At 44.6% G+C, this 1,153,433-nt stretch overlaps 1 protein-coding gene, 3 non-coding genes and 1 pseudogene across 5 annotated transcripts; 3 read left to right on the top strand and 2 right to left on the bottom strand.

Annotated features, from left to right (window-relative positions):
* The first annotated feature begins 69,794 nt into the window (after positions 1–69,794).
* Positions 69,795–72,074, top strand: LOC136388898 (F-box only protein 34-like; annotated as a pseudogene).
* An 88,640-nt stretch (positions 72,075–160,714) lies between these two features.
* TRNAS-GCU (transfer RNA serine (anticodon GCU)) lies at positions 160,715–160,790 on the bottom strand. Its single transcript has one exon. It is a non-coding gene; the product is annotated as a tRNA-Ser (tRNA).
* Positions 160,791–295,178: 134,388 nt separating this feature from the next.
* On the bottom strand, positions 295,179–295,282 carry LOC136390243 (U6 spliceosomal RNA). Its single transcript, XR_010748672.1, has one exon. It is a non-coding gene; the product is annotated as a U6 spliceosomal RNA (small nuclear RNA).
* A 1,924-nt stretch (positions 295,283–297,206) lies between these two features.
* Positions 297,207–1,099,147, top strand: TENM4 (teneurin transmembrane protein 4). Of its 2 annotated transcripts, XM_066369563.1 has the most exons (35): positions 297,207–297,654; positions 452,319–452,374; positions 541,199–541,278; positions 609,666–609,762; positions 668,430–668,717; positions 672,675–672,944; positions 777,932–778,141; positions 840,137–840,395; positions 851,330–851,428; positions 852,661–852,896; positions 879,668–879,838; positions 888,096–888,310; positions 889,899–890,109; positions 926,757–926,858; positions 928,818–929,012; positions 934,911–935,111; positions 954,257–954,442; positions 962,990–963,016; positions 970,057–970,203; positions 991,188–991,404; positions 1,010,086–1,010,205; positions 1,015,259–1,015,520; positions 1,017,976–1,018,243; positions 1,022,008–1,022,151; positions 1,025,609–1,025,858; positions 1,028,462–1,028,482; positions 1,035,792–1,036,024; positions 1,040,608–1,040,762; positions 1,047,292–1,048,169; positions 1,071,648–1,071,820; positions 1,078,943–1,079,178; positions 1,083,050–1,083,346; positions 1,085,395–1,087,009; positions 1,093,196–1,093,338; positions 1,095,877–1,099,147. In XM_066369563.1, the coding sequence occupies exons 5-35, from the start codon at positions 668,495–668,497 to the stop codon at positions 1,096,633–1,096,635; spliced, it is 8,523 nt and encodes a 2,840-aa protein (XP_066225660.1). In that variant the 5' UTR covers positions 297,207–297,654; positions 452,319–452,374; positions 541,199–541,278; positions 609,666–609,762; positions 668,430–668,494; the 3' UTR covers positions 1,096,636–1,099,147. The 2 variants fall into 2 exon arrangements, with proteins under 2 accessions (XP_066225660.1, XP_066225651.1); XM_066369554.1 differs by lacking the exon at positions 609,666–609,762.
* Positions 1,070,315–1,070,417, top strand: LOC136390319 (U6 spliceosomal RNA). Its single transcript, XR_010748728.1, has one exon. It is a non-coding gene; the product is annotated as a U6 spliceosomal RNA (small nuclear RNA).
* Positions 1,099,148–1,153,433: the final 54,286 nt, after the last annotated feature.

The following is a 1,153,433-nucleotide window of genomic DNA, read 5'->3' as shown; positions in this document are numbered from 1 at the left end:
TTTACCTAACAGGCTGGACCAGAGGATGCTTAAGTCCAAGTGCTATATTTACCTCACCACCAAGACAAAATGTGTCCATATACTTGATCAATTAATTACTCTACTGATTATGAGAAATGTTTACTCTAGCTGGTAGGAACAAGAATTCTTTCCAGCCCTGTTTGAGCTCTGGTGGCTCTTTGCTGTAATCTTTTTGGGTCGCGCTTCCCTTGTCCTTTAGTAGCTTCCTCACATGTCTGTATGTTCTGATCAGCACTCAGACAAAGGCTGGTGGGGCCTCTGTGGATCCCTGGAGCTCTCTGAGCAGCTCCCTTTTTTCTGATCCCTAGTAAACTCTTACCAACTCGAGGTGTCCTGGATGCTCTGCTTTAGCCCCCTTCTTATGCTGTGGCCCGGAAACTTCCTCTGGACAGTCCACTGGGATGGTTGTAGGGCACTCCTCCTCTGATTCTCCTCTATCAGGGTCACTCTTTTGCACTGCCCCATGTGCAGGATCTAAAAACTGTTGTTTCATATATTTGTCTAGTTTTCTTTTTAGTCATTTTAGATAGTTAATTATATCTGGTCCCAGTTAGTTCATCTTGGCCAGAATATCCAGACATTTGAATTTGATCATCTTGAATGCTAGATGAAGAGTTCACACTTTTTCTTTCAATGGAGGCCATAGGGAGCAGTGAAAGGATATAAAATGTGTATTTCTAAAAATTGACCCCGTTACTTATAGGAGAATTTGAAAGGGAGAGAGGCTTGGGGGCACAGTGGTTGTGTATGGTAAATTGTAAGTAAGTATTTTTTTGAATGGTAGATGGGGGGATAAAACAAGATTGAACAAAAGCACAGTTACTAGATCATCCTGAAAAGTTGAGTGAGAAAATCAGGAACTGGAAACTGTCTGTGCAAGTCTAGAAAAAAAAGAACTCACCCATGTTAGCTCTTACTTCCAGTGGGGAAAACAAAACTGTAAGTGCCATCACTGACTGCCTTGCCTGTGTGGGAAAGAGTCTGAGAGGGAGAAAATAAATACAGAAAGCAAATTAATAGAGAGAAACAGGCCTCAAGGTAAGATTTGTTCAATTCACAGCAGATAACTGTTCCCTTTTAATGGAGATTTTTTTTTTATTAAAGTAGAAATGGCAATTGTATAGGGTTATCATCTCCCATCCTGAGACCTAAAGACAAAAAAAAAAAAGTCAGAACTTTCACTTTTCCAAATTCTGTTCATTTATGATCACATGTATGCCCACACTGACTCTTCTACACATATAATCCTTAACAAGATTATTGATAGGAAAAGAAATCTTCCCTGTTAATGTCTTCTTATTCAAATCATATCACTGCTTTCATAGACCTTAAAATTGAACTGGGCAGAGACTAAAAGAAACCATATTTCTGAACATGCCTGCCAGGACCCCTAGGAATAAGAAGCTGATCTATTATTTATGCTTTCTGCTTACATTATTTGAATTTTCCAGATAAACCCAAATACAACTGCCTCTGGGCATTCAAACACAGGAAAAGGCAATGCTTTATTGACAAATGATGTTAGCAAGACAGATAAGCTGGAACAAATATGGTGATGGGGGAGTGATAGCCAGACTGAAGGTCTCTGGGGCACAGTATTGGGTAAACGGGAACAGAGTCCAGTTGTTTCCACCACATCCACGCAGGGCTAGCACCAAGGTGAGTCCAAGAGCCAGGAATGTGATCTTACTGGTGGAGCAGGAGACTGAGAGCCTTTGCACATCACATTTAGAATGCATGTGATCTAAATCGCAGCAGTCATTCACAGATCTCTTTCAGATCCATTCCCTCATTAGGATCTATCCTACAAGGTGGGTAGGATGATTTTTCTAGTGGCATAGAAAAGAAAATTAATAAAAAGGGAAATGAAAAGAAAATTTTAGAGATGTTAAGAAAGTTGTTCTCTGTCTTCTCTACCTTGTACTATTTATTTATTTATAAATTTAAAATACTCCTGTGCCCAATATCTTCCCCTTGTGATGCAAGGCCTCATACATACTACCAAACAGCCCTGTGATCTGACTCCCAGGGGCATACAGATTCGGTCTGTGGTGTTTCATGCTCCCCTCCAACACCTGTGTTCTATTCTGGAGACTCCAGTTTTTTCCCAGGTACCTCTTACTTGATTCAACCCTTCAGTATAGCTCACTGTGTGAGGAGATGGATGTGTTCATTATCTTGATCTTAGTAATCATCCTACAATATACAAGTATATAGAATCATCACATTTTATACTCTAAATATATATAATTATATCTGTCAATTATTCCTTGTGAGTTAGGGTTTTTCAAAAGAGTCCATTATGCTCTTAAAACATATTAAGAACCCCAAAGAGATTTTGTTTATGTGAGTGATATCCAGAAATATTTGCTGTATAGGAAATCAAAACTGAAGTGATATCTCCTTGAGGTTTTTCACTTGCATTTCTCTGATGACTAGTGATGTTGAGCATCTTTTCATATGTCTATTGGCCATCTGTATGTCCTCTTTAGAAAAGTGTCTTTTCAGGACCTTTGCCCATTGTTTAGTTGAATTGTTTGTTTTTTTTTGTGTGATGAGTTTTATAAGTGCTTTATATATTCTGGATATTAATCTCTTGTCAGATCTATCGGCAAATAAGTTCTCACATCCAGTGGTTGTCTTTTCATTTGTTGATGGTTTCCTCTGCGGTGCAAAACCGTTCTAGTGTGATGTCGTCCCATTTGTTTATCTTTTCTCTCCTCTACCCCACACTCGTCAAAATGGCTTTCATAAATAAGTCAACAAATAAGTGCTGGTAAGGGTGTGGAGAAAAGGGAACCCTCGGACACTGTTGGTGGGAATGCAGATTAGTGCAGCCACTGTGGAAAGCAGTATGGGGTTTCCTCAAAAAATAAAAAATGAAACTGCATTATGACCCAGTGATCCCACTTCTGGGAGTACATCTGAAGAAACCTGATATACTAACTTGAAAGACTATATATACCCCTCTGTTCTTTGCAGCGTTATATAATAGCCAAAATTTGGACACAGCCCAAGTACCCATCAGTCAATGACTAGATAAAAAAGCTATGGTACATTTACACAATGGAATACTATGCAGCTGCAAAAAGGAAATCTTACCTTTGGGGACAGCATAGATAAGACAAGTACCATAGATTTTATTCATATGTGGAATCTCATGAACAAAATGAACTAACAAGCAAAATAGAGACAGAGTCATACAATGAGAGGAAGCTGACAGCTGTCTCCATGGGGTGAGGGGACTTGGGTGAGGGAGGTGGAAGGATGGAGCTAAAAAGAGAAAAGAACTCATGGACATGGTCAACAGTGTGGTGATTGCCGAGGGTGGGGAGGAGTGAGACAGAGGAAGGTATAGGGCTGATAAATGGTGATAGACGAAGATGACTTTGGGGGATGAAAACACAATGTAGTGTGCAGCGTTGTATTATAGAATTGGGCACCTGAAACCTGTATAAGTATGTTAACCAGTGTCACCCTAATAAAATTCAATTAAAAAAGAAATAAAAACTGAGACACTTTAAAATATTTATTAGTCATTTTAAATAACACAATGTACTTTATCAAAAATAACTTTATTTTCCAAAAACAAAAGAAAAGTGATTGTTTTATATTTTTCAAATGTCTTTAATCTGGCTGAATAAAAGACAGCTGGGTTATTATATCTGGCACTGCATTGAGCCTGTTACAGAAATTACCCCTCACGTAGCCCTGGGAAGCTTCTCGGCATATTCATGACACAATGAATAGGAAATGGGCAAGTAACATCCTAGTATTACTAAGAAAATAATAGGTTTGACCTCATGGGTTTCTTAAAAGCTTCTTGGTAACTGATAGAGATCCCTGGACCATCCTTCAAGAACCACTGACCTAAATAAGGAGTAGAAGTGAAGGTCATTAAAAAGAAAGAATACCAAAGAAAGAGGCTGGAATTCCAAAGAAAGAAGTGAAGGGGCAGATGATACAAGACCTTGACTTCCCTGCCGACAGGCTGGGACTTTATTTTGAAGACCAGCATTCCTCAAACTAATGTCAGTGAACCATTGCTCTGTATGTCATCAATAGAAATGGACTGGAAAAGATGTTTCATGACCAAAAAGTTTTGGAAATTGTGTACATGGGTCCTCTTGTCAGATTCATAGTTCACATGCCACATTGAAGGCATGTAAAAGTTCAACAATAAAAAATAAAAATTAGAAAATGAAAAGTGTAACCTGGTGTTTCCCAGGTTACATGAACAAGGAATTCCCACTCATTGCACATCTTTTGACATTTTCCAGGCCAGTATTTATTTTGCTAGTTGCTCTGCCAGAGGACCCCTCTGACAGTCTTGGGGACCATCCAAGGGCTTTAAGCAGAGAAGTCTCAGTGCATTCACAACAATTCATCTTATGCTTTTGTGTGAAGATAAAGTTTAAGACTATCAGTAGAAAGACTGAAGGTAGGAGAACCCCCTAGAATGCTATTACATGTGAAAATTGATGATGATTGCACAAAAGTTATGAGAAAAATAAAGAAAGAGATTGGATTTAAAAGGCATTAAGCCTGACCTGTGGTGGTGCAGTGGATAGAGTGTCGACCTGGAATGCTGAGGTCACTGGTTCAAAACCCTGGGCTTGCCTGGTCAAGGTACATATGGGAGTTTATACTTCCTGCTCCTCCCCCCTTTCTTTCTCTCTCTCTCTCTCCTCTCTAATATATATATTATATATGAATAAATAAATGGCATTAAGGTGGTTTAAATCAGCAGTTTCCCAAACAGGGATGATCTCACCCTTTGCAATACCAAAAGGACATGTGAGAACTTCTATTTGTTCTTTTTATCTAATCCCTTATTAATTACTATTCTTGTGTTTGTTTATAATTATCTAGTTCATTAGAATAACACAATATTAAAATCAATAACAAATCATATCACAAGCACTGACCCATTAAAGTAGTGGCTGGTCTGGGGGCTAGAACTTTGTTACCCTGATGGTCCAAGGTATTAACACTTTAATTGCTGCATCATGGGGAGGTCTGGGGCCCTGGGGTAGGAGTTGGCCTAGCTGCTTTGGTGGGAAGGAGAACACAGGGCATCTTGAAGCACTGAACTGCACAGATGATACAGCCATACCTGTGCAGACCACTGAATGTCCTCCAGATAGGCATGTCTTGTTAAAATGCATGAGAATATATAGTCCATTTCCTGGAATGCATGTTTTTTTAAGAAATAAACATTTTTTTTTTTAAGAATACAAGCCTCGTTTTATGTTAAGTGTGCTGCTGAGGCCAATTCACAATATTTCTAGTGTGGTCTAGTAAGAAGCACACTGAGGAGTGTCACCTCTCTTCTCCAGGACGCTGTATTTCTGTTGGTACAACTGAGAACCTTTCAGTTGATTCAGAAAAGCTCAGAGGCAAACCTGAAGCACTGGAATTTTCTTCCTAGCTTCAAAACTAGTTTTGTCTTGACCCCAGGAAAACAGGGGAAAGTAGTAAGGGGGGTTCTGAGCACAGAATTCGAGTCCCACACAAAAACAGCTCTGTGAAATGTTGCTGACCTCTGGCCAAGAGGAAGCACCTAGCCATCAGCATGTGGGAACCACAGCCTGGCCTGGTAAAAGGCAAGGAATTCCACTGGATTGGATACAGCAAATGAAAAACTGTGTTTTGGATTATTGCCCACACTTCTTGGTTCCCTTCAGTTGGGTAGAAAAGCACAGGCCAGGCCAGGCTCTATGAGAATGATTATGAAGTTGAATAATGCACTGAGTGAGCAGAATAAGACAGGTGGTCATCAAGTGCATTTGGGACTCCTTCTTCACCGGGGGCAGAGGGCGGCAGTGGACAGTGCTTCTGGCCCACCTGGCCATCCCACAGTTCTGTCACAGGCAGCTGCAGCACAGAGCAGAGACCTGCTTCTTATTAAGGAGGCCCACGGTTTCATCAGGCTGCCAGCAGTCAGGATCCCTCCAAAGTTAGATTGTCAGATGGATCAGCATCTTATCACCTTTTGGAAGTGAGATGATTGTAGGAGAATGTGGCTTGTTTAAAATGAAGGAGGAGGAGAGAGAGAAGGAAGAGAAGCAGCAACTGCAGCCCTGAGGCAAAGACATCTATTTGAACTTTGCAAGTTGTGTCTCTAACAACATGTGTCTGTAAGTATGTTCTGAAGTCATTAGAACCCTGTTATTGTTTTTTCAAGCTGGAAATCACACTCATCTGGCCCAATCTACTCATTCCACGGATAAAGAAACTGAGAGCCAAGTAGGTGCTTGACTGAGTTCAGGGGGAAAGTCCTAGCAGAGCCAACACTGAGATCTAGATTCCCTGAGCACACTCAGTGCTGTTATGCCCCAGAAAGTAGGGGAGGGAGGAGCCTGGTTTAATTGACTTTGCCTATGGTTTATTGAGAGTTGGAATTTTTAAGTGCTTTACTCAAGAAAGAGTATGATACTCAAAATCAGGAAATGTCTGGCCAAACCTCTGAAGTAGTCAATGGGGGGGGGGCTCTCAGTCCTTTGCTCGTCAATCTATACATGTGTAGAATAGAGAGAACCCCTACTTCATGTGTCTCCATGAAACCCTGAAGTCTGCCAGGGAAATTAGAAGAAACCCTTCTTTACTTGACTCCTCCCCTCACACGGTTTCTCTGCAGCAAGCCTCGTGAGCCTGAGCCAAAGAGAAGACTTGAGAACTTGAGATGTCAATCATTTTAGAAACCCCGTTGGCTACCTTCTATCCTGAAGATTTTGCCTTTTGGATACTTTCTTAAAAATTTTTCAAAAAATATGCTTCTACACACATACACACACACACACACACACACACACACACACACACACACACACACATACTGAATTTAACTGCCCTAAAACCATTTCTCATTTGATGATAATTGTGTCCCCATTTTATTAAAGTGCTTCCCCTGCCTCTGTATAGGCTCTGTCCTCTCACCTACTTAGCCTCCTGTATGTAGCGATGACAACTCACATATTGCAGAGCCCCATGTCTCACAAAGTGCTGCTGTATCTGTTCTGTTGTCTGGACTTGGTAGACAGACATCTTGGGTGTGGATCTCAAGTTTACACTCAAATATTGTTAACCTCCATAAGCTCGGACTTCTCATTGTTAAAACACTGAAAAAGATGAAATATTGACCTCAGAAAATGGTTGTTAGGATTCAATGAGAGAATTATAATAGGGACTCACATTTATTGAAAATTTATTCTATGCTAAGGATCATGGTAAGAATTAAGGGACATAGAGTTATCTCTTTAAATGAGAACCTGTGGAAAAGTACTCAGCACTGTGCCTGGTGTGGAGTGTGCAGCGGACCAATGTTCACTGCTCATATTATTACTACCACTACCCCTAATGACTGGCAGTATGACCTGGGTAGAGTCTCAGGAAGAGTCTAAGAAGGTGATGATTTTCAAAGAGGAAACTGGTTTTCAGGAGAGTTAAGTCCCTTGCCAAGATCACATCTTCTGCAAAAGAACTGCAAGGCAGGCCATGATGCAGGAGAAAGGAATAAAGAGAAGGACCATTATACTCCCAAGGAAGTCACAGAATGTCAGCTGGTCAGTGAGGGATAAACCTGAGGGAGTTCAGAGAGCTTTGGGCTCAGTTGTGCTGGGTGTCATTACAGAAGCTTTTTCTAGACTGGCCTCCTGGAGCATCTGCTCAGCAGCCCTGTTGGTAAATGTGACAAGAGAAGTTAATTTCATTTATAGTCTTGAATGGCATTATTAAGCAGTCAGCTGTGCTGAGTTTAACTCTGTTTCCTTTTTGGGACATTAGCTTTCAAATTAAGTGCCCTGCTAAGGAGCTTTTTAGCCTATATTTTTCAAGTACACAAAATGATATTTTTCTATGCTTGACTTTATGACTGACTTTATTCTTTACATGGACATTCAATGAACACAAACGAGATTCCTGCTGTTTTACTGCTCTTAGACATTAGAAGGTCTCAGTCAAGCTCTTAAGACCTCAGACTCTTTATAGGACAGACATGGGGGCCTACAGAATAGAGTGGGAAGGGCTTTAGCTGCTAGCCAAGGAGATGTTATTGTGGAGCAATAGTGAACCAGAGTGACTCTAAGGGGGGACTGATAAGGCTCACTAGCAGGGATGCCTTTGGAAACATGAAGAGGTTCTGGCACTGATCCAGGACAGAGAGGACAAGTGCAGAAACAAAAGGAATGACATCTAGGAGAATAAAGCTTGGTGACCAGTTGCATTTGGCTAGTAAGGACGGGGAAATAGTTGGGGATGTTTATAAGGAGAATGTCTTGCACCTTCAGTGTATTCATTGAACAAATATTCACTAAACATCTATGATGTGTCAGGCCCCCTGCTGGGGGCTGAGGAAAGAGCAATAAAGCTGCAAGACAGATGCTAGGATAGGCCTTGTATAGGTCCGTATAGGGTTCTATAGGGCCCAGTGGTCCAGCCTCTCTAGTCACCTGAGCTGGGCACTGTTTGTGCACCCCCTGTGTGGGCTGTGTACACCCTCCTGTTGTAGTTGAGGTTTGATTGTTGTTTGCACATCAATGGGAAGGATTTACCCCACTGCCCAGGCCAATTGGCTACAAAGACTAAATGTGACCACCATTGAAGATCAGCTGTGCAGGGTCAACCCCATGGAGGAGGACTTACTTCAGTTGAGTTCTGTTACCCGCTAAGTTTGCTTCTTGAGTGTGTCACTTGTGGAGGTGGTTAGGTGGTACTTTGACATTGTCTGAAGCTGTCCGCTGGGTGTACTGGCTCCGGGGCCTCCAGGAGGTACAGGCCAAGGTCATTCCTTACCTGTTTTCTATGCAGGGCCACCTGTCATGAGCTACAAAGTAACCTGCAGGTGGCTGCTACTTGTGCTGGGCTTAGAGGTGCCCAGGAGAGTTCAAGTTGCAAATCAAGACTGGCTCCTGTAAGTGCCTGGCCTGGGGCCACTTAGCAAAAGGTACAGGTTACACCAAGCCAACTGCTGCTTGTTAAAGAAATTTTAGGAAAGTCCAAAGCATGAGCCAAGATAGGCAGTTTATATGGAAAGGTCTCTGGAAACAGCTTGGTGGGCCTGAAAATTGGGTGTGACAGGGTCTCAACGTATCACCAGCGCAGGGCAAACAATGTGAGTCAAGTTGATGGAGACTAAGATATGGCACCAGCCTGCTGGCTCTGTTGGGGCAGGGCTTGGCAAAGAAACAATGGCCTCTGCCAGCACTTCTGTCTGGGAGAAAGCTATCCCTCCGGTTCTCACTTTGATGGCAGACAATTCATTTCCTCCCTATATATCCTGATTCCTTTCCAGCTGCTGCCTCAATGCTAGAGCTCAAAGGGAGTGAGTCAAAGTCAGTCTGTGTGCTGGCCCTTTAAGAGCAGCTACCTAGGACTCCAGCTGCCCTTTGTCTTACTCAGCCACAATCCCCACTGGAATTTACAGCCAGAAGTTGTGGGCACTTCTTTTCCTGGCACTGGAACCCTGGGCTATGGGTAAGGAGTGGAGCTGGGATCCCTCACTCTTCAGGGAGGACTTCTGCAGTCAAGATATCCCTCCTGATTTTTATTCGCCACACGTGGGTGTGGGACCAGCCAGTTCTGCATCTCTCTCCCTTCTACCAGTCTCATGTGGTTTCTTCTTTAAATCTTTAGTGGTAGAAGTTCTGCTCAGCCCAATTTAGCTGCTAGCCAAGAAGATGTTATTGTTGAGCAATAGAGAACCACAGAATGACTCTAAGGGGGGGACTGATAGGGTTCCCTGGCAGAATTGCCTTTGGAAACATCAAGAGTTATGAATAACAGTGGTTCTGTAGTTTAGCTGCAATTTTTTAAGTGAGAGGAGGGAAGATAGAGAGACAGACTCCCACATGCACCCCAACTGGGATGCACCCAGTGACTCCCATCTGGGGCCAATGCTCTGCCCATCTGGTAATGCTCACAACCAAGCTAATTTTAGCCATGGAGCCATATTCCATGGCCAGGGTCAATGAACTTGAATCAATCAAGCCATGGTTGTGTGGGAGGAAGAGAGAGAGAAGGGGGACTGGTGGAGAAGCAGATGGTAGCTTCTCCTGTGTACTCTGACTGGGAATCAAACCCAGGACATCCACATGCTGGGTCAATGCTCTACAACTATGCCAACTGGCCATGACCTTAGTTGTAATTTTGATGTGGCTGTGGGAGGATGTGAATACCATGTTTCCCTATACCACCATCTTAACCAGAAGCCCTACATAAGTTTTATTTGTTTGTTTTTTAAGAAAAGGCATATGTTAAGCATTTATATTGCACTAGGAACTAGAGGAAAGAATAAAAAATATGAAAAGGCCAGAAGCTATTACTTTTACTTTCAAAGGAGGCTAACAGCCATACACAGAAATAATGCAAGACAGAGAGGAAGTAAAAGTGGGCAATGCTAAGTATAGGGGGGTGGAAAGAGTAGTCACTTTGGAGTTAGAGAAATTTGGAATCAATTTCCAACTCTAATCCTATCTATGTGGACAAATTATATCTCTGAGCCTTGAGTTATATAGCTAAGAAATGGGGACATGTGCCTTGCAGAGTTGTAAAATGTTAATAATACACAAGACATGCAAAGCTCCTGATCCTTTGCCTGCCTTATTGCAATCATTCAATAGCTGTTCTCAGCCCACTACTCCCCTGTGATCCGAGTGTGGAACTAGGTACGATATGCTCAAATACCATTCTCCTCCTTCTTGTGACAATGAAACAGATGCAAAAAGAGAGGAAGTCAGTTGTCAGGCTGGCATTACTGTGTGGCCAAAGCACAATCACACAGCAGGCTAATTCTAAAAATGGAGCTGGGGTAGAATTTGGGCCTATGTTTATCTTCCCACTGTATCAGAAGTCCTCTTTAAATAACTAGACAAGGCCCTGACACCTAGTATTGCAAGAAACTAACCCAAAATCCCTCATTTTATGGAGGAAATAAAGTTTTTTTAGAATTTGATATTGTTTTCTGGGCTTTGCATAAAACTATACATAGGGCAATACTTTTCCTATCAAATTTAATTTTGTTTACTGAAAGGACTCTTTAAGAGAAGGCTTTTTCAGAGAATTAAGCAGGAAGTGGCTGATGAGAGACTATAAAGAAACATCTGGAACTTCCCCAGGGAGAGCTTGTGCCTGAATGTGGGAGTGAGACTTTACCCAGGAGTAGAAATGGAGCATAACTGGGGAAGGCACTTGGAAACTCACACACTAGCAATCAGCAGGAATGAACAACATCATTTGTGGTTTCTCTGCTGAAATGGCCATAAATAATGAATGACAGGAGGGTGATCAATAAAAGGACACTGAGTGTGATATATCATAAGGATCATCATTTGGGGAGCCCCATGGAAATACTACCTGTAATAGCAGCAATGGTGAGGTACAATGTAACTGCTTTACATAATTTACTGTGTCTATGCCAAGCACATTCATAGGATCCTGTGAAGTAGGTGTTTGGTGTCTATTTCAGAACTGAGAAAACTCTAGAGAGAAAATGGAAGAGCCAGGAGTCAAAAGCCAATTAGATGAACCTGGAATGGAATCCCTGTCTGCCACTTTTCATCTGTGTGAATGTGCTGAGCCTGAGCCTCCTCATTTACAAAAGGAAGATATAGAGAATCATGCTGCAGTATTGATGTAAACGTCAGAGATAATGAATGTAGTGTCTAGCATGATCCTTGATATGGAATAGTGCTAGATCCTCTACAAAGGTGCACAGTAAGTGCTAAACTAAAGTGATGAATGGATGGGTGGATGGGTGGATGGAAGATGGATGGATGGATGGATGGAAGATGGATGGTTTGATGGGAGGATGGATGGATGGTTGGATGAATGATGGATGGATGGGTGGATGGATGGATAGATGGATGGATGGATGGATGGATGGATGATGGGTAGATGGATGGATGGATGGATGGATGGATTGATAAATTGATGGATGGATGGGTGGATGGATGGATAGATGGATGGATGGATGGATGGTTGGATGGGTGGATGGATGGATTGATGGATGGATGATGGATGATGGATGGTTGGATGGATGGATGGATGGATGGATGGATGGATGATGGATGGATTGATAAATTGATGGATGGATGGATGGATGAATGGATGGATGGATGGATGGATGGATAAGTGGATGGATAAGTGGATGATGATAAATAAATGGATGGGTGAATGGATGGCCAACAAGACAGAAAGACATTGTAAACTAGCTAAACTATCCGATATAAAGATTGCAACTGAAAGTCCAGTAGAATTCTTTCTTTTTTTTTTTTTCATTTTTTAATTTAATATTCAAAAGAGTCCTGAAAGAGGTATAAGACATATATCTATGATGAGTCCCACTTGAAATGTGAATAAACCTGAAGTTGGAACTCAAATAATATCCCCCAAGCTCATTTCAGCTAATATAGTACTTCAACAAATTGTAACTGAATACCTACTCTTTGCCAGGTACCTTTTTAAGCCAAAGGGCAGAGGATCCCCACTCTAATAGCTTGATCACTGAGAACCCTGAAAGGAGCTGATCAAGGATTTTCAGACCAGTGGGAAAATTGTGGTCACTCTTTGGACTATTGTGTTACATTCATTGTGCTATGGTTTCATAGCTTTATGGAAGTGAAGCAGATGGAGCCCCTCACCTTGGGTATTGACAAGCTAAAAGTATCTTTCATACTATGTGTGGTATCTGGCTAATATCATGTTATAGCTAAAGGCCAGACTCTGACCAATATTCAAAAGTGATGACAATATGTTAACACTAATGTAATGACTAAGATCCTTGTTAATCATTAAACCCAAACCTGTAATGAGGGATCCAAACCACAGAGAAAATATGACGTGAGCCCTCTATAAAAGAAAGAGACTTTACATTTTTACCTGCTAATTTTCTCTTACTCTGTCCATGTCCCTCTATTCCCACAGCCATTACTCTAGATCAGACCACCATTACCTCTCACTTTAACTGCTTCAGCAGCTCACTAGCTAGTCTCCTAGCTCTCTCCAAAGGTCCCCACTGCTCTATGGAAAAAGTACATACCTGTTAGCATGGTTTACAAAGCTCTTCAAGACCTGGCTCTTCAAGACCTGTTCCCTTCAAGACACCAGCCTCACCTCTTGCCTTTTCTCTCTTTGCCCATGCCACAGCTATGCTGAATTCCTTGTTGCTTTCCCAAATATACCATGTCTCCTCTAATTTCCAGATATCTGTGTATATTGGTTCCTCTAGTTGAAAGTTTTCTCCCTCTTCTCTACAGCTGACCAACTCATACTCATCCATTCTCTCTTCTGAAATATTACCTCCTAACATTAATGTCATCTCCCTAATTCTAAACTAAGTTGGTGGTTCCTCCCACATACTCTCATATAACTGGCCCTTTCTAATCCATAAACATTAGTTGAGTAAGTAACTGAATGTATAAAAATAAATGAATCAGACTGTGTCCCAGGGACTCAGTAGCAAAGCTGCATCCTAGAACTGAATTCACCAATCTCTCTCTTGTCTTTATCCCAAAGCTATATCAGCCCAAAAAGCAAGTGAGCCCACCAGTATTTGGAGGTTTATCATGGGTGGATGGACAGTGCCTTTGTCCTGATCAGTATGCTGCCCATGGTCTTTTTCCCCCTAGGACTCTGTTCCTACCCTGGGGTTGTATCTATACACTTCAGGCAGTAGAGCTAGACTTCTGCAGTTGATTCCTTGTCCTTTCTGCTTCAGCTAACAAGTAGGGCTTCTATGTGAATTTAGCTTTCTGAGGAAAATGTTTAGCTTTTTTCCTGATGGGTTATAAAAAGCACTAGGCACTCTGCATCATTGTCCCAGTGCGTGCATCAGGGCAGAAATCTAAGCAGTCCTCTGCCACTATACATCTTCCGGAAATAGACCTACAGAATTTTAGAGTATTCAAGATTAAAAATACCCTAAAGATTATTAGATACATCTTCCTTTCTTCCTTCCTTCCTTCCTTTTTTCCTTCCTTCCTTCCCTCCTTCTCTTATTTTTACTTTGTTTAGTACCTATTGTGTGTCAGGCAGTATGCTCAGAATTGGAAATTTAATCAGGAAGAAATAGACCTATAAACTTACCTTATAAAAGCTTATATTCCTTCTAGGCCTTCAGACAACCAGCAGTCACAACACTATCCTCTAGATAAGAACTGGTTTCTTTATTCATTTGTTTGGCCATTTCAGCACATGCAGCATTGGAAGAAGAATTCATTGACCTCAGATTTTGTAAAATAGTTGTGTTCTACTGAATGCTTTGCTTCCATTTGGAATGTCAATTAAGATTAGGAAAGTCAAAGTTAATGCTCAGTAAGGTTAAAATGAGAGACATGAATGTGCCTCATCACTGATACTTTGGCACTGGGTTCTAGAAAATCTCACCTTATTTTAAACACTATTTCTCACCTTGTCCAAATTTACTAGTTTTTCTTCAGAATCTCTTTATGCTTCACCAAAAACACAAGTATGTCATCAAAAGCCAAAAAGAGAACCAAAACATATGAAATGACAAATTTTATAACTAGATTTATGCTACTTAGAGTATCTCATTTAATCTCACTAAAACCCTTCAAATCAAATATACACCACCCTGTTCCTCAGGTGAAAGAATTTAAAACCTATCGGGATTCCGTGACTTTCTGATGTGACACAATTGGTGCCTGTGAAGCCAGCTGGAATCTGTCTCATGTAATAGTTAGTTGCATACCACATGAACTGAACAACCCATATTCTTGAACTGGTTTACACAGATTTACAGGAATAAAGATCCCATCTTTGTAGGTGACCATTTTTTTTTATCAGTGATGATTTTGATGTTTAAATTCTGATTTTTCTGTTTTTATTATTTTATTGATTTAAATTTATTGTGTTTACATAGATTCAAGTGTCCCACCGAATATATTTCCCCACTCCCGTATTCCCCTCAACATCCCCCTTGCACCCCTCCCTCCAAAGCCCTCCCCCCTTTGCTCCAGGATTTACTTTTCTGCTCTCTATAACGCTGTGTTATGTATATATAATTTCACCAGTCTCTAAAAAAAAAAAAAATCAGTCTCATTGCTTCAAATGCAAGACTCTATTCTGAATATACCTAAAATTCACCTCTACTTCTGTAATTTACATCTCCAAGGATCTTTCTCTTTTTCTCTGATTAAGAAGGCTTTTTGTGCCAACTCTAAAATTCTCGCAGCCCTGAGTTCTGAATATCTCTAATTTTAATGTTTCCTTTTAACTTACATCAAGTGTGGGATTATATCTGCACCCTGCCTTCATCCTTTAAGTACTGCCCAGCAGTGTTTCCCGTAATAACTCAAGTCACGCTCACTGTAAGACTGTTATCATTGGATTTGTGAGGTGGCACCCCTCCCCTCCCTCCCCACCTTTCCACCCCAACATATTAGTTAGGCCACTAATTTTAAGTTACAGAAACCAGCCTGAAGTAACTTAAGCAAGAATGTGGTATTTATTATGAGTAAAAAAATCATCTCATGAAAAACAAGGTCAGGAATCCAGGTGAAGCTCAGAATGCTATCTGGACTCTATCTCTGCCTCTCTCTATGCGGCTATGTTCTTCTTCTCCCTGTGAGGACTGGCTTTCTTTGATCTCTTGCATGGAAAAAGATATGGTCATTCCAGTTCTCAAACGTACATATTACAATCCAGACACCTAAAAAAAGCTAATTCTTTTAGTCTGATTTCCATGTTTCTTGGGTGGGGCAGGGAATGAGTAGTAAGATAACAGCACTTGGTCCAAGCAGCTGTGGTTGTAGCCGGAAGGTAATATTCTCATTCAAAGTGGTTGCCATGGGCCTACTCTTTGGAAGAGGGTGGGTTGGCTTAATGAGAGGATTATAAACTAGTCAGACCCAAACATAAGTCTGCCACTTTCTCCTCATAAAATTATCCATATTTTCAGCAGATGGCTGATAATGAGGACAATGAAGCCAGAATCAAAGCCTCGGAGATCATAGTTTACAGCAAATATCAAGGGAATTTGGCAGAGATCCATGGGGCAGGGACTACATCCATCTGCTCACAGCTGTGCTCTTAATGCCCAATGTGGTGCCTGGGGCTTAGTGGACATGGGAAACCTACTAATTAGGTGATGCATAAACCTCAGGAGAAAAGTATTGTTCATTATTGGTATAGAAAGGAGAGTAGAAAATGAAGAAGACATAAAGGAAAGTATTTCCCCAGGTCATCTATCAGAGATAGCACTGAAGGATATTTTCTTTCAGATTGGCACGTAGCACTCATCTTGCTCTAAATGAGCCCTAGATAATCATTTTTAGTGTCTAGGATTTTGAAAATGGCACAAGTGCTTGGACATGTATTTGAAAGGTCTTTAAGGCAAATCTTGTACATAATCCAAGGAGCTATGCACAGCAAAATAAACATAAGTTTGCAAAGAAAGAGCCTTTCTCATATAGGCAAGATTGGAAAAGGTGGAGCAATTTCATGAGTTTTAAATAATTAAAGACTATGCTCTAATAAAAAGATATTCTAAAAATCCATACCCTTCTGATTATTTTCTATAGGAATCTAGATAATTGAAATGGAAATATTTTCAAAATATATCTACTTGATTGAGTGGATATTTTATTGTTTTATAGAGGTTTTTATTTGCTTTAAATTTTTTATTATATTTCAATCATTGTTTCTATATTTAAGGTATATACTTTACCCACATGGACTGTATGTGCCTCATTAAATGATTGTAGGTAGTAGTACTGAGAGCAGGTAGGGGTAGAAGAGGGAAGTAATAAAAGCCTTTTTTAATTTGAAGTCCCATGCATACGTTCTCCTGTTGTTATATTTTTTCGCTCGGTCAAGTGACTTTTCTTAAACTGTGATATCAGACTTAGTGATCTATAAAATATACTTATATTTCATTATCTTGTAGTTTTTACTCAAAGAGTATTTATTAATGAGGAATAGTTTTCTGGGAAGCAAATCTTTAAAAAATAACCTTAAGTATGACAAAGGCTTTTGCAAACACATAATCTTGCTGTGGCCTTGTTTATAAGAGGAAAAAAATAAAAACAACCTAAATAACCAATATAAAAAAATTGATCACGTAAGTTCATGGTCATTCCCAGAGAGGCTATGGGAAAGTGATCTGAAATTATGACTTTGAGAACCATGTATATACCTGGAACTTACACATAACCATGCACTGAAGGGCTGTGAGCAAGGAAATGAGAGTCAAGCCTAAGGTAGGATTGCACTCATGTGCTTCAGTAGAAACACAGTATTTAAAAGTAGAAAGACAATGCTGTCACACTGCCTTGGAGCAAACCACACTTGAAACAGAAAAGGCACAAAGAATGGTGAGTGAACCAGAAATGGTATCACATGAGAAAAAGCTGGATGAACTGGGAATGTTCAACTGGAATAGGAGTAAACTCAGGAATTAAAACGTCTTTACAACTGCCACAAAGATAAGGTGGTAGTCAGGTTTGTAGGGTCGCACGGGAAAAAATTAGGACCAATGATGTAATCTGCTAGAAGATCAATCTCAACATGAGAGATCAAATAAATTTGAAATAATCCAAGAGCAACTGTGAATACAGTCAATGACCGTCATTGGAGATGTGCAATATGAGTCTGTAGAGATGAGAATGTAGAAGAATCTGAAGGACTGGATAGGTGAGGACAAAAACCCTTAGAGTCCTTTCCAGCTATAAGGTTTGGCAGTCTCAATAACTCCTGGAAAAGCAGAATGAGACAGGGAGTCCAACAAAAAGATTTTCATATAACTCTTTTTATAGGGTAATTCTCAGTGGCCTGTTAAACTTCATTATCTTTTTATTTGACCAACTAAAGCCATTAACACAACTCAGGAGCTATCTGTTTCCCCTGATATTTCTATTTGGGCTGTCACAGTTTCTGTTCACTGTTGCATTGAGTTTATAGTCTCCCTTTACAGAGAAGTTCATGGAAAATATTTGCTCACCTCCGTAATAATCTCAAATGAGTAGACATATCTAGGACAAATGGGTAAAAATGTTTATATTTAAATATTTTCCATTTATAAAAGCAATGGTTTTTCATAAAAAAAATTTATAACAGTATAAAAAGTCATAATTCAAAATATACTGCTCACAATTAGGGATATTTTATTGCTTCATATTCATTTAGAAATATTCCCTAATTTTTGTGAGCAGTATACTAGTTACCAAAGAAAGTTAACATTTTAGATTCTCCTTCTTGTTTGTTCTATGCTTGTGTAGCATATACATTTAATTTAACATACTGGAGAAATTTCTGTGTTTGACGTTCCAATAAATAAAAGAGTTTTTTTAAGAATTCAAAAATTCTTTTCAGTGAAACGACTGAAGGAATATTGCAGATCAAAATCATGAGAACATAATCCAGATCAGGAGTTGACAAACTTAATGTAAAGGTCCAAACAAGTAAATATTTTAGGTTTTACAAGTCATATAAGTCTCATTCGGACCACTCACCTCTACTATTGTAACAAAAAATCAGACAGAGACAATATGTAAACAAATGGGTAGAGTGCCAATAAAACTTTGTTAAACAAAACAAAAAATAGGCTGGATTTAGCCCAGGGACTATAGTTTGCTACCTCTTAAACCAAACCAAATGATTTAATTAAATCAAATATCTCATTGAACTTTTATAGCTTCAAAGTTTTTATCATAAGGAAAGAACTGAAAGCTTCATTCAAAACTAAGAAGCATTCTGGCAAACTCCTATGGTCACATGAGTTAAGAGTGAACTTCAAGAAAGTTCATTAAAGACAGGTCTCATCAGGCAAATTCCAGTTTTGAGAATGTAAGCCAGAAAGATGAATAATAAATAGTCTTAAGAATACAGTAAGTTTAGACAATCAAGACAAGTCACTTGCACCATAGCAAAATAGAATCTCAGCGAGAAAAAGAACAAATATTTGTAATAAATTTAACTCAGTGCCTGGTATACAAATAATTAATAAATAGTGACTAAATGCTGGGCAAATAAGTTTGTAAAATTTGTGTTATTTGATTTTTCTCACTTTTATTGTTAAAAATGGCTGCTGTCCACATGATGATGCTATCAGGTAATACAGCTAAATACCTCCCTGCTTGGGCAGGGGATTTGTTATGCTAATGTTTGCTGGAGGAGGGGTTTTGTGCCAAAAAGGTTTTAAGAAGAAGGAAGAAGGAGGAGCTAGGAGGCCATTTTCACAGAGGCCACGTTATTGGAGGAGGAAGCAGCCAAGATGGCGGGGTGCTGAAGGGGAACAGAGATCAGGAGCTTTGTGAGCTCCGCTGAACTAGTGGGGGCCTTTGATTCTAGGAAAACCGGGAGAAAGTCAGTGGCTTTGGGAGCCCTTAATGGAAAGGGAAGTGTTTTCCCACTGTGTGTATTTACTAGCCAGCCAGTTGCAAGGCTAGAATAAAAGTAATGGCCCACCATTTCTTGGCTCCGTTGTTTCTCTACTGTCTATCTGAATCAAATGGGAACCTGCACGAGCCAGGCAGCTGTGGTGGCCATGATTACTAGCCATACACTAAATTATTCACCTGTTCTGTCAAATGCTAAGTAACTCAGTCTATGAACACTTATTATATGGCAGGAACTCTACTATGTACTGACAATACAGCAATAAGTAAGATCTATAACATATAGAACAATAAAGACCAGATTCTGTGGCAAACTGTCAAAGAATCTTAATACTAAGGTAGAATTAGAATTAAGGTGCTGTAGGAACATGGTGGGCATGCATCTGAATGAGGCTTGGGTGTCAAGACAGGCTTTCTGAGATAATTGAATGAGTCCTGAGCATGAATGGGGGCAACTGGGAAGAGGTTTTATGGGAACTGAGGAGACATGTTTTCAAGCAGAGGGGTCTTCATACTTAGTGGCCTATGGGTTATGGTGAGTGTGTGACTTTCTAAAGATGCAAATAAGTTAGTATGGCTAGGAAGGAGACAGCAAGCTGGAAAAGCAAGGAGGTGGTATCAGGTTCTGAAGAGCCCTGTAAACCCTGGTGAGAAGATTATACTTTACCTTCAAAGTGAAAAGCAATTTAAGCAGAGAGGTAACTTGATGATATCTATAATTTTAGAAAAACCAGCAAAAATGCATTTAATGGCACATCAGAGGGTTTTAATCAAAACCTTACTGAAGGCTGGACCTGGCTGCAGTCTGAAGGCCCGAAGGAATAGCTATACAATAGACATACAGGATCACAGCTGAAAGAGAAACAAAGCAGTTCTAATATACACTCCCTTCGCCTTCCCACCTCACACCCAAGTCTGCCTTGCAACATGGATCTCTCAGAATGTGGTCAGTTCTATTCCTTGCTCACAAATGTCTCCACTTTCACGAAAGTGATAACATTCTTCCTTTTTCTCTTTACAGATCGGTCCTTGATAAAGCTTGTATTTGTCATAGGCCCTTCTATCCAAATAACTGGTTATGTTGGTGAGTAATATGGTTCTTTATTTCCCATTTGTCATTGTTGGTTATGAGCCAAGTTATGGTCAAAAGCCTGACTTGATTTGTACTCTATTCTTGGTTTATTTTATATTCATGATTCTCAAACCTCCCCTCAAAGGCTTCAGAATCCTGATCTGCTTGTAGCTAGGATACTCCACTAGGTATATAGGTATACTGTTCACCTTTTGAGGTAGACTCCTTGTAGGTCACATTTGCCTTGCTAAAGAGTTGTGAATAAACCAAATGTTTGTGAAGCATCTATAAAATTTAAATCTTCTAGAGAATTTTTATTTTCAAAGGAATTCCATTTCAAAATGAAAAATATATCTGAAAAAATTAATAATCATTCCTTTTAATCTTCTTCAAAAAAGGTGATCATTCATTTATACTAGAAATGTACCTTATGTTCAATAATGAAACTCTGCTACCATGAGTGCTTTCATTTGATATATTGCTGAAATGTTGGTGACAAGATAATAGAGTTTGCCCTAAATGAAAAAAAATATTAAAGGGTACACATTAAATTGAGATATTTCCAAACAGCCTAAAAGATTTCTGACTTTCATGTAAGCTGCATTCCCATGGAAAATTGAAGTGGTTTTTTTTTTAAGTATTTGAAATATTGAAGTATATTTCCAGACAGGTTTTCTATTTTGGTCTCTTCTTCAGAACATGTGTTGTTTTAGAATGATTGACTGAGATATGGTACTGTTTTTGTTTGCTAGTTTGTTTGTTTGTTTGTTTGTTTCTAGGGAAGTTGATTTGGAGTTTTGTTTATTGGTATCACACACATAGAGGTGTGTGATAAGAAGCTTGTCTTTTGTTTCTATAAAGAAGAGTTCATTCTGTAGACTAAGTTGGTTTTGCTTTTAGTAAAAAAGTATTTCTTGGTACATAAATATAGATTTAGAAGAATAAAGGTACTCAGAAGGCACAGTTAACACATTTTTCTCCCATATGCCTGCATTTTGCCTGTACTACTACCAATAATTTGGAGAAAACAGAAACAGGTTTAAAAAATAGAATTCACTTAGTAATTGGTTTCTTTTTATAGTTTTCTTTTCCCTGTGTTAACATCTTTGTCAATATTTCACTGCTTCTTTAATGCACTACTAGGGCAACAATTTTTGGATTTTCTGGGATAGCCATAATTTTTCATCCTTATTCTCACGGATATATTTGGAGTCTTCAATTTTGTGCTCTGATTTTTAGTTGAGAAAATACACTCAATATCTGTCTTCTATCAACCTGTTCATATATTCCTCCATCTCTTCTCACATCCCCATCACCATATCACAAATGCCTTACTATTTTTACTTTTGGTTCTAAGCCAGTTCCATTTCTATTTTTCCCACTCAAGTACAAAGTAATCACTTTTGGATTGTTGGCTCATTGCTGAAAACATTGATACACTTGAGCCTTTTCATTTTTGAACATCATAAAAAAACAAAATCAGAATTTCAATTACATTGGGGAAACATATTGTTCCCATCATAAAATCCTAAAACGCTGTCTTAAATAAGTTGCAAGAAACATTTTTGTTGTGTCCCTCACCTGTAGGAAATTATTTACATCTCTATGATATTGTTTAATCTAGTTTGGTTGCTAACAATTTAGGAGAGAGCATCTAATGTTTCAGTACAACTATTTATGAAACAGGGACTTAGTATGTTCACCTTGTATTAAGTCAGTTTTTCCCTATATGGCAAGTTGGATAGAAGACTTGTCCATTATCTCAACAAAAAGATTTCTGTAAATATTCTGCAAAACAATAAAAAGATAATAGTATTGGTGCCACAAGAATAATCACCTTTTCGGATGATGTGTTTTGACCTTTTCCTCAGGTTTTTTATTAAAATGGTAGTGGATTTTAACATTTCCATGTGAGACCCTTAAAATCTAAAAGAAATAATCTAAGATGCACAGTCAATGGATGCTTTGTTTCACTTTGAAGCTGAAGTTTGTTAACTCAAGATTAAATACAGATCTTGACTCATTGGGCCTTTTCCTTTAATTTTAAATATTCTGATAGCTACTTAATAATTTACATTAGGCTAATGTTTTAAACTTCTGTATTGATATGACATGAGTGATGTCAAATTATGACATATATTATATTATACATTGCAGTGGTGTTATAGTCACATGCTGATATTTTTCTTGATTCAGACATTTGAACCACGAGTATTTATTTATTTATTTATTTTAAATTTTTTTTACAGAGACAGATAGAATCAGAGAGAGGCATAGATAGGGACAAACAGACAGGAATGGAGATAGCATCAATCATTAGTTTTTCTTTGCGACACCTTAGTTGTTCATTGATTGCTTTCTCATATGTGCCTTGACCGCGGGCCTTCAGCAGACCGAGTAACCCCTTGCTCGAGCCAGCTACCTTGGGTCCAAGCTGGTGAGCTTTTGCTCAAACTAGATGAGCCCACGTTCAAGCTGGTGACCTCGAAGTCTCAAACCTGGGTCTTCCGCATCCCAGTCCGACACTCTATCCACTGAGCCACTGCCCGGTCAGGCCACGAGTATTTATTTTTAAAACGTGTACTCATATCAGAAATATGAAACTTTCACCTCACAGCTAAATCTAGTTTTTGTTCAGATTTCTCTCACTTCTTGAAATTATAGGATTCTAATTATTACTTTTGCACCTTTAGTAATTCCGATCAAGATAGATAACTTGGGACAGCCATTTGATAGTGGAGCCTCTAAGTTCAGGTTTAAAGTAGTTGCAGAGCTGACAACTGTCACATTTTTTTTCATTTTAAGACAAAGTCGATGGTGTACTAAATCATTATTTACAGTATTTGGGACAGTTACTGGTATAGAGGAAGTGGAAATAAATGTGTAAATAAACTTAAAAAAAACTAATCAACAGCATTAATTTATCTACCCACATATACACCACATATTTTAAGTGTCAATATCAAAATCTGAATCTAAACCTCATTAACCCTGGGAGCCTTTGGAGTCTTTTGGCCATCAGCAGTTATGTAATTGCGATGGGGGAGCCTGGTATTTATTTGTTCTCTTTAATAACTTTACAAATGACAGTGTGAAGTCAAAGCAATTAGAAGGGGACCACCACTTGATCTACATTAGCTATATGGTTAAATTTATAGGGTTTTTTTTCTTTGCTTAATTGAACTAATTATCTCTAGTGATTTCTCTTAAGAATTAGCCTTAACTTCTGACAGACCACAGGCACCTAAGTCTTCTTGAAGCATGACCTGTCCTCACCTACTTCTATTAAGACTCAACATTCTATGAATCAGTTGAAGTCTTGGTGACTTTCACTGCTTTTAATCTCACTGCCTGGACTGCATAGATTATTCTCCACATATTATCACTTTTTCTACAGTGTGACATCATAGTACAACCTTCCTGGGGACATTTTGAGCAATTACTGTATATCTAAAATCAAGGTAAAATTGAAAATGTGGAGTTACTACCGTACATGTCTCATCTGAGATGTTGGTCTGAGCAGAACTACCTCCTATACATTGCCCAGTTCACATGTGCACCAGGAAAACCAACTGGATGACTAATTATTCTCCCTAGGAGCTGGGAATTTCTCTCTGGCATCCCTTATAATACACATTCATATTTCAGAATCGTTAAAAATGTGAAAAAAAAGTGTTCCCCTTTGAATTAAAGAAATAGAGCAATTAACATTTCAAAGGACAAGCATCTTCTGTATAAACACACAAAGACCTAAACAAGGAGCTGTCAGGACAGAGCCTGTGGAGACAGTTACCTCCAGGGTCTTCCTCCTGCTCTTTCTTGTCCTTCCTCTACTCTTTTTCTCTCGCCTGCGTAGTTCTGTGTGTATGCCCTCTCCTTCTGTTTATCTGTTCACCTTCCCCTCTGAAAGAAACCAAACTCATTGTACTGTTTGTGTGATAACTTTTATTACAAACTATAAAATAATAGTTTGGGTTTGGAGTATCTATTCATGTGAGTCCGTAAGTAGGTGATCATATATACATCCAGCCCAGAAAAATTGTGTGTCATTATTGTCTCTGTATAATTATTGGTAGGGCTCTGTTACCTCTCCAAAGTGTCCAGATTTAACTGCCAAATGTAATGCATAGATAAGGAGCCCCAGTCAAATCATAGGATACTTCCAGATGAGCAAGTGCCTATGAAGTCCATCAATACAGGAGGCTGAGGACTATGGAAGTGTCATTTTCCTCATGACAAACAGAAAAGGGAACTGGGTATCAGGTATAAGGCAACTATATTTCAGAATCATTAAAATGTGAAAATAAAAAGAGTTTTGGAGGCCTTGACTCAGAAGGTGACAAGGACTCTCACAGACAGACCAGGTGCCAAGAACTAAAGTGGCAGCGGCAGCAGAGGCAGACCCGGAGGTGAGAAGCAGGAAGCCAGGCAGGAGTCGCTGGTGAGCACCAGCCCTGTGGGGCCCACACTTTGCTCTTGCAGAGTCAGAAATCTGTGTTTTAGGAATATCCCAGTGGCTCCTGTGTCCCTCTTTCCTTTGTTGTTATTGTTTTTCCTTTTGAGTTTCCCTTCGTGATTCTCAATACTATTTTGAGAGATTCAGGCTTACCACTACATAATTATGCAAAGGCTTAGCTTACCCTGAGCTTAGATTTTAAAAGCAGAACATCACGTGTTGGGTAAACAAGCAGGTTTAGAGGCTCGGGCTGAAGCTGCCATTTGCACACTCAGAGCTTGGCCAGTGGTCACCCAGAAGGTAAAATCTCAGCAACACAAAGTCCCTCAGGGGCAGCCACAGCCTCTCCAGGTAGTGAAGCACTCTGTGGTCTGGCCCTACACCCGGACTGAGCTGATGGAGTTGGGGGCACTGGTCGTCTGGTTGCTGTGACTGTGGGACAGAGGGGGTAGACATCATCATGCTTTCCCAAGCAGCAGTGGAGAGATTGGCCACTGTTGCCACACACACCTCCTTGGATCAGTGTCTTCAGAGCTGCCATGATGGCAGGGATGAGGGGGGAGGCCTGAGGCTCTATGTGAACCTAGTTGCCTGTAATGGACCTTGTTGATTTGCACAGACAGCTGGGCAATCTATCATGGACTGATCACGGAGAGGTATAAAGGACTCTTAGGCTGTAACCAGTGGGGGACACCAGCTCCCTTGTTGAATGGACACACCACTTTTGGATAGTATAAGAGACCCTGATGGGGGGGCAGCTCTGGTGGAAGCCCCCTTGCACCAGAAATCTGCTCTCATCCAGCTGGAGAGACACACCAAGGATACTTTAAGGCAGGGGTCCCAAAACTTTTTTCACAGGGGGCCAGTTCACTGTCCCTCAGACCGTTGGAGGGCCAGACTATAAAAAAAAACTATGAACAAATCCCTATGCACATATCTTATTTTAAAGTAAAAAAACAAAACGGGAACAAATACAATATTTAAAATAAAGAACAAGTAAATTTAAATCAACAAACTGACCAGTATTTCAATGGAAACTATGCTCCTCTCGCTGACCACCAATGAAAGAGGTGCCCCTTCCGGAAGTGCGGAGGGAGCCGGATAAATGGCCTCAGGGGGCCGCATGCGGCCCGCGGGCCGTAGTTTGGGGACCCCTGCTTTAAGGTTTTCATGGACACAGCCCTGGAATATACAGGCCCTCCCACCTACCAGGGAGTAGGGGGCTAAAGATGGGCCTCCAGTTAGCCACTTGGGCAGAGTGCTCAGGGAGACATTGTGAAGGACACCTTTGTAATTGCTGCCATTGTATAACTTGTGCTGTTTCTATAGTTCATCAGTTATATAATGTACCTCATTCCTCACACAGGAATACCTGTGGTGTAGATTGTGAAGCAAGCAATCCTGAAGTGGTGGAATGTTGGATAAACAAACATGTTTAGGTTTGCTCGCTTATATTTTGCATTGGCGTGGGGCAGTGCCATGTGTGAATAGTCTATGGAAGGCTGCTGCTGCTTGCCCTCAGGGCAGCAGACTGCGAATTGCAAACTGCCTGCTGCAGTAGGGAGCTGCAATTGTTTGCTACTGCTTGCCAAAGAAGGCGTATTTCCACCGGGCCTGTTTTGCTAGGGCGAGTGCTGAGGGGTTTGGGAACCCTGATTTGGGCCTGGCCTGTTTGACTGTGGAGTGCTGTTTTACTTATAGGGGCCTATGAGTCCAGGTGAGTCCAGAGGAAGAGAGGGAAGCAGTATTCCCTGCCTGTTTGCTTGTCCACTGTTAAGAGATTCTAATAAATGGAATGGCCCACCATTTTCTGGCTCCACAGTTCTTTAAAAGTCTGTACAGATCCCATGTGAACCTGCATCTGCATGGCCATGGTAATGGCCACTGGCCTTACATCATGTTTTTGGGAACCAGCATCATCCCTGGAGAACTGGGGATTCCAGCGCATGGGGAAGGCAAAATTCTCTAAGACACAGTGTTGGCCATCTAGATACTTTAAACTGAGCCAGGTTCTGTACATTGTCTAATGAGCAGAATGTTCCCTGACTGTCCCTCTCCTACTCTCCCTTCATGATTTTCTCTGTTTTGGTTTTTGCTGCCACCCACCCTCCTCTCTCTCTCCACTGATTATAATATATCCTAGATAGAATTTGATGGCCTCCCATTCATTTTAATTATAAGAAAATTGAATATTTTAAACTATCTCTTAATGGAATTAGAAGATACATGATGTTGATTTTAAACTAAAATATTTTTTATTTATATTACTTTAAATTCAATATGCCACTAGCTCTCTAGGTAAAAATTACTTTTGTTGTCATGTAAAAGCTTGTAATGATCTTTCTTTTTCTTTCTTCCTTCCTTCCTCCCTCCCTCCCTCCCTCCCTCCCAACCTCCCTCCCTTCTTTCCTCTCTCCCTTTCTTTCTTTTCTCTTTCTTTCTCTCTCTCTCTCTCTCTCTTTCCAAATTTGGCTACAATATCTAAGCACCAAGCTTGAAAACCAAGCTCCGTACAGAGAAAGCCAGGGAAGCACATTGGCTCCTATGTGTGTGCTGCACGTTGTGGTGAGAGTTGTGCTCAGAGTCAGCAGGGTGTTCTAGAGACCATTCAATCATTCTTCAACCAGTATTTGTAGAGTGTTGACTGAATATCAGATGCTGCTGGACCCTGGGGTTCAGTGATGGAAAAAATGATTAGGTATACCTCACAGATGGAGTCTGAAGATCAATAAATAACACAGGTGTAGAAGATGGACAGATCTGGCTTGAAAATCTGACTTGGCCAGTTACTTGTATAAATGTAAGGTGACTCCATTGCTCCAATCTTCAGCTGCCCATGCAAGTGACTAGTCAGAGTGAAATGATTCATTTGAATTCATTTTGTGTCTTGTGAGGTGTAGGGATGGAGGGTCATGGTGGTTTCTTGTTTATTTACAGATCTCTAGTTATTCCAGCACTTTGTTAAAAAGTATTTTCTTTTTCCCTACCCTAGTCATTCAGTTGCTAGAGCATCGTCCGCGTATGCAAAGGTTTGGGGTTTGATCCCCAGTCAGAGAACATATAGGAACAAACTGATGTTTCTGTCTCCCTGTTTTCTCTCTCTAAAATCAATCAATAATTTAAAAAAAAAATTTTTTCTTTCAAATGCCTATATGACCAGCTCCTAGTTAAAAAAAAATCTTAGGTACTGAGTCTCTAATGGACTTCCCTGGGCAAAAACATCATGCTTATGTTACTACATGTTTGTTGCTGGGGGAGCAGTGTGCACTGTGTGCCCCCATGGAAGGGAGAGAGCGTGAGAATGCTTGCATGTGGGTTTCTCCAGACTCTGCCTGAGTCTTTTCCTTCTGATCCAGCTGCATCATCTTTACTGTATTAGTGTCATAAATCTTACTTACTGGTACAACTAAAAGCAATTTTTGTGGGCAGATCTGGCTTCAAAGTCTGAACAAACAAAGCAGAAATACAAGTATTGATGAGGCTGTGGAGAAATCGGAACTCTTATACACTGTTGTTGAGAATGTAAAAGAGTGAAGCCACCACTGTGGGAAATGAGATGGTGGTGCCTCAAACATTAAAACTGGAATTACCATGTAATCTAGCCATTGCACTTCTGGTATATACTCAAAAATGAAAGTAGAATCTCAAAGGGGTTTATGTATACCTGCGTTTATGTAGCTCTATTCACAATAGCTAAAATGTGGAAGCAAACCAAATATGCATGAATAGATGAATAGATAAGCAAAATGTGGTTGTATATACAATTCTGACACATGTTACAACATAAACAGAACTTAAGGACATTAATTACATTGAATAAAATAAGTCACAAACAAATACTCTATAATTCTATTGATATGAGGTACTTAAAATAGCCAGATTCATAGAGACAGAAAACAGAATTGGCCCTGACCAGTTGGCTCAGTGGTAGACTGTTGGCCAGGCGTGTGTATGTGCTGGGTTCAATTCCCAGTCAGGGAACACAGGAGAAGCAACCATCTACTTCTCCACCCCTCTGCCTTCTCTCTCCCCACCCTTCCTGCAGCCATGGCTCAATTGGTTCAAGTGCATCAGCTTGTGCACTGAGAATGGTTCCATGGAGCCTCCACCACAGGCATTAAAAATAGCTTGGTTGTGAGCATTGGCCCCAGATGGGCAGAGCATCTGCTCTAGATGGGCGTTCCCTGCTGGATCCCAGTCAGGGCGCATGTGGACGCAGGAGTTTGTTTTTCTATCTCCCCTTCTCTCACTTGGAAAAGAAGAAGAAGAAAAAAAGAAAGTACAGTGGTCCCTTGTCTATTACGGGGATTAGGTTCTAGAACCCCCCACAATAGGTAAAAATCCACTAAGCAGCAACCTTATATTATTTATATATATTTTAAGGCTTTATAAACCCTCTCATACTCTTAGAAACCTTTCCCACACTGTTATTAGCCTTTCCCACACTTATTTTGCTTATTTTACTGCAAAAATAATAAACATATAAAAATACCTGTATACCACAAAATTCCATGATATAGTGAAAAATTCATGATACAAAATTAGATATATACAATTTAAAAATCCGTGATACAGTGAGACCACGAAAAGTGAACCGCAATATGGCGAGGGACGACTATAGATTGGTGGTTGCCAAGAATTGAGGAAAGAGGAAAAGGAGATAGTGTTTAATGATAATGACCTTCTGTTTTGCAAAATGAAAAGAGTTCTGGAGATGGATGGTGATGATGGTTGCACAAAAATATGAATGCACTTAATGCCACTAAACTGTCACTTAAAAATGCTTAAGGTAGTAAATGTTATATGTATTTTACCATACACAATTTTTTTTCTCTTTGAACTGGATTGATATGTTTGTTTAAAAAAACAAACAAAAATAAAAACAAAATGACTGTATAAATGAGAATCTACTTCTATCTCTTTATTCAGTTCTATTGATCTATTTACCCCTTTAATTAATTATTATATATATATATATATACCAAGGTAACATATGCCATGTTACCTTGAATAGTGTCGCTTTATGTTAAATCCTGAAATCTGATAATGTTAGCCGTTCAACTCTGTTCCTTCATGATTGCTTGTACATATAAATTTTATTATCTGCTTGTGAATTTCTACGGAAAAGAAGGCCTCCTGGGATTTTGATGGGGACCATGTTGAATCTATAAATCAATTTTAGATCAGTTGATATCTTAAGAAACTGAACATATTATTTCCCTCAATTTATTTAGATCTAAATGTTTTATAGTTTTTAATGTAGAGGTTCGCCTCATATTTTGTTAAATTGATTCTAAAATATTTTATGTATTATAAATACTATTGTCGATGAAATATTTTACATATTAGCTGCTGGAATAGAAAACTACAAGTGATGTATGCATATTTACAGTGTCCCTACTATCTCACTAAATACACTTATTGGGTCTAATATCAGTATTGTAGTTTCGATATTCTATGTAAATGATTATATTATATGCAAATAGAAATAGTGTCGCTTTAGTCTAATCATTTTTTGTTTTTGCTTGCTCCTTACCAGTATTTCTCTGTTCAGTACAATGTTTGCTGTAGGAGTTCTATAGTTTTTCATCAGGTTATAAAAATTCTCAACTACTACTAGTTTTCTGAGAGATTTTTGAATGATGAATAAGATTTAAAATTGGTAACTTTCTTTTCTGTATCTATTAAAGTGAACACATGATTTTTCTTCTATATTGTGGTAGTGTGGCAAGTAATATAAATTGATTTTTAACTGTTAACCGTGCATGGTGAAAAAAACCTACTTGGTCATGATGTTTTATTCTTTTATTTCTCATTCAATTTGCTAATCATGTGTAAAGCATTTTTGCATCTGTGTTCATGAGGGTTTAGTCTAATTTTAAAAATATTTTGTCAATTTTGGGTATTATGCTGGATTCAAAAAGCAAGTTTTTCTTTCTATTTCCTAAAATTTTTAAATTGTTTTCATTTCTTTCTTTAATGTCTGTTAGGATATTATTTCTTCCTTTGGATTCTGATAGAACTCACCAGTAAAAACTTCTAGGCCTTAAAATTTTCTTTGTGGGACTATTTGATAATGAATTCTATAATTCTATTTATTATTAGATGCAGAGCTTCTCAGATGTTCTTGTTTTCTTTTTTCTGGAATCATTTTTGCTAAGTTGTATTTTTTAAGGAATTTGTTGAAGTCTTAAGTTTGTAGCATAGATTTATCCATAATATTTTAAAATATCCTTTGTCTATAGGATCTGTAGTAATTACACCTCAGTTGGGCATGATATTGATTAAATTGTGTTCTCTGTCTCTCTTTTTCTTTATCAATCCAGCTAGAATTTTACTAAGTTTTTCAGGCTTTTCTAAGAATCGACTTTGGGCTTTGTTAATTTTCTTTATTGCTACCAATTTTAAGCTTCCTTAAATTCTACATTTATTTTTCTACTTGCTTATTATTTACTTTGCTATTCTTTTTGTGATTACTTAAGGTGAAACCAGATATCATTGTTATTTTTTTAAGCTTTCCTCTTTTTTGTGTGTGACAGAGACAGAGAGTTAGACAGACAGGAAGAGAGAGAGATGAGAAGCATCAACTCTTTGTTGCAGCACCCTAGTCGTTCATTGATTACTTTCTCACATGTGTCTTGATTGGGGAACTATAGCAGACTGAGTGACCCCTTGCTCAAGCCAGCGACCTTGGGCTCAAGCTGGTGAGCCCTGCTCAAACCAAATGATCTCCTGCTCAAGCTGGCGACCTCGGGTTTTCAAACCTGGGTCCTTCAAGTCCCAGTTTGACACTCTATCCACTGCGCCACCACCTCATCATGCTAACTCTTTTTTTTATTTTTGGCAGAGACAGAGTCAGAGAGAGGGACAGATAGGGACAGACAGACAGACAGGAAGGGAGAGATATGAGAAGCATCAATTCTTCGTTGCAGTTCCTTAGTTGTTCACTAATTGATTTCTCATATGTGCTTTGACTGGGGTGGGTAGGGCGTACAACAGACCGAGTGACCCCTTGCTCAAGCCAGCGACCTTGGACTCAAGCTGGTGAGCCTTGCTCAAACCCAATAAGCCCGCGCTCAAGCTGGCGACCTCGTTGTCTTGAACCTGGGTTCTCTGCATCCCAGTCCGACGTTCTATCCTTGAGCCACCGCCTGGTCAGGCCTCCTTTTTTTTACTATAAGCATTTAAATCAAATTTCCTCTCAACACTGCTTCAGTTCCATCCTAAATTTTTTGATATGTCATATTTCTATTAACATTTATATCAAAATGTTTTCTGATTTCCCTCATGATTTATTCTTTGATCAATTTATTAAAATCTATTGGTTAATTACCAAATAGTTGATATATTCCTAAATATTACATTGTTATTGACTTCAGTTTAATTCTGTTGAGGTCAGAGAACATACTCTATATTTCAGTTCTTTTCAATTATTTTTTTTATAAACTTGTGGTCTGGCACATGATCTATCTTGATGAACATATGCACTTGAAGAGAATGAGTGGTTTTTACCTGTAGTGTAATATTCTAAAAATATTATTTAGATCAAGGTGGTTGAAAATGTTGTTTTTTATGTCTTTGCATTTTTTTGTCTAGTTACTGAAGGAAGGGTGTTAACGTCTCCAGCTATGACTGAAATTGTCTATTTCTACCTTTAATTCTGTTGATTTTAAACATTTTCTTCATCAGTGTCCTTTTATTATTATAAAGGAACTTTCTCTACCCCTGATAAAGCTCTGTGTCTTGAAGTCTGTATCAATCATGGCCCAGAAGTCTCACAGAATTTAATCAGGGCAAGTTTTATATAAGTAATCATTAGTTAATAACAAATGTGCCATGCAGGAGGCACAGTACAGAGCCGCAATTACTCATGGATGGATTTTAGGGGGGAACTTATTATGCTTAATGCCAATAAAAATAAGGCAAAATCAGAAGAGGTTTGAACTTATGTAACCTAAAGTAGAATTTAAAAAAAGAATCAACACAACGATAAGTTACACATCACCAAATGGAGAAACATCAGCCTGAACTCTAGAGAAACAGTTAGTTAAAGCAATAGACTAAGAAAAAGAGAATTATGAGTATGTACAAATCTCACCAAACCATGGAAGAATGTATCACCAGACCAGGAAGCCTCAGCCCAGGCTCCGAAGTTGGCCACCCACTGTGTGCATCCACGAATAAAAGCTCTCTAGAGCTTCAGGGGCGGTCTGAGACCCTACCTATTTTATGGAAAAATTTTGGCTAGAGGCTTTTACACGACTGCCCTTCTACATAGCCTGTAGGAACAAAGAAAGGTCACCACATTTCAGAATAATTAACTAGGCTGGCAATCAAGTGGTAAGAGCATCCTCTCTGGCTTCAGGAGAAACTGCACACCTGAGTAGCCCCAGGGAAAGCAGGATGTCTTACGACCATCCTCCCTGGCTCCAGGGGAAACGGCAGCAGAGTGTCTTATCCACCCTGAGTAAATGACTCAGTCATTTCTGCAGCCATTTTTTGTGACCCTTATTGCTCATGTTCAACTGAGTTCAAATTCATATATTTTTATATACTCCACAACGGGATTATTGACTATGGATCAAGGCAGGCTCTGAAGAGTGTGAGAATAATAGCCATGTGAGCACCCATTACTTTTGGCACTGAGGGATCCAACCCAAGGAAGATATGCATTTTGAACAGGGCTGTGAGCGTGGAAGTCAGACCGTGTTGGAGAGTGTGTGGTTTGGGCACATTGGAGGGCAGAGGCGTTCACTGAGGAGCTGCAGACCAGAGTTGGCATGCCAGAAAGAACACACTAGGGAGCTGGTGAAATTCCCAAGGAAAGTACCAACTGCAGGACCACTGGGACTCACTGAATAGCCTCCTTCTGAGCTACCTTCTCAGCTCTCCTAAGGTGCCTGCTAGGTACAACTGAAGCTCACTGAGAAGGTGCCTGGGAGGCGACCCTGGAAAATCAGCCGGTCTGCTGCTGTAAACTTGCAAGAAGACATTCACAGGGTTGCCACCAACACTTAGTGAGGAGTGAGCACAACCAGAGGCCCTGCACAACACTGGGGCTACACTTGCCCCAGGAGAAAGAAAGGACAAAGGCACACCCATCAGAAGGAGAAGCCCTTTCTTCCTGTGATGACCCTGCGGCGCCCTCTACTGACAAAGCTTTACAGAGGCGGTGAAAGGAGATGTTTTTAGGTCCCATTTCATTCAGTACCACAAAGCCAGCCAAGGAGAATGGCTTTGGACCTGAGAAACAGAAAATTGATAATTGGAAAAAGGTGTAATTTGTTTGATATTAAAACAACTAGTCCAGACTCTATAATGTTTTTACCATTTGAATGGTTAATCTTCTTCTATCCACTTACTTTCAAACAGTCTCTTTATAATTAAAAAGCATTTCTTTTAGACAGTGTATATAGTTGATTCTTGCCTTTTTTTATTATATTCTGTCAATTTCTTACTTTTGGAGTGTCAGCTACATTCAGATTTGTTGTAATTGTCGATATGGTTGGTTGGTTTCAGGTCTGCTAGTTTACAATTTGTTTCTGTTTGTCTCCTCTGTTTCTGCTTCTTTCTTCATTCTTTATGACCAGCTATAGGATCTTTTTCACATGTTTTAGAATTCAATTTCATTTTATCTCTTGGATTTTTAAATATGTCTCTTTATAGTACTTTTAAGTGGCTGCTCTACTGATTTCAATATATATTCATAAATTTTCTCTCTACTTAGAGCTAATCTTGCAACACTGTCATAATACCTCTTAACTCTACTTATCACTCCTCCCTTTCCTTTGTGGTATAGTTGCCATATTATTATGTTTCCAGAAAAACATATGCTATAAGACAGAGTTATATTTTTGTTTTAAAGAGTCCTATATATTTTAAATAATTTAAGAGAAAACTCTAGTCTAATAAGTTTACCCTGATATTTAGAATTTCTAATACTTTTCATTCCCTCCCAAAGACTTAAGTTTCCATCTGGTATAATTTCTCTTTAGCTTAAAGCCTTCTTTATTATATCATATAGTTAATGTCTTTATTTCAGCTTTATTCTTAAAAGAAAATATCAGTGGATATTCTTACTCTGGGTTCACTGTTTTTCTTTTAGTGCTTGAAAGATGTTTGTGCCACTTTCTGGACTCTGTAATTACTGATAAGTCATCAGCAAGATTCTGATTCTTACTGTCCTTTATGTAATATGTCATTTTTCTCTGGGTGCTCTGTTTCTCTTCATCTTTGATTTTCAACAGTTTGACTATGATTTCTCTAGATGTGATTTTTTCATTTTATCTTTCCTGCTTAGAGCTCTCTGCATCCTTGAATCTGTAAATTTATGTCTTTTCCAAAGTTTGGAAAATTTTAGCTGGCTTAGTCAGGGTTCTCCAAAGAAACAAAACCAATAGGATACATATAGATCTATATGAAAGGAGAATTATTATAGAAATTGGCTCACATGATTATGAAGTCTGAGAAGTCCCATAGTATGTGGCACCTGTAAACTGAAGAACAAGAAAGCTGCTTGCATAATTCAGTATAGGTCTGAACCCCTGGATATCGGGAGCTGATGGTGTAAGTCACAGCCCAAGTCTAAAGGTCTGAGAACCAGAAGCATCGATGTCTGAGCTCAGAAGATGGATTTCTCAACTCAAGCAAGGAGAGCAACTTCATTCTCTCTTCACCTTCTTGGTTATGCAAGTCCTCAACAGATTGGAGGATGCCCACCCACATTGCTGAGGGTGATCTTCTTTCTTCAGTCAGTCAATTTAAATGCTAAACTCTTATGGCAATACCCCCCACCACCAGACACACCCAGAAATAATATTTTAATATTATTGGCATCCTTTAGCCCAGTCAAGTTCACACATGAAATTGACGATCACATCAGCCATTATATCTTTAATTAAATTTTCTGCTCCATTCTTTTCTTCCTTTCCTTCTGGATATTCAGATGGAAACTTTTTGTCCCATAGTTCCTCTGAGTCTCTTTTTAAATGTTTTCAATATTTCCCCCTCCCCCTTTCTACTCTCAGTTTGGATAATATCTAGACTTTTCCTCTGTCATATCCATTCTGCTGTTAAACCCATTTGGTTAATTTTTACCTCATATATTATATTTTTTCAGTTTTGATTATTTCCATTTGGTTTCTTTTTGGAAGCTTTTTTCTTTGCTGAGATTTGCTTTTTCTTCGCCACAAGCCTATTTTCCTTCATTGAGCCTATTTTCCTTCATTGAACCTTGTTATAATACCTGCTTTCAAATCTTTGCTAATTCCAACAGGTGGGCAATCTTGGGATCACTCTCAGTTGTCTTTTCTCTTGCAACTGAGTTACAATTTCCTCATTCTTAGAACATCAAGTAATGTTGCATTTTATCCTGGTCTTTGGAAATACTATGTTATGGATTTAGTCAACTTCTAGAGTGTTAGTGGTTTTGATTTTGCAAACAATGAACATGGTGTCCCAGTCAGGGTCTCCAGAGAAGCAGCACCAATATATATTGTTATGATAAAAGAAATTAATTTTAAGGAATTAGGTCATATAGTATGGAGCTATCAAATCTAAAATCTGTAGAACAAGCTGGAGGCTGGAAACCCAGTCAGAATTTGATGTGCCCTCACAAAATTCCTTCTTCTCCAGGAAACCTCAGTTTTGCTCATAAGACCTTCAGCTAATTGGATGAGGCCTAAATCACATTAGCAGGAGTAATCTTCTTTACTTAAAGTCACCTGTTGTAGATATTAATCACATCTACAAAATACTTTCACAGCAATACTGAGATTAATATTTGATTAAGTAACTGTATGCTCTAAGGTAGCCAAGTTGACAATGTTAAGACTGACCATCACACTTGCTTAGACTTACATGGAGAGCTTTCACACTGCAGTAGACGTGTGTTCTTTAGGCCTTAAGTACACATTACTTCTAGTGTGCCCCATACATGCTGGAATAAGGCAGGGCCTTGGGCAGAATTTATAAACAGAATTTGGCTCTGTCTCCTTTCCGAGATTCCTTCCTCATTTTTCAGTGGCTGTGGTTACCCTGAACTCTGTTATTTTGTTCTCTGGGCTGGAAAGACTGTGGGTTTTGTATTATAGATTTGCCCACTCTCCATAATATCAATTCGGCCTCGGCCTAGCCTCAGGTTAAAAACTGTAAAAATGGGGGGAAAGAAAACACTCCATGCTATTCTCTCCTTTAATTTTTTAGATCCCTTTAGAATCTGCCTACTATTTTGTTGCTTTTTTGTGCCTGCAGGTTATTGTTCGGTTTGATGTTTTTACTCAGTCCCCAGTTTATAGCTGTCATCAGTGGAAGGGTGGGATCTGACAGCAGAAATCACATACACCGTGACTATTAACTGAGACAGTGAAAGAAAAAGCTGGCACATTTTGGGCACATGGTGAATGACCAATAAATGATCATTGTGAGGATGATGAGCAATAGCTAACAGAGTACGTGTTCTGTTCACCATTGGCTCACGGCCAAACTCTAGGTTCCGGGGGCAGCAAGTCTCCAGATTTGTAAGAAAATAATCTCTTAGGAGCAAGTCAGGGTCATAGACAAGGTTGTTTTCCAAAACTGTTTCCAGCCCCTTCCAGGAACTAGTGCTAACTGGGAAACTGAGGCAGCCATCCAATTATGAAGAGGAGACTGTTCTAGAAACTGTTCAAAAGGCAGTAAGAGAAGGCCGGTGCTTGGCAAGTACTCTAGCCTAAACTACAGGCCCACTCCTACAATGTGAGCTTCATGGGGGCAAGAACTCGTGTTTGTTTTATTAATGCCTAGATTACCAATGTCTGGTCCTGTTCTTGGCACAAAGCAGACACCCCATAAGCATCGGTTGAATGAGTGGATGAACATTTAGACAGCAGGACTTTTTCATACCTCTACTTGATAAGCTTGAAAGTGCTTTTCTCCATGAGGATATCCTCCGGGAGGAATAGAGCTGAGTCTGTGGGCAGGACATCATCAGTGGCAACAATAAAAAGGCTAAAAAGTTAGATAAAGCCCTTCTGCACAGAGCTTCCCTCAATCAGCTCTGCCACAGGATTTATCTTCCATCTCAGCCTGTCCTAGGGCTGCAAAGCATTAAGACTGAATGAATGGCCTATGGACAACCCCTATTTGAGGTTTCATCAACATCTTGAAGCAGTTTTTGATCATTTGAGGTTTGGCACCACCAAAACCATGGGCTTAGCCAAACCCTCATTTTCTTTTATATTTCAGTCCTTGCACCCTTAAAGCAATCTTGAGCCTGTTGATTCTCCTTCTTCATTTTCACTTATATCATCAAAACATTCACTTGAAACATATCACTGACAATCAAAGGAATTGTCAACTCTCGATTAGGGCACTGAGTCAAGTAGATCTGGGTTATTTTCCCAAACACTGCACTGATCTCTCAGTCACCCTCACATCCCTCAGTCAGTCCTAGCTACAAAACCTTTGCACTGAGCCAGCAGCATTAACTTTTTAAAAAAATTTTTTTTGTTTTTTCTGAAGTGAGAAGCAGGGAGGCAGAGAGACTCCCGCATGCACCTGACCAGGATCCACTCGGCATGCCCCCCAGGGGACGATGATCTGCCCATCTAGGGTATTTCTCCATTGCAACCAGAACCAGTCTAGTGCCTGAGGCAGAGGCCATGGAGCCATCCTCAGCAGCCGGGCTAACTTTGCTCCAATGGAGTCTTGGCTGCAGGAAGTGAAGGGAGGAATAGAGAGAAAGGAGAGGGGAGAGGGGAGAGAAGCAGATGGGTGCTTCCCCTGTGTGCCCTGGCTGGGAATCAAACCCAGGACTTCCACATGCTGGGCCAACACTCTACCACTGAGCCAGCCAGCCAGGGCCATGAACATTTTTTTAAGGTATGATTTAAATAGATACACACACATAGATATATATGTATGTTTATTGAAAAACATTGAGTAAATTCAGATTAACTCAATCTAAGGAAAATATCACCTAGAGACCAGAGTGAACATGAATTCTTCCTTTCCATAGTTTTTCTCCGCCATATGTTTTATATAGTTGAGATCATGATATAGCATAGTTTAGTATATACTATTTCACTTAATATAAATGAAAATTTTGTGTTATTCGATATTTATTTGCACAATTACAATGCCTATACTTATCCATTCCATCAAGAAAATTTTATCGAACATCTGCCAGATGTCTAGTAGTGACAGCCAGGCCCCGGGCCCCAGGAAGCCTACAGGCCATGGGGGCAATATGCCATGAGGGAATCCCTTTCCAAGTTCTAAGTGCAGTGAAGGAGACTGAGGCAGGGTGAGAGGCTTGTGTGCTGTCTGAGGGGAAGTCTGTGTGAGGACATGACAGTTACACAAAAGTCTGACTAACGTGAGGCTCTAAAATACTCCATGAACTGGATGAACCATAATTCACACATCTGATGTTAAACATTTACCATGTTGAAAATATTTCATTATTAAAAGATCACTGCTGAACACTCTGAGGTCAGCTAGCATTTTGAGCTGAGTAATACTTATGAAAACTAAAGCTGCCAGAATGAAGTGAGCTAAACAGAGGAGAGAAGAAAGAAGAAAAATTAAAAAAAAAATCAGAAAATGTCCAGAGAAGAGAGAGAGGAGGAGAGGATGTGTGTGCGCACCGTGTGTTGCGATGGATGGCCCCCATCCCCACAGGTAACACCCAGTTAGGGAATGGAGAGGAGACGCTCCCCTGAAAGAGCAGAACAGCAGCAGAAATTCCTGTTTTATTGGCCAAAGCGGGGCTCAGTGAAAAGGAATAGGCTTTTTTACAACAGCCTGCCACTCATCTTTGATAGCTGTTCTATTCTCCCCAGGATTGCCCTCCTGGCTGCCAATGGCTACCCAAAAGCAATTATTCCCTTCTTAAATTCCTGGAAAATCTATCTGTGCCAAGCAAAGTGCTTTGTAATTACAAGGGTTTGTGTTTTTTTTTAAAAGCCTTCCTGAATGAATAAACAACTTAAGAATGACACTTCATGTAGTCTACCCTGTACTATAGTTACAAATGTGTTTTTTCCTCCTGTGATGATGTCAGGTCCTTAGGAAAGAGTCCATCTTCCATATTCACTGTGCTTGGTGCAGCACAGAAAGTTCTGTGTTAAGGAGAAAGCAAGAAAGGAGGCAGGGGGAAGATGTAGATAAAGGCAGAAAAAGCCATTTTTTAAAAGGCCATTGCAGCAGGGACTAAGAAATTCCACAGAAACAAAAACAAAAACAAAATGGAAAGAAAAGACCAGACAGATAATACATAGATAGATGAAAGGAAGGCAGGCAGGTGGATGGATGGATGGATGGATGGATGGATGGATGGATGGATGGATGGAGATGATAGGTAGGTAGCTAGGTCAGTAAGTAGGTAGGTAGGTAGGTAGGTAGGTAGATAGATAGATATAGATAGATAGATAGATAGATAGATAGATAGATAGATAGATAGATAGATGATAGATAGATAGATAAAAAGAAGCAAAAGGATAATTGAGCAAGAGAGGAGAAGCCTGACCAGGTGGTGGCGCAGCCTGACCAGGAAGTAGCGCAGTGGATAAGCATCAGACTGGGACATAGAGGACCCTCGTTTGAAACCCTGATGTCACCAGCTTGAGCTTGAGCTCATCTGGTTTGATCAAGGCTCACCAGCTTGAGCCCAAGGTCGCTGGCTTGAGCAAGTAGTCACTTGCTCTGCTGTAGCCCCTGGTCAAGGCACATATGACAAAGCAATCAATAAACAACTAAGGTGCCACAATGAAGAATTGATGCTTCTCATATCTCTCCCTTCCTGTCTGTCTGCCCCCATCTGTCCCTCTCTCTGTCTATCTCTCTCTGTGTGTCACAAAAACAAACAAACAAACAAACAAACAAGAGAGAGGAGCAGAGACAACCACACTCATAATAGACCTTACTTTTGAGTCATCCTCTGGTCAACCCAGGAGGTAGCTTGTCCACTATCTTCTGGCCCGCCATGAGGCCTGGAAAGTCTGAATTAGATTCAGAAAAAAAGCAAAGTCCTATATAGTTCTAGTACAAAAGACATAAGAATTATAAAAATAACAACAAAAACAGCCATAATTCCCACCATTAATTGAATACTTATTATTATGGATATATTAGTGGTTTTACAATTTTTATCAAATTATTTATCACTACAGGATGGGAAAGTATACTTCTTATTTCAAAAGGAGGAAAATAAGGCACAGAAAGTTAAAGTAACAAGCCCCAGATTCACAGAGCAAAGAAGCTGCAAAAGCCACAGTTCAAATGCAGGTCAGTTTCAAGGAGAAGCCCGTGCTGTAAACTAGCCCATGGAATTGCCTCTCTGTAGAACAACTAGTGCCTGATAAGTACTTCAGAAGTTGTCTTATGCTTTTAAACCCCTCATTGCAATCCAAAGCCCTCTCAGATGGCCACCGTCTCCCTCTGGTCCCTATGCGGCAGACATTGGAAGCTATATGTGATCAGTTTCATTTGCTGCTTGACTCCATGCAATCAAGGCAGCAGCTGTGTTGCATCTCGAGGATTGTTGCTGCTCAGGGTCTGCACAGAGCTGTATAACCCTGCAGCCTCCTTGTCTGCTGACAGCCCAATCTTTCCTCTGTTCGTTGCCCACAATCATGATGCAGCCATGTGTCATCATGGATCGCTGGCACACCATATCCAGTGCATGTCCACAGATGCCTTAATACTTCGAGGTGGAGAGATAATCTCCTACAAGGGGATTCTAAGCATGTTATATAAAGTAGCTGATGCAGACTATACACAAAATGTGCCAGTGGTTATTTGTGAGCTGCTTCTGCTGTTTTGTATCAGGGTCTCCTCTAACCTTCTTACTAATCCATGGCCCAGTCTGGAGCACGGGCTTCCATTAGAAATGACTTGGGTTTGAACTATGGCCTTGCATCTTTCTAGGCTAGTTACTTAACCTCTCTGGCCTTGACCCTGTTTTCTTTTTTGTAGTTTTAATTGAGATATAATTGGCATATGACATTCATTTTAGGTGTACAACATAATTCAGTATATGTTGCTAAATGATCAGCACAATAAACTAGTTAAAATTTATCACCTCATGTAGTTACAAATTCTTTTTTTGTGATAATTTTAAAAAAATATTCTCTTAGCAACTTTCAAATATGCAGTACATTATAACTGACTATAGTCACGATGCCACACATTACATCTTCAAGACTTATTTATTTTATAACTGGATGTTTGTAACTTCTGACCACCTTCACCACTCATTACCCCCACCTCCTGCCTCTGGCAATCACTGATCTGTTTTGTGTCTACAATCTTGTTGCATTTTCCTGTTTGGTTTATTTCACTCAGCATAATGCCCTCAATATCCATCCATGTTGTCACAGTATTTTCCTCTTTTTAGGACTGAATAATATTCCAGTGTGTGTATGTACACACACACACACACACACACACACACACACACACACACAGTGGTGGGATTCAGCTGGTTCGCACAGGTTCAGCAGAACCAATACCCAATTTATTGGCCCTGGCCAGTTGGCTCAGTGGTAGAGTGTCAACCTAGCATGTAGAAGTCCTGGGTTCAATTTCTAGCCAGGGCACACAGGGGAAGTGCCCATCTGCTTCTCCACCCTTCTCCCTCTCCTTTCTCTCTATCTCTCTCTTCCTCTCCCATAGCCAAGGCTCCATTGGAGCAAAAGTTGGCTCAGGTGCTGAGGATGGCTCCATGGCCTCTGCCTCAGGTGCTAGAATGCCTCTAGTTGCAATGGAGTAACACCCCACCCAGATGGGCAGAGCATTGCCCCATAGTGGGCTTGCCAAGTGGATCCCAGTCAGGTGTATGCAGGAGTCGATCTCTGCCTCCCTGCTTCTCACTTCAGAAAAATACAAACAAACAAACAAACAAACCTAATTTATTGTTGAGTCAGGTGAACTGGTTGTTAAAATGGCACTTGTAATCAGGGTTCTCTCTAAGGTGGGCACCTGGACAGCTACTCAATGTGGAAATGACATTCCTCACTCTATTTTAATGTTCATCTGTGCAACAACATATTCTAAGTGCCCATAGTAATGTTCATTCCATTCACAGGTGAAAAAAATTGCAAGTGAGAATGCCAATCAAGAAGCAATATGGAAATATCTTAAATTATTATTTAATATATTTCATTAATATTTTAAAACTCTTATACAATCTAACTTTGTTTACCTCTTTTATTGTTCTTATTTAAGTATTAAATGTGTGAAATAATAAACTACCGTTTGGTATATCTTTTTTTATACTTAAAATGGTCATTAAGGCAGAGAACCAGTTGTTAAATTATTGAATCCCTCACACATATATACATACTACATTTTCTTTATCTATCCATCCATCTATCAACATTTAGGTTGTTTTCATGTCTTGGCTGCTATAACTAATGCTGCAAAGAACATGGAGTACATATATCTTTTTGAGTTAGAGTTTTCATTTTCCTCGGATAAATACCCAGAAATGAAATTGCCACATCCAATGGTAGTTCTATTTTAAAATTTTTGAAGAACTTGCATACTGTTTTCCATAAGGTCTGCACCAATCTACATTCCCACCAACAGCACACAAGGAGAGTTTCTTGTTTCCACATTCTCTCCAACAGTTATTTCATGTCTTTCTGATGATAGCCATTGTAACAAGCGTAAGATAACATCCTACCATGGTTTTGATTTGCATCTCCTTGATGAATAGTGACAATGAGCACCTTTTTGTACCACTGACCATCTGTATGTTTTTGTAAAAATATCTATTCAGTTCCTCTGCCCATTTTTTATCTGATTTTTTTTTCTGTTGACTTGCCTAAGTTCTTTATGTATTTTGTATGTTGACACCTCTGTGCCTTATTTTCTTCATTTTGCAGTAAGAAATAATAATGCCCTATCCTGTGGTGAAAAGTAAATGAGATGAAAATTGTAAAACCCCTAATATGCCCATAATAGGTATTTAATAAATGGTGGAAACTATGGTGTTATTTGTTGTTGCTATTTTTTGTCATTACTTTTATAATTCCTATGTCTTTTGCATTGAAACTAGATAGGACTTGCCTTTTTCCTGTCATATGTTATAAATTATTAGTTCCTTAACTCAGTCAGAAGCTTCCATTATTATCTTATTTACTTTTCAAAATAACTCTGGAAGGAGTTGAGGTGATATTAGTTCTTGATTCAGGGGAGACAAAAGGTCTTTCTAGAAGAGTTGGCCTCTGGAGCCAGGCTGTAGAGGAAGAGGATTCCACAGCAGGGCAACATGAGAAAAACAGCCAGGCTCACGGGTGGTTGCTGTGCCCCCCCTTCAATGTCTCCCTGCAGTGCCTCCTGGGAGTAAAGTGTGGGTATTGATCTCCGTCCTGGGAGATCCAGCCAGCGTGTTGAGGCTCTTTACTGCCCTTATAAATAGAGTGTACTTTAACACATTATAAGTTCATATTAAAGGACTATAATCAGCTGGTGGTGGCAGCAAATTTCAAAAACTATAAAGATCCCATCTGATGTAAGGTGACTTGGGGTTTGCAGACTGCAGGCTGCCTTAGTAATATTTTGGGTAGAATGCCATTAATCAAAAGCTAAGCTGTATGTTTTTACAATACTTAACAAGCATTCTCCAAATGGGGCTTCACTTTGAATTCAGTGACATTTTTATAGTTCAAACCTTCTATCTCTTAGTCATGCTATATACCCCATACACACACACACAATATCAAGTGAATTCTTCATACTTGACCTTCTCTGATAGACCCAGCTGAACACTTGTGCCTCCCTTCCAAATGAATGGAAGTCCTGAATGAAAGTTCAGTACTAAATTCTAAGTTAGAATTCAAACTCTGCTTCTTTAATTCTCACTACAGATAGCATCAACTGGTTTGCTACTCTGTGAGATGAGGGAGCCAGTTTGTTTATACTTTCTCAACCTTCCTTCTGACTGTAATTAGCTATGTCATTATCATTCTTTTGTCAAGGTTTTAGGGTTACCAGATAAAATTCAGAACACCAACTAAACTTAAAGTTTGAATAAACAATGGAAAACTTTTAGTATAAGTATGTTCCACCTGACCAGGCGGTGGCACAGTAGATAGATCATTGGACTAGGATGCGGAGGACCCAGGTTCAAAACCCTGAGGTCGCCAGTTTGAGCGCAGGCTCATCTGGTTTGAGCAAGGTTCACCAGCTTGAGCCCAAGGTCACTGGCTTGAGCAACTTGGTCTGTTGTAGCCCCCCCTCCCCCTGTCAAGGCACATATGAGAAAGCAATCAATGAACAACTAAGGTGCCGCGACAAAGAATTAATGCTTCTCATCTCTCTTCCTTCCTGTCTGTCTGTCCCTATCTGTCCCTTTCTCTGTCACACACACACACACCAAAAAAAAAAAAAGCTATGTCTCAAATATTGCATGGGACATACTTGTACTATGAAAATGTTTGTTTCTTGTCTGAAATTCTAATTTAACAGAACACGTACATTTTTATTTGCTAAATCTGGAAATCCTCTGAGGTTTATGACATTTCTATTCCCTTCTGAAGCTGACCACCATGATTTCATATTTTATCTTTAGATTGGTTTAAAAAACAAAAGGCCATCATCTTATGCCATGCTGCTTTCTGCTGTATGCTAACAAGCTCAGCTCGTGGCATCAAATCCCAGGAATGTTAAGACAGAATGTAGCTTGCGTAAGATTCATTTCATTTATTTCATTCTACTGAAGAAAAACATCAGATTCAAAGAGGACAAAAAACTTACATAAGCCCAAAACATAGGAGGCAGAGATTTTATTCTCCTTTTCCTCTCTACCGATTCCTTCCTCACCCAAAAGTTTTGATTTTTCTGCCCACATTGGTATTTTAAAGGCACTGAAGCAGCATCCAGAAAGGAAAGTGATCTTAACTTGCAGGCATTTCTCATCCTACAGTGATGGGTCTGCTGTGCTCAGTAGGATGGACTAAACACAGAAGGCTTTAGAGCCGGACAAACCGGAGTCCAAATCCCAACTCCTCACCGACTACTCTGAACTTGAGCAAAACCCTAAACCCTCTGCACCTCCGGCAGGATAAAGTCTGCTTTGCACTTGTTATTAAGAGGAACTAAGACAACATGTGGCATGCTGAGCCGGTGCATGATGAAGCATAGCAGGTGCTCTGTAAATGGGGGCTGGGTCTTGACTGAGAGGATGAGTCAAATCAGTAAACCCGCGTTTCACACGTGCATAGGAATGAGAGAGTCATCAGCGCAATAGCAAATTAACAGACCACTTTTGTAGGGTCCTTTTCACTAGCCTCTCCTCTTACTACACACTTTATTGTTTCTGATTCCTTCATGCATTTATTCCAAAAAGTATGTGCACTTCACATTTCACTAGGTGCTGGAGTATTTAACACATGTTCGTTTTGTCGTTTACATTTTTTGTTGTTGTTATTGAGGAAACCCAGTCATCCTTGGCCTTTATTTTTCTGTAAATACATGCTGGATCACCTGAATGCAGGTATGAACAGCCAGGCAGCTTGGCTGGGTGAAACCTGATGGAGAGGGCTTCACAATCTCTCTCCTGGGCGGGGACAGCAGCGCTCCGGGTCCACTGTCCCACAGTTCCACACTGCTCTAGAGAGACGTGTCTATGTGCAGATCCTACCAGATTGCACTCTGCCACAAGCGCAACAAGTCCCACTGGCAAGAGTACAGATTCCATGGCCTGGCATTCAAATGGCCCAAAAGTGCCCTCTGTCTTCACCGGTCCTCAGCCTCTGGTGCTTTGCTTTAACCATATCATCATCCATTTTTGACGGCATCACCTTCACCTGTCTGTGCCCAGACACCCTCACTTTCCCTTTTCATGTAGTGAGCCTCTCTGAATACTTAATGTCCTGTTCAAATATCACATCTTCTGGGGCACTGTCCCCCTATCTGCACCCTATACAAGGTTAGTAAATCCCTTTTCTAGAGCTTCCTGCTAATACACTCAGATATGCAGTGGTGCCTGTGAGATATTATTTATCATGTGTGTCAGGACCATTAAACATTACTCAGGGCCAAAAGCTTGGCATTCAGGCCTTCTTCCAGGATGAGGTATCATCAGCTTAATTCAGTTGGGGATGCTCGCTCCTCTCCCATCGCCTGTGCACAGGTTACACTATACGCCAATAAAACCTACCCCACCCTCTGCTGCTACCCTCCCTGTCACTATCCAGGGTGACCCAGGTGCCCTGCTTTGCAAAGGCACTGCCAGTTCTGGTACCTCTTTCATTGCACTTGCCACTTTAAAGCTTTATCTCCTTTACACGCTTGCATTGCCTGGCACATCCTCAGGATCAAAGACTAAATATAAATGCATTATTTTATCCAATAAATGCCCAGCACAACAGTAGGCTCACTGTAGATAAATGTACAGCTGAGTGATGAACAAATGAATGAAAATGAATTACTATGTAAAGGTCATGGAAGGTCTGATCAAGTCACCAATACATTATAGCGATATACCACACGAGCCAGTAGCAGTTAAACACCCCCAGCAAAAGGAACAGAAACAATGTTTCATGTCCTAATAAGTAGAGCATGTCAAAACTGTAAAGTAATCTGTCTTTTCTCCTAAAAACATTTTTTTAAAAAATAAGGAACTTTCAAAGCTGTCTGTCAGAAAGGTGACCCTCCTAATAAGTAATGAGAGAGCAGTGACATAGTTGTCAAGTCGTCAGCCCTGGGGTACAGGGCGCAGGAAGGATGGGCGGCCCCTGCGAAGTCTTGGTGACCAGAACAAGGTGCTGCCTGACAGGCAGTGCCTTTCACTCAGTGGACAAGGCAACTGAGGGTCGTGGGCCTGGTGAAGCCTGGGACTCGTGCATAGGCTCATGCTGGGGGACCCTACACAGGACACAAAACCTGGCTTGATCCTGTGAGGTTTCTTGGCTCACACATGGGTGTTGAGTAGACTTTGTGGCCCAGTCATTAAGAGGAAGCAGAGATGTCGTTGGGCTCTGATTTTTGAGTGCATATTATTGCATGCATTATTTCATGTGATTTTTGCAATAATTGCTCTCCATAAATCATTATCATCTGTTCCATTTCACAGGTGAGCAGATTACTCAAATTATTCAAAGCTGAGCTTCCATATTTCCTAAATGTGCCATATGCATGTGGAAATATTTCAGTACACAAGGACTGAAATTAGCCTAGACTGACATGCTGTTTATTCAGTGTGTCCACCTGTGAAATGAATAGTATATGAATAATACTTATCAACAGGTGCTTTTGAAAATCAAGGGAGATCATATATATGGAAGCTGTTTGTAAGTGAGTGGATACTATCATTTTCAGTCTTAAAGTCCTGCATCGACATTTTGGAATCTGTATGATTGAAAGAGATCACAGTCCCTGGCTGGTCAGCTCAATGAATAGAGTGTCAGCCCAGCGTGCAGACATCCAGGTTCCATCCTTGGTCAGGGCACACATGAAAAATGAATATCTGCTTCTCTATCCCTCTCCCCCTTCTTTCTCTTTTCCTCTTGTAGCCAGTGGCTCAATTGGTCCAACTGTTGGCTCCAGGTACTGAGGATAGCTCAGTTGGTCTGAGCTTCAGCCTCAGGTGCTGAGGATAGCTCAGTTGATTCGAGCATTGGCCCCAGACAGGATTTGCCAGGTTGATCTCAGTCAGGTCACATGCAAGACTCTGTCTCTCTATTTCCCCTCCTTGCACAAAAGAAAGAAAAAAGAATGAAAGAAAGAAAGAAAGAAAGAAAGAAAGAAAGAAAGAAAGAAAGAAAGAGAAAGAAAGAAAGAAAGAAAGAAAAAGAAAGAAAGAAAGAAAGAAAGAAAGAAAGAAAGAAAGAAAGAAAGAAAGAAAGAAAGAAAGAAAGAAAGAAAGATCAGACATATACAGGAAAATTAGCCTGATGAATAATGACTATTATTTATTCAGCCAAAGTTTCTCAGCTTTGGCACTCTTGAAATTTTGAGACATAATTTCCTATCATAGGGTGTAGGAATTTGCTGTGAAAATATGCAGAGTTAGGTAACAACTAGAGGCAGAGAGGCACCTTAGAGTGAAGGTCCTGAACAGATGAGAGTCCTGGACCTCTCTGACCCTATGTGGGAAACAGCAAAACAACAGGATAAGATTCAGCAAAACAGAAAATTGTTTAGACTCTCAGAACAGAGATTAAAAGTCAGCTTGTTCCTTGTCTTTTACTTCACCCCTCTGAAAATTTCTTTTGTCCTCTTCCTTGAGTTATTTGTACTGGCTAATAAATATCTGAGTAAGGCTGGGGATGGGGCTTTAGTCCTTCAATCTGTGGACCGGTCATGGTCCCTCAGAGTATCTGCCCCTGAGCAGCTCATTGTCACTGCAACAATAGGGCCTACCCTGTAGACCAGAGGGTGTTTAGCCACATCCCTGACATCTACCCACTAGATGCCAGAGGCATTTACTGCCCCATCCTACAGTTGTGCTATTGTCTCAGGCATTGCCAAAATTTCCCAGGGTACCTAAGTTTCCCCCAGTTGAAGACCACCAGTCTAAGTATTCTTTACGGGTTAGACTGTGTTAATAATTTTTTATACCCATTTAAACTTTACAACACTTCTGAGTTAGTATTAAGTAACCACTCTCCCCCTTTTTATAAGTGAAATGAAATTTCAGTGGGGATAATTAATGTTCCCAAGCTGATGCAGATGGGGACCTGGTATCGGTCTCTCTAAAGCCCATGACCTTCATTCTGCCCTACTACAAAGGATGAAAACCGGCATGGGCGGCTTTGGGTTAGCTGACATGAAATAGTTGCCAAGTGTTAAAACTGGCCAGCCCCCTCCAGGGCCAATAAATTTCTCTACTGGCTAACAGGATTTATTCTTATTCTGACTCCTTATTCCTTCCATTATCAGACGTTAGCTCATTACAATCATGATATTTAAAGCACTGACCTTTAAACATGCATGATCTTTGGACCCCAGAAACGATGAAAAGAGTATTAGAACAGCAACCTGGATTTGAGCCCTCCTTTGTTTACAAAGCCCATGTTTTCACTTACTACCACAGATGGCTCTTGACTAGATAACATTTGGCTGTTTAGCAACTTTTCTACTTTATGCATTGTTGTCATTTAGTTGATAGACTGAACAGGGTGACATGGAGATGCTGCCCCCTAGCCACAGTGGTGTCCCCTTCCACATCTGTGATAACAATAGCAGCAATGACAATTATAATAGCTAAATAACAGCTAAGACAGAGAGTAAAAGGAGGCCTTATTACCTTCATAAAACTGAGTCAGACAACAAATGTTAAACCTGTCCAGAAAGTAAACTCTGGTCTCACTTGGATGCCTTTTAGACTGATGCCAACTTGTGTTTGCTTGTGCAAGAAAAGAACCAGATTAAAGATGATTCACAAAAATAGAAGGACTATGTATCACTGCTATGTCTAACAAGTAAGAAAAATTAGTGAGTGTGAATGTTTAATGACATTTAGCTTTTAAGAGAGTGCCCTTATTCCATGGTTTGATTGACATTCTTGTGTTTCAGCTTTCACACTCATTTTCAAGGACACACAAGTGAGAGCAGGGTGTAGGGTATGCCAGTCTCTCAGACAGTCTTTTGTCACATGCGGTTTAAAAGTCTGAAATTTCAAAATTCATCCTCCCAGCTGCCCCCTTCCCCTCCCTCCTCCATCCTCGTCTGATCTAAAAAGTCATCAGCAACAAGAGGACCTGGGAAAAGACTCTTAGGTTGGCATGAATAATGAATATATTATGAAATGGCATCTGTCTAGTAGCAGACTCAGAATCTGCCTGCAGGCTATGTGAGGAGATCACATCTGGCAATAGGAAGAAAACTCAGTGATGACGGTGTTGAGAATGGACAAAAATAGTCTGTATCCTGTAGAGATGTAGCGAGAGAGTGGAGAGCGAGCCAAAGCAGCGTGCTGTGGGTTCTCTATGAGAGACACACATGCTCTATAAACCCAGACCTGGACAATATAACTCCATGCTTTCGGAAGTCCTCTTGTTTTGGAAGAAAAGAACATTCAAGCAGTGTGGACTCCCGGAGCCAAGGGCCTCTCTCAGTCAATGCCTCTCTTTTACTCAGCCATGGCCTACTTCTCTTTGTTGGTCAGGCTGAATTTTAATTGGCTGCCCTGACATGTCTCCTACACCACCTCTTTTTGGAAGCTTACAAAGAGGTTAAATGACTTCACAAAGGAAGTGACTGGTTTTACTGGAAAGCAAAGCCCCTGGCCTGTTGAGATGCTCTCAGGATGGCCCTAGCTTCTCTTGCCCAGACCCCCTTCTCATAGCCCATGCTTGTCCTCTTACTTTGGAGATGCTGTATGAGCTTTGCAGTCTCTGTGTGCAAAGAGAGGGAGGTGGGAACAAATATTGATTCAAGGGATTAGACCCACAAGAAAGAAAAGAGTCTTTTTGCCTCCAGCCAAATAAGGCATAGACTAAATGGATCTGCCAACAGAATAAGGTAAATCTTGTACCCAGTCAAGAGACACAATGATCTGAGTCTTTGTCATGCCAGAGAGGAAGCAGCAGCTTTTCATTCCTGGGTCATCCCCTTTAAGTAAGCCTGAGTAAGTGGTGGCAAGAGTTTGCTGAGAGGTGGGCAGTGCCAACTGTTCTGCTTGCTGATGCTAAGGGACCCATTTCCAGAAAAATGCAGCAGGAATACACACAGCAGAAAAATTTCCCTTCCATTTCAGGAAACTGAGTAAGAGTTGCCTGGTACCAGACCCTGCGTTGGGTACCGAGCCCCTAACAACAATGGTACCCTCTTCCTGCCTCACAGGAGCCCATATTCTAGTCTAAGAACCAGGGATAGAATGCAAAGGAGGGAGAAAAGAACCAGAGCATAGGCATTCATTCATTTAACAGCGATGAAATGAGTACCTCCTTCAACCAGGCACTCAATGTGGACTCTAGGGATAGAGAAGTGAACAATATAGTTACAGCTAGAATGTATCTGTGTCTGGCACTAATCTAAGGTATGACTTATTACTATAACGTGCCTATGAGTTCATTATTAGCTCCATTTTGTTTATGAGGAAAATAGGGAAAGGGAATTAAATAACTTACTGTCTTTTAAGTGGTAGAGTTGAAATTTGCATTTGGATATCCTAGGTCCAACGCTTAAAGAGGGCATGAGACATGAAATGGTGGGACATTAGATCGGGGCTATTTCAAGAGATGATATTTGAGCTGAGAATGTGAATAACCACAACCAGGCAGCTGCTCACCATGAATTAGACTCAGTGCTGCACACTTGAAATGCTTACTTCCTTTTTCCCCCACAACAGCCCTAACAGGCCGGTGATGGCACCCTCATTTCTAAAGAAGAAGTAGAAACTCACAATTTGGGTAAATCATATCATTGCCTATGACTTTTTTTGTGGCAGAGTTAGAATTTATGTCCAAGTATATCCTACTTTAAAGTCTATGCTTTATCCATGAAACACACCATTCCACAAAATGGAAAATGTTGCCATAACTATGTCTAGAAGATTTGGAAGCTCTAGGTGTGGACATGTCTTACCTGGGATAGGCTTAATAGAGAAAAGTTATCCCAACAGAGACCTAAAGGATGAGTTGCCATGTTTTCTTAAAAGAGGTGGGACTGGGTTGCAGGCATTTTAGGAAGGAGAAACAGCACAAGCCAAGACACAGAGGTTATAAACGTGGGGGTGTCCCCAGGACACAGTACTCGAGTGTAGTTAGAACTGTGTGCAAGGGGTGAAAGCAAAACGAGGAAATGAGAAGACTAGGCTGGGCAAATTTTGAAGAGTCTTGCTATATTAAATTGAGTGGCATTCAGAATGAACTACACTGGACATTATAATATAATGTCACTCTATCATAAGACTCATGGAATGTATTTTAAGCACCTCCTACATGTGAGGTTCTAAAGTAGGAGCTCTGGTTACAATAAATGCCTTTTGCTTTTCATTATTGTAGCAAAATCTCTATAAGGCACATTAATCTCCTTTCTGGACCTCCAAAGTGTGCTGCACAGAGCCTGACCCAGGCGTTTTCTGGTTGAGGATCCTGCTGTGGGATCACCAGCCTGAGTGTCAGTTTTCATTTCAGAGTCTCTGGACCTAGGAAGACAGAACATTGGAAGGAAAACCCATATTGACCTCAGAGCAGATTTTGGAAGTTGCTTTTCTTTAAAAAAAGAAATCTGATATCAGCACATTTTATTCTGCTTTGCCTTTTTCTCTGGAAAAACAGAATGAAGCAGGTATAGAGACCATACCTGTCAGTAGCAGGCTCTCTGCTTAGGTAGCTTCCCACCAACCACAATTTCATTGTGTACATCCACAGGCTGTGGTCAAGTTCACAGGAGGCTTGTCCCTGCTCTCATCAAGCCTCAGTTTACCCCTATAAAAAGAGACCGTAACAAAGGCTATGTCATACAAATAAATGAGGTACTGTTCATAAAGTACTTGGCACATATAATGTATGAGCAAGCACTCAACACATGTTGGATTGAATTATAATTACCCTTAATAATTATATCCAATATTACTTTTAAAGTGTGAAAAACAAAAGTTAAAGGGAAAATTTGCTATTGGAGAATAAAGATTCCCTTGATCAGAGGCAAATAACCCAAACCACATTCCAACCACGTAACTAAGCACATGTGTACAATGATCACATTTAATTTTCAAATGTCATGGAAAAGTATGGATTATTAGCCCATCTCAAAGGTGAAAACTCTGAGGCTTGGGAAGGGAAAGAGAAACTAAAGATAGGCTTTGTCTGACACTTAGTGGACATATAAGATTTTCATTCACTTGTGCCTCTAACAAAACATTTTTTAGTGCTTACTATTTCTCAAAGGCTATGCTAGGCTCTATGAGGTATACAACAAAATTAACATAGAGTCCATTCTCCAAGTCTACATCCAAAGCCTAGTGGGAGAGACATATCGTGATATGCTTTACAAAGAGATAGTAAGAGGAGTTCTCATTTAGAATGGGGAGGAAGGTTAGGGGTGAGGGAATCCAAGCAAATGAAATAGAAAAGTTGAGGGCACAAAGTAGGAAAGAAGATAGTATATTTTTGGAAAGGGTCCAGTAGATGACACTGAATGCATGAATGGCAGAGTGATACAAGAGGAGTGCGGCCAGGTCACATTGCCTTGTTAAGGAATTTATATTATGACGTCATAAAATTCTGTGTGGAACACCTTACTACTGTTGAGACCCTGCTGGATGTGTGACTCTAGTTTGAGGACTTAGTGAATAAAAGATGCCACATAGGTCAGGATGACAGCCATCTCTCATTTAAAGAAAATTTGATTTCCAATGTTCAGGAAAACCAGGAGTTTTAAAATCACATATCCAGAAATTTGGAGATAAATGGGTGTAGGAATTGTCAAGGCCGGAATTTTCATAAATCTCTTAGCCACCCTAAGGCTGTTGTAGCTCCAAGTATTACATCTGCATTCAAGTCAGGATTACGACCCACGGGTGGCATAAGGTTGTGACAGCTGCATCTGTACCCTTTTATCAGGAATGCAAGTGCTTTTTCAAATGCACCAACGGAAGATTTATGCTAATGTGACCTGGCCCCCAAATGAGTCACATGGCCACTTCTAACTGCAAGGGAGTCTGAGAAAATATTTATATGGCTTTGAAGTTTCAATATTATGAGGCAGCAAGGGAACGGGGATTAGGAAATCGCTTCTGAATGGTGAATTAAGATGTCAGCTATAAATACTGGAACAGTAAAAGAATCCCCCTTTTCTAATCATAATCAGTAACATTAGCTACATGCCGGTAAGAAAAGGTCAATCAAAACAATAGACAAAAGACTTTGACAGGTATGTCTCAGGGAAACACAAATGCCCAATAAACATTTGTGTTCAAAGTAACTAAAGAAATGCAAATTGAAACCATAGTGAGAAATGTATAGGTAATACCAAAAGGAAAAACATTAATATTGCCAAAGATGTAAAAGAATGGAGACTTCTATGTACTAGTAATGGAGTACAACCACTTTGTAGACCCTACCACACTAGATCATTTTATTTCTTGATTTAAAAGAAAACAAAATAAATTCAACAATTTTAAGAATGATTTAAGAGTCTTATATTTTATCAATTATAACCACATTTATTCTTATATGTATTTGTCTATCTAGGATCCAGTCTACTCCTGGTATGTACCCTAGAAAAGTTTCTTCTACACATGTGTACCAAGAAACAAATATAAAAATTTACATGATTGTATTTCTTTTAAATAGCAAAAAAAAAAAAAAAAAAAGAAACTCAAATGTCCATCAACAGAAAAGCAGCATATTTACACAATTAAATATCATACAGCAATTAAAATTGAAATACAGCCATGTATAACTTGATGAACTATAAATAAAAACTATGTAACTGAACAAAAGTAATCTCAAGAAAAACAGGAAAAAAACAGTATTAAAAGATTCAAAAGAACACTATTATAAGAGGGAAGGGCGTAGGGAGAGGTAGAAGAGGGTAAAGGAGAAATAAATGGTGATAAAAGGAGACTTGACTTGAGATGGTGAACACACAATACAGCATACAGATAATGTATTATAAATTGTACACCTGAAACCTGTATAATTTTATTAACCAGTGTCACCCCAATAAATTCAATAATTTGTTTTGACAGATACAGAGAGTCAGAGAGAGGAACAGATAGGGACAGACAAACAAAAAGGGAGAGAGATGAGAAGCATCAATTCTTCATTGCAGCTACGTAGCTTTCAATGATTGCTTTCTCATATGTGCCTTGACTGGGGGTGGGGGAGGCTACAGCAGAGCAAGTGAACCCTTGCTCAAGCCAGGGTCTTTGGGCTCAAATCAGCCACCATGGGGTCAGGTCTATGATACCACGCTCAAGCCAATGACCCCTTGCTCAAGCTGGATGAGCCCACGCTCAAGCTGGCGACCTTGGGATTTCGAACCTAGGTCCTCTGCGTCTCAGTCCAATGCTGTATTCACTGTACCACCACTTAGTCAGGCTCAATAATTTTTAATATAAAAATGGTGACCTTATGGTTATTTTTTATCATGCTTTATAACTTACATATACCTTACAGTCTTTTATGTGTTTAATATTAGTTAATAAAAAATTAATAGTAAGCAAGTTATCAAATGGCATACATAATATGAAATAATTGTGAATTTATAGAGATAAGACCTTCAAGAATCTAAAATACTCATGTAGATTAATGGTAGTTTATTCCTCTTTTGAGCCTTTTATATTTTCCAACTTCTACAATGGATATATATTATTGCAGTAACTAGAAAAATATAGATAAAAGTATTATTGAAAAATATTAAAGCATTGCTTTTTAGTTCATTGGTTCTAAGAGTTGACAATATTCATTCAATTGTCATTGATTTCCTTTAACTAGGCATTGGCAAATATCCCTGAAAATTAAAAAAAATATTTTCATCTATTTAGTGACTCCCAAAACATGTTATTAAGTAGCTTAAATTTTCACTAAAACCTTCCTCATGCATTAGAGGAAGAAACTTTCTGAAATATTTTTGAGTGATAATAACAGATTAGGATGGATGAAAGAAAGAACAAATAATATTTTGTCTCCTTCAAAAAAATTCATTACCTTTACCTTCTTTAAACACTTTTGTACTTTTTTCATAGTATGGAGCCTTGTGTTTATGTCATGGATTTTGTGTGTGGAGAAGAAGTCAATTAGAAAACTAGAAGACATGTTCACTGGCTTTTGCTGTGTATTTTCTCTATCAGTGATCTAATATGGTTAGCACAGCGCTTCCTATCTTCAGGTGAGACATGCTGCCTCACTCCTATCCTCTGCATCATCAGAACTATAGACTAGAGTCGAAACTGAGGCTTGAGACTTAGTGATTTCCAATTTTCCCAAGAACAAGACCTCTTTTCTAGTGCCAGAGTACTTTGTAGACCCTACCACACTAGATCATTTTATTTCTTGATTTAAAAGAAAGCAAAATAAATTCAACAATTTTAAGAATGATTTAAGAGTCTTGTATTTTATCAATTATAACCACATCTCCATATATGTAAAAACACAATTCAGATATGAGCCAAAGATACTAACTTCTTAGGCAGCCAACAATGGTTCGCACCCTTCTGGCTGGATCACCAGATACCTTTCAATGACACTCTTGGACAGGGAACCACAGACACAAGTTGATATTCACTCTTCTAGTCCAAACCATTCATTCTGAGGACCTGAGGCTTAAGACAAGGAAGTGACCTGTGAAAGGCAGCTCCACTGATCAGCGCTGGGGCTGGGATTGAGATTCAGGCATTTTTATTTCATATCTGGCTTATTGTCAAGGTATCATGACACCTGCATAAGCCCTTTCAGAGCTTCCCTTTCTGCTTCTGCAGATCTATTGAAGAACTTCCTGAGTAATTTATAAAAATAATACTGCATGAGTCCACTTATATAAGGTATCTAAATAGTCAAAACTTATAGAAGTGAAAAATAAAATAATGATTGTCAGGGGTTAAGGGTTAGGGGAATGCGGAGTTGGTGTCAATGAGTATAAAGTTTTAGTTATGGTAGATGAGCAAATTTTAGAGATCTGCTCTACAACATAATGCCTATAGTTAATACCGTATTTGCACTTCAAAATTGGTTGGGTTTAGGGAAGTAAATCTCACTTTAAGTGTTATTAACACAGGGAAAAAAATTAATAAAAAGAGACATAAGCATAAGGAAACTGTGAGAGGTTTGGGATATGTCCTTGATTGTGCTAATGATATTATGGGTGTTGGCGTATGGCAAAACTCATCCATTTGTGCATATTCAATATGTACAGTTCTATGTAGATCTATTTATACCTCACCAAAGCTGGTAAGCATGAACTGTCTCCAGTTGACAATAGGAAACAAAATAGTAGTTATAAAAAAATAGCCATCTCTACTTCTTTCTTCACCAAACATTGGTGACTAAAATTGTCTTGAGGAGCTAGCAATCTACAAGGGGAGAAGAGAAGTATGCAAATAATGACAATAAAAAGTGATCTGGGACAATTAAGATCTTATCGAAATTCAGTGGAAGCCCAGGAAGAGGAATGGAGAATTCCTCCCTAGAACAAGAGAGGCCAGCTGATGAAGAGGGAGCTGAAAATAGCCCAGTTCCTCTGAGGCAGCTTTTCTTCAGAAGAAACTGTTTCTTTATTTCTTCCTCATGAACGTGGCTTCCAGAGTCTTACTTTTCCTCCTCTGAAGATGGCCCAGTTCATTTACACCTGTAAGAAGAAATGAATCTCTTATGTTCTGGCCTGGATCCAGGAAAGAAAAACAGGAATCTCTTTGATTCCAGACATTCCCTTTTATCAGTGAAGAAATGATCAATACAATTTAAAAGATGAATCAAAGTTCACAGGAAAAGGTCAGTGCAGGCAAAAGGAATGTTTTTCTTGGCTGCTGACATTTTCTATCCACTTCTGGCCCCAGCTCTCCCTCCAAGGTGAAATTCCAGCCAGGCCTTATCAGTGATGAGTCAGTGTCCCTGTGGGAAACAGAAGGCATCCTTCAATGGAGTGATTGAGGCGAGTTGAATAAAGGGGGTAATTATGACTATATGAGCAGAGGGAAGGCCTCTGACAAGGAATGGAAAAGCATCCCAGAGCAAGTCTGATAGAACAAACTGATAGAGCAGTTTGGTCAGTGGTTCTCAAAGCTGGAAGCCTGCTGGGGTCCCTGAGACTCTTTTAGAGGACCACAAGCTCAAAACTATTTTTATAATAACACCAAGACATTTTATGTGTGTTTTTGCCTCCTTATTCTTCTTCCCTTGTGAATGCACAATAGGCTATATGACTTGTGACAGATACATTGCTTCGATGGCTAATGGAATATACAGGGTTTGCCAAAAGTAGTTTACAGTTATTCATTATGGTAAATAATATTATAACTGGTAAATTATAACACAAAAATAAACTCTGTGTTTTGTGTACTGCCAGCTGTAAACCTACTTTTGTGCCACCCTGTATGTTTGTGGATTCTTGTGTTTGAGTATTTTCAGTTTTAATTTCAATATGGTAAACATTGAGAGATCAACACAAGCTCTTTGAAGGTCCTCAACAATTTTTAAGAGTCTAAAGGGGTTCTGAGATCAAAATATTTGGCACCTGTTAGGTGATTGCAGTTCAGAGCGGGTCAATGTGGAAGATGGCCACGAGGCCGGATTCGGATGGCCACCACAGCATCCCAGCAGGAGGGGCCTGGGAAGGAAATACCCTGAGCAACATCATCAACTCCCCTCTCCAAAGCCGCCAGGGCTCCCATTGCCCAAACACCTCTCGGATCCAGAAGGCGGGGTGGCTGTTTCTGGGGCACCAATCAGGGAGGAAGAGAGTGCTCTAGTGCAGCCAATGGAAAATCTTCACATACTTGGAGGTGGAAAGAAAATTTTAAAAATCAAGAAGAAGCGAGGGTGAGAAGAGGAGATGGGGAGGAGAGGAGGAAGAAGAAAAACAGTAGGAACAGGCACAGGAAAAGAAGGGAAGTGAGATCCTTCAAAATGGGATCCAGAGAGAAAAATATCCAAACAGCTCCCATGTGCTTGCTCCATTCACTTAGCTGGCAAATGAGGGAGGATCTGGGTTCAGATTCTGACTCTACAATTTTCTAACTTCTTAAGCAAGTTAATAGATCCTGGTTCAGTTTCCTCTTCTCCAACCTGGGATAATACTTGGCTCAAAGTGCAGATGACCAAATTGACCTAGTTCATATGCAGTATTTAGTGTAGACCTTTCCCATTGGTCTATTTCCCTTTGTCCTTCCTATGCCAACTCCTGGGAAGAGGTTCTAGTAACTATTAGGGTATCTTAGACCTCGTGTTAGGCTCCATTTCAAACCCCAAAGACCAGGACAGATCATCCTCATCTCTTTCTGAGGGTTTACTGCCAAGTTAACTATGCATATTGGTTAGCCATTTGAAGTGAAAAAAAAAAAAAAAGATCATTTGTAATAAAATTGTATAAATGCTGATATGTTGTATGGGAATTAGTCTTTTGGGACAACAAACTCTTAGCATCCTAAGATTTCATTAAGACCCCCCCCCAAAAAAAAAAAGAATCAGCAGGGTGTTTTGATTTGTATGTCTCCTACATTTCTATCATCTTTCTCTGGAGCTGCTGATATTCTGCACTGGTTGTGGGAGGAGATATTTGTTTAAGTCAGAGGAGGCTGAAGCTGCATTTGCTCCACACTGGTTTTTCTGCTCTTCATTCTAAGTGTTTCTGTTTGTAGAGTCCCTCCACAAAGCTCCAGTTGCTACAGCCCTTTGGTTCTTCCATGGGATGTTCACTTTCAACACATGTTTGAAACCTGCAGGGAGCATAAGCCCTGTTAAATAGAAATAAAGGTGGGATTAAGGAGATAATATGGTAAACTGTCAGTCACGTTTTACAAAGTTATTATCCAGTTGCAAATCTCTAAATATTAAGGGCTTTATTTTTTCTTTTTTCCAAGGACCAGTCATTGCCTGTGGCCCCAAAGTGAAAGAATTATATTTTTCCTTTTTTTTTTTTTTTGTATTTTTCTGAAGCTGGGAACGGGGAGAGACAGTCAGACAGACTCCCGCATGCGCCCGACCGGGATCCACCCGGCACGCCCACCAGGGGCAATGCTCTGCCCACCAGGGGGCGATGCTCTGCCCCTCTAGGGCGTTGCTCTGCCGCGACCAGAGCCACTCTAGCGCCTGGGGTAGAGGCCAAGGAGCCATCCCCAGTGCCCGGGCCATCTTTGCTCCAATGGAGCCTTGGCTGCGGGAGGGAAAGAGAGAGACAGAGAGGAAGGAGGGGGGGTGGGGGGGTGGACAAGCAAATGGGCGCTTCTCCTATGTGCCCTGGCTGGGAATCGAACCCGGGTCCCCCGCATGCCAGGCCGACGCTCTACCGCTGAGCCAACCAGCCAGGGCTATATTTTTACATTTTAATTAGCGGTGTGTATGTCTGAAATTTCAACTCCTTTAATATACTTCTTCCCCACACCTGGTCACATCTCTCTTTCTCTCCATAGGCATGTAGTATGTGGACATGATATTCATTTAAAATTAGAAACAGTTTAGTAAAGAAGCAAAGCCCCCCCCCCCCTGCAAAGCAGGCTCTAGGCCAAACTGAAAATTTGTGTTGATAACAGGCAGTTATTCAATTAAAGATCAGATGAAAAGTGGGCAGCCAATTTACCAATCAAATTGATGGATGGGATAAGGAACCGCTGGACTATTGTCAAAATGCAAATGATTTTTAAACTCTAAACACTCAGGGAAAATGAGATTGACTATGAAGCTGGTTTTTCCTCCCATTACTCAAATGGGTAAATAGATGATAGATAAGGAGGGATGGGGGCTGGAGGGTGTCTGTCTGGGTAGAGCTATAATGGCTGTTTTCTTGTTCTAGAAGGCATTTAATATAAGTCTCTCTTCTGATAAAGCAGAATGAACAAAGACTTGGGCTCTCCTACCATATTTTAGGGTTTTTTTTCTTTTAGATGAGAGGAGGGGAAACAGGCACACTCCCACATGTACCCTGACCGGGATCTACCCAGCAACCCCTGTCTGGGGCTGAGGCTTGAGTATTGGACTATTTTTAGTGCTTGAGGCTGATGCTTGAACTGACCAAGCGATCCTCCATTCCTGAGGCCCCTTTTGAACCAATCAGGCCACTGGCTGCAGGAGGGGGGAGAAGCAGATAGTTGCTTCTCCTGTGTGCCCTTACCAGGAATTGAACCTGGGACATCCATATGCTGGGCTGACACTTTATTCACTGAGCCACCAACCAGGGTCTATTTTAGGGTTTTTTATATTGATGATGAAGATGACAGGTCAAGGGGGATTGTGGCTATGAAGGGGAGGGGAGATATACATCCCTCAATCCATGATGATGAACTTTGCAGAACTATGATTGTTATCTCAACTAAGAGATTCCTTCTTTTCCCCCACCCCCCTCCATATGCTTCTGCTCTCTCTCTCTCTCTCTCTCTCTCTCTCTCTCTCTCACACACACACACACACACACACACACACACTCATCTCATTTCTAATACAATCCAAAAGTTAATGGTCAGGATTTTCACCCTCAACTCATGCACTCCCATTAACATTCTATAGGGCTCTTTGAAAACACAAATCACATTCACCCCAAGACCCTGCTCCAGTGAACCAAGAACTATGGAATAGTATAAAGACAAGGGCTTGGGTGTTAATGATACCATCCACTCTGACAAGGAAGGCAGGAAGAGCTAGATGTGGGAGAAAGATCATGAGTTGGGTATTGACCATGTTGGATTTAAGATGCTTTGAGATAGCCACATGCCCATGTCAAACATATATCAAAAACCAAGGGCCTGATCACAGGGAAGTTACTGCAGAGCAGTTAATTATCTGCTCAGTGTCTGTCTTCCCCTGTCAAAGATGATTCTGTCTATTCACTACCATATCCTCAATTTCTATCTTAAGAAATAGCTGTGGAAGGAAGAACTTGGGAAGGGGGGTGGAGGGAGAAGGAAGGTTTGATGATTAGGCAGGCATTAATGATCCTCAATTTCTACTTGGTCCAGCAGTTAATAGGTTATGGGCATAAACTATAAATAATCTTCTCAGAGTATTTTATAAATCCTTACCACAAAAGAAGCAAAAGAAAAGGCACTAACAGTTATTTTGTCAGAAAGACAAAAGCCTAGGATTTTTACCTTTATCCCACTCCCTTTCCTCCACAGTGTGTTCAGCAGTTGCTGAAGATGCCCTATCTTTTTGGAATATTTTGGCTGCCCACCCTCACTCCTTAGCAGATATTAGTGAATAAATGGACTGTTCTAACTTGTTTCCCTCTGTTACTTTATACCCCCATCCCATCTTCTGATCTGAAGCTGGTAAGTTTTCTGTTTGTGTTTAAATATATTACAGCACATACCTTCCTTCCTCTACCCTTTCAACAAATCCTCTCAAGTTGCCTTCTTCTAACTCCACGGAGAAGTCTGTACATTGTTCTGAGGAGTCTGTACATGTTCACTGGTCTGTCATACTGGAGAGTATAATAACTGATGACTGACTAATAGGACCCTGGCTGAGCTTTCTCTGTTGGCAAGTCTAACATGTCCAGAAATTTTTAAATGGTACTATGTAGCTTAACTTTGAAATTATGCTAAATACTTAATATTTCCTTTAAAACACAGGAAAGAACATTTATAGGTGTTTACTAGATATGAGTCACTGTGCTAGACACTTCTACAGATCATAACTAAGTGTAGCCATATAACCCAGTTTGCTCAATATGGTACCAGTTAATTTCTGTTGTCCCAGTATAATTTTTTGCAGAATTTACCCCCCAACACACATAGAGTGTCCTTATTTGAACAATAAATTTTATCTCCACCCTACTCATATCTCATTTAATAGTTTCTTGTTATTGACTGCTGAGTTGATATTGCCAAAAATCTCACTTTTTTAGATGAAGCAACTAAGGGCTCAGTGAGGTCAAATCACTTGCATGACATTTGCCAGCTCATGTGTTAGAATCCAGCTTCCAATTTAGGAATGGCTGAGCTGAAGCAGGCTTTCCAACATCCCATGAGTAATTCTTTGTGTATTCAGAAGAATAAGATGATCAAAGTTCTTGGTTTCCAAATGAAACATTTCTGTGTGATCATAGTCCAGTAATTCCCATTCTGCAAATAAAATGGCCTATACACATGTATTTTTCTCTGTTATTATGAACACCTGGCAAGATTTTAGTCAGGATCAGTGCTAAATAAGATTGGCTTTCCTGCCTGCCTTCACTCTTCTAGTGTCTCTCCATTCCTGTCACTCTGCACGGCTCAATCTCCTCTGCAACAAAGCCTAAGGGCTGTGCAAGACTGGGTCAGCACAGACACAGACATCTGAATTCAATTGCCAGAGCCAGTATTCAGAGCTGTGTAAAATCAAGCGAATCAGTGACCTCTCTGTGCCTATTTCCTCCAGTGCAAGAAATGAATAATACTGTCTATTTCATAGGGTTGTTAGTAAAGACTAAGTATGAGGATGCATGAAACACTCATGCAGTGCCAACACATCATAGGGACTCAACAAATATTAGTCCCCTCCCTAACTCAGCAAAGGTCTGCTACTCTACCCTAATTTGTAGGAATAGGAATCTCTTCCCAGGCTGTTAACTGATATACATGCAGATAGAATGGTGCCTAGAAAGACATGTCAACATCCAGCACTAGTGGATCTGAGGGTACCTGGAAAAGGGATCTTTAAGTGGATCATTCATAAGGTTATTTGGTGTTGGTGTTGGTGTTAGTGCTATTGTTTGCATGTTTGTTTCACCACAGTGATTATAAATTCTGGGAATGCATGATCATGTCATGTCATATCCCTCACTAGCATGGCATTTGTGATGAGTCTCAATGACTCAATAGACATTTATCCAGTGAAGGACAAGGAAAAAGACTATGTCTTGCAAAGAGCAGGTGCAAAGTAGTGGAGGGAGGAAGAGCCCAGTAGGTAGCACAGTCTGACTAGACTGATGGGGGACGGGGGTAGGACGATTCACACAGACTGGCCATGCACCATGTGCTCAGCACTTCACTGACATGAATCCAATGAAGCTTCTTAATAACTCAATACAAGGGAAACTCTATTATTCCATTTTATACATGGTAAACTAAGGCCGTAGGGAGTGCATGCAGAGCAAACAGTAAAACGTGATTTTGAACCCAGGCATTCTGATTGCAGAGCCCAGACTCTTGGCAAGGTGTTAAAAACCAAGCTGATGCTGCGTGCTGAGCTCAGACTGCAGGGGTCCCTGTGGGCTAGAGGTGAGGATCGATTCTCACTCCAGAAAACCAGGTGGTGAGACTCCCCAGGTGCTGAACTGAGCATGGAGCATGTAGACAGTTGTGGAATTTAAAAGCAAATGAATTTCCTAATTGACCTAAGTCATTCCTCTTTCTGGCTTTGTGGTATTTACCGGTGCTTCTCCAATTACTTCAAGAGCTGTTGTGAAATTCTCAATGTAGTCTCCAAAGGAGATCAATTTAAAAACACATATTTCTTAATGTGAATTATTCATGAGCATTAATGTACTTAAGTATATATGAATTTAAATTAGTTTAGTTTGGAGATTTAAAAAAAAACATGTCAGAGGTACACATACACAAGTTATTCATTCAATGTTTGTTGAGGACCTACTATAAGAGAGGGAACATGTTAGATAAGACTATTAGATGGCCTGGTAAATAATAATATTCCCTGAGTGTTTACTGCATGCAAGATATTATTCTATACATTTTACATGTATTAACTCACATATTCCCCATAATACTTCTGTTACTACATTATCTTTATTTAAACATGAAGAAACTGAGTAAAGTGTCCCATGGAGCCCAAACTGTTTATCATGAGGGCAGATGCTATTAATCCTGGTGGCTCACATAGAGTCTCAGTACATATTTGTTAAGTGAATAAGCCAAACATTGGAAATACAAAATAATAATATCTAATATTCTGACAGGCATCCCCAAACTACGGCCCGTGGGCCACATGTGGCCCCCTGAGGCCATGTATCCAGGCCTCACTGCACTTCCGGAAGGGGCACCTCTTTCATTGGTGGTCAGTGAGAGGAGCACAGTATGTGACGGCCCTCCAACGGTCTGAGGGACAGTGAACTGGCCCCCATGTAAAAAGTTTGGGGACGTCTGCAGTGTATAAGATTGTGTTCATTTACTTTTCATGCACATCCTCACTTAGATATAATGTATGTAAAAGAATTGAGTTTCTACCAAAAGACGTAAGATATGAGTACTGATATCAAACTACATAGTCATTTGAAAATATTAAGACATAAAGACCTTAAGTGTTTAAATGGGAAATTTAAAGAGGAGAGAGTCACTCTGCATGAAGAGATAGAGATGGTCCACAGATGAAGCAGCCCCAGGCTGAGTCTTGGTGGATTTATTTGCACAGAGATGGGGGAGTAGGGCAGAGACAGCGGAATCCCAGGAGAGAGATCCTGTAAGGAAAACCACAGGAAGAGGAAAATGCAGAGCCACTATGGAAATGTGGAATTGCTTTCTTGAGCTGCATTGTTGCTGCTCAATACCATGTACTGACTATTTTCTACTGTCTTGTCATTACTTTTCTATCATGACTCTTCTATTCAGCTACAAGTACACAAGGAACCCAAATATAGTGATTTAAACGTAAGGGTTTATTTTCCTCACATGCCAAGAATTCTGGATAAATGGATGGCTGCTGGCATTGGTGTAGACTAGTAGCTCCCCAACTCTGAGCTGGTTGGCCTCTTTTTTCATCTCTTGGCCTTTCCTTCATAGTTGTGAGTTAGCTGTCCCAGCAATTGAAGGCATGAGTCAAAAGCAGAAAAGGGTTGGCCCACACTGAGTAGGACTCTTCCTTTAAACATGGAAGTAAAAGCATTCCCAGAATCTCCCAGCAGACATTGCTCCCATCTTATTGGCCAGAACTCTATCACCTGGCCATTCATTGTGGTGAAGGAGGCTGGACAGTAGAATATTTAGTTTTTGTAGATTCTATAATATGAAAGGAAAAGGAGGTAGGAATGGAAGTTGGTTCAACTAACAAGCAGTGTCCATCTGACACTAATAATGCTGATAATACTCCCCCTTACCTGAGTGCTTTCTGCATGCCCATCATAAATAAGCTAATTACTTTCACATACATTTCTCTCATTTAACTGTGTTTATCTCAACCGATCTGACAGAGCGCCACTATCATCCCCACTTTACTTAGATTCTCTAAGCTTCAGTCAGTTGCCCAAGGTCAAACAGATGACAAGGGGTGAAAGTGCAACATATCTAGCCCAAGTCTTAGCTAGGATGCTCTTCCACACCCCCTGGGTGATGATCACTAACTGTTCATCTACAATGTGACTAGCTTTCCACATGTTTTTTCTGTCAGTTCTCACAAAAGTGTTTGAGTGGTTAGTAATGTAACCATTTGTCAAGTGAAGAAACTGAATCTCAGTGAGTTTACATGAACTTGCTCAAGGTCACACGCCTGCAGGTGGCTGTGCTAAGATTCAAAACTCAGACTGCCTCATTCCAAAACCCACATTCTGTTTTCTGTGCTGTGCCACATTTTATCACGATTCCACTGGGAAAAGAACTCCAGTTTTATCTCCCATCTTTCTCTCCTCTTCAGTCTGCAACCAATTCCCTGGCTCAGGCCCTCATCACCTTGTAGAGAGACTATTCTAAGTTTACTGAGCAGTCCTAACCCCATTAATTTCTCCTACCGGATTTACCTTCTCAAAACATTAGTCACATAATGTGGCCCACCCCTCTGCTCCATGTCTCCTTTCTGCCCAACAAAGGGAGTTCAGCTTTCGTAACCAAATATGCTTCTCACCAACTTTCCTACTTAGCTTCCCATTATTGGTTACCCTTTGCTTTTAACCCTTCACTATTGTTTATGGCATGAAGGCTAGTCTTGCCAAAGTCCAAATTCAGCCAGTCCATATGCCCGGTCCAGTGGTATCTTGAAGGAGGGGAGCGAGCCTAGTTACAGGTGTGAAGATAGGGCATCCAAAGTGCAAACATAGCAGAAGTAAAGGCATGAAGGTGGAAGGATGAGGGTTTTAGTCACTCTTCCCAGTAGTCGGATGTGGCTATAGGAGGGAATTCTGTAGTGGAAAATCACAGTGGAGAGTTCTGTCAATTTGAGCTCAAATTCCAAAATGGGACGGAGGGGGTGGGAGATTATATTCAGCCTTATATCAACATGTAACAATCTCAAAAGTGAATCGATGGGTCAGGGTCATTGTCTAATGAGTTTGACTAATTCTCCCAGAAAATCTCTCCTCTAATTAGTATCTTACAAATAAAGTTGGTCAGCTAGAGATAGGACAGTTAGATCCTCCCAAATAGAGAAGAAATCCAGTGTGGGTATAAATGGAAAGTCTTTAGCATCAGAACAGACCTGGGTTTGAACACTGGCTGTGTGTGGCCTTGGGCACATAAGTCACTTCATCTCTCTGAGCTGCAGGGTCCTCATCTATCAACAGCACATAATTGAGCCTCTCTCTCAATGTTGTCGCAAGCCATTGAGAAATTCTAGGGAAGAATTATGGAACGATCAGTGTGCAAGCACACCCAGCTCTAATCAGTCCAAAGACAGAGTTTTGTTGGGAAAACTGCTACAGACCTCCCTCCGCCAACCTGAAAATCATCAGGGCAGGAGTTACAATCCGTTTAGAAAGGCAGTTAAAAGATGCAATTTGTTTCATCTGGTTTCATTTTATGTCTAAACAGGGAGGGAAGTTACTAAACTGCACTAATGACAAGGAAGCCAAACCACTCGTGTGCAGCAGAATGTGTGGTTACTAGGTAAGGGTGATTTAATGGGACTAGGAATATGCAACACAGCTTACATCAGTTAAGTGCCAGCCTTAGACTGCTGAGTACAAATGGCAAGGTTCTAGGTTTCGCCCTGCTGTTAACTTGTTCTGTGACCTGTACAGGTCACCGCAAGCTCTCTGCTTCCTGCATGGCATCCATGAAATGGACAGGAAAAGAGACAATGGTAATGAGACTAACAATGTTAAAACAGTTTAAAAATATCCCATTTAAAACATTTTGTCATAAAATTATTTAAAAATGTGGAACAGATTATTGATGCTGTTCGGTTGGTCCTTCATACAATAGCCAAAGTCATCAAAAGGCCCTTCATAAATATTTCTGTCCTCAGGAACTCACGTTCTAGGGGGAGAGACTGACATGTGCATAAATCACTCTAATACAAGGTAAATAGTGGTAAGTACTGCAGGAAAGGAACAAGCCAAAGGCCCTGGGGACATGGGAGTTGGGAGATTAATTTCTAATAGGAAGATCCAGAAAGGTTTCATGAAGGAGATAGGATTTGGGTTGAGCCTTGAAAGCTTGGGAGAGCTATAAATCTTGTCTGTGGCTCAGGGAGCACAGGAAGCTTTCTCTTCTCTGTTAAAGCGGAGCTTCCGAAGGGGAAGGACATTGACTTTCACCTCTCACAGCCAGATCTCCGGTGTAGGGCCTGGCAGCCAGTCCGTGCTCCATAAATGTTGAGTCCGATAGAAGGAAGAGGAGTCATACTCACAATAGTAGTAGCGTTTATTCTTTATCGAGTTCATGTGAGGTTTCAGGTTATTTAAAACCTCATCCCAGGGAAGGCGTGGCGCAGGCCACGCGTCTGGAGAGCCCTGCGCTGCTGGTGCGCTGGGGCAGGAACCCAGCGCGCATGTCTTCCAGGGCTGCCTTCGCCCTTGCAGGGGCCAGGCGCTGAGCGCCCCCTGTGGACCACAGGGAGCTGGGCCGGCCGGCGGGCAGGAGCGTGGTCCCAGGCTGGGCAGAAGCTAAGGCAATTATAGCCAAGCCGTGAGGAGGCCTTTGGTACCAGCGGCCAGTGATGAAGTGAGATCCTGGGTGGGAATCGCCTCACACTGTCGTGCCATTTTTGTCTCAGCCACTTTGTCCTTCTTGTCCCAGTGCAAGTAAGCTAGCACCTGCCCTTAACCTTTCTCAGTCCCGGTAGGACAAAGCTTCTTTCGCCTCCAGTCTGGCACAAGTCCACTAACAGGTAAACCTCAGTTTGCAATGAAGTTACAGTGCTGTGGTCCGCATATTCAAGAAGATGGGCTGTGTCGTCACCGCAGGTCCTGGTTGAGACCTTGGCTCGGAAGGGCCAAGTGGTTCTGGAGAAAGAAAAAAAAGTTCAGTCTTCTGTTGCCTGGAGTCGCAGAGGATTCGAATCACAAGTTGTTTGATATCAGCATTTTACCATTGTAATCTTTCAAAAGAGATCAGACCGGAAGAAAACCTAGTCACTTGCCATTACTGACTCTCCAGCAGGAAGCTTGGCTAGGGATCCTCAATCCTTCTTCACAACCTCATTTCTTAAGAGCCTCTGTTATGTACCTAAAACAGTTTTGGAAACTGCAGAAGAAAGCGCAACCTCTGGGAATCAGCAAAGACACTCTGAGAACTGCCATGAGTCACCGGGAGGCCATAAATGAGAGACAAAAATAAATAAATAAATAAATAAATAAATAAATAAATGCAAAGCTAGCTACATAAAATCAGGTGCCTTTCCTTCTACCTCTCCTTGTAAATCATCTCCAAAGCCTTTCGGGATCCTTTCTCCAAATGTTCTGTGCAGTATGAGTGGGAGGAGCCCTGTAGAGAGCAGCTTGAATGTTAAAACCATCTCCAGCAATCCACCAGGGTGAAGAAGGAGAAGGGCTGCTTGATACCTGGGCTGCGCCGAAACTTGGAAATTCCAAGGAGAAAATGGCATTCTTTGCAGCCCACTAGGATCCTATCTGACCCTGCTAGGATCAGATCTATGAAAATTAAAAGCTCCTGGAATATTGATGGCAGAGCTTCTAAAAGAGGGGGAAATCAAGGGTTCTTAAAGAAGCAAGACGCAGTCAGAAAGGATGAGGGAAGGGAACAGCAAGTGCTCTGAGCCTGAGCCTTTTGCATGTGGCGTTGAGTACTGTTCTGTGCCTTATGTGAGTGACAGTGGGGACGAGGTCTGTGCTGGGAGGCCTCTGTTAGTCATAAAGGTGGTTACCTTCCTGGAGCAAAGAGCCAGTGCTGCTCTGCCAACCACTTGTGCGGAAACTGCAGTAACTCACTTGCCGTGGTGAGGGTTTCTGGGCAATCCAGAGGTGTGCCCCCAGCCTTTGAGCCTTTTTCTACCCCAGGAGCTTGTGAAGAACCCACAGAAAGGGGAAATCCTGAGGTTGGTGAACCCGAGAGTGAACCAGTCCCCATCCTCCACGTGGTAGCCAGGCTGGAGTCTGAGAGCCCGAGCGGCAGAGCCAGCGTGAGCCTGGGAGCCTCTCCAGGGACAGCAGCTTCTGTGGAAAGGCATGCCAGGTGTTGCTTGCACATGGCACACAGGCAGATGAAGGCAAAACAAACAAAGGCATCTTGGAGGCACCTGAACTCAGGTAAATCCTGTGGGGTGCTTCTTGCGACTGGGTGCCTCAAGCCCCGGCAGTGTGTGTTCCACAGGAGAGGCTGGCTGGTGCTGGGACCGAGGAATCAGCTGAAACATGTCCTTCCTCAGATGCACCGCCACCCTGGGCAGCGTGGACTGTGGCTGTGGCAAGAGCTGACCTTTGTTCTCCTAAGGGGAAGGCCTGTGATGGGGCTCCTAGGGACGGTCCCTCATTGCCAGCAGGTGTGAGTTTCCACTTGGATAATGCAGCATTAGAGCCCAGGCCAGAACTGCTGTGAAAAGCAGCAATAGATGATGTAGAAATGACAGAGGAATCTGAGTCACCTTTTGCTCCTTGAACCTGTCCTGAAGCCATTGAGTTGCCCACAGATGCTGTTGACTGTATGAGCAGATAGCTTGTGTCACAAAATCCTAATCAGAGACAAAAAGATCTGTATGCATTAGCATCACCTTGTCCATGGCAGAGAGAAACCAGTCTTCTAGTATAGAGACCTGCGAAGACCTACTTCCAGAGATTAAGTTTTGTTTTGTTGCCACCTGGTCAGCAACAGCTGGACTGTTCCCATTTGAATGAAAACACAACAGAAGAGTCTTCAGAGGCCAGCCAGCTGGAAGACGCTGCCTAGGGTGACGGTGCATCTGAGGAATGACATGTTTCAGCTGATTCCTCGGTCCCAGCCCCAGCCAGCCTCTCCTGTGGAACACACACTACCGGGGCTTGAGGTACCCAGTTGCAAGAAGCAGGTATGTCATGACTTGCTGGAGACCAGGTTTAAAGTCCTGCAGCCTTTGGAGCCTCAGCAGTACATGGCTTTCCTGCTGTACCACATTATGGTGAAAATCTTCAGGTTACTGCCACTAAGACTTCAGTGGCTCTTAAATGTACCTGCTATTTCAAGTTTATCCTTGAATACTACATCAGGCCAGCAGATTGTCACTGGGCTTGAGATCCACACTATATAGAGAGAGGGTCCTTGTAGCAGTGCAAGAAAAGATATGTGAAGGGGGTTGTGTCCCTGTGCCAGCGGCACCCCAGTCCCTGCTGCCAGGCATTGCCCTGCGGGCCAGGATACTGGATGTGCTGCCACCTCTCTCAGAAAGGCTTCCCTGGTTGTAAGTTGGGGCTTTGTGACAATCACTGGGTCCCCACTGGCTTCAGCTTTAAATCGGGCAAGCAATCCAATAAGAAAGCAAAAGGGACTGCAACTGAAGAGGAATACTAGTCTCTGTGAGAGGCAACAAAATAATTGCTTTTTAAAACTGCAGACCACCACCACCTAGATATACCATTCAAAGGAACGCCGCCTCTCAGAGCCATCCCTGGGAGAAGCTGTATGTACTCCTCCAGGACAGCCGAGCCCAGACCATGTTTTATTCACACGCCGTACAAGAAAACTGGCCTCCTTGTTTTATAGCAGCGCCTCCTTCTGATCCAGGGTAGAAGTCCACACTTAATTCACCTGGCTATGAATAATGATGCCTGTTTTTCCAAATCGAGTCTATCCTGAGGACAAAGACTTGCCACCATCAAGAATGTTCAGGAAAGTTCACTGCAGACTGTGCAAGCAATCCCCAAAAGGGGTTCCAGAAGTGTTTCATGCACTGGCACTGTATTTGAAATACCGGTAAATGAGTAGTGTCCTGTGAAGAGAATAGCAGCAGTCCTGGATGACAAGTGTTTATGAAAGGAAAGTCAGGTACCTTACCTTAGACCTTGTATGCTTGATCCAGGGAGACTGATGATTGGGGCTGGAGATGGATTGCATGCCCTGCGGTGTTTACATGTATATAATGGTTGTATTTTCCTAGGGCTGTGAGAGCACTTTAAACCTGAGCACCTTTACCTTAGCTGAGTGTTTTGGCTCCTCTGTAAATAACACTATTAAAATCCAGTTGTATATAGTGGACAGTTAACTGAACAATAATCCCAATGCAGCAAGGATGATGTTGCATCTACAATTATGTGTGTGTGTGTGTGTGTGTGTTTTAATTATCTCAAATTTGTATATCCTGTATAAAATTTGTTTCTCAAATAAACTATGAATGTTTCCTATATAATATGTGAGTGTTTCTGAGAAGAAACTCTAAATAGTTAAGAGGTTAACCTGTTAAAGAGATACCAAGTAATGATTTAACGGGGCAGCCTGAAAATTAGCAAAGAGAACAATCCTTTGTTATATTTTAGTGATCCACCAATAATGAGAGATTATGTAGTCAGAATATAACGTTCTTGTCTACTTTATTATGTCTAGTTACAAATTTCTTTTTAATTTTGATTAAAAAAAACCAGGCCTCTTAAAAAATAAGCATCATCTCATTTGGTCATCCCAGCAATCCTGAGCAAAGTTCTATCATCAAACCCCCTCCCTACCTCTTGATTGACAGATGAGAGGACCGAGGCCCTGGGGGAATGCTGCCTGCTACAGGCCCCACACAAGTGGCCAGTATGACCAGACATACTCTCAGGTCACTTGATTCCAAACTCATGACTTTGACATAACAGCTAGAATGCAAGAACAACATTCCTAGAAAAAGTCTGAGAACAATGGCTTTTATGACATTTCTGGTGGGAAAAGCTTTGAGTCTAACAGATATATTTCTGTCAGGGCTTTCTAGAGAAATAGAACTAATAGGCCACATTTCTTTGTTGAATCTTTTGACAAAATTCCTTCTTCTCTAGGAAACCTCAGTCAGAATTTGCTCATAAGGCCTTCAACTGATGGGATGGGGTTTACCACATTATGGAGGTTAATCTGTTCTACCCAAAGTCAACTGGTAGTAAATGTTAATCCCATTCACAGATGCTTTGCAGTGACATCTAGACTAGTATTTGACAGACAACTGGGCACCATACCCTAGCCAGGCTGACACATAAAATTAACTATCACAAGATGTAGATAAACAGGGACCCCAGAAATGTTTTAAATTTAAGTGACTATGCCCCTTTACCTACTCTATTATTTTGTTGTTTTAATTAGCACTTTTTTAATGCATGAAAACCAAATAAGAGTTTGAAATTCTGTGTATTTCTTGAGGAAAATATACTTTTCTCATAAAATGAAGACTATTTTTTAAAAATTCATACAAGGATAAAAAATAAAGGAAATAGAAAATGCCAAGGGTTGATTTAAACATCAATATATTTTATGCCTGTTTAATGTTAGATTTTTGCTTCATGGGGTAGAGTATTTGGCTCTTCTGGTGTCTGTGTGCTGACCTATTTTAAATAGATTTCTACAAGGTCAGCGCTGGGAGACCTTGGGTGTCATTTTGTGCCACCTCAGATCGGCACTCCAGTGGCACAGTTTGTCACCTCAAGCAAGGGGTAGAACCAAGACTCCTGCCTCGTCTCTGGTGCAGCTTCATTCATCAGCCTCATTATCCAATTTTATTATCAGCAGAGAAAAGAAAAATAAACACAACACAAAGCCCACACTCTCCACCAGAGTGTTGCACAAGCTGTACTCAGGCCAGCTGTGAGCCAGATGTCTGCCCTCCCCAAAGGGACTGCAAGGGATTCCCTGGCTTTCGATGAGCAGATGAGGGAGAAGATGAAGGTTTCAGGGTGGGGGGAGTTCGATCCTCCTTGGGGACAGGATAAGCTGCTGAATACAGTCAGTGCCACCTGGAGGGAGAGAGACTTATGAATCATGGAGAACGTCAGGCAGACCATGAGGTGAAGCTCTAAGGCTAAGAGGTCTGAATTTTAGTCCCTGCTCTGCCTTCTCTTAGCTGTGAGTTTGTTTTTCTGGGTCTCAGTCTTCTCTATAAAATGAAGAACATAATGGCCTCACTATATGAAGGCAGATAAGTCAGAAGACCCAGGTTTGAAGCCTGCCTTTGCCACTTACAAATAGGAAATTCACAGTCTCTCCAACCTCAGCTCACAGGATAGGTAATAATTACTGGTCAGGATTTAAGGAATGTAACTCGTGTGAAGGGCCAAGCCCAACATCTGTTGCACAGAGTAGGTATTCAATTTCTCCCCTAATTCCCCCTGTCCCAAATTTCAGAGACCTCTGCTCTCCCAAGATCCTCATTTACCTTGAGACCCACACAGTAATCCCAGCGTCACTACCTCTGCACCATTCCACACTATTTATTAAGGGACTCTAGGGTTTGTCCCTGTCCCCGCCTTCAAGAGCCTGCATGCTGAACCCTCAAGCCACACTCTCAGCCCTGACCCACAGACTGGCTGTCCTCTGGAGGTGACATCTTTTAGCTTCACCTTGACTGCACTGATGATGTGACTTCCAGGCCCCGCCCCCACGCTGGATGAGCTTGCCAACAGTCTCCGGTGGGAAAACGAGAGCTTTACAAGGAGGGGTGGAGTAGAGGCCTGGGGGTGGTACTGACAGCTGGCGCTACTCAAGTATTGATGACGTCCATCCACCCACGCTTTGGAAACTAGGAGTGGTGCCTTTGTGTCTCTCTCCCAAATAGTAACAGGGGCCTGCTCCTTTTCATCTGCTGAGGAACCCATGAGGTGAGGTTTCTTAAGATTTTTGTTTCTGTCAGGCAAAATGTCCGTGGTCCCCAGGAGGCCCCGGTGATGTCCGGAGCCCAGTGCCCAGCGGCCTCTGTAGGGCCTGATCCATGCCTGCGCTCCATGTCTGCTCACGGACACCGGGGCGGGAGGCAAAGCGCTTCCTCGGGAGTGGGCTCGCGTGTGCCGGGCCGCGCAGGATCCGATTATGCTTTGGCGTCTGCCGCGTGGAGGCACCGACAGTCCTCGCTGGGTCACACTTGGATCTGAGCTCCCCTGAAACACTTGTTTGTGGGGTTGCTCAAGGAAGGCTGGGAAATGAAATCAACACATAATGTGCAAGCAGGGAGGGAGCTAAGAAATTGTCTGCACCAACCTCCTATTGTAGGAGCTTCTGGAAATCTCCACTGCTCAGGGTCCCTCCCAGGCCCAGGCTGACAGCCAGCTCCTCTCCTTTCCCTCTCACAAGCCCCAGGGCTTCCTGGCACCCTACCCTCTTTAGGACAACCCCTGGCCGCTCAGTCCCTGAGGCAGGGGTCCCCAAACTTTTTACACAGGGGGCCAGTTCACTATAAAAAAAAACTATGGCCTGACCTGTGGTGGCGCAGTGGATAAAGCGTCGACCTGGAAATGCTGAGGTCGCTGTTTTGAAACCCTGGGCTTGCCTGGTCAAGGCACATATGGGATTTGATGCTTCCAGCTCCTCCCCCCTTCTCTCTACCTCTCTCTCTCCTCTCTAAAAATGAATAAATAAAAAATAAAAAAAATTAAAAAAAAAAAAAACTATGGAGGGCCAGATTATAAAAAAAAACTATGAACAAATCTCTGTGCACACTGCACATATCTTATTTTAAAGTAAAAAATAAAATAAAATAAAAGGGAACAAATACAATATTTAAAATAAAAAACAAGTAAATTTAAACCAACAAACTGACCATATTTCAATGGGAACTATGCTCCTCTCACTGACCAGCAATGAAAGAGGTGCCCCTTCCAGAAGTGCGGTGGGGCTGGATAAGTGGCCTCAGGGGGCCGTAGTTTGGGGACCCCTGCCCTGAGGGCTGCCTAACCCGCTGAAACAGCCAGGCCCCGCACCTCCACACTAACAACTCCATGGATAGATCCATGCCAAGCAAGCCCTCTGCAGCCTCCCTGCCTGGGACTCAAACTCAGGTAACAAGCACCCAGCAGCCTCTGCTGAGAGTGTCTTCTGATGCCCCGTCTGTGGTTCCCAATGGCCCCTCTGCAAGATACAAGGTATAGGACCCTTCCTATCCTATTTATTTCAGAAGATTAAAATCATCAAAACTTCTCCTATTCTGTGGACTTAAGATGACCTCTTTCCAGGAACTAACTAGGTCAGAGGACTAACTGGCCAGACAATTGGTTCTTCTTGCCTCCAAACAGAGACATTGTCCATAGAATATCACCTCTGGGCATCTTCTCACACCCTTTTATTTTATGTATGAGAAACTGAGGCCAAGCGGGTTTAAGACATTGGCCATGATCACACTCTCTGGGTGTACAGATTAGACATGTGACCTTCCTCATACCCACCACTGTCTCCATACAAGTAGTTTCTCAGCCTGAGGAGCCTACAGGGCCTGTCTTGGTCATTCTTGCTCAGCTCCCTAAGAAGACATCAACAATTCTTTCCGTTTGGGGCATAAATCCCAAATATACTTTTTAGAGTGGGATAAAACACTGTCAAACCATTTAAGCATAAACTCCCTTTGATCCCCTTTGAGCTCAGTTACTAGTTCTAAATATTCTTATTCTTGCACCTACAGATTGAGCCAGTCTTGACTAAACAACCTGCTGGAGCACAGATAGGGTCAGAGGCATGGGGAAACTATAGCTCTCTCTATCCGGGTCTAGGGCCACAGGGATGGTGCCACACACTAGGAAAAGGTAGTGGGGTAAGAGGACAGAGAATGCTATTTGGAATTAGGCATAAATGTAAAGCGTGGCTGAGCATCGTGGTATTGTGTGACCCTAGGAACAGTACGTAATCTCCCTGAGTCTAAGGGTGATTATGTGATCCTCTGAAAAATCAGAAAAATGATACTTGTCTCTCAGGATTATTGCAAAGATTCATGAGGTGATGTAGGTGAAGCACCCATAACCCTCTATCCACTAAACAAATATTCCCTTTGTTTTCTCCACCTATCTCATTGTGGGTTTTTTTAAGTAATAATAACTCGACTATTTACAAAGTTCATTTTGCTCTGTGCACGTGAGAGAGAGAGAGAGAGAGAGAGAGAGAGAGAGAGAGAGAGAGGTGTATGATGTTGATTTGGCTAGAAAAAAGGTGTAAATGGCTGCAGAAAAAAAAATGCAGCTTTGTGACCAGACCCCCACCACACATTAGAGACCCTGACTTCCATCTGTCTCCTAAGAGCTGCTTTTTTTTAGTACGGACACTGCCCTTTGGTGTCACCTATAAAATACAATTCATACTGCCTTTCTCACTCCCTGCTCCAACAGAAGATAAAATTTTAGATTCTGTGCACCTGGAGGAGGTGGTTATCTGGAGCAGCACTTTTTAAAAATGAATTTATTAGGGTGACACTGGTTAACATAATTATATAGGTTTCAGGTGCCCGATTCTGTAACACATCTCTGTACAGTGTATGTGGTATTCACCACTGCAAAAGTCCAATCTTCATCCATCGCCATTTTTCCTCCACCCACCCTGCCCAGCGCCCCCAGCGATCACCACACTGTTGTCTGTGCCTGTGACTTTCTCTCGCTTTCCTTTTTTTTGGGAGGGGTGCTTTTTTGCTCAGTCCTTCCACCCAAAGCTGCACTTCTTAAAGGGTATAAGAATAATGCAAAAAGTAGCATTCTCTAACCAAATAAGTTTAGAAAGTACTGGGTTAAAGAGGTTTTTTTTATTGTAGAACTCTGTGCCTTTAATCTGCAAATACACCTTAGGAATCTCTAAGTCTGGGATGTAGTGTGCCATGCTTCCCAAGGACATTTGACCACTGAACTTACATTTTGAAGGCCACTTTATGGGCCCAGTGTCCTATAGAGCATGTTTTGCAAAGCACTCAGCAGACATGCTTCAAACTGTTTCCACAGCCCAGAGAACGAGATTTACCTGCCCCACCATCTTCCCTGGATGCAACGAGGAGAGGCAACTAGCAGCATAAAGGATAGCTTTTAAGAGCAGTTCCTGGCTCTGTAGCACAATGGAAAGCATACTGGAGTTTTAAGAGGGATTCCTTCCAGCAGCAAGAAGCAAAGAGGTCAGGTACCAAGCTGTAAGAACCTGGAGCCAGACGGCAACGGCATCAAGTGAAGGTGCCATCAGGAGGCCCAGTGTTCCCCAAATAATTATGGGAGGTTTCGGCTTAGAGGTGGCACAGCCCACCCAGGGCAGCCAAGGAGCCATGGATGTAAAATGGCTGGGTTTTTTTTTTTTTTTAATGCTTAACAGCAAAGGAAAAAATGTGGAAGTCAGAACTTTTAAAGCTATGGCTTAGAATTGAAAGCTGATTAAGAACATTAGCAGGTAAGTTCCGCATCTTGTATTCAAAAAGAACCCCTCTGGAAAGCATCATACCCCTAGGGACAAGTATAGCTGCGGGTGTGGACCCTGTCACAGCTCTGGACTTTTGCACAAACTGTTTTCTCACCTGAAATGCCTTCCTCTCTCATTCCGGTATTGAAGATCACCCCACCCCAATACGCTGTTTTATCTGCTATTTATTTTTTAAATCGACCAGTGTTATAAAACCAAGTGTATTCCACATGTCTGTTATATCTTCCTTCTCCCCTTAGCCTTAAATGCCTGCGCTACCACCACCACCAAATAAATATACTGCATATGAATATCGGGAGCAATGCAGAATTTATTAGAGTCCACAGATGAGACAATTTACATAAAATAATAACAGAACCTTTTTTATTTAACATTTCTCATCTCCCCTAGGTCCTTTCTCTCCCATGTTTCTCTGGTGGCCCCCTGTCTATTTTACCCTTTTATGCTGTTTATAGCTGAGCTAGCACCTGTCTTTTATTCCTAGATCTTAAAGATTAAAGGCAGACCCACAGACAGTGCAAAAGAGCATAAGGAGCTTAATTATTGAAGTCAATACAGATCTCACTTCAAATCCTTGCTTTGCAACTTCTGAGTTGAGGGGTATTGGTCAAGTCACTTCACTTTTCTAAGACCCCATCTCCTTTTGGAAAATAAGGAGGTAATACTAGGTTGCATGACTGTTATGTGGATGGGAGAAGAGGAATCCGAAACACACAGCGTGGTGCCTGGCCCAGACAGGTACTCGATGGATTTCAGGCACAATGATTCAGAGAGGAATTGTGAAGTGTCTGAACCCAGATGGTGGTTGTTAGAATGGGAAAGGAGAGACAGGTGCATAAGACATCATGTCGCAACATAGACTGGGGCTGCACTGGAGTGGTGACAGGTCTCCGTTAAAGAGATCAAGTGCTTGGCCTTGCATGAAGCTCAGAGTGCAGGCCATGATGTGGCCTGACAGCTGAGCATCAGGGACCGCTGCGAAAATAAGCCAGGCGTCTCCTAGGGCCCGCCCTGGGAATAAAGGGCTGAATTAATTAATTAAAATAATAGATGTAGATCTGCTTGATGTTCAAGCAGATACATGACAGGGCCACCTAATTGGTGAATGTGGATAGAACAGTTAATAAATGACTTTTTGATGAGAGGCTCCACCACATCTTTTAAAAAGTCATGCTTTGTTTCAACTTCTGTTTGCGGATTGTTTGGTTTTTGTTGCTTTATAAAGTGACTGCTGAGGCATAAAGTTGATGTACCTGGCTCACAATTGACAAAGAACAGCATGTTATAATAGTTGGCTCCTCTAGAAAGCAGAACAAGTCAGAATAGTCTAAAGATCTTAAATGCTACCCAGTACTGTGTAATAGCAAAATCTAGTCTTCAAGTTAGATAAAAAAAGATCAAGATCCTAACTTGGACCCTCAAGAGTATGAGTTTGGCCATATTAGTTAACTTCTCTGAGCTTCACTTTCCTTATCTATGTAAAGGGTGTGAAAATTTCTTCCTCTCTTGGTTGTTCTAAGGCACAATTAAGACAACCTAAGAGAAAATGGGGTACATGATCAATGCTCAGTATATGTTAATTTCCCTCCCTTAAAGATTGGATTTACAGGAGTTACATTGTTTTGAGTCTTTGTGTTGAGTATCACAGGAGACCAAAAAAGACCATCCAGAAGTTCATGTATGGCTTCAGTTGTCCATGGTTGGTTATTAGGAGTAGAGGTAGGAAGCAAAAGAATGTGAAAGTGTACACCCAGAATTTCAATACCACTAGTGAGCTGATTTGCATGATCATAATATAACAATAGAAAGAGAAATACTGTTTAAAAAGAAGAAGAAAAGAAGGAAGGTAGGGAAGGAGAGTGGGTGGGAGGGAGGAAGGGAAAACTCTCATGAAAGGATTAAGATGTCTAACCTCTACAAAGTGCTATGGAAGTTTGAGGGTTATGGATAAAAAGATAAAAAGACACATGAATGATATCAAGGGAATGAGCTTCCAAGTCACACAGCCTACTCATCTAAAGAAAATGCTAACACAGAGGCCAGAACAGAGGCAGGTTCAAGTCATAGAATGGCCCCCACCAGTCTCTTAGATAATGGGAGGACAACTGACACTTTTTTCTTGACCATTGTATAGTCAAAGGAAACCACACCAAGAAAAATTGCTCCTTGGACCCTCCTCAGGGCTGAGTGGTGCTAAAGCATTGATGGTGATGCACACATGACATGAGTTTGGTGGAAATAAACTGTGCCGTATTAGAGTGAAACTGGGTCAAGAATTCCCACATGAGCCCTCATGCATTCCTGACTTCAGGAAAGTCGATTTCCAGAAACTCAGCATGATCCCAAGCCTCCAAGAAAACAGACTCGAGTTTCCAAAAGAGACATTTCAATGGTACTATCTTGAGTGGCCTGATAAGTTAGCAAAGGCTGCACGAATACCTTCACGGTCACACAGAAAGCCAAGCTGCTTTGCTAGCGGCCTTATAAATGTTGGTGTCATGAAAGCAGCAGAGACTTGAGCTGGGCATGCCTGGGTTTGAATTTTAGGTCAGTCACTTTAAACTCTGTAGCCTCTGGCAAGTTTTCTAAGTTTTCTGAGTCTATTTCCTTATCCATCAGAAAGAAACAATGCTACTTACATTTCAGTGTCAATATATGGTTAAATGATACATGCAGAACAGGCTACCCATCCCTGGAACATAGAAACCGCCCAGGGTGAAGTATAAGGCTCTTTCCCTTTTGCTTTAGGGGATTGTTTGGCAGGTCGATTAGAGGGAAGCCCTGGGGTGGGCAGTGGGGGCAGATTGCAAAAGTGAGTCTGAAAACTTTCTTCTGCCCTGTGGGCAAGATGATGAGGGGCAGCATTCAAGTGTCTTGAATGGTGGAATCGACAGTCTGGAGAGATTACTTTGGACATATTAGATAGAGGAAAGTGGTTCAGACAGAATTTTTTCAATCACTGTGCAGGTGAGTACCAGTATTGCTGTAAGGACCCTTACTTGTTCATCTGGGAAAGTCTACAGGGTGCCCAACTTGCCACTCTGACCAGCCTACTAGCTCCGCTTTATAAAACCTTGGCTTGGATCTCCCTTTCACCACATTGTTTTGGTGGAGAAATTACTCACTTCATTTTATGGGTTTTTGTTTGTTTGTTTGTTTTGTTTTGAAGTCCCTATAAGGAATTAGAAAAGCTTTGGCACATTAAGGCCACAAATGCAACATAGAGCCGATACAACTTCTAGCCTAAATAAGCAGACCACTGGAGGAGCAGCCACGGGCCTGCGACCTAGTCCTAACTGCCAGGTTCTTAGCTCTGTGACCATAAGCAAAGGGCTGGAAATCTTGGGTTCTTATCTCCTTCTGTGAAAAGTGGGGAAATGTGAGGACAAAGTGTGGGGACAGTACCTATCTTAACTTAGACTGTTGTAAAAGTCTATTCAAATGTGAAAAATTGTGAATTTCCAGCATGGTTAAGTTGAAACACCAGCTAAAAGGTATTGAATGACTATCATGTGACAGAAATTATTCAGTCCTTTATATTTTTTATTCTTTAATTTTTACCTTCCTGTGAAGTAGGTGTTATTTATATTCCCATTTCACAGATGGGAAAACTAAAAGATGGAGAAGTTACATAACTCATTCAAGGTCACAGAGCTGGTAGGCGGCAGAGGCAGAATTTGAACCCAGTCTGCTGGCTTTGGAGCCCGCAAGCTTTCCCACTGATCTCTACTCTGGAGTCGGGCAGACCTGGGTGATGAGGTGCCCTGGTTTGTGTTCTGGTTTGCACAAGTCATATCCTTTAACTACTCTGGTTTCAATGGCCTCCTTGACAAAGCACAGGTGCTATTTCCTGCCTCACGGAGTTATTGCAAGTGACAGATCAGTATGTGTAGCAGGATGAATTAATAAGATTTACAATTTCCCTTTCCCATCCCAAGGAGAAGCTAACTGCGATTCTGTAGGTCTTGGCTTTCCTAAGTATAGACAAGAAACTCATAGAAAATATACTAATAAAAAATAATAGTTGTAGACTATGATAAATACTAGAAGGAGGGAAGCAGGATGATAATAGGGAAAAACAATACTTACATGAATAGATGATCAGTAAAGCAACACTGAGGATTTAAAAAATCGAATAAAACACAGTGGGGATGGTTTTAATCTTGTGGCAGGGGTTAGAGGACCTCTGATAATGACTGAAACAGCTGGGAAGTCTGGGAAAATTTTATTTGAAAGAAATAATGGAATGATGATGGCATTTCATTTGCCTGCAGGTGGCACAACAAGGAATCCCATGCATCTTTAGTACCATGAGGAGAACTTGATAGGTCCTAAACGAACCAGGTTTCATTCTCTTTCTTGTTATCACCTATTATGTGGCAGTGGCCATGAGAGGGATGTACAATTAAAGCATTCTCCTTTTGTTTTGTTTTTTTTTTGTTTGTTTGAAAAAAGTATGCTACTGTGATAGTATTGAAATCAACACTTCTACTTCTTTCTTCCCACCATATATATATATATTTTAATTTTAACATGAAAATTTGATGAGCCAAATATGCAGCATTGCCTGGGTCAATATCTACATTTCAAATGCATTTACTGTCATTACTGAAAGAATCTCCACTTGGTGAACCATTAGGACAAAGCACTGAGTAAATGAGCTAAATCTTGTCTAGGGTAACCGCTCTGCAGGGCTTGTTGGGAAGAGGCTGTCTTCCTGCAAATGATGATTGGTGAAGGAATGTTTCTGGAAAATAATCCTTCTAGGAAGGAGAGAGGTACTATTCAGGAGAACACTCAATGGAGGCAGAAAGTCTGCGGGGATCCCAGTATACTGGGATGGGAAATAACAGGTCCTAGTGAGTCTCCATGTTGTGTCACCAACCAGCTGTGTGACCATGTAGTTCACAGATATTTATTGAGCACCTAATGTGCAAGAGGCACAGAGGATTTAGCTATTCCCAAGTGAAATACAAAGACAAACCACCTACCAACTCAGGCTTGCATTCCGATAGCAGCAGATTATTATAGACTAAATGTGTGTGTCCTCCCTCCAGTTACATGTTGGAGCCTAACCTGAGTGGTAGGGCCTTAGAGAGGTGCAGTCAGATGAGGTCAGGAGGTGGGCTCCTCATGACGGGATTGGTGCCCTGAAATGAGGAGACTCTAGAGAGCTTTCTCTCACTCTCTCCCCTGTCACGTGAGGACACAGAAAGAAGGTGGCCCTCTCACCTTCTAGCTGCAAACCAGAAAAAGAGCTCTCACCAGAATCCAACTAATCTGCGACTTCCAGCCTCCAGAACTGTGAGAAAATTAACTTCTGTTGTTTTAAATCACCCAGTCCATGGTATTTTGTTGTAGCAACCCAAGCTAAGAGAGAGATGAATAATAAATAAATACTTGAAAATATAATATGCCAGCTGGTGAGAAGTGCTTCTGAGTAAAAGGGCAGCATATAGGAAATGTTGGCAGTGGATGGAGCAAGGGGACGAGCTGTGACTTTCAATAAGGCGGCCAGGAGAGACCCCCAGAGCAAAGCCCATGGGTGGTCCCAGTATAAAAGTTAAACGCACGACTTATTAATTTTCTTCAACCATCACACACGGTTCTCCATCTCAGCTCCAGCCATCACCAGCTGGATAATATAAGCCAGTGCTTCAAACAATTCAAATTTTAATGTATATCATAATTATCTGAAGGGCTTTTTAAACTCATATTTCTAGGTCCTGGAACGTCTGCATTTCTCCCAAGACTCCAGCTCAGGGGTTCCCAAACTTTTACACAGAGGGCCAGTTCACTGTCCCTCAGACCGTTGGAGGGCCGGACTATAAAAAAAACTATAAACAAATCTCTATGCACACTGTACATATCTTATTTTAAAGTAAAAAAACAAAACGGAAAAATTACAATATTTAAAATAAAGAACAAGTAAATTTAAATCAACAAACTGACCAGTATTTCAATGGGAACTATGCTCCTCTCACTGACCACCAATGAAAGAGGTGCCCCTTCCGGAAGTGTAGCGGGGGCCGGATAAATGACCTCAGGGGGCCGCATGCGGCCCGCAGGCTGTAGTTTGGGGACCCCTGCTCCAGCTGATCCTGCATGACCAGGAACCACACTTTGAGAATCACTGCACTAGATAGTAGATGTCACTCACAGCCTTGGTTTCCTCATCCATAAACTGGAAATGACAATGTTTACATTATAGAATGACCTGGTGCAGTTCTCAATCTGTGATGGCTGTGGCTGCTGGTATTGTCATTCTTGTCAGGAAAGGTTCAGCTGTCTGGGCTGCAGTTTCCCAACTGTAATATAAGACCTATCACTAGAAGAGGTAACTTTGTTCAAAGGCTCAGTGAAGGGCTCCCCTGGTCTGTCTTGAGGGTTGGGGATCACAGAAAGATTACACTGGAGATGACAATTGGGCTGAGTCTTGATGTGTCACAGGGCATTAGCTAAGATGACAGATGGAGAGGAGAACCTCAGAGAGGGTCTTCTGAGCAGGGATTGTACCTGCAGAAACATGGCAGCGAGGAAACGCACTGCATGTTCAGGGTACTGCAAATGTATGATGTGCACAGATGTTCAGCATGAAGAAGAGCTTGCTTGTGTAAGGCTTAGCAAAGCAATGTGCTTTTATCCTGAAGCCACTGGGGGCCAGTGAGGCTTTGCACAGAAAGAAGTGCGACTGTGTCAGATTCGGTCTGAGAGTGATTTCCTGGAATAGTGTGGAGGAAGGACTGGAATAAAACAGCTGTGTCTAGAGGCTGAGAGACATGAGGAAGCCAGGGCCACAGCTAATTCTGGAGTAGGTTGTATACAGTGCTAGAATACCTGGCTGGGAAAAACAGAGGTCAAAATCAAGCCCACAGTTGGCTAACAAAGCAGCTCTGGCATGGGACTGGGTCAGTCCAGAGGAAAGTCAGCCCTTTCTAATTTGTCCGCCCACTTGGGTCATCATTTTCCAATTTGTACATGAACTGGCTGGGGCGGGGTGGGGAGGCTTGTTAGTTGTCTTAGTCCGTATGGGCTTCTAAAACAGAGTACCATGGACTGCTGGCTTATGAGCAACCAAAGTTTATCATGGTTCTGAAGGCTGGGAAGTCCACCCAAGGTCAAGGTACCAGCAGATTCAGTGTCTGGTGAGAAAACTGCTTCCTGGTTCATAGACAGCCACGTTTTTCTTTTTTTCATTTTTATTCTATGTATTGGAATGATATTAGTTAATAAAATTATATAGGTTTTAAGTATACAGTTCTATAATATATCATCTGTATGTTATATTGTGTGTTCACCGCCCAAACTTAAGTCTTCTTTCATCACCATTTATCACCCTATTACCCTCTTCTACCTCCCCCCACCCCTCTCCCTCTGGTAATCACCATACTGTTGTCTGTGTCTATGAGTTTGTGTTCTGTTTTGTTTTGTTTTTCTGCTTAATTTCTTCACCTTTTTCACCCAGCCCTCCAAAATCCCTTTCCTCTGATAGTTGTCAGTCTGTTCTTTATATCTATGAGTCTGTTTTCTATTTTGTTTGTTTATTTTGTTCATTAGATTTCACATATGAGTGAGATCATATGGTACTTGTCTTTCTCTAACTGGCTTATTTCACTTAACATAATGCTCTCCAGGTCCATCCATGATGTTGCAAAAGGCAAGTGTCATGAACCAGCGTGACTAGTATTTTCAGGTCCAAAGTGAGAACGGTGTGGAATTAAGAAAATAGACTTAAAAGAATTAAAGAATTAAAAGATGGGATTGGGAGGGCTCTGCAATTACTGCTAGCAGAAACAGACCTCCCTAGCAGAAAAACAGGCCATGCCCAAAAATCACATCTTCCTTTATTTTACAGGGCAAAGTGGGTATTAGCAAATCAATGACTTTTCTGATTAGTTTCCAAGGCAACCCAAGAATTTTACCATGTGCTGAAAACCCCCACCATACATTAACATCCGAACTTTACACAAAGAAGAAACTTGCCGTCAGTCTTTCCCGGGAACACAGGTGGTAGGATGAGCAAATACATGGAGGTGTGGGGAAGGACTCAGCCCTTTGCCACCTAATCAGGCAAGTGAGGGGGGGGGCAGACTCTCAGCTTAAGCCAGTTCCCCACACCTCTGTCCCCCAGAAATCCAAATTCTAAAAACCCTGTTGATTTTTCGGTCCCCAACAGGCAAGAGTTCCTTCTTTTTAGAGCCAATTAGTATTTGATTGTGTAAACGTACCACTGCTTTTTTATCCACTCATCTACTGAAGGGCACATGGGATGTTTCCAGACCTTGGCTGTAGTAACAGTGCAATGAACAAAGGGGTGCATATACTTTTTCCAGTTAGTGTTTTGAGTTTCTTCAGATACAGACAACAGTATGGTTATAGCCAGAGGCAATGGGGGTTGAAGGGTAGGTAGAGGTAGACAAAGGGGGGGGGACAAAAGAGACCTTGTTTAGGGTGATGGGCACACAATGCAGTGTGCAGATGATACTTTATTAATAGAGTTTCATACCTGAATCTGTCCTTCAATAAATTCAATAAATAAATAAATATATATTTTTTTATAAAACTAAATTTGATTTAAAAATAAAACTATTCTCAAAGACTAGACCCTAACTGCTCATATCACCCAGTGGGCATTAGGTTTTCTGTATAAGTTTTTTGTAGGGGACACAAATAGTTAGTCTGCAGCAGCAATTGAGAGTCTGAATCAATTCACTAGCAGCGGGAATTGAGAAGAGAGGGCTTTGGTGAGGAAGAATTACGAGTAGAAATGATTGGACCTAGTTCTTTCTTCACAAGTGAAGAGTCAAGGCCCAGAGAAACTAAGATGATTTCACACAACTCACAAACGAGAGTCAGGATTCAACCCCAAACCCCCTGTTTAGAGGTTCTAGATCTTTTTCTTCAAAATCTAAACAACCTAACACATATCCCAAAAAGACCTGAGCATAGTAATGATACTTCTTATTTTCTGAGCTATTACAGGCCGATGCTGGACTGCGTGCCCTGGGCCAGGGACTTTACATACATTATTTCAGCACAGTGCCTAGAGCGCAGTGGGACCATGATTCATTTTCCATTTTGGTCTGCCTTCCTCATTACAGTATTAAATGACAGCAGGCAAGGCGAGGCTCAGAATTGAAAGAATTCAGGTTCCATGAACAGTTTGTTCCTTCCTTCACATGTCTACAGAAAATTTGACATTGTGTGATGCCTGTTGTAAGTGGAAGCAGCAGGAGTCTGGGTTTGAGTTGTCCTCTTTCGCTCACTAAGATGAATGTAGCTGCATGAATGTGGAGAGACTAAGCTCTCAGTGCACGTGTTGGCACAGAGGACTCTCTCAGTACACATCGAACAAGTGAATAGAAGAACGAATAGTGTGCAATCAACATTTCAAATGACAACATCCAGAAGACACAGAAATAAGAACATAAAGCTGGGGCATTTAACTTAGTCTCATTCAATATTAAAATGTATTTTGATGTCTCCAAGGTCCATGCCATCTAAGGTCAGCTCTTAAAAACTCAACAAACTGAAAGTCAACTGACCCTGCAAAATGCGGTGTGAACTTCACAAGCTTGTGTTACAACCACCCACTCAATTTCTCCCATTTCCCAGAGATTCTAGACCCTTTCTGCCTTCGTTCTATTGAAACTGCTCCTTACACACCCTAGTGTAAGTCACAAACATCGCCTGTGCTGACAGTCTCATTGATTTTCCAGTCCCAGCCCAACTGGCACTTATTCTGGGGAGACTTCTCTGACTCCCACTGACCAAGTTTGTTGTTTCCTCCTCTGGCTTTTCTCAGTCTCTCTCTACTGCTTTAGGTATATTGTATCCTAAATTTACCTGCCTATTTCTCCTTATTCATCTCTGTATACCCAGTGGCTAGAAGTGAGCCTGTCAATGGTGTTTAGTTAAATGAAAGAGTGGATGGGTCAGTAGGAAAGGGAGGAATGAGTGAGTGGGTGGGTAGATGGATGGATGAAGGCTTTACTTTGTGGTCAAAATGAGAGCCATGTTGCTATACCCAGCATGCTTGGAAGATTTGTACAAAGGAGATCCTAGGTGCCCACAATCTCGCATTGAATCACTGCTTGTTCTCACCTCCTCGGTCCTCAGTCCCCACCCTGCCCTTCCCTGCTCTGTATCAGTTCTGCTGCCCTTTCCGGGGAGCCTCGCCTGGCTCCAGAGCACGGAGAGACACACCCCACCGTCTTGAAGCACAATGCTTGTGACCTGGGCCAAAATGAACACTGACATTCCTTCCACCACTGAGGCAAGACTGAACAGAGGAAGCCAGGGAAGAAAGGCTACTGATACGGGCTCCTGCTTTCCACGCCACCCTGTGCTCTGCCTCCTAAGTCCTTTCCGGGCAGAAGTATATTAACTAGATAATCACCTGGCCTTGGAAGAAGAGCACTCTTCTTTTTTTTTTTTTTTTTTATTCATTTTAGAAAGGAGAAAGAGAGAGAGAGAGAGACAGAGAGAGAGAGAGAAGGGGGAGGAGCAGGAAGCATCAACTCCCATATGTGCCTTGACCAAGCAAGCCCAGAGTTTCGAACCGGTGACCTCAGCATTTCCAGGTCGACGCTTTATCCACTGCGCCACCACAGGTCAGGCAAGAGCACTCTTCTTAAAGACAAAGAACTCAAGAGTTCTGAATGTCCCTAGTTTTTTCTAAACACAGAGCATTTGAAGGCAGTAGACCCAAATTATTAGAATCACAAAAGATTTATCTTTCTGAAGACTTTGAGAAGCCAGTTCTAAGGTTTTGAACTTCATCAAACCTGTGCTCATTTGTTTGCTTGCTCACTTTCAACCAATACTCAGTGGCTGATATGAATTCCAGGTCACTGAGTGGCGTCAACAGATTGATCCAGCAATCGTGATTAAAGTGAGACAGTGAGATTTATGTTCTTAGCACAGGAACTCAGTAAATGCATTGAATAAATTAATAAACAATTAACATACCAAATGAAATTCTAATATCTTTCTCCATCACTGCTGTTTGTCAGAATGTATTGACCATTTTCTCTTACCAACTAATAAAAATTCTTTTTCCTATACCTGTAATATGTTCTGACTGTTTGAACCTCAAGATGACTTGGAATCTCCTTCCTCCTCCTTCCTGCTGCCCTGGTCCATTCCTCTTGTGTTCCAGTCACCGTGTTATATAACAAACAGTTGTTCTGATGTGTGTATGCCCACTAGACCCTAAATTCTTTGAAAACAAGGATGGTTGCATTTATGTCAGTATCTCCAGCTTCTTGCATAGGGACTGGAGCAGGCATTCAGAAGATGTTGTTGAATTTCCACTAGATTTTGTCATTTTACTCTCCTAAAGTTTCAAGGAGGAAGGGACCTATGTGTTATTATTTCTGTCATGAAACTGAAAATACTAAGACACAAGCCTCTCCAGTGATGTTTCTACACAATAACGTAGTGGTGGAGCTAGAAGTGGAATCTCTGTCCTAGGCTGCTCTCCAGAGGTCCCCTCATCCCCCAGAGATCTCCCCCCTCCTCTCTCTCCTCCCACCTATGGTCTCATCTCACAGAACAAAGCTCTGGTGTTCGGGAAAGCTTGTTAGCAGACCTTTTAAGATGGACAAACACAGTTTCTAGAGCTTGCTTTTAGATGACCAGTGGGAGCTACCTTGCTCTGTATGATAAAATAACATGATTTGTTACTTTTCTATCTGTGGTCGGAGAAGAGAGGAATGGGGGTGAGGGGCTTTGGAACTAAAGAGAAAATTTAAGATGGTGCAGAAAGAGTCTGGCTGCAAGGTGCACTAACTCCAAGCAAAAGTGAGACAAATTTCTGGGCCCCAGCATACTAGGCCAAGGGGCACACTGGATGGATGCCCACCAGCTACATGGTACCTGCAGATGTGTTTTGTTTAGGTACAATGTTGGAAGATAGTATATAAAATTCAGATTTCATGCTTTTCTTTAAAAATATTAGAAGTGATAACCCAGGTCTGCACCATTGAAGCTGGGTAGTTGCTGCCACCTTTTGTCCCTATGGGAATTACATTCTCTGATTTGTCACAGTCCCCATCACTCCCTATTGTCCTTATGGTGCCCTGACCCACTTGACTCTTTTGCAATACCTACCAGACACCTGTAAGCCTTGAGTTTGCAACATCTGCACAAGAGCAAAATGATAACTCATAAAAGAAAAAGACAGCCTTTAGTCCCAGCTCTCCTATGGGGTGCACCTAGCCATGTGGCAAATGCTATAATACCTTTGAAGTCAGAGAAGGGCAGAGATTATCCCCATTTTAAGGTTGATGAAACTAAGGCTCCAATAGAGGAAATCTCATGACCGTGGTAACAAAGCAAGTAAATGGTAGAAACAGGGTTCAAATCCTGGTTGATCTGATTGCAAAGCCTGTATACTCTGTCTGAACTACTCCTCTAAGTGTTTGTTAATTCCTCCCCCTCCCACATCTCCTCCCCAACTCCTTTGATTCTGAACTTCAATGCTGACCCAAAAGGTCTCATTCATTTGCATATTAATTGAATGTGGTCTGAGAGAAGGGTCACTGGTTCCAGTATGCAGTCTGAAGTCACATTTTTTAAAATCTTAGATAAACCAATGTGTCATTTGCTGGTTCTTCGTGGTGAAGGGAAGGAGAAGGAGAAATAATTAAATGACCTGCGTGTTTGGACTTCGATGTTCAGACTACTAATTGTTAAAGGCAGAAACCTGATAATCGCGGGGCAGGAGCTGTGCTTTAGTACATCAAAACCCCTGTTTGCTGCAGACATGACAAGGGGAGTTATAACTAAAGAGGAGGATGTGTATAATTAAATGTCAAAACATATTTTGAAAAATGGTTTTTAACTTCCCAAATCTCCCAGCAGGATGAAAAAGAGAAACTCTCTAATAGAGCTGGTTCCGCCTCACAGGAGGCCACAAAGTCATTGCAGATGGCAGAGACCTGGGGAGGAGATTGCCCCAATGTTTGCAGCATGTGCCTCTCCTGCCAATCAGATAGTAACAGCTAAATGCAGGGGGGCCTAAAGTGCACATGCCAGCCACTTAAATGCATCATCTCACTCATGATCCACAGTCATTGTTCGAAATGTGATTTACTCCCATTTCACAGATGATAAAATGGAGGTTCAGAGAGATTTAGTGGCCCACCCTTCCCTCGACTCTCCGCCTTAGCCAGTAGCCAGCAACTTCCTACACAGGTCCTATAAATCACCAGGGTGTGAGGAAATTGTAGAAAGAGGCAAAACTGTGAAGACTTCCCTAGACCTGGGTTCAAATCCTGACCCTCCAGCAGTGGAAGCCTGGCAGTTTAATCCAGCCTCTCGGAGAGTCATCTTCCTCGTCTGCAGAACAGAAAGACTGGACTTGCAGGCCTCTCAGTAAATTTAATGAAATAATACACATGAGTGCTTGGCGTATGGTAGGTACTCCAAAATGGTATTGAATTCACATTACTAATTTAAACTGGTGGCTTCCCTGGCTTTTCCTGTGAAAGAAACTTTTCATTTCTTCTAGTGGAATGAATAGTTTCTTCCATGTTAAGGGAGTTTTGATCTTTGGCTAGGGCCACACTTGAGTGGTGTAATGGCCTGAGCTCTGGGTGGGGAGTCAGGGAACCTCACTGTGGGCCCTGCCTTCACTATCTGATAGCTGTGGGACTTGGGCCAGTCTCTTTTAGCTTCAAGACCTCAGTTTCAAAATCATTAAGTGGATATAATAACTACTCCACAGCACGGTGGCAAAGATCAAATGAGATAAGTCTCCTTAGTAAGAAATTGAGGAAACAGATGAGGCCTAATGATTGTTCTCCTCTGAGGACAGGTTTTCACCCCCTTTGAGGGGGTGTATAGCAGTAACTCTTAAGCTTTTGAGAGTCACAAATGCTTTCCAAACCCAGTGACAGTCATGGACTTCCCAACCACCCACATGCAATGAATATAAGGCATATGGGTATGTTTTTAGGGTTCATGGGCCCCTCCAAAACCCACCCATGACCTCCCGGGGAACTTCCCCATCTCCAAGGCTCCAAATCCCTTCCTGGCAGTGGAGGGTGGGCACTGGATAGGTCCCGTTGTGGCTGCTGATGTTTATTTCAAGGAGCTGCTGGGATGCAGCAGGAAGGTATGTAGAGCAACCACAGCATTGTGTCAAGCTAACTGCTGAGGGGGGGGGAGGTTGTTCAAGAGAGACAGTGAGCCCCTAGAGGTCTAACCTACCCTTACAAACCACTTTTTCCTCCAGCCTCTCCTTCAGAGGTATTTTGTCCAAAGGAAAAAGGGGCCATGGAAAAACAGGAGGCCAATGAGAGACTCATCCTCCAGGCCTCCTGAATACGTTCTAGAACTAATGCACGGAAGCAGGAAGGAGGTCGAGTGCTAGTGAACATGGGGAAGGCTTCCTGTGGTTCCAGCTGTGAGTGCCTCCCACTGGGGACTGAGGCTCCCTCCAGCCTGCATCACCGACGTCCAGCACAAAGGTGAGCAGCATCAGCGGGTGGATGACCCTCAAACGAGACTGAAGAGTCTGAGGATGAGGACCAGACTCAAGTGTAGAGAAGAGTTAAACAGGACATGCTTTAAGTCAAATTGAGGTCCCAAAAGTTGTTCTAAGAACCAGCTTCATCAAAATTATCCAAACAATTTGCTTTAAAAAATACATGTTGCTAGACCCCACCCTAGATGCATGGAATCAGAATGTGCTGGATGGAGCCTGGGAGTGTGTGCATTAGTGTGTGTGTGTGTGTGTGTACACGTGTGCATGTGCATGGTTTGTACCTTTTCTTAGTAGTCCTTTTAGCCTGGCTTAGGCACCACACCTTTGTGAGTGAAGTGTGATCATAAAGGGTTTACCTTGGCAGCATGATTCATCTAGGCTCAAGTACCGCCTTGGCCAGTGAATAGCTGTATGCTACTGGGCAGGTGACTGGAGGTAACTAAGCAACAGTTACTTCTTCTATACAATGGAGGTAAAGACACTGTGACTCCCAGGGCATCATGAGGATTCAGTGGGATCCTGCACAGGAAGTGCCTGGCCTGGTGGCTGACACCAGCAAAGCTCTCAGTAACCGTTAGGGATTGCTGGTGGTGGCAGGGCTGGTGGTAGAGAATTGCTAAGTCGTTCACAGTAACCGTGGAAAGTCAGCAAGGCAGGTGCTCATAAGTCCCATTGTAAAGATGAGAAAGTTGATGCTCACCATGGATTTCAGGCTCATTTGTGGAGCCAGGATATGAACCCACATATGCTGGCTGGCTCACACTCCTGGACAATGCTCTTTGGACTCCCAGTAGGAAGAGCTTGTTGGTGTCCAGTGTGGAGCTAGGACACAGCTCAGGTAGCCCTGGGGTATGAGTTGAATTAGACATGAAAAGTGCAGGGACTGCCTTCCATGAAGGAGCCCCCTCCCCGCATCCCCGTGGGCTTTGGAATGGACTCACTCGGGCACTTGTGTTAACTGGTATGCTGACACCACTTGACGTAGGCAGATAGCTTTATTAGATGAAGGGTCAAATGCAATAAAATGCTTGGAGGCTTTTAAAAAAACATTGGAAACATTTACCATGACATTATTGACAACCTGGTTAATAAGCTGCCTGGACTAGAGCAATACTGCTGGGCTCAGCGGCTTTTGCCTTCCCCTCCTCAGTCCCCTGTGCTCCCGAAGTATTCAGCCTGTGCCCCTGCAGGGTGGGCATTACTCCATCTTGCCCCCAGAGTTATCCCCTCTTCCAAGCTGAAGGCTTCTTCAAGGGCACGGCCTAGCGCTGTTCCATTTCTGTATCTCCAATTCTTAGCACATGTATTGGCAATTAACAGCCCTAAATAATGAATTCAAATAATGACTGTTTTTAAAACTTACTTTTTAAAACATCTATCTCCACTAATATTTTCATCCCTTTCATGCTTGTCTTCTTCCTATTTTCTCTCTTCTTGCCACTCCCACTGCGAGTGATCCCCGGCTCTCCCTAACACAACCATACCATAGAGGAATTTACAACATGAGTGAGTCTCTCTGAATCTGGTGACTCTCCCCCACCCCCACTCCCTGAAAATCAGAAGGCATAAGTATAAGCAACATCACTCTCCTGTAACATGGAAGACTTGGGCTTATCCCTTTGGCCATGAAATAGTAATCATTTTTAGACATAATTTTAAACTCAAATGTAGAGCTAACCTGGAAATAATTTAGTTCATTGGGACAGGCAGCTTGCTAGTGTCTCTCTGGCCTCAGTATTCTCACAGGTATAAAGGGGATAATAATCATGCCAACACCCCAATGCTGGCACTATGGTTGAATATGATGAAGTTATTACTGAAGAGAGAGCCATGTATCATTCTAAGGGGAGCAGTTCTAGTTTTCTGAAGTTCATAATCGCTGCCTCCTGGATGGTGCACCGTTGACAATGCAACATTTAATTCATAAAACATGTTTTGAGTGTCTAAGGTAAAAAGCACTCTACGGGGTGGTGCAGGTGAGAGGTGACAGGAGACAACGAGACAGCTGCCCACTGTCTATTCAAGGAGGGAAGCACAAGCTTAAAGAACAAAACTCTCGTGGAAAGTGCAGAGTGATCACTGCTTTGGAAATAAAAGCAAGGGGTCGTCTTAGAAAGATCCTTAGTGCAGTTCCAACTCTAGATCATAAAGATTCACTCTGTCTGCCTGCGAGAGGATGCTCCTTTCCCACCTCGCTGATGGCAGACCTGGACGCAGGACTTATTCGGCTGGGGAAGTGTTCGTGGATGTGGGTGTGCTGCTCCTGAGTAGAATGAGACCCAGTGTGTGGGTCACCATGCTCTCTCTTCCTTTCTGCCCCGATAGCTAGCAGTGGAGCTGAGCTGTGGCTGACCAACAATGGCCATCTGGAGAGTGAGAAAGGAAAGCAGAAACTCTGGTGTAGTCAAGTCACTGAGATACTGGGGCCGTTTGTCACGGCAGCCCAATTTGACCTATTTTGGCAGACACACAGTGTAACACCAAAGACTTCCAAAGTAGAAGGAAATACTGAAGCAAACGCTTGGAGGCAGAGGAGATATAGGCATCCCATGCAATAAAGCTTTGTAGACTGAGTGTACCCTGGAAGCAGGGTGGGCGACTGAACTGTGTATGCTCCAGAACGCGAGCTCAAGGAGTTTTCACCTCACTCCGTACTCAGTGAGGAGCCCATCGTTTGAACAGGAGACTGATAGGACCAGGAATTCTTTCCCTAAGCCAGGGAGAAGTATAACCAGTGACCTTGCAGTTGATCCACCAGCCATGGGGCTGAGAAAGCTGCAAACTATGGAGCGTGTAAATATTACAGGCTTTGAAATTATTGGCAGGTAGCTCATACGAACCCACAGAGCCCAGCTTAAAACCTCAGCCCAAAGGTATTTATGTGCATGCCCACAATAGTCTAATTACTCTGTATCAAGTACCATGTATCAAAATACCCTTCAAGATTATAACAGTTTTAATTAAAGGCACAGTGAAATCCACTTAAGATGAGCTAATTGGGTAGAACCTGATTTTCCTTCCCACTGCGTCTGACAGACACGAGGACATCCCAGAGAAAGGGCAGCATGTAGAGTGATGCTGAAGGAGGCAGGAGGCAGAAGCTGGGGCCTCCGGAGTGGCAGCAGGAATGTGGAGCTACCGGAGGCTGGAAACAAGCCCAGTGACAGAATTCCTCTCCCACCCTAGAGAGGACATTATTCCAAGTGTGCTCCCACAATCTCACTCTTCTCCAACTCAGCAAATGCAACTCCAACCCACTGTTACTCCAGCCAAAGACACGGGTCACCCTTGACTCCTTTCTCTCTCTCATTTCACGTTCTCTCTATCAGTCAACTCTGTCAGCTTGGCATTCAAATTACGGAAACTTTCTGAATGTTCCTCACCTTTCCACCACTCTTACACTGGTTCAAGCCACCATTTACCTAAGTGACCGGCATAGCCTGGCAGACTATCTGTCCTTCCCCCCCACCCCCAGTCTATGCTCAGCCTAGCTTCCGGACTGTGACCCTTTAGAGCATAAGCCACATCCGGTCACACCTCTGCCCAAGACTTACCAAGGGCTCCCAATTCATTCCAAATGTGATCCGATGGAGATCCTTCCAGTGGCTTATGAGGCTCTGTATTATTTCCTCCCTACACAAAGCAAGTTCTAAGCTGGGGAGAAGGTTCTGACGGATACGCTGCCTCACCGTCCTAGGTGAGACAAGGCCCAGATGTCTGGACAAACACTGGACTGGACTGCTGCCTGACACGGGCACAGAAATGAGGGCTTTTGCTCTCAGCCAGTTCTGATCTTGTTGGCAAGAAAAACACGTAAGTTCAGATACTAGAAAATAATGTGACCACTGGCGAGAGTAGAGATAAGCATCGAGTTTCAGAGGACTGCCAAGAAGAAGCGCCTAATCTAGCCCGTGGATAAATTAGTTTTGATGGCAAGCAGTTCTATTCATGTTGATCTTATCACCAGTAATATTCATTATGAACTAGATTTTTTTTTAAAAGGAAACTAATAGATTTGGGGTTTTTTTAAACTTAATTCATAAGTAATGTATAATGCCTGTCAGAGATTTCTTCCTTATTGCATTCCCAATCTAACAATTCCAAGCCATCTACACACTGCATGTGCCAAGAATACACAATGCAGAATGAATGGTCTCTTCAATAAACGGTGTTAGGAAAGCTAGATATGTACATGCAAAAGAATGAAATTGGACCCTTATCTTAAACCATACATAAAAATAAACTCAAAATGGATTAAAGACTTAAACATAAGACCTGAGACCTTAAACTTCCAAGAAGATAACAGGGAAAAAACTTCTTGATAGTGGCCTTGGTAATGAATTTTTGGATATGACACCAACAGTTCAGGCAACAAAAGCAAAAATAAATAAGTGAGACTGCATCAAACTAAAAGCACCTGTGCAACAAAGGAAACAGCCAGCAAAATGAAAAGGCAACCTAGGAATTGGGACAAAATATTTGCAAGTCATATATCTGATAAGGGGTTAATATCAAAGGAATTCATACAACCCAATAGCAAAAACTCAAAAATGAGCAAAGGACCTCAATAGACTTTTTTTCCAAAGAAATACATACAAGTGGCCGACTGGTACATGAAAAGCTGCTCAACATTGCTAATCATCAGGGAAATGCAACTCGAAACTATAGTGAGATATCCCATCCCACATCTTAGAAGATAACTACTATCAAGTAGATCAATATTAGCAAGGATGTGGAGGAAGGGAAACCCTTGTACACTGTGGGTGGAAATGTAAATTGGTACGGCCATTATGGAGGTTCCTCAAAACACTAAGAGTAAAACCAGCGTATAGTCCAGCAATCCTCCTTCTGAATAGACGCCCAAAGGAAAGGAAGTCAATACTTCAGAGAGATATCTGTGCTCCCATGTTCACTGTAGAATTATTCACAATAGCCAAGATATGAAAACACCCCAAGTGCCCATCCACAGATGAATGGATAAAGCAGTTTTGGTACACACACACACACACACACACACACACACACACACACACACAATGGAATATTATTCAGCTTCAAAAAAGGAGATTCTAACATTTGCAGCAATGTGGATGAACCCGGAGGGCATATGCTAAGTGATATCAGCCAGACACAGAAAGAAAATACCTGCATGACCTCTCTTATAAGTGGTGCCTTAAAAGTGAATGCGTAGGAGCAGAGGCTGAACGATGGGAACCAGGGATGGAGAGTGGGCAAGGAGGGAAATGTTGACCAAAGTGGACAAAGTTGCAGCTCCATCTTGAATAAGTCTAGAAATCTACTGTATAGCAGAATGACTATCGTTTAATAATACTGTACTGAATATTGGAATTATGCTAAAAGAGTCCATTTCAGTTGCCCTCACCACAAATTAAAAAAAAAGACAGCCTGACCAGTGGTGGCGCAGTGGATAAAGCGTCAACCCGGAAATGCTGAGGTCGCCGGTTCAAAACACTGGACTTGCCTGGTCAAGGCACATATGGGAGTTGATGCTTCCTGCTCCTCTCTCTCTCTCTCTCTCTCTCTCCACCCTTTCTAAAATGAATAAATAAAATCTTAAAAAAAAGACAACTATGAGATGAGCTAGATAGTGTATTTTAGCTTGACTATATTAATCATTTCATCATGTATATCAAATCATTATGTTGTTTACCTTAAATATGTACAAACTTTATTATAAAATATAAAAATAATAGAACAATAAAACAAAATGCAAACAACAAGGACCAAGTGTTCAGACCCAAACAACAAGATCAAATGCCCCGTCTTTGTGTTTCCTGATACACCCCCGGGAGGTGTCCAGCCAGAGCTTGCTGAGTTGAGTCCCCAGGTGCACAGTTCAGGTGTTCCCTGCATTGCAGGAGAGGGACATGTGTCTACCAAAGCAAAATTCCGTTACCTGTTACCCCCGAAACACTTGCAAGGGGGCCCTAATTCCACTGCAGGCAACAGAAAGGGCTAGCCTGGGCACTCATCCCCCCCCCCCCAGAAGATTCTCACTAAATAGGGCAAAGCCAGACAAAGAGGGGTCCATTTCCAGACTCTGGTTCTTCCCCCAAAGGAAATCAAGAACACACAACCTGCCTTAGCATCAGTGCACATGTAAAAATGAAAGTCACCCACAGTCCAGCCGCCCCTACACCCATGACTGACAGGCCCCTGTGGACACTGGAATGCAGATAAAACAGATCAGCTGGGCCTCTGCTTCCTCCCGGAAGCTCTGCCAATGGCATTCGAGCCATCATCACAGCGCTTGAAGAAACAGTGGGGGGATGAAAGTGGTGGTTTCATCATCATGGTGTTTTGTTTTGTTTCGTTTTGAGCTTCTGCATAGTTTGTCATTAACTATGAATCTGTAAAATTTAGTAGAGATACAAATGCTCACATACGCAGAGCAAAGGGCCGAGAAAAAATTTTTTAAAGCTTCTGATTCTGCAAACATGTCTTGAGTACCTGCTACGTGTCTGATATGTCGCTGGGAACTTTTAAATGTGAAAGCAGGGAGTCATGTGACTTTTCATCAAACCAAGACATTTTGGAGTTAAAGGGGCACTATTACTAATTATGTCTGAATAATTGACATAGAGCAGGACTGTCCTGACCAAACCAGAGATACAGTCCCCTAGTTGTAGTTTACTTACTGCCCTTCACAACACTGAACACTCTGCAGCTGGAACTCCCACTGTACCAGAGAAGACCCTGAGGCTCAGAGACATTAAGATGTCTGTAATCATCCATTTGAATCTAGATCTTCCTTTCTAAAAGCTATGTAGGCTGCATCTTACATGGCAACAATAACCATAATGCAGTACAAAAGTGACCAAAGTTTGCCTGACCTGTGGTGGCGCAGTGGATAAAGCATCGACCTGGAAATGCTGAGGTCGCCGGTTCGAAACCCTGGGCTTGCCTGGTCAAGGCACATATGGGAGTTGATGCTTCCAGCTCCTCTCTCCTCTCTCTCTCTCTCTCTCTCCTCTCTAAAATGAATAAATAAAATTAAAAAAAATTAAAAATAATAAAAAATAAAAACTTTAAAAAAAAAAAGTGACCAAAGTTCAATGCAAGAACACAGAAAAAGAGGAAATGTCTTTAACTTGAGCTCTAGGTCAAAGCAATTACCTGCATTGATGTCCTGATTAGAACATTTCCTCCTGTTTCCTGAATGCTCTTCTGAAGTCTCTCAGTATTTTCTCTAGAACCCTCTACCATTTTAATGTCAGGGCCCCATGCTTTATTCAGTTGGAACTCTCTCTTATAAATATCTAATAATTGACTCACACCATTGTCAGCATAAAGGAAATTATACTGGCCATAAGCTTGGGTTAGGGCAATCTTTTGACTCTCCTGGCTGTGGGCTGGCTCCATCCTCAGCCAGATTTCTTCATAGTAGCCAGTTGGTTGCAGAAGCTCCAAGTTTCAAATCTTTATGCCCAACAGCAGTGGAAGCCAGGGTTCCCCCTAGCACCCTCATTTCTAACACCTAGGGCTCATATTTTCTCCCTGACAAGAATTAGCTTAGCTGCCCACCCCTGAATTGATTTCTAGAATGAGCTCTCTGCCCTTTTAGCCAGGTTTGGAGGTACATCCAAACAACATGGTCCACAAGTAGGGAAGGATGGGATCTTCTTGTTCAACAGAAAAGATGGATGCTGCCTGCAAGTAACTGTCCCCCTTGCTAGATATAAGCTCTCTGGGATAGAGGGCATGATTCTCATCTTTCATTCATTCATTTCATTCAACAAATATCTAAGGAGTCTCTACCATTTCCAGGCATTTTGGTAAGCACTTGGGATTTTTAAAATGATAGACATAGTCTCAGTATTCAAAGAACAGAAAATCTGTCTATTCAATCAATAGGTACTGTTGAACACTTACTATGCAGACAGCCAGTGTGCTAGACTTCAGAAACGTAGCAGTTAACATAACACACACCATCCCTGCCCTCATAGACTTTATATTCTAGACACCAAGCCAAATATTACAAATAAATAAACAGAGTTGTGCAGTATTATAATCAAGCAAGGTCCAGTGCAGATTGGGAGCATAGAGAAAGTTACTTGGCCTAGCTTTTTGTAGGGTAGGGGGTGAGAGAGTAGATCCAGAAAGTCTTCCTGGAAGAGGTACCACCTGCATTGAATCATGGTGGATCTGAGGTTATCCCCAGAGTGTCTTATTCTGTGTCTGCCGTGGAATAGGTTTCCAATAAACAATGGATGAATAAATGCATTAATATAAATGTCCAAGTCTTTCTTTCGGGGAGAACAACTGAATTAATTAAGCCTAATCCCAATGACCCATCTCAACAGAGGGGAAGAGTTATTGCTTGAAAAATATGCAAATTGCTCGTTTTTGGTTTGAAAATGCATCCTGATTCTTCTGCATCCTAATGTTTTGCCTAAGCTAATATTGAAAGAAGTTTGTGTGACATGTTCTCACTAGAGTTGGTAAAAGGCAGTAAGAAATTTATAGAAGGAAAAATCAATCTTGGACTGAGAGTGACAAGTAATAGATGAAGTGGATAGATCAGTTGGGATTTGCTCAAAGTTAACTGTATTCAAGGGGAAATCCCCACAAAGCATAATGAATTGCCTGTTATTGCCTCAACCATAAAATCAGAATAATATCTTCTTTATAGAGTTGTAGGAAATTTAGATTAATGGATACAAAGCATTCATTAATATTTACTCAAAATATCATACCTGCTGTCACTGTCCTTGTTGCTGTTGCTGTCGTTGTGGTTCCCAGAAAGTGTTGCGTATACTTGTCCCTCTCTCCATGCCTCTATCCATAATGTCCTTCCATGCACAGCTCCTTTTACCACCAGTTAATGCCTATTCATCTTTCAAGTGACATTGCCTCTATAAGGCATTTTCCAACACCCCCTCCCCCTGGCTGGTGAGATGCCATTTCTGAGCCACACATGGACTCAAGCACTGATCACATGACCCCTTACTGCCAATGCCTGTACCTCTCTCTCCCACTGGCTGGAGACTTTCTCCAGGGCAGGTACTGGATATGTTTTTCCATCATTTTCTCCTGTCACAGGCACACAGCCTATTCTCTACACATATTTGCTGAGTGAATGAAAGAATGAATATATAAGCTTTAGAAAATTAGGTAGACATAAAATATTAGAACCAAAAGAGATCTCAGAGATTATTTTATCCAATTTGTTTGAATTTTTGGGAAGGAGAGGTAATAATTTGCCTAGGGTAACATCACGCACAGACAGACAGACCTAGACTTAAAGCATGGGTACCCCTGCATCCTAGACACCCAGTCTACTGCATCACCCTTGGTCCTGATGCTCAGAAGGAATTGACAAGGGTTTGAACTTATTACGCCAAAGCTCTTGTAGCATTTTTCCAAGTATGATTCTCTGAATACTGGCTCTGAAAGAAAAAAAAAATTTGGACGAATACATTTGAAAAAGTTCTCCAAATCTTATCCTCCAGAATTTTCTCAGTGCATTTCAACCCACTAAAGGCTTTTAATAAATAACCCTGTCTAATTTTGTTTAACCAAATTTGCCCATAGAATCCCTCTTGATTTTTTTGTCTGTTTTTGGTTTTTTGTTTTATTTTGACTCTTGCTAGATATATATTAGCATCCCATCAAACAATATTTTGAGAAATGTTGATTGTATATAGAGAACCTGGATGAATAGTAATTTTCCATTGTCATGGAACATGGTGTCAGAAGACATTATTAGGGAACATCTACTTTCTCAGTGGGGAACCAGAGACCCAAGGAGACAAAATGGCATTACCTGCACAAATGATGGCATATCCCCTTCTTAATTTGTTTGGTCTATTAACAGCATGTGGCTCAAAAGTCCCGCTAGGCCGCTAACAGCTTAAACAGTGACAGTTGAAGGGCTTGTGAGCTCCGTTTCAGGGCCGGTCTAGGTGGAAGCCCTGATGTCTGTTGCCTGATGGAGAAGTGATGCTGATAGATAGGTGAGAGTCAAGTTCATTCTCTCTTCCCCTGCCGTGGTGACCTACTGTTCTGGGCCATGTTCCTGTTGTTCATTACAATATAGTTCCCGAGATTGACAGAGTGCTTTAGCTACCAGTGACTTCTCGCTGCTTTTTTCTTAGTACCAGACTTAACCTCATGACAGTTCCTTGGATCATTCTTGACAGATGGGGGAAAAAAGAATTAAATAAAGAAGCTCAAAAGCCTTGCCTAACTAAGGTGTCACATTTAGTCAAAAAAAAAAAAAAAAAAAAAAAAAAAGAAGTGGAACAAAATGTCCTGGAGTCAAGTTTAGAACTCCTTCTCCTGTTTTGTAGGCACACCATCTTCCTCTTTATTTTGTCTGAATACTGGCTCCGGAAGAAAGAATACTGGTCCCCTACCCAGAATTAGGCATGTGCTCTCCAGACTCTCTAGTTCCCTTTGAATGCTATGTCCTTTCCTCTTCTTGGCTTGTCAAAGTCCCATGCATATTTCAAGATCTAATTCAAAAAATTCCTCCTCTGTTCAACTGCACCCTAGCCATGAACTTGGCAGCTCACCTGCCTCCAGGTTGGGATTGATCATATCTTGACTAAAATATTAAAACATCTTAAAACTAAATCTTAAAACTAGTTGTGAAGTCTCACCTTCACAACTAGTTTATTGAGAGCGGGATCTTGTTTTATTTTCTTCTGTATCCTCTCTAATACAATGCCTTGGAACTCAGTAGAGCTCAAACACAGCCTTTGAACCAGAAAGATGAAATAGAATTTCAAGTATGGCATTGTCTAGTTATTACCTCTCTGAATCTCAGTTTCTTCAAAGGGAAAATGGGGACAATCGTGCATAGCTTACAAGGTTGTTATAATGACCAAGTAGGACATGGATAAGTGCTATGTGAAGCACATTGGAACACATTAAGCAGTCAATGACTAATAGGAAACTAGTATTATTAGAATCATACCCAACCCACACCTTCATACACTTACATGGACACAGCACATCGTGTGTTCTACCCTGTCACCACCCTGCAACACTTACCATTCTCCAAAATTTTTGGTGAGCCATGTACTTATCTCAATTCTAACACTATATCATAAGCCTGGAATGTACTTCTCTACCCTCTTTACCTTAAATAGCACATCCTTCAAGGAGTCCCTCATCACAGTGTCAGAATGGACCTGTCATTACAAGTAAATCTTGTCCTCTATTTTAGCAATTTTAATCGTGCTTACCAAGTCAACAGTATGTGGGTCTGTCATCCTTGTATTATGTCTTTATACCTCAGTGTTTATGGCATGGTGACTAGTCCACTATCAACACTCACTATAGGATCTATAAATGAATGCATAAATGCATTTGTTTTTCATTTTAAGAAAAAAAAATCTGTAACTTTTCACTAAATGAATCACATTTAAAATGCTTTTCCCAAAATAATTGATTTTTAAAAAATCTACTTCATGGTTAAAAGAAAGCTTACAAATGCTTGCAGAGTCTTCTAAATAGGTAACTGCTCTATAAATGTTTGTAGATCACCTCTTGGTAGAAAATTGGTCATATTTTCCATACTTTTAAAACAATATTTGGATGCAGATGAACCAAAACATCCTTCTGTTTGGAGATCAGAGATCCCCAAACTCCAGTCATCTGCGAAGTACTCTCAAAACCACAGATAAGACAAAGAAGCCTCTGGAGATTTCAACCTCACAGTTTAAGCTTCAGGTGTAAGGAAAGGGAACTAACGCGAATGGAGCCTGTGCAGGTGCTGTTCTCCATGCTTTGAGGAGGAAACTTTTTGCTGAACACCTCCCAGGTGCCAGCGCCTGGTCCAGGCATTCTCATATACATGACCTGACTTACCCTTTGCCACAATCCTGTGGGGTAGTCATTATCCTACCTCCCAGATAGTGAATGGAGGGCTGAAACAGCTCATGGAACAAGTGGGTGGTTGGGCCAGCATTCAAATTCAGGGCTAGCTGTCTCCAAAGTCTTTGTCCTTTCCCTCAAATCACTTTACCTCTAATATCAGAAACTTCTATTTGTGCGCAACATCACCTTCTCTGACAGTGCTAGACAGAGGAGGCTGTGTTATACATACACTCGCACCCAGCTGCGGCCGCCCTCTGCTGTGATACATCAAAAGCAGGGGCCCATCCCAGGATCACAAGCATCCATTTCTCACTTATAATTGAGAATTACCTTTCATGTTTTCCCCACCACAGTGAAACGGCTCTGTATTTATTTCATTGTTATTATCACTTTCATCATTCTAACGATTATTCAGTATATACCAAGTGTCTCTGATGAAACATGCAGGAGATGAAAAATCCTTGGGTGGGTTGGCATGCTTCAAATTGTTAGTGTATTATTCATTAGTGTATTAATATTGCATGGACCGTATTTTTATATGCAATTTAAAGAACAGGTAGCTTAAAACGGGAACGAGACAGTATTATCGGATCAATCAGAAGCTCAAGCTTTCACTCCGAGCTTTTAAATGATTGCTCCAATCTGTTGGGCGAGAGAACGTGTTGTCAGAACGATGATGCATCTGCACTGGCTGTTTTCAGGAAAGGAAAATGCATCTCCGCCCAGAGAGGGAAGGATTGTTAAAGTAAATGTTCTTTTGAATTATGCAAACACAGGGAAATTGGGTCAAGCCCATGGTCCATCCTAGCAAGAGGCTGTCTCCTTCCAGCATGGGTGCCCCAAGGAGGGAGGGTGGGTATAGAGGTTGTCCAGAGGGCTTGTGCCTTGGCACTCCTCTGGCAGAGAGCTCAAATTGCTCATGTGCATTTCCATGCAAATCCCTCTCCTTCCCCTCCTTCACGTGGTCCTGAAGGCAAGGATGCGTGTGATTACTACAATTTGGGAAGTTAGGAAGGTAAGGCTCAGTCCACCCCCTCAGCCATCTTCAGGCAGTTCAAAGGAAAAGGGTCCCCACATCCTGAGCACCTCTAGGCATTCTTTTCACTTAGAGTCCACCAAATTCTTCAAGATAAGGGGCTGAGTAGGATTGTCCAAATTAATATAGATGAGGAAGCTGAGGCCAGTACCACCTGAGATGAGTCTTTTGTCCTAATTCTCTATTCTTTCCATTCAAATCTATTCAAGGAGGACTCCACTATCAGATACCCCCACAAGGCAAGCTTAGTCAAAGACCTGCCAGTCCCTGGTCTCTGTTGAACATGTACTTAAGCCATATCCCTAGATTGCAATGGAGAAAGGAGTATGGTTGAAAGTCAGAAGGTCTTGTTGGAATCCCAACTGAGGGGCCTTCGACAAGTCACATTGCCTCCTTCTGAGTCAAAGAGTCGTGTATAAAATGAAAGCCTGATTTTCACCCATTATAAACTCAAATGCCTTGAGGAGCAAATTGGCAATAAGAAATGGTAGATTAGGATATATATGAACATAATAAAGGATTTTAAAACATTTAAGGATGATGACAGCCCAACAAAACACTCTATAGGACAAACTTGGCCAGCAGGACATCAAAGCATAAGCTCTAGACTAGAAGACGCTGTGTGGTCCCTTTTAGAGATACTCTGCTATGTGCTATTTTAACCACTGGCTGAATGTATTAGTAAGGGCAGCATCCCTCAGCATCTCAGGGCTGCAGAAAAGACTGCCAGAAAACCCACACTAGCACTCTCATGTGGGTATTTTTGAACCTAAAATCAAGCTAATGCTTCAAAAAGGTCAATTGAGACATAGAATTTCAAAAGTGGAGAGAGCCTGAAAGGTTATTTACCTTCACATCCCATTGTATAGAAGAGAGACCTGAGAACCAGAGAGGATGGGAGTAGCAGTGCTCACACAGCTCATTAATCCTACCTGTTTCTCTGGGGCCCCAGACCCCTGCTCAAGTCCCCTGGTGGACTCAGCACCTGCTGAGGTAGGCTGTGATAGCCAGTCCTGCACTGGCCCTGTCCCCCAGCACTGGGTCCCTAAGGCCCATGAATAGGAATCAGCCCAGATGCAGGGCAGTAGGAAATAGCTGCCCTCTGAGCCCCATAAATGTTACCACAGAGCTGAAAGAGGAGAGATTGCAATGGCCCTCCTTGTCTAATTACTGCTGGCCATAAAATAAGTTATCATTTATCATGTCTCTGATGGCAGGGAGAAAGATCCCTTAAGTACTGTACTTTCTGAGACCATACAATACAGTCCACAGCATGTGGTATCTGGGATGGTCCATTTTGACATTGTTCTCACAAGCATACATTAGTTCATTTGTTCACTTGTTCATTCATTTACTTATGAATCACTATGGAAGTACTTTATTTAGGCCAGATCTCATGGTGGACAAAGATCAGAGATGAATGCTATAGGACCCTTGCTAGCAGCCAAGGGGAAAAAAACCTTCATATTTACTGCATCAAGTTCAGTATCCACTCATGCTTATTTAATCAAGATGGAGGAATTATCAGACAATTTACAGATAGGAATCTGATGCTCTTAAAACCCCTTGCTCAGTAACAACCACTAAGCACCCAGGTCCCTATCTCCTGCTTGTCCCACATAGTTCCACAGATATGCAAAGTAATTAAGTAATTTTTCTGTGTGTGACAGAGACAGAGAGAGACAGAGAAAGGGGCAGATAGGGACAGACAGACAGGAAGGGAGAGAGATGAGAAGCATCAATTCTTCGTTGCAGCACCTTAGTTGTTCATTGATTGCTTTCTCATATGTGCCTTGACCGGGGCGCTACAACAGACCAAGTGACCCCTTGCTCAAGCCAGCAACCTTGGGCTCAAGCTGGTGAGCCTTGCTCAAACCAGATGAGCCCACGCACAGCTGGCGACCTACGGGTTTCAAACCTGGGTCCTCAGCATCCCAGTCTGACGCTCTATCCACTGTGACCCCGCCTGGTCAGGCTGCAAAGTAATTTTTACAAGACAGAAATGCTCAAATAGAAGTTTAGTTACAAAAAAAGAGTAGGGGATTAGAATGATCAAAAGGAAGCTAATATCCTTACTCTCTTCTTTGGTCTTCTCATTTCCTGTCTTCTATCTCCCTTCTCCACCTCCAGTTCCAGGAAGCCAAGAGCAACTAGAGTATACCATGTTCACTAAGCAGGGTCTCTCTGCCACTTAGAAAACTGACAATTCATTTCTTAGACTCTTTCTCATATGTTACAAAAACTGTTATACCATGACTTTACCTCCTATGAAAAGGATGATGAAAAAAACAGTAACAGCTTCTATATGTTAAAGATCGTCTTTATTCCAGGCCTTATCTCTGAACTTTACAACATCCTTACAGTCATAGCTTCAATCATAGATGAGGAAACAAGCCTCCTTTAGGATCTCTATGGTCATCAGTTAGTAAGGGTCCACGCCTGGATTCCAATCCCAGTATGCTGACTCCACAGAGCACCTCCTCCCCTGCACACCACCTTGCCCCTTAAACAGCAACAGCATCTGTCACTTGTTCAGTGCCAAAGAAGGGCCACTTTGCTTTTTCTAATATCCACAGAGCCTAAGAAGCAAGCATTAACTAACCTCTGCCAACATCCTTTCTACAGTAGCTGGCCCATTCCCTTGGTCAGTTCACAAACAATTACAGGGATAGGCAAAAGTAGGTTTACAGTTGTAATACAAATAAAAAGCACAATAACAAATAATAATACTAGAATTAACTGTGTTTTGTGTACTCACAGCTGTAAACCTACTTTTGCCCACCCATATATAATTTATTCATTGGTTTTCAGTGGTTCTCTCTTTTTGTAACTCTATTATTTTGGTTTTCTTTTAATTATAAAAGCAATATATACATATGTGCGTTCTAACTAAAAATGAATAAGTAAAAATCTAATATTTATCCCCCACTCCACTCCCTTTTCAACACTTTTCTTCATGCCCATAAAAATATACAAATATGCACAAATAGCATTGTTTTTGTTTGTTTCTGCCCTCAGAATTATGGTATAGATGTATTACATTTGTTTTTCTCATTTAGCAGTAACTTGTAAAAGTGCTCCAGGTCAAAATTTATAAAGATATAAAACTAACTCATCTAACATCATAACCACACAGCATTCTATAGTGTGAACATGCTGTCATTTATTCACTATTCCCACATTCATGGCCATTCAGATTATTTCCAAGTTTCTTTTTCTTCTTCTTCTTTTCCAAGTGAGAGGAAGGGAGGTAGAGAGACAGACTCCCACATGCGCCCCAATGGGATCCAGCTGGTGACCCCCTCTGGGGCCAATGTCTGCCCATCTGGGGCCATGCTCACCACTGAGCTATTTTTAGTGTCTAAGGCAGAGTTCTCCACAGAGCCATCCTCAGCACTCGGGGCTGATGTGCTTGGGGCTGATGCCCTCAAACCAATTGAGCCATGGCTGTGGGAAAGGAAGAGACAGAGAGAGAGAGAGAGAGAGGAAGAGAGAGAGAGAGAGAGAGAGAGAGAGAAGGGGTAGGGGAGGGAGAGGGGTAGAAAAGCAGATGGTCTATTCTTCTGTGTGCCCTGATCAGGAATTGAACCTGGAACATCCACATGCTGGTAGATGCTCTACCACTAAGCCAACCAGCCAGAACCTCCAGGTTTTTTTGTTGTTGTTGATGCTTTGTGTTGTTTGCTGTAAAAAAAAAATTTTTTAATTGTTATAAATCCTTACGTACTCATATTTGTAAGTGGAGAATGAATTTCCAAATCTGGAATGAAATGGTATGCATAATATTAATTTTAAAAGATATTGTCAGGTAGTTTTCCTAAAACCTCACTTAATCACGCACCAGCAGTGTTTGAGACCACTGGTTGCCCCACGTCTCCCCTGTAAGTAGGTGTTTTTGCCATGTACAGTGTTCGCCAATCTAGAGAGTACAAGGTGTTGTTTTAATTTCCATTCCCCTTGCTACTAGTCAGGTTGAGCACGTTTCACTTGCTTATTGGCCATTTAGACGTTCTCTTCCGTGAATTGCCTATGTAAAATCTTTGACTATTTTTTAGATTAAGTTGCTTGACTTTCTCCTGTGAACTTGTAGAAGCACTTTTTATACAGACACATTAACCTAGGCCTCTATAACCTTATTTCATATGCGCTGCAAGTATTTTTCCAGACTATCACTTATTTCATTTTGTTTGGGGTTTTGGCCTTTGCTTTTGGTATCTTGACATGCACAAATTTTAAATGCTTATATATTCAAATATATTTATCTGTTCCTTTTAAGCATCTAAATTTACTATCTCATTTAGGAAGGTCCTGTAGTGCCTAAGGTTATACAAATAACCTGCTTTCTTCACTTTTTTATTTAAGTCTTTCACGCACCCAGAGGTTATTATTGTATACAGTGGGGGGCAGGAGACTCACGATAATGTTGCTTGTGTGGACTGAGCCGGAGGCTGCCTTCAGATCCTCTCATCTCTGGGTCTTGACTCTGCCCTTGATGCTGCCTCGCTCAAGTTCAAGGACTGGTGTCCCAATGCTGGGTGCAGCTTTCTCTACCTTCTCGCACACAAGCTGGGCCCCCAGCCTTTGAATAGGTTCTAACCAATCCCGCTTGGGAAGATTTATGACATTTTATTTTTTAATTGTAGAGCTGTTTTTATTCTCCCTATCTTCTCCTCTCCATTGTGAGTCCTTAATGGTGCGATTTTCCCCCTGAAGCTTAGGCAGCTCAAATAGCAAATACTTGTCTGGTTGAATTTCTATCACTATTCTGCAAATGTTAGCACCCTTTGCCCCCTGAGGCAACACTCTCCCCTGTGATGTCTAGGGCCAGAGCACATCTGAAATGTTTTGTCCATTTGTCTGGGGATGGGCCCATGGGAAAGTGCCACTCAATTAAGCTGGTTTGGGGGTTTCCTTGGAGCACTTGCCAAAATCATAATTGCATACTAATTTGGAAACTCAAGTGGGTTTTTCTAATTGCTGCAGAGGTTGGGGTTAGGAGTCCATGTGCCACCTGTGCCTAAGGGGGGGAGGGAATACTGCTGAGTCACAAATTTCTCCTGGAAGAGAAGTAGGAGCCTCGCAGAATGCCCTCATGTCGTCAGTGCCCAAAGGTCTGGTGGGTATCATGGTGCCTTGTCTGGAGGTGGTTCTTTATCATACACATGCATGCCCACAGACTCTAGGAAATGGTTTTTATTTTCTTGATTCTCAAGAGGAAAGAACAAAAAGAAAACACACATACACATAGACATAAAGAAAAGAAGGAAGAGTTCAATTTGCCTCATCCTTTTTCATCCCCTCTAATTCAGTTCACTTAATATTTTGTTGGGTAATTATTATGACTTTTGAGTTCAGAGTTCTAGTTAATTAATAATTTACCATCTGTAAAATGGGAATGGTAATTCACCACTCATGGCTGTAAATGAAATGAATCATGTAAAATGTTCCACACAGTATCTGATGTTGAGTGAGTCCTCAATAAATTATAGCTATTATTATTATTATCATCATCATTATTATTATCATTATTCAGTTCCAGACACTGTGTGAGGCATGGAGAATAATGTGATAGATAGAGTTTCTGTCCTCAAAAAACTAAATACCTAAAAAAAGAGAGAAGAAAGAAATTCTAAGTAGAAACAGCAGTGTTACAGAGGAAATGGGTATGAAATATGAATTCTTAACAGTACTGGGAGAAATGGGGAAGAAGAGGAAGATGATTGTGTATATGGTAAGTGAAGGTAGTGGAGAATAAGATTGGTCACAGATGATGAAAATTTGGGAAGCAGAGCAGGGAGACCCAGAAATGAAGGAAAGTTATCAGCTCCATGCTCTTCTTCAACACTGACTGACCATTAAGAATGGTTCCCTGCTGGATGCCGGGGCCACAGAATGTGAATTAGTCATTTCTCTGCCTGCAGAGACTGAGTCTGGTGCATCAAAATTTCAGTGAAAACAACGGACCAAGTTGTGCAGTCGCCGCCAGCAATTTGGTCCTCTCCATCCACAGCACAGAACGTACCCAATTTTGGGATCATAGTCACAGTGGCCTGATTTCAACTTCAAAAGGGCCTTCAAATGTCAAGTCTAAGCTGTGGCAATTGCGGATTTTCCCTCTTCTATAAGTTCTACCTCTCTCTAGAATCCCAAGTTCATCTCTGACAAGCGGAGTGCTTGCAGTACCTGATCCTGAAAGTAGCTTCAAGTTCTGCTCTTCTGAAAATTCTCTCTCTGGATGTATTTCACAGAAGAAGTGAAGAATAACCTCTTGTAAGGTGAATCAGTGGTCCCTTTAAAGCATTCGACAAATATTTATTGGGTGCTAGACACTCTGCTTGAAGTGGGGTTGTTGCCATGAACAAGTCAGACAAGTGTTTGCTCCTGTGAAGGTCACATTGTAGCAGGGGAACAAGACACAGTGTTGGCAAGTCGTGGCCACCGAATGCTAGGAAAAAAATAAAGTAGGCTGGGGGGATGCTGAGGGAGATACATTAGCTGGGGTAGCAGGAAAGGCCAGGCTGAAAGACAGTATTTAAGCAGAGGAAGGAGTCCAGAGGTTGACAGTTTCTCTTGAATTATGATCAACCTATGCCACAGCCTATTTTCCCATGGCTGAGAGAATCAGTGTGACCCAGTCCTTGCTCAGATTGTTGCCAGCCAGCTCCATAGTGGCAGCCTCTAAAACATGTGTCTTTGACACAGTCCAGAAGGAAGCATTTGTTCCCAATAACAAGGCACCAGATTAGAAGTTCTGCAGCTTCCTGAAGAAATCTCACAGTGGTGCTCCTTCCTGTAAGTACAATTGCATGGTACTTACAATTTACAAACTCTTGTAACCTCTTATTTGACCCTCACTAGGACCCTGCCAAATAGGTCAAATTCATTGTATAGCCAAAAATACTTCATCAGTTATCTGGTCCAATTCCCTGCTATTACAGATTATAAAGAAGAAATGCTTAGAGGGAAAGAGGCCCATAGGGGCCCAAGGACCCACAGGTAAAATGATAGGAAGTAAGACCCAGACCTCATGACTCCCAGTGCAATGCTATTTTCCTCACTACCTCTCATCTTCTTGAGCAAGATCTAAAGAGGATGGGAAATGTTTGTTTCTCTCTTTCATAGGTCAGCAAACAGTACCCAGAGTGCTAAAGAAGCCTGCATAAAGTGACACACCTGGGTTCATATCTTGTGGATCTTTGCTATTTTTCCTACTCACCACTCTTTCCATCTATCTCATGGTCATAGTATGATAGAAAGAGTATAAGCTCTGAGATCAGACCAAGATGGCTTTTACCCCTGGATCTGCCTCTTTATTGGCTAGTCTATCTCATTAGGTCTTAACTTTATAATATGCAAATATGGGATCATAAAAGAACCTATCTGCACTGGTCAGAATAGGTCAGGCTTTGCTGCAGTAACAAATATCCCCCAAATGTTAGTGGCTCATTACACTATGTATCTATCACTGGCTGGCCACATCTTTCTCTATCTTATAGCCACCCATCTGGAACATATGACCTCCAAGGTTGTATGACAGGGAACAAAATAATTGGGGATTAAACAGGGCCTTTTACGGCCAAGCTTGGAAGAAGTACAGTGTGGACGCACATCCTATTGGCTACAACTTAGTTGTAAGAGTTCCAACATAACTGCAAGTTGGAATGGAAAATGTCTTCCTTGTGTCCAGGAAGAGGCAATGATATGAGGAACACATAGCCATGTCTTTACCATACTTCTTCACAGAGTGAATGTGAGGATCAAATAAGCTCAGGTTGTCAAGGTGTCTTGCACCACCTATGAAATTGCATCTGCTCAATAAAATGCCGCTATTGTCATCATGTCATTATCACCTAACTTAGCCCTGGGCCTGACTAGAGCTAGGTTAGCAGCACGCACTCAAACCTACCTCTCCTGTCTGGACCTCAATTTCATCATAAGAAGAGGGAGGAGGATTGGAGCAAATAATCTCTCAGGCTCCTTTCAGCTCACTGAAAATCTTATCACTTAAGCAGTTCTCCCTAATACTTAGTAGTTCTCAAATGGAGGTCAAACAGCTCACCTTTCTAGTGATGACTCTACATCTCCTTGACAAAGCTGAGAGGCGTCCCAATAAATGGCGGCTGAGTTCCCTGAAAGTACCTGGAAAAGTCTGAGAGAAAAGCAATGGTTCTTATCCAGTCCTTCTACTTCATAGCTTTTCAAACTGGAGCACCATCAGGCATCCTGCTGTGTGGGCCTTTGCAGGAGATGAAGTCCAGGAGTCTCCACTAAAAATGAAGCTTGTGCGCTGGCTGGTTAGCTCAATGGTAGAGCATTGGCCCAGCATGTGAAAGTCCCAGGTTCAATTCCTGGCCAGGGCACACAGGAGAAGTGCCTATCTGCTTCTCCACCCTTCCCCCTCTCCTTTCTCTCTCTCACTTCCACTCCTGCAGCCTAGGCTCCATTGGAGCAAAATTGCCCCAGGCACTGGGGATGGCTCCATGGCCTCCACCTCAGGTGAGAGTATGGCTCTGGTTGCAACGAAGCAACACCCCAGATGTGCACAGCATCGTCTCCTAGTGGGCAGGCCGGTGGATCCCAGTTGGGCTCATGCAGGAGCCTGTCTCTCTGCCTCCCCACTTCTCACTTCAGAAAAATACCAAAAAAAAAAAAAAAAATACAAAAAAAAATAATGAAGCTCGTGGTCATTCATATTGCAAAGAGGTTTCTGTTTTTGTTGTTTCTGGAAAAAAAAAAGAGTTGAGCATGGCTTCTCTCATTCTCTCTCTACATTGTTTTACACATCAGTATTTCATGTAGAATGTTGCTCATAGGAGAACTTATGCTCACAAGAAAAAGTTTGAAAGTTACCGCTGTAGAATCCAAAAGACCTGAACTTCTGTCTACCACTTGGACCACCTTCCAACCCCTTAACTTCAGGTGATGCCTGTTGCAGCAAAGGCTCAGTCCCTCCCCACCTCCCTCTGAGGAAATGTCCCCAGGCTCTGCCAGGAAATAATTAATAAACTAAGACGATCCCATTTTATGTGTTATTTATTTATCTTCATATATCTCTGTCTCTTATCCCTAAAATTACTTTTAGAATCTTAGTTTTCCTCCCAAGTCTACAATCAAGCTTTCGTGTCTCACCCACCATGATATATACCACCTCCTTAGGCTGATAGGCATGCATAACCTCCTCACATGCACAGACCTTCCTTGCCCAGAGAGCAGCATTAGCAATAAAGACCAGATGGAGCCCAGAGTTCAAGCAAGAAGGTTCCAAAGAGCAAGGTGGAGGGCTCAGCATGTTTCCCCTCTGGCTGGCATGCCAGAATGAGCTGTGGATAGCCAGCTGATGGCTATATCTTCTGTGGGCAAAGGCGTCCAGGGAAATCATGGAATTGGCAGGCAAGTTCACCAATGCCAGCATTGTCCCTTGAGTGACTGTTGAACAAAAGGAAAGCCAACATCTCCTTTCAGGCTGACTGGCCCCCAGCTGCCCTCGAGCCACTCAGCAAAGACCACCCTGACACTCAAATGGCAAGGTTAATAAGGAGGGTGACTTCTGCTGACATTGTCATAGTGAGTTACTAGTCACAGGACACTTTCAATATCATTTCATTTAACCTCACAATGCCCTGGGAAGTTCCTTTCAGATTTATTTTTCAGATGAGAAAACTGAGGCTTAGAAAGGATTCATATTTACCCAAAGTCACACAGCTAGAAACTTACATCTTCTATAAGATGACATCTTTGTATTACCAAACAGATAACTCCTAAATATTTACAGGTTCATATAACCAATCCATGAATATCAACTGTGTGCATATTATGTGCCAAACACGAGGGACAAGAGTCAAATTGAGGCCTGGACTCTACCCCCAGGAGACATGGAATCTGTATTATATTTTAGGAAGAACCTTCAGGAGAAAGTGGACTGATCTATAGGTAGGAGCTTCTGGAAGCAGATAGCAGGCACAACGGGAACAGTGTAGATTTGGACATTGAGGAGGCCTCCGTTCTGTTCTCACTGTTCTCTATGACGCCCAGGACAAGTTACTTCCTATCCTGGTTTTCACTTTCATCCGATTCGGAAGCCAAACTGCCTGTCTGAAATCTGTGCAGCCTGCCTCAGTTTTCCATTTATAAATGAGGATACTATTAGTACCAACCTTAGATGATCGTTTTGAAGATTAAATGATACTAACTCATTTGTTATTATTAATTAAATGAGTTATTAAATCTTTGTTATTAACTGAGTTATTAGAAATTAAGGTGTTTAGGACAGTGCTTGGCACACCGTAATCATTTAATTAATGTTAGGTCTTTTTGTCAATAATATTATTATAAAAATGGAGATTGGGCTGGATAATCTCAGAGCTGCCTGCATTTAGCCAGTGATAGTTGAATTAGACGTGACTTTGAAAGGCAATGCCTGCCCCTAAGGCAATGTCTAGTTAAGGGATAGTATCAAGATTGCTGGGCCCAAAGCAGTCCCTGTGTTCCTTCCCACCTTGTGATTTGTTTCCATTCACAAGTGGCACTCCCTCAACCTTCTGATGTGCTCGAGGCAGACCAAGTGTAGAGTCAGGCACAGAGGACCCTTTCAATAATCCTTTATAGAATGAATGACTGAATGAACATCTAACAAGATTGAAGAAGACTCCTTGCCCTGATGAGCTAAACATGTAAGGAGGAATTTCAATGACATCTATTTTCTCTGTCCTGGTAACATGCTAATGAGCTGGAGAGCTCTGACTAAATTGCGATTTCCCAAAGTGAGTTAATTAATAAACTGATTTTGGGATGATTAACAGGGGGGCACAGTTAACATGATTTTAATGGGAAAGCGTCAGTGAAGCACAAACTCATTAGCACAAAACTATTTCCTGCCCCAGCAGGCTTGTCACATACTACTCTTTATGGAGGAAGCGGGAAAAGCCACGCTGACAAGGACTGGAAGGCTGTCCTTTGCGGTGGATTCTAACAGTGCCCCTTATAAGTGGATTCTCTACTGACTTCTCATTGATTCCAATTGCTAATAAGCATATTTAATACCTTACGTTCCAGGGTACTGTTAATGAAAAATAAGAACAGAGAGTATGTATAAACTAGCTCTGTTTGGTTCCCAAACATTAAAAAATAATAATCTTTGTTATAAGTACTATTATAATAATCTTTAAAAAGCACTCTCTTTATATGTACTTGTCCACCAGAGTCAACAAATAATCCAAGTGGCCATTTTGTATGGGCTCCAGAAAACAAATCCTGAGTTCATGTTTTACCATTCTTGGTATACACAGTGTGTAAAGGGAATGTCCAAAGCAAGAGGGTGCAGCACCTCGCCGATCAGAGGGATGGAGATCATGATAACTAGGGAATAATAGAAGAGTCTGTTCTAGAAATTGGGTATAACCAAAATTCTGTTCTGCATTGAACAGAAGACTCAGTTTTATTATTTTGAAATTTTCTTTAAACTGTGACAATAGCGAAGCAGCAGATTTCTGAGTTGAGTTGGATTTGTTCATTATTGGCAGTGGAGGGGTGACTGACTTGGACCCCTGAAATCTGCTTGGGTTAACAGGGGAAAGGGAATATCTATGGCTTGAGGGAGATGTGCAATCTTAAGCTTTCTTAACAGACTGCTAGTTTGTTCTTAAAGAAAGTCTATGTTACATCTAGAATACTAAAACTGGAATGGACCTTAGAGACACTCTAGAACAAATTCCTAATAGCTGTTTTAAAGATGAGCCTGACCAGGCAGTGGCACAGTGGATAGAGCGTCGGACTGGGACTCAGGGGACCCATATTCGAAACCCTGAGGTCAGTGGCTTGAGCGTGGGCTCATCTGGTTTGAGCAAGGCTCACCAGCTTGAGCCCAAGGTCACTGGCTTGAGCAAGGGGTCACTCGGTCTGTTATAGCCCCCTCCATCAAGGCAAATATGAGAAAGCAATTAATGAACAATTAAGGAGCTGCAATGAAGAATTGATGCTTCTCATCTCTCTCCCTTTCATCTGTCCCTATCTGTCCCTCCCTCTGTCTCTTTCTGTCTCTGTCACACACACACACACACACACACACACACACACACACACGCACACGCACGCACACAAAAAATTTGATATCTGGAAAGGTAGGTTATTATTTTCCTGGCTGCACCTAAGGAGTTAATGGCTGAGCCCACACCAGAATTCAGTTACCCTAGCATCCAATCCAATCTCAACATTAATATATCCTTTCCACAAATGAGCAAGAGAAACAAAAAAGAGTAACTCTTGTTTAGAGCTCAGAATGTGCCAAGCAAACACTGCTGGGAGCTTTTAATGTGTTATTTCATTAAATTCTTTCAATCCTGGGAGGTAGATGGTATCTTCTCTATTTTGAAAGTAAGGCAATTCTAACGTAAAAGATGTGACTTGCCTAAACTAGTCAGTGGCAGTGCAGGAATTCAAATTTTTATCTGCTATTCCTAAAATCCATGTTCTTTCCACAGTATCACAGGTCATCCAATGCATCACTGAATACTAAATGCATCTGTCTCATCAGAGATGGACTTTCTAGTTCCAGAGAGGGGTTGAGTACAGGTTCTTTGTCCTCTAAGTGAGGGCTTAAAACAGCAAACACGGGATTAAAACCTTCCTGTCCTCACCAGGTCCCAGGAAGAAGAAAAGAAAGACCTCTGGCCAGAAAAGAGAGTAAGGGTCTTGCTTCTCACTCCACAAGACACAGACTGCTCACTCTTAACAATAAAGAGGGGTCTGTGAAGATGTTCTGGCAATGTGCTATCCCAGGAAATCTTCAACATAAAAGAGCCGGCACTTCTGAGGCCTGACTGATGGAATGGCCAGAGCTTAGATCTGGTCCTTGTCTTGTGGTTCATGCTGCTCACAAAAGGTGGCTATAATACCTCATCTATTCATGGGAAGGCCATGTTTATGATCTCTGTAAAAGTGTCCAGGCATCAAAACTGAATAGCTCAGATACAAATAAACCCACCAACCCCATTATAACATAATGCTCAGGTCAATTCCTCACTCATGCTTTAAAATGTATTTTGCCTGAATTCAGATGATTGCAATATAATCAAGTGTATCAGCATCAGATCTGAGGTCTGTAGAGTTCAACTAAATTAGGGAAAAACTGGTGACCACAGAAAGAAAACATCACTACAAAGGGTTCTTTGGTTGGGGGTGGAGGAGGTAGATAACAAAAGGGGTTTTAAGGGGATCTGAAGCAAGACTCAGCCGGTGCTGAATGCTAGAAAAACATAGCAATAAATAGGTTGAAATCACAGTGCTCAAGGGTTTAGAAGGGACATGACAAAGACAACAAACTCTGCTAATTCAAAGGAGCAAGCAACTCAGATCATGAAGGAGGCACAGATAAAGTGTGTTTCAGATGTGGGAGAACACGATCAGCCATACGTTGTGGTTAAGTTGAGTTGTGGCAGTAGCAGTGCTGGGCGATCAACATTACCATCTGCTGAGTGCTGGCCATGGACCAAACTCTACACTGAGAGCTTTACATGGTCTCATCTTGCATCCTCACCACAGCCCAAGAAGGTAACTACTAATACCAGCCCTGCTTGACAGAGAAGACTGAGGTCCAGAGAGGCTCAGTGACTTGCCAAAGTGTGAACTCAGACATTAACCCCAGGACCCCCCATATTTAGCTATTCTATTAAACACTTGTGTGACTTAGGAGGTCACCTGTTGGTCTCCTACCCTTACCATCAATATGAAATTGGCTCAAAATCCCATTCCTAAATCTTATAGGAAGTCCAAGATTTTTACCAAGAATGTTATAGGCTCTATTGTCTCTAGTTCTACCATTAGCCCCTAAAGAAGTTCTACCAGGAGCCACCTTGCACCTGAACTATCATCCCCTATGGAAATGCTGGTCTCTGGATCTCCTGCCAAATAGCAAATCAATTTTCAGAACTTTTCTGGGCCCAGTAGGGCAAGTGGCAGATAAAGTGAAATACACCTGTCATAGTAAAAGCTCCCTTTGGGCTCTCTAATCCTGTCATTCAGTGAAGTGCTTATTTAACTATTCACAGAGACAATTTTGACACTCCATATGGAAAAAGACTTCTATGTGTACATAGCATTAAAAACCAAAAATTAGACTTTTCCTTCAATGGTTGGAAAACCGGATCAGAGCTGACTTGAGTTTTTTCACCAAATCTCGATAATAGACAAAACTGTCTTCCTTTAGAGACCTGAAGACTTAACTGAAGACAACAGTTGCAATCTTAAAATTTCTTTGGGGTTTCCTTTATTAATCATAAAAGGTGTAAATTTTGATATCTATTACACAAAATGTAATATCTCTCTTTTAGACTAAACATAGCACTTTAATTATTTATCACTTAACTTATTTAACTATTTTCCCAATCAAGAATTCAGAAGTGGAGAAAGTATACTCCAGGAATATACTTAGAGCTTTAAAAATTCTATTTTATATAAATCTCCTAACAAACCTAAAAGAAAGGTATTCTTATGTCTGCATTTTAGTTAAGGAGACTGAGGGGTACAGTAATTAAAATGCTCACCCATTATCACACAACTAGTAAGGGGAGAGAAAAATATTGTAAGCAGGTTGTCTGACCCCAGAGTCTAAGCTCCTAAACAGAGTAGCCCCTTTGTTAACTTTGTAGGGTTTACTGAGTACCCATGCATGTACCTGCTCTTATTGGAAGACCTATCTACATCCAGTTTAATAAAGTCACACTGAAGATTACACTTAACTTAAAAAATGATGGTGTGACAGCTCAGCCTGCCATCAGAACCCAGAGGTCCACAGAATCTAAAAGATAATTATATCCGATAGAAGAAGGCCTCCCAAATTAGTCCCCAGAGACACTCTATCAGGAGCCCTCATGCACCTGGACTAATACCGCCCGTGGAAACGCCTGTCTCCAGTTCCTCTGCAAACTGCCAACCCGATTTCCTGAGGCATCGCCAAGGAGATCAACCTGGGCTCTGGTGGAGTGAAATGCACCTGATAAAATAAAAAGGCTTTGCATAAAAACACCCTAAGTCAGATAATACAGATCTCAGCAAGTTGTCGGAGATCCAACTATGAAAATAGCTCAAGTGTTTTGGCTACAACTTGTTAAAGGAAACAAGAAAGATAGATCTCTTTCCTCACATGCCTGATCCCACTTCTTTCTGGAGATTTGAGAATCACTTTTCAAACTCAGGGGAAATTTTCAAAACCGAAAGAGAATACAGTTTCAAAGAAGCAGACTCTGCTCACCTTCAGGGTTGATGTTGACAGTACTATGTTAGGGAACTGCTGTGAATCCCAGTCCTTCAGCCTGCTGCTCCCTGCCCCTCACCATACACCCTGAGCACGAGAATATTAGCATTAGGTAGACCTGAGCTCAAAATTCAGCCCTGTCACTTTCACATTGTATGGTCTGAACAAATTACTAAACTTAGTCATTAATATTTTGCCCTCCCTTTAAAATAGGAAGAATAAGGCTTCCCTAGCAAGACATGTGAGATAATGAAATGCAATAACAGAGACAAAGCTCCTGCACATAGTAGGTGTTCAACAGATTCAAGTTCTCTTCCTTCTTTAGCTGCACATCCTGTTTTCACACTTCCATAACTTTGCACAGGCTTTCTTTTGCCTAAAATACTCTCCCTCATTTTCTACCTGGAAACATCTCTCTGATCTTCAATGACCCATCTCAAAAGTCATCTACTGAAGGACACTTCCTCGGATTTACCTCTGCCCTCAGTCTCAGAAATTAGAGCTCCTCTTTCCATGCTCAATAGCCACTAGTCCATACTTAGAGCAGTTGATGATTTAGGCAGGCACACATGCTCCAGGACCAGCAGGGTCATCTGCTCATCGTGAGGCAGATGGGCTGGTGCTACAGAGCAATTCAGGGCACAATGACTGATGGGGAAGATGCTGACTAGTGCAATGGACCGAGACTTCCACAACCCCTGTGCCATTAAGCTATGTACCCATCGGTGCCACAATAGTGATCAGGTGCCTACTATGGGCAGGCCCTGTGGAACATGCAAAGATAAATCAGCTCCAAAATAATTCATTGCCTGCCAGGGGAAAATATATGAACAGAGAGACTATAAAATCAGAAAGAAAGCCAATCAAGTCCTGAGAGCGACTCCAATAAAGCGCTGTGGAAATTGAGAAGGGACGCGAAATGAACTGCGTTCAGCATCCAGTTTGCACTAGGCACTGTGCGAAGCACATTGACAAAGTCATCTCCCAGTCAACCTGAGAGGAACATGTTATCATCCCTGCCTCAGTGATCATAAACCTAATGCTGAAAATGGGTTCAGCAACGTACTCAAGGGTCTAAGACTAGTAGGGAGTGAAATTAAGATGTGAACCCATGCTGATCTTATACTGACCCTGTTTACTCCCCAAACTCCAATTTACATGTAGTCGTGATAGCCTGGAGATAATCACTGCAAATCCAAACGATACCACTTCCTTTATATTTCAAAGGACAGCAATACTTTAATCCCTAGTATTTAGACAGAGCATGCAATGACATATTAATAATATGTTGATACCTTGCATTAGGGCCCCCACGTCAATACCGGGTCATTTTGTCATAATGAAGGCATGCTCAAGTCAGTATGGCCCAAACTCCCATTGCTTGGTTCCTAGTGCCTGTATTGAGGCAGAGCTGATTACATTCTCTAAACTGAACGCTATCTTACCCCATGAGTGTAATTGTTACATGGCTAATTGCCTTCCAGTTTCAAAGAGCCAGGCATCCAGAGATCCCCTCCACCCCTCAATAATTCTTCAGTATTTTACCTTTCCTGACAGCCAGCCAATCCACACAAGGACCCTTTTATAATTTGCATTGATTTATATTTATCCACGGCAGAACCCATTTGCAGACCATCACTAGAATTCTTGGTCAATTTTACTGTCCAGCAAACCTGTTATTTGGAGTTGACACAACTTCAAAACATCCATGTGAAACTCAAGGGTATTCATCCTGCTCACCTCACGGGTGTCAAGATCAGCCCAATGTCAATGACTTAAAATAATTCTATCACAAAGGCAATTGGAACGTGTCTCTTACTCCGCAAATCTGAGTCACTTGATCCGTTGCACCATACCCAGGGCAGCCTCATGGAAACGAAAAGCAGAGGTCACCAACTGGTAGGCTGAGACATCATCTGGCTCACAGAGGCGATGTGTTTGGACCACACAGTATTTTTAATTAGAACTGGCTGGCAACATGAAAAATTTTGTGAGATGACACAGAGAAATCAGATTTCAATTTTCCACAGAACCTGAATGTCTGGCAGAGCTGGATGCACACGCCCCCCTGATGACTGTCAGCTGAGCTGTTTGGTGGCTTCTCTCCTAAATAGACAGTTTTGTACTTGAGAGTGTATGTTAACCACATGCTTTAGTGCTTATGGAACCTGCCTGTCTCTTTGGACGTTTGAGTGTATGGCCTCTAATTTAAATATAAGAGATTGATGTTCAAGTCTCAATTCTCCTGGAAAACAGCTGTATAGATTTGGGCAGGGAGAAACTTATACTCTGAGCCAGGCATCCCCAAACTACTGCCCGAGTGCTGCATGCGGCCCCCTGAGGCCATTTATCCGGCCCCCGCAGCACTTCTGGAAGGGGCACCTCTTTTATTGGTGGTCAGTGAGAGGAGCACTGTATGTGGCGGCCCTCCAAAGGTCTGAGGGACAGTGAACTGGCCCCCTGTGTAAAAAGTTTGGGGACCCCTGCCTAAGCTTTTGTTTCCTCATTCACAAAACTCATTTCTTTGTAATCTGGGTTGGACACTCTGCTAAGTGCACTAAGAATACAAAAAAAAATTAGAGAGGGTACTCACCCCAGGCTTATTATTTAGGATAATAGGTAAAAATGTTATGTTACAGACTTATAACATGTGAAAATGCATTTCTTTATTTTTTTTTACTTATTTATGACGGAGACAGAGAGAGACAGATAGGGACAGACAGGCAGGAAGGGAGAGAGATAAGAAACATCAATTCTTTGTTGCAGATCCTTAGTTGTTTCTTAATTGCTTTCTCATATGTGCCTTGACCAAGGGGCTACAGCAGAGTGAGTGACCCCTTGCTCAAGCCAGAGACCTTGGGCTCAAGCTGGTGAGCCTTGCTCTAAACAGATGAACCTGCGCTCAAGCCAGCAACCTTGGGGTTTCAAACTTGGGTTATCCATATCCCAGTCAGATGCTCTATCTACTGCACCACCGCCTGGTCAGGCTATGTAAAACTATGTAAAAATGCATTTCAAACTGATGTGTCAATGTGCAGCAATGCAGAAATGTGCAGGGGGTGGGGGAATCAGACACCATAAGAGAGCCATTCATTCCAAAGATTAGGCAGACCAAAAGATTCCCCAGGGAGAGATGCCTGGGCACAGACTGCAAAGGGAAGAGAATGCATGCAAGGAATGTTCAGGGAATAAGCCAAGGTCCAGTCCTTGCAGAAGTCAAGAAAATAGGAGACAGGGAGATCTGAGCAGCTTTGAGTGCCTTAGTTTAAAGACCTTGGACTTTGGTCTGTGAGCACACTGAAGATTTCAGAGGGGATATAGGAGGAATGTAACCAAAGGAGTATATCAGTAGGGTCACTGTGGAAGAAATTGGGCACACAAGCTCTTCCTGCCTGCATGGTCTAAGAAATTTGTGTGATTGAAGAGCTATAATTCACTCAGAATGGAAGCTACCAGATATCTGATGTCCCCAGCCTCTGACAGATCTGATGGAAACCCAGGCTGGAGGCCATCTGGAAGGGCATATGGGTGTGCACCATGGGAAAAGAACTTCAAAAGATGCGTTTGGATTATAAGAAATGTCAGAGAACTAGGTTGCTGCAAGGAAAACATGTCTCATGAAGGCCAGATGGTCAAAGTCACTGGCAGACACTGAATGGCAGTTCTCACTCACCTTAGAAGGAATATCTAGCACCAATCTTGGTTTTTATTTTATTTCTTAGAGGTATAGGTGATATAGTGGTGAACCAGAAAAAAACAGTGGGGCTTACAATGCAAACATGAGGGGCAGACACTTAATGAGTAAATGGAGCAATAAGAAAAACAATGGATATCAATGAAGCAACCCTGAAGTAAACAAGGTAGAACAATACAATAGAGATGATGTCTGATAGGGTGCTAAAGGAGAGCCTTTTGAAGTAGGGTCACGTGAGTTCAAACCTGAATGATGAGGGAAAACCAGCTTTGGGAAGACCTGAGGAAGAACACTGCAGATCTGACAGTCTTCTAGGACCCCGTACAAGAGCCCTGAGAGGACCCTGCATCCAGAACAGTGGAACTGCTGTCTGTGCTACCATTGACTTCGCCGAAATAGGATGCAGTACAGAGTCATTCAGAATGCTGTCCTAGCCATGTGCCCAACAACTGAAGAGAGATCTCTACTGATTCTCCCAGTTATTAATGTAAACTTGTACACTCCATTAGAATTATGAAGGAATGCCAAGACAAAATATATTCAAGCAACGTTTTTGTTATAAATCCCTCTCCCCACATTCACATCTCCCCACTCTGAACTGTGTTTTATATCATAGATATCCAGATATGAAAGAGATGGATGCCCTGGCAAACCTCAGGTCACGTCTTTAGGATAAGGATAGACCTGCCCCCACTTAACTGACAGGATAAAACAGATAAGGGTGAGTCAGGGTAGGAAATCAGTTCATGGCTATCAGATGAACAACTCACATGCATCACCTTCTTATCCCTTGCCCATGGCAGACATTATTAATAGATCATGACTCTTTCCTACTGAGACCAATTGTGACTGCAGAATCCTTCTCAACTCACAGTTTCAAGCAGCCACAATAAATCGACCAAATTTGGAAAAAGAGATGAAATCTATATGTCAGCCCACAACTTCAATCATTCACTGAAGCAAAACAAGATATTTTGATGTAGTTAGATGGAAATAAAAAAGCTGTCAACCCAAATAATGTAAGCGGAGATATCCTTGTTCTCCGTCCCATTACACACACATACACACACACACAAACAAGCACAAACATAGCTCTCATCGCTAATTTACTTATTAGCTTGTATAAAAAATTGTCCTTTGCCCTGGCCGGTTGGCTCAGCGGTAGAGTGTCGGCCTGGCATGCGGGGGACCTGGGTTCAATTCCCGGCCAGGGCACATAGGAGAAGTGCCCATTTGCTTCTCCACCCCCCCTCCTTCCTCTCTGTTTCTCTCTTCCCCTCCCGCAGCCGAGGCTCCATTGGAGCAAAGATGGCCCGGGCGCTGGGGATGGCTCCTTGGCCTCTGCCCCAGGCACTAGAGTGGCTCTGGTCGTGGCAGAGCGACACCCCGGAGGGGCAGAGCATCACCCCCTGGTGGGCAGAGCGTCGCCCCTGGTGGGCGTGCCGGGTGGATCCCGGTCGGGCGCATGCGGGAGTCTGTCTGACTGTCTCTTCCCATTTCCAGCTTAAGAAAAAAAAAATTGTCCTTTGTCAAAGTAGCTATGTAAAGTAATTGCCATTTTGACACCTCTAGGGAGGGGTAGTCACTCAGCCCCAGTGAGCACCTGTGTCATTGAGTCCTACCATCTCAGCTGCTGTTGAGAAAGACACAAGTTAGTCAGTCAAAACTCTGTAGTCAAGGTCTAGTTATTAGTTCAGGCTTTGGAACTAGATGCCCAGGTTTGTTCTGGCTCTACCATTGACTAGTTATGTGACTGTGTTATTCAACCTTCCTGGGCCTCAGTTTTCTCATCTGTAAAGTGGATATAAGAAGTATGCTTACCTCCTAAATCTGTTTAAAGGATTAAATAAGTTAATACATGTAAAGGCTCTAAATCATGCCCCGTATATAATGTGGGCTTAATGAATGTGAGAGAACATGAACAGAGGGAGACTAAGCAAAATTCAGTGGCAGCTGAGGCTCAGAAAACCATGTAGGACATTGGTCTTCAGCAGTGAGAGATCCTGGCACCTGAAAAGACCAGTAGGAAGAGAAAAGCAGGGCCCGGACCCGGGAGAGACTGGGTTTCCCAGGGTGCAGAACGAACGTGGGCTCCAGGGCCAGGCAGGGCTGTGATCTCAGTGCAGCAGCTTCTCAGCAAGTCAGTCGCCCTCTAGGAGGTTTAGGTTCTTCATTCATAACATAGGTGCACATATATATATATACCGGGTGACTGACAGCTTTGATGTGAGGATCAACTATGAGCATTGGGTCTGGCTCAGAGGGCATGCTCAGATAATGTGAGTTATTGCCCAACAGTGGAGGTCCTCAGGGCCAGGAATGAAGGGGAGGATGGAGTGGAAGGGGGCAAAAAGGGTAGGGGAGACGTATTCTGGTGCCTTGATAGGGAATCCAGGTGAGACTGGGAGTCAGCAAGGTGGAGAGTAGGAGTCAGTTTCTGGCAGAAGCCCAGCATCAGAGCATAGCAAAGTCCAGGCCTGGAGCCAGGGCCATATGCTGCAAGTTGCATGGCATCAAGTCACATCCTTAACCTCTCATGGCCAAGGGCAGAGAGGGTTAGGAGTGGAGAAAGAAACTGCATGTGGGGGCAACAGGTCATGAGAAAGGGAGAAAGAAGGGGCTGGGACCAGCAGCACCTCATAGCACAGATCTGCTCAACCACCATTAAGACAGAGTTCTGAGTTTTATAAAGCTGTGTTTTCGACCTGTTTCCTCAGGAAATGAAGGGGAGTTCAGGAGAGTGGAGCCTTGCATGTTAACCAGAATTGCTTCAATTTTACTTATTTTTTGATTGAGATTCCATGGTACTTTGTTTAAAGGTAAAATCATGCTGCTTTCAAAAAATAGTTTCAAAACCACTAATTTGAAGCATAGAGATCTTGACTTTTAGAATCACAGTAGCTTAGAATTGAAAATCCGTCCTCAGAACTATTTAGTCTATCTTCCTAAAGCAGGCAAACATTCCCCGCCATGTAGGAGGGCAACAGCCAGCCCTTTCTGGGATATGTTTGTTGACAGGGTGTCACTACCTTATAATGTCATTGTGGAGCTCCTCTAACCGTTAGAAAATTCGCCCTGCCATTCCAAGATCAAATCAGACTTCCTCTGACTTGTCTCCACTGCTCCCATCCTGCCCTCAGGAAATTGGCTTCCATTAGCCCCCACCGCAGGCTGCCCGTTACATTTTGCTAAAGAACATGTCCTCTCACATCACTGCCCTTCCCAAAGTGCTGCTGTTGCCCCAATATGAGCTTACTGAGTACAGGGACCAGGCTGAACCCAGCTCTGTGTTCCCTCTGCCTGGCACAAGGAAAGAACGCAATGTGTTTTTCATGACTATGTGATAAAAGAAGGAAGGATGGAAGGAAAGATGGAAGGAAGAGAGGAAGGGAGGGAGGAAGGGTAAGAGGGTGCTCAGGCTCTTAAAGCCCAGAGGAATTGTGTGACTTACCCAGGAATGCTTAGTGGCAGAACTAGAACCAGCATCCGGCATTCCTCATGCCCATAGAATGTGACCTCAGAACCTAGAAAGGACCCTGGGAAATGTGATTTGCAAAGGCATCTGCAAAGAATGGTTGGCAGGAATTGAGGCCTTGTAATCTTGTGTGTGGGGTGAGGGGGCCAAGCAGGGGCCAGGCAGGAAGAGGTTTTGAAGGCACACAGGCACACGACTGCACAGACATTAGAGCCAACGGTGTGCGCGGCACGGGTTCCTGGTCAATCCACAAACCCTTCCTGAGCCCCCCGTGAGGCTCTATGCCAGCGTTCCTGGAGGACTCAAGAGGACCAGATCTCCTCGAACTGTGCCATGGCCGGGTATCATCCAAGGAAGGCGATGCTCTGTGCTACTTCAGCAGTGTCAGCAAAGCGCTATGGGAATGCAGACGAGGGAGTGATTACTCCACCCTGCAGTATCTGAGGAGGTTTCATGGAATAGTAGACATTTGACTTCAGTCATAAGTGCTAAGAAAAAATAAAAAGGTAAACAAAGGCAAAAAGTCCTGAAATGAAGCAAGGAGTGTGGCATGGCTACAGCTGTGGGGGACAAGTGGTGACGTGGTCAAGGACTTGGCCTCTTTTCTCTGCCAGGGAAGTTACTGACGGCTTTCCAGAAGAGGCGTGATGTGGTGAGACCTGTGCTTTAGAAACATTTGGGTGGCCTGTCCTGCAATATACCAGCCACGCCAGGGCCACACAGCCTCCTCCCTCTGGCTGCGTGAGGGAGCCAGTTTTCAGCACCTGTAGCAGCCTTCACTGCGGCTTCTCACATCCAGACCTTCAAGGTTTCCTTCAGCAGTTAAACTGAAGAAAGAGATGGACATGCATGGGTTGAGCTCACACAGGTAGCAGAGAACTCGACACAAATCACACAGGTAGCTTCAGGAAAGCTCTCCCTCTAGGCCCACCCACACTGGAGGACTAAATAGCCAGGAACCGTCTCATTCCATACGGTGTTGACGTGAGTCCAGCTTCCCATTAGACATGAGCTTCTCTAATCAGAGGGACAGTAAAGTGTGGTAGAACCAACAGTCCCAATTCCTCCATTTCCCAGCGATGTGATCCTTAGGCAAAATTCTTGGATAATCTAAACTTTAATTTTCTTATCTTCAAAATAGGAATTATAATGCCTATCTCAAGACGATTATCATAAGGACTGAAACTCCTAACCCAATCCCTGGCTGGGTAGCTCAGTTGGTTAGCATGTCGTCCCCATATGCTAAAGTTGTAGATTCATTCCTGATCAGGACACATACAAGAATCAACCAATGAATGCATAAATAAGTGAAATATGATAATAAATCAATGTTTCTCTCTCTCTGAAAACAAGAACAAAGACGAAACAAAACACAAACAATAAAAATCTCCTAGCCAATGCCCAGCCCAAAGCAAACAATTAGTGGATGGAAAATCCTCTCCCTTCTGCTCTTCCAGGACAGGAAGCAAGACTTACCGGACTTTGTTTTTTTTCAGTGCCTAGCCTTGAGTAAAGGCTTAATAAATGATTGGTGTGTGAGTCAGTGAGTGGGCAAAGCTTGGCATCTTATGTATTTATGACTTTTGCACTGACTACGCAAAGCCCCTTGATTCACTTTTGCTTCCCCTGCCTCTCAAGGTGCATCTCTCCCTTCTGGAATATGAGATGCAGGTTGGATAACTGATCTGTGACTCACCACGCTGAATGAATAGGATACTGTTCTGCAGCAGGCTGTTTTGAGTGACGCAGATGCAAGGTATGGTGGAAGCACAGGATTACAAAAGAAACCACAGAGGTGTCTTTTCATGGAGCTGTATGTTTTCTCACATTTAATTAATACAGAAGTCAAAGAGCTCTGGAACCATTTGTCATCACTGTGTAAGGTGGTCTGGGAACTTCCACCAAAGCTGACAGAGCCGGGGGAAAATGCGTCATGGTCTGAATTAAGAGCTGGGAGCAAAGTTAGAGGTTGTCATCATGACAGTGACTTGTATAGTACAAAAAAGGTCACAGCTACTTATTCACATACCTGCGATGTATATATTGTACCGCATCATGTCCACAAAACAAATATTGAAGGTGGCATATACACAATGCTGACATTTATTACAGCATGACATTTGTATATGATACTGTGACGCCATTTATTTGTAGCATTTCATTTACTCCTTGGAATAGCCAATAAGATAACCACTACTTGATATTACATATTATTGATATTAACATATCAATAGTAATCATTGATGTATTAATGTCAATTATAAATATATAAAAACTAATTGATATTACCTAAAATGCAAGCCCTTCTATTGTGGACTTGCCATGCTCAAAAAGTGTGGGCTCTGGCGTTGGAAGGGCTGGGCTTGCTGTCCTGTCAGCCAGCCCTTGATCTCTGACATTGAGCAATCCCTCGAGCCTCTCAGAGCCTCCATTCTCTCATAGGCAAAATGGAGAAAATTATATTACACCTTCATTAAGTTAGAAAGACTCATTGAGATAATCCAAATAAGAGTTTATAATAATGCCTGGCGCATGATACATACATAGCGAATCTTAACTACTATTAGGAAGTAACTTACCCAAGACCACGCAGCTAGTGAGAATAGAATGCCAGCCTTTCTGAGCTGAAGCCATGTCTTCCCAGTGAGGTTACTGCCTCTTCTTTTTCTCCCCACACCCTCATGTGATCCTCATCTTCTCAATTAGAAACTTGAGATGCAGGATGCAGGGAGGTGTAAGAACCTGCTCAGTGCCAGAGTGAGGATATGACAGGGCCCACAAAAGCCCTAGGACTTTGATGCAAGAAGACTTGTTTGCTTTTTGTGATACTACCCTGCCTCCCCAATCCTTCACATTGAATGTTCAGAAAAACCAAGGTTCAGAAAAGTTAAGCAACTTGCCTGGTGATACCCTATTATTAGGGGGCAGAACTGGGGCTGGAACCCATGTCACAAGCTTTCTCATTCTTTGCCAAGTATTCTTCTCTGCACAGTATATACTCTGTTGCTTCTCAGAGATAGACAGACTGGACAAGAGAACAGAGAGAAAAGGACAAAGATGCAGGCACAGAAATAAACAGACAGAAAAAATATAAAGAGAAAGTCAGACTCCTATAAGCTAAGAACATGTTTACATGTTTGATGTTTGTTCTTTTTTCCAAGAGGTCCTTAAAATGATAAAAGGTTGGTAATTTTTAAGAAGAGGTGAGTGAAAAAGAACAGTACAGTTCTTTGGCAGGTCCAAATACCTAAGGAGTGGCACTGAAATCCTGACTCCTGACTCTGACAAGCTTAAAATTTCGGTCCAGTACTTACCCTCCCTACCCTCCCTCCTGCTTCTGAGCTGTAGAAAAGCTAATAAATGTTGTAATGAGGATTGTCCAGCTGCCCTTGTGCAGTGGAAGATGTGAGAATCAACTAATTAAACACTCAGAAAGTGGAGACAAGCATTTTGCAAGTGCAGGCTCTCATCACTTCTTGGAGTTACATTGATCTCACCTGTACCTGTTGAACTTCAAAGGCGTCCTATACAGGACAGCCAGGAGATTGCTAAAATATTACCTGCGTTCATGCAGAGCCCATTAGAGGAGAGAGGAGAAGCAATGATCCAGGTGATACAAGCTACCAAGCCACATCCTAGCATAATGAAACTTGGGAAACTGAATTATTTCTAACCTAAATTGCCTGTGATCTGATAACCAGAGCAGTGACAGATCTTCAGTTGGTACTTACAAGGTGCTCAGCAAAACTACTGAGTCTTCTCTGTGTACAATGCACTTTCCCATCCCTTTGCCTATGTGTATCTTTCACCCAGTCTGACATGACCTTTCTGCTCAGCCCTGTCTCTAGTCCTGAATCCTACTCTCAGGGCTCAGGTATGATCCCTTTCTCCACAAAGATTCTCTATAACACTAGCTTAGAATCAATTCCCTCCTTCTCTGAACAAGCATAGCATCTTTAAGTTTCTTGTGGCCTGTAAACTTATTTTTCATGGGACTTCATAAAAAAAACATACACATGTATGGAAAGTTCATACAAAGGAAAGAAAATATATGGTTTATTATACATGCAATTCAGTGTGTGTGGGATTCCCACGCCCAGAAGTCCATTCCAACTTACTCAGTTGTGCCTGCTGCTCCCAATTCAGGGAACAAAATCAGCTGTTCTTTACAAGAGGTGGCCACTAGCTGGACTGGGGCAGGTACCAAGCCCAAGGATGACTTTTGTATTGGCTCTCTAGAGACTCATTCATTACTTTAATGAATATTAATTGAACAGTTACTATATGCCAGGCATTGTTCTAGACCCTAGAAAGGTGGCTGAAAACAAACAAACTAAAAAACATCCCTGCCCTCTTGAATTTTATAGTTTGGACTAGATGGCAATAAACAAAAAATAATAAGTCAGGTTAGTAATAAGTGGCTTTGGGGAAAAAGAAAGCAGGGTAAGAGGATTTAACATAACATGAGAGGGGAGAGGAGTGTCATTCAATCTTAATGGTCAGAGAAAACCGCTCTTATAAAGCAACATTTGAGCAGAAACCTACAGGAGGCGAAGGAGTAGTATGATGGCTACATTTATGTATCAACCTGTCAGGGTCACAGAATATCCAGATATTTGGTCAAATATGATTCTGTATATTTCTATGAGGGTGTTTTTAGATGTGTTTAACATTTAAGTTGGTAAATCAAGTAAAGCAGATTACCTTCTATAATGTGGGTGGGCCTCATCTAATCAGTTGAAGGCCTCAACAGAACAAAAAGCTGACACTTCCCCAAGTAAAGAGAGCTCCTCCTGCCTGACTGACTGCCTTTAAGCTGGGGCACCAGTTGTTTTCCTGCCTTCAGACTGGAGCTGAAACATCAGCTCTTCCTGGGTCTTTGGACTGGAACTATACCATTGGGTCTCCCGGGGCTCCAGTTTGCCAACTTTGGAAGTTAGGAGTTGTTAGCCTCCATATCAATTTCTTATAAATATTTTATGTACATATGTATATCTTATTGGGTCTTTTCTCTGGAGAACCCTGACTTAATGCAGTGAGCCATGTGGATAATTGGAGAAGGAGCGGTACAGGCAGTGGGAACCGTAAGAGCAAAGGCCCTGAGGTAGGAGTGTGGTTGGCCTGGCTGAGGAAAAGCAAGAGCAGAGGAAGTAAAGGGAACAGAAAATACAGAGGTCAGAGAGTCACCAGGTCAAATGGTGTAAGGCCTTGAAGGCAGTGGAAAGACTTGGGGTTTCATGCTGCAAAGATGAGGATTTGTTGGAGGGTTTTGAGCAGAGGAGTGACATGATCTGACATATTTTTAAAGGTTCCCTCTGGCTGAGGTGAGAGCAAGGAGATCAGTTAAGAGGTCATTGCAGGGATCCAGGAAAGAGATGATGGTGTTTGAACCAGAGTGGTGTTTGGTGGAGATGGTAAGGACTTGTTGATTTCTAGACATAGTTTCAAGCCAAGAGTATCTAGGTGGTTTGAATCCGGGGTGATCTCAGGGGTCACTTCAAATGCTTAAGTCTGGGCATCCGGAATAATGAAGTTGTCATTTATTGGAGTGGGACAGGCTGCAAAAAAAAAATGAAAAAATGTGAACTTAGGAGAGGGGCCAGGAGTGTGGTACTCGATGCTATTGTCCATCAGCTATTGAGTACATGAGTGTGGGAATGCAGGAAGGTGTCAATTTGTGAAGCATCAGTATATATGCTGTTTAAATCATAAAGCTCAATGAGACACCAAAAGAGAGTGTGAGAGAGAACAGAAGGGGCCCCGGACTGTACCCTGAGGCCCACCAACATTTAGATTGGTGCTTTTCAAGCTGAGGGCTTCCACTCATTAGTGGATTAGGAAATCATTTTGGAGAATAATGAGCAGTACTTTCTCTAATGGGGTAGAAAAGAATGGAAAATACCAGAATACTTTGCATATAGTATTGTTTCATGAAATAGTTCTCATTATATATGTTTCTAAAACAAACATCTGTTTATATATTTGTGTGTTTGTGTATGTTGTACATACGAATTTATATCTTTATTTACGATGTGTATATATTTGTGAACCTACTCATAATGTAAAACATACTTTTTTACAGGGGATCATAATGAAATGATTTTTGTTTTCAAATGAAAAGTCACTGTTTCCAAAGCCCAGTGAGATCCCCCAGCAGCTGGGCTCTGCCCAACTGGGGAAATGAAGGTGACTCAGCCCCTGCCCCGACCCTTCTAGCTGGACTGGGAAAGCAGAGCAGGCTGGCCAGTCAGCACGAGGGAGGGCTGGAGCAAGTGTGCAAAGAGCATGGAGGTCTCCATGAGAAGGAAACAAAGGCAGAGTCAGAATACCTTCTCCCTGAGCCACCTTCTGTTGGCCAGCTTGTGGCTCCATTGCAGGTCCACACACGTCTTTATTCACAAAGATTTCTTTTTGTCATCTTCCTTACAGCAAACAAGCTACTCCCAGTAAAGCTGTGACTCCAGAAACTAACCACACTTTTTGACCCCTCCATTCCCATGTCCATAAAATGATGCTAGTACTATCTTATTGATGATCTTGTGAGGCTTAAAAGGTAAAAAACAGTCAATGCTTCATGAAGAGGTGGCGGCAGGTGCTCTCTTGTGTCCTGCGGTGTCCCTCCAATGCTGCCTGTGCCTGGGCACCAAGCCCATTGATGGCACAGTCCAGGCACTGTGGGACACCAAGGCCTCTTCCCCATCCAGAGGAGGAGTTCTGAGGTGATCTGTGCGGACACACCCAGCTAGGCCTCTTGAAATAGGGTGGGGACTGTAAAGGAAAGGCAGAAGGGCTAATAATGAACTGGACTGAAGCGACAACTGTCTTCCCTCCCATGGCTCTTCTTCCTGATCATCTGTGCTGCCTCCTTTCAGCATGGAGGGAAAAGGGCTGGAGCAGCGCAGAGGAGAGAGGGAACACAGACAGGGTGGACTCCATGGCTTTGGGCTGGGTCTCATAGGAAAGGGGTTTAATCATCTTCCCCACTCACTAACTCCTACAAAATGGTGATGCGTTTTTAAGGTCAGGAAGAACTCGAATGTGAAGACTAGAGAAACGTGGTCTAGCGTCAGGCTTCTGTGACTTCCTGTAGTGGTGACCTGAAGCCAAGGATGCCTAAGAAGCATCTGAAATACACATGGTTCTGCTGCCTCATCAGAGTGGCAGAATTTGGAGCAGGCCTCCTGATTTTCTCAGCTCTGATCTTTCCGCCATGTGACGCTGCTTCAGGTGCTTCCAACACCGTCATTTACAAAGAAGGAGCTTCGATGAGTGTGTCTGTGTTTTCAGAGTGTGTCCTAAGGGGCTTTGTCCTCTCTGCACACAGAAGGTGCTCAGAAACCTTCTGGAGGCCAACTGACCCCGCTGACCAAGGACACCAGTCACAGTACTAGATTCCCATGGAAAGTCCATTTCCTAGCCGGGGACAGCATGCCAGCCACCACCTGCTGCCCACTGTGAGTGCATGAGGCCAGGGGCCGGAGCCGCTCCTGTTCTTCCTCTGAGCCTGGTGGCTGCACCTGGACTACGGCAAGTGGCTTTGCCTGGTTCCCAGTGGAATGTCCACCGCAGTGTGGGAACTTTCAAAACCAGAATTTCTTTATTATTATTATTATTTAGTTGTATATTCTTCAGTGTTCAAACTCTAAAACTCAGTCAAACAGGTTTTAGAAGGCAAGCCCTGATAGGACCCTAGTCAGGATGCTAGATCAAGACAAACTGGCTAACAGCTGCCCCAAACTTCACACACTCTTAAGTCTGAATCTGCCCTTTTGACTGTGATAAATGTACATTGTAACTTGTAGTACTGGCATGGTCATGATAAGAGGAACCACTGCTTATATAAATCAAACGTACGTAAAACATCACAGGATCAAGCCAAACCTTGCCTTGATCATCCCAGTCACAAAAATTTTTGCCTCCTCTCAATTATTAGTGGTTCTCCTCTAAGTTGTTACTTCCTGCCTCATGGTACTGTGTCTGTTTGTTGTGTATGTGTTAGCCATCCCCACGCCCGTGGGCTTCCATAGCACTTCTCAAGCACCTCTGTGATTTCATTTATGACACTTTCTTTTACAGTTTAGTTTTGTACCTGTCATTTCACAAAATAGCCACAGCTCCTAGAGAGTAGTCTGAATAGTACTCTTAGCACCTAGTATATAGGAGGTGCAACATATTTTTTGGCCAAGTAAATTTATCAGTTCAGTTCAGCAAGCATTTTTTAAGCATGTACTATATATTAATCACCATATTGTATGCTGAGGACTCAATTATTTCCCTACCTTTAAGTATCTCAGATTCCAATAAGGAAGAGAAATATTTAGCAAAGAAACACAATGTTAGAAATAAAAACAGAAGTCTGTTAAGATACAGATTTAGCTCAATTAAAGGAGTGACTAACTTTTTACTAGACAATAGAGGACCATCTGAGCAGACAGCACATCTGAACTGGGCTCTAGAGGGCAAATAGGAGTCCAACCAGCCATGATGGATAGGAGTGGTTGAAAGGGGAAAGTGTGGCTAGACAAATTAATGACACTGACAATCAGTGAATGAATTGCCCAACTGCAATGTACCTATTTTAAGGTCAGAAATGTCTCTACAATGCTGTGAACATGGTGCCAAACACTCAGTGCATTCTCAGGGACGGTTGACTGGTGATGGTGACAATGACTTAACCTCCTGGTTGGCACAAGTCACAGTAGCAATGCAGACATGCCTGGGGAGTTGTCAATAGTAAAATAAGGCGGTTTTGGAAGATTGTGGGTTTGAGGACAATTAGTAATCTTTTTTTTTTTTTTTTTTACTTAATTTTTTTAAGGATGGTTGAATCTAATTTAACATGTTAAGCAATTTGTTCAAATGAGCCAGACTGCCTTTCAGTGCTGAGGTAAACTCCAGGGGCTGTGTTACATGAAATGTGAGTGTAGAGCAATCCAGTTGACCAGAAACAACTTAGCCAGAGAAGCCACAAGTTATGTGATCAGAAAAAAATGCTTCACAGCAAGATGAGGTAATTAAGGATTTAGTCTTAGAAAAGGCAGCCAAGGACAATAGAAGCTAATGTCTCAGTGCCGTCATTCAGACATACAGACATTCATGGGGGCCCTCCTACTGTGTGCAGTGCCCTCCCTGTAAAGGGCTGAGATGAATGGGGTCAGGGCTATTCCTGCTAAGTGCTCATTATAAGAAATGAGTGTGATTGTAAAGAAAGAAATCATTTTTTTGGAATACCCACTATGTGATAGCTGAATGGCCAGTAGTCGTGGCCATCACGGCATGCACATGCAAGTTCCCATAGAATTCAGACAGATGGTAAAGGAACAGTGGAGCCAAAAAATGGTGGGCCATACTTTTATTAAGGTCTTGTACTGGCCGACAAGCAAACACACAGGGAAAACACTTCCCTCTTCATTCAGAGCTCACAAAGCCCTGACACATTATCCGGTTCCACAACCAGGAGAATCTTCTCTGATTTCTCCTAGAATCAAAGGCCCCACCAGTCTCAGCAGAGCTCACAAAAGCCCCTCACCTCTGGTTCCCCATCTGCACACCTTCTGCCTTCTCTGCCAACATGGCTTCTCTCTTAACACTGCATTCTCTCTGCTCTCACTCTGCAAACATGGCTTCTTTCTCTGCAAAACTGGCTTCTTCTTTTCTGGTGCAAAACCTCTTCTCCAGAAAACATTGGCAAAACAATGACCCTTCCCAAGAAGGAAGGTAATTTTCAATTTCACAAATTACATATACCTGGTGCTGCCCAGCCCCCAAAGCAAACTATAAACGAGAAAACATAAAAATCATATTTTACAAACTTATTTGACCAACATTAGCCATTGTGTATGTCCAGCTCCATCATCATAATTCACCTTCCATTTAACACTGTGACAAACATAGCCCATTTTACAGATGGGGAAACTGATGGATGGTTATGAAGAAGTGCCAAGTGAACATCGGGGTAGGAATCGGCTACTCCAGCAGGGTTAGTCTCAAAGGGTTCACAGAGAAAAGTCATATTCATCCACAGTCACTCATTTAAATGACATCTGGTGAGCTACTAACAAGCACTGTGGTAGATGCTGAGAAAATAATTGTAAATAATGAAAGATGTGGCCCCTGCTGTCATGGCGCCCACAGTCATGACAGGAAGTAGATATAATCAAATAACTGCAGAACTTCACATTAGGATAAGTGTTCTGAAGGAAAGAGGCATGGTTTTCTGAGAGCATCTGACAAAGGACCTAGTCATCTAAGGAGGTGTTGGGGGAGGGAGTCAACAAAGACTTCCTGAAGAAGTGATGAACATTGTGTAGAAGGAGAGAGCATACCACAGTCAAGGAGCTGAAAGTAGACCAGAGCCCAGTGAGCCCAGCTGAGAGTGGGATGGGGGTGGACGTAGGTGCTTCAGGGCATATAAGTCATGTGGAGATTTTGGTATTGTCCTAAGAGAAGTGGATTATAATCGGATGGGTAACATGAAGCATGGGCATTTTGAAAAGGTAACCCTGGGTACCCTGTGTAGAATGGAAGAAAGGAGATGGTGAATGCTGAATGGTCAAGAGAGGAGATTACTGCAGTGTCCAGGCAACCTGGGATGGCAGCTCAGCTTAGAGCAAGAAAGATGGATGCAAGAGGAGTGACTCCAGGGGCTCCTGAGAGTGACGTGGACAGTGTTTGATGATGAGTTGGAGGATAATGTGGCTGAGCCGGAAGGAGTGTCAGGGCAAGTCAGGACAAGTACACAAGACAGGACAAGGTTTCTAACCCTCTCCTCTGAAATTGGGAACAGAGAAAGAATGCTGTATCCCAGAAAACTGGTGAGAGGTTCAAGCAATGACGTTGTATTTCAGAATTACAACATGGAGAAGACTTTACTGGGCCCCACCCCATAGGGCCAACATTGCCCGGGAAGAAAGGCTGATGTGCCTTTGCTTCAGGTGTGCCCCAGCTGTCGATAAGACAATTTCCCCTTTAATCAGACATGTTCCTTTGCGGCTTTTGTTGCCAATTGACTTCCTAGAGAGTTGCTGCTTATTAAAATGCAGCTTTTTAAGTCTGTGTGCTCTGTCTTCCCCCGAGCACTGGCCATTTCCTCTTCTCAGTACATAACTGGCCACATCCAAAAACACTCTTGTGAAAGGGAAGAAGGGATTATTGTCAAGAGAATGGTAAGGTTAAAAGTTTCTCTAGAACTGCACCACTGCCCTGCAAGCTGAGGCAAAGCTCCCAGTGGCAGTGTTGTGTGTCCATGTGAGTCTCCCCGCAGACTGAGGGGCTAGCTCTCACCAGTTTCTACACAAGAAGGTCTAGATTGATCATTGCCTTCAGTACCACTGCAACAGGCACTGCAGCAGCTCTCTGTTGGTCAGGAAACCTGGGTTCCAGCCACTAGCTCATTGTACGTCCTCACCTTGATCTCTTGGCCTCATACTCCCCGTCTGACTGTGAAGTGAGAAGACTGACTCCTTCCAGCGTGAGGATTTCCTATCACTTTGAGTAACAGGAGGCACACATCATCACATGTGATGGAAACAAGCTATACTGGGGGTTACCCGAGGATATAATTCTTATACCTCTGCCTACTACACCAAGATAATAAAGTACCTTCTTCGTAGAGAATGAAAATCCTCTTTGCTTCTTTTTAGAGGGTGAAAAAGGAAACAGGTGTGTAGACAGAGATTCTGAAACAAATAAAAGACTGAAAAGGCAGCACAAGTCTTCAAAGTTGACGCCAGCAAAGGTCCCAGTGTAGTATTGTCCCTAGGGTAATGGAATTACAGAGAACCAAGCTTTATGACGAGAAGTAGATGGGGAAGGTGGGAAATGGGACAACTAGCAACTGTTTTTTCTGACTGTAAGAATATTTTGGCTCTTTCGCATTCTGTGAAGTTCAGAGAAATATTTAGATGCAGGAGGAAATGATCCTTCATAATTCTACTGCCCGAAGGGACCACTCCTCCTCCAGTCTCTTTTTAAATACCAAAAATTACTTACATTGTGGAGATCACACAATATGCACCTTTTACGTCCTATTTTTGCCACAAAACATTATAACCATTGGTGTGCTAGAGCTGGCTCATACTTGTTCACAAGAACCTATGCACATCTCTTCCCACCTCTGAATACAGTGACATCACAGTGAGGGGGCAGGGCTTGAAATCAGCCATGATGAGAATGTGCACACGACAGAAATTGGCAGATGCTACAAGCAGGACTGTTTTGTTTCATGTGTTCAGAGAGTTTATGTTAAACTTCCGCTAGCACATCACTGATTATATTCTAAGCATTTCTTGGATCTTGACATTTTCTTTGTAATTAAAATTTTAATGGTTATATAAAAATCTATCAAAAGTTCTAACTCTCAAACATCATACCCAATTTTTCATTATTTTAAATAATACTGCAGTGAACATCTTAGTGCATACATATTTTACATTTCTTACTATTTTTTTTAGCACAGGTCCCTCAGTGGAGAATTATTGGGTCAAAGAATATGAACATATTTCAGGCCCTTGTAAGCAACTGAAAAATTGCTTTTCTTGAAAAGTTACATCAATTATATTCCCACCAAAATCTGTTAAAATGCCTACTTAATTCATTAGCATTAAATGTGGTACTAACACACACAAAAGAAAATTTAATGGGACAGAATACCCAGCCAAACAAATGTTAATATACAAGGACTATATAAAAATGAAAAGGTTTCATAAGTGCTACAAGTAAAATGCAGACAACAAAAATATTAATTTAAAATGGAATAAATTTGATATACAGTAGGCTATTATAATATTTTTAATATAAAGAGTTTATGTGAACCAATAAAATACATCATAATAAAAAATAAAATAGCTAAGAACTTTAACACACTAATATTCTAATTCATCTTCACTTTCCCCTTTGAGGTCTTTCAAGTATCCAGTTCAGAGAAGAGGAGCAGGGTTCAAGTCTTGGGATGTCACGGCTCCCCTGATCAAGCCTGTGACATATGTGGCTATTTCAGCAATGCTCATGAATGGGGCTGAAATTCACTCGCATTTGTTATAGTCTGAATAAAACTAAATTCTCTCTCTTACTGAAAAAGCCATGCTTAAAACAACATAATGATCATGCTATAAATAGGCCGCGCAGTTGACCACTCACAAGGAGAGAAATTAGGAGGATGCGACAGTTGTCTGAGAACAAGGCCAGCAGAGCAGATGGCTCTTCTCTGGCGAAACAGGAGCTTTGTTGGTGCTGCACACCTCCGAGGTTCCTGGAGAGGAGTTCATTATTCCTTGAAGATTTGAGCTATTTCTATAAATTTCTGGCTAAGGGCCTGCAGAACACTGAAGAATGGGGGAGGAAAAAAAGCTCCCAAGTCATCCATTGTTCCTGGATGTCAAACTGCTGTCACGAGTCTGGGCTGTTATAAGTTTGAGAAAATTAGTCTCCCTGCCAGTAGAAATCAGAGCCAGAGAGGAACACACTCTGATCTGTGGTACTTTTTATTATGTAAATTGCACAGTGCTAGCTAGGTAAGGTTGCAATCATTTGCTAAGTGTGGAGTACCATATAGCATCATTGTAGGTGCACAGGAAACAATGACAATAAGGCCCAGATTCTTGACATCCAAAAACTCTGAGTCTTTTGGAGACAACTGTCTGGGATTAGAACCAGGAGTAACATAACAGACTAGCTTCTACAGACCCGACATAGTGCTGTTGGAGTTCAGAGACAAGAATGACAAAAGCAACAGGAGCATGAGGTAGCAATTCCAGAAATAAGTATGAAATAAATGGAGATAAGCTAGGATTTGAATTAAGGATAGGACCAAAGGAGGCTACTGTCTGTCAGTATTGTATACCAGCATCAGACCAAGATCAGCATGTATCTCTTTATTCAAATAAGTTCAACAGCATCTCATGCATGATTAAGTTGTTTGGCAGGAATAAAAGGTACCTGGTCATTGCATGGGCTGATCCAATGTGATCTCTCCACTGGAATATTGAAAATAGAAAAAAAATAAATTAAAAAAATATATATATTCTGTTTTGACTCTAACCTATCAAGCATTAATAAGCAATCAGCTTTTCTGTCCCCTATTTATTTACTTTTATAGTGGTAATATATACATAACATAAAGCTTATCACTTTAACCATTTTTAAGTGTATGGTTTAGTGGCATTAAGTGCATTCACATTGTTGTGGAACCATCACCACCGTCCATCTCCAGAACTTTTCTTTATCATCCCAAGTAGAAACCTTGTACTTATTAGACAGTAACACCCATTCACCCTGTCCCTGGCAACCACCATTCCACCTTCTGCTTCTATAAAATCGACTATTCTAGATACCTAAGATAAATGGAATTACTCCATTTTTTTTAAAAACGTGTGATGACTATCAGTAAGGTCCTGGCAAGAAACACATGGTACCTTTAAACTGGATAATGGAGGTTTACTTAAGAAATAGATTATTTTCAAAGATGTGGGAAAAGATGTAAGGAAACAACAAGGGAGGGTGTAAACCACATGACAAGTAGCAGCAGGGAGCAGTTATCACCCCTCGGCCTAAAGGGACAGTTTTCAGAACCAGAAAAGGTGGGCTATATAAAGAGGACCCCTGAAGGAAGCTGTGGCCTTTAGTCGGGGACTACAGCCAACCCACAGTGACACAATGGTTGGGGAGCCAGGGGACTCGATACCCTGACCTCTACTCTTCTCCTACCCTTCCACCTCCTTCTAGTGCTTCCCACTGGCTAAACCCAGTCAGACTCCAGAGTTCAAGGGCACTGATGCAGTCCCTAGAGCAGTGGTTCTCAAAGTGTGCACCAGGGCATACTGGTGTGCCCTAGAAGATTTCCAGGTGCACCCTATGGTATTCCAGAGAAATATGTGCCTGTTGGGGACCAAAAAACCAATAGAGTTTTTGGAGTTTAGATTTTTGGGGGACAGAGGTGTGGGGAAATGGCTGTAAACTGACAGTCTGTCCAACCCTCCACCTCACTTGCCTGATTAGGTTGCAAAAGGCTAAGCTGTGGTGCTAAATTGTATATACTACCCACCAAGTTCCTGGAAAGACTGGAGGCAAGTTTCTTCTATCCTTTGTTTGGTGTAAAGTTAAGATGATATGTGTGGTGCTGGTTTTCTGCACTCAACACAATTAAGAGTAAAAAGAGAGGAATTCTTTAGCGTATTGATGAGGAAATGAGAGTTTGCCTCTCAAATATATGCCCAAACATTGAAGAAATCGCTCAGGTCATGTTTCTCATAAACACTAGAATGAAAAAACTTAACACACTCATGCCAGGACCTGCTGAATTTACTAAATCTTACTAAGAATGTATCTATATCTATATCTATATATATATAAATAACTTTTTGTCATTTTTTAACCCCTCTTTTTTATGAATTCTAAAAAGCATAAATGTAACATAAAAATGTAACATAAAAATGTTTTCAAATGTCAGAATAAATTTAATTTTGTTGTATTTATTTTGTTTAATTACCATAAAAGCATGCTTGGACTTCTTTTTTCTTTAATATTTGACTTAATCATTATAACATATTTCTCAGAAATTTGTATATAGTGCGCCTACAATTATTTGTAGGATTTTAAATGTACCCCAACTTCAAAAAGTTAGAGAACCACTGCCCTAGAGGGTGGCCTCTGTGGGAACAGCAGGGTGGAGAAGAGCGGAAAGTGGATCTGGGGGTCAAATGGAGTAGATCCATCATAGCGACCTCCTTTGACATGCTGGGCATGCGATTAATATCATTGAGCCAGAGGTTGAATATGCAATAAATTAAGAGGAAGATGAAGAAGGAAGTAAAAATGATATTTTAGAACTTATCAGAGGCTGGAACTAAGCATATAATTATCTTTCAAAACAAAATAAACACTGCAAATACATCACATACATGGGTCTGGAGTTTGGGCAAGGAGCGGGAAGCACACATAGCAATCACACTGTCATAGACCGTCAGAGGTGAAAGATTCCTCCTCTTGTCCACTTAGATCGTTCCCTGTATAAGGACTATGGGGTGCAGAGGAAGTGGGTTCTTTCCCCAAAGCTCCATCTGCTTGAAGATGTTTAAGTAAGTGGTTTTCCTGAACCTCTTGTCTGTCCTCAGTTTACCTAAGTATGGCTTTGAACTTCTCCATCACTTTGATCAGCATTACCTGAAAAACCTAGAGAGTCATGTAACTTTCCTAACCTTTGGTCTCCACAGGTGTGGCAAAATATTTTCCAACTATAGAGCTCTATATAAATATAAAGGGATGCTATAATTGTTGTTTAATGTTAAGAAAATAAATGGGAAAACTGGTAGGCAATAGTAGAAACTGAACAATATAGGGAGTCCAGTTAGCTTTGGAAGGGCATGCGGGAAGGCAGAAAGGGTCATTTTACAAAGTCTAAAAGAATCCATTCATCTTTCCTTGTGCCAGGCACTAGACTAAGTGTTGTAGGATTCAAAAGATATGAGAGGGAGCCCTCCACAGGGCAGGACTCCCAATTGGAGACATAATCATACAGATTAGCAAGAAACTCACATGGTAATAGGCCAGAAAAGTGAATATTCTGTGAATATCAGATCCTGGAAGGCCACCTATGGGTGCTGGGCAGACATGGAAGTCTTCCTAGAAAAGAAGATTGTTGAACCAGGCCCTAAGGGGAGGGCAGGATTTGAAGAAGACATAAAGGGCATTTTAGTGTATCAGTGAGCACTGGAACCCAGCATTTACTTTTGCCTGAAGTCACAGTGTCCACGTGTGCTGTGTCACTGTGTACTGTGCTGGGTTCTCAGTGCTCCTGTGCAGGAGGAGGTGGACTTCCCTTCCCCCCATGAAGCGTCAGACTGCATCTCTCTAGCTACCTTCCCTTACACAGAGGCTGGGACCAACACTCAGGAGACCTGGCTCTTCCCCCAGGCCTGCCCCTACTTCCTTGGGCAATTTCAGAAAGATTCACAGCAGCATGAAAGCAACATCCCTTCTCTGGGCCTTAGTTTCCTCGTTGATAAAATAAACCATTTATACTAGATGATCTCTAAAGTTCCTTCCATCTCCATACTTGCGTGATTTTTGCTTTCTAAAGACTAATTTGCCAATGCCTACTACATTCACCTTCTCATCATCACTACCTACACTTACATTTTCTTCTTGGAATCAAGCCTCAAGCTTTATGTCCTCACATTTACAGCTTCTTCTAAATCTCCAAACATGCTGTACTCCTTCTCGGGCTTTGACAGCGTTCACCTCAAATGCCTGGAATGTGTGCCCACCCTTCCTCAGCCTGGCAGGAAGCCTTCCTGGACTTCCCAGGCACCGGAGATGCTCCTCCTTCTGGATCTATTTCACCTTCTATATTTATGCATTATCTGCTGCCTGTTGAGCTATGTCATTGTCCCTTTAGACTTCTCTCTGCAACAGGACTATGAGTGCCTGAAGATCAAGGGCTATACCCCCATCATCCCTGAACTCCAAGCAATTAGCCTAGAACTTAATTTAAGCTTGTTTATTGAGAAAACATATAAAGAGGGCTTTCGTGGTTCAAGAAACAGACACCCCTGTAGGACTGTGTGGTCTCTCTAATCAGGAAGCCTCCCTTCCCTCTCATATGTCCCATTCTTCCTCCTACTCACCCCAACCACATGGCTTCTGCTGACTCGGTGTTTTGCTCCCACCTAACTTCAGCTTGCATGTAGTTCATCAATACCCCACTGGTGTCTCTCCATCTGATCTTCAGCTTCAGCTCTCACCATGAGTACACTTATTTCCTGGGGATTTCTTAATTCTGAATCAGAAGATACTCAGAAGATACATTGGCCCAGCTCATATTTTTGCACCAGACCCCACTGTGGGTCACTGACAGGACTGTAGAACAGCTACCCTTGATTATTTCAATCGACGCTGTCCAGAGGGCAGGACCATGTACATAACTCAGGACTGCAGAGGGCCAGCACATTCAGCTCGGGCTTCCACCAGGACAAGCTTGAACCTCTTAAAAAGATCCACACTGACACATCAGGGCTGACTTCCACTCCCAGCTTCAGTCTAACTTTTTAAAAGCACTAGATCATGATCTAACCTGCACATCCCAACTCTAAGGATAAAAACATTGTAAGTGATTACCAACGAAGACATGTTCCCAGATGTGCCTGCCAGAAATATCATTTGATGTTTGAAAGACTCAGGTGTGGAAACCTGTTTCCATAAAAGATTTCACTGGCCGGAAGCCGTCGCCCAGCACCAAGAGCATCCCCCAGGCGCCAGCTGTGGAGCTGCAGTCCTGGGACATGCCAGCAGTTGCAGCAGTCTGTTTGACAGGGAATCACATGTTCTCATCTCTGACTTCCTAAAATTGCTGCCAGAAAAAAACACCAGGCTTCTTCTTCATGCCCGAGTGAGGTGCTGGCTGCTTGTGGCTGAGCTGCAGGGGTAGCAGACGCCTGAACAAGGCAGTCCCGCAAGCCGCCTCTGCACCCAGACCGCCGGAGCGGATTCACTGATTGATTTAGAGAGGGCTCTTTGTAATAAATTGTTCCTTTCTTAACTCACAGCAGGGGTCCAGCTGCTGCCAGCTCTCTCAGCATGGAGGGCACAACTGTGGATTTAAAACGGGAGGAGAGCAGATGGGCGGCCTCTCAGCATCTTGAGGATGGCTGCCAATTTGGGTTTGTGCTACCATTTGATCTGCTTTTTTTTTTTCCTCCTGATGCTCATATTATGCAACGTGTTCAGCAGCGGAGTGTCTGGGAAAGAGCCCTAGACCAGGAGGGCCAGGCTGGGACCCCAACTGTGCTGCTGGTTGTTCTTTACAAAGATTTGAGCTCTGCTTTGCAGCATGTCTTTTGTTGACCTTATTAAATTCCAGCCCCTGCCCCAGAAGAACTCACAGTCCAGTTGGGGACAGACCAATAAACAATCACCGTACAGTGTTGCAAGCGCGATGATCAGGACATTGAGTCAGGGGGGCCTACCCCAGAGCAAGGAAGACCTACCTAGTCCTGGGAGGCTCCTGGGAAGAGGAGGGGATGCCTTATCAGAGGGCTAAAAGGTAAAAAAAGAAGAGGACCCGTCAAAAGGAGAGAACAAAATGAACAAAGGCCCAGTCTCACAAAAAGCACTTTTCAACATTTATTCAGTACAAGGGCAGATCCACTGTTCTGTTTTACTAGAGAGAAAACAGTGAGGTGAAGAGCAGCAGGAAGGAGCCCGGCCTGGAGTGGGGGTCAGGCACCCCGTCATGGAGGACTGTAGATGCCGTCCTTAGTTCACAGTGTGTGCAAGTTGGGGATCATCATCTGAATCCCTAGGCAAGTAAGTCGCATAGACTCTGCAATCCAGTCTCTTCCACTGTGACACTGGGGAAAATGAAAGGCCCCACACTCACTTGACAGGGCTGTTGATGGGATCATTCACTCCTCATCAATAAATACTTACAGAATGCCTCACGTGTGCCCAACATTGTGGGAGGCTGAGGATGCAGAGGTGAATCAGACATTATCAGAACTCTTAAGTGTCCCCTGGGAGAGTGAAGGGGCCCACAGAAAGAGCTAATTAATGAATCAATGAAGTCAGAGCAGAGAGAGCCAGATGAGAAAGATGAAGGGCAAAGGAACTGTATTTATTGCATGGGCAGGCATTGCACTGCTTTGCAGGCTGTTATGCTATTTAGCCTTCCCAGCATCCTCTGCAGTAAGATGGGAGGCACAGCTCCCCAGAAGAGCTCATCTCAGTGGCATCACAAATTTCATGGAAAATGAAAGCAATGGCCTGAGACTCTTGGTCAGGCTTGCCTGCTCAGCCAGTGAAGGCTAGAAAAAAGTCCTGAAAAATATCCATCCTGACTCTTTTTTATTCCAAGTGTTTGTCTTCTCACTTTTTAAAAGAGAATATTCATTTGCTCTCTTAGCTCTATGATGAGAGCTTGATTTATGGACTCATGAAGAAGTACTTGAATATGCTTTTGACATGGGGTATTTGGGGGTGGAAGCAGTCTCATGCTGAGATACCTGTTGGCAAAATAATTTCTGTACAGATCAGAAATGAATATTTTTAAATTATGATTTTGTTTAATGGAATATTCATTACATTTCAGGCTATGTTTTGCATGATATTCTTTTCTCATTGCAGACCTATGGAGAAGCAGAATTGGGCTATTGGCACTCTAACAAGAGCCACCATTTTAAGCAAAATTCATTAATTAGCACTCTCATTAATGATAGTGATGAATGAAGTAGCCAATTTCATTTATCTGTTTGATCATTCATGCAATCATTCAACAAATGTTTAATGAGCACCTAGCATACATTACACGCAACTCTCTGTTCTAGGCATATGGCAATAAGCAAGACAGAATGGTCCCTGCTGCAGAAAAAAATCTTAGGGTCTGTAGAAAGAAGACAGTAAACAAATTTTAAAAGCCATATAATTATATGGTTGCAATTGATATGTTGTACATCATATGCAAATGATATGTTATTCATGGTATAATATAGAAGTACAATACTGTATACTTTTAAGAACATAATGTAGGGAGACCTAACCTAATCAGGATGTTTTGGGAAATCTTCCTTAAGGAGACTGCCTTTAGGCTAAGCTTTGAAGGACAAATGGGTGTGAGTGAGGTACAAAAGGTAAAGGGTACTGAGAGAGCAGTGTATTAAAAAACCCCAAGGCATAAAGGTGCTTTCATTGATTTAAATGGCAGCCAGTATGGCCATTTGAGTAATCAAGAAACTGAGGGGAGAAAAGGATGCTGTAATTAGTGCCAAGTGATCAAGGTGGGCCAGTGGAATGAAGCAAGGTGGAGTAGGAGGGAGGAGACAAGGTATTATAGGGAGAACTGTCGAGTCCATTGCAACTATGGTGTGCTAGCCAGCAACCAGCTCTCATACCTCATACTCTAATTCTCCTACCCTTCAAGGCACAGTTTCAGTATCACATCCATCTGCTCTGGGAGATGATGCATCACACAATCTCCTCCTTAGAGACTCACAGTGCAGTTTAGGATGTCAAAAACTCTGAGAAATCCTGAAACTAAGACATATATTTATCCTAGCATTTCCTAAACATATTAAACTACAGAAAGTCAGAGACACTAGTGTCCCGTGGAAAATATTTGGGGACGCTCATTTAGTGGACTGAGTTGTCCAGACTTGAATTGAATTCTGACTGTGATAATTAATAGCTGTTGTTGTTTAATGTTATTGTTGTTTAATAGCCGTGGTGTTTAATAGCTGGGTATCTATTTATTAGCTGGGACAAATTGTTCCACTACTCTGAGTCACAGAGTCCTCACCTATAAGCTATTAATGCCAACATCTATCGTGAAGATTTTCTATTGATAAAATAAATAGCATATGCAAATTGACTATTTCAATGATGAAAATATAGTAGCTGTACAATAAACATTTTGCCTTCCAGTCATTCACAAAGAATAGAAAAGATTAAGTCAAACTTCAGGGAATCTTTATACTATAAATCCATGTGAAAATATCTCAGAACTAAAGAAGTATCTCAAATTTAAAGGATTCATAAAGTTCTGAGTGCAATGGATGCAAAAAGACCTACACTGAATCATATCATTGTAAAATTTTTGAACTCAAAGAATAGGGAGAATATCCCAAAGCTTCCAGAGAGAATAAAAGGTCACATACAAAGAGTTCAGAATCACATCGGTCTCAGACTTCTAAAAACCAAGATAAGAAGTTGAATGACAATGGAAAATTGCTTTAAGTATTTTGAAAGAGAATAATTTTTCAAACTCGAAATTTGTACCCAGCCAAACTGTTACCTGAATTTAAGTGAGTAATAAGACAATCTCAAAGATTCAATTTTTATGACTGATATACCCTTTCTTAGGAAAGTGAATGAAAAAGAAAATCACAACATAGGAAGTTAAGGGCTGCAGTTAATGAGAACTCAACCCAAGAAAGCCAGAAAAGAACTTCCCAGGATGATAATTAAAAGAAGACCCTATATACCAACTCTGCAGCTGTCCTGGTAAACAACCAGTTGAGACTGGAACAGGAGGACAGTTCCAGAAGGATAACCTCTAGGGGGAACAAAAACACTGGAATTGATATATTTGAGTGTATAGGGAAATTATGGATAGGTTAGTGACAGAGATGTGTGTAAAGTTAGAGCAAAGTATGCAAATAACAAAGCAAGGGAATTGTTACCTCTTAAAAAACAAAGTCTAATATAGGGAAGAGATACAACTTAGCTCTGCACAACACCCACAAAGTCACAACAGAAATCCATGGAAGGGAAGTAGAAGGAGTGAGAGAGCAGGTCCTCCTTTACTGCTCAAGGAAGCCAATACCTAAGATTGATAAATTGAGGAAAAGCAACATTAACATAATTTGCCAAAAATGTGGAGATCAATATCAGAAGCAACAGTTAAAAGAGATCATGTAAGACCAGGGATTAGTATTTTCTAAGGCATATGTTTTACATTTAAACATATGGCTTTTAAAAATATTTATGTAGTACTTTGATAAAAATAAAATAATCTATCTGATCAGTGGTGGTGCAGTGGATAGAGCATTGACCTGGGATGCTGAGGTCCTGGTTTGAAATCCCAAGGTCACCAGCTTGAGTAAGAGCTTGTCAGCTTGAACATGGGCTCACCAGCTTGATCTCAGGGTCACTAGCTTGAACACAGGATCATTGACATGATCCTAAGGTTGCTGGCTTGAGCCCAAGGTCATTGACTTGAGCAAAGGGTCACTGGCTCAGCTGGAGCTAACCCCTAGTCTAGTCAAGGCATATATGTAGAAGCAATCAATGAACAACTAACATGACACAACTACTAGTTGATGCTTCTCATCTCTCTCCCTTCCTGTCTCTCTCTCTCTCAAAAAAAAAGATTAAAAGCTAAAATTAAAAATAAAACAATCTTAAAAGAATACCAAACTATAGCTGTAAAATAATTAAAGTTTTAATTATGCAAAAATAATATAGACACATGGCAAGGCCTGAGGAAGAATGTAGCCAATATAAGCAGTGTGATTTGTTAGGCTAATAACAGCCAAAGGAATTAAGGGCCTCTGTACAGAAGCCAGACTAGCCTGGGAGAAGCTGTGAGGCCACAGTGCTTTGAGCTTGCTCCCCTCTTCTCTGAAGTGAGGACCAATGAGAGCCCAAATCATAGGGGCATTTTCAGGATTACATCAGAGAATTCATGTTCAGTCCTAGGCACCGGTTTTGGACTGTGACCACAGAGGTGATAGCTTTTATTAAAGAACAAAGAAAGGAAAGAAGGGAGAGAGGGAGAGAGCGAGGTTTTGTTCTGCCTAAGTCGTGGGAGAAAGTGCCATCCACACAGCCTCCCAAGCAGCGTGTCTGGGCAGGCTGTCCTTTTAGTGACCATCTAGTTAGAGGGACTTTGTCAAGGTTGACAGGCTCAATTTAATATACATTAAAAAGAACTTAGCTTGTTTCCTCTGTTCTAAAAAGGCTGTCAGTGCCTGAGAGAGGGTCAGCTTCACTGCAAGGTTAAAAGACTTGCTCAAGGAAAACATTCCATGGTCCAGCGCCTCCCTAATCATTCCATTTTGTTTTTACAGCGTCCGAGTTCTCACTTGGAAAATGTTCTTTGCCACATGTACACATCATTGGAAGCCCAGAGCCACCAGGTGGAAGATACTTGCTGGGTCTAATTAGGCTCTTCCACGCAGTGTCCAGCCTTCCTTCCCAGGAGGTCCATGCTATCAGGCTGCCTCCCGTGAACTCAGTGGCTAACAGGGACCAGGCATTCAAGCCCCAAGAAGCAGTACTCCCTCTGTGAGTTCTGTTGTATTTGCTTATAGAAAGCAGGACACAGGACAGACTGGACACATTTGTGTAGTAGCAAAATGTGGAAAGTAGAAATACAGAGCTAATGTTTTAAATTGATTTAAAGAGAGAGGAAGAGAGAGGGACAGACAGACAGAAACACTGATGTGTTCCATCTATGTGTCCTGAATGGGGATCAAACCAGCAGCCGTTGTGTACTGGGATGATGTTCTAACCAACTGAGCTATCTTGCCAGGGCCAGAGCTAATAAGTTTTGAAGTCAAGATTCAGGACTGGGGCTGGCTGACTGCAGGGCCTGTGCTTGTTTCCAAATACCACTCCGCCTGGCCTTTGTACAGAGCGCCAAGCAGCATGGGCAAGTGGGAGGTTATTTCCTGGTTTGATCCCGGCTTTTCTACTTTCCCAGTTTTGCAAACTTGAACAAGATCCTTGATCCCCCTGACTCTCAGTTTTCTCACCTATGAAGATACAGTAGTCATATCATTGGTCCTCTTTTTGATGACCTAATGGCAAGACTCACCAAAGTGGGTCTTAAATGTGCAAAGGCTAAGATTAGGCAACAGTGCTACTGGCCAAAGAGCATGTCACAGCAACCCCCTTCCTCCGGGCTTTGACGGGGCTCACGCCTGCCCTACCTCATGCCAATGAGAGCTGGGCACATCAGAACTAGTCACTGTCAGCAAGCCCAGACTCACCTGGAACCACCCTTCTACTGACTTGGCTTTGACGTGACCTCACTGCTCACATCTCCCCCGCTCTCCTATTCCCTGGCTCTGCGCCTTAGTTTCCTATGGCTGCTCCCTCCTTGTTTACCAAGAGCACTCAATTCCTTCTCTCATCATCTGATGCTTGATTCCACACAGTCCCTGCATTTGGACAGCACCCAACCTCCACTGTAATGATAGTTCTCTGGCCTCTTTGGTGAGTTATAGCTCAGGCCAGGGGACTGAAGCCTGACTTAGGCCCCCTGTTTTGGCCAAGGGCACCTTCATCTGGCTGCTTCTTGCTGCCCTTTAGAGTTTCATGGCTCACCCTTGGTGGCTTCTGCCAACTTTGCAGCTCACAATTATGTCAAAGGAAAGTTTTCTTTCCTGGGGCTCCTTTTTTGGTTTCTGAGTGACAGCCTGATGACCAGTTCTCGATAAAAAAAAAAATTGATGAGAATAGGGAGGGAGAAAGAACACCATGCAGGATGGTTTGGGGGAAAGGATGGAGATGAGAGGGGAGGGAAGATGAAAGAGGATGAGTATAGAAAGTTAAAGCAGAAGCAAAAGACAAAAGTACAATACAAACAAGAAGTCAAGCTGAGGAGGCAAGTTGCATCTCCTCGCCATCAGCTCCTTTACTCTTCCGCACCTCTCCTGATGGCAGGCATTTGAAATATGGAGCAGATGAGCATTTCTGCCTTGCCTGGCAGTCACTGTGCCACAGATTCTGCAATTCACTGGGACACTAGGACATTGTGTGGCATTCCCTGGCTTTGGCTCAGATCTGAAATTCAATTTTGTGCAGTCACTTGCTCAAGCGGATCTCAACAGAACCTCACTGTCCTCATCTGTGAAACCAGAATCACATGACCAGCCATGCAGGACTGTTCTGAAGACTGACAATAACATACAAAAAGCAGGGACACAGTTCCAGCACACAGGAAGTGCTTAGTATATGGCCGTCACTCAGGACAGGACCACCGTATTGATCACAGTGCACTGGATCTGTCATGGGCCCCACAATGCTGCTACTCACTGCTGCTAGGAACCAGCTTGGTTTCAACTGGTCCTGCACATAGTGTGCCTTTGGGGAACAGGCTCTTCCTACCAATCAACTCTCCTCCTTTGCTTGACCTCTTCATTTGGTTTGTTGCAGTTTCTCAGGGGGCAGACATATATATATATATTATATTTATATATATTAAATTATTCAAGCTTCTGAATTAGCACTTGAAAGCAGTTGTAAATTCATCAGCCAAATCATTGGAGAAAGTGCCACCCTCCCAGAGGATGTGGTCTTCCGACATCTGCAGCTCGTCGATGTGTACACACAAGTGTGCTCGGGAGGGGCTGGGTACCGTGGAGGCCACGTGCACACCCACAGGTAAACGTGACATCAATAACTCCAAGTCCACTTTGCTCACCTTCATCCTCCAAGGAACCCTTCAAATTCCTAGCTCCTGTGTGCAATTAAATGCATTAGATTGCCTGCTATAATTGAGTTCAGTTCAATTTCTCACTTCAGACTTGGAAAATTATGTGTACGGAAAGATTCACATGCCTTGCTAATCAGCCAGAATTGACAGGAGAAAGGAAGGGAAAAAAAAAAAGGAAGAAAACTTCTGATCACTCAACCATTAAACAAACGCAGGCAACAGTGCCGGTCTAATTACTAGGTTACTATGGGTTTCTCATATTTTTCAAAACAACAGCCTAGGTTGTTCGGCCTCGACACTAGAAGTCAGTGGCCTTGCTCTTTCACTCCCTTTGCTTCTGCGGGGGCTGCGTGGGGGCCAGTGTCATGGGTCCCGAGTGGACAGTGTACGATGAAGCACATGCAGCAGCTCTAACCGTGTGCGATGGGCCTGCTCCCCATCAGTTCCCTTGCTGTTTAGCTCAGGGGTCCCCAAACTTTTTACACAGGGGGCCAGTTCACTGTCCCTCAGACTGTTGGAGGGCCGGACTATAAAAAAAAAACTATGAACAAATCCCTATGCACACTGCACATATCTTATTTTAAAGTAAAAAACAAAACGGGAACAAATACAATATTTAAAATAAAGAACAAGTAAATTTAAATCAACAAACTGACCAGTATTTCAATGGGAACTATGCTCCTCTCACTGACCACCAATGAAAGAGGTGCCCCTTCCGGAAGTGCTGCGAGGGCCAGATAAATGGCCTCAGGGGGCCGCATGTGGCCCGCGGGGCCGTAGTTTGGGGACCCCTGGTTTAGCTTCTCTTCTGGCTGTAGGCATTTGAAGTACACAGGAAGAGTTCACTGCAACGTTATTCACAATAGCCAAAATGTAGAAACCTTCCAAGTATCCAGCCATACAAGAATGAATAAATAAATAGTAACTTATCCATACAGTGGAATATTACTCAGCCATTAAAAGAAATGAAGTTCTGATATGTGTTACAATTTGGATGAAACTTGAAAAAAGTATGCTAAGTGAAATAAGCCAAATACAAAAGGAAAGATGTTGTACAATTCCACTTATAGGAAATATTTAGACGAGGTAAATTCATAAAGGAAGAAAGTAGATTAGAGCTTACCAGGAGCTAGGTGGAAGGGAAAGTGAGGAGTCATTGCTTAATGAGTACAGAGTGTCTGTCTGGGTTGATGATTTTGGATCTCGATAGTCGTGATGGTTACACAACATTGTAAGTGGAAATAATACCACTGAATTGTATGTTTAAAAATGACTAAAAGGGTTCATTCTATATATACTTTACCACAATGTTTTAAAAAGCGGGGGGGGGGGGGTGACACAGAGAAAGAAAGGGAATCTCATTTAAATCACCAAGTCAATTAGGATTCTTTCAGATGCAACGGACAGAAAGCCCAATCCCGTGGACTTAGGTAAAGGGTAAAATTGGCTCACATGAACGGGGCAATCTAGGGGCAAGGCCGGATTCAGCACTGTGCACAAGCATTCCCTTCTGCTGCTCCAGCTTCACTCACTACCCTGCTCCCTGTCCTCTGTCCCCAGAGTCTGTGCCGTCTGGGCCGCATCAACAGGGCTCCTGCCACCTCTGCCTTCCAGGCAGCGTGGCCGATGGGAAGGAGGGAGCAACGGGAAAGCCAGGGTGTCCATTTTCCCGGCTCCCTCCCTGCAGGTCACCCAGGCTGTCTATGTCCCTCAATCCAAGGTCACTCTTTCTCCCTGCATGACCCTCTCCTGTAGGTTCTGGTAACTACTCCTTCTCCCATCCCTTTGGACCGAGAGCTGGTGACAGCTCCAGTGTTTTGACCCTGGGTCCCTGCAGAATGTTTGCACAGGATAGCCTGGCACCCTCCACTCTGCCCACAGCGAATGGTCCCTTTATTAAATCTTCCTCATAGTGTCTAGTTCAAGTGAGCCATGTGCTTCCTTTTGGACCCTGCCTCTAATGAGAGCTCTAACGTATCTTTCCTGTCTAGACCTTGTCTTCATCTCCCAAATCAATCTTTGCGGGACTGGCTTCAGTCGTAAGTGTTCAGGCTGGCACAACAGCTGCAGCCCCTGCCTTCCCTTAGTCTCAGGGCCCACAGGAAAATTGAGATTTTCATTCCCACAAAGATTCCCCAAATTCCCATTTCCTTCCAGTGGCCCTGAGTGTGCCCTGTGCCCTTCCGTGAGCCAGGCACAGGGTCAGAGGAAGGCTCTGTGCTAAATGGCTGGATGAACAGTGTGGGAGACTGCAGTTCCCCAAGGGAAAGTGGGGGGACCCTTACTGTGATATGGTGATTTATAATGAGTATATATTTGTCTTCATCCCTGTTTCTGACACAGAGTTCCTAAAACCTCTGTAATTTCCTAAGTGATTGGGATCAATAAAGGTGGTTTTGTTATCTTAATGAGGTGACTTTTGGGTGGGAGCTGGGTGCCAAAAGAAACAACCCTATGATTAGAGGGTTGGAACTTGCCCTGCCACCCTCTGACCTCAGGGAAGGGAAGAGTGGCTGGAGGTTGAATCCATTCCTGATGACCAAGGATTTAATCCATCATGACTATAAAATGAAGCCTCCATAAAAACCCAAAAGGACTAGGTCCTGAGAACTTCCGGTTGGTGACTACTTGGAGATTTGACATCTGGGGAGTGTGGTGCCCTTTGCCCTGATCATCTTTTCTTTTTTTTTTCACCTTTAAATATAAGACTTTCTGGGTAGGTTGTCAAGAGAGCCAAGAGCTTGATGCCTGTAGGCCAACCTTACAGACCCAAGGGCCCAACAGAATTTCAGAATATTCACAATTTCAAGGGAGAAAGTATCCCTTTGGTTCTATCTAATTGCACCCCCCGACACTTTTATTTAATTCTAAGAGAATTACATGATCATTTTAAAAAATCAGAAAATTCAAGCAAATTTTATCCCATCTGAGAATCAACTGCTGATGATAACATGTCATATTCTTCCCAGGACATTTTTTTTTTAATTAATTTTTAGAAAGGAGAGAGAATGATATATATATATATATATATATATATATATATATATATATATATATATATATATATAGAGAGAGAGAGAGAGAGAGAGAGAGAGAGAGAGAAAGAGAGAGAGAGAGAGAGAGAGAGAGAGAGAAGGGGGAGGGAGAAGCAGGAAGCATCAACTCCCATATGTGCCTTGACCAGGCAAGCCCAGGGTTTTGAACCGGCGACCTCAGCATTCCAGGTCAACGCTTTATCCACTGTGCCACCACAGGTCAGGCCCCAGGACATTTTTTTTTTTTTTCAAATAATATTTTTCTTTAGTCTTTTTCTAGAAGTTTATTTATTTTTTTAAGACTTTATTTATTCATTTTAGAGAGGAGAGAAGGAGGAGAGAGAGAGAGAGAGAGAGAGAGAGAGAGAAGAGGGGAGGAGCAGGAAGCATCAACTCCCATATGTGCCTTGACCAGGTAATCCCAGGGTTTTGAACCGGCAACCTCAGCATTCCAGGTCGATGCTTTATCCACTGCGCCACCACTGGTCAGGCCCCAGGACATTTTTTAAGCATATTTTACCTTTACATCTTATTATTGATCATTTTTTTCTAAAATTTGTTCTGCTTGATTTTGCTGAACATTACATCATAAGCAGTTAGCCATGCCATGAAAAAGCCTTCATAAACATTATTTCAAATTGCTACAAAATGTTCTATCCTACACAGATGAGTCATAATTTACATAACCAATCCAAAATCAGACAATTAGATTAGTCCAATACTCATTATTGTAATAAAATTCCTGTGAGCCTGACTGATCGTGGCACAGTAGATAGAGCATTGACCTGGGAAGCTGAGGTCCCAGGTTCAAAACCCCAAGGTCACTGACTTGAGCACAGGGTCATCAGTGGAATCATCAACATGGCCCCATGGTCTCTGGCTTGAGCCTAAAGTCACTGGCTTGAGCAAGGAGTCACTGGCTCAGCTGGAGCCCACTCCACTGTCAAGGCACAAATGAGAAGTAATCAGTGAACAACTAAAGTGCCTCAACTACAAGTTGATGCTTTTCATCTCTTTCCCTTTCTGTCTCTCTCTCTTGCTCCCCCTCCCCACAAGGAAAGACACCCTCTGAGAAATACACATGTGTGTAATACTGTATTTGCTCTTTGCATTTCTGATCAGGTCTTTGGGGTAGACATGAGGAAGAGGAATTACTGGGTGAAATAACATGACCAGTTCTCAAGCTCTTATTATTCACCAGGTTATTTTCCAATGATGTTACCCCAGTGTGGGCTCCACCACCAGAGCATGAGAGAACCATCTCTCTGCATTGGTCACACTGGCTTTATTTTCTCTCTTCCTTTCTTAACTCCACCTGTTTATACAGGTATCCCTTTCTTTTCTTCCAAACCCATCTTCTAGGTCAGAGAGACCTGGTGAAAGCATGAGCTGTGTTGAATAGATTGCATTTAGATCCTTCTCCTACCCAGCAAGGAAAGCAAAGCCACCTCAGGCCCTGGAATTTTAATTAACCTCCTAGCAGCAGGAATCTGATCCTGGAAGTTAGTCATTGCTCTGAGCTCAGTACCAAGCCCCCAGCAGGAAAAGAGAGAGGAAGAATGTCCAGGTGATTTACAGTAGCTGGATGTGGACATGTTTATATGAAATGGTCTGAGCTAAGAGGTATGGCCTTAACCTTCCGGACAGGAAGGCCACATGGCTTCCACTGACTCAGGAGCAGGGGATGAAACAGCCCATTAGACATATACAAACATATTAACTGGACTTCTAAGGCCTGTATCAGGAACAAATATCCATGACACGTGGCAGTTCCGGTCTAGGCACAAGGCTACATAGACAAGGACCAGGAGAGGCTAGCTTATATCTAGCTCAGACAAGCATCTTGATCAAACAGATTTGAGTCTGGGACTCACATCCAAGAGAAGCAGAGTTTATAAAGAAGGCAAGAGGCTGCCAGTCATCGACTGTTAGAAACATCACTGGGTTCACAAATGAAGAAAGGGCTCTGGGGAGAAATGTTACCAAGTGTTCAATTACAGAGGCAAGGTGGGCCCCTGGCCCCTGTCTTCCATCTACTTTTTTTTCTGCTATAACATTCTGCTTATATTTTGTCAGAGAGAGTTGGTCAATTGGGTCCTTGTGGAGATGTAGCTGTAACAAATGCCCAGTTGTCTACACAACAGTTCCCAAGAGAAGTCACATTCCCCACGGGGTTAGATTCTCCCCTCCTGTCTTCAAGCTACATTGTCTGGAAGAGGTGGGAGGATTTTTGCCCATATGGAGTTATTATCTAAAATTCAGTGCCCCCTAAACCCCACAGTATGGTAACGCTATTCCTCCTCTGGGGCCCCCACCCCCATTCACACATAACCTCCGAAAGGACAGCACGCTCATTCTGCTTCTCCTCAAGAACTTTACAGCAGAGTACAGTCTGCTATAGGCAGTGAAAAGTGGTTACGGGGACCAACGGACCCAGAGGACTGGCCCGGCCATCGCAGACCAGGCTCTGCAACTTGGTAGCTACTGTTTCCAGCCTCATTGTTCTCATCTCTAAATTGGAGAGGATCCTACTTCTGTGTATGACAGGAGTCATTGTTGGCATCAGCTGAGATGATGTGGTAAAAGCTGTTTGTAAACTCAAAAGGCTCCCCAGGTGTAAGCCTACCTGAGTAAGAAGGTACCTGGGTAGAGAAAGGATTGACAGTAAATGGCAGCCTGTCAGCCACCCCTGACTCCCCTGCTAGGAGATCTGCAAGCCTTCTTGAGCCATCTTGTGGCAGCTGACCCCTTAAAGCAGTGGTTTGAAAGGGGTTTGTTTTTTTTTTGTATTTTTTTCTGAAGTTGGAAAAGGGGAGGCAGTCAGACAGACTCCCGCATGCGCCCGACCAGAATCCACCCAGCATGCCCACCAGGGGGTGATGCTCTGTCCATCTGGGGTGTTGCTCTGTTGCAACCAGAGCCATTCCAGCACCTGAGGCAGAGGCCATGGAGCCATCCTCAGCGCCTGGGCCAACTTTGCTCCAATGGAGCCTTGGCTGCGGGAGGGGAAGAGAGAGACAGAGAGGGAGGAGAGGGGGAAGGGTGGAGAAGCAGATGGGCGCTTCTCCTGTGTGCCCTGGCCAGGAATCGAACCTGAGACTCCTGCACAGCAGGCCGACACTCTACCACTGAGCCAACCGGCCAGGGCCTTGAAACTTTTTTTTAAGCATAGAATGTTTATTGGTAAAGAAATATTTTATAGATCTCCTTACCCCCACCCACCAAAGGATGAAATTGGTAGGAGTGGTTTAAGCTGTTTACTTTCTGACTGAGGCAAAGAGTAAAAACCATTTTCTCTTAAGTGTCCTTGGTTACGGAAGATAAGGCTTTGCAATTCACTAGATGGTTGTAAACTGCTTGGCCATTTAACTATTTGTTTCAGTTTCCCTATTCCACTTGCCCTGCTTACTAGCCTGTCTCACCTTGACCACCACAATGAGGATGTGGGATGTGTCTAAGAGCATTAAGGGCCCTTGAAAGGTTTTTGTCAGGACAATGACACCATCAGTCTGGGGTATCAGGAATTTGGAACCTCAACTCATAAATGGAGGAACCAGGAAGCATAGCGTAACCATCATCTTTCTCAGGCCTTCCTTTATGATACCATGAAAGTGATGTTCTAATGGAGATGTAGGACAGTCTCGTGCGTGACAGCACTTCACAGTGTACAACTCCCCGTCCCAGCTGCACAGTATGAGGGACAGGGACCTCAAGAAGGGAAGGGCCAGAACGTGTTCAGTCTGGGAAATGAGAAGGGGAGACAAGACATTGCTATGGATTTTTGTTTTTTTACGTTTTTTTTTTGGTTTTTGTTTTGTTTTGTTCTGTTTATTTTTTCTTGCTATAGTTTGTTAAAATACAGTCAAAGCAAAAAACTAAAAATATTTTTTTTTAAAAATCCCAGCAGAAAAGAAACCAAGATCTTGAAAAAAGACATAGTCTCAACCCATTATCACACTCCTCGCTACATCAGGAATGAGGGAAAGTAGCAATAAAACAATAGCTCTTTACCTGGGAAGGTCACTTTGCATTTGTCTCATGTCCTGTTTGTCATTAGTGTTTCTATATTTTCCTTTCATTTTTATTGAATTTATTGGGGTAGCATTGGTTAACAAAACGATACAGGTTTCAGGTGCACAGTTCTACAACAGATCTGTACACTGTATTGTGTGTTCACCAGCCCAAGTCTTCGTCCATCGCCGTTATTGTTTCTATTAGGATGAGCAAACCTGATCACAATGTTCCTCAGCTGGAACCTTATCTCAGTAAAACCTCTAAATCTTCATGATTACTTCCAACCTGCCACATTTTACCACTCGTCCCAACCTCTCCCTATCCCAAGTTCCCAACTTTACTAACAGTGCTTGGCTCCCCATATACACCTGTGGTTCCACCTCACTATGCCTTCACATGTGTTACTCCTCTGCCTGAGATGACCCCCAACACCACTGGTGTCCCCAGGCTTTCTAGGACAACCCTGCACTTGCAAAACCCAGCTTATTCATCTCCTCTAAGCAGCCTTTCCCCTTCCCTTTAGTTGGACTCACTTGTAGATTTTTTGTTATTCTTTTTCCATATTTGGGCTAAAATATATTTTCTATAGCTTTCCCACATCAGTCTCTTAGAGAACAGATACAGTCAGTCTATACCCTCTTTCCTCAACACCACAGATCCCAGTATTGTCTCCCTCAACTCGCTCCTCTTCAGATTGGATGTTTTATCTCCTTTCAGCTAGGCACAGGACATAAATTCAAGTTCCTTCAGATCCTGGTCACTCTTTGAAGCACATGTTAAACTATTATTGCATTTGTGCGAAAGGAAACCCAGTATTCCAGGTGTCACCTGACCAGCACACAGCGTTGGAACCCATAGGGTACCAATATGTATTGAGCTGCACTTAGAGTTCTGCCAGCTGTTTTGTCAACCTTATCTCATTTTAATTTTCATTGAATAATGTAATGATATTATTGCTTCTCGTTGACCAATAAGGAAATTGAAACTCAGAAAGATAAAGTGACTTTTCCAAGCATGCTCAGCCAATAGGCAGAAAGGCAGAATTCTAACTTTGATCTGAACAACAGCAGATCAATGCTCTTTCTACTGTTTCATCCCAATCATGCCCCTTCCTCTAGAGACTGCTATTAACTCAGCTGACCATGGGAGTCAGATATTAAAGGCACAGCCTATTTTTTCCCTGTTCTGCCAAGTATCCTCTGATGAAGTTGAATTTCCTAGAATCCAGATAATTTTCTGATTTGTGAAGGTCAAAACTGATTTCAGTTCCCCTCTTCAAGAAAATTAAAATAATTGGTGTTCTCCATCTCATCTGCTCTTCTGCACCTCTCTTATTGTGCCAGTTGCTGAACAAACATGCCAGCTAAAATAGTCCCATCTTTAGTAGTCTCCATCTGCTTTACTGGTTTCTTTAAATAAAATATTACTGTGATGAATAATACCATCTAATTGTAAATGTGCAAATTGCAGCTCAGATACCGCTGCTTCAAGTGGCTTCCCAGAGTGCCTGATGGGAACTACAGACCTCAATGGCTCTCAGAAGTACCCATGAAAAGTCATTTGGACACAGACCACAGTCCATCTCTCAGCCACACAAAACAATATCAATATCCCCCACTGTCTGTTACAGGCAGCACTATCCAAGATTCAACCGATAGGGTATGAATGCGGCTACATTCATGCACTTTCCACTACACCACAGCCACCCAGTTAGAGATGAATGGATGGGTTAAGTAAATAAGTAATTAATGTACATATGAATAGGTGAAAGAGTAGACAAGAGAATGAATGGACAGACATCCAGTAACTGGATAATTGAATAGGTAAGTGCAAAGATATGAAGAGTAATAGTGGAAAGAAGAAAGAGAGGGAGGAAGAAGAGAAGAGAGAGTGAAAGGAGGGAGATTCAGACCAAAGGCAGAGCATCCATGAAAACTTACCACATAAAATTGGAAAGGGCCACTTGATAATACCAATAATAAAAGAAAACTTTAATTGGGTACTTACCATACCCCAGGCAGTGAGCTAAGCATTTTACAAAATGATCTCTTTTACTCTTCACAGTAGCATTATTACCCAGGAATAAATATAGATGCAAAAATGGATAGAATAGGTCCCCATAAACTTGCCTTTCCATAGTCACACTGATCCAGTTCTGTCATTTGGAGACAAACAGACCACACATTCCTCTCTTCCCAGCAATGCAAATTAAAATAGACAAACATTTATTGAGGTCCCATACTATTTGAAGAATTATATTTGATGCTGGAGATGTAGGGGTGAATAAAACCGAATCCATTAAGGAACTGATGGTGAGACAGGAGAGACAGATGAGTAAGCATGTTTATAGATTCCAGTGGGATCTGTTAAACAGCAGCACACAATGTTTTGAGTTTCAAGAGAAAATGTAAGGGTTGACCCTATGAGGGGGCGGTAATCGCACACACCCACACTGCCACTCCCTTTTCTATGAGGGGCTTCACTTCCTTCTATGTACTTTTCTCTGGACACCTTACCAACCTGGCCACCATCCTCAGGGTGGCTCCTGCTTGTCTTCATCTTTCTCAGAATACCATTCCTGGGAAACTGATTGGGGAGGAGAAAGGAAGGTATGCAGAAACATTTCCTGCCCTACCCCATATCCCTATTGCTGAAATAGAATGGTTAACCAGAGAAGACCACAGAGATTGGAAATCCTGACCACTTCTTCAATCATATGCTGGTTTGGGCTACATATGTGCTGTTAACCTCAGCAGCGAGCTGTCTCCACTCTATGTTGCCATAAGAGCAAATAATATCAGGTAGCCTGTCTTTACTCGTTCATTTTGTCTACGTACATTTTAGATAAGATTGCCTTTTTGATTTCTAACTCAAATATGACAATGAAATGTGTTACATTCAAATACATACCAAGCAATAGCACTCTACCCTGTAATGATGACTTTCTAACAGTGGTACATTGTTAGATAATGGAAAGATTGACCATGAGTTGCCAATTAGTTGATGAGAGCAGAAGCCTACATCTGTACTTCTCCACATTAATGAATAGGTAAAATTAAAGGCACATTGTCTCAAAGCATATACCATCAGATGTCATATCTTTCCCATACTTCATTTACAGGGTCATGCCCTCATAAAAGGATATAGTGAGTCATCTCTTGAAATGTGAACTGGAAACAATACCATGATAACATTCCTCATTTGCCTGTGTTCCCTGGGGATCCTTCAAGGCTTGGCCCAATCCCTCCTCCTCTCTGAAGGCTCCCTAGACAGTTCCCTAGACAGGGGCTAGGCAATAGAATATCTAGAGGTTTAAAAATAATATATGTATAATTGTCTATTTCCATATAATTATATATTATATATCCTATATATAAATGATGCATGTGTATTTACTTACCTATCTCCAGAGATTCAGGAAGTCTAGCATGGATACCAGAAATCTCATCCTGCTTGGAAACACTGTGTTGTGATTAAGAGCACAGGTGTAGAGTCAGACTTTGGTATAAATCTTTCATCTGCCATTTGTTAGTTTTGTGATCTTGCACCAGCTGGCCATTCTGCTCACCAATAGAATATGATATAGTGATTATAAGCATGCAGTCTGAAGTGCTACTTACTGACTGGGTTTGAATCCTACCACTACCATACCAGTTGTGTGAACTTGAGTGAGTTTGTTGAATTCTACATGCTTCAGTCATTCTATCTGGAAGATGAAGCTACTTCATAAAATTATTGTAAGGAAAAGTCTGTTGTGTGTGTAGATGACTTAGAACAATGATTTAAGCTGTGTGGGATCTGTGGTGGTGGTAGTGATGATGGTGATGATGATGGTGATGCTGGTGGTAGTGATGATGGTGATGATGATGGTGATGCTGATGGTAGTGATGATGGTGATGATGATGATGGTGGTGGTGAGGGGAGTGGAGGTGGTGGTTAGCTCAAATGGAAAACAAATAAAAGCCTTATTTAGCAGGATTTATGAGGAAATATTAATTGAAAAAAAGAAAAATAGGAAATATTTGATGAGGAACGAGCTTACTCCAGCTCCGACGTAGGGCTTTCCTCTGCGTCATCCTTCCTCCTTCGGGCACGCGTTTCCCTGTGCAGATCTACTGTGGGGAGACGCGGAAGGTCAAGGAGGGTCGGCTTCCCTTGACCTCCTAGCTGAGTAGCATAGCAATAACATTTTACTGTCACCTTTTAATATTACTCTTCCCATGACTTTTGACTTCTGATTATGCTATGTACTATGTCGCTTGAGCCTTGACAATCCAATTGCAAGCACTAAACTTTTGAATATGTCTCTTTCTACCATTAATTCTCAAACTCTACTGTGCATGTGAATCACCTGGAGACCTTGTTAAATAGCAGATTCTGATTCAGTAGGTCCAGGGTGGCACCTAAGAGTCTGCATTTATAACAAGCTGCCAGGTATTATTGGTCCGTGGCACACACATTGCGTAGTAAAGCTGTGGACAGCTCCTACCAAGCCTCTCTCGTTCAAGTTCCTTAATGCTCTCGAAACCGCCACAGGAGGACTTCCAAATGTTGTTAGACTGTCTTTTCAAGGTCACGTGAGCTTCAGGTTCAATCTCCTGAGACCATAAATGGAGCCCTGGAGGAAGCTCTGGAATGGGAGGCAGGAGGCCCAGTTTCAAGTCCTGCCTGCTCTCCTTGCAGCCATGTGACTAAGAAAATTACAACTGTCCAGAGTATTTCTAAGGTTTCCCAACCCTACCCCCTTCACCTCTCTCAACTAGCATTCTGAAAGTCAAATGAGGTATTACGTGTGAAAGCACTCAGAACTGAATGCTTTCAACTAGCTAAGGGTGCATGTTTTCATCATCCCCCGGGACTGGAAACCTGAGGCTCAAACTACCTTCCCTCCTTCCTCACACCTCATCCACTCTCACACTCAGAATCTCAGCATTGGTCAGGGTTCAACAGTAGAAAGGGAAATACACTCTGGCTAGTTTAAGCAGAAAGGGATGTATTATACAGGGGTCAGCAAGCTATAACCCACAGGCCAAATCTGGCCCTCTGTCTGCTTTTGTAAATAAAGTTTTATTGTAACATGGCCACACCCATTTATATATTTTCCAAGGCTGCCTTCATCCTGAAATGGCAGAGTTAAATAGTTACAACAGGGACCATATTGTTCACAAAGCCTAAAATATTTACTGCCTGGTTCCTTACAGAAAGAGTTTGCTGGCCCCTGGATTCTAGGACTACCAAGAGCTAAAGAAACAGAGGCTAGGGCTGAGCTTCCAGGAATAACCCTCAAAGCCACACAGCAGGACTGAGCTTCCAAAAGGGCAGCTGACCCTGCTGTCATCAAGAAGCAATAGAAATAGGAAGTTGCCTAACACAAGGGGAAACTATGACTACACATACTGGCTCTAGAGCAGTGCCCCCTTTACTGTGATATAAATACTGTTCCACTAGGTGCTTCTGCTAGGGACCACACAAAAAAAATCAAATGCCTCTATAGGACTGTCCTTGCCAACAAACACAGTTGAAGTCCAGCTGCTCGATGTCCTACCTTGCATGGTATGTCTTAATGGAGAAACCAAAATCACATCTAAACCTCAGCCGTAAGGCAGTCTGGGAAATCATGTTTAGCTTTCCAGGCCCTACATTCTAAGAAGATGTGATAGAAGATTGAAACACATGTTGAGCAAACCAGTATCCACCACTATCCTCCATCAGGAGCAAGTTCTGTTTGGACTTCATTCCATTCCAAAAGATACAATAGTTTTCTAGCTTCCCATATGGGGTCCCAACATCATGATTCCAAAATCTTTTGCTTCTCTGTCCCTTAACAGCATCTGAAGGGGCCCTAGAAAACCAAGGCTTTGTAAGCTCAAGGAATAATTTATTGAGAACTGAACCCATCCTATGGAAGGAACTACCTGGAGTTCACCAACAGATCTCTTAAATGCAAATATGTCAGTGCAGTTATAAATCACTCAAGGCCCAGCCCACCCACAGTGGGAGCCCATGATCTCCTCAGAAGAAAGTTGTGCTTTTATCCTACGATGCTCTTTCTAACTTGTTGAGTGACTTGGGGAAGCTCTTCCTCTTCTGTTAGCCTCGTCTCCGTGAACTAAATGTGGTCTGAGGTCCCTTTTTACTCTAAAAGTTTATGATTCTCAAAATACGTTGGTTCCCAAGGAATGACAATGGGATTAGAAAGCATGTTGAACTAACACAGGTATTGTAAACATCCAGGATCTCATCAGCCCAAAGCAGAGCAAGAGGAGGCCTGGAGTTTGGGCATCACATGAAAGCCAGACTTTGGTTACCAGATTAGTAAACGGAGCTGTCTCCTGGAGATTACCTGCTCAATTCCTAAACCCAGAGCAGCCATTTCTCCGGAAACTCTGACCCGTCGTCCCCGCCTGGGGCTCAGCCATCCCTTTGCAAGGCCTCAGGCTCCCTCTGTCTTCCCTCAATTTCATTTTGACAACTGAAAAGATGACAGTGACAAGCTGGGTACAGCCCAGGAAGATAAAAACAATGTGAAATGCAGAGATTGGGAGCTTATCAGCCAAACAAGACATGGGATATAAAAAAAGTAATCAACCTAAAGCTCTTATCAACATCTCTCCCAGGGAAAGGTTTTAAAATCCTGTCATTGCTCAAGGAAAAATTATCGGATTATTATAATGGAATTTCATTTGCTGTGCATTCTGTACACAGAGAATACACACGTTCATGCTAGAGGCTACAGGTAGATAGATTATGGCTTAAGAATAATGTCTGAGAATTTTAGGCATTACATTCTTTAAAAATGAGACATAAATGATATATACTCACTATCATTCTACAGTCCTAATTATAATACCCCTTATAGTGTTCCTAAACTTTATACTAGATATGTCAATATGTTGTTTCATTTATTCTTTTCAACAATTCTCTCCTGCTTGATATTACCATCTCTACTTTACAGATAAGGAAACAGACTCAGAGAAAAGTGCCCAAAGTCACACAGGTGAAAGTGTTAAAGAGAGCCAAGACTCACATCCAGGCCAACGCTCCTCCGAAGTCCATGAGACACTTAGTAAATCAAAGCCTTTCAGAGGCTCCCTTCTAGCTTTGGACTAAAATACAAACTCTACCACTTCAACCACTGAAGGGGACTTTAGTATTAGAAAATTTTTTACCAACGCTCAGTTCTATTGAAGGAAAAGGAGGAGCCCCAGGGTGAACCCTGAGAACACAGCAGAGGGAGGGGTCAGCCAGGGTGTTAGAAAGAGAATTGTCAGCTGTAGACTCTCCCACCATTCAGTCCTCCTACTTCCCCACCTCCAAAATACTGCTCCAGAGTGGCATGATTTGGAAGACAGCATCTGATTTATACATTCTGCTCTTTGTCTTCTTTAATTGTTCAAAACACATCTGAAACAGTCAGTGCATTCAAATAGTGTTGTGTTTGAGGAAAGCTAGTTTGGAGATTTTCTCAACTACTTATCAATAAACCTGTCTGAGCATTTTACTATTATAGAAAAAGCAGGGCACAGGGCAGCATTCTGAAGCCAAAAGATAGTTTGGGGGGCATTGGGACCAGCCCTTTTCATAAAAATGAAGAAACTGAGGGCCAGTGAATAAATGAGACAAGACCCACTCCACCAGCAAGTCAAGGACAGAGGTGTCTGATGTTTATTTTGGGGCTCAGAACGTCTGCCCAGCCTGGCTCAGTAATCGCTGGTTACCCAAATAAAGCTTTACTCAGGCAATCTGGAGACTCAGCACAGAGAAAGGAGGATGGTAAGAGGGCATTTTTAGTGGTATGGGGAAATGCTTATAATAGTAAAGGATGAAAAGTAAATTTCAAAGCTGAACTGAAAACAACAGAATTCAATTATATTTTCTAAAAGATAATTGGCAAAAACATCTTGAAGAAAATATGTCAACATGTTTGTAGTGATTGTTTTGGAAAGATAAGATCATAGACTAATTTACCTGTTTGGTAGCACTTCTCTATACTTTTCAGATATTCTGACATATATATAATTTTATAACCAGAAAAAAATTAATGCTCCCACAAAATGTAGTGAAGAAGGCTGTTAGGAAGGGTCATCTCTTATGAGAGCTAAGCCCATGGGCGGTCCTGCCTGCCATTCATGAGGCAGGAAATCTGAATCCTGTCCTGCCTGTCACTACGTGAAGACTGAGCCAGCCACAACCTTCTCTGGACCACCTTCTCCCAATCTGCAAAATGAGGACGCTGAGTCCTCTGAGGCCCAGGCCCCGCCCCACTGAGGCATCCTGTGGAAGAGAGACCTGTGCAGTGTCCTAAACGGAGTGAGCCATGGTCAGTCTCCGGGCTTTGTACCCCAGTGAGCGCAGGAGCTTCTCAAATGTGTCCTAGATGTTTTGGAGGCGGGAAGCCACTGCCTGGTTTTGTAAATAAAGTTTCACTGAAATATAGCCATGTCCGTTGATTTCCATAGTGTCTATGGCTGCTTTTGATCTAGAACAACAGATTGAGCATTTGAAACAGTGACCAATAACAAGGTCCAGCCACTGGGTGTTTTAAACAACAGAAATGTATTCCCCACAGTTCTGGAGACTGCAAGTCGGAGACAAAGGTGTTGGCAGGGTTGGTTTCCTCAGAGGCCGCTCTCCTTACTTGTAGGTGGTTGTCTTCTCCCTCTGTCTTCTCCCTTCTTCCCTCTGTCCATGACCATGAACTAATCTCTTATGAAGACATCAGTCATATTAGATTAGGGGCGACCCTAATGACTTCAGTGTAATGTAATTAACACTTTAAAGACCCTACATCCAAATATAGTCACATTCTGAGGTCCTGGAGGTTAGAATATCAACATAGAAATTTGGAGGACACACAATTCAGCCATAACACGTTGGTATAGACCCTCGGTAAGTATTACATGAGCTGAGCCTTTTCACCCACATTTCTGGGCACATCGTTTGTGCTCTAGGAAAGTATTTCTCTCCCCTTTGTCTCAACAGCAATCCGAGCAGCTTCCTTAAAGCTACAGAGGTTCATGAGGGCAATTTCTACAAAAATGGAAGTTAAATATCTATTTATTTTAGCATCTTTCCAACATATGTTCACTGGTTTCTGGAAAAGTCTTTCACACTCTCACTTGTGTTTTTTCAGAGGTTGGGGAGTTTCTGTGTTGTACATTTGCCAATCCAAAAAGCTCTCCTTGCACTTTGAGTACCGACAACAGCAATAGGAAGCTGAAAAGAGAAAGCATGAAGCCACAGGGGATGGAAATGCTACTCCGAGGGAGCCATGCCCAGACTCCAGCATAAAAAGTGTGATGTGATGTTTGCACGTCTTCACTGTGAAATGCCAAAGCCCCCAAGGAAAGTCAGCTGTCACTCCCCTCACTGAAGTTCAGAGCACAGCCACAAAGCACATATTTCCAAAGCTTGGCTCAGAAATTAGGCAAATGGGCGAGGACGACATGAGGCAGTAAACCCCCAACAGAGGGATGCTCCTGCCGATGTGACAAGACCAGGCGCCAGCAGCATCTTGACAGAATCTATTTGACCCTGTGACATCTCCGACTTGCCCTCTTCGTCTGTGCCTCCATAGTCTGTGTATCTCTAAGGACAAAACATTATGGGTCTATACTTCTGGAGAGAATGAGCCCAAAGCGCCCTGGGCACACCTATGTTATATCAAGCATTATTTTTCATATCCTAAATGCCAGTCCTCTCTGCTAGAATGTGACTTCAACAGAAAGGATGCTCAGGTCTTCTGTCTCCAGGACCTGGCACTGGTTTGATATATGGTGGAGTTTCTTTCCATTTCTAATGAATAAGATAGAATATCGTATAAAACAAATGAGATAATAGATATAAGAGACTTTGTACATAGGAAGAGCTCAGTAAAAATAGCTGCTATTATTATTATCTGTTTTATAAATGGTCAGGCTGCATTTGGGCCCAAGGTGCCTGATTTCAGCAAGCTCGAACAACTGTGCGCACCACAGGTGGTTTAACTTGCCTTGCTTTTAGAGAAGGACATAAAGGGGACAGAGTGCTCTCACTCTCCTAGGAGAGCATGACAAGACCCGATTCTCCTTGATAACTTGGATTTCTTTCCAATCAACAGTACAGGAAATTTTCTATAACACCAAGTTATTTTTCCAGAAGTTACCCTGTCTGAGAGAATTAAGATCTCAAGAAATGATTGAGTTTAATTTTCTGCTTCAGACCAGTTTATACTCAAGGGGCAAAAAGGCAATGGTGGTTTATACAAGGGTAGCCACAGGACCCGGCTGGTCGGGGAGAGTCCCAGTTTATTCCATTTACACCAGAGTCATGATTAATAGCATTTCCTTTTCCTTTCCAAATCATCCCAATTAGGATGATAAATGATATGTCCCCCAGTTAAAACAGAATAAGCAAAGGTCTTGAAGAGATCACAAAGAGCTGGGTTCGGTTCCTAACTCCACCACCTCCTGGCTGTGTTCTGTGGGAATTCACCTCTCTGAGCTGCACATTCTCCTGGAAAATGAGTGCGATACTGAGTGTGTTGTAGGGTGTGGTGTAGACTCAGAAAATAAGCTAAATATGGAAAGCGCCTAGCACATAGTAGGGTTTTTTGTTTTGTTTTTTTTTCTGAAGCTGGAAACCGGGAGAGACAGTCAGACAGACTCCTGCATGTGCCCGACCGGGATCCACCCGGCACGCCCACCAGGGGCGATGCTCTGCCCACCAGGGGGTGATGCTCTGCCCCTCCGGGGCGTCGCTCTGCCAAGACCAGAGCCACTCTAGCGCCTGGGGCAGAGGCCAAGGAGCCATCCCCAGCGCCCGGGCCATCTTTTGCTCCAATGGAGCCTCGCTGCGGGAGGGGAAGAGAGAGACAGAGAGGAAGGAGGGGGCGGGGTTGGAGAAGCAAATGGGCGCTTCTCCTATGTGCCCTGGCAGGGAATCGAACCCCGGTCCCCCCCACGCCAGGCCAACGCTCTACCGCTGAGCCAACCGGCCAGGGCCATAGTAGGTTTTTTATGAAGGCAAATTCTTTTTCCCTTACTCTCCTTCTTCCCTATTCACCCAACACTAAGTCAGAAGGATACGAATTCTTATTTTGTAGTTCTCCAAGCACCTCTTTTGGTTATATACCCTTTTCATAATTCAACTCAACACATACAAATGGGGGGGAAAACATAACATTTTATACCCTAAAGGTGATGTGGACATTTTTACAAATAGCTCTAATACAAGTCAGCTTATAGTAAGTCCTAGAGAGGAAATACAAGATGCTATGGGGTTTTGAGCAGAAAGTGATTACCTCTGGTGGGGTTTTCAGGCTTCCTCAGAAAAGTAGCATTCAGGCCCTAGCTGGGTGGTTCAGTGGATAGAGCATCATCCCACGCACCAAAGTCACAGGTTCCATCTTCAGTTGGGGCACGTACAAGAAGCAATCATTGAGTGCACAACTAAATGGAAGAACTAAGTGGAATTATGAGTTGATGCTTCATTTTCTCTTTCTCCCTTTCCCTCTCACTCTCTCTGTCAATGGAAAACTTTAAAATAATCAAGTAGCATTCAGGAGAGATTACCAAATAGTGGGTGTGACTATAATAGACATAATTAAGTAAAGACATTCTAGGCAAAGACAGTAGCTGAGAACATACTAGTATGGAGAGGTATACATGGAATGGTAGTAGTCCAATTTAACTGAAATTTTGGATAAGTTGAGAACATGTTGTAGAAGGCCTTGAAAGCTAAAGTAACAAACAGGAAGCCCCTGAAGGTCTGTGAGGTGGAGGGCTGGTTTCACCACTGCTGAGCTTTAGAGATAATTCTCTGGCTGCTGTTGAGTAGAACTGATTGCAGGTGACATGGAGAGGCAGTAGGTGGGGAGCTCAGTTAAGAAGCCATTATGAGAGCATTGTTTTAGTCAACTTCATAATCGAGAATTTGTTTCAGTTAGACCACATTGCCTCCCGACCCTGTAGAACCAAAGAAATCAAGTCTGTATAAACAGATTTATATAGACCTTTCTCCCTTTTCTAACCATCTGCTTTAAGTGGAAATTAAATTGCTTTTAATTATTTGATTTCACTTCATGAAGCTAAGTTGATTGCTAGACAACTGGTCACAGGAGAAGCTTTGAAGCTCACTTGTTTCTTAACTGCGTGACCAGGTATTTTATAGGCTGTTTCTTTAAGAAATTTTCTCTCAGTTTTTACATCTTTCTTTCTTTATCCTTCTAGTCCCTCTGGTGCTGTCATTTCTAGGAGACCATTCCACCAATACTGACCTGCAATGCTGTCAGACTTGCTCCCTATGAGTTGTTCCATCTTATAGGGAGTCTTAGCCTAAGTTCCTCCCAAAGCAGAGCCTACAACTGTGGTTTGTGTGTAGGTCACAATTGAGAATGTGATCCCAGGGGGCAGAAATGTAAAAAAGGGAGAGAAGGAGAGAGCCATAACAAGGATATGATACTGAGTTAGTCACCACTAAAACAGCTGGTTCTCAGTCCTACCAGGACTTTCCCAGAAACCTTATGACATGCAACTCATAATTAATTACCTGAGGCATGAGGGAGAGAAGCATTTATCCCTGTGTCCTTTCCCTCATTGGTCAAGGATGACGCCAAAGGTGTTAACTTCCCTGAACTTCCTAATGGCATGTATGTGACTAGAGCAGGTTCCCTAAGATCTCTGAGAAGCCCCAGGAAAGGAATAAAAGATACCTGACATGAGGCCAGAGGTGGATGCTGCCCAAGCACATCTGCATAAAGGTGTCCAAAACCTCTGTGTAGGCAGAACCTTGAGTAATAAGCGGGCTGAGAGGATGTTGCATGATCTGCGATTGCCCAGATTTCTACCTGCATCCAGGGTGTAAGTTTTGTCCAAGAGGAAGCCGCTCTACTCTGTGCCATTTGCACAGTGCACATATTTACAGAAGTCCTCTTTGATGAACAGTAAAACTGTTGTTATATAACCAAAAAAAATTAAGGATTGTGTCTAACTGATGACATCATAAGCAAAGTACCATATGTTACCTCAAGTTTTGAACTTCTTTACACCGCACTATCAATCTCTTTCCTGCCTTAGTAGGCATAGTACCATCATTGAATCTATCCTTCATACATTCAGGATACTGCTGTTATGCTAGATACCAAGAATCACAACTTTTTCCTCTTTCTATATCAATCATTCATTAATATCAACTAATTCTACCTTTCCAGTGTCTCTCAGTTACCTCACTTTTTATTCTCTCTGTGATCACTCTGATATAGATCCTTATTAACTGCTCAGTAGAATGAAAAAGAGACTCCTTAATTCCATTTTCTGTTCCTTTCTGATTCAATTCTCTGTATCTGTAAAATGGGAATAACAATAACTACTACTTTATGAGACTTTCATGAGGCTAAAATGAGATCTATGAAATAATTTACATGCAGTTCCCAGGTTAGGAATGAGATAGGTTCTGTGGGTTTGAAAATGTTGAAGTATTTATATGCACAGAAAGTTACAAATAAATACTATGTTAAGACAAACATCTGTCTAAGTTGCATTTAATAGGTAAATGTACCTGTTCCAACTACATACAAACTCAACTTAAGAACAAACCTATGGAACCCATCTTGCTCATACCCTTGGGACTATCTGCGTATGAAGCACTTAACTTGATGCTTGATATATTGGAGCATTTAACCCTTTTGAGTAGTGAGTTTTCTTCATACTCGCTGACCCCCTGAAGTGAGTTTTTTTCAAAAAATGAAAATAGTTCCAGTTACAGTTTTATTAACTTAAAATCATGTTTGTTTGATAACCAATTTATGGAAACAAGAAGAACATACATTTGTCTTTTTTTAGTGTTGCCTTACACACGTACAATCATACTCTGGATGGTCAGGAGGCATGAGGACGTACATGAACGTTCATGCAACTCAAAGGGTTAAGATTTGGCTTGGCCGCAGGTAACAGAAAAACTAAAAAATATGATGGTTTATTTATTTATTTATTTTTTATTTATTTATTTTTAGAGATAGAGGAGAGAGAGACAGAAAGAAGGAGGGAAGAGCAGGAAGCATCAACTCTCATATGTGCCTTGACCAGGCAAGCCCGGGGTTTCAAACTGAAGACCTCAGCATTCCAGGTTGATGCTTTATCTACTGTGCCACCACAGGTCAGAAGAAATATGATGGTTTAAATAATGATAGAAGTAGGCATTTTCTGATCTATTTCCTTTATATATATATAAGTATAATCTCACTTCCAACTATGATATAATTACTTGTACTAGACTAGCCTTTTCACCATAAGCAACTAGAAACTGACCAAAGGGTATGAAACAACCTTTTGCAAACATTAGGCAAAAGGCAATGTGTGAATGTAATCCTTGAAACAAGGGAAACAAAGAAGATGAAATTAATGATTGCCCCAGATTTCTACCTGAAGGCTTTCTCTGTGCCATGGGGCAGGGGCCCAAGCAAAGCACAACACAACAATATTACAAAACTAGAGTACTTAGGGAGAGTGGGACAGTCAAAATGCAGAATACTGTAACAGAAAAGAAGGACCTATAAAGAAAGAGAATTCAAAAAACTCAGTATAGAGATACCCTTCAGTCTTGAGTTAATTCTAAACTGAAGTGTGTAGGCAGAGACTAACAGAAAAAGAATAACTATGTAGAAGCTGTAAGTTGAACCTCATTGAACACTTAGTAAATATATATTTAGTAGGAACTCCAGAAAGATCACATCTCAGGAAGAGGGCTAAGCCATCCTTGTAAAAGCTTGACCTACCACCACAAAATAAATAAATAAGATTTAAGCCTCAAAAGATCAAGTTTATTTATATGTAAGTAAATTGACTGCTTGCCAAAGTCAAATTCAATGTTCTTTAAAAGAATAAAGAAAAAATTAGAATTTCTAATAACAAGTATATAAAATATTCAGCATCCAATAAAAATTACTAGACATGTGAACCAGCAGCAATGTAACTCATATGATGGGGGGAGGGGGTAATCAGTCAACAAAAAGAGATAGTTTACAAATATTTTGAAGTTAGCAGAGAATGGATTTTTTAAAGCTATTACAAATGTTTGAAGATTTCAGGGAAAATATGAACATGATGAAAAAAGAAATGGAAATGGAAACTATTATAAAGAAGGACAAATAAAAGTTTCAGGGCCGAAACCTACAATATTTGAAATGAAAATTTACCAGGTAGGTGTACTAGCCAGTTAGATCAAGCAGGAAATAAAACAATCTATGAACTTGAACAAGACCTGAAACTATCCAAACTGAATCAAAAAGGTCCATAGGACAGTATAAAGCAACCTAACACACATGTAATTTATTTCCCATAAAACAGGAGTGGGTGGGAAGAAAAACAAACTTTGAGATCATGATGTCTTAAATTTTGTGAGATTTACACACACCAAGAAGTATAAACATAAAGAAAATCACATCCATTCACGTCATTATCAAATTACAGGTAGTCTCCGGGTTATAAACAAGGTAAGTTTTGTAGGTTAGTTCTTAGGTTGAATTTGCATGTAAGTTGGAACAGGTACACCACTTCCCTATTAAATGCAACTTAGATAGATGTTTGTTTTAACATAATGTTTATTTTACCTTGCTGTGCATATTACTTGAACATTTTCAAACCTACAGAACTTATCTTGTTTGTACCCTGGGAACTGCCTATACTGAAAATTCACAGTAAAAAAAGAAATCTTAAGAGTAGTGACCAGAAAAAAAAAAAGTGACTTATTATAGAGAGGAATAAAGAAGAAAATGACCACAAAGTTTTTATTGGATGCATTCTAAGCCAGAAGGTAATGGAAAAGCGTCTTCAAGTGCTGAAATAAAGGAAGTCTGGAGGCAGCTCAGTCCCAATGTGATGCTGCATAGCACCAGGCTCCCGAGCTCTTTCTTTCTTAATGACTCACTGTTTTCAGTGCAATGCCTTCACCACAGTGCAAGGTGGCTGCTCAGGCTCCAGCCATTGCATCCATATTCCAGCCAGGAGAAAAGAGTAAGGGAGGAAAAATGACACATTTCTTTCTTTAATGATATTTCCTCTTAAGTGGCATATAAACATTGAGTGGAATTTAGTTACATGATAACACCACAAAGCAAGGGAGGCTGGGAAATAGATTCTTAATTCCAGTGGCTGTGAATCCAGACAAAAATCTGGAGCTTCCATTTCTAAGAAATATGGAAAGAATGGCTATTAGGCACAACAGCAATCTTTGTCATGGTAGCTAGTCAAAAATGTTAGTTTCTCTCGACGCTTCTGTTAACAAGCTTATGCCTCCTTTAGTAATCAGGAAATCCTCAGAGATAAAATGAAAGACTGAGAATAGCTGATCTGTAACAGTTCCTCCAGTTCTGACAGTCTTTGTTTCTGTCTTGTTGCTGTAATGAACTGACACAAACTACCTGTTCTTTTATTAGAACAGGAGTCAGCAAGTCAGAGTTTCCAGGCCAACTCTTGCTAACCACCTGTTTTCAGAAATAAAGTTTTACTTGGAACACAGTGACACCAGTCAGTTGTGTGTTGTCTATGGCCGCTTTTATGTTTCAATGGCAGAGTTGAGTGGTTATGAGGGATTTTATGGCCACAAAGCCTAAAATATTGACTACCTGGCCCTTTTACAAATAAAGTTTGCCTATTCTTTCTTTAAACAAATCCATGAATCCATGTGACCAAACAGTGTAAGAAAACTCAGTCTGCAAAATATATCTTTCTTTTCTTCTATTCACTCTTCTTTAGCTCATTTTCTATAATTTGAAAATGAAAACAGTATGGTCTTAATTTCTGAAGATTTTAAGGGAAACAAATGTAGACACTCTGCCAAAGAAATAAGTGATGGAGTGTTTTCTTAATTCTTGAAAAAACTTTCATCTGCCCTTGAAATATCAGGTTTTAAACATAGTAATCTTTCTCCTCAGAAATTGTACTATATAAAATATATACATACATATTTGGTTCTGGAACATATCCCAAAAAAAGTGAACACACAGGGGATAAAATCCTGGCAAAAATGCTCCAAACAGGACTGCATTTGTAGGATATGTGCTCACATCAAGGAAAATGGTCATAACTCAGGGGAATGCGGAGGAAAGAGTCAGCCAGGCAGGATCTGTCTGGAACTCAAGCTAAGGAAAAATCACTAGCTAAAGGAAGGGCGCCTGAAACAGGTTAACCAGAAGTTCAAACTATAACTACTTTAAAAAGAAAAAAAGGGGGACAAAACTGAACCTGCTTCATAACTTTGAGGCCCAGCAGGCAAAATGCCAGTCAGCAACGATGTCCGAGGCTCACACAGTGACAGCTGCCCGTGACATTCAGAGAAGACTTGCATTGGTGGTTTCTCGGGTAATGATGGACAGGGTCCATCTTCCTAGACAAGATTCTGGAAAAGTTAAAGGTGCTGTTAGAAGGTGTCCTTCTAACAAGAAGCTAGAACATTAATAATGAACCATGAAAAAGACCCTGTCCTTGTGCTGAGACCAAAAAGGCACGTGTTTGGGGTGGGATGCCTCTTGGTGACATCACAAGAGCCTGGATTTCCCACTCAGAAGTACCTGTTAGTGAAAAGAATAAATTTTCTGGAGCTAGAAGCCTAGGTTCAAACACCTGCTCACAACTTCTAAGATGTGAGGTCTGGGGTGATGTATTTGTCATCTCTGAGCCCCGGTTTCCTCAGTAACAGATTGGGAATACTAGCTGTCCTGCAAGGTTGTTAGGAATGCCATAGAATCAGAGCTCGGTAGGTGCTGCTCTTGTCACTACTATCATCAGCAGCAGCAGCATCATTATCATCATAATCATCATCATCATCATCATTAGCAATATTTTAGCAGTCAAGATTGAAGGCCAAAGTTAGTCCCCACTTCTGACCAGGACTAGCTTGGGAACTAAAGGGGCTCAGTCAGAAGGCTGAACACATCAGTGTCTATAGAGAAATGGGACTAAGAAAAGGCAAAACCTATGGAATAATAAGATTTCTATGGTTTCTTAGCTCCTTTGAAGGACTCTGGCCAGGCCTTTGTTGACCATATCCACGGAAATGAGTGGCCAGCAAAAGTGAATGAGTATGCGAAGGAATAACTTCAGCAGCCCTCCAGCCAAGTCATTGTCCACTGGCATAGGGAGAAAACGCGGTCACTCTGTAATTCTCATTTTTTAAGATGTACGCGTGCAGTGTGCAAGGCCCCATATTACCTCTCTAACCTCCTCTCCCCCACTCTGCCTCTCACTCAGTCTGTTCCAGCCCCTCGATCCTCTGGTTCTCCCTTGAATCCATCAGATCTGCTCCCACCTCATGCCCTTCACTGGTTCCTCAGACTAGATGGCTTTTTCCTTAGATGTCACCATATCCTGCTCCCCTGCTTCATTCACGTCTCTATCTCAATCTCACTTTTTCAGAAAAGCCATTTGTAATCTACAGTCAGACACCTCCTCCAACCCTCAGCCTCTGCCACTTTACTTTGCTTTATTTTTCCCTATGGATATCATCATTTCCTGGCGTATTATACATTTATTTGTTTACTGTCCTCAGCCTATTAGCATAGGGTTTATGGGTCCAGAGACTTCGCTTTGTTATCCAATGTCTCTGTACCTAGAAGTTTACTTGAAATATAAAAACTATGCAATAAGTGTTTTTTGAATTGAATATTTCTTAAATAACTGTACCCTCCCCCTGCAGCCTCCATGGAAGCAAAAGAAATAGTTTTGTTCAAGGGGGGGGGGGGCAACCAACCTATAGATATTAAAAAAAACAAATATTAGAAAAATTTAAGTACTAATAGGGAGAAAGGGAAATGACTATCCCAGGAAACTTAAACTAAGAGTGGGCACTATCACAGTGAGAAACGTATCATAGTTCTGAACACACTGGCAGCCACTGCAAAGAGAGAAAAGGAAAAGCAATGATAGTCAAAGATCTCTGCTTTCCCACACACACACATTTAAGTCATTGATATTTTTAATGATTTAATAGTGAAAATCAGTTGCCCTAATGAAATCTTACCGAAAGCCCCAATTGAAAAAACAAAAGTCAGGCCCTGGCCGGTTGGCTCAGTGGTAGAGCGTCGGCCTGGTGTGCAGGAGTCCCGTGTTCGATTCCCGGCCAGGGCACACAGGAGAAGCACCCATCTGCTTCTCCACCCCTCCCCCTCTCCTTCCTCTCTGTCTCTCTCTTCCCCTCCCGCAGCCGAGGCTCCATTGGAGCAGGGATGGCCCGGGCACTGAGGATGGCTCTGTGGCCTCTGCCTCAGGCGCTAGAATGGCTCTGGTTGCAACAGAGCAACGCCCCAGATGGGCAGAGCATCGCCCCCTGGTGGGCATGCCGGGTGGATCCCGGTCAGGCGCATGCGGGAGTCTGTCTGACTGCCTCCCCGTTTCCAACTTCAGAAAAAAAAAAAAGTCTGCTTAGCTTCAATTTATTTTTTAACTTCAAAATGTAAAGTTAAAGAGAACAATGAGGTTTTAAAGTTGCATCCTTATGTCACCCTCAGTATGTATTTTATTTCTCCATGTTGTATAGTTTTGCAAGGTTTTTTTTTGTATGAATAGCCTTATTTGCCCATATATGAAGCTGCAAATGGCACATTTTTCTTTTCCTTGCAAGCTCAGGAAATTCCTCAAATCATCTGATTCAAAAGCTTCAAAGAAAAGAAGAAGGAAATTTTCAACGTTGAACCACTAATGAACTCCAACAAACACCTTGTATTATTTTTACCTAAGTATAAAAGATTTACAAAAAGAAATACTCAAAAATTACAATAAACAAAAATTCGTAAAACAACCACAAAACAAAACATTTGAAATGTGGTTGCTGTATTTCATTCCACTATCCATGTTGTTTTCATAGGAGAGTGCGAAGGGCAGCCACCTCAGCCTTGCTGGGGATAAATAGATCGCATCGTTCTCTTCAGCACAGTCTGGGCCGTAGGGGTGAATAAATTCACCTGCACAAGCAACATGCACAAGCCCGACATTTAATAACCAAAACGTGTAGAGCTCCAGCTCCCCTGATCAATGACACAAATGCAAGAACTTCAAAGTATGCAGTAAAAACTCTATACAGACGAAGGAAATCGCCTTTTACCTATCACATGTGCTATGTACAGGTCTGCATGTGTGCAGTGTGTGTTTCCTCACACATATTTTCTAATATTTTTAAGGTGTCAATCTTTAATTAACCTGGAATTTATTTTCCTGTAAGGAATAAGGTAGGGGACCATTTTTTTGTTTTTATCCTAATGGTTAGCCCTGTGTCCCAAAATATTGATTAAAGTGATTTTTTTTAATTCCACCTTTAAATTCATATATGTTTAGGTTCTATTACAAAGTCTTTTTTTTTTATTTTATTAGGAAAAATGTATAGAACTTTTGAAATTTACATAAAGCGTGTGCAGGACCCGACAGCAGCTCTGTGGGATCCTGAGGTTTGCACATCGGGTTTGCATTAGCGCACGAGGTGAGCAGCGGACTGAGCTGTAACAGACACCTCTGTGCTCAGCCCCAGAGAATGCGCAGAATCTGGGCTCCCGGGGCAACGCCCCACCCAGCGCAGGGTGCCCAGCCGCAGCGTTTTCAGGACAGGAAACTCATCAGCTAACACTGTCTCCTAGTTCGCTGTTGAATAGTGTGGATGGTTAGAGAATTCTTTCTTTTATCTGCTTCCTTGAATTTCTACCAATTGATCTAATTCTGTTATCTGCAACCTCACAGAACAGGCCTAATTCCTTTTCCGTCTAACCATCTACTGGAAGACAGAGAGCATGTCTGCTACTGGCCATCTCTGGTTCATGTTTTTTATCTCTAGTTCCTCCAGGAGTGCTGAGAAATTCCAAAAGGCAGAAGAGAATTTTTCAAATTAGGTGTTTGTAGTGGAAAGGGGTCATAAACTTACAGTCAGAATAGCTGAGCTTGAGTACCAACTTTGCAACCTTGAACTAATCATTCAAACTCCCTAAGCCTCAACTTCCTTACCTACAAAATGGGCATGATAATAATTGTGACTACTATGGACACAAAAGAGATTTCATACCAACAACTACGGCATCACCAATATCACAAGACTGCCTAGAGGAATTGTGAAGGGTGAAATAGATCCCTTTTCCTCACCAGCCCCACCCCTACCACCTCCACATCCTTAGGCAGATTCCCACTGCCAACTTGACACCCAAGCAATATGTTTTTATTTCATTATTAGACGGGGAGTAATGCACAGCCAGAGTTTCACCAGTGTCTCATCGTACAAGTTTGCCACCACACACATCTACATAGGACAGTGTTTGCAATGTGTTAAAAATGCATTTTCCCGCGCACGGTGGTCAGGCTAAGTTCTTTTCCTATCTCATCCTAGAACTGATAGCAAATGTTAGTCACAATGATTAGGACTGAGAAGGGGCAGCCATCATTCTTCCAGAGTTATGGGTTTAACCCCAGGGTCAGGGAAAAGGCGGAGAACAAGTCAATGAAATGTGCATGTCTTTCTGTTTACCATATCAAAGAAAAGCAGAATTTCATGGGCAACATGTGATGAAATAGATGCGGATGGCTTTGTTGGGTTTACTAACTTGTTTGCAAACATGACGATCCATAAATGTAGTTAGCTCCATTCAAGGTTCAGAGGAAGAAGCTGCACCGGGAAGTTTCCTCCTGGTTCCTGAAAGTTATTCACAATCACACCATACTTTGCAAGACTCAGTCAGGCTTGAACGGTGCAGTAGGTGTTGCCTGGTCCTCAGCACTTATGAATATTTAAGGATAATAAATGTCAAATTAAGTGTTTAATGATCTTGTTTACATGTAAAAGTCCTTGAGAAGGGTCTGTGAAAAATGAAGCTGGTCCCCATTTCAAAATGTTTTAATTTTTCTTTTCCTTTGGGGACAAGAATATGTCCTTTAATACAATGGGGATTTTTTGGCTGCTGAATCCTTCCTACATTTTAACAGTTGTATAAGGAGATATTTGAATTTGTTTGTTGGGATAGACCCTGGATGGTTGGCTCAGCAGTAGAACTTCAGCCCAGTGTGTGGAAGTCCCAGGTTTGATTCCTGGTCAGGGCACATAGGAGAAGCAACCATCTGCTTCTTTGCCCCTCCCTCTTATCTCTCACTCTCTTATCCCTCCCACAGCCATGCTTCAAATGGTTTGAGCAAGTTGGTCCCGGACACTGAGGATAGTTCCATGTCCTTGCCTCAGGTGCTAAATTAGATCAGTTGCTCTACCGATGGAGCAGTGGCCCCAGATGGTCAGAGCATCACCCCGTAGGGGTCTTGCTGGGTGGATCCCGGTCAGGGTACATGTGGAAGTCTTTCTGTCTGCCTCCCTGCCTCTCTCTTAATAAAAAAAGAAAATAAAAATAAAAGTTATGAATTTGTTCATTAAGGTAGTAGGGTTCTTCAAAATAACATTCTTTTCACTAATAAAAAAAAGAAAACTTCAGAAGGTAACTTTCCTCCTCTGCTTTAACACTGGTCAGTTTTCTGACATTGATACAGCTACAGAAAAGGAAGCTAATCAAGGCTGTTGATTTGTGGCCAAGAAACAATGGACTCTAGCATTGGGCCAAGCTGGGGTTAAACATGATCTCTGTGGCTTCTTAGCTGGGTAATCTTGGTCATGGCCTTAATCTCTCTGAACCCCAGTCTTCCTTGTCTATTATCTACCTTATTGTTTATCTGCGAGACTCAAATGGCATAAATTCAATGAGATTAGAAGTATAAAAGTAACGGACACACAGATACTCAATACAATTTTATTATAAATAAAATTATAATTACTAAATATATTCACTGTGCAACATACTTTGTATACAAAGACTAAAATTCTAGGAAATGAGGAAGCCTCTAGACATTCAATAAAATGTTTCTTGTACCTACAGCTTGAAAATGCAGGTGAACGGTGTCAAGCTCCATCAATTCAACTAGAAAGTCAGTTGCCATACAACAGAGCTCATATCTACCCTGAGTTAAGAACCCACTGTTGTAAAGCAAAGAGCACTGGACTCTGGACAAACCAATTTCAAATTCCCTGCCTTTATCTGAGTGAACTTAACCATGACACGGCTCCTCTCTGAGCTCATGCCCAAGCACTGGGAGTGATGCTAGCACTTAGTGTTGACATATGGACCAAATGAGAGGACGGCAACACCCACGATGTATTACTGTTTTAGTTGTCTACTACTGCTCAAAAAAATGACCCCAAAATTTATTGGCTTGAATCAGCAAAGTTTATTATCTCACAGTTTGGTGTGGTTTAGTTGGGTCTCTGGCCCAAGGTCTCTCAAGTGGTAATAAAGGAAAAGAGATTACACAGACGTGAGGACCAAGAGACAGGATCAATCATGGAGAGCCATTTTGGAAGCTGCCTACCGCAATCCCCCAGACCTGAGGGCTTAGCATTCCCAACGCATTTAGAGCGTGCCTGTTTTCCTCCACGAAAACTTTGAGCTATCATTTACACTCTTGCCTCAACTCCTATGGGCCTTGACAGAGTAAACCACCCAATTTTGCTTTTTTTCTTCCTTCACTTTGGTCCACAAGAAGTCTTAAAATAAATAAGAATACATAGAAATACAATGAAAGCATAATATGTGAAAAAAATATAAAAGAGAAATGTATAAAATATATAAAGGCTAGAAGTCAAAAATTGAGGCTAGAGGAAGAACAGAAATATAATCAATGAACAATTTCTAAAAATATCCCTCGGATCTGGCTCTGAGCTTCTTGGCAGCCAGAACCAAAAGGGATACCCGGTTAGCTCCGCAGTCTTAATCATGGGAGGAAGAAATAAGAGTCGTTTCTCAAGAGATAGAAAGTATTTAAGTATTTCCTAGCAGTTAAGACTCTTCTAAGAATTACTTATAATGTTCACCAAGTGATGTAGAGAATAATGACTTTAACAGCTTCCCCACAGAAATGCAGAAAACTGTTTCATAAGGCAATTTTTTTATGACCAGTCAATAAAAACCTAGGGCATAGCTGCCAAGTGCAAAGAAAATATGATACAAATGCAAAGCTTTCTAGTGGTTTGGCTTGATCCAGGAAAAAAGATCTAGAATTCTTGTGATGTCAACTAGGTTTTATCTCGAATGCCAAGACCAGGTAATTTGTAGTGACTGCCCCATGGGCTATATAGTGAGAAGGATTGGGAGCCCTTATCTGAGCTCAACAGGAAAGAGTGCAGCGATCAGTTAGTGATGTCTGACATAGACACAGGAACAAGGAGGGATGGCTCAGACTCTGGATATGGGTCCGGTGTGGGACAGAAGTCTTCCACTTTTTCTTGACCAAAGCCTATGAGTGTGAGCCGAAAGATGCGGCAGCCCACCTGTGTCACCTCTAGCCTCTTCCCAAATGTTAAAGGATTCAGAGACAACAAAGAATTAAGAGGGTGGAACTAACAACCCAAAATAGAACAAAACATTACTTACATAATAACAAACAGTAAAAAACCCACTTATCAAAAAACAGAAATACTGTATTTCAACAAATTTAAAATGCCAAATAACAAAATTTTTCCACTGTCATGTACATGTTAATAAAGGAAAGGAAATTCTACCAATCAAACTGTGGTACAATGCTTCTTTAATATCTGTCTTAGAAATGAGGCATACTGCGATTGGTAAAAGAATATCAGCAATTGATTCTCCAACTCCAGAGGACATGGATATATCTGGGGACACAAGAGCACTACGTGTCTTAAATATCCCTGGCTGGCCCTCTGTGTGTGCACCCAGATGTCAGTGATGGGGGAGGGGAGCCGGGGCAAATCCCACCCATTCGTATGTCAGAATCTTTTCTCATTTATTCTCCCATTTAACCATGCAGTTAATACCTACTATGTGCATGGTCTGGCTCTAGGTATGGTCTCAAGGGGTGTCACAGACATATGGGAGCTGGAGACTGAACCCAGAAATTCTTCTTCTTAAAGCCCTGCACTTCAAATTTTTTCTAAGAATTTCTTCCGTGACAAACTTCTAAGTATGGTTAGTTTTTATTTTTTCCCCCGACAATATTATGTAAAACTTTCTAAGTATGTTTTATTAAAGCAAAAAATGTATATATAATTGGCTCAAAAAAAAACTCATATTTTTAAATTTCAAGATAAAGTTTTAATATAGATACCTAGTCCATGGCAGGTACCAGTAAGTGAAGGTGCTGCTTTTTCAGTCTCCGAATGAACTGTGAGTTATGATTAATCAAAGGTATGTCCTCTCCACTGAGCACTGTTAATTAGTTGAACACTTAACATGGAGCCCTCCCAGTATGGGACCTGCCCGCCCTGTTCCCACTATGCCTAACTCAGGCTCCCCTGGGGTTGCAGGGAATGAGTTTTCTTCATGGTGAAGAATCCCCACTGATCCCAATAAGATGGCCTAATCAAGCAGCACTTCCAGCCAAGAAGCCAGGACTCTAGGGCTGTAAAGGCAGAGATTAGAAGAACCAGCAGTTTAATCCTGGGTGCACTCCCTAAATTACTCCCCCATTTAACACTCTCCTAGGTATGGACATTCCTTTCCCCATTATGTAAAAGTCCAAGGCAAGAAATTAGATTCTCTGATGGAGACCTTCCCAGAAAATGACCACCTAGAAAAGCAATTTACCTCCACCAGCTCCCTGCGGACCCTTATGCTATAGCAGGCACTATTGTGGGTCCTCAGAGTGACCCAAGGATGGTGTCACTCAGTCCTTTCCCTGAGGAAGCACGTGGTTTGGCTGAGGAGTCAGTCGGCCAAGTAACCAAGAGGAAGGGGGAAATTCACTGCAATTTACAGCATAAATTAGTAGTGGCCTTTTGTGCTTTCTAACAGTATGGGACCTAATTTAATTTGTATCAGGATTATCTCATTCCTAAACTACATCCTGGCCCTTACTGACACAGGCAGGGGAGGTATGAATCCAAATCCTAAAGTTTCTGCCCATTTTTTATTTCAGTTAAATGATAAGCCTGGAGTAGATGGCCCATTGTTTAGCAGAGCAAATTACTGAGTCTTTCTACATGGCAAGGTGAGACTTTCTGGGAAGGGGAGAGGGAATGAGTAGAGAGCAGAGAACTGGAAAAGCAGAAAGCCTGAGGGGGTGGGGTTGGAGTAGCCTGGCCAAATAATAACTTCTTCGCCTTCAACCTGCAAGTTTGCTATGCTTATGAATGCCTGTGAGCAGTGGTTTAAGGGGAAATGTTCTGCTCCCTACCTGCAGTAACATGGAACCGAGTCAGACCGAAGGGATGGTGACATGAACTTAGTAAGCAGAAACAGGAACTGGCAAGCAGAAGGGACTGAGGAAACCACATTCTCTCCTGCCTTTCTCTGTCTCTGTCTCTTTCATAGAGTCTCCTGTTTCTCTCTCACACACACACATACACACACGCACGCGCACACGAACACACAAATTTACACACACAAACATAAACACACACACAAATCATAAGAGAAGTGGAGAAAATTGAGGCTCCCACTGCCCATGGGTGGGGTTCAAACCAAATGAATTTGACTGTCAAAGGATAGAGAGCCTGAATTGAATGCTGGTTATCTGTGAAACCAACTAGAATGCAGTCCTTGGTGAGACGTGTGCTAAAGCAAAAGGGAGACAGCACACTTTGAAGCTGCTGGAAGAAAATGCTTTGAACTTGATAGATGAAATGCTAGAAGAAACCGTTCATTCATCCTAATGATGAATGTATAGATATCGGGTAATCAGGCCTTTACCAAGAACCCCACTGACCAGCTTTGGAATTCTCTCTGGTAAGAATAAATGGGAAGGATTCACTAAGTGCAGTGTCATGGTGGTTAAGAATTCAGGCTCCAAAACTGAAGTCCAGGTTCAAATCCTATGTCTTGGAGAAAGTTGCTTGAATTTTCTAAACCTTGGTCTCCTTCTCTCTGTAGGATATGGGTGGCTGTGGGTCTTAGCATTAAATGAGATGACAGAATGTGCCTTACAATGTATAGGGCACAGAGTAAGTCATTTCTAAAGGTTGGTTCTACCAGGGGGCCTCCTGAGGGTAAGGCTAAAGAACCATCCATCACTCTGAAATAAGATACTCTCCTGCTCCTCAACTGGGAGGCAGGTACACACATGTGTGAGAAGTGGCTTCATTACAAATCAGAACAGCAGATCCAAAGTCAACCCTTGGGCATTTCTATTTGGCCCTGATATTACAAACCACTGTTTTCTTGATCCAAAGAGCCTTGAAATGTACAACAGAACCTCTCCCAAGCAATAGTTACATGAAGATTCCTTGGAGGGTGGCTCTCTATCTCTTTGAGAGAAGACGTTAAAGGCAACCAAGTGAGGTGCATGGTAAGAACATGGCCTGAGGTATTAGGCCAGACCACCCCAAATATCAAAATCTATGCAGGTGTCTGACCAGGCAGTGGCACAGTGGACAGAGCATCAGACTGGGATGTGGAGGACCCAGGTTCAAGACCCTGAGGTCGCCAGCTTGAGCGTTGGCTTATCTGGTTTGAGCAAAGCTCACTAGCTTGGACCCAAGGTCACTGTCTTGAGCAAGGAGTCACTCACTCTGCTGCAGCCCCCCAGTCAAGGCACATATGAGAAATCAATGAACTAAGGATCCGCAACGAAGAATTGATGTTTCTCATCTCTCTCCCTTCCTGTCTGTTTGTCCCTATCTGTCCCTCTCTCTGACTCTCTCTGTCTCTGCCAAAAAAAAAAAAAATCTATACAGGTATTTTAAGATAATGCAATAGCAATTCCACAGAAAGAAAATCAATTCTATTTTTATAGATGATTATAGTATTTTACTATTACCATCACCAAAATTAGTCTCTTCCTCCACAGTACATTCATTATCTAGGACTGCCATTAAAAAGTACTACAGACTGGTTGGCTCAAACAACCAAAATTTATTCTCTTCCAGTCCCAGGAGCTAGAAGTTTGCAGTTGAGATGTTGCCACAGTTGGTTCCTTGTTGGAGGCTCCTGGAGAGGGCCTTGTTCCATGCCTCTCTTTCAGCCTCTTGGAGTTGCCAGCAATCTTTAATGTTCCTTAGCTTGTGGGTGGATCTCTCCAGCCTCTGCCTCCATCTTCACCTCCGTATCTCTGTGTGTCTAATGTTCCCTCTTCTTGTAAGAAACCAATCATTGGAGCCGGGCCCACCCTAATCCAGTATGACCTTATATTAATGAGATGATACCTGAAAAGACCCTGTTTCTAAATGAAGTCATATCCACAGGTTCTAGGTAGATATGACTTGGAGAGAAAGGGGTTATTCAACCCAGAACTTAAGGTAATGATTATTTTGAAAGTTCCAAATTCATAGCCTACATTGGAAATGGTAGTGTTGGAAAGCCACGAGTCTATTTGAGATTGTATGACTCATGACAATGACCCTGTCAGTTTTACAGACGAAAAAACTGGTTTCAAAGTCATACTCTGAATGAATAACATACTTGTCTCTAGGACCCTTCATCTCTAGTCCAGTGGGTTTTCCTGAACCTCAGCTTAGTCCATAGTATTATGTAGCATTACAATATACAGTACATTGTCATTTTTGTGTCAGTATGTGAATTTTCCCTTAATTAGATGAGACATTCTTACTCACTAATAAATAGGTATAAAATAACTTTTTTTTTTTTTTGTATATTTCTGAAGTTGGAAACGGGGAGGCAGTCAGATAGACTCCCGCATGCGCCCGACTGGGATCCACCTGGCATGCCCACCAGGGGGCGATGCTCTGTCCATCTGGGGTGTCTCTCTGTTGCAACCAGAGCCTTCTAGCACCTGAGGCAGAGGCCACAGAGCTGTCCTCAGCGCCTGGGCCAACTTTGCTCCAGTGGAGCCTCAGCTGCGGGAGGGGAAGAGAGAGACAGAGAGAAAGGAGAGGGGGAGGGGTGGAGAAGCAGATAGGCACTTCTCCTGTATGCCCTGGCCGGGAATCAAACCCGGGACTCCTGCACGCCAGGCCAATGCTCTACCACTGAGCCAACCAGCCAGGGCCCCTAAAATAACTTTTAACACATAGATTTGGCGTGAAGATTAAATGAGAAACTACATATAAAGTACAGCAGGAAACTTAGTAAGCATTCACTTAATTTAGCCAATATGATAAGTGTGGCTTTTCCATCTCCAGATTAAAATTCATAGCACAGGGCAGGATGCACAATCAATGATCATTAAAACTATGGACTATAACTTGAATTATATTACTGTTCTGCCTAACACAGCATTACCAGTGATGCCTTCTAGTACTATCATGGTATTTGGGGTTGGACTACATTCGATGCAGTAACCATTTATTGAGCTATTCCTATACATCAGGCAATCACCTAGGCATTGAAGACCAATACAAAGTGCTACAAAGTGGAAAAAGATACAGTCCTGGCCATCAAAAAACTGGGTCTCTTCTGGCATAGTCATAGCGAGCTGCCATTCACATCACAGCGTGATAGATGCTGTGGCGAAAGGCGAAGTATAGTGCTCTGGCAGAACAGACATTATGATGGATTCCACCCGCGGTCCCCAGAAGAGTTTGTACAGAGATGCTCTTAAAAATGGGGCCTCTAGAGAAGTAGGGATTTGCTGGGTGGAAATAGCGTTCCAGGCAGAGAAAAATAGCGAAGGCAGAGGCATTACTATAGAAAGTCCGTGGTGAATTTGGGTTGTGGTAGATACTCTAATGAAAACAGACAAAGTGTACGCGTTGAGAGCTGATGCGGAGAGCAGTGAGAGGCAGGGAGACTAAGCCGAGATAAGTGGTGAAGGCTCCTGCCCGCTGGAGCAGGAAGAGATGACAGACAGACCTTAAATATCGGCCCCAACTAGATTCCACTCCCAGCCCCACCACTTACCACTTGGGTTCTTCCAGCAAGTTACTAGAACTCTTCAAGTCTCAATCTCTTCCTCTGTAAAGAGGGGATAAGGATGCCTTCCACACAAAGTTGCTATGAAGATTTAAAGAGATAATAGAAATAAAGCTTTATATCCAGTACAATATATAATACCTGTTAGTATTTTCAAATTTTGAACTTTCCTTTTTTTTTGAGTAAACATGGATTCTTTGCATAAACCTTGATCAATTGCCCAAGGTGCTGACTTGTGTTTTTCACCGGGCAGTAGGAAGTCTTTGGAGGTTGCAAGCAAGAAATGAACAAGTCAGGCTTGCTGATAGAAGAACTCTGCTGAAGGCAGCCAGAGTCTGAGAGCAGGTGATATCAGCTAAACCAGGGTGCTGGCAAGGAGGAGGAGGAAGCTGTGATGGGTAGAAGAGACTGCAACCAAAGATAACTGACAGGAATCGCACACTGGCTAGATGAAAGGTACAAATTTAGGATGACCTCCCGTTTCTGAATTGGGAGACGAGGTGTGTGATTAATGAGGGTACAAAACTCAAGAGGAAAAGAAAATTCTGGAAGGGAAGGTGGTGAGTTCAGTTTTGAGCATCTTGATATTAAGGGATCTATGGAAGGAGATGCCCAGCAGGACGTTGGCTAGATGCATTGCCCTCATCAGCACAGGAGCCCCAGCTCATGCCTTGGCACAGGGGTGCACCCCCATCGTGAATATAAGGCAGGGAAGAAAGGCAAGCAGAAGATTCAGCCTGGGAACCCCAACACTTAGGAGGTGAGACAAGGAGAGCCAGCAGAGGGGAGTTCAATGGCAAAGTCAACTCTGACTGTGCCACTCAGAGTCAGCCTGCCTCTCATTGTATGTTAGAGCTGCTAGGGCCCCTCCCAGCCCATAATCCAGCCTCTTCATGAGCACATAAGGGAAGATGACTTACCCAATGTAACAGCACAACAGAACTGTGGCAGGACTGGAGCAGAAGTCACCTGCCTTTGGTCCAGGGCTCCCCTCCTCCACCCTTGCTGCTGGGCTTGCCTACACGTGGCCAGCATGCAGCTCTCTCCCATCCAGGTAGTGATCAGCAGGCTGACATGCTTTCCTACTCTGAAGCCGCCTTATTTCTCTCAGTCTGGGGGAATGGCTGGGTGACAGCTGCCAGTCAGTTAATGAACCAGCAGCGGTTATTACCCACAACTTCTTAATTTCCCCCAACTGTGAATTCTCATCACATGGTCACCGTTTCAGGCAAAACACATTGCACTCCCAGTGAGACTCCCAGAAACATGAGGGAGGCTGATGGTGGTCCCTGGTGTGCAACTGTGACTCTGTACTTGACTTGAGTCTAGAGGTTATGATTAGAAACCAGAATAAATAGGATACTGTAATCAATATTACCTTCCGATGCATGTATAGTCAAGGCTATCAAAGAGCCCTGTCCCTCTCATGACTCCTGAAGGCTCTGAGCCACAGCGAAGTGGCCAGTGTACACCAAGGGGGGATTCGCAGGGACCTCCCCACTCTGGTCTGTGCGTTCTCAACACCAAGGTTAGCAGGCCAAGGGAAATACCAAGGCAAGACCTTGTGCTATGCTAAATAAGCATTAAGGGCTAAAAGTGTGATTAGACAAAACCTCTTCCCAAAGGGCAGATTGCAAGTGTCTAGGGAATGTGTGGGTTAATTCAGTACCTCAAGCCCCAGTCTCTCTCCCAACTCCTGTATCTGTTGTTGTGTATAAAGTTTCCATTCACATGTACCGAAAGCATCTTTCAATCAGTATCTCAGAAGTGCATTTGTGATTCCTACTTTCTGACCACAAACCTGCTCTTTCCATAGTCTCCTGCATGGTGCCAAATGGAAACTCTCTCAGTCCAGTGGCTCAGGCAGAACACATCGACGCTTGATCCCTTTCTTTCTCTCATTTCCCACATCCTCCATCAGCTAGTACGGTTGGTTCTCCTCGAACATACACCCTGTATCGGCTCTCTTCTCAGCTCCTCCATCACCACCTACCTACATGAGCAGCCCATGGACACTCTCTTGTCCCAGGCCTGGTTCAGCTCACCCATCACCCCACTGCCTGGTCTCCATCGAGCACCCTGGCAGGCCTTTTCAACCTCATCAAATGATGGCACCTCCCGCCCTCCATCCTCCAAGGGTTCAGCACTGGTGTTTCTTTTGCACTGAACAATCTTCGAACATTCATGTGGCTTATCCCCCCCCCCCATTCATCTGGGTCTCTGCTCTTGGCACCTCTTCAAAGACTCCTTCCCTGACACCTATCTAAAACACCCCCTACACTCTCCATCCCTATACTCCACTTGATTTGTCTTCCTAAGCATTTATCTTTACCGAAGACTATATATTTGCTCGTTACCACATTGGAATGGAAGCTCACGCAGGGCAGAGAGTTTCTGTCTTGTGCCCTGCTCCACCTCCACACCTAAGTTATTCTTGTTACACAGGGAATGCTCTACAAGCATCTGTTAAGGGTAAAGAGGAGCAGAGGTGGGAGGGGTAAAGGGAAGGGCAGGAGGTAAATAATGTCCTACTTGAAGTCATTTAATCCTCACTAAAACTCTAAGAAGAAGGCAGGGCAAGTCTTTGTCCTACTGGCCCTGGCCGGTTGGCTCAGTGGTAGAGCGTCGGCCTGGCATGTAGAAGTCCCAAGTTCAATTCCCGGCCAGGGCACACAGGAGAAGCGCCCATCTGCTTCTCCACCCCTCCCCCTCTCCTTCCTCTCTGTCTCTCTCTTCCCCTCCCAAAGCGAGGCTCCATTGGAGCAAAGATAGCCCGGGTGCTGGGGATGGCTCCTTGGCCTCTGCCCCAGGCGCTAGAGTGGCTCTGGTCCAGGCAGAGCGACCCCCGGAGGGGCAGAACATCGCCCCCTGGTGGGCAGAGCGTCGCCCCCTGGTGGGCGTGCCGGGTGGATCCCGGTCCGGCGCATGCGGGAGTCTGTCTGACTGTCTCTCCCGGTTTCTAGCTTCAGAAAAATACAAAAAAAAAAGTCTTTGTCCTACTGTGCATTCCCCCGCAGAACTAGGCAAGGCGCACAGTAGGTGCTTTATCACTACCTTTCGATTGATTAACATACACTGCTCACAAAAATTAGGGAATCAGGAAACGTGTAGATACTCTAGTACTTTCAGCCTTTTGTATAGTGCATTTTTACCAATGAAATAAAAGTTGGTTTTGCATTCATTTGCATAATCGAACAACTTTCTTTGACTTGTCATTTGCTTTTCTGATGTTCTTGTTTAATAAAAAAAAAATCAAATGCTTCTTTTTTTTTATTGCTTCATATTCATTTTGAAATACCCCCTAATTTTTGTGAGCAGTATATTATCATGACTCTCCACTTCACCAATCACCTTTAAGGTATAGAAAACTTTACAGAGCCCACTTAAGTTCATAACATTTCAAAGAGTGACTACTCGATATCCTTTTTTAAGCAATGTTATGTTGACTGCTAACCACTATCTCTTAGTTACTTGTCTATAAGCATTTAGAATTTTAAAAGTACTTTAACATCATTATCTTGTGATATTCAAAACAAGCCTGGGAGGAAAAAACAGTAAACATTGTTCTTCTCATTTTTTAGTTCAGGTCACTGAGGTTCAAAGAGTTTAAGTGCTTGGTAAAAGTCTCACAGCAAGTCATTAACAAAAACTGCAATGAGTCCAGGTGTCCTTCCCCCAGCATCACAACTCTATTGTTCCAGAAATAATTGAATTGTTACATCAGAATGTAACATGAAGTCTCCTACAATGTTTTATCTACTATTTTCAAATGCCTGGAGGGACTAGTTTATTGCAGAAGGACACTTTAAGCCAACTTGACCTGTGGTTGCTGGGTATTGGGAAATAGCCATCTCTAACAATAATATGACCAAAAGATGGGCACCCAAGTGTCACGTTACAGGGACTGATTTTCTTTCAGCAACTACAGGAGTCATGGCCAAGGACAATTTACTTCCTATTAGCAAAATGGAACCAGAGATTATTCAAAACTGCTATTAATCATAGGATGGAGAGGTCTCTCCACTCCCCCTATCAGAAATAAGAGGAGACTGTTCCTCTGAATTAATAATGTGCACCCTGGGCAAAAGAAAAACAATGATAAGAAGAAATTAATTAAAATAATGAAATACCCTGTAGTTAAAAAGACTGTTGTTATTTCTGTGGGATTCATCTCCCCTCTTCTGAATATCCAAAGATTATTTAGCAGTAGCACTTGTGCTAAAATCTTGAACAATGCATTTTAGGATTATAATTGTCAGAAGATAATCACAGTTATGCTCAGACTTAAGTATATCAGAGCTTTCATTTATTAATTTCTTTATTTCTGGCTAAAACAAGATAATACAGAATTGTCTAACAATTTTTTTAATAGCCATATGATTATACCATTGCTTTCAGAAATGTTTTGTTCTTATGTGGACTTGATCTTGCCCCATGCCCTCACTCTCATTTTTTGTTTTGTTTTGTTTTTTGTTTGTTGCCATCAGATGAATTTAATTAATGCTGTCTTAGTGTCAGAAATTTGAGGTGAGGGAGCCCTAGGAGACCATCTAGTTAAAACTTGTAGTTTCCCAGATATAAAAGCAGAAATTCAGAGGGGTTAAGGGTTACCTTGGTTTCCTCTTTTGTCAAAGGTAGACTCCCTTCTCATCTACCTTGGAACTTCTTGGTGTGGCAGGGCTCCTACAACAACAAAGGGAAGGATGGGTGCAGAGGAAGCAATAACAATAAGCTCATGGACCAGTATTCACACAGGAACTCCTTTCTCAGTGTTTCCCTGGCATTTTAGGGCACACAGGCAGATATGAGAGCCAGAGAACAGAAAAGCAAGTGGACATTTCTCCCAAGAAGGGGGAAGGATGAAACAGTGATACAATCGACTTAAAGCAATAACCTTGGAGGAAGAATCAATAAAAGTAAAACTGATAACAAAGATTACATAGTATTTTCCTATGCACCAGGCACTGTTCCAAAAACTCAAGAACTTTACATATGTACTGAGCTAGCAGCTCCTAAAGCAATTATAATTCTTACTCTCTCCATCTTACAGATGAGAAATGGAGGCTCAGAGAGCTGAAATTCCTTCCCCCAGGACTCTAAGCTAGGGAGTCACAAGGATAGGATTTGAACACACAGCATTGTACTGGAAATGATATTCTCAACCGTGATTCTACCACGATCTCTTGCTGGTCAGTCATAGTTTAGTACATCCCATTCCCTGGGAGCAGCCACTGTCTTTAAGGGAAGGAACACACTCAGAGCTGGAGAAATGCTAAATGCCCTTGAACATCCTGTCTTCAGATATCCAGTGTTTTTCTGAACTGGACATTTGCAATAGGCAGCTCCTCCAGCCACATGCCTTTGGGAGCCTCGGTGATGAATGTGGCACGGGGTAATTTGTCCTGTGTTTACTAAGCCTCCAGTATGCTTCCAAGTACCTTAAATATCCTCATGACACCCTCATCCAACATATGAGGACCACTGAGGCCCAGAGAAATGACCTGCCTCACCTAAGTTCATGCAACTGGCACGTGTCCAGCCATCACATGTTTCTGCATCTGTCTTGCCTCTGAGGTCTTGTTTGTATGCTGAGTTGATTGTCAGTTATGTGCTGAGAGCATAGGGTGCCCTGATGGCACAGGAAGACACGCAGAATCAAACTGAAAGAAGCCATATTGGCTCAGGCACAGGTCACCCAGGATCCCAGGAAGAAACTTGACTGGCTTAGGCTGCCTGTGGGGCCAGCCATAATTTCTGTTGCATTGAGTTCCTTTGTGTAGCTCCCTGCAAAGTTGTAATATTCAAGTTAAGCCTTGTATGAGGCTTCTGCTCCTCAGAGTCGACGGTTCTTCTTATGCAACTCTCTCCACTTCCTTGCCCCACCATAGGGAAAATTACAATCATTAATCTCAATGAAGAGAAACATCAGACTTTGATTTCCTTACCATGGGTCCCCATTATTTATACTTTAAGAATTTGGTAGAGCTAAGATGACAAGTATAGAAATAAGTCCCCAGGAAAGGGAAGAGCCAGGACTGCTGGGCACTGTTTTCTTCTGACTAGGAGGCCATGCTTAAAATATGTACTCCCCTGTTGCTTTGCAGATTTGAGACATAATACAGATGTGACTCTACCGCTTTCCCAAAAGAGAGCTAATTTCCCGCTGTAGACCTTTGTGTTAGGATGCCTTTGCCCACACATCCTTCTGCCAACACTGGATTTGCCCACTTTTTTCTTTGGTTCTTTAAGAACCAGCTCCAAATCCACTTCCGGATACTTCCAGCCAGAGAAGCATACCAAACATGCATCCTGCAGAATTCCACACAGTTTTCCCAGAATCCTGGTTTGCATGTTGTTCTCCCCAGATGTCTGGGACCTTGTTGAGGGTAAGAAGAGGCTCTCTGTTATCTGTGCCAGAGGGTTCTGTAATAGCCATTCATTCCTGGATGGCACAGTCAATCCTCTTACAAACAAAGGTACAGCAATCAGGATAAAGAAACCATAAGACAATGAAATAAGATCAAAGAGATTCCTCTCAGGTTGCTAGTATGTTGAAGGCCTAGCTCTACCTGGTCAGCACACATCTCACCTTCTTGGTTGAGTGTCTTTTGAGAAACATGGTGAAGCGGGGTGATTTACAGCTACTACAGACTCTGCACGGTGCAGGTGGAGTGAAAGTTGTCCAGGGTGACTTGGAAGGGGCCTAGAAATAGCAGTAAATTCCTAAGCCATGCAAGGCATTTCAGAAGAGCCAGGGTCACCGTGCTTCTCAAATCAGGGGGCACTGACTCAGGGGACATCAGATCACCCTTTCTCTGTACTTCAGTGTCCTCCTTCATAAAATGGGAATGGCAGTCACACTCACACACACACACACACACACACACTCACACACACACACACATACACACACACTCACACACACACACACACACACACACACTCACACACACACATACGAGTTGATGTCCAGTTTTAACACACTAGTTCAGTAAAACACTTGCATGGGTAGCAAAAGTGAAGCTCCAAGAGGCTCAGACTAGCGTTTGCCAAGAATCTCCTCTGACTCAAGCATTACCTAAGTGTTTCTACTCGTAACATTTCATTCAGTCCCACAGGTCTATGAGGTCAATTTTTTTTTTAATTCCATCCTCTAAAAGTGAAAACTAAGGCCTCTTTAAAAGCTGTAAAGCCAAAGTTTTTAATCTGGATTGCCTATCTCCAGAAAACTTATTCCCTAACACTGTGACACTCCCAGTGGGAGTCTTTGCATTTCAGAGGAATGTTGCCCAGAAGTCTGGAGGGAGAAGTTTAGATCAGTGAAGCCCTGCCACCTGAGAGACCATCGTCCAGACACACAGCCTGGAGAGGAAGTAGAGGGTGAGCTTCTGGACTCGCTTCGATCTCTTCACAACTTGGGAGCTTCTGAACAAGTGACTTAACCAGTCCAAAGTCTCCTCATCTATGCATGATGATAAGAAGAGTACCCACCTACAAGGATTTCGGGAGAATTAAATGAGTCAATTCATTCAGTCTAGCACTTGGCATATAGTGAATGCTAATATCAGCTATCATTAACAGTATTAACTATCATTTGCTCAGAATACAGGACAGTCCCCAGGAAAGGAATTGAGAGCTACAGTGTGATGTGGGAGACCAGACAAGGGGAGCTATATCAAGCCTAGACATCTGGATGGTTGAAGGGGAAAGGGATAAACAATTAATTAGCCTCTAACATGAGCCCAACTTTGTTTGATATATGATGTTTGATTCATCAGGGGTTCCTGTTTGTCACCTGAAATATTTTATTTGTAAGACTTTCTGATGGGGGGAGGTAATTTGGAAAGTGTCAAAGGGGAGTAATAATAAAATGAACTAACACTGGGAAATTCTTTCAAGTTTATATCACACACTTAGAGCCAGAAGTTCATCTGACCCTCACAGGAATGCATGGATCTAGGTAAAACAAGTAACTTCATACACAATTTACAGGAGGGAGATCAGTACTCTGAGGAGTGAGGGACGTACAAGAGTAAGTTGGCAATAATTGAGCAACTTCTTGGTAGTATATTTGACAGATATTGTATAAGTGGTGACCTGAGTTAGGCACCAGAGATACAGAGCTAACCAAGCTACATTTCTGGGCCTTGAACAACTGTTTGTGTCCTGATACGGAGGCCCAGACTGAAGACCTGTCATTTCAGTAGAAACTAGTAAGCACTTTGATAAAGAGACGCGTGCGTAAAGCGAATCAGAGTAAGCGAGAAGGCTTCACAGAGGAGGTGACAGATACATTGTTGTAAAGCTTGAGTAAGCAGGCCCAGGTTAAGCAGGAAGAGGAAGAAAGAGGCTTCCCATGCCCAGGAAACAGCATAGAGAGAGAAGAAGAGGGCGGTTACCACATGGTCTAAATGACAAAAACCATTTCTGATCCTTGGAGTACTGGTTGAGAGGCAGGGCGGGACAGGTGGACTGCAATGTGGACAGATGGAGGGATTCCGATGCAGGTCACCTAAGACCCTGCGAGTCCATCCCTGTGAGATGTAGATGGTGGCACCGGGGCACCACTGGGGGATTAAAGCACAGCAGCGGCACCTTCCATCTGTGGTTCTGAGACATCACTCTGACAGCTGTGTGGGAGAGAGGCAGCAAAGAAAGGCGTTTCAGGCTGGAGGCAGAGAGACCAGGGAGTGCGGGGGCTCTTGCAGGGGTCCAGGAGAGAGTGGCTAAAAGCCCGAACGAGGGCATGGCAGTGGAGATGGAGGGAAAGCGAGGAGTCTGAGGAGGTAGGATCAGCAGGACTTGTTGGTGACACGGCAAGGGGGCAAAGCCCCTCATTCACTTCCAACTTCCCACTGGGATTTGCTGACAATGTCACCTTGGAAAGGAGCAATTACATGGAAGATTGAAAAGATAATGGGTGCAGATTTCACACAGAAAAATCTGTAAGGACTCAGAAGGAGACTGAGGTGTGAGATGCTAAATGCCGCTTATTTTTCAGATTTTGGTGTTGAAAAGACTGTCCTTGGATTATTTAAAGCTCCATGTAAAAATACACACTCAGAGATGTGCCGGCTCCATAAATTCCCAGTCACTTTCTTCAGACTTGGGACACAGCGTTTTAAATATGGGGGGAGAAACAAGAGAGGGGGAAACATTTTTATGCCAATCATTTTATAAACAATCTGACTTTGCTGATGGGAAAATAGACCTTGAAAAAAGTGCAATTCATCAATACAGCATAGGTCAGACTCAAGTAAATAAAAGAAAATTGCTATAATTGCTGATAAAATGCAGCTTTTGTCATTTCATTTATGCATTTCAATTGCAATTAGATTAACAAGGATTTCAAGGGGGAGAAATTTTCATTGCAAACGACTTTTCAGATTGAACAAGCAAAGAGTTTCAGAAATAGCTCAGAATCTACAATTATGGGCCCAGAGGGATAGCCAGGGCCAGGTCTTCTACCTCCTCAATCCTCTAGTCCCATCTTTAGTGAAGTGGCGTTCTCCATAGGCCCGATTCCAGTGGCATTCAGGGGAGGGGGAGAGAAGGGTGGGGAGCAGTCCAGTCAGGGTATCAGCCAAAAGGGGGTGAACCCTTTAGAATTCTGAAGAGAATTCTAAAACAGTGATAAAACTGAAAGTCAGACTATTCATTACCTTCATGTTCTGGCACTTCTAAACAATGTCAGTGATAAACTATTCCTCCCAAGGGTCCTCTGATCCAACCATATTCCTCGGTAAGCTGTTGTCAAGTCAATGAATTTTTAGGCCAATGATGGGGCTCCAGCATTTAAAGCTGGACATCACTCTCATTCATTCGCTCATGGATTCATGCATTTCTGCTTCCCACATAGCCCTCATCACTCTGTGAGGCAGGAGTTATGGCTTCAATTTTATAATGAGAATCATGAGGCTCAGAGAAGTGAAGAAATTTGTCCATAGAAATCTAAATTGTAGGTTAAAAATCAGAGTTTGAATATAAGACTATCTTAACCCCAAAGCCTCCAGTTCCTCCTCCTTCACAGTGCTCTCACAGTCACCTCTTCTAAGCGTCACTGGGCTTCTCCTGGGGGCAGGTCCCTGCCTCTCAGGCAGCAGGTCTAACTCGACACCCATCAGTTGTCCTTCAAGGGAAGTTAGCCAAAAAAGATGGGTGGAGGTGTGGGGAGGACTGTTGTTTAAGATCCCACATATAAGTGACTTTTTAAAAAGTATGATCAAGCCCCTCAAATTAACATTTCTACATCATCACTTACTTTGGGAACAAGATATGTCTGCCAATGGGAAGGGAGAAGGCATAGGAAGTGAGAGGGGACCAGAAAGTTATTTTCTGACTTTATTGAAATACGTAGACCTGCCACTCATTTTAAAAAAAAAAAAATTCTAAATGTCAGATAAAGAGAAGGTTCAGACAGAAGAGAACTGGTCATGGTAATATGATATATCAATTCAACATTTCCAGAGCATGGACTTTGTGCCCAGGATGCCCGGGGCTGGAAACACAGTCGGATTACATCAGGACCTAGCTCGCAGAGCTCACCACCCTTGGCAGGGCGCCTCCTGCCTCTGCCACCATTACAGAGGGTCTTCATGGGGGTAAACACCCGTCCTCACCAAAATAACCAATTTTTTATAAAACCACCAAAATATGATGACAAAGAAAACTTTCTTAAATTAACTATAAGAATAGTAGCTGATAATCACTATTAGAATTTATCACTGGCAGCCCTGGCTGGTTGGCTCAGTGGTAGAGCATCAGCCTGGCATGCAGGAGTCCTGGGTTTGATTCCTGGCCAGGGCACACAGGAGAAGCGCCCATCTGCTTCTCCACCCCTCCCCCTCTCCTTCCTCTCTGTCTCTCTCTTCCCCTCCCACAGCCAAGGCTCCATTGGAGCAAAGTTGGCCCGGGCGCTGAGGATGGCTCTATGGCCTCTGCCTCAGGCACTAGAATGGCTCTGGTTGCAACAGAGCAATGCCCCATATGGGCAGAGCATCGCCCCCTGGTGGGCATGCCATTTGGATGGGTGCATGCAGGAGTCTGTCTGACTGCCTCCCCATTTCCAACTTCAAAAAATACAAAAAATTAAAATAAAAAAAATTAAAAAAAGAATTTATCACTGGCAAAAAGCATCAGTAGGAACCAGTCTTTGTGGAACAGGGCATTCACGAGCAAGGTTGTGTGCAACACTGGCTCAGCAGCTGCTCACGCCTCTAACTCCCCCTCTCCCAGGAGGCTTAAGAGGCAAGAGGGTGAGCATGGACAACGAAGCACGAAGCTCTGGCCAGAGGGCTGTGTGAGCACAGGGGCAGCTGGGATTGCTTTTTAGCTGAAAGGCAAGGACAGGCTTCCCAGACCTAGTGGCCTTTGATATGAGCCTTGTTAGAATTTTAACAAATATAGCTGGGAAAAGAAGAAAACAAGGTTCAGGTGAAAGAACAACTTGACTAAGGAAAGGCACAGTAGTGAGGAAGACACAGGCATGAGGTTCAGAAATGAGAACTGCAAACCAGACAAATACATTAAAGAACTAGCCAGGAACTACGAGCGCCACCGTGGTGCTGATTGTAACAGCCTCCACAAGACACCTGCCTTCTCCTCCTTACGCCAGGGCAGACAGAAATTTCCCATTTGTTGAGCCATGGCTATTGTGAGGATCTTTCTCACTGAAAGACATTTACTCCTAAGGCTGTATAGAAGGTGTGAAAATGGGGCCTCAGAGTGGTCAAGATATGATAACTAGGAAGTAGAGAGGCTTCCAGATTAATCAGGTGAGCAACCAAGTCAGTTAGATTTAGAAGCCTATGGCTCCTGCATTGCACTAGATTGCCTCAAAGACTCCCTGCAGGTAGTCAGCCAATGGTAGGATTCAGCCGGTTTGCACCAGTCCAGCAGAACCAATACCTAATTTTTTGTTGAGTTTGGCAAACCAGTTGTTAAAATGGCACTTGTAATCAGTGTTCTCTCTAAGGTGGAGTTTTCAAAGATGAACGTAAGTTCAGAGAAGAGAAGTTGCCTGTTTCTAATATATCAAACACAATGACCATTAGTCTAATTGGCCTGCCTCTAAAGGAATTGGACCCTACTCCTACAGTGAAAAGATGGTTAAGGATAAATCACACAGTAGATGATGCTTGGTTAAAGCAAAGAAAATTGCAAGTGAGGACGCCAATCAAGAAGCAATATGGGCCTGACCTGTGGTGGCGCAGTGGATAAAGCGTCGACCTGGAAATGCTGAGGTCGCCGGTTTGAAACCCTGGGCTTGCCTGGTCAAGGCACATATGGGAGTTGATGCTTCCAGCTCCTCCCCACCTTCTCTCTCTGTCTCTCTCTCCTCTCTCTCTCCATCTCTGTCTCTCTCTCTCCCTTTCTTTCTCCTCTCTAAGGTGAATAAATAAAATTTTAAAAAATACTTTAAAAAAAAGAAGCAATATGGAAATATCTTAAGTAACAGTTTTATTGGTTTTTTGTCAGGTATTATTTATATATTTTTCCTTAATATTTTAAAACTCTTTCTTATAACATAATCTAGTTTTGTGTACCACTATTACTGCTCTTATTTAAGCATTAAATGCATGAAATAATAAACTACCTTTTGGTATATCATTTTTTTATCCTTAAAACGATCATTAGGGCAGAGAACTGGTTGTTAAATTATTTGAATCGCACTGTAGTCAGCCCCTGACAATCGCCTTTGCCGGCAGGGTGAGCCTCTGGCACCTAACGCTCAAACCCTCTCTGACCAGAGCCAGAGGCACCCATGTAACTGACCTTACGATACTCAAGGTTGACCTCCTCAAGCCCTCTCCTCCCTGCTAGCCAGAACGGCCAGCCTTACTTTTTGGACCTAATAGACTTAAATGTAAATGCTAATAGTAATGCCTAACTTATAAGATTGTCATTAGGTGTAATTAATATATGAATGGACTTACCACCATTTCTTATATATAGTAGGTGCTCAGTAAATACTTGTAATTATTCATTCACTGAGTAAATAAAATTATAAAGATGCTACATAAGGAATGACATCAGCAAAAATAGTGGAGGGGGAACTCCCATAGCCCAACTATCTACAAAAGCAGTGAATGAGTTAACAAAAAATATAAAAATGAACTTTGTAAGAGCTCAAGAAAGAAATCAGGAGTTGACAAGCAACCAGGCAAATAATCAAGAAATAGCAGCTGAACCTTGGCATTTAAGGCAATCTCTGTTGAATCACTAGCTGCAATATATACAGGTATCATATCATCACATTGTATACTTTATACTTACACCATGTTATATGTCAATTGTATCTGAATAAAGCTGGGGGAGGAGGGGGAGAGAAGATGCTAAACTTCTTTAGTCATTAGGAAAATGCAAACCTGAACAACAAGGAGGTACTACAGCACACCCAGTAGGATGGTTTTACTTCTTTTTTTAATGGAAAATAACAAGTGTTGGAGAAGACGTGATAAAATTTGAACTTCATATATTGCTGGGGGAATGTAAAATGGAGCCACCATTGTGAAAAACAGTTTGGTGGTTCTGCCCTGGCTGATTGGCTCAGTGGTAGAGTGTCAGCCTGATGTGTGGAAGTCCCAGGTTCGATTCCTGGTCAGGGCTCACAGGAGAAGCGCCCATCTGCTTCTCCACCCTTCCCCCTCTCCTCTCTCTCTCTCTCTTTTCCCCTCCCACAGCCAAGGCTCCATTGGAGCAGAGTTGACCCGGGCACTGAGGATGGCTCCATGACCTCCACCTCAGAAAATAGAATGGCTCTGGTTGCAATGGAGCAACGCCCCTGATGGGCAGAGCATCACCCCTAGTGGCCATGCCAGGTGGATCCCAGTCACATGTGGGAGTCTTTCTCTCTGCTTCCCCACTTCTCACTTCAGAAAAATTTAATAATAATAATAAAAAAACCAGTTTGGTGGTTCCTCAAAAAGTTTAACACGAACCAGCAATAATTCCCTCCTTAAGTATATACTAAAGAGAATTGAGAACAGGTGTTCAAGGGAAAAGGTGCACACAAATGTTCATAGTAGCATTATTCATAAGAGCTAAAAGGGAAAGTCAATGAAAACATTCACCAACTGATGAATAGGTAGACAAAATGTGGTATACCCAGACAAGAGACTAATATTCAGCTATAAAAAAACAAAATAAAATAAAATAATGTAGTACTGATACATGCTACAGTATAGATAAGCCTTGCAAACGTTGTGCTAAGTGAAAGGAGCCAAACACAAAAGACAACATATTGTAGGATTCCACTTATGTAAGATGTCCAGAATAGGCAAGTCCACCGAGAGGGGAAGTAGAGTAATGCTTGTCAGGGGCTGGAGGGCATGGGAGAATGGGGAGTGACTGCTTAATGAGCATGGGTGTCTTTTGTTGTTATGCAAATGTTCTGGAACTAAACAGCGGTGATGGTTTGACAACATTGTGAATGTACAAAAAGCCACTAAATTGCATACTTTAAAATGGTGAGGAAAAAAATGTATTATGTGGTAGATGCTACCCTCAAAGAAAAGCCAGACTAGTGGGAGGATGATGTGTACATAAAAAAAAGATATAATATGCCAAAAAACAATCAGTTAAAAACAATGAGAGAAATAAGAAAAAAATAAATTGTCAGACTAAAATATTAAAAATTTATGAATATTTCAAAACATAAAGAAGAAAATTAAAAAGCAAAACATAGACTAAGAATATGTACAACAAACAGGACAGACGGTTGCGTGTGTATGCATGTGTGTGTGATGTACTCATAAGTACGTAAAAAAACAACTGTAGGAAAGGTATAAAAATAGGAACAGAACAAGAAATACAAGTAGTCCATAGATTTGTGAAAAATGTCCCACCTCTCTAGTAATTAAAAAAAGGCAAATTAAAACAAGATGCCATCAAATTGCTATTTTAATAATAATACTAATACTCAATGTTGTAATCCTGTAGTAAGGCAGGCATCATAATGCGTTTTATGACTATAAACCATTATAATACAGAAAAGAATTTAACCACAAGTATTAAAGAGCCTTAAAAATGTTCAAGCTCTAAGATTCCATAGTTTTTATAAAATGAGATATCTAATCCACTAGACAAGAAGTTTTTATCGCAACATTAGGATTTTTAAATAAAGTACTTATGTTCATTGAAAAACATTTCGAACAAGCACAAGAAAAAAAAAAAAAACATTAACCAAAATCTTACTACCTAATAATAATCAGCATTAAAATAAGGTGACCACACTCCAGGTGCATTTCTGAACCCAAATACACAAAGATAGTTTGACAGGCTTGCTTGGTAAGTTTTGGTTAGATGAAAATAATTTTATAAAATAATCTCATATGATGCTATTATTAAGAAAACCAATCATTCTATATATAACATATTTTACTTAATTTGTAGAAGAAATAGTATTGGAGTAAAACTGGGGGATTATTAAAGGTTTTTTTTTTACCACAAGAAAGTTCATTTGTAAGATAATACTTTCAAAAATCTTGTATTCGTTTCCTAGAGTTGTAGTAACAAACTACCACGGACTAGGTCACGCAACAGGATTTATTGTCTCAAAGTCCTAGAGGTCAGAAGTTCCAAAACACTATGTCAGCAGGCTGAGCTCCCTCTGGAAATGCTAGTGCAGTGTCTGTTGCAGGCCTCTCTTTTCGCTTCTGGTGGCCCCAGGTGTTCCCTGACTGATAGGTGGTCATCATCTCTGTGCAGGCATGTCCTTGTGTCCAAATTTTCTCACCTCCTTTCTCTCAATTACAGTTTACGTTCAATATTATTTTGTATTAGTTTCAGGTGTACCGCATAGTGCTTAGACAGTCATATACTTTACAAAGTGCTTCCCCTGCTTTTTCTAGTACTCAACTGGCAGCATACATAGTTATTACAATATTACATTTTCCCCTTTTTATGAAGACACCAGTCATGTTGGGATTAGGGCCCACCCTAATGATCTCATTTTAATTTGATTACCTCTGTTAAGACCCTATCTAGAAATAGGACACATTCTGACGGTCTAGGCAGTAGGAAACTAGGAAGACCAAATATGAGGTAGATTAACTACATAAAAGAAGTCATCGACATGGGTTGTAGGAGCTGAGCAGGGCTATTGAGGACAGGACACTGTTGACTCTTGTTCACAGAATCACCAGGAGTTGGAGCCCACTCAACACATGAAACAGCAACAAGGGGTTACAACTCCAATATATCTATTTAGGGGGTCACAATTCAACCTATAACAAATATATACACAAAATAAGAAACTTCCCTTAAGACAAAATATTCTGAAAAAAATCTTAAGCAGTCTGAATCATTTTTTTTTCCATGACGTAATTTTAGACAGTATTGACTGACTTTTACTGTGAAAGGTTAAGAAAATTAGGACTTTTATAAACCCCTGCTATCATGCCTTATTTCCCAGTTTTTGGATATATTAGTACTTTTACTTTGTGGACAGTTATAATATTTAAAGTATGTTATGTAACTGTAATTCCTATACTTTTTAGTCTTGGTTTTATTTTTGCTATATTTAAATTGGTTTAATGCTGATCTGTTATCCTTTTACCAAAGCATCTTCATTCTGGAGTTCAGTGAATTGGTTCATCTTACAGTGGCTGACTATTATCAAACAACTTTTTATCCTTTAAAAAGGGTGGTTCAGCCCTGGCCGGTTGGCTCAGCAGTAGAGCGTCGGCCTGGCGTGCAGGGGACCCGGGTTTGATTCCCAGCCAGGGCACATAGGAGAGGCGCCCATTTGCTTCTCCACCCCCCCCCTCCTTCCTCTCTGTCTCTCTCTTCCCCTCCAGCAGCCAAGGCTCCATTGGAGCAAAGATGGCCCGGGCACTGGGGATGGCTCCTTGGCCTCTGCCCCAGGCGGCTGGTCGCGGCAGAGCGACGCCCCAGAGGGGCAGAGCGTCGCCCCCTGGTGGGCGTGCCGGGTGGATCCCAGTGGGGCGCATGCGGGAGTCTGTCTCTCCCCGTTTCCAGCTTCAGAAAAATACAAAAAAAATAAATAAATTTAAAAAAGGGTGGTTCACATTTATAATCTCTGAGTTCCTAAAAATTTGAAAATACAGTACTTCTTTGTTACATTTATGCATAACAGGCAGTTTGGCTGAATATAATAATCATGGGCCAGTCACACTTTTCTACTTGGATCTTGTAGATATTTCTTTACCATCTTCTGCCTTTGAGTGTAACACCAGCTTTTCTGCTGTCTTATCTCCATTCATTGCATTTCAACTGAGTAGTTTCTCTAGAAGGGCTCATGGATGCTGCATCCCTGTGGTGTATTTCCAAATGTCTACCTTTTGCCTTTATATACCCACAGTCATTTGGTCAGGTTCGATTGTGTTTAGTCCCTTTGTCATTCCTTCAGAACTCCTCAGACGTTGTTCTCTTACCTTCTGGCCCTGAACATCCCTGTGGAGAAGTTTGGGTCAGCTTGATTTCTCTCCTTGGAAGTGGTTTGTTTCTCTCTGTTCAGAGGCCAGAGGAATAATTTCTTCATTATTCAAGTTTGGCAATCACAAGATATTCTCTCTTGTTTATTATTCTGATTGAATTTCTTTTCTGGACTATGGTATACCCTTTCGATCCTTAGATCGCGGAATGAAATGAATGTTTTATTTCACGTGTTTGATTCTCCTCAGCAGAGACACCAATGATCCTTATTTTTAAATCAACTTTGTTCTTCATGTGTATTACCTGCTTTCTAACTGCCTCACTCTCTGTCTTTTCCTCCAGCTTTCACAATTATTACAGCAAACCTTTTCTCTGACAGAAATACAATCTTCAGCTGTCCGATTAAGTCTTTTATTTATAATTTATGACTTCTATAATATTGTAGTTTGAGTTCTCAATTTTCTTAACATTGTGAACTCTCTTTGAATATCACTGTGTTGCACTGTCATCAGTTCCTCATTGCTGAGCCCTTGTTGCATCAGATTCAGATTTTTAAGTTCCTCTGTAGTGCAAAATACACATGGGAAATTTTCTTTTTCCTGGGGAGATGTTTTCTTTCAGAGTGGGTTTTTCATTTCTCCTTTGCAAGCAATAGCCTTTCTTTTGTGTATTTGTCTTCCTTCCGTCCAGGGTAGAGTGGATGGAAACTATAATTTGTTTTCTTAGTTGCTACATGGTTTCTTCTCATTTTTCTCAAGCTTCACTTGGGCAGTCCTGACTAGAAGTTCAGTTTCTTTGGAATTCTATGTGTGGTTACATTTTCTCCACTCCCTTCCTATTATATCCATATCTGTTCCTCCTTTTCCAACTCTGCTGTGGTGTTGCACTACCAGGCACTTTGGGGCGGTCTCTGGTGTACCTCCTGACCTGTTTCACGGTGTGAACATAATATCCAAAGAAGCAGTGAGCTGAGGCAGACTGCCTGCCTTGACTTCATCCTCAGATCCTGGTGAGAGTAAACAGGGAAATGAGGCTTTTCTCTGGATGGGCTGCCCACATCCTTTCTCTGCTTCTCTCCAGATGTTGGCTGATGAGAAGCCCAGTACTATGCTTGGTTGCCTCCTCTCCCCCCCTCTGGCTTCTTCCTTGGTGAGTTTGGGCCAAGAACCATACAGGCAGTTTCGGAAATTTTTCTTGAAGTGGAAACAGGAATGGAAACCTCCCTCAGGATGTCATCCAAAGAATAATGGCTATAAAGCATGTACCAGGACTGAGGCTTGCCCAGGTCAGTGCCCTTCTTCAGGGAGGGAAGGAGGCCTGGGTGTCGTGGGACCCAGGAGTCATTGACTGTGCCAGTGAGGGAGGGAGAGCTGGGAGGCCATTGGACATCTCGAGAGCACGTCCAGCTGGACACCAGGTGAGCAGGGGTCAGGCCCTGCGGAATAGGCTGCAGGGAACTCAGGCTGTAAGAGAGATCGGGGGATGGGAGCGATGTTATTGTCACGAATGCAGTGGGGACAGGCCTGCCAAGTCCGACACGCAGAGTACGTAGTCATCTCCATCTTCACACCTCGCCCCCACACCCCCCTTGCCCAGGAAACCACCCTGAGTGGGAATAGCCCTCGGTACCTGCCCACGCTCCCACCCGACAGCAGCTCACACAGCAGCTGTGGGAGGAAAACCTGTGAAGACCAAACATATGCTGGCAGCACCCCCACCCCAAATCACATGTGGGGTTTCTCAGTGTTAGTGGCCTCATCCTTTTCTTTTTCTCTCTCATTCTTCACAACTGTGGGATGAAGCGCGGGATCACAGCCACCAACCGGCCTCCTTATTAGCATTAGAACTATAGTCAAAACACATTATGCTTGACAAATACATTTATTTTTATGTAATGGAAATGCCATCAAAGCACAGTTAATTGGGATTGAATTAAATTATAATTGAAGTTCTTGTGCACAAGGAAGAGAAATTATTCTTTATTGTTGCAGATGGAAGTGTACCAATTGTAATGTAGTTTTTAGTGTAAATGACCATTATTGCCCAGAGGGGTGTGTCTGACCCTGGTTCTCCAGGATGGTTCCTGCCAGGATGCCTCGTGTCCATGGGTCTGCGGACGAGGCAGCGATGGTCTAGGGTGATCTCTGCCTAATAGGGCAGCCTCTCCCTGCCTGTTTCCTTCTCTCTGAGCAAGGTGGGGTACGGCCCACAACAGGTTCTGACAAGCCAATGAGATGTTACACAGAGCTGCTGGTCCCTGGTTGGTCCTTAGTAGAGGGAGTTCAAACCCAGGTGTGGTTCCTATGTCATGACCTGTTCACTGTACCGGTAGCTCTTAATCTGGCTCACCATCAGGAGCACAGGGAAAGCCTTTTAAAAATACAAACAGACACTAGTTCCCACCCAGGACCTTTTTATCAAGCTCATTAGAGATGGGGTCTAGAACTCTGCAGGAGATTTCTATAAGCCCCCAAGCTCTGATGACAGCCAGGCTTTAGAACCACTACGCTAGATCTCCATGTTCCTCATGGTGACTACAGCAACCACACCTGTGTAACATCTCTACAAAGGTCAAAACAGACCAAGCCTATAGCTTCCTGAGAGAGCAAGAGAACTTTCACATGAACGGAATAACTGAAACCAAGATCAAGTACACGTACACACATACAAGCACCCATAAAAGCTTCCACCACCAAACCACAGTGTCTGATGGAAGCTGCTGGTATCCACCTCTGGAAACTTCTGCTCCCTCCCAAGTCATGATTTGGGGATGTTTCCCTTCTCCTCAATATGTACAGAACAAGTAAGGATCTTTGTCATCACCCTGCAATGAGGGTGGGAATTATGTACCAGGAGATGAATCTGATGAGACCAGTGGTTTCCACCTTTGACAATGGTTCATGACTCTGAATGGCCCCACATACATGCTCACTCAGCTCTGCCCCCACCACCACCCCAGAACGTCCAGGCAAGTTCACACACAGGAGGGGAAGGGATAGGAGCTCAGGTTTCCTGGGACCTTTGAGGGTCTTTGATTCTCCATAGTCTCTCAGAGAGCAAGGTTTTCCACAAGTGGCCAGGGATACAGTAGCTTAGAAATTTACCTGCCTGAGCACCTATGAGTCAGACAAACTTATGACCTGTAAGCAGAGACATCATTATTTTCACTTTAAAAGATGAAGAACTGAGGTGCAGAGAAGCCGGGGAACTGGCCTAATCCTGCCACTGTAGAATCGTAGCCAGAACTGAGCTGACATTTACACACTCTTCCCATTCTGCCACTCCTATTCCCCCAATGTTTGTGCATCTCAGTCAGAAGAGCAGAAATTACCGCGGAAAGCGGAGGAAGTAAAAACATCTTATAAACATCTTATACCCACACCCTGAGTCACAAACACTGTGGGGCTTTGGAAAGGCTGGACTCGTTGAATGAGAATGTTCACCGGAGGAAAAGGACAGATTGAGGAAAGAACATGGGTTTGGAGTCTCATATGTCCACTCACATCCCAGTTCCCACATTTCCTAGTCATGTGTCCTTGGGTTAGTCAGCTATTCTAGGCTGATTAGTCATCTGTAAAAAGGGGAATTATACCTGCCACATGGGTTACATAAGGGTTAGACAAAATTTATGTAAGTAGTTAGCATAGTAACTAGCACGTAGCAGGTGTTTAACAAGCAACCACTGGCACTGGGAGTAGTCATGGCAGTGGTAGTAAAACACCTCAGGTAGCGCCTGACACGTAGTAAATGCTCAATAAATATTATTGCTGATGTGCCTCTTCCCAGGCTCCAACTCTCCAGGCTTTCTGCAACCAAAGAACTGGAAGTCCTGGATGCTGGGACGAGCTGTGCCTTTTACAATATCTGTGACCTTCGGGGTATTCACATTGCGTCTCTAGACTCCAGTTTTCCTCTCTCTGAACCGAAGGGGTCGAGCTAAGAGTGTGCACTCCCCTCGGCACTTCACAGGGTGTCAGTCCATGCACCGAGTGGGGGCTTCCTGTGCCCCATTTCATTGTCTGCTGAACCCAAACAGGCAAGAATCTTTTCCTGCAAACAAATGGGACCAACAAAACTTGGCAGGGCTGCCCCTGTAGCAATTATGTAAGGTCCCTCATTGTCTCCCTGTGGTCTCTAACCACTGAGGAAGAGATGACCTGACAGTAAACCTGGTCAAAATGAATTATGATCCAGTTACAAAAAAAGAAAGAAAAAATGTGCAATATTATACTTGGGAGGCAGGCAGGAGATGTTACATCCAAAAAATAAAAAGCAAAAGAGTGTGAGAGCTTTTAAATCTATATATTAAAAGAATTTAAAGCTAGCAAATGGATTTTTTAAGTCCAAAGTGAATTTTAATGTTTGATGGCAGAAGCTTCATTCCCTGGGCTCCGTTTCCAGTGGCTTTGTTTAAAGCACAAGTTTCCAATCTTACAATTTTTTTTAAAACATTGAACACAGGAAAAAGAGAGGCCTATTTTTCTCAACCTACTTAAAAATAGTACCACTAGCTTCTCCGCCAGCCTCGGCACTGGCACGGCCAACACACCTGACCTCCCTCCTTCCTGCGTTCACCCCTCCGTTTCCGAAACCAGCCCTCCCCACTCTGCTCTCTGCCAGAGCGCCCCCTTCCCTGCAGATCCCCTCGTGGGGAGCTCCCACTGGCAATGCCTCAGCCCGACTGCTCCACACCACCTCCGGTGTATGCAGAAGTTGACATTCAAGTGGAGCTTTGGATGTCTTTTTGCTTGATGGAAGCTGCTAGTGCATGTCACTTTGTGACTTGGCCAGGACTGTTTATCAAGGTAAGAAAGGATGAGGAGTCAGGGAAGAGGGTAGGAGATTTACAGAGGGGCGTTTGCGTGAGGCTAACGGGCTGTGCAATGACCAGCCAGACAAGGGTGGAGAAGGGGGGGGGGGCGAGTGACAAGAAGAAAAAGAAGTCTGGCCCACTTATCATTTTAACAAGGCTGGCCTCGAGAGCCTTACATAATTTCTTGAATTGATTTAGACGCTGCCTCACTCTTGAAAGGATTTGAGGAAAATTACCAAAAAAAAAAATGGGTATTCATAATAAACTTATGAAAAATAAGAAAGGGCAGGGGAAGTAAGGGAAAAACATTGGGTTTAAAGAAATAGGAGAAAACAAATGGGCGCGAAACCGAGCACAGGGCTTCCAGGCTGCCGCTGTCAGAGGAGGAAGCTGGTAGTTTCCACTGGGCTCCTTATCAGGGCGGGAAAGCAAGTGACCTTTCTTTGGAATAGCACATGCTTTTCCCAGGTGAAGGTCAGAGAGAAATTCTGACAGTGGGGCACTTCCTACAACTTAGGAAGTGAGGTGCACGTGTGAAAAGGTAATGCACAGGCTGCTCTTGGGAGCTGGGTAAGAGCCAAAGCCTCAGTCCTGCAGAGCTTCCTGGTGGGGGCGGAGCCAAAGCCTCAGTCCTGCAGAGCTTCCTGGTGGGGGCGGCAGTGTGGGTGCCAGGGCAGCCAGGGCAAAGGGTGCACCTGCTAGCACTTTGAGCCAAGTGTCAAGCAGTCCTTCTCTGGTACATATAAAAATGTTCTACTTTGGGGTTTTTGTCGGATGGGGGGACCTTAAGTCGGGTATCATAGAAAGAAAACATTTAATGAGGTTACTGATGTATACGCCACATACAAATTGGGAAGTTTCATTTCTGTACACTTACGGCAGAATTATGCCCCGTTTCTTCTGTGGCTTTGCTCACCTCCTGGCACACTGCTGACAACGCCTAGAAGCCTGAGACTCACTGACCAAGAGGTGAGTGTGGCTGTCTCTAAGCCTCCTGCTCGTCCCACACTCTGGGACTCAGACTTTGGAAAATGTCTCCAGAGTGGAGCGGGGTGTGAGCTACACAGGCAGATAGAATCCTCACAACCCAGCCCAGCTGGCCCAATCTCCATCCCTGGGCCACAGACGGAACAACTGAGGTTTGAAGAAAGTGAATCACGTGGGAAGCAAGATGGTGCCGGTTGTGAAGTTGGTGCCCAAACAGCAGGTCATGCCATCCTGATCACAGGGCCACAATTTCTGTGAGCTTTTTAGCAGCCAGAATATCAAGGGAAAAGATGTTCAACCCATGAACTATCCATAAGATTGAAGACAAATAATTTTCTCCAAAAAATACAAATATTTGTGATACTGAAACCACAAAGGCCTCCCAAGGATCTTCCAACTATAATATACATGACAGTAATTGGAGAACTAGAAACACTAAAAGTCACATTATTTTTTATTATTTATTAGGCAAATAATGCTAGGTAAACCCTCAAGTCTTGTGACTATACATGGTAAAATAATGATTACTTTCCATATCACAGGTTATTCTGAGTTGGCAAGAGAACGAACTCAGCAGTCATTCAGGGACCCAGGCTCCTTCCGTCTTGTAGCTCCACGCTTCATCTAGTCTTCTAGCTGGCAGAGAGCACGATGACTGGTGGGAGGTGTCTAGGAGCCACGCCTGCAGTGGCACATACCCCATCCATCCACGCTACAACTGAGCGATGGAGACACACAGACATACCAGCTGCAAGGGTGCTGGAGGCTGGGAGACTGGCACAGCTATGATGTTGGTGAGCTAGCAGTTCTGTGCCACATGTTTCTCCTTGGCCCCAACTCTCTTTTTTCCCTTCCACAGTGCTATGGGTCTCTGGACCTCTGATAGTCTTTTACCCATCTCCCACACCGCTTTCTGGGCAGGGTTTTTGCAAGGACCAGACGTGACAGTGGTATGAAAGCATTTTTGTCAAGGCCTTGTTCGAGAGAGGGTCCCCCTGTCCTTCAGCTCCATGTGTCCCTGTTGAACGGTTCTCAAGATTAATCGCACATTACATTTGTCATGAATCTCAGGGCAGTGTGCTCCGAATCCCATGCCATCATTAATAATACAGGCACACCCCCAGGAGGCAGGCACATGTTAACGATGAGGAAATGGAAGTGCAGACAGAGGTTAAGTGTCCTCCCAAGACAGCCCTGTAAAAGCCTGTAAACCAGAGAGTGACTTTTCCAACTTTAGAGCTATTAATTCTCATTGTTGCTGGAGGAGAAAGCTGACGAGAGCACTGAAGGAGGAAATAAGGCTGGAGGCTCCTCTGACAGGCCCCTAACGGGGTGGCAGCAGTTCCCCCTGTGTGCTCAGCCCTGCATGAGGTAAGCACCAGCTCCCTTAGGCGCTGGCTCTGCTGCCTGACTCAGGCGACTGAGTTCACCTCTGTGAGCTTTCTAGCATGCTCAGTGTTCTCATCTCTAAATGGGGAAAATAATACCAGTTTCAGAGAGATTCTGTGAAAAGTAAATGGGATGGTCTGTATCAAATATCTTTATATCTGGAATATGCCAAGTGCCCCAAATATGTTGAATGGCAATGATGATGATAATAATGATTATTAGCAGCTCCAAGCACCATGTCCAATTCTAATGCTTCTGTCTCAATATATCTTTGCAGGAAAAAAATAATAATTATTTACTACTCTATAATATTCAAAATGCTTAATATAATCTGGACCAATAACAGAGATCCTACACATACTTGGTGACCTACTAAAGTCACACAAATCATTTGGTAACAACCTGAAGGCCACATAGCTAGTTCCTGTGAAATGGATTAAGAATCTGGCTTTAATTCTCTACTCTCTGTTCAGACACAAGTCTCATCTCAGCCACACCAAACTCAGAATTGGCCAGCTGGGACTTGGCTGCAGGACCTTGCAAAAAATTATTTCTCTCTTTGCACTTCAGTGTCCCTTTCTATGAAAGTGGAGTGAAAGTTGTCCTCTGGCCGTATAGGATTGTTGTCAGGACTAAACAAAAGAATGCATGTACTGGGCCTGGCACATCTAGAATGTCAGCTATTTATAGCAAGACTAATTGCAACTCTCCCTGCTGATGATGTGAAGGCTTCCGAGTAACAAGCACTGGGGTGAAGTTAAGGATGTGGACTCAGGGCACTCGTGGCTCTAGCTGGACTGCGAAAGAAGTGGGGAGGCTCCAAGTCCAGGGCAAGCCTCTAACCTCCCAGCGTACAGCACAGGGGCTGGGCATTTTTGTTCAAGGAGAATGAGAGCAGAGGAATGATAGAACCTAACAGCAGTAACCACTTGATATGAATCATAAAAAACAAACAAACATTGAATAAATTATGCTAAGACACCCTTATGTCTGGAATAGACCAAGTATCCAAAAGAGGTTAGGTGACAATAATGATATGATTAGCAGCTCTAAACACCTTACCCATTTCAAATGCTTCTGTCTCAGACTATGTTTAAGAAAAAGGCATCCTGCACCATGCTAAGCTCTCTACAAAGGTAATCTCATTTGTTCTCACCCTCCTGATCCTGCAAAGTTATTACTTCTGTTTTATAGATGGGAAAACTAGAGGACATAGAGCTTGAACCACTTGCCAAAGGTCACTCAATTGTATGTGCTGGGGCCAGGAGCCAAACCCAGCTTTGTGCACCTGCGAAGCTCTGTCTCTCCTCCACCGAGCTGCACTGCCCCACCAAGACACACTGGCTTCACTCCCTAGCAGCTCGCTGCCCAAGGGACAGGGGCCTCTGAGTCTGCGATTGTTCAGAGTAACTATAGACTGATGAATGAATCCCTGCTCTAAACCTTGCTTCCTCTATAGCCTCAGGCCAATAGTTTAATCACCTTGTGCTTCAATTTCTTCTTCTATAAGCAAAAAAAAATTATACAAACCTACAGGCAACTGAACTGAAAAGATTGATTGGATGTTCCAGGAGTGCTTTTAAGATGAAAAATATGGATTATTTGCATTATTATTTTAATAGCCTTGGACTTTGGTGTTCAAAGTTTACATGAAGGTAGAAAGCTTAGAAGAGGGAGATTGGTGAGATTTGTTTTCTCCAGCCATGTCCTCTGAACCAGGCAGGGAAACACAGACTTGAGATTTAGGGTGGATCAGCCCACGCCCAGCCTGAGTGTGCCCTGTCCCTGAGGCCTGATGGTCACACACAGCCATCTGAGAAGCAGACATCTGAAGAATGATAGAACAGAATGTGAGTGCACTAAGAACTGGGACCTTTTCTATCTTTATGACCATATCCCCAGCATCTATCAGGGGCCCCTTGCATAGTGGCACTCAATGACCTTATGTTGAGTGAATGAACGGTTGGAGTGAGTGAATGAATGAACAAAGGAACAACCAAACTGACCAGGAAATGTCAAAGGAGAGAGACCACAAGGAGATTCTCTTTGCCAGAAAGAAAGAGGAGCCTCCCAATGACCATCATTATTCTGAGCACCTCCCATGTGCCAGATGCTAAAATCCGACAGTCCCTGCCCTCAGGGAGTTTAGAGGAAGAACAGCAAGTTCACCAACAGTGTGTAAAGACAACTACAAACTGGCTCAGGCGTGGTTAGTTTCACCTGGAAGTTCAGGGAAGACAAAGGAAGTAAGAGAAGTAGCGTTTTAGCTGGACCTCATGGAAGAACAGGGTCTACAGGGATGAGGTAGGGAAGTCTGCTGCCCTAGAATGGAAGCTCCATGAGGGCAGGGATTTTAGTGTTTTGTTCACTAACGGATCCCCGGCCCTACTACAGTGCCTGGTGCATAGCAAGACCGAGAGAGAGAGAGAGAGAGAGAGAGAGAGAGAGAGAGAGAGAGATACACAGTATAAACATGCCACTTGCAAGAATGACAAAGAACTACCTTGTTCTACAGTGAGGCAGAAATGAGCGATTTGTCCAGGAAAGAGGTCACAACAAGAGATGGGGCTGGTAGAAAGGGGCAAATTTGGAAGAGCCTTGAACACCACATTCAGATTCGGGATTTTTGATTGTCCCCTGTACATTGTCCTTGCATATTTCCATTTCATCTTTCAAAAAACATTTTTTTTCCTCCTAAGGCTTTCTTCTGCCAAGCCTGAGGGTGTGGTCATAAAATGGAAAATCTGTTTAAATAATTAAATCTGTGGCCTAGAGCAGAGGTCAGGGTAGGGGACTCTGGCCTGTGACATCGTAAATCATTGCCACTCCTGTCCAGCCCAGGAGTCTGGGAAAGCCGGTGGACACTGCAGGGGCCAGCGGCGGGCAGTGCTAAGTCATGCTCCGTCCTTGCTTTGGGGTGAGTGATGGTGAGGAGGCAGCACACAGGCCGTCATCCCTCTGACAGCAAGGTGTTGACACCTACTCTGTTCTACTCCCCCTCGTTAGCATCCAGTTGGCTTCCTCTAACCCAGCAAAAGGATGGGAAGTGGGGGCCATGACTGACATAGGAGGGGCCCCACCGACCCTCGCTGGGTCCAGGTGCTGCCACACTGACCTTGAGGAGAGTGAAGGAATCCCAAAGGTCTGTCTGTAGAGCAGGGGTCCCCAAACTTTTTACACAGGGGGCCAGTTCACTGTCCCTCAGACCGTTGGAGGGCCGGACTATAAAAAAACTATGAACAAATCCCTATGCACACTGCACATATATTATTTTAAAGTAAAAAAACAAAACGGGAACAAATACAATATTTAAAATAAAAAACAAGTAAATTTAAATCAAGAAACTGAACAGTATTTCAATGGGAACTATGGGCCTGCTTTTGGCTAATGAGATGGTCAATGTGCTCCTCTCACTGACCACCAATGAAAGAGGTGCCCCTTCCGGAAGTGCAGCGGGGGCCGGATAAATGGCCTCAGGGGGCCGCATGTGGCCCGCGGGCCCGTAGTTTGGGGACCCCTGCTGTAGAGGAAGGAATGCAGGGCCACCCGTGCTCCCTGTTTTACACAGGTACTCATCCACTTACTGTTTGAAATAAAGCACCTACTATATACCGTACATATATTATTTCAAACAGTGGTTAAGAGTAGAGACCCGGGTTCTAGACAAAAAATTCAGTCTACTGCTTACAAGCTGGGTGAATTCAAGAAAGTTATTTAACCTCTCTGCACTTAAGTCTTCTGATCTTGAAAAAGCGATAAGTAATAGAGTTGTGGTGAGGATGAAATGAGGATTATATACTGTCAATCACTTAGAGCACTGTCTGGCTCATAGTAAATGATATACACGTGTTAGCTCCAGTGACCATCCGAATGGCAAATACTCACTGAACATGTGCCCATATGCCAAGCTCTGAGACACATGCTTTACACATAACCTTATTCATGCATTCATTTCGTGAGCATCAATGAGCAACTACTCCATGTCAGATACTGTGTGAGAAGTTCCTCTGTCATCTCAGATTTATTTTAGAAGCATATGCTAAGCTTTTGCTCTATGCCGGGCCACAGCCAAGGATTTACATAGTTTAGAATTTCACTAATGCTTCCTGTATTTGTTTCCTAGGACTGCCCCAGCAAAACACCATCGCCTAGGTGGCTTATACTATGGAAATCTATTGTCTCAATGTTCTGCAGGCTAGAAGTCCAAAATCAAGGTGTCTGCAGAGCAGGCTCCTTCTGAGGCTGTGAGCGACACTTTCTAGGCCTCTCTCCCAGCTTCTGGTGGTTTGCTGGTGATTGCTGGCATCCATTGGCTTGTAGGTACATTGCCCTGATCTCTGCCTTTATTTTCCATGGCCTTCTCCCTGCACATGTCTCTATGTTCAAATTTCCCCTTTTTATAAGAACATCTGGTCTTTTGGGATGAGAGTCACTCCTAATGCCTTCATTTTAACAAGATTACCTCTGTAAAGACCCTATCTCAAAATAAGGTCACATTCTGAGGTACCAGTAGTTAAGACACCGACATTTATTATGGGGGGCATAATTTAACCTATAAACCTCCCCAATAATAATCCCTTCTGCTAAAACTTCACATACAGTCTCATATGTTCCGCAAACATTTGCTCTACTACAAATCACACCAATGTCATTTCTCCTTGAACAAATCTTTCTTCCATAAATGTTTCAGATTCTATTATAGGCACTTTTAGACAGCGACACAACTTCCATAATATGATGTACGTTTTAGAAGCCAAGGTACTGCTCTCTTGAGACTTCAGGTCTACCTCAAAACCCAGTCTTCCCAATGTTCCTGCTACCTATAAAATTCAGAAATCTTTGCTTCTTGTAGCCCAAGTCAAGGAAAAACCATGTCCCCTGTCCTAGATGTCCAAATGATGCAATTAATATGCTGCTTATACTCCAGAGCAGCTGAAGAGACCTTAAAAAAAAGGAAACATCCATCACCCAATGACAGCCAGCAATCCCGTTAGTTGTGTTTACAGAGCTAAGAGTAGCCTTGCACTGACTAACGAGAAGGGCACTTGGTGCCATTGTCTGTCTCCAGTACACAAAAAGAGTGTGAAATTGCTGGCTCTGGCAGAGTCTCAGTAAAGAGAAAGGCATGGGAGCAAAGAATCAAGGGTTTACCCTTAATGAGAAATGACCTTCATAACTCCCTGGGTCTCCCTAGAGTTTCCTTTGTAGAATATTAAATTTTTTTCTTATCTAATTCCAATTCATCTATCTTATCACTAGTGTGAAAATATTAATAAAGATAGTTTTGTTTAGGCAATATATATATATATATATATATATATATATATATATATATATATAATTAGTTTTACTCTTTTTTTTCCCTTTATATTTTCTCTTGTTTTGTAGGGTCCTTCATAGTTACTGTAATATAATTAATATCCCATGAGGTAAGACTCCCTTGCCCTCTGCTGCCCACAGATGCCCTTGCAGGGGGCTGGGCATGACTCTGTCTGCCCACGTGTGGCCACAGCCAGGACTGCAAGTCGATTCTGCACTTCATGCCTCACCTTGAGCTGGCCCAAAGCCTTGGTCCACAGTGGCCCACAATCCATTTCACCCTTCCATTTCATTTCCAACTTTTAACTACACCTCGTTTCTGGCTAGTAACAACGGTAAGGGCTGGAAATTTTTATTTGGTTTTGCATTGCCTTTGGCTCTGTTTTGTCCCTATCTATAAGCCTAGCTTTGGGTCTCAGCCTCTCCTCTGAGAAGTCAGCCCAAGCTTTTACAGATTTTGAAATGAATCTGGATCTTCTTCTCACTAGCTCTGTGCTCTCGGGAAAGTGAATTAGCCTCTCTGAGGCATAATTTCCTCAACCATAAAATGAGACTGCTGTGCCCAGGTCATAGCATCACTGTTACAGTTAATGGGAGGATATAATGGAAAATTCATAATGATGGATTTGGTTACTACCATGGTGATAGGTTTTCTATTAAAATTAGCCTTTATTGCCTGACTGATGGTGGCACAGTGGATAGAGTGTCGAATCAGAGAGCTGAGAACCAGCTTGAAACCCAAGGTTGCTGGCTTGAGTGAAGGGTCGCCAGCCTGAGCATGGGGTTGTGGACATAATCCCAAGGTTCACCGGTTTGAGCCTGAGGTCATCAGTTCAAACTCTGGTCAAGGCACATACAAGAAGCAGTCAATACACAACTAAGTGGAGCAACAAGTTGATGCTCCTCTCTCTCTCTCTCTCTCTCTCTCTCTCTCTCTCTCTCTCCTTTCCTTTGTCTCTTCCTCCCTTTTGCCCCCTTACAAAAATAGCCTTTTTCTATTTTGGACTCCACATTTTATTATTTCTTTTTTAAGATATGTATTTATTGTTGTTTTATTATTCTTCTCTCTCTCTCTCTCTCTCTCTCTCTCTCTCTCTTTCTTAAAGAAGATCCTTTAACATTTCTTGTAATTCTTGTTTGGTGATCATGAACTTCTTTAGCTGTTTTCTTGTCTCAGAAGCTCTTTTCCTGTCCTTCAATTCTAAATAACAGCTTTGCTGGGCAGAGTAATCTTGGTTGTAGATCCTTGGTTTTTATCACTTTGACTATTTCATGCTAATCCCTTCTGGCCTTCAAAGTTTCTGTTGAAAAGTCAGCTGACAGTCTTATGGGAGCTTCTTTGTAGGTAACTGCTCTTCTCTTGCTGCTTTTAAGTTTCTCTCTTTGTCTTTAAACTTTGGCATTTTAATTATGATGTGTCTTGGTGTGAGTCTTTTCCGGTTTATCTTGTTTGACTTCCTGGACTTTTATGTTTAGTTCCTTCACCAGATTAGAGAAGTTTTCTGTCATTATTTTTTCAATTAGGTTTTCAAATCCTTGATCTCTCTGTTCTCCTTCTGGCACCGCCATTATGCAAATGTTGCTACATTTGAAGTTGTCCCAGAGGCTCCTTATTCTATCCTAGGTTTTTTTTATTTTTTCCTTTTGCTCTTCTGGCTGGGTGTTTTCTGCTTCCTTATTTGCTTCCAAATTGCTGTCTTGATCCTCTGCTTCATCTCCTCTACTGTTGATTCCCTGTAACATAGTCTTTGTTTCAGTTATTGTAATCTTCATTCCTGACTGGATCTCCTTTACGTTTTCTATGTTTGTTTTTATGTTTCCTGTTATTTCCTTGAAGTTCTCACTAAGATTATTGAGCATCCTTATAAACAGAGTTTTGAACTCTGTATCTGGTAGATTGCTTGTCTCCATTTTGTTTAGTTCTTTTTCTGAAGTTTTGTCCTGTTCTCTTATTTGGGACATGTTTCTTTGTCTCCTTTAGTTGGCTGCCTCCCTGTGTTTATTTTCATGCGTTAGGCAGAGCTGCTACATCTCCTGGTTTAGTAGAGTGGCCTTATGTAATAGAGCCTGTAGGGCCCAGTGGTAGAACCTCCCCAGTCACCCAATCCTGGCACTCCAGATGTGCCCCCCTCCGTGGGCCGTGTGTACACTTCTGCTGTAGTTGAGCCCTGATTGCTGTTAGGCACATCAGTGGGAGGGATTTACCCCCAGGCTGATGGATTTGAAGGACTGGCTGTGACAACAGCAGAAGATCTGCTGTGCAGGGGCTGATACAGGACTCGCTTTAGTAGGGATCTGGTGCACAATGATTCCGCCCCTTGAGTGTGTCCCTGGTGGAGGTGGTTGGGTCACGTTCCTGTGTGGTCTGAGGTTGGCCACTGCATTCACTGGCTCTGGGGCCTCCAGGAGGTACAACACAAGATCAGCTGCCTCCTGTGTCCTGCCTGGGACCACCTGGCATGAGCTACAAAGCAATCTCTTGTAGCTTCTATTTGTGCTGGGTTTGAAGGTGCCTGGGAGAGGTCAAACTACAAACCTAGGCCTTCTGCCACTAGTGCCAGGCCTGGAGCCACTTAGCAAGATGTATGGGGCAGGCCAAGGCCAGATGCTGCTTTTTTGAAGTGTGTAAACCTTTAATAGATTTTAGAAAAGTCCGCAGCATGAACCGAGCCAGGCTGATTATATGGAAAAGCCACTGGAAAGGCTTTGGTGGGCTTGCAAGTTGGGTGAGACAGGGCCCCAGGGAATCCCAGGGCAGGGTGAACAGTGTGAGCCAGGTTGATGGAGACTCAGATATGACACCTGCCTGCCGTCTCTGTGCAGGGAGAGCCCAGCAAGGGAACAATGGCCTCTGGCAGGCCTTCTGTCTAGGAGAAAGTTGGCCCCTCAAAACTTACCCTGAAGTCAGATTATTTAGTTCCTCCCTGTATGTCCCTGACGTGCCGTCTGAGCTGCTGCCCCAGTGCTGAAACTAGGAGTGAATGAGTTCGAGTAAGTCCGTGCGCAGCCCCTTTAAGAGGAACACCTGGGGCTCCAGCACCCTCTGTCTCACTCACTCACAATCCCTGCTGGTTTCACAACCAGAAGTATGGAGGCTTCTCTTCCCGCACTGGATCCCTGGAGACTTGGTTGGAGTTAGCACTCCTCACACCTCAAGGGAACATCCACTATTGAGATATCACTCCTGATTTTTATTCAGCACAGGTGGGTGTGGGACCAGCCTGTTCTGAATCTCTGCCCCTCCTACCAGTCTTTATGTGGCTTCTTTTTTTTTAAATTCAGTGAGAGGAGGGGAGGCAGAGACAAACCCCCACATGCACCCTGACCAGGATCCACTTAGCGAGCCCACTAGGGAGTGATGCTCTGCCCATCTGGGGCATTTCTCTGTTGTTCAGGAACCAAGTTCTTCTCAGCGCCTGAGGCCAAAGCCATGGAGCCATCCTCAGCGCCCAGGACCTACTCACTCCAATCGAGCCACAGCTGTAGGAGAGGAAGAGAGAGAGAGAAAAGCCAGAGGGGGAGGGATGCAGAAGCAGATGGTCACTTCTGCTGTGTGCCCTGACTAGGAATTAAACCCAGGACATCCACATGCTGGGCCAGTGCTCTACCACTGGGCCAACCGACCAGGGGCAATGTGGCTTCTTTATATCTTTAGTCATAGGACGTTTGTTCAGCTAGATTTCAGGTAGTTCTCAGTGATGGTTGTTCTGTAATTCAGCTGTAATTTTGATGCGGTTATGGGTGGGTCTGAGTACCCATTTGCCTATGCCACCATCTTGACCAGAAGCCCCCTCCACATTTTATTCTTAAAAAGTCATTCCCTTACCTGATTCGACAAAACAATCAAAAGAGAGATGAGTGGGCACAGAAAAGTAGGCTTCTGAATCAACATGAAGCCAAAAGTGGAAGGGTCCTGAGATGTCCTCTGGTCCCCTATACAGGTGAAAAGTTAGTGGCCAAATGGGAGAGAAGTTCCCAAGGTCACAGGCAAAGTAGGCCCACCCCTCCCTGGCCTGGCCTGGGCTTCCAGCGCTCCCTGAAACTGCAAGGCTCTAGTTACTTAGTTATCCCACAAGCTTTAGTTCATAATCAAGTATCTTCTTCTGAAAGTGACAAGTTTGGAGTCGACGCTTTTGGATAAGTCTTAGGCTTTCCTTAAGCAATCCAAATTAACAAACCTTTCCTCAGTATCTCCTGTTCCTCTCCCCTCACCCACCCTGCCGGTGAAGCCTTCATCTTAGTCTGAGCCCCTGCCTTCCGCCAAAGGCCCTAGCCTCTCCTTGCTCCATCTGCCTGGGATACGCCTCCAGGACATCTTCCTGACTGGCTCTCTCACTTCCTGCAGGTCTTTGCTCAAAGGTCACTGTTTCAGGTTAGCCTTTTTCAACATCCTATTTAAAGTTGCAGCCCCTTCCCACTCTCAGCCTTCACTATCATATTCCTGTTCACCTTCAAACTAAAATAAATTTATGTATTGCGTTCTCTCTTTCTTCTCACTACAATGTAAGATTCCTGAGCACCTAAATTTGGGTCTCTTTTCTTCACTGCTGTGTCCTTAGGACTTAAAACATGCCCTGTACTTAGTAGTTGCTCAATAAACACTTATTGAGTGAATGGATAAAAGAATGAATGAATGAGGGAGAGGGTGAATGAGTGAGGGAATCTATGCTATAAGAACCATCTGTACATTATTTCTTCATAAAATACAATGGGAGTACACATAGCTAGAAAGAAAAAGTTGGAGAAACAGGAGATAGGAGTGTTGATTTCACAGGTTCTCTGTAGCTCATGAAGGGATAGAAGAAGGAACATGACCTCATGAGATTCACACTAGATGAGGCACCCTTTTAGGTGGCCCCTGTGGATTGGGGGCCGGGCTAGACCTGAGTCAGGGAGACAAGTTAAAAGGCTGTGGCAATGGCCCAGCTGAAAGAAGTAGGTTTAAATTGGGGGGGGGGGGTGTTGCTGGTAGCAATCTAGAAAGGAAAAAGTACATATGAGAGATTTAGAGGACAAACTAGTCAGGGATAGAGCCCAGCGGGGGGGCTGGGGGCATATCCCCTAGACTCTGGTAGACTGAGCGATGGAAGAAGAATGCCTGGGTCACACAGCCTCTCGTCATACACAGAGCATGAGCAGGGTGGGAGAGTTATCTATTCCATGTAAGGGTTGGAGGAAGGTCACTCAGGATGACTCTCCTCTCAGCATTTGTCTCAGGACACCCTGAAAGCCATGAAGGAGGATGGGGAGCTAGATCTTTGCTAACCTGATCTCTGGGTTACAACTCATTGCTCTTTCTCCTCACCAATCTTTCTAACATGACACACACACACACTTCATCACCTTCTTGACATCTTCCCTCTACCCAAATCTCCAGGAACACAACACACAGGAACCCCAGCCTACAGGAAAGAAAGATCTTAGAATCGGGAGGGCAAAGCCTTGAGCTCCAGGCCCGTCTCCTTCCCTTCCCAGCTGTATGCCCTTAGGAATTCAGATCTTCTCTCTGGGACTCAGTTTCCTGATCTGAAAATGGGGTTGATAATACCTTGCCGAGCTGTTGTGAGGATCAGCTAGGAAGCATGTCATGTGCCAGAAGGCGGCCCGGCAGCAGAAGCACCAGCACTAACAGCCCACATTCACTGAGTACTTCCCGCATGCCACGCACGCCTCTAACCACCACCCACACTTTCTCTCTCTTAGTTCTCTCTATGGAAAGTGCTCTTCTTACCCCACTTTACAGGTGAGAAACTGGGACCCCAAAAAGTAGGTATCTTGGCCTTCCAGCACATACCAGTAAGAGGCTGGGGGCAAACCCAGGGATTCTGGCCATACCTCCCACCACTCTGCTGAAGAAATGCTCCGAGGAAGCCCGACAGAGCCACGGTAAGAGCAAACTGCAGAGTGGCCACAGGAATTCATTTCATACATCTGAAGCCCCGTTGCCTTGCCTACAAAATAGGCAATATTATGAGAGCTGAGTCCCCCGGTTCTAAGTATTGCCAGTAAGTTAAACACCAGCCTAAACACCCCGCCCAGGCCGCAGTGACTGCTGCCCCTCCCTGCCCACTCTGGCTTCCTGCAGAGGAATGGCTGTCGTCCTCGCTGCGGAGTAGAGGAACCACAAAGGGCTGGGGTTGGAAGTTGCAGGCAGGCTGCCTTCCCACTTGGCATTTTCTCCTGGCACCTCTGTGGCCGGGCACTAAAAATAGCCCTTGGCGGCTCCTCTGCCAGCCCGACGCCCACCGAGGATTCTCCGAGCCCTGTATGGGCAGTGATCAGCTGCTTTCTTCTGACGGCTGTTGGCAATTAAAGCAGTAGATTATCTCAGCAGAGGTGGCTCCAGAACCGAGGCTGGGCCTGTGAGGCTGGAGGGAAGTCATTGATCCGGCCTCTCGGCTAATTGCCCCCCCCCCCAGCTGCACATGCCGGGGTGGCCAGGGTCCTGGTGTGGGGGAAGCCCTGCTGGAGAAGGAGGCTGGGAAGTGGGGGAAGGAGGGCAAGAAACCAGGTCACAAGAAGGAGGGCAGCTGGACGCAGGAGAAAGGAATAAGAGGGGGCCTAGGTGCTTTCTTCCAAACATTGAACAGTCTCGAGCCGGAACAAAGGGGCAAGTCAGAGACAGAATAATTAGCATAGCCACATCGGGAGGCTGCATCCCACAGACAGACCCGTGGTGTGCAGCTCCAAGACCCGTGGGCCAGGGCGGCGAGCGAGGCTGAAACCTTCATGAGCTGTGCTGCCCAAAGGAAGGGGCGCCTTTATTTAAAGCCTGATTCACAAAAGTCACATTTGGATTAGCCTTGGCCCTGATCATTTGGCATCTGTGTATGCCCAGCGGAAGGTTAAGCAGGTTCTATTCTTTCATTTAATCCCACAGTCCTGCTAGGAGGTCTGATCTCCTCCATCTTACTGAGAGCCAGAGAGGTTCAGCCACATACCCAGGTATACTGAGCTAGTTAGTAATGGAAGTAGATCTTAAACCCTGATCCCGCCAAACAGAACACGTATACTGTTTACATTCTGCCACTGGAGTTAGTTATAACAATAGCCATTGAGCAATTGGTTGCTAGAATGCCAGGCATTGTGCTAAATATTTTACATATGTCTAACCCTCAAGGTAGAGAAGGTCTTCTTCAAGTTGTGATGGAGAAAGCTGAGGTGCAGGCAGGTTAAATACATTGCTCAAAGCTACCCATTAAATGGCCAAACTGGGATTCAAACCTGGGCTTCCCTGCTTGAGAGCCTTTGCTCCTAACAGCTATAACCCAGAAGCTGAGATCCCCTGGTCCTGTGAAAATTACATAAGAATGGACCTGCATGCCATGCCCCTAATCTATACCTGAGCCCTCCCAGATATCTGCAAACCCTCGGGAACTAGGGTCTTCACTGCACACCCAGGTCTACTCCTTGCATTCCCAACAATGGCACTCACTTTCCTTGGCTGGCCAACGAAAGCCAGGAGTGACTGACCATACTCAGTGGGGACATAGTGGGCACTTTTCCTACGCAGGCATGCTCCATGTCAGCCGGGTGCAGGGCACACCCTTCAGCTTTGAACTTTCGCAAGTTGTGCCACAGACTGATGGAGGTCTGGGAGATGGAAAATGTTTACATCACAGCAGAGAAGATCATGTAAACGGAATATTTGCCTCCCTAGCCTGCAGCCACCCGACCCACAAAATCTGCTCACTGGTCACCACTCCCCATGGGCACTAGTGCTCTGCCAGATGGCACAGACCCTTCTCTCTTCTTCACCCTCCTCTCCTCCGCTCCGATTCTCATTCTCCTATTAAAATCTTATGCACGAAGGTATAACTTGGTGTCCTTTCAAATTGTTCCTCTTCTTCCTCTGCAGCCCCTACGGAAGCGGCCTTCCAATGTATTTCTTAAGCAAATTCAATTCTCTCACTACAATTAATCTAGTTCCCACTGTTAAAATATATTTTTCACTCCATTTTACCCTTTTGATATCCTGCCACAGATGGAACAAGCTGCTTTGAGAGGCAGTAAGTTCCCCACCACTAAAGGTAATCAAGCAGAGGCAGGAAGTCAAATGTCAAAAATATAATTCAAGAGCACAGACTCTCAAGTCAGATGGCCTGGGCATGGATGCTGATGGTAAATAAGTGGTGACTCACCATTTAACCTCAGTATCTTCATCTGGAACATGGGAAAAATAATAATGCCCATTGCACTTGCAAATACAATAACAAGCAGCATTGAAAGGATTGCATAGAATGATGTCTTTAAAGTGCTGATCATAGTGTCTGGAATGTAGTAAGCTTATAACAAAGATTAACTACTGCCTTAGCTCAAGTTACTGCAACAAAATGCCATAGAGTGGGTGGCTTGTGAACAACAGAATTTATTTCTCACAGTTCTGGAGGCTGGGAAGTTCAAGACCAAGGTGCTGACAGATTTAGTTTCTGATGAGAAACTAGTTCTTTGTTCATAGTTGTCCATCTTCTGAAGTATCCTCACGTGGTTAAAGGGAGAAGGGGCTCTCTGGGGTCCCCTATATAAGGGCACTAAGTCCATTTTTCAGGGACCCACCCTTATGACCTAATCACCTCCCAGAGACCCCACCTTCAGTACTAACACATCGAGAGTTGGGATTTCAGCATATAAATTCGGGGGGTTGGGGGACATAAACATTCAGCATATTGCAACTCATTTTTTTTAACTTTGTTCTTTAATTTTTTTTTATTGATTGATTTCGGTGACAGAGGAAGGGAGAGAGAGAGAGAGAGAGGAACATTGAGCTGTTTCTACATGTGCCCTGACCAGTAATTGAACCAGCAACCTCTGCGTCTCAGGACAATGTTCTACAACCAAGTTATCTAGCCAGGGCTCCGCAACTCATTATTTTTTGTTTATATATTATTTTCTCCCAACCCTATGACTCTACTGTTGTTCTGTGCTCCAGGGCATGTCAGGACTTGATACATAGTAGGCTCTTAATAAATATTTCTATAATAAATAGATAACCGGAAGGATAGATGAAAATGGATAAATAAATAATAAGAGGATCAATCTATAGATCAGAAGAACATCGAGAATCATTCTTAATGTTCAATGGTTTGATTTCAATTTCTTGCTAATCACAGTGTGTGTTTTCTTGTTCGCCTGGTGTTATATAGACATAAGAAAGTACCATCAATTCTGCTATCATGCCATATATGTGTTCAAAAACTCACTGTACTATGTAAAATCATGCAGTAAAAACCACAGTGCTTATGGCAGAAATGGAAGGAAGGACACAGTTGTTAATGTTTTTTAATAGGCACCTAATAAAAATTGTAGCACAGTTTTCAATATATTCAATGATTAAATGCATAAATACTACAATAAATATTGTAGTTTACCTTGAAAAAGACCTGCAGTTTGCTTGTGGAAATGAGCATCAAAACTATGAGTTACTGTGAAGGGGAATTATCTGAAATTGGATAGAGTTGGAACCCAGATGTGGATGGATGTGGCTCATACCACAGGCAGTGAACTGAGGTAGCTGGTGGGTGTTTGATGTGTATGTGGGTGGGGGGACATTTTGTGTGTTCTTATGTGGCTCCATTCAGCTAGGGATTTGGCCTTCACTTAGTGTTTTTCACGGGAGAAAGGTCCATTATCCTCACATCATTCCCTGTTATAAATTGCATTATAACAAATTTCTATTTTCAAAATAAGCATTTTAGAAGAACAGACTGGAGATTGTTTCCATGTTTATATTTTACTGCCTATTAACCCTCTTCATATTTCTGCTTTCTACCAAACATGAGCTAATAATTGGCACCCCTTCCCTCCAATCACTCATGCTTTTAGCAAGTGCTATTGAGCACCTACTATGTGCAGGCTTTGGAAACAGAGGGTTAAAAGCACAGATGGTCCAAGACTTCACAGAGCTTCCAGTCTAAACACAGAAGCAAAAAATGAGCTAAATATTCATATAGTACGCCAAATGATAAGTTCCGCCCCTTGGCAAAAACATTTCTAAACTCAGTAATACCAAGTTCCCCTCCACATAGCATGACAGCCCTCACTAATAAATCACACCGCAGGCTAGGTGTCCACTGCCCACGGTTTACATCAGAGTACCTGCCCTCTAAGGAACTGGATTGCCACATGGCAGAAAGAAAACTCATGTTTCCTAGTGAACACTGGACATGTTTTAAGAACTGGAAGAGCACAGAAGGGCATATTGGGAAGGTGGGTTGGTCTCAACATGAGGAAGTTTTCCCCATGTCCTAAGATCAGGTCTTCATCCTACAGGAACTTTAGACAATACAACGATAATTTATCTTCCCTCTATTCACAATCCTACACAAGCTTTTCATTTGTCAAACCGCTTTCCATGTCTAAAATGCCTAGTAAGATCTGATTCTAGCCTAACTCTCCAACCTCATTTCACTAAAGTCTGACCACACGAGTCCTGTCTTGTTCCTCATCACATTGCCTCCTCTGAGCCTTTGCACCTGCTGTTCCTTCTGAGTGGAATGCTCTTCCTTGGGCTAGTTCACTCATCCTCTCCTCGGAGTCATTTCCCATTTTAATCTCATCAAACTGTTTCTTTTATTCATCGCTTTGATCATAATCTGTAATTACATTGTGTATTAGTTTCCTATGGCTACTGTAACATTACCACAATTTTTGTGGCTTAAAGCAACATCCAGTTATTCTCTTATAGTTTTAGAAGTCAGAAGTCTATGGGGCAGCAGGATTGTTTTTCATCTGAGGGAGAATTTTTTTTTTTTTTTTTTTTGTATTTTTCTGAAGCTGGAAACGGGGAGGCAGTCAGACAGACTCCCACATGTGTCCGACCGGGATCCACCCAGCACGCCCACCAGCGAGCGAGGCTCTACCCACCAGGGGACGATGCTCTGCCCCTCCGGGGCGTCGCTCTGTCGAGATCAGAGCCACTCTAGCGCCTGGGGCAGAGGCCAAGGAACCATCCCCAGCATCCGCGCCATCTTTTGCTCCAATGGAGCCTCGGTTGCGGGAGGGGAAGAGAAAGAGAGGAAGGAGAGGGGAAGGGGTGGAGAAGCAGATGGGCACCTCTCCTGTGTGCCCTGGCCGGGAATCGAACCCGGGACTTCTGCACGCCAGGCCGACGCTCTACCACTGAGCCAACTGGCCAGGGCCTCGAGGGAGAATTTTATCCTTGACTTCTGCAGCTTCTAGAGCCTGCCCTCATTCCTTGGCCCCAGGCCCTTTCCATCTAAAATTACATCAGTCCAGCCTCTGCATCCATCATCATATCACTTCTTCTCTGATTGTCATCCTGCAGCCTCCATTTTCTAAGGACTCTTATTATGACATTGGACTCACCCAGATAATCTAGGTAAACACCCCATCTCAAAATCCTTAACTTTATCACATCTGCACATAAATTAACCTTCACTGGTTTTGGGGATTAGGATGTGGACATCTAAAGGAAGGACATTATTCAGCCTACCATAGTTTGTTTATTTGATTACTTATTTACTAACTCCCTACCTCACTCTTAAGTTCCATGAGAAACAGGCCTTCTTTGTCTTAGTCACTGCTGTGTTTAAAATTATGTTTTTATTTTTCAATTTTCCAAACCCAGCATAATGCCTGGTACATAATAAGTGCTCAGTAGCTATTTATAGATTAAAGGAATTCATGGGTGGGAGTTTTAATAAAACTATAATGTAATCTCAGGTATTTTTAAAGTTATATATAGACTACTCTATATTCTAGTTTGGAGGGAAGGAATACTAAATTTTCTTTACAACTTGTGACTAGCTAGCTTTGTGACTTTGGGCAAGTTACAGCACCTCTCTGAGGCTCCATGGCCCTAGCTGTAAAATCAAATACAATAAAAAAAAAATACTTCAGAGAAATTGTAGGTATTAAATAATATTATGACTAACAAAAGTACTTGGAAAATGTAAAGCAGTAGCAGTTATGATAATTACTGTTACATAGATTATAGATGAGCAAGGCTCGGTCTAACGGGAAAATTACATACATAAATAACTAATGCAAGGCAGATGCGCACTTTGCTAGGATTACCGTGTGCTGAGAGAATTTATAGACTATAGCAGAAAAGGTTAATTCCAATCAGGGAGCTAACAAAAAAATCAGTTATGAGTATTGTAAAGTGATCCAAATGGTGTCAGGAACTGGCAGAGAACAGGAAGGTACAAGATTGTTGCCAGGATGGTGTCAGATGGGCACGAGATTTGTCAGGATGATCACTTACTTATATAATGTCTAATCACTGGGGTGTACACCTGAAACTAAATAGACTGTCAACTGTAATTGAAAAATAAAAACATAATTTTAAAAAAGAAGATCATTGCCAGAAACCAAATTTAAATAAATCCCCGAGAGCAGCGGAGGCAGACAAGGGAGATGCTGGAGGACCCATTCGCAATGACCATTTGGCATGTTTAAATTGATTAAAGGTAAAAAGAGAAACAGATCTATGTCAGTGGCATTAAATTACTCTTCAGACAAGCAGGTCCGTGAATTTCAGGCTTCCCTTGCTCCAATCTCTGAACTATCCAAAGGCATGATTTCAATTTATAAAGAAAATTTATTTTAAAACTCCAATAGAAACAGGCTTCATTGAGAAATGTTCAATATTGCTCAATTACTTTATTAAATCCCTTTTTTTAAATGCATCATGAAGGGTAGGTAGTGTGGTGTTCCACAAAAATGAATCAGGCTTTGTTTCATGTCCTAGCTAGGAAATAGGGACAAGGGTGTACGCTGTAGTCCTTGTCAACTTTTTAAAATGTTATACATTTTGTCATAAATTTAGAAGAAAAAAACAAGTAGGCTTTGGGGTGAGAGGGGCCTGCACACAGGTGTTGGGTCTACTGCCTTCTGGCTATGTGATCTTGAGCAAGTTATTTGCATTTCTGAGCCTCAGTTTGCCCTCTGCAAAATGGCCATAGTCACGGCTACCTCTCAGCTGGTTGTGAAAATGAGAGCACCAGCAATGTTCCCTGTTCATGCCGCAGAACAGGAAGCCAATAAATGTTGGTTCCTTCACTCAGAGAAGCAAATCCTGATGGCGATAAAAAGAAATCACTCCCTCCCCTGAGCCCGTTTCCTTTTGTAAAAAAGAAGTTTTGGTCTAAGACCCAGAAATAACCAAAAATGCTCTCTTGCCTGTATACTTTGTTACAAAGGGCTCTGAAACCGATCAGTTCACTGGGGAAGATTGATTAGCAATGCCTGCCATGGGCAGGGTTGTAGGTGAGGAGGCACATACACTTTGTATTTGCTTTCTAGAGTTTCTGACCTCTCTGAAAAACACAAGTTTGCTTCATGAGAGCCTCCTCTTCTAACAGAAAAGGACATTGGAGGTAGATATTTGTTTAAATGCCTGTCTGTTCCATTGGGTCCTAATTCCTTGAGGGCAGAGGTTAAGCCATAATCTTTTTTGTAAAACCAAAGTGAAGGCAAGATATTGTAACAGAATGAGCAACTGCTTGGCTTCACCTTCTGGCTCCACTACTCCAAGACTTATCCTCAAACCTCAGATAAGTCATTTTACTTCCTAGACCTCAGTTTCCATCTCTAAGGTGCCATGATAGCTCCTCAGATAGCAGGTGTGGGAGCCAAAGCGGGCTGGATTGAGAGCCCAAGTGGAAGGCTGCTCCAGGATTCAGAGAGGGAAAAGAAAGGGCTCGGGGGGGAGCAAGAATGGACAATGTGCCAGGTCAGGAGCAGAGAACAGGGTCAGACTCAGCCTGAGGCTGGACAGCGCCATCCCTGCAGGGCAACCCAAGAACAGAATGGAGGCAAACTCTTGGCTGAATGTACCAGTAACTCCCTGCTTTTCCCCTGTGCCTCCTTGTAAACCTCTCCTCCATATTCAAGAGTTACAGGTCTGATCCAGCTTTGAAGACTAATGAGAATGGGGATTCAACAAGGTTCTGACAACTGGTTTTAATAACAGAAAAGCTGCCACACCAAGCAGAAGTGTTGAGATGACTGCCACTCCCCAGAGCTTCTCTTTGTCCCCCCAGAGGCACCAGAGGTCTGTGGTCTCAGCAGGCTGCAAGGATAGAGAAGTCCGCAGGTTAGAGGAGCCACAGTTCCCTAAATGGACCATGTGTTGCTTCCTGGGTTAGAGGACCTCCGGGAGGGTCAGTGAGGCGGGCCTGGCTAGGGTCTGCCACAAGGGGGAGCCCAAGAGACTGAGGCTGAGGGTTAGAGTGGAAGCCAGGTTAGAGGCTAGGGAGAGGCAAGGAATACCTGAGAAGGAGGCACACTGTGTCCTAGGTGACACAGGGCTACCCTGAGAAGATCTGCTCTGAAGAAGAGCCAGTGCTAGGCTTATGTGACAATGGGCAAATGCAGAAAAGGGCAAGATATGTGGAGCAAGGGTCGGACAAAGGTCAAGTCCCCTTTAGGGCCAACTCTGGCTTTACCAGCTTCATTTGTAGGAGTCAGCCAGGCTTTAAGGAGCAGGGTGGGGTGGAAGCCAGGGGCATAATAAAGGCCTCTTGGAAACAGTAATATTTATTTCCCACATGTATACCTTAAATTCATGCTAGAGGGAGAAACAAGATTCCATTCCACTTAGAGCTTATTCTTCTTAATGTTGATGAGTTGTAAGATGAGCATTAGTGGGACATAAAAGTTATGATTATGATAACAACAATAATAAAAAGCATTTAAATTTGTACAGCACTTTCATACTTTACAAAATGCTTTCTCATTCATTAGCTCATGTGAGACTCATAATCACTCCCTGAGGAAGGACAGATGACTGTCATTATCCCATTTTGTGGGTGAGGAACGTCCTCAGAGAGGAAACGTGGCTAGCCTGAGATCACATAGCTGGTGGGGCCAGAGATTATTTTTTCCCCCAAATCCAGGACAGTCTTCAGAGAGAGGTCAGATCATCCTCAGAACTCTTCCTTGTTCACTGCCCTCCAGTTTCCCCACAATGACAGCTGGGGAAGGTGCCTGGTGAACCCTGGTGGATGGGCCAGCCACCCCACAGCGCGGCTTCAGCTGGTCCTCTGCTGACAAGGGAAGATTTGCCCATCGGATGTGAAACACATTGCTGGGTACATTCTCCACCAAGATGCTCAGAATATAAACAGCTAGTACAGAAGCTCCAGAATTCCAGCCTCCCCCCTCCCCCCCCTCCCCGCCCCCGGACTAACTCCAGGGGACCAGGCTGGTGTCAGCTTCCAAGGCAGCTGCACATTTTACCATTCAGGAACAAAGATGCTGAAAAGTGACAGCGATCAAAGCTGGGAGGAGTCATGCAGAGAGGGAAAACAGGGAGACAGACACAGTGAAGGGAGGGGGGAGAACAGAGAGGGTGGGATTTGGAGGAGAACAGGAAGTAAAGGGAGCAAACGACAAAGAGGAGGAGGTGAGAGGAGAAAAGAAGGCAGTTAAGAGCAGAGGAGTAGAAGGAGAGAGATGAGAGCGGGAGGGAGCCAGACAGAGGCTTTGAGGTAGCAAGATGGAAAGTGTTTATTTTTAAGAGAGCAGCTTAAATATCTTATTCTCCAGTCCCCAAAATGTAAATTTTCCCTTTCCTCAGGAGTTAATCAAGCTTAAACCAATTCTAAGAGCTGAAGGGCTTGGCTTAACGGCAACAAAGAATGTGTCCACTGAAGCTGACCTCTGTCCAGCCGCTGGGTAGCAGCAGCAGAGGACAGGAGATTAACGAGGCTGCCCTCACACAGGCAAGGCGGCCCTTGCTGCACAAAAGCAGCGTGAGCGCCTGCTTCTCCCTCCCCCCCCCCCCCCCCCCCGCAGGGTACACAGCTGTGTCCAAACAAGAAAGAAGGCCCGCACCGTTCCCATTCCTACAGTTTGTGACTCAGGAGGCCAACAAAACCACACCTGCAACTGTTCTGTCTTTCCTGCCCCAGCAACCATGGAGGGGGCGTGGAGAGGCTTACTTGCTGGATTCTCATTGGCAGACAGGGTGGTGGGCGGGGCAGAGGCCCAGAGGAAGGAGTTCTGGCAGGTGGTGAGGATGATGTGGCCACTTGGGTGGACATACCCCACAATATAGTCATAATTCTAATAATTGCTCCAATAACAAACTTTGTTACTTCCACTTATCGGGTTTTTACTATGTACTAAAACTTTATTGAAATCCCGTTCCAACAACTGTTGCCCTGTAACAAATTACCCCCAAATTCACAGCTTAAAACAACTCAGTTTCTGTAGGTTAAGCAGGAACAGCTTGTTTCCATTCCACCATCACGATGTGTGGGGCCTCAGCCGGGAAGGCTCAAAGGCTGGGATCATCTGGAAGCATCTTCACTCCACATCCATGCAGTTGATGCAGTCTGTTGGCTAGGGCCGTTGGAAGGATACATACATGTGGCCCCTTCGTGTGGCTTGTTCTTTCTCATCCCATGATGGATTACTTAGGTGACAACCCTGATTTGAAGAAAGGAAAATTAGACTCTGGCTCTTGATGGGGGTTGGGGTGGGACGTTTTGAAGTGTTTGCAGTGATAAGATTTTAGAGTGATACTACTGTGGTCATCTTTGGTGAATATATTCAGCCACTACTTCGAAAAGACTTTGTTTCTCTTCAATCATTGCAATAATTCTATAAGGCAGCATTATCCCCCCGTTATAGGGAGAAGAAATCTGATCTTAGAAATATTAAGCAATTTTCCCAAGATATCCTAGCTAGCAATTAGCAGAGCAGGGATTTGACCCAAAGCAGATTCCAAAGCTCTTGTTCTTTATAACTACATTTTATTGCTTATCTAAAACAAGAATAAAAATGACAGCAGTCACACACCCCTTGCAGCCCTTACTTCATGCCAGACATTGTCTGAAGCATTTTTTTTTTTTGCTCTTCACCTCATAAAAAAAAAGAATCACTACTATTTGTTGAGATTACTATGTGCAAAGCACTGTGCCCAGTACTGTAGATGTAATATTTTCAGTCCTCAGAACAACAGTCAGGAGAGGCAAGTATTATGCCTATTTTATAAGAGAAGAAACTGAAGAGAGAGATGATATGACATGCTCAAGGGCACAAAGCTAGGATGTGCCATCTCTGGGAATCTAGCCAGAGCAGGTTGGCAGTCAGTGCACACTGGTGGCACCACTGGTTCTGCATCAGACTCTGAAAGGAGACAGAGCGAGGGTTCTGTTCCAAGTGGTACAAAGTTTGCTGTAGAAGGATGGCTATGCTAGAGAGATCTATGCAAAACTGGACATAGCCACCTTGCATCTGACTTTTAAGTAATTCCAGGACTTTAGAATACAAGAAGACTGACTTCTCTGAGCCAGCCAATCCACGGGGGTAAGGAAGTAGAAATATCCTCTGCCCTTGTGGGGCTCCCAGGCCACAGGGGAATATAAAGAATATAAAATGAACACAAAATAACTAAATGTATGGAAGAGATTATAAGAAGTACTGGACTAGAACATGAGAAAGGGTATCGTTTATTGAAGCAATGAGAAGGGAGCAATCTCTCTAACAAGAGAGATCTAACAAGAAAGGAAGGATTGCCCTGGCTGGTTGGCTCAGCGGTAGAGCGTCGGCCTGGCATGCGGGGGACCCAGGTTCGATTCCCAGCCAGGGCACATAGGAGAAGCGCCCATTTGCCAAGGCTCCATTGGAGCAAAGACGGCCCGGGCGCTGGGGATGGTTCCTTGGCCTCTGCCCCAGGCGCTAGAGTGGCTCTGGTCGCGACAGAGCGACGCCCCGGAGGGGCAGAGCATCACCCCCTGGTGGGCAGAGCTTCGCCCCTGGTAGGCGTGCCAGGTGGATCCCGGTCGGGCGCATGCGGGAGTCTGTCTGACTGTCTCTCCCTGTTTCCAGCTTCAGAAAAAAAAAAAATACAAAAAAAAAATGAGATTGGGCTCATGAAAGATAAATAGGATTTCATAGCATAGAAATGAGAGAGAAGAGCATTTCTTTTCCCTGCCTCTCACTTCTCCCCCTTCGTAGTCTTAGTCTCAAAGAGCTTTCTCTTACAGAGGATTAAAAAATTCTAGTGTGTGAATGACTACTAATTGTCTCATGAGATATTTTTACCCGGGAACTCAAAGGCGACAAAGAGTCTTGTTGGCATAAGGGACATATGTCCTCTCCCCCCGTGGAAAATGTTGAAGAAGATCCCGTCACTTCTAATCAAGTTCCCAGAATGCTGATATTTAGAACCCATCCATTCTTATACCGCAGTAAGGTTAAGTAACATAAGCTCCTGACTTGTGAAGGATGGACATTGCAGAAACACATAGCCCACACTGGGAGAGCAATCAGTGCTCTAAAAGAAAGATTATGCATCTCCATACCAGGCAGTGACCCTCAAATTTCATCCAGTTCAATTTGGCAGTTCTAGCTCATTTTTGTCAAGACAGCTTGCTGTGTAACCTAAAACAAGTCTTTAATTTTGATAGATCTCAGTTTGCACAACTATAAAATAGGAACATTTTGAAATAAATATATATGAAGGTTTTATAACGCCTCCAGAATCCCAGTCCATTTTTTTTAGAGAGTTCTTTTTTAAAATTTTTATCTATTGATTTTGGAGCGAGATAGGAAGGGGAAGAGAAAGAAATATTAATTTATTGTTCCACTTACTTGTGCACTTATTGGTTGATTCTTGAATGTGCCCTGGCTGGGGATTGAACTCACAACCTTAGCATATTGGGATGATCCTCTAACCAACCAAACTACCCAGATAGGGCTAGGATCCCAGTCTTTTACCAGCCAGGCATTACCTGAGAACTCCATCAAGGCATCATATATGATTTATGTATACTTTTAAAAACCTTGTTAAAGAAAAATATATAAGCAACCATGTGCCAGTGTCTAGCTTTATCCACCTTTTCTTAAGATAGTTCTACTGTATGTAACGTGAGTTTTTAAGACACCCTAGGGATTTTGAGAGTATCATATAAATACCAGAGAGACTTACATATTTTTTTAATTTGAAAAGAAAAAAAGAATTCTTTTTGTAACTAGCCAAGAAAGTTGTGGCAAAATAAAACATAAGTAACAAAACAAACAAACAAAACAACAACAATAACAAGCCCTTTACACTGATATCTTAAAAGCCTATCAAAAATCCATCTTATCTTTGAATCATTTTGGCAGGAAAACAATATAACACATAAATTATCAGGCCAATGCCCTGATAATGTTTACGAGACATGAGGCCAAGGGTTAAAAATGTGTGTGGGATATGAGTGTATCTTCTGTGACTTTCTGTTGATAGCCTTCACGGTATAAGAAGTTCTTGTTACTAGGGGATGTGAGAGCTGGGCTGCTGGGGTTGCTGTTGCTCTGTCCCTGGTGTGGTATGCTGCCAGTGCCGATGATTGTGCTGCGGGCAGAGGGGAGGGAGGGGATGACCACCGTATTAACATCCTCATTTTCAGAATGAAGACTCCTCGTTCCATAAGAGTGCAATATCCCAGGAAACAGTGTAGCCGTATCACCGTCAGAAGGCCAATTTAGAATTTCCAGCTCTACTCTAGCATTTACTTGCCAAGTGACCTGGGCAAGTCTCAAAACCTCTTTGATCCGCAGGCTTAGCCTATGTAAATAATGAAATCATGTGAAAGCTCTTTAGTATAGGGTCCTCATTGTACAAATTTAGACTCCACAGATTTTTTTCATAGATTAAAGAAGGTTTAGGTCAGTCCATAAATAACACATTTACAATTATTTTAATTAGTCCAGGAGGGGACAGGAGGTTAAACTGCTCACCAAGCAGGACTGGGAAAGTGCCTGGAAGCTGGGCATGGGCCAAGAGATGGTCCCCTCCAGGAGGTTAAGAAATCTATTTCTCCTAGAGAGTTTGGAGGAATTGCTCTCCCTGCTTGGTGGGACTACGGCAGGGAGGTGTGAGGTCCCTGCTGTCAGCTGGGATCGTATCAACTACTAGGCTTTACTTCCTCCCCTTCCCCTTTTTATGCAATTGAAAAGCAGCTTCCTTGCACTGACCACCACCCACTGCCTCCCCAATCCTCCTATACCCCCCTGTATACCACACACCACACCCGTCCCCCGTCCCCCAGCATTAGGGCTCTCAACCAATCACAGGGAATGGTTAAAATTTCAACACACAAGACCAGTGTCCACATAACGAACAATGAGAGAGAATGCATGGCTTGCTGGGCAATAAGCTCCCCGCTCTCTCTCTTCTACTGCAATGTGAGTGTGGGAGTGGGAGAGAGAGGAACAGAGAACAGCCCTTAGGGAATGGCATCGATGTGCACAGAGAAGTTAGGTTGGTCACAATTTCAAAAAAAATCTGTGGTAGCATCTTAAAATTATGCTCTATCATATTAAAATAGCCAAATATTTAGGGTTTGTTGCAAAAATGAAGAGATTTGGTCATTCTTTGAATTTCTCCCAACTACCTACCCACCCAGCTGGATGGGCTGAAGCTGACGAGCAGCCATTCCATCTAAATGGGGCAAGAGGTTTACAGGGTGGGGTAAAAGTAGGCTTACAGTTGTGAGTACTTGAAACACAGTTTATCTTTGTATTACTATTTATTATAATTGTCTTATTTCCCATACAAACATCTGTAAGCCCACTTTGCCCACCCTGTACAATTCGTTACAGCCGTACTTGCCCACCTGGGCATCATCTAAACGACCTGCTCAGCCTCTGTCTGCAGGTAGTTTGAAATCCAGGGAACTGGCTATTAGCTCTAAAATCAGTAGATCTGGATGTGATTTTGTCTCCCATGTATTGATCTTGAAGCTTTGTACAAATTTCTTTTTTTTTTTTCCAGCCTTTCCCTGAAAGGGGCCTGTTGAGCAATCTTATTAACCTCTCTGAGCTAAATTTTCCTTGTCTTAACAATAGACATAAATTAGTTCCTACCCTATGGGCTGTCACCAGGGTTAAGTGAGACAATGCATTTAGTATGTGCATAGGACACGGCAATCACTCAATGCACATTAATTCTCACCATTGTTAGCACAGTCACCATCACAACTGTTACTACATCTGCCTTCACTGGAAGGTTTCCATGCGTGTCACTGAAAAGTATTGAGCACATCTGGACCAGAGGTTGTCCACAGTCAACCTGTGCACCAGGCATGGTACTCCCCTCACTCCAAGCAAAAAGGCACAGATCCAACCCACACTTGGCAGGAAGATTAGAGTGGGGGCTTCTGCCTTGGGTGGAAGGATGGGTGGACCACATTCCCTATCCCCATGAGGACTGGAGTATTCAGTAGCAAAGCTGGCATTTTGTGTATCTCATTTCATTAAACCTTATGAAACAGACACTACTATTATTGTCCCCACAGCACAAATGAGAAAACTGAGATCCAGAGAGGTCACATAACTTGCCAAAGTTCCCAGAGAGGTAGAGTCAGAACTGGCAGCCAGGACTTCTTTCTGTCACTTCTCAGGAGAGATGTTTCTTACTGGCTGAGGAAACTTCTAGAAGTAGAGTTTCACAATGTGGCATTAGAGGTGGCTGTACATACAGTTAAGGTTGATTGTTAAATGAGCAAAACATATGCTTCCCAGTGGCTATAGACCTGTTCCTGGGCACCAGGGCGTGGACCTAAGGGCCAGGCTGGACTGAACTGGGCTGGCTTATTTCCTGCAGCTCACAGAATTAGTCTGCGTGTGTCCTGTGGGTGTCTCAGTGCCCAGCTCAGCACTTCTCTGAGCCACCATTCCCGCATTTATAGAAGGGATATGATCACTCTACCTACCTCCTACAGATGGCAGGGGATTAAATGATTTTCTATATGCAAAGCTCTTAGAACAATGTCTGCCACATGGTAAGTGTGATATATGTGTTGGCTGTTACTATTATTATTTGAGTATTGTTACTGATGTGAAATCCATAACTTTTTTTACTGTTCTATCCTGCCTCCTGTGTTGGAGTGTCGATTGTTTAATACAAAATGAATGCAGATACAGAAGAAGGATGGACAAGCAAAGAGGAGAGAGGGAAAAAGAATGCAATCTTACTGCTAAGCAGAGGCCGGGTTAGTCAGGGAACCTGTCAATGGCTAGTGCTATAGGACAATCCAGAGGGAGGGTGGCAGGGGATGGAGTAGAGATGCACTTAATATTAAAGCCCACTCACTCCATGGGGCCGGAGTTCCTCAGCCTCCTCTGAGGAAGGACGTGGTTTCATGCTGGCACACAGGAGTGGAGCTGGCCCGTCCCGAGGGTCAGCAGGCCTGGTTCTAGACCCTGTCAGGCACTCATTGTGTACAAGCATTTGTCTCTCTGCACCCCTATTTCCTCACTCAACTTATAGAGGGGATTAGTTAAGCTATCCAGGAAATTCCTTTCCAATCCTGTGACAGGAGGGAAAAGGGCTTAAGATAAAGGCTACGGGCTTTGCTGCAAGACAGATCTGGATTTACATGTTGACTCTGCCTTTTGCTAGTCATGTAACCTTGACCTGATCGTATCCCTGGTCCCTGTTCATTTCAAGGACTGGGCTCAACACCACCAGAACCTGCTCTTGTCTGTCGCTCATGGCGATTCCCTGACTTCTCCAACCAAAGGCTCGGCCACCGGCTTCAGACAGAGCCGTTGTCCTTGGAGAAGGCAGTGAGCCCACTTTTATTTCTTTTTCTTTCATATTAAGACCCTTTTGTCTTCAGTTTATTTGAAAAGGCAATCAGGACAAATTTTAGAAGGCTTTCCAGACACTGCCATTTTGAAAACTCAAGAATGACCACTACTTTCAAGGCCTTTCCAAGGTCACCAGTATTCTGCCAGGAAGACTTCATTCCCCTGCATGACTCAGCTTCATCATGCCCCGCCCTCCCAGGACATCTCTCTGATGCTCACACTTCCAATTCCCCTTCAGATGTGGTTGAGAGCTAAGGCCAAGACCAAAGACCAAACACAAACGGCAGAGGACTTCTTAAAGCTGCAGACAGGACAAGGAGAAAAAGCACAGAAACCCACATTATTTCTGGGGGTCTGGCAGGAGCACCTGGAGGGGGCAGTGTGGAGCCCCAGGAGCAAAGAGCTGAAGGAAGCTGCTTTCTGGGACTAAGGACGCAGAGGTAATGTTGTAACGTCTGAGCAGAATGTCTCTGTGAGGTTAGAGCTACTCTCTCCCCTCATATAATCTCTAATGTCCCCACTGAGGAACAAAAAGGCCTCCAGTCACTTCTGTCACCAAAACAAAAGGCTCAGTTCAGCGATAAGGAGCCCATGTAATAGTCATAAGGTCCAGGTTTATTTAAAATGGAATCTTCTCTGTCCTCTGGAATGGGCCTGCTTCCCTTCTCAGCGACCCCCTGTAGTAAGAAGGTATTGTCCTTAGGTGTCACCTCTAGTTTCCTTCTGCCTGCTCCTGTCCCTCCAAAGTGCCCTGATTGTCAGTCAGCATGTGGGCCCATTCTCAGGTAGCCCACACCTGTGGGCTGAGACTTCCTTTCGGGGAAGGCAGCCATCCTGGGCCCGCACCCTCTTTCTGCACCCCAGTCTGTGCAGTAGCCAGCCAAGATCTCTCACCCTTTACATTCATCAGGTGTGAATTGGGCACCAGGACAAGTGTCCCCTAAGTTCCACAAAGACATATGGAGTTCTTTGAGTGGTCACCTGGAACCCCTGTCCTGAGGCCCATGAAGAAAAGGACCAGATTGGAGCTCAGAGCTCGCTGAAGGCGCCTTCCAGAAATTCCACGTTTTCCTAGGCCACTGTGACTCTTGAAAATCTGGGGTCTTGGAACAACACCACGTCTGATCAGTCTCAGCTCGGTGGGTCTCGCCCCTCACCTTGGAACTGGCAGCATTGGACAGCCTTTCTCACGGACTTCGAGCAGGAACAGAGACAGGAACGGTCCCTGTTACGTCTGTGACGCAGCAACCCCAACCCGAGCAGGGTAGAGACCAACTGGCTACAGGGAGCCAGACTTGCACGCGGTCGCACAAGAAACATGTCACTTTCTAAAGAAATAATGTGTATATAAAACATTGTGTTAACAATAGCAAAATCTAGTGGTACATTAATGGGAGATTGTTATATTATTCTCTGCAGTTATGAAAATCTTTGAAAGAAAGTTTATATCAAACAAAAGGAAAAAAAAGAACGAGAAAAAAAGGAGCAGCAGAGAGACCATCACTGGAAATTTCCATTATGGTCATGTATTTATTCCTTTATTTATGCAGCAAACATTTATTGGGCACCTACTGTAAGCATAGTGTTGAGTGCTGGAACCCTTTCCTCAAGGAGTATGTGAGCTCTTGGGAGCCTTGACATGGCATATTCTTTAACACTGCAGTATCCCAGTGTGCGCGCATTTAACAGACTGTAGTAGGCAAAAAAGAAAAAAGTCCCCTAAAGATGTCCACATCCTAATACCCAGACCTGTGACTATGTTACCTTACATAACAAAAGAGAGCTTTCAGATGTGATTAATTAAAAACCTTGAGATGAGAACATGATCCTGGGTGGTCCAGGTGGGCTGGGTTTAAGCACAGGTGGAAGAAGGAGGCAGGAGAGCGGGAAGGAGCTGAGAGGCGGGAGCCCAGGTCTGAGTGGTGTAACTTCCTGGCCTTGAAGATGGAAGGAGTGTGAGCAGCTTCTAGAAACTGAAAAGCACAAGGAAATGGATTTCCCCCTAGAGCCTTCAGATGTGACACAGCCTTGCCAGCCTCTTAATTTTAGCCCAGTGAGACCCATTCTGGAGTTCTGATTTCCAAAACAATAAGATAAATTTGTATTTTAAGCTATTAAGTTTGTGGTAATTTGTTACAGCAGTAGGAAACTAATATAAGCAATTTCAACTAAAATCATTCAATTAAAAAAGGAGTTAAAAGCTTAAAAATAATATAATATAAAGGTTATACACAGGATAGCACTTAGCCCACTCTTTTGCCAACAAATTGTGCCCTGAGGTGGGCATATGATGTTTTTTTCTATATTTGGTCTCAGCTGTAGTATGAGATTTTTGCCGCTCTATGGCTTTAGGGGACTTTCAGGGGAAATGGTAACTATGTAGTTTTCCATGTGTTTTCTGATTTTAGAATGTAAGCCCAATATAAGCAACATTGTTCTACTGCATTGGGGAGGCAGTTGAGTCTAGTTGTTAAGGTCTTGGACTGTGGAGTTAGACCTGAGTTGAACCCTTTCTCTGACTCTCACTAGCTATGTAACCTCAGACAAGCTACTAAATCTTCTCAAGCCTCAGTTTCATCACCTAAAAAATGAAAAAATAATGACACGTTCCTCCTGCTTTCTGGTAAGGGTTACATCAGATAATGTATATAAAGTGTCTGTCACCTAGTAAGCTCATTGTCAGTGATTGCAGTTAGTACAATTGGAATTATTACTGGGGTTATCTCTGATGTTGGGACAGAATTGCCCTCCAAAGGCTAATTTGCCTCTCAGATAATTTGCCTGCCTCCAGGAACCCTTGATCAAATTCATTATTTATAAGCTTCCCAATCTTGTTTGTTTAGTAGGGAAAGTCTTCAAAAAAAAAAAAAAAAAAACAGTCTTGTGAAAGAAAATAATGAAAAGAGGGTCCTTGGTAGGAGGACCTCATTATTTTACAAATATAATTAATTTTGACATACAAAAAGGGGAATTCGTGCTCAGAGATGATACCACAGGAGGGTAGACATAGGACTAGAACATGGCGGCTACCCAGCCCCTTTCCTGCCTTCTTTCCAACTTGACACAGACAGACAGACCACGTGTAAGTACAAAGCTGATTCAAAACTACAAAATCATAGCACTGACCTCACTGGTGACCCTGTCTCAAACTAGGGTAAGCGTGAGCGTTTCTTGTTCAGGTTGCCCTAGTGATTTGTATATCTCCACTCTCCCTCATTGGATCCCTGAAGTGCAAATATCAGATATCAACAAGAGCATCTTTTCTATGTGTCCAACCTTCCAAAATCCTTCACTACCATTACTTTATTTTCTCTGTGAAATTGATTATAAGATCAAACACAAAATAAAATGAACAAACACAAAAATTATTAGCTTGTTTATAAGTAGGTAATGGGTTAAATTTAAGGACAGCCCCTTTTCAGTAGTGATAAGGAGAGTTCCCTTCTAGAAAGTACTTTCTTCTGTCCTTCCTCCCCATGTTGTCAATGAAACAACATTGATTCTAGACTTTTTGATGAAGACAAACAAGTCCTTGATCTGTTCTGTTGAAATTTGGAAATAATCTTGAGTCATTTGGGGTCAAATCTGGTGAACATGCTGAATGGGGAAATTCGAGACAGAGAATTCTCCTTGAGGTTGTGATGGAGGAAGAGGAGTGGACCAGAAGGTTCCTGTGTAAGGTTGACTGCTATTCTCAAAGAAGAAACCCCTGTGGAGGAGGAACAAACTTTCTTTTACCCTCAAGGTTCTTCTGGCTAGTCTAATAATCAAATAGACATGAGACAGATTAGCAAGAGAAAATAACTAAATTTAATACATATGTATGTATGGGGACCCCTGATACATGAGAGAGTCAGAGACCCCACGTGCAGGAGAGGGTCAGAGATAGAAAGGGAACATAAAGTATATGACACCCTGAGCTGAGGATAAGGCAATGCACCTTGAAGAGTTCAAAAGGTCATTTCAAGATGATAAGAAGAGCAGAGGTTTAGTGAATCAAAGCTTTCCCTGCCATATGGGTGGTTAAAAGGTTATTGCTGATAATCCCTTCTTATGGGAAAGACCCCTAATTCAAGTTCTTCTGGGTAGTTAAAGGGAGGAACAGAAGTTTCTCTTGCGTCTGAAGCTAAAATTTCCTTTAGCTCAAAACAATCTGCATAGCACAGAGGCACATCTTGAGTTGGCTTGTTCTGAACTCCCTCACCTGCCAACAACTTTGATATTTGTAATTAACTTGGAGGAGAATTTCAAAAATAGTGTCTGTGCTCACTGAACATTTAATACATGATGGGAGTCTACATTATACATAAATGTATAATCCTATAGCTATCCCGTTAAGTAGTTATTATCATTATCATCATCATCATCATTTTATAGATGAGGAAACTAAAATTAACAGAATTTAAATAACATCTTCAAGGTCAGACAGCTAGGAAAGTGAAGTTCAGACTTAAACCTATATATCCTGGAGTCCAAACCAAGTTCATGTCTTAACCCCATGCTGCTGTACTTGTGAAACTTCTACAAATACTAACTAGCAGAACACAATGACTTAAAAAGAGAATGGAGAGAATGTCTTAAAGTTTATGGTCATGTTTATTATCTCTAAGTTGTCTGCCGCAGCCATTTATTCAATAAATACATCTGAGTATTTATGTTGCTTGATTAGCATAGGTGAGTAAAACAAAACCAGTCACTGCCCTCTTAGGCTGAGATCTAATCAGGAATATAGACATCAAACATTGAAGCATTTTAGGAGGAAGAGCAGCATGATACCCAATTTCCCTTTAGGAAGTATCTCTCTGGCTACAATGAGAACTAGATATGACTTACATCAAACACAGGGGCCAAAGGGTTATGACAATAACTTGTACCCAAGAAAGTCAATTGCTCTCTTCCTCCTCAAGCTTCCCAGCATTTTGTTCTTCCCTTTTTGTAATATCAAGGTAAGTTATTTTACTTTTTTTTCCAGATTTGTTTCCACTATTAACCCTTCGAGTAGTGAGTATTTTTATGCTCATTGACCCCCGGGAGTGAGGTATTGTTTTTTTTTTCAAAAAATGAAATTAGTTCCAGTTCCAGTTTTATTAACTTAAAATCATATTTGTTTGATAACCAATTTAAAGAAACAAAAGGAACATACATTTGCCTTTTCTTAATGTTGCCTTACACATATACAATCATACTCTGGATGGTCAGGAGGCACGAGGACGTACATGAGTGTTTGTCCTACTCAAAGGGTTAAACTGTGAGCACCTTTAAGGCCACAGTTTATCCAATTTTGTTTTCCCAACATCAAGCAGACTCTACAATAACTTTAGTTAAATGAGCAACTCCTCATTGCCCATAATGGTGAATGATATTCATTGCTATTTAATTATATCTATATAATTATATATTTTATATATAAAAGGCTTTACATGGTGGGAGAAGAAATAATTCTTTATTTACATCTCGAACCAACAGCCCAGAGCACAATTACTCTTAGCCTCCAGGCCACAGTGAAATGCTGACATTGTTTGCTACATAGTCACTGATGTCAATCTGATGAAAATGCCCATTAGTGGCCAGCAATGTGGGGGATTGGTCTGTGCTGAGCCCACTATCGGTCATTCCATGTTGGAGCACTTAGTTGATGGCTGCTGGTTTCTCTTTAAAGTAGAGTAAAATTTATATCATTTAAATTAAGTAAAGTAGAAAAGTTGTCATTGTGTTTATTGTTTGCTTGAATTGAATGGCTAATTCTCAGGATTTCTTTCCTGTTAAAAAACTCCTTTAATATACCAAGAGTCATAATAAAATATGTTAATTAAAAATTATGGTAAGAACTGAAATGTCAATGTAGACACAGTTTTTCATTTGCTTATTGTTGATCTTAATTAAATACAATGTATTTTTCTCTTACTTGTTTTTTTACTCAGTGAGAGGAAGGGCGGTAGAGATAGACTCCTGCATGCACCCTGACTGGGATCAACTTGGCAAGCCCACTAGGGGGCAATGCTCTGTCCATCTGGGGCATTGCTCCATTGCTCAGAAACCAAGCACTTCTTAGTGCCTGAGGCAGAGGCCACAGAGCCATTCTCAGCACCCAGGGCCAACTCACTTCAATCAAGCCATGGCTGCAGGAGGGGTAGATAGGAGGGAAAGAGGTGAAGAAGCAGATAGTTGTTTCTCCTGTGTCCCCTGACTGGAAATTGAACCCAGGACAGCCACATGCCAGGCTGACACTCTACCACTGAACCAACTAGCCAGGGCCACAGTGTATTTTCAAATTTTAAAATTACTTATTTATTTTAATCTATTCCCTTCCAAGATTATAATTCCAGTTTTTATTCCGGGAACATCATGACTTTGGGAGGCAGCCCAGTTCCATATATTTGTGATTAGCAATTTCCTGACCACCACGGCAGTGCCCTGTATGGGAATGAATGGAAAACCATTCATTCATTCACTCGAGAACCCTTCCTCTTTTCCACATGCCAGATTAGTCTCCAGGGACACTGAGCTGACTAAGGGAGAGTGTCCTTGGTAGGGAGTTTCTGGTCTGCCAAAGAGAACAGACCAATCTTGCTCATCATGTTTTAGAACCAGGAAAGAACACTTTTTAAATGAGAAAATTTACACTGGAAATACTCAAGTTATGCCTGGTAGATTCAAAATGTCATTGACATTCAGTCGACACCATACTTTCCCCTTTCCTTTTTTGGCATTGCGAAAAATGCCAGAAAAGTTCTAATCCCTGAATACCTCCCTGGAATGCTGGGAAGTTAAACACATAATGGATATGAAATGCTTTAAAACCTGTAAAATGCTGAGAAGAAAAATTTCAGCAGCAATACTTGCAAGGTACTTTAGAGTTCATTCAGGGTTATAAGCTCCTTCACCTCAGAGAATAGGCTGAGCTGGAAAATGTCCTCCCGATTTTACAGGCACAAAAAAGGAGGGGTGACTGAGGGACTTGCCCATGATGCACAATATATGGGTGGCTATAATTCCCAGTGATAGTTCTGGTTGTTACCATTTCTATGATTTAATCAGACAGCTTGCTGCTCAAACTCGGGTGCATGACAGGTGTGCAGTAAACATTCCTTGAAATTGATTTCTACTAGTAGTTTTAAAAACCACTCTACAAACACCTTCTCTCCAAGTGATGGTGTCTTTCTGGGAACAATGGAATCGAAGAATAGAGGAGGAAGGGTGTTTGACCTTCCAATAAACCAGTGATTATCCACTATTTACATTAGTATGTCATGATCTCTAGTGAAGTGCGTGTATTTTTTATTAATGATAGCTCCTAACACCATCTGATTGATGTTTGCTCATAACTTCCTTTTGAAAGCTAGAGTAGATTCAACTTTACTCCATTAACAAATGTCACTCACTCTAGTGTTCAAGTGCGCTTTTTAGGAGGCAGGCAAAGGGTGAAGATAAAACAAATCTGCCTCTTTGCTCAGTTAGCTGCTTCTTCAGGTCCTGGTTTGGGAGCTGCCAATGCTAAGACAGTTGCATATTATGAATCGCTGGACATGGGGTGAAGAAGAGGCCTGGACAATGTAGAATAAAGGCTGGTGAGACCTGTATGTAGAGGATAACCCTGAGGAATGGAGAAAGCCCAGCCTCGCAAGCGTTGGCCAAAGGCTATCCCTAGCAAGTAGGTGGATGACCCTGTGGAAACTGCAGTCCCCAAGCAGCGGCATCACAGTCCCCAGTGAGCATCTCTGGTATGGCTGGGAGCCCAGAAAGCATCCTCCAGCCCATCCCTAGGAAAATGATTGGCAACAAATGGGCAGAATGTCATTGTTATGGAGGGAGGGTTCCAGTCAAATGTGTGGGATGTGGAGCATTTGGGACCTAGAACACTGTCGGGGAATCTAAGGCAGATCAGTAAAGAGGACGCTGGAGAATGGAGAAGGGTGGAGAGAATGAGGTCACATTGGTACAAGCTCATCCTAGAAAACTGTTGCCAGGATCTTTGGCAGCTAAACTAACCTTATAGTCGACTGGTAGAGAGAAGGCTCCTTGCATCCCCCAGGGCAGGCTGCACTGGAAGCAGGATGCACACTCTCCTACAACCTTCTGAGCTTCTCTAGTCTGCACTGTTGTCCTCTGTGCCCAGTGCACGGCTGCTGTCCCCAGTCTGCACTGTCGTCCTCTCTGGCCGGTGCCGTTCTGGCATCGCCCTTATCCTCTCTCTTCTGTGGATCCCCAATTCCAGTCTCATATCTTCTCCTTTTTCCTGGTTGACTTACTCATTTGGGGGAAAGACATCCCAGTATAGAAGGGGAAATGTTTTGAAGCCTTGAATATCTATCAATGTCTTTATCCCACCCTCCCACCCTCACACATCGAAGACAGTGCTCCCATTTCCAGTGTTGCCATTGACCAGTCCAAAGATATTCCCATCCCTCCACTCTTGCCTGGGTCTTACCCCTCTCTAGAAACTTGTAAGATCTCTTTGTCCCCGTGTTGTGAAGTATCCCAGTGGTGAACCTCGGATGCGTGTGTTTCCAACCATTGTGCCAGGCACTCTGTGGGTGGGCCCATAAATCTCAAAAGCCATGTCCTTCAATTCTGGGAAATCTTCTTGAATAATTGATGATTTCCTCACTCTTTTCTGTGTTTTCTCTTCCTGGAATTCCTATTATTTACGGCATCTCATAAGTTGGTCTTCTAATTTACTTATATTTTTCTTTCATACTTTCCATTCCTGGGGGGTGTTCTGTCTTGGTTTGGGGGTTTTTTGTTTTTTGTTTTTGCTTTACTTCCCAGGAGATATCTTCCAACCTTCTAATGAATAGAATTACTCTGACAGCCTTTCTTTTCATGTTTTCTACTCCTGATGTCGAGCCCATCTCCTCTGTTTTGATCTCCATCCTTCGTGCCAGAGTCTCACCTCAGGTGTTTGCCAGTATTTAAAGACTGCAGAAGAGAAGTTGGTTGGGGTGGAGTGGGGGTCACGTGGGGTTTGTCCACGCGAGTGTCGCTGTGGGGAGAGCCACCTGGGCCATGTCCTGGGAACCCCTACTGTCAGTTCCTTTAGTCCCTTTCTCTTGGAATGAGTTCAGTTTTCCAGAGAAGACCTTTCCAATACTTTGTGTGGTAGGGACATCAGTGGTCCCCCAAAGATGCCCATGTACCAATCTTTAGAACTTAAGAATACATTACATGGCAAAAGGGACTTTGCAGATGTCTTTAAAATGAGGATCTTGACATGAGAAGATAAACCTAGATCAGTGGTCAGCAAACAACAGAGCCAAGTAGCAACAGTACAACAATTGAAATTTCTTTTGAGAGCCAAATTTTTTAAACTTAAACTATATAGGTAGGTACATTCCTTATCAAGGTAGCACCTGCATGTGGTATTTTGTGGAAGAGCTACACTCAAGGGGCCAAAGAGCTGCCTGTGGCACGCGAGCCGAGATTTGCCGACCACTGCCCTAGATTATTCAGTGGGCACACTATATTCATCATGGTTCTTATAACCAGGAGGCAATAGGCTCAGAGTCACAAAAGGAACTACAGCTATGGAAGCAGAGAGTGGTGTGACAAGAGGCCACAAACCAAGGAATGCGGGCAGCCTCTTAAAACTAAAAGAGGCAGTAAAACAAACTCTCCCCCAGGGCCTCCAGAAGGAAGGCAGCTCTAACCACACCTTGATTTAGCCCAGGCCTATGTATGCCCTGTTTTTTGTACAGCATGAAACTGATTTCAGACTTCTGACCTCCAGAACTGTATGATCATACATCTGTGTTGTTTGGTAATTACAGTAGCAACAGATATTTCATACAGCCCTGCATCGGAAGCTACCAGCGGAGGTGGGCTGGGGTCTCCTGCCTCAGCCATACCTTGTGGTTTTCAGTCCAGAGACTGAATAACACCTATGCCTCATCCTCTCTAGGAAATCAATCTGCAGTTTCTACCATGTTGGGGCAAGCCAGTCTCCCGGATGTGTGGAGCAAGGGTGGGGGTCTGGGGAATCTAAGCACTCTCCTCCCCGCTCCTCTGTTCCAGAAGTAGGCAGAGCTGCCCCAGCTGAGCCACGTGCAGGTTCTGCAGTGGAAATCCCGCTGACAAGCAGCTTTGCCATCCACTGACTCAGACTCGGGTTTTCTTGTGACTATTGTCACCAGCTTGCCAGCCGCTCAAATGCCAATGTTATCTTCTCTCCCGTTCTCCCTGTTTTCATCAGCTTGTGTCTTGAGAAAAAATAAATAAATAAAACACTCTGGTAGCTTTAGTATCCCGTCCAAGGGAATCAAACCCGATGCGTCCTAAATACACCACCTTTGTCAGGAACTCTTTCCTTCACACGGGAAATTAGAGCCCTCAGGAACCCTCTGGGGAAGGCAGAGCGCACACCCCACAGTGCAACACTGAGTCTTTGGATACTTGGGAATGTCTCTTCTGACTGGTCACCAGGGTCTCCCCACCTAAGGCCTTCCTCCTGGTTTACGTCCTGCTGTCTCCATACAGATTCAGGGTATGCCTCAGAATGGGTGCAGCCGTTGTGAAAAGGCTGATGCTCCCTATTCATTGTAGAGAGCCACTGTTCCTCATCCCCACCAGTCCCTTGCTGACATGCCACGGCTGTGCTAGCTGGATAGGGCTGCTGTAGCAAACTAGACAGCTCCCGTTCTGGAGGTTGAGCGCCAGACCAAGGCGCTGACGGGGATGGATTCTCCGGAAGCCTCTCTCCTAGGTTTGCAGGTGGCCCTGTTTTGTTGCCTCTTCACAGGCGTTCTCTCTGGGTGTGCCCCCTGGTGTCTCCCTGTGAGTTCTAATAGCCTCTTCTTCTAAGGGTACCCATCAAATAGAATCCGGACACATGTTAGTTAAATCACCTTTTTAAGGGCCTAGCTCCAACACATTCTGAAGTGCTGGGATTTAAGATGCCAACAAATAAATGATGGGAAGGGGAGGACGACACCGTCAAACCTCCACTGGCCCTCCCCTCATTCTGGCCCAGGATTCTGACGGCTTTGTCTCCCTTCCATACCTGTGGCCACATATTTGAAATGGCAGCTCTGAACATGTCACATTCTTCATTTCTCCCCCCAGCCTGGGCTATGAAACCAGTCCTGACAAGACAGCCACAGACCTGGGCCCCCCACCTTAGAGCACAAGGGGAGACTGTGAAGCCCTTTGTGACGGCATCCAGTTTATATGTCTCTCTCGCTAAAAACATTTTAACATAAACATGTAAAACGATGTGTAATGTATACATGTATTTTCCATGACTATAAAATAAAATTCTCATCTTTTCCTTCGAAGGTTTGGCCTAACTCTGTTCACATTTCAAGTTTCAGTTAAGAAAGATAGTGAGAAATATTTGGGAAAAGGCCATTAATTACCCATTTAGATGGACCTTTAAAAATGTCTAGAGAGGATGGAAATCTTCATGGGAAAAAAAGATGGGTAAGAGCAGAGGTCTTGGAATCAGATAGACCTGCGTTTAAATTTTGCTTCTACCACTTATTAATGGTGTGACCTTGAGCAAACTGCTGAACCTCTTAGTTTCCTCATTTATTTTTTTAAAAGACTTTATTTATTCATTTTAGAGGAGGGAGAGAGAGAGAGAGAGAGAGAGAGAGAGAGAAGGGAGGAACAGAAAGCTTCAACTCCCATATGTGCCTTGACCGGGCAAGCCCAGGGTTTTGAACCGGCGACCTCAGCATTCCAGGTCGATGCTTTATCCACTGCGCCACCACAGGTCAGGCAGTTTCCTCATTTATAATAATACGTGGCTCATGAGGCCACAGTAATAAACACGGGGATAAGGTACACGCAGCATCTACACAAGGTCCGGACAGGAAACTGTGTTGCTGGAGAAATATAAGCTCTCTCCCCACCCCCTGGGACCACAGACCTACAGAGACTCCACAGCCCCAGGAATCACAGCCCTTCCCAGCTCTGTCCTTAATAAAACCCTCCGTTCCCTTCTACCCAATGAAAAGGTCTGTGTAAATCCTATGTTAATAGATTCTTTTGGCCAATTCACCAGGCAGGTTTTACATTTGAAAGAATATTTGACAGTTTTACCCAGCCTTTCTCTGGGGCCCTAGGGAAGGTCTAGAAAAACCTCTCAGAATTAACTTCTGGCTGTCTCAGCTGCTCAGACCAGCTCTTCAGCTTCTCCCACTCCCCCCTCCCCCCAGTGGAGGTCAAAATACACTTGCTGAGAAAAGTTTGGGAAAGAAACATAGAGGTCAAGGAGGAAGAAAATGAATATTTACTGAACACGTTTATTTTATTATTTTTTTTAAAATCTGTGAAGCACTTGACATCAATTACCTCATTTAGTATTATACAGGTAAGAAACTGAAATTCAGAGAGGTTAATAAACTAGGGCCAGGTTACACACAAAAAAAGTGGCAGAGCAAGGGTCAAGGCCAAGTCAGCAAGTTTGAATCCAAATCCAGTGCTCTTCCCAGTGTTCCCAGCTGCCCCCACCCCAGGCCCTCAGACCCCTCTACAATCTTTCTTCTTGACCTTCATCAGCCCTCTCTTTCAGCATCCATTACTCTCTTCTTTGTGTTATGGTTCCTTCAGCCATGTCTTCTCCCCTTGACTCTCTGAAGCCAGGAGGAATGTCTGATTTTTTCACCTCACACCCCCGATAGTGCCAAGCAGGTGGCAGGCTCTTAGGGTTTATTTTAAATGAATAGAGAGTTAAATAAATAAGTGCAGAAATAAATGAATATATAAATTAATTGGGCAACATATTGTAACACAGGAGGTCCAGACCCAGAAAATCAATCTGGTGTTGTTGTGAGATCCCAAAGGAACCACAAGAAGGACCAGATGGAGTGGACATAGCCTGTATTACTTACATACAAAGGCAACACTGATGGCAGCTGGTCAGTGAAAGCTCCATACTCCATTGGGTAGGGTAGCAGTTTAAATAGCTAAGCCATAGGCAGTTACTTAAGTGAAACTTTTTGTCTGCATGCAAGCAAGCGGGTAAGCAAGGGGTGGGGAAAGGGCATATGCTATTCTGTGTTGTCCCTACTTGAAACATATCTGATGACTCAGTTTCATTGTTCTTAGTAAAACCTTAGTTACAGTTGCACTACCCTCTATTGCATGGCTCATGACCATGGCAGGGATCCATGACCACAGCACCATGCAGCTGGGGAGAGGGAAGGACCATGTTCAGCCTTGACACTACACATATCTGTGAATATATGAATATAGGAAAGACTAAGTGAATGAACATGTTGACAGTGAAAATGGCACCAGGTGTTAGACAAGTGGAGTCAGACCCAACCTCAGTTCAGCAACCTCAGTACTTGAGTTCTGGCTAAGAAAGAACTCAGAGACAGGACTCAAATTATGAGCAAACATTTATTTAGAAAGTCACAGAGGTAGAAGAAGTGAGCTGTAGAAGAAACAGTTTAAGAAACAAGTTACAGAGGCAAAAGAAGGTTCCTTGGAGTTCAGGAGAGAGAAAGGTACTACATTTGATCTTAGCGAAAAGGCCAAAAAATGATGGAAAGAGAGAAAGGTAAAGATAACCAGCTTGGGGGGGGGGGAGGGGGACAGGAAAGATGTGGTCTTGCTCCTGAGAGAAAGTGAGCTGGGCCCTCCATCCTAAGGGCTTTTAGGGTAGGAATTGTAGGGATGGTCCTAGGGGAAGATCTCAATAGAATATTCGTCAGCTTCTAGGTACGTCCTTTCAGGGTTGCTGTCTCCACTAATTAGTCGGTGCCAGGGCAGGGTGGTCATTGGTCAGAGCGACTGGTCCTGATGTCAGCCTTGGCATCTCCTTTCTGGTTTTGCTGCTTTTCTGGGCCTGAAGCAAAAACACAACTAAGGTCTAGATGTTATCCCTAGAGGTTAATGCTTAAGGGAGTGGTGGTTGTGCAAGGGCCCGCATGGGAGTCCCACGAGGCTACACTGTGGCTCCTTGTTCCTCCTCCAAGGCAGTCTACCACATGACCAGTGACATACCAGGGGAAGAAAGGTCAGGGGAGGGTCCAAATCATATAACTATCAATAGGAAAGGCCAGGGGTCTAAACTGCATGACCAACAATATGCTGGCGGAGGAAAGGTCACCCTGGGGGTGAAGTCCTTGTTTTCCCAGTTTTGCCTGTTGCTAGGTACCCAGGGCTTTTAGCCCTGGTGTCCTTCTGTACATGGCCCATCATCCTTGCTCTGCTGATGTCTGTCTAGCTGCCTACCACAAATGGAGGGATGAACAAACGGGTTTAGAAAAGATTGAATGAATGAATGGATAGATGGATAGATGTAGGAACAAATACATGTAAGAAAAGGTGAATGCCATATATCATGCAAATTTGAATGTGGGCACATTTTTCAAGTGCAGGGACTGCATGAATGGATTAATATGTGAATAAGTGAATATGTCAGTGGATGTATGAATCAAGTCAATAAATAAATGCTATTAAATATGCAAGTGAACATATGAGAATGGATGAATAATTTAATACATAAATGAATTAACACCAGGAGGAATGAATGAATGAATGAATACATGAATGAACTCACGAATGTATGCATGCACAAACTGAATGAATAAATGGAGGGACCAACAAATGGGTAAATGAATGCCTTCCCTATTTCCCACAGGACCACCACACTGATGTGCTCCTGATCAGAAATCCTAAGATTCAGAGGACCAGTTGAGATTCCAAAAGAAGGATGGAAGATGAGGCTAAAGGTCTGAGGGTGGGATTAAGAGCTAAGGCCCAACTGTGCATAGAGAATACCTTTGCTGGGAGTCCCCTGCAGCACCTTCCATACCTCCTAAGCATTGTACACCAAGGTGATCATAGGAGCAAATGAGAACAGTGGGCCACCGTTCTAGGGAGCTTCAGAGCACAGCAGTCAGTCCCTTCTGCCCCGTATTCCCTTTGCCCTATGCCCCACACTCCCATCCGGTACCCACTCCACCCCCAGCCCAGAGCACAGGCAGGCAACCAAAGACAAGGAAATTAATTCTTAGCATCCAGGAACACCTTTAATGAAGAGGCTGCTGCAATATCTTTGCAACAAGCAGCAACTCCCATGTTTGATTACAACAGGTTGAGCCATTCCACATTCCCCAGTGCCAGGGCTCAGAGAAAGAAGGAGGGGGGAAAACACCTAAATCCTAGGCAAGAGCACACACTTTCTAACACAAGCAGCCCAGAGGACTTGGCTTTGTCCAGGACAAAAGAATTGTCACATAGCACTTCTTGCCGAAAAGCCCCCATGTCTTAACCCCTCTGCCTGCACATCTCTGAGCGATATTTTTCTTTGCTTCTTTCTTCTTTTTTTTTCCACTTCAGAATCTGAGCCACAGAGGCTTTTGAGTGATTGACACCATCTCTCCTCTTGGCCCAGGGAGCTGATTTGTTCACTACTGTAACAAACCGGTCTTTCAGGTCCCCTTGGCAACCCCTGTGCCCTATCTCCAGAGAATTGTGCTTCTAAAGGACTGTGAGGAGACTGGACTTCTGGGTGAGAACCCAAACCTTCCTCTTTGTTTCTTTGCTGCCACATTCAGGCTAGGCACTGCTCCAAGGAGAAGTTTGTTTGGGAGCAAAGTCTGTCCTGGAAGTCAGGAATGGCATGTAAAGAAGAACACCTGTGCCAGGTGTTCCGGAGCTGGAGAGCGAGAATGAAACATACAGATTCCTTCCCAGTTTCCATTTCCACTCTTGTCATTGCTTGTCTCAATGACGCAACCTTAGAGTAATACCTGCCACTGGAGGTCAGGGTGCCCGTTTGGCCCCAGACATTTGTCAGTCTGAATTACTCATTGCACCACTCACGTAGGCAGGGGGAGATGTCCTAGTTCACAGCCTAAGCTGAGAGGCTGCAGAGGAGACCTGTGCCGGCTACACAGTCTCAGGAGCTGAGAAGACAGCTCTGTGGTGTTTCTCCATTTGCCATGAAAGACTGCTTGAAAATGATGTATTTTTCCATAAAGGTCTTTGAACAGAGTCAGGGAGGTCTGCATAGCTATTCCCTACTCCTAATCCTGACTCAACTTTGTGGCTTGTTTGGGGAGGGGGCAGAAGAGGGTAGAGGCAGCAGGAGAAAGACTTTGGCCGTGGTGACTAACTTAAAACAACAGATACTGACAAAGATAGTAATGTGCAAATTACTGATTTTTATTAGACACTTTGGGGAATATAGTTGCTTGTCAGGAAATGAAAGAGAATGTTTGTGCTTATAAAATTATATGGAAAATCAATGCAGTGTTAAGTGTATTTTTCAGTTATTTGAGTCAAGGACAGTTCTCCAGCCAATTCTAGCAAGTTCTAAGGGAGACAGAGATGACCCTAGGCACAGCCAAGGGGGCTCGGTGAAAAGGTCAAGATGCATTTATTGCTGCACTTTTCCACCTAGAGAAATGCCCAGTGGGCATGAAGTGATGTGGGCAATGCAGAGTTCCCAAAGTGGTTGTGAGAATTCAATTATTAGCAGCTCAGGACTGCACTAGACAGGCCTCTGAAGTAGACATACGTATTTTGTTTTTCCTTTTCGTATGCTCCAACCTAGGGATTCTGAGCACTGAGTCCAGGTCACAGGTGGGGTGACCCCTAGGAAATTGGGTCATAAAATCATGCTTCAGGAGACGAAATAAGAGCCACCCCAAATGTGAGAGAAAGTGAGTGATCCACCTCATCTCCTTGGCTTTGCCCCTCCTCTGCTATGTGACCCAGGAGCAGTTACTGGCCTTTCTGGGCTTCCTATTCCTTCGTCCGTATCTTCTGTTGTAAGGAGCTCCTTCTAATGCCTTCCTGCTCTAAAATCAGTGATTCTATAACAAGAAGGTCTTAATGATTTGTGGAAATGATAGGTCAGTGAATGAAGTGGAGACCTGCACTGATGGGGATGCAAATTTTGGTTACATCTCTTCTAGCTGTGTGTCTTAGGCCACGAAACATGCCTGTGCTGCAGTTTCCTCCTTTAACAATGATTTTGTTAGTTTGGCTGTTTTTTGTTTCTCTCAGTGGGCTAGTGGTGAGAGTCAACTGCAGCACTAGGTGTGCCAAACACTGAAGACAGCACCTGTCAGAGTGGATACATGTTAGCTATTGTCATTACAAGAGTGGATAAGGAAAACAACACATTTTAACAGTTTCTTACTGCTCAAAACACTTATGGAAATAGTTGTATAAAAAAATAATAAGTCTCAACTGATTATTATCAAAGACCAAAATGATCCCTCTGTAACCCTATGATAGACATGATTAAAGGACTATATTAAGATACACACTGCCAAAAACAAACCCCAAAAATAACACTTTACATTCAAATTCAGTCTTTTCCGCTACACAGCAGTTTCACCATCTGTAAAATGGGGGTACTAACCAAGGACTTTGGAGAATTTATTGTTGTGATGTCTTTTACACAGAGCTTGAGGCACTTAGTAAATGGTATCAGTTATTATATTAGCATTTAATACTTGAAATCTATAATTTAAAAAAAGATCAAAACCTAAATCTGTTTTTAATATAACTTCTCTGATACTTGGACCCTGTTTTCTCCACAAGAAAGGGTTGTCTCAGGGCTTGTCTCCTGTCATTTACTCATTCACTCAAATTGCTTTCTAAAGTGAGGGATGAAGGTACTGAATAGATTATCTGGATTTTACTTAAGTATTAGAAATTTCTCAAGGCTTTGACTGGTTGCAAACACCGTCTTCAACTGCTTATTTCAGTAAAGGAACCTTCTTGCCAGACAGCAATGATATTTGGAGGTGAAACATCTTTAGCTGAGACAGCCAGGCTGGCTGTGATTATGACACATGGCAGTTAGAGACCCAAGGAAATCTTATAAAGTATTTGATGGTATGAGCAAGAACCATAAACCTCTTAAAAATAATTGGCCTGGGCCTGGCCAATGGTGGCATAGTGGATAGAATGTCGACCTGGGATGCTGAGGTCCCAGGTTCGAAAAATTGAGGTCACTGGCTTGAGCGCAGGCTTACCAGCTTAAGCACAGACAGGGTCACCAGCTTGAATGCCATGGTCACTGGCTTAAAGCCCAAGGTTGCTGGCTTGAGCCCAAGGTTGCTAGCTTGAGCAAGAGGTCACTGGCTCAGCTAGAGCCCCCAGTCAAGGCATGTATGAAAAACAATCAATGAACAACTAAAGTGATTCAACTACAAATTGATGCTTTTCATCTCTCCATTCCTGTCTGTCTGTCTCTCTCTCTCTAACCCTCTCTTTCTGGCAATACACACACACACACACACACACACACACACACACACACACATATACATATATATATGTAAATAAAATAAATTTAAAAAATGACTGGCCTCATTCTTATTTTTATTGATGTAGAAATGGATAAAATAAAATGCTTTCAGAACCTCAAACTATTATTTAGATTCCCTGCCTCATTTTAGCATGAATATGAGTTCATGAACATACTGAAACTGAAGCCTCAGTTTCCAAAAGAAAAATAATAAATGTTCCAAGTCTTTTTTTAATTTTAATTTTAATTTTTCTTAAGTGAGAGGAAGGTAGATAGTGAGACAGAATCCCACATGCGTCCCGAAGGTGATCCACCACAAATTTCATCTTAGGCCAATGCTCGAATCAACCAAGCTATTTTTAGCACCTGAAACTGATGTGTTCAGACCAACCAAGCTATCCTCAGTGCCCTGACTGAAGCTCAAATCAATCAAGCCTCTGGGGGTGGGTAGATGGAAAGAAGGGGGAGAGGAAGGGAGAGAGAAATAGATGATCGCTTCTCAAGTGTGCCCTGGCTGAGGATCAAACTCAAAACCTTGGTGGTTTGGGATAACACTCTAACCAACTGAGCTAACTGGCCAGGGCTTTTTCTGTTTTGTTTTGTTTCTTTGTACTTTTTGTTTATTTAGATTCCATATATAAGTGAAATCACATATTATCTATCCTCTCTAACTCATTTCTCTTAGCATAATATCCTCATCTATGCTGCCACAAATGGCAAAATTTTATTCTTTTTTATGGCTGAGTCATATTTTATTATATATATGAACCACATCTCCTTTACCTTCTCATCTATCAGGGGAAACTTATGTTGTTTATATATCTTGGTTATTGTAAATCAGGGGTCCCGAAACTTTTTAGACAGGGGGCCAGTTCACTGTCCCTCAGACCATTGGAGGGCCAGACTATAAAAAAAACTATGAACAAATCCCTATGCACACTGCACATATCTTATTTTAAAGTAAAAAAACAAAAAGAGAACAAATACAATATTTAAAATAAAGAACAAGTAAATTTAAATCAACAAACTGACCAGTATTTCAATGGGAACTATGCTCCTCTCCCTGACCACCAATGAAAGAGGTGCCCCTTCCGGAAGTGCAGCGGGGGGGCGGATAAATGGCCTCAGAGGGCTGCATGTGGCCCGCGGGCCGTAGTTTGGGGACCCCTGTTGTAAATAATGCTGCAATGAACATAGGGGTGCGTGTATTTTTCCAAATTAGTGTTTTTGCTTTCTTTGGATAGATACCCACAAGTGGAATTACTTAGTCATATGGTAGTTCTATTTTTAATTTTTTGAAGACGGTCCATACTGTTTCTTGTAGTGGCTATACCAGTTTGCACTCCCACTAGCAGTGTTCAAAGGTCTCTTTTCTCCACATCCTCACCAGCACTGTTGTTTGTTGATGATAACCATTGACAGGTGTGAGGTGATACCTCATTGTGGTTTTAATTTGCATTTCCTGATGACTTTGAGTTGAGCGTCTTTTCACGTGTCTGTTGGTCATCTGTATGTCTTTTTTGGAAAAATGTCGATTCAGGTCCTCTGCCCATTTTTTAATCAGATTGTGGGGTATGTTTTTTCGTTGTTGTTTGTTTGATGTTGAAATGTATGAGTTTTTTATATATTTTGAAAATTAACCCCTTATCAGATATATCATTTGCAAATATCCTCTTCATTCAGTAGGTTGCTTTTTCATTTTCTTTTTTTTATTTATTTTAAAGAGAGAGAGACTGGAAGTGAGCGAAAGAGAGGAGAGTGAGAAACATCAACTTGTAGTTGTTTCGCTTTAGTTGTTCATTGATTGATTCTAGTATATGCCTTGACCAGGGGGCCCAAGCTGAGTCAGTGATCCCTTGCAGCCAATGACATTGGGCTTAAGCCAGCAACATTGGGCCCAAGCCAATGACCTTTAAGCTCAAGCCAGTTATGTTGGGATCATGTTGATGATACCCTGCTTAAGCCAGGAACCTTTAGGCTCAAGCCAGTGACCTTTAGGCTCAAGCTAGTGACCTTGGGATCATGTTGATGATCCTGTGCTCAAGCCAGTGACCTTGCACTCAACCCAGTAACCTCAGGGTTTCAAACTGGGGACAACAGCATGCCAGGTCAATACTCTATCCACTGTACCACCACCGGTCAGGCACCTTTTCATTTTTTTTAAATAACGACCTTATTGAGATATAATTAACATACTTGATACTTCATTTAAATTGCACAATTCAAAGAATTTTAGCATTTTCAAAGAGGTATGGTACTATCACCACTGTCAATTTTAGGACATTTTCTTCCTTTTCATTTTGTTGATGGTTTCCTTTGCTGTGCAAAAGCTTTTTAGTTTGATGTATTCCCATTTGTTTATTTTTGCTTTGTTGCCCTTATCTAGGGAGACATATCCAAAAATATATTTCGAAGACCAGTATCAAAGAGTTTACTTAATTCCTATGCTTTCTTCTAGGAATTTAAATGGTTTCTGGTCTTACATTTAAATCGTTAACCCATTTTGAGTTTATTTTTGTGTGTGGTGTAATAAACTGGTACAGTTTCAGTTTTTTGCATGTATTTGTCCAATTTATCCTGCACCGTAGTTATTGAGAACAAACTGAAGTTGCCAGTGGGAAAAGGGGGTGGAGGAAAGGTGAAAAGTTAAATGAAAATAAGAGGTACAAATTTCCAGTTATAAAATAAATAAGTCATGGAGATGTAATGTATAACATAGGGAATATAGTCAACAATATTATAATAATTTTGTATGGTGACAGATGGTTATTAGATTTATGGTGGTTACTTTGTTAGTCATATATATGTGAAATACCTATGTTATACACCTGCAACTAATATGATATTGTATGTTAACTGCATTTTAGTAAAAATTCATTAATATCATATATATATATGATATATATATATATACACACACACACACACCATATTGGGATGTGTGTGTGTGTGTGTATGTATGTGTGTGTATGTATGTGTGTGTGTATATATATATATATATATATATATATATATATATATATATATATATATAATCAGAGTTAGGGAATGCAATACTACCATCATGTATTTTTAAATGTACTTGCAAAAGTGTTTGCTTGTCAGTTTAGTCCTGTGAGTTCCTCTGTGAACATCTAGAATGGTCATCTTCTTCCATCCTGGGCAGGGATGCCATATCTATCCCTCCCCCTCTCTCAAGCATGTGTTCAGTGAAGTACAATACTCTTCAATTATGATGCTCTTTCCTCCAATACAAGCAGAAAGGGGCAACCAGTTAAATTAAAAATTATATTTTTAGGGAACAGTTATGAGGAGAAAAACAAGAGTAAAGAAATTCAATAACAATAAAAATACTATACTTAAGGGTAGAAATGCAACAAGACTTGAATTGTGGTCATCTTCACAAGTAGAATTATAATTTTCTTTCTTCTGTCTACATTTCTGTGTTTTCTAAATTTCCCATGATGTATGTTTCTTGAAAATAATTTATATTAAGTCATGGGGCTTTTTCACTATAGCATGTTTCTACTCTTCAAGTCAAAGAGTAACTACCAACATTTCATCTTTGTGGCAGCAAATGTCTCACAAGCCTTGTACCCTACCTTTATTTAACTATTTACTCATTTACTTCTTTTTAGAGAGAAAGAGGAAGGGAGAGAGATGAGAAGCATCAACTCATAGTTGCAGCACTTTAGTTGTTCATTGATTGTTTCTCACACATGCCTTGACTGGGGTCTCAAGCCAAGCCAGTGACCCCCTGCTCAAACCAGTGACCTTGGGCTCAAACTAGCAACCTTTAGGCTCAAGCCAGTGACCATGGGATCATGTCGATGATCCCACACCGAGACAGTGACCCAGTACTCAAGCTATTATAGAAAGCCCGTGCTCAACCCATGCTCAAGCTGGCGACCTTAGTGTTTTGAACCTGGGACCTCAGCATCCCATGTTCTATCCACTGCACCACCACCAGTCAGACATAAGCAAGTAAAAAAAGATGCATTTTTCAATTGCTACTTCTCTGGTCTAATGACAAAAAGGAGGCCTACACTGACTGGCTTATCTGAAGTTCAGCTATGGTAAGGCTTAGTTCTGGAGGGTTATACCCTGCCCCACTATCTAGCTGCTGCTTTGTGATGAGCCCATGTGGACTCTTGGGGACTGGAGTCTGTGTTTAGACTTTCTTGAGAGGGCACACAGGCTGCCTACAAGTTTTCTTGTCTGATATATTAAAAACACTTTTTGAGGGTTTTTTTTTCTGATTATAAAAGCAATACAGGCTCCTTATAGAAAGTTATAGTTAAACTTAAAGGAAAACTGAAACACTCATGATACCTTATTTCCTCCACCCAGAAATGACCAGTCTTGCACACATACGAATTCCTTTCATTTTTGTGTGTGCATGCATATGATCCATTTTAGTAGTTGAATTATATTGTGTATATGTGCATATGTACATGTGTGCACATATATATATATACATATTATATATGTCATGAGCATTTTCTAATGTCATTACAACTGTTTTTATTATAAAATGTTTGTGCCTGCATAGTAATATATGAACCATAATTTCTTTAACCAGACCTCTTTCCTGAGCACTAGGTCTCCCTTCACTCCAATTTTTTCTTTATGTAGATAATGCTGTGATAAACAAACATAATTCATATTCCCATCTTTGATTATTTCCTTATTGCAGCTTGCTAGAATTTGAATTAATGAGTCAAAGAACGTTGACATTTGAGAAACTTTTTATAGTCAAAGAAATGCAAAGTGGAACCATAATGAGAGCAAGTATGCATGCATCAAATGGAAGAAACTGAGAACATTTCCCACACGCTTACAAAATTGGGAATTATTTTTCTTTTTTACCTTTGACGTATTAATATACCAAAACTAGTGCTTTAATATTGCTTTAATTTACATGTCTTTGATTATCACTGAGATGAAACTTTTTCATGTTTATTAACCATCTGTCTGTAGTCTGCTATGAATTATCCATTCGTGCCCTTGTCCATTTTTCTCCTGACTTTTTTCTCATCTTCATAAAAGATCTATATCTATTAAAGATATTAGGCCTTTGTCACTTCTATTAAAAATTATTCCCTCAGTGTTATTTGCTTTTTATTTTTTTAATGGGCAGAAATTTAAGTCTTAAATAGTCAGTCTACTGGTAGTTTCCCGTCTGATTTCTTCCCTTTATTACCTCTAGGAGCACAATGTCATTCGGAGATCAGATGCTCACTTTTAGCATTTTTTAGTTTGGTTTAATATAAAAATAGAGTGTGTGTGGTGGCAAAGGATGAGTCCCATGAATTTTAGCAGGTAGCTAGGGCTTCAAGAGGCCCTTTCTGCCTCTTGCATCATTAGAACAAACTGATCTTTTGCTCTTGAGACGTGCCCAGTAGTTCTGGAGATGCAGGCATTGAGGTAGGACAGCAAGCAGCGATCTGCGAAAACCTCAGAACAGGAATGTCGAGTAAGTAGGCGTGGGCATTTGTACTGTCATGTATCAGGTGTGATTTTAAATATTAGTACCTGGGAAGGCAGTTGGCAGCAGCCCCCCCTGTCTGCTGGTCCTGAAAAGTGAGTCTCGGGGCGTGAGTCTGTGCATGTGGAGCCCTTCCCTCAGGCCTGGCCACGGAGGAGCACGGCTGTGGTCTCAGGTGGCAGATATGAAACTAAATGATTCTGAATTAGATCTTTGCTCTGGGTCACATCTGACCAACTCAATTTTCTCCTGTCATTTTGAGGCAATGTTTTTTTTTCCCTTGGAGCTCTGATCCCAGTAAGTTCTGCACAGAGGAAGAAATCAGGGCCCCTGAGCAGCAGCTCAGTGGTGTGGAAAGAACACAGGCATGGAGCACAGTGGACGACAGTGACCTCTTTGCTTTGCCAGTTTCCAGAGGTGTGGCTTTCCACCTTGGTTTTCTTGCCTATACAATGGGGATCAAAGTCAGCTTGCATGTTCACTGCGACTAGTGCAGTACTTTGTACATGGTGGACACTGGTCACATGGGAACTTTAGAAATGGCACAATTTGCAATATATCATTAGCATCACACAATATAACGCAGAGGACTGTGTGTGATGCCAAAGGGCATCAAAGGGACCTAATTTCTCCAAGCCAAAATCAGAAGAAAGGATTTATTTTCTTCAAATTGGTGAACTTACACAGGGTGAGACAAAAGTAGGTTTATAGTTGTGAGTACACAAATCACAGAGTTTATTCTTGTATTATTATTTATTTATTAATATTGTTCTATTTATTATTATTGGGGTTTTTTGTGACAGAGAGAGAGAGAATAGATAGATAGGGACAGATGGACAGGAAGGGAGAGAGATGAGAAGCATCAATTCTTTGTTGCGGCTCCTTAGTCTCCTTAGTTGTTCATTGATTGCTTTCTCATATGTGCCTTGACCAGAAGGACTACAGCAGAGCAAGTGACCCCTTGCTCAAGCCAGTAACCTTGGGCTCAAGCCAGTGACCTTGGGTTTCAAGCCAGCAACGATGAGGTCATGTCTATGATCCCACACTCAAGCCAGCAACCCTGTCCTCAAGCTGGTGAATCCACGCTTAAGCTGGATGAGCCTGCGCTCAACCGGGTGACCTCAATTTTTCGAACCTGGGTCCTCTGCATCTCAGTCTGATGCTCTATCCACTGTGCCACCACCTGGTCAGGCTATTTATTATTATTGTTAACCTACTTTGCCCACCCCTATATGTATATGAAACACCTACAATGGTGTAAAGGTAGGCTCATATCCCATTGTATATTGAAAGATTTGCCTTTATTGATAAAAAAGTAAAATGATAGGAAATCAGAACTGGAAAATCAAGTATGTCCTTATACGGTGTTTGGTGTCCTTCACACTGGCAACTCTTCACATCTTGCTAGAAGGTGGACCTGTTTTTAATTGATCTGCCTTAGTCATTCTCCAAGTACAATCTGTGCAAGTTGTAATGTAAAGTTCAATATGTCACCATAAAGAGTTACTTTATTATGAGAAACATTAATTATTAATACTTCTTTAAATTAATGTTTACCTTGTAGCTTAATGTATTAGGTAGAATGAAATAGGAATATAATAATAGTAAAGTGAAACTGTAGCTCTTGGTCGAGTAGTTTCCCAGGCATCAGAGAGTGCACTGGTCCGCAAGGCAGAACAAGGGGATGTGGGGGGGCGGTAGGGGAGGTGGACAGCCATGCCAGACCCATGAACGTGCCACAAAAGAGTTAAGTCTTATTGGGGAATAAGACATAAACCAGAACATTTCACTGGTGCTGTCAAATTTAAGTAAAAATTTAATCCCCCACCTCCTTCAGAGTGCTTTAAGAAATAGTGTTATAATCTTTAAGTATTTATGAATTTGATTTCTATGACATACTTTAAAAGCAGTAAATAAAATTTTAAAATCAAAACAAAAGACCTTTTGTAAAGCCTTAACAGCACGGGGACCTGGAAGGGAAGAAAGGGGACACCTTATGTAAGGCACCCAGACCAGCCCCTTGTTCTATAAATTTCCAGGTTCGCAGGGCCTGGCTGGCACAAAAGCCAATTCAGAGCAAACCTCCCTCTCCTTGGCTTCTGGTCTGGTGCTCTTCCGTGCAAGCCCAGGAAAAGCTCCCTGGATCCCCACATTCCTCCAGTGAGGGGCTGGCAAACATGCTGAAGATTCAGACAGAACTGACTTCAGGTCACTGCCACTTTGTGTAACCTAAAAAAAAGTCCCTGGTCTTCCTAGTCCTCGGCTTTTGCATCTGTAATCAAGGCTAATCATTGTGGATAGCACACATCCGAGGGATACTGTGAGGGACAAATGAGAGAATGTCTGTGCGGTTCTTTGAAAACCAGTAGTATAGCAAAAAATTTAGTTACTTTTTACGGACAGTGCAGGGTACACAGAGTCAAACCCTCTGGTTAAGAATAAGCCACAGTCCTTCCAAGTTGTGCAGATGGCATCTCTGGTTTCTTTACAGCCAATTACATTTCCAAATAGCAAGTTAGGTAAGGAAGTACCCGTGCAGTTCAGAAGTGTTCATCTGATGCATTGAACCAGTGTCAGAAGTTTTCAATCCAAATAAAGGGAAAAACATTGTTTGAGGGAGAAAAATTGGTATTTCTTAGGACATTGAAAGTATGCGTTCTGTACAACAGGGAAAATAACATATTGTCATGCCCTTTGCAGCTTTAGAAGCCCTTTGTTAGTTTGGAAATAGAATAATACATTTTGTATAGGTTTACTCATAAATGTAGCATGTTGGGTATTCTATGTTTAAAGGGACCATCTATTCAGACAGTATTAAATTAGTAAGTGTGTTTATTAATTTAATTTCCTTAAAAAAATGGTCACACATGGAGCTGCTGAACTTGAAGAAAGCTCTTGGACCCCGTTTGTGCCCTGGTTAGGAGCACGAGCAGAAAGAAACCTGAGCCCACCAGATAGCATCGGCATTTGCATAAGGAAAAAAACCTGGTTTTTCTGGATTTTTAGCCCTCATAAATGTTAAGCAGATTTAGAATGGACTTATTTTCACAAATGATGAAGTGGGGGGGAAAATTATTTTCTGGAGACAACTTTAGCCACTTGGAACTTGATCCAATCAGCCTCACTCAAAAATCAGTATTTCTTCTGACACATTGTTGCAAATCATGCCTCTACCATCCCTCCAAGCCCTCATCAAAAAATCTAGCCGTGTAGAAATGCTTCCATATGCTAGAAGCTGGTTCCTCTATTTTTGCTGATGAGAGAATAAGAAAAAATGTAGCACAGTAGCCAGCTTGCATAGATGAGAAAACAGGTTGCTGTAGCGCATATAGTGAGAAATAGCAGCCCTTGGAGTTAACTGTAAATAACTTTGCAAGCCTACAGAGCTCAGCTTACTGATTATTGAGGCTTTGCCACAGAATGGCCTGTTAGCAGGCAATTAATTATAATTTACACAGGCTAAGGAATAATAAAATAGTAAAATTATGGCTCAAGAATTCTGAATTTAGAAATATTTAAACAGGGAGTCAACATATGGCAGATGGAACTTGGCATCAGAAGTTTTGGAAGCTAGTTTAGGCTCAACCACTAATTAGCTGGGTGATCTCAGATGGGCCACTATACCTCTCTGGGTCAAGTTCATCAATGAAATGTACAGATAATATTAATAAAAATACCTAATACCCAATTGGTATGCAGCAAGTGAAATCAAGTGAGCAAAAGGGCTTTAGGGCTTTGTCAACTGCTCAACATTAAACAGACATCTGTCTTGCTATCGTTGGTACAAAACTCTGAAGGCCACTGACTGGTTCAATGCAAGGAGTACTCGCTATAGAGCCAGGCGGCCTGAGTATAACTCTTGACTCTCTTTGTATTAAACTCAGATTTTCTGGCTCTTGGCTTCAATTCCTTCCTATGGAATCTTCAACGATGCCGATTTCACATCACTCAGGCAGTGTATATAGGAGAATCTGATACACTGTAAACCACTCCAAAGGGACCATGTCTGCATTTGCTCTCCACAGTTCCCTCCGTGCTCAACACAGTGGCTGGAACATTATAAACACACAATAAATATTTGTAAAATAAAAAAAAAGCGATTCTCATGTTTCATATTGTTTCAGGCTCAGGGCAGGGCCAGGTCATATGCTATTTCCATCCATAAACTTCTTTCCAATTCCAGGATCAGGCAAGTCACAGCTTGTGTTGTTTTACCTCTGAAGGAACATGTAGCTATTGCTGCCAGTTCTGTTCTGCTCTTAGATGTGGAAACATACTCAGAGAAGGAAGGGAATACTGGTCTATGCCAGCCTCATCACCTGCCGAGTAGAAGAACCAGAAGTGGAACTCAGGTCAGGCTTATTCAAAGCTCGCCTCTTTCCTTCCTTCTTGGATATGTTTAACAACTTGAAGCTCACTGTTATCCAGAGAAGGGACACTTGCAGAACAAGCATTGGCAACTTTGTCCTTCGTTTATGAGGGGAGTACCCACTGGAGGCAGAAATGAACAGTGCTGGTGTATTTCAACTCTCCACGGCTGACACTATGCACACTGAAATCATATAATGCATTTTTATGCGTGGTTGTAGGTAAAAAGCTGTCAGTGACCCAATACTGGAAAATTATTTTAGGGGAAAGTCAAATACCCTCACTTAAATATCTGAGTCATTCCTCTATTATAATTTTCTAATCAAAAAATTTTATTGGTGGTCACAGATTACCAGGAAAGAGTCACAGATTCAGAGATGTTAGAAAAACAGGATTGATGAAAAGATTTCCCTTTTGACTTACCCCACCCCATGCCTTGCCTCTATGCTTTCAGTATCTATAAGAGTAACACTATCAGACAGATGCTGTTTTCTATTTGATACTTGAAAAGATATCTTAAAAGGAAATCATCAAAATTGCCAAATTCCCTAGAGCCCTACCCCAAAGTCCTTGGTAAAGGGATCCCATCTTTTTCTTCTTAGCCCCAGCCTTAGACATCTTTCCTGATCTGACTACCAAAGTCAAAACATGTCTTTTCTTTAGACAGTCCCACCAACCCCCCCTAAGAAAGCCTAACCTTTGGAATACCCTACATTAGCCATCGGCATGGTTTTCTTCTACATGAAAAAACAAGAAAATCATTTCTTGTCAGCCATGATTTTGCAGTAACTATGTACTGCATTATTACGTTATCTAATTAATAGCTAATTTGGATAAAGTATAGCATTGTGCTTATAATTCTGCACACACAGTAATTGCTCCAGATTATATGTATAGAATGTTACTAATAAATATTAGTTTTGACAATACTGTGCTTTTAAAACCTTATAAAAATACTATGGGCATGTCTTATTTATTTTTTAAAAAAGCAGTATAAAATGAGAATTTTAAAATATTACTATAGGTATAAAATAAAACTGAGCATTACCACTTGTCCACAGTGAATATAGAATTAGCTTAATCCTCATCCTACTGTTGAATCTTGACTGTTTATTCATTTGTCTCAAAGTGTAGTCAATAAGACAGGCACGTACTCTTGGAAGTTCTCAGAATAAGCAATTACTGATAATGCTGGGGGGGGGGGTTGAAAGATTTATTTATTTAGATATTATTTTATTGATTTTAAACAGTAGAGAAAGAGACAGAAATGGGAGGAGGAGTGGGAATAATCATAGTAGTTGCTTCTCATATGTGCCTTGACCAGGCAAGCCCAGGGTTTTGAACTGGCGACCTCAGTATTCCAGGTTGACCCTCTATCCACTGCACCACCACAGGTCAGTTCAGTCCAAGCCCTTTTATTAGAGGCTTTGTAGTGCCTTTCATGGGCTGTGGCCCTGAACTCAGGCTCTTTGGGTTTCAATCTGGCCAGACTACCACTCACAAACTACGTGGCCTTAAAGAATTAAGGAGTGTGTAGTCCCTGGCCTCAGTTTCTCCTTCTGTGAAGTGGAAATATATAATGACATATAACCCTCTGGATTGTTGAGAGGATTAAATACATTTATTATATACAAAGTATTAAAAACAATACCTGGCATGCAGGAAGTTCTCACTAACTTTTGTCTCTTGCTGTAATAGCACTAATTAATACTTTGTTTTGGGATTATGTGTTTAACACATCTGTCTCCCTCATTGGACCATAAATTCTTAGAGTTCAGAGCCCTTGATATATTCATCCCTCCATTTCTAGCACTTGGCACATGGTTTGGCACGCAATGGGGACATAAGCAGTGTTTGCTAAATGAAGGGAAAAGTGGTAAGTCCCCACAAACGTGATGCACAGAGCCCAGATCAAGGAGATTTGGGCCAATGTCATCCTAGGAGCTTGGTTTATGCCCCTCCTCCAGCCCCATATGATTTGGTTCCATTTCTTGGTGAAGAACCAGTAAAAGACAGAAGTAAGTGTATCTTTAGGACAACCCCTTGAAGTGCTCCTTGGTTCTTTCATTTAAATGCCTGCTCCCCTTGGGTTCCTTGAACACCACAGACAATAACTGACAGTCCTCAGATTCAACCATCACGTTCTTTCAATGAGAAGACAATATCATGTCTCTCTTTCATAATTATGCCCAGCCACATGCAAAAGAGTCATCCAGCAAAATGCAATTTTATTTTGTCAAATGCCTTTCATCGCAAACTGCATCCCTGACATTCAAGTTATAATAAATAATAGAGCACAAGGAGTTTTGGGGGCGGGGGGTGGTAGGGAGGGGAGTTAAAGGGACCAAAACAAAGGAGGAAGGCTATGAGAACAGAGGCACTGGAATCAGACGGTAGAGGAGGACCTCTGGCCCTCTGTCCAGCTGTGATTGTTTGGTAACTTTTCAGACAGAAGAACTGGAATGGGATGTGGTTGAACAAATGGCTTAGACAATGGCTTTGATTTCACAGTGATGACACAGTTGCGCTGTATTTGTCCTGCTGTTTTGGAGCTCTTTATTACCATGCAGCTTTCTATGTAGAAAGACGTGTCTCCACAGACAAATGCTGTCTGCCTGTGTGTTGTCAGAAGAGAATCAAAGCAGCCACAGGGAGTTCTGATGGGCACCGCGATGTCCACATGTCCCAGAGTCAGAGACAGAGAGGCCTTGGGACAGCAAAGCTGACACTCACTGTCGGCCAGGCGTTGCTGTAAGGACTTCTCATGCTCTATTTCAGGGGTTGGCAAACTAGAGCCTACAGGCCCAATCCATACGGGGCCTGACTTTGAACAGCCTGAGAGCTAAGAACGTATACATTTTTAAGAGAGTGTTTGAAACAACAACAACAATAAAATGAGTACAAGAAAAATATGCCACAGACATCTTATGTGGCCAGAAAAGCTTAAAATGCCCCTCTCTGGTCTTTTACAGAGACGTCTGCCGATCCCTACTTTGTCTCATTCACATAGTCAATGGGATAACATGAGCATTTATCATCCTCGATCTATAATTTGGATACTGCAACTTAGAAAGGATAAGAACGAACTGGATATTGCCCAACTAGTCAATGTAACTTATATCCAGGGATCACGAACTTATCTATAGGCAGTTCCTAGGTTCCGAACAGCATAGGTTCTATAGGTCTGTTCTTAAGTTGAATCGGTACGTTAGTGGGAATGGGTACATTTACCTATTAAATACAACTTAGACAATATTTGTCTTAACAAAGTATTTGTTTTGACCTTTCTGGGCATATAAATACTTCAACATTTTCAAACCTACAGAACCTGTCTCGCTTCCAGTCTGGGCACTGCCTGTACTTACAGGACTTCGGCACACGGTCAAGATGGGTAATATGGGCCTGGTAGGGACGGAGACGATGCGGAGGGAGATGCCCCTTTCAGAGGGCAGTCACGGTGCAGTTCAGGCCAATGGTGGCTCTCCAAGAACATGTGACCCGTGTTCTGATTTTTCCATCTTTTAAAAAAAAGCCAGGAAACCATATTTCTATGTAAAATCTCCTAATTTTTAAAGGCTAGAAAATGGTCCAAAGTTTCTAAAAGGCTGTATAGATCAAAAAAAAATATGATTGTAGAATGAATGCAACCCAAGAGCCTCGAGTCTGAAGCTTCTGCCCAGTATTGTGAGTTCACTGGGTCTCGCACCTTCACTTTACAGTGAGAAAACAGAACTAGAAAGGAAGAGTGAATTGGCTAAGACCACATAACTAGTAAAGTGCAGAACTTAAGTCATTTGATTTCACATTTTGAGCTCTCTCTCCTGAACACTCCTCTGAGTTCTAATTGGTAGTACACATGGTTGGTAAATACAAATAATTTCTATAAACTTATCCAAGACCACTAAGGGATCTAAGTAGATGACAGGAGGTGAAACAGAACTAAAAGATACAGAGAAGATCCTTCCTTCTTCCTTATATTATAGTTTGGAGACAGTCAGAGAGGGTTACTGAAAAACCCAAGGTCACACAGCTGTGTAAGGACAGAGGCGAGCCTCCAACTTCAGACCCCAGACTTATTCAGTGTTTTTCCTATCTGAGTCTTTGAGCTGCCTCTCCAGAATCTCCTCTGCTGTGCGCCTTGTGTCATGAGCAGAGCCAGAGCGTGGTTCTAAAGATTAGACTCTCTACTGAGATTCACACATAGCTAGGTATGTCTGGCAAGTTAATAGACCACCACCCCTTCCACAAGCTGGAGGCTGGCCCGAGTCGACTTGCTTTCAGGTTGGTAAATGCTAGAAGGGCTGGGAGCAGGAGGCTAGTGGGGGGAAAGGGATACAGGAGGGCCAAGGCTACAATTCCCTAGTTCCGTAAGTCTGTGGGCAGCAGCAGTGGACAGAGCTGTTTTCACAAGGAAGCTGTAACATCCAGTGCTTCTGCTTGGGGTCCAGGTGACTGTGAGTGGGAGAAGGGCTTCTTCTTGTTTGCACGGGATACATAGCCGAACTCTGCTGACCGCTAGTTATGGAGGAACTTAGTGCCTCTCTGCTCCTAGAGGGCCCTGTGTTTCAGAACACCAGGTGCCGCATGCTGAGAAAAAATAGGGAAGCAGGGGTCTCTGAGCAGCTACCCTCGGATGACTTCAGAGGTGGTGGAAAGCAGCAGCAAGTGTCTTGCAGGAGAGAGGACAGCACACATGAGACTCCCAGGGACTCGTGGAAGGATGCATGGTGGGAGAAGTGCGGGTTGGTGGTCCCGCCCCGCACATGGGGAAGAGAAGACAGTGAGTGAGTCGGGTGCCATGTGATGGCGCTGCCATAGGGAGACCGAACTCCGGAGCCTCCCTGTTCAAAGTGCAGTCCCTGGGCCAGCAGCAGCAAGGTCACCTGGGAGCACGGCAGAGAAGCAAACTCGCAGCCCTAGGCCAAGCCTTCTGAACCCGAAGCTGCCCTCTCACCAGACGCCCGGGGGGTTCGTGAGCACGTTCAAGTTGGAGAGGCTCTGACTTCAGCACGGCGAGGTTCTGATGTGAAATCTGCCCCACCTTTGTTCTGTGACACTGACCAGGTGATTTAACATCTCCACACCTCTATTTGCTTATTTCTACAATAAAGATAATAATGGTACTACTTACAGGGCTGTGACGAGGTTTAATTGAGCTAACATGTAAAGCATAGTGACTGATGCATACATGTTCTTAGTATTAGTTATTCTTAATAATCTTATTACTTTTTATAATTCAGAATTCATCTCCAAAGCATGTAAAATGGGGAGAGGGGGGGCTTCTCTAGTTCCCTATGCATTACTTTCTCCCTCAGGAAGCCAGAGAGCATTCCTCCCACCCCCAGCTGCCTGCAGTAGTCATTATAATAGAAAATGTAGCCGGTGTTTACTGATATTCTTCAAAGGACTAAGAACTAAACATACAGACCAATTAGCGCCCCAGTTATCCTCATTACAACCAACAAGGCAGGCACTATTTTCTGCTCTTAAAAGATGAGGAAACTGAGGTTCCTAAATTCACCTGCAGTCCCATGTTTGTAAGCAAGAGAGCCACAGTGCTTCCCCGGAAGGAGCTCCAGACCATGGATGTGATTGGAGAGCTCTTCAGCTGCTATCCTTAAAAAGGGGTTGGATTTTTATTGCACTTACAGTTTTATACCCCACCCCCATCTACCTACAAAATGATAGAGAAACAAATAAAAGGAACAAAACCACAACGGGGGCGGGGGGGGGGGGGGTGGAGAAGAGACAAAAGCTTTGTGGATCTATAGAGCAGATAGATAAGAAATAACTGACTTAGAGCTGAGGAAATAAAACCTAAGCCAGGGGTCCCCAAACTTTTTACACAGGGGGCCAGTTCACTGTCCCTCAGACCATTGGAGGGCCGGACTATAAAAAAAACTATGAACAAATCCCTATGCACACTGCACATATCTTATTTTAAAGTAAAAAAACAAAACGGGAACAAATATAACATTTAAAATAAAGAACAAGTAAATTTAAATCAACAAACTGACCAGTATTTCGATGGGAACTATGCTCCTCTCACTGACCACCAATGAAAGAGGTGCCCCTTCCGGAAGTGCGGGGGGGGGGGCCGGATAAATGGCCTCAGGGGGCCGCATGTGGCCCGCGGGCCATAGTTTGGGGACCCCTGACCTAAGCTATGACTTGTAAAAGCCCAGGAGCAATCTCATTCTCACTGGCAGAGCCCCAGGAAAGCTGGGATACTGGATGCTTGGACCCTTCTGAGAGTGAGGGGTCTGGGCAGGGCTGAAAACAGAAAGATTGCTTAAACAACCTGAGATTCCTCCGTCCTGCTCTCTTGGGTGCCTGCCCTCTCCTTCAACAAGATCATCAGAGACCTACTGCCCAGAGTGAATGAGCCACAGCCACAGAAATTCTGGATGTGTAAAAAATAGCACAGCTAATGGCAGATATACTGTGCTGAAAATAGGGGGAAAAGGAGTAAATGAAATTTAAATAAAAATGGTGAGGCTACCCCCCAATCCCTCCTGCATTAAGCTTCTAACAAGTTTAGCAGCCAGTCTTCTCCTCCTCAGGAAGAGACTGAAGGGTCCTTTTCTGGTGAAACTGAATGAAACCTGAGAAAAGACTTACAGGTGTTGTTAAGGTATCACCAATGAAAAGACCTAGCCAGATCATTCCATGGGGTAGCCCACCAAGCAACAAGCATTTCTTGTACACCCTGAAATTTCCAGTCATTTTTAGTTAATAGGCATTAGTAGCCTTAGATCACAAATCTCTGAGCAAAGCCCTTACAGTAAAAAAAAAAAACCCACAAAAACAAAACAGTATTTTTTTATTTGTTAAGGGAGAGGCAGAGAGGCAAAGAGACAGACTCCCGCATAAGCCTCGACCAGATCAACTGGGATCCAATACGGGCAATGCTCTGCCCATCTGGGGCCGCTGCTCTGTTGCTCAACAACTGAGCTATTTTAGCACCTGAGGTGAGGCCATGGTGCCATCCTCAATGCCCAGGGCCAACTTGCTCGAACTTGCTCCAACCATTTAAGCCATAGCTGTGGTGGGGAAGGGGAGGATGGTGGAGAAACAGATGGTCACTTTTCCTGTGTGCCCTGACCAGAATCAAACCTGGACCTTTTACATGCTGGGCCGATGCTCTATCACTGAGCCAACCAGCCAGAGCCACAAGACAATACTTTTTAAAATTTCAAACAGCATAGAGATAGGGCAGAAAACAGTAGAAAGTGTTATAAAATATATCATTAATATCCTTAATTGTTTAAATGTTTCTCTTTAAACAGTCGCTAGTTCTTATTTCATCTACATAATGTCTTTCTTTATCTCTCTAAGGATATTAATGATATATTTTATAAAACATGACAGCTGAAGTAAAAGCATCAACAGGTGGGTTGGTAGACAGAGCTGAAAAAATCTTCAAGAAAGTAGAACAAAAAGACAAAAATTAGAAAAATATAAAAGAAAAGGTTAAAAATTAGTAACAGTTTAAGAGGTCCAATATCTGAATAAAAGGGGTTTTGGAAATAGAGAATAATTTGATCAGCAATGAAATATTTCAAGAATATCTCTCAGGGTTTCCAGAGTAAAAGAACACAGAAATAGTTCAGCACATTGAGAGAACGAAGACCCAGGACAGCCATCATATAACTTTTGAACACTGGGGAAAAGAGAAGATTCTAAAATTTTTCCAAGGTGGGAAATAAGGTCACATAAACAGGAGAAAGAGACAAAAGGGTATCAGGCTTCAGAACAGCAACACCAGAAACAAGAGGACATTGGAACCAACAACGTCCTAAAATTATAGGGATTTTTTTCCAACATAGAATTCTATACCCAGCCATATCAGGCCTCAAAAATGTTATCTCCCTTGGATTTGTTCTCTATGGGAAAAGTAAACCAAGAAGAAGGAAGACATGGGATCCTGGAAATAAAAGACACAAATACAGGCATGAGATTTAATAAAATTGCCAGGGATGTGGTGGAGGAAGATCCTCAAACAAGAACTGTGCTGCTAGCCTAGAAAAAATCCCTGTCCAGGCTGGGACACTGAGGAAAATGGAAGTTAATTTCCTGTCAGAAAGGAAAGGAAGAATTTTAAGAAAATAAAAGAAGTTGACAGGTTGTTTGATGGAATAGAATTTATAGAGAGTAGATTTATAATTTACAGAATTTGGGGATGGGATAGTAATAAGTACCTAAAACACTAAACAAGTATGAAATAAAAAGATCTAATTATTAACTCATGAGGAAACAAACATTAATACAAGAAAATACATCACAGTACACTAGATGGCTCAGCCGAGAATAATTTTTACACAGTCATAATAATGTAAACACTAATGTTTAACCAAAAATTATGATGTAAGCATATTGAAATGGTGGGAGAAAGGGAAGTATCTGTATAAAGAGGAGAAAGGCAGTTAAATTGTTACTTTCAGTAACAGAAAGTACATCGATAATATCTAACAATTAAAAATTCTGAAATTTCAGTAGAAACAGATTATTTAGTAATATGGAAATGAAAATCAGAAAACACAGCTCAAATAGTTGAAAGTGGTTGCCTCTGAGGATAAGGAATTTTAGGTGGAGCAGGTGGTGAATTGCAGGACAAGAGACTGCTGTTTTGCATTAACATCCTTGTAGAATATTTGACTTTTAAAATTATGGTAATGTAGCACTTTCCTACAAATAAAAATTAAATTGAAACGTACTGGCATTTTTATGGGCTTCCAAGTGTCATGCTAAAGAAAGAGGGCTCTAAGGGTAATGGTCTTAGCAGCAAGCAGGACTCTCCAGCATCTTTTTGTCTTACTAATGGCTCTCTTCCGTAAATCAAGAAACATGTGCCTGCAGAGGTGTGGAGAGAGGGAACCCTCCTGCACTATTGCTGGGAATGCAGACTGGTGTAGCCATTGTGGAAAGCAGTACGGAGTTACTTCAAAAATTTTAAAATGGAATTACCTTATAACCCAGAGATTCTATTTCTGGGAATATATCTGAGGAAATCTGAAATTCAAAAAATATATGCACCACTATGTTCATTGCAGCATTATTTACAATAGCCAAAATCTGGAAGCAGCCCAAGTGCCCATCAGTAGATAAATGGATAAAACAGCAGTGGCACACTTACACAACGGAATACTTCTTGGCCATGAAGAGAAAGGAAATCTTACCTTTTGCGACAGCATGGACGGACCTGGAAAGTATTATGCTAAGTGAAATAAGCCAACCAGAGAAAGACAAGTACCATATGATTTCACTTATGGGTGGAATCTAAAGGACAAAATAAACAAAATAGAAACAAACTGACAGATACATAGAACAAACTGACAGCTGTCACAGGGGAGGGTCTAGGTGGCTAGATGAAAAAGGTGAAGGGATTAAGAAAAAAAAAAACGAAAAAAAAAAACAATTTACAGACACAGACAACAGGATGGGGATTACCAGAGGGAAATGGAGGTGGGGGCGGCAGAGAAGACTTCACTTGGGGTGGTGAACACAGCACAATATACAGATGATGTATTATAGAATTGTACACCTGAAACCTATATAATTATTAAACAATGTTACCTCAATACATTCAATTAAAGAAAGAAAAAGTGATAGTTTAGTAACAATCATCCAGAAACAGTTGTATCACAAGGAGAGAACGGTGACAAAGCAGTCAGCAGCCCTGAGTTCTAGCCTTAATTCCATCATATATAATCCCCTTTTAAACCTCAATTTTCTTATCCTGTCCTGTCTACTACTACACAGTGCTGCTGTGGCAATTATAAATAATAATAAATATAAGATGCTTTGTAAATTGTAAAGCACTCCACAGACGTAATGGAACGTTATTATTCTACCCACATATAAGATTGGCAGACAGTTTACTATATTATAATTTATGCCATCTGGTTTGTTTTTGCTTTTTTGCAAATTTTTTCTTGTAGCAAAAATGAAATGGGTGTATTGTGAAAATTTTTGTAAACACTAAAAAGCAAAGAAAGATAGAAAATAAAAGTTACCATTGATTTCATTATTAAGAAATAATCACTGTTAACGTGCATATCTTTGAGATATACATATATCTGACATGTAGATGATTTATATCAGCATATGATTTTTTCCACTAAAATAAATAATATGGCTATTTTCCTATATCATTGCATATTTTTCTATGGCATCATTTATTATTTGTGATGGAAGAAGAGAGACACAGCTAGAATACTGAAGAAGTTAGGTAGAAACTGAATTAGCAACATTAGTCCTAGTGAATTTTCCTTTTTAAAATAATTACATATCTCCTAAACCTGCCCATTAAAAAAGGTTAGAAACAATACTAACCTAGTAGCAATGAGCAACTCCCAGTAGCAACACTGTGGTTTCTAAATGCCATTTTCTACTGAAAATAACCAGGGGTCTTCTGAAACACGGATGATTTTAGTTCTGGCTTAGGATAGGTACAACTTGAGTCTGGAATGTTTTATTATTTAAAAAAGAGACTCTTTTCCATGTCCCTGAGTCTCATTTTTATGTCCCACCTATGTATGGAATCATATATGGGAGGAAGGTGGGGGAGAAGGGCACAAAGTAAACCAGATAGAAGGTGATGGAAGACTATATGACTTTGGGTGATGGGAATGCAACATAATCAAATGTCAAAATAACCTAGAGATGTTTTCTCTGAACATATGTACCCTGACTTATCAATGTCACCCCATTAAAATTAATAATAAAAAAGAGGGGGTCTATCAAAGACTTGGTTGGCAATATGAAAATGTTCCCACTGGCTAATGATGAAGTAAATTTGAACATCAATGTGAATAAAATAATAACTGAAATGAATGAAAATACATCAAATATATAATATTTAAGTACTTGAGCTCAAAATGACCCTCCCACCTCCCACCCACCCCCCAAAAATACTCATTGCTTATCTCTGGAGGATACTAGGGGACCAACTTATTCTTTAGAAACCTGATGAATAAAAGGAAAAAAATCAAACACATATCCTGGCTTTTCAGGAAGCAAATACATAGATCATGAGAGGAAGTTTCTCATAGAATTATTCCAATTAAAGAAGAAAGCATGATAGAACCTCTAGTGAAATGATGAATCTAGTCAAGGAGCGTCAAAAACTGCTAAAATCACACAGACAGGTGGTAGTACAAATACCATCTAGAATGCAGTCTTGACCAAAAGAATTAATTCTGAATTGAGTTTCACTTCTTGAGTAACTAGTTTATAGGAAACCTAAGATATTAAAGACTGTATTAAATCAGAAGAAGGCAGTCAGTTTATTCAGATTATGAAAAATTCAACAGGACACACAGCTTGGTCTCTTTGATAAGTAATGTACAAGTGGGGGAAGAATAGATGAAGAAAACATATATGTCAAAAGAAACTTGAGCTATATTAACCAATAGCAATGCATGGATTGTATTTGGCTCCAGATGTAAAGAAGCTAAAAGAATTTCTAAAACAATCAAGGCAGTCTGAACAGTTACTGGAAAGTTGATGACATTAAGAGATTATTGTTATGTAGTAATACATTTCAGAGATATCCAATGAAATATTTATGGACATAATAAAACGGTACCTGGAACTTCCTTCATAATAATGGGGAAGAGAGTAAGTAGGGAGGTGTATATATATAAAATAAGATTAGCCACAAATTAATAATCATTAAAACTAGGTAATGGGTATAGCCTATTCACCAAACTATATTTGTTTGAAATTTTTCATCATAAGTTAGAGAAAGATCATAAAAATATTTATTATGAATCCTTTCTAAGTTCATTAAATATTCTTCTATAGCATGCTCTATTATAATGGCTACATAAGAGTTCACCATACTGTGATGTATCAGAATACATTTAATCATTTACTAATTGGTTGATACTTGATTGTTTCCTATTTGTCACTATTACTAAGATTCTTTTACATAATTCTTTGCATCTAGCTATGATTATTTTCTTTTAATCAACTCAATTCATTATCAATTCCAGGGTTGAAAGCTCCATACAGTAAAAAGCTTTTGGTAAATATTGCTAAATTGGTAGTAGAGGGAGAATAACTATTTCCTAGGTAGGTCACTCTACTTTGATACCTTTCTCATTTGATAAACAAAATGAAAAAAACTAAAATTATTGTGATCTTGCATTTCTTGGAGTTACAAGTGAGTTACATATATATCATATATGTTTAGTTTTATTCTTTAGAGTGAATTTGATTTTTATGTCCTTTGCCTATTTTTCCATTGAGATACTTTTTCCTTACACATTTATTATCTATTAAGGATAATAGCACTTTTCATGTTATGTTTTCAATATTTTTCCAACATCCTGTTTTACTTTTGATTGTTGTCCTGATTGCATACACATAAACATTTTGAAATTTTTATACAGTCAAGTTTTTTGACATTTTCTTTTATGATTTTTTTCCTTTTCGTGTCACACTTAAGACCATCTTCTTTCTTGATCTCCAAAATTGTGTGAATTGTCACCTATGTTTTCTTCTAGCATTTTCTTTTTTTTTTTTTTTTTTATTTCTGAAGCTAGAAACGGGGAGAGACAGTCAGACAGACTCCCACATGCGCCCGACTGGGATCCACCCCGCACGCCCACCAGGGGCGACGCTCTGCCCCTCCGGGGCGTCGCTCTGTGGCGACCAGAGCCACTCTAGCGCCTGGGGCAGAGGCCAAGGAGCCATCCCCAGCGCCTGGGCCATCTTTGCTCCAATGGAGCTTTGGCTGCGGGAGGGGAAGAGAGAGACAGAGAGGAAGGAGGGGGTGGGGGTGGAGAAGCAAATGGGCGCTTCTCCTATGTGCCCTGGCCGGGAATCAAACCCGGGTCCCCCCGCACGCCAGGCCAACGCTCTACCGCTGAGCCAACCGGCCAGGGCCTCTTCTAGCATTTTCATATGTTTATGTCTAGTATGAGCATTTTAAAGGAATTCTAAATGATAGGGCTCTAACTCCCTTCTGCCAAAGCAATGGTCTTCACTTTCCACAGCACTGTTCATTGAGATATTCATCTTTTCCCAATGGGTATAAAACTTCAACTCGCTCTGGGTGGCTTCTTTTTAAGAGTCAACAAACTCTGTTACCTAAATTTTATAGTTAGATCATATTCAATCTACTTACTAAACTGTTCTATGTACCAGTGGGATTTTCTGCAGTTGTTTTGCATTTCACTGTAAGGATAATAGAGTTCCTTTCCTCTGCTTTTCTCAGAGGATGGCCCTTTAACATAGCCTGAGACAAGTCCTGTGATTTGAAGGTGAGCTGAGGATGAGACTAATTGACATATGTCAGTTTACAAAGAGGTCTTATCTTCTGAGAATGCGCCTTTTTCTCTAGATAATTATTTATTACATCTAGCTTGGTTCCTACATTTTGTTGGGTCCCAACATTGGCTGAAGAATGCTGTTAATATTTATTCTGTATTGATAAAAGTCTGTCTTGCCACTATGAGTAAATCTCCCAATTAATATTTTCTTCTCTAGCATAGCACTGGCATTTTTTGTGTGAAAATGGTTATCTGTTTATTTATTACAATACTGAGGTCATATATAAATTTTCAATAAAAGCAGACACTTAAAAAAAAACGTGAAAGTGATAATATAACTTAATCGGCTTATTTAACATTTTTGAGCAGCTTTGTGCCTGGTCTTATGTTAGTCGCTTGAGATTTATTAAAATGAATATCATATAATCACTGTGATTTCTGTGGCTAAATTTTACATAGTGTATCCATTTAATGAAATACTGTGCAATCATACAGAAGAATGAGGAGACACTCTCTTATTTCCAAGATATAGTGTTAAATGAAAATATATATATATGCATAGCTGAACAGTATGTGCTTATTTGGGAATGAATATTAATGTTATGGTTTTTGTCCACAGGCTGATGATGCCTAGAAATATTGTATTACAATATGATTTGGGAATAGTAATAACATTTATTTCATAGGCTGTTATAAGGGGTAAATGTTTGAATATGTGTAAAGCATTAGGTCTGTGTCTGGCATCACAATCATTAGGATCGCCCTACAGAGGCTTCGGTAGTTTAGCGGAGGTCTTAGTGGCGACTTCATTGTTTGCTTTGTTTGTAACAGTCTTGATTACCTCCAGACCAATGGCTGTGGCCCAATGGACCAATATGCACTTCTAATAAAAGCTGCAGACTCCCAGGACTAGGAAATGGATTTGATTTATTTTTATAGACGGAACCAGTGTCTGCCACCTAACCTAACCTGTGTGAAAAAGGCAAATGCACACGAGTGGCAAAGAAGCCCATTAGGCAGATGATAAGAAAAGCCAAAGGACAAAAACTGGCAAGAAAGGAGGCTTCAGCTGAGATGCATCCTTTGGGGAAAGCACCCAATAGTGTTAAGCATGCAGGAGAAAAGTCTTAGGGCAGCTTTTTCTGAGGAGACCATTGCCACCACCCCTCAGAAAAGAAATGTAATGCAAGCAATGTCAGCTGACACAGCGCCTCTCTGCTGTGAAAATGGGGGCTGACCTAGAGACGGGGTGCTTCCACTCTGGAATGTTGCCAACTTGTCACCTCTGACCACAACACATGCTGCTATTTTCTGATCAGTGTTTTCCCTACTATCCAGGAATAAGTGTCAGTGGAGGAGCAATCAGAACCATTACAGACTCAACTGAATCTCAGCCTCCCTGCCAGACCACATACCCTCAAAGGCAAAGAGTATAGGGTGGCATGAGATGACAGAAATTTGTGTAAATATCCCTTTCACTAGTGCACATAAGAAGAATGGGAGTACATATTCATTGATTCATTTCACACATATTTATTGAACATCTATTTTGTGTGAGGCACTGTCAGGTGCTGGGGATCCCCACAGTGACCAAGACACTCATTACACCTATATCTTATATTGCAGGGTGGGGAGATGTGTTTTCAAAAATGTAAAACAAACATATACACAAATAATTGCAGCTTGTGAAACTGGTGATGAAGGACATAAGCAGGCTGCAATCATGCCGAGTATTGGGATGGCGTACTCTAGACAAGACTAACTGTGCCATAAAATGTGCTGCCATTCATGGAGCGCTCGCGTCACTGCCAGCCACATTAATTCTATACAATTCACTCACCCACCCACCCAATACAGCATGGTGGCTAAGCGCCTGCACTTGGAACAATCCAAGTTGGAATCTGGCTTGGCCATTTATTAGTCATGTGACCATAGACAAATTGCTTAATTACTCTAAGTCTAGGTTTTCTTACCTATGGATTAGGTAGGGGTAATAATTATATTGATCACATGGTGTTGTTTTAAATTTTTCCCTTTGCTCAGTCCTGGGCACAATGCTCTATACATGCCAGGTATTTTGTTAATAGCATTTGTTTCTCCTCTAAGTGAAGGAATATTTACCAAGAACCTCCACCTGTCAAATACTCTGATGAAGATTAGAGTGGGAATGGGGAGAGAGAGAGAGAGACAAGATCTAACCATTTCTCTAAAAGAGAAAACATGTGAATCCAAGTAGAGGCTTTCCCTTTCTTTTCTTGCAGACACATGCAAAAGTCATGGTTTACGCCAATACTAGCTTTTAACTCCCTCAAGACATTCAGAAAGGCTGCTCACAGGTTAAACACTCAAACTTGCCAGAGAAGAATACCTAGCCTCACCACTTTATGTGTTTGTTTTTATGTCAGTACTATGCTGTTTTAATTACTATGGCTTTGTAGTATAGTTTCATATCAGGTGCATAAATGTTTAACAGGGATATGTCCTCTTGTTGGATTGGTCCATTTATCATTATGTAGTGTCCTTCTTTGTCTCTTACTATAGTCATTGTTTTAGAGTCTGTTTTGTCAGATATAAGTATTGCTATCCCAGCTTTTATTGCGGCTTTCCATTTGCATGAAATATCTGTTTCCATCTATTTACTTTCAGTCTGTGTGTATCTTGTTCTGAGGTGGGTCTCTTGTAGCCAGTATATATATATATATATGGGTCTTTTTTTCTTATCCATTCAGCTACCCTATGTTTGACTGGATCATTTAAGCCATTTGCATTTAAAGTGATTAGTGATAGGTACATATTTATTGCCATTTTATTCTTTTAAGTACATATGTTTCTCTTTTTCTTCTCCTCCTCCTTCCCCTCTTCCTTCTTCTAGCAGGTCCTTTAACATTTCCTGTACTATTGCTTTGGTGCTAACTAACTCATTTTGCTTTTTCTTGTCTGGGAAGATCTTTGTTTCTCCTTCTATTTCAAGTGTTAGCCTTGCTCGATAGAGTAGTCTTGGTTGTATGTGTTTGCTTTTCAACACTTTGAATATTTACTGCCTGAAATGTTTCTCATGAGAAATTATGGAAGCTCCCTTGTATGTAACTAACTATCTTTCTCTTGCTGTTTTTAAGATTTTCTCTTTGTCTTTAATCTTTGCATTTCAATTATGATGTGTCTTGGTGTGGGATTTTTGGGAATTATATTGTTTGGCACATTCTGTGCTTCCTGGACTTGTATGTTATTTTCCTTCACCAGCTTAGGGAAGTTTTCAGTCATTATTTCTTCAAATCAGTTCCTGATTCCCCTCTCTCTCTCTTCTCCACCTGGTACCCCTATGATGTGGATATTGGTTTGCCTCATATTGTTCAAAAGGACCCTTAAACTATCCTCATTTTTTAAAATTCTTTTTTTCTCCTTGCTGGTCTGATTAGGTGTGTTCTCTTACCTCATCTTCCAAATCACTGATTCAGTCCTTTGCTTCATCCAGCCTACTGTTTATTCCTTCAAGGGAATTCTTCATTTCAGATGTTGTATTCTTCATTTCTGACTGATTCTTTTTTATGATTTCTATATCGTTTTTCATGTAGTAGTAGTTCTCACTGAGTTCCTTGAGCATCTTTATAACCATTCTTTTGAACTTTATATCAGATAAGTTACTTGTCTCATTTCATTTATCTTTTTCTGGAGAGTTCTTCTGTTCTTTTATTTGGGGCATGTTTCTTTGTCTCTGCATTTGATCTTTCTCTTTGTGTTTGTTTCTATACATTCAGTAGATCTGCTGTGACTCCTAATCTTGGTTGGGTGGCCTTATGTAGTAAGTGTCCTGTGGGGCACCACAGCACAGTTTTCTTGATCACCAGTGCTGGGTGCTCCAGGAATGACCCTTGAGTGGGTTATGTGGGTTGTCCTGTTATAATTGAACCTCAATTGCTATCAGCCTATTTGCGTGTGGAGCTAATCCTCAAGCTAGTTGATTGTGAGAGTTAACCCTGACCACAGTATACGAGCTGCTGTGCAGATGCTGACCATACAGAGTGGACTTTGCCTCAGCAGTGTCTGGTGCCTGCTGAGATCTCCCTTTGGATATGCTGTTTGTGAAGCTAACTAGATCATGCTCCAATGTTGCCTGAAGCTAGCCACTGGGTGTGTTGGCTCTGGTGCCTCTTGGGAGGCACCAGACCAATGTCAGACACTGCCTTTGACTGGCCTTGGGTAACCGATTCGGAGCTATAAAGTGATCTATAGTTTGTGGCTGACTCTTCTGGGCCTGTGTGTGTGCCAGATGATCAAGCTGTACACCAAGTCTGGTTTTTCCCAGCACTTGGCTTGCGGGCAGGTCAGCAGAACTTCTAAGGAATTCCAAGTTCTGCCTCTGCCTGCCTCCTCTTGCTGGCTGCCTGTTAGACTCCATGACTGAAAGAGCCACTGGTGGTACTCCTGTTGCATGAGATAGGTTCCTGGTGAATCTCCAAGTAGAGGAGAGTGGTGTTTACCAGATTGATACAGGTTCACATTTGGTACCAGTGCTGGGCTGGAGATCACTCAACAAATGCCCCAGGGTATACCAATTCTAGCTGCCACCTTGGTGGTAGGGGGAGGCCTCAGGGAGTCATCAGAGTGAGGCCAGCAGACTTTATCAGGCCCTAACAGATCAAGATTTGGCAACGTGAAGGGAAGGCTATTGAACTGGTCAGATGTGTAAGGGAAAAATTCTCCCATCCTAGAGCCACACAACTCAATCTGTCTCAGAGTCTACCTGGAGCCCAATATCAGCAGGGAAGGCCCACTGGAAGTTGGAAGAGGAGGAGGAGCTGGTCAGGTTCACAGGAAAATTGGGGCAGGGGGGGATGGCCCTCAACCTAAAGCCATGCAACTCAGTCCCTGCCACCTCTGAGTCTGCCCAGACCTCTATAGCCTGCTTTAGGCAGCTGACTCCTTAGCAGGGCATGAGCTTGGCAGGATAACCTGACAGGGAGTCCAGAAGGTGTGGCTATTGAATTCTCCCAGGCTGATACCACAAGGAAGGGTATGCTCCACCCAGGAAAGGTGGCATCTGTAATGTGGTAGAGTGATTCAGCCAGGCGGTCCCCACGGCTGCCCTGCTCAGCTCTCTCCCCAGAGTAACAAATCCCAGACCCTCCTCATGTGACTCCAATCCACTTTGCCCTTCTCCACCAGAGCCTAGTGGAGTGAGTGGCTGCAGATGAGATTTTGTGCATTGGCCCTTGAAGAGGGCACCTGTGTCTCTAGCACAGTAATTTTTAACCTGTTTCATCTCATGGCACACATAAACCAATTACTAAAATTCTGTGAAACACACACACACATATATATACACACACACATACACACACACATATTTTGCCAATCTGACAGGTAAATAATTTTTTTGAGAGAGAGGGAGAGAGAAAAAGGGAAAGAGAGATGAGAAGCATAAACTCATAGTTGCTTCACTTTAGTTGTTCACTGACGACTTCTCATACATGGCTTGATTAGGAGGCTCAAGCTGAGCCAGTGATCCATTGCTCAAGCCAGTGACCTTGGGCCCAAGCCAGAGATCTTGGGATCATATCTATGATCCCACACTCAAGCTGGCAATTCTGTGCTCAAGATAGCGAGCCCATGCTCAAACCAATGAGCCATGCTCTAGCCAGCAACTTCAGGTTTCAAACTTGGGTCCTCAGAGTCCCAGGCCAACACTCAATTCACTGTGCTACCACTGGTCGGGCAGAAAAATAATTCTGATTCATTCATACTGGATGGCTATTATTGTGTTGGCTGTTGTCATTTTTTTAATTTGACAGTCTAAGGGAAAAGAGGTCAGTGCCCCTGACTAAATAGTCTGGTAGTGCATGTTTTAAATATTCTTATGGCACACCAGGGTGCCTGCCACAGCATACCAGTTGAAAATCATTGCTTTAGCAGTCTCCTGTCTCTCCCTGGCAGAGAACCCCTGCTGATTTTCACATCCAGGTGCTATGTGGGCACCTCTTCCTCACTCTAGTGCTCTGGGCTGGGGCGCCCTGTTTGGGAGCTCAGCATAGGGTTGAGATGCCATGCATCTCAGGGGGACCTTTGCAGCTGAGATATCCATCCTTCTGGAATCTCAACCACCTCTGTGGAAAGAAGACCAGCCCTGTTTGCATCTCTACCCCTCCTACCAGTCTCAGTGAGGCTTCTCCTTGTAAATCCTTGTTATAACACTTCAGCTAGTCTTCAGTTATTCAGATTGATTGCTCTATATTTTAGTTGTAATTCCATTTTGGTCCTGGGAAGAGGTGACTGTAGCTTCTACCTACTCCACCACCATCTTGAATCTTCCCAATTCTGATTCTTTTGTAAACTACACAAGCCTTGGTTTACTCACCTTCCCTCCCAAGTTATCTTGAGGATTTGATGAGATAAGCCAGGAAGGCTCCAGAGGCACACAGAAGACTTTCCAAGAATGTGTCCTGTTCTTTCTTTAGTTCTAGCCATTGCTTTGCCCCTCTGGGTACCTGTTCCACCCATTCAAACTAGAAATAGTAGGATCCTGGCCAAGGGGAGTAGGAGGCTTGAGAGAATCAACAGATGTGGGGTGGGTGGGGGACTTTAAAAAGGTGAAAGGGCTGTGCTTATGTAAGGTGTTATTATTATTAGGTTGGGGAATCTAGCCACATAATAAACATTTCTGTGAGATGAAACTCACATACAAGGCCTGACCTGTGGTGGCGCAGTGGGTAAAAGTGTCGACCTGGAATGCTGAGGTCGCTGGTTCGAAACTCCAGGCTTGACTGGTCAAGGCACATATAGGAGTTGATGCTTCCTGCTCCTCCCTTTGTTCTTTCTATCTCTTTCTTCTCTCTGTCTCTTTCTCTCTCTGTGTCTCCTCTCTCTAAAAAAATGAATAAATAAAATGTAAAAAAGAAAGAAAGAAAGATAGAAAGAAAGATAGAAAGAAAGAAAGAAAGAAAGAAAGAAAGAAAGAAAGAAAGAAAGAAAGAAAGAAAGAAACTCACATACACTGAGGGAACCTTACTGGAGAGCCACTACCAGAAATCTTTCTAAGGAATAAGAGGCCCTGGCCGGTTGGCTCAGTGGTAGAGCGTCGGCCTGGCGTGTGGGGGACCCGGGTTCGATTACCGGCCAGGGCACATAGGAGAAGCGCCCATTTGCTTCTCCACCCCCCCTTCCTCTCTGTCTCTCTCTTCCCCTCCCGCAGCCAAAGCGTCGCCCCTGGTGGGCGTGCCGGGTGGATCCCGGTCGGGCGCATGCGGGAGTCTGTCTGTCTCTCCCTGTTTCCAGCTTCAGAAAAATACAAAATAAAAAGGAATAAGAACATCCCCTGGCTCATAATCCCCCACCCCCAGCACACACACAATTGTGAACTTTTTTTTTTTCAATTTTTTTTAATTTATTCATTTTAGAGAGGAGAGGGAGAGACAGAGAGAGAGGAGAGACAGAGAGAGAGAAGGGGGGAGGAGCTGGAAGCATCAACTCCCATATGTGCCTTGACCAGGCAAGCCCAGGGTTTCGAACCGGTGACCTCAGCATTTCCAGGTTGACGCTTTATCCACTGCGCCACCACAGGTCAGGCCCAATTGTGAACTTTTGATGGCACTTATCAGTGGGTGTCCAAATCCTATGTAACCAGCTTGCATATTTGATGTAGTATCAGACAACAGGCACAAAACATTGTCCTTTGTCACTACACATGTTCTTGCCCGAAATACCAGCTTTCTGAAACAATTTTATAGTAACTGCTGAACTCAAGTGTTTTTGCAAATAAACACATTTCCTAATTAAAACTTGCCCTTTAAAGACACATTTTCTTGTCCCCGCTGTAGGTTTTCTTTTTCTTGTAACATATCACAGAATCAATAAGGGCAATGCAAACATCTTTAATATATACAGTTTCAACGCCCTAATAACATATCTGCCTGCATAAGGAAGCCTTCTTCCCTTCTCCAGCCCAGCTGATAATTTCCCCTGATTAAATGCCTTCTTATTTCACTCTCAAAGATAAAGCTTAAAAGGCAGTAGGGCTTCAGGGGGGTGCAGAGGGTGTATAGAAAAGGGATAAAGTGGAAGATGGGGTGTCACAGCCATTTTTTAAATGACAGCTTTTTATTTTTTTTATGAAAGTAGTGAATGTTCATTGTGGGAAAGTGTATGATAAAATGATGAGAAGAAAAAAAATATATTACTCAAAATCCAATCATCCAGAGAATGATAATTGTTAATATTTGGCTTTTTTTTTTTCATTTTTCTCCATAAGGATTTTTATATAGTTAACAATTTTGAAGTCTTGCTTTTTAAAAAAAATTATGTAATAAATGGCAGCATTTTTCCATGGACTGAAAAACTCTGCAAAACAAACAAAAAACAAAAAAACAAACTACAACAACAAAAACTCCAAAAAACCTTTCGAGTGGCTGCATAATAGTCTAGCAAGGCTGTCCCAACTTACTAATTCAACTTAACCCTTTAGGCTGTTCCATTTTTCCCCATTATTACAAATAATGTACTGCTACCATACTCAATGTCCTGGGTTTTGGGGGGGGGTAATTAATATATGGAGCTGGCTGTTTGGAAGGTCTTAGGCTGAATTTTATAGTAGTATTTCCTATGGCACAGAGCAACAATACAGGAGACTTTCAAGCTAGCTAAAGAATTAGATTTCAACATGGTAACAACTGACCTTACTTTTCCCTCTAAAACCTCTACTTCTTCCTGAATTCTCTTCACATTAAAGTGAATAATACCACCCCCCAACCAGATACCCAAGGTTGAGAATTAAGAGTCACTTTAGACTTCCTTTGCCTACTCCCACCCAACCGATCACCAAAATCTGTTCATTTTATATCCTTGATCTCTTTCAAGTCTTTCCTCTATTCTCCATCCTCACCACAATGGCCTTAGTTTACCTAAATGACCTACCTAGTTTACTTGAGCATTTCTAGTCTTCCCAAGCCATTCCCTTTAGTTCATTTCTCCCAACTGTTGCCAGACTGTCCTTTCCAAATACACTTAAGATCACAATGCCTCCTTTACTTAAAGCCTTTAATATCTCTCTACTCCCCACTCACACCCAGTACCTAAGCTTCCTCTGGACCCCTTCAAAACCCAATTATACTTATTGCTCTGGATTCCACCCAGGCACTTCCTTCACGTGCTGACTCTGGGGCCGTAAGGAGTGCCTCATGCTTTGTCCATGTCCTTCTACTGTTACATCTACTTAAAAAGCAACTCCCCTCCCTTCATGGTCTAGCTAACTCCTTTGCCTTCAAAACTCAACTTGAATTCCCCCTCTTATAGAAAGTCTTTCCCTCAAAGATTTGACTGGGTGTCCTTCTGAGCTCACACTCTGCCAATTTCTTAGGTAGAAACCCACCACACTGTGCCTCTCCTTGATGGTGGGGATTAGGCTCTGTTCATCTTCTTTAACCTCCAAATGCTTTCTTATATATTTCTTAAAAACAAGAATAGTCTCTTACATAATAGCAGTAATTATCAAAATCAGGAAATTAACATTGATATGTACTGTTATCTATCCTTATTTTAATTTTACCAATTGTCCCATTAATGTCCCAGTCCAGGACCACATATTGCATTTACTGCCTTGACAATTAAACCATTCCTTTAATCTGGAATTGTTCTGGAGCCTTTGTTTTTCATGACTTTGGAACTTTTGATGAGCCCATGACAGTCACTTCATTCAATGGTCCTCAGTTTGTGTTTGTTTGATGTTTTTCCATGATTAGGTTTAAGCCATTCATTTTTGGCAGGCGTACCACAGAAGTGATGTTTCATCATTCAGTGCATCAGAAATCACATGATATCTATTTGTCATATTCCCAGTGATGCTGGCTTGATTAAGGTAGAATTGGCCAGGTTTTTCAACTGCAAAGTTACTATTTTTTCCCTTTGGAATTCCAAACATACTTAGACTACAAATTTGTGTGTCATCCATGCACAGGGGCCATGCTAATCTTCTCTGTATCGTTCCAATTTTAGTATATGTGCTGCCGAAGCGAGCACTAGACTATGCAAAATACTTTTCCCCCATTTATTTTCATTTACTACATTTAGCATTTTGGCCTCTGTTTTCTCATTGGTCAAATGAAGTGCATAGAATTGAACAGTGGATTCCAGAATTTTCACTCTCAAGGAACTCTTTATTATCCCCTCTTCCATGAACCTCATATTTTGAAAGACCTTATCCACCAAACAGATGGTATTTCTCAAGGTATATGGGATTCATTTTCATATCACACATGGATCAGACATGTCTACTGCACTGTATGCTCACAAATGCAGGGCATGTTGGCCTCACCAGTAGATGCCCATAGCCAATCACAGTGCCAGCCACAGAGTAGGTGGTCAACAAATATTTGTTGAAGGTCTGAATTTGACTGCCAATCACAGCTTGTGCCCCACATTTGATGTCTGCAGTGAGGACACAAAACTAATAAATACTATCCAAAGGCAGAGACTTGACATTTTAGTCTCAGGCTTTGTCACTTAATGGTCAGTTTTTAGTTATCATAAAGATTTTAGAAATAGATTGAACAGAGTGCATAAAAACTTCTACCACCCTTACCCCATCCCTCCCCTTCTGGCAGCCTCAGATAGATGTTGAAGGGGCATTCTGGCACCCAAGTTTATGTTTGTGGTGCCTCTGTAACCACCAGATGACAACAACTGGTTAGACAGTCACAATAAACTTTTAAAAATACTGCAGACCTTGTTTTACATATGTATAACATGGGCGTTGTCAGATTTCCTCCCTCATTTCAGTAAGCACTTTACATCACGTTGATATAATGTAGCAGAAGTTCCTAAATGGAATTTTTAAGAGGGATGGCAGGGAAGGAAACAAACATTAGTTGAGCATCTCCTATATGCCCAGCGCTTTCTTTCCTTTGTTTTCTCTTTTAATCCTCACACCAACTGGCGAGGTAGGTATAGTCATCCGTTTTGCAGACGAGAAAACTGAGGCAGGGGTGAAGAATAATGACTTGCCCTAAATCTTACAGATGGCATGCAGCTGGGCTGGGGAACAATTTCTAAAGTCTCTTTCTAAAGCCCCTGTGAGTACCCCTGCACCAAGCTTCTTCTCATATCCTATAAAACCTCCTTTTCTTGGACATGTGCTGGCGATCATGTTCTAGACATGCAAAGGACAGAGATCTCTTGGACCACGTGCCCTGTAGTTTTATAAGTGATTGTTACCTCGACTCAGTAGCTGTTGCTATGGTTTAAGGGAAGTTGTCCGAGGAAGGAGAGCCTTTCTTTGGGCATCCTGTATGCCTGAGGAAGGAACTCAAGCCCAGCTCTTTAACTACTTCTCCTGTGCTGCAGCAACGTGAGAAAGACCATCCCAGGAAAAATGTTGGGGGTGTGAAATAACATCGTGGGAAGGCAGGGAAGGAGGCCTCGAGCCCCAGAGAGACCCGGGGACAGGAAAGGAGGGAGGAAGAGGAGATCAGACAACACTGCAAAGAAAAGGGGGAGAAAGGCAGAGAGGGAGGAAAGAGAACAAAAGGTAAGAGGAGAGGAAGCAGAGGAACGTCGGGACAAGGAAGGAGAAAGTTTGAGCCAGTGGGCGAGAAGAAGCAAGGACGGTAAGGGGAGACCGAGAAACATGAACTGAGGGAACTCGGAGAATTCGAGAAAGGGAAGAAAAAAAGGAAGAAAAAACGGAGAGGAAGGAAGGAAGAGGAGAGAGGAAGACGTTGGACAGAACAGAGACTCGGGTGATCGGAGAGGCCAGCGAGCCGCCCAGGGAAGGACACGTATCACCTGCGTGGCGCCCCCCCGCGCCGTGGTGCGGCCCTGCTCCCAGCGCCTGTGCGCGGAGGCTCGCCCAGCCGCGTAGGATTGGCTCCCGCCTCCCATTCATGTAACCTGCGTGTGCGTGTGTATGTGTGTGAGTGTGCGTGTGTCTCTCTCGCTCGCCCTCTCTGTCTGTGTGTAAGAGTGAGGGTGGGGGACGAAGGCAGGCAGGAGAACAGGCAGGGAGGGGAAGAAGAAGAGGGAAGCTATTAAACACACACACACACACTCTCACACACACTCGCGCGCACACATACCCGCCCCAACCCCCAAGAAGCCTCGGGATTGCAGCTGTTTCATGTGGGGCAGCAGTGCTGGCAGGGACGCCGGCCGGGAGCGGCCGGGAGCGGGAGCCCGGCGTGCGCGCGCGGCTGGAGGTTCTCTGGGACTCCGCTTCCCGCCGGAGCTATTGTTGGTCTCGCTGGAGCTGAGCGCAGAGCTGGGACCTGCTTCCTGGGCGCACACTTGGGCTCGCGGAGCCGACGAACCGCGCCACCGAGAGCGAAAGGAGCCACCGGCGCGGCGCCTTGCCTCCCTCCTCCCCGCTTTCCCGGCGGTGGCAGTCTGCAGCCACGGTAAGGCGGCGTGATCTGCTCTACGGAAAAGCGCCTTGGGGACCGCGGCGGCGCCTCGCCGGCTCTCTAGCTTCTCTGCGCGCACTAGCTGTGGCAGGGTCGGGGCAGCTCGCGCGGATGCCATGGGCTCCGGGGGACGCTTGCCTGCTCCCCTGGCCCGGACCGGGGAAAGAAGGGACAGAGGTTGGGGCGCGGGTTACCGACGAGGCGAGCCAATCTGGAACCCCGAGCCTCCGCCGCTACAGCCCCCAGAGCCCGGCGAGGACTGGAGCCTGGGAGCGAGGGTGAGGGAAGAGCAGGGCGGTGGAAGCGGACTCAAAACTCGGGACGGCGGGTGGGAGGAAGGAGGCGCGCGGGTTCATCTGCCTCGCTGGGATCCTGCCCCGGCCCCAGCGAACTCAGCCCCTCTGCAGACCTGCCGGCCCCGGCGGGCGCCGGTGGAGCCCGCGAGGCGGCGCCGGGCTCCAGCGGCTGCAGCCTGCGCTGCGGGGCGAGCGCCGGCTGCAGTGGCCCCGCGCGCGCCGCGGCTGGAGCGGAAAACCCAAGACAAGACTCAGCCCGGAGCCCTCTGCAGCGGGTGCGGCTCTCGTCTCTCCCCTCCCGCCGCCCTGCAGCGGTGTTTATGATCCCCCTCGGAGCGAGTTAAGGCTGCAGCCGCCGTGTGGACGCTCGGAGCGCTCTGGGTGTGAGTGTGTGTGTGTTAGACTACTCATATCCCGGGCTTCGGGAAATGTGCTCTGGGTTGAAATGTGATCACCGAGCTTCTTAGTCATTTTCCTCGAGATTTAAAAATGCAGTCTTTATACTGGAGGAGCAGACGGGGAGGTAGTATCGCGGTGTGTGTGTGTGTGTGTGTGTGTGTGTGTGTGTGTGTGTACGTACGTACATGCAACCAGGGGGATATACAGCCAACTACTGAGGGCCAGGGGAGGTTCAACTGGTGAGTCCTCGCTGGCGGGGCGGTAAGGTGGGCGTCGCTGGCGGCTGCCCGCGGCTTCTCCGCCCTGCCCCCGCCCAGGCTAGGTTGGAAAGTACTGGAAATTTAACTGCGTGGTCTCTAACTTTGGAAATTGGCTCACGTTTCAGGATGAGACGTTAAGGCGATTTGTGCACCCTGGTCCTTGTGGACGAGGGCATTATTACTCACTTGGGTACCGGGCCTGGTCCAGAACCGCGCCTATTGCCCACCCCCCACCCCGGCCCCAAACCGCCTCCCCCTTCCCAGCCCTAGGGAGAAGGTTCTTAGATATGCAGTTATCTGTAAGCCAACAAGCGAAAAGGGCGAAGACTAGCAGCCTGGGTTTGGCCCGACCCTGCGTGCACTCTTGGTGTTTGGCTCAGGAGATCGCCCCGCTGCTTTGTGGAAGGCCGCGGCGGCACGCTGGGGATCCGAGCGCTGGGGTGAGGGAGTGCCCATATGCTTAGCTGTGCGGCCGCGCACGCAGGGAGATCTGCCGACCCGCATCGCGGGCAGTTATATAAACTGCCTCGGTGATTACCCAGAAACATGATGCGAGCACCGGGTTCGCGAAAGACAAGCCTGAAAGTTTGCCTACTCAGGGAATGTAAGTAGCCGGGCGCTCCCACCCCGGGACTAGGGGAGCAGGAAGACGCCTCGCACCACGGCGGCTCTCATTTCTGCCATGGGCATTGGGTGCTGATGCTGCTGTCCTGAAGGAATCGGTTATCTAGGCAGGGATTGGGTAGAGTATGGGATCTGAGTGAAAAAGCCGGACAGAACTCAGGATCCATTGAGTCTTCAGAGGCCGAGGGGGTGTTAGGAGGCTTTCCAGTGAATGCTATTTTAGGAAACTGACTTTGCGTCCTGGGAAACAGCAAAGCCACACTTCTATGCCTCTCCGAGGGCCTCCTCCCATCTTTCACACCCAGTGCCCTTCACGTGTTTGAATCTGCCCGCGAGGTCTGGTCCTCTATGGAGATGCCGAGCATCCCAACCGTCCTGCCCACTCTGGCGGGGGTTAGGAGGGAGCGTGCCGGCCTCTGTCCGGTCAGCCACCATTATTTAGCTTTGCCTGGTTTCCTGAGCTAGCCCGGCGCTGATGGGGCTGGGATGGGGATGGGTGCTGAGCATGGCTTCCTTCTCCAGCTTCTCTCCTACGCGGAAGGCAGTTTGCTTCTGTTGCGTTTATTCTCATCTCGCAACTTCCCTTCGCCGCAGCAGCCTGTAGCACGCTGTTGGTCTTTGATAAACCACAGCAGTAGAGTGTTTTTAAATCTTGTTTTTCGCCTGCAGAGGGATAAGCCACTCTAGCTCTGGCAGAGCTGTGCGGAACGCTGATTGAAGTCTGGGGCACAGCGGCCCTGGACTCTACCCCCCCTCCGCCCCCGCACTCGAGGGGTGGGGGTGTGCTTGGGTGGGGAGTGTTTTGTTTTTACCACATTCCCAGCGTCCTGAAACCCTGCATTCCCTCCCCCCTGAAATCTCGGGTCTGAGTGCATTCTACGCTGTAAAATAAATCCTCCCTCTCGCAGACCAGTGGGGCTGTTCGAATTTCCTGCCGCTGCCATGATCTTTAACAATGCGATTGCAAAGCTCGTGGTCAGCTGGGAAAAATCTCCAAGTGCCTGCCGGCCGCGCCTTGACCTTGCTGAAGGCGCCTTTAACCCTGCAGCCTGAGGGGTTCCGGCTCCGCCGCGGGGGTCCGGGAAGGAGAGGGCGCCCGGGGGGGCCGGGTTCGCTCTAGGGCCAGGGCAGGAATCGGGTCGCCGCCCGACTTCTGCCGGGAGGGAATGGGGCTACGCGGCAACCTGTTTCCCCGCGCGCAGGGGCGGTGCATTTCCACTCCCCCTCCTCCGCACTAGCCGAGAGCTGCCCTCCTCCGCGCCGGCCGCGGCCGCTTCCCGACACACCGGGTTGGCTGCGCCGGCCGAGGCCCCCTTGCGTTCTCAGCCGCCTTCTGCGGGGTGCCTCCGGCTTTGGGCTCTCTGGAGGGCAGAGCCGTAGCCCGCAGGAGCCTGGCCGCCGGGTGGGCGGGGCCTGGGCGGGAAACCCGAGTGGAGACCACCTAGTTCCAGGCTCTGTCCTAGCCCTGAGCCCTGAGCCCTGAGCCCTGAGCCCTGAGCGCGGCGCGGTGCGGAGTCCCGGCTGCGCCTCCCTCCCCTCTTCCCTCCTGGACCCGATTCTCCGGGCCCCGGCGCGCCCTGGGTGTCTTACCGTTCAGATTTGCGTGGGAGCTCTCCTTGCCAAAGTTAGAAGGGATGTTTTCACAGGTGGTGGCGATGGAAGTGTGTGTGTGTGTGTGTGTGTGTGTGTGTCCGTGTCCTGGGGATGGAGGTGTGCGTCGAGGCCAGACCTCTCTCACAAAACGAATTCCCATCTTTGCAGGCGTTATAAGGGAATGAAGAGACAAATCAGTTTTCTCTGGTGAGAGTGGTGACGGGAAGTCTTTCCACGTACTGGAATCCGACCAGTCCAAGCTGATGTCCTGAGGTGAACTAGTGTTTCCTCTTGGCGGTGCCATGCGTGCAGTACTCCTTGCGAATGTTTGGGGGATTGATTGCGCCCACAGGTTCTTCAGGCAAGACTAAGGACATAAATGTTCTTACACTTTTAGGGAGCTAATTCTCCAAAGGTTTTATTTCCAGTATGTGTCTTTAAGTGAGTGGGGGCAGGGTGCTGGTTAATCGTAAAGTAGCCGCCTTCTAGGGTTGGGAAGTTGTCAGGAATGGAGACGTTTTGTTTCCTAGAGAGATATCTCAGATTCATCTGTCAGCATACTATTCTCATCAAGGCCTCTCTTTGGAGATGAGGATAGGATGGGGGGAGTAAACCAGTGAACCCCTCTGTGGACTATAGAGGGAAGAAGGGCCAGCCTTGCTTAGTGCAGGCCCCTGGGGGTAGAACCAGTGCTCAGTCTGTAGAAGAACCATCAGAGGACAGATCCACAGCAAATGGAATGATCTGGAATGTGAGCTAGTGAGCTAGCTCCCTATGGAACAGGTGTTGTAGCAGAAGATCGGGCCTTGTAGCTGTGGGTAAGTTGGAACTTCAAGGGCTCTCCTCCAGTAGATCTGACTTCTTGAGATATAATCTCACCTCTGTGGTTTTGTGGAAGTTGATGGGACAGGGATTTTAATTAACTGCATAATTTACTGAGTGGACATTTTGTGCAGGATACCTTTGGAACTTAAGTTCTCTCATGTGTGAAATAGAAAGATCCATCTAGTTTGCAACACTGTAAGGATTAATGTACATTAACTAACTGACACATTGTGGGCTATTTACAGATGATTAGATGGGGGTTGGGCAAGGAAATCAACAGCCCCCCCCCCCAACAAACAACATTGCACCCATAGTCTATTTAAAACCAGCTCAAATGCTTGAAGCAAAAATATCTTCTCTTTTCTTAGAAAAGCCATTTCCAGTTTTGTTAGAATTTTTCCCTCATTGAGTCCTTTTCTTCTGTGACAAAATTACATCCTTCTGCAGATTGGCATGTTGCATAACCTGATATTTCCAGATCAAAAGTTACAAATATGGAAAAAATGGTGGTTAGGAATTTAAGATAAAGATTGTTGGGCAACACAAGCAAGAGACTCAAGATGACCACTCACACTCTTTAATAATCAGAGATTGAAGGAAAATGTGATGAGTGAGCACATGGTGCAGATCCCTCACCTGGGTCCTGAGTCCTTACCTGCAAATCCTCATGTGGGCCCTGTCCAATTCTAAGGAACAGCTACTTTACTTGGACCTAAGCCTTCAGTTTTTTTTTACTTTACTGGGACAGGAGTCCCAATAAATTCTCCCACATCCATGAATCAAACAGTGATACAAAAGAACAATGGGATTTAAATCACCTCCTTGCAGATTTGATTCCAAGAGCCTAGCAGGGTAAGTCAATGTCGATTCCAAATCTAAGTGGCTGATTTCTACCTGCCTTCTTACATGGTCTATCAGTCCGGTTTATCGTAACAGATAGCTGAATCCATCTTTTGCACTGACAGACTGCTATGGGGGCCGCTTTGAAAGAAACACATGCTCCAGTTCTAAGGGAACCAAGCATGCATGGATTTTCCAACTTACAATTTTCCATAAGGAAAGCTTCTAAAGAAAAAGCATAAATGTAGATGCTTTATAGATTTATTACTTTGTCAGTTCCCTCCCAACTTTTGTCTTGATTATATCTAATTACCAAATTCTATAATTAGATATAATACTAATTATACCTAATTACCAAAGTAACATATGTTCACTGTAGCAAAGTAAGACAATATAGAGAAAAGTAAAAAGGAAATTGTTTTATCACATTTGAAGTTGCACCTAATGACTTTATGAATGTAGAAAAAAATGAGATAGTTATATTTTGAATGCTTATTATCATTTAAAGATAAATCTTGCCATGTAATATACAACTTGGCAATATTGTATACCCACATGGTAATATTTTTAATGGCTACATATAACCCCAATGTTTTAATATGGAATAATTTATTTAAGTAATACCCACTCTTTGACCTTTTTGTTTATTTTTAGTTTTTTTATTATTAGAACAAAACTGTAATAAGTATTCTTGTACACACTGTGCTTTTCAAATTTCCTGAAGATAAATTCTTAGAAAGTAGGATTGCAGGGTCAAAGGCAGATGCCACGCTGAGACTTCTGTCACATATGAGAAGCAGTAGGGCGCACTGTGATTTTGGCTCCATCTTTTAAAGAGAATATGGCTGTTTACATTGCACTCCATGCCGGCTGGTAGCCTAAGAAGTGGAGGGGGGTAGGGATGACAATCAAACTTCAAGCAGAGGATTTGCATAACTTTAAACCCTTCTGCTAAACTGATAGGCACATTCTTTTTCCAAGGACATTTTTCTTCCCAGGCTGTCTCGGAATCATCACTCTGTAGAGCTTCAGCCAGCAATGGAGTTGAAATATGTAAATATGTTCCTCTGAATTGCAGGTAGAACTGGCTCCCTGGTGGATGACAAGCAGCCCCTCAGAGAAGTTGTGTGTGTCTTCAGCATTCGATGAGGCCGTGGGTCCCTCTCTCCCAGACCGGTCCCTTTCCCTTTCCCTTTGGTTCAGGGGCCTTAGAATGGCCACCTGGGAAATCTTATAAAGGAAGCAGTAGAGATTACCCCATAGCAAGCTTATCCCCACTGCTGCATGGCATTGTACGGAGGAAATCAGTCCAACAGTCTGTCTTCATGGTTTCTGAGCACAATAAAAAATAATAATAATAAAATTAATTAATTAATACATTAACATACCTACCTGCTGTTTCCAAAGCGGGAGGAGTCAGGCCCTGTTCCCATCCTCGCCTGGGCTGGTTCAATCAGAGTATTTGTCAGTGTCATTCTTTCGTGTGTCAGATTTCTGTGACCCAGAAAAGATTTGGTCTCTGTGGATAGATGAGTAGTCATCATCAGACAAAGAATTCAGTGGAGCCAGGGGAGGAAGTCCAGTGTCTCTCCTTGCCAAGGTGTCCCAGTGTTCAGCAGGAGGCATCAAGAGTTTCTTTAGATTAGATAGAGAGGTCACCTCAGGGTCATTGGATGGTGTGGTCACCGTAGAGTAAGCCTGCTTTGCTGGTGGCAGACTTTGAATTCTGACAAGTGTTTAGAGACTGCCTTTGATAGTGACACCACTCCCGTATCACTAGGGAAGGCGAGGGGATGTTTTTGTCTTTTGTCTTATTCTGAACATCAAATCAGGGCATTTCTTTCATTTAGAAAACAAAAAGGGAACAGGACATAAATGTAGCAGGATCTCAGGAGCAGTTGAGCAGCACCCCTGCTCCCTGTCCCCTTGAGTCCTGCATTTGCTTCATGGAAGGTGACTGCGGCCTGGGCCCACAGTGGAAGAAGGTCTCAGATGCAATCAACGAGTCATTGCAATCCTCAAGAGCATTAGGTTTTAAGAATGATTTTCTCTTAAAGCGCCAATTTTCTTGCTGTAGAATGATTGTTGATTTCTAAAAGTCTGGTCTTTGAACCCTTTGAAAGTCAAGCAAAAGGGTCGCAGCCAATACATTATGGCTTTGGATAAAACTCTGGCCCATTCCTGGATCGTTTCCCTCTCTATAAAATTAGGTTGAGAGAGAAGAGTGGATTTCATATTTTGTAAGACAGTGTTTTTTCAAACTTTAATATACACACATTACTGAAGCATCTTGCTAACTGCATGTTCTGCCTCAGCGTGTCTGGAGTGGGGCCTAGGAATCTGCATGCCTGAAGGCTTCCAGGTAGTGCTATGCTGCTCAAGCCTGGCCCACACTTGGAGTAGCAGTGTTTCAAGAGACTTCTTACTGACATTATTTTAGAAAGTAACAATAATGACCACCAGATGCCAAGTGGAGCTGTCTTACATTCATAGATTGGCACTGTCAAGAAAGGTATTCAGTCTTTCCTTTTGGATTTCAAGAATTGGCATCTTCATTTCAGAAGACAGTGGGGAGGGACATAGTCAATCTTCTCATCCGGTTGTGGAGGAAGGAGGTGGAAGAATGGGGCTAAGGCACAACAGATTTGTACTGCCTTCTATGTGTCAGGTAGCTACTGCTGTTCCCGCGTTTTGGATGAAGAAACAGGCTGAGTAAGGCAAGCCATTCGCCCAAGGTTACAAACCTATGACTTGATCATAGGCCTCTGGCTCCTGTTTCTCCTAGAATGACAACCTGGTTACTTTCTAGACCGCGGTGTAATAAAAACTGAGTGCTTAGCAAACTGTTTTCTTTCAGAGGTCGTCCTTTTCCTGGGCCTGCTTTGAGAGTGGATCAAGATGTTTAAAATTTTGCATCATTATCATGCAAGCAATTAAAGTACTTAAGAGCTTAAAAGCAATTTGTTCAAGTTGGTTAAATATCCACCCTCTCCAATCTTGTTTGTAGTATTAATTTACTCATCAAATTGTGACGTCAAAACCATTGCAAAGGTAAATGTCAGTATCTTCAGATTGGTGGAACCTTTTAAATGAAAGCAGTCTGCATTGATGGGGTCTACAATGGAAGAATACAGTTCAGGATGAGTCAGAGAAACAAGTCTTTTACTAAATAAACCCAGCCCTGCTTTGGCCTCTGGATGAGAATTGGTCGTTTAAACGTTTTATTAACGTGCAATTATTCTGAGAACCAGTCAGCAGTGCAGCTCTTTGCAGGCATTAATTAGCTGCTCTTCGCATCACCCCCACGTGGCAGATAAATAACAGTAACCCTGCTTCCAGAGAATGAGCAGACACGTGGAGATGAGGGAGGAAGGGGCAGGTGCTTGCCTTGCAGGAAGTATGGGAGAGATAGGTGGATTGTGGAGATTACATGAGTTTATCACTTAGCAAATATATATTTATTGGGTGCTGGTATTGTAGAGCTGTGCTGTGCAGTGGGGTAGCCACTAGTCACAATTTAAAGTAAATTTAATGAAAATTAAATAAAATTAATAATTCATTTCCTCAGTTGCACTAGGCAGATTTCAAGCGCTCGGTAGAGGATAGTGGTTATGATATCAGACAGTGCAGAGACAGAGCATTCCTATTATTGCAGAAAGTTCTATTAGACAGTGTTTGTTTAGAATCATGGGATAAAGAGGAATGTAAAGATGCCTGCCTTGGTGGGTCTCTCCTGTAAAATTTCTTCAAACTGACTGACATATGACAACCATGACATAACCCAAGCTGTGGCTAAGTACTTTGGGGCACTCACTGGCTAGGGACCCAGCTTCTGAAGCTAAATAACTTGAGTTCAAATTCTGGTTTGGCTACATACTGGTTATAAGAGTAGAGGTAGGTTATTTAAACACATTGTGTCTTTGCAGATTTATGCTACTATTTTTCACTTCTGTTATTAGCCAAGATTATTTCTAAAACAATGTTGGGTTCTGGAGAGTGCTGGGAGACAGGTGCTCTCCTTTGCTGCTGGTGGAAATGCAAATTAATACACCCTTTTAGGAATGCAATTTGGCAATAACAGTCAGTAATCCTAGAGGCACTTATTTCCTTTAGTCCAGCATTCCAGTTCCAGGAATCTAGCCAAGGAAAAACAATCAGAGATGAGCAGAGAAGATGTAAGGATAAATATGTTCATTGCAGTGTTATTTATAATAGCAAAAGAAAAAATAGATGAACAATTGCATTGGACAAGAAAAGTAACACAGAGCCCAACAGCAAGTTATAAAAGATTAAATGTTGTTTTTGAAAATGTGTTTTTGTGACATGGGAAAATGTCACAATAAAACTTACATTAAAAGAAAAACACCAACAACTTCTAAGCACTATGCTTTTAAATCCCAAATATATTTTGAAGAAGGCATTGTGAATCATGACTAAGGGTTGGACATTTGGAAATATGTCCTGGCCTTGAAGGGTAGACCCAACACTGTGATCTCTCTGATATCTTGTGTGGTCAAAGACTCCCAGCTGCTCCTAATCTGCCCCATTTGCAGCGATTTTGGAATTTTGGGTTTATCCAAACTAGTGTTTTTCTCCTTTCAAGGCCAGGATGTACTTCCTGAGGTCAAACCTGAATTCCTCTTTATGGCTAGTTAAGTCAGTCTCTACATGCACTCTGAGTTGATTTAGACAGAGCAGCACAGAGTATGGGGAGAAACATCAGCTTTGGGGCCTGACCCAGACCCTGACCCTCACCTCCTTGCCATGTAACCTTGGGCAACCTTTCTGTGTCACAGTGTCCTCATCTGTAGACTTGGGAAGTGATAGATCCGATCTCACACACGAAGATGAAGTGTTCACTTCAGTAGAACACTTGGCAGATACAGGTAATTAAAGACACAAATAACTTCTAAGGCCACGTTAACAGTGGAAAATGCCAACAGAATTTGGGTTGAATTTTCCGTCTTATCACCTGGTAGCTGCATGAATTCAAGCCAGTTACTTAGATTTTCTGAGCTTCCATTACTTTTTCACTTATAAGATGGACAGTAGACGTATGTAGTTCCAAGGATTGTGTGGGATTTGTGCAGTAACTTGCAAAGTGCCTAACAAGCAGTGTCCTCTATGTGATGGTAGCTCTTGGCGTTGCTATTTTTCCTGCTTTCTCTTCACCCACTCAACTCCTGGTCCTCTGATTCTTGCTTCTAGAGCCTGGACTGAACTGTCGACATAGTTCAGTGGTGGACATAAGTGGAGGGCGTTCTGGAAGGGAGCCTCTTCCAGGCCTGAGAGGATGTCTGACATCCCTGAGGAAAAAAATAATTGCATGTGGATTTAGACCAGCCAATCCTGGTTCTGATTCCAGCTCTGCCCCTTGCCACTCTGCACCAGCTTGGTCGTCACATGCTTCTCTCAGTGGCTGTGAGGGCTAGATTTTGAGTTCCAGCACAGCACCCAGGCCAGTGGATCCCTGGCTGTGTGTTAGAACCGCCTGGGAGCTCTTAGCAAAGACCAGAACAGAACCAGGCATCAAACTCTGAAATGCTCCCCAGGTGATGATGTGAGGGGGCAGCCAGGACTGGGAAATGGTGCAGGGAGTACGGCCTCATGAAATATTTCTTCCTTCCCTACTTCAAAGAAGCATGAAGGGATCCCAGATTGTAATTTATGTATGAGGTGGGTAACCTAATTTATTTGAGCCATGGGACTATGAATATAGCAGTCAAGACTTCTTTGCCACCCTTTTCCTGCCTTTGGGCCAACATTGCATCTGGGTCAGAAGGGTGGCCTTCTCTCTCAGCCTGTCCCCCTCCTCATTCCCACATAGTTGCATCCCAGGGCTGGAAAAGGCTTTTTACTTTCCTAGAGATGTTGTGATGGTTCTCTGATCAGGTTTTACTCTTATGTTCATCTCGAGTTTTACTCTTATGTTCATCTCCGGGCAGAGCCCTGTTAACGGTGCCTACACAGCTCTTCCCCCAGCTGGCCAGGCTCCTGGCTTGGGATTCCCACTTAGGAGAGGAAATGCCTGCTCTCTTGTTGTTTACTACAAAGGGCTTATCAGATAGTAGTAGCCCTCTGGAGTTGATGCCAGAGACTCCACATTGCATTGCCTACGGGGCGGGGCGGGACGGAGGCTCTCCCCTTCTGGGTGGTTAGGATGATTTTTACATCTTTTAGATAATTAACACTTGCTTGAGAAAACTTCTACTCAACTTCTTTTTTTTTAATTAATTTTAATGGGGTGACATTGATAAATCAGGGCTTGGTTTTTGGGGTTTTTTTGAGTTTACCTCAAGTTCATCTCAGAGTAGGGAAAAGTGCTATGTTCTAGAGAGGGCTTGTTTAAACTTCATGTACCTAGGCACTGCCTGAGGACTTGTTAAAATGTCAGTTCCCATTCAGTGGGGGGAAAGGTGGGCCTGAGATGCTGCATTTCTAGCAAGCTTCCCGGAGAGGCTGATGCTATGCTGATTCATGGCCCTTGCGTTCTAAAACCTCGACCTTCCTTCCATGCTTCCGTTTTCTCCTCCTTCTTGTCTCCCCAAGTTCAGGAGTACCTAATGTTGAGTATCACAGAACAGTGGAGTTGGTCAGTTTTGTGCATCTATTTATCTGTGCTGTGGTGGCCTCGTGGTGGCACCCGCAGCAGGCCAGTAGACGTAGTCCACAGTGGCCATCGCTGTAGTGCCACAGGGACATTGCATTTCCAGGTGTTCCATAGTGCTCTCCGGCTGCTTTCATGAGCTCAGGCTTGGTAAGCCTGATGGGACATTGTGGAATAGGTAGCAATTTTCCAAGGATAAGTATTGCTTTGAAAATTTTATGGCATTTATGTTTTTTGTTTGTTTGTTTTTTTGGTGGGGGAGATTACACCAATTGAAAATTTCAAAAACTTAAGATAACCTAGAGAACAAATGAAAACAACCCATAGTCTTGCCATGTAGACATAGGTCCTCCTAACATTTGCTTTTCTCTCCAGTACTGTTTCTACAGAGAATTCTCTTGGCCCCTCACCATCACCCCCTCCCACCACTACTATTTGGAGTAGATTGTACACATTGTTCTGTAACCTTAATATGTCATGATCATTTCCCCATGCCATTACATTTTCTCTCCAACGTAACTTTTATTGGCTATGTAGTATTCCATTATAAGGATATGTCATTATTTATTCAACCGATTTCCTATTATTTCAAATGTTCACTACTATCAATAATGCTGAGATCAACATTTTTATGTACTTGTCTATTTTCTTCAGCCCAATTTTTTGACTTGAAATTGATTATGCGGCTTTATAGGGCTTTTGATATGTGTTGCTGAATAACCCCTGTAATGTAGTAGTTCGAGACCAGGTATGTCTACCTGTCTAGTAGATATTCTGTAAAAAAAAAAAAAACCCACAAGGAGGACCAGATGGAACAAAGATAGCCTTTATTACATACAGGGAGGCCCTAGGGTGGCCAGTTGGGCAAGCACGATCCACAACCAGCCACAGCGGTCTGGCTTATAAAGCAGTTAGACTATAGTGGCACAAAGCCAAGGTCAAGGAAGGGCACGTGCCGGAGTTAAGGGTCAAAAGTCTTCTTCAGGGTCTGTTTGTCCCTTAGCAGAACATGACGCACATTCAAGAGCAGACGGGCCCAGGCCCTTGGGCGTCTCCCAGGAGGTGTGGGAGGGCCATGTCCAGCATTGACCTTGATCGCCCCACAGAAGGATTGAGCCAGGGCCCCTTCAGTCAGATAGCAATTCAATTGGGGAAGTTATCTATCTTGATTCCCATTTTATGTGGGGAGGTGTCACTCACCAGGAACATAAGGGAATTGCTGGATAAGCCCAGCCTTTGGCCAGTGTGTGTTTGAACCATGTCATACTGGGTGGAGATGGCCATTAGGTCATTAGGGTTGACCTAGACCACATTTTGTTTTCTGGATCTGTGAAGGTATCTGTATTTTTAAAGAAGAAAGGAAAGGGAGAAGAAAAGTACTCACATAGTATCTCTTAAACTTTAGGCTCATAATCTAAATACATCTAGAACTTGAGCACTTCTCACTATTGGCACATCTACCACCCTAGTGGAAGGAAGCCCCCTCCTCTTCTACCTGGGTGACTGCAGTAGCTTCCCTCACTGGGCTCCCTGCTCGGCCCTGACCCCTTGCCATTTATTCTCAACACAGTAGCCAGAGTGATCCTGTAAAGACATAAATCAGAACATGCCACTCCTTTGTGCAAAACTCTGCACAGCTCCCATTTGTCTCAGAGTAAAGGTCATAATCCTTAAACAAGCTAAAAACCCCCCTTGACATCACCAGCTCTCCCTCACATCTCCAGTTATACCTTCTGCTCTTCACCCTTACCTCCCATACTTTGTTGAAACATGTCAAGCCCACTCCTGCCTCAGGGCTGTTCCTCTGCCTGAAATGTTCTTCCCCTAGATGTCTACATGGCTAGCCACCTACCTCCAAATCTTTACTCCAATATCACCTTCTTAACAAGACCCATCTTGTTAATCCTATTACATTGGTAACACCCCCCCCTTTCCCATCCCCACCATTCAAGACCTCTTTTACCCTACTATATATTTTCTTTTTCCATGATGTCAAATACTATGTTTTATGATTTAATAAGATCCCACTGTCTGCTGTGTTAAAAATAACCTGTGGTGGGGTGGGGGCAGGGCAAGGGCAGAACATGCTATGCAGTTTATTTCTTTGTAATGCTTACTGACTATGAAAATAAGAGACCACCCAAACAAGTAGAGGCTATTTATTCAGAGTTTGCTGGAATACGGGAATCAGCTACCATCACTTGTCTTTGGTGAGACTCTAACGCAGGCAGGAAAGCGGGAAAATCCTATAGTGAAGAAAGGTAGGCTTTGGGGCTGCGTTGACTGGAGGTTGTTGGCCCGAGGAAGCTGGAGGTGGATTAAGGAGAAGTGGCTTTTTACGTGGTTGGTTTGGGATGTGTATCTGGCTCTCTCATTGGACCTGAGGTGGAAGGGGAGGCAAAAATTAAGAAAGCAGGCAGGTTACTGGCCGTTTGAGCTGAGTGCTATAGAAGTTGGGAGGTCAGAGTTCTGTTTTCGTATATGGTCTGGCTATTGTCTGTCTGTTTAGTCATGATTGTTGTAAATTTACAGAACACAATAAGCTTTGTTCTTTGTTGACTGAGGTAACCCCCATGCCTAGAGGAGTGTCTGCCAATAAGATGCTCTCAATATTTGTTGAATTATGCCACGTTTGGCCTACATCAACTCATTTCGTCTTTACTGCAGGCTGAGGTCTTGTTTTCCCTATTTTCCTCAGAAGGAGAGGGGCTCAGAGAGCTTACACATCTGCCCAAGGTCACCCCACCAGGGAGTCAGGGAGCCAGGGATCCTGCGAAGATCCACCTGACCATAAAGCAAATATCCCTCCCCTGGAGCTGTTCATAGCTAGTGCACAGGAAATGAAGGTGTGGGGAACTTGTCCAGAGTACTTTGTGGGCAAGATACACACCATCTTCAGGTGGCTCTGGACTTTCAGTCAAAACTTTTTGTAGAAGGTGTTTAGCCTTTCCCAACAACTGCCCGTACTGATGGCTGATGCCATGTAGCAAGAATTAATATGGGTTCCTAGAAGGAGAATTTCCCTTCATAACCTACCCCTGAAGATGGGAAATAGGGTGGGAAATTCATTCCACATCAGTGTTTGGGTGATGGTCTCACACGTCAAAGAAGATTTCTAAGCCCCACACTGCATCTGTGTCTATAATTTATAGCATATTCTTAGAACTTCTCAAGTTCAAGTGTTGCTATGGTAACTCTCATGGTTGTCATTTCTTGATTTGTTGTTGTCACCCGTCTTAGTTTCCTATCCCCTTAATAATTATGCAATTAAATTTACTTGCTCAGAAATGGGCCACTAAGACAGGCAGACAGGGGCCAAAGAGCAGATGTGCTATGCGAAGGCCAGCAGGTGTCAGAGACCTCTCACCAGAGAGGGGAGCTGGGTCCGCATGAACAGACCTGGTGGCTAAGATAGGCCATTCGAGCTCTACTATGTGTTGAGCTGCCTACTGTGTGCTGAACATAGCAACCCTGCCAGATGGAGTGGGATTCTCTATCACCTACTATATGAACAGTAGAAAGGGGATTTGAATTTGGATCTTTCTGACTCCAAGATCGTGTTCTTTTACTTTGCCATTCCAGAAGTCAGAAGAATGTGATCGAGAAGGAGTCTGCGGCCGGTCCCTTAGGGGCTAACCAGCAGCCTTTTAACAAGGCCTGCAGAGGCAGAGGTAGGCTGTGGCTGAGTGAAGAGTTGGCTTTAGTTCCGCATCACAGAGAACACCCTACCAAGCATTGGACTGCCTGTGAGAGGAGTGAGCTCCCCACCATGGAAGGAGTGCAAGCAGGACCTGTCAGGGTATTGAGAAGCTTCCTGTAGGGGGTGCGAATAGGGACTTACTGTCCTCTTTAAAGATTCAGTTACATAATTTCTGGCTCCCTTTGGTGGGGCTGCTCACCTTGACCTTAGGCACCATTATTAAGTATACTGTTTATTCAATCAGTGAGAGCTCATTGAGTGAGCTGTGCCCCGGAGTTGGTGTCATTCTGGACAGCAGGGCAGGAGAGTCCACCCTGACCTCAAGGTAGTTTCCATAAAGTTCAGAGATTACCAGGCACCATGAATTTAAGAGTCAGATTGACCTCAGTTTAAATCCTGGCCGAGCCACCTTCGTCCGTTTTGGCACCAGGGATTAGATCATTCTTGGCTGTCCCTGGTTGAGATCAAGTGCGCTAGTCCATATGTATATATATGACCTCTAGCAGATTAACCTCGAAGTCTTAGTTCCTTCCTCTTTAATATGGAGTAACAACACTTGCTGCCAGCACAGAGCCTTGCATGAAGTAGACACATCAGAGGAAGAATTCTCATAGCCAGCTTGACTGAGGAGGCAAGGAAAGCTTTGAAAAGAAAAAAGTGTTTGGAGTCAGACTTGCAGGATGATATCCTTTTTGGAAAGGACAAGAAATATGTTCATTTTTATTCTTCCTCTTTCCTCTACCCTTCTGGGCTTCCTCTTCCTTGCTGATCACTCCCTCTTCTCTCCTAAGAAGTCAACCAAAGGGACTCTTTTGAGACTTGCAGCTCCTGGAAAGAGTAGGTTTGGTTCTGGCCTTCTATTTAACAGTCCCAGAGCCTACAGCTCCCAGCACGTGCTTACACTTGCCCCATACCTGGAGCAGGCTAACAACAGGCCCTGCTTCCCCTGTCTTGTTAAGTATGATTTGGAAATTTGTCTCCATGCAGCTCCTTTGCAAGAAAATGCACTGAGTAAGCGTTCAGATCTGGCTCGGATGCGACAGGAGCTACAACTGCAGCTGAATATTTCATGAAGATATTTTCATGCCACACTCTGTGCTCTTAGAGAGGGCACAGTGGAGAGAGCCCAGGCTGGGGGGTCAGACAAGCTCTTTGGTGGAATTTGGAGGAGAAGTCCCTTAACTTTCCTGAGCTTCAGTTTGCTCATCTATGAAATGTAAAAGCTTTCAATTAATCTGGGGTTTCTGCTGAGGCTTATAGGAAGTCATATGGGGTAAAGTACCCGGCAGGGTGCCTGGAACATAGTAGGAGCTTAATAAATGTTAGTTCTCTACTTGGAGTCTTCCTATTTTCTTCCCTGAGTTTGTGCTTTTAGGGACAACATAGGCCATCTGGGTGGCACAGGCCAGCTGGGCTCAGGGCAGCCTACCTGCCTGCTCCTTGAACCTAAGCTTTGGGATGAGGCCCAGCAGCCTGGGATGCAGTTGGTCTCCATACAAAAGCAGGATACAGAATGCTCTCTGCTCCAGTAGCCCAGCTGAGCATGCTGTCAATTTAAAAATAAGCTGCCTTTCTGAAGACTGGTTTAAAATATAAAGGTAATAAGCAGATGCCTGCCTTGCTTTTGTATAAAGATGAGTAATTAGAAGAACCAAAATAGAAGCCTGATGAGGCTCCGCTGCCCCAGACCCAGGCCCAGCTTCAGGCCAGACCCTCACTCCTGTTCCCACTGAGCGGAGGTTGCTGTAGCGAAAACAAGACGACTGTGGTGTTTTGTAACTATTTTTATACCTACATCAGACTTGATGTTAGCGCTTCTGAATTATTTAACGTTTTTCTTCCTCAGCTGGCCTCTCGAGCAAGCTTTCCTCTCTGGGTGGAGGGAATTGTTCTATGGGAAGCAATGGAGGTAGACAGACCGGGCTGCAGGGCTTCTGCCTCCCTGCTAGGGGAATGACACGATTAGGTAAACCCACTGTGAACCAGGGGACTCATATTAAACGTTGGGAATGGGTGTGTTTGTCTTCAATTTATAGATAGAAAATGGAGGCTCTGAGAGGTTAGGTGACTTGCCTAAGACCACACAGCAAGAAGAGAGGGAGGCAGGATTCAAATTCAGGTCTTTCTGACTTTAGGGCTGGTGCTGCTCCTACTAAGATGGGCTCTTCCCTCTGCTGTCCTTTACCAAATGTGTGTGTGTGTGTGTGTGTGTGTGTGTGTGTGTGTGTAGGTTAAGGCCACCTGCTAGTGTACAAGGGATCGTGTTGCATCACCCCCAGACAGTGTGGAGGTGAGTGGAAGTGGGAAGAGGGACCTCAGAGGCTGAAAAATGAGAAGCAGGGGTGAGGGAGTTTCTTGGTTTAATCATTGTAAATTGAAATAATGGAAAAACTGTCACAGCTTTTAGCGAGCGTGTCCCCTCAGTGCACTTTGCAGGCCCCCTGCTTCTGTCAGCACCACCAATGGGGAAAGAGCCCTCCCTCACAGCCCAGCCCTCCTCTGGAAAGGGATAGCGGCACCTTGGGCCTCTTTGAAGGGGGAGATGATTGGCACCTCTAAACCATCCCCGACAACGGGAGGCAATGAACTGGACTCTTATTATCTGGCTCTCATAATTAAGTCCATCACAGACTTTAATGGGTATTTTGAAATAGACATCCAGGCTTGAAAGGAATCCTACTGTAGATGAAGATCAAGTCTCCCTGCAAAGGTACTTTCTCACTGATAATCTGTTTTTATTTCAGAGCCGGGGAAGATTACACATTTTCTGTATTCAGCCCCTTTAGCTGCTATTTAATTATGGGTGACCTCGAAATGACTCTCTTTCAAGCATTTTAAACTCCTCAGTCTACCTTGGTAAGATACCCCGGTGGAATTATCATATGAACTCTCTGTGGGAGACAGGCTTCTGAAAATTAGCCAGGAACACTTATTTCAAATGTGCCCATCGTGATGGTTTCAATAAAATACACGGGGATAAAACAGTTGTTAGTAATGTTAGTAACAGTCATATTTTGATCAGAATGCACTTTATGACTGTGTCAAATGATATCACTTCCCGTTACATAAAGTAGTATTTGACACAGACAAATTCCTCGATATTAAATCCCAAGTAGCTGTATGAAATCCTAGATCTCCTTCACATATATATGTATTAAAGCAGTCTTGCCATTTCCCCCTGGATTGGATGCCTCTATTTATGAAAACATGCAGACTAGGTAATAGAATGACATTCCAAGATGGCTGCTTATGTGAAATAGTTTGATTTAAAGTTTTATGAGCATTTTTAAAAATGACCAGTGTATTTTCAAATGTCTCCCGTTGTGATTTTGCAAAGTGAGAGGAGGGAGAGTCACATTTTGAAAATACCTACCGTGTGCCAGAGGCTTCTGCACACACCGTCTCACCTGACCTGCACACTAGCAAGTGGGAGTAGCCACACCGCCCAGGTTTCACTGGAGGCAAAGCTGAGACGGGAAAGTTAAGCAACATCACTGAGCTACACTGCGTGTGGAATTAGGGTTGAACTTGGGTTTTCTAACTCCGGAGCCCATACCATTACCTCTGCCTACAGTATTCCTGGAAGTGGGTTTCAAGAATTTTTTTTTTACATATTGTGAGGGTATGTGGGTGTGTGGAGAGGTGTAATAGCTTTTATTTTCCATGAGGAAGAAGAACACAAACACGCACACAACTGGAGTGTGCACAGATAAGATAGAGAAATGCCAGATTGGACAGGTGAAGCGTCTTCTTGCCCTGCAGGGGTTGTCAGAGCCTTCACCAGGACGATGTGATTCTCTAAGAGAAGTAGCACAAAGGGTTCCCAAACTTCCAATATGCGATTTTCTCTAATATTTGCAGAACAACTCCTCATAGCAGGTTCCTTCAGAACCTCTTTGGGAACTTGGCGGCATGGATTGATTAAAGACTGAGCAGGGCTCTGATCGCTGTCGCCCATCTTGGGGAGGTGGGCAGAGTGGGAGGCAGGCCCCGCGCACACTCCGACTGCTGACCTTCGCAGCAAGTCTGCCTGCTCTTTCGGAGGCATTAGTCACTCAGATAAATGGAGTGGCTTTCTGTTCCAACCCTTTCCAGCCTATTTTATCGGAAACATCAAAGAATTTATGTACAAAGACTAAGGATTTAACTCTTTTTCTGTATGCTGAGTCATCAGAAAGAAAAGGGAGAACACCTTTACCTGGTATTGTGGAAAGATTTACAATTGTTGAAAGAGCTAAAAGACAAAAGTACTCTTTTAAAATCATATATGGAACAAAAAGGACACGGTGGTTTGGAATCAAAATATTTAAATCTGTCTTACTCCATTAAGGGAACTAAAAAAAAAATGGTTTTGCACTCCTGTTTTCTCTCTCATAGGCACACACGCGCGCGCGCACACACACACACACAATCATACAGGAAGTCGCACCTCTAAAACCTCCTACCCCTTGGATCTGGAAGGGAACTGGGGAATATTTGGCTACAGAAAATGAAGGGCCTTCCCAGCACCCACAAGGTCAGTTAGTTGATGGGACATCAGGCCACAGCTTGGAGACAGGGATGGTAGCTGACATGTTTTGAACTCTTGATGTGTGGCACAGCCTGGTCTCTTCATCTCCTCAGGACCTGGGAGGTGTGTGCTATGTCACCTCAAACTGAGGGAATAAGGCTGGGAAATGTTTAGTGACAGGGCCCATGGCTGGTAACTGGCCAATATTAACTTACTGTAAAGTTCATATCATGTGTCAAGTCCAGAATGCATGTTTCTTGACTGCCAATCAGTTTTTACCTTGTCACCTATTCCCCGCCCCTATAGAGAAGTGCTAGGGATTGACCTGGTTGCCTTCTAATGAGGCCAGAGGGATCCCAGCCCATCTCTCGTGGTGCTGGCTCTGGGTGCTATTCTGAACATGGTGGCAGGGAGCAGAGCCCATGCCTGTGGGTGTGATCTGCTTGGCTTCCTTGGTCCCAACCGCTTAGGTGGTTTATAAGCAGTGGGGTGAGTCACCAAGCAGACAAAGGCCACTGACTCAGCAGGGAGCGGTAGGTGCCCTGGGTTCTTAATTCAAATTGCCATGGCCTGCAGGGGATGGTTTTAAATTCTTTAAAAAGCCAGGCAGTTTTTTTTTTCCAATTACAGTTGACATTTAATACTCTTTTATGTTAGTTTTAGGTGTATAGCAGAATGATCAGAGAATTATATAATTTATGAAGTGACCCCCCCACACACATACACCAGGCCAGGTAAGTGTCTATCTCAACTGCTTTAGATGTGTCTGTCCTGAAGGCAGGTGAATGGCTCAGTGGCCGACCAGGGGCTTCTTTCCTCCTGTGCTTCAGGTGTTTAGAAGCTAAGCCTGTTATAAGTAGGACCTGGAACGTAAACAATCCAATGAGTTTGGCTTCCTTCAGAAGTGGCACCTGGAGAGGCACCACGTTTATTCAGGCAATGCTACCCTCGCTAGATACAGGGTTGCATTCCTCTTTGGGAATGTGGGTATTCAGTCATTCACCGACAAAAATCTTTTAATTAATACTTGTCAAGGGTGTCCAATTTGCCAGTCACTATAATGGGCTAAGTCAGGGCACAGAGAGACCCTGCCTTCAAGCAAGTCACAGTGTGTTGGAAGATACAGCCATGTGAAGGGGTGATTGAAGGGAGGTGAAAATATACTGGGGGTATACAAGAGGGTCAGCCACCTCTGCATGGAGGCTCTCAGGGAAGGTGTCACAGAGGAGAGGAAGCTTGAACCATGTTGAAAGGTGATAAGAGTTAGGCAAGGGACAGTTGGAGACTTGACAGGTAGTAGGAACAGCATATATAGATACATAGGAAAATGGGAAATCATGTTATTTCAGTTGGACTCAAGCAGAGGCTGTTGCATTAGGTGATGGAATGGTATAAGGGAGAATATATTGGAGAGAGGTTCATAAGAGCCAGTATTGACCTTCAGGGCTAGCTTATAACCACGTGGCTTGGTTGGCTGTAACTCATCAGATACAAGTGTCATCTTGCAATCACTAGTATCAGAATTCCTGATATCCTCTGTGTTCCCAGTGTCTTTGCTTATTTAAAAAGATCAATTGCATCTTAAAGAAGCAAGTTTATCACTATTGAGCAGACTCCTGCAAAAAGATATTCTAGACTTGTACATTTCCGTAAAGTTTCTGCAGTGAAGAAGATGTCCTCTATCTTTGCCCTCTCATGGGGTAGCTGTTAGTCACATGTCGCTATTGGATCCTTCAAATATGGCTAACATAGCACTTTAAATATTGTTTGTACTTTATGATATTCATATTACTTGTATTATTCTGCATAATTATTTCTCATATTTGTATTCTCTTTCTAGTGGGCAGTGCTGGTTGAGTTGGAGGAAAGAGATAACCCATTGCTGATGCAAACACCGTGTGAGATAAAAGGGGAAAAAGGGCCTTGCTGGAAGAGGGCCCCATAGCCAGAGAGAGTGCAGTTTAAGAGATGACAAGATCTGCCTGTTGTCAACAGAGTAAGGCTTTAGAGAGGAGAGGCCTTCTTAATGGGCCCTAAGAGTTGAGATCTCCAAGAGGGGAAATGTGGAAGGCCTCCCTGGGCAGAGGAGAGAGCATAAGAAAAGAGTTGGGAGCTCTGAACAAGAGAATCTGTGGGGGGAGTGAGTTAGGATGACGTGACCTTCACGTGAAGGAAGGCCACCGAGGGTTTGGACTTAGAAAAATGATGTCACATTGTGATGATCAGCTGGTGAGTCAAGAGCATGACCCAGATTGGCAGGAGACACGAATGCTGTTTTTTGAAGGGCTGCATCATTCTGTAGACATGGAACTTAAAATATCACTAGTTCAAAGTCAGGGTTTGAAAATTAAAATACAAAAGTGAAATTTCTTCTACTTAGGTAGGGCTCTCCTTGCTACACTGTCATGTTTACTACCACTCTCATGTTTGATGTTTTCTGCAAGTCTTTTAAGTACAGGCAACAGCATCCCAACACTAGGAGATATATTAGGGAGCAGCCTCACATGAGCCACTGACAGCCCAGAGAAAGAGACCGGAGTCCAGAGAGGCTGGCGGGCCTGCTCATAGCTGCTAGCTCTCCCTGGTACCACCGGGCTTTGCCCTTGGAGCTACAGCTTAATCTCTGGGCTGAAGAAAACTCTACACGCCTGCCTGAGAGTCAACAACTTGAAATACACCAGCCTTTAAAGAACAAAAATAAAGTTCTTTTAAGTGATTTCTTCAGCACAACATAAATGAGCTACACATTGACATTCTTATGCCAATCTGTAGAGTTGAGGCTCTCAGTTAACTACTTTCCAGATATCTGTTTTGCCTTTAATGTTATACAGTATTGATATATTGATCAGGGCCTCGGCCACAGTGTACCTTTGTTAAACTGTCCCGTGTTCTGACAAATAGGGAATCACTGTGTGAGCGGTGAGAAAGTGTCAGTTACAGTTGTGTGCTATGTCTGTCTTTTCTTATGGTTCTTTTTTTCCCATTGTCTAATTATGCTTCACAGTCCTGACTGTGCCCAAGATAGAGGATCTGAGCCGTGCCCAAGAGCAGAGGTCATGTGACAGCAGGCACGCCCTGCAGGGTATGGAGCAGAGGCCCAAAATTGAACTTGGGCTCTGCCATTGGGTTACTGTGCCATGGGGCAAATTACCTAGACCTCACTGAGTTTCTGTTTCCCTATTTGTAAAACTGAGTCTTCATAGCATCCTCATTAGGTTGTCATCAGGGTGAGGTTATAGGCATGTGAAACTCTTCACGTTATATCTGTCACACAAAAGGGTAACAGTTTAATACAGTAAATGGTAAGGAGCACTGTTATTTTTGTCAAATTTTCATGTCATAGCTAAAGATTTTTCTTTCAATAAGCACATAAAAGGCTGCCGAGCATCATTAGTCATTAGGAAAATGAAAATTAATTAAAACCATAGTAAGATATGACTTACAACCTGTTTTGAGTTCCTAAAAGTAAAGAGATTAGTCGTACTAAGTATTGGTGAGGATGGGGAGCAACAGAGATGTAAAATGGCACTCCTGTTTTGGAGAAAAGTTTAGCAGTTTCTCAGAAAGTTAAATGTATACCTAGCTATGACCCAGCCAGTTCACTCCTAGGTATTTAGCCAAGAGAAATGAAAGCATATTTATATGCAAAGACCTGCACAAGAATATTCATGGCAGCTTCTTTGACAATAGCCTCAAACTGTAAATGACCCGAATGGCCACCAACAGGTGAACGGGTAAAGAGGGTAAAGAAAAGTGGTCCGTCCAGACAATGGAATGCTGCTCAGCAATAAAAAGGAATGACTTCTGGATTAACCCAACAGCATGGATCAGTCTTACAATAATTGCACCAAGTGGAAAAAGCCAGACAAAAAGGAGTATTTGCTGTTTGATTTCATTTATATACAATTCTAGAAAAATGCGAAGTAATATATTGTGATAGGAAGCAGATAAGTGGTTGCCTGGAGCGGGGTCAGGGAGCAAGTATGGGGAAACTTTTGAGATGATGGATATGTTCGCTATCGTGATTGTAATAATAATTTTCACAGTTGTATGCTGGTATGAAAACTCATCAAGCTAAACAATTAAAACATGTATATAGTATTGTATATCAATAATAGCTCCATAAATTTATTTTATTTCTTTATTTTTTAAATTTTTCTGAAGTTAGAAGCGGGGAGGCAGTCAGACAGACTCCTGCATGTGCCTGACTGGGACCCACTCGGCATGCCCACCAGGGGGCAATGCTTGGCCCCTCTGGGGCATTGCTCTGCTACAGTCAGAACCATTCTAGCATGTGAGGTGGAGGCCATGGAGCCGTCCTCAGCACCCAGGGCCAACTTTGCTCCAATAGAGCCTTGGCTGCAGGAGGGGAAGAGAGAGATAGAGAGGAAGGAGAGGGGGAAGGGTGGAGAAGCAGATGGCTCTTCTCCTGTGTGCCCTGGCTGGGAATCAAACCTGGGACTTCCACACACTGGGCTGACTCTCTACCACTGAACCAACAGGCCAAGGCCCATAAATTTTTTTAAGTTAATGTCCCCTACAAAGAAAGACAAATATCATACTCATAGACCCTTGTTTGTTCACATGACAGGTTAGCTTCAGATGTCACCTTGGGCAAGTTACTTAACCTCTCTGAGCTGTAGTTTTTCATATGAAAGTGAGGGCAATGAACCTACATCATGCTATTGCTGTGATATATGAAGCTCTTAACATAGAATCTAGCATATGTGGATGCCCCAAATTTCATTCTATGATAGCATTTATTTATTGCTTTCATGTATGTATAATACTTAGATAGCCAAACCAGCTGCAAACAGGTGAAAATCCTTATAAATTGGGCTGAGTGAAAACCAAACTGCTTTGTACTTCCCTGGGGCATAGACATGAGGGCTTCCGACTTGCCCTGGAACAGTTGGTTCCCCTGGTTGACTAAACATGCTTTAAATTCACAGATACACATTCCATTCAGCAAACATTCTTGAAGGGATTGAGAGGACTTCCCAAACGAAGCGACTGGTCATGGTATCTTAGAATCAGATGAGACAGGGACAGCCTGCCGTCCAACACTGTCCTTTGACAGGGATGACAACTGAGGCTTGGGAAGGAAAGTGCCTTATCCAAGGTTACACAGTGGTGGGGTCAAAAGTGAACCAGGTCTCCCGGCCACCCAGCTAGCATGCTTGCCTGTGCACCGTGTGGCCTCTCCCTCTAACCCAGACTGCAAAACACAGATAGAGCAGTGGCGAGGTCAGCTGAGGCCAAGTCTAAGTCATCAGAATTAATGGAGTCTGAATGAATGAGATTTTCTGCCCAAGTCTTAGATTCAAGGGGCCCAGGAGGCAGTGGGCCAAGGTTTTAGCATTCTTTGTCTATGACCCAAGCAGGACTCTGGTTGGTTTCCATTTCTCTACTCAGCCCCTTTGTCTCTGCAGCGTGTTTCAGAACCATTTATATAAGATTGCTTTGGGAATGTCTGTATAAAAAAAAATCGAAAAGCTCGTTGTGTTTTTATTGCTTTGGCTATAACATGTAGGGCTAAAGGAGTTACATCTGTTTCCAGTAGCAGGCAGCTCAGAAAAGTATATTCTAGGAGGCCTAATTCCAGAAGATTGACACATGAACCTTTAGCTAGAGCATGGCTACCCCTCCACGCATTCAATTCTCAGTGTCTCTTACTTGTGAACATAGGTAGTAATAAGGAATGTTCAGATGGTGTCTTTACAGCGTGTCCTCCTCCAGGTCCTTGGATTAACCCTGTGGGGTTGGTTGACAGGATTATTGTACTCCTGGGTGACTGAGGAAAGTGAGAGGTTCAGTGGCTTCTCCAGACCCCCAGCTCCTGTGCAGCAGGGCTTGGACCCAAGTCTTCCAGTGCCAAATCCCCGCTCCTTTCAGTTCCAGACACACTTCTGGGCTTTCTCTTAAGGCTTTAAACTCAAAGAAAGTGCCTTCCAGTGCACATTTGTATCCATTTGTGGGCATATATATGTGTGTACATGTTTATATGTGCAGAATATAGGTGCATGTGTAGGCATGTATGTGTGTGTACGTTTCTATGTGCAGAATGTTGGTGCATGTGTGGACACATGTTTGTGTACATGTTTCTATGTGCAGAATGTAGGTGCATGTGTGGGCATATATATGTATGTACATGTTTCTATGTACAGAATGTAGGTGCATGTGTGGGAATATATGTGTATGTACATGTTTCTATGTGCAGAATGTAGGTGCATGTGTGGGGTTGAGATGCAGGACAGGGCCAAAGGTTGCTTTTCTTATGGAGGGGAAAGTCAAGTTGAATTTTGAAAGATGGAGATAAATAATATATATGTATCTTGTGTTTCTGTATCTCTCTTTTTTAAGTTCTTAGTGTAGAGTGCATGAATAAAACCTGTATAGAACCACAAGAAATTCATTGTTTTTCTCAAAATATTTGTCATATATGCTTTATCTTTATGTGTATATGTAGATATTTTTTTCTTCAGTATGCAGGCATAATTTTTTTTGTATATGCCTCTTCTAAAAATATGTTCTATGTAAACATGAAACATTGTTTATCCCTAAGAAAAGTAATAGTAATTTACAATTGTTATCCAATGTCTAGACTGTACTCAGATTTCCCTAATTGTTCAAAAAATGTCTTTATATTTTCTTTTTTCCTTCTCAACTGGGATCCAAACAAAATTTATGCATTACACTTGGTTGGTATGTTAAACCAACGTTCTTAATAAGCAACCTCTAGAGTGAAAGGGCCCTACCAGCTGAGGCAGCTGCGAGGGGCTGACCTGGGAGGTCTCCTGTGAACATTGGTGGCTTCCCTCTGATGTTCGCTGACCAGTCAGCCAGCGGGAGGAGCTAGAATCACCGTGCAGGGACGGAGCGTCTCACTGAGGTGGGGAAAGGCAGAGTGATCTAGCTTCTTGCCAAGAAGCCTGTGGATTGCAAGGCAGCTGACACTAGAGTGACCTGAAACCATGGAAGTTATGGGAAACAGAGAGTTGCCAGAGGAGTTGTAAACAGTCTGGAGTATGAGCCCCTGGCAGCTGCTATGGGAACAGGGGACAATTGCCAGGAGATTTGGGAACCCAACGTGAAATAGCAAATTTGGAACACCAGGGGCCCAGAATGTGTGTTTTTACTCTGATTCCTTTTTTTTTTTTTACTTCCCATTTCAATTATTATTATTATTATTATTATTATTATTATTATTATTATATCCCTTCGAGAATGAACATGTCCTGTGGACATCTAGAGATTTTTTTTTTTTTGTATTTTTTTTTTCCTGAAGCTGGAAACGGGGAGAGACAGTCAGACAGACTCCCGCATGCGCCTGACCGGGATCCACCCGGCACACCCACCAGGGGCAACACTCTGCCCACCAGGGGGCGATGCTCTGCCCCTCCGGGGTGTTGCTCTGCCGCGACCAGAGCCACTCTAGCGCCTGGGGCAGAGGCCAAGGAGCCATCCCCAGCGCCCGGGCCATCTTTGCTCCAATGGAGCCTTGGCTGCGGGAGGGGAAGAGAGAGACAGAGAGGAAGGGGGGGTGGAGAAGCAAATGGGCGCTTTTCCTATGTGCCCTGGCCGGGAATCGAACCCGGGTCCCCTGCACGCCATGCCGACGCTCTACCGCTGAGCCAACTGGCCAGGGCCAGACATCTAGAGATTTTTAAAAATTTGCTGTAGACAGATTAGATGGTTCTTAGGTATGGCAACATCATTAAGACACATAACTGATACTTCACTAAGGTACCCGCCGCTGGTGCCTCACACTTCACAATCACCCTTGCTACACAGTGGCCCTTACCCCTCTCTCTGTCTCTTCTGGACTAAGTGTTGTCTAGAACGGCACCCTTCGTGCTGATTCGGTGCCTGGCTGTGAAATAGAGAAGTTGCTCGTGGACTAGGGAAGATGATCCAGTGTTGTAAGTGCTATGGTCAGGCAGAGCATTACGGGAGCACACAGAAGCAGACTGAATAACAAAGGGGTGCATGCAGGCAAACATAATAATTATGTTTTCCAAGAAGTTAGTACTAAGAAGTTATTGGGAGATACGATGAGTATTTATTTGATAAGTATTTATAAAGGGCTTATAACAACAGCACTATTTTAAGTGCTTTATAAATAACTCATTTCATTTTCTTACAGCCCTATGAGGTAAGGATTGTTACTTTTCCTATGTTATGTTTGAGAAAACTGAAGCATAGAAAGGTTAGGTAACTTGTCCAAAATCATGCAGGTGGTTTGCAGCGGAGCCGGGATTTGGTCCCAGCTAATCTGGCTTCAGAGCCCATTCTCAGCGACCTCACTATGTGTCTAGTGAGGTGTTCAAAGGTCAGGGAAATTACTCAGGTAACTCACACCTGTTTAGCATAGATGGCAGTATGGATGCCCTGGGTGACCTGACAGCGGAGGGCCTGTCACCCAGCTTGGCCATCTTGAAGGAGCCAGATATCTGTGCCACTCCTGTGGCCTGACACCTCACACCCTGTTGGGTGCCCTGTGGGGCAGGACTTCAGAGAGCGTGGATGCTTGTTTAGAATGCTCTTGGACTGGCTGTGCTGCTAATAGAGTCGGGAAGGCTCTGTCCTGTCAGGGTGTTCAGAAGGGCTCCAGGGCTATCATCGTGGCCGTGCCCATCCAGCTGTTCCTCCTCACTACCGGGCCCGGTCACAGGGCCTCACTGCGGGCAGGAAGGCTGAGCCAGTGGAACTCTGATGTGTCACAAGGGAGGCAAGCAGGAGCATGCTCCTCGGGGCTCCCTGCACATTGGCAGTCATCAGCTCTCACTGCCATGGAAGTCCCCCTCAAAGATGAGCATTTCTTGCTGTTTAATGATGCTGTTCATTGGTTTGAATTGCTGCAAATGCTTGTCCTTACATGTTGAGGGAGCTGAAATAGGACCACCAGAGGAGTAGCCTTCCAGAGTTGGAAGGGAACTAAAACAGCTTCCAATCAGCACCTGTTGAGGCTTTGATCACTTCAATTGGACAGTTCTCTACTGAGCTTATAACAGTGGCTGGAGAAGCGATGAAGAAAACCTCAGGGAGCTTGCAATGTAGTGGCTGCTCTTATTTACTGCCTTTGTGAAATAAAACACTGAGAGGGAGAGGGGCTGCCCAGGAAGGCTCTGGGAAGGCAGCTCAGAGAACAGGGAGAGGGAGAGGAAGGCTACAGGGACCAGACCTAGGAAGATTGTATCTTCTAAGGACAGCTTAGTCCAGGCGTGGCCAACAGTTTTTGCCCCCGGGCCAGATTAGAAAGAAAACTTTTTTCACGGGCTGGATGAAATATTAAAATTAAAAAATGTTAAATACAAAAACGATTCGTTCAAGTAAACAAAATTTTATTATGTAATTTGTTTATGAATAAATGTGAGTGAAAAAATTTTAATATACAATATTATTTTAATAAAAATATATTTTAATAAAAATATAATTACATACTGTATAAATATCCAAACTGTATTGCAATCAATCGAAACAATATTTAATTAATAGAATGAGCTTGAAGGGGTTATATTGCAAATAAAAGTTATCTCGTTTTACAAGCAGCCTGGACACGTTTTCAGTTACCAACTGCAGCTACTGTCTATGCTACAGTGCCACTTGATTCAGCACACTTGACCACAAAAATAACGAATTGTTTGACCTTGGGTGCGCACTGGCAAACTCCGCCTAAAAGAATGTGGGTTTCACATCGCCGCTAAACGTCAAACAGTTCATATCGAGTACAGACAAGTACAAAAGTTGTAAATCTTTACAATGGAATTTTTTTAAAAAATAAAGAAGTATCACGAATCCATTCGACCATTTGACCAGTTATTGGAAGTTGGCCCTAAATTAGTCACAGGCTGAATTCTTTTCTGTGTATCACTATCTTCTTAAATATCTCGATTTCCAATAATCAAAGATGCTTCCGCTTCTGAGTAGCTGAGATTTTAAAGTAGCGGAGAATATTAAAAATTTAATTGTGGGCCACATAAACTCATTACGCGGGCCACATGTTGGCCATGCCTGGCTTAGTCTATGGATCAGACACACCTAGCTTTGATTCTTGACTTCATTACTTATTTACTTTGTGATGGAGAGCAAATTGTTTAACCTAAGTCTCAGTTTTCTTAACTATAAAATAGGCTAATAATACCGATCTCAATGGGTTTGCCTAGGACAACTACCTGGGACATAGTTTTCATTGAACAAAAATATCAAGAGGAGGGGGGCCATTAGGATAGGCCTACAGGTCGCTGCAAACCTCAGAAGGGCTTTAGGGCCCTGTGGTCTTGGAATTCATGGGAGCCTAATTGAGGAGGCGTGGCCTGGAGAAGATAAGGGTTTGGGAGTCCAGCAGGCTCCGAGACCTGTTAGCCCGCAGGCTTTGAGCAATGGCCTTGTTCTCTCTGAGCCTCATTTTTGCTACCTGTGAAATGGCTAAGCCTTTATGGAAGGGTCTGGAAGTATTTACTACCTGGAGGCAGGAAGTAGAAGACAATGTAGAACACTGGCCCAGGCAGTGCAGTATAATGCAGAGTGTGTGTGTGTGTGTGTGTGTGTGTGTGTGTGTGTGTGTGTCTAAAGGGACAAGGATTAGAAAGGGGGTAAGGCACAGAGCCAGGCTGAATCACCTTTCTCTATACAGTGTGGGATGTATGGAGCTTCAGAGAGAAGATAAGAGAAAGAAACAGGGAATGAAGGGAACTCACATTTGTTAAATGCAGCCTGTGTCGAATGCATTTACATCTCTAAGTTCACAGCCTTCCTTGTAAACCCATTAGGCAGGCAACACTATTCCTAGTTTGAGATGATCTCAAGAAGGATCAGAGAAGGCAAATAATTGCAAACCCTTTCCATTAAAGTCATCTGCAGGTTCATAGATGTGTGTTAGGACAAGGCCATATTTGGGTGAAGGAAAGGAAGTTGATATCAAGAGGGTTAGAGTATAATCCATCTACCAATTTATGTTCTTATTGGTCATGGATTGCTTCCAGGTGTTTCCACCCCACTCCCACTGCCAGAGTACCCTGCAGAGAATGCAAGTGTCTGACTTGAGGTGTGAAGCCTTTATTGTGTGGAGACTGTCCATGGAATCCTCAGGCAGGTTGAAGGGTTGCAGAGCATTTGCTACATACAGATGGCACAGTCAGAGACACAGCACATGAGCTGGGACCTGAAGGAGTGGATGGCTCTGCAGGAGCCAGGAGTGGTTAAAGCCAGAATGGTTTCCAGAGAGCCATTCTTATACCCTCATTTGTGGAATCTGAAACTCCAAGAGTGAAATCTCATCACCAAGGCCCTGCAGATGCAAATCGCTAGCAGAGCCGGGTCTCTGACATCCTCCATCCCTCTTTGATCCCTCTTCGATCCCTCTTCACAGGGTCACACTAACATGCCCCACTCTTCTCTAGCAAAGGATCTTGCAAGTGGCCTTAGCAATCCATCCCTCATCAGATGACTCAGGTCCTACTCAATCACACCAGGATCTACCTTTTAGAAGCTTCAAGGACTCGCAAGCAGCTGGAAAATGTGCCCACCACTCTGCCACACCCCGAGGCCTCTTTTCAGCCCTTAGTATGTTCTGCTTTTTCTGGAGGAGAAGCTCATAACAGGATTTGTCTTTGAGGCTTATTTTTAAAGCAACAACAATAGACAACACACACATACACATGCATGAAATATCCCCCACAGACAGCACTTAATCAGTCAGGCAGAGGAAGATAAAAAGGACTACTTAATACTTCCCATTTATTCCATTTGACAGCAAAGGGCTTTACAAAACCCATGCAATTATATTGTTATTTTAGAATTATTAATTTTGTATTGAACTAAAAAAAAAAAAAAGCCCAGATGCCTTCAGACACTTCTGGTTTTGCCTGTGAGCTTTCTGGGAGACTGTCTGCATGAGGTGAGGCTGCCACTACGTTTGCTGGGTGCTGCCAAGAGTGGCCTTCTTCACCTGCTGGTGTGTGGCTTTGGCGGGTTTCCCACCACATGTATCTTCCTTCTCTGTTGGCCACCACTCTCTAACATCATTGTGCATAGAAGAGACGAATGTGACTATTTTGGATGAAACATCACTAATCCCCATGATGCAGTTCTGTTTCCTTCTCTTTCCAGTAGGGCATTCAGTGAAAAACTGAGAGTCTGTTCTCTCTTGAAGATCACTTATTAATGATATTGCTAGAGATAAATAATATTAATTTAGGATTAATAATAAAACAATACAAGTGATATTAATAGATGTCAATAAATTAATATTAATTTATTGACTACCTACTTCATACCAGGTATTTGGCAGGTCATACATATGAATTCATTTCCTGTAATTCTTACAATGACCTTATCCGATAGTGATGTTCTCCTTTACAGATTGAGGAGTTCAGCCTCTGTGACTTACCTAAGGTCATACATACAGCAAATGGAAAAGTCAAGATTCTGGCCCAAGTCTGTCTAATTCTAAAGCCCTTGACGGGTGGTTCTCCATGTGTGGGCTCCACACCAGAAGCATTGGCCTCACCTGAGACCTGGTTAGAATTGAAGATCCTCAGGCTGCCCCCAGTCCTAGTGAACAGGGAACTCAGGGCCCGAGTTTAACAGCCCACCGGGTGACTCTGGTGTATTCCAAAGTTTGGGAAACACCATCATCGCCCATGTGGTAACTAATACAAGGTTAAAACTAGAGGTTTAACCTTGGAGGAGATTTAAAATTTCCCCTTCGCTTGGTGGATATAATTGAAGTGAAGAAAATTCCAACAAACATTTATTTTTCTTCTATGAGTGTGTCTTTCAAGTTTTGGTCTAAACTTTCAGTCCACTGTCTGGATTTGTAGCTAAGCCTCACTGCTTATTATCTGTGATACCTTGGGAAAGTTATTTAACCTCTTTATCAGTTTCCAAGTCTGTATGTTACAGATAATACTAATTCTTTACAGGATTCTTGCAAAGATTAAATGAGTCAGTGTCTGCAAAAGTGTTGAGCACAATGTCAACTGTATCTAAGGATCCAGTAAATATTAGCTAATTGTTAATAATTACATGATTTTTTTATGTCAGCTATTATTAGTTTGTAGTATCTAAACTGTGTAATGCTTTTAAAATTCTATCCTTCACTGAAGAATTCAGCATTAGTTTTCTAAAATATTTTTCTATAACTGATTTGAGAGATATTTTTAAACCTTGCCCTTCTTGATGTTTGAATCTTAGCTGTAAGTACAGTTATCAGAGTTAACTATGTAGAAGAGACCATCAGTGCTTCCATAAAGAATAATTTATGGAAATCTGGCACATAGTGTGTGCTTATGCGTGTTTGTGGACTAAAGAATTGAGTGGTCACTCCACAGATGCCACTTCCAGTCCTAACATTGCCTACACATTGGCCAGTTGGGGGATGGGGTCAGACCCTGTCTCCTGTTCTCTGGTATATGCTCAGCACCCAGCACAGGGTCTGGCACTGAAGCTGATGTTCAATAATTACTTGTTGATTGAATTTTTTTTAAAAGAATGGTTTATATCTTTAATCTCTTCTCTCATAATATGTTTTGAGATCTGACAAGCAACAACCCGAATAAAAGTATATTTTTCTCCCTATATATTCCACTGCCCAACACTTTTTTTTTTATATATAAGCTTTTCAGAGAGTGATGAAATAAGACTCAGGAGCCAGGGGACCTGGATTCTTGGTTCTGCTTTGCAGCCAGGCTTGGATGTGACAAAGGCCTGTCACTTAACTCTCAGCCTCTTTTATTTGTGTGCGTAAATGGAGAAGGTTGGACTAGATCAGTGTTTTCTGCCGGGGACTGGTACCAAACAGTTGTGGTGTGTTACCTTAACAGGGTGTTAAATAACATTGAGTCACATGGGGGAACGTGCTGCTTCAGTTCCTCTCCGATCTTTGTGATTTAGTGGAGGAGAGAGCCTGATGGTGCTGGCAGGTACTTAACGCCTTGGGGACACTTGCTGATCTCCCATTAACAAAGGCCAGAGTCTGGATGAGGAGGCAACAGAATTTGCTGTGTTTTATATTTAAAGATTTTTCTTCTATCCACAAAAGATGGTGTTTGTTAACTTACCGTACATATTGAGATACGTTTTCCCTTTTTGAATAAATTGATCCCAGAAACAAAAGTAAGTTGATGTTTTAAAATTAGGTTAGTTAAATAGCACAGGTAGCTTGGAGGAGGTGGCAGAAGCCTAAACTTAAAGGAGGAAGTTCAGAAGATAGATGAATTTCAACTGGCCTTCGGCTCCACCAGCCAGGGGTCGGTGTCATGAGGAGAGGAACCTTCCCTATGGTCAAGACTGCAAGTCTGTGCAGTCAGGTCAGGAGGTAGTCTGTAAGAGCAGAGCCACCAGAATCAACCTCCATCCACTCAGCCCTAGAGCTTCCAGTTTTAGCTCAGTGGTGGAGCCGGGAGTGTGAATCTGCAGAAACCTCTCCAGATAATGCTCTTGCCCAGCCAGGGTTCCAGAGGAGGACATAAGGTCCAGGGCACATCTGGAACACAAAAAATCCTTAGGAACGAACCAGAAATGTAGGAAAAGCCAGTAGACAAAAGTGTTCACTGTAGCATTATTTATACGCCCACATGACTGGAAATCACTCACTAGCCTAGCTGTAAGATAAAAGTTAGTTATGACATCTCTGGGACAGAATATATATAGCTATTCAGAATTATATATATGGGGACTTGTAGGAATGTGGGAGAATGTTTATGACATAAGGAGGAAGAATGGTATATTCAGTTGCTTCTTTAGCTTTAATTCAACTATATAAAAGAAATAGAAACAATTAGAAGTAAACATGTTAAACTGCTAATAGTGGTTATTTCTGGCTAATGTGATTGAGTCTTTAAAAACACTTGTCCACATTTTAAGAGGTTTTCCACAATTGGAAACTTTGAATCTACTCTCCTGCCCTCCCACTCTCCTTTTCAAATCACAGGCATCCGTCAGACAGACTTGATTAAAATCCTGGCTCTGTCATCACTAATGTGCGACCTTGGACAAGTACTTAACCTTGTATGCATCAGTTTCTTCACCTGAACAATGGAGAGTTCTTTTCTTGTGGGCTGCTGTGAACATTAAATGAGATGATGCATACGAGACATCAATGGAGGCGCCTGGCTCATAGCAGTCTCTCAATAAATAGTATAACCTGCCATTGTTTAATAATAGCCATATCGTAATAATGCTATTGCTGTCTTTGTTTTTCTTAAAATTATTGTTAGACCTGGTGAATTTAGAAGGTGTAATGTGTTACAAAACAAAAGAATGAAGCTATAACAATATAATTCTGAAGGCTGTCCCCTCTGCCCCACTATATAAACACACGCACACACACCCTTTGTCAGTGAACGGAAGCGCATTCACACACGCCCATCTCTGGCGCTGGGCACTCACTGGTGGAAATCCTTCACGCCCACAGAACAAGCTTCAGCTCGCAAACTCTTTCTGAGGCATAGGCATCGTCTGTCTGACAGACTCAGCTTGGCACATACAACGCCCCCCCCGCCTTTATAAAAAATTGAGGTAAAATGCACAGAACATAAAATTCACCATTAGCCATTCTAAAGCGTACCGTTCAGTGGCAGTTAGTACATGCACGACGTGGTGCACCTATCACCTCTGTCTAGTTCCCAGGCATTTTCATCGCCCCCAAGGGAAACCTGCTCCCGTTAAGCAGTCGCTCCCCCAGGCCCCAGGCCCCCTGCCCTAGCCCCCGGCAGCCACGAGGCTCCCTCCTGTCTCTGCAGCTTGGGTTTTCATTTTCGCTGGACCCACGTGTCCAACTTGAACCTTGCAGTCTCTTGGTGATGCCTGTTGGTCTTTCCCCTTTGCCTGTTGGTTAAATGTCCTCTGGAGAATGAATGAGTGGACTCAACCTCCACTTCCCTGAGGCTAACATGTCCCAATGAATTCACTGAAAATATAGTTTTTATTCTCACAAAGGATTTGGGCTTAATCACAATGTCAGGTGGTTTTGTCCACATGGGGGCCTTTTGCCGAGGCTCCGTGATCAGAATGCTCACTTCCTCTGAGGTCAGGTCCTTGTGGGCCTTGTTAGTGTAAGGCCGGGAGCTGGAGGGGGCACCCCTTGGCTCTCCGGCTGGGAAAGTGCCTCCTTGGGACTGTCCTTCTGCCCAGGAGCTGACCCGCGTTCAGATTCCAGCACTGCCACTCTCTGGGCATGTGGCCTTGGCACTCCCTGAGCCTCGCTTCTGCCTCTCTGACAGAGTGACCACTGTGAGTACAGAGGATTACACGGGATAAGGGCTGTGAGCGGCTCCCAGGAATCTAGTACCACATACTTTTGCTTTGCTTCCTTGGAAGCAGAGGAGAAGATTAGAAAGATTACCCCAAGCATCTAGGATCAGGTGACCTGGCTTTACATTCTAGTCCTGCTACTTTCCAATCCAGGGCCTGTGGGAAACAGTGGAAATGAAGGTTAAGGGGAGCAGACTCCTTTCAAACCAGGCTCCTCCACTTCAAGTCCTGTGTGGACAAGTCGTGTAGCCCCCCGCAGCCTCACCTGCAGGGTGGAACGGCAGGGCCTCCTCCGCAGGGCTGTTGCAGGGATGAAATGTGACCCTGCGTCTGAAGTGCTGAGTGCAGGTTCCTGGACCTGTGTTCATTTCTTCCCGTAGGTCATGAACTCAAATGTCTTCATGGGCCAGGCTGGTTAGTTCATGGCCAGGAGTGGCTGCGAGTGGGGGACAGTGGGCGTGAGGGGAGTGGGAAAGGGGGGGAGGCTGCATCTTGAGCACTAGCAATTACAAGATAGCAGAAAAGCATTGCAATTCAGTTTTGTGTTTTATTTATAGTCCAGCCGGTAACAACAATAAAAGGGAAGACTAAAATTTAATTACTTAGTTGTCCCCTCTTTTGAACCCTTATTTCCGAGAAAGCCTCAGTTTCTTCATCTGCAAAATGGAGATATTAGCACCTTCTCTGGCCAACCTCAGAGTATCTGTGAAGAACAAATGAGATTTAAAAACATGTACCTGAAAGCATTCTGTAAACTGTAAAGTGCTGTGTAAATGTAACTGATGATCATTTCATGGAAAGTTGTTTTGTGGGTATATCATTCGAAGCAGTGCTAGTCCTCGCCTTTGGTCACGGGGACGACAGCCTTTTGTATCATGGACGCACACGGGGGAATCGCGGCTCAGGGGGTCTTTTGCTTTATCCGAGTGGTCTCTGAGCTGGAAAAGATGGAGAATTTCTTCACCAAAAGGCCATATCTTTTGAGTCTATTGACAGCATGTCATGTGGAACTCAAAATTGCCTTCGTGAATGCAGATAGATTGCATCCATTAGTTCCTTCTTGTCATCATGACCTGTCAGAAGGGAAAGTTAAATGTGCCTAGAAATATTTCAATATTTATGCTGTGTGCAAGGTTTAATATTCACCTGGAGTACAGAGTGGAGAGAGGGAAAAGGCCATAGTCTTTACTTTGGGCTAACAATGTGCTCAGTTTGGCAAGAAATTTTTGAGCACCTATTATAAGGTAGCGAGCGCAGGATATGCCAGGGTCTAAGGAAAAGGACACCAGACTCCAGTACGAACAGCTTCACCTTGGCGTGTTCCTTCAGAAGCTGCGGAGAGGCTGAGGTCATTCCCATGGGAATGATGAAACCTACCCAAAGGCTTGGAGGAAGGAGGATGATGAAGTGGGTGCAGACTACTACGGAGATGTCTGCAGTGAGGTGTGGGAGAGAGAAGAGTGGGAAGAAGTCCCTCAGACATCAGAATCCTATCCTGCCTGTTGGCATGTAGGTGTGTGCTTGCAGGTGGAACCAAGAGACAGAAATCAATAGCTCAGAGTCATAAAAATACCAAAAGGTATTTAATATTTGCATAGGGAAACGTACAGAAGAAAATGATTCTTAGCAAGTATGTTTTTTTCTAGCAATGCAAAAAATGGATGGAACAAGTATATGGTTATAGCTACAAACGGGAGCACTCTACTAAGGGGGTGGATGGTAAATGAAAATAAGTTGTAATGCATATGTTGTTAATTTAAGAGGATGTTGGTAATTTGTATCACTGAAAGGTGATGTTTGGAATATGCTGTCTCTGTCGTTTTTCTTTATGTCAGTATAAAAATATGATGATTTTCATAAGTTCACTCGTGACTTCATTCCCCTTAACCCTGTTTTTTCCCCAATAAGGTCCTAAATTCCTCAAGCCTGACTTCTCCTGCCCCAGGGGTTTTCAGAAACCTAAGCCCTGGTTGGCGAGGGACTGCTGTGTGGAAATGGTAACTGCCCTCAAGGAGCTTACAATCTAGCTGGGGGTACGCGACTTGCACATGAACGCAACTAGACTGTGAGCTTCTAGAGGGCAGGGACCTTACCCTAGTCATCTCTCTTCTCACCCTGCACACCCTCCCCGAGCGATCTCATCCATCCCATGGCGTCAACCAGCACCTGCGTGCCGAGGAGCCTCTAGGCCGGGACTCTCCCGAGCGCTGCACCTGCTCTGCAACCGTCCACAGCTGTGGGATGCGGGCTGCTCTCCCGGCACTGCTGACCCAGCCTGCGCACCGAACCCAGCTTGTCGTCTGTCTTCTGGGCCAGCCCTGGCTCCTGGGCTCTGGGGCTCTGTCCCCCAAATCAAAGATCCCAGGCTCACTCTTAAGGACTAAGCTTGATGGAAAAATGCTTATGTTTCAATGTTAAATAGAAGGTGGAACCTATCAAATTGTACAAACCTAATGAGCTCATTTATGTTAAATACACAGATTGAAAGTTAGAGAAATGCTCCAGAATATGTCAGTGGTGAGGAGTGGTTCATGCTTTCTTTTGCTGGCACTGCTGTGCCTTCTACATCTCCTGCAATACATATGTATTCCTTTCATAAACAGCCAACAGAGCTAATAAAAATGGTTAAAAGGTCTTTATTTTGAGTGTCACTTTCTCTGGGAAATTTCCTAATTCTTTTTTGTCCCACTTGGACCTTAGACTTTAGCATCAGCAGCCTCAGCATTTGTACTTTACCCTGTTGGGGGAACTTGTCACATTGTGACCTCTTAGACTGTGAGCTCCTTGAGAGCAGAAACCGGGGCCGAGTCATCTTGTATGCCCAGTGCCGCGCATAAGGCTGACACAGATAACCACTCAATACACGGTTGATGTGTTGTTTTTTTTTTAAAGAAAGGAAGAAGGAGGAAAAGTGGAAGGAGAATGAAAAGGGGAAGGACCTTGGGATTCTCACGATATCTCATGGATACCATTTACTCTTGCCTTCTCCAGGATTCTTTATTTGTTTTTAATCCTCTGAACCAATATGTTTTTAAATCAGTGATTCAAATTTTTCATATTTTTATTGATCAAAGACCATATAAATGCCCCTGTAGGGCGGAGTATGGCACTTATTAGCTGCTGTCTCCAGTCTGACATGGGCAGAGTGCCCCCTGCCTGAAAACCAGGGCATGACACTCAGCACTGTCAAGTTCTGATGTTCTTTCTGGAGCATCCCCTTAATTGGAATAAAGGCAAACAATGGGTCTATAGAAAGGGGAGGGCCAGGGAACAGATGTAATAGGAAAAACAACAATTGCCAACTTCTGTTGTGTGTTTACTCTGTGCCAGGCACTTTGCTAAGCATCCACACCTGCCGTTCCCCTGAACCCTCAAAACAGCCCTACAAGATGCGTACTCTTATTATCCCCGTTTTACAGATGTGGAAACTGAGGCTTAATAACAGACTAGATGGGGAAAGTGCATTTGAACTGCGGTCTGCAGGTTGAAGAGCTTGAATCCAGCTCTGCTTTTCTCTTGTGAAGTTATAGGGAGCGTGCTGGGAGGAGAGACGGAGAGGGTGCCTGGCCGTGTCGGGGAGCAGTGTCTGCACTTGCAGACCCCCATCCAGTGAGGTCCCAGGAGTAGCAGTGCAGAGCCTGGAATGACGCAAGGCCTTCACGAGGCCTTGGACAACCCCGAGCTTGTAGGCAATTGGCTCCATGTGTGTGCAGTTTTCTGGAAGTTTTTCAAAGGAGTCTGTGTGATTTAAAAAAGTAATTGGTTAAGAGAGCAAAGCATGGCCTGGAGAAGAGCTGTGGTGACTAGAGCCCGGCCCCACGCCGGGGAGGGTTTAACCATTAAGTGCCACCTCGCAGAGAAAGCTGTGGTCTGTTGCTGAAGGGCTCGGAGAGCTTTTAGAAATAATTGTGTGTGTGTGTGTGTGTGTGTGTGTGTGTGTGTCCCTGGGTGTTTAGCACAAACTGATTACCAAATCAATCAACAAATATTTATTCAAGTAGACACCTGATAGCTCCCTTGTTTGTCAAGGTTGTTTAAAGAAGGATGTCTGCCTTTGGTGGGAGTTTGGGCTAATGAGATAATAATAATTACCATTTATTGAGTGCTGGCTGTGTGTCAGGCCGCCCTGCTGCACTTTATATACACCAGCCCACTTAATCCTCCCAACAGCCCCAGCCAGCAAGGATGGCTTTCTAACCCCTCTCTGCAGAGGACGGCGCTAAGGGAGTTTGTCTCGCAGAAGGCCATAGTAGCTTACTCTGTGTAAGCAGAGGAGCCAGGTCTGACTCTTTCCCCAAATCCACATTTTCTCCTGTTTTCTTCTCTTTCTTAATATTCAATGTGTGTGTTTCCACCAGAAGTCGGAGTCATGTAATTACCAAATTAATAAACAAAAGTTCCTCAAGTTGTATATGGAAGCCTTGCACTGGATAAGGAGAACTTGAGCACCTCCAAGGTCTCTTGTAGCTTTAAGTTCTTTTCTCAAATTCAAAGAATCAAAGGGTTTAATTGTTCTGACAAAGCAGAAAATATTGCCCTCCTACCCTCCAATCCCTCCTCCGTGGCCGTGGTGGCAGAGATCGCAGATTTTCTCTGTCTGCCTACCAGATGAATCCTCATCCATGAGTCATTGCCAGTGAGGAGAAAGTAGTCATGTATCACGGGAAACCACGGCTCATTTCAGCCGATTCGCCTTTCCCAGGGAAGAATGTGGGACCGCTAGACATCTGCTCACCGAGACAGGTGGCACTGAGGTGCCCAGTGCAGTGGTTCGACTTCAGAAAATTGCTAGCAAATCACAATAAGAAAGGTTAAAACAAATACTGGGCATCCTGCAGATTGGTGAGGTTTGGGCAGTCTCCACACGCCGGGGTGTGAAAAGTCACGCAGGGCAGCTGCAGTGATGGCCCACAGACGGGTAAATCCTGTTCCATCCTGGAGTAGCATGGGGGCCAGGCTTGCTCAGGCCACGCGGCTCTCATGAGGCTCTTCTCCTCACTGAATTTCCTCACCTCTGCACAGCACCCTGCTCAGACCTCTGTGACTTTGTCATGCTGTTCCCTCTGCCTGGAATGCCTTCTCTTTGCCCCCTTGGCCAAACCTTACTTGTTCCCCAAGACTCAGTTCCAGCATCCCCTCATTGGCAGCTCCTTTTCTTTCCATCCTAGGTCCTCTGACCCAGTCTGCACTGTGGGCCCTCATCTGTTCTAGAACCTAACGCACTGGCCTTTAGTGTTTTCGGTACCTGTCTGTCGTCTTCCACCCCAGGGCCAGGTACTCAAGTGTGTCTGTTGAATGCAGCTGAGTGATTCTGTCATCAGCCCTGAGCATGTTCTATGTAAGGCTGCATCTTATTGGGTCCACTTATTGGATGCCATCACCTGGTTAGGAATGGAAGCAAGCTTTCACATCTGCACCTCAGTTTATGGCTTACAAAGTGTGTTTACATCCCTGACCCCACTCACTCCCCTTAGCCCAGAGAGGTGGGCGGGGTGGGCCACGCTGACTTTCAAAAGCACCTAACCTAATTCTCAACCCAGGTGAGACACGCCCCCCCCCCAAGTGTCTGCTGCCTCTGAAAGGCAAACCTTTGCATATTGAATCCACCGTGACCCCAGCGGCGAGTGCCTGGGCTGTCTTAGGTAAAAGGACACATGTAGCGGGTTGCTACTAAGCATGGTGAAGGACGAAAAGCATAAAGCTTGCAGAGACCTTGGGCCACATATTAAATTTTATACCTCCTGCCTGCATGGGTCTCTATCATTTTTCTTGCATGAGTTGGGGTAAATGTAAATAAACGGGCATATGTAAATTCATTAGTTTAAAAAATGGTCTCTCTGAGCTGTAATTTTTCTTCAGTAGGAATGATAACAATAATACCTTCTGTGCAAGGTTGTCATGCAGATTTAATGAGAAACCACATATAAATGGGCCTTGCGTGGTGGCACAGAGTTGGCATTTTAAAATGCTAGGCTGTTTTCTTTCTAAGTCTCCACCAGGCAGCCTCCCTGTGACAGCATCTGTAGATTGATTTGTTGATTGCTTGCAAGCCCAGAGGAAGGGAGAAAAAAAAAAGTCATCTCTGCCCCACCCCCTGCCAAGTACTGGATTACTCAGGTGCCAGCCCTCCCTAAAAATTCTGAGACAAGTAGATCACCCTCAGTCAGAGTAGTCCTGTGACCCCCCAGAACTGAAGGCCTCATCACTCTACCTGCCCGGGTCCCAAAGCAGCCCAGCTGTCTGCACTTCCCACTAACTGTTACGCTGTATCTATTTACTGGGATGTGGGATGTCCTTCCTTGTTGGTCATGAGTGACAGCTGCCTCTGGCCTGGAAAGGAATGATCCAGATGCCAAATATTTGAGAATAGCAATTAAGTCCAGAAACAGCATCTGGAGAGAAGCAGGATTGGAACATCTGTGCTGGCACCCAGTAGCCATGTCAGCACACAGCAGAGAGGCCAGGCTTCGGGGTCACTCAGACCTGGGTTAGAGTCCCGGTTCCACCCCGGACTGCCTTTCAGCTTGTCCAGGTCACTCAGCCCCACCCCCCTTTGTTTCATTCCTCTGCAGTATGGCAAAGGAACGAGGATATCTACATCCTAGGGCTATTTTGTGGATGAAAGGAAATTGTGTATAATAGTTAACAAGCACACTGCCTGGTACATGGTAGACAGCCATGATATGCATGTCTCTGGCCATAGCTAACTGGATAGCAGCTTCTCCCTGCATCTCAGCCCTTTGAGAATCCTTCCCTTATTCTTCCAGCCAAAGTTGGTGTCTTCCTCCTCTGTGCCCTACAGGTCTGTCTGCCTTCTGAATATAAAGTCCCCGCTGAAATTTCTGTGTCCATGACCTGGCTGGAAAGCCCTTGGTGCAGCACTCAGGAGAAACTCCAGCAAAGAAGGAAGGAAAGGCCAAGTCCCCTCTGTCACTGGTGACGGTCCACTCTCCCTCCAGCATTGTCCCTGGCAGACAGACAGTGGTTTTCCTTTGAGTGTGTCTTTCTGGGCCTCGGCGAATGACAGTTACTCAAGCTTCTGTGCCTTCCCTGCCTCTAAGAGATGAGATGGTCTTGGAGTGCGAACCAGCGAGGGAGAAGTGTTGGGAGACCCAGCAGCAGCCATGCCTGAAGGTCAGAAGGAACTCTGCGTCTGACTGGGCTGGGGACACACAAAAGGAGAGGACAGATGCTCCAGTCTGCCAGGGCTATTGTGTCCCCTGCTGTTCCTTGCCTGCTTCCCAATTAGGGTTGCAATTTGGCAGCCATTCCCAACCCCCTGGGCAGAGGGGCCCCTGGGAGAGTGTGAACAGCTGGGCTGCTTTGGGAGCCAGGAAGGCAGAAGTGACGAGCCCATTCAGGTCTGGGGATCACAAGGATGCTATTGAGGAGGGTCCTGTTGTCTCAACTTTTTGGGCAGGGCTGGCTCTTGAGTGGCCAAATAATCAAAGGGTTTTGTGTGGCTCTTTTCATCTCTTTTCCTGGAGCACGCAGTGATCAAGCAATTGGCAAACCAATCTACAGATACTCCTTGAACCAGAATTAGAGAGAAAGCGTGATACAAAGAAGTAGGCAAGGCAGGGAGCTAGGATGGGATTAAGACACAAAGGAAAGGATGCCTGATTGGACCATGCAGCTGGGGAGATTACTGAGACTCGAGCAGTTAGAGTGGCCGGAATTCTGAGGCGTGGTTAGTCTGGCCAAGAAAAGCTGACAGGAGGACCAGGGTTTCATCTAAATCCTAAAAGTGTATTGGCCATGAAGACATACAGATGAAGGGAGCAGACCTAGGCAGGGCAAGGTCTGAGCAAAGCCATAGGACAATAAATCCGTGAGGATCTGCTGTTTACCACACACCTGCTGAGTGTTGGACGCTTGTCACATTTAATTTCTTACACTAACAATAAGGTATTATGCCTTCAGTTTACAGACAAGCAAACTGAGGCCAGGGGCCCGTGACTAACTCTCGCTGCTCCGAGGCAGGGAGAAACACATCTTAATGATCTCCGCATCTTTAGTACGGAGACCCAGAGCAGGGCTCTGAGAAACACTCAGAGATATTAAAAGGCACATGGCATACTCAGGAACACACGGCAGAGCCAGGATTCTAAATCAAATTCCCCAAAGCCTGCGTTGCCTGTTTGCGAGAGTGGGCATGAGGGATAGGTGAAAAGTGTCTGGAGAAGGATGGGCAGAATTCAGAGTAAAACCTCAGAGGATGGGCTGCAATGCAGTAGCCCCTGGCAGTCACTGGAAGTCCCTGAGCTGAGGAGAGATCCGATACCCGTGGCCTTTTAGAGCTTGTGGTTGTGAGTTTGTCATCCCAGAGCGTCCTTGGTCATGTCTGAGTCTCTTGTCACATTCCCTCAAGGCACCATACCTGTTACTTCCCTAGTGCCTGCGTCCTGCTCACAATTTCTATTTCAGACTGCCCTCCTTCTAGAATGTAAACTCCATGAAGTCAGGGAGAGGGTCTGTGTGGTTCACCTCTTTGCCCCCAGTGTCTAGCCCTGGGATGGAGTAAGTGCTCACTAGTGTGTGATGGGTCAATCTGAGAAAAGTGCTGACTGGTAGTCAGTACCAGGGTGGCTCACTGTCAATGAAATACTCCTAACAGCAAGCCAGAAGTGATGGAGCCCAGGATTGGAAGGCAAAAGGCTGATGTGAAAGAAAGGGCAACATATGGAGGTACAGGAGAGGAATTAATTGCTTCTTCTTTATGTTGCAACACTTTGTTTTTCTACCGGTGGCCTGGCTGGTTCTTAGTTTCCTAGAGCTGCTGTAACAAAGTACCATAAACTGAGTGGCTTGAAACAGTGGAGATTCATTCTCTTGTAATTCTGGGGGCTAGAAGTCCACTGTCAAGGTTTTAGCAGGATTGGCTAATTCTCTCCTTGCTTCTAGTGATTGCCAACAAGCGATGGTGGGTCCTCCTTGGCTTGCAGCTGGTAACTCCCAGGCTTGGCCCTGTGCTCACGTGCCTGTCTTCCCTCTGTGTGTCTGTGTCGTCCCATGGCATCCTTCTGTCTGTATGTCTCTTTCCCTCCTTGCCGGGATACCAGTCAGACTGGATTAAGGGCTCACTCTAATCCACTTTGACCTCATTTTGATTTCCATCTTATTACATCTGGAAAGACCCTATTTCCAAATAAGGTCACAGACTCAGGTACCAGAGATGAGGACTTCAACTTCTCTTTTGGGAGGGATGCAATAATTGGTTATCACATATCGGTGGTAAAGAGAACAAAACCTGTGCGTATATGGTGCTTTATAGTTCATGAAACAGTGGTTATTACATTAAATTCTTACGAAAGTCCTAAGGGCAAGTGGGATAACCAGGCGTATTACAGATGCCAAAACAGGTTTAAAAAGCAATTTGCTCCCAGTTATACATCTAGGAGGTGACAGAAGTGGAAGCGGGGCCATCCGACTCTAACCTGGCCCTTTCCCACCGACCTTTGGAGGCTGCTGGGATGTTGGAGCAGCTCTGTCAGCCTTGCTCACAGCCAGAAGGCACAGATACTCAGGGAAAGCCAAGCCCCCTGCAAGTGCTTATCGGTTCCAATTGCATTGGGGAACTCACTCGTGCTCTAGAGAGAACCTTCCAAGGTAGCAGACATCTCTGTTACTGACATGTCAGGCAGCGTAAGGCCAATTTTGGGAGAATTAGGGCTTAGTGAGTGTGTGGATATTTCTGTGCATGAGGTGCTAATTTCCCTCCAGGTTGGGGGGGAGCCAGAGTCACAATTTTTATTTTCTTCCTTGTAGGGTACAAGCTGGAGACCTTTGCCCAAGTTCAAGCCTTAGAAGCTTCTTACCATTTTGTCTGGGCTCCTGCCTTTCTTCAGTCTCACGCCCTCTCTTCAGGCGCACCTTTACCTGTTCCCTCCCCCAGGTGTTGACCCTCCCCCAGGTGTTGACTGCCAGTGCAGGGTGCCTCTGCTGCTCACTCACCCCAAAGTAAAGTCTAGACTCCCATAGCTCACCACGTTCTAGAACATTCCTATCTTCCTAAGCAGTTAGGCTCAGCTCTCCTCTTGTTCCCATGTGCATCTTGGAGTTCCCACCTCTGCTCTTTGGGGCAAGCCCATCAGCCCCCTTTTCCTCAGCACCCCATTTCCCCTCCTCACTGGTCATTGTGATAAAAGAGAAGCTACCCAGAAGACTGGGTGGTCCTGTCATTCAAAGACTCCATAAATGGGAGACTATGTCACGACATTCTGATGGCCATCGAGGACTGACGGACGGCTTTGTTGATGTCCCATTTAGTCTTTAAAAGCATCCAGTGAAGAAGGTAGTATTAGCAAGGAAATGGAGGCCCAGAGATGCTGAGGAATGTCCCAGGGACCTAAGTTTGAGTGTCACCTTTGCCACCCACCACTGGTCATGTCACTCTGGGCAAGTTTCCTCATCTCGGAGCTTGACCTCCCCGTCTCTGAAAGGGGCTGACCTATTTCACAAGGCTGTTTGGAAGACTAAATGGGAATCTCTGTGAATGTTCTGAGCTGGCTCATAGTAGGCACTCGGTTGTAGTTGGATTTCAGAATAGAAAGGGGTGGTGGTGGGGAACCATGAGAACAAAATGGACACAAGGAATAGAGGCACGATGGGCGTGGTCAGGACTCTGGGGTGTGGGAGGAGAGATGAAGTCAGGGCCCCACACTGAACAGTGGTGGGTGAGGAATCAGTGTGGATTTCTTCCTAATTTTTTAGTTATCTCTTAGCTCCCTGACTGTGTGTTCATCACCGTCCCTTCTCTGTGTTAAAATGCTGGGAATTTCATGTTTCATTTTGGGCGACGGGAAAGAAAAGGGAGGAAGAAAGGGCAGGCCAAGTGGTTGAAGCAGATCAAGAATCAAAGCCTGTCTGATGGGGGCGGGGCACGCACAGATCCGTGTGCAGGTCACACTGCCCCAGTCTGGAAGGGGACGACGGGGAGGGCTCTGCGGCTGGGCCCAGATAGCTCTGCAGAGGCCGGGACCCCTGTTTCACGTGCCAGCTTAGCACCTATGCACCTGTATGCCAGTAGGGTGGGGGAAGGGAGGAGCAGGGCCCAGCGGAACAGCGGGGAACGGGGCCCTGTGGGCAGGCTGTGCACTTCCCGCTTTCCTTACCCTTCCCTTTGTGATCTGGAGCATGCCCAGGGGCCGTGGGCAAAAGTAGGTTTACGGTTGTGAGTTCATGAAACACAGAGTTTATTCTTGTGCTATTGTTTATTAATTCTTGTATTTTTTGCCAGATGAACCACTGTAAACCTACTTTTGCTCTCCCCTGTATAGAACCATCACATGGGTGTGTTTCCTCCCTGAGACCGGCCTTTACCGAGGGGAGGGCTCTCTAGCAAGCAGCCCAGCCCGCTGCCTGCTAATTTAACCTGTCACTCCAGTGCCCCAAGGCTATTAGCAATTTACAAAGTGGGTATCTCCCAATTAGTGTGTGAAGTAATTGTTCCATTTGCCACGCTCCTTCTGTTTCCGAGCCGGCGCTGCGCCCCTCTCTGCCGGCTCCAGCACCAGCCTTCGCTGCCCTCTGGGCATTTCCTTGCGCAGACGGCGACATAAGGGCAGTGTTACCTTGGGTTGAGCGACAGAAAGGATTAAAACTTTCCTCGGAGAGGCCCTGCTTCATCGCCACACCCATCCTGCAGTGTCCACTGGGGCTCGGCCACAGAGACATTGGCTGCCTGTGACCTCAAACCTGGAGTTTTCTGTCTGAGAACAGTCTGGCAGAGTCTGTGCTGGTTGTAAGGGAAATGTCTTTAGAAATATCAACTGCATAAAAAGAGGAAAGCCAGTTTTATTTCTTGGCTGTCTCTTGAAAACACCCTCTATGGATTTCTTTTTCAAAGAGAAAGAAAAGGACATTTGGTTATGGTCAAACACCAATTTTCCGTATCTCTGGGTTGAAAGCATGAGAGGAGTGATCACAGCTGTCCCCTGGAAATAATAAACGTGCGTTCACAGTCCGTCATCCAGAGCTGTTGGGGTCAGAGGGGTCTGGGAACTGGGTATGTTTTAAGATTTCAGAAAGGAACAAGGTTACATATATCATATATTCTGTAATACCCCAATGGGATTGGGGCAGGGCTCCATAATCAAACCCATTAATTTCCTGCAGCAAACTGTTCACACTGAGTGGAAAAAAATAAAACAATAAATAGTTTCACATTACTTTAGATCTAAGGTTTTGCCACCAAATGAGTCATTAAAAAAAAAAGAAAGAAAGAAAAGGAAAGAAAAGTCTTTGGATTTTAGAATTTTTTGTGGGCCTGGAGTGATATGAGCCTGTGCCTTTATGTGGTAAGTGTTTACTACATCGCTATATAAATCCATTCAGAGATGGAGATTGCCTGTGGGAGGCTGTATAAACCATTGTTCATTAATTCACAGGATGTGAGGACCTTGGGCACATGGGGGGAACTTCGCTCAACTTGGCATCCCAAAGGCTAGCAAGCCAGGCACTGAGGCAGGATGTAGAAATACTAGGTGAATAAACCACCCACAGCCTCACTATTGGTAGAAGATCTGTTGGATCTCAGTAACTGGTCCCATGTTAAAATTACCATGGGAAATAAAAATAACTAATAGGCAATATCAATAGCTCACACTTTAGAACATTTACTATTGCCAGGCACTGTTCCAAATGCCCTGTGTGCTTTAACTCACTGAAGTCTCACAACTATACTATCAGGTAGCAACTATTTTTATAAGTGACTCACCCAAGATCACACAGCTAGTAAGTAGCAGAGTTGGGTTGAGGACTGCAGCATGTTGGCCCCTGAGCTCATACCTCTAAGTACACTCCCTCTCTGAATATGTACATTCCTGCCAGACTCAAGCAAATGGGAATTAAGACTGCTAAGACGGAACTGCCCTAATGAAATACTGTGCATTACTGAGCACTTCCCATGTACAAGGCACTTGACTAAGCACTCTGTATTATCCTATTTAAGCCCCTCAACAAAGTATATGAAAGAGTCTTAACCCTTCTTCCCAGGTGAAGGAACTGAGACTCAGGACAGTCAGGACATGGCAGGGCCAGGATTTGAACCCAGGGCACATGGACACTGGGACCGAGGGTCTCAGGAAGTGAGATCACAAGTGCTGGCCTCCAGGAGTTTACCAGGAGCTTCAGGGACATAAATGACACAGTCAGGAGCCAGACACGTGGCCGTGGTTATACTCGGCACATGGAGGGGAGTACAAAGGCTCCACGCTGGCTGAGGGGCGGCTTCTCTTGGCCTCCCTCCAGGCCCCTGCTTCCTGTCTGTAAAGTAGGGACAGTGACACCCATCCTGTCTGCCATGTTGGGTGGTATTTGGGGTTGAGGAAGCCAAAGGATATTACAGCACACTTTGGTTCTTTGTGCTTTTTGACTGGGCACCAGGAAGGGGGCTGTCCTCAAGGGCTACAAGGAGCAAATGGGATCTTTGGAAAGAAGGGTAGAAGGCAAAGGGGCTCTAGTTGTTTTCCCTGAATGGGCTGGGACAATCCTCCGGCTGCCTTCCCCCACCAGGATGGGGCAGTGCTGGTTTGGTGGCTCTGTATGGTCTTTAGTGGTCCCCAGGGCATCTCCTGGGTCTCCCTCTTGTCCTCACTCCACATGGACCTCAGCCACCAAGCCCTGTGCATGTCATCTCTGCTAAGTTCCAAGAGCCAGGCCTGCCCACCCCACCTCCATTCCACTGTTCTGGCTCATGCCACCTTTTCCTGGGCCAAGACTAAACACGGCCACTTCTTTGGCCTCCATCTCTCCAGACTCTTCCTCAGGTCTGTCCGCAGACAGCTCCCAGAGTCCTGTTCTTAACAACCCCCCCAGGTTCTCCTGCTCAAAACCGTCCTGTATCTCCATCTCCCATCGACTATTGCAGGGGTCAGCAAACAGTTTCCATAAAAAGCCAGAGAGTAAAGGTTTTGCAGTTCAAGAGGCAAAACTGAGGCAATTATTTGAGTATTCATATGAAAGAGAAAACAAATTTTTACAAAGTTTTTATTAATGGAATTCATAATGTAATAGTAACTTTATATATAAAATACAAAGTCTACTGATGAGAAGAATGGACTTTCATTTTTGAGGTGTGTGTAACATTTTGCTTAATTGGAGTTAGGGTTTCTTACCATGAATTTAGTCACAAATATTTATCTGTAAAATCCATTCTTAGTTCTCAGGCCCTAAAGAGATAGATTTAGCCCCAGGCCATAGTTTGCAGACTTCTGAACTGTAGCAATGACTTCATGCTAGACTAGCACAGGCTAGAATAGCCAAGAAACACTGGATGATGGGGCTCAAAGCCTAGGTCTGTTAAGCAACCATCTCTAGACAGGAGGTCTGGCCATCAGTATGGTTTGAAAGATGTTCAGTGATTCTGATGTACTGCCACCATGGAGAACTGCTGGCCTCCAGGACAGAGGCTAGAGAAGGCTCACTTTGATCTCTGCTGCTACGTCTCCAGTCTCTTTCCTGATCCTCCTCGTCTCCACCCAGCTCCTGCAACACCAGCGGCAATTTCTTATTTCTGGGTTGTGTTCACACTGTTCCCTCTGTTGGAAAATGTTCACACCTAACTCTTCATCCTTTGAGCTCTAGCTCAGGGGCCCCCTTCTCTAAGAAAGTGTCCTTTCCTCTCTGGTCCCTTAGTCCTTTGTATTTCTTTGCATTATAGCATGCAACACTTCAGGTTGTCATTGCCTATCTACCTCTTGGAATCTTCCACAGACTGTAAGCTTCATGAGGGCATGATCCAGGCCTGTTCTCCCTAGATGTCCTGTGTCCGGCCAACACAAGGCTGGCCCACCATTCTTCCCTGCTAATAAGTGCTTGCTGGGGAAATGAAGGGGTGAAGGAATAAACTGCCCACATGCATGTGAGAGCATTTGGCCCTGCCCCCCACACCTCAAAATGTGCTGGGTCTGGGGTGGGGAGTGCCGATGAGGGTCCAGCAGTGGTTGGTTTCTAATTCCTTGTAATCATAAGTTTACTTTCTGAAAATCTCATGTTTGCTGTAACTTGTACTTTCTCACACTGTGACTTAACAGTTGTTTTAAGGAAACAGTGTTTTTTTTTCCTTAACTTTTTCTGTCTGTGGAGAATTTTGCTGCTGGAACATTCAGCCCATTAGTGGTTAAAAGAAAAGAAAGTATGGCTGCCATATTGGCGGGCAGCACCCTACTGCATTTTCTCTGTCATCTCCAGGCAGTTCCTGCTGTCACTGTACCTAGAATAAACCCGAACTGGGGAGGATCCGTGTGTTCTCCTCACAGCCCTGTTGCTATGAGGCATGCCTGCTTCTAACCTAGGTGGAAACTGACTCTCTAAACATTTCAAGACCGTGAAAAGCCCTGTGCTATATTGAACACTCAAAACAGCTTTTGTTTTGGTTCTTGTTTAATTTTGCAGTCAAATGCTCTACCCTTGAGCTGTATGCCCCCTTGTTGGTTTATTTTAAATGTGGAAGAGGGAAAGAGGTTTCTTTAGGTCCCAGGTTTAAGAGTTTGTCACAGAGTTGCACTAGGGAGGGGAGGGGAACTTATTTAGGGAGTGCATGGCTGTGAGTGCGTGGTGCTACGTATGCAGATGTACTCCCCCTACCCCGTTTTATCCTGCAAGCTAGGTGGAAACTTAGAGAAGAGGAAACTTAATACCAGATAGATTAAGTGCCTTGTCCAAGGTCACACACAGTTAAAAGGTGAAACAGTCAAATATGTGTGTGTGTATAAACTTTTAATAGACATAAAATATGAAGAAAAGCCCACCACTCAAATATATAACTTGGTGGATTTTTCACAGTGAACATAACAATGTAACCAAATTCTTCATTATGAAATAGAACATTACCGCCTCCTCATGTCCCCTTTTGCGCCTTCAGCTCCTGCAAGGATAACTGCTCTCCTCGCTTGTAATACTAGAGATAAGTTTTGCCTGTTTTCTAATTTAATATAAATGGAGTCATACAGCAAAAACTCTGTTGTGTCTGCATCTTTTACTCAGCATTATGTCAGTGAGATTTTATCCATGTTATTCCATGTGGTTGTAATTCATTCATTTCCATTGCTTTGTAGGTATTCCCTAGTGTGAGTATAGGTAATTTATTTATCCACTTTACAATGGTGGACATTTGATTACTTTACAATTTGGGGCTATTACAAATGGTGCTTCAAAGAATGTTCTTTACTTTTCATTTGGCACTAATTTTGTCCTAGGGTTAGATTTTCTCCATTGTAGGATATAAGTATGCTCTGATTTAGTAGATACTGCCAGTTTTCTGAAGTAATTATACCAACTTATGCTCCTACCAGAAGTGTATGAGAATCTTGATTGCTCTACCTATCCCCTCACAACTGCCTTTTCATTGCAGCTCTTCTGGTGGTTGTATAGTGCCTCATTGTGCTTTAATTTGCATTTCCCTAGTAGCTAATGAAGTAAAGCACCTTTTAATATAATCATTGGAACATTTTGATAATCTTCTTTTATAAAGTGCCTATTTAAGACTTTTTAAAAAAGGAGATTGCTTTTTTTTTCTTTTTTATTTGTAGGAATTCTTTTTATTTATTTTTTAATTTTTTTATTTATTTATTCATTTTAGAGAGGAGAGAGAGAGAGAGAGAGAGAGGAGAGACAGAAAGAGAGAAGGGAGGGAGGAGCTGGAAGCATCAATTCCCATATGTGCCTTGACCAGGCAAGCCCAGGTTTTGAACCGGCGACCTCAGCATTTCCAGGTCGACGCTTTATCCACTGCGCCACCACAGGTCAGGCTGTAGGAATTCTTTATATATTCTTTTTATTGGTAGGAATTCTTTATATGTATATATTTGTTAGATACTATCAATATTTTTCTCACATTCTGTGGCTTATAGTTTTTACATTCTTAATGATACCATTTAATAAAGAGAAGTTTCTAATTCTGATGAAGTTTAGTTTATCAATTTCTTCTCCTTTATGGTTAGCACAGTTTATACTTTAAGAAAACGTTGCCTACTCTAAGGTCATGAAGATGCTTTTCCTGTGTTTTCTTTCCTTTTTTTTTTTTAAGCAAGAGAGACAGACAGAGAGAAACAGAGAGAGGGACAGATAGAGACAGACAGGCAGGAAGGGAGAGAGATGAGAAGCATCAATTTCATTGCAGCACCTTAGTTGTTCACTGACTGCTTTCTCATGTGTGCCTTGACCAGCAGGGCTCCAGCAGAGCGAGTGACTCCTTGCTCAAGCCAGCAGCCTTGGGCTTTAAGCCAGAGACCTTTAGGCTCAAGCCAGTGACAATGGGATCATGTCGATGATCTCACACTCAAGCCAGCGACCCTACACTCAAGCTGGTGAGCCCACACTCAAGCCAGTGACCTCAGGGTTTTGCACCTGGGTCCTCTGCATCCCAGTTCAACCCTTTATCACTGTACCACAACCTAGTCAAGCTCTTGTGTTTTTTTAAAAGACTTTATTTATTCATTTTAGACAGGAGAGAGAGAGAAAGAGAATGAGAGAGAGAGAGAGAGAGAGAGAGAGAGAAGGGAGGAGCAGGAAGCATCAACTCCCATATGTGCTTTGACCAGGCAAGCCCAGGGTTTTGAACCGGCGACCTCAGCATTCCAGGACGACGCTTTATCCACTGCACCACCACAGGTCAGGCCGCTCCTGTGTTTTTTAATAAAAGTTTTATTGTTTTGCATTTCCACTTAGAGTCTACCTGAAGAGTGTAAAATAAAGGTCAAAGTTCATTTTTTTAAATACAGATAATCAGTTGACTTAGCAACATCCACTGAAAGGACCACCACTTGCCCACAGCACTTTAGTGTCATCTGTCAGGTGACAGCACATTGATGGGTCTGCTTCTGAACTCCTGGAGTCAAATTTTTAGGCCAGAGTTATCTAGTTGCAAAATGGTCTTCTTTTCATTATTCTATAATAGGAAGAATTTGAGTAAGTGATTTTGAAACAAGTTAAGGCTGAAAGGACATAACATGCTATTCTGTGCTATCTAATAGAGACACATTTGGTACTTAAAGTCCCAAAAGGTAAAAGGCGGTTGGCTGGGTGGGGCTGTGGGACAACCTGGATGGAGAAGAAACAAGGTTATGCATTAAGAAGCAGATGTCAGGGAAAGTGCTGGCAATAGACTGAAACTCAGGAACCAGGACCTTTGAAAAGCTTTATGGGGATAATCTCAAAGAAAGGTAAAAGTTTACATTTTCCTATCGTTATAAAGTAAAACAAATTATTAGATAAGGGATTATTTGTCAAATAAGTGGAGTTTGTAAGAGATTTTAATGAGAGTACATAGTTTGTACTTAGGGATTATTAGCTCTTCAAAATCTTGTTCTAACTGGGTTATTAATTACCTATTTTGATTATAAAAGCTAATCCATATATGCTTCTTTTAATAGGGGATTATGGTTTTATAGGTGAAGCACAAGTAAATAGAGAATGTTTAATAATGGCTTCTTTTCTGTGACTAAAAACCACTTACCTAAAATATATGTTCCAAATGGATATTATTGACCATCTGGTGGATGTTATCCAACATGTGGACAGGGAACACTCATCAGTGGTCTCCAATCTTGTCTGTCCATTTGAATCACAAAGGGAGCTTTGAAAAAATCATTGATGACCAAGTAGCAGCCCCAGATATTCTGATTTGATTGGTGTTGGGAGCATCCTGGGGATCAGGAGTCCTAAAAACTGCTCAGGTGATTAATATAATATGCAGTCAAGGTGAAACCCACTGGGCTAAATTGAGTTAATTCACTTGCATATGTCTTGCCTTCCATTCACTCCAATACCACTTTAGGCTGCAAACTCACACTTCAGGCTGTGTCTTTGGGCCGTTTTCTCTGACTGTCCTTCAGTGATGAGAAGCTTTGGGATGTGCAGTGATTTTCTTCACTACGGGGTTCTTCCTGACCACCCTGTAATCCGCCTCACTGGGCAGGAGGGAACTCTAAGGATCGGAAAGAGGGAGAGGCTTGTGCTCATTCATTCCTACAGCAGGTGAGTCAGCGGTAGGCTGAGCCTGAAATCCAGGCCTCCCGAGTGAGTCCCAGACCAGGAGCTCAGGGTCTGGCAGTGTCAGCAGGGGGACAAGGACAAAGGGCGAGACAGGGAGTGCGTGCCTCTGACTGGCCAGAAGGAGGCTGCATGGGGAAACCCTGCAGCCCAGGGAGCAAGTGCCAGGCTGGGCACCAATCAGGTGCTCCATGACTGATTTTAAATGAGTCCATGAGGGCTGCCCTTTACAAAGCCTTATGTTATTACTATTGTGTTATTACCGTTTTCACCAGTGAAACACTGACCCAGTCCTACTGAGGAACGAACGTGAAGGAATAGTGTGTCCTGGGGCCCTCTGCTATGTACACGTGCTGTTTGTCACTCTGCTGCCTGGGTCCAGAGCACGGCAGATGAGTACCACAGTGGCACTGGGAGAACCAGTCATCTATCTGGCTGAAGTGTGTGTGTGCATGTGCATGTGTGTGTGTCCTGCTAGACAAAACCGGATGGGGGAGGGGAGGACGAGGCATAGGTTATCTTTATTCTACTCCAGAAGGTTTCCTTACTCGCTCATTAGGATGTAGGGTTCAGTAGTCTGGCAGTGCTCAAGAGCAGAGACCACACCTTAAGTAATTGTTCATGTCTGTATCACAGTTTCTCATTCAGGGCCTGACATACAGAGGGTTCTCAGGGAAGGTTTGATGAATGAATGATGAAATGAAAAATCTCTGTTGCTATTCCTAATATATATTTTGTCCATCAAGGACATAGAGACTGTGGTATGCTGTTTTAGACTAGGGTAAAAGATAGACTCATCATGTACATGGTGTCTATATTTATATGGACACACACACAAAGCAAAGAGAGAGGAACAGAACAGGTGCTCCTCCCTGGCTGTGGAATACCCTCCCTTGCTCAGAACCCCTGTAACTCCAGCACTCACAATGTCATCGAATGCCAAAGTGCACCAGTGAGGTGGTAATTGGGCAAGTTTATTCCTTATCTGGTTTGTGGCATAGGTCGTAAATACTGCATTTCTCTTCCTGATTTACTTATTGTCAGATTTCCATTGGAAAACAGAATGCATCCCAGATGGTTCAAATAAAGAGACTTTAAATGCAGGATCTATTTAACATAAGTGAGAGAGGCAGGGTTGAGGAAATAAACCAGACATGTGGAATCCACTCAGGTGGGTGGACCCAAAATCACCCCAGGTCTGATGGGTTGAGCAGCGAAGTGGTATTTCTGGAGCCGAAGGAGAGTGAGGAGAGCAGGGACCTTGTTGGAGCGACTGAGGGCAGGGGCGGTGGTTGTGAAGGGTACAGCACCAACATAGGGAACAGGAGAGAACCCCCCCTGGCCTTTTCTTGGGCCCTTCTGTCTCCTGCTAGTGCCTTCCACTGGCCAAAGCTAATGAGGCTCTGGTGGTGGCCTGCAAGGGGTCCCACTGGGCCATCCCCTGGGTCATCCAGCCTGGCTCGGGGCAGGGCAGAGGGTGCAGAGGGTGCAGAGTGGCAGGGATAGCAGCTGGGAAGCAGCAGCGCCGTGGTGAAGACAGGAGGCTGCAGGGGCTGAGAGGGAGCCAGGGGCTGAGAGGGAGCCAGGGGCTGAGGAGGCGGGTCCACAGGCAGAGAGTTCCTGCCCTCAGTCCCCGGGGAACATGTGCTACAGGGAAGTAATTAGACCATATCCAGGAATCTCATCCTGGACCCATAATTATGTGTACAGGAATTTTTAAAGGAGTTGATGGCAGTGGTTTTAATGTCTCATAAATATTCCTCTAAGAGTTCTCCCACAAGAAGAGGGTGGTTTTGCTTCTCAGGCCTGGAGCCAGCCCCACGCCTTTGGAAACAGGGCTCCCAGGCTCTTCTGGGGAGGAAATCTCGAGGTAGCAGCCTCTGTGCTCTCCAGCCCCAGCTCCACCCCGAGCTCAGGCAGCGGGTTCCCGGAGCTCTGGCCTTAGAAACCCCTTGGATTCTGCACAGAGAGGAGCTTCCTCCAGGAACTCTTCCCCGGGAGCTGGCAGGGGACTTGCTGACACCGATCTCAGGGCACAGAGGAACGTGGGTGCTGGTAACAGCTTCTTCGGGAACTCCATGTTTGTCCATTTTGACTAAATTCTGGACTGAGAGTGACATGTGCATAAGTAGGACGCTTTTATTCCACCACAAGGCACAGGAAAGAAACGCAAGGCAGAAGAAACAAAAGCATCTGTGTGAAGCCCTCAGGTTAAGGAAAGATGTTCAGACAACCCCCGGCGCCGGCACTATTTGCTCAGCAGAATCAACTCAGGTGTTGCCTGCCTACTGAATGGTGCCCAGGCCAGTGACTGAAGTTCCAATCTCAGCCCTCCCTTGATGGGATGTGTGGCCTTGGGCAACTCCCAATACTTCTCTGATTCTCTATTTTCTTTTCTGGAAAATGGCATCATAATTGTGCCTGAGTTGATGAAATTCATGCAAAAATCTTCTGGCACCCCATTACCTGGCATATGCCAGGTAGACTCTAAATGTGAGCTGACTTTGAAGTTGGAATGAACCGAAGCCTCATCCTTCTCTTTGTCGTACAGTTTTCTTCCTGGCTCTCTCCCGATGGTTACCGACCCCTAGTCTACCTTCCCCACTAGACTAGCAGGTCCTTTGTACCCGATGCCTGGCCTCACGCTCTGTCTAGAGAGGGGAACAGTCAAGATGTGTGGAGAAGTGAGCAAACGGTGGGGACTCTGGCCGTACAGGGCTAGGCCTCGTGGATGTGAGCCACTGCGGAAGCCATGGCTGCAGTGGACAGGGAGCCCTGCGGCATTCCAGGAACCTGGTGCATTCAGAAAGCTGCGTAAACTGACTGCTTTCTTCTGGAGTTCTTTCGGGCCATTGAAGCTGTCGGGCATGATTGCATGGTCGCCACAGTGGCCACCTGTCAGGAGGAGCTGGTTTTGAAGTCCAGGTTGGACTTAACTGCCCCCTGACTAAACACTTGAGAAGCCTGATAATGGCAGAGAGTTGGGCCACCTGAGGAAGGCTGTTGCCAAGGGAAGGGGGAGCTGGTGGGGCAGGAAAGTCAGCGGGGCTGTCGAACCCACACAGCTCACGTGCCAGTGAGTCAGGGCCGCGAGGAACCTGTCCGAGCTCTCAGAGCAACTAGAGAGGCCACTGTGGGCTGGTCCCCTGCAGCTGGGCCCGAGCGTAAGTTATCTCCTTGAGTTACGGCAGGACCCCGTGCTCTGTGCTATTTTAGACAGTTGGAACACCAACATTCAGGACGGGTCCTTATTTACCCCACTCATTATCACAAAGCATATAGTAGGCCACAAGCCTAATCACACAGCCTCTAATATTCAACGCTGTCCGCAGGACATCTGGTCAGTCACACACGCAGGAGCGTTCAACATTCAATTCTGAGTAATGGCCATTGCCTTTCCCTTAAGAATGAAAAGAATTAGAGAAATATTTCCCACAGTCTCTTTCCTGGAACGCTTGTGCCATCAGATGCTTGCTATAAAAGTGTTCTGATCAAATACATTTGGGAAAATATACTCCTCCTTCTTGGAGAGTCACAACGTACTTTCTTAGGTTCAAGATTCTGAGAAGTTCTGCAGTAAAGAAGCCGTATCAAGCCAGCTTTTTCCGAACCTCCATGGCCACCAACCTTTGTTTTGTTCGCATTTATTAGCATCCTACAGAGCCAAGTAAACACTGAAATCGATGAGGCAGTCTTGTTCCCAAGACCTGACTCAGCAAGTGGGCCTCGGAGGACGGGATCCTCCCCTGGCCGCGCCCATCCCTGAAGTAGCTCTGGGCTCCTGCAGAAGCACAGCACAGCCCTGTGTTGTCACTCGTTCCCATTTCTTTTTCACACCATCTTAATGAGGAAAATGCCCATGCAGGCCGCTCCCAAGAACTCTTAATACCTCATAAGAAAACTGAAAACAAAACAACCTTAGTTAATTTTTATTTGCTTTTCTTTTTAAATGTTTACTGCCTTTCTGAACATGTCTGCCACTCTCACTCCTTTTATAAAATGACAGAAGGAGGCTCACACCTATATATGTTGTGGGGAAAGGTCACGTAGATGGAGGAAAGTTGTTGTCCTGGTTCCCTTTGCCCCACCAGCTGCCTACACGTAGCTCCCTCCATCCCTTCTCAGGGGACAAAAAAGGGACAAGGAGCAAATGAAGGTGACTGGACCTCAACATGTTCGCAGCAGAGTTCCAGAACTGCAGAGACCCTCTGATCCTAGCCCACTGCCCCACAAGCCGATTTCTTCCTCAGTTCACGCCCATCTGTACACAGCACCACCATCAGCCCAGTTGCTCAAGCCCACACACTGGAGGCCACCTCTGTTTTCCTTTCCCTCTACACCCTCAGCCCAGCTCCTGTCTAGGCCTGTTGGAATAAGAGCGGTTTGTTGTGTGGCCTCCGGAACCCAATGGCCTAAGCTCAGATCCTGCCTCTACCACTTTGTAATTGTGTGGCCTTGGGGAAGATACCTAACCTTTCTGGGCTTCCATTTCCTCATCTGGAGATAATAAGAGTACCGACCTCAAAGAGCTGCCAGGAGGGTCACATGAGATAGTGGATGCTCAGTGCTTTGCACAGTGCTGGTCCGCGCTCAAGGGCGTGTCAGATAGTACCAGTCCTCCTTTGGACCCCTCCATCCCTCTCCACCTTGACTGGTGTCACTGGTCCAGTCCATGGCCCTCTCTTCCTGAACCACTGCAGTAATGTCCAAAGGGTATCCCATTTCCACTCTGTGCTGGTGCAGTCTGCACAGCAGCCAAAGGGATCTTCTAAAAACACATATATGATAACCTCATTCCACTGCATAAAAGCCACTAAAGTAGGGTTTTCATTGCAATTTAAGTGGGATTTAAACAACTTGGAGGTGACGTGGTCTGAGAAGTAGCTCCTTGACCTTCCTTGTCCATCCTCACCCTGCTGGGCTATTCTAGGCACCCTGACATCCGCTCTGTTCCTTGAACCCCCTCCTATTCCTTTGCCATTAAACAGAATTTCCATGTGCTGTTGGCTCATTCTTTAATACACCTGTTCAGCGTCTTACAAAGGCCTTCCCCTTCATTTTCTTATCAAAACATGAATTTCCTCACAACTGTAATTATCTTTTTTTCTCATTTCTTGTGAGGCACCTTTACTGGCTTGTGAGGACAGGGGTTTTTAGTTTACCATGTTGTTCTCAGAATGAATGCAGGACAGATAAAGTAGAAATAAACCATAGCTAGGCTGAGCCAGACTTGCCCCATTTTCCTATCATTATCCCCATTTTAGAGATGGAAAAGTTGAGTTCCATTCCAAAGGTCTCCTAGTTCATCCAGGGTAGGGCTAGGATTCAAGTCCAGGCAGGCCGGAGTCTGAACCCACCACGTAAACAAGCTCGTCTGCCTCCTTTAGAAGTGGACACTGAATCTACACCTAAGGTGAGGTGAGGAAGTGATTTGCAGCAGGGTGGGCCCCAGTGTGAGAGTCTGGACTGGAAATCCAGAAGAAAGAACTGAATTCTTCCTCCCATCCCGGTCACTTAGCTGGGCAGCTGTGAAACCTGCCTTTTCTATTAGTCTTACTTGTTCTCATTCATTTACTTTTGTTCCTCCCCATGCACACCGTGCGAGGGCTTGGATGGAAACCAGGGGAAAGAACCAGACAGGGCCTCCTGGCCCAGGGCTCCGCCTTCAGCCTGCAGTTGGCTCCAGAAGATGTGGGACAGATTTAGGGATTTCATAGGTTTTCTTCACAGTCAAGGGCATTGGTGAAAATTCCCACATGAGAGCAAAGTATTAGTACTTTGGGAGAAACAGTAGACCCTTTAGCCCCCAAATTTGTAGGCGATACCAACAGCTTTCTATTTTTATTTACTTTTTATTTTACTTTAGATCCATGAGTCTAGAAAGACTCAGTTCTCAAGGATGGCGTGGAGAATAGAGATGACAAAATGGAAAGATGTTCAGATGTGTTCAGTGTTGGAATCTGCCCGTTGTGTTGTGGGAAAGGCATACTTACTGGGGAAACATCCTGGGCAGGTTTCAAAAGGGTGGGGAAAGGAAACACTGGCGGAGAGAATTAACAGTGGTCGCCCCTTCTCTGCAGGAGGTGTGTTTTAGGACCCCCAGTTGATGCTGGAAACCAAAGCCAGTACCAAATCCTATATGTACTATACTCTTTCCTATACATAACGTTCCTTTTCACTTAAAGGAAGCACCTCACAGCTTCTCTTTGGCATATTTGAATTGCCAGCATCACTATTCTTATACTTTGGGGCCATTATTAAGTAAAATAAGGGTTACTTGAACACAAGCACAGAGATGCCACATCAGTGGATCTGATCATCAAGAAGGCTACTAAGTGACTAATAGGCGGGTCGCATATCCAGTGTGGATATGCTGGACAAAGAGTTGATTCATGTCCCAGGTGGGACAATGAGGACAGTACAAGAGTTTATCACTCTACTTAGAATGGCATGCAACCTAAACCTTATGTGTTGTTTATTCTCTAAATTTCTATTTAGTATTTTTGGACCATGATTGACCTTGAGTAAGTAAGACTGAGGATAATGGAGGACTACTGTATATTTTGTGGCTAGTCTTTATTTGTGTTTTGGTTGTTTTGTTGTTGTTTTTTTACCTATGTTTCTTTATGGGACATTGTACTTTTTCAGTAAATTCTATTCTCTCACTCCAGTTTCTAAGAAGCACAAAGCACCTCTTTTAGGGGCACATTTAAGCCTTCCAACTCCCCTCTTAGAAATGCTGCCTAGTACCTCCTTCTCAAGTGAAGGCTTAGCTCAGTATCTGACATAGTCACTGCTTGGCCAGTGCTATTATTTTCAGAACAGAAGTAAACTTGGTGGTTTAAAACAACAGAAAATTATTTTCTCACAGTTCTGGAGGCCAGAAGTCTAAAATCAGCACCACTGGGCTGAAATTAAGATTTCAGTAGCACTGTGCACCCTCTGGAGCAGGGGTCGGGAAACTTTTTGGCTGAGAGAGCCATGAACACCACATATTTTAAAATATAATTCCATGAGAGCCATACAATGACCCGTGTACACTAAGCATTATCCAATAAAAGTTTGGTGTTGTCCCGGAGGACAGCTGTGATTGGCTCCAGCCACCCACAACCATGAACATGAGCGGTAGGAAATGAATGAGTTGTAATACATGAGAATGTTTTATATTTTTAACGTTATTATTTTTTTTATTAAAGATTTGTCTGTGAGCCAGATGCAGCCATTAAAGAGCCACATCTGACTCGCGAACCATAGGTTCCTGATCCCTGCTGTGGAGGGTCTAGAGGAGAATCCATTCCTTGTCTCTTCCAGGTCCTGGTGGCTGCCAGCATTCCTTGGCTTATGGCCACATTGCCCCAGTCTTTGCCTTCATCTTCATATCACCTTCTCATGTGTATGTCAAATCTCCTTTTACCTTTCTCTTATAAGGACATTTGTGATGGCATTTAGTGCCTACACAGATAAATCAGCTAATCTTCCTGTTTTAAGATTTGTTATTCCTTTCATTTTAAAATCATTTTTATTTTTCAATTACAGTTGATGTACATCATTATATTAGATTCAGGTATACACCCCAGTGATTAGACATTACATAACTTACTAAGTGATCATCCCAATAAATCTCACACCCATCTGACACCAAACGTAGTTATTAGACTATTATTAACTATGTTCCCTGTGCTGTGCTTTACCTCCCATCTGGCAACCATCAAAATGTTCTCTGTATCTTTGAGTGTTTCTCTTTTGCTTGTTTGTTTATTTTGTTTTATATTCAATTGTTTATAGATATGTATTTATTGTTCACATTTTTTTTCCTTTTTTTCTTAGAGAAGACCCTTTAATAATTCATATAATACTGGTTTGATGGTGATAAACTCCTTTAGCTTTTTATTGTCTGGGAAGCTCTTTCCATGTCCTTCCATTCTAAATGATAGATAGCTTTGCTGGGTGGAGTAGTCTTAGTTGTAGGTCCATCACTTTGAACATTTCTTGCCAATTTTTTCTGGCCTGAAATGTTTCTGTGGAGAAATCATCTGACAGTCCTATGGGAGCTCCCTTGTAGGTAACTGATTTTCTCTAAGTGCTTTTAAGATTCTCTCTTTGTCTTCAATCTTTTGCATTTTAATTATGATGTGTCTTGGTGCGGGCCCCACATGTCTTGTTTAGGACTCTGTGCTTCCTGGACTTGTATATCTATTTCCTTCACCAAGTTAGGGAAGTTTTCCACCATTTTTTCAAATAGGTTTTCAGTTTCTTGCTGCCTCTCTTCTCCTTCCAGTGTCCCCATGATGTGAATGTTGGTATGCTTGAAGTTGTCACAGAGGCTCCTTACACTGTCCTCATTTTTTGAATTCTTTTTTTTTTTTTTTTTTTTGCTATTTCATTTGAGTGCTTTTTACTTCCTTATAGTCCAAAAAGCTGATTTGATTCTTGGTTTTATCTACTCTACTGTTGATTTTCTGTAAATTATTCTTCATTTCAGTTAGTATTTCCTTCATTTCTGACAGGTCCTTTTTGATTCGATTGAGGTTCTCCCTAACTTCATTGAGCATCATTATAACCAGTGTTTTGAACTCTGCATCTAGTAGGCTGCTTGTATCCATTTTGTTTAGTTCTTTGTCAGAGGTTTTCCTGTTTTGGTTTTTACTTGGGACATGTTTCTTTGTCTCCTCATTTTGTCAGCCTCCCTCTGTTTGCTTCTAAGTGTTAGGTAGGAAAGCTACACCTCCTAGGCTTGGCAGAGTGGCCTTATGTAGTAGGTATTCTATAGGGTCCAGTGGCACAGCCTCCCTGATCACTAAACTGGGCACTTGAGGTGCACCCCCTGTGTGGGCTGTGTGCACCTTCCTCTTGTGGTTGAGCCTTGATTGCTGTTGGCATGTCAATGAGAGAGATTTATCCCCAGGCTGATCAGCTGTAAGAACTGGCTGCCACCACTGACCACTGTAGAGGATCAGCTGTGCTGGGGCTAACTCCACAGAGCAGGACTTACTTCAGTGGGGCTGGTGCCCGCTGACTCTGCCCCTTTAGTATGTCACTTGTGGAGGTGGTTGGGTGGTGCTGCTTTGATGAGTTCTGAAGCTGTCCTCTGGGTGTGCTGGGTGCTGGCTCTGGGGCCTACTAGGAGGTTCAGCCCAAGGTCAGCCACCACCTGTGGTCTGCCTGGGGCCACTGGGCATGAGCTACAAAGTGATCTGCAGATGGCTGCTACTTGTGCTGAGCTTGGATGTACCCAGGAGAGTCTAAGCTGTGAACCAAGACTTGCTACTCTAGAGCCAGGCCTGAGGCCAGTTGGTGAGAGGTATGGGGCAAGCTGAGGCCAGATGCTGCTTGTTTGAGAGACTTTAGGAAAATTTGAAGTATGAGCCAAGACAGGTCATTCCTATGGGAAAGCCACTGGAAACAGCTTGGGTGGGCCAGAAAATTGGGTGTGGTCAGGCCTCAGAGACTCACCAGGGCATGGCAAACAGTGTGAGCCAGGTTAATGGAGACTCAGATGTGGCATCAGCCTGCAGGCTCTGTGAAGGCAGGGCTCATCAAAGGAATAATGGCCTCTGCCAGCACTTCTGTCTGGGAAAAAGTTGTCCCCTACAGCTCTTCTCTGATGCTGGACAATTCAGTTCTTCCCTGTATATCTCTGGTGCCTTTCAAGCTCACTGCCCAGTGCTGGAGCTCAGAGGGAGTGAGTCTGAAAAGGAGCTGTCTGAGAGTCCATAAGTTGTGGGGACTTCTCTTCCTGGCACTGGATCCCTGGGCTCAGGACCATGGTGTGGGCTGGGACCCCTCGCTCCTTAGCGGGGACCTCTGCAGCCGAGATATCTCTACTGATATTTATCTGCTACATGTGGGTATGGGACCAGTCTGTTCCGTGTCTCCGCCCCTCTTACCGGTCTCCATGTGGCTTCTTTAATTCCCTAGTTGTAGGACTTCCATTCAGCCACATTTCAGGTGGTTCTGAATGATGGTTGTTCTGTAGTTTAGTTGTAGTTTTGATGTGATTGTGGGAGTAGGCAGATATCGCATTCACCTAACCTTAAGATTCTTATTCACATCGGCAAAGATCCTTTTTCGAAATAGGGGAACATTTATAGGTTCCAGGAATTAGGACCTGATGTCTTTGTAGGTCATTAGTGAGCCCACTGCCTAGCTCTAGGGTCTGCGCAGATCCTCTTCTAAGAGCTGATTGGATGGGCAGGAGGCAGGGGTGAATTTGAGCCACTCAGATGGGACACACTGCTCCAGCAAAAGCAGAGCAAGAAATTAGCAGAGGATCATTCTCATCCTTGGGGAGGAAGGTACGCTTTGGCTAGCTTCTAAGAAGCATTAAGTGTGAGGTATTGGGACCACAATTCATTAACTTATTTATCAAAAAAAAATATATTTTTTAACAGACACAGAGAGAGAGTCAGAGAGAGGGATAGACAGGGACAGACAGACAGGAATGGAGAGATGAGAAGCATCAATCGTTAGTTTTTTGTTGCGCATTGCGACACATAGTTGTTCATTGATTGCTTTCTCATATGTGCCTTGACTGTGGGCTTTCAGCAGACCGAGTAACCCCTTGCTCGAGCCAGCAACCTTGGGTCCAAGTTGGTGAGCTTTTGCTCAAACCAGATGAGCCCACGTTCAAGCTGGCACCTCGGGGTCTTGAACCTGGGTCCTCGGCATCCCAGTTCGACGCTCCATCCACTGTGCCACCGCCTGGTCAGGCTCAAAAAATTTTTGAGCAGACATTTTATACCCAGCTCTCTGGAGTTCATATTCCAGACAGTGAAACTAGTCAAGAGACTGTTGTATGCACTGTCATAAGTGCTGGAACAGAGGAATGTATTGACAAGGGTATTTCAGCCCTGCCTGAGAAGACTTCTAGGAGGAGGCTATACCTGAATGTGTAAGATAAGCAGGAGTTAGCCAAGTAGAACCAGGTCAGGGATGGGGCTTCAGCATAACAGCATTTACAAAGCTAAGTGATCAAGACTGAACTTGCCTTTGACTTGCCAACCTTGTCCGATAATCATCTTAGGTCTGAGTTAAATCGTGGCTGAGGACATCTAGAGCCAGAATTTCATCTTATTATTTTAAGTGTACCCTGTAGTTCAATGTGCCTGGTATCTTTCCCCCTCATAGCCCCTCCTGATGGGTGAAACCCACCAAAGGAGAAAGGACAGGTTCTGAGAGTCTCTGCCAGGTGATGGAGCTTGTCTCCTGTTGGGTGGTTGTCCTGCTGCCTTCGACAGGTGGCCTGTGGTGGCAGGACAGGCAGACTGGCCAGCCGTGAAATCTGAACGCAAACTGGCTGCTAATTAGAGACTTGTCAGGTCTAAGTAATCTGTCCCATGGTGTCCTCAGTGTTAACATACCTTTCCTTATAAAATATATATAAAAGCACATCCTGTGTTTCTCACAGGGTGAATGGCTTTTCAATGCGCTGCATATAGAGTGTCCGGTAGTGCGCTTTCTGGCCCTTTCTCCAGGCTCCCAGGAGCCAGACCGTCCTTCCTCCAGCCACTCCGCCTTCCAGGTGTCCCCTCTGCTGGGACTCACCCCAGTTCTGGCTCTGCCGTCCCCTCATTCTTCCCGCCTCAGCTTAAAGGGCACTGCCCTATTTACATTTACACAGCTTTGATTAATTGTGTGTGTTGTTTAATATTTTTCTATCTGAGGACGAGGTCTAAGACTTTTGTTGACCAAGTCCATGCCGCACAGCAAGTATATACTAAACACCTGTTGGTAAGTTAAAGGATAATAAAAAAAATTAAAAACCCATCAGAAGTAGTTAATAAGAGAATGATTTTATGTTCATGATACATCCATGCTAGGTAAAAATCTTTAGCCTTGAATATGTTTTGGAAATATTTTTTTTAAAGCTTATAGTGTTGACTGGAAGAAGCAAGGTAAAAATCTATGTATAGTCTAATCAGTTTTATTCATACATGTTGAAAATATATGAAAATAATGGCTATGGATTGTGAATTGTATGATAATTGTTTTTGTTTTAATTTTTATTTTTTTTCCAAGGTTTTCTTTAATGAGAACATGCAGCTTTTGTAAAATATATGTATATTTTGGTGAGACTCCTTTGAGCCACCTGGTGCCTTGGCTATTTCTTGCATGAAGACCCAATCTTTTACTTACACATTGGAGGCTTACTGGGAATGAATCAGAGGTCCCCACTAGACTGATTTAACCAATTAACTTATTCATTAACTTCCATGACATCTTATATATGCTGGACAAAAGATTTGGAATAATCCTTATTATGGACTGGACAAAGGAAATATTTGAAATCTCTCTCCCTCATTCCTTCCCAGCCTTTCTCATGGGGTTCCCACAGGGACTAAAGCTCAGAGAAAGAGGGCAAAGAGGCTTTGAAAGAAGGAGTTCAAGTTGTGCTTGTAGTCACAGCCAGAGCGGAATTCCTGTGAAGTGTGTGTATGTGTTTACTAATTATCCCAGACCTTGAACTGCAGTTATCTTCTTTGTAATGCACTCTTAAAGTCTGTTAAAACTTTATTGTAACGTTATGTCTTTCTGTATACTACAGCTGTTTTCGAAATTAATTTGTCATTGTTATTTTTCCATTAAACAACCAAAAGAGAATTTTAGTATTACTTTCTATTAATGAGTCTGTGGCAAAACTAGCATCCTCATGTAAGAACAAAGCATCCCAATCCTTTTGGAAAACTTGTAGACAAAGTTAATATCTTTGACTCAGTGATGCCATTTTGAACTCTTACCCTGAGGATATCATCTAAGATAAAAATAAGAAAAGTGTATACCTAAATGTAGTATTACAGTGTCAACTACAATAAAGTTGGAAACAAGGTGAAATAAGTGTCCGACAGTAGGCAGTGGGGTTTTCAGTACAGTGGGCTCTCTATGTCTATGGATTCTGCATCTGTGGATTTAACCAGCCCAGATTGAAAACACTGTTTTTTAAATGTTATGTTGGACTGTGTAGTTAGGCCTATGATGATTGCATCTGTATTGAATATATATAGACTTTCTTTCTTGTCATTATTCCCCAAACAATATAGTATAACAACTATTTATAGTGTTCACATTGTATTAGGTAGTAACCTGGAGATGATTTAAAGCAGTGGTCCCCAACCCCCGGGCCGCGTACCGGTACCGGTCCATGGGCCATTTGGTACCAGTCCGCAGAGAAAGAATAAATAACTTACATTATTTCTGTTTTATTTATATTTAAGTCTGAACAATGTTTTATTTTTTAAAAATGACCAGATTCCCTCTGTTACATTCGTCTAAGACTCACTCTTGACGCTTGTCTCAGTCACGTGATACATTTATCCGTCCCACCCTAAAGGCCGGTCCGTGAAAATATTTTCTGACATTAAACCAGTCCGTGGCCCAAAAAAGGTTGGGGATCACTGATTTAAAGCATATGGGAAGATGTGTGGAGGTTATATACCAATGCATTGCCATTTTATATAAGGGACTTGAGTCTCCTCTGATTTTGCTCACCATGGTAGTGGGTTGGGGTCCTGGAACCAATCCCCCATGAATGCAGAGGGACAACTGTCATGGTTTTCACTCAGTGGGTTAAATGCAGTCATTTGACATGATGGTTTTACGTAACAGGGAACAGTATGTAAAATGTTTATCACCTCAGATTCAGTTTCTACATTAGTGCGTGAGTGTATGTAAATTTATGTATAAAAATTTACGTGACAAGTGACAGTCACATAAAGACACAGATGTCTTCACCACACCTACCCTAATCCTCACAAAAGTAAACAGGGGGCCTTTCAGCTGGTATCGTTCTTAATTAGGCATTAATGACTACATGTGTTGGAGGTGATTTAGAGGGGTCACTGTGTCACAGAGTTGGAAGAATTACTCTTTGAAGATTTCAGCCCTCAAGGAGTTCCCATCATTTTCTTGAATTTTATCTTGGTAAATCATCAGATGACCCTTGGCTCTGGCTTGATTGACTTCATGGAAATTGCCATCTCTCACTCCATTCATTGATTGTTGCTGACTCACCAACCCTGGCCTGTTTGCATGTCCCCTCTCCACCTGCCCCCATGCTCCAGCCTTGGGCAGCCCTCCACCCAGAATGTCCTGGCATACTTGCTTTTCTCTGCCTGGGAATTGATGAAATTGAAAGTAATCTCTACTAATCAGGCACTTTTGCCTTGAAATCAAGATCTTTGCCTTTAACTTACTGGGTTCCTTTGAGATTGCTTTGAACTCCATGGTGCTCTGGGACTTAATATGAAACTACTATTTTAGGAATCATCTACCTCAACAAATTTTACATTTCAGATTCACAAAATGGTTTTTATTTTATTGCTGGAGAAAGTGTAGAAATTTGGTCATCTCATTGCTCTCCTTGCCTCCTCCTTCGCTGTGTCGACCTGCTGATTTCTTCCTCACCTTTCTGGAAAGTTCTCTCACCATTCATCCATCCATCCATCATTCCAATAGGGGCTTATTGAGCATCCGTTATATATCATGTACTATTCTAACCACTACCGATATAGCAGTGAACAAAACATCTTCATATATATATATATATAATATATATATAAATGTCTTTTGTTATACTTATATTTTTAAATAAATTTTAAAAACTGCTCTAATGAATAAAAAGCACAAACCTCCTGTACTAAATATCCAGGGATCTCTCCTCTGTGTTTTGAAAATGCCTCCATGAATATACTCTTTTTGTAAATTTTTAAAAATTTTTATTCATTTTAGAGAGACATAAGAGACAGACAGACAGACAGAGAGAGAGAAGAGGGGAGGAGCAGGAAGCATCAACTCCCATATGTGCCTTGACCAGGCAAGCCCAGGGTTTTGAACCGGCAACCTCAGCATTTCAGGTCAACGCTTTATCCACTGCGCCACCACAGGTCAGGCCTACATGGATGTACTAAGTTGGCTCCGTGGCTGAGTAGTTCCCGCCAGGCTGTGGAAGCAGGACCCCTGCCCAAGTCAGCTTGTTGCCATGATGCCAGGCTCACCATCCATCTCCCTCAGCTATAATGCAGTGACTTAATTTGTCAAAAGAAAGAGACTAATGTGAAACCTGATATTGAAAATGTACTGTATCCCAAAACCCATATTTTCCTGAGCTATGTATCTTGCCATACAAGCATTTTGTTCCTGTTTTATAGCAGAGGAAACTGAGGCTTCAAGAAGTCAAATGACTTGTCTGTGACAGTCCCCTCTGCTTACATTATCAGCCCTGAGAAAAAAATCGGTTTCTGATTTCACATATGAATAATTAGCAGCAGAGGGAGTGACCTCATCTCTTTCCCTGACACCTTAGCTGATCTATAGGAACCTTGGAAAAGAGAGACCTGGTTCTACCAAAAAAGCAGGGGCTGTGTGCTCCTGATACAGCAGCGACCACTACACTCAGGATATAATTTTAACCTCCCTTTCTTGCAGATTCTCTTATTACATTTTACTACCAAAGAAAATGGTCCTGTCATCCAAATCCCATCATATGGGTCCTGACTTTATTATAGACCCTGGGACGTTCATCTATTAAGTATTGGATTGACCTTTCGAAACTGAAATGGGAAAAAATAAAAATCAAGTCCCCACTCAAAACATAATTTATAACCTGGGATAATGATGCAAAAGTCAGCCCTTCTATGCCAAGCTCTGTGACCCTGGGAAAGTCCGGGAAGTTCATCTGCACACAAGGGAGTGGTGGCAGAGCAGGAGCCCCGCTGCTCTGGCTGCAAGGATCCAGTGCCGTGTCCAGATTGAAGTTCTACCCCTGAAATCTCGAGCTCTCCCTCCATCAGTGGCAGCTGTCATTCACAGCCACCTCTCATCTCTGCACACTTTCTAAATGCTGCTTGGATCCATTTGTCCCAGTCATTAGCACAGACGTGTAGCTCTGAGCTCAGGAGGTAAAATAAAATCTCTTTTCTTCTGAATTACAGGGGGCTGGCGACCTGGGTGATCAAACGTGCTATATGCATCTATGCATTCACCAGAGGCTTCTGCATTCCCTCGTAATAACCGTCATCCTATTAACGGCTCCTCTTTCCTTTGTGCCTTTTCTCAAGGAATGCAGCACACTGGGGGACCACGGTTGGTTCCCTAGCTTGCCAGAGAGCACACCTCAGGAAAGGGCCCTGCTAAGAGCAGGTGCAGAGGTCTGGGCCGCTGGCAAAGGCGGACCCTTTATGCGGATTTCCTCCTTCTAGACAGGAGGTAAGAAAGCCCAGGTGGGGCAGTGAGTGAGTCTTAGCAGAACCAGAATCCAACTGTGAGCCCTAAGTTTACGAGCATGTTATGGTCTCGTCTTGATAGCAAGGACCCTGCCAAGCTGGCAACAGTGATATTTTCTACACCTCAGAGTGTCAGAACTGAGACCAGAGTGTGTCTAAGCCCCTGACCAAGAACAAGCTCGGCTCTTCTGTGGCCCCAGTTTCTTGGAAGTAGTCAATGAACTTGTGACATGAAAGGACCTTTAAACTTTAAGGTTCCCATGCAGCATGTTTACTATTAACCTTCATGGTCTTGGTGCCAAGTGGCCAGCAAACCACCCTTGTTTTCTTGATCAAGTCTGGCAATGTGATCTGGGGGGAAGGGGTGCTGGAGCCGGGTCCTGGGCTCCTGGGGTTGGGCTCTAAGGCCTGTCTCTGGGTGGTCCTGGCAGGTCATTTTCTTCTCTTCTCTTTTCTTCTCTTTTCTTTTCTTTCTCTTTTCTTCCTTTCTTCCTTTCTTCCTTTCTTCCTTTCTTCCTTCCTTCCTTCCTTCCTTCCTTCCTTCCTTCCTTCCTTCCTTCCTTCCTTCCTTCCTTCCTTCTTTCTTTCTTTCTTTCTTTCTTTCTTTCTTTCTTTCTTTCTTTCTTTCTTTCCTTCCTTCCTCCCTCCCTCCCTTCCTCCCTTCATTCCTTCATTTCTTCTTTCTTTCTTTCTTTCTTTCTTTCTTTCTTTCTTTCTTTCTTTCTTTCTTTCTAATATTTCCTTTTCTAAAGATATTACAGAAAGAGCAGGCAGGAAAATCTAGTCATACACACCCCTTCATCTCCACATACTCTGCCCTTGTTATCTTTAATTGGTCAGGGTTCAGTCCTAACTTTTCAAATAGTTTCTCTATTCCTGTTTTATTTTTCTCCATAGCAGTCATTCTTCCCTGGCATTGTATTTTAACCTCTTTATTGTTCATCTGTGATGTGCTTTTCCCCATTAGAACTAAGCTCCATGACATCACAGGTAAATGTCCCATCTGCTTATTGCTACAGCCCCAAGCCTGGAAATGGACTGACTGGTATACAGTAGGTGCTCACTTGTGGATTGAAAGAATGTCTGCATCATTGTTTTACACACACCCCCAAGAAGCCTTGCTCTGAGTGGGAAATGACCCACTAGCCAACAGGGCAGAGCCTGGCAGAGACAGGCTTACCCTGGAAAGTTGACTGACCGCATGAGCTGCAGATGTGTGGTGTGAGTTGGAGCGCACGGTCTGGGGAAAGCTCTTCTCACCCCCAACCTTGCTCTTGAACCAACATGACCAAAGTGGTAAATTGGTGGTAAAGTTCGTATAAGTCTGTAAGCTCAATACTCTGAGCCCCTGTTTCCTCATCTACAGAGCGAAGATGAGACTGCCAGCATTACCATGTCTTTATGTCACTTAAACCAGGATGGTGGTTCATATGGAGTTGAGAGCTTTCTTGAGAGGAGGGTTGGCTAGGGATGGGGGATGGGGAGGATACCATGAGGACGTGGAACATCTTAGAGGTGACAGAATATCAGGTGCCCCATATGTAAATTGAAATCTTACAATCACCCAAAGGGGATGGGGTCAGTACCCCATCTCACAGGGAGGAAACTGAGCCTTAGAGAAGTCCCACAGCTGGACAGTTCGATACCAGGTCAGTCTGATTTCTAGACTCATCACAATCCCTGGTCCCAGGAACTTCTTCGGCACATGCCATGGAGGCCGTTGGCTTCTGGGAGTCAGGCTGAGCTGCTATCTCAACATAAGTCTGCCTCTCGTGGGTGAAAAGGTCAGGGCAACAGCCACCATCACTGGGGCATGTCAGTGCTCTAGCTATTTTTAGACATCAGGTGCTGAAGCTTGAGTTAATTCCTCCTTTTCCTGTTATGAAATATCAGTGGGCTATGCAAAGCCCACTTTTTTGAACTGTTGATCCCCTTTTATCTCAGTTCCTCATTCTCTTGTTCCTCTCCCATATGTTTGAACTTAAGCCTTTTGTTTATGTGTGTCCTTTTAAAACAGACATTGTTTTTTGTTCAAATATTTTTAATTTACATTGATGACACTGCTATTGACCTCATTCCCTTTCTCCTTTTTGCTGTTAGCCCTTTGTTCTTTAAGATCCCTCTGTGTTGCTGTGTATATCATTCCACCAATTGTTCCTCACTGCTGCAAAATAGTCCTGTGTGCATTCACCACACTTTATGTACTCACTCCCCCACAGCGAGGGCGCCAGGAGAGATTCCAGCTTCCTACCCGTATAGACAACAATGCAGTAGACATCCTCCTACATGTCCCGAATAGACTGGTGTGAGAATTGTTCAGCTGTGCCAGGCTGTATTCCAGGTCCAGAGAGCACATGTGCACTTGACTTAGTTCCAGATTGCTCTCCTCAAACTGTACTTACCTCGTCATGTCGCTTCCTACTTCCTGTATCTCCTCACAGCCTCTGACACATAGGGCGGATATGTTTATTTTGGACAATCTGATGGGTGCAGGCATAGTTTTATTTTTCTAATTTATTTTTATTTATTTGACTATAAATAGGTTTGAGTGTCTACATAGTAGGTTTGCCTTTGGGTTTCTCATCATTGAATTGCTTCTTTACGGCCTCTGTCCATTTGATGTTTAGGGTTCCTGACATGTTCTTGTTCCCTAGAAGGAGTTTCTTGTATATTCTAAATATTGATAACTTGTTAATTTTAGACAAGTATCTTCTCCCAAAATATGTTCATCAATTGATTGAATCAAACATTTTAATTATGGGATTATCACATGCATCACTTTTTCACCTTAGCATTTGTGCATTTGGGTGTTTTGAGACGCCCCTTCTCATCAGCAGGTCACTAAAATAATCTTCATTTTCTTCAAATAGCCCATGGAGGCAAAGGAAGCATCAACCTTGTGCTCCTGCTAGCAGAAGGCTTGTTTATGAATCCCAGGGTGACAGGGAGGGTAGAGAGTTTTGTTTCCTTTTCTTCAAAGGACCCCACAAGCCAACAGAAAGGCAATTAAGCAGAGAGGCTTTAATTAAATTTTTTATTTTTTAATTTTTCTGAACTTCAGGGGTGCTCATGCCTTGGATCACAAAGACAATGGCTAATGAGCAGAGGTGTCCCTCCGGAAATCGGCTGCTATAACATTTTGAGATGAGGAGGCCTGTCCCCCCCCCCCACTCCAGTCTGATAACCCCTGATATTGGGCATAGAGGCGCCTGTGAAATTCAGAGTCATTGCAAATGTGGGAGGAGACTGGGCTGTGCCATCCTGAGAGCAGTATGGTGGGCCCAGACCTCCATTTCAGTGGGTCCATGTCTGCACAGAAGGGCCACAGTGGGATGGGAGCAGGAGTCTGGCTCAGAGAACCATGGGGCTCCTGTCATTTGTGGGGTTTGCTCCTTGGGCCCAGTCCACATTCACAGTAGTTCTATATGAAGGCAAATTCTAGGATATCAAAGCAGTACAGGGGGAGTTTGAATGTCACTTTGTCTGGGCTCCTTACCTTACTGCTGGGGAAACAGAGAGGTCATACATTAATGGATATCACACTGCTTGTGAGTTGGTGACTCAAGGCTAGAACTCAGGCTTCCTAACCCCAAGCCACAGCTTTGACTACGGCACTTGGAAAGACCCCAGGCTTTGGAGACAGACAGTCCTGGGTTTGAACCTAACTCTAACACCTGTTAATTTGATAATTACTTAAATAAGTGCATTTGCCATTGTGGTCAGAGCTGTAAATAAAATATTCAGAGCTGTGAGAGCTTGGAGGAATTTGACCTGGTTTCAGATCAGAGAAGTTGATAAAAATAAATGGGCTGGCCCTGGCCGGTTGGCTCAGCGGTAGAGCGTCGGCCTGGCGTACAGGGGACCCGGGTTCGATTCCTGGCCAGGGCACATAGGAGAAGCGCCCATTTGCTTCTCCACCCCGCCCCTCCTTCCTCTCTGTCTCTCTCTTCCCCTCCCGCAGCCAAGGCTCCATTGGAGCAAAGATGTCCCGGGCGCTGGGGATGGCTCCTTGGCCTCTGCCCCAGGCGCTAGAGTGGCTCTGGTCGCGACAGAGCGACGCCCCGGAGGGGCAGAGCACCGCCCCCTGATGGGCGTGCCGGATGGATCCTGGTCGGGCACATACAGGAGTCTGTCTGACTATCTCTCCCCATTTCCAGCTTCAGAAAAATACAAAAAATAATAATAATAATAATAGAATAAATGGGCTGAGTCTGCCGATGCGTCCAACTTCAGTTGTAGGGAGGGGGGTAGCTCATTGGGTGGGTGGGTGGATGGATGGGTGACGGATGGATGATGGATGGATGGGTGATGGATGGATGATGGAGAATAGATGACTGAGAGCCTGGGTTTAAGAGGTGGGTTGTTTTCTCATCCTGTTCTTTCTCATTCTCTCTCAGAGATTTAGTCTCAGAGACGACTAAATCTGACAGTGTGAGGAAAGGGCCATCTCTTTCCCTATCAGTCCTTTGAGTATTTCACTTAAAGCTGAATACCTATGCTATTGACGCACTCCCCTCTGTCCCAGCCAGCTTCTTTGAACCCTACCCCTGGTCCTCAGGAAGGGAAAATGCAAAAGAAAATAAAAGAGAGTGAATGCAATGTTAATCATGCTGAAATGTGATGCTCCTCTCTGAACCTCCAAAGATGAGAGATTATACATGCTGATTTCATCCACTACTTAATGGAGGGGTGACAGCCTGCAGTTGAAGAGGCTTCGGCGGGTTAAGTGCTGTAAACCTCTGCCCAGGTTCTTAAGCCTCTCTGGGAAACCTCCGAGACCGGCTGGTAATTTGGTGGTGGCGTTTCAAGTGCCTCCTGGCCCTGCCAGCCGCAGGGACAATTCCCGGTCTAGAAAAGATTTCATTCCCGGCTAGGATGTGGCCTGTTCTTTTGTTGCCTAGGGACTGTTAAGAGAAAATAGGGTGGAGAAGAGATTCTGCAAAAAAATCAAAGCTGGCAAGAATGGGCCTTGTATGCGCTAGGAAGGCTGTAGACCTAACAGAGCTTGTTACTGGAATCCAAAAAGAAAGAACAAAAACTAATGTGGACTTGGCATTTACTGTGTACTAGGCCCTTGTCATCTTGGAATTTATTGACTCCTCACAGCTCTGTGAGACAGCTGTTGTCATTTCCATTTTGCAGGCAGGAAATTAGGCTAATTAACCTGTCCAATACAATGATAACGAGGATGATGATAGCAGTTAACATTTATGAGCCAGACCTGATTCTAAGTCCTTCCCATGTATTAACTCATTTAATCCTTGCGATAACCCTACAGAGTAGTTGCTGATATGATCTGCATTTTTTTTTCAGGTGAGGAAGGTAAGGCATTGAAAGGTGAAGCGTCTTGCCCTTAACTAGGAAATGGCAGAGCTGGGATTACAACAGGCAGTTGGGCTGTACTGCCCGTGTGTGTAGCTTCACCAGGGTGGAGGTTGGAGAGCAGGTCTGACATACTCTAAAAATCCTTGCCCTTCCAACCACACCCTGCTGCCCTGCTCCTGGATGAGAATATTACTGTCACTAATAATATTGCCTGGAGACTGAAACTTAGAGAGGTCAAGTGACCTGCCCAAGGTCACACTGCCAACCGTGGCTCTGGGACACTTTCTAGATGGTGTCACTTGCTGGGTCACTTCATTGCATTTATAAAATCGTGCCTGTAACCTTGATCTGTTGAAGCAACAGTGGTTCCACAAGGAGTGAGTGGCTTCTCTTGGCTGCTCTGAGTGAGGCCTGCCTAGGAGTCCGTCCTAGAGGGGCCCCTGGCTTTGAGGTGGAGGGTCCCCTCCCACCCCACACAGGACACAGCAGACTAGAAATGGCAGGGCATTTTTTTCTCTCAACACCATGCTGGCACTCGCAGCCTCCACCTGCACTGGTCAGATCCAGTTACAGCCAGAGACTATCTCTATTATTATTGCCATTAATCTGACACAAAGGAGGGTTGAAACTCTTGATCCTGAGAAATGAAAGACGAACCCCCCCCAAAGAGAAAGATCAATAATCATCCAAATTGTCGCTTTCTGCAGGCTTCAAAGAAGTTGTTGCGTTCTTTTTTTTTTTTTTTTTTTTTTTGTCTCAAAGCAGGCCATTTGAATGTCACATTTGTTCTGTCTCCTTGTTCTTTTCTCCTAATAATTTGGATCAAAATGCTGATGAAATTGCTCCATTTTTAGGTGATTTCAGCATGCCGTTGACACATTGGATTAGCATAAATGGGTTATTTCCAAAGCCTTAATTCAGATAGCCAAGAAAATTATAAGCAAATAATTATATGTATATATTTTTTCACAAGTAGTTATTGACATAATGATGGTAATTTTTCCATTGTACCTAATCAATAACAGATGTGCATCAGGGAAGGTGTGATACGTATTAACTCCTGGCAGGAGGAGTAGATATTTAAAGGAACCGTTTTCTTCGACGCTCCTGGAGCCCAGGAGGGAGGGAGGGAGGCAGGGAGAGAGACGAATGAACATAATCTTGCACCATACTGTGCACATGTCCTCTTTCTGGCTGACTCCTGGGAAGTAGCTGCTGGGAGAGAAACCATCCAATGAGAGCGTTAGGGCTCTAGCCGGCCTGCATATATTAAGGTCAGAAGGGAAGAAAGAAAAAACATTTATTGAGCAGTGATTTCTTTGCAGATGTTCACACAAAGATTTGCTCCTCTAATCTTGCCAGTTTTGCCAAGCTAGTTAGGCCTTGATTCCCTCATTTTCCAGATAAGGAAATGAAGACCCAAGGCCTAAGGAAAGGCCTTGTCTAAGGTGATACAACCAGTCTGTCTCAGAATCAGGATGTGAACCCAGGTTTCCATAAGTCCCAAGTGTTGCTTCTACCCTCTGTAGCACTTTTATGCCCAGGCTATGTAAATGTACCTATCATTATTAGTTTTTGCTCCAAGGGAGAAAGAAATACTGATGTCTTAGATGAGAGCTGTGACTAGGTAACTGTTCATTGACTGATGCATTTTCCTGTGCCTCTGGCAGACCTGTGGAATAAATGATAGGGTTTTTCTGTAGCTATCTAAAGCATTCACTCATTCATTCATCAACTATTTATTGTATTGCAGTTTCTCCTGTGTTTGATATATCACAGCTACTGGCTACTCTTACTGGGCCTAGAGATGCCAGGGCACATAGAACACATCTCCTGTCCCTCACGGAGCCAGCAGTGGGTGGGGTAGGGGGTAGGGGGGGAAGTTGACTGCCAGGCACAATATAGTGGAATAATAGGTGTGGGAATTAATGTCTAAAGTCGGGGCTAGGTAAAAATTGCCTTTAGGTTCTGTTACCCTCGAAACCCCTGAAATCTCCCTGGAAGCAGAGAGATGATTACACATGAGAAGCTTGAGGGAACAGTGAACTTACATTTTCAAGGTCTGTGCATGGATTCCAGGGGCTGGCGGATTCTTCCACTCCCCCAGGCTCTCACTTTCCCAGCCCCTTACAAACTGTAAAGTTGAAGCTGCATAAGCCACCATTTTCCTACCACACACCTCTGCCATGTAGGGTGGCAAATGCCATGGTCACTTGCTCTGAGCGGCTGGGGGATCCTGAGCAGCCGGGCCCACCATCCAGAGCTGACCCAGAGAGGGAGTTCCGGAGAAGGGTTTTGGAGATAACCAGAAAGCTCTTCACCTGTACAGATGCTGCCATGGGGCCTCAGTGGAGATCCTTCCACGGTGTTGGAACTGGGGGCAGAGCAGTTGTGGGACGGTCCAGTGGAAAGAGCGTGGTCTATAAAATGGGTACACAAATGCCTCTTATGTATGCTGTTTTAAGAGTTAAACAAGTTAATTTAGAGGGTCCAGCCCTGTGCTGTCTAACAGGATCGTCACTAGTTGTATGGCTCTTGAGTCCTTGGGTTGTGGCCAATCCAAATTGGGATGTTCTGTAAGTGTAGAATACACATCCAACTTCAAAAACTTAATACCGATTAAAAAAATATATAATATATCCCAGTAATATTCTTATATTGATTACATATTGAAATAATAAAATTTTAGACATACTGGGTTAAATAAAATCTCTTATTAATTTCGTCTGTTTCTTATTACTTTTTAAAACGCGACTAGTAACAGATTTTAAATTCCTCACGTTGCCCATGTTATTTTTCTCTTGGACCATGCTGATCTAGGCCAGGTTCTGCAAAGTATAGTTCAAGGGCCAAATTTGGCTCACCACCTGTTACCTATTTTGTTTGTTGTTTTTTTTCCCTTAAGTGAGTAGCAGGGAGGCAGAGAGACAGACTCCCGCATGCGCCCTGACCGGGATCTATTCCGCAAGCCCTGTCTGAGGCTGATGCTCTGCCCATCTGGGGCCATGTTTGCAACTGAGCTACTTTTATCACCTGAGGCAGAGCCCAGGGTGATGTGCTCAAACCAATCTAGCCATGGCTGCAGGAGAGAAAGAGAGAGAGAGAGAGAGAGAGAGAGAAGGGAGAGGGGAAGCGGTGGGGAAGCAGATGGTCGCTTCTCCTGTGTGCCCTGACTGGGAATTGAACCAGGGATTTCCATACCCCAGGCCAACGTTCTACCACTGAGCCAACTGGCCAGGACCTTATATGGTCTGTATGCTAAGGACAGTTTTTATATTTTAAGTGGTCGGCAAAAAATCAAGAGAAGAAGAATACTTGTGACGTGTGAAAATAATATGAAGGTCAAATTTTAGTGTCCATCAAGTTCTGTTGGGTACAGTTCTGCTCATTTGTTTACATAATGTCTTGGGCTCTCCCCATGCTTCCGGGGTAGAGTTGAGTAGTTGTGACAGAGCCTGTATGCTGCAGCTACAGAGACCTCACGTGTATGCCTTCCCTATCTCCTTAACCTTTGCTCACCCTGTTCCCTCTCTCTGCAGGCTCCTCACATCCCAATTCTCCTGGTCCTTTAAAACAGAGCTCAATGCCACCTTCCTTGGGAAATGGTACTTTCCTCCTCTGTACCCCCAACACTAATGGGTGCTTGGGGAAAGTTACTCAACCTTTTAAAGCCTCAACTTTCTCACCTGTAAAACAGGGATGATAATGCCTATTCCAGTGAGTAATAATAGGGATTAAGTAACACAGTGCCTATCACAGAGAGCAGTCATTAGGTAGTGTAACTGTTACTGCTGTTCTTGCTATTATTGCTTGAAAGTATCTTATGGAGTGTAATGCATTCTGAAAGTTGCATATCCAACCATGACCTAGAATAATTTTAACATGGCTTTGTTCTCTTTGAGAACATGCAGAACATCTTCTTAACATCCTTCTCCTTCTGTATCCTCAGCCTGCACTTGGGAGGGGCTTAGGAAATATTTGTGACACATTTGAGTCAGTCTCTTCCTTTTCTCAAACACAAGTGACAAACATACATTCCCTTCCTTTTCTTTATTGTCACTGCCACGATCCTGGTCTCAGCCACCCTTCTTTTCTGCCTCATTTACTGTTCCAAATTGAGGTTCTCACCACCATCTCGTCCTCCCCAGCCAGTGGTATGCTGATAAACACTTAACAACTTGTTCTTTGAGGTGTGGGTGGTCCTGGGGGAGCCCTGATTTGTAGTGTTTGCCAATTTCTGTGGTGTAAACACTCCCACATGACTGGTTTCTTGCCACAACCTGATGATACTTAACGTGGAGTTAGGAGAGATGCACATAATGGCTCTCTCAAGCGGTGCAAGTCTATTTCTGCGCATCACTATCTGCAACTCACTATCCACTTACTGCTGTGGTAACTTTTCACAATGGAATTCCCCGCTTAGAGCCCAGCATTGGCTTCCCATTGATCTCAAAATAAAATTCAAAGTCCTTAACTTGTATGATCCAGCCCCCACTGCCTCACCCACCTTATCCTAATAAACTGGACATCCCAAATACGCCGTGCCCTCCAATGTTCCTTCCTCCACAGACCTTCCCAAAGCCTCCTGAGATCTGGTGGAGTTGCCCTTGTTCTTATGCTTTCAAAGCTCCTCCTACTTCTCTTATGTCCACTATTGTGGTGGATCACAAACCCCCATGATTGGTTCAGAATGCTCATCTCCACCACTGGAGTATTACCTCCAAAGGACAGCAGCCCCGGCTGCTGTGTTTATCACAGTCCTCAGCACCTGGCACAGAGCTTGACAAAAGTGTGTCCTGGAACAGATGATGGAATTGAGAGAAGCCACGTTAGAAGGCAGCACAGAGAACACACGGTGAAGCGCATTTGGTAAGCTGTTACACATCCAGTGAATAAGCGATGATAACATTGTAAATACTTTATCGAGATGTGCTTGACATACAAAAAGCTGTAGATATTTAATGTATACAACTTTATGTGTTTGCAGATAAGTACACACCTATGAAATCATCCTCAGTATCAATGCCATAAACTTATCCATCACCTCCAGAAGTTTTCTCTCATTTGTCAGGAATTCAGTACCCAGGGTCTTGTTTGTTTTAAAATGTCATGATTTCAAAACCATCACAATAAAAAGAACCTGAAATCATTAATAATACATGTATAATTGCTGCTGGGAACTTCTGAGGCTGGCGAACTAACTCATTAGGGGCTGGGATAGACCTAAGAAGGAGGCAAGGTTAGTGGGCTGGCATGTGACTTAATCAAAGCCCGTGCAAGCACCTTAGCCCAGTTCTTTGGAAAGAAAGTTGGCATAACAGAAGGGCACTTACCTAAAGTCTTCTAATGTGTATTTTGGGTCAGATAATGGTGCTTAACATCTCAGTCCAAAGCCTCTTGATGCTGCAATTTGCAGTGCCAGGAGCTGAAAAACAATTTGTTATTCATACTTTGTTAAATCTTTGTAATTACATATATTTTCCCAAAAGCCTGAGTGACAATCCCATATTTATCCCGCAATCAAAGCCATTGTGGATTATCAGCTAAATACCTCATTATAAAGATTTTGAAACATGTCTCCCAAAGGTTTTTGTTTTCCTCTTAAAAACAACTAAATTTTAAAGAAAACACAATGTATCTATTGTATTGCAAATGAATCTAGCTGAGTAATTTCGAGTATTCCTACAAAGTCCACTTGAAAGAAGAGATTTTACAAGGTGGTCGGTAAATTACAGAGCGTGAATTTTTAAGGCAGAGATAGGACAACTAGTATAGGAGATAGGACCATTACCATGAGAGTCAAACCGGCCTAGGGTTACACCCCCAGCCTGGCATTTCCAGCTGTGGGACTTTGGGCCTGTGTGTGATCGGAGCCCTTGTTCCCTTAGTTATAAAACTGGGATTGAATTATTCAACTCAGAAGAGTTCTTGCTGGATTAAACGAGATAGTATATACTGCCTGCTAAGTAGCAGAAGTTTAATAAGTGCTCATTATTTTTGTCGTTTTTATTATATTATCCTACAGAATGTAATTTATTGCCCACTAGTAAATTTGCCTCGTGCATATTTTTACTATTCCTTTTCAATATCTGTGAGGACTTTAGTGAAGTATGTATGAAATGTGATACCACTCTTGATGGAGATAACTAGAAAAAGAGAAAGACTTGGACAGAGAAAACAAGGGTACAATTGAAGAAGGGAGAAGTGAAGAGAGATGGAGAAGGGAGCTCTCTCCCACACCTCCAAGGCCCTGTCATCCATGGCAGGCCCATGGGACAGGCAGGAGACAATGAATATAACAACAGTGACCAGATTCTGATGGGCTCGGGCAAGTGCATGTTGTTCCTGAGCACAGGAGCCACGTCAGTCCCATTCACTCTTTTCTATCTCCAGCGAGGGCACAGCCTGGCACGTCTAGATCTGGAACATGTGTGTGTTTAGGGAGTAGAGTTTCAGAGGCCAGAGTCAAGAAGACACAGCCTTCAGTTGCATGGGTGGAAAATACATTCCTCAGCAATATCACTTAGGTAAAATACGGGTCCCCAAAGCACTGTTCACTCTCAATCAGCAAAGGAACCTTTCATCTCAGAGAACACAATGGAATGTGGGAGGTGGGCACCAATGGCTCCAGGTGAAAACATCAAAATCATTAAGATAAAGGACCAGAGCCAGAAAAAAATTTTTTTGACTTATGTGGTATTTGCAACTAAGCAAAGTCACATGGGTCTTGTTGAAACAGTGAGCGAGGCAGATCCTGAAGTGTTCCCAGTTAGCAGAGACTGGTGTATGAAAAGGAAGTATGTAGGGCAAGTAAAAATAACAGGCACAAAACAGCTTTTAAAAAATAAGTGTCATCTATTATTTCTAGTTTAGTTTAGTGAAACAATATGAAGAGATTTCATAAGTTTACTCATGACCTTGGTGCCCCAGCTCTATTTTTTCCAAAATAATTATTATAATAATTACATCTTACTGAGAGGCAGCCACATGCCAGACACAGTCTCAATCCTCATACCAACCCTGAGAGATAAGTATTTGATTTCCATTTTTCAGATAAAGAAATGTGAATTTCAGGGACATTTTCAGAGACAACTGAGTCTCAGAGACACACCGTACAAAGGCCACACAGCTGAAAAGTATCAGAACCATAAGTCAAAATCAGGTCAGATTCCAAAATTCAGTCATTACACCACAAGTTGCTTTCTGATAAAGTCTTACATTTCCCAAATCCACATTTTTCTACCTGCAGGTTGGGGGAAGAATGCTTCACATCAGAAGAGTCCCAACCAAACTCAAATGCCTCCAGGGGCCGGGTGGGTGGAGCCAGTGGTCTGGGTGGAGGACAGTGGCAATGGAGACTCCTCCGGGGCCCCTTCTAAAGAGGGTTGCTGCCATTCAACTGCAGCTCACTGTGGCCCAAAGAGAGGGCAGCTAGTTTGTCACCACACCTTTCCTTGCCCTAAAAGAACTGAAAATTCATATTTTTAGAGAGCCAGTGTGCTCATTCCAGCGGTGCTGCCCTTGCTAACATTTGAGAATCCTCCCCTGGGAACGTTGTTTGGAACAAGACAATGGGCCATACAAGAAAATCAGTCTGATAGTAATGGTGGAAGCTCATTGAGTGCTAAGTGCTGGCACAACCTACATTATTTCACGTAGTGTTCGAACACTCCTATGGGGTATTATGATACTTCTCTTACTGTTTAGAGAACAGACGTGGAGAGGTTAAGAGAGGCTTTGCCAGTTACAGAGCTATGAATTAGCAGAGCAAGACTTGAACCCAGGTTGGCCCGGCTTCTAAATCTGTGCTCTCAACCTCTGCACTATACTGTCTCCTGCAGATTCTATTAATATTGAAGAGCTGTTCCAGGCATTTCTTTGTTTGGCGCCCGTTGTCCGCCAGGCTCAGATGTCAGAAAGTGTGGGAACTGGTTCTGGAAATGAGCACCTTGCCTGGAAAAAGCATCAGTCTTCCATGTAAAGTGCTTTGTGCATTGTCACGCCTTCCGTTTTGCTCCATTGTATTTCAGGCCCATGAGGGATAGATTGCAGTTCATGCTTTCCCCTAATTAGAGCATCCTATTTACGTGTGTACAACACCGATTAGATGGTACACTTTGTAGGATTAGCTCCCTGGTGAACAGGTATTGTTTTCCCCTTGCTGACATGCAGCAACTGTCTATGCTCACGTTCAGGATTCTGCACCTGAAGTTGAGATGCCAGGGGAAATGGTGCCAAACTCAGCAGTCACAGGTCTTGCTTTCAAGTTCAATGATGTGCAAGACCAGGTCCTACTGATTGTGTCCCCTTTGCTATTTATTAAATGAAACTAGACAGACAGACCATTTAACCAGTCTGGGCCTCAATCTCTTTATCTGTTAAGTGGGAATGATCTTCTTCCTTAACTAAATACAGGGATCTGGTTCAAGTGATCTCTTGAGACACATCTGTTTTTGTTCCAACTTTGGTGATTCTTTAGGTTGATGAATATGTGCTAAGTATTGAGTAATGCAGGGCCCAGTATTTAGACTTGCCTTGGAAGTAAGCATACGTCCACTGTGTGTGGTATAGGTTTTACTTTCTACATGGCTAGCCACTGGTCCTGACACCATTTATTGACTAGTGTGTTCTTTCCTCCTATTTATTTGAATTGCCGCTTTGAACAAAAATCAAATCCCACACATGCAAGGCCTCACCAGATCCTCTTCTGTTGATACCTTGTTTATCTCTCCATTTAGAACACACTGTTTAAGTCATGTTGCTTGACATCTGGAAGAGCAACTGCCCCTTCTTGGCTCTTCTTTTTCAGAGTAGTTGATTTGTGCCACTCGGGGTCTCAGCAGGAAGTAAATGGCACCTTCAAAAAGGGTGACTAAGAGAGTTTAATGAATGGACTCCTCCCAGGGCTGTGGGCAAGGACAGGACCCCATCATATAGCGAAGTTCCCAGCAAGCGGCCATAGTGGTGAGCTGTTACCGCCCTGGGACTAGGGGGTGAAGGGTGGATAGAGATCCTGGAACACAGAAGGAGTCACTCAGTGGATAAGGACATATTAAAAGGTTTGAAGCTGAGGATGGCATGGTTTGGTTCATACTTAAAGGTAGCATTCTGACATTGTGGTGAGGATGGGAACAAGTCCAGCAGAGGACTGGGTTTGAAGCTTGGTGAAAATAGGCACTCTAAACTCAGAAATCTGACAAAAGTTCAGTTTTACTGCAATAAATACATAGGATCCATTTTTACCTAAAGATACCAGATGAGTATGGAACATGATCACTGAGATCAGCTTCTCAAACTTCCCCAAATTCCTCACAGTGCGAGATTGTGCCTCTCGGATCTTATCTTCCACCCATAATACTCCAAAGTCTAGCATCATTGCCTTCAACATCATCTGGATCTGAGATCGATGCTTTGAGAGCCATCCTGCCACAGGTTGCATGAGAATCACCAGGCATTGTACGCAGATAGTCACTAGCAGCCGTGTACTGTGCCCAGGCTGCGGCGTGCATGGCAGTTTGGAGTGCTGCCTCAGGAGGCCGGGGTGGGGGGTGGGGTTACTGGGAAGGACAGCCTTGGTGAGGACCACAACCAACAGGGCTAGTGGCTGCTCTTCAGTAAGGCTTACGGGATGAAGAGATCATTTGGGGACAGCTTTTAGCTCATTCAAGACATGATGAGTTTGAGATTCCTGAAGTACATCCTGCAATGTAAGCAATGGAGGGTTAAATTTAAGAAACTACCCTACTTACTTTAAGATGATATCTCCTAGATCATGAGAAGGCCTCGTTTAAAGGCCATTCATTCATAAAAGATACCCCTTCAAGTCTCAAAAGCATTGGGCCTTCACATGGCTAAACTTCTGACAGTCCATCTAGCCTCTCAAATCCCAGAGACATCCAGCTTGATCATTGTGAGACTTGCTTCTGTAATTGAATGCTAACTTTAAACCTTATTTTATCTCCTTGATTCCGAGGGTAGGTGCATGGTTCGGCACTGTCCTGCATGTTTGTTGGTAATTCCATTGCCTACAGAGTTGGCCACAAATTTCTACTCCAGCTGAGAAGGGAGAGGTTCTTTGTGTAGGCAGAAGCAACATGCTAAACCAAAGTGGAAAGAAATGTAGAAATGTGACTGCTTTCATATTTCATGTAGATGTCCTTTTTTTTTTTTACCTATTAGTTGATATTAACATTTAAGAGGAAACATTTTAAAACTTACAAATTGCACCAGGATTTTTGAAATCAGTTTAACAAAGCATTCACTGTATGTCCAGCCCAGTGTGAGGAACTGGGACTCAGGAATGGCAAGATGTCATTTCTTGTCATTTCTGCCCTGCTGGAGTTAACAGAGAAGTGAAATGCATAAAGGAACTATGATGCGGTGGGTGGGATAAATGCCACCAGCAAACCGTACAGAGTATAGTGTGGACCCAGTGAGGCAGAGGCGGGGTTCCGGAGGAAGAACTTCATGAAAGGAGGGGTTTTGTGTGTGTATGTGTATGCTCGAAGAAATTCAGATGATGAGGATCACTTTTATGTAAATGAGGAAGTAAAGGTAGGTTAAAAGAACTTCAGTCCAGTCTGTAGTCTTCCCTCCCTTCTCTCTAGGTTCCACCCTGTTTTTCTTCAGCTGCACCCCCAATTTGAGGGCCTCAGCACTTCCCAGCAGATTTGTCTCATTTACTTTTGTATGATGTTTTTGTTTTGTTTTGTACTCATTTTGGAAAATTTCAAACTGATGCAAAACCTAGAGGTTAATACAATAACCGCCATGTACTCACTACCCAGCTTCAACAATCATCAGTATCTACTCTGGGTAACTTTGAGCCAAAATCCAAGACATCATATTATTTTGTCTGTAAATACTTCAGTACATGTCTCAGGAAAATGAAGACTTCCACACATTAAGAAAAAAAAACCCAAACTGTGATCAGATATAATTTATTACTGATAAGGCTTTATCTATTTTTTTTCCAGAGAGAGAGAGAGAGAAGGAGGAGGGGAAAGAGATGAGAAACATCAACTTGAAGTTGCATCACTTTAGTTGTTTATTGATTGTTTGTTATGCCTTTGACCAGGGGCTTCAGCCAAACCAGTGACCTTGGGTTCAAGCCAGCAGCTTTGGGCTTCAAGCCAGTGACCTTGGGCTTCAAGCCAGCAACCTTTGTGCTCAAGGCAGCAACCACGGGGTCATGTCTATGATCCCACACTCAAGCCAGTGACCCCATGCTCAAGCTGGCTAGCCTGTGGTCAAGCTGGCTACCTCAGTGTTTTGAACCTGGGTCCTCAGCTCTATCCACTGATGGTCAGGCTCCAGTAAGTCCTTAATAGCATCAGCTATCCAGACAACATGCCTATTTTCCCAGTTGTCTTGTAGAATTTCACAACAAAGCTCTTTTTAATAGTATATTTTACTTTTATGCCATAAAAGAAAAATATGCTTTTTTTATTTTAAAAAAGTTTGCAAAAATACATCGAAGCACAATAAAAGATAAAGGGTGTTTTGTGGGATTTTTTTTGTTTGTTTTTACTACATTGTCCTCAGTATTGAGCACAGTATCTGTCCCATAGTGTATGTTCAGGTAGTATTTATTAAGTGAAGAGAGAGAAGGAGAAGGAAAGGAAGTTAGAAAGTTAGGATAGAAAGAAGGAAGGAAGGAAGGAAGGAAGGAAGGAAGGAAGGAAGGAAGGAAGGAAGGAAGGAAGGAAGGGAGGGAGGGAGGGAGGGAGGAAGGAAGGAAGGAAGGAAGGAAGGAAGGAAAAAAGGAAGGAAGGGAGGAAGGAAGGAAGGAAGGAAGGAAGGAAGGAAGGAAGGAAGGAAGGAAGGAAAAAAGGAAGGAAGGAAAAAAGGAAGGAAGGAAGGAAGGAAAAAAGGAAGGAAGGAAGGAAGGAAGGAAGGAAGGAAGGAAGGAAGGAAGGAAAGGAAGGAAGGAAGGAAGGAAGGAAGGAAGGAAGGAAGGAAGGAAGGAAGGAAGGAAGGAAGGAAAGAAGGGAGGGAAGGAAGATATGAACCTCTAGCTTCACCACTCACATCAATTTTTTAAATTGAATTTTATTGGGATGATATTGGTTAATATAATAGATTTTATATAGATTTTTAAGTGTACAATTTTATAATACACCACATCAATTTTTTTTTTGAAGTGAGAAGCGTGGGGGAGGCAGACAAACTCCTGCATGCGCCAGACTGGAATTCACCTGGCATGCCCACCAGGGGGCAATGCTCTGCCCATCTAGGGCATTGCTCTGCTGCAATTGGAGCCATTCTAGTGCCTGAGGTGGAGGCCATGGAGCCATCCTCAGCACCTGGTCCAGCTTTGCTCCAATGGAGCCTTGGCTGCAGGAGGGAAAGAGAGAGGTAGAGAGAAAGGAGAGGGGGAAGGGTGGAGAAGCAGATGGGCGCTTCTCCTGTGTGCCCTGGCCGGGAATCGAACCCAGGACTTCCACACGCTGGGTCAATGCTCTACTGTTGAGCCAACTGGCCAGAGCCATCACATCAATTTTTTGAATGCAGCTTTGTATAAATGCATAATTTGGTACTCTTGTGGTCATACTGTATATACAATTATGTATCCTGCTTTCTGTGATGATATAAGCCTTTTTCACTGGGTCCATGCGTGATTGACAGAAACCTATCAGAAACCTGACAACTTCCTGCCTCTGCTTTCTATCCCGAGAGTCCCCAGTCATGACCATAGCCTCTTTCCCATCTGGCCTGAGCTCCCTAGGGAGACACCTTCACCTCACAGGCTGGGCTGTAATCATAGCTTTCCAGGCCTCTGAGCAACACGATGTAATACTGGCATTTACACAGCTGGCACTGTGCTAAAGGTCATTTTTAAAATATTTATCGTTTAATTTTCTGAAAGTGTCAACCCCATGTTGGGGGGGCAGTTTGCTAAGTGGATGAAGAGCTAAGAATTCTAAGGCATGTTGGAGGATTCTTCATCTAGCAGGACTGCTGATGACAGGCCTGATTTACGGCAGCCCAGAGCCTTTAGAATGGGAGTGCTGTGAAGGGTGATATTTCTGGGGGTAGCTCCACCCCCCATCATGGTAAATCAGGCTCTGGGCATGGTAATTACTGTGTTAACATGTCAAAGTAGAAACATTTCCATTCCATTTAGTCTATTTCTATCTCTCAGTTCACCTAATGCATCTGATAGAAGAGCTATTTTGATGTTCCAGGAACTGAGTGCTTTTGTGGTGTACCTTACAGTGCTGCTTACCTGTGAACATACACCACACTTGGACATGTTAAGCTCTGGTACTTGTTGGTATAAGTGGGCAAGAGAATTTGGGGGCATAAATCTGACCCCCCGCCAAAGTCACCAGTTACTTTTATTTCTCCCTTTTTTCTTTTGGAATGATGGGAGAATTTGGTGTAAAGTGATTGCTTCTAGAATGATTTAGTACCTGCTGTACTGCAGATAGTACTTGGTGATTCTCCCATGTCTGTAGTCATTTGGCTGTTTAAAATTTCCCCTTTAGACATGCTTCCCGAACTGCCGAGGCAGTGGATTATAGTCAGGGCGGTCAAGGGAAAGAATGACAGACTCAACACTGGATACTGATATGTAAGCAAAACCCCCGGCCCTCATAGTTGGGTTGAGCCAGGGTGCTTGGTTGGAATAGGGACATATCTCTATGATATTGAAAATGGCCTCAAGTTATTCCCTGGGACCTGGCTTAGGCTTGCCCATTCCTAGTTCCCACCAGGCTCGTGTTGCTTCTTCTCTGCATCTTTATCAACAGAGCCATCTCTAAAGTCAGGCTGATGTCAGAGCTGGTGATGAAAGTAGCCTCAGAACAGAGGGAGAATATCCTGAAGCAAATCTGCAACATATGCATCTTTGAGGAGACTTAAAAGGGTGTGTAGCATTTGAATGCATGCCATTTCTTTGGGAACTCCTAGGTAAAAGGCTGCAGTCCTCAGCCAAAGCACGTGTTCGCTACTCCTTTGTTTAGTAGAATGTTTGAAAGGAGGCTGCCCACCGTGTAGAACCAGCACTTCACCTACTAGGTCTTCTGGATTTGGGGGGGGGCAGGGCAGGGGAGAGTGGGGAGAGAGGATCTCTGCCTGCGGTAGCTTACGCTTGCTTCTTTGTTTTTTGTTTTGGTCTGTAAAATGGGGATAACACCTTCCCGCAGCAGCATTCAGATGTCACAGAAGACAAGTCTCTTCCTGGGATACAGTAGGTTTAAAAAAAAGATAGCTCTCATCATAATACCTATTATGGATATATAGTGTCGAAATGATTGCTGAGAACAAGCAGCAGGTCATGAAACAAATGATACTCACAAAAAAAGACCAAAGGATATTGTCCTATCATATGTAAAAAAGAATAGGAATGGTTCTGCAGATTATTTCCTTACCCAATACAATAACACTTCCATCATTCAGGACTGACAATAGTGATGATGGTAATGACTTCCATTCGTTTGTGAATGCCACTTTACTGTTTACAAAGCCCTTTCATATCTATTATTTTACTTGACCCCACTAAACAGATCTTACAGGGATTAGTATTTCCATTTGACAGAGGAGAAAAATAAAGCTTAGAGGGCTTACGTGGCTTAACTCAGGTCATATAGTGAGTCGAGTCAGAGCGGGAACCTGCACAGCCCCAGAGAGGGTCTTTTCCTTACATGTACATCAGTGTAGCACTGTGTTGTAGTGGCAATGGCAGTGGTGGTGGCAATAACTACCATGTATTGGTACTGACTCTGCACCAAGCACTGTGACAGTATTTCATATGCATTCGCTTATTTGGTCTAGATAGTGACCCAACATGTAAGAACATTTATTATCCTCTTCAGTAGATAAAGAACTTGAGGATGGAGAAGGTTGTTACCCAACTAGTTAGGAGACTTGAATCTAGAACTCCAGAGCCCCCTTAGAACTACCACATGACACTTTGCTGAACAAGTTTAAACACAGTAAGAAAAGTTCTCTTTCCTGACCGACACCACCCCTTGCAGGTGTCTTGCCCAGAGGATGCTGACCTCCAGTGAGACCCACCATGCAGGTGGCTCACAGTGCCCCCGCCTGGCTGCACTCTGTGGTGTCCAACGCTGTCCATCTAAGGAAAATGAAAGAGGTTCTGTCAGACATGGACCTTCAGAACCCCCTGGATAGAAAATGCTGTTTTATTTTTTTCCCTGCAAGTTTTCGAGTCTGGATGCTAAAAGGATCAGAGTAATTTTCATTTCTCAACTTGACAAACACTCAATTGTGTAAATTTTTTTCTGCTGAGGCCCTGGATTTTATCGTCTTGTCTCAGATAACTCAGGTTTGAGCCAAAGGTCTGACCACAGCCGGCTAGCCATGTGACTTTGGCTAAGGCACTTTTCCAAGTTTGTATTTTCCTTCTCTGTAAAATGGGAGGATATGACATGTGTCTCATCATCCTCATATGACTCTCTTTACACTTCTATGAAATTTTATATTACTTTTCTGTGGGCTTTACTTTTTTATTTTAAATCTCATTTATATTATTATACATTTGCATCAAATTATTTTAATAGCTTTATGAGGATATATGGACATTAAAATTATATATGTAAGGTATAAAACTTGATGTTTCGATATATATGCACCTTGTGAAATGATCACCACAATAAAGCTAACATATTCATTACCTCTATATAATTACCATTTGTGTGTGGGGGGGGTGGGCATAAGAAGATTTATTTTAAGGTTTATCCTCTGTCAACCTATAGCTCCAACTCAAGTCCAGCAGGAATCCCCAATTTAGGGTGTGATGAAGAAGGAAATTATTCTGTGCAAACAGCTCTACTGTGATACAGCAGAGCTGTGAGGTTGCATCGCTCCCCTGTGGTTTGCTCTGCTCTACTCATTGCCAGTCTGCTGTAATGAGAGGTCTTTGGTGGAAAGGCAATGTGCATTTTCTGAGCAAGAGGGGAGCTGGCTTATATGGACAGAAGTCCTCGCCTCTCCTCCCTGATTAGTCTGTCCTCCTTAGAACTCTCAATTCCTTGCAGTTTAATTGGTGCAAAAGGCACTGTCCTGATTGGTCAAGACAGAGCAACTCTGATTGGTTAGAGTTGTACAGCTCTGATTGATTATAGAAGCCTCTGTCCTATTGGTTGAAATGGGATTCCAGCAACTTCTTTATAAAGGCTGGCTCTGGTAGGAGAAACAGTGCAGGCAGCCAGTTCAGAGTAGGCTTCTAGGTAAAGTGCGGTTTGCATGAAATGCTCCTGGGCAGAAATGGCTCTGCCTTTTTATTTTTAAATTTTTTTTGATTGATTGATTTTCGGAGACAGAGGGGAGAGAGAGTGGGAAGTATCTCCTGGTAGTTGCTTCCTGTATGTTCCTTGACCAGGCAAGCCAGAGATTTGAACTGGCGACCTTAGAGTTCCAGGTTGTTGCTTTATCCACTGCACCACCACAGGTCAGCCTGCCTTCTTTTTTTTCTCCCAATTTGTGCTTAGCCACCAGGAGCCCTTCTTATTAGGTGTCTTTTTTCTCCTCTAGGTTCATACCTCTTTTTTTATTTTTTTATTTTTATTTTTTGTATTTTTTTCCAAAGTTAGAAGCAGGGAGACAGTCAGACAGACTCCTGCATGTGTCCGACCGGGATCCACCCAGCATGCCCACCAGGGGGCAATGCTCTGCCCATCTGTGGTGTTGCTCCATTGCGGCCAGAGCCATGATAGCACCTGAGGTGGAGGCCATGGAGCCATCCTCAGCGCCTGGGCCAACTTTGCTCCAATGGAGCCTTGGCTGTGGGAGGGGAAGAGAGAGACAGAGAAAGGAGAGGGGGAAGGTTGAAGAAGCAGATGGGTGCTTCTCTTGTGTGCCCTGACTGGGAATCGAACCTGGGACTTCTACACACCAGGCTGATGCTCTACCGCTGAGCCAACTGGCCAGGGCCTAGGTTCATACCTCTTAACAAATTACAAGTACAATGCAGTATTGTTAGCTATCATTACCTCATGTGTTTTTTGTGAAAATTAAATAAAAACATAGAAAATCCTTTATAACTCATCGATACTCTGCACACATAGCACATTATTTTCTTCATGTCAATTTACCTTTAGGACAAATGTAAACCTTTTGGATTACAGATTGATTTTGCTTTGTTGTTTTTTGCTCATTCTACATTGAGAATTATTATGTATCCTTGAAACTTTAATTTCAGCAGCATGCAATCAGAAAACAAATCCACGGTCCTATTTTTGTCCTCCAAAGCTACTGTAAATTAGGACCCTTTTGTACATAAGAAGACATAAGTATTGGGAGACTGGCTACTGTTTTACCACTAATTCTTTTTCTAAGTATGTAGTCTCCCTTATTGGCAGTTGTGCTTTCCATGGTTTCAATTGCCCATGGTCAACCATGGTCCAAAAAATATTTAATGGAAAATTTCAGAAATGAACAATTCATAATTATTCTGAGTAGTGTGGTGAAATCTCGTGCCATCCTAATCCAGCCCATCTTGGATATAACTTGTCCCATTATCCAGTGTGGCCTCAGTGCAGACACTTCCAGAATGCCCCTTGGTCACATAGTATTTTAGTAGCCACCCTCTTGATTATCAGATCATCTGTTGAGGTATCGCAGTATTTGTGTTCAAGGAACACTTATTTTTACTTAAAAATGGCCCTAAAGCACTAGAAGAATGAAGTTGGCAATTCATATATGTCAAAGAGAAGCTGTGAAGTGCTTCCTTTAAGTGAAAAGGTAAAAGCTCTCAACTTAGGCATTTTGTCATCTCTTATCATCTCAGGAAGAAGGGTGAATATGGGACAGTAAAATATTTTGGGAGAGAAAGACCACATTCACATAACACTTATTACAGTCTATTGTTGTATTAATAGTTGCATATTTTACTATTAGTTATTACTACTCTCTTAGTATGTTTTATTTATAAATTAAATGTTATCATAGGTATGTATGTATGTATGATATAAGAAAAACCATAGTACAACAGGTCCTCAAATAACATCATATCCTTCAACATAGATTCATTCAAATTCCTTTCATTATAGTGTTGATGAGATACTGCAGGAACTTAACTCATGTTTATATAAATTAGCTGATGGTAAAATTGGTTTCCTTATGCCTCTTTTATTTATTTATTTATTTATTTATTTATTTATTTATTTATTTTTTACAAAGTCAGAGACAGACAGGAACGGAGAGAGATGAGAAGCATCAATCATCAGTTTTTTGTTGCGACACCTTAGTTGTTCATTGACTGCTTTCTCATATATGCCCCGACCGTGGGCCCTTACCAGACTGAGTAACCCCTTGCTCAAGCCAGTGACCTTGGGTCCAAGCTGGTGAGCTTTTGCTCAAACCAGATGAGCCCGCGCTCATGCTGGCAGCCTCGGGGTCTCGAACCTGGATCCTCCGCATCCCAGTCCAACGCTCTATCCACTGCGCCACCGCCTGGTCAGGCTCCTTATACCTCTTTTCACTTAAACTGGCAGCCCCTATCTACCATGTCAGGTGAGCATTTACTGTATATAGAGGGTCCAGTAGTATCTGGGATTTCAAGCGCCCACTGGGGGTTTTGCAACGTATCTCTCGTGGATAAGGGTGTGGGGCTACTATAACATAGCACCAACTCCTTCAATCACACGAAGCAATGGATTTAAGCTTTGAAGCTGTCAGAGCTAGCTAGGCTTGTATTCTTTGACTTTATATAAGTTTGTGTGACCTCACTGAGCCCAGGCATCCTTCCTTGTTAAATGGCACCAAGTTCTTATATGGATTACAGTTAAAGTAATATGAATTTGGCTAGAGAGTACCACTCACTAAATGTTCTTTTCCCTCACCTTCCTTTGAGATGCCCCAGAATTCATTTATCAGGACCCCGAGTACAGTTCATCAACCAGCTCGGCCCTCCCTGGCCACCTCTATCTCCGGGAAACAGCACTTGCTAAAATAATGTTGATAACACAAAGATAATATTTGTTGAGAGCTTCTTGGTGCCAGACAGGGTGTCAGGTTCTTTGACGGCACCATTTTTTTTAACTTAATTTTCAGTCTGGGAAATAGTTTTCATAAACCCATTTTGTGAGTGGAAAAACTAAGGTCACCCAGAAAACAAACAACAGGTGTTGGATTTAGCCTCTGCGAACAAAAAGTAGTGAGTCTAGTAGGTTGGTTTCAGAGGTGAGTCAACTTCTGTGAAGACCTAAGATGGTAAATATTTTAGGTTTTGCAGATCACACCGGTTATGCCACAACTATTCAATGCTGCCTTATAGAGGAAAGCTGCTCTGGGCGTGTGCCAATAAAATTTTATTCAGACAAACCGGCTAGCTGGACCTGCCAGAGATTGCCATCCCCTTCGTACACTGTCCTCTCTTTTCTTTCTTCCTTTGTTCTCCCTATGTACATCCATCTTTTATTTTAAATGCATATTTCTCACCTGTAGATCCTGAGTATTTCCTTTGTAACTTTTCTTGGCAGTAGGTATATAACCTATAAGCTATTTTTACAGTGTTTCTGATTTACCTGATTGATTATAAGTGTTTTTCATGTACCAAGGCGGTATGTCAGACTCATTTATAAACCGTGATGCATTAGAGAGCATCACAGCTCCAGGATGGCACGTTTGTGGAGTGAAAGATGAGGCTTAGGAAGTCTAAGCAATTCACAGAGTCTGGTGTGTCAGGTTCAAGGCAAAGACTATTTTTCCCCCTCGATAACCACATTAAAAGCCCATCCAACGAGATTGCTTAGGTCAGAAAACCTTCCCGGGCTTGACCATCAGAATGGAGACTCTATCTCTACAAATCATCCACCAGAAGCCCTCCCTGTTCAATGTGAAGAGAAGGAAAACCCCCAAAGAAAACAAATTTAGAGTAAACCAAACTAAACCGAAACAGAAGGTCATGGAGTGTGGGGGACGCTCTAGTCCAGAGACGGGGATGTGCTCCTCAAGGTTTCCTCCCACCCTCGGCTGGCGTAGCCCCTTCCTGTCTCCAGCCAGCTCATGGTTTCCCATTCCCATGAGGTGGGAGTATGAGGACCCAAACTGCCCCATGCCCCTTTCTTCTCACTGATCCCCTGATGCAGAGATAGGTTTATCCCAATATTTCGGAGCTGATCTTGTCCATACATTGCCAGCCTGGCCAGAGGAGTAGCCATCCACCTGGGCTGTTTTCACCTAATTCTCTGGTCCACCCCTCTTTCCCTCACATTGCCCTTTTCTTTCCTACTTCTCCACAGAGAACTTGGGCCTGGTGCATAGTGAATACTCAAAAACCATAGTTCCTTGTATGCCTGTTGCTATGTCTCTGTCCCCTGCTGTCTGCCTAATACTTGCTCCATCCCTTCATTCTCTCTTTCTTCCCCTTGGAATGAACTCCCAGAGCAGGGCAGCCAACCCAGCAGGGCAGCCAGGAGAACACGGGGCCGACTTTCCCTGCCCGCCTCTCTGACTCACCCAGCCTTCTAGGCCTGGAATGCCCCACTTGTAATCTTCCATGGGGACTGTGCACATCCTTCTGTCAGACACTTGCACAGATCAGTTAGCTGCAGGCAGTGATGCTCTGTGGCTCTCTCTGTTCCGACTGGTGTCACCCAGGCAATGGTGTGAGGAGCCCATTCGGAGAGAGGAGGCCGGTTGGGTAGGGGCTGGACCGGATGAGAGCAGCACAGACAGGGCGGGGAGGGTGCTCTTGGTTCTGTGGGTGCTCACCTGCTTGTGGCCCTAGAGACTTGTGGTCTTGCCCCTTTGTGCACACAACTTGTGATGGTGTTTGAAAACCAAATGTGTGCCGGCAGTCAGGGTCGCCCTAGCCACATGCCTCTCTGCCGTGCCCTTCAGCGCTCTCTGCTCCCCAGCACCGCTCCTTCTAGCCTCCTGCTTTATCCGGCAGCAGCAGGCCTGGAAAAGAGGGTGAGAAATTGGCATGTTTGAGAGATCGTCTCCAGAATTCAGCGTCAGGTGAATTATTTTTTATTAGGCATCTGCTATGTGGCACATATTTTTCTGGAACCTTTATATACATGTTATTTCATTATATAAAACAGGTATTACCTTGACTTTGTGACTAGGAATTAAACTAAGGTTTAATTTGGATATGAAGACAAAAGAGGAACTAGAAGTGACTTCCAGGTTTTACTTCGTTCCCGTAGCACTAGTACAGGGTTGTCGCCTCCTTGGCTCCAATCAGGCCTGTTGAACAGAGCCCGGTGGTGATCGTGCCGTTAACAGAGAGAGAGAAAAAAAATAAAATGATGTCAAAGCAGCAGGTTTGGGGTGAGAAACACGATTTGTCTATATGTTTAGTCAACAGATATTTGTCAAGCACTTTCTATATGCCTGGCACTGTCCAGGCCATTGGGATATAAAAAAATCAGATAAAAATCTGTCCTCATGGAGCTTTGTGTTCTAGTAACAGAAGACAGACAACAAGCAAAGTAAGTGAGTTACTTACACTATCTATTAGAAGGTGATGGATGACAGGGAGAAAAAGCAGGGGACTTGGAATGTTGGGATCGGTATGAGGTGGAGGCTACAGAATCAAACAGAGTGAGATTTGAACAACGATTTAAAGAAGGTCAGCAAGCAGGTCATGTGAACCCCTGTAGGAAGAACATTCCAGCCAGAGAGAACAGCAAGTGCCAGGGCTGAGGTGGGCCCATGCCTGGGGTGTGAGAAGAGGAGCGAGGAGGACAGGGTGGGTGACGAGAAGCAGCGCGGAGGTGAGGGTGGGTGACGGGAAGCAGCGAGGAGGTGAGGGTGGGTGACGAGAAGCAGCGCGGAGGTGAGGGTGGGTGACGGGAAGCAGCGAGGAGGTGAGGGTGGGTGACGGGAAGCAGCGAGGAGGAGAGGGTGGGTGACGAGAAGCAGCACAGACGTGAACAGTAAGAAAGGCCCAGATGTAAGAAGAGGCAGACCATGTACGGTCTTATAGGCCAATGTAAAGATTTAGCTTTTTTTACTCAGAATAAGTTGGGGACCATGGGAGGGTCCTGAGCAGAGAATTTCCAGATTGATCAATGTTTTAAGAGTATCCCTCTGCCCACTAGGCTGAGAACATACAGAAGGGGTGCGATGGTGAGGGGCAAGGGCAGAGGCAGAAGTTTAGAGGGAGGCTGTTAACGTATTCCAAGCAAGAGATGGTGGCATGGAGTTGAGTGTTAGTAGTAGACATGCTTGGGCGGTAGAGATACACACAAGTCATCCCTAGCAGTCGTCAACGTGGAGTCAGCATCTAATACATGGTTGTTAGTTATAGAGAAGAGCAGGAGATCGGAGAGCTTTTTCTTAGTGTGTGATGGAGAGGCAGCCCCATTCTGGAGGGCCTGGGTAGACATGTGGGGGCTGTGTGTGTGTGTGTGTGTGTGTGTGTGTGTGTGTGTGACAGAGACAGAGAGAGGGACAGATAGGGACAGACAGACAGGAAGAGAGAGATGAGCAGCATCAATTCTTTGTTGAGGCACCTTAATTGTTCATTGATTGCTTTCTCATATGTGCCTTGATCAGGAGGCTACAGCAGACCAAGTGACCCCTTGCTCAAGCCAGCTACCCTGGGCTCAAGCTGGTGAGCTTTGCTCAAACCAGACGAGCCCATGCTTAAGCTGGTGACCTCAGGGTCTTGAACCTGGGTCCTTCATGTCCCAGTCTGCATCTCAGAGGAAATTTTCTGGCTACTTAAAACAGTTCCCCTAACACTCTCACCCTTTCTGTAGCTTTATTATTTTTTCAACACCCTTGCCAGTACCTGAAAACATGTCAGTTATTAGTTATATATTGCCTTTTCCCCAGCTAAAGCATAACCCCCATGAAGGCAGAGGTTCTGGTGTGTCTTTTCCTCTGCTAACCTCCTTGTATCTGGAATAGTATTGGTACATGGAAGGTGCTAAGTATACTGCTCACAAATATTAGGGGATATTTCAAAATGAGTATGAAGCAATAAAATATCCCCTAATTTTTGTGAGCAGTAGATGTATTTATGAATGAATGAATGAATGAATAAGTGAATGAACGTAGATGCTCAACTCAATAGTCTATGGAAACATGCTTTGCAAATTATTGATACAAAGGGCAAAGCCAATGAAAGGTGTTAGATTATTGTTATAAATGTGCTTCACACTCTAGCAGAGCTCTGACTCCCTCCCATAGCATTTTTCAAGACAAACATGGTGAGAATTTTGTTCCCCCTTTGTTTTTTCTTCAAAGAGAGGAATGCCGACAACTTAATTTAAGAGAATTTCCAGGTGCAGAATTCAGTAATGGCTTCCCATCTCCTAGCAACCTCACACAGGAGCCACTCACCGCGTGTGAGAGGTGACAATTTCAAGTGGGTGTGCTAAGAGTCAGGAACAAGAACAATGCTGCAGTGGACAGACTTTCCCTGGGTGGTGGAGGGGAATATCCCTGGAACAGGAGTAAGAGACTCCAGTGTAGATTCCCCCTCAGTGAGTAAACTGGGCCAGCTGTTCCCCTTTGGGCCTCATTTCCTCCATAGGAGGGGCTGACAAGGTCCCTTTTTCATTCTATGATTTTTATTTCCAGTTGGGCACAGTGAGGGAAATAACTCCCACATCTTGAGCAAGTCCCTAGGCTAATCACTTTATATTACTGTTTTATCTATCTTCAACTCTGTGTGAGAGGGTTTTAATTGTCCCCATTTTCCAGATGAGGAAACTGAGGCTTATAGAAGGTAAGTAACTGAGGCCATTGTATTCATCAGCTAGGGCTGCCATAACAAAATTCAATGTGGGAAGTCAAACATCAAGTTTGGTTTCTGGTGAGGGCTGTCTTCCTGGTTTGCAGATGGCCACCTCATCACTGTATCCTCACATGACATTTCCTGTGTGAGTGTGTATATTTAGAGAGAATCTCTCGCTCATCCTCCTCTTATAAGATTTTTAATCCCGTTTGAGGTCCTCACTCTTATGACCTCATCTAAGCCTAACTGCCCCTCAAATACCATCACATTAGGGGTTAGAACTTTAACATATGAATTTGGTGTATTGAGTCCATAATAGTCTAGCAAGTGATCGAGCCAGAATTTAACGCAGTCATTGGCTGGCCCCTCATTCTGATTCAAAGGTATCTTGCATGATCCGTCTGCTTTGATACTGAACATCATTAAGCAGACTGCAGTGTTGGAAAGGTCCTTTGGGAGACAGTGAGTACTTGCTCTTAGAGCTCCAGTAGATTGGAGGGCATGGTAATATCGCTCATCCCTGTATCCTTAGCATGTGGCCTCATACCAGAGCATGAGAGATATTCAATAAATAGTTATCACATAAAGTAATGACTGATGACGACAGCTGAGTACAGAAAGCTCAGAAAATGGTTTTGCTCAGGTATTTTGGAAAGATAGGTCCCTTGGTGTCAGCTCAAGGGAGGTGAGGGGAATGGCAGTAATGGAGCCTCTGATACATGCTGCATTCTTCCAGCTGCTCCTTACAGATTTTGCCTCCCTGACTCTCACATCAACCATGAGGAAAGTTCCTTGTACAGTCAGGGAAATCAAGGCTGAGGGAAGTACCAGGTCCCAGGAGCTGAGGAGCAGAGAAGCAACTTGCCCAAGTCACCTAGCTATCTGGAGAGTGTGGCAGTCTGCAGGCCTCACCTGGAAAAAGGACATGCCCTAGTGTCATGAGCACAAGGTCCTCCTGGGGGGAGGGGGGAGGCCAGCTCCCAATCCCCTGCACCTCCACCTCGTTTAGTGGGGACAAGAACACGAAATCGACCACTTTAGTCTCTTTCATTATCTTTGAGTTCATCAGGGCAAATGGATGCATCAACATCCACCTATATCCTTGCCCTCAGATTGAGGCATATTAGGGGTTCCTGGCATGGTTGTTTAGAAGATGGAGAGGAAGCCATGAGGGTTTGATCCAGACCAGCTCTAGAATCTCTCCATGGGACCAGTGGAGAGGCATTGTGGTGGGCGGGGGTGGGAGAGGGTGGGGAAAAGGGCTGGAGGAACTGTCTGGAAGTTTCATGTGCACAGCAGGCTGGAGTGGGGATGAGTGGAGGTCTTTGGAGGTCAAAGCACCACCTCCCAGCACCATCCCTTGATGATGCCGCCTCATATTTTGGAAGAAATAGGGCAGCTTCTCTTTGTTTTTTTATATTCATTTTTAGAGAGGAGAGAGAGAGGGAGAGAGAGAGACAGAGAGGGAGAGAGAGACAGAGAGAGAGAAGGGGGGAGGAGCTGGAAGCACCAACTCCCATATGTGCCTTGACCAGGCAAGCCCAGGGTTTTGAACCGGCAACCTCAGCATTTCCAGGTTGACGCTTTATCCACTGCGCCACCACAGGTCAGGCTAGGGCAGCTTCTAAGAAGGTTTTATTCCCAGTAATGAACAAATTGGTTTGAAGGGGGAGAGAGTAAAACCCAGGCTGGAGCTTGCAGGGGACCTGTGCGGTGGTGGAGGCCTCTGCACAAGCAGGTGGTTTGGTGGGAAAGGGAGGAAAAGAGAAGACTGAGAGAAAACAGATGAGAACAATCCTGAGATGGGGCCTAGGGGGAAGCTGGGGTCACAGGAGGCTTACATTTGTTCAACTGGCATTGCGTGGCCCTGGGGTTGCAAATCGCTTTCAGATGCATTATTTTATGAGCGCTTCACTTAGGCCCCCAGGCAGTTAAAGGAAATAGTATTATGTCCATTTTATAGATGAGAAAATTGATATTGTCAGTGGTTAAGTGGCTTTCCCAAGAAAGTTACTAGGAGACAGGAAGTTGAATATTTTTATCCCAACTCTGGTTCTACTTTGTCTCCTGTGTCTAAGAACTTGGCTTTGGGAACAGGGACTGGTAGCTCCTTTTGCAAAGGTGACAGCAGCTCCAGCCCCCGCCTCCGCTCCACACACATACATTATTACTATTACTAGGGCTGCCGCTGCCACAGCTATGATTGAGTGCCCACAGTGTGCCAGACATCACACTCAGCACTCATCATCTGTCTTCATTAATTCTCAGAGAGCCTGGGAGTGAGGAATTATTATCCCCTTTACACGTGAGGTAACCTAGGTAGAAAGGGGAAGAGACTTACCCAGAGTTCTCAAACGCCTGGTTTACATCAAAGCGGTGTGTCTCAGACTGTCACCTACCTGAATCAACAAATGGCATAGTTTCATCATACTTAACAGTCATCACTATTGGGAGGAGGGTAAGATGCTCTCTGGAGGATTACAGATGCTTGCATAACGGAATTAGTCAGAATGGACTTTGAGGTTGTATTTGAAAATGTCTCCTCTTGGCTTCTTTTATGTCCCTCTGATTGAAATTAAGTGGTCAGGACACTTTGGAGGGGGGGGGGTGTCTCTTTTTATATTAACTCCATGGATTGTTATAATTAAATTTTATTGTTGTTGTTGTTTGGAGAATGACCTAAGATTTTACATTTCAGAAAGTTCTCTGATAATGCTGATGTTGTGATTTGTGAATAACACTTTGAGTAGTAAGGGTTTCTTCTTTTTTCTTTCCTTTTTTTTTTTTTTTTTTACAGAGACAGAGAGAGAGTCAGAGAGAGGGATAGTTAGGGACAGACAGACAGGAATGGAGAGAGATGAGAAGCATCAATCATCAGTTTTTCGTTGGGACACCTTAGTTGTTCATTGATTGCTTTCTCATATGTGCCTTGACCGTGGGCCTTCAGCAGACCAAGTAACCCCTTGCCCAAGCCAGTGACCTTGGATCTCAAACCTGGGTCCTCCGCATCCCAGTCCAACACTCTATCCACTGCGCCACCACCCGGTCAGGCTGAGTAGCAAGGTTTTCACCTCTAAGGTCTTTTCAGCTCAGTAAGTCCATTCATAAGTCCCGAATTGAATACATTAAAATTCAGTTATACTTGTGTGTGCTGTGGTCCAAAATCTGTCTGCATGATTGGAATTATTGATAAGGTATAATAACAGATAATTTTTAAGCACTTACTTTGTGTAAGTGGCTTTCCGACAACATTTGATTAGTTTTGTATGTTTACAGATGAGGAAACTACAGAGAGATAAACGTACCTACACTCATTGTTAGTGATGAAACTAGAATTTGAAGCCTATTTTCTCCACTCTAAGGTGCGTGCTTTCCCCCATAGATCCAAATTATGAATATAAAACTACCCAATAATTGAAAATGAAGACTCTTGACACTCTGGGCCATTATTTCTCTTGTTATAAAGAGAATATAGGAGACACATAGGAGAGATGTGTCTTGCAAATTGTCAGGACCTTTGTTGATGTTAATTCTTATTAACAATCAAATAACAATAATATGGAATTTAGTGACACCAATGACATAAAAAAATTTTTGAAAGAAGCATGTAAATCAGTATTTAAACAAAACGTAGCATTTGTAATAATGCCATGAAAATAGAAGAGGAACACCAAAGAGCAATGACTGTCCATTGAGAAAAATGCCCATGGCGTTAGAGAAGAATGAAACTGAGAAAAAAACACCTGTGTTGCTTGGCTTTGCTCCCTCCTTTTTGGGTTCAGAAAATAGAATTGAGACAACACCAAGGGGGGGGGGGGTAAAGAGTTTGAACAATGCATACATATTACCAGCATCAGCTGGGTATCTTGTTAACATTAACCTGATGCATTGCAAGTGAGCTGCAGTTAGAATAGTAATTACAGTAAATACAATCCATTTGCAATCCTCAAGCAACTATGAGCAGGGAAGAAAGATGGGCTGAAAAAAATCCATTACCCGTTGCAAGTTATGAAAGCTTCGGATGGCAGTGATTTCTACTGTGAATTGCATCCAATGAAGAAGCGGCAACTTGAATGAATCTATCTCAGCTCTCAAGTGTGTTTAGATGGTAAATAAAATGAATTAGCCAAGCATTCCAGCCAAGAGCAGTTTCCTGAAATATCTGTCTTGGTAATTTAGGTAGAAAATTTAGGTAGAATTGGGAAGGTGGCCTGGCTGTTCTGCTTCCGGCCTTGGGCTGATGGTTTTTCTTAGAAAAATGAAATATTGCCATTATGGAAGGGTCAAAAGGAAGGGCCATGGTGGAATGGGAGGAGGTGGAAGGTGCTGGGACTCTCTGAGTGGTCTGCACTCTTGAACATTGGTCAAAGAGAAGTTCCATCTTCAAAGACTTCAGTGCCTGTCCACAGATGCCAGGTGCTAGGAGGCCCCTTCTGTGGGTGTCTAACTAGAGTCCTCCCATGTCATCTCTTCCAGATAGCTCCCTTGTGCCAGCCAGCTCAGCTTGGGGGGCAGCAGGCCTCTGAGACCTTTCTCACAAGTTCCTGGCTCGACATCAGCCCCTTTCCCTCTGCCTGGGTGCCGCGTGCAGGCCCAGCTAGACTCTCTTCCCTTGCCTCCTGACCTGGCCTTCCCCAGCCCTGGGGAAGAGATCTCTCTTCCTGGGATTCAGCTTTATGCAAGCCTCATGCTCTGAGTAGTCCCCATTGCCACTCATGTGAGTAATAACTGCAAAACTCATGGGTACAAAGTCTGTAAACTGGGAGATGTTGGCACTGTAATGTTTACTCAACAAATATTTACTTTGTGCCAGGCTCTTGAGTCTGAGAACATTTGTAACACATATGCTGATGGTGGGATCTGGGATGCCCTACTGATGGGACACAGGCTTAAAATAGGAAGAAAACGTTGACTATCAAAAGGGAGAAGCCATAACAACAGCGTCTCTGTGAATGCAGCTGGGCAGTGTCTGCGATGCCCCAAACCGCACCTGTGTTCCCTGTGCCGTCTGAGAGGAGGCAGGCCCGCGTGGACTCGGCGCCGGCGGGGGCAGCAGCCCTGCCTCTCGGCTTCCACGTGCCGTCTGAGAGGAGGCAGGCCCGCGTGGCCTCGGCGCCGGCCCGGGCAGCAGCCCTGCCTCTCGGCTTCCACGTGCCGTCTGAGAGGAGGCAGGCCCGCACCTGTGTTCCCTGTGCCGTCTGAGAGGAGGCAGGCCCGCGTGGACTCGCGCCGGCCCGGGCAGCAGCCCTGCCTCTCGGCTTCCACGTGCCATCTGAGAGGAGGCAGGCCCGCGTGGCCTCGGCGTGGGCCCGGGCAGCAGCCCTGCCTCTCGGCTTCCACATGCCGTCTGAGAGGAGGCAGGCCCGCGTGGACTGGCGCCGGCCCGGGCAGCAGCCCTGCCTCTCGGCTTCCACCACCAGCACCCGGGCAGCCAAACTTAGACATCTCCTTACTGATTGGATGCCAGGACAAAAGCTAATTAGTATTAGCAACCAGCTCATTACTTTTTTCAGAAAGCACAGAGAAAAAAGAATGAAAGTGGAGATGAGAGAAAAAAAAATACACTGCTCTCAAACCACTTTTTTTTCTTTCAGACTTGACTGCATTATCTCTTCACACCCCCTACACATGAGCATGGAGCCATTTTATTTTTTTTAAACAAACAAGGGTCATTTTTATCAAGCATCTGCTGAATTCTAAATACCCTATTTACTACTTTATACATCGGTTCACATGCTACTTTTAAAGTGCTCACAGTTAACTTTATGAAGGAGGAAATCGTGCTGTCCCCATTTTACAGATGGGAAGCAGACCCTGAGCATCAGAGCTCAGGCTCTGGAGCCAGCAGACCTGGAGATGGCATCCAACGCTAATACCTCCATTTATGAAACCTTGGGCTAAATGACTTCACCTCCCTGAGTCCCTGTGTTCTCATTTGCAGAAAGGGATGATTTCAAACATCTGCTTCATACGGTGTGATAAGGGTTAATTCACTACCATGCATATGAAGCACCTAGTGTAGCGCTGGGCTCAAACCAAGTGCTAAGTAAATGCTATTTCTTTCTCTAAGGGCCAGCAGGAAGAAGCTCCCTATTCCTATTCCCTTGTCCCCAGGCCATTCGTGCTAGGGGTTGGGCACAGAGAGGCCTCAGTGATGGGGAAGGTGAGCTGGGAGTGCTGAGGCCTCAGGAGTCCACTCCTCCCCACCCCCCATCAAGTGCTGGAGGGTCTGGGGACATGGCCACCAATCCATTGAGACTGTGTGTAGCCAGCACAAGGAATGAGGCTGGTGGGACTTGTCCTCAAACAACTGCACAGACACCCCCACAGTCCTAGTTCAGGCCAAGGACAGGAAGTGAAGTATCATGTTCAGGCGGAACTGTAGGGCTGGAGGGCACAGGCGGGGGGGAAAGGGAATCATTTAAACAACACTGGGAATGGCCAAAGGTGATTGGCCAAATTGGAGTCCAGATGACTGCAGGGTCGCGCCCTGGCCCTCCAAGGCTGAGAGCAGAGCTTTTAGCCTTGTTCTTATTTTGGAAGTACCTGGGTACTTTGACAGATGCCTGAGACCTACCTCTGTGGACTTTGAGTTCAGTGGACCATAGTGTAGCCTGAGCACTGGGCTTTTGAAAACTCCGCCAATGATTCTTCTGTGTTGCCAAGGGTGAGAGCACCTCAAACTTGTCGCTCCCAGTCTGACAAGAGAATTTGGGAAGCCCTGGAAGCTCCTATTTCCATGTGGCCCCCTGTTCTCTCAGACACCCACTCTGTTTCCTCCCTCCCTCCCCATCTCGCCACTCCTCTTGACCACTCAAATACAGCTCCCAGGCCTTACAGGACCCTGTGGACGTTGCCCCAAACACCACGCTCCCACGCTCCCACGCTCTCGCGCTCCCAGAACCTCCCCTTCCGCCTGGGGCCTTCTCCCTCCGTGCCTTTGCTCAGCCACATGCACCCCTCAGTGTCCTCCTCTCTCCAGGTTCCATCAAAGGCACACCTGGCTTTGACAGCCACAGTACGGCTCTCTGGGAAACTGTCCTATCATCTCAGCCCAAGATGACCTTTGTCATCTGCCTTCCAGCGGCACCTGACTTGGACAGGCCCATGGTACTTAGCTCAGACAACCTTACCCGTTGTGGTGCACTGCTGGATCAGCTGTGGGGTCTCAGTAAGACCAGTGTGCTGCACAGCGTTGTCTCGGGGCCTAGAAGACGGGGGCAGTGTTCACTGGCACCCAGTGTTCTCCACGCACGTCCTCACTTACGCTCAACAGTGCGTCTTCCGGCACTGGCATTGTCCTGTCCGTTTTATAGATGAGGAAACTGATGCATAGGGAATACACTTGTGGCAACTCCTATAGAGGTTTCTTGACTCTGAATCCTAGACTCTCTCCCCTTGACCGTGCCACCCAAAAGAAAAGCACAGAGAGAGTGCACAGTAATAAAAAGTGTCTTATGTCATTGTTACCCAGCGTCTAGCTTGATTAGACTGTTCAGTTTCCATGGGCAGACATCCCATCTTCTACATTCTTCACACAACAGGGTTTAATGGACAAAAAAAAAAAAATAGCTCTTGGATAGGATTAGGAAGCCCTAATTTAGATGTTTATTCATCCGTAGTTGTTGGAGACTAAACCAGGCCTGGTCCACGCAATGGGGACCCAGGGCCAATCCTGTACCTACCCTGTGACCCTACTTTCTAGTGGGAGGGACTGACACTTAAAGATACGATTACCAGACAGTGTGTCTTGGGTTCAGTTCCAACTCTGTCACATGCCACCTGTATGTTTTTGTTTTTGTAGCAAGTTGCCTCATCTCCTTGGGCTTTAGTTGCCACATCTCTAAGACGAGGATACCTATAGCTCTTGAAATAGGGCTGGCCCATCGGAAGCTCTCCATTTACCTTATCTGTGTACAGCGTGGCGTTCTGGGGGAACTCTGGGGAGGAAGAGCGAACCCCGCCCGGGGGTCTTCGTTTCTTGTTGCTGGCTTAAAACAACACAGACTTATTCTCTTAGAGTTCCGGAGGTCAGGAATCGAGAATTCGTCTCATTGGGCTAAAGTCAAGGTGTTGGCAGAGCTGATTTCCTCTGGAGGCTCTGCAAAGGGAATTTGTTTCCTCGCCTTTGGCATCTTCTAGAGCAGGGGTCCCCAAACTACGGCTCACGGGCCGCATGAGGCCCCCTGAGGCCATTTATCCGGCCCTCACCGCACTTCCGGAAGGGGCACCTCTTTCATTGGTGGTCAGTGAGAGAAGCATAGTTCCCACTGAAATACTGGTCAGTTTGTTGATTTAAATTTACTTGTTATTTATTTTAAAAATTGTATTTGTTCCCGTTTTGTTTTTTTACTTTAAAATAAAATATGTGCAGTGTGCACAGGGATTTGTTCATAGTTTTTTTATAGTCCAGCCCTCCAGTGGTCTGAGGGACAGTGAACTGGCAAAAAGTTTGGGGACCCCTGTTCTAGAGACTGCCTGCATTCCTTGATCTTTAGCCCCTTCTTCATGTAGATCCAGCCTATTACTTCACATCTCCTACTACTAACTCGGATCTTCCTGCCTCCCTCTTATAAGGACTCTCATCATTGCACTGTATACTCTGGGATCACCTGGGATAAACTTAAGATCCTTAACTTACTCCCACCTGAAAATCCCTTTTGCCATATTTTGACATACTCCTAGTACTGGGGATTACACATAGACACACACATATTTTTTTCAGGGGCAGCTCATTCAGGCTACATTCCAGGGGACAAAGACTGAACCCAGGGTAGGGAGGTCAGGAGGCACATTTCCACTGGTTCCTGAAAGATGAGTAGAAGCTGCCAGCCTGAGAGGCAGGAAAGGACATTCCAGATGGAGGGAAGTGCTGAGAAAAGCCACCGAGGCATGGGAGAAAAGCCTGTCAGGTTTAGAAAGAGGTGAGAAGTTCATGGCAACAGAGACGTGGGTGTGAGGAAAAGAACAATGGTTGGGGGAGGGAGGCAGAACTTATACGCTGTGACCCTAGAAGCAAACATGTGTGGTATGGCACCAGCTGCTGGTGTTTCCTCTGCACTGTGACGTTCTGGCCGGGGAGTGGTGACATTCCGCTCTGGCCCAGTCTAGCCAGCCTCAAGGGTATCATGTTCCAGCCCAGTGGCGTTTGTGTCTGGCCATCAGGAGTGGTGGTCCCTGGGGCTGTCGCATTTGTCTCCTTGTCACTGCTGGCCCCTTCAGCCCCCAAACTCTAACAGAACGGACCCTCAACTCTCCCTGGCCCCACCTCTCCAGCTCCCGAGCCACAGAGCAGAGGATCAACTCTGGTGATGGAGGACAAGACCCAGCGCCCCTTTATTGGAAGCCATTTTCCTTCCCAATGTTGTCTAGAGAGGTGGACTGGCAAAGCGACATTCGCACAGAAATAATTTTTCAATTTCTTATAATAGGACATAAAAGTCGGCCCGGGGAAATTGATTCCATTCGGAGCTTCCTTTGTAAGACACTTCATCTTCCATTGCGGCCTCTGTATTTCAGCAATTTCTAAAGCCTGAGGAAATCTCCTTTCATGTTTTTTTTTTTTTACCACCCTGGCGGAAGGCTTTTGTAGCTCAGCTGACTGGCTCTGGTGACCTGCCACTTCCTCATGCCCAAGAGTGGGCATGGGGCACCTCAAATCCTACACCCAGGCTTGGGGAGCAGCTGCCAGCTTCCCTGTGTGTCCCGTGGTCCTCAAACATGGAGGGCGATGTAGTCTTGTTCTTTGCTCTTTCTTCCCCATCTGTCTTCCTCCCTCTCTCCCTGCTTCCTTTTCTCCTCAATCTTTCTTTAAAAAAATACTGTCTTTCTTTCATTCTTGTTCTTCTCTTGCTCTTTTATTTCTCCCCCCCCCCCCCGCACTCTGTCCTGAGGGGTAGAGCAACGCTCCACAACTGTGTGAGCCAGCGGTTTACTCAGTCTCCCTGGATCTCAGCTTCTTCATCTGTAAAACGGGGATGACAATGTACCTTTCACAGCAGCGTTGTGAGAAGGATTCCGTAGTCAGGTGCTCAGCAGCCCCCAGTGAGAGAGGGATATGCAGAGGGGAACAGAGCAGGCACTTGCCATGTAACTCCACACAGGAGCCCCTGAACTTGGCGCCGGGTGAGGAGTGTGCAGAGCTGCTTCCAAACTTTGTGATAGGATGATACTTTTCAAGGGAATAGAACGTTTCAGTTGAGCAAGACTTTTCTGACCTGTCACCATCGTTGATCTTTACAGCGATGCTTTGCTGGAGATAGAGCAGGCGTCCTAGCCTGGTCTGTAGAGGAGGAAACTGAAGCTCAGAACATGAACTGATTTGGCCCATGTTACCCAACTGGTGAGTGGACATGCACACCACGTGCCCATTGAGGGTTGTGTGCTTTCCTCCACCGGGTCATGGAGTGGGGTGGCAAGAATGGCCCGGTTAAACTCTCTCCTGCTTGGCCTTCTGTCTTTCTCCTGCCCCTGGAGGTGGAGTCGGGAAAACCAGGCTGGAGGTCTGGATTTTCTGAGCACAGCAAGGCCCAGCTCTGCTACTGTGTGAAATGTGTAAAGGGTTCCAAGGCGGGCTCCATCATCTCCCACTTCAGTGCTCAGCCCAGAACCTGTCGCCCCAAAGCAGACTGAGTCTGTCAGCAGAGCAGACCCGCCTTCTGGGCCAGCCTTTGATCAACACCCATTCGAAGGCTCTGAGCTGGCAGACGCTGCTCTGCTAGATGGTATTTTTCTTCCGGATTTGAAGAAACTGAGGCTCAGCTAAAGCTACTTGCCCACTCTTTAAATGTGAGACGAGAACCCAGGTCTGACCAGACTTCTGACAATTTGGTTTAAGGGACATCAACTGGTTCCAGGTCATCCAGCATATTTGGAATTCATGCCTCCCTAGACCCGTTCCAGAACATTTTTCATTTCACACCCCACTTATAGTGTAGAGTGCTCGTCTGAGAGCCTGAGGCCTGGAGCCAGAGCCTAGGGGAAAGAAGGTACAGTTAGTTTACAGTCAACACCCCTGCCATGGTGCCCTGAGGGTGCGAGGGACTACTCGATCCTTCACTCCCTGATGCGGCAGTTTGGGCAAGGGCAGAGGTCACTTGTTGGAGATGCTATGGTAGGAATTCCTGCATCTGCGGTCTGGGGGGCAGTCAGGCCAGCCTGTTCCATGGATTCGGGGGTCCTAAGCTATCCCTTACTCCTAGAGCTGACCGGGAGTTGAACCCAGGCTGGCGGCAGCTGCTTTTCACAAACAATTCCCAAGGGAGAAGGAAGTGGAAAAACTTCCCCAGAAGAATCTGGAATCCCAAGTGAAGCAGCACTTACTGCTGTCTGTGGGTGAGGATATGCAAACCTCCCTAGTTCTCATCGTGGCCGGAAAGTCCTGGGACTGATTAATTGATCCAGCCATTCATTTGGCAATTTAAAGCTTTAATTCTGCAGTGAGCCCTCTTGTAGACTGTGGGGAGACAGCAATAAATAAGATAACACTGTCCCCAACCTCTCAGCACTTACATGCTAGTGGAAGAGACAGATGATAAACAGATTGTCACAATAGCTGTCTGTCTAGTATCATGTCTTTTCTTTCCTCTGAGACTCAGTGGGTAGTTATACAGCTTCCTACAGCCTGGAAAGCACAGACGTCCTGTGGAGAGAGAATAGAGCTTGCGTACTGAGAACCTGGCTGGCCTTGAGTTGGGATACCTACTGATCTAGCTGGGAGAAGTCAGCTATTGTCAGTACCTCTCTGTGTCTCAGGTTCTTGGTCTGCAGTGGATAACGGTACCCACTTTGTACTGTCCTGCTCAGGGTCATTGATTGTAAGAAAGAGAAACCCACTCAAGCCAACTCAGGGAAAGGGTCGCTTCTTATAAGGTAGGTGGACTCTTTTGGGGAGTCCAACGACAAGAACCCCAATGCAGCAAGGTCTCATAGAAACCAAAAATTGGAAGTTGTCAGGTGCTAAGGAGTCCATGAGGTCTCTCCCTTAGTGGCTCTAGTTCTCTCTGCATGTCTGCTGCTTTACTCTGTGCACATGGGCTCCTTTGCTTTTTCATAGATTGTAGTCCACAAAGCTTTGACTTGCAAAGGCCCGTACTGGCCACCCCACCCTTTTCAATAACTTGACAATATTTGGTAACTTCTTTTGATTTTTCTCCCTTCTGCTTACTACCCAGTCTATTCCCCAAATCTAGTTCCCAGTCCTCAAAGGAGGAATCAAAGTGAGTCAAACTGCGGGTTTTGGACAGCCAGCAGTTGGACAGGCACCTACTCCGTCCAATCAGCTGTGATTGCAATGGGACATGATCACATGACATAAAACATGGCTGCTCAGGTCATATGGTGCACAGCATGACTGGCCATGGATGGTGGCAGTAGTGTGCAGCTACCATAACACACCTGGCACAGACTTGCTTCTCTTAGGCTGCCCTGACCAATTAACTGAGATTTTTTTTAAAAAAAAATGCCTAGCATGTACTCCCTATACACTGCAAGGATTTATTGAATAGATACTGTTTGCAAAGGCCTTTGGGAAATTGTAAGGTGCTGTGCAGATGTGAGATGTGAGAATCACTGTAGACTATTGATAGCACTTAAAGTTGCAAAGGCTGTCTTGACTGGCTTTAGGCTATTTGCTTTAATCGGGGAACAGTTAGCTTGGTAGCCTCCTTGTTCCCTTAGCTATTGTGTTTTCCTGGGGCCTGGAGAGGCTGTGCCTTGAACGTGGATTTCTCCAAGCGGCTCCACACTGTGTCCCTGAGTGGGGCTAGGCCTCAGCCGTGGAAATCACAGTTTGTCTCATCCTGCTGCACATGATTAAGTGCCGCCATGTACACTGGCCAGTCCCAGGAGCTGGGGCCTCCCAGGCAGCTGGCCTGCAGGAGTGACAGGCAGCAGGCAGGCTGCTTCTGCCTCCCAGTGGTTTTAGAGAAAGGGCAGAAGGGTGGAGAGAAACTCAGATACGTTGCATCCCTATTGGGCCTGGATGTTCTCAAGGGCCATTATAATCCCCATTTTACAGATGGAAGTAATAAGGTTTACTGAGATTAAGTAATTTGCTCAAAGTGGTAAAAACCAAGTGGGAGCCCAATCCTGGCTCTCTGGGCTCCTCAGTGCATCGCAGTAATAGCTTACAAGCATTCAACCAACCAATTCTGTCTGAGCACATACTGTGTACTGAGTATTACATAGTGTGTTATGCATTTTAAAGCTCTTTTGCCACTTATCATCCAATGCCCAGGGAGGTAAGTAGACAGGATGGCTCTTATCATCCTTATTTAACAGGCCAGAAGCTGGAGGCACAGAGAAGGATAGAGATTTGTTCAAAACAACATAGCCCGTTAGTGGCAGAGCAGGATCTAGAACCAGATCCCGTGACTACACTGCGGAGCTCTGTGGACCAAACCATGCTTCCCTCCCACCTCTCAAGACACTCTTCCACATAAGAGGGGGAAATATCCAAAGACTGAAACTTACATGTGTTTGTTTCCTCTTTAGTTGAGACTGAGCAAATATCCTAGCATGTATATTAGTCAGATTTGGGTTCAAGTCCTGGCCTGCCAATTCTTTTAGTATGATCACTCTGATCTTGTGTTTCCTCTTCTCTAAGCCAGTGATAATCACCATGATGGAACCTAGCACACTGCTGGGAGTTTAGACAGGCAGTCAGCAAAGAGGGCTTCTTGGAGGAAGTGGCTCCCAAGACAGCCCCCTTGAAAGGGAGCCAGGAGCCTGCTGTGAGACCTAATCCCATAATAGTCTAGTGATTCCCACTTACTCTTTCAAAGGTTTAGGAAGCCGTTCCCAGTCTTTCGGGTAGAATGAGTCGCTCCAATGCCTGGGTTTCTACCATTGAGAGGCGGGGAATGGAGTAGCAGGCACCTAGAGCTCTCTCCTCCTCATTGAACATGGATTTTTCCCAGACTGTATCACCTTCAGGCTACTCCCAGGCTAAATGCACAAAGTCCCGAAGTGAAAGACTAAGGTGGAATTAAGCACATATCTGTGTGGCCTCAGTATTTACAGAGTCACAGCTATGCCGCAGAAGCGCTTCTCAGAGTCCTGGGGAGAAGCATTTGCAGGTCTTTAATCCTTTCAACTGTGCCTTTCCACCTAAGCTGAATAAGAAATTGATACAAGTGTGCTGATGGCTGCTTTGGGCAGAGTGAGAAGACACAGCCATTTCTTAGTTTGTGTCTTCCCCGCAATGCTAATCAACCTGGCTTATAGCAAACTAGCTGTTTCCTAGCAACACCAGTGATGTAGCAGGATGGCATCTATTTTAAATCTTCCTGAAGTGACCTGTTGACTTTGTCTGAGAGTGGCAGCCATTGCCTTGAGACCATGTTGCTTTGCCAAGGAGAGGGGACCCCCGCAGTCATAGCGGCTGGATTCCTGGCAAGGTTCTCCAGCTGGCCCAGGCTGAACCATGTCCCCATCTAGAATATGGACTTATTAATGTTCTCTTTCATTTGTGAACTTGTATCCCATCACCGAATGACTGTGGACCACTGTTCAGGAACTATGCTAGAAGAATTAGGTCTGGTTCCTATCCCTGGGGAGAGCCAGACTTGTGACAAGTCCTATGATAAGTGCTATTATCAAGGCAAGAACAAAATCAAGGCTGGAGTGTACAGGAATATTTTCAGAGGAGTTGTAAATTGAACCAAGCTTTGAAGAATGAATAAGAGCTTTGTAGGTGGTGAAAGAAGAATAAGGTATTTGTCAGAGGGTTCAGCATAATGCCGTACCCTAAAGGCATAAAAGACGCAGTAGAAAGTTGGTGACATCACCAACTAATCAAAAAAATCTTTCCCTTGGGACTTTAATGGATGTTATTCAGATAAGAGGTTTTGTCACCAAATAAGAAATCCAGGCTTAAAGTTAAATAGGTCTTTTCATAATAGGACTTTTCAGTCATATGCAACATGCTAATGTTTATTATGATTTTTTTTAAAATATAGTTTGCAGTATTTCCTAGGCATGACTTCTCAAGACACTTAGACCATCTTTTAGGGGTAGGTTTGGAACCTACCCTAGAAAGTGCTAAGCTACAGAGAAGAGCTGTTTCCTGGTAATGGTGGGAGACATGCAGAGCCAACTCCTTAGGGGCCTCTGATGAGCATAAAGGAAGGATGGAATTGTACCCTAAAGGTGATGGGCAGGAGAAAGATTTTCAGCAGGACCCTGTGCTAGAAAGAACAGAGAGGAGGAACGGGCCAGGAAGGGGAGCCAGGACACTGCTGTGATAGTTACTCTTCGGTGTCTCGCACTGTGGATGTGTAGACATCCCATGGTACTGGCCTAGGTCAGCGGAGTCAGTCCCAACCTAGGACAGTCATGTTCAGAGACATTGTTGACGACCTCACACAGGACCACATGGAGGTCCAGCTCAGTCCTGCCAGACTGTATGTGACATAAGGCATTCTCCTGGGTAACAGCAGTTCGCTACTTGGAGGGCAGCTGGCATGTGCTTGCTACTTCTGGTGCTTGTTTTTGTTAGGGCAATCATTCTGTTTACCTTCTGCCACAGGCCCCGTTAGGTGGTCAATGGTGTTTACTGTGCTCAGCATTGATGTACTCGGAAACTATAGCTGACTAGACGACAATTTTTCGTGCTATGAAAGGTGGAAAGAGTCACCAGGATATTGGATCAAAGACAATAGTCTAAAGCAATAGTCCTGTTCAAAGGAGAAAAAATTGAACAGGTGTGAATGTGAAACTCTGGTGAAACAGAAGCTCTGGAGCCAGTCAGCCGTGGGCTCATCTCCCAGCTCCATGGCTTATGACTGGATAATTGAAGGCAAATCACTTTACCAATCTAGCCTCACTTTTCTTCCAGGAAAGTGGAAATAGAAATACGAATTTTAGAATGTTTATAAGATGTTAAGCACATAAAATTGGCTCAATAGATGTTAGGTATAGTTCCAGTTTTCTTGGGTCTTGAAACTCAATATCTCAAGACCAGGCATGGTTTAGTAGCAGTAGCTGTGAAAACAATTTTCATGGTTTTAGCTGAAACATCGCTTGTGGGAGAGCCGCCAGAAAAGCTGATATGAGTAAAGGCTCCATCAATAAAAAGGGAGAGAGAGAGAGCTCAAGTCATGGAGGGGACTCTCCCAGCCACATGCCCGTCTGTCTCTGTTCAAAGATTGACTTCCATTTGGGGCAATAACTGTAATAAGGGTGTTGACACATGTTCACACCAACAAGTTAGGGAAGGGGCATGTAAAATCAGAAGTGACCACATAAAAATCAGATCAAAGAGCTCAGGTGCCTTAGTGTGAAAAAAATGGTCATGGGAAATGGTATGGTAGTGTGGAAAGTTGTATCCTTCTGTATCAGCGCAGAGCCTGATGTATAGGGAGCTCTCAAAAAGTATTGGTTGGATGGATGGATGGATGGATGGATGGATGGACGGACGAGAAGATGGCCATGGAATCAGACAGACTTCACTTTGAATCCCTTCCATGTTATATACCAACTGTGACCATGGGGACAGTATTCAGCCTCAGTTACACATGGCGATAGGAAGTGTGCTATGCTATGCTCTTAGGGATTCCATGGAAATGTGTATTAAGTACTAAACACCAAGCTTACTGCCCTGGAAGTGTTCAGTGAAAATTTTGCTTTATTTCTGTTCCATGCTCACTATTGAGACTATCACAGGGAAGGGGAATTGAGCATATCTCCAGACTTCCAGAGCGGGACTGGCAGGTTCAGGTGACTTTCTCATGGTTAGAACCATATCAGAGTGCCTCAGGTTGCTGTCATGAGAGCCATCTTCCTGGCCCTGGAGGAGGTGTGCAAGTTGAGAATGTAGGATGCTAGAGGGGGATGACATAGCGACAGGCTGTGTCTTCGGGGATCGCGAATGTTCAATAATTTCTGAGCTATTAGTCTCAGTTTATCCATCCGTGAAATGGGGGGACAGCAGCATTGGCTATCTAAGCAAAATGTGACAATAGGTGCAAAGAATATTTGTAAATTGTAAAGCAACAACAGAGGTTGCAAACTGCTACACCATGGCCACGGTTGGCCCCCAGCTGGATTTTTGAGGGCCTGCCTAATGTTGGCCTATTGTTTCTGTTGTTTGTTTGTTTGTTTGTATTTTTCTGAAGCTGGAAACGGGGAGAGACAGTCAGACAGACTCCTGCATGCGCCCGACTGGGATCCACCCGGCACGCCCACCAGGGTCGACACTCTGCCCACCAGGGGGCGATGCTCTGCCCCTCCGGGGCATCGCTCTGCTGTGACCAGAGCCACTCTAGCGCCTGGGGCAGAGGCCAAGGAGCCATCCCCAGTGCCCGGGCCATCTTTGCTCCAATGGAGCCTTGGCTGCGGGAGGGGAACAGAGAGACAGAGAGGAAGGGGGGAGGTTGGAGAAGCAAATGGGCGCTTCTCGTATGTGCCCTGGCCGGGAATTGAACCTGGGTCCCCCACACGCCAGGCTGACGCTCTACCGCTGAGCCAACCAGCCAGGGCCTGTTTGCTTGTTTGTTTTTTAAAGAGAGCTTTCACATGAAAGTTCAGATTGTTCAACTCATTTTGTAAAAAAGATGAAGGTGTGTTGACTGGGCCTTCATCTTCACCTGGCTACACAGAGCTGAGATGTGGCGTTCTTCTGGTTGGCCACACTCCCTGCCACTTCACACCGTCTCTTTGAAACTGAGGCCAGGCCTGCTCTGTGGCCTCTGAAGACATTTAGCTTGTGCCCTCAGTTCTCTGTGTTAAATTCTGGGCTTCTAGCCTTGCAGTCTAACCTGTCAGCTGTGCAGAAGCCACTCATGCACCAGAGGGGACAGCCTGGAGTGATGGCTGAGGCTTGGGCTTCTGGTGTTGGGCTGCCTCAGGTCACGTCCCCGCTCTGCTGCTCATTTGCTGTGTTGATCCTGGTGAGTAACTTAACTTCTCTGATCTCTTTTCTTCAGCTATAAAACAAGGATACTAAACCTACTTTACAGGATATGTAAGGATCAGATTTGTGCCTAGACCTGAGTAAGCCCTTAGCAAATGGTATCTCTTCTTGTTAAAGCAAAGCATTCTGTTATAATGCAAATCTCCCTCAGGCTGATGGGATTTTGCTGCGGTGCAGTGAGCACCCAAACCTGATGCAACAGGAAGTGATTTCAGAACAGCTGTCTTTTCTGCCTGTGCAGCAGAGGCTGCTGGGGCTGAGACCATTGTGTGACAAGGTGGGGATTCTGCCTGGAGCCCCACCTGCAGCTGGTTGAACCCTGGGGGCAGGGAGCGTTGGCTGGGAGGCTCACCCTCCTGGTAGCAGGAAGCACTGTGATTTACCAGGGCCATTAGCTTCCTTTGGCATCCACAGTTTACAGCCTTCTTGGGTGAGAGAGAACTACTGTGTCACTTACATTTGGATAACACTTAGACGGGATTTGATGGGACTTTTTCCCGCCTGCCCAGCCTACTTGTACTGTGTGTCCTAGACAGTGGGCCCACGGGAATGCCTCCGGATGCGGTTTACACCTCAGCTCTCCTCCCTCCCCACCCTGTGGGCCCCTCCATCTTCACCATAGCCCTCTGAGGTAAGACTCTGGTGTGGTCCCATTTTACAGATGAAAAAGTGGAGGTACAGGGAGCTTACACGAGCTACTTTCTCACAGTCTGTGAGTACTAAGAGTGGGGTCTGGCTGCTTGGGACACTGGCCCCAAGGCTTGGGCTTTTAGATCTCTATCAGCCTGGGAAAAAAATGTTGACCATGCAAGGGGTAAAAATAAATCCACTTATCAGTAAGGGACAGGTCAGTCCATCTCCACCAGAGGAACACACTCGCCATTGTGCTGAGCACAATCAGGGCTTTTTCCCACAGGGCAGCCATGCCTCCGTCCCTGCTCTTTCTCTCACTCTGAATCATTCATCCTAAACAGTGCAAGGAAGTGCTTTTATGCTCTGGGTGGGCCTCTTTCCTCCTCTTTCCTGGGCAGGAGAGGGAAAGCTCTGCTTCCCAACTCTTGCCCAAGTTTTACTCTATTCATGTTTTGCCTGCAGAACTTGGCAAAGCAGGGGTGGATGACAGGTCCCCCACACCCTGTGTGGCCTGTGCTGCCCCTGGTGAGAAAGCTGAAGGTGTCCTTGGCCGGGGTGGCCCCAGCAGCTGAGAATGTCAGCCTGACTGCCTCGGGCCGCTTGAACCCTGGCTCTGCCCCATCTTGGTTTTGGATTTGGACACATGGCTTACTGGCTCCAAGCTTCATTTTCTCTTCTGTGAAATGAGATAGTAAAATGTCACAGGGTTGATGTGAGGGTCATGCTGTAATGCCTGTGGGATCCTTAGGTCTTGATTCTGGTGACTGTGATATCACCTCCCATGTGATTCTCACAGCTATTGTTGGAGAGGGTTACCATTCCATTTTGCAGATGAGGAAGTTGAGGTCACTCATTCTTGCATTTGTCCTTTTCTAAGTTCTGTCTGTGCACCAGGCTGAGTGTGGGGTGCCGAGGAGACAGGGAGGACTAGGCCTAGGGTCAGCTCTCAAGAAGCCCGGAGCCCAGTGGGTAGCCTCTTGCCCTATAGCCTCCTGCTTTTCAGTAACTCAGGAGGCCAGGGACTGGACAGAGGCCAGTGATGAAGCAAGCGCCTTCTTCATTATTTTGGTCACTGGAGTTCAAATTCCAGAAGTCACCCCCCATCCCTCCATTTTCCTTGGCCCATGCCAGCCTATTAGCAAGTCCTGTCAAGTCTACGCCAGAAACTAATGTGTGCTGGAGTCAGAGTCGCCTCCTGCCAGTTTACGAGAGCTGACTGTGCACAACTCTTTCTACTTCTGCCTTTACTAATGACATGTTGAAATCAGCCAGGGTGGGAGTATTTGCACCAGGGAAATTGGCAAACAGAACTCCCCCCCCCCCCCAGTGCCTCTCATTAGACATTTACCAACACACCATTATCCAACTCCACTTTTCTTTATTTCCATTTCTACCATTTAGTCTAAGCCGCATTCCTCTCTTACTCAGCAGGTTCTACTCTGCTTGCCCTTTGGCTATTCATTCCCTACAAGGCTGTCGGAAAGACCTTTAAAAATTCTAAATCAGCTCCCGTCACACCTTCCCATGGCTTCTCAGAATAAACCAAACAAACCCCTTGCTGAGGCCCGCACGGCAACACTACCTGTCCTGCCAATTTATGATCTCATCTCCCTGCCTCCCCTGCGCACCCCACCTCGGACACACTGCCTTCTGACTGTAATTGGAAAAAGCCAACATCTCCTTGCCTCGAGGCTTTGCTCTTCTGACATTGCAAGTGCCCCGCCTCCAAGTGTTTGCATGGCTAGGATCTTCTAGCTATCCAGGTCTTCATTAAAGAGCCACCTCCTCTGAGAAGTCTTCCTTGTTCACTCCCCACCCCCAAACCTAGACAAATGCTCCCATCCACCAAAAAAGAAGCTTTACATCGCCTGTTACTGAGGTTGGGATATCAGAAGTGCTTAGCAAATATATGATGAAAGAATGAAAGTCTCAGTCTTCTAAGGGAAGGCACTCCACAGAAGTTCTCTCCTCTCCCTGCTGAGCTAGGGTACTGCAACAGAAGTTCTGGCTGCATGCTGGGACGCATCTGGGAGACAAGTGTTTGGTTTCCAGACGACAAGGCGAAAGAGAAGTCTTGCAAAGAGAGCTTTTCAAATAATATCCGCATGCTTACGTCCCTTTGGGTCCCTCAGGGTGAGAGGGAGCTTGATCAGGTTGTGTGGCTGTCATTAAGTGCATTGAAACATCCACTTCCTAAATTGTGCCCTGGAAACGTTTCCCTTCAGAGTTCCTGGGGAAAGTCTGAAACCTTTAGTTCTCAGGCACTTTCCTGTTTCAGTGGCATGTAAAGGGCAGTGGTAGAATTGTCTCTTTGGAGATACACAGGGGCCTCTGAGGTTCCCGGATGAAGACAGCTAGGCTTACCACCACACTGCTGCTTACCACCATTCTTTCTTCGGTTGGTTGCTTAAGGAGGTCTGGCTTTGTGCAAAGACCATGATGGGTTGAGAGGGGGTGGCAAAAGTCTCAATTCAAGTTCTGACTCTGCCTTTACCAGCTATATGAGTGACTTTGGGCAAGGTGCACAGATTGACTAAGATTCAGTTTTCTCAACTGTGAAATGGGAATGATAATGGTTTGCTTAACTCACTGTGAACTTCAAATTGAGGTTGACTTAAACCTAGTGAACTAATCTGTGTGAAAGTATTTTATATAGAATGTTTATTGTTGTGATGATATGTAAATTGATAGATTATGAAATGCTCCTTCCTGGAGTACTTTTGCTATTGCCCCTAAACTTTCATTGACTGCATAGGAGTGAAATGAAAAGTAATTGACTTGTGAACCTTCCTCACTCATGCAAATTAAACTTTACTATCATTCAGTGGTGAAACCCTTGGCTTCCATCTCAATCATAGTATTTTATTTCTGTAGAAATACTGTATCCATTAAAATGATCTATTTCTGTGGCACTTAACATTGTCAACATAGTCTTTTTTGCTTCACCTTCTGGCTGACTTATATAATCTCATTTTGCTAAGGCTGGGGAGGGGGGATGTCTGAGTGCTTGTGAAGATTAATGTTCTCAGTATCCAGATCTGAGCAGAGCTCAGTTTAGGGCAACCCATATCTTTTATCGAGCATCTGCTGTAGCCACAGCATTAAAGGAAAGAGAGAAAACTAAAATATGATGAAACCCCTGCCCTTAGAAGTTTATGATCCTGTTTTCTTTTATTTTCTTAAATTTATTAGCCCCCCCCCATTTCTTCCATGGCTAATAGCTATTTTCAAAAACCTAATATATATGTAGCACTGGTTTATAGGGCCAGAGATGAGTAAGACCTGGCTACTTCCCCAAACGAGGTATCTGCCTGGTTAAGGAGACAGCCAGGAACATGACAAAGCTTCTGGCGCTGGAACGGGATGCGAGGGAACTGAGTGTGGGATGGCAGGCCTTGGGCACCCAGTCAGAACTCTGGGATTCTGATAGGAGAGGGGTTGCTTATGAATCCCATGCCTGGTATGTGGTTGCTACTGGAGAATTTGACCTGAATGGGGTAGTGAGTAGGGCAGAAAGAAGGAATGAGAAATAGATAAGAAATCGAGAGTTTGTCAAATAATGCAAAAAATGGCAAATGAGTTAAGGCAGGGGTCCCAAACTATGGCCCGTGGGCCGCATGCGGCCCCCTGAGGCCACTTATCCGGCCCCCGCTGCACTTCCAGAAGGGGCACCTCTTTCATTGGTGGTCAGTGAGTGCATCCTGTGCTCCTGGAGTACTGTATGTGGCAGTGCCGCAAAGCACGGCATTGCTCATGTACAGTAGTACTTCCGGTGACACGGAACACACACGTCTCAGCTCTGGAAGCACGTCATATCACTTGTTACGGCTAGCAGTGACAAATATGGAACCGGACATTGACTATCTCATTAGCCAAAAGCAGGCCCATAGTTCCTATTAAAATACTGGTCAGTTTGTTGATTTAAATTTACTTGTTCTTTAGTTTAAATATTGTATTTGTTCCCGTTTTGTTTTGTTTTGTTTTTTTTTACTTTAAAATAAGATATGTGCAGTGCGCATAGGGACTTGTTCATATTTTTTTTTTATAGTTCGGCCCTCCAACAGTCTGAGGGACAGTGAACTGGTCCCCTGTGTAAAAAGTTTGGGGACCCCTGAGTTAAGGGCTGTGGGACTTCAGATGAATAGGGTTGCAATGGATTGGAGACTCCAGAGTGGCTTGGCCAGGAAGGCAGCCTTTGAGGACGGGATCAGCACAGATGGACAAGGATGTGGACGGGGATGGCACTCAGGCAGCAGTGAGCACAGCAAAGGCACAGCAGAGGTGTGGTAAATGTCGTGAGGTTCACCTCGGGTGGCCTGGCTGGGCCAGGTTCTGTATGCCAGGAGAAGTGGAAGCGAAGTGGAAAGGGGACTGTGGGCCTGAGTCATAAAGGACTTGCCTATGTGTCTAGGAGTTTGTACTGCATTGTTCAGGCTGTGGGGAGCCCAAGGTGGGTTTTGAGCCAGGTTCTACTTCAAAGAGGTGGGACTTTTTGCTCAAACCAGATGAGCCCACACTCAAGCTGGCGACCTCGAGGTCTTGAATCTGGGTCCTTCTGCATCCCAATCCGACGCTCTATCCACTGCGCCACCGCCCGGTCAAGAGGTGGGACTTTTTAAAAAACTTCTTGGTCACACTATATTAAGAAATCTCTTTCTCCCACAGTATGTTCCTGGGGTAAGGCACACTTTTCCTGTCTGAAGGTGGTGGTTAATAATAGGCACACGACCCAGAGTGAGAACAGGAGAAGCACGCAGAGAGGCGAGCAGGCACATGTTTAATGAGTTTGCAAAGTCATTTTGTTTCCTGATTTTCACATATCACCCCTTCTCTTCCCCACCCCCCTCCCATCCTGGTGCAAAAATTCCCTGGAGCTGGTGTCTCATGCTTCCGTGAGGATGGTGGGAGCTGCAAGATGTGGTGGGATAACTTCTTCCCTTGAGGTTGTGGGACAGGCAAGCAGTTCATCGAACCATCCATATCTTTGACCCAGTGAATTATAAGATAGTGACAATAACCTCTGTTGACTGAGTGCCTACCAAGTACTAGGTAGCATAATCTTGATTCAGATGCCTAATGTTTTGGAAGGAAGGCACTGGACGGAGGAGACTGCTGTTTGGAGTAGTGTGTCATTTGTTCATACTTACACTGCTAGTAACAGGTGGAGCCAGGATTACACCAACCATGACCATGACACAAGCAAAAAGGATAAAGCAGAGGGAAATTGTCATAATCTTTGAATTCAGCTGTGAGTTCCAGTTCCATCTTGGCCAGTTTGCTTCTCTGAGTTTCCTTGTCTATCAGATGGGTGTGGTCATTGCTCCTTGTTGGTATACTTGACAAGATTCAGTCAGCTGTGTCTGGACCACATCAGGCATCCACGGATGTGAGCTTTTCTTGGAGAGTCACTGTACATTGGGAGGCTGGACCCCACGCCCCCTGCCTACAACACCATGTGGTTTTCAGGAACAAGACAGAGCCAGCTTGAAGGCGTCCCTATCCACTTTTGCCTGTAACCCCCCCCCCCCCCCGTCACATGCCAACTTTGGAACATCTCAACAGTTTATTCAGACATTGATAGGTGGGGGAAGGGCATTAAAACAAATTAGGGTTCTTCTCAGAAAACCTGTCACTGGACATGTGGCAATTAACATTTTCTAGGACATTCCCTGAGAGTGACCCTTAAGGCCCAACAGCTGGTTCATCATACTCATAGTTCTGCCAACTCCCGCCCCCAAGTCTCTATTTCCTTTATGCGATCTTCATGGCGATGGCCTTGGGGGAAGGGGACAGTGTCACTACTTAGAATAATCAAGAGTTCTTAATCTCCACAGGGTTTGCCACAGGACTAGAACCAATAGGATCTATATGGGTTCTATATCCACATCTATATAGCTATATCTACATACACATCTGTAAATACATCTATATATGTCTACATATTTACATAAATGTGTGTGAATATGTATATATATAATTTTATATATATATATATATATATATAGAGAGAGAGAGAGAGAGAGAGAGAGAGAGGGAGAAAAGAGAGAGATTGAGAAAGAGAGAGAGAGAATTTCTTTTAAGGAATTGGCTTGCACAGTCTTGGAAGCTGGCAAATCTGTTGGCCAGGCCAACAGGCTGAAGATTAAATAAGAGTTGAAATTAGAGTCTTGAGTCCAAAATCCACAGGTCAAACTTGAAACCCAGGCAGAATTTCTAGTTGACTCTTGGGGCAGAATTGCTTCTTCCTTGGAAAACCTCAGTCTTTGCTGTGGAGGCCTTCAGCTGATTAGGTGAGGCCCACCCACATTATGGAGGGTGATCTGCTTTCCTTACAGTCAACTGATTATAAACATTAATCATATTTTTTAAAAAACCTTCACAGCATCATCTAGACTAGTGTTTGACCAAATACGTGGGCACACTAGCCTAGCCAAGTTGACCCATAAAAGGCACCATTGCAGTCCCTGAGAAGCCTTGCCTTAGCAGGGGTCTCAAACTCAACTCAGCATGTGGGCCACAGAGCAAGATCACAGCCGTTCGGCGGGCCGGACTAGGTCTACAAAAGGCAACTGTTACGCAACACTTTTCTCACTGCAGTTGAAAACAAAAAAAAATCAGTACAACATTGTTCGGCGGGCCGCATGCGGCCCGCGGGCCGCGAGTTTGAGACCCCTGCTAGAGGGTAAGGTATGCTTCTTAGGAAGCTCAAAGGCCTGACGAAGGGCTCACTTTGCTGCCCAGTCCCCAGACCCAGGAAATTACCACCAGACATGCAGCCAGAGAATCGGTCGATGTTTCTGAGCAAGAGTCCCATACTGGATTGGAAAGAGTTCCAGCTGAATTGTTAGAAGTTCAGTTCACTTATTCATTTATTTATTCATCCAGCCATCCAGCTGTCCATCCAGCTGTCCATCCAGCTACTTGGTCACTTTTTTTTTTTTTGTATTTTTCTGAAGCTGGAAACGGGGAGAAACAGTCAGACAGACTCCCACATGCGCCCGACCAGGATCCACGCGGCACGCCCACCAGGGGGCGACGCTCTGCCCACCAGGGGGCGATGCTCTGCCCCTCCAGGGCATTGCTCTGTCGCGACCAGAGCCACTCTAGCACCTGGGGCAGAGGCCAAGGAGCCATCCCCAGCGCCCGGGCCATCTTTGCTCCAATGAAGCCTTGCTGCGGGAGGGGAAGAGAGAGACAGAGAGGAAGGAGGGGTAGGGGTGGAGAAGCAGATGGGCACTTCTACTATGTGCCCTGGTCGGGAATCGAACCCAGGACTTCTGCATGCCAGGCCGAAGCTCTACCACCGAGCCAACCAGCCAGGGCCTTTTTCTTTTTTTTTTTACTTGGTCACTTTTACTAGATGCTGATTGTATGTTGAGCCTTGGGTTAGGCCCTCTGGGACCAGAAGTAAGAAGGAAAAGGCCCAGGCCTTAAGGAGATGGACCCATACACAAAAAAATTTCATTATAGTGAGTTCTCAGTACGAAATTGTTCAGACTTGTTGTGTAGACTGTGCTTTGTGGGTGTTCCAACCGCCTAAATTGAGGGTCGTTTTGAGAGAGCATCCATTGGGAGATGCCCATGATTACAGCCCACTGAATCATTTTTCTTAAATCTGTTTATTGAATTTTAGAGAGGAGAGAGGAAGGGCGGAGAGAGAGAGAGAGAGAGAGAGAGAGAGAGAAACATTGATTTGTTGTTCTACCCATCCATACATTCACTGGTTGATTCTTGTATGTGCCCTGACAGGGAATCAAACCCTCACACTTGGCTTATTGGGACAATGTTCTATCCAACTAAGCTACCCAGCAAGGCCTTGAGTCTTAATCCTTTGTGAGTCGGGGACCCATCTGAAAGTCCAGTACAAGCTGTGCAACCTTCTCCCACAAATAGTGCTGTCTCAAATGTTGTGACTGTTTAAGGAAGTGCAGGTGCCAGGCTAGAGCCCCTCAGAGAAATTTCATCTCTTCTCAATGTTGAGAAAAAAAATGCTTTTATCTTATAAACGTGGGAATGTGTGAACCATAATATCTCATTTTCCCTATAGACTGCTAGGGAACATAGGGCCAAATCTGAGGAGGCACAGTTAAGAAAATTAACCTCGTTCCGAATTTGCTTTTGGTTACCTGTATTTCTTTTTTCTTTTTTCTCATCTACTACCAGCTTATGCCCATTGCTATTTGTTGTGGTTTTGGATTTCTTTTTCTTTTTTTGCATCCCTCTTAACTATTTAAATACCATCTTTTGTGCAATAAGGCGGGTGCAAAGATACCAACAGCTGAGAACAGTGAAGAGGACTGTCATCGATGAGTGTGCAAGGTGCAGCGAGACCGCAGAGGGGCGAGCACCTGACTCAGCCTCGAGGGCTGGGAGCAGGGCCAGCCTCATATCTGTGGGACCCTGTGCAAATGAGCAATGCTGAGCCCCTTTTTAAAAAAATGATTGAGAATTTAGACAGCAACAGTAGAACTTTACACCAAGCACGTGGCTCTTCTAAGCACAGGCCCTGTGCTAGGCACAGCTTGCAAGCCCATGAATCCAACCCTGGTTAGGGGCAGGAGGCTGCCCAAGAAGGTGATCCTTGAAGAAGAGGGATGGATAGACCTTGCCAGCCAGACACAGGGAGGGGGCCCATCGGTCAGAGGGAGGAGCTGGTGCTGAGACACAGAGATGTGGGAGTTAAGTCATGAGAGGGGATATGGCAGAAGGAGATGCAGGGAAGGTAAAAAGAGGTGAGGCCGGCACGATTTTCTAAATCATCAAGAGCTGTACCAGTTACCTGTAATTTATATCAAACTCAACCCCAGAGGGTCTATATTGAAACTAATTATCCATTGATTGCTAGGATCTACAGTCACATTTGGAAAATACCCAGGACATCCTTATCTGCCCTTCACCCTTCCCTCCCAAGCAGCCTGATATTCCCACCATGCACTGGGACAAACCAATGATCTTTGTTAATGTGAAATTCATACTCCAGCCTCTTAATACCTCAAGCTCCTGGCTGCCCCAGAATAGCGGCTTAAGAAGGGGAAAGCACTGAGACACATTTTTCACTCAGTGTCCCGGTCTTTGTGTGACTTGGAGGCATGAACAGGCCCTGTGAATTTCTGCCAGCTCATTCAGCATCTCCCAAATCGTCTATTTTGTGCTGCTTCCTGCCAGTCCAGAAAGCCATCAGAGGCGGCCCCATGACAAGTGGTTTGAGCTCAGCCAGATTGCCTCTCCCACCTGGAGGTGCCTGTCTTCTCCTTCCCAGCAGAGCCGCCCGGCAGTGACCCCGCCCTTTCCCTGTGACATCTTACTGCCCTTTTACATCACCTTCTCTGATAAATCATTAGGGACGCTGGCTGTCAACAGCATTGCTGTAAACCCTTCCTACGGGTCTATAAACAAGATCCTGCTCTGAGGAGAAGCAATAAGCAGTGATTTGGGAAGTGTTTGAGGCTCTTTATTTGCCTTAAAATGTAACAGCCAGGGTGGTGGGGTGACACATATGTTGAGTCTGAAGGGGTCACTTTTCTCAGTTGAGAGATCATCTCACCTAGGGCATTGCAGAACCAGGGGCCCTGGTGCATCCAGGCTGGAGGGATGGAAAGGAGGCCCCTGGTTAAAGCCCCTCACTGTCCGCATGGGTAAACTGAGCCCCAGTGAGGTCAAGCCACTTGTCTAAGGATGTCTATCTAGCAAGTAGCAAGCCGATCTCCACACCAGGTCTCCTTCTACTCCTGAGATGTAATCATCGCTCGGATAAATTCTTCCAGCTTCTTTGCTATGTGTCCCTGAGCCAATCTCTTAACTTCACTCTCCTCATCTATGAATGAGGGATGCCACGACCATTCTTCTGAGAGTGATGAGAGAATGCGAAGGGAAGCATTTATGCAGAAGCACCCAGCTTAGCCCTTAGCCAGCCCTCAGCAGGATGACCTTGGGCAGGTTCTACAACTTCTCTGAGCCTTAGTTTCCATCTCTAACATAAAGGCTGTTCGGAGGATTTAAAAACCTGAATTACAACAGTGCCTGGAGCATTCTTAGCACTATGTCAATGCTAGCCTCTTCTCATTATTATCATTATCCTCATTATCATAATGGAATAAGCAAGCCCTTTGTAACTAATGTTTCCCCTTTTGGGTAGGCAGAGTTGCAGTGTGCTTAGAATAAGGGCTCTGGACAGAGACAAACAGGAGTTTAGAAGCTAGTCCTGCCTCTCCTTTTACAGTGTGACCCTGGACACGCTTCTCTGCTTTTCTGCGCCTTCATTTCCTCATCCAGGACCAGGGATAGCAGCAGTCCCCTTGAAGAGCTGCTTGTGAGTACTGGGCACAACGCACCTGTCACATCGGTTGTACTAAGAAATTTATTGTGGTTATTATTTCTTTCTCAACTGCAATTTTGATTGATTTCAAAGTGAAATTTTTCCAGGTCAAGAGCCAGGTAGCCCTCCCCGCATTCTGGCCTGTTGCTATGGGAGCTGTTGCCCACAATTTAGGCAGTTTGCATCATGCAGCTGGGCCTCAGTATTCTATGCCATGGAGGCATGACGAAAAAGCAACTAAGACGCACAGCCCAGGGATCTGGGCTTAGCAGGCGACCAAAACCTCTGCAGGTAAACATTGAGTGCAAATTCTTGCGTTCAGTTGCAATCCTTGGATTTTATCAGAGGTAGAGACTGCAGAAAGGAGAGGAGAGGAGAGGAGGGGAACCAGTGGGCTGTGCCTCTGCTGGTGGACTCTGAGTCTTACCTGCCCCACCAAAGGTGGGCTGCGTTCTCCCTGCTCTGCTGGGACCTTCCATCGCAGTGGAAGGTAGGTGGACAATGTGTAGAGGGAGTGAGCTAGCAGGCCCATTTATCACTGGGGGAGCCTCCTCTACCCAGCAGGGACTTCTTGTCAGCCACTGTACACCCTGTAGGGGTGCTCACCTAGTGTGGGCTCATGGACTAGGGGTGGAGCTTCAGAATTGGACAGGTTGGAAGGCTATTGGTTCAGTGTGGGATCACCTACTGTTTTACTGAACAGTACAGAATGTGGTGGTCTGTATCAGGCAAGATGTCTGCACTCACCTGCATCTTTATGACACAGAAATATGGTGTCCTGCTCATAGTAGATGTCTAGTTTGATTGCATTGTTTCCCCTTCACGATCCCCTGATTAACAGAAAAAGAGTATGTCATTAGTTAGCACAGAGACACAAAACTTCAGATCAGGCTGTGTGTTGCTAGTGGTTCCTTCAGTATGTCTAAATTGTTATTCAGTGGAAAAGATTTAACTTATAGATATTTGACTTTTATTTTTTTACTTATGAAGATGGTGATTTTATATGGATGTACTTAATTTCAGATTTAAGTTGTTTGTTTATTGCTACAAAAATAATATGCTGTTCATTTAAACATTCCTTTGTATGTACTTGGTGAACTTTAGGTCTCTGGGTTCAGAGGGTGAGCCCGCCCTTCTGAGATCTGCAGCTGGGAGCGGCCGTCTCTGTTTCTCTCATACTTCACAAATCATTTTGCCCTGAGGGATGATGGAGGTTCATGGACCAGCAGTGTCATGCATTTCTCACAACATCAGTGTAATGTCCTGGTTTAAGAAAAAGAGATTTGGAGTCAAGTGCTTCAGCACTGCCCCTTAGTATTCTGTGACTCTAAGCAAGTTACTTAATATTTCTAAGCCTCAGTTGCCTGATCTCTAAAATGGGGGTGACATTAGTCCCAATCTACCTTATGGGGCTTTAGTCAAGATAAATAGGACAATGCACACAAAGCTCTGGGCACTGTCACTGGCACATGGTGGGTACTGAAGTGCCACCAACAATGACTCTGTAGCTGCTGCAGTGGCTGCTGCCTGAATTGCTGGAGCTTAAAAACTTGGGTAATCCTATCCATGACAATGGCTCCCCAGGCTCCGACTGCTGACCCCTTCTCTGTGGTAAAGGTCCTTGGAGTTGTGGAATCCCTTTTACTGGTTTATGAGAACTGATTGTTAATTTTTCAGGGATTTTGTAAGACAGTTGATAAGCATGCTATTTTTAAAAATTAAATTATATAAATTTAGGCTTAAATAAATTACATATATTAAAGGTAAATACTTGACACTCACCACTTCCTGATGATTTTACTACATTATGTGTTGCTCCTGAGGTTACTTTCATTCATTTGATCTGTGGGTGGAAATATTCCCAACTGTACTTTCAAGGGCTCCGCTTTGAGAGCTTGAAATCAGCCCTGGTAGGAGCATTTGCATCACAGAAATCAGAAAATGCTGCACATCCGGGCTTTTTTGTTTTGTTTTGTTTTCCTGGAGAGCCAGTTGTTAAATATTTGCCAGCACTCCTCTGGGTAAAACTTACTAACGAGGTTGGCTGTTTCATTGTTAGACAAGTGCTGATGGTCAGAATTTTTTTTTTTTTTATCACATTGAAGTGTGTTCCATCTAGCTTGAATTTTACTCAGAATTTTCAGTGTTTTTCTTTTTTCTTTTCTTTTTCTTTTTTGTAACTGGTAAAAAATGCCATAAATAAATAGCCTGGACCAAGGCCATGTCTTGGTACCTTGTATTCACCCCACCCACCCTCTTCATAAGTGCGGGGAACATGGGAAGCCTTGGAGAAATTATTGTTAGGTTAAATCAACTGGTTTTGTAGTCAGATCAGGATTTTTAAAATTGTTATTTCTCATATGGAGCTTTTTCCCTCCAAGCTTTAACCAGTTTCAAAAATGTTTAAATTGTGATATTGAAGAAATCCAGCCTCAAAATTGAAATGTACTTAAATTTCCCCACTTTGAAAAGTATATGCTGTTTGACCCTTTTTAGAAATCACTGACTGAATAGAGGGGAAGCAGGTCTCACTTGGGACCACTGTGGAAAGCCAGCCCTTCCCAGAGATCCCTCTCTGTAGGTGACCCACTCCCCGTACAGGACGGTTTGTTCAGTGCCAGACAGAAACTGGGAGTGATGTCAGCCCGCTTAGATAGAGGACCTGAGAGCTGAAAGCAGCAATTTGGGGAAATAACCAGAAGCCTGGGGGAAAGAAGGCTATTGCGAAACCCCGGGGTTTCTGAACTGGAGGCAGAGAGGCAGCTGAACAGGTTCATACTTGGTCAACGTGATGGGAGCTTTGAAGTCAGACTTGGTGGGAGTTCAGATTCTGGTTGTGCTGCTCGGACGAGGTATGTTGCTCTGTGATTTGGGCAGGTTACCAGACATATCTGAGCTTTCATTTTACTATTTCTGAAAAAAGAAATCATAATACTCATCCTCTTGTTTGTCAAGTGAATTAAATAAGATAAAGGTATGAAGGCCTAAGAGCATTCACTTTTCATGTCAAGAGGCATGCCAACTAACTTAGGGTCTGAGGGACCTAAAATGCCCCTGCAATATCGGGTACCTTGTCTGCATCAAAAACAACCGGTCTTGCCCTGGCCAGTTGGCTCAGTGGTAGAGTGCCAGCCCAGCGTGTGGAAGTCCCAGGTCTGATTCTCGGTCAGGGCACACAGGAGAAGTGCCCATCTGCTTCTCTATCCTTCCCCACCCCTTCATTTTTCTCTGTCTCTCTCTTCCCCTCCTGCAGCCAAGGCTCCATGGGAGCAAAGTTGGCCTGGGCGCTGAGGATGGCTCCATAGCCTCTGCCTCAGGCATTAGAATAGCTCTGATTGCAGCAGAGCAATGCCCCAGAAGGGCTGAGCATCGCCCCCTGGTGGGCATGCCGGGTGGATCCCGTTCAGGTGCATGTGGGAATCTGTCTGCCTCCCCCACGCTTATGACTTAGGAAAAATACAAAAAAAAAAAAAAAAATCCCACCCCACAGAAGGAGACAGTAGGAAAACTTGACCCTGGAGCTGGGTGGAGAGGAATTCCTAATCACAAATCATTGGCCCTCATAGGGAATTGTGTCTTCCTAGAAGTCAAAACCATCTGTGGGTGTTAATAAACATTTTGTCTCACACCATGACCTTCATGTGGGATTTTCCAAAGTAGGAATATTAAGCTCAGTTTTTATAAACTCCACTAGCCTGGGATAAAATTATTTTAAAAGTCATTTTTGTCATCTTCCATTAGACACCAATTTCCTAGGCAAAACGGAATGTAGGACACTGTTGCATAAATGAAGAAAAAGATATATGGCGAGAGATTAATAACTCCATTGCCCTGTTCTGAAAGAAAAATCACAGTGTCACTTCCACTGTTGACATTTTGTTCTATGTCACCTCATGAAGCAAACAAAATGTCTGTGCATTTTATTAAGGCCTCTTTTCTTTCTTTCTAAAGTTTGTTCGACTTGTGCCTTGAAACCATTGGGTTGATGGTGAGCAGTGGGAAAGCAGGCCCTGGTGAGGAGCCCCTGCTTCTCAGTGATGGCTGCGGCCCTCTTCTCGCCCTTCCCAGCTTCCATGGAAATGGTGGCAGCAAACCATCAGAAAGGCGAGGGAGCGCCCGAGGACAAAAAGCCAGCTCTGCCCACTGAGAAGCATAAACTCACTGTGATGTTTGTTCTGAGGGCAGTGTAACATTTTACAAAATTTTATTGAAATAGAAAGGGAAACCAAAAGTACTTTAAAGTAAGTCTACAGACAATAACACTCAAATCCAGTCCCCTTTGTGATGTGTGTGTGTGTGTGTGTGTATAGTTACTTATTTTTACCTTCTCCCGTGATCTCTCAGCATCTATCTCTTCAGCAGGCCCAGTCTCAATCTCTTATTTTCTTTCTCTGTTGATGTATAACCCCCTTTTCTCCAACACTCTGTTTTCTCACCTGGCTCAGAATGCCGGGTGATACTGGACGAGAATCTCCCGTGTCCCAGGATTTGAAGAAACTAGCAATGACTTTCAGACTTTGTTTAAAATGCAACTCATAGGGATAACTACTTCTTCGATCCTGTTCAGTATACCCCTATACGTAATAACAGAACTTGCTGTTAGGTGGTAAAGAATCTGACATTTTGAATTCTCTTCTGATCCAGCCTATTCTTTTCTTTAAAAATGCTGTTTCCAATGAGCTAATTTAATTTTTTGACTTCCAAATGGGATGTAACCTATAGTCTGAAAACACTGGCCTTGCACAGTGCACCTCAGAATTCAGTGTGCACGCAGACCACTGGGGACCAGATATGTGGCAGAACCTGATTCTAGAGGCTTGGTGTGGGGCCCACGCCCCTCAGTTTCTAACTAGCTCCCAGGTGACATGGGTACTGCTTGTCTGCTGCCCTCACATAGAACAGCCTGTTCTCCCACACGCTGAGTGTTCAGCACCATGGACAGGGCCACCCCCACCAACCAACCAACCTTTGCGTCACCATGTTTATTCAGCCTCTCTTCCTGCCCCCGCCCCTGCTCTCAGTGGTGGAACTCTAAGAGCGGTGCCCAGGCCAAGTACTGGGGGGGGGGGGGGGGCATGGAGTTTAGGGCTGGGGGGCCTTGAGGAGCTCTGCTCATAAGATATAAGCCAGCGTTTCTCACTTCCCTCTTAGTGGCCCTGCTTTGCTGTGGGTCCTACCTGCTGACTCACTGCAGCTCAGCTCTGGCTTTCTTTGAGGTGTTCCAGGGAAGGCTTGAAATGCCCTTCCTGCCCGTCCTCCTCCTGGTGAGCGCAGACACTACTACTCAGCTTGAATGACAAGGCCATACCTCTCCCTTTGTGCTTGCTCCTCTCACCCTTTGTACATAACTCTGCTGGAGACCTAAGCATATATTATTTAAAACGTCTCTGTGTTCATATCCTCCCCCAATGAGCCAGTCTTTCATGGCCATGGTCACATTAGAATGACCTGGGGAGCTTCTGCAAAATACTGATGTCCAGGCCTCACTCCAGACCAATTAAAGCAGAGGCTCTGGGGATGGAGCATGGGCAGCAGTAATTCTGGCAGGGCTGAGAATTAGTTTACTAGTCTGTGAGCTCCGTGAGGATCCAGATCATGTCGTAGTCACCCATTCTTCTTCTCACCCCTCATCGCTCTCTCCTCCTCCTGCTCCGTCTTCATTTTACCTCTTCCATCACGTAGCACAATGTCCTAGATTCCTATTAGGCATCTGATGAATAAGTACCATAACTAGCTAAAACTTCCTTAGCACCTACTATGTGTCAGGAACTAAAGGCTAGTCTTTTCCCTGCATTACCTCACCAGTGCTCACCATGGACCTATAGGTAGATCTTACGGTAGTTTGCAGAGAAAGAAACTGAGGCTTAGAAAATTTCTGTTAAGTCACTTAGTCAAGGTCCCACAGCAAGAGGGACAGCCAGAGTCTGACCTGAACCCAGGGATATGCTGTACTGTTTGGAGTTGGCACCCCAGGGTGCTCCAGCTCCACCTCCAACACCTTTTGTTAAGGGGGACATAAAGCCACATGTAAACTGAATTCATTTCTCTCCACCATCAGTTTTTCTGGTTTTATGGAAATATAGCAGTCTTATTCATGTTATTACAATATTATTTTTTAAAGATTTTATTTATTTATTTTGAGACAGAGACTAGAGAGAGAGAGAGAGAGAGAGAGAGAGAGAGAGAGAGGGAGGGAAGAGGGGAGGAGCAGGAAGCATCAACTCCCTTGACCAGGCAAGCCCAGGGTTTTGAACCGGTGACCTTAGCCCTTAGCATTCCAGGTCGAGGTTTTATCCACTGCACCACCATAAGTCAGGCTTATTTTTTAAAATAATAAGACCCCCTATTAATGCCTTCTGTTTGCCAAGGTGATATCCATCACCTCCATTGCCCATTTGAGCTTCATGGTGACACTGTGAGGCAGGCATTATTATTTCTACTTTGCACATAAGAACGTTGAGGCTTAGAGAGATTAAGTGACCCTTGCAAGGTAACCCAGTCTGAAGTGGTAACTCAGATTTTTTTTTCTTTTTTATATTTTCTTGAAGTGAGAAGTGGGGAGACAGTCAGACAGATTCTCGCATACAGCCAACCAGGATCTACCTGGCATGCCCACCAGGAGGCGATGCTCTGCCCATCTGGGGCATTGCTCCATTGCAACCAGAGCCATTCTAGTGCCTGAGGCAGAGGCCTTGGAACCATCCTCAGCACCTGGGCCAACTTTGCTCCAATGGAGCCTTGGCTGCAGGAGGGAAGAGAGAGACAGAGAGAAAGGAGAGGGGGAGGAGTGGAGAAGCAGATGGGCGCTTCTCCTGTGTGCCCTGACTGGGAATCAAACCTGAGACTTTAACGTGCTGGGCCATTGCTCTACTGCTGAACCAACAGGCCAGGGCCAAAGTGGTAACTCAGATTTGAACCTCAGTTTTCCTGACTGTGAAGACAGTCCCCCATTAAAGGCTCTGCCCATTCTGTATCTGCAGAACACTCTCGGCATGATTATCTCATCAGATCCTCAGAGCTCAATAGAGAAATGGGTTGTTGACATGATTGGCAGAAAGGCAGGGGCTGCAGAGTGGAGTGTGAGGGATCCTACAGACTGGCCGCCCGGGAGAAGGGAACATATCTGGGATCTCCACAGACCAGGAGGGCTTCGCATTGAGACTGGAAGAGGCTCAGCCTTCAGTCGCCGCCCCGAGCTCCCCGCGGGGGAGGCAAGTCCCGGGCAGGGCCATTACTCTGCCTGCTCGCAGAGGGAAACAGAGGCCCCTCTGTTGTTGCAGTTGGAGCTCCGCAATGATACGTGGAGGGCCATTTGTCGAATGAGCCAGAAGCCATCATTCATGGAGGACAATGGCCCACTGGGACCCAACATATTTGGGGAAGAGCATGAAGCAGACAGAAGCAGGATTATGTGAAACAAAGCCAAAGGAAATTTGTTAGGAGTCTGATTTTTAGAGCCTTGAAATCAGCAGGAATGAAGCCCTTTCTGTGCAAGAGTTATTAGCAAATGTATTTAGTGCTGAGGCAAGTTCGCTGGCTTTCTGGTGTCCATTACCAGCAAACACTGGAAATGATTGTATAGGATTTAGCAGAGGATTATCCTTTTAGAGAGCATTACATGGGTATATTTTGATAGGGAGAGAAGGTCTGGTGCATGTAATTTATTGTGCTTTCTGGGGAAGCACTGAAGTGGGGACACCTGGACCCATAACTTCATAACCATCAACTGGGGTTTACTTTATCTGGATCCCTGTCCCTTTGCACAGGTCTGGGAATAAATAAGCCAAAGGATTAATTTCACTTGGCTTTGAAATCATATTCTAATGGACTAGGACCCCACCCTCCATTTTGTCATCTGTGGAAGAGGTATTGCATGTACAAAAGGGGGCGTACAGTTACAAAAACAACGAGCTCAGGAAAGAGTGGTATACAGTCTACTTTCTTGCCTTCTAGTTTCGGGTCCAGAAGCATCTGCCATACAAATGGATTATTTCTGACAGTGCCTAAGGATGGGGGTCCTCTGGAAGACACAGCTAGTGTGTAGGAACCTTACTGAACGTGGAAACAGGTGGGCAGCCTGTCTCAATGGTCGCAGCATACACAGCCTTGAAGTCTAGGCTCGCTGCTCAGAATGAATGTGCTTGCCCTGGCAGGGAAAGCCGCGCAGGGCTCGGGCTGGCGCATCTCACTAAGAGGAGAGAAACCCACAACCCACTTCAGAACGTACTAGTCGCAGGCGGGCAGGCGTGGCAGGGACAGCATTCACTCTGCAAGGTCCTCTTCCCATCGTGGGTCCTGCCGTGCCTGGTGGCAGCCTTCCAGGGGAGGAGTGTTGGGAGCACTTGCTAATCGGGTCCTCGCTGACTGTCTGGCTTTGTGCTAGGCACTGAGGACATAAAGATGAATGAATTTAGAGGTGGAATTGCGCAGAGATTAAGATCATGTTTACTAGAGTCACATGGCTAGGATTCAAGCAAGAACTCTGCCGGTTGCTTAACCTTGGGCATATTACCTGACCTCTCTGTGACTTGGGTTCTTCTTCAGAAAAAATGGGAGTACCTACAGGAGGCTGTGAGCATTTGGGAAGCTAATGGATATACAGCATTTACAATAACACACAGCAATAATGCGATGTCATGCTTTCTGCTGTTATTGTTATTCTTATTATCTTTCTTTGACATATTTACTGCAATACACTCTATGTCAATCTATGTGCCAAGGAGGTGGCAGTGAACAGGACAAGGTCCCTACACTCATGTACTCACAGCTACATAAGAGATTACATGGAAGGAAGAGGTATGTCTTCTGAGAAAGAGTCAAATGGAGTGCTGTGAGGAGTTTTAGATGGGAGGGATGAAGGCCAGCCTGATGGACCAAGGAGAGCTTCCTGGAGGAGGGAGCACTCATCATGGGTATTGAACAATGGGGAGGAATTTCTCAGGTGGAGCTAACAGGGTGAAGGTCTGAACTGTCCCTGCCTTGGAGGAGCTGTCCTTCAGGTGAGAGTACATGGAGACCTGACAGGATCAGAAACTCACTTGGCCCTTCAGCCACTACAACAGTCCCAGGGATGAAGAGAAGAGGACACTAACGGGCTGCTACGCTGAGCATCATGGAGTCTGAGGAGGGAGAGACAGCGGGTTGAATCATTGGAAAATGCTTCCCACCTAAGTGGGGGAGCAGCTGCTGGAACTGTGTGGATAGTTCCAGAAGAGGAACAGCATGAAAAGTTCAGAGGCAGGAATGGGCAGAACACATCTAGAGAAGGGTCAGGGGACCAGAGTGGAGGCTACTTAGTGCATGCCAGGAGGGGAGGCTGGCCACTCTGATTACGAAGAGCCTGGGAGATAAGCTCAAGTGCTGGGCTGTAGTCTTCAGGAAAGATAGTAGCAGATGAATTTGATTTCACTCTGAAGAGTTTTATGGGCTCATAAAAAAACCTGTATATTGTGGGCTTGTAAAATATTAGACCAATCAACAAGGTAGGATTAGAAAGGTCCAATGGAAGCCAAGCCTAAGGAAATAAGTAGCTTCCACTGGATTGGTCCCCTTCAAGTCTCGGCTGCCTCCAGCACTCAGTCCCCAACAGCTTTGAAGTGACAGTGGCAGGGAACGTGGAGACCAGCATGCAATGTGCGGGATGCTGAGCTGGCTGCTTGCCCTGTGCCTCTCTGCACTTAATCATCACCGCAGAAGCCCTGTGAGATCTGGGCATAGAAACCCAGCCAGAGAGGTTGCGTGAGCCTGGGACTTGAGTCATCTCTGTGACTGCAAGCCTCTGCCTCGTTCATTGAGGATACAAGGGAATTCCATGTAACTTTGATGGTCAGATTCAGCATCTTGTCCAGTTAGAAGCCGGAAATGCTCAGTGTCTGCAGTGAGAATAATAATCAGAACAATTTCTGGGTCTAGTTGTGCCATTTACAAACCCCCTTCTATGTCCCCTCTTACTGAAGCTTGAGTTGTTATTAGAAGGTAGATGAATGAATTGCAAACCTGAGGACTTCTGTCCCTAAGTAGGCACTCTCTAAACCAAAGATTTCAATGGGTAACATGTAGATGTAAATAATATTTTAAAAGTGAAGCCAAAAGAAAACAGAACAGAAACTCCTCCCCACTCCCCGTTCCACGGCTGAAGTGACTGGGAGGTGGGAAGGAGCTTTGGAATTCTCTTCCATCTCGTGGATCTTATTCATTTTCCCAGAGGGACCCTGCAAAGCCCCCAGACCTGCAGCGATGGCAGGTCTGGAATGTCAGGGCTGGAGATAGGAGTGGGGAAATAATTTATTCAAAGCTGCAGCCCTTGCTGCTCCTGTCTTGTATAAGCAATGGTCGGGCCAGGCAGGATCAAGGTGGTCCCTGTGATGGTGAGGATGTGGATAGGATTGACAGAACTCTGAAGATGGGTAGATTGACCTTAGTCCTGCCTTCATGGGTGAATTGGCTTTAGTGCTGCCTTCCTGCCATGGATGAACCTTGCTCTTCTTGTTCCACACCTATAAACTATGAATCAGGTATAGAACCTACTTCAGAAGCTCCTGGGAATTAGGTGAGGCAGTGTGTGAAAGTGTCCCAGGTGGAACCTGGCACATATGAATCCTCAAGAACAACTCTAATTGCTCCCTCATTTGTTCACAATAGGGATGATCAAAGTAACCAGGTACCATCCTTACCTGTGTTTTGGCTGCTCTTTGATGTTACGGACCAAAGTCTGTATTTGATCCTAGACTCCAGACCATTTTACATGTTAACTTGATACCAAGATGGGTGTTTGGCGAACTCTCTCCTTAGAGCAGTGGTTCTCAACCTGTGGGTCGCGACCCCGGCGGGGGTCGAACGATCAAAACACGGGTCGCCTAAAGCCAAATTTCCGATGGCTTTAGGCGACCCCTGTGTTTTGGTCATTCGACCCCCACCAGGGTCACGACCCACAGGTTGAGAACCACTGCCTTAGAGTCTCTGTGTGCTACATCCTTCTGTCACTCAAGATGGACTTACACTGTGCATTGTTCGTGGCTTCATTCCGTAGAGGTCCATGGAGTATCGCCCATGGGCCAGTCCCTGTGCTGGCCCTGAGTAGACAGAGCTGGAGCCCTCCGCTCCTGTGTGGCTCTTGCTCTGTTTGATGGAGTCAGAGGAAGGAAGCAGGGCAGATTCCCAAAGGCAGACTAGAGCTGATTTTGAAGGTCAAGTCAGAGATGGCCGGATGAAGGAGGGGACAGCATAAGCTGTAGAGCATTGGGCTGCAGAGAATATGACACATTCAAGCAACTGCATGGCACTGTTGGTGTTTTCAGATGAGGAAACTGATGCCATGAGAAATCGAATTATTCACGTAGCAAATGCCACCCTTGGCAAGTCTTTTCCCATCTTCCGAACAAAGGTCCGTTCCAGCCCGAATAATCCAAGATTCTCCCAGCGTGTGGCTCAGAGCCAGCAAATCAGCATGAATCAGACTTGGATCTCTGTCTGTTTATCTTCCAATTTATATTTGGAAGCTGTTTCTTCAACTGTTAGAATTGCCTGCATTCTGGAAGCATCTCTGTTTACCTTGATGTGCTTTGAGCACAATTCAGGGTTATTAATGAAACAAGGCAGCCTTGCAGCAGCGATTTTATGACTGGCTGTCTCTGTTGGGGGACATTGGGTGCCCTAGTGAGAATGCCTACCCTGTACAGGCATTATGACCTCTAGGGCCGGCCCTGAGGGATGGGGTGAGGACCCTCTTTGGCCGTACAGGAAGCGCTAACATGTTTCATCTCCTTCCCTATCTATACACTTCCGGGGCTGCAAACCAACAGCCTGCAGACATGTTTGGGGGCTCACATCCTGTTTTAAATATTGAGATATTTAAAACTAGGACACTTTGCAAAAAATATGGATTTTCATCACCTCTTAGAAAGTGAAATTTGGCAACACTAGGCCCTGCTCTGCCCACTTTGGAAAGCCACTTCCCAAGTGCATGATTCTCCAAATCCACTACAATGGACCATCAGTCAGCTCACTTCCCTGAGCCTTGGTTTCACGCCTTTCTGTGCAGCGTTCTCCACAGGTCCTGAATGGCAGCTGCTCCTTTAATAGGGGCATGAGTTCTTGAGTTTGCCACAGTCCCCACCTCTCCTTATTGTCTTACTCCTAAAGGCATTTGGGTTTAGCACCCTGGACCTTCCCCTTCATTGAAACCTTAGGTTCATATCCTTAGGTTTCACATGAGGCAGTATCTAATAATTACTCACAAGTTGCTGACTGGTACAAGGCCTTTTCCTGTTACTTTTCCCATCCTGTTCCCGCAGCAGCCTGCAGAGGTGGGTGCGGTTGTTCCCATTTTACAAATGAGGAAAGCTAGGCTCAGGGAAGTAAAACAACGGTCCTGTGGAGTGGGTTTGAAGAATCAAGGACTTAGTTCTGCCAAGTGGGCAGAGCATGACCAGGAGGCCACTGGAGGCCTGTGCTGGAACCCGGTTTTAACTCTCTGAGTAGCTATGTGCAAGTCTCTGCCTCTACAGGGTTTTTGGTAGCCTGCTCTGTAAAGTCAGGTCACTGCTCTAAATCAGAGGTACTGAATGTGCACATGTGGCTGGGAAAAAAAGTTAGCATTTTCTTTCATTGTCAATATAAGCAATAAACCACAATAGCATTAGAAGTCTCTTGGACTTTGTTACCAAGAGGAATCAGGTATTTTTGTATCCCTTTATAGTTGTTGAAGATACCTCAAAATAGCATTAACACTAATTACTACTTTAAGGTTATGAAAGTTATTAAACCTGCCTCTAGATCTTGTTATAAATCTTGAATTATAATAGAATAAAAATATTACTGTATCACAAAGTTATCAGTTTAACAGTTTGAGAACCATTTCAATATGATTAGTTTCCACTGTAATCCTAGGGATTTGGTTTTATGCATTTAGAAATATTTTTCTGGAAAAGGATCTATAAGTTCTAAGAATCTACCATGAGTCAAAATGATGAAGACCAATGTCCCAGCTATTTCCTAGGTTACTTGAACGCCTGGGACTCCAGGAGCCGTGAGTCTCAGGCCCGGGACACTTACTCACCAGCCCAGCCTGCACTGCCTCCACCACTGTAGCGGCTTCAGGGGCAATTCCCTGCACCCTGTGCTGCCTGCTTGGCGTTCAGTTACATCAGACTAATATCTCCCAATTTATTGGTGACTAAAGAGGCCCAAGAAGGCTGGGACAGGGCCTGAGGAGCAGGGATGGTACCCCCACCTGAGCATTGGCACCCCTGCTCCCCAAGGCCTCCCGCACTAGGGAGTGCTGAGTGCTCAGCTCTCTAAGTCTGCAGATCCTCACAGCATCCATTCACCCACCCTTGAGGGTCGTTGTGCAAGAACCCCAGACCTAGGGGGCTTGGGCACTTCTTATTGCTTTGCAGAGAAGGAAGCCAGGTTGTAGGAAGGGCAATGGCTGGCGAGGGTCACAGAGTTCGTCAGGGTCAGAGAAGGGACCAGAGCCCCTCCAGGCTGATGCCCATTTCCTGGAACATGTGACCCAGTTCTCAGCTTTCCCGGGGGGTTGCCGTTTCCTGTGAAGGTGACTCTTCCATTGGTCTTGCACATGCCTACTCAGCATTTTTCTTCAGAGAACTTCTCTTTTCTTCTCTTCTTTTCTTCTTCTTTTTTCTTTAGTATTTTTATTTATTTATTTATTTATTTTAACAGTATAAATTCCCTCGTAAGATTTCAGTCTGGTCCCTTACGGAGCTTCACTGCTGAGTTTTTAGACCGCTTCCACACTTCCAAAGAAGGGATGTGAATTAATTGGCTGCTTCCTAAAATCTCTGTAGTAATCATTGGAATCTACATTTCAGCTTTGACCCTAGAGACAGGGGCAAGGTCCAAGCTTCCAGCCTCATAATATTGATTACTCTTTCACCAAATATTGATTGAGTCTTTGTGTCAAGGAGCAGGCTGAGCAATGAGGATAACAAGGTGACATGGTCCCTGCCCACATGGGACTTCTATTCAAGACAGACATTAAACAGGTAGTTCAGGGATGCTGATTGGAACAAAAGAACAATGGACCATATGAGGAGCTGACTGCCTAGGCACATTCAGCAAAAGCCTTTTCAGAGTATATGCCTTTTAAGCTAAAACCCAGAAAGTAAATTGAAATGAGCTGGAGAAGGTCTAGACATTGGGACAGCATATGCAAAGGCCCTTAGGAAGTGTGTATATTGATACAGGAAAGAAAAGAGAATAAGAAGAGATGCAGTGAGGTTAGAGGAATGGAGAGGGCCCAAAGATGAGAACTGTATAAACTAGTTGAGGGTTTGAATGCATCTTGAGGACAATGGGAAGACACAGAATTTTTTAACAGAAGAAAGACATGATCCAATAGCAACTTTTAAGACCCGGCTCAGTGCAGTAGAAGACTCGAGGTTGAGGGGAAGTAGGGAAACTTGCTCAGAGAGTCTTGCCGTAGCAGCCATGAAAGAAGATGGTCTTTGGACTATCGTGTCATCTGATTGGTAAGGACGAGGGAAGGATTTGAGAGCTCTGCCGTCTTCCTGTCTCCCTAGTGTCTGCCGGTAGCTGAGACTGTGAGCTACCCCAGTGGGACAGGCAGCCCCTCTGCAGCTGCCACACGCCCCTTGATGCTCAGTTGCATCAGCCCTGTGTCTTCACTGGCTCGGCACCTGAAGTTGTTGGAAAATCTGAGCAGATACAGACAGACAGGTCAAGGAAGCAGCCCTGGCCCATTCATTTCATTCTTTATTAAGGACTTCTTTATTGAGACTTGACATAGTAAACCGAACTTGATGCTCCCTACCCTCCCAGAGTTCATGACTCAGTTCATATTTACCTAAATAAATATGTAACAATGAACTGTGAGACACACAAGATCAAGAGCAGCAGTGACATGCGAAATATTTAACAACCTGGACTGACTACCCGTGGCCAGGCCTCTGTATAATGCCTCAGGAGGAGTCAGAGGGCTTTCCATTGCCACGCCATAGCCTCTGGATTGTGGGGGGGGGGGGGCTGCAGGGTCTCAGAGCAGAGCTCTGGGCATGTTTGGAGGTATCCAGGAGCTTGGGCAGCGATGACATAGCAACTGGTGTGGAAGTGTTTCCATATTTTAACCACAGTCACAACTCTCGGGTATGTACCTAGTGATCTAGTCTGGGAGTCTGGGAAGGCTTCATGGAGGAGGTGACATCTGAGCTGAGATATGAAGGAAGGGCCTGCTAAGCTGATAGAAGAATGAGCTTGTTTAAATGGTCTGAAATAGGATAGACAGTAGGATGTTTGAGGAAATGAAGGGGGCGGGGCATATGGTGAAAGGAGGCAGAGCTACCAGTAGAAGCCAGGCCCTCTGGGCGCTGGAGCCAGAGGAGGGGTCACATTTCCCACAGCACAGAATTCAGGGGACCCATTGGGCGGCCACTGCAGAAGCTCGGGTGAGAGACAGCTGTAGCTCGGACTAGTGTAGTGCAGGCAGTGATGGTGAAAGGTGGACAGGATCGGGAAAGTCAGAACAGCCGAATTTGATGATGGGGTAATATGGGGGTGATGTGAAGGGGTGGAGCATCAAAGGGTGGCCTAGGTTTCTAGTCTGTGCTGCGGGTGGAAAGTGGTGCCACTCACTGAGATGGGGACCATCAGGAGAGAGCCCTTTGGAGGTCAAGACTGCGCTGTTGACACGTTGCGTTTGAGGTTGACAGGCCAGTCAGAGTGCCTAGACACGTTATTCTAGTTCTTGGTCTGAGTAACTAGGGCAAGTGAGCTTGCCTATCTGAGCCTACTTATCCTCTACTGTAAAATGTGGAAATAACTGCTGCTTTTATAGGGTTGTAGTACAAGTTGTTATGAGCACAGGGTGGAAGCTCCTCACACATCGTAAGCAGACAGTGACCATAGGCAGTCACTGGCAGAGGCTGATTTTAATGAAACATATCTGCTTGGGAATGTTCCAAGATCCTGTGATAATAAGGCATAAGGTACACTTTCTCCTTTACAAAGTAAATTCTGAGTCCATGACAATGGCGGTGTTGATGATGATGGTGAAGATGATGGTGGTGATGATGGTGAAGATGATGGTGGGGATGATGATTCTGTTTCCCCGGCTGCTGGAAGCACATCAAGCATCTGCCTCCATCATTTCGGAGTGGGTGTTCTGTAGGGGAAGGGTCATGGGGCTCAGATTCAAATACACTCCGTTCCCGCCTCTGTAACCTTGGGCAGCTCGTGTCATCTCTCTGAGTCTTAGTTTCTTTGATTGTAAAATGGGGGGGGGGGGGTGATGCCATGTACTTCCCAGGATGCTTATAAAATTCAAACTAACTGGCTTTGTGTAGAATTAATGCAATGCCCATTGCCAGATGCACAGTGGTGCTTAAAAGTTACTGCTTTGCTCTTTCTCATGTGGCCGTAGTTCTTGTGCCCAAGGGGAGTAGGAAGTGGCACCAGGGTGCTTGCTGGGGGACCTCAGCCCCACTTCTGCCTTTGCCCACTCTCAGCTCCTCTCTATCCCTGTGGTCCAGCCACGGAAGGCAACGCCTTCCCCTACACATGCCCTCCCCCAGCCTGGAATTCCCTGTTTTGATCAAATGCCTATTTAGTCTCCAGGGCCCAGGCAAGTGCCACCTCTGTCACGAACCCTTTCTGATTCTGCCGAGGAGATTCCAAAGCTCTGTCTTTTGTCCCTACGGCACTGTCACTTGGCTGTCCTTCAAGCACAGGCAACACTCAGGTTACAGTGCAGACCTCTGTCGTTGACTCTGAACCTCACGAAGCCACACCCTTGTGTGTTACAATCTCATACTGACCCTCAAACCTGAGCCCGGGTTCACCCACAAAAATACTTTAACTGAATAGAACTGAATTAATCTGACAGATTGAGGCTAGGGCAGCATCTCAGGTAAAGGCTCCAGACAAGGGCTGTGAGACAGCACAGGGATAGAGAGGCTTCCAGCCAAGAATGCCCTGGCCCAGCTGAATCAGGAAGGACCAGGTTTTGAGGTGGGTGATTTTGTACTTGATGCCTGAAAGGACCCTTGTCAGGGCAGCTTCCCAGGAGCCACGCCCACAACCTCTGGTAGCCGGGCCACTGGAGTCATGCTGCTAAAGGGAGCTGGCCATGGGCAACTAGCAGCCTCATGAAAAATGTTAGGGACCCTCCCGTTGGGCCTGGATCAGCCTTGGCTCCATGGCTCTCCCTGCAGCAGCCTCACCCCTCCAGTCACTTCTCACTGCAGCCAGAGTGATTGATCTGAAGAGCACAGCTGACCCTATCATTGCCCAGCTTAAAACCCTGTGATGGATGAGCCCATTACTGAAGCCTGGCAGAGGCCTTCCAGGCTCCTGCCCTGCTACCCTCCTAGTGCCTGTGCTCTCAGAGGTTCCACTTCTCAGCTGCTGCTCGCTCTTCTCGGAGTGAGTCCCCATTTCCTACCTCCTACTGTGGATCTTTATGTTTTGCAAGCACTGTGTTCATGAGTCCTGTTGGAAGCTTGTGTTACCCAGTGCCATCTTGGTAGAATTGACCCCTTCCTAGCAGGATCCCACTGAAGATCACAGTGCCCCACTCCCACCATGCCACCCGTAACACGTGGCACCCTTTAGTGTTGGGACCATGTCTTATTCATCATCATTAGTAGTGGAAATTATAAAAGCAGTGCATACTGTCCTTGACTGACTTGCAGGCCCAACGAGTCTGAGAAATGCTTTTCCATAGAATTCTCACAATAGTCCTGGAAGCTAGGAGTAAGGACATCCACTTGAAGATGAGGAAGCAGAGACTCAGAGAGGTTATGTTGCTTTCTCTGTGTCACACAGCTCAGCTGAGTCAGAGCTGGGATTTGAACCTGGGTCAGGCCCATGCGACTTCCATCTTCTTGCACCAATTCCGGTCTGGCTTTGACCACAGAATAGGCAGCCAGCAATTACTTGTTGATGGAAAAGCCTGAAGCTGCTGGGTGGAAAAGTTGTTGTTTCAAGGAGAGCTGACTTGCTTGATTTTTAAAAATTAAACAGATTCTCTCCCATCATTCCATGGGTCTTGGTTGAAAAGAAATGAAGGTATCATGCAACTTGGATCATTATTGGACTTTCTATGTTTTAGGTAAATAATAAAACCCATCATTATCTCCACGCACACAAAAAACAATTTCTCTCTGAAAGCAACTTGAGTGTCCCTTGGGTTCAGGAACTTAGAGGAGGACAAGGCCAGTCTTTTGAAGTCCAGTTAAGGCAGCGGTTCTCAACCTGTGGGTCGCGACCCTCGCAGGGGAGTCGAACGACCAAAACACAGGGGTCGCCTTTAGGCATTGGGAGTTAAGGCATTGGGATTTCACTCCTCTTATGCCAAGCCAGGGTGGGTTGTTGGATTGTCTAGGCCAAGGCCCTGAGGGCTGGAGGATAATTTCCTCCTCCTAAATTGCTTCTTGCCACTCTAATCTCACACACATACAAATATTGATCAACTTATGACCTATGCAACTTACGACTATTCGACTTTACAACCACAATCTCTAGCCACGACTGCTCTGCGTCTGGCAGCACAAGCGTTGCCCAGCTGGGCGGACCACAGTGTGGACCAGCTTCCAGCAGCACTACCATCTCCGCATCACCATTTCAACTGTTATCCCAGACTTGGTACAGCAATTTGTGTTTTGTGTCTTGGATATTTTTCATCAAACCCCTCCCAAGATGTCTACCAAGAGGAAATTGTCTTTGCAAATATTAAACCAGTTGTATTGGTAATGCAGTGTTTTACTTAAACCTGATGAATGTAAAATAAGAAACAAAATGGTGTAGAGATGATACAAACGGCATAAAATGAACAAAGAAAATTATGATATATAACAATAATGAAAGAAAATTATGATAAAATATGACAAAGATTTTTATAACATCATTTCACAGTACTGTACATATAGCCTACTCAACTTACAACCAAATCGTGTTATGACTGGTCTGTTGAAACCAGTCGTGGTCGTAAGTCGAGCACTAGCTGTAAATCTGACCAAAAGGGAATGAATGAGAAGGGAAAAATCTTTGACTCTGAAATACCTGGAAGAAAGGTAAAGTGAGCAAGTTTTGAGGACTTAATCAGCTGCAGAATTCCAGGAAGAAAAAAAAAATCTACCCGCTGACAACGAACAAGCTGGGAATTATAGACCATGGTCCCCAGCGAGAGCTCCCCGTCATTTAGACATCTGGTGCCAATATGACCAGACAGCTTGGATCAACAGTGTCCACATCGGAAAGGCGTACTTACAGCTCAAGAAGCATCTCTGAGCCCAGAGCTCCCGGGACCTCGTGAGCAGGGCAGGAGAGACTTCCTGAAAGTGTATGACCCTGTGCTGACCTTCTCCACCCCTGTTCTGCGCCCTTCCCTGGCAGATGCTGACCACCCAGGCCTAGAATCCCTCTGGGGAGAGTAGGAAACCCAGCAGAACCTCTACTCTCCTCGACGGTGGAGCCTGGAGGTTCAGATCCCCTTTGTCAGCCACAGAGGAACCAGGGCTGACCAAGGACATCCCATTACCCACTTACATTTCTACCATATTAGCCCAGATCATAGCACTGGGCCTCAGTCCCACTTCCTACTGAAAGCCTTCGTTCTTGAACTAGATGACTCTTTTGAACCTCAGTGGGCTAGGCTGGCTCCTAACATCCTGCTGGCCCAAACCCTGTTCAATCACCCTAGCTGCCTGGGCTCTTATATGACTGAGCAGGGACTCGTCATTAACAAAAAGGGATATTATTATTAATAAATATTAATACTATTAATAATAACTAATGTTAATGATATTAATAGTTTCAATAATATTAATAACTGAGAATTATGGTAATTCATTAGATAGTAATTATTATGATTAATAATCTAGTGGTTTAGAGTAGACTGCCTTGGTTCAAAATCTTGTCTCTGCCATCTATTGTGTGACTTTGGGCAATTTTATTAGCCTCTCTATGCCTCAGTTTCCATCTATAATATGAGAAAAATAATAGTCCCTACTTTACAGAATTGCTCATGAGAGTTAAATGAGTTAATATTTGTAAAGTATTAGGACAGTCCCTAGCACACTATAAGTACTACATTAACTAAAATTATAATAGTAGCAGCGATAATAATATCTGCCCACATTTATCAAGCCTTTGCTGGGTGATAGTCACATAAGCACTGCAGCAACACAGAGGTAGGTGCTTTTACTATCCCCACATGTCAGCTGCCACATGGAGGCGGAGGGAGGTTAAGTGTGCTGCGCAAGGCCACCCAGCCGGGATGAAGTAGAACCGGGGGTCAATGCCAGACCCTTTCATTCCAAAGCTGTTGCTTCTTAACCACACAGAACAAGGACTTATCAAGCCTGAATAGGTATCCCAACCACTCCTCCTTGAGTGTTTAGATGGAGAAGAACATTCCAGACAGAGGGAGGTCCAAAGAAAAGGAAGCTTTGAATTTTTTAGATGGAAAGATATGTGCTAATCCTGCATGATCAGGTTTAATTACACTAGAGGCTGTGCCCCTAGAGCCAGGCCTGGTCTTTCCCCTTATCTGCTTTCTGTGTGATGACTCACTAATTTATTCATAAAACCTAGAGTTAAGTGCTTGGAGCTTGAAATAGCTGGGTTATTTAAATTGGTTTAATTTAAGAAAGAAATTAATTGAATCTTTGTTGAGTACCTACTATGTGCTGGGTCCCAGGCTGAGTTCTGAGTGGGCAGTGCTGGAAAAGTCTCAGTTCCGCCCGCGTGAAGTTTGCAGCATGCTGCTCCTAAGCAGACTGTGCCAAGCAGCGCGTAGGCACAGTAGCGAGGAGCGCCACGGAGGAAAATGCCAGCAAACCACCAGTGCAGCTCGCTTAGTCTGGGGCTTTCGGGCTCTTCTGAGGAGATGCTGATTAGGCTGGATTAGCCAGCAGAGAGGAGGGCAAACAGTTTTCCATGGAGAGGGTATGGCACTGCCTAGGACCTGGGCTTAGGAAGAAGTGTGACTCTTCTGAGGACCTGAAAGAAAGCTGATGTGGCTCAGTGCAGAGTCTGAACAGACATAGATGGATTCAGAGACCCACGTAGTGCAAAAACGGGGTCCTAGACACAGCCTGTAAGGCACAGGGGCACATTTTGGACTTTGATGCTGATCTTCCATGGAATCAGAAGCTGTTACAGGATTTTAGACTGGGGAGATAATCCAATGTGCATTTTTTAAAAAATTCCTCTGGCTTCTGGATGGTGAGAAAATTGGAGAAGAGGGTATGGGGAGGCCAGATAGGGTGTGCAGCAGTCCAGGAGAGAGATGGTGGTGGCTGTGGCCGTGGAGAGGGGTCAGAATGATGGAATTAAGCTCTACTTAGGAAGCGGGATGGGTAGGACATGGTGACTCATTAGCTAGGGGTAGTGACATGTCAGGAGATGTCAAGACATTTGACATCTGGAGGTGCCATTTACTGTGATTAAACATGCTAGAAAAAAGCTGAAGGTAGTAATCAAAGCAAAAGACAAATGGCAAACCCTGTGTACCAAGCAAAAAAGAGACTAACTCCTAACCAAGAAATGGAGCAAGGACAGTGAACTTGAGGTTTCCAAAGAAGTAGTGCAGATGGCTACAGAACATAGAAAAAGATGTCCAACTGATATTCAAAACATGGAGGTTCAAATATCTAGGCTTTATTTACCTGTCACATCAGCAAAGGTTGAAGAAAAAAAAAAGAAGCCTGCTCATGCCTCATATTAATGAGAGCATGAGGAATTGGCATGTCCGTATGTGGCTGGTAGAAATTGAAAGTGATACAGTCTTTTGTGAGAGGTAGTTATAATTTTTCAAAATGGTAAGCTGTGTAGTCCTAGTACATAGACAAATAACCACAGAAAGATATATGTACAAAAATACTAGGGTATCTTTAGCAATAGTGAACAATTAGAAACAACCTATATAGCCGTCAGTAGGGGATTAATTGTGCATCTATGTAACCATTTAAAAATATACTAACATTGGTATATATAGCATGATCCCATTTTGTAAAGTATCTGGAATGTTCATGTTTGTGAATATCTGTGTGTGTGTGGGGGGGGCTATTTATACAAGAAGGTGTAGAAGGAAATATATCTAAAAATCATACTGTTAGTGTAGGTGAATTTTTATTGTATTTAACATACTTCAGTAAGTTTAAAACATAATATTATAAAAGAAGAGAAGACAATAACTGCAATATAACAGAACCTGTAATTAAAGTGTGATTGTATGGCTCCCAATGGTGGTGGTGATAAATGCTGATTCATGTTGGTGAAAAAGCCTTCATAGAAGAGGTGGCCCTGGACAGAGTATGAATGATCAGGGTTATGTTTGGTTTTTGTTTCTGCCCTGTTTTGTAGCTCGCATTCAGCAAGACACAGGGAAGCCTGAGCCAATTTTGCAGGCCTTTCTGTGTATTTGTTTTCTGGTCATAAAAAATGCATGCCAATTAATTTTAAACCGGATGACAGAAAATGGAAGCTTAGAGCTCTAGAAAGACACTCAACAACAGCATCGATCAGCGTGTGGTGCAGTCACTTCTCCCACAGCCCCTGGCTCAGTTGGAATTCTGTATTCCTTTGCGGTGGCAATGCATTCCTGGATATTATGTTATCAGCCCTTGCTATTTTCTTGGTTACTATCTTGGATCTTTGAATAAAGAATCACATTCACTTCACATTTTCTAAACTTGATTTTAGCAGTTATGTGGCTTCTTACCCAAGTGTCCTTTTGGGAACTTACATAGGTGCTAATGCCATCTACTTACTTCATGGAAAACCTGGTGACCTGACAGAACAAAATGACCCTGCCTTGATTGGGAAACAGAACTTGATTGGTGGCCTGATGCCACGGAATTGCAAATTTGGGGTCTGATGAAGGCCAGAGGGAATCTGAATACATACGCCCAGAGCACAGGGTCAGAAGTGAGCAAATGGGGCCACATCCCAGTTCCTTCAGTTATTAGCTGTGTGACCTCAGGTGACTTCCTTGATATATAGTAAGTGTTAGGTGATTTTGCTGTCTTGACTTTGAAATAGGACAGATTTAAGTTCTAAGGTCCAGCTGTCACATAATGAGGGCCCTGAAACCACTCTTTCCAAGATAAAGTAGGGCACCACTGGGAGCAGGGTGGTACAGGGATGAGCCTTTAAATTTCTTTTTTATTTTTATTTTTTATTTTTTATTTTTCTGAAGCTGGAAACGGGGAGGCAGTCAGACAGACTCCCGCATGCGCCCGACCGGGATCCACCCGGCATGCCCACCAGGGGGCGATGTTCTGCCCCTCTGGGGCGTCGCTCTGTTGCATCCAGAGCCACTCTAGTGCCTAGGGCAGAGGCCAAGGAGCCATCCCCAGCGCCCGGGCCATCTTTGCTCCAATGGAGCCTCGGCTGCAGGAGGGGAAGAGAGAGAGAGGAAGGAGAGGGGGAGGGGTGGAGAAGCAGATGGGCGCTTCTCCTGTGTGCCCTGGCCGGGAATCGAACCGGGGACTCTTGCACGCCAGGCCGACACTCTACCGCTGAGCCAACCGGCCAGGGCCGCATTTAAATTTCAAGTTATTTATTTTAATGAGTATTAAATATAAATACGTATGTATGTATGTATGTATGTGTGTGTGTATAATCAGCATCCAAACCTATGACTTCATGGATAGTTTCTAGAACAGTCATGATTAAAAATTCTTTTAAATTTGTTAGCCACAATTTTGAAATTACAGAATCAATCTTAGTTGAAAGGTTGCCTTTAATTGAACAATAGAGAAGTAGAAAAGAAATAAAAAATAGCAGAAACTCTTTTAAAAACCTGTTAAAAGTAAAGTTAAGCAAAAAAACGTGAATTGATTTGGAAAAATTAAATGATAGTAGAGGTAAGGCATCAATATAGCAAAAGTTGTGAAAATGGCCTGACCAGGAGGTGGCGCAGTGGATGGCGCATTGGGCTGGGATGTGGAGGACCCAGGTTCGAGACCCCGAGGTCACCAGTTTGAGTGTGGGCTCATCTGATTTGAGCAAAGCTCACCAGCTTGGACCCAAGGTCGCTGGCTCCAGTAAGGGGTTACTCGGTCTGCTGTAGCCCCACGGTCAAGGCACATATGAGAAAGCAATCAATGAACAACTAAGGTGTCACAACGAAAAACTAATGATTGATGCTTCTCATCTCTCTCCGTTCCTGTTTGTCCTTATCTGTCCCTCTCTCTGACTCTCTCTCTGTCTCTGTAAAAAAAAAAAAAGTTGTAAAAATGGTTCCAAGATGACCTCTCAGCAGGCGTTGGGTGGGTCCCTGGAACTCATGAGTGTCAGGCTTCTCATCCGTACTGTCTCCCAGGGTGTTTATGAAGATCCTGAGATAACGTCTGGAGATATTATCAGCTCAATAGCTGTCACATAGTAGGGATTCAGATATATGAATTTCCTTCCCTTTTTCTTAGCCCTCCTTTTTAAAGTTAAAAATGATCTCTCAGATTGGCCAGTCTGGTTTCCTTATTTTCCAGAGGAGATAACTGAACCCCTGCTGGGGAAAGACCAGGTGAGGGCAGTGGTGGGATTCAGCCGGTTAGCACTGGTTTGGCAGAACCGATACCTAATTTTTTGCTGAGTTCAGCAAACTAGTTATTAAAATGGCAATTGTATCAGGGTTCGCTCTAAGATGGGTGCCTGGGTAGCCGCCCAATGTGGAAATCACAAGTTTACATTTCTTACTCTTTTTTAACGTTCATCTGCGCAATAGCGTATTCTAAATGCCCATAGGAATGTTCATTCCATCCATAGGTAAAAAAAAATTGCAAGTGAGGACATCCATCAAGAAACAATATGGAAATATCTTAACAGTTTTATTTATTTTTTGTCAGATATTATTTAATATTATTTCATTAATATTTTAAAATTCTTTCTTATAACATAATCTAGTTTTGTGTACCTCTTTTATTGTTCTTATTTAAGTATTAAATGCATGAAATAATAAACTACCTTTAAGTACCTCATTTTTTTTTTTATACTGAAAATGGTTATTAGGGCAGAGCACCAGTTGTTAAATTATTTGAATCCCACCATTGGGCAAAGGCTCCTGAAGTCGCATGCTCCTCACTGGGCTCAGGTGTGCACAGGGCCTGCCAGAGACCTGACCAACAAGCCTGGAAAGTCTTAGGGAAACTGCAAAGGCACAGGGGTGAGAATGCGTTAATAGGGCAGGCAGCCCACGGGGTCGTCGTGGGGGCAGGGAGCGGCCTCATGGTCGGCATGGTGCTGTTCAGTATCGTGCATGATCATCACCCCTGCTCTGCAAAACGGTAAACTCTGCATATGGAAGAAAAAAATGGGATAATACACCAAAATGTTAGAAGTGAGTGTGTAGAGTTAGTGGCATTTTTCTCTGCTCTCTTTCTCCAAGTAGTTAATGGTGTTTTGCATTTTGACATCTATGAAAAATAAAAATAAGTGCTAACATGATTGGGAAGGCTGAATTTTCTGTACTGAGAGTCGAGCACCATTAGTGCCCTGTTTGTCACATCACTATTAATTATCACACTTCCTTTTTGATTATCCCACTTTATTTTTTAAATAATTCCCTACCAGTCTCTATTAGCAATTGTCCCATTTACCTGTGATCATAAGTAGCTGGTAACCAATATTAGGTATAAAACCTATGATGTATTTCAGTTCGGTGTTCTCCAGGGATTAATTGTAATTGTCTTCTTGTTTTGCAGATGGGAAAACTGAGAATCAGAGAGGGCTAGTGATCTCTTCCACACTTGGTCAGTAGGTAAGTGATAATTCTGAAAGTGAGCCTGAAACGAGATATATGTCTAGTCTCCAAATCTCTGCAGGCACATTGTTTCAATCTTGTGACTTTTCTGATTTGTGCAATTCAAGTCGGAAGTAAGATGAGTTTTTTTGAGGCATTTTGGTATTATTTGCACTGCAGTTTCTGTTTGTTCCCACTGTCAAGGTGGAACAATTAACAGGTGAGTTTGTGAAGGCCTCTTAGGCATTACCTGGCCCAGACCGGATCTTTCCATAAGAATGGTAGAGCTTATTCACACCTGGCTCACGCTGTGCTTAGTGTGATGTCACTGAACCTTCAATAGACCCAACTGTTTTGTGTGTCTAGAACAGAGAGCCTTGGACTAAGGGGTCAGAAGATCTGTGTTCTAGTCCCATTGTAAGCGGCTCTATGACCTTGAGCAAGCCACGTAACTCATGGAGCCACTCATTTTTCATTTTTTCTTTCAACCTATTTGGTGCCAGACTCTGTACCAGGCATGGGGGATACCAAGATAAATACAACCCAAGCTTCGCCCTTGAGGCACTCATAGCCCAGTTGATGAGCTCTTCCATTTCATTATTGTCTCATCATAAGAATTGCTAACATCTGCTTTGGCGTTTAGAATCTGTAGGACATTTTGTGATCTTCCCCGAACCTTCGTAGGATGAAAGGAAGTTATTGCTATTTTGCAGAGGAAAAAATTATGGCTTAGAGAGTTGGCCAAGGCCACATAGCAAATAAGGATTTGAGTTGACCTTGAAAATCCAGATTTACTGGCTCCAAAGCATTTGCTTCCGATAACAGCAACTGTTTCACCTGATGGCTTGAGCATTTAAGCAGGCATTTCTGTACTCTGCCCCGTAGCAGTTGAGTAAATGTTGGGCCGATCAGCACCAGTGCAGCCTCTTTGCTAGTGAAGGAATTCTTTTCTGCAAGGAGTACTTTCCTGTGTCTGGTGGATTACTCCAGAAAGCAATGCCTTCTCTGACTGAGAGTGAAGGCAGCCTTGGGCACCTGGTAAGCTGATAATCAGAGGAAAAACACCCCGGGTCCAGGCTGGGGCCCAACCCAGCGCCACCACCTCAGGGGCTGGGATTTGGCATATCAGAGAGAATCTGCCATTTTGCAGTGACCCTACTGAACTGTTGTGTTCCACCAAAGCTTAATGACCCTGGGAGCTTCTGCTGGTGCAGAGTTGCCTGGCCTCAGGCGAGACGTGGAGAATGATTTGGATTAGAGGCTGTGCTGTTTGTTTTCAGGGATGATAACTGCTTGAGCAGGAAGCTCTGGGGCTCTCTCACAGTCTGGAACTTCAAAGGGTGCTGAACCACCTCAGGGACGGACGGGGCCTGGTTTTTCTGTTTTGCAGTCTGTGTGTATGTCCTGAATCGCGGCCATCCATGATGATGAAGATGCACCTCCGTGTCTGATGTATGGGATGTGTGGGATTTGTGGGGAATGTGTGTGTGGGGTGTGTGTGTGTGTTCGTTTAATCTCTAGGAAGCAATTCTTATGAAAAAAGAAAACACTTACTGGTGTAATTTTTCAACAGGACCCAGAAATGGGCTTTTAATAAGCATCATTAAACTCTTTGATTATAAAGGGAAGCCAGCCATTCTTTCATCCCGGCTTGGATCACACGGCTCTCCCTTGCCCTGCTCTTTGGGGTCAGAGAAAAAACTCCCCCTATTCGCATGGGCCTCTCCGCAGCTCTCCCCCTTTCCGCCCTCCCCGCCCTGCCCCGGCCCCTGCCCCGACGACGCGGTGCTCGTCTGATCTCCCTGCTTGGACCTGGCCGCAGACAGGGCTGGTGTCAACACTGACAGATGATAGCTGCGGGTGTGCTGGAATCCGAGTGTCCTGTGTCTCTGGTTGTCCCAGCAGGAAACTTTAGGGTCTTTGTTCAGAGCTGAGAGATCCGGGGCTCCTTCCTTTCCCTGAGGGTCACTTACAGCTACTGACGCCCAGCAGGACTGTGTGTGTGCAAACCCTTTCCTTTATGGATTGGGTTTCCCCTTGTTTGACGCAGGAGGAGGAGAAGCTCTGCTGAAAGGTAGGCTCACTCGAGACTGAAAGCGTTCTGCCAGGCCTCCTAAGGAAGCTGGTTCCCAGAGCGATTATCTTTCTCGAGCCGAGCACGAGGTGCTCTGTGACAGGAAGCCAGGCAGGCTTAGCAACAGGCTTAGCAATTGGGCCGTGCTACACAGATGTTCACTCATGTAAACAGGTCTGGGTCTGTACAGTTCTGTTCTTCTCTGTGCACTGGCTCAGTTCTGGGGCTGGTGTGTTTTGATTTGCATGGCTCCTTCTCAGAGGTAATGCACTCTGTGAGGTGTGCAGTTCTGCCTGCATCATCCCTGTTCATCCCAGCACAGGGGTCCCCGGCAAGGGCTGAGTGTGCAGGAGGGGACAGCCAGCGTTTGTGGTCTACATAGAAGCTGCTGGCTCTAGGCAGCAGATTGCCCAGGTCTGATTCTCATAGCTTGTTTGTTTGTTTGTTTATTTATTTATTTATTTTTCTTTTTTGTATTTTTCTGAAGCTGGAAACGGGGAGAGACAGTCAGACAGACTCCCGCATGCGCCCGACCGGGATCCACCCGGCACGCCCACCAGGGGCGACGCTCTGCCCACCAGGGGGCGATGCTCTGCCCCTCCGGGGTGTCACTCTGCCATGACCAGAGCCACTCCAGCGCCCGGGGCAGAGGCCAAGGAGCCATCCCCAGCGCCCGGGCTATCTTTGCTCCAATGGAGCCTCCCCGGCTGCGGGAGGGGAAGAGAGAGAGAGGAAGTGGGAGGTGGAGAAGCAAATGGGCGCCTCTCCTATGTGCCCTGGCCGGGAATTGAACCCGGGTCCCCCACACGCCAGGCCGATGCCCCACCGCTGAGCCAACTGGCCAGGGCCTCATAGCTTGTTTATTAAGGTCTGCGTTTAAGTCCTAGCTGGGCCTCTTACTGCACCAACCAACTCACTTTCTCTGTGCCTTGGTTCTGGAGTACCTGTCCTATTTGGAACATTCTCCCTGGATCTTGCCACTCCAGTGGAGTGGCCAGCCTCTAGTCCCCATGGCTCCAGTTATTGGCTCAGAACTGACGACAAACCAGATAAGTCAGTAAACATTACATTCCTGCTGCACATCTCAGGTGGTCATGCTGCCTTGACCCTGAGACCCTCAGACAGAGGGCTGGGGACAACAGCCACCAGCATCAGTTCTCTGAACAACCTTTAGTCACTGCATTAAAAGACATTTTTAATTCAAAGCACCATGGATCTAACATTTTAGGAATATATTTTTTCTAATTTTCATATCCATTTTCCAGGTAAGATAACTAAGTTTCAAATAGTTTATGCCCCAGAGTATATAAATATTCAGTGAAAATGCCTGGATTTGCACCTGTTTGGACTAGAAAGCTTATTCTCTTTACCTCTGTAAAGCATGTAGTACACTATGGCTACCATAAAAAAAAAAAAAAGATTCTCACCATTTGCAACAGTTCTTTTAAAGGTAATCATTATTAAAACAGTTACCGTTTGGCATCCTAATTGTTGGTTCTCTTGTGGTCCTCTCCCACTGGACAGTGAGGTTCTTAAGGGCAGGCACTGGAAGCCCCAGTCAGCAGCAGGGTACAGAGTTCATAGCAACTGATCAATATATGTTTGAATGATTAACATCATAGGGGTGGGCAAAAGTAGGTCTACAGGTGTTTGTGTGAAAAATAATACAATAATTATTAAATAAATGATATAAGACTAGCCTGACTAGGTGGTGGCACAATGGATAGAGCATCGGACTGGGATGCAGAGGACCCAGGTTAAAAACCCCAAGGTCACTAGCTTGAGGACCAGCTCATCCAGCTTGAGTGCAGGCTCACCAGCTTGAGTGCGGGGTTGTTGGCTTGAGCATGGGATCATAGACATGACCCCATGGTCGCTGGCTTGAGCCCAAAGTTTGCTGGCTTGAAGCCAAAGGTCACTGGCTTGAGCAAGGGGTCACTCACTCTGCTGCAGCCCCCCTGTCAAGACACATATGATAAAGCAATCAATGAACAACTGAGGTGCCCCAACAAAGAATTGATGCTTCTCATCTCTCTCCCTCCCTGCCTGTTTGTCACTATCTGCCCCCTCTCTGTTTCTGTCACACACACACACACACACACATACACACACAAAGAATAAACTCTGTTTCACCTACTCACAACTGTAAATCTACTTTTGCCCACCACTGTATTAATAATGGCTAACTACTGATCACTGACTATGTACCAGGCAAAACACTAAGTGCTTTATATGTATTATTTTAATTATTTTTAAAACTCTGAAACATAGATGCTATTGTAACCATTTTACTCCAACCAAAATAGAAGCTCAGAGAGTTCTGAGTAATTTCCCACGTTACCCAGCTGGTGACAGACTGGGAATCAAATCCTAGATGCCTGATACGAGAGTTTGGTATTCAACTGCAGTGTCCTGCCTCACCCAGAGACATGGCCACCTCAATGTTAATAGCAACACCAATGCCCACGCTCCTCCAGTGGCTTCCTGTGAAGCTGTTGTTCAAACCCAGTGCCTACTTATCCAGGACTGTATGAGGTTTCCATCTAGAAAGAGTAGCTGGAGAAGGCTAGGAGGCCATAATGATGCATGAAAGACAGTATGAGGAGTCACCAATAGAATGAACAAAAAGGGAATCCTTCCCCGAGAGGAGACCTGATTTGTATGACATAAGAGGGAGCAAAGTCAACATCAGGAGAGACAGCTTTTTGAGCTCCATGATAACGGTGGTGTAGCGCTAAAGTGTGTTTTCTGGGAGAACTCCCTGGACATGGCAAGTATGCTCCCACAGACTCATGGGTGAGTGAGCCAGGCAGGGGAAGGCCTTTCCTTTCAGCACCTCCTACAAGACCCATAGTCCAGTGACTTGTTGCATCATGCGGTGCTTCATTTCATGCAAGACGAGGAAACGATACTCCAGCTTTCATTGCCAAAAAATCACCAACTCCTTGTGACTCTGTCTGAAGGGTAGCAGGAGCATGTACTTGTAGTGAAAGTCAAGCAACAGGGAGGCAGATTTGAACAGGGAAAGAGAGGGTCTTACAGTGGCTCTGGGGGCTGCCAGAGCAGGACTAGGATTCTGACAACTGCCTTCCGAATGAGCTGGGTGGGGCTCACTCTACAGGGATCCAGGCTCGGTTCCAAGTCTCGGGGACTCCAGTGGGGAGTGCTGGTGCCTTCACCTCAATGCTGGAACAGAAACTACTGCTTTAGCAGACCACCAGTGAGCACTCCTTACCCAGTGGAAAAGTACGCAGAATGACAGTTAGAACATCCCTGAACATGGCTTGGGGGCTTTGCTCTTCTAGAGGCTGCTGCTGTACACCCTGAAGGGCACAGCATCCACAGCCTCAAAGCCAGACCTTGAAAGCACTTATACTTTCCCTCACAGCAATGCAGGGTTTTTTTTGAAGATTTTTTTATTATAAATTAAATTTAATGGGTAACATTGATCAATAAGAGTACATAGGTTTCAGGTAAACATTTCTATAACATATGAACTGTTGATTACGTCTGTGCCCATTACCCAAAATCAAATCGTTTTCTGTCATCGTATCTTTGTCTCTCTTTACTCCCCTCCCTAACCCCCTCCCCCTGTAACCACTTCACTTTTATCTATGTCCATGAGTCTCAGTTTTATCTCCCACCTATGTATGGAATCATATAGTTCTTAGCTTCTTCTGATTTACTTATTTCACTCAGTATAATGTTCTCAAGGTCCATCCATGTTGTCATAAATGGCAATGTGTCATCATTTCTTATGGCTGAGTAGTAATCTATTGTATATATATATACCACATCTTCTTTATCCAATCAGCAATGGTTTTTAAACTATGCTCTATGGAGCCCTGGAGGTTTAGTGGAATTCCCTCTGGGACTTCCTTTGGCAACAGGCAGACAGTTCTCTCTTGGCTCTTGGGTCCCCACCTCGCTGGTCTCCTTCTTGTTTACACATTGGGCTTCCTTGTTGCCGAGACTGATGTTTGGCTGGGGCATAACTCCCTTGCTGTGCTGTAAGCCAACATCGGTTCTCTTTGGCCATGTGCCCGTTCTGATTGGTTGTGACCTGTGCCATATCAAGTGTTAAATATTTTGAATTGGCCCTGACCGGTTGGCTCAGTGGTAGAGCGTCAGCCTGGCATGCAAGAGTCCCCAGTTCAATTCCCGGCCGGGGCACACAGGAGAAGCGCCCATCTGCTTCTCCACCCCTCCCCCTCTCCTTCCTCTCTGTCTCTCTCTTCCCCTCCCGCAGCCAAGGCTCCACTGGAGCAAAGTTTGCCCGGGCGCTGAGGATGGCTCTGTGGCCTCTGCCTCAGGCGCTAGAATGGCTCTCATTGCGGCAGAGCGATGCCTCAGATGGGCAGAGCATCGCCCCCTGGTGGGCATGCCGGGTGGATCCCAGTCAGGCGCATGCGGGAATATGTCTGACTGCCTCCCTGTTTCTAACTTCAGAAAAATACAAAAAAAAAAAAAAAAATTGAATTTTACTACTGCTTGCAGGCCTTTTTTAGTGCAGAGCCAGAAGCCACAGGCCCAGGCCACCTGCAGGTAAGCTCAGGCCCACCGCCCAGTGAGCAGCCTGCACAGGCTGCTGCACCGAACTACAGCAGTTCTGCTGCTTTGAGAAGTGCTGGCTGAGCTTCATCACCCAGCCTAGGGCTGCAGAGGCACCCGAATGTCACCAGCCCACGTGGCTGAATGGGGCTTGGTGATTTGTCTAGTCTTCTCACTGTCACCAGAACAGAAGGCCTGGTTTTGCTGCGGTGGCAGACCTGGGAGCAAAGCTGGTGTTTTCTGTCGCATCCCCTGGCATGTCTCCTTCCCAGGCAGGTAGCATGCTTTATTGCCTTCCTGTAGACATGACTCCCAGATTCACTAAGCTGTGCCTTTGTGAGCAAACTGCTCTCAAATGAGCAGGAGGTACGAGCTTCTTTGGCAGAATTCCTATGGGTTTTTCTTTTTTTCTTCCCTCTTTCTTTAAAAAAAAAAAAAAAGGCAAAAGCAATGGCAGAAGTCATACAAAGGAAAGTGTATGCGCTTGGAACTCATGCAGACCAAGATTAAGAGGCAGGCTCTGCTTCTCATGCGCTGTTGGACCTTGGGAAAATTGCTCAATTTTCTGGCCTCAGTTTTCTTGTTCATAAGATGGGAATGATGACAAAAATGACAACTAACTTGTACTATGTACCTGCAAGAATTTTAAGCATTTATATTACAAGCCCAAGGTAGGTAATTATTCTCTCCTCATCTTACAGATGAGGAAATTGAGGCCCAGAGTGACTTTTCCAAGGTCACACAGCTCAATGGCAGAGGCTGGACTCAAATACAGGTGGTCTGGCTACAGAATCCACACTCCACACCTCAGTACTTCTCTAGCTCTTTCTCGAGGCTGCATCGGGACTAATTTCCAAGTAATGTATCTTGGGATGAGGGGTTTCTTCCTACAAGCTAATTCTCTTCTCCTCTTGTTCTGTGTCTAACAGAAATAGAAAAATTCTTTGTGTTCACTGAGTACTTTCACTGGGTGCTTCATTGTGGACTTTGCATGCATTATCTAATTTAAACGTTGCAGCTCTCCCTTTTCAATATTGTGCCGATTGTACAGATGAAGAGACAAAAGAATGAGCAGCCCTTGCGCGGCAGTGAACTCTGCATCAGGAAGTGGCTCAAACAGGGACAGGATGGCCACTTGTCAGGGCTGTAGTGGGATTCTGGCATTAGAATGTTAGATCATCTAGTAGATTCCATGATGCTCTTCAATGCTTGGTTTGGGGTGTGAACAGTTCCCAGGATTCACCAAAGTGAAACAGTGAAATGTAAGGGGGTGTGTCTCCTAAGCTAATTCCAGTGTTTCAGTGTTCTCTAGAAAACGTACATTGACCCCAAGTGAGCGGCAGACAACAACTAAGTAGTTTGCATGTGTGGCCAGAATCTATATGATTGGGAGTCAAGAACCTCAGATTCTGGTCTAGGTCCTGCAAGTAGTTGGAAACTCATTTACCCTCTTTGTAACTTTTTTCAAAATAAATAACTTTAAAGAGTTGCTGTGTCTATAAAATAATAATAAAATGTATTATTTTATAGACACATAACAAAGCATCGACATTGTTCCGTCTCCTGGTGACAGCTTCCATCTTTAACAACTTCAAAAAGTGAGTTAGGAACAAGTGCTATCTCTTCTGGGATTAGAGGGTAGGAGGAATGACTGAAAATGAGAGGAATAGAGTCAATCCATCATTTTTTTTATATTAGAGAACCTCCAACCCTTAAGCAGAAATTTGCCTCTACATAGACAAGAGAAGAAAGGATTGAGAACTTATCTTGAGTTTCCTAGCAAACAAGGGAAAAAGGGAAAGCTAATGGATCATATGTTGTTCTTAAGGGCTAAGGTCAAGTCTTTATTGAGGAGTAAATAAACAGATGAGGAGCTATCTCCAGGCATAGAGCAGTATAGCTTGTGCAGGACTGGCAAATATATGATGTATTAGGTTATGTTATGGAGGCCAGACTCCAGGACAGGGATCTCTGTGCAGATAGTTCACTGGGCTTGCGCTCAGAATCGACACCTATAAAGGAGTAAGGGAAGTAAAATCAGATCCGTGGAGGACTTGGGCTGCAATGCAGTCACAACCAAGGCACCAGTTCATCTCAAAGGGAGCTCTGGAGTTGGGATGGCCCTTCCGATAATCCTGCCTCGAGTGAAAGGCAGCTGACCTCTCGGCCCTGTGCAGCAACAACTGTGTACTGCCCCAGGGGAGGCAGCTCTCTTGGGCTGAGGGCCATTCCTGGAGGAGGACTCAACTGAGAACTGTCAGTAGCAATGCCAACAGTCCCCGCAGATGAAGAAATGGGTGCATGGGTGCCAGAGGGCTTCTTTGGACAGCACATCCCAGCACCCACGGCACATGGAAAGCAGGCTGCCGGTCTGCCCTTACACCCCCCTGCAGACATCACTGATTAAAACAAGCCCCATTAGCACTGGGTTCTGGTGAGGTCTCAGAATTATTTTTCCAATGCAGTGCTCCAGATAACCATTCTCAGTCAGTTGGAATTGGCACGTGAGAAGGAAGCCAGGTGCTCCGTTTGGCCTCTACATCTGTAGGAGACATGATCGGTGGTGTAAGAACAAGTCTCCAGTCTTGTGATTGCTCTTTCAAGACTGAGAAGTTGGCAAATCTTAGACAATTTCCCTGTCTAGTGGAAAATGTGATTTTCTTATATTTTTTCTTATTATCCCCTCTGACTACAGTCCATTTGGGCTCAGAATTGTTTTCCCTTTACCCTACTAAACGCAGTTTTCCCCGTGATTCTTTGCCTTCCCCTGCTTTTAACCATCTCATCCATTCTTATCATTTCAACATCAGCCCCTCTCCAACAGCCCCCCTTCACCCAGTTTCACATTACCCATCACCTGCCACAGCTGTCCATCTGATTAGCCTCTGGCTTTCATAACAATAATAAATGACATCCATGGTTAGCCAGGGAAGACTTGGGAGCTTGGATAGCTTATGATGCTTTCTGAAGATGAGCTATCTTTCAAGAGATAGGTCCTGGCTTTAATTAGGTCCTATAGCTCCCAAAGTCTATGTTATTTCTTCTATACTTTTGAAGTACTTGTTGGGGTGATTTCTTAAAGACTCCACATTCTACTTATTCAGTCTTCCCTGGCTGAGAACTCTACAAACTTCAGTTGTTAGTCCCATAGGTCATTATGAATTACTGCAGAGTGTTGGGAACCCCCCTACCCCACTGGGAGGGATGGAAACCCTTCTTTTGTCCTTGGACAGGATAATGGCAGAGTGCTGGGTGCAGCCTGGCCCTTGGGCCTACAAGCTTCCCATTCATTTGATTCTAGAGATGTTCCAATGGTGAAGAGCCTTTGGGGACACAAACGTACTATTAGAGTCTGGGGGAAAGGGCTGACACTGGAGCCAGCTAATGGATTTTTTTATGCCTCTTGATGAATGAGGCTTCAGTCAGACTACCTGGCCAGCTGCCATAAGTTTGGCAACATCTTTGGCGGACCCACCTGGGCCTCTGTGCCAAATGCTTGTGCTCTGTTCTGTCTCCATGTTCTTCAAGGAAGATGCATTTGGTAAAGGAAGGTTTGCTTTTAGCTGGAAGTCAGTTCCATCCAAACCAACGGTCAGTTTGGTTGTTGTTAAAGACACCTGCTGAGGCTCCTATTCTGTGATTTAGGGGTGGAACAATAATACCAGCGTCCCACCCTCTCACCCTTGAGAAGGGAGCTGGTGATTTTTTTTAGTGTTGTGTAAATAGAGGACAGATCCACAGCCTTTTGATGCTGAGAGGCTTCTGAGTTCTTTTTAATCAATTGATTGAATCCATCCTCTGCCCTTGAGACTGTGACCTCTTTGCACAGAGACTAATTTAGAATCCCCATGGTAAGATGAAAGAGAGGCTGATTTCAGTCCTCACTCCTCTCTCTAATACAGATTTTCTGTGTGACCTTGTCAGAGCACTTGACCTCTCTGGTCCTCAGTGTTACCTCAGTTTTAGTGTAGAAAATGGCCACTGTGATGCATCAAGTGCCTGCCGGTGGGGAAGTGCCTTGTATAATGCCCTGTACGCAGTAGGCACTATATAAATGATACCCTATTTTGCATCCCCACCCCCAAAACTTTACTTAATGAGATCAGTGGAGACATGGATGTCCTCCAGAACATGTACCAAGTAATGCATTAAACCCTCCATTGGACCATCCAGGGCTGAGTAAGTTCTTCGTTTGGCATGCTTTCTCTCTGGAGCCCATGGGGGGAGAGGTTATCTACTCAGGACCTCCAAGCAGCCCCAACTTGGAGAAAACTCCTGCTCCTTTTCTAATTCTTTACCCTTCACCCATTTTCCTTCCTAGTGGGAGGCAGCTGACAGAGTGAGAAGGGTCCTGTCCCATGAGCTGGCTTTATTGGAAACAGAACTCTCTCTTGACCCTCTACGACTCAGTCCTCTTACCTACAGAGTAAGGTGATAGTCCCTCCTTCCTTGCTGGAACTCCCCAAGGACAGACAGCCTGTGGTCACACACTTCAGCGCATGCCATAGAACACATATGTGATCTGGGGTGATGGATTCTTTCTTCTGTGAGTTTTCACTTCTTGGCCTGGCCCCTTCACCAATAGTTCTCAATGCAAGTTCCCCAAAACGCCAATAACTCTCAAAACAAGTACAGTAGCTTGTTCAACAAGCTGTTTGTGGACGTCTTTACTCTGAGCCTTCCTGATGAACTTGTTTTAGTAATTTATGTGTCTGTCTTTTTCATTGAACTCCAAGATTTTTAAGAACAACGTCCAATCTTGATTCCTCTATCATATCCCGAGTATGTCACAGGTGCTCCATCATTATTTGAATAAATAAAGGAGGACAAGAGGAAGCCAGCACTACGGGGATCTGTGTATGTAAGCCTCGTGCTGTCCCCTGCTGCCCTCTGAGGTTGATGGTACTCCCACTCCTGAAAAAAGGAAACAAGGCCCAGAGTGGTGAAGTCGCCTGCTCCAGAGCACAGTGATTCACTGGCCGAGGAAGGCATGACCACCCCAGAGCCCTGGACTCCAAAGCTGTGGATCATCTTCCACGCTCTCCTTCTCTTCTTTTCAGGTTTTATTTCACAGTTAGGAACGGGAAAAAATAAAATCAACTTCCATTGCACCACTTGTAGCACGTCAGCTGTTTCCATTTTTCCACGTTCCCTATGGTCTCTTTCTTGCGTGTTTTTCGTAACAGCATTGTTGAGATAGAATTCACATGCCATAAAATTCACCCTTTGTAAAATTATACAATTCAGTGTATTTTTCATATGTGCACAGAGTTGTGCCACCATCGCCACTATCTAAGTTTAGAGCATTTTGTTACCCCAGAATGGAACCCTATACTCATTAGCAGTCACTCCTCACTCCCGACACTCCCGGCCCCTGGCAGCCACTCATCTCCTTTCTCTCTCTACAGATTTGTCTCTTCTGGACATTTTATATAAATAGAATCATATCCTATGTTGCCTCTCTTGTCTGATTTCTTGCACTTAGCATAATGTTATCAAGATTTATTCATGATGTGGTATGTACAAATACTTCATTCCTTTTTATGTCTGACTCATACACGCACACACAACACATTTTGTTTATCAGTTGATAGATATTAGGGTTACTTATACTTTTTGGCAAATATGAACACTGCTGCTATGAACATTTGTGGGATATATTTGGCGCCTTTGAGTATATACCTAGGAGTGATATTGCTAGGTCATATGATAGCACTATGATTAACATTTTCAGGAACCGCCCCATCTGATTTCAAAAGTGGCTGCACCATTTTACAGTCCCGCCACCAATACATGAAGTTTCTAAATTTTTTCACATTTCCAACATATTTTATTGTCTCTCTTTTATATTAACCATCTTTGTGGCATTGAGGTGGTATCTCATTGTGGTTTTATTTGCATTTCCCTAATGACTAATGACCTCTAGCATCGTTACATGTGCTTATTGCCTATTGTTATTTTTCCTATGAAGAAATATCTGTTCAAATCCTTTGCCCATTTCTTTTTGTCTGTTTTTTTTTTTTTTTTTTTTTTTTTGGTTTTATTTCTTTGTTTTTTGTGTGAGAGAGGAACAGATAGGGACAGACAGACAGGAAGGGAGAGAGATGAGAAGTATCAATTCTTCATTGCAGCACCCTACTTGTTCATTGATTGATTTCTAATATGTGCCTTGACCGGGGGCTACAGAGCAGACCCTTACTCAAGCCAGCGACCTTGGGCTCAAGCTGGTGAGCTTTGCTCAAACCAGATGAGCCTGTGCTCAAGCTGGCGACCTCGGGGTTTTGAACCCGGGTCCTCCATGTCCCAGTCCGATGGTCTATCCACTGTGCCACTGCCTGGTCAGGCCTTTGCCCATTTCTTTTTTTTTAATTAATTAATTAATTAATTAATTAATTAATTTTTAACAGAGACAGAGAGAGAGTCAGAGAGAGGGATAGACAGGGACAGACAGACAGGAATGGAGAGATGAGAAGCATCAATCATTAGTTTTTCGTTGCGCATTGCGACACCTTAGTTGTTCATTGATTGCTTTCTCATATGTGCCTTAACCGTGGGCCTTCAGCAGACTGAGTAACCCCTTGCTCGAGCCAGCAACCTTGGGTTCAAGTTGGTGAGCTTTTGCTCAACCAAGATGAGCCCACGTTCAAGCTGGCAACCTCGGGGTCTCGAACCTGGGTCCTCGGCATCCCAGTCTGACGCTCTATCCACTGCGCCACCACCTGGTCAGGCACCATTTCTTAATTGGGTTTTTTGTTGTGTTTAAGTTATGAGTTCTCTCCCTCTCAACCTCTCTCTTTCTCTCTTTCTCTCTCTCTCTCCCTCTTTCCATATATATATGTGTAGGTGTGTGTATATATATGTATATATGAGAGATATATATGATATATAGTATCATCTATCTATGACACAAGTCACTTGATTGATATATAATTTGCAAATATTTTCTCCCATTCTATGAAGTCTTTTCATGTCATGATAATGTTCTTTGAAGCATAAAAGCTTTTTATTTTAATAAAGTCCAATTTATCTACTCATTTCTTTTGTTATTTGTGCTTTAGGTATCACATCTAAGAGACCATTGCTGAATTCAAAGTCATGAAGACTTATTCTTCTGTTTTCTTCTAAGAGTTTTATAGTATCAGTTGTTACATGCAAATTTATGATTCAGTTTAAATTAATCTTTGTATCTTGTTTGAGGAAAAGGCCAACATCATTCCTTTGCATGTGTATATCCAGTTGTCTCTACACTATTTGTTGAAAAGGCTATTCTTTCCCCACTATATAGTCCTGGTACTCTTTGTTTCTATCCTATTAATCTCTATGTCTATCCTGATGCCAATATCACACTGTCTTTATTACTGTAGCTTCATAGTAAGTTTTAAAATTGGGAAGTGTGGGTCTTCCAACTTTGTTCTTTTTTTTTTTTTTGAGATTGTTTTGGATATTCTGAGTCTATTATATTTGTATATGAATTTTAGAATCCACTTATCAATTTCTGAATAAAAAACTCCAGTTGGGATTTTTTTATTGAGAATGCATTGAATCTGTAAATCAATTTGGGAGTATTGCCATCCAAACAATATTGTCTTCCAATTCATAAGCAAGGGATGTCTTTCTCTTTATATAGTGTTTTATAATAGTCAATATAATGCATATAACATATAAAGAAGTCTTGCACATGTAAAGAAGTTTGCTACTTCTTTTTCTAATTTATTCCTAAATATTTTATTCTTTTTTATGCTATTGTCAGTAGAATTGTTTTCATAATTTCATTTTTGGATTACTCCTTGCTAGTACATGGAAAACAAATTACTTTTTGTATGTTGATATAGTATTCTGCAACCTTTGCTCAACTGGCTTTTTTTAGTAGTTTTTGGTGGATTCATTAGGATTTTTCTATAGACAAGATCTTGTCATCTATGAGTAGAGATAGTTTTAGTTTTTACTCTTTTGTAATCTGGATGCTCCTTCCCTCCCCCCCCCCTTTTTCTTCTCTAATTTCCCTGGGTAGAACCTCCAGTACAATATCAAATAGATGTGGTGAAAGCAGATTACAGTAATACCTCGGGTTTCATTGACTTTGGTTATTGTCAGTTTCAGTTTTCATCACTTTTTTCTGCGAAAATTTTGTCTCAGTTTTCATCAGTTGCCTCGGATTTCATTGGTGTGCCCACGTGACCTCGCTGCTAATTCTGTGAAAACAAAGGGCAACCCACGCTTTCTCTTGCTCAGTGTGGCGTTGTTTCTTGTTGTGTGAGCATCGCCCCGCACATCCAGCCAAACAATTCCATTACTTTCCAGTGTTTTTGTGCTTTCTTTATTGATTGCAAGTGCTAATACTACGATTACATGCAAGTGAATATGGTGTATACAGTATTCGGTATAATGTGTTTATTTTGCGTTTTTCAGTTTTAAAATGTACGTAATGCACATAAGATAAAAATCACATGTGCTCAAGTCTCATTGTCCCTGTTAAATATTGTCCTTGCTAATAAGTTAACCCTTTCCTTTAAGCTCCATCATGGGGCCAAAGAAAGTTTCCATTTATTCTTTACATTAGTCTTTTATGTTCATCTTATATTAATTTGTTATTGTTTTTAGTATTAAACACTACATTATTCTCTATAAAATGTGTTTTTGGTATGTCTTTTGGAGTGTTTAGAACAAATTAATTGGATTTACATTGATTCGAATGGAAATAATTGCCTCAGTTTTCGTCAGTTTCGGATTTCACTGGTTGTTTTCAGACTGATTATGGACGAAAACTGAGGTATCACTGTACTTCTAATCTTAGGGGGAAAGCCTTTAGTGTTCACTGTGAACTGCAATGTTAGCTGTGGGTTTTTCAAAGATGGCCTTTATCAGTTTTAGGATTTCCTGCACTCATAGTTTGTTGAGTGTTTTTGTCACGAAAGAGTGTTGGATTTTATCAAATGCTTTTCTGTGTCTATTGACAGAATTGTGAGGTTTTTCTCCTTTATCCTGTTAATATGGAGCATTACATTAATTGGTTTTAATATGTTAAACCCACCTGTTTTCCTGGGGAAAACCCCATTTGATTGTGGTGTATAACCTTTTTTATATTTGTTGGATTCAATTTGCTATGGCAGCAAGACCATCCATGTTGGGAGCTACATAGACCTGAGTTCAAATCCCAGTCTACCCAAGGCTGCTTAACCCTGGACAAATCATTTAACTGTTTGAGCCTCAGCTTTCTCATCTGTGAAACAGAAAGTAAATACCTGTTCTGGGTGGCTTTGGCTTTGATAAGGAAGTGGGATGATTTCTGTGACATCCCCAGGCATTTTGAAGGCTGTTGAATCTGAATGGGAACAACTGAGCTCTGCTTTTCCACTCCCAGGGGAGCTCCTGGAAGGCCAGCAGGCATCCCTCACCCGCCTCCGCCTCCGTGCAGAGCCTACCACCAGGCTCGGCATGAAAAGATACTCAGGTGTTTCTACAGCTGAATTCACTTCCGCCTTTCAAGTCCTTCACTCATTCCAGATTTCTGACCAGAGCGAAAAGAATTGACTCTGACCTTTTAAAAATATAGATCAATCAATAAAAAATATATATTTTAAATCATCTCATTTTATATGTTTATTTTGCTGAGTAGGACAAGCAGGATTAATCAATGTGGGCCCCCACCCAGGGAGCAGGCTGGGCCCACAGCTCCCGCCTCCACTGGCCCTGCACAGCTGCGCCCGCTTCTCCAGCTCAGCGGTAGAGCAGCATCTTGTGTGTCGGAGAGTCAGAATGTCTAACCTGGGAGAGATGTGTCTTTAACAATGTTTTATAACCAGGGGCCTCCTAAGAAGAGAGCGTTGGGAAGGTTAAGGGGGACAGGAGACCATAGGAGCCACATGCCCGGGGCAAGGGCGTGGAGAGAAGGGAATTACATACTCAAAGGGTCCTGGGGGAGGGCACACATGATTGCAGCAGTCCTTGGCACAGGTGTGGTATAATCTGGGCCCAAATTTGCTTCTATCTCCAGTCTGGTTTTTATACTTGACATCACTGCTTCTTATGTTCCTATCCAGAAAGGGTGGGGACAAGCTAAGGGACTCAATAAAGCCAAGGATCCAGGCCCTGGAGCAATGGTACCCACCTTGCTGAATCTCTTACTAGTGTCACTTACTGGGTATCAAGCTCTGGGACAAGTGAGACAGGGATCCCCGCTGGAGCTGCTCACCCTGGGAGACAGCCAGGCAGGGAAGAAGGAAGGGCCCTTTGGAGGCTGCAGGGACTCTGCCCGGGAGGGGTGTAGTGGGGAGAGGAAGATGGGCAAAAGCTGCAGAAAGGGAGGGGATATTTGGTGTACATCTAGAGGGGTAAGAAAGAGTTCCACAGACAGAGGAGAAAGCAGCGGGTATTCTGGCAGAGCGAGAGTTGGCACCAAGCCTCTGAAACCCGGAAGGGCCTGGAGACCAGGAGGAATGGGAAGGAGGTCAGTGAGTGAGGGGCAAGCACGCAGGAGGTAGGAGGGACATGAGGTGGGAAGACGGGTTCTGGCTGGGTTAGGAAGGGCGTTGTAGACGGGACTGTAAGGAACATGGGCTTGATACTCTGGGCAGTAGGGAGGCAAGACAGAGACCATGTAAGGTCGGCCTGAAGTAGCGCTGCATTAATTCACCGAGTAATCATGTATGGAGCACAGCCGCGTGCTCCCACCTAGCTGGGCTCTGGGGATCCAACAGTTCAGAAGCAGACTTGACCCCCAGGAAGCTTATACTTCATCTCTTTGCCTGCATGTCTCTTAGCGCCATCTCATCTGCTGTCTCTCAGAGATGTTGCACTCTCTAAGGTCTATATTATTCATCTTCTGCCTGGAGCACTCCATCCAGGCAGAGCTTCTGGGTAGAAAGTGATTAAGAAACAGCTGTGAAAATGAACCTGAGACCATCAGGTTCTGAGACCATCAGAAGAGAAATCCTCCTGCAGTGGTGCCTAGCAAGGGAGTCCCTAACATGGGGGACTTTTAACTTGAAGGGTCCACACTCTCTGTCCCTAATACCAAAGTCTAAGGGCACTTAAAGGGTTGAGCCACGGTGTGTGTCTGGGGGACTGTGCGGGTGTAGAGGCATGTGAATATGTCCGCTCTGCAGGCATGTGCATCTGGGCCCCGTGTGTCCATGTTGTATGCATCTGTGTTTCTGGGCCTCATGCGCTCGTATAGGTCTGTGCATGTTGGCACTCCTGTGCATTTTCCCTTTAGGCTCTGTTTGCTTTTAGATGGATGTGGAACCCCTGTTTCACCTTGAAAACAATCCTGCTGTTTGTGATTTCCTGATGGTGACAGTGTCACCACACCCGCCTGTCACTGGTACACATGCACACACATCCCCAGCTCAGTGCTGGAGCCACTGGCTCTGGGAATTCTTTTTTATTTTTTATTTTATTTATTCATTTTTAGAGAGGCGAGAGCAAGAGACAGAGAGGGAGAGAGAGGAGAGAGAGACAGAGAGAGAGAGAAGGGGGGAGGAGCTAGAAGCATCAACTCCCATATGTGCCTTGACCAGGCAAGCCCAGGGTTTCGAACCGGCGACCTCAGCATTTCCAGGTCGACGCTTTATCCACTGCGCCACCACAGGTCAGGCCAGTTTTCTGGGAATTCTTGAGAGACTTCCACAGGCCACTTCAGTGTCTCCCTGGGCTAGCTTTCTTCCTCAGGGAAGTGGTCCAGGAACCATTTCTGGAAATGAAATTTCAGTATCAGTTTAACTTCAGTAAAATACAACGAAGAAGAAGTGGCAAGGATTTGAGGACTTCTGACTCCTTTTGGCGGGAAAGTTCCTTCAGCGTCTGGAGCCTGGGAAGAGATTCTTTCCGTGAGGTTCTTGGGAACTTTTAATTAGGCCGTGGTCTTTGGTCCTGAGCTTTTCATCAAAACTCTGACAATAAGGCTAGTGGCCTTAAAGGGTCACTGGAGAATAATACAGTGGACAGTCCTGGGTCACTTTGGCCAGTTTCATTTCCAGGTGGAGACGAGTTGCTTACAACTGAGACTAAATCAGCTGTCTTCACTGACGCCACTTCACTTAGTTCCTGATGAACAAGGTGGCTATCCTATTGGGTACCACCAGCTCCTAAGCCCCCTGCTGGAAGTTCTTGATGGAACAAAATGGGAAATGAACAATTGAATGACATCATTACTCACTGTTCACCCTGTGTTATGACCTGGTCACTCACACTGTCTCTCAGATTTGCTTTCCCTTTTTCTCTTCTCGGGGTCCATCTGCAAAACCAAGAGGATCTTACCACAAGATACTGTTTCCAGCAGAATTAGCTTTTCTTGCCCTTTTTGTTTCATAGAAAGGAGGTGCAAGACAACCGAGCTGAAACCTCAGCTGGAAGGCATGTGGGGAGCTCCTGGTCAGGAACACATTCAGTTTTTTTCTACCCCCACCTCATGCCCACCATGCTCTTTCTGGGTTGTGTTTCTAGTCTGGGCTGGTCAAAACTGGAACCCAGGCAAGAAATGCAACACAGATTCCAAGAGTCAAGGTTAAAGTGCCTTTGGGGTTTCTTCATTCATACTCCTATTTTCCAGGTGGAAAAACCAAAGTCTAGAGTTGCTTAACCAGCTATTCCAAGTTGCCTTGAGAGGAATGTCAAAAGATTTTCTGCCTTTATTGAAGCAAATAGATCTGACAGCACGATAAAAAGCCAAGGACTTGGTGTCACCAAGACCTGAGTCCAAACCTCATCTTTATATTGACCAGCTGTTTGTTGAAGGCCGGTTCCCTTCAGTTCTTTGAGCCTCAGTGCCCTCATCTGTAGAATGAAGATAACAGTCCTACCCTTCTCATGGGGCTGTTGTAAAGGTTCAATGAAATCACGCATTTGGAATCTTTAGTAGTGGCCCTCGCTCAGAGTAAATGATCAACAAATGTTAGTGTCCCCTCCATCTGGAAGCTGACAAATTCAATTAACCAGAACCACCCCACCCTCATTCCCAAGCCTCCCCGTTCACAGAATCATAAATCTTGCATTGGAAAGGAGCTCCATTAATCATCTGGCTCAGCCCCTAGTTAGCAGAGCTCTCAGTGTACTTGGCTCATTGTGGTCCCCCGTCTTCTGCTGGCTCAGCCTGCCTCGCTGTAAGCAGAAGAATTCCCACCAGCACAGCCAAAAAAAGGGGAATGATGCTGTCAGTGGATTCCATGAAAGGGCTAATATTAGCTGGGCAGGAGGATGGGGGCTGTGCCTATATTTAGAATCAGTGTCTTCGGGCCTTTCCTGAAGCAGCAGAAGTCAGGGGGGTGGCGGGGAGGTATGGTTGCTGCCAGCTGACCCTTCCAGGCAGCAGAGCAGCTGGGCTGGTTCTCCTCTCCTCACATTGACTGGCTTCCTCCCTCCTCAGGAAGTCAGGGAGCAGTAAAGAAGGCCCATGGGGAAGGAGGGAGACCCCACAAGTTGCAAGGAGTATGATAGTGACAGAGGTCTCCAAGGGTTCCCATCCTCCTCCAGAGTGAATAGAACAGGGCAGTGGGGTGGCCCAGAGAGGCAGGGTCGGTAGCCCACTCTAAGATGGTGTCCACCCAAGGATTTTCCTGGCCTGATGCTCCTGGAGGTGCCTCAGGTCGAGGCTCGGGTGTCCCAAAGCACTGGGCCGAGGCCAGCAGAGAGGTGTAACACTCCAATTCTGATCCATCCCTAACAGTGGCTCTCGGGGCATCCTCCCTCCTCAGAGTATCTGTTCCCTTTTTCTCTGCCTGAAATACTCATCCTGGGGCTTGGCTCCAGCCCTTCCCCTGTGCACATGTCCTATTCCCTGGAAGTCCTGCTAGCCTTGGCAGCACTTCTGTGAGAATTAGACTAAGATGCTCCTCCTCCAGGCAGGCACCAGCTCTGCGCCAGGGCACACAACTGGGCGAGCAGAGGAAGAGCCAGTGTTGAGGTCCCAGTCACTCCATGGTGGCTGCCCTTGTGCAGGACACATCCTGAACAAATCACATGTGACAGCCCTGATCCTCCTCCTGCAAAAAGGCAGTATCCCCACACGTCCTCTTTTAGCTCAGTGCGCTGTGACCAAAGGCAGGTGACAACAGCAAGCTCCAACTTTGGACGCTGAAGGAAATGGCCAGTGGCTTGAGGCCTCAATTACCTTCCCATAGTGGGATGATTCCCAGCAAGAAGCCTTTCCACACTGGGTCTCAGTTTTCCCATCCTTAAAATGGGTCAGATAAACTCAATGATCTCTAGGGCCTCTTTCAGCTTTCCAATCTATCCATCTGCTCAGTTTTTGGTGGCATAGTGAAGCTATAATTAGAAAAGCACGTGAATGCTACTCTCTCTCCAAATAAAACCCATGTGATCCCAAGAGAAATAGAGATTATTTTGTATTTATTCACCATCTGCCTTTCCTCTCGTTTGTTCCCCTCTGCTGGAGTCCGAGGCTGGACCAGAAGGCCTGTCTATGCAGGATGCTAAAGATTACCCATCACCCATGGAGAACCAGCCTCCCGTCTTATTTGCCCTCAGGATGGGTATACAGCTGTGGCCTCAGATGGGCCTCTGTCTGGAAGTTTCACCCAGTGAGACTTTGGAAATTGTACAAGTCTCCAGCCCCTTCAACACAGCGTTTCCTGCATCACATCACCGTCTTGAAATGGTTACTGGGCTGCATTTTCTATCTTCCTTTTTCCATGTTGCAGAGACAGGCAAGAATCAAGGAAGGCCTGGGGGATGGAGGCAGGGCCAGCAGGAGAATTAGGAAGCCCAGGTTGTGGGTACTTGCCTCGTGGAGCTGTGTTTCTCTCAATTGGTTTGCTTGTTTGCAAGCTGCGGGACAGCGGTGTCTTCCCCGCCTGCAGAGCGCAGAGCACGCCGCAGACGCTGGGCACAGATGCACGCTGGCCCTGCTCTGCCTGCAGGCCTTTTGTGCTCATAAATAACTTGAGAGCAGCCAACTTTCCAGGTGAAATGTTTGTGTGTGGTTTGTGTCTGAGAGCAGAAGCATAAAAAAAATGTTGAAAAAGGAAAAAAGAATGTTGAAGGATTAAAACACACACACACGTGCACACTCACACAAACTCAGCACCTTGAGATTTCTTTTGGTACTATTTATTCTTGCAAATAGATTGCAATTTGGCAATTTTTAGAATCAGAGAACCTCAGGACTGGAAGAAATATAGGAGATTATTTAGTCTGGCGATTTCAAACTTTTATTGGCCACAAAAGCTTGTCTTCAAAGGAGATTTTACAGGGACCCGCAATGTCCAGAGGAAAGAACTGCTCTGAAAGAAGGGGAGGGGAGATCTTACAATCCCCTGAAACACAGTGTAAATGCCACTGGGCCCTCCCAGCTCCCTCAAGGAAGCCGAGGCCCAGAGTGAAGTATCCTGGCCACAGTCGCATGGCAATGAATGGTGGGACCTACAACGGAACCCAAGCCAGACCAGGCAGGGGTCATTTCACAGCTGAACTGGGATGGAAATACTGCTTTCCTCAGTGGTCCAGAACCAGCCATTTTTGTACTACATCATGTTCTCTTTTTTTCCCCTAATTTATAGCAGAATCATCAAATACCACAGCTGGAAACGCCTGCTCAGTGGTTTTCAGTGTCCCCCCTGCCCTGCGCTGGGGTTTTGGCAGAGGATGGGCGGGGAGGGGTCTCGGGCAGTGGGTGGCCTAGTTCTCTGCCCTTCGCTTCATCAGACTAGCTCCTCTCTTATCCATTTTCCAAAAATTTCAGCTGGAAAAATAGGGAGGGAAAAGTCCTGAGAACCTCTCATTAAGCACAGGCTTTCTCAGATGAGAAAATCAGTGACCTGATTTAGTTGACTCCATGGAAAGAGGCTGAACTTTCTAAGGAAGCAGAATTACAGGAGCAGACCTCTGTATCTGAAATCTGCAGTGCCAGCATTCGTCATCTCAGCCTCAGCGAGCCTGGCAGAGCAAGGGTCCCAATGCCTCCCGCAAAGGACCCTCACACCAATTTGGGAGAAAGGTTGGGTCCCCATGGCTAATGAGGGACCTACTGCCTTTTAGCCTTTTGTCTTTCATTCCTGTCACCAGCTAGGTGTTTGCATTTGACCTGTCAGTTTCAGGCATTGATGACCTCAGGTGGCTTCTCCACACTTTCAGCATCCTTTCTAATAACCCCTCATCCCCATTTGCCACCCCCCGGCCAGCACAGGTCCGCAGACCCTCCTGCATCTCCTCCTCACAGCTGGGTGTGCTTGAGGGATGCGAAGCTCGCTGATGCTGTGGAGGGAGGAGGCTGGAGTGCTTTCTTCCCTTCAACAGGATATTGGCATGAGCAGAGCTGTGCAAACCCCTGGCTCCGCCAGCCTGCTGCCCCTGGAGAGGGAGGCTCTGCTCCTCCTTCAGATCTTTGCAGGGGTCTCCTTAACCTGTTGTTTGCATGGTTTGTTCCTGGCATTAAATTTAATAAGTTCATGCCTGCTGGTTTGATCCTGAGCTTCTTTGAGGAGCTTAGGGCCTTTACAGAGCATTAACAAGCTACTGCTGACAAGGCTTTGGGAGCCTCCTCCAGCAGCGGGAGCCCAGGCCTTCAGCAACGCCGTGGCTGCTGGAGGAGGCAGGGGCTTTGCATGGCTCCCTGGCCAGTCCAGGCTCTGCCCTGTGCTAGCTGGGCAACTTAACCTCTCCAGACTGCCGTTTCTTCCTCTTAAAAATGAGGAGTATAGTAAATAAGATTGTTTTGAGGAGTAATTAGAATAATGTAAGGAAAGTGGCTAGGCCATAGTGGGGACTCAATAAACAGTCACTACTCACCTTCCAGGGAAGCCTGCGTCTTGTGAAGCTGGGTATTCAATACAAATCACTGTTCAGCATCACTTACCTGAGAGTTCTGGTTGGTCACTCACCAGGGGGCAAGGGAGAGCATTTACCACATGCTCTTGACTTAAAGACATAAATATCCCAACATTTAAACATCTCTGAAATTGGGCTGCATCTTACATGTCAAAGGGATCATAGTTTAACAGCATTGTTGTTGGAGCTCTTTCCCCTTTTTCATAAAGTTACGATGTTTCTGGGGACTGATGCAGTTGTAATTGATGACACCTTCAATTTGATGACACTGTGTGTTAAGCACTCACCATGTGCTAGGTGCTGTTCTAGATCACTTCACATCAGTTGTTCAGTTTGTGCAACTACTATGCAAGGTAGGGATTAATAGTCCTATTTTATAGATGGGAAAAATGAGGTTCTGAGAGATCAAGGGATCTGACCAGGACACAAATGTACTAAGTGGTAAAGTCAGGATTTGAACTGAGGTCCACCTGACTCCAAGGTCTGTACTCTTTTGGGTAGGTGTGCAGAGAAGGGAAGCTGGTTTCCTTTTGCTGTCTGGGACTAACCTTGAAAGGATCCATGTCATTCTAGCGAAGAAACTCACATACATTTGCAGGACATCTGCCAGGTACTGGGTGCATCCTAGGCATTGGAGGTTCTGTGAGAAACAAGATATATATGGAGCCCTGGCCAGTTGGTTCAGTGGTAGAGCATCAGCCTGGCATGTGGAAGTCCCGGATTCGATTCCTGGCCAGGGCACACAGGAGAAGCACCCATATGCTTCTCCACCCTTCCCTCTCTCCTTTCGTCTATCTCTCTCTTCTTCTCTCGCAGCCAAGGCTCCATTGGAGCAAAGTTGTCCCAGGTGCTGGGGATGGCTCCATGGCCTCTGTCTCAGGCGCTAGAATGGCTCTGGTTGCAATGGAGCAATGCCCCAGATGGGCAGAGCATCGCCCCCTAGTGGGTGTGCCAGGTGGATCCCGGTCTGGTGCATGCAGGAGTCTGTCTCGCTGCTTCCCCAATTCTCACTTAATAAAAATATATATAAAAAAGGATATATATGGAGCATGACATGCAAAGAACCCAAGAAGTTACAACCCATTTAATATGGTTTTAATAGGATTCTATAGAATCCTATGGGAATGCATAGGAGGGACCCTTACCCTGGGCTAAAAGGACCAGAGTGAATTACCAGGAGAAAGTGACCTGATTTGAAAGTTAGCCCAGCAGGACCAAAGGCCATTCTGACAGGTTTGAGGTAGTAACTCATTGTGGTTTTAATTAGCATTTTTCTGATGATTAGTGACATTGAGCATCTTTGCATATGTCTCTTGGCCATCTGTATGTCTTCTTTGAAGAAGTGTCTATTTAGTTCCCTTGCCCATTTTTTACTTGGGTTGGTTGTCTTTTTGGTATTGAGTAAATTCCTTACAAATTTTGGATATTAATCTCTTATCAGATATATCAATGGCAAATATGTTTTCTCATTCACTGGGTTCCCTTTTCATTTTGTTGGTGGTTTCTTTTGCTGTGCAAAAGCTTTTTAGTTTGATGTAGTCCCATTTGTTAATTTTTTTCTTTGTTTCCCTTGCCTGAAGAGATATATCTTCAAAAATATTGCTATGAGAGGTATCTGAGGTTATACTGCCTGTGTTTTCTTCCAGGATTTTTATGATATTATGATTTACATTTAGTTCTTTAATCCATTTTAAGTTTATTCTTTTTTTATTTGGAACAAATGTTATTTATTAGATCAATTAAAAAGAGTTTATTCTTATGTATGGTATAAGTTGGTGGCCTACTTTTATTATTTTGCATATGTCTGTCCAATTTTCCCAACACCATTTATTGAAAAACTATCTTTATCCCATTGTATGTTCTTGCCTCCTATGTGAAATTTTGATTGACCACAAAAGTGTGGGTTGATTTCTGGGTTCTATTCAATATATTCTGTTCCATTGATCTATATGCCTGTTCTTGTGCCCATACCATGCTGTTTTGATTACTATGGCCTCATTGTATAGTTTGATATCAGGTAGCATGATACTTCTAAGTTTGTTTTGCTTTCTCAAGGTTACTAAGGCTATTCAGGGTCTTGTGTGGTTCCATATACATTTTTTGAATAATTGTTCTAGATCTGTGTGAATACCACTGGTATTTTTTTTTTTTTTTTGTATTTTTCTGAAGCTGGAAACGGGGAAAGACAGTCAGACAGACTCCCACATGCGCCCGACTAGGATCCACCTGGCACGCCCACCAGGGGCGATGCTCTACCCACCAGGGGGCGATGCTCTGCCCCTCCGGGGCACCACTGGTATTTTAATAGGAATGACATTGAATCTGTAGATTGCTTTGGGTAGTATGGACAATATATCAAAAGAAATTTAAAATAATAATTTGAAAGAATATATTCACCCCGATGTTTATTGCATTATTATTTACAATAGCCAAGGTCTGGACACAGCCCAAGTACCCATAAGTAGATGAATGGATAAACAAACTTTGCTTCATTTATACAGAAGAATACTATTCAGCTATTTTTAAAAATGGAAATCTTACCTTTGTGACATATAGATGGATCTGAAAATTATTATGCTAAGTGAAATAAGCCAGTCATTATATCTCACTTATATGTGGAATCTAACAAACAAAATGGAAACAGAGGCATTGGATACATGGAACAGGCCACAACTGTCAGAGGGGAGACAAATTAGGGGGCTGGATGAAAGAACGTGAAGAGATTAAGCAACAAAAAACATATATAGATATATAAAACACACAGACACAGACAACAGTTTGGTGATAGCCAGAAGGACAGGGGAATGGGGGGTAGGTGGAGTTGGGCAAGGTGGGGGGATGGGGATGGAAAGAGACTTGGGCCACGGGTGCGTGATGTGCTAGAACGATGGTGTGTTGTGAAGCCTTATGGTTTGTTAACCAATATCACCCTAATAACTTAAACAAAAAAAAAAAGGAAGTTAGCCCAGCAAAGTGGTTTGGCCATGCTCCAGGCAGAGGGAAGAGCATGTGAGAAGAAGGTGGAGGGTGTTCGGTCAGCTGGGAGAACTGAAGGGAGATCAAATCTGCACCGTCCCCTGTGATAGCCGACAGCCCCATGTGACTGCCCAGTGCTTGAATGCGGCTAATCTGAATTGGTACGTATGGTAAGTGTAAAATACTCACTGGCTCTCAGAGACTCAGTATGAAAAAATAATGTTAAATAACCCATTACTGAATTTCTTAGACTGATTTATCTGTTATGTTTTTGATAAAGAAATATACTTATAAATTAAATAAGTGCAATATATTGTTAAAATTAAGGACACTTGTTTCTGATTACTTTTTAAAGTAATAAGTACATTTAAAGTACCAAGTACTAGAAATTTAAAATCACATCTATGGCCACATTTGTGGCTCACAGGACCTACCGCATTAGGAAGTGAGAAGACTTTGGACAGTTGTGACCTGGGGAGGGGAGGGCAAGGAAATAATCAGGAGGTTGCAGAATTCCAGTACACCTGCTGTATTAACTCATTTAATCCTGAAAATAACGCAGGAGAGAGACTTTTAAATTCAGGTGTACAGCTAGAAAGACTGAAGCTGAGAGAGGAGAGGGGCTTGACCAGGGGGACCCCACACGGCCCTGCCCTGTGCCTGGCCATTCCTCAGCAGTTCCGAGCCACAGCCTGACATTGCCAGGGTCACTGTGGGAACCCACGTCTTCTGAGCCCCCCGTCCAGCAACCTTTCCCACTCTCTATATCCCACCTCTGCCTGTCAGCCCAGGGATGACCATGCAGCTCAGGACACTGACACCTAGATAACTTGGATCTAATCTTTTCACACCATCCCTAGGATTGGGTTTTCTTTACAGTTGCTTTCCCTGGTCCCTTACTCCAATCAATTAGCCAAGCTGTGATACCTGGCAATCACAGCCCTGTAAATGAACTAGGAAGCCTGGCTATTTCCCAGCTTTACTATGGATTGTTTAGATCAGCGTTTTTCAATCCTTGGTCCGCAGACCTGTCCATCAGAAATTTCCTGCTCATCTGCAAAAGAGTTAACCACCCTGATGTTATATGAAGATTGTTATATGAAGATTATAGGCCCAATGACCTTAGCTGAATTTGCTTGTGCTCAGGGTGATTTCTGCCTTAGCCATCCCCGAAATAAATCTCCTATTTTCACCAGTCCCTAAGTGTAAAAAGGTTGAAAACCACTGGTTTAGATCATAACTGTTTTAAGAAAATGTACATTTTGAAAGAACATGGAGCACCCTGAACATTCATCGCCACTTGTAGAAAGACTGTTCTGTGCACAGCACCCACCCCCTTAGCATGAACATATAACACAGCCCATCACCATTAGCACCATGTCCTGTTCACCAAAACCTGCCGGACTGAGAGGTAGCTGAGCAGAAACTCAGGAACGGTTCCAAACTCCCCAATGGACAGTTTTCTGGGGAGCAGAATTTTATTTTCATTTTCTAAAACCAAAGATATCCTCACAAACCATTACAAAATAAAATAGCGCAGACGGTGGTTCATGAAAAGAAAAGCCTTTCCCCAATCTCAGCCCCCATCTTCTTAGACAACCCACATTTAACTACTTTTGTTTGTAGTTCTTCTTGTGGTTGCTCCATATCATTAAATGTATTTGCTTAAACTACTCTAAAGTAATGTATCAGCTTTGCACAGTATCTATTGCTTTCCTGCTGGGTTAAGTGAAAGCTTAGCTCACTGACACCCTGCCTCTCCTACTCCTCCCAGGGTGCACATGCAGTTAGGAGTCACTACGGATCATGTTCACAGTTCTCCTGCTGGTCACCTTTATAACTAAATAACACACTTGTATGAGACTGGCGTTGCAGGGCCAGCCCTTCCCCTTGATGCAGCTCTCCAAAGCTCCCCTTCCAGCCCTGAGAGACCTTTCTGCAGAAATGTCCCTTTATAGAAGTAATTGTTACATAGCATCTGACAGGTACTTGCTCTTCATATTTGGAGGTGAGTTGCTGTCATTCATTCTTTATCATACTTTGCATGGGAATCACAATTTGCATGACTACCTTACCGGGAGAGCCTCACTCCTGATGCTACTATCAAGACAGTGGTGACTGCAGGGCTGTTGGATAGCACTAGACCATATCTTACCAAGTTTGGGGTTGTGGTTCCAACAGCTTACTCATCTCCCTCATTTAAAAAATAAGTAAATAAATTCTTCACCAGAACCTTAGAGGTCCTCTGACCTGATTCACAGCACATCAGAGCTTTAGTTGTAACCTGAGAGTAGTACTTTTCTTTTGAAGAACCAAGGTATAGGGAGATTAACTAGTTGTGATCACGTTAATTAGCTACTTAGAGCACAGGGCCTAGAAGCTTAGGTTCAGACATGGTCCAGAAGTGTCATATTTCCATCCCAATGCCTTGCTCCTGTACCTGGAACTCCAGGGACATCTACGTGCCACAGAAGGGGCTAAGGGTGGCACTCAGTCGGTTGAAGTGAACTTTCTGCCTAGGCCTGGAGTTAACCAGGGTTATACTAATTCCATGAAAACAGCAACAAAATATTAGCAAGAACAGTATTGCCTTGTACTTTTTGTATATGTGGAGGGGTGCAGAATCATTAATGCTATTAGCTGTTAAAGTATTTGTCTTAATTTTTAGGGAAAAAAATTCTTCATTTAATTTCCTACAATATATAGGACACTACGCTGAACACTGAGGATACACTGTGAATATTTAAAATATTCACATATTTGATAAAATTTTAGTAAACAATGTCTACATGCCAACTGCCACAAGGACTCAGAGGATATAGTGATAACCCTATTATGGCCTTCCAGGGGTTCACTGTCCATTCGGGGCTGGACACACGATGTCCACAGAGAGACAAATCACCATACCAGGCACAGCGAACTAAGAATATGGACTGGAGGATCAGACACATTCTTACGCTGGTGCTCGGGGAGCTGGGTGACCTCAAGCAATCATGGTACCTCTGTGTGACTCATCTTCTCTTTTGTGTCTGTCAGATAACACAAGCTTCATCCAGTAAGTAGTGTAAGGTTAAAGTGAGATTAAAAGATATAACTATGTAAACACCCCAGCCTGAGGCCTGTGCATAAATTAAGTCCTCTTTTTTTTTAGCCCCAAACCCTAGATCCCAGACCTGTGAGAGGAGTTTAGAGGAAAAGGGGATCATTTGTCTGTGCTGGAAGGGACAGGCCTCCAGGGGGCTGCATTTGAACTGAACCTTGCAAAGTGAGAAAGAGAGGGAAGAATCCAGGGATTGGGACAGGGCTGAACCAGGTTTTGACACAACAATGCCTGTGGCACATGGTGAGGAAAACATAGCTATTCCTAGGACCACACTCAGAGGCGAACTTACACTCTCCAATGAATCACCTTTGTTTTTGTAAAGAGTCCTGGGAGAGAGATTGGAATACTATTGATATTTGGGACCAGGTAGCTACCTGGTCCTAGGAAGCCTTTCCTGAACCTCAAGAATAATGTAATAGTGTGTCTAGCAAAGGCTTCACCTTTAGGTTAACCTGGCCAAACCCTTGTTCTAAGAGTGGAATGACCATGGACAAGTGACATCATCACTTTGAGTCTCAAACCTTTCTGTCTGAAATATGAAGAATACGAGCAATAGAATATATCTAAAGAGTTGCTATGAGTATTAAATATAAAGCCTTCAGAATATGTCTGGCATACAATAAGCACTCAATAGATGCTAGCTGCTTTAAAAGAAATCTTTGCCTTTCTTCTTAGTGTGTACTACTTTCTGCTAAAATTAAGGCTTCCACCTGTCCCCTGAGAGGCCTGTGACTTTGGGAGAACAGGGCTATGCCTTAATTATCTCTGACCCCATGGACCTGGGTCCACATAGAGTTGGCTCTCAGGAAGGGACTAGTGAATGGAATAAAACTTGCATTGGCTGGGCCTTGTGACAAGTGAACTCAGAGTGGAGTGAGTCAGTTCTGGAGACCAGGCGACATAGGTGGTGGAAAAAGCACCCAGGCTCTGGAGTCTTGAGTCTGAAAATCCCTATTTTGCTATGTACTCTTTGGCCTTGATTTTGTCATCTGAGAAATGGGGGCAAAAACTATTACTTCCTGGGGTAGTTATGGAAACCAAATGAGTTAACCCATGTTACTGTGTTCCTTGACAATGAGTTCTTCGTGTGTGTGTGTGTGTGTGAGAGAGAGAGAGAGAGAGAGAGAGAGAGAGAGAGAGAGAGAGAGACACGAGGTCCGTGAGGCGGATCTATATGCTTCCTATTCTCCCTCTCCTGGGGTTGCAGAAGTTAGGTACTTGAAGAACTAGAAAGGTTTGTTACAAGGTGGTCTCCCAGGAGGTGACACCCGGCCACACACCACCTCTGCTCCCAGCCCAGGTGGGAAGCCGTGGGCAGCTTGTGTGCTAAGGAGCCCACGTTGGTGCCACTCTGGCACATTCAGGACTGGGAGGAGCAGTGGAAGCCTGAAAACTGGGGTTCCACCTGGCTGTACCACCAAGCAGCTAGGTCCCTTGGGCAGGGCCTGCAGAATGGGTTAGACCTGGAATCCCCCTTTGCAAAATAAGGATGTGTGCTCGGCAAACATAGGCTGTCTACCCACTGTGTCGCTGGGGGTTCAAACGTGAGCACAGTTCACCCCTTCTTCCTGAGAGAGGCCATGGAAATAGAAGGGGCTGTACATAGAACATTCTAGAATGGTGTGAAATGTGCAAATAAATGCACAGAAACAAGAACCCATTGAAGGAAGTGTCTTTACTATCTCAAAGGTCCTTAAGAAAGGCAAGAGAAGCATTCTGTACATATACACCTGTCTTCTAGTTAACATCCTGCGGCCTCTCCCAAGGCGACTCCTCCTGGGAAGGAGCTTTGTCAGCCAGGTCAGAATGACTGGCTGTCTTCAGTTCGGACATCCCCCTTCCAGCTTCTCTCACTCAAGATCTCAACATTCTCATTGGCCAGACAGGTGTACAATTACCTGCAGGCCTTTTTATTCTTGGACCGACCTAACTCTATCATGAAGGAGTCTCAGTTTCCCCATCCGACAAACACAGTGACTAGGAATAGCATTTCCAAACCCTCTGTGACAGTGGAAACTGTCTTTAAACAAATACTCTCATGACATTCTAATACATAAAACAGGACGAGTAAGAGGTGCTTCCGGTTCAAAGGATGGGAGCTGTTCTCTCTCCCGATCCACTGCTTCTGCAAACCTGCTCTCCACTGGGCACAAAATCTGGCCTGCTTCCTGCCTGGAGCTGTCTAGTAGGGCAACTGCCCTGAAAATTATACAGATTATATAAGGGAAGCGTAGAGAAGCCATGTGAGGCTGAGAAGAATCTTGGCAGGCTTCCTGGAGGAGGTGGTGCCTAAATAGCCTTGAAAGCTGAGTAAGCACTTGTTAAGGAAGGAGGTAAGAGGGAAGGTACTCTAGATAGAACGGATATGAAGAGCAAGCAGAGCTTAGACTCTAAGTGAAGAGAGTGTTGCGATATATATGGGAACTGTAGTCAGTGGGAAGCAATGAAAAGAGATAAACTAGGGAAACAGAAGGGCCTAGAACTTGAAGTTTGCCTTTGATCTTATGCGGATGATGCCACATCACTTAGGAGTTTTGAGTAAGAAAGTATGGTAATTAGATTTTCAAAATACAGAGGTGGGAAAAGTCAGTATACAGCTATTCATATGGAAAAAGACATGCAGGCTATGATCATTATAAGAGCTTTATTACCTCCGTGTTTTGTGTACTCATAACTGTAAACCGACTTTTGGCCACCCCATAGAAGATTTATTGGGCAGTAAGTCACATACCAAACAATTTGGTAATCAGAATATGGGATTAGAAACTAAGTCACAGTGGCAAAGGGCATAGACTCAGTGGGTCCAGTCTACGTTGTACACTTGTCCAGGCTCTAAGCACCAGTTATGCTTCCTGGCAAATTGCTAACAACCCACAGCCCAGATCTGCCCTACATGCTTCCAAAAGCCTCTTGGGGTGGGGGCGGGGGATCGTCCAAGTTGTGAACAACTGAGGAAAGCAATATTGGAGACCTTGCATGTGGCCAGGCAAGAGGGGATGCTGGCCTGAAGGTAGCACTGCTGAGTGCTGGGGACAGGGGGCTGTGTGGACAAACCCAGCAACCACTGCATTGCTGTGGCTGGCCCGGCTGGGCAGGCCTTTGCTTTTCTGTGAGGCCCAAGAAAGTCTAGACTGGAACCTGCCGAGGGGGGGGAGAGAAAGGAGGAGAGAGTGAGGAGAACGGACACCCACAGAGCCGCAGGGAGAAGAGAAAGCCCAGAAGCAGTTAATCCTCTGGTTGAATTGTTTTTATAAATGACACTCTAAAATCAAATAGATGCAATAAAAACACGGTAGCCTTTTCATTAAACATGCCACAGAGGCCCCTTCTTCAGCAGCCGTTGTCAATCAGATCTGGGCCATTGTCTCTTTCCCACCCTTCACCCCCCTCATAATTGGCATCTGTCTGGGAGAAAACAAATAAATACCAAGTTGGCAATTTAACTAGGGCAACAAGGAATGGGGGCACTGCTTTTCAGAGTCTGCTGAGCCATCAGGACAGGTGAGGGTCCTGAGTCGGCCTGTCCTTGCCAGGAGGGGCTCGGTGGCGAGGCTCCAGCAGGTGCAGCTTCCTGTCGCCCTCCCGGAGAGGAGCTGCTCTCATCTTTGCTCAAGATCGCAGCTCCAGAGAGCGCTGAATTCTGCTTTCTGTCTGCAGAAGCCCCCGGGAGACAGGCAGGAGGAGGGCTTTATTTTTGATATTTTGTCCTCAGGAAGTCAAGGAGAAAAGATAGGGCACATTCTCTGGCTGACTTTGGGTACAACTACTTAATCACAGCAACACAGCATTCTTGTTAAATATATAGAATTAAACTAACATGGTTAATTAGTAATAGCATTACTGCAGCAGGAGGAGATAAGACTCTAGTGATTTAACTAGCAATAATAGCACAGTCACAGCATTGAGAGTTTTATTATAGCATTATTGTTAGCAACAGCTTTGGACAGCATGTTCATATACAGGTGACTCTCATTATTCCCAGTAGTAATGTTGTATAAATTAGCTGTGAACACCGATTTCGTGAAGACAGAACTACCGCTCCTAAGAAAATACAGAGTTAGGGTTCTGAGCGCCTCTGGTCACAACATTTTCATCAGCTGAGCAATACAAAATCTTTTTTCAGGTGTGTTTATGTTTTAAAGCACTTTTTAAAATATATGTTGTTGATACATTAACATTGAACTCACAGCCAACAGTTGGTATAACTCATGCTGAACAAAGCTTACCTAACACACATATTTTCTCCTAAGGCACATGATAGCCTCCTCGCTTAGGAACACTAGACAGCACTTCAGCACTGTGCTTGGGACCATTTTAAACAGCAAAATCACCAACAAAAATGTGAAATGTGACACTAAATAGTTCACGAAAAGAATTGTGCTTACAGCATGGGAGCTGGAAAAGGAACACAGATCATCGCCTTGTGCGACCTAGCTGTGAATGCCGTGCGTCGGCAAACTCATCTTGCGTGCTGGGCGTGTCCACGAGAGACGGCGTGAGTGCACTGAGTATTGATTTGGAGGTTACAAATACATTTTAGTGAGTCATCAAATTTGCAAATATATGTTCCACAAGTGAGGATTGACTATACTTTTTTCATTTAGTTCTTACTCAAGCCAGTAACCCCCATCTTTCGGTACGGAAAACCAAGTTTCAAAGAGACGAGGAGACTGTTCCGAGTCAGACAGCTGGAACGTGGTTGATTACATGACACTAGGGGTCAGATGAGGACAGTCATGGGCCAGCTACCTGTTTTTGTAAATAAAGTGTTATTGAAACACAGTCACACACATCTGTTTGCATACTGGCTGTGTAGCTGCTTTTGTGCTGCAGTGGCAGAACTGAGAAGTCCACAGACATCATATAGCCCACAGAGCCTGAAATATTTATAACCCAGCCCTGTAGCGAAAACGTTGCCAACTCCTCTGTTTTCCCAAGTTCTCTCTTTGAGTTCAAAGTTCTTCCTGATCCTAATACCAGAATAGTTTTTGCTTTTCCTAAACACTCTGTTTTCTCTCTTGAATACCAGGAATTGTATACCAGATTGTGTTTCTTTCTTTACATTGATGTTAAGAAGCTCAAGGCCTAAATAAGGTGGAGCTTCCTGGTGCTCACACATTAGGAACAGAAGGCATCCTCCATCTCGGTTACACTAGAAGGAGTTTGATTATCTCAGCACAGTCACAGATCGATTTGGGGATGGTTATAAAGGCATCTGGAACTTTCTAGTAATGAAATATTTCATCCGGAGCAGGACAGGGATTCTGTATGAATGGTGGTCTTCCCTTAGGAGACAAAGACCTACGATCTGCTAATAATCTTTTCAGTTCTGTTAGGAGACAAAAACCTACTATTTGCTAATAGTCTTTTCAGCTAACCACCATTTGAGAACTTAGGCTGAACTGAGCTGAGTGCTATGCCTTATCTTATGTATTCTCTATGGCAATGTTTTTATATAATCTATAATCATTGGGCCTATTATCTTCATACATCAGGATGACTAACTTTCACAGACCAGCACAAAATTTCTGGCAGACCAGCACCAGGCCATAGAGCAGTGGTTGAAAAACACATATTCTGTGGTATATAGTGTGGGCAGACAGAGAGTCTATTCCACAGAGCTAAGTACGATTATCTCTTTTGACAGGTGTTACCTAATTTAAACTGAAGATGTTAACTGATTTGTCATTGGTCATAAAGCAAGGAAATGACAGATTTGAGATTTGAAGCCAGGTGTGTCTGACGCGCAGACTTATTCCCCACACTCCACTTCATCATTCTAGATAGCTTACCCAGCATCAACCTTCATCCTTCCAACTCGCAGAATTAGGACTGTGGGCTGCACAGTGAGGCATTTCTGACATTCTTCTCATGTTAGGACATTTATCTTTGGATTTGAACAGGGTAGGGGGCCTCCGCAGAACATTGGGCTGGGGTGAGGATGGAAACCATGGCAACATCTTACACATAGAGACCAGCGAGGCTTCACAATAGCCCAGGTGCGATATGTAGGTGGATTGGACACTGGGGCTGGCAGTGTGGATGGAGAGACATGTATAGGAAGTAGAACTGACAAGATACAATGCCTGCCCACATGTGGATGGTGAGAAGGCAACAAGGTTGCCTCCCACTTTCTGGCTGGGGTGACTGTGTACATAGTGGGCCTCCCACTTTCTGGCTGGGGTGACTGTGTACATAGCAGGCTCATTCTCGGAGATGGGAGAGCAGAGCTGGTTCTGCATGGGCTGAGCTTGTCCCTCCCGCAAGGCATGGTGGCCGCCCTTGTCCAGTCCTGCTTCATATCTTAATGTATGTCTCTCCCACAGATTTCAGGGCTCCTGAAGGGCAGAGAGCCTTTGTTTAATGAATGCAATGATGTCAACTATTTTTTTTAATGGGAACTCTTTCTAGAAGATTCTGGACGTCTTACCAATCTCCTTGGTCACTTCTGCTGTGCCAATAAGAAAAGTGAAAGCCATGCTCTGGTTAATTCAGAGCCTCCTCTGTCTCTATCAGAACCAATAAATACCTGCTGTCACAATGTTATTGCACTTCCTAAACCCTTTAGTATACAATCTACACAAGGATTATAAAGACTCTGTTAAGGAACTCCCTAGTGAGTCCAGTAGCAAAGGAAAGGGTTTGCATGGGCTCTTGGGGCACAGGAGCTATCTGCCTTCCTGTCCCTCCCCCATCATTTCTCCTCTCCAGCTATAGTGTTTGTGAATATTTATTGAACATCTGGGCATCAGGAGGTGGCCAGGTACCTTCCAGCACTAGCCTAGCAACCCGTGAGAGCAGACAGATTTGTCTGCATTGCTAGCTGCTGTATTCCTTGTGCCCAGACTGTGCTTGGTATGCTTGATATGTAGTAGATGCTCAGAAAAGTATTTGTTGAGGTGATAAAGGAGTGAATAAAGACACATCCCTTCGGTGAAGAAAATCCATCCATCCATTTACTGAGCACATTGTCGGATCCTGTCGGGCCTTGGCAACACAGAGAAGAGTAGACCTGCCCTGTGCTCAACAAAATTGTGAAAGAGACCGATGGGTTAAAAGGTCACAAACATTCCTTGGAGAAGCATTACAATAGCAGTATGAGCTGAGCTCTGGGAGAGGAAAACAGGGTGCTTCTAACTCGAGCTGGGAAATCACAGGGAGGGCTTCCCAGAGGAGGCAGCGTTTAACCTGGAACTTGAGGGATGAGTAAGAGTTCCCTGAGTGGGAGATGAGCAGAGCATCCAGACAGCGCAGACAGAGGAGATCCGAGGCGAGGGAGCTGAGACAGTTGCTGTGGTCATGTGCAAGGAACACCCCAGGCAGCGGGTAGGAGACGGGGAGAGACAGTGTATCTTTCAAGCCCTAGAGAAAGACTAGGGTTTTCTTTATTCAATCCTTCCTCCCTCTCCATCTCTCATATGATCATTCTACTAGAAGATGAGGAGGAGAAAAGAGAAGAAAATAGATTTTATTGGAGAAAAGTGTTGAAAAAAATCAAAACGAAGACATGGATACGGACATGAGAGGGAAAAAGGAAAGCACAGTGTCTCGGCGCTCCGGCCAGCGCGTTCCCACGGAAACGTAACACTTATGATTTTCTGGTAGTCACTTTAAAAAATGAAATGATACATGTGAAATTAGTTTTGAGAATATTTTATTTAAATATTAAAATATAGAATTTTGGCATTAAGTTAATATAGAAACGTATTAATGAAAATTTTAAATTTTTATTTTCAAACCTATTGTTTGAAATGTGTTATGTGTTTTACCCAGCCAGCACATTCCAGTTTAGACCAGGTATATTTCTTTCATTTATTTATTTAGTTATTTAGACAATTAAATTTAACAGGGTGACATTGATCAACCAGAGTACATAGATTTAGAGAAAACATCTCCACATCATTGGGACAGTTGATTATGCTGTATACCCACCACCCACAGTCAAATCATCCTCTGTCACCTTCTATTTTGTTTCTCTTTCAGCCCCACCCCTTCTCCCCATGACCCTCTCCCTTCTCCCTTCCCCTCCCCCTGGTAACCACTGCATTTTTATCTAAGTCCATGAGCCTCTATTTTGTGTCCCACCTATGTATGGAATCATACAATTCTTAGCTTTTTCTGATTTACTTATTTCACTCATTATAATGTTATCAAGGTCCATCTATGTTGTCGTAAATGATACTATGTCATTATTTCCTATGGCTGAATAGTATTCCATTGTATATATATACCACTTCTTCTTTATCCAATCCTCTATTGAAGGGCATTTCAGCTGTTTCCATGTCTCGGCCACTGTGAATAATGCTGCAATGAACATGGGGGTGCATGTGTCTTTATGTACCCAAGTTTTCAAGTTTTGGGAGTATATACCCAGTAGAGGGATTGCTGGGTCATATGGTAGTTCTATTCTTTTTTTTTTTCTTTTTTGTATTTCTCTGAAGTTGGAAACGGGGAGGCAGTCAGACAGATTCCCACATGCGCCCGACCAGGATCCACCCGGCACGCCCCACCAGGGGCGATGCTCTGCCCATCTTGGGGCGTCGCTCTGCTGCAATCAGAGCCATTCTAGTGCCAGAGGCAGAGGCCACAGAGCCATCCTCAGTGCCCAAGCAAACGCTGCTCCAATGGAGCCTTGGCTGTGGGAGGGGAAGAGAGAGACAGAGAGGAAGGAGAGCGGGAGGGGTGGAGAAGCAGATGGGTGCTTCTCCTGTGTGCCCTGGCCGGGAATCGAACTCAGGACTCCTGCACGCCAGGCCGACGCTCTACCACTGAGCCAACTGGCCAGGGCCAGTAGTTCTATTCTTAATTTTTTGAGAAACTACCATACATTCTTCCACAATGGTTTTACTAATTTACATTCCCACCAACAGTGAGTGAGGGTTTTGTTTTCTCCGCAGTCTCTCCAGCACCTGTTACCTGTCTTGTTGATAATAGCCAATCTAACAGGTATGCGGTTGTATCTCATTGTAGTTTTGATTTGCATTTCTCTAATAGCTAGTGAAGATGATCATTTTTTCATATATCTGTTGGCTGTTTGAATTTCTTCTTGGGAGAAGTATCTGTTCATGTCCTTTTTCCATTTTTTTATTGGATTGTTTGCTTGTGTTTTGCTGAGTTTTGTGAGTTCTTTATATATTTTGGATATTAGCCCCTTATCTGAGCTGTTGTTTGAAAATACCGTCTCCCATTTAGTTGGCTGTCTAATTTTTTTGTTGATAGTTTCTTTTGTTGTGCAGAAGCTTCTTAGTCTGATGTAGTCCCATTCATTTATCTTTGCCTTCACTTCCCTTGCCTTTGGAGTCAAATTCATAAAATGTTCTCTACTGCCAAAGTCCATGAGTTTAGTACCTATGTTTTCTTCTATGCAATTTATTGTTTCAGATCTTATATTTAAGTCTTTGATCCATTTTGAATTATTTTTTGTGCAAGGAGACAAACTGTAGTCAAGTTTCATTTCTTTGCATGTAGCTTTCCAATTTTTGCAGCACCATTTATTGAAGAGGCTTTCTTTTTTCCATTGTGTGTTTTTGGCTCCTTTATCAAAGATGATTTGACCATATATAAGTGTTTTTATTTCTGGGCTCTCTATTCTGTTACATTGGTCTGTGTGTCTATTTATCTGCCAGTACCATGCTGCTTTGAGTATTGTGGCTCTGTAGTATAGTTTGAAGTCAGGTATTGTAATGCCTCCAGCTTTGTTGTTTTTTTTCTTTTTTCATTAGGATTACTTTGGTTATTTGGAGTCTTTTATGGTTCCATATAAACCTGATGATTTTTTGTTCCATTTTATTAAAAAATGGCATTGGAATTTTGATGAGAATTCCATTAAATTTGTATATTGCTTTGGGTAATATGGCCATTTTAACTATATTTATTCTTCCTATCCACGATCAAGAAATATTTTTCCATTTCATTGCGTCTTTTTCAATTTTATTTAATAATGTTTTGTACTTTTCAGTATATAGGTCCTTTGCATTTTTGATATGTTTATTCCTAGGTATTTTGGGGGGGGATTGTTGTAACTGTAAAAGGGATTATATATTTGAATTCTTTTTCTGAAGTTTCATTGTTGTCATATAAGAAAGCAATAGACTTCTGTATATTAATTTTGTATCCTGCGACCTTATTATATTGGTTTATTGTTTCTAATAGCCTTTCTGTGGAATCTTTGGGGGTTTCTTTTTTAAAAAAAAAAGATTTTATTTATTCATTATAGAGGGGAGAGAGAGAGAGAGAGAGAGAGAGAAGGGGGGAGGAGCAGAAAGCATCAACTCCCATATGTGCCTTGACCACTGTCTGGGGTTTGACCCTTCCTTATTCATACTTATTCATCCACCCATTCATTCACCCATAGAGTGTGTATTGGATGCCCACTCTGTGCCTGGGGCTTCTGATGTGAAGTCAAACAAGAAACGGCATATGTCACAGGCCAGTGTGCAGTTTCCTGCATCACAGGCCAGTGAGCTAGGCACCTACAGGGAACTGGCATCACTTACTAGGTGTCTCAGACTGGGGCCTGCAGGCTGTATGTGGCTAGCAGATACTTTGGATTTGGCCATTTGATTTTTCCTGCATAGTCTCTTGAAAACAATATAACCCAGCAGGTATTATGCTCAGTCTCAAGACAGTTAAGCATCTTTACCCCATAGCTGGTCCACGTCCCCCCTTAGGTTACCTGTGGGTCCGCTGCAGACGTTTGTATTTGAGAACACTGGGTCAGATATCTCTAAGAAATCCCATGTGTGGATAAGACCAAAAGTAGAATGGATCTAGAGAAAGACCAGGTTATGACTGGCAATACCTGCTTATGTTCTAGAATCCAGAACACTTTTTAAATATACCATTTCTTGAGCCCCACCCTCAGAGATTTTGATTCACTTGGTCTGCCATGGGGATGGTGACCAAGTATTTTTTAAAAGCTCTCGCGGTGATTTCAGTTAAGTTTCTTCCATCCTATGGCTGAGAACAGGCAGCCCAGGGAGGCTGTTTGTTTTGGCCAGTGTCACAGAGTATGCAGCCTTCTAACTACCAACCCACTGCTGTTTCCCCCAAACAACACTGAGGGCAGAGGGGCCCTTGAGCCTTCCTGAATATTCAGGAGGCATTCTGCTTGGAGCAGGGGGCAAGAATCTGTAAGTGCTGTGTTGCCTCTTCAAGAACAAAGCCCTTGTCTCTGGGAAGATTGCCAGGCTCAAGTATTAATAATCATGTCTTTGTTTTTTTTTTAATGCCTTATAATTGCAAAAAAAAAGCTTACTTTCTCTTCTTTAATGGTAATGAGGCTTATGTGACTGATTGGTTGATTCATAATATTCTAATTCCTTTCCTGACAAAACAGGAAGGGTGAATGATGGATGGTAAGTAGCCATCCCAGCCATTGTTTAGCTCAGGGGTCCCCAAACTTCGCCCCGCAGGCCGCATGTGGCCCCTTGAGGCCATTTATCCGGCCCCCACCGCACTTCCAGAAGGGGCACCTCTTTCATTGGTGGTCAGTGAGAGGAGCATAGTCCCCATTGAAATACTGGTCAGTTTGTTGATTTAAATTTACTTGTTTTTTATTTTAAATATTGTATTTGTTCCCGTTTTGTTTTTTTTACTTTAAAATAAGATATGTGCAGTGTGCATAGGGATTTGTTCATAGTTTTTTTTATAGTCCGGCCTTCCAATGGTCTGAGTGACAGTGAACTGGCCCCCTGTGTAAAAAGTTTGGGGACCCCTGGTTTAGCTGTTGCCCTGGTATCTCAGGGAGAAGAAGGCTTCTCTGCAGTCATATACTGATAAGTAAAGACGATACTCAACTGGAGGAAGCAGGGCCTGCATTTTCCTACAGGGGTATTCCTAAACACCCTTTTCCTCACATTCCAGCATGCCCATCCTTTGAGGACTTATGGGAGATATTTCTCTCTGGTTTCAGTACCAATAATGGTTGCACTCGGTTAGTATTGTGCATACACCTGTAGACACAGGGAATGGTGAGATGGACTATGCTTGCTGCTTCCCATTGGCTGCTAAGAAACTGAGAGCCAAATGTGCCCTACCAACAAGCCTAAAGTTCTCAGCATACAACTGGGATAATAACAGCAGTTCACGTTTGTTGAGTATTCACCATCTACATAGAATCCTTGTACCTTACTTTCTGAAAACTGCACGTTCCTGAAAAACTCGTCTGCAGATCCCTTTTCCAAATCAAGTAATGTTTTTAATACTCTTGGGCAATAAGGGAACTCATTTAAATCAGAGTTCTCTGTGCAAATAATGACCTCTATAAGGCCAGTAGTCACCGCCGTCATGGGCATTCACATACAGGTTCTCATCAGATTCAAGCAGATGGTAAAGAAATAGTAGAGCCAAAAAATGGTGGGCCATTCCATTTATTAAAGTCTTGCACCAACCGATGAGCAAACACACAGGGAAAACACTTCCCTTTCACTCATTCAGAGCCCCAAAGCCACTGACACATTTTCTAGTTCTACAACCAGGAAAATTTTCTCTGGTTTCTCCTAGAATCAAAGGCCTCACCACTCTCAGTAGGGCTGTCAAAGCCCCTCAGCTCTGGTTCCCCATCTGCACACCTTCTCCTTCCCTGCAGCATGGCTTCTTTCTTCTCCTCCTCCTTCTGTCTCTTCAAAACTTTCTAGCGTGTTTCCTCTCCTTCAGCAAACATTAGCAAAACAATGGCCCTTCCCAAGCAGGAAGGTAATTTGCAATTTCACAGACCACATATACCTGGCGCTGCCCAGCCCCCAATGCAAACTACAAGCGAGCAAACATAAAAATCATATTTTACAAACTTATTTGACCAACATTCCATCCCTTTTGCTTGCTTTGCAATCCATACCTCAGGCATTCCTGTGCAAGGAATGAGGTACATTATACAAACAAATTATAGTAACAGTACAAGTCATACAATTTCAACAATTACAAAGGTGCCCTTCACAAGTCTCCCTCAGCACTCTGCCCAAGGCATAAACTGGAGGCCCCTCTCCAGGCCCCTACTCCATGGTAGGTTGGAGGGCCTCAGGGCTGTGTTCACGGAAACCTTACAAGTTTCCTTGCTGCATTCCGGTGCAGGAGGGCCTCCACCAGAGGCACCCTCCCCATCAGGGTCTGTTATATCATCCAAAAGCCGTGTGTCCATCCAACAAGGGAGCTGATACCCACTCTGGTCTCAGTCCAAGAGTCAGTCTACGCATATGGACCCTCAATCCTCCTCCCTCATCCCTGCCATCTTGGCAGCTCTTAAGATGCTGCCCCAAGAAGGAGCATGTGACAATGGTGGCCAACATTTCCACCTCTGCTCAAGAGAGCATGCTCCTATCCACCCTTATGTCCCACAGTCACAGCAAACCTACCAGGGGCTTAGTAGGTACTCTTTGCTGCTGGGCTTTTAACTTCTGGAGTCTGTGGATGTCAACCTCTTTTTTTTTTTTTTTTTTTTTTTGTATTTTTTGAAGCTGGAAACGGGGAGAGACAGTCAAACAGACTCCCGCATGCGCCCGACCGGGATCCACCCGGCACGCCCACCAGGGGGCGATGCTCTGCCCCTCCAGGGCGTCACTCTGCCACGACCAGAGCCACTCTAGCGCCTGGGGCAGAGGCCAAGGAGCCATCCCCAGCGCCCGAGCCATCTTTGCTCCAATGGAGCCTTGGCTGCGGGAGGGGAAGAGAGAGACAGAGAGGAAGGAGGGGAGGGGGGGTGGAGAAGCAAATGGGCGCTTCTCCTATGTGCCCTGGCCGGGAATTGAACCTGGGTTCCCCGCACGCCAGGCTGACGCTCTACCACTGAGCCAACCGGCCAGGGCCTGATGTCAACTTCCGAAACGCCTGTCCCCATCAACTCAGAGCCACTCTGCTGGCATGGCTGCATCTAAGGCTCCTGCGGCTGCTAGCTGTCATGAAGCTGAACCCACAGTTGTTTCTCCAACAACTGCTTCTGCCAATGTTCAACTTCCAGGGAAAACTGCAACTTAAAAACCCATGCAGCCTCCTTCTCCAGTGCTCGCTCCACTTCCAGGATCTGCATCTCTTTCTCCCGTGGCCACTCCAACTGCTGCTGCTCGGCTTGCAGGCCTCTGGCAGCCTCTTCCATAGCCCTCTCGGTTTCCTCTCTCAGGGCTGTAAAAGTCAGCCAGCTCCTGGTCCCCAAAAGGACAGCCATGAGGAACCATAACAACAGCCAGTCCTCTACCAGCCCTCAAGGGTGGTGGCGGCTCCATACTGACCTGATCCAAATTCTGCCACAAACTACGTCCGATGTAAGGCCAGTCATCGCCGCCATCATGGCTGTTCACATGCAGGTTCCCATTGAATTCGGGCAGATGGTAAAGAAACAGTGGAGCCAAAAAATGGTGGGCCATTCCTTTTATTAAAATCTCGTGCCAACCGATGAGCAAACACGCAGGGAAAACACTTCCCTCGTCATTCATTCAGAGCTCACAAAGCCCTGACACAACCAGGAGAATTTTCTCCGGTTTCTCCTAGAATCAAAGGCCCCACCACTCTCAACTCAGTAGGGCTCCCAAAGCCCCTCAGCTCTGGTTCCCCATCTGCACTCCTTCTCTTTCCCTGCAGCATGGCTTCTTTCTTCTCCTTCTCCTTCTGTCTCTTCAAAACTTTCTGGCCAGGAAACCTCTCCTCCAGCAAACATTAGCAAAACAATGGCCCTTCCCAAGCAGGAGGTAATTTGCAATTTCACAGATCACATATACCTGGCGCTGCCCAGCCCCCAACTACAAGCCAGCAAACATAGAAATCATATTTTACAGACTGATTTGACCAACAACCTCCTTACTGCACCGTGTTTTTGGTGTCCTTTGCTGTTTACTAGACTCTCTTGACCTACAGAGGAGGACAGCTGGACCTGGCTGCTGCCTCCCAGTTGGCTGTGAACTTCAGCTTTCTTCTCCTGAGCCCAGACCAGAAAAACAAACAAACAAAAACCTGCTCTAGCTTCAAATCACAACGCTGGAGCCAAACCCTGATGGGGGCCCACAGTGTGGACGGCTTTGCACTGGCGCTCACTGGCCAAGAGACAAAGGGAAACAGGAGGACTTTTATTGGTCACCTGCCTTCTTGCAATGGTCTGCTGATAGATAGCAGATGGAGAGATGTGGGAGTTAATGCGGTCGGCCTTCTGGCCAAGTGATTTCCATCTTCCTCTCATCACTGAGCCCACTGGAAAAGAATGCTGCGCTGAGCGGGCAGGTTGAGGAGAGTTAGCTACACTGAGCATTCACGAAAGGTATAGGGGGGCAAGTTAATAGTATGCACTTCCATTCAATTCAGGGAGTATTTATTAAGCATCTTCTATATTAGTCATTTTGTGTACCACCCTACATTTTCTTCAAAAATACCCTTCCCTGTAGTTATCATTATTTCTATTTTATGGCTAAGCTACTTAAAAGACTCAGAGATATCAAGTAACTTGGCCAAGATCACACAGCCAGCCTAAATCTTAGCTGGGATTTTAATCTTAAGTCTATCTCTCTTTCTACCTAATATACCCAGCTGCTTCTCCAAGCAGTTCAAACACTCTCTGCGTTTCACATTCCTTTTTAAATTGTTTTCAGAGTTACATCTTGAGGTCTCATTTCCGACGCATCTCTTTTTGCTGTCGTGAGGAAGTGGGGGCGGGAAAGAGACTGTTCTTCAAAGCCTTGAGGGAAATGGATGAAACGCAAAGTTTACACTTATAAAAATTTGTTTTCAGTTCTAGCCAGGGGTAGTAGTAATTTAATCGTTAGGGCTGGCATCCACTTCCTTGGGGGCTCCCTGCCCCGAGCCAGATGTTTTTTGTTGAATCTGGTAATTTTCAAAGAAAGGTCCAGATTGGAGTGTCAGATCAACAGCTGGTCTCCGTGAATAGAGCTCATGGAAGGACACGGAAAACCGCCAATAAACTGGGCTACGCAGCACTTTCCGACACCACTGCCTCTCCGTGCGCTCTCTCAGCAGCGCCATGAGGCAGGCGTTGAGACTGGCCCCATTTCATGGGTGAGAAAACTGAGCCCCCAGGACTTTCCCTTTTCCAGTGAAGAGCTGGGGCCCAGCATGTGGACGAGGGTGCCAGCCTGATGCCTGGCAGAAATGGGTGCTCACAAAGCAGATTCCTAACTCAGAGGCTTTTTTCTTCCATCACACCATCTTGGCCTCAAGAAAAACTCATCTATCCTGAAGGCTATTTTTCTCAAAACATAAGAAAACTCTTGCTGGGCTGTGATTTCATGTTCCTCCACAGGCCACCACGGCGTCTCCACGGACCGCCACATGACTTGCTCTCATCCATCCAGAGGCTACGAGAAACTGAATGTTGGCAGCATGACACCTTTCTCTGGAGGAGCTCGGAGGCCTGACCCAGTATTTGTCTCTGGGAGTCAGGAAAGAAATTTGAGAGGCTCTAGAGGAAGAAGGTGCTTGCTTTGTAATTTTTTTGGTCAAGATCTGTATTTTTTCAAGTTTCATCCCCAAACCTGTAGCATCCTTCCTCCTAAAGAAATAAAAGTTCTAACAAATGTGTAAGCCACCATGTGGCATGGTGCCCACAGCTCTCAATTTGTGTATTTTCAACCTGTCCCCAGACCCAGTGGAGAGCGGGAAGACCTGTTCCCCAGGATTACTGGTGTGGAGCTCAGGGGAGCTGAGGATGGGCTAGGAGCTCAGACACGAGCCACAGCAAGAGGGAAAGGCGGGTGGGACTCTGGAGGGACCATCACATGGCTGAGAGTATGTGAATTCCTACAGATAAGGGGACCTGTCAGAATACAGGGCATGGGTGAGGAGCTGGGTGGAGGAAGGGCGCACTAGTGCTTGGTGAGTGCCCATTATGTGCCAGGTCATCTCCATACATGTTTTCCCCAGCTACCCGATGAAGTTGCAAGAAGAAGATGAGGCTCAGAGCCCAGTAACGTGTCCCTGGTCCACAGCTTGTCGGAGGCAGAACTGAGAGCAGAGGCCAGGTTTCTAAGGCCAGAGCTGGAGACAGGGTGAGGAGGGAGCCAAGCTGGCTGACGGAGCAGCAGGCAGTCCTCCTGTGCCCAGCCTGGTCCATGCTGTGGCGTGCGAGACATGTGATCTAGAAGGAAGGTTGCATTTATTCAGAAACGCTGTGTGTGTCACAGGTCTAGACCTGTGCTGTCCAATGCGGTAACCACAGGCTATTTAAACTTAGTTAAAATAAACTATTACTCTAAATTTTACATGCGCCACAGTTCAAGTGTTTAATTTTACATGTGACTAGTTTCGTATTGGACAGCACGGGTTTATTGATTGTTCTGTCACCGCAGAAAGTTTTTTGGACAGTGCTGGCCTAGAGAGTTTCAGATCCAACCAGACAAGAAGGTGAATGGTTTAAATCACCTCAGTGTCTTGAACCCCAGCCAAGGCCTGACCCGGAGGGTGTGCGAACAAACCTTGCCCCTCCCCCAGGTGCTATTGGTAGCTCTGGAGCTGAGACTCCTGCAACCTTGTTCATGTGTCCAGCACTTTTCGTTTCCTGTCTGGGCTTGTCAGTATCGGCTCTGTGTCCTCCAGCTTCCCACTGACATGATCCCTGATTTCCTGAGTCAGCTCCTAAGTCATAGTTCATTCTGCTGTGCCCTTTAGAACATTTAATCCCAATTATTTTATAATAATATGTCCAGAACAGAGCCTAGCACAAAATTCATAGACATTGGTGAAATCATAGATAGCTCTTTGAAGAAGACAGACAAGTAAACAGTCGTTATAACCTTCTGATCAGTGTTTATAACAGACATGCATCTATTCATTCATGAAGGATCTGGTGCCTACTATGAGCCACGCTCTGTGGATACAGAGTGATATTCAGGAGGAAGTAGCCATGTCCTAGGCAGGCAGGGTGAAAGTAGAGATGGAGTCAGGCATGAGCAAGGATCCTGCGGCACACGCTCTCAACTCTGTGTGGTCAGGGGTGCTTTCTTGGATGCTGAGAATCATGAAAGTCACAAGCAGGACCAGCATGCATCCAACATTCAAGGCCAGAGCACGGTCCTGAGACAGTGAACAGAGTGCTGCGCCAGGCCTTAGACCAGAGGTAGTCAACCTTTTTATACCTACCGCCCACTTTTGTATCTCTGTTAGTAGTAAAATTTTCTAACCGCCCACCGGTTCTACAGTAATGGTGATTTATAAAGTAAGGAAGTAACTTTATTTTATAAAATTTATAAAGCAGAGTTATAGCAAGTTAAAGCATATAATAATAATTACGTACCAAGTACTTTATGTCGGATTTTCGCTAAGTTTGGCAGAATAAATCTTTATAAAACAACTTACTATAGTTAAATCTATCTTTTTATCTATACTTGGGTTGCTCTGCTACCGCCCACCATGAAAGCTGGAATGCCCACTAGTGGGCGGTAGGGAGCAGGTTGACTACCACTGTCTTAGATGGAGAATCATAGGGTGTTAGAGCGAAAGGCAGTTTCAAGGTCACCCCTTCAACCCTTTCATCTACAGATGGTGAACCTGACGCCCAAAGAGAAACGAGAAACACTGGGACTCCGTGGCCATCCAGAACCCGGGCCCGCAGCTCCCAGACCAAGGCCCCTTCGTCCCCTGTGTTTTATTCTTAGTCTGCACTCCTTCGTATTCTGTGACTTGGGCACTCACCACAGGGTAGCTCTCACCCCCGCTGCCTTACAGCATTCAGGCCCCAGGGCCCGAAGGTGCAGGGCAGAGGCAGTGGTAGTGAGACAGGATTCAAGGGAACCCATTCCACACAGAGGGTAGAGTTTGTGAGGAAACCAGGGCTGGGATCCTGACTCTGCCACTTGCTTATTGTATGACTTTGGGGGAGTTAACTTCATTTCTCTTACCTTAGAGGCTACATGGGATAATAGTACCTATCTCCTAGGGTTGAGGTTCGAAATAAATGGTATCTGAAGCCTTTAGTAGAATGTCTGGTATATTATAAGCACTGTAACTGTGTTAGGGTTGGATTATTATGATTTCCTCCCTGTCCAGACCTGGGCATGTACTCTGACATGTGTACTATGGGGAGACTGGGGCAGAACATTGGCATTCACAGAGCAACTTAGACAACCTCGAATTCATGATCTGCACGAGCCATTTCTGATAAACTCAGGGCTGCGGCTTCAGTTTCCCATAGTGCACTTACCCTGGTTCTTCCTACAGTTTAAATAATTGAGTATTTGGCTTCTCTTCCCTATTAGAAAATAAATTAGGGTAAACTACATCTTACTTAGTAACTGTCTCAGACCTTGAGTTAGAAAATATGGATTCAAATAATTCCCTCTTAGTGATGATATATCTTTTCTCTCTCTCTCTCTCTCTCTATATATATATATATATATATATATATATATATATATATATATATATATATATATAGATATATATAAATATGATTCACAAAGCATACCATGTATCATTTAGTGGCTTTTAGTAGATTCACAGTGTTATGAGACCATCATCACCATCAAGTTTAGGACATTTTCATCACTCCATAAAGAAAGCCAGACCTATTTTCCCTAGCACTTCATGGGACTGTGGGATGATCATTAAACGAAGGAATACATGGGAACAGGCCTTAGTGTGGGGTCAGGAACACAGGTGGTGCCTACTTGATGTCTGTGGCACAGACCCTGACACAAGACTTGGCGCAGGTGTGGGGTAGAACGATACAGCCTCCCACCCCAGAAACAGGAAGGAAGCTCCGTTAGCTCACCTCACAGAAGCCCAGCGAAGCAAAGCTCCCTTGTGGAGGTCCATCACCAAATACGCCATTATGCTCAGTGGGAAGGTGTTGGGCACAGGGTTCAGCAGAGGGAGAGGGATTGACCAGGGAATTCCCATTGTCATCCAGTTATGGACACCTTCCAGGCTGACTTGGCTGCTCTCTAAAAGTGGCTCCATTTCCTCCCTTCTCTTTTTTCCTTTGAAGAAACAGAAATGCCAGAGTCAGAAAACATCATTTTCATAGCCCAGTTGTCCCTCTGATCAAGAAGCTTCTGGGGAAAGGAATAAAACAGCTCGGTAGAGGACTGGGCGGTATCTGAGTTTGGGTCCGGAGAAGAGCCTCAGGCCCCTCTGTGTAGCAGCAGGGGGTCCAGGGAGGGAGTGAGGACCCTCTGGTGATAAAGGGGGCAGCCTCAGCGAGCCTTGAGCCAGCACCTGGAGGCAAGTTATCTGGGGAGGAAGAAGGGAGCTAAATGAAAGCAAATGGTGATTCACTGATTCTACAATCACCTGTCTGCTACATAGGGCACTCAACTGCACACTGGGTCACAAGGAGGACAAGTCACCTGGCCCACCCTGAGGGGATCTCTGGTCAGAAACAAGCAGGTCTGGATGCCATGGATTTTATGATGTTATGATGTCAAGTAAATCATATACTTTCTGTAACCTTGGTTTACTCTTCTGTAATATGGGGCTAATCATATCTGTTTTTGTAAGGTTAGCTAAGTAAGATAATTGCCAGGTATTGTAAAAGCTAAGCACATTGCCAGAAATGTGGGTGTTTATTAAAGGGCTGCTCCTATTATACTACTCATGATGTTGTGATGTAAGTGAGGCACCAGGAGTAAAATTTAAAGTGGCACTTACTGTCAGGGTTGTGCCGGTACAGAGTAGGCACTCGAGAGTGAATGCCTCTTTAAATTTTTCATCCTTGGTGCCTCACTCACCTTACCCATGTTCCAACCTTGATGTTATGTAGTGATTGAAAGTTACTCTCAGTTCAGTGATGCCTTAATGAAATTATATTTTTAGTTGTCGCAATATCTACTCTCACAAGAAACAGTTGTACACTATATAAGGCATAATATTTGTTTAGTCTACAGAAAATTCACAACCCTCCACATAAAGCCCCTGCCTTCTGGCCACCTACAGTCCTCCAATTGGTAGTGCTCAGCCTGTCTCAGTAATCTGACTCTTACCCCTGTCCTGTACCACATTTCCTTATGGCTACAGGAAGTAGCTCTAAGAGATGGCACAGACCATGGATCTTGCCTGGGTAACTACAGTGCATGGCGACTAAGGACAGTTCTTGTTTGTTTTCTCTTTCAATTTCTTCCTAGTGGCTAGGGCAGTGATGAGTACAGAGTGGGGTTTTGATGGAAACTTAATAATTGAATTAATGGGTATAAGAATAGACAGTGGATGGATACAAGCTTACCTTTGAATAGTACTCTACAGTTTATCCTTTATTTGATCAGTCTTCAGCCAGCCTGTGCAATGTTGTCTGGGCAGGTGCATAACTTACCAAACTCTCCTTTGAGCCAAGCGATATCCTCACATATCTATTTCTGTCCTAGGGACACTGTCCAACTCCTTTTAGAACTGTGAGCCCACCCAAGCTGGGGAATAAATCTTAACTCATATTGCCAATACTGAGCACAAGGCCTTACACCCTAGATAATCTATATGTATAAACCAAATAAGTTAGATCATAACCATTTGGAATGGACCAGAGAAAGAGTGATACTGTCCCTGGCCATAGATCCTGGGAGTGGTGGAGCCAGAGCTGAGACGTGGCTTCAGATGGCTCATCTCGGGCATGTTTCAGGTCAGGAGGATGAAGATGATTCGCCACCTGGGGAAGCAGGAAGCTCACATGAATAAGTGACAGCCCCATCATTCTAGGAGCTGGGAAGCCGATGGGGGACACTTGCTTTAAAATGACAAGCAGCTTTCCCTGGGGCTGTCTGTTTGAAATAACTGCATCTGCCTAAGCCCCTGGCTCCATGAACAGACAAGGATTATGTGATGTGCTCCAAAGCCCGGCCACCTATTGGTATTTAATGGAGTCGCTGCCAGTAAAGATTCGCTGGTGCGGGAGGCTGATAGGATTTAGAGATACAGGCAGGAAGCGTCTCACATTTGAGGACTGGTGTTTGACAAGCCAAGACCATTTTTACTTACTACAAACTTGACCATTGTGAAGTAAAGCCCTGTCCTGGTCCTTAGCAGTCCAAGATGAGAGGTTGTGTAAAACTGTTGAAGGGGGTTAACCTTTGGCTTTGCAAAGACTTGGGTTCCGATGTGGGCCCTGCTGCCTGCTAGCCTGGGGATGCAGAAAAAGGGAAGGATGCAAATGTTTTCTGAGCACTCAGTTTGTACCAGGCCACTCTTACTGGTGTGGAGGTGCATTAAGTCATTTCATAGCTCTGCGGGGTGTGTAGTCATCTAGATTGGACACACAAGGAAACCAAGACTCAGAAAGGTTATGCATCATGACCAAGGTGTCACCATTGGTACATGATAGAGAGACCTGTTTGATTCCAAAACCCCTTCTACCTTGGCACATGACAAACCACCAAGCCCCTCTTTCTCCTCATTAATGCAAGGGGGATAATACCAAATTTTCCACTCCACTTAGCCTGTGCCACAAATTGAGTGACCCACCATCTCCCAGGTGTTTTCAGGAAGAAGACTTGAAGTCTGCCACCTGAGCGGGTTCTCATTATGCATGCTATTTGCACCCACGATACTGGCAGTCTCAGATGGCAAGCCTTTTGAACATTTGCCAATATCTCAACCCTTCTAATTAAAAGCACATTATCTGTGATGATTCTTAAAGACAGCATTTGTGGAGTCGGGATACTCTTTAGTCTGGAGTTTAGTTTGAAGTTTTCCCTCCTGAACAGCATGTGCAGTGTAGTGATCAGGTGGAGATGCTGCCTGACCTGCTGTGAAAGGTAGCCTGTGTATTCTCTTTTATTCCAGAATTTACTCCTCTATGTGGGGAGGCTCAGCCTGCCTGGCAGATGGTCTGGCAGCCCATTTGCCAAAGCCATGTGTCAACTTTCCTTGTGAATTACTTTTATTGTATCAGCTGTGTGATCCTCACCCACTACCCTTCAAAGGGGCTGGTGAACAGAAGCAAATAGATCAGGATTTGCTAGCCACGGCTGCTGTCAGGCCCTTGACCCCTCCCAGTTCCTACTGAGGACCTTTATACCTGCAGACTTGGTGAGCTCAGGCCCTCGGTCCAATCCCAACCTGAAACGGGTGGAGACTAAGGAACAGCATCCTGAGTGATAGGTTTATAAGAAGACATTGAACTATTTACTTCTGAATAGGTTTAAAAGTGTTTTGTTTATTTTTTATTGATTGATTTGAGAGAGAGCGAGGAGAAAGGGAGAGAAAGAGAGAGAGATATCAATCCACTGTTCCACTTATTCATGCATTCATTGGTTCATACTTGTGTGCACCCTGACTAGGGATCAAACCTGCAAACTTGGCATATTGGGATAACATTATAACCAACTTAGCTACCTGGCTAGGGCCAAAACATTTTTTTTCCTTTTTTTTTTTTTTTTTTGTATTTTTTTTTTTCTGAAGTTGGAAACAGGGAGGCAGTCAGACAGACTCCTGCATGCGCCTGACCGGGATCCACCCGGCATGCCCACCAGGGGGCAATGCTCTGTTGCAACCAGAGCCATTCTAGTACCTGAGGCAGAGGCTGCAGAGCCATCCTCAGCGCCCGGGCCAACTTTGCTCTAATGGAGCCTTGGCTGCAGGAGGGGAAGAGAGAGACAGAGAGGAAGGAGAGGGGGAGGGGTGGAGAAGCAGATGGGTGCTTCTTCTGTGTGCCCTGGCTGGGAATCGAACCCGGGACTCCTGCACGCCAGGCCGACACTCTACCACTGAGGCAACCGGCCAGGGCAAAAATAAGCTCTTTAAGAAGGCACAACAGCTCTTTGGGAAACAGTATCAGTTCTTGAGACTGCTTTTAGGCTGCTTAGACCCTAGGCCCTAGCTTTATAACTTAGACCTAGTTCCTTACTACACTGAACAAGGTCCACCATGACTGTTTCTGTGTGCTTGTCCAGCCCGCCTCCTACCATTTGGATATACTCTGTGCTCAGAAACGCACAGAAATTTTGGCATTCTCTGCACATTAGCCATTGCTCAGACTACCTTCTCTGCCTGGACTGTCCCTACCTCCCTCACTGCCCTGCCTCCCGTACCCCTACTACACTAACTCCTACTTATTCTTTAAAATGCAACTCAGGGATTGCTTTCTCCAGGAAGACTTTGCCACTGATCTGGCTAGGTGAGGGGATCTCTGCTGTGCTCACTACACTCTGTGCAGATCTCATTTTACAGTGCATGACAATCAACTGTGGGTGTGTCTGGCTACCTTACTTTGGCACATACGGCCTGGAAAAGAACAATCCCCTGGTAACTGGCGTGAGTACATGGATGGGTTGATTAGTTACCTAACTGTGCTTCCTTCTCATTCCCAAACCCCATCCCTAGCAAGTCCAATAGCCCAATAGAAGTATAGAAGTCATGCAATCTGAAGGTGGCCCATGTGAGGCTCAGAGTCTAGGAGCAAGACCTTTAGGATTTGGAATTCATGAGGCAAAGTAATGGATAAAAGACAAGATTTCTACTAGTTCCATCTTTCACGGACAGTCTTAAAAACTGTCTTAACAACCTTCTAATTCTTTCAACTCTAAGTTAAAACCTTCAAATGATTCCTTTGCAGTTGGCATCAGTGTGCGTATGCTCACTGAGTACTTATTTTTCAGCAATATAATCAAGTTGTCAGCTCTCCAAGCTTTAGGGCCGGGCAGTCCTGGCTTGAGAGTCTGGTTCTTCCAATGCCTAGAGTTGTGGCTGTAGGTAAATCAGTTATTCTCTGAGGGTCTCTACTCTTCTGAGAAATGAGAACACTAACTGGGACAGGGAGTGGTGAGTTCAGGGAACTGATAGCACACACAAATGTGGTAATTAAGAAAAGTTTTATCAAGGTCAGCTGTCAGAAAACTAACAGAGGATAGTAGAGCTCCTCAGAACTAACACCAGCAAGGAAGCATCAGCATCTATGGGCCTAAAAGGAAAGGGCTGGGAGTAATTACTGAGAGCGAGCTGTTGTGTCTGTAGGAGAAGCCACTGGACAGGAGCCATGGCTTTGGAAGAAGAAAGAAGGCACCACGGACTCACAGCCTAGCAGGAGCTGTGGGGGAATGAATGCCAGCCTCTCTTCTTTCCCATCCTCTGAAGCTGGTGCCTACTGTTGGCTAAATCCAACCAGAAGTCCTAGGGAAAGGAATATTATTGAAAATATCCCCAAAAGGTCAACCTCCTGGAGCACAAAACTGTAGAGAAAGGAGGTGGAAGGGCAAACAGGGAATACCTTGTCCAGCCCTGTCCTGACACACAGTAGGTTCTCAGTGAAGGCCGCGTCCTTCCCCTTATTAACACCTCAACCTCTAAAGAAAAAGGACAGAAGAGAAGATTAAACAAATCTGAGCGTTCCTCATAGGTCCTCACAAGAATGAGTTAGGATAAAGTTGAAATGGAAAGAAAGAATAAAGGATTTTAAATTTTGATTATCTGTGGATTTCTTTTATCCACCTTATCTCTTCCCACCAGTAGCTGGGATAATTGAAACCTCATTGCTCTTTCCTAACTGCAGCTGTTCAAGGTGCTGAATGCACATCAAAGCTGTTTTTGTAAGGAGCTGTATGCTGTGGTTTTTAATTAATTTTAATTTTATTTTTACACGTGATCTAATAGAGGCAAATGAATGTTGGTTGCTCAGCTGTCGCCTGACTGGTGAAGTAGGTCAGCCTTTCCAGAGAACTTCTTTGAACTTCTTTGCATACATCATACACGAGGAACTTCTACCTGCAGACCCTGGCCTAAAGAATACCTGGCTACAATCTTGCAGAGATCTGTGTGAGATGCTAACCAGGCATCAGGAGAATGAGAAGCCAGACTGAGCAGATGGTGTCAGCATTCAATTTGTTCCCCAAACAGGTCCTACTGAGTGTTAGCACTGTACTGGGACGCTGAGTGGTAAGAGAGACAGAGGGGTTGCCTGTGATTCTCAGCTTGGAATTTAGTGGGAAAATAGATTTGGACACCTGAGACAGAAAAATGGCAGGCATCTTCATTTTTCTTCCTCCACCTGCCACAGTGCAGGAGAATTTGCACCATGCCAGCCTCTCCTCAGTGGCTAAAGCTGTCCTGTCACCAATGGGGCTGCTGCCCCTGCTCCCCACACCAGGGGGACCCTCTCATGGGCTCCTTCCTACTTCTGTCTCCCTGTCACCTAGGAAGCGCACTATGTCCTTCCTATACTCTGAGACTTTGCTTCTGTCTCCTGCATGGCTCTCAAGGCTGCAGATAAAACAAAAATCTATCCTACTCTGACATCCACTGTCTCCTTTCCACCTCCTAAGCCCCAGTTTCTTCTTTTCTGATTGTTCCCAGGAAAAAACAACTCCCACTTTTTTTTTAAGTAAGAGGAGAGAAGATAGAAAAACTTCCACCTGCGCCCCGATTGGGATCCACCGGCAACCCCTGTCTGCGGCCAATGCTTTCATCAAGCAAGCTGTTTTTTAGCACTTGAGGCTGACGGGCTCAGACCAACCAAGAGCACCTGCGCCAATGCTTGAACCAGTCGAGCCACTGGCTTCGGGAGGGGAAGAGAGAGAGAAGCAGATGGTTGCTTATCCTGTGTGCCCTGACCAGGAATTGAACACGGGACATTCATACACCAAGCCAACGCTCTATCTACTGAGCCAACTCCCACTTTCTAAAGAAACTCAGGCAAAGGATTTCATCTCCCGTACCATGTCCCTTTCTCGACACAGGGCTGCTTCCACTCATGTGAGCAACTCTCCCAGTCTTGGCTGTGTCAGTCTCACCTCATTTGCCTGGCCCTTGAATGCATTAGAATCAACACATAATATAATAAGTTGTACCATTTACTAGATTTTTAATGCATGTAAGGAAAACAAAAATGGTCTTCAATGTCACTACTCAGATAAACTCCTGTTAACAACAACAACAAATAGATGTGCACCGTCAGAAGTGCACAATAGAGGAGGACACAGCAAAACCCAGAGGTCATCTTAGTATCCTATCTGCCTTTCTGCAGGGGTGACCTCTGTAAAAGTTTCTTTTTATTCTTGCAGAAAACAAAATGTAGATCCATTTTTTATGTACACCAAAGAGGTCATTTTTCTCTACCTCCTGCACCTGTGGTTTGCCCTTGACAACATATTGAGGAGATGTTTAGCTCTCAGTCCCTGCAGAACTAACTCATTCTTGTTCATTGCTGCATATTCTTCCACTGTTTGAATGGACTGTAGATTGTTAAGCTTGTCCTCTGTCCATAGACACTTATCTATTTTCTAGTTTTTTGCTATTACAAATAACTCTTTAGTGAATTCCTTATATACCAATCTTAGTATATTTTGGGATGAGTATAACTAGAGAGTAAAGTCCTAAAAATAGGACAATAGCAAAATGTATATATATAATTAAATTCTGGGGGCTATTGCCAAATTGTCCTGCAAAACATTGTACGTATGCTCCTATCATCAGTATATAGATGTGCCCCTTTCCTAGCAGTGGCACCGGAACTTATCAGACTTTTCCATTTTTGTTAGCTAATGGGGAAAAATGGTTTTTCATTGTTATGCATAGCTACATTTCTTTAATTATCAGTGTGGACAAACGTCTTTTCCTATGTTTATTAGCTATTTGCATTTGTCCTTTCCTGGAGAGACTGTGCATAGCCTTCGTCTATGTTTTTCTACTGGACCAGAAGTACATTTTTAAAGGTTTTGTGAAATTAAAAGCAGGATCCAAATCTCGAGTATTTTAACTTTATCATCAATTTTATTTTTGTTTATTTTGAGATGATAAATCTCAGGGAGGAGTGAGGATCTGAACATCTTTATCCTCTGCTACTTGGACAGGGAACCCTCTGTCACTGCTCAGAAGGGTCTGCTTATTCCTGCTCCAAGTAGAACAAGGCAATTCATTATTTAGCATCCCAGTGGTCTGGAGGGGGAGCTACACCCGTCAGCCCTGCTCAAGCAGCTGCTAAGTACCATGCTCTAAGACACGGATCAGCTGTGGGACTCCGTGTCATCCATGTAGATGAAGCCTTCACTGACTGCCTATTGTGAATGTCCAGAGGTCACATCCTTGACACCGCCTGCTAGACCATGAAGATTATCAGCATGCCTGGAACCTGCCAGACTGTGATTATTTTCCACTCCAGTGCAGGTTTTTCTTCCCCCTGGCATAAAAGGGGATTCATTTTCTGGGCAAGGTCTTTGTGCAGCAGACATCTCATAAAAGAAAAAATAGCCTCTTTGGGTCCGTTGATGAGATTGTCCTGGCCTGAAGGTGGTCAGGCCCTGAGTGTGAGTTTGGCTAAGTGCAATTAATGATTTTGGCCCCAGTAGATGGGTTCTTATTCATCTGTCCAGTCATCCATTTATTGACCCCAGAAACAGTTATTGAAAGCAGTTTGGTGTAGAATTTGAAAGTGTGGGCTTTACCGAGAGAATAAGCCTCAGTGCTGGAACCTTCTGTTATGTGACACTGGGTAAGTTGCATTACTTCTTGCTTCTTGTGCCTCTGAGTTCCTTAACTGTAAAATGGGGAAACAATGCTACATCAGAACTGTGAAGTCCATTGAGATAATATGGCAACCTTTGCCACAATCGTACTGCATTAATAAGCCACTCAAAAATTCAGTGGCTTAAAACAATAATTTATTCCGACTCATGCACCTGGGCATCAGCTAGGTGTCAGTTGATTTAAACTGCACTCACTTGGATTTGGCTCCACTCTGTAGGTTGGCTCCATGGGTCTCTCATTCCCCTGGGATGAGTAGGTAGCTTTCACAGTCTTAATTCTGCCTTCAGTAGGAAGTTCTAAAGTAGTATTGTAGTGGAACAGTTCAGGGAAAGGGGCACGAGGTGAGGGATGAAGAAGTAGGAGCAATAGTGCACTCTTCCACTCCATATAGTTTACGGTCCGCAGTAGTCGGCCTGGTTTCCTGGCTGACACAATACGACCAAGTAGAACTGCTTGACAGAGCACCATCCTCCCCATGAATGACTGCCGGGTCTTCCACTTCTTTTAATCCATTGACCCATCTTATTTCTTAATTCTTCAGCTTCCCAGCAATTGATCTCCTTAAGAAAACTAAAGGAAACCAATACTCAGAGCTTTTACAGTTTTTTGTTTGGTTGGTTGGTTTTAGTTTGTTTGTTTTTGCCTTTACTATTCCACAGTTTCATGTTAGTCATCACTTTTGGAATATTCTCAGCTGTTATTTCTTCAAATAGTCCCCCTTCCCCCTCCTCTCCTTTTGACATTTCTATTAGATGTATGTTGGATCTTCTGATTCTACCCTCCTTTGTTTTAACAGATCTATCCTATTGTTTCATCACTATCCCTGGGCTGCATCCTGAGAACTTTCCTCAAGCCTACCCTGGGCTTCACTATCTCTCTCTTCAGCTGCACTTAATCGGCTGTTTCCTTTAGTCTCTGAATGCTACTTTTAATGACTGAGTTTTTTTGGTTGTTTTGTTTTTTTTCATTCCTTGGGTTTTATTTGGTTCTCTTCCAAATTTGCCTTTATTTTTTCATAGTGTCTGTTGATACGGTTTTTTATCTCTTCGTTTATCTTTTCAGTCATTTAAATACGTTACAATCTGTCAGTAGTATTTCAAGGGTGTTTGTTAGGCGTGCTTATTGCCTGCTGGTGAAGCGTTCTCTTGGGTAATTTGTAATTTTTGTATGCTATTCTTCAGGTAATATGGGCTCTGTTGTTGTTATTGATGTATTTTTCCCAGTGGGACTTCCCTGCAGTCAAGGCTATGGAGGGGCCCTTACTGAATCTAGGGAGTTATTTTGTGCCTATTTCAACCAAGCAACACGGAGGTCTCACTGGCCTTGGGTGACTTTTTACATTAATTTCTTGATTTAGGATTCCTGAAACACACAGGTGGTATAAATTTGGACTTGGTCCTCATATGATAGCATGACAATCATTTTTGGGGTTTTTTTTGGGGGGGGGTTGTTTGTTTTGTTTTGTTTTGTTTTTTATCTAGAGCCCTGAGCAGAAATAAGCTCCCTGGCCTCCTCTATAACTTGATAGGCAGAGATCTCGGTGGTAAAGGGAAGAGACCCTTCTTAGGTCCTGACCTTGGGCAGGGGTTTTGGGGGCCTGGATCGATGTCTTCTTCCCCCACACAGATGTTAAAACCCTGGCTCTTAGCTGTTGAGCTCTATGTCTGTGTCTCATGGACTTCTGAGCCACTACAGCTTCAGCTCTTTCCCTCATTGCTTTAGTTAAATGTTTCTTATTTTTTTCCATTTTATTTGGCCCCACATAGCTATATGGTTTTATAGGAAGGAAGAGCCCTTAAATTCAGCCTGTTGTATTGCCAGACCCAGAAATCCAATGCTTAAAGCTCCTCAAAAAATAATAATAATAACCCACTAATGGGTCCTTTTATTTTAAACTTCTTCTCAGGATATAGCCTAAAGAAATGCATGTTCATTAAATAATTGAATAACCAGAAGCTTATTGGAGTTAAAAAGCGATTAGAATTAAAGCTTTTGCCTAGCAAGTTGCTATCTAGAGTCGCCTTCTATTGACTCCTGTAATAATTAGAATTTCAATTATTCATTTTCAATTAGAAGCATGGCATAATGATCACAAATGTCATTAAGAAATTGAATTGTGTCTAATGTTGGATTGATTGAGGGCAATATTTCCTGGGACCACTCCTTTCTTTTATGCCAGGAAACCAGACAGTCTCAATTAGAAGGACATTAGTTACTGCAGAACTTTGGAAAAATGCAAAAAGGCATGTATGGCAGCGGCGCTGGCCCTCAGTGACTTGGGAACGTGTGGTTCTACTCCCCACTTGGGAATAGGTTAGTCTCCAATCTAATTACTCCCAGGTACAGGATTGGAAGTCCTCAAATGTGTATTCAAATTCTAGCTCTGCCACTTGCTACATGGTATTCTTGGCAGGTGGCCTCAGCCCCAATAAAAACCATGGCCTTGTAGCCAAAAAAAAAGCCTTCAAGGGGCAGGACCAGCACCAATTATGTGGCAGCCCTGAGCCTGGCATTCTGCTAATCCCTGTCCTTAGACTGTCTTATCAGTTTTACAAATGACTTCCCAGGCATCCTCTTAGATGGAAATTAGTACAGAGCACAAACAGACAACGTGCTGGGAATCATGGATGCACAGTAAGTGTTTATGTAATGAATGAATAATGCCACAACTATTGCTAATAACTTGACATTCAGCTCCTACTAGGTGTCAGTTACTGAAATAGTCACCTTACAGGCCCTGGCCGGTTGGCTCAGTGGTAGAGCGTCGGCCTGGCGTGCGGGGGACCCGGGTTTGATTCCCGGCCAGGGCACATAGGAGAAGCGCCCATTTGCTTCTCCACCCCCCCTTCCTCTCTGTCTCTCTCTTCCCCTCCCGCAGCCAAGGCTCCATTGGAGCAAAGATGGCCCGGGCACTGGGGATGGCTCCTTGGCCTCTGCCCCAAGCGCTAGAGTGGCTCTGGTCGTGGCAGAGCGACGCCCCGGAGGGGCAGAGCATCGCCCCTGGTGGGCGTGCCGGGTGGATCCAGTCGGGCGCATGCGGGAGTCTGTCTGTCTCTCCCCGTTTCCAGCTTCAGAAAAATACAAAAAAAAAAAAAAAAAGAAATAGTCACCTTACCTACATTTTTTTTATTTAACCTTTAAAACCACTTCCTGAGATTACTCCTATTTTAAACTGCATGTGGGAAACCATCTTGGAGAAGTTAGATAAACCACCCCACAGCTAGGGAGGGACAGATCTGGAATTCAAACCCAGATCTCTGATTTTAGACGAACAGTTTATTAACATTGTATATAGAGAAAGTAAAGTTGTTGAGGGAGTATTTTTCAAATAAATAGTGTGTGAATGTTTTACATCTGGGTGGCTCTTGGACTTCTTTTTTGTTTTTCTTGTTTCTCAGAAGTTTCAGATAGCTGAGATTGCTGGGTAGATATATTTGAAATAAGACCCAGTATTGTGCTAAGCATATAGTAGGGGCTTAATAAATGTTTAATGATTCAATCATTCCATTAATGATTTAGCTACTGGCTGAGGGTTATACTGTCATTTCTTTTGAAAGGTGTGCTAGGTGCATGGTAGAAAACACATGAACTAGGTATGGAATCAGAAGAACTCATACTCAGATCTTGGCTTGCATGCTTATTAGTTCTGTGCTTGCAGGCAGGTGGATTCATCGCTCTGTGACTAAGTTTTCTCATCTGTAAAATGGGGACAATCTTAATATCTGCATGGTTCCTATGAGAATGAAATAAGCGCACATGTAGTACATTTAGAATACTCCCTGCAGAAGGTAAATACTATAATTTTTATTGTAAAACCTCAAGCAAGTGGGAATTATTATTAACAGTTGTTACTGTATGCTACTAGGGTTGTTATTAATGGTGCTGAATAAAATTGGTGAAGAGCAGAGCGTTGCTGAAGAGCACATGAGAACACTTGGATCCCACAGGTAGGGAGCCTCATCAGAATGGTGGGATTCCAAGGACATTCCTCCTCTGTTCCCGCCTCCTAGAACACTGGTTACCAGCTTCTGCTATCAGAGCCCTGACCAAGGGATGGTTACCAGCTTCTGCTATCAGAGCCCTGACCAAGGGATGGTTACCAGCTTCTGCTATCAGAGCCCTGACCAAGGGATGGTTACCAGCTTCTGCTACCAGAGCCCTGACCAAGGGATGGTTACCAGCTTCTGCTATCAGAGCCCTGACCGAGGGATGGTTACCAGCTTCTGCTATCAGAGCCCTGACCAAGGGATGGTTACCAGCTTCTGCTACCAGAGCCCTGACCGAGGAATGGTTACCAGCTTCTGCTACCAGAGCCCTGACCAAGGGATGGTTACCAGCTTCTGCTATCAGAGCCCTGACCGAGGGATGGTTACCAGCTTCTGCTATCAGAGCCCTGACCAAGGGATGGTTACCAGCTTCTGTTACCAGAGCCCTGACCGAGGGATGGTTACCAGCTTCTGCTATCAGAGCCCTGACCGAGGGATGGTTACCAGCTTCTGCTATCAGAGCCCTGACCAAGGGATGGTTACCAGCTTCTGCTATCAGAGCCCTGACCGAGGGATGGTTACCAGCTTCTGCTATCAGAGCCCTGACCAAGGGATGGTTACCAGCTTCTGCTATCAGAGCCCTGACCGAGGGATGGTTACCAGCTTCTGCTATCAGAGCCCTGACCGAGGGATGGTTACCAGCTTCTGCTACCAGAGCCCTGACCGAGGGATGGTTACCAGCTTCTGCTACCAGAGCCCTGACCAAGGGATGGTTACCAGCTTCTGCTATCAGAGCCCTGACCAAGGGAAGTAATATATCGGGGTGGGGGGGGACTTGTCTTCTCGCAAAAGGAACAAAACAATCCATTATTCAAAGTCTTTGTTGAAAGTGGAAAAAAAAAACCTGTGCAGAAAAAGTTGACCATGTTCCGCACAAGATGCTGTAGTTTCCATGGCAATTAATGGTGTTAAGTGCACTTCATAACTCAGAGGTCTCTAGTGGAGATGGAGAAGGAAAAGGGAGAAAGGTATATGTGGTTTTATAAAAATAGTATTTGAAGACTTTTTTTCTCTGAAAATCTTTTTACTGCCTCTATTGGGCAGGAGTTTTATTTTTAAACCATTGGAAAGATGTACAAAATGACTTTAGGGATAGAATTATAGATACAATTGAGACGCCCAAAATAGGCTGTCCCCGAGATGTGTAGACATTTCGGAAAGAATCTCCGTACCTTGGAACAGCCAGCAGCGTGCCTCCTCTCCCGCCCTGGGGCCCCTGGCCACAAAGGGAGGGTCCCCTTGTTCAGATTCCCAGAATTGTGTGAACTCTCGGGTGGGGGAGGTTTGCAGGACCCCTGCTTTAACCCCTGAATTGTCTAGACCACTCAGTGAAAACTCAGTCAACAAGTATTTATTAAAACACCTAGTGTGTGCCAGGTAACTTGTTGGAAGCTTTGCCCAGGTATCTCACCAAATGCTGAGTGAGCATGATAGTATCTCACTTTGGGGGGTCTGGGCCTCAAAGAAGCTCAGTGGAGTCCCACAAGGTCACCTCAAAGCACCAGAAGAGACATGTTACTTTAAGCTCTTCTATTTCAACAAGACAGGTGGTTGGGCAGAGTTTAAGCCATCAAGGTAAACAGGGCCCCTGTGCCCTCTATGAAGACCCAGCCAAAGGCTCAGGCCTCTCAGCATCTCACCAACCTTTTCCTCAGTTTTTCTTACCTATAAAACAGAGGAAGAAGAATCATGTAATCTTAAGGCAGGTCCTTCAACGTTCAAATGCTCTGGAAGACTAGAAAATCCCTGGTTTTAGTTCTGTCTTTTAGTTTACCAATCAGTGTGTTTAAAGAGTGGGAGTCCAGTGTGGAAGGAGGAGGCCGTGTGTATAATGCAAATGACACCAGGCCTTGGTGGGGGCCAGACCGAGGGTGAATCCTGGCTTTTCCCCTCCTGGCCAGGAGACAGCGAAACTCACATATTTCATAGCTATAGAAAAAGTTATTGACGGTTACATTGGGAGCCGTCATAAGGATTAGGGGTAATAAGTATAACCACCCAGCTGGCGACTCGTAGCCATTGCGTCCTCAAGTGGGCGGTACTTGTGTTGATGCTTTCTGCCATCCGGTCACTGCTCAAGGCCTGGAATCGGCACACTGTTCTGCTGAATCCCATTCTGTTCTGGTCTTAAATGTCTCACCTGTAGACTGTGGAGGATATTCTGGGGTTCTAGTATAAGATAAGCCTTGTTTTCTTTGGTTTGGAATTTTCAAATATTTTATTGTAAAAAAGAGCACTCATTCTGAAAAGTATACCACACATATGTACCGTCCAACAAATAATCATGAAGTGAACACCCATGTCACCACCAAACCTAAAAATACTCCCAAAGCCTTCCCAGGCCCCTCCCCAGACACTACCCTGTCCCTCTCCCCGTCACTACCCTGCCTTTGGTGAGAATCTCAAGCTTCCTTTTCTTTATTGTATTGGCAATATTACTTAGTTTTGTCTGTTTTGTATTTCCTATAAATGGCATCATGTAAGAAGTGTTCTTTTGTGTCTGGCCCTCTACTCAGCATGTTGTTTTGTGTGTGTGTGTGTGTGTGTGTGTGTGTGAGACAGAGACAGAGAGAGGGACAGATAGGGACAGACAGACAGGAAGGGAGAGAGATGAAAAGCATCAATTCTTCATTGCAGCACCTTAGTTGTTCATTGATTGCTTTCTCATATGTGCCTTGACCGTGGGGCTACAGCAGAATGAGTGACCCCTTGCTCGAGACAGCGACCTTGGGCTCAAGCTGGTGAGCTGTGCTTAAACCAGATGAGCCCGCGCTCAAGCCAGCGACCTTGGGGTTTCAAACCTGGGTCCTCTGCATTCCAGTCTGACACTCTATCCACTGCGCCACCACCTGGTCAGGCTCAACATTATGTTTTTGTGATTCATTCAAATTGTATAGTGTTCAAGTTTGTTCATTTTTGTTGGTGTATGATATTCTGTTGTGCAACTATCCAAAAATTGTCCTTTGTACTATTGAGGAGGATTTGAGTTGTTTCTAATATTTGACTTCTCAGAGTCCCTAACAATGCTACTAAGGACATTTTTGTTACACACCTTTTGGGTGTGCCTATCTGTTGGTTGTGAAACTGCTAGATCATAAGTATCATATCTTCAATTTTATTAGGTACTGCAAAATTATTTTCTAAAGTTTTCTCACTTGCCTTTTCATTAACTTAAGCTATAGGGAGACAGCCCTGCTGGTCCCATATAGAGAGAGTGAAGTTTCCTCACATGTAAAGTCTGAGAAATAAAAATCATCTCACAAGGTAATTATAAAGATAGAATGAACTGGCATTTATGTGCTTAACAATTCCTTAATTATAGCTAACATCTATTGAGCGCTCTGTAAATGAGGGTCTGTTTATTTGGATCCTCACTTACTCTTTCCATGCATTTATCTGTGAATTCGGGGGTGAAATTATGTAAGAACTTCACCTCTTGCCCTTCTCTCTCAATCTCTCTTTCTCTAATTTTGGGTATCCTATTCTACTGACTTGATTCTTTTCTTTTTTCTTTCCTTTCTTCCTTCTTTCCATCCTTCCTTCGTTCCTTCCTCCTTCCTCTTTCTATCTGTTCTTTCTTTAAGGCCTATGCTATATACTTTCATTGTGCCACCTGATAACCTTTTCAACCATGTCATGTTGTCAGTTCTATAACTATCTCTGCTTTCTACATGAAAGAACTGGGGTACAGAGAGGTGAAGTGACTTACCCAAGGTCCTCCAGTCAGTAAGTGGAGCCAGGGTTCCTATGCCAGCCTTCTGTCTCCAGGAAGGGCACACAGCTGGGACTCAGCATGAAGGGATATACTTGGTACTAGTTCCTACCCTACTGACTTTAACTCACTGACCTGCTTCCTAGTTTGGGTTTTGTTAGTTCAGCCTGGGCTCTGTGACATCTCCTCCTTCAGTTCATACAGACAGACATGGAGACTGAGAAACTTCAGAAAGTCAGTCAGTCAGCTAGCTGAGCATTCAGTGGCCACAGGGCTCCTGATGTACTGTAGGGACTACAGCACACAGGGGGAAGGCTCTAGAAATGAGCGTGCCTGTGTTCTGCCAGCCCAGAAGGTTCATTGCCACAGGAGAGCAGTCATGGCCATAAATGTAGAGGGCTCTGACATATAAGAAGATGGTTTTTTATGCTCAGAGGCAAAGATAAAGGACCATGTATTTGAGGGTACTTCTCCCAGGAAGAAATCAAGGAAAGCTTTCTAGGGGAGGTGACCTCCAAGGGCTTGTTTCCTCAAGCTGTCTTCTGCTCTTAGCTAGTCAGGCCACCTATAAAGAAGTACTTTTCCCTAGGCAAACTGTCTGTCTTCCTTCAGCCTAGAAAGTCTCTTGTTTAATGAAGGTTCTGGGCAAAGAGTTCACCCCTCGCTGAGTCTCCTTCCCTGTCCTCCCTTCCCCTCACTCCCGCCACTAGGCTGCTGCTGATACAGGCTTGTGAAAAAGAAACTGTTTGTTTTATAACAGGAGCTTAACATGATTCACTTCAGATTCCCTAAGGACTTTTATAAAGTTTGGGCTGAGTCATAATATATTTTTTTATTAAACTCCAAGACCCAACAAGCAGGAAGCTCTGTTCGACAACATAATATAACTGATGTACTGCATAGCAGGCTTTTTTATGGTTGAGTCCTCAAGCTGCCCCAGAAATCCTCTGGCCTTTCTTAGCACTGCCTTGTTCTGGAGGAAAATTACAAGGGCTTTAGAGACTTGTCATATGACTCCCAACACACACACACACACACACACACACACACACACACACACACTCCTCCTAATGCCATAGCCGAAAGCTCAGGGTCTCGGGACAGAAGCAGCGCCTCTTTGCAGTCCACTTCCAGACCTCCCCAAGAACAAAGGCCTACTGCGTCCTCCAGAATACAGAAAGGCCCCAGAGCAGCATGTGAGCAGACTGAGAAGTGCTCCTGCCCACCCCAAGGGACTTATGCTCCAGGGCAGGATGCTCAGAGAGTGGAACCCAGACCAGCTGCAGTAGCATCACCTGGAACTTATATAAAATGCAAATTCTCAGGCCCCATCCTACACCTGCTAAGTCACAAACTCTAGAGGTGGGGCCCAGCAACTTATCTTTTATGGAAATCTCCAGGTGATCTGATGCTCACTAACATTGGAGAACCACAGTGATGTGGCCTTGTTACTCCAGGTGTGGTCCCTGGACCATCCGCATCCCCGTCACTTGGGCACCTGTTGGAAATGCAGAATCTCAGGCCCCCTCTGCAGACCTGCTGAGTCAGAAGCTGCAGTTTAACAAGAGCTTCAGTTGAATCTCATCTACATTAAGGTTGGAGAAACACTACTGTAGGTAGGACACTATTGAATCTAACCCAAGCTGGTCCTGACTGAACTCTCACTCTGCCTCTCACCAGTTGTGTGATCATGGCCGGTTACGTGACCTCTCCAAGACTTTGTGGCTCCCACAGTTATGAGAATGCCGCCCAGAGGCCCAGCTCCCCGAGCGGCGCTCAGAACCTTCTTCCTGCCTCTCCCTGGGAGCACATGACCTCCCGCCCGCTGACACTCGCCCTCCCTGGGCGCCAGCAGCTCTGTTCTTGCATCCCTGCCTCCTCTTGTATTTCTGTTGCTCTTGTGATTAAACATCCCCCACAGCGTTCGGTTAGAGCTCTCTGATTCCGCCTGTGGAAAAGTTCACGTGGTTTCCCCTTTGAAGTGCTTTGTTTTCTTCTTCAGATTTAGCACTACCCTCTGATCAGGGCACGTCCAGTGACCTCTGTAACACAGATCAGACAGAGAGCTTCTCCAGTGTTATCCAAAACAGACCCCAAAACCCAGAGTGTGAGGATGCATTTGAGCGCAGCAATTAGACCTGTATAGCAAAGCCTGATCATGCACATGAGGTCCTTTTTTTAAAAAAAAGAACAAAACAGGATACATTGAGCCTGATAAATTGCTGAGAAGTACCAAAAATGACCTCAGAATCCCAGATACCTCCCCCATACCCTGCCTTCTACTGTGTCAAGGATGCCGGATGGAAACGAGGAGCACACAGAGCCCTCTCAGTGTCCCCTGATGAAAAGCAGTGAAGCCAGACACAAGGGGAGGGGACAAGGGGGGAATGGAAGTCCACTGACCCATCCTGGGCTGACCACCAGGGAGACAGAATCATCAAAGACCTCCCTAGACCCCAGGCCTCAGGCAAGTGGTAATCTCCCTTCCTGAGGTGTAGGGCTTTAAAAATGCAGCAGACAGGGCTGTCCGCATACACTGAGGGGCCCTCATGGGACTGCTGGTCAGAAAAGCAGTCTGGCAATAAGATTCAAGAACCTCAAAACAGTTCTATACCCTTTGACCTACTAATGCTACTTCTGGGAATCTGTCCCAAGCAAACAATCTGAAACTCAGACACAAATGTATACACATGGTTGTTCTCTGCAGCTTTATTTATAGGAGTGAAAAATTGGAAACCACTGAATGCGCCACTTTAGGCAGTTGGTTAGGTAAATTATGGTTCATTCATAGAATGGAATATTTTGTAGCCGTTAAAAATGATGTTTTGCTAAGCTTTTAATCCTGTACAGAAATGCTTATGGCATACCATTAAATGCAAAAGGCAGGATGTAAAGATCATACACACCATGAGATCTCAGCCATGGAAAACAATTAGAGAAAACTCGCAGAAGAAAAAACCCACACACAAAAACTGTTAGCAGCGATTGTCTCTAGGTGGTGGGACTGTGGATGATTTTTCTTCTTTTCATTCCACCTTTCTGGGTTTGTTTGTTTTTTTCTACATTTGGAAATAATTGCTCATCAACTTTGGGAAATGTATTTATTTAAGCCTCACAGCTGATGGAGGGGAAAATCACCATTAGTGTGAGGTCTGGTGAGGGCTCTGACAGCTGTTTATTCCTTCTGCACATATATTGTTTTTGGAATCAGAGAAAAATTAAATAAACATTATTTACTTAATTAAAATCACATCCAAATAAATAAATAAAGCATGTGAGACCCTGTTGAGGAAGGCCTCTCTCTGCTCTTCCCCATGAAGCAATTGTCTGTTTCTGGTTTATCATTTTTCGGTGATCTTATAAAACCAACCACTGTGAAATTGACTTCTAACTGATCTTAATTGAGACGGGGCCCAAATGTAAGGCTCAGAAATGAAATTCAGGAGGGCTTCCCCATGGACCAGGCTGTTGGTGGGGCCCTGCAAATCCACGGTCACTGATGAGTCCACTCGGGGGTGTTCCACAGTTTTAGGCTCCACTCACTGCCTTTCACGGATGACTCCAGGGTCCAGCCACCCATTAGCTGGTTTTCTGTAGTTGTTGTTCTGTTTGTTTTTGGTTTACTAGCTCAAAACTGAGTAGAGGTTGATTCTTAGACTCCTTGGGCCTGCAAAGATTTTTAGAAGGCTTGTGGTTTAACATTTCATCCTCGATTGTCCCAACATTCTCCTTCCCAACCGCACACACTCACACATGTGCACACACATCGCTCCCTAGGTGTGTGTACTTACCACTGTCTGCAGTGAACAGGTACCATGTCCAGCAAGCATTAGCTCTGTAATCCCCACAATGACCCTGTGAATTATTATCAAGTCTCATGTGAGAGTGAAAAACTAAACATTCTTTCCTCTGTGAAGCTTGTCTGATTTCAGAGCCTTGCTTTCTCACTGGGATTTCCCCCCAGCTCCGAGTGACCAATTGTCTTCATGTTCAAGAAAACAGCCCAGGGCCTGCCCCACAAGTGCAGGATGCCCAGGGCTCTCTTGGCCAACGTCTCCCTGCTTGCCACCTTGGTGATGGGACCGCTCTCCCTGTCCTCACCATTGGGTCTCGGCCCTCCAGGACCCGTCTCCCAGGAGTCTGCTGTCCTCGTCATTCAGTGCTTTCTTACATAGAACAATAGAACTCTTCCCTGTTTAAACCCAGGAGGCCTCCGCTTCAGATCCAAACAGGCCCATATGGCACTCTTCCTTGCCGAAAGAGTTCTCTCTCAAAGATGCATTCTGACTTATTTTCAAGCCAAGCAGATTCGACTGTGGCCAGCATTTGAAAATAACGTGTGTGTGTGAGTGTGTGTGTGCGTGCACACACTTGTGATTGCTGTAACACAGATATAGCACTGGAGGACACCTAATATGCACATGAGGAGAGCTGATATATGAGAAAGGAAATAAGGCAAGGGGTGTGATTTGAAATGGTGACAATACAATGCACTGTTGTACTCTTAACCCATTTGAAAATCCCCATAGGCTAGGCTCTTCTCTGGGAAAATGTAAATTACCCAAACTGATTCAAAAAAGTAGAAAAGCTTTAAAAAGATCATATGCAAAGTGAACATCAAAAAAAGATTTTAATGGAATGCTTCATTTTTAAAAGACCCTATCTACATTAAGATGACTAATTGCTGAAATTTTCCAAGTTTCAAAGCACAGAGGATTGCCATGTTTGCATAGTGGACAAGCTCCGACACCAGAGGGTCTGTGTTTAAATCCTGATTTATCGTTTAGTAATTGCATGACCACGGATGAGTTACTTCATCTCTCTGAATGTCGGTTTCCGTAGGAATTCAGCCGAGGACGTGGTTGTGGTAAGACAGAAGGGTCTAGGTGGGCTTTCGGGAGGACCTGGCCTGTGAGGGATTTAATTTACCAGCTGTGCTTACCGATAGCCTTTCACAGACCCCTTAAGTGTAGGGATGGACTTGTGAGTTGCCTTGCCAAAGTTATGGTAAAGTCCATGTTATGGATGTGCTAAATATCCACAAAACCTGTTATTATCATATTTCTATTTCTTGGACATCTAAAGCAGTACTTCCAATGCTGCTAATGAAACCCAAGTGATGCATTTCCCTTGCCCAGAAAGGATGCTAACTGCTACTCTCAGTAGTCCCCTTAATCCTAAAAAGAAAAAAAACCCCTGAAAGTAGATGCTATTATCACCCCACATTTAAAGATGAGGAAAACAAGACAGTCAGAGAGAGTGCCTTACCCTAGGTCACACTACTGAACACAGATGCATGGCAAGACACCCCCTCCCTAAGTAACTGTCTACCTACGGAACACACAGCACATGAGCACAGCTAATGTGGCAACAATTGCACCATTACCTGTCCCCAGAAAGATGGTCCAGGCCCTTTTTCTGCACCCATCAAGTCTACCACGTTCCAGAAGGCTTCCCAACCTCTGCATCCCACGGGGAGGTCTCACCTCTCTGTTGTCCTGTCGCCCTGATGCTCCTTAGCACCCTGATGTTCCTCCTTAGCACCCTTTGTTATTTTCATTTGCATGTCAGGTCTTAACTTGTTTTGCATTCATTCAGGTCAGGTCTACATAAGTGTATATTTCTGGCAATGATTTTAAGTGTCATTTGAGATAGGGATAGCAACACCACCATGCTTAAACCATCATCCTGGAGTCAGAATATATGGAACGGTATCTTATCTCTGTCTGGGCTTGCCTCCTCCTCATTCCTCACCCATGCCTCACTTTCCTCATTCCTGGGATGAGGATAATGATGCCCAGCCCACAGGGCTAGGGTGAGGGTGAACTATGCAAAGCACCCAGCAGAGTACCCCACATGTAGTAAGTGGTGAGTGAATGTCAATGATTAGGTATCATTACTGTGGTTATTATTATTAAAGGACTATTACTCCCTTTGCCCTTCTTGAGCACAGAGGCATGTATCTTATTTTGTTCTGTCTTATCCAGTCCTTATCAGTGCACTGTCATGCCAGAGTTAGTGAATGACATGTGTACAGGACAGAACATGGATCCTACATGCAAGACATCTAGATCTCTGCCCCCCTCCAGTTGGTCCCACATTCTATGATTGACTGAAGCTCAGTTTTCTCATCTGTAAAATGAGGACGATAACCTCTTCCTCACAGGGTACTTGGGAGGTTTAATGATGTCTGACTCATAATATTCAGCAACAAATCTAACTTCCTTCCCCTTCGTTGATTGTATTTGTCATGGAACAGAGCCATATTTTTGACAGAAACCGGACACATGGCAGAGTGTCTGTTGTGGTTTTTCTAGTAGGACATTTCAAGTCTGGTCTGATGAGAAAATGTTAACTGAGCACCTACGGTGAGCACAGGGCTTTGTGGGGATACAGAGAAAGTATAAAATGTGCCCCCCCACCCCGAGGTTCCTGTGATGTTTTGCTGTGGTTTTAATGGGATCCAGCTCTGGTGCAACCAGAGCTGTCTCTACAGAGTATTCACTGGGGAGCACCTAATTTTAGGGTCCCATCCCTTTGTATCCTCACCTCAAGGACACCTTTCAAGGAAATGTTTATTTTCCAGTAGATAGAGGGATACAAACCAGACATCACTCCCAAACTGTTGGCTGCCTATTAGTCTGCAGGGACTAATATCATAACATAATTAGTATAACAGTGCTCCCAGCTTAATTGAGAATGTTGCATATGAGGGGCAGTGAATGAGAAAGGCAAGGTTTGATGATTCAGAGCTGCTGAGATTTAGCGGTTTAGTGGGTGTAGCAAGGAAGTGTTGGATTTATTTCCCTTTGCTATTTTCTTTGTACATCTGGACAGGAAGGGGTCTGAAAGGAGTTACTAACAGTGTGTATGGTTAGAGAACTTTGATGATCTGGAGGTCCCTCAGCTAGTTGGAACCCGGCAGAGAGCCAGCCCGGCAGGAAACGAAAAAAGCCTCTGTGGAGATAAAACACATTTTAATTTGTGCACTGCAGTCTTCTCGTTTTTCTGATAAGAAATCCTTTGAACCCATATCACCAGCTATTTGTTTATTCTCACTTTATACAAGATCTTAATAAGCTAGGTGATCTGATTTCCCAAGCATTAGCAAAATAGCAGCGGTGCATCCTAGCAGAGGTGGGCGGGGCCACGGGAGGTGCCCGTCTGTTCACCCCCCCCTTATCTTAGGCACCAGGCAGTGGAAGTCTTAAAGACGCAAAGTATGATTTGGCCCAAGGAGAGATGAAGACACGTGAGAATCTCTGCTCTTAAGGAGCTTATAGTTTTTGGGTGGAGAGATAATTGTCTCAGTCAAGCTTCTTAGCTTCACACAACAGAATCTACTCTGGCTAGCTCAAACAGAAAAGGATTTACGATGAGATATTAGGTGGCTTGCAAACTTCCCAGGAATGCCAGGGACCTAAGCTTCGATGGCACAGAACCAGAGAAGTGCCCAACACTGCACAGGCTTATAATGGAATCCCCTATATCCCTACATGTCAGGACTCAAAACTCCAGACAGTAGAACCTACACCAGCACCGTCCAGATGAACTCTTTGGCCACCGTGTGTTAGAGGAGCCCTGACTCACCTGAGCACAGCCACCACCTGCCATGACATCATTGCCCTCTCTGATCCGGTGGGTGTGTCTACTCAGTAGAATCTGGAGCTAGCCTCAAGGGAGTCTGTGTGTTGTTTCTAGCTGTTCAGCCTTGTGAACAGAAAGGCACGCTGGAAGGGGGTGGACGTGGGTGTGGAGAGAGCCAGTCTGCTGTGTCTGCTAGAGCTGTGGCCAGATAATTACAGTCTAGCGAGCAATGTCCTGTTGTAGAATTGTGTTCCAAGATCTCACTCACTATCCGGCAAGGGGAATGACAAGCATGATACAGTGAACACAAAATGACATGTGAGTGCGGACAGTCAGGGAGGACACGCAGCATGAGAAAGAAGGAACATGGGAACCTCAGAGGCACAACACACCGGGCCGTTTCGCTCAGCAGCAGGGGCAGGGGTCCTCCAGTGGCAGGGGTCACGAGTGCAGCAGTGTCAGAGCTGAGTAAAAGGACAGCTGTGCGTGATCCTTAGCCTTAAGGAAAATTTAGATTGTGCCCAGGAGACTGATCAGAGAACAGGAAGGCTTCTGAAGGGTTTCTACCAGTAAAGGTGTGCATCTCCCCCTTAGTATCTGTGCTACAGGACTGAGGAGTAGAAATCAAGAGCTCCGTGTTTTCTGTGTTATTATTTGTCACATAACTTTTGTTCCAAACTGTATCAGGTACCGCAGGTATTGTGGCAGCATCAGAGCCCTGACTTCCGTCCCCACAAAGAATGCTGTGTGAGGCCAGACCATGAACCCCAAGTATCCTTACTGGAGGAAAGTCACCCCAAGACAGAAGTGCAGGCACTTTCGGAAGACTAGCCTGTGGCTGACAGGGCGGCAGCACCCTCCGTCTGACGTGAATGTAGAGAAGGGAAGGGTTTCGACCTTAGGCACTGGGTGGGTGGGGGGCGGGCAAAGGAATTGGTCTCAACGGGCTAACAGTTCAGCTAAAGAACAAGAATCAGATTGATGTCCTCATTCTTATCCAGAAGCTGCAGCTCAACCTCCAAAAGCTAGAGGGGGGAGTGGGGAGGGGTTGAGGGAGGGATGTTCATCAGAGGAAAGAGTTCAGGCATGCCCCCTTTTATTGCATCCACGTTACTACACTTCACAGGCATTGCTTTTTCCACAGTTGAGGGCAAGTCCCACCTCCGGCATAGTGATCACAACATTTCATTATGGTAGCCCGGAATCAAACCTGCAATAGCTCCACCGTAGGCCTGTAGTTGCCACAGCACCATAAGCCAGTGATCAGTTTTTGAACATGACAAGCCTAATGTATATTTCTTCATTTATATACATATTTATAAATATATTCATATATATATGTATGTATGTATGTATGTATGTATGTATGTATGTATGTATGTATGTATTTGTTGGCACTAAGGGTTGTTTCCCCCATCTCCTGTCCCAGTTTTCTGTTCTGACGAAGTCTCGGTCTTTCCAAACATGCCTGCCCTGAGTTCCACTTAGTCCACCATTAATAGGGTTGTTAGCAATAATCTTGCTAACTCCTAACTTGGTCCTTCATTAACAAGAGCATTAGCAATAATGCTACCTCATCGTTGTGTTATTATTAACATCCCCGCTTCCCTCTCTTGAGTGTGCACCGTGTCAGGCCCTGGGATGAGAGGGGCGAGCAGGGCTCCCTCTCGGGTCTCCGCCCCACACCTCTCACTTCCTGCTATCCAGCACGCCCACCCTGCCTTTGAGATTTAATTAGGGTGTTTATCAGGGAGACTTTGCTGGGATTTTGAGTCTTCTCTTAGTGTCATGATAAGGCTGTGTGGCATCCCTGAGCCCAGTGCCAGATAGTTGGTTCTGGAAATCTGAATGCTTCATCAAGAGTGTCTGCCTGGCCTGACCAGGAGGTGGCGCAGCGGATAGAGCATTGGACTGGGATGCCGAGGACCCAGGTTCGAGACCCTGAGGTCACCAGCTTGAGCACGGGCTCATCTGGTTTGAGCAAAGCTCACCAGCTTGGACCCAAGGTCCCAGGCTTGAGCAAGGGGTTACTCGGTCTGCTGAAGGCCCACAGTCAAGGCACATAGGAGAAAGCAATCAATGAACAACTAAGGTGTTGCAACACGCAACAAAAAACTTATGATTGATGCTTCTCATCTCTCTGTTCCTGTCTGTCTGTCCCTGTCTATCCCTGTCTCTGACTCTGTCTCTGTAAAAAAAAAGAGTGTCTGCCTTGCCCGTCCTCCCGAGCTTGGTGCCTGAATCCAGGGGAATGGCCCCCACAGAGCAAGGACACAGAGAGGCTTCATGTGCGCACTGCGTCCATTCCTCGGGGAGGCACCAACGCTGGGAAACAAAGCTGCCTCCATTCCCACGTAGCAATTATGTGCACAATTACATTTCCAGCAGGTGTCACTTATGGGAGTGAAATCCATTAAGCGTTCAAATGAGAAAGAGAGGAGGTGCCTGTGAGAAGGCCTGGGAAAGCCTCTCTTGGCAGAGGTGAGGCATGTGTACAAGGGACTGGTTCCTGAGTACTGGCCGCTCGCTTTCCCCTGAGTGAGTGAGCTCCAGCCCAAGGACAGTCCTCGTGCAGAGGTTACCAGGCCCTGTCTGAATGGGTGCAGAAACTGAGCTGGGAGCCCTGCAGGGACCTGCCAATGTCACTCAGCCAGGGAGGGTAAGCTGACAAGGTGCACACGCTTCTACAGGGAATAGCGTATCCACAGCATCCATGCTTCATTAAGGGCATAAAGGGCCAAAGCCTGGCTTAGAATTTTTCCTAGCTCTCAGTGCCCAGCAGAAAGCAGCTGCTCAGTGGGCACCTGCTGGGCTCCTTACTGGCTGATTTTCTCCCCATTGCTCAGGATGAATGAGGTGTCCAGAGGGGAAGAAGATCAGAGGGAAGAAAGTGCCAGGTGCGTGCCAGCTTCTCTAAATTGACGTTCACAGTTGAAGTTGAGAAGTATCATCCTCAGTTTTTAGATGAAGAAACAGAGGCTGAGAGAAGGGAAGGGACTTGGCGAGGCTACTTGGCTAATTAGTAGTGTGATGCCAGTGACTGAGGCCAGGCAGGTTCACACTGAATTCAGGCAGATGGTAGAGGAACTACGGAGCTGGGGAGCATTGGGCCATACCCGTTTATTGTAGGATCTCAGAGACAAGTGAGCGAATAAACAAAGGAAAACCACTTTTCACAGTGGAGGGCAAGGGGTCAGGAACACTGCCCCTCATGGTGGCGGCTGAGGGAATCAGGAAACCGCTCCTCGCAGTGGCAGGAGAATGACCAGGGAGAATTGCCCCCAAGGGGAAGCACTCAGAGGTTTTCATAGAGACACACATGTGGCTTTTTGCCACACGCTCATGCACAAATCGTGCAAAGTGCTTGCAGCAGGAAACCAGTGAGCAAGCCTAACACAGCTGTTTTCCCCATAAGTAGCAAGCCCAGGATTCAAACCTGGATCTGCTGGACTCAAAGTCTGCACTGAGCAGCCTTCTTTGGGGTCCCTCATGTCGCAGAGGTAACTGCATGCTCCCCTCGGGCAGTGCTGTGTGGGTGTTGAATTCAGGGCCATCACACTCTTCAGTGCAGCCATATTGACAGAACCCCTTCCTCATTGGAAGGACCCCAGACTCGGTGCTGAATTAGAAGGGCCTTTTGTTTGCTCTTATCATGCAAATCCTGTCTTGGGGTCATCTTAAACAGGCCTGCCCACTGGAGGTTCACCTAGGGCCACCTGGAGGCAGGTAAAGAATATGCACAGGCATACCTCGAGATGATGTCGGTTCATTTCCAGACCAACGCGATAAAACATGTATTGCAATAAAGTGAGTCGTAGTCCTTTTGCTGGTGGCAGGTCTTGCTGTCCATGCAACACCCAGAAAGCCCAGTGAAAACAAAGCATAATAAAACGAGGTCTGCCTGTGCTGGTGCCCCGCCAGTCCATAGCCTGCTTTCTTGCCGATGAAACCAGACTCACCATATATTCTTCCCACTCATCACCCAGTATGAAGATAACCTGCATCCCTATCTTGCCTAAATGCATCACACTCTGCTCCATCTGAAAACTGGGGTCAGTCACCCTGCACCTTTTCTCTCACCCATTCACTCCATCAGCTTACCAGGGTCTGCCCAGTCCATCTGACCGGTAGCTTGAACCTTGTGCATCCTTCCCTTGCCCCACCTGTGCCAAAATCTATGCTCTTCTATACATCTATACATAATCTATACTATTGCACCAGCCTCTCCAGTGGTCTCCTTCATATCTCTCTTTCTACGCCTGCCTTCCCTATGTTACAGGTGAGCTTTGTAAAACACTTATTTTACCCAGCTGACCTTCCATCCATCCAAACGTTATTTGTGAGAGATAGAAGTGTTGGGCATACATCAGGCTTCACACCAGACTCGGGAAGCAGTCTCGAGTGGTAGGGAGAAAGAGAAGTCAATGACAGGGCAGGGAAGGGACTCCACAGAGGCAGTCTGGCTCCCTCAGCAGCCTCACTGGAGGCTTCAGGGGCTGGTGTGGGATCAGGATTTTTAAGGTGAGGGCTGGGAAAGGTGAGACATGCAGACACAACGACTGTGCACCTACGAAGGTACGACTGACCCTGCGTCGCACTTTTGAGGAACCACGAATACCCGGCAAGGTTCGAGAGAAGGGTGGTTGCTGGGAAGGTGGAAACCAAGCCACGAAGTCCCTTGTTCTGAGAGTCTGGATTTCACCCTGTCGGCAGTGCATCACCATGGATGGTTTTAATAACGGGAGCAACCTGGGCAGAGAGCTGTGAACAGGCCACCCTCCGCCCCCGGCGGGGCCTTCTGGGAGCTTTTGTCCAGGTGCCGTCCTCCAAGCACATCACTGATGAGGCATCTTTCTGGTTGGTTGAGGTTCTGGCTGAACAGCACTGGTGTTCTCCCAGACACTGCTCTCCCCTACGAGTTCTGAATCACACTCAAAGCAATTCCTTCTTATTCTCGCTCTGTTCTGGACACTGTGTGTCGTGAGTGTTAGTGCAGTTCTCTGGGCCCGTGGTGTTGAGTGTGTAGACAGTGAATTGTTTTGGGATGCACTCAGCGTATCCTACCTCACTACATCTGCCCATCACTCTGGGGTGCTTGGGAGGAGCAGGTAATAAACAGGGCAGCTGCCACCTCCTGCTTTTCTTATCTATCAAAGCAATGGAAAATCCATTCTCTGTCGTTGCTGAGTGCAGATGGGGTCAGCAAGCATATGTTCGGTTTAGGAGCAAGTAAGAGGAAAGGCTCAGGGTGTGACGTCTCTGCCTGAGGAATCTGCCCTGCTGGTCATCTTGGCCCCATCTGGCTCTCTCCACTTCCCTCTGACCAGCATCTGTGCCACCTGAAACGGTCCCCACAGCAGTCTCTTTTCAGGGCTCCTTACACATTCCTGCAGGATTAGAACCCTGAAGAAATGGGTTGGAGCTTTTGGCTCTGTGACCTTGGGCCAGTTATTTTACCTCTCTGAGTTTTGGTTTTCCCCTTAAAGGTCAGGCCTGATGCTCCCTGCCTTGCTGAAGCTTCAGAGCAGGGTGAAACACGGTGTTATCTTGGGTGAAAAGACTTTTGAATTGTCACAACAAAGCTCAGAGCTGTTAAATAACTTGCTCAAGGTCACACAACTAGAAAGTGGATTCCCTGAAGATTCCTACAGCTGGGGATCCTGTCCATTTTGATCACCCAGCATGCCTGACATTGTAGCTGGAACATAGTAGGTACCAAATAAGTACTTTCAGATGAATGTCTCCAAAGCATTGTAAAAAACAAAAAAATTACTAATTTAGGTATAGTCCTATTTTTTTTCTTTTTTTGCTGTAATTTGTATTTCTTTGATTACTAGAGAAACTAAACATTATTCATCTGTGTATATTCACTTAATGGACTGCTATAACATGCCATGTCTATTCCCAATTTAGTTACTGGGATCCTAAATTTTTCCCACATCAATTTGCACCAGATCTTTAGTGAATGGATATTAACCCTCTTCTATCTTCTGTGCTACAAATATGTTGCCAGCTTGATTTCTTTTTTACTTTTTTTTCTTTCTTCTTGCACAGAATTCTTAAGTAAGATTAACTTCCATTCATGTGCAGTTGTATAATCAACATGCTAAAACCCCAGGCAAGGTTCGGAAGCCGGTTTCCCCAGGCAACACATACCTTTTCCGGACCCCAGTGCGTCCTGGTGGGTTGAAACCGGCATCAAAGGCGGACTGGAAGGTAAAGGCAGTTACAGAAGTGCAGCCCTCAGCCAAAGGGCCCTTGCTCGTCTCAGCCAGAGGGCAAATCTTTTGTACCATAAACATATGATTGGCTTATATGTGTGCTTTACTGTAAACACTTGATTTTGATGTTAGTCCAAAAGCCCAGCAACTTGTTTTTAAGGTTTTACCTGGAAGCCAGCGCCCGTGCCCCCACCTGCTGCTGCCCATGTTTACGATGAGCGCTGGAAGGGCCTGGCCTGCGTGGCGAGCTCTCAAGCCACGATTCCTCAGTTTCTGGTGGGCTCTTTTCTCCTTTGTCTCTTTCTCGGTTCCAGCAGAGGCCTGTTTATACCTTTTATTTTCTTCCACCCAAGTTCTCTCTGAGCAACGAAGACTGCTCTGCTTCTCAGCAGCTCTCCAATTTATGGCTCCTGGAGCTGTGTCCTAGGGCTCAGAGAACGCGAGGCCTGGGGTAGTTGTTGGAGATGCGGACAACAGTGCTTTAGATTGGGCTTTACAGATGAGATAAGCACTTTTCCTCATTTTCCAGTTGGTCCTCACAACGACCTCTAGTAGTGGAGTAGGTCGTAATAGTACTTCCATCACCTGCTGAGGGACCTGAGGCTCGGACAGGCTGTCCATGTCTCCAAGCCAGCCACTGGGAGGCTGGAGCCTTCTCCTCCAGTGTCAGGGCCGCTGTTGCTTCTGCCGGGTCAAGTTCGTTCCCGGGGATGGTCCTGCCCTTCCAGGAACGGAGCAGGAGCAGAGGCCAGGCTGAGAAACCCCGCTCTAGAAAGAAAGGGCCTTACCCCGCCTAGGAGCTCTTAGATCTGAACTTCTGGAGAAGAGCTTGCGTGATACCCTTGTCTGTCCCTTCCGGCCACGTGGCAGGGCTACTCTGGAGAGTGAGGGTGACATCCTGAAAGAAGGAATAGTGGCTAATGATTTCCTTGGTTTTCCCATCTCTGGAAGGGACTCTTTTTTTTTCCAACTCGGTTTCTCCACCCACAAATATTTTCAGCTTCACCAGGTTAGAAATAAGCACGCGTTTTCTGTGTAGGTGGGCACGTGAGGTTAGAAAAGGCGGCAGGGACGCTGAGGCTGGGACCCTGTCCGTACAGAAACCTCAGCACTGGTTTCCTCTGTGGGACCAATAGCAGTTTCCAGCATGTAAGGCATGTGGCAGTTCATTCACAGCCCCGCTGTTCCACACCTGGCAGACTTGCTGGGTCCTGTGGGGGCCGTTGGCCTGGGACACTAGAGTCAGTCAGTAAAAGGCCACCTGTGACAAGGGCCTGAGCAGAAGCAGAAAGCAAATGCATCACGGACCCCAGAGTCCCCTGTCCTGACTGCAGGAGGCTGACCTCTACCAGGAGACTCGCCCGCCACGCTAGGGGCTGGCTCTCATGGACAGCTGGCAAGCCATTTTCCCTCAGTTTCTGGTGGACTCTTCTCCTTTGTCTCTTTCTTGGTCCCAGCAGGTGTGTCTGTTTATACCTTTTCACCTCCAAAGTCTTCCTCAGTAACCAAGGGTGCTCTGTCTCTCAGCATTCCCAAGTTTTATCCCTGCCCCCACCCTCTCTCAACAAAGGATGGCTTCCCCTACCCTCTGAGTTTGGAAGGGTCGACGCTAACCCTTTACAGTTGTGTCCACCCAGACAACATCCAAACAAGCCACATCACATAGGACTTAAACGTCTCACTAAATACTGAGAGATGTCTTCTTTGGCCTGTCCCAGTCTCACTAAACTCCTAGCTTCCCTACCAGGACACAAGACATCCTAATGGGCTAGGGATTTTGAAGTTTTACAGCTGAGCTCCTTGGCATCTGCTGCATTCATGATCGGCTATTCCCAGTCATTAGTTTTCCAACAGACATAAGAAGTCACATTCAAGCTGGACAGACTCATAATGAAAGAAAAAGCAGAAACCTCACTGTATGTCCCTACCCTTCCCTCGATGGCTGCCGCCCCACCCTCACCGGTGCCTCACCTGTTGCTTATTCCCTCTGGAACTTGCCTGCAGCGGTCAGTTCTTCACTGGCCGCCTACACCAGCCCAAGCGCTGCCAGCCTTTGTGTGGCTGTTGTACCAGAGTGGCCTTCCACTGCAGAGTCTCTCCAGGCCCCTCTGCCTGTCAGTCTAGGCAGGAAAACAGAAACTGGTTCATGTCGTCCCACAGAGGGAACTGAGTGTGGGGAGCCAGTCATGCGGTCGAGGAAATAGCTGAGACCTCTGGGGCAGCCTGGAGATGAGCAACAACAGGGAAGCACTATCACTCCCAGAGAGGAGGGGGAATGAGAGAAGGTGGTGTTTCCAGAGCCCAGAAGCTGGACAATCCCACAGAAGCTAGAACCCTTACGTACGGTGCCTGTCAGAACCTGAAGCAACAGAGCTTATGTGGCTACTGCCAGGGATGCTGCCTAAGACAAACAAGGGAGAGATAGGTACCCCAACTCCTCTCCCCTTCTCACCTCCATTTGCCAAACGAGGGAGCCTCTGAGCATCGCAGTTCCCTGTGAAATGAACAGCAATTGCAGGGGTGGGCAGCCAGCCGGCCCTCTTACCTCTCACCACCCTGTTTGTTCAGACTGAGTTGGTCCCCACCCATTCCAGAAAACTCCTGCTCTTCTTTAATGTTTCTGCTCAAGACAACTGGCAGCTTTTTGTAGGCATCGTGGTTATATCATATATGATCCCCTAGATAGGACAAATAAGGGGCAGTCAGGGTCATCCTATACTGTACTTGGGGCAGTAAACTCTGTATCTGCAGACATCCAATCCTGATCATGTGGGCAATCGCTGTTCCTTGTCCTTGGGAGGAGGGTGGGGTCTCTGTCCTTTTGTTAGGTCTTCAAGGTGGAGTGGTTCTGCTCATTCTCACAATGGTGACAGCCCCAGAGACTCAGCTACACATTGAACAATTATCTCCTCTGTAGGACCAAGCTCATAGGCCCACTATCCTGCTACATGATGCCCAGGAGGGCCTGTGTCTGTGGTTATTCCCCTATCCCACCTCATTATGCCCATGAGGGCCTGTGTCTGTGGTTATTCCCCTATCCCACCTCATTATGCCCAGGAGGGCCTGTGTCTGTGGTTATTCCCCAGAGCTGGTGTGTTGCTTCCCGCGACCTCCAGCTCCTGTCTGAGACAGTTAATCCTTTCCAGCCTGGCTTCCCTCAGACTGCCCTTCTCTCCTCCTCTGCTAGCTTGTCTTTGGCGTGGGAGCTCAGACAGGGGGGAATGTGGATAGGAAGAGTTCAAGGGCACAACAGAAGAAACAAAGGCCCCTAAGTGTGTGCAGCCAAGAAAACAACATGAAACGAAATGAAGGATTTGGGCTGGACTTGTTTTGTTTTGGAGCATTTCAAGGGACCAGGCATGCAGTTGTGTTTGGATTGGGAAGAAAGGCATAACTGAGCAGGAGAAAATCCTTTTCCGATTTTATTCAGGCTGTTACTGGATTAAGGAAAACACCAGGAGGATTAAACTGCGTGAATGTATGAAGCTGTTGCACCCAGACAGAAGGGGACTCTGTCTCCTCCTGGGATGTGTTTGGACAGAATTTGGAAGCAGTGCTTGCTGATCTGTCCATCTCCGATCTGGTAAATTCAACATCAGTTGGAGCCACTCACCTTGATTACCTTTTCTTAACCTTAGTGATAATTATTAAATATTAATAACACAGTTAGGACTGTTGGTTCAACGGGGCAGCGACCGCAGAGTTCACTGACTCAGTATAGAGGGACTTTTACTGCTGCCTCGTAAAATCTAAATTGAGGAACTTTGCAGCCAGAGCGGATGCAGAGGTCGAGGACTGAGATCGGGGCTTTCCTTCTGTTCTGTGTAAGTGGCTCTTATCTGCTTCCCTTCCACTTGTGAGCTCCTTGTCCTCTCACCAAAGACCAGCTCCTCCCCCCCCCCCACCCCCACCCCGGGTTCATTGGCCAGAACTGCTGGGACAAATGGAAAAAAGCCTTCAAGAGCAGACATGTATTGTCTCACAATTCTGGAAGCCCCACGTCCAGGGTCCAGGTGTGGGCTGAACCGTGATCCCGCCGAAGGAAGGTGCTAGCGCAGGCCTCTCTCCGGGCTTGGTGGCTCCTTGGCTGGTGGAAGCGTAGCTGATCTTCACACGGTGGTGTTCTCCCCACATGCATGCGCATCTCTATGCCCAAATGGCCCCTTTTCAAAGGACTTTTATTAGGTTAGGGCTTACCCCACTGACCTCATTTTAACTCAGTTACCTATCTCCAAATAAGGTCCCATTCTGAGGGACAGGGGTTTAGGACTCCAATATACCTTTTTTTTTTTTTTTTTTTTTTTTTTTTTTGAGAACACAATTCAGCTCCTAACACCTCCAGGGCCACTAATAGCTCTCAAGTTTTTGCATCTGCAGTCTTCACTATTGGAGATTACGTTCTATTTCGCTTCCTGTTTTCAAATATCCCAGGGGAGAATTATAACTGGTCCACTTTTGAACAGGTTCTGTCCTCCACACAGGCAGCCAGGGGACCCAGAACGATGATTAGCCTGGCTTCATTAGGGTGCCCAGCCCAGAACCAATCAGTGATGGCCAAGAAGGCAGGATCCTTTAAGGATGTGACAATTCTCATAGGACCCATGTATCTGTCAGATCAGCTAATTAATGTTGGGTATGAATCACTTCCAAATCATAGTGGCTCGTAGCAACAAAGGGTTTGTTCTCTCATAGTCCAGGCTCTCTCTGGGCAGTGGGGTGGGAGAGGGATGGGGTTTCTCATGGCCCCCAGAATCCAGGCTGACAAACTATCCCAAATGTCAGTCACCCTGCTGGTGTGACTGAGAGCTCTAGGGTCCTGCGTCAGTAATTAAATCTTCTACCTGGAAGTGGTACATTTCCGCTCATGACCCACAGGCTCCATCTAATTAGTGGCAAAGCCCTTGTTAGGGTGTGCCATCCCACCTGTGCCTGGAAGGCAGAAAGCTAGAAATAGTTGCTAAATAGCACTGATGACTCTTACAACCCACATGATGGGAGCAGTGGAAAGAGTGGTTCCCAGAGTCAGGGAGCTGCTTCCCCAGAATAAAATGGGCTGTTGCACGGTAAACTGGTGGATAAGCACTTGCGGGGCCTCCCAGCCACAGGAAAGGCAGCAGGGAAACGGTGAGGTGTTAAAAACACCTGGGTCAGGCTGGAGCATCGAGGGAGGGCCCGAGGGGAGAGTGGCAGGGGCCTGGGCTGGAGAAATGGCCAGGCTGGGCGGCAAGAGAACTGCTTGCTCTAGGGAGCGGTTTGGATTTTGTCTCAGACAATGGGGACCAACAAGGTATTCAAGCCAGGAAGAACAGAGGCAGATTTGCATTTTAGGAATAGCACTGATGGTGTGGTAATTTGAAGGAAGGAATGGAAGAGCGCTAGACCTGTGCGGAGATCAGCTATTCCCAGGACTTAGTGGCAGCAGCCACTGGACATGGTGACTGGCATGGAGTGCAGTTGCAATCAGTACGACAGAAGTAGCTTTACAGAAATGCTGGCATCTGCACTGTCTCCTGAAAGAGGAGGAGCTGGCGGGTGAGGGAGGAGGGGAGGCTTTGCAGGTTGGCAGTGCAGCTGAGCAGAAACCAGGAGATCTGGAAGCACTCAGGTGGCTGAGAACAAGAATTTGTGTTTGTGCTGCACATTCAAATCCAGGAACTTTTGATGGATTTGCTTGAAGTGCTTAAAGATGAACACTGGTGAAGTTTCAGAAAATTGAAAACCCCTCCCACACTGAAGCACAAACCCGATCATGTTGCTTTCGAGCACTAGTGGCTTTTGGAGAACCACTTACTCCCCGTCCATGTTTCCCTTCATGCCATGTCTTACCGGCCGAGTTCCTGCACATCCCCACAAGCACGTACTCTTTCTCTGGTGAGAGCCCAGTATCTTCCATCTCACTCCAGGTCCCCTGGCTGCTGATGTCAAACAGCCCTGCAATAGCAGTGGCCCTCAGTCCTTTCAAAGACAGCTCTCCACATGGTGCAGGTTTGGGCGGCTCTCCTGGGAAGCATTCACGAGCCATGCTTGCCATGCTAGCCCTGAGAACCACTTGTGAGTACACACAGGAGGAGCCACGAGAGAGAACACTGAGTGGAAGCCTGCAGACAGCCTGTGGGCCAGAAACTGGCAAAGCAGCTCCATCGGCCCTGTGCGACAGGTCTGGCTGGGGCTGGCCGGACCCGCGGAGGACCTGTAAAAAAAAACTCTTTTAGGCCTTCATGAATGAGGATGCCTAGTTAAAAGTTCATAGGAAGATTACATAAAACCATCTGCTGCCTTTATTTCCCCCGGTGTGCATTAAAAATGTGCAGCTGCTCCACAGGAAATGTTTCATTACACTGTGTGGCTCGTGGGCTAGTCTCAGATGTTGGGGAGAGAGGAGGCGAGGTGTGGGGAGAAGTGGGGTGAGCACGCCCGATTTCCCCCCCGGATCTGAGTGTCTCCAGCAGGACGATCCAGGTTTTTCCACCCAGTGACACTCAAGGAGGTGTCAATCTATGTGTGCAGTTTATTCTTTCAGTGAGTTTGTGTGTGTGTGTCTGTGCTTTTTTTTTTCTTTTTAATCGGAAAATTGGTCTTCAAGTTCACAAGCAGCAGCTGCAGCTGCTATAATTAAAATGAAATAACCTGCTTCCTTCAGTCCGTCGGGAGGAAAGCTTTTAAAAAATCCATATTCTAAATGGACTCAGGAATGTGGTGAATCTTCCTTCTCTCCTCTCTCCCTTCACTTGCAACAAGTTTTATGGCTTTGCTTTTCTCTGGAGCCCTAGGAAGAGAAGGGAGTTAACCTGAGCTGAGCAGGGACCCCAGCCCGAGGCACTATGTACGGTTGTCCCACCTGCACCAGCTAGGATTCAAATCCAGTTTTGAGGCTTCATTTTGTGCCCATTTTCTGCCATGTGCCCTTTTATCCTGTTAGAGCCCAGATCGCTCAGCGTGGTCTGATTCTGTCCGGAGACCTGGGAGGTTTGGCGTTATTAAGATGTTATTGGATAGGTTGGCACTTATAATTGGCTTGGATTAGAAACCAAAGCTTTTAACGGACTAACAAGGTTAAGTATTCTGTTCTAATGATTACATGATAATGAGAAGGTTTTCAGATGATTGGATGTGCTCTTGAAGGTGTTGCTCAAAAGTCACTCTTTAAACCGGGCTGGGAAAATGAAATTCCAGAAGAACTGCAGACTGTGGTTTTGTGTGGCTCTCAGAACAAGGGAACTAAGGGAGAAAGGGACAACTACGAGCTGAGAGCTGAGGATACTGCGGACACGGTCTCCAGGTGCTCCCCAGTCTGCTGGAAGAGAAAGACATGCCGACAAATAATTGTGAGACACCAGTTGTACGCATTAGGCATGAACAACTTACTATCATTTCAGCATTCTTCCTCCAAAAACTCATTCATTCAATTGATAACTGTAGTGAGGGGAGTAACCACACTGTGGGAGCGATGCCCAGACTGTTGAAAATAAAAAGATAAGAAAAAAATTATTATATGTTCTTATAGATATATAAGGGTCTGGCACTTTTTCTAATCACTTATCATTCGCATTTAATAATGAAGAAATTTAAAGAGTTAAGTGGTTTGCCCAAGGCCGCACAGGCCGGTCACTGGACAAAGCGGATTCGGGCCCATTCTGTCTGCTTCCAAAGCCCTGCTTTCACCAGGGTGCCCCTAAGAAAACTTTCCCCGCTCTTGTTAGGTGTCTAGTGCAGCCATCATCACAACTTGTGTTTAGAATGAGGAATTGTTTTTCCCCTTGAAGAAACCAAGTTTTAAAGCAGGTATCTTGATGGGAGTCAGTCATGATTATTATCTCTGGGCTGCAGGTGTGCCCATCCAGTCTGACTGTATTGAGTCCTCCAGAGAATCCTCCCAAAGGGTGAAGTGAGCCCAGAGCAAAGGAACACTAGAATGTCAGTGAGAAAACAGATTCCTGGCACCCAAAAAAGAGGACCTAACACCTCTGAACCCTGGTCCAGAGTTTTCCTCTTCCAGACGAGGAAACAGAGGCTCGAAGAGGGGAGCTAACCAGCTAGGGGTTGCAATGCAATCAGCAGGAGAGCCAGAGCCAGAACTCCTCTGTGTAAGGGATACACTGCACTTGAGCACAGCCTGGTGACTGCTCCTGCCTCATTCAGTTACTCTTGGTTGAGAATAACGAGAATTTACAATAAACATATGAAATGCGGATGAAGCTGGAAACATTTCACACTTTGGAGAAATTCATTTTTAATGGAAATCACCCGTAATTCCTCACCTTATAAGACATAATAACGTCTCTTAGCTAGGATCCTTGGTTTATTTGGCAAACATGTATTCAGGGAATTTCCCAAATAATGACTTTTTGCCTTGGATGCCTGAATGCATTTGTCATGTCTTGTTATTTAGCCCAGTGGGCCTTTTATATACAAAGACATTTGGTGGTGTTTTCAGTGGGCAGGTGTGGTCCTTGGTGCAGAACAATCCCTGAGGACTTCTGTTCCAATCCCAGCTCTCCCTCTCTCAGTGACCAAAGCAAATGCCTTAAAACCTTTGAGCCTCCCCTCACCCTTCTTTGAGTGGTTTTGCATTATTTTTCATATGTTCATTTCACCAACCTTGATCATGTACAGCTATCTCCTTAGGCACCGGAGATCAGAGATGAATCAAATTCAATGTCATAAAATTCTAGGAGCAGAGAGGACTCAGCCACCCCCTGGGTCAGAGTGTTTCTCTTCCAGATGAGGACACAGGGGCTCAAAGAGGGGAGCTGATCTGCCAGGGGCTGCAATGCAGTCAGCAAGAGGGTCAGAGCCAGAACTCCTTTATGGGAGGAACTGTGTCTGGAGGACTCCCAGCACTCCCGCAAGGCCTATCGCAGGGATGCTCAGCCCATGTTAGAGGGCAGGACATGAAGGCTCAGCGAGATTCAGTGCTGTGTTTGTTTTCCTGAATCGGTGATAGAACTCTCATTGCAGGGGCCAGTGCATCGGCCATAGCTCCATCCCCTCACTCTCCTCCTCAAAATTCAATCCTTATTCCCAAAACACTCAGTTTCTGTTCTGCCCCAAGCCCTTGCTGAGCACCTGGGCTATAAAGAAGCCTGACTTGCAGTCCTTGCCATAGAGAGAGGTTTGAGCAGCTTGAGGAAAGTCATGTGAACAATGGCTCTCAGATAAGCCCCTTACTCCCCCACTCAGATGAGAAAGGAGAACAGGCAGACTCACCAGAGCCTCCCAGGAAGGCTGCGTAGAGGTTTGTGTGGGGTTTGCAGGGTATTTGGGACTCCGTTTTCTGCATGGCTTGGGGGACTAGGAAGAAGGCCCAGCTCCCCAGTGCTCTGTCTGCGATGACTGCTGAGGTGGGGGTCTGTAAGAAGGGGTCAGGGTCATCTTGCAACCTCACTCAGTTGGGCCTGTGTTCTCTGCTTCAACAGAAAGGACCCCGCCCCATCCTCCAGGATCTCATGGCCCAGGGACACTGCGGACTCTTCAGAACGTGCTGACATGGAGCCAGGTCAGTCCTCTTGTTCGCTCTGATTTTCTGCGTTCTCAGCTGCAAACCTATGGTCTTGATGAGAAAGCCCATCTTGGAATTTGAAACCATGATTGCTTTTTGGTTGAAGGCTTTTGCATGGGGGGTGAAAAAGGTCAGGCCAGAGTTCAGGTGGCCTGTTTGGAGAGCAGTTGCAGTAGGAGGACTCGTGGGTGCTAGAACCCCACCGCCAGCCAGCAGCCAGCGTGCTTGGAGGACAGAGCAGGCATGGAAAGACACCCAGCTGGGATGTGATAGGGGACCTGGCAGCCAGGAGTCACCTTGCAGACTCAGGACCACAGAGGCCGCTGTGGCGATCAGAGTCGTTGTAGAGTCCAGAGACCAGGAGCAGGGTCCAGAGTTCGGTGCTTACATTTCAAGCTGAGCTGGAGTGGATCAGAAACATAGTTGAGAGTGGAGCAGGAGGAGGTGAGTGACTGGCTGCCCAAAGGACAGGTGGTCTGGGGGTCAGGTCCAGCCGGCCAGAATAGAGCTCTGGAGGCTTTTCTTTGTATTGCCATCGAAAGAACAGTGACACACACAGTAGAAAGCACCTCGGTTGAGTGGAAAAGTGAAAGGACGTTCCCAGCTAGAGAAGGAACGTGGTACCTAGAAGAGTGGAAGTGGAAACAGAGGCTGGGTCAGAGGGAAAGGGCTGAAGGAGTAGGACTCAGGACCCAGGAGGAGCCCTCTGTTGAAAGCCTGCTGTGAACCAAGCACTTTTTCTTATCCTCCAAGCAGTCCGGTAAGGGAAAAGCCTGAATCTTGCTAGGCTCAGTTATGTGGCAGTAATAAATTCACTCCATAATCTTAGTGGCTTAACATAGCAAAGGTGTCTCTCTTGCCCATGCTGCCTGTCTAACTGACATGAGTGGAGGGCTCTGCTCTACCTGGTGACTCGGGAGCAGGCTCAGCCACATTTTAGGAGAACCACCTGGCACATGTGGCCGCCTTGGGCCTCTGCAGCTCGGAAGAGACGGCTGGAAGACTGAGCACTGGCTCTTAAATGCTTCAGTTCCAGAAGTGACACACCGCCCGTGGGCTAGAAACAGTCCCACGCACCTGCCTGATTTCTGGGGCTCTGGGAAATGTGGGAAAGCCATGGCTATCTGATGAGCAGTCACTGCCTCCGCCATAGTAGCTATTGGTTCCATTTTACAGGTGAGGAAACTGAGGTTCAGAGAAATGAACCATCTTATCTGAGGTCTCCCAGCCCAAAAGCACTGAAGCCTACATATTGCATGATCTGATTTAATCATTTATTTAGCTTGTTCAGCAAAGACATTGAAGAAAAACAATAGATTCAACACTATGCTAGGCTCTGGGGATTTAACAGGGAACAAAAACAGGTAGGCTTTGCTCTGAGTCCAAGAATGTGTAACTACAAACTGGGACGTGTGCTCGGCAGTAGAGACACATCGTTCTCTGAAGAGATCTGTTAAGATTTTTAACTTTTCATATTGAGGGACAGGTAAATGGACTCATGTTTATTGCAGCATCATACCAAGTACTTGGTTCATGTATAACTTCCGCAAGTTCCATTTTTACGATAAGAAAAGTGAGGTTCACTCATTGCAGGGAGATAACTAAGCTGAAGGTGAATCTTCAACCCCATCCATGCTCACTTGTGATGACATGAAATGAATTTCACCCTCCCCCCCCCCCACACACACACTCACACTCCATCTAAACCTAAGAAAAGTGGTCTCCTCTTCCTGCTCTAAGTCACCCATCTCAGGACTTCCTTCCTCTGGTCCCCCTAACGTCCCGTGGGTGTCACACATGTGAACACAACCTTCACTGGTAGTGGGAGCTTCTTGGAGCCCAGACACAGGCTTCCTCATCCCCATGTTGTGCTCCCCGTATAGCTGGGCCCAGAGGAAGGCTTGCTGAACTCAAGGAGAGAGGGAGAATATTGTGGAAGGGTAGGTATCCATATCCGAGTCTGACAGGATGAGGTTGAATCTGAGCCTTGGCGAAGCTGGATTCTTCTGTCTAGAATGTGGTCCCTTCTCTGTCTGGCCTCATGTCCTCCAATCCTGCCCCTTACACTCTGGGCTATATTTACACTGGTCCCATCTCTTCTCTCCCCGCCTCAGCACCTGGGACCACTTCCTCTGTCCTCACACTCTTCCAAGCTACCTTCTCTGACCGGGATAATCGCAGTGGCGCCCTCATGAGGCCCTCTACCACCCCTCCTCCCAGGGTCTGGCACCAAGGTATCTATTAATACACTAGTCAGATCACATGACCCTCTGTTCCCAACACTCCCGTGGCTCGCATCTCACACAGAGGAAAAGCCACATGCCTGCAGTGACACGCCATGGACGATGGCCTCTTTGCTGTTCCTTGAACCACGGACTCAACCCCAGTTCAGGGCATAAGGCATAGGAGTCTGAGAAGGCTCTTCAGGCAGAGGGACTGCAGTGACAGACCTCTGAATCTCTACCACAGTGAGCAGAGCGCTCATGGGGCCCAAAGGGCCTGACCAGGGGTGAGTTTTCTGCTCACAAAGCATCAGGAGGCCGGGGATGTGAGCAAGGGGGACATAGTGGAGGTGAGAGCAGACCGCCCTGACCACCCTGGACAATGAGCAGTCTTCCCAGCCCAACTCTCGCTGCGCTGTGCCCTCTCCCGTCTGATCTTTCCTACAGCACACTCATCGCCAACTGGTGCGTTATATATCACACCGTAACTTGACTGTCTATTTTGTCTTTCACTTTTGGAACGTACGCTCCACAAAGGCAGGGACTTACTTTGCGTTGTTCCCTGAAGGGTTCTTATGCCTGGAACTCTGCCTGCCACTCAGTAACTATGCACTGAATGAGTAAACAGATGAGCAAATGATTGCAGAACAGATTCCTAATTGTTGCTCGCTTATACTCCATTGTTCGTACCAGCCTCCCTTCACAGATGCTGTTCCCTTCCCCTGAATGTCCCCATAGCCTTTCTCTCTGCACTAGCTCCCTCATTCTTTCTCCCTCGCTCTGCCTGCCTGGGGGTGGGATGGGGGGAGTCCCTGCAGCACTCAGCCCAGGCGTTATCCGCCCCTCCCTGTGAGGCTGGGGGCTTCAAGGGCAAGCCCAGCTCGTCATTCCTGAGCCCCCAGGGCCTGCTGCACAGCTAGGGTCCAGTTACTGAGCGTTGTCCTGAGCCTAATGAACCAGAGCACCATCTGGAATTGCAGCCTAGGGGCCCAGTTATCTTCCGCTGTGTGTCCCCCCATTTCAGCCGGGAATCAGGAGTCCTCGTTGCCAAACCAGTCTCCTCCTGCTTGTATGGCTGCCTCAGAGAGCAGGAAGATGAGGCAAATGGGACACTAATGAAATTCAGAGAGAAAACTAAATTGGGAGGTGTAGCGAACACTGTGGAGGAGGGAGTTGCGATAGAGAAGGATCCGTCCGGGGGTGGGGGGAGAGTGGAGACGGTGCTGAGGAGGCATCGCCCAGGCCCCCCCTCTGACACCTATGTGGCGGGTGGCCTGTGCGGTCACTTCAGGGGCTTCACTGTTATCACTGTAAATCAGAGACCTTTTCATTTATTGACTCATTCATTCATTTATGCCTTCCCGCCAACTTGCCGAAAAGATTTGAGTGGGTTAACAATTATAAATTGATTAAATAGTTAAGACCAAGAACATTTAATGCAAAATTAAGGTAAAAAGTAAGGGGGGGGGGAGGGAAGGGGAGAAGAACAAGATAATCAGAGCCACCCAGAAAAGGGATCCTGAGAAGTGGCTGAGGGCTCTGTGACAGCAGGCGGGGCCATGAATGTTACAGCCCTTTAGGGATGGGAAAGTGCTGGTCAGACAGTAGAAACGATGCTCAGTGTTCAGAGAACTTTCAGATCTGCTGTCCATTCCTTCAGTTATAGGCATTGCCCGCGTGCTGCATGCTAGAGTACGCCCCATGGGGTACTTTTTCTATCTCATTGAATGTTCACAATACCCTCCAAGGTGGCTGTTTAAAGCTCATTATAGAGATGAGGTGACTGAGGCTCAGAGGCACTGAGCCATCGCTTTAGCAAATGGCACTGGGACAGCTGGACATGCACATGCAAAAGCATACAGTTGGGCCCCTTCCTCACACCATATAAAAAAATTAACTCAGAATGGATCACTGACCTAAATTTAAGAGCTAAAACTCTAAACCCTTAGAAGAAAACTGGGCCTAAATGTTCATGACCTTACATTAAGCAATGGTTTTGCACCTACACAAGGTGGGGGGGATAAAACACATAAATTAGATGTTGTCAAAATTTTAAAAACTTGTTCTTCAGAGAACAGCATAAAGGAAGTGAAAAGACAACCACAGAATGAGGGGAAATGTTTGAAATCATCAATCTTATAAGGGACTTGTATTCAGAATATAGAAGGAATCTTCACAACTCATTAATAAAAGGGCACATAGCCTAATTTAAAAATGGGCAAAGAGTTTGAATAGACATTTCTCCAAAGCAAATCCAGAAGAGTTCAATAAGCACATAAAAAGACACCCAACATTTTTAGCCATCAGGGAAATGCAAATCAGATGCTTTGAGTCATTTATCTGGGCCCTGCCTTTCTGCGCCCAGAGCCTCCGGACCACAGCCTCCCTGAGCCTGGGGAGGAGCACACAGCTCGGAGAGAAAAGGGCCTGGGCTGCGGCTGAGGGTTTTCACCAGGAAGGGGAGGAGTAGGGGATAGTGGGCAGTACAGGAAGGTCCAGGCGGGCTCAGACTGCCCCGGGGGTCTTCTTCCAGCAGTGGGCGGAGACTGCCGCCTGGGCAGGGCCAGCTGTGCACTCTGCCGCCTCCGCCCAGTCCTCGTCCTCGGTGTGTCCTAGAGCTGCGGTTCTCACTTCCTCTCAGAGCCCTGTTTCACTCTTCAAAATTACTGTAGACCCGGGGGTATTTTGTTTATGTGGAATTTTATCTATCAAAAGTGTGATACTAGTAATTAGCACTGACAAAAAGGCAAAAATTGCTACTGATAGCTTACATAAAATAATGACAATAAATCTATATATTACCATAAATAACACATTTTTATAAAAATTGAATTTTCCCAAACAGAAATGAACGGGTTGATATCGTTTTACATTTTGGCAAATTTCTTTCACTTCTGGCTCAATAGAAGCAAGATCTGCTTCTACCTTCAATCTGGAAGACTTCACTACATACTCAGAGAGAACAAGGGTGAGGAGGGCAGATACCGGCCTAGATTATTATAAATATCTATGACCACAGATGTTCTGAGAGGAGCTCTGGGATGTGCAGTGATCCCTGGGCCACACTCTGTAATCTGTGGGTACAAGAGGTGAGATCCTTGCTGCAGAGATCAGCAGGGAGTGGGGGAGAAGTCACAGTGAGTCTAGAAGAGAGGGACGAGGGGTGGGAGTGAGGCACGTCTTGGTGGGGAGGGGACGGGCTTCTCCTGGAATGGGGCCTGCTGCCCTGGGGAGAGTGCCCATGAGATTCTTTTGACCCAAAAGGCTGCCTGCCATCTTTGCTTACTTGTCAAAATCCTCCTCATGCTTTAAGGTATATTTAGGTGTAGCTGCCTCTGGAAAGCTTTTCTTACCATTCTTAACATCCCAAGTCTGGGTGAAGCCCTCCTCCACACCAGCACCCTTGTGCGTCTCATTAGCATGAGTATTGCAACAGAAGAGTGGTTGGCAGGTTGAGGCCTACTGGTGGGAGGCTTGGGATTCCAGGCAGAGGAGCTGAGACTTTTTGTTGTTCTTGTTTAAAAAGTGAGAAGAAAGCCCCGGCCAGGTTGCTCAGTTGGTTAGAGCATCATCCCAGTAAGCTAAGGTTGTGGTTTTGATCCCCCGTCAGGGCACACACAAGAATCACCCAATGAATGCATAAATAAGTGGAACAAATCTCTCTCTTTCTCTCTCTCTCTCTTTATCTCTCCTTCTCTTTCTTCCTCTCTCCCTGTCTCCCTCCCTTTCTCCCTCTCTCTCCTTCTCCCCTTTCTCTCTCCCCCTTTTCTCCCTCCCCCCTTTCACCCTCTCTCCCTTCCTCTCTCTAAAATCAATACATAAAAATTAAAAGGTAATGAAAAAATTTAAAAAGTGAGAAGAAAGATATTGAAGGCTTTTGCACAAGCACCTGATTGATGGTATCAAATTAGTATGTACAGAGGACTGTGGTCACCATGCAGATAAAAGTCATCCACTACTAATTCTAATTCACTAGCACCCTGGTCGGCAAACTGTGGCTCACGAGCCACATGCGGCTCTTTGGCCCCTTGAGTGTGGCTCTTCCACAAAATACCACGTGTGGGCGCTACCTCAATAAGGAATGTACCTACCTATATAATTTAAGTTTAAAAAATTTGGCTCTCAAAAGAAATTTCAATTGTTATACTGTTGATATTTGGCTCTGTTGACTAATGAGTTTGCCGACCACTGCTAGCAGATAAGATATTATTAGTTATCCAGTAAAGAAGGGGGAATGAAGAAAAGGAAGAAAGAAAGTAACAGCTAATTGAGCACTAACTATGTGCCAGGGATTCACCATGTTTTCTAACCATCACAGCAGTTAGGTGATGTTTTCTCCAGGTTACAGATGAATAAACTGAGTCATTTCCCCCACCCACCCAAGGATATCTTGCTAGTGAGTATCAGGGCTGGGATTCAAGAGCAAGCTGTTCTGCTTCTAAAGTCTAGATTCTTTTTCTAATAACTCTACACGACCTTTGCACCATTTATTTGACCTATAGTGTTCACTACTACATACTACTCTTTTTAAAATATGTTTCTATCATGTCTTTCCAAATACACATTTTAGCTCTTGGAAACTTGGACAGGAACACCAATTATGCTCATTTGTTCCGCCCTCCTGGAGTCTACCATGGCAGCCTCTCCGCACACAGAAGACAATCAATAATCTCCACTTCTCTATTGCTTACTTTTCAAGAAGACATGGCCACAATCAACGTATAAACCCCGAGTTACTATTAACTAGAGTTATTATTGACTGACATAGAGATTATTGAGTGCTCAGGCCCCAACAGGACTATCCATCCTCATTGATGATGGGAACCTGGAGGTCAAAGGGCTCTGGAGAGACGTTGTTTTTGTCTGAATCAGGTTGAAGAAATGATCTTAAATGGGACACCTTAGTTTTTACATAAATATTGAGTAAGGCAAACAAGACTCATGAGGCTGAGGCTAAGACTGTATTATTAAGTATGCTGCCTACTATGTGAGTTAAGGATAAATGAACATTTATTGAGCTCATACTGTGGGTTAGTATCTGTTATAGGTATATTGCATGTTTTACCCACACTTGAAAACCTGTATTTTTTTTTTTTAAAGTATGTATTCAGTTTTTTTTTGTTTTTTTTTTGTTTTTTGTTTTTTTCTTTATTCATTTTTAGAGAGGAGAGAGAGAGGGAGAGAGAGAGAGAGACAGAGAGAGAGAAGGGGGGAGGAGCTGGAAGCATCAACTCCCATATGTGCCTTGACCAGGCAAGCCCAGGGTTTTGAACCAGCGACCTCAGCATTTCCAGGTCGACGCATTATCCACTGCGCCACCACAGGTCAGGCGAAAACCTGTATGTTTTTGACTCTATGAGATAGGAATCCCCCCGATTTCCCAGTGATCAGACAGGTGCCTTGCTCAGGGACAGAGGCGTCCTAGTAGAAGGTGAAGCTGCGACATGGAGCCAGGTCTGTTTGGGAGCACCACACTGTCCTTCCCTGAGAGAAAACGCTGAGTCAGTCTCGGCGACGCACTGTGTTCCGACTGGTGAGGTGCAGCAGCTGAGCACTGTTTTTGTGGCCACTGATACTCTTGTGCTGGTTTCAGGCTCTTTCCTTCTCAGACCATTTGTCTGTTCTCCAAGGCTTCATTTCCCTCCCTGAGTTAGCAGCTTCACTCTTCACTTAGAGCACCTGGAATCCCCACCACCTTCCTGGAATTCCACCACCCAGTTTCTGCTTCATCAACGTTCCTGGGCTGGTGAACATACGATGGTCTTAGGGAGAAAGAAGAAAGAGCAGGTGATCTCAGATAGATCCAAAAGTGCCAAAGATTAAGCTTGAAACTCAAGTGTTTCCTATTTTCTCAAAAAAGGATCCCGGCAAGGGAAGCACATCTGGTCCCAGCCTCTAATGCTTGGGATACAGGTGTAGAACTTGGTCCTTTCCCAAGACCGGCACGGTTGAGGTTAGCAGAATGACATGGCCACTGCTGTGAATGTCACTTCCCTTCTGACCCTTATTTACCTGTTCCCTGTCCTTAGGGCGGTACTGCTGTGTAGCCTTGGGGACACAATCTGAATCAGAGCCATTTAAAGGCCAAATGCCTAGTGAATTTCCAAATGGGGATGTCAGTGCCATTACCCTTGGTGGATTCAGTGACCAGATCCTCATAATGGTCGAGCTTGCTTCCTGTCACTAACTGCATCTTCAGCTGCACATCTTGGTGGCCAGTTTTGCCAAACTAGTCAAGTTCATGGCCTGAAGGCCTTTTTCTGAGTCTGTGGACCTCTTTCCCTCTATTTGCCTTGTCTTACCTGCTGTGAAATGGATGTACTTAGATATTTTCCATCCACCACTGCTTTGGTGAATGCTCCCTTGGTGGGGGAAAAAAAGAACAACAGCGAGTCAACATCAATAAGCACAGAATCCTGTGCCTCTTTGGATTCTACCTATGGAGGAAAAGCTGAGTGTGCGGAACACACTTCACATGGGTGAGAACAGACATTTGTTGAGTACCTATTACATGTCAACCACTGCGCTAGGCATTTCACAGTCCATTTAACCCTCACATCTACCAGTGAGGTAAGCGCTGTTGTTTCTGATTCACAGACGGAGCCGTGGAGACTCAGAGAGGGTCAGTGACTTAAAGCCATGCAGCTGGGAAGTGGGGGAGCCTGGAATTGAATCCAGGTCATCCACTGCAACGTGCAACTTCTTCCCATGGAGTGGAAAATAATCACAGAAACAACAGCCACAAAGACCACATGCCTGATTTGTATTAGCACATTTAATCCTGACAGCAACCCAATGATGCTTAGTACTGTTATCTCCATTTTACACATGAGGAAACCAAGGCATAAAGAAGTGCTCTCAGAATGAAAAATTTTCCAAAGAAATGGGTGTTCAGAAAGTCAGCCCCAGCAATCTGTCAATGTGTCCTATTCTGTCATAAATAGCTCTTGCCTAAAATAAGCACAGCCCTTGCTCAGAGGAGGTACTTAATTATATTTGCTATTGATAGTTAACTTCATGGTATTCTTGCCAACGCCCCTGGAATGAGTATTCTGGTTGCTATTAACAGTTTATGCTAGCCACGGAGTAGCCCTTGCTATGGGAGACTTCTGATAGGTCCGAATCCTAGAGCTGGAATCCCAGATGTTAGGGGTCAAGCCCGTTAGAGGAAATATGGTGCAGTGGGACAGAGCCAGCTTTGCAGTCAGACTGATGCAGTCCAAAGCCTACCATACCAGCTCTGGACTCTGGGCAAGTTATTTAACCTCTCTGCTTCAGTTTTCTAATATGTAAAATGGGTATAAGGGCCCATAGCTCAGTGTGCTAATTGCAAGGATTAAAAAATCATATGAAATGCTTATAATCAGGCTTAGCACACACACAGAGAAAGGCACCCAGTTGATGTGATCTGTTGTATTATACAATACTGGTTTATAGAGTTGAACTTATGAGGTGATCTAGTTCTACTCTCTCATTTGGAAATGAGGAAACAACCCAGAGACAAGCAGTGATTGGCCCAGATCACACAGCATTTTAGTTCTTTGATTCCAATGCCAAGGTTCATCTGATACTGCTGGCCACATTTAATCTCATATATATATATATATATATATATATATATATATATATATAGAGAGAGAGAGAGAGAGAGAGAGAGAGAGAGAGAACACATTTTATTTCATTTTCTGAATCTGATCATTTCAGTACCTGTAGTATTCATAGGTATTATTTATTTGTTCATTGTTTCTCCTGTCTCTTGTGCATGGTGGCTTGTTTCCCCACGTGTTCCGTGATTATTTTAAATTGTGGGTTTGTGAATGTTAAAACTGTGGGACTTCTCTGAGGAGTTGAAAATGCATTGTTCCAGGCAGGATTTTCATTAGCTTCTGCCAGGTGGCTGGAGGACCACCAACTTGGGGTCACTTTAAATTAGATGCTCAGCTTGGACTTGATTTTTTTTTCCTGGCAATATGTATTAAATTTGGAGACCCACATGAGAGCCAATTTATGATTAGGAATTCCTCTCCACCCAGCCCTAGGGTCAAGTTTTCTTACTGTTTCCTTCTGTGGAATCGGATTTTTTTTTTCTGAAGTGAGAAGTGGAGGGTATGGGGGGCAGGGGAGGCAGGCAGACAAACTCCTGCATGCGCCTGACCAGGATCCACCCGGCATGCCCAGCAGGGGGCGATGCTCTGCCCCTCTGGAGTGTTGCTCCACTGCAATCGGAGCCATTCTAATGTCTGAAGCGGAGGCCATGAAGCCATCCTCAGTGCCCCTGCCAACTTTGCTCCAATGGAGCCGTGGCTGTGGGAAGGGAAGAGAGAGATAGAGAGAAAGGAGAGGGGGAAGGGTGGAGAGCAAACGGGTGCTTCTCCTGTGTGCCCTGGCCGGGAATTGAACCAGAGACTTCCACATGCCAGGCTGACACTCTGTCGCTGAGCCAACCAGCCAGGGCTGGGAATTTTCTTTTAATTCACCCTTTCAAGGAGATAGAAATGTATCCTTTCAGAGTCCTAAGAGGGAGGGAGGGAGGGAGGGAGGGAGGGAGGGAGGGAGGGTCTCGGGTTGAATTCCACCTTTTGAAGGACTTTGACTTTGCTCCTTCTGTTGGCCCTTTTACATTAAAAGCCCCAGAACACTGAGGCTGGCCCCAGGACTGTCGCCCACTCAGCGCTTGGAAACCTGTATGGATTCATGCTCCCTAGTGCTTATTGTGACCTCTGAGGATTTCCTTCTGTTCTTGACAGCTCAGCTCTATATTAAAATTAAGGGTTTTTTTAAAATTTATTATTGATTAATTTGAGAGAGAGAGAGAGAGAGAGAGAGAGAGAGTAACATCAATTTGTTGTTCCACTTATTTATGCATTCATTGGTTGATTCCTGTATGTGCCCTGACCAGGATCACACCCACAACCTTCACATACTGGGTTGATGCTCTAACCAATTGAGACACCTGGCCAAGGCCTATGTTCATTTTGTTGTTTTTAATGTGGTATTTTTTCCATGCCCTGAATTAGGGGAATTCCTAAGGGTAAGTGTCAGCCATAATCCTGGAAATAAGAGCCAAAGTAACCACTACTGACCTTCCTTGGCATGAACATGGGGTTTCATTTGCTAGGGTTTTCCTGGTTATTACTCTTTGGCAGTTTGTCTTATTTTTGCTTCAAGGTCTACCCAGTATGTCTGGAGAGCTGAGGGGAAGTTTTCATGTGCTAGGCCAAGTTCCTGTCTCTCTGTGTCCCCACCATCATCCTTCCACGTTCTCAACTTGTGCTTGTCTCAGCCTCACAGAGACGCTGACCAAGCACCTTACCTGGTTTTGTTGCCAGATGAAAACTCTGGTATGTAAACTGTGCCTGAAGATACCACATTCTGAAGGCTTACCAGCATGCGCTTGCTATGATTCAGCCATCCAAGGCGCAGTCCTTACCTTCATGTGTCCGTTAGTTCACTCGTTCCACAAGCATTTACTGAGCACCTATTACATGCTAGGCCTGTTAGGCTAAGGGATACAGAGATGGATAAATCACAGCCCTTATTCTTGTGTACCAGGATATTCATATAGACAGTAAGCATTGCTTTTGCAGAACTGAACTGGAGGAAAAAGAGGCTAAGCCAACCTCAGGTGGGAGTATCCAGGCAGGCTTCCCATAGGAAGTGGCAAGTGAATCTAAAGGATAAGGAACAGAGAGCAAATCTGGAAACAAAAAGATCACAAATCACCAGACCCTCCAAAGAAAGCATGAACATACCACTTGAGATGAAGTGGTCCAGCTGGTTTTCCTTTCCTGGTCTTGGTCTGCGGCAAGCATCGTCCTCTTTCACTCCGGACACAACACTTTGAGAACCAGTGGTGTACAGTCTGCATTTTCAACACGGACACTGTATCTCAAGGGTGAAAGATTGGTTCTTGCGGAGTTGGAGGTAAAAATCTTAGTTACTATAATGGTTTGTGGTCCTCCAAAGGGCCACGGTACCTAAATGGATATACTGTATATTTTCAGTATTAAAATTTCATAGGAAGGGAAAGAGTCGGACAAAAAATGTCTATAAAGGCTTTTCAGCAAAGAGGAGGTGAGTGGAGTTGTAATGAAAAGAAAGGTTGAGAATCACTGATGTAACTGAACGAGCAGTAGCATCAGATCCAGATAGACCTAAATTCAAAGCTGCCTCCTTTGTTTAACAGTCTGTATAATTTTGGACATATTAATCTCTCTGTGCCTCAGTTTTCTTTTGTTTGTTTGTTTTGTTTCTTTGTTTTTTTATTCATTGAGAGAAGGTGAGGCAGAGAGACTCCCACATGCGCCCCAACCGGGATCCACCCGACAAGCCCACTAGGGGGCGATCCTCTGCCCATCTGGAGTGTTGCTTCGTTGCTCAGCCACCAAGCTCTTCTTAGCACCTGAGGTGGAGGCCATGGAGCCATCCTCAGCACCCAGGGCCAACTCACTCCAGTCAAGCCATGGCTGGAGCAGGAGAAGAGAGAGAGAGAAAGAGAAGCAAGAGGGGAAGGATGGAGAAGCAAGTGGCCTTTCTCCTGTGTGCCCTGACTAGGAATTGAACCTGAGACAACCACACAGCAGGCCGACGCTCTACCACTGAGCCAACTGGCCAGGGCTATTTTTCTTTTCTGTAAAATGGGACAATGACACTTCCCCTCACAAAGTTTTTCAGAGGCTTAAATAAAATCATACATGTAACTATATACTGGCACTTAGTAGATACTAAATAAATGTTATCAGGTGTGAATTCCCTACCCCAGTTTAGCCCAAGACACACCCGTTCAGAAGGGGGTCCAGAGCTGATGACATGCGCGAAAGGGGTTGTTTTCAGGCAGTCATTGCCATGAACAGCATCTGTAGGAGGCTTCTCCTCTCTAGGACCGCCTGAATGTGTAATGTCCCAGGAGCTCTTGGAATTATCTAAGAGAGAGATCAGGTGCTCGATCCATTTGAGTTATCAAAGAGCACATTTTCTGGTGCTTCCTTCAGGGACACAATTAATATTCAACCTGTTTGGAGCAATTAATGTTAGGGAAGCTGAGACATCCAGGTGGAGTTAAATCTTATTATTGATTGTCTTTTAAGGGGAGAGAATGAGATTTTCCAGAGGCTTGCAAGTTAATTTGGGGGCCTCAACTCAAGTGCCTCTGAAGGGCCTGCACCACCATTTAGGAAAGAAACTGTTGGCGCAGGGCCAGCCAGTTGTAGAGGGGAGTCACCTGGGGACGGAAGGGTGCAGGACAGCGAGGAGAGTCGGGGAAGGAAGGCCGGGTGGCTCTGCTTTTCTACCCTGAGACTCCATGCTTCCCTTTGTCACAGTCCTCCCTGTGCCCCTGTGAGGGCCTGCATGGATTAGAATAATGCCTGGCATGTGACAGACCCTCATGTGCACCTACTTGTTTGGAGACAATGATGTGAAATGATTAGTTTACTCCCCTCCCCAGTAATTATAACTAACACCATTGTTAAATGTGTTATGTGTTTTACTAAATTATTGCACTTAACCCTCACAAATATTTTCTTCATTATCATCCCCATTTTATAGATGAGGGAACTGAGGCTGAGAGAAGTTAGGATGTTGCCCCAGCAGCTCATCTGTCTTCACTTCTGACCCTGGGCTCATACCCACTCTGCCATTACTGAATCTTCCCGAGGCCAAGGTCAGAGTCTGGTTCAATTCTGAATCCCAGTGCTTGGCACGGGGAGAGGGGAAGAGCGCTGCTTTCCAGCAGTGGGCACAACTGTCTCCCTCCTCCCACCATCCTCCCACCATCCTCCCACCATTCTTCCAACACCCCTGCTGCCCCAAGTCTTGTCTGGGCCTATCCAAGTCAGGCATGACTTGCATGTCACCATCTCCGTATCACTGACACATGGATGGCCACGCCCAACCCTGTGAACCAGAAAGCACCGCTGTGTTCTGCAGAGCCAGATGGAGGGGCCTTGTCTCTGACGCCCACTTTGTGTCCTCACATGGCCTGCCTCGTGTAGCAAGGAACAGTGTCTGAGCGAGTCCATTATCTGCTCAGAACATGTTGGGGTAGAGGCCCAGCAAAGCCATACATGGTCTAGAGAAATGCTATGCACCTGCCAGTCCAACAAAGGGAACACACACACACACACACACACACACACACACACACACACACACTACAGGTTGTTGGGAGGCATTGGAGATCAACTAGGTTAAAAATGGTAAGATAGTTTGCCTGACCAGGCAGTGGTACAGTGGATAGAGCATTGAACTGGGATGCAGAGGACTCAGGTTTCAAACCCTGAGGTTACAGCTTGAGCGCGGGCTCATCCAGCCAGAGCATAGGCTCACCAGTTTGAGTGTGGGATCATAGACGCGACCCCATGGTCGCTGACTTGAGTCCAAAAGTCACTGGCTTGAAGCCCAAGGTGACTGGCTTGAGCTTGGGGTCACTTGCTCTCCAGTAGCTTCCCAGTCAAGGCACATATGAGAAAGCAATCAATGAACAACTAAGGTACCGTGACGAAGAATTGATGCTTCTCATCTCTCTCCCTTCCTGTCTATCTGTTCCTCTCTCTGTCTCAGTCACACACACACACACACACACACACACACACACACACACACACACACACAAATGGTAAGATAATTTCCCAATTTGTAAGCGTGTGGTGGTTGGCCAGTATTTTCTTGTATGTTCTGTCATGGTTGCCGGCGTGAGGGTTGCAGGCGTGAGGGTTGCAGGCTTGAGGGTGGCTGTTGCCATCCCCGCTGGAGAGATAAGGGTGGCTCTGCCTGGGTTCTGTGGGTTACCCAGGAGGAGTCTCAGGACTGGAGGGACCTTTGATATCTTCTCATTCAAACTCCTCCCAACCTAGACTCCAGGAGACACAGAGCTTTCTGCAGCTCACACTGGTGACAAGTACAGAGCCAGAACTTAACCCAGAGCCCCCTAACAACAAAAGGCCAAGTTCTTCTCCATTGTGTGGGGATGTCTGAGAGAGGCAGAGGCCCTGGACCGCCTCTGGGCCCAGAGCGTTGGCCTAATATGAGAGCCTCAGGGAAAACAGCATCCTTGTTTGGGGAAATACTAGCCATTAGGCTTCCTGGTGCTTGCTTGTGGTCTTGGAGGCCATTGGTTGGTTCAGATCTAGCGGTGCCCAGTGGAGGGTTGGAATGACAAGACACAGCACAAGTGGGCAATGTGGAGCCTAGTGGGTCTGGGACATTCTGGAAAGATGGTGATTCCTGGGCTGGTTTAGAGACCTCACCAGGTGCCTGTAATCATGGAAAAGGGCATTGCCTGATCCTCCAAATCAAGCTTAATTTTGGCCCATCCAAACAGTAACATACACAATAAGGAAGAGGCTCAGAAGAAAGCAATAAAACCAAGCAGTTGGGCCTTCAGAGATGTTGAGGAGGGAGCTCGGGGTGCCTCCTGGATAGCATCCCTCAAACAGAAGGCTGCTGTGACCCAGCATTCTTAGTGATATTTTCTGTGGCTTCCCTTTGTCCTCCAGAGGAAGCCCAAACTTCTCATTCCATCATCAAAGGCCCTGTGTTATCCTTTTCTCAAAAGAGTTTATCATTAACAGCACAGACGTGTTTCTGGGTTCAAATCCTGCCTCTCCTGATTTCTGAGAAAGGTCACCTGCAGCGCATGTCTTGACCACCCTGTGCCCTGTAACTTTGTGTGTAATACTGACATGAGGGCTGGGCGCTGTTAGGCTGCAGTGAGATAGTGCACATAAAGCTCTTGGCACAGTGCCTGGCCCGTACTTAGTGCTCTCAGCCAAGTTGCGGTACTGTTATTAGCGGCAGCAGTGATAGTAGCTGTAATTATAGTTCTTCCCGACCCCTGGGCTTTTCCGAAGAGCTTTTCCAAAGGTGAGAGGCCTTTGGATGTGTTGAGCCTGTCAGAATCTTTCCCACTCTCCCGGAGCTCTGCAGCAACTTGCTCCACTCCAGGCCCTGGCCTTGTCCCTGTCTCTCTCCCACGGGGAGGAGTCACAGAGCCCCCACTGGCTTCCCAGCACACGTTGTAGCTCTCTGGGCACATAGTGGCTATTTCTGAATGTCCCGTCTGAGACCTACTGAGGGCAAGGTGTCTGAGTGACAGGCGGCACCCCCGGGCTCGTAGCACAAGTCTGATACTGCCCCATGCTCTGCCCAGAACTAAGAAATTCATAATTGCTGTTTACAGGGATTTGGGCAAAGAAGGTTAAACTGTATGGGCAAGGGTGTAGGAGGCACACAGGAAGCCCGGGAAACACCTGTCTGTCCTGCACCTGGCAGCAACAGGTAGTATCAGGGCCTCATTATCCACCTATTGGCAACAGCATTCCCAAACAGAATTAACCTCCAGTAAGAATGTTACTTCCTGTTGCCTTCCCTGGCAGTCTGTGTGCCAGCGTGATTCAGGCAGCCAATTGGCTGAAATTTTGAATTTCGTTCTGTCTCTCTTATGCACTACCCCGTTTTCCTCTGCCTTCTTTGTGCTTTTTTTTTGGAGGGGGCAGCATACCCCTACACCCAGACTTTGGAAAGGGCTCTGCAATCAAATGGGGGATTCTCCTAAACATTTGCTCCACAGGCTGAAGGACTTGGACAGGCTTCTTGCATCCACGTGAGGCTTACGGCATCCGAGTCGATGCCCAGGCCCCACGTCCCAAGCACCAGACTGCAGGGGCCCAGAACCTTGGCCTCAGCTGTCACTCTGAGCCCTGCACTCTGGGCCCTGCACTCTGGGCCCTGCACTCTGGGCCCTGCACTCTGGGCCCTGCACTCTGAGCCCTGCACTCTGGGCCCTGCACTCTGGGCCCTGCACTCTGAGCCCTGCACTCTGGGCCCTGCACTCTGAGCCCTGCACTCTGGGCCCTGCACTCTGAGCCCTGCACTCTGAGCCCTGCACTCTGGGCCCTGCACTCTGGGCCCTGCACTCTGGGCCCTGCACTCTGCGCCCTGCACTCTGGGCCCTGCACTCTGAGCCCTGCACTCTGGGCCCTGCACTCTGCGCCCTGCACTCTGGGCCCTGCACTCTGGGCCCTGCACTCTGAGCCCTGCACTCTGGGCCCTGCACTCTGAGCCCTGCACTCTGGGCCCTGCACTCTGAGCCCTGCACTCTGGGCCCTGCACTCTGGGCCCTGCACTCTGGGCCCTGCACTCTGGGCCCTGCACTCTGGGCCCTGCACTCTGCGCCCTGCACTCTGAGCCCTGCACTCTGGGCCCTGCACTCTGAGCCCTGCACTCTGGGCTGTCCTCTTTTCAGGCACAGTGGCTGCACAAGGCGGGACCAGCCGAAGTGGTACCTCTTTCCTCCTTCCTTTCTTTATTTCAATGATAAAATATTCTTTGCATCAGAGTAGGATAAAGAATACATTGGGAATCCAAGTACCCACCACACAATTGAAGAATTAAAACATTGTAGGTATTGCAATAGCCCAAAACTGGAATTAGTCATGCCTTTCAAACAGTGAATGGTGAGACAAACTGTGATATGTGCATACCGTGGAATACTATTCAGCCATAAAAGGGAGTGACCTATGACCCCTGCAATGACTTGAATAAATTTCCAGGGAATTATGCTGTGCAAAAAAAGCTAATCACAAAAGATTAGATCTGTATGATTCCATTGACATAATATTTTTGAAATGATATAATTTATTTTTTTTCTTCTTTTCCAAATGAGAGGAGGGGAAATAGAGAGACAGACTACTGCATGCATTCTGACTAGAATCCACCCAGCAACCTCTGGAGTTGATGCTCTGCCCGTCTGGGACCATGCTCGCAACAGAGCTATTTTTAGTGCCTGAGGCAGAGGCTCCATGGAGCCATCCTCAGTGCCTGAGGCTGATGCACTTGAACCAATCAAAAAATGGCTCCAGGAGGAGAAGAGCGAGAGAGAGAAGGGGGAAGGGTGCAGAAGGAGATGGTCGCTTCTCCTGTGTGCCCTGAGAATTGAACCTGGACATTCACACGCTGGGCCAACGCTCTACCACTGAGCCAACCAGCCAGGGAAAATTACATAATTTTAAAAGTGGAAAATCGAGTTAGTAGTTAAGAGGGTTTAGGGACAGGGAATGGCATAGAAGGAGCCCTGAGTGTTAGATTATAAATGGGCAAAGAAAGGAATACTTGCAGAGAAGGAACTGTTTGTTCAGTATCTTGACTCTAATGGTGTCAAGCCTATACAGATGATAAAATTGCATAGAATTTAACACATGCACACTCAGGTACAAGTAAAACTAGGAAAACCTGAATAAGAATAGTGGATTGTATCTATCAATATCCTGGTTGTGATAGTATATTACATCTTTGCAAGATGTTACCTTTGTGGAACACTGGGCAAAGTGTATAAGAGCTCTCTGTATTATTTCTTATGACTGCATGTGAATCTACAATTATCTAAACAAGAATTTTAATTAAAAAAAATAAAAGCACCCTGGTTGGGTAGCTCAGTTGGTTAGAGCATCATCCCCAATATGCCAAGGTTGCAGGTTTGATCCCTAGTTGGGACACATACAAGAATCAACCAATGAATGTATAAATAGGTGGAATAACAAATTGATATTTTTTTCTGTCTCTCCTCTATTCCCCTTCCTCTCTCTCTCTGGAATCAATAAATTAAAAATTATATAGATAATGCAAGTAACTTCTAAAAAGAAACACTATAGCCTGACCAGTGGTGGTGCAATGGACAGAGCATCAACCTGGGATGCTGAGGATCTAGGTTCAAAACCCTGAGGACACCAGCTTCAGTGTGGGCTTACCAACTTGAGCACAGGGTCTCTGGCTTGAGGCCCAAGGTCACTGGTTTGAGTAAGGGGTCACTGGCTAGGCTAGAGGCCCCCTCCTCATCAAGGCACATATGAGAAGCCATCAGTGAACAACTAAAGTGCCGCAACTAAGAGTTGATCCTTCTCATATATCTCTTTTCTTATCTCTCTCTCTCTGTTGCATGCTCTCTTGCTAAGAAAAAGAAAAAAGAGCCCTGGCTGGATAGCTCTATTGGTTAAAACATTGTCCCGAATTGCAGAGGTTGCCAGTTCGATCCCTGGTCAGGGCACACATACAAGAACAGATTGATGTCTCTCTCTCTCTCTCTTTTCCTTCCTCTCTCTAAAATCAATCAAATAAACATTAAAAAAAGAAAAGAAAAGAAAAGAAACATTATTGATATAATTGAAGACTCCAGTGCCCCCAATCTCATTCTTCTCCTTCCTCAGAAGCAACCAGTATGCGGAATTTGGTATTGATCATTCCCATGCCTGTTTTCATACTTTTACTATATATGCATAAGTAATAGATAGTATTTGGGGGAGTTGTTTTTGAATTTTGTATTCACTGTATTTTGTTGTAATGTACATACTTTGTATAATCCATTCAATCACTGTAGCAGAGTTTATTTAGTCTTTCTCTTGTTGACGGACTTGGTTATTTCCAGCTTTCTGGTGTGAGCTGTTGTTGCCATGAACCTTCTTGCTCATGTCCCCTGTGCCGTGTGCAAGAGTTTAAGTGACGCCCTGGGGTATGTAAAGTAGCTGGGTATCTTCAGTTCTACTAGACACTGCCAAAATCTTTCCAAATTATTTCTATGTACTTCTTCTCCCTCAAGCAGTATATCAAAATGCCTGGGAATGTGCATCTTTGTCAAACTTTAAAACCTTCGCCAACCAGGTGATGTGAAGTAGCATCCTGCTGTTTACATCCCCTTGGCTTCTTTGTCGTGAGCAAATAATCATCCTATCTCTTCCATCCAGACTAGAAGCTCCTCGTTACAGCTTCCCAGGTATATGTGCCTAGCACATACGAGGGGCTCAAGATTTATTGAAGGAATGAAAATAATAATCTAGATGCTTCCACTTGGGAGGATCATGGTTGTTTTATCCTTTGTTTCTTTATTTAATATTCATCTATGGTCTTTTGAAAAATAACTTTTTTGAGATATAATTCATGTATCATACAACTCACAGTTGAAGTATATAATTTACTGATTTTTGGTGTATTTACCACAATTGATTTCAGTATTTTCCAAAACACCTTACCCTCTAGAGTCAGTCCCTATTTCTCCCTAACCCCGCAGCCCAAGGCAACCACTATTTTCTGTCTCTATAAATTTTCCTACTCTGTACATGTCATGTAAACGGAATCATACAATACATGGCCTTTTGTGACAGCTTCTTTCAGTGAAACTAATGTTTTCAATGCTCTTCCATGTCTTAGTATAGATGAATACTTCACTACTTTTTATTGCCAAATAATATTCCATTGTATGGATATACTACTTTTATTCATCCATTCATCAGTTGAGGGTGCTTTGGGTTGTTTTCACTATTGTGAATAATGCTACCGTAAACATTCAGATTTCTGTATGTGTGTGTATGTCTGTGTATACATGTTTTTATTTCTCTTGGACATGCACTTAGGCGAGGAATCGCTGGATCATATGGTGGCTCTGAGTTTAACCATCTGAGCAACTGCCACACTGTTTCCAAAGTGGCTGCAGCATTTTACATAGCTCTATCATGGGCTTTGGAATTAAGCAAAACAGGCTAGAATCCCAGTTTTGCTGTTTTTGAGCTGTTTTCCCTCCATTTTCTTCCTCAATAAAATGAGATTATAATACTTACTCTTTAGGATAGTAGTGAGGATGGATTAATGAAAAAAATTGGCTTCATATAACCTTTGGCACAGTGCGGGGTGTAGACACTTCTCCTTGGAACAAAGTGACAGTGATAGCATCTCATCATGAGCATCCTCTAGTCCAGGGGTCCCCAAACTACGGCCCGCGGGCCACATGCAGCCCCCTGAGGCCATTTATCTGGCCCTCGCAGCACTTCTGGAAGGGGCATCTCTTTCATTGGTGGTCTGTGAGAGGAGCATAGTTCCCATTGAAATACTGGTCAGTTTGTTGATTTAAATTTACTTGTTCTTTATTTTAAATATTGTATTTGTTCCCATTTTGTTTTTTACTTTAAAATAAGATATGTACAGTGTGCATGGGGATTTGTTCATAGTTTTTTTTATAGTCCGGCCCTCCAACGGTCTGAGGGACAGTGAACTGGCCCCTGTGTAAAAAGTTTGGGGACCCCTGCTCTAGTCTGTGGCCTTTCTGCCTGCATTGCTCTCTAAGTCACCCAGAACTTCTGTGCACAACTCCTCCAAGCAGGCTGGGCACTAAATATTTGAGTGAAAGGCCCAGACAGAGGCCTTTCCTTGGTATCTGGTACTCATGTGCATGCCAGAATAGTTCCATTGCAATGGCGATTCCCAAAGCCGCCAGGGGCCACTCCTGTGGGCTGTCCCACCTTGGCAGGGTCTTACAAGGCACCTTCCCATCCTCCAGAGGTCGGCAGGGCAGAGCTCCTTATTAGACTTCAGTTTAGGAAGGCTTAAATTGGGTCTGAACCATTTGAGTTTATTTAAATAGGTTTTTCCCCCTCTGTTTTTCATGCCATCACTTTTTGCAAATGTCACAAACATTATCTGTATTATCTGTACAACCCCGCCTTGTATAAGAAAAAAAGAAGATGATTTCTTGCTGATTGCTGTTGCTTGTTTTGGAGGTGACTCCCTGGATGGGAGGGGGGCGGCTGCGTGTCAGAGGCAGAGAACGGCAGAGCTCAGCCGGGCCTCGGCGTGGGGAGGGTGGACAGGGCCAGGGTCCCCCACAGAGAGGGAGACCAGGCAGTGAGACTGAAAGTGGCTCCCAGGACGAGGCAGTGTCACTGTTGGTGTGTACACAAGGCACAGCCTCGTCATCTCTACTCCATCCCCTTTCTCCATTCTGCCTGTCTAGGTTAGTGACCAGAAACCTGGTCTCCACCTTGATTTGGCACCTCCTTTGACCTGCGTGTCTCATCTCTGAAGTGCACCCACTTATCTCCACGCTCTCCCTGCTGGGTCACTGCAGCAGCCTCCTCGCCGCCTCCCTGCCTCTAGCTGTGCCCCTCCCAATGATCCATTCTCCAGCCCATAACCATCTTCTCATAAAACACCCTAAGACCCCAGTCACTTTCCCCCTGAAAACCCTTCAGTGGCTTCCCTTGGCCCCTCCTCTTCTCCATTCTTCTACAGTTTACTGTGATCCCCGCACTGACTGAGTGGTTCATTCACCTGTCTTCTCCGTTTACCTCCAAGGTCCTCTGAGGTCAGCAAATCTGTTTTGTTTATGGCAGTATCCTGACGTCAGAGCTTCTGACTCATCGTAGGTGCCCAGTAAATGTTTGCTGCCCCTTACACTTGAGTAGTCTTTAAAATTTCTACAACTCTTTTGCTTTACAATAGTCTTTCACCCTCACCACTCTGAGGTACAAACAGTAGTTGTTATTCCCCCTTTACGGATAGGAAGCCCCAGACTCAGGTGATAACTGATGGGGACACAGCAGGGAAAATGGCAGAGCCCTACAGGCACACAAGGTTACCACAGAAGCCATCACCAGAATCCCATGAGGAAGGCAAGGCAGGCTCTGCTTGCCCATGGTTCTCAAATTGTGGTTCCTTGGCCACCAGCATCAATATCACTGTTAGAAATGCAAAAATTTGGCCCCACCTACAGGATGATAAAATAGCAAGTAGCCAAGCCTAAACGTTCCAGCCATCTTCCAGCCAAGATTATATTCTGTGGATTTCCTCATGCCCTTGAGTCCTAGTGATGTGCTCTGCTGCACCAAATAGAATGACAGCTCTCCTTCCTACAGGCCATTTGCAGCATGGCTTTTCCCCATAAGGTCAGAAAGCTTTGTGGGGCATAATAGTGCCCGTTCTTCAGGCATACTTCCTGCCAGGACTGATTAAACAAGGCCTGACAAGCTTGTCTCCTGGACAAGTCTGGGTGCTGGGGCAGCCAGAGCATTACTCACTTGCAATGCCCCAGGTAGAATTATTTCCAAGGCATGATAATCTCCCAGTTTGGACAGAAACTACTATTGGCAGGCACAAAATTCAGAGGCAGTGCTTGTGCCTGGAGGAACAGCTTTATCCTCTCCTGCCCCTGCCTTGACTTTGAAACATTCTGTCAAGAACGATCAGCCTGGAATTGAAAGGTGCCAGCTGAGCAGAGAGGTGGAATGCAAATAGAAATTGCCCCCAGTGGTTTTGTGGGATGCTCATGTTGCTCAAGGGTACCAAGCATGGTCACACAGTGATGAGGGATAAGCCTGGAAGGCCTGGCCTGCATCACTCTGATGTGTGAACTTGGATGACCCTTGCCCTCTCTGGATAAGATCTGCTCTGGTGCTAAATCATGTCCCCTTCCAGCACTGATGTGGCACCTATGCCATGTTCTATGGGACCCTGGCTACAATGGGAGTCTGGCTGGCTTTCTCCCAACTTCGCAATGGGCAGTAAGCTGATACCACAGGACGCCAGTCAACCCGAGCTGTTTCAGCTGAAATTGCATAGTTGTGGCCTCTAAAAGGAAAGGGGAAAGGTCAGTGGTTTGGGTTTTTTTGTTCGTTTGTTTTTTAATCAGTGCCTCTGGTTTTGAAGGGCTGTTAAAGGCCACCTTGTCCTTTCCAGTCTGCCTATCTGTTCCTGTCTCCTCAAGCCCAGGGGTCCTCGGGCTTCTCTGTGCACCAGAGTCCCGTGGAGGGCTTGTGAACACAGGGTGCAGTTTCTGACTGGGTAGGGCTGGCGTGAAGCACCCGAGCGTGCATTTCCTGCAGGTTCCCAAGGCGGTGCTAATGCTGCCCCTCTGCCTCCCTGGGAGAACCGCTGCTCTCCAGTGTGGGGTGCGTCAGCCACCTACCTCTGCTCTCCTGCGACCTGAGGCAGCCCTTCCACCCTCAGGCAGTCCTCCTCAGGAGGAGTTTGAAACCCGTCTTCCCTGTGGCTTCCGCCCACTCTTCATAAGTCTTCCCCTTAGAATCCATGGCAGGGACGGACACTTGAAGGTGAGGATAGCGGTGGCCTCCTCTTGACAGTCATGGGGCTGAGCACTTGACATACAGCATCTCCTTGATTCCCCCAGCCATCGGGAATAGAAACATTCTCCCCACTTCACCAAGTCGCTGACTTGTAAAAATCAAAAGAGTCAACAGACAGGAAATAACTTTGCAACTGTATACACTGTGCAGAGTTTTGTTTTAAAGGCTTGTATTAGTTTGGGCTGCTGTAACACAATGCCACAGACTGATGGCTTAAACAACTGGAATTTGAGTTGTTTTGTTTTCATAATTCTGAATGTAAAAGTCCAAGATCAGGGTGGCAGTTGGGTTTCTTCTGGGTTCTCTCTCTGTTTGGCTTCCAGATGGCTGCCTTCTCACTGTGTCCTCATTTGGTCATCACTGTGTTTGTGTTGTCTTAATCTCTCTCCTTCTTACAAGGACACCAGTCATAGTATATTAAGGCCCACCAACATTACCTTATTTTACCACAATCACTACTTGAAAGTCCGTATCTCCAAATACAGTCACATCCTGAGGTATTGGGAAGGTGGAGCTTCAACACAGAAATGGGGTAGGGGAGGACACAATTTAGTTTATAACAAGCTTCTCATTGGAGCCTGATTCATGACCGTATGCGTGACTACAGAGCAGTCACCTAACCTTTCTGAGCCTTGCTTTCTTCTTCAGAGCCCGGCTTATAGCAATTCTAGTCCCAATGAAAGGATCCAAATGTGGAAGAAGAAGGCAGGACTTGAACCCAGATCTTTCTGAAGTGAAGCTTTTGTGCTTAACCTCTATGCTATACTCACAACACTGCATTGTAGAAGAATACTGCGTGACATAGGAAAATACCTTTGATGAGATATTCATGAAGCCAAAAAAAGCTGTAAAATATACTATCCCCATTCTATAACTGAGATGTGTGTGTGTGTGTGTGTGTGTGTGTGTGTGTGTGTGTGTGAGTGTGTGTTATATAGAGAGGGAAGTTAGAGGAAGAATAGACTAAAATCAGTGGTTACTTCTGGACTGTGAGATTACCTTTCAATGTTTTTTATAATACCTAGAACAAATATATGTAACATTTAAAGTCAAGGGAGAGTGGATTTTTTCAAAAGTAGAAACAGAGCAAAGGATTTGGAAGGAGACATGCGTGGGTGAGAAGCCTGACCCTGGCTGCCCCCAGCGTCTGGAGCGCCTGCCCTGTCTCTGGGCCCTCTGAGGAATTGGGGACTGGTGGGCACAGACAAGGCACAAGGCAGCACCCCTGGTTTGGGTTCCGTTATTGAAGAAGGCCTGCACTGCATCCCCCAGAGACAGAGCACAGTGTAGTTCCCTGAATAGCCACTGCTGTTTTTAGCGGTCAGCAAGAACTGCACCCAAAGAGAGAGGGGGAGAAGAGTGACTGCAGGCTCTGAAGACCCTGTGGATCCTGGGCTAGATCTCAGTCTTTTTCTTCAAAGGTGCCTCCCTAAGAAGTTCCTCATCAGCCCCCCTGAGCCCTAGTCAGTGCAGCAGGGCTGCTAGCATCCCTTCTGCTATGAGAGCAGAGAAGGCTGGGGTGTCAGCCTGAGGTGACCACTTCACTCTTGACCCATGTGCTCTCTACAAGTGTTGTCAGCTCCTGGGGCATAGGAGGTGTCTAGACTTGATATCCCTTTGCTATGGCAGGAAAGCAGGCAGGAGAGGACTGCGGTCTGGAGCAAAGCTTCCAGGATGTGTTTGTGAAATTTTTAGAGATGGGCAGAAATTGTTGGAGATTAGAGGCAACTAGCATCATGGATTCTGAGCGCAAGGGCACCTCATCCAGCTACCCTGCTTGGTGCCCTGACCAGCACTGTGCTCGCACTCTCCATGAGAGAGCCCCTCCCACTTCTGGAGAGTTGGTTGTTTGCAGATTTATTCCCAGAAATGTCATATCCTCTGCCCAGCACACATAATGATTCAAGATCAATAATGGAGATGACGAACTTGGATTGCCTCCTTACCACGTTATCAGGAAATGCTGGGAGTATTCCACCTGGGCGTTCTCATTTAATCTTCACAATAGCGTCCTGAGTTAGATGCATAATTATTCCTATTTTGCAGAGAAGGAGGCTGAACCAATGTCTAGTACATAATAAAAAAGACAGCAAATGTTTGTATAGTACTTAATGTGTTCCGGGCACTCTTCTAAGTGGTTTACATGATTAACTAATTTCATTTTAACAAAACTCTTGGCAGTAGATAGTATTATCATCATCATCTCTGATTTGCAGATAGGGACACTGAAGCACAGAGAGATTAAGTATGTAACCTCAAGTCACAGAGCTTCTACGTGGTGGAGTCAGGATTTGAACCCTGTCGTTCCAGTTCTAATGGCCACGCTTCTAACTGCCAAGGCCACATCATTCTTTCTGTCGCTTCATGAACATTTGTGTCAAGAATCCCTGACTGCTGCCTGCCTATTAACTCTCATCCTGACCTGCTCTTCGCCTTCTTTCTTCGTTCCACACTTATCGGCCATCTTTTGGTTCTTCTAACAACCAAGCCTGCTCTGATGTCAGGGATTCCTCCAGACCGTCCCTTCTTCTCCTGGCTTCCTCCGCCTGGTCATCCCCCTTCAGGTTATAATTTTATTGTCACTGCCCCGAGGGCTGCTCTGGCTTCGCAGACCAGGTCGGTCCCCTGTTGGCCTTTCTCACAGTCCCTGTGCTCCTTCTTCCAGGTCGCACCCTCCCCGTCCACTCAGGAGGGCAGCTCCACGAGGGCAGGACAGTGCCACCCTCAGCTCGCTGCTTCCCCAGCATCCGCTCGGGGCCTGACACAGAGCAGGGGCCTCATAAACACTTATTTACTAAGTGCGTGGAAGCTAGAACCCGGGGCAGCACCAGCTCCTCCAGGAGGCAGGGGTGTGGCTGGCGGCACGTTGGGTCTCTTCCATCAGCTCACCACACTTTAGTGCAAGCATATGCTTGTGTCTGAACTCCTGGGGATTGTCTCCTCACATAACCTCACCCGTTTGAGAGGGGGACTCCGAGAAGGGAAAAGTGAAGGGAAGGATGAAGCAGAGGCTGTCAGTGCTGGCTGGTCACTGGACTCACCAGGGAGCTTTAGTAACCACCCTGGCCTGGGCCGACCGGGGCCAGTGGAGCCAGAACTACTAAGGAAAGGGCCTGGGCATCAGCACTTTGACATTTTCTGTTTCCTGAGCCTGATCTAGATTTTGTGTTGGAGGCCAAGCCATCTAGAGAGAAGAGTTTCTTAGCGGACCCACTCTAGTCCTCACTGCTCAATGGCTCCCCGGCACATCGCAGCCCAATGGAAGGGCCTGGCCGTGCAGAAGCCAAAGATCGGAGTGGCTGTTGAGTAATGGTCATCCTCAGCATTTAGTAATAACAGCTACTAGGTTTTGTTTTGTTTTGTTTTTAAGTAAACAATGTGTGGGGCCTTTTGCGGCCTTTCTCTGACCTAGTCCTCACATGCTTATAAACTGGGGGGTTTGAGGGTGCTGGTGTTTTCTAGAGGAAGAGCCCAGGTTCAGTGTTTAGCCGAGGCCACATGGCAGGGACATGGCAGAGCCCCTAGCCTGTGCTCCTGGTGACCTGCACAGCCTATGGCGTTGTCAGTCTCTATCTCAGCACAAGGAGCACAGTGCAAGTGCAATGGCTTCTGGCCTAATGACTAACAAGACTGGGGGGGAAAAATCCTGATTGGAAGCCTGATACATTGTTTGCTAGGATTTAGAAGAGAGAAAGGCAGTTTCCCCGACAGTGTCCCCCAGCAAAACAATGCATTTTAAATGGCTCCCAAATTGCTGAGCTATTTCGCTGCTGCAGAGGAGAAATAGCTTGGGGGAAGCTGTTGGCCCTTTCTGCCCTGAACATCAAAACAAAATGCCAAATGGGAAAATGCAATCACAGGAGGTTGTGAGAAGTGACGGGGATTACATGGGAACAGTTCGCTGCTGAGGCGTAGGGAGAGTGTCAAGCCTGGGTTCTGAGTGGCCCCCTGGGAGGCTACGGATGGTTTTGATCCTGGGCTCTGGGTCAGATGGACCTGGTTCATACACCAGCCTAGGACTGGTTCTCCCGTGGTGAGGTGCCCATGGGGATTAAATGTATGTAAAAGGCACCTCTTAGGCAGAGGGTTCTGTGTGGCATTTTGGAACATGCTGGGGTTGGCCCAAGTGGAGGTGGCTGTTACAGGTGACTCTAGTGACCAACCGGGGCTGATAACCTCTGCCTCACTCCACCTTTCCCCTCCCTGAATCCTCCTGTCCCCTTGCAACCCAGTTTCCTGCCCTCGCACACGGTTGCGATGTGTTGTGGGGAGACAATCCCCAGACCTGGTGGTATGACACAGAACTGCTGTCAGTGGACTAGGGTGAGTTGTTGGAAACAGACCCATTTTCAGCCACGCCTTCTCCTCTGGGAGGAGCCAGCCCCGTTTGCTAGTCAGCACAGGGGATCCCTGGGGAGGGGCCTGCGGCTGGCACGGGACACTGAGGACTCAGAGCCTTGCTGCCATTTGCCGAAAACCTCCATCCACCTGCATGGCATCTGTTGAACACGCCACGTACACACATGACCTGGCCTTGTCGGGAGGGCCAGGGCGTTCCTTCCAGGACTGAGGCTCCTGGCACAGGCTGTCTCCATGAGGCTGGTTAAAAGGTTCTAGAAAGGTAAGGTAGCCTGCTGGTGAGGCGTGTGTGTCACAACAGAGATAATTTCCCAGGTCCTAAGGAACAAGAAAAGTAAGTTTTCCAGCTTCCTGTTTGCTGACAACATGGTAGGGTGGGAAGCCTGAGAACAGGTGTGACTGAGGCCATTTTAGAAAGAGAACACATCTCTTAGAAACAGCCCGCAGGAAACATGGGGAACAATTTCTGAGCTTTGCAGTGTGTGCTCATGATAGCAATGTCTAGGCTGTCATTAACGGAGCACCAGCCAGGGATGGACTCATCAGACATTGTCACCATTACACTCCCACCCTGCTGTCATAGCTGCTGCCACCACCACCACCACCATCACCCTCACCACCACCATCATCACCACCACCATCATCACCATCACCCTCACCCTCACCATCACCCTCACCACCACCATCACCCTCACCACCACCATCACCCTCACCACCACCATCATCACCACCATCATCACCACCACCACCACCACCATCACCCTCAACACCACCATCACCCTCACCACCACCATCATCACCACCACCATCATCACCACCACCATCAACACCACCATCACCCTCACCACCATCATCATTCCCACCACCACCATCACCACCATCACCACCACCACCATCATCACCACCACCACCACCATCATCACCATCATCATCCCCACCAGCACCCTCACCACCACCATCAACACCACCATCACCACCACCATCAGCCTTACCACCACCATCACCATCACCACCATCACCATCACCACCATGATATACACACAACCTTGGGAGACAGGGGTGAGGATCCTGACTCCACAGGCAGAGAAAGTGGGGCTCCAGGGACACAGAACTAGTCAGTGATGAGGCTCAGACTTTTGGAAATTATAAACTACAACTTCCAGACCTGTTTTCTCATTTGATCTTTTCAAGAGGCCAATGAGATGGGCAAGGAGAAGTTGTTTCTATTTTATTTATATACATATATATTTATGTATATATTTATATATGTATTTATGTATTTAAATTTTAATTGAATATTTGGAGTGACTGGTTAATAAAATTATATAGGTTTTAGGGGTATAATTCTGTAATATAGCATTGTATATTTATTATATGATGTGTTCACCGTTCCAAGCCAAGTCTCCTTTTATAACTGTTTCTTCTTTTCTACTTTCCCACCTCCTTTCCCTCTAGTAATCGCCATACCATTGTCTATGCCTATGATGTTTTGAAGGGGAAGCTTTATTTATATAAGGTAAACCGTGGCTCAGAGCCACACAGTGATTTCTCCAAGCGTGACACACCTAAGGGGCAACAGGATCTAGACGCAAGGCCAGGCCTGTTGGGCTCAGATCGGGGCTCCCTTCCCTTAACCCGGCCTGCAGCGTGCTTCCTGCTGGCCACCAGTCACGCCCCCTCTGAACGCCTCACCTGCCGGGCTGCCCCATGCTCCCAACACTCCCATCCTTCATACCCCTCCTGAAACCCACCTCAGTTGATCTCTTCTACATGTGAGAGCTTGAACAGGTTAATTCACCCTGACCTCTGTGAGCATCCTTTTTCCTGCAAGGTAGGGCAAGAAGAGCCTGTTGCCCAGGACTACTGTAAGAACCGTTGAGGTGACTGTCCAGGCCCCATCCCTCACGCAGGGACCTCTGCTGGCATGGATAGATGCTTGCTGGATCAAATACATTAACCTGTGTGGAAATTCCCACAGGAGTCACCCAGCCCAGCCTTTTCCTCACAGAGGCAGAAACTGCAGATGAAAGGAGACAGTGACTTGGCCTGTGTCACATAGCAAGGCGGGGCAGGGCCAGCCAGCTCTCAAACCCTGTGTCCTGATTCTCAGTCCCCTGCTCCATGTGCCACACCAGACAGCCCCTGAGGACCTAGGGGAGAGGAGAGATGAGGGACTAAATCCCACAAAGATCCCACCACCTTGAACCCCTAAAATCTACATGCTCCTGAGGGGCAGCTGCATTTCAGTGAGAAGGAACATCAGGTTCCCCGTCAGACACCTGAGCCCCACCTGGCCCACCGTCCGGGCCAGGGTTCAAGTCTATAAAGTAAGGAGAGGGGAGGGCTTCTCCCCATCATCCCAAGGTCTTTTTCTCACTCCGCACATCCCAAAAGGAACTGGTGGCAATTGCGGTGGGAAGCAGGTAGGAAAGCTCCCTGTCCCTGGCATCCAGCTCTCTCACTGCTCAGGTGAGGTCCCGGGAGCCGGGAGGTGTGAGGGGCGAGAGCAGGTCTGAGGCAGCCTGTGTGGCTCCTGCTCCCTTCTGCAGTATCCCCCGCCTTGCTCGGAAAGAGGCACTCCCTAGGTACTGGGAGCTGATCGCTAAGAAAGGCTGTGGCCACTGCATCCCTGTAAAAAAAAAAAAAAAAAAATACCTATCTCCTCTGGATGATTCTCCAAAACTTTTTCTTTTATGCCTGAGACACTCGGATGCAGACTCTGTACTGAAATCTTTTTTTAAAACTGTAATTATAATTAAACCTGCTTTGCAACATGAAAAAAAATTCTCCTAAAATTGCACCACCTGTTCCAATTATTTACATTTTTATGTGATTCCTTGAACGTTTATTCTCCCACAGACTCTGTTTGGAGGGGCAGGCTGTATTAGGGTCTTCAGAATATTTGGTGGGAAGGATTGGGGGTAATGCTGTATGAAGTCGGGCATTCATTCATTCTAAAATTAAATACCGAGCGTTTAGCCTTAGCCAGGCTCTGTACAAGTTCCTTGAGTGAGACCTGGCACTGGCTTTCAAAGGAGGAGTGGAAAGAAAAGGAAAGGCTTGCCGTTTCTGGGGTGCCTACACAAGGCCCAGTGCTACCCACTGTACACACTCGATTCCAGGCGAGCCTCTTGCCAACCGTGTGGCAGGCATTCTTATGCCCATTTACACATGGAATCTGGGACCAGAAAGGTAGTCAGTGCCATGGGAATTTTAACTGGGAGCTGGCAAGAAGCAGAAACGAGAGCTTGTGCTTGTTTGTGTAACTAGAAAACATGCTCATCTTTTTAAATACCCTAATAGTGTCTACCAAGTAAGACAAACATGCAAACACAGAACTACCCTGTAATGGGGTTGAAGCTCTCAGATTTTTTTTTTCTCTCAGCTGTAGAAGAAGCACAGAGAAGGGAGAGGTCAGTGTTGCCTGGACTGAAGGGTCCAGAAAACTGCTCAAAAGGGGATAGCATGTCAGTAGACTAGAAATCACCTCTTATATAAGTCCTGCTAGGTGGGGACGCTAGCCTCCGTTACATTAAGTGAGCAACTGCCTACTGAAGCATTTCTTCTGACTCACAGTGGAGATCCCACAGCCCTCTGTGATCTGACATCAGGACCATCAGTTGAGTCTGCCTAGAGCAGTCTGGTCTTGGCAGAGCCATTAGGACTGAGCAGTTTCTAACACTGTGCTCAGGCCTCTCTCTTCTATTATTCATGCCAGCTGTGGAACCCAGTCAATGTCAGTTTTGGTTCTATTGCAAATCAAAGTAAAATCCATTTTGCAAATATTTATTGAGGCCCTACAACTTTTCATACAGGCACTACTTACCCAGGGTATAAAAAGATGGGTAAGACCTAATTTTGGACTTCGAGAGACTCGTTCTGGGAGAGAGAAGAGAGCTAATTAATATGGCAAGAGCTGTCCTGGCACTGCAAAAGTTTGAAAAAGAAATGTTTGATGGGTTTATTTGCCCTTGTTTAATGAGCACCAGCTCTGTTCCAGCATGGCACTAGGGCCTGGGAGCCACACAGGAAAAGAATCTAGTCCCTATTCCTAGGAAGGACACACCCTGCTTCCCAAAATTTAGAAAAATCAACATAGATTTTTGAGAAGGTATTTGTGAGTCGGTGGAGAAGAGAGAAGCATGGGAACTTGGAGGAGGGTTAGCTGCTAATGGAAGTGAAGAGACCTCCTGTTTGTCAAGTACCTGCTAAGTGCTAGTGGTTTACAGGTGTTACATTGCTTCTCTGTTGTTCTGAATGGAATTCTTTGTATAGATTTGAAAATTGAGACTCAATAGAGTTAAAGTAACTTGCTCAAGAAAATAAATTATGAGTATATAAAATTTCACATTCTATTCCATAGTATATTCCTAGTCATAGTCATACAAAGCAATATTTTAAATGACTTGCTAATGAATAAAATTTATACTGCATTGAGATTCACTATATGTATTCACTGCTTAAACTCAGTTTGAGAAAGAAGCAGGAGGGTTCAATAGAACAAGATCAGGAGTCTGGCTGGAGAGCTCGGTTGGCAGGAGCACTGTCCCGAAGGGCAGGGTCACCAGTTCCATCCCCGGTCAGGGCACGTACAGGAACAGACTGATGTTCCTGTCTCTTTCTCTCCCTTCTTCTTGCTAAAAGCAATAATATATCTAATTTATTCCTTTTATATATACCAGGAGAAAATATACAAAAGCCCTTAAATGTAATTTTACATTCCCTAAAATTTAACAATAAAAAGAAATCCCATTAAGGAACTATGCCAATTACATTTATTTTAATACCTGTGGATTTCACAATAATCATTTTCATGAGCCCAAGGAACTATTTAAGTTCCTTCACAATTTCAATGAGATGTTTAAATATTGATTTTGCATGTTTCCATGTATTACATGCGCTAAAACGTTCCCACAGCTGAGCCTCCAAGTATCAGCTACCTTTTTGAGGTCAAGACTTGGATTTGCCCGCTGCCATATCCTTCCACCTCAGCCCAGCCTGGACCAGCCACAGGCAGAGCCTGCCCTCTTCCCTCCCCACTCCTGCCTCCTCCCTCCTCTCTCCTCCCCTCCTCCCTCCTCCCTCCTCCACTCCTCCCTCCTCCCCTCCTCTCTCCTCCCCTCCTCCCTCCTCCCTCCTCTCTCCTCCCCTCCTCCCTCCTCCCTCCTCTCTCTCTCTCCTCTCTCCTCTCTCTTCCCCTCCTGCCTCCTCCCTCCTCCCTCCTCCCTCCTCTCTCCTCCCCTCCTGCCTCCTCCCTCCTCTCTCCTCTTTCCTCCCTCCTCCCTCCTCCCTGCTCCCCTCCTCCCTCCTCTTTTCCCTCCTCCCTCTTTCCTCCTCCACTCCTCCCTTTTGTCCTCCTCCCTCCTCCCTCCTACTTCCTCCCCTCTCCCATCCTCACTCCTCTCTCCTCTAATGTTCCGCATTTTCATTCTCTGTTCTCCCCTCCTCTCTCCTTTTTTCCCTCTTTTTCATCATCATTCCCATTCTGCTCCCCTGCCTTCTTCTCCTTTATTTCCCCCCTCGTTCTTCCCCTCTATTTCCTCTTCTCACTCTTCCATCATCCTTTCTTTCCTCCTCTATCTTTGTCTCTCCCATTCTTCCCTCCTCCCACCTGCTCTTTCCCTCATCTCTTCTCCCTTCTTTCTCCTCTATCATCTCATCTCTACCAGAACTTCACTGAAGCCTTCTACTCTAGGGGTTCGCAAGCTGGGGTCCCTGATTCCCTACAGGATCTGTGTGTGAATTTCAAAGCATTGGTTAGCCCTGGAAAAAGAATTCAGCATTCTGGATTTGTGGGCAAGGACAGCTCTCCGGGGGAGAAGCTGGCCAGCACTGACTGGATGCTCAGATTCCTAGACTAGGGCTCACTGCTTCTTTCAATTCGTAGTCTCCAGTTTATTGTTTCCCTAACTTCCCACAGCAAGTGAGACTCACAGTTTACTTCAAATAGATTCAAGGATATGCTATTGAAAAAGCAAGTGCACAGAAAAAAAAGAGAGCTCCCTGTTAGGGATTCACGAGTGTCCCCAGCAGTGGTAGGGATTAAATGAGATCGCACAGGTGAGTGTTCAGCATGTAAGCGTTGCTAAATTAGTGTTTTCATCCCTCCCAATCCATAGGAAAACACTGTTCTTTGTAGATGACTAAAATTGTTTCCAGTTTTGTGACAGAAAGCACCACGGACTGTGTGGCTTAAACAACAGGAATATCATTTCCTCCCAGTTCTGGAGGCTGGAAGGCTGAACTCAAGGTGCCGGCAGGGTTGGCTTCCTCTCAGCACTTCTCTCTTTGGCTTGTAGAATGGTTACCTTTTTTCCAGTGTCTTCCTTCTGTGTGTGTCTGTGTCCCACCTCTTCTTCAAAGGACACCAGTCATATTGTACTAGGGCCCACTCATATGACCTCATTTTACCTTATTACCTCTTTAAAGACCTTATCTCCAAATAAAGTTACGCTCTGCGGTACTGGGAGTTAAGACTTCGACATGTGAATTTGGGGATGGTACAATTTGGGCCGTGAAGCATTGGGTGGAATCCCTTCCCTCACAAGTGCACTGTGTAAGGAGGCGGGCATAGGGCGGGGAGAAATGCTCAAAGCCAATCAATTGAAAAACGATTGCATTTAGAACTTGGTCTTAATTCAAACCACTATTGACAGAAGGTTATTTAGGAAGCACTTTCTGGCTGAGCAGGTCCACCATTAATTATTAAGGACCCGTTCCCAGCCTGGGCAGGAGTTGTGGACACCACCTGAGTAAGCAGCAGACCCACGTGGTTGCCGCCTCTTCCTGACAGATGGGAAGACGCTGTGTTTTATTTATATGGGCAGCTATTCTTAGCCTTGTACTTTTCCTTTAATCCCCAGTGGAAGAGATTATTTCTAACTATCCTGAACCCCTCTCGTAGTCAAATTAATAGATGGGGTTCAGGTCATTGACCTGGAGTTCAAGAGCCAAGGTCTGTTAACCCAAATGCATTATCAGATCGTTAGAGCTGCGTGCGTAAAACTTTAACTTTAGAACAAGAAGTGGAGGGAAGGATGGGAAGGTAGGGGGCACGGAGTTAAGAAACATGTTTACATGCCAATATGCCACTCCACTGTGAGCGTTTGGTTAACAAAATCCTTGTTATAATATCACCTGCAATAAAAATACATGGTCAAAGAGAATCTTTTTCCAAAACCACTGGCCGGAGAGTCAGGCTCCGAAGGGCTAGTCCAGATGCAATCAATTATAGTTGTGTGCTTAATAACATACATTGGATGCAGGTGAATCAATAATCTCAGTGCATTCAAGTATAGATCCAAAGTAGTTTATTTCAGGAACAATAAATAACCCATGCTATTTATTTGCATAGCTCTATGACCTTAGGCAATTTTTAAAGAAAATTTGAAGCAGTGCATATCTCTTCCCTCATTGTCCCTCCCCATCCTCCAGTTTTTAATTTTGCCAGAGCGCCTGTTGCCTGGATAGTAACCTCATTTATAATCTCAGCACCCTCTGCTTTTCTCTGTTAGGTAGATTGGCTCTGGTTCCTGCCCTGAGACACTACAATAGGAAGAGGAAAGTGTGCCACTGACTAGCTGTTTTGCTTTGGCACTCCATTACCTTTCTGAGCTCATTGTAAAATGAGGATAATATACCTGCTTTAAGGAATTGCTATGAAGATTAGAGACAAAGCATGTGAAATCATCTCATAGTTGCTGGTGTAACAGCTGCTTGAAAAATAGATGCAAATGTTATTACAAGTTTCCATCGATGGCTTTGAGGGATGCAAGGGGTGCTCAGGACAGGCAGTACCCTGCATTCCTGTCTCTTTTCTGTTACCCAGGTCACTTCCACTTTGAACAACATCTTCTAGCCTAGAAACTGAGGCTATTACTAGCTTAGCCAATTACCAGAATGAAGCTTGGCAGGATAATAGTATGCATCCAAGACATGGAAGTATTAGTAAAGGCAATGTGGTAAAGAAAAAAAAAAGATAGTTTTTACAGTCAAAGAGATCTGGGTTCAATTCCTAGCTTCGCCACTTTACCTTGGGCCCATTACCTAATTTCTCTGACCCTCAGTTTCTTGATCTTTAAAAGTAAGATAAAAATATTTGCTTGAGAAGATTATCGGGACAATGAAATGAAATCATCTTCACCACCTTCGGTTCCCGGCACGGACAAGCCCACTCAAAGCCAGTGACTGCACTGTCATCCCCATCATCGTCATGGTTATGAATATTATCTCACTGGCAGCTCTTTCTGGGGGTTTTGTGAGACTCTCTCGGGAGGAATTTTGATAAAGGAAGGGTTCTCTGCAGTGTTCATGTTCTGCTTTGTTTTTCCCTAAGCCAAGACAGGTTTTCTAAGGACTTCTAAGGTTTATTATTTCAGCAGAATAAAAAATTTGGTGATGAAAAAAAAAAATTGGTGATGGGCATGAACAGTTGCACCCCAAACCTTGGGCAATAATATATCACCCTTTACCTTCACGTGGTCCAGACATGTGACAATCAAATGGCATATCCAACTAATGGTGAATAGACATTCTGTGGGAAGTTCCACACTGATTGTCTCCTTCTGGCACCAAGAGTCACTGGTACCAAGCCAGTTGCTGGTGATGCATTATGAAAATTGGCCATTTAACCGGATCAAGTCAACCTCTTAGGCACTGCCTCAGATACGAGGCCAGAAACTTCTCTTCTGACACTTTTCAAATCATGGGCCAAAGAGTAAAGGACTCTATAATTTTTTTTCATGTATTTTAGAAGTGTTTTTTTTTAATTTCAATGAATCTTGTAGATTGGTGTGGCCAGAATATATAGGGTGAGGCAAAGTAGGTTTACAGTTGTTTGTATGGAAAACACTACAATAACTAATAAATAATAATACAAGAATAAGCTTTGTGTTTCACATACTCACAACTGTAAACCTACTTTTGTCACACCCTGTATGTAAGACATAATCTGTATCTGTGATTTATACCTTAGAAGGGAATATTAAAGGTCTTGTTTATTTTTCAAAAATTTAAATTGTGGGCCCTGGCCGGTTGGCTCAGCGGTAGAGTGTCGGCCTGGCGTGCGGGGGACCAGGGTTCAATTCCCGGCCAGGGCACATAGGAGAAGCGCCCATTTGCTTCTCCACCCCCCCCTCCTTCCTCTCTGTCTCTCTCTTCCCCTCCCGCAGCCGGGGCTCCATTGGAGCAGGGATGGCCTGGGCGCTGGGGATGGCTCCTTGGCCTCTGCCCCAGGCGCTAGAGTGGCTCTGGTTGTGGCAGAGCGACGCCCCGGAGGGGCAGAGCGTCACCCCCTGGTGGGTGTGCTGGGTGGATCCCGGTCGGGCGCATGCGGGAGTCTGTCTGACTGTCTCTCCCCGTTTCCAGCTTCAGAAAAATACAAAAAAAAAAAAATTTAAATTGTGGCAAAATAGACATACGATCAATTTCACCATCTTAACCATTTGTAAGTGTACAGTACAGTGGTGTTGAGTGCAGTCACCTTGTTGTGCAGCCGTTACCACCATCCATCTCCAGAACTCTTTCCACGTTCCAAACTGAAACTGTACCCATTAAACAGTAGGTCCACTTCCACCCTCCCCCCAGCCGCTTGCCACCACTGTTCTACTTTCTGTTGGCATTGACTAGTCTGGGTACCTCATATAAGTAGAATCATATGGTATTTGTCCTTTTCTAACAAACTCATATCACTTAGTATCATTACTTAGCATCAATAAAATCTCAAGTTTTATCCGTGTTGTAGTGTGTCAGAATTCCCTTGTTTCTTAAGGCTGAATAAAATTCCATTGCCTGGCCCTGGTTGGTTGGTTCAGCGTTAGAGCATCAGGCCCAGCATGTGGAAGTCCCGGGTTCGATCCCTGGTCAGGGCACACAAGAGAAGTGACCATCTGCTTCCCTCTCCTCCCCCCTTCTCTCCCTCTTCTCCTCCCACAGCCATGGCTTAGTTTGAGCAAGTTGGACCCAGGCACTGAGGATGGCTGCATGGCCTCAACTCAAGTGCTAAAATAGTCCAGTTGCCCAGCAATGGAGCAGCGGCGCCACATGGGCAGAGCATCTCCCATTAAGGGACTTGCCGGGGGGATCCCGGTTGGGGCACATGCGGGAATCTGTCTCTGCCTCCCCACTTCTCACTTAATTTTAAAAAATCCATTGTGTGAGTATACTATATTTTTTTTTCTTCATTCATCTGTTGATAGAATTTGGGTTGTTTCCACATGTTGGCTGTAGTGAATAATGCAACTGTGAATGTGGGTCTCCAGGTACTGTTTAAGTCCCAGCTTTTAGTTCTTTTAGGTGTATACCCTGAAGCAGGCTTGCTGGATCAGATGGTAATTCTATTTTTAATTTTTTGAGTAATTGCCACACTGTTTTTCACGGCAGCTTCATCATTTTACATTTCCACCAGCAATGCACAAGGGGTTCCAATTTCTCCACATTTTGCCAACCATTTATTATTTTCTGGACACCATCCTAATGAATGTGAGGTATGAAGTCTTATTTATTTATGTATGTATTTATTTATTTTCTCTCTCTCTTTTTTTGAAGAATAAACTATTTTAGGGCATTTTAGGTACACAGCAAAACTGAGTGGAAAGTATAGAGGGTTCCCGTACACTCCCTGCCCCCACCCGGGCACAGACTCCCTCCTGTCGAAGTCCCTCATGTTTGTCACAATCCAGGAACCTGCATAACACATCATTATCCCCCACAAGTCCATAGTTTACATGAGGGTTTACTCCTGGTGTTGTACATTCTACGGGTTTGGACAAATGTATATGACGTGTATCCACTGTTATAGCATCATAGGGCATAGTCTCACTGTCTTAAAGGTACTCTGTGCTCTGCTTCTAAGTGCCCTGAATAAGTGCCTTGGCAATCACTGAAATTTTGCACTGTCTCCACAATTTTGGCTTTTCCAGAACATCACATAGTGAGAATCATAAAGTATATAGCCTTTTCAGATTACCTTTCTTCACTTAGCAATAGGCATTTAAGTTTCCTTCATGTCTTTTCATCTCTTGATAGCTCATTTCTTTTTAGCGCTGAGTAGTATTTCATTGTCTGTATGTATCACGGTTTATTTATCCATTCACCTACTGAAGCATCTCCGCTGCTCCCAGGTTTTGGCAATTACGAATAAACCTGCTATAAATATCCCTGTGCAGGCTTTTGTGTGCATGTAACTTTTCAATTCATCTGGTAAATAGCAAGGAGTACAAGTACTAGATCATATGGTAAGAACATGTCTTATTAGGAACTGCCAAACTGTCTTCCGAAGTGGCTGCACTTTGCACTCCCATCAGCAATGAATGAGAATGCTTGTTGCTATGCATCCTCAGCATCATTTGGTGTTGTCAGTGTTCCCGATATTGGCTGTTCTAATAGGCGTGTAGTGGGATCTCATTGTTGTTTTAACTTGCAGTTTTCTCATGACATACGATGTTGAGCATCCTTTCATATGGTTGACTTGTCATCTGTGTATCTTCTTTGGTGAGATGTCTGTTCTGTTCTCCATTTTTTAATTGGATTGCTTATTTTCTGTGAATTTTAAGAATTGTATGTATATTTTTTTGGATTACAGTTCTTTATCATCTCTGTCTTTTACCAATACTGTCTCCCACCATGTGTCTTGTCTTTCTCATTCTACTGACATTGTCTTCACAGAGAAGAAGTTTCCATTTTAATGAAGTCTAGTTTATCAATGATTTCTTTCACGGATCCTGCCTTTGGTGTTATATTAAAAAAGGCATCACCATACCAGGTTACTTGGGTTTCCTCCTATATTCCCTTCCATGAGTTGTATAGTTTTGCATTTAGGTCTGTTATCTATTTTGAGTTGACTTTTGTGAAGGATATAAAATGTGTGCCTGGATTTTTTTTCAAGTTCCCCTCTATTTCTAGTTTGCTGAAAGTTTTTATCATGAATGGGTGTTGGAGTTTGTCAAATGTTTTTCTGCATCTATTAATTTGATCATGTGATTTTTTTTTTCTTCTCTAGCCTGTTGATGTGATAGACTTATTTAATTGATTTTCAAATGCTTAATCAGCCTTGCATACCTGGAATAAATCCAACTTAGTTGCAGTATAAAATTTTTTTATACATTGTTAGATTTGATTTGTTAATATTTTGTTGAGGATTTTTACATCTGTTTATATTAGAGATAACCAACTGTAATTTTCTTATCACATCTTTGTTGGTTTGTGGTATTCTGGCCTCAGAGCAAAAATAATCAGGAAGTTTCCCTTATGCTTCTATCTTCTGGCAGAGATTGTAGAGAATTGTTTTAATTTCTTCCTTAAATGTTTAGTAGATTTTACCAGTGAATCCATCTGGACCTGATGCTTTCTGTTCTGGAAAATTATTACCTATTGATTCAGTTTGTTTAATCGATATAGACCTATTCAGATTGTCCATTAGTCTTATTTATTTTTAAATGCATTGTTACAAAAACATCAGGGTGGCACAAATTATAGAAAACAAAATGAAGCATGGCCATGTCTAACCATCACAACTACTGTGTGTTAAGTGCTCCTACAGGTCTGTGAAGTTGTGAAGCATGAAATATTATTCTCACTCAAGAGATGAGAAATCTGATGCTTGGAAAAGTTTAAGGACTTTCCCAAAGCAACACTGCTAGTTCATATCAAAGCCAGATCCAGTTCTGCCTCATTGCTCGGCCAGTTCCCAGATACTGCACTATTAGGCTTTTTCGATCCTTAGGGTAGTTTGTATATGTCACAAGATTCCTGTGAGGAAACTCATGTCTGATTCCAGGCATCAATTGTCTATCTCAAGGCCACACTCCTCTCATGGTAACTTCGGAAGCTCCGTAGTCAGACACACACGAGTCTAGGGGTCAATCGTGAATATGAGGGAAGTTCTGGTTGTCCCCCCTATTTGTTTTTTGGCCAAAATGCATTTTTAGTACCATGATAATGGCACTTTTAAAAGCAAAATCAGTGTTTTCCCTTTCCTTGTTTTCTCGGTTAATGATAAGCCTGTACCTAAACCTATTCACACAATATGGCACCATTGAACTGACACAGCAAGTCACAAGCTCAGATCTTAGTCTCTCAAGTCAGAGGGATCATGAGTCAGCTCCAAAGCTACCATTTGCTCCCTGGGTGCCCATGGGGGAGACACTTAATCTCTCTAAGTCTCTATTTCTTCTTTGGTAAAAGGGGCCAGGATTAGCATACTGAACTCATTGGAGGGATCTGTGAATTAAATAAGATAATGCATATAAAGCCCTTAGTACTGCTCTTGAAACAGGCTAGCAATTCAGTAAATGTTAACATACTAGTTCAAACCATTTTGAGCACTTACTATATGTCAGCCCTTCTATTGCATCACCTGCTTGATCTTCAAGCTTTCCTCATTATCTCTCCCTAACAGTAAATGGTTCTGACTACGCATTCTCAGCATTTTCATTTTTATTTATAAATTATATCCATAATTCGCTCTCAATCCACGTTTAAACATGTGGACAGTTTACTGCTTCCTTTCTTACAATTAGAGAGAGAGAGAAAGAGAGAGGTTCAGATATTTTCTTCCCAAACTCCAGTAGGCTGTCCTAAGCCCATTGTTTGGGAGGTATCTGGTTTTGCTTGTCTAAACAAAGGTTGCCAAATGTTTTCTGGAAAGGGCTAGATAGTAAAGATTTTTACTTTGCCCAGTCGCTGCTGCAATTACTCAATTTTGCTATGTAGCACAAAAGCAGCCAGAGCCGATACGCAAACACTTGGGCATGAGCCAATAATACTTTATTTATAAAAACAGGTGTTGACCACAGATGCGGACCTCTGATCTAAGACAACTTGACCTACTATTTAGCTTTATTTTTCAATTACAGTTACATTCAGTATAATTTTGTTTTAGTTTCAGTTTATATTATTGACTATATTCCCTAGGCTATACTTTACGTCCCCAAGACTATTTTGTAACTACCAATTTGTACTTAAGCCCTTCACTTTTTTCTTTTTTTTTTTTTTTTTTTTTTTTTTTTTTTGCGTTTTTCTGAAGCTGGAAACAGGGAGAGACAGTCAGACAGACTCCCGCATGCGCCCGACCGGGATCCACCCGGCACGCCCACCATGGGGCGACGCTCTGCCCACCAGGGGGCGATGCTCTGCCCATCCTGGGCGTCGCCATGTTGCGACCAGAGCCACTCTAGCGCCTGGGGCAGAGGCCACAGAGCCATCCCCAGTGCCCGGGCCATCTTTGCTCCAGTGGAGCCTTGGCTGCGGGAGGGGAAGAGAGAGACAGAGAGGAAAGCGCGGCGGAGGGGTGGAGAAGCAAATGGGCGCTTCTCCTATGTGCCCTGGCCGAGAATCGAACCCGGGTCCTCCGCACGCTAGGCCGACGCTCTACCGCTGAGCCAACCGGCCAGGGCAGCCCTTCACTTTTTTCATCCATCTCTTAAATCTCCCTCTCATCCTGCAACCATCACAGTCAGTTCTCTGTGTTTATGAGTCTGTTTCAATTTTGTTTGCTTGTTTATTTTATTCTTTAGTTTCCACATATAAGTGAAATTATATAGTATCTTTATTTCTCTGTCTGACTTATATCACTTAGTACAATACCCTCTAGGTCCACCAATGCTGTTGCAAATAGTAAGATTTTATTCGTTTTATGGCCAAATAATATTCCATTGTATATATGTATTACAGCTTTTTTTTTCTTTTCTTTTTATTTTTTGTGACAGAGACAGAGAGAGGAACAGATAGGGACAGACAGGAAGGGAGAGAGATGAGAAGCATCAATTCTTCGTTGTGGCACCTTCGTTTCTCATTGATTGCTTTCTCATATGTGCCTTGACCAGGGGGCTATGGCAGGCTGAGTGACCCCTTACTCAAGCCAGCAACCTTGGGCTCAAGCTGGTGAGCCTTGTTCAAACCAGATGAGCCCGCGCTCAAGCTGGCGACCTCAGAGTTTCAAACCTGGGTTCTCTGCATCCCAGTCCAATGTTCTATCCACTGCTCTGCTGCCTGGTCAGACGTACTACAGCTTTTTTTTATTCACTCATTTACTAATGGGCACTTGGGCTGCTTCCGTATCTTGGCTGTTGTAAATACTGCTGCAATAACAGAGGAGTACATATATTCTTTCAGATTAGTGTTTTGGGTTCCTTTGGATATACACCCAGCAAGTAGAATCACTGGATCATAGGTTGTTTCATTTTTAATTTTTTGTGAACCTCTATACTGTTTTCTATAGTGGCTGCACCAATATGTATTCCCACCAACCATGCAAAGGGTTCTCTTTTCTTGACACCCTCATTTGTTGTTTGTTGATTTATTTATGAGAGCCATTCTGACAGGTGTGATGTGATATCTCATTGTGGTTTTTGTTTGCATTTATCTGACAATTAGGGACATTGAGCATCTTTTCATATGTCTATTGGCCATCTGTATGTCCTCTTTGAAGAATTGTCTATTCAGGTCCTCTGCCCATTTTTAAATTAGATTGTTTGTTTTGTTTTATTGTTTTGTTTTGTTTTGGTTTCTTTGGTGTTGAGGTGTATGGTTGTTTTTTTTAAATAAATTTTGGATAGTAACCCCTTATTGGATATATCATGACTATCTTTTCCCATTCAGTGTATTTTTTTTTTTTCATTTTGTTGATGGTTTCCTTGGCTGTGCAAAAACTTTTTAGTTTGATGTAGTGCCAATTGTTTATTTTTTCTTTTGTTTCCCTTGCCCAAGGAGATATATCAGAAAAAAATATTGCTATGAGAAACGTCTAAGATTTTACTGCCTATGGTCTCTTCTAGGAGTTTTATGGTTTCCAGTCTTTTGACCTGCTATTTAATACAAGTTTTCCTTAAAAGACTAAGGCCAGCAACACTTACAAAGGTCATGAGCTAGCTGGCAAAGAAGAAAAGGAAAGTGATACATATGATAACTCCTTCTGAAATCTACAGCATATATTATATCATTGTTATTAAAACATTTTCCCGGACACAGGTGAGCAAAGGCCTGACTTCCTTATGCTGGGCTTATGCAGGAATGGCATGGAGTCTTGTGTAAACAAGGGCAGCCCTAGATAATACTTTAGAAATAAGATATATTATTTAATTTGATTTCCTCTCTCACCTTTTTCTAACCCCTTCACCTCATCCAGATGCATACACATCTTTTCTATGACAGTGTTGTGGTCCATGGACAGGGACATGTAAAAGACTGTGGCTACATGGGGGAAATGGCTAATCCACTAAAATCTCTTCCTTATTGCCTGCTGTGTGCCAGACACTGTGCTAGACATCGAGGTGGCACGAGGGATACAGATGTGAATGAGAGGTGGTCTCTGCCATGAGGAACTCCAGTCAGACTTTCTCCCCCAACACTCTAATAACATTGCCCTTGTCAAGGTCCCCAACAATCTCCATGTTGCTGTATCCATTGGCCATTGCCATTCCTCATATGACTGAGCCATTTTACAGGGTGGATTGCACACTCCTTCCTGAGCACTGCCTTCACTTGTGCACAGGAAGCCGTGCTCTCCTGGTTCTGTCAGCTCACAACCTACTGCTTTATCCCTTTTACTCCTCCTCCCATGGCTAACCTCCAAGCTCTGGGGTGCCCCGGGACTTCAGTCCGTGGACCTCTTCTTCCTGCTCTACACTCGCTGGGAGATGTCCTCCAGGCTCATGGTTTAAATCCATCTGTATGTGGAGGACTCCCAGGTTTAGATCTCCAGCTCAGACCTCCACCCAAACAGGCAATTTACTGAGTTTCTCAAGCCTAACATACCCAAACCCATTCCTGATTCCTCTATCCCTCTCACCAACCTGCTTTTCCTGCAGCGGCTCCATTCCTTGTTTTGCTCAGGCTGAACACCTGAGAATTTCTTTGTTTTTCTCTCTTTCTCACACATCTCACATCCCACATCCAATCCATCAGCAAATATTGTCAGTTCTACCTTCAAGGCTGTGTGATGAATCAGACAACTTTCCATCACCTCCACACTATCTTCCTGCTCATGTCTTACCTGGATTATTGCCCTAGTCTCCTCCCTGATCTTCCTGCTTCCTCTTTGTCCCCCTTCCTGTTCATGTCACTTCTTTGCTCAAAATCCTCCGCATCTCAGAGAAGACAAAGTCTTTATAATGTCCAGTAATGTCCCACGGAGCTCTACGCATCCGATACGTTCGTCCCAGTTCAGCCACACCAGCCTCCTTGCAGCCCTGCAAACATGCCAGGCCCTCTTCTACCAGAGCCCCCTGGCCTGGCTGAAGCTTCCATCTTCCCAGACACCTGTAGGTTTGGTTGCCTTGCTTCCTGCAGGTCTGTGCCCAATGTCACTTTATCAGAGAGCCCTTCTGTAACCTAACTGTATGAGATGGACCACTCCCATCGCTCTCTTTCCTCCTTATTTCCCTCTGTTGTTCTCCATAACACTTATCATCACCTAACGTGGCATGTGTTTATTTGTTGCCTGACTTCCACATTATATTCTAACAATCTGATGCAGTTCAATGCCCTGAGCTTACAGCAATACTCACAGGGGTTCAGTGAACCTTTGAAGAGAGGGGAGGAGTAAGAAGAGGTCTGGAGGAAGAGCTCAACCCTGAAGTAATTATGTTTGAGATGATGTGTACGCTAGATCTGGAATCTGTTGGAGCCCAAGTGGGCTGCAACCTCTCACCCTTGCTTTAATTAGAGCGGTTCTTCTTTAATCTGTTTATATACTGAGTGCATATACACATACATACATACACATACATACATACACATACACACATACACACACATACATACGTATGTATAGGTTAGTAGTTAAATGGTTATTTAAGAACAACTGTTCTAGGCAGTGGGCAACCTCTGAGCTATGGGTGGCTTGATTATGTCTGCATAGTATGATGATGAGTTCGGCTGGGGTATGGGTGTTAGTCAAAAAGGAGTGAGAAGCAGAGCAGAGAATACAAACAAAGGCAGAGGCCATAGCAGAGTCAAGGCTAAAGCCGAGGACAGTATGAACCTCTCAAGCATGGAACCAAAGGAACCACAGCAAATTCCAGCTTTCTTCTTCGTTCTGGTAGACTGATGATAGTAGCATCCTTCAGCCTATGCCTTCTCTGCCTGGGTGAATCAGATGAATGGGATTGTATTTACATGTACTAAATCCTAGGTTATTATTACCAAGTGTATACTGCAGAGCATGCATTGCTGTGTACTCAATCCCATGGCCTCGTGCAAGTACAGGAAGTTGTTGTCACACACACATGCAGCCTCACCTTGGCTAACTGGTTTCTCTGAGTCCTTTGGAGAAGGAGGTAGAGTTAAAATGAAGGAGTAAATACTTAGATGTCAAATAATTGAAAGTACTGGTGAGAAAGAATGCCTTTTAAATATTTTTAATTGGGTTTTTAATCTGACTGACTTGGAAGGTAACTCTCAGAAGATGGTGTTGATTGACAGACTATATAGTTATTAATAACATACAGTCAATCTGCTAGGAATATATTAAGTGTTCAGGAGAGAGAACCTTTGAAGATGGCTGCCAAGGATCTGGGCGACAGTCTCGGTCTGGGCCACGTGGTTTTTCTCGGTGGAGCGTCAGTGGCCACTGCACAGAGCTGGCGGTGGTGGTGTGGAGAACAAGATCCCCTGAGGCCCACGCTTCTGCAGCTCACTGTTGAAAGGTCAGCCACACTGAGTGAGACCAGAAGCCATCATAAGTGATTGGTCCTACACGTGGGCAGTGCATTCAGCAAACAGTCTGTAGTCAGAGACTCCTAACCAAAATCTTAGGAATACCACATCTCTAAAACTGGGCAGGGTGACTTAAAAAAAGTTAACACTTATGTCATGTTTGCTCATTTAAAAATTACACTTATTCATTCTGAGAAATTTAGAAACTACAGATAAGCAAATGGAAGGAAATAAAAAGTATCTATTACCCTACTTTTTAAAAATAAATATTATTGCTCTCCCTGATCTGTAAACACACGTACACATGTGCACGCACACACACATACACACCTCATCCTTTTGTTTTCATTTCTAAAAGTAGGCCTATACACCATAGCGAGTTTGATGATCTGCTTTTTTTATTTAACAGTATATAATACAGCTAGTGCTCAACTTACAACCACAATTGGTTCCGAAAGACTGGTCGAAACACAGTTTGGTTGTAAGTTAAGTAGGCTATATGTACAGTACTGTGAAATGATGTTATAAAAATCTTTAAGTCATATTTTATCATAATTTTCTTTTATTATTGTTATATATCATAATTTTCTTTGTTCATTTTATGCCATTTGCATCATCTCTACACCATTTTGTTTCTTATTTTTACATTCGTCAAGTTTAAGTAAAACACTGCATTACCAGTATAACTGGTTTAATATTTGCAAAACATACAAAATTACAAAATACAGGTGTAAAAAATACCATAGGAAACATTTTCCCAATTGCAAAACATATCAAAATATATAAACATGTATGAAACATTTTATTGGCCAGCACTGTCATATACCCAGCTGGGCAACGCTTGCACTGCCAGATGCGGAGCAGTCGTGGCTAGAGATTGTGGTCGTAAAGTCAAATGGTCGTAAGTTGCGTAGGTTGTAAGTCGATCAATACCTGTATACTCCTTTGTGTCATTAGATATTTGTCAGTAGAAAGCATCATTTTGTAAAGCTGCATAATATTCTATCACATGAAATGGTGGAGTTTATTTACATATCTCCTGCTTCTAGATATTTAGGTCATGTCATACTTTTTCTTCATTTTTCTGCCTAATGTTGCAATAAGTCCCCCATGCTGGCATCCAGCCCATTGGTGCTGATGCCACCTGCCCTGTGTCAACTAGTGGGTACTTGTCACAGTCATTAAATATTTTTAATATTACCCTAGGAAACATCTTTATATAAATCAATGGATTCCTTGAGATATTTTTTAGAACTGTTAGAATTTCTGGGTTATTAGAATTCATCATTTTTATAGATTTTTGCTATATTTTGACAAACAGACCCCCAGAGAATAAGGGCAAGGTAACACCTACTTGTACAATCCAGGAAGCCCTTCTCAGCTCCAACGTTCAGCAGCCTTTGTTCACGTGTCACGAGGAAAGGAGAGCGAGATCAACTTGGAGTCAAATAAGATAGACACAGATATTGACATAAAGCCACGGTGTATTAAACGGGTTCCTCACCAGAAACAATTGCATTTCAGATGGGGAAATTAAGGAGACTGTGGTGAGTGGACTATTCTCAATGTGTGGCAAGATTAGGGGCAAGGACAAAGGTTGGTGAAGCACCCTGGCCTTCGCTTTGGCTGTTACCACTCATAGGCCTGATGGAGCAGAGGGAGGGAGCAGGTACAGGAAGCTGGAGGGGCCTTGAACTATATTATAGCTCTCACAAAAGGCTGCCCAGAAAGAGTTGTGCCCTCCCACACAAGAACACAGCCACCAGCCACCCAGAGCCAAGCAGGGAGACTGCCTGGGAATAAACAAACACCCCAACCGCACTCTCCTTCCAACCTTGACCTCCTGCCATGCTCCCGCTGACCAAACCCAGCAGACCATCAGAGGGAGCCCGTTGATCCAGGTTCAAGAGTGGCCCCCAGGGCATCGAGCAGGCTGGAGAATGGCAGGAGGTGTCTGGACAGGCAAACGGAAATACCCCGCTGGCACAGCCCTGGACATAGGCGTGGACATCAATCTTTGCTTTTCAAATCAGTGTCTAAAGACCAAAAGAAGCATGTATTAATGTAAAAGAAATAAAAGATAATGAGGAAACGAATTTGAAATTCCAACCTAGTCTTTTGCCTGCTATTGGAGTATCCAAGAGATAGGGAGGTATGAGTCAGTAAATCTCTCCCAGAGCACCATGAACTAGGTTTCACCTTGCCATCTCTTGCAAGCCACGCCCAGCAGCTTTCGGAAGGTTTTCAGTAGTCCCTAGGCAAAGAACAAGACAAAGGCAGGATGAGGTGGGAAGGAGGAGGAACCACAATGTTCTTATGTAATTTACATTCTTCTTATGAAAACTCCTTTTGGTTTTGGAAGTGCTATTTATGAGTTCTCCAGAGGGTTAAAAAGCATAAAAGATGTTTTGTTTTGTTTTTATGCGATGTCAATCTCTTCGCTCCTGGAATAAATGATGCTTTTGTTTTGGCTTTCTGTTCATCAAAAAGGCCATCTGTTTTCATAAACATAAATGAGAATCTCTAGCCACCTTTTCCCTTATAACCCTCTGTCTCTTGGCACAAATGACAATATTCCCTTCGTGATTCATTCCTGAAGACATTCTTCTGGGCTAAATGCTGCTGCTAAATTTGTCCTTCAGTTTTCACTGAGTCCCACATGATCCTCGCTCAGCCAGCATCTGCACTGTTGCAGCTTTCATTTCTCCAGTCCCAGATTGTTATCCCCTCGGGTTGCTGGTGGCTCTGTACCAGGCTTTATGCATTCGATTTATTTTATTTTTCAAGGGATGTTTGGGGGCTTTGAGGGAACCCAATAAATAGCACTTCTATTTCCACCTGCGTTCTGAACAAATTGAGAAATAAAGGGTGGCAGATGGAAGCCAAATACCATGTTTATTACTGATAATGAATAACTTGGCTTGGCATGAGAGCCAAATCAACTTGATAATTGGATCCAGGATTAGGCAGACTGTCCCACTTGGTCACGGGCAGCGCAGGATGGGGGCAGAAGACCCAGCCCTCAGAGAAGTTAGCAAACAATGTTACTAGCTGACAAAAGGAAGAAGAATATGGTTTAACTGAGTATGCCTGGTTTATTTTTCCTTATTTTACTACCCATGTAACTCACTCTACTACCTGTAAGTAAAGAGGTAGAGAGACCAGGAGGGACCCTCATGGGGTTCCCTGTACATGGAAATAAATTTCAGGATTTAGGATGACTACCAACAGTGACATGGGTCACACAGAAGCTAGAAGACGTGCCTCGCAAGAGCCTGGTACATAAAAAATAAAAATAAAAAATACTCGGCAAATACTTGCTGACTTTGTGTGTTCTTTCTTTTAACAAATGTTTATTGTGCAAAGACATAGAGCTAAGGTAAAGAGTTGAGCTTTTTTATTCTCAGTGTGGAGAGCTGCTAGAAGATTCTGAGCAAGGAAGAAATGCGATCTCATTTACATTTTTGAAAAATTACTCTGGTTGCCTTTTAGATAATGGATTATAAGGCCAAGTGTGGAAGTGGGGAGATGGATTAGAAGACTCTTGTTGTCCAGGTGAGGTGTGATCATGCCTAAGACTAGGCTGAAATCAGAGAACGATGCAAACATACAAGGAGCAGGGCGTGTAATGTGCAGATAGACTTGCAGGGTGTGTGGATGGATTGAAGTGGGGGAGGGGTGTCAGTAAAGGCAAGAGAAGAATTTAGAGGGATCTGTGTTTTTATTTGAGCAGCTGAATGAGTAGAGCTAAAGTAAACAGGGAGGGGCAGATTTGGTGTAAATGAATGAAGCCTCCTTGGAGGCTTGTAGTAGGCTGATCATACATCCCTGTTTTGGAGGCTTGTAGAGCTGCTTTATACCTGCGTACCAGTATAACTATTCAGAATGTTTCCTTTCACCTTCAAAGTGACCTGCTTTACATCAGTGGTCCCCAACCTTTTTTGGGCCACGGACTGGTTTAACATTAGAAAATATTTTCATGGACCGGCCTTTAGGGTGGGACGGATAAATGTATCACGTGACCGAGACAAGCGTCAAGAGTGAGTCTTAGACGGATGTAACAGAGGGAATCTGGTCATTTTTTAAAAATAAAACATTGTTCAGACTTAAATATAAATAAAACGGAAATAATGTAAGTTATTTATTCTTTCTCTGTGGACCGGTACCAAATGGCCCATGGACCGGTACTGGTCCGCGGCCCAGGGGTTGGGGACCACTGCTTTACATGACCAAGGAGCTGGTTCCCCTAGCTTAAAGAGAATTTTTTGCTAGTAGAGAATTATTGGAAACATTCTTTGACATGTGAGAACACTATATAAATGTAACACATCAAGCAGTATTAGCAGTATCCATGAAGATTTGTCCAAAAGCTGAATCTTCTTTGCTTGTTAATTTACACAATTATTTTAAGTTTCATTTGCTTTCCCTTCCATGTGGCTCCCAAACCTAAAATGAGACTCTGTTCCCATAACCTCCGCCTCTTACTCCTCCTCCTCCTCTCCTCCTCCTCCTCCTCCTCCTCCTCCTCCTCCTCCTCCTCCTTTCGGCCTTTTCCCTAATTCCTAGCAATTTATAAAACACCACAGGAACCCAGTGGTTAATGTTTCTGTAGTCAAATGCTTTGTTAGGTGCTGAACAGTGGAGCCCTGCTCTTCAGCTTGGTCTTGGCTGGATTTGCCTTAAGAAAGACTCAGTCTTGAAAAGCAATGCTCAGACAATCCAGTACCCTGGATCCCAGATTACTTTGTGAAACTGAAAATACCCACTTTCCAGTGCCCACTTTCTAAATATATGGTTGTGCTCACATGGTCTTTCACACTTCACCCAAATGCCACAGCTCCGTGTGTGTGCTGGATGAGGCATGCGGAGATTTGGAGAAAGACATTTGTAGATGCCCAGGTTCAGGTCCCAGCTCCACCTCTTAGTGGGACACCAGCAAAACTACTTCCCCTCACCTGTAAAATAGGGGAAGGGGGTCTCTCTGATGTTTAGAATTGCTTCCAACTCATTGCTTATTTTCATTATGTAATGAGGGAAAAAATGAGTGAATCCTGATACTTGTGGAGCCAGGGAGAATTATATCATAGTCCTTACATCTCAGGTCAACTTTAAACTGACTTGAGCCTTTGCACACAGATTGATGCATGTTCTGATTGTTCTCTTATAGTTTCCCTGTTTTGCTCCCTTCCCCAACTTACCCTAAAACCAAGGACATTTGCACAATACCCCCACACCCCTGACACTCACAAAAGGTCTCTCAGACTCCATCTCCTGTATTAGTTTCCTAGGGCTGCTATAACACAGTACCACAGGCTGGGAGCTTAAATAACAGAAAGTTACCATGTAGGGGCTGAAAGTCCAAGATCAAGATGTCAGTAGGACTGGATCCTTCTGAGGGCTGTGAGGGGGAAGCTGTTCTGTGCCTCTCCCCAGCTCTGGCTGCACTGTGCTGGCAATCTTTGGCATTTGTTGGCATGTAAAAGCATCACCCTAGTCTCTATCTTTATCTCCATACCTACCCATGTGAGTGTCTGTCTCTAAACTTCCCCTTTTTATAAGGACACCAGTCATCTTCGATTAGGGGCCCACCCTGCTCCAGCAGGACCTCATCTTAACTAGTTAAATTTACAATGACCATATTTACATATAAGGTCACATTCTGAAGTTCTGGGGGTAAAAACTTCAACAAATGAATTTGGGGGACACAGTTCAACCCATAATAACTCCCAAGTATGGGACACTGTTTTCTTCCACCCACTGCTGTAGTCACCACCATTTTGCTCGTGGACAAACCCTGACCCATGGCCATCTCTTCAGTGCTGGTCTCAGTGCAGCGGAGTCTCACCTGGCCAGCCTCCTACCGAGCCGACATGACCCTTGGAAGGAGAGAGGGGCCTTGTTGGTGCTAAATATTTCCCTTAATGTCCCCGTACTAGACTTCAGAGACCACTAGGCTCCTTAATACCATTCTCCTCCCAACACTGCCGAGTTCACACCATCTCAGAGGTGTTCAGAACAGCTGGACAGGAAGAGCGTGTGGGGATGAAATGAAGCCAGTCAACTCTCTTTAGTAGCAAGGGTACTTAGACATCAGAAACAAAATCCTGTTCCATTCTTCCTTGGAATAAGGGGAAAAAACTTACATTTCTTCCAAATGAATGTAAGGGACCCCTGCCGACTCAGGATGCTTTCTTGTTCTACCAATAAACAGGACTACAAGTTAAGTTCCCCATGAGACATCCTGTTGCAATGTATACAGCCAGTAAATGTGTATTGAGCAGTTATAATACACTATATTCACTGGATTCAAAGTCGGACACCCCATGGCTCTGCTCTCAATTTACAGTCCATGTTTTAAATAATCAGTTGACCTTCAGTCTGTCAGAGAAGGTCAGTAACTTGCCCAAATTTGTGCAGCTGGTACGTATCAGAATTAGAATTAAGTCTGAGGTCTATTAGCTTAGCTCCCCGTTCGTGCTCAAAGTCTGTGTCGCTTTCCACCTTGTGTCGGGAAGCTCTGAACATGTCTCTTGCTTGACAAGCGCTGCCTTTGACCATGGTGGGACTGGCTGTGGCTTGCGGTTAAGTGTTGGTCTCATCATCCCTCAGCTGGGAGGGAGCACGTCACATGGTCCGACACTAGATCTTGTAAAGAAAACCGTCTCAGAAAGCCAGAGCATGACCAGAGATTTGTTAAATTAACAGTCCCTGGGGGAGCTTCAGTTACTGCAGCACAAATGTGTCGATGAAAGAATCAGCTTGGCGGAAGGGGCAGGATCGGGAGGCCTGGTCTGCATTCTGTTGCCAGTACGCGCTGGCTCTGTGATCCTGAGCAGTTACTTCACCTCTCTGGGCTTCCGCGCCTTCCCTCTCATGACCCACTCAATACCACACTCAAGGAGAGGAATCTAGTTGGTCCCCAACGACTATCGAGGCCAAGAACCTAGGCTTCATTCCCAAATGTACCAGTGTATCTGGTACCTATTGCTGTGTAACAAACTACCCAAAATGTGCTTTAGAACAACCACTCTCTATTCTTGCTCCGTAATCTGTGGGTCAGCGGGGCAGTTCTGCTGCTGATCTACCTGCAGCTTGGCTGAGCTCACTCATACATCTGAGATCAGCTTGGGGTGATCATCTATCCTCATTTTCCTGAGACTGAAATGGTTCCTGGGGTGTGGGGTGGTCAGTTTTAAAACTCAGAGTGTCCCATGCTAAAGGGGATGAGTTGGTCACTTTAGGTCAGCTGGTGGATGGGCTAAGGGTTGACTGTCATATGGGGCAGTAGAAGTTTGGGGTAAGGTGGGGGTACATGGCATGCCCTTTGTCATCCAGTAGACTAGCCTGGGCTTGATCACCCAGCTGCTGAGCAAAATTCCAGGAGAGCAGGAAGGCACGAGGAAAACCTCTGGAGTCCTGAACTCAGAACATGCACATTGACATGTCACCTCCTTCTGCTGGTTAAAGCAAGTCACAGGTCAGCCCAGACTTAGCAGATGGTGTAATGGTTGTCACCTCTTGATGACAAAAGTTATAGTCCCTTTGTAAAGGAAGGTGGATTTAAGGAGGGAAATAATTATATTAATTTTCTAATCAATCTACTGCGAACACTAAGAGCTCTGCTTTCGGCAGCAGTCCGATACCGTGTCTGCCATTCTTCAGGATTCCAGGTGCTGTGAGTGTGACAGTGAAACAGTAGGTCTGGGTCCTCTTTGTCTCCCCACTCTCCGCCCACGTGGAATACCCTACCTTCCTCTTTGCTTGGCCATCTCTTCTCTTTTGGAATGCACGTCGGTAGTCACTTCCTCCAGGAAGCCTGCCCTCACCTCCCAGGCTGGTTTAGCATCACCTCACTGTCCAGGACCACCACGCCATGTTCCTACAACCCTCTGCTTCCCTGTAGCACAGCTCTGCTCGCTGGCATGGCACCTTGGAGACTGGGAGCTCCTTGATGTCAGGGGTGGTTGGATTCGTCTCTGCACTCCAGCTGTCACTGAGGGCATAGCACATAGTAATTGCTCAGGAAATGTTTCCTGAAGAGGTAGCTCAAGGTCACTGCTTATTAAAGGTCCAACTGGAATGAAAGCCCAGGTCTTTCTGAGCCACAAAGTCATTGCTCTGCCCCTCCTCTCAGCCCCTGCCAGCAGCAGACATCAGCATCACCCGGTTCCCGTCTGCCAGGCAAAGACAGTGATCTAACTACGGCCCCAGCTCTGCAAACCAGTTCATGCTTTTTTGGGCCTTGGCATTGCATAAGGTGAGAGTCTGCTCATAGAATGACAATAATGATGTGTCACTGTGCAGGTCAGACCTGCGTCAGCCTCTGGCTACACAGTGATCTGACTCTTTTTTCACAGTACCTGCAAGTACCCACCCAGCATTGGCACTCTAGCCACAGTCCTGCAGGCTTTGTGAACACAGGAGCTTGGTTTAGGGAGGGAGAAAGTCCTAGATTTTCCTCCACTCATTCCTCATCCCAGACCCCACTGAGGCTAGGCTCTGACCACGTCTTCTTCTTCCACCATGGCTACCCACCTTACAGGGGCCTCATCTGCAGGATTCGGACATCCACTGACCTGACCTCCCTGCCTTCATGCTCACACATCCACCTTGCAGGCAGAGTACTCTTCCTAAAATTCAGGTTAAGAGCAAGACTCAGGAGCCAGACCACCCAGCTTCTGCCACTCCTGGCCTACTGTCTCAAAGCCGGGAGGGAGACTTGCCAGAGCCTCTTGCCAGATCCTGGAAGCCCCACAGCAGACCAGGTGGGTTGACTGAGAAGCCAGGGCAGGTAGAGCCGAAAGACTCAAGGGGTGCCCATGGACTCACCATTTTATCTCCCTGGGTCTTCTTTTCCTCTTCTGCAAACATGGCTAATGGACAGATTAAATGAAAGAAGTACTAGGATTTCCAGAGCAATACCCCTATTCCTGGTCTAAATTCAAAATTAATTGAAGCACAGGGGAGTCAGACAGATAATAGTGAATAGTTATAGAGTTAAGTTCTCACTTAAGGTCTGTGGATTGGTCTGTAACTTTAAGTGAAACAATATATAATAAAACCAGTTTTACCATAGACTAATTGATATAAACAAGAGTTAAGCTCTTACAGAATCTCATCAATGTTACAACAAAATGACTTTAAAAGAAACAATGTTATTTGAGGACCTAACACATTTAATTTTTTTAATTTATTGATTTTAGAGAGAGAGGAAGGAAGGGGGGGGAGAGAGAGGGAAACATCCATTTGTAGTTCTATATTTATACATTCATTGGTTGATTCTTGTATGTGTCCCGACTGGGGATCAAACCCACAAGCCCTAACATTTATTTAGCATTTATTTTTTGTCAACCTCTGTCTGAGCACTTCATAATATAACTAATTTTAAACTCATACAATTTGATACCGCAGGTGCTATTTTTATCCCTGTTTCACAGCTGAACACACCAGGGCACTGAAAGTTTAATTTGTCCCAAATCACACAACTAGTACACGGCAGTCCAGGATTCAGTGCTGCTGCCCCGGCTTCAGAAGCCATGATCTTGACCACTCCACTGACTGCTTCAATTACCATGAAAAGATCTGTAGCCAAAGGGGTTTGCTAACACTTCACCCTAGAATTAGCCTTATCCATCCCGTGGCGGAAGAGAAAGGTTGGCTCTCTGTAAGCTGTCTGGGAGGCCCGGGTGCTGGAGGAACAGTTCCAGGTGAGGCAGGTCCAGTTCCATCTTCCCCGCCCACTGCTCCCATCACTGTCACTCCTTTCAGAACACGCGTTCATTTTCCAGGGCTGGGGCAACAAACTGAAGCTGGCGACTTAAACACCAGAAATTTATTCTCCCGCAGTTCTAGAGATTAGAAGAACAAAATTGAATTGTCGGCAGGGTTGATCCCTTCCGGAGGCTCTGAGGGAGAGCCCGCTGCAAGTCATCTAGCTTCCTCACGGTTCCTTGGCTTGTCCATGTGTCACTCCAACCTCTGGCTCTGTCTCCATGTCTTGTTCTTCTCTGAGTCTCAATTTGTTTTCTTCCTTCTTTTATAAGGATGTTCTCATTGGATTTAGGGCCCACCCTACTCCCATATGATCTCATCTAAACTTCTACCTTAATTGTGTCTGCAAAGACTCTAGTTCCTAATAAGGTCACATTCTGATGGTCCCAGCAGAATGAATTTTGAGGGGATACCGTTCAACCATAACAGAGAAGATTAGGTAAGGGAACAAGAGAAGCCAAGAGTGTTCCTCTACAGGAATCTATAGAATCCTAATCTGATTCTATAGGAATCAGAATGCAGAAGATTCCTCCAGTGTTAGTAGGTATGGGCTTGGCTGACTTCATAGAGACTAGAACAACGGTGACCAATGCATAGCAGATGTTTGTTTCTCTTGCACATAAAGTTTCAGATGGGGGAATAGAGAAGTCTTGCCTCATAAAGTTCTGCAGGAACAGAGGCTTCTTCTGGATTGTTGTGTGGCTGCCCCCTCAACCCTAGAGGCAGAGATGGCTCCCTAGAGTGCACTGCAATTTAGCCTGAAAATAGAGAAAGTGGTAGAAAACTGAGTAAATGAGTGAAATAGTTAATCAGTGAATGAATGAATGAAAGTGTGTAATGTTCAATAAATGAACAAGTGGAAATTTGAGGAAATCCATGTGAATGCATGAGTGAAAAACTGTAAATGAGTGAGTAATGGAATCAGTGATTGAATCAATGGATGAGCAAGCCAGTAGCTGAATTACTGTTCTGAGCAGATAGGATTGGCACCAAGATTAGAGTTGTAGGACTGGATTGGCCTGAAGGCTCAAGACTAGGGTCAGCCATGCTAGCTCATAGCTCCAGTATTCATCCAGCCTTCTTCTAAGGGCACAACCAAGAAGCTGCATATAACAATTCTGCTCACACCTATTGGTTAGAACTGGCTGGTCACCCCTCGCTGCAAGAAAATCTGGGAAATTTAGTCTTTTGATGAGGTCATATGACCAGCTAAAACTCAGGGGACTCTATTTCTGAAAGAAAGAATGAGAGAGTGATCATTAAGGGACAACTACCCTAAAGTATGGGAAGTACCTAGCACCTGGTAGGTGGTCAGTAAATTATGATTTTGATCTTCTATCATGACATTACTAACAACTTTCAGTAAACCTTTGCATTTGCCATTGACCCTGTTACCTGTCATTGCAGTAGCCTAAATCCAGATGGATTATGACTCCATAATCCTGAGAGGAGCCACTCCTTTTCACACTCCTGAGCCTGGCTCACAGTCTCCTGCTCTCCCGGCCTGCCTTCCTCGTCCACTCATCCCTGGACCCCAGGTTACAAAGCCCTGCAGGAGGGAGGCTGTCCCAGTCCCCTCCAACTCTGACTGCCAGGAACCTGCCAGTGTCCTGGAATCTGAACCCCCAGGCACTACACGCCCTGCTCAGGCTGAGCGGCTGCCTCTCTGTGTGCAGGAGGAGTTTGTAGAAAGAATTTTCTGGCATTAGAGGGTGAAAGTCAAAACAGTAATTACAAGAACATCTGTTCCTGAGTGGAGAGCATACCCTCCGCACACCAGGACACATGCCTGCACAGTTCAGCAGGCTGCAAGTTCAAGTGGAAGAGAATGTTCTGGGAGTGAGGACTAATGGACCCAGCCATGATGCTGGCTCCTCTTCCTGGCAGGGGGCTGTGCTGGGGGATAGGGAGGAACACGTGCAGGTGGAGGGGAGGGGCTGAGGGAGCCAGTGTATGAAGAGAGTGCGTGAATGCACAAGTGAGTGAACGAAGGAGTGAGTTACTGATGAGTAAGTGAAATAAATAAACAATAAGTGAGTAAATAAATGAAGCAGTTAATCAGTGAATGAATGAATGAGAGTGTGATTTTGAATAAATAAATAAGTGGAAATTTGAGGAAATACATGTGAATGCATGAGTGAATAACTGTAAGTGGAATCAGTGATTGAATCAATGGATGAGCAAGCCAGCAGCTGAATTACTCTTCTGGGCAGAGAGGATTGGCAGCAAGACTGGAACTGTAGGGCCGGACTGGACTGAAGGCTCGAGATCAGGGTCAGCCATGCTAGTCCATGGTTCCGATATTTCAAACCTGCAGGGCAGACTCTAAAGTCACTTCCTGAGCAGCCAGTGGAGTGGAGCCAGAGCTCAAGCCCGGGCTTCACCCCTGGAGCCTGTGCATTGAACACCACCTGGCCTGTTTCTTGGCCAGGGGAGAACCTTGAGATAGCCCTTCTTTCTGCCGGCGTAGTTGCCTATACTTTTCATGTAACTAAAGCTCTCCTCTTGTAGGGAATAACTTAAAACCATTTAAAAATTTAAGTATTTTTGAAGCTATATTAGTCCCCTACCAGGCTACCTGTAGGTAGGATGGGCTAGTGGAGAGCGTGTGGGCCACAGGAGGACGGAGAGGAGCCATGGGAGTCAGGAAGCCCATCAAGAGGCAAGTTCAGCAGCTCAGATATGCCTCCCAGATGCATACCTGCATGCTTACTCCCCATATTTCAAGAAGAAAATTAAGGACAAGGTACTCTTAGTGTAAGAAGGAGGAAGAAGAGGAGGAAGGGAGTTAAGGAAGGAGGGAAGTTAGTGAACTCTACTTGGAAACAAACATCAACTATTATTTAAACATCAAATATTATCAAAGAAAAAAAGAAAAACGAACAAACAAAAAAACCCAGCCCGTTTCCAGAGCACTGCAGAGTCTATCTGGATAGCTTGCTGTTGCCTGGGGTTAATAGGAGAAAATAGTGTTCTTAAGTACCCATATTAACCTGTCTGCTGTTCTATGGACTGTGCTAGCTGCATTTCACATCTTAATGGCTAACCATTTATTTTACACGGTCTCCCAAAAGGCATGTTGTAGCCCATGAAGCGGGTAGTCAAGGCCTGACACTTTGCCCCCAGAAGCAGGTGTTAGGGCAGAAGCTCCAAGTGGGCTCTAAGTGGGCTGCACGCCAGCTCCATTTACCCGGATCACCCAGTTCTCTCCCATTCCGCATCTTTATCTGATTTGCCTCTCCAGGCCTTCCCCTGGGCTGCTGTAGTCTTGCAGGAGAGACAAGTCACTCCCTTGAATGACAATAGTTCAGCCAAAGTGGCAAAGGACACATGTGACACAGCGGAGAGTCTGTGAGAGCCAAACCCCAGCAGCAGAGGACCCAGATAGACCAGCTTCAGAGGAGAGGAGGGAGGTGAATGGGGTTGGGGAAGATGGTGAAGAGTGAACCTCATAAGAAGAGTCCATAGTACCAACCAGATGCCTGGCCTGTGCAAAGAACTTTAAATCTATTATTTAATCCTCACAACTCTAGTAGACACAATTATTATCTCTTTTTGAATCAGTGAAGAAACTGAGGCACATAGAAGGAAAGTCACTTGCCCAGAGTAACACAGCTGGGGAGTACAGCGACCAGGCTCAGACTGGGTAGTCTGGCTCTAGCGTGCAGATTGTAACCCTCTGCTGTACATCCTCCCCCCGCCCCCCAGCAGATCTTTTACTGGGATTTCATCCCACAAGTATTTACTGAGCACTTACTCTGTGCCAGTGTCTAGATGCTAGGGATACATCGGTGAGTGAGTCAGACACAGATAAATTAAGTGGCCATTGTGTGCCAAGGCCCCCACCCCACAACATCCCCTGAGGACGTCCTGGTGAACTGGTAAATAAGACAAAAGTGGGCCCTGCCCCATTCTGTCTGGGGGAATGGGGAGTAATGAAATAGCCCTTCACTCGGCTGGTGATTACAAGTGCCCTGGAGAATGTGCAGTAGAGGGAGCATCCTGGACTGAGGAACGAGGAAGCACTTCCGGGAAGTGACTCTGCGTCTGTGCCGTAACCTGAACCGGGAGCAGGTGCTCCTGGAAGAGGAGACAGCATTGCTCCTTGAGCGTAATGGCCTGAGAGATCACTGGTGTGCATGGAGCTCAGGAACAGGGAACCGACAGGAAGATAATGGGTCTGAGCAGGTTGAGAACAGTAGAAACTTGATGTTTAGTGAAGGGCAAGAGGAAGTGCTTGAGGCATTTGAACCAGAGTGACATAGTCTCTGTTGTTGGCCCTGTCCCTAGGGTTCTTCACATCTACCCTTTTTGTCTGAAAGCAGGCTGGTGAAGCTGGCAAGTTTGGGGTTCTTGTCCCAACCTGACAGATCAGGACACTGAGCTCCTCCAGAATGATCAGAGCCCAGGTCTTCCTGCTCAGGCGCTGGTCGGAGGGGTGGGGGGGAGGGGGGGAGCGCGGAGGCTTCACAGGCCTGCACACACTGTGCGTGACAGCAGGTGTGGCAATGTGGCAGGCTCACCTCTCGGGCTTTGGAGCGGGGGGAGCGCGGAGGCTTCACAGGCCTGCACACACTGTGCGTGACAGCAGATGTGGCAATGTGGCAGGCTAACCTCTCGGGCTTTGGAGAGGAGCTCTGATGAGAAAGTGTCCAGCATTGTGCCTGACTCATGGTGATGCTCAGTAAATGCCCATTCCCCTTCCTTCAACTGGAGGAAGCGTTGCTTTGGTTTTGCACGTAGCTGGCCACCATCTCTACCTTCTACATCAGAGGGTATTCTGGTGGACGTTTGGCTGGTTTTGGCGCTGTGTGTGAGAGAGGAGGCGAGCTCCTTGTCCGTGTCAGGATCCCTGCTCTGTAGCTCCAGAATGAATGCTCTGCAGAGAGATCTTGTAAGAAGTGAGTGGGTTTGCCTCCGCCTGAGCTCTGTGGATAGAAACTCGGGGGTGGGGGACAACTTCTCAGGTCCTCCCTGCCCCACTCCTCGTTCCCTAATGCAATATTCCACATAGTGCTTTGGTCAGAAGGTTTCTTCATCAGAAAGAGCTACTTTGGAAACTTATTCACTCAATAAGAATCACTACTTAGAGCATCGGCCTAGCGTGCAGAGGACCCGGGTTCGATTCCCGGCCAGGGCACACAGGAGAAGCGCCCATTTGCTTCTCCACCCCTCCGCCGCGCTTTCCTCTCTGTCTCTCTCTTCCCCTCCCGCAGCCAAGGCTCCATTGGAGCAAAGATGGCCCGGGCGCTGGGGATGGCTCTGTGGCCTATGCCTCAGGAGCTAGAGTGGCTCTGGTCGCAACATGGTGGCACCCAGGATGGGCAGAGCATCACCCCCTGGTGGGCAGAGCGTCGCCCCATGGTGGGCGTGCCGGGTGGATCCCGGTCAGGCACATGCGGGAGTCTGTCTGACTGTCTCTCCCTGTTTCCAGCTTCAGAAAAATGAAAAATGAAAAAAAAAAAAAAAAAAAAAAAAAGAATCACTACTATTTAGCCTGATCTGTGATGGTGCAGTGGATAAACCGTCAGCCTGGGATGCTGAGGACAAACCTTTGAAACCCCAGGTTTGCCTGGACAAGACACATACGAGGAACAACTACAAGCTGATGCTCCCCACTCCTCCTCCCTCCCTCCTCTGCCATTCTCTCACTCCCTCTCTTCTCTCTGAAATAAAAAATAAAATCTTAAAAAAAAAGAAGAATCACTAACATTCATTTACAAACCTTTTCTCTTGTAATTCCTCATTTAATCTTGTGAGGTAGCTACTTATTTACCAACACTTCTATTTTTTTTTTCTTTTTTGAGAGAGAGAACAAGAGAGAGAAAGACAGAAGGGAGAGAGAGGTAAAAAGCATCAACTCGAAATTGCTTTCACTTTAGTTGTGCATCAATTGCTTCTCATAGGTGCCTTCACCAAGGCCGTGCCAGGGTCTCCTTGCTCAAGCCAGCGACCTTGGGCATTTCATGCAAGTGACCTTTGGGCTCAAGCTGGAAGCTTTTGGGGTCCCTGTAGACAATTTCTTCATTCAAGCTGGCAACCCCACCCTGATGAGCCGGCGCTCAGAGCTAGTAACCTCGGGCTTTCAAACTGGCAATCTTAGCGTTCCAGGTTGACACTTGATCCACTGTACCACCACCAGTCAGGCTATCAAAACTTTGTAAAAGGGAGTTGAGGTGGTTGTTTTCATGGCACAACATAAAACAAAACCCACAAAGAGATTCTCTCTGACCCCAGTCCAGTCTTCTTCTAGTTGCATGACAGCCTCTCTTGGTTCCAGCCGTTGGTAGGGGCTGCTCACAGGCATCACAACAGACTTTTGTCTGCCTTTGGGATTTCCTGCTCCTCAGAAGGGTGAGTTCAGATGTATTCCTGGTCACTGGAAGGATGAGATGGGCCTTTTCAGAGCCATGATTCCCAGAAGCCACACTTCCCAGGAAGCTCTGTGGCACACACACCAGACATCAGCAGTTGGACGCCAGCCAGCATGAAAATCGTGGCACTGGAAGGGGCCAGAGGAATGTGGCTGGCTCTCAGCCCCTTGGTTTCCTATTCTACTGGAAAGTTGTGTTCATTTGAGCATTTAAACCAAAAATAAATTATTATAATCCATATGCTAATTATACCAGGCTAAAAGTCCTAGACGCTGTAAATTGCAGCCATGATATATCTACATGAAGTTTCTGGGAGTTTATTTTTAGCCATTCAGAGAGCGCTCTGTTTCCTAGAGGCTTCATTTGCAAGTCTAGAAGGGGACAAGGAAACTGCATCTGCTCACTCCTTGCCCTATGACTGGGATGGAGCCATTTACCCTCTGCGGTCCTCCACTGTGAAAGCAGGTGGTGGGAGGGGCTGGTTTGAAGCCCTGGCTATCATCGAAGCGCTAACTCTCATTTCCTGACTATGGAAACCAGAATGTGTCCAAACATGGTCTTTTCCTGCTGCCAGGTTCATCCTGCAGAATGTCAAAAGCTACCTCGCCACCGTGTAAACTGTGGAACACAGGCCTTCGGCAACCTCAGCCTCAGTGGACTCATGGTTCCCTTTTCCTGATTCTGTTTTCTTTTTTGCAGGGAGGGAGAGGTAGAAGAATTTTATATTTTCCATTTAGCACCTGCTGTGTGCATCACATACTGCTGGGTATTTGTGTTTGAGTGACTTCTGGTAGCCACCTCCCTTCAAGGCCAGCGCCATCCAGCTTCAGTAGGTCAATCAGTCATGGGTATTTGTGTGCCAGACACTGGGTATGGTTCTGAAAATCCCATGAAAGTGAAGTGGGTGCAACTCCCAGCATGAAGGAGGCCAGAGAGGGAGGGAGAGCATGAAATGGATATGTTGAAGTGCTTTTTGAAATGTGGTATGATGCATAGATGATGAAAATTCTGAAAGTCATCAGAGATATATGACAGATACATTATAGTGGGGGTCCCAGTTCATTCAGGCCTGGTTGGGATGGGGGAGAGAATTAGGAAAAGCATCAGGGATAAAGAGGTATTTGAGCTGGCTTGATGTATAAATAAGATTTAGAAATGTGGGGATTGGTTAGGGAAAATCAGACAGACCTGGTTTGGTAACCTTGGAAACCTCCCTCACCAGATCACAGTGATGGCTGTCCCTGGCCAGTCAGCATCCACAGTGCCTAGCAGAGCACCTTCCTTCCTGTACATCCTGACCAATAGCAAATTGTCTTTATTTTGACAAAAGTATGAGGTATTTTTTCAAAAGGAGAGCATTAAAAAAGTCTTTGAAACAATTCCTTTGTTTGGATAATGCTTATACATAGACTTCTGGATTAACATTCTACTGTGTTTTTCTTAGGTGGACAGATGGATGTGTGGTCAGAAGGATGAATGGATGATTTGGTATCTTTGTAGAGCTGCAAGGATGTTGGGCGGATAAAATGTATTATGCTCACTTTGTTAAAGATGCCATCGCCCAGGTGATATTAATGTGTGTTGGAGGCAGACAGGATCATTGTAGCCTGGGGCTTGGTTTTGGGATTAAGCCTCTCCCACCCGTCTTGATGTGGGGTGGTACAATCCAATCATGCCTCAGAGAAGTGACTTTGTATTAGAGACTTCCCTGTTATGTATATTGGATTAAGGGTTTGGATTTCTACACTATAAAATGGGGACGGAACGAGAGTTTGGGCTCTTGTTTCCTGAGGTTAGCATGAGAGAGCGGAGAGAGTAGAGCCAGCAGCTAAAGGAGGCCACGTGGAGGAGGCCAGGAGAAGCAGCCAAGATGGCGGAGTGCTGAGTGAGATGCCAGTTTGTGTAGAGTTTGTATCTGGGATAAGGAAGGAGATGGGGAACTGAGGAGAAGAAGGCTGGTGAGCTAGAAACCTTTGATTCTAGGAAACTCGGATAAGTCAGTGGCTTTGTGAGCACTGAGTGTGACTGGGTTTTGGAGCTCAGTGTGTATTTTTACTTGCCCGCCGGGTGCAAGGTAGGATTAAAGGTTATGGCCCACCAGTTTTTGGCTCCATGGTTTCTTTACCGACTGTCCGAATCCAATGCGAACCTGCATGGGCCGGGCTGCTCTGATGGTGGCCCTGGCCCTGGCTGCTGGCTTTACAAAGGAGATGAAAACAGTTCAGTGGGCTGGGATGGCGGGTCACTTAGGGGAAGAGGGACATTGGAGCTGGACCTTGAACAATGAATAGAATTTTCTCAGCACACTGTGCGGATAAAGACCTTTCATTCAGAGGAAAGCAAAGTGGAAGCATGAAACCCATGAACTTGTGGGAGATGGAGAGTCACAGAGGTCAGGGTTTAGGAGGGTAAAATAAGTCAATGGGTGGCTAAGAGCACAGGTTTTGATCAAATTAAATAGATAGTGGGTTGAGTCCCAGCTCTGCCTCATGGTAGCTGAGTGATCTTGGGCAAATTACATTCTTTTTCTTAGCTTTTCCTTTCTATCTGCAAAAATAAGAATATTAATAATACCTACCTCAGTGGCTATAGTGAAGACTAAGTGAAATAAAGGAGTATTTAGCACAGGGATTAATATACACTTAATAAATGGTATACTGCTCAAAAAATTAGGGGATATTTCAAAATGAATATGAAGCAATAAAAAAAGAAGCATCTGATTTTTTTTTTATTAAACAAGAACATCAGAAAAGCAAACGACAAGTCCAAGAAATTTGTTTGATAATGCAAATGAGATACAAAACCAACTTTTATTTTATTGGTGAAAATGCACTATACAAAAGGCTGAAAGTACTGGAGTATCTTCACGTTCCCTGATCCCCTAATTTTTGTGAGCAGTGTAGTTTATGATTCCTATTTCATTGAAGCAATTCTAATTAACTTATGAAAATGCCATTTGAAAATCACAGAATTTAAAGAGGGAGAGGAGAGGGGGTTCTTTACTCTTTCACATTTAAGGAGGAGGCAGAGAAAAAGGAACTAGCAAAAGAGCCAGAAAGCCCTTGGAGGAAAACAGGGTGAATCAGGCGAGGTGCTGTTATAGCTGCTGAGGCAGGAAAGCTTCCAGAGGAGGCAGGCACCCTGCTGGCAGATGACCCAAAGAAGCCACAGAGGATTGAGAAGTCTCTGGAATTTGCAGTGACAACATCATTATGATCTTGAAAAGTACATTCTGGAAGCCACCCTGCAGTGATTTGGGGGTTGGGGGCTTGGGATTGGAGGAAGCAAGGGTAATTCTTTCTGAGAAGGAGAAAAGGACTTAGGGTGCCTTGAGATCAAGGGCACAGGAGGAGTGTTGTGAGAGGGGGACTACTTGAACTAAAGCAGCATAGAGTTTCTCTGCCTTCCTAAACACGTGCCTCCAGTCGATAGGCAGGAAAATCTCTCTTTCTTCAAGATTCTGATACTCTTCAACCCATGACCCAGCCCTTAGCCTTAGCTCAAATTTGAGAATTGCCCTGCCAAGCAGATCTGCTCTGGATTTACTCCTATAATTGTATTTTTAAAAGAGTAGAAATTTAATAATATGTTGGAATAAAGCAGGTAAGAAATGGTGGAAGGTGATTGAGGATGATAACAAGGATGGATTTGTAAGACAGTAAGTAGACGGAGCTGAGTGGACGTGAAGGGGATGAAGAAGTAGTCAAGGAGGGCTGTGGGGTTCTGGCTCAGAGCGCCCAGTGAGTAACCACACCAGCTGGTGCGCATCGCTTCTCAATGTGGGTCCTCACCTCCACCTGGCTGGGTGACACCTCATGGTTTGCTGAGAGTTAGAAACCAAATGGCACACATGATCATAGTTTGGAAACTCAAATGCTTTATAAATGTAGAGTATTATTATTATTAATATTGTTATAAGTAAGAAATAGCACATCTGGCTTTCTTTCTCGTGCACCTCCCTCTGTTTTTGTCTGCACAGCCACTATGTCACTGTCATTCTAAATGGCAGGAGGAAGCTAGTATGTATTGCTCATGTAATCTTTAACAGATAAGGAAGGATGTTCAGGAAGGGGCGTTTACAGAAAAAAACCCCAACAAATCCAAGGTTACACCCAACAATTGGAGAATACACGTTCTTTCGGAACACAAATGGAACCTTCACAACAATTGCCTGCATCCTAGACTATAAAATATGTCTTAATAAATTTGAAGGGATCAGTATCGAACAGATGATGTTCTCACATCGCTGTCCAGTTGAGGTAGAACTCACTAAGAGAAAGATGAGTTTTTAAAATACACTGCTCACAAAAATTAAGGGATATCTTATCGCTACATATTTGTTTTGAAATATCCCCTAATTTTTGTGAGCAGTGTATATATGTATATTTCTATCTATATTTTGCAAAAACACTTTAATTCATGGTTCAAAAAAGAAATGGTGATAGAAATTATAAAACACTTAAAATCTAATAACAACAATAGTAAGTATTAAAGTTGTGGAACATAGCCAAGATAGTACTTAGGGGAAATTTATGACCCTAAATGCATGTATTAGAAAAGAACAGGGGCTGTTAATTAATGAATGGGCAGAGTATCCAGCTGAAGAACAACAGTAAACATTAATAAATAAGCTACCCCAGGGTCGTGCAGTTATCAGTGGTAGATCTAGGATTTGAACATAGATATGGCTGGCTCCAAACCCTCACTCTCTCCACTACATCATGAACATTTCTCTGTGCCATTTTCCGTAACATGCCCAGTGCCTAGCAATTCTGTTTCTCTGTAAGAGTCAAAGAAATGAGCCTATAGGGTAACTCCCTGGATCAAAGGTTGAGGAGTAATCTCATTCATTTATTCATCCACCCTTTCTTATTCATTCATTAAATATGTATTGAGCATTTGCTATGTGCCAGGTGCTGTGATCGCTACTTTAGGTGCCTTTTCTCTGAAGTTCCAAATCCAGTCTTCGGCCTGGGGCCAAAGCTGCTGCTGCTACCCACCCTTCCCCCCACCCCTCCAGCTGCCAGAGTCTTCTTATCTGCTGCTTGTCAGAACAGCATCTCATCAAAAATGACTGATTTCTCTCTTGTCTCTTTCAACAGGTAGACTGAAATTACCATGTGTCCAAATTAAAATTGCATACTTCAAGGATTATTTGAAGGACTATTCTTAGACCCTTTTAAGAAGATTTAAATAAAAGTGAGTTGATTTTTTTTTTTTACACTCAGAAAGTATTCATGATTTAAGTTAATGTTATGGGTGCTTTTTTCTCTGTCTTTTTCTTCAATATGCATTAGTAGGGAGACTTTATCTCTACTTATTTTATAATATTTTTCCCCCTAAGAACAATGAGTGGGGAGTACAAAATTACTGCTTGTCTTTCCTAGAAGATTTCAGTATATTTCAAAGCTTGTGGAATCTTTGATCTTTCAGGAACTTAGAGGCATGGACCATTTGATGGATGGATAGGTGGATGTGCAGAGGGATAAATGTAGATTGTAGATATTTGGCCTGTGCTTGACAACATCCAGGGACTGATTAGAAACGTGGTATTTCCCCACATTTAGGATTTTGGTAGAGTTCTCCCCTGTGCTGAATTTGAAATCCGCTCCTCCTCACATCTTGCCAAGCCTCTTTCTTCTTACTAGACAGTCCCGAAAATGGTTGAAGACAAAGACCATGTCTCTTTCTGAGACCTTTCCTTATCCTTTGTTGCTCCAGTTACTTCTCATAATTTGGTTTCAAGAGCAGCTCCTGCCGAATTCATCTTATTTCTAATATTGTAAATGTGTTCTTAAAAAAAGAGGTCTCAGCCTGGAGCACAGACAAAATTCTCCCGGTGTCCTGGACCCCCTGAGATCTGGGAGAGTCCAAGGAAGGGAAGCCCCGGCAACCAGACCTGGGTTCCAGTCCCCACTCTGCTCTCGCTGTGCTGTCAAGACAGTCCCTTCAGCTCTGAGCTCAGAGAAAACGAGGAGGATGGGACAAGATGGTCCCTAAGATGCCACCCACATCCAGAGGGACAGTGTGCTGACTCGGAGTAGTGATATCACTGCTTCTCACTGTCCCAGGCACTGGAGGGGGCCTGGCCTTGAGGATCAGTGGGACCTGAGTCCCATCCCAGACCTATCATGTGCTGACTCTGTAGCCATAGGGCTGTCACTTCTCCTCTCTAAGTGTCTCTTTCCTCATTTGTGAAATAAGGATATTAAGACACATGGTGAAGGATTGGTGGTAGAGGTGCGGCCGTGATGTGTGCGAAACACGTGGTAGCTACCTTGCTGGAGGTGTTCGGTGAATGCCAGTCCTTAATCATGACAAGGGTGTCTTGCCTTTAGCAAGAGGAGAAGGGAAGGGATGGAGAAGACTCTAATAAGTGGAGAAAAGAGAAGATGTGGGCATGACTATTAGGGACAGGCGAGAAGTGTTACCCTCGCATAAACTCTCATGCAAACACAAGCCCAACTCTGGAAAGTTCATGAAATTAATACTCTGCTCAGAATCAGGTAAGGAAGGCGTGGCTGCTATGAAATATACAATTAAAGGGGAAACTTTTAGGGTGAATCTGAGGACCGACACAAATTCTGCCAACCTCCGGCTGTTGCCACAGCTACCGTCTTGAGCAGGAGGATTGGTGTCTCCAGAAAGCAAGGCCTTAGAACCCCGCTGGCCCTGGGGGACCTTGAGAGTCATCAAATATTTATAAATGCTCAGAAGGTTGGTTGTGAGGGTCAGATGAGAGGCGGAGGATGAAAGGGACTTATAAACTGTGAAGTGCCCTGCACATACATGTATGTTTATATTGTTTGTGTATTACGAGTTGTTTCAATCCTTTGGAAATCAGGAGATAGGATAAAGCTCGGATGAGCTGAGTGTGTAATAAACTGGTAGAGTCCACATGAGTAAAGCAGCATGTGTGTGTGCACGCATGGACATGCCTGTGTGCCTGGGGGGTATTTCTGTGTGCAAGTGTGTGTGTGTGGGGGGTGAGAAACACAAAGATTGACAGAGACAGTGAGAGAGAGAGAGAGAAAGAGAGAGAGAGAGAGAGAGAGAGAGAGAGAGGACCTTTCAGCCCTTTGGATGTGGTCACCACTCTTTACACAGTGAGTAACTGGTTACCTGGAAAGAGTATAACATGACAATGAAAACACAGGCCATGGGGTCACTGACCCTCACTCTGTAACTGACCTTGGCCACATTTTTTATAGTTTCTACAGCCCCTTTCTTCATGGAATTTGAAGTCTGTGGACAGGGCTCGTCTGAGGAGTACGGAGGGTGCCGCACAATAAATACCTCCCACTGAGATAGCACCCAGACGTGTGTGTGCACTTCTCCTGTGGTGAATGGATTGGGTGGAGTTCAGGGAAGGTCATCTTGGCCTGTTAGCTAAAAGGAACCTCCGGAGGTATCTCTGACTCCACAGGACCATCTCCCTGAGGGAGTGCAGCCTTCATGAGGGAACACACACTCTAGCCCGGCTCAAAGGCCTAATTCCAGAGGTGTCCCCACAACTCAGCTATACTTCTGTGTCCCCTCCCTCGTCTGGGCTGCGGCTGGCAAAGTGTACATTCAGGAGAACAGGGAACTATGTTGTTATTTAAGGTGTGGAACAGGATTATTTTTTAATTTGGAAATTAAATATAGCGAATATAGTGGCCTTTGTTCTCTGGACAGTTGCTGACTACACATAGAGGGGTGCTGCTCCAGGCTCATGCTGCTGTGGATGCCACTGGCCAGAGGGTACCCTTTCGGGGGTATCCAGACCCCTGCAAGACTGCATAATCATGTCTGAAGTGTTTTTCAAACTGTGTCTTGTTATCCATCAGTGGGTCATGAAATTAATTTAGTGGTTCACAATCATCATGTATTTAAGTGAAACAGAGTAACCCAATAATCCATAGAGTGGGTGAAGATATTTACATTATCTATAGTCAACAAAGATCTCATATCCAAAATATATGTAGTATGAAAATAAAAGAAAGAAAGGAAACTTCTACAAATCAGTAAGAAAAAGACAACCTAATAGAAAAATGGGCAAAATGCTCAGTTACTTTACAAATGAGGATTCTAAATATACAATAAACCCGTGAAAACATTAGTTATCAAAGAATTGCAAATGAAACCTACAATGAAATGCCACTACACACCTATAAGAATGGCTAAAATGAAAACGATGACAATACCTAGTGTTGGCAAAGATGGGAAGCAACATACACCATGGGTTGAAGTGTAATTTGGTATCATGACTTCGGAAAACTGTCTGGCAGTATCAACTAAAGCTCAGCACATCCCTACCAGCAAGTCATTTCTAGAGACACACCCATGACCCAGGCACACACTTGTCTTCCAAGACACACGGTCATCGACAGTGGAAGAGAAAAATATGGTATATCGACACAGTGGAATATTGAATATTGCAATATCAGTGATCCTCACCAACATATTGCCAAAAGAAAAAGCCAGGCATGAAGAAACTTTTTGAATCTATTTATGTAAAACACAAAAACAGACAAAACTAATTTATGTTGCTCTCCAGTCAGAGCAGCGATTGCCCTTGGGGAGGAGTTGGCACATGGGGGCAAACAGGAGGAGGCTTTAAGGTACTGGCAACATGCTGTCTTTTTTGATCTAAGGGCTGGTTTTCAATTTGTCAGAATATATCAAACTCTTCATTTCTGACACGTACAATCTACCAATGTCATGCTTTCATAAAAGTTTATAAAATGAATTTCAAAAAAACCAGAAATATACAGCTGGTATCAAGGGGAAGCCTGAGCTGCCTGTGTGTGCTGCTCTATGTGAGTCACAGTCCAAAATCACTGAAAGCCACTGATGTGATCGAGCCCTCTTGCTTGAGGCTGAGGAATCTGAGACCCAGCGAAGGGGGTTCAGAGCAGAGCTGGGAAGAAGACTCAAGGTCTCCTGCTGGCTCTGTGTCTCCCGGTTGCCACCCCCTCCCCCCGGGTGGAATGGGCATTCAGTTGAGTGAGGCTCAGTCTGGCACCTTAAGTCTCTGGGAGGCAGCCCGTGCTTTTGGTCCAAGGGGAGCGATTGTTTTTCCACTCACAGACGGTTCCTGCCGGAGGCCCAGACACCTCTGCAGGGGCCCGGCTCCAGCCCCCCATCCCCTCCCTCCTCCTTCCTGCCTCTTCTGCCTGACCTGCTTCCCTCAGACCTCCGGAAGCACCATTTCACTCAATCGTGTTTTCGTCTGTGCGAAATGACTGTCATGCCAAAGCTGTTTTATGGTTGAGAAGTTAGAAAACTGTGAGGCAAGTGCATTGGGAAAATACAATCTGACAATGCATACTTCGGTTCTAGCTTTGTGCTTTTATTTTGTTATAAAAATGTGAGTCCACCCAGCAGACCTTTCCCGCAGGAGGAAGGGGCTGCCGGTCTCTGAGGGTGTGACAGAAGCAGGCAGCAGCCCTGTCCCCTCCGGGCAGAATATCACAGTGGAGGAGACAGCTGTGTGGGTTTTAAAAGGTCGAGTGTGAACCTCACACAGGACCTGGAACTAATTTAAATAGGCGGGTTATATAACATCAATGACTTTCCGCTCTTTCCACTGTAGCCCACGGCACAAAATACATGGGGTGTCTTCACGCAGGACGCATGCACACCACACAGGGAGGCAGGTACAGTTTAGGATGTAACAACCCAGGCCACCAGGATGGGCACCTAGCCCAACTTTGGGGGGTGGGGAGCCAGGGACAGCCTCAGAGAAGGTTCATAGAAGCCAAGAGATTTGAGCTAAGGATTAAAGAAAGGGAGACCACAGAGGCAAGATTGCTGGGAACTCAGCAGTGAGGACCCACTGTTGAAAGAATTTGTTGCATTCTGGAAACTGCAGGAGCTCCATCACATCCTAGCTAGTTCCTTGGACAACTTAACATTTCTGTGGCTGTAGAGTTAAAGTTAAAGGAATGTGTAGGGAGGGGAGGGGTGGATCCAGAAGAGGTGGACAGGGGCCAGGAGGTGAAGGGCTGCATCGTGCCCTGACAGGGAGTGTCCCGGGTGAAGAGAAACCGACCCTAAGATTCAGACAGTCGGGAAGTGGCCGTAACCTTGGAGACAGGCTGAGATTCAGACACAGCTCTGCATGTTGATGCGGTGCCAGAATTTTGTTTGCAGCATGCACTGGTGCCCTTCCAAACAAACAAACAAACACACAAACTTTCGGAGAACCACTCTGATCTGGAGTGTGTGAGTGAGACGAGAGAGCCCAGCCTCGAAGTCCCTGCCAGTGGCCTGACAGGTCAAAACCGAACACAGATTTGACATAGATTTTCACTGCTTCTTTGGCTTCTAATTTCTAAACATCAAGTGACAAGGTAAGGTTTTCTTTTAAATAAAGAATTTGAAATCAAATTTGTAAAAAAATTGACATAGTAGTTGTTATTTTAGGGTAAAATGTCCCAAACCTTGTTCTAGGATACACCAGCCTACAACAAGTTTTTTTTAAGGAGCAGGGTCTCCTTTTGAGTGAGCCGAGTGCTGTGCACTGAGTAATTCCTGGTAGACATCGCTGCCACCGTGCTCTGAAGGCTCTGAGAAGTCCTGCAGTGGGGGGGGGGGGGGCTGACATGTTGCAAATTTATTTGCATGCCTATTCAATCCCTCTGTTTTTCAGAATTTGAAAACTTCCGTCCTAGAGAACGGCCTGAGGTTGGTTGGGAGTTCTGAGGGAGGACAAACGGGCTGTCCTGTGACAGCACAGGGAGAGCTTCGTGGTGAAGGGAGGCTCCTGTGTGCATTATATGAGGCCAGGCTGAGCCTAGCACAGGGTCTGGCCCCTAGCAAGTGCTCAGTAAATAATTGAAGGAACAGCTGCTGTATTTGCTGGTGAGGAGAGTCCAGCGTTCTCAGCAGAGCCTGGAGACAGAGGGTACACCATGCAAGTGTGCCTTTGGCAGTTCAATGTAGGGTCTCTTTTCTCCTACTTGACCCTCTCTTGACTTTGTTTTTGGGAAAGGCAGAGTGGTTTCCAGTCACACACATTGGAGCTATACTGCCTGGGCATGAATCCCAGCTCCATCACATCCTAACTAGTTCCTTGGACAACTTAACATTTCTGTGTCTCAGCACCATCATCTATAAAATGGCTTAAAAACAGTGCCCGGCTTAATAGCACCAGGATTCAGTGTTAATATAGGCATGATCCTTAGGGCTCTGCAGGTGCTAAGCACCAGCATTTGTCGTTGTCTTCAAGTGGTTACCTCCCAGGGCCTTTGTCCGAGTTCCCTTTCCCAGTGTTCCCAGCAGTCTGCAGTTCTCATATTCCAGAGCGAGGGTACCTGCACATTTGTTTTCCCCATCAGTACTGGGAAGGGCCAGGGTGGTGATGCTTCCTCATTTACAAGCATCAGGGCTGTGGGAGGTAAGGCTGAGGTTCCATTCCCGGTTATTGGAGCTCACCCACTCTGGCTGGGTAAATGTTTCTGAGGGAGGTCAGCACATCTATTATGAATGTACTACAAACAGTTGCTGTACTTCCAGAATCGCTTCTGCCAGCAGATGATCTTGTAGGACATGCAGAGTTCTCCTGACCTTAATGCTTTCCATGGGGTGTGGTGGCAGTCAGTCCCTCCTGCCTTGGTCACCCTGGGGAAGACGGGCAGCTGGGTGAGCAGCAGGCAAGGGTGCACGTTGGAACCTGTGGGATGCTGATAATGGAGCCGGAGAAGTCTTGTTCTTTGCACCTGCTACTTTTTTAGCTTCACACCTGGATTATGGGCCAGAAACCAGGTGCCATCTTTAAGAGCACCTTCTCTGTCATGGCCCCATATCCAATCAGTCACCAAGTCCTAGTGATGTCATCACCGAGACCCCCCAGATGCAATCCCTTCTCTCTTGTACTGCCACCATTCAGCTGGTCCATGTTCCCAGTCCCAACTTCCCTGGTCACTAAATCAGAACCGCGGCTTTGGGTTCCTGTAGAGCCAGCTCCCCTTTTGAATCACTTTGAATCTTTAAATTACCTTTTCTGGTCTGACTTCTCTGCTCTGTATTCCCATGAGGGTAGAAACCAAGTTCGTCTTGGTAATGGTGCTTGACAAGTAAACACCTCCTCCCAGGTGAGGACAGACAAGAGTGTTCTTTTCTTTTCTCCCTTCCTTCCTTTCTCCCGTTTTTCCCCTCCTTTCTTTCTTTTTCTTAATTACAGTTGGAAGGGGACTAGATGATTACCTAGTCAAGTTGTGTTCTCTAGAGGAACCTCATTGTCACTGTGGGAGGAAAGGAAGCAAAATACCAGGACCCTGAGCCCCTGGCCCCTCACCAACCCAGAGGCTAACTTATCTCCCTGAGACATTAGGATTTTACTTTAAATTTTTGTGAGGGATAAAGAAAAGTGGTTCTTCTATAATAGAAGGTTTGGAAAATACTGATCTATTATCTTTTTTTGTTAATTTAAGTTGAATTTATTGGAGTAACACTGGTTAACATAATTATAAAGGTTTCAGCTGCCCAGTTCTACAACACATCTCTGTACACCATATTGTGTGTCTGATCTGATCTCGTATTCTCATTTGTCAGTGCCAAGTGTTCTGCGTATATTTAATCATAAAGAAGATATAATCCTTAATTTATAGATTCAGAAACTGGTGGCCAGAGAAGTGAGGAAACTTGTCCATGGTCACACAGCCAGTGTGTCCAGAATCCTCATCCAAGATTGTCAGACTCCACACTCTTTCCACTGTCACCTGCTGCCTCCCCAAAACCTGGCCTCCAACAAACAGTGGCTTCCCAAGCCAGCCTCTCAGTCTGGCCCAGCAACCGGAGACAGATTGTTGGGATTTAATTGGGCACCACTTGCTCAGAGGGATAGGGCTTCATGCCTAGGGTTTGCTGGCTGTGAGATGCTAATTAGAGAGAAACAATGTCCCTTGAAGCCAGAGAAAGAGCTGTGGTGCTTTATGCCTAAAATAATGCTATCCAGGCTAGGGGCTGTGGGTCCCCAATACCTTTAACACAACGTGGGTTTTCTTTCCCATGTGTCAAGAATTTCTCCCAAGGAATCCAAGACAAAGTAACAACCCAGGAAAAGAAAAGTATGCTCTAGATTGTACAAGAAGACAGTGTTGGTTTTATATTGAGCTTCAGGGTGATTCTTGTCTTTCCTTTGTCCCCAAGCCCAGATTATTTTGACATTAACTTTAGGGTGAAGTCTGGCTTATTTAAACCTCGCCAAGACTAGAATGGAAACAGGAAAGCTGAGTTCTTATCCCAACTCCCTCAAGAACTCACCATATGACTCCGGGCACTTCACATGGCCTCTATACAGCTCAGTCTCCTCATCTTTAAAATTAGAGTGTTTGAACCAGATGAGCCTGCCCACCATGACAAAGGTAACTACAATGCTGACTCTGCAGTGTTTTAATTTGCAGCATTACTTTCTGAGTAAACTCAGCTTCACCCCTACTGCTATGTGACCTTGAACAAATTGTGGTCAGTTTTATCATCTGCAAAATGGGAGAATAGTGAAGGTGATCTCAAAGATTTGTTGTGGAGGTTAACAAATAAAACACTTAGAATAATGCCCAATGCATAGTTAGTTATTTAGTTACTTACAGTGGTTATGGTCATTATCATCTCCATTCATGGAACCATGTATGATGATTCTACACTTCTTTTTTTCTAGAGCATCCCCAAATGTCCCAATGATTAGTGTTTATCCTTTCAGCTTTCATTGGCTGAGAAAATGTATCATATAATGACAAAGTTTCTGTGGATTCAGTAATGTTTGATCTCAGTGTGTATTCATCAGAACAGTTGCTATGTATGGTGTGTGAGACATCGATTCAGTTACAGACAATGCGTGGTGAGCCAACATACAGGTTCCAGGTTCTGCAGGTAACAGTATGTCCCCCAGTTGGAAACCTCTGATCTGGATTATCGCTGTTTCCTTCAGCATGGTCATGACCCGTGATAGGCACCAAGTCCGTGTTTGAATAAACAAGCCCCTGGATGGACGGAGGAGTCTGCTTTACATTTGCCTCATTATTTGAGCAGAATAATAACTGTGCATCTGTGTTAATGTGTGTGTATCTATGAACATTTGCAAAGAAAGCCCCAGCTCTTTCTGCCCCAGGGAAGAAGATGGTCATAGTTACATAGTTTGCATATTCCCCCATGTTTTAGTTTACAAAGTCATTTTCACTGGATTCCTTTCAGCTGTCTGCAGTTGACAAAAGATAAGCATTCCTTCTGCCTCTCCCATGCCTTCTACCTCCAACAATGAGGGCTTTGTGCTGGGAAGATTGCTATGGATGCCTCTTTCCCAAGGCCCCACTGCCTTGTCTGGCTTCCATCAAAAGGATTGACGGGGGATGGGACGCAGACAGTTGAATTCAGGGAGCAGTGCCTATGGCCTGGTGCCAACTCAACAAGGCAGGCTAGGGGAGATAATTCAATATCTGTCCTGGGATATAGGCAGGCTGATTACCTGAGCTGGTTTATCCAGCTATCTGCAGCCAGTGCCCTGGAAATCATCAAGCTCTGATACCCCAGACCTTTCCCCTCAGGGCCTGGGAGAGGATGGGTGGGAGATGGCAGAGGATGGGTGGCTTATCTCCTGGTGTGGAGAATTTCACCCCACAGGGGCAAAGGGCTGCTGTGGCTACTGCGTCTCAAGGCTCCAATCTACTAATGAGATTAAAATGCCAAAGGCCTGCCTCTGTACACACTTACTTAAGAACACAAGGCTTGAGCTGCTTAATGAGTTAGAGACCTAAGAAAGGCCCGGGCAGGCGCCTGGTGGATGCCTCGTTGATTAGAATACTGAATGTGTCACCCTTTGAAAGCCAGCAATTGCTAGAGAGCAAACCCACGATGGAGACTTCCTGGTAACCCTTACATTCCCACTATCCCCACATGTTTAGAGATCAGTAAGCCTACATGGGTAAAGAGTGCTTCCGAGGATGATTTTAATTGGAGGCAAGAACAACAATGATGCTTACTGCAATAATAAACAACCGTTATCACACCTGGCTGCCCACCAGACACACCTCTGGGTTTCTTTGGGGATGTTTTGTTGTTATTTTGAAAATACAGGCCCCTGGGCCCTACTGGTTTCATTTCTCTAGACTTAGATGGAGGACGAGGAACCTATATGCTTAACAAATATGCTGGATTATTCTGAAGTTCCTGGCTGAGGTCATGCTTTGGGAACCGCTACTCTGAAGGGTGAGGGCATGTTGGACCCAATTGACATCTGTCACTTCCTAAACTGTGGGGCTCATGCCTCTTGCTTAGCCTTGCAATATCAGGTATACCTTTTTTAAAAAGGGGATTGGTTGGCACAGTGGATAAAACACCAACCTGGGATGCTGAGGTTACCTGTTTGAAACCCGAGGCTTACCCAGTCAAGGCACACATGAGAAGCAACAACTACAAGTTGATGCTTCTCCCTCCACCCCCTGACTTTCTCTCTCTCTACCCTCTCTCTGAAATCAATAAATAAAATCTTAAAGAAAGAAAAAAGGAGGGGGGTTAGGTAAAATGGTCAGCCACGATGGTAAATAGTATAATGATTCCTCAAAAAATTTAAAATAGTATTACCATGTAACCCAGCAATTTCACTTCTGAATATCTATCGTAAGAATTGAAAGCATAGACTTAAAGAAATATTTATACACCCAGGCTCACAGCACCATGATTCACAATAACCAAGAGGTGGAAGAAACCCAAGTGTTCATCAACTAATGAATGGATAAACGGATGTGGTCTATACATACCTTGGGATGATAGTTAGCATTTAAAAAGGAATTCTGACACATGCTGCAACATAGATGAAGCTTGAGGACATTATGTTAACTGAAATAAGCCAGTCACCAAAGGAAAAATCCTCTATAATTCCACTTATATGAGGTACCTAGAGTAATCAAATTCATAGAGATAGAAAGTAGAATGGCGGTTGCCAAGGCCGGGGGAAATGGAGTTATTGTTTAATAGATAGAGTTTCAATTTTGCATGGTGTAACAAGTTCTGGAGAGGGATGGTGGTGATGGTTGCCCAACAATGTGAATGCTTAATGCCACTTATCTGTACACTTAAAAATGGTTAAGAATGGTAGATTTTATGTCATGTATATTTTAGCACAATTAAAAAAGGGATTAGTGACATCTTCCCTCCAGAGTCATTCCAAGAATTCATTATGTAGTGTCTGCAAAGGACCCAGCACAATGCCTGACATACACCATCAATGTTCCTATCCCCTTTGTCATTTACCAACTCCTTTTATAATCTCCTTCTTCTCCTGGGGCTTGTCATCTATGTTCCTTGCAAAGCTATGTCTGAAGGGAAAGTGGAAAGGGAATTAATGTTTGTTGAGACCTAATTATGAATGATCTCATTTGACCCTCACTTACCCTTGGGAGTTGGGTATTCCCATTGTACAAATGAAGAAACTGAGGCTTAGAAAGGTCAGATGACTCATGTCAGACCATAAAACTCAGTAAGGCAGAGTGAGACTTACCTTACCACATCCTTGTAAATGGCTTTTGACTGAGAGATGACAGGTGAGGGTGGCCACTGCTCTCCAGGGAGAAAGGACTAAAAGCTACATTTGCTGATTGACTTTAATGTCATTTGAGGCAGTGGAAAGTTTGATTGAGCATCTTCTCCAGAATCCTCCAAGGAAGCAGAGCCTTGACTAAGCCAAGGGTGTGATTGATCCTCACCTGGCACTCAGAGCCAACCCCCTGAGAGCCCTTCTCATCTGAGTCACTGTCAGGCAAGACCCACTGAGGCTCACAGCCTAAGTGACAACCTCTGCTAGAGACTGGGCTTCTTGCACATACCAGGACTACACATCAGCCTCGCAACTTCCCCAGTTGCCCACTGGGCCCAAGCAGGGAAGATTTATACCACTCATGTACAAAGGAATGCAGATTGCCCTCACAGCACATCTCACATGTGCCTGGCTCAGAGTTGAAGACCAAGCTGATGAAGGAGAAACCCATGTGGATACAGTGTGATCAGGATGCCAGGGGTGTAGTTACTGCCAAAGACAACATTAAGGTGAGGGTCCCCTTACAAATGTGTGAGTTGAATTTGATAGTAAATTGAATAGCTGCACTATCAATATCAGCATCGTAGCAAAATAAGTAGCTCCATTGGATAGCTGAATAAAATGGTGGTGATGATGATGGTGGCAGTTGGTGGTGATGAAAATGGTAAAGGTAACTCTAGTAGCTGACCTGGAGAATAAAATTGCATCACCTAAAAAATAAAAATTGTACTGACATGTGGATCAATGCTAAGCATTTTACACAAATTTCCTCTGTTTCCCCCCAAGTCCGTGAGATATAATCATCTCAGTTTTACAGGTAAAGAGACAGGCCAGAGGACCCACACATCCAAGGCAACGCAGCTGATATTGATCTGGAATTGGAACCTGAGTTCTACCTGGTCCCAGACAATGTATTTTCTGACTCCAGCAAATTTACTATCTCGGAGCTAAATAAGGGTTGATTATTTGTTTTCAGAAACAGAATCATTTACTTGCTCTACAGCAAGAGCCCTTTGAAAAGCAACTCTCACATGGTGCATTTAGCATCAAACCCTGATAATAAAGATGCAAGTGAGGCAGATTGTTTTTAACAATAATCCTTCCCATCCATGTGGCTATACTATTATTTCAGAGCCTGGTCACAGGTATTATGTTAAATACCAACTTGACTTAGACATAAGCTTGCCATTCTTTTCTCTTTGACAATACCTTCTCTTAGGTATCTGTCAGTTAAACAAACAGGCTTTGGTGTGAATTTGAATCCCAGCTTTACCACTAACTAGCTGTGTAAGCTGTGTGAGACTTAACCTCTCTGAGTCTCAGTTTCTTCATTTGTAAAGTAGTCATCATAATTGGGGATTTATACACAATGCATGTGAAGCTCTTGTGTTCTCCATTTGTCTGTCTCTCAGTATCCTCACCTTGATCATGGGGTTTTGGTGTCCTGAGCAGGTACCTTGGAATTCCCTAATAGAAAGAGCATTTGAAGCCAGCTAGAAAGTTGGCAAAACCCTCCATCTGATGCTAGAAATCTTCAGGACCAAAGACAGCTGGGTATTGCAATTGGGATTTCAAGTACGAAAAGACCAAATCAAGTTTATTGAAATGATTCATGGGAAATGAAAACCCAAGATAGTCCATTGTAGTGGAAACGGAAGAAAAATTACTAAGGTAGAGTCAATATAATGTTCGAGGGTTAGAGAAAAAGATAAAGAGATGATTCAAAGTTGACTAAATGCTAGCCTCTCCCAACCCCTTCCTCCGTCTACCCCAGGCCTCTGTGGCAAATGTCACTGTATTATAATTGTGTCTGTGCTTGCTCTTCCACATTTCCATTACCCAAGTGCCTGTCCACTTCCCCTCAGGGCCTAAATCTAATAATGAGGCTCCCTCTTCCACCCTACTGACTCCCTTATTTTTTCTTCATAGCACTACCCAATGTAGATAGATAATTATTGGTTGATTGTGGGTCTCCCCCAACACTACAGCTCAGTAGAGAAGGGATTTGGCCTGCTTTTTTTTTTTTTTTTTTTTTTTTTTTTTTTTGTATTTTTCTGAAGCTGGAAACAGGGAGGCAGTCAGACAGACTCCTGCATGCGCCCAACCGGGATCCACCCGGCACGCCCACCAGGGGGCGATGCTCTGCCCATCCGGGGCGTCGCTCTGTCGTGACCAGAGCCACTCTAGCGCCTGGGGCAGAGGCCAAGGAGCCATCCCCAGCGCCTGAGCCATCTTTTTGCTCCAGTGGAGCCTCGGCTGCGGGAGGGAAAGAGAGAGACAGAGAGGAAGGAGAGGGGGAGGGGTGGAGAAGCAGATGGGTGCCTCTCCTGTGTGCCCTGGCCTGGAATCGAACCCGGGACTTCCGCACGCCAGGCCGACGCTCTACCACTGAGCCAACCGGCCAGGGCCTTGGCCTGCTTTTTTCACAGCTGTATTCCTAGAGCCTAGAAGGGTACTCAAGGTGTTCAGTGAACATTTGCTAAGTATCCCCTGGCTATCCATATCTGCAGGCTAAACACATCTAATTCTCATAGTGTGGTTCCCTAACATCCAGACCACAGCCTTGAAGACCCTCACCTGACACAGCAATGCCAATGGTTGCTGGCGGCATTGTTCTCTTCTGAATAATTGGGCTGTTGTTTCTCTTGATGAAGACACTCTGATGAACAGGACCAGATACATAAATTGTGGAGGCCAATGCAAAATTAAAATATGGAGCCCCTTGTTGAAAAATTACTCAGAATTTTAAGATGGCCATAGCATAGCATTCAAGCAAGCATGGGCCCTCTGAGTACAGGGTCTTGTGTCACGACACGGGTCACAAATCCATGAAGTTGGCCCTTTGCTAGGGACCAGATCATAGAAGGTTGTAAATACCAGGCTTCAGGTTTCTATTTTATGTAGAATTTAAGGAACTACAGACAAATTTGGAACAGAGGTGACAATGAAAAGTTTACTTTATTTTTTCCTGACCGTAAGTTAACCTATAGTGAAACTTTGCACAAGTAAAAAAGGTATAAAGCCTTGTAAATCTCCTCCTCCTCCTCCTTCCTCATGCCCCGTGGGTCCCAAATCTAAAAGTGACCGGTGAACACATGGTTAATTTTCTTCTCCTGTTCTGAGGGGTTTTTTTTTATGTAGTATAGTTAAGATAATACTTCAGCTACAACTTGAAGCCCTGCTTTATTTTTCCTGACATTGAAAGAGGAGGAGAGGGACTCCTTTAATGCATGCTTAGGCAGATTGGCCAGGAGGCCGGTTTAGAGTGGATGGGGTACAGGGTTGGCAGCAAGGATTAAAATGGAGGCAGACAGACTAGGTTCCAGGAAGAGAGAACCAAGGAGGCCCGGGCCTACGGGTTAAGAGTGGAGGAACAGTTAGGGAGCTTGAGGCACCCTGATGGGAGGTGTCCTGAGAGAAGGGTAAGGTCTGGCCAGGGCTTTCAGGGATTCTGTGGGCGACAACAAGCACTGGAGTCATTTCTGAAGCACAGTTCTTTGGCTCCTCCTCTCTCAGGCTAGACCAGTCCTCCCTCCCTCCCTCACCCCCTCCCCTAGGGCTCAGTCTCTGAAAGCTGGCGGGGATAGAGGGATAGACAACCTTTGACGATAGGAGAGAGCAGGCCTGGAGGGGGTCAGGGTTCTCAGGGTCAGGGCAGAGGCCTCAGGGTTTACGAGGCCCATTTTGTTGGTGATCTCCAGTGCCTGGGCCAGCAAAGGGGAGAGTTAACATTGTCATTGGATCCTTAATTATGCGTTTCATGAATTTTCATGTTTCCGCTTGCAAACTTAGTGTTGCTTTCTCAGTGAGTTATTTTTTTGTACTTGAGCATAAGAGCCTTGTAATTACAGAGTGTTGTGGATTGCAGAGAGTGATTAAAATGGATTTCATGAAATCTGAAGCAGCCCCCTCTCTCACACACACGCACTCACACATGCACACGCGCACACCACTAACACCAGTCTAATAGGTGGGGGAGCAACTCAGACAAAGTCCCACAGGGTTCAGAAGATCAGGATATAAAGGACAGGAATTTTCTTCTCCATGTTTTTCTTCTCTGGGTCTTGGACCAACTCCAAGGCAGCCCTCCCCCTTTACTCCCTCTGCCCACCCTTCCTCCTCCTCCTCACTTTCCTGAGTGCCGTCCAGCTGTATCCCTGACCCCAGCTGGCTCTGGCTCCTGAGGCTTCATCACTCCACAGGCACTAAAGCAAAGACTAGACTTTCATCTTTGCTTGTGTACTACCAGTTAGTGTGTTTCATTGACCTTTGGGCAGCCCACACTCCCATCTGAGAGGGTCATTCGGTTTGAATAGCGGCCTGAAAATGGCTGAATCCAGTGGTGGTATAAGAATTCCACTTCTGGAGTCGTGCCCTCCTAAGACAAGTTGGTGCTTGATGGGAGCAAGATCTGCTCTTGAGCTTACTCGGCATCGGGGACAGCTGGCCGGTGCCCGGAGTGGGACGGGGTAGGGGCCAGGGTGGCCGGAAGGACAGCTCGCCGGTGCCCGGCGTGGGACGGGGTAGGGGCCAGGGTGGCCAGAAGGACAGCTGGCCAGTGCCTGGCGTGGGACGGGGTAGGGGCCAGGGTGGCCGGAAGAACAGCTGGCCGGTGCCCGGCGTGGGACGGGGTAGGGGCCAGGGTGGCCGGAGGACAGCTGGCCAGTGCCCGGAGTGGGACGGGGTAGGGGCCAGAGTGGCCGGGAGGTCTCCTGATGGATGTGAGGCACTGCCCTAAAGGCCCAGGAGGACCGGGCGGGGACCCAGGAAAGGCAAGCAGAATGGTGGGGAGTCCAGTGTGCATGAACCAGATGCTCTTGCCTAGGAATGCTGCCCCTTGACCAATGAGGAGCGTACCTACATGTGCACATATGTGGAGTGGTAATGCTGGAGGGGCCCTGGGACATCACTTAAGCCAGTTCCCCCATTTAAAAGAGTCTTTGCTGACCACAGCTGGCCAGTCCCAGCAAAGCCCCGGGCAGCCCCTTTGGCAGGTGAGCCAGCCCTGTAACCCCCCACCAGCTGTAGGTCCTTGTGCAGTGAACAGCCTGCCCAACCATATGCAGCATCACCAGATCAGGGACCGACACCAGGTCTCTTTTCCTCCGTTCACCACTCTCCCTTGGCCCTCTGCTATACCCTCAACCCTACCGTAACCCCATCCTACTAAACTGTACCTGAGTTTCTGAGAGTTTCCTTATATCTTGGAGCTCTACCACCCACATTCTTGGACTGGTCATATTCTTTATATAGAAGCAGACACAGGTATACTCATGTGTGTGTGTCTCCCTGAAGCATCCAAAAGACGGCACTGCTGATGGCAGAACATGTTCACGGTTGGACAGAAAAGACCACCTTTTTGCACCCCACCCAGCAATGAGGCAGGTTGAAGCTCAGTTCTGCAGCTCATCGTCCACCCTGCCTCTCTCTGCTCACCCTTGCTCTCCGGCTGGGAACCTAAAGTCCCACATAGACAATATTTTTCATCATTCTGTATCTGTTTATGCTGATCCTTCTGCCTGGAGTGCTTTTCTCCCATGGATTCCATCACACAAACTTCTTCAAAGCCGTGCTTCAGCCACATTTGTCCGAGGTCCTCTTTGACCCCTTGACCCACCTCCCCACCCCCCACCCCTCCTTTCTCTCTATGACCCACGTCCCTGTGCAGAAGGCATCTGTCTCCTGTGTGGCACCGTATTGTGTGTGGGTTTCTATGACAGTTTCCGTACTGGACAGTGGGCTGCTGGAGCAGGCTCCTGGCCTGCCCATCTCTCTGCCCCCTGAGAAGGCCCTGAGAATGCTTGTTGTTGAGTGGAGCTGACACCCTTTTGGTGAATGACTTAGCCCCGAAGAGAAAGGGGGCTCCTCCTCAGCACGGGCTGGGTGGGGAAAGATCATGGCCTAATCTCCTGTGAGAGTGGTGTTAAGTGCTCTATTGACAAAGGGCATGTCCCTCAGATACACTGTCCCCAGTTCCAGTGTCACTCTCTAAGATAGACAGATCTCAACCATCTTCCCAGACAGCCTGTGGTTGGAGCAGGACAACCTCTTTTTTTGGAACTCACCTGAAGTGCACACCCTGTGGACCTGGCTGGGTCTGTAGTCTCTTCTGCTTATGGATCCAGAAGCCCAGAATAGGCAGTCCTTTTCTGTCCTAACCCAGCACGGTCTGCTGGTCCTGCTCAAACTGTTGGCAGGGAGAGGGGGCAGCTGCTGAGAAAATCCCCCATGATCCATCTCTCTCACAGCAGCTCACGTTCACTTTCCTGAGTATTCGGCCAAAGGACTCTCGGCACCGGGTGGGGTGCTCAGTGTGCTGCGCGTGAGTCACGGGGGAGCACAGGCGTCGACCCTCCGCTCCCAGCTGGTATGGAGGGGCTGCTGTGCCAGACCACTCTTAGCATCTTCTCTGTGGGCTGTGCAGCTGGCTATGTGGCAGGTTTGCCGTGATGGGTAAAACTTTATCCCATCTTGAAGGGGACAGAGGTGAGAGGGTCTCCTAGAACGAGGGTGGCCATTAGACCGTGAGAGTGATCATGACGGAGATATACCCAGATCTCAGCTGCAGGGGTGGGGGAGTTATTATTTCTACTCAAGAGATCAGGGAAGACTTTGCAGAAGAGGAAGGATTTAGGACTAGCAGGAAATGTCTTTGGGGCCAGACTCTGGAAGGAAGTGAGCAGAATATAAGGGAAGAAATGACAACAAGAACAATAATCACAGCTATATTGGCCACCGATGGATTTTCTCATGCAGTCCTGGCTGCAACCCTGTGAGGATCCCCATTTCACAGCTGAGGGAACTGAGGCACAGAGGTGCAGTGATTGCCCAGAGTCACATGGGTAGTAAGTCACAGAGCTAACATTCAGAACCAGGCTTTGTTCCACCAAGAAGCCAACCTCTTATAAACATTAAACTGCAGATAGCTGAGTGCCTATTATTTGCAAGGCTCTGAGCAGCATTTCCCAAATGTGTACTTTATTAAACCCTCTCAAGGACCCTTTGAAGCCCTCATGCCATTGGACGTTGTGGGGAAATGGAAGCTTGTCCAGCATACTGGGCTGGGTGGGGCAGTGACCCTCGGTCTCTCCATCCCACCGCACAGCCAGCCCCTCAGGTTCCTTCAGGCTCTTGCACCTCTTGCTCCCTGGAGAGGGCCTCCTGGGCTCAGGCCCCGGGCACCTCACAGGACACCCAGTGCCTGAAAAGCCCCTAGATGAGGCTGGTTCACAGCCAGGCTGGAGGAACCTCACTTCCCATGGCCGCCTCGGCCCTCAAAGCAACCAGGCTGTTGCGCCAAACCTGCCAAGACTGCTTCATAAGTAACGTGTGGTTGGCCAAATTTATTGGCAAGCTATATTAATCACATTTTAAAAATAAAAAAGTGAAATAAATAATAAGTGGCCATGTTCTGCTTCCATGAAAACCACCTGCAGCTCAGAAGGCAGCTGGCACCTTACTTTCTCGAACGGTCACACGTCCCTGCTCTCCGCCGTAAATGTTAACATCCCTCCTTAGACAGATAACCAGCTCCAACAGGCAACCACAGATGTATGCAAAGGGGCTCGCTGCTACTCTGGCTTCATCAGATTGAGGCAATGGAATTATCCAGGGCCTGCTGGGTGGTAGAGAGGAAATGGTCAACTATGGATGTTTGCAACTCTGTGTGTGATCACCGAGGGGACAGGGAGGGTGGGAGGAAGAGGGGTACAGAGAAAAGAGGACAGACAAAGCAGATCCTCCTCTGAACACATTCACCTGACATGAGTCCATTTCTGGGTAAGGTGCATGATGGTTACCAGGTCCCGTGCCCAGTGATATCATTGGCCTGGAAGCACCTCAGGGAAGAGGAGAGATCTTTTTTTATTATTCGATTAATATTTTCCCTTCTTTCCAACTGCAAAAGTAGTACCACCTAAATGATTCTGTGTACTTCTGAGGGTGTAATATTTGATGATACAAGCAACCCTTTTACTTCTTAATGGTGATATTTATTGTGACCACTGGTTTAAGGTGGTGTATCAGTCAGGGTTGTCCAGAGAAGCAGAGCAAATGGAATGCGAAAATATATAGAGATATAGATACAGGTTCATATAAAGGATTTGGCTCAGATGGTTATGGAGCTGGCAAGTCTGAAATCTGCAGGGCAGTTAGCGGGCAGGAACCTTGGGCAGGAGTGGATGCTGCAATCTTGCAGTAGAATTTCTTTTTCTGGGAAATCTGTTTTAGCTCATAAGGTCTTTCCACTAACTGGATGAGGCTCATCCCATTAATGACAACCTGCTTTCCTTAAAACCACCTGATCATGGATACTAACCACACCCACACAACACTTTCACAGCATCAGCAGCTAGAGCTTGATTAAATGACTGGGAACTATAGTGTTGCCGAGTTCACACACAAAACTAACCATTGTAGATGCTGTCCAGTTGCTTCCATTGCCATGTTCCCCTCTGTAACAAGTGTTTTGTAGGGAGATACTTCAAGACTGTGTAAATATCCTGTTCCTCAACAAATTTTCTCCTCCCTCAATTTAGCATCCATTACTGATTCTTGCTGAAATCAGTTTATTTTCTTTTCTTTTTCTTTTTTAGTTTTCTTTTTTGCAGTTGATTTTCAGTTTCAACCATTGTGTTCAGATAATATGCTTGGTATAATTCCAATCTTATAGTTGTTGAGACTAGTTCTGTGCCCCAACATATGCTCTATCCTTGAGAATGTTCCATATGTGCTAGAGAAGAATGTATAGTCTGGTGTTGGGGGATGAAAAGCTCTATAAATATTGATTATGTCCATCTGGTCTAATGTGTCATTTAAGGCTGATATTTTCTAATTGATTATCTGTTTGAATGACCTATCTATTGCTTTCAATGGGGTAGTTAAATCCCCTACAATAATTGTATTTTGTCAATTTCTCTTTTTAGGTTTGTCAATAATTGCTTTTTTTTTTTTAAGGCTTCATTTTATTTATTTTTTTCTTTAATTTTTTAAGACTTTATACATTTTATAGAGGAGAAAGAGATAGAAAGAGAAAAGGGGGGAGGAGTAGGAAGCATCAACTCCCATATGTGCCTTGACCAGGCAAGCCCAGGGTTTTGAACCGGCAACCCCAGAGTTCCAGGTCAACGCTTTATCCACTGAACCACCACATATCAGGCCAATAATTTATTTATATATGCTGGTGCTGCCAGCTTGGTTGAATATATATTGAAAAGTACTACGTCTCCTTGATGTATGGAGTCAGTTTTTACTATGACAGTTATGTAAAGAGCTTTCCCTCAAACAAGGGATTTGGAATCTTTGTTTCAAACCTCAGCTCTACCACTTAGTAGGTCATGTGGCCTCACACAGGTTACCCAACTTTCTCAGGCCAGGGTATTTCTTGCTCAAATAAGGGTGACAGTGTTTACCCCAGTGGCATGGGATGCTTAGTAAATGCAGTGACCAGGTACCAAGAAGACACTCCATAAATGGCTGCAGCCTTGAGGGCCTTAAAGACACGTCCACATCTCAGTGGAGTAGTAGCTGACCTTATTCCTGTGCACCATGGACTAGCAGAGCAATATGACCACTGAGAAAGTTCTTTCAACAAAATTGTCATCTTCTCCTCATTGTGGGAGGCAGTGTCAGATCCCACTATTCACCTTGACCCAGGGAACACTGACCAGCTGTGACAGGAGACATCATCTGAGAAGTGTTCCCAGAGCTGGTGCCACTCAAGCTGAGTCCTAAAGGACAAGGCTTGAAGTCAGACAAGAGAGGAAAAGTATTCCAGGTGAAGAGAGCGACCCCGGTAATGGAGATGAGGAAGAAGAATGGCTTTTTGGAAACATGGGTAGATACTATTAAGTTTCTCAAAAGAATCACAAAGGAAACTATTTGTATTGTTTTTAACTTTTCCTGTAACTACTATTATGATTAGGAGTATCATTACTGTTCTCAAGTGATGGGTAGGTACATGGCAGAGAGCAGTTCATTACCCTGAGTGAGATGAGGCGTGGCACGGTGGTTATGATATGGACTCTGGAGCCAAGCTTCTTAGGTTCACATCCTGGCTCTGCCAATTGGCTCGTAGGACCCTGAGCAAGTTCATTAACCTTTCAGTATCTTGGCTTCTTCAGGTATAAAATGGGGATGATAGCAGTAGTGACTTCATCACGGGATTGTAGTAATGATTAAATGAGTTTATGTTTCGTAAGGCCTTAGTTATGACTTGGCAGGCACAGAGTAAGTGGTGGATACTGACTTTATAAATACGAAAATATATTTTAGACAGTTACTCTTTGGTCAAAAGTGTATTGCTTTCCTTTAATCTCCCAAACAACATATGATTAATGTTCTCATTTATTTCCATTCTACTTACATTACCATTTACTTGCTTGCTGCTCTGAAGAGGTAGTCATTAACCTGAGAAGTCAGGTGATATGAGTTCTGGCCCCACCTTTGTCTGAGCCTTGATTTGCTTATCTGTAACTTGGGAGATGTAAGGCTAGTAGGCACAGCCACATCACAGCTGCCTGGCCCATGCAGATTCACATTAGATTCGGACAGACGGTAATGAAACAACAGAGCCAAGAACTGGTGGGCCATTACCTTTAATCCTAGCTTGCACCCGGCTGGCAAGCAGTACACACAGTGGGAAAACACTTCCCTTTCCATTTAGGGCTCCCTAGGAAACTGACTTATCTGAGTTTCCTAGAATCAAAGGTGTCTACCTCACCAGCCTCATTCTCCTTTGTTCCCTATCTCCTTCTCTCTGCACAAACTCTGCACTAACTGGCTTTTCTTTCAACATTCCGCCATCATGGGTACTTCTCCTGGCTTCCTCCATGTGGCCTTTCTCTGCTCTCCTTTCTCTGCTCTCTCCTCTAATGCTAATCTCAGGAACCGAGAGAGCAAGCTCCCCATCTGCCCCATTTTATAGTATAGAAATCAAAACCTTTAATCCAATATACAGACAAGGAAGTCTCTGTTACAAAGTCACTTATCTGAGGCATAATGGGATTCCTCATGAGAGTGCACCACCCCACATCATGCAATTAGTCAAGGGTGTAGGGAAAAGCTTAGTCTTAAAACTAAGCCTTAGGCTATAACCACCCTGCCTGCTTACAGCCTGTCCCCCACACCCAATGCAAACTATAAGCAAGCTAACCTATATCATATTTACAAACTTATTTGACCAACAGGAGAGTTGAGTCAAATGACACCAAAGAGCACCTCCATCCCCAGTCCCTGAGGTTGTTGACCTGCACACTGGCTTTTATTTCAGGGACAGGCAGGGAAGGAACTGTCGTCCATCAAGCACTTACTACATGCCAGGCACTGCTGGGCCCTCTCTGTGCATGCAAATGCCGCTAGTCCTCCCAGCAACCACTTCAGAAAAATGTTACATTCTCACATTACTGTTGGAGATGTCACGGCTCTGAGAGGTTAGGTGGCCAGCTGGTCACTCAGATGATGAGGATCAAAGGTAGCACTCTAGACTACTCATCTTCCCATCAGGCTAGGCTTCCTCCCTGCAGCGATGCAGCGAAGATATAATGCAAGAGTGAGTGAGTGAGTGAGTGGATGAAAGCATTCTTGCTTAGTTATGCTTGGGCAATTCTTCCTGCTCCTCCAGGTGGCTACAGCTGGACAGACTTGGGGGAGAATCCTACCTCAGTTTCCTGGTGGAAAAAAAGGATAATTCCTACTTCATACAATTGCCTTGAGGCTTGAAGAAAGAGTACATGGGAAATATATATTAGCATAGTAACTAGAATCTAGGTGATTTTAAAAAAATTATATAAATTCTTGTCATGGTCATATAAGTCAGTGATTTTCAGATTTTAAGATTTCATGAGAAAGTAAAATTTCAAATAAAAGTTGCCAGCCATGTATTTTGCAAACTGAGCCTATTAAAGTACACAAGTAATGTCTCCTCACCACCATTCATTCATAATAGTAACTAGAATCTTCCCAGCATTGAACTGGCTTTCTCACCCACCCAGGTGTACTATTACCTCACTCACTGCTGCCCAGAGTCAGCTCTTTCTTTACCTATCTGATTAAACCAATGCTTGCCAAGGTGAAGTTAGGTCACTACCATGGGGCTGAAAATGGCCAGGGAAAGAGGGAGGGATATTGGCACTCACCAGCTCTACCCTAATACCACGAAAAGGTCTCTGCTCTAAGAGTCAAAGCATGTAGACTTGGCCTTAACTCTACCACCTATTTGCTGTGTGACCTTGGATGAGTTCTTTCCTTGTCCTAAGCCTCAACTGACTCATCTGTAAAATAAGCCTGATGACCCTGCCCAGCCAATCTCTGGAGGCTATTGTAAGGATTAGGTGTGGTAAGGGATGGATGGTGATATGCTATTTACATATGAAGGATCAGCACCATTGTGATAGCTGACTGTGATGAAGGTAGTTGAGACCAGAGCTGAGAGGAGGAGAGAGGATCGTATTTCATGCCCTGGCCAATTTGCTCAGTGGACAGACTGTCAGCTCTGTGTGTAGATGTCCCAGGTTTTATCCCCAGTCAGGGCACACAAGAGAAATGACCATCAGCTTCTCTCTCCCTCTCTCCCTCTTCTCTCCCTCTTCCCCTTCTGTAGCCAGTGACTCTGTTGCTTCAAGCATCAGCCCCAGGCACTGAGACTGGTTTGGTTTGTCAGAGCCTCAGCCTCAGGTGCTGAGAATAGCTCAGTTGATTTGAGCATCCATCGGCCCCAGATGAGGGTTGCCAGGTGGATCCCAGTTGGGGCACATGTGGGAGTCTGTCTCTCTATCTTTCTTTCTCTCATAAAAAAAAAATCATATTTCACTGGTATGAACCCTAGAGGATGGTTAAGTCCATATTTTCACACATTATTTGTTCCCAGGTTTTCATATTGGAGGCTTTTACCCAATGTCAGACTGGATTTGTTTTGGGACATGGGTAACATAAATTGCCAGGAAGCAATGACAGAGAGCTCCAGATGAGCCAAATAATATTCATTGGTTTTATACTAGCTATTAAATAGTTGAAAAGGAAAAAATAGTGATTTCAACCTTTTGAACTGAAATTGGAGTGGATTAGTGGCTCATACTTGTGCTATGAGTGTGGGTTCAGTCAGGTAAATTACAGAATTTAATGATAAATTGCACTTTACTGGCTGTGCATGCGTGTATCTATATATTTTAAGATACAACCTTTCAAGATCATTCAACCTTTCAAGATAGGTTCATTTTTTAAAAATAATGTCTTCTATAAGACTCTACGACTAAGCCTCTAATGGTAGCCACTAGCTCCGGGCAGTTATTTAGATAGGGCATCGAGCCGCGCAGAGCGCTGGGCTCGGGGGACTTTGTGAATCTCTCCAACAAGGCAGCAGTTGCCCAATGGACAGAGATGGTCCTCTCCTGTCTCTCCCTCAGCCCCCTCTGAACCTTGCTAGGAGGGTTTCTCACCTGAAAAGTAGCCCCATTCTCACTGTTTACCCAAAGTCCCGTAATAAGTCCTTTGATGGACACAAGTAGATAATCATGCAAAGGTATTTGTGCAAAGGTGCACTTTTGCAGCACCGCTTGTGACCACAGAGACCTGGAACAACCTAAATGCCGCTTGCTGGGACTGCTTAAATCAACCAGGGTTACTTCATCCAAGGAACTAACACACCCCTCTTTAAAACAGGGCCAGCCAGCTATATATTGTATATGGATGTGAGAGATACAGATGATGTAATAAGCGGAGGAGATAAAACAGATTACAAAGCAAAAGAAATAGAGAGATTGCAGCTTTCATTTTACGTATTTTTTTTAAAGTGACTGTATGAGCATATATGCAGAAAATGTCTGGAAGGGTAGCTGTGCACAAAGATGTTAATTGTGGTTCTCTGAGGGGTGGGGACACAGGGAGTCTGCACTGTTTTCTTTATGCTTTGCTGTACTGAGTTACAAAAGTTTCTTGAGTACCTACTCGATAAAATCCTTGCTTTTGAGAAGCTTAGAGTCTTGTTGGGAAGAGACAGAGAATAAAGAAATAACACAATTACCGTAACTCCAAATGCTAATAAGTACTGGGAAGAAAATGAGGTAGTTAATTTGAGAGGAACCGTTGGGGAGAGGGTGGGTTCGCCTTCCGCTGTTCTATAGAGGGGCCATGCACCCAGATGAAATCTGGGAGAGGCATGTTCTAGGAAGAAGGAACAGCTAATGCAAAGGCCCTGAGATGAAAAAGAATTTTGTACGATTACCATGTATTGTTTCTATAATCAGAAAAACATTTTATTCAAATATCTACTTTATTCAAAAAGGATGGGACACATTTGTACCCCACTGTTCTTGGGGCCAATAACAGAGCAGTTGGAATGAGAGAGAGAGAGAGAGAGAGAGAGGAAGAGGAGAGAGGAGTGTGGTGTTGAGGAGGTGCCCTATGTGAGCCACCACTAGAAGATTCTCTTGAGAGGCAGCTCCCAAGAGACCAGCTCATGGTTCGCCTCACTGTTTTAAGCAGTTTTTTCCCTTTACATTTTGACATTTCTGAAAGCAGAAAGCGTCTTGCAATCGATGTGTCATTAACACATTGTGCTTTGTTTTCTTTTCTCAAAAAGGCTCTTACTGAATCAATGATGCATCTTACGATCGCTGGCATCTTCAGGCTGATAAAATACAGTGTGTATGCCAGTGAGGCTAAGGGGTAGCCTCGGGAAGTAGAGGGGCCTTGGTGGCAGTCAGCGCCTCCTCCTGAAAGGGAGCAGCGTGAGGTCACCAGGGTGGACTGACAGACCTCCGTGCACTCCCAGGCACCAGCCAGGGCCAGCCCGGCGCGGGCCACTGGCGTACAGAAACGCTGACGACATGGCCCTGGTTGGCCCTCAGGGAGCTATTAGAAAGGGGGCCAGGCCAGTGATCAGTCAGGTACAACCTGCTAGGTAAATACCAGAGTGAGGAAAAGCTCTGGAGGCGGGAGACAAGGTGGTTCCTGTACCCCTGCTTGGATGAGAAGAAGCCTGAGAAAGCTTCCTGAAGAGATTTCCAGGCAGACAAGGCAAAAAGACCATGGAAAACAGAGGGCTAGAGGCACGAGCCAGTGTGTGCAGGTTCCGGAGCGTCGGCTGCAGGGCAGGCTGTGCACAGACGACGCCCTCCTCCGGGAGTGTGCTGGGCCCTGGATGTGCATCAGAGGGATTGCAAACCTGGAAACGTGTTAAGCCAGGAAGTGACGTGCCTGACTCACTGTGTTATTCAATATGGTAGTCACTAGTCACTAGTCCCAGGCCGCTATTTAAATTAATTGAAATTAAATAACATTTTAAAAAGCCATAAAAACACATGAAAAACAAGTTAAATTACTTGGGGAGATCACTTTGTAAATTATACAAATGTCTAACCACTATGCTGTGCACCTGAAGTAATGTACTGATGTCAACTGTAATTGAAAAACAAATTTAAGGAAAAATAGTTAAATTAAAAAGTCATTTTCTATGAGTCACACTTGCCGTGTGCGATAGCCACAGGTGGCCAGCCCCACCCATGGACAGGGTAGACACAGAACATGTGTGTCATGACATATTTCTTTTGGACAGTGCTGCTTTAGAAAGATCATTTAGAGGACGGGTGATGGACAGACGAAGGAATAGCAAGGGCTAGAGTGCTTACTGTGTGACAGGCGCCATCTGAGTGCTCCACATGTTATTCCTTGAACCTTTGTGACACCCCACAGGTTCACAAACAGGTCCACTGCGGGGACAAGACTGTGAGTCATTTGTCAGCATTTGCCAGGCCTTAATCTAGCTCAGATTCTGGTTTCTGGACCAGGGATTCTTTCGCTAGGTAATTTTGAAAGGGGAATATAGGAAGTGTTAGAGCTTCAGCTTTGCTGAAAAGGTTGTCCTCTCGCCAGCCCGTAGTTGGCCAAGAAGGCATAATGCGGAATCCTCCAAATTCCACGGTGAACTATATGCAACCTTGCACCGATTTTTTTCTAAATGTCTAATCCAGCTTTCCAACCGATGACTGTAATTGTTTCTTCTGTTTAACTCTTCCCATACTAGGTACTATTCAAGCACTTTACATACTAACTCATGTATTCCTCATAGGAGCTCTATGGCATAGCTACTACTTCCACGTAAGAGAACTGTCTGAGTCTTGGAGAGTTGACTCAACTTGCACCAAGGTAATACTTGATCCAAGCTTGCAAGCAGTGGTGCTAGGATTCGAACACACGCTATTTGGCCCCAATGTTCGGTTCATAACCATGGCACTATACAGATTCTCATCATAAATCTTGTGGAACAAGAAGACAGCTGCTAAGTGTACTTTCCACCTGTTTTGGCTGGAGTGGTATGAGAACTTGATTCTGTTCCAGAAAACCTTGGCTGAAAGTTATGCCCAGTCATAACACAAATGCCTCCCATTTGGGGGACACTTTATATCATTTTAAGAGTACTTTTCTGCCAGGAGTAGTTACAGTAATAGTCATGCTACAGTTACACCATGTTTTCTGGTTTACAAAGCACCTTCATTTACATGTTTTCATTGAATCCTCACACGGCCCCCGAGAGGAAGGTGAGGCAGAAAGCGTAGTTTATTCACGTAACACAAGGAGCCCAGAGACATGAAGGCACCTGTTCAGGATTACTCAGCGCCTCTGGGATGCAGCTGTTTCTTGAATTCTGCTTCCATTGATCAAAAGCTTGTCATTGGGTTGCAAAGTCAAGCCAAGGTAAAGGTTATAAAGCCGAGACCTTGTCACTGGGTTGCAAAGTCAAGCCAAGGTAAAGGTTATAAAGCCGTGACCCTGTGTACCAGCGCTGGAGTGTGCCAAGGTCAAAACACAGCCCAATAAACAGAAATCAGTTCAGAGTAACCCGAGACTTCCACTTAACATTCCTCAGGTGTTACAAGAGACACCAAACCCATAGCCAAATTCTTGAAATCTGCTTTTCTTCTGTGTTCCCTCTGCTGCACTTATAGAATCAACTTCTAAATCTCTTTTAAAATATTTATAATGAAATATTTTTCATAATAATAATCTTTCATGGTGAAGATCATTTATAACGAATGTGTGCAGTTTAAAAACTAATGTTTCTACCAGCTAGCTTAAGAAAAAGAACATGCCCTGGCCGGTTGGCTCAGCGGTAGAGCGTCGGCCTGGCGTGCGGGGGACCCGGGTTCGATTCCCAGCCAGGGCACATAGGAGAAGCGCCCATTTGCTTCTCCACCCCCCCCTCCTTCCTCTCTGTCTCTCTTCCCCTCCCGCAGCCAAGGCTCCATTGGAGCAAAGATGGCCCGGGCACTGGGGATGGCTCCTTGGCCTCTGCCCCAGGCGCTAGAGTGGCTCTGGTTGCGGCAAAGCGACGCCCCGGAGGGGCAGAGCATCGCCCCCTGGTGGGCAGAGCGTCGCCCCGGTGGGCATGCCGGGTGGATCCCGGTCGGGCGCATGCGGGAGTCTGTCTGACTGTCTCTCCCCGTTTCCAGCTTCAGAAAAAAAATAAAATCAAAAAAAAAAAAAAAAAGAAAACGAACATGATCCTGCCTTTGAAGCCTGTGGGACCCCAGCACCACCCCCATCCCAGGAAACTGCTCTGGTCCAGCTCCTTCAGCTCGGGGTGTTGAAACAGAACAGCACTGACTGGGTGGCTGTACAGAACAGAAATTTATTTCTCTCAGCTCTGGAGCTGAGGTCCAAGCTAAAGCGCTGGCAGATCCAGTGTCTGGTGAGAGCTGGCTGCCTGATTCATGGGTAGCCTTGTTTTTACTGGTGGTTTTTGTTGTTGTTGTTTATTTGTTTGTTTTTTGTGGCAGAGACAGAGAGAGTCAGAGAGAGAGACAGATACGGACAGACAGAAAGGGAGAGAGATAAGAAACATCAATTCTTTGTTGCGGTTCCTTAGGTGTTCATTGATTGCTTTCTCATATGTGCCTTGATGGGGGGGCTACAGCAGACCGAGTGACAACTTGCTCGAGCCAGCAACCTTGGGCTCAAGCTGGTGAGCCTTGCTCAAACCCGATGAGCCCGCACTCAAGCTGGCGACCTTGGGGGTCTCAAACCTGGGTCCTCCACATCCTAATCCGATGCTCTATCCACTGTACCACCGCCTGGTCAGGCTGGGCTCTCTTTTATAGGGGCACAGTTCCCATTCATGAAGGCTCCACCCTCATGGCCCAATCACTTCCCTGAGTCCTCACCTCCTTAGCGCCACCACACTGGGGATTAGCTTGCAATATATGAATACCAAGGGTCATAAACATTCAGTCCATGACCTAATCCTGGGCTACTTTTCAATTCTCTCCCAGAAAAATAGTCTCCCCAGCCACAGCCCACCTGCTTCTTGTGGATCAGTCCTAGCTCTTCGCCTAATGCTGGTCTGGTGTGACCATGTCTAGGGAGTAGGGAAGGGCCTGGAGGAGAAGGAATGAGGACCCAGGAAGAAAGGGGAGTGGAAGGTCAGGGACACTCATGTACACACATCGGGAGGAAATGGGGAGGGTGTCCTTTTAAACTTATTTCCAGTGCAGTGTTGTCAGGGTGTCAGTTGGAGCCAGCTCCTTCTCCGAGGGGACTGCTGAAATGAAGTGGGACTTGCATAGACTGGGGCTTCCTTAAATCGCAATTTATTCTACAATTATTTGCTCAGCACTTAATTATGTTCCAAGCAGTGTCATAGGTACAGAGGATATCATGTGGGATATTTCTGACCCCAAGGGTTGTGGTACTATCAAGGGGATGTCTTATCCCTGCTTTACCTCCTCACTATTAAGAACCTATTCACCTTTAAAGGTTGGCACAGGGGTAAAATAAGATGATAATATGGAAGTACTTGGAAAAGCTGAGGCAGATCCTGGCTGACATTTCTTAGATGACACACACTAAACCTGAAATGAGGTTTGCTAAGCGCGTGAGTCTGGAGCTTTGGGTACTCACACCTGTAGTTATCCTGGCCTGCCACTAGATGTCAGTGATGTACAGGAGGGGGCAGGGAGCTAAGGGTGTGAGCTTTATGACAAAGTTGTGAAAAGTGCAAAATAAGGGCTTACTGTGTGCTAGATGTCAACCTAAATATATGTGTTTGTCCTTCAATGCTCACAGAAACACTATGATTTAAGCATTGCAAACAAAACCCTCCTCCTTATTTTACAGATGAGGAAACTGGTGCTCGGGAAGGGGAGGGATCTCATTGGCCATCTACCCCTCTCCATCTGAAGCAGGCAAGGGTTGCTAAAGAGATTAAAACAGCCCTGGTATAAAAGAACATTCAACTAGAAGGCGCTTTACTGCTACTGAACTGCTATGAACAGCATCTTCCTCCTGGGGCAGCAAATGGCTGCACAAGTGCAAGGAACCCCGAAAGCTCTGCAGTCAGTAAAACCCCTAGGAATACCCATGAGGTTGTGGTGCAGGTGTTCATTAGGTAGACACAGTGGTTCAGCCGAACGGCAGTAGAAGGACTGGCTGTGCTCTCTGTCAGGTATGATGGAAACAACAATGGCTATTGCCAACTTGGGCTCCACCGGAGAATTACAAAATGGTCTCTACACCCTAAGGAGCACATAGATGCACAGGGTGTCAGCTATGAAGGGCTCTAGTCCGGGCTCTTTTAAAATAATCCCTGAGACCCTAGCAAGGTGGCTCATTTGGTTAGAGGGTCCTCCTGATGGGCTAAGGTTGCAGATTTGATCACCGGTAAGAGCACGTGCACGAATCAACCAATGAGAGCATAAATAAGTGGAACGGCAAATTGATGTTTCTCCCCGACCCTTTCCCTTCCTCTCACTCTCTGGAGTCAATAAATTAAAAAATAATAATAATTTCTGAAAAGCTGTGCTAAAAAGTTAAAGGAGAAAGTGGGGAAGGGTTCACAGTCAAATTTATTTGGTAAAAAATCTGCATGTAATTGTTTCAGTAGATAGTTTTACTTCCAGCAGAACAAGTGCCCATGAGAGGGGAAATGACTGGGTCAAGATCACAGAGACAAAAAAGACCGAGTCTCTAACCAAAGTGTTCATAGGTTTTGAATTCATGCCATAGGGCATGACAAGGCTAAAACCATGACCTGTGGGACGGGGCGCTTTACAAAAGATTGCCTTGCAAAGAAGAAAAGGGCTGGTACAAAGGCATTGAGGCTAGATTTCCAATGAAGAAAGTCCCAGCATCATTCCCTCAAATGCAGCCCCTCCCAAGAGAGGAACCAAGGTGGTACTAGAAGCAAATCTAAGACTTCCTCACCCTCCATAATAGCTAAGGGATGGGGCTGCTTCAACAGAAGGAGGGAAGGCCCAGAAGTCCTGATGGCTAGATTAGAACATCTCTGTGTGATGTCTCAGGAACCTATGGCCACAGGGTGAGCTACCAGTGCCAGGTTTTGGCTGAGCAAACTAAATGTTTGTATTTGTACCGATTAAGCAGTTTATAAAGCCACTTTTATACATATCATCTCATTCAGTCACCCTTTGAGGGTGTTTTTATACCCATTTTACAGATGAGGAAAGTGAAGTCCAGAGAATTTCACTTATTTCCCCACATTCTGGAGCTGGGATTGGGATACAGGTATTTCTGGCTACACCACTTTGTTCTTTTCACACTGAAATTGCCCAAAGATGATGAGGGTGATGTTCATGATGTTGTCGATGGCTGTGAGATAGGACTTATTAGCCATGTTTTGCAGATGGAGGCTTCTGAAGGTGCAGACACAGGGATCTGGGCAGCTCAGACTGGGGCAGCAGACAGTCCTGGGGCCAGATAATTCCATGAGTTGAGACTATTCTCTGCATCTTGACAGTTATGCTTAGTTCTTGGTAGACTTCACCAGTTACAGGATAAACCCTTCCCTCCTTCTCCCTGGGTTAAACCTTTATGTGACCATTTTAGTTAATCTTGGGCCACTGTCTTCTTTTTTTCATTGAATTGCCTGTATATTTTCATGTTTTATTGGCCCATGGTGGTTTGTTAGCTTGGAATTCCAGTCCAGGTGGTGTTCACTTATCAAGGCCTCTTACCTGTTTCAGAGTCTGGTTTTAAAGAAGAAACATGTGCATGTAAGCTCAATGAGGAGCTTTGGGGTGGGAAATGCCGCCTACTGTATCCCCGAGGTTGCCAAAGGGTGTTGAGACAGATATGCACGTTCACTATTTTGTAACGTTTTGGAAATGCCACCCTGAGTGTTGATTTTTCTATTCTCAGCTTACAGGGCAAAACGTTTTTCACTTTTTTTATTTATTTTTGGAGAACGTTCAGGGGGAAGAGAAATTCCTTTGGCATATTTTGAAGAGGACAAAAATACCACCTAGTTTTTGTATGATGAAACTATGGGGAATTTGAGTTTCCAAATATCTGTGCTGGAGGAAGCAAGCTGAACTGTGAAGCATGGCAACGGGGTTCTGGGCCCAAAGGGGGGATGCTGGGCAGCGCAGGGCAGCCCTGGAGAGTCAGGGACTGAGTCACGTCGGGAAGCGCCAGAGCGGTTTCTGGCCCTTCCCGAGCCTCCGGGGTCATGGACTCCATCGGTGAAAAGGAACCTGTCTTTGTCAACCTTATATTCCTGAAGGAAAGAAAATGTGCCCACGTGGAGGAAACCTCAGCTGGTGACCCTTCAGCACAGTTGCGGGAGGCGGCCCAGGAAGGAAAGCGGGCTCCCAGACCCCGGGGCCTTTAGATCAACTGACTGCAGCCTGACCTTCACAAGTCAGCCTACCTCTGCTACCTCCTCTGTAAAATGGGGACAGTGGAGTCCCTGTCTCAAGGGCTGTTGGACTAAAGAGATAATGGCTATAATAGCTACTTCTTACTTAGCACGCACTAAACAAGTATCAATATTAGTTATTGCTGGTATTGGACTTGTCACTGCATATGTATTTAACCATACACAGGAAAAAATTAAAAAATTGTGTGTGCATCTGTGCTCACATGTGCCCACGCAAGGATTGGTCTTCCAAGAAAAGGGATTTAAGTGTGTGAGAAAGGAACAAGTTGTTCCCTCAGAGACTGGGATATCCTGGGAAAATGTCCATAAGTTGTTGAGATGGTCTTCTTCTTGCCAGAATTATCCAAGGAACAGAGGAGAAGTTAGCCAGTGATCCAGCTGTTGACTCCACTGGGCCATGGGTCCAGATGTTGGGCGGGGTTTATCCTTCTGGCATCCCAGCCTTGGAAAGGCTGCCCTGGGTACCTTCCAGGCAGCTGCTTTGCTTTCCTGAAGAAACGGCACAGGGGAGGTCTGAGGCATACCAGGCGAAGGGGAGACTTGGCGCTTTCCTGATTTGGGTGGGCCTTGAAGGCAATGGAAACCAAAACTGCAGTGGGTAGGGGGGATCCCCCAGGGGTCTGAGCTATTGGACTGACTGTCTGGGCTGATGAGTTCCATCTGGAAATCTTCCCCTCTATAACAGCAGCACCAACAGTTTTCCTCAACACTTTGGCAAGACATCATCCCGCTCCATCTCCTCGCCGATCCATCTTCTTATTGATCCATCTCCTTCTCTCTCTTCATTGATCACGGACTCAGCGTTAGCCCCATGTTGCACACCACCAAAGGAACAGGGCAGTCATGACAGGGAATATTTGCTGATTGCTTCCCATGAGCCAGTGTGGTGCTAGGTGCTTCTTGAGGATGAAACATGTCACGGTAGGTCTCTGAGGTAGGTAGGCAGTATCCCCATTCTGTGAAATAGGAAACAGAACCAGAGAAGTTAAGTTACTTGTGGAAAGTCACACAGCTGGTAAGAAGCAGCACTGGGATCCAGACGCATGCTGTGACTCTATAAGCCACACTTGTAACCCTACCATGTGTTATTGTTGCCTTGAAGTGAGTCACCATCTGGCAGAGAAACAGAGATGTCAATCATACTGCACATTATAGACTCACTGGGTGGCCCAGGCTGACCCCAGTTAGAGGTTGGATGATGCAGTGGGAGCGTAGGGGGTTAGAAGTGAATACCGCCAGCTTGCGTCCTACTATTATCGTGAGAGCATTAGCCTCTGGGCTTCTGCAAGTAAAATTTAAATACTTATTTGGCCAAGCTACTGAGAGAAGTTGTGATAACTGGATGTCCTGGTACCTCCAAGGTTGGTGTATTTAAATGGCACTAGTATTATGATTGCTGATAACTATGAGAATTAGAGCTTCGGTGAATAGTAGGGGGTTTCCTCCCCTCCCATTGGGAAGCCACGCTAGTCATTGTAGGGCCTCAAGCTGGAAGAGGCCTCTGGAGGCCCCTGGGCGCAAGGCTCTCCTGGCAGGCTGCACGCCCGAGGTCAGCCGTGGCACGGGAGCCCGTCCTGGATTACGGACTTTCCAGGGAAGAGTGCTACAATCTCCTCTGGCACTCATTTGAGCATCGGGAAGAACGTAAAGGTGTGTCTGCTTTCTAGTAAAGATAGAAGTTGTATGTTTCATCTTTCTTGGTCAAGGAGCGCTTGCTGAGTGTGCGCTTCTGCCCAAGGAAGCAGAGTACAGAGGCGGTTTTGGTGTCAGACCTGGCTTTGAACCCTGTCCAACTGCTCACCCCCTGGGCACAACATGTGCCCTCTCTGAGCTTCTACTTCTTCCTATGAAAAGGGGCGGGCCCTAGCTCCCTGGAAGGGTTGCCACGGGGCCTGAAGACTGCTACAGGGCTGCTTCTGCAGGCAGTTTTCTGACGACACATTGTGGGCACTCAGATTGTTCTCTCCCCCTTTTGTCCTCCCTCCATTCAAACCCCACGTTTCTTTGACTCCAGACCCTATTTCCAAGAGTGGCTTGGCCTTGTTTCTTAACTTCCTCGCCCCATCTCCTATCAGGCAGGACCAAAAATGCCTAGGCTGATCCAAGAGCTTAGAGATGGACACATCTGCCAGGCACGGCTGACTCCATACTCGCGGCAGAGAAGGAACAGATTTGGCCCCAAGCTGGGTCTGGCCTCACATCCTTTGAGCCATCGTTGGATGAATGGACAGCATGGAACTGGTGTGGGCACTGATCTGGGACAGCCTGGAGCCGCCAGCAGCTTTGTGAGTCAGGCCCGCCTGGCCTTTGAAGCTTCGGCAGCTCCCTGGGAGGGAGCAGCCTGACCTTCCCACAGCAGGAGCACCTCCCCCTGGTCTGGAGCCACGAGGAGTGACAGCCTAATTTACAGAGGCCTCTGCCAGCAGCAGCCCAGCCGGGGAGGGGAGGCCCGGGGAAGAATGAGTATGCCCTATGTCCTGGCCCCCCAGGCTGGGGAGTCTGTCAGAGTTACCCTGCAGAGGGGGCCACCTTCCTCTGGGCCTGTGCAGGCAACCATCCCCACCCCCACTGGAATTTGAACCTCCTTGCTGAAAATGCTGGTCTCTTCCCTTCAGAGTCCCTTCAGAAAGTAGTCAGGAGAGGAAGTGCCTCCCAACCTGGTCCCCTAAGGAAAGCAGCATGGCAGACGGATCTGGGTTTGGAGTCAGGCCTCAGTCCCTAGCCCAGCTGTTTCCCAGGTGTGGCTTTGGACAAGTCCTTTCACATGCCCGAGCAGCTTCAGCTTCTTTGTCTGTCACATGGGATTAATCAGCTGGCACTGATATGGAGTGGGTGTGAGGAATAAATGAGCTGGCGGATGGAAGGCACTGTGGCCAGCACAGTGTGGGCACTCAGAGAGTGTTGGCTGCCTTCTTTCTCCTCCCTCAATTCAAGCAGCCAGGCTGTCTGGCTCCAGACCCCGTGCTCAGGTCACTGCACAGGCTCGTGCTCTGCAGGCAGAGATTTGCGACTCATTCTCTGATCTTCCCAAGCTGCTAGACCAGCACTGTCCATTAGAATTTTCTGCTGTGATGAGAATGTTCTATGTCTGCACTGCCCAGTACAGTAGCCACTATTCACTTGTGGCTTTTGTACTTTTTAAATGTGTCTAGTGTGGCTGAGGGATTGAACTGTATTTAATTTTAATGATAAGTTTAAATTTAGCTGCATGTGGCTAGTGGCTACCATGTTGGACAGCATGGGCCTGATTTAGCATGGCATTGACTCAAATACATGACCTTGGGCAAGTTGTGTCACCTCTCCGCACTTTCAGTTATCTAAATTAAGGGCAGTTGGTAGAACTAAAGGAGGCAAGAAATATACCTCAGAGCTTATTATTAGACAGCATCTGGTTAGAAGCTTGCAGCCACCATGTGGGAAAAGGGATGGGGCCTTGAGTGGCATGGGTGCCTCGGGAGTGGGGGAGTGGGAAACGAGATTGAATTCATTCTACCATCCTTACAAGGTGATTTTTAGTTTTTATACCTGTCACTTCATGGTCCCAAGACAGCCACCAGAACTCACATGTTACCATCACACTGAAGATGAGAATAAGAAAATAAGTGGAGTCACCTTCAAATTCTTCCCAAAAGCTCCCTGTTCATTTTATTGGCCAGAACTGGGTCACATGGTCACCATTGTGACCCCGCTGCAAGGAAGGCTGGGAAATGTAGTATCTGGCAAAGAGAAGATAGCTGTGTGTGATTGCCTTATCAAGATTCATTCCCCGGAGCTGAGCACATTGATTTTTTCAAAGTTGGGTTTTTATTAGACTGGAATGGGCAGAATATGTCTTTGGTTGACCACTGCTAGTGCCTGCCTGGGTAACCATAGCAGAGTCAGTGTAGCGCTCTGCAGTTTACCACGCACTTTTGATTTATCATTCTGTTTGAGCCTCTCAAGTTGGTAAGACAGTGCAGGGATTGTCATCCCCATAATACAGATATGAAAAATGGGACTCTAAAGGTACAGTGACGTAGTCGGCTAGTAAGCAATAGATCACAGTTCTCTGAATTCTTGAACTGGCTCTGTGAGTTGGAAAAATAACTTCAGCTAGGGGAAGGGAGAAGAGTCATTTATCTTTATATCCCAAACATCTAGCTCCACAACCTGGCATAAAGTAGGTGTTCAGTAAATATTACATGGACATAGTAATTAATGCATTATTTTAATTAATTAATTATTCCGCATGCCAATCACCGAGAACTGTAATTAATTTATGAACTTCACCCCTGGAGTAATTGGAGTTGGCTAGCCACTACTATTCCCTCTTCTTTCAAAATGAGGAAGCATTATCCTTTCCAGGCCTGGCTGGCCTGAGCATGTCATTTCCAGGCACTCACACTAGCCATGGGAGAAGCAGAGGCCAAGCCACGAGGAACTCCTCTGGCCAGGAAGTGGTGAGTGGAGCTGGTTCACACACATGACTCAGTCTGCTGAGAACTCGTCCAGAAGCCAGGAGTGCTCCCTCAGGGAGGCAATGAGGAGGTCTGTTGGGAAAGAGAGATGAAGGAGGGGAAGCAGGGACCATTTTCCTAAAGAGCAGAGCCACCTGGTTCCATTGGCCTTGAAAAACTCAGCTCAGTAAGTATCCCATTTGTTGCCACTGACCTGTATCCAGAATATGTACTTGCATTCATTACTTTGAAAGCCATTCCATTCCACCAGATAAGGTGCTCCTTGAAACAGACTCTGAATTCTGTCTGTATCCCCAGTGACTGGTAGCACAGGGGTTGGGGTGGATGAATGGATGTAAGGAAGGAAAAGGGCTGTCCCTTGATACAGGGCTCATCATCTTTTGAAAGCAACAGACACCCACCTCAATGACAGACACCAATTCTAGAGCTCTGAGCTCTTTAAGAGACATGCAGTTACTGGGCTGGCTAAAGAAGGGATGGGGTGATGGGACAATGGCGTTAGGTGGCAGATAGGAAGAGAAGAGGGATCTAAGAAAGCTCCTGAAGGATTGAGTCTGGCTTCCAAGAAGGGAAGGAGTTATAGCTGACAGCCAGAGAGAAAGGATATTCTAGGTGGAGGGCCTCATGTATAAAAAGGCTTGGAGTCAGGAGAGGACAGAGGGGCAGGGCAGACTGGCCTGGAGATGAGACAGGACGAGTAACAGCAGGTATCAGGGCGTGAAGGGCCATTTGACATCCTGCAGTCCTGTGTGTCTCAGATCAGTGTCATCGGAATCGCCTGGGGGTCTAATGGAAGATGCCGATTGAATGGGGCTGCTGGGGTGGAGCCTGGGATTCAGATTTTTAATAAGCTCCAGATAACACTGATACCACTAGTCTATGGTTCAAAGCCACAGTTTGAGTAGCAAGGCTTTAGGGAATAAGGAACCATTGAAATGTTTTGAGCAGGGACATGATTATAGTTTAATTTGCTTCTTTAAAAAAATCACGCCAAAAGCTGTGAAGAAATGTCAGCTGCAGACAGGGTGAGAGGTTTATTTGTGCTATATCTACAGCACCTAGGATGGCATCTGGCTCAGAACAGATAATCAGTAGATATATGTATAGAAATAAATTAGTCATTTATGATAGACTTCTTAAGTTAAAAAAAAAAAAGGCAGGAAGAATGGATGAGTCAAGTTATCCCAGGCTAAGTCAATAATACATAAAACACTACTTCGGGCCAACAAATTGAGAATATGTCTTAAGGCTGTGGTCTTTTAACTTGTTTTTGGCCAAAGATATGATTCCTTAAATGAAATCCTAAGTGAAGATTCAGTATGTGAGTCAGATAAAAACAATCCATGCCTGGTTAATGCAGGGTTTGGGGGCCTGGTACTCAACACCCTCCTCCTTCCCCCCCTCTCCTCTCCCATGACGAGCACATTCCCACTGCCTCCTCCAGACTCTCCAAAGCATCAGGTGCCCCCAGAAGCCAGCCTGACTCCTCCCCTGCTGCCAGGCTAGGTGAAGCGACAGGCCCACGGGACCTTAGATAAGCGTTATCTGTTTTGGGCTTAGTTTCCCCCAGGAGGCAGAGCAGTCCTTCCGGGCAGCGCCCTGAATGGTGAAAGAAGACCATCTCGGACTCCTCATGCTCAGCCCAGGGATATGGTCAAACAAGGGGCTCAGGGAAGGGTCATGGGCAGAGGTGGACGGGTGAACCAGCAAGTCCCAAGGGAATGGTTTGTGTTCCCAGAACCCCAGATACACATTCCCTTTCTAGAAATACAGGCAATTGTGCAGCAGAAATGTGCAAGGGGGTGGAATTGAGATCTTCGAGCAAAACAATTCTGGGTTCAGATCCCAGTGCAGACACTTACTGACTGCAAACTTAGATGAGTCCTGAGCTTCTCTAGGCCTTGGCTTCTTATCAATGAAATAGGAACAACCAGTCCCCCCTTGAAAGGGACGCGGTGCAGAAGGAGAGAGTTACGGAAGGCGAGCTTTGCTTTCTGACCTGTGCAGCCCTCTTCACGCTGCTGCTGCCACTGCCAGCTCCCAGCTCGCCCTGCTTCTGCACGAGTGTCTGTACATTGTGTGTAAGCAGGAAACATCAGTCACGCTGACAAATCTCTGTGCCCCGAGGTGGTGTTCCTAACCAGTTAGGTTTGGCATTTCTTCTCAACTGCTTGCTATATTTTTCACATAGCCGAGTATTTAAATATCATTAACCTGAGTGCTCCTGCAGATCTGTAGCCCTCGTCCTGCACATGCAGGTGCTGCAGACGGCAGCTGTGGCCTACTGGGAGGGACATGAGGCTTCAGAACATTGGGATCAAGTTCCAGCTCTGCTCTCTGCCAGCTGGGTGACCTTGGACACCTCGCTTCACTTGTTGGAGCCTTAATTTCCTCAACAAGAATAAGAAGTATTTGCATAGTGCTTCCCAGTGGCAAAGCCACATCCACCTGCCCCTGTGGCATGCCAGCCTCTGACTATAGCTGACCTTCATCACCTCCATAATATCGTTCAAGAAACTGAGACTCTCCTTGTGGAGCTAAGCATCCCAGTTCCCTTAAAAAACTGTGTGACTTAGGGCAAATTCTTACCCCATTTGAGCTGCAGTTTACATAAAACGGTAACAATTTGACAAATGAAGTCCCATCAGGCACATATCGGGTACCCAGAAAACTAAGAGCCACTCCTTGTGTTCTCCATTTGTATATCGTTGTCATTTGCTTAGGGTCACAAAGCCAGGTCTCAGAGTCAGCTCTCCTGAGCCAGAACCCCGTGCTCCTGCCTGCCTGCCTGCCTGCCGGCTGCCCTGCGGTGTTGAGGACATAGAGCCTGCTCCTCGGGGCAGGAGAGGGACAGGGTAGCAGGGCCAGCAGTCCTGTGTCAGCCCCGGAGCCCAGGTGCAGGGAAGGCCCAAGCGTTACATTTTCTCGACGCAACCCTAGGGCCTCTTGTCCAGGAAGGGAAATTCAGTTGCTGATCATAGATTGTGATTTTTAAGCCTGGACTTTCTCTAGATTGTGCTGAAAATTATTCTGTGGGCCCTTTCCATGTGCTTCTTAGCTCAAGGCTCTGGTTTCAACACCCTTCTCTTGCACCCTTTGGCTGGGAAGAGGAGGAAGAGGCAGCAGGCTCCCCCCAACCCACCACTGTCATGCTGAAGGGCTCACAACTCTGGAAGGTCAGGCAGTTGGAGGGTTTCCAGCCTCCTGGCCTGTCTGTGGGGCCTGGCCCTCCTGGGGGCTAACCCCTGCTTTAAGATGCTCCCTTGGAGCAGGCACAGAGCCTAAGCCAATTAAAATGCTCCCTTTGAAGAGGGTTCAGGTTTCTCAGAAAGCAGGGGCCTGCACAATGACTGACCATTGCATAGGACAGTCATTACTTCAGGGTCTGGTCACCTCTCCTTCCCCACTGGCCAGAGCTGGAGGGGGCCAGGGCTCTGGTCTGAGGAGGCTGCATCACGTGTTCCCTGTCCAGACCCCCAGACAACCATGTGGGTCTCCTGGAGAAGCAGGATGACAGAGACATAAATAACAAACACCCGGTCCTACAGATGAGGGAAGTGAGGCCCGGAATGCCTTGCCCACGGCCCTTCCCTAGTAAGTGCAGGGCTGAGATTCCAAGTGGATCAAACCTGTTCAAAACCAATGTATTTTCTGTTTTTCTGGGACAAGAACCTAACCCTTGTCAACCTGTATCCCAGCACGGATCTAAGCACATAGTAGGCTCCTACTACATATTTGTTCAGTGACTAAATGAATGAATAAATAATGCTAAGCAGGAACGTTCATGTTTTAATGCAATGGTATGATTGGGGTGCAGAAACCCAGATTCCATCTGGGCCTGAATCAAATGTACCTGTAGTAATAATAATAATAATAATAATAATAATAATAATAATAGTAAATGGCCAAGTATTAATCCTATTCTAAGTACTGTGCACATATTAACTCATTCAAACCTCCTAACAACCCTAATGTTAGGTATCATTATTATCCCCACTTGAGACAGGAGGGGTGAACGGGGCACAAGCTGGGCCATGGCAGAGCTGGGATTTGAACCGTAGCTATCTGGCTGAGGAGTCGGCGCACTCCTCTCTTGCTAGCGGGGACGCCCTCATCTGTAAGCTGGGCGTGGTGGTGATCTGCCCTCTGCCTCTCTCACAGCATTTCGGGGTCTCGGTGACTTTGGACATGTAAAAGGGCTTTACATTAGAAACGCCGTACCAGACAAATCTGGGCGGTTGCCGGCTGGCAGAGGCCAGGTGGGGGCCTGGATGCTGTAACCCCTCTGGGGCCCAGCCCTGGAAAGGAACAGGCTGCCCGCCCCACTTCCTCTCTTGGCTGGAGTAGCCTCAAAGACGGGTATAGTTAACGACCCAAAAAAAAGCAGAATTAATGGAGTGACAGGCAGAGTTTTTAATGAAAACAGATTTAGGACTACAGTCAAGAGAACAAAGTAAGGGTCTGGCCGGGAAGTCATACGGCAGTGACCCAAGTGTAACCTTATCCTGCAGAGGGCCAAGGGCCAGAGCTTCCCCATGGAGAAGACAGGCTCGGGCCCCTCTGAGTCTGAGTGGCAGCTGCGGCCACTGAGCCTTGAGATGAGTCCAGCCCGGTGCTTGGGCAGCCTGGCGGTTATAGAGGAGAACAGCGTCTCTCTGTTCCTGGTGGCTGCCCAGAGGGCAAACAGAGCCTTCTCAGCTGGAGTCAGGGGTTCTGGGGCACAGAGTGCTCACGGACATTCTGAGAATGTCCCCTCTGTGTGAGGAGCCACAGGGAAGGCCTGGTAGAGGGAGGGGAGCCCCTGGAACAGGAGGGTGCAGAGCTTGGCGCTAACCTCCACTGATCCCTCGCTAAGGGACCTGAGGCCTGGCCCTGGGACGTGAGAGCTGTCAGTGTTCCTGTGTTTGCTCGGTGGTTTTGTGTTTGGTTGGGGGTGCTCCCACGGGGACTCGGGGCTGGATGGTCCTCGTGGAATTTGTGGTAACAGGCACCTCTGATCCCAAGCACTGAGGTTCACACTGCTGCACATTTCTGCTCCAGCTGGGAGCTTGGGTTTGACTGGAATTCTCCTAGCATGGGGATTGGCATTCCGTGCACATGTGGAATTCATCCAACAACATTCCCTCCTAACTGTGGGGTAGTTATTCATTTCCTTGTCTGTCTCCCCTCGGGATGCACAGAGAATTTAAGGCAGACCTTTGCACTTAGAGTCAAAAGACCTGGACTGCATCGAAGCCCGTCGCTTGTAGCAATGTGACTTTGAAACTAGGCACTCTACCTCTCTGGACATCACTCTACCTAATATAGGATCCTGACTTCGCTACTCACGGGTGTTTGTTCATTTAGTCACCTAGTCATTATTTAGTAAGTGCCTAGTATTTGCAAGGCTTGAAGTTTGAGATTCGAAGCTGAAACAAGATGTACACGACCCCCATCTTCACAGATCTTGGAGCATATCATTAAGCAACTAAATATAAATATAATATAAATATAATGTTGATAAGTTCTCCAAAAGAGAGGTGCAGGATGGTGGACCAAGTTGCATAATGATGTGGAAGAAATGTATAAGCTCTGAAGTACTGTTTAAACATTAGGCATTACCCTTATTATCCTCATAACATTTCCTCTTATTTTTTAAGGTACTTGAATGATCTGAGTCTCAGTTTCCTCATCTATGACATAGAAATTATAATAATGCCTGTATCAGTTAGCGTTTCTATATAACATATTCCTGTAAAACACAGTGGCTTAAAATGACCGTTTATTGGTTCCTTTGTCAGTAATTTGGGCTGGGCAGAGCCAGGCAGTTCAGTTATTGTCCTCTGGACTCGCTCATGTCTCTGGGGATTGGTGGGCTCAGGCCTATGTCTGCAGCAACAAGCTGGCCAGCCTTCATTTGATGGATTTTTTTCCAAAAATAACAAGAGAAGGCAAGCCCAAACACGCAAGAGTTTTTCATGTTCTGATCCATGTTTGCTAATGTTCCCTTTGCCCCTTGGCCAATGCAGGGCACAGAGCCGACCTTGTAGTCAGTTTGGGAGACTGCACAACAGTGTGAGTACAGGGAGGGGATATCACTGTAGCAATCTACCACCATCCCTAGCTTCCAGAGTTGTCCCAAGGATTTTGTCTAGACACGTGACACTCCCCTGGTGGTGTTTATATCAAGAGTAGTGCCTGTACATAGTAGATGCATAATCATTGGTAGGTGAATATGAATCTCAGCAGCATGCTACCTTATTTAAGGAAATAAAGACATTACATAGGAAATAAGTGATAAGCCATGGGCCAAAAACAGCATATAAAGTGTGACATCATAGCTAGAAATCACAAGATGCCACAGCAGTTTCTGATAATGAGACTGTTACTAGACTCTGGTTTTCAACCCGGGTGTTTGAAAGAGTGACATTGACCAAAAGAAACTTTTCCAGAGAATGATGACTGGATGGAAGCTAGGGGGTGGGGACCGAGTCAGAGGGAGGCGGAGAAATACTTATTCTAGATAACAGCCTAACATTCACCTCTACTGTTTATTGTTTATTTATGTATCGAGCATAGAGTTAAACATTTCCATCAGCTGTCTCATTTAAACCTCAACAACCCTGAAAAATGGGGTAGGTATGATCCCCATTTTACAGGAGGAGATGAGGTCGAGGTTCGAAGAGTTTATTTGTCCAAAGTCACACTGAATATACATGCTATGTTCAAGGTTCAAACCCAAATCTGCCTAACTCAAAAACCTGTTTTCTCAATTGACACTTTTATTGAGATCATCATAGTTCCCATGCAGTTGTAAAAAAAATAATACAGAGCTCTCCTGGCTGCCTTTGCCCCTGTTTCCCCATTAGTAGCATTTTGAAAAACCACAGTAAAGGAGCAGTTACAATCAAGATAGGAGCATTGATAAACACCAGTCCTTTGATTCCCATTTCCGCAGTTTTACTCGTACTTAATGTGGGTGTGTTTACCTCTATACTATTTTATCACCTGCAGCTTAGTGTATCCAGTGAAGATAGTAACTCTCTCCTTCACCATGAGTACCCCCCCTGCCCTTTCATTGGCACGCCCCCTCCTTCTCACCTCTGTCCCATTAGCAATGACTAATCTGTTCTCCTTTTCTGAAACTTTGTCATTTCAAAACTGGTATATAAATGGATTCATAGAGTATGTGACCTTTTGCAATTGGCTTTTTTTGACTCGGCACAATTCCCCGGAGAGTCATTTGTATTATTAATTCATTTCTTTTTATTATTGAATAGTATTCCATGGCATTCCACCATTTACTTAACCATTCACCTGCTGAAGGACAGCTGGTCTGTTTCCAGTTCTCAGCTATTAGCAATAAAGCTTCTATGAACATTGTACAGGTTTTTGTGCAAACATAAATTTTCATTTCTGAGGGATAAATGCCAAGAACGCAATTGCTAGGTTGTACAGTAATTGCATGTTTAAATTTATAGGAAACTGCCGCAGCTTTCCAGAGAGGCCGAGCTATTTTATATTCCTATCAGAAGTGTACGGGTGATTCCGTTTCTCTGCATCCTTGCAAGCATGTGGAGTTACCGCTATTCTTCATTTCAGCCATTGGGATAAGTGTGTGGTGATATTGTGGTTTCCATTGGTACCCCCCCACACCCCATTCTGGCTTTCATTTGCATTTCCCCAATGATCAGCGATGTTTTTCATGTGCTTATTTGCCATCTGTACATCCTCAGGAGCGAAATGTCTGCTTGTATCTCTTGGCCATTTTCTAATCGGATTGTCTGGGCTTTTTTTTTTTTTTACTGTTGAGTTTTGAGAGCTCTTTATATACTCTGGATCAGTGATTTCAACCTTTTTTATCTTATGGCACACATAAACTAATTACTAAAATTCCGCAGCACACTAAAAAATGCATTTGTTGACAATCTGACAAAAAAAAGTAGGTATAATTTTGATTCATTCACACAGGGTGGCTATTGTTGTGTTGGCTGTTGTCATTTTTTTATTTGACAGTTTAAGGGAAAAGAGGTCAGTGCCTCTGACTAAATAGTCAAGTTTTGCATGTTTTAAATATTCTTGCAACACCCTGGTTGAAAACCTCTGGGTTTGCAAATATTTTCTCCCACTCTGTCGCTTGTCTTTTCATCTTCTTCAGGTTCTTTCACAGAGTGCAAATGTGAACGTTGGTGAGGTCCGTTCTGTAGATTATTCTCCTTTTGGGGTTGTGCTTTTAATGCCAAGCTTGTGTGTACCACTGACCTCACCATTTCCTAGAGCCAGGGGAGCAAAGATTTTGTTCTGGGGAGGAGAAAGGAGGTGTGTTTGTGAGGTTTGAAAGCAGAGTTAGGGCTAGTAGGAAGGCTTTTGAAGGAAGCCAAGTCAAGCCCATGGGCAGGGCGAACTGTCTAAGGCCAGGCTTAGAGGATGAAGTATGTTAGGAGTAGATGGAGATCGAGCCAAGGCCGGCTGGCACCTGTGCAGACTCACAAGGGAATCCCATTGTCAGGTGAGGCTTGAGTGACGATGTCCTTTACGTTCCCAGCTAACGCTAAGAATCTGGAGAGTGGTGTGTGAATTACCTCTGTCTGTATTGGTGTGTCTAACGATTATGTCCCCCAGGAACTGTCTAGGTTGAGAAGTTTAGAAAGACTTTGCCATCCCGACTGTTTCCAGTTTGGGGCAGGTTGAACCAGGCTCAACAGGAGGTGGCCAGAAAAGTCACAAGACCCACAGCTGTCCTGCTAGAGGGATGAGGCACAGAGGCCAAAGGCCTGAGAGGGCTCAGTTTCAGCGGCTGGGCCAGCTCCTCACTCTCTGTTCCCATCTTGGCGGCCAGTCACGTGGCTGCCGGCCCCGCCTCCACCCCAGCAGCCTCTCCTTTTATCAGACTGCCAAGGAGAATCACTTTCTTTACGGCACTTAGGAGACTTAATTACCGATGGCGAAGTCCTTTGAGGCCTTGGATGAAAGAGTTGGGAGCAGAGCAAGGCTTGATTAGGCATGTAGAACCCTGGGCACAATTAGCTCCGTGAGAGAGCGGCCCTGCCTTTATCTGTCTCCAGTTCTCTGCAACTTATAGCAGCTCATTATTGAAATAAAAATCGCCTGACCACCCAGCTGCTGGAAAGAGGGCCCTAATATCTATTAAGTCTGCCTTTAATTATTGGAAATGGTGGCAGTTTCAGGCAATTAGGGTTTTCCCATCATTATGAGCCCTTTTCTCTGCCTCTTTGAGGCTTGAGTACACAGCAGTCTAAGTGAAAGTCTGCCAGAGTCTCTGCGCCTTCCCTGGCCTTCCTCCTGGACACCTTTTTGGGGACACCTTGGTGAACCAGCTTTGTCTGCTGTCAGGACCCCTCTGGCACCTCCCGAGGCGCTTAGGAGTCATTGCATCTGACAGAACTGCTTCCTGACAGTACTTTTAATCGTGTGTGTGTGTGTGTGTGTGTGTGTGTTTGGGGATATCAAGGCAGTCCCCAGGCATAAATTACACACGACCCCCTGACCCCATGCCACCCCACATTGCAGGAGAGAAAACAGAGGCCGTGAAAGGAAACACCATGAGGCTTCTGGCTCTGGGGCTGCCCTTGCCATGTGGCCATCACAGTCACAGCCTCCCAAGCCTCAGCTCCAAGCCTCACAGCCTCCCAAGCCTGCGCTGTTCTGCAAGGGCACAAAGCAGCTGCTACCTTCACAAATCTGGGGGGCTCATGTGGCTCCAGGGAGTTAGTGTTACAATTAAGAGTCTCACCATTTACAGAGCCTCTAAAGTAAGGCCTGCGCTCTTTGGCACTGGCTGTGCCCGTGGGTTCTCCCTTCTCACCCTTCACCCCTCGCAGTGTAGAGGCTTAATGCAGGAGCCCCAGTAATTGCAGATTAAGCCTTGGACACAGGAGGGGATGTGCGATTAATCAGCCCAACTATCTCTCCTCTCCCTCTGATTATCTCATAATATAGTCCCAGAATAAGCCCATAGAAAATCAGAAATCTGTGTGGGGCCTTTGTACACTTTTTACAAAGAATAGGCACTCTTACAGCCTGGGCTTTGGACTTGACCCTGGAATGGGTTTTCTAGGGAGAAGAAAGGGGGTCCCTTCCACTGGGGACTGGAACAGAACATCATTGCTCAAGGTTGTGTTCATGGAGAAACTCAGCCCCAGCAGAGAGCCAGATCACCCAGAAACCTGCATAGGTATGCTTCCCAGAAAGCCATGTGGGGCTGGGCTGCCCCGTGGGAATACTGTGTAGGGTGCCGAAGAGAAGTGCACGGAGGATATTTCTACTGCACCAGGAGGTTCCCAGTGGTTCTAGCCAACCCCAGGAGAGAGGCATGTGGATGTGTGTGAACACCCCTCTCTCCCTGGCCCCTGGCTCACTCCCGCTCAGCCTTTCAGCCTCAGCTCAGGTGTCACCTCCTTCAGGGAGCCTCTGCTGCCCACCCCACCCAAGCCGGTCTACCCTCTCTGTTCCCAGACTGTGAGTTGCTCCTTTGTGTACACTGTGCTGCAGTCACCTATAGATGTGTCTGTCCCTCTGATTGCATCTGGTCCGGCCCCATTGTCCTCAAACCTCAGGGTCTTACAGAGCCTTATTAGACAGGAAAGAGGGAGCAAGAGGGACCATGGGAGGGTCAGTGGAAAGGTGAGAGTGATGGAGGAGTGATGGTCAGTCTGAGGAGGAAACTCAAGGACACACGGACTGGCCCATCTTTAGTCTTGAAGAGCTATTGCCAGGGCACAGCCATTGGACTTATCTTCTGAGACCCCAAGGAGTAGAGCTGACCCTACAGAGGGAGTTAGAAGGAGGCAGGTTTCCATGCCAAGAAGTACGGTCAGAGCTCTCCCTGGAGGTAGTAAAGTCCCCAGCTTTAGCTATGGTGTGACCAACAGTATGAATGGGACCAAGGGAGTTCAAATATCACGATGTATGAACCAGCTGACCCTTGATGGTACTTTCAGTCATACAATAATAAACACATTTTCCTTATTTTTTTTCCCCTCTGTGCCTACATATACCCGACTGGTATCCACCCGGCATGCCCACCAGGGGGCGACACTCGGCCCCTCTGGGGCATTGCTCTGCTGCAACTGGAGCCATTCTAGCTCCTTAGGCAGAGGCCATGGAGCCGTCCTCAGTGCCTGGGACAACTTTGATCCCATGGAGCCTTGGCTGTGGGAGGGAAAGAGAGAGACAGAGAGGAAGGAGAGGGGGAAGTGTGGAGAATCAGATGGGTGCTTCTCCTGTGTGCCTTGGCCGGGAATCTAACCTGGGACTTCCACACACTGGGCTGACACTCTACCGCTAAGCCAACTGGCCAGGGCCAATAAAGACATTTTCTGACATCAAGCTGCTACCATTTGTAAAGGGGCATCAATGGCTGATAGGTCGCTTTGAGAGGGGAAGCATATAGACGCAGGAAACCACAGACCTCGTGTACCTCCTGTTGGCTGAGGGCCTGCTGTGTCCCCGGTCCCATGCGTGCTCAGCCCTGTGAGGGGTCAGGGCAGCTCTGGCGAGGGCTCCCTGGCTTGGGATCAGAGGAGCGAGACCATACAGCAACCGCCTGCCCTTCGAAACCTGGCTTGTGACAAGCCCTCCAGTAGAAGGGCAAGATGGCTCCTGTGCAGCAGCACCATCTGTCACCTGCCTGCCAGCCGCTGATTACGGAGGTCCCCACAGCCAGCCTGGGCACACAGCCACACTTTGCCACGATCCCGAGAAAGCCCTTGCCTGGCCCCAGTGCGACCTCTCTGAGCAGGGCTCCTGTGGAGAAGCAGCGGGGAAGACCCTCCTCCCAGAAGGCTGGCCAGGTGCTAACACGCTCTGTCAGAGGAATTAATGCTGCTAACAAAACAAAGTGAAAGAGCACATTGAACATTTAAGCAAATTAGAATAAGGAATGACCTGGGTGGGAAGCATATAGGTTCTGGTGAAGAGCATGAGCCTGGGGTCGTGCAGACCCAGGCCCTGCCACTGCCTTGCTGTGGCCGTGTGGGCAAGGTACTTAACCTCTGTAGCTCCTGGGCTTCATCGTCTATGCGGATGGTTTAGGGGTGTGGTGAGGATTAAATGAGGTGATGCGTGTAAAGACCTTGCCACAAGCCACCATTAGTATAACTACTGTCTCACTGTTTAAAAGGGCAAGGATTTCCCTACAGTGACAGGGACAGAGAAGTGTATAACAGGGAGTACAGACTTGGAAGCCAGACCTTCCAGATCCCAGTGTCGGCATATTGTATGACCTTGAGCATCACTTTGTTACTCTGAAGCTCAGTTTCCAAGTCTGTAAAGTGGGTATAACGATGCCTACTTTTTCTGGTGTGCATGCCCAACACAGTACCTGACATAGAACAGGTGCCCCCTCCCCCCTGGCATCCACCGTCATATCACACAGGAGCCTAAAATATTGATAGAAGACTCGCAAGACCATACTTTGAAGGTCTAAGGCAAGAAAAAATGCATTACAATTTTACACACACACACACACACACACACACACACACTTCCCAGGGCTTATATAGAACACATACAGAGCATGTGTGTTCTACATATGCTCTGAAATATTTATGGGCCCTTTCTGACACACAAAGAACTAAAAATACCACTGTCTGCTTATGTTAAGGAAAACTTCTGTTTCTAAGATTTCCAGAAAACCCAGGGTGGTAACAGCCCCCGTTTTCCCGGAGGGCTTTGGCAGGGCCGAGGTGCCTCAGCAGTGCTGTGCATCTGACGAAGTCTCCCTGAGAATGTTCTAGGCCCCTGCCCCTCATAAATATTGCTGGAGCTCAAGCATAGGGCCCACGTTAACTCCTTGAGTTTCTCCCCACACATGAAAAGCTTTGTTTCTGCATCTCCCCTCCTCTCCATCAGTCCCACACCATTACAGTTCCTCTCGGCCAGATCCTGCCCACCCCAGCAGTGCCGCCCCCGCCCACCAGCACCCTGAGGAACAGCTGGATGACACTCCCCCCAGGGGTCTCAAGATCAAGGCTTTCTGCCACATGCACATTTGCATGTTTTTGTCCACTTATATTCTAATCATTCATGGAAATCCCTTTCTTTCTACTGGGCTGCTCACTCCTCGCCTCTCCAGCTTGATCTTGAACCCCTTGCCCTCCCTGGAGGCTGGACTTCAGGAATAACTGGGCCCGTCTGTCGCCACGTTCTCTCACACCTCCAAATTTCATCCCTGCTGTCACCCACTGAAGTGTTTCCAAACTGTAGGTTGGCAACCCATCCATAATCCCATTTTAGTAGAATAGAGTAAAATAGAAAATATCAGATTTCACTCTTGAGGAAATGTTAGGCACGGTTTTTGAAATTTGTGTTTTAGTTGGAAATTTGTAGATTTCTGTATGTACTAGATTGTGAACTAAATGTCTTTTTACTGTAGGTCCGAGAAGTTGGAAGGGCCATAGAGTTAGACTTCTTTTCTCTTCTTACCTCAAAACTGCCTAGCCTAGATCACCTTAGTCTGACACCTTTTGGTCATGGTTTCTCTGGGCAGTGGCCCTGCTTGTCTCCTCACCTCTGGCCCACCGGGCCTGCCTCAGAGACCTGTGGTGACCTTCTCCCGCCTCTCTCCCTGTTTGACTCACCCACTGTCCTCCTGAAGCTCCAAGGAGTAGCCAGCTCGTTGGCCTTGTCCCCTGAGGCCTCACACAGACTGGGAGCACCAGGGAAGGTGGCTCTATTGTGGGGAGGAGGGGAGGCAGAAGAAAGGGAGGAGGGGGAACAAGAGAGCCTTAGGGTGTCACCTCCATCCATCTTTCTCAACGCTCAGGACAGAAAAGGTTTCTGGCAATTATTTACCAAATGAATTAACCTACGGTGCTAGGTGTGGAATACTTTTCTTCAGGTTTAAACATTTTCTCTGGTTCCATCCAGACCCTGACATGTGATCTAGAATAAGTCACCGTCTCCTTGAGCTTGTTATCTCATTTGTAATGTAAGAGTAAATAAGAGAATATATAAAATAAGAGGATACTCTCTATCTGCACAGTTGTTGGAGGGATTAGGAATAATCTGTACAAAGTACCCGGCACAGGATAGGTGTTTGACGCTCTTTTCCTTTATTGTCGTTGCCTCTTTTGCTTTCTGAGATGATACCCTGACCATGTCACTACTCTTTCTCTCAGGCCGCCCCACACTCACACGTCTGTTCGAGCCTTCCAGATCCATTCAAGCCTAGCTCCAGTGAAAAAAAATAAAACCCAAAATGTGGATTTTAGAGTCACTGGGTTCAGGTCCCAGTGCTGTCTCTTACTGGTGGTGTGACCCTAATCAGTCAACATGAGAAATAACTTAGGTTCTCGTGGGGAGGTGAGGTCACGTGAAAAACAGAGCTCAGGGCATATATGTTTCTTCCTTTCTCTCATCCCGGGGCCACGCTCCTTCCCCGTAGACAGACCAAGCTGACCCCCACGTCAGGTTTGGAAAGCACGTCAAACTGCAGTTCATGCTTGATCAAAGCTCTCGTCCTTGTGCCCTGTGGCAGACACCCAAAGAGAAGGTGAGCTGTCCCTAGAAGGCTGGTGTCCAGCCCAGTGCCCAGCCCGAGACTGGTCTGGAACAGGTTGTGGAAACAAACTCCTCTCTGCAGGCTCCTTTGTGGCCCTCAGGCTTTACCCGGAGAAGGGTTTCAGCAAGCCACACCTGAGAGCAGGCCTGAGTCCCACACATCATGCACATGCGGCCTTGGCCAGCACCGTCCCACGGGGCCACATGCCCTTTGTCTTGGTTGTAAACCTCAGCTGGGGCCCCTGTCCGACCCTTCATGCTCACTCAGCCTGAGGCCTGCAGTGACTGAGCTGCTGGTCATGTCCTTCTGCTGTGTGTTTGTACCCAGCTTCTCAGAACATACTCAATCACTTGAGTTACTCTGTGTTTAAAGCAGTTACATGATTTGTTAGTTAAAAACAACAGCAAAGTAATAAAGATGGTGATGATGGCATTGATAGTAATAATTCTCCTATGCCGTATGCCTACAGGGATCAGGTATATTACGATTCACAAAGCATCCTACAAACCCGGCGTCCTGGGATAAGGGGCTTGCCCGGAGTCACACAGCCAGAAAGCGTATGCAGCAGACCATCTCCTAACCTGAGCTCATTTTGACTATTGCTGTGCATGGCAGAGGGTTTTAGGAAAAAAGATGTGGCAATGGATGGATCCAGCTCTTTTAATTTACTGATTGATTTTAGAGAGAGAGAGAGAGACATCAATTTGTTGGTCCATTTATTTATGCATTTGTTGGTTGATTCTTGTGTGTGACCAGGGATCAAACCCACAACTTTGGTCAGAGGATCAGGACGATGCTCTGACCCAGCTACCCAGCCAGCGCTTGGATCCAGCTTTTGACTCAGTTCCTGCCTGTGTGGTTTTAAGAAAGTTATTTAACTTCTTTAAGCTTTAGGTTCTTCATCTGTAACATGGGACCAATACACAGACTATCCAAAAAGCATTCTGCCAAGCACCTGGCCTATGGCACACGCTGAGTAAGTGATAGCTGTTGGTGTTATTAGTTTCATGGTGATGATAACAATAATTACTGATAGTGAACCGGAGAGCGAGAGGTGAAGCTGCACCATAGGTCAGGACCCCCGCAGGATACAGAACTCAGCCCAGATGGTTTAAATGAACAGACTTTAATAAAGAGACACAGGTGTGGGCAGGTGAAGGTAGCCAATCAGGATGGTGAGACACCCAGCGTCTTTCGGCAGCAGGAAACTGGGATATTCCTGGGCCTGGACAGGGGAGGACAGGAAAGGATGTTCGCAGAGCCCAGGAAGAGCTGGAGGCCTGGAAGAGGGGCCACCCGGGGGGAGATGGAGAGGACCACTGACTACAAAGCAGGCAGAGAGCAGGGAAGCATCACCCTGCTCCCTCTCCCACACCCTCCTGCCCCCAGGTGCCTCCCTTGGGTGAACCCAGTCAACAGCACAGGCAGAGGCTCAGGTCGGGCTGTCTGAGAACTGGCAGGCAGCTCTGCGTGACAGAAATAGAGTGTGGATCTGGGAGAGAGGCAGTTTCGGATAGTAGGTTGTTCTGTGAGCTGTGAGAGGAAGTAGAGGGAGAATTAGGGACGGTCGGACTAATGGATTTAGGGCCAGTAGGCAGTCGCCGCTCAGCAGGGTAGGGAGGGACTGACATGTGTAAACAAATGTGAGCTCGCGCTCTGTCCCCAGCCATGGGCGGGGCAGGTGGTGGTGGTGGTGAAGCCCCAGGGTCTGAGCGAGGCGCCCGTCCCCAGAGCCCTCCCCTCCCCGCCTCCCGCCGGGTCTCAGCATCACTGCACTGCAGACCTCGCTCTGGGGAGATTTCTCCACCGTCACGTCTCACATCCCAACCTCTTCTTTATCTCTAATAAAGGCCAGGCTGAGTGTGAACCATGACCAACTTCCCATCTGTTTCAAAAAAGTGAATATTTACTGAATTACTTTATTAAGTCTAAAATGAGGAAAAATAAAAGGAAACGGGAGCGAGGCAAAGGTGCTCCCTGCTTCTGCTTTCTGAATAACCATTTGTAGTTACTGAATCTGTGCCTTGAAGCCAATGGCTTCGGTCAACAGGCACACATTGATAAGAAGACAGTCATTCACCAATTAAACAGCCTAAAACGTGTCTCAGCTTATTAACATATGTTTCTGAGGGGATGTTCCTTTTCCAATTATAGCTGACACCTAGCTGGAGACTTATAAAGTGTGCCTTTTAGGATTAAGAAAAAAAAAAGTGTGTGCGTGCGTGCGTATGTATATACATACATGTATATGTACATGTGCATATGTACACATACATACATGTGTGTGTGCATATCTACATATATGTGTACACATGTGTGTGCACATACATGTATATGTAGGTTTGTGTACATATAACACAGACATAGACAACAGTGTGGTACTAGCCAGAGGCCAGGTGGTGAGGGGCAGGTGAAGGTGGGCAAAAGGGAGGACAATAGGGATGTGAGAGAGTTTGCTCGGGGTGATGGGCACACAGTGCAGTGTGCCGATGCTGGTTTGTTGAGTTACACACCTAAAACCTGTACCCCAATCAGTTCAATTTAAAAACCAAATTTAAAAAGTGACCAAGTATGCCTTTGAAAAATAAAATGTGGGTTTTTTTCCTGATGATAATAACCGCTAGCATGTATTCAGCCCCAGTATGTATCAGAGACCATATGTCCCAGGGCATGTGTTAATTCATTTAATCCTCAGAACAACCCCAACAGGTTGGTACTACTTTACAGAGGAGGAAACCAAAGCACAGAGTGGTTAAATAATTTGTCCTAGGTCACACAGCTGCTAAGTGGGGGGCATATACTTCAAACCCAGGCTGCCTTTTAAATTAAAATAAAGAAAAACATCTAAGCAATGCATTTCATTTCATCTTAGATGTATCTGATACGTATTTACTGAAAGTTGAAAATTTCATATTACTTAACATTGTTAAGAAGAAAAGAAGTTCACGTGTTTACTTACCCAGCAGACACTTCCTGAGTCCTGTGGATGCCAGGACTGCCGTCAAGGAACTGCTGTCAACGGGAGAGGCAGACGTCTAGTTAGGGGGATATTCTGTGATGCAGCAGCATGCAGAAAGGTGGAGAGACCACAGAATGAATGTCCAGAAAGTGGCTCAGTGAGGTAGAAGTAAGCCAGGCCAGAAATCGAACAGCTTTCTGATCATGAAACCGGAACTCACCCTGAAGGCTCTGCAGGGCTGCTAGTGCGCATCAGCAGGGCAGTTTCATGACCTGGGCTCAGGAAGCTCATCTGGCACAGCATGTAAAGGCAATGCATCCTAGCGGCTATATCCATGTGCCAAGTTCAACCACCAGGGCCAGAACTGTGGCTCCACCACTCATAAGCTGTGTCACCTTGGGCAGGACACTTCACCTTGCAATTCCTCATCTGTGATTTGCAATCATAGTACCTATGTCACTGGATTGAAGTGAGGATTAAACTGTTACCACATAGTATTAGTAAAAGTAAGTACTCAATAAGTAACAGCTACTACTATTATTATATTGGTTATTAATACCATTAATAATATTAATAATTAGTGACTCCTATTAATAATGACTAACATGACTTGAGTGCTTAGTCATTATTATTATCACCATCACTGTGGCTCAGGAGGATTGGTTGAAGGTAAAGGGTCAGAGGTCGCAGGAACTAAACAGCAGTCACCATAAATCTTCATCCAAATAAGACCAGAGCAGTGCTTTGGGTCAAAAGCTATTATTGGGTCATGATATCAATGCTGGGATTTATAATCAGCATTTTTTTTAAAGTGAAAGAGAATGAAATAGGAAATATCAGAATGCATTCATTGCTCATCCTTCAGTAGATTTGGTGTTGTGAATCTTATTTCCATTTTATATATTTAAACCCACACACTTACATACATAAGTATGTATTTCAGGTCACAATGTGAGATGCTTTTAAAATTAGAGATTGCAATCAGAGAGGTTTTATAGGCCCTGGAGCAGAAGGTATGATCACCGCCTTCCCTGTGCCCTCCCCTCGGGCCCTCAGAGGACCGTCGTCTTGTTAGTCCAAGTCAAGAGCTCAGAGCTCTGTCTTCGGGCCCCAGTAAGATGATTTGATTTCTGTGTATCCTAGGTCATACTCCTGTCTCAGCATTAGTTTCCAGGGGTACTTTAAGAATTGGGTCCCAAAAGTGTGACCTTCCCATGTAGACTGGCTCTAGTTACAACCCTAAGGCACTGTGGTCTGTTTAGTAATTCTGACTTTGCCATTAACTCACCATGTGGCATTGGGCAGGAGACTCTATGGCTCTGGGTCACTGTTGCCCCATGTATAAAATGGTGGTGAGAATCATTGCCTCATATGCTTCATGGTTATTATGAGGCACCAATAAAATCATAAATGTTTGCCTTCTTCTAAAATCATGAAGAACATGTAGAAGAAATTCTATAGTAGACACTTGGGACCCATGATACATCTCAAAACACCGAGCAGTAACCTCAGACATCCCCTAGTGGATCTAGCAAGCTCTTTAACAGGACAGAGTTTGCATCGGAGCCAAGGTAAGACCTGCCTAGGAGACAGCCTTTGGGGTCTTGGGAGGGAAGAGAGGGTCTTCAGGCCAAAGGGATGGCTCAGATGTCCATGATTAAAAGCAGAACTTAGAAATCACTAACCCTCCGTTATTGGCCTTTGCAATGATTAGCCTGCAAAGTATTTTGAAATTTCAAAAAAACAATAATGGATAACATTTAAACATCATACGTTTTATATACAAGTCCAAATTTCCAGCATATCTTAAAAATTCATAAAACAGCCTGACCAGGTAGTGGCACAGTGGATAGAGTGTCAGACTGGGATACAGAGGATCCAGGTTCGAAACCCCAAGGTTGCCTGCTTGAGCACGAGCTCATCTGGTTTGAGCAAGACTCACCAGCTTGAATCCAAGGTCTTGGCTTCAGTAAAGGGTCACTTGCTCTACTGTAGCCCCCGGTCAAGGCACATATGAGAAAGCAATCAATGAACAACTAAGGTGCCGCAATGAAGAATTGATGCTTCTTATCTCCCTTCCTGTCTGTCTGTCTGTCTGTCTGTCTCTCTCTCTCTCTCTGTCTCTGTCACACACACAAAAATTTCACAAGACACTCTGCACTCCTGCATCACAGCATTGACAGGCGCTGGGTGGCCACTGCCCTCTTGGATGGGCCCTCCCTCTCCTGTCGGAAGCCTGACCCCCACACAGATCCCATGGCAGCACTGCAGATCACAGCTCTCACTCTGTGGTTTCCCTAACATAACAGTTACACAGTGGAATGTTTTGTATTCCCATGTTGCTCTGAGAAGTGGAACAATGAAAGAAAGAACTGAAAAGGTTGTATATGTCAAAAAACCTAAACGTTCTCATTATACTTTGTGCAGGGTATTCTAGTTTCTTTCTGTGCTGACCTTCTGGCTATGTTTGCTACTCCAGAGCCAAAAGAAAACATTTGGAGCCTGACCTGTGGTGGCGCAGTGGATAAAGCGTCGACCTGGAAATGCTGAGGTCGCCGGTTCAAAACCCTGGGCTTGCCTGGTCAAGGCACATATGGGAGTTGATGCTTCCAGCTCCTCTCCCCCTTCTCTCTCTCTCTCTCTCTCCTCTCTCTCTCTCTCTGTCTCTCCCTCTCTAAAAATGAATAATAAATAAATAAATAAATAAATAAATAAAAAGAAAACATTTGGAAGAAGAAAGAGGGTACTTAAAAAAATCCTGGGGTGTCAGCAAAAAGGTCAAAATGGGGAAAAAAGGAGACTGCAAGATTAGGAGCTTTTCCACCAATCAGACATCCTGGCAACAGCCAAACATATGGAACAGGTACTGTCACCTCCCCAGGTGCTGATGGTGCCACTGATAAGGTGGCGAGTCTGAAGGTGAGGAAGTCTTCTCTCTGGTCTGCATGGCAGTCAGAGATAGCTCAGCTAGAAGGACACTTTTGTGTGGTGAGAGTGAGAGGAAGGGGACTCAAAGGGACAGAACAGAACAGGAAAATCTTAAGCGTTAGAGCCAAGCAGACCTGGGTTCAGGTTCTGCCTTTGTTACTTACTGAACCTGTTTTCTCAACTGTCAGATGGGGATTGAATAGCTAGTTACTTAAACAAATGTGTATTAAGTGTGCCAGGATTCATGCTAGATCAGGAGTGAGCAAAACAACAGGTCAAGCCCTTGCTCTCAGAAGCTTTTGTATTAGTGGAAGAAGACAAATAATAAGCAAGTAATTAATTATCTGGTGGTGATAGTGTGGATTGGTTGTTTATACCTTGGCTTATTTTATGTAATGAGATAATATATGCAAAGTGTCTGAGTATAGTCATTCATTTTACAAATTCTTAACAAACCACTGTTCTGTGTCAGGCCCCGTAGCAGCTGCGTAAGTGATAGTACAAACACGTCATTCCTATTTTAGGGGGATTGGGAAAACCAGTGCCCTCTGGCCTTCCTTAGCCCTCTTGACCCAGACCGCTGGAGGACAGGCTGAGGCATCTTCATGGTGGAAAGGCAGAGGAGCAGAAAGAGACAGGATTCATCATTAGAGACTCTGGGGGCAAAGCTCCTGGTACTTTTGGCTGTGTGGCCTTAGAGCCGTGCCCCCACCTCTCCAAGCTCCAGGCCCTTCACAACATTGCAGGGTGAACCGAGGTCCAGGATGGACCAGGCTATTGTCTTTGTCTCCTGGGCCCATGCTCACGCTGCCTGTTCTTTGGTTTCCTGGCTCCAGACCGCTCAGCCCTAAGTGCAGCCCGGACCCTGTTCGTGGATGTGGAGGAGTGCAGGCCCGAGGCCATGGACGTGAAGGAGAGGAAGCCATACCGCTCGCTGACCCGGCGCCGCGACGCCGAACGCCGCTACACCAGCTCGTCCGCGGACAGCGAGGAGGGCAAGGCCCCACAGAAGTCCTACAGCTCCAGCGAGACCCTGAAGGCCTACGACCAGGATGCCCGCCTAGCTTACAGCAGCCGCATCAAGGACATGGTGCCGCAGGAGGTGGAGGAGTTCAGCCGCGCAGGTGAGGGCGGGCCTGGGCACAGAGCTGGGGCAGGTGTGTGCGCAGGTGTGTGAACAGGTGTGCCCCCGGGTGTGGGCCCTGGGACCAGAAAGGCAAGCGAGGGCGCAACAGCAACACCAAGCCTGCTATTTTGGCACCTGCCCTGTAGTTCATTCTTAGTTCATTCATTTTCATGCTCACCCGCTTCGTAGGCGTCATGAGGTGGTGACAAGCTGGGTGCCTGTCCTGTCAGACTGCCTGGGGTTGAGCTCAGAACCCCAGACTCTCCGCTAAGCCTCAGCCTTCACCTGTTCTATGGGCATGAACAGGTCTCTCCCTACTGCTCGGAATTGCTCTGAGGACTAATGAGATGACATGTTTAAGTGATAAGTTTGATAACACCAAAGAATTGAGTAAGTCTTATTTACTAGTTTTCTTATTTGTTTATATATTTATTCATTCTAGGGACACACCTTAACAGCTTTTTCTGTCAAGCACTGCCCTGATCTTGAGAGGAAGCTGAGACAGACCTGAAAACTTAGTAATTTGGGGACTTTCCTGGCAGCTGACTCCCACTCCTTCATTTCCTATACATAGCAGTCACTAGAGTCTATCCTTCCTACTCCAGAATACCTTAAAATCTGTCTCTCTTCTCCATCCTCTCTGCCACTGGTCTAGTCCAGGCCATTGTCATCTCTCTGGGAAGGTTCACCCCAACTCCTCTTTGCCCAGTGCTGCCCCCCGATGGACTATATTCTGCGCAGCAGCTGAAGTGAAGTTGAAAAGGACTCCCCATTGCCCTTAGCCTGAGCTCCCTAACCTGGCTTCCTAGGGCTTTTCGATATTCGTTTGTCTTTCTGCACTGTTTTATCCCCTGACCCTCCATCTCACCACCCGTGCTGCAGACCCACTGGGCTGCTCATTGTTTCCATGCCTGCCATGGTAAATGCTTGTGTCCCAGTGCCTCTGCGATTCCTGCCATGGTAAATGCTTGTGTCCCAGTGCCTCTGCGATTCCTGCCATGGTAAATGCTTGTGTCCCAGTGCCTCTGCGATTCCTGCCATGGTAAATGCTTGTGTCCCAGTGCCTCTGCGATTCCTGCCATGGTAAATGCTTGTGTCCCAGTGCCTCTGCGATTCCTGCCATGGTAAATGCTTGTGTCCCAGTGCCTCTGCGATTCCTGCCATGGTAAATGCTTGTGTCCCAGTGCCTCTGCGATTCCTGCCATGGTAAATGCTGTGTCCCAGTGCCTCTGCGATTCCTGCCATGGTAAATGCTTGTGTCCCAGTGCCTCTGCGATTCCTGCCATGGTAAATGCTTGTGTCCCAGTGCCTCTGCGATTCCTGCCATGGTAAATGCTTGTGTCCCAGTGCCTCTGCGATTCCTGCCATGGTAAATGCTTGTGTCCCAGTGCCTCTGCGATTCCTGCCATGGTAAATGCTTGTGTCCCAGTGCCTCTGCGATTCCTGCCATGGTAAATGCTTGTGTCCCAGTGCCTCTGCGATTCCTGCCATGGTAAATGCTGTGTCCCAGTGCCTCTGCGATTCCTGCCATGGTAAATGCTTGTGTCCCAGTGCCTCTGCGATTCCTGCCATGGTAAATGCTTGTGTCCCAGTGCCTCTGCGATTCCTGCCATGGTAAATGCTTGTGTCCCAGTGCCTCTGCGATTCCTCTCTTCAGCCTGCAGAGCCTCGAGCCTTCGTTGAGGCCTGGAGGGCCCCTCCCAGGCCCTGAGTGTTCAAGCAGTCCTCCATGGTATGCCCTGCCCACTCCCCTTCTACAGGTAGGGCTAGCCAGACACAATGCTGTACAGTTTATATACACCTCGACATTGTTATTTAATCCTTACAACACCAAGCTGAGTCATTTGCCCAAGATCATAGAGGTAAAAAGAGATGTGCATATGCGCGCGTGCACACACACACACACACACACACACACACACACACCCATAAAAGCCTGACAGCCCACAGTAGGCCTGGATCCACAGGAAGGCTGCCCCTCAGGCTTAAAGGAGGAGGGGTCTTCTGCTCTCTCCCCGCTTGTGGGTTAGAGCTCAGACTCCGGCATCAGACAGACCTGGATTTGAACTCTGGTTCTGCCACTGTTCCTTCTCTCAGTGTCTTCCCCTGGGCAATGGGATGGTATGACGCCTCCTAACACGAGGGTGGTCAGAATAAATGATTCTCAATAAAGTATTTGACACAGTACTGGCTCAGAGCAGATGCTTCATAAAATACTGCCTACTACCAACTGTCATCTCCGGTCTCCATAAGGGGGAAGGGACAAAATGGTATCAGAGTTGTTCCCCAGCTCCATCCTGTCCGTAGTTGAGAGAGCGCAGTGAGCCCTGCCAGGTCCAGCTTGGCCCGGATGCCATCCGAGCACATGAGGCTGCAGGAAGAGCCCCTTCTTGTCTTTGTAAATAACAGACGAGAAACATTCCCATCTCATAGGCAGGCAGGGGCATTGTAGTGTATGAAGTACTCTCCCTCCCATTACCTCCCTGGGTCCTCAAAAAGATGATCACCCCATTTTAAAAACAAGAACACCGGTCCAGGTGATGTCACCAGTCCAAGATTGACCAGCTAAATGTTGAGTGAGGTGGGATGTCAACCTGTATCCTGGCCTACTCAGGAACGAGGCCAAAAGGACTTAAAGCAGACAGGAGGATGTCTCGTGTTTGGTGAACTAAATCTTCTGAACAAACACATCAGAGGGGCTGGGCTGGGCTGGCTGAACAGGCTGGCCGAGCCCTTACCGTCGGCCCTCACCGTGCGTTTCTCCAGGCCTGGGATATCTCAGCTCGCTTGTATTGACACTGAATCTGGCTGCTTAAGAGGGTACGCAGGGCAAGCCATATGGAAATCAATGCAGCCAGGGCTGTTTATTGCAAATAAATTTGATTTTTCACTTAATGTAGCAGTCATTCTTCATAATGTGTGGCTGGCCTCCCTTGAGAGGGTTGGCTCAGCGGAGCAGGAATACGGGATGGGGGTGGTGAAGGTGGGGGCGGGGTAGATAGGACAGGGGTAGGGGCAGGAGATCAGAGGGAGCAGACCAGGCATGCAGGAAGAGTGCTGGGCAGTGAGGGTGGGAAGCAGACAGAGAGGATTTAGGCTTCGATTTGGAATTTTCTTCTACTTAGGAGAGCAAAAGAGAAGAGCAGACTGGACTGTGACACAGAGGAGTGATATTCAAAACACTTAACATCTGGTCTGGCCCAGACCCTGGCCAGAAAGAATGTATTACTGGCCACTGAACAGCCCAGAGGCCCCTGCTGTGCTGAGGCTGCTGACTTTAACCTTTTAGTAACTGCTCCAGGGAGGAAATGGGAAGTTATCTCCTCATGGTGTTTGTGTTGGGGAGGGCGGGGCTTGTCGGGAAAGGTCTGGAGTAGGCAAGGAAGAGACTGTGGGCACTGCTGTATGAGGAGGCTTGGGCGGCAGGTCCTTATCTGGCAGTATGGAACTATTGCACGACGTTAACCTCCTTGCTAACAAGCACCATGCCCCCACCCCGACTGGAAGAGGAGACCCAAGGCCCTCTATTCAGTTTTGCAGACATTTATTGGGCTCTTCTAAGTCCCAGATTTTGTTCTAGGCACAGACATTTAGGAAGGAGCAAGGCGTGGTCCCTGGCCCCACTGAGGTCCCTGTCGTTGGCGTGCCAGATGTCTGGGACCACAGACTCTCAGAGGCAGCTCAGAGGAAGCAGCAGTGACTTCTACCCGCGGCGTAGGAGTAGGGGAGACTTCACAGAGGAGGTGCTATCTAAGTTGGCCCTTCTTTAAAAGATGTAGAAGGATTGGGGCTGGTGGGGAAAGGAAAGAAGGAGCCGTCCCATGGAGGGAAGACATGGCCACTGAAGGCACAGCGAGGTCATAGGACAGTAGCGAGTCCTGGGGTGGGGGACTCCGCTTCCGGTAGGGAGACCCTCCTCTGCACTCTAACCAAGCTCTCCTTCGTTTCCTCCCAGGAGCCAACTTCAGCCTCCGTGAGCTGGGGCTGGGGGAGGTGACACCGCCTCATGGGACCCTATACCGCACAGACATCGGCCTCCCGCACTGCGGCTACTCCGTGGGGGCCAGCTCCGACGCCGACATGGAGGCTGACGCCGTGCTGTCCCCTGAGCACCCGGTGCGGCTGTGGGGCCGGAGCACGCGGTCGGGCCGCAGCTCCTGCCTGTCCAGCCGGGCCAACTCCAACCTCACGCTCACCGACACCGAACATGAGAACACCGAGACCGGTGAGTGGTCTGCTTGGCCTGTGCCGGGCACCTGGGTTATAGGATCCGGGTTTTAATTGCAGCATTGATTTTATGCTCCATTGCTTAGGGCTCTGGTGAAGCTGGTAAGAATTGCTTTGCCGTCAGTGGTCAAAAGTCAGAGCCTCTTGCATAGTCACATGAAATAACTACCAGTTGGTGGCATGACAGAGATGGGGTCTCTGCTCTTTTCGGATGAGGGAGGTGCCTATAACGTGGGGTTATTGCTCACAAGGGGCCTGTGTATGAGGGAGCAGAGGGCCAGGGGACGCTGCTAGCCCACCCCCCGCAGCTTGTCCGGACTGCAGCCTCCAGACGCTCAGCAGTCCTGGGCAATCACCGTGGAGACTGCTTCACCCCAGTATCCTATGTTGAACAGAGGATGACTTTGAAACAAGAACGGTCGTGTTGGGGTAACTTAAGACTTGAGGTTTTGCTTTAACTTTCCCATATACGTAGATTTGGGAAAGTGCTAGCAGTTCTAGACTCTTCTTCTACTCTCATCTCTGCAGCCCCTTCTTCCAAGGCCGCCTTTCTGAGCTAGAGGAAAAGGGCATCTGGTTTCAGAATGTTCCTCCTTGCTGTCAGACCGGAGGGGCTGAGTTAGCTGCAGTCCTGCAGTTCGCTGCTGGGGGCCAGGGGCGGGGGGGAGTCTCCCTCCCTCTCGGCCTCTGTGCCCCGCCAGTCCTGGGCAGCTTTGTGGACCCCAGTCTGAGGAGGTCCCACTGGAGTCTAGCAGTGAAGATTTAGGGAGGGTGGCAGAAGCCAGGGACAGCCCCTCTGCCTGGAGGAGGCTTTTGTTTCTCAGAAGTCCAAAGAGGGAGCCTGCTGGTGCTTCCACCTCAAAGGCAGAAAGGGGATGTGGGGCGGGCAGTCTGATGAGAACTGCGAGAGCCACGCCAGGGACCGGGCCCCACTGGCTTCCATCTCCTGCTTCAGAGTTGAAGGTTTAGGCCAATTAATCTCGAAGAGGATGTCATTCCAGCTGGGCTCCACAGGATACGATTCCAGACTGGGGGTCGGGCAGAAGACCAGGTGAAGTCCTGGTCAGGAGGGAAGCTTATATCCTTAAAGAGTCAGGTGCAGCAGAGCTCCACCTCCACTTTGCCGCCCCTCCTAGATAGCTCGGAGGATTTCCCAGGTGGCCTGTAGACCTGTCCGCGGGGTGGGGGACCAGCAGGTCCGGGATACTGGCTTGGCAGTGTTACTCTCCCCTGACCTCAAACCAGCCCCCTGAGAGGGCCAATGAGCTCAGCACCTGAAGGCGATGCCCCGCCCTGCAATCGGGAGCCATCCACACGCCCTCACCCACCCTCTCACCAAGGCCCACGCCAAGCCAGCAGCCCCTCCTCTCCCTGTGGTCACCACGCACCAAGCCAGAGCACTGCCATGACGTGTGAGGCCTGTACAGAGAAGATGGCGTCTGATTAGCAGACAGGATGCTTCTGTTCCATCACTGACCCTGGGATGTGGCACTGGATACATTGGAGACTTTCTCTGGACCAACCTCAGTTTCCTCATCTACAAAACAAGTGGTTTAAATGAAATCAAAATTGATTGTATTCTGAGAATATTAATAGTTCTTAGATGAGGGAGGGAAATTACTCTGTGGTCAAATAGTATAGGAAAACTCAGTTAAAAGAATTTAAATTAGTTTCTTTGTGCAGGACTTTTCAGAGCTTTTAAAATATGTTAATGTGCATGCTCATGAATAAATTACCAAGGCAAGTTAGATACAACATTCCCCTCATTGAGCTGAGCATAGAACCCTTTATTCCTAGAGCATCCGCTGGGGTCGGTGTTCTAATGAACACTTTTGGGGAATAACTGACTTGAGTGATCTGCAGGCCATTCCTATCTAGGAGTCTGTAATCTGAAGTGTTTACATTAAGATGAAGGTGCAAAAGAGGAAGATGGTAATAACATTAATGGTTCGTAACTGCTGCTGATTCTCAGACCCCAGGCACAGTGCTAAATGCTTTAGCTACATGATCACATGATTACTCACCCTACCATCTTTTTGAAGTGGTTTTATTACCCTCCCCCTGCGCAAAATAAGGAAACTGCAGCACCGAGAGGTTAAGCAAACTGCGTAGGTCACACAGCTAACAAGATAGGGTTGGAACTTGGGCCTATGTGACTCTAAAATGTCTACTCTGGTAGCCCTAGTTATAGTTTCCTCTCAGGAAAAGGCTTGGTTTGTTTGTTCTTTTAAAGACTTCTTGCCATGATGACAAATGATCCCTTTTCCATACAGTCATGGCAGAAAGAGGTCCACACTGCCCACCTTATTGTATATTCCCTGAGAGCCGAATTTCTGCTGAATGAAGACTCTGTTGAGTGACAATGACATCATCCATGAGTCTGAAGAGCCTTAGCCTTTGATAATGGGGACAGGGAAATGGCTGCTTCCCCTGGCTGTCCACCCTCTCCTGATTATCCATTGCTGCACTGACCCCCACATGCTAAGCCCCACCGTGCTCAGGGAAGATGGGCAGGCAGAGGAGGTGGGCATGGGGATCTAACCGAGAGCCCTGGCCTCTGCATCCCTTCCAGACCTGGACTCCCCGAAGCCAGACACCCCACGGGTACCCTGTGCTTGTCCACTTTCTCCCAGTTGGAATGGCTCCCTTTGATCCATTGATGAGGTTGACAGTGCTCTTGCTCACATGGTTGTCTCCTCACTTCACAGCTGAAGGTGGGCTCAGGGAGGTGAAGGGCACAGGGGCCTCATCTGGTTGAGCAGAAGCCAGGCTCTCCTCCTGGTTCTTTCTCTCCCCCTCCCTCCCTGCCCCACACCCCACTTCAGTCTTCTCTCAGTCATCCTACTGGTCCCAGTTCCCCTTTTTCTGCGATGAGAATGCAAATGTTACCATCAGAACATGGAAAGCAACCCATCACAGTGTGGCCACTTTTCAGGGTTAGAGGAAAGACATACTGAGGACCTACTGTGTGTCAGGCCACTGCTCCTGTGCAATTGATTGCCTTGAACCCTCTAGACAACACTATGGTATTTCTGTCTCCCAGAAGTGAGAACAGAAGATCCAAGAAGGTCCACGGACCCATCAGGGAGTGTGCAGCCCGTGAGTCATCAAGTCAGCAAAGCTCACATTTGAACTCAGATCTCTCTGATTCTGTCATCTGAGCCCTTTGCCCAGCTCCATTTGAATCAATGAGAGTGTTGGACTCTCAAGGGAGGCCACCAAAAATATGTGACCAAGTTCTCAGAACTCCTTTCCAGATGCGAATACAAAGCATAATCGCCAGCAACTTCCAGCCACAGGAACTCAACTCCGCCTCCACCCGCGCCCGGCCTTGCATTAGTCAATAGTAATTGTCAACAGTATTGATAGCGGTGGAGGCTTTTGCTGAGGTCACAGTGATGTTGCATGCAGCTGCCATCAATAATAACTTTTATGGGGTCCATTAAAGCCAATTTCTGCCCCTGAAGGTTAATGTCAGCAGCTTTTATGTCACTGCTTAATATCCAGAATAAATACAGAATTGACTGGGTAATGTAAACACAAATCTTCCTCTTCAGGGCCACCAGGCAAAGCCACCCCCCACCCACACCCGCCTCCCCTACTGAGGGGCCAGCCTGCTGGAGGGGCAGGGAGGAGAAGCTGGCATCACGCCAGGCACACGGGTGGCATTTAATAAACATTTTCTAGAGAGCAAAGGTTCCAATGAGAGCTCCGTTTTCCCCCACAGGGTCAGGTGGGCACAGTGGCCCTTGTTGGTTCATTCTGTAGCCAAGCCCCTTGAGTGTGCCAAGCATTATTCTAGGAAGGAGGATCTAGATGGGTATCCGGGAGGTGGTGATATGACAGCCTGTGACCCAATCTGTAATTGGGGTCACTGGAGGGGTCGCAGGCAGTGTCGCAGAGTGGAAAGAACAGTGGTTCCAGAGTTTGTGAGGACACCTGGCCCTCAATTCTGGCTGTGCCATGTCCCAGCTCTGACATCTGGGGCGAGTGACCTCCCCTCCTCAAGTCCCAGTTTCCTAAAATGACTTGCCAGTGCCGACAAAGGGCTGGGAGAGAGCAAAAGGGGGAGCCAGTGTTTAAGGGGTGCAGAGGTTCGGTTCGGGCTGATGGAAAAGTTACACAACAACGTGAATGTACTTAAAGCCACTGAATTATACACTTAAAAATGGTTAAAAGGGTAATGTATGGTTTGCCACAATAACAACAAAGATATCAGCACGTCATCTTTCTCCCTTGAAGTGTTGCCATGAGCCCATACTACATTTGTGAAGTGTCTGTCCTGGTCCTTAATTCATGCTAGCTATTAGTATTCTTTTTTTTTTTTTTCAAGAGCTGTGGGATGACAGTAAAAGGAGCCATTTATTTGCCCTGAGGGTGCAAAGGCTCATTCCTTCATTCCACTCACGGTGTGCACCTGGGCTTGAAGGCTGAGGAGGATTTCACTGAGCTCAGGGGATCTGAGAGGCAGTCCCAGTAGACGCAATTGCGCATGCTTATGCTTAGATACATGAAGCGGCATGGTGGGTCTGGGGAATAGTGAGATTTTGCTACGTGCTTCAATTCCAGAGGCAAATTGAGGAATTCACTTAGAAAAGAAAGAATGAAACAGAATCACAGTTGCCCCCAAATTATCAAGCAGCCTGGTGTCAAAGGGGAAATTATTGGTTAACCTAATTAGGCAGCCAAATTGCTTATGCAGAGTCAGAAGATTAGGTGAGCATCTATCTCCAGAGCACAGTGAGAAAGAAGCTCATTACCAAGTTAACGCAATTTATCCTCTACTGTCCCTGGCTCCATGCTCATGAGACTTGGTTTTAAAAATCTATAAGAAGATCTATCATGAATTCCCTAAGTGGCCAGAGTACTGCAGCTACCCAGCCATTGTACTTCATCTAGGACAGGAAGCGGGCTCCCTCAGCTGGGGCAGGGATTGGAGCCCCACATTTGACTATGCTTTTGCTTGGTGAGCCAGCCCACACTCCCCCAGGAATGCACAATGCTTTCAGGGAGCTAGGGTCTCCCACTGGACAGTGTTATCCATGTAGGAAGGACTGAAAGGCCCCAGGTTCCTAAAAGGACTAGGAAGGGCCTAGTGGGGCCTGAGAATCTGGGAACTAGAAGAGAGCTTAGAGACATTGACTTCTAACTTTTTCCTGTTTTCTAGCCAAGAAAACTGAGATCCAGAGAAATTAGATGACTTGCCAATGATTGCACAGCCAGTGAATGGCAGAGCTGGGGTTGAGACCCAGACCAGCCTCACGCCAGTGCCCATTATCTTTATTGAGACCACTGCACTCTACAGTTTGTTCTATAGAAACTGGCTTTGTGATTTTTTTTTTTTTTTTGGTTTGGTTTTTGTTGGGTTGGTTTTTTTTCTTTGTATTTTTCTGAAGTTGGAAACGGGAAGGCAGTCAGACAGACTCCCGCATGCACCCGACCGGGATCCACCTGGCAAGCCCACCAGGGGGTGATGCTCTGCCCATCTGGGACGTTGCTCTCTTGCAACCAGAGCCATTCTAGCTCCTGAAGCAGAAGCCACAGAGCCATCCTCAGTGCCCGGGCCAACTTTGCTCCAATGGAGCCTTGGCTGGCTGTGGGAGGGGAAGAGAGAGACAGAGAGGAAGGAGGGGGGAGGGGTGGAGAAGCAGATGGGTGCTTCTCCTGTGTGCCCTGGCCGGGAATTGAACCCGGGACTCCTGCACGCCAGGCTGACACTCTACCACTGAGCCAACCGGCCAGGGCCTGGTTTTGTTTTTTTTTTTAATTAGCTCAATACATACAATATATATGATCTGAGAGATGATTCTAGCTGTTTCCAGAACAGAAACTTTTGTCAATGTGAGAAAGTTCCAGAACCCATTAAGAGTTGATCAGGAGCTAGAGGTCATACCAGGCCACTCTCAAATTGTGATGTGCTAGAGAATAGATTTTTAAAGTAGCAGTTATAGAGGTGTGAGGGGGAAAGTCCAGCCTGAGAAGGTCTCATGAAGAAGTGCTGGCCCCTGGGCTTCGAGGGTTGGAGAGGACTTGAACAGGTGAAGAGGGGGAAGAAAAGGGATTCTCTGTGAACAAAAGCATGGAGGTAGACAGACATAAATTGTGTCTCATGAGGCTGGAACATCGGGTGTGACTGGGACTATGAGGACAGGGTGTGCTGGGAGGGAAGGTCAGAGAATTAGGTGGATTATCTGTCATTTAACAACAATTTGTTGAGCACCTGCCGTGAGCCAGGTACTGTTTTAGGTATTCGGGTTCCAGCATGATCAACACAGACAAACCTGCCCTCTCATCAGTGGGAAGTGTGATGATAAATTTAACACCTAAATTATATAGGATGTTTCAAACTGTTCAGTGTTACAGAAAAGGGGACAGGGTGTGTCAGTGTAGGAGAGGGCTTATAGTTCTAAATGTGTTGGCCAGAGATGGCTTCACCGACAAGATGACATGTGAGGCAGGCAAAGGAGAGTGCGGAGGGAGTCTGGAGGCAATGCAGTCCTGGCAGAAGGAGGGACAGGTTCATGGGACTCACGGCAGGAGCGTGTCTGGCTTGTTTGAAGAGCGGCAAGGAGGCCAGTGTGGCTGGAGTAGGGGAGGAGGCCCAGGGTGATGTGGGGAGGGTCGCATGCAGGCCATTGCCCAGGGCGCCGGGGGAGGGCTCTGAGCTGAGGAGGACAGGGTCTGACCAATACTTGCACAGGCTCCTCCTGGAAGCTGTATTGAGCTCTGGTGGGCTATGTTGAATTGGGGGGCTACTGCAGTCATGCCAGAGACAGGACGAGGGCTCGGTCAGGAGGAGACATGGAGGCAGTGAGGTGGGCTCAGGACCTGGTGAAGGGATCCAGGTGACTCTCTCCTGCTGCACCACAGGGCCTCCTTAGCAGTGAGCGAGACCTCAGTACTCAGGTCTTGTGACCAAAATGGGCTGCCAGGTACTCTTAGGGGCGGGGGCACATCTGATTCCTCTCCTGGCCTCGCAGCTTCTTCGACCCAGTGTCAGAGGTCTTTAGCTCTGGTCTGTCCCACGCCACATCTCACACTCTCTCTCATTGTTCACAGCCTTGGCCATGAACTACACCTCTGGCCCTGCATCCTGCTGCCGATCGCCTCGGTTTCTGGCCTTGCTCCCAGACACCCACCCCCAGCCTTGCAGTGCCTCCTCATGAGACACTTGGCACCATCTATTTTTTTGTTTTAGTCTTGGCTTCCCTTTGGCCGTAAATCCAAGTCCTCCTTCTGCTCACCTGCCTCACATGGCCTTGGTGAGGTTTGGCCTGTGGCCCACTCTGCCTAGCACCACCTCTGCTGGAATGGCATGATCGGCAGCCAGTGTGTGACAGCCGCTGGCACTGCTGTTCTTGTAGTTCCTCAGAAGAAGACTGGAAGTCCTGGCCTGGTTTAAATGGATCCCAAGTCCACTCCCCACTGGTGAGCTTTGTTGCTCCCCCTGGTGGGCAAGTACGTGCTAGTACAAGAGCACCCTGTTTCTGTACTGGGAGAAGGAAGAGAGAGACAGGGAGAGAGAGTCAAAGCTACACTAAATTAGGATAGATTGCATTCTCGAAACTAGGTTAGGACCTGCTGTGTGTGCACAGAGGTGCAGCAAACCAGTTTTGCTTTTAATTTGAGCCAACATGACTTTCAATTCCAGTGGAAGCAATGATGTGCACAATGTCAAACTTCCTACCAGAAGACATTTGTGAGGCATTTTTTTCCCCATCAGTGAGCTCAGCTTTGTCCAGGGAGAGTGAAACCTGGGTGTCTTTCAATTTCATCTAACCCAGGATGACTTCGGGGAAGAACAAAATAACTGATGATGGAAAAGCAGCTTCCTATCTACCAGAGCCTAACTCCAGTGCTGGGTGGAATGAATCTAGGGATGAATCTGGTTTCAGTTTGGGGCTCTGTGATCAGTCCCAGTGTGACCTGAAGCAAGTCATTTCTCTTCTCTGAGTATTAGTTTCCCCACCAGCCTAATAGGGTCACTGGAATCTCAGGTAGCAAGATAATTCTGAAGGAGCGTGGACTTTGTAAACTCAGAATTCCAGCTCAGCCACTCAGGACTCGGGTGGTTTTGTGCAAATTATTGAATCTCACTGAGCCTCGCTTTCTCCGTCTGCATCATGGGAATAAATGATGCCTATCCTAAAGTTGTAATGAGCGTTAAAGGCAATGGTGCTCATGAAAGATTCAGGAAGACATTATCTAACTGTGGGTCATAACTGATCCTGAAACCAGCACTGTGGCTCAGCGCCATCTTTTAAAATAATAAATGGAACAAAGCAGAACAGAATGGAGTATGTAGCCCATAGTATTATTTTGTGAATTTTTATTTTCATTATACTTTACACACAGCACCTGTACTAAGTCACTGCATACACTCTATTTCTTACTGTGGAGTTCAGTTAAAAACAAATGTGTAAAAGATGGTGCCTGGCATAAAGGTGGGCATTGTGAATGTTAATGCCTTTTCTTCAAGAACCCCTCAGTTTAAGGGTTCTGTGATTCATGATTCATGATGTCACAGTCTTATCCAAAACTGTCGCCACAGTATTTTTAGGGTCCCTGCTGAGAATGAGTGTATCTCTGGGCAGGCGCCCATGGCTCAGTTGAAAGGATCTGAACTATGGGTCAGATGGACTTGGCCCAGGTCACACGGCCTGTGTAATGACAGAACTGGAATCCCTGTGTCAGAGAACCTGGCCATTTCTCCCCCTCCCTTCCCCCGGTTACTCCTGTATAAACGGCCACTGGAGGGACTGAGAAGCCTAGGGTTAGTGAAGAGCTGTGAGAACAGCAGGGAAAGCACCCCAAACAGGAGGAGCTGAGCTCGGAAGCTGAGGGGCTGGGAGAGCTCTAGCCTCACTTCACATTACCAACCGCCTCCTCTGAGCACAAAGGCAGTCGGAGAGGAATCCAGAACAAATATACCCGAGCACCACGTGCAACTAGGATGCCCCCAAACCGTGGATCCTCACCACAAATCTAATCTCACTCTCATCAAGCCAAGCAGACTGACCACAATTTAGAAATGACTCTTTCCTTGGACTTGAGGCTGGAGGGAAAGCAGGTGCAGCAAGGTGTGAGGAAGGGCTGCTGAGAGTGCTGTGGGTCTGACACGGGAAGCCTAGTGTGGGGAACGTGACCGGGGTTACCCGTAGGCTCTTTGGAACCAGGCTCAGTGTAAACCCCACGAAATGCCTCTTTTTTTTTTTTCTGAAGTTGGAAACGGGGAGACAGTCAGACAGACTCCCGCATGCGCCCAACCAGGACCCACCCGGCATGCCCACCAGGGGCGATGCTCTGCCCATCCGGGGTGTTGCTCTGCTGTAACCAGAGCCATTCTAGTGCCTGAGGCAGAGGCCATGGAGCCATCCTCAGGGCCCGGCCATCTTTGCTCCAGTGGAGCTTTGGCTGCGGGAGGGGAAGAGAGAGACAGAGAGGAAGGAGAGGGGGAGGGGTGGAGAAGCAGATGGGTGCTTCTCCTATGTGCCCTGGCTGGGAATCGAACCCGGGACTTCCGCACGCCAGGCCGACGCTCTACCACTGAGCCAACCGGCTAGGGCCAAAATGCCTCTTGTGGAAAGAGGTCTCAGAGAAGACCAGATCCTCTCCCAAACTCTTCCCAAAGTGACAGGCCCAGCTCCTCCCAAGGGCAGGGAGCAGAGATGGTGAAGGAAAGGGGTGTTAGGGAGCAGTTGGAGGCCTCGGCTGTGGCTCCTAGCTGTGTCAGTGGTGTAGGAAATGCAGAGGCCTGTAGGGCTGAGGAGGAGACGAGGCCAGAGACGAAAGCTGGGCTCCACCATGGCAGAGAACACTTCTCACCTGCCGGTCCAAGAGTTTAGCCTTTCTCTCAAGGTCGTGAGGGTCCATAGAATAGGTTTCAGCAGGGAGAGGTCAGAGATGGCAAACATCTTTCCTGATTCAGATGAGGAAACAGTCTCTAAAAGTTTGTTTTGCCCATTTTATGCTATGAAATTGGGACCCCTACTATGGAGAGAGTTGTGTAACTCCTTGAAGTCACATGCCGCAGCGCTAACCCCTAACGTGATGACGGTAACTGGGAAGGGGGCCTGTGGGAGGGAAGAGAGGGGCTCAAGGTGGAATCGGTGCCCTTCTAGGAGAAGGAAGAGAGAGAGAGCAGTCTCTCACCAGCCTACCAGGAAGAGCCCTCAGACCCCAGTCATGCTGGCACCATCCAGACCTGGGAAAAAATGGACTTCTGTGGGTTAAGTCACCGAGTCATGGCAGCCCAGACTGACTAAGACAGGCCAGAAACAAGAAACTTACCAGCCAGGAAGCCACCAAGCTGATACCTAACACAGGGATGTTGTGATCCAAAGCTCTGGCCCCAGTCAGATTGCCTTATGGAAACAGGCATGCAAAACAGTTTGGGTGAATGACTACCAGTGCGGTTTGGGGTTACAAAGGGGCCAATATGCCAGACCATCCCCTCAAAAAAAACAAAACGCTTAGTAGCTCACACTATGAATACAGACTTTGGTGCCACCCTGCCTGGGTTCTAATCTCAGCTTTTCCACTTAGGAGCTGTGTTACCTGGTGTTGCACAGTCCTATTTCTTAATATGTCCATGCCTCAGTTTCCTAACCTATTAGATGGAGTTGATTCTACTGTCTACTTCATAGTGTAGTTATTAAAATTACATGAGCTTGGAGAATTAAAGCACTTAGAATAGTGCCTGGCACCGAGGAAGTGCTGTATGTAAGCGTATGCTGCTGTTATTATTCATTGTATGGCACTTTGTGATTCAAAAGGTGTTTTCACATTTTTTTAACATTTGCGGCAACCTTTGACGTAGACATCAGTCTCATCGTTATTTGGAAGTGCTCTGAAATCACACAGCTGGACAGTGGTGGAGGTGGGATTCCGTCTGGGTCCCTCTGACCCCACACCACATGCAGCTGTTCATAACTCCATCTGACAGCCAGTCGGCCTGGCTCTTTCTGCCGAAGATGACCCCCCAGGTAGCAGGGCCCAGTGTGAAGACTCCACCAGGCTTGCTGTGCTTCAGGCCAGTTTCTCCTGGTCTCTCTGGGAGAAGTATGTCAGCCCGGGCTGTCTGTTCAAGAAGATGCTTCTCCAGATAAAGACCCAAACCCTTTCTGTTCCAAACACTGAAGAGGACTTTTCTTCCCATGTCTGCTCAGCAGCCTGGCTCCTCAGTGAGTGTGCCACGCTCTGCATTGCAGGACCTTAGCTACAAAACAAATTACTTTCTTGAACATGCCTCCAAGAAGGAAATAATCATATGGAATAAACCAGGTCCACAGTGTGGTATAAGCCCAGGGGAACTGTTGGCTATTCCAGTTGCTTCTAAGAAGGGAAGGAGGGGAGCTCAGAATCCGTCGGTGTGCAGTGGGCTGTGAGAATGCAGGGGAAGGCCCTTCCAACAGGAACCAAACGGGCCGAGTCAGAAGCTGGCACATTAGGAGTGAGGTACCGCGGGCATCTCTCCTGCCCTGCAGCCTCATTTTATGGTGAAAAGGGAGAAATTGCTAAAACCTGAAGGATGCACCCTTCTTTCTACCTGCACTCACAACTTTCAATAATTTATTGTCTCAGCACTAGAGTTAGTAGTGCTAAAAGGTGTATTTTATTTGGGAAAATCGTGTGTGTCATTTTTTTCCCCTGACTATTCTGATATTGGGCCATTATTATTCACATTTAGACATTTAGGGAACATTAGTAGCTCACAATGTCCTTTAGTGCCCAACATTTCATAAAAGGTCCCATCCTCTCCCTGGCCCAGGGCACCAGAGCCCACTCCCTGACTTTGAATGGCTCTTTGCACTGGAGAGTGTGTCAGGGGTGTGTAAGTCTCAGCAAGTCACTGCAAGGACTCACAGGAGAAAGATTTATTAGTCAAGCAAACAGCAAGCCAGCCAAGGGGAAAGGTGCGGAGGGCAGAGTTTGGAGGAAACCAGGCCCCAGGCTCCAAGGTTCCTGTTCTAGCAAAGTCACACAGGATGCCTCCAGCAGAGTTAGGGTGCAAAGTACTGTATTCCAGGGAAGCTCAAGAGAGACCCGTGCCCAAAGATTTTATCAGGGGACTAGTCACAGAGCTACCTTTTGTCTAACACATGCCAAAATTCCAGACTCTCAGAGGGAAAGCAGGTATTTAACATAAACCTCATCATTTGCACGCACAGTCTAGACACAGCCACTCATACCACTCAGGGAAATTTTTATATCAGGTAAGGACAGCCAAGTTCCCAGGTGCCAGCCAAGAGCCAATTTTGCTAAGGTGGCAGTCTCAGGCCTGCTATGTTGACTCTTTCCTGCACGAGCCTCTTTTTTGTTGTTATTGTTTTTGTTTTATTCAGTGAGAGGAGAGGATGCAAAGACAGACTCCACATGCACCCCGACCATGGTCCACCCTGTAAGCCCACTAGGAGGTGATGCTCTGCCCATCTGGGGCGTAGCTCTGTTACTCAGCAATCAAGCTCTTCTTAGCACCTGAGGTGAAGGCTATGGAGCCATCCTCAGCACCTGGGGCCAACTCATTCCAATCGAGCCATGGCTACAGGAGGGAAAGAAAGAGGGGGGGGAGAGAAAGGGAGAGGGCAAGGGGAGAAGCAGATGGGTGCTTCTCCTGTGTGCCCTAACTGAGAATCGAACCTGGGACATCCACATATGGGGTTGATGCTCTACCACTGAGCCAACTGGCCAGGGTCATAAGCCTCTTATACTGTTCTCCTGTTTAGTGAGTAACCCTAGCAGACGACCCAGTGTTAAACCTCTCGGCTATGAGTTCTTTCTCCTCTTTGTCTTTCATGTGATAACTCTTATAAAATGATTATAAACTTTACCTATAAGAAATTGCTTGATAAAGAAGGCTCACCATTAATGCTTGGTAATAAAGAAGTGAAAATGAAATGATGACTTATGCAGAAAAAAGAAACACATTAAATTATGTCAGAGTGGAGCAACACTACTGGTCTACAGTGATGTTGATAAATTTTGGTTGGAGGAAGGAAGCTAAGGCACTGAGCAGGTGCCGAGTACATGCGCACATTCGTTCAGTGACATTCAGCCTCATGAAGCTGCATGAATGCTGAGGGGAAGCAGGCCTGGTCTCTGGCCCCAGGGGTCATGATATAAGCAGGTAGACATATACCTAGGCAGTTTCCTACAGTGTTATGTGAGTGCTGTGAAGGACCATGGGTAGCCAGCGATCAGAATCAGCAGAAGGAATCTAGTCCTGCTTAGGCAACTGAATAAAAGGATTCCCAAGACCCCTGTCCAGGGAGAACTGGGACAGGACCACGGGAAAAAGAATGTCTACCACAATGGCCTCTCAACCCTTAAACACAGTTTTCTGGAGTTCCTGTGGCAAAAGAGGAGGCTGTGGGTCCAGTGTGCCTATTTAATACAGAAAGTAAGACAGGGGAGAAAGCTTTACGTGGTGGACAGGTGTGGAAAAGTCACAGACTTCCTGTACCCTAAATTGGCCTCTCTGCTAGGGCAAGATGACAGTAAAATCCTTTAAGGCACTCCAGCCAGAGATTACCAGGAACTTCCCAATCTGTAGTTGAACAAAGGTGGGTTTATTGACTCTTTCCAAAGGTGAGGTTGGAGAATGCACACCATGGGGAGGTCATTGGTGTCTCAGTAAAGGGTGTTGGAAAAGATATTCAGGGCCTTGGCTAGCTGGGTCTGCAGATAGAACATTGTCCTGGCACACCAAGGTCACAGGTTCAATCCTGGGTCAGGGCACAAACAAGAAGCAATCACTGAGTTCACAACTAAGTGAAATAATGATGCTTCTCTCTTTTTCTCTCTTCCTCTCTCTTCCTCTCTCTTCTTCCCTCCCACTCTCCTCTCTCTCTTTCTCCCTTTCTCTCTTTCACACTATCAAATCAATGGAAAATTAAAATTAAAAAAAAGACATTCAGAATTTGTTTTTGTGTTAAGTGATTTGGGAATAGGTTCAAGGAAGTGGAGCGTTGTTCTGGATTGGACACTGTCAGGAAGCAGGGATTTTTCTGTGCTTGGGTGTCTTAATAAATATGGAGAAGGAGGAAGAATAAAGTGAGGTTAAAGTTGTAATTGGAAAAGAGGGAGCAATCGCTCATATTAGCCAGGATAGGGGATATTTGGTCACTCTGTGGTTTGGACAATGTCCTTGTTATCTTCAGACATGACTGCAGAATGGCCTTGCCTTTGTCTCAATCCATTACGGTACAGAGTTGCCTGCCTGTCCGAAGTCGGTATGTGTAATTGCTTATATTCCACAGGAAAAACCACCACCTCGCTGTGAGTGCCGGGCCAGCTCCTGGCTGTCAGGAACCGCTTTTCTCTTTCTCATCCCAAGCCAGAGTCAAAGGAACACACTCACTGTGCCAGGATGACAGCTGGCCTCACAGGCCCCGCTGCCCTGCACCCGTGGTAAATCTCAGTGTCCTGAGAAAATAACTTAGTAAGTACTATTATGTTAATTAAGTCCTCTTACATAGTTAGTTTTAAAATAATATATGCTCGATAAATAAATAAATAAATAAAAGTTTTTGAATATTTATTTTAGGTTAGGTACCAGTCTCACAGAATATAATCTCATTTTATACTCTCAGTATTTCTGGCCGATTAGGTTTTTGATTTTTTTTTTTTCAAGTAAGGAAATAAAAACTCAGGTTAAGTAACACCCCTGAGGGTTCTTATCTAATAAGTGTTAGTGGCTGAATTCGAACACGATCTGCCTGACTCCCAAACCTGTTCTTTGCCTACTGCCCCCGGCCTCTGTGACATGGAGGTACACGTGGTCACTGAAAGAGATGGCTTGCCAAGCTGTGGTTGAGACTGGTCTGTCCAAAGAGCATGACAGCTCTGAGACAAATCCAAAGTGTGTCCACAGACCTCAAAAGCATCACGGGCTGCAGGAGCCCAGGCCCCAGCCGGATGTGGTTCCCGAGAGCTGCTCTCCTAGCTCCAGCAAAGCGAGCCCATCCTGTCATCCCCAGAGAGGGAGGGGGAGCTGAATCGATTTTTTTTTCCCTGTGCAGTTGACTAATTAATATGAAAAAGAGCTGCCCATTATTGATTAACTTTTTCTTTCACCACGACAATGTCTTAATGAAACTCAATATCTATAACTCAAAAGCTGGGGTGAATCTCTTAAGTAGCAGTGATGGTTAACCTTGCCATCCCCTTCCGAGATTCAGCAGGTTTAATGAGTTGGGTTCAGGGCTGGGGCAGAATTCAAGGACCTGTTTAAGTTGGTCCCTTGGCTAGAGGCATTTCTTTTCTTTCCATGGTCCATTTTGTATTTATCTAGAAATGTTTTCACAGATCTGTGTAGCTCTAGGCAAAAACTGTGGTTTATTTATCTATCTCTGTATAATCAGGAGGTGGCATATGAAATTCTATAAACACATATCGCTTAGAATGGTTGTTCAGTGTATCCTGATGAATGAACATGCCCGTTCACGCTCATTCATGAGGCTCAGAAAGAGCAAGCAAGAGAATGAAACTAACACTCTTCACTCCTGGATGCTGTGCTTGTTCCCAGAGCTATTGTAACAAAGTACCGTAAACGGGATGCCTTAACAACAGAATATTGTTTCACAGTTCTAGAGACTGGAAGTCCAAAATTAAAGTTTCATTGTTCCCTCTGAAACCTGTAAGGGGATCCTCCCTTGCCTCTTCCTAGTTGCTGATGGGTTGCTGGCAATCACTGGTGGTCCTTGGCTCGTAGCTGCATCACTCCAATCTCTGCTTCATTGTCACATGGCATTATTGTCCCTCTGTGGCCCTGTCTTTCCATGGCTGTGATTTCTGCAAGACAGCAAGGGAGAGAGAGAGACAGGAACATTGAGCTGTCCCTGTATGTGCCTTGACCGGGGATCGAACTGGCAACCTCTGCACTTGGGGACAATGTTCTAACCAACCAAGCTCTCCAGCCAGGGCACAAGGCTGTTTTCTTATCAGGATTCCAGTCCTATTGAATCAGGGGACCATCCTACTCCAGTTTGACTTCATCTTAACTAATTACATCTATGATAACCCTATTTCCAGTTAAGGTCGCATTCTGAGGGGCTGCAGTTTAGGACTTGTCTTACTCTGTTCAGGTTGCTGTAACAAAACTCTTTTAGACTGGTCCCTTAAACAACAAACATTTATTTCCACTATTCTGGAAGTCTAAGATCTAGGTGCTGGCAGATTCGGTGTCTGGGGAGGGCTAGTCCTTGCTTCTTACTTTGTCCTCACATGGCAGAAGGAGTTATTACCCCTCTAGGGTCTCTTATAAGGGCACTAATCTCATTCATGAGGGCTCCACTTCATCACCAAAGCACCTCCCAAATTCACCACCTCCTAATACCATCACAGTGGGGGAGGGCAGGGTTTCAACATATGAACTGGGGGGGTGGGACACAAACATTTAGCCTATAGCAGACTTTAACATCTTTTTTGATGGACGTCATTGAATCCATAACAGATACCTATTTGGTTCCAGCTACCATCTCAGGCCTTTCCCCCCTCCCACCACTCAGCAGCCTGGCTCTTAAGTGACTTTGCAGCTTCTTAGTGCCCTAGGAACTATAAGCAGGCGAAGCCCTTTCAGTCGGAATGACATGACGGTTGTGACTCTTCCTGCTGCACTCAGGGCCCCTGGGTCCTGCCTACAGCCTCCTCTTCCTCTCCCTGGCACACAGCACCTCACAGCCAAGCTAGCCAGGTCAGTGTACCGAATCATAGACCCCTTCTTAGTGAGTGAGCCCCATCAGGGGAGCTGTGGGTGGATGCCACAGAGGAGATTCCTGCCTGAGACCATGTAGGTGACCCTCTGGCCTTGCCTATAACATCAGGGGTGTAATGTGTTAGATAGAATATGTGTGTGTCTGTGTGCACGCATGTGACTAAGCGCAGATTTGAGTGTGTGGGGGTTTAGGAATGCATGTGCATGTGTGATTCAAGTGCAAAATCTACTTGATGGGATATGAGTTCAGCTGTAAGGCAAGTCGGCATTGTTTTACTAGAGAGGAGTGAGCGTGGGACAGGGTGTGGGGAGACCCTGAGTCAGGGTGTGTGGGTTTGACTGCCCATGAGGCTGTTTGTGTGCGTCGGTGCACGAGTGAGGAGCGGGTGGGGATTTCTGCCAAATACCTGTTGTATTTTAGACTCAGGCAGCAGGCAAAGGTGAAGTCTTCCCTTCCATTAAGATGGGAAACAATAGCTTTGGGGGCCTTTTTTTTAACTTAAAAAAAAATAGTCATCATGCAGTTAGTGGTTGTTAATTAGGAACAGGTCCCAGGGAAGCTGCTTCTGCAGCAGCACCAATAAATCACTCACTAACCATCCATGGCTGCCTGCCCCCAAGCCTGGCTTCTACGCAGCTGGAGCTGCCTTGGCGGCCGGGCCGGGCTTACCCACTGGAGACTTATCCTGCTGGGGCGTTGCGTACCTATCTCTCAGTCCCCCTCCTTTGAAGAGCATTCCCAGGATGCACTATGCAGAAGAGATACTGAGGCCCCATTCACGGATTCGTGGACTCAATTCCAAGTTTCTGTGCACCAAGACCATCCCCATCCCTCCCCTCTGATCTCATTGTACTCATCTCTCACCATTCTTCATGGATTCAGGTTTCCAATCAAGTGTTCCCTCACCATAGCCTCTCTCACAGCCTTGCACATGCCTGGTAGAGCTATTACTGTGCATCTACCTGGGCCTCATACAAAGGCGAACGTGCAGTGTATACTCGGGAAATAAATTCTTGCTTGACCCATCAACTTTCTCACGAAAGCAATACCCACCAGTAATGTTTTAGAGTGTTGAATTTAGCTAAAACCACCCTAGACTTTCCCAAAGGAGGTGAGAAAGGGAGTGACTGCTTAATGAAAACGGGGTGGGCTTCTTCGGATGGGGATGACAAAAAATGTTCTAGAATAGATAGTCATAATGGTTGTAGAACATGAGAAGTATACAAAATACCACTGAACTGTACACTTTAAAAGGGTTAAAATGGTAAATTTTGTATTGTGTATATTTTTCTATAATAAAATACTTAAAAAATAAAAACCAACCTAGAGCACCTTATTCCTCCATTCCTTTAGCACACCTGTACTGAGTGCATCTCTGGAATCAGGCCCCCGGATACAGAGGGCCCGGGACTAGGGAATGCAGACAGATATGCCGCAGATAGACGCTTCCTGTCTTAATGCAGTCGTCTGTGTAATCCTCAAAACACTAGCAGGCTGCACTTTTTGCCCCTGCTTTATACATGAGCAAACTAAGAATCCCAGAGGCAGAGGCCTTGCCCCAAGGCCCAGAGCTCCTAAGTGGTGGAACAGGATGATTCTGAGTCTGTCTCCTGCAAGCCCATGCTGTTCCCCTGTGCTTCCTCCAAGTTACACCGGCTAATTTAAGAATAGCATAGCTAGAGACCAGGGAACCACGCAGATGGCAAAGGAGACATTGCCAAGGACAGTTTCTCCACTGTCTCCTTTGATTGAGGGGCGGCCCTACCATCTCTCCTTCCCAGGCTCCAGACATCCAGCCTCCACCCCCTCCCACCCCATTCCTCAGCACTTCCAGCATGCTGATCTTTCTAATCTGATTAGCTAGATGCTCTCTGCTGGATGTTTGTATTAGTGCCCTGACCTTCTTGCTAAGCAGTAAATTCAAGAACCTGTGACTTTGGAATGACATTCTTTATGTTGGTGTTTATTTTTGAAAGTATATAAAATCAATCCAAATCTCACAACCTCTGCTTTTGTGCTTAACTGAAATGCGTTGAAAGACTTAAGAATGCTTCCTGAATATTTCCCCCATGTGTCAAATGACATTTGGTCTAGTGAGGCCATTATTTGACCTGGTGGGAAGGATTATTAGAATAGAAGCCTTTGGTACAGGGAGTTTAGGAGTCCCCATCTTTGGGGCCAAGTCCAGATGTAACCCTGGAAACATCAAGTTCAAAGACAGATTTTGAACTGGTGGAAAACTGGCCAAAATATGTTACTGGCACCCTTTCTCTGAACATTGAGGCATAAGCCAGGATCTGCATGTAGTTTTTATTGGTATCAATTCAGAGATACTTCGGAGAGAGGAATAAAAATGTTAAATCCTGCCTCTGGAGCCAGATAGAGATAGGAAGAGCATTCCACTAGTGAAGGCGAAAGAGTATGGGGGAACTCATTATAGGCTATTTTCTTTGGGCTCCAGATTTCATGTTCTTCTTCCTAGGCCTCTTTGTTCATTCATTTCTGCATTCATTAATTCATTCATTCATAAAATGTTTATGGAGAATCTGATATTTCCAGGATCTGTTTTAGTGATTATAGACAGAGGTAAGATTTCTGTAGTAGTCAGTATAGGTTAATTTATGTTGTGTTAACAAATAATCCTGATATCTCAGGTAACTTAAGTTTCTTGTGTTATGCACTCAACATGCTTTTGTGTGTGACTGGGGTAGCGGTGTAGATGCAGTGAGGAAACGCTGGAGCGCATGTGGAGAAAGACAAACGCCAGTGTCAGACATGTGGAATCTGAAGTGCCTGTGCAAACTCCAAATCAAGATTTTCTTGGAACTCTTGGATATTGGGGCCTAAAGTTGGGGAAAAGTCTGAGTACTCTCAAAACTTCGTTCTTGGGTGCTCTGAGCACCCCTCTGGAGCATCTAAGAAATTAAAGGTGTGAGGCTATCTGGTGCTGAGAATAGCTCTTTCCTCCAGGGATCTCAAATTACACATCTATTGGTACCAGAATTGCTTTTTAAATTGTGTTTCACTCTGAGTGATTTCAAAATAGAGACATTTCCTGCTGATCAGCTTCCTCAGACCCAGCTTCCTTAGGCTCTCTGGCCTCCCCCGGACCCCACGGTGGCCCCTACCAAACTGTTATCATTGTTCAGCCCAAGTCTCTGGAGGGCTAGTACTTGTTCTTCTGGCCAGACACCAAAGTGCTCAGTACATATTTCTTGAAAAAAATGAATGAATGAACTACAAATTATTCAAAATTGTTGGGTCCCTTGTGAGAACTAAATAGTATTTCCATTTTCCAAATGGCTTTAATAAATTATAAGTCACCAAATTAAACACTTGTTTTAACTTCCACCAACCAAGTCTTTGGAGGATTTGACACCTTTTCATGTTCAAGGTGCTTTCAAAACAAGAACCTTCCCCCAAAGGCCCCTTTTTGGAAGTTGTAGACTGTAAACAGATACAGAAATATATTAACATTCACAGGTGAAAGTGCCTCAGGCTAGTTTTGAAGAAAACCTTCTTCAGGAAAGACAAATGGTTTCTTTGATTTTTTTTTTTTTTTTTTGAGTGCCTTCAATGTACCAAGAGTTGTGTTAAGGGCTTTAAATACGGTCCCTTTTTCTCTCAATATTTCTGTAAGGTAGGTATTCTCATTTTGATTTAGAAATAAGAAAACTGAGACTGGGGAGATAGAGTGATTTTTCCCAAAGACACATAGCCAATAAGAGGGTGAACCGTGAACCATTTTTAAGTTCTTCTAACTCCAGAACCAATAACCTTTCTTTTGCATCATTGTTTCTCAACCTTGGCTTACAGGTTAATATCACTAAGCACACAGATATAAATCCTGGGACTCCATCCCAGACTTTCTGGATGAAATTCTGGAAAGAGATGCGTGGGCCTCCGCATTTTAAATAAACCTCCCTGTGCTTCTTCTACATGCTGAGATTCGATAGCCTAAACTTTATACCCTTTATGGGTTCCTAAAACATAGAGAGCATTCTGTCTAAAAGGATGAGAGAAAAAAATAAAGGGGGTATAACCAGGCCCCAAACACTGTGTGCCGTCCACTGCTGTGGCGGATTCAACTTCCTGTACGCTGAGTGTGGCGGCATCTCCCCACCCCACGCCCCTGCTGCCTTTCCAGGCTGTGTTGGCTGAGATGGAAAGTTTCCTCCATTCCCCTGCTTTTCATGGCAAGCTTGGGTGATGTTTTCTCTCCACTCCATATGGATTTTGAAATTAACTCACTAGAAAAGTAAATCACAGGGTGCCTGGAATAATAAGTGCCATGAATACCAGGCCTCAGCCAAGCAGACTGGGACTGGATCCAGAGCGTGGCTCAGGGTGCTGGGCTGGTGCGGGGAGGAGGCAGGAGGCCAGGGGCCGGCTGCTGCTGAAGGCCGGACAAAGACAATAGACAAAGAAGGAGACAGGACTGCTGTTTGAGCTGGTTGAGACTGAGCAGCTTTTAATATGTTCAGCGTAATGCTCAGTGTTTTACCTTCTTTGTTGTTGTTGTTTGTTTTATATTTTTCCGAAGTTAGAAGCAGGGAGGCAGTCAGACCCCCGCATGCACCTGATCTGGATCCACCAGGTGTGTCCACCAGGGGGCAATGTTCTACCCATCTGGGGCATTGCTTCGTTGTGGCTGAAGCCATTCAAGCACCTGAGGTGGAGGCCATGGAGCCATCCTCAGCATCTAGGCCAACTTTGCTCCAGTGGAGCCTCAACTGTAGGAGGGGAAGAGAGAGATAGAGAAGAAGGAGAGGGAGAGGGGTGGAGAAGCACCCATCTGCTTCTCCTGTGTGCCCTGACCAGGAATTGAACCCGGGACTTCCACACGCTGAGCCGATGCTCTACTGCTGAGCCAACTGGCCAAGGCACCTTCTTCTTTTTTGAGATAGGAAAGGAGGAAGGAGGAAAGAGAGAGAGAAGCATCAACTAATTGTTTCCCTTAGTTGTGCCATTGATTGCTTTCCGTATGTGCCCTGACTGGGGCTTAAACAGGCGACCCAAGGGATCCAGCTAGTGCTTTCAGGGTTAAACTGGTGCCCTTGGAGTCGAGCCTTGACTAGAGCTTGAACTTGCAACCTTGGAATCTAGCTGGTGATTCCATGATCGAGACAGTGACCCTGAGATGGAACCAGCAACCTTAGAGCTCCAAGATGACACTCTATTCACTATGCCACCAGCCAGGGCTGTTTTACATTCTTTATCACCAATTCCACACAACTCTTTTACAACTTTTTTTTAATCAGTATTTTTGTTCCAATTTTACAGGAAAAGACACTGTGGCTCAGAAAGACAAAGTCATTTCCCAACTTCCCACTCCTCCAGGAAGCTTTAATTCCTCCTCACTTACAGTAATCTTTTCTTTCTCTGAGCAGCTAGAGTAGGAAGAACTTCTTACAAGCAGGCAACTCTAAGGGCAGCTGGGGACAATGAGAGCTGATCTGAGAAACCTGGCTCTTCACCTGTGAAATGGGATGGCGACTGCTACTTAGGCATCAGGCCGATTCTGAATCTGATCTATTATGTGGGAGCACTTCAGACACTGCCTGGCACACAAGCAGGCCCTTGAAAGCTATCCCCCTATTACCTCCACATTACTCACTTAAACCATTTCCTGCCACAGGATGAATGGCACTTTTTTCAAAGGTAAAACACCTGGGTTACATAAGGAACAGGGAGGCATTCAAGCTAGCTCAAGGAGTGGAGTTTATAGAAGGGTTCTACATGGAATGATAGAGCAGCTGGCCCGGAAATCAAGAACAGGTGCCAAACCGGTGTGCTTTGGATTGGACTTTGGTCTGAACTGGAGCTAGCTGAAGGTCCTGGATTCAAGGCTGGAGGTAATAAGTCTTCACCTGACTTTCTTGCCTTCTAAGGGGCTCTGCATGTTTTGGCATCTTCTTTCTTCTGGGTAGGTCATGTCCTGCTTCTGGTTTCAAATTCTAAGAGAAAGAATCTGATTGGCTGTTCCCATCTTCACATGTCAAGCCATAGGCCAAAAATATGAGGTTGGGGTCAGGTAGGGCAGAGTCATTTGATAGATATCCTTCACTATGTAGGATGACCCTCAGCAGAAGTCTTGGGCATGCTGCTTCCTTCTGAAGGGGCCCTGGAAGTCCAGCACAACATGATTGCTTTGCCCAAGTGGCCCTGTCAGGACTTTTCACTCCAGAAGAAGAAGGATTTTGTCTTATCCATCTTTCTGTCCTCTCATGCTGGATTCGGTCCTCAGGAAGGGCTTACAGGATTAGCAGGGAAAAGGAAGGGAGTAAAGAGGAATAGGGATTTGCTCTACCTGCCTACGGACTCTTTACGGAAATAAATGGCTTAACCAAAAATCCGGGTCCCCAGCTGAGGGAGTCCTGCCCATCCGCTGGTAAATTGAGTTCTTTTCTGTGAAGGAGCGTCATCATCCCTGTGATGTCCACATCCAAGCTTGTTTTGTTTATAAGCCAAAAGATGTTTTCTCTTCTTGCCTCTAGAGCCTAAAAATCAAGCTGGCTTCTTTTTGTTTCTCACAGCTTCCTGAGCAAGAAAGACTGTGATACCTGAGCCAGGCTGACAGTTCTGTTGATGTATGAGAAAGGCAGGGCTGGGGTTTATCCTCTGTTTGGTGGCCTTCACCCTGCCGTCCTCATGGCTTCAAAACCCATCAGGGTCTGTAAGGCAAGTGAGCATGACTCAGCAGTGCACCTAGAACAGACACTGGGAATCAGAACACCACTTTGGCTCTTGGTAGGGTTTAATAGTGTTTCTTTGCCTACGTAGAAAATAGACCAAAGAAGGTAGGATTTAAAAAGCTGGTACAGCTTTTTAAGATAGACTCAAGAAAGAATAGGGGCACTATTTCCTCTAGAACTATATTCTTAGAGAGAGACTGTTTTGCAATGATGGCAATGTTCTGAATCTGCACTGTCCTGGACAGTAGCCATTAGTCACATGTGATGATCCAGCACTTTAAATATAGCACTGAAGCTACAGAAATTAATTTTTAATTTTATTTCATTTTAAATCTAAATTTAAATAACCATATGGCTACCATGTAGCCAGCACAGGTCTAGAATCAAGAGTCTTTTTTCAGCTCCATGAGGTCAAGGACTATATCTTGTACCCATCTCATAGCACAGTGGCTACTGTTGGACTCAATAATATTCAAATGAATGAATGGAGTAGCCCTGGTTGTAATGATACGGAGAAAGTATAATGGAGAAAGTAGAGGGTTTAGAATTGGTCAGACCTGAATTCAAATTCTGGCTCTGACATTTACTTACCGCTATGACTATGGAGATGTTACTGACATCCGTAGCCTTTGTCGTCTGTGAAATGATTACAATGCCCCTCTCTCTCATAAAGTTACACTATGAAGAATATATGAGTTACATGGACAGAGTGAGCAGTGCAGTGCAGTGCCTGGCCCAGAAGAAGCCCCTGGCATAAAATAAGCAGTAGCTTCATAGAAAAGATGGAGCTTTGGGCCTTGCAGGATCTTTGGTTGGGATGGTATGGCCAAGTATCCCTGTTATGTTTTCCTTAGGGATGCCCCTCCAAGGAAGACATCTTAGAGTTGAGGCTGATTTCAAACATTGGTTTTTCTGCTTAGTGTCATTTTCTAGTACAATTGTTCTGATCTGATTAGGAAAGAACAAAATCTTTCTGATGATTCTCACAGGTCAAATTCATGATGGGTGTATTATAAATATACGGGGGTGGGCAGAAGTAGGTTTATAGTTATAATACAAATGATACAATAACTAATAAATAATAATACAAGAATAAGCTATGTTTCATGTACTCACAATTGCAAACCTACTTTGCTTATCCCTGTATATTTAATTCCCTTGCATTCTCTTAATGTCCTGATGGATTTGAATGAAAACTACAAATGTGTGCACTAGCCTTCTTGGACAGATTTTAGTTTTTTGGGGAGGAATGAGATAGATAGATGATAGATAGATAGATAGATAGATAGATAGATAGATAGATAGATAGATAGATTCGATGGTAGATGCTATATACAATCATGGAGAAGAGTCATACCAGCAAAAAAAGTTTGAGACATGTTTGTCACCTAAGGAAGGGTTGCTCAGGTTTGGGTTAAGCTATTCTCTAGTTGCCAATAGCTTTAAAAAAATGAAGCAAAGTGAAATAAGGTGTGCTTCACTGCAGAAACGGCAAGGAATTTGTCTTCCAGGCTCTTGTAATGTCACTAACCAAGCAGAAACCCCAACTCTTTGATTTTAAGAGAGTAGCTGGAGGGAAATTCTCATTAGATCATCCAGACCAAATTACCTCTTAAGGAACCGCACTTCTTCCACAACCCAGTGCTGGAGTGAGTGGCAGGAGGCTGTCATCTGAGGCCCACCCACTCTGGGTGGGATTAGCTATGTTGTTGACAGTGCCTGTGAGCAGCAGCTGATGGCAGGAGAGCCTCCTACAGCGCCACACCTGAGGCTGGAGTAACAGGTGAAGAGAGCAGGGCCACTAGCTTTTCCATCCTTTCCTCAGGCTCCATCCATCACCTATCCTCAGCTGCTGAAATGCACTTCACCAGGTCGGCTTAATTTGGGTTTTTAAATCTTGCTGTGCCTCTTTGGGGTCCTCTCCCCTTCCAGGGTTAAGACCTCCTCTTCTCTTTCCCTTGGATCTCTTTCGGTCAAGCAGTCATGCCACACCTGTTGGGAGTCTGACATATGGTTTTTATGTCTTCTGTTCTTCTGGATGTTTCTTCCCTACAAAAAAGGCCTGAATACTTCTTTTTTTTTTTATTAGTATAGACCCTAAATGCCCAGGAACTCTACACCACCAGTTACCCCCAAGTCTTGAGGGAGACTTGTGCATTGGGCTTAATTATGGATAATCAAGGAAAGCCGGTGATGCAGCGCTGTGGAATAGATGGGGCGGAGGGTTATTACAGTTTACACAAGGCAAAGAGGAGAGTGCGGGACGTGGGCAGATATGTGCTCTGGCACCTTGCTCCTCAAGGTGGACCTACAGCGTGAGGGGGTCAGAAATGCAGTGTCTCAGCCCGGCTCCAGACCTGCTGAATCAGGATCTGTGTTTTAACAGGATGCCCAGGCGGTTCCTACACACACTGAAGCTGAGAAGCACTGTCCTACATCTTTACAAAAGTTGATTTAGAAAACTTCAGAGAAACTGCTAGGTTTAGTGTTAAAGCCAAACACTTTGATAAAAATGATTCAAAAGGGTTGAGAAACAAAACAGTAGGGGTAGGATCATCTTTTTATGTTTTTAAAGTTCAATGTCATATGGAAATAAATAGGAAAATGTCTGTAAATATAACATTTAACAGTTATTTCCTCAGGAAATGAGCAGAGTGGGATGGGAAGGAATGAAGGAAGACTTGTATTTGTGTTCAGCTTGTTTCTGAATTGCTTGAATTCAGATACATGAATTCATGTTAGTATTATTTTGAAGATAAAAAGTATGCAAATTAACTGTTACAACTAAAGGAAGAAGGAGGTGTGATTTCGGGAAATGTAAGTTTGACAACACAGCAGAGAATAACCCCAGGAAGCCGCGCTGGCATTTCTCACAGATGAGCTTAAATGGAAAGGGAACACATTCGCAGCATCATTCCATGTGGTGGAATTGTGGGAATCTCTTTGTTTTGCTTCTGTTGTTTTCTTTCCTTTTTTTTTTTTTCCCGTCAAAATTTTTTAATCTTCAGCATTTGAATGTGTATCACTATATAAGAAAGATCGACCAAAAATGTTTTAAGGAAGAATTATAAAAGCCAGACAAAGAGACACAAAGCCAACACGGCACAGCCGAGTGACAGAGGTGGGAGGCAAGTAACTATCACTGATGCTGAGCTGAAAATCTTCTCAACATAAAAGATAAAAGCAACAAAAGAATGTGTTAGATGTCCTGCATGTCATTTGTTGAGCCTCTGCTGTGTGCCAGCATGTGGTCCGTGAGACACACCATTGCCACAGTACAGCGGAGGAGCTGGAGGCTGGGAGAGGTCAAGTACCTGGTGCAAGGTCAAGACACGAGCACACTGGCAGTCAGACCCCGCCTTGTCCCTCTGCTCTGGACCCCTTGGTTCAGAACAGTGAAGCCTTTGTTGAGTCTGAAGATTAACACATAAGGTGGAGGCCATCTCAAAGGCCTCTTGTCTTCGTGATTTTCCAAGTTTTAGGGGAGCTGCTCTGCAAGGAAGGAAAGGACTGTCTTAGTCCATCGGATTTCTGTAACTGAGTGGTTTAGAAACCACAGAAATGCATTGTTTACCATTCTGAAGCTGGAAGTCTGAGATCAGGGCACCAGGATGGCCGGTTGTTGGTGAGAACAATCTCTGTGGTTCACAGCCAGCGCCTTCTCCCTGTGTCCCCACATGGTGGGAGGGGCAAGGGAGCTCTGTGGGGTCTCTTTAATATAAACACCAATCCAGTCATGAGAGCTTCACCCTCATGACCTAAGCACCTTTCAAAGGCCGCTCCTCCTAATACTATCACATTAGACATTTAGGGTTTCAACACTTAAACTTCGGGGGACACAAACGTTCAGACCATAGCAGGGGCCTCAGCTCCAGCCCTCCGTAGCTCCTGAGACATCCTGCAGGAGCCTTTGGGATTTTGCTGAGCACTACGTGAAAACCAACTTCCGAGCAGAGGTTCTCTGAAAGTTTGTTCTGTGAATAACTAGTCTCCCAGACGCCCTGAAGAGTAAGGTTTCAAGATAACATTTGGGGAGTTCTCCCCGCGGGGTCTGCTCTCAGAGCTATGCTGCCCATACCAGCAGGGCACGTGTTCCAGCACATCCCACAGTGATGTGGCAGCCTCGCCGTGCAGGCTGCTGGACCACAGATGACTTTCTTAGGGGATGCCATTAACATCCCAGGAAAGAGTGTTCCAGAAAAACCACATTTGACATGTTTTTTTAGGCCCCATGAAGACCTAACAATTTTTTTTTTTTAATTTTTAAAAATTAACCACACTATTTTCTGTATAGTAATTTAGGATTTTTTTTTTAAGAACATTTCATTTTTTGAAGAAATTTCTAGAGAGCTAAAAGTGTTTCTAATTACCCTCACAACGAGAGCAAGATCTCTAGCGTGTGCCTCGGAGGGCACGGGGTTAACAAGGAGTCCACGTTCGGGAGGCTCTGGAACAATGCCGGGGTTACACTCACCTCGCCACAAGTGACAGGGTCCTCTGAGCGCTCTCAGGGAGTGAGAAAGGAACAAGGCTGAGCTCAAAAGCTGATACTTGGGAGTAGTTCTAGCATTAAACTCTATTCTGGATGCCGGTTTATATTTTTAACTTTTTTAATATGCATAATTAAAGCTTCTTTGAAATCAAGTGCTCACAAGTGAACATAAAATGCCAATATTTCCCCCACAGCTATAATAGCTAGTGCCTCCATGTTGCTTTGCAGTTTGCAAAACTGTTTCTCAAGCCTGAATCCTTAAAACAGGAGAGCTGGGTGTTATTGCCCCATGTTACAGACAAGAAAACTGACAAACTGCTAGTAAGTGGCAGCATGTGACCACACCTTGCTCCTCTTACTCTCCGTTCTATGTTGTTTCCATTATACTAATTTGCCTCCTTTTGTTAATGGTTATAGCCAAACTCTACCTTTCCTGGAGTACATCTGATTTCAGGGAATTTAAAAAGTAAAGTTGATTCATTAAGTGCTTAAACAGAAGGTAGTTTACTTGTACCTTTGTAGGACTTTCCCAATAAATAGCTTCATAAATCTTACGTCCATAAATCAAATTGGTTTATTTACTATTTACTTATTTATTGATTTAGACTTAGGAATAAGCTTCTGTGCTCTGATAGCAAAAACAGCTGCTTTTTTTGAATGTCTGTGTCAGATATGAAAACATCATGAGCTGACACTATGATGTGACAAATTCCTGCCAATCCAAGTAGCCATCATCAGGGTTTTATTGAAGCACAGGCAGTATATTGTTTATGCGGCGAGAGATGACTTGGTAGACCAGGAAAGCTTGTGCTTTGGTGCCCTATCGTCCTGGCTCTCTGAATATTTATTTCCTTATCAGTGAACTGGGGACAATAACACCTTGATTACTAGCTTGTCAAGAGGACTAAACCTGTATCCATAGTGCCCTGTGCATAGTAGGGGATCAGGATATTGTAGCATCTTTCCTTCTTTGATAGAATATGAACATCAAAACAGTATTTAGTTCTCCATCCCCAACACACACACACACACACACACACACACACACACACACACACACACACACACACACACACACACCATTCCCCCTTGATATGCACTTTCTCCCTTGGAGTACTACTTCTGTTTTACTTTAACATGTCAACAAGTATTTATTGAGACTCTGCCATAGGCCTACCCCTGGGCCAGGTACTTGGGACAGATCTCAGGATACTGGTAGAGATAGATGAGTTCATTAATATATCAGGGTTCTGGGATGCAAGGGTCAGTGGGTCAAGTGGTGCAGTTAGTTCATCCTTGAGGAGGAGCATTAGCAATGCTTTAAGGGGTGGGTGATACAAAAATGGAGTCTTCAGAGATGACTGGGTGGATGAAAGATAAAGGGCAGAGGGAATTTTGCTGCTCTGTGGCTTGTTAAATTACCCCATCTCCCTGGCTGAACCTTAATTTTCACTCCAAATGAGCTAGTCACGGGCATGTTCTTCCTGGACAAATGAATAGCAGCTTTTTGTCATCAGAATACATCTCAAAAGCCTGGGGTGTGGGGAAGAAATATTAATGCCTCTTTCTGATGCTAATCTTTTTTATTTCCTCATACCACCTTTTCTTGAGACAATAGGGTGGAAATATCCTGATTATTTATAAAGTCACCTTGTTCTTTGGGTCTTTGGGGCCCGCCACAAAATGCTTAAGGACATCTTCAAGCAATTGCCTTCCTGCGGAGGGTGAATTACTCATCAAAGCCATGGGCTCCCATCAGAACTTTCTAGTAGGCTTTTGCTTTTCTAGCCTCAGGTGAGCTGTACCTGATGACCCGAACATTTGAAAGGCTTTCAAAATGTCACTTACATGTATGACATACTTATCAGTATTGCTGGAAACAGTTTTTAGAAACTTGAGTCACAAGAGGTTCTTTCTCATGGAAAGAGCCCTAGGCTGGCAATCTAGAGATCGGGGGTTCAGGCCTGGTTCTGCCACTCACTCGCCATGTGACTCTAGACAATTCATTTGTCATTTCCCTCTTAGGACCTCATTGTCTTCACTTGTAAAAGAAGGCAGTGAGACCAGTTGTTCCTATGACCCCTTCCTGTCCTAAAGCCCGAATGTTTCAATTCCAGGAGGATAAAGGGGAGTCAGCCAGCGTAGAGCTCCCTGTGGGTGCAGTGTTGGTGACTGGTTTGATCCTCAGGCCTCTAGCTGGTCCGCACAATGAATTATGTTCACATTGGTTTTCTCTGAGTCCCACACTACTGTTGTCTGTTTCAAGGGGGAAAAAAAAAATCAATGTGACAGGTATATGTTTTCTCCTGTCAGGGCTCAATAAATCTTTACTGATGGTAATGATCTTAACGATGGGGACTAAACTGCCTCAAAATGAGACCTTGGACTCAGGATCAGGTTGAGGGCAGTGGTGTTCCTAGGTAGCTACAGAGCAGGGGTTCTTCCCAGCACATTTGGGCCACATGCTTCATTATGGGGTCTGTCCTATGCACTGCAGGAAGTTTACCAGAGTCCCTGGTTCTACCCACCAGTTTCCAAGGAGCAGCCCTCCTCAGTCCTTACAGCCAAAAGTGTCTCCAGACATTGCCAAATGTCCACTGGGGGTCAAACCTGCCCTTGCTGGCAACCACTGCTCAAGATGAAGTTAGAAACAACATTCACTCGTGCTTGCCCAAAAGCGCCAAGTGTTAAGACAGGGTGTATCCAGCCCAGCACATCCCTTTACAAAGCCTCTGAGCCCACCTCACAAATCACACTGCTGGTTCACAGGTGCAGTCCTAAACCCCTCACCTTGACCTTCTTATCCCCAAATCCTGTTCTCACTCATTTATTCAGCAAACTTGCATGCCTGGATTCATGCTAGATTCTGGGAAAGCAGTGGTGAGCTTCTCTTTCAACCAGTGATTCCCATTCCCACTCTATCCCAGAGAGTAGATGCCTGCTACTGGCCTCCTGCCGCCTATTAGAGGGTTTCTTTCCTCTCTAATTCTCTACCCTGGCTTTGAAGTCCCAGGCCTTAGCCTGGACCTCTCTGATTGGGCACAGCTCTTGGTCCTTAGCCCTCAGTCTCAACACTTTCTTCCCTTGGAAGACTTACTGGGCACATGTCCTGGAACCTGGGACCCCTCCCTTCTCCTCCAAAATACTGTGTGTGTGTGTGTGTGTGTGTGTGTGTGTGTGTGTGTGTGTGTGTGTGTGTGTGTGTATTGGTCAGTGATACCCTGGCACCTCTCATGTGCCAGGACTTGTGTTCTCTGTAGTCTGACATCTCTTTATTTTTAACTTCCTTCACTAAGTACTTGCGAGCATGTCCTGTATGTCAGGCACTGCTGGGTGCTAAGGAGACAAGAGTGAGCAAAAGCAGACGTGATCTGTGAAGCACGGTGGGAGGGGCAGGCTTTCATCACGTAAGTAATCACCCACATAACTGTCCGTCATCCACCTCAGTGTCTCCTTCCTCTGTCTTCCCACGTTCTCCCTGCCTCTTTCCTTCTTCCTCTGTCTCCGGTCTCCCTCTGGCTGTGTCTGTCCTTTGTCCATGGCCAGCAGTGTCCTTGGTTGGGGCCAGCTAAGAGGCCTCTCGGGGGTCCTGGAGCTGCTTGCATATCTGCCACCCCAGCTTCCTCCTTGTGGGAGTCACTGTCATTTAAAAGTGTCTGCTGAGGCTGTGTGACAGGAGTCAGCCAGGCTGGGCTCTAAGTAAGAAGAATCACTCCTTCCTGGGGATGGGAGAGGGATATGAAGCCCATAAATCTTCTCTGAGACCGGGCCCCAGCACACAACTCTGCTCTGCTCAATGAGCCACTGAGGGAACATTCTAGACATGGAAAGGGACAGAGGGCCAGCACTCGAAGAAGGACAGGCCACTGATACCCGTGTGGGAGCCGCTTCTCTTCCTACCTGAAGGGGAATGCCTGTCAAGGGTGCCTGTCCAGCTGAAATGCTTCTTTAGGTTTTTGAAAGAAGCACGGCCTTCCCATTCAAAGGCCGAGGTGAGAGAGAGTTTCAGAGACTTTCTGATTTAGAGTGAGTCATTCAGAGTGACTTGGGAACCCAACCTGGGGCTCCACATGCTTGCCAGGTAAGCCTGCACAGGCCCCTTTGTTTCTTTGAGGTTTACGCAGAATGGGAGTAATGTTAGATGCCACAACCTGGAGGAGGAGTCTATTACATAATACTTGTAAATGGCTTAGCACAGTAGCTGGCACATACGTGCTCAGTCCAGGCCAGCGCTGGCCCCCACGTTGCTCTCTGGGCTCCCCTGTGTCTTCCTCTGGTGACACGCCTGACTGCTGAATGCAGGAGGAGACAGGAATCTTGCTCTGAACCCTGAGTGCATTCTGATTGCCTCCCGTAAAGGAGGTGTGGCTCTGCCTATTTCCTCTCCATAAATTTTTCAAAGGCCCTAAACCTCCCTTTCTCTCGCTAGAGTAATGCAGCTGTTTAACAGCTGTTAACTTGACTCTGTTCAGGAGATCACGTTCATTGTCAGTGATATGATTTCTCCCCATAAAGGACCTGGGGACTTCTCAAAATGAAAGCTATTACCAAAGAGAATAGTGTTATTAATAAGACTTCCTGGAAAAGAGCCCACCTGGATAGAGAAGGCTACTCGCCACAAATACCAAAGCAGTCTTGTTCCATTTTATTCCCTCCCCCTCTTTCCTTTGCCCTTAGACTTGGGAAGCACTTTCTGAATTAAGATTCCAACCATGAAGGCCCCTCTGGGAATGGGACTGAGACATATAGAAGCCTGCTTTCAAGGAGTTCTAAATCACCTTGTTCTCTGGACGCTCCTGTTCCCACGAGGGCTCTTGGACATCCAAGACAGCCAAACATCTCAGATGAAATAGATTTCTGTATTTGAACAAGAGCAACTTAATGATCCAGAAAGTGGAGAACATGGACAGAGGAAAAAGGAAACCAGCCATCTGCTGCCCTCAGAGAGAGAGAGAGAGAAATGGATTAAGGGTAGGGGGAGGTAGCAGTCTCAAGCAAAACAAGTTTACAAACTTCATAAGCGCGTTGGTTATGGGCTCCCAGAAAACAAGTCTGAAAGCAAGGGAATTGAGCAGGCAGAGAGGAAGCCAGGGGAAAGATGGCAGCTCTGGAAGATGCCTTGTATGTCACCTCTCCACTGGAGGCTGAGCTCCTCGAGGGAAGAGGCTGGGTCTTCGTATCTGTATCCACAACAGGTCGTGAAGATACAAAGAGAGGCAGCCGGGCTTCTCACACTGAGGTCTGGATATCCTTGGCCCTGGGCGGAGGTGATCAGAAAAGGTACTAATGACCTATATAGTTCTGAAGATACGACAAAGAGATATTTTTGTATTAAAACAAACATGAATACATCATGAAAGAAGATGCCAAATTAGAGTGACTTTCTTAAGATGAACTACGAGAATTGAATGAAATATCACACAAGCAAGTGGTCACTTCAGGCCAGTTTCTTAAGACTCTTTATGGCTTTGGTTCTCAAACTTTAGGGTGCACCTACTGCCTGGGCTGCTTGTTAACCTTGCAGAATCCTGGGGCCCTTACCCAGAGATTGTGATCGAGCCTGGTTCTAAGGTGGAACTCCGAAAGCTACACAAGAACTAGTGCCCAGGCCACATTGATGCAACTACACTAACACAAATCCTGCCTTGGCGAAGGGAGTCACTTACCCTTCTGCTCCTCTGGGCGACTCTGGGTGCTGTGAGTCCCCCCAGGTGCCCCCAAGACGAGGCATTCATTTCCCTAGGGGGTGTCGGCAGCTCACAGTCCACAGCTCCTTTCTCAGGGAATTGCTTTCCTCTGAGGAAGCCGCCTTGCCCAGCCCAGATGAGCAGATGAACCTGGAGGCAGCCTGCATCCGACTCCTCCATGGGAAGGGTGTTGGGAGTGAGGATTATAGAAAGGCCCAGACACCTGCATCAGTCTGAGACAACTCTGAAAGGCCAGCTCAGCTCCAGAGCTCTCGATGAGATTGGCTGAGGCCAACGCTGCAACTGCATTGAGGTTCAAGTTCTTGCTTTGCCCCATCCTGCTTTCCTCACTCCTTTCCGCATCCCAGTCCGACGCTCTATCCAGTGCGCCACCGCCTGGTCAGGCTCCTCACTCCTTTAGAGGAGGTGATCTTGAGAGCAAGAACCCTCCCACCGGCACACCCCATCTCAGAGTCTGTTTCCTGGGGAACCTGACCTAACTTGCCTAACACGGGCAAATTTGAGAAACATTAAATAGTGGAAAGTGCATAATGTTGAGCATCAGACAACCTGATATGTAATAACAACAATAGCAACAGCAATAACTATTATGTTACTATGTTCTGAGTGCCTCATATTTATTTTTTTCCCTAAATCTTTAGAACAACGCTATTACTATTTTTATTTCACAGATGAAGAAAGTGAGACACAGAAAAGTTAGGTAACATGTCAGGGTCACCTAGCTACTAAGGGGCAGCGCTGGACTTCAAATCCAGACAGTCTGCCTTTACCACCTCCGGGAGTGAAGTCCAGGCTTTTCCACGTGCTAGCTGTGTGCTCTTCATACAGGTGAGCCCAGCTGAGCTTCAGCTTCCTACTCTGTGAGGTAGGGTCTGTGGAACGCATATTGCAGGGCTGTAATGGGGCAGAACCGAGGCTCAGTCTGGGTAATGGAGCTGATGAGTGCCCAGCAGGTTCCAGGTGAGCAGGTAGGTCTAGTCAGGACTGGACAGGCACTCGAGAAGTACTTTCCAGCGCCTACACGAAGGAAGGGGGCTCTCCTGCTGGAAGCCCTGAGATGGTCAAGGCTCAAAAATGTCAGAAAAGAAATAGTCAAGGAACTGGAAGGCATGGGCTCAAGAGAAGAGGAGTATGTGGAATAAGACTGAGGAAAGGGAGGAGTAAGCGATCGCAGCACCTGTAACTGTGGAGGAGGTGGGGATATCAACTCAGGAAGCTGAGGAGGCAGCTGAGAATTCTTGTTGATAGGTCTTTAAAGGAACAGTGACAAGGAAGATTCCAGGTGTTCTGGTGGGACCCAAGCACTGTGGCCACCCAAATCATGAAATCCCAGCCAAAAACTACTAGACTATGATTGAAGATTTCTTTTTCTGAGTGAATTATCTTTCAAAGAACTTTAGATTTTATTTTTCAATTACAGTTAACATTTACTATTACTTTGTATCAGTTTCAAGTGTAGTGCATAGTGGTTAGATAATCATATACTTTACAAAATTTCCACCAACCCCATATTTCCAGTAACTTCAGGACACCAAATATAGTTATTACGATGTTATTAACTATATTCCCTATGCTGCACTTTACATGTTTGTGACTCTTTTCTTTTCTTTTCTTTTCCTTTCTTTCTTTCTTTCAAATTTCTTTAAGTGAGAGGGTGAGGCAGGGAGGCAAAGAAACAGACTCCCACATGCAACTCAACCAGGATCTACCCAGCAAACCCCCTACCAGGTGATGCTCTGCCCATTTGGGGCTGCTGCTCTGTTGTTCGGCAACCAAGCTATTTTAGCATCTGAGGACAGGCCATGGAGCCATTCTCGGTGCCCAGGGCCAACTTGCTCGAACCATTCAAGCCATGGATGTGGGAGGAAGACAGAAAGAGAGAGAGAGAGAGAGAGAGAAGGTGGAGAACAGATGGTCACTTCTGTGTGCCCTGACTGGGAATTGAACCCAGGACTTCCACACGTGGGGCAAAAGTTCTACTGCTGAGCCAACTGGCCAGGGCCTGTGACTATTTTCTAACTACCAATTTGTTCTTCTTAATCCCTTCACCTTTTCCACCCAGTTCCCTAATCACCCTCCCCTCTGGCAACCACCAGTCTGCTGTCTGTGTCTAGGAATCGGTTTCAATTTTTGTTTGTTTTGTTCTTTAGATTCCAGATATAAGTGACATCATATGGTATTTGTCTTTTTTTTTTTTTTGACTGACTAGGTCCATCTGTGCTTTTACAAATAGTAAGCTTTTATTCTTCTTTATGACTAATGTTTCCTTGTATATATGTACCACAACTTTTTTATCCAGTTGCATATTGATGAGCACTTGAGTTACTTCCATAGTTTGGCTGTTGTAAATAACACTGCAGTGAACATAGAAGTGCATATATTCTTCTGAATTAGTGTTTTGGGTTTCTTTGGTTATACTCCCAGAGGTAGAATTGCTGGGTCATAATGGCAGTTTCATTTTTAATTTTCTGAGGACCCTCCTTACTGTTTCCATACTGGTTGCACCAATCTGCATTCCCAGCAAAAGTACATGAGGGTTCAATTTTCACATCTTCATCAACTCTTGTTGTTTGTGGATTTATTGATGATAGACATTCTGACAGGTGTGAAGTGATATCTCGTGGTTTTAGTTTTCATTTTTATAGAGCCTCTTTTCATATGTCTATTGGCCATCTGTATGTCCTCTTTGTAGAAGTGTTTATTCAGATTCTCTGCCCACTTTTTGATTGAATTATTTGATGTTTTTTTATGCTGAGCTGTATGAGTTCTTTATAAATTTTAGATATTAGTCCCTTATTAGAAGTATCATTGGTGAATATTCTCTTACATTCAGTAGATTGTTTTTTGAGTTTTACTTTTTACTTTTTATATATATATATATGTCCAATTTCCTAGAACTACTTATTAAATAAACTGTCTTTAACCCTATTGTATATTTTTACTTCCTTTGTCAAATATTAATTGACCATATAGGCATGAGTTTATTTCTGGGCTCAATATTCTGTTCCTTTGGTCTATATGTCTGTTTTTATGCCAGTACCACACTGTTTTGATTACTGTAGCCTTGTAGTATAGTTTAATATCAAGTAGTGTGATAACTCCAACTTTGTTCTTTCTTAAGATTGTGAGGCTACCACGGGTCTTTTGTCATTCCATATAAATTTATGAATTTTTGTTCTAGTTCTTTGAAATAAAGCCATTGGTATTTTAATAGGAATTGCATTGAATCTACACATTGCTTTAGGTAGTATGAATATTTTAATGATAATTAATTCTTGCTATCCATGAACACAGTATATGCTTCCATTTATTTGTATCTTCTTCAGTTTCTTCAGTGTTTTATAATTTTTTGAGTATAAGTCTTTTACTTTCTGGGCTAAATTTATTCCAAGGGTTTTTTCCTACAATTGTAAATAGGATTGTTTTCTTTCTCATTCTGACAGTTCATTATTGGTGTATAAAAATGCAGTCAATTTTTGAATATTAATTTTGTATTCTGTGACTTTACTGAATTTATCAGTTCTAGTAATTATTTTGGTATAATCTTTAGGGTTTTTTATATGCAGTATCATATCATCTGCAAATAATGATAGTTTTACTTCTTCCTTCCCAATCTGGATGCCTTTTACTTCTTCTTGTCTGATTGCTATGGCTAGGGCTTCCAGTATTATGTTGAATAAGAGTGGTGAAAGCAGACATCCCTGTCCTGTTCTTAATATTAAGAGAAACACTTTTTAATTTTTCCCCATTGAGTCTGATGTTGGTGTGTATTTGCCATATATGGCCTTTTATGTTCAAGTATGTTCCTTCCATTATCACATTGCTGAGAGTTTTTATCATAATTGAGTGCTAAATTTTGTCAAATGCTCTTTCTGCATCTATATATCTATATATATAATCATATGATTTTTATACTTTATTTCGTTTATATGGGGTATCACATTAATTGATTTGTGGATCCAAACCTTATATTCTAGGAATAAATTCTTCTTGATTATGGTTTATGATCTTTTTAATGTATTGCTAGATTTGGTTTTCCAATATTTTGTTAAGGATTTTCGCATCTGTATTTATCAGGGATATTGGCCTACAATTTTCTTTTTTTTGTAGTGTCTTTTTGTGTAAGTTTGGGAATTAGGACAATGCTGGCCTCATAAAATAGTCTTGGGAGTCTTCCCTACTCTTGAATTTTTGGAAATATTTTGAGACTAATAGGTATTTGTTTTTTGAATGTGTGCTAAAATTTACCTGTGAAGCCATCTAGTACAGGACTTAGGTTTGATGGAAGTTTTTTTATTTCTGCTTTAATTTCATTAATTATAATAAGTCTATTCAGGTTTTCTGATTCTTTATAATTCAGTTTTGCAAGATTGTATATTTCTGGGAATTTATTCATTTCACCCAGGCTGTCCAATTTGTTGGCGTATAGTTATTTATAGTATTTTCTTAAATTCATTGTTTTCTGTGATGTCAATTACTACTCCTTTTCATTTCTGATTCTATTTATTCAGGCCCTCTCTCTTTTTCTCTTTATGAGTCTGATTAAAAGTTTATCAGTTTTGACGCTGATTGGTTGGCTCAATGGATAAAGCATCAGCCCAGCATGTGGATGTCCCAGGTTCAATGTCCGGTCAGGGCACATAGGAGAAGTGACCATCTGCTTCTCTTACCACCCTCTTCCCCTTCTCTCTCTCTTACCCTATTGTAGGCAGTGGTTCAAATGGTTCAAGCATCATCTTTAGACATTGAGGATAGCTCAGTAGATTTGAGCATCTGCCCCAGATAGGGGTTGCTGGGTGGATCTTGGTTGAGGTGCATACGGAAGTCTGTCTATCTCCCCTCCTCTCATTTAAAAAAAATAAGTTTATCAATCTTGTTTATTTTTCATAAAACCAGCTCTTGGTTTCATTTCTCTTCTGTATTGTTTATTTGGACTCTATTTCAGTGGTTTTCAACCGCCAGCCTGCAGACTAATACTGGTCAGCCAGAAATTTTGTGCTGGACCCAATGATTATAGACTCTATAATCTTTAAATAACATCAGGGTTATTAACTCTTTCATAGACTGGCACCAAATTTCTGGCAGACTGGCATTAGTCCATGGACCAGCAGTTGAAAACTACTATGCTATTTCATTTTTTTCCACTCTGATATTATTTTATTTCCTTTCTTCTGCTCACCTCAGGCTTTGTTTGTTGTTGTTTTTCAAATTCCTTTAAGAGTAAGATTAGATTGTTTATTTGCAATTTTGTTTTTTCTTGAGGTAATCCTATATAGCTATGAATTTCCCTCTTAGAACTGCTTTTGCTGTGTCCCATAGATTTTTATATTATTGTATTTTCATTTTCTTTTGCCTCAAGGTAACATTTGATTTTTTCCTTGATCTCATGGTGGTTAACCCAGTCATTGTTTAGTAACATGTTATTTAGCCTCCATGTTTTCCTTTTGCTTTTGCTTTTTTTCCTCTTGTAATTGATTTCAAGTTCCATACCATTGTAGTGGGAGAAGGTGCTTGATATGATTTCAGTCCTATTCAATTTATTGAGACTTGTTTTTTGTCCTAACATGTGGTCTATCCAGGAAAATGTTCCATGTGCACTTTAAAAGAATGTATATTTTGCTGCTTTGTGGTAAAATGCTCTGAAAATATATCTGATCTAGTGTGTCATTTAAGGTAGCTGTTTCCTTATTGATGTTCTATCTAGAATATCTATCCATTGATGTCAACGAGGTGTTAAAATTCCTCACAATGACTGTCTTCCTGTCAATCTCTCCCTTTATGTTCATCATAATTTGCTTTTATGTTTAGGTGCTTCTATGTCAGTGCTTAAATATTTATAAGGGTTTTATCCTCTTGTTGGATTGATCCCTTTATTCTTATGTAATGTTCTTTTTGTCTCTTATTTTTAATGTCTTTCTTTTAATGTCTATTTTGTCTGATGTAAATATTGCTGCCCCAGCTTTCTTTTCATTTCCATTTGTATGAAATATCTTTTTCCATCATTTGACATTCAGTCTGTGTATATATTTCATTCTTAGGTAAGTGTTTTATAGACAGCATATATATAGGTCTTGTTTTTGTTGTTATTGTTGGTTTTTAATCCATTCAGATACCCTATGTCTTTTGATTGGAGTATTTAATCCATTTACATTTAAAGTGACTATTGATAAATACTTATTAATTGCATTTTATCCTTATAATTATATATATTTTTTCTCTTTCTTCATGTTAAAGAAGACCCTTTAATATTTTTTGTAATATTGGTTTGGTGGTAATTTTTACTTAAAAATGAAATAAATGCACTATGTGTAATTCTTCTCAGTACTAGGACTGTTGCCCTTCATTTCATACCTGGCCAGGGACTGTCCTGAATTCTGTTCACACATGCTGTGATCACTAACACCATTACCCTAGGCTGTTAGTGCAGAGGGAATGGAAGGCTATGGCCTCTGGGAATATTTAAGATATCTGAGTGGGTCCATTGTATTTTCGTCTTAGAAAAGACGGGTAGACACACAAACTCCCATACAATTACACTCATAAGCAGCATGTACATGGCCCAGAGCTAACCATGAAGCTCACTTGCAGACTCATGTTCCCTGTAATTGAGAGATAGGGTTTGTTTCTGCTGTTTCTGTTAAATTTCCAATTAGCCTTTATTCAGCTGAGAGGGCTGTCAGCCCAACAGTGTCTCATTAGAGCTTTTAACTCCCAGCTTTGGGAATGTGGATCCAGGCAATCTGGCCCTAAGTTGAAAATGTTCAGTCCTGGAAATCAAATCATTTGGCTTTAAACAAGGTTACTACCTATGTAACCTTAGGCATATTACCTTCTGGTGCCTCAGTTTTCTTATCTGAAAAAAGGGATAATAATAATATCTTTCAAAGAGTGTTGTTGCCAAGGATTAAATGAGCTATTACCAGCAAGGGTTGACACAAACTCAGTAAGTGTCCATGACTTATACTGCCTCTCTGACCTTGAACAAATCTCTTAAACTGAAATGATAATCCTTGCCTTGCAGAAATGTTTACAAAACTTCATAGATGTAGGGAGACATTGCCATTAAAAAGTACAGACCATTTTCAGAGACTGTGAGACCATTCCTGCTATTTGAAAGCATCAACATGTCCCCCACTGTATTAACTGAATCACTCACTCATCCATCCATTCATTCATTTATTCATTCATTACCGTATGCCAGATCATTCTGGGTATTGGTTGGGGGCAGAGGTTACATAGTAATATAACCTAGACTCTGGCCCAGGGAGCTCTCAGAGATGCACTTAAATAAGCAAGCACTATGACAAGAAGTGATAATTCTCTGAACTGGAGGAAGTATAAGGAACCTACCTATCACTTTCTCTTACTCTGGTGTCTTCCTACAGTTCCCAAAGGATCTATGGCAACTCTCTAAATGATGCCTGTGGCAAGTGTTTCCAAGGGGTGCTCTGCCTTCAGGAGAGGCAGTTCCTAACGTCTTCATCCCTCTTTGTAAGGAGAACTTGCTCCCTCTTTTGAGGACTGAAGACTAAATTCTCAACCTAGGTATCAAGAAGCCTGGTGCCAGCCCAGCTCCACTGCTTCCAGGCTGTGCAGTCCTTTACCAAGCTGTTTGGCTTCTCTGAGCCCTGGATCCATCTGCAGGAAGTCCAGACAGTATTCAAAGTATTGTTCAAGGTGACTTTTGTGGTAATACATAAAGGCACCATAACCTGTGCTGAAATTACTTCTCATGATAATCCAATCAACAGTATACATCGATCCCTCTTCATGCCCAGGGTTGTGCTGGGGTTTGTGGGGGATGCAAAGGAATCAGATGACAGAATCCTGCCCTCAAGCTTCTCACCTTGTGATTAGAAAGAGAATGAACACAGACAATCTAGACGGGAAATAAGAGAATAGAAGGAAATAGATCTGGTTTTAGGGTATAAACTAGATTTCTAGATATTGTATCTGACTTTTCCATTGAGTTACCTGTTTACAGCAGAGATGTGTTGTCTTGGATGTGAGTTAATTTGTAGTATCCTAAGTCTTTCTGTTTAAGCTATATAGAGCACCCACCTCCCACCCATGCCTCTTTCTCTCTCTCTCGGGATTGTTTTTATGATCAGATGAGTTAAAGAATAAGTGAGCAATCTGTAAAGCAGAGTCTTAGAAGTCTGGGGAGACTGGAAAGCAACCCAAGAAATCCCACAGAACAACCACCTCTCCTTTAGGTGAAAATCCTGTGGCACAGACAGCAGAGGGATTGCAGACAGCTTCACAGTCCAAGTCAGTGATAGAACCTGGTCTGGGCATACTCCAAGTAGGGTACCCAATAAGGGTATTTCTATTTAGGGCAACTCTTAAGTAAACTACAAACCTCACAGACAGATATAGTCAAATCTTAGTTTCCCCACTTACTAACTGAATGACCTAGAGAAGTCGTTTAACTTCTCTAATCTGTAGAATTGTTATAATAATGCTTAATGCTTCTTCCATGGAGCTGTAGTGCAAGTTAAGTATCTGGCAGCGGCACTCAGTAAACACCAGAGAATAGAGTCCCCGTTGCCCAGCAAGCCACCCCAGGGAATGGCAGTGCAGTGGTACTGCTCAGTTCTTCAGCCATGTTTGTCCCCCAAACGTTAGCCTAGCAGTATGGGCCTTTAAGAGCTCTTCCTTGGAACCACTCATCCTGGTCCACTGGGTCCTCTGCCTACAGCACAGCCTTCAGTGAAAAGCAAGACAACCCTTTTCCTTATCAACCAATTCCTGAGAATCTTTTTACTGCCATATTTATTGGCAATGAAGCAGGTCATTGATGGTAGCTGATGAAAGTTCAAAAATCATAATTTTGGAGTTTTTTGCACTAGTTTTTGGGAGCGTTTTATAGTAATAAATCTTGATTTGAGTGTAATTTACCCTCACTTTTATTTATCTCTAACGCAAGGAAAGAGGCATTTTCTTGACAGATTGGAATTAGGAAAGTCTAGCAGCTTTCTTAAGTGTACCTGGGACTATATACGTATTTTGAATAGATGTATGATTTTTTTTTAAGTGAGAGGAGGGAAGATAGTGAGGCAGATTCCCATGTGAACCCCAACCAGGATTCATCCACCTGGTAACCCCATCTGGGACCAATGCTCGAGTAGCAAGCTATTTTTAGCACCTGAGGTTGTCATTCTATGCCAGAGCTATCCTGAGTGCCTGGGGCCATGCTCAAACCAGTCAAGCCACTGACTGTGGGACAGGAAGAGGGAGAGTAGGGGAAGAGGGAGGAGGAGAGAGCAGATGGTCACTTCTCCTGTGTGCCCTGACCAGGAATCAAACTTGGAACATCCATACACCAGGCTAATGCTCTATCCACTGTGCCACCAGCCAGAGCCAACTTTTAAAAAAATAATCAAATAAATGGAGGAATAAATGAATTAAGTAGATAGAGAAGGGGTTATAGGTATAGGATTGGAGTTATAGTCAAGCAAAAATTTCTATCAGTCCCTTTCCATGTCTAGCAATTTCACTCCAGCAGGTTACTCCTGAGATTCAATTCCTCATTTGTTAAATAGGAATGCTAATCTTCATCTTACAGGATGATCATGATAATCAGCAATAATGTACATAAAATGCCCAACACAGTAACTGACCCATGTAGGCGCTCAGGAAATGGTGGTTGCTGCTGTCATCATCATCATCATCATCATCATCATCACCATTATCTTCATTATAATCACCATCTCATTATATTCATCATCATTATCACCATAATCTTCATCCATCATCACCATCGCCACCCCCTTCATTGTCTTTGTCATCTTCATCATTTTTTACAAAGCTTTATGAACTTTGATCAAAGTTAAACTTTGCCCTTATTGGGAATATCAGTTTCAGGAAAACAAGAGGCAATTTTTTGCCTGTCTTTTAGAAACCTTCTATTTTGAAATAATTGCATTTCCAGACGGAACCCTTTATTGTGTAGTCTGCAGAATAATGCTCCCGCCACCACTGCACTGAGAGGTTTCCAGGCCACATGAGCGGAGGGGTGCGTGAGAGTGGGGACAGCTCTTTCCCTGGTCCTGGGACTGATTATCTTGTTTGCCTTTAAATCACAAATCAGCACAAAGACCCTTTGCTGGGGCTGTTTACTGCATAGCTGAGCCCAGTGGCACCTTCCTTGAAAGTCTCTGGGTGAAGAGCTGTAGAGAAGGGCACCACGGGGTCCCGGAGGGAGAAACAGACTCACATTCCCACCTTGGTTTTGCATTTACAGTTGGGCCTCTTGGAGCCTCAGTTTCTTTACCTGCAAAATGGTTTTTTATAGTATTTTTTATATTTTAATTTATTGATTGATTTTTAGAGAGAGATGTAGGGAGAGCGAAAGAAAGGGAGAGAAACATGGATTTGTTGTTTCGCTTACTTATACATCCACTGGTTGTTTCTTATATGTGCCCTGACTCGAGATCAAACCCCCAACGTTGACATATCAATCAGGAGGACACTCTAACCAACTGAGCTAAGCAACCAGGGCGGCAAAATGGTATTTTTATAACATCTTTCAGGGTTGCTGTGAGGATTAAATGGATTAAATGTTATAAATTAATGTGTGTAGAGAGTACAACACAATGCCTAACACAAAACCTGGGACTGGTAAAATGTCAGATGATTTGGTGGAGGCCAAAACGGTGACTGGACCTCCCTAGCATTTCACGTTAGGACTGCAGCCAGCCTCTCTCCAGTGTTGTGGGTTATCTCGTCATCTCACCACCAGTGCCCCCAGGTTTCTCTGTAGATCTGCTTTCGTACAAAAATAATTGAACAAACAACTAGGTATCTCATACACCCTCCTGTCACAGACGTGCCTCTTTTACTTGCTCAGTCCAAAGACAAAAGGGCTTTCTCCTAAAGATGGTTTGTACTTTATAGGCCAAGGGGACATATGGAATCACAACATTCTAGAATAATCAGCTGCCCTCTAATCCTAACCTCCAGATATATGATGAATGTCCAAATCCCACACTTCCCCTTTGGATGCTTTGGGGGTCCCATGTCATCACATGATCATAATTCCTTATCTGCAGCAGCTTCATTGGGTACCCCCTTTCTACCCTCTGTTCATTGCTATGCAGTCACCCCAACTTCTAACTTTACTCTTTTTCTTTTTCCCTGAGGTTTTTCTGGCTTCTAAAGCAAACCAACGACTAACAGGCATTGGTGTATAAATACCCTAGTTTCCTGACTCCTCAAGTGGGATAATTCAGAGAATGAGCCCGTTATCGGTGGCTTTCCCTTCCCTGTTTCACAAACCTTGTCTTTCAGAGTTTGCTTCCAAGGAAACTTAAACAGTAGAACACAACCTTAATATAGGAGGAAGCACTAGAGGAGACACGACCATTCACTTGACAAAAATTTCTGGGAGATCCATGAGTGAATCGCAAAGTGGCCTCAGCCTTCAGATGTTTACATTCTTGGGAAGAGGCTTGGAAATGCTCAAGTGCAGTGTGATGAGAGCTAGGTAAAAGAGGGCCTATGCTCTTGGTTGCTGTGAGGTGTCAGTAATGTATGTAAATTCCAAGTGAGTTTTTAATATTCAGCAAGCCTTTGAGTGTCTATTGTGTGCTAGGCTCTGGGCCGGTCCAGCAGAGATGCAAAGATGAGTAAGACGCATCCTCTGTCCTGAAGGGGATAGAAGCAGGAAAGGTCATTTCAACATTGTGCTGTCTATAATTGGTGGCAGTGTTCAGCTGCAGGGGATAGTGTGGGACCTCAGAAGAACAAGGCATGTGATTAGCAATAGTTGTTTTTCTTTCCCTATGGAATTATCTTTTTGGACTTAGGTCCAGGCCAGGGCTTGGCATTAAGTAGCTGTTCAGTTGATACTGGCTGAATTGAACTGATTGTTTCATTATGAGAGGAAGAGGCGTCTGACCACATGATTCCTTTGCCCAACCAAGAAACACCTTTCTCCTTCGATCATTAATCTTGAGGCCCAAGTGGTTTGAACATTGTCAGTCAGAGTAGACAACTGGGTCAAAAACACAAGGGGTTTTGTATGTTTGTTTGTTTGTTTGTTTGTTTTCTGTCTTTTTATGCCAGGGGAAAAAATCACAAATTTTATTCTAAGCTTTAAAAGCATTTAGAAGTGGCGTGGGGAGGAGGAATCAGAGCTGAAAGCTATTGTTCATGCTTGGCTGATACTAAATCAGTTGGTTGGGTTGTAATTGAGAATACAGCTCCAATGATACATGAATTCCACCGATCAAGCCAAAGCCAATGAGTCTTCCTCATTATTTATCTTACAGTAGAAATAACCTTTTCATTATTGAAATATAATTGCCAAATGTGATAGTCAGTATTAAAACAGAATTAGCAACATGAGCTCAACATTTGGAAAGACATTTCTAATAGCTCTTTTTATGCCTGTAAAATTAGTGTTCGGTGTCAGTCTTACTGTTGCTTCCATTGATGGCTGAGGCCCTGTGAGGGACTGGTGCCAGCTGTCCCACTCTCAGCAAGAGGCTCTCTTTGAATCTTATGGATCAGTGACATAACCTGTTATTGTGTGTGCCTAGAAGACAAGGAGCTTTGTTTTATCCTAAGTGTGGGCCGTTGTTGGTCTATTGTGTTTAACCAAGATGTGATGAGTTCAGGGAAAAGGGTAGGGAATATGGGGGCATGAACAGAGGAGTGAGTCATGCAATTCCCACAAAGCTAAAAGCCTGGCAGGCTGGTAGAATATGTATATGGTAACAGAATACCAGGTGCTCAGGTGGCCTGCACATATCTTTACCTTTCACCTTGGTTTCCTACTCCCCAACCCCTCTACCCACCCCACTCCCCACCCCACATCTACTTCAGACTCACCTTTCAATTTGCAGCTCGAGATTCAACTCCTCAGAATTTTCTTTTGAGCCTTGTGGCTAGTTTGAGCTACCTTCTTCAATGACATGTTGTCTATATTTTCACCTCCCTCAATTCCCCTCTCCCAAGATGGGGAACTTAAGCATAGTGACAGTGTCTTATTGGTCTTTGAGTTCTAGGCTCATAGCACAGAACCTGTGCATAGTACAGAACACAGTAGATGGTAGGTAACCAATAAGTAGTCACTGAAATCTAGAGAAATGAGGATGGAGAAAGTGCTCTATGATCAAAGTAAAGTGAGAACAAAGTAAAGAGGGCTTTCTAGAAGAGGTGACATTCGGACAGAAACTTGACATCTAGGGAAGATGACTGGGGCCCGGCCCTGGGCCTTAGCAAAGGGTCAAGTCCCTCCTGAGGGGTGTCTCCTTTCTTTAGGACAAACAGGCAGTGGCACCGTAGGTAAAGGCTGTGCTTGCAAAGTCAGGGGTGTATGCAGGGAAAACAGGTGGTCCAGAAAATGCTTTTGGATTTTTTTTTTTTTTTTTTGTAGAGTGCTTTGTTTCCCAATGAGTTACTTCCAAACTTCTGCCACTGAATAGGGAGTCCCCCAGAAGATACCCAACTAATGTGGGGGTATGGAGTGGGGGTTAGAGTTCCAAGTGTAAGACCCTAGGCAAGCCCCTTCCGTTTCTGGGCCTCAGCTTTCCCCTCTGTGAAATGGGGTTGTACTACTATCTCATCTCTAAATTCCTGCCAGCCCTGTCATAGTAAGAAACTCTGACTAAAGGAAGCCAACAGAGAACATGTAGCTTAGCTTGGCTGGCATAGATCTCCTCCGCTCCTCACTCCCTGCCTTGCTCAAACCATGTTTCACATACTAAACCCATTCTGAACATAAGGGGAGGGAGATGTTCTCCGGGAGGCAAGGAAGTCTGTTCCGAGTAGTCCCTCTCTGGCTACTCTTGCCTCTGGAGACAGGGATGAGCACATTGTTTCAATCAGGGCTGCATTCCAGTTTTTTATCTTAAAACTATCTTCTGCCACATTATAAATAATCAGCTTACCAGTGAGCTAGGCCAGGCATGTGTGTGCACACACACTTGTGTTTGGGGTATTTGGGGGCTGCTGATGAGGTCCAGGCAGTCGCCTTGATCCTTAAAGCAACCCAAGTGAAGGAGGTATCTCCTGCCTTAGGCTAGGGCAGCCACACAGGTTGGTGTCCAAACTGGGAGACTTCTCAGAGTGAATGGGACTGCTGCTCACAATCCCACTGGGACAGCAGGGACAAACCAGAACCAGCCCAGGCTGACCGGAACATGTGGTCATCTTTGCTGCGAGCTCTGCTGTAAGAAACGCCTAACTCTACACAGTGCCAGCATTCTGCCAGGCTACAAGATTTCATTTAAGTTCAACCAGTTCATTCTCCGTCACCCCGTGCTTGAAGCTGTCCCACAGAATTCAGCCAGGCAGTGTCCCCAAGGATGAGGCCTACCATTACCACCCATCATGATGGACCTGCCATTTCATTTTTAGAACCAGTGCAAAAAGAAATTGCAGGGCTCCACATACAAAGATTATTAAGAATTTTAAGACAGTAACAGTAGGGCTTGACTTGTTTCCCATACGTTACCTCAAAGTCCTGCCACTGGATAGGGAGTCCCCCAGAATTATCCAAGTAACATGGGTGGGCGGGGGAAGGAGAGTGACAGAGCTCCAGGGTGTGATAAATCAGAGGTAGGAACTTCTGAGGCCAGGGCCCCATCAGACCGACTGCACAGGCCCCGAGGCCCTGAAGCCAGCCCTGCCCCCCAGGCAGCCTGCGCTGGGTCTGAGCAGCTCTGACTCGGGGCCTACAGTCCTTCCTGCCTGCATGATTGCTTGCTTCAATTGTATTTCTAATTTAACTTTGTGAATATAAAATATGTTCACTCGGTTCAAAAATAAAAGAAAAGAAAATGGTATACCATTTTTACTTTCATTCCTTTTTTCCTTCCTTCCCAATCCCATTCCCAATATCCCTGTCCCCTTCCCACGGGTAACCACTTTTTAATTTCTCTGTCTCTTCTCAGGATTTCTTTCTGCAAATATAAGTATCTAGTCTTCCCTTCTCTCTTTCTTAAAATCTAAAGGGGGCATATGAAACTGGTCATCTGTGCCTTGTGTTAGGACATTCTTCCTGGTATCCGCTAGTGGTTTGCCTCACTGAGGTGCCCCACTGATCTCACCCCCCTCTTTAGAATCACAAAGCAAAGCCAATCCTTTGTCCCTAATGAAACCTTTCAGAGATATGAACATGGAGACCCATTCTCCACCCACTCCACCTCTTCCAGCCTTAACTTCTTTTATCCAGATTGTTCCTTCAGCCTTTCCTCACAGGGTGTGGGATGTGGACCACTCTGTTCATCTGTGGCTTTCTGAGTGTGTGTGTGTGGGGGGGGGGCAGAGTCAGCCAACTGATCTACCAGGGGTGGTCTTCCCTCCTCAGAGCAGAGAGAAATTGATGTCCATCATCTCAGTCATACGAACTCGGTAGATCCAGCTTCAGAGTAACCAGTGCTCTCACTGGAAACACACATGCACCTGCAAATATCACCTTTGCCTGTCTGACAGCTATGAGGTAGGCTTTCTAATCACTACTTAAATACCAACCAGATTTTACCTGCAGCCCAGACCCCTTCCCCAAACTCCACCAAGCTGCACTATAACTTTTATTACCTGTTGTTTTAATTGAACAGGCTTTTGCACTGCAGGAGAGTTGAACGATAAAAGATGTCTCTTAGAATAGACATCCACACTCTAAGTGGCTTTTTTCTCATGGAATCAGCAGCGTGATGTTTCCCCGAGCGTTGGTGACGCGCACATGAGATGGAAAAGGGCGGCCACGAGCATTCCTGGTGCCTCCAGAGGCAGTGGCGCATCATCTGATTCCAGTGGTTCCTGGCACCAAAAGTGCAGCAAAAGTCTTTGCTGAGACCGCAAACTCTGGACCCAGACTTCCTGGGTTCAAATCCCAGCTCTGCTTAAATTCTTTATCTCTACAATGAGGTAATAAAAACAGTACCTAGCTCCTATGGTAGCTGTGAGGACTCCGCATGTCAATATGTGTAAAGTACTTAGACAGTGCCTGGCAGGCAGTAAGTGTTTAGCAAGTGTTAGCGATCATTAGCATCATTACCATGTGCTAAACTTCGTACATGTATTTTCTCCCAACAGACTGATGAGGTGTTTTTATTTTAGCTCAGTTCAACAGACATCTCCTGTGTCCTTCTGCTGGGGCCTGGAGATACAAGAGCGACTCAATCCTAACGGGGCTCCCAACTTTTGGGAGTGCCACACAACTGTTGTAGAGTGAAGCAATGAAATAAGTGGTGTCATAGTGGGACTGAATAAGTCAGAGTATAGGCGAGTACTGTATGTATGTCAGTATGTCTGCATGTCACAGCATGTGCAGGTATGTCAGTATGTGTGTCAGCAAGTGCAAGTATGTCAGTATATAAAATGTGTCAGCATTGTATGTCAGCATGTCCATATGTCAAAGCATGAGCAAGTAGGTATGTCAGTACATCCACATGTCAGAGCATTGAGAGTATGTCAGTATATTCATATGTCAGAGCATGTGCGAGTATGTCAGTATGTCTGTGTCAGCATGTGTAAGTATATCAGTATGTGCAAAGATGTCAGAGCATGTATGAGATGTCAGCATGTTTCTATGCCAGCATGTGTGAGTATGTCAGTATATCTGTATATCAGAGCTTGTGCAAGCATGTATGTCAGTATGTCCATGTGTCAGAGCATGTATAAGTATGTAAATATGTCTGTGTTAGAACATGTGCGAGTACAGATGTCCGTGTGTCCACATGTCAGAGCATGTGCGAGTATGTCAGTATGTCCATATGTCAGAGCATGTGTCAGTATGTTAGTACGTGCAAAAAGGTCAGTATGTTTACATATCAGAGTCTGCCTGAGTGCATCAAAGTATGGTTCACACCCACAGAGAACTGCCTGCGGCCCCACCCCCTTACCTCCCAGACATAGGAGTTGTGCCGCCTGGCCACGGCTGACCCCTCCCAGACATAGGAGTTGTGCCGCCTGCCACGGCTGACCCCTCCCAGACATAGGAGTTGTGCCGCCTGGCCACAGCTGACCCCTCACAGACATAGGAGTTGTGCCGCCTGCCACGGCTGACCCCTCACAGACATAGGAGTTGTGCTGCCTGGCCACAGCTGACCCCTCCCAGACATAGGAGTTGTGCCGCCTGCCATGGCTGACCCCTCCCAGACATAGGAGTTGTGCCGCCTGGCCACAGCTGACCCCTCCCAGACATAGGAGTTGTGCCGCCTGCCACGGCTGACCCCTCCCAGACATAGGAGTTGTGCCACCTGGCCACAGCTGACCCCATGGAGAGCTGCCTGCAGCCCCACCCCCTACCTCACAGACATAGGAGTTGTGCCGCCTGCCACAGCTGACCCCAGGGAGAGCTGCCTGCAGCCCCACCCCCTATCTCACAAACATAGGAGTTGTGCCGCCTGCCACGGCTGACCCCTCCCAGACATAGGAGTTGTGCCGCCTGCCACGGCTGACCCCTCCCAGACATAGGAGTTGTGCCGCCTGCCACGGCTGACCCCTCCCAGACATAGGAGTTGTGCCGCCTGCCGCGGCTGACCCCTCCCAGACATAGGAGTTGTGCCGCCTGCCATGGCTGACCCCTCCCAGACATAGGAGTTGTGCCGCCTGCCATGGCTGACCCCTCCCAGACATAGGAGTTGTGCTGCCTGCCACGGCTGACCCCTCCCAGACATAGGAGTTGTGCCGCCTGCCACGGCTGACCCCTCCCAGACATAGGAGTTGTGCTGCCTGGCCACAGCTAACCCCATGGAGAGCTGCCTGCGGCCCCACCCCCTACCTCCCAGACATAGGAGTTGTGCCGCCTGCCACAGCTGACCCCATGGAGAGCTGCCTGCGGCCCCACCCCCTACCTCACAGACATAGGAGTTGTGCCCCCTGGCCATGGCTGTATTAGGGCTCTCTTTTCCATCTTCTTATTCCCCAGAGCCACTCTCTCTGTGCTTATAACTCAATTTACAAACGACAAGCAAAAGGTAGTTCTTATCCCCTAAAAAGGGTCTTGTTTACTCATCACTGGGACCCCAGATCAGACTGCCTCTCGCTCCCTAAGAAGAGCCCTGGTGGCCACTGTTCAGTCAGACCGTTTGGGACCTAATGAAGTGAAAAGGCAGTTCCCTGCCCTGGGCCCGGGAGTGCAACAGTTACTGACTGCTGAAGGCAGACATTGAGGACAACCATTTTAATTGATTAGAATGCGCTGTATTGGTTTAGTTTGAGGGCATTTTGGAACAAATAGCACTGTCATTGTAGGCCTTAATTAGATAATAAATTAATAGATAAATGGATTCCAAAGTTCCAGTGGCTTCCCCCTCTCCCTTGCCAGCTAACGGCAGCCCAGAGATAGAGGCCTTCTCTTACTCCTCTGTGAGCCACGGGGAAGAGAGGACAGGGGCTGGGCCATGGCTCCTGAGTTCTCTTGGCTTGGGCATCCTGTAGATAACATCTAAGTTAGATGCTGAGGTGAAGGGCAGCTCTTCATTATGGTGAAAATGGCTCACATGTGAGCTCTAGATTCCTTCTTTGCTACCAATTCTTTCAACAAATATTTAGGGACTGCTTACCCTGTGCCAGGGACTGTGCTAAGCACTGGGGCTACAAATAGCGAACACGCTACCCTCATGGACAGAAAAATAAGATTGCCATAAGAGTATGTTAGGTAATAACAAAGACTACAACCAAAAATAAAGTAGGAAGGGCAGACACCAGTAATACAAGCTATGGAGGTCAGCAGGAAGGGAGGTTGCAATTTTAAATAGAGTGGTTAGAAAAGTAACAGAAGAAGTGACATCTAAGCAGAGAATCAGAGGTGGTGTGGACTGAGACAACGGGAGAAGAATTTTCCCAGCAAAGGACGTGCCAATATAGAGTCCCCGAGGCAGGAGCGTGCCTGGTGGGTCTGAGTGAGAGTAAGGAGGTCCGGCAGTCTCAGCGCAGGGAGAGCAGGGGTGAGGAGGCCAGAGGAGCTGTAGTCATCGAGCAGTTGGATCCTGTGGGGCCTTAGGGCCACTGTTGAGACTTGGGCTTTGACTGGGATTGAGGTGAGGAGACTTGGGAGTATTTCCTCACCAGTAATTGACCAGGGTACATTTAGCTAGGACACATGGCATGCATATAGCAGCTCCCTGCTCCCATACCCTGGACAGATATCACTGATTGATCACAAACCTTTGACAGTGAGCCTGCTTTGGCCTTGGAATCTTACTCACCCAGCCATCCAGGAGCTCCACCAATCCCTCCAAGCTGATGCTCCAGAGGAAGTGCTAGGTTCCAATCACTCCCCAGCGTGTCTGCACCAGGCCTGCACTGACAGGACAAGTAGGTGGGCATTGGGCCTGGCATCTGTCTCAGAGAGTTCAGTGGAGGAGGCTGGTGGGAATAATAATAACAACAACAGGACAAGTCTGATAAACACTATAGAGCACGGAGTGATAAATTCTGCCCTGGGAGAGCTTCCCCAAGGAGGTGACATTTGAGGGTAGCATGAAGGACAGGTAGGATATTATTAGTGGGGAGAGCAGAGGAGCCTGAAGAGGTATTATGAGGAATCCAAGAGACTAGAAAGGGGTGGGGGACAGTCTGCTGTGGCTGCTTTTTGTGAAAGTATAAGAGAAAGAGTCCAGGAAGCACTTAGTCAGAGCTGTGTGTCCCCTGAATGTTGGTCATGCCCTGAATGTCTACTTTGAAGGCACAAAAAGATAAACCACATAAAGTATACTAGTTAAGATAATGCCAGTTATGATAGGAAACGCCACAATTTCACACTGAAGTAAATCCATCTTGCCCATGCGTGAGTCTGATACAGGGTTCCTAATGGGCACGCAGCATTTCCTCGTGCTGAGAACGATTCAGACTCCTTCTAGCTTGTGGCTCTTCCATCTTCTGGAGCTTCAGTCACCTACAAAAGGAGGGGGGAAAAAAGGTACAGAAGGGAGACCCACGTCCTAACCATCTGGGTTGAGAAGATGTTCAATTCCATGAGTCAGATCCAATGCCATGACTCCTCCTAGACACAGGGGGAGCTGGGAAATGTAGTTCTTGGCTGAGGAGCCCTTTTTCAGCCCCAATTCCATACTCTGGATGGAGAGCCCATGGGTGATGGGCCATTAGCATCTCTCCTATACGAATATGACCTAAACTCAGTCAACACTATCTTATACCTCCTCTATCTCATTCAGCACAACAAGATAAGAGTTAGTATTCTTCCTGTTTTCAGGAAACTATCATTTCTCAAAAGCTTAGAGATGAGTTCAGGTTGATAAGCACCTACTTTAAGTCAGACTCTGCCTCAGTTTCCTTCTCTGGAAATAGGGTAAACTCTGTTCAGGTCAGGATCACTACAAGGATTTAAATGGAGACCTGCCTGGCATGTGAATGGTCACAGTCAGCACCAGAATTAACCCCCTTCTTCCGAGCTTTCCCAGGAAGGATCCTGGGTCAGGCGTGACAGTCCGGCAACCACCTCTCCTCTAGGGTCCTGGCTTGAAAACCTCACCCCACCAGAGGGCAGAGAATCTGCTTGCAGGGATGGACCCACTGGGGAGGGGTGACTGCATAAGGGTCAAAGGAGAGAGGTAACCCTAACAGATAGTTGAGTGAAAGATCTGGAAACTCCACCGGTAGAATTCTATTTCATGTTTCCCAGGACAGAGGAGTGGACTCACACATTGTGGGCCTTTGTGCCTCCGTGCTCCTCCAAGGGTGGGTGGCGTGGATTCCTAATTATCCTGAGGGCTCCAGCAAGCCACTTGGCTGCTGCCAGCCAACTTTTAAACAACGATGCATGAAGGTGGGAAATGAGCTGTGGACCCCCATCCAGGAGAAACAGGTTTCCTCTCAAGGAAGAACACCGAAGGAGAAACTTGGATCAAACTTAAGTTGTGTGAATCAGAATGACAGTTGGAGCCACTGGGTTTTGAAAAAGCGGTACACAGGCCTTTTCAGGGTACGTTTCCCGAGGCAAATTGTCTGCTCCACTTCATGAGCAGCTGCTGGGCTAGTGATTTCAGTTGTGATAGTCCTCTCAATTACATTCATTTCTGACCACAAGGTTTTTTTCAACTGTTAGGGGTCTAGGTCAACCCCCTAAGGTTGGACACGGCGAGGGGGATTCAGATCCCATCAATGCTCTGACCAGCAGCTGGCCCCTGTGGATGGAGGAGGATGCAGGCAGAAGATCTGGCCCCAGATTCCACAACTAGGAATCTGGTCCAGAGGCCAAGAACCTCAAGGAAGTCAGTCTTGATAGATGGTCTTGAAGAAACAAGGGACTGGCCTGTGAGGGTCTTGGACAGGTGACCAGAACAGGCACCCAGAGACAGGACTGTATTAGTCAGCTTCTCCAAAGAAACAGAACTGATAAACCTACTTTTGTCCAACCTTGTATACATGAAAAGTGATTTAGTGTAAGGAATTGGCTCATGTAGTAATGGAAGCGAAGAGATTTACTGTAAGAAATTGGCTCGTGCAGTAATGGAAGCAAAATCTCACGATCTGCTGTCTGCAAACTGGACACCCAGGAAAGCTGGTGGTGTAATTCCAGTCTGAGTCCAAAAGCCTGAGAACCAGGAGAACCAATGGTGTCATTCCCAGTTCCAGGGCAGGAGAAGACCAATGTCCCAGATCAGAAGGTCAGGTAGAAGGAGTGAGTTATCCCTTTCTTTATCTTTTTGTTCTGTCCAGGCCCTCCATAGACTGGATGATGCACACCCTGTGAGTACAGCCTGCTTCACTCAGTCTCTGAACTCAGATTAATCTCATCTGGAAATATCCTCACAGTCACACCCAGAAATAATGCTTAACTAAATATCTGATCTTCCCATGTCAACCAGACAAGTTGACACATAAAATTAACCATTACCAGCCACCAAGGACAACAGGTTTGGGAACTCTGGGTGCGAAACTTTCATATAAGAGCTTTGTTAGCAGAAGGAAGGCCCTTGGAAGGACATAGAGGCACTGTGATTCTGACTCAGGGAATAACCTAGGGGCTGCGGTCAACCCATGGGCACCTAGGATCAGTACAATGCTTAGCCAGAAGGGAGCCAGTAGGGGGCAGAGACAGCTCCTTCTAAGTAGCAGTGCAGATTGGAGCCTGTAGTTGGGCCCATCTGTGGTGAAATCTCCCAGCCAGAAGCTAGAAGATAAGGTAGTAGCTACTGTTTGTCTGTTCCAGATTCAGGCAAGGTTTTAACAAGAGAAGATTCTAATTGAGCTCAATAAGGATGGGGTACGCCCTAAATAAAGATGAGCTTAATAAAGAAGAACTGCTGTGTGTGTGTCAAACGTTCCACCATGTGGTTTACTGATTTCTCACAGGTAATTCTGTAATCCATTGTAGGGAGCAGAAAACTGAGACCCAGAGAAATAAATTGCCCAAGGTTCCACAGCTAATCAGGGGTAAAGCCTGACTCTAAAGTTCGTATTCTTTCTCAAACCACTGTGGCCGAGGTGTCAAAGAGGACCTTTCTGTGCTTTGCTGTCACCTGGCTAACTGCGGGAAACTTGCCCAGGGCCATGAGAGTCAAAGGAAGACTTGTACCCTGATCTCCCCAAGCCATTTCTGAGCCCCAGTGGCCCAAAGTGCTTACTCTTAAGTTCCTCTGATGACTTATACTTTTCTCCCCACTGACTGGGGAGAAAAATATGCAGGAACCATATTTTTAATTCCATGTCCTTGGCAAATGCAAGATATCGTGTAAAGGTAGGCAGGTAGGCGAGAAGGGCGGGAGAGAATGGTATATAAAGAAACTGAAGTTGGGAGCAGGAGACTTGAATTCCAGAAAAGCCCTTCCATTACCTTGCCGCAAGGCCTTAGTCAAGTATCTGGGCCTCAGTTTTCTCTTCTGTAAATAGGGACGTAAAATATTATAGATAGTCGATAATGTCCCCTCAGCAACAACATTGCTGCTGGTCCTATGGCCTAAGAATCAGAACTCCTGGATGCAAAGACTGACCAGACTGCTCTGTAGAATTCAAGAACCTGAATCTCAGATGCTAGAGCTATACCTCCTAATAAAGGGCATTTATTACCCCCTGCCTTGGACTCCAATCATGGCTGTACTTGTTTTATTCCCAAGTAGGCTGAAAACCAAGTAGGCCATGTTTTACTCATCTCTACTCTGCCCCCCAAGGCCTGGACATACATGGTCAGGCTTGTGGGAAGAATCCAATACATGTTTGGAAGCCTGCAGCTGCGTCTGGGCCCAGCCAAGGCAGCTCACATACCTAACCAAACCCCCACTGTCAAAAGTTGGGGCCCTGGAACATCCTTGGTGTGCTACTGTACAGCTATATATGATAACTAGGAGTCCACGTATGTCTAGCTTTGGATTTTTCTTAAAAGTTTGCCAAGAATAATATGACCAATTTGTTATTCTTGGCAAACTTTTAAGCAAAATCCAAAGCTAGACATACGTGGGCTCCTAGTTACCATATATATATATATATGGCAGATAGTCTTTTCTGTAGTAAACAGGAAAACACTAAGGCCCCAGTAGAACAAAAGAAATACAAACACAAATGAGCAACATGTTCAACCTTACCATTAATCTAAAAATGAAAATTACAACACAATGAGATGGCATTGTATACTTTGCAAATGAGTAGGCATGTTGAAAACCAAAGATCTCAGTGTTGGCAAGAGTGTGGTAATATAGGCATTCTCATTTAAGGTCTATGGACTTGTAAACTGATCCCACCTTTATGGAAAGCAAGTCGACCAAATGTATCAGGACACTTTAAAACAGACATCTCTTGGTCCAGTAATTCTTCTAGCAATCTATTCCAAGGAATTCATTGGCAATTTAAGCAAAGCTTTATGTTCCCAGATGTTCATGGTGTCATTATTTATAATAAAAAAAAAAAAAAAAAATCTGAAACCACTTCCATACGCAACAATATGGAAAATAATGCTACCACTTTATGGTATATCTACCTAATGGAATTTTATTAAGTTACTTAAAATGAGGTATACAATGCAATTTAGATGACTTCAGAATGTTTCTCATAAAATGCTTAAACCAAAGTTACAAAACTCTATGACAGCTATGTCCAGACTATGTCAAAAGTATATGTGTGTGTATATGTAACAAAATATTGACAATAGTATTGAGTGGATGATGTGCTTACAGCTTATTTTCTTCATTTCAAAAAAAAAAAATTTATTTTATTTTTAAAATGTGTATCTTTAAAGAATGGGATGAAAGAAAAGTTTGCTGGCAGCCAGAACCAGCAGGACCCATTTGTCTTTGCAATCACCAGACCGCCTGCTAAGGAAGCCCGTTAAACCCAGGGTGGCGAGCCCCCGTGCTCCGATCGCTTTGTCTCTGGAGCATATTTTTTCTTTACTGAGGAAATTGCTTTCCATAAAACCAGCTCTCTGACACCTCCGAGTACCAGGGAACCATGCAAGCCCTCTTTCCTGGGGACATTCTCTAATGGGGAACTCCATCACGTTCCAGCTTGGTGCTTCCAACAAATCCCAGCCAGCCATAAAAATTGTTAGCGCCCTGTATGCAAGACTGATTGTGTCGGCCTCATAAAAACCCCATTCACCGAACAAGAGTGCAGGTCTAAAGCTCTCCGGTCCCCTGCTGTTTTAAACCCAGTGTTGTGGCGCATTGCTAAGTGGTGCCTGGTAGCAGTCCACACAGCAAAGCAGGCCTGGATCTGGGGTGGAGCTAGCAAATAGCAAAACCAGGGAAAAACGGCCCTGTACAGAGTGTGCAGTGTACAGTCATGACAAAAGGCCACCTCTTTGCTGCTCTTTTTTAGGCAGGGTTAGTGGATTTGGCCAAGCAAGGGAGAAGATTTAGGGTGATGGTCATCCTTTAAGAAGGAAAGAAGGTGAGAGGGGTACGGTGGAGGAGAGAGCAACCGAGGCATCCTGCCTCCATACACACACTTCAGCTCACTGGGGTGGGTCCCTAGATGGGAGCAGGAATGCACAGGCTGCTCAATGCCCCTCTGCCCTCTAGGAGGACATCTCTTACTCGCCACCATGCGGGGAGGTTTCAGTACCCCTCCAGCAGTGGCCGAATGACCTAAGTTTGGGTCAGGTGCCCATTGCCGATGCACAGCTGGCATTTCTCCAGTTACTGGGCACTGATGTCATAGATAGCTATTCCTTGCCACATTCACTGGGGTCCCAGAGGCCTGGATTCCAGACCCTGCTTAGCCCCCCAGTTTGTGTTGTCACACCGGCCAAGTCACTGACACAGTCTGTCTCTCAGCTCTGGTTTTCTCAATGGTAGAGAGAGGAAGATGAATTCCCATCTTTCCCCCCTGCTACTTCTCACACACATCTTTTCTATCTGTTGTATTAAAATGTCATAAAAATATTCAATGTTCCAATCTAGTAAAATCTTGAAATATCACTTAAGAACTCGATCTTAAGTTTCTTTAAAAAATGTCAGTGTTGTATATGCTTCTTTGTATGGAGCTATCTGCAACTCTATTCTCTGTAACAAAAGGTAACAACGTTTCTCTCTAACAGAGGACTCAAGACCTGTGCCATATATCTAAATTTCGTAAATTCATATCCCAGTCCTTACATATCCTGTGTGGCTTTGCGTAACTTGCTTAACCTCTCTGAGTCTCAGTTCTCTCATCCATCAAATGAGACTCATGCCTACCTCATAGAGTTTTGGAAAAGATACAAAGGGGTAATATATTAAAATACCTTGTATAATACTTGACACAGGTTAGGAACTCAGTCAGTGACCCTTCCCTGCATCTCCCTGAGTATGAAATTAGACTTCTGAGTATTGCTCAGAACACCACATTTAGTTATTTGTATATTGTAGCTGTCCTGTACGTGTTTAGGGTGATATAAATGAATACTCCCTATTTATGATTTCTGACACTGAATGTCAGCCCACTTAAAGGTTTCCCAGGAGGGTGGTACCACACATTTACTTGGAGTTGCAACTCCTAATTGAATGGAGAGAGAGAGAGAGAGAGAGAGAGAGAGAGAGAGAGAGAGAGAGAGATTGGTTAGGGCAGGGGGAAGAGAATCAGTGCGGACTGCATTCTGACTTCCTCCACAAGTATTCCCTTCCCAGGAGAGGGACAGCTACCCCATGGTTACTGAAGCCCATGCTCGCTAAACCAGGAAAGGGATGAAGAAGCCTCATATTTCCTTTTGTTGTTGATTTCTAAAATGCAATAAAGAAACACAACTTTTATGATTTTAATCTTTTTCTCTTTATTGATATTTGCCCTATGGCCTAGCATATGGTCTGTCCTGGAGAATGTTCCGTGTTTGCTTGAAAAGAACATGTTTTGCAGCCCTTGGGTAGAGTGTTCTATAGATGTCTGTTAGGTCTAGTGAGTTTATTATGTGGTTCAAGTCTTCTATATTGTTACTGATTTTCTGTCTAGTTTTCTATCAATTATTGAGAGTGGAATATTGAAAATTATAATTATTATTGTCAAGTTATCTAGTTTTCTTTTACTTCTGTCAGTTTTTGATTCCTGGATATTGAGGCTTTGTTGTCAGACATAAACTCATTTATAATTTTATATTCCTGAAATATTGACTTTTTTATATTTATAAAATACCCCTCTTTGTTTATAGAAATATTTCTTGTCCTAGATCTATTTTATCTGATATTATAGTAGCCACTCCAGCTCTTTTATGTTTTCAGTTTTTATTGAATATCTTTCTCATTCTTTTTGCTTTCAATCTGTTTGTGTCTTGCAATCCAAAGTATACCCCTGTGGACAACATATATAATATTTCGATCTTGCTTATCTATTCTAACAATATCTGCCTTATCATTGGTCATTTAGACCAGTGTTCCCCAACCTTTTTTGGGCCACGGACTGGTTTAATGTCAGAAAATATTTTCACAGACCGGCCTTTAGGGTGGGACTGACCAGGCAGTGCTGCAGTGGATAGAGCGTCAGACTGGGATGCGGAAGACCCAGGTTCGAGACCCCGAGGTCGCCAGCTTGAGCGTGGGCTCATCTGGTTTGAGCAAAAATTCACCAGCTTGGACCCAAGGTCGCTGGCTCAAGCAAGGGGTTACTCGGTCCACTGAAGGCCCATGGTCAAGGCACATATGAGAAAGCAATCAATGTACAACTAAGGTGTCGCAATGCGCAACGAAAAACTAATGATTGATGCTTCTCATCTCTCCGTTCCTGTCTGTCTGTCCCTGTCTATCCCTCACTCTGAATCTCTCTTTGTCTCTGTCTCTGTAAAAAAAAAAAAAAAAAAAAAATGTTGTCCAAATGTATCACGTGACCGAGACAAGCATCAAGAGTGAGTCTTAGATGGATGTAACAGAGGGAATCTGGTCATTTTTTAAAAATAAAACATTGTTCAGACTTAAATATAAATAAAACGGAAATAATGTAAGTTATTTATTCTTTTTCTGTGGACCGGTACCAAATGGCCCACGGACTGGTACCGGTCCGTGGCCCGAGGGTTAGGGACCACTGATTTAGACAGTGTCATCACTTTTTATATTATTATATTTTCCACTTTGCCATTTGTTTTCTATGTCCTTTGTCTTTTTTATTCCATTATTCCTAGTCTACTACTTTTTTTTTTGCTGTATATTATTATATTTTCCACTTTGCTATTTGTTTTCTATGTCCTTTATCTTTTTTATTCCATTATTCCTAGTCTACTACTTTTTTTTTTGCTGTTAAATAGATATTTTTAGTGTAGCATTTTAATTCCTTTGTTGACTTTTTAACCATATTTTAAGGATTTTTCAGTGGTTGCTATAGGGATTATGATATGCATTTTAAGTTATCATAATCTACTTTCAGTCAATACTATCTTAATTTCAAAAAACCTAGAAACTTTGTTTCAAAATGACAAAATAGCTGTATTTTTTCTCCCCTCATTATTCTGTTGTGTGTGTAAATTCAGTGTTATAATTATTGCTGTATACAACCTTATGTTTCTAAAAGATGTTAAGAGAAAAAGAAAAAAAGATATATGGATATGTGCATTTATTTTTAGTAACTCACGTATTTTCCATTTTCAATGGCCTTCATTTCTTCTTGTGAATTTCAGTACATTCAGTACATTTCCTTTCAGCTTAAAAGACTTCATAAGGTAGGTCTCCTAACAACATATTCTCTTCATCTTTGTTTATCTAAGAAGTCTTCATTTGCCTTCACTTTATAAGGATAGTTTTGCTGGATGTAAAATTCTTGGTTGACATATTTCTTTTAGCTTTTCTGGCCTCTATTATCTAAGATCAGAAGCCAGCCATTAATTATACTGATACTCTTCTATAAACAATAAGTCATTTTTCTCTTATTATTTACAGGATTTTCTCTTTGTCTTTGGTTTTAATGGTTTGACTATGATGTATCTATGTATAGATCTTTTTTTGAAATATTAGAGGTGCATTGAGTTTCTTACATGTGTAAATTAATTGGGAAACTTTTAGCTATAATTTCTCCAACATTTTTTCTGACTCTTCTGCTTCTCTGCTCCTTCTAGAGCCCTTATTATATGTTTGTTGATGTGCTTATTTTATCCCACAGGTCTCTGAGGCTTTGTTCATTTTTCTTCGTTTCCTCTGCTTCAGATTGTATATTGTCTATTGCTCTACAATGTACAAGTTTTTCTTTTGCTATCTCAAGTCTACTCTTAACTTCATTTTGAGTTTTTGTTTTAATTATTGTATTTTAACTCTAGAATTTACTTTTTTTAAGAATTTGTCCCCTTATTGAAATTCTGTATTGATAGGTTAATTTTTGCCATGCTTCCCTTTAATTTTTTTGACATTATTTTCTTTAGTTCTTTTAGTATGTTTTTATTAGTTGCTTTGTAATATTAATCTTCTAATTAAAACATTTAAGGGAACTCAGTCAGTTTCTGTTTACTGCTATTGTTCCTGATTATGGGTCATAATTTCCTCTTTCTTTTTTTATGTCTTGCAAATTTGTTGTTATTGTTTGAAAACTGGACATTTTAGTTATTATATTGTAATGACTCTGGGTTATCATTTGCCCCCATGAATCAATCTTTCTTTCTTTCTTTCTTTCTTTCTTTCTTTCTTTCTTTCTTTCTTTCTTTCTTTTCTTTCTTTCTTTCTTTCTTTCTTTCTTTCTTTCTTTCTTTACCTTTATTTGGAGCATGCTTGGGTTAAATCTGTGAAATCTTTCTCACAGTGTGACCACTGGTATCTCTGTTTGGTTATTTTTTATTCTTTTAAGATTCTGCCTACATAGTTTAGTGCCCAGTCAATGATTGGATAAAGATTATGTGCAAACACATCAAGACAAGTCTTCTGCCGATGGAGCTGTGGGTGGGGAGGGGAGCACATTCAAAGTTCAGGTCATTTTAAGTCTGTTCTGCCTACTGCTTCCCACTGAGTCCTTTTGCATTCCTATATACCTGCTCACAACTTCATGGTTGACCAAGAGTGTGTTAATCTGTTGGACCCTCTCTGATATTCACTATTCATTCACATGTCAACCAAGAACATGCTTGCCCCAACCATGACCTCATGCTAGTAGAGCCAATGACTCTCCCATTTATGCCTGCTGCCAAGTATCATCACTTGCACTGGCAGTGCCACTGGCCATGGGCACCACTCATGGCTCCTGATCAACTGAACCCCTTTATCCTGAGCAGCCAAACTGCTAATCTTCATGGCAACCTTACCCTGGCAGAATCTCTGTGCTGACTGAGCTAGGAAGGATGAGAAAAACACTCTGAGTCCCACTGTTCTTAACTAAAGTTCAGCATAAACACTTCTGAGTTTGTTGTATGCCTTTAGTCAATTTCCAGAGTGTTAAAATGGTTGGGTTTTTTTTTCAGTTTTATCTAATTTTATAGTTCCTTTGAGGGGAAAGGATTTTCCAGTCTCCTCTCTCTGCCATAGCCAGAAATACCTTCCATAATTGCTAATGTCTTTTTATATCCATGGTCTCATTTGATCCTGACAATGTCTAAGTGAGATAAGCAGAACACATATTCTTAGTACCCTTCCAAAAATACAGAAAAGGATGCTCAGAGATGTGAAATGACTTGCCAGTGTCATCCAGCTTGAAACTGGCTGAGCCAGAGATCCAACTTGGTCTTCTATCTTTCTATATTTTCGACTATACTTGCCTGGGTAGAGCTCCATTAAGCAATGAGCAAGGAAGCTGTCTTCATTGGCTCTGGTTGCTATAACAAAATACCATAGACTCGTGGCTTAGACATTAGACATTTTTTAACTCATAATTCCGGAGACTAGAGTCCCAAGATCAAGGTCCCAGCAGATTTGTTTCTTGGTAAAGGCCTTCGTCCTGGTTACAGAGAGTCACCTTCTTACTGAGTGCTCACATAGCCTTTCCTTAGTGCATTTTCACAAAGAGAGAGAGAGAGAGAGAGAGAGAGATCTTTCTGTCTTCCTCTTCATAGAAGGGCACACTCATTGTGAGAGTCCTAACCTCATGACCTAATCTAAATCTACCACCCAAACACCCTACTTCCAAATAACATCACATTGGAGGCTAGGGCTTCAATATAAGAATTTGGGGAGGGGACAGAGACAAAAACACTCAGCCCATGGTAGGAGCCACCCCAGAACTTTTTCTTGCTGCCTGAGGCTTGGCTAGTTTCACTGAGTCCTCATATTCATCAAAAGCCAAACTTCAAAGGGAAAAAACAAAAACAAAAAATAAACTCCAGCTGTGGATGCTGCAGCTCAGGACCTTTCCTCTTCTCGCCATGACAACGAGAGCTGATAGTGAACTTCCTTTCTCCTATAGCCGCCTGACTGAGGGATGCTGCACTTCATCTGTAAGTAGCCCCCAAATTATGACGATGCACATATTTTGATCTGCATTAAAGTTGTAACTGCCATTTTATTGTTCCAGCTTCCTATGTGAAACTGTCCAGCAGGGAAAGATAACATTTGCTTTAAGATCCAGGGATTTATAATCACTCCCCAAATCAGAGTATTGTCTTTCATGCCAAAGACTTCCATATGCAAACTCTGGAGCTTGACAGGATTTGCCTGAGTCTCCGGAGAGTAGTCTCAGCTCCACGTTCTTGGGGTGACTGCCTCTGAAATAACCCCAGAGCAGTCAGCAGGGGGCAGGATCTCATGGGGAGACTGCTCTGTTGTTAATATGCTGTATGACCATAGATATTAGGGCCAGTTCCCTGCTGATTCAGGCTGTTACATATTGAGCATTTAACATGCACCCAACTTATATAAGGAGCTTTACATACAAAACTTGGATGTCCCCAGACCTTATTAGCCTATGGTCTCATCGATGATAATATTCCAGATTTCCTGAATTTCTTCATCAATGACTTGTGGAAGACCTCCCACTCACTCCAAGTTCTGCCCAGGGTTTTCTGGCAGACGCTGTAATTAAAAAGTCTTCTCTGGTTTCTTCACATCACATTCTTTGAATATACTCTGTGTGCCTACAAGTCACTGGGAAGGTGGCACCATGTCTCTGCTCTTAGGGCTGCAGCCCACCCAACCACTATACTTCTGCTCAAGGGGCTAACCCTAAGAACTCCCAAAGCTGCAAACCCTCAAATAGTCACACTGTCTACAGTGCACCATAGACATTGTTCCCTAGAGAAAGAGGGAGAAAGACTCTAGTCCCCACTCTATGCTAAACCTTGGTCTCTAGGTCTCAAAGCAGCATTGGTTGGGTCCAGAGTATAACAGCTCCTCCAGCTTCTCAATAAGGCTCAAACCTGTCCTGGGTGTCTGTTGCTGTGTAACAAACTACCCAAAACTCAGTGGCTTAAAATAACACGTGTATTATTTTTCACAATTCTGTGGTTTGACCAAGCAGTTCTGTGAGTCCCAAACCAGGTCTCTCATGAGGCTGCAGTCATATGGTGGCTAGGGCTAGAACATATGAGGCAGCTTTACTCATATGTCTGGTGGCTTAATGGCATTATTTGGAAGTCTGATGCCTCTGTCTATCCAAGTGGTCCTTCTAATTGGCTAGGTTGAATTTCTTCTCATGATAGCTGGATGGTTAACAGTAGTCACAGGGCCAACCAAGATTCAAAGGGAGAGAAAACAAAAACCACCTTCTGATGGGGTTAGTGACAAAAATTTGCCGGTATCCTTAATGCACTATCATCCCCCCAGTTCTTGAGGGTGTTCCCAAGGCCATATTGTCCTTGTGGGCTCTCTTCTCTCCATGTGAATCAGCTGAGCAAATGACCGTCTGAGGAGTTGATGACCCTGTGGAAACAAACTCAGTTTAGGCTCAGTGGGAACCTCTACCGTGATCTCAAGTGTGTCTTACTTTCAAACAGCAAGGTCGGTTGTGTTATTCTCTAATTTGTAGATACTCGAAGGAACTGAAACTCAGGAGAGAGGAAGTATTTGTCAAAGGTCACAGCTAGCAATGACCAAACCAAGATTCAAACTCAGGTCCACCTAACTCCAAGGACCAGAAGCTCTTCTGGCTACCCCATTCTGCTTCTCATCTCTCCGGCTCTTGGGTGCCTCCAGTGTAATTACAGAGTTGAGTGAGGAACAGAATGATTTTTAAGAACCATTACAACTCTAAAAGTTTATCATTCTTCCCTTCCTGTCACCTTCCTGAAGAAACATGTCTTCACCTGCTGCTTTTCTGAGTCTCTGTTGACAAGATTTTAACACCATAGGATTTGTGTGTGTCTGGTACTATTTTTATGAAAATCCAAGTGGCTCTTATGAAAAGGTCCTTCAAATTTCTGTTGGGAGAGAATTAGTTCACTTTGAACATCCTTCTTGGCCCCATAAACCCGTCTTGCATATTCAGTACTTTTTTCTGAGAGCTGCGAGGTATCATGGAGCAGAGTTTTCAGGTTACTACTCCCTTGCTAAAAAGCTTTCATGGCTCCCCCACTGCCATCAGGATAAAATCTAAACTCTCAACCTGGCACACAGGCCCTTCCAGGTCTGATCTGCTCCTCCAGTCTTATATTGCCACACTGAGACACTGACACTTTCCTGTAGATAACTTGTGTCTCTGTGCCTTTATTGCCATTGTCTAAAAGGTCTCTCTCCACCCTTTTGCTCCTAGTTAACTCTTATTCATTCTTGAAATCACAGTGTATATAGATCATAAGGAAAGCTAGGTCTAAAAATCTGCCTCTCTTCTCCCAGAGCGCCCTAGGCATAACATTGTCATCTCACTCACTACTTTATGTTGAAAGTAACTCTTTATTTATCTCTCTCCCCCAAATACGATGAAATCCCTGAAGACAGAAATTGTGTTCTTTCTTCTTTATAATACCAACTTCCTGTACCAGCTCAGTGTCTTGCACAGAGCAGGCATCCAGAGAATGGTTGAAATGAACACGGATCAGAACAAGATGTAAACTCCATTAGGGCAAGTCTCCATTTGTCTTATTCATCACAAAATCCCCAGTGCATAACACACAGCAGGAGCACAATAAATATTTGCTACTCATGCTGTTTCTTCTGCTGGAAATGAGCCTCTTCATTCATTAGATTATGTCCAAATTATACCTATTTTTCAAGAAACTATTCCATTCCTCCATTATCCACAGTTGCATTTTGGCCATGATGGAGTAACTGGAAGTGAACTAACCATCCTAGCATAAACAATTGTAAAAATGACTATATATGAAATTATTGTTTTCAGATATTGGACAAAAGGCAGCACAAAACTATGGTCTCCATGAGAAAGGAAAAAAATAACATGAGCCAGTAGTCGCCCCAGCTTTCAACCTAGATGAATTTTATAAAACTGCAGGGAAGTCAAGGACGGACAGGGCACAGCTTTCTTATTCACTGAGTTTAGTGCAACTGACTGGGACCGGTGGGACAGGGTAGTAAAGAGACAAATACCAAAATTCACATACATGTTCAGGGAAATACCCCATGAGACTGGGTAAAGAACACCTACTAGGGAAAGAACAGCTACCAGGGAATAAAACAACCACTGAGCAGTTGTCTGCCAAAGCTCACACAGGCTCAGAAATGTCTAAGTTTCAACCATTCATGATAGAAAGACCTAAGCTTTCATTAGAGACTCCCAAATTGCCATGCTTTAGGTATAGGATTACTCTAACAATAAAGTCTATTTTCAGGCCTATTCTAATAAAGCCAAAATAATCCTTGAAAGGATTGTCTAATCTGCAAATAAATTAACTGCCTACCTAAACAGAAGTTCAACACTTTCCTTTTTAAATGAAGAAAACAAAATCCAAACTTTGAATATTCTAGCATTTATAATAGGCAGTGTACAATCAAAAATTACCATATGTGTAAAGAAGGTGGTTATGGGACCTGTTACTAAGGGGGAAGGAAATAAGTCATTAGAAACAGAAATAGGGGGGAGGGGAGGGGCACAAAGAAAACCAGATAGAAGGTGACGGAAGACAGTTTGACTTAGGGTGATGGGTATGCAACATAATCAAATGTCAAAATAACCTGGAGATGTTTTCTCTGAACATATGTACCCTGATTTATCAATGTCACCCCATTAAAATTAATAACAATAAAAAAGAAACAGAAATAATAGGATAATGGAATTAGCAGACAAGAACTTTAAAACAACTACTATAAATATGTTCAAGGAGTTAAAGAAAAATATGAACATAAGGAGTGAGCAAATAGAAAATTTCAATTAAAAAATGGAACCAAATGGAAATTCTTGAAATGAAAAAGAAATAATATCTGCAATAAAAAGTTTGCTGGCCCTGGCCGGTTGGCTCAGTGGTAGAGCGTCGGCCTGGCATACAGGAGTCCCAGGTTCGATTCCCAGCCAGGGCACACAGGAGAAGGGCCCATCTGCTTCTCCACCCTTCCCCCTCTCCTTCCTCTCTGTCTCTCTCTTCCCCTCCGGCAGCCGAGGCTCCATTGGAGCAAAGATGGCCCGGGCGCTGAGGATGGCTCTGTGGCCTCTGCCTCGGGCGCTAGGATGGTTCTGGATGCAACAGAGCGATGCTCCAGATGGGCAGAACATTGCCCCCTGGTGGGAAGAGCATCGCCCCCTGGTGGGCATGCCGAGTGGATCCTGGTCGGGCGCATGCGGGAGTCTGTCTGACTGTCTTGCCGTTTCCAGCTTCGGAAAAATGAAAAAAAAAAAAAAAGTTTGCTGATGGTTTTAAAGGCAGAATGAATAGACACTGCAGAAGGAAAAAATCCATGAACTTAAATGTACATAATAGAAATTACTCAAACTGAAACAAAGGGAGACAAGAAACAAAAAGCAGAAAAAAATGAACGGGACTTCAGTGACCTGTGGGATAAAATCAAATGGTTTAACATGTATTTAGAGTCCATTTGACATGTAATTAGAGGTTCTTAGGATCAATAAAGGAGATTTAAGAAAGAGAGAGAGGAGGACAGAAAATAAGTGATAAAGTAATAACTGTTTTTTTTTCCAAATGTGATATACACTCTAAACCTACAGATCCAAAACTTAAATAAATCCGAGAGGAATGTACACAGAGAAAACCATAGTAAAAGTTCTGGAGATCAATTATAAAGGAAAAAAGTCTTAAAAGCAACTATGGAAAGACACAAGTCCTCCCTGTTCCTGAACTGCGTCCTCCGCTGCGACCGCTCCTCCTGCCAGCTTCCCCGGCACCGACCCCTCGGCGCTGCTCTTCCTCTGCATTGACCATAAATCTGTGCCGGTGCCTCATCTTCCTCACTGGGTTTTGAGCTTTTTTTGGTGGGTTGGAATCCGTCTTGCTATGAAACATATCGAAACAGCTTGCCAATAGTTGTCACTCGATGAATGTTTGTAGAATGAATGCATGAAGTACGTGAATGAATAAAGATAAGAGTGACACATCTTGGTCATCAAATCCTGCACCTCTAACCAAACAATTTCTGAAAAGCAGTAGGGGCTAAGTCATCCCATAAGAGAGTTATACCTCCCCTTTCAGAATAATATTTTAAACAATTTATTAAGTATTCACTGAATCGGTGGCACTGTGGTTAAGTCCTTTATACACACCTAATTAAAGTCTTACAGAGAATACCAAGGGGCCAACAGTGAAGTAAATCACCTCTGGTCACACAGAGAGTGACTGAAGTTGCTAGGATTTTCCTCTCAAGATCGATCTAAAAAATTTCACCTCTTTGTTCTACTTTGTACTCATCACACATTTCTTAATAGATTTTCATTGTTTTATGCTTTTGCTTATGCTATTACTTCTGTCTGTAATGCTCTCTCTCAATCACCTGGTAAAGTGCTCAAGGTCACATCAAACACTGACTTTAACAGGAACAGTTAGTTAGTTCACACCCTGCCATGAATCCACAAGGAAGAGCTCTTACCAAATGCCCACACTGTTTTAAGCCAAAGGAATCCTGAGATGAGTGAGATACGCTTTCTGTCCTAAAGAAATACAGAGTCACATCAGAGAAAAACTCCTGTGACAAGTGAGGTCAGTACAGGGAGAAGGAGCTCTGGGGAGTTGGAGATCCCTAAACCATCTGTAGTAGTCAGGGAGGGCTTCCTGAAGAGGTGAGTCTCAAGGACATGAGACTCCTGAGATGAATCTCAAGGATATGAAGACTGACCAAAGTATAAAATACTATGGTAAGAAAAAAATCCTTTGTTTCTTCATATAAGGGCACAATGGTAAAGAATCCAGAATCTTTGGTATGTTGGGGAGAAATTCTCTTAGAACCTGCTCATTCCCCCCAGTCTCTCTCCAGCAGGCTTTTCTGAAGATCTCAGTTCCTGTTGTTTCCTTCCTTCCTTCCTTCCTTCCTTCCTTCCTTCCTTCCTTCCTTCCTTCCTTCCTTCCTTCCTTCATTTCTTTCTTTCTTTTTAGAGGAGGGGAAATAGTGAGATAGACTCTCACATGCACCCCAACCAGATCCACCCAGCAACCCCTGTCTGGGGCCAATGCTCGAATCAACCAAACTGTCCTTAGTATCAGGGGCCGATGCTCAAACCACTGGCTCCTGAAGGAGAAGAGGAAGAGAAGGGTGAGGGGAATGGAGAGAAGCAGATGGTTGCTTCTCTTGTGTTCCCTGACTGGGAATTGAACCCAGGACATCCATACGCCAGGCCGATGCTCTGTCCACTGAGCCAACGGGCCAGGGCCTCCTGTTTGTTTCCTAAGAGAAGTCTGTTGTAACTCTGATTCCTGCCCACCACACCACACTGGGAATTCAACTCCTTTAAAATGGATATACTTTAAGAGTGAGAAGTTAATGGCTCACAATTTTTCAAATTTAGGGAAAATCCATAGTTGTCCCAGCTTTATAGCTTGGTGTTATTGGATAATCAAACACAACTATTTTCTGAAAATAGAAAGGGATTTCCTCTGCCCCCATCCCCGTGCAATTCCCAGCTGCCTCCACAGGCAGTGGCTGAGTGGGGGGAACCGGTGTTTTGCTGGGTCCAGGCCCACATTGCTCTTTTCATTCTAGACTGTGTAATTGGTTCTTGCAGACCGAGGTTAATTTCCCACTGTGAATTCCCTACCAAAGCAGCATGAGTCCTGGGAGGAAAGCAGAGGAGAAATTGCTTCCAGGTGCCACCTGGCCTCCTTGCGTGGCTGTGAGGGAGGCCGTGTTGGGAAGCGCAAGGAGCCAGGGCTTTTAGAGGCTTAAAAACCAGTATTTAAGCAGAACCATTTCCTAGCCGGGTGCCCTTGGGCTGGTGTCTAACCTCAAGGCTTTAGCCTACTCATCTGTAAAACAGGAATATACCACTCTTTTAACCATGGTAAGAGATATAACAGGCTGGTTAAGGCTTATGTGAGCAGGCATTCCGCAAATCGCCTGGCCTCTTGGTTGCTAGGTACAATCCTGTCACCATCTGCATCTTTCTTCCTCTGGGCACTCTCTCCTTCTGAGATATTCAGGGAACCTACCTTCCATATGTTTCCTTTCAGTCAACAGTAGGTAATAGTGCAATGAATATATATATATTTTTTTCTATCTCAAAGAAGATGTAAAGTTTAAATGAGAGAATAGAGTCAATTTAAAACTCTGCATTTAAATATTCTACCAGTATTTCTTAGGGTTCCACTGATGTTTGGGGTAGAACATTGTTAGCATCCCTGATTCTTGGGTATTGGGTACCAGCAACAGCCTCCTCAGTCATCATAACCAACACCATAACCAAAGCCACCTCCACAGAGCTCCAGCCACACCCAGCACATACAGACACAGTCACACACCATGCCCCGTCTGAGAAACCACTCCCTGAGGCACCTCACCTCATTTGTCCAGAGTGTATCATCTCTGTACCCTGGGTCTTAGAAGTATTCCTATAGAACCATTCTTCAGACGTGGAACATTATTTTAAGTGTTTATTTATTTTTAATATCTTTTTTCCAATTATACATGTAATGTATGGTACTTGAAAAAGTAAATCAGTAGAGAGGTATGACAAGTAAAAATATGAATGCCCTTAGAATTAACATTTTACACATTTATACTATTTTTTATTATAAAAGCAATAAAACCACATAGTTAAAAATTCAAACAGTGCCAAAGGGTATACAATGAAAAGTAAAAGTCTTCAGCATCCACTGTATACTATCATTAACAATTTTATATGTATTTTTCTAGAAATTTCTATGTAGAATCATAGGTTCATATGTCTTTTCAAACACAAATGGACTCACACTCTTATCTACTGTTCTGCAAGTTGTTGTTGGTTGTTTTTGCACAAATAATACATCTTACAAGATCACCCCTCAGCAATACTTTTAGATCTTTCTCATTCTTTTTGACAAATATTGCATGGATATAGGGCCAGTTGTTTCTCTGTCTTCACTCTTACAAACAGTGCTGAAGTTAGACTGTCGTCAGCACAGTACGGAGTGCCCTCTCTCCACAGGGGATATTTCCCATCCTGAAACCACAGATTGCTGACCTCTGTATATACTATGGGTTTTTTCTATATATACATACCTATGATAAAGTTTAATTTATATATCAGTCTCAGGAAGAGATTAACAATATCTTGTAATAAAATGTAACAACATCCTGTAATAAAAACAGGTGAATGTGGTCTCTCTCTCTCTCTCTTTCAAAATACCTTAATTGAACTGTCCTCACCCTGTGCTGATGGAGAAGATACTCGCCCACGTGATGAGATGACACAGGCATGTGACGTAGCATTAGGCGACTGTAAGGCTGACTTAAATACAAGCACGGTGATGCCTCTACAGTCAGTCTGATAACCTGCGTGACAAGTGGGCGGGTAGCTGGAAGATGCTGAATAAAGGGATGATTCACAGCCCAGTGGGTCAGAACTGGACAGCACAAGATTTCATCATGCTACTCAGAATGGCACACAATTTTAAACTTATGAATTGTTTATTTCTGGAATTTTCCCTTTAATATTTCAGACCACAATAAATCGAGGGTAACCAAAACAGCAGGAAGCAAAACCACAGACAAGGGGAGAACTACTGTACCAGGTGCAAGGACCTCATGCTGTCCAGAGTGATAGGAGGATGGAGATTCAGTAGATTCGGGAGGATGCACCCAGGTCAGCCCCAGCTGAGCAGGAGAGACGGGGAAGGCACAGGACTGGAAGCCAGAATGCCGGGGTCCTGATTCAGCTCAGCTGCTCCGTCACATGGGGACCTTGAGCGGGGGCTCTTGGGGCCATCGTTTACTCAGCTACAAAATTAGAAGGTGGCACAAAATTACTTGTATATCACCAATATAGATGAGTCTACAACTGTGAAAATAAGTTCTAAAATGATGCTGTGATCCAACAAATGTGATGGAAATGCGAAAGCATTGTGTTTGTCTTCGTGCGAGGCGGCTGCCTTCATTAAGCACTACAGTTTACAGCGAACATTGAGGGAGGGCCTGACGTGGGACAAAAGGACTGGAAAAACCCTCTGAGGTTAGAGAGGAGGAATGGAGTTGTTTAACCTGCAGCTGAGAAGGCTGAGCTGCGATTTAATTACTCTCTGAATGTATAGCAGGGCTTCTCTGAAGAGAGTTCTGAATGCTTGTTCTTCGTGTCCTCAGAAGATGAAGCCAAAGAGAAGGAGCTGAAATGAAAGCAGCAGCACTTTGTGTGAGTTGGAGAAAGACTTATTTGATGATTGGAATTAAACAAAAAGTTGAAAGCAGAAGCTGGCTACCAAAGGATATTGTGTGCATCTGTAACTCTGGGTATATTCAAGCAGAGTTAAAACATCTGCCTGGAGACAGAAGGACTGTGCCCAAAATTTTTCTAGGTCCTTTCTCACATCCTGTGATTCTTCCAGCCTCTAAATGCCAAGTTAACCTCTGGTTAAAATTAACAGAATCAGGCAAATCTTGACATTAATGATTAACATTCTAATAGAGAGAGCTGATATTAAATACAGCTGAATTGTTGATGTGCTCTGGGGTTCCATAGGGCTAATTTATTAATAAGTTGCAGATTTTTATTTCTTCTTTGTAAGATTGGACATTGTTCAGGTTTAGAGGATTAAGTCTGGGAGCATACAACTTAAGTATGCAATGGCTGAGGTCTGGGCCTTAGCTGTGTTGCATACAAGCACAAAAAAATGAAAAGCTAAAGGCAATAGTGTAGGCAGTGAGCAAATAAACACCTGGCTGTTTGCTGAGAAACAGACACCACAGTTTTGGTCTTCAGGCAGGACAGATTATTGGCTTTGCGATGCCTTTGAGATTGAAGTACATCTGTGAGGGCTGCCCACCATTTAATCCAAATGACCCTTCTCTAGGACTTTACATACTAGTGTTCAATTGCTATGTAACAAATTAACCCAAAATTTAGCCACTTAAAACAGCAACCTTATTTCACACAGTTATTGTGCATCAGGAATTGACAAGCGGCTTCCCCAAGTGGTCAAACTTGGTGGCTCAGCAAGGGTGAGAGTCCTGGAGGACTTGCCTGGGGCTGAAGGATCTGCTTCCAAGAGGGTAAACTGATGCTAGCTGTTGGCAAGAGACCTCAGCGTCTCCTCACAAGGACGTCTCTCTTGCTGTTTTTCCCAGTGAGGCAGCTGGTCTCCCCTACAGCAGGCAACCTAAGCAAACACAGGGAGAAAACCACAATGTCTTTTAGGACATTGCCCTGGAAGTAGCATCCTGTATATCCACATATCCTATTGGTGTTCCCAGGTCAACTTTACAGTGTGAGAGAGAATCACACACCCACTGGCACAAATACCAGAAGGAAAGTCCATCAGGGCGCACCTTGGAGGCTGGCTACCGCGCTTCACATGGGAGTCCTTTGTGTGGTTAGGAGTTCATAGTACAGCCCTTGGAGACATACATGCTTGGCCCTGTGTGGGTGAGTGTCCTGAGGCAAGAACATAACCTGTCTTACCATCAGTTTCCTCATCTGTCACATAGATATAGTACACCTTTAAGAGGTGTTCCGTGGATGAGATGAGATCAAGTGTATGCAGTGCTCACACAGTGCCTGCAGTAAAGGACTTGCCCTGTGATTGTAACTACTATTTTTACTACTTCGAGTATTTCACATTTATCCTATTTTCAGATGGCAGTTTGATTTACCCTCCTTGAGAATTTTTTGAGGACTAATATGCGTACATTAAAATGTTTCAGTATATTAAGTGACGTATTACAGTGTAGCTATCCCAGTAACCATAACCCAGATCAAGATATATAAAATAGTTTTAGCAAACCCTCATGCACCTACCTATCCTGAGACAACCACTCTTGCAGGTTCTATGAATATTGCTTAGTGTTGCCTGCTTTTCAATTTTATAGAAACATACAGTGTATACTATATTTTAATAATTTTTCAATTATAGTTGACATACAATGTTAAATTATTATATATATATATATTGTGATTAGACTTTTATATAACTAATGAAGTGATCATCCTGATAAGTCTAGTACTATCTGACACCATACACCTATTATGATGTTACTGACTACGTTCCCTGTGCTTTACTTGAAATCCCCATGACTATTTTCATAATAGGCAATTTGTACTTCTAATCTCTTTACCTTTTCACCCATCCCTCTTACCCCTGTTACATCTGGCCACCATCAATTTGTTCTCTGTACCAGTGAAACTGTTTCTGTTTTGTTTGTTTATTTTGTTTCTTAGATTCCACATAAAAGTACAATTATATGGTATTTGTCTTTTTCTGTCTAATTTATTTCACTTAAAATAATATTGTATATGCTGGATCCATCCACGTTGTCACGAACAGTAGATGTCAGTCTTTTTATGGCTGAGTAATGCTTCGTTCTGTATATGTACCACATCTTTTCCATTTTCCACATATGGGCACGTGGATTGTGCTTCCATATCTTGACTATTGTAATAACGCTGCAGTGAACATAGGGGTGCGTATACCTTTTCAAATTGGTGTTTGGGATTTCTTCAGATAAAGACCCAGAAGTGAAATTGTTGGATCATATAGTAGTTCTATTTTTAATTTTTTTTTTTTTTTGAGGAACCTTCATACTGTTTTCCATAGTGACTGCACCAATCTGCATTCCCACCAACAGTGCACTAGGGTTCCCTTTTCTCCACATCCTTGCAAACACTAAATGTGTATTGACTTATTGATGATAGCCATTCTGACAGGTGTGAGGTGTTAATTTTCATTTTTCTGATGGTTACTGATATTGAGCATTTGTTCATATGTCTAACATGCATGTCCCTTTAGGAGAAATGTCAATTCAGGTCCTCTGTCCATTTTTTACTTGGATTGTTTGGTTTATTTGATGTTATTTGTATGAGTTTCTTATGTATTTTGGATATTAACCCTTTATTGGATATATCTTTTTCCATTCAGGATGTATCTTTTATTGGCAGATATCTTTTTCCATTCAGTAACTTGTCTTTATTTTGTTGTAAGTTTCCTTCACTATGCAAAACCTTTTTAGTTTCATATACTTTTATATCTGGCTTCTAGCACTTGCTACACATGAATCTCAAAAATCAGTGAGATTCATTTATATGGCTGCATTTAGCAATAGTTTTTTTTAGTTGCTATGCAACTTTTCATTGTATTAATAAACTACAACTTATTTATCAGTTTACCTATTAATGGGCATTTGGATTGTTTCCAGACTCATAAGTGAAGCTGCTGTACACAGCGCTTTTATTATGTTATCATCACAGCAGAGTAGACTATTACTACAGAGTCACAGAGTAGACTAAGAATATGAAAGTAGCTGGAACCCCATATGGCTGATAGAGACATGAGAGATGGAGAGGAAACTCGAAAAAGTTGTTGCTGCTATTCTTGTTATTATTATTCCTAAAATTTATTAAACTTTTTCTGTGGGCCAAACATTAGACTACATTTTTTTTTTTCATTTTTAACCCTCCTGGAACCCATAAGATACAACATAATTATCTTCATTTGATAGTTGAGGAAACTGAGCTCAGAGAGTTTAAGTTACTGGCTTATCAAATTGACAGTAACCCAAAAAGCCAAGTTAAACTCTTCCCATTGACTCCAGAGCACTTACCCACTAAGCCAGGAGTCAGGGAACCTGCACTCAAGTCTCCTCATCCACTTACAGTGTGACAATGTCCCATGTAATCTCCCAAGCTACCGCCCTACTTATGATCACAGATGGAGAAAGCTCTTATGAGAATAAGATATAAAATCACTTTGTTCAGTGTCTGGAATATAGTGTGTGATTAATATCAGTTTTCTTCCTTCTGAAAAATTAAAAATCTTAACTGTTAGAGATGTTTCTTTGAGTTTTAATAAACTTTCAAAAAAACCTAATTTATTACTTCAACAAATAGCCAAAATTAGAATTTCCTGAGAAACTCCAAATTTTCATCCCCTTCTGTCCGTCCCAACATTTCTGTGTCACCACTCCAGGAGGACAAAGAGCTAGAGGAAAAGAGGGAATTACTCTTAGTGTATCCAAAATGAAAATCCAGTGCTCTGAAGGGATGTATTCTCCTGATACACCCTGGAAGGAGACCAGGGACTTGGAAAGAAAGAAAAAGATCTATCACGTTGCAGAGGGTCTCCTGAGTGGCAGGAGCACAGGGGTGCTATCCCTATTTTGTCTATAGCACTTCTGTGCCTGGCCCTGAGACCCACGGAAGCCTGGGGAGGCCTGATAACAGGAAAACAATTCAGAACATTGGCTGATCTTCACTGAATCCAGAAACCATAAAGAGAAAGACCGAGAAATACCAGTTAAATGTTTCTGCAGGATTAGGAAACAGCAACAACATAAACAATGTCCAAGGAAACTAGGGAAATATTTGCATTATGTAAAATATATTTATTTAACATACACAAAGTCTTACAATTAATAAGCAGGAAACATAACCCAATCAGAAAAAATGTGCAAAGATGTGCAGCAGTTCACAGATACATGAATAGGAATATCTGATAAACAGAAAAATGCTCAAACACTAATAGAATAATGAATATTGAAATTACTTTAAGATATTTTTCATCTATCAGATAAGCAGGATTTTTTCTGTTATTATTTTTCTATTACAGTTGGCATATATTATTCAATTAGTTTCAGGCATCCAGCATAGTGATTAGACAGTTATATAACTTATAAAGTGATCACCCCGATAAATCTAATACCCAGCTGACACCATACAAGAATATAATGTTATTGACTACATTCCATATGCTGTACTTTACATCATTGTGACAGTTTTTAGAACTGGAAATTTGTACTTAATTTTTTTACCTATTTCACCCATCCCCCAAAACTCCTCCAATCTGAAGACCATCAATTTGTTCTCTGTATCTATGAGTTTGTCTTTTGTTTATTCATTTAATTTGTTTATCAGATTCCACATATAAGTGAAATCGTATGGTATTTGTCTTTCTGTCCCTGACTTATTTCATTTAGTATAATACCCTTTTTTTATTGATTTTAATTTATTGTGTTTACATAGATTCTAGTGTCACCCCAAATGCATCCTCCCTCCTCCATATTCCCCTCAACATCTCCCTTGCTCCTCTCCCTATAGCACCCTCCCCCCTTCCTTTCAGCTTTATCCCATCCTATCATCCCCTTTCCCTCTGTCCTGTTTTCCTCTGGTCCTTTGATCTCTCCTTTGTGTCAATTCCATTCCTCAGTTCACATTGTTCGTTGGATTCCTCAAATGAGTGAGGTCATATGATATTTTTCTTTCTCTGCCTGGCTTATTTCACTTAACATAATAGTTTCCAGGTCCATCCATGTTGTCGCAAAAGGTAAGATTTCCTTCTTTTTCATGGCCCCATAGTATTCCATTGTATGATATATATGTACTACTGCTTTTTAATCCACTTGTCCACTGATAAACACTGGAACTGTTTCCAGGTCTTCACTATTGCGAACAATGCTGCCATAAACATGGGGTGCATTTCTTTTTTTGAATCAGTGATATGGTGTTCTTGGGCTATATTCCTAAAAGTGGGATGGCTGGGTCAAAAGACAGTTCCATTTTTAATTTCTTGAGTAATCTCCATACTGTTTTCCATAGTGGCTGCACCAGTCTGCATTCCCACCAGGAGTGCAGGAGGGTTCCCTTTTCTCTGCATCCTAGCCAGCATTTATTCTGTGTTGTTTTGTTCTTGGGCGACATTCTGACTGGTGTGAGGTGATATCTCATTATGGTTTTAATTTGCATTTCTCTAATGATTAGTGATGTTGAACATTTTTTCATCTATCTATTAGCCATCTGTATGTTCTCTTTGGAGAAGTGTCTATTCATTTCTTTTGCCCATTTTTTGATTGGATTGTTTATCTTCCTGGTGTTGAGTTTTACAAGTTCTTTATAAATTTTGGTTATTAACCCCTTATCAGACATATTGTCAAATATGTTCTCCCGTGTGTGGTTTGTCTTTTTATTCTGCTCATATTGTCTTCAGCTATGCAAAAGTTTTTTAGTTTGATATGGTCCCATTTGTTTATCCTGTCTTTTATTTCACTTGCCCAGCAAATATATGTTTATGGTTTCACAACTTATATTTAAGTCTCTTATCCATTTTGAGTTTATTTTTGTGAACTGTGTAAGGTGGTGGTCTAGTTTCACTTTTTTGCAGGTAGCTGTCCAATTTTCCCAATACCATTTGGTAAAGAGGCTGTCTTTACTATATTGTATGCTCTTATCTCCTTTGTCAAATATCAATGGTCCATAAAGGTGTGGGTTTATTTCTGGGTTCTCTGTTCTCTTCCACTGATCTATATGCCTGTTCTTATGCCAGTACTAAGCTGTTTTGAGTACAATGGCCTTGTAGTTTAACTTGATATCAGGAAGTGTGATACCTCCCACTTTATTCTTCTTTTTAAAGATTGCTAAGGCTATACATGTTCTTTTTTGGTTCCATATAAATTTTTTGAATATTTGTTCTATATCTGTGAAGTATGTCATTGGTATTTTAATTGGTATTGCATTGAATTTATAAATTGCTTTGAGTAATATAGATATCTAAAGATGTTTATTCTTCCTATCCACAAACATAGTATATGCTTCCACTTGTTTGTATCTTCCTTGATTTCTTTTCTCATGTTTTATAATTTTCCGAGTACAAGTCTTTAATCTCCCTGGTTAAATTTACTCCTAGGTACTTAATTTTTTGTTGTTGTTGCAGTAGTGAAGGGGATTGTTTTCTTAATTTCTCTTTCTGACAGTTCATTGTTGGTGTATAAAAATGCCTCTAATTTCTGAATATTAGTTTTATATCCTGCCACCTTGCTGAATTCATTTTTCAGGTCCAGTAGTTTGTTTGTTTGTTTGTTTTAAATATTTTATTTATTCATTTTAGAGAGGAGAGAGAGTGAGAGAGAGAGACAGAGAGAGAGAGAGAGGAGCAGGAAGCATCAACTCCCTCATGTGCATTAACCAGACGAGTGCAGGGTTTCGAACCGGCAACCTCAACGTTCCAGGTCCACGCTTTATCCACTGCGCCACCACAGGTCAGGCTTCCAGTAGTTTTTTGATTGAGACTTTAGGGTTTTCTATATAGAGTATCATATCATCTGCAAATAATGATAGTTTTACTTCTTTTCCAATTTGGATGCCTGTTATTTCTTCTTCTTGTCTGATTGCTGTGACTATCATTTCAGAACTATGTTGAATAAGAGTGGTGAAAGGGGGCACCCCTGCCTTGTTCCTGATCTTAAGGGGATTGCTTTTAATTTTTGCCCATTGAGTATGACATTGGCTGTAGGTTTGTCATAGATGGCCTTTATCATGTTGAGGTATGTCCCCTGTATTCCCACTTTGCTGAGAGTTTTGATCATAAACGGGTGCTGGATTTTATCAAATGCTTTTTCTGCATCTATTAAAATTATCGTGTGGTTTTTCTCCTTTCTTTTGTTTATGTGATGAATCACATTAATTGATTTGCAAATATTGTACCAGCCTTGACTCCCAAAAATAAATCCCACTTGATCAAGATGTATGATTTTTTTTAATGTATTGCTGGATCTGGTTTGCTAATATTTTGTTGAGGATTTTAACATCTAAATTCATCAGGGATATTGGCCTATAATTTTCTTTCTTTGTGTTGTCTTTGCCTGGTTTTGGAATCAGAATTATGCTTGCCTCATAAAAGGAGTTTGGAAGTCTTCCTTCCTCTTGAATTTTTTTTTTTTTTTTTTTTTTTTTTTTTTTTATTTCTCTGAAGCTGGAAATGGGGAGAGACAGACAGACAGACTCCTGCATGCACTCGACTGGGATCCACCCGGCACGCCCACTAGGGGGTGACGCTCTGCCCAACAGGGGGCGATGCTCTGCCCCTCCGGGGCGTCGCTTGGTCGCGACCAGAGCCACTCTAGTGCCTGGGGCAGAGGCCAAGGAGCCATCCCCAGCGCCCGGGCCATCTTTGCTCCAATGGAGCCTCGGCTGCGGGAGGGGAAGAGAGAGACAGAGAGGAAGGAGAGGGGAAGGGGTGGAGAAGCAGATGGGTACTTCTCCTGTGTGCCCTGGCCAGGAATCGAACCTGGGACTTCTGCACGCCAGGCTGATGCTCTACCACTGAGCCAACCAGCCAGGGCCCTCTTGAATTTTTAAAAATAGCTTGAGAAAGATAGGAGTTAGTTCTTCTTTGAATATTTGGTAGAATTCACCAGTGAAGCCATCTGGCCCAGGGCTTTTGTTTGTTGGGAGATTTTTGATAACTGTTTCTATCTCATTTGTTGTAATCAGTCTGTTTAGGTTTTCTGATTCTTCCAGATTAATTTTTGGAAGATTAAATGTTTCAAGGAATTTGTCCATTTTATCTAGGTTGTCTAATTAATTTTTTGGCATACAGTTCTTCATAGTATTTTCTTTCAATCTTTTGTATTTCTGTTGTGTCAGTTGTTATTTCTCCACTCTCATTTCTAATTTTATTTAATGGAGTCCTATCTCTTTTTTCCTTGGTGAGTCTGGTTAAAAGTTCATCAATTTTGTTGACCTTTTCAAAGAACCAGCCCTTGGTTTCATTGATCCTCTGTATTGTTTTTTTTAGCCTCTATTTCATTTATTTCCACTCTGATCTTTATTATTTCTTTCCTTCTACTACCTCTGGGCTTTACTTGCTGTTCTTTTTCTAGTTCTTTTAGATGCAGGATTAAGTTGTTTATTTGAGCTTTTTCTAGCTTCTTAAGGTATACCTGTAATGCTATGAACTTCCCTCTCAGTACTGCTTTTGCTGTGTCCCATAAATTTTGAGTTGTTGTATGCTTATTATCATTCATTTCTAGGAATTTTTTAATTTCTTCTTTGATCTTATTGTTAACCCATTCATTATTTAATTAACGTGTTATTTCGTTTCCAAGTGTTTGAGTATTTTTCAGTTTTTCTGTTGTGGTTGATTTCTAGTTTCATGCCATTGTGATCAGAGAAGATGCTTGATATGACTTCAGTCTTCTTAAATTTCTTGAGACCCCTTTTGTGCCCTAACATGTGTTCTATCCTAGAGAATGTACCATGAACACTTGAAAAGAGTGTATATTCTGCTGCTTTAGGGTGAAAAGTTCTGAAGATATCTATTAAATCGAGTTGATCTAGTGTGTCCTTTAAGTCTGCTATTTCTTTATTAATTTTCTTTCTTGAGGATCTATCTAGTGATGTTAGTGGGGTATTGAAATCCCCTACTATTATAGTATTGCTGTTTTTTTGTTTTTTTTTTTTTTATTCATTTTTTTAGAGAGGAGAGAGAGAGGGAGAGAGAGACAGAGAGAGAGAAGGGGGGAGGAGCTGGAAGCATCAACTCCCATATGTGCCTTGACCAGGCTAGCCCAGGGTTTCGAACCGGCGACCTCAGCATTTCCAGGTCGACGCTTTATCTACTGCGCCACCACAGGTCAGGCATATAGTATTGCTGTTGATCTTGCCCTTTATATCTATCAAAGTCTGCTTTATATATTTAGGTGCTCCTATATTAGGTGCGTAGATATTTATAATGGTTCTATCTTCCTGTTGGATTGCTCCCTTTATCATTATGTAGTGACCTTCTTTATCCCTTACCTTTGTTTTAAAGTCTTTTTTGTCAGATATAAGTATTGCTAACCCACTTTTGTTTTCATTCCATTTGTATGAAATATTTTTTCCAACCTTTTACTTTCAGTCTATGTGTATCTTTTCTTTTGCGGTGTGTCTCTTATAGACAGCATATGTGTGGGTCCTGTTTTCTTATCCACACAGCTACCCTATGTCTTTGGATTGGATCATTTAATCCATTTACATTTAAGGTTATTATTGATATGTAGTTGTTTATTGCCATTTTATTCTTTAAAGCTACATTTCTCACTGCATTATTCCATACGTAGGTGGGACATAAAAGTGAGACTAAGAGACATTGATAAGAGTGTGGTAGTTATGAGGGGAGGGGGGAGAGGGAGAGGGAAAGGGGGAAGGGGAGGGGCACAAAGAAAACTAGATAGAAGGTGACAGAGGACAATCTGACTTTGGGTGATAGGTATGCAACATAATTGAACGACAAGATAACCTGGACATGTTATCTTTGAATATATGTATCCTGATTTATTGATGTCACCCATTAAAAAAATAAAATTATAAAAGAAAAAGCTACATTCCTCTTTTACTGTATTCTTTTCCCCCTTTGTTCTTTTTACAACAGGCCCCTTAATATTTCTGGCAGCATTGGTTTGGTTGTAATGAATTCCTTGAGGTTTTGTTTTGTGTTTTTTTTTTGTCTGGGAAGCTTTTTATTTCTCCTTCAATTTTAAATGATAGCTTTGCTGGATAAAGAAGTCTTGGTTGTAGGCTCTTGCTCTGCATTACTTTGAATATTTCTTGCCATTCCCTTCTGGCCTCAAGTGTTTCTGTTGAGAAGTCAGATGTCATCCTTATGGGGGCATCTTTGTAGGTGATCAACTTTTTTTTCTGTAGTAGCTTTTAATAATTTTTCTTTATCTCTTAGCTTTGGCATTTTAATTATTATGTGTCTTGGTGTAGATTTATTTGGGTTTCTCTTTAATGGAATTCTCTGTGCTCTTGAGCTTGTGTGACTTTTTACTGCATCAATTTAAGGAAGTTTTCAGCTATGATTTCTCCGAACAAGGTCTCTATCCCTTGTTCTTTCTCTTCTTCTTCAGGAACCCCTATGATGTGGATGTTATTTCTCTTCATATTGTCACAGAGCTCTCTTAGAGTTTCCTCAGACTTTTTGAGCCTCTTTTCTTTTTACTGCTCTGCTTCCATGCCTTCATTTATCTTGTCCTCTAAATTGCTGATTCAATCCTCAGCTTCATCCATCCTGCTTTTAATTTCTTCCAGTGTGGTCTTCATTTCTGATATTGTATTTGTCATTTCTGACTGATTCTTTTTTATTATTTCAATGTCCTTTTTTATACTTGCTATTTCTTTATTTAGGTGCTTGTTATGTCCATCCTTGTTGCTCTAAGACCATTGAGCATCTTAACAATCATTATTTTAAACTCTGCGTCTGGTAATTTGGTTATTTCCGACTCATTCAAGTCCTTTTCTCTTGATTCATTTGGGTTACATTTCTATGCCTTCCCATTTTGTCTGTGTATAAGAAGGGTATGGCCACAGGATTCTGATGGGTATAGCCTCTGTGTCCATGGGTCCCATGGGTGAGGCTGCACACTCACGCTCAGCCACAGGTCTGAGCCGGTTCCCTGGCCTTCACCTTGCCCCTGTAGCCAGGACTATAGGCAAGACTGCTTTTGCTCACCCAGCCCACAGCCACGGGTTGGTCCGCTTTCATGTGACCCTTCCACTGCCATGGCCGCCCTCAGCCTCTGCCCCCACTAGGTGGGACTGTGCTCACACTGGGCCTCAGTCATGGCTGGCCCTGGCTTCCGCCCCCATGGGCAGGACTGTACTCACACCCAGGCTGCACTGCAGCCAGCCCCTGGCTTCTGCCCCCACTAAAGAAACTGTGCTTCCATGTCCCACAGCCACCCGCCCTTTGGCGAGCACTCAGTAGTGTGTGTGGGGGGGGGGCGATGCAGCTCAGACCTTAGCACTCAATACTCTATCCCTGATGGCTCCCTCCTTCTAAGCATCTCTGCTCTGAGTGCAGCCGGAGAGCTTCTGTTTGGCTAGTGACCTGCTTTCCTTTGCTGGTATTGCTGGTTCCAGGAAAAATATTCACTTTAGATTTGGGGAGTGCTTCAGCCCAGAGGTTAGGGTGGCTGTCCCTCAAAGTGTTTCTCCCTGTGCTTCTTAGTTTACACTCTCTTTCTGCTACTCTGGTCCTCTTATCTCTCCCCATCTCCCAGAGACCCAGGTGAGTGATTGTGAAAGAGGTTTTTTGCGTAGTCCCTTTAAGAAGAATCCTGGGTCTGAGAAATCTGTCTCTTTCTCACAAACAGTATCCTGACTTGTTTCGCAGCTAAGTACTGTTTGTACGCCTCTTCTAGTCTCTAGGGCTGCAGGCTGGGGCTTTGGTCCTGGGGCCCAGGACCCTTCCCTCTCCATTGAACTCACTTCCCACTGCACGAGTCCCTCCGGGCTTCCGTTCACTCCCGGGAGCTGGGAAGCACTCTCCGTGTGTCTATATACTTTTCCTACCAGTCTCATTGTGGCTTCTTCAGTGATCCTTGGTTAAAGAGTCCTCTTAGTTTAGTCCAAAGTTGGTTTTTCCAGATGATTGTTCTTAAAATTAAGTTGTAATCCACTTTGGTTCTGGGAGGTGGAAGTTGGAACATCCACCTACTCCATCACCTTCTTGCTGCCCCCTAACACCCTCTTAATATAACATGATCCATTGTCTTGTCTCAGATAGCAAGATTTCATTGTTTTATGGCTGAGTGACATTCCAATGTGTGTGTGTGTGTGTGTGTGTGTGCATGTGTGTGTGTATACATGTGTGTGTATATACCACATCTTATTTGTGCATTTGTTCATTGAACATTTAGGTTGCTTCTATATTTTTGCTATTGGGAATAATGCTGCAGTGAACATAGGGGTGCATATATCTTTTTAAATTAGCGTTTTGGATTTCTTGGGATAAATACTCAGAAGTGGAATTGCTGGTCATATAGTAGTTCTAGTTTTAATTTTTTGAGGAACCTCCATACTGTTTTCCATAGTGGCTGCATCAATTTACAATCCCACCAACAGTGGACAAGAGTAACATTTTCTCTACATTCTCCCCAACACTTGTTTTTTGGTTTACTGATAATAGCCATTCTGATAGGTATTAGGTAAAAGCTCATTGTGGTCTTCATTTGCATTTCCCTGATGATTAGTGATGTGGAGCATCTCTTCCATGTGTCTGTTGGATCTCCATGTCACCTTTGGAAAACGTCTTTTCATGTCCTCTACTAACTTTTTAAATCAAATTGGGAGGTTTTTGATGTAGAGCTGTATGAGTACTTTATTTTGGTATTTATCCTTTATGAGATATACCATTTACAAATATGTTCTCCCATTCTGTAGGTTGCCTTTTTGTTTGTTGATGGTTTCCTTTACAGTACAGAAGCTCTTCAGTTTGATATAGTCCCATTTATGTACTTTCCCTTTTGTTGTGTTCATGTAGGAGACATATAAAAAAATTGTTAAGTTCAATGTCAAGCATTGCCTATATTTTCTTCTAGGAGTTTCAGTGTTTCAGGTTTTACATTTAATTCTCTAATCCATTATGAGTTTATTTTGTATATGGTGTAGGAAAGTGTTCTGCTTTCATTTTTGCATGTACCTATCCATTTTTTTCAACACTATTTACTGAAGAGACTATCTTTACTTCATTGTATATGATTTCTTCCTTTATCATAAATTAATTGACCATATACTTGTAGGTTTATTTCTGGGCTGTCCTATTTTATTGATCTGTGTATCTGCTTTAAGCCAGTACCAGGCTGTTTTGATTACTATAAAGTTGTTGTATACTTTGATATCAGGTAGTATGATATGTTTGGCTTTGTTCTTCTTATCAAGATTGCTTTAGCTATTCAGGATCTTTTGTGGTTCTATATAAATTTGGAAATTATTTGTTCTAGTTCTGTGAAAAAATGTCATTAGCATATTATAGAGATTGTATTTAATCTGTAGATTCTTTGAATAGCAAGAACATTTCCATAATGTTAATTCTTTCTATCCATGAGCACAGTATATTCTTTCATTTATTTGTATCTTCTTTAATTTCTCTCTTCAATGTCTTATAGTTTTCTGAGTATAAGTCTTTTATCTCCTGGGTAAATGCTATTACTAGGTTTTTTAAATACAATTTTAAATAAAATTGTTTTATTAGTTTCCATTTCTGATAGTTCATTATTGGTACATAAAACTGCAACCTATTTTATAATATTAATTTTGTATCCTGCTATTTACTGAAGTTATTTATCAGTTCTGTTAGTTTTTGATAGAATCTTTAGAGTTCTCTATATATAGTATTATGTTATCTGAAAATAATGACATTTTTACTTCTTCCTTCCTAATTATAATGTCTTTTACTTATTTTTTTTGTCTGATTGCTATGACTAAGTCTTCTAGTACTATATTGAATTTAAAAAAGTGGTGAAAATGAACATCCTTGTCTTGTTCCTGATCTTAAAGAAAATGTTTTCTTTTAACCATTAAATATAATGATAGCTGTAGGTTTGTCATATATGCCCTTAATTTTGTTCAAGTATATTCCCTCTATCCCCACTTTGCTGAGTCTTTATCATTAGTGGATGTTATACTTTGTCAAATATTTTTTATATGTCAATGCGATCATATGATTTTTATCCTCTGTTTTGTTTATGTGGCGTATCACATAATTGATTTGCAGAAGTTGAACCAACCTTCCATCCCCCCCCCCCAAAAAGATCCCATGATTATGATATATGATCTTTATAATGTATTCCTGAATTTGCTTTGCTAATATATTGTTCCAAACTTTTGCATCTCTGTTGATCAGGGGTGTTGGCTAAATTTTCCTTTTTGGAAGTAATGTCTTTGTCTGGTTTTGGTATTAGGGTAATACTTGCCTCTTAAAATGAATTTGGGAGCCTTCCTTTCTCTGCAACATTTTAGAATAATTTGTTAAGAGTAAGTATTAATTCTTCTTTAATATTTGATAAAATTCACCAATGAAGCCATTTGGTCTAGGACTTTTGTTTGTTGGGAGTGTTTTGATTAGTGATTTGATTTCTCTGATAATTCTTGGTATATCCAGATTTTCTGTTTCTTCCTAATTCAGTCTTAGAAGACTATATGTTTCTAATCATTTATCCATTTCTTTCAGGTTGTCCAATTTTTTGGCATATAATTGTTCATTGTATCTTTTTATAATCCTTTCTATATCTGTGGTGTCAGTTATCACTTCTTTTCTGTTTCTGATTTTATTTATTTGGGTTCTCTTTTCTTGGTGAGTCTGGCTAAATGTTTATCAATTTTGTTTATGTATTTTTTTTAAATGCAGCTTTTTATTTCATTTATCTTTTGAATTATTTTTTTATCCTATTTTATTTTTCTGCTGATCTTTATTATTCCCTTTTTTTTTCTCACTTTCAGCTTTGTTTGTTGTTCTTTTCCTAGTTCCTTGAGATGTAAGATTAGATTGTTTATTTGATATTTTTCTTATTTCTTCAGATACACCTTCTTATGAATTTTCCCCTTAAAACTGCTTTGGCTGTGTCCCATAGGTTTTTGAGTTGCTATGTTTTTATTTTCTTTTGTCTTAAGGTATATTTTGATTTTATTATTGATCTCATTGTTAACCCATTCATTATTTACTGACATATTTTTAGCTTCCATGTGTTTCTGTGCTTTTCAGGTTTTTTTCTTATAATTGATTTTTAGTTTCATACAATTGTGATCAGAGAAGATGTTTGATAGAATTTTAATGTTAAATTTATTGAGACTTGTTTTGACCTAATATGTGGTCTATTCTAGAAAGTTTCATGTGTACTTGAAAATAATGAATATTCTGCTGCTTTTAGGTGAAATGTCTAAAAATATCCATTAACTCCAGTTATTGTGACATGTCATATAAGGCCACCATTCCCCTGTTGATTTTCTCTTTGGATGATCTAGCCAATGTTGTCTATGTGGTGTTAAAGTCCCCTAATGTTACTGTGTTGCTGTTGATCTCTCCTTTTATGTCTATCAATATTTGCTTTATATATTTATGTGCTCCTATATTGGGTGTATAGATGTGTAAGAGTTATATCCTCTTGTTGGATTGATCCCTTTACCATAAAATGCCCTTCTTTGTCCCTTGTTACAGCCTTTAATTTAAAGTTTATTTTGTCTGATACAAATATTGCTTTCCCAACTTTTTTTTTCATTTCCATTTACATAATATATTTATTTTTACTTTTATACTTTTAGTCTTCCTGTGTCTTTCTGTCTGAAGTGAGTCTCTTGTATGCAATATACGTATAGTTCTAGGTTTTTTATCCATTCAGCCACCCTGTGGCTTTTAATTGAGCATTTAGTCTATTTACATTTAAAGGAATTATTGATAAGTATGTAGTTATTGCCACTTTATTTATTGTTTTTCTAATTTTTATTGTAAGTCTTATCTGTTCCTTTCTTATTCTCTCAGATAAGCAAGGATTAAAAAGATACCAATATTAAAAAGAAAAATGTCCACCTTTTAAAAAGATGTGTGTTTTGACCATTGTGCTAGGCTTCTCTCATTGCTGTTACTATTATTAATATTAGTTTTACAAAACCATTTATCTCTGCCTTATTTCAGGACCTTGGGCTCACTCTGTCACCCCTACAAGCCTCGGTCTCTCTTTGTAAACCTACAGATAGGGTTAGAGGAACTTTACTCTCTTTAAGCCTCACAGAGGAGTGACTAGGAGCTGAAGCTTTGACTGGAGTCAGCTCCCAGGGGCTCCTTCTTGGTACTCCCTTTTCCCAGTCAGCTATGTGACCTTGGCCAAGTTGATTGACCACTATAAATTTTTGTGTTCTCATCTCTAATGTGGATAATAATAACAATTGGTACCTCATAAGATTGTTGGGACAATTAAGATGGATGTATGTCTAGACATGGTTCGGTACAATGTCTTGCAAAGAGAAAGTTTCCCATCAGGGGTAGCTATCACAGTCATTGTTGTTATTAACAAGTCATCCATTCTCTCTCTTGCATAAAAGTCCTGTGAGAGCAAAATACTCAGTCACTAGGGCAGAAAGCCTACGGGCAGTTTCTTCCAGAAAAGCACAGATTTATAGACTGGACTCATTTAACCTTCTTGGAACTTTTCTCCTCACATCTGCTGAATGGGGGTGATAAAAAAAACTTAGAGAGTTAGTCTGAAGATTAAGTAAAATAACATAAATTGGTTTTATTAGTTGTCATTATTAGAAGGCCACCCATGTAATCATTGCTAATTTCCAGTTAAAGAGACCCAGAGAAGTTCAGCAGCATGGTTTCGATAGCACAGCCTAGTGACTACTCGATGCTGGGACTTAGGGCCCAGGAAGGATGGCAGGCGCTGGGTTCTCCCAGAGACCTTTCTAGGATCTGAGCCCTGCCTCTGTCTCACTCATTTCTTTACACTTCCTCTACTTTGACTTCAGACATGCCCAGCTGTTCATACTTACAGCTGCTCACCTTGGGCCTCTGCACATGCAGTTCTCACTGCCTGGGACACTGCAACCAGCCCACTTCTGTACACACACGAGCACATACCACACAGACACGCCACATGCACACACCCACAATGCCTCCTTTCCCTGGGAAACTCCTGGTTCACCTTCAGGCTTCCGCTTAAACATGACTTCCTACAGAAAGGTGCTACAGAGCCCCAAGGTTCATGAACTCAGGGCCTGCCCTCTGTGCTTCCGACTCTCATAGCACCGTCTGGTTTGTCATCCACTACACTGGTAGCTGTACAGAGGCAGGCAGGACCCAATCTGATTTTCCTGCATAGCTCCACTGGGGTGCTGGTTGGAGTCTCCTGTCGGATCACTGAGAACTGAGCAGCCAAGGTCTGTTGTCAGGACCCTCCAGAAGGGTACTTGTCCTTCTTCCCCAAGAGGGCAGCATCCCCTTCCTTTGACTAGTCCAGGGACCTGTGACAAATTACACAGAACCTGCCACCGGCCTCAGCCTCACAGACCGCTGGACTCTGTGAACTCAGCATGCAGGGATATCCCTGCAGTGCATGTCTTTCCTTGCAAGCACTTCTCTCTCGCCTCCCCTCACCTCCCCAACCACATGAAATCCGAGGCAAATGCAGTCCATGTGCCCACTGAGAAGTCACGGATGAGGCTTCTCAAGCTCTTCCCAAGAAATGCCCAAGATACTTTGTACTCTGGCTTTACCCAGTGCTCTCTCCTTCGGAAAGCAAAAAACCCCGTTTGCCAACGGGGATCAAACTCTGCTAGTCAAGGTGCAGGCCTAGGTCAGAATGCCTGGGCTTGGGATGTTGAATGGCTTTAGGCTTCCAAAATACAAACTCTTCCCTCTCCAAATGAGACTTTTTGGTAAAAAGAAACAAAAAACAGCCAACACCTTTATTTCTTTTCCAATTCAGGGCCCTCAGTCAGGGTGACCAGACTTCCCAGGCAGCCTAAGCAATACAGCCTTTACATTAGCAACTTGTGTTGATTTCTGGCTTCATTTTTGATGTCTGATCCCCCATCCGCCATGCCTGTGGTCGTGGCTGCAGAACAAGCATGGGTACAGTCTACCCACTTGGGTTCAATCCTGTTCCTCCTCTCATGAATTGAACGATCTCAGTTTTTCTGAAGCTCATTTTCTTTATCAGTAAAATGGAAACAATAGTATCTACAGGTGTCACAAGGGCTAAATGTGATGATGTTTGCAAAAGCTCCGTTTATATAAAATAAGTGTGGGGAAACCCCACACCACCATGGGGTGGTGTGATAGACAGAATATGGGCTTGCAGTAAGACCTGGATGTTGGATTTACTACCTGTAGATCTGGAGTAAGTTACTTGGCCTCTCTATGCCTCAAGTTATTCATCTGTAAAAGGGAGATTATATTGTAGCTCCACATCACAGTATCATGGATTGAATTGTACCCCCCCACACACACATACACACACAGAAAGAGGTTTTCAAGTCCTAACCCCGAGTACCTCAGAATGTGAGCTAATTTGGAAATAGGTCATTGTAAATATAAGTTCACACTGGAGTAGAGCGGTGTCCTTATAAGAGGACAGCCATGTAAAGACAGACTCATGTTCAGAGAGAAGGCCACATGACAATGAAGCAGAGATGGGAGTTAAGCAGCCGCAAGCCAAGCAACATCGAAGATAGCCAGCAACCCACTAGAAGTTAGAAAGAGGCGAGAAAGGATTTCTGCACAGGTCTCAGAGGAAGCAGGACCCTGCCAACACCTTGATTTGGACTTTCAGCTTCCCTAACTATGAGACAATAAGTTTGTGTTGTTTTAAGATACTCCTTTTGGAGTACTTGGTTGCAGAAGCCCTAGAAAACAAAAGTAACACAGACAGGAACTTTACATAGTTCTCCTCCCATTATGTCCCCAGCATCTGACAGAGAGACTGGCATGTTGGAGCCCCTCAATTACGTGTTGAGCGAGTGAATGATACTTGCTGTAAAGGGCATAAAAGCATGTGTAACGTGATTGGCACAGTGCTTGACATGCAGAAGATGCTTGGTAAATGTTTATTCCTTTTCTTTCTCTCATCATCTCAAAGGCTCTTTTCTGTACAGAATGTAGTTTGGCCGGAAAACAAGCCTGTTTTCCTTCTGATTTTTGCCTAAAACATCCTGAATGGCCCGTGGCTTTGGGAACTGCCCTCTGGGGATATTCACAGTCTGAGGGAGACCCTGTCACGTGGGGGCAGCTTTGCACAGCTGTTTCTGCACCGGCCCACTGTCCCCAGTGCCTCATTGATTTTTTAATATTGCTTTCCTTGATTTTTCAAAATTTCCTGGAGTGAGAGTAGAGGAATTTCTGGAAAGCTTAGCCCTTACTACTTTTGTGCTTTTCCTCAAAAAAGGTTTCAAAAAGCTTTATAGAAATCTAATGAAAACAGAGGCCTTGGCACAGTGAGCAAGTTCAGGGAAAGTTGTCTAGGACAGGGCATTTATAGAGGGAAGCAATGTAAAGAAAATGCCTCTCATTATGTGCTTACTTTCACACCAAAGGGCTTTCTGTTATTTTTTAAAAAACTTTTGTTGAAATATAACATATCTAGAAAACTGCATGAACGATACGTCTGCAGTTCAGGCTTTATTTTGTACGTTATTTTGTTATTATTATTAATTTTCTCCCAGTTCTTTGATTACACTAACCTTTGATTTCCCCATTAAGACTTTATTAAAGACAGAGTGAGTTTCTAAAAGGAACTCTAGCTGTGGGCTCAGGTGGCCTGAGTTGGAATCCCAGCTCCACAATTACCAGCTCTGTGGCTTTGAGCAAGTTATTTAACTTTTTGAACGTTATTGTTTCCCTCCCATGGTTGACAGATCAGGGAGGTTAAACCCTTGAATTTACAAAAGTACATTCCTGTATTTATTGCTATTATTCATTCAGATTGTTTAAGTGAGATGAGGGTGGGCTTAGGGTCCAACAGAACAAGGCCCGTCCTTGCAGCCACCATCTCGATGACCCTGAGTAGGCTCTCTGTGAGCCTCAAATCCGGCATCCGGCAGTTCGAGAGATCCTAATGCCTTTTCAGGGGTATGAGGCTTGATTGATGTACATAAAGGGCCTTCCACAAGGCAGACGTGTGGTAGGTACTCATTTAATATCAGTTCCCCTCCTTTTTCCTCTATAGGATCTATCTCTTGCCTCATTCCTCTGTACTTAATACACCGTAATCCCCCCAGTATCTGAGCAGAAAAGGAACTTGACAATTAGGATGTACTTTTCCTTTGTCTTGAGACCTGGAATTTTACAGCTGTGTAGATTGAGTAGGAGGAGGGATATACACACACACATACACACACACATACACACACACAATTTAAAAGGAAGTAATAAATGACTTTGAAAACAGCTCTTTGGAAGCACTTTCTAAAGCAAATATCAGTGCAAAGCTCAAACCTTCCTGTTGAACAGAGTGCTGTGTGACCACAGACTGTTTAAGGCTGGCCATAAATTTTGATTCCTCGTTGGTCACGCTGCAAGCAGATTTTGACAGGCAGAGATAAGTCAGCTTGCCTGTGCCTTCCTTCTCCCCCACATCCCGGGGAAAATGGCCTCTTCGTCCAGCCTAATTAGGGCCTCTGTCGTCCCAAACAACCCATCCTAAACCCCTCCATAGGTACAGTATCTACTTGCAAAGGTAGAAGAACCTGTGGAAACCTGTGGCTGCAGCTGACAATTGGAGCTCCTTGAGCCTCTTATTTGCCCCGCCGTGGTCCCCCAATACCTCTCTCACCACTCATCCCCCCTCCAACATCCCTGCCTCTCTCATATTACATACTGCATTTCTGTCTCCTTCACCCCTCAAGACCGGGCTTTCTTTAGGGTCAGTGCTGTGTGTTCAGTACCCAGGCAGGGCCTCACATGGAGAGTCCATCTTGCCTATCACTGATTCTTAGAACAGTGCCTGGGACAAGGTAATCACAAAATAAATAAATGATAAAAGAATAAAAAAGACAAATGACTTAATTTTCAAATGAGGACCTGAAATAGACATATCGCAAAGAAGATATACAAATGGCCCATAAGCACATGAGAAGATGCTCAACACTATTAGGCAGTGCCAATCAAAACCACAGTGAGATACCACGTTATAGCCACCAGAATGGCTATAATCAAAGTCAGATAATAAAAAGTGTTGACAATGCTGTGGAGAAATTGAAACACTCAAACACGACTGGTGGGAATGAAAAATGGTGCAGCCACTGGAAAACATCTGGCCGTTACTCCAAAGGTTACACAGAGCTTCCACCCGATCCAGCAGTTCCACTCCTAGGTATATACCAAGGAGAAATGAAAACATTCATCTACACGGATACTTGTAGCAGCTATTCAGAATAGCCAAAAAAGTAAAACAAGTCAAACTGCCATCAACTTATGAATGAATAAACAAAAATATGCTGTATCCAAACAATGCCACGTTATTTCGCAATAAAATGAAATAAAGTACTGACCTGTGCGACAATATGGATGAACCTTGAAAACATTATATTAAGTGAAGGAAGCCAGTTCAAAAAAGTATATATTATATGATTCCTTTTATATGAAACGTTCAGAATGGGCACATCCATAAAGGCAGGGAGTAGTAGATGAGCGATCGTCCAGAGCTACAGGGACTTAGAAGGAAATGGGATTAACTGCTAATGAGTATGGGATTTGTTATTGGGGTGATGAAAATATTCTAAAATTGATTGTGGTGGTGGTTGCACTGTTCTGAGAATACAGGGGGAGGTAAAGTAGGTTTATAGCTGTGAGTACATAAAAGTATTCCTTTTTTTTTAAAGTTATTATTATTATTATTAACTGAGATGCAGGGAGGCAGAGAGACAGGCTCCCACATGCACCCAACTGGGATCCACCTGGCAAGCCCCTTACAGGGTGATGCTCTGCCCATCTGGGGCAATGACTTTGTTGCTAGGCAACCGAGCTATTTCACTGCCTGAGGTGAGGCCTTGGAGCCATCCTCAGTGCCCCAGGCCAACTTGCTTGAACCATCTGAGCCATGGCTGTGGGAGGTGAAGAGAAAGAAAAAAAGAGAGAGATAGAGAGAGAAGGGGGAAGGGGAGTGGTGGAGAAGCAGATGGTCACTTCTCCTGTGTGCCCTGACCAGGAATCGAACCTGGGATTTCACACGCTGGGCCAACACTCTACCGCTGAGCCAACCAGCCAGGGAAAAAGTTTATTCTTGTATTATTATTTATTAATTATTCTGTTATTTTCCATAGGGATATTCGAAAGACCTACTTTTGCCCACCCTGTACACTAAAAACCATTGAACAGTACACTTTAAATGGGTGACTTGTATGACATGTGAATTATATCTTAATAAAGCTATTAAAAACAATCAATGAATGTCCTCATTTAATAATCCTGTATCAAGCAGCAGACTCTCTGGTAAGCCATCCCTGTTTGAAAATCTGAGAGACCAAGGTGCTCTCTCCAATTTCCTGGGCAGGCAGGTGTAGGATGCTTAACAAAAACAGAAATGACCCTAAGAAACCTGTGAGGAGGAGAGCTGGCAATCAAATGAGCTAAGCCTGAGAAACTCACAGTGTCCTATTTTCCAGAGACTACTTTCCCAACATAAGTCACAGAGACAAATGGCCCCAGACCTGCTCCTGAAAATAACCACTGTTGAGGAGAGCATAGTGGGAGCGGCCCAGCCTGAGGAGTGAGACCCACAGGATTTAATAGGCTGGGAAGAAGCAAATGTGGACCCGGGAGCCTTCAGCTCTACTGAACTCATCCCATTAGGGATACAAAGCAAACACTGTCGTCTTTGCTGCCTTTCTGTGTGTGTTTTCTCCTCCTTAAAATAACTTTTATTGTTTTTTTTTAATCTCATAATTGTTCCTTGAAAAAATTAGAAAGTATACAAAAATATAAAGAAAATAAAATTCATTCATAATTCTGCTCTGAGGTAATATCTATTAACATTTCGTACAGTTTGTGCACACACACACACATATTTAAACAGCATCAGAATGACTTTCCTACAGTTTTGCCTCATGCTTTTTTTATATCCTATTTTCCATATCCCTAAACATTTTTTACAAGCATGGCTTATAATGCCTGCATATTAACAATGTACTGATGCATCTTAATTTACATAATTAGGCACTTTTATTTTTTTGTATTTTTCCAAATTGAAAACTGGGGGGCGGGGGGGAGGAGGCAGACAGCAGACTCCTGCATGCACCCTACCCAACCTGGATCCACCCGGCATGCCCAGCAGGGGGTGATGCTCGGCCCCTCTGGGACATTGCTCCCCTGCAATCGGAGCCATCCTCAGCACCTGGGCCAAATTTGCTCCATTGGATCCTTGGCTGCAGGAGGAGAAGAGAGAGACAGAGAGAAAAGAGGGGGAAAGGGTGGAGAAGTAGATGGGCGCTTCTCTTGTGTGCCCTGGCCAGGAATCAAACCTGGAACTTCCACACGCCAGACAACGCTCTACCTCTGTGCCAACTGGCCAGGGCTAGCACTTTTTTTTAATGTTTTATTTTATTGATTTTAGAGAAAGAAAGTGAGAGAGCAGGAGAGAGATAGGAACATCTGCTCCTGTCTCTGCCCTGACTGGGGATCAAACCGGCAACCTCTGTGCTTCGGGATGATGCTCAAAGCAACTGAGCTATCCGGCCAGGGCTAATTAGGCACTTTTTAACATAAGGACTTCTTTTCTTTTTACCATTAAAAATGAAAACTAATTTTTTTTTTTTTTTTGCTTTTTACTATTACAAATGATGTAATGAATATTTTTAAAAGTAAATTTTTTGAGAAGTCATGATTATGTTATTGGGTAAATTCCTGGAAGTGGAATTGCTTAGTTAAAAGATTTTCACATTTAAAAAACCAGTTTATACCAAATTATACTACCAATATCAGTGTATAAAATCTTACTTGCATTTAAAACCGACATTCATTTTAATACCTACTCAATGCCAGATATGTTCACATTTATTATTTCATTTTCCCCTGAAGTTTTAAAAAATAATTTTAAAGTATAAAAGTAACTATTTGTGCTCATTGTAGAAAAATTTAGAGCCATAAAAGCAGATTTTTTTAAAAAAACTGCCTATATCAGTGATAACCATTGTTCAAGTTTTTTCAGCTGATCTTACCTCCTTTACATTTATTCAAATTTATTCATTTTATAAATATTCTATAAACATTAATGCTGAAAGAGCCTGACTTTCCATTGTAACTGAAATCATTTTTATCGTGTATTTTTTGATAGTCTGTTGGAACACAAATAAACCTTAGAGTGATCTAGTCTAACTCCCTGATGAGGCAGTTGAGGCACAGAAAGGTCAGAAGACTTCCCCATGATTCCTCTGCGTATGCCGACATGTATCCAGAGCCTCTGACCCCTACTCCATGGCAACACACTACAGCCTCTGATGTGGAGCTGAATCTGTACTGCCCCAAAACAGGGTGGCCATATGATTCAGGTCCAAATCGGGACATGTTTAGAGTACAGGTGGGGCAGTACTACTAAGTAACTAAGTACTACTAAGTAACGCAGGATAACAGATGTCAACAGTCGACGACAAACCAGCTCTCGAGCAACAGAACTCCAGCACTTTGAAATGCTTTGCAGCAGTGTTTTTCAATTCATTTCAAATAACTATAGGCATCAGTCCTGCAAACCTTTCTGAGTCAAGACTCTGAGCCAGGTCAGGGCACAGAGATGAGCAGTCAGTGGTTCCCGTTGGGCATGCGAGGCTGTTTAAGTGGTAAGCGTGATCACTCACTAGACTCAAAAGCACCACTGAGGTGGCGGCCCTGGTCTTCCTGCAGCCCTAACCTCCATGCGAGAAGGAGATCCAATAGTCCTCCATGCCTGTCCTCCGTTCAGAACTAAGATTTTACTTATTCAATGACGCAACGTGCTGTCCCATGAAGAATAAATAGATACGAAGTAGGCACATGAAAAGAGAAGGAATGCATTTGGTTTTAAGTGGAGGGACAAGGGTATTTCTGGAAAGGAAACTCAGGAGATGAAACACAGCCAGCCGTCACAGGAAGGATGAATCCATCCGCTCAGCGTTCCATTAAGATGCAGCACCTGTGTGGGTCTCAGGGTTTTGTTTCGGGGGTTTATTTTTCATTTTTGTTTTTGTGGGTTTTTTTCCCCTAGCTGTCATTTATTGAATAATTTCTATTTACTGGGCATTATGTGAAGCAGTTTACATGCTGGCTTTTAAAATGCAGGGCTGCCAGGTAAAAGGTTATTAGGAGGCTCTTGCAATAATCCAGGGAATTGCCTGGGAAGAAAGTACGCTTCTTACAGCCACCCTAGCACTCCGGTTTCACAGATAGGGACTTGCCCTTCCCCGCTGTGTAAGCAGGCCAGCGTTTTCAGAACGGTAGCCTGGATGGGGTTTATAGATCAGTAAGGTTCCATTTGGGCATTTAAATGGATTTCTTTGAACTGCTGAGAAAAGTGTTTTTTAAAAAAAGTGCATTTTGTTAATGGGCTTTCTTTCTTTGATAGAATAATACAATTGTTCATCAGCTAGCCCTTCACACTTCAGTCTCATGGCATATCCCAAAGACTCCCCCAGACCCAGAATGCTGGAAGTAGCTTCCCTGAGAACTAGCTTGACCTTGGCACAGGTTATATGTCAGATGCTAAGAGCTCCCGTAGATTCACAGAAAGGCAGGTCTCAGGATTCCCTAGTCATATGTCCTTTTCCTACTTCACGGCTGCTTCTCTAACATCTCTAACACTTTCCTTCTTTTTATGACTTCAACAAGTAATACATATTAATAAAGGTCTTAGTGGCAGGCTTGTAGATCTGTAATTGTTTAGTCCCCAAGCCCTCTTGTTTTTGCTATGAAAGCCCTACAGCTGGAGGAATGGTGGAAGGAGTCAATGTTACTAGAGCGCTTCCCGTGAGACTGCTCTGGTTCTTACAAGCATAATAGCATCAATCCGTTGGCAACTGTTTGCAGTGGGTATTAGCACTCCATTTCTTGATTCAAGGGAGACAACTTAGAAGTAGAGTGACTTAACCGAGGTCATAGACCAAGTGTGAAGCTCGGCTTTGATCTCTGATTTATGTGCTGGGAAGCCTATGGCCTTTCCACTTTACATACGTTTCAGTGGAAGGATAGGAATCGCCCTTTCCCCACTCCAAACCAGGAGTGGAATTAATTTAGTTTACATCACTCGGTGGAAATTGCATTATAGTTATGGGTTCTTACCTGGGTCCTGTGACAGATTACTTGACTTCTTTAAGCTTTCCTCTATTTGACCTTGAAAATGGGGATGAGACCTGTGGTGGCGCAGTGGATAAAGCATCAGCCTGCAGTGCTGAGGTCGCTGGTTCAAAACTCTGGGCTTCCCTGGTCAAGGCACATATGGGAGTTGATGCTTCTTGCTCCTCTTCCCCTTCTCTCTCTCTCTTTTTCCTCTCTAAAATAAATAAAATCTTTAAAAAAAGAAAATGGGGATGAAGTGTCCTGACCATAGGCTTGCTGTGAGGAGAAGAGCTTGTAAATCACCTGGCCCAGTTCCTGGCTTTCAAGAGGAGTTTTGCAAATATTTCTTCCTAACCCACTCCATCCCCACCCCAACCATATGGGTTCCTGCCTTGTCACTCTGTTGCTTTCTGTCTCCATCCTTATCTACTATAAGTTAGAGCTAGGCTCACCGAGACCCCTCTCATGAGACTTGAATGGCTCCCTTCCACCCTTCACTGGCCCCCTTGGTCATTGGGGTGAGGTGCAAGGAAGTTTATTTCAATTGTCTTATCTCTATTTTTTTTTTACCATGACACAATGGAAAATTCAAGCTGATGATCAGGATACATGGGGAGGCAACCCTAAACTCCTGTTCCATACTCTCATGGCATCAGGCATTTTTATTTGCCTCAATGAGCATGCACCTGGGCCCCACCCAGAAGGAAAGCCCAGATCATGTGGACTTTTAACATCCTGGCTAAACTGAGCCAATTAGAAAGAAGATCTGGGTGGCTGAGCAGATGCTTTAAGTTTAAAGAGCAGAGCCCTCTAAAGCACAGCCCTGGGTCTCGACATCTTCCTGCTTTAAAAATTTCTATGACTCCCTTGTTTAAGGTCTGATTTCTTTCCTGTCTTCAAGGTCTAAACCTACTTGTCAGAGACTCATTTCTCACTATCCTCTTTACATAGAACTCTTGTTCCATAATCCAGGTGCTCTCCTTCCTGCCTACCTCCCTTTCTCCATTTAACCGGCATTCACCAGTGTTTTCTGTGTACCGACACCATGCTAGGCACTGGTGAATACAGTAATGGGCAAGCCAGGCAGGTTAGTGGGCAGACACAGGCAAGTAAACACTACAGAGGGACAAGTGTTGCCACAGGGAAGGTAGAGGGAGTGTGGGAGCACTGAGACATCAGGGAAGCCTCCCTGGGGGATGTGACCATGAGGATAAGCCTGAAGGATGAGTGGGAGCTAGTGAGACACACAGGGTGCTAATAATGAAGAAAAGGGGAAGAGAAGAAATGCTCAAGGAGAAGGAACAGCAAGTGAAAAATCTCAGGCAAAACTTTTTGGTTGTGCTCCAGAGGGTGCCATTCAGATAGACTCCATGTGTATGGTGCCCTGGAGTTGTGCAGCTCAGCAAACTTGGGCACAAGAGAAAGCAGTGAGTTCCTAGAAGTGGGAGCAGGCTGGCATATCTCAGTAGGTTTGGTGAGAAGTTACTAGTAACTAATACATGATACTTGAAAGGTGTGGGGGAGGGGGAATGCTGGATACCAGGAAAAGGATGGCTGCCTTAAGCCAGGTATCCCTCCCTCTGTCACGGGTGCTTATGCCCCATCGCTTCTACTCTTCCCATTGGCATCCTCTGGTTCCAGAAACCCTTTCCAGTTCCTCTGCACTGGGCTGTCTTCTGTTCTGAAAGGCCCCATCACTGCCTTTCCCGGAGCTCTGAGTGACTCTCTCTCCCCACCCACCAGCTTCTTTGAGGCTGAGTCTCTCACAGTTTGTATCACTCTCACCTTCTAGCCAAATCAGTTACTGTTCAGGAAATGTCTGTGGAATGAAACAGTGTTTCCCATACTTTTGTAATCATATATACACTGCACTCATAAAAAAGAAAAGATGAAGAAAGCCAGTACCCCTCACTTTATATACACCTATTTACGCATTGCGACATCTAACATTTATTAGGTGTTTATTGGCTGCCATACTGTTCTCAACATGTTACCTGTTTTAACTCCTTTCATCTTCAGTGCAACCCTGTGAAGTAAGTGTTCTTTTTTTTTAATCTCCATTATGTAGATGAGGAAATTGAGGCACAAGGGTGAAGTAACTTGCCCAAGGTCATGTATACTGAGCTAGCAAGTAGTGCAATTAAAAGTCAAATGTCCACAGTTCCTAAGATTTAGCACATGCAAAAATAAAACTTTATAAATTAAAGAAAAATAAAGAAGAAATGGCCCTGATTGGTTCGCTCAGTTGGTTAGAATGTCGTCCTGTATGCCAAGGTTGTGGGCTTAATCCCCAGGCAGGGCACATACAAGAATCAACCAATGAATGCATAAATAAGTGGAACAACAAATTGATGTTTCTCTCTCCTTCTGTCTCTCTCTTTCTCTCTCTCCCTCCCTTTTCTCTTTCTCTAAAATCAATCAAAAAAAACCTTTTTAAAAAGCCAAATGTAGTTTCTCCTAATACAACAATATTCTTAATACAACCCTGCCCTGTTTCTGTAAATGACGAGTTGGTAGAGCAATACATTTTATTACATATATTTCAAGCACTAATATATAATATATATTATAAAAGAAGCAATTAAATATCAGAAAAGGGTGAAATCAAAAAAATAAATATTTATAATATTTTCATGCACCCCAGGAGCATGGTTCTGTATACCCTGCCTTGGGACCACTTAAAAGGTGCCGATGAATAATACAGAGAGAATGAACACGTTTCTAATAGCATCATACTTCACAGAAACCTCATGAGTCATCGTGTACCTTCTAAGTGCCTGGCACCTTTGCATGTTAGGTTAGGAATATTCAGGGCAACCTGGAGGCTTGAGGTGACCTGGGAAGACTGGACTAGACAATTCTGAGCTGACTGGAGGGAAGGGAGATGGAACAGGCATGAGACCTGGCAGAGCACTGTGCTGCCCTCAGCCCCGGGCCTCTGATGTTTGTGATGGAAGAATTTACTCAGTTCTTGAACTGTTTATTTCTTAAAGTTTGATAGGTTTACTCAGGTAGAGGCCATAACAAATACCCCGGAACAACCTATCACATTTCTTAACTTTTGTGTGAAATACTAACAACTCGGCATGGTATGGTGCTGGTTATCTCAAGCTCATCAGAAGCTCTGATCGGAGATTATAAAATGTCTTTCATTGATAAAAGATGAGGAAAGGAAAGTATATTTACTTAATAAATGCAGCTTGATAGACAAAATCTTTCCAAAACTGGGTCTAATCATGACTAGGTTTCTCTATGGGTTGGTTTCATGCAATTTAATAAACATTTGATGAGTATTGACCCTGGACTCTTGCTTACTCATGCATACTATATACTCAGATTTAGTATTTGTGGTCCTCTCAACATCTATATAAAAGAGGAAAGGTGCTCAACCCACAAATGAGGAACTGGAAGTCATTTTCCCAAGATAATAGAGCTTAATTAGTAGGGTAGGTCATGATGCAAACCCAGTTCTGTTGAACTCCAAAGCCAACTCCAAGAATGCACTGTACTCCAAGAATGTGCCATATTATGTGCGAGACAGCTACTGATAACTACAAGTACAGCAGGGCACATGTAATGTCAAAACTAAAGACAAGATTAGAGAGAGGAATGATTACCCTGATGGTGACATGTCAGGGAAAGCTCTCTCAAGATGAACTGGAAACACTGATTTTGACAATTTTGAGGTCAGTCAAAGCTCATATTTTTAGGTAAAGAAACCAGAAGAGAGAAGGAAGTCACACAAGTTGTACCATGGTCACCAATCCCTGCTGCCTCAGTTGCTCTTACTAAATCTCTAAAATGAACCAGTCAAACAGTATACACAGCAGCTCTATAAAATGTCGCATGTAGTTAGACTCAGGGGTTGACATAAGAGCACAGAGCCTGAAGAATCCTGAAGGATTTGATGACTGTGACTGAGTGAGCTCCTCCTGGTAAACTGACCACAAAGAGTTTTTGTTGTTGTTGTTGTTTTTAATTTCAGCAATCAGCAGGTCTCTGTGTCACCGCCCCCTGAGAGCCATGCCAAATCTTAGGATCACGTGACCGAGCTGCATGTCCTCTAAGATTCAGTCTCTTTTTAAAAAACTGGATGGTTCTGATTATGTTTTAAACTTCTATCAGTCAAGGTGGGAATAAAGAAGCAGCCCTTGCTGTCGTGCGGATGAAGTGTCTTGTACTGTAACTTTTATATGTCTGTGCTTATGTCCCCTCTCTTGTAGCCGATGTACTGCACATGTCTAAAGGCCAGCCACTGATAGAACAGTAAATTGTCTGATCTCAAGGGTCTTGTCCCAAGCCATCACCTTCTCCTTCTGAAGAGTTGGGAGTGTGCTCACAGAGTTACAGAAAGCTTGGATTTTAGAATCATAGACTCCTGACATGTTAGAGACTTCAAGTCAGACACACTGACTTAGTGCAACTCACTGAGTATCAGTGTCCTAAAGCAACTCACTGAATATCAGTGTCCTAACATCATAGAATTGTTTCATCTGAGAATATTAGAATTTAAGGATCTTAGCATGTTAGATACCTGGGATTTATCTCCTTAGCAAATATTTAGTACCCAGTATGTGCCAGGCACTATGCTAGATTCTAAGGATACAAATGCAGAAAAGATTGCTAAAGTTGTTGCTTTCAAAGAGTTTGCACCGAGTGCCAAGATTAGAAACATTAGTTTTAAAACTAGTCTTAAAATGTTTGTTTTTTAGGAAAGTAAAACATTACAGTGTTGAAATCCTAGGGTGCTAGCAGTGAAGGGGGGTCCTGGATCAGTTCTTCCATATTTCTCTCCCTTTTATAAAGCCCAGAACCTGTTCCAGGCATATCCGGTTAAATGCTCACTAATTAAGAGCATCATTTCGGTTCCGTGACAGTACAGAATGGCTAGCTTGCACGGACTCTGGGATCACTCAATGTGGCTGCTCGTTTTACCAGTAAGGCCACTGAGGCACAGAGTAGGGGCACTTGTTGGATAGATAACAAGGCCTGCCAGGACCAAACCCCAGGTTTTCTGGTCTCTGTTAGAGAACAGGCAAAGCAGAAAAGGCTTCCCCAGTGTTTTCAAGGATGCCGTTTTCCCAAACCTTGCTGACTTTTCTACACCGAGGCCTCTGCTCTTCAGAGGAGTTTGCACCAACTTTCTAAGCCCGCGGCATCAGCCCCGCCCCCGAGCTCCGTGTGCAGTAGATCGCCCAGTGTTGAAAGCCCCCTCCCCCGTTGATGCGTGTTTTATTTTGCTCCCTCCTCCTCCCCGTGTGCCTCAAAACCAATTTTCATTATTTTTTTTTCTGTCTGTGTTTGTCTTTGTGGTTCGCAGGTGCTCCCTTGCATTGTTCATCCGCTTCATCAACCCCTATTGAGCAGTCCCCCTCCCCGCCCCCCTCCCCTCCGGCCAATGAGAGCCAGAGGCGGTTGCTAGGCAACGGTGTGGCCCAGCCAGCCCCGGACTCAGACTCTGAGGAAGAGTTTGTCCCTAATTCATTCTTAGTTAAAAGTGGCTCCGCCAGCCTGGGGGTCGCAGCTAACGGTAAGTCCCTCTTTCTTCCTAACTTTTGTGGGGAGGGGGGGTTCCCCTTTCGTTGGTGATGCTGATTAATGTGCCTGCTTGGGCCGCTTGCAGGGGCGGAGGGGCCTGGTGCATGGGGCGCTAGGGGTTGTTGGGGACCTGGCACCGCTCCGCGGCACTGCAGCCGGACTCCTGCGTGGCTGCCTGCCACTGGGGTGTGCACGGGTTGCGGTGCTGCCGTCCCTTCCCGCATGACAGACATCGGGTAGGCAGAGCCGCATGGACAGAGATTCACAGACAGATAGATACAAGACAGAAACATCAGGTAGAGAAATAAACAAGCAAAAATACAGACAAAGATGGACACAGAAAAAGAAAGGTTAAAACTAAAACGGTACCAATTGGCTACCTCCTATGTGCCAGGGACTGTGCCTGCCCTGCCACTTGTTGCTTCATTGGGTCCTCCTCACAATCCTAAGAAACCGGTATGATAGTTTCCCAGTTAGCCATGAGAAAGCTGAGGTAAGGGATACTACCTGGATTCTAAGGCTGTCTTTGAAAGTTTTCAAGTTTTACTACCCAGATACAAGGGGCCCTGAAGTTCCAAACAGCTGCAGGGCGGAATGCTGGCTGCAGAGAGAGCCATTGGGCTTAAGCATCCATCTGCCCATAATAAGCACTCTTCTAAGCACTGCTATGACTCTCTTAAGGAGAATCAGTAAAGAAAGAAAGGGGGTAGGAGACCAGGCAGACAAGAGCCAGCAGACCCTAATCAGGTGCTTGCTGTGTGACCTGGGACCAGTGCTTGCCCTCTCTGTGTCCAGCAGAGGCCAGTCAACCTCTTTATACTTATACCCTGTAGGAGATTCAAGCCTCCAAGTGGGGGATGATATACAACCTCTCTTGTCTCTGAAAATCAGAGCAGGCTGTGGCCGTTTGGCTCAGTGGTGGAGCATCACCTGTTGTGTGGAAGTCCTGGGTTAGATTCCTGGTCAGGACACACAAGAAGAGCAACCATCTGCCTCTCCACCCCTCCCCCTCATTTCTCTCTCTCTCTCTCTCTCTCTCTCTCTCTCTCTTTTTTCTCCCTCCCTCTCTGTCTTTCCCTTCCCTGAGCTGTGGCTAGAATGGTTCAAGTAAGTTGGTCCTGGGTACTGAGGATGGCTCCATGGCCTCGCCTCAGGTGCTAAAATGGCACGGTTGCCTGATCAACAGAGCAGAGCATTGCCTGGTAGGGGGCTTGCTAGGTGGGCCCCAGCGGTGCATGCAGGAGTCTCTCTGTCTGCCTCCCTGCCTCTCACTTAATATAAAATAAAAGAGAGAGAGAGAGAGAGAGAGAGAGAAATCAGAGTGGTCTTTGGCCTTGATAGTTCTCTTCTAAAAGGATATTAGGCCCTGCATTCTCTTTGACCACAAGCCAGACCATGCTCCATGACCTCCAAGTACCTTCCCGGTGCTTCCTGCAGGTGTTGTCCTCTTGGTGGTTGGGTGTCACTGCTCCTCTATACCTTTTAGGTGCTAGCGTTTCAAAACTATGCACAGAAAAGGAACTCTGGACAGAGAGGGCAGGAACCTGTGTTCCAATCCCAACTCCGGGCTCACTGGCAATTTCCCTGGCATATCACTGTCCCTCTAGGTCTCAGTGTCCTTAGTTGCTAATGATGGAGGAATCTCTAAAGTACTCTGATTTTACAAGTGTCAGGTTGTGCTGACTGAGGTGTCCCTGCTAATAGTCCTCTAGTCCTCTTAAATTTACTTGGTGGGAGTGGGATGGGTGGAGGGGGGAGAATATATATAATGAAATTCTTTGTTCATTTCTGATTAAATAACCCTTGCAGGTAAAATAGAAGGTAGATTAAAATCCTTAATCTCTCCCTTTGCTAATTAACTGAACAAGAGCAAGCACTTTGTTGCAAATTCTGCAACAAATTGATGACATTATTGCATTACTGATGTGCAGGGAAGATGGGAGGGCTTTGGCTTACAGCTTTCTGTTCAATTATGCTCCTCTGTGCTCCTGCTCCCCAGAGGACCTGGATACACTTTGGATTTCTTCCCTGGGGACTTGCTCTGAGTGTACCACTCTAAAGGTTGGTAATGAATGTGTCTGCTGCTCTGGGGTTGGTAGGTTATGAGAGTCTCACCCCACATCTGGACTCTGCCTGCCACCTTTCTGTCTCTCAGCCCAAACTGAGGGGTCTTCTATAAGCTAAAGGATCTGCTGGGATGGGCATGTGCCCAATGCTAGAGAGTAAAGATAAGTAGGCCCTGCTACATAGTGGGTCCAATAAATGTTTGTAGCCCTCGTTTGATTTTTTTTTTTTCATGAACGAAAATGTGAAATTACTTTTGTGGAATTGTCTTTATTGTTTTTATCACTTATAAAAGTAACAATGCTTGTTAACTTTCAAACAATACACAAAGGTAAAAAGTGAAATTCTCTCGTAATCCTTCCTCTCAGAAATAACCACTTTTAACAGTTTGGTGTATGGCCTTACAGATGCTTTTTACGTAGTGTGAACTGATGAATGAATGAATGAATGAATGAATGAATGAATGAATGAATGGGGATGCAGTACAAACTATAGGAGAACCACATGGTAGCCAAGAGAGCAAAGTCCATAGAGTCAAAAGTTCTGAAATTGGGTCCCAAATATGTGACCCTGGGCAAAGTACCAAATTTCTCTGATCACTGGTTGCTCCATAAGTGAAGTGGGGAAAATTGTCCAAGGTTGCTGTCGAGTTAAAGTTGCTGACAGTGATAAACTTCCTTTTCTCCCTTCCCTATCTCCACACCCAGACCCTCTTCTAATTTAAGGCTTTAGAGACCAATCTGAAAGGATCAATTGCTCTAGTTGCTTGAGAAGCCTGCTCCCCTTGAGGCTTAATTCAGCATGTACTTTAAATGACAAAGACGGCCCCTCTGGCTCCTAAAAGGTGAAAACGAAGGGTTTCCTGTGGTGGGAGCTGACTCAGCACCCTGCACGCAAGGCTGACCCTTTGAGAAGGAACCAATCTTCCCGGAGCTCGGGCTGTGCTCTCCAGTGGCTCCCGAGAGGCCCTCTATCTACAGCTGTGTCAACTACAGCCTAAGGCTGTGATTCCAGGCCTAGGATGCCTCATGACTGCCCTGCTAAAATCCCCATGTAAAGTGCAAGGAGAACACGTGGGGCATTACAGAACCGCTCATTGTCCCTGGGGGAAAAAAAACAGGGGAAGTAGCTCTCTCTGTCATCAAAATCCTAATCCACCCCCAAGGATAACCATCTAGAAATCACTGATATATATATACAGAAAGATTTCACTAAAATATCAACTAGTCAAAGTTGAAAAGCTAAGGAAATGGTCAGGATTAAGTAGGTATTTGTCCCTTCCGCATTAGAAACTTTCAGAATAAATAGTAAATGTTCCGTGGATTGTTCTAATCTAAATTCCAAAGTGAAAGAGCTTTGAAAATTTGCGGGTTAATATTGAAGAGGGTCAGGGAACAAAGGGCTTTGAAAATTTGCGGGTTAATATTGAAGAGGGTCAGGAAACAAATAGCTGAGAAAAAATGTCAGTTCCTCAAAGCCTGGTGAGGCAGGGCTGGGTGGGGGAATTATCTGGAATCAGCACCTTCTGTGTGTGTCTTTTTTATACCCGTTATCTTCTTCGAGCTTCCATTCATCTTCACTTCCTGGTGGGCCAGTGATTGCTCGTACGCCCCTGGCTCGTAAGGGGCATGGCAAAGATTCACATGCAAGCCCGCTTGATTCCAGAACCCCTATTTTCTTTTTATTTATTTTTCCATTTTTTGATTTGTTTCCAGTACCAGATCCTGTGATTTCTGTCTTCTCCTTAGTAGGAGGCTGAAGAAGATAAGAGGAATTCCACCTTTCTCCCACAAAAAAAAAAAAAAAAAAAAGGATGATTTTAAAAGAATTCCAAGTTGTTAGATTCCTATTACTCACCCCACAAACCTTTATGAAGCACTTATGTCAGAGGTGTTCTAGCTCATTGAATCTCATTAAAATTCATTTTTTTTAAGACTTTATTCATTTTAGAAAGGAGAGAGATAGAGAGAGAAGGGGGGAGGAGCAGGAAGCATCAACTCCCATATGTGCCTTAACCACGCAAGCCCAGGGCTTCAAACTGGTGACCTCAGCATCCCAGTGGATGCTTTATCCACTGTGCCACCACAGGTCAGCCCTAAACTTCATATTTGCCTTGACATAGCCATTTTGAGTCTCATTAAAGCAATAGAGGGCCAGAGAGGTTAAGTAGATTCCCCTTAATAGCACAGCCTCTAAGTGATAGAGCCAGAGCTGAACTCCAGATTTGTCTGATCCCATGGAGTGGAATTGTTCCACTGTGCTTTTGTGAGCACTGTAGGAGTTACAAGTCAGACCAGATGACACTGTATTTTGGGGCTGTTTCGTGAGAGCCGAGCCCCGGAGGCTGGGCTGCCCACGGCCTCCCTGCGCCCCCCAGCTCTGGGCCCTCCTGCCTTGCGCTCCAGACATCTCAGGCGGGTCACACTGTTCAGCATCACTGCTGTTTGGCAGTTTCATTGACTTTCTCAGGTCTTAAGCTGCTGGGCTTATTGTTTTGACTTCCAAGCCAATGGAGGAGTGTTTATTTTTCTTTCTAAATGAGAAACACTGCCATGCATGCAAGCTGCTTCCAAAATGTGCTTTTAAAACAAAACAAAAAAATTCAACTTAATTTAGAACCAATCCAGATTCCCCCGGGGGATTCTGCGAGGGTCCTTTTAAGTCGGTTTGTGAAATCAGAAGGCAAAATGGGGCCTTTTTCCTACTGTTGAGTCCAGTGAGATTTGTCTCCTTTCACCGTGAATGGTGTGGAACCATTGCTGCATGCCAACTACAAGGACTTGGGTTTGTCGATCTTCCAGGTTCCAAGAGAAGGGACCTAACTGGGATATGTAAAGTTTTCAGACATTTTTGTTCACTTCTTTCAACTCTTGTAACAATAGACTCCTGATAGTCAATAAATTCTTATACCAGCTATGTAGGAGTTAGGTAACTCGTGGTAACAAAAAGAAAATGTTGATTTCTTGTTTTTTATGCATTTATTCATGATGATATTTGAAATATTTGTGGGCATTTTCTTGACAATTGAGGGGTGAAGAACATTCTAAGCAAAGAAACTCTATAAAATAGATATCTAATTTATGGGGTCAAAATCCCCCTCGATGAAACTCTTGGAGAGCTTTTCAGAAGTCAGAAATGTTCAGGTATAAGAAAGAAAATAGAGTACATATACTGTATTTTTCCTAACATCCCTAGAGTGCTCGGATGGTCCTTGATATGTTACTATTCATGTAGTGAAATGAACAATCATTGTAAGACTCCAACTCCAAGTCTCATATCAGTTCAGGTCAATGATCCTGAATTGTGCTTTTTAAAAATGGAGAATATTGGGCCTCGGAACAGTTTAGTAACTTGCCCATGGTTACAGAGATAACTAGGAAACTTGATAACTAGGGGGCACAATACAGCTGCAAGTCAGTGACTGGGAAGCTGTATAGAATTGCTCGTTTATCCATTATGACCATTTGGAAAGGCCAGGGACCCTCTGCTGTAGACGTGGGTGCTCAGGAGGCCAGTGCCAGCAGGCTGACGGGCTGGCTGACACACAGGCCTGTGAATTCAGGAGAGTAACGGCCAAGTGCTTAATTCTCCAAAGTCTAGAACTCAGCAAGTACTCTTTCCATCTTACCAGGTGCCTCCCTCAACCAGACAAGCCCTCGCCTGAGGCCTCCCCCCAGGGACAGGAGATTGTGCCCCCATAATTGGGGGCAATGGAGACAACCAAACAGCATTCATTCATGTCTGTTTTTGTATAGTTTGCACAGCCCTGTGTCATGCGTCACCTCGGGCAAACTCTGGTGGCTCTAATTTAATTGCCACATTGGCTTTCTAGGAGGTAAGGCTTCTTTCTGACCTTGCAAAATAAACAGGTCACATTTTAAATTAATGTAATTGAATGGCCTGGGAGAAACAAGGCCTTCTAATTAGTCACTCACGTGACACAATTGTAGACTTTTTGCAACTCCTTTTCTGCTTAATTTCCCTAAATACCATTGCATTAAAAGGTACAAAACTAACATTTTTGGTGTATGGCTTGATTGGATCTAGGAATTCCTAGACCACCCTGCCTAGGAAGAAGGCGCATTAGCCATGTGTCCAGGCTTTTTCCATTTGGAAACTAAGCCTGGTTTGTGTCCGCACTGAAACGTTAGTGCCCTGCTCCATGGTGCCCCTGCGGACATCAGACCACATCTTAAAGCATCTCCTGACAGTTCAGGGCCCGGACTGTTGAAGAGGCATCTGGAAGGAGGCCAGGGAGAGTTTGGGACATGAGTATAGCTGACATTCGCGCAGCCCTTGCATTCCCAGAGCACGTTCACCTGGGCCGTCTCTGGATCCGCAGCACGGTGGCACGAGGCGGGCCCAGTGTGGCGTCTTGTGAGCGCTGCCCTGTGCTCGAGGAAGCAGGCAGAGGAAGGGAGGGAAGCAGCTTGGCCTGGAGCCGCTTCAGCCGCACAGCTTAGAACCAGGTCAGTCCCACCTGCAAGGCCCACTGCCACGTGACTCGGCTCAGTGTTCTGGTCACAAACCTTCCCTGGAGAAGCCTCACCCTTCTCCAGCACGAGTTATCCTGGAGACCTGCTTGAGAAGGCAGGTGCCTGGGAGCAGCCGGCCTGGCTCCTGGGCCCAGCTCTGCCTCTCACCTGCAGTGTGACCTCGCAGTAGCCCTGTCCTTCGGCCCCCTAGCTTTCTCATCTGGACAGTGAGAGAACTGCATTAGACCACCATTTCCTAAAGCTTGTTCCTTTGTGTGTCACCGTCAGTCTGTACCACTTACACAGCTATTTATTTTACTTCCCTTATTATAACCTCATTTCTTGAACTTTTTTTTTCCTAAACAAATTTATTTATTTCCCAAGGAAATTATATATTACTGCTGTAGTTCACTTGCCATAAATAGAAGGTAGCTGTAAAAATAAATACAGTGAAAGCAGGTTATCACAGTCTGGAGAGATAATGTCTGCTCAAGGACACTGACCAGAGGCTTGCTTCTCTTTGTTAAATGGGAACATCGACAAGTGTTAGGTGTTAAGGACACACTAGTCCTGAACTGAGACTGGCTCCTCCGCATCATCAAAAGGCTGACAGAAAATGGAAGCTATCCTGTGTGTGATTCAGTGTGACTTCATGTCTGTTCACACTCACACCACTCAAAATCATGTCTGTAGGATACACAGCTCTGCGGCTTCCTTGCTAGTACTCGGTCTAGGCTTTTAATGCTACACCCCGCAGCTGGCTCACCATGAGAATAAACATCTCTTGCGGCTCCCAGAGCCTCCCTTTCTTTCCCTTCTTAAATGTAGTCTTTTCTGAATATCTGTTCCCATCTGGCCTGTTGTAGGCTCCCGCCCTGGGCCCCTGTCATCAGGTCTGAGCTGGGTGCTTTGAGCTCAGCTGGATCCCCCATTACTGGTTAATGGCTCCCAGTTTGGACCAGAAAACCATGTGGCTTTCTCTTCTTCCCTTCCCTGCCACTCCTCTCTCCCCTCCTCCTTCTCCTTCTGAACTTCCATTATTTATATAGGTGTTTGAGATTAAACAACTAAAAAAACAACAACAACAAAAAAAACCAAACAAAAAACATTGCCTCAGCTTAAAGGACCTGACAGGACTGAAGTCAGAAGAGAAACAGAAGGGCACACTGTGGGGCCCTGGGAGAGAAAGACGGGTGACAGGGGTCTGCACATCTCTGCTGTTCTGTGTGGCCATAAGGAAGTTGCTTAACCTCTCAGGGTCTCAGCTGCCTCTTCTGTAAAATGGATATTGGTTTTAATAGTGCTTCACAAAGTTGTTGTGTAAATGAGAAAATACCGGCAAGACTTCTAACATGGTGATGGTGACAAAATAGGTGCCCAGTGAGTGTCAGTTTCCTTTGTCCCCTTCTGGAACTAAAAAATTTGGGGACAGATTATACTCTGCCCTGCCCCTCCTACCCCCCCCCCCACCTCCATGCTTGGAGAAAATACAACAATTAACAGCTCTGTCTTGGAGTTCAGAGCTTTAACCCCCTCTCTCCCCCTCCCTGGTGATTTCCAGAGATTTGGGATGGGGGAGTAAGCCCAAAGCAGCAGCTAAGCAAACCCAGCAGGGGATCTTGGAGACCAGGCCTCTGCCTTCTCACCCAGGTTCCCTGCCTTGTTTCCATTCCCCACACTCCCCAGATGAAACGGGGTGATGCCTTTTCCTTCTGGCCAGCTGGCCTCCCCAGCCTCCCAGCCCCCAGAGTTGAAAGGAGAGGAGAAGGACTGGTAATTCATTTATGCTTCAGTCCCTCTCTCCTGAAGGGATCATATTTCTATAAATAACTCTGGGAGGCTGCTGCCCAGGCTAACAACAATCATACATATATTTGCACTTCCAGAAACCCCTCTTTAGCTGCCCTTGCGGTTCTGGGAGAGGATCTACCTGATGTGAACCAACAGCCCCTCCCCAGGAGCAAGCTGACCTGGTCTGACCTCAGCTCTCTCCCCCGAGTTGCCAGAGAGCAGTCTGGGGGTTGTCTCAAAGATGCAATGGGAAAACATCTAAGGCACGGAGGCTGCAACGGGTGCTCAGTGTTTGCTGGCCTCGCCTTTTCATCTTTGGCAGAGAATGGGATATGTTTGCAGTTGACGAGGAGGTTATCTAATCAAAATTCAAGTTGTGATCACAACTGCTGTCTTCCTTAGAAGGAGCAAAGATGGAAGTTGAGCTGGTACTTATCTATTTGCTGGTTTTGTAAAATTCTGCGCCCCTTAACCAAAACATTTCCTACTCTGCCTTTTCTCCTATTGGCCTCCCTGCCTCCTGTCTCCTTGAATCCATCCTCACACTATGCCAGGGTGACCCTTCCACAGCCCGATGCCTGTCACCCAGCCCTGCCGGTGACTCCCGATGTTTCCCACTGCTTGGGGCTCAGGGCCTAACCCCCTGCAGGGCTGCCACAGCCCTTCTTCACAGAGCCCTGCCCCTCCCGCTCGCTCTAGCTGCTTCCTTTGGTACTCCTGCTAGGAGCTGTGGCCACGGCAAACTAACACAGTTCTTGAGGAGACAGAGGATAGTCCCAATGCCGGAGACAGGGCCTGTGGTAAGTATCAGAAGATAGTTAGGAGCAATGGCTTGCGAACATAACAAAATCATAGTAATTTGGAATGAGAACAGGGGGAAGATCTTTCTGACGGACTGATACAGGAAGAAATGAAGCTCATTTACCCTTCAGGACCAATTCAGCACATTGTTATTAAAGACCTGCTGTGTGTGCCAGGGCCCATGGAGGACGGAAGGCAGTCTGTTCCCTGCACAGTGTACACTGTGGGGGAGACAGACACCTAAACAGCTCTGCCTAAAGCAGGAGTCCATGAGGGGAGCAAGGTAGGCACGTGCGCCAGGGAATGGGGGGCTGCGAGGTTTAATGCAAAATGGGAGGTTGTGGGGACCCTCCTGGAGAGAGAGAATAACTCCCCGAGGGGCACAGGCAAGTTTACATAGTCAGGCTCTGCCTAGAAGTGAGCTGCAGTTTTGTTCTGTTTTGTTTTTTTTACAGAGCAGAGCGAGAGTCAGAGAGAGGGATAGATAGGGACAGACAGACAGGAGCAGAGAGAGATGAGAAGCATCAATCATCAGTTTTTCATTGAGACACCTTAGTTGTTCATTGATTGCTTTCTCATATGTGCCTTGACCACGGGCCTTCAGCAGACCGAGTAACCCCTTGCTCGAGCCAGCAACCTTGGGTCCAAGCTGGTGAGCTTGGCTCACACCAGATGAGCCCGCGCCTAAGCTGGCAGCCTCGGGGTCTCGAACCTGGGTCCTCTGCATCCCAGTCCGACGCTCTATCCACTGCACCACCGCCTGGTCAGGCAAGTGAGCTGCAGTTTTAAGGATCTGTAGGGCTGCCAGGGATTGAAACGTGTCCTCCCAAAAGCCATGTGGCTGTATTGGAGAAAGATCCTTTACAGAGGTTATAAGAGGTCATAAGAGTAGAACCCCAATCTGAAGAACCTGGTGTCCTTATAAATTAAGGAGAGTCGCCAGAGGTCACATGCTGTCTGCCGTGTGACACTGCAAGAAGATGGCCCTCTGCAGCAGAGGGAGAAAGCGCCAGGCAGGAAGAAAGCGCACACCAGAAGCCAAACTCTGCTGAAACCTTGAACTTGACTTCCCAGACTCCAGAACTATGAGAAATCAATGTCTGTTGCTTAAGCCACTCGGTCTGTGGCACTTTGTCATGGCGGCCTGAGCGGAAGAAGACAAGAGCTCTGGAACAGGAAGCAGCATAGATGTTCGTACTCTGCCTGTCAGTTGTTTGTGTGCAACCAAATTCTCCAGACTACATGTGAGGTCCTGTAGCATTTATTTCCTAAACATTCATTCATTCATTCATTCTTTCAGCAGATGTTTTTCAAGTATGTGCTTTGTGCAGGGTCTTGTGCTGTAGCATCTGATCAGCAGTCATGTGTGCCCTCCACGTGTAGCCATGAGTGTAGGGAACCCAGGAGCTACTGCTGCAGGGGCAGGGCTGGGAGGCAAGGCTGTCTTCCTCTCTAGGAGGAAAGAGCTGGGATGGCAGGGGCCCGTCTCCACCCCCCTTCCCTCCCGCCCTGCTTCCCTCCCTCTCTCAGGGTGCAGCCTGGACAGGGGTCTCAGTTTTCCTTGCGGTCTGGGATGGGGGAGGAAGGGAGCAGCAGGGCCCCTGGGCAGGTTTGTGGCTCTGTGTCCCACTCACTTCAGAGCTTACCGAGAGGGGTCGAAGGGGCAGGGACAGCCTCAGGAACCGAGGAGGGCCTGGTACACCTTTGGATTGTAGAACAGAAGAGCAGGGTCCATGGCTGGGCACCCACAGGGTGCCGGTGCTGTGCTGGGCGCTCCGCCTCTCCCACTGAGTCCGTACGGCGGGGAAGGGGACTCTGGAGCCGAAGAATTCAGCGTGAGGGTTTGGATTCTGGCTCCTTCACTACTAGCTGAAATCTTAAGCAAATGATTGAACCTCTAAGTTTCCATTTTTCCTCATGTGTAAAATAGGGGTTATAATAATAGCTGCCTCATAGGTATTGTTAGAGTACGGTGTGAAATTATGTGTGAGAGGTGCTTAGCAAAGGGCCTGCTTATTATAAAGTCTTCAATGGAAACTGCTTTTATTGTTACCATTGCTTTTTTGTTTACTGTTTTACGCAACTGAGTATAAGATAGGTGCAATAATTTGGCCAAGGTCACACAGATATAAGTAGCATTTTGCATCCCAAGTGCACCTATTTCTTCTCACCCCATCAGGTCCCCTTCTCTCCTCCAACGGCCTTCACCCCCCTTTCTTGATAACCCTGAGGAAGCCAAGATCCTCAGGGAGCCTCCCCAGCAGATCAGAGGTTTCTTTCACCCTGGTCCAGCCTCCTGCACGGGAGAGGAAGCTGCATGCGCACTTCGGCGGCAATCCTCGGCCCCTGGCCACGGGCCCCCAATGGAAACTGCTTCCTCGACCCCTGGCCACAGGCCCCCAATGGAAACTGCTGAGTTGCACTCTGGCTCTTTGCTCTTTTAAGTTGCCCCTGTTGGGTCCCAGTGTGGGTGACAAGATGATGCATGAGGCCTGGATAAGGAGCTTATTTGTCTGAGCTGGTGATGGCCTTTGTCCTGAGGTGGATTAATAGTAAGGGGCAGTGGCCCTTTAAAGCTCAGACAATGGACAGGCTTCTCAGGTCACCAAATCACTCAGCAAATGGCCGGAGCCCCTCAGAGCACAGGAGGCCCCTGCCCCTTCCACTCATAACCCTACTCTTCATCTAGGGATGCTTTGCTCCCTCCTAGCAAGAAGAAATGCTTGGAATAATGGGGGAGAAAGACTCAAAGAGGATTAGAATGACAAAGGACTTCAGAGAAGGAAACTGAGACAGAGGGGGACAAGGGCTAATTCCTGACTCCCCTGAGGACCCCGCGCCCCACTCTGCAATGAGCTTTTCTAGCTGTGCTTTCTTCCCTCTTCAGCTGCATCAGGTCCACAGAGACCAGAGCAATTTCCCAACTGCATCTTTCCCTAATGAGATCGAACACCACGTACAGACTATAGCTCCAACGGCCGAGGCTGGCAGTCGGGACCCACCAGCATGCACTGCTTTCCCTCCTGGAGCCTCTCTGCCCTTGCTCAAGCCCCGCCTCTAAGGAGGCACGGCACATCCTGTGGCCTTCACCACCTGCTTCAACCAAAGCAGCTTCCTTTTGTCAGTTTTCTACAGTTGCTTCTGAGTAAGATCCTATTTAAAGAACACTTTGCATAGTAAACATTTTTTTCAAAGTATGAAAGCCACTGATTTAGTTTTTCTAAGATTTTTATTTACTTTTTTTTTTTTTTTAGAGAGAGGAGATGGAGAGAGAAAGGCAGAAGGTGGGGAAGGAGCGGGAATCTCCAACTTGTCGTAGTTGCTTCTCGTTTGTGCCTTGACCGGGCAAGCCCAGGGTTTCAAACCAGCAACCTCAGCGTTCCAGGTCCATGTTTTATCCACTGCGCCACCACTCAGGCCGAAAGCCACTGATTTAAATCAGCCCTTTCGCTATATGAAGAGTAGCAGAGCAGGATTTGAAGCCAGGCCTTCTGATTCCCAATTCCCACTTTCTCTCAGTGTATGTATTTATTCGTTAACTCATCCACAGAGATTTCTTGAGCACCCCCTGCTTACCAAACACTGAGACAAGCTGTGGAATCCTAATATGAGTAAGACAAAGTTCCTGCCCTCAAGGAGGGGGTCTGCTCGCTCAAGCATGCATATGTGGAAAGTGCCCACTGACGTTGGCATCCAGATGGCCGTTGGTGACTTTGGCAAGGATGTTTTCAGAGTATAGAGGCTAAACGCAGAGGGGGACTGATGGAAGGTGAGAGGACAGAATAGTTTAGGTAACCGATTCTATGAGGTCGGACTTCGCGTCACAGATTACTTGCTAATTACAGTGGGTACAGGTCCCTTTACGGTGAGGTTAGGACTCACTCATCACCTTCACAAGTAACCAAACATAGTGGCCAAATAGAAATGCATCCCATTACACATAGGAAGTGCTTGCCGAAAATGTTTAACCTGAGACTAATCATGAGAAAACAATCAGACATATTCAGAATATAGGACAGCCTGTGGGGCAATTGGCCTAACCTTTCCAAAAAGGTTAATGGGGGGGGGGGGGGGGGAGGAAGGAATCGGAAGTCTTGTTGTAGATTGTAGATGGGAGGCTCCTCTAGATTTAAAGATACTAAACACATTTAACAGCCAAATGCAACACTTGAATCTTGATTAGATTCAAAGGTTTTTAAAAAAGACTATAAAGAAGATACATTTGGGGAAGAATTGGAGAGATTTTTAAATATGGTGTATGCTAGGTGATAGTATGGAATAAGTGTTCATTTTCTTAGTTGTGATCATGACATTGTGGTTAAATGGGAGCACGTCCTTATTCTTAGGAGATGCATGCTGATGTAAAGCGGTTTGATGTCCGCAACATTGCTTCAAATGGTCAGAAAACATTTTTTTTTATAGAGAGATATAAGGCAATTTGGCAGCATATTATTAATAGACAGATTTAGGTGAAGAGCATATGGGTGTTTTTTGTACTATTCTTTCAACTTTTCTGTAGGGTTAAAAGTTTTCAAAATATAAAGTGGGGGAAGTTTGACATAGGTTGGAGAGAGGTTGGACAATAGCAACTCAGTTTTTGGAAGATTTCTTGATACGGGTGAGATGTAGTCACATTTTTTTTAGCAAGATCCCACCCTCCCCCTCTTTGAGATCTCAGACTATAGAAACCTTCAGAACCTTTAGAGAGAATTGATAGTTGAGGAGTTGTGATAAAACAGACCCTTCCTGGGTATGGAGGGAGCTTCAAGGAGGCGCTGGAGCCAGTAATGGGAACCACATTGGCGAGAGTGTGCGGAGCCCCACCCCAGACACAGCCCTTCTGTGCTGAGACAGGACAACTGGAACAAATTATGTACACTCATACTTGTTAAACTGCCTTGGCACCAGGAGTGATCCTCGTAACCTGAGCTTTACAGCGGCGCAGCCGTGGTTAAGGTTGGGCCAGCCTTGCCCCCCCCCCCCCCCCCGCACCCTCTCTGTCGAAGTTTTATAGCTAAAGCATAAAACAATTCAGCATGAGTTGAAACATGAAAAACTCCTCCGGATTGTAAAGACAAACCTTTTTGTTTAAACTTTTCCAGGGAGGTGGTGTTTGGGAATAAAACCTTGTCAGTCTCCTTCTGCTTTCCCAGCCCTTGGACAGGCTCCCAATGCTCCAGCCCAACTCCAACATTACTCCCCACCTCCAGCCCAGACCACAATCCAATCACACACAGAAGCTCTGCATTTTGTGGTTCAGGGGGTTATAGTGTGGCTGGGGAGCGCTGGGTTCTGAGGCTGAACTATGAAGCTGTGTGGCCTTGGGCAAGTTGGTTCCCCTCTCTGAGCTTCAGTTTCTTGGTTATTTATAGAGCATATTTCTCACAGGGCTGCCCCCAAATGGATGTGTGGTCATTAGTGCACGGAGCCTGTACACAAAACTGGTGCTCTGTAAATACTGTGTTATTGATTATATCAGACTGTCAAATACATAGAAGTCTGTAGAGAATAGTTGTTTTATTTGATCTGCAGAAAATTTTTTCATAAATTACTCTTGGTCTTTTTCTAAAAGGTAGCCAAAGTACAGTTCTTAATGGAAGAGTAATTACATGGAAAGTCACAGGAAAAGAATTTTATTTTTCTCTATTAAGAATTTTTGGTATATGAGGGGATAAGATTTGAAGTCACACAGGCCAATGTCCAAATCCCAGCTCTGCCACTTACTGGCAAAGTGACCCAGGCAGATTAGGAATTCATTCTGAGCCTTGGTCGCTTTGTCTGTATAATAGGGTCATTTAAACCAGCCCAGCAGGGTGAGCCAGGAATCAGCACACTTTATGAAAAGCTCTTAGCCCAGCATCTAGCAAATGAAGCATTCAGTGAACAGAGCTGCAATTCGTACTGAATCGAGAAGAGGGAGGCTCCTGACACCCAGGCCTGTCTCTCAAGCGTTGTTCTTGGGCTCTCGGAGTGACAGCCGAGGGACAGCCGCTGACATCAGAAGCTCTGCCCTTCTGAAGCTGTCCCTGAGCCTGGCCTTACAAGCTGCTAGGGGTGTGATGGGTCGGGAGGATCCTGAGAATGAGAAGAAAGTTGAATTTGCTCATTTAAAGCAAGATAGGTAGCTTCTTCAGACAGGGCAGGCTGGCTTATGTAGAGCCTAGTACCCAGACATGTGCAGGGCAAAGGAAACACCTTCTGCTGGCCTATTTCTTTGGGCACACGTGGCTAGAGATGGGTGGGAAAGTGTGGGCCCGAATGAGATTCCTTCCCTTCTTCTGCTTGGGTCAGGATGAGGCACCCCAGATTGCTTCACCGAAGGTTCAGCATTTTAATCTGAACATGGTGATGGGTCACCAGTTCATCCTTGGCAGGTTTGCACTTCCAATCCCCCCAATAACCTTGTGACACTAGGAAGTCACTCTGCCTCCTTGGTCCTTAGTTTCCTTATCTCGAAAGGAAGGATAAGACCACCTGCTCTGCTGGCCTCTCTTCCTGTCACGTGGCTTCTCTGAGCTAAAACCCTTGAAGGTGTAAGAGCCCCACAAAGGGAGGCAGAGGAAGGCAGTCCCTGGAGCACTCTCTCCACTCTCTGGCCTGTCAGGCTGATCACCTGCGTGCTCCAGGTGTTTCTCCAAAAAGCTCTGTGCAGACAGAGGATGTTATTACTAAAACACTTGGTAAATAGCATATTTAGTAAATGGAAACATTGTAAGCACAGGATAGGAGATGGTGAATAGCAGTATTTCCTTACTTCTCTTATCTCTAATGTATTCTGGTTTTGGCCCCGAGGTCCCTGACTGTGCATTTTTGCACATTAAAGTAGCACACCTGGATCGGCAAGGCTTTGCAGCAGGTCATCTATAGTATCACTAGAGATCTAGGTATATTTCTTTACTAGAAGAAGAAATGGTTTTCAAATACGATTTTTAAAAATCGCCATCCTTCTGGACAGGTGAGAATTCGTGAGAGGCAATTAAATGATGTGTACTCGCCGAAGGTGTTTCTCCTGCTTGAAGCCAAGGAAGCAATACGTAAAAAGGGGCAGATGAGAGCGGAAAGGAGCTGGCACGCTTCCTGCTCATTGGCAGGCTGGCTCAAACATGTCTAATCTCTGCATGTTGGGGGCTGAGCCTCCGTTGCCCACACCCACTCCCAGCCCCTCACCCCCACACCAGGGTTCCTTTCCAGTTCTGTCTCACTTTTTTCAAGAGTCAAGATCCTTCGATACAGGTCTCTTCCAGGACTGAAAAATTGCCCCAAAGTGGTGGGAAGGTGATATTATCCCCTTCCATTGGGGCCTCCTGCCCCAGCTGAGGCGCTGTCCCCTGCAGACAAGGAAGAGCTGAATGTGTGTCCTCTGAAAGGTCCACGCTCAGTAGGGATCTTTAGCTGAAGTCCCCTTGTTTAGGGCCGACAGCAGATGCACATTTCTGGGATGAGAAAAAAGAGTCTGTCTTCAAGACCCTTATGGAAACTCGTGCCGCCTTCTGAGGAGAAAGTGGCATCAGATTGCTGAGCCTTGTCAGAACTCCCACTGCACTCCGAAGGCCAGAGCACTCCGAGCCTTACCGGGATTGACTTGGAAAGGCACAGGCTTTGGAGTCAGCCAGAATGGCCTAGGATCGCTGAGTAGCCAGGGTGTAGCCTTATGCCACTGGACCATCTGTCTCCTCTTTTTTTTTTTTTTTTTTTTTTTGTATTTTTCCGAAGCTGGAAACGAGGAGGCAGTCAGACAGACTTCTGCATGCGCCCGACTGGGATCCACCCGGCACGCCCGCCAGGGGGCGATGCTCTGCCCCTCTGGGGCATTGCTCTGTTGCAACCAGAGCCATTCTAGCACCTGAGGCAGAGGGCATGGAGCCATCCTCAGTGCCCGGGTCAACTTAGCTTCAGTGTAGCCTTGGCTGCAGGAGGGGAAGAGAGAGACAGAGAGGAAGGAGAGGAGGAGGGGTGGAGAAGCAGGTGGGCACTTCTCCTGTGTGCCTGGGCTGGAAATTGAACCCGGGACTCCTGCACGCCAGGTCAATGCTCTACCACTGAGCTGTCTCCTCTTTTGAGTCTTATTTTTGCCTTTTGTAAGCTAGGGATAATCATTTGTACGTCAGGAGGCAGGGCACTGTTTGCAGGACACAGAGTTTCTGTGAGAAGATAGGTGGGGAGCCTGGCATGTGGTGGACACAGAAGAATCAGCCCTTCGCCTACAACAGGGGTCCCCAAACTACGGCCCGCGGGCCACATGCGGCCCCCTGAGGCCATTTATCCGGCCCCCGCGGCACTTCCGGAAGGGGCACTTCTTTCATTGGTGGTCAGTGAGAGGAGCATAGTTCCCACTGAAATACTGGTCAGTTTGTTGATTTAAATTTACTTGTTCTTTATTTTAAATATTGTATTTGTTCCCGTTTTGTTTTTTTACTTTAAAATAAGATACGTGCAGTGTGCATAGGGATTTGTTCATAGTTTTTTTTATAGTCTGGCTCTCCAACGGTCTGAGAGACAGTGAACTGGCCCCCTGTGTAAAAAGTTTGGGGACCCCTGGCCTACAGGCTCCAAGAGGACTGACTCCCGCACGGCTGCCACAGAGCCAGTAAGGAGCCTGAGAAGAGGGAGGGGTCGGCCTTTGAGCTAGTGTAGGGCCAGCTGCTCAGCCCACATGATACTCCTGGGCCATCCTGTGTAGCTAGCACCATGCATCTCCATGTTTAAAAGGCCTCACACATAGGTATGATCTTTTTAGAATTAAATATTCAAAGTAAACCATTTTTAATTAAAAAAGAAAAAGACCTCATCACCCAGACTCCCCTCTGCTCAGAGATGGGAGTAGCCCCTTCACAGGATTGTCGTGGGGCTCCAATGAGATCATGTGCACAACAGTGTCGAGCACAGCACCTGGCACATAGTAGCTGCTCAGAAAATGTTGACTCTTATTTAAAAGAAAAAAGAAACCTGGCTAAAGACAGGCCAAGAATGCAGTCTGTGTTCTGTCACAGCCAGCTCCCTGCCCGCTGCAGGGACAGCTTTGCGAGGTGAGAATGAGTCAGGGCAGCCTCGGGCTGCAGAGAGCGCCTGCTCTGGATTGTACGACACGTTGGGGTGGGCGCCAAGAGCCAAGGGCTCCGTGTTCCTGTGTCTGCCCTGCCCCGGCACCTGCTTCTAGCGGGACCCCAGCTGGCGCCTTGCCAGGGCTTGCCTTCCTGCCTTCCAGCCCTGAGGCCAGGCGGCTTTGAAGTCACATCCCCATGGGTAGTGCCCAGACCTGAGCACAGCGGCCTTGCCCTGCTGGACACTCCTGCTCCCACCCACCCCTGGCAGCCCGGCCAAGTGCTCAGCGCAGGTCGCGAGGCCTTCACAGGTAGGTCCACCTGCCAGCCACCATGTGGCACTTTCTGTGTTTCTCAAATATCCCTGGCCCCTTGCACAGCTCTGCACTTTTCTACAGGAGCACCTTTGCCAGGCACAGGTGGTCCTACATGCTTTTGTATCTCTTGTTTTATTTAATTATCACAACAATTCTGGGACACCAGCATTATTCGCCTTTCATAGGTGAGGCAGCTAAGGCTCAGAGGTCAAGCAAGTTGCCTGAGGTCAGGTAGCTAGCAGGTGGCAAGCCCACAGCGCTCTTTTGCCGGGGCGCGGTCTCTGCACCCCCATACCGAGGCCCCCAGGAAGAGAGGGCCCCGCAGCTCCCCTGGCTTGAGGGGACACTCCTGTCCAGGCACTCAAAGTGTGGGATGTTTGTTCACTCTTTCCCTGGACAAAGTGAGGCAATTTGTCACGCTCTTTTGGTTATTCTTAGGCCAAGGGGCTCAGGTGAAGACAGCTCTTGGCTTTAACAGAGAATGGCTTAAGGATGCTATTTTTGGTAGGCCTGGGACCAGAGAAGGAAGGGAAAGCAGCTGTAGAGATTGGGATAAGTGCTTGACTTGTCAGAAAGATAATCCCCCTACACCTGTGCCTTGGAAACACAATCCAGAGCTCTGAGATGCACTGTCATCTGTCACCAGGGTGTCCCCAGGGTGACCTGCCCAACCGTATCCAAGCTGGTAGGGTTCAGGTTACAGGGCCCATCCTCAGGGCCCTTGAGTACCAACAATGCCTGTTTGTCCTTTGGATCTGCCATCTCCCAGGAGGAATGTTAATGGGACAGAAATGGAGGGGGGGGGGAGAGCGGAGGGGAAGAAACTGACTTCAGTCTGAGCCCAGTCTCAGGTCACCCTCTGGAGTGAACTCATCTATGTGAGTCCGCTGGTCCTTCCAAGAGACACTTAAACCAGCTCCAGGAAAGAGAGATATGCCTGCTTTTCTTAGACCACGCCCCCACTCCTGAAGGGGTGTGGGTTCCTCTGTCTGTTCAATCAGGGACTCAGTCTGTCCCTTGGCAGAGCTGGCAGTTCACCTCAAGAAATATTTTCAAAAGCAGAAAAACTGAAAATGACTTGGATGTTCATTAATACAAAGTTGGTCAAGATACCATCTCCGTCCGTATGATGAAGTTTTAGATAGCCGTTAAAATCATGTGTTCATATTTAAAGATACAGAAAACTCACAGTATAATGTTAATTGGGGGCGGGCAGTTGGATAGAAAACTATTTATACAGTATGAACCTACTTTGACAAGTCTATGATTACATATGTATAAGACTAGAAGGAAATAGACTAGGGACTGTTAACAGTAGTTATTACTGGGTATTGTGGCTATGATAGACTTTTGTTTTATTTTCCTATGTACTTCTCTCCTTTATATTCTAGTAAAAACATTACTTGAGTGTCAAAAGAAAATTAATTTGTTTTAAATTAAATTTTAAAAAATTAATTAAAAAAAATAATTTCACTCCTAGTATACTCCAGACATTGTGCTATACGTTGAGGATAAGAGCTATAGGAGAACCTAGCCCCTGCCTTCTATGAGTTCATAGCCTAGTAGGGTATAAAAATACACAAGCAGAATTTTTTTTCAAATGTTGTTTTTAACAATAATAGCAGCAGCAACAATTATACTGACATATGTAAGTGCCGTGGAATGTTCTAAATGCTTTCTGTGTATTTACATTTAAACCTCACAACTGCATGAGGTAGGTAGGTATTAAACCATCTTACTAATAGTTAGTACAGGCTGGTGTAGGAACAGCGAGAACAGAGAGATTAATTCTGTCCTAGGGGATCGGAGAGGCTGCCGTTGAGAGTTGGCACTGGAGCCGACTCTTCCAATATAAATGTGAGTTCTCCAAGCAGACAGAGTGGAGAAAGGGCTTTCAGGCCCAGAGAACACCATGAACAAAGACAACCAGGGACGAAAGAGCAGTGGCTAATCCCACACTCCTTGCTCCCGAATGAGAAGGGCCTTTGGGGCCACTTTGTGAAGGGTATAGATAGAAGATTAGGCTGAAAAGTTTGAGCCTAATTCCATTAGGCAGTGGCGAGCCATTGAGGAACCCTGACATGGTCAGCTCTGCATTGGAGAAAGATCTTTCTGGCTCCTTAAGTCCTGTGAAAGCTCAGCTGCATGTGGAGAGAGCAGTGTTCCTCTGGAGACTGAGTGTTGCAGGGAAATTTATCTCCGTTCCAGCAAAGGAGCAGAGAAGGAGAAAGGAGCCGGCAGGAGGCCGTGGAAACCGTGTGATTTCCTTTCCCCTTATCTGCTTATAGAAAGTCACAGCGGCCATGTGGAATCCAGCCCCAGGATGAGAGACGTTTGAGCACCAAAATGTGTCTACCACCTAGAGTGGGAAAAGGTGTTACCGCTGGAAGAGACACCTGGGAATTCCAAATGGACTTTGGGTTTTGAATGCAATTTCTGGGCTTAATTAGCACGTCTGTTTTTGCCATAAAAACAAGGGAAAGTCTTATGTGGCGATATTATAAGTGATTATATTCCAAGCTTGGTTGGAGCTGCCTTTATTAGAGACACCCCCAAGCGCCTCAGCAGAGAGCTGACAACGTGCAGGAAAGGGCCCTGCTTGGCTCCCTTTGACATGTCTTTAGCTAACGTGGTGGTTACCAGCTGATGGTCTCTTGTGCTTGTCCACAGGGGTTCTGCTTGCAACAAAAGAGACAATCAGAGTTGTTCTGTCGGGATTGTCTCTAATTCTAACATTGCCCTTCCTATTGAAAAGTCCCGATTTTCAGTGAAGCAGTGAGGAGTAGATTTCGTAATTTTTGCTTTTGACTTCTTAAGAAAAACTTTACTATGAAATGCAAAAGTCTGGGAGAAATGCAAAGATGATTCAGTCATGGAAATGGCCCTTAGATACAGTTGGTCATGAGTGGTAATCCAAGGTAGAAAATAATGAGTATTGTTTGGCAAAGGCTGGATATTACTGGGACATGCTGGGTGGAAGGTGCACGGGAACTTTGTGCTAACTTTGCAACCTCTAGATTAATCTAAACTTGTTTCAAAACAAAACTTTTTAAAAGACTGGCACTTAGGGTGAGTGGTCAGGGGTCTAGCGGGTAGATAGATGATAGGAGTAGCCTGGGACAGTTGCATGAGGGAGAAGCGTGAATGTCAAGCTAAAGAGTTCATACTTGGCTCTAAAGATAGTGTGGAGCCATGGAAGGTTTCTGATTAAGGTAAAGTATGGTCAGATTTCTCTACTAGAAGGATCACTTGATAATCAGGGGATGACTGATGGTAGTGAGTGAGCCTGGAGGCAGTTGAAATAACCCAGGTAGGAGCGGATGGTCTTTGAAGTGACCCAGACAGAACTAGCTCTGCAGGATGTTAATAGCTGCTATTGAAAGAAGGGTTCTGTAGACAAATAAACTTAGGAAGTGTTAAGGTTAAAGGGATGCTTACTGCAGGAGTCCTCAAAGTCATTAACTTGATCACAGGCGCTGTGATTCTCTAAAGGGAGGAGATGATATACAGCATTGCCCAAAGCTTTTTGACCATGGAACCCTCTTGGGAAATTCTCACAGGACTTGTATTCAGAAAAATAAAAATAAAAAAACCTTCGGGGAATACTGGCTGGCATTGAAAATGGAGAGGAGCAGGTATTTTTAGCATAACCCTGCCTTCTATATTCTGCAAACCAAAACCATAGCCTAACCATACCGGGATCCCTTTGCACTAGGGCAGTGGCTGCCCTCCAGCCCTGCCCTACTTTCCCCGTATGCCTGGGGTCACCACCACCCTTCCCATTGCCCAGAAGGCTCTTCTGCGGGTTCATGAACAGCAGAAGAACAACAACATCATGATGCCTAGGTGCATTTCCAACTGAATTTTTTTAAATTGCAATGAGAAGGAAGTCTATGTTTTTTTAAAGAAGGGAAGCATTTTGAAGGATTCTTTAAATGTCATTTTCTAATTGAATAAGTCCCTTAATTAACCTCTCTTTCTTTTTTTTTCTGGCATTTGGATGAATAAATATGGTAGTTTTTCATCCCTCTTCCCGTTATAAATGAACTCACCTTGACTTTAACCCTGTGAGCTGTCATCAGTTAAGGTGGCCTCTTCTCCTTCCTCCTTCTTCTTCTCCCACTCTCTCTCTCTACCTCGTGGTTAGCAACAGCATAAAGCCATTACTGAAATACTCAGATTGTTCAGCGTTTTCGCCGTAGCTTGGTCAATCCTCTATCTTCTCACACTAATAGTCTCTACCAGTTGTTTGACCTTCAGCAAGTTATTTAACCTCTCAGAGCATCACTTTCTCATCTTCAATATGAGAAAAGCAATTCCTACCTTGCATAGCGAGGGCCGAAGGGTGCTGAGCACATGGTATTGTAGGTACTTGGTAAATATCCTCTCTGATGGTGCATTTGCAGCAATTATCAATTCCTCAAAGATGCTTGTTGAGTGGACACAGGCACGTACACAGGGCTCCACTAGTCCAATAAAGATATGGATAAAGGAGCTGACTTTTAGCCTTTGAGATCTTTATTTTCTCTTTTGCTTTCCTTTCAATGAAAACACTTTACTTGGTGATGATAATAAGCTGAAACAACACTGTGAGGTAGGTATTATCGCTCCTGTTTTATGTACTTGGAAAATGAGGCTCAGAGTGAAGCTATATTAAAGCTCAAGTCTTTCTGATTCTGACGTCCATGTTTTTTAATACTGCACCAGGAATGATAAGATCCACTCTTTCTCTCATTCTGCGGTCAGCTCAACAGGATTGACATGTGCTAGGTGCTGACATGAAACACATTGCAGCCCTCTAAGAAGAACTCACCTTCTAGTTGAAGGAGACGAAACATATGCATGAAGCTTACAATGCAGCCGGTAACACCTCATTCATCCCTCACTGGGGAATGAGCTGTTGTACTAAGTGAATTTTACAGATGGAATCACAGGGCTTTAATTCAGAGGGGCTTTAGAGATCTCATTGCACAACTCCATTGTTTTAAGGGGAAGAAATATTCAAAGTCACTGGGTGACCCGCTCAATCAAGGTAGCTCTGTAGGACTAGTGTAAAACCCAGACTGGAACCAAGCTCTTGATTTCTAGCCTAGGACTTAAAAATGTTAACCTTTTTTTTTAAAAAAAAAAAAAAAGAGAGAGAGAGAGAGAGAGAATGTATTTTTTGGAATTTGCATCAGGTGGGTGGCTTCCATACTATACTTTTGGCATGTTTGGGATCTTTACAATCAGCATATAACACTATTCTAGAACACAGCAATTTCTGTGAACCTTCAGATGCGTGCGTACAGGATAGTTTGTTCCTTATGCTATGGCCCCAGGCAGTTCCCTTGACTCAAATTCATTAGGTGTCTCCAACCCTTAGAAGCATTTCTCTGGTTTTCTTTTTATACACATACACAGATAAAATTGAACAGACCATGGGAACTTTATAGGTGAACTGATTTTTACTTAGCTGATTAGTTTTAGTTCAGTTATTTTATTTCTCTGAGCCTATTTCCTTACCTGTAAAATGGATGCAGCACAACCATCAATATGGGCTTGCCATCCAGGGAATACAGGGGGCCTGGAGCTTAATAGGTGCTTAGCTCCCTTCCTCCCTTCCTTTTCTCCAAGTGTTCAAGAAACTCTTAAAAGTTGCACACTTCCTCACTCACAAAGCTCACAGTAATAATGAAATAGAACCAAAATAAGTGTTGGCCATGAAACACAACCCCCTCCTGAGTAGTAAATCAAAAGCTCCTCTACTCCAAACAAACACGTATACTATGTCTCATTTCTTCCTCCCAGGACAATAAAGAAGGCTTTAACACAAAGCATAATTCATATCATCTCCAGATCTTGGGCCATAGCACCTCATGAAAACTATTAACACATCTCCCACCGCCTACTTTATGAACTCATATAAAAGCAGATCAGGTGAGCGGAGGCCTGGAGAAGGGCCGAAATTTCCCCAAAACGCAGTCAGGGACCGATCTCAGGAGAACCCTCCTCTCATCGCATGGCAAAACGAGGAGGGACAATAGTTGGGGTTTTTTGTGTGTGAACTTTGTGCCATTGTTGTAGGACTTCATTTCCCCTTTTTTGAATGAGCACATCAGACTCTTAAGATTCTGTGGGTTTGCGGGAGATGAAGAGGTAAATATGTGAATGCACCGAGCCGGGGTCAGAGCCCCTAGGTCATGACTGCGACTGTAGCCCTGACTCGTCTTTCTGCAGACTCTCCCTTTGTAGCAGCTCCCCTGACTGCAGAGAAGCAGGGCCTTTATTTGTACCAGATGGATAGTGTTGAGGACTTCGTCGATCCTGGAGCTGCCCTCCCTGGCTAACATACTGCCCTGAATTCTTGCCTAAGTAATGGGTATTTTTTAAATTCCCAAGAGTAACTCACACAGACAGAAGATCTAATTCCCAGTGCATCCTTGCAGTAGGATACCAGCGAGCCAGTCTTGTGCCCTTTATCCAAGAAGGTAAGTTGAATTGGTGTCTGTAGTTGGTAAACAGAAATAGCCAAACGGAAGGACCTAAGCTTTTTGAGAAGCAAAGGACTAGAGAGGAGCTCCTTATTGAGCTCCTGTTTATTGAGCACGTGCTAGGAGCAACATGTTATATTTTCTCCAGAAGCAGGTATTTTACCTTCATTCAACTGGGGTCTGGGTAGGCTGAGGGAGACCCTCGGATTCCAGCTCGCGTCTGCTTGCCCTCTAAGCTACCTGTACCGCCGCCCCAGAGCAAACTTCCTTGGCCTCTTAATGCTTCTGAGGTTTGAACATCACAAATCAGAGCCGTGTTCTCCAGGTTTAGTTGTTGCAAAATCTCATTGGCATTTAGTGTGGTTGGGTATTTGAGAGTATTTTTATGTCTTGCCCGGGGCTGGAATAAAAGTTACAAGCAGCACTGAAGACCAAACCAAAAAGAATATGGGGGAAGTCAACCTTGTAACCTTAGCTAATCTTTAATTATGCTTTAATGGAGGCCCTATAAAGGAGATACAGTAAGACTAATAGTAATATGTTGACTCTATGTAGCATTTTAATTTCCTAAACTCCTTCACATGTATTATAATAATAATTGCTGCCATTTACAGAGCCCCAGATGGGCCAAGGGCAGTGCGAAGTCCTTTATATATACTCTTACTTCTCTCCTCTTCCTTTAAGGGAAGTGTTATCCCCTTCCTACAAATGAAGAAACCTAATCTCCCTTGTCCAGAGGAGCAGCTCTGGGCAGCCTTTTGCCCCAGACACAGTTGGGAGGCAAGAGAGGAGGCCTATTCCATGATCAGTATATGCTTCTAATTTCTAGGCGCTGCTGCCTGACCTATGGTGGCGCAGTGGATCAAGCGTCGACCTGGAATGCTGAGGTCGCTGGTTCAAAACCCTGGGCTTGCCCAGTCAAGGCACATATGAGAGTTGATGCTTCCTGCTCCTCCCCCCCCTTCTCTCTCTCTCTCTTTCTCTCTCTCTCTGTGTCTCTCTTCTCTTAAAAAAATTAATAAAATAAAAAGAAACATACAATTGCTCACTTATAAAAAAATCTGTAAAAAAATATATATATACATATATATGTTCATTTGTAGGTGCTGCTACCTGTGACAATGGCTAGCTTTTATTAAGTACTTTCTGTGTGCTGGGCAGCCTACTAAATGCTTCACAAGAATTGTTCTACTAAATCCTCCTGTAACCCTATGAAGGTAGATATTACTTTTTTTTTTTTTTTTCACAGAGAGAGTCAGAAAGGGACAGACAGGAAGGGAGAGAAATGAGAAGCATCAACTCTTCATTGCAGCTCCTTAGTTGTTCAGTGATTACTTTCTCATATATACCTTGACCGAGGGGCTACAGCAGAGTGAGTGACCCCTTGCTCAAGCCAGCAACCTTGGGCTTCAAGCCAGTGACCTTTGGGCTCAAGTCAGCGACCATGGAGTCATGTCTATGATCCCATCCATGCTCAAGCCAGTGAACCCGCACTCAAGCCAGCGACCTCGGGGTTTCGCACCTGAGTCCTCTGCGTCCCAGTCTGATGCTCTATCCATTGTGCCACCACCTGGTCAAGCTAGATATTACTATTGTCATTGTCATTTGTAAATGAAGAAACCAAGGCACAGAGGTTCTGTGAAGCTGCCTACGGTCAAAGAGCTGGAAGGAGTGGAAATCACATTCAGCTGAGGGTGGAATCCTGATCTAATTTCAGGACACATCCCTACCCTTTACCATCTCCCGTAGTGCCTTTACCCCTCAGAAGCATGGTGACCCTGATCCAGGCACTGAATCAGATACTCTATGTGGGAGCAGTAATTCCTACCTCACTGGATGGAGGTCAAGATTAATTAAGACAACAATTTGCCAAAAGCTAGTGGGTGCTGACAAATGTCTGTATGTGCCTTCCTTCCTTCTATATAGGATAATTTGCCAGTAAATATTTTCTGCTTTATTTTTTAGATGCCTTGATGCAAATGTAACACCCACTACCTCTTTCTACTGCTCATCTTTTATGTCTAACAACTGAGAAAACTAGTGCTTTAGGCTGTGTGTTTTAGAATCAAGACCACCCCCAGCCCCAGCTGACTCCCTTCTTACCATTGCCTCCTTCCAGGGCTGTGACTGTCCTTTTTATTTTAATTAAAAATAAAAAAGTTTTTTTACTGATTTGAGAGAGAGAGAGAAACTTTGATTTGCTTCCTTGGTTCTTTCTTACATGTGTACCGACCAGGGATTGAACCCGCAACCTTGGCTTATTGGATTGATGCTCTAACAAACTGAGCTACCTCGCCAAGGCTGAAAATTCTTTGTAATATGTTTTGGAGCTCCTGTTAGGACTCAGAAGGAGCACGCCTTGAAAAAAATACTGGCTTCTGATGAGAGAAAGAAAAGAGGGAAGAAAAAAACCTTACAAGCCACATCAGGAAATCATGGGCAGGGCACTTCTCCACAACCTGTTTTGTAATTTTCTTCATGACTGGTGGACAAAGAATTCATGTGCATCTGGCACCTTTTGGGCTGCTCAAAAAGTGCCCTACCCTCCCTCAAAAGGGAGGGATCGCAGGGGAGGGGGGCAGGAGTTGCTGGCGGCCATCAAAATGATGAAGTGAAATTTCAAATTACATTAGATGTTTGCTTAAGGAACAACAGATGAGGCCCTGTGGATTCTCAAATCCTCTTGGCAACACTGCAAAATGAAAGCATAACCATTTGAAACCCTTCCCCTGGACCCTATGAAGTCTGGGTCGAAAAGATGACCTTTTAACGATAGCTTCCTGCCTCTGAAGGGTTAGAGTGTGTCGAATTTTCCTTTGCTAACAGCCTGGTTTTAATCATTGCCACAGTCAGAAGAAAGAACTCATATCCACACTGTTCACTTTTTTTTTTTTTTAAATATCTGAGATGTTCTTCAAGTTGAAAAATCAAGATTTTTTTTGGATAAGGTTCTTGTCCTTTTCCTGGTAATCTTTAGAATATGAACGTTGTCACATTCAACAAGCGTTCACTTAGAATCTACTATGTCTCAGGCCACGTCACATAGGTGGGTGAATTTAATTGTCCCAAGGACCCTCGCACTGAGGCTTTGCATTTTTCTTATTTTATAGATGAGCAAACTGAGACTCAGAGAGGTTAAGTTACTATCAAGATCACACACACCAATGGACAAGAAACATTTAGCTCTATGGAGAAGGAAGAAAAGGTGTTTCGGGCAGAGGGACCTGTCTATGTATGCGAAGACTAACTCCAAGTCCCATATTCTCACTACACTACGGCTAGCTCTCGAATTAGAAGGAAATGGGACTGTATTCAGTGGGCAAAGGGAATCACAGAAAGTTTCTGAGTAAGACATTGGCAGGATCAGAGCTTTGAGAAGATACTCATTTGATCTGTTAGCTCTCCTTTCTTCTTTCCTATGTCAATCACACTGAATAGTATCAATGTTAATCATCATATTATAACCATATAAGCAGTGGTGGGATTCAAATAATTTAACAACCGGTTCTCAGCCCTAATGATTGTTTTAAGTATAAAGAAATGATATACTGAAAGATAGTTTATTATTTCATACATTTAATACTTAAATAAGAACAATAAAAGAGGTACACAAAATTAGATTATGTTATGAATTTTAAAATAGTAATGAAAAAATATTAAATAATTCCTAACCAAAAAAAAAACACAATGAAACTGTTATTTAAGATATTTTCATATTGCTTCTTGATTGACGTCCTCACTTGCAATTTTTTGAATGAACATTACTATGGGCGTTTAAAATACACTGTTGCACAGATGAACGTTAAAAAAGAGTAAGGAATGTACATTTGTGATTTTTTTTTGCGTGTATGTGATTTTCACATTGAGAAACTGTGATTAAAAGTGCCATTTTAACAACTGGTTCGCCGAACTCAACAAAAAATTAGGTATTGGTTCTGCTGAACCCGTATGAACTGGCTGAATCCTACCACGCACTCTGAGAGAGGGTACACATTGTTCTGACATGGATTATGAGGGCTACAGAAGTTTTATAAGCTGTCCAAGGTCAAGCATTAAAGGTTCACTGATAGTCCTTCTAGAACCATTTTCCCCTGGGCAGCACCACCTCTGCCTCCTTGTCTGTAAGGCTCTTGTGCTAAAATGAAAACTAGTCCTGAACAGAGAGGCACAGAGCGGCTCCCATCTACGGTGGTCAGTCTTCTCTCCGCTACTCCACCCCCCAACCCACAATTGCAATGGATTCTACTCTGTTCAGAATCTAAGTTTAATTAGTTTTCAAAGAAACCTTTACTGGTAAGATGGGCTTCCAGCAGAGCAGCCTTTGTTTTCAATGTTTGGTGGCGAAAAATGGCACATTTCATGCCAAAATGACAGTCTGGGGGTGGTGAACTTTTGACACAAGGAGAATAATTCCTTCAAGAAAAAAATCTGCAGCCACCTGAAGCTTGTTGTGGCTGTATTTATGCAAATTAGCCCCAACCCCTGCAGGATATTACCAACTATTACAACAGGGTACCCTCTCTGCCTCCTCCCCCAAGGCGCTCTGAGCCTCAGCTTAAGTCTTATATTTCCATAATAAAGGCCACCATCTTCCATTTCTTCACTTACTCCCCAAGGACCATTTAAAGACCTAGGCAGCCCCATTGTGGGAGGATTTCTGCGGGTCCCCTTCTGTGCCTCTCTCCTCCCTCCAGTTGCTTCTGAACCTGCTGTTTTTTCCGAGGAGGAGATTAAATCAGATTCAAGGAGCTGTTTAATTAAACTTTTCCCCCTCCCACTTATAGAGTTGCTGGAGACTTCTTTTGACTCCTCCTTCTCCAGGTCTAATCACTGTAATTTAGCAGATTCTGCAATTAGCTGTCGCACAGGGAAGCAGTTTGATTGCTGTTTCTTTGTCCTACCTATTTCAACCTCAGCTGACAGCCCAGCGTACCCCTCAGAGAATGTCTAGTATATCCTGGCAGGCGGAGTGATCTGAATTTACAGGTAGCCTTTAAGTGGGCCAGATTTGTGGACAAATGGGCCAAAGATGTGGGTAGTGAGCATTCTGAGAGCGAGGGTCTTCTCTGCGTGGTGACCTTCCAGGCTGCAGGGGTAGGCAAGCACCTGCAGGTGCACCAACCGGGGTGGGCTTTGTGCTCCAGGCTTCAGCCATCAGCTTCCGGGTTCACGCTGCTCTCCGTCTCCAGCAGTGAATTTTTCATTCTTCAAGTTGCAAATGCATAAATGTAGGAAGATCTTGACATCCATAAAGGTAGCTATTCTCTTCATTTCGCAGATGAGGACAGTGAGACTGAGATTTTCCGACTCAAAAGTGGCAGAACTGGATTCAAATCTGGTTGGCCTCACACCAAAGCCCCACCCCACCCAGTCTGGGCTCACACCTGGGTGCCTGTCATTGTGCTAAGTCTCTCTCTTACGTTTTCTTATTTAATCCTTACAGCAGTAATTTATTACCTAATTATGTAACTTATTACATAATTATAGGCTAGGCTAAATTATTTCCATTAATGATGAGGGAAATAGGATTCAAAAGTTATGCAACGTGTACAAAGTCACACAGCCAGCAAATGGGAGAGTTGGACTTTGAACCTACGTAGATCTGACTTCAAAGCCCACACCGTTACCTCCACACTTTGCTCCCTCTCTTATTTTATTGTGAGCTCTCATATATTCTGAGATAGACTACAAGACTATGGAATCTCTTCTGTCAAGGCCTTGCAGATTTTTGAACTATTTGCACACCATTTTAACTGTTTTAGCTTTCTCATATATTTACATATCCAAGTAGTTGAGAGAGCTGTTACATTAGAAATTTGTGTCAGAGTGGTGTTTTTCCTCCTAGGCTGGGGGAGGGAGGATCATTTTTGCTCCTTAAAGCATAATGTTGCCCTCTTTTTTTTTTTAATGTATTGACTTTTAGAGAGAAAGGAAGGGGAAGAGAGAGAAAGAAAGTGATCAATTTGTTGTGGCACCTACTTATGTATGCATTGGGTGATGCTTGTATGTGCTCTGACCAGGGATTGAACCCACAAACTTGGTGTATAGGATGATGCTCTAAACAACTGAGCTACCTGGCCAGGACATAATGTTGCCCTCTTGAAACTTTCCAGCTAGCTGGGTGGGACAGCCTCTACTGCAGACCTCATTTCTTCCCGGGCCTCCCAGTCTCCTTCTAGGAAATGCAAGGTACGCAGCGTCAGCAGTGGAGAAGGCTAGGTCTAGAAAGCCAGCACACTGAGGGGCTGCACTGTGTGGAGGCTGTGAGGAGGGAGACGGTCCTGAGCCCCAGCGTCCCCACCACAGGACCCTGTTTTTAGAAGGCAGCAACCAATGGGCAGAGAGACGTAGGTCTGGGGCTGTCCTGGAGGAGGCTTCAGGGATCCTAGCGAGACAGACTTAGGACTCAACACACCCTTCTGGGTGTCAGAAAGTTGGAAATGAAAGTTCTGGCAATCCCTAAGGGTTGCTTTGAATTAAGGATGATGAAAAGAGAGAGAATAGAATTTTTTTCTTCTTTCTGGAATGGGAGGGAGAGAGTGGGCCCTGATTGCATGCCAACTGTCTAGCAGGTTCTGTGCTTTGATGTGGTCTCTGACTTGAAGGACACTGAAAGCAGAAGGGGGCAGAAAACCTTACACACACCTGCTAATCCTTAGAAATGCAGAGCCCTTCACCTGTCAGCTGTGCGCATCTAATTAACTTGGGGAGACAGTTCCATCTCCTATATTTTGAGTAAAAGCTTCTACAAGAAGTACTTCTGGGAGCCATATTAGCCCCTGTTAAAATTCCATTTGTTCCCCCAAGATATTGCTCTCGTTATTTTTTATTTGTAGTAACTTTCTCTCCATTTACATCCCTTACCCTGCGATGTTCTAACATTTCTTGACACCTGTTTAATTATCTTTAGTAGAAGAGGGAGGAAAGGAAGTGGGTCAGAGCCAGCTACTTTTCTTACAAATTTGTTAGTTTTTTTTTTCTAAAAAGTAATACATCATTGGTTCTTTTCTTTGAAAATAAACTGGAACAAATTCCTATGCAATCCCCATAGACAAAGTGAGTATATCAGTTAAAAAAAAAAAAAAAAGGCACACAGCAGCTAGCAAACTATTTTGACTTTAAATCAATTCCTATGCTAGTAGCCACAATGCACACAGGCATATAATTCATCAGAAACAAGCTCCAAGCATACAGCAAAATAATCCATGTGAAAAAATTCCAACATCATGCTCACACATGGACTAAAAGCAGAGACTTCACTGGATATTTTGCACTGTAAACAAACCAAAAAATTGGAATGGTTTATAGGAACAACATGTTTCGGTGAATAGCGGTTCTTGATAACAAGCAGCAAAAATGTACAGTATCTTAAAGATTTTAATCTTTATCCTCCAAACCTAGAAAATCATCATCTGCAAATCCAGGCAAGTCAGCATTCCCAAAACCTGCAAAAGTCCATGTCCTTGATGGATTCCAGGTGATTCTCCCAATCACTGGTGTTCGCCACATCAGAGAGCGAGCGATCTGTAAAGTATCACCCTGCAGCTCTGTGGACTGTGTCCTTCCTCAAAGTGAAACATTAACATCAAACCTAGTGTTATAGCTATCCCTCTGTGGCTTACGAAAAAACTCTCTCAGGCCCTGGCTGGGCTTCTCAGTGGATTGAGCTTTGTCCCATTGCACCAAGGTCTCGGGTTCGATCCCCAGTCAGGGTACAGGCAAGAAGCAGCCAACGAGTGTACAACGAAATGGAGCAACTAAGTAGAATGAGCTGATGCTTCTCTCTCTCTCTCTCTGCCTCAAATCAATGCAAAAAAATTTTAAACTTTTATATGTCATTACTTTTACATGAAGATATGTATATAAAATTTTTAAAGTTAAGTTTTAGGAAAATGTTTGTAATAAAAAGTCCCTTGTCCAGCCCACTCCACTCCCAGGCCCCACTCCCCAACAGACAGCTCTGCCTGTTTCCCCTGCTATTCACCTCCATGTTTCTAATTAACGTGCCTATCTTAGTATTTCTTCATTTATCAGTTTTAGACATTATCTTTTGACTTCCGGCAATGGAAAATTTCCCACTCTATCGTTTCTGTGGCTTTCCCTATCCCCCCAACACTAGCATAATTGTTATAACCATTTTTGGTTAAATACATAGTCATTTTATATCATGATTATGTGAAACATGGGTTTTGGGGATTGGTTTTTGTTTTTTGGCTCCCGAGCCAAGTAGCACACTATCACCATACCTCTTTTCTTAAACATCTCTTCTTTTTTTCTTGGTGTTGTTGTTGATCACCTTTCACCTTCTTAGAAAAATTGCAAATGGTCAGCGTGGCCAGGACAGGATCCTTATTATAAGGGATATGGTGATGGATGAGTCTGTAAAGAGATTGGATCTTAAAGACACTTGAGTGCTGAGCTAAGAAACTTGGAATTTATCTTAAGGATATCAAGGAGCCATAGAAGGCCTATGGGCAGGGAAATGGCCTTCTGAAACATTCCTCTTAAGAAAGTGTGAGAGAACTTCCTGAAAACAGTTTCCAAACTGACATGGAAGTGTGTTTGAAAGCATCCATACCCTTACCATATTTCCACCAGAGCTGGTGCTATCTTTAGGCAGCTCTCTCACTTGGATAGGTGTTGGTCAGGTTGCTAATAGACCCCAGGTCTCCTGCGTTTTCCTTCCCCACAAATATCTATACATTTTAAGGAAGGATAAAAATCATCTATCTGGCTGCTTGCAATTAGAATTTCCCAAGATTCACTTGCAACTGCCTAGCCACAAAGTGCTCTCAGTTGTGGGCAACAGGAAAATTACTCCTTCCCACAACCCCTGACCCCCACATTTTAAACAAGTAAAAGTAGCTAAAATGCAGATGGATAGAATTTGTGCATCACCCATCACCAATGAGTGAGAATTTATGCTACACCCAAAATGTAGCCCTTAAACTGAAATCACACACATCTCAGTTGGTACTTTTTGTTTTGTTTTGTTGGGAGAGAAAGACAGACAGGCTGAAATTTTTGAAAAGAACAAACAACACAGAGTAAGAATTAAGATTCAGAAGGTTACCCAAATAAAAATAGAAACTTGGGCTTGTATCAATGGCAATGGTTATGAAATCATTTTTAATTCTGCAAAACCACAGCTTGGCCGTCATTAGCCTGTGTAGGGGAACCCTGTGACTGGCATTTGTGAAGAAGAACCCCCACTGTGAGGAGCTACCAGGGAATGGCTGGATTTCTGAGCGACTAACTCGCCAACTGCCTCTCTAATGTGCAAAGTGATTGAATTTGCTTATCAAGTTATTTACTTTTTATTAGTGTATTTATACATTGCTATTTATGCAAAAAATATTTTTTTTTTAAAAAAAGGCTCCTGCTGCTTTTATTTACAGTTGGGAAATTTAGGAACACATAACCACCGCATCCCCAGGAAATGCAGTGGTAGAGATAGCCATCTATTAGGTCCAGACATTATCATCATCATCATACCTATCTCTGATCGAGCCCCTGCTAAGTGCCAGGCCCTGTCCAAGCATCTTCGCAAGCATTACCTCCTTTGATCTTCACTACAGTCTTATAAAAGGTGATTACTTGCCCTCATTTTCCAATGGAGGAGAAAAAGTGGGGCTTGCCCAAAGGCATACTGTTGGTAAGTGGCAGAATGGGGATTTAAAACAAAGTTGGTCGATTCAACGTCAGTTAAGATACTTTAGGCTGTAATTTACAGAAAATGCCAAGTATTGGGACATATATTGTGTCACATAAAAGGGAGCTCAAAGGTAGGGTATTTGAGTTGGCTGCTCCAGGGACCAACAGTATCATCAAGAACCCAGATTCAGCCTGACCAGGCGGTGGTGCAGTGGATAGAGCATTGGACTGGGATGCGGAGGACCCAGGTTTGAGACCCAGAGGTCGCCAACTGGAGCACGCAAGCTCATCTGGTTTGAGCAGGGCTCACCAGCTTGAGCCCAAGGTTGTTGGCTTGAGCAAGGGGTCACTCGGTCTGCTGTAGCCCCCCGGTCAAGGCACATATGAGAAAGTAATCAATGAACAACTAAGGAACCGCAACGAAGAATTGATGTTTCTCATCTCTCTCCCTTCCTGTCTGTCTGTCCCTCTCTCTGACTCTCTCTGTCTCTCCCACACACACACACAAAAAAAAAAAAAAAAAAAAAGAAAAAAACCCAGATTCACTCCATGTTTCTGCCCTATCATTGGTATGCTGGTTCCCCCTTGTAGCTGTAGGACTGCTGCTGGTAGCAATGTAGTAGACATGCTACTTCTTATTCATTTAATGGGTGAGAGAGACTGGCTTGCCATTGCCAGGTATTAAAACAAAGAGGAGTTTTTCAAGAAACTTCCAGCAAACCTCTCCTCGAGGTTCATTGGCCAGAACTTTGTCACATGCTCATTCCTGAACTCTTCTTGGCCCAAGGGATGCCCCCCTCAGATCACCCAGGCACTGGAAGTGGTTATCAGTTCCCCAGACCCCTGGTTGGCAAACTGCGGCTCGCGAGCCACTTGTGGCTCTTTGGCCCCTTGAGTGTGGCTCTTCCACAAAATACCACATGTGGGCACTACCTCGATAAGGAATGTACCTACCTATATAGTTTAAGTTTAAAAAATTTGGCTCTCAAAAGAAATTTCAGTCGTTGTACTGTTGATATTTGGCTCTGTTGACTAATGAGTTTGCCAACTACAGCCCCAGACCACTCTGTTACTACTTGTTGGGAAAAAGGGAGAATGGCAGTTGGGTAGCAAAGTTCTTTCCTGTATCCAGGACAGGTTCATACTTTGTGGGGCGCAGTGCCAGAGTTTTTAAAGAATTTTAAGATGGCAACAGCACGGCAAATCAAGTAGAAGGTCCTCTGAGTGAGGGATCCTGTGTGACGGCAGCACCCATGAAGCTAGCCCTGACCACATCATGCTGCCTGCCCTTAGTTTCTGCTTGTTTTGTTTTTGTTTTAATTTTACTAACTGATTTTACAGAGAGAGGAGAGCAGTGTGTGTGTGTGTGGGGGGGGTGATGAGAGGTATCAACTCATAGTTGCTTCACTTTAGTTAGTTGTTCATTGCTTGCTTGTTCCTCGTTGGAAGTGCCCTGACCAGGCAAGCCCAGGGTTTTGAACTGGCGACCTCAGCACCCCAGGTTGACACTCCGTCCACTGCACGACCACAGGCCAGGCCTTTAGTTTTTAAGTGTTTACTACTGTGTCTTCCATTCGAGAGCAAAGACCAACCCTTTCTTTCTTTAGCATTTTTTTAGAGAATTCCTTCCTTAAACTTTTTTTTTTTTTTTTTTTTTTTGTCAAGCATCTGTTATATGCCAGGCACTGAAAGAAATTCTCAGCTGAGCTGATTGATGCCTCTGGTCCGAGGAACAGCGGTAAGGATGGTGGTGATGCTGAGGACGCGGGCTGCCGGCTCCGTGCCAGGCATCGCTCGGTCACTCTGCGTGCCACCTCCTCCCTTGCTTCCTTCTGACATTGATCCTGAGACTTTTCTACCTCCTTCCTGAACCTTCCTAGTGCTGCTGTTTGTATTTTGTACATAGGGAGCATTTTTGTTTAACTTCCCAATAGCTGAAGTTCTAGGCCCTTGGGGTTAGGATACCAGCTGAACTATGATCAACCATTTGACACAGCTGACCAGGATTTCCACACTGTTGCATTCACTTATGTCTAGTCTTTGTGTCACCACGCAAAGGATTTTCTTTTTGATGAAAACCTGCCTTTGGATAAACTATTCAGAAACGGTATTCTCTCGAGTCAGTGCAATCAGAGTTCTTTGATCATGGAGGAATGCAGTCCTCATTTCGTCGGAAACAGTTGAGTCAGCTATTGTTCCAAGCAGAGCGCTATGTGGACTCTGGGGAGAAACAGAGATTTAAAGAAGCGTGTAGACATGTGGGCCTCGCTGGAGATGCTGGGCAGAAACCCAGGGAGAGTTAAGTGGCAAGAACTGGCATCATAAGGGTATCATCAGGACAGGACTTAATTAATTGGCTTTTGTATGGTACAGACAACACTCCCTTCTTTTTCTGCTTGCGTGCCTGCCATTACTTAAGCTGTCCCTGTGTATTTTATCCATGTTCGTTGAATTCTACCCATCCTTCAAGGCCTCCAAAAATACCCCGAGACCAGGTATGGACCCGTTCTGCAGAGTGCCTGCTGCTTGTTCTCATCTGGGAGTCATTTGGAGCCTCCCTTCCACCTCCGCCGCTGCTCATGTACACACTGCATGCCTGCAGTTCCATACCTCCTCTGGGTATAGTGATTGCCCCCCAGCCTGTCTCCCCCAGGAGGCTCTGTGCCTTGGTGGCAGGGAAGGTATTCATGCCTGTCACTCCCTAGCCCTGTGTCTGTCACAAGGCCTTCTGCACAGGAGGTACCAGTTAGATTTGGTTGACTTGAGCCTGTCGTTGGAGGTCAGAGAAGGAAAGGGTCTGTAGGCTGAGGGCCCTCAGGGAGTGCTCCTGATCCTCAGACAAAGTCTGAGGCCACGAGTGAAGTAGGCAGTGTGAAATCTCAGTCCAGTGATGGGCCCAGAACAAAAATGGCTGTGAGCTGTCAATCAAATATCAGGCTTTTCAGGACTGACACCTCTCTCTCTCTGCCGTGGCCCCAGGCCTTTCATTTCCAGCCCCGTCAGTCGTCAGTCTACTGGGAGAGCCGCAGTCCCCTGGGAGCCTGCCTGCAGTGCCTGACAGTGGAGGTTACAGCCCTGCCATACAGCACAGATGGGCTCAGACAAGGCAAACACAAAGGACCAGAGAGGGAGTGTCTGTAATTATAGCTCTGCCCTCTCGTGTGTGTGAAGAAAGCAGTCAGACTCTATCTATCTTTATGGAGGCTTTTGACATTTAGAAGTATTCCTAAATGCTACTTTGAGTGCTAGAGAGGAGGAAACAGAGATGTATAGCTGAAGGCCCTTTGGGCATAGTCTACTTGTCATTGGACATGGTCACTGTGACATGGCAATCCCTGGGTAGACCTCAGCTGCTGGGTCACAATGTCAAGTGATGTACGGATAGGACAGACCCAGGCATCTCCCCCATTCCTCACTGAGGCTAAGTAATGCCAAGCTGCAGAGGGGCTTCAACACACTGCACACACGCCAGTGTTTACAGGGCTGGCTGTCCCCTGCTTTGCTCAATCCATTTAATGTACAATGCCAATGGCTGGGGTTGGGGTGAGAGGTGAAGATCCCAGGGAGACATGGAAAGAGCCTGTGCTTGTAGAGCCCAGCTAGTCCTAGGTCTGAATCCACCACTAACTGAGTAACCTCCTTCTCCAAACCTCAGTTTCCTCATTTGTGAGGATGAGGATGATAAAACTTCACAGTGCCTAGCACAGTGCCTGTCGCACAAAAGCCTCAGCATATGCTGATGAGGGAAGACAGACCATCACAAAGATGCCTCTTTGGTTGACCCGACACAGGAAGGGTCGTGAGTAATGGCCACAGCCTCTAGCGTATTTCTTTCCATTTGGACTTATTTTACCTGATTTGCATGGGCAGTTAAGGGCATGGAGACTTTAAAAGATTTCTTGTTTTTTTGGTAACATCTTCTTTGATGACTTCCCTTCTGGGGTGATGCCTAACATGTATCAGATGGCTGCTTTCACCTAATTTCAGTCATTAGATTAGCAAGGGATGAGGTAGTTGGTCCTCGGGGAGAAAAAGAATCAATGTAAGTGTGATTAGTAACAATGTCCATGAGTAATGCAGCGGGAGGAGGAGAACTTACACAAGACACTGAGCTGTGGTGCTGTGACCTGGTGGGCTTCCTGCCTCCAGGCTCAGCTCTGCTGCTGCTCCCATTTCCACACAGGTCACAGTTTGCCACCTGGAAGGGGGCGTTCACTTATTATTTAATATCCAGAGATCATTACGAGACATTTTCTTCTGAGGTAAAAATGGTCATTCTGTTTAGTAGTGGAGCATTCTTTTTTCATTAGAGAGGATGTTTGTGAGCATTTGCTTAAATGTTGGTGATGTCAGAGCATATGCACCTAAACATTTGGCAGGCATTGGACTGAGTACAAGGGACATGGAGGTGATGAAGTTACCTCAAGGGGCTCACAGTCAATGGAGGGTGTGTGCATCCACACACATTAGTGTACTGGGCATGCAAGTGCAGATACTTTGTGATTTAAGGTTCACGGGGCCGAAGTGGAGTATGGCCAGGCCTAGCTGAAGGGTGTGGAAGGGCTTTGTTGTGGTATTGTAGTCTCTCAGTTGAGTTTCAGCCTCATGAATTGAAGAGGGGGCTACAAAAGGGGCTGTAAGCTGAGTAAGCCATGGGAGTGGGTGTAATCTTCATACAAGATCAGGGTGGCTAGCTCTTGCAGACCAGCACTGGTCTACAAACTGGTGGTTGAAAACCACTGGGTTAGCCAGCTCCCAGCTATAACTGTTTTTATTGTTTGTTTTATTTTATTTTTATTTGTTTGTTTGTTTGAAGAAAAGAAAATTGGGTGATATAACTAAAAAATCCAGGAGAGCATTTTCCCATCATTGCAGTCAGATCCAGGCACTGAAATAAAGTCTTCATGTACCTCTTTCTCCATCTCTTGACGTTGTTTCTCTTTGTTTCCGACTCATTCTCACGCAGGCACCGTATTTTTTGCTCCATAAAATGCACTTCCCCCCCCCCAAAAAAAAGTGGAGGGGAAAATGCCAGTGCATCTTATGGAGCAAAAAAATATGATATTTTATTAAATATTTTAACACACTATTTGGTTCAGAATATTTTTTTTCTTATTTTCCCCCTTAAAACCCTAGGTGTGTCTTATGGTCAAGTGCGTCTTATAGAGCAAAAAATACGGTATTCCCATCTGATCACAGAGGAGCCTCTCCAGGATTATAGGCTACTGGCTCTGTAAACCCCGGGGAAGAATGACTCTTTCCCCACACCACCAGCAAAATCCTGGGATTGATTCTGACTAACTTGACTGGGGTCATGTGTCCCTTGCCTGAATCCAACATGCTGACCAGAGAGGAAGGGGTATTCTCATTGGCCACCCCAAAGCCAGTTCCATCCAAATTCATAGAATGAGAATAGGGATCCCCCAAACAAGAGAGAATTCTTATTATCAGAAGAAATGTGCCTTGGCCAGTTGGCTCAGCGGTAGAGCATCAGCCCGGTGTGTGAAGTGGGTTCAATTCCTGGTCAGGGCACACAGGAGAAATGACCATATGCTTCTCCACCCCTCTCCTTCCCTCTTCTCTCTCTCTTTCTTCCCCTCCTGCAGCCAGGGCTAGAATGGAATGGTTTAAGTAAGTTGGCCTTGAGCGCTGAGGATGGCTCCATGGCCTCACTTCAGTTGCTAAAATAGCTCTGTTGCTGAGCAACAGAGCAGTGGCCCTAGATGGGCAGAGCATCACCCAGTGGGCTTGCCAGGTGGATATGAGTCGGGTCACATGCAGGAGTCTGTCTCTCCGCCCCCTCACTTCTCACTTAATAAAAAAGAAGAAGAATAAATGCCAGACACACACAAGCCACATACATACACTACAGAGGAAGCAAAGACATAATGGAAAGAAATAGCCTTGAGCAAGAGGAATCCTGCCATGTCTTTCAGAAAAAGAGACTGAATGGACAGCATTTGCCTCATTTTCCCTCCCATCACTAAGGTCCTCGGGTACAGTCACCAGCAGAGCCAATCTCTGACAACACTGCATAATCAATCCTAACTGTGGTTTCTGAGCCATTAGAGATCAAGTAAATCTAGGGGTACTATGAGTAATTACCATATTGTGAAAACCCAGCCGAAAAATACATGCTCTCACCTGGCAGGAAGGCTGCACAGCCAGCCATTGGAGCTTCCGCTTACTAAGCTTGGAAGGTACTCTGCCAAGTGCTAGGCGCTTTGCATGACCTGCCCAGGCAATACAGTGCAAGGGTAAGAAAACAGACTTTGGAGCCAGACTGCCTCAGTTGGGATCTTATCTCCATTGTGCAATTTGGTCCTTGGGCAAGTTATATGATAGCTTTCTTTCACCTCAGTCTCCCCATCTATGAAACAGGAATAATAATAGTAACTACCTTATAAGTTATTATGAAGATGGGTTAATATGTGTGAAGCATTTAGACTAGTGCCTGACACGTAGTGTGCACTACATATGTCTTAGCTACCATTATTTTTTATTGTTAATATTATTGTTCGACTTTACAATGACCCTTCAAGATACATTTAATTGTCTTCCTTTCATAGATGGAAAAGTTACGCTGAGATTTAAGTGACCTATCCAAGATCAAACAGCTTGTAAATGGGAAAGCTGGAATTTAGATCCAAGTCTTTCTGACTCCACATTTTCCCACCATTTAGTGCTCTTCTGCTTAATCTAAAGCACCATCCATTTACTGAATTTAGTAAATACAGGGCCTATTTCATGTCAGAAGTGCGCCAGGTGCTAGGGATCCATTCACTCAATTCTCTTGGCCCTATCAGAAATTCTGATCATTTTTTTTTTGACAGAAACAGAGAGTGTCAGAGAGAGGGACAGATAGGGACAGACAGGAAAGGAGAGAGACGAGAGGCATTGATTCTTCATTGCAGCTCCTTAATTATTCAGTGATTGCTTTCTCATATGTGTCTTGACTGGGGGGCTACAGCAGAGTGAGTGTCCCTTTGCTCAAGCCAGTGACCTTGGGTTTCAAGCCAGAGACCTTTGGGCTCAAGCCAGTGACCATGGAGTCATGTCTATGATCCCACACTCAAGCCAGTGACTCCTCGCTCAAGCTGATGAGCCTGTGATCAAGCCAGATAAGCCCGCGCTCAAGCCGGCGACCTTGGGGTTTTGAACCTGGGTCTTCTGTGTCCCAGCCCATCACTATCCACTGTGTCACTGCCTGGTCAGGCTGATCATTTATTTTACATGTATTTGATCAACAACTGGGAAGACAATGAATGATTAGTTAATGCATATAGCTTGTGAGAAACAAAAAACATAGGGTAATTAGAGGAGAATTATTAATAGGATTCTAGGAGTGAAAAATTTGAAAATAACTGATAAATACTTGCTGAGAAAACGAATCAGGTATAACACTCTCCTTTTACACAGGAAGGGAATGAGATCCAGCCAGGTGGGGGTGACTGGACTATGTGACAGATCCTGGAAGGGCTGGAACCAGGGTCCAGAACTCCCACCCTGCCAGCTGAGGTTAATGAGGGCATAAGTAGGCCAAATCAAACCCACATGGGCACCTGGGTGGGCACCTTCCCTTCCCTCAGTCAGGAGATTTCTCACTTTCATTTCATCTATTTAGTCTAGAACCTGGGAAGCCACAGTAACTAACACAAACACAGCCCATAGCAAAAGTTTAACAGCTGTTGGCTGGAAATGACAATAAAATCCCTCTAAATATCCTAAAGTATTACCCAGATTTCTATTTTTTTAGTATTACTCTGATTTCTGAGTTGCCCTCAGGGAATCCCAAAACATGAGAGAGGTCAAAAGGAGAAAGAAAGGGGCCTATCCTTGAGAACCCGCTGTCTGCCGTGGGGGAAGTTAGGCGGTGCTGTGGGAGGAGGGGCGGGACCGGATCCCAGGTGCGAATTCTGGCTCTGCCTCTGTGACCTTGGACTCCAGACAGCTCTCCCTCTTAGGAGTGGTGTTTTTCTGGACAAGTCTCCTAACTTCTCAGAGCCTCAGTTATCTCAAAGCTGGAAAGGGGTTAATAATATGTATATTATTACATGGTTGCTTTTAGGATAAAGTAAGATCATGCAGCTGGATAGCTTGGTTAGTTGGAGTGTCATCCCAATGTGCCAAGGCTGTGGGTTCCATCCCTAGTCAGGGCACATATAAGAATCAACCAGTGAATGAATAAATAAATGGAACAAATCAATGTCTTGCTCTCTCTCCCCCCCTCCCCCTTCTCTCTCTCTCCCTCCCTTCCTCTCTCTCTCTTTGAATCAATTTCTTTTTATTTTAAATTTAAATCACTCATTAGAAGAGTTTAGCACAGTTCCTGACACATAGTAATCACTCAGTAAATGATGCACAAGGTGATTGTAGGCATAGTCAATAAACATTTGTCTTAGACTTACAATAAAGTGGCACTTGTACTAGGCATTGGGAATGCAAAGTTTATGGTCCTGTAGGAAGCTCACTGTTCTCTCCATCTTCAGCCTGTGAGTAGGCGATATCATCTCCATTTTATAGATGCTCTCAGAGAAGTCGAGTACCCTGTCTGGGTCACACAGCTAGTGAGTGGCAGAGTCAGGATTCAAACCCATGTCAACCAGACTCTGAAGTGCTTGTCCTTTTCAGAACATTACTAAGGAAGCATGGCCTTTCTACTTTATTTGTTCCAGAAAACAAAGGAAGCATCAGGCAAAAGTTTACTTCTTCCCTTTCCTTCTTTTAAAAAAAAGAAAAAGAAAATGTAATATGACATTTGGGTGTGGGTAGAATTCTTAGGGGAGATGCCTCCAACGGCAGGTTTGCTGCAGATTCATCAAGATGCCAGGCCGGGAGATCTACACCCCTTCTGGAGTGTCGCTGAGCCTGTGCTTGCCTCCTATATCGTCAGGAGACACTTACTTTAGGAGGCCCCAGGCTGTATAAATTAAGTGGAGCAGTGATCGCTGTGGTTATGAATATAACTGTTTGATTAAGGTTCTATGCCGGATGTATTATTTGTTTCGCAAACCTGAGCTGGGCTGATTGCATTTCTCTCTCTCTCTCTCTCTCTCTCTCTCTCTCTCTCTCTTTTAACATAAGTAGATTTTGAAATTGGAAAAATAAAATATTCCACAGCTGAGAGAAAAGAATTAACTTGGGGAGTGAGCCCAGGTGGCGCCCACAGGCTGTACATTTTTTGCATTGAAATAAAGTTAGTGCCACCTGTGCCCTTGTTGCAGGGACTTGCTCTGGACGCCGCACATGACAAGAGAAGAGGCAGGAGCTGACAGAGCACTGACTCGGGAGCACAACGCTTAAACAGGCATTGACAAGTCTGAATATAATAATAATACCATTTATGGAGCACCTACTATGTACTAGGACGAGGTGAAGGGTGGAAAGTATAACATCACCGTTAAGATCATCGGAAGAGTTTTAAAAGATTTTATTTACTTTAGAGAGCAGAGAGAGAGAGAGAGAGAAGCAGGAAGGAGCAAGAAGCATCAATTCCTATATGTGGTTTGACTAGACAAGTCCAGGATTTCAAACCAGTGTCCTCAGCATTCCAGGTCAATGCTTTATCCACTGTGCCATCACAGGTCAAGCAAGAGCATGGGAATTGAAGTTAGACACACTTGAATTTTAGTCTTGGCACAGAGTAGCTATGGAGCATGAGCAAATTGTGTCTCTGAGCCAGTTTCCTCATCTGTGAAATGAAGATAATAATAGCGTTTAGTGAGTACTTGCTATGTGCCATGCATTGTTAGGCACTTTACATTAATCCTCCCCACCCCATGACTATCATCTCCATATCTGAAGTCGGGAAAGTGTGGCTCAAGAAGGGCCGAGTAGCAAGTGCAAGCCAGCCAGCTAGGAAGTGACAGAGCCAGGATTCAGACCCAGGCTGCCTGGCGCTGGGGAGGCACTTCCAATACACGGCATTGTGTTCCTCTTACACCTGCCTCAGGGGACTCAGGTAGATGAAATGGCAACAAAGTGCATTAAATTGCTTAGCAGAATACCTAGCCGCCCAGTAAGCCTTCAATACTTGGAGGCCATTATTAGTACTATGATTACATTTCTGTGGCCTGGGGATTGAGCTGGACACTTTGCAGAGGACTTCAGGAGGACAAATGCCTTTTATCTGTTTCTAGTATGACTTGATTTACGGACACTGATGGATGGAATACCTGCCTAAGATCTCCTGAGCTTGTATCAGAAGGAAAACTCACATGTGGTCATGTCATAAATGATGAAAAGCATCTCTCTGATCTGTATAATGAGTTGGATGCTTTCTGTCTTTACCCCTAAGAGGGGCCTTTGATGGCTGGAGGAAGAAAGTAAAGAGCACTTGAGCAGAGGCCTCTGTGCTGCCTCGTTGGGGTCGGATGGGTGCTCTTTGGTGAGAGAGAAGGCGTTTGCGTGGAAATCCTTCTGCAGAGTCTAGGCTTGGAGCCTGCTTACGGGCTCTGCAACCTCGGCCAGCCACCTAGCCTTACAGAGCCTCAGTTTCCTCCTGTGTAAAAGGAGGTAATGACACCTACTTCTCAGGGGTGTTACCACAGTGTGTTATCAAACAAAGCTTTTTGTGGTCCCCAAAACTATTGATAGGATTGTTGTTCTCATTAAAATACAAAGAGGTTTTTGCATTTAATTGCTGGATATACCCGCTTAGCTTAAGTACTTCAGAATTTATTGTTTTCCTCTTCTTTTGCTTCTAGGAGTCAGCAGGAGGAGAAAGAGCAGAGAGATCTGTGTTGGGGCCTTGCTTTTATCATTTCCTAGTGATATGGCCATGAGCAGGTTTCTTTTTTATTTTAATTTTATTTATTTATTTTAGAGGGAGAGGAAGGAAGAGAGTGAGAGAGGGAAAGAGAGAGAGAGAGAGAGAGAGAGAGAGACTTCGATTTGTTATTCCCCTTACTTATGCATTCATTGGTTGATTCTTGTAAATGCCCTGACCAGGGATCCAACCTGTAGCCTTGACGAGTCAAGACTATGCTGTAACCAGCAGAGCAACCCAGCCAGAGCCAGGTTTCTTGTTTTTGTATTTTGGTTTTCAAATCAATTTTTAAAAATTGATAGATGTTTACATTGAATAAAGTTGGCCCAAATGCTAAGGCCTCAAATATTCCATCGTTGAAAAAAAATGTTGTAAACAAAGACATGAGTAGGTTTATGAGGCTTAGTTTTCTTTTCTGTAAAATGGGGAAATTAAGACCTACCTTACTTACAGTGTTGCTCTGAAGATGAAATGTGGAAACCTTTATAAGAGTTCTGCTTACAGTCATATGTCAATAAATATTAATTATCTTTCCCCCAACGACTTCCTGGTTCCCTGACCTAAAGATCTTGCATGGACAGGGCTCTATTTAGTTTCATTCAATAAGCCTTTATTAGCTTAGTAGCCTTTAAGGAAAAACAACTGAAGGTGCAAGGAAGACCAAGCACTGGGAAAGGACGGGTATGATCTCTGCCCTTGGAGACCCTATAGCTCTAGGGCAGTGTAATTAGATATAATTCTAAGAAGCAATAGAATGAATTGATGCTTAATGTCATCTGAGTCTTATCTATTTGCCAGTCACTGTGTTAAGGATTCCACATGCATTGTCTCACTAAATTCCTGAAACAACACCAAGAGGTAGATGGCACCATTATCCCCATTTTACAGATCAAGAAATAAAGGCTTTCAGAGTCTAGATTTATCCAGAGCCACAGAGCTAGTAAATGGTGGAGCCTGGTTTCAAACACAGTTTCATCTGACACAGCACTCACCCTCCTGGCCACTGTGCTGTTTGAAGGAGGTTCATGACATGAAACTGGAGACCAGAAACGATTTGTAGTGTGGCCAGTATGTAAGTGGAAGAGGTAGGATTTGAACCCAAGGCAGCTTGAGCCTGAGTAATGGCACTTACCCACCATGCAATAGTGCTATGTGGGTTCTAGCCACCTGTCACTTCCATTCCAGGATGTCGGTGTTTCTTCTGAGAGAAAGCAGTTTCTTCAAAATTATTGATGGATATAACATGTAGGGGAGACACATGGACATGATGGATGAGAAGTCACCTTTCCATGTGCTGGTACTGAGCCTCCTGCAGGGTCCATGCAATGGTGGGCGGTGGGTAGATTTAGGAAAAATGACCTGATAAACTGGCCTGAACTTCAGTGCTGATATCTGTTTCAACAAAGTAGACTGTTGCTTGTGGAAGCCTTGAGATTCATAGTCTTGATTTTTTTATGGCATCTTTAACTGTTGATAAAAATATAGAGTTTATGCCCACCTCTGTCTAACCTGTGCAGTTTGGAGATCATCAAGTCAAGTTTAAAAAGAAAGATCAGGGTGGCCAGCATGTCCAGATTACACCATGCCCCTCAAGAATCAGTGATGGTACCGGGTAAAAGAGCCTGCCATGTACCCCGAAGGGAAGAGTCACCTGCTTCTAGCCTCACTGCAGTGACATGTTAAGATAGGATGTCTGCCCTTGGAGTGCACAGTGTGGTAGAAGAGAGATAGGCCAGCAAGTGAGGATAACTCAGAGTGAGGCAGGGGGGCCAGAAGAGCTTAAAGGAGGAGCCTCTCACCAAAACTGTGGGTGGGGCTTAGAGAAAGCTTCCTGGATCTGAGCTAACCAGGTAAAGGAGGGAAAAAACCATCCACACAGAAGAAAAACAGCACATGCAAACCCATGGATAGGAGACAAGCAGTGAGCAGCTTCAGGAGTGGCATATAATTGGCCTGTTAGCCTTGGCACCATTTTAAATTTTATTTTATTTTTTTATTTTTACAGAAACAGAGAGAGAGTCAGAGGGATAGACAGGGACAGACAGACAGGAATGGAGACAGATGAGAAGCATCAATCATTAGTTTTTTGTTGTGCGTTGTGACTTCTTAGTTGTTCATTGATTGCTTTCTCATATGTGCCTTGACTGCGGGCCTTCAGCAGACTGAGTAACCCCCTTGCTGGAGCCAGCGACACTGGGTCCAAGCTGGTGAGTCTTTGCTCAAGCCAGATGAGCCCATGCTCAAGCTGGCGACCTCGGAGTCTTGAACATGGGTCCTTCAACATCCCAGTCCAACGCTCTATCCACTGCGCCACCACATGGTCAGGCCTTGGCACCATTTTAAAGAGAGGAATGGAGAGCTGCGGGAACTGCCCTGGAGCCGTGGGCTCAGGCTAGATCTCGTCCAGTGGGGCAGTGGGGAGCCACTGAAGGCTTTATTGCAGGGGAGTGACATGATCGTTTTCTTTTAGGAAGCTCACTCCTGCTGATGGATGACAGATGAATTGGAGGGGGGTGAGTCTGTGGCCGGTGACACTGTCCTAGATGTCCATGGATGAGAGCCTGAGCTCAGATAGTGACAGTGAGAGCAGTGAGGATCCCACGGAGACTTGGAAGGTGGAATCTAGAGTACATGGTAATCATCATTAAGTTGTTGAACGTGAAAAAGAGGAAGGAGGCCATGGTGACTCCCAGAGGTCTGGTGTGATGGACTGAGTAGGTGGTTCTGGCAGTGATGTCGCTATCTGGAGCAGAGGAGAGGGGACAGAATTGGGGACTGGGAGCAAGGATGCATTAAGGTTAGCTCTGCATATATTTCGTTACAAGGTCAGAGGCTTGAAGTTCAGGGAGGAGGTTGAGGCTAGCTATTTAAGCCTCTGCTTCATTGAAAGGGAGCTCACTGTTTGGGGAGGCAGCCCTTTGTAGACTTGGCAGGAAGGAGTCCTTAAATTCAACCGCTGGGTGCTCCAAGTAACTTCCTGGCCTTGGTCCTGATTCTTTCCCCTAAGCCCCTTCTCCCTCCCTTTAGCTGTTTGAAGGCAACAGTAGTGTCTGCCTATCATCTTCCTTCCAGGAAATTCCCTGAGGAATATATTTCCAAGGATGCAGAGTGAATTAACAGGAAAACTGGGAACAGTTCTGCCATGTAAGACTACGACCGTACCACATACTTGGATGTTTAATTTCCGAGCTATGGATTATGTGGCATAAGCGACAAGACTTGGAGAGCTAATCATAAAATCATAAAACATTCACCTAGACTCCTAGACACACATTCTTCTTTAAGCCCTTCCCTAACCCTTCTTCTTTCCACGTGTTTCCAGGCTAACAGCATTGGTCCTATGCCTGCCCCTACAGGTACACAGTTTCTAAGCCCTTCACCATCCACAGAAGCCAGGGACAGCAATAACTAGCCCCAGAGACCTCAGGGGTGGGTCAACCTCTACAATGGTGGGATAACCCACAATTCAGGTGTCCCTCCTCTGGACCCACTCCAGCTAATCAGCCCAGCATGACCGTCACCTCCCTTGTTCTTAGTATTTTACCTCTATGAATGCAGCCACTGCATTCCATGAGCTGCTTATCTGCTCCAACACTCCTGTTGAACTGAACTCCACCCCCTGCACACACACACACTCACTCACACTCAAACTCACACACACTCCGCCCTCACCTGTCAGCTCTGTTTCTTTGTTGATCTGGGACTTGACCGAGCAGTTTATGGGTCAGACCATTTTTGAAAAGGGTAAGAAGATGACAGTGGAAAGAAGGAAAACTTACATAACAACCAGAAAGCTTTTCTAGGACAAGTTCTTCCCTGAAGTGGACAGAGCTTTAAGTTGGGGGAAAGCCATGTACCCACAAAGACCCACCCCTGTGGCTGCAGCTGGCCTTTTCCAAGCAATCTGTTCAGACTTTACAGGTAGAGACGTTGTCTAATCCATCTCTGTGTCCAGTATCAAGCATGAGGCCAACTATAGTGACCTTTATGAAAGGAACAGAAGCAGGAAGGGATGGAGGAACCGCCATAACGCCTTTCTCCCATGCCTTCTTTGTGCCCAGTCAGTCACACAGCACAACCCAGTACATAACTTGCAGTGTGTATCTTTTGCAAGCAGAGGTTCATTAATAAACATTCCAGGTCTTGATTTTAGAATAGGATTGGACTCCCACCACCTCTTCCTCCTATCTATCAGTTGTCAAAACAGAGTCAGATAGGTTAAGTGCCTTGCCCAATGTCACACAGCACTTGGTGATAGGGACAAGAACAAGAATGAAGTTTGGGTGACTATATGTTGAGAGGTCGTTTTAGGTTCAGATGGTGGCCTGGCCAAGTTGTTCATACACAGTGCTTCAGATACATTTTGATGCTCTTGGCTTACTTTGTAAATTACCATGACCCTGGGACCAGAGAGCAATGTTGATTACCCTTCTTTGACAGAGACTCTGACACTTTGCTCTTCCCTCCACTGTCCAGTCACAGACATCAGGGTGCCCCTCTCCCTCATGCCCACCTTAGGAGAACATTCATTGCTAGATGAGGAATCCTATGTGCATTTTAATAAAGCCTGGTATTCTCGCTCACTCACATGAATGAGTGCTCCAGCACTTGGCTTTAAAAGGCTGGAAGTTGGGCTGAGCCCAGCTGGCTCCTCTGGCTCCAGGCTCGCAAGCCTGCACTCCAGGCTCTTGAAGATAGGCTCCAGCCTTGTCCACCCCTGCTCCTTATGAGGCCCTTATCTCAGCCTGTGGGCCTTTATTCATCCCAGCGCCCTGCCTAGAATGCCTTCCCCGCCCCCTCCCTTTGTACACTCCGTCCTGTCCTTAGTTCAGCACTCAGTTCAAGTTCTTGCTATTCCTGGGAGCTTCCCAGACCACTCTTAGCTGGTGCAGCCTTCAGAGATGCAGCTAGTGCCCGCAACAGGACTGCAGGGGTGGGGCTGCAGAGGGTGGGCAGGGGTCCTGTCAGCCTCCCCTTCTCCCCTCAGTGTCCTGCAGTGCCAGCAAGCAGCCAACCGTGTCTGGAAGGTCTAGAGCCCTGGTGGCTCTTTGGCCCCTTGAGTGTGGCTCTTCCACAAAATACCACATGTGGGCACTATCTCAATAAGGAGTGTACCTACCTATATAGTTTAAGTTTAAAAAATTTGGCTCTCAAAAGAAATTTCACTCATTATACTGTTGATATTTGGCTCTGTTGACTAACGAGTTTGCTGACCACTGGTCTAGAGCAAGGGAGCCCAGGTGACCCCTTAGGGGTCAGCCTCCTAGGACAGAGAAGGGCAGAGAGTGACCTGAAACTGGGGGTGGTGTGGGGGAGGCAAACAATAAAATCTACTGCTAACTGGACTGCATGGCCCTGGGCATCAGAGGGTCCCATGTGTCGCAAGTGGCTGGTGTCCCGGGCCCCTCCTGTCAATGCCTGTTCCCAGTCATTGTAACAACCAGAAAACACCCCCTTCCATGTTTCCAGACACCCTTGTTTGAAAACCTCTGTACCTTACAGTGAGGCCTTTGCATTAAAAACATTATCTCCTCATCCCTATTGCTCAAACACAAAGCACATTAGTAGTCTGAGTGTTCTCCCAAAGGTCTGCCCTGACTAAATGGAGGAGGAAGCGGACGCAACCGTACTGTGACCTCAGGCTCTCTTTTTTCACTCCCCATCAAGACTAGAAGGGAACCTTGGGGAGCCCCACAGTCTACCTCCCTCCCCGTGAGTCCATCCCAGGTTTCAGGACGAGCACCATGTAGAATCCCTGCATGCTGGCCATGACACAGAATGAACAGAGCAGCCATTAAAGTGAAAGCATTTGTTCAGGGAGGAACTCAATGGGCAGAGAAAAAACTACAGAAAGTTCAACCCCTAGCCTCATGCTCAGACCCAGTGGTTCCGTTTCAGACTGCACTGCTTTTATACATGCTGGGCTGAAGCAGTAATAATGATGGTGATAGTTACCTGGAAGCACTGGACAGAACCCTACAGTTTGCCAGGTGCTTTTGTACACGTTTGACAGGTGATGAAGCTAAAACGCAGAGAGGTGAAATCAATTGTCTGAGATGGTACAGCTTAAGGAGGCAGGACTGAAACGGAAAAGTCAGAGCATCAGGTTCTGGCTGTGGACTGGTGACAAAGAGCCTTCTGGCCTCTCTAAATTGGTCATGCAGGCCAAGGTTCATTAGCTAAGCTCTCAGCACCGCTGCATCACCGTCCCAAGTCAGTGGTAGTCGATGGCATTTTAATGGAAGCCAAATCACTCTTTCTCTTGGCATTCTCAGGCAGCTGGAGTTTTGTGTTCTATGATAATTAAATACCGTCATCTTTCATATCTGACCATCTTTAGGGCCCGACTAATGACTGCAGTGCACGCCGGGGTCATTGTTAACTGCAAAGCAAGGAGACCTTCGGGCGCCTGCTGGCTGTTTTTCAGGGTTGGGTGAGGGGCACCCAGCCTGGCACCCCCTTTTGGAGCCAGTCCTGGCCTTAGATCGCAGGACTGTTGACTCATTCGAATTCTTTGCCTGAGCCAAAGTTCTGGAAGTTTATGCCTTTTTCTCATAAATGTACTCTTAAAAAAGAATAACAACATAGTCCGCTGGAATCTTTCTAGCAGTCAGACGTCTGTAGTCAGTCCGGGCCCTGCTTGTAGTCTGCCGCTGCCTGGGTCATGCTCAGCATGTCCACCAGGAATACTCCTCAAATGCTCCCTTGCTCAAAGCCCGTCAGGGGACCCGCTCACCCTCCTGGCAAAGTTCTTTTGCTTGGTACCTCAGGGACCCACCACCCAGGCCTGCCCCCAGCATGTCCACCTCCCCTGCCACTGCCCCTCACAGCCATCACACTACTTACAGAAGTGCCCCTGAAGGCCTCTCTCTCCCCCTTCCCTTCTCCCTCCCTCCCTCCCTCCCTCTCTCTCTCTCTCTCTCTCTCTCTCTCTCTGGATCCTCACCCAACCTCGCATCTTCCTCTGTTTAAAATGCCCTTTAGACAGTCACGTGTCACTTCTCAGGCAGCCTTCCCTGACCCCCCAGTCAGTCTGGCAGCCACCTCTGTGCTCCCTGGCACTCCGGTGGGGCTGTGGTGTGGGCTAACAAGGATCACAGTAGCTGACACTCATCAAGTGCCCTCTCCGTGACAGGCATTAACATAAGCACTTTACCTGTGTTGATGTACTTCATATGTGTAAAGAAGAATGGTTCATTTACAGCATGGACTCTGGAACCAGACTGCCTAAGTTCAAATTCTGGCTCCTTTGCTTAATGATTTTGTAATCTTGGGCAAAATGCTTAGCCTTTCTGTGCCTCAGTTTCCCCATCTACAAAATGGAAAATAATAATAGCACCTTCTTTAAAGAGGTTAAAGGATTAAATAGTAGAGCTGGTCACATAGCAGTCCTCAATAAATGCTAACTATTATAACTTCATTATAATTACCATTTTGCATTGGTATTTATTGGAATGTCTACTATCTTTATTAGACTGTGAGCAGTTCAAAATCAGGAACCTTACTTGTCTCATCTCTAGGTCTCTATAGCCCCTCTTCTGCCTCTTCCTTTTTTTTTTTGTATTTTTCTGAAGCTGGAAACGGGGAGAGACAGTCAGACAGACTCCCGCATGCGCCCGACCGGGATCCACCGGGCACGCCCACCAGGGGCAAAGCTCTGCCCACCAGGGGGCGATGCTCTGCCCCTCCAGGGTGTCGCTCTGCCGCGACCAGAGCCACTCTAGCGCCTGGGGCAGAGGCCAAGGAGCCATCCCCAGCGCCCGGGCCATCTTTTGCTCCAATGGAGCCTTGGCTGCGGGAGGGGAAGAGAGAGACAGAGGGGGGGGGGGGGTTGGAGAAGCAAATGGGCGCTTCTCCTATGTGCCCTGGCCAGGAATCGAACCGGGTCCCCCACACGCCAGGCCCACGCTCTACCGCTGAGCCAACCGGCCAGGGCCGCCTCTTCCTTTTTTTATGTCACTATTATATGCTCAACTTATAAGTGAGGAATTAGAGACTCAAAGAAGTTGGTGACTTTCCCGAAATCATGTAGCTTGTCAAGAGATAGAACCAAGGTTGAGCCTAGGTCTGCAATCCCCCCAAGTCTGCTCTTATACCTCTCTCTAACATCTGTTCCCCAGACACTGGTAATTTGTCAAGGTTAGGACTCATCTTCATCTGAAAACTCAAGTCCCTGCACACAACAGAGAGTTGTTTAATATTGCTGACTGATTGAACCCCTCATGGGCCTTCTCCTTAGGGTGCATCTTGAACCCAGGACAGAGCTGTACCTTGGTTTGTTCTGACATAGTTATCTAATGCAGAAAGGGGCTCTCAATTTGAAGAGGACACAGAGACCCTACGTGTTCAGTTCTGAGTGACAAGCTGCAGCCATACACTTTGCTTCTGATCTGCATGTTGAGCGAGAGGCACCTTCCTGAGACCAGGGCTCCTGGGAGCCAGCAGGTTGTCCAGAGTGAATTCGACTGCAATAAAAGGATACCATATTTCTGTTCAAAATTTTCCTGCTGTTTCTCTCTCAAGGTTTCTTGCTTTGGAACCCCTGTTGTCAAGGCATTAGAGCAGTGGTTCTCAAACTTTATAAAGTCGGGGCGCATTTAAAATCCTACAAATAATTGTAGGACCTGGCTGGTTGGCTCAGTGGTAGAGCATTGGCCTGGTGTGCAGGAGTCCCGGGTTCGATTCCCGGCCTCTCGAGAGGGAGGCATTCAGGGCACACAGGAGAGGCGCCCATCTACTTCTCCACCCCTCCCCCTCTCCTTCCTCTCTGTCTCTCTCTCTTCCTCTCCCGCAGTCAAGGCTCCATTGGAGCAAAGTTGGCCTGGGCACTGAGGATGGCTCTGTGGCCTCTGCCTCAGGCGCTAGAATGGCTCTGGGTGCAACAGATCGATGCCCCAGATGGGCAGAGCATCACCCCCTGGTGGGCATGCCGGGTGGATTCTGATCGGGCACATGCGGGAGTCTGTCTGACTGCCTCCCCGTTTCCAACTTTCAGAAAAATACAAAAAAAAAATCCTAAAAATAATTGTAGACACACTATCATATATACAAATTTCTGAGAAATATGTTATAATAATGAAGTCAAATATTAAAGAAAAAAATATAAAGTCCAAGCATGCTTTTATGGTAAACAAAATAAATATGACAAAATTAAATTTATTCTGACATTAAAATACATTTTTATGTTACATTTTTTGTTATGCTTTTTAGCGTACATAAAAAAGAGGGGTTAAAAAATTAAAAAAATGACAAAAAAGTTATCTTTTTATATATCTAGATACATTCTTAGTAAGGTTTAGTAAATTCGGCAGGTCCCAGCGCGAATGTGTTAAGTTTTTTCATTCTTGTGTTTATGAGAAACATGAGCCTGATGTGTCCTAGCGATTTCTTCAATGTTTGGGCATATAATTGAAAGGCAAACTCTCATTTTCTCATCAATACATTGAAGAATTCCTCTCTTTTTACTCTTGTGTTGAGGGTAGAAAATCCTAATTCACATAAGTAGGATGTTGGAAATCGCAGTAAAATGTTCAAAGCTTTTTTAGATATTGCCACATATTCTTCTTTTATAGAAATCCAAAAAGCTTCAAGAGACAATTCCTTATGTTTAATCATCAATCCAAAACCCCACCATACATATCATCTTAACTTTATACCAAACAAAGGATAGAAGAAACTTGCCTCCAGTCTTTCTGGGGAACATGGGGGGTAGTGTAAACAATTCAGCACCACAGCTTAACAGCCTTTTGCAACCTAATCAGTCAAGTGAAGTGGAGGGTTGGGCAGACTGTCAGTTTACAGCCAATTCCCCACACCTCTGTCCCCCAAAAATCTAAACTCCAAAAACCTTGTTGGTTTTTTTGGTCCCCAACAGGCACATTATTTTTCTGGAATACCATAGGGCGCACCTGGAAATCTTCTAGGTGCACATTTTGAGAACCACTGCATTAGAGTGACCATCGTGGTGATGATTTAACACTTTACAACTTATTCAGTCAGCATGACTTTATCACAACCATGGAATGAATAATTTGAAAATTGCTGTATTCCAGGCACTGTGCTAAGCACCTTGCATACATTCTCATTTACTTCTCATAACAATTCTGTAAGGTGGGCACTATTCCCACTTAGTGATAAGAAAATCGAAGCTCCGGAGAAGTTAAGTAACTTGATCAAGGTCACACAGCTTATAAGTGTCAGAGCCAAAACCTGAACCCAGGATTATCTGAAACCAGGTGCCCAGGTCTCCCGCCATCTTTTTCTATTACCGACTGCTCTGCCCAGTGCTCTGAGGAATCCTCACTCTGATCTTGGTTCAGGGAAATGCAGCCTGGAGGATTCAGTCTTTAGGACGTTTGTGATTATAAAATGAAAAATGTCTGAGGTGTTGGAGGGAACCAGCAACTGCAAATATACTCAACAACTTGTAGGGGTAAAAGAACCTTCCTGGGAAACCAGCCTTGTAAAACTCAAACAAGCAAGTGGCCTTTACTGACAGAGGTGTACGATATAACAGTAAAATGACTGATATTTGGGTTTGATTCAGAGATAAACTTGGTGGTTGTATCTGCAAACTGGAATTTACAGCACAGCTTTGCAACATACCAATGCTTACTCTCAGGTAGCAGGAGAGAAGCCATTGCTTGTACAGGCAAGAAGTCCACGTACCTCATGTGCTGTTCTCTCCCCCTATTCTGTAAATATTTGCTGGGAATATAGAGATGAATGGCACATGGGCCTCATGGCACAGTAGCCTACTGTGTACTTGGCACTTGAGCAAAGGACATCGCTTTTCATCATCCAGAAAGCGGTGGCATAGGAATGTGTACGCACTTTCACAGGTACACAGACCAAAGACCAGGGAGGTGAGGTGAGTTACTGGAGGCCACCCAGCTAGTGAGTAGAAACCAGAGAGAGTTTCTTTTTTAGACTATCTCTAGCTTGTTCACTGTTGTTATTCCCAGCAACTGGTTCACAGGAGCTGGCACAGAATAGGCCTTCAGTACATGCTGAATGGGGGAACAGGTTGTTCGGAGTTTCCCTGTGAAGATGGGAGTATAAACTGGGGAGAAAGAAGGGGAGAAAAGAAGGCCTTTCTAGCCTCTCCCCTTCGTCCTCCCTCCTGGCCATACAAGCAGAAAGGAGACTCCCTTCAGACCAGAGGAAACATTTGCTCCATGGGAAAGTCATGTCTCTCTTGGGTTGGGTGAGCTTCCATTGCTGAGCTGAATCCTAAAACACAGAGCCTTTCCCCCGGGAACCTAGAAACATCAAGGTCCCTTTCCAAGCATTCTCGGAATGAAAGGGGTGAGGGAAGGAAAACAAAGAACTGAGCTGAAGCATCTGGAACTCTGGCTCCAGGCAAGTAAGTAAAGGCCAGCGTAGTGCCCTGGTCTCGAGAGTCCAGGGTGGCCTGCTATCATATTTTGCAAACAGATACACTCTATCGTCCTGGACAGACTGCCCAGGCCATTCACATGAACCATTCACTTGGTAAACCTATGTGAAACATCTGCTCAATTCTGGAACCTGTGATTACCAGCACAGAGGGGATGGGAATTTTTACACATACCAGAGCATGCAGGCTCTGGGGGAGAAGGAAAAGGTGAGCGAACCAGGCTACCTGCTGTCAGTATTCAATGGAGGAAGAAAGAACTTTAGGGAGCATAAGTCAAGAAAGACTTTCTGAAGGGTGTACAACTGAGCTGAGCTTCAAAAAATAAAGAGTATTTGGACCAGGAAGTTTTTTGTCCCCCTAGGAGAATTTCCTTTTAGAAGGGTGGTGTTTAGATCTGTGACCAATGGTCTTATAGTTAAAATATCATTTCAGGCCCTGGCCAGTTGGCTCAGTGGTAGAGTGTCGACCTAGCATGTGGAATTCCCAGTTTTGATTCCCAGTCAGAGCACACAGGAGAAGCGCCCATCTGCTTCTCCACCCTTCCCCCTCTTTTTTCTCTCTATCTCTCACTTCCCCTCCCACAGCCAAGGCTCCATTGAAGCAAAGTTGGCCCCGGGTGCTGAGGATGGCTTCATGGCCTCCGGGTGCTAGAATGGCTCTGGCTGCAACAGAGCAATGCCCCAGATGGGCAGAGCATCGCCACCTAGTGGGCATGCCAGGTGGATCCCAGTCGGGCGCATGCGGGAGTCTGTCTCTCTGCCTCTCCACTTCTCACTTCCGGAAAATAAAAAATAAAAAATAAATATTTCAGGACTCCTATCAAGCCAGAGACTGGCATTCCCTTTAGTCACAAGGCAAATGTCTGTAGGCTTTCGGGCAACCCGGTCCTGAACCAGACCTCAGACGCTTGTTGTCTGTACTGAGGATCTTTTCCTTCCTTTGGCCATGGACTAAGACAGTCAAGCAGATATCTGTATTTATGCAAAGGCATCATAGTTTGGTAGACAGAATTCAGGCTTTGGATTAATAAGGACCACTCACTAGTTTTGTAAACCTCAACTTCCTCATCTGTAAAATGGGAATGATAAGAATATTGCCCCCTAGGGGTTGTTGTGAGCATTAGAAAAGTTAAAGGCTGTGAAAGTACACATAGTAAGGGCTCATGGCAGAAACTATGAATGTCAGTTGGTTAAAATATCATGAGGAGGTTGGCTCCTAGTGTGGAGCCAGAGGGGCCTCTTGTCTGCAGCCTCCTGATAACCATTGGACAGTAGTAGTGGTCTAGTCCTTCTCCCTGGACTGCAGCCAGCCACTGAAGGGCCATGAGTAGCAGGGGACACTCTCATCCCAGAAGGCCACTTCTGCTGCTGGCTTCTGTCCCAGGCTCTAAATGTGGCCAATAAAGTGCTGCCTGAGGATAGCTGGACAAAACAAATGACCCGGCACATCCCTGCCTCCTGCCGAGTCTAAGGCTGACTGCCCTCTGAGTGGGACCCTCTGCCTGCTCTGCTGGCTCCCAGGTTCTCTCCCCTCCCACCAGGGGGCGTTCTGCCGGCTCCCTTCTGGTCCAGGACCACAGCACGGCACATCTTCACATCTTGGGGAAGTACCGATCACATCCTGTGGAGTTGCTAAGTACCGTCCTCATTGGATTTGAGGTTTCAGCCAATGAGCTGCCTCAGCAAATCTCTCATCCTCTGTGGAAAAGTGCGGCTGGTGTAGAAGTTATGGGGAGGGAGCTGATGGGAGGTGAGGCTGGAATGAGAGGTGTGGATCAAATTCTAAAGACTTGGTGGACCCACGTGGGCCTCATCCTGACGGTAGCAATTTAGAAGAAGGGAGTGATTGCTCAAATTGGTTTCTTTATTTCTTTTTTTCTTTCCTGTCCCTACTCTTCTTAACATTCCCACCAGATTTACCTAAAAAGCAGAAGGTGATACATCTTCCACTAAAAATAGCCATAACAGTGATAGTGTCTCACACTTAGCTGAGCTTGATGGTCTCCAGAAAGTGGTCTCCAGAGCCAAGGAAGAGCGGAGGCTGTGGAATACTGGATCCTGTACTCACTGACTCTCGGTCTCCTCCGGGAAATACAGGATTCTCGTGGAGAACTATTGAAGAGGAATCCTGTGTAAACTGTGAACTTTAGAAATATTTCCTTCCCATCAGTTGCTTCATTGGATATCACTGTAGCTCTGTGATTCCCTGAATAAACTCATCCCCATTTTACAGAAAACTGAAGCTCAAAGAGTTTAAGTGACAAAGACTGTCTTAGTCTTAGGCCTATTGAAACCATGACAGCAGCCCTGATAATCTCTGAGTCACCTTCAAGTTAGTCCTTCCTTTTCTTGAAGAATAGTGCATGTTTGCAGCCTAATCGCTTCATCATCCTGTCTTATGGAATCTGAAGAGTTCACCAGCTGTCCTTTTATCTCCGTCCCCTTCACTTCACACTGGCATTGTTCCTTCTGGGGTGGCTGTTTAGTCCATTTAAACCCATATTAAAAACCTTATCAATTGACTGATCAACCACCTCCTTGGTGTTTTCTTCCATACATCCTTTCTCTCTCTCTCTTTTTTTTTCATGTGGACAGGCTGAGAATTTTTCAGATCTTTATGTTATGTTTTTGTTTTGCATATCAATTCCTTCTTTAATTCATTTCTCTCTTCTTGTATTTTACTATGAGCAGTCAAAAAAAACCAGGCCTCACCTTCAATGCTTGGCTTAGAAATCTCCTCAGCTTAATATCTAGTTTCATTGCCTACAACTTCTGCCTTCCACAAAACACTAGAACATAAACACGGCTCAGTTACTTTATAACCGGGGTCACCTTTTCTCCATTGTCTACTAACACAATCCTCATTTGTCCGAGGCCTCATTAGAATTGCCCTTAATGTCTTTATTTCTATCAATATTTTGTACATAAATGTTTGTGTATTCTCCAAGAAGACGGAAGCTTTCTCCATAGCTCGCCGCTTTGTTTTGAGCTCTCACCAGAATTAGTTTAACAGTCTCTTTGTGGCAATCTAAGCTTTTTCTAGCATGCATCTCAAAACTCTTCCAGACTTGACCCATTACCCAGTTCCAAAACTGCTTCCACATTTTTAGATATTTGTTATAGTATCACCACACCTCTCAACACCAATTTCTGTTTTAGCATGGACTGCTATGACATAGTACCTTAGCCTGGGTGGTTTAAACAAAAAAATATTTATTTCTCACGGTTCTGGAGGCTGAGAAGTCCCAAGATCAAGTAGCCAGTAGATTTGGTGTCCGATGGGGCCCTCTTCCAGTCTGCAGACATACTGTATTTTCAAATAGTGCGAGGAGAGGGAGCTAAGTCTCTGGTCTCTTATAAAGGCACTAAATTCATCATGAGGATTCTACCCTTAGGTCCTCACCTGTACCTAATTACCTCCTAGAGACCCCACTGCTAAATACTACCACATTCAGGGGTGGGACTTCAACATATGAATATTGGGGGAACACAAACATGCAGTCCATAGTAACGGTCATGTGGTTAATACATAGCAGAATCTAGGATGAAATAAGTTTCCTGACTTCTTTCCCCCTCTGACCCCATATCTTCAGTTGTCTGTGAGCAGAGCTTAGGTGGATGGTAGTACCTCTAGAACTTGCCTCTTCTGTGGCATTATTAAAAACTTTACTTCATGTCCTTTTCAATAGCATCCACTTAGCCATGTGCTCTTGGACACTTTACTTACCTGCTCTTAAGTTATTCATCTATAAATTTGGTGATAATATCTATTGAGTAATTGCAGGGAATAAATGAGATATTCTGATTCCCTCTGTAAAATGGGGATAAAAACAGTACCTGCTCTGTATTGGGCTGTGAGGATTAGAATTTAAACATGTAAAATGTTCTAATATAGTGCCTGGCATGTAGTAAATGCTCAGTTAATATTAATGGTGGTTTTCAGTATATTCCATGTGATTTTTTTAATCCATCCCTGACTACCTAGCCTAAAATTTCAAAAGTCTGTCTAAAATTTCACCATTACCCCCACATATATGAGCCTTAGGCCCCTTCCTGGCTTTATGTGTTCTCAGACTTATCACCATCTCAGTAAACTATATATTTTACCTTGTTTGTTTCATTTGCTGTATATAATTAGCGGTTCCCAAATTTTAGCATCCATCAAAATCACCTGCAGATTTGTGAAATCAGATTGCTGGGCCCAACTCAAAGATTCATGATTCAGTAAGTCTAGGGTAGAGCCCAAGAATTCGTTTTCATTTTCTATTTAATTTAATTTAATTTAATTTAATTTATTTATTTATTTTAGAGAGAGAGGAACAGAGAGAGAGAGAGAGAAGCATTCATTTGTTGTTGCATTTAATTGTGCATTCATTGGTTGCCTCCCATATGTGCTGTGACCAGGGATGGAACCTGCGAACTTGGCTTTTCAGGATGACGCTCTAACCCAGTGGCCCCCAACCTTTTTTGGGCCACGGACCGGTTTAATGTCAGAAAATATTTTCACGGACTGGCCTTTAGGGTGGGATGGATAAATGCACAAAATAAAATTATGCGACAGGCGTTAAAACTGTGGTATTTTTAAATATAATTGTCGAATTTACGAGACAAGCGTCAAGAGTGAGTCTTAGACGGATGTAACAGAGGGAATCTGGTCATTTTTTAAAAATAAAACATCGTTCAGACTTAAATATAAATAAAACGGAAATAATGTAAGTTATTTATTCTTTCTCTGCGGACCAGTACCAAATGGCCCACGGACCACTACCGGTCCGTGGCCCGGGAGTTGGGGACCACTGCTGTAACCGACTGAGCTAACCAGCCAGGGCCAAGAATTTTCACTGCTAACAAATTCTCAGGTGATATTGAAGCTGCTGGGTCCAGACCATACTTTGAAAACTACCACCCCAAAAGTGTATCAAAGAAACAGTGTGAGGCTGGTGACAGGGGGAGCTAGTCTTTTCTTTAATCTTGTTTTGTGTGTCTCTTACGAGGATTTAAGCTCAATGGGGTCAGGAGTTTTGTCTGCTCAGTAAATACCCGTTGAGTGAATATTTATTTAACACATTACTAATATGTATGACTTGTCAGTGCTTGTTGACCATCCAGCAGTTCCCACCCAGCAGTTTCTGTGCGGTCCTCCTTTGGACCTCCAGCCGCTGCGGCGCCGGGTCCTCTCCGCTGACCGCGCACGTTTGTGCCCTAGATCACCCAGGCGGCCTGCAGAACCACTCGCGGCTCCGGACTCCACCGCCTCCGCTCTCGCATGCTCACACTCCCAACCAGCACCACGCGGCCTCCATCAACTCCCTGAACCGGGGCAACTTCACTCCGAGGAGCAACCCCAGCCCAGCCCCTACGGACCACTCGCTTTCTGGAGAGCCCCCTGTCGGCGGCGGCGCGCAGGAGCCGGCCCACGCCCAGGACAACTGGCTACTCAACAGCAACATCCCCCTGGAGACCAGGTACGGGCGGCAGGCGGCTGGGGCTGAACCGGGGCTGAGGCGGCGAGGGGTGGCTGGTGGCCAGAGGACAGAGGACGGCCTGGCCGAGCCCCCAGGGTCTCAGGAGGCTGGGGTCAGGCACACAGTTTAGGGATGCTGCTCTCTGGCTGCCAGAGAGAAGAGCCATGGGATGGACGCAGGACAGAAAGATCGTGGACTTGAGAATCAAACAGCCCCCAGGTCCAGGTCTACCCTGCCACTTACTGAACATATGACCTTGGTCAAGTTGCTGAACCCCTCTGTGCCCTACTTTCCTTGTTTACACAATGAAGATACTGCTTGCTGGAGAGGGTGTTGTAAAAGTAGATGAGAGCTGACAGCTGACGGGTGTGAAGGTGTCCAGCACAGGTATGTGGCAGAGATCAGGCTCCCGGTCCATGCCTCCTCCCTTCCCTAAGCCTGGTATGGGGCCCTCCTGGCCTGTGGTGGGCGCTCAGTGAATGTTCTGTCCCGTCCCCTGACTGTGTCCTGCTGGCCCATCCCCTTTATACTCCGAGTCCTAATGATCCCTAACATTGATGCATCAGCTTTTGGTTACGGGGGCTTCCATGCTTGTGAGATGATGTAACCCTCGAAACTTTATAAAGGAGGTATTATTATCGTGATCCCGTTTGAGTTTCGGAAGATGAGCATCAGAGAGGGTCAGTGACTAGCTCAGATCACCGAGGCAGTTGATGTACAGAGAAGATCTTAACCCAGGTCCCCTGAGTCCATGCGCAGTCCTGTTCCCTACACTACCGCCACTTTCTCCGGGTCTCCCGGCCTGGTCTCTGCCACGGCTCCCTTCTTCGAGCCTGGTGGCCTGCGTCCTTCAGTCAGGTTTAGTTCTGAAGCTGCCCTCCTTCCCTCTGGTTAGCCAGTATTTTTCCAAAATTGAAAAAAAAAAAATTTTTTTTATGGTTATAAAAACTCACCGGAGAAAATGCAGAAAGATTTAAAAATTAAACTTAGATTTACCCAGACACCTCCCCCTCTGAGATAAACACTGTTGACTCTGGGAGACCTAGCCTTTCCCTGCTTTCTCTACACTGGAGATAAAGTAGCCCAGACTGGCATGATTAGAACCTCTTAATCTTCTACCCTAGTTCTCAAAGTACTGGGAAACATAGAGGTTATTATCTCATACGCCTGCTCCTTATCTGTGGAAGGCACAAAATCATACCGCATTCAGGAAGGGAAATTAATCTGTACGTGGGAAGTGTGCCCATCTGACTCTGGCTGGTCTATGACTCTGATGGTTGCACGTTGAGCACGTGGGATCCCGTGAAGGAAAAATGAACATCCTTTTGCGCCCCTTTAATCCTGTAAAATCATTTTTACAAAAGCCTGTTTCTCAGAGAGAAAGCTCAATCTGCCCCACCTTCAGTCTCTTAATTGATATTATTTTTGTTGACATACTTTAAAATCATGTGTGACTTTTCTTTGTATGCCTCCTTTGCCCTCCTCAGTGACTGAGCTGGATGATTGTATGTCATCCCACCCAGAGTAGCTCAATCAGATCTCCATTATTTCCAATGTGCTTACTGAATGAGTGCACGTGGCTGAAAGAAGCCCATGAATAATCGATGGTTCTGATTCTCTGCATGGAACATGGTAGCCACGCCTTTTGCTTCGATGTTCATTTTTACCCCTTAGGATGAAAATAGGTGATCCTCTAGGGCAGGGGTCGGGAACCTTTTTGGCTGAGAGAGCCATGAACACCACATATTTTAAAATGTAATTCCATGAGAGCCATACAATGACCCGTGTACGTTATGCATTATCCAAAAAACATTTGGTGTTGTCCCAGAGGACAACTGTGATTGGCTCCAGCCACCCGCAACCATGAGCATGAGCAGTAGGAAATGAATTGATTGTAATACATGAGAGTGTTTTTATATTTTTAATGTTATTATTTTTTTATTATTAAAGATTTGTCTGTGAGCCAGATGCAGCCATCAAAAGAGCTACATCTGGCTTGCAAGCCATAGGTTCCCGACCCCTGTTCTAGGGTTTCCAAGGGAACAGAAGATAGAAGATAAGCAGCAAGGGCGTTTTCCTGATGGGTAGTTTGAGATGCGAAGGTGGTTCCCACTTATCTCTCCTGCCTTAGCAGACAGATGATCCTCACCTGCCTTTCTGACCCTCTGTCCTCCCACAGCCATTGCTCAAACCATGTAGAACTTTTATTTTTTCCCTTATTTTTTTATTACTCAAGTAATAAGTGTTCTGTAAAACAAGTTAGAAAATGGAAATAAGCAAGAAAAGAAAATCACTCATATCTACCACCAAATGATAACCACTGTTAACATGTTTTCATATACTCATGTACACCATTTTATATGTATCCATACCTAAGCATAATTATATACATCATATTCCTCATACGATGTGTATGTAAGTGTCCACATACGTCTCTCAGCTTTCCCCCAATTCCTCATCCCCTTCACGCTGTGGTGCCTTTGCACATGCCTTTGCACGGCGCTCTGCCAGAGTTGCCCTCCTCTTCATTTCTTGGTCTAGCAAAATCCTACTTATTCTTTTTGATTGATTTTACAGAGAGAAAAGAAGGGAGAGAGAGAGAGGGAAACATTGATGATTGTTCCACCTATTTATGCACTTATTGGTTGGTTCTCGTATGTGCCCTGACCAGGGATCAAACCTGCAACCTTGGCATATCAAGACGAAGTTCTAACCAACTTAGCTAACTGGTCAAGTCCAGTCTACTTATTTTTGAAATCCAGATGAAATGTTTGAGATAGACTTCTGTGACCTCTAAAGATGGCCTAAAACTGGGAGACATGCCTAATATAATGGCAGACACAATCAGAATTCTGAATCTTAATACTGACTTTCACTGGTTGATGGCACAAACCAGCAGGGCGTAGTTTAAGAGAGATCAGTGTCAAAGAGAGAGAGAGAGAGAGAGAGAGAGAGAGATCAGTGTCAAGTCTAGCAGATAGAATCAAAAGTAATTTTGACCAGGTTGGTGAGCTAGGTAGAACATGGGCTCTAGAGTCAGATGGACCTGGATCCCTATCTTGGCTTTAAAACTTAACTAGATGGGCAAGTTCTTTAACATCTCTAAACCTTGATTTCCTCACCTGTGCATTGGGATAAGAACGCATGCCTCTCAGGTTCAGAGGAAATAAATGAAATATCATGTGAGAAGCACCCATGACAGTGTTTGGCACCGAGGAGATACTATAAAAGCTATTTGCTTTTTTTCCACATGTATTTACTTCCCATATCAACACTGTGAAGAAAAAAGTCACTCAAAAAATATTTATTAAGCCCCTATTCATCAGAGGAGTTGAGACGAAATAGAAGGTTATACCTCTTCTCTACTTTGGAGAAGTGAGTTTGGCCCTTATGTTGTGAGGACATAAGTGATGGTTCATTCACTATAACAAGTTGTTCAAAGTTCAGGCTTTAAGGTCAGACACAGCACAACTCAAACCCTACCCCAGTGCTCACTAGTTGTGAACCTAGACCTTCCATTTTTCCCTTTTAAAAAGGAAGAAAATATTAGTAACTTCCTATTCTGAATGTCTATTGTCACATAAAAAACTGCTCCAAAACTTAGTGGCTTAAAAACCCACCAGTTGATTATACTTCCCAGAGTGAGTCAGGATCTCAGGAAGCGGTCCGCTGGGCGAGTTTTCTGCTGCATCTGGTGTCACCTAAGGGCAGTCAGTGGTGTTGAGCAGTCGGCCGGGCCAGTCTGAGGGATCCAAGATGGCTTCACTCACATGCCAGACACGACACCTTGGGGGAGACAGCTGGAATGCCAGCTCAATGGGACCCCTCTCCCTCTGATGTAATCTCGGGACCTCTCCACACAGTGTTCCCAGCAGGGAGTTGTACCTCATACTCAGTGGCTCAGGGCTCCATGGCACTGAGAAACTGAAGTTGTTGATCCTTCTAAGGCTTGGCCTGCTTGAAACTGGCATGGTGTCACTTCTGTCATATTCTCTTGGTAAAGGTAGTCATAGGCCAGCCAACTTCAAGGGGAGGGACAACAGAGCTTACTCCTCAAAGGGAGATGTGCCTGAGAATTTTTAGACACCGATCTACCATCATGCCTCATAAAGCTCTTGTAGCAAATACAAAGGGTAGTTACCTATGTCTGAAAATATCTTAGCACACAGTAAGTGCTCAACTATTTTTTTTTTTCTTTTCTGTATTTCTCTGAAGTTGGAGATGGGGAGGCAGTCAGACAGACTCCCGCATGCACCCGCCCGGGATCCACCCGGCACTCCCACCAGGGGGCGATGCTCTGCCCATCTTGGGGCGTCGCTCTGCTGCAATCAGAGCCATTCTAGCGCCTGAGGCAGAGGCTACAGAGCCATCCTCAGCGCCCGGGCAAACACAGCTCCAATGGAGCTCCGGCTGTGGGAGGGGAAGAGAGAGACAGAGAGGAAGGAGAGGGGGAGGGGTGGAGAAGCAGACAGGCGCTTCTCCTGTGTGCCCTGGCTGGGAATCAAACCCGGGACTCCTGCATGCCAGGCCAATGCTCTACCACTGAGCCAACCGGCCAGGGCCTGCTCAACTATTTATTACATAGTACTTTGTTAGTCAGTAAATATTCACTGAATGCCTACTGTATGCCTAACAGGTGAGACATTTTAGAGAACAGACTTTTGCAGTAGGGTAGGTGCTGATAGAGGTAAGTGCAGAGAATGTATGTTTTAATTGCCTTGGGATCCCTAGCACATAGCACAGGACTTGCATCCTGATATGATAAATATAAATATTAATACATAAGTGAAATACATGAATGATGGAACACAGGAATGAATAAATATACTCACCTGAGACTTAAGTGGAACAAAGGGAAGGCTTCCCAGGGGACCTGGAGTTGTGTGACTGGGTTTTGAAGAGTGAGCAGGAGTTCCCAGGTGGAGCAGGAGAGGGGGAAGGCCTGAGAGGCACAGTCTGAGCAGAGGTCAGGACGCCCGAGAGAGCAGGGTCTATTTGAGGTAGTTGCCCTAAACAGCTCCGCCAAGCCCCACCGGAGTAGGGAGCCTCCTGACACCAGAGAAACAGTCCCAGGCCTTTTCCTAATGGTCAAGTGCGTCTCTGTTGAGAGACTAAAATAAATAGCTGAGAAAGTATCAGTCAGATGACCAGAAGGGATTTTAAGATCTATACTGGCAGGAAAACAAAGGCTAGCAGAAGGACAGAGGAGAGAGAGGCCTTGGGTAACCCACTCCTTTCTCTGCACCCTCTGACTGTGACACCCCCTGAGGGTAACTGAGCCCCCAGCGAGGAGACTGGGCCTACCAGTGCTCCCTAGAGCTGGGGTCCGACGTCTCTAAGCCCTGCAGGTGCATCTGTAGCCCATTCTGGTGGAAGCCATGCATTCAGGGTCCCCTGTCCCCTGACCCACTTCCTTCACACTCTGCAGCAGCAGACACTAATTGATTTCCCAGGGACTATCTGATTAATAACCTGTCAGGCTCCTGTTGGGGGAAGGGAAAACCAGAGCAGGAGGCTGCCAGACCTCAGGCCTGGTTTGGGAGCCGAAGGCCCACTTTAGGGTCATGGTCAGTTTGAGGAACAGCTCTGCCCACCCTCAGGGATGGGAGGACATCCTCGTGGTCTTCAGCACAGTCCTGGTATGATTCCCAGAATGGCACAAAAGAACTTCTGGTGGACCAAGCCAACCCTGAGCATTGCAAGGAGTTGGGATGGACAGTCATCCCTGCCAGTTGGTGATTTAGTCACAGACATGCATAAGGCACATAAGCCATGTAAGAAGCTCATGTCCAGTGAAAGAGTCAGAGCCGAAAGTGAATGAATGGAGATGGGCACTCGGGATAATGCTCTGTCCGGAAGGACTCCATGGTCAAAAGTGGGAGCAGCTCCCTCTGCTTGGACATCAAGTAACGATCATAACGAACACTCACAGAGCCCTTTTGGGTGCTCTAATGAGCTTCCAAATGAGGAAGCTCACTACAGACTCAGTGCCCCGGATTTTTACTGGGGCTGGTCACATAGGCGCCTTCTGCCTGGCAAGGACCCAAATTCCAGACTCCCAGCAGGAAAGCAGGTGTTCTGCATGGCAGAAGTCATACTGATTGTACAACTCATTTAGGCTCAGTGAATCAGCCAGTGTTATCAGTTAATGGCAGGAACCTACCTGAAACCTAAGTTTCTAGATACCAGCCAAGGGCCAACCTTATAAGCAGGTCTTTGAAAGGATAGCAGTCAGGACCACTGTCTTGACTCTTTTCTGCACAGGTAGGCAGTCTTATTGTCATCCACCTTAGAGATGGAGAATCTGAGGCACAGAAAAGTTAAGTAACTTGCTGAAGGAAGCACAGCCAGTAAGTGGCAGGACCAGGATTCATAACGAGGCTGGATAGCTCCAGAGTGCATGCCCCTAACCATTGTCCAATGTCACCCGGTGCTCAAAGTTAGCATTCAGAGGAATTTACAGGGGGGAAGGAATTCTGAGATGAGGGACAGTTGTGCAAAGGCAGGGAGCCAAGAGAGAGCTTAGTATTTTGAAGAGATGACTAAGAGTGGGATGAAGGAGCACCGGAGGCCTCGTGGACATGAGGTTAAACAGGGACGGCAACGGAGGGCCTCGAGTTACATGAAAAAGAGGTTGCACTTTTCTGCTGGGCATGGAGCCTGAGGAAGGTAGAAGCGGGATGAGTAGTTATCAACCTCTTTTTAAATAAGGGAGTAATGTTGCAGGATTGGCCTTTCAAAAGGATCACTGTGGCCTGGAAGACTTGCTTCATGACTTGTTTCTTTGTTCATTCATTTACTCAGATGTCTTTGTGTGGTCTTGGCCGAGTCTCTGACACCCTGTACACCTGGGGAGTCTCAGCTGCAGAAATGTGCGGTGTGATCCCAACCTGTCCCGCTCTACTGGTGGCTGTCCCAGGGCTCTGTGGGCAGAGACACAGTCCAGGACAGCAGGCTCATTGTGAGGGGGTGGGCTGTTGAGCAGGGCAGTAGCGGAGAACTGTCCACTGCAACTTCCTGGCCAGTCCCTTTCCAAAAGCAGTTTGTTCTTCCCCTGGGTGGTGAGCTCAGCCTGCCCTGGTTAACAGAAATGCAACTAGAAACCCCCTTCAGGCAATTTAGGGACTAGCCCACGGCCTCCCTCCTCTAAGAAAAGGTTAAAAGCAGCACAGCCCTGGGCTGCAGGTCCTTCTCCACGTACTCAGTAAGTCCTGCCTGAGAAGCAGCTTGGGGCTTTGAGATCAGAGAGATCTTGGTTTCAGTCCCTTCTCTAACTGTTGTCATTGTTGTCTGATTTTGAACAGTCACTTAACCTATCTGGGCCTCAGTTTCCATATCTGTAGAATGAGGTAACAACACTCACCAGTGTGAGGATCAAGTGAATCCAGTATTCAGGCCTGACTTCCAGCAGCAGTGAGCTGGAGACCCTGCAAGACTGTGGCCCAAGGAGGGCTCAGCAACTCGGGGTCCCCACCAGGAAATCCTTCTGCCCTTTGTTTTCCAGAAGAGTGGGAGGCCCAGGGTGTTGGGAGTGGGAGGTGGACAGGAAGTTTAGTGGGGGCCTTAAACTGGGAGTCAGAAGTCATATTGGAACCCAGGTTTTAGTTGCAGCTGATTTGCTGTGTGCATGAGAACAGGACATAGATCTCTCTGGGCCTTGATTTCATCATCAGTCAAATGAGGCCTAATAATTTGGCCCAGGGCTAAGTTTTAAAAGTATAGGATAAGGGTAAACAGTGGTAGCATTCTGAATAGGCAGCTTTTCCAGCAGGTGCTCCCGGGCCCCCAGACTGGCATGCGTGTGGACGCCCTGCGCGGCCGTCTTGTGCTCCAGCGCTCTAGGAAGCCCTCGATCTGTCGCACTGCCTGAACCCTGTCCTGATACATCTAGACTTTTCAAATAACTGTTCTCTCTCTTTTTTAAATACCCGTTTCTTTGCAAATTATAAAAGTAAAAATAAAAATCACTCTTAATCCAAACACTGGAAAATCCCCACTGTTAATATTTTTATCTTTATTCTTTATGTTTTTTTTTTTCCTCTGAATATATTATTTTGTTTCCAGTGGGTTTTAAGGTATAGATTTGCCGCACAGAAAGCACCGTCCTAGCATAGTGGTGCCGGCCAGACTCCAGGTGTTTGCCAGGATGTGCCAGGCAGCCGGCCTCAGGCCCAGGGAAGCAGCAGGAACCGGGTCCCGGGTCCCATGGGCTGTGGCTATAAGGGCCTGCTGAGACTTGGCATGTGGACTGTCGGAAGACTGAACATTCCTCCCTGAACTGCAGGGAATGGAGGAAATAATAGAAATAATAATACAGCATCACCTGTGCTGCCCTCGATTACATACCAACTGCATGCCTGCAAGGTGGCAGAAGGGCTTCCCTTTTTATACCCCGACATTCACAGTTTTCAGCAAATAGTTATTGAGTGCCGACTGCCACGTTCCAGGTGCTCTTCTAGACTCTGAGCACTTGGGCCGAGCACAAGACAGGTAAGATTTCTATCCTCATGGAACTTAAGTTGCGTTAGGAAAAAATAACAGAGTAAGAATATATGAATGATGTGTGTCTGGTTCTGTGAGGGGAGCTGAAGCAGCCCAGAGTCCAGGGGTTCTGGGGAGGAGCAGGGTGGAGCTGTTATAGTCCGGGTGAGAGGGGAGGGAACGATCCAGGCAGACGTCTGGGGGGAGGCAAGTCAGGCAGCCGACAGCAAAGGCTCAGCTTGCGGAGTAACTGCAGGAAGGCTGGTGTGTGTGTAGCACAGAAAACGAAGTTGGAGACGTGGCATGAAGTCAGATCTTCCAAGATCTTCAGTGCCCTGATGAGGACTATGGTTTTATTCTTGTGGAGCCAGTAGAGGGTGGAGAGCAGAGAGTGACATGATCCAAATGATACTTTAGTTTCTGTAAGGAGAGTGCTTATCCAGTTTATTACTGTTCATTGAGATCTGAGATCAACTCACCTGCCCGAGCGCCAGTGAAGGATGGAGCTGAGATCTACCTGTCTGACCCCACGGAACTGTGTGCCTCTCACTGTGCCATGAGATCACGCACACTGACTTCCAACCCCTCACATTCTCCTAGTCCCTGCGGGAAGCCCCGGGTTCCCTGAACATCACTAGAACACCCTGCCAGGCAGGCTTCAGGACTTACCAGAAGGGGAGGTCCTCACCACCATGGCAGTAGTGGCCCCAGCTGCCAGACAGTGTTGTCTTGTGCTCTCACTGTCCCTAGGAGTGTTCATGTAGTACGTACCTACAGCCCCTGCTCAGTCTGGTCTGTGAAGCCAGCCAGGGGGCAGAGCCAGAGGCTGGGCAGGGCCACGAGGTTATGAGCAAAGGGGTTGATCTCTGGGGTCAGACAAATGGAGGTTCCATTCCGACTCTGCTGCTTGCTGACTCTGTGATAGGACCTTAGAAATGTCATCTCTCCAAGCCTGGCGTTGCCAGCCTACAAACTGAAGATGCTGGTACTGACTTTGTAGGGTTGTTGTGAGGAATAGGATTTACATCAGATAATCATTGCAGAGCTCCGGAACAGTGAATCGGACATGACAGATGTAGGGTAGCAAGCAGCTCTTATAGTCAACCTTAATATTTCTACAATATTGGTTCAGCCCTTAAAATTATTTCAGAATTACTCATTTGGTCCTCTAATGACTTTGTAAGTTCAGTCATCATTATCCCCGTCTTACAGAGGAAGGGCATACTCAATTAGAAGCAGTTGACATTTTTACAGAAAGTCACACAGCAAGAAAGTGGCAGAAAAGGGACTTGACTTGGGGTTTTCTGGTTCTCAAGACCTGGTCAAAGTTAGAAGGAAGGCCCCTGGCAGGGATGGACCCAAAAGTCAGCTTTCTGGACTCATCCTTCCCTCGCGTGCACACCACAGGCAGGCGCCACCACCGGCTTGTTCGAAATGCCTCACTCTGGGGCTTTCAAATGAGATGGCGGCAATCCTGACGATGTCTGTAAACAGGATCCAGGGCACTCAAGTGTGAATGATGCCACTCGGCAGGCGTGGTCGAGACCAGTGCAGGCTAGTGTGTCTACCTTCCGGGTTTGAAATGGGTCAAGTCACAGAACGCTGCGCTGTCCTCGGTACACTTGGGGGGAACAAAAGAGCCCCTCCTCTGTCTTCAGTGGGGTGCCATTTTCACCAATCAGTCATCATGGAGGTCCCTGCACTGCTAAAGGACCATGACACTCTGGATATGGTCAGCATCCATTTGGGGGGCTTCCAAGAAATGCAGATTCTCAGGCCCACTCCCACCTACTGTCTCTGAATCTCTGGGGGTGGGCCCCAGTAAAGCACAGCTCTCCAGGTGTTTCTGATATTGGCTCAAGTTTGAGAACCGTGGCTATCGAAGAAAATGGCCCAACCTGCTTGTCTTTCTTTTTTCTTTAGAGAGGCCATGTGAGTGTCTGTGGCTATTGTGTCTGCAGAGTTAGGTCATACCAAGTAGAGGGGAAAACACAGGCTTTGCAACCAGATAAACCTGAGCTCAAATTCCTGCCTTGAACCTTGCTAGCTGGTAACTTTGGCAAGTCATGTTACCTCCCCACTCCTCAGTCTCCTCTTCTGTAGAATAGGGATAATACTGCCTTTCTTGCATAGCCTATTTTGGAGATTTGAGATAAATGGATATCACATGCCTAGCTCAGTGCCTGAGACAGAAGCAGTCTTCATCAGCAAGAGCTGGGATTGGATTCACACAACGGCCAGGCATTCTGGTTTGTATCGAGAATGCTCCCTCTGGATGCTGTCTGCCAGGCAGACCCCTTGCACATGTGGCTTGCACCCAGACCCATCGCCTGGAAACTGCCCCGCTGGTCTCATGCACAGCTGCACTAGACAGCTGCTGTGTGTGTTTCTCTACTATCCCCCTTCATCGATGCATGACTCATTGCTTCATTCATGTCTCCATGTGTGCGTAGAAACCTAGGCAAGCAGCCATACCTAGGGACATTGCAGGACAACCTCATTGAGATGGACATTCTCAGCGCCTCCCGCCATGATGGGGCTTACAGTGACGGGTAGGTGACATCGCCATGCTCTTACTCTCCGTGTGTGCTCTCCCTGCGGCTCCTGAACCTGCATGCGGACCCTGAGACCTTTCCCTGGGATCTCCTGGGGAAGTGATGACGCCATGTTGCATGCCCATTCCCAAGTCCACGTTCAAATTGCAAGAGTTTGTCCTTGGAATACCCAGTCCCCCAGCATATTAACAGCAGTCTTGTTAATATGCAGCTCTCGGCATCTCATTGGCTGCCTCTGCCATTTTGAAAGCCATCTCAAGTAGCATATTTTATGCGGCACAGGCCTTGTGTTATTTGTATTCTGGCCCTGAGTATGAATTCTGCGGCCTGAGGCACTTCGCATAGCAGGGTGTGAGATTACCCCAAAGATTTATTTACCCTTGACCCTGAGACTTGGGAGATGCAGTGCAACCAATGCACCCCGCTGCCCGGGCTGTGTACAGGTCCTCTCATGGCCATGGTTAAAGCCAAGCTATGGAGGAGTTCCTCGCACCTAGTTCAGCCACAACCATGTGCTTTGGCCGTGCCCACGCTGCCCTTGAGACTGTGGCTAGGCCGTCTGTCCTCCCGCAGAGCTTCTACTGGGCGCTTGGAAGGCAGCAGTCTGGCTTCTGAGCTGAGTGCTTCGAAGGCATTGGCTGCCGCTGGCTATGTCACAGCCACTATGGGACTCTTGACCACAGCAGAACTTAGTGGCGGTTTCTTGGTTCTCACATTTCCAGAGCCCCCTTTCAAAAGAATGCTATTCCATTTTCTCACCAAGATGTACTAGCAAAGTAGGTATTGCAGAGAGAAGAAAAGAATGTAGATTTCATTATCTCCAGGGGACAGAACAAGATTTTAGACACTTTCCAAGTTACTGCAGTAATTTTGGAGAACAATTAGTTTATTCCCCAACAAACAGCATTTCTAGCCCCGTCCCTTCCCAGGAAAAGGATCTCAACACCCAGCCTTCTGTTGAGTAGGTAACACAGTCTGCCTTGGCTTGGGCGGTTTTCCTCTTGGGTAGGGGCTGTCCCATCCGTGTTCCGTGGAAGCGTGTCTTCGTGTGCTCTGTTTTGTGGTCTGGTACATGATTTTCCTTCTTCCAGTCCCCCCGTCCTCTCTGTGGTGACTCTCTCTCTAGGTCCTCTGCATGCCTCTTCTCCTGCTGCCTCTGTCCTCCAGGTGGATCCGGGTCCCCGGGGAGCTGGCAGACCCTGACGCCCTCTGGCTTCTCTCCTCCCCAGGCACTTCCTCTTCAAGCCCGGAGGCACCTCCCCGCTCTTCTGCACCACGTCGCCAGGGTACCCTCTGACGTCCAGCACGGTGTACTCCCCTCCACCCCGGCCCCTGCCTCGCAGCACCTTTGCCCGGCCAGCCTTCAACCTCAAGAAGCCCTCCAAGTACTGTAACTGGAAGTGTGCAGCCCTGAGCGCCATCGTCATCTCAGCCACGCTCGTCATCCTGCTGGCGTACTTTGTGGGTAAGCGCCTCCCTCACCCCGGTGTCCCTTGTCTCCCCACTGGCCCAGAGAGCAGTGGCCAAGACACCTGTGGACACAGAAGGCACCTTGCCAGCATGGCAGTCAGAGCACACGAGGGGGCCCAGCGGCTCTGGTGCTCCGGGCTGGCCTACACCCCAAAAATGTTAAGGTCTGCTCCTCAGGGCCCTCTTCACTTCCTCTCTGAACATATCCCAGGAAGTGAACTTAGCACTTCCTCTTCCATGTGTTAGAAACCTGACATTAGGCATCAGTACTCACTGAGACTGGTGTTTAAGGTGGTGATCTGTGATGTGTCATAAATTGGTGTCACTACAAATGAAATAAGGTGGAGACCGGGACAGCAGGCAAGTTTCTCCTGTGGGTGCCATATGGCTATAGTGAGGAGCAGGAAGGAGGCGGGGAGCCCTGGATGGGAGGAAAATGCCCAAAGTTTAGACTGTCCTGACCTCAAGCCAGAAAAGCATGTCTGAAGGGGAGGATCTGGCAAAGCGGTTTGAGGGCACTGTGGCCCAGAATTAAACTCCCAGGGTACAGGATTAACAGTGAGCTGTTAGAACTGGCTGAGGGTCACGCAGAGACCCCAAGCAGCACCTACGGGCCTCCTACCTGGCCCCAGGGCACATCTGTGATGTAAGACTCTCCTGCTGGCCCATTGCCTTACTACCTCAGGCTGCCTCCCAGCATGTGCTCTTTTGATATATTCCCAACACAGTCTGGCTTCCTGCTCCAGACCCCTCTCTTTGGTCTGCTCCCAGGGAAGATATTAATCTGGAGAGATGCACGGGCATCGTGGAAAGCCTACTGCCTCTACGTAAATCAGTCTCTTAGTAAAAAGGTCCAACAGGGTTGGCTTCAGCCTGTGTCTTTTTCAACCTTCACATTTGATAATTCCAAGATTTAAGGTAGGTCAGGCCAGTTTAACAAGGCCTTGAACCCATGCTAAGGAAATCTGAGATAATTTTGTCAGCAAAAGGGATTGGTTCAGTAGAAGCCCAGTATGTAGACATGAACTAGCTGGCCAGAGGAAGACAGAGTGCCACCCATTTGAAAAAGGCTTCTGTAACAAGGGGAAGCATTTGGGGTTAACCAGGGGCTATGTGGAGAGATAGTAGGTGCTGTCACTAGGAATGATCCATAGATCACAGGCCCCGCTAGCTCAGGATGTGCAGAAGGGCTTCGAGAGTAGATGGGGATTTGGCTAATACGAGCTGTGAAGTCATTTCCCTCTCAAGATTCTTGAATTTCATAACAACGATCAGGAGGATGATAGTCCTATAAACAAGGCAGTCTCCTTAAACATCTTGAGCTATAAAAGGCCTCCTTTTGTATGCCAGGTCTCTCCCCTTGTAAAGATTGACTTAGGGAATTTCATGACTTAGAGAAACATGTTGGCATGCATGTTTCATCTCTTCTGTATGATGGATTAGCTATTATTGCTGCTTAGAAATCTGTGTTGAGAAGGATCCTGAGGCTATGTTCAGACCCAGTGGAAAAGCGTCTTTGTGATTGATTCATAATATCTGTCATGGTCACAGGAGTAGAGAATATAGTGAAGACATACCAGGTATTTGCCATCCCTGCTATGGGTCACTGGGTAAGGGGAACAACCGGGCTGGGAGAGGTCAATGCCCAGCCAGGCTGTGTGAGAGGTTACATGGTTGACAGTCTTAGATGGCTTGCAGGTGAGAGCTGTGAGGTTCCAAGCACCATCACCCAGCATGGAAGTTTCTTCCTGTGTCCTCACCAACCACTAGGACAACTTTTGCCTTTGACTGACATTGTCAGTTTCCTCAATGAGTAGACTTCTGAACAAGTCAAGTAGTTTGCCACATATAGACTTGTTTTACATTGAAGTCTTAAGGTTTATACTGTGCAGCCTCGTTCAGGGAGAAAGAATAAATCTTTGTATGATTAAAATAAGCTCTCTTGTTTCCATCCTATGGGCTTCCTCTTTTCCCATTTAATAAAAATATGTATTCAGTCATCAGCTATCTAAAGATAGGAACTACTATTGGGGGTAGTGAGCTCCCTGTCATAGGAAGAGTACAAATAGAGCTTGATGACAACTGGAGCAGATTCAAAAACTGACTGAGGGTTTTTACTGGATGGTTGTTACTTTTCCTTCCAACTTTGATAGTCTTTGACTCTGTGATTCTATGATTTTTATTTTTCATTCAACAAACCATACAGGGTACCTGCTTTGAGCCAAGGCATAGTCTGAGTGCTAGGGTTGAAGGTATGGTCCTTACCCTTGAAGTGTTCTTAGCTTAGAAAAGGAAACAGCTATGTTGATCGTGATTGAGGCAACTCGGGGGCTGTGGGAATATCTAGCCCACCTCCAGGAGGACTTGGGGAGGCTTCCTGGGAAAGGTGATATTTTAGCTGAATCTTTATGTCAGAGTTAGCCATAAAGAGACATGCAGAGAGGGTATTTTAACCTGAGGGAAATTTCAGACTTGAAAGAGAACAATTGATGGCAAAGACATTTTCTGTGTTGGAAGCATTTGAGGGGTGTTGGAGTTCCTGCAGGAGACGTTGATCAGATAATGAAGGTCACGCTGGGGGACCTTACTGGGCAGGCAGTGGGGAACCATTGTAGAATTTTAAGCAGTGGCAGGACAGTCAGATTTCGTTTTAGAAAAATAAGGGTGGAGGAAGGAAGGGCAGGCCCTATAGCAATAAATGAGTCAGGATAAGCTGAGGGCTTCCGCTAAGACAGGGACAATGTCAGCAGAAAGGATGGGTAGATCTGAGGCCAATTTACTAGAATTTGCATCTCAAATTATGAGTGCTCAGTCCAATGGTAATGTATTCTTGACAGGAATAAATACATCTTTCTGATAAAACTCTGTAGAAAGGTTAAGACTGGACTCTTGATTCCATATCCAAGAACCAGGTCAGAGAGGCACAGCTGGGGTGTTCTCACCATTACAAGGAGACTCAGCACACGTGCAGCCTGAGCTCCACTCCCAGCTCTGATAGCTGGACATTCTTGCCGTTAGGCAGCTTCTCTTTCTTTTCTTTTTTTCTTTTTAAGTGAGAGAAGGGAAGATAGTGAAACAGGCTCCCACACACTCCCGGAATGACAGGTATCCACCTGGCAACCCTATCTGGGGCCTGATGCTCAAATCAACTGAGCTATTTTTAGCACCTGAGGCTGACACTCAGACCAACCCAGCTATCCTCAGTGCCTGGGGCCAATGCTCAAACCAGTCAAACCACTGGCTGCAAGAGGGGAAGAGAGAGAGAGAAGGGGGAGAGGGAAGGGAAGATAAGCAGATGGTCACTTCTCATGTGTGCCCTGATCGGGAATCAAACTTGAAATGTCCGCATGCTCATCCAGAAAATAGGCAGGACCCATTACCCCAGAAAAATGCTTGTGAGGCTGGGGTGAGCTAATGCAGACGAATGCATCATGGGTGTGCAAGGTTCCCCAGCTTTGCTCCAGGCTGGGGCCACCTTGGGGCTGATCTCCAGCTGCTGGGAGGTGGGAGGTGGGTGGCTTGTTGCCTAGCCACAATCGGAGGCTGCGATGACTAACCTGTAAGAAACGATCAATTATTAAAAGTCAAATTAATTGTCTCAGCTGAGCATAAATATCCTTCACAAAGACTCTTTTTCCAGCAGGCCAACCAATCTAATCAACAGGCAAAAGCACAGATATTTAATTAGATTTTTGATGAAAAATTGTGTTTAATTTCAAGTATAATCAATTATTAATTACTGTAATGAGTGAGTCTGACTGGGTTTACTAATTAACTCATTTAAAAATTATGAATAACCTTTTCATTTGTAATTATTTTCTATGTCCTAGCAAGTTCTAGATAAGAATTGCACCCCCTCACCGGCAGAGGGGGAGGAGGAAGCAGGTGGGAAAGACCTTCCTGTCTGTCTGCCCAGGGCGGCCATATCCAGGATGGGAACCTGACAGGCCCCTTTGACCTTCAGTGTCTTAGCGGGGAAGTTTCTTGGGAAACAAGTCAACAATGACCTTTTATTTGCAGAGACATTTGTAATTAGACTCCCAGGAAGTTAGAGAAGTAGAGGCCAGTACTTAGCACCCACAAAGATGGCAGGGCCCGGGGCCTTGCCTGGGGCCCACTCCCCCTACCTTGCCAGCTGGCTGATCTGGCCTGGGGAGAATCAGGACCCTCCGGAGCCTGGGGGACCTCTTCAGAGAGAGGATGTGCGTGTTTCTCTCTCTAAAGGACGCCCATTCAGAGAAGCAGCCACTGACGATGAGCACCATTCCCTCAATGAAGGTGTCCGTGTACTGTTTAGTCTCCCTTTCAATACTTTGCCTCTTCTTTTCTAAGGATAAGAAATCTGTTTACAGGAGAAGATGGAGAGAGAATGATATCCAGGGAGCATTAGTCATAAGTCAAACCATGAAGCTTGTGCAGTTGTGGCAATAACGCTTTATTTTACATAATTTGTTTAAAAAAAAAAAAAAAACAGGCAATGTGGTATAGAGTAGTAAAAATAGCAGGGACCATTTTTTATTATTAAGAAGAGCAGTTAGCTTTGATTATGTGTGTTGGGCAGATAAAATATATTATGCTCACTTTGTTAAAGATGGCGCTCCCCACGTGGAGGCCGTTGCCCAGGTGATATTAATGTGTGTCTCCGTGGGCTGTGGGCAGGCAGAATCCTTGAAGCCTGGGGCTTGGTTTTGGGATTAAGCCTTTCCCACCCTTTTTAATGTGGGGTGGTACAATTCTATCATGCCTCAGAAAGTGACTCTGTATATTTTGTATATTGGATTAAAGGTCTGGATTTCTACACTATAAAATGGGGGCTGAATGGGATCTTGCTCTCTTGGTTCCTGAAATTATCATTAGAGGAGAGAGCAGAGAGGAGAGCAGAGAAAGGCCACATGGAGGAGGCCAGGAGAAGCAGCCAAGATGACGGAGTGTTGAGTGAGAAGCCAGTTTGTGCAGAGTTTGTGCAGGGAGAAGGAAGGAGATGGGGAACAGAGGTGAATAAGTCTGGTGAGCTAGAATCTTTTGATTCTAGGAAACTCAGATAAGTCAGTAGCTTTGTGAGCACTGAATGTGAGTAGGTTTTGGAGCCCAGTGTGTGTTTTTACTTGCCCGCTGGGTGCAAGCTAGGATTAAAGATAACGGCTCATCAGTTTTTGGCTCCATTGTTTCTTTACCGACTGTCCGAATCCAATGCGAACCTGCATGGGCCAGGCTGCTGTGCTGGTAGCCCTGGCTACTGGCCATACAATGTGCCACCCATGTGCCCTTCTCTGTTCTAAGCACTTTGCTTGTGTTTTCTCATTGAAATTTTTCATCAGCTCTAGGAGTTACTATTCCCAATTTACAGATGAGGACATGGAGACCCAGTGAGCTTAAATAACTCCCCTACTGTCATGTGGTAAATGACAGGACTGTAATTTACACAATTTACACAATCAGCTTTAGGAACTAAGGCTCTTGAGCTAATGCTTTTAAAATATTTCCTGTTTTGAACTCATAATCTTAAGCTTTATGCTATCTTAATTTATTATTTTGAATTTTTATTATGTGCCTAGCTTTGGACCAAACCCATTACATATATCATCTCTCTGAACACTCACAAGAATTCTGTGACACAGGTATTATTTCTCTATTTTCCAGAAGAGGAAGCTAAAGCTCAGAGAAGTTGTTGGGCAGATAAAATATATTATGCTCACTTTGTTAAAGATGGCACTGCCCCATGGAACCCCATCGCCCAGGGATATTAATGTGTGTTGGGGGCGGGCTGTGGGCAGGCAGGATCCTTGTAGCCTGGGGCTTGGTTTTAGGACTAAGCCTTTTCCATCCTTTTTGATGTGGGGTGGTGCAATCCCATCATGCCTCAGATAAGTGACTTTGTATTAGAGACTTCCCTATTTTGTATATTGGATTAAAGGTTTTGATTTTTGCACTATAAAGTGAGGCAGACCTGGAGCTTGCTCTCTCTCTCTCTCTCTCTCTCTCTCTCTCTCTCTCTGTTCCTGAGATTAGCATTAGAAAGGAGAGCAGAGAAAGGCCACGTGGAGTAGGCCAGGAGAAGCAGCCAAGATGGCAGAGTGTTGAGTGAGAAGCCAGTTTGTGCAGTTTGTGCAGTTTGTGCAGGGAGAAGGAAGGAGATGGGGAACAGAGGTGAATAACTCTGGTGAGCTAGAAACCTTTGATTCTAGGAAACTTGGATAAGTCAGTAGCTTTGTGAGCACTGAATGAGTGGGTTTTGGAACCTAGTGTATGTTTTTACTTGCCCACCGGGTGCAAGCTAGGATTAAAGATGATGGCCCACCAGTTCTTGGCTCCTTTGTGTCATTACCGACTGTCCGAATCCAATGCGAACCTGCATGGGCCGGGCGGCTGTGATGGTGGCTGTGGATACTGGCTTCACAGAGGTTAACAACTTGCCAGGATCACGATACCAATAAACAATAGAAGGATTTCAAAGGCCATTCTTTTAGCTGCTACACTGTAGATTCTGGGCTTGAACAGACTATGTATAATCAAAAGGACACACTTCAGGCCCTGGCTTTATCACTCGCTGACTGTAAATTTGAGCACATTACTTCTCTGAACCTCAGTTTCAACTTTCTCCATGGTTCTCATAATGGGCGTGACCAGAATAATCAGCCCATTTTACTGGAGAGGAAACTTAAAGTGGCCTCGTGGTTGAGAACCTGGGTTCTGAGATTAGACTCAGCTGCTTACAAACTCTGTGACCTTAGGCAAGTTTAGGTAACCTCCCTCAGCCTCAGTTTACACATCTGTGAAATGAAGATAGTAAGAGTGGATACTTCCCAGGGTTGTTGAGATATTCCGGTAAGATACTTTGCATTAAGTAATTAGCCCACTGCCTGGCACAGAGTTAGCATTCAATAAAAGTTAGATACAATTATTATTAATAGCATTATTATTATTAATAGTGTTATAGTAGTACTATTAGCATCACATGGAAAGAGTATGAATAAGTCTTGAGCAAGAACTTGGACCAGTCGTGTCTCCCTGCAGCGCCCACGGGCTTGCCAGCCTGCGTTAGTCACAAGGGCGGCTGACAGGACAACCAGGGGGATCTGTCAGAAAGCATTTGTAGGGATGTCTCGCTGTTCCAGGGAGGCAGCTGCAAGAAGAATCATTACCCAAAAAGCACCTCACGTCATTTCTTTAACTAGGACAGAAGTTGATTTTTGCTTCACTGACAGTTGCCTCTATCCAGATACACTGACAGCTCCCCTTGCATTCTGCATCTCTGTGTAAAAAGCAGCCACCACGTGCTGCAGAAGAGCTGTGGGTTAATGTCTTGAGGACTCTTCATGTGCCTGTCTTTCCAGACAGGCCTTTGGATGGGGAGACAAAAAAAAAGGCTTATTAATAATACAAAAACCAGGAATAGCTTTACACGCAAAATGGAGACATGAGATTACCCTCGGATGCTGTTTCCTCTACCACAGGCCCGGGTCCACCCTGCGGGGCAGGGTGGCACTCGCCGTGATTTCTCTAAGGCAGCGCAGTGCTCTGGTCGGAGAAGACATGCTTCGGAGGCTGGCAGTTCGGTGGAGGTCTCAGCTCTGCACTCACCAGCTGTGTAGCCCTTTGAGTCTCGGTTTCCCCATCAGCAAAGTGGGAAGAATAGTAGTACTTTCATGAGGCTGTTGTACCTCATGAAGAGATTAAGTGAGGTGATGTTGAAAAAAAGCCACAGGTCCCTTGCCGGTGGCCTTGGAAGGCTGTTACCCCTCTTGGAGCCAACACCGGGTATGGTGGGAGTAGAGGATCCTGCTCGGTCCTTCCTGGCCTACACTGTCCTGTAGCAGACTGAACCAGGACATTCAGGTAGAGTTCTGTGACCCTCTGCATAACTACAGTGCAGCATTTCTACATGCTCAAGAGCAATGAGGGGTTCTTTTTTTTTTTTTTTTTTTTAATTAGGTTGTATTTTTCACCTCCACCAGCAGATGATTGTGGATTGAAAAAAAATGAAATCAGAACCCTTGCTTGAAGTGGTGATCATTTAATTTATAACTGAAAATGTTGCTCAGCTTAATTGCTGCTTTTCAACAGACAGTTATTAGAGAGTGTGGCTTGTTGGAATATGATTATAGTTTCTGGTCTAGAAGAGCCTGGGCCACCCAGTTTGATTGAGGTAGGCTTGGGCAGTAAGTGTGACTTGCATAGACTTGTGCAGGCTCTCTCAAGATCTCTGACACTTCACCAGGCAAACTGGACTTCAGTATGGCAGCCATCCAGTTAAGAAGGGATATCAGGCCTCCCTTCTCTTCAGGGTGGTGTTGCTTCCTCTCTGCTCTCCTCACGTCATATTCTCTGCTGCGTATTCAGCTCCTTACACAGAGCCTGGCGCAAGCCAGACGTGTTCGGTAAGACTTGGTTGAATGAACGACCTTGCAAGACAGTTAAACCCACCGAGGCTTTTCTAGACGGAACAGTATGGACAGAAACAGGGCGGCAGAAACATACTTTTTAGGCCCCGGAGCTCAGGTTACAAATGAAATGGATGTGCGATGACCAGAGAGGATGGGAAATAGAGACCAGGAGGACTGTACCCTCCTCCTCACCCCTGTTATCCCCATCTGGTTCCGCTCTTGCAGTATCAGGATCTCAGAGGCCGTTGGCTTTGTAAGCTCAGGCCTGTTGCACTTTGGGTCTGAGTGTTATTAGTGAGGAACAAGCTCATTTTCTCTCCTTTCTGTTCAACTTCACATCATGCCTTTTGGATAGAAGCCATAGATTCAGCTTTATGGCCCCAAGAATGGGAAATGGAGATGATTGAACTTGGTCTTTTAGGAGGAAGAAAAAGTGATAAAGATACAGGATCCTGTATTAAAACCTTCTCTCTAAGATTGATTCCTTCGTGCTTCTCTGTGGGAATTGCTAATGGCAAGATATATATAGATTGTTCTCTTCATAACAGACCCCAGACAAATATCCTCCAACCCATAAAAGGAGGCCCTGAGGAGACCAACAAGGCCCTCCACAACTGTCTGCAATACCATGTGGAGGAGGGGGCAGACTTGCTCCGCCGGGCTGCCCAAGGCAGAACCAGGACCACAGGGTAAAAGTGGCAGGAAGGCAGACTCGGAGTCTGTGGGAGAGGACGGCTCTAACAAGAGAGCCGCCCGCATGGAGTGGGCTTCTTGTGTCTGCAATGAGGAGCAAGGGTCATGTGTCCAGACTCTATAGACGGGTGGATCTTGTCTGTATTGTCCTTCTGCCATTACTAACTGTGCCACCTGGGCAAAGACTTAACCTCCTTAGGATGCCTTTACTCATCTGAATAAAATAAGAATAAACAAACAAACAGAAGACTAGCCAAATGGTTAAATCATTCCACATGTTTTGGCTCGGCAGGAAAGATAAATCTCCCTCTTGTGGACCTTACTCTTTCCCCATCCTGCGGTCTCCTCCCATTGGTGGAATCCAGCCAGGAGCCAGAGCCCAAGGGAACCCATTGATCGAGGCCCCAGAGGCCCAGCTCCCAGGGCATAGAGCAGGGCAGAGCAGGACAGTGTGGATCTGGAGAGCAAGTGGACAACATCAGCAACCCTGCTCTTCCTCACACCTTTCCCTAGCAGCGTTAGAGCTCTGATTGTAATCCTAGGGACCCAAGACTGGGATGGAGACTCAAACCCATACTCACGCATGTCTCCCTTACCTGTACACCCACTCAGCCACCAGGTCCTGACCGCTTGTGTTTAAGTCGGAGTTACTGAGATTCAACTTAATGCCGAAAAGGAACACTTTTTAGGTGTACCTTTCAATGAATTCTGACAGAGCTGCATGAACATCACCACAATCAAAGCACAGAGCCTGTGCATTACCCTACGAAGCTCCTTGATGCCCCTTTGTGGTCGGTCCTCTGTTCTCCTTCTGGGCCTCTGGAGCCCGTTCATCTGTTCTCGTCTCGGGAGTTTTCGGGACTATTTTTGAAAGATGTGGTAAAGAAGTGATTTGTTTACTGGATTCAAACTCAGGTGTTACCTACAATAACATTCAAACTCTAAGATTTCAAGGTGTCATTAAGGAAATTTTCTAACAGAATTCAGAATTCAAGATGTCAGGGCAAAAAACTGAAACTTTCTAGGGTTTTCTCTGTGGTGTACCTGACCTTGAAGGTCAGCCGAAAGCCCACATGTGGTCAGCATGAATTCATGGGTTTCTGTCCTGTCTTTCTCATGAACCATTTTTTCATGCGAACAGTTTCAAGAATTGACACAATTCTCATTCTTGACAAGATTAATAGCTCTACCATGTTTGTGCCATTATTCTCATTGTATTCCCGCTGTTTCCAACTGTTTGCTATTGTAAATAGTACTCAATGAACATATCTGTATCTTCTGCCCTGTTTCCTTCTTTCAGTTATTTTGAGGAGGGTGTTCCCCAGAGCAGTACTCCTGAATCACAAGGTGTAGACTGGTTGAAGTTTGTGTTACTCACCACTAGGGGGTCCTCAGAAGGATGGGACTCAATTACAGGGCCCCCAGCCCCATGTCTGCTTCCCCCACAGCCCTACCAGTGTTGGGCTTCATGTGTCACCTTGGGTCCACTGGCTCAGTGGGCGGCAGGGCAGAGGAGTTTACAAGTGGCCCTGAGACCCAGAGAAGCTAAAGGACCTTTGCTTCTGCACTGCTCCCCTTTCTCCCAGTCATTTCCTTTTCAAGAGCTTAGTTCACATATCACTTCCTCAGTGTAACTTCTCTGACCCCTCACACTCAGCCGGGAACCCAGTTATACGCTCTCCCAGGACTCAGAGGACTCCCCACAATGCAGCTGGCTGACTGATTGTCATGGAGCAGTAAGAGCCACGAGGGCAGTTTGGAAACAGTTTCCATCTTACTCAGCGTTGTAGCCACAGCTTCTTGTATGGGGTCTGTCGTGCAGGTAGCATGTGTTCAGCAAGTTTGTTGAAGGAGGGAAAGAAGGGAAGGATGTCAGGACTAGAACCTAACAGACGTTGCAAGACATGAAATAGAGGGAGATAAAAAGTTAAGCACAGAGGCTCAAGTTCTTACAGAGGGAGCAGAGATGATGTGAGAGGGAAAAACGACTACTGGAAACTCAGATGAGGGAAAGCCAGAGGGGGCTGTCGAATACAGTCGGTGTGGCGCACAGACCAGGCTGGGACCCCTGTCTGTTCTTCATGACTGCAACTTTAAGCAAGAGCCTTTCCCTCTCTGAGCCTGTTTCCTCCTCTGTGAATGCAGATAACAGGCTGTTTTGGGGATGCAATAGCAATCAGGCACCTACCTACTTCTTACTAGTAAGAACCACTACTCAGTGAAATCTGTTTTTCCCTCCCCCGGGCAAATAAGGTGTGTTGAGTTCGAGGGCCAAGCCCTTCCGAGTTTGGAAAGGTCTCAAAAAGAAACAAACAAACAAACAAAGAACCCAAATTTACTAGTATCCTCATTTTTTATAACAACAGCAGCAGCTGCAGAGATAGCACACCCTCCGGGTCTCAGAGACTGTTGGCTTGCGGACAGTTTCAATGCCCCCAAAGAGGCAGCATAGCCATGGTTGGTCAGGAAGGAGTCCCCAACCATGGGTCTGAGGCGCTCATTCCACACCTTCACCCAAGAACTGTGGACAACGAATTGATTTTACATCCTTGGAAAGGTCTTTAGCATCCTTGGAAAAGATTTGTCCCTAAGTCCTCGTTTTTATTCTAGACTAATTACTGTGAAAAAAGTAATTTAATTGCACGTAGGTGCAGAAAAAAAGCAAGAACGTTCTCCCGTGACTGTTGCAAATCCCTAGCTTGTGGAGAGAGGGTCGGTGCAGGCAGGGCCGTGCCCGGGTCTGCAGGCCTGGGGCAGAGGAGGGGAAGCACAGTGACTGCTCTTCATGGCACGAAAAAGAGCGGGAAGGAAGGGAGGAAGGAAGAGGCAGGAGAGGAGGAAAGAGGGCTGCAAAAAACAGTATTTTTTCTACGCCTGACAATAAAACAGCAGAAGCACAACTCGGCGGCTCCATCCCTTAAAGGTGGCCACGCAGTCTGGTGACAGAAGCCCAGACTGGGCAGAGCGAGACCTGCATTCCAGCCCCAGCTCACACAGCTCTTTTCATCGCTCTGAGCCTCAGTTTCCTCACTGGTAGAATGTCAGTATCTAGGAGCGGTGCTGAGCATTAAGTGAGGGTATATCTGCCGAGGATCCAGTCTGTGGGTGGCCCACGGTGGCTGCCAGTAAATGCAGTTCTCACCCTTCAGGCTGCTGGATCACCCAGAGATCTTAAACCCTTTCAGATCCAGGGCCAAGGGCCCTCCCCAGACAGAGGGCTTTCAGGGATGAAGGATAGGAAGCTTCCCCAGCTCAGGTTGGAAATGGCATGGAGCATCGACTGAGCCATCAGCCCGTTGCACCCCAGCAAAGCTGGGTAAGCAGGCATCACTGCTCTGAGTCATCCGTGGTTTCATGGAGAACCGGATGTGAGTTGCTGATGGCAGTTGATAAAAACATGTTATTGGAGTTTGAATCTTGTCCCTGTTTCTTTTTTCCTTTTTTCCTTTCTTTCTTTTTTTCTTTTTTTTTTTTTCAGGGGTGAGGGAAGAGAAGCCCAAAGGAGAGAACAATTTATTCTAACCAGAAAGATCAGATAACATTTCCCCAAGGCATTGATCCTCGTAAATCAAGTAAGATATTGAAAGAGAAGCAAGGTCTGTAAGCTAGAACAACCTAAACAAAGGCAGAGGATCTAGATAGAAATGCTGGCTTATTTTGGCCCCTGAGTCAGAAGACTGTGCATTAAAATGTCCATTTATGCATTTGACCTGCCAGCAGACCTCAGTGTCTATTTTACTGAAGGCCCTTAAATAAAACTGCAGACACCACAGTGACACTGCTGTCTTCCCCCTTGGAGGACAGGCTCCACTAAGCCAGTGCATAATAAATACCTCGCCTTCGGTGGGAGGCCTTTCAAACCCATCGGTCCTCTCCTGTGCACTGTGTAGAATTATTAACTGCCCTTCCTTGTCCTGCCAGTCCCAGATGTGTAAGCTGAGGCCCACTGCAGTTAAATACCTTGTTCAGCTAGGAGGAGTGGGAAGTAATAGAGCTGGGCCTAGAAACCAGATCTTCTGATTCCAAGTTCTGTGTTCCTTTCATGGACCATGCGGCCTCTCGGAACTGACATCTGTTGTCTTGTACTGCTGTGCTTCATACGTGAAGCTCACAGCAAACAAGGTTGATTTGCCATCCTGTTTGGGTCTTTGCCCTGTCCCTGCTCCCAGCTCTTCTCCCACGACCTAACCTCGTGTGACAGAGAAGGAAGTTCACGTGTACTGAGAGCTTCCCATGTGCCAGGCACATGCTGAAGGTTAATGTGTATTCTGTCATTTAATCTTCTCAACAGTTCTATTCATCCAGCAGATGTTTGTTAAGTACCAGCCGTGTGCTAGGTACCATACCATTTGTATTTCCCCCTTATAGATGAGAAACTGAGGCATGAAGAGGTGAAGTCATTTGTCCAAAGCCACTTCACTAGTGAGTGGAAGAACCAGGACATGCTGCCCCCGCCAGCCCTCTTCCCTCTGTGCCCTGCGATTCCCATCACTGGGGTGGGGCTGGACCGGTTCACCTGATCTGAACTGCTGAGGGCGCAAGGAGCTCCTGACTGCAGACAGAAACGTGTATTTTATTTTATTTTTTTTTTATGAAAGAGAAATGAACGTCCAGCTGCCTTTGCCAGGCACTGTGCCGGGATTGCCGGGCACTGAGCCGGGATTGCTAGGCAGCTGTGGCATTGAGTGGGGCCACGGTCTTTACCCACAAGGCTTCAGGATTAGAGAGGAAAGGAGGCTCAAATGACATCAGGGACCTTGAAGCACAAGGCTGATTGAGCGCCAGCACCTCGTGTTACCTGAATCCTCTGTTCCCCCAGCTTCATCTGGCGTGAGTAGATTGTCACTGGTCTAACATTTCATTTTGGAAAAAGCCCTTCCTGCTGTGGTATGGCAGGCAGCTAGATTTATCCTGCCTTTGAGCCTGAAGTTAGATTTTGTTCATAGCCTCCAGTGGGGAAGGAAAAAGTGCCAGTGTCATTAATTGTACTGTGGCATCCATTTCATCACGTTGTCCTAAATTCTAGCACTCAGGCCCTCTGAGGAATTCTGTAGCAAGATCGACTCCTTGGGCTCCCGTGTGTGTGTCTGTGTGTATGTGAGCACACGTGGTTCATGCTATGCATATAGAAAGGCTATCTGAGGGGAGATGGAGTGGAGGGTAGCAAAGATTAAATGAGAATTTTAGGAGAAGTAGCATTTTTCTTTTTTCTTTACCTAAAAACTCTTCTTTTGCAACTGGTTTTTTGTCTCCTAACTTTTTGTAGTATATTAAGTTTGTTTAAATAATACTGTTCATACACCTAATTGTGTAGATTTGGGGCTGTGTTGGACATTTCATATAGAAGTCTTTGCATTAGTCTATGTATTAAACTTTGGGTGTTCTTTCTTCTATTCATTAACTTTTAAGAAATGTAATAATATTGCCTTCTATTTTCAATATACTTCATAATTTGTAAAGAACTTTCATTAAGTTTAATCTTTATAAGAACCTGGGAGATGGTTTTGTATTATATTTTCATTTCTACAGATGAAAAAGCTGGAGGTCAGAGTGGTTAAGTGACTTCCCTGCTGATGTATAGCTAGTAAGGGCCAGCGGCTGGCTCTCTCTGTAGACCTGTTCTGCTCTGTACAGAGATGAACAACAGAGCCAGCACAGGCCAGGAAGCACGCGTCTGAGCCGCGTGTGGTGGAGGTGCTGAAATAATGGTCAGGGCCCAGGGCTGGGAGGGGAGAGCTGAGGTCATTCTTGGCTGGCGTAATGGTGGAAATCCTCATAGAAGAGGTGGCATTTGGTAGGCCTTGAGGATGGGAGAATGTTTTTTAAAAATACAAAAGGTCATGGCCATTCCACAAAGAGGTGTTGCATTAGCAAAAGCCTGGAGGCTGGATAGACAGCTGTATTCAAGGGACAGGAGAATAACACACAGTCTGAGGCTCCTGAGCAGGGAGGAGTAATGAGGAATGTCAGAGACTATGCTCAGCAAGCCTTTAGGGTACTCTTTGAAGACTGTTTCTGTTATGAAGAGATATTACCTCAAGTTTTGATCTTCAGGAAAATATCGCCAACAAAATTTGAACAGTAAGGAAGGTCCATATAACAACAAGATTTGCATTTGCCTCACCCTCTTTTTTTGTCTTTTCTACACTTTTACATCTAAGCAGAAAGTCAGCTTGTATAGTGGTTAGGGACGGGATCAGGGCAGTCTGGATTGGACTCAGACCTGAATTTGCTTTCTGCCTTTTATTAAATGTATGTTCGTGGGCAAGTTGTTGAGCCTTTTTGAGCCTTAGTTTCCCTTATCTTGCTAATGAGGGTAATAATAGTACCTACCTCGTTGCACTTTGTGAGGATTTGATAGGCATTTATAAAGCACATAGCACAGTGCTTGCTTGGCACAATAATGGCTTTCAATCTATGACAGTGGTGTTTTTTTGTTTATTTGGGGGTTTTTTTATTGATTTGATAGAGAGAGCAAGGGAGAAGGAGAAAAGTATCAACTTGCCATTTCACTTAGTTGTTCTATTTAGTTGTGCACTCTCTGATTGCTCCTTGTACGTGCCCTAACCAGGGATCGAACCTGTGACCTTGGCACTCTGGAATGATGCTTTATACACTAAGCCACCTGCCCAGGGCTACAGTGGTTATTATTAACATGATCATCAACATCGTCATGGTGCCTGGAACTCTGTGCTGCCTTAAACTTACTAACTGAAGGAACTAAACCAAACCAAGGGTCTATGGGCGTCAGAGAAGGAGAACTCACATTTACTGAGAGCCTTGCTCTGTGCACGGACAAGGGCAGGGAAGCAGGAAAAGGTAGCGAGATCTGGAGGAGCTGGAAAACCTCCATGGGGCGGAAGACTGGTAAGCTATGACATCACACACTCTGCTCTATGAGATTTTAAGATGCTCTTTGGCCTGACCAGGTGGTGGCACAGTGGATAGAGCATCGGACTGGGAAGCAGAGAACCCAGGTTCAAGACCCTGAGGTCGCCAGCTTGAGCACAGGTTCATCTGGTTTGAGCAAGGCTCGCCAGCTTGAGCCCAAGGTCACTGGCTTGAGCAAGGGGTCACTCATTCTGCTGTAGCCCCCCCCCAGTCAAGGCACATATGAGAAAGCAATCAATGAACAACTAAGGTGCAACAACAAAGAATTGATGCCTCTTGTCTCTCCCTTCCTGTCTGTCTGTCCCTATCTGTCCCTCTCTCTGTCTCTGTCACACACACAAAAAAAGATATTCTTTGATTTTATTTATTTATTTATTTTTCTTAAGGGAGAAGAGGGGAGGCAGAGAGACAGACTCTTACATGAGCCCCGACCGGGATCTACCTGGCAAGCCCACTATGGGGTGATGCTCTGCCCATTTGGGGATGTTTCTCTGTTGCTCAGCAACCAAGCTATCTTTAGCACCTGAGGTGAGGCTATGGAGCCATCCTCAGCACCCATAGCCAACTTGCTCCATCCGGGCCATGGCTGTGGGAGGGGAAGAAAGCAATAGAGAGAAGGGCGAGGGAGAAGCAGATGGTCACTTCTCCTGTGTGCTCTGACCAGGAATCAAACCCAGATAATCCACACACTAGGCTGACACTCTACCACTGAGCCAACCAGACAGGGCCTAAGATGCTCTTTTAAAATGCTTCTCATTATGAAGAAATGTTATTCCAAGTTACAAATCCAGGTGTCAGGCTCCACATTAAGCTATCCACCCTCATTTCCCTCACCAAAGTCAATGTTCCAGAGGGAAAAAGCCTACCCTAATAATATATACACAGATTTAAAACTCCATTTAGAAGTACAGTGGAGACCACCTTCTAACTGACTTTGATCATTAAAAAAATTAGTTACAGGACTGATATGCCAAAGGAAATCAGGAGGTGGGAGGCTTGCTCTCCAGAGCCCTGTAACAGTGTGTTTTCTTGTAGCTATGGAAATGGTACCTAGCAACAGGCATTTCTCCCTCTGTAGCTCCCAAGCGCTAACCAACCTGTGTGTTTTCCTGCCTCATTGGATGGTTGGTACAGGTGAAGGAAGGAATCATGTGTCACACATGAGAAGCTAGCCCTTTGCTAAGTGCACACTTATTTATATAGAAATGCTTTAGAGAGCCTTGTGAATGACGTTGACACGTGGGTACAAGTGCCGCAAAGAAAGGAAATCAGAAACTGTGCAGACCTTTTCACCAGCATTTCCCCTCCCCTCTGGGAATGACAGGCACTTTACCAAGCCTAGGGGTTGTTCTGCCAGGCCAGTGCTGGCTGCTCACCCTAGTGGAGCAGTTTGAACAGACTGGTGGTCCCCAACCTTGAATATGAAGGGCAGACAGTGGGCCTTACTAGGCTTAAGTACTTCCTCTGTGTACAGTCACTTCCTTGAATGTGTGCTTTGTGGCAATGATCTGATCAGAAACTGCATGTTTACTCTAATCAGGACTCCATGGAAGCCTGTCCTGTACGTTTTGGCATTAAGTCCAAGAAAAGTTTGGGATTTGGAGTGACCGGGACCTGATTATAGATCTTGTGTGATGAAGGGTGCAATTACAGACAATTCTAGAGCCTTGGTTTTCTAGAGATACAAAATTAGTAATACCTACTGTGATGCTATGTTCTGAGATGCCTAATCTATAAAATAGGGTTACTAATAACATCTTCCGTAAAATGTTCAGAGATTAAATGACATAATGAATGTGAATCCTCCAGCATTAGGTCATACACATGGGAAAATATGAATAAATGGCAGCTTTTACTATTTTAATAAGAGTCCTAATTATGTCTGTCTCCTTCCTTCCCTCCCTTTCTTCTTCACTCCTGTGCACCAGGTGCTGGGGACAGAAGTGAAAGTCATCATCTCTGCCCTTAACAGAGGGCCTCCCAGTGGCCTAACATGGCAGGTCCGTGGGTTTTATTCCCTCCACTTGAGGCTCAAGGAGACGAGGCCTTTAATCGGGAGTGCAGTGCTGATGAAAGGATGCACAGGAAGATGGCTCCACTGCCCTTTCAGGATATCCTGCTGCGCCTTAATGACAGGGCCATTTACTAGGAGCTCTGAACTCAGAGTCTAGAGAAGGCTCGGAGCGGCTCCAGCCTCTGCCACCATGGCACCAGTGCATCTGTCTCTGCTGTGCCGCGAGGGCACGGCGGGGCCCCACACGTGTGAGTGTGGGCGTAGCCCGTCCCCTCACCACCAGAGCAAAATCTCAGCATGGCCAGCTATCCCAGGGAACTTCCTCCCTTCACTTTCTCAGTGAAAACCTTCACAGGCGGTAAAAATGACACCAGTGATCTGACACCAACAAAGAGGGTCCCCCACTGGCCGATATTTGAGTAAATGTCAAGCACCATTATAAACTCATAAAATACATCCTTTTTAAAAATTTTATTTATTGAATTTTTAGAATGAGAAAGGGAGAGAGAGAGATAAGTTCTTCCCCTTATTTATGCATTGGGTGATTCTTGTATGTGCCTGACTGGGGATAGAACCGACAATGTTGGTGTATCAGGAAGATGCGCTGTCCAACTGAGCTACCTGGCCAGGGCATAGACTACGTTCTTTAATCTTTATAACAATTCATGGGCTTAGGTATTATTGTCACCATTGTATAGAGGAGGAAACTGAGGCTCACAAGAGTTAAATAACATGAGCCAAGTGACATAACTATAAGCATGAGAATCAGGAACTCAGGACTTTCTGGCGTCAAAGGCTGTGCTGCTCGTAACCGCTACATGTCTGTCTGTGCCTTTCGTTTCCTTGTCTCTGGGACAAGCACAGTATTGGGAGTGGGGGGGGGGGGGAGAGGTCTGAAAACTGGGCTGAGGTCACTCCAGCAGTTGGTGGAGGTGGCCAACCTCTAAATTAGTTATGTACAGAAGAGGTCTTCGTAGAGCCTGTTGGGTGAAAGGTGCCCAGAAATGACAGCTTTCTTGTTCTATTACTGTACTAAGAGCGGTTTATTCTGTACAAATTAGATTCCGGCTGCGGTTTCCCCTACAACTTGCCGTGTCACCAGTTTTCAGTGCCTGCCAATTAAACTGATATTTCTCCTTCGCATTGATGGTGGGCGTGCCTGTCTCCACTCCCGTGGCTCACTGCACTTGAGGCTCTCACTATGCCCAGCCCACCCGGATTCACAGAAATATTGAGCAGCTAGCTATCAGCGAACCCTTGCTAAAAGGCCTCCCTTCCCCACAGCATTGCATGGTACAGAAAAATGATTAACTGTGCCAGATTCCATTCTCCAGAAAACACTTAATCTGGGAGTGAGAGACAGTGACCCTGATTGTTGCAGTCAGGTTTATCTGGAGACAGGAAGAAAAGCAATATATTTACTTGATTTAAAATTAGCCACACGTAGTCACCAGTGGGATCCTGTCGGGTTGTTTTATAGTGATTCTGCTTTTAAAAACTCTTTTATCCATTGGGCAAATATCTCTCATTTATAAGGCTGTCAGCTAATAGGAGCAGGATAGGAGAAATTAAAGAAATTTGCAGTTGGCAGGAAGGGGGATTAGGGGAATATATGGAAGGAAATAAAAGGTGACCTAACAGAGCTGGCTTTTAACAAATCTTACAGCGAATTCAGGAATTAGGACTGTCAGTTTAGCAAAATGACAGGGATGACAGCTGCCATTTATTGAGCTTCTACTATGGGTCAGACATGGTTCCAAGCAAATTGCATACATTAATTCATTTAATCCTTTGAGGTGGATATTACTGTCTTCATTTTGCACAGGAGGAAACTGAGACTCAGAGAAACTAAGTAATTTTGCCCAAAGTCATGAAACTAATATATGACCTAACTCTGCCTTGGAGAAAGCTGAACTTGAAGACTGACTCTGCCAACTTCTTGCGTTTATGTGGTTTTGATTGTGAGGATCAGCCATGCCTGGGGGGAAGGAGGGGGGCCTCATGCTTTGTCCTTGAGAAGAAAGCCCCTTAACAAACCATCTCAAAAGAGCAATCCTGGCTATGCTGTCAGCAGAGGCTCGGACTTTTTTTCTTTTTTTTTAACTTAATTTCAGGCATTGTGACCCACCAGCAGTGTGATAAACCAGGACGAGATCCTGGACTTTGGAACCAGTCGGATCTGGGTTCAAATGTGACTCTCTCTTTTCCTATCTGCAAAGTGTCTTTGAGCAAGCCATGCAGCCTCTCTGAGACTCCGTTTTTTTCATGTATAAAATAAATTAGAATTTTCTGAAGGTGTAAGTAAGGAGTGAATGAAATAATGTACAAGTTCCCCTTGCCTGAGTGTCTGACGTGTGGCCTGTGTGCAAAGTTAGAATCTCTGCCCTCTGCTCTACCATCCTTCTTTTCTACCAATTGCTCGAGGCCAAGTTGTAGAACTTCCTTTTTAATGTAAAACAGCATTAAAGTGAGTTTGGAAACTAGTAATGAAAATTTATCCATAGCCCTACCACTGCTCAAAGCCTGATATCATTTTATCTATGCCTTCTCAGATTCTTTTTTATTTATATTTTTTGTATGTATATTTGGCTTTATAGAGATGCAGTCAGCAAAACATGTAATCCTGTGTCCTTTTTTTCCCTTAACATTATATTATAAGCATTTGTGCTCATTGCTGGTTGTCATAGTTATTTTTATAATGTGATTACCTTGTATTCCATTCATTACTTATATCATATTTTAGCTAAGTCATTTCCTATTTTTAGACATCTAGATTGCTTCTTCTTTTTTTTCTTTTTTTCTTTTTTTTTCTTTTTATTTTTACTGCTACACTACAGTATACATCTCTGTATATAACATCATGGTTTTGAACTTTCAAATGTTGTAGCTTTGTAGCAAAAGCAGGAATAGAACCTGGGGGATGAAACTGTGATATTGGTTTTGTGTTGTCTTTTGTTTTTTTCCCATCAGAGGACCATAAGTCAAAGAATTCAGTGATATATATATATATATATATATATATTTAATTACTTACTTATTTATTTTTGGCATTTTTCTAAAGTGATAAGCAGGGAGGCAGAAAGACTTCCACATGCCCCCAACCAGGATCCACCTGGCAAGCCCACCAGGGGTCAATGCTCTGTACATCTGGGGCGTTGCTCTGTTGCAACTGGAGCCATTCTAGTGCCTGAGGTAGCAGCCATGGAGCCATCCTCAGCACCTGGGCCAACTTTGCTCCAATGGAGCCTTGGCTGCAGGAAGGGAAGAGAGATATAAAGAGAAAGGAGAGGGGGAAGGGTGGAGAAGCAGATGGGCGCTTCTCCTGTGTGCCCTGGCCAAGAATCCAACCCAGGATTTCGACATGCCAGGCTGATGCTCTACCACTGAGCCAACTGGCCAGAGCCTCAGTGATTTACATTTTAAACAAGTGGTGCTATTTTTAAAAAAAAAAAAAAACTGAACACTAATATTTGATGACAGAGAAGTGGGTACCTGTGCAGCTGAGTTGGTTCCCATTGCCTTTTGAAACCAAAAAAGCCGCTGAGTAAAGAGTGAGTTGTGGTGATAACCATCTGTAGTCAGTACCTGGAACTGCTAATTTACAGATGCGAGTGGGGGGAGGTCTCCTGTACTTGTACTGGGGACTCCTGCATAATGACTTTGTTAATTGCCTCCTGCTGGCCAGGTGCTGCGGGGAGCCTTCAATATCTGGATGTCTTTTGAACATTTTTCTTTAAAATGTCAGGATGGAGCTTGCACTTTCTCAGACATCTCTCTTGTCTTGCTGGGCAGGAAAAGGCGCCTGGAAAATGTCAGCCCTCAGATCAGATTGACCAGAGCTGAGGGAATAGGAGCGTTCCTCCAGCCCGGTCTGAGCTTTCAGATATCATCAACTTTCCAACGTGGGTGATCTTATGAACCCCTGCTTTTCCATGGCCTTGCCCTGAACTCTTTAGTGTTTTTCACCTTTTCATTGAATTACAAACTAGTTTAAAGGCAAAACCAGTATCAAGTTTCTTATTTATACCACTTTTAGTGTACTCAAGGAGTCTCACACAGTTATAAATACAAACTGCAGGGTGTCATTTACATAATCCTGTGATGTATATTGGTGGTGGGTAGTTACCATTAATTCCTCAGGAAATGGGGGATATGGTGATTAAATTTATATTGTTTCCGTGGTCTGGTCCATCCTCAAAATAGGCTGGAGAGGGGACCGTTTCTATTTCTTAGCTTTTTTTGGGTCCGTGGCTGTTAACTTTTAGATCATTTGGAACACAGGCTTCTGACTCTAAAACTTGCCTCAGTCTTATCCCAGCTCTGTGGTGTTAGGTAGCTTACTTGACCTCTCTGACTAAATCGTAGCTTGGTTCCTATTCCGGTTTCATTGTATACATTCTCCAGCAATGTTTTTCCACCTATCCTTATGTGAAGATTCAACTGAATAATGTAAATAAAGTGTTTGGTATTGAGAATCCACTCAAATGATACCAACTTTCGTGTTGCTCTTTTTATTTTGATTATTATCCAGGACAGAGAAGAGTGGGCATGCTGAGAGTGTGTTGTATCTATTTCTCTTCCTTCTCTCTTCCCCTCCCCTAGAACCCAGAACTATAAAATGAACCACCCACCAAACTATTCAGTAAAACATTGGAGCATGACTTCCATTTAAGACTCTGGATCACAGACTAAGGGTCCCTTTTATTTTGGCTTTAAGATAGCATCGTTAGAGCTTCGCATCTCGGACTTCACACCATCCTGCTCCTCGGAATCCTCCCTTCCAGCTGTTCTCAGCCCAGTGTTGGTGGCTCTGCTTTCTACCCTCTCCACCAGCCCCCAGCCACCAGCCTCCTAAATTATTTCTGAATGGTTCATCTTGCAGAGGGTCCCAGTCTGAGTTGGATCCAGAACTTTGCTTTCCCAGGTGGTTTTCAGGCCACAGAGACTGACTGGCCTCACAGCAGCGGGGGGCCTCTGTTTGTCACTGCCAGGGTAGAGCCGAGAGGGGGTGCTGACATGCACCGCTAAGCCTTTGGTCAGCAGCCTCCCCTGCAGCTGGGGAAGCTCCTGCCCTCCTGACCTTCCCAGGGACACCAGCTCTTGTGATCATTTCCACCTGTAGCATGATTTCTGCTGGGTTTTCTCCCTCCCCCTCCCCCCCAGTGTATTATGTTAAGCAAGGAGTTGCTTTTGCATCTTGTTAAAAGTAAGAGAAAGCTTTGACAGTAAATATGTTTCTCTTCACAAACCTGTGAGAGTTCTCTGTTCATTCTGAGATTAGTTCATGCTCATGACCTTTGAACAAGACCGCACTTCTGCACACCTAGATGAGATCATTGATTCTAGCGGAGAAAGAGGCGCTGCACATTTAACTGCATATGTCTGAGTTGTCCACAGTTCACACAATTTCTCCATCACCTTGGAGATGCCAATATGTAGACTAAAACAGTAAGAAGGTAAGCAGAAATGTAAACTTGGAAATAGCCAAGTATTCACTTCTTCCAGGCAAGTTAACTTATATTAATATCTACAGCTCCACAGGGGTAGTCAACAGCAGGGTACAGCATTTGAGTGTCTGGTACCTAAAAAGTACTCAATAAATGTGAGCTACTATTTGATCATTATCATCAGTGTCAGAATCCTAATGCTTATAAAACAGTTAATCCCGTATATGCACCATTTATAAAGCACTTTGCTGTATTTTATTTTATATGATACAACAATCCCTTGAAAGATTTTTATCCCCATTTCTCAGGTGAGACTACTGTGGCTGGAAAGTGGCAGGTCGGATTTTAAATCAGTTTTCTCACCATTGGTCCCTCACACTTTCCCCGATACCACAGTCCCTGAAGAGAAAGCATTGGGTCCGATTCTGTTTCCGTTACCAGAGTACATACAAACTTGTGGCTATTCCCTGAGTAGCTTGTGTTTGGACTAGAAGTCAGGAGGATGTGCTGGGTCCCAGCCTCCTCTACAGTGTTTTATGTCTTGAAGGCAGTCACACGGCTTCTCAAGACGATCATCAATGGACCCATCCACAAACTGGGGTCAGGTAACACAACTTCCTAACTCACAGCACCCTATGTTGCTACCGAAAAGGGCACGTAAAAGACTTGGAGGCTGCTTGATGTTAAAAGGGATGTCTTTGTAACATCACACACCTTGCTAGATAGAGCTGGTCAGAGAGTATGGTGAAGTGGGTAGAGCCTGGGCCTTCAGCCAGAGAAACTGAAGGTATATGATCTCAGGTTTGAGCAGTTTGGATTCCAGTCTAGACTCTGCCACTTGTTAGCCACTTAACCTTTCATATATTAATTGATGTCATTGTGTCTTAGTTTCTTTTCCTGTAAAGTAGGATCATTAATACTCACCTTTTAGGATTGTTATGAGAATTAAAGGAAATACTACATTTACTGCTCTTAGCACTATGCCTGGCATATGATAAGCATTCAACAGATTATAGTTTTATAATTATAATTTTAATTAACTTTCTGTGCCGTAATGTGCCCATCTGTAAATTGAGTTTCAGGGCGGTCATGAGAATTAGATGGAATGCATACAAACTACCCAGTGTGTTGCCTGGCACATAGTGGGTCCTCAGTAAACATAATTACTATGGGCCTTCATATCTCTGTAGATCCTCCCTGTGTTCTTAAGGCCCATTGGGTAGTTCAGTCATCCCATCCTTTGGGCCTTCTAGTCGTTCTGAGTAGATTTTGTTGATTACCTGTCTTCCATACTTGACTGGGAGCTTACTGAAGCAATGCTGTCTGATTCAGTTCTGGCTCTCCAGAATCAGCCAGAGATTCCAGCATAGAATGGGCTATTAGTAAATATTCAGGCCCTGGCTGGTTGGCTCAGTGGTAGAGCGTGTGGAAGTCCTGGGTTTGATTCCCAGCCAGGGCACACAGGAGAAGCACCCATCTGCTTCTTCACCCTTCCCCCTCTCTTTTTTCTCTATCTCTCCCTTCCCCTCCCGCAGCCAAGGCTCCATTGGAGCAAAGTTGGCCCGGGCACTGAGGACAGTTCTACGGCCACTGCCTCAGGCGCTAGAATAGCTCTGATTGCAGCAGAGCAACGCCCTAGATGGGCAGAGAATCGCCCCCTAGTGGGCTTGCCAGGTGGATCCTGGTCGGACACATGTGGGAGTGTGTCTCTCTGCCTCCCCGCATCTCACTTCAGAAAAATACAAAAAGAAAAAAGAAAGAAGAAAGAAAGAAAAAGAGAGAGAAAGAGAGAGAGAGAGAAAGAAAGAAAGAAAGAAAGAAAGAAAGAAAGAAAGAAAGAAAGAAAGAAAGAAAGAAAGAAAGAGAATGTTCATCAGCTGAACAAAGGTGTGATACTACATACAAAGTGTTGTGGGAGTCCAGGCCCTGGAGTACTTAACTCTGAATGTGGGGAATCAGGGTAGCCATCCCAGAGGGTGAGTGTGGACCATTGTCAAGGCTCAAGTCTTGAATCCCCAGAAAGGATTTATATAGATGCTTGTAGTAGACTTTGGCAACAGGCTTCCTAGCCTTACCCAGTATTGTGTATTTCAAGTGACTGTGGTCATTCTTCAGCATCTTATGGTCCCATCTAGATTGTTGCACAAGACTATTCAGCAATTACACCTTGGAAAAATATTTTTTAAACGAATATGTGCACATGATACAAAACCGAGATGTATAACAGCTATACAACAAAGAGTAAATCTCTCTTCTGTTCTTTCCTTAGTGTCTCTTTCCTCCATAGGTCACAACCACTGTTACCAGTCTCTTTCATATCCTTCCAGAAATATTATATCTATAGATAGAAATGTTGGCTTTTTTCTTTATTTGTTTTACCCAAATCTGGTAGTATATCAAATATGCTGTTCTGCATGTTATAATTTTCCTTTCAGAAAAATACATACAAAGAGCTCCCTCACTCTTTGTTTCGCTTGCATGGTATGTTGTGTGACCATAGCTTCTCTAGCCCCTATTGATGGACTGGTTTCTAATATTTTGCTACTACAAACAGTGCTGCAGTAAACAACCTTAATGCTAAGTCTAGTACATCATTTAGTATGCGTGTGCCTGGAGAATATATCTTGAGGAGAAGTTTCTAGAACTGGAACCTCTAAGTCCCAGGGTGAGGGGTATGTGTATTTTAAATTTGCCAACTTTTGTCAAATTGCCTTCCCTCAGATTTTTGCCAGCTTTTGCTTGCACAAGCCAAGTATGAGACTGCCTGTTTCCTGCTCTCTGCCAATACTGTATATTTTCAACCTTTTTTCATCTTTGCCAAACCATATGTGAAAAATAGTATTTCAAAGTTTAATTCAAATTTCTCCCACTATGAGTGATGTCAGGAGTCTTTTCATATAATTGAGAGCCAGCTGTATTTCTTCTGTAAATTGTCTGTCCCTGTGCCTATTTTCCTACTGAGTTGTTAGACTTTGCTATTATTTGTAGGAGTTATTTTTATGTTAAGAAAATTAACCCTTTGTGATATAAATTGCAATTTCCTCCCTAAATTAAAACACAAGTTCTAGACCTTCTGAAACTCCCCAACCCTGCCCCCTCCCAGGTCCACTAGACTGGGAGCCCTCGAGGGCAGGGTCCGTGCCTTGGCCATCTCTGTGCCCCCTCCCTGTTCCCTATGTAGGGCTCAGCACTGCAAGAGCTCTCTTCAGGGGCTATTCGTTGACCTGAACTGACCTGAATTCCTGCGTTCCCCACCCCGCCTGCCCTCCCCTATGGCTCGGGAGTTTCATTTCCATCTCCAGCAGAAAAAGATGACTTTTCTCATTGCTCACCACAGCCATGCACCTGTTTGGCCTAAACTGGCACCTGCAGCCGATGGAGGGGCAGATGTATGAGATCACGGAGGACACAGCCAGCAGTTGGCCTGTGCCAACGGACGTCTCCCTGTATCCCTCAGGGGGCACTGGGTTAGAGATCCCTGACAGGAAAGGCAAAGGAACCACAGAAGGTAGGGTTGCTATGTTGTCCGTGTCGTGAGTCCTCTGTGTCTGCCTTTGAACCAAGGAGACCTCCATGATGCGTGTCATGTGCCTGACTCACAGCTCCATGCTCTGGCTCTTTCTCCATCCCTCTGCACTCCACGCCGGCTGCCAGTCCACCTCTGTCTTCATCCTAGTTCCTTGTCACTGAGCTCATAACAGGGCTTGGGCAAGGCTCATGGTGCTCTGTGGTATCCCATTTCATGCCTCGAGGGAAGCATTATGGGCTTGCATACTGCTGGGGTGGCCATCTTCAATTTTGTGGCATCCAGACAAGCTCTTCTGGGGTCACCTCAGGGGGTGAATGGGCATCTTTGGGAGTGGGGCTTGGTGAGGTGGGGAGATGATGTGTTGTCATTGAAATATCACTGGAACCTTGTGGCTCAGTGGAAACACCAGTACAGGTGTTCTAGCACTTACCAACCATGTGACCTCGAGCAAGTCACTTCATTTTCCTGATCCCTAGTTTCCTTATGTACGATAACAACAATCATTAGTGTTTGTACAATGTGTATGTTTCAAAGATTTTTCCAAGAGTATTTCACATTTAATCCTCACAGGGATTCTGTGAGGTAAGTATAATTACTTATACCCATTTTAGATGCAAAAACTAAAGATCACATTAATTAAGTGACTTGGCCAGAGTCACCAACCAGTAAATAGTGGGGTTTGGAGTTTGAGCCCAGGTCTCTGTGACTCCAGGGCTCTTGCTATCTCAAGTTACCCTTCCTGATAGCCCTAGGTTACAAGATCCTGAAGGAGATGTGGATGAGAAATCCCATTGTATAATGAGACACAAAATTTATTTTTCTATCACTGATAGAAATGGTGGTGACATTTGGAGTTCGGCATTTTTAAATGGGACATCATTAGACCCATGTTCTGAATTTCTTAGGGGTCTTTCTTACATGCCATCAACACAGATTCTTTTACTGTCAGCTAATAGTGACACAAATTCACAAAAATTGGTACCAGGAAAGATGTCTGAGCCCATGGGCCAGTCTGGAAGTCATCCTGGGCTGTGTGGCCATCTGTTCTCCTGCACCACTATGAGCTGCTTTATCGCTCCGGCTTACCTCAGTCAGCAAAGTGGTCGTAGCTGCCTCCAACCCTCACTGCCTACATCAGGGGTCCTCAAACTTTTTACACAGGGGGCCAGTTCACTGTCCCTCAGACCGTTGGAGGGCCAGACTATAAAAAAAACAAAACTATGAACAAATCCCTATGCACACTGCACATATCTTATTTTAAAGTAAAAAGACAAAATGGGAACAAATACAATATTTAAAATAAAGAACAAGTAAATTTAAATCAACAAACTGACCAGTATTTCAGTGGGAACTATGCTCCTCTCACTGACCACCAATGAAAGAGGTGCCTCTTCTGGAAGTGCGGCGGGGGCCGGATAAATGGCCTCAGGGGGCCGTATGTGGCCTGCAGGCCGTAGTTTGGGGACCCCTGAACTACATCATCCCTTTCCTCTCAGTTAACATTGAGGTTGTGGCTTCTGAGCTTCTCTGACCTTTCAAGAATTTGCCTTTCAAGAATCAGTTTGGTTAACAGAGCAGCGTATGCTTGTTGGCATATCTATTCATGACCTCTGGAATGATGATCTTGAAAGCCAAAATCAACTTTTTACCTGTGGTCACCTTTAAGGGAAGTGAACAGAGGTTATTTTCACAAAGCCAAATAAGAGCCTCTGTCTACTATTTGAGGGGCAAAGCCCCATCTCCTTTACATAGATTTGAAGACTTAAAACCTTGCCTAATTTACACTTATTAGGATATGGAGCTCATGCAAAGGGCCATGGAAAGAGCTCTGGGTTAGAAGTCCGGAGCCCTGAATTCAAGTCCAGCTGCTGCCCACTGACCTGTGATGGCACCTTAAGCAAATCCCTTGAATAGACCTTCTGGGCTTCATTTTCCTTCTCTTTAAAGGGAGGTTATTGAGCTAGATTATCTCTAAGATCCATTCTAATTTGCAGGCTCTACGTATGAGATTAGTAATAGAATCATCATATGACTAAACAGATGGCTCTTCAGAATTTTTTTTCAACTTGGCCCTGTCCATGGTTCTGCTTGTTGGCTTGTGATGCCAAAGCCACTTTATCGTGCCTGATGCCATAGGTGAATACCGTAAAATGAAGACTGTCTTTAGATCAGCACGTACAAATGCAGATTTACGATATGTTTAACCCTAGAGCTATTGATAAAGAGTCTCATTTAGCAGAATGCATTCTCTTCCCTCCATGATCTCTATCAAGAATTCTTTAAACAGGAATTGGATGTATCTGAAATCTCTCACTCTAATGAAATTAAGTTGTGGGTTGTTTAGGAAAGGAGCAGGAGGTGCAGATAAGAGACAAAATAAAATTGTACCAGCTTATTGGTTTACTTTAATTGGAGTATTTTTGCTTAAAGAGATTATCTGTCATTACTAATGCAAATGGAAATCCTGTGTCTAGACCCCTACTGCAGTGCTGGAAAGTGGTCAGCATCAAAAACAATTACTGAGACAAAAAAAAAACAAAAAACAAACAAACAAAAAAAAACGCATCAGTCTGAAAAAAAGAGGACAAAGTTTTCTATAGTTTATGTGAGACCACATTGTTCATAATGTCTTTTTGCCCTGGTCAAACCAATGTCTACTCAGTTTATGTTTTTTTATGATGTTAAAACTCTAGTTCCTTAGACACATCTTGAGGAGGAAAGTCGCTAACCTTGATGTGAGTGCATATTTCCTGTCTCTTCTGAGAGTATCAAAGAGGACAGCTGATTCCAGAGCTGGGATTAGAGACCCTGTTCCACAATGATGGAGGAAGCAGTGGGGTATGACGGGAGAGGATTCATGGACCTAGGGGCCAGCCCACTGTTTGACTCCTGGCCCTGCTATTTATCAGCTCTGTTAACTTGCCAGTTACTCCATCTCTTTTGGCCTTAGTTTCCTCATCTGTATAACAAGGATGACACTTATATATTTTTTCACAGGCTAGTGGTGAAAAAGCACTCAACAAATATCAGTTCCTTTCTTTTTGTCAATTAAACATCAAAGCCATTCCACATCAGTTGTTAGAATCTCAGAAACCCAAACTAACATTTCATGCTCAGAGATCCTGCGAAGTTTGGAACATTTTTGAGTAGTTTTAAAGGATACATATTGTCTAATAATGGAAATGAAACACAACAAACCAGTATCTTAAATGTATGCCTTGTCTTTGAGAATAACATCAAACTGCAGTATGTACTCTATTTTCAAAGTGACTAGAACCATTTCAGGGTTGTCATAGGACAGAAACCAAATACAGCAGTGTTTTCAAGTAAAGCCACAAGAACTTATGTTATGCATTAATGGAGGAGGTGGGGGAAAGCGATGAATAAATAAGCATTTCTAATGGTTGAATTGGTGAGCTAGGGATAGCATTTTCTTCTTTCTGCAATGAAATCAAAATTGCCCATCAGTTCAAACCATGCAAATTGCTCCACGCAGGCTCAGCTGGGCTCTCCAAAATGAAACAGCTTATTTTGATAACCAAATAAATTTCAAACAGTTGCTAAGGAAACTAAAGTATTCTTTGTGCGAGTTATTGCATTGAAAAGAACCAAAAGAGGTGGAAGGCGGGGGGAGAATATTAGCCAGTTAGGAATTTAGAACCTATGTAGCTAGAACTCAGCTGAGCGAAGTAAAGGCTGGGATTGGACAGTGCATGGAATTTCAGTTCTTCTAAATCTCTCATGTTTTACTGAGCTATCCAGTCATTTCAGAAGTTTGTAGAAAAGTTTCTTTTATAGACGTGATTGTGTTTTTGTACAGCATTGCGATAGGAAGCCTGAGTTGGTTTTTGTGTTGTTGTTTTTTTACAAAGAAAAGGGCAATTATCAGTAGAATCTGCCTTGTGAAACTTAATTGTACTATTAGTGGTTCCTAATTCTGAGTTAAGTACTTTGTACTGTTGTTAAGCCTCTGGGGACACCCACTGATTGAATAGTGTCCTTCTTACCAATGTCTGAGATGCTGACTGTCACCTTTGACTTTGAGGCCTGTCGGTTGGAAGGTTCCTATTTCATAAAAATTGTCAACTTCTTGTACCTCAGGATGCCAGGAAGTCCATCCGTGGGCCTTGGATCCATCTGGTCTGGCCTTGATGTGTAGCCTGCTGGGACTGTGCATGAAACTGGACCCTTGCTCTTAAAGAGGCTCAGCACACTCTGCCACCATTGAGACTGTCTTTGCAGAATTATAATTATTCATTCATCAATTCAATGCTCTAAGAAGCCACAGTCTAATAAATAAAAGAGAACCCCAAATGGCTTCATCTCTCAAGGTTTCTTAAGCATTCTGAGCCTCAGTATGTACATTTTAATAGTGGGAGAACTAACTGAAGGTGCTCACCATATAGTTGGAGGTTAATAAATGGTAGCTAAAACTACTACCTCTATCTTCATTCCTATTACTACTACTAATGATACATTATTATTATTAGTCATTATTACTATTACTACTACTAATGATACATTATTATTACTAGTCATTATTACTATTACTACTACTAATGATACATTATTATTACTAGTCATTATTACTATTACTACTACTAATGATACATTATTATTACTAGTCATTATTACTATTACTACTACTAATGATACATTATTATTAGTCATTATTACTATTACTACTACTAATGATACATTATTATTATTAGTCATTATTACTATTACTACTACTAATGATACATTATTATTACTAGTCATTATTACTATTACTACTACTAATGATACATTATTATTAGTCATTATTACTATTACTACTACTAATGATACATTATTATTACTAGTCATTATTACTATTACTACTACTAATGATACATTATTATTATTATTAGTCATTATTACTATTACTACTACTAATGATACATTATTATTAGTCATTATTACTATTACTACTACTAATGATACATTATTATTATTAGTCATTATTACTATTACTACTACTAATGATACATTATTATTACTAGTCATTATTACTATTACTACTACTAATGATACATTATTATTAGTCATTATTACTATTACTACTACTAATGATACATTATTATTACTAGTCATTATTACTATTACTACTACTAATGATACATTATTATTATTAGTCATTATTACTATTACTACTACTAATGATACATTATTATTACTAGTCATTATTACTATTACTACTACTAATGATACATTATTATTATTAGTCATTATTACTATTACTACTACTAATGATACATTATTATTATTATTAGTCATTATTACTATTACTACTACTAATGATACATTATTATTACTAGTCATTATTACTATTACTACTACTAATGATACATTACTATTATTAGTCATTATTACTATTACTGCTACTACTATTACATTCCAGAAAGTATTTAGGGATACAAAGAATTTTATACACAGGACTTTCTTCTCCAGTTGCCTCTGCCCTCCACCCTCTTTCATTCCTCCACTATTGGTGGCTTGTGCTATGTAGTAGGGTATGTCTGTCCTATTGCTCACAGTTTGGTGCTCAGAATTAAGAGCAAGGAATCTTGGGTTGTAGGATCTGGAAAGAGGGCAGCAGTCCGAGGTTTTTAAAGGAAGGAAAGGATGGGAGTGGTCTCACTCAGAACAGCCCCTAGCCAGCCAGCCTCCCATCTCGGGCGGCTCTCCCATTAGGCAAAGGCACTCTGCAGGCTCTAGCTCTTCCTCCTGAAAAGCCCCCATCTCATCCCTGTGGTTAGTCCCGGGGACCACAGGGAGCCAGAGGGGAAGAAAAATAGAGGTTAAATTCCCAGATGGGGATCCTCTTCCCCTCTCAGACATTGCCTTTAGACTGGAAGTGACCTCTTCCCCAAAGATCTGGACAGCACGACTTACGATCCAAGGTCACTTTTGAACTAAAGCTCCAGAATGGCCCTCAGCCAAAATAGTTCAAGCCCTGGGTGGGGGTGGGGTGCACTACACCAGAATTACTATTTTGATTTCATTGTATATACACCAAAGACATTTTTTTTCCTCCCATTTTGGCCTCCTTAGGTGAAATACTAGAGAGCTACAAATGAACATTCCCCTTCTGTCCCTCCCTCCTCTGGGGTAAGAGCCAACTTATTCATGCCTCTGGGGCTCCCAGACGCCAAGAGAGAGTCTCTGGGCTTAGCCCCTGACCTGTGAGGCTAGAGAACGCAGCTAATACAATAGCTGTCTCCTGAAAACATGCTCACTGAAGGGGAAAATGAACTGTGCATGGTTTTCCTACAGTGTGCCAAAATGCAGGAGAAGTTTTTGTTATTTATGTTCAGACATACAAATTATTGGAAGGCAAGCCATTCTCCAATCTCACTAGCTCCGATTCCCACCTACTCACAAAGAAAACGAGTCCTTAGAATTAGCAGTCATGGGCTGATTTCTATGCAGTTTCTGGGAGTAAAATCTCCGAGCTCATCCTGCTTTTGTTTGGTGCTCCCTCAGAGTTCTGCTTCCAGAGTAGAATTAGGAGCTGAAGGGTATACTGTTTTCTACCTGGACTAGAAAAGGATTTTGGTATTGGGAAACCAGAAATCAGATAAGGAAGAATGAGAAAGTAATTCGCTTCCATCTTAATGCTTTGCGAATTTGGTTTCTGTCTATGAATTTTGAACCACTATGTGGAGTTTTGTGTGTGTCTACATTTTCAAGGTAAAAGTCTGGGGCACAGTTCTTCCACAAAGGAATTGAATGCAAGCTCTTTCCCATGCTAATGACAGAATAGTAGTGGTACTTTTATTGAGAGCATGCATTTTAACTCTTTTTGTTGGCATAGTTTTAATTAAAATAACATTTAACGGTTTGAAGCTAAAAACCTGATGTTTCTGCCTGGAAGTTTATAAGGGAACGATAACATATGGAGAAGTTTAACATTTAAATTGAATTTTATTATTTAAAACAGTAAAATATTTTATGACTACAACAATGCCCTGCCAAGCTCCATTTCAGCATCAAATGTGCTTTGTAAGGAATCTTACAAAGCTAGGGGAAAAAAAGACATTTTAATTTCTTATTCCCCAAATGCTTTTTATAAAATGTTCTCATAAATGTGTTTTCTTTACAAATGGATTCTTGTTCTCTACATTGTCCCTTTGAACATCTCTAACACACACAACAGGCTTGGAATTAGGATACCCAGGGGGTACTTTCTGATGACAAAAAAGATGTCAACTTGGTCTTGGCTTGTCTAGGTTGGAAGGCCTAAGGGTGGGCTTCCAACATCCCTCGGCCTCCAGATCCCTCCGAGCTCCTCAGACCTCACATGTCTGGCAAGAAGTTAAGGTTTCTATTTTTCACGTGTGAACGTGTTTAATTACTAAATAGAGGAAGTTTGATAAGCAGTCTTCCTTCCTGGCACATGGGGTGCCCCCAGAAAGCAGTCACTCTCAGTTGGTGACAGAAATGGTCAAGAGACCTTCCTCCTAACCGTCCCCCAACCCCCTGCAATCTATAGAGTTAAGGGCCTAGGTCACATTTCTAGGTATGTCATAAGCTTTGTGCCTGAACTTGAGATATTGCCTCAACCTTACCCTCTTTAGCACAAAAATGGTATTCAGAGACCTCCATCCTAGACAAAGAAGCATTTTTCCTCCCTTCCTCCCTTCCCTCCTTCACAGGTACCCCCTTCCTCATCTTCCCCAGCCCTCCCCTGCGCCCAGCGCAAAACCCCCATCTACATATCGCAGCCTCAGAATTACTCCACACAGGTCATGTTTCCTACTGCCAGGGAACCATTCTTAGTTGGAAATTTAATAGCAACACCTCTTTTCTTTTTCCCTCTAGCATACACACTTTCTCACAAACACATACACACACACACACACACACACACACACACACAGAGTTATTCTCATGTGACTGCAAATGAATATTTTTAGGATCAAAATATATCTTAACAAGCTGTAGAATTATGCAGTAAACAGATGGCCCTTGGGGAGGACCCAAACTGCTTTGGAAGAATGAGTATTTTTAGCAGAAAAATTTGAGTATCACTGGAAAAAAAAGTATCTGGACATTCTTACTCCTCAGTAGAGGACTTGGGAGGAGGGGTTGCTGGCAGCAGACCATTGTAGAGAAGGTGCTTGGCAGAGGAGAGTGCTCGTAGGGGTGCGCTGTGTGATTCACCTGTGTCTAATAGTAATGTTTTTGTCTTCCCTTCCCTGTGTCTTGCTAGGAAAGCCCAGTAGTTTCTTTCCAGAGGACAGTTTTATAGACTCTGGAGAAATCGATGTGGGGAGACGGGCTTCCCAGAAGATTCCTCCTGGCACTTTCTGGAGATCTCAGGTGTTCATAGACCATCCTGTGCATCTGAAGTTCAATGTGTCCCTGGGAAAGGCGGCTTTGATTGGCATTTATGGCAGAAAAGGCCTTCCTCCTTCACACACACAGGTAATCAGAATCCCACATGCCCTGCTGATCTCCAGGCCGCCTACCTCAACTCTCAACCCAAAGACAAGAAGCCTAACGCTTAAACCTGCATCCTTCAGCTTGAAGGGGATTTTAGATATTTGATAGCACATTCATCTGTTTGGCCTCTCTCAGACCATACCTTTCAGATGAGCAGGGTTACATCACTGGGGCTTTGTAAGAGGAGGGAATTCTAGGGGCTCTCTCAATTGCCTTTCTACTGTCACCCAGACTCCCAAGTTAAATTCTCTGAGATATATAATCTAGAGAAAAAAGCATGCACTTTGGAGTCAGACACACCTGAGTTTGAATCCTCTCATTATCAGCCATGAAACCTCCAGCCTGTTACTTACCCTCCTAGAGCAGGTTTCGGAGTCTCCCAAGTGGTGATAACAATGCCTACTTTGCAGGGCTGTTGTGAAGAATAAAGAATAACATTTAGAAGGCAGCTAGTGCAGGACCTGGTTCAGAATAAGTGTTATTTCCCTAGTCACTTGCATTCTTTCTCTCCTTCAGAGTTGCACATTAACTCAGACACGTGTACACCAGAAACACTTGAATAAACTCATCCAGGATGATTAACTTGTTACTAGTCATAGTGGGTAAAAAAACAGACTTTTGTAAGGTCCTCTCAGCTCTGAGATTGGAGTAACATAAATCAGTTGGTATCCAGCAGACATTCCCAGGCCAAATGCAGTCTCTAGCCGCAGTTGTTATTTAAGATTTTAGGTAAAAGATAGATTCATTTGCTAAGGGTGGAGTCACAGATAAATAAAGAGAGTCTGACACCCTGATTTCTTTGTTGAACTGCAGTGCTCATCCTAGACTTCATGCCTCCAGACATGTTTCCATGAGATAGAATAAGTATCTCTCTCAAGTTTTTTAAAAAAAGATGGAAAGATAGCTCAATTTGCTTGGTGGTAGGCCAGTAGGACTTAACCAGGTCCCTGTCATTAACACTGTGTGTCTGACTTCTCTTGAGTCTCATACTGGCAGGCTCAGATCAACTGGCAATTGTGTTTGACACAGCATGTAATTATTGATAGAGTTTTGAGTTAATCCAGTTAAGTTCCCCTAAAACTGCTCCCTGAAACTGGAGTGCTTAGAAAGGATCATTGACATAGATATAAATCAACTTTTCCTTTGCGCTTGACTGACATTTAAGGCACAGCCAGGGCTCCGGTCCCAACCCTAGGTCCCTGGGACTCCACGGAGCTGGAGGAAGTGGCTGGGCGTGTGATCATGTGCCCACCATTGGAAGCACATGGTTGTCCTGGTGTAGCCTCAGCCCAATGAAGACTTACCACACATACACCAAAATTAAAGTGAAAGGAGGCCAAAAAAGGACCCACTAATTCTACTACACTCATGAGAGAATAAGTAGACTATTACCATAAGAAAATGGGGCCTGGGGAGAACTTGTAATTGATCGATCCGCCTCCATGTGGCTTTAGCCTCTTTGCCTGTCTCAGGTGTGGTCCCTCAGGTCTGCTCCAGGAGAAGCCCGGAGAACAATCCAGCCTGGTGGTGGGGCAGACCCATGACTCATCATGCTCTCTTTGTACTTCAGTTTGACTTTGTGGAGCTGCTGGATGGCAGAAGGCTCCTGACCCAGGAGGCACGAAGCCTAGAGGGACCCCAGCGCCAGTCTCGGGGAGCCGTCCCTCCATCTAGCCACGAGACCGGCTTCATCCAGTATTTGGATTCAGGCATCTGGCACCTGGCTTTCTACAATGACGGGAAGGAGTCTGAAGTGGTTTCTTTTCTCACCACCGCCATCGGTAAGGAGCCTGTACCTCTCTGGGGTCTGTGGGATGTCGTCTCTTCACATGAGAAGATGTGTAGGGACGCTGGGGGCTGGAGCTGGGCCGGGAATGGGTCTAGCCCAGAGCGGTAGATGCCACCTGCAGTCTGGCACCAGGCCACACTGACCAGGCCTGCCGGAAGAGGGATGGCAGTGAGAGGTAGGGAAAGGAGGATGGGAGTGACCGGAGCGGCTGGGAGGCTATTCTGGCCTGGCACCTGAATGCAGGGCTGTTGTCCACTGCCTTTCCTGTGTGGTCTGTGGTATGGGGTGTGGCCCGGAAGCTACATTGAAAGATGGGGGCGGAAGGGGACCTGACAATGAGATGGAACCCTGGATGACCAGCCACACGGAGAAAACATTTTTCATCTTGGAACTTCCCCAACACTTTTACTTATTTATTTATTTTATAGTCTCCCTTGATTCAACTCATTGATTTGTTATTTGGGTGTATGTGGGGTTGAGTTTGGTTTTGCTTTGCTTTGGGAGCCATCAACCCCTGGCAGATGAGAAAACGAGACAAAGGCTGGGTGAGAGTGAGAATGTCAGTGCAAAGGGCTCATGACAATGTGACCGGTCAGATGGGGGTTTTGTTGGGAATATAGATGTCTTGATCTCTGACAGAGAGCAGGCCCTGGTGATTTAAATGAATGCTTCACACCTTAGCTGTCCCTCTCTGGGGAAGAGGGCCCCTGCTCTCAGTCCAAGGGAGCCCCGTGGCCACCTCACAGGCTGCAGTGTCTGGCAGCCTGGTGTCCTACTGTAAGGAATGTGTCCTCTTTCCGCTCACATTCCGTGGACTCTGTCTCCTCCTACATCGCCACAGTGTGCTGTAGAGTGCAGTGGTCAGTGCTTCCGGCCAGAAAACAGTTTTTTCTGAGTTTATATAGGAATCGCTCTGACACAGGCTGGAGATAAACATTTCCTACGAGAAAATACAACTTAGAGACAAAACATCAGTAGCCGGGACGCTCGGGACGGAGGCTTCTGCTTCATGAGCAGTCCTGTGTGGTTCGGAGTTCACTGCAAGGCTCGTCACAGCCCGCGGCCGGAATCCCTCTGACCTGGAAAACAGAATCGAAATGACAACCTCTGAGTCAGATCCTTCATTCTGAACACTCTCACAAGACCTGGGTTCTTCTTCCGGCCACCTTTCTCTTCTTTGAAGTCTGGCCCTCGGTGTTGAGGCAAAGAATACCTTTCCATTCAATATGGGCATGATTTCATGACTTGTAAGTGTCTGCTATAACTGTGCCCTCAGCATTCTATACCCTCTCGGCCAAGTGATGGAGGTGGGGCCGTCCGGCTGCTTCAGCACCAATGTAGGACGCATCACTTTGTGCTGTCCTTGTGTGGGAGGACGTGTCTGTCCCAGCTGCTGGCCTCCGAGTGTCTGGAGAACAGGGACTTGGACATAATCTTCTCTGCCTCCCTGGCACCCAGTGTCACTCGTTGACTAAGGGGATGCGTGGAGAGTGGCCTTCTTCTGCTCAGCCCCCATTGGCAGAACTGACAGCTGCTGCAGCCCTGGCAGGGGCAGTGCTGTAGTTTTCTGAATGCCATCTTTGGAGAGAGTAGGCTCAGTTCTGAATCTCTACCGCTAACCTGTATCTGACCCTGCACAAATTACTGAAGTGTTCTAGCTCTTCGTGTCTTGAGATTTTTGGAATTTGAGGCTGCAGCTCAGTGGTTACTGTGACCAAGAGGCTAACGGTGCAGCCCTCTCGGTCACTGGAGAGCCAGTGCTGGTCCTCACCGTCAACTAGTCTGTCACTTGTGGGTTTGGCAGAATCCAGACTTTCTTCTTTTCTCTCTGGACACAATGGCTTCAATTTAGGGACATGATTCCTGAGTTACTGGTAGTGCCTGAGTTACAGCTTCATGGTTTCACAGCCTGATTTCTCTGAGTCATGGTTCACCAGCCATCACAGAGCATCATGCCCAGAACTAAGATCTCTTACAATCAGAGTTCTTTATTTGTAATAACAACATAAATATGAAAGGATATTAATACAGACTCCCAAAGAAAATGACTTTTAATTAGGATGTGTCTCTTAGAGAAATAAAATGTGGGCACTGCTGGGTGCCCTTGCCAGCTCTTAGTTTGTCAAAGCTTGCTCACCAGCTTTGTCATAATTCAGGAGGCCGTGCTGCTTTTCTCTCTAGTTCTCCTGTTCTCACCTAAATGATGAAATCTATCTTCACCTTTCATCCCCTGTAATGTCTTTTAGAGCGGATAGGCCATTCTGTGCTTCACGGAGTATTGTGACCACCTGGTGTCTTGTTAAAATGCAGATTCCACTTCGGCAGATCTGGGCGGGTCCTTAGATTCTAGATTTCCAACCAGCACCTGGTGACACCCATGTGGCTCATCTGTGGACCACATTTTGAGTAGCAACGGGTTACAGTATTTCACAAGTGGTCTCGAATGTTGTACAAAGGCATCACCTGGGAAGCTAGTTTAAAATTCAAATTCCTGGGCTCTCTCTCCACGAATTGTGCCCCTGTAGACCTGAGGCAGAGCCCAGCTGGTCCTGATGGGCTGTCCAGTAAGCTTTGAAAGCAAATGCCTTGTGAGCACTGCTTTCTGTCCCTCCTTTCCCTTACTTGCCCGTGTTAGCTCTGTGACCATGGCCAGTCATTTGAGCTTCATATTTCTTGTCTGAAAAATGAAATAGCAATATTACTTCGCAGTCCCCATCATAAAGATTATAGAGAGCAGATATCAAGTGCCTAGCACAGGCTTTGGGTGCTATGAGCAGTTGAAAACTGGAAGCTGTCTATATTCTCTCCCATCTCATCCTCCTACCTTTTTGGGGCTGCCTCTCTGACTCTTCTGTCTTCTTTCAAGCTATGGTGATTGTTGAATGAATACCTTCTTTTTTGTTTACTACAAAAACAAACCGATTCTGATGTTGCTATTAATCCCTTTCTCCCCAAGAGGCTCTGGCATTGAGTCTCAGCTGTCTGTGGCTATTACCTGTGAGTTATGAGTAGTAATTTGTCTTGGCAGGTTAATTGAAAGTTTAGGTCTTGTTTTAGTGAAGTCATTATAGTCTCAATATACAACTGTAACTATCTGGTTTGCTTAACACAGAAAATGGAATATGACCCTTCCTTCATTACATGTTGAGATGCAGACTAGAATTAAAGAAGATCTGAGATGTCAGAATCCAGAGGTCTTATGTCTGTTTGTAATTAAGTAACAGGAGAAATCATTGTGTTTAATTTAACAAATAGCTAGATGGTGTACATTTTTGCTTTTCCCTCCATTTAATGCAGTTCAGCTGATGATTTTAAATTAAATAAGTTTATCTTTTTTTGCCTTGAAAAAGAAAATCCAAAAGCACTTTACAAAGTGTATACACGAATATATACACACGAGACCTGATGTTGAGCTCCCTGTGAACTAGATGTATGTACACAGACACACACCCCACTGGACCAAGCAACTTTTGGAATGAAATCTGGCAGCTTTTTTTTTTTTTTTTTTTTTTTTTTTTTTTAACGAACAGTCTTTTCCCCACATGTGGAGATCCAACATTTGAAGATGAAGTTGTTTCCAGTCCTGGCTCCATTGGGGTGGGTAGCTTTGGTAACCCCACAGTATTGAATGAAGTAGGAGGATATATACTAGTGGACAAAATATAATTTACCATTGCAGTTTACAAAGGGCCTAAATACAATCTTTAAACCTTGCAGTGACTCCATGAGGTGATTGTCTTATTTTTATTATCACCCCTAATTACAGATGAGGAAACTGAGGTCTAATGATGTTAAGAGAAAAGCCAGGACTTGAATTTACATCTGTCTGACTCCAAAGCTGTGATCTTCCTTCTTTAGCAATCTACCTCCTTCCCAGGATCAAACACCTTTTTTCCAGTGTCACACTTACTTCTTTTTTCCACCTATTCATTCATACAGCAAATATTTATTTTATTTTTCAATTACAGTTTACATTCAATATTATTTCGTATTGGTTTTAGGTATACAGCATAATGGTTAGACGATCATATACTTTACAAAATGTCCCCCCTAATATTTCCAGTGTCCATTTAACCCCATATATAATTACGATATTTCTGACTGTATTCCCTATGTTGTACTTTATAACTCTGTTACTATTCCACAACGACCAGTTTATAGTTCTTAATCCCTTCACCTTTTCCATCAGTCCCCCAAACTGCCTCCTATCTGACAACCATCCCAGTGTGTTTTTCTATCTATGAGGTTGTTTCTGTTTTGTGTGTTTACTTTGTTCTTTAGATTCCATCTATAAGTGAAATTATGTGGTATTTGTCTTCTTCTGTCTGACTTTTTTCACTTAGCATAATACCTTCTAGGTCAATCTATGCTGTTGCAAATGGTAAGATGTCATCCTTTTTATGGCCAAGTAATATTCCTTCTTGTATATGTGCCATAATTTTTTTATCCACTTGTCTCTTGATGGGCACTTTGTTGCTTCTGTACCTTGGTTGTCGTAAATAAAGCTGCAATGAATATAGATAGGGGTGCGTATATTCTTTCAAATTAGTGTTTTGGGTATTTACCGACAGTGAAATTGCTGAGTGTTAAGGCAGTTCCATTTTTAATATTTTGACAACCCTCTCTACTGTTTCTCCTAATGGCTGCACCAGTCTGCATTCCCAGCAACAGTGCATGAGGGTTCCCTTCAGGTAGCAAACATTGAGAGATCTCCTACTGTGTGTTGGGGACCACACTTAGCCCTTTCCTGTATGTAATTTAATGCTCACAAGACCTTAGACAGTATGTATTTTGATCTCAACTTCATAGATGAAGAAATTGAAGCTCAGAGAATTTAATTAAGTCTCAGTTAGTAAGGGCAGAGCTGGAATGGAAACTTGGTCTCCAAATCCCTTACTCTCCACACTATGCCAGTGTCTCACTATTTGCAATGATACTATTAAATATTTTATTTCCATTTGTATTATATCGAATATAATTTCTCCCTTATTAACTTGCAATCATCTTACATCAACCCAGGAAATTTTCTGGAGAAGTCATTAAAAAGACCATGAAAAAATATCACAGCATCTAAAACTTTTCAAATAAAAATATCTTCATAGGCATTGCTTGCAACCCCCAAGACCTGACAAGTCAGCATTGCAGCATGTTGGGTCTCTAGATAGTATCTTATCTTATAATTTTGGTTGATGCTGAAGCATAAAAATACAGATCAACCCGATACTGTGGCAATGCAAGCCAAGTTGGAAAATAAATAGGTGCCCCACAATGGATTTAGAAACCCAGAGAAAAGAAATGAGCACCATTGTTAGAAAATATAGGCTCTGGCAATTTTTATGAGAAACGTGCTCTGGTCTAAGGACATTCATACTACATGGTTAAAGAGAAGGGACCTTTCGTTCAAGGCCAGGCATCTGCTGTAAATTGACCTATTCTATGCCCAGGGACTAGACACATATTGCAGTCCTGCTCTTTCCCAAGCTGGAGATACAGAGAACTTATGACGTGGTTTCTGGCAGAAGTAGATCATGGTCTAGATTAAGGAGAAGAAGCATTTACCCAGTAAGTACCTGCAATCCACGGAAAGGACAAAGAAAGATCACTCATAGAGTCACTGGTGATGGTGCCGTGACGATGTGAGGAAGGCAGGGGCATGTCCAGGTGGATGGGTCAGGGAGGGCTCTCTGAATGAAGTAACATTTGATGGAACCTTAAAGGGTGAGTAGATTCTTCACATTTAAAGAAGTAAAAAGGGAGGGGGGAGTTGTTGAAGAGTTCCTTGTAGGTGGCAGGAATAGCGTGAACAAAAGGCAGGTAGGCAGAAAATTAATTGCTGGCTGTAGGAGCCAGCAGTTCTGTTTGACTAGAGCGCAGGGTGCCCTGAAGGGGAGAAGTGAGACATCAGCGAGAGCCTTGAGTGCCACCCCAAGGAAAAAGTTCATTCTGTGGGCTTTTAGCAAGGGACTAAAATAATTAGAGCCAGCGGGTTTCCAAGAGCCCATTAATTTATGTAACTGAAAGAAGTGACTGGGATTGAGCTTTGTGATTTCATGAGAAAAGGAAAAAAGGAGGGAAAGGGGGAGCCAGGAAGGATGGAAGGACTGGTTTAATGGCTCTAGTGTTGCTTTTATCTGCTGTTCCAGCAAGCCATTCCTCTTTTCCCTCGCTGTGAATAGATACACATAACTTCCTATCTTCCAAGGGTTGTCAAAATTGAGTCCTTTATGATTTTCCAAAAGACCACTGTTCGATGCTATTTCCATATGGCCCTTGCTTTGATCAGGTAAGACTACTGTTCGTTACTGTCTGAGTGCTTTTGCAAGGAGCTGGAGAGGAAAAACCCAGATATTCTATGCTGTAATTTCTGTGAAAACCTGCACTACTTCAAAGAAGAAAGTAAGAAAAGTGATTAGGAATGATTTTCAGCTTTTAATAAGCTCTGCCTTCACTGCTCCCCACATCCCCTTCTCTAAACGAGGAGATACCATACAACAACGAGTAATCAAGGTCTCTCGGTAATCAATTAACTTTCTTGTAAATGACATTGGCAGCACTTTCTGAACTTTCTCCGGGAAACATTTCTTTGGGAAAGTGCCCTGTGAACTCACCTCTCCCTGACAGCAGCGATTTATTCCGAGCAGTCTAGTAAACGTGGAATGAAATTGTAGGCTGAGGGAGAGCTCAAGTCAGCACACTGGAGACAAACTGTGGCCAAAAATCTGTTCAGTGGCGGAGAGCTAGGAGTATCAGAGCGCTGCATCTGCAGCCTGGAGGCTAGCCCTGCCCGCAGCTGCCCCTGTCACTGGAGATGACGGGGCAGGTGGGGTCCCCCCCCGCACCCCATCGCCGTGACTGCCGGGGAACGGCCTTGGACTGCTGAACTTTCTGAATTCTCTGAGACCTGGGGCCTCAAGGGCAGGAAAGAAGAAAAGGTACCTCAAGGGCACAGTAAAAAAAGGGCAAGTAATAAAGCTGTTCACTCTGTGAGAATGAGTAGTGAGAAATGTGTTTAGTGTTCAAATAACAAGATTCCTACCAGTGGCGTGTAAGTGGGGTTTTAGTGTTCTCGTGCACACTGTCAGCCAAGGGTGTGCCCCTTGGGGCCGGCACAGCAGTCCAGCGGTGTGGACTCTTCCCACCCTTGTTCCCCGGCTGTTGTTCTCACGCTTGGCCCCCATGGTCCCGAGACACTGCTCCACCTTCAGAACTCGTGTCTGCGTATCAGGCAGGCAAGAGGAGAAGGCAGACAGAGACAGGGAAGCCAGATTTTCCCCGAAACACTCAGCTTGCATTTCTCCAGCAAAGCTGTCACTGGGGACCCTTGGAGCTATAAGGAAATCGGAGAAAGTGAATATTTTTAGCTTGCCATAATGGCACTCCAAACAAAATTAGCATTCTCTCAGGAAGAGGGGACGTGAATATGTGGTCATCAGTGTTTGTCACAGGCTTCACTGAGTCTGTTTAGTTCAACAGGTACCCACTGAGAGCTCCTTACTGTGAGCCAGCCCCCAGCCTGGGCAGACCTGGTGCTTGCCCACGGGGTTCTCATGGGCTAATAAGTGAGGCTGGGAAAGGAGAAGCTGATCCCTAGGACTGAGGAAGAGAGGAAGGCTTGGTTCAGTCTCCTTACAGCGCCCAAGGAACAGGGCCTTTTTCCTTAAGCCTCAAAGCCCCTTGACTGATGTGTTAAGGAAGATGGGCAGAAGGTCCAGAGGGCTTGCAGGCAGATCTGCACACTCTGTCCATTTTCTCATTCAACCAGTGATGACCGATTGCCTGTCATGTGGCACATTCTAAGCAAGTGTTAGTATCTCTGGTATATGAAACAGCCATATATATATTATATATATATATATATATATATATATATATATATATATATATATATACACACACACACACACACACACATACATATATGTAATATATAATGGTAAAGGTAAATATTTATTGTGGTAAAAAAAAATAAAGAAAAGAGTACCTAGAGAAACAAACAGGAAACCTAATTTAGATTGCTGGGGCAAGGGTAGGAACAGGAGTTGTTTATATGAAGGTTTGGAGAAAGAATATACCAAGCAGAGGAAAGAGCATATGCAAAGGTCCTGGGACAGGCGAGAGCTGGGGTTGTTTAAGGAACTCTCAGATAGTCACATTGTAAGATATAGGGATCAAAGGCCAGATAGTATCAGATAAGAGTGAAGAGGTATCAGGAACCTATGGCATGTAAATAATTTTTTTTGTTTTGTTTTTTAATTTATCCTAAGGGTAACAGGAAATCACTGAGCTAGAATGACCTGATTTCCATATTTGAAAGTTTCTTTAGCTTTAGGAGCCTAGGACACAGGAGGCTGTCATAGTAGTCTAGGCAGATGCTCAGGCTGGAGGCCTTGGAAGGGGAAATAAATGAACAGACTTGAGGTGTGTACTGATGTACTGACCCTTAGAGAGTATTGGCAAACCCCAGTAAGGTGTTAAGATGGTTTCCTAAGGGAAGAGGTTAGAGCAGAAAGAGAAAAGGGTTGATAGATGGTCCCTTTTAGAGGTGAGTGAAGACAAGCAGCTGGCAAAGGAGACTGCAGTTAGAGGCTGTGAAGAGGGCGGACTAGAGGAGTGTGCTAGCGGCAGATGCAGTAGAGAGAATCCAAAGGGCGGACTAGAGGAGTGTGCTAGCGGCAGATGCAGTAGAGAGAATCCAAACGTTTTAGGGCTCCTCTGTCTCAGCATTTTAGCCATCTCCTCATCCTCCAGCTAGAACTTCCTTTCCCTTCCGGTTTTATGCTTTTGCCACTTTGGAATACATAATGCCCACAAGCCTTCACACAACTTTTATTTATTCAAATCTCACTTTTAAATATAAGAAAACTGAGGCTTAGAGAAGTTCAAATGACTTGTCCAGGGTCACACAGCTACCAAGTGGCAGAGCCAGGATCGTAGTAACTACAGCAGCTTATTAACTAAGCACTGAGTCCGTGCCAGGCACTGCACTAGGTGCATTAGTACTTGGTTCTCAGAACAACTTGGAAGTTAGAGTATGTGTGTTTCCACGTAATAGGTAAGGTAACTGAGGCTCAGAGATCATTTGCCAAGATGTCATGAGTAGGAAATAGCAGAGCTAGTTTAGCAAACTGAAGTCCATGATCTTTTTCTCACATCTTAGGGACCAGGATTCTAGTGTGTGATGACATCCATGTGTGTCCTCATACACTCTCATAGTCAGAGAATTGTTGTATAGGTGGGGTCTCAGAGATTATGACATTCACCCTCCTCAGCTCACAATATGCCAGCAATATGCCTGCCGTCAGCAGCTGCCAGGGACCCATCCACCTGTTCTAAAGAACAACCTGCCCTGTTCTGACTCTCACTGAAGGAGCCCCTCCTCCCACCCCATCCAGGTGGAGTTTCCAGCAGAAGATATTTTATCAGCGATGCTTGAATTTTTGTTTTCTGATAGCTCTTTTCTCTCTCAGTAAGGGCAGCTCACCACCATCTTGCCAGCTAGCTTATCTATTGCAAATCAGCATCTTTAGGGGGGTTCTCAACAGTAGTGTCTTTCTTCTGTCCCTGTGCAGTCCCACTGATATGTGGGACAGGGTTAAGTGTCTGTCCTCCTGTTCTGTAACCCAAGTCTGCTGACTTGTCATTGCTGGTAGATAGTTGAGATTGTTGCTGTGGCCAGAGGGGCTATGTGATCCAGGGAAAGACTTTGGAGTCAAGAAGACCTGGGTTTGAATTCTGGCTACCCTATTTACAAGCTATGGGACCTTGAATACATTTGAGCCTACCTAACTTACCTATAATTAAGGGGAAACACCTTACTTTAGAGAGTCTGACAGTGACATGAACACATGTGAGTTGTGGTCAATTCTCAACATGTCTTTAATTATTCAACATTTGCTGAACATCTACGTGGCTAAGTGCTAGAGATTGATCAGTGAATAAAACAGAAACCTGCCCTCAAAGAGCCCATAGTTAACCGGGAGCACTGACCTCCCATAACTAATTCCCATGTAATGTGATCTGCTCCAGCAGAGGGGTCTCTGGGATCCCCGAGGAGCAGGGAGGATGGCGCTACCTCTGCCGGGGGTGCAGGGGGAGGGTGGGCGGCATGAAGAACTGATTGTGAGAAACCTGTTCAGTGCGCCAGGGAAGCAGTGCACAGATACTAATTATTATTCACTTGGGGCCAAACTGAAGTAATAAGCAGAAAGGAATATAGAAAAAGAGTTACTCAAAAGAAAAAAGGAGACATTGAGTTAAGATAGTAACCATCTCTGCTCAACCACAGATGTGGTCACTGTGAACCAGGCAGGAAGGGGTTGTTATTGGCATTTCAGACGTGAGGAAACAGAGTCCATGAGCCGTGGCTCACATAAGGACCCAAAGCCAGGTCTTCGGAATCGAATCCCAGCAGCTTCCTCTGGAGCCCCGGTGCCTGGAACAGGCCTCTGAACATGGCAGACCCTCGTCAGAGGGTCTGTGAGCGCCAAGTGGAAAGGCCGGAGCTCACAGATGCTCCTTGCTACCTGGAACCTCCTTCTGTGGACAGGAACTTGTAGGCAGCTTTGAAGGAAGGAGGGCACAGCTGTCAGTTCAGGTACTGCCAGAGGTGCCCGGCTGGGGATGCTCTTTTGGTCCAGGGCAATCTGTATGTTCCGAGGCTGCTGGATTCAGAGGGCAGAGCAACTCTGAAACTCGTTCAAATCCTGAAATCTTTTTATAGCTGTACTGCTAAAGCTCAAAAAATAGAAATGTGGGTTCTAGAACATTCCAAGACACTGTCATTTGTCCCTTACAAATAAGATTTTTTTCTGATTCCATAAGGAACTTCTCAGATGCTGCATTCTAGTTTCAGGTGTTGTCATTCTTTACAAACTCCTCCTTGCCTCTCCGAAACTACTTGGGAAAATTGATAATATTAATAGCTACTGTTTATTCAGTGTCTACTACAGCTAAGTATTTTCCTAGATGTTTTACATTAACTGGTTCAGACCCTTACAGCAGGTTTAAAGTAGATATCTTTTCCCGAGAGGAAAGTAGAACTCAGAGTATTTAACTGACTAGGCAGAAGTTTCACACCCAGCCAGTAAAGAGCTGGAATTTGAATTCAGGTCTGGCTCTAATACCTACACTTTTATTCTCATCTGCCCGTGTGTGAGAGTGCCTGCTGTGCCACCAGGAGTGGGTAGAGTACACAAAGGTGGTGATGCCCAGAGAAAAGCCTAGAAAATGAGAGGGGACCAAACTGGGAAGGTCTTTGTTGTCCAGCTTAGAAGTCTGGGATTGAAGGCAGTGGGGAGCACAGGGTCACTTTTAAACAAGTGTGCACTGCGATTCAGGTCTTGGACAAACCTCTCTGGCAGTGGTACATACTATGGGTTGGTTTCTCAGAGTAAAACAGGGAAACCAATTCGAAACTGTTTGGTAACCAGCAGGGTTAGATGAGAAAAGAGGACCTGAATTGGGGCAAATGCCACTGCTCTTATATAAAGGAAGAGGGGCGTTCCAGGATGTTATAAGCTGGGTTTCTTGACCACTATATTGTAGCTGTAAGAGAGCAGCAGGAAGTTTTGACCTTGGGGAATGGATGTATAGTGATCTCATTAATTAAGTTAAAAAATGAGAGAAAGTGGGTTTGTTGAGGGGGAGGAAGTAGGAAGACCTTAAGTTCACATTAGATGTTAAATGCTAATAGAATTTCCAAGTGGATGTTAGTTGTTGGCAGTTACCAATAGGCAGATGGATAAATAGGTGTTGACATGTGGAATAGCTCTGACCTGGAGACAGAAACCCAGGGGGCATCATCGGTGGGGATGTGAGAGGGGCAGGTGGGAGGAGAAGGAGGGACTGAAGGATGGAACCCTAACATTCAGAGAGGGGGGGGCAGATATTGGGGGTTGGAAAAAAGTCAGGGAGCCTATTACAAAGAAGCCACTAGACTTGGTCATTAGGAGGTCCTTGGCAGCCTCACTGGGAGCAGCCCCACGCCCTGTTGCAGGTGGAAGTGAGGTCATCACAAGTTCAAGAGTGAGTGAGAGGTGTGGAGTAGAAACAATTCCTTCTGGACAGAGCAGGGCAGGAGACAGATCTGAGTAACCTGAGGAGGAGGCAGGTTCAAGGAAAGGTTTATATAAGGTGGGGAGAGCCTGGAACGTGTTGTCAGCTGTGGGAAAAGAGCCAGGGGAGAAGAGGGGAGGCCCAGGAGAGAGGGGGGTGACTAATGAAAGGAGGTGGGAGACAGAATGAAGGGCAGATGCCCGAGGGCTGGACCCAGGGGAAGAGGAGAAACCCTCCTCCTGCGGGACCGAGGGGGCGATGAAGATGTGAACAGATGAAGTTAAGTTTGAAGCTGGAGGGGGGTGGGATGCGGGACCACAGGATGGGGTCTGCACGGATCTCGAGGACGCGGTGCTTCCGAGAAATGGATTGCCTCACTGAGCGGGCCCCTCGCGGCCCGAGGTGTGCATTCCCTCCCATGTAAAGGCAGCTTCAAGGCAGCCCTGAATCACATCAGTTGCGTTGTGTAATGAATGCCACAGGAGAGGGGGGGTACCGTGGCTTTGTAGTTCAAGAGTGGACCTGAAGCTGGATGGCCTGGTCTGAATCCAGTCTCTGCCACTTGTTGACCATGGGCACGATAGGTAACCCATTGCCTCAGTTTCCTTACCTGAAAAGTTAGTACCCATTTCATGGGCATAATTATAAGGACAAAATGAATTAATGCATGTTAAATACTGAGAACAATGTTGGACACATGATGGGTGCTGTACAAGTGTTTGTTATTGTTATTAGCAATATTGGTTGCTGATAATTTTCAAGTGTTTACAGGGTCCCAGGAGTGTGTAAGTGTTATACATGCATTATCTCCCTTAAATTCTGTAACGGCCTCAGGGAAGCAGGAACAATTGTTTCCTTTGTATAGATGAAGAAACAAGTTTCAGAGATATTAACAAACTTGTCTACGGTTAGACAGAGTAAAGGCAGAGCCAGGAATTGAGTCTGGGACAGTCTGACTCTAGAATCCATGCTCTTTCTGCACTGGCTTTTGTACCCTTTACCTGGGCCCCTCCCAAGTCAGCAGCCCCTGCCCTGGCACCCTGCATTTCCCCTTTCCCAGGGCAACGGGTGAACATTTTAGCTCCTCTGTTTGGGTGTATGCTTCGTCAGTCCTTGGCACTATTCTGGGCCAAAGAGTTTGTACCAAAAGGATCTTTCTACTTGTGGAAAGAGCTCCTTTATATTTACAATCAAGCAAAGGGTTAGTGATTGCAAATCTGACAGGGGTTTGGGGCGGGCTTCTTGCTGCTTAAACAGAGCAGAGGACCTTCTGTTGAAATGACAGGTCTCTGAGTGTTATATGAAGGGTTGTAAAAAACTGTAAGCCAGAAACCTCAGAACATCTGGTTTTAGTTTGAGTAGCTGCTTGTTCATGCCTTTATCTGAGCAGCGCTCATGTTCAGAGCTAATAGAAGCACAGTTTGTTTCATTCCTGGTTCTTATTACAGATCAGCCTAATTTTTTTTTTATTTTCCTAGGCCAAAGACTCCATGCAAGAGTGCAAGAAATGGACTGTGTGTTTTAGAAAAGTGAGAAAAAGTCCTAAAGCAGGAAGGCTGGGATGGTATTTTTCACATATACAGTTTGAGTTTTCTCAGACCTCTAAATGGAGACTGTTCTTTGGAATACTTTTATTTGGGAAAATGTGCCAACATTATCTCTTTCTGTTAAATGGTAGTGGAGTAACATGAAGTCTGTTGAGCTTTATTTGGGTGCTAAGTACTATACTAAACACGATTTCTTTAAATTAACTCTTTTTAATTCTCATAACCAGTCTTTGCCTATCACAGTTATTACCCCCCTTTTCCAGATGATGCAGCAATTGTGTTCCATGTCATACAGAGTCAGAGCTAGGATGCAAACCCAGGTATTTTATGGTTCAACTTATTTTGCAAGTTTCTCATACTTTTGAAGGCCCTGTGCGGACATCTGTCTCATGTGTTCAATAAGTGATAAAAAACACTTTTGATGATAATAATAAGTCATAACAGAATTGGAAATGAAAGACAAAAAAAAAATACTTTGCATAATAAAGAGTGTTGATTTTTAGTCAAAATCTAATGCTTCCTGGTTAAATATTAGATTTCCTTTAAAATCACTAAGAAATCAGGGTATATTTTTTGTTAGCATTGTTTTAGAAGTTTGGGCCAATACAAGACACCCAACAGAGACAAGAGTCTGAGACAAAACTATCACTATTTATGAAAGATGTGTTTGTATTCCTAGAGAACACACAAACATTAATTGAAAAACTATTTTACTTAATAAGAATTTAAAACTTGTAACTGGGGTATAAGGAAGCTTTACAAAAGTCAATAGATTTCCTGTACACTTACAATAACTAGTTATGAAATATAATGAAAAATGTCTCAGTCAAATAAATCAATAGAAATTAAAATATCATTTTAATAAGAACTATATGTGACCTGCGTGACAAAAACTGTGAAATTTTATTGCAAGCTATAAAACAGGACATGAATAATTAGGAAATATAACATGTTCTGAGATGAGAAGGTGAAATGCTCTAAATATGTCAATTTATAGGTTAATGGAATGCCAGGCAGAATCCTAAGGGGAATTCAGGCGATTTGGTTGAATGGTTTAGGACCTCAGCTGGAATAATAAACAGATGAAAGTATGGAAAAGATTCTAAAAAGAATAATGAAAGGGTACTCATCTTTAAAGATATTGACATACTGTAAGTCTATAATAAAAGAGAATAGAAGTCAAGCAGACTAATGAAATAAAATTGCCTAGAAACATTACCACTTATGTGTAAAAGTTTAATATTTGGAAAGGGGAGAATTGCAAATCATTGGAGAAGAAATGGTTTAGTCAATAAAAGTTGTTGGGCTATCTTGGGAAACCTCAGGTCGCTCCAGCGGCTGCAGAGTGGCATCCAGAGGGGTAGATGTGGTTGACAGACACAGCAGTTCTTTTTAGCCTAGAGTGTTAGTCCAATATTTAAAAATGGGACAATCTCCCATGAAACTACGGGTTTATGGTTTACCTTTACAAATCAGAAGACTAAAGTCTCTGCAGGAACAAGCCTCTGCCCCCTTAAATGCTCTCTAATTCAATGCAGTCTCCACCTCATCCCTTCTTCTTGTGCCGACCTCCCTCACACTCTTTCAACTTACCTGCCTGGCCCCTGGAGGAATGCGAGTTTTTCCCCTCTGATTCAGACTTCACCTCATACCATATGCCAAAATAAATTCCAGATGGATTAAAGAGGTAAATACTTAAAAGCCAAACTAAAAAAGGGTAAAACCCAATATTCGCATATCTCTGGCTTGGAAAAGGACTTTTAAGTCATTGAAGAAATCACAAAGCAGAAGACTAACAAATGCTTACTTAAAAATGTAAAACTTCCATATGTCTCATAAGACTTGTCAAAGTAAGAAGAAAAATAGTACACTGGGAAAATACTTGCAGTAATTCTGAGAGATTAAGGAAGTGTTACTATCTATATTATATTAAAGTGCATATCCTGTGGGAAAAATTTATGATCTCAGATAAATGGCTAAAAAAAATGGTAGAAAAGTTTCCAAAAATATATCATACGCAGTAAGCATACCCCGAATATGTTTGACCTCATTAGCAATCTCAGAAGTGCAGATTAAAATATTGTGCATCTTTTTTTTAACCCAATAAATTAGAAACCCCCTCCAAGTTAATATCTGATCCCAAAGTGATACAGTGGGACCATCCCCACGCGTGTTCCTGGCTGCACTGTAAATCGATACACCCTTTGGGAAATTAAATTGGCATTTTGTATTAAATCATAAAAATGTTTGTATTTTCAACTTCTGAGAGTCTTTCTTAAAGAAATAAACCTATACCTTGAAAAAGCTGCGTGTTTATCTCAGCATTACAGTTGTAAAAAATTTTGAAACAATAGTTTCTAATAATAAGAAAGCATACAAATTATGGAATACTCACTTAATATTATTCAGCTATGAAAAATTACTATTATAAAGAGTATGAAACATGGGGAAATGCTTATAATTTTCAGCCCCAAAAGTTACGTTTGCAATATGAACACTTATTATTAATTAGAATGTAATTTGCCTAATTCAGTAGTTTATAAGCAGAATTTGAACTTGAATTCAAGTCTATCCACTCTGAGACCACTGCTGCTTCCGCCTGCCCACTTCCTGCTGCTGAAACCGCAGTGACATTTAGGGGGTGTTTGTCAGGCTGGCCTTTGGAGTCCGGAGCTCTTCCAAACTGAACCTAATGCAGGGCTTCAGAGCGCTGACTGCCGGGGGCTCTGAAAGAGGAGACTCCGTCAGCCTAAGACAAAGGAGACCTGGGCTTTTCCACACGGTTCCTGTTCTCCCCCCGTTGGCACACATGGTAGGATGGGCAAATCTAGAGGACTGGAAAAGGGTCTAAGTTGAATCGAAGTTGGCTGCTGATATAATTCCTTAAGTGCTGCAGGTGTATGGACACACATGTGTTTCTTCAGCTCTGTTACACACCTCTGTGTATGTAAACATTTTCATTGTTTTTACTTTTTAAAGAATGCATTAAGTTAAAACTATTACCAGAAGGCACACAATGCTTTCTAAATCAGCTTTGCTTGAGGTGAGATACAAGAACACACAGGCGGGGACTCCATCCCGAATGCCAAGCGTTAGAGGGTACCAGAGAAGGCTTAGTGGGATTTCCTTTAAGAAAGAAAGCGTATTCGAAAGAATCCTGAGATTTGAAACCTGAGCCTGCATTTCTGTTTCCTGCATCTTCCAAACCCAAATCAGACAAGACTTTTCTCTGTAGCCGAGTTTACTAGGACAGTAATTATCCCCTATGTTGCACAGGACTTTTAGCTTACTCAGCACAGTGGCAGACAGTTCTTTCATCTTTATTTTGTTCTTTACAACCCAGTGTGTGGGGGGGTACTCGGATTATAGTCCCTATTTAGCAGAAGCAGCAGCTGAACTTCAGAAAGGGAGGCTCTTTTCCTGGTCCACAATCACACAGCAAGTATATGGACGGCCTGGCCTTTGAATCAAATTGTTTGATTGATTTGTTCATCCATTTCTCTTTGCCAGCATGCATCATCCAGCATGTGCTTTTTCACACCTTCTCCACGCCATGCCCTCTGCTATGGCCCTGGGGACAGCTGTGAACGAGGCAGACAAGGACGTGCCCTGGTGGCTCTCTCAGCCTGCAGCCAACACATTAATCAGTGATGTGACTGTGATGGGTTAGGATGGAGAGGGGTGGGGTCCCGGGGAGCACTGAACAAGGGGAGACGGGCCTAATTGGGATAGGGTTTGGGAAGGCTTATTTTGAGGATATGACACCTGAACTGAGACCTCAGACAGTTGATGGGGAGAGCAAGGTGAGTGGCAAGCGGTGGGAAGCGAGAAGGATTTAAGGCAGGTACCTGAGAACCACCGGAATTTGATGGGTCGAGCACAAGCCAGAAGAGGCAGGTGGTATGAGTGGATATCAGAAAGCCTGCTGATTTTAAGGCTGAGGGAAGAGGGAGCTTCAAGAAAGAGGGCCTGGAAAACTGCCTTAGATTTTATTCAGAGGAACTCATGGTTGGGTCTCATATTTATCTCCCTCCTGGAACCCCACCATAATGACAGCAATGATTTAAAACAAACAAATGAGGAACAAACCCACAAGGACAAAAGGAATAAGAGGCAGCAGCCATCAAGAGATGTCAGGAAGACAGGACGTGGGTTGAGTTAGCAGTGTGGAGAAAGCTGGATACTGAGCCCCTGCTGCCTGCGATGTCGACAAGCAGCAGAGCCCAGAAAAGCCCTGGCCCGAGGCTCCAGGTCCAACAGAGGGCAGGCGTGAGGCACGGAGCTGAATCGAGGATGGGTTCGGGTCTGCACGATATGTAAGCAGCAGCAATTAGACCCTTAGGGTTCCCCCTTCATTTCACATAGACAGTAAATTATCAATCAAGTATAGAGTGGAATAAAGATATTTACACCCGTGCACAGTCCTAAAATCATACCTGCTATTCACCTTTTCTCAGGAAGTTTCTGTAAAATGCACTCCACCAAAACCATAAAGTAAAAGAAGGTGGCGGGGGGCATGGGTGTCCGAAAAACGAGGAGTCCAATAAGCAAGAGTGGTAAACAGAAGTCCCAGCATAATGGATGAGTAGCAGGCCTGGAAAGCAGAGCAGACCGCAGCAGGGCAGAGCCTGCAGAGCAGGCCCCCTGCTCAGAGCGGAACAGATGTTAATACTGTTATGCCCAATCCCACTTTCATATTTATTGTCTTCACAAGTCACACAATTGTCTAAATTTAGTTTTTACCTTTGTATACCGAACTCTGCTAATTCTGATGAAAAGTGAATCAATCTTAAAACATATGTATTGATAGTACATTTATTTACTTTTTTTTTTTTTTTTAAGCAAAGCACTAAACTGCTTCCTGGGGAGACAAATGCATGCAAGTCTGGGGTCCCTGGCACAGCCAGAGGAGGCATGATGCTGATAGCGCTGAAGACAACAGATGGGGGGGGGGGCGGAGAGGGCTGTGTAGAGCAGAGTGAATTGTTAGGGGAATTTTGAGGAGGTCACGAAGGAGGGTTACTATAGCCTAGGGTGGACCAAGAAGGCATAGGAGGATTTAAATAGGAAGATTTGGATAGAAGGATTTGGGTAGGAAGAAAGGAAAGGAAGAGTCACAGAACAAAAATGTAGGATGAGAATCTACTTGGAGAATAGGGTAAGGCTGAGTGCCTCTAAGAACGAGAAAAGCAAGTTCCCATCCCAGTTCTGCAGCCACTCGGTTGTGCGACCTTGAGAAAGGTCATTATCTTCCCTGAGCTACAGACGGATTTAATGAGATAATGCATCGGCATCTGCCTGACATACAGTGGGCTCTCATATTATTTTCTTTAATTTGTACCTTGAGTCTGAATCCCCAGTCAGAGACATGTTGAAGGGCCGAGGGTCTGAATGAAGACGTGTTCTTGGTGAGGGCTCTCAGACCTGCAGTTCCGGCCAACGTGGTGGTTGTCTGTCTCAAAAGGTTGTTCAGGAGGAGAGATATGTGCAACGTTAGGCACTTTGATTTGCCTAAAGTAAAGCTCCTTCGGGCCTCCAGCTCAGGCTGTGGGAAGTCCTTTGTCCCTCTTTACTGGCATCTGTTACCTGACTGCCTTTCACAGCCTGAATACTGCTGCTCATCCTACACTCCAGCCCTGCCACTCTGATTCCGAGAACACCTGTATTTGACCGTGTTCTGCTTTTTCTAAACACTCCAAGGGCCCTTCTCTGCCTGGAGACCATTTTCCCAGTCCCAATGCTGAGCTGCACTGCTTTCATAGAGGCCTCTGAGGTGTTGCTTCCTCCTCTGAGCTTTACACGTTTGTTCACTGAAGGTACTTTTCACAGTGTGAACGATCTTCTGGTTACCTGTATCAGACTGTGAAGTCAGAGGGCAGAGGCCATGCCTCTGTTGTAGCTCAGCTGGTCATTTACCAAGCATTTGCTCTTCACAGGGTCATAACTGGGAGTTGGGGTCACAGAGGGCCTTAGATCCTCCGAAGCACAAATTACACTGGAGGAAGCAGGCGTGGAGATGCCTAACTGCAATGAAGTCAAACCTGAGCTGCATGAAAGCTTAAGCAATGTCCGGAGGTAGGGGGTGGGGGACAGGCAGAGAAGGCACAACTGAATCAGTTCATCTCCTGTACCCGGAGCAGAGTTGAATTTAGGTAACTAATTGTTTGAGCAAGCCTTCTCACTTCCCAAAGCCTCTGTTTCCTCATCTGAAAGGTATGGAAATGACACCTAGCTCTTAATGTTGGGGTGACAGTTAAATGAAATCATATAGGATATTAGTATGCTTATTATCACAGAGCCTAGCACACAGCAGGACTCAATCAAGGGTGGTGGTGGTGGCTATTGTTATATTTATTGTTACGTTACTGGAGGTCTGAATTTATTACTTCTTGGTTAAAAATTTGTATCTGCACTAGAAATCTAAGAAGCTTAGAAGGACAAGAGTGAGAGATCAGATATTCTAGCCCATCTTTGACTTTCAGCAGATGTCTGGGTTTTCTGGCCAGTGCCTTTCTCTTGATTTACTGTCCTGGCAGTTGAGCATGAAGGTTGGGATTTCCGCAGCGTCTGAGAAGGAAGAGGGCTTACACTCAGCCATCATGACTGAAAGCTGCTCTCCCTAAACCGTACAGACCATCAGCTGAGCCGAGCAGCAGCACCCTCAGACCCGGCTGCTTCGGAAAGGACATGTACCAGTGTCCTCTGGAATGCTGCCCAGCTGCCATGAAGGGAAGCGGGTGACAGAAGGCTCTGCAGCTGCTAAGGCTGAGGCAGACAAAAACAGCGTCTCTACAGGGGCAGCGCTCAGGACCAAGGGGCCTTTTACCTCAGCCCCAGGAGGAGGCAGAAGGCTCAGCAGGGGGTGCGGGTCTGTCCCCTGGGAAGGTGGTGATCTTTTTTTCCAGCTTTCTACCACCTTTTTTGGAAGCCTCAAGACCAGCAAGCCTAGCATTAGTCCCCATTACCCTCGGTTTAACAATGAGCAGGTGGCAGCTTCTCTTCTCATAGAGGCGAGTGTGCATGTACGTGCGTGCGTGCGTGTAGGCGCGCATGCGCACATGCTCTTCCTTTGGCTGCTGGGCTACCCCCTAGCTGCAGTGATGGATCAGGCCCTGTCAGCAGAACCAGCCTCCCATGTCGTGGGTGTAGCCAACGTGCCCAGGGTAAGCCGTAACAAAGGGATGAAGTGAAGCCAGGAGTTTTCGGTGTGAAGGGGTGAGTGGGAAATGTCCCAGAGGTTCTAGAAGAGACTGAACCCTTAAAACTTTTCTGTCACAGAAAGAGGGGGCGATGCCTATAGAATGGTCCTCCGTGCCTTGGAGGTATGAGCTGAAAGGAAGAGAGAATTCAGCGTCCCCAGTACATCCATATGGGCACACCCCAGGTGTTAGTAGTGCCCTGCGGTGGAAGAAACATAATTTTACACGGATTTAGTTGTGTCTTAATAATATAAGCCAGTACTGTGTGGAGACGGTGTTGGACCGTTAGTTGCTGCTTTCCCAGGCTTAGAGCCGGCTCCTGTTGTCAGAAATGGCACATACCCACACACACAGCATGCCGGGAGGCCCTGAGGGAGGAGAAATGAGCCAAGGTCAGCCAGAGGACAGCCAGGAAATACTAACCCACTTGGAAGGGCCCACGGCTCCCGAATCCTTGGTCGCTCAGCTGCTAATGCTATAATACCTACTGTGTGTCACACACTGTAGAGTCACTCCCATTTTACAGACAAGGAAAGTAGTATGCAGAGAGGTGAAGTGACTCGTTCAAGGTCACACAGGAGGTAGAACACCTAGGATCTCACTCTCTAAAGCCTGTACTCCTTCTGTTTCACCAGGCTTCTGTTCTGGCCTGCCCAAATCTGTCCAGAGTTGTACAGTCAGGGAGAGTCAGAACTGGAAGTCAAAGCCAGGACTGTCTGATTGCGTAGTCCATGCTCAGTCATAGGTCAGGGAGTTGCAGCCAAGTCAAGTCACGTTATGCCAGAGGCAGGACCCAGCCCTGAGGAACTGAGCACAGGGAGGCAGGGCCCAGCGGACCATGCCCAGCTTTGTGCTCACCCTCCAGCCCAGTGGACAAGTATAGGAAACAGGGACCAAGGAAGAAAGCTGGCCAGCCACAGGGCTGCAGTCCAGTGTTCCAAGGACCCCGCCGGCTCTGGTCGTTCAGGCATGCACACAGCCGAGGGCAGGAGCTTAGACTGCTCCCAGACCTCTCACTAGGCAGAGAGCAGACAGCCCTGGCACATGGGCCGGCCAGCCTTTTCCTGACGAGGGAACTGGGGAGACTTCCCTTTCCGTCAGGGCCAGGCAGGAGCTCACATTTGTGTTACAAGCTACCCTAATGGTGTCTTAAAGTCCTGCTGCTGCCAGAGCCACAGAGGTAGCCAGAAGGTTCATAAACTTTTCACAGCAGCAACTATTTCTCAGTCCCTTGTAAGATATGTAGCTTTCACTTTTGTCAATGGGCAGTTTCTGCCCAGAGGCTGAGGGAGTGATCCGTCTAGGTGGCTAGAGCAGCTATAAAATATTTAACTTGAACATATAATTACATTACCATGATCTCTAATAGGATTTGGTGTCCAACAGAAGTCCAACTTGGCCTCTGGCCCAAAGATATACACCCAAGTTATTATGTTGAGTGTTACCTACTAGATAAATAAGAAAGAAATACTGTTCAAATCATTGTGAGACAGACCAACACACATTATAATTATTGTAAAGAAAAATTCACCAAGGTCTGAGAATTGATCCATCTTGTTAATCATTTTATTGTGTTATGTCCTGGAAGAAGTAATTCAAGTATATAATTCACAGAAGCCATCTTGACAGCTCTTGCTAGAGAACAGATTTGGGGCCTTGAAAAATTTTTATTGCATGTTCCCCAAACACATGGTTAGTGCTGTTTCGGGAGAAGAGAGCCCAATCCAGTGTCTAGCTGAATGTAACAGGCCCAGAGGAAGAGAAATGAAAGCGAAACTTCAGGTCTGGAAAATAATTTATAGACATGAAATTTGAAAAAACTAATGAAAAGCAAAAAAAAAAAAAGCAAGGAGTTGACCCATCCAGACCCTACAGAAGGAGCCCAGCATCCAGGATTTGAGACAGAAATCAACCACAAGTTGCCCTTTGTCATTTAATATTTGACAAGTGCTGAGGGAATAGCTGCTCTAGGCCAGATGCCAGTCACTCGGGACACAGGTGGGACAGGGAATTGGAAATGGATCCCTTACTTTGAAGCAATTTTCAATCTACTAGGGGAAAGGGGCCATATTGATAAAATAACTATAATTCAAGGTATAGTGCTATTAGGATTCAGATGAGAGAAAGAGAAACCTCTCTTGCTAGAAGGAATCTGGGGAGGCTTCATGGAAGAGGCAGCATTTAAACTGTGCCATGAAAGATGGTTAGAATGTGAACAGTGCCAGGAGGTGCAGGGAGGGCTCTGCAGGTGAAGTCACCAGTGTTGGCCCAATCAGGGTGCCAGCGGGAGTGGGTGGGGAGCAGCTTGGCAGCAGCACAGGGTGGACATGAGGAGGACCCTCGTGGCAAAGGAGTGTAGAAAGGGAAATTGGAGCCTTAAACTCCTGGCTCAGAAATTAGGGCTTTCTCCTTGCCAATGTTTCCAAAGGTATAGCTCTTGGGATTATATTAGATCATATATATATAGACAGATTCTATTTCAAAAATTATGAATTTATTTTAGTAAACTGGAAAAAAGTATAATTAAGTATGTCAAATCATTATTTCATAATGATATTGAATGTCTGTTTTAAAAAAAAATTTTTAAGAAAATAAATGAGTCAAACAAAAAAAAAACCCAAGTGAATAATAGGACCAATGGCATGTGACTATGGCAACAGCATGAAGACTGGGATAAGGGAAAACACCCCTCCCGTGAGGACCATGCATGCGTGGTGCTCGGGGCCAGGCACAGGACGCAGAGCCACCGACCACTGCAGCAGGAGGACGGCAGGCTCAGGCTCCGCGCCTCTCCCAAATGGGAGGGGGATGTTGTCATGCTGGACTTTTCCAAACCAGCATGAGTTTCCTATAGACTCTCCTTCAAAAAAAAAAAAAATCTAGCAACTAATTCAAATTTTATAAATGTTTTGCAAGCAAAAGTATCCACAGTCCTCCAGGTTGTGATAACTACACTAGATACTATGGAGCAGTGACCTGGAGAGACACAATTCCCAGGGGACAGCAGCGGCTGACAGGGACAGACTGAAAGGGACAAGGCTGCAGGCAGAAGTCCACTTAGAATGTGGACACAATGGGTCAGGCCACAGGTGACACTGACCAGACGTGTCTATCTTCCAAGTGAGGTCCAGGCTAGTGTGGGAGTTTGAACCCACAGGTATCTCAGCCATCTTTCCATAGTTGAGTGCGTCTTCAGTCCTGACCGTGCTGACATAAAGGGGGGAAGCAGAACTTGGCTTGCTTGTGGTTTGCAAGCAGTGTCGAGCTTGACAAGCTCTGACCAATGATTGGATAATAATTAGCAGTTCCCCCTCCCCACACCTCCTCAGAGCCTGTTTCTGTTCCCCCATGGTCTGATATCACAGAAAAATTCAACACAAAGTGATGTTCATTAGATAAAACTCTCCAGCCAGCGACTGAGTTGAGCTTTTAAAAAAACTGAGTTCTTAAATAATTTGCTCTGAAGACAGACTTGACAGGCCATTGGCATGACAATCAGCAGGTCACTGCGTGGGCACGGCAAAGGGGATTACTCTGGATCTGGCTTGCTGGACCCCCTTCTTGCCTAGAACTGCTTTGCATTTTGAAAGGATGCCTATTCTTCAAGAGTTATTCAAATACTACCTCCTGGAAGACCAAGCCCTCCTCGTTGGAGGAAGTCCACGAGTTGTGTGCATTCTTGCCGAGTCTGGATCTTTCTGTCCCCTCTGGCTTGTTTTGATAGACCTGTGTGTCAAGTTTCAGCCTTTCTTCCAGGCCAGTGCTTCTTAAAGTGGTGCCCAAACCAAGGGTGTTGGCATCTCCTGGGAGCCTACCCCAGACCTAGTATATCAGAAACTCTGGGGGTTGGGCCTAAAATTCTATGTTTTTAACAAACCCTTCAGCGGACTGATGCAGGCTAAAATTTAATGATCACTGACACTATCCAAGAGATAGGAGTAAAGCAACATTTCCTGAGCAACTTCTATGTACCAGGCATATGTCTACATATATAATATATGTATACACACACATTCATGTGTATGCATATAGTGGTTTTATTTCATCTTCACAACAAGGGTATAAGACAGTGGTTTTTTCATTTTGTAGACATGTAAACTGAGATCTCAGATACAGTGACTTACTCTAAGTCAAACCCTTAGAAGTAAAAGTTAAAATTTAGACACAGATCTATTCCTACTACAAAGTCTAAGGCCTTTCAACTGCTCCTTGAGAACAAGGACCTCACTTTGGATCCTCCTGATGGTGTCAGCACAGAGAAGTCCACAGAAATTTGTCTGAATGAATGAATGGTATTGAGTAAATGGATCGATATGATTGTCCAGTGTGATGCGGTTGTGAATGGCTGGAACTGTATTTTGATTTTTGAATGCTAGTAGATATGTTTTAAAACCAGAATTTCAATTCACAAAACCAAAATAGGTGCTGTTTGGGATTTCCTGGTCCTGGCAGCATCCTTTGTGTTGTCCCCACCCTATAACTGACAGACTGACGGCAGAAGGAGTGGGGTCAGCATGTGTTTCTATCGGACCGGCAGGTGGTGTAATGAAGGAACCCCCAGATTAGGTGGGATTAGGTAGCCCCTTCACCTACTAGCTACATGACCTTCAGCAAGTTCTCTGTGCCTTCGTGTTCTCATGTACAAAACGGGGAATAATAAATAGCACCTTCCTCTCTCCATACAGAGCTCTTGTAAGGATCATTAAATAAAACTGTATGTAGAAGTGCTAAAAAACATTGTCTCACACTTATCAGTCATCATCGAAGCCTGCAAACTACCAGGGAGAGCCTGTTAAGGTCTAAAGTAAATGAAAGTGCCAGGGTTCTTTCAGTCACAAGGCACAAAAACACACTCAAGAAACCTCAAGGAATGGTAGGTGTGGCAATGAAGTAGTTTCCAAAAGATTCTCATGGTTTGAGACTAAAGGAGGCCCTGAAAAGCCTCTGGAGGCCCAGGCAGCTGCAGGGACACCATTCATTCTCTTCTTCTTCTGTGCTGCATGGCCTCTTGCTTGGGGCTCGCCCTTCAGACCTGCAGCTCCATTCACCAATCCCTGCGGACAAGCCACCATCCTCTGCTCACGCAGCACTGCTTCCTCTGAGCTTTGGCTCCTACCTGGCCGGAGTCACCCTCACAGCCCCTCTCTTCCCATAATATCTTTTGGCTTCCGTGCTCATCACCAACTGCCACATTCCCTGGGTACATTTTAGTTCACATACGAGAGGGTCTGGGATTCTGACCGTGTCATAGAGTGCCAGTCAATGGATTGAGTATCCTTGAGTCACATGTCATCCTGGTCCAATCACCTAAGATCAGTGAGGAGGTGGCACCATCTGGTCCACCTGTGCCTGCTGCGTAGGCAGGAACTGTGGGTGGAGCAGCGCTCCTCAGAAGGAGCAGGGTGGGTGGGAGGACTGATACATCTATAAAGGAAGGAAGAGTGTCTCCCAACATGCGAGCAGCCCCTCTCCTTTGAAGGCCCTTATGCTCTCAAACAGCATAGCCCCTGCCAATCTCATTCCCATTTGATGTGTGTGTCCCACTGGCCTCTCGGGCACATGGTCACGGCGCATGGGAGGAGACAGTGCATGTGCAGCGTTCTCTGGGAAAGGCAGCAGAACCAGAGCCCACGGCGCAGATTCTGACATCTGTGAAAGCTGCTGCCTACGTTCCCAGGAAAAGATGGAGGCTGTCTTAGCTAGAAGCAGCCAGTGAGCCGCTTGCTCTCCAGTCCCATCCCTGCTCACCAGCCTTGGTGACTCACCGGAGACCGCCTCCCAGGCTAGATGATAATATGATGCCAGCTCTCTGAGGATACAGCAGGGAGGTTTGAAGAGTTGGAGTCAGCCCTTAAACAGCAAACTTCCTTTTTCTCCATCAGGCCCTAAACTCGGTGATGATGTAAGCATTTTTCCTTTTTCCTGTTTGTGTAGTTTTTCTAAGGACTGACAATTTGGTTTAACTCATCAGATCACAGGATGTCAGACCTGAAAGATCATCCAAGTCATCCATTTCCCTTGAAACACTTCCCGAGGCCCTGGCCAGTTGGCTCAGTGGTAGAGCATCGGCCTGGTGTGCGGAAGTCCCGGGTTCCATTCCCGGCCAGGGCACACAGGAGAGGCGCCCATCTGCTTCTCCACCCCTCCCCCTCTCCTTCCTCTCTGTCTCTCTCTTCCCCTCCCGCAGCCAAGGCTCCATTGGAGCAAAAGATGGCCCGGGCGCTGAGGATGGCTCTGTGGCCTCTGCCTCAGGCGCTAGAATGGCTCTGATTGCAGCAGAGCGATGCCCCGGATGGGCAGAGCATCGCCCCCTGGTGGGCGTGCCGGGTGGGTCCCGGTCGGGCGCATGCAGGAGTCTGTCTGACTGCCTCCCCGTTTCCAGCTTCAGAAAAATACTACAAAAAAAAAAAAACACTTCCCAAGCCAGAGTACAGAGTAAGAGTAGATGCTCAGTAAATACTTGTTGAATAAATGAAATGAATTTTGGAGGTGAAAAGAAAGTCCCTGAGAGAAAGGGACAAGGCCAAGGTCACCTAACAAGCCAGTGGCAGACGCAGGACTAGAACCCAAGTTTCTAGATACAGGCCAGGCATATTCCCTTCTACTACGACTCATATAATCACACAATTTCAGGTTTATAAGATGCCATACAGTTTATCTTGAATCCTCCTACAGTATCCCCACCTGTCATTAATTTGTCATCTTCTTGAATACACCCAGTGACTAAACATGTATGACCTGATAGGTTACTTAGTCTATTCATTTAGTCATCCAACAAACATTCATTCCCCACCTGCTTTGAGTCAAGGGTGATAGTATTTATTGAAAACTCAGAGATAAATAACACATTTACTGCCCTTAAGAAGTTTACTACATTTGGGCACATACATCCTCACCCACAGACTGTAACCCAGCATAGTAAGCAGCATTCTGCTCTGTCTCTTAAAAAATTCTTTCTACTTTGAACCAAGTCCATTTCCCAAGGACTCTAGTTCCTTACTCATTTGACCTAGGCCAACCTCTTAGGGCCACAAAACAAAATTCTAATCCTTATTTCACATATCAGCCCTTCAGATATTTTTAAACAGAGCTCATAACGCCTTAGTAAGCCACATTTCCAATTCCTTCAAGAATTCTTTATTTGAAATGTGGTTTCAAGTTCTTTATCCTTCTGGTTCTTCTTTGATGAACACGTTCCAATTAATCTTATCAGGCTCTTAAATGTGGCCCCCAGATGTGAACTGTTGAACTCCAAATATGTTCTGAGAGCACAATGCAAAATTGAACCTCCTGTCACACCCTTCATTCTAGGCATTGTATAGAATAAATACAGGAGTGAAAACAATAGCCTGTTGGCCACCAGCTGTCCTTTTAAGTGTAACTGTTGTACCATGCATACGGCCCTGACCTCTGTCCTACATTTCATCTCCCCTTTATATTCCTGATGACTTTCTCAACAATTAATATTACTGAGGACTTCCTTTGTGTGTAGCTCTCACCAGACTCTGAAGAACCAGACATAATGCTTGTCTTCAAGTTCACCATCTTACTGAAATATGGTCTTTCCACAAATAAATAATTAACAAAGAACCAAGACTGAATATAATCAAGGAAACAATCTTTTTCTTCGGCCCCCTCCTTAGAGTTCCCCTTAATGGTGGTTGGTAGACTTCTGGGTATGATTGAAAACAGATCTCCCAGTTCAAATGCCAATGCAGAACTGGCTTCAAGGCTGGGCTGTCAGGGACCTTGTCAAATTTTTGTCATTGTATTGACCTAATAGACTGTTGCAGATGAAAAGCCTTTGAATTCCATCATCTGCCGAGAAAGCTGAGGCATCTACAGGGACTGACACCTCCCGGGCCATGGAACAGCTTTCCAGCACCTGGCACCTGCCCAGTGCCAATCTAGAGTACAGAGGGAGGAAGGTTCTTTCAGATGTTGGCATAAGTCTGCCTGTGTTTGGGCTTCTGAGAGACAATAGGTTTAATCTACTCTGACAGAGCTCTTCCTCAGGAGGTAGTTTATCCAAACACTCTGCCTTCTTCACATTCACAACATGCTTGCTTCCTTTCCCATTTTAACCGTGGGGAGTTCCTATGTGTTTTATATGCATGTGGGTGGGTGTGTTTATCCCCACCAACCCACACTGCCTGCTTCAGATTCATTAGAACAAGTTAGTATGTTGTTTTGGTTCAGAAATAAAATGCATGTCTGACCCTTCCTTCAAACCAAAATACCAACTCTGCCAAGTCCTGGCCAACCCTCTTTGCATGCAGTAACCCTCTGAGGTGGGTGCTATTGTTAACCCCATTTTATAGGTGAGGAAACTGGTGTTTAAAGATGACTTGCAGCCTGACCAGGTGATGATGCAGTGGATAGAGCAGGGGTCCCCAAGCTTTTTATACGGGGCCAGTTCACTGTCTCTCAGACCGTTGGAGGGCCAGACTATAAAAAAATAACTATGAACAAATCCCTATGCACACTGCACATATCTTATTTTAAAGTAAAAAAACAAAACAAATACAATATTAAAAATAAAGAACAAGTAAATTTAAATCAACAAACTGACCAGTATTTCAATGGGAACTATGGGCCTGCTTTTGGCTAATGAGATGGTCAATGTGCTCCTCTCACTGACCACCAATGAAAGAGGTGCCCCTTCCGGAAGTGCAGCGGGGGCCAGATAAATGGCCTCAGGGGGCCATATGCGGCCCGTGGGCTGTAGTTTGGGGACCCCTGGGATAGAGCGTTGGACTGGGATGTGGAGGACCCAGGTTCAAGACCCTGAGGTCGCCAGCTTGAGCTGGGCTCATCGGGTTTGAGCAAGGCTCACCAGCTTGAGCCCAAGGTCGCTGGCTCGAGCAAGGAGTCACTCAGTCTGCTGTACCCCCCCCCCCATCAGTCAAGGCACATATAACAAAGCAATCAATGAACAACTAAGGAACCACAATGAAGAATTGATATTTCTCATCTTTCTCCCTTCCTGTCTCTCTGAATCTCTGTGTCTCTGCCACAAAAAAAATAATAAAGATGACCTGCCCAAAGGGCACATCACTAGTAAGAGGTAGCCTGGCTCCAGAGCCCAGACTTTGGTCCAAGCCACACACCACAAACTTTGGCTTCCGATAGAACTTGGTTCACCACCAGATTTGCCCTTATAGTTGTGACCTTGAGAAAGTGATGTCAGATCTCAATCTCCATCTGAGACTTTAAAGTGGCGGCAAAGTTTCCAATTTCTCATAATTATTATAAGGCATGAGCTAGGATATATGCTATATCTTTTACAGTTCCATTTGAGGGAATGAGAAGATCTGTTGGTCTTCTCTCAACCTTGAGCAGCTGTAGAATTAAATCCAGCTATGCTGGCCCTGGCTGGTTGGCTCAGTGGTAGAGCATCGGCCTGGTGTGCAGGAGTCCCGGGTTCGATTCCTGGCCAGGGCACACAGGAGAAGCGCCTATCTGCTTCTCCACCCCTCCCCCTCTCCTTCCTCTCTGTCTCTCTTCCCCTCCTGCAGCCCAGGCTCCATTGGAGCAAAGTTTGCTCGGGCGCTGAGGATGGCTCTGTGGCCTCTGTCTCAGGCGCTAGAATGGCTCTGATTGAGGCAGAGCGACGCCCCAGATGGGCAGAGCATCGCCCCCTGGTGGGCATGCCGGGTGGATCCCGGTCAGGCGCATGCAGGAGTCTGACTGCCTCCCCGTTTCCAGCTTCGGAAAAATACAAAACAAACAAACAAAAAACAAACAAATAAATCCAGTTATGCCACCTAGTTTGTTTCCTTCTCTTATTTTGGTTGCCAGTATAAACCCAGTCCCCTTTTAGGGTCAGAGAGGATGTAAGAGAAGTAACCTGAAGTATAAGTGTCATTAGCTGCAGCCAATGTGATACATCCAGTCATCCAGTGGCTGTCCCAGAGTCCAAGCTCTCTCCTTTTCACCCGAAACATTAGCATCCATCCTCAGAGAAGCCAACGGAGGCATCAGAGTGGATCTCTGTCAGGCAATAGGCAGACCTGGGCTCCTCAGCTGAGCACTCGTGATTGCCAGTATGGCTTTTGCAGCTTAAGGAGAGATGAAGGAAGCAGAGGAAGGAGTTGTAGGTAGTAAACACAGACTTCTGTTATCAGGGGCACATTGCAGGGGAACAAGACAGAGGAGGAGCTGGGAGGGAGGGGTAGTGCTGGGTGAGCAGAGAGAGGGAGGGAGAAACCAGGGATTGTTAGTAAGCTCCGACACCACAGCTGGTTCCTGTCTTTAGTGCTAGAATCCAACATCAGGCTCCTATGACCAGAGAGGTGTGCCTGCTCAGACCAGGGCATCACCCAGGTGTGCCTGTGGCTCGGGAGCTGATGCAGAAGAGCCTCCTGTCCTCTTCTGGTGTGACTGTCCCGTGAAACAGGAGCCCAGGGGCAACGGGGCGGCCAGCAGTCCTCCTTCAGGCAGGCCTTTCCTGTGCGGTCTCCTTATTTCCTACAAAATTAGGCTTTGGGGTTTCAAAACAGAAAAGCAGAAGGTGGCAAATAAAGGCAGCCTTTTCCAGGCATTAGCCCTGGACTCAGGAGGACATACTTATCATCTGTCATCGTTTCACCTTGACGCGGTGATGCTAATGATTTGCTTCCAGAAAGGTGTAGCAAGCAGACAAAACGAGGTGCTGCCGTGGCTTCCCTGCGGCCTCTGGGCTTTCCTGCCTCTAGCGTCTCCTCCAGGGAGGAACACAGGGGTCTTTCTCCCTCTTGCAGATGCCCTTTTGTATTCCGAGCAATATTTTGTTCAACATCCAGAGAACACGCCGCTCGCCACACATGTCCAGGGGAGGAGCTAAGGAAACATTTAAACTCTGCATTCCAATATTAATGGAAGGGAAAATAAATTCCTGAGGATCATAATTTTCCAGCAAGACCCACTGCTGTGATAGAAAAACAGAAGCTAGGTGGAAAGGCCCCCGTTTTCCAATATACTCTGTACCCAATTATGAAAGCCAGTTATTCACAGTCAGCTGAATTTTTCATTTAGAGTTGAGCAGATCTCGAGGTACACGTCCGGCAGAATTAAGGCAGCTGCAGTTTGGACATGAGCAAAGCAGGAAGGAACTAGAAAGGGAAGAAATTCACCAAACGCTAATTGGAAACATAACAACATATTTATTCAATAAAGTTCACACTTCTCCCAAGCCGACAAGTGTCACTTCTGCACCAGCGTTTAGCACAGAGCTATCTCGTCGGTGGGGACTCATTATTTGTGGAATCCCAGGTGGACCACAAGTAGTTGAAATCTTTCCAAATGAAAGAAAGACTATATGCATAAACATTTCATCAAAAGGAAATATTCTCCAAATGTCTCCCTTCTGCTTCCTTGTTACTATCATAAAATTATTCCATGTTTTCTAAAACTTCTGCCTTCTCTGAAACCAACAGCCTCAGGCAAGTTTTGTAGCAAACAGCATTCTATGCAGTCAGATTTAGCAACCAACACTAGACTCAGTCACTTTCTCTACTTTTTCACAATGAAGGCTTTTTGGCAGATGATTAACAGGTTTGTGTCTTGCAGGCTCATAAATCAAAATCTAAAATGTGTGTATATAACACTTACCTGCAATTGATCCTGTTAAAAATACAACTGGTAATTATAGTAATTTCATTATTTTATACCATGGTTTTGAGGACTAACCCATAGGATTTAAATGAATGTTTTTTAAGACCCCTCTGGGCCCTGGCCAGTGGCTCAGTGGATAGAGCATTGGCCCAACATGTGAACATCCCAGGGTCGATTCACGGTCAGGGCCCACATGAGAAGCGACCATATACTTCTCTCCTCCTCCTTCTCCCCCTTCTCTCCCTCTTCCCCTCCCACTGCCAGTACCTCAATTTGTTCAAGTGTGGCCCTGAGTGCTGAGGATAGCTCAGGTTGGTCCAAGCATCAGCCTCAGGCTCTAAAATAGTTCAGTACTTGAGCATTGGCCCCAGATGGGGTTGCTGGGTGGATCCTGGCCAGGGCACATACAGGAGTCTGCCTCACCACCTCCTCTCCTCTTACCTAAAAAATAAACAAACAAAAAAAACCCAACAGTGAATAAACTCAGTTTCTGCCCTCTGGAAGTTCACAGTCAATAATGAGGACTTTGGGGGGCTTTAGTAGGGGTGGAGGGAAGAGATGTCCTGGAGTGACTTGGCCTACTTAAGGAATCAGGAAAGCTTGCCAGAGGAGGTGACACCTGAGCTGGATTTGAAAGAAGGCATAGGTGTGTCCCAGTAGGCAGGTATGGGAGGAGCAGGTGTAAGGATGAGGAAACAAGCACCAAAAGGTGAGGTGACATGGTCAAGGCCCCACAGCCATTCAGCAGCAGAACAAGACCCGGAGTCCAGGCCTTCTGCCTCTCTGTCCTGTCCTCCCACAATACTGCAAGTGGGACCCACCCCCTTGTTGTACCTGTAGCCAGTAGCTAAAAATGAAAAGAATCTTGCCTTAAACATTACTTAAAATTCTTATTTTTAAAAGAATTATCAATATAAAACTTTTAAAGTCATTCTCCATTTTTTTAAGTGTTTAAAAAGCCACTTCTAACTTATAGGTATCAATCGGGAACATGGGTTCTTCTAGGCAAAAGCAATGGAGAGCAGAGATACTCAGGGCCCCGGCTGTGAGCCTCGCTGTGCAGGGACCCAGACCACTTTATCCTGAAATGAGACCATAGGCTGGATTAGACCCTCCCATCCTCAATTCTGTGTTAGTGTAAAACGCTGCTCATGTTAGCAGAGAAACAACATTGAGTAAGTGGAATTTTCCACCCACTCACATAAGGTACCACACATTTGAACACTAGTTCCCAACTTCTAAAGTTGTTTCTGAGTTGGTAATGGCAGACAGTTAGGAACAGACCTTTCTGGGAAGTGCACCATGCTATCAATTCCTCACTATTTCCCTACTTTTTCCCTTCTCTATCTGTACCCAAACCATTCTTCAAGCCCACCTGCTCTGGAAAGCCCCCCCTCCATATCAGCTGTAATTGCATTGGCTCTAAGTGCTTTGCTCCATTTAAGGCCTGATACCCTTCTCTGGATGCCTTTTCTACACAGTTGCTCCTCTAATTAATTATAGACCCATAGAATTTTAGAACAGGAAGCCATCCTAGGCATCATCTCTGCCTCCCCTTTATTTCACGGCTGAGGAAGGTGAGACCCAGAGATGAGAGGGAAGTTGCTTTAGGTCAGTGGTCCCCAACCTTTTTTGGGCCACAGACCGGTTTAATGTCAGAAAATATTTTCACAGACCGGCCTTTAGGGTGGGACGGATAAATGCACAAAATAAAATTATGCGACCGGTGTAAAAACTGTGGTATTTTTAAATATAATTGTCGAACTTACGAGACAAGCGTCAAGAGTGAGTCTTAGACGGATGTAACAGAGGGAATCTGGTCATTTTTTTAAAAATAAAACATTGTTCAGACTTAAATATAAATAAAACGGAAATAATGTAAGTTATTTATTCTTTCTCTGCAGACCGGTACCAAATGGCCCATGGACTGGTACCGGTCCACGGCCCAGGGTTGGGGACCACTGATTTAGGTCACGCAGCCTGGTATCAGAAGAATGGAACCTCCCAACCAGGTTTCCTTACCTCCAGGCAGAGCTGCTCCCATGTCTGGTACTGCTGCCCAGGTGACAGTGTTACTCATTCTCCCAATCAGGCTGTAAATGCCTTATCACATGGTAGCATCTCATTTAGCAGAGGCCTTGGCCTTGGCTTCAGGACCTATGGTTGTGAGCTAACACATGTGCCTGATTCCTTAATGCTGCCCTGCCTTACTAACCTGTTCCTCTACTTTCCATTCCGACTGCAGACTCACTCCGAGACCTTGGGCGAGTCACTGCTTTCCCTGTAGTTTATGTTTCCTTCTCTATTAGATGAAAGCATTGGGCTACAGGGTCTCTCAGGACCCTTTAAGCCAGGGGTCTCCAAACTACGGTCCACGGGCGGCATGCGGCCCCCTGAGGCCATTTATCCATCCCCCGCTGCACTTCCGGAAGGAATACCTCTTTCATTGGTGGTCAGTGAGAGGAGCACTGTATGTGGCAGCGCCGCAAAGCACGGCGTCGCTCACATACAGTACTACTTCTGGTGGCACGGACGCATGCATCACAGCTCCAGAAGCACGTCATATCACTTGTTACAGCTAGCAGTGACAAATATGGAACCGACATTGACCATCTCATTAGCCAAAAGCAGGCCCATAGTTCCCACTGCAATACTGGTCAGTTTGTTGATTTAAATTTACTTGTTCTTTATTTTAAATATTGTATTTGTTCCCATTTTGTTTTTTTTACTTTAAAATAAGATATGTGCAGTGTGCATAGGGATTTGTTCATAGTTTTTTTATAGTCTGGCCCTCCAACGGTCTGAGGGACAGTGAACTGGCCCCTGTGTAAAAAGTTTGAGGACCCCTGCCTTAAGCTCTAAGAGTCCTAGAATTCTCTACCTTCCAACAGAGTCCAATGCTGTCTTCAGGACTGGCCTTTCTGTGCCACAGATCTGTCACCTCGCTCATTCTCCTGGCTTCTGCTGTGAAGGAAGTTTTTTTTTCAGGCTCAGACAACATATTATTATTTAAGAAGACCAGTCTTGAATCTTGATCCATGACATACTATCTGTGTAGCCTTCAGCAAGTCACCTCATTCCTCAGCCATCTTATTAAAAATAAAAATAAAAAAGATAGGAATAGCAATTCATTCTTTGGACTTGGTGACAGTGAATGAAAGGAACTTTGTGGAAATACATGGCACAAAGAAGGCGTTCACAATACAGCGACTTTTTCCCTTTGTTCCACAGCCGAGGTTATAGACAAATTCCACACAGCCGGTTCCATGTCACAGATTTTCTAGCTAACAAGTTTACTAACTGGAGCTATAAAACATTGACAAATTTTTTTACTAAAATCTTTCTGAATTCTATATTCCCTTGGCGTGTCACACACACAGACAGTCTGAGTATGAGGGAAAGCTGGAGTCGGTATCATCTTGGCAAAGGTGGGCATGAGAGCAGGTGCTAGGGGCGCAGGTAGGGCAAAGGGAAGATGCAGTGAAATGCCTGTGCCTTTTAAACAGGCTTGGATTTTTTTTTTCTTTCATTTTTCTCCCGTTGAAGGGTTTAACGCAGGAGAACGATAAGATCAGATCTGTTTCAAAAACATCACTCAGGCTGCCGGGTGGTGATGAATTAGGGTGCGAAGGGCACAAGACAGGAGACTGAGAGGCCAGCCACGCGGCTGTGGTGTTAGCCTGGTGAGAGATGGTGGGGACCCGGACTGATGGTTGAAAAGTCATAGGTAGGAAAAGACAGATTTACAAATGCTTTAAAAAACAAATCCCTGGACTGTCAGCCCATTATGAGGATCAGGTTAAACACAGGAAAGTGTCAAGACCACAAGAATAGCCCAATAAACCAGCATCCAAAGATAACCAATGATAACAGGTTAAACTATTTTTTCCCCCAATGTGTTTAGAAAAAATTTTTTAGTGTATTTACAATTACAAATTTGATTGATTAAAAAGTTGGTTCAGGCAAACATTTTCCAGAACACGTCTCTTCACATCAGTTGAGATGTAACCTCAGTAAGAGTAAAAATAACGTCATTTCTAACTCAGTAAGAGTAAAAATAATGTAATTTCTAACTCAGTAAGAGTAAAAATAACATAATTTCTAACTTGATCAGTTGCTTTCAATGACTGGACCAGTAGAGCTCAATTGACCCTGTGGGTCCCGGTTAACCTGAGGCTTGACTCCTGGGCCCTCTGTTTGGGGAAAGAAGTGTCTGTTCTCAGCTCTCCTCTTTTCTCCCCCAGAGTCGGTGGATAACTGCCCCAGCAACTGCTACGGCAATGGCGACTGCGTCTCTGGGACCTGCCACTGCTTCCTGGGCTTCCTGGGCCCTGACTGCAGCAGAGGTGAGAGCTCTGTGTGCGGGCCTGTGATCTCCACTCCCCAGGCCTCTCGGGCAGCTCAGGTTCCACTTCTCGGAGCAAGTGCAGAACCCTAGGCCACCTCCTGACTCTCTCGAGAAGGGCCCCCAAGGGCTGTTCTTCAGAACAACCTGAGAGGGGCTCTGCGGGCAGAGCCGTGGCCGCATCAGCCATTGTGACCCACATGTCCATGACTGGGGAGGTCAGGAAGGAAGGGCCTTTACAGCGGCAGCCACTGGGAACTTTGTGTCCCACTGTGGGGGCAGAAGGAGTGGAAGGGGGGTCCTTTTAAAAGTCGATTTCCCCTTGGAGGAGCGGTCAGGCTTTGCCAAGCATCTGTGAAGTTCACGTTCAGCCAATGTGGTTTCTTCCTGGCCCTGGGCAGGGGGTGACTCATTGCTCAGTTACTGCCTTGTCAGAGCACAGGCGGTCGGGGCTGAAGCCACCAAGGACTTGGAAGGCAAGACCGCTCTTCTTCACACAGGATCCTGATGTTGTTTCAGACTTGGGCACATACAGTGCTACTGATAACCACTATTGGGATAGGTAAAAGGCTTCCCATCATCCACCCTGTGCGTTTGGCCTTCATTTCTGTCCTGGAAGGATTAACAAGAAAAATGCCATAGGAGATCTGTAGTCCTGAGAATCTGACACTCCCATTGGGAAGTTCAAATGGCCCCTTCCTTTGGTTTCTCCACCTCTCCAGTCCTTCAGCGGGCATTTGCTTCCTGCCCTTCCAGCCTTGGCCCTGTGCTGGACACTGAGGCTGCCACACTGGGCAGGCCCAGGGGCTCTCAGCCTGGGAGACAGGCAGAGCCGATGATTACAAAACGGTTAACAGGTGAGAAACACTATGGGGAGGTAACATGCAGGGAGCTCCTATCAGAGTGAAAGGGAGCAGCTATCTCTGCTTGAACAGATGAGGACCAGGAAAGGCTCCCCAGATGAGGTGACCCTGGAACTGACACCTAATTCTCGAGTCACTGTTCATTGGTAGAAGCCAGGGATAGTGTCCCAGGCTGAGGAAATGGCACCCTGCAGATCTAGTGAGGTGACACTGTGTTGGGGATTCTGTGGACTCTTTCTATCGTGAAACAGACTTGGTTTGAGGCTGCAGAGCCAGCAGCCCTGAGAAAGCACAGTGATTACCTGCTGAATGCTTTCAAAAGAAAAGATGCCAGGCGAGGGCCACAGGACCGTGGTGCAGAGAGAAGCAGTGAGTCGCTCCTTCTAACAGGAATTACCGTCTCATCTATTATGCACTCAGAGTTAAGAGTCATGTATAAAACCACCTTAATGAGTCTCACTAAGGCCAGTAGGTACTTATAGCACAATGAAATATAATTTATTTTTATAGTGTGTCCTTTGTACAGATGTGCACAAGGCCCTTTGTGCTAAGAGGCAGAATGAAAAGATAATCCTTTCAAGAGCTAAGTTGGGCTCAGCTACTTGCTTATGGGGCCAGGCATATGGGGTTTGAGTGGAGGCCTGAAAGGCAAGAAAAACTGAGATTCACCGGGTTAGAGATGACAGGAAGTGGCACTGCAGGTGAGATGTGGGGAAGCAGGATGGAGCGGGATTAGAAGGGGAGCATTGGGGGAGGGATGCAGCAAGCAGGAGGCCCAAGGAACAGACTGACGCCTCCCATCCAGGCGCCCCCGCCGTGCTGCACCAGGGATGTGAGGCGGATGTAAGGAGCAGCGTTCTGTGGGCGTCAGGTCCGCCAGGCCTGCAGTGCACCCCTTTGCCTACAGCTCCAGATGGGTTTGAGCCAGGATGAAACAAAACAAGAGGAGCAGACAGATGGGCACACGTGGGAATTGTGGCAGAGCACTCGAGGCTCTTCGTCAAGCCCGCGGGCCGAGGGGAGAAAGGGACAGAGGCTGGCGGGAGCGGTGCGCTCCGGTTCATTCCAGCGCCAGGCTTACTCTGCTGTCTCCCCAGCCTCCTGCCCCGTGCTCTGTAGTGGGAATGGCCAGTACATGAAGGGCCGGTGTCTGTGCCACAGCGGCTGGAAGGGCGCCGAGTGCGATGTGCCCACCAACCAGTGTATCGATGTGACCTGCAGCAACCACGGCACCTGCATCATGGGCACCTGCATCTGCAACCCCGGCTACAAGGGCGAGAACTGCGAGGAAGGTAAGACTGGCATGCAGGCAGCCCCGGCATGCTGCTTTGACTTAGAGGTCAGCACGCAGGGCCAAGAGGACATCCAGGGAGTAGAGGAAGCCACCTGAGCTGCCCTGTGATCCCCTCACCCCCTGAGCCAGGAACCCGTCAGCAACAGTAATTATCCTAAAGGAAGAGAACAAATTTGGTCCTACTCAGTGAATGGAAGAGAAGTATTGTATTGAGTACCTAGTATATGCAAGGCTCTGTGCTAGAAGCCTTGTATTATTTAACTTCAAACCCCAGCAGGGAGGCTTAATTGTCTTCATTTAATAGTTGCAGAATCAGAGACTCTAAGAGTCAAATGACTTGTCCAAGGTCACACAGCTAGTAGTTGGCAGGGCTGGGTTTGAGCCCGATCTTTCTGTCTCCATAGCCCAGGTTCTTTCCACTCCCCTTTAAGCTCATCTGCTCCCCATTTCTGAAGTATGAGTATATTTTAGACCTCCAAACTCTGCCTTCCATCATCATACTCGGCTGTGTGTCTATGGCATGTGTGTGTGCATTTGCTATGCAGTTCTCAGGTCTTATAACCATGTCTCTTTCTTTCATAAGTAAATATATGTCTGTGTAGATCAAGGCTAGAAAGTGAGCTGCTGATATAACCATGACATCAGTTCTTTCCCAGGATATCTAAGTAGGTAAGATAAGTAAATATCTGTTGTTTCACAAATGATGAAACCGAGGCTCAGGGAAGGGCAGTGACATCACCATGATCATAGAGCTGAGCAGAGCTGGAATTCAACCCCAGTCTTCTCACTTCCCATCCAGTACTCTTTCCTCTTGGCTACATAGAATTTTCAGATGCGAGGTGGGTCTTATTCACAAGCAATACAGAGTAGCTTTTAAGAGTGCACGCTCTGGCATCTTAGATGTAGGTTTGAGTCATGGCTCTGCCATTAACTAGCCTCAGTTCCCTCGTCTATAAAATGGGAATGCCTTCCTCAGAGGCCTGTTATGAGGAGTGAATTAAATGACCATGTAAAGCACGCAGCTCAGTATGTGACACACAGTCACTGCTCTGTGAATGTTAGCCCTTACATTATCAGTAGTATTCTGGGACAACCCAAGCACACTTCCTGCTGTAGTTTACTCCACTCATTTAACCCAAGGGCTTTCGAAATGGATGAACTTGCCTTTGAAACTGAGGGATGATGCTAGTCGCCCTTACCTCCCACTGTCCGCTGTCTAGGCCCCTCGCACCTTCTCCACTGGGTGGAAGAAGCTCCATGCATGGGAGGGCTCATCGTCAAACCCATTTGGGGTTTAACAGACAGTCCCCTCTCAAGGCATCCTTTTCTCTAAAAGAGAAAGAGGGACTCTAGTGGGCCCATTTTGAAGTGGGAAACAGGAAAGAGTTAGTGTCTGAAAAGCATCCCCTCTCTGAGACACGCTGTCCGTGGACCCCAAGGGTGAGGAAGGTCCTGGTTCAGACCTTTAATGTCGATGTGGATACTGGGGGCTGTCTGACTGAAAGGGGAGGCGTGCCAGCCCCTCGCACAGAAGAGCTTGGCTTTCTCATCCTGACAATGGGGACCTGCCTCTGCTTTCCCTTTTCAGTGTAGTCACTTGAGGTGAAGACCCTGAGAAGGGGAGGAAAACAAAGAGAAGGTTCCTCTTGGAACTGTGGGGCCGTTCCCCCCACACCCCACCGTGTTGTGTGGGCCAAGGAGAGGGAGTCGCCCTGCTCCCCCGGCCCTGGACGGTGCCCCAGAGCACAAGAGTACTTTCAAAGAGAAGAAAAGTTGTTTAGCTCTTTGATTTACATTATCTATTTGAAAAGAAATGTCTTTCTTGCTGCTTTCTTTTCTGAGGAGGGCCATCTGGTACTGATTCCTTCTATTATTTTTATCTCTCTGGTGAAGCATCATTGCATAGTCCTTGTGTTTATAATGGGGGTTTCTTGGGGCCTTAGCCCTCCCCCACCCTGCCCCTCCTCTTCCCTCAACTTTGTTCTGATGGGGGTTTCACTGTGTTTATAAAACATCAGCTAACAAGCTAACTCCTCCCCCCACCTCTGGCTTCCTTCTTCTGAAGTTTATTGCCCTATATTTTTTTAAAGCCTGAACCATGCTTGGAGGGGGTTGGGGGAGGGGCAGAAGAGAACAACTTAGGACTTTTGCAGTGAAAAATGAGACTGTGTTTTTGGTTCTGAAGAAACATCTAATAGCCTGTGTGGTCACAGAAGCATGGAACATTTTGGGGCAAGAGTTGTGTTTACAGTCTGGCCATGCAGGACTCATCATTTCATTAATGGGCTAAGCTTCTTCCAGAAATTTTGGCTTGAATGGCAAGCTCTTCAGAGGAAAATATATAACTGTTTGGCACCTCTTCTGAGGGGAAGCTAAGTGAGACTGTCTACATGAAGTTGAGCCCACCCCCCGCCACATTCTCTAGAACCCTTGGCACGGCGCCTCCCCGCCCCAGCCGCCCATTCTTCCCGTGTTACGCGGTTCCCTGCAGCATGAATATGTGGGAAGCCATCCCAGTGTGATGGGAAGAGACCACTTTACATTCTTTTAATTTTTATTTATTGATTTTAGAGAAAAGCGGAGAGAGAGAGAGAAACGTCAATTTGTTGTTCCACTTATTTATGCATTCATTGGTTGATTCTTGTATGTGCCCTGGCCAGGGATCAAACCCACAATCTTGGTGTATCAGGAAGATGCTCTAACCAACTGAGTTACCTGGCCAGCATGGAAAGAGACCACTTTAATCTGTTCTAGGGTTCGTGTCACCCCAGAGGCCCCAGAAAGGGAGGACAGACCCAGTCTACATAGGAACTCCTTGGTAGAGCATCACTATGGTATTGATAATGACCCTAAGTATAGGATAAGCAGGGACAATGTTCTCTAGGCAGGAGTGTCAGTCAGTTCATCTTAGGTTTCCTGAAGCCCCCTTTTCTTGAGAGTCCTCTTTAAAATTTCCCTGGAGAGTCTACGCTATTTGCCAAGTTGTCCCTCAGAAATGATGACTGAGGATGAATTGCCTGGAGGTAGCCTCTCATAGTTTCTTCTGATCCTTCCCTGCCCGAACCATCTTCTGAAAGTGTGGAATTCACTTTGCTGGCTCCTGGGTCCCTAACAGACTCAATGTCTCTGAGGAAGAACAGGGCTGTGACTCCACGGGCCTCTGGCTAAACTTGGCACCCTTTCGGCTTGCTCGCTAACAGTGCAGATTTATAGAGCCAACCTTAGGGGCACCCTGGAGACAACTTCCACCCAGAGCTGGGGTCAGGTATTCATGGAGCTAGAAATACATTTATAGGTCTTGGGGTAGGAATTGATGACTCATTTCCTGTCAAATTGAAAAAAATCTCTGGATCTAGGGAATTATCATAGTAGCCTAATGGGCTGGAATAATCCTTCTGAGATCCCAAGATCTGAAGCAAGTCATGAAAATTTATCACTGTTATGATTTTTATTCTTTTTAATTACCAGGCACTCTAACAGATCATGCCTGAACCATTGTTAAACAGTGTCCTGAGACTATAAAAGAAGAGATTCATTGCCTTCATTTGACTTGATTAATTCTCCACTTTGCCCTGTTTCTTTCCTTGTTTTGTTTTCCTACCTTTTTAACCATTTTATGTGTTTATGTCTGTATATGTGTATGAATGTATGTTTGAACCAGTGGGATTATAAAGGAAATAATAGCAAGAGATCTATATCAGGCCAGAGTGATTCAAATTTGAATGACCACTCTGTGATCTTGGGCGAGTTATTTAACCTCTCTGTGCTTCAGTTCCCTCATCTGTACAGCGAGGATGATAATGGTATCTACCTCGGAGGTTTGTTGTGGTTAAGTGAGATGATATATATAGAAGGTTTTATAGCAAAGTATGACACAGAGGACTAAATTAAAGTTGCTGTTGTTGCTATTGTGCTATAATTATTATGTTTTTAGCAAGTGGTTACTTCTGACCTCTGGTCTTTTTATTTATCATTTAGGTTATTAAGGTCCTTTAAAAACCTAAATAGTAAAAGAGCTTTCTTAATAAGCTGGCCCTCAGAATAAACAGACTGTTCTTCCCGGAATGTGCTGTTTGTTAAGTCTGCTCATTTGTGTCTGAGACTCTAATATACCCAAGCTGGATTGCTCAGTCTTTTGTGCAAAAGTCAAATATACTGGGTAATAAAATTTAATTGATAAATAAAGTAAAAAACATGTCTGAATTATAAATGAGCTCTGACCACAGTTTGCTTAAGTGATGCTACTGGATGTCCTTCTAGGACAGTAAACCAACTATTTCCAACTACTTACAGTATATGCAGTTTTTTCAAATCCTCAGTGTTATTTGGTCCTCGTAGAAACCTGAGTGATAGGTAATCTTATCATACCTGCTTTATAGATGAAAGCTCAGAGCGGATATGTGACTTGACCGTGGTCATAAAACCAGTACATTTTGTCCTGTGACCCTTGAACTTAGTCCTCAGAGATGAAATGCTAAGTTCTTTCCTTTGCAGCATCAGCCTTCCTCATGAGTTCCTGTAAGGAGAAAACTGACTATACTCATGGCAGCTCCATCACCACTGTTTTTCCAACAGCTCCATGTTGGAGCCCCCGGCCAGAACACCACTCTCCCCTTACAACTACAAGATGAATAGAATCCCCTACTGCCTGAAAACAACACTTTGGTTGAGTAGAGAAATGGACCAACTCCCTTCGTCAGTTCTGTCTTCTCTCTGCAGCCTGTGTGCACTTCCCATGTGAACCTGAGCCATGTGATGAGTTAGACTCTTCTTCACTTCTATGCGGTGCTTCACGGAGGGTTAGCAGTCTCCGCCGATTTTGTACAGCCCCATAACTAGAGCTCTGATTCAGGAGAATCCACCCAGTAGCAGAACTGTCATTAGATTCAGAATCAGACAGGCCTGTCCTCAGATTCCTCTCTGGAAGGGTTGAGCTCTATGATCTGGCATAAATCCTTCAGCTCTCTGAGCCTGACATTCCTCACTTGCTTCAGTTATTGAGAAAACTGAATCTGATAAGATATGTAAAGCACTTCCTATAGTGCAAGCAGAGAGTAGGTAACCTACAGTAGTTGGTTCCATTCCCTCTTTCTGGGTGGTCTCTGGAGTGCTTTGACCTTGGCCCTGGGAGCCCTGTGGGGGTTGCTTGTCTATGAGCTACAGCTATAGCGTTCACCCACCACGTGGGGATAAGCTGTGCAAAGCACCCATGTTTAATTTTGAACCGTCCTTGAAATGCTTGCCTGGAAAGATTTCAAAACAAATGCTTGTCTGAACAGTGAGGTTTGAAAGTTTATATCAATCATAAGAATTTTGGGAAGATGATAAAAATATAATGAAAGTTAAATGCGAAATAAATTCTCATTTAAATTAAGAAATCTATTTTAGTACCACAGTCACACATATAAAACTGCATTATGAAGTAGTAAACAATAATAGCTTGCCCCACAATGATACTTTGAGTACCTCTGCTGTGCTGGGCACTGTTCTAGGAAGTAGAGACACAGGAGTGCACAAAGCAATCGACCTCGATGATTGCAGTTATTACAGACATAGCAGGCATGGGGCGCTGTGTGAACACTTGGTAAGTATTTATTATTCAGTCCACTTCTAAAACCAAGAGGTAGGAGTTTGTATCCACCTTTTCCAGGTAAGGGAATCAAGATGCAGAGAGATAAACAGTCAGTCACCAGGTAGAGTCCAGAACTCAGGTCTACCATTTGCTAGACTTACTGCTCTTCACCGCACCAAATGGCTTCTCCACAGGAAATCTGTGTCCTTATACCAGAGTGCATGAAGCCCATCCACTCAACTACAAGGTACAGCACGTTGCTTAAAGAAGCCTCACCTGTGCTGGTCAGATGCTTACCTATGTTCTCTTCCCCTCGTGTCGCAGTGGACTGCATGGACCCCACGTGTTCTGGCCGCGGTGTCTGCGTGAGAGGCGAGTGCCACTGCTCCGTGGGATGGGGAGGCACCAACTGTGAGACGCCCAGGGCCACATGCTTGGACCAGTGTTCAGGCCACGGAACCTTCCTCCCAGACACCGGGATTTGCAGCTGTGACCCAAGCTGGACTGGACACGACTGCTCTGTCGGTAAGTGTGGGGAGAAGGGCATAGCATGGCCAGAGGGAGGTGTTTGCACTGTAACGCATTCACCATTCAGTTCTGACTGGTGCCCTGACCCTGATTCAGACACACACCTGCCTGCCCCTTGTCGCTGAATGCTCTTCCTCTTTTCCTGAACTTTAGAGGTCTTCAACCTCTACTCTTAGATGGGCAGAGGACTGAAAAATCATACCTTCACCCATTCCTTTCATAGTGGTGGCCTTGAGAGTCCAAACATTGCCCTTAACTGTGTTAGTTATAATAATAGAAGTTTGTCTGAACAAGCAATGGTACAGTGGTGCAATATATAGAGCATTGGCCCAGGACACTGAGGACCCAGGTTCGAAACCCCGAGGGTGCTGGCTTGAGCGCAGGTTCACCAGCTTGAGCGTGGGGTTACTGGTTTACACATGAGAGTATAGAACCGACCCTGTGGTCACTGGCTTGAGCCCAAAGGTCGCTGACTTGAAGCCCAAGGTCGCCGGCTTAAGCAAGGGGTCACTGGCTTGGCTGGGGCCTCCCAATCAAGGCACATATGAGTAAGCAATCAGTGAATAACTAAGGTGCCTCAACAAAGAATTGATGCTCTCATCTCTCTTCCTTCCTATCTGTTTGTCCCTGTCTCTCTCTCTCTCAAATAATAATAATAATAATAATAATAATAATAATAGATGTTTCACTAAAATCTCATCTCTCACATTACAAAGTCATCCCTAGAGGCAAGGCCACAGGGAGCAGTGTGCCCACATGAGATCTGCCAGGAGAGAGCTTTGGTTTCACTCACTCCTTCATTTGAGAATGAAGTCCAAACTCAGTGTAGTATTTAGGGTTCTCTGTGGTCTGGCCCCCACTTGCCTGTCTCGTGAGCTCCTCCACGAGACTCTGAGTTCCATGAGGATAGCAAACATGTCTGATTCGCCTCTCCATTCTCAGCACTCAGGCCTGGCCCACAGCAGCTGCTCAGTAAACACTGATGAATGAATGAGTGAGCAAATGAATGAATGAACACATGATTGAATGTGTTCACAATTGTAGTATTTGGTTCATCACAGAGTTTATGCATACAAAGTTCAAAGGATAATTATAGGGGCACCCTCTGTTTGTAAGCACTTTGTGATTTATAGACCTTCTCAAGGCGAGGATCAAATGAGAACACAGGTGAATCACCTAGCACAGTACTGGCATATAGTAGGTATGTTCAGTTCTAATTTATCATTTAAAGTGCGCACTATTTAAATACACACACACACACACAAAATAAGCTTATATGCATAGCATTATCATCCCCCTTCTACCAATTATAATAACGCTTTACTCAGTTTGTACTTACTGAGCACCTACTGTGTCCTAGATACTCTCCTGATCGGAAGGGATAAAGAGGTAGGAAGGGTTCTGCCTTTGTGAGCTTACAAGCCAGGAAGAGGGGAGAGGAGACAACAAACAAATGAAGAGAAATCAACAGATAAAGAAGCTTAGGCCCAGAAATTTTTAAGTAATCTTTTCCAGTGTCACACAGCTAATAAGTGATGGCATTTCTGGCTCTTTTTTTTTTTTTTTACTCTAAATCACTTTCCCTAACACACCACATTGATTAAACAAAGTGAAGCTCAAGTTAGCTCATTATGGTGTGTATTAACAATTCCAGTTGTGGTCAGGGAATAGGCTTGAGGCCATTGGCAAAAATGAGATCCATGTGACATCTGTGCCTTTGGAATACTTTGACTTACCTTTCCACGCCAGCTGGTAAATTGATGCTCAATACACAGTCTAAATTGATCTTTTCTCCTTGTTTGCAAGGCCTGTGTAAAGATGTGATTGAAAACGTAGATGCCCAGGGTCTTAGCAATAATTATTTTTATATAGCTTTGTTTATGGCAATATAATAAATGATTCCCTTAAACCAACACTAGGTGGTATTGTTCATTATGTGGCCACAAAGCTAATTTATGATAGGTATATAACTGTCCATACATTGTTAATCCCTGATGAGACTCCATACATTCTCCCGCGGAGGCAGGTATGATTTTGGCTGAAGTCACTAAGCACCGTTTAGTTGGCCCTGTGAAAGGAGACACAGAGCCATTGGCAGGGACTTTGAATGGAATAGTGAGAGTTCATCTTTCTTAACTCTGTGCACACCACTACCCATAACCGGTATCAAGCACGTGTATGGCTTCAAGTGCGAAGGCAAAGGAGCTCCATGTATTTAGAAGGGTCCCTGAGTCCCACACATCTAGGTTCAAACACTGGCTCGGCTACTTCCCAGTTATAACTTTGGGCAAGTTACTTCACCTCTCTAAGCTATAAAATGGAGATAATAATAATACTTGCCTTCTGGAGTTATCTTTTGGAGAATTATTATTTGAAGAATTATTTAAGATGTTAACAAAGCACTTAGCATGCTGCATAGCCCATGGTACAGGCTCAGTAAATGTTAGCTATTGTTATGAGTATAATTAAAATACCCATTGGTGAGAGCCCTTGATATTAACAAAGACATTTGATAGAGGCAAGATGAGATATGACCTTTCAGAAATGTCGATTATAGTTTTTAAATCTTTAACCGTAACTGACTAAAACAGTGTCCTGGTAACCACAAGGCCAGGGATTTAAAAGATGGCTTCAGAATTACCGTCTTCCCTTAAAATAGTAAAACAAGTTGAGCTGTCGAGCGCCTCACAGCCTATAACAATATTTTGGGTGCATACACACACGTACACACTCTGCAGCAACAGCTCCTGTTGAGGCAGCATGACAGGAGTGACATTATCCCCGTTCACATTGAGGCTCAGGGAGTTGCAGCAGCTTCACAAGTAAGGCTGGTCCTGGTGCACGACATGGCCTGGCGTGCCGGGAGCCCAAGTCCAGCCTGGGGCCTCAGCCAAGCCTGTGTCCCAGCACTCTGTGCTGCCTCCCACAGGCTACCGCTTTCCACAGCGGTCACCCCTCCCGAGGCCAGTCTGAAGCCAGCCCGAAGGTTAGCAAAAGTACTTGGATGGTAGCATTCTTCCCGCATCCCCTGCTGTGTAGTCAGCACCTGCCTGGGCTCATTGGTAGTTCTGCCGTGTGCTGTGTGACCTTGGCAAGGTACTTGACGGTTCTTAGCTTCAGTTTTCTTATCTGAAAAACAGAGTTAATTGTAGTGCCTACGTCAGAGGGTTATGTGATAATTAAATTATATAATGCATGTTCACAGGTCAAACAGTGCCTGCCCAGAGTGAGCACCATGTCTTTCTCCTATCTCTCTCTCAAGGGCACACCTTACCGAGAGGAACTGAAACTCATTATTGAATGTCAGGGATGATAGTCAAGGGACTCTTCATGTTCAGGGAGTTAGGATATTGGAACAGGCCCTGGATTTGGTTTCAAAGACCTACTCCCCACTGTTTGAATGGCTTCAGCAAGTTGCTTCAGCTCCCTGATCCTCATTTTCCTCCTAGGTAGATCTACCTGTGGGACTTTGGAGAGAGTTCAGTGAGGAAATATCGATGAAGGGGTTAGCACAGTGTCTGCACAACTCGGACACGAGCAAGCGCTGTCTCTAGTCATGTTCTCTGTGTTCCCTGCTGTGGCACAGCAGCGCTGGTGCACGGCCTTCGCATCAGGAGCTGCAGGCCAGCAGACATGTCCAAAGGAATTCTTGCACCATCAGCACTGATGGTGGGGTGTGGGATTGGCAACAATGGGCCCCCGCTGTCTGGCTGTCCTCCTAGGAAGGAAGCCTGGCTCTTCCCTGGGATGAGTGTCTTGCTGTTTGGCATGGAGGACCGGATTTAATGAAAGCCACTTAAATCAAATGCCCTGTACTCCACAACCAGCCTGTAAAGAAATGTGAGCAGACAAGTTCCCTAGCACATTGGTTAGGTTTGTGGAAACAGTGAAGTCAGATTTTATACAAGTGTTTACTCAGACCCCTGGGTTCCCAGGAACTTGCCTTCCAATCTCATCTCAGAAATCCGTCCTTCAATCAAGCTTCATTAATGTGGCCCTCCTTCCTGACAAACCACACAAGAGAGCTATTTGAACAGAGTCTGGTGTCCTGGAAGAGCACAGGCTATATGGCCCATCCCCTTGCCCCAGCACCCCTCTATCCTCAACTCCGGGCCCAGCGGGACTTCACTTTCTCAGTCTTCTGATGGTGATGGTGGTGATGGGTGGTGATGGTGGAGGTGATGCTACCACTGTTGTTTCACAGATGGGAAGGAGTTGGAGGAAAGAAATGACTTAAAAGTCATTCAGCAGGCCCTGGCCGGTTGGCTCAGTGGTAAAGCGTTGGCCTGGTGTGTGGAAGTCCCAGGTTCTATTCCTGCCAGGGCACACAGGAGAAGTGCCTATCTGCTTTTCCACCCCTTTCTCTCTATCCCTCTCTTCTCCTCCTGTAACCAAGGCTCCATTGGAGCAGTGTTGGCCCAGGCACTGAGGATGGCTCCATGGCCTCCACCTCAGGCGCTTGAACCGGAGCCATGCCCCAGATGGGCAGAGCATCGCCCCCGTTGGGCTTCCCGGGTGGATCCCAGTCAGGCATATGCAGGAGTCTGTCTCTCTGCCTCCCCACTTCTCACTTTAGGAAAATACAAAAAAAAAAAAAAAAGTCATTCAGCAAATCATTGGCAAAGTTTGAATTAAATCCAGGCCCACTGTTTCCAAGTCTTCACTTTGCCTCAAGCCCCCTTCCCATCCAAAGAGGTTTTCTTATCAGTAACCTTGTCTTTCTTCCTAATAAGCCACAGGATAGAACATTAACTAAAGAGCCATCTGTTTCTTAGTGCTTACCATATATCAGGTACTAAACTAACTTCTTTACAACCATCATCTTAGTCAAGGTTCACAAGAACCCTGTGAAGGAAGTATTACTAGTTCCATTTCCCAGCTGATGAAAGTGAAGCTCAGAAAAGTTAAATTTCTTACCCACATCCGAGGACCCTCCTCAGCTCTGTGGTAAACTGAGCAATGTGTTGTGATTGTGTCTGTCTCTTACTAAACTCTGAACTCCATGAGGTCAGATGGGGTGCGTTGATATCACTAGCATGGGGACTTACACATTATTAGGATCTCAGTGATCACTAAGTGAATGACTTACCCAGTGAAGGTCAAAGAGGAGGGAGAGACTACAGCCTAGGGCTCTGCCCAAAAAGATCCCAGCACTCTGCCAGATAGACAGTCTTCTCTCTTCTCTCAGGACTCCCCACCACCCAGCATTTGGTTTGGCAGGGTTACAACCAAGTCCCTGGGGCTCCTTTTCCATCCCTTTTTCCTAACCCAGCTCATGTTAACATCGTGCGTGCGTACTGCCAGCCAGTCAGAACCGCTCCTGGATAAGAGCTGGCCTCACTGCGCCTCCTTCAGGTCATCTTCCCCTGGAGCAGCCCTGCTGGCTGGACGCCTCGTCAGCTTCTGTGAACCGTGAGCATGTGTAGCAGCACTGCTGAGCAGAATGACATCCTCCATCCCTTCTCCGAGAGCTCCCTTTGGCTTTTCATCTCCTAGGTTTGGAGCTACTTCAGAAAAGGGAAGGAATCTGACCTCTTTAAGATGAACCTTCAAATTGGAACAGCCTACCTTTTTGTCAGATGCTAATGACTTCTGAAGATTTCAGGTTCTGTGGCATTGCCCAGGGTACCATTTCCAATATGTCAGACCCACCATTCGCCCTCCATGGGCTCTCCTCGGGTCTTCCTTCTCCTCCACCCCAGCCTCGTGGCCTCTGTCCTCAGCCTCATAAATTCATACCTCATTTCCACTGCTCTGTGAGCTCTCTGCAGTCTTATGTTCCATAAGTGACTTTTATTTGAGAGGGCGTTCTCACTACATTTTATTCCTCTTGGCTCATAGAAACAGTACCTGGTAGAGATTTTGCCTGTAAAACGCTCATGCTGGTGGGTTATGATTCTTGCTGTTTCATTGCAACTGAGTTTCATGGGATAACAGGTGGAGGTTTTTAGAGATTCAGGGGTATAAGGTTGCAGGTAGCACATACAGTCAATAAGAACCCATGGGATTTGGATTTGGACCAAGTCATATATTTTCTTTTCAAGATGCAGGTTATTCAGAGAATACAGGTAATAATACTTGCCTTGCATTGTTTTTCCAATTAGTTTTATATTTATGAATAAAATGCCTGGCATGGTGGCTGGCATTCAGTAAGCACTCAATAAAGTATTAGTATATATTTTTAGAATGCATGATTAAGTCTAAATTAGCAAAACAGTCCTTAGACTCTAACAAATTGTAAGTTTGAAGGCAGTTTAGATGGTCAAGGTTTGGAGCCAGACCTGTATTTGAGTCTGTTGACTTTGAACAACTTGCTTTCCCTCTCAGCAGCTTTGTCCCTTTGTAGTTTCTGAGACTCTACCTCCAGCACTGGTTGCCAAGTCTAGATGAAGAGTCATTCATGTGCTGGCACACTTATGCCCAAACAACAGCATGCGACCCACAGAGCATTGGCATCGACCTCCTCTCAGGCTAACGAGCTTCCTGAGCTCCAGTCAAGGGCAGAACACATCACAGCCCGCGCAGAGAGAGCACCAGCCCAGCTCCATGCCACACGCCTGCACCCATGCACTCACCCCTGACAGGCACAGTGCCTACTTCATTTACTCATCAACTTTCCTGGCTTCCCTGGGCGTAGGCACTGTTCTAGGCACTGAGAATCAGAGAGCCACAGTCCATGAAGGGAGCGACACCTGGTTATAAGACATGATAAGAACTCTGGTGTGTGTCCAGTGGGGTTTGCGAGCACAAAGCCATGAGCAGTGAGCTTGGCTGAGAGAGGACAGAGACAGGAGCCTGGGAAAGTCTTCCCTAGGGAGGAGATTTGAAAGGGGACTGAAAGGGGCTCCCTGGTGACAAAGGAGGGGAAGAGTCCAGGCAGAGGGAACAGTGTGCAGAAGCACAGAGCAATGCGGGCATGTCACCTATTGGTAATGCCCACGTGATTGGCAGGAGAGTAGGAGCCACGGGAGTGGGTGTAGGAAGTTAGGTCAGAAAGGTAGCAGGGTCCAAATCTTGGAGTCCTGAATGCCTTGCTGGAAATTTTGAATTAAAATAAAAATGTTTCAATACATGTTGTAGATTTCCCTTTCAGCCTCCGTGCCAGGCCCTTTCTTTAGCTCTCTCAGCTCAACCTGGCCTGGGTTCTACCTTCACTTCAGGGGGGCACCTTCTAGAATTCAAGCTCACATGCTCATACCTTTCATCTCTTCTCCCCTACCAAAAGAAGAGCAACTCACAGAGCATAATTAATAACAAATGACTAAATGTATAGGGAGCAGAACAGCTCGTATCAAATTAAGTCACAATTGACTGCAAAATAAGCTCGATGCCTTCAAAAATTGAGCTGAAAGTAGCAACAGGGTTAAAAAAAAATTAAAGCTCCAAACATAGCAGTTGCATTAGTGCTAAATTTTGAAAATGGTAATTCGATTTTATTTACGAGGCAAAATATAATTACATTTAAATTCGAGGGAACAGAATTTAATTCTTATTAATGACAGAAAGACTAAGTGAGATGCTTTAATGCCAGAGAAATTGTCTTACGTTCATGGATGGGAGAGAAAATTAGATTCAGCGTTGAGCATTTTCCCCTGTTACAAGTCTCATTTGTGTAGCCGGAATTGTTCCTGCTCTGAGCAGCCGTTGCTTCGCAGCCCAGAAAGCACAGCCCCGACTTCCAATTAAACATCAAAAGGAAATGATCAGACGGGGACTCTTTTTGTCTAGATAGGTATGTATGGTAAGGGAGGGGAAACTCAAGGTTAGAATTTCACCTAAGGAATAATATCCACTGAGACATGACATTTCCTCTACCCCTTCCCAACGGCAAGTGCTGGTCTAAAAATCAAAGTTCAGAATAATAAATATCTGTGAGATCTGACACAGAGGCAGAGAAAGGCGTGGAGGTGTCGGAAGGGGGCCGAGACGAGCTCACCCATTGTCTGGGAAGGAGTGTGGAGGTTTCAACACAATGAGATGGTCAGTTCCTAACATTTAATCAAAGACAGAAAGTGGGCCCAGACAGGCGTACTGCTCGATACTGCCAGTGTTAAAGGTCGATAAACCAGGAGCTGGCAGCTTTGTAATGTGGCAGCCTGTCCTCTGACAGCCCTGGAACACATCCCACTGGAACTCGAGCTCTTCCGTATGCAAATATAAGCCCTTCTGAAACCAGGCTTCCGCGTCAGGTTTCTGCTTGGATGCCCGAGCTGGTATCTTATATAGAATCTCTGGTTGTCTTCCTCAATCAACCTGCTGGTCTGATAACGTGTAATTTAAAAATAATAACTGTTCCTTGAATGAAAATTTTACAGAGCTCCTTCATGTATGTGCTCCCTGATTGATTCAAACAACACATCCATAAACAGATGGTAGTATTCCCAGGAAACCGGGGTTCAAAGAGCTCAGGTGACTTGCCCAAAGACACTCTAGGCAAACAAGGATTTCAAACCCAGCCTGCTCTGGCTTCGGAGCCCAGGCTTATCCCCTGCAGAACTCTGCCATGAGCTCTTACCAAGGTTTATGCAGATACTGTTGAGTCAGGTATGAGATTTATCAAGTCCCACTTCATTCAGTACCACCTCCAGGGACCGTGTGAATTGGATCATGACCAAACAGTACGCTGGGCACTACCACCAGGGTTCAAGAAAAAGAGCAGTTGCTTTCTGGGCTGATCAGGGTGGCTTCTGGGGGGAAGTGGGATGTAAGGAGGGTCCTGGAGGTCGGATTTGAGTTGGCAGAAACAGGAGGAGGAGGCAAGCACCTGGCAGCGGCCCACGTGGAAGTCAAAGATCTGCACAAAGATTGGACTGATCATGGCATTTTCTAGGAAAGACTAGTAGTCTGGAGTGGCTCAGGATATTTGTCGCAATAGTGAGAGGGGGAGAGGAGAGAGAAGTTGGCAGGTGTTAGTTCATAAAGGGTCCTGAAGGAGTTTAGGTTTTATCTGTGAGTGGGAGCCACTGAAAAAATTTAAGCGGAGATGCAACACAGTCATATTTGGTTTTAGAAAGCTTACTCTAACATTAGCATGCAGTTTGAGGTACCTTGGGGACATCTGGGTGGAGGTGTCCAGGAGAGAGAGATAAGCACATGACTGGGTGGAGGGGTGGCCCTTCGCAGGGAGATCAGGGTTGGAAGTTTTCAGGAGGAGCTGTGAACATCAGCTGCCTTTTCAGCTCACCCATTTGAGTCCTTTCAGTAGGGTTTGAGGAGTGGTCCCGCCCTGGCTAAAAGGACACATCCTAGTCACATGCTTTGGTTTCTCTGCTCACCAGCCTTTTCCTAGCTTGTTACCCTTCAACAAAGTCAGACCCTGTTTGAAGTTCTCCTCCAAACTAGGTTTGAACACCGCTAATCAAGAAGCCCAATACCCTCCAATTAAGATGAATAGCAGTGGCCTACTACCTCTTGTGATAGGTGCTTCAAAAAGCTTGAAATTCTAGTCCCGGGGGGAAAGGTGTGGAGACGGCCACACAGCGACATTCTGGAATTCACTTTCCTGCTTGGTTTGAAAGCTTCCCAAGCTCCTTGAGAGAGGTGAAAGGCCGTGTGGTTTCCAAGGCTCATTAGCTGGCTGCCATCTCGATCTGTGGGATGGAGCCATGGCTGGGAGCAGCTCTGACTCTCGTGTGCCAGGGATGGAAGTTGCAAAGCATGGGAGAGTGGCTGGGGTTTGGCCTCAAGGTCAAAAGGAGACTAATTACTGCGAGGAAGTCAGAGGCTCCTTTCCCCTTCTGGCTTCTTCCTGAAACCTGCACTGACAGTAAAAAGCCATCTGCCCAATTTAGTGAGAGAGGAAAGACGGGAGAGTAGGTGCTATATTCCAACCAATTTGTTCAAAACATGGGGCTATCTGGCCTGTGGAAGGGAAAGTTAACTCGTAATTAGTTTACTGTATGTCAGGAGTGGGGGCCAATTTTGTGCTCATGTATGCATTGGTAGACTTGAGTTGCTTGAGGATAGGAATAATTTGATATAATTTCTGACTCCCCATTCTAGGAGTATCTGATACATAGTAGGCGTGGAATACAGGGATGGGCAAAAGTAGGTTTGCAGTTGTTCATGTGGCAAAAGACATGCAGGGTATAATTATTACAATAGCTTTATCAACTGTTTCGTGTATGCACAACTGTAAACCTACTTTTGCCCACCCCGTATTTTTTATTTTTATTTTTTGTGAGAGAGACAGGAAAGGATAGAGAAAGAGAAAGAAAAGAAAAAGAAAGAGAGAGAGGGAGGGTGAGAGCGTAAGAAGCATCAACTCATAGTTGCTTCGTTTTTGTTGTGCACTGATTGCGTCTCCTACGTGCCTTGACCAGGGATCAGAAGGGATCAAGCCGAGCCAGTGTCCCCTTTTGGGCTCAAGCCAGTGATCTCGGGCTTTTCACGCCAGTGACCTTTCGGCTCAAGCTGGCAACCTTTGAGACAATCCTCCACTCAAGCCAGCAACCCCTTGCTCAAGCTGATGAGCCTGTGCTTAAGTTGGCGACCTCAGGGTTCCGAAACAGCAATCTCAGTGTTCTGTGTCAAAGCTTTATCCACTGTGCCACCACTGGTCAGGTCACCTATATATTTTTTAAATCAGTTTTAAGACTCTGGTAGATAGGTCTTATTATTGCCATTTTATAAATGACAGAAATAAGAGTCAGAGGTGTGCAGTATTTGTTTCCCATAGAAGGAAAGGAACAGAGCAGGCTCTGTTCAGTTTGCTTAAATCCAAGCCTCTGTTCTGTGCAAGATCATAAAACCGTTTCCTGTTCTTCATAGGAAGACTCATTTCCTGTGTGAGACTCACTGTAGGATGCCGAGTTTAATCTGACGATAGCAGGACTTTTGAGGCAACACTAATAACCCTGATAAAGAATAGTCCGCTTAAAGTGCTTTGGGAATGCAGGAAGTAAAACCCCTTCCAGCTGGGGCACCGGAAAGAGGCTTCAAGGAGCAGGTGGCACTGGAGTCAGAACTCAAACACATGTAGAGTTGAACATGTGAAGATGGGGGTAAAGGAGAACCCAGACCGTGGAAACAGATGTGCAGAGGCACAGAGGAAGAACCAAAGGGTGCAGTAGGCTCTCCCCGCTCTTAACCAGTTGTCTATCTGAGCCTTCACATAACTGTTTCCTAAGGCAGCTGTCAAGTTCTGGCTCAGGTACTGACATGCATGTCACTGTGCATTCCTCTCGCTGGGCCCTAGTCTTCCTGTTTATAGAACGTGAGAGATTCTCTGAGGTGCCATCTCATGCTCTGACCACAAAACTGCTCCTGTGAGTTCTCCTCCCATTTTTGTCTCTTACCACTAAGCCTGCCTAAAGGACACACCCTGGCCAGAACCAGGCCCCTTCCTGCCCAATGTCATCTCTCTCCTGGCTTCCCCTCTTTCTTCTTCATTTTCCCCTATTCCCATGGCCCTTCACCTCCAGCTCTTCTTCTTCATCACTCACAGCTCTCGTGTCTGTGTGTCTTTCTTCCTTGCCAAACCCAGGATCATCCCAACCACTCACCGTCTCTGATCTTAGGGCTGGACTTCTAAGTGCCAAAAGCCTTGTCGTATCATGCGCGTGATCTTTAGCGTCTCCTGGGCACTTCCAGGTGCAGTTCTTGTACTTTGTAAGTTATTGCTCTTATTACCAAGGGGTTCTTTCAAACATCCACATCTGTTCATCAGCATCCTGTTCAGCAGAGAATTCTACCTCACTGAGAACACTGAAGCATTAGTTATGTGCTTTCCCAATATCCTGGCCTGTCCTTACACAGGTCTCTGCCTCCAGGCCTCTCTCCAGAAGATGAGGTGCCCACCAAATCCATCCCTCTTGTGCTTCAGACCCAGTCCCCTCCAGCTGTTGAGAGGCACTTCAGTTGTTCACATTACCCCCTTGCTTTCCCCAGTATCACCAAACTCAAATACTTCAAAGAGTGCCCAATACTAAGCACATGACATGGTGCTCATTTAAGCCTCATATGAACCTGAGATGTTGGTGTCTGTGCCCTATTCTGCAGCAGAGAAAACTGAGGCAGAGAAAGATGAAGTAAGTTGCCCAAGTCACACAGTTAATTGGATGGATGGATGGATGGATGGATGGATGGATACATGGATGGATACATGGATGGGTGCATGGATGGATGCATGGATAGATGGTGACTGGATAGCTGGTTAGATGATTAGATAATTGGATGGATGGACAGATGGATGGGCAGATGGATGGATGGAAGATGAACAAACAAGAGAAAAATAATATAATGAACATTGGGTCAGGGTGAGGAAGGAGACTCAAACTCTGATTTCAGAGAACCTATTAAGCTGGAGTGATGATCTATTACATAATTTACAGTCAGGGAGATGTGTCAGATTACATCTGATATTTTACTTAAACCTGAGATGTTGCTTAAACCCACAATTTGCAGACCAAAAACCTGTGTTAATAATAGTCACCTTTTATTCTAGCTAAGTATCTTTGAGCAAGTTGCATAATCTCTCCAAGTGATTTCCTCAACTATAATTCGGGAGTAAAAATACCTTTGCAGGACAGCTGTGAGGATTTAATGAGATAACACCTGTGTGCCACCAACAGTGGGTCCACAATTTTTTCCTTATTTTTGCCTTCAATGCTGTGTAGTGTGGCTCAGACTTAAAATGTATCGAGATTTCAGAGAAATCCCCCAAGCTGGACACTAACTCAGATGAGCTAGAGATGAAACAAAATCCTAGTGGGAACCATTTTAAATTATTTAACCCTCTATTAATATTTCTTAAGGTCACTCTGAGAACCTCAGGTCCTATGTAAAATAGAACAATTTTCCAATCATTTCCTATCCTTTGTAAGCACAGACTTATTAAAGGACTTCCCAGGAGGTTTCATGGACCAGGGCTCTATCCAAACATCCCTGGGATTTTAAAAATAGCTTCACCTGTATCTGTTCTGCTCAGCAGGAAAGAATGTACACAAATCCTTGGGTGGGGTCCCCTCCATCCCTCACTCATGTCAACTTTGAGCATCTTTCCAAGTTAAAGAAATTTTGTGGGGAAATCACATATAAGTCTCTCCCTTTAGGGGAAAGGTACAGCTTCCCCTATCAACTATGAAAATAAACAGGAGTGTAAAGTAAATCAGGTCAAATTAAAATATAGCCCCATGATAGGTCTCAAGCTTCATCCAGGCTCTTATGAGATCAGCATGTACCTATAAGAGCCTGGGGCAACATCTGCCGTATGCACACACTTTGGGGCACCATTAACCAATAGCTACCCCTTATATCTTACCCTACTCTTTCTTTTCACCTCCTCCTTCTGTATCCACCTGTGTTACAGAGAAAAGGGGTGGGACACAGACATTGGTGTAAGGAAGATGTGTGTGAGGGTTTAAGTACTGAGACACTTTAAAATTATAGTGTTCTCAATTGGAAATTAAAGAATATGAGTTTCTAAGGTTAGGCACAGAGGAAAGTGAGCTTGTGTGAGTATATTTAACCAAGTAAATTTTGTACAATATGGCACTGAGATAGAGTTGAGCCAACTGACATAACACCTCTTCCATGAAGCTTTCTTTTTTTTTTTTATTTCATCTGCTCTTTTAACAAATATTTGTTGAAAGCTCATGCTGTGCCAGGCCTAGGGCCTGCTGCCAGGGAGCCAAGACCAATAAAAGCTAGAGCCTGCCGTCAGGTGGGCTTCCAATCTGGAGAGAAGACAGCCATGTACACAGGTGAGGCAGGGCAGAGGTGGGGTGGGCAGGTGTCTAGGACAAGAGCTAAGGTGTTCTTGGGCCTCACCTGGTTCATGGCCAAGGACCTGTACAGTACAGTCAAGGACTTGATAGGCTTGGAATTTTAGAACAGTGGGGGATTTTCACTTATTTGTAAGAGGGTACCTAGGCTACCAATATAGCTTCTAACTGTTTTGAAGGTCTGGGCTGGTGGTACCATGCTAGGTGACCAGAAAAATGGCTTAATATACAAATTTTGGGGCCGCTGCTAGGAAAGCAAATATTTCACTCCTCAGGAGTGTGCTTCTCGGCCAGGTGACCAGTTGTGCTGATCCAGGACATCCTAGATCCTCATCATTCAGTCGTATACATAACATAGTTTTCATACAGCTTTTCACATATACTTACCTCTGTTATCACCACCCACCCTGTTGGAGACCATTATTACCCTCCCCATTTTGGGGTGAAAAGTAGGGCTCAGAGTAATTGAGTAATTCCCTCAAGGACTGCACAGGGACCCAAGGAAATTGGGGCGTCAGAATGTGAACCAGAGTCTCCTGTGTGGATTGTGTATTCCATGGTACTCCAGAAGAGGCCTCCCAGGCCCCGACTCTCCAGCATTTTGTGAGCAAGCTCTGACATCAATCACGGGAAAGCCAACTAGCATTTATCAAATGCTCACTTGTTTTTGGGTGTGTTGCATAAATCAACAACCAATCTTATCTTCTGACTTCAGTCTGGTATGCTTGCCTCTCCACCTCATTTCCTTTCTTACAAGAATATGTGTGCACAATTTATCACACCCCCGACTGTGTGCCAGGCACTAGGCTAGAAGCTTCACCCCCATTCGTGTTAACTCATTTAACTGATTGAGATCGTGTCTGCCTGCCACACTAGAATGTAAACTCCCTGAGGTCAGGAGAGGACTGTGTCTGTCTTCTACACCATTGGATCCCCAGGGCCCACTATAGTAAGCACTACAAAATTAAATGACAGCAATTCCTACGCTTCTCCACAGTGGTGGGTGTCACCCCTGCTGACCTCTGAGGAGACCTGAGACCTAGAGAGGAGCCATGACCCAAAGTTACGTCAAGTGCATAGGAGCTGTCAGAGCACGCTCTTTGGCATCGTCCTATCTGGTTTTCACCCATCTCACTGGGAAGTTCAGTCTGCTTTGATGTCAAAGCAGAACAGAGAAGGAAAAATAAAGAAATTCCTTTTATTTCAAGGTCAAAAAAAAAATATTGAGGTATATAGATGAATAATAACAGAAGTGCCTGCAGCTTGAGGACAAATGCTAAAGCAGCGTCTCGGGCTCCTGAGATGCGTCAGTGGGCCTCTTCCACCGGGGCAGAGGAGAGCCTGGGCCCTGGCGGGTGGTGTGGCCCATCGGTGAGCACCCCATAAACATCAAGGTCAGGCCCCTCTCATGAAATGTGTCGGAGCTCACAGCCCAGCCTGGAAAGGGCTGGCCTGGCGGAGGGGCGCTTGGCCACCAGGCAGCTGGGGCCCCAGGCCGGGAGGGCGCGCCAAGTGAACTGACGAGGAAATGCAGTGTTTGAGTGGACAGCTCTGCGACCTCGAGACGAGAGCAGGGAGGCCGAGTGTCTGGGAAACTGCAGAGAGGATCTCACTTCATCTCGCATCCATCCAGGGCCTGGTGTGGATGTCACAAAGGATAAGCAACCGGGCCAGAAAAGGGGGCAGATGTGCTTGAAGAACCGAAAGTTCCCCTCCAAGGAAAGGCTGCCCCTTCGCCTACTCATTTCCTTATCTGGAAAATGTCTGTGTTACAGCATTGCTCTGAGGATTGTCACAATGAGGAAGAAGCACCAGATGACCACCTGACCTTGTAGAATTCCCTCATGCCCCTTGGCTCAGGAGCCTCACCTCTAGGAAAGATAATAGCCAGGTGTTCTCACGGCATTGTTTTGACAGTTAAATGAGAAATGGTCCTTGAAGAGTGCTTTGTAAACTATAAGACCTGATGTAAGTGTGAATTATCAAGTCAAAAAAACAGCTTTCCCACACATTACCCCATTTGCTTTAACACCTGCCCTGTGAGATGGGTGAAGTGGGAGTTATTATTCCCGTTTTACAGAAATGGAAAGCAAGGTTTGATGAGTTTCATAATTTGCAACTTGCAGGTTACCCAGGCAATAAGTGGCAAAGCCAAGGGTAGACCCCCAATATGTCTGATCCTGAAACTCAGTTTATTGCATGTACACGGAAAGGTGCAGAAGTAAGAAACGGCTATAGATTATCTGGGTAGCTTTGGGATGCCAGGATCAGTTTGTGCTTTGTCTGGACTGTGATCTCCTGGAGGGTGGAGGTCATGTCTTACTGTCCTCTGGAGTCCTAGCACCAGACATAGTCTCTGGCACATAGTGGGCATGGAATATTGAAGGAACAAATGAATCAGTATGAATTTACTGATAAACTACTGGATGTCAGGAACTCGATATCCACTAAAGTGGGTGCTATCATCACCCCCATTTCACAGAGGAAGAAAATGAAGCTGAGGACAATTGAATAGGTTTCATAAGGTCAAATCACTGGCAGCACTGGTATCTAGAGCCCCTTCTGATTCCAAGTCTTATGCTCTTCCATTCCCACAGCTTTCAGACTAATTAATGAAGGAACGAGCTACCTGTTAGCGAAGACCTGAAGTCAGTCAAGTCATAGGGAAAGCGTGCCTGCTCTGCTCCCTACCCCGTGAGCTTCGCATACCCTGCTGCCTAAATCACCAAGGCTGTGTCCCCCGTAAACTACCACCTGCAAACGGTGCTGAGTACACCCCAAACAAATGCTAATCTTTCCTCCCAGTCTCTCAGGAAAGTTCCAGCCCCGAGTGCAGGCTCAGCCTCTGGAGTCACCAGGGGTCACTGCACTGAGCAGTGCTGTGCAGAAGGGATGCAAACTTCAGAAACAGACCACGTGGAGGACTGGGGCCTGCAGACTGTCTCTGTGATCCGTGTGCAAAGAAGGGAAAGAAGCTTGAAGGGCACCCTGAGAAAGCCCATTCCAGGGGGGCTACTGGACGGAGTGACATTATTCCATACCCCTCACCTGAGACATTTCCTGAGGGCAGCTCACTAGAGACAAGCAGAGAGATAGTCCTGGACCAGTTTTCAGCCAGACTGAGCAGGGTGTTTGTGAACTCTTGTACATTCTCAGGCACCTGCGTGTTCCTCCGTTATCCAGCAAGCCTTAAGTAAGGGTCTGTCCTGTGCCAAGATCTGGGTTGGGTACCAGGCATAGAACTGATCAGAAGGCCCTGGCTGGTTGGCTCAGTGGTAGGATGTCGGCCTGGCATGTGGAAGTCCTGGGTTCGATTCCCAGTCAGGGCACACAGGAGAAGTGACCATCTGCTTCTCCACACTCCCCCTCCCCTCTTGCCCTCCTGCAGCCATGGCTTGAATGGGCAAGTTGGCCCTGGGCACTAAGGATGGCTCCATGGCCTTGCCTCAAGCACTAAAATAGATCAGTTGCCAAGCAACGGAGCAGTGGCCCCTGATGGACAGAACATCAGCCCCAGACAGGGGGTGCCAGGTGGATCCCAGTTGGGGCGAGTACACAAGTCTGCCTCTCTGCTTCCCTGCCTCTCACTTGATTAAAAAAACAAACAAACAAATGAACTGACCAGAAGAATTCAATCCAGCCTCGGACGTCCCTCATCTGATGGTGAGGCAGACGCAGAAGCAGCAAATCGCTTTACCATTCAGCCTGGAAAGCCAGGAGCAAGAGAATAGCACAGGGTGCCTCGCAGCAGGCTACTTGGGCAGAGGGACACTTGAACTGAACCTGGAGTAGATGATGCTCTGTAACCTGGAGGGCACTTGCCGACTCCCACAGTCTTAGAGCCAAAGGGACCTTTGATGCCATCAGGTCCCCCCCACCCAGTAGATGAGGAAACTGACATCCAGAGAGGGGAAGTGACCTTCCCACGGTCACATAGCAGATTAGTGGCTGAGTAGACACAGACCTTGCAAACCTGGTCCTTGGGTTCCTAGTCTACAGCTCACTGTCCTGAGAAACGTTTCTTGAGTTGGTGACCTTTGCCATGCCCTTGCTGTCATCCATTCCACTGAGCGCCTGCACAGCCCTGACGGTCAGCACAGATGCTGTGAGGCAGCATCGCTCCTGCCCACACTCAACACATCGGCAAAGTCAAGGAACCTGGCCAAGGTCATGCAGCTCAGCAACTGGGTTTCAAAGAGCCCTGGTTCTAGGTCAGGGCCCTTTGAACCCACTGTACAGTAGCCTCCTCCTCCTCTGGGCAGCTGAGGAATCCAATGTGCTACTGCATGTAGCATCCCCCATTTCAGGTAGTGTGCTTGGTAAGGTGTCTGGCATTGTAACACACCATGAATGGGTAACTCACTGTTGTTGTTGTTTTAATTCTTGAACATTTTAATGATTGCCTTCTAGATTCATACAAAAAAAGATCTGAGCCTCTAAAATCTAATTTTATTTTCTTTCCTTTTTCAAAAGTACCTGGACTATTATTTGCTTAGTGGAGTAGAAATGGGCAAATACAGTTTGACATGGATGCCAAATAATTTAGTTTGAAAGAACTTCAAGACGTTGGGATTTTCACTTGAAGACGGGTGGGCTATGAGGCACAGAATCGGGTCAGGGTCTCCATTGGGCCCTGGCCATGGTTGCTCTGCCCATTTCCTAAAAAGCAGTTGTGTTTGGGAGCCTTCATAACCTCTGCCTGAATAACTGTGAAGCTACGCTGACCCCAGGCCCAAGGAGCTTGTGAATCAGGTCATGGCCATGTTAGTGAAGGGCTGGGCCGCTCCAGGCTGCTGTGGAGCACCCCCACCCCCATCGGCTTGCTTTGGATAAGAAGGGCCATGTAGCTGGTGCTTCTAAGTGGAGTTGCAGGAATGAGGCACGGAGCAGGAGGACAGGGCAGCAACCCAGCAGAGGCCCACAGCTGGCACCAGAGTACACCAGGGGCTGCAGGGTCCAGCCTTCCTTTACCCACACCAACCTGAGTCCAGGCTGGAGCAACACGCAGGCCCAGGACCCTTCACGGCCCAGCCAGACCCACAAGCTTGGCAGTCGGGGGCTCATCCTCACTTTGTTTTCACACATAACTGGTTTTTAATTAAATTTGACTTTTCCTCACATCTGTTCAGCAGTGTAGTCCCCTTTGGAAGTGGCAGGCACAGAAGTGGGGACAGGCTGGTGATGGGAAAAAGCAGACGGAGCAGAGCCCTTTAAGCCCTCCTATTTCGGTGAAGAACAGGCTTCCACCCAGACAATTGTTCTTGTCCGAGGGCCATTGTCCATGGAGATCAGCTTCCCAAGCCCCAGGAATCCAGACTGCTCACAGAAGCCAAGGAAGGCAGCCACGTGTGCCCCTTCCTCCCAACAACAACTTGCTCAGCGCTTGTTTTTTCTCTCCCCTCCCCCTCCTCCCCACAGAGATCTGCGCTGCTGACTGTGGGGGACACGGTGTGTGCGTGGGCGGCACCTGCCGCTGCGAGGACGGCTGGATGGGAGCAGCCTGTGACCAGCGGGCCTGCCACCCGCGCTGCGCTGAGCACGGGACCTGCCGCGACGGCAAGTGCGAATGCAGCCCCGGCTGGAACGGCGAGCACTGCACCATCGGTATGGGGGCCAGGCCTCGGGGTACCTTCTCTGGCCTGCCTGGTGCCTTTGTCTTTCGGGTACTTCGGGGCCAGGACTGGACCCTTACTGCATGTGGGAACTGGGCAAAAAGTCCTTTCATCTGGTGACACTATGGTTGGCATTTCCTAGACACCAATTGGGCTTAAACTCATAAGTGAACACTTTTTACCTCCCTTCCTCCCAATCTGCGTTTCCCAGATACTAGGTAGCAGGTTAGCATGCCTTGCTATTTAGCCTTTCCTTGGCCAAATGCAGTATAGATATGTGTTAAGGAGCTATGGTTCAAGAATGAGGCAGAGGAGTCTCCCTTACCAGCTGTGGGCAAGTCCTAATGCCGCTCTGAGCCTCAGTTTTCTCACCTATAAAATGGGGATAATAATTCATGTAAAGAGCTGAGAATAAGCTGGCACATAGCCGGGTGCTCAGTAAATACAGCCATTATTATCATATTCACAATCTGGTAGGGAGGGGTTGGGCCTAGTTCTGAATCCTCCATACCCACTGGTCTGCTAGGTCTGAGCTCCCAAAGAGGTCTGGAATCCTGGGCAACGCTTCCCACAGGCCGCATCTGCATCCCATTAGGGTCTCGGACCCCTCCCACCCCTGTCCTCGGCTTCCGTCCTGTCTGCATTTGTCTCCTTGCCCCTCTCTTGGGGGCTCCTCGGCTCCACCGACCCCTGCTAAAGCAGCGCTGCTGGCAGCTTTCAAAACAAGCCGATCACTCCGTTCCCTTCTCTCTGCCTTTCCTGCTGGTTTTGTTGATTTTAAACACAGCCAGACATTTTTGCTTGGTTTATTATCTGGAATGAACACTCACCAAAAGCTTTTTATTGAATCAACTGGTTTGTGTATGTGTGTTTTAACTTCTTCCCTTCCATTTTTTTTAGAGGAAGGGTCTGTGATCAGATGGTAAGCACATGGCTTTAAAATGCAGGGTTCTGGGTGCTTCTCCAGCTCTGAAAGTCACTTCTTGAGTCTTACAGCAACTAGGAGACGAGCCCCAAAGCTTTGGGGGGACAAAGGAATTTTGAGAAAATAGAGCTAGCTGCCTCTTATCTCATGGTCTTTTGGGGGTTTTTTAGGCTCCATTCCTATTATTTCGTAGCCCGAATTTAGTTTGTATCCATCATCCCTGCTCTTAAAGCATCACTCTGTTTAAAAGTGGCTGTGGAATACCTTATACTTACTACTATTAATAATAATGGCTTATAATTTTTGAATATTTGCAATGTGCCAAGCACTGTGCTAAAGGCTTTAACTGCATTATTTTATACTCCTAACAACCACCCTGTGAAGGCACACATATAATTCCCCCCTTTCCAGGGAACGGAGGCCAAAGGCCACTTACCTTTTAAGAAGTAAAACAGGAATATGAGGCTCAGTTTTCCGAGCTGTGGCACAGGGGCTGCTCACAGCTGCTTGCTCTGCAGTCCTTGGGGGACAAAGCCCAGGTTTTCTACAGAGACTCCAGCTCCTGTCCTTCCCAGAGGCGGTGTCTTCTTACAACACTGTGCTCAGAGTTACACACCTGATTTGCTGGCCCACTCTCAGCCGGCACTCAGAGCCGATGGCGGCCCTCCCTGCTTTTCCACAGAAGAGTGTGCCGCCATGTCTTATTGCATACGTTCTTGGTTTTTCTATCCTGTTTACAGAATCCTCAACTCACCTTACTGAGATCCCAAGAGTTTACGGATGTCAGACTTCTATACCAGAAAAGCATCTCATTTGAGTCAGACAACAAGGAATTTAGGAAAAGTCTCCCTCAGTCAGGTCACAGGTGACTGATGACAGGGCTTGGGGGCAGGCTGTGCCCCATCTTGGGTCCTTTTGGATGTTCATCAGCCTGGCCTAAGGAATACCCCTTTTGTTTTGATGCCAAGAAGTCAGAATACGCTCCCCACTTCCCCATCTCCCCCTCCCCCCCTCCTCCCCTCCTCCCCCCTCCTCCCCCTCTCCCCCTCTCCTCCTCCCCTCCTCTCCCCTCCTCCCCTCCTCCCCTCCTCCCCTCCTCCCCCCTCCTCCCCCTCTCCCCCTCTCCTCCTCCCCTCCTCCCCCCTCCTCCCCCTCTCCCCCTCTCCTCCTCCCCTCCTCTCCCCTCCCCCCTCCTCCCCTCCTCCCCTCCTCCTCCCCTCCTCCCCCCTCCTCCCTTCCTCCCCCTCTCCTTCCCCCTCCTCCCCTCCTCTCCCTCTCCTCCTCTCCTCCCTCTCTCCTCCTCTCCTCCCCCTCTCCTCCTCTCCTCCCCCTCTCCTCCCCTCCTCCCTCCCTCCTCCTCTCCTCCCCCCCTCCTCCCCTCTTCCCCCTCTCCTCCTCTCCTCCCCTGCTCACCCCATTGTCACTCTTGAAGAGCAACTTCCTCCTCAGGATTGCAGAATTGCTGATGCTTCTTCCCCACCAGATAAGAAATACATCAAGGTGAATGTGCACTGATTCAAGAGGAAGTTTGACAGTCATAAATACCAGAAAAATGTCACGGGACATTGAAGAAGTAATGAGCTAGTCATAGTGGCTCAGATGAAAGGACGCTGGCTGGGAATTCTATTACCTATCATTGTGTGATGAGCATCTTCTTGTCCCTGTCTAATCTCCCCGCATGGCTACTGCTCCCCACTCCCCCCGTGGGTCTCTGCCTGTGGCCAGCTGCATCCTGCTGAGAAACCTCACCCCTCAGTGCTGAAGGAACACGTCCATCACCTTAGGGACACAAGGGCAGGGCTAGGCCCGGGCAAAGGAGGGAAACAATGAGGATGCCTTCCTTTTCTCTTTGGAATGGAAATGAAGAGAAACTCCTCTTGAAACTTGAATGGTAGCAAATAGCACTTTCCTAGATTTCCACAGAACTTGACTGCCTGAGGGTCATTTAGGAAAAGAACAAAATGCTGATGTGAAAAGTTGGGAGTTCAAAGTGTTACATTTGCCCTTATTACAAGATTATTATTAAACTGTAGGTCATTACACTTTCACTAGCTCATGAGCCGCGGTATGGATATGTCCCACACCAGAGAAAGAGTCAGTGTCCATAGCCCTGGTTCAGAGATCCCCACGCATGGGAGCAGGAGAGGGGAAGGCCTGTTTGTTCACACACTGCTGCCCTTTATAAACAGGAAAGAATGACTTGATTCCTTTTAACAGCCAGCACAGAAGAATAAGACAGGCCTGCACTCCTCATGGTCAAGTCCCCAGTAGGAGAACCTTTTTACACTAACGACATTTCCCAGAGCAGATTATTAAAGGAGGAATTAACTATCCCCTTTGCAGGTTTTGGTCGATGTTTCCATTTAGGGAAGCTACTTGCTTTTTCTCAAAAGAGGTCAGTTTTCAGAATGAAAGGGAACTGGACATTGACATCCCCTTTATTGGGCAGGTTTTTTGGTTTTTGTTTGTTTGTTTTGAGGTTGTTGTTTTCATTTTTTGTTTGTTTTTTGTTGTTTTTGTCAAAAAGTAAAAATATTTTCCATTGAATTCTAATTCCTTATGTTAAGAATCATCTGTCTCAGACCACACGGTGTATGGGCCTTCTGTTGCTTCCTCTGTGAGTCACAGAGCAGGGTGGCCGGAGGAGGCCTCCTGGTGCCACAGAACCGCATGCCTGTCAGCCTGAAGCTGACTTACCTGCTCACAAAAACAACCCCAAAATAAAAAAGGATTTTTTGTTTTTCTTTCTCACGCGTCACTTAATACTCGTACTTGTGTATATCAGCAATTTTCAACCTTTTTCATCTCATGGCACACAGAAGCTAATTGCTAAAATTCTGCGGCACACCAAAAAATATATTTTGCTCATCTGACAAAAAAAAAAGTTGGTATAATTTTTATTCATTCACACTAGATGGCTATTGTTGTGTTGCCTATTGTCATTTTTTTTATTTAACAGTCTAAAGGAAAAGAAGTCAGTGCCCCTGACTACGTAGATATTGCATGTTTTAAAAATTCTTTCGGCACATCGGTTGAAAATTGCTGGTGTATAGGGAACCCAGTTTTTCTAGTCTAGAAGTTAAGGTAAGATGGATTGAGGTAGATCTATTTCTTAAGTATATAGGCAACATAGACCCGTCAAAAACATATTTTTGATGCCTTTTCCAGAAAGTTTATAGCTTTCTTAAGTCTAGAGCTTGACCTCTAATTTCTTTAGAGAAAGCTGCAAATCATACTTAACTTTAAGAAAGTGTTCATTTTTTTTTCTATTTCTTTGAAAACACTACTAACATTTTGGATCACTTCTATGATAGTAATTTTATTCACTTCAGTGCCCCTTGTCTATAAAGTCTCAAAACACATGTGGGAAATGCCAACTTCTGATTACATTTGTAAAATTCCAACCTTGACCCCAAAGCTGTGATTATTCAAGATGCCAGATATACAGAATTATTTACTAGGCTTCAGGAGAGCTGTCCAATCATATAAATCTTGATTCTTAAACAAATCCTCCTCTGGGAGTAAGATCAAAATAATACTCCAGTGATGCAATTACTAGAGTGAGCAAAGCCAGATGAAGAGAAATTTTAAAGAAAGGCCACAAAATCTTCTAGAGTTCTTTGTCTACTTTTAAGTGGTAACTCTCAGACTGTTTTTGTTATTTTGTTTGTTTTTTATTTTGTTTTGTTTTTTTCTGGGTTATTTGTTTTTTTCTGGGTTATTTTTTGTTTGTTTGTTTGTTTGTTTTATTTTTTGGTAATTAGACAGTCCTCAACAGAGAACTTATAAGTCACTCACGAGGTATCAGTGCCTGATAGCCTTATGCTTACCCTCCTCAAAAGCATTCTCACAATAGGATCTGTGACCTTACAAGACAGGTGCTGACAAGGAGAAAGAAAAAATGGACAGGGGTCTACCCCAAGTTATCAGAGCAACGGTTTGATTAGTTGAGGAATCTGGGAGATTTTAGCCGACATGTGGTAGGAGTGGGGAACTGGAGGAAAGTCAGTGGGCCTTGTGAGTCCCTTTCAGGATGGGTGCCATTGGTCACATACCCACTGATCATCCAAAGAGAGAAGAGCATTAATGTTTCCAAAATGTTAACAAGAACACCTCTTAAATGATTTGTCATTCGTCTGAAAGGAATTTAGATGATTACAGCCACACCAGGCATCACATACTATAATGATCCTTGTTTAACCTGGTCTAACGTGATTCAATCATACAACCATTAAAGTCAACAGAGGCTCCTGGAGAATAAGAATAAAAAGCCTCTTGTCGTGTTCTCCATAACCTTTTCCTGGGGGACCCTGAAACTTCTTGGGATTATCCTAAGAGAAACTCTTGTCGGTACAGGCAGATCAAGGAAAGAAGTTTTCATGTTGGAGGTTATAGAGATGCTAAAGATATGTAAGACCTCGTAGGCCAAGCTCATGCGAGAGGCTCTGAGTCTGTATCATCAATAGCCGTGTGCCGCCACTGTCCCCAGCTCCTGGCAGTGATAGGAATGTAGGAGCTCAGGAAGCAGGTGTGCAGTGCTGAAAGACTAAGCATGGCCTGAGATGAAGAGTGACTCTGCTGCCATCATCTTCATCCTGGAGTTCTGAGGAGAAATATGAAGGAATTTTGTGAAGTCCTGAATCCATCATTCATAACGCAAACTTATGGATGTTGTACATTTTGCCATCTTTTCTTAAAGTCAGTACTTTAAAATCACGCTGAATTTTCAAGTGACCATTACTCAAGGGCATATGTGCCAAGATTTTCAAACAATGAAATCAATAACAGTATGGACTTCTGAATGTGCCTTTTATAAATAAAGGGTATTGGACTTCAGTGACCCAGTTATCACTTCCATTTTCAATAGCCAAAGAAAAGGAAGCTGTTTCATTCCCAGGAAACTGTTAGAGTTGGTATTGACCGGCTGTTATCAGCTTTGGACTCAGAGTGTGGCTTGAGGTCACCATGTAAAGTGACCTCTTGATTTGTGGAGTCAGAATGGGAAGTTTTGAATGTCTACTTTGCTCTCCTGAAACTCACAATGTTGATTGCAACCTGAGTCTACCTCAGTCACCACTACTGGCTGCTGTTGCTGCCTGCAATCTGGAAAAATTAGGAAGCATTTTTTTGAAGGTATTTAAAAATCATTTACATTTAATAGAGATCTCTGTTATTTAAAAAAAAATCTCAAAAAGAAAATGGCATTAGAAGAGAGAGAGTTTTGCCTGACCAGGTGGTGGCGCAGTGGATAGAACGTCAGACTGGGATGTGGAGGACCCAGGCTCAAGACCCCGAGGTCGCCAGCTTGAGCATGGGATCATCTGGTTTGAGCAAGGCTCACCAGCTTGAACCCAAGGTCGCTGGCTCAAGCAAGGGGTTACTCGGTCTGCTGTAGCCCCCCGGTCAAGGCACATATGAGAAATCAATCAATGAACAACTAAGGAACCACAACAAAGAACTGATGCTTCTCATCTCTCTCCCTTCCTGTCTGTCTGTCCCTATCTGTCCCTTTCTCTGACTCTCTCTGTCTCGGACACACACACATACACACACACACGAAGAGAGACAGTTCACTGAAGGCAGACCCTGGGCTTGGGGAAAGTAGCCTATAGAGTAGTCATAATCTCTACTCATCACCAGAGCCGTGTCACCACTAAATTTGGAGACAAAGAGTTTCTTGTTGGAGAACTCTCTCAAAGCGAATGCTGCACGGAGGTATGGCCATTTGGATCACACTGATGGTGTCTCATTCAGCCTAGTCATCCTTCCCAACCCTGTGAACGAAATCTAGACTCACTCCATCTTTTCTGTACCTGGGTTCAGAGTCTTTACAAGAATGTGTAACTATGACCCGCTATAAAGCTCTGCAGATTTGAAAGCTAAGAACAATAGCTAAGCCGGGCGATCCTGCATGTTACTGCTGTCTGATGGCATGTCCTGGGAGATGATATCTAAAGAATTTTAGATCACTTTCCAAAATTAGATGAATGAGCTGGACTAAGATGAAAGTGACAGATGAACCAAGAATCAAGAAAGTCTTCCTCTGGGCCGGGGCTGTTTCCTGGGCTGTTCTATACGTGGGCTGGCCCTGTTTGTCATTGTTGGCATTCCACAGCTGCGTTCTCCACTCCTGCTTAACCAGCCACTCTCCTTCATTTTTCATTAGAACCTGCAACCTCGCGGATGCCACAGCGTCTATAGTAATGAAGGGGAAGCATGCAGGCCCAGTTAAAATCTCCCCTTCCCAATTTTCCACTTGGTTGTTCCTCCAGGAGCATATTTCATTTTGAAACAGAGACCACATGGATACCCACACTAAGAACAGAGAGCCTCTTATCCACCAGTCTTCTAGGCAAATATCTGTTGATGAATAGCAACAGTGTCTATCCTATCCAGAGGACTGAAAAAATAAAATGTATGTGTTTTCTTTTTTTCTATGAAGAGAGTGAGAATGTCCTTACAGTTTGTAGAACCCTAGGGCTTCCAGGTAAGGACCCACCATTGCAGTCTAGTCCTACATACAGACTTTTGATTCTCGTATGAAATCGAGCTGAGTATGGGGGTCAGCCTGGCAGAAAGCAACAGGCCCTTAGGAGACAGTGATCTGTCTGGCCTTTGTAGGACCACAAATAGGGGAGTCATGGGAGGGGGGTGAATGGGAAGCTCCTCAAATGATGCCAGCTGCAGCCTAGGTGGAAAGATGAAATGGTATTACCAATTTATTCTGGGAAAGCAGACATCTGCACAGCCACATATATGCACAGTAGGGTTTATTTCAGAGCAGCATTTGCCTCCCACCCTCACAAATAAGGAAAACCTTAGACTGCCAAATCATTCAATGCTTGGATGCAGTGCCCCCACCCACATTGGGAAACAAAGCATACATCATTCTGTCTTTTGAGTTAATAAGCGCTGGGACGTGGCCAGGTTTTCTGTTCTTTTTCTTATTTTCCATTGACCAGCACTTCACAGTCTCTATAAGATACACATAGGAGAGAGGCATCTTACTCAGAACACCAGGCATTCTGCATTCACATCTCTGTGGGCACATATGTTCATGGAAAAGTCAAACCCAACAAACATATAATCTAGTGCTATATTTGACCAAAGACTCAACCCACTTCCCCGGTTCAGATCAAAGATGATTGCACTATGGCCTAGTTCTGAGTTCCAGCTTCCGGAGCCCCCTCTGCCCGGACAGGGTGCACTGGCTCTCACCCCCTGCTTCCCCAGGAGGGAAGTTGGCTGCTGTTCTGGGTAGACAAAGGGCAAGTTCTAGTTTTCCATCAAAGCTGAACAAATGTGACAGGACAGGCGTGTGGCCGCTCTTGCAGCTTCCCATCTCCTTTCCTCCCGTTTGCCTTATCCATATGTCCTCTTGTTTTATATGATTGTATTTGAGTTGAAATTCCTTTTGACCCTCCCTGGAGAATGTGCTTGCTCTCCCTCCTCTCTCATGTTATCCTATCTTTGATTTTATTTCTCCACCGTGGCAGGGCTGTCCCCAAAGTGGGGTGTCTCTCCTTTGTCTCCCTAGCACCTGGCATGGTTATGTGGCAGGCAGTGTTGCACCACTTGATCCTACCTTAAATGTCCTGTCTTTTATTTCCCAAGCGCACTATCTGGATAGGGTAGTTAAAGGTATGGTCTTCCTTCCACTATTTTCCTATTGTCTTTGTGTGTGTGTCTGTGTATACGCATAAAGAAGAAATGTGCATATAAAAATGTAAATACACCCCAGAAGCATGGTGTCCAGATACTGCCACATCCCCAGCTTTGTCACAGCATCCACTGCCCAGAGGGCGGGGTTTTGGTCACAAGGTGAATGGTAGACCTGGAGTGGCATTCTTCCCCCGGAGGTGCCCAGTCTGTTTGTGACATTACCATGGTGCTGCTGTCCTTCCCTCCCCGTGCACACAGGCATTCCTCATCCTCAGCCGACCTCCTGTCACCCTACCCACCCCTTACAGCCCCTGGTCCGTTAGAATTAAGGTGGTAGGAACCAGAGCGGGTGGCCTGAGAGAAGAAGAAACCCCAGAGAAAGCAGAGACTCCTGCGGAGCTGCATTCCATTATGGTTGTGTTCATCCGTCCAACAACCATGTATGCGGAAGCCCTCATAGTAGATCCTGGGCCAGGCTCTGGAGAAAGGGGAGAACAGGTCCCTGACCTCAGGGAGTGGATGGGCCTTTGTTTTGTTTGTTTTCTTTTTTTCCTTTTCAGAGGCCTGACTTTGGTAAGTCTTATTTTTGAAAAGTGTTTCCTACAGGCAAAGTTATTCCTTATTATTATTTTTTGAACATTTACATTCATTAGGTAGTGCCTCATTTTCCAAATAGGCCTCTTGACTCTAAGAATAAGTCTCAGGATGATCAGATATGGGTGCTCCTAAAAAAAAGCCAAGCTCCCCACGGAGAAATGCCATGCCCTATTCATCCTTTTATCCTTCAGTCCTGGCACAGCACTGGGCACAAAATGTGATCTCAGGGGTTAAGGACTCATGCACTGGAGTCAGGCTACCGGAGTTGAATCCTAAGTTCAACACTTAATGAACTGGGTGACTTTGGGCCAGTTCCTTAACCTCCCTTCACTTCAGAGTCTTTGTGGAAGAGGATTGTAACAGGACCTACCTCGTAGGCTTGGTGTACAGATTCAGTGAAATAATGAATGTAAAGCTCTTAGCAGATGGGCAGAAATGATGCTTTAACAAATGTTAGCTGTGATATTTTATCATCATGTGCCTGTTCTCACCCTTAATTTGGAGAAGGACTTTGTTAACCAGCCTAATTTTTGAAATTGTAAAGAAAAGGCTAAATTGGCTTTTCATAAGGGAGTGCAACTTATGTTTAAAAACTTATGAAAAGGGTTTTGAGGAAACAAATTACTAAATGTTTTTCAACTGGTACATCTTTGCCAAATACAGCAAAGGTGTTACTGGGGCCCATCAGATGGGTGCCTGGCGTTGAGAAGCGAAGTTCCACACATTTTACACGTTGGTCTTCAACTGAGAATAAAATCCTTTCAGCAAGAGAGAGTAGTACCTATGAGTCCTCATTAGAAATTTCACAAATAATCATCAGAGGATGAATCGTCAGAATAAATTAAATTTAATAACGTTACCATCCAGTTGGTGAATTTTTCCTTACTATATGAAGTAGTTCACATTCATGAGTCAGTGAATCTTAAGTTGATTTAAAAGACAAATGTTTCTTGGCAAAATCTAGGTCTGGACCAAACCCCAATCTGGCTGACTTTCTTATATGATTGGTGCTAATCCTCAAAAAAGAATTCAGAAACCTGTACAATGCTAGCTCAGGACTTGTCAAAATACAGTGCTTTGTAGTTCAAAGCCAAGCCAGCTTCTATTCCGTGCTTTCCAATTGCATTGGTAGAGACTAAAGAAAACAGCATTCATTCAATGAATATATTAAGCTTTTTCTAAGTGCCAGGAAATGTGGCTACCACATAATAGAAATAGTCTCTTCTATAGGTTTGCCCATGGTCTAGCAGAGAAGACACTAATGAAACAATTCCAACAAAGCGTGATGAGGGATATGATAGAAGTCCAGGGGCCACTTAGCAGAGAGATCGGCCAAGTTCCGGCAGGGCTTTGAAGACCAAGATTGTGAACTTTTGTGTAAGCAAATGAGAAAGCTCATAAAGGTTTTTAAAAGCAGGATAATGACCTGATGACATTTGTAATTTGGAAGAGTTGAGAGAGAACTTTGGGGTTACAAAGAGGCCATCTAGAGTATTGCTATCAACTAGATAGGAGATTATAGTGACCTTGTCTAAGGAAGAAATTTTAGTGATGAGAAAAGTACTAGAGGACCAGAAAGAGAACCATAAAGAAATGGGACATTTTGATATATGACAGGTAGGTGTATTGCATAGCCCCTTAACTAAAAAATAAATGGCGTTAAGGATTCAGAAGGTCTTCTAGTCACGCCTGAGGCCAGCATCAAGGGGGGTTTTTTCATGGGCTTCAGCAGAAGGTTGAAGATAAAGCAGTCCCTTGTCATTTAAAGGGCATCACATAGTTTGAAAAGCTTAGCCTTTCTCTAAACCTTAAAATTACATTATTTTGGCTCTAGCAAATGCCTGGCATGAGTCCTTCCAGAGGGAATTGTTAATGTCACTTGGGCTGTCTGCATTATTGATGAGGTTCAGAGTTGGTGGAATTAATGAGCTTCAGTAGTGGGTAAGGATAGGCCTATTGCTTAAAGAAAGTCAGCAAGTCACCCCAGAGGAGGCTTCCTCCTGCTGGCTAATGGGGGTGTGATTATCCCAGAAGCAAATTGCTGGATTTATCCCAGAGGTTTGCTGTGCAAACCTCATTCAATGCACAGTTCCTCAAGGTCCTTCTGAAACCCTGAAACTGATAGGGTAGTGCAGACCCTCAGGACATAATTCAGTCCATCTAAAGGAACTGACAGTGGACAGAGTGTCCTCGATTTTCCATGGGGAGCGTCCCCTCAGTGAGAACACCTGCTCTAGGCATTCTCAAAGTAGCACAGAATATGTATGCTGGGCCCTGAGGGCTAAGACCTCAGAGGGCAGGGCTTCCCAAAGTGGATTTTGTGGAATGGAGTATTCCATGTTTCTACAAATGGTTGTGGGTTTAGAGGAGGCATTCTGAGGTCAAGTTGGAAGATGTCTTGATAAGCTAATAAGCAAGGAGTGGGGGGAAGGGGAGTAAAGAGGGACAAAAATTAAAAAAAAAACAGGCAAAAAATAAACAAAAAAGACTTTTCAGTGCCTTTAATATATTAATATTGAGTGTGACTTTACAGGATAAGACTATAGGAGGCAGTGTTGTTCAAACTTACTTGATTGCAGAAGCTTATTTTTGAGGACCTCCTAGAATTAGTATTTCACAAAATTCACACTGAGAAGTATGGTTCGAAACGTCAGCCCCACTTTAAATCTTCCCTGGAACAAAGTGGGGTAAGTAGAATATAAAATTCTTGAGGTGAGGGGATATATCTCATCTCTGTAGACCCATGAATTAACATAGTCCTGGCATCCAGTAAGTGCGGAGTTAAGTTTATTGAAATTCGGAATGAAGTCATCAGATTTGAAGTTGCTTTGACCCTCTCACCGGGTTGGTTACACTGGAAGGACTTAACAGATCATCTCGCTCAAAATCTCACTTTATAGATGAGGAAATTGAGGCCAAAAGAGGAAATGGAACTTTCCCAAGATCACACAAGTTAGTCAAGCAGTAGGTACCAGCAGCTCGGCCTCCTGTTCCCCTCATTGAATCATTTCAACAAGTATATATTGAAGCACGAATTAGGCCCAAAGTCTCCCTTATGGAGTTTACATTCTAATGAAGGGAGAAAGACATTAAACTACTACAAAATTAATAATTTAAGTATACTTGGCAAAGTTGCTCTCAGGAAGGACAGGGTTCTAGGAGAGCATGAAACAGTGGCCCCAGGCTGGGACACATGGCCCCGAACCCCTCTTGGTGCCTCCCACACAGCTGCCTGTGGATCCCCGTGTCCCTGGACTTGCCTGAGGTCTCTTTGGCAAGGTTTTCATTCATGAAGACCATAGCTTTTGACTCAAATGTTGACACAATTTGAACTGGCAGAAGGTTATTTTTCTGGTTTGTGAATTCCTTGGTGAATTTATATAATATTAAAACAAATAAATCCAGTAATAATAAGAGCAGCTATCGTTTATTGAATACCTGCTTCTGTTACCCACAGTGCTAAGTGGTAGACATGCATTATTTCACTAATCTTTTCAACCACTCTTGGAATTAGGTTGTTATCTCTGTTTTAGACATGTAGGAAGTAAAATATTGGTGCTGGGATTTGAACTGAGGTCTGTCCAGCTCCAAAATCTACACTCTATTACACCACATGATTTTTAAAAAATGTTTTAGGTTTACATATTGTGAAATTGGAACTGCCCTAGAAAGTCAGGATCTGAAAAATATAAAGTAATTTAGTTTAGGAATAGCATGTGAAGTGTGTAGCGTAGTAGCTTAGACCCTCAGTGTATGGCAACTGTCATTGTCATTATCGTCCTGAAGCATCTAAATCAGGGTTTGGCAAACTGCAGCCCACAGATCAAATCTGGCTCATTACCGGGTTTTGTAAATAAAATTTTATTGGAACACAGCCATGCTCATTCATTTATACATTGCGTGTGGCTGCTCTCAAGCTAGAACGGTAGAGTTGGGTAATTGCAACAGAGATATTATGACTTACAAATCTAAACTATTATCTGGAGCTTTATAGAAAAAGTTTGCTGACTCTAATCCAGATAATAGCCTCAGTTTTCTATGTTGTCTTTCTATAAGCCCTTACCTGAGGTTATGGGTACAACTTATGATAGTATTCAAAACAGAAGGTAGAGATGAATAAAAGACAGAAATACAGTCTCAGGCTTTATCACACATACATTATCTTACTTATTCCTCTCAAGAATCCCATTTTATAAATTGCCTGAGGCTCAAAGAATTAAATAGGGCCTAAGTCCTACAGCTACTGAGTGGCAGAGCCAGCCTTTGAACCTTTGACACGGTTCCCAAGCTTGTGCTCTGGCACAAGAGATGTTCTCTGCATCTTGCAAGGGGCTACCTCTTAGAGCAAGAGAAAGCAGTTTACTGCCTTTATTATCATTTGGACCTCTTTTCCTCCAAGACTCATTTCAAGTGCAAATGAGGCTTAATTGAGGGGAAGTCCAAACCGCTTGGACACAGATTTGAATGGGACTAATTGGGGAAGAAGGGAGACGTAATTGTTTAGCTCAAGAAGGGTGGCTGGTGTTAGCTGCTGAGTCAGAGCGCCTGGGTAGTCACCTGCATGTCGTAGCACTGATCCTGCTCTTTTACAGCTTACTGCTTTCTCAATCCCTTCTGGGTGGCGATGCTGGTGGCTTCTCGCCTTTCCCAACAGGCTTTTGCTGTGCAAAGAGCACACAGCCCACACTTGCTCCCAAACTTCCGGAGGAATCACTGCTAGGCTTGGCACATGTACTCAGTAATGTTTCTTCCCTTTAAATGGAAAATACAGCAGCCGGGTTGATAGATTGGTTGCTGGGTTGAACATCTCATATAAATGAGCATGTTCTTTTCTTTTACTTTATAGTCACAGTCAACTTCCAAAAGTCCTTGAAACACTGGAGTTTTAGATTCTAACTGATCGGGCATTTAGTGAGTGCCTACCTTGGCCTACGTCTCGTACCAGACAGCAACATTCACATTTGTCGCATTAAGAATAATGAATCCATTTCCATTTACTTCATGGCAGAAACTTCCATTTGTAGCCATGCTTGTAGCAGTTTGCTGCTCGTAATAGTCATTTAGGTTGTATATGACAGAGTGCTTTCACATCCATACCGTTCCCCGAGGCCGGCAGAGGCAGAGGGAAGACATGGAAGGGGTGCCACCGGAAGCTGGCTTTCGATAGCTCCTCTGAGAGGGGCCGACAGGTTAGTTAAAATAGGGGCTTGAAGGAAAACGAGTGGCCAACTAGAAACTGAAGTGAGTCAGATTCTCAGGTGTAGATTTCTGAGCCACACGCTTTGGAAAAGTGGTCATCATAAACCTGTAAATCTTTTTGAATACGAATAATTTAAAAAACAAACAAAAAACAACAACAAAAAAACTCCCCGCCCCATGATCTAGTCAAAGCAGAACCCAGGCAGAGTCTGAACATTGCCTGACCGTCTTGATTAAATCATCTGCGGCCCTCAGACAGATGGCTGCTCCCGTGTTCGGTTCCCACCATATTTTGTACATCTCCCTGAGGGCACTTAGCAGTGAAATATTTTGCTTATACAAATCTGTCTCCTTTGATAAGCTACATGCTTCTCAAGAATAAGAACTAGTTCTTATTCATCTCTGTACCTCCAGCACTGGCCCAGAGAAGGTGCTTAATAAATGACAGACAGGCAGACAGATGCGCAGAGGAACCGGGCGGGGGGGGGGCAGCCAGCCCGTGTTTGCGTTTGCAATCACAGACGGCCCTGCTCCGTCTCTCAAGTCAGTCAGCAGTCCTCTGGGTGCAGGGCCCTTCTTAGCACCGCAGATAAGATGCGAAGGAGAAGACCCAAGGACCCTTCCCCAGAGCAAAGACAGTTGTTTAGGAGCAAATAGGACAAAACAAATGAAAGGCTCAGGTCTGATCCGGTTCACCTTGTAACAAAAGCTAGAAAAAGGTGCAGCCTTTAGAATGAGACCCAGAGGTGCAGAGAGAATGTGAGGAGTAAACCAAGAGATGATTTCTTTGTTCCAAACAGCTGCCTAAGACAGGAAAAATGAGTGAACGGGGAACAGAGATCAGGCAGAAAGATCCGCTGGTCAGATTCCAACAGGCCTACGTCCACTGACTCCCGCTCTAGAGTCCTGATCACTTTTGAAAGAGGGGGTTTTAGGTGCAGAGGGTGTAGGTCTCAGATCTAATTCTGTCACCTCCTGACTGTGCCACCTCCTGACTGTCCTGCCTCCTGACTGTGCGTCCTTAGCAGATTCTCCACCTCTGCGTCTGGCTTGCCTCAGACTCAGGGGCAATTCTAGTGATTCCAGCCTCCCTGGGTGCCGAGGGCACCGACGACCTGATGGATGTGAAAGCATTCTGTAAGTTGGCAGGTGGAGAGTGAGTGTGTGTGCCTGCAGTGGGCCGTGGACGATCAGACCTCAATACTGTGCGCTTTGCCTTGCAGAGGGCTGCCCTGGCTTGTGCAATGGCAACGGCAGATGCACCCTGGACCTGAACGGGTGGCACTGCATCTGCCAGCTGGGCTGGAGAGGAGCCGGCTGCGACACGGCCATGGAAACCACCTGTGGTGACAGCAAAGACAATGATGGAGGTAGGGCTGTGGCGCCCCGGCGCCCCATGCATCTCTGGGATCGGGGGAGGCTCAGGTGGAGGGTGGGCATTACTGACTTAACAGGCCTCCCAGGCACCAGCTGTCCAGTCAAGGAGGCCTGCAGGACAGGCATAGGACTGGGCATGTGGTCTAAGGAATGAGTGCATGTCACTAGTTGTTCCATTTGAATTAATTAAAAATAAGTAAATAAAATTAATTGCTATCTGACAGCAAGTGAAGAGGAGAAGGTATACAGGAGGAAGAATTTTCTAACAATTCAATAGTGGAATGAGTTGCCTGACAAAGCTGTGAGATCCGCCTCACTAGAAGTGGAAAAGAAGATGTCATCCAATTCTGTGTCATAAGAAGTGGCAGAAAGGATGCTTCTCCAAGGTTGTTACCTATCATCAAGGTTCTGTCTCCTCTGATTCTGGTGGTGATGTTCACCCAGCACAGTGGGGGCCACCTAAGAGCCAGAGAGTCTAAACCCTAAGGAAGGGAGGCCTAGTCATGTGGAACATTTATTACCTAAAAGTAAACAGATTAGGGTTCTAATTCAAAATTTTTGAAACCCTGTGTATCGTTAAGCAAGCTTCTTGACGTCTGGGCCCCATGCTTCCTGGTTTTGGAATGGAGTGGTTGGATCCTAAGGGCCATTGCAGTCCTTACGTTAGTGCTAGAATTAGCCTTCATCTTTCTGTCGTGGTAACTTGGATGAATACACCTATCATGTGCTCTACTTTCCCACTGGGAAGGTGGAGTGATTCTTTCTGACCCTACCAATCTTGGGAGTTATAAGGAGAATAAAAAGATAGAAATATGAAAAAATAAAATAAAACAGTTAACCCTTCTTTCTATTGATGGTCTTCCAGCCTAGTCCAAATATGTTTATGCAGATCCCTTGTATTTATACCAAGAGACTCTCTAGTGTATAGCAGAATAGGAAATCAACAGCCAGAAACTTTGTATCCCACCCTTTGGGAATTTTCTACTTAGAGTGATTCTATAATTTCTTTCTTTCTTTTCCTTCCTTCCTTCCTTCCTTCCTTCCTTCCTTCCTTCCTTCCTTCCTCCCTCCCTCCCTCCCTCCCTCCCTTCCTCCCTCTCTCCTTCCCTCCCTCCCTCCCTCCTTCCCTTCTTCCCTCTTTCCCTTTCTTTCTTTCTTTCTTTCTTTATTTATTTATTTCTTCTTTTTTAGCAAGAGAGAGAGACAAACAGGAAGGGACAGAGATGAAAAGCATCAACTCATAGTTGCAGCACCTTAGTTGTTTATTGATTGCTTTCTCGTTTCTTATATTTACCTTAACTGGGAGGCTCCAACCGAGCCAGTCACCCCTTGCTCAAGCCAGCGACCTTGAGCTCAATTCTGTAATTTCAAAGCATTGTAAGGATTAAATGGCCAGTTTTGTACTATTGTTATTAGTCCAGTTTATTTGCTTTGAGTTGGTGGTAACAACCTGGAAATGTCTGTTTCAGACTACCAGTCTTTCTGTGAGCCTGCTTTCATCCCTTCTATCTGCTGCCTGTGTCCAGGAGGTAGTCAGGCCCACCCACCCAGGCCTAGGCTCATGGAGAAATTGTCGACAGTAGTTCACAGGGATGGGCCTTGGTTGCCAGGTAGAGGCATTGGGTCCAAGTTCTCTTCCTGACATCTTACAGGATTGAAATGTCTCTTAATCAATCAGAAAGTTATGCAGTTCACTAATTCTTGTGCTCCATAAATACCTGGAGTTCCTGTGATGGGGCCAGGCCCTAGGCACTGCTCCTCTGGGTGCAGGGCCCTTCTTAGCACCTGCAGATAAGATGCGAAGGAGAAGATCCAAGGACCCTTCCCCAGAGCAAAGACAGTTGTTTAGGAGCAAATAGGACAAAACAAATGAAAGGCTCAGGTCTGATCCCGTTGACCTAGTAACAAAAGCTAGAAAAAGGTGCAGCCTTTAGAATGAGACCCAGAGGTGCAGAGAGAATGTGAGGAGTAAACCAAGAGATGATTTCTTTGTTCCAAACAGCTGCCTAAGACAGGAAAAATGAGTGAACGGGGAACAGAGATCAGGCAGAAAGATCCGCTGGTCAGATTCCAACAGGCCTACGTCCACTGACTCCCGCTCTAGAGTCCTGATCACTTTTGAAAAAGGGGGTTTTAGGTGCAGAGGGTGTAGGTCTCAGATCTAATTCTGTCACCTCCTGACTGTGCCACCTCCTGACTGTCCTGCCTGAGAGATGAATAAGTCTTGTGCCTGCATTTTAGGGACTCAAATGAGGAAGAATGACCCAAAGTTAAGTGCTAATGCAGTGGTTTTCAACCACTGCACGGTGTTCTTCAGGTCAGATAAAGTACAATATTTGCTCTTTGGAGGAAAGAGATGTTAACCTAAATCCTCTGCAGAATTTCCTCAGCAGTCCCCTTCATTTCGACAGTGTAAACAAGTCCAGTGACCAACAGGAAATTCATGTACGAGGAGAGAAGGGCAGAGGAGCAGCACCAGGAAGTCATTCTCTTCTCGAGAGTCCAGGGTCTTGGCCAAAGCCTTCAAACAGCTATTGAACATGGGGGTAGCAAGAGAACTGAATGTCCTTGAGAACTGTGGGGAGAAGGGGCATCTCCCCCACAGCACATGTACAAAAATAGGCTATAAGACAAGATTCATTGATTCTCTCGCATGAAACTCAGTGCCAGTGTATCTTCTGTTTACTGAGCTTCAGAGCCAGCCCACCCCCCAGCCAGAGCTCACCCATGTTTTCACGGAGGGAGAGCCTACAGCCCCACAGCTCTGGTGGGGAAACGAGCTTCTTGTCATGGGAACCAGGGCCGCTCCAGACGCAGAGGAGCAGAGCCTCTTCCAGCTGCTCTAAGATCAACCAGCAGGGCCTGGGAGAGAACAATATAACAGTCCCCAGATTCTTGATTAAGGAGAATATACCTCTTGTATTTATGAAGCATGTTATGGGCTGGAAGGTGCTTTTATTTTGTTGAAAAGCCACAAAACAATAGCACTGGAACCTGAGTTCATTCACCCACTTGAAAAACATTAACTGAATGTCTGCTCTGCCTCTGGTCCTGTCCTGGGATCTGGGGCTTCAGAGACAAATAAGAGCAGTCCCTGCCCTTGTGAAATTCACAGCCCAGAGGGAAAGAGAGACAGCACACAGCAGCAATACAGGGGGACCACTGCTGACGAAGGAGCATCCACTGGGTCAGCTGATACCACCACACGTGTGGATATGTGGATACCCCACTGGGACCCCTGATAGGAGGCTTCCAGTCTAACCGGAAAGACAAACCTGGGTCCTCATGATTGGAAAGACAACTAACTGGGGAGACCAGATTGTGAGGGAGATTGGTTTTGGGTTCTCGGCTGTGAAATGATGAAACGTGTCCCCTCTGGGCCCCTCAGCTCGGTGGGCTCTCCACTTGGGGAGCCAAGGGAAAGATGCAGGGGGTTCCTGCCTTTCACGACGGCACAGATGAACCGCCCGTGCCGGCGGAGACAGGGCCATCCTCACTGGCCTCTCTATCACCCTGGGCCGTGGCCAAATGAGGATGGTTTTAGTGGACAGAGAACAGGGCAGGCTGTAAAGGCACATAAGAGTGAGCCAAGTTTAGCTCTGGGCTGTTTTCAGCTCAGTCAAGCACATGTGTTGGGTTTCTGCTGTCTACATGTCAGAATGCTCCTTTCTAAGGGGATGCAAAGACCAGTGAACATGGCCTAGTCTTTCTCCCTCAGGAAGCTCACAGTCACTTGGAAGAAATGTTATCCAGACAACTAAATCTAATGGGAACAGAATGAAATAAGTGCCTTTATTTCAGCCAAGGTGCATGATAACAGCATAATCCCAAATAAATAAGTCCGGGCGGAGGGAAGAAGTGTTAGAGTGTCACTGGGTGAGTGTTCTTGGCTGATATGACTCAGGGCGTTGGAGGAGGAGTGAGCAGGGTTTAGTGTCGAGTAACATAACTGGGAGAGACAGAGAACATTGACTTCAGCTCCCTCTCCTGCATGGGGCAAACAGGTAAACGGGAGCCCAGAGAGGGAATGTGACATCATACACCTCAACGTCACACAGAAAGTCATTAACATAGCCCGGACTGAGACCTGAGACTCTTGAGCCATCCCATGTGGCCCTGTGAACCTCATAGATTCACACTCCCCCTAGAAATGTAGTATGAGTACTTACTTGGATTTAAATAGGCTATGACAGTATCCCAAAGCCAGCTGGAGTATGAGGATGCTAACTTATATGTCATTTTATAGTTTGCAAAGCAATTGTGCATCCACCTAACATCTCTGGGAGGCATGGGTATTATCTTTTTACTCTTTCCCTGTGATGAGGAAACCAAGGCTTAGCAAGCAGAAGTATTTTTCCCAGGCCACATAGCCTGCAAGGGGGCAGAAACTGCTGTAGTCTGAGGTCTGGCCACATTAGAGCTTTTCAGTGTGCCCAGACTTCAGGCTTATGGTGATGTTGTAAACCCAACTGTGGTTCTTCTAGTTATCTGAACACTCCTAACTTCTCTTCTTTCCCTATTTGCTAGGGTTAAAGCAGTCCTTTCCAAATTAAACTTGAATTTCAAGCTTCATTAAGAATGCAATTGCAGTGTTTTTAAACTAGGAAACCAAACAAACAAACAGAGTTACACTGTATGACTAAGTTGGGTTTAGCTTTATTGGTTTGTTTTTGTTTTCATTTATGGTTGTTGTCTAGATTTAAAAACAAGAAACGGATCCTGAATGAAATTCAGTGATCCCCCGCCTCCCAATCTGTCAGGGCTGCCCAGTCCATCTTGAATGTCTCCAGATTTCACCCAGGGCACAGCTGGGGAGAGGGACCAGCGGGCTGGCTGGCACCGAGGGCCCGATTCAGCACTCACGGTGAATTCCTTAGTGCGCCCCAGTTGGCGAAGAAGGTGTGGCCTCCTCCTGTCGTACCCTTTATGAAACCCTTTATGAAGTGCTGTCATATGCATCTTCTCATTTGTTACACACGGACCTTCTGGTAGGGCTGTTCCTTTCATGCCTATTTCAGAGACGGTCAAACTGTGCCCAGAACATGCCACGTGTCTGTAAAATAAGGGTAATAATGCCTGCCTTGCAGAGTTGCTGTGAGGATTACAGGTGAGAGATCCGTCATTTGGAGATGATCCCTAGGTGCCAGGCACTCTGCTGGACACTGCACGTGATCACCAGCCCTCCCCCCACACTTACACAGCAGACATTTACACGCGAGGAAACTGAGGCTCCGGGAACTGAAGTGCTTTGCCCAGAGTCACACAGTGGGAGAGCTAGGATGAGAACGAAACTGGATGATGTTTATAAAGAAGCCAGAATAAAAAAAAAATCCACTGGAATTTAACCAGACCCCTTTTGATAAAGAGTCTTTCATAAGCTTCAAGGTATGATGATCTCTTTAGGCAGTGTTGCTGCCGTGAAAAATAATCACGGATTGCAACGCAGATAATTGATAGATGCAACCTGGAGGAGAAATTTCAGGGATTCTGAGAACAAAGCTCTCTGTCCTCCTTTCTGCCTATCTCCTCTTGCTGGATGGGAGAGTTCACATAAAGCCATAGAATTTGTTCACCCTTTACACTATCTCTAAACCATGTTTCTTGTGATAACAGATGAGAGAAATTGACCTTTAAAAATCCTGTGTTCTAAGGGACAGATAAAGATTTTGCAAGCCTTTTCAAAGAAGGCACAGAATTTATTATAGCAAATGACAAAAACCTCTCCCAGATGTGTACAGAAGAGGTGCATCCCGCCCTCCGCCCCCCACCCCAGGGCCTCCCGGGTGTTGCTCACAGCCTGCAGCAGAACAGCTCTGTGGCCAGACGGCAGACAGGAGCGAGCTGAGGTTGGCTGATGAGCTGTGGAGTGGGGAGAAGTTAAGCCTGCAGAGAGACGGATGATGGACTTGTTATACACTCTGCGGGACTATCGATTTAAGGAGCCATGCAAACAACTGTGATGCAAAGAGTGTACTAGCCCACAAATTTGACCAACTTGCCCCCAGCTCTGTTTTCATTTCAGCTTGTTCTCATCATCCTTCCAGTCTCTGTTTAAGCATTCTCTCTTCCAGGAAATATCCCCGCCCCCAGCCTGAGCTGGGTCCCCACCTTTGGACTTCTGCAGTCCTCTGCTTCCTTCTTTTCTAGCACTCTGTTGTCTCTGTCTGGCCCACCAAACGTAATCTTTTGGAGGCACAACTCTGTTTTACTCTTGTCTGCCCGTTACCCAACACAGGGCCTGCCAGTCACATGACAGGTGCTAAAAAACAAACAAACAAACAAATAAAAAACCCAGAACAGGCCTGTCCCCTGTGCCTCCCTTCTAAGGAGAGGAATAAGTTCTTGGGGGTAGGGGGGCGCTTCATCACATCCCACAGCTCTCAATTGGCCCTGCCAGACTGATCGATTTGAAATCCTCACAGAAGCATTCATTCATTTTTTACTCATTCAACAAATACAGTGCTTTGTGTGCAAAGCACTATGCCATGCATTTGGGATACAGAAATAAACAGGTCAGTTCCTTCTCTCTGCGGAGGGGGGCGGGATAGAGAAATAGACATAGCTGTGGAAGAGTACCTAACAGCTGGATTGGGAGAAAGATAAGGGACCAGATTCCCAAAGCTGCCACTTTACTGACAGTATGATGATAGATAAATCACATAGCCTAAGCCCCAGTGTGTCCTCATTTGTACCGATGAGAAGCTAGCTGACCACCTTCAACAGAATTCTCATGCTCACCTTTCACAGAATTTCACTTTCTGTGAAAGTTATAGCAGGAAGCCACCAGAGGAGACGGGCCTGGGGCATAGGACCAGCGCGTGGCTGCCAGACAGGTTAGCTGCAGAGGCTGCCCCGCTGACCTTCCCCTTCACAGATGAGGACACTGACATCAGAGAGGGGGGTAAGTCACCCAAGATCCCCCTCCCCTCCACCGGCAAGATCACTGGCAGCTTTTTTTTTTTTTCTGTATTTTTCTGAAGCCGGAAACGGGGAGAGACAGTCAGACAGACTCCCGCATGCGCCCGACCGGGATCCACCCGGCACGCCCACCAGGGGCGACGCTCTGCCCACCAGGGGGCGATGTTCTGCCCCTCCGGGGCATTGCTCTGCCACGACCAGAGCCACTCCAGCGCCTGGGGCAGAGGCCAAGGAGCCATCCCCAGCGCCCGGGCCATCTTTGCTCCAATGGAGCCTCGGCTGCGGGAGGGGAAGAGAGAGACAGAGAGGAAGGAGAGGGGGAGGGGTGGAGAAGCAGATGGGCGCTTCTCCTGTGTGCCCTGGCCGGGAATCGAACCCGGGACTTCCGCACGCCAGGCCAACGCTCTACCACTGAGCCAACCAGCCAGGGCCACTGGCAGCTATTAAGATCACAAAATGATCAGATAGCCATTGCTAAGGCAGGACTGCAAGTTACGGCAGACGACCGCACCCACCCCTGTGTCCCTGCACCTGTCTGCAGAGGGGGCCCCAGGAACAGCCACAGGCATGGGAAGGACTCCAAAATGTTTTACCTGAATCTTTCAGCAACACTGAGAGAATGACAGAACTTCTAATCTCAGTTTTTACATGAATAAATTACATCTCAGACATACGAAGGGACAGGCCCAAGTTCTCACAGCTAGGGAGTGGCAGGCCCAGGAAAAGAAGCGGGGCTTCAGTCCTCTAGCCTGGATTCTTTTTTCTCTCATGTACTCCTGCCCCTAGTTCTCAAGGTCATTTGATACCCACCAGCAGGGTAGACACTGAGCAGGGGTGCAAGAGCAAATGGCATGGCCCTCATACTCAAATTGATAGCACGGAGGTGGAAATGTTAGCAGAAACCAGTACGGCCTGCGGCAGCTCAGCACAGAGGAGGGCCCTTCAAGTTCAAGGGGCACAACTGCATGAACTACTTTGGAATGTTCATTTAGTGCCCAGAGACCTGACCCCTTTTTCTTTTCTTTTTTTGCTCCCTTCCCTTCCCTTCCCTTCCATTTTCCTCCCTCCCTCCCTCCCTCCCTCCCTCCCTTCCTTCCTTCCTTCCTTCCTTCCTTCCTTCCTTTCTCTCTTTCATTTAAATTTCTTTTCTGCCTTTCTTCTGGCCATTTCCTTTCCCTTTGCCCTCACTGCCACCAGAGTCCCCTGCTGGACGTGGCACGGTGTCACCCCTCCCAACCTCGCGGAGCCTGAATGGCCTCTGACTTCTTCCACTTCTCATCACTTTCACAAGTACGGACAGGGAGAGAGGCCTTCAACACTGTGAGGAAAGAGGAAGGTTCAGGGTTGTGGGGATGCTCTTTTCCAAAAGTCAGAGTTTAGAGTTTAAGAGGGTTTTACTGAAAACTTTTCCCATTGATGTTTTGGGAGGTTTGTTTTGTTTTATGGTTTTCTGCTGTGATAGTGAGGGTCTCACAGTGGGAATAGCAAATATATGAAACACGGACTTTTTATAAGTCAACCAACTTGTGTGTAATATACAAGTAAGTAAAATAGAAAGTGCTTGGAAGATGTAAATGTTTCCAAACTGGCCAAAGCCAGAGAACCTCAAAAACTAGATACTGATGTATTTCTCATCTACCTCCAGATTTGCTTTTCTGTCCCCAAAGCATATTTTTTCCTTTTAACATGACTCTTCTAAAATTGTCATCAAGGCCTAAGCAAATTAAACTGGAAGATTCTTTCCTGCCATAGAGCAGTCCTATGCCCTGTCTCAGGAGGCCATATGCCTCATTTGAAAATATAAAGAGGGGTTTGCCTGAAAGCTGGTCTTGTAAACTCAGCCTCTGATAAGAGTTGTATGGGCCCTACTCATTTTCAAAATATGTATGTATCTCATTTAAATATGACTGTCTCGCCCCTGGCTGGGTAGCTCAGTTGGTTGGGGCATTGTCCCAATGTACCAATATTGCAGGTTCAATCCCCAGTCAGGGAGCATACAAGAATCAAGCAATGAAGACATAAATAAGTGAAACAAATTGATATTTCTCTCCCCCCCTCCCTTTTCCTGCCTCTCCCCTCTTCTTCTTCTTCTCTCTCTCTCTCTCTCTAAAATCAATAAATACAAAAAATAGATATGATTGTCTCTATTAGCAGAGGTTTAGCCCACATTTACTACTTAGCAAATATTTGCTGAATGAATGACTAGGGAAAGACAACATAGGAAGTTGTGGGCAGACAGAATTCTTGGCCTGGCATTAATCACTAACCTGTGAAGCATGCAGTGAATGACTCCTCAGTCCCAGGGTCTTTTATAAGAGCACTGAATGTGTACTATCTCCACTTCAGAGAACCCCAGTTTTCAATTCCCCTGAGTTCCCTGCTATCCTAACTTATAAGTATGTTGCTGTGGCCATGCTTCTCTGATTCAGTTCTCCAAGGCCAAGCTGCATGTAGAAAGAGCTGCCTGGAAATGTATGCATAGGGAGGGAGTCACCACAGGGCCAAATGGCAGCTCTGTTATCAGAATACCTGTTCAAAGGAAGTACCTGGCCAGGACCTAATAGCAACTATTATTTCTCAAGCACTTAGGTGCTGGCCATCATGCTAAGGGCTTCACATCCACAATCTCACCGAAACTCCCAGCACCTCCCTGAGCTGGGTCTGATTGTTCGTTTTACAGATGGGCACACTGAAGTGCAAAGCCCATGCTGAGACATTCATTTGCAGCAGGATAGCCAACTAGATCATCACAAAGATGCTCTGACCTCCAGAAACAATAATTTGTTTTTAAAACTCACTGCTGAATCTGTTTTTAAAAAGAAACAAAAAGAAATGTGGGGAAACCCCTATCCCAGAAGCAAGGATGAAGGTGAAAGCCAGAGCAGCAGGCGCTGGGCTACTAGGACGAGCCAGACAGCCCTGCTCTCCAGGAGCTCGTCGCCTGGACACAGAGACGGTCAAAATGACAACCTAGGGGCGAGGAGTGCAGCGGGAGAGGGCGCCCAGCGTGCCAGGAGTATGCAGGCGAGCAGTATTTCAGCAAGGCTCAGAAACTCGTGTCTTCCACTTAATAGTTCCTAAAAAGGCTCTTCAGGACTCCAAGAACCTTTTATACTTCACAGAAACCTGAGTTCCAATCTCTGAGTCAGCTTCTTTGCTGACTGTAAGACCTTGACCAAGTTACTTTACCACTATGAGCATCTGGTTCCTTCTCTCCAATACAAGGGTGACGAGGACAACAGTAGGAAGACTCTAGGACACTTTCCTTAAAAACGTTCCTTCTAAAGCATTTAGCGCAATGCTGACCACTCAGTATACGTGGCAGCTGTGATTATCACCATCGTCATCACCATCATACTTACATTAATAAGTATTGATAGCAATAACTCCTGGCTAGCCTTCCAAGGTGCCACGGAGCAGTGTTTATAAAGACTAGAAAAACTGGCTTCTGGGAACTGTTTTGGTGGTAAACAAGAGCAGGCGAGAGCTAATAAAATTTCAAATTAGCCATGACTTTTCACGGCCCTTCAATTGTGCTAGCTGATTTAATGGTCAATGTCCCTGCTCACTGGGATTGAATAATGGAACATTTCTGCCGAGTTATGGATGCAGCAGCTGAATCTGTCAGGTTAACATCAATAGCAGAATGCAAATAACCCTCAGCTCGGCTGTAATTATGTGTTTATGCAACGTCTGATAGGCAGCATGAGAAAGCATGACGGAGCCTGCCAACTGTCAGAGAAGACAGGTGCCTTGCTAGGCAGTTAGCTGGTGTATATGAAAACAAGGACAGGAGCCACAAGTTAGGACCCAGGACTGCTAGAGTGAGGAGAGACCTTTCCACTTCCCAGGATGAATCTGGCAGGTGAACAGACAGAAGAAAAATGGCCCTCCACTTTAGTGAGCCTGTTCTTGGTTCGGGGTTGTCCCAGCAGAGCCCAAGCTCTACGTCGATCAGGCATCCCTGATTCGACTTCGCAGTGGGACACTCCTGCTTCTCAGCAGGGCTGGCAGCCTCTTTGAGACTACTCTTGAGGCGGCTATGAGAATACTACTGATAAGTGCCAACACTAACTGCCACCGGAGGAAAGACACGACCGACACAGACTTAGTTGCAATAATCACACGGGCAATTTATTACTCACAAATCCTTTTGGCGTGCCTGGGTGCAGCTTAAGGGGGCCCTGTCGGCGTGCTCCTCTCAGATATCTTTGGTCAGAGCTCAGAGCCTCGTGGAGACAGTTCACGTTCACTTTGGGGTCTGGGCGACTACCACAGCAGGGGGCCCCTTGGCTTTAGTACCTTTTCTGGCCAGTGCCTTCTAACAGGTGTCAATCTACAGGATTATCACCTCAAACCACCTTTTTGGGAGTTCCTTGCAGGGGACCCCTTTTATGTTAATCTACTGAAATGTTCACATCAAACCACTTTTTAAGATGTTCTTATTTACGTTACAAAGTTATGACATCAAGCCACTTCTTATCTAGGTATAACTTCACACACACGCTAACTGGGCCCTGCTCGAAAGCCAGAGTCTGTTCATCACATCTGCACCCACTATATTAATTCCTATCCAGACGGCATAACTTTAATTTCCTTAATAATTTTTTGTTGTTGTTGTTGTTGTTGTTGTTATAAAGGTCTTGATTTTAATTTTTTTTTCTTTTATAATAATTTTATTTTTTTAATGGGGTGACATCATTAAATCAGGATACATATATTCAAAGATAACAAGTCCAGGTTATCTTGTCGTTCAATTATGTTGCATACCCACCACCCAAAGTCAAATTGTCCTCTGTCACCTTCTATCTTGTTTTCTTTGTGCCCCTCCCCACCCCCTTTCCCTCTCCCATTCCCCCCTCCCCCCCGTAACCACCACACTCTTATCAATGTCTCTTAGTTTCACTATTATGTCCCACCTACGTATGGAATAATACAGTTCCTGTTTTTTTCTGATTTACTTATTTCGCTTCGTATCATGTTATCAAGATCCCACCATTTTGCTGTAAATGTTCCGATGTCATCATTTCTTATGGCTGAGTAGTATTCCATAGTGTATATGTGCCACATCTTCTTTATCCAGTCATCTATTGATGGGCTTTTTGGTTGTTTCCATGTCCTGGCCACTGTGAACAATGCTGCAATAAACATGGGGCTGCATGTGTCTTTACGTATCAATGTTTCTGAGTTTTTGGGATATATACCCAGTAGAGGGATTGCTGGGTCATAAGGTAGTTCTATTTTCAGTTTTTTGAGGAACCACCATACTTTCTTCCATAATGGTTGTACTACTTTACATTCCCACCAACAGTGTATGAGGGTTCCTTTTTCTCCACAGCCTCTCCAACATTTGCTATTACCTGTCTTGCTAATAACAGCTAATCGAACAGGTGTGAGGTGGTATCTCATTGCCGTTTTGATTTGCATTTCTCTAATAGCTAAAGAAGATGAGCATCTTTTCATATATCTGTTGGCCATTTGTATTTCTTCCTGGAAGAAGTGTCTATTCATATCCTCTTCCCATTTTTTTATTGGATTGTTTGTTTGTTTGTTTGTTGTTGAGTTTTATGAGTTCTTTGTATATTTTGGATATTAGGCCCTTATCTGAGCTGTTGTTTGAAAATATCATTTCCCATTTAGTTGGCTTTCTGTTTATTTTGTTATCAGTTTCTCTTGCTGAGCAAAAACTTCTTAGTCTGATGTAGTCCCATTCATTGATTTTTGCCTTCACTTCTCTTGCCTGTGGAGTCAAATTCATAAAATGCTCTTTAAAACCAAGGTCCATGAGTTGAGTACCTATGTCTTCTTCTATGTACTTAATTGTTTCAGGTCTTATGTTTAGATCTTTGATCCATTTTGAGTTAATTTTTGTACAGGGGGAGAGACTGTAGTCCAGTTTCATTCTTTTGCATGTGGCTTTCCAGTTTTCCCAGCACCATTTATTGAAGAGGCTTTCTTTTCTCCATTGTGTGTTGTTGGCCCCTTTATCAAAAATTATTTGACTATATAAATGTGGTTTTATTTCTGGACTTTCTATTCTGTTCCATTGGTCTGATTGTCTATTTTTCTGCCAATACCATGCTGTTTTGATTGTCGTGGCCCTATAATATAGTTTGAAGTCAGGTATTGTAATGCCCCCAGCTTCATTCTTTTTCTTTAGGATTGCTTTGGCTATTCGGGGTTTTTTATACTTCCATATAAATCTGATGATTTTTTGCTCTATTTCTTTAAAAAACGTCATTGGAAGTTTGATGGGAATTGCATTAAATTTGTATATTGCTTTGGGTAATATAGCCATCTTGATTATATTTATTCTTCCTAGCCAAGAACAAGGTATATTCTTCCATCTCATTATATCTTTCGATTTCCCTTAACAATGGTTTATAGTTTTCATTATATAAGTCCTTTACATTCTTTGTTATGTTTATTCCTAAGTATTTTATTTTTTTTGTTGCAATCGTGAAGGGGATTATTCTTTTGAGTTCCTTCTCAGTTGTTTCATTGTTGGCATATAGAAAGGCTATTGACTTCTGTATGTTAATTTTGTATCCTGCGACCTTACTGTATTGGCTTATTGTTTCTAGTAGTCTTTTTGTGGATTCTTTGGGGTTTTCGATGTATAGGATCATATCATCTGCAAAAAGTGATACCTTTACTTCTTTTACGATATGGATGCCTTTTATTTCTTTGTCTTGTCTGATTGCTCTGGCTAGAACTTCTAGTGCCACATTAAATAAGAGTGGAGAGAGTGGACAACCCTGTCTTGTTCCTGATTTAAGGGGGAAAGCCTTCAGTTTAGTGCCATTTAATATGATGTTAGCTGATGGTTTATCATATATGGCCTTTATCATGTTGAGATATTTTCCTTCTATACCCATTTTGTTGAGAGTCTTAAACATAAAATTGTGTTGTATTTTATCGAAAGCCTTTTCTGCGTCTATTGATAAGATCATGTGGTTTTTGTTCTTTGTTTTGTTGATATGGTGTATTACGTTAACCGTTTTACGTATGTTGAACCATCCTTGAGATTCTGGGATGAATCCCACTTGATCATGATGTATTATTTTTTTAATATGTTGTTGTATTCGATTTGCTAGTATTTTGTTTAGTATTTTAGCATCTGTATTCATTAGAGATATTGGTCTGTAGTTTTCTTTTTTTGTGCCATCCTTGCCTGGTTTTGGTATGAGGGTTATGTTGGCCTCATAAAATGTGTTTGGAAGTATTGCTTCTTCTTCAATTTTTTGGAAGACTTTGAGTAGAATAGGAACCAAGTCTTCTTTGAATGTTTGATAAAATTTGCTTGTATAGCCGTCAGGGCCTGGACTTTTATTTTGGGGGAGGTTTTTAATGGTTTTTTCTATTTCTTCTTTACTGATAGGTCTGTTTAGGCTTTCTGCTTCTTCTTGACTCAGTCTAGGAAGGTTGTATTGTTCTAGGAATTTATCCATTTCTTCTAGGTTGTTGAATTTAGTGGCATAAAGTTTTTCATAGTATTCTACAATAATTCTTTGTATATCTACGGTGTCCGTGGTGATTTCTCCTCTTTCATTTTGGATTTTGTTTATATGAGTTCTTTCTCTTTTTTCCTTGGTAAGTCTTGCCAAGGGTTTGTCAATTTTGTTGATCTTTTCAAAGAACCAGCTCCTTGTTCTATTAATTTTTTCTATAGTTTTTCTGTTCTCTAATTCATTTATTTCTGCTCTGATTTTTATTATCTCCTTTCTTCGGCTGGTTTTGGGTTGTCTTTGTTCTTCTTTTTCTAGTTCCTTAAGGTGGGAAGTTAAATGGTTCACTTGGGCTCTCTCTTGTTTGTTCATATATGCCTGAAGTGATATGAACTTCCCTCTTATTACTGCTTTTGCTGCATCCCATAGATTCTGATATGTCGTATTGTCATTTTCATTAGTCTGTATATATCTTTTGATCTCTGCACTTATTTCTTCTTTGACCCATTCATTTTTTAAAAGTATGTTGTTTAGTTTCCACATTTTTGTGGGATTTTTTCCCTCTTTTTTGCAGTTGAATTCTAGTTTCAAGGCTTTATGATCAGAAAATATGCTTGGTACAACTTCAATTTTTCTGAATTTGCTGATGTTGTTTTTGTGGCCCAACATATGGTCAATTCTTGAGAATGATCCATGTACACTGGAGAAAAATGTATACTCAGTCACTTTGGGATGAAATGTCCTGTAGATGTCTATCATATCCAGGTGCTCTAGTGTTTTGTTTAAGGCCACTATGTCTTTGTTGATTCTCTGTTTGGATGACCGATCTAGAGCCGTCAGCGGTGTATTGAGGTCTCCAAGTATGATTGTGTTTTTGTCAGTTTTTGTTTTAAGGTCAATAAGTAGCTGTCTTATATATTTTGGTGCTCCTTGGTTTGGTGCATATATATTAAGAATTGTTATGTCTTCTTGATTCAGTGTCCCCTTAGCCATTATGAAATGGCCATTTCTGTCTCTGAGTACTTTTCCTGTCTTGTAGTCATCATTATCTGATATGAGTATTGCTACACCTGCTTTTTTTTGGATGTTATTTGCTTGGAGTATTGTTTTCCAGCCTTTCACTTTGAATTTGTTTTTATCCTTGTTACTTAGATGAGTTTCCTGTAGGCAGCATACAGTTGGATTTTCTTTTTTAATCCATTCTGCTACTCTGTGCCTTTTTATTGGTGAGTTTAATCTGTTTACATTTAGTGTAATTATTGATTCTTGTGAGTTCCCTATTGCCATTTTATATCTTGCTTTCTGTTAGTTTTGTGTCTTGTTTGATCCTTCTCTTTCGTTTTTCTATCTTTTGTTTTTATTTGGTTGTATTCCATACATCTTTCCTCTGTTGCTATCTTTTTTATCTCATGTGCTTCTGTGGTGGTTTTTTCAATGGTGGTTACCATTGAGTAATGAAAAGGGTCCCTATCCTGTTCATTGTAGCGAACTATTTTGTGAGTACTTTTGCACTCCATCATCCTTTGCTACTGTTAATCTCCATCTTCTCCCCCTCTTTCTTTTTGTTGTTGTCACAGTTTAAATTTGGTTTTATTGTGTTCTTCTTGGAGCTTTTACTTGTGGCTCTGTTTTTTTTTTTGTTCTTTGTATCTGATTGGAGAACCCCCTTTAGTAATTCCTGGAGTGGGGGTTTTCTGATGATAAATTCCCTCATCTTTTCTGTATCTGTGAATGTTTTTATTTCTCCTTCATATTTGAAGGATAGCTTTGATGGGTATAGTATTCGTGGCTGAAAGTTCCTCTCTTTCAGGACTTTAAATATTGGGGTCCACTCTTTTCTAGCTTGTAGAGTTTCTGCTGAGAAATCTGATGATAATCTAATGGGCCTTCCTTTATATGTTGTATTCTTCTTTTCCCTGGCTGCCTTGAGAATTTTTTCTTTGCTGTTGGTTTGTGTCAATTTCATTATGATATGCCTTGGAGTAGGTTTGTTGGGGTTAAGAAAACTCAGAGTTCTGTTTGCTTCTTGAACTTGAGGCTTTAGTTCTTTCCACAGGCTTGGGAAGTTCTCATCTATTATTTGTTTGAGTATGTTCTCCATTCCATTTTCTCTCTCTTCTCCCTCTGTTATACCTATTATTCTTATGTTATTCTTTTTGATGGAGTCAGATAATTCTTGTAGGGCTATCTCATTTTTTTTAATTTTTGAGTCTCTTTCTTCTTCTCTCTGCTGTGCCTCAAGTTGCTTGTCTTCTATTTCACTAATCCTCTCTTCTATCTGACCTGTTCTATTAGCTAAGCTTGTTATTTCGTTTTTCAGCTCATGAATTGAGTTTTTCATCTCTGTTTGATTTGTTTTTATAGTTTCAATTTCCTTGGACATATATTCTTTGTGTTTATTGAGTTGTTTTCTGAGCTCCCTAAATTGTCTTTCTGTGTTTTCTTGTATATCTCGGAGGATTTTTAGGATTTCTATCTTGAATTCTCTGTCATTTAGCTCCAAGGTTTCCAATATATTAAATTTTTTCTCCATAGATTTTTCCTCATCTAGCTGTGTTACCTCTCTTTCTTTTGTATCCATGATATTCGATTTTCTCTTCCTTAATGGCATCTGAGGGTGGTTTTGTTGATAGTATTAATGAGATTTAATAAAGAATAAAAAGTTAAAAAAATAATAAAAAAGAATAAAAAATCAAAAATAGTTGTTTTTTTTTAAAAAAAAATTAATCATGAAATAAAGAAAAATAAATTAAAATAAAATTTTTTTAAAAAAAGGAAATTATTCCCCCCCTCCTTTTTTCCTCTCCTCTCCTCTCCCCTCTTTCTTGAGAAAATCTTGTGGTGAACTGTGAATTATAACAAACAATGCCTGTGATGGAGGGCCTGAATTGGGGAAAAGTAATAAAGGGGCAAAAAAAAAAAAAAAAGAAAAGAAAAACGAGAAAAAGAAAAAAAAAAAGAAAAAAAAAGAGCGTATGGACCCACAAAAAGCAAATAAGGAAAAAATTTGGGTCAAGAATAAAATGATTTGCTTTTAGGTGTTGGTTGTCTAAGAGTTATGATGAGAGGAATAAGAGGAAAACGGAAAAATGGGGAGACAAATTAAAAAATTACTATTGTATTTAGTGGAACAAGAACTAGATAAAATGGAGAGCCAGGGATGGGAGCACTGCTAGTGAGTTAAAAAGGTGAAGTAAACCCCCCCCCCAAAATGCCACAAACATAAGTTTGAGTCCCAGATAAGATAATTTGTTTGTTATTGAGGTTTGAATGAGAGGAGATGTAAAGGAGAAAGGAAGAAACTAATATAGAGGGAGAAAAGAAAGAGAGAGAGAGAAAAAAAGAGGGAACCACTAATAGAAGAAAAAAGAAAGGAGAGAGAGAGAGAGAGAGAGTTAAGGGTTTTGGAGTGCAACCCTCATAGAGAGAAAGGAAGAGAAGAGAAAAGATAATGGGAGATGTAACACTTATGGGTAGTGTAGTTCAAGGAGAGGAGAGAGTAAGACCGGCAGAGAGTTAATCGGCCAAATTGGAGGAGGAAAAAAAGTATCAAGAATGAAGATAAGAGAAACAAACGAACAAATATAATAAAATGGGATAGGTTATAAAGTCTGCAGATTATTCTTGATTTTGAGAGGTTATCTTCTTGCTTTTTCTTTTCTCTCCCTCTTCCTGGTCGGTGACTCTGTACCCCGGGTTCTGCCCCTCTGGCACGCTCAGGTAGAGGTTTGCAGTTGATAAGTCTCTATGGCAATGTCATGTATTGTGCTTTAGTCTCGTTGGCAGTCGAGGCTATTAGCATTTATAGGCTCCGACAGTGAGAGAGTCCGTGTTCCTGGAGCCTTTCTCCTAGTCTTTCCTTCCTCAATTAGTAGCCTGATAATCCAGCTATGGGGTTGCTGCTGCCTCTGCCTGGATAGTAAGAGGCTCAAAGAGCTGGCAACTCCCCACTCTATTTCCACTCAGCACAGGGCTCTGGGTAAGGCTCAGTCAGTCAGAGCTGCTAGCATAATCAGGCGGGCTTTCCGCCCACTCAAAGACCTCTGGCTCTGCCACTCTGTCCGGTAACACAGGCGGGCGCCCACTTCCGGGGCGCTTGGAGGAAACTCTCACTCACTGGCTGCACGCGCAGACCAGGATATCCGGCCAGCAGTCTCACGCTCTGAGTGAAACCCCCAACCGCAGGGAAAAGTTGCAGCGTTGGAATTGAGTCTCGCTCCGTCCCCGTGTGCGGCTTTTGCAAGGCGCTGGGGTGGCCCGAGATTCTGCTTTGGCCCACACAAAGGCCCCTGACTCTGCCCCTCTGTGCGATAACATGGGCGCGCACTGCCGAGGCACTCGGAGGAATCTCTCATTCACTATCTGCACGCGCAAACCCGGATATGAGGCCGGCCGCGTTTCCCTCTGAGTGAAACCCCCAGCAGCACGGAAAATTTCCACCGTTGGAATTAGTTCTCACTCCCTCCCATGCGTGGCTTTCCCAGGGCGCTGGGGCTGCCCAGAGACTCTGCCCTCGGCCCACAGAAAGGCCTCTGACCCTGCCTCTCCGTGGGGCAACACGGGCACCCACTCTCGGGAATTATTTTTAATATTATATTTTAATTGCTTTTATACATCTTCCACACTTTCTACACTTCTATATATTTAACCACGATAACATTATATTACTACAACAAGGGATGTAAAGGAGACTTACCCCTTTACCTGTGCCCAGTACTCTGCTAGATGTGAGGACATATTTATTTAGGTCACAAATACTTATGTGACACTTATTCTTCCCCTCAGAAGAGATATAAGAAACTGAAGCCAGAGAGTTTAAGTTAACTTGCCCAAGGTCACACAGTAGGAAGTTTCAGAGCCAGGATTTGACCCCAGACAGTGTGGCTCTGGAATCCATACTCTTTACACTGTGTTGCCCTCAGGGAGGGTATAAGGTCTTAGATACCAGGCAGAAGTAAGCAAGAGATAAAAGGGATATTGGTCTCTAATTTATTAGGGTGAAAAACACCTTGGTTTCAGGGAGATCAAGGAACTTGCCTGAGGCCACCCACCCCTGAGGTGAATAAGGAGGCTTAGGGGTGCTGCTTATGGGGCTGGGACTTCCTGTCTAGTCAAAGCATATGCAGTAGTGCTGTGGTGGGCAGCATCTATATTGCAAACCCACCAAGACAGAGGTGAGGGAGGCATGTCAGTAATGAGACTGGGGCTCAGAGTAAGTACAGAAACTCAACCTGGAAGTTGAACTTCAGCTTCCAAGCCTCATCGGTCCTCCACCATGTTTGTTAAACAGAGTAAAGATAATGGTTTTCTGGCTTTTATGAACTACCATTTGGTTTTGTTTCCTTATTCATTTGTTAATTCATTGAATTTGCATTCATTTATTTATTTAATAGTTCATATTTTAAACACTTGTACTTAGTGCTGAGGATCCAACCGAGATAACCAGGATAGGATCTAGGCCCCCGGGTGGCGGGGGAGTTTGCCTGAAGCCACAAGCCAGTAAGCAGGAGAGGCAGAGTTTGATCCTCGCCCCCCTCCCCACCGCCCCAGGAACACAGGTCCTTAGACTCTCCTCTGCCTGCAGAGCACACAGACTGTAAGCCCTGGGCTTTTTCTGCCCCTCACTTGGGGCAGCCTCTGATCCCTGGGTCTGTTATCTGTTTTAAGTAAGTGTATTGTGTGCCTGTAAAATTACTTTGGGATGATGCAAGCAAAAATCTGTGATCCAGTGGAATTTCTATCTTTGAACTTTGGGAAGCTGGAAATTGTAATATTATTTTCAGCCCTGAAGAAATCCATCCATGTGGTAAAGAGAATTTCCCGCTAATGACTGCTTGGCCAGAGGGTAGAAACCATCGTAAACTCAGAGAGCACCCACCCCCCTACCCCCACCCCGCCTGCCAGGAGGCAGATCCCAGCCTGCATGTCCTTACCTCACTGGGGAGAGGCCCAGGATTCTGGTGCCTTCCTGGCACTGCTTCTTCCTCACCGCCAAAAGCCAATCAACTGCCAGGTCTTAATGTTTTTACCTCTTAAATGTCTCTCAAAACCACCCACTTCTTCCAGTCCTTACAATTAGCACTCTAGTCTCAGCAACCATTATTTTTCCCTGTCACCCACCAGGGAGCCCCTAGCTTTCACTCCCTGCTTAAGACCTTTCAGTAGCTCCCATTGTCCCTGGGGTAAAATGCAAACCCTAACCTGCCCCAACCCCCAGGCCAAACAGTGTGCTCCCGCCAGCCTCTGCAGCCTGCCTTTATCCCCCAGCCCTCACCTTCGGAGCCCAGCCCGAACTTAGCCACTTCCATGTCCAATGGCGTCTCTTACCACTGGGCCTTCATCTATGTATATAATGCCTTCTATCTCTTTGAAAAAACAATAGCACATATCCACTGTACACTTACTCACCTGTCTCTCCTGTAAGACTAGTGGGTTGGGGGCAGACCTGAAGCACCCGGTTCTCCTTGGTTCCCAGCAGAGGTCTTGGCTTATATCAGGCACTTAATAAAGGTTTTCATGAATGGAAAATACAGAAGTGAATGAAGGTATTGTGGACAAATGTGACTGATTGAACATAGTCATATCAACCTCATGCTCTGTCACCTCTGCAGATGGCTTGGTGGACTGCATGGACCCTGACTGCTGCCTCCAGCCCCTCTGTCATGTCAACTCACTGTGCCTGGGCTCCCCTGACCCACTGGACATCATCCAGGAGACACAGGCCCCTGTATCCCAGCAGAACCTGCACTCCTTCTATGACCGCATCAAGTTCCTTGTGGGCAGGGACAGCACACACATCATCCCCGGGGAGAACCCCTTTGACGGAGGGTGAGTCCCCTGAATCACCCCCAGGGCAACATGGGGGGGTGGGGGTGGGGGAGACCAGGAGGGTGGGCATGGAAGGCTCTTGATGGAAGCAAGGCAGAAGAGCAGCCTCAGAGACCAGCAAGACCAGCATTTGGAAAAATGCTACCCAAGGCTTTTGGAATTTCTATGAGCAAAGTTTTGTTGTTCCTGCTGGGTGATAGATGGGGAGAATGAGAAATTAGGGGTCCAGGGGGAATCTTGGATCAATACCCACTTTGCAGTCAGCTATTACTGATTCTGTGGTCTCCAGATGAGCTGAAAGGTTTTAACACTGTTCACCATCAGAAATCATGTCCAGAAGACTTGTTAGACTGGGGGTGGCGTACACCTGCTGGTATCTGAAGCCATATTCCCGTGCATTCTTTTACAAGTTTCATTCATTGGATGTTGTTTTTTTCTTCTGAGGTCTACTCTCTGCCAAGCCCTGTGCTGGAATCAGAGAGATGAGTGGAGCACAGCCGCTGCTCAGTGGGCACTCACAGTTCACCACTACGGGAACGAAAAAGAGACAGTTCCAGTGTGGTAGGCCAGAAACATGCCCGCAGGGGACCCTGGGACCATAGAGGAGGTGCTCCTGGGTAGGGGGAAGGCCATTACTTAAGAACTGAGCCTGAAAGATGAGAAATAGCTAGGTAAGGGAAGGAGAGCGTGACCCAGGGAGAAGGAACAGATGGTGCAGAAACCCAGGAGCATGAAAGGGCACAGGAGCCAGCAAAAGACTGCTCCCTGTTCCTTGCTGCCCAGATCAGGGTCTGTGAACTAGGAAAAGGTATCCCAGATGGAGGGATTTATAATAATTTCTCTTGAATGTCTTCCAATGTAATAATGTGTCATGTATGCAGAGGTTTCTCCTAAAGTCAGCACAGTTTAATTGAGCAGTCACAGGGTATGTACCTTCTACATTCATGACTCCTCGGCTGGTGATCCCTGCCCAAGGGGACAGTGGTGTAGGGGCGTGGGGTAGGAATGGCGAAGGACATCCTCGAGTTCTGTGTAGAGGGGGAAATCAGCAGGGCTTCGGCACGGGTTGGGCCTGAGGGATGCTGGAGTTAGATGCCTAGGTAGATGGTTGCACCCTCCCTGAGTTGGGGAGCAGAGCAGGGTCGGGAGCAAGGTGGTCAGCTCCACTTGAGCACAAGCAGGGCAAGGAAGGGACATACCTCAGTAGGACACCCAACGGGGAAATTCTGTTTGTAGTTCATACGCAAATCTGGAGCTCACAGGGAGGTGAGGGCTGGAGGCTGTGATTTGGGAGCCGTCAACAAACAAGCAGGAGTTGGCACCATGAGCACATATAAGTTTGCTCAAGGAGAAGGTGGAGGGGAGAAGAGCAGGGAACTCAGAAGCAATCCGGGGAACCGCCCAGTCCCAGTGCCTGGTGTTATCATCCCCAGAGTATAACTGGGACTCCGAGGAGAAGGTCTCGCTCCTGGGACGTGGTGGAGCCAAACTCACAGCAGGGCCTTCAGACTCCAGGGCCCATGGTTTCCCCCACCCAGCCCTTTCCCGCAGGAGCAAGGACAAGACGGGGAACTGAAGTGAGGAAGGTGCTCTGAGCCCAACCAGAGAGGCAGGATACAAGTGTACAAAAGTGTTCAAACCAGAACCTTTGTAGAGATGAAGGCACTTTATAGTCCCCACCCTGCAGCCTACCCCGAGAAGAGTGAAAACCTCAGAGATTCAGTGACCTTCCCAAATTGAATGGCTAGTCAAGTGGGAGAGCCAGGAACAGAAATAGAGTTAGGAAAAACCCTTTATCTTGACCAGAAATGCTCTTTCGTCTCCAGGAAAGAGGCCTCCGGCTCTCTTACTCACTCGTACGACTTTGAATGTACGCATGGGGCCTTCCCATGGTGTGAGTTCTAGAGCAACCGGAAATATAAATACAGGGGGCAAAAGCAGATTAACAGTTGTGAGTATACCAAACAGAGTTTATTCTTATATTATTACTTACTGATCATTATATTATTTTCCATACAAACCACTGTAAACCTACTTTGCTCCATCCTGTATTATTCCAACCAAGGGGAATATTACTTTCTCAGCCTTTCCTGACTGGACTCATTATGGGATCTGATGAGGGCTGTGGCTGGTTGGCTCCCAGTGGCTATTCTGCTCACAGGGTCGCCTTGCCATGCCAGCCATATCCGTGCCAGCGGGGACCATGCACCCCTGTATGTTCTCTGGTCGCTCACCACGCCTGCTGCTTACATGCCTGAGTCCCGGTGGGGCCTGCACAGGGATTCCAGTGTTGCGGCTCTCACAGGCCTGGCCTGCCTCAAGGAGCCTGTCAAGTGGGTGGCTTGAGAAACCTGTACCAGGAGAAACGGACCCATCAGCAGAAGGGAAGCGTCAGGCCCACACGTGCCTTAGAGCCTGACTCTGCCCCTGCTGGATGCACGGCTCTGGGCAAGTGGCTTAATATACCAGATATGTAGATGTCAGTCAGCCCTCTAAACGGAGTGCTCCGGGACAGGACTACACCATGTTAATCATTTTAGCACTGAGTTGCTCAAGACAAATATGCATAGATATTGCCTTGCACAATGAAGAAGTGGAAGGAAGGAAGGAAGGAAGGAAGGAAGGAAGGAAGGAAGGAAGGAAGGAAGGAAGGAAGGAAGGAAGGAAGGAAGGAAGGAAGGAGAGAGGGAGGGATGGAGGAAGGGGCAGTAGGAAGGAGGATGGATGGATACATTATCTAGTTTATTTAATTTTATACTGTGGATTCAGAGTCCAAAGAGGTTAAATCATCTACTGAAAATCACATTACAGATTAGTAGCAGAAGCAGGAGTAGAAGTCAGCAGCTCCAACATCATTGTTTCTATATCTGTACCTCCAGTTAAATTACAGATGCTTCCAAAGAAGAGACCGTTCAACTCTTCAAACCTCAAATACTGGACTACAGTATTTGCTCTACAAATGAAGGCATAATGGGAGCTTCCAAATGAAACTATAAACATTTCTTTTACCTCCCACTTTCCTGAGTTTTACATCCCTGCTCCTCCCTGATATAGATTCAGAGGAAACAGCTGTCCGTCACGACTAAGTATCCCCAAATAGATTGTTATGCAAAACAAGCCCAAGTGACTGAACACCTAGAAGCAGGAGCCAGCAGATGCTTTTCTCCTTGGACTTGCCCCCTTGATGTTCCATGACCTCGATCTGGGCCAGTGAGAGAGTGTGCTTATTTGCATGGTTGGGAGAAAGCAAAATCGGTGCCTGGGTGCGGGTTGTTGCTTGCTTTCCTCCTGTGCGAAGGGATGTGGAATAACAGGAAGTGCCCAGAGTGTGAGTCTTGGCTTTCCTTCCCACTAGCTGTATGTGACATCAGGGTAATGATTTAACCTTTGTGCACCTGCCTCCAATTATACATTGGCAATACAAGCAACTATTCATAAACACCGCTGAAAGTGTTAACTTAAATAAAGCCCCTAGCACAGGGCTTGATACCCAGGTGATCAGGAAGTAGTGGCTTTTATGGCAGCAGCCTGACCTCGTGAAAATAGCATGAGTTCTGGAATTAGACAGACCTGCATTTAAAGTCAGATGCATCCACTTACTAGCTATGTGACCTTGGGGAAATGCCCTAACTTCTCTGAGCTCTAATTTCCTCATCTGTAAGAGTGGAGTAATAATGTCTGTTTCGCAGGGTTGCCATGAGAATTAAATGAAAAAAATAAAATAAAATGTACATTAAATCTCAATCTAGCACTGGCCACTCACAAAAAATGCTTACTACTTATATGATAACGGTGCTGCTGCTGGTGAAGATGGTGGTGATGTTGAAAAGAGCTTACAACTCCACTTCTTAACTGGAAGTGAAACTTGGGAGTAACCTGCCCTCCGACAGAGTCCAGCAGCCACCCAGGGAGGAGCCAGGATTAGATGGCCCAGTCCTTGTGTGGGGAAAGGAAGAGACAGCACTATGCCAGGAGGCTGTCAGCCAGGGTCCTTGTTAGGAGGAATCCAGTGGCACTTTTCCAGAGAGTAGGATTTCTGATGGGCAAGCAGACTCGACTCCGCGCCTGTAGGTAACAATAACAGGGCCTGTGCCGGACAGAAAGCCCCACATCCTTCTGCACCTCGTATGCTGGGCCGCTGTTTGTATGCTCTGAACGGGAGTCCATTGAACAGGTTCAGGAAAGCAGGCTGTCGCCCAGAAACCCAGCTGTGTGTCTGACTCAGGGCAAGGGGCTCCCTGTGCTCCTGTGCAGCACGCCCAGAGGTGCCAGAGGTACAGGGGCAAGGGGAGCCCCCCGGGAGAGATGGGCAGCAGCTCCCAGAATGTGATGACCCCAGCCAAGCAGAATGGGCTCTGGGCTGGGATGAACCCCTCAGAGGAAAGCATAGGGTTTGACTGAACTGAAGCAAGAAGTACGTAGATGGACTTGGCGTGAGGACGGCCTCACTCAGGAGTGCTGTCAGGGTCCCCTGTGTCCCTGAGCCCAGGCCTGTGCCTGGCCCAGAGCGGGTACTCAGTACAGGTTTAATGAAAACAGTAGCTCTGACACTCTGCCATAGCTGTCCTCAATGCTGCCACACAAAGTGACAGAGGTGTGAATGACTTCAGCTGATTGAAAGTAGGTCTAAAGTAGGAGTGGCCATAGTAGGCATAGGAAACACCATCACCAGATTAGGTGGCTTGAATACCATCTTTCTTTCCTGGCTTGGATGCCTGGAGCCCATCTACCTGGTGGTACACCTGTCCCCCACCTGGAGGCATGGGGAGAGTACAATGTAGAGTCCCCTCTCTTGAAACTTGATTGTGATGGGAAGGACCCCAACTAGATTGTCCATAGAAGGGGGACAGATAACAGGGCCCAGACTATGGAGCTTGGGATCAGACAGCTGGAAATGGGAGGGCAGCATAGGATTTTTTTTTTTCCAAAAAACACTCAAGACAGCTATTTCCCTATCACACAACTTTGGTTGTATCTCTTCTCTTGGAAGGGACTAACTGGGTTGAAAGGGCTGGACATAGGACAGACATATCACTTTAGTGAATAGTGATGGCTTTCCTATGAAGGACAGGTTAGCAGGTTACAGGAAGAGGTTCTGACAAAAGAGCCACCCCCAAGTTATTTGAATATCAGTTCAGAATATGTTTGAGGACGCTGTCTTGTGAAAAAAATAATGTTATGTTGTCAAATCTTCCTGGGCTCCCCTAAGCCTGGCAGGCTATCAGCTTACTCAGGCAAGTAGTTGAGGACAGGCAAGTGGGTGAGAACAGATTGCTACAAAAGCCAGCTGACAGGAGCACCCTGACCCCAAAGAGAAAAGACTCAGGAGTCAGGGGGACTTTAGAAAAAGGAGGGGTGGGTGACCAGAGCATTCATCCCAAAGGAGGCAGAGGATCTGAGGCTTAGAGAAGGTGGGATCCCATGGAGAGAAGAGACTGGGCAGGCTCAGAGGGGGCAGAGGTGCCCACAAAACACAAGCTATAAACTCTATTTGGTATTACTGACCAGCACCTACTCTGCACAAGAGCTGCAAGAAGAGAAGGATCTGTACCATTACACTACGTCTTCTTTGTGTCCCAACCCTTGTCAGTCATTGACCTCCTAGTGCAGCGGTTCTCAACCTGTAGGTCGCGACCCCAGCAGGGTCACCTAAAGCCATCGGAAAATACATAATGCACATCAGGTATTTACATTCCGAATCATAACTATAGCAAAATTACAGTTATGAAGTAGCCACCAAAATTATCTTTTGGTTTGGGGTCACCGCAACATGAGGAACTGTATTGCGGGGTCATGGCATTAGAAAGATTGAGAACCACTGTCCTAGTGCCTAGCATGGGGGTTGGCACAGACTAAAACCACAATGAATGGTAGATGAGTGAGTGAGTGAGTCAGCCAGTCAGACACAGCTGAGTGAAGAGATGTGAAGACAAAATCTTCTGAGAGTTCAAGGCACGGCCAGCACACCCTCTATAAGCTGGTGACCCTGAGCTCCACACCACAGGGGCTGCATCCGCTGCCCCTTTGTTTCTGCAACACCAGGCACAGGGCGGCCTCAGGGTGGGCCATGGTAAATGTTTATTTTTGAAAATGAATGAGCAAACAAACAAATGAACTAGTGAATGAGGACTGCTGTCTGGTAGGAGATGGCTTTTCATCCAACTTCAGGTCGCAACAGCCCATGAATGCAGCATGAAATCGGTTTAGTAGGTTAAAATTATTTTCTTAATAAAAGTAAATTTAAATGGATCTGGGTACAATGAGATGGAAAGTAATCAGTGCCACACTGTAAAAAGGATATGTATTTCATGAAACTTGTTTTGGTTTTGTGCCGAACCACCATAACTTTCCAGGATAATCAGAGAACGGAGAGAATTTTAATGGGGTTGGAACAATATTATGGTGATAGCATTTTACAAGTCAGAAGTCAGCAGACATGCTCTTACACTTGAAATCAAGCTGATCTTAGGAAAGCTGGAGTATGTAATCCTGGGGGGGAAGCATGTCGGAGAAGGAAGAGCACGGGGCCTATGAGGCCGGAAAGGTGGTCTGGGGCAGGAACTAAGAAAGATACGCCCTTCCCTTGTTCGCTAACCAGACTAGAGCATTTCTCCTTTAGGACTTAAAACTGGCTATAAACAGAAGTAAAATAACCTTGATGTCACATAAGTCTTCAGAATTTCTTTCAGACCCTTTGAAAGGCACAAAGTTTTCAGGAAATTTAAAAGCAAGAGTTTACAAGAGGAAAAAAAAATAGTGGAAAGGAGGGAGAAAAGATAATGTATACAATATAATTTTTTATCAGCCCACTGCAGATCTAAAGCCATAGACAAATGTCGGTGGCAGAGCAGTTACAGAAAAGCATTTGCTCACCGCTCCACCTCCCTCACCCCAGCCAGGCCTTAGACAGCCCTCAGAGAGACTGAGCAGTCAAGATCATCTAATGGAGTTCAAATAAACACCAGCTTCCTGACAGCTGGCCTCTGAGCGAATTTATTATTGAATTATACTCCTGCGTTTTCAGTACAAGCTGAGCTGACAGGCTACCCCATCAGTTTAAAGGGGGTTGGGGGGTGGGCAGAGAGAAAGACAATGATAAATTACCCTGATGGAAGATGGAAGAAGGTAAAGATCCTGCTTCCTCTAAAATGTCAACCATCATATATTATTCATGTTGGGTTTTTTTAAAAAATCCCTCCCCACATGGAAATGAATGTTTATGATGATAAAGCAACTAGGTGAATTTAATTCAGGATGCAGGCTGCAACTTCTCCCATCATCCTGATGAGCGGCTAACAACTCCTCCTCTGCCACTTGATCATCCCTTTATTGATTTCGAAACCGAATTATGATCTCTCTTTGCTTTGTAGCTTGAGCTTGTTCCCAGCTGTCCGTCACAAGCAGCATTAGCAGGGGACGCTCTGCTGAAGCTGGAGCCACTCAGGGTTTAGAGTCAGAGAGCTCACGCTCAAGTCGTTGGGCAAGTTAGAGCAGATGACCTTGGGTGGGTGAGGCTCAATTTCCTCATCTCCGATGTGGCCTTACTAATTCCCACCATGCAGGTTGATTTAAGGGAAGATTTAAATGAGATAAAATACTCAAAAACCCAATGGCTGGCACATAGCACACATTTGGTAATAACACCTAGCATTTACCAAGGGTGGTCTGTGTGTTCAGCATTGTTGGAAATGCTTTGTAAGTTTCATAAGTATTAACTAACATCTTTACATCTCCACCAAACCAGATGCCATAGGGACTTTATCACTTTTCTTTCACAGATATGAAACTGAGCCACAGTGACACTGAGTAACCTGGCCAAGGACATAGGGCTTGTTAGTGGTAGAGTCAGCCTTTGAAGCCAAGTCGATTGGCCCCGGATTCCACGTGCTGAGCCTCTGTTCTTCTTCTCTGCTAGGTCCTTTATATTCCCATGTCAGCATCTTTAGCTTGGAAATCTAGAAAGCATGGTGTTGCTATGATGCTACAAGCCCAGGCCCTGACTTTCTCTCTGATACTGCACAGCAAAAACAAAAGCTAACATGCAGTACATCTTAGTGCTTCAGAGCACTGGCCCCAGAGGAAGGTGACCTGGCACTGAATCTTATCCCCACCCTTTGCTTGCTGTGTGACCTAGGACAAGTCTCTTAATTACTCTGTGCCTCACTTTCCTCGTCTGTTATGGAAGGATAGTAATCCACACCTCATAAGAATGTCAGAGGGTTAAATGAGATGTCAGACAATTATGTGTCAGGGCAGTAAGCATTTAATAAGTGTTAGTAGCTATTATCACTAACAGCAAGAGTCAGTGTTAGCATTAGCAATGGCATTAATAGTCCTCGAGGTTTTAGAGTCACCATGAGAACTGGGACAAAATAAAAGAGCATCTTAGCCTGAAGCATTAGCAGAGTTATATAATCGATGCAAATGTCCTATGCCATGGCAGGCAGAGGCAAATGGACCTTTGAGGTCATCAACCCTTTATAGCCAAAGAGGATGTTTTAACCCCAAGTACGCTCTTGGCTCAGCAGGGTAGTAGCAGAACCTGGAGTCCTAAGTGAGGGCTCTCTCAAGCAGTAATTGCAGTGTTTGTAAGCTAGGAACTTGCTGCATTTCCATCCAACACTGACAAATTTCAAGCAGTAAGAAGTTAAAACGTTGGAGAGCCATGCATCACATTACTAATATTGTCCTCACTGGGGATGTTGGGTGAGGACTTACCAAACGCCTCAGCAATGAGTCTAACTGCCCTCCAGTCTGATCCTGGAGGCATGAAGTTCACGGGGGTCAGCCCGTGAACCCACAGTGAGGGGCTGCGATGTGCAGAGGTGGTGCCTCTGGGCAGTATTCTGGCAGAGGGGGCCGATGCGCCACCCCTGCTTCTGCCCCCTTCCCACCACGCGACCCTCCCCCGGGAGTCCAATCTGCGGCCTCTAGAACCAAGCCCAGTCTGAAGAGAAGGGCTTAGCGTAACCCCAGCTGCTCAGCCTCAAGTTCTCCAGCTGTTCCTCTGTCTCACAGCTCTGCCAAATGGACTTCTGTCTTGTTCCAGAATCACCTCATTTTCTCTGCCCAAGTTCCTGATGTGAGTGGACAGTCCCCCTGCCACCCAAGGACTCATGCCTTGCCTTCTCCTGCCGGGCTTCCACCCCTGCGCTATCTGGTCTGGAGCTCTGTCCCTATTCTTCACAGGAACCTGGGCGTTTACTTGGAGACACGTGGGACGTCCACCTCCAGCTGCCCTGGGAGCTTCCTTACCCTGCCTGTCCCATCTCAATTTTCATCCCTTGAATAACTGTTTCCCTTAAATGCCACCTGTGTATTGCTACACACCTCGAAAATAGCCTACAGACTGCACCTGCATCAGGACCCTTCTTCATCTCTGCCCAGCACAGCCCTTGCCCCAGGAAGTGGGTCTAATTGTGGTCCATCCTAGTTTCTCCTTTCCGGGTGAAGTAGGACCTGTCCTGTGCTCTGACATGAAGACGAGACACAGAGTTATGAAATGAACTTGTCCACTGAGACACTGTGTCTGGAGCCAGCCACAGTTGAGCAGAACTGCCTTGAGTTTTTCTAACAGCACAAACCATCTCCTGAGAAGTCTTCTTAGAAGCAGGCCTCTGGCACCGTAGCACAGAGAACTGGCTATCTAGACGTGTGCTACACCTTCCATGGCCCAAGCACACTGACAGTGTTTCCCAGCCATGTTCCCAGACCCAGCCAACCCTGTTTTCCAGGGTCAGGGCCCTGCTGCTCCAAACTGATCTCCACTAGCCATGCTTTCTCAGTTCTTCTGCCTTGCCACAACCAGTGGGCTCACTTCTCTGGAAGTACAGTGTTATGAACAGTAAAGGGCTGTGTACCTTTGTCAGCCAACAGGAAGTATTTCAGTGGGTTCCTGTGGGAGAGGACTCAGCTCAGAGCATCAGCATTCAGCAGCCAGGCTGCTCACAGACTTGGGTGATCAGAACTGCAGCTTGGGAGCTCACGTTCCCTGAGTGTCGGAATGAGCTCAACGGCCGCATAAACTGGGAGGTCACAGAACGGTGACTTTCCGTCTCTGCAGGAGGCGCAGCCTAAGGGCCCAGAGCACACTAGTACTTGCTGGGCCATCCTGTCGCTGGATGCGTTCGGTTGGTGTCAGGGTACCATAGCAGACCCATTAGTGCCCCAGCCTCCATGGGTAATGGAGGGGAAGCTCCACCCATCTCTAGAGATCACCTGTAGCTTGCCTGTAAATGTGGGGCTTGGATTCAGTCACCCCAGGGACCCTTCTGGCTTAAAAATTAAACTGCTGTTCATCTGAAGAGGTCTGTGGAGTTCTTCTTCCCTCTCCTCACACATACACAAAACTCCAAGAGGAAAAAAGTCAAATTATATTTATTTCAGAATGTTAGTTTGTCAAATATAGTGATTGATTCTCATTTACTGTTATTTAACTGCTTAAAATACAATGGAAAATAAAGCAGACTACAGGCATTGCCTTCCTGTACTCTCCATCAATAAATAAGAACAAGGATGAATAAATATCTTCCCTACCACCCAGCACTGTATATTGCACATCATAGATACTCAAGTCAAGTTTCAGTAACTGAACTCTCTTCTCATCCACCAGGCCTTGGTCTATATTTTTCTTTCTTCAACCCAGATATATCTATTTTTACTTTGGGCTGTGAGGAAAGGGAGGAAAGAAGGAAGAAGAGGAGAGGGGAGAGGAGGAGAGGGGAGAACAGGGAATAGGGAAAGGGAGGAGAAAGGAAAATAAAAAAATGTTTTACCCATATGAAATGCTAAGTTTTTAGTTTGCTCCTTTGGTCCCGATGTTAGTTGGTTACAAGTCTAGACCAGCCCACGAGGTATTCTGAGGGAGATGGGGATCCACTCCTCAGAGCAGTAGACAGTAGACCTTTACTGGCTTATTCTAGCGTATTACGGCACGCAGTGTGTGTTTGTGTAAAATCTAGTTTTAACCAATCTTATGTATAAAAAGGTCCAGTGGCGCCTGACCTGTGGTGGCGCAGTGGATCAAGCATTGACCTGGAATGCTGAGGTCACCGGTTCAAAACCCTGGGCTTGCCCAATCAAGGCACATATGGGAGTTGATGCTTCCTGCTCCTCCCCCCTTCTCTCTCTCTGTCTCCTCTAAAATAAATAAATTAAAATAATTTAAAAAGGTCCAGTGGCATGAAAAGATTCTTGAAAAGTAACTGCAGATCAAAGATAACACAGTGCAAGCAAACAAGAAAATGGCAGAGCCGTTACGTGTGGAACCAAGCTTCCTCAGCTCCAGGAAGTTAGAAACAGGGATTAGATCTAACAAAAAGATAACCAAGAGACTCAGAAAGTTTCAAGAGTCTTGAAAAAGTAAACCAAAAGACTCAAAATTATCAGCCCTGGCTGGTTGGCTCAGCAGTAGAGCATCAACAAGGCATGTGGATGTCCTGGGTTCGATGCCCAATCAGGGCACACAGGATAGGCGAACATCTGCTTCTCCACCTGCCCCTCTCTTCCCCTCCCGCAGCCATGGCTCAATGAATTCAGGCATGTAGGCTCCATGGAGCCTCCATCTCAGGCTCGGTTGCGAGCATGGCCCCAGATGGGCAGAGCTTCAGCCCCAGACAGTTGCTAGGTGGATCCCAGACAGGACGCATGCGGGAGTATGTCTTGTATCTCCCCTACTCTCACTTAAAAAAAAAAAAAAGAAGAAGAAGATTCAAAATTATTAAGGAAACAATTACAAATGTGTATTTTTATCTATTAACCCTTGCACCAAATGGGTATTATGCTTTCCAGTATTAGCTCATTATGGTAGCATGTGTATCATTTATTAGTAGCTATAAATACATCCCAGGAACCTGCTCAAAAAAGTTTACAGAAAGGGTGTGTAATCAAAAAGAGCTCTGATGATGTGAACTCTGACTTCTGAGACAGCTAAAACAAATTGAGACCTAGGTGTGTATCTGTGTCAGACAGTAAGTGGTTGGGGGGGCACTTTCTCGAGTTCTCACAAATGATAAATGATGAGTTTTTCATTTGAATCCTGACTCCTCAGCAACTCTTGAGATAACAGGCAAGTCCATTCCCTATGTGGACTGTATTTTCTCACCTCTACGATGCGAGTTTGAAAGAGATGATCGGGAAGGTCACTTCTAACATGTCATGGTAAGGGGGTTCCCAAGAACATGAATATGTAAGTAGGTGGAACCTGTCAGGGTGGGAGAGCTGGTTAAGGAACCCGAGGCAGAGCACTGAAGTGGACAGCTGGAGAGAGAGAGCGGCAGAGCAGCCTGTGGAGGCTGCGGAGCGGACCGGGTCTGGTTTCCACTGGGAAGCCCCTGGATGGAGGCAGTTTGACAGGCCATGAAGTGGGCCTTCTCATTTAGGCCCAAGTAAAGTACTTACAAGACGCTGGTTAAAGCAGGGGTCCCCAAACTACGGCCCGCGGTCCACATGCGGCTCCCTGAAGCCATTTATCCAGCCCCCGCCGCACTTCCGGAAGGGGCACCTCTTTCATTGGTGGTCAGTGAGAGGAGCACATTGACCATCTCATTAGCCAAAAGCAGGCCCATAGTTCCCATTGAAATACTGGTCAGTTTCTTGATTTAAATTTACATGTTCTTCATTTTAAATATTGTATTTGTTCCCATTTTGTTTTTTTACTTTAAAATAAGATATGTGCAGTGTGCATAGGGATTTGTTCATAGTTTTTTTTTATAGTCCGGCCCTCCAACGGTCTGAGGGACAGTGAACTGGCCCCCTGTGTAAAAAGTTTGGGGACCCCTGGGTTAAAATATGGTAGATGCTGGGAAGATCCCTAGTCAGTCAGCATGAGTTAACAGAAAACAGTTTAGCCTGACCAGGCGGTGGCGCAGTGGATAGAGCGTCGGACTGGGATGCAGAAGACCCAGGTTCGAGACCTCGAGGTCACCAGCTTCAGCGCGGGCTCATCTGGTTTGAGCAAGGCTCACCAGCTTGGACCCAAGGTCGCGGGCTTGAGCAAGGGGTTACTCAGTCTGCTGAAGGCCCGCGGTCAAGGCACATATGAGAAAGCAATCAATGAACAACTAAGGTGTCACAACGAAAAACTAATGATTGATGCTTCTCATCTCTTTCCATTCCTGCCTGTCGCTCTCTCTCTCTCTCTCTTTAAAAAAAAAAAAAAGAAAAAAAAAAAAAGAAAACAGTTTAAGGGTTGGTACAAGTTAGGCCTATATATCTTTAAAATATGTAATGCAGAGGAGTGATTTGCATAGCCAGTAGTGTCATAGAGTAGTAGCTTAAAGTACTTGCTAAGTACTTTAAACCAGAGAAAGACTGAAGTTGCTTTTTGCCTCCTAGATCCCAAATAATTGTTTCAATCTTCTGAATAGGAGTTTCATTTGCAGTTTTCATTTAATAACAAAAAAGGTTTAAGCTGCACTGTTTTTCCCTTCTCCTTCCTTCATCTTCTTGTTAATATATATTGAGTAACAAATCTAACTTAATTTCTGGCATTCTTTTTTTTTTCAAGTTTTCCCAAAAAAGAGGTACGGATGAGGAGCCTATAGAATCCAAGTAGGAGGTCTGCACGCGGAGGTGGGGCAGAGGAAGGAAAAGAGCTTTACAGTGAGCTTTGCAGACTGTGCTAGGTGCTGGGGTTGCAGAAATGCATAGATCCCAGTCCCCAGTTGCTTGCTGGAACTCACGAAGACAATCCGAAATGCCTGAGTGTAGTTGCCTGACACCAGTGAGTCAACACATGGGTTTGGCATATGTCAGGCAGCTGGGATACAAAACAAGCAATTAGGCTGCGTGCACTCTGCCAGGAAGGAGTGCTTGTGCCAGGCCAAGAGGGGTGTCAAACGTGCTGGCATCAGTCCAGTCATACACTCAGGGCCTGACTGAGGCGCCCTTGCTGACACCCATGAGGGAGATGACTTGCCTGATTGCTTCTTGAGGACAGTGGCCAGGTTTAGGATCAAGACCGGAAATGTGGGAGACAAAACTGAATCAAACAAATGAGAAACTAATCTCAACGGTCAGTCAGCGAGAAGTGGTAGGGGTGTGGTGGAAAGAGCCCCGGGCAGGAAGGCACTCCTAGTTCTGACTCTGGTAACTAACTGCAGGACCAGGGAGAGTCTTCCGCCCTCTCTGGACCTCCTTTCTCTCATCTGTCCGTGCAGGCTGAGGTTTTGGGCAAACGGATGTAAAATACAACCCAATGCATATTTAAGAATGGATAATGGTTTTAATCTGGTGCTACCCGGTCCAGGTCAAGTGGTCCTACTACATGCTTCAGAATGTTAAGCAAGGAGCCTTGCTCAGTGCTAGGGTCACAGCGGAGAGGGAGACGTGGCCCCGACTTCAAGGAGCTCGTGCTCTGCTGGGGGAAAGGACTGCCCGGTGTGTGGCAGCACTCAGCGTCTGCAGAGGAGTCCAGCCGGCTAGGAGGGCTGGTGCCTTTAGGAGGTACCCAGTTTTTTAATTACATTAAGGTGAATTTTAGTGACTACAGATAGATAACACCGCAGTAAGAGTAAGGACCTAAGAGTAAGAAGGCCTCGCTTTGAGTGTCAGCTCAGACAATTGATTCTTTGCTGCCTGACCTCAAGCAAGTCTTTCCTCTTTGAGTTTCAGTGACTTGATCACTTTTTACCCAACAAAGTCTCAGGGAGCAATAGCCCACGCTCACCCTACGACTGGAGGTGTGTGGCCCCAACCCTCCTCTTAGCTCGCGCATAAGTATGTAAGATAGCTATGTGAATGTGAATGGTATAGTTATATAATGATCACGTCATGGAGAGTGACTTGGAAGGTTTAGAGGAGCCCAGAGGAGGGTGATCAATTGTGCCAGGAAAAAACAGGTGGCGGCCTCACTGAGAGGACGATGGCTTAGAGCAGGGGTCTCAAACTCAACTCAGCATGTGGGCCGCAGAGCAAGATCACAGCCGTTTGGCGGGCCGCACTAGGTCTACAAAAGGCAACTGTTACGCAACACTTTTCAGTGTCACAAAACAACCAGAAACTGTAGTTCGCATCACAACTGCTGTTAACTAAGCTAATATCTAGCTAGGATGCTAGAGAAATGAAAAATACAAGTAGGCCCCTAGGCTTACTTAATTTTATCCAAAATATTTTGAACTTCGTGGATTAGTCTGTGGGCCGCACAAAATTGTTCGGCGGGCCGCGAGTTTGAGACCCCTGGCTTAGAGGGAACTCTGAGGATGAGTAGAAAATAATACCCCAAACTCCATTATGCCGAGACAGTGACCAAGGGAAATCAAAACACTTCAAATATAGGTAATAAGAAGATCATATGAGCCAGCTGGAAAGCCAAGTTGGTGACAGTGATTTGCACCCTGTGTTAGTGATTGATGTCTCACCAAGGTGGTCTTTCATTGTGCAACTATACTGCTCACAAAAAAAATGGGGGATATTTTATCACTTCATATTCATTTGGAAATATCCCCTAATTTTTGCAAGCAGTTATTTCTTAGCCACACTGACCTTTCATGTGGGGTCGGTGTTCCAGCAGTGTACAGAAGCCAGCTCATACCAGGTCACAAGAACTGACTATTTAGTGCTCAAGATTTCTGCAAGCTAGTTTTTAAATACAACTATTAATAAAAATGAAATTATATGAAATTAAAACTAAGTAAATTACATTAAAAACAAAGGTAAAAAAAATAATCAAAGCTCATCAATTCATAGTTATTTTACTACAGTCTTTGCTCTGGAGTTGATTTAGGACTATTGTAGCTCTATGGTGGAAATGCTGTATAATGTTGTATTGCTGCACATCTCTTCCCAGCTCTCAGTTCAGTGACATCACATTGGCAGCTGAAATCAGTCGTGATGGAAGTATTTACACCACAGAAATAGGCAAATGCCACAAATTAAAGCTTTTTGGTTTTGGGGGTTTTTTTTTTTTTTGAAAGTCAATTGTGAAATGTTTAGCAGTACACCACTGGTGGTATCCTTTAAATAAATGGATGAAGAAAGAAAGCATTTGGATCCAACAGCACATCTTTTCAAACCTCACTGGGCAAAAACAGATGGCAGGAGATGCATTTCAGAGGCCTCCGCAGAGCAGACTTCTCCATCTCCTTTGTTCCAGGGAAACCTTTCTGTTAAACGTGGTTTTCTTGACAACTGAAAATGATAGTCAAACAGGAGGAAGATGGAAGTATTTTTCTCCAGGACTTAATTCCTGAGCCAAATGCCTGTTTTGGCAAGAGGCCCCTGTGGCCTACAGGGGCACAGGGAGTCAACTTAATCTTCTCCAGAATCCAAAGCAATCCACAGGAGCCTGGGCTAAAATTACATCTGCTCTAGCTTGCTGAAGTAGAGGCCACATGATAGCCGAATGGCGCTGATTTAACATCTTCCAATTATCAGGGAATCCCCAAAGAAAGATAAATCAGAGGAAGATGGCCCACATGTGTGTGAGAGGGAGCAGGGCAGTCCCCAAAAGGAAAGAAACCATTCCCAGAGGGCTGGTTGTTGTCCGGGCAGAATCTGAAGACACATACCAGGAGCAGGCTGGACAGTGCCCAGCACCAGGGGATGAGATCTGTTAGTAATCCTCTAGAAGGACAAAGTTCCAACAGTAAGAAATTCAATTTTCCTCCATTAAAAAAAAAAAAAAAAAGCATCTCTCAGTACCAGCTGAGTACAATTGATGGAACAAATCTCTCCCATTATCAGAGAGAGAATTTTACGTAAATATATCGAGAGATCTTCAGAGCAGGACTGAGTTAAGCCTTGCCTGCTTAACTTGTTTGCCATGTAATTGCATTTAGACCAAGGACCTCAGAAGGAAACCACTGACTGAATTAGCATTAAACCAGATTGTATGTAGTGAGGTGAGCGGTAGTGAGGTGGTTGGGGGTGGAGAGCTTGATGCATTGTGGGTAAGTTGTTTTTGCTGTTCTTGCCTTCAGAAAGGACAAGCTGACACTAGTGAGACCAGCTGCTTACAAGCCTGGTGTTAATTGCTTTTCTCATCAAACAGAGAAAAGTTTATCACTCTAAGAAGGTAGAGATGTAAGCACCTAATAAAGCAGAAGCTGAGTTTGAGATCCGTTTTTAATGAATGCCCACAGACCTCATCAGTAGCTCTTCCCCAGGACTAAAGAAAAGCCTTTGACCTGAGATGAATGGAGAGAGTTATCTGTACAACAAACATGACCTGCATCTTTGCCTCCAATCTGTCTTGTCAACGAGGTCTGTCTCCCCAGTGACCTGATCCTTTAGGACGCTGACCCCAGTGAGCACCCTCATTTCCACCCACTGCCAGCAGTAAACAGACTGGGCTGGAGTTGGGTCCAGAGTTGCGAGGCCTGGATTCAATGCCTGGCTCTACCACCAACTCCCCGTGTGGCTTGGAGCAAAGAGCATAACCTCTGTGGACCCCGGTTTCCTCCTTTTCCAGCTGGCTTTTCTCTGGCTCCACAGGGACTAAGCCTCTGAGGAGTGGCCCTCAGAATCACCCCGAGAGAGAAGGGGCCCCATCTCTGCTTCACTTAGAGCAGATCTTGTTTGTATTTGTTTTCTATTTGGGGGTCCTGATAAAATGTCAACTTCTCTAAAAAGGCTCTGTTTCTGAAATATTAGAACAAAAAGAATCATTTTAGATAATCTCTAATAGTCCTACTTATTTACTCAAGCCATCGTTTTGTTTGTTTGTTTGTTTGTTTGTTTGTTTTTAACAATGACAAAGTACTGTTAGGTATTTCCAGGCACTGCAGAGAGAAACAGACCTTGACCCGGCTCTCAGAGAGCTCGTGACCTAGTAGAGGGGAGAAACATGTACAGGGAGGTGGGGTATTAGGGGTTTGTGTCGGGTTTTAGAAGAGAGTGACTAGTTCTAATCAGGGCCAGCAAGAAAGGCTTCAGGGCAGAGGCATCACGTGAAGCTGGGTCTTAAAGGCTGCGAAGCTTGGCGGAGGGGCGGAGGAAGGACAGGTGGGGCAGGTGGGGGAACATCGCACAGACACAGAGGCTTAAGCAAATTTGCCTGGTGAGCTTGGGGGAAGCAGATGGTTAGTCGTCTGGAATATAGAAGGGAAGTGGGACGGGGGATACTGGGAGAGGTGACAGGTTTCAGAACCCACTCCAAGGGGCCAATGCTAGCATCTGCCCTTCTCCTGTTGGCAATGCCAGATGAGAAGTACCCACTGTTCTGTTCACTTTCTTATATTATAGTCCCCTTCCGGTGAAACTATTAGTGACAGTATTCATCACTGCCATTTGTGGCACTTGCTCTGTACTAGGGTGAAAAACAGAGATTGAATGAAAGAGCTGTCACATACTTGTACTGGTTTAGAGAGCTAAAAAGTGGCAGAGCTGGGATTTGTACCCAAGTCACAGGACTCCATATTCACATGCATAAATACACTGTATAGCTCTCTCAGATCAGCTTTTATCTCCTCACAGCATAATATAGCATCGTTAGAAAATAACCTCTGAGTGAGATATCTGAAAACATCCCCCAATAATTCTTAGAGGACACTTTGATGCCTTAAGTTGAGGCAGTATGAAAAAAAAAGAAAAGGTTATTGTTCATCTTAAGTAAGCACCGTGAGCCCCAGTGTCCCAAGACTAAATGACCTGCCTCTGTCTTCTGACCTCCTGGGTCTCCCTGCCGGTCAGGATTCTGCACATGAAAAGGAGATCATGGTATTTACTCTTCTCTACCCACAGGCATGCATGTGTCATTCGTGGTCAAGTGATGACATCAGATGCGACCCCGCTGGTTGGTGTGAACATCAGCTTCGTCAATAACCCTCTCTTTGGCTACACGATCAGCAGGCAAGATGGAAGGTAGGAGACCTTTTTGTGGACCAGGGTCAGTGAAAGCTCTGCTTTCGTGGTCTTGCCACTTAACTCCTGCTGTAATGACAATGTGGAGAGACGATGGGACTTGGGTTCAGAGGACCTGAGTTCAGATGCCCAGTTCTGCAGTTCACTACCTGTGTGACCTTGTATCTCGCTCTCATTTGATTCCCACAGTAAACCTCGGGTGCCTTAGACATATTATCCTGCCTCATGACTTTGGATATAAAACACGCCCCCATGGACCACTGTCTACAGACCAGACAGCTCCAGAAATCTGAGCATTCCTGCTGTGTGGTCCATCTGAAACCACCTAGGTCTGTGGAAAACACAGAGTAACAACAGAGCTCTGACCTTTGGGTCCCTGTGAGAACCATCAGCAGAATAAACTAAAGTCTTTTTAATCACTCTAGCACCCCCATTTGCTAGCTATGTGTTCTTAGACAAGCCTCACCTGTCTGGGCCTCAACTTCTTCACCTGTTAGATGGTCCTAACACTATGTAGCTCACAAATTGATTGTAAGGATTAGATTCTATGATGGATGGGGCAGCACCCTGAACGTACCTGTAGTAGGTCTTTGATAAATCTTAGGTCCCTGCCCCACTCTGGTTCATTGCTATATTCCCAGGGTCTGGCACATGGTACATATGCAATAAGTATTAGCTGTTTATTAAATTTACAAGCTACCAAATAAAGAGAAGGTCATGGTTACAGTACAAACAATGAGAATGTCTTGGAGAAAAGGAGAGGGGAAGGAGGGAAGTGGAATATTTAGGCTGTCAGTGGTGACAAGTCCTCTATTTTTAATAAAATCAGGTGATGGCAGTCCATCTGGCTACATGTGGGCCCATAAGGTTGATTTTCACTCTGTGTTGGAAACTATGCTCCAGCCTGATTGATTTTAGCACCTCTTTAATCCAGTATCAGATGTGAACATGTCCCGTCCGAGGTGATAATGAAGCAGAGGCTCATCTGTTGGTAGATATGTTTGCCTCTTAGAAGGGGTTGGCAGCCCGGACACACTCCCCCTCCTCTCACTCCCTGTGGATGGGAAGGCCCAGGTGGAAGAGGCTGGCGGCCAGTCACCAGGGGCAGCCCGGCCAGGCCAGGCCGCAGCTCCCTCCCCTGCACACGCTCCCTCCTGGGAAGGACCTCAGTGCAGACTTCCGCTACAGCGCAGTGGAATCTCCTTCCTCATGCTCCGTCTGTGCCACCGTCCAGCTCAGGGTTGCCTGCTTTCTGGAAACAGCAGTCGTGAGCATCCTAGGCAACAGCTATTCTGACTACATTATTACCTGCTATGAAATCGTCATCAAAAAGGAGCCATGGGCGCTAGAGTGGCTCTGGTCACTGCAGAGCGATGCCCTGGAGGGGCAGAGCATCACCCCCTGGTGGGCAGAGCTTCGCCCCCTGGTGGGCATGCCGGTGGATCCCGGTCGGGCACATGCGGGAGTCTGTCTGACTGTCTCTCCCCGTTTCCAGCTTCAGAAAGAAAAAAAAAAAAAAAAGGAGCCATGGGGACTGCTCTTCTTCTGCCATGTAATTTGACCATCAGTCATGTGAGATGGCAAATTGTCAGTTCTCTGCCCTGCTGTGCATGACTAGGGTGGGTCTATAACACACACCAGAGTCACATAAGTTTGGTGGCCCTCAGGAAAAGCTCACTCTAGCACTTCCATTCCAGGCTTTGATCCCTCCCAATTGCGCCCTTCCTTGCAATCTCTACTGTCTCTTGAGAGCATGGGGGTCCTGGGAGGTAAGAGTCAGCCATATTTCCCCTATCAGCCTGCTAAGTTACATCATAGTTGCCCAAGTTGCTACAACTGATAGCTTGGGTTTCAGAACAATTCTTACTAGTGCATTATGGAACTTAAATTTTCTTCCCAACTTAGACACACTGCATAACATATGGGGAAGTCACTACTTATTTCTAAGAGCCCAAAGATCCTTATTTATTATATGTGAATGGGTAGCATCCTCCCATTTCCCTCCCCCTCTTCCCTGCCTCATTTCCTTCTTAAACCCCACCCCACCCCCCAGACCCCAGGAGAAACTGTAAGGCTAGAGATATAGTTGGAGATGACAGTATACATATGCAAATCCAGAGACCAGGCGTAACTCATCTTTGTAACCTTCACATCCCAGGCAGGCCCTCACCCAGTCCTTCCCCAACCCCCACACACATACACACAGCCCACACTGAAATGCCAGGCCTCCCGTCCTAACAAGAATTCATAAATAAAAACAGTAGCAGAGAAGTTAGCCAAAAAGATCATTAAAAAGATGAAAAATAGAAGTCATGAAGAAAAATGTCAAAAGAGGCACAGACAGGAGAAGCAGTTCAAGCTCACTGAATTGAAAAATGGGATTATATGGAGCACCATGCCCAGGGAATGGGGCCCTGTGCTTTTCCCATCCATTATCCCATCTAGCTAATTAAAAACACTGCCAAGTGATTATGATCATTAGCTTCATTTTACATGAAGAGATTGAGGCTCAGACAGGTGGCATAACTCACCTGCGGAGTAGGCAGAGCTTGGACTGGCCTGGAGCTACTTGGGCTTCACCTGAGATCCGGGCCTCCCTTCCCCCAGGTTCAAATCCACGCCCCCAGCAGGTTTACCCCTAGATGAGCAGGCCTGGCTTTTGGCAAGAGCTAATTACACCAAGCTCTTGGCAAGGCCAGCTGCCCTCAGCTTGCTCACAGCCAAGAGAATATGTCCTCACTCCCTCCCCATGATCACTCTGTCATGAAAGGAGCTTGTAAATCAGGCCAGGATTCTGTTTGATGGTTTAAAAAATGTTCTGTCAAAGTACAGATGCTGTTCAGTTCTGTGACAGAGCTGTTGTCTGGTGTTTCCCAAACCACAGATATTCTACTGGAGAGCCCAAACCCAAAGGCTTGGTTCAAAATAAGTGCCTTCTCTGGTATTTCTCTCTCAGTGCTTATCAAAATAAGTGGGTGGTGCCTAACTTTCTTTGCCCAAGTGTGAGCCTAAACAGGCTGAGGGAGGACGCAAACTGGGTGAAAAGCTTCCACAAAGGGCAGAAGAGTCAGGCATTGGAGCTTGGGGACCCGAATCTGGGGGTGCCATCTGTTAAGATTTTGCACCAGGAAAGAACAGTCCAATGCAAAATCCTTTCCTCCTTCTAGAGGAGGGAAGAGCAAGCTGGAACAATGAACCCAATCCCACAAGGTGTATTTGCTAGGGATAAAGGAGAGGTCCTGCAGTGGGGCCTCTAAAACCCACCGCACAGGTCAATGTCGAGTTGACTTGCAATAACAGCCAAAGTCAGGAGGAACTTAGGGTGTTTAGTGGACAGCCAGTTCAGAAGATACTGACAGTATATCATTCATGCATTCATTCTCAAACCTATAATCCTCAAGCACTGGGCTAGACTCTAGAAAATCTAAGAAAAATCAGTGTCCCTGGGCCAGAGAGTAAAGCTTTTAATTCCAGTGCAATGTGATGTGTGCTCTAAGGAGAGTGCATGTGGTGCCATGGGAGCCCAGGGCCGGGAGCCAGAGTTCTGACTGGGGAAGGAGTTAGCAGGAGCTCTCCATCTAAAAAAATCAAAATGAGAACAGGCCTTGAAAATGCATCCTAAAAATAATAGTTGCAAGGACTTTGGCCAAAAAGTCACTATTTCCAAGTCCTGAAGGATGATCAAAGGCAGAAGAAACAGACTAATTTGAAGTTACCTCAGCAGGTAGAACAAGGATCAAGAAATAAGGAGTTATAAGAAGAAGGATCTAGGCTTAATTTAAAAAAAAAGTAACCATAAAAATAATGAAAGATCAGACAAACTCTTTATCACTGAAAGTATGCAAGTAGGCTCCAAATGGCCCCTTGATGGTGAGTCCGTAGAAGAAACTAAAACATCACCATATTGGGAGAGGGCAATGAACAAAGACTCTCAGAGGACACTGTTATGGAGATCTTATCTCAACTGGGAGACTGGGACTCAGTCCATGGTTCCCCTTTCACTTATAATATATTGTGATTCTGATAGTGCCATCTGTAAAGTGCTTAGCTGTTTTGTAATCCCAAAGACCCATGTTGAGTAATTTATCATAATCAGGGTTAGAATTGGTATAGTCATAGAATCTTAGTGATTTAAGAAAGGTCCACTTGAACTTTTATGTTGCATAAATGAGAGAATTGAGGATTAGAGAAGCTAAGTGACCTACCCAAGATCACACAGTAGTTCATGGCAGAGGCAGAACTGGGCTTAGGGTTCCTAATGCCAGGGCAGGGCTTGTTCCATATTATTCTGTTGATCTATGTTTGTTTGTTTGTTTGTTTTAAGTGAGGGGAGGGGAGACAGAGAGACACTCTCACATGTACCCCAGATGTATCCGACAAGCCCCCTTCAGGGCTGTGATATTCTGCCCATCTGGTGACATTGCTTGGAAAACAAGCTATTTTTAGCGCCTGATGCAGAGGCTCCACCAAGCTATCCTCAGCACCCAGGGCCAACTTGCTGGAACCAATTGAGCCATGGCTACAGGTGGGGAAGAGAGAGAGAGATAGAGAAGGGAGAGGCATGGGAAAGCAAGTGGTCGCTTCTCCTATGTGCTCTGACCAGGAATCACACCCTGGACATCCACACACCGAGCTGATGCTCTACCACTGAGCCAACTGGCCAGGGCCTCTGCTGACTTTTCAATGAGCTTCAGTTCCAAGAGGCCCAAAGTACCAGGAGCACCATAGCGGAGGCTCATCAACTGCCCTGTGTCTTGGCAAATTGCTCTCCATTGCAGTATTTTTTAATTTGGTTTTAGCATATTCTCTATTGTGAATCGTTTTCAATAATAATAATGCTTTCTGGAATATTCGTTTCTCTGTGTGGCTGCAGTGGAGCCTTCTAGGTTTCAGAGTCTGCTCGACAAGTGCTCACTCACATCCTTTGGTGTAATTTTTTCTCCTTTCTCCATCTATCTCCTCCTGCTCTTCTTCCTTCTCCTCATCATCTCCTGTTTCCTGCTCTCCCTGCTCCCCCCTCTTCTCTTTTTCTCAACCCTCCCCTCCCAAACAGCTTTGACTTGGTCACAAATGGTGGCATCTCCATTATCCTGCGGTTCGAGAGGGCGCCTTTCATCACACAGGAACACACCCTCTGGCTGCCTTGGGATCGCTTCTTTGTCATGGAAACCATCACCATGCGACACGAGGAGAACGAGATACCCAGCTGTGACCTGAGCAACTTTGCCCGCCCCAACCCTGTCGTGTCTCCGTCCCCGCTGACGTCCTTTGCCAGCTCCTGTGCAGAGAAAGGCCCCATCGTTCCAGAAATTCAGGTACCCAGCTTTCCTAGCTGCACTGATCCATGCCTTTGTTTGGGGGGTGGAGGAGGATCTCAGAGACAAGGGAAGGAAAGACCCCATCAGCTCCCCAGGCACACACTCTCCAGCACACAATACTTTCCTCCTGCCCTCCCCCTCTCCATCCAGTTCACTTCCACTTTCCTGTTCCCCAAGCTCCAGTGTCCCTGCTCTCATTATTTCTGTTAAAAATATTTATGATGGTAGGTCCTGCCAAGTGAAGTGAGACAGAGGGACTCAAATAGTGAGCGTCATAATAAAGATTAAATGAGAAAATGTCAGTGAGGTGCCTGGCGCATGTCTGGCACCTACTAAGTGCTCGATAAATTTTAGCCATCATCATCATTATTATTAAGATTATTTTACATGTTCTGCCTTCATGCCAATTAAGGATTGCTTTGGCTCAAATCTCTAAATGCAAGCACTTTACTTAACTATCATTAAAAGAAAGTAATTTGGAAAGATGCATTTTAATCTAATAGAAATCAAGAATGATTCTTTGCCCAACACAACTGTGTAGAGTTGATTTTGTTCCACCATCTTTACCCAGTTTCTGTAACAGAAACAAAGGCCTGGAGAAGAGGGGAGATGGGGAGGGGGTGGATGGGAGCCGCCCCGGGGTCCTGGTGCCTAATGAGAGCCCTGGCTGTGTGCATGTTAATGGTTTGCTGGTGCTGACTGAGCAGGGGGGGTTACACTCTTGTGTGTATATTTCATGCCTGGTTGAGCAAACACATTACTCTGCGTGTGCCCTGTTGAGAGGATTCAGACTCCAGCCCCCAAATAGGAAATACAACCGTTTTTGAAATCCTCATTGCACCCAAGGTTGAAACCTTAGTCCTTTTCAGAGATTCAGCGCTTGTCTCCTGTCTCAACTACCAGGCTGACCTTTCTTATGAAATGGTTGTCTGTGGAGACAAAGCTTGCTGGAGAGGAGTAATTTGTTGCTCATCCCTGCCTGGTTCGGCTCTAGCTAAACATTTCCCAGGAGCAGGGACTTTGGAACAAATGAGGTTAAAGGTCCCACCCTCTTTACAAGGCTCCCAGGGCTGGGTGTCTGTGAGCCCAGCTGGGTCACAAACCTTGCTTATAATCACATTGAAACAAAATCTTGGGTCTTCCCAGTCCAATCAGTATCCAGCCTTTGCAAGTACAGGGAGATATAAATTTTAAAGGATATGTTAAAGAAAGTAAATATTTATGAGAGTGCCCGGATGGCACTTGAACCTGGCCTGTCATTCACTGGCGTGTAGCGCCTGCTTGGCCTAGAATTTGTAAGCTAAAATTTCATTTAGGTTTAGTTTGGGCTTTGATTTAGTCCCAATCCCTCAAGTTCTGTGTAGTGGGGAGAATGGAGTGGGTGGGAGTTCACACCCATGTCGGAAATGGACAGAAAGGAAAGGATTGCTTTGTGAACGCCCAGTTCCTCTGAGAACACAAGAGTGGAATAATCATTGTCCTTTTAATGGATACGTTAGCCTCAATTGATTTAATGTCCCCTTCTTGAAACAGAGCTCACAGTATCAAGCTGCTAAAAGTTCTCTGCTTTTGCCGTGTTCCAGAAAATCCTGGCATTAATGTGCGCTTTCCCTTGTGGAGTGAGGCCCTTTCCACCCAGCTGGCCACTCTGTTCATCTGGCACAGCTTTGGAGCATGGAGTCTCCATGCAACCAATACGATCTCTTTCTATGGACGAGCTGCAGGCTTTAGCCGCAGGTCCTTAGCAGGCTGTGCTCTCAACCCTGAGTAACTGGTCAACGCCTCCCAGAGTCTGTTTACTGTCCTGAAGGAAAAAGCCTTTGGAAACAGATCTTACTTCAGGAAATTTTTGAGAGAGAAACAGTGTTTGCCAAGGCAGCTGTCCACATTACCCTGAGGGTAGGGTCTTCTTCCTAGTCCCCCTGCTCCAGCACCACCGTCCCACTTAGTAACGTCTCCTGAGTCTCCATTACATGCTGGGCACTTTCTATATGTGACCTTTCTCAGTCCTCACACTAATCCCACGAGGAAACTGAGAGTCAGAGGTTCCATGAAAGTGACATTATTCTAAACATTTTACACATATTACCTTTGTTCCTCTCAGTATGCAGTGGGCTGTGCACGGTCATCCTCCGTGAATGGAGGAGCAGCCTGAGGCTCAGGGAGGCAGGGCTGTACCGTGGAAGAGCCGACCCTGGAAACCAGGCCTTCTGACTCTTCTTTCCCTCCTCCAGCCTCTCCTCCCTCTTCCCTTTCCCCCTCTTCTTCCTGCTCCTCTTCATACTCTGCTTCCCACCCATCTTTCTTCTCTCTTTTAGTTCCTGCTCCTCCTCTCCCATCCTTCCTCTCTGCTTCCTCCTCTGCTCGTGAGCACCCAGAGTACACAGGGCCGTGGCCATCTTCCCTCCACGGTGAGTCCATGACCATCACTGGCTGTGATCTGTCTCTCTAGGCGCTGCAAGAGGAAATTGCTATCTCTGGCTGCAAGATGAGGCTGAGTTACCTGAGCAGTCGTACACCTGGTTACAAATCTGTCCTGAGGATCAGCCTTACTCATCCTACCATCCCCTTCAACCTCATGAAGGTCCACCTCATGGTGGCGGTTGAGGGCCGCCTCTTCAGGAAATGGTTTGCTGCAGCGCCAGACTTGTCCTACTACTTCATCTGGGACAAGACAGATGTCTACAACCAGAAGGTGTTTGGACTCTCGGAAGCCTTCGGTAAGTCTCCCAGCCACAGGTCTCGACACCATCTGCAGAGAGACAACAGACTGGGGGGCGGGGGGGGGGGGCAAGGCTTCTTATCCACCTCCCTTGTTTCTTCTCACTCCTTTCCTCTTCTCAGAAGTACCAAAGGCCATAAAGACCTTTCAGTGACCCTCCCTGACCTGAAAGACCTAATGCTAAAAAGCCTGACCATTAAAAAAGGGGGGGAGGGGGGTTACAAAACCAAAAAGGCCCTTGACAAAAACACCATGGTGGTATACAACGGGCTGAAAAAGGCTTTGCGCCACCAAGATGGAGCCGTGTGGACATTGCCAGGCCCCCACAGCTATCAGCCTGAACTTGTCCATTAAAAATGTGAGTGGCTGGAGCCCCTGGGTTTCTCCAGTTTTACTGAGGTGCAGGAGTAAGATTCTCCCTTTACCGGAAAGGCTTGGGGGAACTCTTTACCTCGTTTCCAATCACAATGGTTCTCTTTGTTGTTATTGCTGTCTTTTTAAAGATGAAGCAGAAGGTAACTCTTGCCTCCCCTGGAAGCCCAGCCCACTTAGGGAGCTGGCGTGTTCATCTCCACTTCTGGGTTAGAGCAGGGTCCCAGGGTTGGTTCAGAGCTGGACTGTTAGCAGTTGTAACCCTCGAAGAGTTCATCCTCCAAGCACTTAGAGCAGTGATTTTTCAACTGCTATGCCTCAAGAATTTTTAAAACAGGCAATACCTAACTATTTAGTCAGGGGCACTGACCTCTTTTCCCTTTTCCCTTATATTGTCAAATTTTTAAAAATGACAACAGCTAGCACAATAGCCACCTGGTATGAATGAATCAAAATTATACATTTTATTTTTAAAGATCAGCAAAAAATATAGTTTTTGGTGTGCTGCAGAGTTTCCGTAATTAGTTTATGTGTGCCATAAGGTGAAAAAGGTTGAAAATCACCGACTTAGAGTAATAGCCCAGGAAATCCCTTCTCTACTTGAACCCTACTTCAATTTCATTCCCTTTCTCGATTTGGTAAAGGCAGAATAAGGCAGCAGAGAAGAAGTAATGTTATAAAAAAGAAATAGAGAGAGGGAGGGAGGGAGGGAGGGAGGGAAGGAAGGAAGGAAGGAAGGAAGGAAGGGAGGGAGGGAGGGAGGGAGGAAGGGATAAAAGGAAGGAAGGGATAAAAGGAAGGAAGGAAGGAAAAAAGGAAAGAAGGAAGGAAAAAAGGAAGGAAGGAACAAACGAACCCTGGGCTTGCCCAGTCAAGGCACATACGAGTAGCAGCTAGCAGCTATGAGTTGATGCTCCCCACTCCTCAATCATCCCTTTCTCTCTCTCTCTCTCTTCCCACTCTCTCTCTCTCTAGAAAAATTAATAAATAAAATCTTTAAAAAGAGAGAGAGAATGTCTGTTGAGCCCCCGCTCTGGGCATTGTGCTCCTCTGTACACTGGTACCTCAGTTAACTTCACAATCACCCTGTGAGTTAGAAATTGTCTCCAAATCCTGCATGAGGAAGCTGAAGCCCAAAATGGTGAGATAACTTTCCCAGGTGTACAAGGAAGAAACAGAGCTGGACTTATCCCAGACCATTCCTGGACTTTTGCATCCCACCCTACCCCAAAACAACGCCTTGGGGGCAAAGCCTCATCTCTCACTGTCCCCAGCCCCTCTGTGAGCCAAACACCCTCTGTGGGCTCCTCAGAAACAGTGCAGTCTTTCAACCTCTGCAGATGAAATGAGCACACATAGTGCTCACCCCTGCCAGTTAAAAAGGGAAGTGTCCGCATAGCTAGACTTTAGGGACTGAGGTTCACTCTCCTGACATGACAGGTGACCAGTAGGAGGCATCATGAATGCCTAAGGCAGTGGTCCCCAACCCCTGGGCCACGGACCGGTATCAGTCCATGGGCCATTTGGTACCAGTCCGCAGAGAAAGAATAAATAACTTACATTATTTCCGTTTTATTTATATTTAAGTCTGAACGATGTTTTATTTTTTAAAAATGACCAGATTTCTTCTGTTACATCCGTCTAAGACTCACTCTTGACGCTTGTCTCAGTCACGTGATACATTTATCCGTCCCACCCTAAAGGCCGGTCCGTGAAAATATTTTCTGACATTAAACTGGTCCGTGGCCCAAAAAAGGTTGAGGACCACTGGCCTAAGGGACTGAAGGTCACAGGGACATTTTCTAGCCATATTCCCCTCTGGCCATAGATGACCAGTAATCTTTTATAGTACCCAATGCCCAATTGTTGATTCCTGTCTTGAGAGTGTGGTAGGATACTGTCTGCCGAAAAATAGTGTCTGCACAAAAAGATGACTTGGAAGAAATGGCATTCCCGCCTCTGCAAGTTCCTCACCACAGGGTGGTCACGGGGCTTCCCACAGCCCCAGCTTCAGGGAGCCTGCCGTGGATAGCCTGCACCCCAGGCACCTACGGAGGCAGGGCTTGGGAAACAGAAGTGAGATTTGGGGATTTTGAAGCTTTGACACCTCAAACCAACTTGCCACTTTCAAAGTACCTTAACTGAGCTCCTTTCCACAGATTCATCATAGATGGTTTTAAATTTTTCTTTATTAAAGTAATGCTATTCTCATTAATAAAAATTGGATAAATGGACAAAAATAGAAAAGAGGTCATACTAGTTCTTATAAGCAAACATAACCACTTGTTAACATTTCATTTTGTCCATGTGTGGTTTTTCTTTACACAGATGTAATACTGGATTATAACTAGTCTTTTCAACTTAGCATTATTCCTGTGTCACCCATGGTCTTTATAACCATGATCTCCAGTGGCTGCTTAATATTTCTCCAGTGGATGCACTTTGGTTCGCTCAACCTCTAGCCCCTTTTGAACCTTTAGGTTACTTCCAATTTTCCACTATTAAAAATAATGCTGTAAAAATGAAGTGGTTGCCAGAGGGGTGGGTGGGGGTAGGGTTGTAAAAGGGGCCAAGTAATATATATGGTGACAAAGTGATCTGACGTTGGGTGATAGGCCCACAATGCAATGAATAGTTCACATGCTTTGGAGATGTATGCCTGAAACCCATGCGTTCCTATGGACCAATATTACTCCATTAAATTTAATTTCTAAATTTTAAAAAAATGAAAAAGAAAAAATAATGCTGCAGTGGAGATTTTTAGGCCTAAAATACTTCCCATACTAAAGATGATTTCCTTGTAATCAGTTCAGCTGTGTCCTTTTAAAAGGTAGCTAGGCCTGACCAGGCGGTGGCACAGCGGTGGATAGAGCGTCGGACTGGGACGCAGAAGACCCAGGTTTGAAACCCTGAGGTCGCCAGCTTGAGCGTGGGCTCATCTGGTTTGAGCAAAGCTCACCAGCTTGGACCCAAGGTCACTGGCTTGAGCAAGGGGTCACTCAGTCTGCTGTAGCCCCATGGCACATATGAGAAAGCAATCAATGAACAACTAAAGTGCTGCAACAAAAAATTGATGCTTCTCGTCTCTTTCCCTTCCTGTCTGTCTGTCCCTATCTATCCCTCTCTCTGACTCTGTCTCTATCTCTTTTAAGAAAAAAAATAGCTAGTATATTTGTTTAACTTTTTCTAATAATGTACAATTGCTCCTCCAAAAAAAGGGATATTGAGGCTCAGCATCCCTGTGTTATTTCTGCCTATAAATCTGCTTCCACTTAGAAATATGATCTCTTTTCCTTTTCTACACAAGACAAGCAGGGGCCTTGCATACAGATCTAAAGCCAGAGAGAGTCTTTGCTCACCTGTGCATTTTGTGCCTCTCGTTGTGTCTAGTTTCCGTGGGTTATGAGTATGAGTCGTGCCCAGACCTGATCCTGTGGGAAAAGAGAACAGCAGTGCTGCAGGGCTATGAAATCGATGCATCCCGCCTGGGAGGATGGAGCCTGGACAAGCATCATGCCCTCAACATCCAGAGCGGTGAGTGGATGAACACAATCCCAGAGCCGGCCGTGGGCATACCCTCACTGCCTTTGCTCTCTGCCCTGCCAGACAAAGAAACACATACATCAGATTCCATAGGCTCGTAGGTGAGCACTTGGTCAGGAGGATTAGTCAATACATGCCCTGTGGTTACCTGCTCTGTGCCTGTCACTGCTAGGCTCTGGGGATGCAAAATAGAAAGGCCTCAGGAATTTACTCTGGCCAGAGGCCAACACTGCCCAGACAGTTTCCGCGCTGTGCCATGCACGGTGCCATCACAGAGGAAGCACTGTGGGACACTGTGGGGCACAGAGAGGAGCATATCACTCAGCTCCTTGACTCAGCATGGTGCCTCTTTGGAGAGAACTTCCGAACTGAGTCTCAAAGGGTCTGTAGGATCAGATCTGTATCTCTGGAAGGGAGAACATTCCAGGCAGAGGATACAGTATGTGCCAAAGCACGGAAGCCTGAAAGAAGGGTAATTGGAGAGACGATTCACTGTGGTTTGAGCGGAGGGTGAAATGAAAAGAATCCCGAAAGCCAGAGCTGGGGGTTGGGGCAGCCAGAGCCCAGGGTAAGAAGATTAGGACCTTCAACTTCATCCAGAGGCAAGTGTCAGGTCTCTGAAAGGTTTAAAGCAGGCGAGTGACACAATCAGATAGTATTTTAGATAGCTCACTCTGTGTTCTGGGAGGAGACCACTTAATATGGTAATGATGTCAGATATCTCCTAATCTATAGACATAATGAATGCCTATCAAAGCCACCAGATGTTTTGGGAGGAAATTGTCAAATTGATTCTAAAATTTATGGTAGAATAAAGATTTGTAAATAGCTAGGTCAACCCTTAAAATAAGAACAAAAAGAGGCACACACTAGATATTAAGCTATCTTAGAAAACCATTCTAGGCCCTGGCCGGTTGGCTCAGTGGTAGAGTGTCGGCCTGGTGTGCAGGGGTCCCGGGTTCAATTCCTGGCCAGGGCACACAGGAGAAGCTCCCATCTGCTTCTCCACCCCTCCCCCTCTCCTTCCTCTCTGTCTCTCTCTTCCCCTCCCACAGCCAAGGCTCCATTGGAGCAAGGATAGCCCTGGCGCTGGGGATGGCTCCTTGGCCTCTGCCCCAGGCACTAGAGTGGCTCTGGTCGCGGCAGAGCGACGCCCCGGAGGGGCAGAGCATCGCCCCCTGGTGGGCAGAGCGTCGCCCCCTGGTGGGTGTGCTGGGTGGATCCCGGTCGGGCGCATGCGGGAGTCTGTCTGACTGTCTCTCCCCATTTCCAGCTTCAGAAAGATTAAAAAAAAAAGAAAAAAGAAAACCATTCTATCTAAAACCCTGTGGTGCTGGCATAGGAACAGATAAGTAGATTCCATGGGACAAAACAAGGAGTCGAGACACTGACCTGTGAGTAGGTTTGTCTCAGAGTAACAAAAAAGCCAAAATAACAGAATTGCAAACAAGTTAAAAGTTTGTTTTTTACTCACCTGAAAGTCTGGAGCCACATACCCCGAGCCTGGTCTGGCACTCAGCAGGCCCAGAGGCCCAGCCTCCTTTCCCCTCATCGCTCTACTCGAGCCTCCATCCCCAAGGTCCTGGTCCAAGGTGACCGCTTCTGCTCCAAACCTGACATCCTCTTTCCAGCCAGCAAGACAGAGGAAAGAAAGAACTAAGAGCAAGCCCCTTCCATTGTTAAGGACACCTTATGGCAACTGCCATTACCACTTTTACTTCTATACCATTGGCCAGAGCTCAGTCACCTGGTGGGTGTAGCTGCACACTGGGCTGGGGATTATAGTCAGTTCCAGATGGCCCTGTGCTCAGCTGAACAGCAGGGTTCTATAACTACAGAAATAAGGATTGGGGGTGGAGGGGCTGGGTAGTATGTATATCTGTGGATAACTGCAGTTTCCTGCCACACATCACAGGTACATTAGGACTTGGCATACGGTAGAGGAAGTATTGCTTAATAGTGGAGGATAGGTAGGTGTTTCAGAAATTGGTATTTGGAAAATTGGCTCAATATGTGGAAAGAAATAAAATTCAGTTCATACTTTATACAGAGTAAATAAAGTTTGATTAAAGATCAAATTTTGAAAGATAACACTTTAGTAGAAGAAAATATAGGAGACTATCCTCCCTAAAACCTAAAGTAGCAAAAACATTCGAGTAGAAAAATGACTGATTGGATTCATAAAAATTAAATCTGTACAACCAAGGACAAAGCTAACAGGTGACAGCCTGGGGAAAAGGTTCTTCGGACCATGAAAGACAAACGCACTCAGGCGTCGGTGTGGAAGGGGTGGGACTGGAGGCAGAACCCCGTTGGGTGGCTGTGGGGATAACCCAGGAGATAAAGGACGATCCAGTCCTGAAAAGAAACAGCATGGATATGGGGTGGAGCTTGCAGGTCATTGAGTTCCATCCCTTCATTTTTCTGGTGGGGAAACTGATGCCTAAGGACAATTAAAGAGACCGGCAATATCTGGACTCAGCCCATTAGTAGCAAAATCAGGTAAAAAAAACCCAGTTGTCCTGACTCTACTTTGGTGAGAAGAAACTGGGAATTAGTTTTCCCCTGCAGTTCTGTCAGCATTCACTGGCACCTCCTCCGTGTCAGGGTCTGTGCCGGGCACTGGGGGTACGGAAAGGGAAAGACAGTCCCTGTAACTTACAGCGGTGTCCACCGAATGAGAGAACAGGCAAGTGCAGTAAAGAACCCATGCTGGGCCCTGGCCAGTTGGCTCAGTGGTAGAGCGTTGGACTGGCATGCAGGAGTCCTGGGTTCGATTCCCGGCCAGGGCACACAGGAGGAGCACCCATCTGCTTCTCCACCCCTCCCCCTCTCCTTCCTCTCTGTCTCTCTCTTCCCCTTCCGCAGCTGAGGCTCCATTGGAACAAAGATGGCCCGGGTACTGTGGACGGCTCTGTGGGCTCTGCCTCAGGCGCTAGAGTGGCTCTGCTCTCAACAGAGCGACGCCCCAGATGGGCAGAGCATCGCCCCCTGGTGGGCATGCCGGGTGGATCCCAGTCGGGCGCATGCAGGAGTCTGTCTGATGCCTCCCCATTTCTGGCTTCGGAAAAATACAAAAAAAAAAAAAAAAGAACCCATGCTGGACAGAGACCTGCGCTGGGTCCAAGAGAGCTGTGCAGCCCTGAGAGGCCGTGGAGCCGCACGAGTGGGAGCCCGGACTTGGCAGTGCTTCTGCTGTCTTGTGTGCGACCCCCGGCGAGCCCCTTTAGCCTGTCCTCCTGTTGTCCTGCAGGGCTGTTGCGAGGATCTAATCAGTTAAGCAGTGTGGCCTATTCAGGGTTTCACTGTGGCAGCCTTGGGAGCTGAGTCTGGAAATGATAGGCAGAGATCTCGCATTCCTTACAAAACCAAGGCGCCTCTGTGGCCGGCCACAGGAGAGAGCCTCTTCCTGTCCCACAGCTGACTCTGTCCTCTGTCCTCGTCGCAGGCATCCTGCACAAAGGGAATGGGGAGAACCAGTTTGTGTCTCAGCAGCCCCCGGTCATTGGCAGCATCATGGGCAACGGGCGCCGGAGAAGCATCTCCTGCCCCAGCTGCAATGGCCTGGCCGACGGCAACAAGCTGCTGGCCCCCGTGGCCCTGACGTGCGGCTCCGACGGGAGCCTCTACGTGGGAGACTTCAACTACATCCGCAGGATCCTCCCCTCTGGGAACGTCACCAACATCCTGGAGCTGAGGTATGTCAGGCACTGCCATTCTCACAGTCCTAATAACATCCCTTTGCCGCCTCTGAGCCCCCCTGGCATTACCCGCCGGGCCCAGCTAAGGGGCAGGGCAGCGCCTCACCTGTCAGATTCCCAGGACTTTCTACTGCCCTGCTCAGAGGCTAAACGAGAAGCGGAGGGCCATGGGGAAGCAGGTGCTGAACTCCACAGGGCGCTGCAACGGAGACAAACTTCTCTTGGGACAGATGGTGTAGAAGGCCTCTAGCAGCCAAGAATTAGCCTCCTTGGAAGCCCCTGGATCTTCTCTCTGCCTCCTAGCACCAAGCTGATTGAATCGGACTTAATCACATGAGTCTTTTTATAAGGACAAGGAATGGCATAATGACCGAGAACCCCATGCCAGTGTTGAGTTTGGGCCTGTTACTTAACACTCAGAGTTAGGAGCGGTTCTCTTCAGCTGCCTGGTACTGAGGTAAGACCCACAGGCTCAAGTCAAGCAGCACCTCTCCGCTCCGGGTGCTGCAGAAACGGCCGGGGCATTCTTCTGTTTCCCCAGCCTGGCTGTGAGTGATGGCGCACAGCCGCACCTGCGGCGGGCACGGGAAGGGCCTCGCCTGCTGGATTTCTCTGTGCCACCCTCGCCCAGATCCCTTTAGAACCACAGCACTGCCCTGAGATGGGCTCTTGGGTTACACGTCTTTTTGAGAGTTAGGGGAGCCCCAGTTAACCTTTCAGGACAGATTACACCAAGTTCTTCGTGACTGCTTTCTCCTGGGCTGCCGTCCAGGTGAACAGAACAGGCCCACTCCTAAAGGGGGGGGGGGGAGGAAACACATTTGTGAAGCCCCTACCATTTATCCAGGATAGGAGTTCTGCAAGATAGTTATTACTATTGCTCTTGACAGACCCACCCCCATAAAAAAAGGACAGTCAAGGATTTTTTAAAAACCGGTCAGAGGTTCATCGTCTACAATGGCGGATCCAAAATGCCATCATGCCGCTCTGCCGCCCAAAAGAATTGTCACCTGGACTAGGGAAGGCCACCATGGCTGACTGCCTTGCTAAGGTATTCCCTGGAGTACGTGCCTGCGGAGACTCTCACTGTGCAGTGCACATGCAAAGAGAGGGGAAGGCAGGCTGGCTGACCAACAGCCATGACAGCCCCCAGCAGGGGAGCGTTAGTACAAGGACAATGAAGGCAAGGACCTTTGGCCACAAAAAGAATGAGGAGCTCACATTCTGTGGACTCATAGGAAATCAGGTATCAGGCTGAATGAGAACCAGGCCACTGAAGGAATATTCTCTGCCTTGCTTCTCTCTTTTGTGAGTTTGATCGGCATAGGCATCTGTCAAGGAAGAAGGAACCCTTGAGTGTTTGTATTGAGTTCGGTCAACTGCTCATATTGTCTTTCCATCTCCTGTGCTGTAATGGAAAGAGCCCTAGGCCCTGGCCGGTTGGCTCAGCAGTAGAGCGTCGGCCTGGCGTGCAGGGGACCCGGGTTCAATTCCTGGCCAGGGCACATAGGAGAAGTGCCCATTTGCTTCTCCACCCCTCCTCCTTCCTCTCTGTCTCTCTCTTCCTTTCCCACAGCCAAGGCTCCATTGGAGCAAAGATGGCCCGGGCGCTGGGGATGGCTCCTTGGCCTCTGCCCCAGGCGCTAGAGTGGCTCTGGTCGCGGCAGAGCGACGCCCCGGAGGGGCAGAGCATCGCCCCCTGGTGGGCAGAGCGTCGCCCCTGGTGGGCGTGCCGGGTGGATCCCGGTCAGGCGCATGCGGGAGTCTGTCTGACTGTCTCTCCCCGTTTCCAGCTTCAGGAAAAAAAATACAAAAAAAAAAAAAAGAAAGAGCCCTAGACTGGGGGTCAGCTCACCTAGGCAGACAAGCTGCACCCTTTGGAAAAGACACCCTTCCTGGGCCTCCATTTCCAGTCTTCCAAATAAGCGATCCCATTTCCCTGTCTCCCTCCCACTGTTTGGAGGAGATCATGGAAGACAGTGAGTAAGGAAGGAAGGAGGAAATGAAATTTGGAAAGGAAAATAAATTTATTAATATGTTATCCTCTTGATATATTTTTCATCAAGTCTTTTTTCACAGGCCTATTTCTCTATGTTACTATCTCCCTTCTAATTATAGTATATTTCCAATTCTGTATTCTGTTATGAAACTAATCGAGATAATCATGGTGTGCTCTGCAAGTTTTCAGAACTCTCTGCAGAGCAGACAGACAGAGACACAGCAGTGAGCATGAAGAGATCCGGGATGTGTCTCTGTAGGGGTGGGCAGGGCAGGGAGGGGGCGGGGGGCGTGTCCCAACCTCTGTCTCAGCCCCTGTGAAAGCAGCAGCATGTGTCAATCTCGCCCTCCTCGCCCAAGTCAGCAGTTGTGGTGCAGGTGAAACCATGCTTCTTCTGTGATATGTAGCTGCTTGTAAGTGAGCTCACTGACAAATAACATCCAACATAAAATATATCAGTGTCATAGCTGCTAAGTCTTTATTTATTATAGCATTGTACTATACCATTGCTGTCAAGTTTTCAGGCTGCTAATAATGCTTCTAACCCTGCTGCTAACACCTCATTCTTTCTTCTATTCCCTGCTCTCCTGTCTTCTGTCAGAAATAAAGATTTCAGACATAGGTAAGCCAACCAGTGGAGAATTTCCCGTCTCTCCTCTGCCTTGTTGCGTGTTGTATGGTAAGATGCATGTGTCAATCTCAGATGACTCAATGGCAGATGAATCCTGTGTGGTTGGACGTGATTGGGGGTAATCAGTTACAATGAGAGGAGGTCATTAATAATGGTGGTGAGAGCCTGAACTCCTTTAATCTCTAGCAAGTGCAGCAGTTACTTTGGTAGTCTGCGGACATGACAGACTGAAGTAATAGGGAAAATTTTAACCTTGACATCATCATTTGAACACCACAGTCTGCTTATCCTTAGAATAAAGGAGGACATCATTCTTACTGTGTTGAGTGACTTTGACCATCACAATGGCAAGTCGTGAGAACATCTCGATCAGGTGAAGAACCCAGAAGGAAACAGGTTTCATATTTACGATTCTATGGGCATGACAGATGACTAGGCTTTGATGGCAGGGGTTCCGGGTGACCCTACGAGAAGATTTGCCAGCAAGGACAAAGGAAAAGAGGATTTCCAGACCTGGCAGACCACCCAAAGAGAGCAGTCCCCAAATAGGAACTTTGTCACAGAGTATGTTTGTCACGTAGGTTCGTGATGACACTGCAGCAGACAGAATTGGGCCTCATCAGACCAACTGAAAGAAACGTCTGCCTGTCGTCGTCACCGGTCACTGTGGCACTCAGCTGACTCCTTAGTAATAGTTCCTGCTGAGTCCCCCAGCCTCACACACATTTGGGTGACTTGGGAGTCACCATGGGAAGATGGAGCTGTGGCTTGCACTGCTACAGAGGCGCTCCTAGTTACCCACGTGTTGCTCAGAGCAAAGTGGAGTATGGGGAGGATGCTGAGTGGGATAAAAGAAAATCTTAGGATTGTAGAAAGAGGCAGACAGACCCAAGATCAAATAGTGATGATATTCATATGTATATAGTATTAGTGTAACAATCATATATGTTAAATGTCTAGAGCTTTCTAGTGTGTAGCAGAGAGGAGCTAAGGGATTTACATGGCTCATAGCAGCTAAGCCTTACACCCTATGAATTAGGTACTCATGATATATGTAATTCACAGGTGACAAAACTGGAGTGCCCTTGGGTGACCTTGTCTCCCATGGAGGTTGTAATAAGGGTTATAGAGGATGTTTGTAAAGCAGCCAGCACTGTGGCAGGCCCAGTAAGGAGCTTCAGGTCATCGCAACAATTATAGGATTATGATGTCTCCCTATCTCCCAAAAGGAATTCAGTCCTCTTGACAACCAAAGACATAGGCATTAAAGGAAATTAACTAGAATGTGAGAACAAAAGAAAAAAGGAGGAAATACATGTATGTGATGGTATATCAAATTAGACTCTGACCCTCTGGCCACCAGAATAAACAGGGAAACATAGTTACTTCCATGGTTTGCATTATCTGAAATGGGAAAATATGCCCACTTCTCAGAGGAGGAATATTTTGTCCTGACGCTGAAAGATAAAACATTTTCAGTGAGCTTTGTATGGAAAATACTGAACGATGTACTTACTGCTCTGTGCCCTCAAGTGCAGTTTCACAGAAAACACAGAAGTGCATTTCATATGAAATCTTCATTTAAAACCTACCGTTTCACATGAAAATCTTCCATCAGTGGTGGGAACTGCCTCAGGACACGGCTGGGGTACAGGAGGGCCTAGCTGGGAAGAGCCAAGAAGCCAGGGCGTGAGTCCAGCTGTCTGTGCTATGCATTCAACATGTGACCTTGGGCTGGTCACCTTGCTTTTCTGGGTTTCAATTTCATCATCTGTAAATTAACAGGGTTGTGGTTCTGGTGCCTTTTGTTTCTGATGTTTAGAGATATTTTGATATATCCATTTAATATATGATTACAAAGCCAGTTTCCTGGCCTCTCTCAATTCATTGTTTTTCTCATATGCTAAAAACTATTTTTAAAGTGAACCACAGTGGGCGAAAATAAAGGAATTGTTTTCTGCCTTTCGGTTTTTGGAAGGTAAGCCAGAGTGAAAAGACATGGGTTCCAGCTCTGATTTTAACTGGCACCTGAATATTGACAAACCTCTTCCTCTCTCTGAGCCTTCATGTCCCCATTAGTAAATGTCAGAAGTGGATTAAAGAAATGACAAAATCTTGTCCTCTTTATCCATTTGCTGAGCCCAGGAATAGCCTTCGGCTCAGGCTGGTGCTCTTAGCCTGCGAGGAGGCTCCCCAGGGCGGTCTTGTCTCTGCCTGTGGCCTTTTCAGCCTCAGTGCCAGCCCACCATGCTGGACATGCAGAGTCCAGGGATCCCTAACCCTCGGGTCATCTTCCTCTGTGGACCCCCTCCAGGAACAAGGATCCTTGTCCACTCCCAGATCTCTTCCCTAGGGTTATGGAGGAATGTTTGAAGTCTGTTCTTGTTCAGAAGTACCCTTGAACTCAAGCCTCTATTAATCCCAGCTATACATAGTCTGTTAACTCAAACAGAGTCCTTAACTGCCCCAGGAAATTGATTGGACACGACAATATTAGGTCTGCCATACTTGGTGTTTCTGTTATACAATAACATAAACATTCTAGAGGTTTCTCAACGTGACCAGCTGCCATTTATTGAGCATTTTTATTTTTAATGGGTCATATTTTACATCCTTTATACAATTTTGTCCTCAAATATCCCCTTGAATAGATGTGATTACCCCATTTCTCAGATGTGAAAACCAAGGCACAGAGTAATGAAGTGATTTGCTCAAGGTCACCTACCAAGTGGGTGGTAGAACTGGCATTTGAACCTCTGTCTCTGTGGCTCCAGTACTCAAGCTCTTCCCAATGGTTTTAAGAACCAGTGACTCAACTTCTGCCAGGGCTGCCACAAGGGATGGTCCCAGGATGCCCCTTTGCACAAGGCAGACATTACTCTGAGACAAAGAAAGAATTTCTGCTCAGAAGTAAGGACTAGACTGCCTTTCCTCTCAAGAGACTCCTGGGTTTATAGCTCCTACTGGGACATTGCCGGCGCCATCCAGAAAGAGGACAGAGTGGAACTGACTTCCACTCATTAACTGCAGGAATGAAAGCCTTATAGTCGAAGAATGGACATAGCTTCCAGTGGTGCCAAGGTTGTGTTTAAGGAAGTAGAGAAGAATGTGAGTTGTATGGCAGACCCTGGAAACAGAGCCGGGACCATGCTCTGTGCCCGTCCCTGCTCAGGATCAGAACTTGATTAGACGCGGCTCTGCCTGGGGTCTCAGCTGTAGGCCAATTCATGCATTCAGGGTTGGTGGAGTATTCTAAGGCCTTGTTCCTTGAAATTGTGGTTTTGGCATGCTCTGAGAACCTGTTAGAAATGCAGACCCAAGGCAGCAGCACCTCAGAACTGCTGAACTGAAATCTGCATTTTAACAAAATCTCCAATTGATGCATATGCGCATTAAATTTTGAAAAGCACTGGCCTAAGACCCATGGTTTCCAAATCTGTAGCTCAGTTACCTGGAGACATCTTAAAGGAACAGGTGCCCAGATCCCTCAATGTGTCCCTGTTTGAGAACCATTGCTCTAAGACCCTTAGCAGTGACTACTTCCTGTGTACTGGACCAGGAGGGACTACTTCCTGTGTACTCGACCAGGAGGGACTACTTCCTGTGTACTCGACCAGGAGGCAGGAGGTCGTTACTCACTGATTCCCACATGCAGGACACCTTTCTGGAGCACTTCCTCTGTACCAGGCTAGGTCTGAGCCCAGGGACTCCCAGCCAGTCCCTGCCCTTGAGTTCAAGATGTCATTGAGGAGACAGACCACTAAACAGAAAAGTGTCTTAAGGTGCTAGAGGTTCTATAGGTATCATCTGTTTAAGGTCTAGTGAGAACACAGCAAGGGAAGTGGCCGGTTCTCCACGGGGTAAGGAAACCAGGAATGGCATTACAGATGAGCTGCTGCTTGCGCTGAACTTCAGATGAACAGGTTCTGCCGTGAATAAGGGCAGGGGAGCTTTCTGGGCCCTGAGAAGCAGTGTGGGAAAGTAGGAAGAACAAGACTTTGGGAACAAGCAGATTGAAGTTGGAAATCGATCCTATCCCTTAGTGGTTTCTGGCCCTGGTCAAGTCATTTCACCTCCTTCAGCCTGTTTTCTGAAATATTTTTGCTAGAAAAGAAAAGAAGCACCTGCCTTACATGTTAGTTGTGAGGAATACAAAGTATGTGTGTAAAGCATTAGCAGTGTCCAGGACAGAAGAGACACTCAGAGAAAGTAGCAGATACTTTTGTCCCTGACAGTCGCCTCTGCAGCTGTGCTATGTGGTCAGGGGACTGTGCTCCCAGCAGAAGTCCAGGGGCCATTCCCCGTGTGGCGGCATGAGGAAGAAGTGAGCTGAAGATAGTCCAAAGGCTCTGCCGACCAGAAAGGGCTGTTGGAATGTATAATTTCACTTGATCCGAATGTCAAACCTGTGAGCAAAGCAAAGCAGGAACTTAATCATCTGACAGCTAAGGGACCTACAGCTTGAACAATACAGTATAGGTTGACTTGTTGAAATTAGAACCCCCATCTTATAGGTTCAAAGCAAGTACTCTTGCCCTTACACTTAAGTGACTGCCAGACTCAAATTTGTCCAAAGATGGGGCCATAGCTTTTAGAGACTCTGGAGCAATCCTGCCACTGCCAGCCTTCCTGGAGTTCACAGCTCTGAGAAGTGGCTCCTCTCCGGGACAGGGGAGGAAGACATGAGCCAGAGACTCATGGGGCTCACCTAAGTGGACAGGGCCCCTCATCACCCTCCCTCAGGGACCTGCGTTTCTGTCAAAGTGGATAGTTTATCATGATTGATACACAAAGGAATGAAATGATCACCCTCATCTCACACTGTCATGGTGGAAGCAGAAAGATCAAAGCTGCCCTAGCATTGCAGGGCGGGATCTAAGGTCACTGAATGTTATTTAGTCAGGGCCAGGGTCATCTGGAAAGATGAAATCTATGCTGCATTGTAGGGTAAGTCACAGGGACATTTTACGATAAACAGGACATCTTTCCTATTAGCACCACCCCCAAAAGAGAAGAGAAAAACTCAGTAACTTGATTGAAAATACAATTCTATGAACTAAAACTGGAGATGTCTACTTAAAGCAAGTGGCTGCTGTGGTCTAGGAGGCACCAATCTGAATTGGATTATAAAAAAAATGAATATAACCCCATCTCGTCCTTTCAAGCACTGTCAGATTTGGGAGACAGGCACAGAATTATATGAAGTGTCCTGTAACCCAGATAGGAATCTCAGAGGAGAAAGGTTGGGGCTGGTTGGGCCAGAAAAGGTACCATTGAGCCTCCCCCTGAAGAATGAGTACCAGTTCATTGGCTGAAAGGGGAAGGGGGTGGAGCATCTCACAGAGCAGGTACAGCAGGTACAAAGAGGCAGAAGGGCTGTTGAGGGACAAGTTGTCGGTCTGGCCAGAGGACAGGTCGTCTATAAGGAAGTGGCTGGAAGGTGGTTGGGAAGATGGAGCTCCAACAGAGCAGGAAGGACCTTGCGTGCTGCCAGGCTAGGGAGTCTGAACTTAGCCTGTACGTTCTGGAAGGGAAAGCACTGAGGTGTTGGTATTCGGGTTAGGTCAGGGAAGAATGGCTTGGGGAGGACCCAGGCTGCAGGCAGAGAGACCTGCCCCTTTACCTGAGAAGGAGGTGATGTGACAGTAGGGCTAGGGCTAGAGAGGCAGGGCAATTGTAGAAAATGATGCTCTCTTAGGCCAGTTCAGGGAGAACAAACAAAGGAAAGACAGCCTCGGGTCTGGAGGCCTGGCCCTCTCAGATGCAGCCAGTCCTGAAGACACTGTCCAAAGCAAGGAATGGTTATGATGACGACAGTCAGGGCCAGATGAAGACCTTCAGAGACATCGACACTGAAAAGATGATGGTGCCTCAGTCTTCATACGCAATTCTAAACGCATTAGTCTATAAAAACTTGTTTTTCAAAAGGGCCCAAAACTTACATGCCTGATAAAATGCAAAATAGCTTTTTTCTAAACTTTTCTGATTCTCTTACTTGCATTTGGAAAGGGTACACAGGCCCCCTGCTCTGCTGGGTCAGGCCTTGTTCAGTCTGCCCCCTGAGTCCCCTAGCACTGTGTCCCACTGTCCAGTGAAAATAGCCAGCACCAGGCCAGCTAGCCTAAACAGACAGATTCCTTTGAATTAGAAGACTTTGCAGAGACTTGGAGGCGGCTGTCAATCTTAAGAGGCAGTTTGGGAGCTTGAAAACAGCTTCCTAGGAGTTGTGAGTCTAACTCCAATGTGGTCTAGACTTGGAAGAAATTGTAAATCAGTACCACGTGATAGCACAATTCAATCTTCATAGGAGATACCTACTCTATAGTCCTCTCCAAGTGCAAAAACAAACATAATGACTAATAATTAAAATGACAAGTATAATTACCAAGTACCTATGAGGTGCCGTGCATGATGCTAAATATTTGTCACAGATGATTTTATATAATTTTCACAATACACTGGCAAGGTAGCTAGCTGGTAACATTCCCGTTTTACAGATGAAGAAAACATGAGGCTTAGAAGGCCAAGTAATGTGCTCAAGTTTCAGAGTGTGCAGATAACAGAGCTAGACTTAGAGGCCAGCCAGCTCTGATTCCGAAGCCTGTGCATTGTCCCGCCCGGTGCCTGGAGGCAGCGCCGACTCCATATGCCTCCACACACTCATGAGCTGGCTTCACTGTCCTCTGTTAGCACAGCCCTGTCTTCTGACTGTCTTCCAGAAGCAGAACCATCATCAGCACTGCTCCTGTGATTTATTTATTTTTCCTCGGATATTGCTGCAAATTACAAACTCATCCTGCAGTTCATTTATATCTGACTGCAAGAGGGAGACTCCAGGGCTTCCGATAAGTGGAATATGAGTGTCAAATGCAGGCTGGGAGTCAGATCTGTCCAGGGTCTTATCAGTCAGCCCCAACTAGGTGTAGGGTTGCTGTAAAAATTCTGAGGGAGGAGAGTTCGTGTGTCAAACTCTTGAAGGGATTTTTAAAGGCACGCCCTTTCATGTTTCTGACCGGGATTTACAGACCACCTATGGTAAGCCTCATGGATAATCCTATTAAGAAAACATGTCTTGAACAGCTGGTATGGACATGGCATGGGACTGGGCTCAGCGATCTTTGGCATTTTGATTTGGGCAGGAGGGAGAGTTAGAACAGTCCCTGGGGTCAGAATATTTGGGGCACTATCACCCAAAATGGGAACATCGTCCACATAAGACATTTTTGCTAAGGTGTTCATCTCTTGCTACCTGATAGGAATGAAGAACAGTCGCACCAACTAGTGTGTCCTTGTTTTCCAGTCACAGCCCAGCGCACAAATACTACCTGACGACAGACCCCATGAGCGGGGCTGTCTTCCTCTCTGACACCAACAGCCGGCGGGTCTTTAAGATCAAGTCCACCACAGTGGTGAAGGACCTTGTCAAGAACTCCGAGGTGGTCGCGGGGACAGGTGACCAGTGCCTCCCCTTCGATGACACACGCTGTGGAGATGGCGGGAAGGCCACGGAAGCCACACTTACCAACCCGAGGGGTAAGGCGTTTCTTTTTAAACACTTCTGGTAACGCTTGTTGGGGTGTCAGCTATTTCAAAGGAAATACATGTTTATCATTGCGAAGTATTTGGAAAATATCATGAACTCTGTGGAGAAAAGTTAAGGTTATCATAATTCTACCTGCCAGAAATATTATCGGTTAACATTTCCAATCTTTCCTCCTCTTTTTTTTTTATTTACTTTTTTTTAAAAGTTTTTATTCATTATAGAGAGGGTAGAGAGAGAGAAAGAGAGAGAAGGGGGGAGGAGCAGAAAGCATCAACTCCCATATGTGCCTTGACCAGGCAAGCCCAGGGTTTTGAACCGGCAACCTCAGCATTTCCAGGTTGACGCTTTATCCACTGCGCCACCACAGGTCAGGCCCTCCTCTTTTTTTTTTTTTTTTTTTTTGTATTTTTCTGAAGCTGGAAATGGGGAGAGACAGTCAGACAGACTCCCGCATGCGCCCGACCGGGATCCACCCGGCACGCCCACCAGGGGCGATGCTCTGCCCACCAGGGGGCGATGCTCTGCCCCTCTGGGGCGTCGCTCTGCCACGACCAGAGCCACTCTAGCACCTAGGGCAGAGGCCAAGGAGCCATCCCCAGCGCCCGGGCCATCTTTGCTCCAATGGAGCCTTGGCTGCGGGAGGGGAAGAGAGAGACAGAGAGGAAGGAGGGGGGGGGGGTGGAGAAGCAAATGGGCGCTTCTCCTATGTGCCCTGGCCAGGAATCGAACCTGGGTCCCCCGCATGCCAGGCCGACACTCTATCGCTGAGCCAACCGGCCAGGGCCCTCCTCTTTTTTTATAAGTGTTTAGGTGTGTGTAATATTCACCAAAAATAAAATGAGATCACAGTAAACAAACTTTTAATAACCTACTCTTTTCCTGATAAGTCATAAACAGATCTCTATATCATTAATCTTTGTACTGATTTTAATGGCTGTGTGGTAGTCCATCAAACGGATGTCCCATCATTTATTTATCCATCCCCTACTATTGTACATTTATGCTCTCTCTCACATTATTATTTTATAAAATCATTGTGGGGTATCATCTCTGCGCATGTTCATGTGCTATAGGAAATTTCAATTTTGAGTCCTGCAAAAAGTCAGGCCTCTTTATACCCACAGTCACAATTTTTCATTCACTTATTCATCAAGCATTGACTGGATGTGCATACTGAGTATGCAGTGTGCTGTGTTTGCAGAGATAAGTTTATTGTAGCAGAAAAAATAAGACTTGAATATGAATCACTTGGATTAGGAGAGAGAGAGAAGTTCTTCCTGAGATGCAAGGGGAAAGAACTGCATGGGAGTCCAAGCCAAGAGGGGCCCCTGTGCCCACCAGACAAGGAAGAATCTTCGGCGAGAAGCCATCAATAACAACAAATATTTGTCATTCACCTTAAGCCAGTGACCTATAGTGTCTAAGCCTCAGGGTTCTTGTCGATTAAACAGGGGCAATAATACCTTCTGTGTCCACCTCCTTGGATCATACTGTGGGTCAAAATGAATATATTTCAGGCCATAAACTATAAAATTACCATGAGTGATTGCGTTATTAAATAGTGCCAGATTTCAGGGCCTGTTTCCAAATCAAAGCAGTTAGATGCTAGTGAAATTAAGCAATCCTGTATTCAAATTCAGACATTGCACCTACTAGCTGTGTGACTTTGGGTGAGTTGTTTAACCTCTCTGAGCCTCATTTTCCTCATCTGTGAAATATATACTATATAGTTGTAGTACACATTAAATATTACCAGGAATTTAAATGCTTAATGCAATGTTATCAGCTACCTAATAAACATTCCATAAATGGTGACTTGTATTACAATTGTTATACTCTATTATATTGTGTTATATTTTATCATGTCATATATCATATGACATATATAATAGTATATGTCTCTACCCCATGTCTGCAGCAATCAGGTGGTAACTATTGTGACTTCTGTGGTTACTCTTCCTCCTAAATGTGATCTCCTAACACTGGCATTGTAGCCTGGAGTGGGAAGAGCTTGCACTTGCATTATGGTTTTGCTCTGCCACTACCCGGCTCCATGACCTCCTCTGGGCCTCAGTGTCCCCATCGATAAGCGAACAGATTGGGCTAAATGATCCCTAAGACCCCTTCAGTTGCAACTTTTTACTCTATGAATTACCACCAGGTTTGGGGGGTTTTTTCCTGAGAATTTTTACTCTTTCAGGTCCTCTCCACCAGGGATTTTGAACCTTTTTCATTTCACAGCACACAGAAACTAATTACTATAATTCTAGGGCATACCAAAAAGTGTATTTTTTTTCTGATCTGACAAAACAAATAGGAATAATTTTGATTCATTCACACTGGACGGCTATGGTTATGTTGGCTCTTATCCCATTTTCAATTGATAATCTAAGGGAAAAGAGGTCAGTGCCCCTGACTAAACAAGCAGATAGTGCCTGTTTTAAAAATCCTTGTGGCACACCAGTTGAAAATCACTGCTCTGTGCACAGGTGTGTTCTCCACCCTCCCCACACATGCACGTGTGCCCGTACTCACACATATACACATGCACATAGATGTAGTGGCAGTGAAATTGCTCAAAAGCCTGTAATTAACCCAGATAAATGACAAGGGTGCTGCAATATGCAGACACTTTGCAGCAGGGAGAAGAAAAGATGTTCATCTATTTAGCACAACAAAAGAAGAAAAAAATGAAGTAATTAATTAGAGGACAGATCACTTCTATTAGCCGGTGCAGCCAACTTTGTAAACAAGAAACCCAATTGTTCATGGAGTACTCATCAGTCCTAGCAGATGGCAGAGGAAGACAGCATAGCCAGGCAGATAAGAAAACTCCTGTCTCGGTACTTGAAGAATGTAATTAATTTATATTCTAGGCAGGGAGGGAAGAAAGGCTTCCTTCCCCTCCTTGAGGCTGCCTGGCCCTCTGTGTGAAATAGCTCCCCAGCCCTGAACAGCGGGAGGCCACAGGAACTACAGCTGCAGTGGGTGTTGGTTCCTCAGAGGCCCTTGGTCTCTAAAACCGCCCTCTGACCTGTCATACACATGTGGGCCTGGCGAGCAAGAGCCTCGAAACCCACAAAGTGCTCGTCATGTTCTCATGATTATAAGTCACTAAAAAGATTGAGGGCCAACTATTATTACACGTCAGAAGTTACTATCCCCATTTTATTGATGAAGATACCAAAACTTGGAAGTGAAGTGACTCACCCGAGGTTATACAACTGGAAAGCTTTTCATTTCGAGTGTCCTCACCTCTGTGAAGCTTTTTTCTAACCCCTTCTTTCAGTTGCTCCCTCTAGAGAAAGCTGAACAGAACAAAACTGACCAGAAACTCCTTCATTTCATCATGAACCCTCTGGGGCTTCTGTCATTCCCCAGGGGCACTCCACGTGACAGTGACTCCTCCCTGAGCCTCCCAGCTATACCTGTTCTCCACAAGGTCCCAGCTCAGCTGTGGCCCAGCCCCAGCACCCCCGGGCATTTCTCAGTCTGGTAGGGGTGTGTCTAACTCCTGTGGTTCTGGACCTGAGGTGGGAGTCAGTATCACCTGTGGGTGATTTTGAAACAAGCCTTGGTCCTAGTCCCAGCCACCCCCTGAATTAATGTTTCCAGGAGTGAGGCCAAGCAGGTATGTGTTGAAAAGAACTCTTCAGATAATTTTGATGTGCATCACTGGTTGAAAAGTACTGATTTACAAGAGAGGTTCTCCAAGTTTGATTTGTATCATTATCACCCAAGGTGCTTATCAGAAATACAGGTAGATGCTCAGGCTCTACTGAGAGTTTCTGAACAGCTACCTGGGAGGTGCATTTTAGCAAGCTCCCAGGTGATGAGCACATACCTCGAAGAGTGAGAAATATAGATTTAGAATAATCCCTTCATGTAACAGCTGAGAAAACAAATGCAGAGCCGGACAGTGGCTCCCCAAGGCCACACAGCTGGTCAGGAAGAAAGCAAGGTGGGACCCTCTAGCGAATGGGAGCAGATGATTTTTAATAATAATTTTGACTCCTCTCTTCAATGTGCCTTTTTCAGAAATTAACTTCACCAATATTCTCTACCCAAATCCAAAGAATTCTTTTTCTAGACTCTATACGTCCGTAATGGCCAATGGAACTAAAATAGTGATAAGGTAATAAAACATGAAGGATGAGTATATTTGAAGAAAAGAAAAAGTCACCAAAAAGAGATTAATTACAGGTCTTCAAAAGTAGGTTAATTTAAATAATTCACAGTTTGATATTGAAAAATATCTTCCTTATCACTACCTCTAGTGCTTAACACACCCCCAGATATTCTGAGTCCAGCTTCAATGTGTGGCTATGATAAAAATCCCCAGAGGCAGCAAGGTGGAAAGACCAGAGCCCTGGAGAATCTGAAGACTTCGGCTCTAACCCCTACTTTGAACAAGTCACTCCATAACTCTGGCATCTCCTCGTCTTTAGAAAGGGAAGGAATGATGAGCGGATGATCTAATAAATCATGGAGGGGAGGGAGGCACTCTGTCAGCCCGCGAGCCTCCATGAGTATGTGGGTTGTCAGCACTCCTAACACTGTGTCTCTGCCACAGGCATCACGGTGGACAAGTCTGGGCTGATTTACTTTGTGGATGGCACCATGATCAGACGCATTGATCAGAACGGGGTCATCTCTACCCTCCTGGGTTCCAATGACCTTACCTCAGCCCGGCCCCTCAGCTGTGATTCCGTCATGGATATTTCTCAGGTAAGGAGAAAGCCTTGTCGGCCAGGGCCCTGGCTCTGCACACGTGTCCTCTCACCTAGCAGCCAGCCACTGCCCATTCATCTTGACACTGCACAAGCCTTTCAAGAGTACACTCTGGTGCTGGGTCTGTGAAGAACGCTCAGGACACTAAGATGAGTAGGACGCAGCTTCATGCTCTGGGAGTTCACCGTCAGGGGTGACAAGTGGTGACAGAGGGAAGCTGCCCAGGGAAATCTGCCCCAGGAAGGCAGCAGAGATTCACACAGCGTCAATTTAAATCCATAGCCATCTGACTTGCGTCTTTGAAAACACAACTACTTATACACTATCTGCTCTCTTTCTAGACTGTAAGCTACAGGAGGACAGGGGTTCTGCCCATCTTTTCCTCTACTGTAACCGAGTGCCTGGTAGCCAGTAGGAACACAATCAACATTTGGTGATTTATGAATTGATTGACTGATTGATTGAATCCTGGCTCTGCAACTCATGAGCTGAGTTACTTTAGACAAGTTTCTGAGGTCCTTTGATCCTCATTTTCTGTATCTGTAAGATGGAAACATTGACATCAGCCTGGAAGGGTTGCTTTAAGAAAGCATAAAACAATGCATGCGAGGCTCCCAGCTCTGCCTGGCGCTTCAGAGATGATCAATAAACAGACATTTTAGTGCCCACTTTCTTAAAGGAGGTGACATCTGTGCCAAGTCCTGAAGGTTGAATAGGAGCTTTCTGGGAGACAAGGAAGAATGAAGACATTACATACAAATGGAACAGCATGTGCAAAAATACAAAGGTGTTAATGGGCCTAGTACATTCAGTGAACATTAGAAAATTGAATGCCTGAGCACAGGGTTCTTATAAGGAAAAAGCAGGAGTTGAAGCTGGAAGTGTGATTTAGGGTCAGCTGGTAAAGGACCTTCCCCACCACACCAGAGAGTTTGGACCTTAACAGGTACGTGCCAGGGACCTAGTGTAGACCAGAGGAAAACCCTAGTGACTGGCTATTCAGCATATCTTTAATTTGTCCTGCAATGACTTGATAAGGACTAGGTCCTTTATTACTAGATCCTTTGGCGAGGCATGGCCAGTGCCAAAGCAGTGAATATCCATCTTTCCAACATTGGCAAAACCAGAAAAATAGGAGGCTTGAGTTACATTAAACTGCAAATTGGTAGCCATGGCCGGGTAGCTCAGTTGGTTAGAGTGTTGTCCCAGTACACCAAGGTTGTAGGTTTGATCCCCGGTCAACGCACATACAAGAATCAACCAAGCAGTGCATAAATAAATGGAACAACAAAGCAATGTCTGTCTCTCTTTCTCTCTCTCTCTCTCTCTCCCGTACCCTCCCTTACTTTTTCTCTCTAAAATCAGTAAATAAAATTGGTGTCAGCAATAGCCACACTTAGCATTTTAAACCCCCCCCCCCTTCTAGGGGAGCCTGCATACAGGCCCTTTTTCACTGACTGTGGACCCATTCCCTGGCGTTCAGCAGGCAGCAAGGCTGGGATGCTCAGTGGTCACGCCTACCTCTGTTATTGATGTGTGTCCCAGAGCCCCATAGCTGCCGCTAGCAGTCCCTGCACCCATGTCATCTCCCTGTCGGATGCTGGTAGGATTTCCCTCTGCACCAGCTAACGTGATTGTTACGCTCCAGAATGGAATCTGTTCTCAGCCTTTCCAGTTGGGCAGCTTCCCCTTGCTGGCTGGAGAGTCTGCCTCTCCCGACTGTGAGCAAGCTTGGATTACCCAGTCGGAAGCTGCCACGGCCTGACCATGTGCGTACAAGTATTTTCAATCCTCAAAACGGGCTCTGCACCAGCCAGCACCGGATGCCGAAAATTTTCGATCCACACATTGGAAAATTGTTTAACTTGAGCTAGAGGTACTGCCAAGCAGCCAGATCAAAGGCTTGGAAGACAACTGGCAGATCACAGAGGGGGAAAAAATCACACTTTGATTCAGAAATGCTGGACAAGAAATCTCTCTGTCCCTGGTCCTCACTACCCTTGTGTAAGCATGGAATTCTTTTTACCAAACTCCGTAGGCACAGCGTATATTTTTATGTGCACATGTGGGCAGGGGGAACTGGCTTTCATGATCAGAGCCTCCTCTGTTACAAACACCCAGCCACTTTCCCATCCATGGGGAACAGAGAGGGAAGCCAGAGAGCTGAGAACACAGCTCCGAGTGTTTTACTAAGACACAGAGTTCTCAAGAGCACAAAGGGCAGAAGCAAGGAACTCGGACCAGCTCCTCTGGCTAGAGACACAGACCGGTCCCCACGGGACACTAGAAGTAGGCATAGAGTACAGAAGGAACAGAAGATATCACCTGTTCCAAACAGGAGATTAGTCTCTGCTGAGCAGGCTGTAGGCCACCACAGACACAGAGGATAACTCTATACTTAGGGTCCAAAATGATTTCCTGAGAACTTACTATGTGCCAGGTGCTGTTAGAAATAGGGATACAGAGATGAGTACTACTTCACTTTTCTTGTTTAACTGTCACAATCATCCCAAGAGGTAGATGTTAGTTATCCTATTTTATAGATCAGAACACTGAGGCTTGGTGACAGAACATGCAGTTATAAATGCAGAGCCCGGTGATAGGCTCCACCAGGGATGTGGAAATGAATTTCGTTTTTAATCAGACCATGTACATCAGTTGTCCAGCACAGTGCCTGCCAGCTAGCAATGGGCTGTGAATATTCATTCTCTTTATAATTTGCAAAGAGCGACCTTGTACATTGTCTTGCTTGATTCTCACAATTGCATTATATAATATTTGTTACCTGCATTTACATATGGGGAGAGCAGTTTGAAGTGAGTAACTTGAATAAGATCCCAGCTGTAGTGATTGTGGAACTGAGGTAGGAAGTGAGGTGTCCTGGCCCCCAGTCCCTCGCTCTTCACCGTTCTTTATTTGTTCATTCATTCAACAGCCCGTTTTTTGAAGGAAATAACTCTGCAACAAGGCAGTGAGCTCAGAAAGCTGTTATTAAGACACAGAGTGCTCGGGAGGACAGGAAAGAGGGAGCTCCGTGCCACCTCAGGACCACAGCGTGTGGGAGGGAGAGGGACGCCGTGATTCTGGAGGCTCCTCCCTCCACTTTGGTGATGGGAAATGAAGCTTCAGCATGATCATCACTGATAGGGAGGTGAGCTCAGAGAAGCTTGGGTGCTCAGTCTGGTCTAGAACATCACACAGGCACTGGGACAGCGAGGGCCGACACTGAGAGCACTGCCCCTTCTTTCCCGGGAGCCTCTGTGCGTGTGAGGGTAAAGGACAGAGCAGGAAAGCAGAAAGCACTGGCTCTTCCTCTCCTTCCCCTCTCTCCTCCCTCTCTCCCTCGCCTGGCTCCTTCTTCCCCCTCCTCACCCACCCATCAGGGAGCCATCTTTTCATCATAATGACAGGCAGAAGGTCTGGGCAAGCAGGTCCCCGAGGTGCCACAGGACCGGAGGGCATAAAATATTTAGCAGCTAGTGTTGACAAGAAATGGGTTTTAGGACCTTGAAAATTCCCCTGTCACTTGAGAGTAAACTGTGTTCTTGCTGCAGCTGAAGGCTGCCGGGCCTCTGCGCTCCAGAGAGCACGGGACGCGTGCCTGAGGGGGCAGCCTGGCCCGGGGCTCTGCCCGGCCTCGGGCTCCGCGTTCTGTGAGGACGGAGGGGCCCCAGCTGGGAGTGAGGGAACAAGGACGCTTCAGGAAGCAGAGCCCGGGGACCATGTTTGGAAGTCAGGAGAACGGCCCTGAGCTACGGGGGCAGATGAAGGTGCCACATCTCGCGTGAATATCACTTACTGGGTTTCTTTTCACATTCATAAACTGGCATGTGTACATGGTAGGAAATATTAAAAGTTTAAAATGACAAAGAAGGAAGTTAAAATTAGCTCTTACCTCAGCATGGTTAACATGTTGATGTATGTCCCTCAAGTTTTTACCTCCTCTCGAGCCATAATCCATCGTATGTGTCGTATTTTCCCCCAAGTGGGATCTGCAACCTGTCCCTTCCATGCCATACATGGCAGGCAGTTTCTGATGTCCTTAAACATCCATCTATAACATCATTTAAAATGGCTATACAGGGTATTCTAACTTAGGGGTCAACTAAGTATATTATAAGTTATTTAGCCAGTTCTCTGTCGTTGGGCATTTGAGTTGGTTCCAGTTTTTTCATCGTTATTAAACATGGCTGTGCCTGACCAGGTGGTGGTGCAATGGATAGAGCATCAGACTGGGATGCAGAGGACCCAGGTTCAAAACCCTAAGGTTGCCGGCTTGAGCACAGTCTCAACCAGCTTGAGCACTGGCTCACCAGCTTGAACCTGAAGTTGCTGGCTTGAGCATGGGATCATAGACATGACCTTATGGTCACTGGCTTGAGCCCAAAGGTCACTGGCTTGAAGCCCAAGGTCACAGGCTTGAACCCAAGGTTGCTGGCTTGAGCAAGGGGTCACTTGCTCTGCTGTAGCCCCCCAGTCAAGGCACATATGAGAAAGCAATCAATGAACAACTAAGGTGCCACAATGAAGAATTGATGCTTCTTATCTCTCTCCTTTCTTGCCTGTCTGTCCCTGTATGTCTCTCTCTCTGTCTGTCTCTCTGTCTCTGTCACACACACAAAAAAAAATGGCTGTGATAAACACCCTTGTAGACAGTGGCATACAAGATTAAATTCCTAGAAGAGAAATTTCTTATCCAAAGGTATATACTTATTTAAATCAGCCCATATGAGACCCAATGCCAATGTAGGTTTGTAGGGAGTCTAAGGTGATGAGTCCCTAGGGGAGGGGAAACAGCACCTGCCAGCACTTCCAGCCCACGTGCAGTGTGGCTGGACCTCTTGGGGACACATTTGGCAAGGGCTTCCCTTTAGTGCATGCTCCACTCAGTGTGATATACCCAACAACCCAGCCTCCATGTCCTCTCAGCAAATCACTCCTCACCTCGCCCCCACCTGCCAACCACCATCCCTGTGTGTCCAATTGCAGACTCACCGTGGTCCCTGCCAGCTTCCCAGCCCGGCTCAGAGGAGGCTCAGATGTGGGGCCCAGGACCTCTGAACCCCTCCTTCCCAATTCTGGCTCCATTAATCCCTTCCAGGAGCACCTTTTCTCCATGGTATTAGACACTATTATCTAGAACACAGCTTCACAAACTGCAGTGTGTACAGGAGTCACCCAGGGATTTTGTTTCTTTTCTTTTCTTTTTTTTTTTTTTTTTTTCATTTTTCATTTTTCTGAAGCTGGAAACAGGGAGAGACAGTCAGACAGACTCCCGCATGCGCCCGACCGGGATCCACCCGGCACGCCCACCAGGGGGCGACGCTCTGCCCACCAGGGGGCGATGCTCTGCCCATCCTGGGCGTCACCATGTTGTGACCAGAGCCACTCTAGCACCTGAGGCAGAGGCCACAGAGCCATCCCCAGCGCCCGGGCCATCTTTGCTCCAATGGAGCCTCGGCTGCGGGAGGGGAAGAGAGAGACAGAGAGGAAAGCGCGGCGGAGGGGTGGAGAAGCAAATGGGCGCTTCTCCTGTGTGCCCTGGCCGGGAATCGAACCCGGGTCCTCCGCACGCTAGGCCGACGCTCTACCGCTGAGCCAACCGGCCAGGACGGGATTTTGTTTCAATGCAGTGTTGGATTCAGTAGGTTTGGGGGAGGCATGTCATTCTGCATTTTCAACTAGCTCCCAGGTGATGCCAGTGCTGCTGGAAAGAGTTGTAATGTCTAAAGCCACATTAGAATCACCTACGAAGCTTGAAAATCATGCCAGGGACTAGCTTCACAACCAGGGATCTGATTTAATTAACCACAGGTGGGATTTGAGCACCAATTCTTTCTAAAATCATTGCAGGTAATTTGAATGTGTAGCCAACTTTGAGAATTACTCATCTGGAACTAAGTCAGATAGGAGCCATGGTTATTTTGTCTTTACATCCCCAGAACCCAGCCATGGCTTAATCCATGAACTCAAGGATTGAGAAGTCATTTTTCATATAAAAATCTATCAACAGTTCATGAAGAGTTTCTCCTAAGCCTCTGAGCAACACCTACTTCAGCCTCCAGACTCCATCTGCCTCCCCTTCCCACCTCCATAGCATCAGCCACGATTAGCATCACTGTGGGTCAGGCACTCTGCACTAGGGTCATTCCTGTTTTACAGATGTGAATACTGAGACTCAAGGAGGCAAAGTAACCTGCCCATGGTCCTAAGTGGTGGGCTTAGGGTGTAAAGCCAGGCCTGACTCTAAAATCTGCCTCTTACATACTTTTTTGTTTCTTTGATTTTTTTATTTGTTCTTCATGTTCTGTCAATCTAATGGAGACCCTCCTGTCTCAGTGGAAGCCCTGATGGTTGCAGTCTGATCAGGGTCTTGATGCCCATTGTTGATGACAGGCTGCTGTGAGGATCAGGCAGGACTGCTTGTGAAGGCAGTTAGGACACTATTATGGACTATATGGGATGTTGGGATGATTAGTGGTGGGCACCTTGCCAGGCATTTGAGTGTTGGTGTCTCCCTTATCAGGTTCGCTTGGAGTGGCCCACAGACTTAGCCATCAACCCGATGGACAACTCCCTCTATGTCCTTGACAACAACGTGGTCCTGCAAATCTCTGAAAACCACCAGGTGCGCATTGTCGCTGGGCGTCCCATGCACTGCCAGGTCCCCGGCATTGACCACTTCCTGCTGAGCAAGGTGGCCATCCATGCAACCCTGGAGTCAGCCACTGCCTTGGCTGTCTCTCACAATGGCGTCCTGTATATTGCCGAGACCGATGAGAAGAAGATCAACCGAATCAGGCAGGTCACCACTAGTGGTGAGATTTCACTAGTTGCCGGGGCCCCCAGTGGCTGTGACTGTAAAAATGATGCCAACTGTGATTGCTTCTCTGGAGATGATGGTTATGCCAAGGATGCAAAGCTGAATACCCCATCGTCCTTAGCTGTATGTGCTGATGGGGAACTCTACGTGGCTGACCTTGGGAATATCCGAATTCGGTTTATCAGGAAGAACAAGCCTTTCCTCAACACCCAGAACATGTATGAGCTGTCCTCACCAATTGACCAGGAGCTCTACCTGTTTGATACCAGTGGCAAGCATCTATACACCCAAAGCCTGCCCACAGGAGATTACCTATACAACTTCACCTACACTGGGGACGGCGACATCACACTCATCACAGACAACAATGGCAACATGGTGAATGTCCGCCGAGACTCTACTGGGATGCCCCTCTGGCTGGTGGTTCCAGATGGCCAGGTGTACTGGGTGACTATGGGCACCAACAATGCACTCAGGAGTGTGACCACACAAGGACATGAGTTGGCCATGATGACATACCATGGCAACTCCGGCCTTCTAGCAACTAAAAGCAATGAAAATGGATGGACAACATTTTACGAGTAAGTATCAAGTAAGGCCATTTAATGGTTTTGTTTCGTGAGATGTAGGATTAAAGATGAATTGATGGAATGTTAATTTTTGGTATTTCATTTTAGTTCAGTATTTACGATGCAAACTGTTACCTATAATATGTTCTGCTTGTTCATATTCCAAACTATTGGTCCTAGGAAGGAACACAGTGTAGTGGAAAAGACATGACCTTTGGAGTCACAGGAGTTGGGCTTGAATCCCAGCTCTCCCATGGACTTAATCTCTTGAGACTCAGTATCCACATCTGTAAAATGGAAACAATGAATACCTTTCAAACATACCACAGGGAGGTGATGTAGATGAAAAGTACTTGACAGAGTGCTAGCATCTTCATATGAGCATGGTCCAGAAACATGGCAATGAGCAAAGGAACAATTCCATGTGAACAAACTGTCCACATAACCGAAGCTCACATCTTCAAGTTAAAGAAAAAAAAATTTTTTTTCTTTACTTTAACCCTTTTGGATGGAATTTACGAAGTGCTTTACATGCCTCCCTTCTCAAACATATTATACAGACGTAATGAAATCTTCTTTTCTATGACTCAAGGTCATTAATAAGAAACACCCACAATTGCATATTATGCTGTAATATGAAGATAGCTTCAAGGAAGTGAGGCAGTGAAGCTACAGAACCCTTAGTCCCTGCCCAAAATGATGCTCAACTTTCTTTTATTAGCCCCGTGTCTCACTGGCATAGTTTTACTGCTTTCTCCCTCAGAGCAGCACTACTGTGTCACTGTTTGCTTCCACAGTAGGACCCCCTCAAGTCAGCTCACTTTCCTTCTCTTCACCCGGGATACGGCTTGTTCAGTGGTGTGGTCAGAGAAACAGAGTTCAGCTTATTCCAATTCTGTTCAAACTCAACTATATCTGAGATGTTCCTCTACGAGCTATTTTAATCAATGGACTTTGTAATATCTCCTTTTCTATTTAGATTTTAAACTTCATTTTGAGGTCTTAGCCATGTTCCAGACAACTGAGGCTGCGGAACCCGTGACCATCACATAATTACGCAGGAAGGAGATGGTGAAGGAACTAGCCTTACTGCGCATCGGATATGGGCTAGGAACCATTATATTGCATTTATCACATTTCCCCATGTATAAGACATACCCTTTTCCAAAAATGTTGGGGTCTAAGAACTGGGTGTGTCTTATACAGTGGTTGTAGATTTTTTACTTGCATTTCCAGCTTTTTCGCAGGAGTGAATTTTATGATGAATAAAACTTGAGTTCAATACCTTTATTTAATACATTTTTTTTCAATTTTGGGCCCCAAAATTAAGGTGCGTCTTATACATGGGGAAATACGGTATGGGTGATATTATCTGCTTTACAGAAATTGAAGCTGAGGCCCCGAGAGGCTCATTTGTCCACTGTTATACGGTGAGAACAGGGCCGAACAGGGATCACAGCCCAAGTCTGTCTGATGCCAGAGCTCATGCTCTTTCAGCTCCGCCCTGCTTTCCGCTGCTGTTTGTTAATCCCCAATGAACTTGAATCTTTGAACCGTAACGTTTCCTTAAGCTTGATCAAGCATCAGTTTCTCCCAGTCCTAGAATCCCAAGAAAAAGGATCTGTAATAGACTTTTAAATACAATTCGCATCAAAACATGTCACAGCAATTTGTACAAAGTTCACTGGCTAAACTCCTTTCTCCAAACAAGACCTTGCTAGTTATAAAGAAAAGACAAAGATCCAGGAAAACAGCAATTATCTTGATTAACTCATTGAAATGGAAATACACTAAATAATTCAATTTTCCCCCACTGCCCGATGGAAATCTCTTTATATATTATTTAGCCAAAACAGTGGTTTCTTTGTCAGAGAAAGTCAGTGCACTCAATTAGTTCTCAAGGTCACTCTCTAATCCCAAACTGAATGCTTACACATCACTGCAACCGTTCCTCTCTACCAACCCTGAAATCTAAAACCATTTCCTACAACTCTACCAGAAAGGATTCCATTTCCCCATCCCTGGCTTTCCTGATGAAATACACAGCCAGAGTTAATGTTTTATTAAGAAGGAAAAGTTAGTACAGTTCACTTTTTATAAAATCATATTTGGAATTTCAAAATATCCACTAAACAGCATTACCCAGGAGTGGAAGATAAAAGCCCTAAAATAAAAATAGAACCTCACCTGACCAGGCGGTGACACAGTGAATAGAGCGTCGGACTGGGATGCGGAAGACCCAGGTTTGAGACCCCGAGGTCGCCAGCTTGAGCACAGGCTCATCTGGTTCAAGCAAGGCTCGCCAGCTTGAGCCCAAGGTCACTGACTCGAACAAGGAGTCACTTGGTCTGTTATAGCCCCCCAGTCAAGGCACAATAGAAAACAATCAATGAACAACTAATGTGCCACAACAAAGAATTGATGCTTCTCATCTCTCCCTTCCTATCTGTCCCTATCTGTTCCTCTGTCTGACTCTGTCACCAAAAAAAAAAAAAATAGAAACTCAATTTTTTTAGATCCTACTGTGTGCCAGACTCTTCCCAATTTAGTCTTCTCAACAACCTCAAACAGTAGAAATTATCATCCACATTTTTTAACAGATGAACAGGTTGAGGTACAGAGAGATTAGGTAACTCGTCTAAAATCACCACGAGCACACACCAGTCTGTTCTTTCAACTATACTGACTGAGTTCACCTTTAGTTCTTGGTGATTTATCTGTATGACAGGGATAGAAATAGTAAATGTTTTATAGGAATAGTCTGATGTTCGAAATTTCAAAGAGATAAAAATATGGAAAACTCAATGTCTAACTCATCATAAATACTCAAATGATAATTGCAGTCATTGTCCTTATTAATATTATCATTATTATTTCAAGCAGTATTAATGGCAGTACCAGTAATTGCAGAAATGTTGTTTGAGCATGGAAGATATTACCCGAGAGTAGCTGCCAATAAACTAATCAAAGGAGCAGAGAAAAGTTGTAATTGAAGTAGGTAGGGAATTTGAGGTCAGACCAGAAGAACAAGATCAAGTGTCAAGTCTCAGGTTTCAGAACTAGAAAAGGGTCAGGTCCCTGCAAATATCCAAACTTGGCTGGGAAAGGCATGCAGAGTGGGTCAAGGGAAAATGGCTCAGCTCAGATTGTGAACCAAGTGAGGGTGCCAGATAGCAATTTTCACTGGGTGATAGCCACGTCACTCAGGGGCAGGCTGGCTGGCTTCCAAACACAAGCCTCAACCCGACAGAAATAACGCCTACTTTACCCTATCACAGGGTCATTATGCAGATCAAAAAATTAAATAAATACTGAAAGTAAAAGTACTTTGCAAACTATGAAGCTCCTAAAGAAGTAAAGATGTGCGATATTATTATCATTACTATGTTTCTTAACATAAATTTGGACAGATTTTTCCAATGCACCATTGTTTTAGTAAATTTTCTACTTTTGACTCCATGAGGCAACTTAGTGGATTCCAACTCAACTGCTCTAATATTAAAAAAAAATCAGTACAGGCTTGCCTATGACATGGGCTATTACTGAAACAAGTTTCAAGTTGGCTTTATTGATTCTCTCAACAGATTAAATAATACATGTAACATAAACATCACACACTACAGAGCAAGTTTACTTAAAGAGTTCACAACCTGACTGGTGGTGGCACAGTGGATAGAGCATCAACCTGGGATGCTAAGGTTCCAAGTTCAATAACCCAAGGTTGCCAGCTTGAGCGTGGGGTCACCAGCTTGAGCATGGAATCATCAACATGACCCCATGGTCACTGGCTTAAGCCTAAGGTTGCTGGCTTGAGTAAGGGGTAACTGGCTCAACTGGAGCCCCCCAGTCAAGGCACATATGTGAAGCAATCAATGAACAACTAAAGTGCCACAACTACGAGTTAATGCTTCTCATCTCTCCTTTACTCTGTCCTTCACTTCTCAAAAACAAAAAGGAAATTTCTTTTTTTAAGTTCACAATTCTGGGAAATCAAGGTTAGTTTCCTTCCCTCAACCTATGGATCTGCTAGTAGAAAACTTCAAAGGAATCTATAATGCAACCTTCATCTCCAATGTGTGGCCTCATTAACTTCAGACTTGAGCTCCTGGGCAGATGGCATTCGATAGCTAAGACAATGGCCTGATGAGTGTGAGGCAGGTTCCAAAATAGGCTTGCGGAGTAGGCATGAGCAATCAGTTTCTCCAAGTTCCATAGGGAGAAGTGGCTCTGGCCTCTCATGAGAGCCCCTGTCATAGTTATTCTCACATTAACTATTGTGAGACTCTCCCAGACTGATTTATCTCTGTAGCAAGCTTAGAGCTTGCCACCTAGTAGGTGCTCAATAAATATCTTATGAATGAAATACAAATTCAGGAGGGAAAGGAGATGGAGGGAAGAAAGACTAGGCTGTGGTTAGAAGGATACTAGATTCGAATCCCAGCTTCAGTACTATCATTGCTCCCAGCAGGGTATAGAATTCAACTCAAAAGGTTCAGATGAAGAGCCTTGGCTTTTGGGTTTTGCTGAGGATATAAGAGCTAGAAAGAGCATTGTTCCCAACCTTACAAAGAAAATAAGCCAGACAAAGGATAAATTCGTAAGTTTTTCTTGAACTCCTTCTCTGAGGTCACAAGGCAATAAACTGACCAAATCCAACAGGAGACAGACTCCTGAAGAGAAAGACAAGATGTGAGCACTAACTTACTTGGGTAAATGCCACTCGTTACCAGTAACAAGAGTTCAGCTAGGCTGTTGGTGAATATACAAAGGCTAAGTACACATTGGCAAGAGAGTATGAAGCCCTTGGAGGCTGCAGAAATTAGGAGAGTCCACATTCTCTTCAGAACTATTCTCCTCAAACCTCACCAGGTATTCTCAAAAGAGAGTACAAAAAGATTTCTGAAAGTGTCCCTTGTATGCCTGGGGGAGGGGGGAGGTACAGCTGTTGCTGGGAGAGGGCATAAGTACCTGCCTGCTCCAGACAGACTCTTCTCACCTTATTCCCATGTGGACCAAAAGCCTTCATCTGGGGAGAGAAGGGCAACACTATCCTACTTAAGTACTGGTGGAAACCTTCTATAGCTGAATGAGAGAAGAAAACATTTTTTAAAACTTCTTCTGGGAGGGGAGTAATCTGTAATGGACCCAGAATTATAGCCTGAAAAGGGGCAGGAGCACTGAAGAGGCCGCACTCCTGAGAATCAAGGACACATGAGTCCTCAGAAGAATGAGACTTAATCAGAGCAATTGAGAGCTCTCTCAGGCTCACCAACCCCTACCACTAGCTAAAGGGCTAAACACAACAGTGAAAAGCAAAACAGAACTAGGAAAGATAAGAAAGGGACAAGAGGCCTGACCTGTGGTGGCGCAGTGGAATAAAATGTCGACCTGAAACACTGAGGTCGCCGGTTCGAAACCTTGGGCTTGCCCGGTCAAGGCACATATGGGAGTTGAAGCTTCCTGCTCTTCCCCCTGCTCTCTCTCTGTCTCTCTCTCTCTCACTCCTCTCTCTCTAAAAAATCAATAAATAAAATATAAATTAAAAAAAAAGAAAGAAAGGGACAAGAGACACCCTCTAAGGGGCAGTGCAAAAAGGAAACCTAAAGCTGAGGATGAAGTCAACGTTGAAGAAAAATAATTTTTTGCACAGTAAACACAACATAGTTAAAAGAATTTAAAGCCTGTAATGCACTAAGGTTAGCTATAGAAACAATAAACTTCCAAGTCAGTCCAAATTCTATCTAAAGTGACTCATACACCCTCACTAAAATCTTAGCAGAAGGAAACTCATATGCATCTTCAGGCATACAACCTGTTACCTCAGTGTCTACTGCACTGTACAAGATGTAACACTTTCAACTGAACATGCAAAATTGGGAGAAAAAAGCAACACACTCCCAGAAGACAAAGGAATCATCAGAACCACATTCAGATATAATACAGAGGTTAAAACTCTCTTTCAGGAATTTTGAAAGAACTATAATTATATTAAAGGCTGTACTGGAAAAGATGAAAAACATACAAGATCAGATGGAAAAATTCAGCAGAGAAATGGAAACTCTAAGAGATAAAATGGAAGTGCTAGAAACAAACATAGTTACAGAGATGAAGAATGCCTGTGATGGGCTTAGCAGTAGACCTGACACAGGTGAGGAAAGATGGGTCACTAGAAATACCGAATTTCTCAAACAATAATTCTGATGTCAAACAAAAGAGTGAACAAATTGCACTAGCTATCAAAAAGACTGCTTTAGGTTAACTTCAGATCTAACAGAAATATTTTTAATTCATATTTATATGAATATATATATATATATATATATATATATATATATATATATATATAATTCAAGTCATTTGAATGATGGCTTCTTTTTGGATATCTGCTTGCAGTGATATAAGCTCCAAGTGGTCAAGATCAACTACATACAGCACTTATTTTGTTTTGTTATATAACAGCTTTATTGAGATATACATCACATATAAACAATGTTCAAAATTATAAGTATAATTCAAGTAAACTCTAGACTTGTTTTCTTTTTGTTTATATAAATTTTTATTAATTTTAATGTTCAAAGAAAAAATGTCCAGGTTATCTTGTCATTCAGTTATGCTACATACCCATCACCCAAAGTCAGATTGATCTCTGTCACCTTCTATCTAGTTTTCTTTGTGTCCCTCCCCCTCCCCCTTCCCTTCTCCCTCCTCTGCCCTCCCCTACCTCGTAACCATCATACTCTTGTCCATGTCTTTTAGTCTTGTTTTTATGTCTCACCTATGTATGGAATCATGCAGTTCTTGGTTTTTTTCTGATTTACTTATTTTACTCCGTATAATGTTATCAAGATCCAACCATTTTGTTGTAAATGATCCAATGTCATCATTTCTTATAGCTGAGTAGTATTCCATAGTGTATATGTGCCACATCTTCTTTATCCAGTCATCTATTGAAGGGCTTTTTGGTTGTTTCCATGTCCTGGCCACTGTGAACAATGCTGCAATGAACATGGGGCTACATGTGTCTTTACGTGTCAATGTTTCTGAGTTTTGGGGGTATATACCCAGTAGAGGGATTGCTGGGTCATAAGGTAGTTCTATTTTCAGTTTTTTAAGGAACCACCATACTTTCTTCCATAATGGTTGTATGACTTAACATTCCCACCAACAGTGAATGAGGGTTCCTTTTTCTCCGCAGCCTCTCCAACATTTGCTATTACCTGTCTTGTTGATAATAGCTAATCTAACAGGTGTGAGGTGGTATCTCATTGTAGTTTTGATTTGCATTTCTCTAATAACTAATGAAGATGAGCATCTCTTCATATATCTGTTGGCCATTTGTATTTCTTCCTGGGAGAAGTGTCTGTTCATGTCCTCTTCCCATTTTTTTATTGGATTGCTTGTTTGTTTGTTGTTGAGTTTTATAAGTTCTTTGTATATTTTGGATATTAGGTCCTTATCTGAGCTGTTGTTTGAAAATATCATCTCCCATTTAGTTGGCTGTCTGTTTATGTTGTTGTCAGTTTCTCTTGCTGAGCAAAAACTTCTTAGTCTGATGTAGTCCCATTCATTTATCTTTGCCTTCACTTCTCTTGCCTTTGGAGTCAAATTCATAAAATGCTCTTTAAAACCAAGGTCCATGAGTTTAGTACCTATGTCTTCTTCTATGTACTTAATTGTTTCAGGTCTTATGTTTAGATCTTTGATCCATTTTGAATTAATTTTAGTACAAGGGGACAAACTAGTCGAGTTTCATTCTTTTGCATGTGGCTTTCCAGTTTTCCCAGCACCATTTGTTGAAGAGGCTTTCTTTTCTCCATTATGTGTTGTTGGCCCCTTTATTGAAAATTATTTGACTACATATATGTGATTTTATTTCTGGACTTTCTATTCTGTTCCATTGGTCTGAGTGTCTATTTTTCTGCCAATATCATGCTGTTTTGATTGTCGTGGCTCTATAATATAGTTTGAAGTCAGGTATTGTAATGCCCCCAGCTTCATTCTTTTACTTTAGGATTGCTTTGGCTATTCAGGATTTTTTATAGTTTCATATAAATCTGGTGATTTTTGGCCCTGGCCGGTTGGCTCAGTGGTAGAGCGTTGGCCTGGCGTGCAGAAGTCCCGGGTTCGATTCCAGGCCAGGGCACACAGGAGGAGCGCCCATCTGCTTCTCCACCCCTGCCCTCTCCTTCCTCTCTGTCTCTCTCTTCCCCTCCCGCAGTGAGGCTCCATTGGAGCAAAGATGGCCCGGGCGCTGGGGATGGCTCCTTGGCCTCTGCCCCAGGCGCTGGAGTGGCTCTGGTCGCAACAGAGCGACCGCCCCGGAGGGGCAGAGCATCGCCCCCTGGTGGGCAGAGCGTCGCCCCCTGGTGGGCGTGCCAGGTGGATCCCGGTCGGGCGCATGCGGAAGTCTCTCTGACTGTCTCTCCCCGTTTCCGGCTTCAGAAAAATACAGAAAAAAAAAAAATCTGGTGATTATTTTGTTCCATTTCTGTAAAAAATGTCATTGGAATTTTGATGGAAATTCCATTAAATTTGTATATTGCTTTGGGTAATATGGCCATTTTGATTATATTTATTCTTCCTATCCAAGAATAAGGAATATTTTTCCATCTCATTGTATCTTCTTCGATTTCCCTTAACAATGCTTTGTAGTTTTTGTTATATAGGTTCTTTACATTCTTTGTTATGTTTATTCCTAGGTATTTTTTTGTTGTTGTTGCAATCATGAAGGGGATTATTTTTTTGAGTTCGGTTTCTAATGTTTTATTGTTGGCATATAGAAAGGCTATGGACTTTTGTATATTAATTTTGAATCCTGCGACCTTACTGTATTGGTTTATTGTTTCTAGTAATCTATTTGTGGATTCTTTGGGCTTTTTGATGTACAGGATCATATCATCTGCAAAAAGTGATACCTTTACTTCTTCTTTTCCAATATAGATGCCATTTATTTCTTTATCTTGTCTGATTGCTCTGGCTAGAACTTCTAGCATCACGTTAAATAAGAGTGGACAACCCTATCTTGTTCCTGATTTAAGGGGGAAATCCTCAGTTTTATGCCATTTAATATGTTAGCTGATGGTTTATCAAATATGGCCTTATCATGTTGAGATATTTTCCTTCTATACCCATTTTTTTGAGTGTCTTAAACATAAAGTTGTGTTGTATTTTATCAAATGCTTTTTCTGCATCTATTGATAAGATCATGTGTTTTTTATTCTTTGTTTTGTTGATATGGTGTATTATGTTAACTGTTTTACGTATATAGAACCATCCTTGAGATTCTGGGATGAATCCCACTTGATCATGATGTATTATTTTTTTAATATGTTGTTGTATTCAATTTGCTAATATTTTGTTTAGTATTTTAGCATCTGTATTCATTAGAGATATTGGTCTGTAGTTTTCTTTTTTTGTGTCATCCTTGACAGGTTTCAGTATGAGGGTTATGCTGGCCTCATAAAATGTGTTTGGTAGTACTGCTTCTTCTTCAATTTTTTGGAAGACTTTGAGTAGAATAGGAACTAAGTCTTCTTTGAATTTTTGATAGAATTCACTAGTATAACCATCTGGGCCTGGACTTTTATTTTGGGGAGGTTTTTAATAGTTTTTTCTATTTCCTCCCTGCTAATTGATCTGTTTAGGCTTTCTACTTCTTCATGACTCAGTCTGGGAAGGTTGTATTCTTTTAGGAATTTATCCATTTCTTCTAGATTGTTGAATTTGGTGGCATATAGTTTTTATAGTATTCTACAATAATTCTTTGTATATCTATGATGTCTGTCGTGATTTCTCCTCTTTCATTTTGGATTTTGTTTATATGAGTCCTTTCTCTTTTTTCCTTGGTGAGTTTTGCCAGGGGTTTGTCAATTTTGTTGATCTTTTCAAAGAACCAGCTCCTTGTTTTATTAATTTTTTCTATAGTTTTTCTGTTCTCTATTTCATTTATTTCTGCTCTAATTTTTATTATTTCATTTCTTCAGCTTGTATTGGGTTGTCTTTGTTCTTCTTTTTCTAGTTCCTTAAGGTGTGAAGTTAAGTGGTTTACTTGGGCTCTCTCTTGTTTGCTCATATAGGCCTGAAGTGATATGAACTTCCCTCTTATCACTGTTTTTGCTGCATCCCAGAGATTCTGATATTTCGTATTGTCATTTTCATTTGTCTGTATATATCTTTTGATCTCTGCACTTATTTCTTCTTTGACCCATTCATTTTTTAAAAGTATGTTGTTTAGTTTCCACATTTTTGTGGGGTTTTTTTCCTCTTTTTTGCAGTTGAATTCTAGTTACAAGACTTTATGATCAGAAAATATGCTTGGTACAACTTCGATTTTTCTGAATTTGCTGATGTTATTTTTGTGGCCCAACATATGGTCAATTATTGAGAATGTTCCATGTACACTAGAGAAAATTGTATACTCTGTCACTTTGGGATGAAATGTCCTATAGGTGTCTATCATATCCAGGTGCTCTAGTGTTTCGTTTAAGGCCATATATCTTTATTGATTTTCTGTTTGGATGAACGATCTAGAGCTGTCAGCGGTGTACTGAGGTCTCCAAGTATGATTGTATTTTTGTCAGTTTTTGTTTTTAGGTCAATAAGTAGCTGTCTTATATATTTTGGTGCTCCTTGGTTTGGTGCATATATATTAAGAATTGTTATGTCTTCTTGATTCAGTGTCCCCTTAATCATTATGAAATGACCATTTTTGTCTCTGAGTACTTTTGCTGTCTTGTAGTCAGCATTATTAGATATGAGGATTGCTATGCCTGCTTTTTTTGGATGTTATTTGCTTGGAATATTGTTTTTCAGCCTTTCACTTTGAATTTGTTTTTATCCTTGTTGCTTAGATGTGTTTCTTGTAGGCAGCATACAGTTGGATTTTCTCTTTTAATCCATTCTGCTACTCTGTGTCTTTTTATTGGTCAGTTTAATCTGTTTACATTTAGTGTAATTATTGACACTGTGGGTTTCCTATTGCCATTTTATAATTACTTTCTGTTAGTTTTGTATCTTGTTTGATTCTTCTCTTTTCTTTTTCTATCATTTGTTTTTGTTTGGTTGTATTCCATACTTCTTTCCTCTGTTGCTACCTTTTTTAAGTCATGTGCTCCTGTGGTGGTTTTTTCAAGGGTAGTTACCATTAAGTAATGAAAAGGATACCTACCATGTTCATTGTAGTACACTATCTTATGAGTGCTTCTGCACTCCATCATCCTTTGTTACTGTTAATCTCCATCCTCTCCCCCTTTCTTTTTGTTTTGTTGTCACAGATTAAATTTGGTTTTATTGTGTTCCAAGAGGTGGAGCTTTTACTTGTGGTTTTGTTTTGTTTTGTTCTTTGTATCTTGTTCTAAATACCCCCTTTAGTATTTCCTGGAGTGGGGGTTTTCTGGTGATAAATACCCTCATCTTTTCTGTATCTGTGAATGTTTTTATTTCTCCTTCGTATTTGAAGGATAGCTTTGATGGGTATAGTATTCTTGCCTGAAAGTTCCTCTCTTTCAGGACTTTAAATATTGGGGTCCACTCTCTTCTAGCTTGTAGAGTTTCTGCTGAGAAATCCAATGATAATCTAATAGGCCTTCCTTTATATGTTGTATTCTTCTTTTCCCTGGCTGCCTTGAGAATTTTTTCTTTGTCGTTGGTTTTTGCCAATTTCATTATGATGTGCCTTGGAGTAGGTTTGTTAGGGTTAAGAAAACTCGGAGTTCTGTTTGCTTCTTGAATTTGAGGCTTTAGTTCTTTCCACAGGCTTGGGAAGTTCTCGTCTATTATTTGTTTGAATATGTTCTCCATTCCATTTTCTCTCTCTTCTCCCTCTGATATACCTATTATTCTTATGTTAGTCTTTTTGATGGAATCAGACAGTTCCTGTAGGGCTTTCTCATTTTTTTAAATTTATGAGTCTTTCTCTTCTTCTCTCTGTTGTGCCTCAAGTTGCTTGTCTTCTATGTCACTAATCCTACCTTCTATCTGGCCTGTTCTATTAGCTAAGCTTGTTACCTCGTTTTTCAGTTCATGAATTGAGTTTTCATCTCTGTTTGATTTGTTTTTATAGTTTCAATTTCCTTGGTAATATATTCTTTGTGTTCATTGAGTTGTTTTCTGAGCTCCCTAAATTGCCTGTGTTTTCTTGTATATCTCTGAGTATTTTTAGGATTTCTATTTTAAATTCTCTGTCATTTAGCTCCAAGGTTTCCAATATATTAAATTTTTTCTCCATAGATTTTTCCTCATCTATCTGTGCTACATCTCTGTCTTTTGTATCCATGATATTCGATTTCCTTTTTCTTAATGGCATCTGAGGGTGGTTTTGTTGATAGCACTAATGAGAATTAATAAAGAATAAAAAGTAAGAAAAGAAGAAAAATGGAAAGAAAAAAAAGAAAATTTATTATTTTCCTCTTTTTTTTTCTTCTCCTCTCCCCTCTTCCTTGAAAAAATATTGTGATGAACTGTGAATTATATTGTGCTAAATGGAACAAAAACTACCTATAATGGAGGGCCTGAGTTGGGAAGAAGTGATAAAAGGGCAAAAAAAGGAGGTAGGGACACACAAAATGCAAAAAAGGAAAATATTTGGGTCAAGAATAAAATGATTTGCTTGTAAGTGATGGTTGACTAAGAGATATAATGAGAGGGATAAGAGGGAAACAGGGAAAAGGGAAAAAACATTACTATTGTATTAAGTGGAGCAAAAACTAGATAGAATGGAGAGCCGCGGTTGGGAGGAATGCTAATGAGTTAAAAAGTGAAGTCAAAAGCACCCAAAATGCCACAAAGAAAAAAAATTTGAGTCCCAAATAAAATAATTTGTTCGTGATTGAGGATTGAATGAGAGGAAAAGTAAAGGAGAAAAGAAGAAACTAATAGAAAGGGAGAAAAAAGAAAAAGGGAAAAAGGAAAAGAAGAAATAAGAACAAAAAGAGAGAGAGGGAGAGAGTTAAGGGTTTTGGAGTGTAACCCTCATAGAGAGAAAGGAAGAAGAAAAGAAAGAAAATGGGTGATGTAACACTTATGGGCAGTGTAGTTCAAGAAGGGGAAAGAATAAGATGGGCAGAGAATAAATGAACCAAGGTAGAAGAGAAAAAATAATAATAAAGACAAGAAGATGAAAGAAACAAAAAAAATATGGAAAAAGTTATAAAGTCTGTGGATTTTTCTTGATTTTGAGAGGTTATCTTTTTGCTTTTTCTTTCCTCTCCCTCTTCCTGGTCGGTGACTCTTTACCCCAGGCTCTGCCCCTGTGGCATGCTTAGGTAGAGATTTGCAGTTGATAAGTCTCTATGGCGATGTCATATATTAGCCTTCAGTCTCGTTGGTAGTCAAGGCTTGTTAGCGTTTGCAGGCTCCGACAATGAGAGAGTCCATTTTCCTGGAGCCTCTCTCCTAGTCTCTCCTTCCTGAATTAGCAGCCTGATGATCCAGCTATGAGGTTGCCACTGCCTCTGCCTGGAGAGTAAGAGGCTCAAAGAGCTGGCAAATCCCCACTCTATCCCCACTCTGCGCAGAGCTCTGGGTAAGGTTCTCTCATTCAGAGCCGCCAGCATAATCAGGTGGGGCTGGGAGCCAATTGCTCTCAAGGTGCCTTTCTATAAGCCTCCAGGCATGTCCAGTATGCCTCAGCACTCTGTGGGACCATTCTTCTCAGGCTTTTTGCACTTTGTAATATGTTTTGGCTGGGAAGAAGATGCCCTAGTCGCAGCCTGCAGAACAGGAGGTCTTAAAAGCTGCCAATTCCCTCTTTTTAACGTATAGCCCTGAGTATGAAAGCTCTGCCAATCAGAAGTTGCCCCTACCCCTATGTGTATAGCAAGAGGCACTCAAACATATCATGCCTCTTGTCTTAGATTGCTGAACTGAGGGAGATCTTGTCAGTTAGAGCCATGTAGGTCAGTTGGGAGGTGAGCAGACTGTGGGTTAAGCTAATTTCAGTGATTGGATCCGCAGATCTGCTCCAGAGACAGACTGCAAGCTGCTTGTGTTCCCCTCCCCCTAATGCTTTTATATTTTTTTCTTCTTGGGGATGTTAGCTTGAATGGCTGGGTGAGGCACCCCTCCCGCCCTGAGAAGTTCGGGCGTAGGGAAGTTCGCTTTCGCACTCCCCGCGCACGCCGCTGTTCAGGGTGCAGGGACCACACCGCGACTCTGGTCACAGCCCACGCAAAGGTCTATGACCCTGCCCATATGTCCGGGAACACGGGCACCCACTCCCGAGGTGCTGGGGGGAACCTCTCGCACACTATTCGTGCTCACCGACCAGGATATCGGGGCTAATGGTGGCTTCTGCTCAATCGTCTTTGCTGGGGTCCGGTGCGGGCGTTAGCTCAGTTGGCTGAGTTGCCACAGGCACACTCTTTCCTTGGCTTGGACGTCTGTGCTGCAGCCTGGCTCCCTCCACACCCTTAGCCCCCACTCTCTCTCAGTTCCAAGTGAAAGCAGCCCTTGCTCAGGTTAGTGAGGAAGGCGGAGTGTTCCTTTCTCCATCTTATTTCCTACAGGGTTGATTATATATTTACCCAATTTTTCCCTCAATTATACCTTCGTTTTCAGTGTATGAGACTTCCAGACGCTCCAAGAATAGATTTTTCTGTCTCTGGTTGAAGAACTTGTTGAAATTTTGGGGAGATTTATCGGTAGTGCTCCTCATGGCGCCATTTCTCTGACGTCATTCTTGTTTTCAAAATAAACTGAAATTATAGCTACTGTTGTAATAGCAAAATGACAAATCATTAAATCTCCTACAAAAAACCTTGAGACAGGCCCTGGCCAGTTGGTTCAGCGGTAGAGCGTCGGCCTGGCATGCGGGGGACCCGGGTTCGATTCCCGGCCAGGGCACATAGGAGAAGCGCCCATTTGCTTCTCCACCCCCCCCTTCCGCTCTGTCTCTCTCTTCCCCTCCCGCAGCCAAGGCTCCATTGGAGCAAAGATGGCCCGGGCACTGGGGATGGCTCCTTGGCCTCTGCCCCAGGCGCTAGAGTGGCTCTGGTCGCGGCAGAGCAACGCCCCAGAGGGGCAGAGCATTGCCCCCTGGTGGGCACAGCGTCGCCCCTGGTGGGCGTGCTGGGTGGATCCCGGTCGGGCACATGCGGGAGTCTGTCTGACTGTCTCTCCCCGTTTCCAGCTTCAGAAAAATACAAAAAAAAAAAAAAAAAAAAAGAAAAAAAAACCCTTGAGACAGACATTTTGTCTAACACTGAAAAAGAAATGCACACTACCAAGTTGAAATGAAATTGTGGAACAGCAACCAAATTATGAAAATAAAAGTACAAGCCTTCAAAAGCAAACAAACAAATGAAAAGAAAGAAATTAGTAAGACTGAAACACAAAGAATAAAACAAGTAGAAAAAATTTAGAACTTGGTATCCAAGAGCTTGGGGACAATATCAGCTCATCTACTACACATGTAGTTGGAATTATAGGAGAAGAGAGAAAGAATAGGCGGAAGAAATATTTAAGGACTTGATGGTTGAGAATTAGCCATAAGTAATGACAAACACCAAACCACAGATCCCAAAAAGCTCAGAAATAAACACACAGACACACACACACACACACACACACACACACACACACACACACATACCTAGGAATATAATCAAACTGCTGCATACAAAAGAAAAAATAGAAAATCATGAGGTCAGCCAGGAAGGAAAAAAGGCATTTCACACAGAACAAAGAATTACAGCAAACTTCTCATTAGAAATCATGCAAACTAGAAGACAGAAGTATTGAACTTAAAAAACAAACAAACCTGTCAACCCAGAATTTATACCCAACAAAAATTTCTTTTAGATAAAGAAATGCTATAGAGGAATAGGCAGGAAAAAGGGAACCAAGAAAAGATGATGAGGCACCCAGGCACTGAACATAGTGAACAACCATGATCAACCATCAGGCTGAAGGGCAAAGCAGGAAAGGAATAGGATATTGTTACTGAATCTCAGTGGGAGCTGTAACTATGAAGGAAAAGCCATCTGAGAGAAGCGAAGATTACGGACAGATGCAGCCACAATTAGAAATATGATACTGAAGGAGATGGGAGAAAGAAAAACATCTCTCGGTCTCCAATCTCTTGTACCAGTGACTACCATTGACTGAATCCAACCAGAAGCAAGCCAGCAAGATGACCCCAGTGATGTAGTCTGTGAGGGTCAGCTCTTCTGGGCATAGTGAAAGACACAGAATGGATCTGAGGAGAGAACAGAGAATAACCAGCACAGACACCTCCTGGCTCTGTAACATTGTATACATAAGTGCCAGAGCCAGGATTCAATCCAAATCTACCTGAATCCTTTCCACCAGATGCACTTTCTACTAGAGTCACTGTCTCAAGTACATCACCAGTGAGAAATAAGACCTATAGTGTAGAGTGAGCCAGACCTTAGAAATCTTGAAGGCTAGAATTCATTTTTGAGACTTAATTCTATGGGAAATGGGCAAGAAGTATTAGTTCCTATTGCAGAAGCCAAAAACTATCCTGGTTCTGATACAGTTTTGGAGGAACTGACAATGTAGTGACACCATCTATTATAGTGACCTGACACAAAGGGAACTAATTGTGTGCATGGGCTATTCTTGTTGATGATGGTGGTGTTTGAGACAATCATAGATGAAACTCTTTAAAATCAAATCCTATTTTCCAACCAAAAAGTCCCAATCATCAGAAGTTAGTATCAGAGAGGCAATTTGGCATTTTTCTCCACAGCTGTGCAGAGTTAAGAGGCTTGAGATATTAAGTATTGAGTGTGAAGAAGAAAGCCTTGCAGTGTGTGTGAAGATACCCTTTAGTGGTCCTCTTCTGAGAGCCAAGTTCACAGCAACTGTATCAATTTTTTATGTGTTTTCTTTCCCTGAGCTCCAAAGATACTTTGGGAAAATGGAGTGAAAAAGAGTCAGTGGAAGGAAATAATGAAAAGCCAATCATCTGGCCACCCCCATCATATACCCGAGTGGGGGCTGGTATCACTGAAGAGTCAGTTACTGTGGTATCAAAGCAAAGCATCTGGAAGAGAAAGCTGTCAATCACCTTGACTGAGATTTCCAAGCACAGTATTTTCTTTAACATAGTGATAAACACAAAGGTTTTGATTTGAAACAGCATCATTTTTATGGGAAGCCTGATGAAAGAACTCAGCCTTACTTTGAATCTATATTCTTCTGCTAGCTGTGTGATCTTAAGTTAGTTACCTCTCGTTTCTGAGCCTCAGCTTCACCAATTGTAAAATGACAATAATAATGCCTACCTCAAAGATGGTTATAAGTATGGTTCTTGGTACCAAAATGATACTCTATTCCCTTCCTCATATGGAAGTTCGGAGTTAAAAGTGTGGAGTTCTTTGTTATTCTCAATCTAGATCTTGAAAAAAACAACATCTGCTATTCATTCATTCATTCATTTCTTTATCCAGGAAAAATATATTGAGTAACTTTTATATGCTGGATACTCACCGAGGCACTGAGAATGCAGATAAGGTCCCTCTTCTCATGGAGCTTATATTCTAGTAGGAAGAGACAGACAACACATAAGACATGAACAATATAATAAGTATAATGAAGACAATAAAATAAAATGTGTGATAGAGATAGCAGGACCTATCTATTTCAGAAAGGGTGACCTGGAAGGCCTGAAGTGTTAACAGTTGAACTAAAGCATGAATAATGAAAGGAACCAGCCTCATCAGGCCGTGGTGGAGTGGATGGAATGACGGACTGGGATGTAGAGGACCCAGGTTCAAAACCCCAAGGTCGCCAGCTTGAGTGCAGGCTCATCCAGCCTGAGCATGGGCTCACCAGCTTGAGGGGGGGCCCACCAGCTTGAGTGCAGGGTTGCTGGATTGAGGGTGGGATCATAGACATGACCCCATGGTCACTGGCTTGAGCCCAAAGGTCACTGGCTTGAAGCCCAAGGTTGTTAGCTTGAGCCCAAGGTCCCTGGACTGAGCAAGGGGTCACTTGCTCTGCTGTGTCCCCTGCCCCTGGTCAAAGCACATATAAGAAAGCAATCAATGAACAACTAAGGTGCTGCAATGAAAAATTGATGCTTCTCATCTCTCTGCCTTCCTGTCTGTCTGTCCCTATCTGTCCTTCTCTCTGGCTCTCTCTCTGTCTCTCATGCAAAATAAATAAATAAATACATACATACATACATACATACATACATAATGAAAGGGACCAGCCATACCAAGATTGGAGGTAAGAGCACTCCCAGCAAGCAGATAATGTGTGAGAGCACCCCAAGCCTGGTTTGAGCTTGGCATGTTTGCAGAACAGAAGCAGATGCAATGGAATGCAGGAGGTGTGGAAGAGCAGGGTTCAAAATGGAATTGTAAAGAGAAGCAGGAAGGAACATGTCTTCCAACCAACATTGATTCATTTATTTACATTATTGAGCACCTGCCAGACACTTTTCTAAGTTCTGGGGATACATTAGCGACCACACAAAATCCCTTCCCTGGTGGGGGGTGGGGAGGTGAGAGTCTAGTCCCACTGGGCCCTGCAGGGCCCTGGTAAGCATTTGCATTTTATTTTAAATATGTTACCTTGTTTGATCTCAATAGTCTCTGTCTAAGACAGGTATTATTATCCTCGTTTTATAGAGGACAACTAGAGGCTCCCAGAGGTTAGGTTATAAAACCTGCCTGAGATAACATCATTTGTGGTGGGAGCTGATGGTTAGCAGGAGAACAGAACAGAGAGCCCGTCCTCTAGAGTCGCATTGCTGGCAAGTTCAGAGCCGGGATCCACAGCCTCGATCATCTGGCTCCAAGGACCTCCCCACACCAACACTGTCCTTCACGCCTCTCGGTTAGAGGAAGGGTGTTTGCCAGTACTTTCAGTAAAGCCACCACAGACTTACCTAAACTGTTGTCCAGAAGTCACCCTATCACAGGACCAGGATCTGTAGCAGCCACTTGGAATCCAGAGAGCACACAGAACTGTCCTCCTCCCCCTTGCTGGGCAGCGCTGGCCCCTGGCTCTTAGCTGCTCTGCTGCAGGAAGAGAAATGGCTGCACAAAGAGGGCCACAGGGCAAAGGTGTTGAAGGTCTGAGAATGGGCAGCTCCAGTTCTACCTGCAGAGGCAGAAGCAGCAGTGATCTGATGGGATAATCACAGATTCCTATCAGGCAGCTGAGAGATCCAGTGGCATTTCTCAAGCTCTGGAAGGCACCGCAATGCATGAATAAGAGACAAGAAAAGTCTATAAATTGGCTGTTCTATTTGATGTTCATTTAATTGAGACATTCAGTCTTTCTAATGGAAAATGTGAGGAGTGGAAATTACTGTTTTTCAACCATCTCGTAGAAAATGAAAACCAGATCTTGAAGGCATAGGGCCTTTTCATTGTATCATCTTCGGGCTCAATTTAATTATGTATTACAGGCTACCTTCAATAATAATTACAATTGTCTTCCTTTATGCAAAGCCTCTTTCTGTGTTGGGGATGACAACTCTAGGGAGATGCCTACAGAGATTGCTAAAGTACCATTTAGTGAAAGCAGTTGTTTCCGTATTTGTGTATTCAGCAGATGTTTATTATGTGCCTCCTGTATGTCAAGTCCTGCAGAAGGTAGTATGAATGAATCACGGTCTCCCTTCTCCAGGAGAGAAGGAAGGAGGCTCTCCACATCCAAGCGTGCAGTCCTCCAGGGTCCCTTTGCTGGAAGGTGGTAGAATCCAGATTCCCAGCCTGGCTTTCTGACTTCACAGCCTTGTCCTGACTCAGGAACTCCCAGGCCTAAGTGGGAGACAACTTGTACATCAGCCATTTCAATACAGGGCACACATTCTATGAAAGAGCTGTGCCAACGTCTCACAGGAGAGACCAGGGAGGACTTTACAAGGTGGCGTTTGAGCAAGGCCTTGTGAGAAGTAGTATTGAAGTGACATCTGACCTTTCATTCATAATCTCTCTATCAATTCTTATTTATAAGACTCTAAACCTCCTTTTTAAGAATCCTGCATGCTTGGCCCTGGCCGGTTGGCTCAGTGGTAGAGCATCGGCCTGGCGTGCAGGAGTCCCAGGTTCGATTCCCGGCCAGGGCACACAGGAGAAGCGCCCATCTGCTTCTCCACCCCTCCCCTTCTCCTTCCTCTCTGTCTCTCTCTTCCCCTCCTGCAGCCAAGGCTCCATTGGAGCAAAGTTGGCCCGGGCGCTGAGGATGGCTCCTTGGCCTCTGCCTCAGGCGCTAGAGTGGCTCTAGTTGCAGCGGAGCGACGCCCCAGATGGGCGGAGCATCGCCCCCTGGTGGGCATGCCAGGTGGATCCCAGTTGGGCACATGCAGGAGTCTGTCTGACTGCCTCCCGGTTTCCAATTTCAGAAAAATACAAAAAACAAAAACAAACAAAAAAAACAACTAAAGGTCTGATAGGGCTCAGCTTACTCACAGCACACAGGTGCACTTAAGATGACAAGGGCTGGCCTGACCTGTGGTGGCGCAGTGGATAAAGCGTCAACCTGGAAATGCTGAGGTCGCCGGTTCAAAACCCTGGGCTTGCCTGGTCAAGGCACATATGGGAGTTGATGCTTCCAGCTCCTCCCCCCTTCTCTCTCTCTCTCTCTCCCTCTCCTCTCTAAAATGAATAAATAAATAAAAAAGATGACAAAGGCAGAGCCAGTTTTAGAGAGTTTTGATTTTGGGCTTAGAAATTTGGGATACCCTAGAAATATGTTATTGAAAAAGCCTAGAGATTGATATTGGCAGATGTCCTATAATGAGACCCCTCTATAAACGCTGGTAATTTACAAGGTCCTCTTCTCTAAGATGGCCATGGTCAGAAGCTCCCTGTGTGCTGTCACAACAATTCTGATGATGAAAGTAATCATGTTAATTATAGAAAATCTTGGGAACAGCAAACATGTATAAATAAGCAATTAAAATCACCTGTACTTCAAAGAGATAATGACTGTAAACATTTGTGTGAAATTCCTTTCTGTTTAAATTTCCAGCAGCCGTGGTGGGTCAAAGAGAACACCAGCCTCTCCTAGTGTAAAAAGGAGCAGAGCTCTGAGCGGGTCTCTAGGTGAGAAGGGCCTTAGGACAAACATTCCGGATCTTTACCCCAGGACGCACCCTCCTTCCTAGCGGCAGCCTCTCAGAACCACCCCCGCACCCCGCTCTGACGGGCTCTCTGCATCTGACACTGCAGTCCAGTTTCAAGCCACACCGTCACCCTTCCCTAAGCCAGACTGACCATTTCTTACAAGAACCTGAGTCAGTACTAAGAAGAAAAAATGGTAAATGATGACAGAAGCAGGTTTCCCCAGGCCCTGCACTGCCGGTAGGAGAGCCGGGAGGTCTGAGAGCAGCCCCCGCTTTGCCCCTCCACGCCCAGCACGGGATAGGTGGGAGAGACCGCTGCGTTGCTCACCATCCAGGAAAGGGCTTCCAGTCCCCTTCCTCGTGCCTTAGCAATAGAGAGAGATTTAACTTTCCCAGAGTCCCATCATCCTTTCCTCAAAGTAAGTCTTGGGTCAAGGACTGGGGCGAGTCATTCAAAAGACCTTTATCAATACCTCCTTTGTGCCCGACTGTGCCGGGGACTGTCACCATTCAGTGTCAATAGCACTGTGATCAGTACCAGGCACAGGGACAGAAAGAGTTGGCAGGTTGCAGGATCCACGCAGCACCCAAGTCTGACCTTTGGCAGAAAATTGCTCAGCAGGTGCCTACCTGGTCTCATTACAAAGCCTCTCTGAAACCACAGACATTGCAGGATTCAGGGGTCCAGATAGGAAGCCAGGCCCAGCTGAAGGAATCACAGAAGAGCCAGGAGGTACCTGAACTTCAGGCCCTTTCATTGCACCATTGTTAAAACCTGCAGGGGCCCAGGAGCAAGCTTTACTCCAATAGTAAAAGCAAAGCAGGAAAAAGAGGTCCAGGGAGGAGCCTGACCTGTGGTGGCGCAGTGGATAAAGCGTCGACCTGGAAATGCTGAGGTCGCCGGTTCAAAACCCTGGGCTTGCCTGGTCAAGGCACATATGGGAGTTGATGCTTCCAGCTCCTCCCCCCTTCTCTCTCTCTGTCTCTCCTCTCTGTCGCTCTCTCTCCTCTCTAAAATGAATAAATTTTAAAAAATTGTTAAATTAAATAAATAAAAGAGGTCCAGGGAGGAGACTCAGTACATGGAAGTCAGAATTATGGGCCTCTAGTGCTTGCTTCAGCAGCACATACACTAACATTGGAATGATACAGAGATGAGCATGGCCCTGCAGAAGGACGACATGCAAATTCACGAAACAAAAAGAAATACGTTGACATCTGATGAAGAACCATTCATACACAAGTGCGAAAAGGCTATTTAAACCTACCCTTTCACAGATAAGCCTCCCCTAATTAAAAATAATAACTAAAATGTTAATAGCCTACTCCCTGCATTTCTTCCAACCACTGCACAGCAGTTAGGCAAGCACACACAGTGGATACTTGCAGATAGTACAGAAGTGCTCACTGAAGACAGAGAAGCAAGTGGTGACTTAGGAGCAGAGAGAGCTGAGTTTAAATTTTTACTCCACTGCACTTATCTGCGTGACCTTGAGCAGGTGACTTCACTTTTCTGAGCCTCCTCCAAAGGGGAGATAATGTACACCTTGTAGACTGGTTGTGAGGATTCAATGAAAGAATGTATGCAAAGGGAATAGCACCATACCCGGTATGCTGGAGGTGTTCAGTAACGGTAGGTATTTCTCTTATTACTGTCAGGAGAATGGGGAAACAAATTATGATTCAATTATAATGCTTCAGATGAATCACACGAGAGCAAAGCTGTGAGTTGTGAGAGCTGCTTAGTGCCAGATGTGAAGTCTAGAGGGGAAGAGGTGGTAAGAGCCTACCTGTTTAGCCTCCTTATGTGGCAGCAGAGTCCTGGCTTGAATTCAGAGTCCCCTTTTCCCAGGATCAGTGGCTTCCTGGGAAGCCCTATCTCTAGTGCTGTTCAGGTAAAATCTCTATACCAGTTCCTGGGGATATTGAGAGGGTATTCAAGCATGAGGTTTGCCCATACCAGCTCAGGGAGTCTCCCAACTTTGAGACCCTGGGTCAGCAGTCTCATATGCTCACCATTATCTCAACCTTCATGGGTACATAGGTTGCTCACAAAGAGTAGGGGATATATTGTCACTTCATATTCATTTTGAAATACTCCCTAATTTTTGTGAGCAGTGTATTAGTTTATAGCTACAGGGCACTTCTACATGTTCCTCACAGTAATCCTGGGAGTAAGGCAGGACAGGGCTTATTATCTCTACTTTAAGGAATTAGGGAAGGAAGAACTCAGGGAGGTAAGTCATTTGTCTGCAGTTGGTTATCAGCAAGTAGAGCCTTAACCCTGGAAACTGTGTGCAAGGAGATGCAGGAGACATGGAAATGTATCCAAGCAGAAACAAAAGCAGAACATGCAAAACTGTGGTATGAGGTAGAACGTGCCAAATCCCAACTCTAGCACCTTTTATTTCTGTTACTCAGAACCACCCCTTGGTTTTCAGGTACGACAGCTTTGGCCGCCTGACAAATGTGACCTTCCCTACTGGCCAGGTGAGCAGTTTCCGAAGTGATACAGACAGCTCAGTGCATGTCCAGGTAGAGACCTCCAGCAAAGATGATGTCACCATAACCACCAACCTGTCTGCCTCAGGTGCCTTCTATACACTGCTGCAAGGTAAGCCAGGTGGGGGCTGGGGGACTTTGAGACAGAGGGGTAGAGACACCGCTTTGGAAAAGAATGACATAAAAAACCAGCTGTGCCCTGGCCACCTAGCTCAGTTGGGGAGAACATTATCCCAAAGCTCAGAGGTTGCTGGTTTGATCCCCATTCAGGACACAAACAGGAATAGGTCTATGTTCCTGTCTCTCTCTCTCTCTCTCCCTCCCTCCCTTCTTCTCTCTCTAAAATCAATAAATTTTAAAAATATATAAATTTGAAAGAAAAAGTACAGCTGCCAAAGAACAGGAAAGCTTTACAACTGGTTTCCCTCTGTATTGCCACCTAATTTGCAAAACACACTAGCCTGAACCCTGTAAATTCACTCCCAGAATCTTCAAAGTAATATTTCATTGTCTCATCCCATTATCATCAGAACAAAGGGTAGAGAATCCATTAGCTCCTAATCGAGGTGACCTCACTGTTCTGCCATTCTAATGGCTCTCAGATTAAAGACTTAGTCTCACACTGGTGCAGGCGAGGACCAAGGACAGAGTAATTACACCTAATTATGAAAAGAATTGGGCATGGAGAAGACCTTCCTGGCACTCAGGTGAGAATGGTTCTGTCTCTGCTAGGATTCTATAGAGAGGAGACACTCTCTGTATCCATGGCATAATTCCTGGTATGAGTTCATCTTATAGCTTCAGCTAAATCACATTACTAAAACATTGCTGTAAATTGTCTGCCTCAATTTTTTGCATGTGATGTAGTGACTTAAGAGTGGAACTTACAGCTTTGTTGGACTCAGTAAGCGTGAAAAAAGAAAGGCATCACCAGGAAAGGCATTGCTTGGTCTGCCTCCCACCCCCATGTGGCTTTTGTACTCCCAAAGGCTTTGACACAAAGCGGTAAAAGAACCGTGGGCTAAGAATCAGACACCCACATTCTAGTCCTGACTCTGCCACATTGCCATGGCTCTCAATTGTCTTCTCTGGGAAAAGAAAGCACCTTAAAGCCATGTCAGATGGTACGGGGCAGTGCAAAGAACAGGAGTTCTAGGATAGGCAGCCTGGGGCCCCCAAGCCTGCTGCACCAGTTCCTACCTGTGTAAGTATTGGATGGAGTCACTCTTCCCTCCTGGGCCTCAGTTTCTGGGTCTGGGAAATGAGGCTGATTTACAATGCTTGCCTCATAGGGTTGCTCAGATCATCTCTTTAGACAACGTACAAAGAGTGACCAGAATGGGCTAGATACATAGTATTGCTCAGTAAGTACTTGTCAGATTAATTAACTAATCAGTTAACAAGCAGTTTGATTTGATTTGCAATAAGAAAATAATTATATAGTTTCACAACTTTTTTACATCCAAATGTAATCCTATGCCTTTAAAAACTCAAAGAACATGCAAAAAAAAAAAAAAAATGAAACTAGACCACTAACTTACACCATACACAAATGTAAGTCGCAAAATCATAAAAACTCTAGAAGAAAACATAGGCAATAAAATTTCAGACATTTCTTACAGCAATATTTTTGCTGATACATCTCCTTGGGCAAGGGAAATAAAGGAGAAAAAAAAACAAATGGGACTATATCAAACTAAAAAGCATGAACAAAATTAAAAAGAAACCCACTGAGTGGAAGAACATATTTGCCAATGATACATCTGGTAAAGAACTTATACTACTCAACATCAAGAAGACAAACAGCCCAATTACAAAACGGGAAAAGGACCTGAATAGACACTCCTACAAAGAGTATGTACAGATGGCCAATAGACATATGAAAAAAAGTTCAACATCACTAATCATCAGAGAAATGCAAATTAAAACCACAATGAGATATTGCCTCAGGCCTGTCAGAATGGCTATCATCTATAAGTCAACAAACAAGTGCTGGTGAGGATGTGGAGAAAAGGGAACCCTTGTGCACTGTTAGTGGGAATGCAGACTGTTGTGGTCACTGTGGAAAACAGTATAGAGTTTTCTCAAAAAATTAAAAATGGAACTTCCTTATGACCCAGAGATTCCACTTCTGGGAATATATCCAAAAAAACCAGAAACATTCATTTGAAAGGATATATGCATCCCTGTGTTCACTGCAGCATTATTTGCAATAGCGAAGGTCTGGAAATAGCCCAAGTGTCCATCACTAGATGAGTGGATAAAAAAGCGGTGGTACGTTTACACAATGAAATACTACTCAACCGTAAAATATAAATAAATAAATAAATAAATAAATAAATAAATAAATAAATAAATAAATAGAAAGAAATCTTACCTTTTGTGACAACATGATGGACCTGGAGATTATTGTACTAAGTGAAATAAGCCAGGCAGAGAAAGACAAATATCATATGATCTCACTTATATGTGGAATCTAATGAACACAATAAACTGATGAACAAAATAGAATCAGAGGGATGAATATATAGAACCATAGAACACACAGCTGTCAGAGGGAAGGGGAGTTTCAGGGCTGGATGAAAGAAGGTAATGGGATTAAGAAAAAAAACAACATATATATATTACATATATATGCTTTATATATTGTTTTATATATATGTTTTATATATATATATAAAACGTATAGACAAAGACAACAAACAGAACAAAAGGGGGTCGGGGGGCAGATACAGGTGGCAAAGGGGGGTAGAAACAGGGACGGAAAGAAACTTTGCTTGGGGTGATGGACACATGATGCAGGGAGCAGATGGTGTTTATTTGAGTTGTATTCTTGAAACCTGTGTGGTTATGTGAACCAATGTCACCCTAATAAACTCAAATAAAACTGAAGGAGCAATTGCAGTTCGCAGTCAAAGAAAGAGAAACTAAGCCCTGAGTTAGCTTCGCCACCAAGCACCTGTAGCAGTGGGTTGGAATACATCCAGGTAATTATGCTCTGGCTGGTTTATTACCCAAGGAAGATACCAATTCTGAGCCAGCCAGGCTTCTGCCTGACAAGGGACAGCAAGGCCACTGATGGCCTGAACATTTTGTTTTCTTCCCTGTAGTTAAGAATTGTCTTACCCACTCCATACTTCTAAGCTGGCTTTAAGCAATTTTATCAAAAGGTAATGTGGCCTTGCCTGGTTGGTTCAGTGGTAGAGTGTCGGCCCAGTGTGTGGATGTCCCAGGTTGGATTCCCAGTCAGGGCACACAGAAGAAGCACCTGTCTGCTTCTCCACCTCTCTCTTCTCTTCTCTTCTCTTCTCTTCTCTTCTCTTCTCTTCTCTTCTCTCTCTCTCTCTCTCTCTCTCTCTCTCATTCTCTCTCTTTCTCTCTCCCTTCCCCTCCTGCAGCCATAGCTCAATTGGAGCGAGCTGGCCCCAGGCACTGAGGATGTTTCCATGGCCTCTGCCTCAGGTGCTAAGAGCTTGGATGCTGAACAACAAAGCAACACCTCAGATAGGCAGAGCATCGCCCCCTACTGGGCTTGCTGGGTGGATCCCGGTCCACCCACTTGTGGGTGTCTGTCTCTCTGCCTCCCCTCCTCTCCTACTGAATTAAATAAATAAAGTTAATTCAGCATCTCTTATATTTGGACAACTTTTTGGAATTTAAAAATATCATCAAAAGTGTCATCCAAACGGTTTTAAAACATACCATCCATTTAATAACAACTTTTTAGGTAGAGGGGATAGAGTAGGGGAGTGGGGGACACACTGCCTGAAATTTACACAAGGGACTTAAGATACATTGAAGTTTCGGAAATATTAAAATGTGAGAAGGAATAGTACAAACTGGAATCCCAGAGACACGGTACCTGTTTTTCCTCTTTGGTACCTCTGCCCAGCTCCCTTTCCTCCCTTCATACCAGGTCCAGATGCTCAGTTTTGCAGCCACCTCAGTAGCCTCTGCAAGAAGCTCTTTCGGTTTCATCTTGTGTCTGAAAGCTGAGAAGAAATAAGAAGTAGCTACTAATGAGCGGCAGCCTTAGGAAGTCACAGCTCACATTAAATGGGGATCGTTTGCAATGGGCCTCTGCAGATGCTGTTCCATCCAAAGTCACCATTAATGGACGTATGTGGATTCAGCAAGAAACAGCTTTAAAAGACAAATTGACACAGGCTTTTTCACTGTTCAAAGGAAGTAAAATACAGATTGTCAGTGAATAATGCAGAGCAAATTTGAGGCAGATTTTAGAATTCTGTGTGTGAGAGAGAAGGGAGAAATGGAGGGAGGAGGAAATGGGTAAGAGAGGGGCTGATTTGATGCTATTCTAGCAGGAGAGATTCAGTGAGGGTTTCCTACAAAAACTACATCCTTATCACTTATCATAGCCTGGAATAAATCTAGTTCAGTCCAGCAAATGTAATGAGAGCACATGCAGTGAAAACAATAATAACTCACATTTTGGAGCATGGTGTTTTACATTCATAGTGCTATTTAATCCTCACAAAAACCTGATGAAGTAGGCATTACTAATATCTCCCATTTTCCAAATGAAGGCCATGAGGCACAGAGAGGTTAAGTAGATTGTCCAAAGTCACACACCTAGCAGTGGTTTTTGGGCCCAAACAAATGGACTCTAGAGCCCATTTCCTTTACCACTAATCTAAAGGCAGTGGGGAGCTATTGAAGGATCACGATCATACTAGAAAAGACCACTATCATGAGTGTGTAGCATGGGGTAATGGAGATAGAGATGACTAGATACATGACAGTGCCGATCTCATAAAAGTAGTGATAGCTAAAATTTATGTAACACTATATGCCAAGCAGTGTCCTCAGATCTTCATATCCATAATATCACTTAATCCTGTGAGGTAAGGGTATAATTATTACCCCCAGTGTACAAATAGACAAACAGAGACATGAGAGGTGAAGGAATTAGCCCCAAGGTCTTAGAGCAAGAGAGGGCCAGAGCTGGGACGTGAACTCAGGCAGCCTGGCTCCAAAGCCCATGCTCTTAATCTCAGTGCAATAGCGCCCCTCACAGTAGGCACTGAGGTATTTGAGAATTTGGTCATTAACGGTGGCGAACCCTACATCCCTCATCTGCAAGACCACTGATGAAATCCATGGAGAGGTTAAGCTGTGTCTAGGGGGAGGCAATCATTCTAACCTGAGGGGCAGGGGAAGCTTCTGAGAAGAGATAGCATTTAAGCAGAACCTTTAAGGAAGGACTTTGCTACCATTACTGAAGAGAGGGGTAGTGCACACAGAGGCAGTAGCCAAGAAGGGGCAAAAGGCAGGGGAGTGCAGTGTAAAGATCAGAGATGTTATTTCCATTTATAGAAAAGAATTCAGCGTGCACATTTCACAGCTGAAATTTACCTTTTCTTCAGAAGCACCTTTTAGCTAAAGATCTGAATTAAAATGTTTTAGCCAGATATAAAATTTCAAAATCAGATGTGCTTTTGAATTATCATCATTCATATGTGTATCTGTGTGTGTGTGTGTTTATACTCCTTGACTTATAATGAGGTTATACCCCAATAAATTCATTGTAAGTTGAAAATATCCTAAATTGAAAATACATTTAGGCCCTGGCCGGTTGGCTCATTGGTAGAGCGTCGGCCTAGCGTGCGGAGGACCCGGGTTCGATTCCCGGCCAGGGCACACAGGAGAAGCGCCCATTTGCTTCTCTACCCCTCCGCCGCGCTTTCCTCTCTGTCTCTCTCTTCCCCTCCTGCAGCCAAGGCTCCATTGGAGCAAAGATGGCCCGGGCGCTGGGGATGGCTCTGTGGCCTCTGCCTCAGGCGCTAGAGTGGCTCTGGTCGCAACATGGCGACGCCCAGGATGGGCAGAGCATCGCCCCCTGGTGGGCAGAGCGTCGCCCCATGGTGGGCGTGCCGGGTGGATCCCGGTCGGGCGCATGCGGGAGTCTGTCTGACTGTCTCTCCCTGTTTCCAGCTTCAAAAAAATGAAAAAAAAAAAAAAAAAAGAAAAAGAAAATACATTTATGCATCTAACCTACCAAACATTATACCTTAGCTTGGCCTACTTTAAATGTACTCAGAACACTTACATTAGCCTACATTTGGGCAAAATTATCAAACACAAAGCCTATTGTATAATAAAGTATTAAAAAGCTTGTGTAATTTGTTATGCATATTGCTTTCACACCATCATACAGTCAAAAAATCCTAAGTAGAACCATTGTGAGTTGGGGAGCATCTGTATGTATATAATGACAATGATTTAAAACATATATATGTTTTGATTTAAACACATATGTTTTACATAACATATATACATATTAAATCACATATATATTTGACATTCTGTGAGTGATTTAAGTATTGGAGTTATTTTTCACCTTGTTATAAAGAACTTTGTTACTGTAGTGTATATTAAGAGCCTTAAAAACATTCAATCCTTCATTCTACTAATCCTACTTTTAGGAGTCTGTTTTGATTAAATAACTCAAAATGAATACATTGACTTAGCCAAAATAATATATTTTTAATTGAGATAAAATTCACATACCATAAAATTCACCTTTGAAAGTATACAGTTCCGTGGTTTTTAGTATATATACAAAGTTATGCAACTATTACCACTATCTAATTTTAGAAAAATTTTAGCACTCCCAGAAGGAAAACTTTACCCATTAGCAGTCACTCCCCATTCCCCGTTCTCCTCACTGGTCTACTTTCTGTCTCTATAAATTGGCCTGTTCTGGACATTTCATACAAGTAGACTCACAGAATATGATGCCTTTTGTGTCTGACTTCTTTCACTTAGCATAATGCTTAAAATGTATTTATTTGCAGTGTTCTGTGTAAGTATGAAAGCTGGCAACAATCAGAAATCTGTTTCAGGGTTGGTTCAATTATAGTATTTCTATACAATGGAATACTAACACATTCATTAACAAAAGCTTTCTTAAAAAATATTCAACAATACAATCATCAGTGAAAAATTCCACAAGCAACTTTTTATGCTATGACTATATTAAAAAAATCCTAAAATCTAGGGATATACCATCATATTTATAATGGTTTTCTGGGGAGTATTGAGATTATGGCTGATCTCCATATATTTTCCTAGTTTCTTCAATAATAATGGCTTGTTTCTGTAGTCAGAAAAGTAAACTCATTTGAAAACCTACAGCACTGTCTCTGTCATACACACCCACGCTCCATCCTTGTCCTTTCTGAACCAAGTCTGTCCCTCTCCTCTCCCTCAGACCAGGTCCGGAACAGCTACTACATCGGGGCAGATGGCTCCCTGCGGCTGCTGCTGGCCAACGGCATGGAGGTGGCCCTGCAGACAGAGCCCCACCTGCTGGCCGGCACTGTCAACCCCACCGTGGGCAAGAGGAACGTCACACTGCCCATCGACAATGGCCTCAACCTGGTGGAGTGGCGGCAGCGCAAGGAGCAGGCTCGGGGCCAGGTCACCGTCTTCGGCCGCAGGCTGCGGGTGAGCAGGGCCTCCAGGCAGGTCTCCGCCTCTGGAGGTCGCGTCCTGGGGGGGAAGAATGAGGAGGATTCTGGAAAACTGGGTTTTGTTCTTGAAACTTCCGTGAGGGAGAATGTTCTCCTGCGCCCTCAGTTTCCTCATCTGCAAAAGGAGGAAAGCAGGAAACTCATGGAATAAGAGTCTTGTGTATCTTTTCAATTGTGACGTGGCAAGATTGCTGGCTTTTATGTTAGCCAGGCCTGAGTCAGATTTTCAGCCTTTGTTATTCCCTGAGTGAATTGGGGCAAATCCATTTTCTCTTAAAAGTCTCAATTTCATTATCTCTAAAATGAGGAAAATGAAGAAGATAAAACCAATTTTACAAGTTGCTACAAAGATCAGAAAAAATATACCTTGGGTTGGCTCAGTGGTAGAATGTCAGCCTAGCATGTGGATGTCCTGGGTTTGATTCCCACTCAGGGCACACAGGAGAAGCACCCATCTGCTTCTTCACCCCTCCCCCTCTCACTTCTTTCTCTCTCTCTCCTCCTCCCCTCCTGCAGCTACAGCTCCATTGGAGTGAGTTGGCCCCAGGCGCTAAGGATGGCCTCATGGCCTCCATCTCAGGCACTAAAAAATCACTCCAGTTGCAACAGAGCCATGGCCCCAGATGGGCAGAGCATTGCCCCCTAGTGGGCTTGCCGGGTGGATCCCGGTCGGGGCGCATGCAGAAGTCTGTCTCTGCCTCCCCTCCTCTCACTAAATTAAAAGATAAAAGAAAAGAAAAAATATATGAAATACCTCATACAGAGTCTGGCCCATAATAAGTGGTCAATCATACCTACTGGTATTATTGCTGTTCTTATTTCTACTACTGTTATTACTGTTGCTAATATGTCCAAAAATTCAATTTAACTGTTTGGAACCAAAGCCATAGTTTTTACTTGTTCAGGCATGATCCCCACTGTAGTTGTCATGCCAATGGGTTGGCATCTGTAGTCTGGCATTTCAGAGTGCTTTTGGGTATGCCCCTGAACCAGCCTTTTCCCGGCCTCACGCCCATGTGTCTGTGGAATGTGGCTTCTGCCCCAGGCCCGCTGGCCCAGCTTCTCTTCCCTCCAGCTTTGGGAAGGAACGTGATGGAGAGAGTGAAAGCAGAGGAAGCAGCCCCGGCTTTCAGCACAGTACCTCAGAGACCACAGGTGCTCTGTAGAGACGTGCTGAGCTGAGCCAGATGTTTCTGACTCCCAAAAACCACAGAAGCATCCTCATACAATACAGCTGGGACTGTCTTGCCCCCTGCTCTTCAGCAAAGGAAGTTCATTTAAGCCTGTTTTACACATGCAGCACCAAGGTACAGGGACAAAAGGGATTTTACAAGACCCACATAGCGAGGACTATGGAATAGACACCCTGTCTCATAGTCAAGTTCTCACAACAGATGTAGAAACATTAAGTGACTTATCCAACATCACACCACTAGAGCCAGAAAACCAGGCTTCCTGTCTTCTCTCAACAGCCAAGAACTCTAGCAATAGTCTAATGTGGGAAACAGCCTTCCAGTAGTTCCCTAAGGAAGGCCTCTCTGTCTTTGTTCTCTGTAGCCTCACTGAGCCCCCAACTGAATTCTCCAGCAGCCCCTCATGAACTTTGAGGCAGTGTGCTAAGTGGAAAGTGTGGACCCGGGCCATGTGTAACCTCGAGCAACTCCTCTGAGCCTTAGACCCTCCTGCAGAAGCCATATAACATATTTGATATACCTAACCTGGTGCTGGTGGACCCCAGGTGCTCAATAAGTGGCAGCAATTAGTGCGGACTTGCTCTCTGCCGTGTGAACTGGACCAAAAGTTTCCCAGGCTTGAATTGGTCCCTCTCCCAGACTGTGATGAACAGCGCTCCAGTGAGTGGTCGCATCTCCTCACCCTCCCAATATAAATGGCCACCCACAGTGGCAGCATGTGGAATTAGAATGTGAGCCGGGTGCACCTCCCCATAATGGAGCTCATTTTTTATACAACTAGGAACTTTTTTAATAAAGAAAGATGTAAAATAATCTCATTGCCATCACCGCCGAGCACAGGAAACATTAGGCAGTTCCCTTGTGAGCTGCTTAATTCAATTTTATTAATTTTGCCACAGAGGTATAGCTCCCCTTCACTAGAAGTCCTCCAGGGGGTGGGGGGCAGCTGGCTGGGTGGCAGTACCTTGGGGTGAGTCACAGGGGACCTTCCAAATGATGCTGTAAGAAGGGCTCCATCATTATTGGTGGTGCAGACCTTGCATCTTCCTTTGTGCTGTCGGCAAAGAGCACAGCTTCAGCCTCCAACGCCTCAGATTTTTCATGGGAATTGTCTGCCACACTGTTTTTGCTTCTTCAATTGTGTTTGATTACCCCTGGGAAGGCAACCTTATTATAACCAGGCCATTCCCAATGAACGTCGTCTCAGCATCTTCATTATAAATCCGTATTTTCTAAGCTTTAGAATTTGTTTGGGAAGAAGGCGGAGACACACACATCTCCACTTCCCCTGAGAATGACCATGATCATTTGTTGTCATTTGATGGAAATCATCACAGTTGTTTATTCAGTACCGTCTATATGCCCAATGCTCCACTAGGTAATTTACTTGGGTTTCTTCAATCCTCTTAACAGCCTTTTGTTTTACAGAGAAAGAAACTAAAACTCAGAAAGGGAAAGACAGTTGCTCAAGGTCACACAGAAAACTTAGTCGCAGAGTTGAGGCTGGAATCCTGACCTTAATTTCTAGACCTGAGCCCTATTGCCCCACACAGGGCCCCACATGCTATTTTACGTCATGTAACCTACCTTGTCTGCTTTTTTCTTGGGTCTTCCTTGCTCCTGTCAGATTTAACCAGTAACTGATGGAAGAGTGAGAACAGGTACCCAAGTCCCCCAGACAGCAGTTAGAGGAAATCGGCATTTTAGCTTCAGAGTACTTGGCAGTGTTTCAGGAGTAACAGGTACCAAAGATAGAAACGGGCCCCTGCGGCGTATTTCTGTATGAATATAGGAAAAGCCCTGGCTTACTGCTACCCCTGTGGGAGCCCTGTTATTTGTGGCTGAAAGGAAGTGGAATCATGTGCTGACCTAGTAGCTCAGGTGGAGACCATCGTAGAAGGGGCTCCTGCTCCTGGAAGTAGGAGCAAATGTCCCAGAGCTGACTGTGTCCCCAGGTGACCCTCAGCCAGAGAAGCCATCCCAGATTCCAACATACGCTGCCCCCCAGGGCTCCTGGGAAGAAGTAGCAGCCTTGAGAGCTGACCAGTGTGACCAAGAAGCCCTAACTATGGTGACAGAAGGCAGGAGAGATCCCTGCAGGGAAGGGAAGTCCAAAGTCCCAGGAAGGGTTGGACTCTCTTAGAGGACCAGTGAGCATTTGTTGGCGCATTGCAGTGGTGACACTCAAACCCAGACTCAGTCACTCACCATCCGTGAGATCTGGACCATGTCCTTTCAATGTCCCTGAGCTTTTGTCTCCTTGGTGTCAAACACTAGCACAATGACTGGCACATAATAAGTGGGCCAGATATTGATTTTATGGGCCTGGTAGGCCTCTACCTTTTTAGGAGGGAGTCAAGAAGGATCTGCCTTTTGCCCTCGTTAGAAGGATCCCATTGGGACGTGATGTGGATCATCTGCAGTGATGACTACTATTTCTCAGCACCTGCTGTCTTTATCCTCATGGCAGCTGTGTGATTGGCATTGTTATTCCCATTTCACAAATGAGGAAACTTCACAGAGCTGACAAATGACAGAGACCCAAACCCTGTCAGTACCCATGGCTTGTGCTGCCTCCTCTACTCAGGAGCTTCTCAGACCCAAGTTCTCAATATCCAGATTAACTTTCTCCCCCCTCCTGCCCATTTCCAGGTTCACAATCGGAACCTCCTGTCTCTGGACTTCGACCGCGTGACACGCACAGAGAAGATCTACGATGACCACCGCAAGTTCACCCTGCGGATCCTGTATGACCAAGCGGGGCGGCCCAGCCTCTGGTCACCCAGCAGCAGGCTGAACGGCGTCAATGTGACATACTCCCCAGGGGGCCACATTGCTGGCATTCAAAGGGGCATCATGTCTGAGAGAATGGAATACGACCAGGCAGGTCGCATCACATCCAGGATCTTTGCTGATGGGAAGACATGGAGTTACACATACTTAGAGAAGGCAGGTGTCTGTCTCCCTCTATCACGGCCTTGCCATGTAGAAGTCCTGTCATAGTCAATCCCATGGCCAGGCCGTCTGCTGAGTCTGGTAGGACAGATCTGACCCATGTGGTTTCCAAAAGAAAATGTTCAAGAAAATCTGCAGGAGGGGCGGGGGTTGGGTAAGAGGTGTCCGGATGGATCATGGTGATGGCATGGTAAGTGGAGGTCCTGAGACAGAAGAATGTGAAAGCTGTGCCTGATAATCTGAAGCCAGGAGCAGGATTAAACACTACCTCAACTTACAGAGCAAGATCTGGGCGCACCCAGGTTTAGAGCACACGGGGTGACCTGGTCACTGAGAGCAAAGCAGAAGCCCAAGGCTCAGTACTTGGGCGGACAGCATTTAATCCTGAGCATCAAGTGTTGGGTGTGGCCTTGGTAAATCTGCTTCAGGTCAGGGGTCATTCCATTCCAGGGGTAAGGAATCAGGGCCTGAAATCAAAGGTTGGTCCCAAAGAGGAGAAAATGGTAGCTTTGCTGCCTAGATCCTTCTAGGCCAGGGGTTGAGAACCTATGGCTCACGAGCCAGATGTGGCTCTTTTGATGGCTGCATCTGGCTCACAGACAAATCTTTAATAAAAAAAAATAAGAACATTAAAAATATAAAACATTCTCATGTATTACAATCCATTCATTTCCTACCGCTCATGCTCATGGTTGCGGGTGGCTGGAGCCAATCACAGCTGTCCTCCAGGACAACACCAAATTTTTATTGGATAATGTGTAACGTACACAGATCGTTGTATGGCTCTCATAGAATTACATTTTAAATATGTGGCGTTCATGGCTCTCTCAGCCAAAAAGGTTCCTGACCCTTGTTTTAGGCTGTTATCTGCTGACTTGTTCCTAAAACAGAGTCTGTATTTCATGTCCCAGTTTTGGTGCGCAGATCCTTACTCTGTTTCCTACTCCTGGTCACCTGTCCAGAGCCCCCAGGCTCTGCTCGCTCTGTGGTCAGTTTCCCCTGCTCTGTGGAGGGTGAGCATCCCTGGGAGCAGTGCTCTGCGGTGGTGCCAGAAGAGACCTCGAAGCCCATCCAGCACACTGAACACCAAGACCAAGGAGAGAAAGGGCTTGCCCAGGGCCACACAGTGAGCCTGTTATTAGAAGCCAGGTTTCTCCATTCCCACATGACCCATTACTGTATAAACTGTGCAAAACCTTAAATGCCTTTCTCAGACATGGTCTTTATCCTTCAGGCCACAGGGAGTCAACAAACGTTGTTTAGCCGTCAGTAGACAGTGTCAGACTGTGTTTTAGGACAGTGGTCTTCAACATTTTTGGGGCCACGGACCGGTTTAATGTCAGAAAATAATTTCACGGACCGGCCTTTAGGGTGGGACGGATAAATGTATCATGTGACTGAGAGAGGCGTCAAGAGTGAGTCTTAGACAGATGTAACAGAGGGAATCTGGTCATTTTTTAAAAATAAAACATCATTCAGACTTAAATATAAATAAAACAGAAATAACGTAAGTTATTTATTCTTTCTCTGCAGACCGGTACCAAATGACCCACGGACCGGTACCAGTCTGCGGCCCGGGGGTTGGGGGCCACTGTTTTAGGAAATCATTCTTGCTTAAGTACTAAGATTGACTTTAGAAGGAATCCAGAGCGAGGAAGCCAGGAGAGAAGGTTCTGCAAGTACTTTCAGCCAGCACTCCCAGCCTTTCTCACACCCACCACACACTGAAGTCACTGCTTCTGTACCGCTGTACCGCACAAAGGCGCAGACAGACAAGGCTGCTCACCATGAGAAGGGAAATGAGTGCTCTGGGGCCCCTGGCCCTGCCAGCCCACGGGCTGAGAGAAATCCTTATCTGAGCACATCTGTACCCCATTGCAGAATCTTAGGGAACATTGGTTGGAAATATCTGGCTTGGGCATAGCTTTAGAGAACCACCAGTTTCCTTGGCTTTCCCTTCCCTTCCTTGAGCCTTGGGCACCCAGACTTCCCCTCCCTCCCTGACTGCCTGCTCTTATCTCTTGGTTTTCCTTTCCTTCCAGTCCATGGTGCTACTGCTCCACAGCCAGAGGCAGTACATCTTTGAGTTTGACAAGAACGACCGCCTCTCTTCCGTGACAATGCCCAACGTGGCCCGGCAGACATTAGAGACCATTCGCTCGGTGGGCTACTACAGGAACATCTACCAGCCCCCCGAGGGCAATGCCTCCGTCATCCAGGACTTCACTGAGGATGGGCACCTGCTCCACACCCTCTACATGGGCACCGGCCGCAGGGTGATATACAAGTATGGCAAGCTGTCAAAGCTAGCCGAGATGCTGTATGACACCACCAAGGTGAGCTTCACCTACGACGAGACAGCAGGCATGCTAAAGACCATCAACCTACAGAACGAGGGCTTCACCTGCACCATCCGTTACCGCCAGATCGGGCCCCTGATCGACCGCCAGATCTTCCGCTTCACAGAGGAAGGCATGGTCAATGCTCGTTTTGACTACAACTATGACAACAGTTTCCGGGTGACCAGCATGCAGGCCGTGATCAACGAGACCCCACTGCCCATAGATCTCTATCGCTATGATGATGTGTCAGGCAAGACAGAGCAGTTCGGGAAGTTTGGTGTCATCTACTATGACATCAATCAGATCATCACCACTGCAGTCATGACCCACACCAAGCACTTCGATGCCTATGGGCGGATGAAGGAAGTACAATATGAGATTTTCCGCTCACTCATGTACTGGATGACTGTCCAGTATGATAACATGGGGCGAGTCGTGAAGAAGGAGCTAAAGGTGGGACCCTATGCCAACACCACCCGCTACTCCTATGAGTATGACGCTGATGGCCAGCTACAGACAGTCTCCATCAATGACAAGCCACTCTGGCGATACAGCTATGACCTCAATGGGAACCTGCACTTACTGAGCCCTGGGAACAGTGCACGGCTCACCCCACTAAGGTACGACCTCCGTGACCGCATCACTAGACTAGGTGATGTGCAATACAAGATGGACGAGGACGGCTTCCTGAGGCAGCGGGGAGGTGATGTCTTTGAGTACAACTCAGCCGGCCTGCTCGTCAAGGCCTACAACCGGGCTGGCGGCTGGAGCGTCAGGTACCGCTATGATGGCCTGGGGCGGCGGGTGTCCAGCAAGAGCAGCCACAGTCACCACCTGCAGTTCTTCTATGCAGACCTGACCAACCCCACCAAGGTCACCCACCTCTACAACCACTCCAGCTCTGAGATCACGTCGCTCTACTACGACCTGCAAGGACACCTCTTTGCCATGGAGCTGAGCAGCGGCGACGAGTTTTACATAGCTTGTGACAACATCGGGACCCCTCTCGCTGTCTTCAGTGGAACAGGCTTGATGATCAAGCAGGTCCTCTACACGGCCTATGGGGAGATCTACATGGACACCAACCCCAACTTCCAGATCATCATCGGCTACCATGGCGGCCTCTACGATCCACTCACCAAGCTCATCCACTTGGGCCGACGGGATTACGATGTGCTGGCTGGTCGCTGGACTAGCCCGGACCATGAGTTGTGGAAGCACCTCAGTAGCAGCAACATCATGCCTTTTAATCTCTACATGTTTAAAAACAACAACCCCATCAGCAACTCTCAGGACATCAAGTGCTTCATGACAGGTGAGGATTGGGGCCCAGTCAGAGGACAGAATCTGGTCCTCCCTGCCTATTGCTGGGGTCAGTTGACAAGATAGTTGCCCTGGAGAAAGGTGTGGGGTAACAGGAAACAGTGACTTTCTCTTAGAGCAGCATTTCCAAAGTATATGGGAAGAAACACCAGTTCAGAGAAATGCTCTGGAAACACTGTTTCTGGCACCAAATTTGACAGGACAGCCACCATTCTTAAATTTTCATACCCCATGTCAGTTTATGGAAGGCTCTGAGAAGACCTGTAGGTAAAGAGAACTGTTTAACATGTTTACCCACTATTTCTTAAACTTACCTCACCACAAAATCCTGTTTTTTATCATGAAACCCTAATATCTCACGGGGTGCATCCCTTAGAATGCACTTTGGGAGTGTCTGACCCAGATATCAGGCTGGCCGTGAGGCCCTGAGAAGTTGGGGGAGGGGATGGCTTTAAAAAAAAAATCTCTTATGGGGGATGAAGCAATAGAATAGTCAGACTTGGAAGACAGACAGAACTTGGGTGAGGGGGTCCACCATTTCGAAGCTATCACAGTCACAAAAATTACGTACCGTCCCTGAATTCCTGATTTGTAGGTTGAAGTCAGAATATCTACTATGACTATGATAAGTTAAATATGTGTATTGTAAATCCTAGAGCAACAACTAAAACATAAAGTTATAGCAAATCAGTCATCTGTGAAGAGAAAATGAAGACTAAAAAAGTACTCAATCCAAAGAGAGTAGGAAAAGAGGGACAAAAGGAGCAAAGAACAGACAGACAAATAGAAGGAAGCCTTACTGGTAGGATGGTTGCAAGGGTGAAATGAGATACGTTTTAGAACCTTCCAGCACAGTGCACGGCTTGTACTGGTTCCCTTTTCCCTACCCTCTGATTTTAAAAGTGGGTTTTGCTTTCCACTACTGTGAAACCAACTTGAGTGTAAAGTGTCCCATAGACCGCATATGCCAGACTTGTCCCCAGCATCCACAGTCCTCCCTGCAAGCACCACCCCCAGCTACAGAAGACCCGGATGTCAGAGTGGCTATGGGGATTCCAGTCTGGATAAAGCCAGCACTTTTTATAGAAGAGAGTTTGTGGCATATCCCAACTTGTAAACCTAGTAGACTCCACCCCTTTTGTCCTGTGACATAATCTGCTTGTCCCCTATATTAAGGCCGTTTTCATTCATTCAACAAGTGCCTCCTCTGTGCAGCCACGGTTTTAGGCACAAGGGGTAGAAGGATGACCCCTGCCCTCCAGAAATGCGTACTGCAGGAGGGGAGACAAATGATTGCTGTGCACTGTGAGGGGCCCCGACGCAGGGTCACACCGATGGCCATTAAAACACAGTAGGCACAACCGGCTCTGCCAGGGAGCAACTGATGTGTGAGGCCCGCTTCTGAGTAGACATGATGGGGTAGAGAGAAGGGCAATCTAGGAAGAGGAAGTGCACACAGAGCATAGAGAGTGTCCCTTAGGGACACGGGTTCGGTGGCCCAGTCTGGACCCTGTTTCCACTGACAGCATCTGGAGGATTCCTCTTTCAGGGAAAAACTCAGGTGGTTGCTTTGAGAGTCCGAAGGGTGGGGAAGGAGAGAACACAGTGGTGGGCAGGCATGATGGAAACGTCCTTGGGGCCTGTGGACACACAAGGACATCCCCACACGGTCTCACAACGTCCGTCCTGCCCACCGGCTGCCAGCCCTGGAATAGTGTAACAGACTGAAAGGGCATTTCCGCTACATCTGTCCGCATTCATCACACCCTGGCCTCACTCTCGGGAGAGTTTCCTGTGGATGTCCGTTACTGAGCTCCTAGGTGGAGTCAGCTTCTCTAAAAGGACCTGGCCGGGGGCTCCGTGGGTAAAGCCAGTGCAGTGAGGTTATGAATTCAATCCAGTGGTGGGATTCAGCCGGTTCACACCAGTTCAGCAGAAACGATACCTAATATTTTGTTGAGTTCGGCGAACCGGGTGTTAAAATGGCACTTGTAATCAGGATTCTCTCTAAGACGGGTGCCTGGGCAGCCAGCCAAATGTGGAAATCACAAATTGACATTCCTTACTCTTTTTTAGCATTCATCTGTGCAACAGTGTATTCTAAGCGCCCATAGTAATGTTCATTCCATCCACAGGTGAAAAAAATTTGAAGGAACTATGCTTGTAATATTTATTTATTCATTTCATTAAACTTATTATATCTTTGATGAAATACTACATTTTAACTCCCTCGCGTTTGTTACTTCAGTAAACAAACATGATGTAAAGAGAAAAAGTGCCAACCAGGGGGTGACAAGCTGTCTTTGGAAATATCCTAAATAAGAATTTTATTGTTTTTTGTCAGGTAGTATTTAATATTTTTCATTGATATTTTTAAAATTTCTTATAATCTAGTTTTGTGTGCCTCTTTTATTATCCTTATTTAAGTATTAAATGCATGAAATATGTAATAAACTACCTTTCGGTATTTTGTTTTTAATACTTAAAATGGTTATTAGGGCAGAGAATTGATTGTTAAATTATTTGAATCCCACCACAGGTTCAATCCCCTGTCAGGGCACCTACGGGAAGCAAGCAATCAGTGCACAACTAAGGGGAACAACGAGTTGATGCTTCTTCTTCTCCCTCTCCCCCTCCCTCTCCCTCTCCCCCTCCCTCCCCCTCCCTCTCCCCTCCCTCTCCCCCCTCCCTCTTTCCCCCTCCCTCCTCCTCTCCCTCTCCCTCTCCCTCTCCCCCTCCCTTCTCCTCTCCCTCTCTCCCCTCCCTCTCTCCCCCTCCCTCTCTCCCCTCCCTCTCTCCCCCTCCCCCTCTTCCCCTCCCTCTCTCCCCCCTCCCTCTCTCCCCCTCCCTCCTCCTCTCCCTCTTCCTCTCCCTCTCTCTCTCCCTCTCCCTCTCCCTCTCCCTCTCTCTTCTTTTCTGTCTCTCTCTCCCCCTTCTTTTCTCTCTCTCTCTTCCTTCTTTCCCTTCCTCTCTTTCTTTCTCACTCTTCCTCTCTCTTTCCCTCTCTCCATTCCCCCCTCTCAAATCAATGGAAAAAAGAGAAAAAAAAAACTACCTGAAAACACCAAAAAAGAAAGAGTGAGCAGGCAGCATGGGGTGCTAGAAAGACAAAAGCTGTCCCTCACAGATATATCATGTACACTAGTGCACTTCACCTCAACTAGAAACCTGAGAGATGGGGATCCCTGACCCCACTGTCACGGAGGAAAGCGAGGGTCAGAGAGGCCACAGCACTGGCCCACTAAGAAGTGGCAGTTTGGGGTTAGACCTCTGTTCTGTCTGCCTCCAAATTCCTCATTCTTGGATTCAGATTCACCTTGTAAAGTGCAGCAACAGGATTATTATTATTCATCAGCATCCCAAGTGGCCATACTGCAGTCTGGGCCGGTTGGCTCAGTGGTAGAGCATCAGCCTGGTGTGCAGGAGTCCTGGGTTCAATTCCCAGCAAGGGCACACAGGAAAAGCGCCCATCTGCTTCTCCACCCCTCCCCCTCTCCTTCCTCTCTGTCTCTCTCTTCCCCTCCCACAACCAAGGCTCCATTGGAGCAAAGTTGGCCCGGGTGCTGAGGATGGTTCTGTGGCCTCTGCCTCAGGCACTAGAATGGCTCTGGTTGCAACAGAGCAATGCCCCAGATGGGCAGAGCGTCGCCCCCTGGTGGGCATGCCGGGTGGATCCCGGTCGGACGCATGTGGGAGTCTGTCTGATTGCCTCCCTGTTTCTGGCTTCGGAAAAATACAAAAAAAAAAACAAAAAAAAAAAAAGAGTTTTAACTTGAGGGACATGTCCATGTCTGATACCATAAGAAGGAAGAGTGAAATCCTCAACTCTTCAAGACAGCCAATTGTAAGAAAACCAATGAACAAAACAATTTTAAGCATTTTTCCTAAAAGCGTAATGAGAAAGTTTCCTGCTTTCCATCACTTATAATTAAGACCCAGCCCTCTCTGCAGACCCCTGGTTTCCTGGGACTTTGCAGTATCCCTGATAGATTTTTTTCTTTGCAACTACAAATTCAGATGCAAATTCTCAGCCTCAAGCAAAATGGCTTTGTAGGGTTTCTCAGCCCACCCCTGCTCATTCTGTTTGTTTTAATTTCCCAAAGAACCATCTGCCAAGATTCTTAGAATCGGAGATTCTTAGAAATTCAGTGAGGAAAGGGAATTTGGAGAAAAGCTGGTCCAAGTACCTCCTGTTACAAATGAGAAAATGGAGGTCCGGGGAGGTGGGGACATTGGGATTGAGCAGCACAGAAAACCTCCTGTGAACCAGAAACGAAACTGGACACTTTATAGTTCATTAACGTACAAATTTACAACGGTTCCTGTTGCCTGGTGGCTCCCCCAAACTGATAACACTGTTAGTGTTTTTCCAGGACTTAATGAAAACCAGTTCTGCTGTCAGTCTGTAGATAAGGAAACTCAGCCTCAGAATGGTTAAGGAAACTGTTCAAGTTCACATGGTTTGCAAGTTAGGAGCCAGAGTTTGCACCTGGGTTTTGTCTTGCTTCCCCGTGTCCTTTCCCTTATATGATCTTTCTAGAAGTAGAACCTGGGTTTCCCAACTTTCCTTTCTACCACCCCTCACCTCAGTGCCTCCAGGTTTCACACCCCAGAGAAGGGTTCTGGGGACATCCAAAAAAACAATTAATAATGGCAAACATAAGGTTCTTAAAGGGGATGCAGCGGTGAGAGGGACAGTTGTTGACCCCAAAGAACACGACCATCACTCAGTGATGGTAGAAAAAGACAATTCTACCAGAGCCAACACCCTAAACAGGACCTCCCTGACCAGGGATCTGTCTCCTTTGGAAGACACTAAAACCAATCCTAGGTGGCCACAGCCCAGAGTTGTGGTCTTTGGGGCTCAGCTCCACATCCTGCCTTCCCCAGTCCTTGAATTCCCAGTCTCTGGTCAACAACTGCTTTGTCGTCTTCAGCTGCCCCTGCTCAAGCCAGGCTCCAACAGCGGTCCTGTAAGCCCCAAACTGCCCCCTGCCTGCCATCGCAGGCTCTTCCTGCTCGACTGTCACTTTCCCGGCTGGTGCTCTCTGTGCTACCAAGCTACGGAAAAACTCCCTGCCCTCGCCTCCCCTCTCTGGGCCTGGCCTGGTACACGGGTCTTCCTGAAGCGCCCCCTTCATCTCCCTCAAATCCTGATGAAATCTGCACAGCTTTCAATGTTGGGCTTAAATATCACCTTCATGAAGACCTGTCAGACTGTCCAAATGAAAAACTTCTCCCCTCTCCTCATCTTGTTCCTTGTGTCAGAGCTATCCAGGCCCCTGTCCCTTACTCCTTCAGGGTCCTGAATGTGCAGATGGAGAATCTGTATGACATAGTCCTAGGCCTAAAAGGCACTCAGCAATGGTAGGCCAAGGAGCTGAACACACACCCTCTCTTTCTTGTCCTTATGTCTTGGCTTTCTGATTCTGTTCTTTAAAGGGCTGAATGCTCATGGCAAAATTCTACCTGCTCCTATACTTAATATTTTAATATTTTATAACTAACAACCCTCAAGGAATGTTACAAATCAAGCAGTCCCATGTCTATGGGGCTAGATTCCCCTAGCCCAATATAAAGAAGGCACAAGTAGGTTAGGTGACTTCCTTAGGCCATCAGAGTAAATAACAGGAGAGATGGGGGGGGGGGGTTCTCTTTGATCTTGAGTACAGGCATCTCCATGCCCTGTGGCACTTTGGCCCCAGGCTCTAATTTCTGCAAAGAGGATTGGAGGAAGATGGAGAGTATGTTTTGAAAGTGAATTATCTTTTTGAAAGTCATTTAAATAAATCTTTCCTTTGGGAATGAGGGTCCTCTGCAAGTGTTTCCTATTGATGTTCCAGGTAGATGTGGAGGAGGAGTCACTCAAACAGCTCCCTCTGGGTGTAGGAAGCTGAAGGCCCAGGGGTTGGAGTGACAGTGGAAAGGGGAGTCTGGAAACCTCTACAAGTTACATCTCTCTTAGATTTTTAGCTAGGATGGGGATGCTAGGTCCCAGAGGTATTAATACCATGAAACCGGTTTCCGAAGTGCTTATACCAGTTGACCCTCCCACCGGCACCCTCCACATCCTTACCCCCATCTGCAGCCCAATTCTAGGCTGCTTTATTGGGGTGGGATATGTCACATCTGAGGTCCACTTACTCCATGGGGATGTTTCTGCTTCTCTCCCACCCAGATGTCAACAGCTGGCTGCTCACCTTTGGATTCCAGCTTCATAACGTCATTCCGGGCTACCCCAAGCCGGACATGGATGCCAGGGAACCATCCTATGAGCTCATCCACACACAGATGAAAACTCAGGAGTGGGACAACAGCAAGGTAATTTGTGCAGGAACTGTCCACCCCTAGGGCCGTTCAGACTCCAGGAATGGGTCCTACCAGCTTTTCAGGAAGGTTTGGGCCATTGAAAAAACAGATGTGATGTGTCCACAGTGCCTGCCAGAAACTATTCAGCAAACACTTAGTGACACTACCACTGGCGGGCCACTGTGGTGCCAGCTCTAACAGCACACAGACCCTCGGAGCTGCATTAAGGAATTTTGTACGATACACGACTTTTGGAGTGCCACTAAAACAGCAAGCCTTTGTCACTGCCCAGAACAAAAGTGCAAGGAGGGAAGGTGTGTTCTAAAAACAAATGATATTTTTTGAGCACCTCACCACACCTGGCCTTGTGTGAGGTATTCCACATTACGTTACCTCACAGTGGTTCCCTGGTATTATTGTTCTCATTTTACAGATTGTTATGCCTGAGGCTTTCCAATGCCACACAGCCTGGAAGGGGTGGAGCTGGGATTCAAACCCAGATCTATTTAGTAGATGCTCAAAAAATGTTAACTATCTCCTGTCTTCCTTTTGTGACTCAGTTTCAAAGTCTCCTAGAGTTACATAGCTGTTAAGGTCCTTTGAAACAGTTTCACCCCACCCCTCCCTTCAGGCATCCATTTGCTCATCACCCCCAAACCGTTATCCATAATGTCTGTACCAGGCGCTGGCTCTTCCAGGCCCTGCACTTCAGCCAGGGAAAGCAGGAATGAAGCAGGTGAGGCCAGCCTGAGGGGATCCCAGCCCAGGCTGAGGAGGAAAGCAGGGCTGCCAGATGGCAGACTGCTGGTGAACGGAAACAGACATCTGTGTTCCTCTTCCTTCCTGACTCCACTGGGTCTCAGGTTAGCTGTCCCCTCCCCGGCTCTGGGGAGTGGGGCTCTGCACCTCCCTGCTCTGGCAGCACCCCACAGTTCCTTCTCTCACAGCACCCACCACTCCGAGTTTCAATTCCTGCTTTCTTTCCTGTATCTCCACTAGACTCTAGGAGGCAAGTGCTGGGTCTTATTTGGTACCCAGCAAAGCACCTAGCCCATAGTAGGTGCGTGGAAAACGTCTGCTGAATGAACAAATGGTTGAAAGAAGTAAACAACACCGTGAATTAGGCCTTTCCCCTCATCTTATAGATGAGGAGACCAGGGTTTAGAGACAGATTTGCCCAAGATCATTCAGCAGGAAAAGTGGCAGAAGGCGATGAGAACCCAAGTCTGTCTGGCCACCAAGCCCATCTGCTTTCTGCTGCCCTGGCCCCGCCTCCCTGCCTCCTGCCCCTCTCCAGTCCCCACCGCCCCTCCAGGCTGCCCAGCAGCCCACAGCGTGGCCCGTCCGAAGGGCGGGTCCCAGGGCTCCGCCCTCCTGCCACTGCCCGGCTGCCTTCTCCCTGTGCAGAGCCCCAGCTCTGACAGCCTGTTCGCCAGCCGCGCCTGTCGATGAATAATTGATTTCTGCCCTTGGCAGGCATCAGAGATCTTTGTTGTTGAGCACTCCAGCTTTCGTGAAACTCTAGGAAATAATTGTTCACAGACAGGGTTCTATTAATTATAAAGAGGACTTAATTTCAGTGAGAAGCCAATGGGCCTGTTTCTAAAGCCATTTCCCCGAGTTGCTGATAAGGCTCAGGGGCCCACTGCTCTGCCGAGCTTCCCAAGACACAGGAGGGACAGGTAGGTAGTATGTCCCCCTCAAGGCAGCCAAGAGAAGGGGTACCTGAAGATCCCCCAGGAAGCACTGTGGGGCAGAGGCCCTCCTTGAAAATCACTTATAAACACAGCAGAGAGCAATAAAGCTGAGTGAGAGGGTTTATATAAATCACTACTTGTCATCTTGCTAAGCCTTCTTGCCAAGAATGCATTTCTTGCCATTTCTCTATCTAACATCACCCCTCCCCCTCTGTCTCCACCTCACCCTCCACCTTCAGGCTAAGATACTCCTAGTTTTGTTTGCTTCTCCCTACTCAGGAACCTTTCCTTGAAACTGAGCCTCTACAATCAGACAGAACTGATTTTTTAATGTTGACATCAATGCTTGGCGGGCCAGTTACAACCTCTTTGAGCCTTAGTTTTCTTAGCTGTAAAATCAGAACAGTAACCGTACCAGTTATATATGAACTTTCTGTGGAGATGGAATGAGACAATGGGTACAAACTTTTAGCTCAAAGATCAAGAAATGTTAGCAAAGCTGTTACTGTTCTTAGGCCACCAGTTACCATGTTTAACTATAGTTATATCTATCACATCAGTCTTTCCCTACCAACTGGTGAGTTTTTCAAGGGTCAGATAATGACTGATTCATTGTTATATCTCTAGTGCCCTGGAAAGGACCCAGCACAGGGTAGGTACTCGCAGAACAGTTTCTGAATGGAAGGATGGGTGAGTGGATAGAGGATGGCTGGGTATTCTAGTGATCAGAAGTAGAGACACGTGCTACAGCTTAATAAATATGTACAGCTTTGACGTAGTTACGTAAACTGATACTCCAGGCCCTGGAGTTGTTTTCCTCTGTCTCACTCTCTTTGTCTCTCCCCCCAATTAGTCTATCCTTGGGGTACAGTGTGAAGTGCAAAAGCAGCTCAAGGCCTTCGTCACCCTAGAACGTTTTGACCAGCTCTACGGCTCCACAATCACCAGCTGCCAACAGGCCCCAAAGACAAAGAGGTTTGCATCCAGTGGCTCCATCTTTGGCAAGGGCGTCAAGTTCGCCCTGAAGGACAGCCGAGTGACCACAGACATCATCATTGTGGCCAACGAGGATGGGCGGAGGGTGGCCGCCATCTTGAACAACGCCCACTACCTGGAAAACCTGCATTTCACCGTTGATGGGGTGGACACCCACTACTTTGTGAAACCAGGGCCTTCAGAAGGTGACCTGGCCATCCTGGGCCTCAGTGGGGGGCGCCGAACCCTGGAGAACGGGGTCAACGTCACGGTGTCCCAGATCAACACGATGCTCAATGGCAGGACTAGACGCTACACAGACATTCAGCTCCAGTACGGGGCCCTGTGCCTGAACACCCGCTACGGGACGACGCCGGACGAGGAGAAGGCGCGGGTGCTGGAGCTGGCCCGGCAGAGAGCCGTGCGCCAGGCGTGGGCCCGCGAGCAGCAGCGACTTCGGGAAGGGGAGGAGGGCCTGCGGGCCTGGACCGAGGGGGAGAAGCAGCAGGCGCTGAGCACGGGGCGGGTTCAAGGCTACGATGGCTTCTTCGTGATCTCTGTTGAGCAGTACCCGGAACTGTCAGACAGCGCCAACAACATCCACTTCATGAGACAGAGCGAGATGGGCCGAAGGTGACAGAGAGGACCACGGCCCGGACTTCTTGCCAAAGACAGCTATTCTTTTGTGGCCGCATACCTGACTGTGTTGTACTTTTTAAAAAAAAAAAAATCCTTTTTTAACAAGTGCAGAAAAGAAATAGACAAAAAAAAACAAAAAAAAAAAAACAAAAAACATACTGGTTGCATTGTAACTCATGCAACATCCTTTTTTTTAAGAAAAGAAAGACACAAATTGGCCTTCACACATTTTTTGCAAAGAACAGAAGGTATTTTTTTTTCTGTAGTGTGATCACAATGAAAACTTGATTGTCTTTTGTTCCCTTTTTCCTTGAGGACTTTTTCTTGTTGTTTGGGGTACATTTCTCCTCTCTGAGACACATCTCCTGGAGTGTGTCTTTGTCCCTCGGTGCCCAGTGTGATGTGAGACACGAGTGTCTGTGCTAACCTGTCTCGTGTACAACCCTTTCCTCGGTGGGGTCGGGCAGGAGTGAGGGGTGCGGAGAGTAACAGGCCAGTACCAAGCTTCTACGGGGGCCTGGCCGGAAGGTCTGCAGGACCCTAGCATCCTCGGCTAAGCTCCCACAGATGAGTGATGGCTTTTTATTCACTGTGTTCCATGCCTGCAGAGGACCGCAGCTGACTCCATCTTTCTCCGAGGAACTTCACGATACCATTCAGCACCTCTTTCCAGCTGCCCTAAACTCCTGTTCAGGCTTTATATTTTGATGCTAAATGAAACCCCCCCACACACATACCCCTTTTGTAAATCCTGTGTAGTTGTCAGAGTCACCCCCATGCTGGGATGGAGAAAGTGTCTCCCAGGTCCTTTCCCCCAGTCTGGTGACAACATCCTGAGGCTAAGAGCCTCACCCTCTCCAAGAGGCAGAGGCGCCCAGGATGCCTGTGGTTGGTTGACCCTCCCATGATGTTCCTCATTCATCTCTCCTCTCCCAAAGTCCGATGTGAGAACCAGCGCTGCACAGCAAGCCCTCAATGTGGGCGCCATGTCCCGGAAGGGGAAGGCCACCCGTGGCAAGAAGGATGGCAGTGGTGGCAATGGCACCAGCCTGCCTTCCCAGGGGAAGCCCTCTCCCCCGTGACTTGGGGTATCTTCCCTCCACCGCTCAGCTGCCACCACTGAGAAAGAGGAGTGTGGAGAGAGGTGCTCGGTGGCCTTTGATTCTGGAAAGATATTTATGGAAAAGTCAGCCAAAGAGAGGAAGGCATGAGCTGGGCACCCTGCTAGCCAGCTTCTGAAGGCCCCTCTGCCTTCCACAGAGGGGCTAGTCCCAGGGCTGAGTGCAGAAGGAGAGCCTTTGGGAAAGTCCTTCCATGAAGTTACTCTAAAACAGCTTCCCCTCCAGAGGAGCCCAGCCAGGGTCTTAAAGATTAAAAAGAAAGAAGGGAAAGAGCTACTTGGGTGTAGCCTGGTGACATCACGCAACCCGACCAGCACCGGGGCAGTTCCTGAGGCAGGTTCCCATGGATCCTGGAGGCCAGGCTCCAGTTACCCCTGTGAAGACCTGGGCCTGAGGTCATTAGGAAGAGGCTCAAGCCCTCTCAGGAGTGGGTACAACCCATGCCTGCCAGGCACGCCCAGGAGAGGCAGCAGCCAGCCAGGCCGGAGAAAGCATGGAGGGGAGGAAGAGTGGCAGCAAGAGCTAGTAGCTTCTTGTTCCTGGTCCATCTGCCTAATTATCATCATCATCACCACTCACAGGAGGCTCTGGGAGACCAGGAGGGGAAGCCACATGCTTTTTTTTTGAGCTGGGCTTCTTAGAAATTGGGACTTTTATGGGTTGCATTTACATTAAGTGTGGAAAATAAATTCTGAGTCTGAGCTTTTCCCCGTGGCAACCTTGTTGGACTGATAAGCTCATGGCACCTTTATAGCCTTACTCACAGAGTCTTCAGAATATCACATGAGTTAATGAAACCAAGAAGGTCTCTCACTGCATGAGAATCGGAGCAACGTGCAGCCTGGGTTCTGCCTGGCAGAGGGAGGCAGCCAAGCTTCTTGGGAGAGGAGGTTTCGCCTTATGTCATCCCACTGGGATCAGAGGCTGTGTTTTGCTAAGTGCTCTTCCCGCTTCCATAAAGAAAAGTCACCCTGGTGCAAGACAGGGCACCTTGGCCTGTTTGTCCACTGGCTGCCAAGTGCCTCTGGGTCTGGAGCTGCCCTGAGTCAGACACAGAGCTCCTCGCGAGGGTCCACTGTCTGTGGCAGGAGCTGGTGGCAGGATCGTTCTTGGAGGGATGGAGAACAGCTTGGCCTGGAGAACGTGGCTTCTTGTCCAAAATAGACTTGTGCCTCTCGAAATGTTCTCTTGACCTAGGGGCCCTTGGGCAAAGCTCTCCTGCCCACTGGCCTAGTTGATCTGCTCCATCCTGTATTCCTGAAATCAGTCAAGACCTGCTGGGAACGTCCACTTGGAGGTCAGAGGCAGCATGAGAGCCGAGGAAGGCATCTCCCTGCACCTCCCCCCCCCCACCATCCACCACCACCGCCACCAAAGTAGTAGTGTGGACTTTTAAAGATCAAAAACACAGAATTCCTAAGTATTCCTTTTCTTTAAATGATTGATGTTCTATTTTTTTTCCCCCTGGGTTATATACCAGCAAGGAGGCCTAGCTTCTGTGCAGGGAGAAGTTGAAGCATCTCCAAGCTCTAGAGAAAGGATCTCAGGTGCGGAGTAGGCAGCATTATGCACCTCCATTTCACATTGGTGCTGTTGCTATTGGAGACAGTGCTTCCGGCCTTGGTTTTGTTGCCTGGTTTGGAGTCACTTTCCATTAGGGCCAGAGGATGACTCTGTGCCTCCCCTCTCAGTCTACCCTCCCGCTGAGATCAGCAGTCCCAGTCTCTCAGCAAGAGTGGATCTGACGGCTGAGCCAGTTCCCTGTGCCTGCGTAGTGGCCTCCAGGCATCAAATCCCATTCTTGATGGCACCTGCCTTTTGGTACTAACCAATCAAAATGTGTCCATTCCTTGGAGCAACCAGCCCTCCTTCACTGGCCCAGGGTCACGATACTGAGGGATATCAGCTTCTGACCTTAGAAGAAGATTTATTTTGGAAGAGTCCCCCCACCCTCCACAGGTACCCTCGGCCCCTCATCCCCAGCCCTCTGCCATCACTTGAAATAGAACTTTAGTGATTCCCTGACTTTGTTTTTGATACGATGAGATTTCCTTTTTACCCACCGTCCAGGCATAGCTCTGAAGGCTGGAGCCATGACAACGGGAAGAAGGGGGGAAAGTCCGTGGTAAATGACACCTCTGTCAGCCTCTGATGCTTGTCTATGAGAATAGTTGGCTGGTTTCTACCTAGGGATGGAGGATTTGAAACAACCCCTGAAAAAACTGACCCGAGGTTGGGAATGGCTCAGAGGTGTGCTTTTAAATAATCAGGATGGAGTAGGGCTGGGAGCAGAAGGCAATGGTGAGGCAAGGAAGGTGATTAAAACCAGGCAGTGTTTTTATAGACACATAAGGAATCAGATTTGTTTTAGTAAAATAAAGGACCTTTTCAGCTATGACTTTTAAGTACCACCTTTATAGATGGCAGGAGTTTCCATGATGCAATGACGAGGCTTTCAATGTGAAATCTTTGAGTGCCGTTTCACACCTGCAGCCTTGTGTTTGTGGTTGCCACAGGGTGAGGGCGGTGATGCTGAGCACGGGAGGGAGCTTGCCACGCCTCACCAGGGTCCCTGGCTTTGGGGTTTGAGCTCCCAGCGCTCAATCTAAAATCTATTCTCCAACCCCCAGCAGCCATTCCACCCAGACTGCGGCTTCTGGTCCTGAGGTGGGCCCACCTCCTGAGGGGTCCCGGAAAGGACCCAGTCTCTGCTTGGGGCCCTTATGAGGACCACACACCCTCCATCTAAGGCTCACAATTCCCGGCTAGGTGTATACACTTGTCTACATTTTATTGGAAAGGAGAGGGGATTAAAAGAAAGAACTCTGGAGCTCAAGGCCCTTTCATTCAACCTTCAAAAAAGAACAGCAAACTCATTTTAAAGACTCATTTGCTCAGGTGAAAGAAACTGTATCCTTTGTAACCTTTACATTCTCAAAAACCAGCCTTGTGTACTTGACCACCCCAGACAGCGGTGAGCTCTTAGGTTTCATCATGAATGTGGAAGCTCAGAGTGGGGGGGAGCCCGAGATGGGGCCAACATTGGGTTTCTTACCCCCTCTGGAATGCCACAAGTATGATACTGGGCCACCCCTGGGTCCCCAAGAAAATGTGATTGATTCTGAGGGCAAACTGCCAACAGAGACCCACCCTCAGGCAGCTTAGCTATTCTGTCGGAAGCTGGGTCGCCATGTCCGGTGCGGCCCAGCAGCCCAGACTCACCCAGCACCAGGATCCCACTTTTCTAAACCCGCCTGTCCGAGAAGACTTCTGAACCGGCAGCTTCAGCAGAAGGACTCTCCCGAGCTGCCTCTGGATGACCAACACTGGAGACTCTGGCCTTACCATGTGGAAATAGTTTTCCTGAAGTCTGGAACTAATTTTGAGAAGTTATTTTTCTCAACACTTTTGTGTTTCTAACACTGTATTCTTGACTGTGTAAATACCGACAAGGCTGTAAATAAATGCAGATGTAGATACCTTCTAGAAAAAAAAAAGGCATAAAAAACAAAACCAGAAGTGATCCTGTGTAGCCTTCGTTGACAAATAAAAGACTATTTTGTGTTTAAAGGTGTTGGGTGGCCTTTGTTGGAAGAGGGGTGGCGGCTTGAGTCGGTCCTTCTAGATGTTGCTCTTCTCAGGATGACCTGCAAGACTGGTCCTTGGCCCCAAAGTCCCTGTCAATCCCTCCAGGTGACAGTTGTCATGGAGAGGCACCTCCAGAGAACACGAGACCCTTGGGCTTTAAACCTCACAAATGTCAAAGCACCTCGGACATCAGCTGTGTCCCACCACTCCCCCAGGCCACATCGTTACTGTCCTCACTGGCCTCAGGGACAGATTCCCTGGAGTGGGACAGCCGGACATGCCCTGGCGAGACAGCCTGTGCTCTGCCCCTGGGCACGGCGTTGTCCACAGTGCCCCGCGGCTCACCTGGGCCGTCATCGGTTATACTCTTAAAGCTAAATGAACACACAATCATCATACAAGTTATCATAACCACATGACACAACTTGGGGGAGAAAAGAAAGGAAGAAAATTCTTTACAGTTGTTTTTATTCTTTCCTGTGTTCTTAATGTGTCTTTTTCTTTAAAAAAAAAAAAAAAAAATCTAAGGTAATCAGCATAGAGGTAATTTTTCACTCTGCTTTTCTCCCTTAACCTCACCTTTCGCCTCTCATGTCTAGAATTCCCAGATGACAGCTGGTCACTTTGGAAGTACATTTGCTAAGCTCAGCTCCCTGGTGTGAATGGCAAACCTTATGAAAATTCAAATTATTCAGGACAGTAGTAAGAGCAGAAGGCTCGTGCTCTCCCGGTAGCCTTAGCTCTGGGCCACCACCAGGCCCTCTGGGAAGGAGCTTCACACTGCAGGCCCCTTTCTACCTGGGCAATCATGAGTTCCCTGGGCTGCCCAGACTGTCAGTCTTGTGTGGTGCCAGCTTTTGGAGTCAGGCCAAATTGGATGCAGAACTTGGCTCTAGCACTTACTGTGTTGTGGGATCTTTGTTTTTTTTATTTCAAATCATTTTTTTTTTCTTTTCTAGATTTTATTTATTGATCTTAGAGAGGAGGCAGGGGGTGTGAGAAGTATCTACTCATAGTTGCTTCACTTTAATTGTTCATTGGTTGCTTCTCGTATGTGCCTTGACTGCACAAGCCCAGGGTTTTGAACTGGCAACCTCAGCGTTCCAGGTCGATGATCTATCCACTGCGCCACCACAGGCCAGGATACTAGGGAATCTCAAGCAAGTCATTTAACCCCCTGAGGCCAGTGTCTTCCACCAATGTTGAGAATACAGTGGTCCATAACCTCTCCAGTTATTGCTCAGATCACCCTAAAAGACAGGGTAAATAATGTCACATGCTGCTCAGGGCACAACAGGTGTTCACCCATGTAAGTGCTTCCACCTCGCACCTCCCTCCCCAGCCCACCCACCTTCCTTCCAAAGTCTGTGCTCCTTCCACTACACCAGAGGTTCTCATATGGGGTCTGCCGCCGTTGGCCTGAGGGCTTATCAAACTGATTGCTGGGCCCCACCCCAGAGTTTCTGAATCAATGAGTCTGCGATGGAGTCCTGTAATTTGCATTTCCAACATGTCTCCAGGTGACACGGATGCCCCTTCAGGCTTTGAGATACACTGTTAACTACACGATCCTTTAAACTAGGTGCGGAATAAGCTACGCAGCGCAGCGTAGCATTTTAATGACCTTAGTCAATGAAGCCGACCACTTCCGGCCAGTAGAGCAGGCGTATCGGGTTCCCTGCCCCTCGCCCCTCCTTTGCCCACCACACTACATCAGCAGCACGGAAACGCGCCCCACCCCCACGGAGCCACCGACGCCCACACGTGTGTGCCATTACACGTGGCGCCAAGCCCAGCTGAAGCCCTCTCTCCGAAGTGCTCGCTGAGCACCCGCCCTGTGCCTGCCCTTGCACGATTGGAGCATTTTGCGTGTGAACTCAAGGCTATGACTATCTAGTCCTCTCTGTGTCGCTGCCCAAAGCAGGTGCTCAGCTGTGGGTCACCCTAATTCAGCTTCCCCTTTACCATAGGGGTTCACTCTCTCTGGTGTATTTGAAAAAGAGGGTGGCTGTCTCCTGTCCCCTTCTGAACTGGGCCACCTCTCATCTGAACTGGGTGCTGTGCCTCCCTCCTCTGCGTGTCCTGGGAAATCTGTTGCAGCTGCCACCAGCCTTGAGGAAGGAAGAAGGGGTAGAGAACGGTGGACTCTCCTCCTGGGAGCACACTGGCCCTCCCTGCCCTCTGTAACCTGCCCTCATGATTGCACACGTGAGTCTTGCTTTCTTGATGCATTAGAGCAGGGGTCCTCAAACTACGGCCAGCGGGCTGCATGCGGCCCCCTGAGGCCATTTATCCGCCCCCCCCCCCCCGCCCCCCGCCACACTTCCGGAAGGGGCACCTCTTTCATTGGTGGTCAGTGAAAGGAGCATAGTTCTCATTGAAATACTGGTCAGTTTGTTGATTTAAATTTACTTGTTCTTTATTTTAAATATTTTATTTGTTTCCATTTTGTTTTTTTACTTTAAAATAAGATATGTGCAGTGTGCATAGGGATTTGTTCATAGTATTTTTATAGTCCAGCCCTCCAACGGTCTGAGGGACAATGAACTGGCCCCCTGTGTTAAAAGTTTGGGGACCCCTGCATTAGAGCCTTGGAGGACACTACAACATGAGAGAAAAACAACTTTAAAAGTGAGTACTAATGCGCTTTTTCCATATTAGGAGTGTCTGGACCCTGAGTGTCTTTCCCGTGGAGGGATGCCGAAGAGTTAAACCTTACAAGGCTTTCCACTTGGGCTCACCCCCCACCCTGCCCTGTTCCCAGCCCCTACGCTGGCATTGGCGGGTCTGTGAGTGTCTCGCCTTCCGACATCACACTGAAAATCTCTCCCTACCTCAGGATACCTCATCCCTGCCGGAAGTGGGCAGGCAGTCAGCATTTATTTCTCAATTCTGAATTCATCTGGTCTGAAATAGCCCCAGGGTGGGCTTCAGCCACCACCCTCAGGCCAGTCTCCTTTCAAGGACTCCGGGGCAGCAAGAGTTGCAAATACACGCTTTATCTTTCAATAATCCAAAGCTTATTCGTGGAGACACACACACCTTGCAAGGACAAATACCAGTTCTTAGGAGCAGTAAAGTCCTCAGTGCGTGAGGCAGAATACGAGCATTTTCCTACCTCTCCTGTAACCTGCAAGCCCACTCCTGCACACTGGGAAGTAAAGTACTTGACATTGACATCATATACAGGGTCTTTTCTTTGTCATCCTTTCTGTAGCCTTCAAAATATGCCCACTCCACTCTCCCGGAAGTTCTTAGGGTAAAAATCCCTTCTCCAGTCTGTGAGATGGGCACAGAGGAAATGAAGTCATTACTTCAGATACAGATACTTATTATATGACTGAGTGGGTGGGGAGATAAATGGATGATTAAACGAATGAATGTCATAGCCAGGCCCTACAGGAGGTCTAGAGGAGGAATTGCAATTAATTAAACATTTAATGAGCACTTCATGCTTGTAACCCAAGCAGCCTTGGAGGGCCTAACGATGCGAAACGGGACCCCTTGCTTCTACATGGCAGCGCTCAATCAGGGAGTCTAGAAAGATCCCGAAAACAGACTCAGTGACACCAAGGAGCAGGTGCTCCATGTCAGTGCTCCAGGGCCTCAGCAGTCCAAGCCTGCTAGAATTCAGAAGTCTGGTGAAGGAGCAGGAATATTGCAGGTTTTGCCCTGGGAGAAGTGGCCAGCGGCCCAGTCTCTGGAATCAAGAGGCACCATAAATTGGAGCTCAATCTAGTGCAGGGGTCCCCAAACTTTTTACACAGAGGGCCAGTTCACTGTCCCTCAGACCATTGGAGGGCCGGACTATAAAAAAACTATGAACAAATCTCTATGCACACTGCACATATCTTATTTTAAAGTAAAAAAACAAAATGGGAACAAATACAATATTTAAAATAAAGAACAAGTAAATTTAAATCAACAAACTGACCAGTATTTCAATGGGAACTATGGGCCTGCTTTTGGCTAATGAGATGGTCAATGTGCTCCTCTCACTGACCACCAATGAAAGAGGCGCCCCTTCCGGAAGTGTGGCGGGGGCCGGATAAATGGCCTCAGGGGGCCGCATGCGGCCCGCGGGCCGTAGTTTGGGGACCCCTGATCTAGGGTATAGGGAGAAGCACAGCAAGGCATCCAGGTGCTCCAGGCCCTGCCGTGTTCCCATCAGTGTCCAAGGGTCAGGTCCAGGCATCTGGGCTGGGCTGGGCAGATACCCTGCATCCATACTTACTGACACAGGTCTGGTTGTAGGAAGAACCAAGCTCTGGAGGACTGACGCCCACGCTCTGCCCACAGCCATGTCTGACAACAGACCGGCCCCAGCTCCCACCACGGCTGTGGCTAGAGCTCCTCGTGTGCTCCTTGCCTGATCAGCCACAGATTTCAGCTAGAAACTCAGAGTCTCTGGCTAGCTTGAAGGGAGCGTGGAAGTGGGCCATGTGCTGAGAAAGTGGTTCCCACAAAAATCGCTTCCCACAGGACCAAAAAAGGGGAGCTCGGGGTGGGCTGGGTGGGGAGAGGAAGGGATGTGAGAAAATGTGCAGGAAGAGGCGAGCTTAGTGAGAAAGGATTAGATGAGAGCGAAAGACATTCCTGGTGGGAAGAAGGTGTGCTGTTCACGGGGGCCTGGGGGAGCCGGGGCCTCTAAACCCTATTCCTGTGGACCTAGTCGAGGCAGGCATAAAGCCCAGAATTTCCAGGGAGCCTATCTAGCGCGTCTCAACTTTTTGAACGCAGCAAAGCACATGGTGATTGATATTTACATGCAGGAGCCACCCCCATGGACTTATCTAGGTTTAGTATACTCAAGGTGGAGGTGAGTCCACAAACCCAAGCTGGCAGAAATAGGCCTCCTCTTTTTCCCCACTCAGAAAGCCTATCAGCATGCAAGTGAGAGAGAGTGAGCCTGTCCCCGGGACAAGTTGGAATGCACTCCGTAACAAAAAGAATCATTTTGCAAAGCTGTACTTGATTATTCATAATGACTTCTGACACATTGCATCACTGTTTACAGTAACATGAGGGTGGGGAACAAGTGCTACCTCCTTTTTGCTTCTCTATCTGTCTTGAGTGGGGGGAGTTCCCCATTAGTACAATAGATGCTGAACAAGAAAGGATTTGTCTGAAAGTAAGTTATTAGGAAGTGGCCCCCAGATAAGCAGGCAGACAAATGAAGGTGAGGGACAAGCAAGGAAAGAGGACCATCAAGGGCTTGACATCAAGCAGTGTCTCTGGAGAGCAAACTTTGGCTCGGTACAGTGGCAGAGCTGTGGCAATGATCTAAGTTGCTGTTTTTCAACCTGAGAGTTGCCCCCAGCTGGACCGAAGTATTTACACCTCTGTACCTGTCAATCATCAGTTAAGGGCTGTCCCTGGGGATGTCGTTTCCCAGTCACTCTGGCTTTCTGTGCACTTGGCAGAGGGAGCTCCAGCAGCCAGAGGACAGCCCACCTACAAAGAGGCGCAGGTGTTGGCTGTTGGCAATGAAAGCACACAGCTTCCATTCATTTCAATCCGAGGAGAGTGGTGGGGTCTCACAGCACCTGTTGTGGTCTCATTTCCTGCCTCATGGTGGGCACCTAGTAAACCCTGGCTGACTGTTGGCTAGTGACAAATGCATCCAAGAGAGCAGGACACAATAATCCCATGCATTAAATGAACAGAGGGCAGTACCCCACCTGTTTTGCTCACCACTGTATCCCTGGCACCTGGCACAGGAAGCGTTCATACACATTTGTTGGATAAAGAATGAGTGGATCCTCCCATGACGATTTTGTGATCGGAGAGCTTCGCCAGGGCCTCCCTACTCCTCTCTCGCATTGCTTGCCTGACTCGGTAGATGCGCTAGAGATCAGGTGCGTCTGAGTGTAAGCAGTGTGGCTGGGTGGGGAGGGCTCGGTGAGACACAGGAGGAGTGGGCTCTAGACCCAGTGCCCTCTACATTCAATTTCATCTGAACCTACAGCAACCGTCACGGCAGGTGTTGTGACCTCCCATTTAGTAGATGAGGCCTGGAGATGTTTGTGGTTTGTGCTGTTAGTAATAGTATCAGAATTTGAATCCAGGTTTGCCTAGCTTCAAAATCTAGTCTACTTTTCTTATGTCTTAAAATTGGGGAGTAAGGACAATTCTAATGTGAAGGGTTTTTGGTGATGGCCGGTCACCTTTTGAGCAGCCAGTGGGCCACCTGATGACTATTCAACAGACATAAGGCCCACCGAGACTTTGCTCAACCACAAACTCTGGGCTGCCTTTGTGGGCGTGCAGTCTGTGCAGTCACACAGGGCCCTGAGTCAGCAGGTTTAGTGTTCTGCTGTCTCCATCTTGAAACTTTACAGTTTTTGACCGAGGGGTCCTGTATTTTCAGCTTGCACTGGATTATGCGGGTTATATATATAGCCAGTGCTCCCCACACGGCTTACCCAGGGTACACAAACTTTCAGCATTTCTAAGACATTGTCAGGGCTCAGAAGCAAAGGGTGAGCCCTAGAAGCCCAAGGGGTGCTGAGGGTGACAAATCCCTTACGTGCCTTTGGGGGCCGGCGGTACTGAACAGACCACCAACCCCGAGCCAGGAAACCACCACTCAGTGGTAAACTCCGAAGTCCACTGAAGTGGCAAAGACCCGGGAAAGAGGAGTTGCAAGGACAGTGGGGCACAGAGAGGCTAGCAGGCAGTTCCATCTGGATGAAGAGCGGCGTCCAGAGGGAGGTGACGCCGTGACTTCAGAGAGAGGAATGAAGAAGGGTATGGCAGGTGGAGGGCGGAGTGGGGTGCAAGCAGGCCCCAAGGCCTCCTGCAGATATCTTGGCAGGTCTCCTGAATGAGGCAGGGGAGCAGCCTCAGGAGTCGGGATGGGACCTGTGGGCAGGGACAGGACAACCAGATAAGTTTAATTTTTCCTCCCCACCCCCAAGATTTTGTGCTCTTGTGCCATGTACATTCTCCTGGGTCAGTCTCCATTCTCACCCAAATCTTACCAGGTCGCTGGAATTAACTGAGATACAGGGTTTGATTTTCTCCTGATAGATGCTTATCTGCTCTTCCTCTCTATTGTGTAGGGTAGGTGGTGCACTTTGAGCCTAACGATTTCTTCACCTCGATGGCGCCACCTAGTGGTCCTCTGTCACACATTCCCATCTCTCCAAACTAACATGCAGAAAAACATCGTGAGATCATGTAAGACCGTAATAATCCCTTGTCCTTACCCCTGCACTTTGTGTGATCCAGACAACCTTTACCCAGGAATCCTTTTGACATGAAAAACAGCCCCAAAGTTGAGCTATGACTCATAGAAGATGTTCCCCAAAGCAACACACACACACACACACACACAAGAAATTCTGGAGGTCCCTTCCTCCCCCGCCTCAGTGGCTTCTGAGTTTTGGGCCACTCTGAAGAGGGCCCCACAATCCTGCATATAATATCCCTAGCACCACATCCTGACTGCAGCGGCACCTGCCGAGCCTGGAGTTGGAAGAAGGTGGACCAAACAGTACTCATGACTCATGGGCTGGGAGCCTTACCTTGGGCCTCTTCAAACTATCAGTCACAATAACCTCAAAAACAAGAAGAGAAAGGAAGAGAGGAGGAGCTGGAGGGGAGCTGCCATTTCCTGAGAGCCATCCCCTGTGCCAGACAGCCACACTAGGCCTTGTAGGTATCCTCCTTAAGTGCATGTTCTCAAATGCCTTAAATGTGTCCCAGAGCAAGGCAAGGTCCCGATGACGATTAGTAGCCACTGGGTGCCTGCTCGGTGGCAGATGCTCTTCTAAGCAGCTTAGATGCATTTGCTCACTTAGTCCTCACTGTCATAGAACAAAAAAGGTGCTATTGTGATCCTCACCTTGGAGGTAGAGAAACTGAGGCCCTCCTCCACGGGCGTACAGCTAACTAGTGGAGAAACAGGCTTGAACCTAAGCAATCCAGTTCCAGGGCATGCGTGATTAGTCACTACCCAGGCTCCCTGTGTGAGAGACAAAAGGAAAATGCATCTACCCTGTCCTGGAGTCTGCTGGGGAGGAATAGTGTGCGATTGAATGTCCTGAACGCATTTACTCATTTACTTGACAAACTTTTCCTGAAGGACAGCTTACCCCAGGTGTGGGCGGGTGTGTACATGTCCGTTACCCCCGTGTGATGGGGAAGAGAAGCCACACACAGGTGATCTAGGATGGAGAAGGCACTGGGACAAGAAGCAGAGTCTAGGCACAGCTAACCAGGCAGCGCTCAAACTCTGGTCTAACTGGGCCGAAGGAATTGTCAGCAAATAATGACTCTTCAGAAAACTGCCACCAGAACCCTAACTATAACTAGAGTAAAAAGCACCACTGATTCTATCCCTTCAGCTTTATGCCTCTTGCCAAGGAAGAGAAGGGGAACAGTGGTAATGAGGCAGGGCCCTGCTTCTCATAGCAAATCAAGCTTAGCTCCCTGGCCATGCCTGGGTTCCAGATAGACTAGCCTGAGCTGCCACCTACTGGCCAACTGCACACACTGTGCTGGATATCGCAGGGCCCCACCTTCCTAACCAGAAGCTGAAGGAAAGGGGCCTAAGGTAGATATGGATCCTTTGGTCCTTGAGCATCCCTGAGAGGTTGTCATCTCCTGTGTTTTACAAATGAAGAGGAGACTGAGGCTCCAAAAGGTAACAAGCAGTAGTTGTAGCATTCACTTACCATTTCCCAGGCACTATGCTAAACGCTTTTCATTCATTACTTCCTTGAATCTCCTCAAGAATCCCATGAGGGCCCTGGCAGGTTGACTCAGTGGATAGGGCACTGCCCAGAGTATGGATGTTCTGGGTTCAGTCCCCTGTCAAGGCACAAAAGAGAAGCAATCATCTGCTTCTCTCCCCCTTCTCTCCCTCTACCCCTCCCACAGCCAATGGCTCTACTGGTTAAAGCATCAGCCAGGGGACTGAAAATAGCTCAGTTGGTCCTAGCTTGCATCCTCAGGTGCTAAAAATAGCTCAGTTGATTCAAACATCATCCCCAGACGGGGTTGCTGGGTGGATCCCAGTAGGGGCACATGCCGGAGTCTATCTTCTCCCCTCTCACTTAAAAAAAAAAATCCCATGAGAGTTATCCCCCTTTCACTTGTTATATCTCTGAAGTCCCTTAATCTCTAATAGTTTCACCTTCTTCTTAATGCCATTTATTTGTTGGCACAGCCAGGTCATTTGTACTACAGAAGGTCTCACGACCTGGATTGGAGTGATGACTCATTAGAGTGCCGTTGCACTCTTAGGCCTCCCTATCACCTACACACCCACACGTAGTTCTAAAGGCTTTAGTGAAATTCAGGTTCAATTTTCCCAAGACTAATTTGTATGTACTTTCTATTGCATCTTCTCAGGAGGCACACATGGGTGGTTATCCTACTTCTAGTGATGCTAAGATTTAACGATGTTAAAGCAGTGTAAAAATGCTGACTCTCTTAAGTTTATTCTTTTTTTTTTTTTTTTAATAAATTTTTATTAATGGTAATGGGATGACATTAATAAATCAGGGTACATATATTCAAAGAAAACATGTCTAGGTTACCTTGTCATTAAATTATGTTGCATACCCCTCGCCCAAAGTCAGATTGTCCTTCGCCACCCTCTATCTAGTTCTCTGTGCCCCTCCCCCTCCCCCTAACTCTCCCCCTGTCCTCCTTCCCCCCACCCCTGGTAACCACCACACACTTGTCCATGTCTCTTAGTCTCATTTTTATGTTCCACCAATGTATGGAATCATGTAGTTCTTGTTTTTTTCTGATTTACTTATTTCACTCCTTATAATGTTATCAAGATCCCACCATTTTGCTGTAAATGATCTGATGTCATCATTTCTTATGGCTGAGTAGTATTCCATAGTGTATATGTGCCACATCTTCTTTATCCAGTCTTCTATTGAAGGGCTTTTTGGTTGTTTCCATGTCTTGGCCACTGTGAACAGTGCTGCAATGAACATGGGGCTACATGTGTCTTCATGTATCAATGTTTCTGAGGTTTTGGGGTATATACCCAGTAGAGGGATTGCTGGGCCATAAGGTAGTTCTATTTGCAGTTTTTTGAGGAACCACCATACTTTCCTCCATAATGGTTGTACTACTTTACAGTCCCACCAACAGTGAATGAGGGTTCCTTTTTCTCCACAGCCTCTCCAACATTTGCTATTACCCGTCTTGTTGATAATAGCTAATCTAACAGGGGTGAGGTGGTATCTCATTGTAGTTTTGATTTGCATTTCCCTAATAACTAATGAAGCTGAGCATATTTTCATATATCTGTTGGCCATTTGTATCTCTTCCTGGGAGAAGTGTCTATTCATGTCTTCTTCCCATTTTTTTTATTGGATTGTTTGTTTGTTTGTTGTTGAGTTTTATGAGTTCTTTGTAAATTTTGGAAATTAGGCCCTTATCTGAGCTGTTGTTTGAAAATATCATTTCCCATTTAGTTGGCTGTCTGTTTATTTTTATATCAGTTTCTCTTGCTGAGCAAAAACTTTTTATTCTGATGTAGTCCCATTCATTTATCTTTGCCTTCACTTCTCTTGACATTGGAGTCAAGTTCATAAAATGTTCTTTAAAACCCAGGTCCATGAGTTTAGTACCTATGTCTTCTTCTATGTACTTTATTGTTTCAGGTCTTATATTTAGGTCTTTGATCCATTTTGAATTAATTTTAGTACACGGGGACAGGCTGTAGTCGAGTTTCATTCTTTTGCATGTGGCTTTCCAGTTTTCCCAACACCATTTGTTGAAGAGGCTTTCTTTTCTCCATTGTGTGTTGTTGGCCCCTTTATCAAAGATTATTTGACCATATATATGTGGTTTTATTTCTGGGCTTTCTATTCTGTTCCATTGGTCTGAGTGTCTATTTTTCTGCCAATACCATGCTGTTTTGATTATTGTGGCCCTATAATATAGTTTAAAGTCAGGTATTGTAATGCCCCCAGCTTCATTCTTTTTCCTTAGGATTGTTTTGGCTATTCAGGGTTTTTTATAGTTCCATATAAATCTGATGATTTTTTGTTCCATTTCTTTAAAAAATCTCATAGGAATTTTGATGGGAATTGCATTAAATTTGTATATTGCTTTGGGTAATATGGCCATTTTGATTATATTTATTCTTCCTATCCAAGAACAAGGAATATTTTTCCATCTCATTGTATCTTTTTCGATTTCCCTTAACAATGCTTTGTAATTTTCATTATATAGGTCCTTTACATTCTTTGTTATGTTTATTCCTAGGTATTTTATTTTTTTTGTTGCAATCGTGAAGGGGATTATTTTTTTGAGTTCGTTTTCTAATATTTCATTGTTGGCATAGAGAAAGGCTATGGACTTCTGTATGTTAATTTTGTATCCTGCGACCTTACTGTATTGGTTTATTGTTTCTAATAATCTTTTTGTGGAGTCCTTCGGGTTTTCGATGTATAGGATCATATCATCAGCAAAAAGTGATACCTTTACTTCTTCTTTTCCAATATGGATGCCTTTTATTTCTTTGTCTTGTCTGATTGCTCTGGCCAGAACTTCTAGCACCACGTTAAATAAGAGTGGAGAGAGTGGACAACCCTGTCTTGTTCCTGATTTAAGGTAGAAAGTCCTCAGTTTTATGCCGTTTAAAATGATGTTGGCTGATGGTTTATCATATATGGCCTTTATCATGTTGAGATATTTTCCTTCTATACCCATTTTGTTGAGAGTCTTAAACATAAAATTGTGTTGTATTTTATCAAAAGCCTTTTCTGCATCTATTGATAAGATCATGTGGTTTTTGTTCTTTGTTTTGTTGATATGGTGTATTACGTTAACCGTTTTGCGTATGTTGAACCATCCTTGAGATTCTGGGATGAATCCCACTTGATCGTGATGTATTATTTTTTTAATATGTTGTTGTATTCGGTTTGCCAGTATTTTGTTTAGTATTTTAGCATCTGTATTCATTAGAGATATTGGTCTGTAGTTTTCTTTCTTTGTGCCATCCTTGCCAGGTTTTGGTATGAGGGTTATGTTGGCCTCATAAAATGTGTTTGGAAGTATTGCTTCTTCTTCAATCTTTTGGAAGACTTTGAGTAGAATAGGAACCAAGTCTTCTTTGAATGTTTGATAGAATTCACTAGTATAACCGTCTGGGCCTGGACTTTTATTTTTGGGGAGGTTTTTAATAGTTTTTTCTATTTCCTCCCTGCTGATTGGTCTGTTTAGGCTTTCTGCTTCTTCATGACTCAGTCTAGGAAGGTTGTATTGTTCTAGGAATTTATCCATTTCTTCTAGATTGTTGTATTTGGTGGCATATAATTTTTCATAGTATTCTACAATAATTCTTTGTATATCTATGATGTCTGTGGTGATCTCTCCTCTTTCATTTTGGATTTTATTTATTTGAGTCCTGTGCCTTTTTTCCTTGGTGAGTCTTGCCAAGGGTTTGTCAATTTTGTTGATCTTTTCAAAGAACCAGCTCCTTGTTTTATTGATTTTTTCTATAGTTTTTCTGTTCTCTATTTCATTTATTTCTGCTCTGATTTTTATTATCTCCTTTCTTCGGCTGCTTTTGGGTTGTCTTTGTTCTTCTTTTTCTAGTTCCTTAAGGTGTGAAGTTAAGTGGTTTACTTCGGCTCTCTCTTGTTTGTTCATATAGGCCTGAAGTGATATGAACTTTCCTCTTATTACTGCTTTTGCTGCATCCCAGAGATTCTGATATGTCGTATTTTCATTTTCATTTGTCTGTATGTATCTTTTGATCTCTGCGCTTATTTCTTCTTTGACCCATTCATTTTTTAGAAGTATGTTGTTTAGTTTCCACATTTTTGTGGGGTTTTCCCCCTCTGTTTTGCAGTTGAATTCTAGTTTCAAGGCTTTATGATCAGAAAATATGCTTGGTACAATTTCAATTTTTCTAAATTTGCTGATATTGTCTTTGTGGCCCAACATATGGTCAATTCTTGAGAATGTTCCATGTACACTAGAGAAAAATGTATACTCTGTCACTTTGGGATGAAGTGTCCTGTAGATGTCTATCATATCCAGGTGTTCTAGTATTTCGTTTAAGGCCACTATATCTTTATTGATTCTCTGTTTGGATGACCGATCTAGAGCCGTCAGCGGAGTATTGAGATCTCCAAGTATGATTGTATTTTTGTTAGTTTTTGTTTTAAGGTCAATAAGTAGCTGTCTTATATATTTTGGTGCTCCTTGGTTTGGTGCATATATATTAAGGATTGTTATGTCTTCTTGATTCAGTGTTCCCTTAATCATTATGAAGTGACCATTTTTGTCTCTGAGTACTTTTTCTGTCTTGTAGTCAGCATTATCAGATATGAGTATTGCTACACCTGCTTTTTTTTGGGTGTTGTTTGCTTGGAGTATTGTTTTCCAGCCTTTCACTTTGAATTTGTTTTTATCCTTGTTGCTTAGATGTGTTTCTTGTAGGCAGCATATAGTTGGATTTTCTTTTTTAATCCATTCTGCTACTCTGTGTCTTTTTATTGGTAAGTTTAATCCATTTACATTTAGTGTAATTATTGACACTTGTGGGTTCCCTACTGCCATTTTATAAATTGCTTTCTATTAGTTTTGTATCTAGTTTGATTCTTCTCTTTTGTTTTTCTATCATTTCTTTCTGTTTGTTTGTGTTCCATACTTCTTTCCTCTGTTGCTACCTTTTTTAAGTCATGTGTTTTTGTGGTGGTTTTTTCTAGGGTGGTTACCATTAAGTAATGAAAAGGGTACCTACCATATTCATTGTAGTACCCTATCTTATAAGTATTTCTGCACTTCATCGTCCTTTGCTACTGTTAATCTCCATTCTCTCCCCCCTTTTTTTTTCCTTTGTTGTCACAGTTTAAGTTTGGTTTTATTGTGTTCTTGGTGGAGCTGTTACTTGTGGTGTTGTTTTCTTTTGTTCTTTGAATCTGGTTGGAAAACCCCCTTTAGTATTTCCTGGAGTGGGGGCTTTCTCGTGATAAATTCTCTCATCTTTTCTGTATTTGTGAATGTTTTTATATCTCCTTCATACTTGAAGGATAGCTTTGATGGGTATAGTATTCTTGGCTGAAAGTTCCTCTCTTTCAGGGCTTTAAATATTGGGGTCCACTCTCTTCTAGCTTGTAGAGTTTCTGCTGAGAAATCTGATGATAATCTAATAGGCCTTCCTTTATATGTTGTACTCTTCTTTTCCCTGGCTGCCTTGAGAATTTTTTCTTTGTCATTGGTTTGTGTCATCTTTATTATGATGTGCCTTGGAGTGGGTTTGTTGGGGTTAAGAAAACTCGGTGTTCTGTTTGCTTCTTGAATTTGAGGCTTTAGTTCTTTCCACAGGCTTGGGAAGTTCTCGTCTATTATTTGTTTGAGTATATTCTCCATTCCATTTTCTTTCTCTTCTCCCTCTGATATACCTATTATTCTTATGTTATTCTTTCTGATGGAGTCAGATAATTCCTGTAGGGCTTTCTCGTTTTTTATTATTTTTGCGTCTCTTTCTTCTTCTCTCTGTTGTGCCTCAAGTTGTTTGTCTTCTATTTCACTAATCCTATCTTCAATCTGGGTTGTTCTGCTAGCTAAGCTTGTTACCTCGTTTTTCAGCTCGTGAATTGAGTTTTTCATTTCTGTTTGATTTGTTTTTATAGTTTCAATTTCCTTGGTAATATATTCTTTGTGTTCATTGAGTTGTTTTCTGATCTCCCTATATTGCCTTTCTGTGTTTTCTTGTATATCTCTGAGTATTTTTAAGATTTCTATTTTAAATTCTCTGTCATTTAGCTCCAAGGTTTCCAATATGTTAAGTCTTTTCTCCATAGATTTTTCCACATCTATTTGTTTTACCTCTCTTTCTTTTGTATCCATAATATTCGATTTCCTCTTTCTTGTTGGCATCTGAGGGTGGTCTTGTTGATAGCACTAATTAGAATTAATAAAGAGTAAAAAGTAAAAAAACAACAACAAAAAAAAAAACCAAAGGGTAAAACACCCCACAAAAAAAAGCAGTAATAATTTATTATTTCCCCCTTTTTTTTCTTTCTTCTCCTTCCCTCCTCTCCCCTCCTCAGGGAAATATCGTGCCTATAATGGAGGGCCTGGTTTTCGGTGAAGAGTTCAAGGGGCAAAAAAAAGGGGAGTAGGGACCTACTAAATGAAAAAAAAGGAAGAAAATCTTAGACAAGCATAAGTTGATCTGCCTGCGGGTGATGGTCAACTAAGAGATATAATGAGAGGGATAAGAGGGAACCAGAAAAAAGGACAAAAAAAGGAATAATAAAGAAGAAAAAAATAAAAATAATAAGTAAAAATCTGTTGTATTAAGTGGAGCGAAGACCAAATACAATGGAGACCTTGGGTTGGGAGGACCCAAAATGCCACAAAAATAAACTAACAAGAAAAAAACAAAAACAAAAGCGAAAAAGAAAAATAAAGCCAAAAAAAACCTTGAGTCCCAAATTAACTAATTTGTTCGTGATTGAGGATTAAATGGGAGGAAAGTAAAACCCGAAAATAAAAAACGAATAGAAAGGAAAGAATAAGAAAAAGAGAAAAACGAAGGAAGAAATAAAAAAGGAAGAGAAAAAAACAAAATAAAGCAAAAAAAAAACAAAAAAAAAACAAAAAAAAAAAACAAAAGAGGAGAGAGTGAGAGTTAAGTGTCCTGGAGTATAACCCCAAAGGAGGGTGAGGATGAAGAAGAGAAATAAAATGTAACACTTATGGGTAGTGTAGTTCAAGAAAAGGGAAGCATAAGATGGGCAGAGAATAGAAGGACCGAGGTGGAGGAAATAAAGGCAATAAGATAGAAGAAACAAACAACAACAACAACAACAAAAAAAAAATTAGTGGAACAAGTTGTAAAGTCTGTGGATTTTTCTTGATTTTGAGATGTTAACTTCTTCCTTTTTCTTTTCTCTCCCTCTTCCTGGTCGGTGACTCTGTACCCCAGGCTCTGCCCCTGTGTCACATTTAGGTAGGGATTTGCAGTTGATGGGATTCTATGGCAATGTCATATAATTGGCTTTAGTCTTGCTGGTAGTCAAGGCTTGTTGGCGTTTGCAGGGTCCAACGATGAGAGAGTTTGCTTTCGTGGATTCTCTCTCCTAGTCCCCCCTTCCTGAATTAGCAGCCTGGTGATCCAGCTATAAGGCTGCCACTGCTTCTGCCTGGGGAGTAAGAGGCTCAAAGAGCTGGGAAATCCCCACTCTATCCCCACTCAGTGCAAGGCTTTGGGAAGGGCTCTGGCAGTCAGGGCCTCCAGTGTAATCAGGCGGGGGTGGGAGTCAATTGTTGTCAAGGTGACTGTTCAGCGCCTAGCATTCAGTTGGACCTCTCAACCCAGGCTTTCCACACTTTGTAGCCTGTTTTGGCTGGTAAGAAGAGGCACTAGTCTCTGCTTGCGACTAGTGTGGTATAGATCTTATTATCTGCCAAGTCCTTCTTGTTAGCGTTTATCCCTGAATATGGAGGCTCTATCAATCAGAAGTTGCCCCCGCCCCCTTTAGCGAGAGGCACTAAAAAATATCACGCCTCTTGTCTTGGGTCGGTGAACTGAGAGAGATCTTATCAATTAGAACCGAGGGTGCACAGATTTCACGGGTTAAGTTAATTTTAGTAATTGGGTCGCAGCTGTGCTCCCGAAGGTATTTCAGGCTGCCTGCGCGCGCCCCTCCCCCAACGCTTGATTGTTAGCTTGAATGGCTGGGTGAGGTGCCCCGCCCGCGGAGAGAATCTCCCAAGTAGGGAATACCGCCCTGGGGCCTCTCCCGCTCCCCGTGCGCGGGCCGCTGGGAACGTTAGCGGTGCTCGGTCTGCAATGCTCGGTCTGCAACCAGACCGGGCGCGCGCCAGCGGCTGCTCGCCGCTCTGGAGTGTGGGCGGTGCTCGCTCTGCAACCGACCCAGGCGCTGCTCGCGGCGGCTCGCTGCGGCGGCCGGCGGCGGCTGGCGGCGGCGGCTCGCGGCTCCCGAGTGCGGGATGACTTACCACAGGCGCACTTCCTCGCGGCTTGAATGAACGTCCCTGCGGTAGCTTCCTCCACACCCTCGTCTCTCAGATTCAAGTGATAACAGTCCTTTTGCTTTCAGTTTGTGTGGAACTCCGTAATGCTCCGAAGATAAATTTTCCTGTTTCTAGTTGATAAATTTGTTGTGATTTTGGGGAGATCTGTCGGACGCGCTGCTCACGGCGCCATTTCCGTGACGTCACTCCTCAAGTTTATTCTTCCTTTATGAAGTAAAATTCTTCTTTCAAGAACTTACAGGTTCTGGCTCCAGATAAGATGACCCTGAAGAATAAACAGCAGCAGGCAGGTTTGGGACAGGTGGTGAGGGATTGGGGGTGAGGAGAGACCAGAATTTTGAAGGCCTCTGAATTGGAGTGAGCTCACCAGTCGCCCCCCCTCTCTGTATCCCCCCAAGCCTTGACCCAAGGCAGCCAAAAGCCCAGAAGTGGGCATCAGCACAGACAGAACTCTAGGAGAAGCCCTCTATTGCAGGCTTGAGGAATGAAAAGGAGTCTCTTGAGAGTGGCAGCAGAGCAGAGACCCCCCCCCCCAGATATCCAGAACTCTAAGGAAGAGGGAACAGCCTCTCTACTCAGAAGAGCAATGGTCTCAAGCATGTGAGTGAGTGAATCGCCTGCTACGTTTTTCCCTTCTGTCCTCCCACCTGCCGGCCCCAGGTACAGTTACGGTAGTTACAAGAAGTGCGTGTCAGAAAGGGGGTGGTAAATAAAACCTCAGATTTCTGGCTCAAGAACCTAAAAGGGAGCCTCAGAGAAACAGGAAATACCAGGGGGACTGTGGAGTAGGAGGAGCCCAAGGCAGTGAACCCCTGGGCCAGCTCCCAGCTGCACACACAGAGACCTGGCTCTCAGCAGTCTACCAGTAATTTGAGAACTAAACTGAGAAATAGACCATGGCCCTGGTCCCAGACTGGCCATTGGGTGGCACACACACAGAGCAGAACTGAATAGCTGACAAAGCCTTTGAAAAGTGAACACTGAAACCACAGTCCACAGAAGGTTGGCCAGAACTTGTGGCCTGAACCCAACCTAGTCAAATGCTTGCTTTTGAAGGTTTTTTATTTTTCTACCTCTCCTTGAATTGGAATAAAATTTAGAGATTCATAACATCATATTCAAAATATCCAGGATACTTGGCATACGAAGAACCAGTGGAAACTCAGCTTGGCCACTACTGAGATGACACAGATGCTGAAATTCTCTAACAAAGGCTATAAAGACAGCAGCGAGGATAGAAGTGCTCCAAAAGTGAGGGCGTGGCCCAGGCCGGGTGGCTCAGCGGTAGAGAGTTGGCCTGGCATGTAGAAGTTGAAGGTTCAATTCCCAGTCAGGGCACACAGGAAAAGTGACCATCTGCTTCTCCACCTCCTCTTCTCTTCTCTTCTCTTCTCTTCTCTTCTCTTCTCTTCTCTTCTCTTCTCTCTCTCCCTCTTCCTCCCTCCCTCCCCTCCCTCCCTCCCTTCCTCTCCCTCCCTCCTCCTGCAGCCATGGCTTGAATGGAGCAGGGAAAATTGGCCCTGGGCACTGAGAATGGCTCCATGGCCTTGCCTCAGGTGCTAAAATAGCTCAGAAACAACGAAGCAGTGGCCCCAGATGGGCAGAGCCTCACCCCACCCCAGTAGAGGGCTAGCTGAGTGGATCCCTGTCAAGGTGCATGCAGGAATCTGTCTCTCTGCCTCCCCCCTCTTAAAAAAAAATGAAGTGGGGTGAGCACTCATGAAGCAAATGGGAAAATAAAAAGTCTCAAAAATTAATGATATAAAGACAAACCAAATGGAAATTTTACAACTAAAAAGGATACATTAACAAAAAGTTTAAAAACTCACTAGATAAGCTCAACATGGCAGAACAGAGGTGTCAGGAAAAGAATCAATGACCTTGAGGATTGATTGGTGAGCAGTGTCCATTTGGAACTACCTGGAGAGAAAAGATTGAAGGAATCTGTGAGGCCAAATGGAAAGGTCTAACATTTGTGTCCCTGAAGTCAGAGAAAGGGGAGACAGTGCAGTGCAGAAAACATGCTTAAGCTGAAGACTTCCCACAGTCAGAGAAAAGCATAAACTTCTACATTCAAAAGGCTCTGCAAATCCTAGATATAAATGTGGGCCTTCCAAGGCTGTGAGCATTTGGGGGGCTGCTTGTGGATCTGCAGGGGCCATGGCTGATGAGTCATTACCAACAGGGAGATAGTTCTACACAGGAAAAGGTGGGCGTGCAAGCCAGGTGGGAGTGAGGAACCAAGAATTTTTGTAAATCCAGGTTCACAATATTATTAATATATTGTTGATGACAAGGGACAGAATTCTGCAGTTGTCAAAGTCAATCAGTTTTGGCCCTGTCTGGTTGGCTCAGTGGTAGAGCATCAACCCGGTGTGTGGATGTCCCAGGTTTGATTCCCATTCAGGGCACACAGGAGAAGCACCCATCTGCTGCTCCACCCCTCCTCCCCTCGCTTCTCTCTCTCTCCCTCTCTCTATCTCTTTCTCTCTCTTCCTCTTCCTCCCCTCCCTCTCCCCCTCCCCCTCCCTCTCCTGCAGCCATGGCTCAATTGGAGTGAGTTGGCCCAGGGCACTAAGGATGACTCCATGGCCTCCACCTCAGCTGCTAAAGCTGAGCAACAAAGCAATGCCCAGATGGGCAGAGCATCACCCCCTAATGGCAGTCAATCAGTTCTGTAAGGTTATTTTTGTTGTTCAGAACCTTATTTAACCAGTGAAGCATTTTGGTAAAAGGAAGTTCATTGTTGAATAAATAAACTAATAAGAGAAGGCCTGGGAAGCACCAATGATATTAGCATATTATAAACAAAGAATTATAATCAATCCAATTTGGTACACCTGAGATTTTTAAAATAATAAAATACCTGTAATTATCATAATTTTTAGAAGAGTAGAAGAAAAAGAAGGAGGAGGAAGAGCAAGTAGAGGGGGAAGAGGACTAGAGAGAAGAATTTTTTTTTCAACTATTTACCTCTAAAATACAATTAATATGGGAAAGGCAGGATACATCCTTGATTCTTTCTGCCCTTTGTTTATCACAACTTGCAAATCAATTGTCATATATATATATATATATATATATATATATATATATATTAAAATAAGGCTTTTTCAAGTATCATAATGAATTCATGAATTTTTATGAGGTAATGTTTTTTTAAATCAATTATATTTGTACGTACAAATTGTCCTGTTTTAGACTTATTGGTTCCTATGTCCTTATACAATGTCATATATAACTTCCTTGCTTTCTAAAAGAGTAAGATATCCCAAGCTTACTTTGTGCATTTCATACTCAGAACTGAAGTCAATAATTTCTCAAAGGATGCCTAGTTTTTTATTGAGAAATTTTATTTAGATACCAAAATCTGGAACATATGAGGGCTAATTGCTACAGGGTTTTCATGGATTTTAGGTCTTTTCAGTGAACAGAGCAAGAAAATTGTATTTTTTAAATGAGGAGGGAAATCATAAATTCTTACATTTTTATTGTAATCTAAAATTACATGTGTTTTACTGAACTTCTTTGATTTTATACTTGGTTTTCCTTTCCCATAACTTGAAACTCTTGATTTCAAAAGCCATTAACATAATTACTTTTTCAACTTACCCCACAATAAATCCACAACAGTTACAAATTGACAATAACAACACAACTAATAAATATAGTGTGATTTCTTTACAATATTTTGTGGATTTTGTTGTTGTTGCAGTGTTTCACATCATTTGAAGAAATTTTTTCTCAGAGTGGTTACTGACCACCTTAATATAGTTGAGTTCATTTGTTTGTAATATTTTTTATTGTTAAGAACTGATATTATTCTTTCTTCATTTAACTTTATTTTTTAACTATGTAAAATATTGACATAGCTCCAAAGTCAAAACTAAATATATAATGACCTAAATTTATAGAAATCTCATCTCTATGTCTATCTTCTCTATCCTGTTCTTCTACTCCCTCATAAATAACAATTTATTAGGTCTTACTTTATTTCATTTTTTTATTTTTTTGATGTATTTATAATATAATTTGCAAGAATTAGCACATTCTGAGCGCTGTTCTTTTTTTTTTTCTTCTACTTTTCCAAATGAGAGGAGGGGAGATAGAAAGACCCCTGCATGCACCCTGACTGGGATCAACCAGGCAATCCCAGCGTCTGGGACTGATGCTTTGCCCACCTGGGGCCATGCTCACAACCACACCATTTTTAGCACCTGAGGCAGAGGCTCCACAGAGCCATTCTCAGTGCCCAGGGCCAATGCACTCTAACCAGTTGAGCCATGGCTTCAGGAAGGGAAGAGAGAGAAAGAGGGGGGGGAGAGGTAGAGAAGCAGATGGTCACTTCTCCTGTGTGCCCTGATGGGTAATTGAACCTGTGACATCCACTCACTGGGCCGACACTCTACCACTGGGCAACTGGCCAGGTCTGATCCCTATTCTGTATCTTGCTTTTTTCCCCTACTTAACAACATACCCTAGAAATCGCTCTATATCAGTAAATCTTTACACCACTTTTTGGGGCTTCATTGTGTGGATGTACTATCATTTCTTCAATTAGTTCCCTACTGCTGGACATGTGAGGCTACCGCCAATCATTTGTTGTCATAAATTATACCACAATGTTGCACTTAGGTAATGTTTTACTTTTGTTAGTGTATCATTAGAATCACATTCCTAGAAGTGGGTTTGCTGAGTCAGAAGGTAAATAAATCTATGATTTTGATAATATATCACCACATTCCCTTCCAAAGTTGGATTTCTACCAGAAATGTGTCACATGCAAATGAAATGATACAGAAATGTATCAGGGTGCCTGTTTCTCTCACAGCCTTCTGGACAGAATATGTTGTCAACATTTTGGATGTTTGCCAGTCTGCTAAATAAGAATTGATAAATCATCATACTTTTAATTTATATATCTTATTATTGCAAATGGATATCTTTTTACATATATAAAAACTTTTATTGTTTTCATTTTGGTGAAGTATATGTTATCTTTTTGTCCAATTATCTAAAGAATTGTTGGTTGTTTTTTTCCCTCAATTATAAAGATGTTTGGATCTTTATTTGTGATTTGAGTAGTAAATATTCTCCTAGTTGTCATTTGACTTTTCTTGTGATGAGTTTTGCTACATAAAAAAATTAAATACAAATATATCCATATATTCTTTTATTGCTTTTATATTTTGAGTCATGGTAAAATATTTTTTCACTCAGGTTAGTAAAGTAGTGGGAACATTTAAACTATAATTAACCAATTGCTAGAGGCTCAGTGTGGACCAGCTTAACAGGTAAACACTCTGAGGACCCAAACTTAGGGAGAACCCCCCCCACACACACACACACACTTTTATGAGTTTTACCCTGCCATATTTTCAAGGTAAAGATCAAAGAAAAATTTCGTCATGCCCCAGCAAGGGGACAAAAAAAGCAACCATTATAAAACATATCCAAAACATTCTACTTTTTTACCAAAAGCCTGCCCTCAAAGGAAATTAATTACCAGAGCCAAACCTAGCTGGAAGAAGGGAAAAACAGTCACGTGCTGCTTGACAACAGGGATCCATTCTGAGAAATGTATCTTTAGGCAGTTTCATTGTCATGTGAATATTATGGTGTATAATTACACAAACCAAGATGGTATACTGCACGCCGAGGCTATATGGTATAGACCAGTGGTTTTCAACCACCAGTCTGCAAGCCCTTGCCAGTCCACCAGAAACTTCGTGCAGGTCTACAAAAGAGTTAACCACGCTGATGTAACTCTTTCATGGACCAGCATGAAATTTCTGGATGAGCACCAGTCCACACCAGCAATTGAAAAACACTGATATAGACTATTGCTCTGAGGCTATAAACCTATGCAGCATGCTACTATACTGAATATTTTAGCCGCTGTAACACAATGGTAAGTATTTGTGTAACTAAAAACACAAAAAAGATACAATAAAAAGATGGTATAAATATAAAAAATAGGATACCTATATAGGGCACTGACCATAAATGGAGCTTATAGGACCAGAAGTTGCTCTGGGTAAGTCAGTGAGTGGTGAGTGACTGTGAAGGCCAGGACATTACACTACTGTAGACTTTATAAACACTGTACACTTAGGCTACACTAAATTTATAAAACAACATTCAATTAAATCAAGCACAAGAGAATATGATGTGATCAGACACAGTAAACTCAAGATGTGTGAGGCTGCTACTAATGTAGTAACATGTATACCATCTTAGAGCAAACATTTTTAATAAGTAGAAAGAGTATACTCTAAAATAACGATAAAAGTATAATAAATACAAAAACTAATAACAGTTGTTTATTATAATTATCAAGTATTATGTACATAATTATATGTGCTATACTTTTATACCACTGGCAACTCAGTAGGTTTGTTTACATTAGGATTGTCATAGACACGTGAATAATGTTGCACCACATCATTACAGTGGCTACTTCCTCAGTGGGAGATAATGTATGGGCCTGCTGATGTATATACAGTCTGTCATTGAAATGCCGTTAACGTGATACATGACTGTACCTAACTGCAGCCCTTTCTAAATGTTTTGTCTCACCTAAAGAAGAAAAAGAAAATTGAGAATTATTTAGGAAGGTCATAGCCTGGAGGCAGAGACTCACTAGAAGGCTGAGACCTCATCAGAGAATTATGGAATGCTCCCCCACCACCCCCACCCATACCTTACCACCACATCAATCAAGCTCTTGTATAATAACAGGGGATCATTACTGAAACAACTGCAAAGCTCAGACCCTATTTAAGAAAGCATCTCTCGGGAATTCAAAAATCAACAGAGAAGACAAAAATAAGGACAGCAGAGGAAATTTTAGCCTCTAACACCTATAGCTACAGCAAACAGTAGACATAGTCTAACTCTTAGATCAACACAAAACCTCACAATAAAGGCCTACTTAACTCAGTTACTTTTACCTACTACATCAGCCCAGCTTTTCACATGCAGAAAAATAACATGCTAAAAGGCACGAACATAATCTGAAGAGACAAAGCAAGCTTCAGAATGAAACTCATATATGACAGAAATTTTGAAGCTATCAGATGAGGAATTTAAAATGACTATGACTGATGTGCTAGGGACTCTAACAAAAATGTGAACATGTAAAACAGAAAAGTAATGTAAGCAGACAAATGGGAACTCTAAGAATAAAAAGGAAATTATAGAAATCAAAAACAAAAAAGAAATGAAGATATTGTAGAAGGACTCTTCAGCAAACTAAACATAGCTGCAGAAAGAATCAGCTACTTTGAAGATATAGCAACAGAAACTTCCCAAACTAAGCCCTAGCCACTTGACTCAAGGTAGAGCCTCCACCTAGCATATGGAAGTCCTGGGTTTGATTCCAGGTCAGGGCACACAGGAGAAGCAACCATCTGCTTCTCCACCCCTCCCTCTCTCTCTCTCTCTCATTCCCCCTTTCCCTCCTCTCCTTTCATTTCTTTCTTCCTCTCCCTCCCTCCCTATCTTTCTCTCTCTCGCCCTCTCTCTCTTCTTTCCTCTCCTCTCCTATGCAGCTATGGCTCATATGGTTTGAATAATTTGGCCCTGGGCACTGAGGATGGCCCCATGGCCTCACCTCAGGAGCTGAAATAGCTTGGTTGCTAAGCAACAGAGCAGCAGCCTCAGATGGGCAGAGCATCCCCCTGTAGGGGGCTTGCCAGGTATATCCCAGTCAGGGTGCATGCAGGAGTCTATCTCTGTTTTCCTGCTTCTACCTCTCACTTAAAAAAAAAAAAAAGAAAGAAACTTCCCAAACTGAAAAGCAAAGAGAAAAAAGAATTGGGGGTGGAAGAAATGGAATGGAATTGCCAAAAACTGTGGGACAGTTACAACAGATATATGTGCAATGTAATACCAGAAAGAGAAGATGGAGAAAAATAGAAGAAATATTTGAAGTATATAACTAATAGCTGAGAATTTTTCAAAAGTAATGACAGACACCACACTGCTGATTTAGGAAGCTTAGAAAACATTAAGCATGATAAATTTCAAAAAAATTGACACATATCCATGTTACATTGAAACTACAGAGAAATCACAAAGAGAAAAATCTTGAAATAAACTGTGAGACAGGGAGAATATTTACCTAAAGAAGAATAAGCATAAAAATTATATCTGATTTCTCTTCAGAAACCATGCAAACAAGAAGAGGGTAGAGTGAAATATTTAAAGAGAAAACACCTATCAAGAATTCTGTATCCAGTAAACATTTCTCTTTCAAAAGGAAAGGAGAAATAAAGACTTCCTGAAATGAAAATTGAGGAAATTTGTCACTGCTAGATCTGCCTTGCAAGAAATGTTAAAAGCTCTTTTTTTTTTTTTTTTTTTTTTGACAGAGACAGAGAGTCAGAGACGGACAGATAGACAGGAAGGGAGAGAGATGAAAAGTATCAATTCTTCATTGCGGCACCTTAGTTGCTCAGTCATTGCTTTCTCATATGTGCCTTGACCAGTCCGATTCTCTATCTACTGCGCCACCTCCTGGTCAAGCTAAAAGTTCTTCAGAGAGAAGGGAATGATACAGGTTAGAAACTCAGATCTACATAAAGTAAGAAAGAGCTATAGAGGAATAAATGAAGGTAAAATATTTTTTATTTTTCTTATACTTAATTGATCTTACAGATAATAATTTATTTAAAATAATAATATCAATAATGTATTCAGTGATTATAGCTTATGGAAGACAAAGAACAAGGGAAACATAGAAAATAGTTACAAATATGGTGGATATTAAACCAAGTATATCAATAATCATTTTAAATGTGAATGATCCAAAAACATCAAATAAAAGACAGACTATCAGAATGTATATGTAAAAACACTAGCCCCAAGTATCTGTTGTCTTCAAGAAATTCACTTTAAATATATATAAAGACATAGATTGAAAATGAAAGTATGGAAAAAGATTTACCATGCTGATGATACTCATCAGCAGAAAGCTGGAGTTGCTATTTTCATTTCGACTTCAATGCAAGGAAGACTATCAGGGAGTAAGGGGGCATTACATCGTGATAAAGGGATCAATCTCAGGAAATCTTAGCTCTTCAAATCAGTGGCTCTCTGGTTGTGAACAGATGGTGATGAAAAAGGATGCAATAGAGGAACTGATTATAGAAGGTCACAAGGAAACTTTTGGGATGATAAACATTTCACTCGAATGTGGGTGAAGGTTTCACGGCTGTATAGATATGTTAAAACCTGACAGATTGTATGTACACTTTAAATATGTGCAGTATGTCAATTAAAACTCAGTAATGCTGTTTAAAATTGTTTGAAAATGTATGCCGTCATTATACTGCTCTGACTCAAAGCCATTTTTTTCACAGTTAAAAAACTCGGAGTACAGAGAGGTTAACCAACTTATCCAAGATCACACAGCTAGTAAGGAGCTGTGTCAGGATTTGAGGTTAACTTGATTCTAGAATCTATGATGTCAAACACTTTGCCTAAGTGAATTAACCCAGGCTCATATCTCCACTGCCAGTTGTGGAGATGACCAGGAGGGGTTGCTCTGTGAGCGTTTGCTACTGTTGAAATAACACTGGAAGACAGGCACACCTTCGAACAATTCAGAGAGAAAAATTCTAGGAAAGGCCTGAGTTATCTCAGCGTCACAGAAACCAGCTTACAGCTCTGCATGTATAATGGGGATGTGATGAGGACACTATGTGTGTATCGCATTTGAGTCTTTGGGATCTGAAATTGTACTCTTCCCTTATAGCTTCCCTCGGCCATGCCCACCCACCCTGCCCAGCACCTGGCGTCCCCTTCAAAGCTCCAGTTCACACACACTCAATACTATAATCAGAAAGCACAGTGGGGGAGATGAGTTGAGTCCATCTGCCGCAGATAAGGAGAAAGGGTATGCTGTGTAGGGAGGTGGTAACGTGCATTCTAGTGTCAAACACGCTGGGATTGAATGACAGTTCCATATAAAGTTTAAGATCAGTTGTTCTAATTCTGAGAAGAATGTCATTGGTGTTTATGTAAAGACTGTACTGAATCTGTACTATATATGTTAGGTAATAAGGACGTTTTAATAACATCAATCCTTCCAAACTGAAGCAAGGCACACCCTTCCATTTTATGTATCTTGTTCAATTTCTTTTTCCAACGTCTTATAATTTTCAGAGTGCAGGTCTTTCACCATTTTGGTTAAGTTTATTCCTGGATATTTTATACTTTTGACACAATTGTAAATTGGATTGTTTTCTTAACTTCTTCCCCTGATAGTTCAGTACATAAATGCAACATATTTCTGTATATTGATTCTGTATCCTGCAACTTTACTGAAATCATTTATTCTAATAGTTTTATGGTAGAGTCTTTAGGGTTTTCTATATACAGTATCATGTCATGTACAAATAATGAGAGTTTTATTTCTTCCTTTCCTATTTAGGTATCTTTGATTTCTCTGTCTTGTCTGATTGGTGTAGCTAGGACTTCCAATGTTATGTTGAATAGAAGTGGTGATAATGGGGATAATGGGCATCCTTGTCTTGTTCCTGAGGGAGTCTTAAATGATATAAAATATGTGGACTGTCTTGTGCAGAAACTGGCATCTATCACATATGCAATAACTACTGGTTGCTGTTATCATTGCACCAATATCATTATTCTGCGGAAGGAATTTCACACGGTAAGTTGTCAGAGACTGTACTAAATCATCATATAGTTAATTCATTGTTACTTTAGGAGAGCTTTACAAAGGAGGATAGGCCCTGGCTGGGTATCTCAGTTGGTTAGATCATCATCCCTATACTCCAGGGTTGCAGATTCAACCCTCAGTCTGGGCACATACAAGAATCAACCAGTGAATGCATAAATATGGAAGAACAAATGGATGTTTCTCTCTCTCCCTACTCCTCTTCCTCTCCCTCTTCTCTTCCTCCTCCTCCTTCATCCCTTCCTCCCTCCCTCTCCCTCTCTCCCTCTCTCAAATCAATGCATAAAAAGGAAAATATGTTCCATTTGGGTTGAATTTGGAGAAATCCTGCCAAATTCAGGGAGATGGAGAAAATTATTTCAGCGGTTCATTTCGATACTGATGTTCTGTGGTCTCAGATTTTGAAACTTGCATGGATGAACTGAGAGAGTAGGGAGTGACAAAATGGATAGCCAGCAGGCATAACTGTGGGCTCCCTTGTCAATAAAAATCTTGAAGGTAGAGGCAAAGATGTCTTTGTTTGTGTCCCTGGAACCTAAGACAAGGTTTGGTCCACAACAAGTGTTCCATAAACATTTAATATATCAGTCAATCCCTGTAACAGGGCTTTAGGTTGCTGGTGGCAGGTCACCAGCTGTCCCTGTCTTAGATAGCTTAGGCTGAGAGAAGTGAGAATGCATCCCATGAGTACCAATAACATAAATCTGTCTGTGTAAAATAGTCTCATTATCCACTTTCAACTTTCCAATTGAACATCTTGAGCACCAACTCACATGAGGTATGCACAATTTACCATGAGAGTGAAGTATTAAAAGAAAACCTATCTGCTAAATACAGATTAAATGATCTCATCAATAACGGATATTATCAGTGCACGCTTATCTAGTACTTCCTCTCCTTCATGGGCTGCCCAGGTTCCTCTGGGGGTCCCTCCCCATTAAATGCTCAGCCTCCTGACTGAGTGCAAGGGCCCATTGATTTGCTACCACCTTCCTGTTACTCTGAAAATACTCATAATTGTTCCAAGCCTCAGTTACCTGGATGCCATCTGAGCTCTTGACCTTTGCATATTTTTTCTTTGTCACCAGGTTCTGAACTGAAGCCACAAAACAGGAGATGCTATTTACTCTGATTTCGTAGCTCTGGTTTTCTTCCTGCCTGACGCTTACTTTTCATTTGACATTTTATAAGAAGAGAAGGGAAAGAGCTCTAGATTTCTTGAAGGGATCAGACCCTTTACCTTCAGAAGTCCTTTTATAATGTCAATATTTTAAAACTATCTAACTAAACAGGGTAGATTTTTAAGCAAGCTTACAGATTAGGATCTTTGCAATATGTAACAGCTAAATGTCAGAGCCGGATAATGTCAACATTAATCAAAATGGCCAGCTAAGAATTGAAATGATGTAGGAACTACTTGGGTCCCTAACATTCAGAAGGTAATATTGCACTGGCAGATGTCAAAGTTAACAATATTAGCCAACTAAAAATGAAACCTCCTGAGCATATGTTGGAGGTGAGCTGATCAGCGCTGATATTAATCATGCTTTGGGCGGTAGGTAGACGATCTATAAATACCCAGTCGGCATCAAGGAGGAAAACTGATTTTAGTTTCTTCTATTGCTATGAAGTCTTGACCATATTTCTTGTCATACTTGAAATAAGTTCATTGACTATGTTCTGTCTACACCTTGGACATAATCCTGTGGTGAGATTTACTGCCATCTATCATAATTATTTGTTATCTATCTCTTTCCCACACAAGCCTATAAAAATCTTGAATTAAGGGATTGTGGTTACCACTATCTGCCAGGCCTACAATGAAATAAGCAGAGGCTAGGGAAGAAAAATATATATTTAGATTTAAATTCAGGCTCTAGAATTTACTGTATCATCATGAGCAACTTTCTTAATTTCTTGGAACCTCATAATACTCATCTGTAAAACAAGGATTTAAAAAAAAACAAACAGGGATTTTAATTCTTACCTAGAAGAGTTAATTAGAATGAAGTGATATAATTTACTATATTATGAAGGTTCTTTGGTTAGAAACAACAGAAACGAACCTTATCATTAAGATTCTTTGGTTATAAGTAACAGAGAAAGTGGGGCTAACTTGAAAAAAAAGAACATGACAGATGCAATGTGTAATCTGAGACTGGGTTCATGGTTGAGGGGAAAATTGAGATAAATGACATTATTGGGGAAATTCCTGTAATCTGAAAAATGGACATAATGTTATAAAATAGCTAATCTTAAATTTTCTGAATCTGATCATTATGCTGTGGTTATACGAGAATATCCTTGTTCTTAGGAAATACACAATGTAGGATTTTGGGGGAAGGGAGCATGTCAAAAATTCTCAAATGGCTCAGGAAAAAATTATACAAATATAATAGGGACAAAATATACAATGTATATAATATATATGTATAACACACACATATATATGGAGAGAAAGATTGAGAAAACAATTAATTATATGTGATAACATAGTAACAATTAGTAAATCCAAGTAAAGAATATGAGGGTTTTTTGAAGTGTTTTTTATAATCTATATTACTTTGAAATAATTTTGAAATTAATTTTAAAGGAAAAAGAAGAAATTCATTGAAATAGTCATGGAACTTTCAAAATCAACAAGAGGGCTGGAGAAGCAGGCTTGGAAACGAGGCAGGAACCAGGACTGGGACTGTTCGACTATCCGAGGACAGCATTGGGGAAAATGACTTTCTTCCTCCTTTGACCACTCGGCACAGGACTCCCCATCCCGGGAGAGAGAATTTGGTCAGGGAATCGGTACAGGGGTGGGATAGGATCTGGCAGAATGCGTTTCCAGAAGGGTTCACTGCTGAGTTTCTCAAAACCAAGGACAATGCCTTTCTCAGCATATGGTCAGCCCTTAAAAAATAATTTTTAATGTGTATTTATGCTCCAGCATACAAGAAACCTACACAGAAGGATTGGTTCCCTTTCCTCCCTTGTTCGCCTCCAGTTCTGAGCACTCATTTCCTTCCTTCCCTATGTGTCTCTAATTCCCAGCCCTTGACCAAGCGAGTGGCTGGTGCTCTGAAATGGTTGCCAATTCCATTGCAGCCTGGGCCTAGCGTGCCGCACTGACTGTGGCTTGCTGTGTGCGTGTGCACATTCAGGCATCATACCTTCCTTACTGATGAGCGGACACCCAGCCTGCTTCCCACACAGGCAACAGCTTCAAGTGTTTATACCAAAATATAGGGGGACATGCCAAGAAAGTATGTGGCCTGATTCTAGAGCTACTACCCCTTAGTCACTGTGAGATTTGGAAAGTAAGTCTCAATCTCTCTCTAAATCTTGGTCATTTCCTGTATAAAATAGGATGTTGAGTAGTACTTACCTTATGGCCACTAACCTCCAAGAGAATTTTTTATTGCTGCTGAGAGCAACGGTAACACATTTCCCCAGTGCCTTCACTGATCCACTCTCCTAGATAATTTTCATGTGTCTTTCATTCATCTGCAGCTTCCACCATCCTTAGGCTTAGCTGGTGAACCCTCCCTTTAATGATTCTTCCCAGAAGTTGTGCCAACTGAGTCCGTTATATTCTAATTTCCAAACTGTAGTTACCTAGTTACATGACCACGCCTACCTGCAAGTGAAGGTAGGAAATGTCTTTCTTATGAAGAGCCACGCCACAATTACAATTCTGGGCTTCTGTTATTAAAGGGAGAAAACTGGACATTGAGAAATAATAGCGGTTTTTAGTATAAAGGATTTCTCTTGTTCCCTGAGGCTAGGGGCTTCCCTCCAAAATTACGACTGAGAGCCTCAGGTGAGCCCTAACTCTCCTTCTCCAGTCCATCTACTCTCCCAGTCTCCTAGGTCTTTTCTCTCTTTTCAAAACTTCAATATTTACTTTATATATCTCTCTCCATCCCCCTCTCTCTCCAAAAGACCTTACCTTCTATTTCATTGTAAAATAGAAGCAAATTAAAGAGGATTCCCACAAGCGCCCATTACCACGTATATCCACCAACCTGAACATACTCTGCCGTTGCCTGTTATTATTCATAAACTGCTCAGAATGTTCCCAGCTAAGCCAGCCCTCCACTGGTACGCTAGATCCTTCCCCCAAGCCTGACCCTCAACCTATTCAAATGCTTCCCTCCACGGATTCTCTCCTTCCTGCATTGATTTTTTTCTCTCTTCTAAATCTTTCCCTCCTGCTTTCCAATCCAGCATGTGAAGAGCTTGGGAGTCATCAGTCCTGTCCTCATAGCAAGAAAAAAAACTGAATATACTGAAAATCAATGAACATTCCTAGATCTACATCGAAGAATTGAAGTCACAAGGCAAACCACTGACCCAAAAATTGGAGAGACAAACTTATTTTAAAATACAACTTATAGGCCCTGGCCAGGTAGCTCAGTTGGTTAGAGCATAATTTTGATATACCAAGGTTGTGGGTTTGATCCTCAGTCAGGCCACGTACAAGAAAAAAACAATAAATGCATAAATAAGTGGGACAACAAATTGATGTTTATCTCTCTCCCTTCTGCTCTCTCTCAGGAAAATCAGTAAATGAAAAATTTTAATACAGCTTACAAAAATTGACACAAAAAGCCTGACCAGGTGGTGGCGCAGTGGATAGAGCGTCGGACTGGGATGCGGAAGACCCAGGTTCGAGACCCCGAGGTCGCCAGCTTGAGTGCGGGCTCATCTGGTTTGAGCAAAAATTCACCAGCTTGGACCCAAGGTCACTGGCTCAAGCAAGGGGTTGCTCAGTCTGCTGAAGACCCATGGTCAAGGCACATATGAGAAAGCAATCAATGAACAACTAAAGTGTCACAATGCACAATGAAAAACTAATGATTGATGCTTCTCATCTCTCCGTCCCTGTCTATCCTTCATTCTGACTCTCTGTTTCTGTAAAAAAATTTAAAAATATATTTAAAAAAATTGACACAAAAAGAAATAGAAAATCTGTACAACATACTTACTAAACATACCAAATTTGTCATTTAAAACCTCATAAAGAGAGCCAGGGTCACACACATAGCTACACTAGTGTGGTCTATCAAACATGGAAGGAAGAAATAATATCATTCTCACAAAACTTTTTCAAAAAAGAATACCTGTGTCTGTGGATTTCTCTCTCTTCTTCCCTCCCTCCCTCCTTACCTCTCTCCATCACCTTCTCTCTCTCTCTCCCCATCTCTTTTTATATATAGATATAGATATATAGATATATAGATATATAGATATATCTTTTTCTTTTTCTTTTTTTTTTTTTTTGTATTTTTCTGAAGCTGGAAACGGGGAGGCAGTCAGACACACTCCGGCATGTGCCCAACCAGGATCCACCCAGCACGCCCACCAGAGGGCGATGCTCGGCCCATCCGGGGCATCGCTCTGTCGCGACCAGAGCCACTCCAGCGCCTGGGGCAGAGGCCAAGGAGCCATCCCAGCGCCCAGGCCATCTTTTGCTCCAATAGAGCCTCGGCTGCGGGAGGGGAAGAGAGAGCCAGAGAGGAAGGAGAGGGGGAGGGGTGGAGAAGCAGATGGGCGCTTCTCCTGTGTGCCCTGGCCGGGAATCGAACCCGGGACTTCCGCACGCCAGGCCGATGCTCTACCACTGAGCCAACCGGCCAGGGCCTAGATATATCTTTTTCCAATTGACTTCTTAAAATCAGGATTAACAAGGACCCATACATTGTATTTGGGTGATGCCATCTTTTAATTTTCCTTTAATCTATAATGTTCCCTCTTCTTTTCTAATGCTTTAAGTGTTAAAGAAACTGGTTCAGTTGTCCTATAGAATTTCCTAAATTCAGGATTAGGCTTATTTCTTCCTCATGGTATTATTTAGTTTTTCCTCTGTTTCCTATATTTTCTGTAAACTGACATTTTATCTAGTGCTTGGGTTGTCAGACTATAGCCAGCAGGTTGCTTCTGTAATTCCTAACAGCTAAGACTAGTCATTTATATTTTTGAAAGATTGCAAAAGTAAATAAACAAACAAGAAAAAGAATGTGTGATAGAGACCACACATGACACACATACCCTAAAATATTTGCTATCTGGCCTTTTACAGAATCTCCTGATCTAGAGACAAATTTAAGTTTTATTTAGGCTTGTTTATATTTGCAATAATGCTTCACATATTCTCTGTATGCTAAGTAGTTCTATTTTATCACATACAGAGGCATAGAATGTCTCATGGTCACACTTTTTTTTTAAAGGGGCAGGGGACAGACAGGAACAGACAGACAGGGAGAGAGGTGAGAATCACTGATTCTTTATTGCAGTACCTTAGTTGTTCATTGATTGCTTTATCATATGTGGCTTGACCAGGAGGCTCCAGCTGAGCCAGAGACCCCTTGCTCAAGTCAGCAACCTTGAACTCAAACTAGTGACCATGGGGTCATGTTTATGATCTCACACTCAAGCCAGAGACCTCACATTCAAGCTGATGAGCCCACATTCAAGCCAGAAACCTCATGGTTTGGAACCTGGGTCCTCTGCATCTCAGGCCAATGCTCTATCCACTGCACCACTGCCTGGTCAGGCTCATTGTCACATTTTAAGTGATGATAGGATTAATCAGTAATTTCAGAAGTGTCAGCCTGATTCATCCTTTATAAAGTTTCCCAGCAATATTTCTCCTAATTATTTTAGCATCCATTGATGATTGTTGCCTAGATATTTTATTCAATATTATAAAACTGATTTTTCTAACCCCATAATTCCTGTTGCATTTTTTCAGTTGGAATTCTTCAATACAATATAACTTTTCTCATTAATGACTTGGTTACCCTGAAACATGGTTCAGGAAAGGCAGGACAAGTGTTTGTTTCTTATTATTTACCAATTTTCAGAATAATGAACTAGTGTTCTAACAATCTCTATAGGTGGTCAATTCGGCTTCTTGGGGTTTGTTTATTTATTTTTTTAGTATATACAGTACTGATGATTTCTTGCAGGTTTACAGATTTAATGTGTTTCCAAAAATTGCTGATATTTTTGATACACTAAGAGTCCCAATTTGGGGAGCCCCTTAGAGTTGTTCTCTGCATCCTTTTGACAAGACCTCATTAGTATTTGATAGCTTCAGCTGTCCCATTTTGTACCCTTCCTGTCTCAGACTTGGAACTGATCATTTCTCCAAAGATCCCTAGTTCCATTGGTAGCTCCAGTCAGGCTATGGCCACCACCACTCCACTGAAACAGCCTGTCAGTGTCAACAAATACTCCTCTTTCTAAATCCAACAGTATCATTTCTCATCTGACTTAACCTGTCTGTGGTTTTCTATGTGGCTAATCAACCCCTCCCCCTGAAATGCTTTCTTTACCGGGCTTCCAAAAACATTACGCGCTCCTGACTCCCCTCCTGCTTCGTGGGCCTCTCCTCAGCCTCCTTGGCCGATTCTTTCTCGTCTTCCAGCCCTCTCCATATTGGCTTCCCCACTGCTCAGTTTTTTACTTTAGATACCACCTTTAGATGGTATTTACCTTCAGATATTGGGGTATACCCCAATAACTCCTAAAGTCATCTCCAGTCTACACTGGTTCCCTGAATTCGAGACTTGTATGTCCAACTACCTACTAAACTTTTTTACTTAAAAACTGAATATATCTCAGACTTACCATGTGTAAAGGCAAGCTCCTAATCTTGCCAATTCCCACACCCAGCAAACACTTATTTCTTCCACAGTCTTCATCTTGGTAAATGACAACTTCATCATTCCTTTGCTCAGTTCAAAATTACAATGTCATGCTTGATAGCTTTTTCATACCCACATCCAAATACCTCAGGAAATCCTGCGGGCTCTATTTCAGAATACATCCAGAATCAGAGCACTTCTTAAGACATCCTCTGCTACAACCTTGTGCAAACCACTATTACTTCTCTTCTGGATTATTGCAGTAACCTCCTAACTGTTCTCTCTGCTTCTATCCTTGCCCCCTCCCCTTTGATCTAATCTCAATAAAGTCACCATTATGTTTTTATTAAAATAAAAACCAGAGATTGTTACTTTCTCTGCTACAAACCTTAAGGTGGCTCCCCATCTTATTCAAAGTAAAAGAGTTCATCTTTCAATGTATAAGTCCCTATGTCTCATGGTTCCCGGTTACCCTCTGACCTCATATCTCTCTTCCCACTCACTTCATTCCAGCTACAAACCTCTTTGCTGTTCTTTGAGACCACCAGGCATTCTCCATGGTCAGGGCTTTAGCTCTTGCTTTTCTCTCTGCCTAGAACCCTCTTCCTTCAAATATCCTGATAGCTTACTTCTTACCTTCTTCAGATGTGACCTTCTCAACAAGATCTTTCCTGCCACCCTATTTAAAATGTAATTCTCCCCAACACTCCCAATTCCCTTTCCCTGATTTAATTCTTCTCTATAGCATTGAAACACTCTAGCCCTGGCCGGTTGGCTCAGCGGTAGAGCGTTGGCCTGGCGTGCGGGGGACCCGGGTTCAATTCCCGGCCAGGGCACATAGGAGAAGCGCCCATTTGCTTCTCCACCCCCCCCCCTTCCTCTCTGTCTCTCTTCCCCTCCCGCAGCCAAGGCTCCATTGGAGCAAAGATGGCCCGGGCGCTGGGGATGGCTCCTTGGCCTCTGCCCCAGGCGCTAGAGTGGCTCCGGTCGCGACAGAGCGTCGCCCCGGAGGGGCAGAGCATCGCCCCCTGGTGGGCAGAGCGTCGCCCCTGGTGGGTGTGCTGGGTGGATCCCGGTCGGGCGCATGCGGGAGTCTGTCTGACTGTCTCTCCCCATTTCCAGCTTCAGAAAAATACAAAAAAAAAAAAAAAGAAACACTCTAACACACTATATGATTGATTGATTGATATATTTATTGTCTATTTCTACTACAAGGAGGTAGGTTCTTTGAAGCAGGGATTTTTCTTTTTGTTTGTTCACTGCTTTATCCCTAGCTCCTATAAGAGTGCCTGACACAAAGTATTTTCTAAATAAGTGGATGAATAGAATTGTTGAGAGGATTAAATGAAATAATACATCTAAAGCCCTTAGCATAGTGAATGGTAACTATTGGTATTAATATTGTTATTGTGAACCATTTTATTTCCTCTGAATGAATCCACTTACTAATCTAAGCCCATAGTGACTCCAGAGAAGAGAAAAGGGGTTGGTATAGGACAATACCTTCTCTGTAGAGTCACTATGGACTTAGATTAGTAAGGAGGTATAGATATTGAGCTACGAATGCCTTAACCCTCTTTGGCACATGTTTATATGAGGATACTAATAGGCTATTTCAGAGAACATTGTTTTTCTATAGAAGACTGTCCAGAAAATAATCTTTTAAACATATTTGATGGTCATTACAAAGTCTCCTTTAGCTACATTCTCGATAAGTAAAAATTGACAAGACTTTCCTCCGACTCAGATTACATTGCTGTCAGTTTCCAAGTGGGATGAAAGGTCACTTACTACAATTCTTTCCCTCTTTCTCCAACAGAAGGGCAGGGTACAGTACTTTCAGGTCCTGGTTACCTAAAGACAACAAGACAGTTTTAACTTTGTTTTGTTTTTAAGAGTATTTTTTATTCCCAGTGTTACCTTCTGGCTATATTATAGGTTAAATTGTTTTGTTTTGTTTTTTAAATTAACCACTTTTATTGAGAGATAATTGACATATAGTATTGTATTAGTTTTAGGTGTACAACATAGATAGTTTAGTTAACATGCATCACCACACATAGCCACAGTTTTCCTTTCTTGTAATGAGAACTCTGAAGACCCACTATCTAAGCAACTTTTAAATGCACTGAATAGTATTGTGAACTATAGTCCCCATTACATGTCCAGGACCTAATTATCCTATAATAGAGGAATTAGCATTTAAATTGTTGAACTGAGAAAAGCAGATGGCCCTCTACAATGTGTTTGGGTATCATCCAATTCACTAAGGGCTTGAATAGAACAAAAGGGTAGAGTAAAGTTGAATTCTCCCTTGGCCTGACTGCATGGGCTGAGACATCAGCCTTCTCCTACCCTCTGTGGTCCTGGTTCTCAGGTCTTCAGACTTGGACTGGAATCACAGCAGAGGCTCTGTGGCTCTTAGGGTTTCAAACTAGACCACTGGCTTTCCTGAGTCTCCAGCTTGCGGAGGACAGATCAAGGGACTTCTCAGGCTCCACAATCACATGCACTAAAACCTAAAATAAGTAAATAATAACTCATGATTAAATCACCAACTTGCTCAGGGGTCTCCAGAGAAACAGAACAAATAGAATACACACATATTCTATACAGCAGTGGTCCCCAACCTTTTTTGAGCCACGGACCGGTTTAATGTCGGAAAATATTTTCACGGACCAGCCTTTAGGGTGGGATGGATAAATGTATCATGTGACCGAGACAAGCATTAAGAGTGAGTCTTAGATGGATGTAACAGAGGGAATTTGATCATTTTTAAAAAATAAAACATTGTTCAGACTTAAATATAAATAAAACGGAAATAATGTAAGTTATTTATTCTTTCTCTGTGGACCGGTACCAAATGGCCCACAGACCGGTACCCGGGGGTTGGGGGCCACTGCTATATAGGATTTAGTGGTGCTAACTGGCAGGATGCCTCAGTTCCTTGCCATATGGGCATCTTCATAGGGCTATTTGAGTATCTTTATGACGTGGTCACTGGCAGCACTCAGAGCAAGTGATCCAAGAGAGGAAGGTAGAAGAAATGATATCTTTTATGACTTATCCTCAGAAGTTGCACACCAATACGTCTGCTATATTCTTTCAGTTATATGAGTTAATTATGTGTGACTAGTGTAGAGAGGACTACACAAAGCTGTAAATACCAGAAAGCAAGGATCACTGGGGCCATCCTGGAGGCTGGCTCCCACGGCCAGTCACTAGAGTTAACCACACTATATAATTTTGCTGGTATCCACTGAAATTGATAAATACAAAAATATTTTTAAATAGGATTAAATCAACAACTTTTTTAGTATAATTTATGATTAGTGTGTGTATATATACACATATATACATACATGTATATAGCGATGTATGCATGTATATCACATTCCTATATCAGAGTCTAATCATAATATTAGATTGCTTGATCTAATATATTGAAAGTTAAAATTTTCATATCTGTCAATGTACATATTCTGAAAGTAGAGCTTGGAAAGAGGAAAATAAATCATTTTTCAGGAAAAGTTACATTATCAGCCCATCTTCCTTACTTGTTGTTCATAGGGACTGGTGGCACTTGAGGAAGCTCCGCCAAAAATCCACTGGAAGAAATATCCAGGTTCCTCAATTGCTGCTCCTGTGATAGAATCTACTTGCCATTCTTTTTTTTTTGTATTTTTCTGAAGTTGGAAATGGGGAGGCAGTCAGAAGACTCCCGCATGCGCCCAACCAGGATCCACCCAGCACGCCCACCAGAGGGCGATGCTCTGCCCATTTGGGGCATCGCTCTGTTGCAACCAGAGCCATTCTAGTGCCTGAGGCAGAGGCCACAGAGCCATCCTCAGTGCCTGGGCCAACTTTGCTCCAATGGAGCCTTGGCTGCGGGAGGGGAAGAGAGAGCCAGAGAGGAAGGAGAGGGGGAGGGGTGGAGAAGCAGATGGGCACTTCTCCTGTGTGCCCTGGTCAGGAATCGAACCCAGGACTCCTGCATGCCAGTCCGACACTCTACCACTGAGCCAACCGGCCAGGGCCCTACTTGCCATTCTTGTCCTAATATACCTTTTGCAGGCCACTTCTATGGGAAGTTCAAAAAAGATTACAGAGTCATTAATAATTTTTTCCCTGTTTGAAAAATGGAGGGCATAAACTCAACTCCTTTCTGTGTTTTTTAGTGTTTACATAATTGTTAGTTTTAGACCAATGTTGAATGCTGACTGTCATATGGATTGAGGAAAAGCTCTTTTCTAAATTCTTTATCATAGGACAAAATTTTCTTCAGTTAGAATGTGTATTTTTTTTTTTCTGAAGCTGGAAACGGGGAGAGACAGTCAGACAGACTCCCGCATGCGCCGGACCGGGATCCACCCGGCACGCCCACCAGGGGCGAAGCTCTGCCCACCAGGGAGTGATGCTCTGCCCCTCCAGGGCATCGCTCTGCCGCGACCAGAGCCACTCTAGTGCCTGGGGCAGAGGCCAAGGAGCCATCCCCAGCGCCCGGGCCATCTTTGCTCCAATGGAGCCTTGGCTGTGGGAGGGGAAGAGAGAGACAGAGAGGAAGGAGGGGGTGGGGGTGGAGAAGCAAATGGGCGCCTCTCCTATGTGCCCTGGCCGGGAATCGAACCCGGGTCCCTCGCACGCCAGGCCGACGCTCTACCGCTGAGCCAACCGGCCAGGACCTGTATTTTTTTTTTAAATCAGAGGCTATGCTTTCAAAAATATCTCTCATTACTATATTATGTACGTATTTGACCATATACTTGGGGAGGTAGTAACCCTCAGGAGCAGCATGGAATTGTTTAAGAAGTATTTGCCAAAAGCCTATAGAAAATACCATGTTTAAAAGCAGTGGCATTTCACCCTGGCCGGTTGGCTCAGTGGTAGAGCGTCGGCCTGGCGTGCAGAAGTCCTGGGTTCGATTCCCGGCCAGGGCACATAGGAGAAGCGCCCATCTGCTTCTCCACCCCTCCCCCTCTCCTTCCTCTCTGTCTCTCTCTTCCCCTCCGCAGCCAAGGCTCCACTGGAGCAAAGATGGCCCCGGTGCTGGGGATGGCTCCTTGGCCTCTGCCCCATGCGCTAGAGTGGCTCTGGTCGCAACAAAGCAACGCCCCGGAGAGGCAGAGCATCGCCCCCTGGTGGGCAGAGCGTCGCCCCTGGTGGGCGTGCCAGGTGGATCCCGGTCGGGCGCATGTGGGAGTCTGTCTGACTGTCTCTCCCCATTTCCGGCTTCAGAAAAATACAGAAAAAAAAAAAAAAAAAAAGCAGTGGCATTCCAAGGGAGGGCAGTGGGTGTGGTCTGACCAAGGTGTGGGCAACAAGGGGTGCACAACTGGAGAGAATTTTAAAACAATAACAATGCTGACCAAAGCCAATCTGCTTTTTATTTTTGGTTGTAAGCTAAAACTCTGCCCGTGATAAACTCTCCCCAGAAAAAGTTATCTGAACATTTATGGAGTTTTACCATTTTGGAGTGTTTCTTCTTTACATGTAGAATTTGGGGGGAAGTTTGGGGAGGGAGATTATCCATTCTTTTCAATCTCACCTCAGCAATGGAAAATGCTGCAAAATATAGGTGTAATTGTAAATGAAAGTATAGGCTATAAAAAGGCTTTCCCAGACAAGATGAAATGCTCATTCTGAAAGTGTGTGCCCATTAAAGATATTTTGAAAGCTAACTCAATCTTTAAGGAAAAAATGAATGCAGGACAATCAGCTCAGATTTTACTGCCTGTTATATGTGATTTTACTTTTCTGAATTATCTTGCTTACTGGTGTGAAACTACAGAGGTTAATTATACACAAAAAAAAATATTTGCCAGTAGCCAGAATCAACCTCAAACAATGTACAATAAAATTCCAAGCTGTAAGATTGCTCCCCGAAGATCAGCACATAGAAGTTGTACAGAGGACCATTAACCATGCAACTCAGAAAAGTTAGACAATAAACATTTAAGTAGAAAAAAATCTGTTTGTAAAGAAGAGTGACCGGACAAATGACAAATAATTGTTGACATTACATTGCCAAAAAAATCAGAGGGTAATTTTTAGTGTCTTAATTTCCTCAAGAACTGAACACTATTTCTAAAGCAAAGGACCAAATAATACTGAGGTTTGCTATCATGCAGTCACTATCTCAACATAAACCATTGTAAAGGCAACCAACAGGGTGAAGATATTTGCAGTGCAATGCAATAATGAAGAAGAGCTCATATCTAAACTAGATACACCAAAACTTGTATAGATTAATTAATAAATCAATTAGGAAAAGACTTCTAAATAGAAAAATGGACAAAAAGTTTAGTTCACCGCCTGACCAGGCAGTGGCACAGTGGATAGAGCATTGTACTGGGATGTGGAAGACTCAGGTTCAAGACCCCAAGGTCACCAGTTTGAGCGTGGGCTATCCAGCTTGAGCACGGGCTCATCTAGCTTGAACGCAGGCTCCTCCAGCTTGAGCATGGGCTCATCCAACTTGAGTGTGGACTCACCAGCTTGAGTGTGGGGTTTCTGGCTTGAGTGTGGGATTATAGACATGACTCCATGGTTACTGGCTTGAGCCCAAAGGTCGCTGGCTTGAGCCCAAAGGTCACTGGCTTGAGCAAGGGGTCGCTCACTCTGCTGTAACCCCCCAGTCAAGGCACATATAAGAAAGCAATCAATGAACAACTAAGGTGACGCAACAAATAATTAATGCTTTTCATTTCTCTCCCTTCCTGCCTGTCTGTCCCTATCTGTCCCTCTCTGTCTCTCTCACAAAAAAAAAAAAAAAAAAAAAAAAGAGTTCAGTTCACAAAAATGAAAACAAACACTGAATGATACTCAAGAATAATTTTCAGGGAAATGATAATTAAAACTGCAATGAGATACACCTCCACCTCCACTAATATAGCTAAATTTAAGTCTGATGAGACCAAGTGTTGAGAATGTGAAGCAACAGGACCTTTCCTACACGGCTGGTGACACTTTGGAAAATGTTTGGTCCTACTACTAAAGCTGCAATTGTTTATCCTATGATACAGTAATTTTACTCCTAGATATTATTCCCAGTTTAAATGCATACACATATGTAATAAGTTATATAGAAAAATATTCACAACAGTGTTACTCAAAATAACCCCAAACTAGAAACAACCCAGAATTCAATAGAATCAGTAAATAAATTTGGGTTATAGTCATAAAATGGGATATCATACTGTAGTGAAACTGAACAAACTGTAACTACAGGCAATGACATAGTTGATTCTCACAAGAAGAATAGTTATATAGTGTTTTAAAATTTTTTATTTATTGATTTGAGAGAGAAACATCAATTTATTGTTACATTTATTTATGCATTTATTAGTTGATTATATTATGTGCCTTAACTGGAGATCAAACCCACAACCTTAGCATATTGAGATGATGCTCTAACCAACTGAGCTACCAAGCCAGGGCCTCACAAGAAGTATATTGAACTAAAGAAATCATACCCAAAATAACACATACTGTATGATTCTATTCACATAAAGTTCAAAAACAGGTGAAACTAAATCATGTTTGAACTATATACCAAGGTGGTAAAACAATAAAGAAAAACAAGGAAAAGATTACCAAGAAGGTCAGGAGAGGAGGGAGTTTGGATTGAGAAGAAGAAGGGGCTGGGGCTGGAAGATGCTGGCAATGCTCTCTCTTGACCTGGGTGGTGATCACACACGTATTCAGTTTAGACATATTTTATGCATTTTTATGTTATTTGCATCATTAAAAAAAACATTTTTAAACCTCCTTTTATCCTCAACAGTGAAAACCCAGGCGATTACTTATGCCAAATTATCCCAAATAATAAGGCATAAAAATTGGTCTGCCTCACACATTAACTTATTTGCAGAGGATATTATATTTACTTTCAACCCCATTTTAGAAAATGCAAACATTTACCAATGAGCCAGCCAATTAACAAGTAGCAAACTCCAGGAGTAGTTGTATAAAATCAAAATTTCTAACAATCTCTCTAGTGGCAGTCAGTGTCCAATCTCTGCTAAATTTACATTTTAAAGGGTGATAAAACCTTAGGCACTCCTGAGAGTATGCTTTCTTTAATCTGCAATGTGATCACAGAACATTATATGAATCTATTTACTAAAATTTCCAGAATGTCCAGAAAGTAAAAACCACGGGCACAAGTTTAATATCTCAAAATGGTGATGAGAAGAGTGACTGGACACTTAAAGCAATGTTAAAGTAGTTTGAAAACAACTTTTTGGTGTTATTTCCAGAAAGTCATGCTACAGATATGCAAGTTCTGTGTGCACAGTGTATGCAAAGTGCACTGGAGCCCAGCAGAGCCAGCTGAGGAAGGGGCTCCTGCTACACTCCACCCAGCGCCCACTGACGTCTCCCTCCCTCTAAACCAGGAAGGCGGCTGGAACTGTAGGTTGTTTCATAGGTTATAACTTCTTTGAAAATACATGAAAAGTTTACTAATAATTACATACTGCTCACAAAAATTAGGGGATATTTCAAAATGAATATAAAGCAATAAAAAAAAGACGCTTTTTATTTTTTTTAATTAAACAAGAATATTAGAAAAGCAAACAACAAGTCAAAGAAAGTTGTTTGATTATGCAAATGAGACGCAAAACTAACTTTTATTTCATTGGTGAAAATGTACTATACAAAGGGCTGAAAGTACTGGAGTATCTGCACGTTCCCTGATCCCCTCATTTTTGTGAGCAGTGTAATAGTAATATAAGGAGAAGCTGAAGTCTCAAAGTCAGGGCCTCCTGAAAGCAAAAGGAAGAAACCAGGAAAAGGATGAGATCCAAGAATGAAGCAAGCAGTGTTTCTCCAACTGAACTCATAAAGCCAGGAATTTGCATTTTAACAAGTTCTGCTGGTGATTCTTATACATACTGAAGGGTTTTATCTAAAAGAAATGTATGAGGAGGGAGAGAGGGAGGGAGAGAGGGAAGGAGAGAGGGAGGGAGGGAGGGAGGGAGGAAGGAAGGAAGGAAGGAAGGAAGGAAGGAAGGAAGGAAGGAAGGAAGGAAGGAAGGAGGAAGAGAAGGAAAAGGGAAGGAAAGGGAAAAGAAGGGAAAGAAAGGAAAGGAAAGGAAAGGAAAGGAAAGGAAAGGAAAGGAAAGGAAAGGAAAGGAAAGGAAAGGAAAGGAAGGAAAGTACACAAAATAGATGGACTTAATCTTGAGTTTTCTACTTTGGGATTTCAAAAGAGTTGACTGATAAAATTTAGGGGACACCCTAAATTTAAAACAAAACTTATAAATGATGGGGAATATTCATTTGGGTATATCATGCATTTCTCTATCATAAAATTCACGGAACTTCTTGTTAATACTGTCAACAGCCCTGTGATGGAAGTCGAGAGTGTGAGTTACTTCCTGAAGATTCCACAGTCAGTAAATCATACGGATGAGATTTGAATGGGACTTCCAATTGCCAGACCAGCATTGCTTTACACTGCTGTTGAAAATGATGGGGATTGTGGATGAAATGGAATTCTGAGGGAAAAAAAGAATCAAAACCATAAAATCTCTAAAAAACACTGAGATACTCTTTCTTATCCAACATTGATAAAAATGAGAAAGTCTGACTCTATCAGTTGTCACTAAAGGTACGGCGCTCTGAGAACGCTTATAAGCCTGCTGGAGGAGGTACACTTTGGAGCCATCACTTTGGAGAGAAATCTGGCAGTACCTAGTAGAGCTAAAGATGCCTATACCCTCACTTTATGATCCAGACACACTCTTGCGCATGTATATTTATTGCAGCATTCTTGTAATAAAAGGCAGATCCAATTTTTTGGGTCTTGAAACTTTACATAACTGGGGAGGTTCTCTCTAATGAAAGTGATATAAAATTACAAATATTAAGGTAAATGTTTATTTAGAATGAGGGAAATAGTTACAAGGAACTTCTAGAGCCTCAGAAATCCATGACCCTTTATTCTCAATCCCTTTAGAAATGCTTCCGACATCTTCTCCTCTCACTCTACAACTCCCGGCCCTGTTGGGGACAGGTAGCAAGGGAGGAGAGGGAAGACATACATGCAAATAAGGGGCTCTGAGCTTAACTTTCATTCGCTTCAGTGAAAACAGCCCAAATAACTATCAGAATGAGAATGAATAAATTGTGGTACATTTATATATATAATGGAATATTTTAATGGAATGTTAACACATTGTTGAGCGGCAATTTTATGCAGAAGTTATGTCACCGGCTATTTTTTTATAATTGAGTATGAAAGTGAAACAATCTAAATAAACTTCAGTATACTTTATTTATACATAATGAATTTATTTTTTTTTATTTATTCATTTTCGAGAGGAGAGAGAGAATGAGAGAGAGAGAGAGGGAGAGAAAGTAGGGAGGAGCAGGAAGCTTCAACTCCCATATGTGCCTTGACCAGGCAAGTGCAGGGTATTGAACCGGCGACCTCAGCATTCCAGGTTGATGCTTTATCCACTGCGCCACCACAGGCTACATAATGAATTTAAATGAAACTTTGTACATATCTGCTACATATTATATTTTATACATACCATATATTTTAGTAATATTTTTGGTGTGTTATACTGTATAGCAATCACTTACGTGTAAAGGTATGCAACATACAGTGTGTCTGTAAAGTCATGGTGCACTTTTGACCGGTCACAGGAAAGCAACAAAAGACGATAGAAATGTGAAATCTGCACCAAATAAAAGGAAAACCCTCCTAGTTTCTGTAGGATGATGTGGCAGCATGTGCGCATGCGCAGATGATGATGTAACACTGTGTATACAGCGGAGCAGCCCACGGCCGTGCCAGTCGAGATGTGGACGGTACAGAGGAAAGTTCAGTGTATTCTGTGGCTTGCTAAATTCGAATCCGTGACCAAAGTGCAATGTGAATATCAGCGCGTTTATAACGAAGCGCCACCACATAGGAATAACATTACTCGGTGGGATAAGCAGTTGAAGGAAACAGGCAGTTTGGTGGAGAAACCCCATTCTGGTAGGCCATCAGTCAATGACGAGTCTGTAGAGGCTATACAGGATAGCTACCTAAGGAGCCCTAAAATATCTGTGCATGAGCCCACATCGAACTGCACTGAATAGGTATGAAACTGAGAGAGTTTTCCTTTTATTTGGTGCAGATTTCACATTTCTATCATCTTTTGTTGCTTTCCTGTGACCAGTCAAAAGTGTACCATGACTTTACGGACACACTGTATTTTGCAAATATATCTGGTTTCACTGTGCTTTCCTTTTGAAACATACACTTTACATGTTCTAGTTGGATTTTTTTTTATACCAGTGACTATTTTTTCTAAAACATGGTCTTTTAGTTGCCCTGAAAGCCTAAAAGGTGAATCAATGTAAGGAGCTCTCTTCAAAGTAGAAGTGTTAGGTTCTGAGCTGCACTCATTTGAACCAGCAGATATCCATTCCCTAGCTACTTCAAATAGAAATTTTTTGTATCTTATTTTATTTTATCTATTATAATTACAGTAAACTTTGAATGCATTGAATAAAGTGCAATTGATCAAAAAGAATGCTACTTTTTTAGACCACTTTATACTTTTTCGAAAGATACTGCTGTTCACTAAATATTGGTCTGCTCGATGGACTCCTTTCATGTATTTGTTGTAGTCTAATATGCACACAGGTTTAACTATATCTTCTGTAGAATTCCTTTTTCGCTTTCCAGTTGTTTTCATAGAGGCAGCGTGGATATTTGATATCATATTCACTAGTCTTTTATCTTTCCATGATATAAGGACAATGGGTCCTTTCTGTAAAAATGTCATTTCCCCTCTCTGAAGATTCTCTGACTTTTCTTTTAGTACTTTTGGCAAGTCATGGTTTTCTCTTAAGGTACCACAGATTAACATTTTCTTTTCTAATAATATTTCAGCTGTAGAAACGCTGTTGTAGTAATTATCTTGGTATACATGATGCCAAGAATCAAGATATGGCTCTAAGGCAGATACTATAGTTTCTTGCAGCCTTTTACCTTCACCCAAATAAACCTTGAAGTTGCAAATGTATTTATTCTCGCTTTCACAAAGCATTCTCACTAAAATCCCTTATTTTATTACTAGAAAGCCCGATGGTCATACGAAATGACTGCTGTTCTAGATATTATAAATTGTAATTAAAATGATTTGTGCAAAGGTGTCTGCTAATTCAAACTGAATTACCCAGGGCAGGCGGCGAGGACGCCCCTTTGCTTACTGCCCCACGGGGTTTCCCCCTTCTACTTGCTTAATTGCTTAGAGTGCAATGAAGGAAACCACTGGCGGTACATTTCTTAAGAGCCACTGCTAGCTCAATAAATAAAGGTGATTTAAATAATAAAATGTTAATTCACATGTCAAAGATCTCTTTGTACACAACATTTCTTGTGTAGATCTTTCCATCATTGTTAAGCTCGCCTTGCAGAGGACCATCAATTATTTTTAATTTTATGTCCGTTCTTTCACGAACTCTTGAACAGGCAACATAAAGTTGACCGTGTCCAAATGCAGGCTCAGGTAAAAAAATGCCAACACGCTTAAGCGTTTGGCCCTGAGACTTATTGATGGTCATAGCAAAGGCAAGTTTCACAGGAAATTGTCTACGTCTCAATTGAAACGGCAACCCTGTTTGAGATGGAGCCAAATCAATTCTTGGAATGACATGTATTTCACCTTTAGAGGAGCCAGTCAGAGACTTAGCTATTATGACATTATTTTTCAATTGGAGAACCTCTAGTCTTGTACCATTGCAAAGACCCCTTCTGGTGTTAAGATTTCTTAACAGCATAATAATTGCTCCCATCTTTAACCTCAATTTGTGAGGTGGCATGCCAGAAGGCGGGACTATTTGAATGCCGTGGCAACTTCACCCCATTGGCTAGTACAGTTACGGAAGCAACCAATAAGCTATCGGCGACAAACAGACACTTAAGCCGCATATAATAAAGATTTTTGCCAGGTTATATGTTCTGAAGCTGATACGTCCCTATATGGTATCATTGCTTCATCTAGGGATAACTCCTGCTTAGGTACATACAAAGACTGAAATTATGGAAGAAAGTAATCCAAAAGAGGCCTAATTTTATACAGTCTGTCTTCATTAGATGTATTTTGTGAATTACCACTAAGATGGAAAAATGTAAGAATCTGCTCGAACCTCATTCTGCTCATAGTTTTAGGAAATATTGGAGCTTCAACCAAAGGGTCCGTTGACCAGTAATCCCTCTAATGTGATTTTTTCGTTTGTCCCATCAATATCAACAAACCGAGAAACTTCTTTAAATTGGTATTGGTAACATTTGTCCATGGTACAGTTTTAGTAGCTTTTTCATAAAAATTATTCCATTTGGTGGTGGTGTAAGTTGGTTTGAGAAACAACTAAATAAAAAAAAATTGTCACTAAAAAGTAATTTTGTCACTTCCCTGATGCTCCCTGGATCACTAAGGTCAGCGGTTACACCTGAAATATTTGAATAATCCTCCAAAGTTGGTATAATATCATTTTTAATCCACTCTTCTTCAAAATCACTCTAACTATCAGATCTTATTACATTTATTTTTTGTTATTTTGGTGGTCTAATATCCGACTCATTGCTGTCTTCTGATAAACTATCAATTTCTACATCACTACAATATATTTCAAAATCATTCGGACAATCAGATATAGTGTCTGCATATAATTAATTGAAAAGTTCTTCACCTTCACGATCCATCATAGTTGTAACTTTTGTAATATTATAATTGCAATAAAAACCTAAATATCAAGAAAAATCACTTTTTTTATATAATAAACTGAACACGACAAAGAAAGATTTTACAATATCCGTGATATGTATGTTCAAACTGTAAGCGGTTAGAAGATAGTCCAAGTTTAGACGACTAAACACTGTGATTGTTTTTGTTTACTATACCTTCAATTTTGCAGTCTCACATGAAAACATGAGTTAACTCATGACTGGTCAACAGTATGTTAAAAGGAATAAACTAGAGCTACATGGATAGATCTCAAAAAATAAGTTGGAGTTGTAAAACAATATATAGTAATATATCATTTATATAAAATTTAAAATATGTAAAATAATACAAGAGATTGTTTATAGATATGTATTATTTATACATGTATGTATATGTATGTATATGTATGTTCATATGTGTAGAAAATTACAATATGGAAGAAAATTATAAACTCTGAGTTATAGACAGTGGTTACCTCTATCCAGGAAGGAGAAAAATGCAAAGGGGTACAAAGGAGATTCATTTTATCTGGTTTTTATTTTTATTTGAAATAAAAGAGGAAGATCTGAAGGAGATGTAACAAAATATTAAGATTTGATTTGACAAACCTAGGTAGTAGCTACCAAGTTTTAGTGCATAATGCTCTAAACTCTTCTATAGGCAGGAAATAGTCCATAGGTGTTACAAAGAAAGAGCATCATTTGTGCTAATGAGGCAAAGAGGATGTTTTATTCTTGCAAAAGACCTGATTCCTCTATTTTTAACATTTAATTTCTATTTTTATTGAGGTATATGTAAGTAAAATGCACAGCTCAAGAAATGTTTAGATATGTGATCTAGGTAACCCCATCCAGTTCACGATATAGAATGCTTGCAACTCTCTTTACCTCACACAGTTCCCATTTTGCAGACTAATACTCATCCTCTGGTCTCAGTTTAAATATCACTTTTTCTAGGAAAACTGCCTTGCTTTCCCCAAACTCGGTTATTACTACTCTGCTTTGCTCCTTCTTTTAACTGACCATTTACTTGTCAGTTTCTCTTTCTAGATTATAAACTACTTTTCTAAAAGATCCAAAACTACAAACGTGACTTTTTACCTGCTGTGAGCACATGCCTTTTCATTTTTTAAGTTAAATTGCATTCCTTGTTATGTTCCTTTCGGCTTGGAGATCATGATCTTGAAATCAAGTTTTGGGTGTTGACCATTTCATGAGTAAATTCAAGCATAATGAAAACCCTGAACAATGAAAACTCTATGATCACACGGGGCATTCAGAGTAATGCCTGCCTTTTAGAATCCCCGAGCTTTGCAAGTTAAGCTGAAACCTGTCATGCCAAGCCTGATTAAAACCTTCCCCAAAGCTGACAAGTTATGCAGAGTATTCATTCCACAGACATGCAGTATCAAAAGGTAACAATAAGGACATTTCACTTCTGTACCGCACACCACGGACACTTCGGGGAACTTCCTGGATCACAGGGAACCTGGTAGGTGTGCTAAAGAAGGCAAGCCCTCTTCATGTTGTAGAGAGAGCATCTGAAGGGTTGTTTAATCACTGGAGTAACAAGTGGATAAGAAAATGGACTCTGGTGCCAGAATTCCAGTATAATAATACAAGCTGGAAACTGCTCTGAGTTTGTTTCTCCCTTAGAAACTGGGGATGGTGATGCTAACCTTACTTCAGAGGGCTATTGTGAAGATTAAATTAGTTAATATGTGAAGAATTTTTGACACATAGCAAGCAGTCTATAGCACCAGCCCTCATTATTGACCGGTAATATATTACTTTTGGAAAGATCACTCTGGCTATTGTCTGAAAGATGATGAATCTAAAAGGGGAAGTGTCCTGCCAACATTGAAAACAAAAATGATGTGATTTAAATGAAGACATGTGTCCTGGGTAGGAAGTGAGCCAACTGGTCACTACTTTTTGGTCCCTTGGACAAGGTAGGCATATTCAAAGAGATTTGAACTGGGAAGCATGTCATTGCTGTGTACCCCAGATTGTCTCATTCCTTAGATTTTGTAAACAATACATTGAAGGTATTTTTTTTAAAAGCCCATAACCATGTACATAATTCTGAAGGCATTTGGCTGGAAGTTTCCATATTTCTTTTCTCAAGGTTCAAAGAGTGCCCAAGATCTATGGTATTTTCATGGGAAATATTTTCTAGTCTGTCTTGAGAACAATTTTACAGTTCTTCCAAGCTGTTTACCCTCCTGGCAACCTTTCCTACTCACCTTCTGGTATGAAATACTCTTTTTTCCATCCCAAACTGGCTAAATTCTGATTCTCCTCAAAAACTCAGCTTAATTATTTCCTTCTCTAGACTACCTCTCCACCTGTGTCCATTTATGTGTCCTTATTGCTTTATATTGCAATGATCTGTTTTCTTGGCTGTCTCCATCTCTAGACCATGGAGGGACCACGCTTTTATTTCCCACCTTGCTATACTGTATAACATAATAGTTTAGTGCATGAAGCCAGGCTTTGGGGGTTTAAATCTCACAATTACAAGATGTATACCTTTGAGCAAGTTGTTGAACTCTTCTGTGCCTAAGTTCTCTTATCTGTAAAATGGCATAATAATGGCAGCAAAATTGAAGTAACCCTTATTTCTTTTAATTAGAAACCTTTTCATGATTGTCACTGAATTACAGGGGGAAAAAAATATTTTTGGATACATTTTAAAGGTAGCCTAAAAAATAATACCTAAAGGGGTGAATGTTTTCAGGTCAAACAAATGTAATTGTGCTGTAAAAAAGAGACTTGAAGATTCTGGCAGGGAATACCAGACATCCCACTAGTCTCTACAACATCTTCACACTATGTGCCTTTTCTGAGTCCCACGGCATTCAAGGTCTTCAGTTACACTTACTTGTGGAAGGGCAACCTTCCCAGCTAGGCCTGGCATTCCACGCTCAGGCTCTGCCAGAAAACCAACCCCGCTTTTATGCCACTGAGGTCCGATACCACACAACTGCGACTTGAGCAGGGGTTATGTCT

This window comes from Saccopteryx leptura, chromosome 1 (assembly GCF_036850995.1).
Source record: "Saccopteryx leptura isolate mSacLep1 chromosome 1, mSacLep1_pri_phased_curated, whole genome shotgun sequence".
Classification (NCBI taxonomy): Eukaryota; Metazoa; Chordata; class Mammalia; order Chiroptera; family Emballonuridae; genus Saccopteryx; species Saccopteryx leptura.
This window is presented reverse-complemented; position numbering and strand designations above follow the sequence as displayed.

What these genes read in the sequence shown, in the direction of transcription:
- TENM4 (XM_066369554.1), top strand. An exon ending in CCTGCTGGCGTACTTTGTGG is followed by an intron (nt 852,897 to 879,667) that starts GTAAGCGCCTCC and finishes TGCTCACCACAG; the next exon opens with CCATGCACCTGTTTGGCCTA. An exon ending in TTTTCTCACCACCGCCATCG is followed by an intron (nt 890,110 to 926,756) that starts GTAAGGAGCCTG and finishes TTTCTCCCCCAG; the next exon opens with AGTCGGTGGATAACTGCCCC.